Consider the following 848,493-nt stretch of genomic DNA (forward strand, 5'->3'; position numbering starts at 1 on the left):
GAGAGGATGAGGAGGATGAAGATGGCTTTGTCATCTACTCTGCAACTCTTCTGCGTGTCCCCGACCAGCACTGTTGCCTGAAGTCACAGAGCCTGCTTGCCCTCTTTTATTGGCCTATGTGTGTCTGCCTCTCCTTGTTGGCCTTCAAGACATACTGTCTTTGATGTATTGGAATAGATACACAAGGAATTGTCTGCAGTCAACTTTAGCTGCACACTGTGCCCAGTATACAGTACACTGACTTAATAAACTGCAGCTTAGCTCAATCAACTGACTGTATTATTAGGAATAGAACAGGAATAGTCTACAGTCAGCTTTAGCTGCACACTGAGCCCAGTATACAGTTCACAGACTTAATAAACTGCAGCTTAGCTCAATCAACTGACTATATTATTAGGAATAGAACAGGAATAGTCTGCAGTCAGCTTTAGCTGCACACTGAGCCCAGTATACAGTACACTGACTTAATAAACTGCAAATTAGCTCAATCAACTGTCTGTATTATTAGGAATAGAAAAGTAATAGTCTGCAGTCAGCTTTAGCTGCACACAGAGCCCAATATACAGTACACTGATTTAATAAACTGCAGCTTAGCTCAATCAATTGTCTATAGTATTAGAAATAGAACAGGAATATTCTGCAGTCAGCTTTACCTGCGCACTGAGCCCAGTATACAGTACACTGACTTAATAAACTGCAGCTTAGCTCAATCAACTGCCTGTATTATTAGGAATAGAACAGGAATTGTCAGCAGTCAGCTTTGGCTGCACAATGTGCCCAGTATACAGTACACTGACCTAATAAACTGCAGCTTAGCTCTATCAACTGCCTGTATTATTAAGAATAGAACAGGAATAGTCTGCAGTCAGCTTTACCTGCACAGTGAGACCAGTATACAGTACACTGACTTAATAAACTGCAGCTTAGCACAATTAACTGCCTGTATTATTAGGAATAAAACAGGAATTGTCTGCAGCCAGCTTTAGCTGCACACTGAGCCCAGTATACAGTACACTGACTTAATAAACTGCAGCTTAGCAAATTAACTGCCTGTATTATTAGGAATAGAAAAGGATTAGTCTGCAGTCAGCTTTAGCTGCACACAGAGTCCAATATACAGTACACTGACTTAATAAACTGCAGCTTAGCTCAATCAACTGCCTGTATTATTAGGAATAGAACAGGAATAGTCTACAGGCAGCTTTACCTGCACATTGAGCCCAGTATACAGTTCACAGACTTAATAAACTGCAGCTTAGCTCTATCAACTGCCTGTATTATTAAGAATAGAACAGGAATAGTCTGCAGTCAGCTTTACCTGCACAGTGAGCCCAGTATACAGTACACTGACTTAATAAACTGCAGCTTAGCACAATTAACTGCCTGTATTATTAGGAATAAAACAGGAATTGTCTGCAGCCAGCTTTAGCTGCACACTGAGCCCAGTATACAGTACACCGACTTAATACACTGCAAATTAGCTCAATCAACTGTCTGTATTATTAGGAATAGAAAAGGATTAGTCTGCAGTCAACTTTAGCTGCACACAGAGCCCAATATACAGTACACTGACTTAACCACTTCAGCCCCGGAAGGATTTACCTCCTTCATGACCAGAGCACTTTTTACAATTTGGCACTGCGTCGCTTTAACTGCTAATTGCGCGGTCATGCAATGCTGTACCCAAACGAAATTTGCATCCTTTTCTTCCCACAAATAGAGCTTTCTTTTGATGGTATTCGATCACCTCTGCCGTTTTTTGAAAATTTTGAAAATTTTGAAAAAAAATGATATTTTCTACTTTTTTTATAAAAAAAATCCAATAAACTCAATTTTAGTCATACATTTAGGCCAAAATGTATTTGGCCACATGTCTTTGGTAAAAAAAATGTCAATAAGTGTATTTATTGGTTTGCGCAAAAGTTATAGCGCCTACAAACTAGGGTACATTTTCTGGAATTTACACAGCCTTTAATTTATGACTGCCTATGTCATTTCTTGAGGTGCTAAAATGGCAGGGCAGTACAAAACCCCCACAAATGACCCCATTTTGGAAAGTAGACACCCCAAGGAAATTGCTGAGAGGCATGTTGAGCCCATTGAATATTAATTTTTTTTGTCCCAAGTGATTGAATAATAACAAAAAAAAAATTACAAAAAGTTGTCACTAAATGATATATTGCTCACACAGGCCATGGGCATATGTGGAATTGCACCCCAAAATATATTCAGCTGCTTCTCCTGAGTATGGAGATACCACATGTGTGGGACTTTTTGGGAGCCTAACCGCGTACGGGGCCCCGAAAACCAATCACTGCCTTCAGGATTTCTAAGGGCGTACATTTTTGATTTTACTCCTCACTACCTATCACAGTTTTGAAGGCCATAAAATGCCCAGATGGCATAAAACCCCCCCAAATGACCCCATTTTGGAAAGTAGACACCCCAAGCTATTTGCTTTGAGGCATGTTGAGTCCATGGAATATTTTATATTTTGACACAAAATGCGGGAAAGTGACAATTTTTTATTTTTTTGCACAAGGTTGTCACTAAATGATATATTGCTCACACAGGCCATGGGCATATGTGGAATTGCACCCCAAAATACATTTAGCTGCTTCTCCTGAGTATGGGGATACCACATGTGTGGGACTTTTTAGGAGCCTAGCCGCGTACGGGGCCCCGAAAACCAATCACCGCCTTCAGGATTTCTAAGGGTGTAAATTTTTGATTTCACGCTTCACTGCCTATCACAGTTTCGGAGGCCATGGAATGCCCAGGTGGCACAACCCCCCCCCCAAATGACCCCATTTTGGAAAGTAGACACCCCAAGCTATTTGCTGAGAGGCATGGTGAGTATTTTGCAGCTCTCATTTGTTTTTGAAAATGAAGAAGGACAAGAAAATTTTTTTTTTCTTTTTTCAATTTTCAAAACTTTGTGACAAAAAGTGAGGTCTGCAAAATACTCACTATACCTCTCAGCAAATAGCTTGGAGTGTCTACTTTCCAAAATGGGGTCATGGGGGGGGGGGGTTTGTGCCACTTGGGCATTCCGTGGCCTCCGAAACTGTGATAGGCAGTAAAGAGTGAAATCAAAAATTTATGCCCTTAGAAAGCCTGAAGACGGTGCTTGGTTTTCAGGGTGCCGTACGAGGGTAGGCCCTCGTGGTATCCCCATACTCAGGAGAAGCAACAAAATGTATTTTGGGGTGTAATTTCACATATTCCCATGGCATGTTTGAGCGAAATATCATTTAGCAACTTTGTGCAAAAAAAAAAAAAAAATTTCTCTCTTTCATGCAACTTGTGTCACAATATAAAATATTCCATGGACTCGACATGCCTCTCAGCAAATAGCTTGGGGTGTCTACTTTCCAAAATGGGGTCATTTGGGGGGGTTTTGAACTGTCCTGGCATTTTATGCACAACATTTAGAAGCTTATGTCACACATCACCCACTCTTCTAACCACTTGAAAGACAAAGCCCTTTCTGACACTTTTTGTTTACATGAAAAATTTTTTTTTTTTTTGCAAGAAAATTACTTTGAACCCCCAAACATTATATATTTTTTTAAAGCAAATGCCCTACAGATTAAAATGGTGGGTGTTTCATTTTTTTTTTCACACAGTATTTGCGCAACGCATTTTTTGGGGAAAAAACACACTTTTTTAAATTTGAATGCACTAAAACACATTATATTGTCCAAATGTTTGATGAAATAAAAAAGATGATCTTAGGCCGAGTACATGGATACCAAACATGACATGCTTTAAAATTGCGCACAAACGTGCAGTAGCAACAAAATAAATACATTTTTAAAAGCCTTTAAAAGCCTTTACAGGTTACCACTTTAGATTTACAGAGGAGGTCTACTGCTAAAATTACTGCACTCGATCTGACCTTCGCGGTGATACCTCACTTGCATGGTGCAATTGCTGTTTACATTTGACGACAGACCAACGCTTGCGTTCGCCTTAGCGCGAGCGCAGGCAGGGACAGGGGTGCTTTTTTTATTTATTTTTTTTCTTTATTATTTTTTTTGCTTTTTTATCTTATTTTTAAACTGTTCATTTCATTTTCTTTTTTTATATCATTTTTATTGTTATCTCAGGGAATGTAAATATCCCCTATGATAGCAATATGTAGTGACAGGTACTCTTTTTTGAAAAAATTGGGGTCTATTAGAACTTAGATTTCTCCTCTGCCCTCAAAGCATCTGACCAGACCAAGATCGGTGTGATAAAATGCTTCCCAATTTCCCAATGGCGCTGTTTACATCCGGCGAAATCTAAGTCATAAAATGCTCGTAGCTTCCGGTTTCTTAGGCCATAGAGATGTTTGGAGCCACTCTGGTCTCTGATCAGCTCTGTGGTCAGCTGGCTAAATCACCGGCTGCATTCTCAGGTTCCCTGTTGAGACAGGAGAGCCAGAGAAAAACACGGAAGATTGTGGGGGAGGGGGGGCATTCCCTCCCACTGCTTGTAAGCAGTCTAGAGGCTAATTAGCCGCTAGGGTTGCTTTTACATGAAAGCCAACCGCTGGTTGAAAAGAATGATACCAAGATGATACCTAAACCTGCAGGCATCATTCTGGTATAACCATTCAAAGTCGTGAATAGGGATGAGCCGAACACCCCCAGTTCGGTTCGCACCAGAACCTGCGAACGGACCGAAAATTCGCACGAACGTTAGAACCCCATTGACGTCTATGGGACTCGAACGATCAAAATCAAAAGTGCTAATTTTAAAGGCTAATTTGCATGGTATTGTCCTAAAAAGGGTTTGGGGACCCGGGTCCTACCCCAGGGGACATGTATCAATGCAAAAAAAACTTTTAAAAACGGCCGTTTTTTCGGGAGCAGTGATTTTAATGATGCTTAAAGTAAATAAAAAAATGAAATATTCCTTTAAATATCGTACCTGGGGTGTGTCTATAGTATGCCTGTAAAGTGGCGCGTGTTTCCCGTGTTTAGAACAGTCCCTGCATAAAATGTTATTTTTGTCATGTCAAGGAAAAAATCTCATTTAAAACTGCTTGCGGGTTTAATGTAATGTTGGGTCCTGGCAATATGGATGGAAATCAGTGAGACAAACGGCATGGCTACCCCCCAGACCATTACCAGGCCCTTTGGGTCTTGTATGGATATTAAGGGGAACCCCGCACCCAAATTAAAATAAGGAAAGGTGTGGGGCCACCAGGCCCTATATACTCTGAACAGCTATATACAGGCGGTGCAAACAAGACAGGGACTGTAGGTTTGTTGTTAAGTAGAATCTGTTTGTAATTTTTAACGGGAACATTTTTAACATGTTTAGCTCCAGCCAAAAAATCTTTTTTAAGCTTTTTGGAAAACATAGGGAAGGGTTATCACCCCTGTGACGTTTGTTTTGCTGTCTTTCCTCCTCTTCAGAAGATTTCACCTCACTTTTTGTCCCAATGACAAATGTTTTTTGAAAATTTGCTGTTTTTTGTGGAACAAGGATTGGAAAGCATCAGTGGAAAGGAGAAATGTTTTTCCCATATTAACTCTTACAGGAGAGAATTTCCCTTCCTAGGGGTAGATTTCATCTCACTTCCTGTTGTCTCCTTCCGTTTGCAAGTAGGAGTCGTTTGTAAGTTAGATGTTTGAAAGTAGGGGCCTGCCCTATATACTCAGCAGAAATTTGGACCTTAGGTGTTGTTGTGGCCACAACACTGTAAGCCCTCACAGGGCCCTGCTGTGAAATATTAGATCAAGAATTGTAATTACATGCCCCTGTTGAACAAGGGCAGAAAAATTGGGCCTTTGGTGGTGGTGGTGGTGGTGCTGGTGCCACAACACCGTAAGTCCTCACTCGCTCTTGGTGGGTGCAGAAATGGGCCCAGCTGTGAAATATTAGATCAAGAATTGTAATTACATGCCCCTGTTGAACAAGGGCAGAAAAATTGGGCCTTTGGTGGTGGTGCTGGTGCCACAACACTGCAACCCCTCACAGATACTCTAGTTGGAATGCAGAAATGAGCCCTGCTGCAAAGTATTGCATCAAAAATTGTAATTACAGGCCCCTGTTAAACAGGGGCTGAAAAATTGGGCCTTAGGCACTGGTGCTGGTGCCACAACACTGCAACCCCTCACAGATACTCTAGTTGTAATGCAGAAATGAGCCCTGCTGCAAAGTATTGCATCAAAAATTGTAATTACACACCCCTGTTAAACAGGGGCTGAAAAATTGGGCCTTAGGCACTGGTGGTGGCGCCCAGAACCAAAAATGTTCTTACAAGCTATCAGCATGATGATTGAGGAGGAAGAGGATAATTACTCAGGGATAGTCACACAGCATCAGCATAGGCAGTCTTTGAAGGGATCTGAGATTTCAAAAAAAATTATTCGGTTACATCAGCATCAGGTGCTTGGTAGCTGGTGGTGATCCGAGACTGATTCATTTTTATGAAGGTCAGTCGATCGACCGAGTCGGTGGACAGACGCACCCTGTGATCGGTTACAAAGCCTCCAGCAGCACTGAATGTGCGTTCCGAAAGAACGCTGGATGCAGGACAGGCCAGTAGCTCAATTGCATACTGTGCAAGCTCTGGCCAGTGATCCATCCTCAAGTAACCAGTAACCCAGAGGATTTTCGGTGGGAAACGTGTCCAAGTCAGATCTTGCCCCTAGGTATTCCTGCACCATGTAAAACAGACGCTGGCGATGGTTGCTGGAACCGATCATACCTTGGGGCTGCGGACCAAAAAATTGTCTGAACGCATCGGTCAGACGGCCACCTTCTCCACCGCTCCTTCTTTGACTGACCGAAGCCTCAGCAACACGTTGTCCAGAAACCGGAGTTTGTAACCTCCCAGTCTCTGGGAACGCATTGCACAGACCTTTCTGCAAGGCCTCCCGAAGATGTTTCATCCTCTGCTCCCTCTGCGATGGCAAGATAAGGTCCGCAACCTTACCCTTGTAACGTGGATCAAGGAGGGTTGCCAGCCAGTATTGGTCCTTCTCCTTGATACAACGAATACGAGGATCCTTACGCAAGCTTTGCAGGATCAGGGAGGCCATGCAGCGTAGGTTTGCTGAGGCATTCAGTCCGGAGTCCTCTGGGTCACTAAGGACGACATGGTCCGCAGCCAACTCCTCCCAGCCACGTACAAGTCCATGTGTTTCTTGGGACTGATCCCTTAAAGACTGCTGCTGATGCTGAGTGCCAGGCTCCACCTCCATACTGACACAATCTTCCTCCTCCTCCTCTTCCTGTGTGATCGGCGGGAATGCAGGAACACTGTCTGGATAAAGGGGGCTTTGAGAGCTAAGGAAGTCCTCCTCTTCCTGCCTCTGTTCTGCCTCAAGTGCACTGTATATTATTCCACGCAGCGTGTGCTCCAACAGGTGGACAAGGGGGACAGTGTCACTGATGCATGCACTGTCACTGCTCACCATCCTCGTGGCCTCCTCAAATGGTGACAGGACAGTGCATGCATCCCTGATCATGGCCCACTGACGTGGGGAAACAAAAACAAGCTCCCCTGACCCTGTCCTGGTGCCATAGTCGCACAGGTACTCATTGATGGCCCTCTGCTGCATGTGCAGCCGCTGCAGCATGGCCAACGTTGAGTTCCCCTGGTGGGCATGTCAAAGATTAGGCGGTTCTTGGGCAGGTTAAACTCCTTTTGGAGGTCCATCAGCCGAGCACTGGCATTATATGACCGGCGGAAATGCACACAGACTTTCCTGGCCTGCCTCAGGACATCCTGTAAGCCCAGGTACCTGCCCAAGAACCGCTGCACCACCAAGTTAAGGACGTGAGCCAAACAGGGCACATGGGTCATTTGTCCCTGTCGGAGGGCCGAGAGGAGGTTGGTGCCATTGTCGCAAACCACCATTCCTGCCTTAAGTTGGCGTGGCGTCAACCACCTCTGAACCTGCCCCTGCAGAGCTGACAGAACCTCTGCCCCAGTGGGGCTCCTGTCCCCCAAGCACACCAGCTCAAGCACCGCATGGCATCTTTTGGCCTGCGTACTTGCGTAGCCCCTTGAATGGCTACGGAGCACCGCTGGTTCCGAGGACAAAGCACAGGAAGAGGCCATGGAGGAAGAAGAAGAGGAGGGGGTGGAGGAGAGAGGTGTGTCACAATCATTAGCATTTTGGAGGCATGGTGGCGGAACAACCTCAAACACTACTGCACCTTGTCCTGCATCCTTCCCAGCTGCCAGCAGAGTCACCCAATGCGCCGTGAAACTTAGGTAACGTCCCTGTCCATGCCTGCTGGACCATGAATCAGCGGTAATATGCACCTTACCGCTGACCGCCCTGTCCAGCGAGGCATGGACATTGCCTTCCACATGCCGGCAGAGAGCCAGAATCGCCTTCCATGAGAAAAAGTGGCGTTTGGGTACCTGCCACTGAGGAACCGCACATTTCACAAACTCACGGAAGGGGGCAGAGTCTACCAACTGAAAAGGCAGCAGTTGAAGTGCTAGCAATTTTGCCAAGCTAGCATTCAACCACTGGGCATGTGGATGGCTGGGAGCAAACTTCTTTCGGCGGTGCAGCAGCTGGGGCAGGGAAATGTGCCTGATACAATCTGATGTCGGTGTACCAAAAGAAGATTGCCACAAGTACTAGGCTGTGACACACCTAATTCTACACCTGCATTCCTCTCAGTGCAGGTCTCAGAGAGGATTGAAGGTATAGTGGGGTTGGAGATCTCAGCTGAAGAGGAGCAAGGAGAGGTCCTCTTTGTTCTTTGGTGTGGGTCTTTTAGATACGCTTGCCAACGAACTGCATGGCAGGTCAACATATGTCTGGTCAAGCATGTGGTACCCAAGTGGGAGATGTTTTGGCCACGCGAGATATGCTTGAGACATATGTTGCAAATAGCAGCGATGCGATCTGATGCACTTGTCTCAAAAAAGGCCCACACCAAAGAACTTTTTGAATAACGCACAGAGACTGCAGTGCCCTGCACATGTGGAGCTTTGGGGTGTGATGCAGTCAAGGTGCTGCCCTTAGGCTGGCCCCTGGAGGGCATCCTGCCTCGTTGGTGATGTGCCGCCTCCTCCTCCTCCTCCTCCACTCTCCTATCAGGCACCCACGTTTAATCAGTGACCTCATCATCCCCTCCCTCCTCATCACTGGAGCAAAGCTGGCAGTATGCTGCAGCAGGGGGAGCATGACTGCCAGATTGCTGTCCTTCTTGGGCACCCCCTCTTTCCATGCTCACGTTGCTGCCTTCATCGAGCTCAGTATCATCATCAGAGCCTTCCAAACGCTGGGCATCCTCCTGGAGCATGTACCCAACACTGTGGTCAAACAGTTCGAGGGACTCCTCAGGAGGATATGGTGGGGCTAGGGAAGGAGTCACTGATGACATTGAGCCAAGGGAAGAGGCCGCTGCTTTGCCAGACAAAGTACCCTGGGCATGGGTGAGAGAGGATGAGGAGGATGAGGACGGCTTGGTCATCCACTCGACCAAGTATTCCGCATGTTGCGGCTCAACACGGCCAGCTGCCGAAAAAAAGGTAAAGCGTGTCCCACGGCCACGTGCTGATGAGGATGCACCGTCTCCACGACCAGCACTAGACACAGAGCCTGCTTGCCCTCTCTTATTGGCTTGTGACTGTCTGCCTCTCCTTCTTGGTCTTCCAGACATACTAATGGCCTGTAGCTGCACTAAGCTGTGATATATATATATATATATATATATCTGTACTGATACTGCAGCTAGCAAAATCAACTGCCTGCCTGTAGTATGAGAACACCACCAACCTTCTACAGGTAGCTTTAGCTGAACAAAAACTTACTTATAGCTTTTTTAGCTGCCTGCGGTAGTGATAGGATCAGGAAAACACCACCAACCTTCTACAGGTAGCTTTAGCTGAACACTATGCAGAGCTCGCAAAAAAATAACTTGTAGGATTAGCTGGACACTGTGAGGAGGACGCACCACACTAACTTGTAGTTTTAGGTGAACACTGTGAGCAGGGCGCACCGCACTAAATTGTAGGTTTAGCTGAACACTGTGAAGTGGACGCACCGCACTAACTTGTAGTTTTAGCTGAACACTGTGAGGTGGACGCACCACACTAACTTGTAGTTTTAGCTGAACACTGTGAGCAGGACGCACAGCACTAACATGTAGTTTTAGCTGAACACTGTGAGCAGGACGCACCGCACTAACTTGTAGGTTTAGCTGAACACTGTGAGGTGGACGCACCCCACTAACTTGTAGTTTTAGCTGAACACTGTGAGCAGGACGCACTGCACTAATGGTAAATAGTCTAGCTGCCGGACTGTCGTACTAATAGGATCAAAAGAACACCAGCAATTTTCTTCAGGTAGCTGTAAATACTGTAACAAGACAAGCCTGCCTGTCAGTAAGAAGATAACAGGAACGGATCTAGCTGAACACTGTGAGCAGGACGCACTAACTTGTAGCTTTAGATGAACACTGTGCAGAGGTCTCACTACACTAAATTGTAGGTTTAGCTAAACACAGTGAAGTGGACGCACCGCACTAACTTCTAGGTTTAGCTGAACACTGTGAGGTGGACGCACCAAACTAACTTGTAGTTTTAGCTGAACACTGTGAGCAGGACGCACTGCACTAACTTGTAGCTTTAGATGAACACTGTGCAGAGGTCTCACTACACTAACTTGTAGGTTTATCTGAACACTGTGAGCAGGACGCACAGCACTAACTTGTAGTTTTAGCTGAACACTGTGAGCAGGACGCACTGCACTAACTTCTAGGTTTAGCTGAACACTGTGAGGTGGACGCACCACACTAACTTGTAGTTTTAGCTGAACACTGTGAGCAGGACGCACCACACTAACTTCTAGGTTTAGCTGAACACTGTGAGGTGGACGCACCGCACTAACTTGTAGGTTTAGCTGAACACTGTGAGCAGGACGCACTACACTAACTTCTAGGTTTAACTGAAACTGTGAGGTGGACGCACTGCACTAACTTGTAGCTTTAGATGAACACTGTGCAGAGGTCTCACTACACTAACTTGTAGGTTTAGCTGAACACTGTGAGCAGGACGCACAGCACTAACTTGTAGTTTTAGCTGAACACTGTGAGCAGGACGTACAGCACTAACTTGTAGTTTTAGCTGAACACTGTGAACAGGACGCACCGCACTAACTTCTAGGTTTAGCTGGACACTGTGAGGTGAATGCACCGCACTAACTTGTAGATTTAGCTGAACACTGTGAGGTGGACCCACCAAACTAACTTGAAGTTTTAGCTGAACACTGTGAGCAGGACGCACTGCACTAACTTCAAGGTTTAGCTGAACACTGTGAGGTGGACGCACCACACTAACTTGTAGTTTTAGCTGAACACTGTGAGCAGGATGCACTGCACTAACTTGTAGCTTTAGATGAACACTGTGCAGAGGTCTCACTACACTAACTTGTAGGTTTATCTGAACACTGTGAACAGGACGCACAGCACTAACTTGTAGTTTTAGCTGAACACTGTGAGCAGGATGCACCGCACTAACTTCTAGGTTTAGCTGAACACTGTGAGGTGGACGCACCACACTAACTTGTAGTTTTAGCTGAACACTGTGAGCAGGACACACCGCACTAACTTGTAGGTTTAGCTGAACACTGTGAGGTGGACGAACCACACTAACTTGTATTTTAGCTGAACACTGTGAGCAGGATGCACTGCACTAACTTGTAGCTTTAGATGAACACTGTGCAGAGGTCTCACTACACTAACTTGAAGGTTTAGCTGAACACTGTGAGCAGGACGTACAGCACTAACTTGTAGTTTTAGCTGAACACTGTGAGCAGGACGCACTGCACTAACTTCTAGGTTTAGCTGAAACTGTGAGGTGGACGCACCACACTAACTTGTAGTTTTAGCTGAACACTGTGAGCAGGACGCACTGCACTAACTTGTAGTTTTAGCTGAACACTGTGAGCAGGACGCACCGCACTAACTTGTAGGTTTTGCTGAACACTGTGAGGTGGACGCACCACACTAACTTGTATTTTTAGCTGAACACTGTGAGGTGGACGCACCCCTCTAACTTGTAGTTTTAGCTGAACACTGTGAGCAGGACGCACTGCACTAACTTGTAGCTTTAGATGAACACTGTGCAGAGGTCTCACTACACTAACTTGTAGGTTTATCTGAACACTGAGCAGGACGCACAGCACCAACTTGTAGGTTTAGCTGAACACTGTGAGCATGACACACCGCACTAACTTCTAGGTTTAGCTGAACACTGTGAGGTGGACGCACCACACTAACTTGTAGTTTTAGCTGAACACTATGAGCAGGATGTACTGCACTAACTTGTAGTTTTAGCTGAACACTGTGAGCAGGACACACCGCACTAAATTGTAGGTTTAGCTGAACACTGTGAGGTGGACGCACCACACTAACTTGTATTTTAGCTGAACACTGTGAGCAGGATGCACTGCACTAACTTGTAGCTTTAGATGAACACTGTGCAGAGGTCTCACTACACTAACTTGTAGGTTTAGCTGAGCATTGTGAGCAGGACGCACAGCACTAACTTGTAGTTTTAGCTGAACACTGTGAGTTGGAAGTACCGCACTAATTTGTAGGTTTAACTGAACACTGTGAGGTGGACGCACCACACTAACTTGTAGTTTTATCTGAACACTGTGAGCAGGACGCACTGCACTAACTTCTAGGTTTAGATGAACACTGTGCAGAGGTCTCAATACACTAACTTGTAGGTTTAGCTGAACACTGTGAGCAGGACGCACAGCACTAACTTGTAGTTTTAGCTGAACACTGTGAGCAGGACGCACTGCACTAACTTCTAGGTTTAGCTGAAACTGTGAGGTGGACGCACCACACTAACTTGTAGTTTTAGCTGAACACTGTGAGCAAGACGCACTGCACTAACTTGTAGTTTTAGCTGAACACTGTGAGCAGGACGCACCGCACAAACTTGTAGGTTTTGCTGAACACTGTGAGGTGGACGCACCACACTAACTTGTAGTTTTAGCTGAACACTGTGAGCAGTACGCACCGCACTATCTTCTAGGTTTAGCTGAACATGGTGAGGTGGACGCACTGCACTAACTTGTAGGTTTAGCTGAACACTGTGAGGTGGATGCACCACACTAACTTGTAGTTTTAGCTGAACACTGTGAACAGGATGCACTGCACTAACTTCTTGGTTTAGCTGAACACTGTGAGGTGGATGCACCACTCTAACTTGTAGTTTTAGCTCAACACTGTGAGCAGGACGTACTGCACTAACTTGTAGTTTTAGCTGAACACTGTGAGCAGGACGCACCGCACAAACTTGTAGGTTTAGCTGAACACTGTGAGGTGGACGCACCCCACTAACTTGTAGGCTTAGCTGAACACTGTGAGCGGGACGCACCCCACTAACTTGTAGTTTTAGCTGAACACTGTGAGCAGGACGCACTGCACTAACTGTAAATAGTCTAGCTACCTGACTGTGGTACTAATAGGATCAAAAGAACACCAGCAATTTTCTTCAGGTAGCTGTAAATACTGTAACAAGACTAGCCTGCCTGTCAGTTAGAAGATAACAGGAACGGATCTAGCTGAACACTGTGAGCAGGATGCACTGCACTAACTTGTAGCTTTAGATGAACACTGTGCAGAGGTCTCACTACACTAACTTGTAGGTTTAGCTGAACACTGTGAGCAGGACGCACAGCACTAACTTGTAGTTTTAGCTGAACACTGTGAGCAGGACGCACAGCACTAACTTGTAGTTTTAGCTGAACACTGTGAGCAGGACGCACCGCACTAACTTCTAGGTTTAGCTGGACATTGTAAGGTGAACGCACCGCACTAACTTGTAGATTTAGCTGAACACTGTGAGGTGGACGCACCACACTAACTTGAAGTTTTAGCTGAACACTGTGAGCAGGACGCACTGCACTAACTTCAAGGTTTAGCTGAACACTGTCAGATGGATGCACCACACTAACTTGTAGTTTTAGCTGAACACTGTGAACAGGATGCACTGCACTAACTTGTAGCTTTAGATGAACACTGTGCAGAGGTCTCACTACACTAACTTGTAGGTTTATCTGAACACTGTGAGCAGGACGCACAGCACTAACTTGTAGTTTTAGCTGAACACTGTGAGCAGGACGCACGGCACTAACTTCTAGGTTTAGCTGAACACTGTGAGGTGGACGCACCACACTAACTTGTAGTTTTAGCTGAACACTGTGAGCAGGATGTACTGCACTAACTTGTAGTTTTAGCTGAACACTGTGAGCAGGACACACCGCACTAACTTGTAGGTTTAGCTGAACACTGTGAGGTGGACGCACCACACTAACTTGTATTTTAGCTGAACACTGTGAGCAGGATGCACTGCACTAACTTGTAGCTTTAGATGAACACTGTGCAGAGGTCTCACTACACTAACTTGTTGTTTTAGCTGAACACTGTGAGCAGGACGCACTGCACTAACTTCTAGGTTTAGCTGAACACTGTGAGTTGGAAGCACCGCACTAATTTGTAGGTTTAACTGAACACTGTGAGGTGGACGCACCACACTAACTTGTAGTTTTAGCTGAACACTGTGAGCAGGACGCACCGCACTAACTTCTAGGTTTAGATGAACACTGTGCAGAGGTCTTAATACACTAACTTGTAGTTTTAGCTGAACACTGTGAGCAGGACGCACTGCACTAACTTCTAGGTTTAGCTGATACTGAGAGGTGGACGCACCACACTAACTTGTAGTTTTAGCTGAACACTGTGAGCAGGACACACCGCACTAACTTGTAGGTTTTGCTGAACACTGTGAGGTGGACGCACCACACTAACTTGTAGTTTTAGCTGAACACTGTGAGCAGGATGCACTGCACTAACTTGTAGCTTTAGATGAACACTGTGCAGTGGTCTCACTACAATAACTTGTAGTTTTAGCTGAACACTGTGAGCAGGACGCACCGCACTAACTTCTAGGTTTAGCTGAACACTGTGAGGTGGACGCACTGCACTAACTTGTAGGTTTAACTGAACACTGTGGGGTGTACGCAACCCTCTAACTTGTAGTTTTAGCTGAACACTGTGAGCAGGACGCACTGCACTAACTTGTAGCTTTAGATGAACACTGTGCAGAGGTCTCACTACACTAACTTGTAGTTTTATCTGAACACTGAGCAGGACGCACAGCACTAACTTGTAGGTTTAGCTGAACACTGTGAGCAGGACGCACCGCACTAACTTCTTGGTTTAGCTGAACACTGTGAGGTGGACGCACCACACTAACTTGTAGTTTTAGCTGAACACTGTGAGCAGGATGTACTGCACTAACTTGTAGTTTTAGCTGAACACTGTGAGCAGGACACACCGCGTTAACTTGTAGGTTTAGCTGAACACTGTGAGGTGGACGCACCGCACTAACTTGTATTTTAGCTGAACACTGTGAGCAGGATGCACTGCACTAACTTGTAGCTTTAAATGAACACTGTGCAGAGGTCTCACTACACTAACTTGTAGGTTTAGCTGAACATTGTGAGCAGGACACACAGCACTAACTTGTAGTATTAGCTGAACACTGTGAGCAGGACGCACTGCACTAACTTCTAGGTTTAGCTGAACACTGTGAGTTGGAAATACCGCACTAATTTGTAGGTTTAACTGAACACTGTGAGGTGGACGCACCACACTAACTTGTAGTTTTAGCTGAACACTGTGAGCAGGACGCACCGCACTAACTTCTAGGTTTAGATGAACACTGTGCAGAGGTCTCAGTACACTAACTTGTAGGTTTAGCTGAACACTGTGAGCAGGACGCACAGCACTAACTTGTAGTTTTAGCTAAACACTGTGAGCAGGACGCACTGCACTAACTTCTAGGTTTAGCTGAAACTGTGAGGTGGACGCACCACACTAACTTATAGTTTTAGCTGAACACTGTGAGCAAGACGCACTGCACTAACTTGTAGTTTTAGCTGAACACTGTGAGCAGGACGCACCGCACAAACTTGTAGGTTTTGCTGAACACTGTGAGGTGGATGCACCACACTAACTTGTAGTTTTAGCTGAACACTGTGAGCAGGACGCACCGCACTATCTTCTAGGTTTAGCTGAACACTGTGAGGTGGACGCACCACTCTAACTTGTAGTTTTAGCTGAACACTGTGAGCAGGACACACCGCACTAACTTCTAGGTTTAGCTGAGCACGGTGAGGTGGACGCACTGCACTAACTTGTAGGTTTAGCTGAACACTGTGAGGTGGATGCACCACACTAACTTGTAGTTTTAGCTGAACACTGGGAACAGGACGTACTGCACTAACTTCTAGGTTTAGCTGAACACTGTGAGGTGGACGCACCACTCTAACTTCTAGTTTTAGCTGAACACTGTGAGCAGGACACACCGCACTAACTTCTAGGTTTAGCTGAGCACGGTGAGGTGGACGCACTGCACTAACTTGTAGGTTTAGCTGAACACTGTGAGGTGGATGCACCACACTAACTTGTAGTTTTAGCTGAACACTGTGAACAGGATGCACTGCACTAACTTCTTGGTTTAGCTGAACACTGTGAGGTGGACGCACCACTCTAACTTGTAGTTTTAGCTCAACTCTGTGAGCAGGACGCACTGCACTAACTTGTAGTTTTAGCTGAACACTGTGAGCAGGACGCACCGCACAAACTTGTAGGTTTAGCTGAACACTGTGAGGTGGACACACCCCACTAACTTGTAGGCTTAGCTGAACACTGTGAGCGGGACGCACCCCACTAACTTGTAGTTTTAGCTGAACACTGTGAGCAGGACGCACTGCACTAACTGTAAATAGTCTAGATACCTGACTGTGGTACTAATAGGATCAAGAGAACACCAGCAATTTTCTTCAGGTAGCTGTAAATACTGTAAAAAGACTAGCCTGCCTGTCAGTTAGAAGATAACAGGAACGGATCTAGCTGAACACTGTGAGCTAGGACGCACTGCACTAACTTGTAGCTTTAGATGAACACTGTGCAGAGGTCTCACTACACTAACTTGTAGGTTTAGCTGAACACTGTGAGCAGGACGCACAGCACTAACTTGTAGTTTTAGCTGAACACTGTGAGCAGGACGCACTCCACTAACTTCTAGGTTTAGCTGAAACTGTGAGGTGGACGCACCACACTAACTTGTAGTTTTAGCTGAACACTGTGAGCAGGACGCACTGCACTAACTTGGAGGTTTAGCTGAACACTGTGAGGTGGATGCACCACACGAACTTGTAGTTTTAGCTGAACACTGTGAGCAGGATGCACAGCATTCATTTGTAGTTTTAGCTGAACACTGTGAGCAGGACGCACCGCACTAACTTGCAGGTTTAGCTGAACACTGTGAGGTGGACGCACCCCACTAACTTGTAGGCGTAGCTGAACACTGTGAGCGGGACGCACCCCACTAACTTGTAGGCTTAGCTGAACACTGTGAGCAGGACGCACTGCACTAACTGTAAATAGTCTAGCTACCTGACTGTGGTACTAATAGGATCAAAAGAACACCAGCAATTTTCTTCAGGTAGCTGTAAATACTGTAACAAGACTAGCCTGCCTGTCAGTTAGAAGATAACAGGAACGGATCTAGCTGAACACTGTGAGCAGGATGCACTGCACTAACTTGTAGCTTTAGATGAACACTGTGCAGAGGTCTCACTACACTAACTTGTAGGTTTAGCTGAACACTGTGAGCAGGACGCACAGCACTGACTTGTAGTTTTAGCTGAACACTGTGAGCAGGACGCACCGCACTAACTTCTAGGTTTAGCTGGACATTGTGAGGTGAACGCACCGCACTAACTTGTAGATTTAGCTGAACACTGTGAGGTGGACGCACCAAATTAACTTGAAGTTTTAGCTGAACACTGTGAGCAGGATGCACTGCACTAACTTCAAGGTTTAGCTGAACACTGTCAGGTGGATGCACCACACTAACTTGTAGTTTTAGCTGAACACTTTTAACAGGATGCACTGCACTAACTTGTAGCTGTAGATGAACACTGTGCAGAGGTCTCACTACACTAACTTGTAGGTTTATCTGAACACTGTGAGCAGGACGCACAGCACTAACTTGTAGTTTTAGCTGAACACTGTGAGCAGGACGCACGGCACTAACTTCTAGGTTTTGCTGAACACTGTGAGGTGGACGCACCACACTAACTTGTAGTTTTAGCTGAACACTGTGAGCAGGATGTACTGCACTAACTTGTAGTTTTAGCTGAACACTGTGAGCAGGACACACCGCACTAACTTGTAGGTTTAGCTGAACACTGTGAGGTGGACGCACCACACTAACTTGTATTTTAGCTTAACACTGTGAGCAGGATGCACTGCACTAACTTGTAGCTTTAGATGAACACTGTGCAGAGGTCTCACTACACTAACTTGTTGTTTTAGCTGAACACTGTGAGCAGGACGCACTGCACTAACTTCTAGGTTTAGCTGAACACTGTGAGTTTGAAGCACCGCACTAATTTGTAGGTTTAACTGAACTCTGTGAGGTGGACGCACCACACTAACTTGTAGTTTTAGCTGAAAACTGTGAGCAGGACGCACCGCACTAACTTCTAGGTTTAGATGAACACTGTGCAGAGGTCTTAATACACTATCTTGTAGGTTTAGCTGAACAGTGTGAACAGGACGCACAGCACTAACTTGTAGTTTTAGCTGAACACTGTGAGCAGGACGCACTGCACTAACTTCTAGGTTTAGCTGATACTGAGAGGTGGACGCACCACACTAACTTGTAGTTTTAGCTGAACACTGTGACCAGGACACACCACACTAACTTGTAGGTTTTGCTGAACACCGTGAGGTGGACGCACCACACTAACTTCTAGTTTTAGCTGAACACTGTGAGCAGGATGCACTGCACTAACTTGTAGCTTTAGATGAACACTGTGCAGTGGTCTCACTACAATAACTTGTAGTTTTAGCTGAACACTGTGAGCAGGACGCACCGCACTAACTTCTAGGTTTAGCTGAACACTGTGAGGTGGACGCACTGCACTAACTTGTAGGTTTAGCTGAACACTGTGGGGTGGATGCACCACACTAACTTGTAGTTTTAGCTGAACACTGTGAACAGGACGCACTGCACTAACTTCTAGGTTTAGCTGAACACTGTGAGGTGTACGCAACCCTCTAACTTGTAGTTTTAGCTGAACACTGTGAGCAGGACGCACTGCACTAACTTGTAGCTTTAGATGAACACTGTGCAGAGATCTCACTACACTAACTTGTAGGTTTATCTGAACACTGAGCAGGACGCACAGCACTAACTTGTAGGTTTAGCTGAACACTGTGAGCAGGACGCACCGCACTAACTTCTTGGTTTAGCTGAACACTGTGAGGTGGACGCACCACACTAACTTGTAGTTTTAGCTGAACACTGTGAGCAGGATGTACTGCACTAACTTGTAGTTTTAGCTGAACACTGTGAGCAGGACACACCGCGTTAACTTGTAGGTTTAGCTGAACACTGTGAGGTGGACGCACCACACTAACTTGTATTTTAGCTGAACACTGTGAGCAGGATGCACTGCACTAACTTGTAGCTTTAAATGAACACTGTGCAGAGGTCTCACTACACTAACTTGTAGGTTTAGCTGAACATTGTGAGCAGGACACACAGCACTAACTTGTAGTATTAGCTGAACACTGTGAGCAGGACGCACTGCACTAACTTCTAGGTTTAGCTGAACACTGTGAGTTGGAAATACCGCACTAATTTGTAGGTTTAACTGAACACTGTGAATTGGACGCACCACACTAACTTGTAGTTTTAGATGAACACTGTGAGCAGGACGCACCGCACTAACTTCTAGGTTTAGATGAACACTGTGCAGAGGTCTCAATACACTAACTTGTAGGTTTAGCTGAACACTGTGAGCAGGACGCACAGCACTAACTTGTAGTTTTAGCTAAACACTGTGAGCAGGACGCACTGCACTAACTTCTAGGTTTAGCTGAAACTGTGAGGTGGACGCACCACACTAACTTGTAGTTTTAGCTGAACACTGTGAGCAAGACGCACTGCACTAACTTGTAGTTTTAGCTGAACACTGTGAGCAGGACCCACTGCACAAACTTGTAGGTTTTGCTGAACACTGTGAGATGGACGCACCACTCTAACTTGTAGTTTTAGCTGAACACTGCACTAACTTGTAGGTTTAGCTGAACACTGTGAGGTGGATGCACCACACTAACTTGTAGTTTTAGCTGAACACTGGGAACAGGACGCACTGCACTAACTTCTAGGTTTAGCTGAACACTGTGAGGTGGACGCACCACTCTAACTTGTAGTTTTAGCTGAACACTGTGAGCAGGACGCACCGCACTAACTTCTAGGTTTAGCTGAGCACGGTGAGGTGGACGCACTGCACTAACTTTTAGGTTTAGCTGAACACTGTGAGGTGGATGCACCACACTAACTTGTAGTTTTAGCTGAACACTGTGAACCGGATGCACTGCACTAACTTCTTGGTTTAGCTGAACACTGTGAGGTGGACGCACCACTCTAACTTGTAGTTTTAGCTGAACACTGTGAGCAGGACGCACCACACAAACTTGTAGGTTTAGCTGAACACTGTGAGGTGGATGCACCCCACTAACTTGTAGGCTTAGCTGAACACTGTGAGCGGGACGCACCCCACTAACTTGTAGTTTTAGCTGAACACTGTGAGCAGGACGCACTGCACTAACTGTAAATAGTCTAGATACCTGACTGTGGTACTAATAGGATCAAGAGAACACCAGCAATTTTCTTCAGGTAGCTGTAAATACTGTAACAAGACTAGCCTGCCTGTCAGTTAGAAGATAACAGGAACGGATCTAGCTGAACACTGTGAGCAGGACGCACTGCACTAACTTGTAGCTTTAGATAAACACTGTGCAGAGGTCTCACTACACTAACTTGTAGGTTTAGCTGAACACTGTGAGCAGGACGCACAGCACTAACTTGTAGTTTTAGCTGAACACTGTGAGCAGGACGCACTCCACTAACTTCTAGGTTTAGCTGAAACTGTGAGGTGGACGCACCACACTAACTTGTAGTTTTAGCTGAACACTGTGAGCAGGACGCACTGCACTAACTTGTAGGTTTAGCTGAACACTGTGAGGTAGATGCACCACACGAACTTGTAGTTTTAGCTGAACACTGTGAGCAGGATGCACAGCATTAATGTGTAGTTTTAGCTGAACACTGTGAGCAGGACGCACCGCACTAACTTGTAGGTTTAGCTGAACACTGTGAGGTGGACGCACCCCACTAACTTGTAGGCGTAGCTGAACACTGTGAGCGGGACGCACCCCACTAACTTGTAGGCTTAGCTGAACACTGTGAGCAGGACGCACCCCACTAACTTGTAGTTTTAGCTGAACACTGTGAGCAGGACGCACTGCACTAACTGTAAATAGTCTAGCTACCTGACTGTGGTACTAATAGGATCAAAAGAACACCAGCAATTTTCTTCAGGTAGCTGTAAATACTGTAACAAGACTAGCCTGCCTGTCAGTTAGAAGATAACAGGAACGGATCTAGCTGAACACTGTGAGCAGGATGCACTGCACTAACTTGTAGCTTTAGATGAACACTGTGCAGAGGTCTCACTACACTAACTTGTAGGTTTAGCTGAACACTGTGAGCAGGACGCACAGCACTAACTTGTAGTTTTAGCTGAACACTGTGAGCAGGACGCACAGCACTAACTTGTAGTTTTAGCTGAACACTGTGAGCAGGACGCACCGCACTAACTTCTAGGTTTAGCTGGACATTGTGAGGTGAACGCACCGCACTAACTTGTAGATTTAGCTGAACACTGTGAGGTGGACGCACCACACTAACTTGAAGTTTTAGCTGAACACTGTGAGCAGGACGCACTGCACTAACTTCAAGGTTTAGCTGAACACTGTCAGATGGATGCACCACACTAACTTGTAGTTTTAGCTGAACACTGTGAACAGGATGCACTGCACTAACTTGTAGCTTTAGATGAACACTGTGCAGAGGTCTCACTACACTAACTTGTAGGTTTATCTGAACACTGTGAGCAGGACGCACAGCACTAACTTGTAGTTTTAGCTGAACACTGTGAGCAGGACGCACGGCACTAACTTCTAGGTTTAGCTGAACACTGTGAGGTGGACGCACCACACTAACTTGTAGTTTTAGCTGAACACTGTGAGCAGGATGTACTGCACTAACTTGTAGTTTTAGCTGAAAACTGTGAGCAGGACACACCGCACTAACTTGTAGGTTTAGCTGAACACTGTGAGGTGGACGCACCACACTAACTTGTATTTTAGCTGAACACTGTGAGCAGGATGCACTGCACTAACTTGTAGCTTTAGATGAACACTGTGCAGAGGTCTCACTACACTAACTTGTTGTTTTAGCTGAACACTGTGAGCAGGACGCACTGCACTAACTTCTAGGTTTAGCTGAACACTGTGAGTTGGAAGCACCGCACTAATTTGTAGGTTTAACTGAACACTGTGAGGTGGACGCACCACACTAACTTGTAGTTTTAGCTGAACACTGTGAGCAGGACGCACCGCACTAACTTCTAGGTTTAGATGAACACTGTGCAGAGGTCTCACTACACTAACTTGTAGGTTTATCTGAACACTGAGCAGGACGCACAGCACTAACTTGTAGGTTTAGCTGAACACTGTGAGCAGGACGCACCGCACTAACTTCTTGGTTTAGCTGAACACTGTGAGGTGGACGCACCACACTAACTTGTAGTTTTAGCTGAACACTGTGAGCAGGATGTACTGCACTAATTTGTAGTTTTAGCTGAACACTGTGAGCAGGACACACCGCATTAACTTGTAGGTTTAGCTGAACACTGTGAGGTGGACGCACCACACTAACTTGTATTTTAGCTGAACACTGTGAGCAGGATGCACTGCACTAACTTGTAGCTTGAAATGAACACTGTGCAGAGGTCTCACTACACTAACTTGTAGGTTTAGCTGAACATTGTGAGCAGGACACACAGCACTAACTTGTAGTATTAGCTGAACACTGTGAGCAGGACGCACTGCACTAACTTCTAGGTTTAGCTGAACACTGTGAGTTGGAAATACCGCACTAATTTGTAGGTTTAACTGAACACTGTGAGGTGGACGCACCACACTAACTTGTAGTTTTAGCTGAACACTGTGAGCAGGACGCACCGCAATAACTTCTAGGTTTAGATGAACACTGTGCAGAGGTCTCAATACACTAACTTGTAGGTTTAGCTGAACACTGTGAGCAGGACGCACAGCACTAACTTGTAGTTTTAGCTAAACACTGTGAGCAGGACGCACTGCACTAACTTCTAGGTTTAGCTGAAACTGTGAGGTGGACGCACCACACTAACTTGTAGTTTTAGCTGAACACTGTGAGCAGGACAAACTGCACTAACTTGTAGTTTTAGCTGAACACTGTGAGCAGGACGGACTGCACTAACTTGTAGGTTTTGCTGAACACTGTGAGGTGGACGCACCACACTAAATTGTAGTTTTAGCTGAACACTGTGAGCAGGACGCACCGCACTAACTTCTAGGTTTAGCTGAACACTGTGAGGTGGATGCACCGCACTAACTTGTAGGTTTAGCTGAACACTGTGAGGTGGATGCACCACACTAACTTGTAGTTTTAGCTGAACACTGTGAACAGGACGCACTGCACAAACTTCTAGGTTTAGCTGAACACTGTGAGGTGGACGCACCACTCTAACTTGTAGTTTTAGCTGAACACTTTGAGCAGGACGCACTGCACTAACTTGTAGCTTTAGATGAACACTGTGCAGAGGTCTCACTACACTAACTTGTAGGTTTATCTGAACACTGAGCAGGACGCACAGCACTAACTTGTAGGTTTAGCTGAACACTGTGAGCAGGACGCACCGCACTAACTTCTAGGTTCAGCTGAACAATGTGAGGTGGACGCACCACACTAACTTGTAGTTTTAGCTGAACACTGTGAGCAGGATGCACTGCACTAACTTGTAGTTTTAGCTGAACACTGTGAGCAGGACGCACCGCACTAACTTGTAGGTTTAGCTGAACACTGTGAGCAGGACGCACCGCACTAACTTTTAGGTTTAGCTGAACACTGTGAGGTGGATGCACCACACTAACTTGTAGGTTTAGCTGAACACTGTGAGGTGGACGCACCACACTAACTTGTAGTTTTAGCTGAACACTGTGAGCAGGACGCACCGCACAAACTTCTAGGTTTAGCTGAACACTGTGAGGTGGACGCACCACACTAACTTGTAGTTTTAGCTGAGCACTGTGAGCAGGACGCACTGCACTAACTTGTAGCTTTAGATGAACACTGTGCAGAGGTCTCACTACACTAACTTGTAGGTTTAGCTGAACACTGTGAGCAGGACGCACAGCACTAACTTGTAGTTTTAGCTGAACACTGTGAGCAGGACGCACTGCACTAACTTCTAGGTTTAGCTGAAACTGTGAGGTGGACGCACCACACTAACTTGTAGTTTTAGCTGAACACTGTGAGCAGGACGCACTGCACTAACTTGTATTTTTTGCTGAACACTGTGAGCAGGACGCACCGCACTAACTTGTAGGTTTAGCTGAACACTGTGAGGTGGACGCACCACACTAACTTGTAGTTTTTAGCTGAACACTGCGAGCAGGATGCACAGCACTAACTTGTAGTTTTAGCTGAACGCTGTGAGCAGGACGCACCGCACTAACTTGTAGGTTTAGCTGAACACTGTGAGGTGGATGCACCCCACTAACTTGTAGGCTTAGCTGAACACTGTGAGCGGAACGCACCCCACTAACTTGTAGTTTTAGCTGAACACTGTGAGCAGGACACACTGCACTAACTGTAAATAGTCTAGCTACCTGACTGTGGTACTAATAGGATCAAAAGAACACCAGCTATTTTCTTCAGGTAGCTGTAAATACTGTAACAAGACTAGCCTGCCTGTCAGTTAGAAGATAACAGGAACGTATCTAGCTGAACACTGTGAGCAGGATGCACTGCACTAACTTGTAGCTTTAGATGAACACTGTGCAAAAGTCTCACTACACAAACTTGTAGGTTTAGCTGAACACTGTGAGCAGGACGCACAGCATTAACTTGTAGTTTTAGATGAACACTGTGAGCAGGACGCACCGCACTAACTTCTAGGTTTAGCTGAACACAGTGAGGTGGACGCACCACACTGACTTGTAGTTTTAGCTGAACACTGTGAGCAGGATGTACTGCACTAACTTGTATTTTAGCTGAACACTGTGAGCAGGATGCACTGCACTAACTTGTAGCTTTAGATGAACACTGTGCAGAGGTCTCACTACACTAACTTGTAGGTTTAGCTGAACATTGTGAGCAGGGCGCACAGCATTAACTTGTAGTTTTAGCTGAACACTGTGAGCAGGACGCATTGCACTAACTTCTAGGTTTAGCTGAACACTGTGATTCGGAAGCACAGCACTAATTTGTAGGTTTAACTGAACACTGTGAGGTGAACGCACCACACTAACTTGTAGTTTTAGCTGAACACTGTGAGCAGGACGCACCGCACTAACTTCTAGGTTTAGATGAACACTGTGCAGAGGTCTCAATACACTAACTTGTAGGTTTATCTGAACACTGTGAGCAGGACGCACAGCACTAACTTGTAGTTTTAGCTGAACACTGTGAGCAGGACGCACTGCACTAACTTCTAGGTTTAGCTGAAACTGTGAGGTGGACGCACCACACTAACTTGTAGTTTTAGCTGAACACTGTGAGCAGGACGCACCGCACTAACTTGTAGTTTTAGCTGAACACTGTGAACAGGACGCACCGCACTAACTTCTAGGTTTAGCTGAACACTGTGAGGTGGACGCACCACACTAACTTGTAGTTTTAGCTGAACACTGTGAGCAGGATGTACTGCACTAACTTGTAGTTTTAGCTGAACACTGTGAGCAGGACACACCGCACTAACTTGTAGGTTTAGCTGAACACTGTGAGGTGGACGCACCACACTAACTTGTATTTTAGCTGAACACTGTGAGCAGGATGCACTGCACTAACTTGTAGCTTTAGATGAACACTGTGAGCAGGACGCACAGCACTAACTTGTAGTTTTAGCTGAACACTGTGAGCAGGACGCACCGCACTAACTTGTAGGTTTAGCTGAACACTGTGAGCAGGACGCACCGCACTAACTTTTAGGTTTAGCTGAACACTGTGAGGTGGATGCACCACACTAACTTGTAGGTTTAGCTGAACACTGTGAGGTGGACGCACCACATTAACTTGTAGTTTTAGCTGAACACTGTGAGCAGGACGCACCGCACAAACTTCTAGGTTTAGCTGAACACTGTGAGGTGGACGCACCACACTAACTTGTAGTTTTAGCTGAACACTGTGAGCAGGACGCACTGCACTAACTTGTAGCTTTAGATGAACACTGTGCAGAGGTCTCACTACACTAACTTGTAGGTTTAGCTGAACACTGTGAGCAGGACGCACAGCACTAACTTGTAGTTTTAGCTGAACACTGTGAGCAGGACGCACTGCACTAACTTCTAGGTTTAGCTGAAACTGTGAGGTGGACGCACCACACTAACTTGTAGTTTTAGCTGAACACTGTGAGCAGGACGCACTGCACTAACTTGTATTTTTTGCTGAACACTGTGAGCAGGACGCACCGCACTAACTTGTAGGTTTAGCTGAACACTGTGAGGTGGACGCACCACACTAACTTGTAGTTTTTAGCTGAACACTGCGAGCAGGATGCACAGCACTAACTTGTAGTTTTAGCTGAACGCTGTGAGCAGGATGCACCGCACTAACTTGTAGGTTTAGCTGAACACTGTGAGGTCGACGCACCCCACTAACTTGTAGGCTTAGCTGAACACTGTGAGCGGAACGCACCCCACTAACTTGTAGTTTTAGCTGAACACTGTGAGCAGGACACACTGCACTAACTGTAAATAGTCTAGCTACCTGACTGTGGTACTAATAGGATCAAAAGAACACCAGCTATTTTCTTCAGGTAGCTGTAAATACTGTAACAAGACTAGCCTGCCTGTCAGTTAGAAGATAACAGGAACGTATCTAGCTGAACACTGTGAGCAGGATGCACTGCACTAACTTGTAGCTTTAGATTAACACTGTGCAAAAGTCTCACTACACAAACTTGTAGGTTTAGCTGAACACTGTGAGCAGGACGCACAGCATTAACTTGTAGTTTTAGATGAACACTGTGAGCAGGACGCACCGCACTAACTTCTAGGTTTAGCTGAACACAGTGAGGTGGACGCACCACACTGACTTGTAGTTTTAGCTGAACACTGTGAGCAGGATGTACTGCACTAACTTGTATTTTAGCTGAACACTGTGAGCAGGATGCACTGCACTAACTTGTAGCTTTAGATGAACACTGTGCAGAGGTCTCACTACACTAACTTGTAGGTTTAGCTGAACATTGTGAGCAGGGCGCACAGCATTAACTTGTAGTTTTAGCTGAACACTGTGAGCAGGACGCATTGCACTAACTTCTAGGTTTAGCTGAACACTGTGATTCGGAAGCACAGCACTAATTTGTAGGTTTAACTGAACACTGTGAGGTGAACGCACCACACTAACTTGTAGTTTTAGCTGAACACTGTGAGCAGGACGCACCGCACTAACTTCTAGGTTTAGATGAACACTGTGCAGAGGTCTCAATACACTAACTTGTAGGTTTATCTGAACACTGTGAGCAGGACGCACAGCACTAACTTGTAGTTTTAGCTGAACACTGTGAGCAGGACGCACTGCACTAACTTCTAGGTTTAGCTGGACACTTTGAGGTGAACGCTCCGCACTAACTTGTAGAATGAGCTGAACACTGTGAGGTGGACGCACCACACTAACGTGAAGTTTTAGCTGAACACTGTGAGCAGGACGCACTGCACTAACTTCAAGGTTTAGCTGAACACTGTGAGGTGGACGCACCACACTAACTTGTAGTTTTAGCTGAACACTGTGAGCAGGATGCACTGCACTAACTTGTAGCTTTAAATGAACACTGTGCAGAGGTCTCACTACACTAACTTGTAGGTTTATCTGAACACTGTGAGCAGGAAGCACAGCACTAACTTGTAGTTTTAGCTGAACACTGTGAGCAGGACACACCGCACTAACTACTAGGTTTAGCTGAACACTGTGAGGTGGACGCACCACACTAACTTGTAGTTTTAGCTGAACACTGTGAGCAGGATGTACTGCACTAACTTGTAGTTTTAGCTGAACACGGTGAGCAGGACACACCGCACTAACTTGTAGGTTTAGCTGAACACTGTGAGGTGGACGCACCACACTAACTTGTATTTTAGCTGAACACTGTGAGCAGGATGCACTGCACTAACTTGTAGCTTTAGATGAACACTGTGCAGAGGTCTCACTACACTAACTTGTAGGTTTAGCTGAACATTGTGAGCAGGACGCACAGCACTAACTTGTAGTTTTAGCTGAACACTGTGAACAGGACGCACTGCACTAACATCTAGGTTTAGCTGAACACTGTGAGTTGGAAGCACCGCACTAATTTGTAGGTTTACCTGAACACTGTGAGGTGGACGCACCACACTAACTTGTAGTTTTAGCTGAACAATGTGAGCAGGATGCACCGCACTAACTTGTAGGTTTAGATGAACACTGTGCAGAGGTCTCAATACACTAACTTGTAGGTTTAGCTAAACACTGTGAGCAGGACGCACAGCATTAACTTGTAGTTTTAGCTGAACACTGTGAGCAGGACGCACTGCACTAACTGCTAGGTTTAGCTGAAACTGTGAGGTGGACGCACCACACTAACTTGTAGTTTTAGCTGAACACTGTGAGCAGGACGCACTGCACTAACTTGTAGTTTTAGCTGAACACTGTGACCAGGACGCACTGCACTAACTTGTAGGTTTTGCTGAACACTGTGAGGTGGACGCACTGCACTAACTTGTAGGTTTAGCTGAACACTGTGAGGTGGATGCACCACACTAACTTGTAGTTTTAGCTGAACACTGTAAACAGGACGCACTGCACTAACTTCTAGGTTTAGCTGAACACTGTGAGGTGGACGCAGCCCTCTAACTTGTAGTTTTAGCTGAACACTGTGAGCAGGACGCACTGCACTAACTTGTAGCTTTAGATGAACACTGTGCAGAGGTCTCACTACACTAACTTGTAGGTTTATCTGAACACTGAGCAGGACGCACAGCACTAACTTGTAGGTTTAGCTGAACACTGTGAGCATGACACACCGCACTAACTTCTAGGTTTAGCTGAACACTGTGAGGTGGACGCACCACACTAACTTGTAGTTTTAGATGAACACTGTGAGCAGAATGTACTGCACTAACTTGTAGTTTTAGCTGAACACTGTGAGCAGGACACACCGCACTAACTTGTAGGTTTTGCTGAACACTGTGAGGTGGACGCACCACACTAACTTGTATTTTAGCTGAACACTGTGAGCAGGATGCACTGCACTAACTTGTAGCTTTAGATGAACACTGTGCAGAGGTCTCACTACACTAACTTGTAGGTTTAGCTGAACATTGTGAGCAGGACGCACAGCACTAACTTGTAGTTTTAGCTGAACACTGTGAGCAGGACGCACTGCACTAACTTCTAGGTTTAGCTGAACACTGTGAGTTGGAAGCACCGCACTAATTTGTAGGTTTAGCTGAACACTGTGAGGTGGACGCACCACACTAACTTGTAGTTTTAGCTGAACACTGTGAGCAGGACGCACCACACTAACTTCTAGGTTTAGATGAACACTGTGCAGAGTTCTCAATACACTAACTTGTAGGTTTAGCTGAACACTGTGAGCAGGACGCACAGCACTAACTTGTAGTTTTAGCTGAACAATGTGAGCAGGACGCACTGCACTAACTTCTAGGTTTAGCTGAAACTGTGAGGTGGACGCACCACACTAACTTGTAGGTTTTGCTGAACACTGTTATGTGGACGCACCACACTAACTTGTAGTTTTAGCTGAACACTGTGAGCAAGACGCACCACACTAACTTCTAGGTTTCGCTGAACACGGTGAGGTGGACGCACTGCACTAACTTGTAGGTTTAGCTGAACACTGTGAGGTGGATGCACCACACTAACTTGTAGTTTTAGCTGAACACTGTGAACAGGACGCACTGCACTAACTTCTAGGTTTATCTGAACACTGTGAGGTGGACGCACCACTCTAACTTGTAGTTTTAGCTGAACACTGTGAGCAGGACGCACTGCAGTAACTTGTAGTTTTAGCTGAACACTGTGAGCAGGACGCACCACACTAACTTGTAGGTTTACCTGAACACTGTGAGGTGGACGCACCACCCTAACTTGTAGGCTTAGCTGAACACTGTGAGCGGGACGCACCCCACTAACTTGTAGTTTTAGCTGAACACTGTGAGCAGGACGCACAGCACTAACTTGTAGTTTTAGCTGAACACTGTGAGCAGGACGCACCGCACTAACTTCTAGGTTTAGCTGGACACTTTGAGGTGAACGCTCCGCACTAACTTGTAGAATGAGCTGAACACTGTGAGGTGGACGCACCACACTAACGTGAAGTTTTAGCTGAACACTGTGAGCAGGACGCACTGCACTAACTTCAAGGTTTAGCTGAACACTGTGAGGTGGACGCACCACACTAACTTGTAGTTTTAGCTGAACACTGTGAGCAGGATGCACTGCACTAACTTGTAGCTTTAAATGAACACTGTGCAGAGGTCTCACTACACTAACTTGTAGGTTTATCTGAACACTGTGAGCAGGAAGCACAGCACTAACTTGTAGTTTTAGCTGAACACTGTGAGCAGGACACACCGCACTAACTAATAGGTTTAGCTGAACACTGTGAGGTGGACGCACCACACTAACTTGTAGTTTTAGCTGAACACTGTGAGCAGGATGTACTGCACTAACTTGTAGTTTTAGCTGAACACGGTGAGCAGGACACACCGCACTAACTTGTAGGTTTAGCTGAACACTGTGAGGTGGACGCACCACACTAACTTGTATTTTAGCTGAACACTGTGAGCAGGATGCACTGCACTAACTTGTAGCTTTAGATGAACACTGTGCAGAGGTCTCACTACACTAACTTGTAGGTTTAGCTGAACATTGTGAGCAGGACGCACAGCACTAACTTGTAGTTTTAGCTGAACACTGTGAGCAGGACGCACTGCACTAACATCTAGGTTTAGCTGAACACTGTGAGTTGGAAGCACCGCACTAATTTGTAGGTTTAACTGAACACTGTGAGGAGGACGCACCACACTAACTTGTAGTTTTAGCTGAACACTGTGAGCAGGATGCACCGCACTAACTTGTAGGTTTAGATGAACACTGTGCAGAGGTCTCAATACACTAACTTGTAGGTTTAGCTAAACACTGTGAGCAGGACGCACAGCATTAACTTGTAGTTTTAGCTGAACACTGTGAGCAGGACGCACTGCACTAACTGCTAGGTTTAGCTGAAACTGTGAGGTGGACGCACCACACTAACTTGTAGTTTTAGCTGAACACTGTGAGCAGGACGCACTGCACTAACTTGTAGTTTTAGCTGAACACTGTGAGCAGGACGCACTGCACTAACTTGTAGGTTTTGCTGAACACTGTGAGGTGGACGCACCACACTAACTTGTATTTTTAGCTGAACACTGTGAGCAGGATGCACTGCACTAACTTGTAGCTTTAGATGAACACTGTGCAGTGGTCTCACTACAATAACTTGTAGTTCTAGCTGAACACTGTGAGCAGGACGCACCGCACTAACTTCTAGGTTTAGCTGAACACTGTGAGGTGGACGCACTGCACTAACTTGTAGGTTTAGCTGAACACTGAGCAGGACGCACCACACTAACTTGTAGGTTTACCTGAACACTGTGAGGTGGACGCACCACCCTAACTTGTAGGCTTAGCTGAACACTGTGAGTGGGACGCACCCCACTAACTTGTAGTTTTAGCTGAACACTGTGAGCAGGACGCACTGCACTAACTGTAAATAGTCTAGCTACCTGACTGTGGTACTAATAGGATCAAAAGAACACCAGCAATTTTCTTCAGGTAGCTGTAAATACTGTAACAAGACTAGCCTGACTGTCAGTTAGAAGATAACAGGAACGGATCTAGCTGAACACTGTGAGCAGGACGCACTGCACTAACTTGTAGCTTTAGATGAACACTGTGCAGAGGTATCACTACACTAACTTGTAGGTTTAGCTTAACACTGTGAGCAGGACGCACAGCACTAACTTGCAGTTTTAACTGAACATTGTGAGCATAACGCACAGCACTAACTTGTAGTTTTAGCTGAACACTGTGAGCAGGACGCACCGCACTAACTTCTAGGTTTAGCTGGACATTGTAAGGTGAACGCACCGCACTAACTTGTAGATTTAGCTGAACACTGTGAGGTGGACGCACCACACTAACTTGAAGTTTTAGCTGAACACTGTGAGCAGGACGCACTGCACTAACTTCAAGGTTTAGCTGAACACTGTGAGGTGGACGCACCACACTAACTTGTAGTTTTAGCTGACACTGTGAGCAGGATGCACTGCACTAACTTGTAGCTTTAGAAGAACACTGTGCAGAGGTCTCACTACACTAACTTGTAGGTTTATCTGAACACTGTGAGCAGGACGCACAGCACTAACTTGTAGTTTTAGCTGAACACTGTGAGCAGGACGCACTGCACTAACTTCTAGGTTTAGCTGAACACTGTGAGGTTGACGCACCACACTAACTTGTAGTTTTAGCTGAACACTGTGAGCAGGATGTTCTGCACTAACTTGTAGTTTTAGCTGAACACTGTGAGCAGGACACACCGCACTAACTTGTAGGTTTAGCTGAACACTGTGAGGTGGACGCACCACACTAACTTGTATTTTAGCTGAACACTGTGAGCAGGATGCACTGCACTAACTTGTAGCTTTGGATGAACACTGTACAGAGGTCTCACTACACTAACTTGTAGGTTTAGCTGAACATTGTGAGCAGGACGCACAGCACTAACTTGTTGTTTTAGCTGAACACTGTGAGCAGGACGCACTGCGCTAACTTCTAGGTTTAGCTGAACACTGTGAGTTGGAAGCACCGCACTAATTTGTAGGTTTAACTGAACACTGTGAGGTGGACGCACCACACTAACTTGTAGTTTTAGCTGAACACTGTGAGCAGGACGCACCGCACTAACTTCTAGGTTTAGATGAACACTGTGCAGAGGTCTCAATACACTAACTTGTAGGTTTAACTGAACAGTGTGAGCAGGACGCACAGCACTAACTTGTAGTTTTAGCTGAACACTGTGAGCAGGACGCACTGCACTAACTTCTAGGTTTAGCTGATACTGAGAGGTGGATGCACCACACTAACTTGTAGTTTTAGCTGAACACTGTGAACAGGACGCCCTGCACTAACTTCTAGGTTTAGCTGAACACTGTGAGGTGGACGCACCACTCTAACTTGTAGTTTTAGCTGAACACTGTGAGCAGGACGCACTGCGCTAACTTCTAGGTTTAGCTGAACACTGTGAGTTGGAAGCACCGCACTAATTTGTAGGTTTAACTGAACACTGTGAGGTGGACGCACCACACTAACTTGTAGTTTTAGCTGAACACTGTGAGCAGGACGCACCGCACTAACTTCTAGGTTTAGATGAACACTGTGCAGAGGTCTCAATACACTAACTTGTAGGTTTAACTGAACAGTGTGAGCAGGACGCACAGCACTAACTTGTAGTTTTAGCTGAACACTGTGAGCAGGACGCACTGCACTAACTTCTAGGTTTAGCTGATACTGAGAGGTGGATGCACCACACTAACTTGTAGTTTTAGCTGAACAATGTGAGCAGGACGCACTGCACTAACTTTTAGGTTTAGCTGAAACTGTGAGGTGGACGCACCACACTAACTTGTAGGTTTTGCTGAACACTGTTATGTGGACGCACCACACTAACTTGTAGTTTTAGCTGAACACTGTGAGCAAGACGCACCACACTAACTTCTAGGTTTCGCTGAACACGGTGAGGTGGACGCACTGCACTAACTTGTAGGTTTAGCTGAACACTGTGAGGTGGATGCACCACACTAACTTGTAGTTTTAGCTGAACACTGTGAACAGGACGCACTGCACTAACTTCTAGGTTTATCTGAACACTGTGAGGTGGACGCACCACTCTAACTTGTAGTTTTAGCTGAACACTGTGAGCAGGACGCACTGCAGTAACTTGTAGTTTAAGCTGAACACTGTGAGCAGGACGCACCACACTAACTTGTAGGTTTACCTGAACACTGTGAGGTGGACGCACCACCCTAACTTGTAGGCTTAGCTGAACACTGTGAGCGGGATGCACCCCACTAACTTGTAGTTTTAGCTGAACACTGTGAGCAGGACGCACAGCACTAACTTGTAGTTTTAGCTGAACACTGTGAGCAGGACGCACCGCACTAACTTCTAGGTTTAGCTGGACACTTTGAGGTGAACGCTCCGCACTAACTTGTAGAATGAGCTGAACACTGTGAGGTGGACGCACCACACTAACGTGAAGTTTTAGCTGAACACTGTGAGCAGGACGCACTGCACTAACTTCAAGGTTTAGCTGAACACTGTGAGGTGGACGCACCACACTAACTTGTAGTTTTAGCTGAACACTGTGAGCAGGATGCACTGCACTAACTTGTAGCTTTAAATGAACACTGTGCAGAGGTCTCACTACACTAACTTGTAGGTTTATCTGAACACTGTGAGCAGGAAGCACAGCACTAACTTGTAGTTTTAGCTGAACACTGTGAGCAGGACACACCGCACTAACTACTAGGTTTAGCTGAACACTGTGAGGTGGACGCACCACACTAACTTGTAGTTTTAGCTGAACACTGTGAGCAGGATGTACTGCACTAACTTGTAGTTTTAGCTGAACACGGTGAGCAGGACACACCGCACTAACTTGTAGGTTTAGCTGAACACTGTGAGGTGGACGCACCACACTAACTTGTATTTTAGCTGAACACTGTGAGCAGGATGCACTGCACTAACTTGTAGCTTTAGATGAACACTGTGCAGAGGTCTCACTACACTAACTTGTAGGTTTAGCTGAACATTGTGAGCAGGACGCACAGCACTAACTTGTAGTTTTAGCTGAACACTGTGAGCAGGACGCACTGCACTAACATCTAGGTTTAGCTGAACACTGTGAGTTGGAAGCACCGCACTAATTTGTAGGTTTAACTGAACACTGTGAGGTGGACGCACCACACTAACTTGTAGTTTTAGCTGAACACTGTGAGCAGGATGCACCGCACTAACTTGTAGGTTTAGATGAACACTGTGCAGAGGTCTCAATACACTAACTTGTAGGTTTAGCTAAACACTGTGAGCAGGACGCACAGCATTAACTTGTAGTTTTAGCTGAACACTGTGAGCAGGACGCACTGCACTAACTGCTAGGTTTAGCTGAAACTGTGAGGTGGACGCACCACACTAACTTGTAGTTTTAGCTTAACACTGTGAGCAGGACGCACTGCACTAACTTGTAGTTTTAGCTGAACACTGTGAGCAGGACGCACTGCACTAACTTGTAGGTTTTGCTGAATACTGTGAGGTGGACGCACCACACTAACTTGTATTTTTAGCTGAACACTGTGAGCAGGATGCACTGCACTAACTTGTAGCTTTAGATGAACACTGTGCAGTGGTCTCACTACAATAACTTGTAGTTCTAGCTGAACACTGTGAGCAGGACGCACCGCACTAACTTCTAGGTTTAGCTAAACACTGTGAGGTGGACGCACTGCACTAACTTGTAGGTTTAGCTGAACACTGTGAGGTGGATGCACCACACTAACTTGTAGTTTTAGCTGAACACTGTAAACAGGACGCACTGCACTAACTTCTAGGTTTAGCTGAACACTGTGAGGTTGACGCAGCCCTCTAACTTGTAGTTTTAGCTGAACACTGTGAGCAGGACGCACTGCACTAACTTGTAGCTTTAGATGAACACTGTGCAGAGGTCTCACTACACTAACTTGTAGGTTTATCTGAACACTGAGCAGGACGCACAGCACTAACTTGTAGGTTTAGCTGAACACTGTGAGCATGACACACCGCACTAACTTCTAGGTTTAGCTGAACACTGTGAGGTGGACGCACCACACTAACTTGTAGTTTTAGATGAACACTGTGAGCAGAATGTACTGCACTAACTTGTAGTTTTAGCTGAACACTTTGAGCAGGACACACCGCACTAACTTATAGGTTTTGCTGAACACTGTGAGGTGGACTCACCACACTAACTTGTATTTTAGCTGAACACTGTGAGCAGGATGCACTGCACTAACTTGTAGCTTTAGATGAACACTGTGCAGAGGTCTCACTACACTAACTTGTAGGTTTAGCTGAACATTGTGAGCAGGACGCACAGCACTAACTTGTAGTTTTAGCTGAACACTGTGAGCAGGACGCACTGCACTAACTTCTAGGTTTAGCTGAACACTGTGAGTTGGAAGCACCGCACTAATTTGTAGGTTTAGCTGAACACTGTGAGGTGGACGCACCACACTAACTTGTAGTTTTAGCTGAACACTGTGAGCAGGACGCACCACACTAACTTCTAGGTTTAGATGAACACTGTGCAGAGGTCTCAATACACTAACTTGTAGGTTTAGCTGAACACTGTGAGCAGGACGCACAGCACTAACTTGTAGTTTTAGCTGAACAATGTGAGCAGGACGCACTGCACTAACTTCTAGGTTTAGCTGAAACTGTGAGGTGGACGCACCACACTAACTTGTAGGTTTTGCTGAACACTGTTATGTGGACGCACCACACTAACTTGTAGTTTTAGCTGAACACTGTGAGCAAGACGCACCACACTAACTTCTAGGTTTCGCTGAACACGGTGAGGTGGACGCACTGCACTAACTTGTAGGTTTAGCTGAACACTGTGAGGTGGATGCACCACACTAACTTGTAGTTTTAGCTGAACACTGTGAACAGGACGCACTGCACTAACTTCTAGGTTTATCTGAACACTGTGAGGTGGACGCACCACTCTAACTTGTAGTTTTAGCTGAACACTGTGAGCAGGACGCACTGCAGTAACTTGTAGTTTAAGCTGAACACTGTGAGCAGGACGCACCACACTAACTTGTAGGTTTACCTGAACACTGTGAGGTGGACGCACCACCCTAACTTGTAGGCTTAGCTGAACACTGTGAGCGGGATGCACCCCACTAACTTGTAGTTTTAGCTGAACACTGTGAGCAGGACGCACAGCACTAACTTGTAGTTTTAGCTGAACACTGTGAGCAGGACGCACCGCACTAACTTCTAGGTTTAGCTGGACACTTTGAGGTGAACGCTCCGCACTAACTTGTAGAATGAGCTGAACACTGTGAGGTGGACGCACCACACTAACGTGAAGTTTTAGCTGAACACTGTGAGCAGGACGCACTGCACTAACTTCAAGGTTTAGCTGAACACTGTGAGGTGGACGCACCACACTAACTTGTAGTTTTAGCTGAACACTGTGAGCAGGATGCACTGCACTAACTTGTAGCTTTAAATGAACACTGTGCAGAGGTCTCACTACACTAACTTGTAGGTTTATCTGAACACTGTGAGCAGGAAGCACAGCACTAACTTGTAGTTTTAGCTGAACACTGTGAGCAGGACACACCGCACTAACTACTAGGTTTAGCTGAACACTGTGAGGTGGACGCACCACACTAACTTGTAGTTTTAGCTGAACACTGTGAGCAGGATGTACTGCACTAACTTGTAGTTTTAGCTGAACACGGTGAGCAGGACACACCGCACTAACTTGTAGGTTTAGCTGAACACTGTGAGGTGGACGCACCACACTAACTTGTATTTTAGCTGAACACTGTGAGCAGGATGCACTGCACTAACTTGTAGCTTTAGATGAACACTGTGCAGAGGTCTCACTACACTAACTTGTAGGTTTAGCTGAACATTGTGAGCAGGACGCACAGCACTAACTTGTAGTTTTAGCTGAACACTGTGAGCAGGACGCACTGCACTAACATCTAGGTTTAGCTGAACACTGTGAGTTGGAAGCACCGCACTAATTTGTAGGTTTAACTGAACACTGTGAGGTGGACGCACCACACTAACTTGTAGTTTTAGCTGAACACTGTGAGCAGGATGCACCGCACTAACTTGTAGGTTTAGATGAACACTGTGCAGAGGTCTCAATACACTAACTTGTAGGTTTAGCTAAACACTGTGAGCAGGACGCACAGCATTAACTTGTAGTTTTAGCTGAACACTGTGAGCAGGACGCACTGCACTAACTGCTAGGTTTAGCTGAAACTGTGAGGTGGACGCACCACACTAACTTGTAGTTTTAGCTTAACACTGTGAGCAGGACGCACTGCACTAACTTGTAGTTTTAGCTGAACACTGTGAGCAGGACGCACTGCACTAACTTGTAGGTTTTGCTGAATACTGTGAGGTGGACGCACCACACTAACTTGTATTTTTAGCTGAACACTGTGAGCAGGATGCACTGCACTAACTTGTAGCTTTAGATGAACACTGTGCAGTGGTCTCACTACAATAACTTGTAGTTCTAGCTGAACACTGTGAGCAGGACGCACCGCACTAACTTCTAGGTTTAGCTAAACACTGTGAGGTGGACGCACTGCACTAACTTGTAGGTTTAGCTGAACACTGTGAGGTGGATGCACCACACTAACTTGTAGTTTTAGCTGAACACTGTAAACAGGACGCACTGCACTAACTTCTAGGTTTAGCTGAACACTGTGAGGTTGACGCAGCCCTCTAACTTGTAGTTTTAGCTGAACACTGTGAGCAGGACGCACTGCACTAACTTGTAGCTTTAGATGAACACTGTGCAGAGGTCTCACTACACTAACTTGTAGGTTTATCTGAACACTGAGCAGGACGCACAGCACTAACTTGTAGGTTTAGCTGAACACTGTGAGCATGACACACCGCACTAACTTCTAGGTTTAGCTGAACACTGTGAGGTGGACGCACCACACTAACTTGTAGTTTTAGATGAACACTGTGAGCAGAATGTACTGCACTAACTTGTAGTTTTAGCTGAACACTTTGAGCAGGACACACCGCACTAACTTATAGGTTTTGCTGAACACTGTGAGGTGGACTCACCACACTAACTTGTATTTTAGCTGAACACTGTGAGCAGGATGCACTGCACTAACTTGTAGCTTTAGATGAACACTGTGCAGAGGTCTCACTACACTAACTTGTAGGTTTAGCTGAACATTGTGAGCAGGACGCACAGCACTAACTTGTAGTTTTAGCTGAACACTGTGAGCAGGACGCACTGCACTAACTTCTAGGTTTAGCTGAACACTGTGAGTTGGAAGCACCGCACTAATTTGTAGGTTTAGCTGAACACTGTGAGGTGGACGCACCACACTAACTTGTAGTTTTAGCTGAACACTGTGAGCAGGACGCACCACACTAACTTCTAGGTTTAGATGAACACTGTGCAGAGGTCTCAATACACTAACTTGTAGGTTTAGCTGAACACTGTGAGCAGGACGCACAGCACTAACTTGTAGTTTTAGCTGAACAATGTGAGCAGGACGCACTGCACTAACTTCTAGGTTTAGCTGAAACTGTGAGGTGGACGCACCACACTAACTTGTAGGTTTTGCTGAACACTGTTATGTGGACGCACCACACTAACTTGTAGTTTTAGCTGAACACTGTGAGCAAGACGCACCACACTAACTTCTAGGTTTCGCTGAACATGGTGAGGTGGACGCACTGCACTAACTTGTAGGTTTAGCTGAACACTGTGAGGTGGATGCACCACACTAACTTGTAGTTTTAGCTGAACACTGTGAACAGGACGCACTGCACTAACTTCTAGGTTTATCTGAACACTGTGAGGTGGACGCACCACTCTAACTTGTAGTTTTAGCTGAACACTGTGAGCAGGACGCACTGCAGTAACTTGTAGTTTTAGCTGAACACTGTGAGCAGGACGCACCACACTAACTTGTAGGTTTACCTGAACACTGTGAGGTGGACGCACCACCCTAACTTGTAGGCTTAGCTGAACACTGTGAGCGGGACGCACCCCACTAACTTGTAGTTTTAGCTGAACACTGTGAGCAGGACGCACTGCACTAACTGTAAATAGTCTAGCTACCTGACTGTGGTACTAATAGGATCAAAAGAACACCAGCAATTTTCTTCAGGTAGCTGTAAATACTGTAACAAGACTAGCCTGACTGTCAGTTAGAAGATAACAGGAACGGATCTAGCTGAACACTGTGAGCAGGACGCACTGCACTAACTTGTAGCTTTAGATGAACACTGTGCGGAGGTATCACTACACTAACTTGTAGGTTTAGCTTAACACTGTGAGCAGGACGCACAGCACTAACTTGTAGTTTTAGCTGAACATTGTGAGCAGGACGCACAGCACTAACTTGTAGTTTTAGCTGAACACTGTGAGCAGGACGCACCGCACTAACTTCTAGGTTTAGATGGACATTGTAAGGTGAACGCACCGCACTAACTTGTAGATTTAGCTGAACACTGTGAGGTGGACGCACCACACTAACTTGAAGTTTTAGCTGAACACTGTGAGCAGGACGCACTGCACTAACTTCAAGGTTTTGCTGAACACTGTGAGGTGGACGCACCACACTAACTTGTAGTTTTAGCTGACACTGTGAGCAGGATGCACTGCACTAACTTGTAGCTTTAGAAGAACACTGTGCAGAGGTCTCACTACACTAACTTGTAGGTTTATCTGAACACTGTGAGCAGGACGCACAGCACTAACTTGTAGTTTTAGCTGAACACTGTGAGCAGGACGCACTGCACTAACTTCTAGGTTTAGCTGAACACTGTGAGGTTGACGCACCACACTAACTTGTAGTTTTAGCTGAACACTGTGAGCAGGATGTTCTGCACTAACTTGTAGTTTTAGCTGAACACTGTGAGCAGGACACACCGCACTAACTTGTAGGTTTAGCTGAACACTGTGAGGTGGACGCACCACACTAACTTGTATTTTAGCTGAACACTGTGAGCAGGATGCACTGCACTAACTTGTAGCTTTGGATGAACACTGTGCAGAGGTCTCACTACACTAACTTGTAGGTTTAGCTGAACATTGTGAGCAGGACGCACAGCACTAACGTGTTGTTTTAGCTGAACACTGTGAGCAGGACGCACTGCGCTAACTTCTAGGTTTAGCTGAACACTGTGAGTTGGAAGCACCGCACTAATTTGTAGGTTTAACTGAACACTGTGAGGTGGACGCACCACACTAACTTGTAGTTTTAGCTGAACACTGTGAGCAGGACGCACCGCACTAACTTCTAGGTTTAGATGAACACTGTGCAGAGGTCTCAATACACTAACTTGTAGGTTTAACTGAACAGTGTGAGCAGGACGCACAGCACTAACTTGTAGTTTTAGCTGAACACTGTGAGCAGGACGCACTGCACTAACTTCTAGGTTTAGCTGATACTGAGAGGTGGATGCACCACACTAACTTGTAGTTTTAGCTGAACACTGTGAACAGGACGCCCTGCACTAACTTCTAGGTTTAGCTGAACACTGTGAGGTGGACGCACCACTCTAACTTGTAGTTTTAGCTGAACACTGTGAGCAGGACGCACTGCGCTAACTTCTAGGTTTAGCTGAACACTGTGAGTTGGAAGCACCGCACTAATTTGTAGGTTTAACTGAACACTGTGAGGTGGACGCACCACACTAACTTGTAGTTTTAACTGAACACTGTGAGCAGGACGCACCGCACTAACTTCTATGTTTAGATGAACACTGTGCAGAGGTCTCAATACACTAACTTGTAGGTTTAACTGAACAGTGTGAGCAGGACGCACAGCACTAACTTGTAGTTTTAGCTGAACACTGTGAGCAGGACGCACTGCACTAACTTCTAGGTTTAGCTGATACTGAGAGGTGGATGCACCACACTAACTTGTAGTTTTAGCTGAACACTGTGAACAGGACGCACTGCACTAACTTCTAGGTTTAGCTGAACACTGTGAGGTGGATGCACCACTCTAACTTGTAGTTTTAGCTGAACACTGTGAGCAGGACCCACTGCACTAACTTGTAGCTTTAGATGAACACTGTGCAGAGGTCTCACTACACTAACTTGTAGGTTTAGCTGAAACTTGTGAGCAGGACGCACAGCACTAACTTGTAGTTTTAGCTGAACACTGTGAGCAGGATGCACTGCACTAACTTCTAGGTTTAGCTGAAACTGTGAGGTGGACGCACCACACTAACTTGTAGATTTAGCTAAAAACTGTGAGGTGGACGCACCACACTAACTTGAAGTTTTAGCTGAACACTGTGAGCAGGACGCACTGCACTAACTTCAAGGTTTAGCTGAACACTGTGAGGTGGACGCACCACACTAACTTGTAGTTTTAGCTGGACACTGTGAGCAGGATGCACTGCACTAACTTGTAGCTTTAGATGAACACTGTGCAGAGGTCTCACTACACTAACTTGTAGGTTTATCTGAACACTGTGAGCAGGACGCACAGCACTAACTTGTAGTTTTAGCTGAACACTGTGAGCAAGACGCACTGCACTAACTTCTAGGTTTAGCTGAACACTGTGAGGTTGACGCACCACAATAACTTGTAGTTTTAGCTGAACACTGTGAGCAGGATGTTCTGCACTAACTTGTAGTTTTAGCTGAACACTGTGAGCAGGACACACCGCACTAACTTGTAGGTTTAGCTGAACACTGTGAGGTGGACGCACCACACTAACTTGTATTTTAGCTGAACAATGTGAGCAGGATGCACTGCACTAACTTGTAGCTTTAAATGAACACTGTGCAGAGGTCTCACTACACTAACTTGTAGGTTTAGCTGAACATTGTGAGCAGGACACACAGCACTAACTTGTAGTATTAGCTGAACACTGTGAGCAGGACGCACTGCACTAACTTCTAGGTTTAGCTGAACACTGTGAGTTGGAAATACCGCACTAATTTGTAGGTTTAACTGAACACTGTGAGGTGGACGCACCACACTAACTTGTAGTTTTAGCTGAACACTGTGAGCAGGACGCACCGCACTAACTTCTAGGTTTAGATGAACACTGTGCAGAGGTCTCAGTACACTAACTTGTAGGTTTAGCTGAACACTGTGAGCAGGACGCACAGCACTAACTTGTAGTTTTAGCTAAACACTGTGAGCAGGACGCACTGCACTAACTTCTAGGTTTAGCTGAAACTGTGAGGTGGACGCACCACACTAACTTATAGTTTTAGCTGAACACTGTGAGCAAGACGCACTGCACTAACTTGTAGTTTTAGCTGAACACTGTGAGCAGGACGCACCGCACAAACTTGTAGGTTTTGCTGAACACTGTGAGGTGGATGCACCACACTAACTTGTAGTTTTAGCTGAACACTGTGAGCAGGACGCACCGCACTATCTTCTAGGTTTAGCTGAACACTGTGAGGTGGACGCACCACTCTAACTTGTAGTTTTAGCTGAACACTGTGAGCAGGACACACCGCACTAACTTCTAGGTTTAGCTGAGCACGGTGAGGTGGACGCACTGCACTAACTTGTAGGTTTAGCTGAACACTGTGAGGTGGATGCACCACACTAACTTGTAGTTTTAGCTGAACACTGGGAACAGGACGTACTGCACTAACTTCTAGGTTTAGCTGAACACTGTGAGGTGGACGCACCACTCTAACTTCTAGTTTTAGCTGAACACTGTGAGCAGGACACACCGCACTAACTTCTAGGTTTAGCTGAGCACGGTGAGGTGGACGCACTGCACTAACTTGTAGGTTTAGCTGAACACTGTGAGGTGGATGCACCACACTAACTTGTAGTTTTAGCTGAACACTGTGAACAGGATGCACTGCACTAACTTCTTGGTTTAGCTGAACACTGTGAGGTGGACGCACCACTCTAACTTGTAGTTTTAGCTCAACTCTGTGAGCAGGACGCACTGCACTAACTTGTAGTTTTAGCTGAACACTGTGAGCAGGACGCACCGCACAAACTTGTAGGTTTAGCTGAACACTGTGAGGTGGACACACCCCACTAACTTGTAGGCTTAGCTGAACACTGTGAGCGGGACGCACCCCACTAACTTGTAGTTTTAGCTGAACACTGTGAGCAGGACGCACTGCACTAACTGTAAATAGTCTAGATACCTGACTGTGGTACTAATAGGATCAAGAGAACACCAGCAATTTTCTTCAGGTAGCTGTAAATACTGTAAAAAGACTAGCCTGCCTGTCAGTTAGAAGATAACAGGAACGGATCTAGCTGAACACTGTGAGCTAGGACGCACTGCACTAACTTGTAGCTTTAGATGAACACTGTGCAGAGGTCTCACTACACTAACTTGTAGGTTTAGCTGAACACTGTGAGCAGGACGCACAGCACTAACTTGTAGTTTTAGCTGAACACTGTGAGCAGGACGCACTCCACTAACTTCTAGGTTTAGCTGAAACTGTGAGGTGGACGCACCACACTAACTTGTAGTTTTAGCTGAACACTGTGAGCAGGACGCACTGCACTAACTTGGAGGTTTAGCTGAACACTGTGAGGTGGATGCACCACACGAACTTGTAGTTTTAGCTGAACACTGTGAGCAGGATGCACAGCATTCATTTGTAGTTTTAGCTGAACACTGTGAGCAGGACGCACCGCACTAACTTGCAGGTTTAGCTGAACACTGTGAGGTGGACGCACCCCACTAACTTGTAGGCGTAGCTGAACACTGTGAGCGGGACGCACCCCACTAACTTGTAGGCTTAGCTGAACACTGTGAGCAGGACGCACTGCACTAACTGTAAATAGTCTAGCTACCTGACTGTGGTACTAATAGGATCAAAAGAACACCAGCAATTTTCTTCAGGTAGCTGTAAATACTGTAACAAGACTAGCCTGCCTGTCAGTTAGAAGATAACAGGAACGGATCTAGCTGAACACTGTGAGCAGGATGCACTGCACTAACTTGTAGCTTTAGATGAACACTGTGCAGAGGTCTCACTACACTAACTTGTAGGTTTAGCTGAACACTGTGAGCAGGACGCACAGCACTGACTTGTAGTTTTAGCTGAACACTGTGAGCAGGACGCACCGCACTAACTTCTAGGTTTAGCTGGACATTGTGAGGTGAACGCACCGCACTAACTTGTAGATTTAGCTGAACACTGTGAGGTGGACGCACCAAACTAACTTGAAGTTTTAGCTGAACACTGTGAGCAGGATGCACTGCACTAACTTCAAGGTTTAGCTGAACACTGTCAGGTGGATGCACCACACTAACTTGTAGTTTTAGCTGAACACTTTTAACAGGATGCACTGCACTAACTTGTAGCTGTAGATGAACACTGTGCAGAGGTCTCACTACACTAACTTGTAGGTTTATCTGAACACTGTGAGCAGGACGCACAGCACTAACTTGTAGTTTTAGCTGAACACTGTGAGCAGGACGCACGGCACTAACTTCTAGGTTTTGCTGAACACTGTGAGGTGGACGCACCACACTAACTTGTAGTTTTAGCTGAACACTGTGAGCAGGATGTACTGCACTAACTTGTAGTTTTAGCTGAACACTGTGAGCAGGACACACCGCACTAACTTGTAGGTTTAGCTGAACACTGTGAGGTGGACGCACCACACTAACTTGTATTTTAGCTTAACACTGTGAGCAGGATGCACTGCACTAACTTGTAGCTTTAGATGAACACTGTGCAGAGGTCTCACTACACTAACTTGTTGTTTTAGCTGAACACTGTGAGCAGGACGCACTGCACTAACTTCTAGGTTTAGCTGAACACTGTGAGTTTGAAGCACCGCACTAATTTGTAGGTTTAACTGAACTCTGTGAGGTGGACGCACCACACTAACTTGTAGTTTTAGCTGAAAACTGTGAGCAGGACGCACCGCACTAACTTCTAGGTTTAGATGAACACTGTGCAGAGGTCTTAATACACTATCTTGTAGGTTTAGCTGAACAGTGTGAACAGGACGCACAGCACTAACTTGTAGTTTTAGCTGAACACTGTGAGCAGGACGCACTGCACTAACTTCTAGGTTTAGCTGATACTGAGAGGTGGACGCACCACACTAACTTGTAGTTTTAGCTGAACACTGTGACCAGGACACACCACACTAACTTGTAGGTTTTGCTGAACACCGTGAGGTGGACGCACCACACTAACTTCTAGTTTTAGCTGAACACTGTGAGCAGGATGCACTGCACTAACTTGTAGCTTTAGATGAACACTGTGCAGTGGTCTCACTACAATAACTTGTAGTTTTAGCTGAACACTGTGAGCAGGACGCACCGCACTAACTTCTAGGTTTAGCTGAACACTGTGAGGTGGACGCACTGCACTAACTTGTAGGTTTAGCTGAACACTGTGGGGTGGATGCACCACACTAACTTGTAGTTTTAGCTGAACACTGTGAACAGGACGCACTGCACTAACTTCTAGGTTTAGCTGAACACTGTGAGGTGTACGCAACCCTCTAACTTGTAGTTTTAGCTGAACACTGTGAGCAGGACGCACTGCACTAACTTGTAGCTTTAGATGAACACTGTGCAGAGATCTCACTACACTAACTTGTAGGTTTATCTGAACACTGAGCAGGACGCACAGCACTAACTTGTAGGTTTAGCTGAACACTGTGAGCAGGACGCACCGCACTAACTTCTTGGTTTAGCTGAACACTGTGAGGTGGACGCACCACACTAACTTGTAGTTTTAGCTGAACACTGTGAGCAGGATGTACTGCACTAACTTGTAGTTTTAGCTGAACACTGTGAGCAGGACACACCGCGTTAACTTGTAGGTTTAGCTGAACACTGTGAGGTGGACGCACCACACTAACTTGTATTTTAGCTGAACACTGTGAGCAGGATGCACTGCACTAACTTGTAGCTTTAAATGAACACTGTGCAGAGGTCTCACTACACTAACTTGTAGGTTTAGCTGAACATTGTGAGCAGGACACACAGCACTAACTTGTAGTATTAGCTGAACACTGTGAGCAGGACGCACTGCACTAACTTCTAGGTTTAGCTGAACACTGTGAGTTGGAAATACCGCACTAATTTGTAGGTTTAACTGAACACTGTGAATTGGACGCACCACACTAACTTGTAGTTTTAGATGAACACTGTGAGCAGGACGCACCGCACTAACTTCTAGGTTTAGATGAACACTGTGCAGAGGTCTCAATACACTAACTTGTAGGTTTAGCTGAACACTGTGAGCAGGACGCACAGCACTAACTTGTAGTTTTAGCTAAACACTGTGAGCAGGACGCACTGCACTAACTTCTAGGTTTAGCTGAAACTGTGAGGTGGACGCACCACACTAACTTGTAGTTTTAGCTGAACACTGTGAGCAAGACGCACTGCACTAACTTGTAGTTTTAGCTGAACACTGTGAGCAGGACCCACTGCACAAACTTGTAGGTTTTGCTGAACACTGTGAGATGGACGCACCACTCTAACTTGTAGTTTTAGCTGAACACTGCACTAACTTGTAGGTTTAGCTGAACACTGTGAGGTGGATGCACCACACTAACTTGTAGTTTTAGCTGAACACTGGGAACAGGACGCACTGCACTAACTTCTAGGTTTAGCTGAACACTGTGAGGTGGACGCACCACTCTAACTTGTAGTTTTAGCTGAACACTGTGAGCAGGACGCACCGCACTAACTTCTAGGTTTAGCTGAGCACGGTGAGGTGGACGCACTGCACTAACTTTTAGGTTTAGCTGAACACTGTGAGGTGGATGCACCACACTAACTTGTAGTTTTAGCTGAACACTGTGAACCGGATGCACTGCACTAACTTCTTGGTTTAGCTGAACACTGTGAGGTGGACGCACCACTCTAACTTGTAGTTTTAGCTGAACACTGTGAGCAGGACGCACCACACAAACTTGTAGGTTTAGCTGAACACTGTGAGGTGGATGCACCCCACTAACTTGTAGGCTTAGCTGAACACTGTGAGCGGGACGCACCCCACTAACTTGTAGTTTTAGCTGAACACTGTGAGCAGGACGCACTGCACTAACTGTAAATAGTCTAGATACCTGACTGTGGTACTAATAGGATCAAGAGAACACCAGCAATTTTCTTCAGGTAGCTGTAAATACTGTAACAAGACTAGCCTGCCTGTCAGTTAGAAGATAACAGGAACGGATCTAGCTGAACACTGTGAGCAGGACGCACTGCACTAACTTGTAGCTTTAGATAAACACTGTGCAGAGGTCTCACTACACTAACTTGTAGGTTTAGCTGAACACTGTGAGCAGGACGCACAGCACTAACTTGTAGTTTTAGCTGAACACTGTGAGCAGGACGCACTCCACTAACTTCTAGGTTTAGCTGAAACTGTGAGGTGGACGCACCACACTAACTTGTAGTTTTAGCTGAACACTGTGAGCAGGACGCACTGCACTAACTTGTAGGTTTAGCTGAACACTGTGAGGTAGATGCACCACACGAACTTGTAGTTTTAGCTGAACACTGTGAGCAGGATGCACAGCATTAATGTGTAGTTTTAGCTGAACACTGTGAGCAGGACGCACCGCACTAACTTGTAGGTTTAGCTGAACACTGTGAGGTGGACGCACCCCACTAACTTGTAGGCGTAGCTGAACACTGTGAGCGGGACGCACCCCACTAACTTGTAGGCTTAGCTGAACACTGTGAGCAGGACGCACCCCACTAACTTGTAGTTTTAGCTGAACACTGTGAGCAGGACGCACTGCACTAACTGTAAATAGTCTAGCTACCTGACTGTGGTACTAATAGGATCAAAAGAACACCAGCAATTTTCTTCAGGTAGCTGTAAATACTGTAACAAGACTAGCCTGCCTGTCAGTTAGAAGATAACAGGAACGGATCTAGCTGAACACTGTGAGCAGGATGCACTGCACTAACTTGTAGCTTTAGATGAACACTGTGCAGAGGTCTCACTACACTAACTTGTAGGTTTAGCTGAACACTGTGAGCAGGACGCACAGCACTAACTTGTAGTTTTAGCTGAACACTGTGAGCAGGACGCACAGCACTAACTTGTAGTTTTAGCTGAACACTGTGAGCAGGACGCACCGCACTAACTTCTAGGTTTAGCTGGACATTGTGAGGTGAACGCACCGCACTAACTTGTAGATTTAGCTGAACACTGTGAGGTGGACGCACCACACTAACTTGAAGTTTTAGCTGAACACTGTGAGCAGGACGCACTGCACTAACTTCAAGGTTTAGCTGAACACTGTCAGATGGATGCACCACACTAACTTGTAGTTTTAGCTGAACACTGTGAACAGGATGCACTGCACTAACTTGTAGCTTTAGATGAACACTGTGCAGAGGTCTCACTACACTAACTTGTAGGTTTATCTGAACACTGTGAGCAGGACGCACAGCACTAACTTGTAGTTTTAGCTGAACACTGTGAGCAGGACGCACGGCACTAACTTCTAGGTTTAGCTGAACACTGTGAGGTGGACGCACCACACTAACTTGTAGTTTTAGCTGAACACTGTGAGCAGGATGTACTGCACTAACTTGTAGTTTTAGCTGAAAACTGTGAGCAGGACACACCGCACTAACTTGTAGGTTTAGCTGAACACTGTGAGGTGGACGCACCACACTAACTTGTATTTTAGCTGAACACTGTGAGCAGGATGCACTGCACTAACTTGTAGCTTTAGATGAACACTGTGCAGAGGTCTCACTACACTAACTTGTTGTTTTAGCTGAACACTGTGAGCAGGACGCACTGCACTAACTTCTAGGTTTAGCTGAACACTGTGAGTTGGAAGCACCGCACTAATTTGTAGGTTTAACTGAACACTGTGAGGTGGACGCACCACACTAACTTGTAGTTTTAGCTGAACACTGTGAGCAGGACGCACCGCACTAACTTCTAGGTTTAGATGAACACTGTGCAGAGGTCTCACTACACTAACTTGTAGGTTTATCTGAACACTGAGCAGGACGCACAGCACTAACTTGTAGGTTTAGCTGAACACTGTGAGCAGGACGCACCGCACTAACTTCTTGGTTTAGCTGAACACTGTGAGGTGGACGCACCACACTAACTTGTAGTTTTAGCTGAACACTGTGAGCAGGATGTACTGCACTAATTTGTAGTTTTAGCTGAACACTGTGAGCAGGACACACCGCATTAACTTGTAGGTTTAGCTGAACACTGTGAGGTGGACGCACCACACTAACTTGTATTTTAGCTGAACACTGTGAGCAGGATGCACTGCACTAACTTGTAGCTTGAAATGAACACTGTGCAGAGGTCTCACTACACTAACTTGTAGGTTTAGCTGAACATTGTGAGCAGGACACACAGCACTAACTTGTAGTATTAGCTGAACACTGTGAGCAGGACGCACTGCACTAACTTCTAGGTTTAGCTGAACACTGTGAGTTGGAAATACCGCACTAATTTGTAGGTTTAACTGAACACTGTGAGGTGGACGCACCACACTAACTTGTAGTTTTAGCTGAACACTGTGAGCAGGACGCACCGCAATAACTTCTAGGTTTAGATGAACACTGTGCAGAGGTCTCAATACACTAACTTGTAGGTTTAGCTGAACACTGTGAGCAGGACGCACAGCACTAACTTGTAGTTTTAGCTAAACACTGTGAGCAGGACGCACTGCACTAACTTCTAGGTTTAGCTGAAACTGTGAGGTGGACGCACCACACTAACTTGTAGTTTTAGCTGAACACTGTGAGCAGGACAAACTGCACTAACTTGTAGTTTTAGCTGAACACTGTGAGCAGGACGGACTGCACTAACTTGTAGGTTTTGCTGAACACTGTGAGGTGGACGCACCACACTAAATTGTAGTTTTAGCTGAACACTGTGAGCAGGACGCACCGCACTAACTTCTAGGTTTAGCTGAACACTGTGAGGTGGATGCACCGCACTAACTTGTAGGTTTAGCTGAACACTGTGAGGTGGATGCACCACACTAACTTGTAGTTTTAGCTGAACACTGTGAACAGGACGCACTGCACAAACTTCTAGGTTTAGCTGAACACTGTGAGGTGGACGCACCACTCTAACTTGTAGTTTTAGCTGAACACTTTGAGCAGGACGCACTGCACTAACTTGTAGCTTTAGATGAACACTGTGCAGAGGTCTCACTACACTAACTTGTAGGTTTATCTGAACACTGAGCAGGACGCACAGCACTAACTTGTAGGTTTAGCTGAACACTGTGAGCAGGACGCACCGCACTAACTTCTAGGTTCAGCTGAACAATGTGAGGTGGACGCACCACACTAACTTGTAGTTTTAGCTGAACACTGTGAGCAGGATGCACTGCACTAACTTGTAGTTTTAGCTGAACACTGTGAGCAGGACGCACCGCACTAACTTGTAGGTTTAGCTGAACACTGTGAGCAGGACGCACCGCACTAACTTTTAGGTTTAGCTGAACACTGTGAGGTGGATGCACCACACTAACTTGTAGGTTTAGCTGAACACTGTGAGGTGGACGCACCACACTAACTTGTAGTTTTAGCTGAACACTGTGAGCAGGACGCACCGCACAAACTTCTAGGTTTAGCTGAACACTGTGAGGTGGACGCACCACACTAACTTGTAGTTTTAGCTGAGCACTGTGAGCAGGACGCACTGCACTAACTTGTAGCTTTAGATGAACACTGTGCAGAGGTCTCACTACACTAACTTGTAGGTTTAGCTGAACACTGTGAGCAGGACGCACAGCACTAACTTGTAGTTTTAGCTGAACACTGTGAGCAGGACGCACTGCACTAACTTCTAGGTTTAGCTGAAACTGTGAGGTGGACGCACCACACTAACTTGTAGTTTTAGCTGAACACTGTGAGCAGGACGCACTGCACTAACTTGTATTTTTTGCTGAACACTGTGAGCAGGACGCACCGCACTAACTTGTAGGTTTAGCTGAACACTGTGAGGTGGACGCACCACACTAACTTGTAGTTTTTAGCTGAACACTGCGAGCAGGATGCACAGCACTAACTTGTAGTTTTAGCTGAACGCTGTGAGCAGGACGCACCGCACTAACTTGTAGGTTTAGCTGAACACTGTGAGGTGGATGCACCCCACTAACTTGTAGGCTTAGCTGAACACTGTGAGCGGAACGCACCCCACTAACTTGTAGTTTTAGCTGAACACTGTGAGCAGGACACACTGCACTAACTGTAAATAGTCTAGCTACCTGACTGTGGTACTAATAGGATCAAAAGAACACCAGCTATTTTCTTCAGGTAGCTGTAAATACTGTAACAAGACTAGCCTGCCTGTCAGTTAGAAGATAACAGGAACGTATCTAGCTGAACACTGTGAGCAGGATGCACTGCACTAACTTGTAGCTTTAGATGAACACTGTGCAAAAGTCTCACTACACAAACTTGTAGGTTTAGCTGAACACTGTGAGCAGGACGCACAGCATTAACTTGTAGTTTTAGATGAACACTGTGAGCAGGACGCACCGCACTAACTTCTAGGTTTAGCTGAACACAGTGAGGTGGACGCACCACACTGACTTGTAGTTTTAGCTGAACACTGTGAGCAGGATGTACTGCACTAACTTGTATTTTAGCTGAACACTGTGAGCAGGATGCACTGCACTAACTTGTAGCTTTAGATGAACACTGTGCAGAGGTCTCACTACACTAACTTGTAGGTTTAGCTGAACATTGTGAGCAGGGCGCACAGCATTAACTTGTAGTTTTAGCTGAACACTGTGAGCAGGACGCATTGCACTAACTTCTAGGTTTAGCTGAACACTGTGATTCGGAAGCACAGCACTAATTTGTAGGTTTAACTGAACACTGTGAGGTGAACGCACCACACTAACTTGTAGTTTTAGCTGAACACTGTGAGCAGGACGCACCGCACTAACTTCTAGGTTTAGATGAACACTGTGCAGAGGTCTCAATACACTAACTTGTAGGTTTATCTGAACACTGTGAGCAGGACGCACAGCACTAACTTGTAGTTTTAGCTGAACACTGTGAGCAGGACGCACTGCACTAACTTCTAGGTTTAGCTGAAACTGTGAGGTGGACGCACCACACTAACTTGTAGTTTTAGCTGAACACTGTGAGCAGGACGCACCGCACTAACTTGTAGTTTTAGCTGAACACTGTGAACAGGACGCACCGCACTAACTTCTAGGTTTAGCTGAACACTGTGAGGTGGACGCACCACACTAACTTGTAGTTTTAGCTGAACACTGTGAGCAGGATGTACTGCACTAACTTGTAGTTTTAGCTGAACACTGTGAGCAGGACACACCGCACTAACTTGTAGGTTTAGCTGAACACTGTGAGGTGGACGCACCACACTAACTTGTATTTTAGCTGAACACTGTGAGCAGGATGCACTGCACTAACTTGTAGCTTTAGATGAACACTGTGAGCAGGACGCACAGCACTAACTTGTAGTTTTAGCTGAACACTGTGAGCAGGACGCACCGCACTAACTTGTAGGTTTAGCTGAACACTGTGAGCAGGACGCACCGCACTAACTTTTAGGTTTAGCTGAACACTGTGAGGTGGATGCACCACACTAACTTGTAGGTTTAGCTGAACACTGTGAGGTGGACGCACCACATTAACTTGTAGTTTTAGCTGAACACTGTGAGCAGGACGCACCGCACAAACTTCTAGGTTTAGCTGAACACTGTGAGGTGGACGCACCACACTAACTTGTAGTTTTAGCTGAACACTGTGAGCAGGACGCACTGCACTAACTTGTAGCTTTAGATGAACACTGTGCAGAGGTCTCACTACACTAACTTGTAGGTTTAGCTGAACACTGTGAGCAGGACGCACAGCACTAACTTGTAGTTTTAGCTGAACACTGTGAGCAGGACGCACTGCACTAACTTCTAGGTTTAGCTGAAACTGTGAGGTGGACGCACCACACTAACTTGTAGTTTTAGCTGAACACTGTGAGCAGGACGCACTGCACTAACTTGTATTTTTTGCTGAACACTGTGAGCAGGACGCACCGCACTAACTTGTAGGTTTAGCTGAACACTGTGAGGTGGACGCACCACACTAACTTGTAGTTTTTAGCTGAACACTGCGAGCAGGATGCACAGCACTAACTTGTAGTTTTAGCTGAACGCTGTGAGCAGGATGCACCGCACTAACTTGTAGGTTTAGCTGAACACTGTGAGGTCGACGCACCCCACTAACTTGTAGGCTTAGCTGAACACTGTGAGCGGAACGCACCCCACTAACTTGTAGTTTTAGCTGAACACTGTGAGCAGGACACACTGCACTAACTGTAAATAGTCTAGCTACCTGACTGTGGTACTAATAGGATCAAAAGAACACCAGCTATTTTCTTCAGGTAGCTGTAAATACTGTAACAAGACTAGCCTGCCTGTCAGTTAGAAGATAACAGGAACGTATCTAGCTGAACACTGTGAGCAGGATGCACTGCACTAACTTGTAGCTTTAGATTAACACTGTGCAAAAGTCTCACTACACAAACTTGTAGGTTTAGCTGAACACTGTGAGCAGGACGCACAGCATTAACTTGTAGTTTTAGATGAACACTGTGAGCAGGACGCACCGCACTAACTTCTAGGTTTAGCTGAACACAGTGAGGTGGACGCACCACACTGACTTGTAGTTTTAGCTGAACACTGTGAGCAGGATGTACTGCACTAACTTGTATTTTAGCTGAACACTGTGAGCAGGATGCACTGCACTAACTTGTAGCTTTAGATGAACACTGTGCAGAGGTCTCACTACACTAACTTGTAGGTTTAGCTGAACATTGTGAGCAGGGCGCACAGCATTAACTTGTAGTTTTAGCTGAACACTGTGAGCAGGACGCATTGCACTAACTTCTAGGTTTAGCTGAACACTGTGATTCGGAAGCACAGCACTAATTTGTAGGTTTAACTGAACACTGTGAGGTGAACGCACCACACTAACTTGTAGTTTTAGCTGAACACTGTGAGCAGGACGCACCGCACTAACTTCTAGGTTTAGATGAACACTGTGCAGAGGTCTCAATACACTAACTTGTAGGTTTATCTGAACACTGTGAGCAGGACGCACAGCACTAACTTGTAGTTTTAGCTGAACACTGTGAGCAGGACGCACTGCACTAACTTCTAGGTTTAGCTGGACACTTTGAGGTGAACGCTCCGCACTAACTTGTAGAATGAGCTGAACACTGTGAGGTGGACGCACCACACTAACGTGAAGTTTTAGCTGAACACTGTGAGCAGGACGCACTGCACTAACTTCAAGGTTTAGCTGAACACTGTGAGGTGGACGCACCACACTAACTTGTAGTTTTAGCTGAACACTGTGAGCAGGATGCACTGCACTAACTTGTAGCTTTAAATGAACACTGTGCAGAGGTCTCACTACACTAACTTGTAGGTTTATCTGAACACTGTGAGCAGGAAGCACAGCACTAACTTGTAGTTTTAGCTGAACACTGTGAGCAGGACACACCGCACTAACTACTAGGTTTAGCTGAACACTGTGAGGTGGACGCACCACACTAACTTGTAGTTTTAGCTGAACACTGTGAGCAGGATGTACTGCACTAACTTGTAGTTTTAGCTGAACACGGTGAGCAGGACACACCGCACTAACTTGTAGGTTTAGCTGAACACTGTGAGGTGGACGCACCACACTAACTTGTATTTTAGCTGAACACTGTGAGCAGGATGCACTGCACTAACTTGTAGCTTTAGATGAACACTGTGCAGAGGTCTCACTACACTAACTTGTAGGTTTAGCTGAACATTGTGAGCAGGACGCACAGCACTAACTTGTAGTTTTAGCTGAACACTGTGAACAGGACGCACTGCACTAACATCTAGGTTTAGCTGAACACTGTGAGTTGGAAGCACCGCACTAATTTGTAGGTTTACCTGAACACTGTGAGGTGGACGCACCACACTAACTTGTAGTTTTAGCTGAACAATGTGAGCAGGATGCACCGCACTAACTTGTAGGTTTAGATGAACACTGTGCAGAGGTCTCAATACACTAACTTGTAGGTTTAGCTAAACACTGTGAGCAGGACGCACAGCATTAACTTGTAGTTTTAGCTGAACACTGTGAGCAGGACGCACTGCACTAACTGCTAGGTTTAGCTGAAACTGTGAGGTGGACGCACCACACTAACTTGTAGTTTTAGCTGAACACTGTGAGCAGGACGCACTGCACTAACTTGTAGTTTTAGCTGAACACTGTGACCAGGACGCACTGCACTAACTTGTAGGTTTTGCTGAACACTGTGAGGTGGACGCACTGCACTAACTTGTAGGTTTAGCTGAACACTGTGAGGTGGATGCACCACACTAACTTGTAGTTTTAGCTGAACACTGTAAACAGGACGCACTGCACTAACTTCTAGGTTTAGCTGAACACTGTGAGGTGGACGCAGCCCTCTAACTTGTAGTTTTAGCTGAACACTGTGAGCAGGACGCACTGCACTAACTTGTAGCTTTAGATGAACACTGTGCAGAGGTCTCACTACACTAACTTGTAGGTTTATCTGAACACTGAGCAGGACGCACAGCACTAACTTGTAGGTTTAGCTGAACACTGTGAGCATGACACACCGCACTAACTTCTAGGTTTAGCTGAACACTGTGAGGTGGACGCACCACACTAACTTGTAGTTTTAGATGAACACTGTGAGCAGAATGTACTGCACTAACTTGTAGTTTTAGCTGAACACTGTGAGCAGGACACACCGCACTAACTTGTAGGTTTTGCTGAACACTGTGAGGTGGACGCACCACACTAACTTGTATTTTAGCTGAACACTGTGAGCAGGATGCACTGCACTAACTTGTAGCTTTAGATGAACACTGTGCAGAGGTCTCACTACACTAACTTGTAGGTTTAGCTGAACATTGTGAGCAGGACGCACAGCACTAACTTGTAGTTTTAGCTGAACACTGTGAGCAGGACGCACTGCACTAACTTCTAGGTTTAGCTGAACACTGTGAGTTGGAAGCACCGCACTAATTTGTAGGTTTAGCTGAACACTGTGAGGTGGACGCACCACACTAACTTGTAGTTTTAGCTGAACACTGTGAGCAGGACGCACCACACTAACTTCTAGGTTTAGATGAACACTGTGCAGAGTTCTCAATACACTAACTTGTAGGTTTAGCTGAACACTGTGAGCAGGACGCACAGCACTAACTTGTAGTTTTAGCTGAACAATGTGAGCAGGACGCACTGCACTAACTTCTAGGTTTAGCTGAAACTGTGAGGTGGACGCACCACACTAACTTGTAGGTTTTGCTGAACACTGTTATGTGGACGCACCACACTAACTTGTAGTTTTAGCTGAACACTGTGAGCAAGACGCACCACACTAACTTCTAGGTTTCGCTGAACACGGTGAGGTGGACGCACTGCACTAACTTGTAGGTTTAGCTGAACACTGTGAGGTGGATGCACCACACTAACTTGTAGTTTTAGCTGAACACTGTGAACAGGACGCACTGCACTAACTTCTAGGTTTATCTGAACACTGTGAGGTGGACGCACCACTCTAACTTGTAGTTTTAGCTGAACACTGTGAGCAGGACGCACTGCAGTAACTTGTAGTTTTAGCTGAACACTGTGAGCAGGACGCACCACACTAACTTGTAGGTTTACCTGAACACTGTGAGGTGGACGCACCACCCTAACTTGTAGGCTTAGCTGAACACTGTGAGCGGGACGCACCCCACTAACTTGTAGTTTTAGCTGAACACTGTGAGCAGGACGCACAGCACTAACTTGTAGTTTTAGCTGAACACTGTGAGCAGGACGCACCGCACTAACTTCTAGGTTTAGCTGGACACTTTGAGGTGAACGCTCCGCACTAACTTGTAGAATGAGCTGAACACTGTGAGGTGGACGCACCACACTAACGTGAAGTTTTAGCTGAACACTGTGAGCAGGACGCACTGCACTAACTTCAAGGTTTAGCTGAACACTGTGAGGTGGACGCACCACACTAACTTGTAGTTTTAGCTGAACACTGTGAGCAGGATGCACTGCACTAACTTGTAGCTTTAAATGAACACTGTGCAGAGGTCTCACTACACTAACTTGTAGGTTTATCTGAACACTGTGAGCAGGAAGCACAGCACTAACTTGTAGTTTTAGCTGAACACTGTGAGCAGGACACACCGCACTAACTAATAGGTTTAGCTGAACACTGTGAGGTGGACGCACCACACTAACTTGTAGTTTTAGCTGAACACTGTGAGCAGGATGTACTGCACTAACTTGTAGTTTTAGCTGAACACGGTGAGCAGGACACACCGCACTAACTTGTAGGTTTAGCTGAACACTGTGAGGTGGACGCACCACACTAACTTGTATTTTAGCTGAACACTGTGAGCAGGATGCACTGCACTAACTTGTAGCTTTAGATGAACACTGTGCAGAGGTCTCACTACACTAACTTGTAGGTTTAGCTGAACATTGTGAGCAGGACGCACAGCACTAACTTGTAGTTTTAGCTGAACACTGTGAGCAGGACGCACTGCACTAACATCTAGGTTTAGCTGAACACTGTGAGTTGGAAGCACCGCACTAATTTGTAGGTTTAACTGAACACTGTGAGGAGGACGCACCACACTAACTTGTAGTTTTAGCTGAACACTGTGAGCAGGATGCACCGCACTAACTTGTAGGTTTAGATGAACACTGTGCAGAGGTCTCAATACACTAACTTGTAGGTTTAGCTAAACACTGTGAGCAGGACGCACAGCATTAACTTGTAGTTTTAGCTGAACACTGTGAGCAGGACGCACTGCACTAACTGCTAGGTTTAGCTGAAACTGTGAGGTGGACGCACCACACTAACTTGTAGTTTTAGCTGAACACTGTGAGCAGGACGCACTGCACTAACTTGTAGTTTTAGCTGAACACTGTGAGCAGGACGCACTGCACTAACTTGTAGGTTTTGCTGAACACTGTGAGGTGGACGCACCACACTAACTTGTATTTTTAGCTGAACACTGTGAGCAGGATGCACTGCACTAACTTGTAGCTTTAGATGAACACTGTGCAGTGGTCTCACTACAATAACTTGTAGTTCTAGCTGAACACTGTGAGCAGGACGCACCGCACTAACTTCTAGGTTTAGCTGAACACTGTGAGGTGGACGCACTGCACTAACTTGTAGGTTTAGCTGAACACTGAGCAGGACGCACCACACTAACTTGTAGGTTTACCTGAACACTGTGAGGTGGACGCACCACCCTAACTTGTAGGCTTAGCTGAACACTGTGAGTGGGACGCACCCCACTAACTTGTAGTTTTAGCTGAACACTGTGAGCAGGACGCACTGCACTAACTGTAAATAGTCTAGCTACCTGACTGTGGTACTAATAGGATCAAAAGAACACCAGCAATTTTCTTCAGGTAGCTGTAAATACTGTAACAAGACTAGCCTGACTGTCAGTTAGAAGATAACAGGAACGGATCTAGCTGAACACTGTGAGCAGGACGCACTGCACTAACTTGTAGCTTTAGATGAACACTGTGCAGAGGTATCACTACACTAACTTGTAGGTTTAGCTTAACACTGTGAGCAGGACGCACAGCACTAACTTGCAGTTTTAGCTGAACATTGTGAGCATAACGCACAGCACTAACTTGTAGTTTTAGCTGAACACTGTGAGCAGGACGCACCGCACTAACTTCTAGGTTTAGCTGGACATTGTAAGGTGAACGCACCGCACTAACTTGTAGATTTAGCTGAACACTGTGAGGTGGACGCACCACACTAACTTGAAGTTTTAGCTGAACACTGTGAGCAGGACGCACTGCACTAACTTCAAGGTTTAGCTGAACACTGTGAGGTGGACGCACCACACTAACTTGTAGTTTTAGCTGACACTGTGAGCAGGATGCACTGCACTAACTTGTAGCTTTAGAAGAACACTGTGCAGAGGTCTCACTACACTAACTTGTAGGTTTATCTGAACACTGTGAGCAGGACGCACAGCACTAACTTGTAGTTTTAGCTGAACACTGTGAGCAGGACGCACTGCACTAACTTCTAGGTTTAGCTGAACACTGTGAGGTTGACGCACCACACTAACTTGTAGTTTTAGCTGAACACTGTGAGCAGGATGTTCTGCACTAACTTGTAGTTTTAGCTGAACACTGTGAGCAGGACACACCGCACTAACTTGTAGGTTTAGCTGAACACTGTGAGGTGGACGCACCACACTAACTTGTATTTTAGCTGAACACTGTGAGCAGGATGCACTGCACTAACTTGTAGCTTTGGATGAACACTGTACAGAGGTCTCACTACACTAACTTGTAGGTTTAGCTGAACATTGTGAGCAGGACGCACAGCACTAACTTGTTGTTTTAGCTGAACACTGTGAGCAGGACGCACTGCGCTAACTTCTAGGTTTAGCTGAACACTGTGAGTTGGAAGCACCGCACTAATTTGTAGGTTTAACTGAACACTGTGAGGTGGACGCACCACACTAACTTGTAGTTTTAGCTGAACACTGTGAGCAGGACGCACCGCACTAACTTCTAGGTTTAGATGAACACTGTGCAGAGGTCTCAATACACTAACTTGTAGGTTTAACTGAACAGTGTGAGCAGGACGCACAGCACTAACTTGTAGTTTTAGCTGAACACTGTGAGCAGGACGCACTGCACTAACTTCTAGGTTTAGCTGATACTGAGAGGTGGATGCACCACACTAACTTGTAGTTTTAGCTGAACACTGTGAACAGGACGCCCTGCACTAACTTCTAGGTTTAGCTGAACACTGTGAGGTGGACGCACCACTCTAACTTGTAGTTTTAGCTGAACACTGTGAGCAGGACGCACTGCGCTAACTTCTAGGTTTAGCTGAACACTGTGAGTTGGAAGCACCGCACTAATTTGTAGGTTTAACTGAACACTGTGAGGTGGACGCACCACACTAACTTGTAGTTTTAGCTGAACACTGTGAGCAGGACGCACCGCACTAACTTCTAGGTTTAGATGAACACTGTGCAGAGGTCTCAATACACTAACTTGTAGGTTTAACTGAACAGTGTGAGCAGGACGCACAGCACTAACTTGTAGTTTTAGCTGAACACTGTGAGCAGGACGCACTGCACTAACTTCTAGGTTTAGCTGATACTGAGAGGTGGATGCACCACACTAACTTGTAGTTTTAGCTGAACAATGTGAGCAGGACGCACTGCACTAACTTTTAGGTTTAGCTGAAACTGTGAGGTGGACGCACCACACTAACTTGTAGGTTTTGCTGAACACTGTTATGTGGACGCACCACACTAACTTGTAGTTTTAGCTGAACACTGTGAGCAAGACGCACCACACTAACTTCTAGGTTTCGCTGAACACGGTGAGGTGGACGCACTGCACTAACTTGTAGGTTTAGCTGAACACTGTGAGGTGGATGCACCACACTAACTTGTAGTTTTAGCTGAACACTGTGAACAGGACGCACTGCACTAACTTCTAGGTTTATCTGAACACTGTGAGGTGGACGCACCACTCTAACTTGTAGTTTTAGCTGAACACTGTGAGCAGGACGCACTGCAGTAACTTGTAGTTTAAGCTGAACACTGTGAGCAGGACGCACCACACTAACTTGTAGGTTTACCTGAACACTGTGAGGTGGACGCACCACCCTAACTTGTAGGCTTAGCTGAACACTGTGAGCGGGATGCACCCCACTAACTTGTAGTTTTAGCTGAACACTGTGAGCAGGACGCACAGCACTAACTTGTAGTTTTAGCTGAACACTGTGAGCAGGACGCACCGCACTAACTTCTAGGTTTAGCTGGACACTTTGAGGTGAACGCTCCGCACTAACTTGTAGAATGAGCTGAACACTGTGAGGTGGACGCACCACACTAACGTGAAGTTTTAGCTGAACACTGTGAGCAGGACGCACTGCACTAACTTCAAGGTTTAGCTGAACACTGTGAGGTGGACGCACCACACTAACTTGTAGTTTTAGCTGAACACTGTGAGCAGGATGCACTGCACTAACTTGTAGCTTTAAATGAACACTGTGCAGAGGTCTCACTACACTAACTTGTAGGTTTATCTGAACACTGTGAGCAGGAAGCACAGCACTAACTTGTAGTTTTAGCTGAACACTGTGAGCAGGACACACCGCACTAACTACTAGGTTTAGCTGAACACTGTGAGGTGGACGCACCACACTAACTTGTAGTTTTAGCTGAACACTGTGAGCAGGATGTACTGCACTAACTTGTAGTTTTAGCTGAACACGGTGAGCAGGACACACCGCACTAACTTGTAGGTTTAGCTGAACACTGTGAGGTGGACGCACCACACTAACTTGTATTTTAGCTGAACACTGTGAGCAGGATGCACTGCACTAACTTGTAGCTTTAGATGAACACTGTGCAGAGGTCTCACTACACTAACTTGTAGGTTTAGCTGAACATTGTGAGCAGGACGCACAGCACTAACTTGTAGTTTTAGCTGAACACTGTGAGCAGGACGCACTGCACTAACATCTAGGTTTAGCTGAACACTGTGAGTTGGAAGCACCGCACTAATTTGTAGGTTTAACTGAACACTGTGAGGTGGACGCACCACACTAACTTGTAGTTTTAGCTGAACACTGTGAGCAGGATGCACCGCACTAACTTGTAGGTTTAGATGAACACTGTGCAGAGGTCTCAATACACTAACTTGTAGGTTTAGCTAAACACTGTGAGCAGGACGCACAGCATTAACTTGTAGTTTTAGCTGAACACTGTGAGCAGGACGCACTGCACTAACTGCTAGGTTTAGCTGAAACTGTGAGGTGGACGCACCACACTAACTTGTAGTTTTAGCTTAACACTGTGAGCAGGACGCACTGCACTAACTTGTAGTTTTAGCTGAACACTGTGAGCAGGACGCACTGCACTAACTTGTAGGTTTTGCTGAACACTGTGAGGTGGACGCACCACACTAACTTGTATTTTTAGCTGAACACTGTGAGCAGGATGCACTGCACTAACTTGTAGCTTTAGATGAACACTGTGCAGTGGTCTCACTACAATAACTTGTAGTTCTAGCTGAACACTGTGAGCAGGACGCACCGCACTAACTTCTAGGTTTAGCTAAACACTGTGAGGTGGACGCACTGCACTAACTTGTAGGTTTAGCTGAACACTGTGAGGTGGATGCACCACACTAACTTGTAGTTTTAGCTGAACACTGTAAACAGGACGCACTGCACTAACTTCTAGGTTTAGCTGAACACTGTGAGGTGGACGCAGCCCTCTAACTTGTAGTTTTAGCTGAACACTGTGAGCAGGACGCACTGCACTAACTTGTAGCTTTAGATGAACACTGTGCAGAGGTCTCACTACACTAACTTGTAGGTTTATCTGAACACTGAGCAGGACGCACAGCACTAACTTGTAGGTTTAGCTGAACACTGTGAGCATGACACACCGCACTAACTTCTAGGTTTAGCTGAACACTGTGAGGTGGACGCACCACACTAACTTGTAGTTTTAGATGAACACTGTGAGCAGAATGTACTGCACTAACTTGTAGTTTTAGCTGAACACTTTGAGCAGGACACACCGCACTAACTTATAGGTTTTGCTGAACACTGTGAGGTGGACTCACCACACTAACTTGTATTTTAGCTGAACACTGTGAGCAGGATGCACTGCACTAACTTGTAGCTTTAGATGAACACTGTGCAGAGGTCTCACTACACTAACTTGTAGGTTTAGCTGAACATTGTGAGCAGGACGCACAGCACTAACTTGTAGTTTTAGCTGAACACTGTGAGCAGGACGCACTGCACTAACTTCTAGGTTTAGCTGAACACTGTGAGTTGGAAGCACCGCACTAATTTGTAGGTTTAGCTGAACACTGTGAGGTGGACGCACCACACTAACTTGTAGTTTTAGCTGAACACTGTGAGCAGGACGCACCACACTAACTTCTAGGTTTAGATGAACACTGTGCAGAGGTCTCAATACACTAACTTGTAGGTTTAGCTGAACACTGTGAGCAGGACGCACAGCACTAACTTGTAGTTTTAGCTGAACAATGTGAGCAGGACGCACTGCACTAACTTCTAGGTTTAGCTGAAACTGTGAGGTGGACGCACCACACTAACTTGTAGGTTTTGCTGAACACTGTTATGTGGACGCACCACACTAACTTGTAGTTTTAGCTGAACACTGTGAGCAAGACGCACCACACTAACTTCTAGGTTTCGCTGAACATGGTGAGGTGGACGCACTGCACTAACTTGTAGGTTTAGCTGAACACTGTGAGGTGGATGCACCACACTAACTTGTAGTTTTAGCTGAACACTGTGAACAGGACGCACTGCACTAACTTCTAGGTTTATCTGAACACTGTGAGGTGGACGCACCACTCTAACTTGTAGTTTTAGCTGAACACTGTGAGCAGGACGCACTGCAGTAACTTGTAGTTTTAGCTGAACACTGTGAGCAGGACGCACCACACTAACTTGTAGGTTTACCTGAACACTGTGAGGTGGACGCACCACCCTAACTTGTAGGCTTAGCTGAACACTGTGAGCGGGACGCACCCCACTAACTTGTAGTTTTAGCTGAACACTGTGAGCAGGACGCACTGCACTAACTGTAAATAGTCTAGCTACCTGACTGTGGTACTAATAGGATCAAAAGAACACCAGCAATTTTCTTCAGGTAGCTGTAAATACTGTAACAAGACTAGCCTGACTGTCAGTTAGAAGATAACAGGAACGGATCTAGCTGAACACTGTGAGCAGGACGCACTGCACTAACTTGTAGCTTTAGATGAACACTGTGCGGAGGTATCACTACACTAACTTGTAGGTTTAGCTTAACACTGTGAGCAGGACGCACAGCACTAACTTGTAGTTTTAGCTGAACATTGTGAGCAGGACGCACAGCACTAACTTGTAGTTTTAGCTGAACACTGTGAGCAGGACGCACCGCACTAACTTCTAGGTTTAGATGGACATTGTAAGGTGAACGCACCGCACTAACTTGTAGATTTAGCTGAACACTGTGAGGTGGACGCACCACACTAACTTGAAGTTTTAGCTGAACACTGTGAGCAGGACGCACTGCACTAACTTCAAGGTTTTGCTGAACACTGTGAGGTGGACGCACCACACTAACTTGTAGTTTTAGCTGACACTGTGAGCAGGATGCACTGCACTAACTTGTAGCTTTAGAAGAACACTGTGCAGAGGTCTCACTACACTAACTTGTAGGTTTATCTGAACACTGTGAGCAGGACGCACAGCACTAACTTGTAGTTTTAGCTGAACACTGTGAGCAGGACGCACTGCACTAACTTCTAGGTTTAGCTGAACACTGTGAGGTTGACGCACCACACTAACTTGTAGTTTTAGCTGAACACTGTGAGCAGGATGTTCTGCACTAACTTGTAGTTTTAGCTGAACACTGTGAGCAGGACACACCGCACTAACTTGTAGGTTTAGCTGAACACTGTGAGGTGGACGCACCACACTAACTTGTATTTTAGCTGAACACTGTGAGCAGGATGCACTGCACTAACTTGTAGCTTTGGATGAACACTGTGCAGAGGTCTCACTACACTAACTTGTAGGTTTAGCTGAACATTGTGAGCAGGACGCACAGCACTAACGTGTTGTTTTAGCTGAACACTGTGAGCAGGACGCACTGCGCTAACTTCTAGGTTTAGCTGAACACTGTGAGTTGGAAGCACCGCACTAATTTGTAGGTTTAACTGAACACTGTGAGGTGGACGCACCACACTAACTTGTAGTTTTAGCTGAACACTGTGAGCAGGACGCACCGCACTAACTTCTAGGTTTAGATGAACACTGTGCAGAGGTCTCAATACACTAACTTGTAGGTTTAACTGAACAGTGTGAGCAGGACGCACAGCACTAACTTGTAGTTTTAGCTGAACACTGTGAGCAGGACGCACTGCACTAACTTCTAGGTTTAGCTGATACTGAGAGGTGGATGCACCACACTAACTTGTAGTTTTAGCTGAACACTGTGAACAGGACGCCCTGCACTAACTTCTAGGTTTAGCTGAACACTGTGAGGTGGACGCACCACTCTAACTTGTAGTTTTAGCTGAACACTGTGAGCAGGACGCACTGCGCTAACTTCTAGGTTTAGCTGAACACTGTGAGTTGGAAGCACCGCACTAATTTGTAGGTTTAACTGAACACTGTGAGGTGGACGCACCACACTAACTTGTAGTTTTAACTGAACACTGTGAGCAGGACGCACCGCACTAACTTCTATGTTTAGATGAACACTGTGCAGAGGTCTCAATACACTAACTTGTAGGTTTAACTGAACAGTGTGAGCAGGACGCACAGCACTAACTTGTAGTTTTAGCTGAACACTGTGAGCAGGACGCACTGCACTAACTTCTAGGTTTAGCTGATACTGAGAGGTGGATGCACCACACTAACTTGTAGTTTTAGCTGAACACTGTGAACAGGACGCACTGCACTAACTTCTAGGTTTAGCTGAACACTGTGAGGTGGATGCACCACTCTAACTTGTAGTTTTAGCTGAACACTGTGAGCAGGACCCACTGCACTAACTTGTAGCTTTAGATGAACACTGTGCAGAGGTCTCACTACACTAACTTGTAGGTTTAGCTGAAACTTGTGAGCAGGACGCACAGCACTAACTTGTAGTTTTAGCTGAACACTGTGAGCAGGATGCACTGCACTAACTTCTAGGTTTAGCTGAAACTGTGAGGTGGACGCACCACACTAACTTGTAGATTTAGCTAAAAACTGTGAGGTGGACGCACCACACTAACTTGAAGTTTTAGCTGAACACTGTGAGCAGGACGCACTGCACTAACTTCAAGGTTTAGCTGAACACTGTGAGGTGGACGCACCACACTAACTTGTAGTTTTAGCTGGACACTGTGAGCAGGATGCACTGCACTAACTTGTAGCTTTAGATGAACACTGTGCAGAGGTCTCACTACACTAACTTGTAGGTTTATCTGAACACTGTGAGCAGGACGCACAGCACTAACTTGTAGTTTTAGCTGAACACTGTGAGCAAGACGCACTGCACTAACTTCTAGGTTTAGCTGAACACTGTGAGGTTGACGCACCACAATAACTTGTAGTTTTAGCTGAACACTGTGAGCAGGATGTTCTGCACTAACTTGTAGTTTTAGCTGAACACTGTGAGCAGGACACACCGCACTAACTTGTAGGTTTAGCTGAACACTGTGAGGTGGACGCACCACACTAACTTGTATTTTAGCTGAACAATGTGAGCAGGATGCACTGCACTAACTTGTAGCTTTAGATGAACACTGTGCAGAGGTCTCACTACACTAACTTGCAGGTTTAGCTTAACATTGTGAGCAGGACGCACAGCACTAACTTGTTGTTTTAGCTGAACACTGTGAGCAGGACGCACTGCGCTAACTTCTAGGTTTAGCTGAACACTGTGAGTTGGAAGCACCGCACAAATTTGTAGGTTTAACTGAACACTGTGAGGTGGACGCACCACACTAACTTGTAGTTTTAGCTGAACACTGTGAGCAGGACGCACCGCACTAACTTCTATGTTTAGATGAACACTGTGCAGAGGTCTCAATACACTAACTTGTAGGTTTAACTGAACAGTGTGAGCAGGACGCACAGCACTAACTTGTAGTTTTAGCTTAACACTGTGAGCAGGACGCACTGCACTAACTTCTAGGTTTAGCTGATACTGAGAGGTGGATGCACCACACTAACTTGTAGTTTTAGCTGAACACTGTGAACAGGACGCACTGCACTAACTTCTAGGTTTAGCTGAACACTGTGAGGTGGACGCACCACTCTAACTTGTAGTTTTAGCTGAACACTGTGAGCAGGACGCACTGCACTAACCTGTAGCTTTAGATGAACACTGTGCAGAGGTCTCACTACACTAACTTGTAGGTTTAGCTGAAACTTGTGAGCAGGACGCACAGCACTAACTTGTAGTTTTAGCTGAACACTGTGAGCAGGACGCACTGCACTAACTTCTAGGTTTAGCTGAAACTGTGAGGTGGACGCACCACACTAACTTGTAGTTTTAGCTGAACACTGTGAGCAGGGCACACTGTACTAACTTGTAGCTTTAGCTGAACACTGTGAGCAGGACGCACCGCACTAACTTGTAGGTTTAGCTGAACACTGTGAGGTGGATGCACCACACTAACTTGTAGTTTTAGCTGAACACTGTGAGAAGGATGCACAGCACTAATTTGTAGTTTTAGCTGAACACTGTGAGCAGGACGCACTGCACTAACTTCTAGGTTTAGCTGAACACTGTGAGGTGAACGCACCGCACTAACTTGTAGATTTAGCTGAACACTGTGAGGTGGACGCACCACACTAACTTGAAGTTTTAGCTGAACACTGTGAGCAGGACGCACTGCACTAACTTCAAGGTTTAGCTGAACACTGTGAGTTGGAAGCACCGCACTAATATGAAGGTTTAACTGAACACTGTGAGGTGGACGCACCACACTAACTTGTAGTTTTAGCTGAACACTGTGAGCAGGACGCACCGCACTAACTTCTAGGTTTAGATGAACACTGTGCAGAGGTCTCAATACACTAACTTGTAGGTTTAGCTGAACAGTGTGAGCAGTAAGCACAGCACTAACTTGTAGTTTTAGCTGAACACTGTGAGCAGGATGCACCGCACTAACTTGTAGGTTTAGCTAAACACTGTGAGGTGGACGCACCACCCTAACTTGTAGGCTTTGCTGAACACTGTGAGCGGGACGCACCCCACTAACTTGTAGTTTTAGCTGAACACTGTGAGCAGGACGCACTGCACTAACTGTAAATAGTCTAGCTACCTGACTGTGGTACTAATAGGATCAAAAGAACACCAGCAATTTTCTTCAGGTAGCTGTAAATACTGTAACAAGACTAGCCTGCCTGTCAGTTAGAAGATAACAGGAACGGATCTAGCTGAACACTGTGAGCAGGACGCACTGCACTAACTTGTAGCTTTAGATGAACACTGTGCAGAGGTATCACTACACTAACTTGTAGGTTTAGCTTAACACTGTGAGCAGGATGCACAACACTAACTTGTAGTTTTAGCTGAACATTGTGAGCAGGACGCACAGCACTAACTTGTAGTTTTAGCTGAACACTGTGAGCAGGACGCACCGCACTAACTTCTAGGTTTAGCTGGACATTGTAAGGTGAACGCACCGCACTAACTTGTAGATTTAGCTGAACACTTTGAGGTGGACGCACCACACTAACTTGAAGTTTTAGCTGAACAATGTGAGCAGGACGCACTGCACTAACTTCAAGGTTTTGCTGAACACTGTGAGGTGGACGCACCACACTAACTTGTAGTTTTAGCTGGACACTGTGAGCAGGATGCACTGCACTAACTTGTAGCTTTAGATGAACACTGTGCAGAGGTCTCACTACACTAACTTGTAGGTTTATCTGAACACTGTGAGCAGGACGCACAGCACTAACTTGTAGTTTTAGCTGAACACTGTGAGCAGGACGCACCGCACTAACTTCTAGGTTTAGCTGAACACTGTGAGGTTGACGCACCACACTAACTTGTAGTTTTAGCTGAACACTGTGAGCAGGATGTTCTGCACTAACTTGTAGTTTTAGCTGAACACTGTGAGCAGGACACACCGCACTAACTTGTAGGTTTAGCTGAACACTGTGAGGTGGACGTACCACACTAACTTGTATTTTAGCTGAACACTGTGAGCAGGATGCACTGCACTAACTTGTAGCTTTAGATGAACACTGTGCAGAGGTCTCACTACACTAACTTGTAGGTTTAGCTGAACATTGTGAGCAGGACGCACAGCACTAACTTGTTGTTTTAGCTGAACACTGTGAGCAGGACACACTGCGCTAACTTCTAGGTTTAGCTGAACACTGTGAGTTGGAAGCACCGCACTAATTTGTAGGTTTAACTGAACACTGTGAGGTGGACGCACCACACTAACTTGTAGTTTTAGCTGAACACTGTGAGCAGGACGCACCGCACTAACTTCTGTTTAGATGAACACTGTGCAGAGGTCTCAATACACTAACTTGTAGGTTTAACTGAACAGTGTGAGCAGGACGCACAGCACTAACTTGTAGTTTTAGCTGAACACTGTGAGCAGGACGCACTGCACTAACTTCTAGGTTTAGCTGATACTGAGAGGTGGATGCACCACACTAACTTGTAGTTTTAGCTGAACACTGTGAACAGGACGCACTGCACTAACTTCTATGTTTAGCTGAACACTGTGAGGTGGACGCACCACTCTAACTTGTAGTTTTAGCTGAACACTGTGAGCAGGACGCACTGCACTAACTTGTAGCTTTAGATGAACACTGTGCAGAGGTCTCACTACACTAACTTGTAGGTTTAGCTGAAACTTGTGAGCAGGCCGCACAGCACTAACTTGTAGTTTTAGCTGAACACTGTGAGCAGGACGCACTGCACTAAAATCTAGGTTTAGCTGAAACTGTGAGGTGGACGCACCACACTAACTTGTAGTTTTAGCTGAACACTGTGAGCAGGACGCACTGCACTAACTTCTAGGTTTAGCTGATACTGAGAGGTGGACGCACCACACTAACTTGTAGTTTTAGCTGAACACTGTGAGCAGGACGCACTGCACTAACTTGTAGTTTTAGCTGAACAATGTGAGCAGGACACACCGCACTAACTTGTAGGTTTTGCTGAACACTATGAGGTGGACGCACCACACTAATTTGTAGTTTTAGCTGAACACTGTGAGCAGGATGCACTGCACTAACTTGTAGCTTTAGATGAACACTGTGCAGTGGTCTCACTACAATAACTTGTAGTTTTAGCTGAATACTGTTGGCAGGACGCACCGCACTAACTTCTAGCTTTAGCTGAACACTGTGAGGTGGACCCCCACACTAACTTGTAGTTTTAGCTGAACACTGTGAGCAGGACGCACCGCACTAACTTCTAGGTTTAGATGAACACTGTGCAGAGGTCTCAATACACTAACTTGTAGGTTTAGCTGAACACTGTCAGCAGGACGCACAGTACTAAATGATAGTTTTAGCTAAACACTGTGAGCAGGACGCACTGCACTAACTTCTAGGTTTAGCTGAAACTGTGAGGTGGACGCACCACACTAACTTGTAGTTTTAGTTGAACACTGTGAGCAGGATGCACTGCACTAACTTGTAGTTTTAGCTGAACACTGTGAGCAGGACGCACCGCACTAACTTGTAGGTTTTGCTGAACACTGTGAGGTGGACGCACCACTAACTTGTAGTTTTAGCTGAACACTGTGAGCAGGACGCACCGCACTAACTTCTAGGTTTGGCTGAACACTGTGAGGTGGACGCACTGCACTAACTTGTAGGTTTAGCTGAACACTGTGAGGTGGATGCACCACACTAACTTGTATTTTTGCTGAACACTGTGAACAGGATGCACTGCACTAACTTCTAGGTTTAGCTGAACACTGTGAGGTGGACGCACCACTCTAACTTGTAGTTTTAGCTGAACACTGTGAGCAGGACGCACTGCACTAACTTGTAGCTTTAGATGAACACTGTGCAGAGGTCTCACTACACTAACTTGTAGGTTTATCTGAACACTGAGCAGGACGCACAGCACTAACTTGTAGGTTTAGCTGAACACTGTGAGCAGGACGCACCGCACTAACTTCTAGGTTCAGCTGAACACTGTGAGGTGGACGCACCACACTAACTTGTAGTTTTAGCTGAACACTGTGAGCAGGACGCACTGCACTAACTTGTAGTTTTAGCTGAACACTGTGAGCAGGACGCACAGCACTAACTTGTAGTAAAACTGAACACTGTGAGCAGGACACACTGCACTAACTTCTAGGTTTAGCTGAAACTGTGAGGTGGACGCACCACACTAACTTGTAGTTTTAGCTGAACACTGTGAGCAGGACGCACTGCACTAACTTGTAGTTTTAGCTGAACACTGTGAGCAGGACGCACTGCACTAACTTGTAGGTTTAGCTGAACACTGTGAGGTGGACGCACCACACTAACTTGTAGTTTTAGCTGAGCACTGTGAGCAGGATGCACAGCACTAACTTGTATTTTTAGCTGAACACTGTGAGCAGGACGCACCGCACTAACTTGTAGGTTTAGCTGAACACTGTGAGGTGGACGCACCCCACTAACTTATAGGCTTAGCTGAACACTGTGAGCGGGATGCACCCCACTAACTTGTAGTTTTAGCTGAACACTGTGAGCAGGACGCACTGCACTAACTGTAAATAGTCTAGCTACCTGACTGTGGTACTAATAGGATCAAAAGAACACCAGCAATTTTCTTCAGGTAGCTGTAAATACTGTAACAAGACTAGCCTGCCTGTCAGTTAGAAGATAACAGGAACGGATCTAGCTGAACACTGTGAGCAGGATGCACTGCACTAACTTGTAGCTTTAGATGAACACTGTGCAGAGGTCTCACTACACTAACTTGTAGGTTTAGCTGAACACTGTGAGCAGGACGCACAGCATTAACTTGTAGTTTTAGCTGAACACTGTGAGCAGGACGCACCGCACTAACTTCTAGGTTTAGCTGAACACAGTGAGGTGGACGCACCACACTAACTTGTAGTTTTAGCTGAACACTGTGAGCAGGATGTACTGCACTAACTTGTAGTTTTAGCTGAACATTGTGAGCAGGACAAACCACACTAACTTGTAGGTTTAGCTGAACACTGTGAGGTGGATGCACCACACTAACTTGTATTTTAGCTGAACACTGTGAGCAGGATGCACTGCACTAACTTGTAGCTTTAGATGAACACTGTGCAGAGGTCTCACTACACTAACTTGTAGGTTTAGCTGAACATTGTGAGCAGAACGCACAGCATTAACTTGTAGTTTTAGCTGAACACTGTGAGCAGGACGCACTGCACTAAATTCTAGGTTTAGCTGAACACTGTGAGTTGGAAGCACCGCACTAATTTGTAGGTTTAACTGAACACTGTGAGCAGGACGCACCGCACTAACTTCTAGGTTTGGCTGAACACTGTGAGGTGGACGCACTGCACTAACTTGTAGGTTTAGCTGAACACTGTGAGGTGGATGCACCACACTAACTTGTATTTTTGCTGAACACTGTGAACAGGATGCACTGCACTAACTTCTAGGTTTAGCTGAACACTGTGAGGTGGACGCACCACTCTAACTTGTAGTTTTAGCTGAACACTGTGAGCAGGACGCACTGCACTAACTTGTAGCTTTAGATGAACACTGTGCAGAGGTCTCACTACACTAACTTGTAGGTTTATCTGAACACTGAGCAGGATGCACAGCACTAACTTGTAGGTTTAGCTGAACACTGTGAGCAGGACGCACCGCACTAACTTCTAGGTTCAGCTGAACACTGTGAGGTGGACGCACCACACTAACTTGTAGTTTTAGCTGAACACTGTGAGCAGGATGCACTGCACTAACTTGTAGTTTTAGCTGAACACTGTGAGCAGGACGCACCGCACTAACTTGTAGGTTTAGCTGAACACTGTGAGCAGGACGTACCGCACTAACTTTTAGGTTAAGCTGAACACTGTGAGGTGGACGCACCGCACTAATTGGTAGGTTTAGCCGAACATTGTGAGCAGGACGCACCGCACAAACTTCTAGGTTTAGCTGAACACTGTGAAGTGGACGCACCACACTAACTTGTAGTTTTAGCTGAACACTGTGAGCAGGACCCACTGCACTAACTTGTAGCTTTAGATGAACACTGTGCAGAGGTCTCACTACACTAACTTGTAGGTTTAGCTGAACATTGTGAGCAGAACGCACAGCATTAACTTGTAGTTTTAGCTGAACACTGTGAGCAGGACGCACTGCACTAACTTCTAGGTTTAGCTGAACACTGTGAGTTGGAAGCACCGCACTAATTTGTAGGTTTAACTGAACACTGTGAGGTGGACGCACAACCCACTAACTTGTAGTTTTAGCTGAACACTGTGAGCAGGACGCACCGCCCTAACTTCTAGGTTTAGATGTACACTGTGCAGAGGTCTCAATACACTAACTTGTAGGTTTATCTGAACACTGTGAGCAGGACGCACAGCACTAACTTGTAGTTTTAGCTGAACACTGTGAGCAGGACGCACCACACTAACTTGTAGTTTTAGCTGAACACTGTGAGCAGGACGCACTGCACTAACTTGTAGTTTTAGCTGAACACTGTGAGCAGGACACACCGCACTAACTTCTAGGTTTAGCTGAACACTGTGAGGTGGACGCACCACACTAACTTGTAGTTTTAGCTGAACACTGTGAGCAGGATGTACTGCACTAACTTGTGGTTTTAGCTGAACACTGTGAGCAGGACACACCGCACTAATTTATAGGTTTAGCTGAACACTGTGAGGTGGACGCACCACACTAACTTGTATTTTAGCTGAACACTGAGAGCAGGATGCACTGCACTATCTTGTAGCTTTAGATGAACACTGTGCAGAGGTCTCACTACACTAACTTGTATTTTTAGCTGAACATTGTGAGGAGGACGCACAGCACTAACTTGTAGTTTTAGCTGAACACTGTGAGCAGGACGCACAGCACTAACTTGTAGTTTTAGCTGAACACTGTGAGCAGGAGGCACCGCACTAACTTCTAGGTTTAGCTGGACACTGTGAGGTGAACGCACCGCACTAACTTGTAGATTTAGCTGAACACTGTGAGGTGGACGCACCACACTAACTTGAAGTTTTAGCTGAACACTGTGAGCAGGACGCACTGCACTAACTTGTAGCTTTAGATGAACACTGTGCAGAGGTCTCACTACACTAACTTGTAGGTTTAGCTGAACATTGTGAGCAGGACGCACAGCATTAACTTGTAGTTTTAGCTGAACACTGTGAGCAGGACGCACTGCACTAACTTCTAGGTTTAGCTGAACACTGTGAGTTGGAAGCACCGCACTAATTTGTAGGTTTAACTAAACAGTGTGAGGTGGACGCACCACACTAACTTGTAGTTTTAGCTGAACACTGTGAGCAGGACGCACCGCACTAACTTCTAGGTTTAGATGAACACTGTGCAGAGGTCTCAATACACTAACTTGTAGGTTTATCTGAACACTGTGAGCAGGACGCACAGCACTAACTTGTAGTTTTAGCTGAACACTGTGAGCAGGAAGCACTGCACTAACTTCTAGGTTTAGCTGAAACTGTGAGGTGGACGCACCACACTAACTTGTAGTTTTAACTGAATACTGTGAGCAGGACGCACCGCACTAACTTGTAGTTTTAGCTGAACACTGTGAGCAGGACGCACCGCACTAGCTTCTAGGTTTAGCTGAACACTGTGAGGTGGACGCACCACACTAACTTGTAGTTTTAGCTGAACACTGTGAGCAGGATGTACTGCACTAACTTGTAGTTTTAGCTGAACACTGTGAGCAGGACACACCGCACTAACTTGTAGGTTTAGCTGAACACTGTGAGGTGGACACACCACACTAACTTGTATTTTAGCTGAACACTGTGAGCAGGATGCACTGCACTAACTTGTAGCTTTAGATGAACACTGTGCAGAGGTCTCACTACACTAACTTGTAGGTTTAGCTGAACATTGTGAGCAGGACGCACAGCACTAACTTGTAGTTTTAGCTGAACACTGTGAGCAGGATTCACAGCACTAACTTGTAGTTTTAGCTGAACACTGTGAGCAGGACGCACCGCACTAACTTCTAGGTTTAGCTGGACACTGTGAGTTGAACGCACCGCACTAACTTGTAGATTTAGCTGAACACTGTGAGGTGTACGCACCACACTAACTTGAAGTTTTAGCTGAACACTGTGAGCAGGACGCACTGTACTAACTTCAAGGTTTAACTGAACACTGTGAGGTGGACGCACCACACTAACTTGTAGTTTTAGCTGAACACTGTGAGCAGGATGCACTGCACTAACTTGTAGCTTTAGATGAACACTGTGCAGAGGTCTCACTACACTAACTTGTACGTTTATCTGAACACTGTGAGCAGGACGTACCGCACTAACTTCTAGGTTTAGCTCAACACTGTGAGGTGGACGCACCACACTAACTTGTAGTTTTAGCTGAACACTGTGAGCAGGATGTACTGCACTAACTTGTAGTTTTAGCTGAACACTGTGAGCAGGACACACCGCACTAACTTGTAGGTTTAGCTGAACACTGTGAGGTGGACGCACCACACTAACTTGTATTTTAGCTGAACACTGTGAGCAGGATGCACTGCACTAACTTGTAGCTTTAGATGAACACTGTGCAGAGGTCTCACTACACTAACTTGTAGGTTTAGCTGAACATTGTGAGCAGGACGAACAGCACTAACTTGTAGTTTTAGCTGAACACTGTGAGCAGGACGCACTGCACTAACTTCTAGGTTTAGCTGAACACTGTGAGTTGGAAGCACCGCACTAATTTGTAGGTTTAACTGAACACTGTGAGGTGGACGCACCACACTAACTTGTAGTTTTAGCTGAACACTGTGAGCAGGACGCACCGCACTAACTTCTAGGTTTAGATGAACACTGTGCAGAGGTCTCAATACACTAACTTGTAGGTTTAGCTGAACACTGTGAGCAGGACGCACAGCACTAACTTGTAGTTTTAGCTGAATACTGTGAGCAAGACGCACTGCACTAACTTCTAGGTTTAGCTGAAACTGTGAGGTGGATGCACTGCACTAACTTGTAGTTTTAGCTGAACACTGTGAGCAGGACGCACCGCACTAACTTGTAGGTTTTTCTGAACACTGTGAGGTGGACGCACCACACTAACTTGTAGTTTTAGCTGAACACTGTGAGCAGGATGCACCGCACTAACTTCTAGGTTTAGCTGAACACTGTGAGGTGGACGCACTGCACTAACTTGTATGTTTAGCTGAACACTGTGAGGTGGATGCACCACACTAACTTGTAGTTTTAGCTGAACACTGTGAACAGGACGCACTGCACTAACTTCTAGGTTTAGCTGAACACTGTGAGGTGGATGCACCACTCTAACTTGTAGTTTTAGCTGAACACTGTGAGCAGGACGCACTGCACTAACTTGTAGCTTTAGATGAACACGGTGCAAAGGTCTCACTACACTAACTTGTAGGTTTATCTGAACACTGAGCAGGACGCACAGCACTAACTTGTAGGTTTAGCTGAACGCTGTGAGCAGGACGCACCGCACTAACTTCTAGGTTCATCTGAACACTGTGAGATTGACGCACCACACTAACTTGTAGTTTTAGCTGAACACTGTGAGCAGGATGCACTGCACTAACTTGTAGTTTTAGCTGAACACTGTGAGCAGGACGCACTGCGATAACTTGTAGGTTTAGCTGAACACTGTGAGGTGGACGCACCACACTAACTTGTAGTTTTAGCTGAACACTGTGAGCAGGATGCACTGCACTAACTTGTAGCTTTAGATGAACACTGTGCAGAGGTCTCACTACACTAACTTGTAGTTTTAGCTGAACGCTGTGAGCAGGACGCACCGCACTAACTTCTAGGTTTAGCTGAACACTGTGAGGTGGACGCACCGCACTAATTTGTAGGTTTAGCTGAACACTGTGAGGTTGTCAGGTCCCACACTTACCAGACAGATGAGTCCACTTGGGCAGAGGGTAGGCTCCCTTATGTATCCGATTCAGGGCCCCTGGTAGAGTAGACAGGAGGCCCGCGAGTGCGGAATGGTATGAGGGCCTGAAGTTAGAGTCCTGGAGCACGGTGGTCTGGCAAGCAACCGGTAGAGCTTCAGACTTGGTAGAGCAGATGCTGAGCAGGAGTTAATCAGGCTTGGTCACACATAGGCAGAGGTCGGCAACGGGCTGGCGGCAACGGTACAAGGCAGAAACGAGGTCAGACAAGCCGGGGTCGGGTTCAGGCAGCAGTCAAGGAAGGTCCAAAGGTAAGCCGGGTCACAACGGGTAAACACTACGGAGATACAGGAACACAGGATGATCACGGAACAAGACACAGAGCTGTTTGATCAGGCAGCACTGAGTCAGTGTAGAGGCAGGCTTCAAATAGGCTGATTGGCGCCAAACGCCGCGCACGTGCGCATGCCGATTCGCCAAAGCGCCCGAGCGCGCCCCCGACACCAGCGCGCACACCCACACTACCGGGCATGTCAAAGGCAGCGCCCACAGGCGGACGCGCACTAGCGCGAACGCGCGTACGCACGAATGCCCGAACGCCACCCCGCACGCCACGGCCGGTCAGCCCAGATGTGCCGGCGCCCCCAGGGACACGTGCCCCAGCACGCACAGGGACACGAGCACCAACGCGCCCCGGCGCGTTCCAGTGCCCATCCAGGTAACCTCTCTGACAGTGCCCCCTCCTCAAGGGCAGACTCCGGATGCCCAGTTGGGCCATCTTTGAGGCATGAGAGGTTTTAAAGGATTGCAGGAGTTCTCTGGCATGTAAATTGCTTTCCGGCTCCCACGAATTATCTTCAGGTCCATAGCCCTTCCATTTTACCAGATATTGCACCTGATTGTGCCTTCTTCTGCAATCTAGAATTGCTTCCACTTCGAACTCCTCCTCGCCATCAACCATAATAGGTTTGGGTGGACCAATGCTGCGACCAGAAAAGAAGTTGGGGGTGAGCGGCTTCAGGAGGAACACGTAGAATACTGGATGTATCCTCAGGGAGTTAGGAAGGTCAAGTTCGTATGCCACATTGTTGATTTTCCTTTTGATCAAGAAAGGACCCAGGTATTTGGGGCCCAATTTCCTGGATGGGCAGGCCATCTTGAGGTTAGCGGTAGACAGCCAGACAGAATTGCCAGGTTCAAGAACAAGTTCCCCCCGTCTCTTCCTGTCAAAGATCTTCTTGTAATCTTCCTGAGCCTTGGTCATGGTCTCCTGCAGCAATTTATTGTTGTTAGAGAAGAAATCCAAAGTTTTGGATACTGCAGGAACAGGACACTCGGGGAATGATCCAGGCAAGAAGGATGGATGGAAACCGTAATTGGCATAAAACGGAGACTGGTTAGTAGCTGAATGTAGAGAGTTATTGTAGGAGAATTCTGCGATGGGAAGCAGGGAGGCCCAATCATCCTGGGAGAATGCAGAAAAACAGCGGATGTATTGCTCCAAAGTTTGGTTCGTCCTCTCGGTTTGTCCATTTGACTGAGGGTGGTAATCCGAAGAGAATGACAACTCGATTTCAAGCGCGCCACAAAGGGCCCTCCAGAATATGGAGGTGAACTGGACGCCCCTGTCTGAAACTATATTGGTCGGGACTCCATGCAGTCTGACGATCTCCTTAATGAAGATGGAAGCGGTCTCCATGGCTGAAGGGGTGCCCTTCATGGGGAGAAAATGGGCCATTTTAGACAGCCTGTCTACCACAACAAAAATAGACGAAAAACCTTCTGATGGTGGAAGCTCAACAATAAAGTCCATTGAAATCATGGCCCATGGTCTCTCTGGGACTGGCAATGGTCTCAACAGGCCCCATGCTCTTGTCCGGCTAGTCTTGTTTCTGGCACACGTGTTACAGGACTCCACATATTCCTTGCAATCCTTAGTAAGACGAGGCCACCAAAAGGTGCGTTGGACAAGGTCAGTTGTTTTCCGAGTGCCGAAGTGGCCAGCAAGTTTGTGATCATGACACAAGCTTAACACCCGTACCTTTAACTCCTCAGGGACCACAATCTTATTCTTGAACCAGAACAGTCCATCTTTGGTACAGGCTTCAACAGGTGGAGACATTCCCATAGAGGCACGTCTGATTTGAGAAATTAGATCCTCCTGAAGGATTAGGAAATTTCCAGAGGGGAGGATGGTGTCTGGGGACACGGTTCTTTCAGAATCGAGAAACATCCGGGAAAGGGCATCAGATTTAACATTCTTGGATCCGGGTCTGTAAGTAATATGGAAAATAAATCGGGAAAAAAAAGTGCCCATCTGGGTCTCAATCTCAATCTGGGTCTCAATCTCTTGGCTGTTCTTAGATATTCCAAGTTCTTATGGTCTGTGTAGACCAAAATGGGGTGTGCTGCGCCTTCCAGGAGATAACGCCATTCCTCCAGAGCCGCTTTAATGGCCAAAAGTTCCCGATCACCCACGTCATAGTTTTTCTCGGAGGGAGAGAGTTTACGTGAGTAGAATCCCCCAGGGTACAGGAGTGCTTTGGCACCCTGTCTCTGTGAAAGTACAGCTCCGACTGCAACCTCGGAAGCATCCACCTCTAAGACGAAAGGCAAGGCAGGGTTGGGATGCTTAAGAATAGTGGCTGATGTGAACAGCGCCTTGAGTCTTTCAAAGGCCTCTTGTGCCTCAGGGGTCCAGCAGAACCAGCATCCTTGTTTAGTAAGCTCTGTAATGGGAGTTATGATTGAAGAAAATCCCTTAATAAATTTCCTATAGAAATTGGCAAAGCCAATAAAGCGTTGTACTCCTTTTTTGTCAGTCGGTGCAGGCCAATCCAGAATAGCGGATACTTTCTGTGGATCCATTTTGATGCTGTCAGGGGAAATGATCAGGCCCAGGAACTGGATAGATTGGAGCTCAAATTCACATTTTTCAAGTTTGGCGTACAGCCCATGTTGTCTGAGCCGGGAAAGTACATTTCGTACGTGTTTGCGGTGCTCCATCAGGGAGGCAGAGAAAACCAGGATATCGTCCAGGTAAACGATGACATATAAGTCCAGTAAGTCATGAAAGACATCGTTGACGAAATGCTGGAATGTCGCCGGTGCGTTGCACAGACCAAAAGGCATGACGAGATACTCGTAATGTCCGAATTGAGTACGAAAGGCCGTCTTCCACTCGTCTCCTTCTCTTATGTGGATCAAATTATAGGCTCCACGGAGGTCTAGCTTAGTAAAAACGGTAGCAGATCCCAATCTCTGAAATAGTTCAGGAACCAGGGGTAGCGGGTATCTGTTCTTAATAGTGATTTTATTGAGCTCCCGATGCAAGGACGTAAGGAGTGATCTTTCTTTTCCACGAAGAAGATACCTGCCCCAGCTGGAGACGTGGAAGGACGGATGAACCCTTTCTTCAGGTTTTCATCTATATAGGTTTTCAAGGTGCCCAGCTCCTGCTCAGTTAGAGGGAAGATCCTCCCAAAAGGGACTTCGGTACCTGGTAAAAGTTCTATTGGGCAATCATAGGGTCTATGTACTGGAAGGGTTTCTGCCCCTTTTTTACTGAACACATCCAGGAAATCCAGGTAAGGTTCGGGAAGATCTTGGTAGGACTTAGTTTCTGAGTCTATGCACAGGCATTGGGAGGAAGGATATGACGAACCCCACTTTAGTAGCCTCCAGGGAGAACGTACGGGGTTGCAAAGCGAAGTAGAGCTCGCATGCGTTACGAAACGCCCGGAACTTACTGCGTTCTCCGGAAAACTTTTCGGGTGTAGGTACCCTGGGCTCTGGTGGAAGCATCACTACAGAAGGCGCTGAGGCAGGGTTGGCAGAAACTGCTCCTGGAGGAGAGGCTGAAAGGGCCTGGACCTGCCCTTCCAGTCTGGTATAGCCTTCCTGTAGGCTTTTAACGGCTTGAGTAAGGCCCGCTAGGTGCCTGCACAGTTCATCCATGGGGGAGGCCCCCTGCCCGGACTCAGTCATGGCTGCCTGATACTGTCAGGTCCCACACTTACCAGACAGATGAGTCCACTTGGGCAGAGGGTAGGCTCCCTTACGTATCCGATTCGGGGCCCCTGGTAGAGTAGACAGGAGGCCCGCGAGTGCGGAATGGTATGAGGGCCTGAAGTTAGAGTCCTGGAGCACGGTGGTCTGGCAAGCAACCGGTAAAGCTTCAGACTTGGTAGAGCAGATGCTGAGCAGGAGTTAATCAGGCTTGGTCACACACAGGCAGAGGTCGGCAATGGGCTGGCGGCAACGGTACAAGGGAGAAGGCAGAAACGAGGTCAGACAAGCCGGGGTCGGGTTCAGGCAGCAGTCAAGGAAGGTCCAAAGGTAAGCCGGGTCACAACGGGTAAACACTACGGAGATACAGGAACACAGGATGATCACGGAACAAGACACAGAGCTGTTTGATCAGGCAGCACCAAGTCAGTGTAGAGGCAGGCTTCAAATAGGCTGATTGGCGCCAAACGCCGCGCACGTGCGCGCGCCGATTCGCCAAAGCGCGCCGCACCCCCGCACGCGCCCGAGCGCGCCCCCGACACCAGCGCGCACGCCCACACTACCAGGCATGTCAAAGGCAGCGCCCACAGCGGACGCGCGCTAGCGCGAACGCGCGTACGCACGAACGCCCAGACGCCACCCCGCACGCCACGGCCGGTCAGCCCAGACGCGCCGGCGCCCCCAGGGACACGCGCCCCAGCACGCACAGGGACACGACCACCAACGCGCCGCGGCGAGCAAAAGCGTCCAACCAGGTAACCTCTCTGACAGAGGTGGATGCACCACACTAACTTGTAGTTTTAGCTGAACACTGTGAACAGGACGCACTGCACTAACTTGTAGTTTTAGCTGAACACTGTGAGCAGGACGCACTGCACTAACTTGTAGCTTTAGATGAACACTGTGCAGAGGTCTCACTACACTAACTTGTAGGTTTATCTGAACACTGAGCAGGACGCACAGCACTAACTTGTAGGTTTAGCTGAACACTGTAGGCAGGACGCACCGCACTAACTTCTAGGTTCAGCTGAACACTGTGAGGTGGACGCACCACACTAACTTGTAGTTTTAGCTGAACACTGTGAGCAGGACGCACCGCACTAACTTGTAGGTTTAGCTGAACACTGTGAGGTGGACGCACCACACTAACTTGTAGTTTTAGCTGAACACTGTGAGCAGGATGCACTGCACTAACTTGTAGCTTTAGATGAACACTGTGCAGAGGTCTCACTACACTAACTTATAGGCTTAGCTTAACACTGTGAGCAGGACGCACAGCACTAACTTGTAGTTTTAGCTGAACCCTGTGAGCAGGATGCACCGCACTAACTTCTAGGTTTAGCTGAAAACTGTGAGGTGGACGCACCACACTAACTTGTAGTTTTAGCTGAACACTGTGAGCAGGACGCACTGCACTAACTTGTAGTTTTAACTGAACACTGTGAGCAGGATGCACCGCACTAACTTGAAGGTTTAGCTGAACACTGTGATGTGGACGCACCACACTAACTTGTAGTTTTAGCTGAACACTGTGAGCAGGATGCACTGCACTAACTTGTAGCTTTAGCTGAACACTGTGAGGTGGACGCACCCCACTAACTTGTAGGTTTCGCTGAACACTGTGAGGTGGACGCACCACACTAACTTCTAGGTTTAGCTGAACACTGTGAAGTGGACGCACCGCACTAAATTGTAGTTTTAGCTTAACACTGTGAGCAGGACGCACCGCACTAACTTGTAGGTTTAGCTGAACACTGTGAGGTCGACACACCACACTAACTTGTAGTTTTAGCTGAACACTGTGAGCAGGATGCACTGCACTAACTTGTAGCTTTAGATGAACACTGTGCAGAGGTCTCACTACACTAACTTTTAGGTTTAGCTGAACACTTTGAGGTGGACGCACCGCACTAATCTGTAGGTTTAGCTGAACACTGTGAGGTGGACGTACCACACTAACTTGTAGATTTAGCTGAACACTGTGAGCAGGATGCACCGCACTAACTTCTAGATTTAGCTGAACACTGTGAGGTGGACGCACCACATTAACTTGTAGTTTTAGCTGAACACTGTGAGCAGGACGCACTGCACTAACTTGTAGCTTTAGATGAACACTGTGCAGAGGTCTCACTACACTAACTTGTAGGTTTAGCTGAACACTCTGAGCAGGACGCACAGCACTAACTTGTAGTTTTAGCTGAACACTGTGAGCAGGACGCACCGCACTAACTTGTAGGTTTAGCTGAACACTGTGAGGTGGACGCACCACACTAACTTGTAGTTTTATCTGAACACTGTGAGCAGGATGCACTGCACTAACTTCTAGGTTTAGCTGAACACTGTGAGGTGGACGTACCACACTAACTTGTAGTTCTAGCTGAACACTGTGAGCAGGACACACTGCACTAACTTGTAGCTTTAGATGAACACTGTGCAGAGGTTTCACTACACTAACTTGTAGTTTTAGCTGAACACTGTGAGCAGGACGCACCGCACTAACTTTTAGGTTTAGCTGAACACTGTGAGGTGGACGCACCACACTAACTTGTAGTTTTAGCTGAACACTGTGAGCAGGATGCACTGCACTAACTTGTATCTTTAGATGAACACTGTGCAGAGGTCTCACTACACTAACTTGTCCGTTTAGCTAAACACTGTGAGCAGGACGCACAGCACTAACTTGTAGTTTTAGCTGGACACTGTGAGCAGGACGCACCGCACTAACTTCTAGGTTTAGCTGAACACTGTGAGGTGGATGCACCGCACTAACTTCTAGGTTTATCTGAACACTGTGAGGTGGACGCACCACATTAACTTGTAGGTTTAGCTGAACACTGTGAGGTGGACGCACCACACTAACTTGTAGTTTTAGCTGAACACTGTGAGCAGGACGCACTGCACTAACTTCTAGGTTTAGCTGAACACTGTGAGGTGGACGCACCACACTAACTTGCAGTTTTAGCTGAACACTGTGAGCAGGACGCAATCCACTAACTTGTAGCTTTAGATGAACACTGTGCAGAGGTCTCACTACACTAACTTGTATTTTTATCTGAACACTGTGAGCAGGACGCACAGCACTAACTTGTAATTTTAGCTGAACACTGTGAGCAGGACGCACCGCACTAACTTTTAGGTTTAGCTGAACACTATGAGGTGGACGCACCACACTAACTTGTAGTTTTAGCTGAACACTGTGAGCAGGATGCACTGCACTAACTTGTAGTTTTAGCTGAACACTGTGAGCAGGACGCACCACACTAACTTCTAGGTTTAGCTGAACCCTGTGTGGTGGACGCACCACACTAACTTGAAGTTTTAGCTGAACACTGTGAGCAGGATGCACTGCACTAACTTGTAGCTTTAGATGAACACTGTGCAGAGGTCTCACTACACTAACTTGTCGGTTTAGCTGAACACTGTGAGCAGGACGCACAGCACTAACTTGTAGTTTTAGCTGAACACTGTGAGCAGGACGCACCGTACTAACTTCTAGGTTTAGCTGAACACTGTGAGGTGGATGCACCGCACTAATTTGTAGGTTTAGCTGAACACTGTGAGGTGGACGCACCACACTAACTTGTAGTTTTAGCTGAACACTGAGCAGGATGCACTGCACTAACTTGTAGCTTTAGATGCACACTGTGCAGAGGTCTCACTACACTAACTTGTAGGTTTAGCTGAACACTGTGAGCAGGACGCACAGCACTAACTTCTAGGTTTAGCTGAACACTGTGAGGTGGACGCACCGCACTAACTTCTAGGTTTAGCTGAACACTGTGAGGTGGACGCACCACACTAACTTGTAGTTTTAGCTGAACACTGTGAGCAGGACGCACTGCACTAACTTCTAGGTTTAGCTGAACACTGTGAGGTGGACGCACCACACTAACTTGTAGTTTTAGCTGAACACTGTGAGCAGGACACACTGCACTAACTTGTAGCTTTAGATGAACACTGTGCAGAGGTCTCATTACACTAACTTGTAGGTTTATCTGAACACTGTGAGCAGGATGCACAACACTAACTTGTAGTTTTAGCTGAACACTGTGAGCAGGACGCACCGCACTAACTTTTAGGTTTAGCTGAACACTGTGAGGTGGACGCACCACACTAACTTGAAGTTTTAGCTGAACACTGTGAGCAGGATGCACTGCACTAACTTGTATCTTTAGATGAACACTGTGCAGAGGTCTCACTACACTAACTTGTCGGTTTAGCTGAACACTGTGAGCAGGATGCACAGCACTAACTTGTAGTTTTAGCTGAACACTGTGAGCAGGACGCACCGCACTAACTTCTAGGTTTAGCTGAACACTGTGAGGTGGATACACCGCACTAACTTTTAGGTTTAGCTGAACACTGTGAGGTGGACGCACCACACTAACTTGTAGTTTTAGCTGAACACTGTGAGCAGGATGCACTGCACTAACTTGTAGTTTTAGCTGAACACTGTGAGCAGGACGCACCACACTAACTTCTAGGTTTAGCTGAACACTGTGAGGTGGACGCACCACACTAACTTGAAGTTTTAGCTGAACACTGTGAGCAGGATGCACTGCACTAACTTGTATCTTTAGATGAACACTGTGCAGAGGTCTCACTACACTAACTTGTCGGTTTAGCTGAACACTGTGAGCAGGATGCACAGCACTAACTTGTAGTTTTAGCTGAACACTGTGAGCAGGACGCACCGCACTAACTTCTAGGTTTAGCTGAACACTGTGAGGTGGATACACCGCACTAACTTTTAGGTTTAGCTGAACACTGTGAGGTGGACGCACCACAATAACTTGTAGTTTTAGCTGAACACTGTGAGCAGGACGCACTGCACTAACTTTTAGGTTTAGCTGAACACTGTGAGGTGGACGCACCACACTAACTTGTAGTTTTAGCTGAACACTGTGAGCAGGATGCACTGCACTAACTTGTAGTTTTAGCTGAACACTGTGAGCAGGACGCACCACACTAACTTCTAGGTTTAGCTGAACACTGTGAGGTGGACGCACCACACTAACTTGAAGTTTTAGCTGAACACTGTGAGCAGGATGCACTGCACTAACTTGTATCTTTAGATGAACACTGTGCAGAGGTCTCACTACACTAACTTGTCGGTTTAGCTGAACACTGTGAGCAGGATGCACAGCACTAACTTGTAGTTTTAGCTGAACACTGTGAGCAGGACGCACCGCACTAACTTCTAGGTTTAGCTGAACACTGTGAGGTGGATACACCGCACTAACTTTTAGGTTTAGCTGAACACTGTGAGGTGGACGCACCACAATAACTTGTAGTTTTAGCTGAACACTGTGAGCAGGACGCACTGCACTAACTTCTAGGTTTAGCTGAACACTGTGAGGTGGACGCACCACACTAACTTGTAGTTTTAGCTGAACACTGTGAGCAGGATGCACTGCACTAACTTGTCGGTTTAGCTGAACACTGTGAGCAGGACGCACAGCACTAACTTGTAGTTTTAGCTGAACACTGTGAGCAGGACGCACCGCACTAACTTCTAGGTTTAGCTGAACACTGTGAGGTGGATGCACCGCACTAATTTGTAGGTTTAGCTGAACACTGTCAGGTGGCCGCACCACACTAACTTGTAGTTTTAGCTGAACACTGTGAGCAGGACGCACCGCACTAACTTGTAGCTTTAGCTGAACACTGTGAGGTGGACGCACCACACTAACGTTTAGTTTTAGCTGAACACTGTGAGCAGGACGCACTGCACTAATTTGTAGCTTTAAATGAACACTGTGCAGAGGTCTCACTACACTAACTTGTAGCTTTAGCTGAACACTGTGAGCAGGACGCACAGCACTAACTTGTAGGTTTAGCTGAACACTGTGAGGTGGATGCACCACACTAACTTGTAGTCTTAGCTGAACACTGTGAGCAGGATGCACTGCACTAACTTGTAGCTTTAGATGAACACTGTGCAGAGGTCTCACTACACTAACTTCTAGGTTTAGCTGAACACTGTGAGCAGGACGCACAGCACTAACTTGTAGTTTTAGCTGAACACTGTGAGCAGGACGCACCGCACTAACTTCTAGGTTTAGCTGAACACTGTGAGGAAGACGCACCGCACTAATTTGTAGGTTTAGCTGAACACTGAGGTGGACGCACCACACTAACTTGTAGTTTTAGCTGAACACTGTGAGCAGGATGCACCGCACTAACTTCTAGGTTTAGCTGAACACTGTGAGGTGTACGAACCGCACTAATTTGTAGGTTTGGCTGAACACTGTGAGGTGGACGCACCACACTAACTTATAGTTTTAGCTGAACACTGTGAGCAGGACACACCGCACTAACTTCTAGGTTTAGCTGAACACTGTGAGGTGGACGCACCACACTAACTTGTAGTTTTAGCTGAACACTGTGAGCAGGATGCACTGCACTATCTTGTAGCTTTAGATGAACACTGTGCAGAGGTCTCACTACACTAACTTATAGGCTTAGCTTAACACTGTGAGCAGGACGCCCAGCACTAACTTGTAGTTTTAACTGAACCCTTTGAGCAGGACGCACCGCACTAACTTCTAGGTTTAGCTGAAAACTGTGAGGTGGACGCACCACACTAACTTGTAGTTTTAGCTGAACACTGTGAGCAGGACGCACTGCACTAACTTGTAGTTTTAGCTGAACACTGTGAGCAGGATGCACTGCACTAACTTGTAGCTTTAGCTGAACACTGTGAGGTGGACGCACCCCACTAACTTGTAGGTTTCGCTGAACACTGTGAGGTGGACGCACCACACTAACTTCTAGGTTTAGCTGAACACTGTGAAGTGGACGCACCGCACTAAATTGTAGTTTTAGCTTAACACTGTGAGCAGGACGCACCGCACTAACTTGTAGGTTTAGCTGAACACTGTGAGGTCGACACACCACACTAACTTGTAGTTTTAGCTGAACACTGTGAGCAGGATGCACTGCACTAACTTGTAGCTTTAGATGAACACTGTGCAGAGGTCTCACTACACTAACTTTTAGGTTTAGCTGAACACTTTGAGGTGGACGCACCGCACTAATCTGTAGGTTTAGCTGAACACTGTGAGGTGGACGTACCACACTAACTTGTAGATTTAGCTGAACACTGTGAGCAGGATGCACCGCACTAACTTCTAGATTTAGCTGAACACTGTGAGGTGGACGCACCACATTAACTTGTAGTTTTAGCTGAACACTGTGAGCAGGACGCACTGCACTAACTTGTAGCTTTAGATGAACACTGTGCAGAGGTCTCACTACACTAACTTGTAGGTTTAGCTGAACACTCTGAGCAGGACGCACAGCACTAACTTGTAGTTTTAGCTGAACACTGTGAGCAGGACGCACCGCACTAACTTGTAGGTTTAGCTGAACACTGTGAGGTGGACGCACCACACTAACTTGTAGTTTTAGCTGAACACTGTGAGCAGGATGCTCTGCACTAACTTGTAGCTTTAGATGAACACTGTGCAGAGGTCTCACTACACTAACTTGTAGTTTTAGCTGAACACTGTGAGCAGGACGCACCGCACTAACGTCTATGTTTAGCTGAACACAGTGAAGTGGACGCACCGCACTAACTTGTAGGTTTAGCTGAACACTGTGAGGTGGACGCACTACACTAACTTGTAGTTTTAGCTGAACACTGTGAGCAGGACACACTGCACTAACTTCTAGGTTTAGCTGAACACTGTAAGGTGGATGCACCACACTAACTTGTAGTTTTAGCTGAACACTGTGAGCAGGATGCACTGCACTAACTTTTAGCTTTAGATGAACGCTGTGCAGAGGTCTCACTACACTAACTTGTAGGTTTATCTGAACACTGTGAGCAGGACGCACAGCACTAACTTTTAGTTTTCGCTAAACACTGTGAGCAGGACGCACCGCACTAACTTCTAGGTTTAGCTGAACCCTGTGAGCAGGACGCACCACACTAACTTGTAGTTTTAGCTGAACACTGTGAGCAGGACGCACCGCACTTACTTGTAGGTTTAGCTGAACACTGTGAGGTGGACGCACCACACTAACTTGTAGTTTTAGCTGAACACTGTGAGCAGGATGCACTGCACTAACTTGTAGCTTTAGATGAACACTGTGCAGAGGTCTCACTACACTAACTTGTAGGTTTAGCTGAACACTGTGAGCAGGACGCACCGCACTAACTTGTAGGTTTAGCTGAACACTGTGAGGTGGACGCACCACACTAACTTGTAGGTTTAGCTGAACACTGTGAGCAGGACGCACCCCACTAACTTGTAGGTTTAGCTGAACACTGTGAGCAGGACGCACCCCACTAACTTGTAGTTTTAGCTGAACACTGTGAGCAGTACGCACTGCACTAACTGTAAATAGTCTAGCTGCCTGACTCTGGTACTAATAGGATCAAAAGAACACCAGCAATTTTCTTCAGGTAGCTGTAAATACTGTAACAAGACAAGCCTGCCTGTCAGTAAGAAGATAACAGGAACTGATCTAGCTAAACTGAATACAGTGTATATATATATATATATATATATGCAACACCTGGGATGCATATATATACACAATACACTGTAAGTGCAGCTAACTGACTGACTGTTCTGCCTAATCTATCTAACTCAAATCAAATGACACTGTCTGTCTCTTTCTCTCTCTATCTATGAACGCCGGAACACACACTACACAGGGCCGCCGTGCAGGCAGCCTTATATTGTGTGGGGTGTGTGCTAAATCCCCTGAGCCATAATTGGCCATACCCTCCTTGGCTTTGGCCAATTACGGCTCTCTGTTCAGACGGCGCTGTGATTGGCCAAGCATGCGGGTCATAGTGCATGCTTGGCCAATCATCAGCCAGTAATGCACTGCGATGCCGCAGTGAATTATGGGCCACATGAATTTGGCGCGAATGGCCCATATCGTTCGCAATTCGGTGAACGGGGGAACAGATGATGTTCGAGTCGAACATGGGTTCGACTCGAACAAAAAGCTCATCCCTAGTCGTGAATGGCATACCTGAAGACAAAAAAATGGTTAACAATAAAGCACAGTAAACGGTAAAGTATAAAAAATTGCATACCTGAAAAGCAAACATGATAAAACATAATAACAATAAAACATTGCAGAATAGAATACAGTAAAAAAGAGCAGAACAATAGAGAGAGAATAGAGAGAGAGAGAACAATAAAACGACAACTATTTTTTTTTATTTTATATTTATGTTTTTTTTTTTTTTTTTTTTTTTTTTTTACACTTTTTTTGTAACTAACTTTTATAACTGTAACCGGTTCCAGGTTCGGGTCTCTCAAAATGCGATGGCATCTTGGGAGACCCTGTGAAAGTGTGCCTAGTCTGTGCAATGCTGTACCCTACACTAATACTCAACTAGTGTATGGTAGCGTTCAAAACATTCACCAATGCAAAGACCAGGATTGTCAGGACAGGAGGGACAATAATAGCGGGTGTCACGCCTATATCTGCGCTTGCTGCAGACACAACATCTTTTTTGGGGGGTTCGTTGGGTAGGGGTACTCGGGAGGACATAAAGAAAATGCCTCTCATGCAGCCGACTGCATTTGGTTGGGGATGTAAATGGGGGAAGTACGGGCGCTGCAGAAGTGGTGGGTTCCCAATTAGGATTAGCAAATGCAGCAGGAAGGGCATTATGGGCACGACGGGCCTGTTTGTCTTCTTCTTGGTGGCAGCGGGACACTACTTGTGCTTGCCACCTCACCAGGTTGAAATGCACTTATAGGACTCGCCACATCACCAAGTGTTACTGCAGTGCTGGTTTGACTACGACCGGGGTGTACTAGGCTGGTGCTTGCCAGTTCACCAAAACGCTACCAAAAAAACTGTTAGCAATCGCATTGATCAGGCCTGACTCTGCGAACGCTGCAGTTATGTGTTTAGTGTTTTGTAAGTGACAGTGATTGATCGATACTGCACTTGGGTGGGCTGGGCTGGGCCGGGCGGAGGGGCAAAACACAGGTGCTAGCAGGTATCTGGGCTGATCCCACTAACACTGCGTTTTTGGGAACCCTAAACTGCTGGGGACGCTAGTATAGATCTGATCAGATCAGATATTGATCCGATCAGATATTATATCACTAAGGGAGGTGTACGGTGCATGCATGGGTGTTAGCGGTACTGGCGATAATCTGATGCTGCCATGGGCTGGTGCTTGCCAGTTCACCAAAATGCTACTAAAAAAACTGTTAGCGATCGCAGGGATCAGGCCTGACTCTGCGAACGCTGCAGTTATGCGTTTAGTGTTTTGTAAGTGACAGTGATCGATCGATACTGCACTTGGGTGGGCTGGGCTGGGCCGGGCAGAGGGGCAAAATGCAGGTGCTAGCAGGTATCTGGGCTGATCCTGCTAACACTGCGGTTTTTGGAACCCTAAACTGCTGGGGACGATAGTATAGATCTGATCGGATCAGATATCGATCCGTTCAGATACTATACCACTAAGGGAGGCATATGCTGCATGTGTGGGTGTTAGCAGTACTGGCGCTAATCTGACGCTGCCTGGGGCGACGCATATCACCGCCGGGCGATCAGGGGGCTAAACCTTTATTCGGTAATAAACAGCGGGTGCCCTGACACTATAAAAAATAAACAAACTAACCAGCGTCACCCGTAACAGTTATACGGTGATCAGTGGTGAAAGGGTTAACTAGGGGGCAATCAAGGGGTTAAAACATTTATTCGATAGTATACGGGGGTCCCTGACGCTATAAAACGCTGACGGCGAACCAAAATATTTACCTCCCTAACTAGCGTCACCAGCGACACTAATACAGCAATCAGAAAAATGATCGCTTAGCGACACTGGTGACGGGGGGTGATCAAGGGGTTAAATCTTTATTAGGGGGGGTTAGTGGGGTACCCTAGACCTAAAGGGGGCTAACAGTAACTGTCCTACCACAGTAACTGTCACAAACTGACACCATGCAGTAATAATAAAAAAAAAAAACTGCTTGGTGTCAGTGTGACGGGGGGGAGGGGTGATTGGGGGGTGATCGGGGGGCGATCGGGGGTGTAATGTGTGCCTGGCATGTTCTACTGTGTGTGTTTGTGTTTTACACTCACAGTGATGTCTTCTCTCCTCGGCGCCGGAACGGAAAATGCAGAGCCGAGGTGAGATGACATCACTTCCTTTGCTGCTGTTTAGCATACAGCAGCAAAGGAAGATTCTCATTGGCTGGGAGCGATCGCGAGGGGGGGCCACGAACGGATGGTCTCCCCCTCACTTCTCATCGCTCCCAGTCACAAGCCGACCGCCTCGGGCACCGGGGGGGTCTGATCGGACCCCCCGCCCGCGGGAGGCAGATCACGTATATATATACGTGATTCTGCCTGCCTGTGCCATTCTGCCGACGTATATTGTCGCTAGGCGGTCGGCAAGTTATTAATAAACTGCAGCTTAGCTCAATCAACTGCCTGTATTATTAGGAATAGAACAGGAATAGTCTACAGTCAGCTTTACCTGCACATTGAGCCCAGTATACAGTTCACTGACTTAATAAACTGCAGCTTAGCTCAATCAACTGACTGTATTATTAGGAATAGAACAGGAATAGTCTGCAGTCAGCTTTAGCTGCACACTGAGCCCAGTATACAGTACACTGACTTAATAAACTGCAAATTAGCTCAATCAACTGTCTGTATTATTAGGAAGAGAAAAGTAATAGTCTGCAGTCAGCTTTAGCTGCACACAGAGCCCAAAATACAGTACGCTGATTTAATAAACTGCAGCTTAGCTCAATCAATTGCCTGTATTATTAGAAATAGAACAGGAATAGTCTGCAGTCAGCTTTACCTGCGCACTGAGCCCAGTATACAGTACACTGACTTAATAAACTGCAGCTTAGCTCAATCAACTGCCTGTATTATTAGGAATAGAACAGGAATTGTCAGCAGTCAGCTTTAGCTGCACAATGTGCCCAGTATACTGTACACTGACCTAATAAACTGCAGCTTAGCTCTATCAACTGCCTGTATTATTAAGAATAGAACAGGAATAGTCTGCAGTCAGCTTTACCTGCACAGTGAGCCCAGTATACAGTACACTGACTTAATAAACTGCAGCTTAGCACAATTAACTGCCTGTATTATTAGGAATAAAACAGGAATTGTCTGCAGCCAGCTTTAGCTGCACACTGAGCCCAGTATACAGTACACCAACTTAATACACTGCAAATTAGCTCAATCAACTGTCTGTATTATTAGAAATAGAAAAGGATTAGTCTGCAGTCAGCTTTAGATGCACACAGAGCCCAATATACAGTACACTGACTTAATAAACTGCAGCTTAGCTCAATCAACTGCCTGTATTATTAGGAATAGAACAGGAATAGTCTACAGTCAGCTTTACCTGCACATTGACAGATATTAAATTGCGGGCGCTTCACTATATATTAAAGACTAAAGTATGTGCGACTCCCACCATACCAGGATGATCGAACAAAATGTATGAACTCCAGGTATAATTAAAGTAGAAACAATTATTATTCCACTGGATAATGCAACCAAAGGTCACAAACCAACCAATATTGCATCCATAAGTTTATCCAAATCACACTGACCTGAAGCCCCTAGGGGTTAATAAATAGAAGGGCAATATTCACACTCAAACAAAATAAGGGGGATATAAATGATGAAGATCCAGGATAAAAATGTAACAGAAAAAATTGAGTATCAATAAAGTGTAGCAAAAGCAAAAACACATATCCCAAGTGTCAAATATTTCTGAAAGATGTGTCAAAACAAAAAAAACATCTTAATATGCTCCTGGAACATTCTAAAAACAAATCTATCATTAATGTAGCAAAATACTAATCAAAGTCCAAAACACCCCTAGTGTAACAAATGAAACTACGTGCACCAAGTGAAACACAGCCAAAGGTGCGAGTAAAAATTATAGCTGGAAAATATCCTGACATCCCATTCTTTAAAACTGTGAATGACAAACTAAAATGAAATAGTAATATACAATGCATGAAACACATAAATAACAAAGAGTCCCATAAGCTAATCAAATCCCCATCGTGATAATTAATTAAAGCATGTGTCAAATATGTTTCCTCACAGTGTAACCAATAATGTACAGCAATAAATAATCACAGAAATAGTCCCAAAAAAAGATCCCATACACAGTTAGATCCCCATCGTGACGATTAGGTAGAGAATGTGTCCAAATAGATTCCTCCAGGTGCAAGAAATAGAGTGAAGATGATGGTTCCCCCAGCCTCTTACCTCACGGCTGAATGATAACAGCCAAACCAGCCGGCCAGGATAACACAGGCAACTCCCGATCTCCCTGATGATGGATCCCCCTAAGGACTCCCTGCTTCTGCTCCGAGATGGCTCAGGCAGAAAGCGCTCCCAGAAAAAACAGAGGAAAGGACCCCATAGTGTAATAAAGTTTCACAATTCTTTATTAAAAGCCTCTAATAACTTACATAGCAAAAAAATATGTAGGACTACAGCTAGTCACCGCTCACCGATCCCGGCCATGATCAGAGAGCCAAGTGCAGCCAAACGATCAGCCTCTCTCCTCCCTGACGCGTTGCGTGACTGTCACATCATTTTCTCAAAGGGTATGGAGACAGGCGGCAGCGGATCGCTCTTAAAGCAGTGAGGTAGCCATAGCAACCCCGAAACACAAAAACTACAACGGAGAAAACGAATGCTTCTAAATATTGAACATACTTCAATTAAAAATGAAAAATCCAGCAGTTTAAAATGAATAAAATTCAAGGTGTACTCACACCCACATCTGTCCTCTAATAATTAAGTCAAAAAAATTTTTGTTATACAATTAAAATAATAATAAATAGACAATAAATATAAATATAAACATATACAGGAGGAGAACAGAAGAACCCCCCTCTTGAGGGCAATCACAGTGTTACAAGAAAATAACAAATGGCCTCTCATAACTACATATACCACTAAGTGGAATGACTGGAGATAAAAAATATATATTAAATCGACATTGTAGTAAGTACAGTGAATTCTCTAAGCATAAAATCAAAATAATAATAAACGTATAAAAGTATTTATGATAAAACCGATGGAAAACCCTCCCCTAATGAGCGATATACAGTATTGTACGTCAATAGCACTAACATCTCATAACTAATATATTGCTAGGTGGATAAGGTGACTGGGTATAGCCCCTAATCGAAAATATAAGCAACTGGAATCATTATAAAAGATATCAATTATCATAATTTTCCAAAACCATTGAAATAGGGGCGATCCCTACGATACTTAACCAGAATAAATGAAAGTAACAAGTATTGTATTCTCAATCCATTTCAATGCCCGAAAGGTGGTGCCCACATCAGCATAATGATAACACTTTATACACCTGAAAACACAGCAGAAAAATGATTCTAATAATTTGAAATAAAACAATTAAGGTCAAACTCCACATTAAGGCCCAGCGGCATTAAAGTACGGAGCTCATGGATCCAGCGAGATTCAGACTGGCTAAGTTTTCTCACTTTGTCATCACCCCTCCAATGGGGTTTATATTTCTCAATTCCCCACACTTTTAATGAGAAAGGATCCCTATTATGGTATTGGTCATAGTGTTTTGATAAACTATGTTTCGGATAGCCATTCTTTATATTTTGGGTATGTTCTCTGAGTCTCTTCCATAATTCCCTTTTAGTTCATCCTACGTACTGGATCTGACATGAACATTCCAAAAGGTACACTACTCCCTCTGTTCAACAAGAAATAAATTCCTTAATCTGGTACTCTTTGTTAGTAACTGTCGATTTAAAATTACACTTCTTCTTTTTTATCTCATCTGTATGTCTGCATGTATAGCACATTTTGCAGGGGTAGAATCCCTTCCCATCAAAAAAGGAAAACTCTCTCCGAGGGGGGGGGGTCTAAAACATTTTTTGCAACCAAGTCCCTCAATGTCGGCGCTCTGCGATACGTGAATCTTGGTTTCTCAGGTAGCAACATTCCTAGATGTCTGTCCGCTTTCACGATATTCCAATATTTTAAAAAGATTTTTTCTATTTGCTTATGTTGCAAGCTGTAATCCATCACTAATGGTACAGTGTTCGCAGAATCTGTGTTTCTGATTGAGTCCTCTATTAGTTTTTTTCTATCCACAGCTTCCACGTCTCTAATTCTTTCCTTTATAAAATCAGAGTGATATCCCTTTTGGATAAATCTTTGCCCAACAAACTCAGCTTGTTTCGAAAACACCTCTTGCTTAGTGCAATTCCTTTTTAGCCTAATCAACTGGCCCTTAGGTATGTTATTAAGCCAGGGGGCATGGTGGCAACTATCTATTGGCAGGTAGCTATTTCTGTCAACTTTTTAAAAAAATGTTTGTGTGATTAATCTTCCATCTTCTTTTAAAATTTCTAAATCTAAAAATTGTATTTTTTCATAATTAATTTCCCATGATAAATTAATATTCTTGTTATTTGAATTCAGATGAAAACCAAAGTCCATCAAGCTTTCCCTGTCACCACCCCAGATGACAATAATGTCATCAGTAAATCTCTTGAATAAAAGAAGTTGCTGAGGTCTATTCTTATACACAGCTTCCTCCTCCCACTCAGCCATGTAAAGGTTAGCTATGCTGGGTGCATACTTCGCACCCATGGCTATTCCACAAATCTGTTTAAAAAAGTCATTTTCGTACCAAAAGTAATTGTGGTCCAAGCTATATCTTAAACAATCCAATAAAAACTTTCTTTGCACCGCTTTTAAGTCACTAAATTTTTTTTAGGGCCCATCTAGTTGCTTGTATTGCCTCATCATGGTTGATTATAGTATAAAGCGATGCTACATCGGCTGTTGCAAGGTACACAGGTTTGTCACCAAATTTAACCATATCTAATAGCTGGAGTAAATGTTTTGTGTCTCTTAGATAGGACTCAATTTTTCTCACTAGTGGCTGTAGGAACCAATCTATATACTCCCCGATTCCAGCTCCAACCGAATTTATTCCGTTTACTATTGGCCTTCCAGGAGGTTTATCTTTACTTTTATGAATCTTGGGGAGAGTGTATATTACTGGGGTACGACACCCACGTAACTGTAAGTATTTTGCCTCTTTTTTATTTAGTAGGCCTTTAGATTTTCCTCTTTCTACCAGGTATGCAAGATCATCTTTATACCATACTAACGGATTCCCAGGCAATTTCTGATAGGTGGTAGTGTCACTCAATTGTCTTCTGAGTTCCTCCTGATAATCACTCTTTGATTGAATCACTATCGCTCCTCCTTTATCGGCTTGTCTTACTACGATCTCCCTCCTTTCTTCCAATTTTTGAATACCCCTCTTGATATCCACCGGGTCATTGATTTTCTTTATTTTTAAATCCTGCAGATCCTTCAAAACCATTTTCCGAAACACTTCAATATTTCCTTCTGTTCCTAGTGGGGGATTAAATAGTGATTTATTCTTCAGATCACTATGTTTGATTTCACTTTTCACGATGTTATTCCTTAATGGGTTTTCTCCTGGTTTACTTAACATGTACTTCTTTATATGAAGACTTCTGGCAAATTTATTAATGTCTACATACGCATTGAACTTATTTACATGGCTAAGTGGGAGGAGGAAGCTGTGTATAAGAATAGACCTCAGCAACTACTTTTATTCAAGAGATTTATTGATGACATTATTGTCATCTGGGGTGGTGACAGGGAAAGCTTGATGGACTTTGGTTTTCATCTGAATTCAAATAACAAGAATATTAATTTATCATGGGAAATTAATGATGAAAAAATATAATTTTTAGATTTAGAAATTTTAAAAGAAGATGGAAGATTAATCACACAAACATTTTTTAAAAAAGTTGACAAAAATAGCTACCTGCCAATAGATAGTTGCCACCATGCCCCTGGCTTAATAACATACCTAAGGGCCAGTTGATTAGGCTAAAAAGGAATTGCACTAAGCAAGAGGTGTTTTCGAAACAAGCTGAGTTTGTTGGGCAAAGATTTATCCAAAAGGGATATCGCTCTGATTTTATAAAGGAAAGAATTAGAGACATGGAAGCTGTGGATAGAAAAAAACTAATAGAGGACTCAATCAGAAACACAGATTCTGCGAACACTGTACCATTAGTGATGGATTACAGCTTGCAACATAAGCAAATAGAAAAAATCTTTTTAAAATATTGGAATATCGTGAAAGCGGACAGACATCTAGGAATGTTGCTACCTGAGAAACCAAGATTCACGTATCGCAGAGCGCCGACATTGAGGGACTTGGTTGCAAAAAATGTTTTAGACCCTCCCCCTCGGAGAGAGTTTTCCTTTTTTGATGGGAAGGGATTCTACCCCTGCAAAATGTGCTATACATGCAGACATACAGATGAGATAAAAAAGAAGAAGTGTAATTTTAAATCGACAGTTACTAACAAAGAGTACCAGATTAAGGAATTTATTTCTTGTTGAACAGAGGGAGTAGTGTACCTTTTGGAATGTTCATGTCAGATCCAGTACGTAGGACAAACTAAAAGGGAATTATGGAAGAGACTCAGAGAACAATCTTGAAACACCCAATACGAGGACAATATGCGACCGGTCTAAACTATGTGGCATGTTCACCAAAGCAAGGAGCATGGCGGACAAGATGGGTGAACTAGAGATACTGTTGTACAAGGAGGATTTGGATTCTGTGGGAATTTCAGAGACCTGGTTCAACAGCTCTCATGATTGGCTGGCAAACATTCAAGGGTATACCCTATACCGCAAGGATAGAGAGGGTAAAAAAGGGGGAGGGGTATGCCTATATATCAAGAATAATGTACAAGCGAATGTGAGAGATGACATCACTGAGGGAGCTAGAGAAGAGGTGGAATCCTTATGGGTAGAGCTCCAAAGGGATGAAGCTAAGGGGAAAATAATACTGGGAGTATGCTATAGGCCCCCTAACCTGAGGGAGGAAGTGGAGACGGATCTCCTATCACAAATTGGATTAGCAGCAAGGATGGGAAGTGTTATCATAATGGGGGATTTTAATTATCCAGACATAGACTGGGCGGACGGAACCGCGCATTCATTTAAGGCTCGCCAGTTCCTTAATGTCTTGCAGGACAATTCTATGGGTCAGATGGTAGACGCACCAACTAGAAATAAAATATTACTGGATCTACTGATTACCAACAATACAAACCTGATCACAGATGTGGAAATACGGGGCAATTTATGTAACAGCGATCACAGGTCAATTAGTTTCAGTATAAATCACACAAATAGGAAACATGAAGGGAACACAAAGACACTGAATTTCAAAAGAGCCAACTTCCCTAAACTACAAACCTTGCTAAAAGGCATAAATTGGGATAAAATATTGGGAACAAAGAATACGGAGGAGAGATGGGTTTGCTTTAAGAGCATATTAAATAAGGGCATTAGCCAATGTATCCCATTGGGTAATAAATTTAAAAGAGCGAACAAAAATCCTGGATGGCTTAACTCCAATGTAAAAATGCATATAAAAGCAAAGGAGAAGGCCTTCAAAAAATACAAGGTTGAGGGATCATCCTCAGCATTCAGACTTTATAAAGAATGCAATAAGAAATGTAAGGGTGCAATTAGGACGGCTAAGATAGAACATGAAAGACACATAGCAGAGGAGAGCAAAAAAAATCCCAAGAAATTGTTTAAGTATGTAAACAGTAAAAAAGGGAGGACAGACCATATTGGCCCCATAAAGAATGAGGAAGGACATCTGGTTACAAAGGATGGGGAGATGGCAAAGGTATTGAATTTATTCTTCTCCTCAGTCTTCACGAGTGAATCGGGGGGCTTCAGTAACCAAAACTACAGTGTTTATCCTCATGACACAACACAGGAAGCACCTCCATGGTTAACAGAGGACGGAATTAAAATTAGACTTGAGAAACTTAACATTAATAAATCACCGGGACCAGATGGCTTGCATCCGAGGGTACTTAGGGAACTCAGTCAGGTGATTGCCAGACCGTTGTTTCTAATTTTTACAGTCTATTGACTGGAATGGTATCAGCTGATTGGAGAAAAGCCAATGTAGCACCAATATTTAAAAAGGGCCCAAAAAACATCCCTGGGAATTACAGACCAGTTAGCCTAACATCAATAGTATGTAAACTCTTGGAGGGGATGATAAGGGACTATATACAAGATTTTAGTAATAAGAACGATATCATTAGCAGTAATCAGCATGGATTCATGAAGAATCGTTCTTGCCAAACCAATCTATTAACCTTCTATGAGGAGGTGAGTTGCCATCTAGATAAAGGAAGGCCCGTAGACGTGGTGTATCTGGATTTTGCAAAAGCATTTGACACAGTTCCCCATAAACGTTTACTGTACAAAATAAGGTCCATTGGCATGGACCATAGGGTGAGTACATGGATTGAAAACTGGCTACAAGGGCGAGTTCAGAGGGTGGTGATAAATGGGGAGAACTCGGAATGGTCAGGGGTGGGTAGTGGGGTTCCCCAGGGTTCTGTGCTGGGGCCAATCCTATTTAATATGTTTATAAACGACCTGGAGGATGGGATAAATAGTTCAATCTCTGTATTTGCAGATGATACTAAGCTAAACAGGGCAATAACTTCTCCGCAGGATGTGGAAACCTTGCAAAAAGACCTGAACAAATTAATGGGGTGGGCGACTACATGGCAAATGAGGTTCAATGTAGAAAAATGTAAAATAATGCATTTGGGTGGCAAAAATATGAATGCAATCTATACACTGGGGGGAGAACCTCTGGGGGAATCTAGGATGGAAAAGGACCTGGGGGTCCTAGTAGATGATAGGCTCAGCAATGGCATGCAATGCCAAGCTGCTGCTAATAAAGCAAACAGAATATTGGCATGCATTAAAAGGGGGATCAACTCCAGAGATAAAACGATAATTCTCCCGCTCTACAAGACTCTGGTCCGGCCGCACCTGGAGTATGCTGTCCAGTTCTGGGCACCAGTCCTCAGGAGGGATGTACTGGAAATGGAGCGAGTACAAAGAAGGGCAACAAAGCTAATAAAAGGTCTGGAGGATCTTAGTTATGAGGAAAGGTTGCGAGCACTGAACTTATTCTCTCTGGAGAAGAGACGCTTGAGAGGGGATATGATTTCAATTTACAAATACTGTACTGGTGACCCCACAATAGGGATAAAACTTTTTCGCAGAAGAGAGTTTAATAAGACTCGTGGCCACTCATTACAATTAGAAGAAAAGAGGTTTAACCTTAAACTACGTAGAGGGTTCTTTACTGTAAGAGCGGCAAGGATGTGGAATTCCCTTCCACAGGCGGTGGTCTCAGCGGGGAGCATTGATAGCTTCAAGAAACTATTAGATAATCACCTGAATGACCGCAACATACAGGGATATGTAATGTAATACTGACACATAATCACACACATAGGTTGGACTTGATGGACTTGTGTCTTTTTTCAACCTCACCTACTATGTAACTATGTAACATACCCAAAATATAAAGAATGGCTATCCGAAACATAGTTTATCAAAACACTATGACCAATACCATAATAGGGATCCTTCCTCATTAAAAGTGTGGGGAATTGAGAAATATAAACCCCATTGGAGGGGTGATGACAAAGTGAGAAAACTTAGCCAGTCTGAATCTCGCTGGATCCATGAGCTCCGTACTTTAACGCCACTGGGCCTTAATGTGGAGTTTGACCTTAATTGTTTTATTTCAAATTATTAGAATCATTTTTCTGCTGTGTTTTCAGGTGTATAAAGTGTTATCATTATGGTGATGTGGGCACCACCTTTCGGGCATTGAAATGGATTGAGAATACAATACTTGTTACTTTCATTTATTCTGGTTGAGTATTGTAGGGATCGCCCCTATTTCAATGGTTTTGGAAAATTATGATAATTGATATCTTTTATAATGATTCCAGTTGCTTATATTTTCGATTAGGGGCTATACCCAGTCACCTTATCCACCTAGCAATATATTAGTTATGAGATGTTAGTGCTATTGACGTACAATACTGTATATCGGCCATTAGGGGAGGGTTTTCCGTCTGTTTTATCTTAAATACTTTTATACGTTTATTATTTTAATAAATATTTTTTATCTCCAGTCATTCCACTTAGTGGTATATGTAGTTATGAGAGGCCATTTGTTATTTTCTTGTAACACTGTGATTGCCCTCTAGAGGGGGGTTCTTCTGTCCTCCTCCTGTATATGTTTATATTTATATTTATTGTCTATTTATTATTATTTTATTTGTATAACAAAAAAATTTTTGACTTAATTATTAGAGGACAGATGTGAGTGTGAGTACACCTTGAATTTTATTCATTTTAAACTGCTGGATTTTTCATTTTTAATTGAAGTATGTTCAATATTTAGAAGCATTCGTTTTGTCCGCTGTAGTTTTTGTGTTTAGGGGTTGCTATAGCTACCTCACTGCTTTAAGAACGATCCGCTGCCGCCTGTCTCCATACCCTTTGAGAAAGTGACGTGACAGTCACGTAACGCATCAGGGAGGAAAGAGGCTGATCGTTTGGCTGCACTTGGCTCTCCGATCACGGCCGGGATCGGTGAGCGGTGACTAGCTGTAGTCCTACATATTTTTTTGCTATGTAAGTTATTAGAGGCTTTTAATAAAGAATTGTGAAACTTTATTACACTATGGGGTCCTTTCCTCTGTTTTTTCTGGGAGCGCTTTCTACCTGAGCCATCTGGGAGTAGAAGCAGGGAGTCCTTAGGGGGATCCATCATCAGGGAGATCGGGAGTTGCCTGTGTTATCCTGGCCGGCTGGTTTGGCTGTTATCGTTCAGCCGTGAGGTAAGAGACTGGGGGAACCATCATCTTCACTATATTTCTTGCACCTGAAGGAATCTATTTGGACACATTCTCTACCTAATCGTCACGATGGGGATCTAACTGTGTATGGGATCTTTTTTTGGGACTATTTCTGTGATTATTTATTGCTGTACATTATTGGTTACTCTGTGAGGAAACATATTTGACACATGCTTTAATTAATTATCACAATGGGGATTTGATTAGCTTATAGGACTCTTTGTTATTTATGTGTTTCATGCATTGTATATTACTATTTCATTTTAGTTTGTCATTCACAGTTTTAAAGAATGGAATGTCAGGATATTTTCCAGCTATAATTTTTACTCGCACCTTTGGCTGTGTTTCACTTGGTGCACGTAGTTTCATTTGTTACACTAGGGGTGGATTGGTTTTTTGATTAGTATTTTGCTACATTAATGATAGATTTGTTTTTAGAACCTTCCAGGAGCATATTAAGATTTTTTTTTGTTTTGACACATCTTTCAGAAATATTTGACACTTGGGATATGTGTTTTTGCTTTTGCTACACTTTATTGATACTCAATTTTTTCTGTTACATTTTTATCCTGGATCTTCATCATTTATATCCCCCTTATTTTGTTTGAGTGTGAATATTGCCCTTCTATTTATTAACCCCTAGGGGCTTCAGGTCAGTGTGATTTGGATCCACTTATGGATGCAATATTGGTTGGTTTGTGACCTTTGGTTGCATTATCCAGTGGAATAATAATTGTTTCTACTTTAATTATACCTGGAGTTCATACATTTTGTTCGATCCTCCTGGTATGGTGGGAGTGGCACATACTTTAGTCTTTAATATATAGTGAAGCGCCGCAATTTAATATCTGTCATTTGTTTATTGGGTGTGTGAACACTTTCATTTGTGGCAGCTACTAGTTACTTTACTTATTTGGGTCAGTGTTTTTTCTTGGTTGGGTATTAGGTGTTCTATATTTAACACATATTTACTTCCCTCCCCCCTTCTCCCCCTCCCCCTCCCCCCGCTTTTGTTTGGCATGCGCACAAGTACCTAATACTTTTTACCTGCACATTGAGCCCAGTATACAGTTCACTGATTTAATAAACTGCAAATTAGCTCAATCAACTGTCGGTATTATTAGGAATAGAAAAGGAATAGTCTGCAGTCAGCTTTAGCTGCACACAGAGCCCAGTATACAGTACACTGATTTAATAAACTGCAGCTTAGCTCAATCAATTGCCTGTATTATTAGAAATAGAACAGGAATAGTCTGCAGTCAGCTATATCTGCACACTGAGCCCAGTATACAGTACACTGACTTAATAAACTGCAAATTAGCTCAATCAACTGTCTGTATTATTAGGAATAGAAAAGTAATAGTCTGCAGTCAGCTTAAGCTGCACACAGAGCCCAATATACAGTACACTGATTTAATAAACTGCAGCTTAGCTCAATCAATTGCCTGTATTATTAGAAATAGAACAGGAATTGTCTGCAGTCAGCTTTACCTGCACACTGAGCCCAGTATACAGTACACTGACTTAATAAACTGCAGCTTAGCTCAATCAACTGTCTGTATTATTAGGAATAGAATAGGAATTGTCAGCAGTCAGCTTTAGCTGCACAATGTGCCCAGTATACAGTACACTGACCTAATAAACTGCAGCTTAGCTCTATCAACTGCCTGTATTATAAAGAATAGAACAGGAATAGTCTGCAGTCAGCTTTACCTGCACAGTGAGCCAAGTATACAGTACACTGACTTAATAAACTGCAGCTTAGCACAATTAACTGCCTGTACTATTAGGAATAAAACAGGAATTGTCTGCAGCCAGCTTTAGCTGCACACTGAGCCCAGTATACAGTACACCGACTTAATACACTGCAAATTAGCTCAATCAACTGTCTGTATTATTAGGAATAGAAAAGGATTAGTCTGCAGTCAACTTTAGCTGCACACAGAGCCCAATATACAGTACACTGACTTAATAAACTGCAGCTTAGCTCAATCAACTGCCTGTATTATTAGGAATAGAACAGGAATAGTCTACAGTCAGCTTTACCTGCACATTGAGCCCAGTATACAGTTCACTGACTTAATAAACTGCAGCTTAGCTCAATCAACTGACTGTATTATTAGGAATAGAACAGGAATAGTCTGCAGTCAGCTTTAGCTGCACACTGAGCCCAGTATAGGGTACACTGACTTAATAAACTGCAAATTAGCTCAATCAACTGTCTGTATTATTAGGAATAGAAAAGTAATAGTCTGCGGTCAGCTTTAGCTGCACACAGAGCCCAATATACAGTACACTGACTTAATAAACTGCAGCTTAGCTCAATCAACTGCCTGTATTATTAGAAATAGAACAGGAATGGTCTGCAGTCAGCTTTAGCTGCACACTACGCCCAGTATACAGTACACTGACTTAATAAACTGCAGCTTAGCTCAATCAACTGACTATATTATTAGGAATAGAACAGGAATTGTCTGCAGTCAGCTTTAGCTGCATACTGTGCCCAGTATACAGTACACTGACTTAATAAACTGCAGCTTAGCTCAATCAACTGCCTGTATTATTAGGAATAAAACAGAAATTGTCTGCAGTCAGCTTTAGCTGCACACTGTGCCCAGTATACAGTACACTGACTTAATAAACTGCAGCTTAGCTCAATCAACTGCCTGTATTATTAGGAATAGAACAGGAATTGTCAGCAGTCAGCTTTAGCTGCACAATGTGCCCAGTACACAGTACACTGACCTAATAAACTGCAGCTTAGCTCTATCAACTGCCTGTATTATAAAGAATAGAACAGGAATAGTCTGCAGTCAGCTTTACCTGCACAGTGAGCCCAGTATACAGTACACTGACTTAATAAACTGCAGCTTAGCACAATTAACTGCCTGTACTATTAGGAATAAAACAGGAATTGTCTGCAGCCAGCTTTAGCTGCACACTGAGCCCAGTATACAGTACACCGACTTAATACACTGCAAATTAGCTCAATCAACTGTCTGTATTATTAGGAATAGAAAAGGATTAATCTGCAGTCAACTTTAGCTGCACACAGAGCCCAATATACAGTACACTGACTTAATAAACTGCAGCTTAGCTCAATCAACTGCCTGTATTATTAGGAATAGAACAGGAATAGTCTACAGTCAGCTTTACCTGCACATTGAGCCCAGTATACAGTTTACTGACTTAATAAACTGCAAATTAGCTCAATCAACTGTCTGTATTATTAGGAATAGAAAAGTAATAGTCTGCAGTCAGCTTTAGCTGCACACAGAGCCCAATATACAGTACACTGACTTAATAAACTGCAGCTTAGCTCAATCAACTGCCTGTATTATTAGAAATAGAACAGGAATGGTCTGCAGTCAGCTTTAGCTGCACACTACGCCCAGTATACAGTACACTGATTAATAAACTGCAGCTTAGCTCAATCAACTGCCTGTATTATTAGGAATGAAACAGGAATTGTCTGCAGTCAGCTTTAGCTGCACACTGTGCCCAGTATATAGTACACTGACTTAATATACTGCAGCGTAGCTCAATCAACTGCCTGTATTATTATTAATAGAACAGGAATAGTCTGCAGTCAGCTTTACCTGCACACTGAGCCCAGTATACAGTACACTGACTTAATAAACTGCAGCTTAGCTCAATCAACTGCCTGTATTATTAGGAATAAAACAGGAATTGTCTGCAGTCAGCTTTAGCTGCACACTGTGCCCAGTATACAGTATACTGACTTAATAAACTGCAGCTTAGCTCAATCAACTGCCTGTATTATTAGGAATAGAACAGGAATTGTCAGCAGTCAGCTTTAGCTGCACAATGTGCCCAGTATACAGTACACTGACCTAATAAACTGCAGCTCAGCTCTATCAACTGCCTGTATTATAAAGAATAGAACAGGAATAGTCTGCAGTCAGCTTTACCTGCACAGTGAGCCCAGTATACAGTACACTGACTTAATAAACTGCAGCTTAGCACAATTAACTGCCTGTACTATTAGGAATAAAACAGGAATTGTCTGCAGCCAGCTTTAGCTGCACACTGAGCCCAGTATACAGTACACCGACTTAATACATTGCAAATTAGCTCAATCAACTGTCTGTATTATTAGGAATAGAAAAGGATTAATCTGCAGTCAACTTTAGCTGCACACAGAGCCCAATATACAGTACACTGACTTAATAAACTGCAGCTTAGCTCAATCAACTGCCTGTATTATTAGGAATAGAACAGGAATAGTCTACAGTCAGCTTTACCTGCACATTGAGCCCAGTATACAGTTTACTGACTTAATAAACTGCAAATTAGCTCAATCAACTGTCTGTATTATTAGGAATAGAAAAGTAATAGTCTGCAGTCAGCTTTAGCTGCACACAGAGCCCAATATACAGTACACTGACTTAATAAACTGCAGCTTAGCTCAATCAACTGCCTGTATTATTAGAAATAGAACAGGAATGGTCTGCAGTCAGCTTTAGCTGCACACTACGCCCAGTATACAGTACACTGACTTAATAAACTGCAGCTTAGCTCAATCAACTGCCTGTATTATTAGGAATGAAACAGGAATTGTCTGCAGTCAGCTTTAGCTGCACACTGTGCCCAGTATATAGTACACTGACTTAATATACTGCAGCGTAGATCAATCAACTGCCTGTATTATTATTAATAGAACAGGAATAGTCTGCAGTCAGCTTTACCTGCACACTGAGCCCAGTATACAGTACACTGACTTAATAAACTGCAGCTTAGCTCAATCAACTGCCTGTATTATTAGGAATAGAACAGGAATTGTCTGCAGTCAGCTTCAGCTGCACACTGTGCCCAGTATATAGTACACTGACTTAATAAACTGCAGCTTAGCTCAATCAACTGCCTGTATTATTAGGAATAAAACAGGAATTGTCTGCAGTCAGCTTTAGCTGCACACTGTGCCCAGTATACAGTACACTGACTTAATATACTGCAGCTTAGCTCAATCAACTGCCTGTATTATTAGGAATAGAATAAGAATAGTATACAGTCAGCTTTACCAGCACACTTATCCCAGTATACAGTACACTAACTTAATAAACTGCAGCTTAGCTCAATCAACTTCCTGTATTATTAGGAATAGAAGAGGAAATGTCTGCAGTCAGCTTTAGCTGAACAATGTGCCCAGTATACAGTACACTGACTTAATAAACTGCAGCTTAGCTCAATCAACTGCCTGTATTATTAGGAATAGAACAGGAATTGTCTGCGGGCAGCTTTAGCTGCACACTGTGCCCAGTATATAGTACACTGACTTAATAAACTGCAGCTTAGCTCAATCAACTGCCTGTATTATTAGGAATAAAACAGGAATTGTCTGCAGTCAGCTTTAGCTGCACACTGTGCCCAGTATACAGTACACTGACTTAATATACTGCAGCTTAGCTCAATCAACTGCCTGTATTATTAGGAATAGAATAAGAATAGTATACAGTCAGCTTTACCAGCACACTGATCCCAGTATACAGTACACTGACTTAATAAACTGCAGCTTAGCTCAATCAACTTCCTGTATTATTAGGAATAGAACATTAATTGTCTGCAGTCAGCTTTAGCTGAACAATGTGCCCAGTATAGAGTACACTGACTTAATAAACTGCAGCTTAGCTCAATCAACTGCCTGTATTATTAGGAATAGAACAGGAATTGTCTGCAGTCAGCTTTAGCTGCACACTGTGCCCTGTATACAGTACACTGACTTAAAAAACTGCAGCTTGGCTCAATCAACCCCCTTTATTATTAGGAATAGAACAGGATTTGTCTGCGGTCAGCTTTAGCTGCACACTGTGCCCAGTATACAGTACACTGACTTAATAAACTGCAGCTTAGCTCAATCAACTGCCTGTATTATTAGGAATAGAACAGGAATTGTCTGCGGGCAGCTTTAGCTGCACACTGTGCCCAGTATACAGTACACTGACCTAATAAACTGCAGCTTAGCTCAATAAATTGCCTGTATTATTAGGAATAGAATAGGAATTGTCTACAGTCAACTTTAACTGCACTCTGAGCCCAATATACAGTACACTGACTTAATAAACTACAGCTTAGCTCAATCAACTGCCTGTATTAAAAGGAATAGAACAGGAATTGTCTGCAGTCAGCTTTAGCTGCACACTGTTCCCAGTATACAGTACACTGACTTAATAAACTGCAGCTTAGCTCAATCAACTGCCTTTATTATTAGGAATAGAACAGGAATTGTCTGCAGTCAGCTTTAGCTGCACACTGTGCCCAGTATACAGTACACTGACTTAATAAACTGCAACCTTGCTCAATCAACTGCCTGTATTATTAGGAATAGAACAGGAATTGTCTGCAGTCAGCTTTAGCTGCACATTGTGCCCAGTATATAGTACACTGACTTAATAAACTGCAGCTTAGCTCAATCAACTTCCTGTATTATTAGAAATAGAACAGGATTTGTCTGCAGTCTGCTTTAGCTGCACACTGTGCCCAGTATACAGTACACTGACTTAATAAACTGCAAATTAGCTCAATCAACTACCTGTATTATTAGGAATAGATCAAGAATAGTCTGCAGTCAGAGTTACCTGCACACTGAGCCCAGTATACAGTACACTGACTTAATAAACTGCAGCTTAGCTCTATCAACTGCCTGTATTATTAGGAATAGAACTGGAATAGTCTGCGGTCAGCTTTACCTGCACACTGAGCCCAGTATAAAGTACACTGGCTTAATAAACTGCAGATTAGCTCAATCAACTGCCTGTATTATTAGGAATAGAACAGGAATTGTCTGCAGTCAGCTTTAGCTGCACACTGTGCCCAGTATACAGTACACTGACTCAATAAACAGCAGCTTAGCTCAATCAACTGCCTATATTATTAGGAAAAGAACAGGAATTGTCTGCGGGCAGCTTTAGCTACACACTGTGCCCAGTATACAGTACACTGACCTAATAAACTGCAGCTTAGCTCAATCAACTGCCTGTATTATTAGGAATAGAAGAGGAATTGTCTGCAGTCAGCTTTAGCTGCACACTGTGCCCAGTATATAGTACACTGACTTAATATACTGCAGCTTAGCTCAATCAACTGCCTGTATTATTAGGAATAGAACAGGAGTAGTCTACAGTCAGCTTTACCTGCACACTGAGCCCAGTATATAGTACACTGACTTAATATACTGCAGCTTAGCTCAATCAACTGCCTGTTTTATTAGCAATAGAACAGGAATTGTCTGCAGTCAGCTTTAGCTGCACACTGTGCCCAGTTTACAGTACATTGACTTAATAAACTGCAGTGAGATTAACAGGAACACTCTAAAGTGAGATCTAGCTAAACTGAATATAGTGTATATACTGTGTATATATATATATATATATATATATATATATATATATACAACTCCTGGGATGCATATAATTACTAAATACACTGACTGAAGCTACCTGAATCGCCTGCCTGCTCTAACTGAAATGAAATAACACTCTGACTCTCTCTCTATCTCTCTCACACGCCACAAAACAGTACACAAGGCCGACACACAGGCAGCCTTATATAGTGTGGGGCATGTACCTACTCCCCTGAGCCATGATTGGCCAAAGGCACCCTTCCTTTGGCCAATTATGGCTCTCTGTGCTGACGGCGCTGTGATTGGCCAAAGCATGCGGGTCATCATAGTGCATGCTTGGCAAATCATCAGCCTGCAATGCACTGCGATGCTGCAGTAAATTATTGGCCATGACGCGCCACTCGAATTTGGCGCTAACGGCCCATAATCTTCGAAATTCGGTGAACAGCCAAACAGAAAATGTTCTAGTCGAACATGAGTTCGACTCGAAAGCGAAGCTCATCCCTACCGCGGACTAAGACTGGGATGCCATGAAAGTTCATGTATGTGTAAAGGCAGGTGTCACAATACTTTTGACAATATAATGTATATATATATATATATATATATATATATATATATACACATATACACACGCAAGCATGTATGTTTGAGCTTTGGGGTGCACACCCTAATGCAATTGGCTGCGCACGCCTATGCCCATACCTTAGTACCCACCTGTCCGTACACTACCTGTCAGGAGGAGGTCGGATCAATCAAAAGGACTGATCCTGGTCAGCTGTGCTCTGCACTGGTTGCTAGAATCACCTTCCGCCCAGCATCTAGCAACCAGTGATGTCAGAGGCTACAGCCGCCACAGCATTCAAAGAGCTCAGCCTCAGCGCCTAGTCAATTAGCTCTGTCTCCACCCACTCACCTCTTCCATATTCCATCTTCTTTAGCATGGCTCAGAGCCTGAGGGAAGGGAGCATGTCTGAAGAGAGCTGCCTGTGCCTGAGTGTGAGCTGAGCAGCTGTCCACAGTCCACCTGCACAGCACCTGCCACTGCCTGAGTGTTGCAGACTGCCTGTCACTGTGTCACAAGCTTACATAGTTACATAGTTAGTCAGGTTGAAAGAAGACACAAGTCCATCCAGTTCTACCTTAAAAACAATAAATAAATAAAATAAAAAATATCGTACCATCCAATATATCCAGTTTTATTCCCCTTAGTTGATCCAGAGGAAGGCAAAAAACCCCAGCAGAGCATGCTCCAATTTGCTACAGCAGGGGAAAAAATTCCTTCCTGATCCCCCAAGAGGCAATCGGATTTTCCCTGGATCAACTTTACCTATAAATGTTAGTACCCAGTTATAGTATCTACATTTAGGAAAGTATCCAGGCCTTTCTTAGCAATCTACTGAGCTGGCCAGAACTACCTCTGGCTGGAGTCTATTCCACATTTTCACAGCTCTTACTGTGAAGAAACCTTTGCGTATTTGGAGATGAAATCTCTTTTCCTCTAGACGTAAAGAGTGCCCCTTGACCTCTGGGTTGACCGTAAAGAGAATAACTCAACACCAAGTTCACTATATGGACCCCTTATATATTTGAACATGTTGATCATATCCCCCCTTATTCTCCTCTTCTCAAAAGTGAATAACTTTAGTTTCTCTAATCTTTCCTCATAGCTGAGCTCCTCCATGCCTCTTATCAGTTTGTTTGCCCTTCTCTGCACTTTCTCCAGTTCCCCGATATCCTTTTTGAGAACTGGTGCCCAAAACTGAACTGCATATTCCAGATGAGATCTTACTAATGATTTGAACAGGGGCAAAATTATATCTCTCTCTCTATGTGTCCATGTTTTGGAGGCTTGGCATTAACCCTCACCCTGTCCATTCTGCCACCAGTGAGTTACCCATAGCAGCATTGTCTGCAGGTGTCCGAATCCAAGTACCATAAGTACACTGTCACACATAACAAGTTGTATGACATATGAGAGCCTGAGAGGGACTTGCCTTGCCCAGCCCTAATTAACCACCAAAACCCCCGAAACATTTGCCCCTTAATGACAGGGCCATTTTTTGCGAAACTGCACTGCATTCCTTTAGCTGACAAGTGCGCGGTCGTGTGATGCTGTACCCAAACAAAATTGATGTAAATTTCCCACAAATAGAGCTTTCTTTTGGTAGTATTTTTTTTCCACAAAAAAGGTTTTATTGAAAATAGTGAAGTTGTGTTTACAATACAGTCAGCATATCAATTGAAATTGACTCCATGACATTGTTACATAACGGAATGACACAGGTTGTTGGTAAGACATGAGTCATGACATCAAGAATGGTGGAAAACTCTTTAACATAATAGTTTGTAAAAGAACTTAAACATTACAGGAACACTCGACAATATGACAACTTTGGATAACAGAGTCTAGTTTGAGTCACGTATCATTAGTAATGGTGATAATACCATCAAGACCAATATCAACAGGTCTAACCATGGTAATAGTACAGTCTTTAAACTCAACTGTTGTTTGTGCAAGAGAGTTCCTGACTGAATGTAGTGGGGTGCCAAATTTTTCGGGTATGTAGTTATAAGGGGAAAAGACGGTGGGGGGGGGTAGAGGGTAAGCTGAGACAGAATAGGAGAAGGGAAGGGAAAGGGGAGGAAGGGAGAGGGGAGGGAGGGTGGGGGGGTGAAGGCCGCTCTCCGATCCGATGTTCCAACCTGAGGTAAAGGTGTAGAACTTTCTATCGGGTAATCTGGGTAGTTAGAGAGGGAAAGTAGGAGCTATCGCTCTCGGTAGACTTGAAATGAGTCCAGCAAGCCCAGGTGTTTGTGAATTTTTGTATACGCTCTTGGGAAGTGTGGATCAGTTCCTACATCTCTTCTATCTTAGATATCCTGATCAGCCATTTCCTGATTGATGGTATGTCCGTAGATCGCCAATGAACAGGAATGCAGAGTTTGACAGCATTGACCATGTGCATAGCAAGCGATTTGTGATAGTCTTTCTTAGGTAGAGACGTGTGGTGTAAGAGATATTGTGCGGGGTTGTAGTCCAGCATGTACGTGGTGACTTGTGTTATTAGGGAGTGTACCACCCTCCAAAATGGTTGGAGCAACGCACATTCCCACCAGATGTGGAGCATGGAGCCTTTTGCTTTTTTGCACCTCCAGCAGATAGTTGGGATCGTAGGGGAGAATTTGTGTAGTCGGGCTGGGGTTTTATACCATTTAGTTGCAATTTTGTAGCCATTTTCCTGAATTTCTATGTTCAGTGAACCTTTGTTTGTGTATTTGTAAATATTGTCCCAGTTTTCTTCAGTGAGTGTCAAATGTAGATCCCTTTCCCAAGATATATGTGGGACATCTTTTTTTGGTGGGGCAGGGAATCTTCTTGGAGTATGGAGTATATGTTTGATATTAGATGTCTTTTTGTCAAATTACGTGAGCACAGGGGTTCAAATGATGTGAAGACCCTTCAGGTCTGGTATGGATTTTAAGGGGAACCCCACGCCAAAATTTAAAAAAAAGAAACGGCGTGGGGTCCCCCCAAAAACCTATACCAGACCCTTATCCGAGCACGCAACCTGGCAGGCCACAGGAAAAGAGGGGGGGACGAGAGAGCGCCCCTCTCCTGAACCGTACCAGGCCACATGCCCTCAACATTGGGAGGGTGCTTTGGGGTAGCCCCCCAAAACACCTTGTCCCCATGTTGATGAGGACAAGGACCTCATCCCCACAACCCTGGCCAGTCGTTGTGGGGGTCTGCGGGCGGGGGCTTATCAGAATCTGGAAGCCCCCTTCAACAAGGGAACCCCCAGATCCTGGCCCTCCCCCCTGTGTGAAATGGTAAGGGGGTACAAAAGTACCCCTACCATTTCACTAAAAAACTGTCAAAAATGTTAAAAATGACAAGAGACAGTTTTTGACAATTCCTTTATTTAAATGCTTCTTCTTTCTTCTTTCTTCTATCGTCCTTCATCTTCTTCTTCTTCTGGTTCTTTTGGCTCTTCTGGTTCTTCCTCCGGTGTTCTCGTCCAGCATCTCCTCCGCGGCGTCTTCTATCTTCTTCTCCTCTGGCCGCTCCGCACCCATGGCATGGGGGGAGGCTCCGCTCTTCTCTTCATCTTCTTCTCTTCTTTACCTTCTTCTCTTCTTCATTTTCTTCTCCGGGCCGCTCCGCATCCATGCTGGCATGGTGGGAGGCTCCCGCTGTGTGACACGTCTCCTCTTCTGATGGTTCTTAAATAATGGGGGGGCAGCCGGTGACCCCGCCCCTCACACAGCGGAAGCCTCCCACCTCCCACCCACAGACCCCCACAACCACCGGCCAGGGTTGTGGGGATGAGGCCCTTGTCCTCATCAACATGGGGACAAGGTGTTTTGGGGGGCTACCCCAAAGCACCCTCCCAATGTTGAAGGCATGTGGCCTGGTACGGTTCAGGAGGGGGCGCTCTCTCGTCCCCCCCTCTTTTCCTGCGGTCTGCCAGGTTGTGTGCTCGGATAAGGGTCTGGTATGGATTTTTGGGGGGACCCCACGCCATTTTTTAAAAAAATTTGGTGCGTGGTTCCCCTTAATATCCATACCAGACCTGAAGGGCCTGGTATGGAATTTAGGGGGACCCCCATGTCATTTTTTTTTTAATTTTGGTTTGGGGTTCCCCTGTGGGGAATTCCCATGCCGTTTTTATCAATGGACTTTTATGTGTATTGTCGGACCGGCAATGCAATAGCCGCGAGTAGTTTTAAATGACTTTTTTTCTTTGAAATGTCATTTTGCTGTCAGACTGTTCTAAACACAGGAAACATGCGCCCCTTTACAGGCATACTATAGACACCCCCCAGCTATGAAATTTAAAGGGATATAATGCTTTTATTGTTTGACTTTAAGCATTATTAAAATCACTGCTCCTGAAAAAACGGCCGTTTTTAAAACTTTTTTTTGTATTGATCCATGTCCCCTGGGGCAGGACCCGGGTCCCCAAACACTTTTTATGATAATAACTTGCATATAAGCCTTTAAAATTAGCACTTTTGATTATTCATGTTCGTGTGCCATAGACTTTAACGGTGTTCGCGTGTTCGAACTAACTTTTTTCCTGTTCGCATGTTCTGGTGCGAACCGAACAGGGGGGTGTTCGGCTCATCCCTACTGGTCACAGGTGTATATTCAGAGTAATATGAGCAGGAGGTATGCACCTCCTCTTTTACTGTATAAAAGAGCCTGTATTCCTTTTGATAAAAGAGATTCCTGGTTGAACTTACATACAGCCTGCCTGGTGTTTGTTCTGAGCTACACAACTGGATTAGAACGGCACATAGCTGTAGTTCTAGTCCCGGAGCATCGGATGACCGAACAATCAGATGTTGCGATCTGCAATCTGATTCTATAGCCGCAGAGGAGTATAGGGAGAGTGGAACCAAGCGAGCAGGGGCTCGTTACATTGTTTGGCAGCGGTGGGATTTGCTCTCCAGTTACTGGGACACTCCAAACCACCATAGTGAATGACCAGCTATGCAGCCTGCAGAAGAGCCATGCTGAAAGACTTACTTGAGAGCTGGGAGGGACCGGTGGGATTGTGCTTCCTTGCCGTGAACACATCCAAAGCATCACCTGGAACCAAGGTCCAGATAGCAGGAGAGGAGAGGTACAGATACCAGCCACCATGGAAGAGGAGATCAGAAGGAGGTTGCGAGAGATGCAGATACAGCACAGAGGACCAGTATCAGAGCAGGTCCTGCTAGGATGGTTTGATTCTATCCGCTGCGAACTCTGGAAGGAAGCGCTAGCCCGTGAGCAGCGAAACCAGGGAAAAGTTCTCCCCTCCATCCATGTAAGGTACTGGTCGCAGTATGAAGTGCGAATGCTGTTATTGGGGGAACAGCCGAACCAAGAGTGGACAGCCGAGTTAAGCAGGCTGATCCGGGCAGAAATGCGATTAAACGAGAGATACAGAGCCCTCCAGTGGTATGTAGCCCAAGTGTGCCCGTGGACAGCGCATGACAGCCCCACGGAAGGCTTTGACTACGATGGCCTGGGATTGTTATACTGGAGGCTGTCCAGGGACCCTGACTTTGGGAGTGATCGGGAGTGGCGTTTGGAGGAAATAATGGAGCACAGAGAGCGAAGATGTCTCAGAAGTGCACTGGGCACAGGAAGATTTGGAGTTTCTGGCCGTTCAGGAATGGGAGCTGGAGATCGCCTACAGACAGCTGTTAGACTCTGCTTAGCAGCAGGGTGGTGCTCCCTTTGCCTGGGACTATCAGGAAATACCAGCTGACAACTCTGAAATCCTGGCTGAAGAGTTGACAATGTGGCAGAGTAACACTGTGCTTTGCCAACCTGCCCCTGCAGCTATGGAGGCGGAGGACTGACTGACCTTGATGAACCTGTTTCTGCATTGGATGATCTTGGATGGAGGAATGTGCCTGTCCAGCAGCATGCCAGAGAATCGGCAGTGGAAAATCTGAAGATTGCTGTCCCCAAACCTGAAGTGCTGACAACAGGGCAGAGCTCTGCTAACCTCTGCCCAGCACTGATAGCATCTTCTGGGTTCAACGGAGAGGAAATGGTGAACCTTTATCCCCAGACACCAGTTGCAGAGACAGGGGATTTGATAGACTTTTCTGCTGAGGAATAACAACCTGGTGAGCCTCCAGCAGAAGAAGAGCTGTTATTAGGGCCAAACTTCACTGTGCTCTGCCCAGCACCAACAGAAGTATCTGTGAAGTTACAAGGAACTTCTCCAGCTGAAGCGCTGGCAACCGGACAGAGGGTCCAAGATCTCTGCCCTACACCTGCGGCGGTTCCGGAGGCTCAGGGTGAGAAGGAGGTAGTCACTTCCCAGCAGCAGATCAGGATACAGGGGGAGAAGGGAGAGGAGGTGTTCGTCGTCCCTCCCCAACAGTTAGCCGAAGCAGATGGTGTGGGGTTTCCAGCAGAAGGGCTGGCAACAGGGTGGAGTACTGCTGGACTCTGCCCTCAACTAACAGAGGATGGATTTTCTGTGAAGGTGGATGGGACTTCAGTCTTCACCTGTATACCCCAGGGATGCTGGGCAGTCGTCCCAGATCCCCAACAGCATGACGGAGTGAGCTCAGACACCCTGTCTTCTCTCCAGCGGCAAAAAGGACTCCAGGGAGAAGGGCCAGTCCAGGCCTCTCCCCAGTGGCAGATATGTTCTCTGAGAGAGGCAGAGGTTGGCTGGGTGAGTAATGCTTTGTTTGGAACAATGTGTTTGGGGTACTGTGTGGGTACAGGCATTAGAGGACTAGAACTACTGACTAACTTCGGAGTCAACCCGTTTGGGGTCTCTTCCTCTGTTAGTCTCCTGCCGAAAGGGGAGAAATGTGACAGACCTAGCCGGGAGAGAGACTTTAGGAGGGGACTGAATGCTAGCCTCTTGCCGATCGATCGTGGGCCTTGGAATTTGGGGGAATGGTGCTCTTTGTAAGCTGTATGCCTGGGGACCCTTGAGGTGGTATTACTGTGGATTCGGGTCCTGGTCCCCCAGGACACACAGACTCTGGGGACCCTGGATTTGCCATATTAGAAATAGTGGCTGATTCATAATGCTGGGACAAATACTGTCTGTTGCCTGCTAGAATGTGTATTGTAAATAAGTCTAGTATGGGATCTAAGAGTCATTAGATCCCCATTGTTGTTTGTGTTAATTAACTCTGCTATTGTGTGAAGAAGAGTTCTGTGATAATGTTGATTGGGTTTTCTGAGCTACAAGACGGCCAGTCTGGCCTAAAGGTCATGTCTGAGTCATCTAGGCTGTCTAAAGGGATTAGTTAATTAGCCCATGTTAATTAGGTTTCTGGTCACAGGTGTATGTTTAGAGTAATATGAGCAGGAGGTATGCACCTCCTTTTTTACTGTATAAAAGAGCCTGTATTCCTTTCAATAAAAGAGATTCCTGGTTGAACTTACATACAGCCTGCCTGGTGTTTGTTCTGAGATACACAACTGGATTAGAACGGCACATAGCTGTAGTTCTAGTCCCGGAGCATCGGATGACCAAACAATCAGATGTTGCGATCTGCAATCTGATTCTATAGCCGCAGAGGAGTGTCGGGAGAGTGGGCAGGGGCTCGTTACAATCAAAAAAATGTTTTATTTTATAAAATTATTCTCATTATACGTGCATTTTGTTCAATAAAACATTACACATAAAATATACATGCCTATTCCTGCACTCATGCACTATTCTATGTCGTCCTTGTACATTTACTTCTATATCATATCACTCTATCTTCTTTTCCCTTTTCCCTCCCTTCCCCCCCTCTAATCTCATGGCTACATCCATCACCTGTGTCTCCTAATATTTATTCACCGCATTAGTTTTACCCTTTCTTACCCCACTGATGCTCTCTCCTATCTAAATATTCAACCTTTACTCCTTCAAGCCTTTCTTTTCCTCTCCTCTCTACCCTTCCCTCTCCTACACCTCCCTACATCTGAAGTCTTTCCACTACCAGTTGATGTGGTGCTAAATCCGCATCCCCCAGCCATGATTGCCATATAGTGTCAAATTTACCCTTTTCTCTCCTACGACTATATGTCAATCGCTCTTCAGGAAGCAGAGAATTTACATAAGAGATCCACTGCTTCCCCATGGGTACCGCTGGTGCCATCCAGTATTTTGCAATACGTTTTCTGGCTAGGTACATCAATCTAGTTAACATGTAGTACATTCCTCTTGGGAACATTCCTGTATCTAGGGCTCCAAGCAAGTACACTACCGGGTTTAGAGAATAGGAACTTGCGCTAGTCTAGTAATACACTGGGAGACTTCTTCCCAGTACCTGTGTAGTTTTGGACACCTCCAAATTAGGTGTATAAAGTCCCCCATATATATTCTACATTTAGGGCACAGAGGGGAGTCTCTTCCTCTCCATTTATATAGCTGCTCTGGTGTTCTATAAGCCCTATGCAAAATAAATTGTAACAATCTATGGGATGCGGATACCGATACCGCTGGAATAGATTCAAGTGCCATTTCCCACTGTTTTTCATCTATCTCCCCTATATCTTCCACCCATTTATTTCGACACTTTAACGAGGCATAGTTCTGAACTGAGGACAGCAATTCCCTATAAATTTTTGATGTTAATCCTTTCCTGGTGTCTGCTACAAGGACTTCTCTCAACAAAGATGATGTTGATACTGTCAGAGGGTGTGTTGTTTGTTTTGCCTGCAACGCGTGACGAAGTTGAAGATATTGATAGAAGCTCCTGGGGTTTAACTGAAATTCCCTATATAGTTGTTCATATGTCTTTAGCACCTCCCCCTCAAAAAGTTGTGCAAAGAACCAAATCCCCCTTTCTTTCCAGGGGGTAAAACCTTGCAATTCTTGTACCTCTGGGTATCTTTTATTGTGCCATATCAGAGTAAATGGGAGTACACCCTTTATTTTCAGAGCTTTCCGGATCTCCCCCCGTACCCTTTTGAGAAGGATGCTCGTAGGTTCTGAACCATTCATGCTTGGCAAATCCATCTCCATATGGGAGGACGCCTTTAATGCGGGGTCTGATATGATCACCAATTTACATATAGGGTCCTCCTTTCCTTCCTGCCCCCACCCTGCCATCTGCTGTAGCTGTGAGGCCAAAAAATACATTTTGGGATGGGGTACTGCCAGTCCTCCTCTATCCTTTCCATATTGCAATGTGGCTAAACTGATCCTAGCTACCTTTTTTTTCCATATTAGTTCCCTCATCAATGTGTCAATTAGCTTGAACCATTTGTTTGAAATCCACATTGGTGAGTTATGGAAGATATAGAGTTGCTGCGGAGCCCATACCATTTTTATTAAATTTGTTCATCCTATTGCCGATAGTGGAAGCTTACACCAGCTGTTACATTTCACTTTCTGTCTAACCAACAGTGGACCCAGATTTAGCTGAAGATACTCAGCCGGATCTGGGGATACCATCACTCCCAGTGATGTAGATTAATGTGCGTATAGTATTGTCTCTCGCCTCTCTACCCGGTATAAAGCCTACTTGATCAGGTGAGATAAGGTTGGGTATGAGAGGGAGTAACCTATTTGCTAACATCTTGGCATAGAGTTTAATATCCACATTAAGCAAGGAAATGGGTCTGTAGTTTGGTACTTGTGTAGGGTCCTTACCTTCTTTTGGAATAACTGCTACATGAGCTTCTAACATTCTACCCAGGGAGGTTTGGGGGTTTGCTAGGGAATTAAATGTCGTTAGCATCTTAGGTGCTAGAACGTCTATAAAGCATTTATCATATATAAGAGGGAGGCCGTCAGGTCTGGGACTTTTACCTACTTTCATTTGTTTCATGGCAATTTGTAGTTCATCTGTAGAGAGAGGCCCTTCCATAGCTTCGGCCTTTTGGGTGGTGATAGGTTTCGGACAATATTGCGCTAGGAAATCATTGACTTGGGTGGAGCGGGGAGCTGAGGAATTTGGGACTGTGTTGTCTCATCTCAAAATATAAAGATTAGAGTAAAAGGTTTCAAATTGTCTGGCTAATAATTTGATCTGTTCCTGCTGTCTCTTTTTTGCTATTTTTGCTAGGGCTATTAGTTTCCTCCTTATGACACATTTGTGTGCTTCCCAAAGCGTAATAGGCGTAATGTCTTGGGTAGAGTTTTCCCTGAAGTATAATTGAATTTGGGAACGTATCTGCTGTAATGTTTCTGGGTCTTTTAACAGAGAGGAATTTAGTCGCCAAGATTTTGTTGTAATGTGTTGTTTCTGGAAATGTAAGGGTTACTTAATGGGGTGGTGATCGGACCAGGAAGATGCTCTATTGAGGCTTGGGAGAGGAGCAATAGATCTGTTTGGGTGAGGAAGAAATAGTCTATTCTGGAATATTTTTGATGTGGTGGTGAGAAGAAAGTGTAGTCTTTGTCGGTTGGAAACATGGTACACCAGGTGTCATGAAGTGAAGGTTTTGTAGTTGTAATTTGATCTGATGGAGTGCTCGATACGAAAGTGTGGTTGTACCTGTGGAGGTATTTATGGTCAGATTGAGTGGAATGTTAAATCACAGGTCTTTCTGAAAAAGGTTACTTGGTGTTCATTAGGACAGTACACATTAGCAAGTGTGATTGGTTTAGATGAACAGGTACCTTCGACAAAAAGGTATCTGCCTCATGGGTCTACCAAGGAGTCTGATAGATGGAAGTCAGCGTGTTTGGAGATGAGAATGGATACCCCTTTGGTTTTATAATTTGGGTTTGTGGCGTGTAGTGTCATTCTGTAGACATGGTTCGTTAACTTCGGTATGGCATTTGATCGGAAATGTGTTTCTTGCAAGAGGAGGAAATGTGCTTTGTGTTTGGTCAGTGCTGACAGTATCTGTGATCTTTTTTCTAGGAGGTTTAGACCTTTTACATTGAGCGAGACACATTTCAAGGACATATATTAAACGCCATTTTCAAATCGCGGTCGGCAATTTTGAAGCTCAGGATCGCAGGGGATCACAGGATCGCAGGGGAGCGGCGCCATTTTCAAACTGCGAGCTGCAAGGCTGCACTGGGGCAAGGCTACACTGGGGCAAGGCTGCACTGGGATAAGACTGCAATGGACACTGGGGAAGGCTGCACTGACAAGGCTGCACTGACAAGGCTGCACTGACATGGCTGCACTGGGGCAAAGCTGCACTGAGAAGGCTGCAATGATGGGCATTTAAATGTAAGTTTTTTTCCCTTAAACTTCCCTCCTAAAAGTTTTTTTTCCTTAAAATTCCCTCCTAAACTTGGGGTGCGTGTTATACGCCGGTGCGTGTTATACGCCGATAAATACGGTACTTAAATAACGTGTGTGTTAACCAACTGTGATGATTTGAAAAAATCAATATATAACAATATACGTAAATGTGTTGTCTGTTTGGGACAGTGAAAGTAAATGTGTAAATCCCAGAAAATGTGATTAAGTATTAAATCCTACTTCCAAGACAGATATATGATGATGAAAAACTCTATCCACATCAGATATACATATTACCACAATGTGACTAATTACTAATTACCAGGTGATATTAATATATCCGAAAAAAACCGTGTGACAAAGTGCATAAATATACTTGGTACACCTCACATCATTATATAGCAGGTGGAGGTACCGCCGCAACTGTTTCCATTCAGGCTAAATCTCACAACCGGCAATTAATGAATGCCTGGAAGTGGTAACTTGCCATATATAGTACAAAGGAGAATTAGTGTTCGTATATGGGAGGGGGCCTTATATACTAAAAAATTCCGCTGCTAAATGAACTACACGGGCTGCCAGGGTATATGGTGTAGACCCGGCAAGGCCCCCCAGCGGCCTAGGTTGTTATTACATGCCGCAGTACAACTCCACATACCAGATGCAAAACAGATATTACCAGGTAAAACTAGACATGTAAAAACATAATAAAAAGATTATTTTAAACTAAATATACACTGTTTAATCAGAAATGTCAAAGAGAGTACAGAGAGTAATAATATATTTATGTTGATCTAAAAACCACATCATATTTAGAAACAAATAAATATAAAAATACCATATGTGCACATAGAGTGTTTATGCGATATGTCTGCACAAAATTATGAAAATTAATGATCAGTCATGGTCAAAATGAAAGAGACCCATGATTCTGAGGGTATCAAATGCTGATCATAACGTATGAATAATAGTCCGCTTCACACTATCTTACGGCCTAGTGGAATAATAAGGATTATCCTGGATGGAGATCCAGTGTAAAAATTTTAAAATAATAAAAAATATATTATTCATAGAAAACTCATAAAAAAATATTTTGTTTAGAAATTAGATAAAAAAAACAATTAAGGTTGATATCGACATTGAGCCCCCCAGGTATTAAAGACCCTAATCGATAAATCCATCCTGTCTCGTTCAGATCCAGGACCAATAACAAAGAGTATCATTTTATATAATTTTCATAATTTTGTGCACACATATCATATACACCCTCTATGTGCACATATGGTATTTTCAAATGTATTTGTTTCTAAATATGATGTGGCTTTTAGATCTATATATATATATATATATATATATATATATATATATATATATATATATATATTATACTTATTTGGTCCGTGAGGCCATCGGGAGATGAATGGAGTTTTAGGTGGCTGTATTCTTGTTACCCTATGCACACTCTTTGACATTTCTGATTAAAAATTGTATATTTGATCTAAAATAATCTTTTTATTATGTTTTTACATGTTTAGTTTTACCTGGTAATATCTGTTTTGCACCTGGTATGTGGAGTTGTACCACGGCATGTAATAACAACCTAGACCACTGGGGGGCCTTTCCGGGTCTACACCATATACCCTGGCAGCTCGCGCAGTTCATTTAGCAGCGGGATTTTTTAGTAAACAAGGCCCCCTGCCATATACGAACACTAATTCTCCTTTGTACTCTATATGGTAAGTTGTCACTTACAGGCATTCATTAATTGCCGGTTGTGAGATTGAAACAGTAGCGGTGGTACCTCCACCTGCTATATAATGATGTGAGGTGTACCAAGATGGCTATGCCTCAGACGACGTCTAGTGATGAAATGCGTAAGGCGGGACTTGGTACACACCAACGTCATTTCCGGAAACTTCAGTTTTTCTGGTTGTGGTCTGTGGAACGCACACTGCCCAGACCCAGGAACTTGCTTGTAAGCTTTTATGATCTGGGTAATTGAAGCCCGTCCTGCTTATGGAAAGCTTTTTATCCATGTTAAATAAATTAGATTTTTATCGGATTCATTCTATGGATGCCGTTTTTGATTTCATGTGGATACCACATTGCACACACCTCGTTCCGGAGCAGGAGAGTATATCGGTTCCCGGGACACCAGGATTGGAGACCTATTTTGTTACATGCTCTTTACCCCTGCAGGGGTAGGGGCTTCTGGTGAGTGCATTTACCTGAGGGGGAGCACGAGAAGTCACTTCATTTGTTGAACAGAAGTTGATATAAAGTCGCATCACTGCAAACAAGCAGTATATTTACGCACTTTGAGGATTCTGGCACTTTTATAGGCTTCGAAGAACTGGAAGACATGCGTCAATCTGTAAGCGATGCCTTTCCAACCCCTGGACCCTTGGGAGTAGTATGTGCTGTCTTCCTGAGTGACCCCGAGGAGTCTGCTTCTCAAGCCTCAGCAAATTTGAGGTGCAAGGGCAACCTCATGCTTCAAAGCCTGCGAAAGGACCCAAGAATACGTGGCATAAAGGAAAAGGATGATTACTGGCTGGCAACCCTCCTTGACCACTGTTATAAGGAGAAGGTCTCAGAACTCATCCCGTCCCCACAGAGAGTGCAGAAGATAAAATCTCTTGAGGACACGTCAAAGAGGATTTTATTGAACATTTTTTCCTGACTCCAATAGGTTACAGTGTGGTGGAAAATGTCGTTTTGAGTCTTCTGCTGGTCAAGAGAGGAGCGTTGGAGAAGGTGTCCGCCTAAGTGAGGCTTTTCAGAATTTTTTTTAGTCCTTGCTGCCTAGGGCTGTCAGCTTCCACATCCCATCAGCACATCCCATCAGCAGCATCTGCATCACATGGTGGACGATTACCTCGGGGCTAAAACAGAGATGGAGAGCTTTCCAGCTGATTAACCACTGACTTACTGGGTCATGATAATAGACCACTGGCCAGAACTTGCCCAGTGTGCTATTGAGTTGTTGGGCTGCCCTGCATCCAGCGTGCTTTCAGAACAGGCATTCAGTGCTGCAGGAGGTATCATTACTGATCATAGAACACGTCTGTTCACAGACTCCGTGGACCGTTTGACTTTTAAAAAAATGAATCAGTCCATGATTACCAGCTATAAAGCTCCTGATGCCGATGTCACTGATTGAGTCTTTTTGGGATGTGGAATCTCTGCAGGACTTCGAGGCTGCCTAGCTTTGAGGGTGTTTTATCAGTTCATCTGGAAGAATGTTTTTGGTATAGGTTTCATGGGCACAATTAACACCCAAAGACCAATTTTTCAGCACCTGTTTGACAGGTGCATATCATTGCAATTTTTTTTACAGCAAGGCCAATTCTTGCTTTCATCAAGAGTACCTCTATAGGGTTACGGTGGGAAGGTGCCCCCGACACCCAAAGGGTAATTTTATTGCACCTGTTTGACAGGTGCATATCATTGCAATTTTTTTTTTTTTCATTAAAGAGTTTTATTAAAGGTTAATGAGGTTTAACAATCAAAGCCACCTTACATTGTTAACCTGAAATATGTGTCCATAACATCTAATTAACATCAAATATAATGGCAACCATCTGAATTAAATTATGGAATACAGACTATGAATCGTGTAGGTCTACAGTCCATACTGGAGTTGAACAGAAAAAAAAAAAAAAAATTGATATTAAAGTTATCTCTTGTTTCAGCCAGTTAGATAATTGAATCAAATTAACTAGTATAACATCTAACATATCTATTAGATAGCTTTGAATTCTTTGAAAAGAAGCACAGTTTTTGTTATTCAAAGAGAGGTATAGAGTAGTAAAGGAAAGTAGAAAAAGTAGAAGAGGAATAAGAGATTAGAGTTAGTCTATAAAAAAATAATATCTCTCTCTCCTTGGTCACCATAGAACACTTTGGTTTTACACATGAGTGTCGATAGAACCCAGCACTCCAAGGGGTATTAAATATTCATTAATTGGTCATGTGCTGGTGTAACCCTAAAATGGAACCAGGGGGTCCATGTTTTGTGATATCTTTCTATATAATCTGAGGTTTGGGCCAGTAAATCTTCCATACGACAGATCTCGGCGACTTTTCGCAACCACTCTTTTACCAAAGGTGCCTGAGCACTCTTCCAGCGTAACGGAATCAAGGCCTTAGCGGCATTTAGAAGGTGCTTCATTAAGGATTTTTTGTACCTTCTATAAGGGAAGTTAGAAATGTGGAGTAGGCAGCATGCTGCATCTAAAGTGATTCTAGTCTCCGTTATCTGTCGTATGATATCCTTCACCCCTGTCCAGAAAGTTTTAAGTATTGGGCATTGCCACCAAATGTGTAGGAGTGTACCAGTCTCTCTGTTGCAACGCAAGCATCTGTCAGAGGCCTCTGGAAACCATATTTTAAGTTTATGGGGTGTGGCATACCATTGAGTCAGAAGTTTGTACGCCGTCTCCTGTGTTTTAGTACTGATGGAACATTTATGTGCTAACGTACAAGCTGTCAGCCATTGATTGTCAGTGATATCTTTCTGTAGTGTTCTGGACCATTCTATTCTAAATCTGTCTTCAGTAGTTGTTATAGGGTGTTGCAGCCAGGAGTATGCGGCAGAGGTCACCCTGGCAAAGTCATCTCCCCCGTGGCACACTGTCTCAAGTTGTGTGATAGGTCTTTGAAAGTGGGTTTGTTTAGTCTTATCCATAACGAAGCTGCGTAGTTGGAAATATGACCATCTGGGTAGGTAGGTCAGACTGTTATCCTCTTTCAGAACTGAATAATCTTTGACCTTATCATTTCTGATGCAGTCTCCTGCGGTCAGTAGTTTTGAAAGGTCTAACGCTTGAAAGGTTCCACTCACCAAACCAGGGACAAAATCTGGATTATTCTGTATAGGTGTCAATGGGCTCAGTTATGTCGTTAATTCATATTTCTTAATCACCGTCTGGAAGGCCTCCATGGTGGTCCCCGTCAGTGGGTGTCTCCGTATAGATTGATGTTGTCTTCCCCAGGAAATCCAGGGAGAAAACCTAAGCGTGCCCGAGGTCAGAGCTTCTTTCAACTGGACCCAATCTTTTGATTTACCATGACAGTGCCAATCAATCACCCTAGTGAGGTGAGAGGCTAGGTAATAGTTGTGGAAATGTGGTAAGCCCATTCCATCCCGCTCCTTGGGTCTAGCTAGAAGGGTGAATTTGACTCTGGGTCGTTTATGTCTCCAAAGGAAATGTGTGAGAGTTGATTGTAATTGTTTGAAAAAATGCAGTGGGATCCTAACAGGTAGTGATCTCAGAAGATATAGTAGTCGTGGAAGAATGGTATTTTAAGAATGGCCGCCCTTCCGAACCAAGAGAAAAATTTGGAATTCCAGTTCTGCAAGTCCGAGGCAATGTTTTTTTACAAAGGGGGAAGTTCTCTTCATAAGTCTTCGTCAGTCTCGAAGGTAATGAGACCCCCAAATACTTGAGTACAAGTACAGCGGAACGAACAAGTCCCCTGAGCCCTATCATCTGGTAGCGTAACATTCATTGCCTCAGATTTAGAGTAATTAAATTTGAGGTTAGAAATGTAGCCATAATGTGCAAATTCTTCCAACAGGTTTGGGATTGTAGTATGGGGTTTGGTCAGGAAAAATAAGAGATCGTCTGCATAAGCTGCTGTCTTGTAAGTTCTATTAGCTACTTCAAAACCTGATATGGATTGGTTCTTGTTTACCTTCCTGATAAAGGGCTCTAATGACAGAATAAACAGCAACGGTGATAGGGGACATCCTTGTCTGGTCCCGTTCGATATCTGGACCTTGTCTGACAGTATACTATTTACTTTTATCCTGGCAGAAGGTTTCTGATATAAAACTGTGATCCAAGTCAACATATGTGTTCCTAACCCTACATGGTGACAAACTGCCAGCATGTAGTCCCAGGATACCCGGTCGAAGGCCTTCTCCGCGTCCATGGACAGGAGAAGGCCCTCAATGCCCCGCGAGTGCGCTGCATGCGTCAGGAGCAAGGCCTTGATAATGTTGTCTCTTGCCTCTCTTCCCGGCATGAAGCCCACTTGGTCTGGTCATATTAAAGAAGATAGGAGTGGCATTAGTCTATTGGCAAGTATTTTAGATAATAATTTGAGGTCTAGATTCAATAACGAAATGGGTCTGTAGCTTGGGCACTCTGTTGGGTCTTTACCATTTTTATGTATTACCGTTATATGGGCTGAGAGAAAGTCCGTGGGTACCTGTTTGGGTGAGGAGAGGGAGTTCAGTGCTCTTACCAACGGGGCAGATAGAATGTCATGAAATGTTTTGTAGTAGGTGGATGTGAAGCCGTCCGGGCCTGGGCTCTTTCCTGACTTAAGTCCTTTGATTGCCCCCTGAACTTCAGCTCTCGTTATCCGGTCTTCTAGGGGAGTTGTCTCCTCCATTTCTAGCCGTGGTAGACCGCTATCAATCAAGTAGTCCTGTATGGCCTGCGTTCTGTCAGTTGGTATTGTGGGGGGTCTATGTTGTTGTGGTAAATTGTAGAGTTTAGAGTAATAGTTGTGGAACTGTGACGCAATGGCTTCTGGGGTTACTTCCAATGCCAGATATGACATTATTGGAGCAAGCCTCTCTCAGGGCCCTTGCCAAGAACCATCAAGTCTTGTCTCCTGAAAAGTATTGTTGCGCTACTAACAAGATTTTCTCTTAAAAGTGTAAATCAGCAGCCAGCATCACCAGTATGATAACCATATACAAAATGTGATAAATAAATAAATGCAGCGCTAAGTGTCATTAACCATGTGTTTTTCTGTGGTTAAACAAACGTATGTTTGTATAATCACTGAAAACGCACGTTTGATTATACGTTTGTTTAACCACAGAAAAACACATGGTTAATGACACTTAGCGCTGCATTTATTTATTTATCACATATTATATTCTTTTTTTAAAAAATAGTGATCTCTGTGTCTTGGTGTGGATTATCTCTTGTAGTGTTTTCCTAGCTTCTAGTAGTTCTTTAGCTGTCTTGACCACCAAAGATTGTTTGTGCGAGGCTTCTAGTGTGCGTATTCTATCAGACAAGTCCCGAATTTCTTTTTCCTGCTTTTTTTTGCGTTGTGCACCCAGCTTGATCAATTCCCCCCGAATCGTGCATTTATGTGCTTCCCATATCATCATCGGGTCCATGTCCTGTGTATTGTTACGAATAAAAAAGTCCGATATAGCTTCCCGAATGCGAGGAAGCAAGTCAGGTCTGACAGTAAAGATGTGTTCAATCTCCAGGTGTTGGCCCTATGTGGTGTAGAGAGCAGATCAACCCCTAAGGATATAGGTGCATGATCTGAAATCGTCTGAATGCCGATGTGTGCCTCTGTCACTGTCTGTAGGTCTCTTTGGGAGATGTAGATGTGATCAATGCGGGAGAATCGATCGTGGGGAATAGAGTGGAATGTGAAATCTCGGGTGTCTGGATGGAGGAATCTCCAGGTATCTACTAATTGTAGAGTGCTTAAACACTTTTTGATTGTTTTAAGGGCTCTGTACGTAATGCAGGACTTTCCAGTGGAGGAGTCCATGATTGGGTTTAGTGGGACATTAAAATCTCCTCCCATTATCAGTGTCCCTTCTGCAAAGCCCTTGAGTTCACGAGTGACCTTCTGACAGAAGGTGACCTGAGAAGAGTTTGGGAAATATACGTTAGCCAGCGTCACAGTCCTGTTTCCATAAGTTCCCTTAATGAAGACATAGCGACCCTCTGGATCTGTCAATCTATCAGTAAGAGTAAAGGGGGTGTCCTTGCTAATTAGAATAGTCACCCCTTTGGTTTTTGCTAAGTCATTAGTTGCGTGGTATGCTGTGGTGAAGTATGTATTAGTTAGTTTAGGGACTTGGTTGGTTCGGAAGTGAGTTTCCTGTAGGAAAACAAATTGAGGCCTACCTTTCTTCAGCTCTCTGAGAAGTGACACCCGTTTCTCAGGGATGTTCAGATCCTTGATATTGTGCGAGATCACCATAGGTCTCCCCCCGAGTGACGAGAAAGCCATCTCTGTAGTTCAAATATGAGGGGGATATATCAATCTAGCTCTGCGAAAACAAATCCGGGTTACTCAGTGTTTATAGAAATGATTGGTAGACCAAGGAGAGAGAGCGCAAGAGAGATTCAGGTAAGGAAGAGTGAGGGGTATAGAAGAGAGAATAGAGAGAGTTGGATTCAGAAACAGATCCTATAACAACGGAGAAATTCTTCAGGTAAATCTACTTTAGATAATAACAACTTCTCTAAAGCAAACAGTTAGTGCACCTGGGTAATGGAACCTCCGGTCCAGGTGTACTTTATGGGTACGTGGGTGGTTTACCACCGAGGTGGAGAAGTCACAATCAGTGGTGTCGTGGTCTGGAACCAGTCCCGGCCACGAGACCTTTATATACAATAAATCAGAGATATATCAAAACATGACTTAGGTAGTGTAAACCAAACAAAATGGAACAAAAAAGAACGACACAGCCTTAAAAAATAGGCCAAAAACAAACTAATGTCTTGGGGAATCAACCCTGTAGAAAGGCTTGCTTGGAAAGAGTAACTTGTCTCTAAGGAATCCAGCTTAACAACCCTGGCATCTGTTTAAGGTGCTTCTGACTCTATTTGGAAACTACAGTCTACATTATTTCTTCCTGGGAGTCTTGTGTTATCCAAAGCCCAAAGTGGAAGGGGTCAGAGTGTTGTCAGGTGTTGTGACCGAAGACAGTATCTTGCAATATTATCCGGTCAGTCACTGGTGTCTTAAGGAAAATTCTGTGACAGCTAGGTCCGTTAGCTAATGAGAGATAAGTGTAAGACCTCTGATGTAAATTGTGACGAACCAGATCCATAGTCTACAATGGAGATTGTTGGGAGTCGAAGTGCCGGACTCCAGGGTTGTAAGCTCAATGCCTTATTCTGCTGCTTGAGACCCGGAGGTTTTGTCTCCTATTTGTTGTTCCTGAGTGTTGACCACCGCCACGGCCATGTTTCATCCACTTAGGAAACTGCTTTTCCGGTGTGGAGGATGGTGAGGTGTGGGGACTTCTTGTGAGTGGTGGAAGGGCAAACTCCTGGTACCATTCAGGCAATTCCACTCTGTCTAAACCCAGTCCTGCACAAAAATCTGTTAGATCAGATGGTGAGCGCAAGATGTGTTGTTTTCCGGCCAGCGTTACCACCAAGGCAAAAGGGAAGCGCCATGTGTAACGCATATCATGTTCCCTGAGTTTGTCTAGGAGGGGACGCAATGCTCTACGGTTTTTCAGAGTAATTTGGGAGAGATCTTGAAACAGCATAATATGTTCACAATTGAAAACAATTTGATCATTTCTGCGTGCCTTTCTCATGATATCTTCCTTGAGTGGATAACTTTGAAGGCAGCAGATTATATCCCTTGGGGGGGCTGTATCTGGACCCCTTGCTCTGAGGGCCCTGTGTGCTCTTACAAACTCAATGTCCATGTCTTCCTGTCTTTCCAGCTGTGAATTAAAGACACGCTGTAAAGCCGGTATTATCTGGTCAGAGACCACAGTTTCAGGGATCCCCCTCACCCTAATGTTGTTCCTCCTTCCGCGGTTGTCAAGATCCTCTAAATGCCTGTTCATTTCAATGAACTGTTCAGCATGTGAGTTAGTAATCTTTTCCAGCCTGTGTATGGCCCTGTCCCTGTGCCTGCCCGCTGCCTCCACAGTCTCCATCTTGTCTGTCAGTGTGAGTAAATTCGATTTCAGGTCCGTGATGGCGGCAGAAAATGTAGATTTTATATCTGCGGCAAATCCGGACATGTCCGCATATGTGAGGGGCTTGTTAGAGCGGTTACGTCCCCTATCTAAATCCTCCTGTGCCGATTGTGAGTCCTCACTGAAATCCCCCTCGTCTTGTGGAGCCCGCGCCATCTTGAGGCCTGTACCGCTGCCTCGTGGAGACGGCTGTGCTTTGAGGAGTTCTGCAATGCTTCTAGCGGCAGAAACAGCTGCAGAGTTGTGGCGTGATCTGGAGTGGGGTGTCTGCTGGGTCAGTTTGCCCATTTCCGGGTCTGTGCTCTCGGGTTGTCCGGCTTTAGGCTGTGTCGGTCCGGGAGCTCCACTAGCACACGTCCATCGCGGTCGCTTGCCAAGCCACGCCCCCACTCCAATTTTTTTACAGCAAGGCCAATTCTTGCTTTCAAGAGTACCTCTAAAGGGTTACGGTGCGAAGGCGTCCACGAAACCCACAGAGTAATTTTTCTGCACCTGTTTGACAGGTGTATATCATTGCAATTTTTTACAGCAAGGCCAATTCTTGCTTTCATTAAGATTACCTCTATAGGGTTATGGTGGGAAGGTGCCACTGACACCCAAAGACAAATTTTTCAGCACCTGTTTGACAGGTGCATATCATTGCAAATTTTTTACAGCAAGGCCAATTCTTGCCGTCATCAAGATTACCTCTATAGGGTTACGGTGGGAAGGCGCCCCCGACACCCAAAGAGTAATTTTTCTGCACCTGTTTGACAGGTGCATATCATTGCAATTTTTTACAGCAAGGCCAATTCTTGCTTTCATCAAGATTACCTCTATAGGGTTACAGTAGAAAGGCGCCACCGACACCCAAAGACCAATTTTTACCCACCCGTTACTTCTATCCAAAGTCAAAGTGACACCAGAATGTATCCAAAAAAATTCTAATCTTGTTCCTAGTATACTACATTGTGGCCTCATCATACACAGTGGCTCCCCAGCTGTTTCTGAGCAAAATAAAGGCAGCTTGCAGGGAAAATTTCATTTTTTTAGCTTTATAAATGCAATTATTGCTGCAGCAGATTCTAGACATGGTATAAACCTGCCACTTTACAGGTAGACTAAGGAGACCCCCCAGGCACTATATTGGAAGGAATTTTTCATTTGTATGCTTTCACTTTAAAAATCAAAAAAATCACTGCTCATTTAAAAATGACGTTTTTCACAAACTTTTTTTTTATTGATACATATCCCCTAGGGCAGGACCAGGACCCCTATAACCATTGTATGCCCAATTACTTGCATATAAGCCTTCAAAATGGGCACTTTGGATTTTTGACGTTCGGGTCCCATTGACTTTAATTGGGTTCGTTTTTCGGGTCCGAACTTTCGCGGTTTTAGTCACATTGTGGTAATATGCATATCTGATGTGGATAGAGTTTTTTCATCATCATATATCTGTCTTGAAACTAGGATTTAATACTTAATCACATTTTCTGGGATTTACACATTTACTTTCACTGTCCCAAACAGACAACACATTTACGTATATTGTTATATATTAATTTTTCAAATTCAAATCATAACGGTTGGTAAACACACACATTATTTAAATACTCATTGTAAGCAGTGCCAGCGTCCCTTATTCTGATTACCTAACATTTCAAGGACAACTGTCTTTTAATTTGGTTCTTTTTGTATGGCGTATTGTTGTGAGTAATACTGCAGTTATAAGTGGATATAGCGGTTTCGAGGTGCTTGCCTCAGTGGCGCATGGGGATATTGCGTGGGAGTCAAGTGAATGAATGAAAGGGAGAGTGGTCCCCACTAGTATAAAAGATGATAGTTCAGGAGTATGAGAAAGAAGTGAAAGAAGAAGGGGAAAAGAGGGAACGAGAAAAAAAATAGGGATAGAAGAAGGCGTAGGAGAGATTGAGAGTTGAGGTGATGGGGTTACAGGGGGTTTCCAAGATAAAGCGTGCAGATAGCACAATGTTGGGGTACACAAGGACAATACCAGAGGTGAATGTAGATATTCTCTTCCACCTAGTGGGGGGTATCCGGAGTGTCAGATATAGTCCTCAAGGACAGCTGTGATGGGACAGTGGTTTGAAAAGGAATCCTGTGTCTGTGCACTAAAGTGGACAAGAGGTATATACAGATAAAGCATGGGACGAGGGAAGATATGTTGGATTCTTGGGTTACCCTTAACTTTGGTTACTGGTGTGAGTACAAAAAAGTTGGACAAGCAAGTCTAAATCTGCTGCTTTGTAAGCGTTCCATCCGATTGAACAGTGTTTAAACAGTGTCAAAACATTTTAGTAACAAAGGTCAAAAATGTGCATAGCTCCATAATTCTGTGCACCCTCACGAGTGGGGAGAAAGCAGCCATTTTTCATTAAGTAGAATCATTGGTTTAAGAATTTAGTATTAGATTTACAAGTGGATTTGCAATGCTGCGATTGGAGCAGGCCTGTGACTCCATAGGTAGGTCTGTTTTTGGTAAGAGGCCCTCGTGTAGGATTGTGGGTCTTAGAGTACTATTCAGTATTAACAGATTGTAGCTTGTGGTTTGTCATTGCACAGTGACCCCCCACTTAAAAATGCGGGTCAAACAGCACGAGCTGGCTGGTTATATGCTAGGATCCATGGATATTAGGTAGGGAACTAATGTATGTATACCTGAGTTTGGGGCATACAATTACTTTCCGCTGGGCAATAAAGTACTAGAGGTAAAGGAGAGTGGGGGAGAAGGCGGTATCATTAAGTAGATGTAATCTACTTGATAAGGTCTTCAAGGAGGGGGAGGAAGTGGGGGGGTCAATTTGCATTTTCCACAGAATGATTAGCCATCCTTGGTTGTCGTGGTTGTGCTATATGCATGCTCTGTTGTAGAAGGGTTTAGTAACAGACGGAGATAACGCAGTAGACGGCCTGAGGCCTAAATCTGGGAGCAGCCCCAGCTCACACTGAGAAGACGTTTGCATCTTTCACAGTGTTTAAGAGGGTTCTGTTACAGTGTAGCGGTGGTTATGAAACATAACAGATGTTGCATGTATGTGGGTAATTATCTAGGAGAATAGAGTCGTCTTCTGGATGGCTAAGGCTCAGGCCCCTCCCAGGCAACATTCGTAAGCATTTCAAAGTGTATGGGTACAATATGAGTGATATAACCATAAAAAAAGAGAGATCATAAAATAGTGGTGATCGTAACAAAAAAAGGGAGCAGGGCAGGGAGAGGAACCCGCATTGTATATGGCCCAATCCCCCGTTCATATTGTCTATCTCCTGGTTTCAGCAGTCTGATGCAAATGGGGGATGCATGGGAAGGTTTGGTGGTCTTAGGGGAGATTTGCTGTCCTAAGATGTGTAGTAGGCCTGGACAGCTAATGACTCAGTTCTGGGGGATAGTCATCTGGGGCTTCATGAGTAGGTAAGGAAGAGCGTTACCTGTGGGGAAGATGTCTGAGGTACAGTTCTGCAGTCCCATTCAATATCCTGCATGGTTGGGGATATCAGTCGCTTTATCGGAATTATAAGAGCAGACAAAAAACTGTCAATAATAGAAACTGGCAAAGGTTACACTTACTACACTACACCACTGTGCTGCCCTGAAGTATGCCAAAGGTTCATTTAGAATTTTTGCTTCCTTGATTTTATTTACATATTCTGTTATATTCTTTGTAACATTTAAACAATGATAGTGTTCCTTTATTTTTCTATTTTTTAATAGCTCTTTCCTTTTTATTTGTAGCTTTTTTTAACATTGTTTTTTTTTTTTTTAATTTATTGCCCATGAGAATATGCTTTGCAGTGAGTTTGCATACAGTCTTTTTGAAGAATTCCCATTTCTGTTCTGTGTTCATCAATGCCAATATTCCCTCCTAGTCTTAGTCTTGGAGAGCAGCACCCATCCCTGGAAAATTTGCTCTCTTAAAGTACTGTTTTTATATTTGTTATATGTGTTTGTTGCTTACAGCTAACATTAAATTATGTTATGGTAACTGTTACCAGGTCCAGCAGAGCGTCATTCCTAGTCAGGGCTTCAATAAACTGGACCATAATATTGTCTTGTAATAGGTTTATAAATGTTTGCCCTTTAACCACTTCAGCCCCGGAAGGATTTACCCCCTTCCTGACCAGAGCACTTTTTACAAGTTGGCACTGCGTCGCTTTAACTGCTAATTGCGCGGTCATTATTAGTTTATGACTGCCTATGTCATTTCTTGAGGTGCTAGAATGGCAGAGCAGTACAAAACCCCCCCAAATTACCCCATTTTGGAAAGTAGACACCCCAAGGAAATTGCTGAGAGGCATGTTGAGCCCATTGAATATTAATTTTTTTGTCCCAAGTGATTGAATGACAAAAAAAAAAAAAACAGTTTACAAAAACTTGTCACTAAATGATATATTGCTCACACAGACCATGGGCATATGTGGAATTGCACCCCAAAATATATTTAGCTGCCTCTCCTGAGTACGGGGATACCACATGTGTGGGACTTTTTGGGAGCCTAGCCGCGTACGGGGCCCCGAAAACCAATCACCGCCTTCAGGATTTCTAAGGGCGTACATTTTTGATTTCACCCCCCCAAATGACCCCATTTTGGAAAGTAGACACCCCAAGCTATTTGCTGAGAGGCATGTTGAGTCCATGGATTATTTTATATTTTGACACAAGTTGTAGGAAAGTGACAATTTTTTATTTTTTTTGCACAAAGTTGTCACTAAATGATATATTGCTCACACAGGCCATGGGCATATGTGGAATTGCACCCCAAAATACATTTAGCTGCTTCTCCTGAGTATGGGGATACCACATCTGTGGGACTTTTTGGGAGCCTAGCCGCGTATGGGGCCCCGAAAACCAATCACCTCCTTCAGGATTTCTAAGGGCGTAAATTTTTGATTTCACTCTTCACTGCCTATCACAGTTTCGGAGGCCATGGAAGGCCCAGGTGGCACAACCCCCCCAAATGACCCCATTTTGGAAAGTAGACACCCCAAGCTATTTGCTGAGAGGCATGGTGAGTATTTTGCAGCTCTCATTTGTTTTTGAAAATGAAGAAAGACAAGAAAAAAAAATTTTTTTTTCTTTTTTCAATTTTCAAAACTTTGTGACAAAAAGTGAGGTCTGCAAAATACTCACTATACCTCTCAGCAAATAGCTTGGGGTGTCTACTTTCCAAAATAGGGTCATTTGGGGGGGTTTTGTGCCACCTGGGCATTCCATGGCCTCCGAAACTGTGATAGGTAGTGAAGAGTGAAATCAAAAATTTACGCCCTTAGAAAGCCTGAAGGCGGTGCTTGGTTTTCGGGGTCCCGTACGCGGCTAGGCTCCCAAAAAGTCTCACACATGTGGTATCCCTATACTCAGGAGAAGCAAAAGAATGTATTTTGGGGTGTCATTTCACATATTCCCATGGCATGTTTAAGCAATATATCATTTAGTGACAACTTTGTGCAAAAAAAAAAAAAAGTGTCTTTTTTCCCACAACTTGTGTCACAATATAAAATATTCCATGGGCTCGACATGCCTCTCAGCAAATAGCTGGGGGTGTCTACTTTCCAAAATGGGGTCATTTGGGGGGGTTTTGAACTGTCCTGGCATTTTATGCACAACATTTTGAAGCTTATGTCACCCACTCTTCTAACCACTTGAAGACAAAGCCCTTTCTGACACTTTTTGTTTACATGAAAACATTTTTTTTTTTGCAAGAAAATTACTTTGAACCCCCAAACATTATATATTTTTTCAAAGCAAATGCCCTACAGATTAAAATGGTGGGTGTTTCATTTTTTTTTTCACACAGTATTTGCGCAGCGATTTTTCAAACGCATTTTTTTTGGAAAAAACACACTTTTTAAAATTTTAATGCACTAAAACACACTATATTGCCCAAATGTTTGATGAAATAAAAAAGATGATCGTAGGCCGACTACATGGATACCAAACATGACATGCCTTAAAATTGCGCACAAACGTGCAGTGGCGACAAACTAAATACATTTTTAAAAGCCTTTAAAAGCCTTTACAGGTTACCACTTTAGATTTACAGATGAGGTTTACTGCTAAAATTACTGCCCTCGATCTGACCTTCGCAGTGATACCTCATATGCATGGTGCAATTGCTGTTTACATTTGACGCCAGACCGACGCTTGCGTTCGCCTTTGCGCGAGAGCAGGGGGCACAGGGGTGCTTTTTTTTTCTTTATTATTTTTTTGCTTTTTTATATTATTTTTAAAATGTTCCTTTCATTTTTTTAAATCATTTTTATTGTTATCTCAGGGAATGTAAATATCCCCTATGATAGCAATAGGTAGTGACAGGTACTCTTTTTTGAAAAAATTGGGGTCTATTAGACCCTAGATCTCTCCTCTGCCCTCAAAGCATCTGACCACACCAAGATCGGTGTGATAAAATGCTTTCCCAATTTCCCAATGGCGCTGTTTACATCCGGCAAAATCTAAGTCATGAAATGCTTGTAGCTTCCGGTTTCTTAGGCCATAGAGATGTTTGGTGCCACTCTGGTCTCTGATCAGCTCTATGGTCAGCTGGCTGAATCACCGGCTGCATTCTCAGGTTCCCTGTTGAGACAGGAGAGCCAGAGAAAAACATGGAAGACGGTGGGGGGGTCATTCCCTCCACTGCTTGTAAAAGCAGTCTAGAGGCTAATTAGCCACTAGGATTGCGTTTACATGAAAGTCGACCGATGGCTGAAAAGAATGATACCAAGATGATACCTAAACCTGCGGGCATCATTCTGGTATAACCACTCAAAGTCGTGAATGACGTACCTGAAGACAAAAAAATGGTTAACAATAAAACACAGTAAACAGTAAAGTATAAAAAATTGCATACCTGAAAAGCAAACATGATAAAACATAATAACAATAAAACATTGCAGAATAGAATACAGTAAAAAAGAGCAGAACAATAGAGAGAGAATAGAGAGAGAGAGAACAATAAAACGACAACTATTTTTTTTTTATTTTATATTTTTTTTGTGTTTTTTTTTTTTTACACTTTTTTTTTTAACTGTAACTTTTATAACTGTAACCGGTCCAGGTTCGGGTCTCTCAAAATGCGATGGCATCTTGGGAGACCCTGTATTAGTGTACCTAGTCTGTGCAATGCTGTACGCCAATACTCAACTAGTGTATGGTAGCGTTCAAAACATTCACCAATGCAAAGACCAGGATTGTCAGGACAGGAGGGAAAATAATAGTGGGTGTCACGCCTATATCCGCGCTTGCTGCAGACACAACATCTTTTTTGGGGGGGTTCGTTGGGTAGGGGTACTCGGGAGGACATAAAGAAAATGCCTCTCATGCAGCCGACTGCATTTGGTTGGGGATGTGAATGGGGGAAGTACAGGTGCTGCAGAAGTGGTGGGTTCCCAATTATTAGGATTGGCGAATGCAGCAGGAAGGGCATTATGGGCATGACGGGCCTGTGATTGTCTTCTTCTTGGTGGCAGCGGGACACTACTTGTGCTTGCCACCTCACCAGCTTGAACTGCACTTATGGGACTCGCCATGTCACCAAGTGTTACTGCAGTGCTGGTTTAACTACTACAGGGGGGGTACTAGGCCGCTGGTGCTTGCCAGTTCACCAAAACGCTACCAAAAAAACTGTTAGCGATCGCAGGGATCAGGCCTGACTCTGCAAACGCTGCAGTTATGCATTTAGTGTTTTGTAAGTGACAGTGATCGATCGATACTGCACTTGGGTGGGCTGGGCTGGGCCGGGCGGAGGGTCAAAACGCAGGTGCTAGTAGGTATCTGGGCTGATCCCGCTAACACTGCATTTTTGGGAACCCTAAACTGCTGGTGACGCTAGTATAGATCTGATCGGATCAGATATTGATCCGTTCAGATACTATACCACTAAGGGAGGTGTACGGTGCGTGCATGGGTGTTAGCGCTACTGGCAATAACCTGACGTTGCCTGGGGCTGGTGCTTGCCAGTTCACCAAAACGCTACCAAAAAAACTGTTAGCGATCGCAGGGATCAGGCCTGACTCTGCGAACGCTGCAGTTATGCGTTTAGTGTTTTGTAAGTGACAGTGATCGATCGATACTGCACTTGGGTGGGCTGGGCTGGGCCGGGCAGAGGGGCAAAACGCAGGTGCTAACAGGTATCTGGGCTGATCCTGCTAACACTGCATTTTTGGGAACCCTAAACTGCTGGGGACGCTAGTATAGATCTGATTGGATCAGATATTGATCCGTTCAGATACTAAGGGAGGTGTACGGTGCGTGCGTGGGTGTTAGCGGTACAGGTGCTAACCTGACGCTGCCTGGGGCGATCAGGGGGCTAAACCTTTATTAGGTGATAAACGGAGGGTGCCCTGACACTATAAAAAATAAACTAACTAACCAGCGTCACCCGTAACACTTATACGGTGATCACTGGTGAAAGGGTTAACTAGGGGGCAATCAAGGGGTTAAAACCTTTATTAGGTAGTATATGGGGATCCCTGACGCTATAAAACGCTGACGGCGAACCTATATATTTACCTCCCTAACTAGCGTCACCAGTGACACTAATACAGCGATCAGAAAAATGATCGCTTAGTGACACTGGTGACGGGGGGTAATCAAGGGGTTAAAACTTTATTGGGGGGGTTAGGGGGGTACTCTAGACCCAAAGGGGGCTAACACTAACTGCCCTACCACACTAACTGTCACAAACTGACACCAATGCAGTAATCAGAAAAAAAAAAAAACTGCTTGGTGTCAGTCTGCTGGGGGGTGGGGGTGATTGGGGGGTGATCAGGGGGGTGATCGGGGGGTGATGGGGGGTGTAATGTGTGCCTGGCGTGTTCTACTGTGTGTGTTGTGTTGTGCAACTCACTCAGATGTCTTCTCTCCTCGGCGACGGAACGGAAAATACCGAGCCGTGGAGAGATGACATCACTTCCTCTGCTGCTGTTTACTATACAGCAGCAGAGGAAGAATCTCATTGTCTGGGAGCGATCGCGAGGGGGGCCACGAATGGATGGTCTCACCCTCACCTCTGATCGCTCCCGAACAGAAGCCGACCACCTCGGGCACCGGGGGGATCAGATCGGACCCCCCGTCCGTAGGAGGCCGATCACGTACCAGGTGATTTTGCCTGCCCGTGCCATTCTGCTGCAGTATATCTGCATGAGGCGGTCGGCAACTGGTTAACCAACCCAGCAGTGCCATTACTCCAGTCAATTTCTGGGTAGTTAAAATCACCCATTATTATCACTGTCTCAGCCCTTGCAGTCCTTTCTATCTGTGCAAAGAGCTGAGTCTCCACCTCATTAACACTGGGAGGTCTTAAACAAACTCCAATGATAACCTTTGTAGTACGCACACCCATGTACAGTATAGTATAGTTCCACCCATCACACTCTCCATCAACTAGATCCTCTTTCACACTCACTTTGAGATCACTTCTCACGTACAGACACCACCACCCCTCAGTTTTTACCCTGTCTTTCCGAAAGCGAGCAAAGCCAGCAATATTAATAGGTAAAAGAAATTACCACGCTAGAAAAAAATTACCTAAACTAATAAAAGCAGCAGCATAAATGCGATACCACAAAAAGTCCAACAAGATTCAGAAAGCTGCGCTGAAAAGTCTCAATGAATATATCCACAGAATACCATGGGGATAAAATTCAAATTAAACTGTTAAAGGCCTTAATATCACCACAGTGTACATACAAAAAAATATATAAGAGTGCCCGACCACCGTAGCTGTAGATTCTGCTTACCAGACGCAAGCTTAAAAGACAGATGGCTGTAACCCAGCCTAGGCCTTTTAGCTAGCTGATGACCACACAGAACGGTAGATCGACAAGTGCAGACCGCTCCCTCTATCCCGTTGGAGTGTTCGTAATTTAAAAGGATGCTCAAGGAAAGAGAAGACTTGTCATAGTGTAATAACGTCTAAAAAGTCATTTATTAAAATTAAAATATTGCACTTACATTTACATTTATTAATAGCCCAGTCATGTGAAAAATGATTCTGCAATACCAATTAAATCATACAATATGTCTTCAATAAACATTTATGATACCTAGAAGTTAGTCTGTTTCTCTCAGGTTGAGGCTGCTTGAATCCATTGTCTGGGACACGAGTGTTTAAACTGTTGGGATAGTTCAATCAAAGCTTCCTTTGTCTTGGGCATTTCAACTGGTTGTAAATTTTTTTATGATTGATAGATTTTATGTATTAATATTGTGACAGTCCAGAGCTTCCGAGAGTAAGAATGCTGACTCCAGAGAAATAGAGACTGGCTTCAGGGATCTGCTGTGACTGAGCATATAGTGAAGAGCTACAGACAGAGATCCCGATCCATAGAGAAACTGAACTTTAAAAAGGTATGAAGGCCTCTAATCCAGCCAATGTTGGCTTGAGTGGGGAGCATAACTTCTAATTTTGGCCTTCAAGGGATGGACTTGGACCATCACTTGTGGTGAGAAGCTCCTTGGCCACTTGAGTTGCACTTCACTTCTATCCAGATTGAGTGCTTCAACAGGAGATCTGGGCCCAAAGCTTGCCAGTGGTATAGATGTGGCCTCTTGTTTGTAGATAGTCCACCTAGTTAAAACCTATGCCCTTGATAGCATAATGCTAGTTAAACTATTGTTGTCATTAATTGCTATTTTACTGTCTTAACAAACTACTTTTCCTGCAGTCCTTGCTGTTTATTTTATTTATTTTTTTAATAAAGTCCATGTTCTGTTGCAGGAGTATTGGTGAGCACTTCCATCCAGGAACCATCTAGTGGCTTCTAAGGGGGAAGTACTACATTTATATTCTTCTCAGTCACAATACCTTTAAGCTAAGTAAAACCATGAAAATGATTTATAATCTCACCACCCATACAAGGGGAGCACAATAATAAAATGTTTTTATATGGAGACCATTTCCTATACTTTTAATTTAGAGGGCCTTTCTGGACTTTTAAGAGTATAGACTGTGAAAAATTCATGGTGTCAGAATTATTGCCCACTTAAAAGTCCATAAGAATCAACTTGACAACTAACTTGCCAGTCTGCCGGAGGGTGGGGGTGACACAACAGGAGGCAGGCTTTCAAAAGGTTTGTCATGCTTCATGCACTGTTAAGAAGAGCAGGTTCATTGGTTTAAAAGATCTGCTCTGGAGCTCAGGAAACCAGTATTGTGGCAGCTTCCATTGGTGTTTCACATGGAAGCATGCCAAACCTCATCCAACTGAAATATACATGGGGTAAGGATATGGAGCTTTTACTAGAACACTGCCTGGCATTACTTAGTTCCCAGTGTCATACAGGAATAAATTCATCAAAATGATGACACTGCTGGTCGCTTGTCAAGCAGAAGCACCTTAACGATTTGGCCCAAGATTTGTGCAGATAATAAACTGTCTGGACAACAGTACTCCCTTTACACAAACACTTTTATTACTTTTGAGTGCCTCCATTACAGTTAATAAAAATGATCATTAAGGGGGCGCATGCGCGGCGCGATGCGGAACGGAAGCTGCTGAGCTGAGCTCCGTCCGACGAGGCAGGCCAGGCACGATACCCGGGGCTATCCCCAGTTAAAAATAACACCATCCGACCGATCACCCCCGCGGGATCAACTTGTGCATGCCATCCGGCAAAAAGGAGCGACAGAACCGCTCCCAACATACCCTCACAAACTACCTCATTAGTATGGAGAGGAGGATGACCCAAAATGGCGCCGGCCATCATGCGGCCTCCAGCGGTCCGGAACACACAGCTAAAGACAGTGAGTACCCTCAGCCCCTTTCCAAAGCAGACCTTGATGCAAGCCTCTCAGCAATCTATGACAGATTTGTGGACAAACTGGAAAGAGAGATTCACAAATCTACCACTGCTCTCTCACAGGAGATTGCCAGCATAGGAGGCCGCACTGACCTATTAGAAGCCAAACATGATGAACTAGCCATTGCACATAATGATCTCAGAAAGGACTATGAAACATTGGCAGACAGTTTTTCTTTCATGCAAGCTCATATCGAAGACCTCGATAATAGAAACAGAAGGAACAATATAAGAGTGCGTGGTGTTCCAGAGTCAGTCACTGACATAAATAAAGTTATTACAAAGCTCTTCCATGATCTCGTTCCAGACAAACCCCTCTCTGCTTTTGCTTGTGATAGAATGCACAGGGCCCTGCGCCCAAAACCTACAGCAGATAAACCTCCAAGAGATATAATAATGTGCATGAAGGACTTTCTTACCAAAGAAGATGTAATGCGTGCCGCCAGGAATTCCCCATCCATAGAATTAGATGGAACAAGGCTGCAGATTTTCCCTGATATCTCCCCTGCGACTTTAGACCGAAGACGCAGAATGAAAGAAGTCACAAATGTTCTTCAATCTGCCAGAATCAAGTACAGATGGGGATTCCCATTCAAATTATCATTAACCCATAATGGCAATTCCTACACGGTCTACAACGTCATTGAAGGAAAAGATTTACTCATTAAATTAGGTCTGCTAGACCCACAACCATCACAGCGTTTACCCGTCACTCCCAGATCTTCACCTATATGGTCCACATCTTCTACCAGACGCATCCCAAGAGACCAAAGAAGATGGCAACAACACTCCCCCCAAGATCGTGTCGCCTGATCTGTTTACACAGCAACCAAACCTGCGACTTAGCGGTCACTCACATATGGTGACCTTCTAACTTCAGCTTCATTCTTTCTCCCCTGTCTAACTCCCCAGTGGAGTATAAACCCTCATGTTTACTATGAACGCCCCTGATTCTACAATCAACTCTGGCTCAAAACTTTAGAGCAAATCACTTGATCAATCTCCTACCCAGAAGACCACTACTATTTTTGTTTTTGCGTCCTTATCTTTTCATGGACCTTTTGTTTCTAGGAGGAATAAATTTGTAAGGGGTCGCAGCGGGGGGTGGTGGGTTTGGGAAGGGTAACTCCCATGTTCCCATGTTCCCATTATTTTCTATATATAATGTTCTGGTTTTTTCCTTTTTGTTTTTTTTCTTTTTTCATCTATTCAGGTATCCTGCTCTTATATTCATCCTCTCTACTTAAGATTAGACATTATTGTTATGTCGCTCTAATCCTGATATAGTAGGGTAATGGTAGAGAGACATAACCTATTATAAAAATGCTCTCCTCGTTTATTTCTTGAGGACTTATACCATTTAGTGATACACTAATGTTTTTTATATAATGTGTTTACCATGCACTAATCTTTTTTCTTGGTATCATACCTAGTTTTTATTTTTCTAATGCCTGGCCTATCCGCCGTTGCTGGTTTGTCCCCCATTCTGCCGGAGGGGCCTGCGGCCCTGCCTTCCCCTAGTGGGGTGCTGCGACCCCCGCTGGCGGAATTTGGACATTCCTGTCCTTTTGAAAAATTTAAAAGGCTGAACGACCTTATGTCCTTCAGTCCCCTTTTTTTTGTTATTTTAATAGTTGTTATTTTTGCCCTTATGGCAGTTTATGCAAATATTATATTTTATGGAAGACTTTTTATTGCAGTTCATTTAATTTTGGGTAATTTCAATTGTTTAACAAACATTATTCATTGTAATAATATACTGTATTCAAGCCTTAAAACAAAGCTATTGATCTCAGTTCGATTTATGAAATCACATACAACCTATTACTTCAACATCATTCAACTAGTACTCCTTCCCCTATTTTGGTATATACCGATCCTTATCTATATAATTAGAATTATTATCCTCAACTAATATGGGTCTTAAAGTATTCTCCCATAATGTCCAAGGCCTTAATTCCCCCAATAAACGTAAAAAAGCATTCAAGCAATACAAAAGATTGGGTGCTGACATAATACTAATGCAAGAGACCCACTTTTCTACTTCCAATCACCCACAATATTTTGACAAATCATTCAACCAATCCCACTATACTACATTCTCGAACAAATCCCGTGGTGTCGCTATTTTTATTAAAAATTCCATAATTTTTGAACCCCATTCTATCTACAAAGATGTGGACAGTAGATTTATCATACTGAAAGGTTGTATTAATAGAAGAAATATCACCATAGCTTCTATATACGCCCCAAACGAGGCCCAGACAACATTTTTCACCAATTTCTTTAACATATTAGAACAATATATTTCACCTCATTTGATAATTGGAGGCGACTTCAACCTTTCTGCACACCCTGCTCTTGATAGAAGTAAAGTGGCCCCCTCCTCCAAAGCTTTTAGTAAAACTATAAACCGCTCTCTTAGCAAACTGCAGCTTATTGACTCCTGGAGGGCCCATAATATTGGTATCAGGGCATATACCCACTATTCCCACCCCCACAATTGTTTTGCCAGGTTAGACTATATTTTCTGCACCCCAATCCTCTTAGCAAACTCTTCTAACACTGATATACACCCATGCCCTTGGTCAGATCACAACATAGTAGAATTTGATACCTCCCATATTGGCATGACTCCCACCCCTTTTAATTGGCGCCTTAATGACTCACTCTTATCTAACCCTTCCACTGTCCAACAAATAAATACCCACATAGAAGAATACTTCCACATAAACACTTCAGAGGATGTTCTCCCTACCTCAATCTGGGCAGCCCACAAAGCTGTTTTGCGGGGCCATCTGATTAATATTGCCGCAGCCAGAAATAAATCTAAACTGACAGAAATTAAATGTCTTACAAAGGAACTGCATGATCTATATATTAAATTAAACCACAATACCACCCCAGATATAGTAAATCTTATTCAGATAAAACGTAAATCCCTAAACACTTTACTTTCTGAAGACACAGAGAAATCCCTCAGATTTTCCAAAGCCAAATTCCTACTGCACGGTAACTCTTCCTCATCAATGTTTGCCAGGAAACTGAATCAAGATACTAAACCCCCACACGTATATAAACTGCGAAACCAAAAAGGCAATATCGTAACGCACCCCCAAGATGTCCTAAACATTTTCACCTCATTCTATAAAAACCTCCTTTCTGGCCCCCAAACACACCCACCTCCCACCACATTAGACTGGTTAAACTCCCTTCAACTCCCTAAACTTACCCAACTCCAGGCTTCTTTATTGAACGATCCATGTACGGACAGCGAAATTCTCAATATAATAAAATCCCTCAAAACATCGACAGCACCAGGCCCAGACGGCTTCACCACATCATACTATAAAAAATTTGCCTCTTTACTGACTCCTAGCCTTACAAAAATGTTCAATTATATCCTATCAGGTGGTCACTTCCCAGAAGATATGCTACTGGCCAACCTATCATTAATCCCCAAACCTGAAAAAGACCATTCCCTTCCCCAAAATTTTCGCCCTATTTCAGTCCTCAACAACGACCTCAAATTATTTGGCAGATTGCTAGCAAACAGGCTTGCCACAGTTATCACATCTCTGATCCATACGGATCAAACGGGATTTATCCCAGGCAGACAAATAGTCGATAACATCAGACTTGTCACAAATATTGTTCAAGATGCCAACCTCCACTCTCGCCCCCTCTATCTTCTTAGCCTTGACATCCACAAGGCCTTCGATAGCGTTAATTGGTCCTATCTTAATCACCTCTTACCTAAATTCGGCATATCAGAAAAATGTATTCATGGATTTAATGCTCTTTACCATTTACCCCAAACCAGAATTAAAATTCCAGGGATCAACTCTGATTTCTTCCCCCTAAGCAGAGGAACCAGACAGGGCTGCCCTCTCTCTCCTCTCCTTTTCGCCTTAGCCATAGAGCCCCTTGCAGTTGCCATCAGAAATAACCCTAATATTAAAGGCTATCCAAAAGTTCCATATGACTTTAAACTCAGTCTTTATGCAGACGATGCACTCCTATTTTTAACAGACCCACTAATCTCAATACCCAACCTCCTCTCAGATCTCCATTCATTCCATAAACTTTCTGGTCTTTTTATTAACACCAACAAATGCTCCATTTTACCTATAAACAGCCCTCCAAACCTAACCTTACTCCTGAAAAAAAACTTCAACTTCCTTTGGTCTTCACACTCCTTTAAATACTTAGGAGTTAATATCACAACATCCCATAATCTATTATATAAAAGTAACTACCTTCCCCTCTTCTCACGAATCAACTCACTGTTAAAAATCTGGTCGTCTCACCATATTTCCTTCCTCGGAAGGATTTGTGCCTTTAAAATGACAATCCTTCCAAAACTATTATACTATTTTAGAGCTCTTCCCATTAATGTACCCAAAACCAAACTGGAATCCATACAACGTGAAATTAATAAATTTATTTGGAACAACAAAAAACCCAGGTGTAGTTACAATCTCATGCATAGACCACAAGATAGAGGTGGGCTGGGACTTCCCAACCTTTGGCTTTATTTCTTAGCAACCAAACTAGTTCAAATGGCTCAGTGGTCTTCCCCTGATGCAAACATCCCCTGGTTGACCTTTGAATCCACCTCTATTCATCCATTGAATATCAGAGGAATTTTGTGGTCCAACACAAAACTACACCATATTCTTAATAAAAAAAACACTTTAATTGCCCAACTTTTACTCCTTTGGAATAAAATCAAGGATAACTTCAAACTCCTCTCTGCAACCCCTCCATTAGCCTCATTCTTGGGGGACCCCAGATTTCCACTCGCTTTCCTTGATCACACACCCTTCCACAACTGGATCCAAAACAATCTTACTACCTTAAAGTCCATCACACTCAACTCTATATTTCCATCTTTTGCCTCACTACAATCTAGATATGATTTCCCCCCTTCGGAGTATTACCAATACACCTTGGTCCGCGAGTTCTACTCTACATACTACTCACTATCTGTTAATTCCCCCAGTACATTATTCGAACACATCTGTATCTCTTCACCTAGAGACAAGGGACTAATATCCTTCCTATATAGCAATCTCAATAACTTCCTCCAACCCGAAAAAACAGGCCCCATGATTAGATGGGAAGTAGAGATTGGTAGCTCATTCCCTACGGACTCGTGGACCGAGATGATTAAAAACCTCCGCAAAAGTAATTGCGCTGCTGCATTTAGAGAATCCCCAATAAAACTTCACATCAGGTGGTACATGACTCCATCTAGGATACATTCCTTCTACCCCTCAACCTCCCCGAACTGTTTCAGAGGTTGTCTCCTGGAGGGCAGCTATGTGCACATCTTTTGGAACTGTGAATTTCTGAAACCAATATGGGATAAGTTAATCAACATTCTAGAAAATCCTCTTAAGAAAAAAATTTCCCTATCCCCCCAAATATGCCTATTATACGCTACAGTTCCAGATGTTCCAACTCCCTGCAATAGATTAATCCACTCTCTAATCAGTTCAATACACTGGATGATAGCTTTTAACTGGAAATCACAAAACCTACCATAGTCACAGGTGGAATCTAGAATGGAATCACTTAGACTTTCCGAAAGAATCCATCATACCCTATTTGACACTATGCATATTTATAATGAAAAATGGAAGTTTTGGCACTTATCAAACCCTCAACGCCTATAATTCTTCACACCATACTAAAACTCATTCCCATATATTGTTGATTTTTATGATAACATATCCTCTACACTCTAATGATTGAATGATGTTACCCATCCTACTATACCAGCTTTGTTTTATATGTCCCTTACATCTTTATACAATGTCTTCACTGTATTCTACTCATTAACCACCTAACTTTGTATATTCTACATCTATTTCCCACTCATGTTAAACCACATTGATGTACTCTGCAACCGTTTTATTATATGTCTTTCAAATAAACTTTTGTAAACAAAAAAAAAATGATCATTAAAAATCTTCTTGATGTTGTAACAACCCAACTGTAATGTAGCAATTCTGCATTTATTCTGATCATAGTGCACCTCTTAATTTGCATTAGCATTTTAATACTAAGTGAATACTAAGAAAGTTTGGAATAATACATTTTTTGCAAGCTACATTTAACGCATGCCAGTGATAGAAGATAAATCCATGCTAAAGCTTAATAGTAGCTAGCCATTTTATATACTGCCTGTTAATTGTTATTGGTCTTCATTGTTGTTTCAATGTTTCATTGGGTATTGTCTCCATATCTTTAAAAAAAAAGAAAAAAGTAAAGTTAAGAATGCTACAAATAAAGTACATAAATCATAAGGCATTACCGATTTACAATGTACAATATACAGATCTGTGTGTATTTGGTAGACAATTGGGCCAAACACAAAAATGGTATCTATAATCTAAACACCTAAACACTGGATTTTCCAAATAAGTCTGATTTGGAGGCTATAACTAAAGTACTGTATCTGCGAATGACCTGCTGTTCTGAAAACCATATGGATAGTCTTCAAAAGTTTTTGTAAAATTAAAACAGTATTCAGCGCAGATAAACAAACATCCCCAAATAACTAAGTTGCAAGCTGACACTAAAGGTAATTCAAAATAACCCTTTACATAGACAGAAAAAAGAATCAAACCATGCAGCGCAATAAAATTAAATAAACTAATAAACCATGTTGCATAAATCATATAAAATAAATCCGGAAATTATAACAGTGGAAGCACTGTAAAAAAGTCCAATAACAACAGTTCTCCAGGTGAATCAGGCAGAAAAAACAATGCAGCAGTGAGTGAGGTCCCTCCACCACAGGTAGTCCAAACCTCTCACCTCATATATTCGACCTGAAACGGGTCACAAAGCCTTGTACCCACTCCTGGGGTGATGGTAATATATGAGTGAAACCGTTGATCCTCACAGTATATAATCATATAAAAGAGAAGAATGGAACAATCTAGTGCTCTCTGTATGCAATCTTTTAATAGCAGCATAAAAAAATATAAAATTCCTACTTACAAAGATTGCACTCTAAAACCGAGTGCTGGTATCACAGACATGAACACATAAGCGGTTGTTTCCAACCTAGAAGATGGCCGGGGGTGACGTCAGACGTGACTCCTCCCCCCATACGCGTTACATCCTGTAGGCAGGGACTTCATCAGAGTGGGTCGGATCGCATCTGTAACGGTGACATGATAATCCCACAGGTCTCCCTTTGGACGTCATCCTTGTAGTCTAGCCATCTTCCTTAATGTCTTCTCATCTGCTCTTTTTCCCTTTTAAGAGATGTACCCAGCAAATGTTCTTTTATTAATACTCCTTGATATTTTTCATGTTTTAACGATGTTAACAACTTTGACTTACAATTCTATTGTGATACATAACCCTACAGTTACATCCTCGATTGCGATACACTCTGTAAGCTCTTTTACAAAAAATTAATAAACAATATTGCAAAAAAAAAAAAATTATATATATATATATATATATATATATATATATATATATATATATATATATATATATATATATATATATATATATATGATACATAAACAATAACATACATGAAAGAAAGGGAATGTTACAATTTAACAAATACTATGGTTTAAAGACTATTAAGTAAAACCATTCTACATGTGTGGATCAAGACTAAGATTTCAAATTTATCTAAGATCTCATGGCAAGCAATATCAAATAGATAGAAATAGGTGTAATAATCACATACTGCGCACTGTTGGATATAATAGCTGGTGTCATTGATTAACGTAAAAACAGGTCCACACCATATCTGTAATTCATTCCAGCCCCAACTCTTGTTTTTAAATTTAATATCCACCAAACTTCTCTCTCTAGAAGCTTACAGTGGGTATTACCCCCCCCCCCCCCCAGGTGGATTTTTCACTCTCTCCAAGCCATAAAAAGTAAAAGAGGACACTTTTACACGATTCTCCATGAAAATGCTCCCTTATTGTCCTAAGAGGCCTCATTGTGCAGCCCACGTACTGCAGATTGTACAAAGTGCACTCTATAACATACACCACATTGGAAGCTTGCAGTGGGTATTACCCCCCCCCCCCAGGTGGATTTTTCACTCTCTTCAAGCCATAAAAAGTAAAAGAGGACATATCTCCAAGATGTACATATTTAAAATGCTTTGAAACATTTGACAAACCTTTATCACTTTTATATGATGCTCCATGAAAATGCTCCCCTATTGTCCTAAGAGGCCTCATTGTGCAGCCCACGTACTGTAGATTGTACAAAGTGCACTCTACAACATACACCACATTGGAACAACAACATTTTATGTAATTTTGAAGAGAAAACTCCTTCGCTGTTGAGCAAGAATGCACCGTTTTAGACTTCTTAGTATGTCTTTAACAAAAACGACATGTATTAACACCACAGGCATACGATCCATTGATGTTTAACCATGTCCTGTCCAAACTTCTGGATAAAAACAGACTAGGTGACAATATACCCCCCTTCCCCATGGTTTTTGCCCGATGGCTGGAGAATCTACTTCAATTCTCTGTGAATTTTCTCTGCGAGATTACATAAACTCTAGTGCAATATACAGTGCGTGGGCTGCACAATGAGGCCTCTTAGGACAAGAATAGGGGAGCATTTTCATGGAGCATCGTATCAAAGTAATAAAGGATTATTAAATGTTTCAAAGCATTTTAAATATGTGCATCTTGGAAATATGTCCTCTTTTATTTTTTATGGCTTGGAGAGAGTGAAAAATCCACGGGGGGGGGGGGGGTAATACCCACCATAAGCTTGTAGAAAGAGAAGTTTGGTGGATATTTAATTTAAAAACAAGAGTTGCGGCTGGAATGAATTATGGATATGGTGTGGACCTGTTTTTACGTTAGTCGGTGACACCAGCTATTATATCCATCAGCCCGCAGTCTGTGTTTATTACACCTATTTCTATCTCTTTGATATTCCTTGCCATGAGATCTTACATCAATTTGAAATCTTAGTCTTGATCCAAGCATGTAGAATGGTTTTACGTAATATTCTTTAAACCATAGTATTTGTATTTATTTAATTGTAACATTTTCTTTCATGTATGTTATTGTTTATGTATCATTATATACTTTTAAATATTTATGTGACAAGTCTCCATTCCTAGAGAGTCTTTTTGCAGCTGTGATTCTCATTTACTGCTAATTTTACCAATTAACCAATGAGAGTGGTCACAGTCACTCTGTTTTATACATATATTTGTGTTGTTCATGTTGGTGACTATGCTGCTGTGAGCAAGGCTACCTGCCGAAACATGTCAGCAGTTACCTTGTAACTTAGTTTTATATGAATAAAGCATATAGATGCATTCCAGAGTGCCAGTTCTTCCAATTGTCAGGGCTGGGCCTAGCCCTTTTTTCTCTGAGCTGGCCGCTTAGCTGTCGGCTAATTGCCAGCTCCTATCTCTCCACTGTGACTCACCTGTTGATGATCCCCCTCGTTGGTCCTTCCTACTTAAGTCATCCAGTCCAGATGATCTCTGCCTTCGCCTTGGTCACATCTCTAGAGACGCTCTCCTGTGTTCCTGTTAAAGACTTGCTTGGCTGACATTCCTTCTGACTCCAGATCCTGCTTGCTGTTCTACTACGCTCATCTCTGGCATCCTGATGTTTTGGATTGTCTGACTATCCATTCCGGTTACCGAACTCTGGCTATGTTTTGACTACGTTTACTCTGTTTACCTTTTTTTATTATTATTAAACAAGTGTGATTTAACTGTACTTCTGTCTGTCTGATTCATGGTTTCTCACAGTAGGCGAAGGCCATGAATTCAGAAGATGCAGTCGATCCACTTGTTGGTAACATTTTTTCCAGACTGGATGAGCAGGATCGCCGCATGAATCAGCTTGCCATGGCATTACAAAAGCTCCTGAGTAGCATGGCTCACCTGGAATCTCCCACTGTGGCTGCTCCGGTACAACCTGTGTTGTAGGCCGTCCCTGCTGCTGCTCCAGTCTCTGTGCAGGTACCCGACTCGAGTATTACCTCTATAAGAGGTATGTCTGGTTCCACTCCACTTCCCCAGCGATTTGGGGGCGATCCAGTCCAATGCAGAGGGTTTCTCAACCAGGTTGAGATATACTTTAAGATGCTGCCCCAGGCGTTTCCCACAGACAGAAGCAAAGTAGGTTTTGTGATATCTTTGCTTTCTGAGAGAGCCTTGGCCTGGGCAAACCCTCTATGAGAGACACAAAAACTTGTTGTCTTGAGTTACCCTGAGTTTGTGGTTTCTTTAAAAGGGTATTTGACGTTCCCGCATGCTCCGCTTCTGCTGCCAAGTGCCTCATGTCCATCAGAGTACCAGAACTGTTGCCGATTACACCATTAAATTCCATACTCTGGCAGCAGAGGTTGCTTGGAACAAAGAGGCCCTTGTGGCTGCTTTTTCTCATGGTCTCTCGGATACCACCAAGGATGAGATAGCAGCCCTAGATATACCCACTGAGTTGGAGAAGATGATCACGTTTGCCATCCTCATTGACTTCAGACTCAGAGAAAAACTCCCTTTTAAGGAGCGCTTGCAGAAGCCTCCTGTACATTTGTCTCCGAGCTTTGCAGTCCCACCCTTGTCTCCCTCACCTCCCATGCCTCCTGGTACAGAGTTGGTCAGTGAAGGTGAACCCATGCACTTGGGCTTCACGCGTCTCTCTGCAGATGAGAGAACCTTTTAGGAGGAGGGAGAGATTGTGCCTTTATTGTGGCCAGGCAGGTCACTTTTTGAAGTCTTGTCCTACCCTTCCAGGGAACGCCGAAGCTTGAGGTCCCGTCATGGACAAACCTTAGGTGGTGTTGTTTCATCCCCAGGTATCCAGAAGGATAAGCCCCTGGTTTTGGTTACCTTTCTTGGGCTGAGGCTCTAATTGACTCTGGGGCTGCAGGCCTGTTCATTGATGCTGCATTTGTATCAAAGCACTTGATTCCACTGCAGCTGTGTGACACTCCACTTGCCATTGAGGCTCTTGATGGGAGACCTCTACAGCTTGCCCATGTGACTAATGAGACTGTTCCATTGTCCGTGGCCGTAGGGGCTCTTCACCATGAGATAATCCAATTCCAAGTTATTTCCTTACCTAAGTTTAATCTGGTTATTGGTTATCCTTGGTTACAGAGGCACAACCCCTCCTTTGATTGGCTCTGTGCTGAGGTTCTCTCCTGGTCGCCACAATGCAGTAAGACATGCTTCCAGAAGGTAGCCAAGGTCCTGTGAACCTCTTCACTCTCCTCCCTGCTGGAGCAGTACTGCGATTTTAGCGATGTCTTTGACAAAGTTCAAGTTGGTAGTTTGCCTCCACACCCCTCGCATGATTGCGCAATTGACCTTTAACCTGGTGCCATACCCCCTCATGGCTGGGTTTACCCTTTGTCTGTCTTGGAGGATAAGGCCATGGAGGAGCATGTTGCAGATGCACTTTCTCGAGGTTTCATCCGCAAATCCTCGTCTCCTGCTGGTGCTGGTTTCTTCTTTGTGAAGAACAAGAGTGGTGAACTGAGACCTTGTATTGATTATAGGGGTCTCAATCATTTCACGAATAAAAATGTCTATCCGATTCCGTTGATTACAGAGTTATTTGATCGCCTCAAGAGAGTAACGGTTTTCAGGAAGCTTGATTTGGGAGGGGCATACAATCTCGTGAGGATTAAAGAGGGCAATGAGTGGAAAACTGCGTTTAATACCAGAACAGGCCGTTATGATTAACTCGTAATGCCTTTTGGCCTTTGTAACGCCCCGGCAGTTTTCCAGGAATTTATTAACGATGTCCTCCAAGATTTGTTGCAGTTATGTGTGGTGGTTTATCTCGACGATATTCTCATATTTTCCAAGTCCTTGGAGAGCCACTACACAGATTTCTGTCATGTGCTTCAGAGAGAACAATCTTTATTGTAAACTGGAGAAATGCGAGTTCCATCGTGAACAGGTTAAATTCCTGGGTTATGTCATTTCCACTGCTGGTTTTTCGATTGACCCAGAGATACTTTCAGCAGTCCTACAGTGGCCCTGACCCATGGGTTTGCATCCTCTGCAGCGTTTTCTTGGCTTTGCCAACTATTATCGGAAGTCTATTCGTAACTTCTCGTCTGTGGTCAAGCCCCTGACTAATATGACCAGAAAGGACGGTAACCCACACAGTTGGTCCCTGAAGTCCATTAAGGCCTTTGAGAGTCTCAAGGCTGCCTTTGTTTCTGCTCCTGTGTTGGCACATCCTGATCCTATATTATCTTTTATCCTTGAGGTTGATGCTTCTGAGTCTGGAGTTGGCGCCCTTCTGTCTCAACATCCTACCTCTGAGAGTGCTATGCATCCTTATGGCTACTTTTCCAAGAAATTGTCACCTGCAGAGTGCAATTACGAGATTGGTGCCAGAGAGCTGTTAGCGATCATTTTAGCCCTGAAAGAATGGAGACATCTCCTCGAAGGTACCACTGTGCCAGTTCTCATTCTTTTTTTTTTATCCAAAGAAAAAGTTTATTGAAGTCAACATAAACATACATACTGAGGCTTCACATGAAATATGTTACAAGACATAGTAAACTTAATTACGTTGCAATCTAAATATATAGCAAAATCTTGGGCATGGTTCAATAGAAAAATATCCCTGTCGACCGGGTCTTTTCCCTCCCAAGGCTTAATTATATTACATTACCCAGGTTACCTGATCTAGTATTTTAGAGATTTGTTTCACCCAGCATTCATACCTAGCAGCCTACCCATGACCAGGTCCACCGGGACAAGTCCCGGTACATCCAGCCACGGGCCCCAGAGTTTCTCAAACTTTTGGGAGCATCCCGTATGTTGGTATATGACCTTTTCCTTTCGGAGCGTTGCTCCCACTGCATTAATCCATTCCTTAACTGTAGGAGGTTCCTCCGACTTCCATTGTATCATTATAATCATGGAAGCTAAAAATAGGGTTCTGGTAACTGCAACCCTGACACACTCTTCCCATTCAAATTCCTCTAGTACATAAGGTAAGCAGTGTTTTGGATTTGTAGGCTTAGCGATGTAAAATATCCTGTTTATGGTGTCCACTACTCTCTTCCAATAGAGATGTAGTTTTGGGCACCTCCACAGTAGATGGATCAGGTCTCCATGATCTCTTTTGCATCTAGTGCATAGTGGAGTGGGCCAAAGACCCAGATTGTACATTCTGTGGGGGTATAATACACTCTCAGTAGAATGTACACTAGTTTTAGCCTCTGCGATACATTCAGTGAACAGGTGGGCACCGCCTGCCATCCATCTGCCCTACATCTCCCTCCCATTTAGCCAGCATTCGCAGAGGGTGTTTGCTCAGGAAGTTCTTCAATAACATACTGTAACATTGCAATATAAATCCCTTGGTATTGGAAGCTCTTGTGATCAAATTAAACATTGGAGTTGGTGAAGGAGAGCATTCAGAAGATCTGCTCTGAGCCGATACTGCATGTCTTAATTGCATATAGTAAAATCGCATGGAAAGCGGCAAGCCAAATAGCTCCTGCAGAGTCTCGAATGACAGCAGTATCCTGTTATGCAAAATCTGTCTGATGTATATCACCCCGTACCTCTTCCATAGGGCTCCAGGCTGCAGCTTGGCTATTTTAGGATACGTTTCACTGGACCAAATCGGGCTAAACTCTGTGTAGCCTGTCACTCGATGCAGATATCTAATTTTATTCCAGATTTTTTGGATAAAGTTATATGTCAGGTATATTTTGTGGGCCTTGCCAAAGGCTAAAGCATTGAGGGCCACTGGCACAGACTCACCCTTCACCGAATGTAACATCACAGACTCAGAAGAGCTGCAATTAATGCTCCCTCTCTCTGTGCCCCTAATCATAACTCCTATCAAATGCTGTAGTTGTGTGGCTAGATAGTATAACCAGGGGTTTGGCAGGGCCAGTCCTCCTTCGTCCTTAGGGCGGTGCAGATGCTCAAGTTTAATCCTGGGGGGGGGCAGTTCTTCCATATTAGCATTCGGAATCGGGAGTTCACTATTCTAAATGTCTTTAGGGTGACTACAACTGGTGAGTTCTGTAGCACGTAAAGTAACTGAGGCATGAGGATCATTTTGATCAGGTTCACCCTACCGGCTACTGACAGAGTCAGCTCTATGTCTTAATCCGATCCCAGAACTTTTGTTGCAGCAGGGAGATGTTCAGTCTCCCATAATCGCGAACATTGGGCGTCACCTGGACCCCCAAGTATCCTAATGAGGTGGTTAGGGGTATGGAGCTAGTATTGGGAGGTGTACCCCCACTGAGTTTTAGGGAGGACTTTGTCCAGTTAATCTTGAGCCCTTTATGGTGGACTGGAAAAACTGGATAGTGTGATATCGTTTATAAATGTTTATTGGAATAAAAGCTCCCCACATTAGGGTGCTCACATTTGCAAGGTATGTGAGTGCACCAATCTGATAACAGTCTCCAAAGTTTGCCTCAAAGTTTGCCTGTCAGGAGGGATAAGCTGTGCATATCTCATCCCAGTGGAGTGAAAGGCTCCGTGCTCCGTCCTGGCCCCTCCCCTATGCTTGTCGACACAGGGTCACGTGTCTTCATCAAGAGGATGTCTGTGTGAGTACCCTAATGTGGGGAGCTTTTATTCCAATAAACATTTATAAACGATATCACACTATCCAGTTTTTCTTTTTCTTTTCCTTTATTCCTAACTGTGGAGCTGCTGCTGAATACTGTGTATCTGGATTCCATCAATGAGCCGTGGGATGGCTCATAAGCGTGTTTAGATTCAGTCTCACAGCTGAGTCGCACGCTCTGAGGTGAGCGGCTGTCCCCGGGGGGGGGGGGGTCACTGGATGGCACTTGAGCATGGAATTCTGAGCACTAAGCACTAAGATTAATGCACGCACGTTGGATTATTTATGAACTGTTTTTATGGATTTTATGTGCATTTCTTTCATAAATTGGACTTTAATAACCACGTATCACATCTTGGATTTGATATTTACACTCATTGTGTGAACCTTGGCACTTTGTTCTATTTTTTGCACTTATCACTGTGATATTATTTATATATATTTTTTACACGGTAAATTTCAGATTATATAAATAATTTTTCATTTATTATATATACAGTTAGTAGTTTAATCATCGCTACTCTTATTCTAATGGTATACATCTAGTATATTATTTACACATTGCACCTTATGATCACTTTAAAAAAAAAAAAAAAACATTTTTTTTATACATATATCCTTTGTGCCTTGCAGTGGCTGGATAAGCCGCTTATGCGGTATTTTCAGTATACCTCATATGCATTAATGATCTCCAGATTGACATTTTCACCTTAGTGCAGCGTATCTTTTGTATACATTGTATTGCACGGCATATGAAACGTGTTCTGAACGGGCAGCTAGGTGATTTCCACATTTGAGGCAATATACCATTGTGGCTCACAATATCCCCTTTATCTATCTAGTTTTTCTTGTCTGTCTCCATAACGGAAGCCGGTGATACCCGGGTGGTCTCTGATTTTAATCGCCAGGGGCTCTATGGCTAGTGCAAAAAGAAAGTGTGACAGCGGATATCCTTGTCTTGTGCCCCTTCCCAGGGAAAAGGCGCGTGACATACGACCCGATGCCCAGATAGTTGCCTGCGGGTTGCAGTAGAGCAGGCGTACCCAAGAATTGTATACGTCCCCAAATCCGAACCACTGAAGAATCCCCACAGATATTCCCACTCTACGCTATTGAAGGCCTTCATAGCATCCAGTGAGAGCAGGGCCCTCTGTCCTATGTTTTTGCATATTCAAATAGAGGCTCCTTATGTTTACCGCCGTCGATTTGTTGGGCATGAACCCAGCCTGGTCTGGGTGTACAATAGATGTAATGGCCCAGTTTAGCTTAATTGCCAGGATTTTGGCTAGGAGTTTGATATCTCTCTGTAACAAGGATATGGGCCTATATATGCCTGGGTCTACAGGGTCTTTCCCGGGTTTTAATATTAAGACAATGTTGGCTGTGGACATAGAGGGAGGTGAGGCCTGCTGTTCCCTAGCCGAATTGAACACCGCAAGTAGTTTGGGTAGAAGTATTCCCGCATATTGTTTGTAAATTTCCATGGGCAGCCCATCTGCCCCAGGGGCCTTACAGTTAGGGAATGCCACTAACACCATTTGTAACTCCTCCATAGTAAGCGGAGCTTCTAGGACCCTCCTTTGGTCGCTCTTGAGCCCAGATTAATTTTTCACTACTTTAACAATTTCCGAGATAAGAAGTCCCCTCAGATAAGCCTTAAAGGCATCCCACTGAGTCTGTCATGAAATGGTTCACCCGTTGGTGTCACTGTCGGTCTCTTGGATCGCAGTACCAGTGTCCACCAGCAGGTGTCTTCCAACATCCACGACTTGTAATAAGAGGACTCGCCTGCTGGTGGCACTGTTGCATCCTTGGGCCGTAGTACCGGTGTCCACCAGCGGGTGTATTCCGGCAGTGTGGAGCAGGCAGCACCTTCTGCGCTCAGGTGTAACGTGAGGTCAATCACTGCAGTCTGATAAATACCCGGCAAGCCCTCACATCCTTGCCTTGGTGTCTCTCTCCCTGCATTCTGACCTTGCTGCCTGTTATTTTGACCTTGAGCCTGCATCTGCCCTGACCTGATCTGATCCAATCCCTATCCCGAGCCCTTCCTGGTCCTGTCCCTTCTGTTTCCTGGTTACCTTCGATCCCTGCCCTGCATCCCATCCATCCATCCTCTCCCTGTTCTGTTGGTTTCCCGTCCTTACCATCTGCTGATCTCCCGGTGTATGACCTTGGCCTGGCTTCTGTTTACAGTTCCGGTATCTCCCATTTTATTGTACATACTATTTTGTTGTTTGTGGGTCTTGTGGTTGGTTGTGCACTGTTATATTCACTTACCTGTCACTTATGTAAATAAACACCATTTTTGTTCACTTATATACGTTTCTGGGTTCTTCTGTGCAGTCCACACAGTCTGGTTTACTAATTCCCTGACAGTACACCAAGGCCATCCCTAGCAGATGTGGCTGCACTGAGGAATCACCCTGTTTTGTTGGACGTATTAAGATGACTTTAAATGAAATTACCTATTATTCTCTGCTAGCGGAAGAGGATGGCGAATATTGCCGCCAGATTTTAAAAGATCCAATCAGCTCATTCCCTAGTGGATCAGGGTTACATGTCTTTTGAAGATGTTCAGCCCCTGATACGGTTATGTGCAAAACCAGCCCTGTCATGTTTTCCCGAAGGAAGCAATGATTCCCCCCCCCCTTCAATTACGGCCAAGTTGAATCCCTGGTATGGTTATTAGAGGATGATCCAGCCTTTTTTTTTGGAACGTTATGCCTCTTGTTCACAGCAGGTGTTGTCTGATTGCATCCATTCAGTGCAATCTCTGGTTAGTCAGGTTGTGTGTGAATCAATGTTTGTTTAACCTGTGCTACAGACATGGTCAGATCTCCTTTATTTAGCCAAGCCACAACAACCCAGCCCTGCCATTAATCACCTGCCTTCCCAAAAATCTATCTCCCCGTCACCTATAGCAACCTCAGCTACAGCCCAGTTTACTCAGCTCCCTACCAAATACTACTACCCAGACTCCAAGTGCTGCACATATCCTGCCTTTAATCCACCTGTCTCTTCTCCTCCACCTGTAACAAACCCACAGAACCCTCCTCCAGCCACTGTTCCTTGGTCTTCCTTTTGCCCAGTTACATATTTTTCTTATGACCCTGCACCTACGTAGAAAGCTGCAGTGGCTAAACCAAAAAAGAAACAAAAGTTCTTCCCGACCCACACCATCTTGCCATTAACCCAACCTGCCTCCACACCAACCAACCTGTTCCAGCCTGCGTTCATGCCAGTTGAACTTGATGACCCACCTAAACCTGCCAACCCTGTGCCTGCTATCCAGCCTGATGTGCCTGCTTCCCAGTCTGATGTGCCAGCTTCCCAGTCTGATGTCTTGATGCCTGCCTTCCAGCCCAAAGTCTCGGTGCCTGCCTTCCAACCTGATGTGCCTGCCTTCCAGCCTGATGTGCCTACCTTCCAGTCAGATGTGTCTGCTTTCCAGTCTGATGTCTTGATGCCTGCCTTCCAGCTCGAAGTCTCAGTGCCTGCCTTCCAGCCTGATGTATCTACCTTCCAGTCTTATGTGCCCACTTTCCAGTCTGATGTGCCCGCCTTCCAGCCTGGTGTCTTGATGCTTGCCTTCCAGCCTGATGTCTCAGTGCCTGCCTTCCAGCCTGATGTCTCAGTGCCTGCCTTCTAGCCGGATGTCTCGGTGCCTGCCTTCCAGCTTGATGTTTCCACTTCCCAGGCTGATGTGCCCGCTTCCCTGTCTGATGTGCCGCTTCCCAGTCTGATGTGCCCACCTTCCAGCCTGATGTCTCGGTGCCTGCCTTCCAGCTTGATGTCTCCACTTTCCAGTCTGATGTGCCTGCTTCCCAGTCTGTGCCCGCTTTCCAGTCTGATGTGCCCACCTTCCAGCCTGATGTCTCGATGCCTGCCTTCCAGTCTGATGTGCCCGCTTTCCAGTCTGATGTGCCCGCCTTCCAGCCTGATGTCTTGATGCTTGCCTTCCAGCCTGATGTCTCGGTACCTGCCTTCCAGCCGGATGTCTCGGTGCCCGCTTCCCAGTCTGATGTGCCCGCTTCCCAGTCTGATGTGCCCGCTTCCCAGTCTGATGTGCCCGCCTTCCAGTCTGATGTGCCCGCTTTCCAGTCTGATGTACCCACCTTCCAGCCTGATGTCTCGGTGTCTGCCTTCCAGCTTGATGTCTCCACTTCCCCATCTGATGTGCCCGCTTCTCAGTCTGATGTCTTGGTACCTGCCTTCCAGCTTGGTGTCTCGTTGCCTGCCTTTCAGCTTGATGTCTCGGTGCCTGCCTTCCAGCTTGATGTCTCGATGCTTGCCTTCCAGCCTGATGTCTCGATGCTTGCCTTCCAGCCTGATGTCTCGGTGCCTGCCTTCCAGCTTGATGTCTCCACTTTCCAGTCTGATGTGCCTGCTTCCCAGTCTGTGCCCGCTTTCCAGTCTGATGTGCCCACCTTCCAGCCTGATGTCTCGACGCTTGCCTTCCAGCCGGATGTCTTGGTGCCTGCCTCCCAGCTTGATGTGTCTGTTTTCCAGTCTGATGTGCCCACTTTCCAGTCTGATGTGCCTCCTTTCCAGTCTGTCCTGATGCCTGCCTTCCAGCCCGAAGTCTCGGTGCCAGCTTTCCAGTCTTATGTGCCTGCTATTCAATCTGATGTGCCTGCCTCCCAGTCTGATGTCCTGATGCCTGCATTCCAGTCCAAAGTCTCGGTGTCCGCTTCCCAGTCTGATGTGCCTGCTATTCAATCTGATGTGCCTGCCTCCCAGTCTGATGTCCCGATGCCTGCATTCCAGCCCAAAGTCTCGGTGCCCGCTTCCCAGTCTGATGTGCCCGCTTCCCAGTCTGATGTGCCCGCTTCCCAGTTCGATGTCCTGATGCCTGCCTTCCAGCTTGATGTCTCTGCTTCCCCGTCTGATGTGCCCGCTTTCCAGTCTGATGTCCTGGTACCTGCCTTTCAGCCTGATGTCTCATTGCCTGCCTTCCAGCCTGGTGTCTCATTGCCTGCCTTCCAGCCTGATGTCATGATAGTGGTGTCTCGGCCTGAAGTTTCGGTGCCCGTGTCTCGGCCTGAAGTTTCGGTGCCCATGTCTCGGCCTGAAGTTTCAGTGCCCGTGTCTCAGCCTGAAGTTTCGGTGCCCGTTACCCAGTCTGCTTAGCCGGTGCCTGTTACCCAGTCTGCTGAGCCTGTGCCCATTACCCAGTCTGCTGAGCCAGTGCCCGCTACCCAGTCTACTAAATTGGAGTGAATCACTCGGCCTGTTAAGCCAGTACCCGTTTTTCAGCTTGCCGGACCAGTGCCCAGTGTCCAGCTTGCTGAGCCGGGGCCCGTTACCCAGCCCACTGGGCCGGGGCCCGTTACCCAGCCTGCTGAGCCGATGCCTGTGATCCAGCCTGCCCTTACAGTACTCGCTGTTCGGAATAATGTTCCAGAGCCTGCTGCCCAGCTTAACGACCCGGAGCCTGCTGCCCAGCTCGGTGACCCGAAGCCCGCTGTCTGCTCTGATGTTCCCGCTGTCTGCTCTGATGTGCCCGCTGCCCAGTCTAAAGTACCTGATGCCGAGCCTGACGTGCCCTCATCCGTTGTTCGGTGTGAGGCCATTAACTTTGGACAATTCCATCTAGTTTGAGGGGGGTTCTGTCATGAAATGGTTCACCCATTGGTGTCACTGTCGGTCTCTTGGATCGCAGCACCAGTGTCCACCTGCGGGTGTCTTCCAACATCCAGGACTTGTAATGAGAGGACTCACCTGCTGGTGGCACTGTTGCATCCTTGGGCCGTAGTACCGGTGTCCACCAGTGGGTGTATTCCGGCAATGTGGAGCAGGCAGCACCTTCTGCGCTCAGGTGTAACGTGAGGTCAATCACTGCAGTCTGATAAATACCCGGCAAGCCCTCACATCCTTGCCTTGGTGTCTCTCTCCCTGCATTCTGACCTTACTGCCTGTTATTTTGACCTTGAGCCTGCATCTGCCCTGACCTGATCTGATCTAATCCCTATCCCGAGCCCTTCCTGGTCCTGTCCCTTCTGTTTCCTGGTTACCTTCGATCCCTGCCCTGCATCCCATCCATAAATCCTCTCCCTGTTCTGTTGGTTTCCCGTCCTTACCATCTGCTGATCTCCCGGTGTATGACCTTGGCCTGGCTTCTGTTTATGGTTCCGGTATCTCCCATTTTATCGTACATACTATTTTGTTGTTTGTGGGTCTTGTGATTGGTTGTGCACTGTTATATTCCCTTACCTGTCACTTATGTAAATAAACACCATTTTTATTCACTTATATACGTTTCTGGCTTCTTCTGTGCAGTCCACACAGTCTGGTTTACTAATTCCCTGACAGAGTCAAGGGGGAATCTGCAAAATCTCGGCCATCAAGAACTTCCCGCATGCTCCGCTCCATCCGTTCATGAGACAAAAACAGCTATAGTCAAAAGGTGTTGAATTTCCAGGGTGCCCTAGGTAGCTTGGACAGTGGGAATACAATTAGGCTAATCACCATATGTGAGTGATCCAACAAACTGCGAGGGTTTGTATACCGCCTCTGAGGCGAATGGGAGCATGGCTGAGTTACCTACTGCCAGGTCAATTCTGGATAGCGTTCCATGTGTTTTGGAAAAGCAGGAAAATTGTTTGTCCAAAGGGTTCCTATGTCTCCAAACCCAACCCACCTAGTCGTACCAATGGAGAGCCCCTCGATGGGACAGAGACCCCCGAACCTGGGTGTCTGTCCATGGAGGAACTCAACCAGCAGTTAAACTCTCCCATCACCAGCAATGGTAGATCCGGACGGCTCTCCAAATATGCTAGCAGAATATGGAGTACCGCCACCGTAAACAGGGGAGGAACATATATATATATATATATATATATATATATATATATATAGATACATTGCAACCTCCCAACACGACAATGCAAAAAAATATACCGTCCCTCAGAATCTATACATGCATCAAACTCTTGGAAGTCTATAGATCTGTGTACCATCACACTCACCTTCCTAGAATAAGAGGTGTGCGTGGAAAGGTACGCCTTCCCCACCCAAGCATATTTAAGGTATGAAATGGGTTAAAGCCGTTTAGGACGTTCCATTTCCGAACACAAAGGCAGCCACCGAACACTCCAATCAGCTGAACAAGAAACCCATACGAATAATTCTTCCCCCCAAATACGAGACAAGGCTCTGTATGGAAGGTCAAACAGGAATCAGACTCTTTTTTTTAATTAGAACCAGAATACAGTCTTATATACAGTAGATGAGGAGGTCCCCCCTCCTGCTCATATTACTCTAACAATACAACTGTAACCAGAAACAGAATTAACATGAACTAATTAACTAATCCCTTAAAGCAGCCGATGTGACTCCGTGCCCTCCTGGGCATTGTATGATTAATCAGGATTTCACTACAGGTCAGCCTTGTTGTCATCAAGCTTCACACATTAGTATAAACACAGGACACCTTCTCACAATAGCAGGAGCTAATTACAATTAACAATACAAACAGTGATCTCCCCCCTCCTCAGCCTAGTAGGCAACAAACTATAGTAAGAGTAGACTGTCCGGATCCTAACCAGTTCTAGAGGCCAATTTGATCAGCTCTCTCAACTAACATGTTGAGTTTAGAATCAAACAAACCAAGAATAGTCTTTACATATATCCTGGGAGATATTGTGGATAAATATTACTGTCCCATTTTAAGTAATCCAAGATATATTTTCTCAGTCACCCTGTGCCCAAAAGTGACTCCCGTCACATGGCTCCCTCCTTGTGGGACACTCCGGCAGACCCGGCTTAATCCTTCTCGGGTCAACTTGGGGATCGGAACTAGGAGGTCGGAGTGATGTCTGTTTGCCAGGACAACCCATCAGCATTGCCATTTTGCTTACCGGGTCGGTAGCTGATGGTGAAATTGTAAGGTTGCAGGGCTAAGCTCCACCGCAGCAACCTGCCATTGTCTCCTGAGACCCGGTTAAGCCAGACAAATGGGTTGTGGTCGGTAACCAATGAAAATTCCTGTCCGTACAAATAAGGGTTCAACTTTTTAAGGGCCCAGACCAGGGCCAAGCACTTCTTCCCCACTGCCGCATAGCTCACTTCCAGGGGTAATAGCTTTCTGCTCAGGTATTCGACAGGGTGTTCTCCTCCATCCTCCACGATTTGGCTCAGCACAGCCCCCAGTCCAAACACGGAAGCCTCTGTGTGGACAAGGATATGTTTGTTAGGTACCGGGGCAACCAAGACAGGGGTATTTACAAGAGCTTGCTTAAGGGCTAGAAACGTGGTTTCACAGCTGGAGACCACAGGACCTGCCTAGGTAAATTCTTTTTCATCAGGTCAGTCAGGGACTTGGCAATAGTACTATAATCAGGGACAAAACGTTGGTAGTACCCTGCAGTCCCCAAGAAGGCTAATACCTGGGTCTTAGTACGGGATGTGGGCCAGTTAGCTACTGCCTCTACCTTGGCTGGCTCTGGTCTCTGGTTCCCACACCCTACTCGGTGTCCCAGGTACTGCACCTCCGCCATACCTAGATGGCACTTGTCTGGTTTCAAGGTCAGGCCTGCGGCCCGAATCTTGTCTAGAACCACCCCTACGTGAACCAGGTACTCCTCCCAAGACCCACTGTAGATCGCAATGTCATCCAAGTATGCACATGCAAAATCCTGCAAGAAATCGAGGAGCCTATCCACCATACCTTGGAAGGTAGCCGGGGCATTTTTAATCCCAAATGGCATGACCTTAGACTGATACAGGCCAAACGGGGTAACAAATGCCGACTTGGGGCCGATTCTTGGCCAGGGGAATCTGCCAGGTCTATTGTAGTTAAATAATGTCCCCTGGCCATACGATCCAGCAGTTCGTCTACCCTGGGCATCGGGTAGGCGTCAGTGGTGGTCTTCTCATTGAGTCGCCTCTAATTCACACAGAACCGGGTAGTTCCATCTTTCTTAGGCACCAGGACTACAGGCGAGGCCCAAGGGCTGTCAGAGGGCTCAATGACTCCTAACTGAATCATCTCCTGTATCTCCTTCCACATTCCTTCTCGGACTGCTTCAGGGATACGGTAGGGGGCTGTCGAAGGGGTGCTTGTCCAGGGGTCTCTACCTTATGCACAGCCAGGGTCATGTAGCCCGGTTTTTGGGAGAAAGTCGCCTGTTTCTCCCACAGAAGCCGCTTAGCCTGTTCCTTCTTTGTGAGGCTTAACCGGTCCCCTAGCTGTACGAGGCTAATGAGGTCAGTCTGGGGGTCTCTCTCTAGTAAGTCAGGGAGGGGTAAACTTTCGGAGTCATCCGCAGAAGGGGCACATACTGTAGCAACATCCTCCTGCCGTTCCTGATACTCCTTCAGCATGTTCACATTAAAGGTTTGCTGGATTCTTTCATCTGCACAGCTGGCAAAAACATAGGTAGTATCACATACCTGGGCTACTACTTTATGCGGGCCCTGCTTGAGCGCTAAGACCTTCTGCCCAACCTGGAAGATACGCTGTCAGGCCCCCCAATCGTACCATTTCTTCTGTCTCCCCTGGGCCACCTGGAGATTCTCCCTTACCATCAGAAACAGTTGCTCCATGCGGTCCAGAACATAGGGCACTATGGGGGTCTCTGTAGGCAAATAACAGGTGAGGCAGGAATCTCTCTCAGTCTCTGCAAGCGTCCGAAAAGGTCCTCAGCATTTGCTTGAGGTTCCCGTTAAAGCACTCGCAGAGACCATTAGTCTGGGGGTGGTAAGGTGAGCTCAGCGAGGGCTTAACATTGCACACCTTCCACAACTGCTGGGTGAGCACAGCGGTAAACTGGGTTCCCTGGTCAGAGAGAATCTTATTAGGGAACCCCACTCTAGTAAATATCTTAACCAGGGCATCAGCTACTGTCTCTGCTTCAATGTTGGACATAGCTACTGCCTCTGGGTAATGAGTGGCGTAGTCCACCATGGTGAGAATATACTTCTTCCCGGATGGACTAGGCCTGGCCAAGGGACCTACAATGTCAACGGCTATGCGGTAAAAGGGATCCCCAATAATAGGCATGGACATAAGTCTGGCCTTAGGGTGGTCCCCCCACTTACCCACCCCTTGACATGTGTCACACGTTTTGCAGTACTGTCGCACATCCTGATTAAAATTGGGCCAAAAGAAATTCTGTGTAATTCTATGAGCTGTGCGACAGGACCCTAGATGTCCTGCTAGTGGTACCTCATGCCCGATTCACGCCCGATTCAGGGATGTAAGGCCGGGTCCTCCTGGGTTTCCCTCCCGAATGTCTCTGGAGTATCCCAGCCTAGGGGAGCCTGATCTAAGGTACATGTCGGGGAAGATAGTCTTACCGGGGTGTCAGCAGCAAGCGGGCCGGTTCCAACAGCATGGGCCTGGGCACGGGTAGTCACTGGGTTGGCTTCGGCGGAGCCCAACAGGGTGTAAGCAGAGACTAGGGGGGCCAAATCATTCCCCAGTAGTACATCAGCTGGCCAAATCCTTCATCACCCCCACATTCATGTGTCCCGAACCAACTCCCCAATCCAGGTGAACACGGGCAATGGGTAGCCGGAAAACGGTGCCCCCTGCTACCCTTATGGCTACAGTCTCTCCGGTGTGTTGGCTCTCTGGGATGAAGTTCTTCTGTAGTAGGGTCATGGTGGCGCCAGTATCACGTAGGCCATTGGCTACCTTTCCATTAACCCAGACAGTCTGCCTGTGTTGCTGCCTTTTGTCCTGGTTAGCTGCTTGTACTGGATCAGCCTCGTGCAGGACGCCCCAATGTTCTTCCTCCTCAACGCAGTGAGCTGCAGGCATGGATGTGTGGGAATTCCCCCCTGCTGGCTTTCTCCACTACTGGGACTGCCTGGCTGGATTAAATGGACAGTTTGGCTTTTTGTGCCCTAGCTGTTTACACCTGAAACACCTGATGGGTTGTGAGTAGTCCTAGGAGTTGAACCTAGGCTGCTGAGAATAAGTGCCTGCTGGAGATGATGCTGTAGGGCGGTATGACTGTGGTTGGTAGGCACCAGCTGGAGGGGGTGCCGCTGAGCGATAATCCTCCCGAGCTGTTGTCTTGACCACAGGGTTATCCAGTTTGCGGGCGTCTGTGTATTCGTCCGCCAGGCGAGCTGCTTCAGGCAAGGTGAAAGGTTTTCGGTCCCGGACCCACTCTCTGACTTCTGGGGACAGCTTGTCAAAGAAGTGCTCCAGCAGGAACAGCTGCAAGACCTATTCCCTGGATAATGCTTGGCATCCAGTGACCCAGTGGGATGCCGTGCGGTGTAGGTGGCATGCCCACTCGGTATATGAGTCTCCAGTCTGCTTGCTCGTCTCTCGGAACCGCCTCCGATATGCCTCCGGTGTGACGGCATACCTGGCCAAAAGTGCTTCTTTTACCAGCCCATAGTTCATAATCTCCTCGTTTGGGATGGCCCTGAATGCTTCACTGGTCCGGCCGGACAATTTCCCAGACAAAATGGTAACCCATTCCTCTGTGGTCACTCGGTGTAGGGCACATTGCCTTTCAAAATCGGCAAGGTACCCATCAATATCCCCTTCTGTTTCAATGAAATTTTTAAAAGCAGCAAAATGTACCTTTCTCCTTTCAGTTGGTGCTGATGTGACTCCTGCTGCTGCAGCACCTCTTCGCTGTAGCCAATTTGCCTCCACAGCCACTATAACTCGGTCTATGATCTCCGCTGTAGGGTTAGGGCCATAATGTGTCAGTCTTATGTTAAGAGCCCGATCAAAACTTGCCTCTTCGGGTGTCCTGTCTGTTATGCTGGGCCTTTCGGTTATGTTGGGTCTTTCAGCTCTATCCATTTCGACTAGTTCTGCGATAATGTCCCTCTTCTTACGGTTGTTGGCCGGTGGGCCCCGGTTCTCCAGTAAGTCCTTGAGGGTAGAGTGCTTTACCCATTCATACTGTGCTTCGATTGGCCTGTGTCCTCTTGTAGCTGTACTTCTGGGCTGTGGGAATCATCCCGCTGCTTGCCACCAATTGTAACGACACCCCGATTATGAAAGGGGTTAAAGCCGTTTAGGACATTCCATTTACAAACACAAAGGCAGCTACCGAACACTCCAATCAGCCGAACAAGAAACCCATACGAATAATTCTTCCCCCCAAATACGAGACGAAGCTCTGTACGGATGGTCAAACAGGAATCAGACTTTTTTTTATTAGAACCAGAATACAGTCTTATATACAGTAGAACAGGAGGTCCCCCCTCATGTTCATATTACTCTAACAATACAACTGTAACCAGAAACAGAATTAACATGAACTAATTAACGAATCCCTTAAAGCAGCCGATGTGACTCCGTGCCCTCCTGGGCATTATATGATTAATCAGGATTTCACTACAGGTCAGCCTTGCTGTCACTGAGCTTCACACATTAGTATAAACACAGGACACCTTCTCACAATAGAAGGAGCTAATTACAATTAACAATACAAACAGTGATCTCCCCCCTCCTCAGCCTAGTAGGCAACAAACTATAGTAGGAGTAGACTGTCCGGCTCCTACCCAGTTCTAAAGGCCAATGTGATCAGCTCTCTAAACTAACATGTTGAGTTCAGAATCAAACAAACCAAGAATAGTTTTTACATATATCCTGGGAGATATTGTGGATAAATATTACTGTCCCATTTTAATTAATCCAAGATATATTTTCTAAGTCACCCTGTGCCCAAAAGTGACTCCTGTCACACTGGGTCTCTGCAGTCAAATGCGTTTCCTGGTGGTACTTTTTCAGGCAAGTGGAAATCATCATGCGTTTAAGTGGGGAGCCTAAACCTTGAAATCTCTGTTCTGGGTCTAGGCACATAGGACTGAATAGGTTTGGGGATCCCCCTATTGGGGAAACTGGGTGAGACCAGTGTCAGCTGTCCCATCCAAAGGTAATGAGCATGAACCATATGTCCTCCGGCTAGACCATGTCAAGGCTCGTGTAGCAGCAGTTCCAGGATCCAGTGTCCTCCTTCGGTAGGAGTAAGGGAAGTATATCCTGGGGATATCCTTTCAAGGTTGTAGCATCCCAGAATGGGAAAAGAGCAACACTTAAAGATGACTTGCAACACTTCACAGAGGTGCTGGAGCTCCCCCTGTGGACTTTCTGGATTGGAGCTTGAATAACTATAAACCATCACTACAACAACCAGAATGATGGCAACAAGTGCCAGTTCAAGGTCGACGGAAAATTGATGTGGATGTGGATAAGACAGGACAATATACCGGTCATAGAAATATATGCCTGAGTAGTGGTGTAAAGTGAAAAAAGCCAAGAGGAAAGCAGCAGATTGCCTAGAGTTGACTGGGGGGGATGTTTTGGGTGGGGGGAGAGGTTGTTTTTTCCCTCTGTTCTCTCTTAATCACCCACCACCCTCCCCTTTTTTTAATCCCTTTTATTACCCCCCTTTTTTGGGGGGAGATGGGGGAGGGGGGAGATGTTGTTTTCACTCTATCCTCTTAGTCCCCACCACCCCCCTTCCCCCTATTTTTTATCCCTTTTATTATCCCCCTTTTTTATCCCTTTTTATTATCCCCCTCCCTCTGTCTTTTCAGTCCCCCACCAACCTCCCCCCTTTTTTTTAAATAAGAGACTCATGGGAGTAATGAGAGAATGGCAGGTAGAATGAAGGTAGAATGAAGATTGTATCACATAATGTGAGAGGGCTTTGTTCGATTTGTAAGAGAGGCCACTGGCATGAACTGGGTCACATAAAGGCAGAGATAGTTTTTTTTGCAAGAGATGCGCTTCGTGGCAGGTTTGACCCCTCGTATGCCTCTTTTTAAATATAATCAATGGTTTCATGCACCTTCACCAATTCCTAGGGCTAGAGGAGTTACAATAGATATACACAAACAATGTCCCCTAGTACCTACAGAAGTACGAGTAGATCCTGAGGGCCGCTTTCTTTTTGTTAAAGGAAAGATCCAGGGCCAGTGTTATACCCTAGCTACTATATATGCCCCCAATACCTATACTGTTAAATTTCTCTCTATAAAACTTTGGATATCCTGGGGAAGTTTCAGGAAGATCTATTGGTTATGGGAGGGGATTTTAACATTACCTTGGACCCTAGTCTAGACACCTCTTCGGGGAAAACCTTTGTGTCTCATAAGGCGTTAAGATATGTTAAACAGCACCTTCGCTCTTTGCATTTGGTGGACAGTTGGAGGGTACAGGGATTTCAGTTATTATTCCAAAATACACAATATCAAGGATGGATATGTTGTTGATCTAACAATATTATCTGAATTCTGTAAATTCATCAACTATTGAGTCAATCACCATGTCAGACCATGCTCCAATAAGTTTAACGATATGCCTGGCATCGATTAGGCGCCTGGAAAGAACATGGTGATTGAATTAATCTATTTTGGATGATAAACAGAATGTGGAATCCTTGTCCCGCACATTAGCATTATATTTTGAGACCAATATATCAGAAGAGATGTCTGACCAAGTAGTATGGGAAGCCCACAAGGCGGTCATCAGAGGGGAGTTAATTTCAATGGGTTTGCGTATTAAAAAAAGAGAGACAGAAGGAAATGGTCGGGCTTTGAGAGGAAATACATAAACTTGAAACTAAACATAAGGCCCATTTAAAACCTGGGGATGCGCAGAGACTGAAGAAACTGTGGGCAGACTTAAAACAGCTTCTCGATCGAAAAGTTTAAAATAAACATAGATACTTTGCCCGCCGATTCTATGAACAGGTTAATAAGGGTGGGAGACTAATGGCTAGACAACTAAAGAAGCAACAGGATTCACGCCATGTTCACACTATAAAGACAGGCGATAAGCAGATAGTGGACTCCCAAGCAATAGCAGCTGAGTTTCATCGCTTTTATGCGTCTCTATGTATACAGGGCCGGTACAAGGGGTGGGCGGAAGGGACGGATGCCCTGGGTGGACCAATTTGTAGGAAAGGGGCGCAGTGCTGGCAGTGTGCTGTTAAACTTTCTGGGCAACAAGTGACTGACTACCGCTGGCCGCCCCTACAACACTGCAGAACTGCGCCTGCTTGCAAAGATGTGCCGAGTGCGCCTCTGCACCTGGCACAAGCAAAGGACCCGGCCTTCCCTTCCCTGTCAGGTGGAGCCGCGGAGTAATCTCCGCCCGACAGGGGCATCTGAGTCTCGGGGAGGCATGACGTGACATCACTGAGAGGCCGGCCGGGAGGCGGGAGGAGAGAGAAGACCATAGAGATCTGCCGGGCGAGAGGAGGAACCAACCAGGCAGTAACAAAGTAAGCAGATGGACATATATGAATGAATGAATTGGCTAACTCTGTTGGTGGTGGGGGGGGGGGCAGGTGAGATTAATAATTAATGGTTTTTCAATGGTATTTGCAATATGCATTAATGACCAGTGTCAGTTAATTAACTCCTTTGGGCTGCATTAGTAGCACCAGTATCAGTGTCCATTAACTCCTTCATGCTGCAGCATAACACTAACACCACTGCCACTAATGCAACACAAAGGGGTTAATTAAGACCCCTTTCACACTGAGCCACTTTAGCGGTAAAGTGCCGCTAGTTTTAGCGGCACTTTACCATCGTTTTAGTGCCGCTATTCGGCCGCTACCAGCCAAAGCAAGGGTTAAATGCGCCCTAAAAGCGCTGCTGCCGTATACATAGTTCCTAAACCGCTCCAAAGACGCTGCTTGCAGGACTTTTTTTAATGCAATTGAGCTCTCACACTGGGGCTGCAGGGGCGGCATTTTTCAGGCGCTTTACAGGAGCTATTTTTAGCCCTTTAGTGCCTAAAAAACGCCTCAGTGTGAAAGGGGTCTAACTGACATTGGTTATTAATGCATTACTGACCAGTGGCAATACATGAACCCCCTCATGCTGCATATTACAAATACCATTGGTAATTAAAGGGTAAGTTCACCTTTACAGAAAAATCTGTAAAGTGAACTTACACAGGACACTCTCCTCGACTCCCCCAGTCCCGCCAACCTAGCGCGTGGCAATCACCCACTATGAGACATCGGGTCATCGCCTCACCGCTCCGGGGCTTAGAAATCCCCGCAGCTTAATCTCCAAAATGTACCTCGTCAGCAGGTACATTTAGGGGCATTCTAATTAGTCGACACCGTCACATGGGTGGCGCCAATCAATCAGTACCCGCGTAGCCCGCCCTGTCACCGCAGGCGAAAAGGAGAGAAAGCCACAGGGATTTTAAATCCCCAGACCGGTACAGCGGTGATACAAGCTGTCAGTGCGGGGATCACTTGACGCCAGGTTAGCAGGACTGGGGGGGGTGGGGAGGGGGTCCAGTGTAAGTTCACCTTGCAGATTTTCTGTAAGGTGAACTTACACTTTAACCATTTGCCGACCTGCTGCAGTACATATACTGCGACAGGGCTGCAGCTACAGTATTGTATTGTTGTATTGTAGTGTTGTATTGTTTTAAGTGTTTTCTGGTTTTGAAAGGACACTGACTCTTTCTTTATACGGGGGGGGGGCGCAATTTGCCATCATCTCCCTGGGCACCAGACGGCCTTGTTCCAGTACTGTCTATATAACATAGACTCAGTTCCTGTGGGGGCGGAGGAGGGTGGATGTTTGGATAGAATTCGTGAATATCTTGAGGCCTCAGGGCTACAGGCCAATCCATCTGTGGCCTTGGAGGAAATGAAAAAAGCAATCCCCATTGAAGAACTGGCCGGAACGATTGCGGCTTTGCCATTAGGTAAAAGCCCGGGACCTGATGGTTTCACAAATATGCATTATAAAAAGTTTTTCTCAATCCTGTCTCTAACTCATTTGCCTCCAGAGGCACTGTTGGCTTATGTGAGTGTTATCCCGAAGGTAGGGAAAGACCCTCAGTGCTGTGCCAGCTACAGACCCATCTCACTCCCTAACTCTGACACTAAGCTCCTGGCTAAAATTCTGGCCCTAAGGTTACAAGAACATATAGTTAAATTGATTCACCCAGATCAAACAGCATTTATGAAGGGCCGAGAGGCTAGAGATAATACTATTCAGGCCCTGCATGTATTTCATTGGATGCATAATGGACCGAACCAGACCCCAAGTGTAGTAATTTCAATGGATGCTGAAAAAGCTTTTGATAGAGTGGGGTTGGAGTTTATGGTCGGTGTTTTGAGGGAGATGGGTCTGAGAGATGATGGGATGGGTGACAGCACTGTATGCAGATCCTAGAGCAAGGGTTAAAGTTAGTGGTAGACTATCAGATTATTTTGAGGTACTGAATGGGACTAGGCAGGGATGCCCACTGTCCCCATTGTTATTTGCTATGGTGCTGGAGCCATTTCTGCGCACAATTAGGGGAAATAGGAAAATCAAGGGGATTTGTATTGGATCATTGGATCACTGAAACAAATCCCACTGGGAGCTAGAGCATAGATTCCCCAGGGCGCGGAGTCTAAGAGCCAGCAGGTGTTCACCAGAGCGTCTAGTGGTGAGGATGGACTGCGCTGTAGTCTGGCTCCAGGTCGCAAACCCCCAAGGTCTCACAGCTCACGCTCACGGTAGACTACAGGAGAAGAGGAAGGAGGCAGCAGGCTGGAACAACAAGGAAAGTAAGGGACAAGCCAAGGTTGGGGCCACAAGCAGACAAGGACAACAGAGTTCACGCCAAGGTTCAGGGTCACAGGCAAAGAGGGATGGTCGGGACACGCCAAAGGTCAGAGTCACGAGCAGACAGGAATAGTTAAGAACAGGCCAAAGTCAGTAACTGGAATCAGACGTAGGAAACACAGCAATTACACATGAAAGCTAACACATAATGGTTGATCAGCACTGCTGGCTTGCAGTGCATAGGTTAATATAGGGTTCCCTGATAGGAGCTGGGGTGGAGCCATGCTAGAGGAGAGTTTACAGAAGCAGTCAGATGAGGGTCAGCTGGTCTCTAGAGATGAACACATGGAGACAGGTAAGCTGACAGACAAACTCTATTGCATAACCATGACAGTACCCCCCTCTTATGAGGCCTCCCCCTCCCCCCGCCTGTGCCCAGGCTTAAAGGGAAACTCCAGATGGAACCTCCTCAATAGACGAGGAGCAAAGACCTCAGATGCAGTGATCCAAGACCTCTCCTCAGGACCAAACCCTTTCCAATGTACGAGGTACTGAAGAATGCCTTTACGGAGCCGGAAATCCAAAACTTGACTAACCTCGTACTTTAGATTATCCTCAGAGACCGGAACAGAGGTAGAGAGAGGATGAAAGGACTTATTGAGGACTAAAGGCTTTTTAGAAATGGGTAAGGGCACGAGAAGACCATCAGAAGTCTGAGCAGGGTCCCCCAGACCCTTAAAGATGAGCTGGACATCCAACACAGGACCATCACACTGGGTAGAGGTCAGTGGATCCCTGAGGTCAGGTTGGTTAGAAGGTGACGTGTTACAAGAGTTAAGCTGGATAGCTAAAACACAAACAGAATGCAGAGAGCCCTGAACAAAAGATTGAAAACCCCACCTGGCTGAATGAGACAGTCTATCCAAAGGATGGATTGAGCCTCTTAAACAGGTTTGAACGGACGTAGTATCAGTAGGGTGAGGCAAGGTTACAGAAGGTCCTGAACAAGAAGCAGGAAGCTCACTGGGCATAGGCTGGACTGGTGCAGAGGCCGACTGAACAGCATTGCCAGGTGCAGCGACCACCAGAATTGCATCGCAGGGCGTAGCGACTGTGGAACTGGCGGACGAGTCAGCCTGGGTGTGTGTCCAAGGGGGTCCAGGGACAGGCAAAGGGAAATGGCTATGCAAACTGGAGTGACTGATCGGCTCAGGTTCACAGGTGGGCTCCTCATCCAGAGTGCCACACGACCCAGAGAGTGCCTCAGCCCGACTATTGCAGGAGATATTCCAGAAATCGCTATATGCAGCAGGAAGAGCAGAAGATACTGGGATGGTGGCAACAGGAAGTTTCTCTTTTGGGGTAACCTTGAGTAGGCAGGAGGAGGAACAGGAGGAACCCCAAGTCAAGATCTGTCCAGCAGTCCAGTCAACATGTGGAGAATGGAGCCGTAACCAAGGAAGACCTAATATGATAGGAGATGAAGCCTTAGGTAAGACAAGGAAGGATATCCACTCCTGGTGGAGTGTCCCTACCGACATTTTAACAGGGAGGGTCTGGAAGTGGATAGGGCCCCCTGGGAGAACAGTGCCATCAATCGCCAAGACCACCAATGGTGTTGTAAGGGGCAAAAGGGTAAGTCTCATGGAAGACGCAGTTCCCCAGTCCATGAAATTGCCAGCGGCTCCGGAATCCAGATATACCGAGACCGAACGAGGGGAAGCGCCAACATGAAGGAACACAGAAAGGAGAAGACGAGAAGGTGAAGGTGATATTTCAGGGTCCAATACTCCACCTTCCAGATGTATTAGCCCTGAGCGTTTTTCCGGACGAAGAGAACAAGTATCACTAAAATGACCTTTGACGCCACAGTAGAGGCACAGGCCCAGAGTTCTGTGCTTAGTGCGATCTTCGGGAGATAACTTGTCCCGGCCCAGCTGCATAGGTTCCTCAGCAGGCAGGAGGTGCTCTTCGGAATGAAGAGAAGGGACATGGAGCTCAGGCTGCCTAAAGAACGGGGAGTGCTGGCGTCTTTTTTCCAGGGCCCTCTCCTGAAAGCTAATGTCGATCTGGTTACACAAGGTGATGACACCATCCAGATCAGCAGGGAGAGATCTTCCTGCTAATTCATCCTTCACTCTTTTAAAGAGGCCATGTAAAAAGGTTGCAACTAGGGCCTCATTATTCCAACTCAGCTCAGCAGTCAAAGTACGAAAATGAAGAGCATACTGTCCCACAGAAGCGGACTCTTGATGGAGAAGTAAAAGGGCGCTGGCTGCTGAGGAGACACAACCCGGTTCCTCAAAGATATTACGAAAAAGTTTCAATCAGACAGGCTAGAAACCACTGGATCATTTAGTTCCCACAGAGGGGCAGCCCAGGCTAACGCCTCGCCGGACAGGAGGGATATAATATAGGCTACCTTTGCCCGATCGGACAGGAAGTTTTGGGGGAGAAGCTCAAAATGAATTGTGCACTGGCTAAGGAACCCCCTGCAGGCCTTGAAGTCCCCAGAGAAACGGGCCAGAGCTGGCAGATGTAATGAATGTGTGGCTGTGACAGGTGCGATAGGTGCAGCAGCAGATAGCGGTTGAGGTTGTTGAACCGGGGGTCCTAATGAGGCCTGAACCTGTTCAAAACGGGATGCCAAATCCTGAAGGAATTGCATCACCTGGGTCTGATGCGATTCCTGGGTCTCAAGTCTGCGAACTAAGCCCTGCAACGGATCATCTGTGGGTAGCGGCACATCAGCCGGGTCCATGGCTGATCAAACTGTCAGGTCACCTTGAGGCTAGGTGACAGATGCACTCTGTAGGAGTCAGAAGTGCACCGCTAGGTAGTGGACCCTAGGACTGACTGCTGTGGATTGAACCCTGGGAGGTTCAGGAAGGAGGTCTACTGGATCACTGACACAGATCCCACTGGGAGCTAGAGTATAGATTCCCCAGGGCGCGGAGTCTAAGAGCCAGCAGGTGTTCACCAGAGCCTCTAGTGGTAAGGATGGACTGCGCTGCAGTCTGGCTCCAGGTCGCCGCCCCCCAAGATCTCACAGCTCACGCTCACGGTAGACTACAGGAGAAGAGGAAGGAGGCAGCAGGCTGGAACAACAAGGAAAGTAAGGGACAAGCCAAGGTTGGGGCCACAAGCAGACAAGGACAACAGAGTTCACGCCAAGGTTCAGGGTCACAGGCAAACAGGGATGGTCGGGGACACGCCAAAGGTCAGGGTCGCGAGCAGACAGGAATAGTTAAGAACGAAAGCTAACACACAATGATTGATCAGCACTGCTGGCTTGCAGTGCACAGTTTAATATAGGGTTCCCTGATAGGAGCTGGGGTGGAGCCATGCTAGAGGAGAGTTTACAAAAACAGTCAGGTGAGGGTCAGCTGGTCCCTAGAGATGAACACGTGGAGACAGGTAAGCTGACAGACAAACTCTATTGCATAACCATGACAGTATCGTACACTGTTTTGATTGGCTCAGATATATCCATCGGCGGATGTTAACTGCTGGAGGGGATGTAACCAAAGGGGTTCATTTCTGCATTTATGGTGGCATTGCCCAAAGATTAAAGTTTTCTGGGAGAAGATAGCCCCTTGGATTAAGAAAATGACACATGTAGACCTATAGAATTCTCTCTATTACATTTTCTTTTTCATGGGATTTCATCATCTGCAGGTTTTATAAGAGAAGCGTTACTCCCCATTTGCTAAATGCAGCCAAAATATTGATACCTAGATTTTGGAAACAGTCTGGATGTCCCACTATAATGAATTGGAAAAGGGAGGTAGAAAAAAATAATGGAAGCAGAGAGTTGTATACATATGGTTAAAGACCAACAGAATAAATTTAAGGATACATGGGCAGGATGGCTGTATTACTACTTAGAAATAGGGGTGGATTAAACCCTTTTGGGGCAATGCTGCGTTATGGATCGGATAGTCTGTGAGATGCATCTGGTGGGGGGAAATTAGGAGGTGGGGTTTTTCTTTTTTCTTTTTTGTGTTGTTTTTTGTGTTGTTTCTTTTCTCCTCTTCTGGCTGGGAGGCACAGTAGAGAGATGATTGGTGTCATTAAAGGAAGAGGATAGCTTATAATAACGGAAAATTTCCTATCAAATACTTACCATCATTTTCCTTTCCTGATGGACTCCATGGCAGCCTACATATGGATTAATTCCGCCTCTCATACCTCATAGGACCCCACTCCCTTAAATCTTTGCTTCTACTCAGAGACTGTGTTCCGTAACTTAGCCTTAGCAAATGGGAGGGAACTCCTGCTGCCATGGAGTCCATCAGGAATGGAAAATTATGGTACGTATTTGATAGGAAATTTTCCGTTTTCCTGACAGACTCCATGGCAGCCTACGTATAGGAAATAACTAGCCATACACACCTGGGTGGGCAATTGCTGGTCAAAGAAAAAAAGGTTTAATTGGCACCATCAACAGACAAAATATGTAGCCCAAAATTAACCGAAGACAAGGAGGCCTTTTCTACACAGTAGTGCATCATGAACGTGTTAATTGATGACCATGAGGTCGCTTTGCAAATTACTTCCGGGGCGACATGTCGGGAGGCCGCCAATGATGTAGAAATGCTCCTGGTAGAATTAGCGGTCACTGCCTCCGGAGGAGCCAAACCCTAATGCCCTGTACACATGATCGGACATTGAACGGACATTCCGACCACAAAATCCATCAGATTTTTTCCGACGGATGTTGGCTCAAACTTGTCTTGCATACACACGGTCACACAAAGTTGTCGGAAAATCCGATCGTTCTGAACGCGGTGACGTAAAACACATACGTCAAGACTATAAATGGGGCAATAGCCAATAGCTGTCGTCTCTTAATTTATTCTAAGTATGCGTGGCCCTTTGTGCGTCGGATTTGTCTACACATGATCGGAATTTAAAGAATCGGATTTTGTTGTCGATAAATTTTATATCCTGCCTCAAACTTTGTGTGTCGGAAATTCCGCCGGAAAAAGTGTGATGGAGTCCACACACGATCGGAATTTCCGACAACACAATCCGATCGCACTTTCTCCACCGGAAAATCCGACCGTGTGTACGGGGCATTATAAGCCCACTGAATGGCCTGAACAATCCACACTGCAATGGTTCTAGAAGAAGCAAGCAGTCCTTTGTTTTTTCCATGGAAGAGAACGAACAGATGTTCAGACTGACGAAAAGAAGCTGTGGCTTCTAAATATTGTTTCAAAACTTCTCCAACATCTAAAGGGTGAATAATAGAGTCCTCAGGAGACCTGAACGTAGGAAGAATAATCTAATTCTCGTGGAAGACAGATGTTACTTTGGGATTTGATCCTAACATAGGAATCAAGACCACTTGATCAGGAAAGAAAGTTAGGAATGGTTCCTTGAATCCTAAAGAACCAATTTCGGAGACCCTCTTAGTCAATGTTATGGCCACTAGAAAGGCAACTTTGAAAGAAAGTTCTTTAATAGATAACTGATCCATATGTTGTATTTCTCTTCCTGAGAAGAAATCCAGGACAAGAAGAACATCCCACTTGCAAAATCTCAGCTTTCTTTCTTTGAGGTCTGAGCCTTATTGCTCCTCTGAAAAACTGCCTAGTAAGAGGATGTCTGGCCCAGGATACACCTGTGAAGGCAGAAATTGCAGAAACCTGAACCCGTAAAGAACTGACTGATAGGTGCAGATCCAGGCCTGTTTGTAGAAAGCCTAGGATATCCTGTATCTTTGGATCATTACAGGAACCGTCAGTGGTGGAAACATAATCTGCAAAGTTCCAAAATAAAATCCTTTGGTAAACCCTGTTGGTACTTGCTCTTCTGACGTTCAGCAATGTAGCGATAGCCCTACTTGGACATCCTAGGGCTTTCAGCTTTCCCCTCTCAAAAGCCAAGACATTAGGTGCAGATGGGTTGGGCATGGGTGAAGAGTCATTCCCTGTGACAGGAGATCTGGTCTGGAAGGGAAAGGAACTGGATCCCGGAAGCTGAGCTGCATTAGCATAGGAAACCATGGTCTGTTGGGCCAATACTGGACTATTGCCACTACTTCGGCTTCTTCCCACCTGAGCCTCAATAGAAATCGGAGAATGACAGGAACTGGGGGAAAAGCATAGGCCCTGTGGAATCTCCACTGGTGCATCAGAGCATCCACTCCAAAGGCCTGGGGACAACGACATCTCGTGTAATACCTTTTCAGTTTGAAGTTGCACGGGGAGGCAAACGGGTCTACCTCTGGCATGATTCCCAGAGACAAGACCCAGTTTAAGACCTCGGTGTGGAGAGACCATTCGTTGTTGTCCAGGGAAACCCTTGAAAGAAAGGCTGCCTGGATGTTCTGAATTCCGGGGAGATAAACATCTGTCAGATTTGCCAAGTTCGCCTGGGCCCAGAACATGATCGGGTCTAAAAAAAAGGTTTAATTGGCACCATCAACAGACAAAGAGACTGCGGGTACCTCCCTGTCTATTGATATATGAGACTGCTGTTGTATTGTCCAGTCTTAGGAGAACTGAGGCTCCCATGTCAAGTGGAGAAATGCTTGTAGCGCACAGAAGGCTGCTCGGAGCTCCAGAACATTCAACACTATCCCTCGGGATGGGAAATCCCATTTGCCTTGAGCTGCTACCTCCATCAGACAAAGAGCGCCCCAGCCTCTGTTGCTGGCATCCATTGTCACCGTGATCCAGGAGACGGGTGCTATGGAATGGCAATTGAGGAGATTTTACTACTGCACCAGGGAAGACTCTCCCGCATGAAAGGGGTTATAAAGACAAAATGGTCTTGAGCCCCCGGATCCCACTGTTGGAGGAAACCCTTCTGAAAGGGCCGCATCTTCCATTGTGCCCATTTCATCATGGGGGCTGTGGCCCCCATGATGTTCCTGATTATCTTGAGACATTGTGAGGCTCTGAGAAGAGAAGATGACATTGCGAGACAAATTCTGTCCCGGATCACTGGAATTTTCTCCAGAGGCAAGGGGATGGTGCTCTTCAGCATGGTGAATTGAGCCCTGAGGAATATTAGAGACTGTGTTGGCTCTAGATGGCTCTTATGTCTGTTCAACAGCCAACCGAACTCGATCAGAGTGGAAATGACCTGAGATCGATGTATTAACAGCTGCTCCCTGTCTTGAGAAAGTAAAAGTAGATAGTTCAGATAGTGATGCAACCAGATACCTCTGACCCTGATTAATGCCACGACAGCCAGTAAGAGCTTCAAAAATACCTGAGGCGATGTTGTAAGCCCAAATGGGAGACATGTAAATTGAAGATGGATTTGGTCCACTGCAAGCGAAGATAATTCTGAAACTCCCTCGCTATCGGGACATGGAAATAGGCATTGTTCAGGTCTATGGACACAAGGCAGTCACCTGGTTGTATTGCCTGACGTATTGTTAGCAGCGTTTCCATCTTGAATTTCTCCTTCTTGATGAAGGAATTCAGGTGGGTCAAATCTATGACTGGCCTCCAGGAGCCAGTAAACCCCTTGAAATCTTTCCTCGGTTGGTACCGGAATGGCGGCGCCTCGAGCCACCAGAGAGTCTGTATGTGATAGAAGAACTTGTTTCTTCTCTTCCAAGTGAGGTAAGACTGTGGGTACAAACCGGTGTGTGGGTGGACTGCTGAATACCCAAGTATGACCTGAGGAGACTGTTTTGAGGGTCCAGTAGTCCCTGATTGAGGCTTCCCAGACGTGTTGAAAAAGGAGTAAACAGGCCCCAACTTGCTCTGCCTGAACAGGTCCTATATCAAAAGGACTTGGAGGCTTCACCCTGATTTACCCCCCGTGGCATGGGTAATGGCAGAGTCAAGCTTATTCCCAAAGAGGGAGGAGCCCTCAAAGGAAATTCTACACCGTGCCTGCTTAGAGGCAGGAACCGCTACCCACAGGCGCAGCCACAAGGCACACTTAGCTGTGACCGAAAAGAGAGCATGACACGTGCCAATAGGCGAATAATATCAAGGGATGCTTCCCCCAGAAAGACTGACGCCAGCTTCAGCTCATGTACTGGTGAGCTCTTGACCAACTCCTCAGAGACGCTTCCTAAAGTTGCATCCACATCATGCATCCAGGCCTCCATAGCTTTGGACAAGGCTGCAAGAGCCAGGGCTGGTTTACAAGCTATACCTGCCGTAATATAAATGCGCTTGAGGTCAGTGTCGATCTTCCTCTCTAAGCCATCCTTGAAAGAAATGGTATCTTCCAGAGGGAGTGTGACATGTCTCGCCAACCACATTAGAGCTGCATCAATGAGAGGAGCAGATTCCAGATGCTTTACCTCCTCACTCTTAAATGGGTACATTTTTGCTATTTTGGAAATTAGTGAGTTTTTTCTCTCAACTTTACCCCATTCATCTGAAATGATTTCGCCAAGTTCACCCAGGAAGGGGAAGTTTGGGCATTCTTTTTTGAGATGCTTGAAGTATTTCCTCTGTTTAGAGGGTGCTTCTACTGGCTCTTCCCATCTCAATGTGTCTTTAACCGCTTTGCCCAACTGTAGAACCAGAGAAAAATCAAAACCTGCGCCAGGGTCATCCACCTCTGCCTCACTGTCTGAGGATCCACCTAAAGAGAGACTCAAGAGGGACACGGAGTCCCAGGGTCGACCCCACCAGGAACGAGTGCTGTAGCAACATAAGGGTTGGTTGTACGGTCAGAATCCGTTCTGTTCAGAGATTGCTGAACCACTTTTCTGACCAGAGCTTCCACTTGCTGGTCTCCAGCTCCTCTTTCCTTTACAGCTCGAGAATAGCATAACTCGCAGAGGTATTTACCCTTTGGGACCTGAGCTCTACATCCCCAGCAAGCCTTCCTTTCAGAGTGGCTGGAATGGTGGTGAGAATGACACCCAGACGTGGATTTGGGCTCTTCACTATGATGTCTAGAAGATGATCTAGGACGTCTAGAACTTGACATTGAATGACGATGTTGTGATCTAGAATTGTCATTATCTTTACATGCCGAAAGCCGGTGTTCAGACCTAGAAGGACTGAGGAGAAAGAAAGAGTTAACATGCTCCTGAATAATAAACCCAAACAAACAGGCAGAGGGAAAAATAATTCCATCCTACCTGCAGCGTAAAGGTTGGCCACAGAGGGGGCGGTGACACATCCATGGCAGAAAAGGGCACAAACTGAAAGCAATCAATCAAGGCATATAAGAAGTAAGTAATAGTAAGTAATACAACAAAGTAACAAAGTAAGGCAGTGCAGCATAGCCTCTTACCTTTAAGCACCAGGGATATGTGCTTGGGGAAGCAGCTACCTGAGCCTAAAAGGTGTCCCAGAGAATAGCTGTATCTGACAGCTATTTAAATCTGCCGCCTTAAGATGATGTCATCGCGCACCCGCGCTGTGTCCGTCGCGGCCCTGCAAACTTTGCGTGCATGCGCGACCTCCGCCATCTTGTCCGGACTGCGCACATGCAACCAAGTCTCGATCTCAACAGCCATGGCCAGAGAAGCCATGGCCAGCAGCCATGGCCAGAGAAACAGAGCTAGATGGTCAGACAATACAAAAACAAACACAGCTGCCATGTAAAGATATATATGTATACATTACCACCGCGGCACCAATTCGATCTGGCCTGGGACTGGAAGCTATGCTGCTCATACTGCATGACCAGGGCATTTCAAGATGAGGTGTCCTGCTAATAGCTAGGACATTTGGCCATGTTGCCGCTTGCCTGCCAATGGCTGGCCAGTAAGCTCTTCAAGGCATTGCATTAACCGCCCGTGTCCACCCTGCTAATAGCTGAGATAGTTGGACTCCAGAAAGACACCGCCTGAACCATCATTTTCACGTGCAAACCACCAGGACTGAACCAAAGACTTTTTAAGGTAAGACTACCTTGATCCTAGGAGGAGGACAAAAAAGGAACACAGTCTCTGACTAGAAGCAAAGATTTATGGGGTCCTATGAGGTATGAGAGATGGGATTAACCCATACGTAGGCTGCCATGGAGTCTGTCAGGAAAGTAAATTAGGCACAGTATGGGCAACACGTAATGGAATCAGATAAAGAAGGGTAGATTGAAATGAAAGGTTTAGAGGTATAAAAATAAAATGGTAGAGTGAGATTATATTGCATTAAAACACTAAACATAATAGAACACGAAAATAGTAATTTGAAATTTTACACTTTTTTAAATTTAGTTTTATTTATATATATATTTTTTTATTACTTATTTTTTTTTGTATTGTTGGTTGTTTGACACGTGTAATAGGGCTCTGTAAAGCCCCTTCCTAATTATACTTTGAATAATGTTTTGCACAAATTGAGTTTTGGTTAAGGGTAGGCAAGTGGGTGGGCTTTTTCCTTTTTTTTTTTCTCTCTTTTTTTCTTTCTCTCTTTTGAAGAGGACATGATCAAGGATGTATGTTATGAAAATATTTATATAGATATATTGTGCAATGTGTATTTTTATGTTGTATGTTGAAATGTATCTTAATAAAGAAAAAGTGATTATGAAATAAAAAGATGAGCTTTCCATATGGCTCTTGTATGGATGTCAGCGGAGCCTGAAACCAGGCGCCACAGTTGCAGGTGTGTCAATCGTATCACTCTCCTCCCTCACCTCCTCCACGGTGACATAGGGCCTGCTCGTTGCAGTCTAGCCACGAGGACACATCTTGGGCTGTTTCACAGAAGTGTGCCTGTCGGTTAGCAGTGACTCTCAGCTTAGCGGGGTACAGCATGGCGTAGGGTAGTTGCAGAGACCGCAGACACCTCTTTACATCTGAAATCTTGGCCCGGCGTCTCTGCACTTCCGCAGAGAATTCTGGATAAAATGACACTCTAACACCATTCACCTGTACATTGGCCTTTTCTCATTCATTTCTCAATACTGCTTCTCTGTCTCTGTAGTGTAAGACATGGGCCAGAATGGGTCTCGGGGGGGCACCTGGTTGTGGTGGGTGACCTGGTGTGCGGTGTGCCCTCTCAACTGTAAAGAATGGGGAAAAGGCATCTTTCCCGAAAATTTCAATCAGCCATCCCTCCACGAAGGAGGTGGTGTCTCTCCCCCTCTCCCCTCTGTTTTCTCCGGCAGTCCCACTATGTGGATATTGTTGCGTCCATGGGCCTCTTGAGCAACTGGCGGGATTTTGTTTTCCATATCACTCACCCTTCTTTACACTGCGGTCGTGCGTTCCCTGATTTTTTGAAGGTCTTTCCTAAACAGGGTTACATCCTCTCTTAGGCCCCCAAACTGCTCCTTAAGGGTATTCACTGAGGCTGTGCACACATGCACAGCCCTAAGCAGCGCTGTTTCTTGGCCTAGGTCGACAAGGCCCAAGCCTAGGGCGGCACTTTGCGGAGTGGCGGCAAAAAGCCACACCACCGCATGAAAAAAGCGCCCCCTCAGACCACCTACCCTCCTCCGTGCGGCTTTCTACACAGCATTGTCTCCCCGGTCCGGGCGGGGTCTATCGAGGAGGAGACGGAGGATATCATTATCATCAACTCCCCAATTATCCCTGGGAGGGCTGGGATGGCCCAGAATCGACGAGGATCCCAGAAAAGCTAAAGTAAATCTTCGGAGGAGATCCAGAGATGGCTCATGTCACTGCAGGCAGTACAAGGCTCTCAGGATACCCCTCTGATCAGGTAAATGGACATCCATCCTCCCCCATACATAGAATGCTCTCCAAGTAGTCAGTGTTCCCCCATACACTAGTCCCCCCCCCCCACACACATATATATTTGAAGTTCTCATATACACTCCCCCCTCCATGCAGTCATACATTACCACCCCCCTCAATGCAGTCATACATTACCACCCCCCCTCAATGCAGTCATACATTACCTCCCCCCTCCATGCAGTGATACATTACCTCCCCTCTCCATGCAGTCATAAATTACCTCCCCACTCCATGCAGTCATTCATTACCTCCCCCCTCCAAGCAGTCATACATTACCTCCCCCCTCTATGCAGCCATACATTACCTCCCCCCTTTATACAGTCATACATTACCTCCCCCCTCTATGCAGTCATACATTACCTCCCCCATGCAGTCATACATTACCACCCCTCTCAATGCAGTCATACATTACCCCCCCTCAATGCGGTCATACATTACCTCCCCTCTCCATGCAGTCATACATTACGTCCCCCCTCCATGCAGTCATACATTACCTCCCTCCTCCATACAGTCATACATTACCTCCCTCCTCCATACAGTCATACATTACCCCCCCCTCCATGCAGTCATACATTACCCTCCCCCCTCCATGCAGTCCTACATTACCTCCCCCCCTCCATGCAGTCATACATTAACTCCCCCCTCCATGCAGTCATACATTACTCTCCCCCCATCCAGTCATACATTACCTCCCCCCTCCATGCAGTCATACATTACCTCCCCCTATATATTTTAGGCTCTCCCATACACTACCCCACCCCCTCCATGCAGTCATACATTGCCCCTCCCCCATACACTCGGTGCTCTCTGATTCCTCTCACTCCTTGTGGTGACAAATTACTCACGGCTCCTGACTGCAAAACTTTTGTAATGGCCTTATATGTTTGCTACCATAAATGCATGCTGTTTTAGTGGCCCTTTTCTAAAATCTTTAGAGGCCCTTTACTCGACAGTCACAGCCCAAGTTCAGATGTCTTCCTTCCTGTCGCCTGGCTTCCCCATGACAAATGGAACTCGGCAGGGGTGTCCCCTTTCACCATTACTTTTTATTTTGTGTCTAGAACCCTTGGCCAAGTCCATCCGCATCCATCTGGATATCTGTGGTGTGGTGATGCGACAGGGAGAATATAAGCTGTCACTTTTCGCAGATGACATCCTGCTCACTATTACCAAATCATTGATATCTCCTCCCTCACTACACAAATTATTGTCCTCCTTTGGTGCCATTTCTAGTTAAAAGGTTAACACTTCTAAAACTGAAGCTCTCCCCATACACATCCTCCCTGTTATCTCAGCTTAAAGAATCATACCATTACAAATGGTGCACAACCTCCCTCAAATATTTAGGTATCCTTCTTACCCCCTCTTAATCTTCTCTTTATCCTGTTAATTTCCCCCCTCTGGTTTTAGACATTAACAAGTCCCTGCTGACCTGGACAAAATATCCCCTGTCTCTGTTGGGTAGGATTAACGTCCTAAAAATGTCTATTCTACATAGGCTACTATACCACTTTGAAATATTACCAATTTCCATGCCTTCCTCTCAACTAAAAGCTTGTGTACTGCAAAGTGCTCCATGCGATAATCAATACATAATTCATATACACTAATAAGCTGTGATATTATGAAACTGATGAGGCTGCACTGATTGCCACTGATGAGGCTGTACTGATGGACACTGATAGGCTGCACTGATGGGCACTGATGAGCTGCACCATTGGGCTGGGCACTGATGGGCACTGACAGCCACTAATAAGGCGGCATTCTTAAGCTGCACTGATGGCCACTGATGAGGCCACACTGATAGGCTGCACTGATGAGGTGGCATTCTTAAGCTGCACTGATATAAGGCACTTGAAGGGGTATGGTTTACAGATGACAGGGTGTGTCTTAAACAGGAAGGGGGTGTCTGATTTAAATTAGGGGGTGCACGCATTTAGTCAGGCCTAGGGCAGCACAAAACCTAAATACACCACTGGCCCTAAGTATTTCAGCCAAAGTTGGTTGTTCAGGGTCATCAGTTTCAGTGTCTGTGGGCAAGGAGGAGGGCTGCTCTGCTGAATTTTCAGGCTCTCCCTGCCATCCTGTGTTTTCTACAGGCTGTCCTGTTGTGTCTTGTGCTGCCACATGGGATGGCTCTGTGCCCCCCCCCCCCCCCCCCCGTGCTCTGTTCCTGGTGTCCCCCCAGCTTTTGGGCATAAAAGAGCATGTCCCTTGGGTACTCCTTACCTTGACTTTTCTGTGTCCTTTTGCCGGTCGCCTCTCTGGACTTCAGTTCCCCTCGGCGTGCGCTGTGCCAGGGCCGCTGCGGCGCCATCTTGGATTTCGGAATTCGTGAAATCCTCCTTTTTCTTTGCCATCCCACTGGTGCAGAGGGCCGATGGGTGGACCAGGAGGGTGAGGGGTCAGTAGCCAGCTGGAAAGCTGTAATTCCCTGTCGGATCACTGCTGGGAGAGGATAGTTTGGCTGTGCTGGAGCGGAGCTGTGAGATACGCTTCCTCTCACATGCCGGAATCTCAAATTATTGTCTGAGGCTAAACACCTCTCCCCCAGAAGGGCACGATGGGCTCTTTTCTTGTTAAGTTTCAATTACATTGTCTCATTCTTACCTGGTACTAAGAATGTAAGAGCTTACGCTTTGTCACAACAATTTTCCTCCACTTCCAAGCTGGAGTCGGTTCCAGTTTCTGTGATTCTTCCTGATCATATTCTGGCTATGGTTCGCACCAGTCTCACTTCTCCTTTGGGTGACAAAATTCTTGCTGCTCATGTCCATGATCCTCCTGAGAAACCTTGTGACCGCTGCTTTGTCCCAGGGAGTCTCCACACTTACCATTCTCCCAAGGCTGCTGGCCACCCTGGGAAGAATCAACACTTTTGGGCCATTTCCCAACAATTCTGGTGGCCTAGTCTACATGCTGATGTAACCGCCTTCATAGCTGCCTGTTCCGTGCGTGCTCAGAGTAAGACTCCACGACACTTTCAAGTGGGTCTCCTACAACCCATACCAAATGGAGAGAGGCCCTGGACCCACCTGTCTATGGATTTCATTGTGGAGTTACCCAACTACCAGGGCAACACAGTTATCCTTATGGTGGTTGACCGGTTCTCAAAAATGTCTCATTGTATTCCACTTAAGAAGTTGCCCACTTCTAAGGAACTGGCTTCAATTTTTGCTCGGGAGATCTTTCGCTTACATGGGCTACCAAGGTGATTGTCTCGGATAGGGGTAGTCAGTTTGTGTCCGGGTTCTGGTGAGCCTTTTTTGCACAGTTGGGAATTCAGCTTGCTTTCTCCTCTGCGTATCACCCGCAGTCTAATGGGGCCCCAGAATGAGCCAATCAGTCCTTGGAGCAATTCTCACGTTGCTATATTTCTGACCATCATAACAAGTGGCCAGACCTCTTACTGTGGGCAGTTTGCTGACAATAGTGCTTTGAATTCTGCTTCCCGATTGTCCCCGTTTATGGCGAACTATGGTTTCCAACCTTCCATGTTGCCTGGCTCGTTTGTTCCACATAGTATTCCTGCGTTAGAGGAGCATCTCTGTGGTCTTCGTTCCACTTGGGCACAAGTCCAGGAGGCTTTATAACATGCTAATGATAGGTACAGACTCCATGCTGACCGCGGACGCCTGCCTGCACCTTCCTACCAGGTTGGGGACAGGGTCTGGCTGTCATCTTACAACCTCCGACTTCATGTTCCCTCTCTGAAGTTTGCACCTTGGTTTATTGGTCCTTTACGTATTCTTCGCAGGATTAACCCAGTGGCTTACGCATTAAACCTTCCTTCTAATAGGCGTATCTCAAATGTATTTCATGTCTCCTTATTAAAACCTTTGGTCTGCAAATGCTTTACCACCTCGGTGCCACGTCCTCACCCTGTTCAGGTTGAGAACCATAAGGAGTATGAAGTACAGTCCATTGTTGACTCCCGTAGGTTCCGTGGGGTCATACAGTACCTGGTGCATTGGAAAGGGTACGGTCCGGAGGAACGCTCTTGGGTCTCATCCTCAGACGTACAGGCCCCTGTCCTCCTCCGTGATTTCCATAGACGTTTTCCCTTCAAGCCTGGTGGTACTCTGAGGGGGAGGGGTCATTGAGGAGGGGGTACTGTCGGGGCTGGGCTCAGCTCTTCCTTCTCTGAGCTGACCGCTGAGCTGTCGGCTAATTGCCAGCTCCTATCTCTCCCCAGTGACTCACCTGTTGATGATCCAGCTCATCGGTCCTGCCTACTTAAGGCATCCAGTCCAGATGATCTCTGCCTTCACCTTGGTCACATCTCTAGAGACGCTGTCCTGTGTTCCTGTTAAAGACTTGCTTGGCTGACATTACTTCTGGCTCCAGATCCTGCTTGCTGTTCTACTACACTCATCTCTGGCTCCCTGAAGCTTTGACTTGTCTGACTTTCCCTTCCGGTTCCTGAACTCTGGCTATGTTTTGACTACGTTTACCTTTTTTTATTATTATTAAACAAGTGTGATTTAACTGTTGTTCTGTCTCAGTCTGATTCATGGTTTCTGACACCAATTCACAGTAGGGATGAGCTCCCTGACCAAAATTTGCTTGTTCAGGCATTTTATCCTAAAGCTGTATTTTTAGCTTAGAGGATTTTCCTCCTTCCACTGTTAACAGGTTTTAAGATAACAGTATGAACAGCATGAAACAGCATGAGCCAACACCTGCCATGTCCATAGAAACCAGTGATATTCCCAGGCTACATCCGTTTGCAACAAAACAACCCAGAATTTCCTTTACTTTTCACCCCTCAATGGCTGTACACCAGATGGCTGCCTCATGTTCCAGTGCACTCAACCCAAAATGCTTCTTCCATCATGGACAGGAATGCACTAGGATTTGAGCTTACCAGTCCTACACTAGTGCCTCTCCAGCTTACAGTCAACTGATGATTATTTTGTCAAAGAGGAAAAGATGATGTTTCCCATCAGGTCAATGCTTATGGAATCTTGTCTCAAATGTCTCCTTATAAGTCTTCTCTTTCCTTGAACGTGACAGTCTGTGCACCTACTCTCTCTCTCCTTGGCTTTTGTTAAGTCCCTTTCTCTAGTTGCCTCAACTAACTTTAGACACTTCTACCCCAACAGGATTAATAAAAGTCCATGTGATGGAAGTCCCAGACATTTAAACATTTTATCTAAAAAAAGCTTTATGCAAAAATGCCATTCTTTAACATTATATTACAAGTATTAAAGTGGTTCTAAAGGTAAAACATGTTTTACCTTAATGCATTCCCTGCATTAAGTTGAAAAAAAGGGCCAGTAATTGTATCACCTCCTCACCCATGTTATACTTACCTGAGTCCTATCTTGATCCAGTGCTGTGCCTGTCTGAAGCAGCACTGGCCTCTCTCTCCTCACAGGATTTAGAGACAACAGCAGTAGTCATTGACTCCTGCTCCTGTCATTCAAATCCTGTGAGAAGGGAGTGGGGATGGGACGCTATGGATGCAGACAGCCTGGCTCCGGAGTGAGCCTACGGGTGCACCCCCATAACAAGAGGCTTGCTATGGTTGTGCAGGAAGAAGAGGAGAAACCGAGAGCACTGGTGGGGGACCCCAGAAGAGGAGGATCAGGGCCTCTGTGCAATACCATTGCACAGAGCAGGTTAGTAAAACATGTTTGTCATAAAAAAAATAATAAAATTAAATCTTTACAACCGCTTTAACTTTTACAGTATTACAACCTAACACAATGACAGATTAATTATTTTTTGGGTATCTCTCTGCATGGGCCATTGGAGATCGTTTTTGCTCTTTTTGACTCCATAAGAAAAAACATTCAAAATTTCTATGGTAGGGGATTAAAATTACACTGTGTCAATGTGGGTATCATGGGAAATCAGTCATTGTAAACGTGTATTCTTGTGAAAACAATAAGTCTGTTTTATTTCTCCACAAAACAAACACTTACTTAGACAAAGTAACAGGCTTAATTTCAGATCACAATGCAAAATAGGAAGATTGCCCCAATCAAACAGTTGCACAGGCCTGTGCATGTCGAGGTGTTTTAAAGTTTACTCTGCTGCCAACACGATCCTCTTGCTTTTCAGCAGCCACACGGAGCCTACCTCCTCTCTGACTTCAATAATCTGATGCATACGCTCTGGGCTCACACCTAACAGGGTTGAAGGGGAAGTATATGACTTTAGAAGTCAACCCATGTTAGCCCAGCCCCAGATTGCTTTTCTCTATCCTATTGCAGGCCAGGATTTTTGACATTTTGGGCAAAATGGAAATAGACTCAGGAAAGGGCATCAACATTCTGATGCACAAAAGAAAAAGGAAGAGACTTGGGACTTTATAGGCACAGTAACAGCATGTATATATAACAAAAATAGTTTATTGAAAAAAATATATAGATAAAGCACCAGTTAAAAACCACAAATCACATAAATACATAGAAATGTTAAATGACGCTGTTGCTATACAAAACCATCTAACAGTATCGTAAATCGGACATGAGGATAACCATCCAGAGTAGCGACAGGTCCGAAAAGATGGCTGGATAGCAGATCAACAGAGGATTAGTTCATATCACACAGATGCTCAACATGTTGCGCGTATCCTAACGCTTCTTCAGGAGCAGAAAATGTGTCGTGGTAGGTAAAAATGTCTATGAACATATAGAATGACCCGCAGAAGTAGAAGAGGGGGACGGTACAGTTAAACACCACACGTATGGTTCAATGAGAGTGTAAGGGTTAATCATGTAACCAATGGCTGGATTGTTTAGAAAGAAGGTCGTATGGATAAGTCCTAATAGGGCTATTGTAGGTAGGTATGAAAATGTACAAAAGCCCGGTGGTCTCAAATAATTGGGTAGATACATGAGCCACGGTGTAAAAAGGAATGATCCTACAAAAGAAGCTGCATACACCTGAGTCCCATACAAGTAGAGCTACCACTATGTGTTGATACTTCTTCAAATCAATAATCGCAACCATAACAAGCCAGGGTCATACACAGAAGGTCAAGCAGATAGAGCTGGGATCACGACAAGACAGGGAGGGGGCAACAAGAGACAGAGATAGCAGGCAGAAGGGATCAGGCTGCAGGGCAGGGGTCCAGGAACGGATTCAGGGTTCTTGAACACAGGATACAGCATTCAGGATACAGATTTGAGGATACAGGGTTCAGGATACAGGGACACAGGATAAGCAAACACAGGTCAGGGCACAGAAAAACAATACCAAGGCATTGTGTGTAAGTGATCACCAGGTTTAAATATGCTTCCTGCAATGGGCATCAGGTTATGCCTGATTGCAGGAGATATCAGCTCCTGACTGCCAAGATCCACCTACTGGAGAATACCAGAACTGCAGCCCATAGGTATGAGAGCCATAGTGCCACCAGCAGATGAAACCTTTCCTGTCAGTACCCCCCCTCGAAGGAGCGACCTCCAGACGCTCCAGCCAGTCATAGCTGAGATAGTCCAAGGAGCCCTGGTTCCAACATAAAAAGCCTTGCTGCTGGGATCAAAACAGAAACTAGGTGTACCACCGCCTGGGTCCAGTAACTGGCTAGGTACCCCACCGCTGGCTGTAGCCCAGGCCACTGGCTAGGTATCCTGTTGGCCAGAATCTTAGAAGCATAAAACTTTGAACCCTCAAAATGTTAGGCATCCCAACACTGGGGTACAATGGGTCATTCGCAAACTTAGCCCTGGAGTCAAGTGACAATACCGCATTTCTGACACCGGAATGTCTGGTCACAATTATGTAACTTGCCCGATCTCCAGGACTGGTTACGCACTTTGACGGCCATCTAGGTTTTCCCAGGGCACTGGTTACCAGATACGGGTCCCCTAATGCACCTGGAGTTGTGGAAATCACATCCGGATCGTGGCAAGGCACAAATGGTGCTCTGCAACTCCCCAGGAGCTCACCACTACCAAGGTCATAAAGGTGAACATAGCTACCAATTGTGAGGGGTATGTCCAGACCACAAGGCTTTGGCACCATCGGAGCAACGTACTGTGTCAGGGACCCAACCGAGGCAACTAGAAAAAGAATATTAAGCAAACCAGGTAACCCATGCCAGGCACCCAAAGACTCAGGAGTATCAGACCCAATTGCAGATGGAATCCTACCCTCTGCAGGACAATCTAGCTGGGCAGTATGCATAGAGTTAATAAACACTGGGTGGTAAGTAGAGGGTCATTAACAACAAGCGGATCATCAGCGGCATGCTGGAAAGCAGGCATCGGATCAACAGGTATTGGATCATCAGGCTGGGCAGTGGGCAGAGACATATCAGGCTGGGCAGCGGGCAGAGGCATATCAGGCTGGGCAGCGGGCAGAGGCACATCAGGCTGGGCAGTGGGCAGAGGCACATCAGGTTGGGCAGCGGGCAGAGGCACACAGGCTGGGCAGTGGGCAGAGGCACATCAGGCTGGGCAGAGGCACATCAGGCTGGGCAGCGGGCAAAGGCACATCAAGCTGGGCAGAGGCAAATCAGGCTGGGAAGAGGCACATCAGGCTGGGCAGCAGCACATCAGGATGTGCAGTGGCACATCAGGCTGGGCAGTGGGCAGAGGCACATCAGGCTGGGCAGCGGGCAGAGGCACATCAGGCTGGGCAGTGTGCACAGGATCATCAGGCTGGACAATGGGCACTGGGACATCAGGTTGGGCATCAGGAACCGGTTCATCAGGAACTGGATCATCAGGCTGGGTATCAGGAACAGGATCAATAGGCTGGCTATCAGGAACAGAATCATCAAGTTGGGCATCGGATCATCAAGCTGGACATCGGGCACCAAAACAGCGGGTAGGGCAGTGGGCACCGGAACAGGCTGGTCTGCGGGCACCAGAACATCAGGCTGGACGGTGGGCACAGGAAGATCAGGCTGGACAGTGGGCACCGGAACATCAGGCTGGACGGTGGGCACTGGATCATCAGGAACTGGATCGTCAGGCTAGGCATCCGTAACTGGATCGTCAAGCTGGGCTGCAGGCACTGGGACATCAGGCTGGACAGTGGGCAGTGGAACATCAGGCTGGATAGCAGGCAGCGGAACATCAGGCTGTACAGCAGGCACTGGAACATCCAGCTGGAAAGTAGGCAGAGGCACTGGAACATCAGGTTGGACAACAGGTACTGGAACATCAGGCTGGACAGCGGGCACTGGAACATCAGGCTGGACAGCGGACACTGGAACATCAGGCTGGACAGCGGGCAGAGGCATTGGAACATCAGGCTGGACAGCAGGCACCGGAACATCAGACTGGAAAGCGGGCACTGGAATATCAGACTGGAAAGAGGGCACCGGAACATCAGCCGGGACAGCGGGCTGAGGATTAGCAAAGTCAAGTGGGTCATTAGATTCAGGACCATCAGAGGCTAGCCTAACCCCATTGGAATTCATAGAGGCAGGCTGGAGGAGATTGGCTGGCGTGGTGGCAGGCTGGAGCAGATCGGCTGGCGTGGAGGTAGGCTGGAGCAGATCGGCTGGCGTGGAGGTAGACTGGAGCAGATCGGCTGGCGTGGAGGCAGGCTGGAGCAGATTGGCTGGTGTGGAGGCAGGCTGGAACAGACCGGCTGGCATGGAGGCAGGCTGGAGCAGATCAGCTGGCGTGGAGGCAGGCTGGAGCAGATCGGCTGGCGTGGAGGCAGGCTGAAGCAAATCAGCTGGTGTGGAGGCAGGCTGGGATTGGCAGGATTGTATGGGTTGGGAAAAACTTCTGTTTCTTTTTAGGTATAACCACTGAAGTTCTGTAACTGACTGCAGGGCTGTAAGTAGGGGGTGCAGCTGATGGAAGAAAAGAGCTAGAGTATGGTAAAAAAGAGGGAGCAGTGGCTAAGGGGGATTTTTGTGGGATTGTTGCAGGCAGCAGAGAAGAGGCAGATGGGTTAAAGGCAGGGTAGGTGCAGCAAGTGGAAACAGGATACTGATACTTAGTTGGTAGCAGGGTATATTGGGCTGCGACTGTGGTTGCTGTGGGTGATGGAGAGAGAGACCACTGAGCAAGCAGGTCTCTGGCAGCAGATCTGACCATGCCTGTAGTAAAGGTTGAACAAAATTCAGCTGACATACTGCCTGTCTAACCAGAGACTGCACTGTTTTAATACACTCTACCTACCGAGAACATAAGGAACAGTGCTCAAAGAAATAAACCAGGTCATCCTCCAATAATCACACCAGAGATTCAACTTGATCCAAACTAAAGGGGGGGGGGGATCATTACGTCCTTCCGGAGTACTGGACAAGGCTAGCTCTGCACACACCTGAATCAAAGGCTGAACATCTTCAAACAGCATACTGCCCCGATCAACTAGAAAATGAGCAAGACGGATATATTCTAAAAGCTGATCTCTGGCCCACTCCTTCAATAACTGACAGCAATCCTCATTATCCTCTGTCACGAGTAAATAAAAATAGACAAACTCTTCTGGATGTATTTTAGCACAAACAGCAGAACCAAGATGGTTCCTCTGTGCAGCCACTTCTGGTCAGGGATGGCCTTGGTATTATGTCAGGGACCGGTGTGAGTAGAAGTGTGTGGACTGCAATAGAGTGAACCAAACACATGTAAAGTATAAATAATATGATTTATTAAAAGAAAAGTAAATACAAAAAAGTAAACGCACCTCCAATATGACAAATAGTAAACTAACCAGCAACCAACCACAGTTACACACAACAACTGCATACCAAAACAAAATCTATATACAGATGTGGAATATAATCATAACGTAACAAGCCAGGGTCATACACAGAAGGACAAGCAGATAGAGCTGGGAGCAAGACAGGACAAGGAGGGGGTAACAAGAGACAGAGAGAGCAGGCAGAAGGGATCAGGCTGCAGGGCAGGGGTCCACGAATGGATACAAATTTCAGGAACACAGGATACAGGGTTCAGGACACAGGGTTCTGGATAGGCAAACACAGGTATCACGAGGGCCACGTACCTGATGTGAGACTGAAGTAGTGGGGAGGCCTCCCTTGCACCTCGGGTCCTTGAAGCCTCTGGAGATGGAGACAGAGACTTGGTGGACACTGAATGGCACAGGTGCCAGGGGTGCAGAGCACCGTGCAAGCCTTAGTCCAAGATCTGAGCTGAGGTCAAATCCAGTTTGGCAACGAAGTAAAGGGTTAATCAGAAGAAGAATGGTCGATATCCAAGCCGGGGTCGGTTTCAATCTGGCAGCTGAGTACAAAAGGGACAAAGAAGTAGGATGGTCAGGGTACAAATCCGAGGTCAATGGCAAGCAGCAATCAAGAGTAGTCAAATAGGGGGGCGTAGCCGACTGGAGCTGAAGATGGACGCCTGAATCCTCAGCTCGTCTCACAGGGGAGATACTACAGCTACTCAGGCCGCACAGCTAACAAAATCCAGCGCCATCCTTGCACCTGAGACACTTGGGAACATGGCCAGCGTATCTAGAAAGAGAAACCCGGAATACAAGCCCAAGAAACTCACCGAGTTCTCCTACAAGCCGGCGGAGCAGGTCAGTGAAAGCCAAGATGGCGCCGGCCAGGCCGCGCCGAACGAATCCTACACGGATCTACCGGACGAATTCCCGGTAGAATCCGCTTCATCTGACCCCCCATCTTTACCCACTCACCCCCTGGAAGGCGACCACCTCCTAAATAGCCCAGCGAAAGCTAAGATGAGGCTCGATGCGCCGCCGCAGCGCCCGCCCTCTTCACAAATTGAGGCCCAGGCTTTCAATCCCCTTCTCAGCAACCAGGCCCTGCATTCATCTGTGGCATCATTCCCCACATCGGGGCAGCCTGTAATGGACACCACCTTAAAGGACATGCTACTGTCCCTGCAGACCTCCCTCATGACAGATCTCTCCTCATTATTTGCTAAAATCTCCTCAGACATACACACTATAGATAAGAGAGTGACATGCATTGAAAAAAATATGAGTGACTGCACAGCCACAGTTAATGAAGTCATAGATGTGTGTGAAGATGTGAGGGAGGAACAAACATGGATCCGCGCTAAACTGGCCGATTTAGAGGACAGATCACGCAGGAACAATGTCAAACTGCGTGGAGTCCCCGAATCCATAATGCCTGCTGATCTACCAAGATACGCAAAGGAATTAATGCACGTCATTGTTCCAGAAGCATCTCCCAGGGACATAATCATAGACAGAATACACAGAATAGCCAAGCCATCCCACCTCGCTGCTTCTGTTCCCAGAGATGTTTTAATGAGAGTCCACTTCTTTCACATTAAGGAGAAACTCCTGCTAGGGGTCAAAAACAAATTTCCACTACCAGCTCCATACACGGGAATCCAGTTTTTTCCGGATCTCTCTAAATACACGCTCCAGTTAAGAAGAAACCTGAACCCGATCACAAAGGGGCTACAAAACAACAAAATTCCTTACAAATGGCGCCACCCTGCGACTATTCTGGTCAATAGGAATGGTCAATCTCACACCATACATGACCTAAACAAAGGCCTGCACCTCCTCCACAACTGGGGAATAATCACAGAACCTCCCAAGACCCCACCAACCCGCAGCGGCCCCTCTAACGCCCGCAACCGCATGGATCACCACCCCAGCTGAAGTGACCCTACAGATATTGCCATAGTAGGCCTAACTACTACTTCACTCCTCCCCTGGAGACCACGCAATCTTCCACTGTTTGTTCAGCTCCCTTCGTTACAAACTGTTTAACCCCCAAATAGAGGCTGAAGCGGTGTTTACACCTCCTCTACGTTGCTCCTTTCAACTAAGCACAGTTGCTTTATCGGCAGTTTGACCATTGGGCTACTAATATAAAGTGTGATTAACATTTTGCTCTATCCGCAGCTCCTCTAGCCAACCATCTCCCTGCCAGGGGACCGAACTCCTTCTGTTATCAGCCACAGATCACAGGTTCCTCCATATCCTTGACCAGGACAACTAACTGTAAGTGACTCTCACTCAGATCTACTTCCATTCCACACCACAATGCCACTAAACGTCCTCTCACTTAATGCCAGAGGATTGAACCACCCGGCTAAACGCCACTCTTTATGGAAAACCGCCAGAGCTCTCCAGAGCGACATTCTCTGTATCCAAGAGACACATCTGATAAACTCAGACTCATCATTATGCAACAACCGCCAATTCCCACACATTTTTCATGCTTGCCATTCTACCAAATCCAAAGGAGTCATGATAGCTAGGGATGAGCTTCGTGTTCGAGTCGAACCCATGTTCGACTCGAACATCGGCTGTTCGCCCGTTCGCCTAATTGCGAACGATATGGGCCGTTCGCGCTAAATTCGTGTGGCGTGTCACGGCCCATAATTCACTGCGGCATCGCAGTGCATTGCTGGCTGATGATTGGCCAAGCATGCACTATGACCCGCATGCTTGGCCAATCACAGCGCCGTCAGTAGAGAGAGCTGTAATTGGCCAAAGCCAGGGTGGCTTTGGCCAATTATGGCTCAGGGGATTTAGTACACACCCCACACTATATAAGGCCGCCTGCACGGCGGCCCTGTGTAGTGTGTGTTCCGGTGTGCTGAGAGATAGAGAGAGAGAGAGACAGTGTCATTTGATTTGAGTTAGATAGATTAGGCAGAACAGTCAGTCAGTTAGCTGCACTTACAGTGTATTGTGTATATATATGCATCCCAGGTGTTGCATATATATATATACACTGTATTCAGTTTAGCTAGATCCGTTCCTGTTATCTTCTATCTAGACTATTTACATTTAATGCAGTGCGTCCTGCTCACAGTGTTTAGCTAGATCCGTTCCTGCTATTTACATTTAGTGCAGTGCGTCCTGCTCACAGTGTTCAGCTAGATCCGTTCCTGTTATCTTCTAGACTATTTACATTTAGTGCAGTGCGTCCTGCTCACAGTGTTCAGCTAGATCCGTTCCTGCAATTTACATTTAGTGCAGTGCGTCCTGCTCACAGTGTTCAGCTAGATCCGTTCCTGCTATTTACATTTAGTGCAGTGCGTCCTGCTCACAGTGTTCAGCTAGATCCGTTCCTGCTATTTACATTTAGTGCAGTGCGTCCTGCTCACAGTGTTCAGCTAGATCCGTTCCTGTTATTTACATTTAGTGCAGTGCGTCCTGCTCACAGTGTTCAGCTAGATCCGTTCCTGCTATTTACATTTAGTGCAGTGCGTCCTGCTCACAGTGTTCAGCTAGATCCGTTCCTGCTATTTACATTTAGTGCAGTGCGTCCTGCTCACAGTGTTCAGCTAGATCCGTTCCTGCTATTTACATTTAGTGCAGTGCGTCCTGCTCACAGTGTTCAGCTAGATCCGTTCCTGTTATCTTCTAGACTATTTACATTTAGTGCAGTGCGTCCTGCTCACAGTGTTCAGCTAGATCCGTTCCTGTTATTTACATTTAGTGCAGTGCGTCCTGCTCACAGTGTTCAGCTAGATCCGTTCCTGCTATTTACATTTAGTGCAGTGCGTCCTGCTCACAGTGTTCAGCTAGAGCCGTTCCTGCTATTTACATTTAGTGCAGTGCGTCCTGCTCACAGTGTTCAGCTAGATCCGTTCCTGTTATCTTCTAGACTATTTACATTTAGTGCAGTGCGTCCTGCTCACAGTGTTCAGCTAGATCCGTTCCTGCTATTTACATTTAGTGCAGTGCGTCCTGCTCACAGTGTTCAGCTAGATCCGTTCCTGTTATCTTCTAGACTATTTACATTTAGTGCAGTGCGTCCTGCTCACAGTGTTCAGCTAGATCCGTTCCTGTTATCTTCTAGACTATTTACATTTAGTGCAGTGCGTCCTGCTCACAGTGTTCAGCTAGATCCGTTCCTGTTATCTTCTAGACTATTTACATTTAGTGCAGTGCGTCCTGCTCACAGTGTTCAGCTAGATCCGTTCCTGTTATCTTCTAGACTATTTATATTTAGTGCAGTGCGTGATGCTCACAGTGTTCAGCTAGATCCGTTCCTGTTATCTTCCTACTGACAGGCAGGCTTGTCTGGTTACAGTATATAAAGCTACCTGAAGAAAATTACAGGTGTTCTATTTGATCCTATTAGTACCACGGTCAGGCAGCTAGACTATTTACATTTAGTACAGTGCGTCCTGCTCACAGTGTTCAGCTAGATCCGTTCCTGTTATCTTCCTACTGACAGGCAGGCTTGTCTGGTTACAGTATATAAAGCTACCTGAAGAAAATTACAGGTGTTCTATTTGATCCTATTAGTACCACGGTCAGGCAGCTAGACTATTTACATTTAGTACAGTGCGTCCTGCTCACAGTGTACAGCTAGATCCGTTCCTGTTATCTTCCTACTGACAGGCAGGCTTGTCTGGTTACAGTATATAAAGCTACCTGAAGAAAATTACAGGTGTTCTATTTGATCCTATTAGTACCACGGTCAGGCAGCTAGACTATTTACATTTAGTACAGTGCGTCCTGCTCACAGTGTTCAGCTAGATCCGTTCCTGTTATCTTCCTACTGACAGGCAGGCTTGTCTGGTTACAGTATATAAAGCTACCTGAAGAAAATTACAGGTGTTCTATCCCAGCTTAGTGCAGCTACAGGCCATTAGTATGTCTGGAAGGCCAAGAAGGAGAGGCAGACAGTCACAAGCCATTAAGAGAGGGCAAGCAGGCTCTGTGTCTAGTGCTGGTCGTGGAGACGGTGCATCCTCATCAGCACGTGGCCATGGGACACGCTTGGCCTTTTTTTCGGCAGCTGGCCGTGTTGAGCCGCAACATGCGGAAGACTTGGTCGAGTGGATGACCAAGCCGTCCTCATCCTCCTCATCCTCTCTCACCCATGCCCAGGGTGCTTTGTCTGGCAAAGCAGCGGCCTCTTCCCTCAGCTCAATGTCATCAGTGACTCCTTCCCTAGCTCCACCATGTCCTCATGAGGATTCCCTCGAACTGTTTGACCACAGTGTTGGGTACATGCTCCAGGAGGATGCCCAGCGTTTGGAAGGCTCTGATGACGATACTGAGCTCGATGAAGGCAGTAACATGAGCACAGACAGAGGGGGTGCCCAAGAAGGACAGCAATCTGGCAGTCATGCTCCCCCTGCTGCAGCATACTGCCAGGTTTGCTCCAGTGATGAGGAGGGAGGGGATGATGAGGTCACTGACTCAACGTGGGTGCCTGATAGGAGAGAGGAGGAGGAGGAGGAGGAGGAGAAGGCGGCGGCACATCACCAACGAGGCAGGATGCCCTCCAGGGGCCAGCCTAAGGGCAGCACATTGACTGCATCACACCCCAAAGCTCCACATGTGCAGGGCGCTGCAGTCTCTGCGCGTTATTCAAAAAGTTCTTTGGTGTGGGCCTTTTTTGAGACGAGTGCATCAGATCGCACCGCTGCTATTTGCAACATATGTCTCAAGCGTATCTCGCGTGGCCAAAACATCTCCCGCTTGGGTACCACATGATTGACCAGACATATGTTGACCTGCCATGCAGTTCGTTGGCAAGCGTATCTAAAAGACCCACACCAAAGAACAAAGAGGATCTCTCCTTGCTCCTCATCAGCTGAGATTTCCAACCCCACTAGACCTTCAGTCCTCTCTGAGACCTGCAGTGAGAGGAATGAAGGTGTAGAATTAGGTGTGTCACAGCCAAGTACTTGTGCGCAATCTGCTTTTGGTACACCGACGTCAGATTGTACCAGGCAAATTTCCCTGCCCCAGCTGCTGCACCGCCGAAAGAAGTTTGCTCCCAGCCATCCACATGCCCAGCGGTTGAATGCTAGCTTGGCAAAATTGCTAGCACTTCAACTGCTGCCTTTTCAGTTGGTAGACTCTGCCCCCTTCCGTGAGTTTGTGGAATGTGCGGTTCCTCAGTGGCAGGTACCCAAACGCCACTTTTTCTCACGGAAGGCGATTCCGGCTCTCTACCGGCATGTGGAAGGCAATGTCCATGCCTCGCTGGACAGGGCGGTCAGCGGTAAGGTGCATATTACCGCTGACTCATGGTCCAGCAGGCATGGACAGGGACGTTACCTAAGTTTCACGGCGCATTGGGTGACTCTGCTGGCAGCTGGGAAGGATGCAGGACAAGGTGCAGTAGTGTTGGAGGTTGTTCCGCCACCACGCCTCCAAAATGCTGATTGTGACACACCTCTCTCCTCCACCCCCTCCTCTTCTTCTTCCTCCATGGCCTCTTCCTCGGAACCAGCGGTGCTCCGTAGGCGTTCAAGGGGCTACGCAAGTACGCAGGCCAAAAGATGCCATGCGGTGCTTGAGCTGGTGTGCTTGGGGGACAGGAGCTACACTGGGGCAGAGGTTCTGTCAGCTCTGCAGGGGCAGGTTCAGAGGTGGTTGACGCCACGCCAACTTAAGGCAGGAATGGTGGTTTGCGACAATGGCACCAACCTCCTCTCTGCCCTCCGACAGGGACAAATGACCCATGTGCCCTGTTTGGCTTACGTCCTTAACTTGGTGGTGCAGCGGTTCTTGGGCAGGTACCCGGGCTTACAGGATGTCCTGAGGCAGGCCAGGAAAGTCTGTGTGCATTTCTGCCGGTCATATAATGCCAGTGCTCGGCTGACGGACCTCCAAAAGGAGTTTAACCTGCCCAAGAACCGCCTAATCTGTGACATGCCCACCAGGTGGAACTCAACGTTGGCCATGCTGCAGCGGCTGCACACGCAGCAGAGGGCCATCAATGAGTACCTGTGCGACTATGGCACCAGGACAGGGTCAGGGGAGCTTGGTTTTTTTTCCCCACGCCAGTGGGCCATGATCAGGGATGCATGCACTGTCCTGTCACCATTCGAGGAGGCCACGAGGATGGTGAGCAGTGACAGTGCATGCATCAGTGACACTGTCCCCCTTGTCCACCTGTTGGAGCACACGCTGCGTGGAATAATGGACAGGGCACTTGAGGCAGAACAGAGGCAGGAAGAGGAGGACTTCCTTAGCTCTCAAGGCCCCCTTTATCCAGACAGTGTTCCTGCGTGCCCGCCGATCACACAGGAAGAGAACGAGGAGGAAGAGGAGGAGGAGGAAGATTGTGTCAGTATGGAGGTGGAGCCTGGCACTCAGCATCAGCAGCAGTCTTTAAGGGATCAGTCCCAAGAAACACATGGACTTGTACGTGGCTGGGAGGAGGTGGCTGCGGACCATGTCGTTCTTAGTGACCCAGAGGACTCCGGACCGAATGCCTCAGCAAACCTACGCTGCATGGCCTCCCTGATCCTGCAAAGCCTGCGTAAGGATCCTCGTATTCGTGGTATCAAGGAGAAGGACCAATACTGGCTGGCAACCCTCCTTGATCCACGTTACAAGGGTAAGGTTGCGGACCTTATCTTGCCATCGCAGAGGGAGCAGAGGATGAAACATCTTCGGGAGGCCTTGCAGAAAGGTCTGTGCAACGCGTTCCCAGAGACTGGGAGGTTACAAACTCCTGTTTCTGGACAACGTGTTGCTGAGGCTTCGGTCAGTCAAAGAAGGAGCGGTGGAGAAGGTGGCCGTCTGACCGATGCGTTCAGACAATTTTTTGGTCCGCAGCCCCAAGGTATGATTGGTTCCAGCAACCATCGCCAGCGTCTGTTTTACATGGTGCAGGAATACCTAGGGGCAAGATCAGACTTGGACACCTTTCCCACCGAAAATCCTCTGGGTTACTGGGTCTTGAGGATGGATCACTGGCCAGAGCTTGCACAGTATGCAATTGAGCTACTGGCCTGTCCTGCATCCAGCGTTCTTTCGGAACGCACATTCAGTGCTGCTGGAGGCGTGGTAACCGATCACAGGGTGCGTCTGTCCACCGACTCGGTCGATCGGCTGACCTTCATAAAAATGAATGAGTCTTGGATCACCACCAGCTACCAAGCACCTGATGCTGATGTAACCGAATAATTTTTTTTGAAATCTCAGATCCCTTCAAAGACTGCCTATGCTGATGCTGAGTGACTATCCCTGAGTAATTATCCTCTTCCTCCTCAATCATCACGCTGATAGCTTGTAAGAACATTTTTGGTTCTGGGCGCCACCACCAGTGCCTAAGGCACAATTTTTCAGCCCCTGTTTAACAGGGGCGTGTAATTACAATTTTTGATGTAATACTTTGCAGCAGGGCTCGTTCCTGCATTCCAACTAGAGTGTCTGTGAGGGGTTGCAGTGTTGTGGCACCAGCACCAGTGCCTAAGGCCCAATTTTTCTGCCCCTGTCTAACAGGGGCGTGTAATTACAATTTTTGATGCAATACTTTGCAGCAGGGCTCGTTCCTGCGTTCCAACTAGAGTGTCTGTGAGGGGTTGCAGTGTTGTGGCACCAGCACCAGTGCCTAAGGCCCAATTTTTCTGCCCCTGTCTAACAGGGGCGTGTAATTACAATTTTTGATGCAATACTTTGCAGCAGGGCTCGTTCCTGCGTTCCAACTAGAGTGTCTGTGAGGGGTTGCAGTGTTCTGGCACCAGCACCAGTGCCTAAGGCCCAATTTTTCTGCCCCTGTCTAACAGGGGCGTGTAATTACAATTTTTGAAGCAATACTTTGCAGCAAGGCTCGTTCCTGCGTTCCAACTAGAGTGTCTGTGAGGGGTTGCAGTGTTGTGGCACCAGCACCAGTGCCTAAGGCCTAATTTTTCAGCTCCTGTTCAACAGGGGCATGTAATTACAATTCTTGATCTAATATTTCACAGCAGGGCCCTGTGAGGGCTTACAGTGTTGTGGCCACAGCAACACCTAAGGCCCAAATTTCTGCTGAGTATATAGGGCAGGACCCTACTTTCAAACATCTAACTTACAAACGACTCCTACTTGCAAACGGAAGGAGACAACAGGAAGTGAGATGAAATCTACCCCTAGGAAGGGAAATTCTCTCCTGTAAGAGTTAATATGGGAAAACAATTTCTCCTTTCCACTGATGCTTTCCAATCCTTGTTCCACAAAAAAACCCAAATTTTCAAAAAACATTTTTCATTGGGACAAAAAAGTGAGGTGAAATCTTCTGAAGAGGAGGAAAGACAGCAAAACAAATGTCACAGGGGTGATAACCCTTCCCTATGTTTTCCAAAAAGCTTAGAAAAGATTTTTTGGCTGGAGCTAAACACGTTAAAAATGTTCAAAATTACAAACAGATTCTACTTAACAACAAACCTACAGTCCCTGTCTTGTTTGCACCGCCTGTATACTGCTGTTCAGAGTATATAGGGCCTGGTGGCCCCACACCTTTCCTTATTTTAATTTGGGTGCGGGGTTCCCCTTAATATCCATACAAGACCCAAAGGGCCTGGTAATGGACTGGGGGGTACCCATGCCGTTTGTCTCACTGATTTTCATCCATATTGCCATGACCCGACATGACATTAAACCCGCAAGCAGTTTTAAATGAGATTTTTTCCTTTAAAAATGACATTTGGTGCAGGGACTGTTCTAAACATGGGAAACACGCGTCACTTTACAGGCATACTATAGACACCCCCCAGGTACGATATTTAAAGGAATATTTCACTTTTTTTTTTTTACTTTAAGCATCATTAAAATCACTGCTCCCGAAAAAACGGCCGTTTTTAAAAGTTTTTTTTGCATTGATACATGTCCCCTGGGGTAGGACCCGGGTCCCCAAACCCTTTTTAGGACAATACCATGCAAATTAGCCTTTAAAATGAGCACTTTTGATTTCGAACGTTCGAGTCCCATAGACGTCAATGGGGTTCTAACGTTCGTGCGAACTTTCGGTCCGTTCGCGGGTTCTGGTGCGAACCGAACCGGGGGGTGTTCGGCTCATCCCTAATGATAGCAATCAAAGACTCGGTGGACTTCCACTTATCCAATCTACTAATCGACCCTAACGGTCGCTACTTAATTTTAGTGTGCACCATCAACAAAATTTTCTACACCTTAACTAACATCTATGCACCAAATACCCAACAGATGAAGTTCATGCATAAAGTACAGAGGTTAATCAAGCAGATAAAAAAAGGCCATGTAATTCTATGCGGGGACTTCAACAATGTTCCGGACGTCACCATTGACACAACAGCTCCTGCGAAGCGGCGAATGTCGCCATTGAAGAAATTTTTGTCTACACAGGACTTATTCGATGTGTGGCGCTGCCACCACGGTTCTGAAAAGGACTTTACCTTTTATTCTCCCATGCACAATTCATATTCACGAATTGATCTTTTTGCAACAGATAAATGGCTACTCCAGAATATTTGCAGGTCTGAAATCCACACCACAACATGGTCAGACCTTGCCCCAATATCTATCTCTATCTCAGACTCCACTCCACAACGCAACACATTTCTGTGGCGCGCAAACAACTACATACTACAAAATGAAAAGTACACAACAGAAATCTCCAACCATCTCTCAGAATTTTTCTCTATAAACAAAGGCACTGCGTCTGACCATGGGGTGGTGTGGAACGCCCATAAGGCCTGCATTAGAGGTCTGTTAATCAAGCTAAGCTCCCTTCACAAAAAGAGGAGGACGCAGCGTTTAGATGAGTTAACCACTCAAATTGCCTCTCTAGAACAGCAACATAAGACTAAACCCCAAAACCCAATAACCCACCAACTATTCAACCTAAGACAAGAACTGAAAACCTTACTCCTTCAATCATTTGAATACCTCCAACGTAGAATTAAAGCCACCTCTTATGCCACCTCCAATAAAGCAGGAAAATCTCTGGCAACGAAACTTAGGGGTAAAAGACTTAAAACTAAAATCTCCCAGATCATTCACCCCCATACTAATATTCCCCAGACCAACCCTCAAAACATAGCCAACGCATTCAGTGATTACTATAGCGACCTTTACAATTTGAAACACGACACTAATACTCCACAACCCTCTCCAGAAGAGATTAACCTCTTCCTCCAATCCATTCAGCTACCTACCCTGAATGAGAAACAGTTAGAGAAACTCAATAAGCCCTTTACAGAACAGGAAATTCTCTCCTCAATAAACTCCCTACCTAATGGCAAAGCTCCAGGTCCAGACGGCCTAACAGCTGAATACTACAAACAATACTCCTCCCAAATCGTCCCACAACTTACTGAACTATACAACAATGCTGCCTCCTCCTCTAAACTTCCGAATGATTATTTAAATGCACTAATAGTTACGATACCAAAGCCAGGGAAAGAACCAAACTCCCCCATAAACTTTAGACCAATCTCCCTACTCAACCTTGATCTGAAAATCTATGCTAAGACCATCGCCTCACGTCTATTAGACATTATACCTACCCTCATACACAGAGACCAGACGGGATTCACTAAGGGACGACAAGCACCAGATGCCACTAGAAGAATGCTCAACTTGATACATCATGCGGAATCCACCGGAACGCCTTCTCTGCTCCTCTCATTGGACGCAGAGAAGGCGTTCGACAGGGTTCATTGGACCTACCTCAAAATGGTCCTACAGAGATTTGGGTTCAGAGACCACATCCTTAAAGCCATCTTGGCTATGTACACTACCCCTTCAGCCCAGGTCTTTACACAGGGTATGCTCTCCAAACCATTCCCCATTACCAATGGCACGCGTCAAGGGTGTCCCCTGTCCCCACTTATCTTTAACCTACTAATGGAACCATTAGCACAACATATTAGAACCAATACTACAATATCCGGAATCCAAATTGGTAACGTCTGCCACAAAATTAGCCTTTTCGCGGACGATGTCATTCTAATACTCACCAACCCTTCATCTTCCCTGGCAGCAGCACAAGAAACTCTAAATTGGTTCAGTAAGATATCATATTACAAACTAAACACAACCAAATCTTCAATTCTAGCTATAAATATCGATTCCACCACCAAGAATTTACTCCAGACACAGTAATCCTTTGACTGGGCAGACAAGGAAATCACATACCTGGGAATACAACTCCCAAAAACCACAAGACATATCTACTCTAACTTTCTCCCACTCCTACAAAAAATCAAATCTGATACACAACATATAGTTAAACATGAGCTCTCCTGGTCGGGGAGATTGGCAGCCTTCAAAATGACATGTCTTCCCAAAATATTATACTTCTTCCGTACACTGCCAATCCCAGTCCCAGCCTCCTTTTTTAAGACCCTCCAATCAATTTTCAACAAGTGTCTATGGAATGGGAAAAAACCCAGATGTGCACACACAAAATTAATCAAACACAGACTAGCGGGAGGCACAGGCTCCATAGATTTTAGGGATTACTACCTCGCAGCAATACTTGCACAACTCCCAGAGTGGTTTCAATCTACCACCCAATCTCTTTGGGCACAGATAGAAAATACATCGTTGGTACGCCCAAACCTAAAGATATGGCTGATGAGCACTCCTCTGGGATCCTATATATCCCCCTCCATCTCCCCGACCATGAAAGCTACAGTCTACGCCTGGAAACAATTGATATCCCCCTCAGAATACAATCCCCCTAACACGCTCCACAACATACCCCTAGAGACTCTTCACCACTTAACGCCTGACCTCGGACTTTCCAAATGGTCCCTTAGTGGAATTCATGCACTACAACAACTTTTACGAGGTAATCAAATTAAACCCTTTTCCCAATTACAAAGGGAATTTGCTCTCCCCGCCTCTGAAAGCTTCACGTACCTCCGCATCCAACACTGTTTCAATAATATACCTCTTCCTCTCTACAACATCCCCCAGAAGTCTTGGGACTTCCTCACAAACCCCACACCACGGCCCAAAGGCATATCGTACTTCTATAACCTCCTACAGGGTAAAAGATCCTTCGCCAAGATGACCCCCCACTATCAATGGGAAAAAGATCTCACAAAAACATTCTCTGACACACAATGGCAACTAGCTCTCAAGTCCATATACAATGCAACCCAATGTTCAGCACTTTGGGAGCTCACACAGAAAATCTCACTCCGTTGGTACTTAACCCCAGATAAACTAGCCAAATTCAACACTAACACCCCCAACACTTGCTGGCGATGCAAATCATCTAGAGGAGACATGTTCCACATCTTTTGGTCATGCCCCTCCATCCGAAAATACTGGGTAGACACGTTTAATCTGTTTACCAACATCAACAAAACTACAATCCCACCTTCGCCTGAAATGGCACTTCTAAACCTAAACATAGAGGCTATACCTGGCCCACTCAGACACACAACAACCCACATCTTATTAGCTTCCAGACTCAACATAACAAGGAATTGGAAATCAGACATTCCCCCATCCATAACACAAACAAAAGACCTGGTCTCACTCCACTTCAGCTATGAAACAATGATGGCTTCCAGTAATGGTCGTCCATCCAAAGCCAATAAACAATGGTTACCCTGGACAAACTGGACCAATGCTGCAGTCCATACCCAGAAAATCAATGACGACCTTAAACCTTCTTGACCGAGCAATCTGTACATCATATATGTGCCCCTATAGTTACAATCCGACCTCAGTAGAGGTTCCACACCTCAATAGAAATGATGTGGACTGTACATACCTGCTAATCCTGGGGGGCGTTCTCCCCTTGCGGCACAAAGAGATCCCATTTGGGGTGCTGCGATGGGAGAAGGCGCCCTAGATATACATATATATTGGTATAAACTCATAGCCAAAGTACAGTTTATTTCTCTACCTAGGCTCATTTGAATACACGAAGCCCAATGTCAGGCTGCTGACTATTACATTTATTTACATTTAATTACATTTAGATCAATTAAGTTGTTTCTCTGTCTTTTACTTAAGAAAAATGTCGTTGCACGACGTACAATGTCTTGAATTGTACTTTGTAATTTCTTACAAATAATAAAATATTTTGAAATGAAAAAAAAAAAAAAAAAAGAGTAGTCAAATAGGTTTCCAGATCACAACAAGTTCAGACAGATCCCACACTAGCACAGGAACAAGGGGGGACTGAAGATAGTCCAGCAATTTGGCAGTGTCTGGGCTGGGCTTATATAGGGAAGTATGAGGTCACTTCCTGTTTGCCTCCTGGGCATTTTCCCGCCTTTTTCCATCAGGTTGAGGTCACTTCCTGTGCACCTCCTGGGCATTTTCCGGCCTTTTTCCATCATGTCTTCTGTGCAGGTGCGGGTTGGCGCACTGAGGCGTCTTTGGTGCATGCTCAGTTGGCACGGATTTCCTCTTGCGGCAACGCACCATTGGTGCATGAGTAGTAAGCCCTGGACTCTTACAGAGCTCCCTGAAGGGGCGGCCTTTGGACTCCCGTCCAGGATGAAACTCGCTGAAAGAACCGCTGGAGAAGATCTGGAGCATGCATATGCGACTTGGGTTCCCAGGAATTCTCCTCAGGGCTGTAACCCCTCCACTGTACCAGAGATTGGCATCCACAGCCCCTTCTATGGCAGTCCAGGGTGGCTTCCACCTCACACTCCTCAATCCCTTTAATAATAGAGGGAGGTGGAGGATGGGCCCCACATTCCCCAAAAGGGTTCGGGGCCACAGGCATCAGGAAGAAGGCACGGAAGACATAGTTACATAGTTAGTAAGGTTGAATAAAGACACCAGTCCATCCAGAGTGAGTGTCTACAATTGTCCCTATCCTTGTACATTGTGTCTCATTAAGATGCTCATCTATTATATCATTACTTATTTAAGGTACCCATATAGCACTGTCAATTTATGCAGCGCTCCACAAATATATCGCACACTCACATCGGTCCCTACAATCCAAGGTCCCCAACTCACATTCATATAATAGGGACAATTTTGGACAGAAGCCAATTAACCTACCAGCATGTCTTTGGAGTGTGGGAGGAAACCGGAGTACCCGGAGGAAACCCACGCAGGCACAGGGAGAACATGCAAATGCCAGGCAGGTAGTGTCGTGGTTGGAATTTGAACCAGTGACCCTTTTTACTGCTAGGCGAGAGTGCTACCCACTATACCACTGTGCCACCCTAAAAGACAGGGTGGATCCAGTAAGTTGAGGGCAGTTTGAGTTTGTAGACAACAGGGTTGAATTGGGACAGGACAGAAGGGCCCAATGAACTTAGGGCCCAATTTCTTGGAGTGACAGTCCAACTTCAAAGGCCTGGTAGACAACCAAACCTTGTCTCCCGGTTGAAGATCCAGGTCCCCCATTGGCTTCTATCATAGATGATAATCCATGTTGTAATCTTGTAATCCAGCTGTGCCTTAGCCATGGTATCCTTTAGGAGCTCTAAGTTGTTGTGTAGAAACTCCACTCTGTTCCAGACAGCTAGGACCAAAGCAGAAGCGGGTAGGACAGGGGAAAAAGAAGGGTGGTACCCCAGGTTGGCGTAGAACGGTGATTGCTTAGTGGTAAAATGTATTGCGTTGTTGTATGAAAATTCTGCGCAAGGAAGTAGAGACGCCCAATTGTCTTGGACAAAGGTGGAGAAACAACAAAGGTACTGTTCAAGAGTTTGGTTCGTGCATTCCGTTTGTCCATTGGTCTGAGGGAGGTAGGCCGAAGAGTAGTGGTTCTCGATGTTTAGAGCAGGACAGAGCTCCTTCCAGAATTTAGAGGTGAATTGGACCCCAAGATCCAATACAATATTGCTGGGGACCCCATGGAGGTGTATGATCATCTTGATAAAAGCCTGAGCTGTTTCTGGGGCGGAAGGAGTGCCAATCATAGGAATAAAATGATCCATTTTTGTAAGGCGGTCCACAACAACAAATATGGATGTAAACCCATCAGAGGGTGGTAGGTCCACTATGTAATCCATGCTGATCTGTTCCCAGGGTCTGGAGGGAACAGGTAGGGGGCAAAGGAGACCCCATGATTTATTCTTTTCCATTTTGCAGTCTGCCTTGAGGGTAGGCCACCAAAAGTTTCGCAAAAGCAGATCGGTGGTTTTGATCACCCCGAAATGCCCTGCTAACTTGTTGTTATGGCAGAGTATGAGCACAGGAACTCTCAGTTGAAGGAGCACAAACACAGCATGGTCACGGAAGAAAAGTCCGTCCTTTTCTTGCAGATGTTCTCCTGAGGGCAGGTCATCCGTAAGTAGGAATGAATTATAGGCAGGGAGTATCGCGTCCGTTGTTGGCAAGTTATTTGATGTGGGATACATTAGCTTTACAATTCTTGGATCCCGGACGGTATGTGATATGCATTTGAAATCGGGTGAAGAAGAGAGCCCATCTGGCTTGTCTAGGTCTGAGACGTTTAGCTGTACAGAGGTATTCCAAATTCCTATGATCAGTGTAGATAAGTATAGGGTGCAAGGCTCCATTCTTCCAGGGCCAGTTTAATAGCAAGGAGTTCCAATTCCCCTACATCATAGTTCCTTTCATCTGGGGACAACTTCCTGGAAAAGAAGGCAACAGGATGCAACATGGCTGTGGTTTTGTGGTGCTGAGAAAGGACTGCCCCAACCGCAATCTCTGAAGCATCAACCTCCAACACGTAAGGCAGGGCTGGGTCCTGATGATGAAGGACCCAGGAAGAGGTGAATTGCTTCTTGAGTTTGTCAAAAGCCGTTTGTGCTGAGGGGGACCACGAAAAACATCTGTTTTGCTTGGTAAGTTGTGTGATAGGTGAAATTATTCACGGGAAGCCTTTGCTGAATCGTCTATAAAAATTGGCGAATCCCACGAATCTCTGGATGCTCTTACGGTCCGAGGATACTGGCCATTCAAGAACTGCAGTTACCTTCTGGGGGTCCATGGATATGTCAGAATTCAAAATAATGAGGCCAAGGAATTGTATGGTATCTTTCTCAAACTCACATTTTTCAAGCTTGGCATAGAATTTATGGGCTCGGAGGCGAAAAAGGACCTTTCGCATGTAGATGTGATGTGCCTCGAGGGAAAGTGAAAAAACAAGAAAGTCAAGATAACCCCAAAAGATGTCGTTCACCAAGTGTTGGAAAGTTGCTGGGGCGTTACACGGCCCAAATGGCATGACCAGATACTCAAAATGGCCAAACCTAGTACGAAATGCCATTTTCTATTCATCGCCCTCTCTGATCCATATTAAATTGTAGGGCCCCCCGTAGGTCCAATTTTGAGAAGGCCTTGGCGGTGCGGAACCTCTGAACAAGCTCAGGGACTAGAGGCAATGGGTATCGATTCTTGATTGTGATACTGTTCAATTCTCTGTAGTCGATACATGGTCTTAAAGAATGGTCCTTCCACAAAAAAGAGTCCAGCTCCAGCAGGAAAGGTAGAGGGACAGATGAACCCTTTCCTAAGATTGTCATCAATGTATTTTCGGAGGACTTCTAATTCAGGCTTAGGGATGAGCCGAACACCCCCCGGTTCGGTTCGCATCCATAATATGCGAACGGACCGAAAGTTTGCGCGAACATTCGAACACCATTAAAGTCTATGGGACTTGAACGTGAGAAATCAAAAGTGCAAATTTTAAAGGCTAATATACAAGTTATTGTCCTAAAAAGGGTTTGGGGACCCGGGTCCTGCCCCAGGGGACATGTATCAATGCAAAAGAAAGTTTTGAAAAAGTCCGTTTTTTCGGGAGCAGTGATTTTAATGATGCTTAAAGTGAAAAAAAAAGGGAAATATTCCTTTAAATATCGTACCTGGGGGGTGTCTATAGTATGCCTGTAAAGTGGCACGTGTTTCCCGTGTTTAGAACAGTCCCTGCACAAAATGACATTTCTAAAAGAATAAAAGTCGTTTAAAACTGCTTGCGGCTGTAATGTAATATGGGGTTCCGGCAATATGGATGAAAATTATTGAGAAAAATGGCATGGGTAACCCCCCAGTCCATTACCGGGCCCTTTGGGTCTTGTATTAAGGGGAACCCCGCACCCAAATTAAAGGATTGTAATTACATGCCCCTGTTGAACAGGGTAAGAAAAATTGGGCCTTTGGTGGTGGTGTGGGGGTGTTGCCACAACACTGTAAGCCCTCACAGTTACACTTAGTGGGCGCTGGAACGGGCCCTGCTGTGAAATATTATATCAAGAATTGTAATTAGATGCACCTCTTGAACGGGGCAGAAAAATTGGGCCTTTGGTGGTGGTGTGGTGGTGTTGCCACAACACTGTAAGCCCTCACAGTAACTCTTGGAGGGCGCTGGAATGGGCCCTGCTATGAAATATTATATCAAGGATTGTAATTACATGCCCCTGTTGAACAGGGTCAGAAAAATTGGGCCTTTGGTGGTGGTGTGGGGGTGTTGCCACAACACTGTAAGCCCTCATAGTTACTCTTGGTAATGGAATGGGCCCTGCTGTGAAATATTACAGCAAAAATTGTAATTACGCGCCCCTATTAAACAGGGGCAGAAAAATTGAGCTTTAGGCACTGGGCTGGTGCCACAACATTGCAACCCCTCACACATACTCTAGTTGAGCGCAGGAAGGAGCCCTGCTGCAAAATATTACAGCAAAAATTGTAATTACACGCCCTTGTTAAACAGGGGCAGAAAAATTGGGCTTTAGGCACTGGGCTGGTGCCACAACACTGCAACCCCTCACAGATACTCTAGTTGAGCGCAGGAACGAGCCCTACTGCAAAATATTACAGCAAAAATTGTAATTACACACCCCTGTTAAACAGGGTCAGAAAAATTGGGCTTAAGGCACTGGTGCCCAGAACCAAAAATGTTCTTAGAAGCTATCAACATGAACATTGAGGAGAAATAGAATAGTCACTCAGCATCAGCAAAGGCAGTCTTCAAGGGATCTCACATTCATAAAAAAATGAATTGGTTACATCAGCATCAGGGGCTTGGTAGCTTGTGATCCAAGACTGATTCATTTTTATGAAGGTGAGCCGATCAACCGAGTCTGTGGACAGGCGCACTCTATGATTGGTTACAAAGCCTCCAGCGGCACTGAATGTGCGTTCAGATAGAATGCTGGATGCAGGACAGGCCAGTAGCTCAATTGCATACTGTGCAAGCTCTGGCCAGTGATCCATCCTCAAGATCCAGTAATCCAGTGGATTTTCGGTTGGAAAGGTCTCCAAGTCTGATCTTACCCCAAGGTATTCCTGCACCACGTAAATCAGATGCTTGCGATGGTTGCTGGAACTGATGAGACCTTGGGGCTGCGGACTAAAAAAATTAGTCCGCAGCCCCAAGGTCACTAAGGATGACATGATCCGCAGCCACCTCCTCCCAGCTATGTACAAGTTCATGGGTTTCTGAGGACTGAAAACGATCCCTTGAAGACTGCTGCTGATGCTGAGTGCCGGGCTCCACCTCCATGCTGACACAATCCTCCTCCTCCTCTTCCTGTGTGATAGGCGGGCCTGCAGGAATACTGTGTGGATAAAGGGGGCCTTGAGAGATAAGGAAGTCCTCCTCTTCCTCCCTCTGTTCTGCCTCAAGTGCCCTGTCCATTATTCCATGCAGCGTGTGCTCCAACAGGAAGACAAGAGGAACAGTATCACTGATGCATGCACTGTCACTGCTCACCATCCTCGTGGTCTCCTCAAATGGTGACAGGACAGTGCATGCATCCCTGATAATAGCCCACTGGCGTGGCAAAAAAAAGCCAAGTTCCCCTGACCCTGTCCTGGTGCCATACTCGCACAGGTACTCATTGATGGCCCTCTGCTGCATGTGCAGCCACTGCAGCATTGCCAACGCTAAGTTCCACCTGGTGGGCATGTCACAGATGAGGCGGTTCTTGGAAAGGTTGCATTCCTTTTGAAGGTCAGCCAGCCAAGCACTGGCATTATATGACTGGCGGAAATGCCCACAAACTTTCCTGGACTGCCTCAGGGGATCCTGTTAGCCTGGGTACCTGCACAAGAACCGCTGCACCACCAAATTAAGGAGGTGAGCCAAACAGGGAACATGGGTCCCTGTCGGAGAGTGGAGAGGAGGTTGGTGCCATTGTCGCAAACCACCATTTCTGGCTGAAGCTGGTGTGGTGTCAACCACCTCTGAACCTGCCCCTACAGAGCTGCCAGAATCTCTGCCCCAGTGTGGCTCCTGTCCCCTAAGCAGAACAACTCAAGCACCGCATGGCATCTTTTTGCCTGAGTGCTTGCATAGCTCCTAGAATGCCTACGGAGCACCGCTGGTTCCGAGGACAAATCTGCACAGGAAGAGGCCATAGAGGAAGAAGAAGAGGAAGGGGTGGAGGAGAGAGGTGTGGCAGAATCACCACTACCATCATTTTCGAGGCATGCTGGTGGAACAAGCTCCAACATTACCCAGTGCACAGTGAAAGAAAGGTAATGTCCCTGTCCATGCCTGCTCGACCATGAGTCAGTGGTAATATGCACCTTACCGCTGACCGCTCTGTCCAACGAGGCCAAGACATTGCCTTCCACATGCCGGTAGAGAGCCGGAATGGCCTTCCGAGAAAGAAAATGGCGTTTGAGAACCTGCCACTGAGGTACCACACATTCCACAAATTCTCAAAAGGGGGTAGAGTCTACCAGCTGAAATGGCAGCAGTTGGAGTGCTAGCAATTTAGCCAAACTAGCTTTCAGCCACTGAGCATGTGGATGGCTGGGACCGAATTTCTTTCGACGGTTTAGCAACTGGGGTAGGGAAATTTGCCTACTAAAATCGGATTTAGGTGTACCACTAGCAGATTGCCCGCAAGTGCTTGGGACATCAAATTCTACACCTTCATTCCTCTCAGTGCAGGTCTCTGAGAGGACTGAAGGTATAGTGGGGTTAGAGATCCCAGCTGATAAGGAGCAAGGAGAGGTCCGCCTTGTTCTTTAGTGTGGGTCTTTTAAGTACTGTTGTCAACAGACTGCATGGGAGCTCGACATATGTCTGGTCAAGCATGTGGTGCCCAATAGGGATGAGCCGAACACCCCCCGGTTCGGTTCGCACCAGAACCTGCGAACGGACCGAAAGTTCGCACGAACGTTAGAACCCCATTGACGTCTATGGGACTCGAACGTTCGAAATCAAAAGTGCTAATTTTAAAGGCTAATTTGCATGGTATTGTCCTAAAAAGAGTTTGGGGACCCGGGTCCTACCCCAGGGGACATGTATCAATGCAAAAAAAACTTTTAAAAACGGCCATTTTTTCGGGAGCAGTGATTTTAATGATGCTTAAAGTAAAAAAAAAAAAAAGGGAAATATTCCTTTAAATATCGTACCTGAGGGGTGTCTATAGTATGCCTGTAAAGTGACGCGTGTTTCCCGTGTTTAGAACAGTCCCTGCACCAAATGTCATTTTTAAAGGAAAAAATCTCATTTAAAACTGCTTGTGGGTTTAATGTAATGTCGGGTCCTGGCAATATGGATGAAAATCAGTGAGACAAACGGCATGGGTACCCCCCAGTCCATTACCAGGCCCTTTGGGTCTTGTATGAATATTAAGGGGAACCCCGCACCCAAATTAAAATAAGGAAAGGTGTGGGGCCACCAGGCCCTATATACTCTGAACAGCAGTATACAGGCTGTAGGTTTGTTGTTAAGTAGAATCTCTTTGTAATTTTGAACGGGTACATTTTTAACGTGTTTAGCTCCAGCCAAAAAATCTTTTTTAAGCTTTTTGGAAAACATAGGGAAGGGTTATCACCCCTGTGACATTTGTTTTGCTGTCTTTCCTCCTCTTCAGAATATTTCACCTCACTTTTTGTCCCAATGGATTGGAAAGCATCAGTGGAAAGGAGAAATGTTTTTCCCATATTAACTCTTACAGGAGAGAATTTCCCTTCCTAGGGGTAGATTTATTCTCACTTCCTGTTGTCTCCTTCCGTTTGCAAGTAGGAGTCGTTTGTAAGTTAGTTGTTTGAAAGTAGGGTCCTGCCCTATATACTCAGCAGAAATTTGGGCCTTAGGTGTTGCTGTGGCCACAACACTGTAAGCCCTCACAGGGCTCTGCTGTGAAATATTAGATCAAGAATTGTAATTACATGCCCCTGTTGAACAGGAGCTGAAAAATTAGGCCTTAGGCACTGGTGCTGGTGCCACAACACTGCAACCCCTCACAGACACTCTAGTTGGAACGCAGGAACGAGCCCTGCTGCAAAGTATTGCATCAAAAATTGTAATTACACGCCCCTGTTAAACAAGGGCTGAAAAATTGTGCCTTAGGCACTGGTGGTGGCACCCAGAACCAAAAATGTTCTTACAAGCTATCAGCGTGATGATTGAGGAGGAAGAGGATAATTACTCAGGGATAGTCACTCAGCATCAGCATAGGCAGTCTTTGAAGGGATCTGAGATTTCAAAAAAAATTATTCGGTTACATCAGCATCAGGTGCTTGGTAGCTGGTGGTGATCCAAGACTCATTCATTTTTATGAAGGTCAGTCGATCGACCGAGTCAGTGGACAGACGCACCCTGTGATCGGTTACCACGCCTCCAGCAGCACTGAATGTGCGTTCCGAAAGAACGCTGGATGCAGGACAGGCCAGTAGCTCAATTGCATACTGTGCAAGCTCTGGCCAGTGATCCATCCTCAAGACCCAGTAACCCAGAGGATTTTCGGTGGGAAAGGTGTCCAAGTCTGATCTTGCCCCTAGGTATTCCTGCACCATGTAAAACAGACGCTGGCGATGGTTGCTGGAACCGATCATACCTTGGGGCTGCGGACCAAAAAATTGTCTGAACGCATCGGTCAGACGGCCACCTTCTCCACCGCTCCTTCTTTGACTGACCGAAGCCTCAGCAACACGTTGTCCAGAAACAGGAGTTTGTAACCTCCCAGTCTCTGGGAACACGTTGCACAGACCTTTCTGCAAGGCCTCCCGAAGATGTTTCATCCTCTGCTCCCTCTGCGATGGCAAGATAAGGTCCGCAACCTTACCCTTGTAACGTGGATCAAGGAGGGTTGCCAGCCAGTATTGGTCCTTCTCCTTGATACCACGAATACGAGGATCCTTACGCAGGCTTTGCAGGATCAGGGAGGCCATGCAGCGTAGGTTTGCTGAGGCATTCGGTCCGGAGTCCTCTGGGTCACTAAGGACGACATGGTCCGCAGCCACCTCCTCCCAGCCACATACAAGTCCATGTGTTTCTTGGGACTGATCCCTTAAAGACTGCTGCTGATGCTGAGTGCCAGGCTCCACCTCCATACTGACACAATCTTCCTCCTCCTCCTCCTCCTCTTCCTCCTCGTCCTCTTCCTGTGTGATCGGCGGGCACGCAGGAACACTGTCTGGATAAAGGGGGCCTTGAGAGCTAAGGAAGTCCTCCTCTTCCTGCCTCTGTTCTGCCTCAAGTGCCCTGTCCATTATTCCACGCAGCGTGTGCTCCAACAGGTGGACAAGGGGGACAGTGTCACTGATGCATGCACTGTCACTGCTCACCATCCTCGTGGCCTCCTCAAATGGTGACAGGACAGTGCATGCATCCCTGATCATGGCCCACTGGAGTGGGGAAAAAAAACCAAGCTCCCCTGACCCTGTCCTGGTGCCATAGTCGCACAGGTACTCATTGATGGCCCTCTGCTGCGTGTGCAGCCGCTGCAGCATGGCCAACGTTGAGTTCCACCTGGTGGGCATGTCACAGATTAGGCGGTTCTTGGGCAGGTTAAACTCCTTTTGGAGGTCCGTCAGCCGAGCACTGGCATTATATGACCGGCGGAAATGCACACAGACTTTCCTGGCCTGCCTCAGGACATCCTGTAAGCCCGGGTACCTGCCCAAGAACCGCTGCACCACCAAGTTAAGGACGTGAGCCAAACAGGGCACATGGGTCATTTGTCCCTGTCGGAGGGCAGAGAGGAGGTTGGTGCCATTGTCGCAAACCACCATTCCTGCCTTAAGTTGGCGTGGCGTCAACCACCTCTGAACCTGCCCCTGCAGAGCTGACAGAACCTCTGCCCCAGTGTGGCTCCTGTCCCCCAAGCACACCAGCTCAAGCACCGCATGGCATCTTTTGGCCTGCGTACTTGCGTAGCCCCTTGAACGACTATGGAGCACCGCTGGTTCCGAGGAAGAGGCCATGGAGGAAGAAGAAGAGGAGGGGGTGGAGGAGAGAGGTGTGTCACAATCATTAGCATTTTGGAGGCGTGGTGGCGGAACAACCTCCAACACTACTGCACCTTGTCCTGCATCCTTCCCAGCTGCCAGCAGAGTCACCCAATGCGCCGTGAAACTTAGGTAACGTCCCTGTCCATGCCTGCTGGACCATGAGTCAGCGGTAATATGCACCTTACCGCTGACTGCCCTGTCCAGCGAGGCATGGACATTGCCTTCCACATGCTGGTAGAGAGCCGTAATCGCCTTCCGTGAGAAAAAGTGGCGTTTGGGTACCTGCCACTGAGGTACCGCACATTCCACAAACTCACGGAAGGGGGCAGAGTCTACCAACTGAAAAGGCAGCAGTTGAAGTGCTAGCAATTTTGCCAAGCTAGCATTCAACCGTTGGGCATGTGGATGGCTGGGAGCAAACTTCTTTCGGCGGTGCAGCAGCTGGGGCAGGGAAATTTGCCTGGTACAATCTGACGTCGGTGTACCAAAATCAGATTGCCCACAAGTACGTGGCTATGACACACCTAATTCTACACCTTCATTCCTCTCAGTGCAGGTCTCAGAGAGGACTGAAGGTCTAGTTGGGTTGGAAATCTCAGCTGATGAGGAGCAAGCAGAGGTCCTCTTTGTTCTTTGGTGTGGGTCTTTTAGATACGCTTGCCAACGAACTGCATGGCAGGTCAACATATGTCTGGTCAAGCATGTGGTACCCAAGCGGGAGATGTTTTGGCCACGCGAGATACGCTTGAGACATATGTTGCAAATAGCAGCGGTGCGATCTGATGCACTCGTCTCAAAAAAGGCCCACACCAAAGAACTTTTTGAATAACGCGCAGAGACTGCAGCGCCCTGCACATGTGGAGCTTTGGGGTGTGATGCAGTCAATGTGCTGCCCTTAGGCTGGCCCCTGGAGGGCATCCTGCCTCGTTGGTGATGTGCCGCCTCCTCCTCCTCCTCCTCCTCCTCCTCTCTCCTATCAGGCACCCACGTTGAGTCAGTGACCTCATCATCCCCTCCCTCCTCATCACTGGAGCAAACCTGGCAGTATGCTGCAGAAGGGGGAGCATGACTGCCAGATTGCTGTCCTTCTTGGGCACCCCCTCTGTCCGTGCTCGTGTTACTGCCTTCATCGAGCTCAGTATCATCATCAGAGCCTTCCAAACGCTGGGCATCCTCCTGGAGCATGTACCCAACACTGTTGTCAAACAGTTCGAGGGACACCTCAGGAGGACATGGTGGGGCTAGGGAAGGAGTCACTGATGACATTGAGCCGAGGGAAGAGGCCGCTGCTTTGCCAGACAAAGTACCCTGGGCATGGGTGAGAGAGGATGAGGAGGATGAGGACGGCTTGGTCATCCACTCGACCAAGTCTTCCGCATGTTGCGGCTCAACATGGCCAGCTGCTGAAAAAAAGGCCAAGCGTGTCCCATGGCCACGTGCTGATGAGGATGCACCGTCTCCACGACCAACACTAGACACAGAGCCTGCTTGCCCTCTCTTATTGGCTTGTGACTGTCTGCCTCTCCTTCTTGGCCTTCCAGACATACTAATGGCCTGTAGCTGCACTAAGCTGGGATATATATATATATATATATATATATATATATATATATATATATATGTACTGATACTGCAGCTAGCAAAATCAACTGCCTGCCTGTAGTATGAGAACACCACCAACCTTCTACAGGTAGCTTTAGCTGAACACTGTGAGGTGGACGCACCCCACTAACTTGTAGGTTTAGCAGAACACTGTGAGCAGGACGCACTGCACTAACTGTAAATAGTCTAGCTGCCTGACTGTGGTACTAATAGGATCAAAAGAACACCAGCAATTTTCTTCAGGTAGCTGTATTTACTGTAACAAGACAAGCCTGCCTGTCAGTAAGAAGATAACAGAAACGGATCTAGCTGAACACTGTGAGCAGGACGCACCCCACTAGCTTGTAGGTTTAGCTGAACACTGTGAGGTGGACGCACCCCACTAGCTTGTAGGTTTAGCTGAACACTGTGAGGTGGACGCACCCCACTAACTTGTAGGTTTAGCTGAACACTGTGAGCAGGACGCACCCCACTAACTTGTAGGTTTAGCAGAACACTGTGAGCAGGACGCACTGCACTAACTGTAAATAGTCTAGCTGCCTGACTGTGGTACTAATAGGATCAAAAGAACACCAGCAATTTTCTTTAAAATACTGTAACAAGACAAGCCTGCCTGTCAGTAAGAAGATAACAGGAACGGATCTAGCTGAACACTGTGAGCAGGACGCACCCCACTAGCTTGTAGGTTTAGCTGAACACTGTGAGGTGGACGCACCCCACTAACTTGTAGGTTTAGCTGAACACTGTGAGAAGGACGCACCCCACTAACTTGTAGGTTTAGCAGAACACTGTGAGCAGGACGCACTGCACTAACTGTAAATAGTCTAGCTGCCTGACTGTGGTACTAATAGGATCAAAAGAACACCAGCAATTTTCTTCAGGTAGCTGTATTTACTGTAACAAGACAAGCCTGCCTGTCAGTAAGAAGATAACAGGAACGGATCTAGCTGAACACTGTGAGCAGGACGCACCCCACTAGCTTGTAGGTTTAGCTGAACACTGTGAGGTGGACGCACCCCACTAACTTGTAGGTTTAGCTGAACACTGTGAGCAGGACGCACCCCACTAACTTGTAGGTTTAGCAGAACACTGTGAGCAGGACGCACTGCACTAACTGTAAATAGTCTAGCTGCCTGACTCTGGTACTAATAGGATCAAAAGAACACCAGCAATTTTCTTTAAAATACTGTAACAAGACAAGCCTGCCTGTCAGTAAGAAGATAACAGGAACGGATCTAGCTGAACACTGTGAGCAGGATGCACCCCACTAGCTTGTAGGTTTAGCTGAACACTGTGAGGTGGACGCACCCCACTAACTTGTAGGTTTAGCTGAACACTGTGAGCAGGACGCACCCCACTAACTTGTAGGTTTAGCAGAACACTGTGAGCAGGACGCACTGGACTAACTGTAAATAGTCTAGCTGCCTGACTGTGGTACTAATAGGATCAAAAGAACACCAGCAATTTTCTTCAGGTAGCTGTGTTTACTGTAACAAGACAAGCCTGCCTGTCAGTAAGAAGATAACAGGAACGGATCTAGCTGAACACTGTGAGCAGAACGCACCCCACTAGCTTGTAGGTTTAGCTGAACACTGTGAGGTGGACGCACCCCACTAACTTGTAGGTTTAGCTGAACACTGTGAGCAGGACGCACCCCACTAACTTGTAGGTTTAGCAGAACACTGTGAGCAGGACGCACTGCACTAACTGTAAATAGTCTAGCTGCCTGACTCTGGTACTAATAGGATCAAAAGAACATCAGCAATTTTCTTCAGGTAGCTGTATTTACTGTAACAAGACAAGCCTGCCTGTCAGTAAGAAGATAACAGAAACGGATCTAGCTGAACACTGTGAGCAGGACGCACCCCACTAGCTTGTAGGTTTAGCTGCACACTGTGAGGTGGACGCACCCCACTAACTTGTAGGTTTAGCTGAACACTGTGAGCAGGACGCACCCCACTTACTTGTAGGTTTAGCAGAACACTGTGGGCAGGACGCACTGCACTAACTGTAAATAGTCTAGCTGCCTGACTGTGGTACTAATAGGATCAAAAGAACACCAGTAATTTTCTTTAAAATACTGTAACAAGACAAGCCTGCCTGTCAGTAAGAAGATAACAGGAACGGATCTAGCTGAACACTGTGAGCAGGACGCACTGCACTAAATGTAAATAGTCTAGCTGCCTGACTGTGGTACTAATAGGATCAAAAGAACTCCAGTAATTTTCTTCAAAATACTGTAACAAGACAAGCCTGCCTGTCAGTAGGAATATAACAGGAACGGATCTAGCTGAACACTGTGAGCAGGACGCACTGCACTAAATGTAAATAGTCTAGAAGATAACAGGAACGGATCTAGCTAAACTGAATACAGTGTATATATATATATATATGCAACACCTGGGATGCATATATATACACAATACACTTTAAGTGCAGCTAACTGACTGACTGTCCTGCCTAATCTAGCTAACTCAAATGAAATGACACTGTCTCTCTCTCTCTCTAAGCACACCGGAACACACTGCACAGGGCCGCCGTGCAGGCGGCCTTATATAGTGTGGGGCGTGTACTAAATCCCCTGAGCCATAATTGGCCAAAGCCTCCTTGGCTTTGGCCAATTATGGCTCTCTGTTAAGGCGGTGCTGTGATTGGCCAAGCATGTGGGTCATAGTGCATGCTTGGCCAATCATCAGCAAGCAATGCACTGCGATGCCGCAGTGAATTATGGGCCGTGACGCGCCACACGAATTTGGCGCGAACGGCCCATATCGTTCGCAATTCGGCGAACGATCGAACAGCCGATGTTCGTGTCGAACATGGGTTCGACTCGAACACGAAGCTCATCCCTAGTGCCCAAGTGGCTGCTGTTTTGGCCACGCTTGATACACTTCAGACATATGTTGCAAACAGCAATGGTGCGATCTGCTGCACACTTCTCAAAAAAGCCCACACCAAAGAACTTTTGAAAAAACGCGCGGAATTGCAGTCGGTTGGCTGTCCTTAAGCTAGCCCCTGGAGGACATCCTGCCTCATTGGAGATGTGCCACCTCCTTCTCCTCCTCCTCCTCCTCCTCTCTTCTATCAGGCACCCATGTAGAGTCAGTGACCTCATCTTCCCCTCCCTCCTCGCCACTGGAGCAAACCTGGCAGTATGCTGCAGCTGGGGGAACATGACTGTCAATTTCATGTCTTTCTTGGGCACCCCCTCTCTCTGGGCTCACGTTACTCCCTTCATCCTCAACCTGGGTACCATCATCAGAGCCTTCAAAACACTGCGCATCCTCCTGCAGCATGTACCCGACACGGTGGTCGAACAGTTTGGGGAACTCCTCAGGACATGATGGTGGGGCTAGGGAAGGAGTGACTGATGCCATTGAGCCGATGGAATAGGCCACTTTGGCAGCTGCATTGGCAGCCAAACTTGTCTTAGCCTGGGTGACAGAGGATGAGGAGGATGAGGACGGCTTTGTGATCCACTCTACCAACTCTTCTGCATGTTGTGACTCATCACAGCCAGCTGTCGAAAAAAAGGACAAGCGTGGCCAACGACCACGTGCTGAGGATGCACCGTGTCCACAACCAGCACTGTTGGCTGTAGACAAAGAGCCTGCTTGCCCTCTTTTAGTGGTCTGTGAATGTCTGCCTTTCCTTGGTGGCCTTCCAGACATGCTGTAAAATTGGATTAGCAAAACACCGCCTGAAGTTTACTAGAAAAATGACACCAGGAATGGCCTGTAGTCAGGTATAGGCTTGGCTACACTAGAATGCAGTGGATATATATGTAGAAGACTGTATATATATATATATATATATATATATATATATATATATATATATATATATCTTTATGCACTGCAGATCACTGAATCACCTGCCTGACCTGCCTGCCTGCCTGAAAGTGTACACCAGGAATGGCCTATAGTCAGATATAGGCTTGGCTAGACTGGAATGCAGTGGATATATATATATATATATATATATATATATATATATATATGTTGGAGACTGTATATATATTTAATGCACTGCAGATCACTGAATCACTTGCCTGCCTGCCTGAAAGTGTATTTGAAAATGTACACCAGGAACTACCTGCAGTCAGATATAGACTTGGCTAGACTAGAATGCAGTGGATATATATGTAGGAGACAGTATATATATTTTATGCACTGCAGATCACTGAATCATTTGCCTGCCTGACTGAAAGTGTATTTGAAAACGTACACCAGCAATGGCCTGCAGTCAGATATAGGCTTGGCTAGACTGGAATGCAGTGGATATATATATGTTGGAGACTGTATATATATTTTAGGCACTGCAGATCACTGAATCACCTGCAGTCAGATATAGGCTTGGCTAGACTAGAATGCAGTGGATATATATGTAGGAGACCGTATATAAATAAATATATATATATATAAATATATATATATATATATATATATATATATATATATATATATTTTATGCACTGCAGATCACTGAATAACCGCCTGGCCTGTTAGCCTGAAAGTGTATTTGAATACGTACACCAGGAATGGTCTGCAGTGAGATCTAGCTAAACTGGATACAGTGTATGTATATATATATATATATATATATATATATATATATATATATATATATACACACACACACACACACATACATACACACAAATCCGGGATGTATATATATACAGTGGGGACGAAAAGTATTCAGACCCCCTTAAATTTATATTGCAGCCATTTGCTAAAATCATTTAAGTTCATTTTTTTTTCCTCATTAATGTACACACAGCACTCCATATTGCCAGAAAAACACAGAATTGTTGACATTTTTGCAGATTTATTAAAAAAGAAAAACTGAAATATCACATGGTCCTAAGTATTCAGACCCTTTGCTCAGTATTTAGTAGAAGTGCCCTTTTGATCTAATACAGCCATGAGTCTTTTTGGGAAAGATGCAAGAAGTTTTTCACACCTGGATTTGGGGATTGTCTGCCATTCCTCCTTGCAGATCCTCTCCAGTTCTGTCAGGTTGTATGGTAAACGTTGGTGGACAGCCATTTTTAGGTCTCTCCAGAGATGCTCAATTGGGTTTAAGTCAGGGCTCTGGCTGGGCCATTCAAGAACAGTGACGGAGTTGTTGTGAAGCCACTCCTTCGATATTTTAGCTGTGTGCTTAGGGTCATTGTCTTATTGGAAGGTAAACATTCAGCCCAGTCTGAGGTCCTGAGCACTCTGGAGAAGGTTTTCATCCAGGATATCCCTGTACTTGGCCGCATTCATCTTTCCCTCGATTGCAACCAGTCGTCCTGTCCCTGCAGCTGAAAAACACCCCCACAGCATGATGCTGCCACCACCATGCTTCACTGTTGGAACTGTATTGTACAGGTGATGAACAGTGCCTGGTTTTCTCCACATATACCGCTTAGAATTAAGGCCAAAAAGTTCTATCTTGGTCTCATCAGACCAAAGAATCTTATTTCTCACCATCTTGGAGTCCTTCAGGTGTTTTTTTAGCAAACTCCATGTGGGCTTTCATGTGTCTTGCACTGAGGAGAGGCTTCCGTCAGGCCACTCTGCCATAAAGCCCCTACTGGTGGCGGGCTGCGGTACTTTCTACAACTTTCTCTCATCTCCTGACTGCATCTCTGGAGCTCAGACACAGTGATCTTTGGGTTCTTCTTTACCTCTCTCACCAAGGCTCTTCTCCCCCGATAGCTCAGTTTGGCCGGACGGCCAGCTCTAGGAAGGGTTCTGGTCGTCCCAAACGTCTTCCATTTAAGGATTATGGAGGCCACTGTGCTCTTAGGAACCTTAAGTGCAGCAGAATTTTTTTGTAACCTTGGCCAGATCTGTGCCCTGCCACAATTCTGTCTCTGAGCTCTTCCGGCAGTTCCTTTGACCTCATGATTCTCATTTGCTCTGACATGCATTGTGAGCTGTAAGGTCTTATATAGACAGGTGTGTGGCTTTCTTAATCAAGTCCAATCAGTATAATCAAACACAGCTGGACTCAAAATGAAGGTGTAGAACCACCTCAAGGATGATCAGAAGAAATGGACAGCACCTGAGTTAAATATGAGTGTCACAGCAAAGGATCTGAATACTTAGGACCATGTTGATATTTCAGTTTTTCTTTTTTAATAAATCTGCAAAAATGTCAACAATTCTGTGTTTTTCTGTCAATATGGGGTGCTGTGTGTACATTAATGAGGAAAAAAATGAACTTAAATTATTTTAGCAAATGGCTGCAATATAACAAAGAGTGAAAAATTTAAGGGGATCTGAATACTTTCCATCCCCACTGTATATATACTAAATACACTGCAGCTAACTGAATCAACTGCCTGCCTGAAGTATATTAGAAACAGTACTGCAGGAAAGGTCTGCAGTGAGATCTAGCTACACTGGATGCAGTGGATATATATATATATATATATATATATATATATATATATACCAGTCTGACTGTATATATATATATTAAATACACTGCATCTAAATGAATCAACTGCCTGCCTGAAGTATATTGGAAACAGTACAGCAGGAACAGTCTGTAGTGAGATCTAGCTAACTGAATAAACTACCTGCTCAAAGTAAATGAAATGACACCCTCTCTCTCTCTATCTCTCTCTCCGCCAGCAACACACTACACAAGGCCAATGTGCAGGCGGCCCTATATAGTGTGGGGCATGGACTTAACCCCCTGAGCCATAATTGGCCAAAGGCACCCTGCCTTTGTCCAATTATGGCTCTCTTTGCTGATGGCGTTGTGATTGGCCAAAGCATGCGGATCATAGTGCATGCTTGGCCAATCATCAGCCAGTAATGCACTGCAATTACACAGTGCATTATGGGGCATGACACGCCGCTCGAATTTGGTGCGAATAGCCCATAATGTCTGATTTTCATCGAATGATCGAACAGCCGATGTTCGAGTCGAACTCATGTTTGACTCAAACTCGAAGCTCATCCCTATTCAGGCTCAGAGAGTGGGAAGATCCTCCAAAATGGTATTGCAGAACCAGGAGGGGGCAATTATGTGGCCGGTGAGGCGGTAGGGATTCAGCCCCCTTCTTGTCGAAGACGTCCAGGAAGTCTCTGTAAACCTGGTGGAGAAGAGTGTTGTCACCTGTGGAAAGGGGTTGAACCATCAAACAGGCTCGTTGTGGGAAATAGTGGTGTAAGCAATAGGGTGAGCCGAAAGACACAACTTCAGTGGACCAATCAATCTGTGGCTGGTGCTGTCGAAGCCACAGTAACCCCCAAATAACTGGAAAAATGGGGGAAGAAATAACGTCCAGCCGAAGATATTCCCGATGGTCTGCTTTGGTGGTGGCCAATATGAGGGTGGTCTCATGGGTTGTAGGACCCGAGGTTGGTGTGGAGCCATCTGCAAGATGAACAGTAAATGGCTGGGGTTTCTTGCATAGTGGGATTCCATACTTTTTAGAGAAGTGGATGTCAATAAAGCAGATGCAAGCCCCAGAGTCAATAATGGCTGCTACTTGGATTATCCTTCCCGGTATCTGCAAAGAGAGGCAGAGAGTGAGATGCAAGGATTTAACAACGTATGGCGAAACAGATGGGGGTTCAATCCACTTACTCGGCCTAATGGGACATCCCTGAAGAAAGTGACCCGCTCCACCACAATACAGGCATAGATTGTTCAGGCGACGGCGTTGTTGCTCTTCGGGTGTGAGGGGTGCACAAACTAAGCCAAGTTGCATCGGTTCTGCATCATGAATTGGGGTTGATGCGTGGGTCTCAGGGGTTCTCAGGTGTGGAGCCATGGGTACTTGTGGGAGCATCCATGTGGGACGGGCCATACCGGATCTTTCCTTGCGATGTTCTCTGGGTCTGTGATCAAGCTGGATAGCCAACTGAATTGTAGGTTTCAATGTATCAGGGAGCCCCACTCTTGCTAATTCATCTTTGTGGGACTCAGACAGGCCCAAGCAAAACTGATGGCGCAAGGCAGCGTTGTTCTATGCAGTGTCGGCAGCCCACTTGCGGAATTCCATTATGTAATCCTCAACAGGGCATTTCCCCTGTTGTAGAAAGGTCAACACTGTTTCAACTGTGGTGGTTCGTAGTGGGTCATCATAGAGCATTGCAATGGCATCGAAGAAAGAAGACAGTGAGTGCAGTATAGGATACTTCTTTTTTTCCAATAGCTGATGAGCCCATGCCTGAGGTTCTTCTGTAAGTAAGGCTACTATGACCTTTGTATCCTCTGAAGAGAGGGTCCTAGGCTGTAAGGTAAAGTATAGCCGACAGGCGTTCCTGAAAGACCGGAACTTGTGGCGAACCCCTGAAAAGTGTTCCGGCATAGGAACCCGTGGTTCGGGAGCTGGAGTAGAGATGGGCTGCTTCATAGCCATAACAGGTGGTTTCGCAGGGCTCAGAACTGAGGTACTGGCCTTTGCAATCAGCCGACCTTCCAGTTGAAAGTACCCCTCTTGTATGGACGTCAGGGCCTGAGACACAGAGGCCACTTGTTGGCACAGGGCCTCGAAGGCAGAAGCACTCACCTCAGTCTCAGACATGGCTGGATTATTCTGTCACAAGGGCCACGTACCTGATGTTAGACTGAAGTAGTGGGGAGGCCTCCCTTGCACCTCAGGTCATTGAAGCCTCTGGAGATGGAAACAGAGACTTGGTGGACACCGAGTGGAATGGATACCCGGGGTGCGGAGCACCATGCAAGCCTTAGTCCGAGATCCGAGCCGAGGTCAAGTCCAGTTTGGCAACAAAGTATATAAGCGTTAATCAGAAGAAGAATGGTCGAGATCCAGGCCAGGGTCAGTTCCAATCTGGCAGCTGAGTACAAAAGGGACAAAGAAGTAAAATGGTCAAGGTACAAATCCTAGGTCAATGGCAAGCTGCAATCAAGAGTAGTCAAATAGGTTTCCAGGTCACAACAAGTTCAGACAGATCACACACTAGCACAGGAACAAGGGAGGACTGAAGATAATCCAGCAATTCTGCGGTGTCTGGGCTGGACTTATATAGGGAAGTATGAGGTCACTTCTTGTGCGCCTTCTGGGCATTTTCCTGCCTTTTTCCATCAGGTTGAGGTCACTTCCTGTGCACCTCCTGGGCATTTTCCTGCCTTTTTCCACCAGGTCTTCTGCGCAGGTGCAGGTTGGCGCACTGAGGCTACTTTGGCGCATGCTCAGTTAGAACGGATTTCCTCTTGCGGCAATGCGCTATTGGTGCATGCATAGTAAGCCCTGGACTCTTACAACAGGTCAGGGCACAAGGAAACAATACCGAGGCAACGTGTGCAAGTGATCACCAGGTTTAAATATGCTTCCTGCAATCGGCATCAGGTGATGCCTGATTGCAGGAGATGAAGTCAGCTCCTGACTGCTGAGATCCACCCACTGGTGGACATCAGAACTGCAGCCTGATGTCTGGGAGCCATACTGCCACCAGCAGGTGAAACCTTTCCTGACAGCGGACCCCCAATCTGACAGGAGACATGACAGAGATCTACTGTTCCCAGTGATCGGGAACAGTGATCTCTGTCATGTCCCAGGAAGCCCATCCCCCCTACAGTTAGAACACACTGAGGGAACACAGTTAACCCCTTTATCACCCACTAGTGTTAACCCCTTCCCTGCCAGTTTAATTTTTACATTGATCAGTGCATGTTTTTAGCATTCTTTTACCATAACCAGTAGAAACAATAAAAAAATAAAAAATAAAAGTCCCTAAATCTATCCCATAGTTTGTAGATGTGATAACTTTTGCGCAAACCAATAAATATACGCCTATTGCAGTTTTTTTTTACCAAAAATATGTAGAAGATTATATATCGACCTAAACTGATGAATAAATTTGTTTTTTTATATATATTTTTGGGGATATGTATTTTAAGGGTGGCACAGTGGTGTAGTGGGTAGCACTCTCACCTAGCAGTAAAAAGGGTCGCTGGTTCGAATCTCAACCACGATTTTTGTTTTTTTCAAAATTGTTGCTCTTTCTTTGTGTATAGCACAAAAAATGAAAACTGCAGAGGTGATCAAATACCACCAAAAGAAAGCTCTATTTGTGGGGAAAAAAGAACGTCAATTATGTTTGGGAACAGGATCGCACGACTGCGCAATTGTCAGTTAAAGCGACGCAGTGCCGAATCACAAAAAATGGCCTGGTCATAAAGGGGACAAATCCTTCTGGTCCTTAAGTGGTTAAAGTAAACTACAATAAGTCGGAAACACTCAACCTTACCCTGACTCCTAAGACACTATCTAAAATCCAATAAAATTGTGCCTTTAAATGGGAACAGAAGGCTCCCTAAATATCTAGGTATAAAGCTTACAGCCTCATCTGACAAGTTGTACAATGACAATTTTGTCCCATTACTTAAGAACATTGAAAAAGATTTAAAGAAATTGAACAATAACAAAATGTCTTGGTTTGGCAGAGCAGCCATTGTTAAAATGACAACTTTACCACGATTATTATACTCTGTGCATGCTTTACCTATTAGGGTTTCTCCTGGTTTCTTTAAACGATTACTTCAAATTCAGAAATTCATTTGGGCACAAAAAAAAAACCAAAAAACTAAAATCCACTTCTACCTAATGACTAGAACCAAAGACTTTGGAGTCATGGGACATCAAACTATATTACTATGCTACTCACATTGCTAGAGTAATAGATTGGCATTCCTGTGAGAGGGACAAAGCTGGGGGGTGTGTGTGGAGGAATCCTCTACTGAAACCCAATCGATTAAATTCCTACCATGGATTGGAAAGTCTTATCATCCTAAACAAATCAACATCCTACCATTGATGTTACACTGGAAATCGTTCATACCCAAACACACTCCTGGGGTCTAGCATCAGTTCCTGGCCTACTAACACCTAAAGTTAATAACCCTGAATCCCCATCTGGTTTAAATGTTAATTTCGCTCACAACTACTACAGGAATACCCCCCCCCCTTAGCTACACACTGTTTCACAACTTCTGGCTTTCTAAAACGTGAACATCTAAGAGATATCTGTAGTTGTAAGGTACTCCTGCAGTGGTCTTATTTGCAATTAGGTGACTTTTTATCTAACCACAAACAAAAACACTATTTTTTTCCAAACCTCTCGCCCCGCTTGAGACGATTTGCCTCCAGGGTTCTGAGGTTAAGACAACTACCTCACTAGTTTACTCTTGGCTGCAGATGAAGGCTAATGAAAAGGAGAACAATTTTAGGGATCAATGGGAAAAATCCCTTAATATGATCTTTTCCAGAGAACAATGGAAAAATGCATGTATACTGGCCCATTAATGCTCTATTAGCACAATAATACAAGAGATCTCGTACAAAATTCTCACGCATTGGTATGCTACACCAGACAAAAAACACACATGGTTTCCCCAATCATCATAAAAATGCTGGAGATGTCATATTGATAAAGGGACTCTATTACACATTTGGTGGCAATGTCACCTAATTGCACCCTATGGGAATCCGGTGTGTGAACTAATTGTGAAAATTACAGATACCAAACTGACTGTTGACACGGTCTATTGTCTACTGCATATCTCTTCACTCCTTCTCAAGAAATATAAAAACTCTCTGACAAAGCTCAACACCCTTGTTCCTAAAATTTTGGAAAACCACGTACACCCCTATTCGGGATTGGCTGCGAGAGATAGATAACATACATCACTTGGAATAAACTGTTGCTATAACTCATGATTAGTTGACCAAATATCACAAAATATAGATTACACAGTTTATTTTTACATATTCTGATGCATATAAGAGCCTTAATGGGTACCTGAAAATAATCTTGCACCTTCTTATCTTTTTTTCTCCTTTCTTTCTATTTGTTTTGTTATTCTAATATATAAATAACTGCTGTTCCATCCCATGTTATTGACACTCAAGACCTTAACCTGGTTTAACAAATATTGTATTTACTGAAACAATCTGTTCTTATAACTTGTTACACTGACTTGTGTATGACCGTACACCCCTGGGGATGCTTTACTGTTCTTTCTTTGTCATACATATCATGTTTCTTTTCTTGTAAAATACTTTTTTATCGTGGTTTATTATTATTACAATGAAAATTGCAAAAAAATATATATATATCTGCATTTTTAAAACACAAAATTACTTAAAGCCGGGTTCATATATAGTATGTGTGGCCGGGGTTTCCAGCCATGGGTCCAGTGCGTTCCTGTTCACCGGTTCAGGTGTGATTAAGGTCCAAATTTGTGCCTGAATTCGCACCTGAACCGGACCCAAAAATGCACAGGTCTCTTTTGGAATTCGCACCGCGGTTTCCCCCGGACATGTGTGAACCTGCTCCATTGAGAGCCAGTCACAGTCGCATGTCATGCGAATTGGATGGAGTGAAAACTGCATCCAATTCGCACATATATGAACCCGGACTAAAACCTCCAGACCAAATATATATATATATATATATATATATACTGTATATTTTAACTAGGGATGAGCCAAACACCCCCTTGTTCGGTTCGCACCAGAACATGCAAACAGGGAAAAAATTTGTTTGAACACGCGAACACCGCTAAAGTCTATGGGACTCGAACATAAATAATCAAAAGTGCTAATTTTAAAGGGTTATATGCAAGTTATTGTCATAAAAAGTGTTTGGGGACCTGGGTCCTGCCCCAGGGGACATGTATCAATGCAAAAAAGTTTTAAAAACAGCCGTTTTTTTCGGGAGCAGTGATTTTAATAATGCTTAAAGTGAAACAATAAAAGTGTAATATTCCTTTAAATTTCGTACCCGGGGGTGTCTATAGTATGCCTGTAAAGGGGCGCATGTTTCCCGTGTTTAGAACAGTCTGACAGCAAAATGATATTTCAAAGGAAAAAAAGTAATTTAAAACTACTTGCGGCTATTAATGAATTGTCAGTCCGACAATACACATAAAAGTTCATTGATAAAAATGGTATGGGATTTCCCACAGGGGAACCCTGAACCAAAATTTAAAAAAATATGGCATGGGGGTCCCCCTCAAAATCCATACCAGACCCTTCAGGTCTGGTATGGATTTTAAGGGGAACCCCGCACCAAATTTTTTTTAAAAAAATGGCGTGGGGTCCCCCCAAAAATCCATACCAGACCCTTATCCGAGCATGAAACCTGGCAGGCGCAGGAAAAGAGGGGGGACGAGAGAGCGCCCCCCCTCCTGAACCATACCAGGCCACATGCCCTCAACATAGGAGGGTTGTTTTGGGTAGAGGCCCCCAAAGCACCTTGTCCCCATGTTGATGAGGACAAGGGCCTCATCCCCACAACCATTGGCCGGTGGTTGTGGGGGTCTGCGGGCGGAGGGATTATCGGAATCTGGAAGCCCCCTTTAACAAGGGGACCCCCAGATCCCGCCCCCCGTGTGAAATGGTAATGGGGTACAAAAGTACACCTACCATTTCACAAAAAAAGTGTCAAAAATTTCAAAAATGACAAGAGACAGTTTTTGACTATTCCTTTATTTAAAGTCTTCTTTCCATCATCTTCGGGTCTTCTTCCTTCCTTCTTCCTTCTTCCATCTTCTTTTTCCTCTGGTTCTTCCTCTGATCCTCTGCTTCTTGCTCCGGTGTTCTCGCCCGGCATCTTCCTCCGTGGCGTCTTCTTCCCCGCTTCGTTCTTGGGCCACTCCGCATCCATGGGAGGCTCCCGCTCCATGTGACGCTTCTCTTCTTCTGACACTTCTTAAATAACGCACAGGGACTTGACTCTGACGCACGGGGACTTGACGGGAACTTCCCTATGGGTTTCCTTGTGACGAGAACACCGGAGCATGAAGCAGAGGATCGGAGGAAGAACCAGAGGAAGAAGAAGATGGAGGAAGAAACCGAAGGAAGAAGGAAGGAAGAAGACCCGAAGAAGATGGAAAGAAGAAGACTTTAAATAAAGGAATTGTCAAAAATTGTCTCTTGTCATTTTTAACATTTTTGACAATTTTTTTGTGAAATGGTAGGGGTACTTTTGTACCCCATTACCATTTAACACGGGGGCCGGATCTGGGGGTCCCCTTGTTAAAGGGGGCTTCCAGATTCCGATAAGCCCCCCGCCCGCAGACCCCCACAACCACCGGCCAAGGGTTGTGGGGATGAGGTCCTTGTCCTCATCAACATGGGGACAAGGTGCTTTGGGGGGCAGCTACCCCAAAGCACTCTCCCAATGTTGAGGGCATGTGGCCTGGTATGGTTCAGGAGGGAGGGGGCCGCTCTCTCACCCCCCCTCTTTTCCTGCAGCCTGCCAGGTTGCGTGCTCAGATAAGGGTCTGGTATGGATTTTTGGGGGGACCCCACGCCATTTTTAAAAATAAATTTGGCATGGTGTTCCCCTTAAAATCCATACCAGACCTAAAGGGTCTGGTATGGATTTTGAGGGGGACCCCCACGCCATTTCTTTTTTAAATTTTGGCACGGGGTTCCCCTTAATATCCATACCAAACCTGAAGGGCTTGGAATGGAATTTAGGGGGACCCACACGTCATTTTTTTTTTTTATTTTGGTTCGGGGTTCCCCTGTGGGGAAATCCCATGCAGTTTTTATCAATTAACTTTTATGTGTATTGTCGGACCGACAATTCATTATAGCCGCGAGTAGTTTTAAATGACTTTTTTTCCTTTGAAATGTCATTTTGCTGTCAGACTGTTCTAAACACGGGAAACATGCGCCCCTTTACAGGCATACTATAGACACCTCCCAGGTATGAAATTTAAAGGAATATTACACTTTTATTGTTTCACTTTAAGCATTATTAAAATCACTGCTCCCGAAAAAACTACCATTTTTAAAACTTTTTTTTGCATTGATACATGTCCCCTGGGGCAGGACCCAGGTCCCCAAACACTTTTTATGACAATACCATGCATATAAGCCTTTAAAATTAGCACTTTTGATTTCTCCCATAGACTTTTAAAGGGTGTTCTGCGGCTTTCAAATTTGCCGCGAACACCCCAAATTGTTCGCTGTTCGGCGAAATGGCGGACAGCCGATGTTTAAGTCGAAGCTCATCCCTAATTGTAACATGGGGGACCATTAGCTCTCATGGTAGATGCTTTTTCCAGTGATTCTAGCCAGTCAGGAACTATATTTTAGGGCATGGTAGCCCATTTTTATTAAAAATGCAAAGTCCATAACATAAAGGTTTCCCACGCAGGGGTTCTTCTCCAGCAAATACACACAACAGAAAATGCTAGCCCACCAGGCTCTCTTTAGCAGCACCTCTGCTCTTTATCCTGGTCACACAGACCACAGGATTCTTCAATGTGGATGGCTTTACTTTAGCGCCCACAGCTCCGCTCTGGCCTTAGTAATCAGGCCGTTTATGGCTTCTTGCAGTCACACATGTTCTGGCTGCCTCCTGCAGCCCCTCTGACTCCTGGAGACCTCCTGTCTCTCTTGGGGTGGAGCAGCCTCCAACTGGGAGCCATGAGGTCATCCCACACCCTCATTGTAAGGGACCCTGCTGGTCATCTACAAAATCTGGACACAGGGTTGGAGATCCTGTCCCGCCCAAGACACTATGGAATCTCCAAACTACAAAGCTCCATGCCGGAATACCAAAACCTGTAGAAAGCTGCAAAAGCAGTTTTCTCCAGTCCACATCTATGCTCTGCAGTCTTACACCAAGCAAATGTGCACACCCTGTGTCCCCCAAACTACTAATTTTGCACTGACAGCATCTCCTACTGTCAAAATATATATATATTATATATCTCCTACTGTCACAATATATATATATCTATATATAGATATATATATATATATATCTATATATATATATATATCTATATATATATATAGATAGATAAATAGATAGATAGATAGATAGATAGATAGATAGATAGATAGATAGATAGATAGATAGATAGATAGATAGATAGATAGATAGATATACACATACACACACACACAGAGGCGGCTCTAGGCTTTGTGAGCCTTAGGCCAGGGGTCTTCAAACTATGGCATCCAGTTGTTCAGAAACTACAATTCCCATTATGCCTAGTCATGTCTGTGAATGTCAGAGTTTTACAATGCCTCATGGGGCACGTAGTTCTGTAACAGCTGGAGGGCCGTAGTTTGAGGATCCCTGCCTTAGGCAAAACTTACACATGAGGCCCCAATCACGCCCATAATGGGAAAAAAATTCAAGCAATAAAAATGGATGCAAAAGATGGACAGATCTAGCACACAGTTCATCAGCACCACTTCCAGGGCACCCTACTCACCCATCAGACATATGCAGCCAATAAAACATCTGGGGCCCAGCAAGGTGGCAACACCTTTAAGAATTTCCCGTGTCTTGGGAGAATGGGGTGGGGATGTCACTAAGTCATTCCACATCCACAGAGGAAGTGGAGTGGGGGGATCCCAGCATAGGGGGAGAGAGAGAGGGGGAGGGAGAGAGAGGAGGAGAGAGAGAGAGGGGGAGGGAAAGGGAGGGAGAGAGAGAGAGAGAGGGAGAGGGGGAGGGAGAGAAAGCGAGAGAGAGAGAGCGAGAGAAAGAGGGGAAGAGAGAGGGAGGGGGAGAGAGAGAAAAAAAGAGTGAGAGAGAGGGGAGCAAGAGATTGTGAGCGATAGGGGGAGAACAAGGGGGGAGAGAGAGAGGGGGGGAGGGAGAGAGAAATAGGGGGAGAGAGAGAGAAAGAGGGGGAGGGAAAGAGAGAGAGAGAGGGAACAAGACATTGTGAGAGAGGGAGAGTGGGAGAGAGAGAGGGGGAGAGAGGGGGAGCGAGAGGGGGAGAAAGAGACGGTGAGCAAGAGGGGAGTGAGAGAGAGGGGTAGAGAAAGGGTGCACAAAAGGGGGAGAGAGAAGTGGAGAGAGAGAGAGGGGAGGGGGAGAGAGGGAGGGGAGGGGGAGAGAGGGGAAGGGGAGGGGGAGAGAGGGGAAGGGGAGGGGGAGAGAGAGAGGGAAGGGAGGCAGGAGAGAGGGAGGGAGTGGTGGGAAGGGGTAAGAGAGAGGAGTGTGGTAAGAGAGAGAGAGAGGGAGGGAGTGGTGGGAAGGGGTAAGAGAGAGGAGTGTGGTAAGAGAGAGAGGGGGGGAGGGAGAGAGAGAGAGAGGGGGGAGAGGGGGTAAGGGAGAGAGGGGGAGAGAGAGAGAAAGAGAGAGGGGGAGAGAGGGAGTGAGGGGTGTGACAGGGGGTAAGAGAGAGAGGGAGGTGAGAAAGAGAGGGGTGAGAGAAAGGGGGTGAGAGAGATCTCTAGCCCTGTCCCTGTCTGCAGCCCCTCCTGTGCCCCATGTCCCAGTCTGTGAAAGCACTTGAGGGGAAAAGAGCAGGGAGGAGCTGGAGAGTGCTGGGGGCAGAGAGTGCTGGATGGTGGGGGCAGAGAGTGCTGGGGGGTGGGGGCCAGAGAGTGCTGGGGGTGGGGGCCAAAGAGTGCTGGAGGGTGGGGGCCGGAGAGTGCTAGAGGGTGGGGGCCGGAGAGTGCTAGAGGGTGGGGCCAGAGAGTGCTGGAAGATGGGGCCGGAGAGTGCTGGGGGTGGGGGCCGGAGAGTGCTGGGGGGTGGGGGCAGAGAGTGCTGGGGATGGGGGCCAGAGAGTGCTGGGGGTGGGAGCGGAGAGTGCTGGGGGGTGGGGGCTGGAGTGTGCTGGGGGTGGGGGTGGAGAGTGCTGGGGGGTGAGGGCCAGAGAATGCTGGGGGGTAGGGGTGGAGAGTGCTGGGGGTGGGGGCCAGAGAGTGCTGGCAGTAGGGGCGGAGAGTGCTGGGGGGGTGGGGGCTGGAGAGTGCTGGGGGGTGGGGGCTGGAGAGTGCTGGGGGGTGGGGGTCGGAGAGTGCTGGGAAAGGTGGAGAGCACTGGAGGGGTGGGGGCTGGAGAGCGCTGGGGGGGAGCTTAAGAGGGGGGAGAAAAAATTGGAGTGGAGAGCAGGGGGGGTGCTGACAAAATGGGGGCGGAGCCAGGGAGGACAAGGATGGGCTGGAGTGCAGGAGGGGAGGGGCCAGGGGGCACAAGGAGGGGCTGGAGAGCAGGAGGGGCAGAGCCAGGGAGCACAAGGAGGGGCCGGAGAACAGGAGGGGCGGAGCCAGGGAGTGCACGGAGGGGCAGAGCCAGGGAGCACAAGGAGGGGCCAGAGAGCACGGGATGCAGAAAAAGTTAGATAGGTGGAGCGGTGGGGAGACTGCACATAGTGGAATTGATTTTTCCATATTACTCCATGCAGCCGCTGAATGATCACTTCTCCTCCTCTCCTTTCTGCAGACATTCAGCGGCTGTATGGAGTAATACGGAAAAATCAATTCCACTATATGCAGTCTCCCCACTGCTCCTCCTATTTCGACACACAGGGAGGCTGCACGAACACTCACCTTCTTTCTGGTTGGCCAGGCAGCATAAGAGCTCCTTCCTCTTCACAATCATGGGGCACTGCAACTCAGCTGGATAGCTTCAGCGACCCCCCCGGCCCTGACTGCAGAACCAAATAGGAGGCAAGTGCGGAGAGGTCAGGTGAGCAGCACAGGCAGAAGGAGCAGCTCAGCTGCGGGTCCCACATGGACATGCCGCCTGCATGCCTTGGAGCCGGGTGCTATCATCCAGCCGCTGCCGCCACCTAGAGGCCTCTACTGTCCCACTCCCCGCACTTACTACCACCGAACCGGGATGACACCTTGACAACATCAGTGATTGATCACAGGCAAATTAGGTGGCCGCGAGGCCCCTGTGACTGAGGGGCCTTAGGCGATCGCCTAATTTGCCTAATTAGAGAGCCGCCTCTGCACACACACACACACCCCCCCCACACACACTGTATATTATGAAAGCAGATGCCCAGTAGAAAAACAAATATACTAACTGCAATTTTTTATGTAGCATGATATTTGTAAACACATATTCATAGGAACAAATCAAATAAAACAAATTTTAGTGCAAACAAATACAATATAATAGCCAATTTGTTGGTAAATATGAAAAAGAGGTTACATCGAGTAACTAGATACAAACTATGTTAAGTGTTAAAATTGCATGCTCCTGTGATATTGCAAAAAACTATGGTCCCCAAAACCCAAAAATCTCCATAAGTAACGCTTTAAAAGCCTTTACTGCTTATTAGGGATGGGCGAACGGTTCGGCCTGAGCATGAGTTTCGGCCGAAATTTGGCTGTTCGGCCGTTCTCCGAACAAATGAATTATAGGGTTGTTCGGCCCACCAAACCACCACAATGCACTGTGTCGCCCAATCAGGGCACAGAGCACTGTCAGAGCCATGATTGGATGTATCCAATCATGGCTCATTGATCTTAATCCCATCCCACACTATAAAAGTATTCTTTCCATAGCGGCAATTGGTAGTGTGATAGTGGTGTGGAGAGAGGTAGAACAGGGCTCTGTTCAGTGCTATTAGACAGTTAGTGTGCTATTCTGATTCTATTGTCAGTGTAGAATATCAGTTTAGTGTGCATCTAGGGATAGTTCAGTGTGAGTGTAGTGTGACCATTCATCTTTACATTAGTGTGAGTGTAGGGATAGTTCAGTCATTGTTAGTGTAGTGCGACCATTCATCTTTACAGCAGTGTGACTGTAGTGACCGTTTCACATAGTATATTTTATTGCGTTACTGAAAGTTTAACGTCATATAGTTCTTTGCATTACTGCACATTTAACTCTGTAAATTTCATTGCGTTACTGCAAGTTTAACACTGTATATTTCATTGTGTTACTGCAAGTTTAACGCCATATAGTTCTGTGAGTTACTGCAAGTTTAAAGCCGGATATTTCATTGCATTACTGCAAGTTTAAAGCTGTATATTTCATTGCGTTACTGCAAGTTTAACACCATATAGTTCTGTGTATTACTACATGTTTGACGCAGTATGTTTCAGTATATTATAGTGTATCCGTGGAGTGTGTCTGTGTAGTGAATACTCAAATTAAAATGCACTAAACACTACTTTCCATTGATTAAAGTGCATCAACGTACACATTTTCACATCTGTATTACATTTTGTTAAAAAGCACCCCCCTCTCCCCCATCATGTCTGGGAGGACAGCAAGGAGAGGCAGATGTTCCCATGGCACTGTAAGGGGGCCAGCAGCGTATGTGTCCACAGGCAAAGGTGGACATGGTCAGGGCATAATTTCCTCTGTTTAGTGATGTTGCCTGTGCTATCCAGCCACAGCATGCAGAGGAGGTGGTGGACTGGCTTACTAAACTGCCCTCATCCTCCATCACCCAAGCAGAGACTAATGCGCAGTCCCCTGCAGCTGCCAGAGTGGCAAAACCTGCCTCCTTGTCCACAGCTATTCCTGCCATAGCCCCAACATCAGGCATGGAGGAGTCAGCAGAGTTATTTGAACACAGCATCAGCCACTTGCTCCTTGATGATGCACAGCCATTACTCGATTCAGATGTTGTTTCTGAGGTTGAGGAAGGCAGGAACATGAACCTACACAGAGAGCAGAACACTGGTACACAAATTGGCATTCAAGTTCCCCCAGCCGCAGCGTATTGCCAAGTTATCTCCAGTGGTAATGAGGATGGAGGACACGATGATGATGAGCTCACTGACTCTACTAGGCTGCAGAGGTGGAAAGTGAGGGTGAGGCAAAATCCCAAGGAGGCAGCCATCATGGAAGAGTAGAGAATAAAGATGAGCCGAATACCCTCCGGTTCGGTTTCCAGCAGAATATGCGAACAGGTAAAAAATTTGGCAGAACACAGGAACACCATTAAAGTCTATGGGACACGAACATGAATAATCAAAAGTGCTAATTTTAAAGGCTTATATGCAAGTTATTGTCATAAAAAGTGTTTGGGGACCTTGGTCCTGCCCCAGGGGACATGTATCAATGCAAAAAAATTATTTTTAAACGGCTGTTTTTTCGGCAGCAGTGATTTTTTTGAATGCTTAAGGTGAAACAATAAAATGAAATATTCCTTTAAATATTGTGCCTGGGGGTGTCTATAGGACAGCAAAATGACATTTCTAAAGGAAAAATTGTCATTCAAAACTGATTGCGGCTGTAATGAATTGTTGGGTCTTGGCAATATAGATAAAACTCATTGAAAAAAAGAGCATGGGGTCTCCCTCCAGTCCATTACCAGGTCTTTTGGGTCTGGTATGAATATTAATGAAACCCCAAACCAAAATTTAAAAAAAAATTGCATGGGGGTCCCCTAAAATTCATACTAGGCCCTTCAGGTCTAATATGGAAATTAAGAGGAACCCTGCACCAATTTTTTTTTTTAAATGGTGTAGGGGTCCCCCTCAAAATCCATACCAGACCCTTCAGGTCTGGTATGGATTTTAAGGGGAACCCTGTGCCAAAATTTAAAAAAAATGGCGTAGGGGTCCCCCAAAATCCATACCAGACCCTTATCCGAGCACGCAACCTGGCAGGCCACTGGAAAAGAGGGGGGAATGAGAGAACACCCCCCCTCCTGAACTATACCAGGCCACATGCCCTCAACATGGTTTAGGGTAGCAAATACCTATCCCCCCACCCTGAACCAAATATACATATATATAATATTTTTCTAAATTATTAAAATTTATCTAAGTTGTAATATCTCTTGCGTTGTATATAATTTCTGCATTAGAAAATAGAAGCATTTATATATTTTTTCAGCAATGTTTCAGGGCAAAGAATGGGACACCCTTATGGTGGGTTTTTCAAAAGATTATAGCGAAAAGTCATCTTCTCAATCTGAAATTTCTTCTTTGTTCTGTCAGCTGGGCAAAATTGTTGACAAAAAGTTTGCATGTTTCTGGCATGCTGATAGCTTTGATAGATATATTAGAGAGGATATTAATCCCATGGGTTTACCGATCCACCTTTTTCCCATCTTGGACGAATTTGATTCTTCTTTCAAAATAAGATGGGAAAGGAATCTACAATCATGTACTAAAACCATGATGACACTACTAAGTGAGGAATACAAAAAACGCATTGCCATTCTTGATAAAGATATTGATGCGATCTATGCTAAACTGCTCCCTTTCAGGGATCTGCCCATCTATAAAGAACATGTGGAAAAAAATAAAACTCACCTTAATCAGCTATCTCAAGAAAAATTAGCAATCAAAGATAAAAAATTCTGGTGAGACAAGAGAGCTTTCCAGGAAGGGAAAGCCTACAAATGGCATCAGACTAATCAAACACAACGTCACCAAAAGGGGAATTTGGCTCAAAATTTGAGAGACTCAGGGTCAAACTCATCTTTAAATTCTTCCATTTCCTCCTCTTCTTAAAAAGAGATCATCACCTAGTGCAGATTTTTCAACAAACAAGAAGAGAATCATAGATTACACCTCCACCCAACAACCCCCTATCCTTTCATCCCTTGAAAAGGTAACTCACGTGGTGCTAACCAATCTTGCTCTGCAGGACCTTCTGGTGTTGGATCTACTTCAACTATACACACTGGTGATTCTTTACTTTCATCTACACTTACAACTCTATCAAAAACAGATAAGGATTTTTTAGTTCACAGAATGGAGGAAAGTCCTCCAGACACTTAGTTTCACAACCCATTTCTATACCAGTCTCTTCTCCCAATTCCAACACTCAAAATATTATTAATCTCTCAGATCACTCACTTACCCAAGCCGAAAAAAACCTTCTATGTAAAGGCCTCAGTTTCTGTCCAGACGCTGGCCTGGACAACTTTGAAACAATAAAAGATCTGCACTTTTTTGCCCGTAAACTTCACTACAAAAGTCTTTTTTCTAAAAAAACAAATGATCCTACAACAAACACTCAAAAATCAGATGAGGCCCTAGATGATCTCTTGACTCTCCTTGAGGAACAGGACCCCAGTGATCTTATTGACTCAGTTGATATTGAGGCTTTATTGGAGGAGCATATGTCAAAAGAACTTTGCCTCCATCAGACATACATAAATTAAAAAAAAAGTCTGACAAATTTCCTTCATTTGCAGGCAATCCCAACCTAGCTGCCTTCATTACTTCAACAACAGCAGAGATTCGAAAACTAAAACCATATGTATCCTGTTGTAATCTCACTAATGATGAACACGTCACTTTAGAATCCCTAAAAAAGGAACATTCTTTAACCATTAAACCATCTGATAAGGGTGGAAACATCGTCATTATGACTAATGAGCAATATGCAACGATGTGTCAATAGATTGTTACAAATAAGCCCTGGTACAGACCCATTTCTAAAGGCGTCATTGAAAAGTTCAATGACGCCTTTTATGATTTAGTTGATGGAGCATTCTGCAATGGGGCCATTGATAAAGATGTTTGGGAGCATATTAGAACACCCCATCCGCGTATTCCCACCTTATACTGTCTCCCTAAAATACATAAAAACTCTAAAACTCCTCCGGGCCGTCCCATCATCTCAGGGAATGGTTCCATAACCGAAAACCTGAGCAAATTCATTGACAGTCACCTTAGACCTTTTGTGACCAACCTATCCTCATATATCAAAGACACCATTCATTTACTACAGAATTTAGAAGGACTATATATTCCACCTCATTCTATTCTAGTTGCTATTGACATGGAAGTGTTATACAGCTCCATACCTCACAACCTTGGCCTTTCGGCAATAAAACATGTCATATCTCAATCTCACAAAGATGATCGGAAGTTAAATTCCTTTTTGATAGAAGCGTTGGACTTCATTCTAACGCACAACATTTTTTCATTTGATGGATCCCACTACCTCCACGTGCAGGGGGTTGGGATGGGGACTTGCTGTGCCCCATCATATGCCAACCTGTATCTGGGGGAGTGGGAGCAATCTTTTTTGTCCAGTGACGCTTTATCGTCATATACCACCCATGTTGTATCATGGTTCAGGTATATAGACGATATCTTGATGTATGGGACAGTACACTAGACAAATTACAAGCCTTTATCTGTGCCATGAACAAGAATGTCTCCAATCTTTATTTCACAATGACCTTCAGTGATACTTCCATTACATTTCTTGACCTAAATATCACTAAATTAGCAGATGGTTCATTATCCAGCGGTCTATATCGCAAAGAGACCGCCGGAAATAAAATTTTGCACGCGACTAGTTCGAAACCCCGAGCCCCTGGTTCTGTCCATTCCATATGGACAGTACCTGAGGCTCAGACGCAATTGTTCTACAGATACAGAATTCATCCGTGAGGCCAATTCACTCAAGAATTGCCTCCTAGATCGAGGTTATTCACTAACATGCCTCAAAAAGGCTTTTAGACGTGCACATGGACAAATAAGACAAGAGGTACTCTTTTGTAAAAAAACATCTGATGTCTCAAAACCAATCACTAGATTGATAACGACCTATAACAAGCAACAAAAGATCATCAAAAAAATCCACAAAAGCACTGGCACTTATTACAAATTGACCCAAATCTAAAACCACATATGTCTGCACCCACCATTACTTTTAGAAGAGCACGCTCACTAAAAGACCATTTGGTCAAAAGTGCGTATGTCGGTGCCTTTCGGTCCGACACTTGCAGAAGATTTGGTACTTTCACCTGCGGTGGATGTACATGTTGTCGATACATGAGCACACAATCAAAATTTATGTACCAAATGGCAAGATACATAGACCTAGACACTATGCTAATTGCAAAACGCCAGGGGTCATTTACCTACTAACATGCCAGTGCCAATGCTTTTTCATAGGTAAGACTAACCTAGAGTTTCACAAGAGAGCAGCACGACATATTGCAAGTATGAAATATGCCAATCCTGACCTCCCTTTGGGGCGGCATGTACAAGATCATCATGTGGGTAAACTCCCCCGTGTTCTATTCACCATCCTTGATTGAGTCCATCCGGACAGCAGGGGTGGTGACTGGAACAAGATGTTGCTCCAGAGAGAGGTTCGTTGGATTGCTGATCTCAATGCAACTTTATTTACAGGCCTCAATACCCAGTTGAGATTACATCACTTTTTGGACGGGTTTGCTTCAGGAGGATGTGAAAAAGAGTAATTATTTGTCCAAAAACATCATATTTGATTATTATACCTTGTTTTATGTTTAAAAACATATCGATGAACTGATTGATGTGTTTCGTATCTCTGCTTATGCCTTATCCTGCCCTTCCGTCCTTTCTTTTCCTTCTCCCCCGCCCGTCTCTCCCCCACTCTCCCCTCTCCCCCTCCCTTCTTTCCACTCCCCCCTCCCTTTTTCCTCATCTTGTCTCCATAACCTCATATAATTGTAAACTTACATACTATACATAAATATTATGATTTTACACCTTACTGTATATTATCTGATCTTTTTTATATTTATATATGAAAGCTATGATTATATGGTTTCATGAATGTTCCCCCAATGGGCTCCATTGAATGAATTTGACCATGTCCACATGTCTGCCTTAATGCATAATTATTATTGGTGCATATGACATGGAGCCATTATCTTTGGTTTCCAGATAAATTTATTAAACTCCTCTTTTATTATCTAATATTTATTAAGTCAGTGGATTTCAACAACATCGCTGTTCTATACATGTTTCCGTCCTTTGTTTTTGGGGCTCGGTCCATCCCCACCCGGCGCACGGTAGCCCGTTCTTCCCTTTGGGAGGGAGGGCACCTGTTACATGTGGCATGCCTGGTTGCCCCTTGGTCACCCTCGGGGTATCCGGGCTTTGCGACTGTTTTTGCGCCTGTGGGTTCGATCTGCATGACGTTCTCCCTTAGCCTTTCTGTGATAGGTTGACGCCGTGCAGCTCTTGCCCTGGGGGTCCCCCGTGCTTTTTTCCCCATGGTCTCCTCAATATGTCCTTAATAAAAAACATTTCCTCCTGTGTTTTGATCTTTTTGTATGTATTCTTTTTTTAATTATTCTTAATTGTCTTTTTTGTTGCTCTGTGGTTGCCATGGCGACCACAGAAGACATGCCTCTATCATGCCCAATTTACCAAGACATTACACTCACCTAACTTTCGTGCATCACAAGCTATTTACTCGCCCTGCCCTGAGTCGCTGTGAGATGACGTCATTACGTCATCATACATGGTAACGCCCTCTATGGACGCCAACAAACAAGCAACCAAATAGACAACTGCGCATGCGCCGACGGCCTTTAAAGTCCGCTGATGGTGCGCTGATCAGTCCAGACTTTGCCTCTTAGGACTAACAACGTCCCCGCTACATGTGCCTACACACCCACTTTAAGTAAGTAACAAATATTTTCTTTTCCTGCTAGCTCTCTTTTCCTTTTTATATATTTAAATGATACCCGGAGAGGGAGAGAACTTTCTTTTCCCCCTTCCTTTCCTCCCATTATAAGAACTCTAAGATATAAACATTGTACCTTGCCATGAAGATGAATGGTTTCTTTTTGGCAATTGAAAGGGGTTATGCAATATGTTTGTATAGTTTAAATGGCCATAATATCAGCATTTTTTATGTATATACATATTTTTTATTACAATGGGATATCCGATCATTCCTCAGGGTTTTTTCTGTGATTGTACCATGAGGGCCTTTTCGTGGGGACCTTTGTGAGGGTTGTTCTGAGCCTAGACGGAGTTCATCGCCTCTTGATTAGGGATGAGCCGAACACCCCCCTGTTCGGTTCACACCAGAACTTGCGAACAGGCAAAAAATTTGTTCGAACACACGAACACCGTTAAAGTCTATGGGACACAAACATGAATAATCAAAAGTGCTAATTTTAAAGGCTTATATGCAAGTTATTGTCATAAAAAGTGTTTGGGGACCTGGGTCCTGCCCCAGGGGACATGTATCAATGCAAAAAAAAGTTTTAAAAACTGCCGTTTTTTCAGGAGCAGTGATTTTAATAATGCTTAAAGTCAAACAATAAAAGTGTAATATTCCTTTAAATTTCGTACCTGGGGGTGTCTATAGTATGCCTGTAAAGGAGCGCACACGCCATTTTTTTTTAAAATTTTGGCCGGTGTTCCCCTTAATTTCCATATTAGACCTGAAGGGCCCGGTATGGATTTTAGGGGGACCCCCACACGATTTTAAAAAAATTTTGGTTCCCCTTAATATTCATACTAGACCCAAAGGACCTGGTAATGGACTGGGGGGACCTCATGCCATTTTATTAAATGAGTTTTATCTATATTGCCGAGACCCGACAATTCATTACAGTCGCAAACAGTTTTAAATGACAAATTTTCCTTTAGAAATGTCATTTTGCTGTGGTACTGTTCTAAACATGGGAAAAATGCACCATTTTGCAGGCATACTATAGACACCCCCCAGGCACGTTATTTAAAGGAATATTTCATTTGTATTGTTTCACTTTAAGCATTGAAAAAATCACTGCTCCCAAAAAAACTGCTGTTTTTTTTTTTTTTTTTAAATTGCATTTATACATGTCCCCTGGGGCAGGACCCAGGTCCATAAACACTTTTATGACAATAACTTGCATATAAGCCTTTAAAATTAGCACTTTTGATTTTTCATGTTAGTGTCCCATAGACTTTAACGGTGTTCCAGCGGCTTTCGAATTTGCCACGAACACCGCATATTGTTCGCTGTTTGGCTAACAGGTGAACACCCGGTGTTCGAGTCGAACTTACGTTCAACTCGAACATCGGGCTCATCCCTAGTAGACAGCAGCCACTCTATTCCATCACATTGTGGAGCTGTTAACTCCTGGCCCACAACCCACAACTCAGCTGTCTGGGCCTTTTTTAGTACATGTGCAGCCAATCGCACTGTTGGTATTTGCAAACTTTGTCTCAAGCACATCAAGCGTGGCAAAAACACCAACCATTTGGGTACCACATGCTTGACAAGGCATTTAACCATCCACCACTCAGTCCGTTGGCAAGAGCACCTAAAAGTCACACAAAAAGGGGCACTCACCTCTGTCCCTGCTATACCTCATGACCTCTCAGCAGCCTCCACTGACAGGGATGATTGTATTGCGCAGGGTGCCCCAGGTCATTGCAGCACACCACCAGCTGTAGACTATAGCCGGCAAATTTCTCTGCCCCATCTGCTGCAGCTAAAAAAAAATACAGTCCTTGTCAAACAGGTGCAGCAAAATTGGTCTTTGGGTGTTAATTCTGCCCATGAACCTACACCAAAGACATTCTTCCAGATGAAATCAACACCCACATCACTAGGCAGCCTATAAGTACTGCAGAGATTCCACATCCCAAAAACACTTAAAATCTGCAACATCAGCATCAGGGGCTTCATAGCTGCTGATAATCCAGGACTGATTAATTTTGATAAATGTCAGACGGTCCATGGAGTCTGTGGACAGACGTGTTCTATGGTCAGTAACAAAATCTCCAGCAGCACTGAATGCCCATTCGGAAAACACGCTGGATGCAGGGCAGCCCAGCAGCTCAGTTGCATACTGGGTAAGTTCTGGCCAGTGGTCTATTCTCATGACCCAGTAAACCAGTGGATTGTTGTCTGGAAATGTCTCCATCTCTGTTTTCGCCCCTAGATAATCATCCACCATGTGATGCAGATGCTGCCAATGTGATGTGGAAGCTGACAACCCTGGGCAGTGAGGACTAAATAAATTCAAAAATGCATCACTTAGGCAGCCACCTTCTCCACCGCACCTCTCTTGACCAACAGAAGCCTCTAAACTACATTTTCCATGACACTGTAACCTACAGTGGGAGTCGGGAAAAGTCTTTGAGGTGTCCTTAAGCGATCTCATTTTCTGCATTCTGTGGGGACGGGATGAGTTCTGAGACTTTCCACTTATAATGGTGGCCAAGGAGGGTTGCCAACCAACAGTGAGCCTTTCCCTTTACACCACATATTCTTGGGTTCTTTTGCAGGTTTTGAAACATGAGGGAGCCCATGCACCTCAAATTTTCAAAGGCACGAGACGCAGACTCCTTGGGGTCACTGGGAATTAGACTATCTGGAACTGCCTCCTCCCAGCCACGTACTACTCCCAAGGGTTTTTGCGGTTGGAAAACTATCTCTTACTGCTTGATGTATGTCTTCCTTTGCTTCAGTGCCTCCGAAACTGCCAGAATCCTCCTCCTCCCTTTCCTCTTATGTGTTCTGTGGCATAGGAACAATGGTGTCTGCATAAAGTGGGCCTTGAGAGGAAAGGAAGTCCTCCTCTACTTCCCGCTGCTCTGCCTCGAGTGCCCTGTCCATTATGCCATGCAGAGTCTGCTCCAGCAGGAACACAACAGGGATTATGTCACTGATGAATGCATTGTCACAGCTCACCATCATTGTGGCCTCCTCAAACAGTGACAGTGCAGTGCATACATCTTTTATGAGCAGCCATTGGTGTGGGGAAAAAAAGCAGAGCCATCCTGAGCCAGTCGTGCCATACTCACACAGGTACTCGTTGACGACCCTCTGCTGCATGTGCAGCTGCTGCAGCATTGCCAAAGTCAAGTTCCACCTGGTGGACATGTCACAAATCAGGTGGTTTACGAGCAGGTGGAATTCCCACTGAAGGTCAGGCAACCGAACACTGGCTGTGTATGATCGCCTAAAATGACTACAGACGCTTCTGGCCTGCTTTAGTAGTAGATCTTGCAACCCTGGGTACCTATTTAGGAAACTCTGCATCACCAAATTGAGGACATGTGTCAGGCATGGCACATGTGTCAACCATCCCTGTTTAAGGGTGGATAGGAGGTTTGTGCCATTATCGCACACCACCATTCCTGGCTCCAGCTGGCATGGTGTGAACCACCTCTGGGCCTATCCCTGCAGAGGTGCCAAAATCTCTGCTCTGGTGTAGTTCCTGTCCCTTAGACACACCAGCTGAAGCACTGCATGGAACCTTTTAGCCTGACTCATTGATTAACCCTTTGGACGCTTAGGGGGTACTTGAGGTTCACAGGACAATTCAGCAGAGGAGGGCATGAAGGAGGAGGAGAAGGAGGCGGGGATAGAGCTGACAAATCTTGTATCATCACCAGCTGTATGGAGACGTGCAGCACTGAACCCTGTCCTGCATCCTGCTGAGTTTCAAGCAGAGTTACCCAGTGTGCTGTGAATTAAATATATTGTCCCTGCCCATGCTTGCTGGACCATGTGTCAGCAGTAACGTGGACTTTGCGGTTGATTGCCTTGCCCAACGATGTCACAACATTGCCTTCCACATGATGGTAGAGAGCTGGAATGGCCTTACGTGAAAATAAATAGGGACTGGGAACCTGCCATTGTGGTACAGCACATTCTGCAAAATCACGGAAGGAGGCAGAATCCACCAGGCAGAAAGGCAGAAGTTGTAGAGCCAGCAGCTTTGACAAGCTTGCATGCAGATGCTGGGCATGTACCGTCAAACTATTTTTACGCACCTGCATATCATTGCAATTTTTGACAGCAAGGCCAATTCTTGCTTTCATCAAGAGTACCTCTATAGCAGGGGTCTCAAACTAGCAGGCCCTCCAGCTGTTGCGGAACTTCAAGTCCCATCATGCCTCTGCCTGTGGGAGTCATGCTTGTAAATGTCAGTCTTGCAATGCCTCATGGGACTTGTAGTTCTGCAACAGCTGGAGAGCTGTCAGTTTGAGACCCCTGCTCTATAGGGTTACGGTGTGAAGGCGCCACCAACATCCAAAGAATAATCTTTCTGTACCTGTTTGACAGGTGCATATCATTGCGATTTGTGACAGCAAGGCCAATTCTTGCTTCCGTCAAGAGTACCTCTATAAGGTTACGGTGTGAAGTCACCACCGACACCCAAAGAACAATTTTTCCCCACCCGTTAAGTAGAAATCCAAAGTCTGTGATACAGACATCATAATTTATCCAAAAAATCTCTAAACTTTATCCCCGTGCACTACATTGTGGCCTCATCATACAGACTCCCCAAGCTGTTGCTTACAAAATAAAGAAAGCTTGCAGGGAAAATGTCCTTTTTGGGCTTTAGAAATGCAATTATTGCTGCAGCAGCTTCTATACACAGTACAGATGTGTCACTTTACAGGTGGACTAAGTGGACCCCCAGGAACTATATTGAAAGGAATTTTTCATTTTGATACTTTAACTTTTAGCATAAAATCACTGCTCATTTAAAAATTCTTAAAAATTCTGTTTTTTACAAACTTTTTTTTCATTGATACATGTCCCTCAGGGCAGTACCCAGATCCCCATAACCATTGTATGCCCAATTACTTGCATATATGCCTTCAAAATGGGCACTTTTGATTTTTCGGGTCCCATAGACTTTAATGGGGTTCGTAATTTGGTTCTGAACTTTTCCAATGTTTGAAAGTTTTGGTGCAAACCGAACAGAGGGTTTTTGGCCCATCCCTACTGCTCATTAGTTTAGCATTAACCATGAGCAATGGTGCTAGAATTATTGATTTCACTCTGACATTCTTGGTGATACCTCACATGTGTAGTACAATCATGGTTTACATATACAAGAGTACCCTGGGTGCGCATTTGCATTAGTGGGTGTGTGCAGGGCAACGGGGGTTACGTTTGTTTTTTAAATTTTTTTAATACGTTTTATTATATTTGTTTAAACATTTTTTTTTTACTATTTTATTTTCTTTAAATCTGTTTTATTAGAAGGTTTAAGGTACAAAAAAGATATAAAACAGAAGACAGAGCACTGGCAAATTATGGTGGAAAAAAAGAGGGCATAAGAGATATATTATAACAATAGAAAATTCAATATGAGTGAAATAACACAGTAACAAGGGCCAACCCAACATAGAACACAATATCAATCCAGCACTTTGAGCATCTCAAAAGTGTTGCTGGAGTAATCAATAGACATTATAAAAAAACTGCAAAAGTATGACTCGCAGAGTTATAGGGCAATGCCCAAAAAAATTGAAAAAACGAGGAAAGAGGAGCAGAAGGGAGGAGTAAGAAGGAGAGGCAGAAAGAATGAAGAGAGCAAAACATGGGAAAGACCCAGAGGGGAAATAGTAAGTCTCACTCGCCTATCCATGTAAAAGACACTTCAAGTCTCAAAAGATCAATATGCATATAACTGGCCCATGGACTCCATACCTGCTCATATTATTTGGTAGTACCATTAATTATGCTAGCAAGATGTTCATTAAGCATAATTCAAGACTAGGGATGAGCTTCGAGTTCGAGTCGAACCCGTGTTTGACTCGAACATCGCATGTTCGACCATTCGTCAAATTGCGAACGATATGGGCCGTGCTGTGGAAAATTTTATGAAGATGTATATTAATGTATTGTCATAAGAGTTTCCCAGTGTCTGTTCTCTCGCAGCCCGCTCTAAGGAGCAGACTGGGGCAGACTGATGCTGGTTGAGTTCTGTTTGGTAGTGGAAAGCTCCTTGGGGGGGTAGAGAAGTGTTGGGGCAGACTGACGCTGGTTGAGTTCTGTTTGGTAGTGGAAAGCTCCTTGGGGAGGTAGAGAAGTGTTTGCGGAGTGGGGACATGTCCGCCAGCTAAGGGCCTCTGTGTGATGCACAGAACGATCGTCTGGTGGGGGTGTGTTCGCTCTGCAAAGACATTGTCGGTTTAGTGGATGTGCGCTTTTGTCACCCCTGTATGCTTGATCAACATATTTGGGGTGCCATGACGTACACCTGCCGATAATCCCTCGTCCACAAGGACAGTAGAATAGCCCAGGTATGCATTGTTCTCTAGAACAATGTATAATAAGGATTACAGGGGAAATATGTGAGTCTTTTGGGTTGTTATGGTTGGAGACAGAGTCAACGTTTGAAAGCCATGTTGCTTCTAAAAACATGCATTCACCCTGTCTCTGCTCAGACACGCCCACAAGACTCCTGTAGTCATTGTTCATTGGTTGTTGTATTTTTCTGTGTTGACAGTCATGTCTTTATTTGGTCATGTCCTTATATGGTCATTTCCTGTGATGTCATTATGTATTGAGGGAGTGATTGGCTGTTGTAGCCATCACTTTCTGTTTGTCATAGCTTTTGTGATGTTGGAAATAAAAGCAAGGGAGACTGCAAAGAGAGGCAGAGTGATGCTGAGCTGAGAACATAAGGATGTGTTGATGTCTGTTTTGTGGGGAATGGGGAACCAGAGGGCAGACATACGATCAAAAGGTAAGATGCATTTATATCATTAGACGAAATTGTTATTATTATTATTAGAAACAGGAGATTTGGCTGTGTGCTCTGCGTACAACCAAATTTCGCTGTCAGACGTTCGCGCCATATTCGAGTGCCGCGTCACAGCCCATAATTCCCTGCGGCATCACAGTGAATTGCTGGCTGATGATTGGCTAAGCATGAATTATGACCCGCATGCTTGGCCAATCACAGCGCCGTCTGTACAGAGAGCTGTAATTGGCCAAAGCCAGGGTGGCTTTGGCCAATTATGGCTCTAGGGGTTTAGTACACGCCCCACACTATATAAGGCCGCCTGCACGTCAGCCCTGTGTAGTGTGTTCCGGCGTTCAGAGAGAGATAGCGAGAGACAGTGTCATTTGATTTAAGTTAGATAGAGTAGGCAGGCGAGTCAGTTAGCTGCACCTACAGTGTATTGTGTTAATATATGCATCCTAGGTATATGTATATATATATATATATATATATATATATATATATATATACACTGTATTCAGTTTAGCTAGATCCGTTCCTGTTATTCTCTTCCTACTGACAGGCAGGCAGGTGTTTTTACAGTATTTACAGCTACCTGAAGAAAATTGCTGGTGTTCTTCTGATCCTATTAGTCCTATTAGCTACAGTATTTACAGTTAGTATAATGCGTCCTCTGCACAGTGTGCACCTAAAGCTACCTGAAGAAAATTGCTGGTGTTCTTCTGATCCTGTTAGTACCGCAGGCAGCTGCAGTTTTTACAAGTTAGTGTAGTGCGTCCTCTGCAGAGTGTGCACCTAAAGCTACCTGAAGAAAATTGGTAGTGTTCTTCTTATCGTATTAGTACCGCAGGCAGCTGCAGTATTTACAAGTTAGTGTAGTGCGTCCTCTGCACAGTGTGCACCTAAAGCTACCTGAAGAAAATTGGTGGTGTTCTTCTGATCCTATTAGTACCACAGGCAGCTCCAAGCCATCCTCATCCTCTTCATCCTCTCTCACCCAGGCTCAAGGTACTTTGTCTGGCAAAGCAGCTACCAATGCGGCCTCTTCCCTCAGCTCAATGGCATCAGTCACTCCTTCCCTAGCCCCACCATATCCTCCTGAGGAGTCCCCCGAACTGTTTGACCACAGTGTTGGGTACATGCTCCAGGAAGATGCCCAGCGTTTTGAAGGCTCTGATGATGGTACCCAGCTAAAGGAAGGCAGTAACGTGAGCCCAGAGAGAGGGGGTGCCCAAGAAGGACAGCAATCTGGCAGTCATGTTCTCCCAGCTGCAGCATACTGCCAGCTTTGCTCCAGTGATGAGGAGGGAGGGGATGATGAGGTCACTGACTCCACGTGGGTGCCTGATAGGAGAGAGGAGGAGGAGGAGGAGGCACACCTCCAATGAGACAGGATGCCCTCCAGGGGCCAGCTTAAGGGCAGCACACCGACTGCATCACACCGCAGAGCTCCACATGTGCAGGGCGCTGCTATCTCTGCGCGTTATTCCAAAAGTTCTTTGGTGTGGGCCTTTTTTGAGACGAGTGCATCAGATCCCACGACTGCTATTTGCAACATATGTCTCAAGAGTATCTCGCGTGGCCAAAACATCACCCGCTTGAGCACCACATGCTTGACCAGATATATGTCGACCTGCCATGCAGTTCGTTGGCAAGCGTACCTAAAAGACCTAAAAGACCTAAAAGAAGAAAGTTCAGAGAAGGGCAACCAAACTGATAAGAGGCATGGAGGAGCTCAGCTATGAGGAAAGATTAGAGGAACTGAATTTATTCACTCTTGAGAAGAGGAGAATACGGGGGGATATGATCAACATGATCAAATATATAAGGGGTCCATATAGTGAACTTGGTGTTGAGTTATTCTCTTTAAGGTCAACCCAGAGGACACGGGGGCACTCTTTATGTCTAGAGGAAAAGAGATTTCATCTCCAAATATGCAAAGGTTTCTTCACAGTTATGCCCCATACACACGGTCGGACATTGATCGGACGTTCCGACAACAAAATCCTAGGGTTTTTCCGACGGATGTTGGCTCAAACTTGTCTTGCATACACATGGTCACACAAAGTTGTCGGAAAATCCGATCATTCTGAATGCGGTGACGTAAAACACGTACATCGGGACTATAAATGGGGCAGTAGCCAATAGCCTTCATCTCTTTATTTATTCTGAGCATGCGTGGCAATTTGTGCATCGGATTTGTGTACACACGATCGGAAATTCCGACAACGGATTTTGTTGTCGGAAAATGTTATAGCCTGCTCTCAAACTTTGTGTGTCGGAAAATCCGATGGAAAATGTGTGATGGAGCCTACACACGGTCGGACAACAACAAGGTCCTATCACACATTTTTCGTCGGAAAATCTGCCCGTGTTTACGGGGCATTAGAGCTGCGAAAATGTGGAATAGACTCCCGCAAGAGGTGGTTCTGGCCAGCTCAGTAGATTGCTTTAAGAAAGGCCTGGATACTTTCCTTAATGTACATAATATAACTGGGTACTAACATTTATATGTAAAGTTCATCCAGGGAAAATCCGATTGCCTCTTGGGGGATCAGGAAGGAATTTTTTCCCCTGCTGTAGCAAATTGGAGCATGCTCTGCTGGGGTTTTTTGCCTTCCTCTGGATCAACTGAGGGTATAAAATTGGATATATTGGATTGTACGATACTTTTTATTTTATTTATTTATTGTTTTTAAGGTTGAACTGGATGGACTTGTGTCTTTTTTCAACCTGACTAACTATGTAACGTACCTCTCCTTGCTCCTCATCAGCTGGGATCTCCAACCCCACTATACCTTCAGTCCTCACTGAAACCTGCAGAGAGAAATGAAGGTGTAGAATTAGGCGTGTCACAGCCAAGTACTTGCGGGCAATCTGCTATCGGTACAACGACGTCAGATTGTACGAGGCAAATTTCTCTGCCCCAACTGCTGCACCGCTGAAAGAAGTTCGCTCCCAGCCATCCACATGCCCAGCAGTTGAATGCTAGCTTGGCTAAATTGCTAGCACTTCAACTGCTGCCTTTTCAGTTGGTAGACTCTGCCCCCTTCCATGAGTTTTGGAATGTGCGGTTCCTCAGTGGCAGGTTCCCAAACGCCACTTTTTCTCACGGAAGGCGATTCCGGCTCTCTACCGGCATGTGGAAGGCAATGTCTTGGCCTCGCTGAACAGGGCGGTCAGCAGTAAGGTGCATATTACTGCTAACTCATGGTCCAGCAGGCATGGACAGGGACGTTACCTATCTTTCACCGTGCACTGGGTGACTCTTCTGGCAGCTGGGAAGGATGCAGGACAGGGTGCGGTATTTTTGGAGGTTGTTCTGCCAACACGCCTCCAAAATTCTACTAGTGGTGATTCTGCCACACCTCTCTCCTTCACCCCCTCCTCTTCTTCTTTCTCCATGGCCTCTTCCTGTGCTGATTTATCCTCGGAACCAGTGGTGCTCCGTAGATGTTCAAGGGGCTGTGCAAGCACGCAGGCAAAAAGATGCCATGCAGTGCTTGAGCTGGTGTGCTTGGGGGACAGGAGCCACACTGGGGCAGAGATTCTGTAAGCTCTGCAGGGGCAGGTTCAGAGGTGGTTGATGCCACGCCAGCTTAAGGCAGGTATGGCGGTTTGCGACAATGGCACCAACCTCCTCTCCACCCTCCGACAGGGACAACTGACCCATGTGCCCTGTTTGGCTCACGTCCTTAACTTGGTGGTGCAGCAGTCCTTGGGTAGGTACCCGGGCTTACAGGATGTCCTGAGGCAGGCCGGGAAAGTCTGTGTGCATTTCCGCAGGTCATATAATGCCAGTGCTCGGCTGGCTGACCTCCAAAAGGAATTTAACCTGCCCAAGAACCACCTAATATGGGACATCCCCCCCAGGTGGAACACAACATTGGCCATGCTGCAGCGGCTGCACATGCAGCAGAGGGCCATCAATGAGTACCTATGTGACTAAGGCACATGGACAGGGTCAGGGGAGCTTGTTTTTTTTCCCCACGCTAGTGGGCTATGATCAGGGATGCATGCACTGTCCTGTCACCATTTGAGGAGGCCACAAGGATGGTGAACAGTGACAGTGCATGCATCAGTGACACTGTCCCTCTTGTCCACCTGTTGGAGCACACGCTGTGTGGAATAATGGACAGGGCACTTGTGGCAGAACGGAAGGAGGAAGGGGAGGACTTCCTTACCTCTCAAGTGCCCCTTTATCCAGACAGTCTTCCTGCGTGCCCGCCGATCACACAGGAAGAGGAGGAGGATTGTGTCAGCATGGAGGTGGAGCCTGGCAGTCAGTATCAGCAGCAGTCTTCAAGGGATCATTTACAGTCCGAAGAAACCCATGGCATCCCTGATCCCGCAAAGCCTGTGGAAGTATCCTCGTATTCGGGGGAAAAAAGGGGAGGGATGATTACTGGCTGGCAACCCTCCATGATCCACGTTACAAGGGTAAGGTTGCGGACCTTATCTTGCCATCACAGAGGGAGCACAGGATGAAACATCTTTGTGAGGCCTTGCAGAAAGGTTTGTGCAATGCGTTTCTAGAGCCTAAGAGGTTACAATTTCCTGGTCCTCCTGGACAACGTGTTGCTGAGGCTTCGGTCGGTCACAGAAGGAGCGGTGGAGAAGGTGGCCATCTGACCGATGCATTCAGACAATATTTTAGTCCGTAGCCCCAAAGTCTGATCGGTTCCAGCAACCATCGCCAGCGTCTGATTCACATGGTGCAGGATTACCTAGGGGCAAGATCAGACTTGGACACCTTTCCCACCGAAAATCCTCTGGGTTACTGGGGATGGATCTTGAGCATGGATCACTGGCCAGAGCTTGCACAGTATGCAATTGAGCTACTGGCCTGTCCTGCATCCAGCGTTCTTTCCAAACACACATTCAGTGCTGCTGGAGGCTTTGTAACTGATCACAGGGTGTGCCTGTCCACCAAATTGGTCGATCGGCTGACCTTCATAAAAATGAATCAGTCTTGGATCACCAGCTACTAAGCACCTGATGCTGATGTAACCGATTGATTTTTTTTTAATGTGAGATCTCTTCAAGACTGCCTATGCTGATGCTGAGTGACTATCCTGTTATGCTGAGTCACAATCCTCTTCCTTCTCAATTTTCATGCTGATAGCTTGTAAGAACATTTTTGGTTCTGGGCACCGCAACCAGTGCCCAAGGCCCAATTTTTCATCCCCTGTTTAACAGGAACAGGGGCGTATAATTAAAATTTTTGATGCAATACTTTGCAGCAGGGCTCATTCCTGCACTCCAACTAGAGTATCTGTGAGGGGTTGTAGTGTTGTGGCACCAGCACCAGTGCCCAAGGCCCAATTTTTCAGCCTCTGTTTAACAGGGGCGTGTAATTACAATTTTTGATGCAATACTTTGCAGCAGGGCTCATTCCTGTGCTCCAACTAGAGTATCTGTGAGGGGTTGCAGTGTTGTGGCACCAGCACCAGTGCCCAAGACCCAATTTTTCAGCCCCTGTTTAACAGGGGCATGTAATTACAATTTTTGATGCAATACTTTGCAGCAGGGCTCATTCCTGCGCTCCAACTAGAGTATCTGTGAGGGGTTGCAGTGTTGTGGCACCAGCACCAGTGCCCAAGACCTAATTTTTCAGCCCCTGTTTAACAGGGGCATGTAATTACAATTTTTGATGCAATACTTTGCAGCAGGGCTCATTCCTGCGCTCCAACTAGAGTATCTGTGAGGGGTTGCAGTGTTGTGGTACCAGCACCAGTGCCCAAGGCCCAATTTTTCAGCCCCTGTTTAACAGGGGCGTGTAATTTCAATTTTTGATGCAATACTTTGCAGCAGGGCTCATTCCTGCGCTCCAACTAGAGCATCTGTGAGGGGTTGCAGTGTTGTGGCACCAGTGCCTAAGGCCCAATTTTTCTGCCCCTGTTTAACAGGGGCGCGTAATTACAATTTTTGCTGTAATATTTCACAGCAGGGCCCATTCCATTACCAAGAGTAACTATGAGGGCTAATGCCCCGTACACACGGTTGGATTTTCCGATGGACAATGTCCGATCGGAGCGTGTTGTCGGAAATTCCGACCGTGTGTGGGCGCCATCGGACATTTTCCATCGGATTTTCCGACACACAAAGTTGGACAGCAGGAGACAAAATTTTCCGACAACAAAATCCGATCGCGTCAATTCCGACTGTGTGTGGCCTGTTCCGATGCACAAAGTGCCACGCATGCTCATAAGAAATTCCGAGACGGGACAGCTCGTTCTGGTAAACTTAGCGTTCGCAATGGATACAGCACTTTCATCACGCTGCAATGTTCAAAATGGTTTAATACAGCGCACTCTCTTCTTCTTTATAATGTGACAAGAATTAAGTCGTTTTGTTGCTCATATTCACACACACTTCTCACAAACTTTTATTTGTGTTTTTTTAGTGGGATTCCCTGAATATATTGTTATTAGTTGTCACATCTGACTTTTTTTTTTTTTTTTGTATTTTCAGCCTTTTTTTTTCTTTAATGTTTGGATTTTTTCCAAGGCTGATCTTTGTTCAATGTTATTTTTATTTTTACTCCAGAATATTTTTGTGTGTGTTTTGTGTGTCAAGTTACCCCAACACCATTGATATCTTGTATTATTTTATCTCCAGGAGATTGTTTGGTGTTGGTGTCCCTTGTTCATTTCACATTGTATATTTGAAATGTACCTGAATCCTCACAAACAAACTGTCCTTTTTGAAGTAAAACACATAGGAGAGTATAATTCAAAACAAAAATCCTTTATTAAGGGATCAGAACCAAACAAAGAGGAAGGCAACACTGGATCAACATGAGAAATTAGCGAAGCCTGGGACCCCCACGGCAGACATCAATTCTTGAACATCAAAATTGGTGGCCTGAGGAGTCCATATGTAAGGGAGGGCAGTCTGGTCCAGAATTCGCAGAGATCTGGAAAGCACCAGATGACATCTATGTTGCCAGGCTGTGGTACCACAAGAGGCTGCATTTTTTTGGCCAACCAGACTGGATCCAGGGCAATCACTGTCTGGTCTTCCTTCCACGCTTCCTTCCGGGCTGTGGCTGTGCAGTTGGAGATGTGGCAGGAGGAGGAGTAGGACCTGGAGGAGGAGGAGGACTGGGGGGACCTGGAGGAGGACTGGGGGGACCTCGAGGAGAGGGAGGAGGAGGAGGACCTGCAGGAGGAGGAGGAGGACCAACGCGAAGGTGTGTCTGAGGTGTAATTTGGCCCCTCATACCTTTCTCCAGAGCCTCCGATATGAGGGCCTCACACATGACTTTTTGGCCCTCCTCCATCCTCTGCATTTTATATGCTATGAAGGCAGCAATGTTCTCCTCCATGGTGTGGGGTGCTCCCAGGACCTCTGTAGCCCTCCAAAAGAATCCTATAGCAGCCTCCTCTAGGGTACTCCTCCTACTGCCACTTTCTCTTTTCAGGGGGGGTGGAGGGACCTGCAGATCAGCCAGCCGGCTCGGCGCGGCCACCTCCTGGCTGAGACTTCCCTGTGTATGAAAAAGGGACATGGTTTTAGTTTTTGCTTCATCAATCACAATCCTAAATTACTACTCCAAACTAACATCTAGTTAACATCATTGATTGTACAAGCAGAAATATTTACAGAAATGCTATACCTGGCTCAATCTGGGCTCCTCCACATGCGGCCTGGAAGGCCCAGGTTGGGCGTCAGAAGCCTCAGCCGGGGGGGAAGGAAGCATGGAAGGAAGACTGGAGAGGGATGACCTGGGTTCAGTCTGGCCTGCCAGAAAGTGCAGCCTGTCGTAGTACAACATCCTGGGGACATAGATGTAATCTGCTGCTCCGGATCTCTGTGAATCCTGGACTTTCTTGCGCTCCCTTAGATATGTGCTCCTCAGGCCACCAATTAATATCTTTAAATAGGTGATGTCTGCCGTGGGGATCACCTGCTTCACAATTTCACACAATTGCTCCAGTGCTGCCTTCCTCTTTGCTTGGTTCTTGAAATGGGGGTGTTTAATCTCCCACAGACAGGGCAGCTCCCTTAGCATCTCTAGGAATGCTGACATGAAGTTATTATCTTTGAATAGCATATCCATGTTCACTGCAAGACACAACACAAGACAAAGCCTAATGTCAGACAAAACTCTCCTAATCTTATTACAATATAGGCCTCAATCTAGAAGCAGTATAGGCACAAGTTTGTCTCTTACCTTCGTTCTTACGATCGGCGCGTCCAATGCTCCTTTCTCCGCTCACAGATCGTACGTAATACGCACGCGTGTTACGCTTTATACACACTGCGCATGCGTGTAACTCCGCCCGCCCCTGACGTTCTTTCTAGTCTATTCCCCGCCCCTTTTCATTCGGCGCAGTGGGTGAAGAGCATGATGGCGGATTTAGAGCAGGTGTGTGCTAATTATAGCAACGAGGAGGAGGAGGAGGAAAGCCCGGATCCAGGCACGTCCCGATCCAGAAGGAGACGTTTTAAGGCCACAAATATGTCCTTTGGGGAGATGTTGGAGATGGTCGACATCATGAGGATGTCCGACTATGCCGGAAAATATGGGCCTTACCCACACCCCAACATCCGAAAGGCAAAAATCATTGCTAAAGTGATCAAAAGCCTTCACAGGAATTTCGGGGTACGAAGATCTAAAGATCAGCTCAGGAAGCGGTGGTCGGACCTGAAGTTGAGAGAGCCAGAGCAGTACCGAAAGATCCGGAGAGTGCTGCAAAAAAGTAAGTAGTTGTGCTGTGTTCCTATTCTTTCTGTCTTTATTTCGTTCGTTCTGCTCCATATGCTTTTATTAATTGTAACGTTTAAAAGGGCAACTTTAATGTTCATGGGCCCATTATTCGTTCGTATCAAACATTTTTCTTTCGGCCTCTAGAACACCATTGTTTAGGCCATATGCATTTTCACACATTTTTTGGGGCCTACTTGGATGCCAAATATTTGTTTGTGTAGATGGGTTTGTTACTAGAATGAAATGCCAACTAGATTGTGTGTAAGGAGAGGACACTGAGCAGCTGTTTTCACATCTGGACACTGGAGCACTAGTGTGGGACCCCAGAACACCATTTTTATTAGGGGGGCCACACAGGTGCTCCAGTGTATACTATAGGGGGGGCTACATCTGTGAAGCTTGTACTAAACAGGTAAAGTATTGCAGCTTGACAAAGGGCAATAAAAAATATACATCTTGGAACTCGGCTAAAATAGACAATTGTACCCCACTTCCAAGCAATGTTTCCTATTTCTAGTTCTGCCATCAAATATCTGTGTGCTAATTATACCATTTTTGTTTTACATAGGGGAGAAAAGACTCGGAGGACACCCCTCATCCCAGGAGAACACAGACCCCCCACCTATGGAAGAAGGTGAAATACCCCAAACCCAAGAAGAAGAGCAGGAGGAAGAAGAAGATGTGGTGGAGATTGGCACCACAACAGGTGAGTGTCTGCGACCACAGGCTCAGGTAAAAGAGATGGATGGTGGCAGATTTTTGAGACCTTTTTTTTTGTTCTTTATCTCTTTTTAGGTGATCGTGATATGAGGGATAGAGAACGCTTTACTTCTGAAAGTGCCCAGATCCTGATCGGGGAGATCATGGGGTGTAATGCCGAACTGCAAAACATCCAGCAAAAAATCAATGATGTGATTAAAAAAAATAATAACATCATTGATGTTTTGGGGCGAATTTAAACCCCACAAAATCACTTGTTTTATTGTGGTCCAATCTTTAAAATTTTTTTTCAATGTTTTGAAAAGCCAAATTTGGAGGATGCACACAGTGTGCCAACATGTGCTATCTGCCATCACGGGAGATCAATGGACGCGTTTTGGGGGTGCAACCCCTTCCTCAATTATAAAGTCGCGGTGAGGAAGGGCTTGCTCCCCCACAACACGTCCCTTGATCCCCCCTGATGGCAGATAGCACATGTTGACATTCTGAACTTGGTGTGCATCTTCCAAATTTGGCTTTTCCAGGGGTGATTTCCCCCCATCTGAACGCTATATCAAACCCAGTTCCTAAATACTGATGTCTGATATAGCCTTCAGGTTTTACCTAATGTGAACTTTGTAAGTTCAAATTTTTGGCTTTCTTGTTGGTTTTACACAGGCCTGTTTTATCTGAAATGGATATTTCGATTTTTGATAATGCTACTGCAAAAATTGTTATACAACAAACATGTTGGTTTGTTTTAAAAACCTTTGGTAAATGCACATGTGATTGTGCAGGTATAAAAAAGTGGCTTACTCAAGAATGTGTGGATTATTGTCTCAACACTACAACACTTTTGGGGTGATGTAATTGCTGTTTTATGCAAAAATGGGGGTTATTTCCTAAGGGCAAATCCACTTTGCACTACAAGTGCAGTTTCAGTGCAGTTGCAAGTGCACTTGGAGTGAAATGTGTTTTTGCATTTAGGAAATACCAGCCAACAGCAGTGCTTTGTATAATAAGGTTACACAATCACGACATTTTCTGGACTCCACACATTTCTGTCAGGGTCAGCTAAAACAAACACAAGCAGTAAATGTCCACAAAGAATTTCTTTTATTTTTTTATTTGAAAAAGGCTTCACATATTGTCTGGCATATTGATAGCCCCCCTACCCGCAAAGAACTCCAGGTATCGTAACCGGACATCACGGGCACTCAGGGAGGGCAAGCCAGGACGGCCACTTTCAAGCGCCGTCAGTGTTGTTGGATGTAGGATTCCGGCCTCAGGCCCAACTGAGCCAGCATAGTTGGCAGAATGTTTTCTTAAAAAATTATGGAGAACACAGCACGCCAGTATTATATGGTTCAGTTTATACTCCGCCATATGGATGGGTGTCAGAAATAGTCGGAACCGGCTGGCCAGGATTCCAAATGTGTTCTCCACCACTCTTCGGGCTCTGGCCATCCGGTAATTAAAAACCCTCTGTTCCGGGGTGAGGGTCCTCATCGGGAATGGCCGCATCAGGTGGTCCCCCAGCGCAAACGCTTCATCAGCAACGAACACAAATGGGAGACCTTCCACATTGTCCTCTGGAGTTGGCAAGTCCAAGCTGCCATTCTGGAGATGCCTGTAGAACTCCGTCTGGGCGATGACTCCACCATCGGACATCCGGCCATTCTTCCCCACGTCCACATACAAGAAGTCGTAATTAGCCGACACCACCGCCAACATCACTATACTATTAAACCCCTTGTAATTATAATAGTACGACCCCGAGTTGGGTGGTGGGACGATGTGGACGTGTTTCCCATCAATTGCCCCTCCGCAGTTAGGAAAGTCCCACCGCTGGGCAAAGTGGGAGGCCACAGTCTGCCATTCCTGTGGCGTGGAAGGAAACTGTTGAGGAAAAAACAATAAACATTACTATTTTTTCACAGTAAACATGGCAAGCAGATTATACACAAACATTATGGGGCAACCTTCAGATAGCATTAATTAAGCGGAATTTAACAAGGCCAAAGTATAAGGTACACCTATCATATTCCCCCTCCCCCCCTCTCATGGGCCATTTCTAACATTATAGGGGGGGGAACTCTTGGACAGGTAACCCTCTTCACTTCATTGAGAGATGAATGCCTAAATACAGGGTATTACTTGGAACATCCCCTCCTTAGTTACACTATTGGCAGACCACTGGACAGGTAAGAAGTGTCATAATACAAAGATATAAATACACATTGTACACATTTGAGGACATTTGGACATTCTGCTATTACAAAAACTTTAAACAGTACCATTGAAAAGTATACAGGCAGGCCCTTGCACTACATGCTTTGGGGAATCATCCATACATCTGAGCACTAAAGAGATGGGTATAGTGTGTACGGGTTTGGCAAAGTCAGCAGATAGATGATTGAGGATAGAGAATTGGGATCAGCTGACTTAGCAGTTGGGGGGGAGGGAGGGTTACTAAAAATTATTTTGGGACACCACAAAAAAAAGCCTCTGCCACTCTGCCTGAATTTAAATCAAAATAACATTACCAAACATTTTAGGGGGTGTTTGGGGTAAAGCACTACTATAGAGCTGATAAAATACATTGTTAAGTGACTATATGAGGTGAATATAGGGCAGGAGACACCATGCTGGGGAGGTTATTGAAGGGCAAATATGTATGAAGGACCGAAAATAATAATTACATAAAAATCCAGCATGCATGAGGACAAAGGGGACATTCACAGCATATTCCAATCATGGTAATTAGGGAATGAGGAGAGAAATACAATATATTATCAAACATTCAATACAATAAAATGTGATATAAAAGGATAAAAATCTTACCTTCATATACTCCTTCTGCAGGACCTGGATGATGGCAGAACAGGTCTCTGGGATAATGATACCCAGAGCCTGGGGGGAGATGCCTGTCGAGAACTTCAAGTCCTGCAGGCTTCTCCCTGTCGCCAAATACCGCAGGGTAGCGACCAACCTCTGCTCCGGAGTGATGGCTAGCCTCATGCAGGTATCCTGCCTGCTAATATAGGGGGTCAGCGAAGCCAACAAACGGTGAAATACGGGGTCCGTCATCCTGAGAAAGTTCCTGAAATCACCAGTATTATTCTCACGGATCTCACGGAGCAAAGGCATATGAGAGAACTGGTCACGCTGAAGCAACCAATTCTTGGTCCATGAACTCCTCCCCACCCTGTTCATGGACTGGACTTGTGTCAAGGTCAGGACCCCAACACCAAACCCCCGCACAGCACGAACTCTACGAGGAGTACGTATACGAAACATGGCTAGAAAACGGTCGGCTGCTCAGAACGAAGTAACAGAACGCACTGAAGAACAGCAAGGCCTGTGAAGAGCGACCTGAAAAACAGCAACGAGCAGGCAAGATCACACAGAAAACTCTGATACGAACTGACTGCACGCACTGAAGAGCAGATACAAACCCACAAGCACAAACGGCAGAAAACGATCTGAAAGCCACGAGTCTGAAAAAGCGCGAATCGTCTCTCACCAAACTTTTACTAACACGAGATTAGCAAAAGGAGCCCAAAGGGTGCCGCGCTTGGTTCTGAACCGGCCTTTTCTAGTCTCGTCGTACGTGGTGTACGTGACCGCGTGGTTGTCGATCGGAAATTCTGACAACTTTGTGCGACCGTGTGTAGGCAAAACAAGTTTGAGCCAACATCCGTCGGAAAAAATCCTAGGATTTTGTTGTCGGAATGTCCGAACAAAGTCCGACCGTGTGTACGGGGCATTACAGTGTTGTGGCAACACCCCCACACCACCACCAAAGGTCCAATTTTTCTTCCCCTGTTCAACAGGGACATGTAATTACAATTCTTGATCTAATATTTCACAGCAGGGCCCATTCCTGTGCCCACCAAGAGTAACTGTAAGGGCTTACAGTTTTGTGGCAGCACCACCACCACCACCAAAGGCACAATTTTTCTGCCCCATTCAAGAGGTGCATCTAATTACAATTCTTGATATAATATTTCACAGCAGGGCCCGTTCCAGCGCCCACTAAGAGTAACTGTGAGGACTTACAGTGTTGTGGCACCAGCACCACCACCACCACCACCAAAGGCCCAATTTTTCTGCCCCTGATCAACAATGGCATGTAATTACAATTCTTGATCTAAAATTTCACAGCAGGGCCCGTTCCTGCGCCCACCAAGAGTAATTGTGAGGGCTTACAGTGTTGTGGCAACACCAACACCTAAGGCCCAAATTTCTGCAGAGTATATAGGGTAGGCCCCTACTTTCAAACATCCAACTTACAAATGACTCCTACTTGCAAAAGGAAGGAGACAACAGGAAGTGAGATGAAATCTACCCCTAGGAAGGGAAATTCTCTTCTGTAAGAGTTAATATGGGAAAAATGTGTCTCCTCTTCACTGATGCTTTATCACCAATCCTTGTTTCACTAAAAACCCCAAATTTTCAAAAAACCTTTGTCATTGGGACAGAAAGTGAGGTGAAATCTTCTGAAGAGGTGCACAGACAGCAAAACAAATGTTACAGGGGTGATAACCCTTCCCTATGTTTTCCAAAAAGCTTAAAAATAGATTTTTTGGCTGGAGCTGCACTTTAAAAATGTACCAGTTCAAAATTACAAACAGATTCTACTTAAAAACAAACCTACAGTCCCTGTCTTGTTTGCACCACCTATATACTGCTGTTCAGAGTATATAGGGCCTGGGGGCCCCACGCCTTTCCTTTTTTTTCATTTGGGTGCGGGGTTCCCCTTAATATCCATACAAGACCCAAAGGGCCTGGTAATGGACTGGGGGGGTACCCATGCAGTTTGTCTCACTGATTTTCATCCATATTGCCGGGACCCCACATTACATTAAAGCCGCAAGCAGTTATAAATGACTGTTATTCCTTTAAAAATGTCATTTTGTGCAGGGACTGTTCTAAGCACAGGAAACACGCGTCACTTTACAGGCATACTATAGACACCCCCCAGGTACGATATTTAAAGGAATAATTTTTTTTTTACTTTAAGCATCATTAAAATCACTGCTCCCGAAAAAACGTCTGTTTTTAAAACTTTTTTTTGCATTGATACTTGTCCCCTGGGGCAAGACCCGGGTCCCCAAACCCTTTTTAGGACAATAACTTGCATATTAGCCTTTAAAATGAGCACTTTTGATTTCAAACGTTCGAGTCCCATAGACTTTAATGGGGTTATAAAGTTTGCGCAAACTTTCGGTCCGTTCGCAGGTTCTGGTGCGAACCGAACTGGGGGGGGGGTGTTCGGCTCATCCCTATTCAAGTATTCAAGACACCTTGCGCCAAAACATGGAAATTGAAATGGAGGGTCACTTCCATGAGCGAGCTATAGTGAGCTTAGCCCCAATAGCATAAAAGAGATCAATTTGCGCCTGGAGTGAGGAAGCTTCTCCAAAGATTTATTTAGCATACGGGGTAGATGAGGTACCGGTGCCCCAGAAACATTCCTAATTAAAGCAGAGACCTTATTCCAGAATCCCCGTAATTTAGAACAATCCCACCAGACATGATACATGGTATTGTAAGAATGGCAGCCTTGAAAACATAATGCTAAAACAAGAAAAAAAATGCAGCGCTCTTAAAGTAAAAACAATGTGTAACAATGTGTCAAGTCCATGAGTATTATCCCTGGAAATGAAGCATATATAAATCAATAGTCCACTAGTGTCAACTCTGTGGTAAATACTTCAAAAGTAAATGGTGAAAAGTCCCAAAAGGACTATCCAAAATGATGGGAGTCCATAGGTGGAAAACTGCATCAAGGGTGTATGGTATGGATCCGTAGGTGGGAAAACAACATCAGTGGTGATTAACCTCAAGAAATGAAAAAGGATGGGTACTCTTACCAGATTGGGTGGACTCCAATGTCTTATGACATGGAGTCAATCAAGCAGTAAGCCTCACATGGGCTATAGAAGGGTGTCCGAGAAGCTGGAACTCATGGGGTGCACTTCAACCAAAGAGCCTCAGATTAGTCACCAGAATGGGTCATCAAACCAGGAATTCCAGCTGGCTAGCATTTGCTCAGTCTACGGAGCTTTTTATTTTTCTCTTGCATATCACCTTGAGAGAAATTGCCTAATCTTTGGCTATTGGAAGTATACGTCCTTGGAATTCCCGGTTTGATGACCTTGATATATCATAAACTCTCTCACTGGATGAGATAAAGTGTATACTGGAGGCAGAGGTAGAAGGAGAGGGGCTGGAAGTAGGAAGGTCAATGATGGCTTTGGCAATACAGTATGGAATGTTCGCTGGCGAAATTCTAGACAAACAAAATTTGGGATACATCTGAATGGCCAAAGAGTGAATCTTTAGTCTGAACCTAAGTCGGACTGAACACTTAGCTCATCCCTACTAGTGAAGCTGCTTGAGTGTGGAAGTGTGTTTATTTTACTAACAGGGGAGACTTTTAAATGCACTACCGAGGGAAAAAAAATGACGTGTTTTAACTAGAAATTTAACTAGCCCAGGTTTAATATTTTACTTAAATTACTGTTTAATATCAAATTCTGAATTTTTAACATACAAGAGTACATGAATCATTGAAAAGAATCATACCTTATTTTTAGGTTTAAAGACCCTGATTCTGCTAAGTAAACAGATGAAACCTGTTAGTTGCAAACAATGATGAATACTAAAATAATTAAGTATAAAGGGGAATGGGAGAAGGTATGCAAGAAGAGGATGGGGGCTGAAAAGGAAGGGAGAAAAGTAAAGGGAAAGAAAGTGATTTGTATGCATCTTTTTTTCTATTAAATGAAGTGTATTGTGTGTACATAGTATTGATGAAGTGAGCTCACCTGAATAGTTGTTGTCCATCATGTGCTTCTTTATCATATACAGTTTAATAGCAATGAAAGTGACAGAAAAAATGGCACCCAAACAGGCTCCAATAATTGCATATTGTATCTCTAAAAAAAAAAAAAAAAAAAAAGGAAACCAGTCCTTATGTTATTATGATGCCAAGTGTAAACATGATTTTTCATACAACTTTTTCTCCTAATAAATTTTGATTGGAAAGCGTTGCTCTCCAAAACAATAATCTGTAAAGTGCTTGTAAAGGAAGGACATTTTTTTACCTTAATGAATTCCCTGCATTAAGGTAAAAAAAAATGTCCCTCCTGCTGTATCGCCCTCTCACCTATTAAAATCTTACCTGAGTCTTATTTCGATCCAACCATGTGCCGTCTGCAGTGGTGCTCTCCTCAGAGGACATGGAGGCAGCAGCATTAGCCATTGGGTCTTGTTGCTGTCAATCAAATCCTGTGAGGAGGGATCGGGGAGCAGGGCCAAGCCACACTGTGTGTGTCAATGGATGTATACATCCTGGCTCGGGAGCGAGTCTAAAGGTGTGTCGCCATAGGAAGCGGCTTCCTATGGTGGCACTCTGAGAAGAGGAGGACCAAAAAGCGCCAGTGGGGGACGACGTCATGAGGTGACGTCAGCGCGTTGCTCCGCCCTATGCATTTCATAAGAGAATTAAGTTGTTTCTTACAAAACGTGTAGGTAGGAGCGACGCGCTGACGTCACCTCGTGTTACTGTTTGAGTATTCAGAAGGATGGGTTTGTTCGAATGTGCACCAGCCAGCACTTCAGACTTCAGGCATTCTAATTGATGCAACATTGTAAGTGTGATGCTTTGTTTTTAATTTTTCGAATAAACCTAAAGGTTTTTTACACTATTGGAGCCTTTACATTTTTTACATGCCACGGGTATCCATTCATGGGCTTTACTACCAATGAGGATTTCTGGAAGCCTCTGTTTAACAGGGGCGTGTAATTACAATTTTTAATGCAATACTTTGCAGCAGGGCTCATTCCCGCGCTCCAACTATAGTATCCATGAGGGGCTGCAGTGTTGTGGCACCAGTGCCTAAGGCCCAATTTTTCTGCCCCTGTTCAACAGAGACATGTAGTTAGAATTCTTGATCTAATATTTCACAGCAGGGCTCGTTTTTGCACCCACCAAGAGTAACTGTGAGGACTTACAGTGTTGTGGCACCAGCACCACCACCACCAAAGGCCCAATTTTTCTGGCCCTGTTCAACAGGGACATGCATCACCCTAAACACCAAGTTTCACTAAAGCTAATGCAAGTAGCACCGATGTACGGCTGTACCGGAAGATACATACATGACTATACCCCACTCGGTTTTCTGGGATATTCAGGAATTCACCCAGTTATTGTTGACTGTTCTATTGTTTTCAATTGCAGTTCTCTCAGTTCTTTTACTTACTCCTCCATCTTACTGGAGCTTTCCGCTTACAGGTATGTCAAGGAGACAATCCCTTTCCACTGTCCTAGAGGCTCTATCTCTCTTACTGCAAATAACGACTTGCACCATTAGATGGCTCCTAAGCACCACAAATGAAATTAATGTCTCTTAGACTAATGTCTCTCAATACTAGAGGACTCAACAGCCCATTTAAATGCAGAATGATGTGGAACACAGCCCTGCAGAAAAACTGCGACATTCTCTGTGTGCAGGAAACACACTTTTCAGAAGTAAGCATGCCAAAATGCACCCACATCAGGTTCCCACACATTTTTACAGCAAATAACTCTTGCAAACGCAATGGGGTATTAATAGCCATTAAGGACACTGTCACTTTTAAACTTCTAGAGCAATACACTGATTGCCTTGGTAGATATATTATCTTGATTGCTGAAATCAATAACGATACATATACGTTGGTAAATATATATGCTCCCACGAATGAGACTCATACACAAAACCTTAAAAAAGGCTAAATGTTTGCAAAAAGGCAAATTATTGATATGTGGAGATTTCAATGTACTCTTGAATGACGAAATGGACTCCTCCTCTGTGGGGCGGAGGTGCAGACCATCCCTGGGCCATTACTGTCTATCAGAAGAGCTATATGACCCATGGCGGTGCCTCCACACCACAGAGAGGGACTATACGTACTTCTCACCACTACATAAAAGTTACTCCAGAATTGATTTCTTTCTTACAGATAAGTTCACTTTACAAAATGTGGTCAAAGTGAATATCCACAATATCACCTGGTCTGACCATGCCCCCATTACGATAGACATTATGGATACCCGCAAAGACAACCTCGCACCCCTATGGCGTAACAAACAACATCTTCTTTCTCTACCCCAAATTAGGGAGGAAATGCAAACAAAATTAGAGGAATATTTTACATTAAATGAACACCGGGGGACCCGCCCTAGTACAGTATAGTGCACACACAAGGCCTTCTCTAGGGGGGTGCTTATACAAATAGCTGCTAGAGAGAAAAGGAAAAAATGCGGCACATAGAATGACTACATAAAAACATCTTGGATCTGGAAACCAGACACAAACAATCGCCCGATCACTTCCTACTCTTCCAACTAAACACCTGCAGAGAAGAACTCAAACAAACACTACAACATGATTACGATTTATACTTTAAAAGGCTTAAACTCTCATACTACTCCCAGAGTAACAAAGCGAGCAAACTTTTAGACTCACAAATTAAAAAACGTCAAACCAGGGCAAATATCTCAGTGATTAAACACCATGAGAACAATAGATTATATACCAACCCCAAAGATATAGCAAACACCTTCAAAGACTACTACGACTCTCTATACAATCTTAACCAGGATAAGAACATTTATCAGCCCACAGATACAGATATCACTGATTTTCTCCAGAGAATTGATCTTCCCACGATAGATGTGAACACACTACATACTTTGAACAGGCCGTTCACTGAAGCTGAAATTGAAGTTGTGATCAAACGCCTCCCAAAAAATAAATCCCCCGGATCAGATGGTTTCTCAGCAGAATATTATCAAGCATTCTCCCCCCTTCTGATTCCCAGATTAGTAGAAATTTTTAATAAAGCAGCAGAATCAGGTAGCTTTCCAAAAGAAATGTTACAGGCCATAATTGTAACTATACCAAAAACAGGAAAAGACCCCTCCCATCCCCAAAACTTTAGACCCATTTCCCTATTAAACTCAGATCTCAAAATATATGCCAAAGCAATCGCCAATAGATTACTGGATATCACCCCCACCCTCGTAGGACTGGAACAGGTGGTATTTGTTAAAGGCAGACAAGCCCCAGATAGTACCAGAAGGATGATAAATCTAATAAGACACGCTGAAATAACTCGCACTCCCAGTATATTTGTAGCCTTAGATGCAGAAAAGGCATTTGATAGGGTGCACTGGAAATACCTATCTGAAACACTTACTAAATTCGGTCTAAAAGGATTTGTTCACACGGCCATAATGGCCCTATATTCTAACTCCACAGCCAAAGTGTATACCTCAGGCATGCTATCCGACCCCTTTAACCTGACCGACGGTGCACGTCAAGGATGACCACTATCCCCAATTGTATTTTCTCTAGCTATTGAACCGCTAGCAGAACTTATAAGGAACAATACTGACATCCAAGGTCTCACAGTAGGACAGAAGATCCACAAAATTGGGCTTTTTGCCGACGATGTCATACTAACACTATCTAAGCCTGAATCTTCCTTACAAAAAAATCCTACATGAATTTGGAAGCACGAATTACCATAAGATCAACACCACTAAATGCTACGCTCTCCCTTTAAACCTCTCCACAAAGAATATATCCAAACTTCAAGAGATATTCCCTTGCACCTGGGATCTAACCTCTATTACATATCTGGGTATACAACTGACCCATCCTACCTCTAACCTGTACACCGCCAATTATCTACCCCTCCTATCACAAATACAGGAGGAATTCATTCAATTATCAAAGATTCACTTAACATGGGTGGGACGCATTGCAGCTTACCAAATGCAAACACTCCCCAAATTGCTCTACCTCTTTAGAACGCTCCCAATTCCCATCCCTACAAAATACTTTACCGACTTAGCCTCAAGCCTGAATAAATGTATCTAGCTAAACAAAAAACCCAGGGTAGCCCTAGCCACTCTTTATAAACATAGGACACTAGGAGGAGGAGGACTACCCAACGCTCATGCGTATTACCAAGCGTCTTTACTGGACCAGGTGAAATATTGGTTCTCTTGCCAAGAGGATAATCTATGGTCTCACATTGAACGTGTCATCACCCCGGGACACGACCTAACGGCACTGCTAATGGCCTCTACTATTCACCACCAACTATTTACACCACCCTACCCTACCATACAACCAACACTCATAGCCTGGTCATTATTGATCAGAAAGCAATTCCCTAATGAAACACTCTTCCAACTTAACATACCCCTAACGACCTATGAATTTCTTATACAAAATTTTTCCACACACCACTGGAAACAAAAAGGCCTCCACTTCTCTATGGAAGATATAGTGAACCCAACTACCCTAGATAATCTTATGATTCTGCAAATTAATCACTACAAACAAAAACATCCACTCCCAAATACGAAAATCCCGCTTTCCATTTGGAATTTTCTGCTGAACAAACACAATCCCAGTATTAAAGGCATATCCTTATGCTATAAATTTTGTAACTCCCACTCCTCCCATGTTAAAATACCAACGATGGAGAAATGGGAAACTGAGCTGCAAATGTCTTTCACTTTACCACAATGGCTGCTAGCAATAAAGCACAATAGTACCTCTTCGGCATGTGTTGACCACTGGGACAACTTCCACAAAATGTTTCACAGATGGTACTTGACTCCCATGCGTTTACATACAATAGACCCCACACTATCGCCACTATGTTGGAGAGAATGCTATCACAAGGGGAACCTCCTACATATCATGTGGCATTGTAAAGCCCTACACACCTTCTAGAAAGATGTGTTTTCCCTGCTATCGAAAACTACCAATACTATATGTACACCCTCTCCAGCACTAGCTTTATTAAGCCTAGGGATAGAATCTTTCTCCCCCCTGCATAGGAAGGTGATAATACACATTCTATTTGCAGTACGTGTCTCAATAGCAAAACGGTGGAAGACAATTTCTCCCCCTCAACATCACAGAGGTTATAGCTAGAGTGAAATCACAAAGCCTTATGGAAAAAATGCTAGCACATAAGGAAGGCAGGACACATACTTATTTTAAAAATTGTGATTGTTGGTTAACCATCCAAGATAACCTCTAGTGTTGAGTTTGATGATACCTACTACACTCAATTATTGAAACATACAGCGCATCTAAGGTGCTTTAGCAGTCGCAGGGCTAAGTGATTTATGGCTAGAGCTATAAACGTGAAGACGTACTATGGTTATTGTTCAGATTTAGTACAAACAATTTGTATTTCAGATAATACATACAGTACTAGGAAAGGTTAGAGCTAGTATTACTTTGTTCAGAAACAAAAGTATTTGTTATACTACATGATCTACTTCAAATGACCGCATTTCGGGTCGCTAACACAGTTCCTCAGAGAATAACTGGCAAGCCTGCTCCCAGAATGCTCCCAAATGGAGTGACAGGCTTCTCCCTCCAATGCCAAATACTCAAACGGTTTAATGAGGAACCCTGACGTTCCATGTGTTCTCAACTGTTGATGTAATGAACCGAGAATACTCAATTTTACTTTTTTTTTTGTTCCATGTAAATCTGTATTCCTTTCTTTTCTGTACAACTACGTTGTATTCAACTACATTGTATATCTTGTATAACATGAAAATCTAATAAAACTTCTCAAAGTTAAAAAAAACAAACATGCCATTCATTTGTGCCACGTTTGTGCTGGTTTGTGCTGCAAAAATAAACGTTTGTGCCGCTTTGGTTGCAGAGATATTGTGCGTTATAGTTGCTGAAACCCCGCCCACTTTGCACCCCGTATTGCTGAATTTTAAAAACAAACCTGCCATTCGTTTGTGCCGCGTTTGTGCCGGTTTGTGCCGCAAAAATAAATGTTTGTGCTGCTTTGGTTGCGGAGATATTGTGCGTTATATTTTCTGAAACCCCGCCCACTTTGCACCCCATATTGCTGAATTTAAAAAACAATCACGCCATTCGTTTGTGCCGCGTTTGTGCTGGTTTGTGCCGCAAAAATAAACGTTTGTGCCGCTTTGGTTTGGGAGATATTGTCCGTTATATTTGCTGAAACCCCACCCACTTTGCACCCCACATTGCTGAATTTTAAAAACAAACGTCCCATTTGTTTGTGCTGCATTTGTGCTGGTTTGTGTTGCAAAAATAAATGTTTTTGCCACTTTGGTTTTGGAGATATTGAGTGGTATATGTTGTCAAACCACACTGACTTTACACCTCGTTATTAAATCTTACATACAACTAGATTTATTTGTTTGTGGTTTGTGCAAATTTGGTGGATATTGTACATGACGTTTTACTTCACATGCATAGTTTTGCCACCCCCACAGGGATCCCCCCCTTCTGATTCAGTAGCGCTGACTGGAAGAACAGACGGAGGAGGAAATCTGGGGAGGGGGTGGGCACACGTGGCTCTGGGTGGATATCGACAGTATTGTTGGGATCTGTCCCAGATGCAGCGCGGCTCTGCGCTGTCAGGATATAGTGGGCAATAGCCCACTACAAGCACATGGGTTTTTTTGTCACAGGAGAACATACTATATGTCATCTTATGAACAAAAAGAAAACTAAGGCCAAAAAAGGTTGGGCCATAGTTCTCTTTTAACAAAAGTTTAAACCAGGTGTTAACCAAGCAAAACAGCACTCCAGCAAATTCTCTTACATAAGTCACTTCTTTTTTTAATTGCTTTTTTTGAAAAACATCTATGTCAGTAAACATTCTTTTCCTGACAGACTCCATGGCAGACTACGTGTGGGTTAACCCCGCCTCCTCTCCAATGTTATAGGACCCCACTCCCATAAATTTGAGCTCACCACTAGAGACTGCGTTCCTTTTTTGTCCACCTCATTGAACCTACAAGTCAATGCACTTACGTTTACGGATGTCCAAAATTGATCGTGGAAGTTGAGGCCGGGCAGTTTCAAGATAGCCCAGGGCCCAGCCATGGGTGGGTGTGTGGCTCCAGGCCCCTGTGTCCTGTGGTGGGGATGGCCTTCATATGCCCAGGCTCGGTGGAACGGCTGGCAGGTCTGAAGATTCTCCATGGCAGCAGTTTTTGTATATAAAAGCTCCCTGTTTGTTTTTCCCTCATGTGCCTTGCTGTCTTCTTTTTCTTTTTGCTTCTATGGTGCCTGGAACGCAAGTGCGTTCCAGGGTTTAGCTCCCTCTTCCGGGCTCGCTACTGCGCATGTGCGATCCTCGGACGAAGCCGAGGCTTGGTTTCGTGCATACGCGGTGCGACAGGGGACCCGGCAGTTGTGCAGGCACTCTACGGCAGGTCGCCACTGCGCAGGCGCAGTCCAGGCATGGTGGTGACGTCATTCCGACGGGGATGTTTGAATCCCTGAGAGCCCTGTCATTCTAATGCCCTGTACACACAATAGGATTTTCCGACAACAAAATCCATGGGATTTTTTCCGACAGATGTTGGCTCAAACTTGTCTTGCATACACACGGTCACACAAAGTTAGTCGGAAATTCCGAACGTCAAGAACGCGGTGACATACAGTGCATACAACGAGCCGAGAAAAATGAAGTTCAATAGCCAGTGCTGCTCTTCTGCTTGATTCCGAGCATGCGTGGCACTTTGTGTGTTGGAATTGTGTACACATGATCGGAATTTCCGACAATGGATTTTGTTGTAAGAAAATTTGAGAACCAGATCTCAAATTTTGTATGACGGAAATTCCTATGGATTTCCAACAACAAGGTGCTATCACACATTTTCCATCGGAAAATCCTATCATGTGTACAGGGATTAGGATTACTACAGGCAGCTTGCGTCAGCTCCTCAGGCCCCAGGTTCCCAGATCATGGTCAGCTTCAGCCTGGGGCTATGGTAAAAGAGGGAAGGGGGGCTAAGATGCCTCTTAAAGGGAAAGCTGCACTGCTATTTGTACTCCTTTGTTCCAGGACGTGTGAGTGTTCCTACAAAGCTGCAGGATCGCCTCCTATTCGTCCGCCAAGGTGCCGTGGACAAATCACCGCCTCCGTGCGGCCAGCCCTCGCGCTCTAGGTATGTGGGGCATGAGAAGGGGAGGGCCAGGTCCACGTGCAGATGGACTGATTCCCTAAATGTCACGTTCTCCCTTTTTTAGCTCTTCCAGGTCAGACCATCAGCTTACTGTGCAAGATGACAGGGACCTTGCCAGGCCACAACGCCCACCTTCTTCATCAAGGTCCAGATGTGACTCTCCGTCTAGGACCCAACATCAGAGGAGATGTTCTCATTCCTCCTCCCAACAGAGGAGATGTTCCCAATCCTCCTCCCAACAAAAGAGATGTTACCATTCCTCCTCCAAACACCACACCCACCGCCACGACAGACGTTTTGATCACAGATCCTGCTGGGGTTGTGGGACCTGGGTCCCGTAAGTCAAGTCCTCATGTGACCCTTGTTATGCCAAGGCAGTCGGGAAAAAGATGCTGAAAGCCGGCAAATGGAGACACTGGTCAAACAGATGGTATATCAATCCCACAAAGAGTGGGGTACATTTTACAGGCGGAGCCAGTCCACCACATTATCTGGCTCCCTGGCTGACGAGGCCCAGGAGCCCATTCCAGCCTTATGATTCCTCCCCTCATTCCTCGCACAGTGAGATGGAGGGAGATGAGTTTTTAAAAAATACCTTAAAAAATGGAGGAAAAAATATTTTTTTTTACTTACGTGAAATGGCTGTTGCTAGGCAGTCTTCCTAATCTGCCTCTTCCTACACCGCGGTGATCTTCAATCTTCTGCTCCCCACATTGTCTTCTGGGGAATGGGGCTCAGTGTGTTATGGGAACCGTGTGTGTCCCACAACACATTGCGTCCCATTCACAAAGCGCCGCGCTGCTCACGCGTGTGCAGTAGGAAACTGGCAGTGTAGCCGCAAGGCTCCACTGCCTGTTTCCCTTACTTAGGACTGCGGTGCCGGGACACAAGAGCCGAGGGACAGGGCGGCCTCGGGCGGCCGACATCGAGGGCACCCAGGACAGGTAAATCCACTTATTTAAAGTCAGCAGCTACAGTGTTTGTAGCTGCTGTATTTAAAAAAAAATCCTGCTTTAAGTGGGAAAACTCTTCTACTCCCCCAGGTAAGCAGAAGAAATTCTTTAAGCATCTGGAGAAATAACATTCCAATTTTCCACTCCTTTCTGAATTAAAGGATATTATTGACAAGGAATGGAGCAAGGTAGATAAGAAGACCTCTATGTTAAGTAGGACCTCCAGGTTATACCCCTTCAAGGCTGAGGAAGTGAAATATCTGGAAAACGCTGCCCTCATAGACGCAGCTCTGATGCGACTAGCTAAACATGTAACTCTTCCTCTGGAGGATGCGGTATCCTTCAAAGATGGGCCTGAGAGAAGAATAGATCAAGATCTTAAAAGGATTTACGGGTCAGCCGGCTTGCAAACCCGCCTCGGCCGAGATATCAGAAGGAATTGGAGCAGAAGACAGGCATCCTTCCAGTCCGCTAAGAGCCAGGCGTCCAGTGGACGAAAGCCGGCTAAGCCAAGAGAGTCTGCTTCTCTTCCAGCATGTCTGGGAAAAAGCAATCTGGAACCAGTCCAATGCCTGATATACTGTACTTAGTTCCACATGGTAGAAAGTTCCATCTCTCTCCCCGTGGAAAATATTCCAGTCATTTAAGGAAGAATTTTACGAGTTCCGAGCTCTTCACACCTAAAAGCCTTGCAATGCTTAAAGATTATCGGCACAATGGTCTCTACAACCCCCATGGTCAAGTGGTCTCTGGGGAAATTATGCCCTTTTCAGATAGGGTTTCTACAACAATGGAATTCGGGGGATAATCAGTCTATTCACATGACTTCAGTGATGAGGAACAGCCTCTTCTGGTGGCTCCAGCGCAGAAATCTGCTCACCTGCCACTCCATGGCCCCCGTCTCATGGGTCACGTTCTTGACCTATGCCAGTGGTGCTGGTTGGGGAGCCCTTTGCAGGTCAGAACTTGCTCAAGGCATGAGCGGTGCCCTTCTTCACAACCTGGGCTCGAATGTCCTGGAGTTACGGGCAGCCTGGTCTGCCCTCCAATCTTTCACTCATCTCCAGAAGGGGAAGTCAGTTTTACTGAAGATGGACGACACCACAGCGGTCTCATATGTGAAGAGACAGGGGGGCACTCAGAGCTCTACTCTGCTCCAAGAAGTCGAGCTCATCATGTCCTGGGCTCAGAAAATTCTGGCCAATATTTCAGCAGTCTTTGTCCCTGGAGTCTAGAATGTCCAAGCGGACTTCCTGTCATGCACTCAGCTGGACAACAATGAGTGGTCACCGCATGCTCAGACGTACGTGTGGATCCTGTCCTTGGGAGTCAATCCCGAAGTAGATTTATTTGCATCCCCCTACAACTTCAAAATCAAGAAGTATTACACTCGGGGCTGTTGCAGCCAGGCCTTTGGAATAGATGCCCTGACAGATCAGTGGAAGCTCCAACAGGGCGTACGCCTTTTCCCCGTTCCCGATCATCCTCAGATCCTTATGGAGGGTTCAAGCGGAGGCGGTCGAGGTGGTGATGATAGCACCTTACTGGCCGAACAGGCCATGGTTTCCCCTCCTGACCCAGCTCAGCTTCCGGGACCCGCTACCTCTTTTTCTCAGGCCGAACCTTCTTTCTCAGGGGGACAGTCCTGCACCCTTGTCCGGCATTACTGAGACTGATGGTCTGGTTCTTCAGAGGGAAAGGCTGGAGTCTCTCGGGTGTGCTTCAGGAGTAATTTCCACCCTCATGGGCTCGAGAAGGGCAAGCACAAATAAAGTCTATGAGAGAATTTGGGCCAAGTTTGTCAAATTCTCATCCTTTGTGGGCAGATCATTCAGGGACCCGGGAATCCCAGGATATTCTCAGCTTTCCTCAATTCGGTCTAGATCTGTCTCTGTCCATCAACTCTCTCAGGGTCCAAGTCTCTGCCTTGTCGGCCTTCTCTGATACATCGTGGGCTGTTCACCCTCTAACTCTGCAGTTTTTCTGTGGGGCAACAAGACTCAGGCCCCAAAGAAGACCAAGATTCCCCAGATGGGATCTTCCCCTGGTCCTTGGCTCACTGTCTGGACTAAGCACTGTGGGATCTTTCTATTAAGGACTTTAAGAGCCACCTTTCTAGTAGCCATCACTTTGGCTAAAAGGGTTTCTGAGATTGGGTCCTTGGGTCATGAAAAAACATTCCTGACTTGCTTCCCGGACCGGGTGGTCCTCATCCCTATGCTTGGCTCAAATCTGCAGTCTTTTCAGTGTTCCATGAGGACCAAGAAATTGTCCTACCTACATTCAGGACCCCAGGTTCCTCTGAAGTCCATCCTCTGGATGTAGGCAAAATGCTGAAGGAATACCTACGAGTTATATCCTCCGTTAGACGCTACGACTTCCTCTTTGCTCTACACTCCAGCAACAACAAGGGGAAACTGGCTTCATCCAGAACGATTGCGACCTGGATCGTCCAGTCTATCTAGCAGGCTTATAAGGCTAAGGGCCTGGCTCCTCCAGAGGAGGTGACAGCACACTCTACCAGGGGTATGGCAGCTTCGTGGGTAGCAGCCCGGCATGTAGCTCCTGATGTCATCTACAAGGTGGCCTCATGGGCCTCCATTAATACCTTTATGTCACACTATTGCATGGAACCTGCTTCTCTATCCTCTTCGATCTTTGGTTTAAGAGCCCAGTCAGTTGACGGGGAGAATTAAACTTCTTTTTATCAGCATACCCACCCGTGTGGTTTGGCTAGTTATTTCCCACATGTAGTCTGCCATGAAGTCTGTCAGGAAAACGGAAAATTTATTATCAAATACTTGCCGTAATTTTCCTTTCCTGATGGACTCCATGGCAGACGGAGTTCCCACCCTTTGGTCATGAGTTGGCTTATTACGGAACACAGTCTCTAGTGGTGAGCTCAAATTTATGGGAGAGGGGTCCTATAGCATTGGAGAGGAGGCGGGGTTAACCCACACGTTGTCTGCCATGGAGTCTGTCAGGAAAAGAATGTTTACTGACATAGATGTTTTTCAAAAAAAGCAATTAAAAAAAGAAGTGACTTATATAAGAGAATTTGCTGGAGTGCTGTTTTGCTTGGTTAACACCTGGTTTAAACTTTTGTTAAAAGAGAACTATGACCCAACCTGTTTTGGCATATAGTATGTTCTCCTGTGACAAAAAAACTCATGTGCATGTGGCGGGCTATTTCCCACTATATCCTGACAGCGTAGAGCCACGCTGCAGGCGGGACAGATCCCGACAATACTGTCAAGATCCCCCCTGCCACCCAGGGGCGGAACTACCGCCATAGCGACCCACGTGGGCGCTATGGGGTCTGCACTCGAGTGGGGCCCGGTAGGCTGCCTTCCCTGGGGCAGCTTTGAGCTACGCTGTGGCTGCAGCGTAGCTTAAAGTGGAATCACGCTGTGTCATGGAGCTCAGTGTGAAAGGTTCGGTCATGCTGTGACAAAAGTCCTGCCCTCCTCCTAGACCAGCTCCTGTGATAGATGCGGTGTTCTGTCTATCACACAAGCTGGTCCAGGAGGAGGGTGGGACTTTTGTCACAGCATGACCAAACATTTCCGACTGAGCTCCGTGACAAAGCGGTGGGGGGTGGGGCTGTTTGCAGGGGGAGGGCCCCATACAACATTTTGCTATGGGGCCCTGTGATTTCTAGTTACACCCCTGCTGCAGCCTGATTGAAAGCTGGCTCTAGCTCAATAGAGGCAGAGCCAGCAGTGCCCGCCCCCTCCCCAGATTTCCTCCTCCCTCTGTTCTTCCAGTCAGCGCTAGAGAATCGGAAGGGGGGGATCCCTGTGGGGGTGGCAAAACTACGCATGTGAGGTAAAACATCATGTACAATAGCCACCAAATCTGCACAAACCATGAACAAATAAATCTAGTTTTATGTAAGATTTAATAACGAGGCGTAAAGTCAGTGTGGTTTGACAGCATATACCACTCAATATCTCCGCAACCAAAGTGGCACAAACGTTTATATTTGCGGCACAAACCAGCACAAACGTGGCAAAAACGAATGGTGCGTTTGTTTTTAAAATTCAGCAATATGGGGTGCAAAGTGGGCAGGGTTTAAGCAACTATAACGCACAATATCTCCGCAACCAAAGAGGCACAAACGTTTATTTTTGCGGCACAAACCAGCATAAACACAGCACAAATGAATGGCGCGTTTGTTTTTAAAATTCAGCAATATGGAGTGCAAAGTGGGCGGGGTTTCAGCAACTATAACACACAATATCTCCGCATCCAATGCGACACAAACGTTTATTTTTGCGGCACAAACCAGCACAAATGTGACACAAACAAATGGCGCATTTGTTTTTAAAATTCAGCAATATGGGGTGCAAAGTGGGCGGGGTTTCAGCAAATATAACGCACAATATCTCCACAACCAAAGCGGCACAAATGTTTATTTTTGCGGCACAAACCAGCACAAACGCGGCACAAACGAATGGCCGTTTGTTTTTAAAATTCAGCAATATGGGGTGCAAAGTGGGCGGGGTTTCAGCAAATATAACGCACAATATCTCCACAACCAAAGTGGCACAAACGTTTATTTTTGCAGCACAAACCAGCACAAACGCGGCACAAACGAATGGCCGTTTGTTTTTAAAATTCAGCAATATGGGGTGCAAAGTGGGCGGGGTTTCAGCAAATATAACGCACAATATCTCTGCAACCAAAGCGGCACGATTGTTTATTTTTGCGGCACAAACCAGCACAAATGCAGCACAAACGAATGGAGCATTTGTTTTTAAAATTCGGCAATATGGGGTGCAAAGTGGGTGGGGCTTGCATTGAATTGAATGTTTAATATCTCAGAAACCGAACCCGCACAAACTCTCATTTTTACGGCACAAATCAGCGCAAACGCGGCACAAACAAATGGTATATTTTTATTCAGGTTTTACAAACATGGGGTGCCAACTTCACACAGCTCACATCACCCACTCTTCTAACCACTTGAAGACAAAGCCCTTTCTGACACTTCTTGTTTACATGAAAAAAAAAAAATTTTTGCAAGAAAATTACTTTGAACCCCCAAACATTATATATTTTTTTAAAGCAAAGGCCCTACACATTAAAATGGTGGGTGCTTCATTTTTTTTCCACACAGTATTTGCGCAGCGATTTTCAAATGCATTTTTATTGGAAAAAACATACTTTTTTAATTTTAATGCACTAAAACACACTATATTGCCCAAATGTTTGATGATATAAAAAAGATGATCTTAGGCTGAGTACATGGATACCAAACACGACATGCTTTAAAATTGCGCACAAACGTGCATCGGCGACAAACTATATACATTTTTAAAAGCCTTTAAAAGCCTTTACAGGTTACCACTTTAGATTTATAGAGGAGGTCTACTGCTAAAATAACTGCCCTCAATCTGACCTACACGGTGATACCTCACATGCATGGTGCAATTGCTGTTTACATATGACGCCAGACCGACGTTTGCGTTCGCCTTTGCACGAGAGCAGGGGGGACAGGGGTGCTTTTTTTTTTTTAAATTTTTTTTTTTTTGCTTTTTTATCTTATTTTTAAACAGTTCCTTTCATTTTTTTTAATCATTTTTATTGTTATCTCAGGGAATGTAAATATCCCCTGTGATTGCAATAGGTAGTGACAGGTACTCTTATTTGAAAAAAATGAGGTCTGTTAGACCCTAGATCTCTCCTCTGCCCTGAAAGCATCTGACCACACCAAGATCAGTGTGATAAAATGCTTTCCCAATTTCTCAATGGCGCTGTTTACATCCGGCAAAATCTAAGTCATGAAATGCTCGTAGCTTACGGTTTCTTAGGCCATAGAGATGATTGGAGCCATTCTGGTCTCTGATCAGCTCTATGGTCAGCTGTTGCTGTACTTTGCTGGTCCTTGTTGGGCATATATTGTAATCTTTTTTTTCATGCAGCCTGTGGGCTGAACGAAAAAAAGAGATTGATTGGTGGGTATGTCCACCATTAGAATACCTCCCTTCATCCACCCACTTCTAATGATGGGCATACATGCACCATTTTGTTTTTAACTGTGGTGGTGAAAGCATCCGCCCCAAAAGTTAGGAGCAAATCGTTCCTCCACCCCTGTTGCCCCCATGCTTCGGCATATATGCTCTTTTTTTTAACTGTGGTGGTGAAATCACCTCCTACAGAGCTGGAGTCACGAATGTATGTATCGTGGGAGCAAACGCTGTTGCTGTCAAGAAAAATAAATCTGCGCTGCAACTGAATGGCGTACCTGCTAAGCAAATGATGGTTAACAATAAAACAAAGTAACATTACAGTATAACAGTAAGACATACCATACCTGCAAAGCAAATACAAAAAAAAATAGTGAAAAATAAAACATTTTTTAACGAAATCTGTGCCTAAAATAAATATATATATATATATATATATATATATATATATATATATATATGCCGAAAGCATGGGGGCATCCACCCCAAAAGTTAGGAGCAAATCGCTCCTCCACCCTTGCTACCCCCATGCTTTGGGATATATCCTCTTTTTTTTAACTGTGGTGGTGAAATCACCTCCTACAGTGCTGGAGTCATGGCTTTATCTATCGTGGGAGCAAACGCTGTTGCTGTCAAGATAAATAAATCCGCGCTGCAGCTGAATGGCGTACCTGCTAAGCAAATGATGGTTAACAATAAAACAAACATTACAGTATAACATACCATACCTGCAAAGCAAATGCAATAAAACATAGTAAATATAAAACCAAGAAAGAACGATAGATATAGAACAATAGTGAGCGAACAGTAAAGTGGAAAGTAGAGAGCGAACATAAGAGAGAGAACAATAGAGAGAGAGAAGAAAAATACAACCACAACTATTTTTGGCTTTTTTATTTTTTTTTGTTTTTGTGTTTTTTTTTTTCACTTTTTTCACTTTTATAAAAACTATAAAAAAACCTATAAACTGAATGTTGCAGATTAGGGTCTCAGAAATGTGGCCATTACATCTTTCGGGACCCCGAGACCCTGTGTACGTGTGCCTATGACTGTGTGGTGCTGTACCCTACGCTAATACTCAATTAGTGTGTGATAGTGTTCGAAACAGTCACCAATGCAAAGACCAGGTTGATCAGGACAGGAGGGACAATAAAAGCGGTGTGTCACGCCTAAATCCGTGCTTTCTACAGATACAACATCTTTTTTGGGGGTTTCTTTGGGTAGGGGTACCAGAGTGGACATGCGGAAAATGCCTCTCATGCAGACGGCTTACTGCATTTGCATTGGAAAGTTGGGCAAAAGCACCATCTGGAAACAGAAGGGCTCTGATGATCTCTTCCTGGAATCTAAGGAAGGATCCAGTTCGCCCTGAAGCTCTGTATAGCACATGAGCATTCAGCAAAGCCAATTAAAATAAGTATACAGACACTTCTTTATACCAGTGTCTGGCCTTACGGATAATTAGGTATGGCACCAACAACTGGTCGTTTAGGTCCACCCTTCCCATATTGAGGTTATATTCGTGGACACAGAGGGGTTATCTTCTTGTTCTTGTTATCCCTCCACTTCACAGCGAGCAAATTATTACATCTCAAGCAGGCTCTCTCCCCCAGCCTAAGACAGGAATCTACAAGCTGCTGGGGAAAGCCCCGGCTATTGGATCGCATGGTGCCACATGCACCATTTTGATGATCAAACAAGTGACTAAAAAGTGGCACGCTTGTGTAATAATTGTCTACATACAAGTGGTACCCCTTTCCGAATAAGGGTGACACCAAGTCCCACACAATCTTACCAGCGCTCCCTATGTAGTCAGGGCAGTTCTCCGGCTCTACGTAATATCTCTTCCCTCGTAAACCATAAAACTACATGTATAGCCTGTGGCCAGCTGTGTGAAGTTGGCACCCCATGTTTGTAAAACGTGAATAAAAATATACCATTCGTTTGTGCCGCGTTTGTGCTGATTTGTGCCGCAAAAATGAGCGTTTGTGCCGGTTCGGTTTCTGAGATATTAAACATTCAATTTAATGCAAGCCCCGCCCACTTTGCACCCCATGTCCCTGAATTTTAAAAACAAACGCGCCATTCGTTTGTGCCACGTTTGTGCTGGTTTGTGCCGCAAAAATAAACGTTTGTGCCGCTTTGGTTGCGGAGATATTGTGCGTTATAGTTGCTGTAACCCCGCCCATTTTGCACCCCATGTTCCTGAATTTTAAAAACAAACGCGCCATTCGTTTGTGCCGCATTTGTGCTGGTTTGTGCCGCAAAAATAAACGTTTGTGCCGCTTTGGTTGCGGAGATATTGTGCGTTATAGTTGCTGTAACCCCGCCCATTTTGCACCCCATGTTCCTGAATTTTAAAAACAAACGCGCCATTCGTTTGTGCCGCGTTTGTGCTGGTTTGTGCCGCAAAAATAAATGTTTGTGCCGCTTTGGTTGCGGAGATATTGTGCGTTATAGTTGCTGTAACCCCGCCCATTTTGCACCCCATGTTCCTGAATTTTAAAAACAAACGCGCCATTCGTTTGTGCCGCGTTTGTGCTGGTTTGTGCCGCAAAAATAAATGTTTGTGCCGCTTTGGTTGCGGAGATATTGTGCGTTATAGTTGCTGTAACCCCGCCCATTTTGCACCCCATGTTCCTGAATTTTAAAAACAAACGTGCCATTTGTTTGTGCCGCGTTTGTGCTGGTTTGTGCCGCAAAAATAAACGTTTGTGCCGCTTTGGTTGCGGAGATATTGTGCGTTATAGTTGCTGTAACCCCGCCCATTTTGCACCCCATGTTCCTGAATTTTAAAAACAAATGCACCATTCGTTTGTGCCGCGTTTGTGCTGGTTTGTGCCGCAAAAATAAACGTTTGTGCCGCTTTGGTTGCGGAGATATTGTGCGTTATAGTTGCTGTAACCCCGCCCATTTTGCACCCCATGTTTCTGAATTTTAAAAACAAACGTGCCATTCATTTGTGCCGCGTTTGTGCTGGTTTGTGCCGCAAAAATAAACGTTTGTGCCGCTTTGGTTGCGGAGATATTGTGCGTTATAGTTGCTGTAACCCCGCCCATTTTGCACCCCATGTTCCTGAATTTTAAAAACAAACGCGCCATTTGTTTGTGCTGTGTTTGTGCTGGTTTGTGCCGCAAAAATAAATGTTTGTTCCGCTTTGGTTGCTGAGATATTGTGCGTTATAGTTGCAGCAACCCCGCCCACATTGCACCCCATGTTCCTGAATTTTAAAAACAAACGCGCCATTTGTTTGTGCCGGGTTTGTGCTGGTTTGTGCCGCAAAAATAAACATTTGTGCAGCTTTGGTTGCGGAGATATTGTGCGTTATATGTTGTCAAACCACATTGACTTTACACCTTGTTATTAAAGCTTACATACAGAACCTAAACTCAGATTGGGTTTCCTTAATGTAAAGCTCCTCCCACTGTACTGGCACTGCACTTCATATTGTACCCTGAAAAAGGCACCTCTGCCGGGTTAGCCCCCCACATCAAAATTTTTGAAAAAATCTTATGCAGTTTGTTAGATCTTTGTTAGATCAGGTTAGATCAACCGTTGTCTGCGTTAGATCTCACACAGAAGAAGCGATATTAACAGTTATTTGCTGGGGGGGCTAACCCGTCATCAGCCCCCCCTTATCAAAAAATTGACCAAACAGTTAGCTATTTTGGAAGCAATTTGTTAGATCCGGTATGATCAAGTGTTTTTAACGTTAGATCTCACATTATTAGAGACTTATTAAGTGATTGATGAGGGGGGCTGGCCCCCCCTTATCAAATTTTCGGGCCAAAAATCATTCGGGCTAATAGATATTCGTTAGATCCGGTAAGATCAAGAGGTTTTAACGTAAGATCTCACATCATTTCAGAGATTTCATATTCTTTGCCAATAACAACATCCAAGTTAGTAGATAATTGTTAGATGAAGTTATTATTGCATTAAACCTAGCATGCACATGGCAGAAATCAGTAATAATCGCAATGTAAGTAGGGATAAAAGCTTGTTGCAGTTTGATCAGTGAGATGTTTTATTTAATCTATGATAAATACATAACAGTTTGTTATTTTATATGAGAAGTTAGGCCCCCGTGGCAGTAGCTTAAAATTAATAAATTTTGGCATCGCTGCTCTAAATTGTGGGCACAACTGGAACAGGCCCAGACTGACATTCTGCTGCCAGGGGCTCTGTGGTGCTATGACCAACTACCACCTGTGCTGAAGTTACACCCCATATTGGGTACGACACTCCGCATATGCTCCCAGGTCAGCACACAGAACCGGCTTTCTTCCCTGATTCCCCATTGCTCCCTATCATAGAAAAACCGTGGTTCCTCCCTGGTCTGGAACCGCAAATGTTTCGGACCCTAAGCCAAACAGGTAGGGTCCAGGCATCCCACTTCCTAACGGGAGGCCAATGGCCTTCCACAGTAGTGCTAATGAGCCCTTCAAACTTTCCTTGTGGACAGCGCTACACTTACAACACTTTCTCAATACTTTGCCTAATTCACAGGGATTTAATCGTCCCCTGACGTCCTTTGAAGCATACTGTTCCAAAGAGGGTTCCCTTCCACAGGCTCTATCCAAAACATACGCCCTCTTGAACTGTCCGGCTGAACAACCACACTTACCGTTCTTGAACAAATGGGAAAGTAAGCTGGGGCGTACATTAACATCTGCTCAGATACAACATGTCCTCAGATTTTCGTTGAAATCATCGGTTTGTACAAAAATTAAAGAGACCAACTATAAACTGTTAACAAGGTGGTACCTCACCCTGCAACTACTGACCAATGTTGGAGATGCCAGGGGGATGGAGGAACACGACTTCACATATTTTGGTCGTGCCCTAAATTGATCCACTTCTGGGAGACAGATAAACCACGCAAAAATTTACGGAATACAAGGTTCCTGGTGATCCAGCTTTTTCCTGCTACATGTCTCCTCCATCTGAGCCAAACTCTATAAAAACTCCATTCCAAATGAGATGGAAGATCGAGTACTCACTGCACAACACCAACAGGAAAAATACTCTAACACTTGGGGACTATGGAACCAGATTGTCGTCTCCGCAGAGGGTACTGCCCTTCTTGGGACTTAATGTCACAGAAAAGTTCCGGAGCCCATTCATCATAGTTATCCTGAACCAACGCCATTTCACCCCCCCCCCCCAGCCTTACCTCCCCCCCCCCTTCTATCCTTTTACCTTTTCCATCCTTTTTTCCTTACCTTCTTTGATTATTGAAAATGAGAAAATAGTTTTGGGCGACAGCGGGTCTTGCTCCACAGCCCATTTTCCATCTTTAATAAAAACTGATAGGCCAGGAGGTAAGCAGCCTTTTGAGCAGTGTGCCGAAAAATGTTTTCAAAGAAATTGAGCGTACCGATTTTATAACAAAAAAAGTCAACTTCACAATCTCAATCACGAAAAGGATTTTTTATAAAGTAAATGCTGTAAACTACTTTAGCAGTGAGAAATTAACATCCTGCACTCTCACGCCTCAGATCAACCCCAATTCATACACCTTCACACCTCAGATCACTGTATCACCTGCAAATCTGCCCCACCACTGTACCCCCCTGCACATCTGCCCCACCACTGTAACCCCCTGCACATCTGCCCCACCACTGTACCCCCATGCTCTTCTGTCTCACTGCTGAACCATCTTCTCATCTGTCCTAACACTGAACTTATCTGCTCATCTGCCCCACCACTGTAACCCCCTTTCTCATCTGTCCCACCTCTCTAACCCCCTTTCTCATCTGCCCCACCACTGTAAACCCCTTTCTCATCTGCCCCACCACTGTACCTCCCGCACATCTGTCCCACCTCTGTTCCCCCTGCTCATCTTCCCCACCTCTGTAACCCCCTTTCTCATCTGCCCCACCACTGTAACCCCCTTTCTCATCTGCCCCACCTCTGTAACCCCCTTTCTCATCTGCCCCACCACTGTAACCCCCTTTCTCATCTGCCCCACCTCTGTAACCCCCTTTCTCATCTGCCCCACCACTGTAACCCCCTTTCTCATCTGCCTCACCTCTGTAACCCCCTTTCTCATCTGCCCCACCTCTGTAACCCCCTTTCTCTTCTGCCCCATCACTGTACCTCCTGCACATCTGTCTCACCTCTGTTCCCCCTGCTCTTCTGCCCCACCGCTGTAACCCCTGCTCATCTGTACCACTAATGTACCCCCTTTCTCATCTGCCCCACCTCTGTAACCCCCTTTCTCATCTGCCCCACCACTGTAACCCCCTTTCTCATCTGCCCCACCTCTGTAACCCCCTTTCTCATCTGCCCCACCTCTGTAACCCCCTTTCTCATCTGCCCCACCACTGTAACCCCCTTTCTCTTCTGCCCCATCACTGTACCTCCTGCACATCTGTCTCACCTCTGTTCTCCCTGCTCTTCTGCCCAACCACTGTAACCCCCTGCTCATCTGTCCACCAATGCACCTCCTTTCACATCTGCCCCACCGCTGTACCCCCCTGCTCTTCTGTCCCACCGCTAAACCCCCTTCTCATCTGCCCCAACACTGAACCCCTCCTGCTCATTTTCCCACCACTGTAACCCCCTTGTCATCTGGCCCAACACTAAACCCCTCCCCCGCTCATCTGCCCCATCACTGTACCCCCCTGCTTTTCTGTCCCACTGCTGAACCCCCTTCGCATCCCTCCCACCACTGCACCTTCTGCACATCTGCACCACCACTGTACCCCCTTGCTCTTCTGCCCCACCACTGTAACCCCTCTGCTCATCTACCCCATCAATGTACCATTTTTCTCATCTGCCCCACCACTGTACCTCTCTGCACATTTGCTCCACCGCCATATTCCCATGTTCTTCTGTCTACTACTGAATCACCTTCTCATCTGCCCTACCACTGTAACCCGCTTTTTCATCTGCCTTACTAATGTACCTCCTGCACATCTGTTTCACCTCTGTACCCCCTGCTCTTCTGCCCCACCTATGTTCCCCCTGTTCTCCTGCCCCACCACTGTAACCTCCTGCTCATCTGTCCCACCAATACACCTCCTTTCACATTTGCCCCACTGTTCTACCCAACCTGCTTTTCTGTCCCACCACTGAACCTCCTTCTCATCTGCACCAAAACTGAACCCCCCTGCACATTTGCCCCACGGCTGTACCCTCCTTTTCTTCTGTCCCACATCTAAACCCCTCCTGCTCATTTTTCCCACCACTGTACCCTCTTCTCATCTATGATATGTGTGATATGCAGAGTGGTAAAAGGAAGCAGAGATGAGACACATCTACTTGTCCTGGCACACTCATCCAGCTGATCCACCGCTCACATCCAGACCACGTGCTTGTATGTGATGTATGGGATGTGTGGGATGTATGTGATGTATGGGATGTATGTGATGTCACATGCGAGCATCTGGAATGGATGTGCAATGATGAGCTCAGGTCAGGGGCATTTTCTGAAAGCAGAGGGCTTGTGTGCAGGATCATAAGTTGGGCCCCTGCAGCTGAGGAAAAGTTTTTGTGCCGCAGCAAAAGTTGGGTGTGATTTTCATTGCGCTGAATATAAGGGGGGGCCAGCCCGTCCATATGTACCACCTAATATCTCTATTTTGATGTGGAATATCTCTGAAATGATGTGAGATCTAACGTTAAAACCACTTGATCTTACCGGATCTAACCAATATCTATTAGCTTGAATGATTTTTGGGGCGAAAATTTGATAAGGGAGGGCCAGCCCCCCCACATTAATCACTTAATAAGTCTCTAATTATGTGAGATCTAACGTTAAAAACACTTGATCATACCGGATCTAACAAATTGCTTCCAAAATAGCTAACTGTTTGGTCAATTTTTTGATAAGGGGGGCTGATGACGGGTTAGCCCCCCCAGCAAATAACTGTTAATATCGCTTCTTCTGTGTGAGATCTAATGCAAACAACGGTTGATCTAACCTGATCTAACAAAGATCTAACAAACTGCATAAGATTATTTCTAAAATTTTGATATGAGGGGCTAACCCGGCAGAGGTGCCTTTTTCAGGGTACAATATGAAGTGCAGTGCCAGTACAGTGGGAGGAGCTTTACATTAAGGAAACCCAAGCTGAGTTTAGGTTCTGTATGTAAGCTTTAATAACAAGGTGTAAAGTCAATGTGGTTTGACAACATATAACGCACAACATCTCCGCAACCAAAGCTGCACAAACGTTTATTTTTGCGACACAAACCAGGACAAACCCGGCACAAACAAATGGCGCGTTTGTTTTTAAAATTCAGGAACATGGGGTGCAATGTGGGCGGGGTTGCAGCAACTATAACGCACAATATCTCCGCAACCAAAGGGGCACAAATGTTTATTTTTGCGGCACAAACCAGCACAAACGCGGCACAAATAAATGGCGCATTTGTTTTTAAAATTCAGGAACATAGGGTGCAATGTGGGCGGGGTTGCAGCAACTATAACGCACAATATCTCCGCAACCAAAGCGGCACAAACGTTTATTTTTGCGGCACAAACCAGGACAAACCCGGCACAAACAAATGGTGCATTTGTTTTTAAAATTCAGGAACATGGGGTGCAATGTGGGCGGGGTTGCAGCAACTATAACGCACAATATCTCCGCAGCCAAAGCGGCACAAATGTTTATTTTTGCGGCACAAACCAGCACAAACGCGGCACAAACAAATAGCGCATTCGTTTTTAAAATTCAGGAACATAGGGTGCAATGTGGGTGGGGTTGCAACAACTATAACGCACAATATCTCCGCAACCAAAGCAGCATAAACGTTTATTTTTGCGGCACAAACCAGCACAAACGCGGCACAAACAAATGGCGCCTTTGTTTTTAAAATTCAGGAAGATGGGGTGCAATGTGGGCGGGGTTGCAGCAACTATAACGCACTATATCTTCGCAACCAAAGCGGCACAAACGTTTATTTTTGCGGCACAAACCAGCACAAACGCGGCACAAACGAATGGCACGTTTGTTTTTAAAATTCAGGGACATGGGGTGCAAAGTGGGTGGGGTTGCAGCAACTATAACGCACAATATCTCCGCAACCAAAGCGGCACAAACGTTTATTTTTGCGGCACAAACCAGCACAAACCCGGCACAAACAAATGGTGCGTTTGTTTTTAAAATTCAGGAACATGGGGTGAAATGTGGGCGGGGTTGTAGCAACTATAACGCACTATATCTCCGCAACCAAAGCGGCACAAACATTTATTTTTGCGGCACAAACCAGCACAAACGCGGCACAAACGAATGGCGCATTTGTTTTTAAAATTCAGGAACATGGGGTGCAAAATGGACGGGGTTACAGCAACTATAACGCACAATATCTCCGCAATCAAAGCGGCACAAACGTTTATTTTTGCGGCACAAACCAGCACAAACGCGGCAAAAACGAATGGCGCGTTTGTTTTTAAAATTCAGGAACATGGGGTGCAATGTGGGCGGGATTACAGCAACTATAACGCACAATATCTCCGCAACCAAAGAGGCACAAACATTTATTTTTGAGGCACAAACCAGCACAAACGCAGCACAAACGAATGGCGTGTTTGTTTTTAAAATTCAGGAACATGGGGTGCAAAATGGGCGGGGTTACAGCAACTATAACGCACAATATCTCCGCAACCAAAGCGGCACAAACGTTTATTTTTGCGGCACAAACCAGCACAAACGTGGCACAAACGAATGGCGCGTTTGTTTTTAAAATTCAGGAACATGGGGTGCAAAATGGGCGGGGTTACAGCAACTATAACGCACAATATCTCCGCAACCAAAGCGGCACAAACGTTTATTTTTGCGGCACAAACCAGCACAAAAGTGGCACAAACGAATGGCGCGTTTGTTTTTAAAATTCAGTAACATGGGGTGCAAAATGGGCGGGGTTACAGCAACTATAACGCACAATATCTCCACAACCAAAGCGGCACAAACGTTTATTTTTGTGGCACAAACCAGCACAAACGCGGCACAAACGAATGGCGCGTTTGTTTTTAAAATTCAGGAACATGGGGTGCAAAATGGGCGGGGTTACAGCAACTATAACGCACAATATCTCCGTAACCAAAGCGGCACAAACGTTTATTTTTGCGGCACAAACCAGCACAAACGCGGCACAAACGAATGGCACGTTTGTTTTTAAAATTCAGGGACATGGGGTGCAAAGTGGGTGGGGTTGCAGCAACTATAACGCACAATATCTCCGCAACCAAAGCGGCACAAACGTTTATTTTTGCGGCACAAACCAGCACAAACCCGGCACAAACAAATGGTGCGTTTGTTTTTAAAATTCAGGAACATGGGGTGCAATGTGGGCGGGGTTGTAGCAACTATAACGCACTATATCTCCGCAACCAAAGCGGCACAAACATTTATTTTTGCGGCACAAACCAGCACAAACGCGGCACAAACGAATGGCGCATTTGTTTTTAAAATTCAGGAACATGGGGTGCAAAATGGGCGGGGTTACAGCAACTATAACGCACAATATCTCCGCAATCAAAGCGGCACAAACGTTTATTTTTGCGGCACAAACCAGCACAAACGCGGCACAAACGAATGGCGCGTTTGTTTTTAAAATTCAGGAACATGGGGTGCAAAATGGGCGGGGTTACAGCAACTATAACGCACAATATCTCCGCAACCAAAGCGGCACAAACGTTTATTTTTGCGGCACAAACCAGCACAAACGCGGCACAAACGAATGGCGCGTTTGTTTTTAAAATTCAGGAACATGGGGTGCAATGTGGGCGGGATTACAGCAACTATAACGCACAATATCTCCGCAACCAAAGAGGCACAAACATTTATTTTTGCGGCACAAACCAGCACAAACGCAGCACAAACGAATGGCGTGTTTGTTTTTAAAATTCAGGAACATGGGGTGCAAAATGGGCGGGGTTACAGCAACTATAACGCACAATATCTCCGCAACCAAAGCGGCACAAACGTTTATTTTTGCGGCACAAACCAGCACAAACGCGGCACAAACGAATGGCGCGTTTGTTTTTAAAATTCAGGAACATGGGGTGCAATGTGGGCGGGATTACAGCAACTATAACGCACAATATCTCCGCAACCAAAGAGGCACAAACATTTATTTTTGCGGCACAAACCAGCACAAACGCAGCACAAACGAATGGCGTGTTTGTTTTTAAAATTCAGGAACATGGGGTGCAAAATGGGCAGGGTTACAGCAACTATAACGCACAATATCTCCGCAACCAAAGCGGCACAAACGTTTATTTTTGCGGCACAAACCAGCACAAACGTGGCACAAACGAATGGCGCGTTTGTTTTTAAAATTCAGGAACATGGGGTGCAAAATGGGCGGGGTTACAGCAACTATAACGCACAATATCTCCGCAACCAAAGCGGCACAAACGTTTATTTTTGCGGCACAAACCAGCACAAAAGCGGCACAAACGAATGGCGCGTTTGTTTTTAAAATTCAGGAACATGGGGTGCAAAATGGGCGGGGTTACAGCAACTATAACGCACAATATCTCCACAACCAAAGCGGCACAAACGTTTATTTTTGTGGCACAAACCAGCACAAATGCGGCACAAACGAATGGCGCGTTTGTTTTTAAAATTCAGGAACATGGGGTGCAAAATGGGCGGGGTTACAGCAACTATAACGCACAATATCTCCGTAACCAAAGCGGCACAAACGTTTATTTTTGCGGCACAAACCAGCACAAACGCGGCACAAATGAATGGCACGTTTGTTTTTAAAATTCAGGAACATGGGGTGCAAAATGGGCGGGGTTACAGCAACTATAACGCACAATATCTCCGCAATCAAAGTGGCACAAACGTTTATTTTTGCGGCACAAACCAGCACAAACGCGGCACAAACGAATGGCACATTTGTTTTTAAAATTCAGGAACATGGGGTGCAAAATGGGCGGGGTTACAGCAACTATAACGCACAATATCTCCGCAACCAAAGCGGCACAAACGTTTATTTTTGCGGCACAAACCAGCACAAACGTGGCACAAACGAATGGCACGTTTGTTTTTAAAATTCAAAGACATGGGGTGCAAAGTGGGCGGGGCTTGCATTAAATTGAATGTTTAATATCTCAGAAACCGAACCGGCACAAACGCTCATTTTTGCGGCACAAATCAGCACAAACGCGGCACAAACGAATGGTATATTTTTATTCAGGTTTTACAAACATGGGGTGCCAACTTCACACAGCTCCTGTGGCCCTGTCACAGAGCTTATACATCTTGACCCCGTATCTGGCACGCTTGCTGGGAAGATACTGTTTGAATGACAAGCGGCCAGAAAACTTAATCAGGGACTCATCAACGCAGACAACTTGATGGGGAGTAAACAAGGCTGCAAAACGTTGGTTGAAGTGGTTTACGAGGGACCGAATTATGTAGAGCCAATCAAATTCAGGGTCACCCCAAAGACGACAGAGTTCATTGTCACTGAAGTGCATGAACCGCAAGATTTGCTCGTATCGTGTCCTGGTCATGGAGGCAGAGAACACGGGTGTATGGTGAATTGGGTCAGTAGACCAATATGACAGCAACTCACTCTTTTTAGTTACGTCCATGAGGAGGGATAGGCCCAGGAAGGTCATAAATTCGGAGACCGTAACTGGTCTCCAATCTCTGGTGAAGGGTCAGCTGGGGATTAGCGGTGATGAATTGACCAGCATACAAATTGCTTTGGCCCACAATAGATCTATAGAGATCTTCGGTGAAAAACAGCGAATAAGAATCAAGTGACATAAAATCAACTGTTTCTACCTGAATGCCGGGTTGGCCAGTGAATGGGGAAGGTACGGGTGCTGCAGAAGTGGTGGTTTCCCAATTAGGATTGGCGAATGTAGCAGGAAGGGCACTATGGACTTGACAGGCCTGTCTTTGTCTTCTTCTTGGTGGCAGCGGGACACTACTCATGCTTGCCACCTCGCCAGCTTGAACTGCACTAATGGGACTCGTTACGTCACCAAGTGTTACTGCAGTTCTGGATGTACGACCAGGATGTACTAGGCCGCTGGTGCTTGCCAGTTCACCAGAAGGAATAGCGGTGCTAGTAGCGGCTCTCTGCTCCATACGAGGGACCTCCGGTTCTTGCACCTCAACGACAGCAGAAGAAGATCGGGTCTGGTATGCCTGACCTTGGCAGGGACCACATCTCCATTGTCAGGGCTATCTGTCAGGGTGCCACTGTCGTCAACAGGATCGTATTCTGAGCCTGAATCTGACAGAGGAGACTTCCTCTTCACTATCTGTCATGCTCAGAAACGTGTAGGCCTCTTCACTACTGTACCTTCAATTTGACATTTTGGTCTCTAAATTTACTGGTACAGTAGTGAGACTCACAGGTAAAAAAGTTCCTGACTTTTAGGGACTGATTCAAACACTACCAAAAAAACTGTTAGCGTTCGCAGGGATCGGGCCTGACTCTGCGAACGCTGCAGTTATGTGTGTTGTGTTTTGTAAGTGACAGTGATCGATTGATACTGCACTTGGGTGGGCTGGGCTGGCACTGATCTGACGCTGCCTGGGGCGACACAGACCCTATCTGATGATAAAACCTAACTTTGATCACCCACCAGGTGATCAGGGGTTTGAACCTTTATTGGGTTAAATATGGAGGGTGCCCTGACGCTATAAAAATAAATCTAGCTAATCTGCGTCACCCGTGACACTTATACTGTGATCACAAGTGACAGGGGGTAATCAAGGGGTTAAACCTTTATTGGGGGGGTTAGGGGGTGTCCCTAGACCTATCTGGGCCTAAGACTAATTACCCTAACACTGATTAGTGTCACTAATGACACTAGTACAGCGATCAAAAAAAATCTGATTGCTGTACTGGGTGACACAGTGATAGGTGGTGATCGTGGGGTGATCGGGGGTGAATTATGTGCCTACATGACCTGGTGTCAGTGTAGTGTTGTGCAACTCACTTTTCTGATGCTCTCTCCTCTTGGATTGGAATGGAAAAGACCGACATGAGGGAGATGACATCACTTCCCCTGTCAGTGTTTACAGTTCCACAGACAGGGGAAGAATATCATTCATCAGGAGCGATCACCAGGTCCAGGCCAGATTTCATTGGCCTGGGCCTGGGGATTGATCGGTTCCTGATCGAATCCGATCATCGCGGCCAGCAGGGGGGCGTGCACGCACCCCCTAGCCGGCTGCACACCCGACATAGCATAATAGTGATTCGCCTGCCTGTGCCATTCTGCCGCAGTGCAACTGCGGCGGCTGGTCGGGAGCAGGTTGTGTTAATGTTTAGTAATGGTTTTAGTACTGTTATTACTTACTTCATGAAACGACTACTTCTACTATTGTTCATTTATGTCACATCCGGTAACTGAACATTGTACACTACTAAATATAACTAATTGATATCCAATGTTTTTGTATTTCTTTGCAAAATTCAATAAAAATATGTTTAAAAAAAAAAGTGAAACAATAAAAATGAGATATTCCTTTAACCACTTGACCACTGGGCACTTAAACTCCCTTAATAACCAGACCAATTTTCAGCTTTTGGTGCTCTCACATTTTGAATGACAATTACTCAGTCATGTAACACTGTATCTATATGAAATTTTTGTACTTTTTTTCACACAAATAGAGCTTTCTTTTGGTGGTATTTAATCACCGCTGGGTTCTTAATTTTTTGCGCTATAAAAGAAAAAAGACCGAAAAATCTGTAAAAAAAATGCATTTTTCTTCATTTTTGTTATAAAATTTTGCAAATTAGTAATTTTTCTTCATATATTTTGGCCAAAATTTATACCGCTACATATCTTTAGTAAAAATAACCCAAATTGGTGTATATTATTTGGGCTTTCTGAAAGTTATAGAGTCCAAAAGCTATGGTGCCAGTATCTGAAAATTGATCACACCTGAAGTACTGACGGCCTATCTAATTTCTTGAGACCCTAACATGCCAGAAAAGTACAAATACCCCCAAATGACCCCTTTTTGGAAAGAAGACATTCCAAGGTATTTAGAAAGATGCATGGTGAGTTTTTTGAAGTTGTCATTTTTTTCCCACAATTCTTTGCAAAATCAAGTTTTTTTTTCTCTCTTTTTTTTTTTCACAAAATTGTCATATTAGCAGGTTATTTCTCACACACAGCATATGCATACCACAAATTACACCTCAAAACACATTCTGCTATTACTCCCGAGCATGGTAATACCCCATGTGTGAGACTTTTACACAGCGTGGCCACATACAGAGACCCAACATGCAGGGAGCACCTTCAGGCGTTCTGGAGTACCCAGGACAATTCTGACATTTCTCTCCTACATGTAAAAATCATAATTTATTTGCTAGAAGATTACATAGAACCCCAAAATATTATATATGTTTTTTTAGCAAAGACCCTACAGAATACAATGGCGGTCATTGCAACTTTTTATCTCGCACGGTATTTGCGCAACAATTTTTCAAACGAGTTTTTAAAAAAAAAAAAACAGTTTTGTGCTTTAAAAAAAAACAAATCAGTAAAGTTAGCCCAATGTTTTTGCATAATGTGAAAGATGAAGTTACGCCGAGTAAATAGATACCCAACATGTCACCTTTCAAAATTGCACACGCTTGTGGAATGGCGCCAAACTTCGCTATTTAAAAATCCCCATAGACGACGCTTTAAAATTTTTTACTGGTTACATGTTTTGAGTTACAGAGAAGGTCTAGGACCAAAATTATTGCTCTAGCACTACTGATTGCAGCAATACCTCACATGTGTGGTTTGAACATCGTTTTCATATGTAGGCGGGACTTACGTATGCGTTTGCTTCTGCATGCGAGCACACAGGGACAGGGGCACTTTAATTTTTTTTTTTATTATTGTTCATTTTACTTTATTTATTTTAGTTTGATGCTTTTTTCCTCAAAAAAATTTTTTTGATCACTTTTATTCCTATTACAAGGAATGTAAACATCCCTTGTAATAGGAATATGGCAGGTCCTCTTTACAGTGAGATATGGGGTCAATAAGACCCCACATCTCACCTCTAGGCTGGGAAGCCTGAAATAAAAAAAAAAAAGATCCTGGCTTTGATCGCAGCGGTGAATCGGTAGAAGCACCGGAGGGCAGCGGGAGGGGGGGGAATCCCCTCTCACTTCCCGTAAGAACGATCAAGCAGTGGAACAGCTGCTATGATCATTCTTATGGTGTAGGGAATCGCTGGCTGAAAAAGCTGATATCTGAATGATGCCTGTAGCTGCACCCATCATTCAGATATCCCCGCACAAAGTCAAGGACATCGTATGATGGCCGGCAGGCGGGAAGTGGTTAAAACGCATTTTTTTTAACACAAAGTTGTCCATTTATACAATATTTCTAGCACATAACATGTACATACCAAAAATGACACCCCAAAATAGATTCTCCTACTGAGAATACTGAGTACGGCGATACCACGTGTGTTCCACAGCCTGGCCACATACAGAGGCCGAGTACAGCCGAGTATGGCTGAGCATGGCTGGGTATGGCTGAGCATGGCTGGGTATAGCTGGGTATAGCTGAGTATGGCAGGGTATGGCTGAGTATGGCAGGGTATTGCAGGGTATCGCCGAGTATGATTGGGTATGGCAGAGTATGGCTGGGTATCACCGAGTATTGCAGAGTATGGCTGGGTATTGCAGAGTATGGCTGGGTATGGCAGAGTATTGCAGAGTTTTGAGGGGTATTGCAGAGTATGGCGGGGTATTGCAGAGTATGGCAGGGTATTGCCGAGTATGTCTGAGCATAGCTGGGTATGGCTGGGTATGGCAGAGTATGGCTGGGTATCACGAGTATTGCAGAGTATGGCTGGGTGTGGCTGGGTATGGCAGAGTATTGCGGGGTATGGCAGAGTATTGCGGGGTATGGCAGAGCATTGCAGGGTATTGCAGAGTATTGCGGGGTATTGCAGAGTATTGTGGGGTATTGCAGAGTATTGTGGGGTATTGCAGAGTATTGCAGGGTATTGCAGAGTATTGCGGGGTATTGCAGAGTATTGCGGGGTATTGCAGAGTATTGCAGAGTATTGCGGGGTATTGCAGAGTATTGCGGGGTATTGCAGAGTATTGCACAGTATTGTGGGGTATTGCAGAGTATTGTGGGGTATTGCAGAGTATTGCACAGTACTGTGGGGTATTGCCAAGTATTGTGGGGTATTGCAGAGTATTGCACAGTATTGTGAGGTATTGCAGAGTATTGCACAGTATTGTGGGGCATTGCAGAGTAGTGCAGGGTATTGCAGAGTATTGAGGGATGGCTGAGCATGGATGGATGGATGGCAGTTGTCACTGAGCAGTGCTGTGGGCACTACAGATCCAGCTCACAGTGCTGCTGCCATCTGATCCCTCCCCATCTCCACTCACAGTGTACCAATCGGTTCAGAGAGGGGAGGAGAGGAACCGGCATCATGAGATGACGCCGGTTTGTTTACATGTGATCGCTCCGTCATTTGACGGAGCCACAGGGCGAAGCAACGTAACATAACATCGTTTCGCCCAGCCCTGCCGTTCTGCCGCAGTACAACTGCGGCAGCTGGTCGCCAAGCGGTTAATATAGAGAGCACTTGTTTGAACACTTGGTTCGATCTCACACAGCAGGACTTTTCTCATGAACTTTTGTTATATATGATTTTGTATATAGTGAGCACTGTTTTCCACATTTCTTTGTGTGTTATAGTAAATATTAGATGATAGGATTTTATACACACTGAGATGTGTTTTATAAGGTAGATAGTCTATTGCATAAATGTTTTGTGACGTATTGTTAACTTATAATCAACATGAAGTAGGGTTGTTCATATTGAGCGCTGCACATTTTTATTTATTGATTTTAATTTTTGTATGGGAATGTGATACACAATGGTGGTGCGAGGTAGCTCTAGTTATTTTTGTCTATTTTTGCTGTGCAGTGATACTCAATCCTTATTATTATAATTATTATACAGGATTTATATAGCGCCAACAGTTTGCTCAGAGCTTTACAGTGTAGAGGGAGAACAGTACAATTACAATACCATTCAATACAGTAGGAATAGGAGAGCCCTGATCATGGAGCTTACAGTTAAAGGGAGGGGGAGGTGGTACAAAAGGTAATAACTGTGGGGATGATCTGACAGAGGTGACTCGGGTACAGTTTTTTAGGTGGAGGGGGGTAGGCTTCCCTGAATAGGCAAGTTTTTAGGGATTGCCTAAAGGCGGACAGGGTAGGGGCTGACCAGACATACTGAGGCAGGAGTTTCAGAGGATGGGACAGGCTCTGGAGAAGCCCTGGGGGCGAGCATGGAGGAGGTAACAAGGGAGCAGGAGGTCTTGAGAGGAGCGGAGAGGAAGATTTAGGCGATATCTGCAGATGAGATTGTTGATGTAGCTGGGTCCGATGTATTGGATGGCCTTGTATGTTGTGGTTAGCACACATGTGAAATTCGTTTAGTTCGGAATTCGTTTAACGAATTTCGACAAATTTGTTAATATCCAAATTAACGAAAACTCATTTAATGAATTTTTCATAAATTTGAAAATCTGAAATAACTAACTAATAATAACTTAACTATTACATTATAGGCATTTGAATTTCATTTCAAATTTGGCTGTTAGCGAACGTAATGAATACGAATTTATCCGAAGTTCCGAATTATCCAAAATAACAAATGTCGTATCTAAATGAATGGAACAAATTAATAATAATAATAACCATAATAAATACTAATGATAATAAAAAGTTTATATCATTATTATTATTAATACTTTCTATTCCATTTGTTTATCTGCTGCATTCGTTATTTCGAATAATTCGTAACATCAGATAAATTTGCATTCATTACATTCGCTAACAGCCAAATTTGAAAGGAATTTCCAATACCTATAATTTAATAATTATTATTAGTTAGTCAGTTATTCCTTCTAATTTTCTTATTTTCGGATTTTCAAATTTGCGAATTTACGAATTGCAATCATAACAAATGACCCGGAAAAATAAAATGAATGAAATGAAAAGGAATGAATATTTCGGCAGTTCACATGTCTAATGGTTAGTATTTTTTAATTTTACATGGTGGGGTAGGGGAAGGCAGTGAAGGGATTGGAAGAGAGAAGCAGCAGTCGCGGATCGGGTTAGTAAGGTGTATTAGTCTAGCAGCAGAATTCATAATACACTGAAGGGGGGATAGCATGTATAAAGGGAGGCAGGGCTGGTGCAAGAATTTTTGACACCCTAGGCGAAACCTAATTTTGCCGCCCCACCTGGCTCCACCCCTGACTCCACCCTCTTTCCCCTGCCCATTTATACCCCACCTTTTTATCGAAGCGCCCATCAAATGCAGCCCACCAGCGCCCTACCAAATGCAGCCTCACCAGCGCTCATCAAATGCAGCCTCACCAGCGCCCATCAAATGCAGCCTCACCAGCGCCCATCAAATGCAGCCTCACCAGCGCCCTATCAAATGCAGCCTCACCAGCGCCCTATCAAATGCAGCCTCACCAGCGCCCTATCAAATGCAGCTTCACCAGTGCCCTATCAAATGCAGCCTCACCAGCGCCCTATCAAATGCAGTCTCTCCAGTGCTCTATCAAATGCAGCCTCACCAGTGCCCTATCAAATGCAGCCTCACCAGCGCCCATCGATAAATGTTTACTTGCTTCCATTCATTTGGGAGTCGGGACACAGCTCTCCGCCGCTGCTGCGCCTCTGACACTATGTGCGAACGGAGCGGCGGCTGCCTGCTAAAGCTTAGACTTAGTTGCTTGCAGCAGAGAGAAGAGAGTAGGAACACCAGGGGCCGGGCGCCCTAGGCGGCTGCCTAGTTTGCCTAGTGGTAGCACCGGCCCTGAAGGTAGGCCAGTGAGGAGAGCATTGCAGTAGTCAAGGTAGGAAATAACCAAGGAGTGAATAAGTTATTTTGTGGCATTATTATTCAGGAACGGGTGAATTCTGGAAATGTTGTGGCGGTTAAGGTGGTAAGATTTAGCAAGTGATTGGATGTGGGGGCTGAAGGAGAGGTCAGAGTCCACGATTACACCCAGCAACTTGGCGTGCGTGGAAGGACCAGTGGTTCTGCTGTTGATCCCAATGGTAAAGTCATCGGAGGGTATTGGGGGAGGAGGAAAAATTACAAGCTTCGTTTTAGAAAGATTGAGTTTGAGGAAGTGATGTAAAATCCATAATGATATGTCGTTCTATAAGTTTATGATACGTGAGAAGATTGAGGGGGTAAGTTGAGGAGTGGAGAGATAGATCTGGGTGTCGAGTTTTAGTAGGGCAGATTCAGTGGAATGTTGTGGGCAGAAGCCGGACTGTAGGGGATCGAGAAGGTTGTGGTCAGTGAGATAGGTGTTCTGCCCTCATTACACATGGCTGAGGTATAATTAGTAAGGATGGGCTGTCTGTTCGGGTCAAACATGAGTTCAACTCGAACATTGGCTGTTCGCCCGTTCGCCGAATAGCGAACAATTTGGGGTGTTCGCGGCAAATTCGAAAGCCACAGAACACCCTTTAAAAGTCTATGGGAGAAATCAAAAGTGCTAATTTTAAAGGTTAATATGCATGGTATTGTCATAAAAAGTGTTTGGGAACCCGGGTCCTGCCCCAGGGGACATGTATCAATGAAAAGACAGTTTTAAAAATGGACGTTTTTTCGGGAGCAATGATTTTAATAATGCCTAAAGTGAAACAATAAAAGCGAAATATTCCTTTACATTTCGTACCTGGGGGGTGTCTATAGTATGTCTGTAAAGTAGCGCATGTTTCCCATGTTTAGAACAGTCCAGAGCAAAATGACATTTCTAAAGGAAAAAAAGTCATTTAAATCTAGTACTAGCGCTAGCGCTAGTGCCGGCTATTAATGAATTGTCGGGTCTCTGCAATACACATAAAAGTCATTTTAAAAAATGGCCTGGGGTTCCCCCACAGGGCATTACCAGGCCCTTTGGGTCTAATATGAATATTAAGGGGAACCCCGAATCAAAATTAAAAAAAAAAAAATGTGTGTGGTTCCCCCAAATTCCATGCCAGGCCCTTCAGTTCTGGTATGGATATTAAGGGGAATCCCACGCCAAAATGTAAAAAAAAAATGGTGTGGGGGTCCCCCTAAAAATCCATACTAGACCTTTATATGAGCACACAACCTGGCAGGCTGCAGGAGAAGAGGGGGGGTGAGAGAGCGCCCCCCCTCCTGAACCGTACCAGGCCACATGCCCTCAACATGGGAAGGATGTCCCCATGTTGATGGGGAGAAGGGCCTCATCCCCACAACCCTTGCCAGGTGGTTGTGGGGGTCTGTGGGTGGGGGGCTTATTGGAATCTGGAAGTTCCCTTTAACAAGGGGACCCCCAGATCCCAACCCCCCCTGTGTGAAATGGTAATGGGGTACAAATGTACCCCTACAATTTCACAAAAAAAGTGTCAAAAATGTTAAAAACGACAAGAGACGGTTTTTGACAATTCCTTTATTAATCTCTTCTTCTTCCATCTTCTTCTGTTCTACATTCGGTTTTCTTCCTCCATCTTGTTCTTCCCCCGCTTCTTCCTCTTCTTCCTCTGGTCCTCTGCTTCTTCCTTCGATCTTCTCATCCAGCATCTTCCTCTGCGGCTTTTTCTTCCCCCTTCGTTCTTCGGACGATCAGCATCCATGGGAGGTTCCTACTGTGTGACGCTTCTGTTCTTCTGACACTTCTTATATAACTGAGGGCGGGGCCACAACCTGGTGACCCCGGCCCCTCTGACACACGGGGTCTTCATGGGGACTTCCCTATGGCTTTCCCCGTGATGTCAGAGGGTGCGGGGTCACCGGGTGGTGGCCCCGCCCTCAGTTATATAAGAAATGTCAGAAGAACAGAAGTGTCACACAGCGGGAACCTCCCATGGATGCGGATCGTCCGAAGAATGAAGGGGGAAGAAGAAGCTGCGGAGGAAGATGTCAGACGAGAAGTTCGAAGGAAGAAGCAGAGGACTAGAGGAAGAAGAGGAAGAAGCAGAGGAAAAAGCAGGGGAAGAACAAGATAGAGGAAGAAAACTGAATGAAGACCAGCAGAAGATGGAAGAAGAAGACATTGGTTTGGTTGGCGCTTCAGGTCACGGGGCCGTGGCGGTTTGGCTCGTTGCTTGGTGGCGCCTTCCCCCTCCCTCCCCCCATTGGACCAACGTACGACATTGGGAGTGGTTTGTGCTGCGGCCTCGCTTATATGGGCTCCCTCCCCATGTGAGTTTCACACTCTGGACACTTCACACCATTTCCTTCCGGGATAGATCATGCACATTGGCCATTTCTTCATTCCTCCCAGAGACATTGACTCAGGTAACATTAACACACATCCCACTCACTTTACACTTGTTTTTCTTTGTTGTTTCTTTTCACTTCACTGTTTTACACCGTATCTTTTTCATGTTCATCACAGAGGTCTCCCACCAAGGTGGTCACCCCCACCTACACAACCAGCACCATCACCACACATCCACACCCATTTGGGGCGGTGTCCGTGTTTGGCCTTGCTGGCAGCATCATGTCCCCTCAGCTCCCGGTTAGGGCTTTGTTTGGCCGGTCCTGGGGGTTCCGTGCCCGCATCGCCTACTGCGAGGATTACCATGTAAGTGTATGGGACAATTCAGTTCATGGAGGGTCCTTCCACATCCTGGATTTGCCCCTTCTATTTAATTAAGATATTTTTAGTCTTAAAAGTAATTTTTCATTTTAATTTTTATTTTTAATATTCGTTACAATTCCTTTTATTTTTTATCCATAGACAATATACCAAGGTTTCGCTCCTGATGATAGGCTAGAAGGCCTTGAAACACGTAGAGCTAAAATCAACCGATGTGTATACATTCATGAATTATTTTGTATGGCTGTTCCTATTCAATTTAATCTGTTCCCTATTCCAGCCTCATTTTGGTGGTATTTCCATTGTTATGATTTATTTAGCTATCTTTGCCTACACAATTTTGTCCAATTTCATGTATTCTATATATCCGTACCAACTCAGTGTTGGATTGTTTATCTATGTGCAATATTTGGTTCTGATGAATTGTATTGAAATGTACAGATATTTATATATAGCAAAATGCGTTAAATACTTTGATATGAAAGTTTATGACAATTTGAACCTATTAAAAACACTTAAATACTTTATCTCGCTACCGTGTGCTTCCTTAAATTCCCGCCAATTTTCTCACCTTCTATAACAATAATAAAGGAATTGTCAAAAACCGTCCCTTGTCATTTTTAACATTTTTGACACTTTTTTTGTGAAATGGCAGGGGTACATTTGTACCCCATTACCATTTCACACAGGGGGGGTGGGATCTGGGGGTCCCCTTTTTAAAGGGGGCTTCCAGATCCTGATAAGCCCCCCCACCCACAGACCCCCACAACCACCGGGCAAGGGTTGTGGGGATGAGGCCCTTGTCCCCATCAACATGGGGACATCCTCTCCATGTTGAGGGCATGTGGCCTGGTACGATTCAGGAGGGGGGTGCTCTCTCGTCCCCCCCTCTTTTCCTGTGGCCTGCCAGGTTGTGTGCTCGGATAAGTGTCTGGTATGGATTTTTAGGGAGACCCCCACGTAATTTTTAAAAAAATTTTGGCGCAGGGTTCCCCTTAAAATCCATACCAGACCTGAAGGTTCTGGTATGGATTTTGAGGAGGACCCCCACGCCATTTTTTTAACATTTTGGCGCGGGGTTCCCCTTAATATCCATACCAGACCTGAAGGGCCTGGTATGGAATTTGGGGGAACCCCACGCATTTTTTTTTTTTTTTTTTATTTTGATTCGGGGTTCCCATTAATATTCATACCAGACCCAAAAGGCTTGGTAATACACTGTGGGGGAACCCCAGGCCGTTTTTTTCAATGACTTTTATGTGTATTGCAGAGACCCGACAATTCATTATTAGCCGGCACTAGCGCTAGCTCTAGTACTAGTTTTAAATGACTTTTTTTCCTTTAGAAATGTCATTTTGCTGTGGACTGTTCTAAACACGGGAAACATGCGCTACTTTGCAGGCATACTATAGACACCCCCCAGGTACGAAATTTGAAGGAATATTCTACTTTTATTGTTTCACTTTAAGCATTATTAAAATCACTGCTCCCGAAAAAATGGCCGTTTTTAAAACTTTTTTTGCATTGATACATGTCCCCTGGGGCAGGACCTAGGTCCCCAAACACTTTTTATGACAATAACTTGCACATTAACCTTTAAAATTAGCACTTTTGATTTTTCATGTTCGTGTCCCACAGACTTTAACGGTGTTCGCGTGTTCGAACAAAATTTTTGCCTGTTCGCATGTTCTCCTTCCTTAACAACTCAATGAGGCAGGCGCTAGGTCCCTTTTTCAACTTTTATTGCAGGGAAGTTAGAGTAAAACTACAAATAAAAGAAAGAACATTCAATCAGTGTATACCATATACAACATATACAATCCTGACACACTAGTCTAACTAGGGAAAGGGGTTATAAACATACAATGTTTCTGTTAGGCTGTCAATAGAATTGCAGCTGAAAGGGTGTGGAGTCTTCTGGAGAAGATGCATGGATGAAAATAAGATGGCTACTGGGAGCTGCCTCTCAGACCTCATGGTCTAAACCACTAGGATGATGGGAAGCTACGGTGGCTTTTAAGCAAAAATCTGTCTACCTACAGTAATTAATCTATAGAACTATACGAATGCAAAAGAGCCACTAGATGGCGATATTACAATTTACTTTACATACCATTAGCATATTCAACAATTAACAAAAGAACATAAGAAGCACTTGCTGAAGGCACGACACTCCCCACCTGGTATCCCATGGATACCAACTATGATGGTCCCTCTAGGGAGAGCAGTAAACTTAGTTCGGACACAGGTCTGTGGAAAAGTTTAGGCTCATTTTGCCTAATGACCTTAGCCTCAACTTTCCTGACTTTGCCATCTTTGCTTGGAAACACTTGGGTTATCGGACCCAAGGGCTATTCATTTCTCCTCGACTGAGAGTCTTTCACAAGAACAACAGTGCCAGGTTCCAAGTTGGGCTTGCTGTTTACAAAGGGCTTGAGTTTCTTTAGAGGACAGTCTTTTGGGACATTCTCGTAATTTTGAAGGCATTTTAGTGTTAGTGTATAAGTTTCTTGTTGGACACAATGGATGATAAAATGTTTAGTCTGTGTGAGCTCATCCACTGTGTATGCCTTGCGACAATAGTGCCATCCTTTGCAATGTCTTCTTGATCCTGTAGGTGTGGCTCTAAAAGATCTGGCTATGTGAATTAAGCAGGTTATAGCTCTGTGTGAAGACTTCCAAGTGGAGAATCTATGAAAGTGCTTTTATCCCAACAATTTGTTAGAAATTGATGTGTATAGTGAAGAAACTTGAGGATGGATTTCTGCATGAGATTCAGGCTCCAACAGTATGTACTTGCCTTTTTGAGGAGTGCTAGGTGTTGGTTTGTACACAAAAGGTGGTCCTGTGAGCCATGTAGTATCTCTAAGGCGAGATGCTGGCATAGCCCCTGTAGCATGATCTGCTGGGTTATGATTAAGGATGAGCCGAACACCCCCGGTTCGGTTCGCACCAGAACTTGCGACCAGACCAAAACTTTGCACGAACGTTAGAACCCCATTGAAGTCTATGGGACTCGAACGTTCTAAATCAAAAGTGCTCATTTTAAAGGCTAATTTGCATGGTATTGTCCTAAAAAGTGTTTGGGGACCCGGGTCCTGCCCCAGGGGACATGTATCAATGCAAAAGAAAGTTTTAAAATCGGCCGTTTTTTCGGGAGCAGTGATTTTAATAATGCTTAAAGTCAAACAATAAAAGTGTAATATTCTTTTAAATTTCGTACCTGGGGGGTGTCTATAGTATGCCTGTAAAGGGGTGCATGTTTCCCGTGTTTAGAACAGTCTGACAGCAAAATGACATTTCAAAGGAAAAAAGTCATTTAAAAACTAATCGCGGCTATACTGAATTGCCGGCCCGACAATACACATAAAAGTTCATCGATAAAAATGGCATGGGAATTCCCCACAGGGGAACCCCGAACCAAAATTAAAAAAAAAAATGACGTGGGGGGTCCCCCTAAATTCCATACCAGGCCCTTCACGTCTGGCATGGATATTAAGGGGAACCCCGGCCAAAATTTTAAAAAAAATTGGCGTGGGGTCCATGTTCTTCTTCTTCTGGTTCTTGTTCTTCTGGTTCTTCTTGTTCTTCTGGTTCTTCATCCAGTCTTCTCATCCGGCATCTTCCTCAGCGGCGCCGTCTTCACTTCATCTTCTTTCCTCGGGCTGCTCCGCATCCACGATTGGAAGGGAGGCTCCCGCTGTGTGAAGCTTCTCCTCTTCTGACAGTTCTTAAATAACGGAGGGCGGGTGACCCCGCCCCCCTCTGACGCAGGGCGGGTGACCCCGCCCCCTCTGACACATGGGGACTTCCCTGTGGCATTCCCCGTGATGTCAGAGGGGGCGGGGTCACCCAATCGTGGATGCGGAGCGGCCCGAGGAAAGAAGATGAAGTGAAGACGCCGCCGCTGGGGAAGATGCCGGACGAGAAGACCGGATGAAGAACCAGAAGAACAAGAAGAACCAGAAGAAGATGGAGGAAGAAACCGAAGGAAGATAGAAGAAAGAAGATAGATGAAAGAAGATAGAAAATAGAAGAAAGAAGAAGCATTTAAATAAAGGAATTGTCAAAACTGTCTCTTGTCATTTTTAACATTTTTGACATTTTTTTGTGAAATGGTAGGGGTACTTTTGTACCCCCTTACCATTTCACACAGGGGGGAGGGCCGGGATCTGGGGGTCCCCTTGTTAAAGGGGGCTTCCAGATTCTGATAAGCCCCCTGCCCGCAGATCCCCACAACCACTGGGCAAGGGTTGTGGGGATGAGGCCCTTGTCCCCATCAACATGGGGACAAGGTGTTTTGGGGGGCTACCCCCAAAACACCCTCCCAATGTTGAGGGCATGTGGCCTGGTACAGTTCAGGAGGGGGGCACTCTCTCATCCCCCCCTCTTTTCCTACGGCCTGCCAGGTTGCGTGCTCGGATAAGGGTCTGGTATGAATTTTTGGAGGTACCCCACGCCATTTTTTTTTTAAATTTTGGCGCGGGTTCCCCTTAAAATCCAGGGACTGGTATAGATTTTGAGGGGGACCCCACGCCAATTTTTTTTTAATTTTGTCCAGGGTTCCCCTTAATATCCATATCAGACCTGAAAGGCCTGGTATGGAATTTAGGGGGACCCCCACGTCATTTTTTTTTTTAAATTTTGGTTCAGGGTTCCCCTGTGGGGAATTCCCATGCCGTTTTTATCAATGAACTTTTATGTGTATTGTCGGGCCGGCAATTGAGTATAGCCGCAAGTAGTTTAAATGACTTTTTTTCCTTTGAAATGTCATTTTGCTGTCAGACTGTTCTAAACACGGGAAACATGCTCCCCTTTACAGGCATACTATAGACACCCCCCAGGTACGAAATTTAAAGGGATATTACACTTTTACTGTTTGACTTTAAGCATTATTAAAATCACTGCTCCCGAAAAAACGTTATTAAAACTTTTTTTTGCATTGATACATGTCCCCTGGGGCAGGACCCAGGTCCCCAAACACTTTTTATGACAATACCATGCATATAAACCTTTAAAATTAGCACTTTTGATTTCTCCCATAGACTTTTAAAGGGTGTTCCGCGGCATTCGAATTTGCTGCGAACACCCCAAATTGTTCGCTGTTCGGCGAACTGGCGAACAGCCGATGTTTGAGTCGAACATGAGTTTGACTCGAACTCGAAGCTCATCCCTATTTATGATCAATTGATACATAATGCCACTGGGTAGGCCGTGTAGGCTTCCTGATCCTCAGGACTGTTATGTACATATAATCTCCTGCTCTTGTTGTAAATGTAGCCCAGCACTACCTTGCTGTTCATATAAAACTCTGTTTTCTCAAATTCTACATATATTTCAAATGTAATCAGTTCTGCTAGCTCCACTGCTAGAACAGCAGCGCAAAGTTCTAATCTTGGAATAGTGGTCTCAGGTCATGGTGCTAGCTTGGCCTTAACCATTACAAATACAATATGGAGTTGACCCTTGATGTCCACTGACTTACGGTAGGCTACTGCGGCTATTGCTTTTACTGAAGCATCGCAGAATACATATAGCTTTCTGGACTGAACTTCTGCAGGGGAAATGTGAGCATATGGCCTATGTATGTGTAAGTTGAATAATGCCTTTAACCACTTCCTGACCGCTGCACGTTGATAAACGTCGGCAGAAAACGCGGGCAGTTGGTTTTGTTACAGAACCGATTAGTCTTCAGGTCCAGGCCAATGATTTCTGGCCTGAGCCTGCTGATCAGTTCTGGTGAATGAAATGCCTCCTCTGCCTGTGTAATGTAAACACAGGCAGGGAAAGTGAAGTCATCTCTCATCCTGGAATCCTTTTCGGTCCCAAAGGGCAAAGAGAGGACATCTAACAGTGAGTTGCACCAACACTACACTGACACACTGATTGGTTCTGGTGAATGAAATGCCTCCTCTGCCTGTGTAATGTAAACACAGGCAGGGAAAGTGAGGTCACCTCCCGTCCTGGAATCCTTTTTGGTCCCAGAGCGCAGAGAGAGGACATCTAACAGTGAGTTGCACCAACACTACACTGACACAGTACACGTAGGCACACTTTTCATCCCCCGATTGCCCCCTAGTTAACCCCTTCACTCCCTGTCACTGTGTCACCAAGTGCAGTTTTCAGATTTTTCACTGATCACTGTACTGGTGTCATTTGTGACACTAATCAGCGTTAGGGTAGCTATTAGTAGGCCCAGGTAGCTTTAGGGTACCCCCATGAACTCCCCTAATAAAGGTTTAACCCCCTGATTGACCGGTGGGTGACATCAGTTAGGTTTTAGCGTCAGCAGTTAGGTTTTAGCATCAGTTAGGGAAAGCGTCAGTCCCAGGCAGCTTCAGATTAGTGCCAGTAGCCATAACACCAACAACGCCCCATACACCTCCCTTACTAGTATAGTGTCTGAAAGGATAAATATCTTTGATCTGATCAGATCTATGCTAGCGCCCCCAGTAGTTTAGGGTTCCCAAAAATGTAGCGTTAGCAGGATCAGCCCAGATACCTGCTTGCACCTGAGTTTAGCACCTCCGCCCAGCCCAGACCACGCAAGTGCAGTATCAATGGATAACTGTCACTTACAAAACACAATACAGATAACTACAGCATTTGCAGAGTCAGGCCTGATCCCTGCGAATGCTAACAGTTTTTTTGGTAGTGATTGAAGCAGGCTCTGACAATCAGGTGCTTTTTTTTCCTGTGAGTCGCACTAGTTGTACATAAAAAAATTTAGAGGCCAAAATGTCCAAAAAGAGGTACACTAGTGAAGAGGCCTACACGTTGCTGAGCATGACAGATGAGAGTGGTGGGGAAATCACCCATCTGTCAGATTAAGGCTCAGTATACGAACAAGTAGACAGCGGTGGCACCCTGACAGATAGCTCTGACGATGGAGTAGTGGTCCCTGCTAAGGTCAGGCATACCCAAACCTGTTTTTCTGTTGAGGTGCAAGAACTGCAGGGCTCTCATATGTAGATGAGAGCCAGTACTAATGCCGCTCATCCTTCAGGGGAACTGGCAAAAACTAGCGACCTAGTACACTCTGGTCATAGACAAACCAGCACTGCAGTATCACGTGGTGACGTGGCAAGTTCCATAAGTGCAGTTCAAGCTGGTGCGGTGGCTAGCACAAGTGATGTCCACCAACCATCAAGAAGACAGACAGGCCCGTTGAGCCCATAGTGCCCTTCCCACTGCATTTGCCAATCCTAATTGGGAGCCCACCACTTCTGCAGTGCCGTACGTCTCCCATTCACTGGCCAACCCGGAATTCAGGTGGAAACAGTTGATTTTACATCACTTGATTTTTATTCGCTGTTTTTCACAGGAGATCTATATAGATCTATTGTGGACCAAAGCAATTCGTATGCTGCTCAATTCATCGCCGCTAATCCCCAGTAGACCCTTGCCAGAGATTGGAAACCTATTATGGTTTCCGAATTTAGGACCTTTCTGGGCCTATCCCTCCCCATGGGCATAACTAAAAAAGAGTGATTTGCGGTCATATTGGTCCACTAACCCAAATAATCATATGCCTGTGTTCTCTGCTTCCATGACCAGGGCTAGATACAAGCAGATCTTGCGGTTTATGCACTTAAATGACAATGAACTCTGTCGTCCTTGGGGGTGACCCTGAATTTGATTGGCTCCACATAATTCGGCCCCTCATAAGCCACTTCAACCAACAGTTTGCAGCCTTGTTTATTCCCAATCAAGTTGTCTGCGTTGATGAGTCCCTGATCAAGTTTTCTGGCCGCTTGTCTTTTAAACAATATTGCCCCAGAATGCCAGATATGGGGTCAAGATGTATAAGCTCTGTGACAGGGCAACAGGCTATACACATAGTTTTATGGTTTATAAGGTGTAAAGGACTAGCGTCAAATGTAGGGCTTTAAGGACACCGCCACACGTTGGTTCACCTTTCTAAGGGCTTTGTTTGCTCATTTTTTTTAAAAGCAAGTTCAGCAAACATAGGTTTCCCTTGCAGGGGTTTTCAGAATTCCTTTGTCCATCAACAAAATGACATTCAGCCTAGGTGGCTCTCACTTGCAGCACTGCTGCTCTGGCCTTACACTCCAGGCCCTTGTCTGTCTTGTACAGACTGTTTCACCGATCACCCTGGTGTATATAGCTAGCAGCCTCTTGCTGCACTGGCTCCCCTGTGGAGCCCTCCTGACTCCTGGTACTCAGACTACCTATCTGCCGGGGTGGAGCCCAAAAATATGGTCATGTTACTACTAAAAGCCCAGCACACACGTGACCAATCAGTATGCTGGCTGTTTTCAAAATCAGGACCCAGGACTGGGGATTTCAGCTCAGAAATTCCAGAAGTCTCTCAGAAATCCCTGGGCTCCAGGTCCCCAAGTGGACTTTTCTAAGAAAGGAGGAAACTGAAAAGCTTGTTTCATCTTCATGTTACAAGCTCTCTGGAGCCCCGCAACCCATCCGGTTGAGAATTCTGGGTCACAACCGCCTTCTAGACCCTGGCAGGGCAACGCTCTGCCACATATCCTCCTCCTCTGTTTTGACCCTGGAGGGGGCGTAACACACCAGCCAAACCTCTTCAAATTGGCGCCTCTGTGCGAGCTATCACCCACAAGGGCTAAACCCAGTCTTATCAGGTGACTTTCCCTATGTCCCCCTGCTACACTGACTTGGGTACTAAAAAGACAGGGTGTTCTTCCAAAAACGCCATCTGCCCATTTTCTTTGGGGCCACACCTTCAAACACTTTAACACTAGAGGACTTACTAAGGACTTGGACCTTTTTTCCCCAACCTTTTTCTCTTTACTTCTAAAGTGGTCACATTTTTAAACACCTTCGTAGCCATAAGTGCGGGCACTTTTATTTGGGAATTAAACTCTTTTAATGACACCTTGTTGAGCTTTGGGCCAGTGACCTCAGACCTTTTACTCTTGCAACTTGGGAGGTTCCTGGGCCTCTGGAACTCTTTCCCAGAATTACACTCCTGAGCCTGTAGGGGGCCTAATTCTACTGCACCTATTCCCTCTTCTGTGTCTGTCATACCATTATTCATCTTCCTGTATTTTTTAAGATTAACAGCAACCACGTCACATTGACCATCAGGTCCATCCTTTTTTTTGTTGTTACCCATGGTAACCAAAACATTTACCAGTGCGTTGTAGACATGTGCATTTCGTTCCGAATCGAAATTCAGATGAATTTTTCATTATTCGGAAATTCGGATACATCCGAATTTCCGAATTACAAAAGTAACAAATTTAAATGAATCCGAAATAACGATTCAAATAAAAAAATGAACGAAATTTGAATCGAATCGAATTCGAAAACAAATTAGAAAAAATAGAAATCGATTTTCTAAAAAATACAATAAAATAGAATATAAAACAATAAAGCAATAAAATAAAAATAAAAGAATAGTAAAGAAGAGCTCAGAGACAGCATTGTGGCAAGGCACAGATCTGGCCAAATGACCAGATCTGGCTGTGACACTCATATTTAACTCAGGTGCTGTCCATTTCTTCTGATCTTCCTTGAGATGGTTCTACACCTTCATTTGAGTCCAGCTGTGTTTGATTATACTGATTGGACTTGATTAGGAAAGCCACACACCTGTCTATATAAGACCTTACAGCTCACAGTGCATGTCAGAGCAAATGAGATTCATGAGGTCAAAGGAACTGCCTGAAGAGCTCAGAGACAGAATTGTGGCAAGGCACAGATCTGGCCAAGGTTACAAAAAATTTCTGCTGCACTTAAGGTTCCTAATAGCACAGTGGCCTCCATAATCCTTAAATGGAAGATGTTTGGGACGACCAGAATCCTTCCTAGAGCCGACCGTCCGGCCAAACTGAGCTATCGGGGGAGAAGAGCCTTGGTGAGAGAGGTAAAGAAGCACCCAAAGATCACTGTGGCTGAGCTCCAGAGATGCAGTTGGGAGATGGGAAAAAGTTGTAGAAAGTCAACCATCACTGCAGCCCTCCACCAGTCGGGGCTTTATGGCAGAGTGGCCCGACGGAATCCTCTCCTCAGTGCAAGACACATGAAAGCCCGCATGGAGTTTGCTAAAAAACACCTGAAGGACTCCAAGATGGTGAGAAATAAGTTTCTCTGGTCTGTTGAGACCAAGATAGAACTTTTTTAATTCTAAGTTGTATGTGTGGAGAAAACCAGGCACTGCTCATCACCTGTCCAATACAGTCCCAACAGTGAAGCATGGTGGTGGCAGCTTCATGCTGTGGGGGTGTTTTTCAGCTGCAGGGACAGGACGACTGGTTGAAATCGAGGGAAAGATGAATGCGGCCAAGTACAGGGATATCCTGGACGAAAACCTTCTCCAGAGTGCTCAGGACCTCAGACTGGGCCAAAGGTTTACCTTCCAACAAGACAATGACCCTAAGCACACAGCTAAAATAACGAAGGAGTAGCTTCACAACAACTCTGTGAGTGTTCTTGAATGGCCCAGCCAGAGCCCTGACTTAAACCCAACTGAGCATCTCTGGAGAGACCTAAAAATGGCTGTCCACCAACGTTTACCATCCAACCTGACAGAACTGGAGAGGATCTGCAAGGAGGAATAGCAGAGGATCCCCAAATCCAGGTGTGAAAAACTTGTTGCATCTTTCCCAAAACGACTCATGGATGTATTAGATCAAAAGGGTGCTTCTACTAAATACTGAGCAAAGGGTCTGAATACTTGGTACCATGTGATAGTTCAGTTTTTCTTTTTTAATAAATCTGCAAAAATGTCAACAATTCTGTGTTTTTCTGTCAATATGGGGTGCTGTACATTAATGAGGAAAAAAAAATGAACTTAAATGATTTTAGCAAATGGATGCAATATAACAAAGAGTGGAAAATTTATAGGGGTTTTAATACTTTCCATCCACACTGTGTGTATATATATATATATATATATATATATATATATATATATATATATATATAAAACATCTTCTGAAATTAGAATTTCGTATAGAATGAAATCAAATTCAAATAGAAAAGATTAGAATATTAGAATAGAATAGAAAAGAATAGCATAAAAAACAAAACAGAACAGAAAAAAATATAGTATGTATGTATGTATGGTATTTGTATCCTGTGGGATGGCACAGTCTCTGATTTATCTGAGTACATGTGCTTCCTTAACAACAATGACAGGGGCATTCAGCTTAATTATGAAATTAGTCCGGAACAGATCAATTTTTTAGATCTTACTATCTCTATTCATAACAATCAATTTGTCACTTCTACGTATTTTAAACCGACCGATAGGAACTCTTTTATTCCCCATGATAGCTGCCACCATGCCTCATGGCTCAAATCTGTGCCTAAGAGCCAGTTTCTCCGACTAAAGCGGAATTGCACAGATGTTGTCACCTTTCGGAATCAGGCACAAATCTTGACTCAGAGGTTTGTTGCCAAGGGCTACTCCCCAGATTTTGTGGCCAGTACGTTGGACCAGGTTGAAAAAGTGGACCGCAAAGATTTACTTGTGGAGCGAGCTAAAGATCCGATTGATGCTTCGTTTCGTTGCCCTTTTGTCACCGATTTTACCTGCCAACACTTTAAAGTTAAACGTATTATTAATAAGTATTGGCATATCCTCAAAAATGATAGGGTGCTGGCATCTATTTTGCCAGTTAAACCGCAAGTGGTGGCACCATCGCTTAAAGACAAAGTGGCACCCAACATTTTTGACCCCCCGATTTCAAGGCCTAGTTTCTTTTCTGAGCTTACAGGATACTTCCAATGTAGGAGGTGTCAGGTTTGTTCGCTAAATGGTTGTAGGAGTAGAAGAACGGTGAATTTTACCTCCACAAACCCTTTACCATTGAGCCCTTCATTACATGCTCTACCACGGGAGTGGTCTACTTGTTGCAGTGCCCGTGTGGCCTGCAGTATGTGGGCCGTACTAAGAGACCCCTGCAGGTGAGATTAAACGAGCACATTAATAATATCAGGAGGGGATTTACAAAACACTCTGTATCAAAACATTACCTGATAGCTCACAGCCGAGACCCCACAGGTACCATTTTTTGGGGGATAGACAAATTTAAGCCCCACTGGAGGGGTAGTGTCTTGGTGCGTAGCATCTCTAGATTAGAGATGGCCTGGGTCCATAAATTGAAGACCTATACCCCCTTTGGTCTTAACATCGATGTCGATGTTAACTCCTTTATAGACAATTCTTAGAGAGTGGGGGTTAATTTTGTTACCATCAGTCTTCCTTTTATTCTTCTTTTTTTACTTTTTAGACATATATAGTATATATGAAATTAATATATGCTTTTATGGTATATACTAATGTTTTATGAATTGTTGTACTTTGAGTGCCCTCTCATTTCAGGGAAACGGTACTTTATTTTTATTTTCTTCTTTCTTCCCAAATTATTTTTTTATATTATATTTTTTTATAAATATCCTATATATTTATTTATTTTTCACTGTGTTTTTGTTAAAGAACAGGGGTTCACCGGATGTGGGTTGGCGACCCCTGGTATTGTGGTTACCCTATAGGGAATGCTAAGGGAAGGGGGTTATTCATATTTTGACCCATTTATTTAATTCAATATATTTTTCACTACTAATTTTCCATATATGATGTCAAAACCATTTTTTTTTTCCTCTTCCTGCACACATGATCCTGTTATAGAATTATGTGTGTGCAATATATACAAATTTATTTATGTATATAACCCTTTAAGTATATGGGGACTGCATGGATTTTCCTTTTTCCTTTTTATCAGTGAATCTTTTACAATAGCAGTCTTGTTATTTCTTGCTATATGTGTTTGGTTTTGATAGTCTCGATAGGGACTATACATATACCACCATTTTGCCCCGAACATCTATTATAGACGTAATGCTTTGTATTTGCCCACACTGTTTCCCTTAAACAAGATGGCGCTTCAATTCCGTCTTTAGCAATGAGATGCTGTTAGTGTGTCTATTTAAGCGGTGCATCGGGATGTTGCTCGCATCTCGTGACCACGTCCTGTTGTGATGAAACGACGTAGGGAGGAGGAGCTACGTCCCGACGACACCGCGATCCGAATACCCGGAAGACACGGGTTACCTTGGAGCCGGCCGGCTTTTCTTATACGCTTTTTATGTCATTGATTCTGTAAGTGCAATCTTTACATTTTTTTATTCAATAAAACGCTGGATTTTATGCTATGTGGAGCACTTTATTTCTTCCATGAGGACACATCCTATCCATGCTGATGTGAGTGGTGGAGAGAGTTCCTGGATTCGGATGTTAAGTGCCTGTTGTACAGATCCCTGGCTGGGGTTGTAGCCATCCGCCCTTTCAGGTCTCCTATAACTAAGAGACCAATTTTCTCTGGTAAGAGGCAGCAGTTTTTTGAGAGGTGGAGGTCTGTCTACGCACCCTATTTCACTACAGCAAGTTTTTTGTCCCAGTATTCACTCAGCACTTGGGGACACTTATCATTGTGTTTTTGCATGCGTGTTACATAACATGGATGGACTATAATCATTATCGTTTTTGTATAGCCATGGACATTTTTTGGGTTTAATTTTGTTTATCTCTACACTGTTTATTTAATTTATGCTTTGTTATAGCTTCTACAGTTATAGACTTGTCACATTATTATATTTTTCTTTGGTATTTTGAGATATTCACTTGTTGTTTATATAGTCACGCATTATTGAGTATTCCTCACGGACATAGGAAGCATTATCTGTGTCCCACCAACCAAATTAATTTTTTTTTAATTTTATTTTTATGGTGCATTTATACACTGACTAGTATTTAAAAATTTGCTCAGTGACCACTACCTATCCGCATATTTTTATGAGGCTTTTTAGGCACTTGTTTGTTGCCACTCTCAGTTTTTAGCGCGACTTTTTGATTCTTATTTGTATATTGAAATCACATCCCCTCTCAAGCGTCTCTTCTCCAGAGAGAATAAGTTCAGTGCTCGCAACCTTTCTGAGTCATAACTAATATCCTCCAGATCCTTTATTAGCTTTGTTGTCCTTCTTTGTACTCGCTCCAATTCCAGTAATCCTTCCTGAGGACTGGTGCCTAGAACTGGACAACATACTCTAGGTGCGGCTGGACCAGAGTCTTGTAGAGCGGGAGAATTATCGTTTTATCGAGTTGATCCCCTTTTTTTTTCAAATATAAATTTTATTCAACTCCAACCAGGGGCGAGGACCCCAACACATATAATCAAGAGCAGGTGCCGATTAGGCCACTTCAAATTCAACAAAGCTTAGACAAATACATGGTAAGTGCAATTACATTTGAGAGTGAGATTATTGGCACATTCATCTCTTAGTTGAACTTATAACTGATAAGCCCACACCCTATTTCAGGTAGTATATTCTGGGTGTTCCTCGCCTACTTTTTCCACTTTACAACCATGTAAGGAAAGGAGAGAAAAAGACTAGAGAATCAAGGGGAAATTAGCAAGGACAGAGGAGAGGAGGGGGGCAAGGGAAGGGGAGAGGGCATGGGAGACACGGCGGTGACATCTTCAACAAGTTGTGCAGGACTGAGTCTTTAAGGAGATCAAAGAGCGAGGAGAGAGTTAACTTCCAAGGAATTGTTGACCTTCATCTGAGTAGATGAAAATATTCCAGATATCCCAAGTATGCTTGTGTACCTCTTGTTTTTGTTGCGCAGAGAGGATCAGGTCTTCCATTTTCTTGACCTCTTCGACTTTACGTATCCACATATATGTGGATGGGGGGGCGACTTTGTTTCCAGAGGAGAGGAATACACCCTTTTGCCGCATTTAGTAGATGTCGTATTAGAGATTTCCTATAAGCTTTGATGGGGATCGTAGATAAATGTAGGAGAAAGAACGTAGCCTCATCAGGGATAACATAGTCAGTGAACTTCTGAGTAATTTGCCTGACTTCTCCCCAGAAGTTCCTTAACTGAGGGCATGACCAGAAGATGTGAATTAGGGTTCCCTCCCCCTCCGAGCAGCGCCAGCACCGCCCCGAGGAGGATGGGAAGCATTTCTGGAGTCTGGAGGGGGTCATGTACCAGCGCGTAAGCAATTTGAAATTGGTCTCCTGAATCTTGGTACATAGCGAGGATTTCAGGGAGAGGGTAATAATGCGCTGTCTTTGGTCTGCTGAAAAAGAGAGATGTAATTCCCTTTCCCAACTGCCCAAATAAGACAACTGCGGTGGTATATTTGGCTCAGTTAACATCGAATATGTTTGAGAGAGAATATGCGCTAGTGGATCCTCCCCAGTGCACAGCTGCTCAAAGGATGTAAGTACCCATGAGAAGTCCCGTGGACTGGGTAGGGAGTGCAAGTAGTGATGCAACTGTAGCGCTTTCCAGAAAGGGAGATGGTATGGACCTGCAGGATTGGACAGATCTGCAACAGAAGGCCATTTCCCTTCCGAGATGAAGCTGGATGCGTGGTCACAGTTTTGTTCTTTTAGAGGGGAGTATTCCTGAGAGAGCAGGCCCGGCTCAAAATTTGGATTGCCCAACACGGGGTAAAGCGGTGATGTTTTTGTCGTAAGCAGGAACCGGAGGGCTGATTGGTGGCTATGTCGCAAGGTGGTGCCAATTAATGGGTGAGATTTTATGTTAGAGGGTAGGTTATTATAGCACCACATCGCCCCCTTTAGGGGAATAGGGGATTGAGCCTGTTCAATCTGAACCCATAGTTTACATGACCCATTTCTCCTCCAGTCTAAGATACGTCCCAAGTGTGAGGCTAAGTAGTATAGTTTAATGTCGGGTAAAGCTAATCCGCCTAAATGTTTAGGAAGTATCATCAGTGAACGACGTAACCGGGGTTTTCTATTTGCCCATACAAATCCAGTAAAAAGTGAATGGATCTTCTGGAAAAAGGAGGGGGGGATGTGTATGGGTAGAGCTTGGATAAGATAGATAAATTTTGGCAGAATACTAATTTTCAGGAGGTTACACCTCCCAAACCATGAGTGGAAACCTGACTGCCACTTCTCTAACAGTGTTCTGGTCTTCACTAGTAAAGGGGGGAAATTCAAGTCGAATGTCCGTGTTATGTCAGCAGGAATCCTAGTTCCCAGGTATTTTATGTCGGTCTTAGTCCATTTGAAACGAAAGTTGGATGCTAGTTGTTGTGATATTTGGGGTGGGACCGCAATACACATTGCCTCAGATTTTGAGAAATTTATCTTTAGATTTGATAATGAGCCATATATATTAAATTCTCGCATGAGGTTTGGGAGAGAGATTCTAGGGTTCGTCAAAGAGAAAAGCATATCGTCAGCATATGCCGATATTTTACACTGTGAGTTACCAATCTGTAGGCCAGAGATGTCTGGATTCATTCTGATTGTGCATAAGAAGGGCTCTAGGGATAGGGCGAAAAGAAGGGGGGAGAGTGGGCAGCCCTGTCTCGTTCCATTTCTTATGGGGAAGGGACTGGAAAGTACTCCATTGGCTTTCACTTGTGCTGATGGGTTGGAGTAAATACTACCAATCCACCGCATCATCCTGTTGCCCAGGCCAATGTGGCGGAGCACAGCTAGCATGTAGCTCCAATTCACCCTATCAAAAGCCTTTTCGGCGTCTGTGCTCACTAGTATACAGGGGATTTTCTCGGAGGTTGCTATTTGGAGTAAATTGAGAACCTTAATGGTATTGTCCCTCGCCTCTCTAGAGGGTATGAAACCAACTTGATCCAGGTGAATAAGGGACTGGAGATGTTGAGCTAGTCTGTTCGCTATTATTTTAGAGAATAATTTGAGGTCCAAATTTAAGAGGGAGATGGGTCTGTAGCTACCACAAGAACCTGGATCCTTCCCCTCTTTATGAATTAAAGAAATATGGGCCTTAAGGGTTTCCCCAGAAAAGCCTGAGTTTGCTCCTAGGGCATTAAAGAAAGTTACCATTCATGGGCCTATCGTTGGTAGCAGGGTCTTATAATACTGGGCGGTAAACCCATCTGGGCCTGGGGCTTTTCCTACCTTCATGGATTTGATCGCCATCTGTAGTTCCTCTAGTGCAGTGGTGTCCAAACTACGGCCCTCCAGGTGTTCAGGAACTACAATTCCCATCATGCCTAGTCATGTCTGTGAATGTCAGAGTTTTACAATGCCTCATGGGAAGTGTAGTTCCGCAACAGCTGGAGGGCCGTAGTTTGGACATCCCTGCTCTAGTGATATTGGTTCATCTAATATAGTTTGGGATTCCAGGGGAAGAGAAGGAAGACAAGAATTAGAGATGTATTGGTCAATAGCGTCTTGGGTAGGGGAGGGGTTAGATAGGTTATATAGTCCCGTGTAGAAGTCTGCGAAACCTTTTGCAATTTGCGTTGGGAGGTTAACTTTCTGTCTGTTAGGGGTGGTTATCTGGGGAATGTATGCAGTAGATTTGATTTCCTGAACGGATCTGGCCAAGAGTCTCCCACACTTATCACCTGATTCATAAGACAATCTGCGAGAGAATTGTAAAGCAGCTTTTGCTTTATATTGCAGTAAGTCTGTGATTTGAGATCTCAAGGACCTCAACTTCGTCTCCAACTCTTGAGTGGGAGAGTGTTTATGATGTGCTTCAACCCTGGCCAGGTCCGCTAGAAGTCTGGTAAGCTGTTCGTTTCTCTTCTTTTTAATGGACGCCCCATGTTTAATAAGGACTCCTCGAAGGACACATTTATGGGCCTCCCACAATATACCTGGGTCGCAGTCCTGTGTATCGTTCTCTCTAAAGTATAGGTCTAGTTCCTTGGTTACGTCTTCTAGTATCTCTGGGATTTGTAAAAGGCTCTCATTGAGGCGCCAGAAGGTGGATCTAGGTGATGATCTCTCAGTGAGAGTGTAAGTCAGGGAGACTTCCTGTCTCTATTTGGTTAAGCTAGATGAGTAAGTTTTGTAAAACTAGGAAGTAAACCAAGCCGGAAATCCGGAGGTAAACTTAAGGCCTAAGTGGGGCGAAGGCAAACAATAACCTATGAAGAGGTCCCGGCTCTCCCACCCATCTCAATTCACATATTAGAAGCAGTGATGACATAACACAGATAACAAGAAAAAAAAAACAAAATAACTGAAAAAGGATAAGATAGGAATAAGGTGAAACACCACTTTTCATTCCACCCATGAGTTTTATACATAATAACAACTTCCTGTTCGTGTGGCACCCGGCGAAGTGACCCGTTCCATCCTGTGAGATCCGCGATGGGAAATTTATAACTAGGAACAGGAAGAGGCCAGTTCGCAAGGAGCTGACCGAGAACGCTTCGGACCCCAGCTCCCCGTGAGGAAAAGCAAGGGTCCGACTCATCCATATTATATCACTCTGAATGAAAGTTCTAGGATGGGCTCAGTCTGCACAACGTGGGTCTAGGGCACTCTCAGCTGCACCTCAAAACCATACCATACCCCCGTCCCCCCTTTGGAAAAAGAAGATTACCCAGCCCCCCCCACCCCAACTCCAACCCACCGCAGTTCCCCATCCATGCCATAGTGGCCCCTCATAAAGGGGGTTTCACATCTCCTCCCGGCTACTGGCTGTCCGTAGGATTAATAGATCTCTTCCTTTGTTACCTTCATAGGACAGCATTGACCCTGGGTAAAGGCGTATTGAACAGGGTAAAGTAATGAACAGGGTGAAGGCGTCTCGTCAGCTATGCATTGTCCTTGCTAGGAGCTTGGCTACAGAGGTGTGGTTCCCGTGCTGTCTGGTTAGTTCATTGGACTCCGGAAAGGGATGTTAGAGACAGTTAACTGACAGTCAGACAGCAGAGTGACCTTTAGCGTCTTACTCAATATAATATGAATTGGAATTGAATTGGATTGGACTGTGTAGCTTGTAGCTAGTAATGAGGGCCAGTCTGATATCCATGGGTATAGAAAGGCCGGGCGGAGTGGGCAATCAAAAAATTTGTAAAAAAAAAAAAAGTAAAGGGGAAGGGGGGGACGGAGCTGGATTCGCGTGGCGTTGATAATAACAGAGAACAGCTGGGGGGGGGACCTCTGTTGGTATCATAAGCAGCAGATTCAGGAAAACATGAGTGAATGGGGGATTAAAACACCAAAGGGGATAGCATGAGTGGAGGTGGTCAAAAGAATAACTCACATCTCCCGCAGCTCATCTAGGGAAACATAACGAGGTCAGCGGCCGCTCCTCTGTGAGCGCTGTGGTCTAGGGACCCGATCTCTCATCTCGTGCAGGCGACCCGGAGCCCGAGGTAAGTAGTCCAGCCAGTTAGGAACGGGGATAGGTTCCGTATGCAGGAATTCGAATAATGCAGGCAGGTTCTCCGGAGAGCGCAGGAGGAAAGAGCGCTGTTCCTTATGGAAGGTAACCGAGAGAGGAAAACCCCATCGGTATGTTGCATTACATCTCCGGGCTAGATCTAGCAGGGGTTTCAGTATGGCGCGTCGGAGCAGGGTCGGTTTGGAGATGTCCGGGAGGATCTTCACCGATGCACCGTCAAATTCTATCTCCCCGGATTCCCACGCTCCTCGCGCTATAGCCTCCTTATGGATGTAATGATGAAGTCTGCATATTATGTCCCGAGGTCTGGCTGGGTCTGCCGAACGGGGACCTAAGGCTCTGTGTATGCGATCCACCTCTATCTGTTCCGGTAAGTGTGCGCCCGCAATTCTTCTGAAAATGTCTGTAGCTGTGGCCAGTAAGTCCGAAGGGCCAGTGGCCTCTGGCAGGCCGCGGAGCCGAACGTTGTTTCTCCGGCTCTGGTCCTCCATTTCCTCCATGCGGAGCTGGAGCTCTACCGTGGACACAGACTGGGCTTTTTGTTGGGTCTCCAGTAATGAGACTCTCTGTTCCAAGGACTCTAGAGATGATTCGCCAGATGCCAATCGGGTAGAGAGGGACTGCACATCTTGTTTGACTGCACATATTTCTTTATTATGTGCGGCCTCGACTCTGCCCACCAAGGCCTCAATGTCTGCCCTTGTTGGTAGGGCCCGTAGTATAGCCTTGAGCTCTGCGTCCACACCATAGGCAATTGGTAAGTGTGGGAAAGGTCCCTGGCTTGAGGCTGAAGCCGTTGGGGAACCGGGATAAAGAACCGGGCTCCGGGAGCCCTCCGAGGCGGCAGAGTCTGCTATTCCTTCCGGTGTGCAAGAGCTAGAGGCACATGGCTCTGCCATCTTGAGGTCAGGGGAACCGGAGTGGGATCTCCCAAAAAGTCTCTGAAAGTCGCCTAGAGCGGGTGTGATAGCAGCTGGGCTGTTCTTCTTCTTATTCCTCCGGTATGTCCGCTTCTTGGAGGAGAGCATAACGATAAAAATAGAGCAATATAGGCTGAGATGGGGATGGAAAGGCCGGGAGCTCAAGGAGAACACGTCTCTAGTCGGCCATGTCCAGACCACGCCCCGAGCTGATCCCCTTTTTAATGCATGCCAATATTCTGTTTGCTTTGTTAGCAGCAGCTTGGCATTGCATGTCATTGCTGAGCCTATCATCTACTAGGACACCCAGGTACTTTTCCATCCTAGATTCCCCCAGAGGTTCTCCACCCAGTGTACAGATTGCATTCATATTTTTCCATATTATATATTTTTTCCGTTCTGCTCTATTCCTTTTCTTTGCTATTCTTTTCTATTATTTTCCATTCAAATTCATTCTGTAAAAAATTCCAACTTCAGAAGATGGTTATTTATATATATATATATATATATATATATATATATATATATATATATATATATATATATATATATGTGTATATTTTTTTCTATTCTGTTCTATTGTTTTTCTATTATTTTCTATTCTATTCTAATCTTTTCTATTCAAATTCATCCTATATGAAATTCTAATTTTGGAAGATGTTATATATACATATATTAGACGTTTGCGCTGTCAATAAATTTGTTTTGTTTTGTTCCGTCTCGTATTAGCTGTTAATTCGTATTTCATAATTCATGTCCGAAATGCAATTTGGATTCGTACGAAATACGAATTTTCGTTAGGTTCATTAACTTTTTGTAACAATTACGAACGCTCGTTATGATGAATTTTAAAAGCAAAAAATACCTTTCTCAGTATGGCAGTCGTCGGACTCATTATGCTTATTATGAGGGGCTCCCACCATCCCTGTGCTGTGCTGACTTCCTCCTGGGGCTGTACCCCTGCTGTGCTCATTATGAGGGGCTCCCACCATCCCTGTGCTGTTCTGACTTCCTCCTGGGGCTGTACCGCTGCTGTGCTCATTATGAGGGGCTCCCACCATCTCTGTGCTGTGCTGACTTCCTCCTGGGGTTGTACCCCTGCTGTGATCATTATGAGGGGCTCCCACCATCCCTGTGCTGTGCTGACTTCCTCCTTGGGCTGTACCCCTGCTGTGCTCATTATGAGGGGCTCCAACCATCCCTGTGCTGTGCTGACTTCCTGGGTTTTTAACTTCATCATAACGAATAATTGTAATTATTATGACAATAATAATAATAATAACAGTAATTATTATGACAATTAATAACGAACATTCTTATTTTGTCCAAATCTGAATCTCCCATCGACTACCAGTACCAGTCTCCCACTCCCATATTAACCCCTTCCCGCCAAGCGTACGCAGATGTGCATACTCGGCTATCCGGGGTTATACCGGGATAATGCCCGCAGCTGCAGGCATTATCCCGGTAATGTTTTTTAGAGCAGGCGATCGGCTTTCCAGATATAACAAACGATGCATCTAAAAGCCACTTAGCTGTTATACCAGAGGAGCGGGAGGGGATGCTCCCCCTCCTGCCGCCTTATGCATGGCTTCATTCCAGCCTTCTAATCGTAAACACGGAAGCGACGTCATGACGTCACTTCCCGTTTTCTCGGCTGCCAATGGCGCCGGTTTTAAAACAGCGAACAAAAACAGCGATCTGAATACTTTGAAGTGCAAAGGAGGGATCGGGGGAACCACGATCCCTCCATAAAAAGTACCTGTCACCACCTATTACTGTCACAAGGGATGTTTACATTCTTTATGACAGCAATAAAAGTGATCAAATTTTTTTTTTTTTAAAACACAATTTATTCATATAAAAATAAATAAAATAAATAAGAAAGAAAAAAAAATGTAAAGCGTCCCCGTCCCCGCGAGCTCGCGCAGCAAAGAAAACGCATACGGAAGTCGCGCCCGCATATGTAAACGGTGTTGAAATCACACATGTGAGGTATCGCCACGATCGTCAGAGTGAGAGCAATAATTATAGCACTAGACCTCCTCTGTAACTCTAACCTGGTAACCGTAAAATAAATTTAAAGCATTGCCTATGGAGACTTTTAGGTACCGTAGTTTGTCGCCATTCCACGAGTGCGTGCAATTATAAAGCGTGACATGTTTGGTATCTATTTACTAGGCGTAACATCATCTTTCACATTATACAAAAAAATTGGACTAATTTTACTGTTTGGTTTTTTTAAAATTCATGAAAATGTCCCTTTTCCCAAAAAGTTGTGTTTAAAACACCGCTGCACAAATACCGTGTGATAAAAAAATATTGCAACAATCACCATTTTATTCTCTAGATTCTCTGCTAAAAAAATATATATAATGTTTGGGGGCTCCAAGTAATTTTCTAGCAAAAAATACGGATTTTAACTTGTAAACACCAAATGTCAAAAATAGGCTTAGTCATGAAAGCGTTAAAAAAGGTCATTTTCCCCAACCCTCACTCAGCAGCAGAAGAAAACCTCTGATTGGTCAACAAAAAACAGTCACGTTGCCGTTGTGACGGAATTTGGATCTGAAATTCGTCAACAAAATTTCATATTTCATATAAAATTCGGAAGCATAGCAATACGTATTTCGGATGCTTCCAAATGTACGAATATATATATATATATATATATATATATATATATATATATATATATATATATATATATATATATATATATAATATTTTTTCTATGCTGTTCTATTATTTTCTATTTTATTCTAATCTTTTCTATTCAAATGCAAATTCTGACTGATACCTGATCACCATTATCTAATTTCACCTTTGGTTTCAATGTTAAGAATGAGCAAGAGATAAGGGGATTATCACGGTGCCAAGGGAAAAATAGGATACATAGATTATAAAATAATATTTTATTAACAATTCATACTTAAAAAAGTTTTATACTAAGTTACATATCACGGGTTTGCACAAAGATGGGGAAGTTAAAAACAGTTTGTAGCAGTTATTACAAGACCCAGCCTAGGAGCGTGGTGGCCAGTCTTGTAAACAGGTAGTAAAAAGTCCTACATATTTCGCCTGAAACGGCTTCCTCAGGGACAGTTGGTTGTACCTGTATCGCTATTGTGAACTCTATAATAGAAAATTGTAATCAGAAAAGAGGTTACAATATAATAACATCAAATAAACTTAACATAAATGGAGGGTATAAATTTTGTGGGGCTGTCATACATGAACACACATCAAGCCACATAAAGCAGAAGTGAATGGGCACCTATAAGGACCAACCACCCAAATGAACCCTATAATCCAACAGTTACCCTAGAGAGCCTAGAGATGAAATGCTAGGATACCTACCAGCTGGTCACCAGGGGCAGGCGTAGGGGAGTCCCGGGGCAAATCCAGGATCTCAATGCTCAATAGGAGGCTGCAGGGGGCAAATAAGAGGACCTGGTAAATAATGGACAATATATAAATTTTAAAATAGGTTAAAGGGCTTGAATAGATTTGAGAAATCATCTGGATCTGCAAGCCAAAGACATAGGGTCGGGCTAACATAGCCTCAAAAAATACTTACAGTATGTGCAATTGTCAAAAAAGAGACAGAGCAGGGCACCCAGTATGCTGAAATAATGCCACCAAGGAATGGCAGATGGATAATGACAGAGAATGGATAGGGAAAATCTAAAAATATAATAAATGGAAAATTGTTATTGGAGTAAGATCCAGAGGATGGACAATCCATACAAAATGTTATAAAAATTCTGAGGACAAAAAGAGGGTATCGTATAGAAGAGGGAATTACAAGGGATATAGTGTGTTTGAAATACAGGGATAAGAGAGCAAACTTACCCAAGAATTCAAAATGGTATTAAAGTGTTCTGAGCCATGCGTTTTTCATAGATAGAAGTGATGTGAGTAGCTCAAAAGGCATCACACTACGAGGGAAGCATGAGAAGAAGGCAGGTGTAAAAGACTGGGGTTATGTAGAAAACAAAACAGAGGGATAACAGGAGGCTTGTAGACTTACCATAGTGTGTGATAGCGTGAACTTGGGTGCCCTGGAGTCCCCGGCAGTGTTATGGCCGGAGAAGCCGGCGGTCTTATACCCCCCACACACGTGCATGCACCCGACAAAGAGTTCCTGGGCCTACAAGGTCCAGGGAGCTTTGCGGGAATATCAGACGCTGCGTGTATGTTACACGCAGCGGATAATGCAATAGACTGTGAAGCCGATCAGAACAACGGCGTCACAGTCTACCAGGAGGTGTAACGTGATCAAAAGATCACCTGAATGGCAGTGGCGAGGGGCGGGCAGATGCTGACAAATAGCATTGCCCTTGGGTGTCCATACAGCCGGGGTAGCATGAGAGACCGGGATATGCACTGCAAGGAACCGACATACCTGCCACTCGGGCATCCAGCAAAGATGGTTACAAGGGGCTAATCATGGGGGACCACGACGGAGCAGGGAAGCAACCTAGAGGGGGGGGAGGGAGATAGAAAGAAAAGGGGGCCAAATTCGGGTTCCAATAGAGTGGAATGAAGGGCTGGGGGTATGTGGGGAACTATGGACCGTACGTCACCCACACACCATTTAGATGAAGAGAGGCTCGGTCCCCATCATAGTCCCTGGATAAGTCAGGTCTGACAACCACACAAATTACAAAAACGGTGAATAAGTTGCAAATAACAAAGCACATAACAAAAAACATTGTACAGTGATTAGTCTGCAGAATTGATACTTGTAGAAGTCTAAGTAATGTCAATAGTAAGAGCGAGGGTAACACTGAAAAAACAGTATTTTAAGTATAAAAAATGAAAAAATGGTCCTAGGATGCTTGGTATGACTAGAGCGTGGGGAAGAAATAAATGGGAGAGAGGATACGTATAAGTATGACAAAAAGTCGCAATGAACTAATTAAAGAAAGGATTTAAAGCTGATGTATTCATTTAACCCTGGAAATTTAGTGGCATCCAGGGTGTGTATCCATTTGGTCTCTAGTTGGAGTAATTTTTGATCAATGTCACTGCCCCTGGCATGTAGAGGAAAATGCTCAAGGTTGGTGAAGCCAATGACCTGGGGATTAAAGTCAGTTTTATGCGAGCAATTACGTTTAATACTTTTGAATAGCATTCCCTACAGTCAGTATCTTCGTATTAAACGTAATTGCTCGCATGAAACTGACTTTTTCACAGCCTCCCGCGATCTGTACCACAGACTTAAAAATAGAGGATATAGCCACACATTATTGAAGCGTACCTTCAATAAGGTCAACAAACTAGACAGGAAAAAAATGATTTTTTCTACCAAAAATCGGGATACCTTTCAACCCGTTCGTCTCATTACTCAGTTTTCACAACATCACAATCAAGTAAGAAACATTCTTAATAAATTTTGGCCATTACTCATGGCCGATAATACCATCAAAAAATATTTTAAACCTTATCCAGATATCACTTACCGACGATCGCCATCAATCAGAGACAGATTGATAGTTAGTCACCATTTCCCTAAATCTGAATCCACTTTAAGAACCTTCGGCACGTTTCCATGTGGAAACTGTGACGTATGTGAATTTATCTATGATTCTCACGAAATTCTGCTCCCTAACGGTCATATTCACAAAATCAAACATACAATTACGTGTCAAACTGTAGGGGTAGTATATTTGGCCACCTGCTGCTGTGGCTGCTGTTATGTCGGGAAAACCAAACGCCCGTTCTGTATACGCATTAGGGACCATATAAAACCACTTTACAAACGCACAACGTCCACTTCCATCAACCGACATGTGGCACATCAACACAACTTTAATCCCCAGGTCATTGGCTTCACCGCCCTTGAGCATGTTCCTCTACCTGCCAGGGGCAGTGACATTGATCAAAAATTACTCTAAATGGATACACACCCTGGATGCCACTACATTTCCAGGGTTAAATGAATACATCAGCTTTAAATCCTTTCTTTAATTAGTTTATTGTGACTTTTTGTCATACTTATACGTATCCTCTCTCCCATTTATTTCTTCCCCACGCTCTAGTCATACCAAGCATCCTAGGACCATTTTTTCATTTTTTATACTTAAAATACTGTTTTTTCAGTGTTACCCTCGCTCTTACTATTGACATTACTTAGACTTCTACAAGTATCAATTCTGCAGACTAATCACTGTCCAATGTTTTTTGTTATGTGCTTTTTTATTTGCAACTTATTCACCGTTTTTGTAATTTGTGTGGTTGTCAGACCTGACTTATCCGGGGACTATGATGGGGACCGAGCCTCTCTTCATCTAAATGGTGTGTGAGTGACGTACCGTCCATAGTTCCCCACATACCCCCGGCCCTTCATTCCACTCTATTGGAACCTGAATTTGGCCCCCTTTTCTTTCTATTCCCCCCCCCCTAGGTTGCTCCCCTTCTCCGTCGTGGTCCCCCATGATTAGCCCCTTGTAACCATCTTTGCTGGATGCCCGAGTGGCAGGTATGTCGGTTCCTTGCGGTGCATATCCCGGTCTCTTATGCTACCCCAGCTGTATGGACACCCAAGGGCAATGCTATTTGTCAGCATCTGCCCGCCCATCGCCACTGCCATTCAGGTGATCTTTTGATATACCTCCTGGTAGACTGTGACACCGTTGTTCTGATCGGCTTCACAGTCTATTGCACTATCCGCTGCGTGTAACATACACGCGGCGTCTGATATTCCCGCAAAGCTCCCTGGACCTTGTAGGCCCAGGAACTCTTTGTCGGGTGCATGCGCTCACACGTCTAGCGACGTCAGACGCTGCACGTGTGTGGGAGGTATAAGACCGCCGGCTTCTCCGGCCATAACACTGCCGGGGACTCCAGGGCACCCATGTTCACGCTATCACACACTATGGTAAGTCTACAAGCCTCACTGTTATCCTTCTGTTTTGTTTTCTACATAACCCCAGTCTTTTACACCTGCCTTCTTCTCATGCTTCCCTCGTAGTGTGATGCCTTTTGAGCTATTCACATCACTTCCATCTATGAAAAACGCATAGCTCAGAACACTTTAATACCATTTTGAATCCTTGGGTAAGTTTGCTCACTTATCCCTGTATTTCAAACACACTATATCCCTTGTAATTCCCTGTTCTATACGATACCCTCTTTTTGTCCTCAGAATTTTTATAACATTTTGTATGGATTGTCCATCCTCTGGATCTTACTCCAATAACAATTTTCCATTTATTATATTTTAGATTTTCCCTATCCATTCTCTGTCATTATCCATCTGCCATTCCTTAGTGGCATTATTTCAGCATACTGGGTGCCCTGCTCTGTCTCTTTTTTGACAATTGCACATACTGTAAGTATTTTTTGAGGCTATGTTAGCCCGACCCTATGTCTTTGGCTTGCAGATCCAGATGATTTCTCAAATCTATTCAAGCCCTTTAACCTATTTTAAAATTTATATATTGTCCATTATTTACCAGGTCCTCTTATTTGCCCCCTGCAGCCTCCTATTGAGCATTGAGATCCTGGATTTGCCCCGGGACTCCCCTACGCCTGCCCCTGGTGACCAGCTGGTAGGTATCCTAGCATTTCATCTCTAGGTTCTCTGGGGTACCCGTTGGATTACGGGGTTCATTTGGGTGGTTGGTCCTTATAGGTGCCCATTCACTTCTGCTTTATGTGGCTTGATGTGTGTTCATGTCTGACAGCCCCACAAAATTTATACCCTCCATTTATGCTAAGTTTATTTGATGTTATTATATTGTCACCTCTTTTCTGATTACAATTTTCTATTATAGAGTTCACAATAGCGATACAGGTACAACCAACTGTCCCTGAGGAAGCTGTTTCAGGCGAAACATGTAGGACTTTTTACTACCTGTTTACAAGACTGGCCACCACGCTCCTAGGCTGGGTCTTGTAATAACTGCTACAAACTGTTTTTAACTTCCCCATCTTTGTGCACACCCGAGTAATTTAACTTTGTATAAAACTTTTTAAGTATGAATTGTTAATAAAATATTATTTTTATAATCTATGTATCCTAGTTTTCCCTTGGCACCGTGATAATCCCCTTATCTCTTGCTCATTCTTAACATTAAATTTATTAGGATGAGGTGCTGTATTATACCGAGGACTATCCAGTCATTCAAACCCCCTTTGTTCACCTTTGGTTTCATGACCCCAACCACATCACATATACTTGTGCCCTCTGGCACTACCGCCCAGACATCTGTCCTGTCCAACAGTTCTCCAGAGTGCCTCTTATACACAACTCTGTATGACGCAATCCAGCACATTGTGAGATGACTTTCCATATTAACAACAATTGCATTACATGCTTCCAACATTGGCAATCTCTGCATAGCACAGCCTGTAATATCCAGCTCCATTCATGCATACCCCGTGGTACAAGTTCTCCAAACGCAGGAGAGGAGGCAGGATATACACCAGCTGTACACTCCAACATTATAATATTTCTCTCCTCATATCTGTCATAAAAAGGCACAGTGATTCTACACCTAAGACCTTCCTGGGCTCCTTCATGTTACTGGGGATGTGGAAAGAGTCATTTACTGATGCCTTAAAGGTGGTGCTTCTTAAAGGGGCTTCCTCCATGCTGGAGGTATCCAACGCAATAACCTGGTGGTCTCCTAGAGCGCAGCCAGGGGCGGGAGTTAGAACAAAACTCTCAGGCTCAGTGTCAATAATCTGTTCCAGGTTTTCTCTATGGATAACATTAGTTTGGTATACCACACCAATAACTCCTTTATGGGTTGTCGGCACAACCTCTGCTATGTGCTCAATCTCTCTTGGCCCTTCCATCTCCTGAGGAATATCCTCTGCAACAGCAGCAAGCGAGCCTTTGTCCAAAAGCTGCTCTGCAGTCCCTCCATTTAGCACAGCAGAAATTGTGTCCGCTCCACTGTTACACACTGAGCCTTCTTTCAATAAAGCCAATAGACTTGTCACCCATCTATCCCAGTCTACTTTCTCTGTGCTCCCATCAGAGGTACTACGCAGTACCGCTCCAACTGCCAAAGGAGACACATTGCACATATCACTTTTGTTTAAACTAACCTGTGGCAAAACATTTTTAAACACAGCAGGCTGCAATACCATAACTTCACCACCTTGTTCGGGTGGCGTTTCATTAAACCCATGAAGATTTTTGCTGTCAGCATTGACAGACCGCAGTAACCCATTATCACCACAAGTAATATCAGACATTTAAAGCCGCGTACAGACGAGCGGAATATCCAACAGAAAAAGTCTGACGGAAGCTTTTCCTTGTCTATTCCGATCATGTGTATGCCTCATCGGACTTTTTTTTTCGAAAATTCTGACGGACCTAGAAATGGAACATGTTCTAAATATTTCCTGGGTGTCTATGTGTAAGGGTTATCTTTGGCAACTACCCTCACATCTTCACCCCCCCCAATCATACATGCTAATCCGGATGATGGTACTCTTTTACTTCAGTTAATTGAATATTATGTGAGGCTATACTCAATGTTTGACTTGATTCTAAATATTTCCGACGGAACCAATTCCTATCGGGAAAACCGCTCATCTGTATGCTGTTCCGACAGACCAAAAATGACGCATGCTCTGAAGCAAGTACGTCATTTTTGGCTACTGATTATTGAACTTCCTTTTTCTAGTCCCGTCGTATGTGTTGTACGTCACCTCATTCTGGGCAGTCGGACTTTGGTGTGACCGTGTGTATGCAAGACCGCCTGAGCGGAATTCCATCGGAGTTCCGTCGGAGAAATCTTCGGAGTTTATTCTGACGGCAAAACCAGTCGTGTGTACACGGCATTAGTTTTACCATTTCACCAAGGTCAAGTACCCTCTTATCCATCAGGGCGGCACCACAGTGGTCCCAGGCAACCTCTAGCTCCAACACACAGAGCTCCCTGGAGGTTTCTAGGGGCACCTCTGAAGCCTTATATACTGTGGCCAACCTTTTGCATTAGGGTGTGTACCCCAAAGCTCAAACACACATGCGTGCGCGTATATGCGCACAGTAGTTACACGCACACTCTTATTTTAAAATATAATAAAACATGGATAGAAGGCCAGTAGGGCAGAGATTGCTGTGAGTAGGACAGTAGATGGTGTCAGTAGGGCATATGACGCATAGTAAACACAGTTTACTAAGGGGAAGCTGCAATACACAGGGTGATTAGGGTGTGCCCAGGCACACCTGGCAAACCCTGTGCGCACACCTATGACTGTGGCTAAGGGGAATAGCATATCCTGCTTAGCGATCACCCCTACCTCATTAAGCATCACATTATCACATTCAATTTTGACACTTGCCTCCCCACTGGACAGGGAACTGCAGTGAGGAAAGTCCTTTTCTGCACCAACAGTGGATATCCCCTTGTCCCTTCTTTGCTGTGCTTTCACAAGCTGATGCCCCCTCGTGGACACGGGGCAACATTGCATCCTTCTTGGATTTTTCAACATCCTCTGCATTTCCTCTTCATGTTACAAGCTCCCTGGAAGCCCCTCAACCCATCTGGTTGAGAATTCTGGGTCACAACCTCCTTCTAGAATATGGCAGGGCAACGCTGTGCCACAGAGGGAAGAGATAGTAACGTGGAGCCTGAGAACTGCCCAGACTACATAGGGAGCGCTGGCAAGATGTTTGGGACTTGGTGTCACCCTTATTCGGAAAGGGGTACCACTTGTACATGGACAATTATTACACAAGCGTGCCGCTTTAGTTACTTGTTTGATCATGGAATTGGCGCATGTGGCACCATGCGATCTAATCAACGGGGCTTCCCCCAATGGTTTGTAGAGTCCTGACTTAGACAGGGGGAGAAAGCCTGCTTGAGAAGTAATAATTTGTTCACAGTGAAGTGGAGGGATAATCGGAATGTTTTTGTTCTATCCTCCCTTCACACAGATATGACTGTCCAAATTCAAATGGCGACTGGTGTTGTGGAGAAACCCCTCTGTGTCCACAAATACAACCTTAATGTGGGAGGGGTGGACCTCAACGACCAGTTGATGGCGTCGTACTTAATTGCCCGTAAGGCCAGACGCTGGTACAAAAAAAGTGTCTGTATACCTATTTCAGTTGGCTCTGCTGAACGCTTATGGGCTATACTATAACTGGATCCTTACTTAAATTCCAGAAAGAGATCGTCACAGCCCTTCTGTTTCCAGACGGTGCTTTGCCCCAACGTCCCAACACAAATGCAGTGAGCCGGCTGCATGAGAGGCATTTTCCATATATCCTACCTGGTACCCCTACCCAACGATCACCCCCAAAAAAAAGTCGTGTCTGTAGGAAATGCGGATATAGGCATGACACCAGCTATTATTGTCCCTCCAGTTCTGGCCAACCTGGTCTTTGCATCAGTGAATGTTTTGAACACTACCCCACACCAGTGGAGTATTAGCGTAGGGTACAGCACCGCATAGTCTAGGGCACACTTTCAAAGGGTCTCCAAAGAGGCCATCGCATTTTGAGAGACCCGAACCTGGAACCATTACAGTTACAGTTACAAATAAAAGTGTAAAAAAAAAAAAGTAAAAAAAAAAAAAACAAAATAAAAAAGCCAAAAAATGGTATGTAAATCAGTGATTTCACCACCACAGTTAAAAAAACAACGGTGGGGGCGTGGCTTGGTGCCGGACTCTAATGGACGCCTGATCCCTGCGCTCCGGTCCTCAGAGGGATTTTCAGCAGCCTAACAGAGCCATCCGAAGCGAAAATATGGGGAAATCTAAGGGGAACACATCCCCATCCCGTTCCCTGCGGAGACCCGATTCACAAGCGGGCCGCAGCATTCCGGAGATATTCCGGACGCAATCACGTGAGGCCCCGGCTCCATCTCAGGCCTACTCATCCACAGCGCGCTCCTCCAGCCTCAGCCCCTCTGGCAGACACCAGACACGATCGCCCACACAACGCATGGCGACAGAACAGCCCCTAAACATAGGGGATCTGAGAACAGTGGCAAAGGACATTAAAGCCACTTTTGCAACGGTCATCTCTGACCTGAGGAGAGACATCCAGTCCATGACGGTCCGCATGGACAACATAGAAGAAGCAACAGCGCACAGTGAGAAAGAATGCCATCCACAGGCTCCAGACTTCATCCCAAGCACACTCCGTCCAGCTCAGAGATCTGTACAGATACATGGAAGACCTGGACAATTGTGGCAGACGACACAACTTACGGGTAAGAGGCATGCCAGAATCGATCGATCATACCCAACTTACCCAGGCAACCATAGCTGTATTCAATGATCTCTTAGGCAGACCCCCTGAGACCCCCATTGAATGTGAACGCTTACACAGGGCCCTCAGACCCAGAGGTAGAGACACCGATCCTCCCAGAGATGTGGTATGCTGCCTAGTTAATTTCAAACTGAAAGAGGAAATCCTTCGCAGGGCCAGAGATCGTCGCAACCTTGCATGCCAAGGCTCAGAAATAAAAATCTTTCAAGATCTATCGCCCATCACTCTACAAAATAGAAGAGACTTGCGCCCTCTCCTTGATCTATTACGCACAAATGGAATTCAGTACCGCTGGAAATTCCCCTTTTGCCTCTCAGCATCAGCACAAGGGCGAACAGCCAACCTGAGAGTGCCTGAAGATCTCACCACATTCTGCGAAATTCTGAATATACCTTGCATTGAACTGCCTGACTGGTACTGCTCTCTCAGACCTCCCCAACTCAGAAGGTCCAGCTCCATGGATGCCATCCCAGTCCGCGATGAGTTCCATATAAGAAGGCGCAGATCCAACTCACCTAGGACCAACACGCCCACAGGACCCAGAAATCCCGCAGACAACAGCCCCACAGCTTCTCCTGCCCACAGACGACCCCGCCACGGGGGTTCTGAATAACGGGGTAACCCACCCCCATCTCCTATTGATCACCTGAAGCCCTTTCACCCGCTACCCCATAAAGGTCTATGCAAGACAGACTTCAATCAAAACGGCGACTACTCAAATACTTACAGACGGATCTCCTACAAGCCAGAAGCAAGATGTTTTGACTCAAAGGATCAACACAATTCCTCTCCCTCACTCAGTTCCTGACGGATGCTTACCACTTAGATCCACAGACTGGCCTACCTTACGAAAACATCCTCCACCACTCTACCTCTCTTCTTCTTGCTCATCTTCTCACACCGCAAATTCAACGCAAGATCTACAAACCCATCACTACGCCCAGTCCCTCCCATCTGACTCATCTAACAGTGACTTCTACTACGCAGACAGACTTCAAGCAATGGAACATTGGTCACGCAAGTATAACATAAACATGCATGAAGATGACTAATATTTGAGACCGCTATATAGCTCCCCAATTAATAACCCCCCTCTTTACTCCCTTTCCACCTCCCCATCCTGTCGCCCCCCCTTATTTAACTCCCAAATAGGCTTGCTTGAACTTCCCTGGGCAAGTATCACTCCTTGCTATGAAAGACACAAGTCGTACTTCCAGGACAAAATCCCCTTATTCTAATTTGCACTCCTTTGAAAAAGGACCGGTTCTCACACTTGTTTGTTACTAATGTGGACTCCTCTCTGGAGGGGCGATTCTACACAGAACCTAAGCTACACCCTTAATTCCACCCAATCTCTACATATCCAACCCCAATTGATGTCCCCCCAACATAAAGAGCTGATCTTTATATGCTCAGATTCCCCCCTCACCTTATCAAGCAACTATCCAACTGGTTAACGGGTATCTAAGCCCTGACATCCACTAAGATGGCAAACAAGATATACCCTGCATACCCCAATGACCCCTGTAAAAGCATCAATCTGTGTGGACTCGCCCACCCTGTATGTGTATTGACGTAGAAAGTTATCCTGTTATCTTCAGTTGAGTTACAACCCAAAGGAGGCTAATAACCCTGCTAGAGGGTATTGATACCATTATTGTTTCTGTTATTACACGAATATTCGTTATATAAGACCTAAAATGTATGTTGAAACTCGGTAGATCCCTCACCAACTAAATGGCTGACCCTTTGTGGGGCCGGCCTGAGGCCTGGTAACATAACATGTAATGCTATGTCATTTTATTTTATTTTCCTTATTAATATTTCAACACAACAAACAATGTCTATCCTTGGCAACCAAGCAAAAGAACCCGGATGGACCTCCGACGTGTGTGAACGACCCCCAAGCCCCACCTGGGTAATGGTTTCTACATTATGACCTCTAGACGAACATACACACAGGTGGGTCGAGCTGGCTTACCTTTATGGTGGACTCTTGGGCTACCTGTTCTTATACCATTTGGGGTTCGGTCGCACAGGTTGGAGGCCTACTTTGAGGGTGAGGCGATCATAAATAACGCAAGAGATACATACTAACGATATAAAGTCTGGTTAATGTTATAAGGTAAACTGTATATTTGATTCCTTGCTTGTCTCGCTAAGCATCTGAATGACTCACAGACGTCCACTCCACACTCCCACAATGGCTAAGGCTGCCTTCCCCTAATTATGCGGATTCAATCTCCTGCCCCAAGAGACCTCATTCGATATTCTGTCTCTTGCAATGACATTACTTTAAACTTAAGATCTCCCTCATTCAATCCACAATCCCCAAGTCTAATATTATAACTTATTGGCTCATTCTTCTTTCTTGACCACCCACACCCCTCTGAGGACCAGAGGATTACACTTTATTTCCAACCCATTACTACCGGCACCCTTCACCTCTTCACACAGCGGGAACCTATCTTTCCCGTTGACCTATACCGGACAACGTACTACCCCATAAGAGGGGTCTTTAAACCCTTCTTTACCTCCGGAACACCTAGACCTTACATAACTATCTTGGTTTTTCTTCTTTTTTCTCTCTCCTTCTCTCTTTTCTTTTTCCCCTCCGCTTCCCCTCTCCTCTATAGACCCCTTTCCCTCCTCGGCTTCTCCCTCCTCATTTTTTAGCCACATTCAGTTTTTTCGAGCCCTCCTCTACCTCCCTCACTCCCCCTCGGTCTCCGCCACCTCCACTTCACCACCACGATCCCTCCCGAACCAACAACATCCCCACGAACCACCCCCCGACACACTCAAAGAGGTCTATTGACTAATCCGACAAAAGACCCCATCCTTTTAAAGCCCCCCCTCCCAAAAAAAAACGAAAAAACAAAAAAACAGCATGTCGCATATAACACCTACCACCAAACACGACACGCTAAAAGTGACATCCCTAAATGTAAAAGGGCTCAATATCCCAGAAAAACGCAGCCAAGTTCTGTCTATGATGCACAAACTAAAATCCAACATAGTCTTCCTCCAGGAAACCCATTTCCGCTTAGATAAGATTCCCAAGCTTACAAATCACTGGTTCCCTCATTCCTACCACTCTACCAACCCACAGGCAAAGACTAAGGGAGTTTCAATCCTGACCTCCAAAAACCTAACCTGGGAACTCACTGATTCGCTTATTGATAAGGAAGGCAGATACATCTTTTTAAAAGGTAAGATACAGGGCCGGCCTGTAACCTTGGCTAATATTTACAGCCCTAACTCAGCACAATCTAGCTTCTTTAGACAGATCTCTCAACTTTTATCAGGCTTCTCTGTTGGTCTAACCGTGCTCGGGGGAGATTTTAATGTAGCCCTGTACCCAATTCTAGACACCTCTTCAGGCACCACATCGCTGCCATACAGAACTCTACGCCAAATCAAACTACAATTGAATGACTTGCTTTTACATGATACCTGGCGCACTCTCCATCCAAATGTCAAGGATTACACATTCTTCTCCGCCCCTCATGACAGATATTCTAGAATTGACTACCTCTTCCTCTCCCAACCAGACCTTCCATTTCTTTCCCATGCGACAATTGAACCAATGCTCCTATCTGACCACCACCCCATTACAATGACACTGACCTTCCCTGACCATCAGAATGTTTCTAAAATCTGGCGCCTAGATTCTACCCTTTTGACCTCAGAAGGAGATATCGCAGACATTAGACAAGTTATACACAATTTCTTTATCATCAATGACAACGGAGACACAACTCCACTAACACAATGGGAGGCCCACAAATGCGTCTTGAGGGGTAAACTCATTGCCCTTAAAACGTCGCGGAAAAAAGCCCATCAAGCCAGTATTTCAAACCTGATTCAGAAGATTAAAACCCTAGAGCTAGCTCACAAACAGACTCAGGCCCAGCAGACATATCGAGAACTCATACAAACCGGAGAACATCTACTCACAGAGCTATCACATAAAACGAAATGTAAATTCATCCTGCAACAGAAATTGTTCTATGAATTTGGAAATAAGAGCGGAAAATACTTAGCCCGAGCCATCCAGAACAAAGCTCGTTCCAACATTTATGCGATTAACGACTCCCAAGGTAGATCGAAAGTCACAGCCCCAGACATAGCTTCCCAATTCGAGGCGTACTATTCTACGCTGTACAACCTCGGCACAACAGCTGACGGCTCATCCAATAACAATGATAGACGATCCCTTATTAAAAGCTTTCTAAAAGAACATTGTCCTAAACCTATTGACAGAGAAGATGCTCACCAATTAGAACTCCCCATTTCGGAAGCTGAACTTAAAAATGCAATCAAACAATTAAAAGCAGGGAAGAGTCCTGGCCCAGACGGCTTTACAGCCGTGTATTTTAAAACCTTCATAGAGACACTTACTGGTCCCTTTCTCAGACCCTTTAACTCCCTATCCTCCTCCACGCTTCCCTTCCACAGACTCCTCGAAGCTCACATTACAGTCATACCAAAGGAAGGGAAAGACACAACCCTAGTAAACAACTATAGGCCGATTTCCCTACTAAATGTTGACATAAAACTCTTTGCAAAAATCCTAGCCAATCGCTTGCTTCCTCTATTACCATCACTGATAGATAAGGACCAGGTTGGTTTTATTCCAGGCCGGGAGGCAAGGAATAACACCATTAAAGCCATAAATCTCCATCATTGGATGACCGCTAATAAACATAAAGGTTTTTTCCTATCATTGGACGCGGAGAAGGCGTTTGACAGATTGGCATGGGACTACATGGGGGCAGTGCTGAGACGCCTAGGCCTCCAAAATCGCATGTTCAACTCAATTATGTCTTTATACACGACACCCATGGCCAGAGTTCGGATTAATGGACATCTGTCAGACGCCTTCTCCATAACCAATGGAACGAGGCAAGGTTGCCCACTTTCCCCTATCCTCTTTGTACTAACCCTTGAACCTCTCCTGAATTGCCTCAGGAGAAATGAAAATATTAAAGGAATACCCATAGCAGGCCACACTCATAAGTTGGCAGCTTTTGCCGATGACATCCTACTTTCCCTTAGCGAGCCCCACACCTCTATTCCAAACTTATTAAAAGACTTCCACCTCTTCCAGCGCATCTCCAATTTTAAAATAAACTTCACCAAATCACATGCCCTCAATGTCACCATCCCAAAAGAGACTGTTACACAGTGTGAGACTAATTTCCCCTTTCAATGGCGGCACGACGCAATTAAATACCTTGGCATTTACCTTACAACGAACCTATCAGATCTCTTTGCACAAAACTACCTTCCCATTCTCAAAACGATCTCTGCTGATCTCAAAATTTGGAACAAACCTCAGTTTTCCTGGTTCGGACGTGCGGCCATTATTAAAATGAACATTCTTCCCCGCATCTTATATATTCTACAAGCTATCCCCATTAAACTTCCCCCATCATTCTTCCTGTCCTATAGAAGACTTTGTACAGATTTTCTATGGAAACAAAAACATCCGAGAATCGCATACGATCTCCTAACACGACCTAAGACGAAGGGGGGCATTGGTCTTCCAGATCTGAAAAAATATTACTGGGCCTGCCACCTTACCCGTATTGTGGACTGGTCACTACACACTCAACACAAAGATTGGGTCAGACTGGAGGGATCACTGTCTCCCTTTCCTCTGGGATCCACACCCTGGCTGGCGCCGGCACATATTCCCTCCACTCTCAAAGAACACCCTCTTATTGGCCCAACCCTTGGCTGTTTCAGGGAAGCTTGCCGAAAACTACACATATCATCCTCCCCGGGCCCTTTAACTCCTATAAGACGGAACCCTGCCTTCCCCCCGGGTATGTCCGCAAAAATTCCTAGCAAGACAGTGGCAACTCCCCAACATACTAGCGCATCAATTTTTCTGCGACGGTTCTTTTCTAGACCGCCTCACACTAACACCCACCATCACCAGCGACCCTTTACCATTCTGGATTTACTTTCAAATTCTACATTTTTTACAGGGAGTCAATCGCGACTCTTCTATATCACGACCATTCACTCCATTTGAGCACCTATGCTCCCAATCTAATCCCCAACAACATCTAATCTCCAGTATATATGCTATGCTATTTACTGGAACTTCCCCCAAGGAAGGGAAAGCTTGCAAAACATGGGAATGAGAATTACAAGCAGAACTAGAAGAAGACCAATGGGAACACATATTTACGATTGCCCATAAAGGCTCCCTGAACGTGTCCATTCAGGAAAATAACTATAAGACCCTGACACGATGGTACAGAACCCCAGCCATCTTAAATAAAATCAACCCTTCATTCCCCAATAAATGCTGGAGATGTGGTGATGAACCGGGCACATTGTTACACATTTTGTGGTCATGCCCAGCTATTCAACCATTCTGGATGCAAGTCCGAGAACTCACTGAATCAATATCGACCTATAACTTAGACCACTCACCAGCCCAATGCCTTTTTCATCACTCAGATTTATCTACTTCATACTACCGTAAGACACTGATCTTACCCCCACTGAATGCAGCGAAAATGTGCATCCCTAGACACTGGGGTACGTCTCATGCTCTGACCATCCAAGAGTGGTTCACACAAATTAATAAAATAGCTGAAATGGAAGAACTCATTTCCATCTCACGAGACTCCCCAGCTAGATTCTCCAAGACGTGGGCATGCTGGACTCATTTTCGGTCAACCGACAGATACCTGACATTAATGAAATAATTTTAGACCTTGACCTGCTCACCTAAGATCACCACCCACCACCCACTATCTACACTGTTTAATTCTTTCAGCCTCACCACCCATATACTTCTCCTTCCTCCCCAGAAGACATGGACCCCCACCCCTAAACAAGGGACGATTATGGGGGGTCGCACGTCAAAGTCAGCCCTGTACTATTCTCCGAGAATAGGGATCAGACAAACCTAACCTACTTCACCATAGAGCAACACCAGAACGCATCTACAATACAAGTGGCGGAGACCGAGGAGACAACCACCCCTCTATCTCCCTTAATCTCCCCCCTGTGTCCCCATCCCCCCCCCATGTCCCTTAGGTCACCCCCCCCTCCCCTCCCCCCTTTTTATATGTTTCTCACTATCCACCCACAACCCATCTTAACATCATGTACGGTATGGGTCTCCTAACAGAGTTCTCTACTTTACACATGGATTGAATTGTCATACAAACCCCTACACCATCACCTAACGAGTGGGGATTTTCCCCCAGTAATTATAACAGCAACTGGGAAAAGTGGAAAAAAAAAAAAAAAGAAATATTTTATGCCATTGTAATAAACATCACCCTCTCGACAGTTACTTTAGTGTTTTATTCGAATAGTTTAAACCCTCTTGTCGTGCATATGTTGTAAAGCATCAACAAGAGATTTTCTGTTATAATCAATCCACTGTTACATTTGTCTCAGTCGCAAGAATTTTTGTTCCCCACTTCTTGTACAACTGTATGATGATACTGTTATGCCGATTTCTTTTTCTTTCAATAAAAATCTATTTTTGAAAAAAAAAAAAAACGGTGCATGTATGCCCATCATTAGAAGTGGGTGGATGCACCGATCAATCTCTTTCTTCGTTCAGTCCACAGGCTGCATGAAAAAAAAAAGACATTACAATATATGCCCAACAAGGACCAGCGACATCGATATGAGTAGATATGAGTGGTTATAGCGGAATGATGCCTGCAGGTTTAGGTATCATCTTGGTATCATTCTTTTCAGCTGGCGGTCGGCTTTCATGTAAAAGCAATCCTAGCAGCTAATTAGCCACTAGACTGCTTTTACAAGCAGTGGGAGGGAACAACCCCCCCTCCCGCTGTCTTCCATGGTTTTCTCGAGCTCTCCTGGTGGTTCCACCAGCTGACCATAGAGCGGATCGAAGACCAGAACAGCTCCAATCATCTCTATGGCCTAAGAAACCGGAAGCTGCAAGCATTTCATGACTTTGGTTTCGCTGGATATTAACAGCGCCATTGGGAATTTGGGAAAGCATCTTATCACACCGATCTTGATGTGGTCAGATGCTTTGATAGCAGAGGAGAGATCTAGAGTCTAATAGACCCCATTTTTTTCAAAAAAAGTGTACTTTTCACTACCTGTTGATTTAATAGGGGATATGTACATTCCCTGTGATAACAAAAAAAATTATTAAAAAAAAAAAAAAAAATGAAAGGAACAGTGTAAAAATAAAATAAAGAAGCAAAATAAATAATAAAAAAAAATAAAGCACCCCTGTCCCCCGTTCTCGCACGCAAAGGCGAACGCAAGCGTCGGTCTTGTGTCATACGTAAACATCAATTGCACCATACATGTGAGGTATCACCGCGAACGTCAGATCAAGAGCAGTAATTTTACAAGTAGACCTCCTCTGTAAATCTAAAGTGGTAACCTGTAAAGGCTTCTAAATGCTTTTAAAAATTAATGTAGTGTGTCCCCACTGCACAGTTATGCGCAATTATAAAACATGTCGTGTTTGGTATCTATGTACTCGGCATAAGATTATCTTTTATATTTTACCAAACATTTGGACAATATAGTGTGTGTTTAGTGCATTGAAATTCAACAAGTGTTTTTTTTCAAAAAAAATTGTGTTTGAAAAATCGCTGCGCAAATACTGTTTGAAAAAAAAATTACAACACTCACCATTTTAATCTGTAGAGTCTTTGCTTTAAAAAAAATATATAATGTTTGTGGGTTCAAAGTAAATTTCTAGAAAAAAAAAAAAAATTATGTAAACAAAAAGTGTCAGAAAGGGCTTTGTTTCAAGTGGTTGGAAGAGTGGGTGATGTGTGGCATAAGCTTCTAATGTTGTGCATAAAATACCAGGACAGCTCAACCCCCCCCCAAATGACCCATTTTTGGAAAGTAGACACCCCAAGTTATTTGCTGATAGGCATGTTGAGTCCATATTATTTTATATTTTGCCACAAGTTTCAGGAAAATGTAAATATTTTTTTTTTGCACAAAGTTGTCACTAAGTGATATATTGCTTGAACATGCCATGGGTATATGTGGAATTACACCCCAAAATACATTCTGCTGCTTCTCCTGAGTACTGGGCTAACACGTATGGGAGTTTTTGGGAGCCAAGCTGCGTACAGGACCCCGAAAACCAATCACCGCCTTCAGGATTTCTAAGGGTGTAAAATGGTGATTTCACTCCTCACTACCTATCACAGTTTTGGAGGCCATAAAATGTCCATATAGCACAACATCCCTCCCCAAATTAACCTATTTTGGAAAGTAGACACCCCAAGGTATTTGCTAAGAGGCATGGTGAATATTTTGCAGCTCTCATTTGTTTTGGATTTCAATTTTCAAAATTTTGTGACAAAAAGCAAGATCTGCAAAATACTCAACATGCCTCTCAGAAAATAGCTTGGGATGTCTAGATTCCAAAATGGGGTCATTTGGGGGCTTTTTGTGCTATCTGGGCATTTCATCTCCAAAACTGTGATAGGTAGTGAGGAGTGAAATCAATAATTTACGCCCTTGAAAAGCCTGAAGGTGGTGATTGTTTTTTGGGGTCCTGTACGCGGCTAGACTGCCAAAAAGTCACACACATGTGGTATCCCCATACTCAAGAGAAGTAGCAGAATGTATTTTGGGATGTAATTTCACATCTACCCATGTCATGTTTGAGCAATATATCACTTAGTGACGACTTTGTGAAAGAAACAAATAAATAATTTTTTGTAATTTTCCCGAAACTTGTGGCAAAATATCAAATATTCCATGGACTCAAAATGCCTCTCAGCACATAGCTTGGGGTGTCTACTTTCCAAATTGGGGTCATTTGGGGGGGGGGGGTGCTATCTTGGCATATCATGGACTCCGAAACTGTGAGACAATTTTACGCCCTTAGAAAGCCTGAAGGCAGTGATTGATTTTCGGGGTCCTGTATGTGGCTAGGCTCCCGAAAAGTTTCACACATTTGGTATCCCCATACTCAGGAGAAGCAGCAGACTGTATTTTGAGGTGTAATTTTTTTGTCATTTTTCAATCACTTGTGACAAAAAAATAAAATATTCAATGTGCTCAACATGCCTCTCAGCAATTTCCTTGGGGTGTCTACTTTCCAAAATGGGGTCATTTGGGGGGGGGGTGTTGTACTGCACCTCTAGAAATGAGATAGGCAGTCAAACTAAAATCTGCATAAATTCAAAAATATGTACCCTATTTTGTAGACGCTATAACTTTTGCTCAAACCAATAAATATGCGCTTATTGAATTTTTTTATTACCCGAGACATGTGGCTGAATGCATTTTGGCCTAAATGTATGACTAAAATTGAGTGATTTTGTTTATAACAAAAAGTAGAAAATAAAATTTATGTTTTCAAAATTTTCAGCCTTTTTTTGTTTATATCGCAAAAAATAAAAACTGCGGAGGTGAACTGCAGACCACCAAAAGAAAGCTCTATTTGTGGGAAAAAAAGGATTTTGTTTGGGTACAGCATTGCATGACCGCGCAATTACCAGTTAAAACAGTGCAGTGCCAAATTGTAAAAAGTACTCTGGTCAAGAAGGGGATAAAACCTTCCGTGGCTGAAGTGGTTAAAGAGTCTCTCCATGTTATCCATAATGCCTCTTTCTTGGGAGCAAGTGGAGAATCCCAATCACATGTGTCTGCAGCAAGCTCTCTGAGCAGAGTCTTACCTTGGACAGTCATTGGTGCTGCAAACCCGAGTGGGTCATACAGACTGTTTATGGTAGACAAGACACCTCGCCGTGTGAAAGGCTTTGGCTCCTGGTCGACCTGGAAGGTGAGGGTGTCAAACTTGAGATCCCTATTGAGTCCTAGGCTGCGCTGCATGTGTAGCAAGTCTGTTGCCAAGTCCAGGTCTTTCAAATCACTGGCATGATCTTGAGAGGGGAAGGCCTCTATAACAATCATGCTGTTTGAAGCTATCTTATGCAACCTAAGGTTTGAACAGGCAAGTGTGGTTTGAGTCCTCTTAAGTAGACTGATTGTAACCTCGGGCGATTGAAGTGACTTCAGGCCATCATCTACATAAAAGTCTCTCTCAATAAACTGTCTAACATCTTGCCCATAGTCTTTTTCACCTTCTTGGGCAGATAGCTTAAGTCCATAAATCATAAACGCAGTGGATGGGCTATTGCCAAAAACGTGCACTTTCATGCGGTATTTTATTATGTCTTTAGTGGGGTCGTTATCCCTAAACCAGAAGCATTTCAAAAGGTTTCTGTGTTCTTCCTTGACTTGAAAACTGTGAAATATGTGTTGTATGTCAGCAACTATGGCTTCCCTGCGGAATCTGATGAGAACACAAAGAAGTGTGTTGTTGAGATCTGATCCTTTCAAGAGGCCATCGTTGAGAGAGATTCCTTTGTACTGGGAGCTGGAGTCAAATACAACTCAGATTTTCCCTGGCTTCTTGGAGTTGTAAACACAGAAGATAGATAGGTACCAGCACTTTTCTTTCTCTTTCAGTGTTTGGGCCACATCTGCATGGCTGTTTTCAAACATCTTACTCATGAACAAGAAGAAATGCTCTTTCATTTCTAGTTTCCTTTGAAAATTGCACCTGAGAGAAGAAAAGCCTGTAGTCTGTTGTTAGGAAGACAGGGTGTCTGTGTTTTGAAAGGCAGGGGTGCAACCCAGCTGTTTGCATCACTTTTGTATAATCCCTGTTCCATTACCTTCAAAAAGATCTTATCCTCAATAGATAGGGCAATCTTGTGGTCTTCCTTTGTCTTTGGAAAACTGAGCATCCCAACTGATCTTTATCTTCATCGCAGGGAAAATTGGTAGTGTAAAGGTTGGAATGTATGACACTCACAGGTTTCTCTTTTATGATGAATCTGTTGGGGCAAGGTTGGAAAAGGGATGGTCGCCCCTTCTCTAAAGTCTTTGTAAAAAGAGTTCACGCTGGTTGGTTTATGAGCATTTCCTAGGCAAACATTGTCTATAATGACCCATCCTAGGTCCAGCTTCTGAGCGTTGTGGGTGAGTTGAGGTGAGTTGTGGGGCCATTGATTTGTTTTCTCACCTTGTGAACTCTGATATCTCTCATAAGCAGGAATGCTATCTGAGTCTGGTGATCAAGCGTAGGGATGAAATGTGTATTTCTCTTCAGATGTCTCTGATGAAATGCCACCTCAGGTGTAGGGATCTCCCCTCTGTCGGTTGGAAACTGATTGCACTCGATTAGGGTTGGCAAAGGCAGGGATGCTTGGCCATCAATAGATTTGATTTGGTAAACAATGGCCCTTCTCCTAGTTTCTTCACCCACGCCCATACAAGTCTTGAGTGAGTATGAAGAGCTGGCTTCCTTGATTTTAAAGGTGTCGAAGAAGGCTGAGCTAGCAAGTGATCTGTTGCTTTGATTATCCAATATTGCGTACAGCTTTACTGCTTTTTGTCTGTGACCTATGAGGTAAACTGTGACAAGACAAATCTTCTCTGCAGACTTGGGTGCACTGTGGTGTCACTACAGGAAGTACTGTGTCCCGCTGCTCTCCAACATGCTCTTTGGCCTGGTTTGAGGGGCTAAGAGTCCATGGCACTAGCCCTGCATGTAGAGCCGTATTTTGCTCTGTGCTGTCACACTCTGAACAGTTTATGCTCGCTTTGCAGTTCTTTGCAAGGTGCAAAGTTGATGCAAAGCACCTGAAGCACCTGAAGCAAATTCTATTTTCTTTAAAAAAGGAGTTTTTTCTCTGAAACCTCTGCACTTTAGTAATGGGTGGGGCTTCTTGTGAAGAGGACACTCTCTGCTTGGGTTCTCTGTTCGTGATATGCTTGTTTTGTGTACTGCAACAGATATGTCTTCGAAATTGTGAGTTAAAGTAGGCTTACCTGTCCTAGGGTAAGGAGTCAGTTATTGAGAAGTCAAAACTGGGATCATTTTTAATCTTTGCTTGTTGGCGAACAAAGTCCACAAAGAAAGAGAATGGTGGGAAAGGGACGTTTTTATCAGACTTTTCACTTACCAGATCAGTGAGTCCACTTGGGCAGAGGGTAGGCTCCCTTACGCGTCCGACTCGCGCCCCTGGTAGAGTATACAGGAAACACAGGAGTGCGGAGTGGTATGGGAGCCTGGTAATAGAGTCCAGATGCTGGTGGATGAGCAGTCCTTAACAGCAAGGTGCAGGCTGGAACACAGGCAAACAAGACTGAACAGGGAGTTCTGGAGACAGGCTGGGTTTGGCAACAGGCAGGCAACGAGGTACAACGGAGCAGGCAGAAGAATAGTCAGACAGGCCAGAGGTCAGGTGCAGGCAGAGTTCAGAGGAGTCCAGGAAACAAGCCGGGTTATTCAGGAGATCTGGTTACAGGCACAGAAAACAGGTACAAGGGAACGGCAGAGCTGTTGATCAGGCAGCACTGATCAGAGAGTGAAGCCAGCCTAAATAGACAGGCGCCAAACGGCGCATGCGCGCGTGCACCGGCACGCACGGGCATGCACACCCGCACACACCCGCATGCGGGCACCCGCACACCCGCGTGCACACCAGGCCCCATCGGATGATGCAAACTAGTGCCCAAAGGAGCGTGCGTGCCCGCTCTTGCGCGCGCCCGAACACCAGCACGCACCCCAAGGCCAGCCGAGTCGCACACACCAGTGCTCGCAGGAGCACGACAACAGAGCCAGCAGGAACGCGCGCGCCAGCGCACCCCGACGCACACCAAAGCGAGCAGCACCATGACCACCGAGGTAGGCTCTCTGACAGTGCCCTCTCCTCAAGGGCAGCCTCCAGATGCCCAGTTGGGCCAATCTGGTTGCATGTGAATTTTTGAATGCTTGCAACAGTTCCTTAGCATGGAGATTACTCTCGGATTCCCAGGAATTGTCCTCAGGTCCATACCCCTTCCATGTGATTAGATATTGGATTTGACTGCGCCTTTTCCTGCAATCCAGAATTGCTTCAATTTCAAATTCTTCCTCATTATTAATCATGACGGGTTCAGGTGGACCGGTGCTACGGCCAGTAAAGGGATTAGGGGCGACCGGTTTCAGCAGAGACACGTGCACTTTAAAAGAATCAGGTAAGTTAAGTTCATATGCAACGTTATTAACCTTCCTCTTCACCAGGAAAGGCCCCATGAATTTAGGTCCCAGTTTCCTAGAGGGGCAGGCCATCTTTAAGTTAGCTGTGGACAACCACACTTGATTGCCAGGTTCCAAGATGAGTTCCCCACGTCTCTTCTTGTCGAAAATTTTTTTGTAATAGGCCTGGGATTTGGTCATGGTCTCTTGCAGAAGTTTGCTATTGGCAGAGAAGAACTCCATTGTTTCGGAAACTGCAGGGATGGTACATTCGGGTATAGAGCTGGGTAGAAAGGAAGGATTAAATCCATAATTGGCGAAGAATGGCGTTTGGTTGATGAAAGAATGTAGAGAATTTTTGTACGAGAACTCCGCAACAGGTAACAGGGAGACCCAGTCATTCTGGGAGAAGGCAGAGAAACAACGGAGGTATTGCTCCAAAGTTTGGTTGGTTCTCTCAGTTTGGCCGTTTGTCTGGGGATGGTAGGCTGAAGAGAACACCAGTTCAATTTCCAGGGAACCACATAGAGCCATCCAAAACCTGGTGGTGAATTGGACACCTCGATCGGAGACAATATTCAAAGGAACCCCATGTAATCTTACGATCTCCTTGATGAATATCTTCTCTGTTTCCATGGCTGAGGGTGTGCCCTTCATTGGAAGAAAATGTGCCATCTTGGATAATCTGTCTGTTATGACAAAGATGGTAGAAAAGCCTTCGGATGGGGGGAGTTCCACGATGAAATCCATCGAGATCATTTTCCAGGGTCTGTCAGGAATGGGTAAAGGTTTCAATAAGCCCCAGGCCCTTGTCCGGTTACTTTTACTTCGGGCACAAGTGTGACAGGAATTAACGTAACTTTTACAATCATCGACCAGTTGTGGCCACCAGAAGGTGCACTGTACCAGTTTGGCCGTCTTCAGGGCCCCAAAATGACCTGCCAGTTTATGGTCATGGCAAAGTTCCAGTACCGGCACCCTAAGGTCCTTAGGGACCATAATCTTGCCCTTGTGCCATAGCAAACCGTCCTTTAGGCTGGTCTCAGCAGGTTGGGGTATTCCCATAGAAGCCTGTCTTATTCTAGAGATCAGATCCCCTTAAAGGAGTAAAAAATTTCCCACAGGCAGGATAGTGTCCGGAGAAACAGTCTCTTTGGAGTCATGGAACATGCGAGAAAGTGCGTCCGGCTTGATATTTTTAGAACCAGGTCTGTAAGTGATGTGAAATTGAAAGCGGGAGAAGAAAAGTGCCCATCTAGCTTGCCGTGGCCTTAGTCTCTTGGCGGATCTCAGATACTCCTAGTTTTGATGGCCAGAAGCTCCCGATTTCCTACGTCATATTTCCTTTCGGACACAAAGAGTTTGCGTGAGAAGAAAGCTATTGGAAACAGAAGAGCCTTGGCACCTTGCCATTGGGAGAGTACTGCTCCTACTGCGATTTCTGAGGCATCGACCTCCAAAACAAATGGCAAAGCAGGGTTAGGGTGTTTGAGAATGGAGGCCGATGTAAATAGTTCTTTTAATTTCTCACAGGCCGATTGTGCCCTGGGAGTCCAGCAAAATCGAGTTCCCTGCTTCGTTAATTCTGTAATGGGGGAGATAATTTTAGAGAAGTCCTTGATGAATTTTCTATAAAATTTGGAAAATCCAATGAAGCGTTGAATCCCCTTTTTGTCTGTGGGTGCAGGCCAGTTCAGGATGGTGGACACCTTTTGAGGGTCTATCCTGATGCCCTCAACAGAAATTATAAGACCCAGGAATTGAATGCATTGGCGTTCAAACTCGCATTTATCGAGCTTAGCATACAGTCCGTGTTGCCTGAGCCGAGCAAGGACATTCCGGACGTGCCTGCAATGGTCAGCCAATGAAGAGGAGAAAATGAGGATGTCGTCAAGGTATACAATAACGTAAAGGTCCAGGAATTCACGAAAGATGTCGTTAACAAAATGTTGGAATGTTGCTGGTGCATTGCAAAGACCAAAGGGCATAACAAGGTACTCAAAATGCCCAAAACGAGTACGGAAAGCGGTCTTCCACTCGTCCCCCTCTCGGATACGTATTAAGTTATAGGCTCCGTGAAGATCCAATTTCGTGAAGACTATTGCGTTTCCCAGCCTCTGAAATAGCTCAGGCACCAGAGGTAGCAGATAACAATTTTTAATCGTTATCTTGTTCAGCTCTCAATAATCAATACATGGTCGAAGAGAGTGATCCTTCTTTTCTACAAAGACTATGCCGGCACCGGCCGGAGAGGTGGAAGGGCGGATGAACTTCTTTTTCAGGTTTTCGTCAAGGTATTTCTTTAATGTGTCTAACTCCTGCTCCATTAATGGGAACATCCTTCCGAAGGGTACCTCGGTTCCGGGTAAGAGTTCTATAGGGCAATCGTAGGGCCTGTGTGGGGGAAGGATCTCTGCACCTTTCTTGCTGAAAACATCCGAGAAGTCCCGGTAGGGTTCTGGAATAGCTTGGCATAATTCTGTATCTGGATGTAAGCAGAGGAGTTGAGGAGTCTCGTTGGTTACCCCTTGCAGACAATGCTGTTGACAGTATTCAGAGAGAAACTCAATTCTTCCTGAAGCCCAGTTAATACGGGGGTTGTGGGCCTGTAGCCACGGCATTCCTAGGATGATAGGGAAGAGAGGTGAAGAGATGGCATCTAAGCAGAGAAGTTCTTGGTGCTGAGGATCCATGGTAGCCAATAGAGGGACCGTCTCTTGAATGACAGGACCGGAACGGAGGATGGAACCATCTGCAAGGTGCACAGCAAGGCTCTGGGTGGTTTTGGGTCAAAGTGGAATGTTGTGATGAACAGCAAAAACCAGGTCAATGAAGCAGCTGCATGCTCTGGAGTCAATGATGACTGGTACCCGAATAGTCCTTCCTGAAAGCTGCAATGTGATAGAGATAGTAAGGTGAGTACTAGGTTTAGGCATGACAGTGGCACACATACGAGCAGTAGAATGGCACTTTCGCGTCTTGTTGGGGCAGATGCTTGCGTAGTGCCTGGATTCTCTACAGTACAGACACAGATTGTGAGCACGTCTGCGTAACTTTTCTTCAGGGGTCAAAGAAGGACGAAGCAGGCCAAGCTGCATGGGTTCTGGAGCATCAAGAACCAGAGCAGTCGGAGGAGCAGAAGACCGACTGGGGGGACTGGGAACTTGTGTAAGCATCCAAGTGGGGCGGAAATTACTGGTAGACCTCTCGGTGCGTCGCTCTCTCAGGCGACGGTCAATTTGAATAGAAAGATTAATGAGCTCCTCCAGCATTTGAGGCACTCCAACTCGCGCCAAATCATCTTTAAGCGGGTCGGACAATCCTATCCTAAATTGGTGATGCAGGGCAGCATCGTTCCAGGCCGTATCAGAGCTCCAGCGCCTGAACTCAACTGCATAGTCTTCAGCCGCCCTACGGCCTTGTCGGAAGGAGTGCAATGTAGCTTCAGTAGTTGCAGTTAGCTGAGGGTCCTCATAGAGCTGTGACATTGCCAGAAAGAAGGCATCCAGACTTTCCAAAGAATCAGACTTCTGCTCCAGAAGACGGTGGGTCCAGGTTTGAGGCTCACCGGACAGCAGGGAAATGACAAAGCCCACCTTGGTAGCTTCTAGAGAGAAGGTACGGGGCTGCAAAGCGAAGTAGAGTCCACAGTCATTTCGGAATGCATGGTATTTGCTACGGTCTCCGGAAAACCTTTCAGGTACGGGTACTTTGGGCTCTGGAGGGAGCATAACTACGGAGGGTGCGGAAGGTGTAGACGAAGTCCCCTGGGGACTGGTGGGTGCAGATAGAGCCTGGACACGTTCCTCCAATCTTGTATAGCCCTCTTGTAGGCTTTTCGCCGCTTGGGTTAACCCCACCAGATGTCTTCAGAGTTCATCCATAGGGGAAGCCCCATGCCCGGACTCGTGAGACCAGTGAGTCCGCTTGGGCAGAGGGTAGGCTCCCTCATGCATCCAACTTGTGGCCCCTGGTAGAGTATACAGGAAGCACAGGAGTGTGGAGTGGTATGGGAGCCTGGTAACAGAGTCTAGATGCTGGTGGATGAGCAGTCCTTAACAGCAAGGTGCAGGCTGGAACACAGGCAAACAAGACTGAACAGGGAGGTCTGGAGACAGGCTGGGTTCGGCAACAGGCAGGCAATGAGGTACAATGGAGCAGGCAGAAGAATAATCAGACAGGCCAGAGGTCAGGTGCAGGCAGAGTTTAGAGGAGTCCAGGAAACAAGCCGGGTTAGTCAGGAGATCTGGTTACAGGCACAGGAAACAGGTACAAGGGAACGGCAGAGCTGTTGATCAGGCAGCACTGATCAGATAGTGAAGCCAGCCTAAATAGACTGATTGGTGCCAAACGGAGCGTGCGCGCGCGCACCAGCACACACAGGCACGCGCGCCCGCACACGCCTGCGAGCGCGCACCCGCACACCAGCATGCACGCCAGGCCCCGTCGGATGATGCAAACTAGTGCCCAAAGGAGCGCATGCGCCCAAACACCAGCACGCACCCCAAGGCCAGCCGAGACGCACACACCAGTGCCCGCAGGAGCACGCACAACAGACCCAGCAGGAACGCACGTGCCAGCGCGTGCTAGCGCGTGCCAGCACGCGCCGGTGCACCCCGACGCACACCAAAGCGAGCAGCACCATGACCACCGAGGTAGGCTCTCTGACAGTTATGCTTTTGCTTGTATTTGGAGCCTGTAATGTGTAACCCACATTTCTTGAAGACTGTAAGGCAGTTTTTGCAGTATGGGGTTCACACCCCCGGGCTGTATCTATAAAGGCAAGGCCTGTCAAATCTCCTTTTGCCTTGGTTACTTGGAGCTCTGTCACCAGGTCGCTTAACTCTCTCAGCTTCTGGAAGCCATTCTCAGAAATCTTCTTTTAAAGAGTGCATTTTCTACGGCTTCTAGGGAACCGTAACACTCCTCAATTCTCTCCCACATCATGCTCAGTCCTCTGCTTGGGTAGTTAACATTGATGTCCCTGATTCTTCCTGCATGCTCTGCTGACTCAGAGATCGGCCTCCTCACTTGCAGATAAATCTAGGTCTTTTATTGCATTTCTGAAGGACGATTGCCATGCTCAATAGCCTTCAGTTCGGTCGTTAAACTTTGTGAGTCCTTTTGTCAACATATAAGGTCATGCAAAGAACTTGAGGAAATCCAACATCTTTGTGTGAGTAGCCTGGAGGTGCTCTGTTGTGCGGGGGACTTGGTGGGTTATTGTGTTCCTCAGAAATGCTGTCGCTGTGATTTCTACTACATGAACCTTCCTTTCTGAAGTGGGTGACTATATCATAGGGGTTTGATAGCTTGGATGCAGGTTGCACTGAAGGCAGACCCAGTATGCAATTATTTTCTTGTTTGATGTAGGGTGTATGGACGGCAGGAGTCGACTCTGCTCTTGGAGCTGAATGTAGGCAGTCATCTGGCTTGGCATGTTGCAGCACATAGTCTGTAGTACGCTGTGAATTGTCATGATTAGGGATGGGCTAAACGACCCCCTGTTTGGTTCACACCAGAACTTTCGAACATAGGGAAAGTTCGGAACCAAAAAACAAACCCCATTGAAGTCTATGGGACCCAAACGTGAAAAATCACAAGTGCCCATTTTGAAGGCTTATATGCAAGTAATTGGGCATACAATTGTTATGGGGGTCCGGGTACTGCCCTGAGGGACATGTATCAATGAAAAAAAAGTTTGTAAAAAACGTAATGTTTAAATGAGCAGTCATTTATTGATGCTTAAAGTGAAAGTATAAAAAGGAAAAGTTATTTACAATATAGTGCTTGGGGGGGTCCCCTTAGTCCACCTGTAAAGTGGCATATCTGTACTGTGTATAGAAGCTGTTGCAGCAATAATTGCATTTATAAAGCCCAAAAAAGGACATTTTCCCTGCAAGCTTTCTTTATTTTGTAAGCAACTGCTTGGGGAGCCAGTCTGTATGATGAGGCCACAATGTAGTGCACAGGTAACAAGATTAGAGATTTTTTGGATACATTCTGGTGTCTCTACCACAGACTTTGAATTTCTACTTCTGTAACAAGTGCGGAAAAATTGTTCTTTGGCTGCCGGTGGCGCCTTCACACCGTAACCCTATAAAGATACTCTTGATGAAAGCAAAAATTGGCCTTGCTGTCAAAAATTGTAATGATATGCACCTGTCAAACAGGTGTGGAAAGATTGCTCTTTGGGTGTCGTGGCGCCTTCACACCGTAACTCTATAGTGGTACTCTTGATGAAAGCAAGAATTGGGCTTGCTGTCAAAAATTGTAATGATATGCACCTGTCAAACAGGTGCAGAAAGATTGTTCTTTGGGTGTCGGTGGCACCTTTACACCATAACCCTATAGAGGTACTCTTGATGAAAGCAAGAATTGGCCTCGCTGTCAAAAATTGTAATGATATGCACCTGTCAAACAGGTGCAGAAAGATTGTTCTTTCAGATGAATTCAAACACCCACAATACTAGGTGGCCTAGAAGTCCTGCAGTGATACCACATCCCAAAAACACTTAATCGTGACATCAGCATCAGGGGCTTCATAGCTTCTGGTAATCCAGGACTGATTAATTTTGATAAAAGTCAGACGGTCCACCGAGTCTGTGGACAGACGCGTTCTATAATCTGGAACAAAACCTCCAGCAGTACTGAATGCCTGTTCAGAAAGCACACTGGATGCAGGGCAGCCCAGCAGCTCAGTAGCATACTGGGCAAGTTCTGGCCAGTGGTCTATTCTCATAACCCAGTAAGCCAGTGGATCGTCGACTGGAAAGCCCTCCATCTCTGTTTTCACCCCTAGATAATGGTCCACCAGGTGATGCAGATGCTGCCTCCTCCTGTCTTTCCTCTTGTGTGTTCTGTGGCATAGCAACAATGGTGTCTGCATAAAGTGGGCCTTGAGAGGAAAGGAAGTCCTCCTCTTCCTCCCTCTGCTCTGCCTCGAGTGCCCTGTCCATAATGCCATGCAGAGTCTGCTCCAGCAGGAACACAACAGGAATTGTGTCACTGATGTATGCATTATCACGGCTCACCATCCTTGTGGCCTCCTCAAATGGTGACAGTACAGTGCATGCTCTATAAAAGGCAGTACAGCACTAAAAAAATAAAAACTAACAAGTACAATCACAATGTAATAAGCACCAAAAACATAAATTAAAATAAAGAATGAAAAACAGTCTTTAAAGTCCTTCTTGGAACGAGATTGCAAGAGTAATAGCAAATATCCAGTGATGAGAGTGAAGTGTTAAACATGTACGGTGACTTCTGTGACATCCTCCACCAACAAATGGAATGGCCCCTCACCTCATGCGGTGGACCACTGAATCAATCAGTCAGGTCTAAAACAGCATTCCCATATGGGTAATAAGGTCAGCAAGCTCACTCAGCAAGTACAGTTGAATGGCGGTGTAAATGTCTAGACATGAATTCCTCATCAGCTCCAAATTATGGATACATGGAATGAAAGTAACAATATCTAGTGCTCTCTGTATAGTTTATCAAACTGATATTTATTAAAATAGAATAAAACTCACAAAGCTTGCACTGTACCCCAGTGCTAAGGATGAATGGAAGTGTAAAACAAAGCGTATCTGTGAGGATCAGCATGGAGAGACGCGTATGACGGCACGAACGAGGTCATGTGATATCCGTACGCGTTACGTCCCAAAAGAGGGCGGGACTTCATCAGCGGTAGTGGCATGATGTTTGTCACCCATTGTTATAGACCTGATCAGCTGGTCCGTCTAGCCTATGGGGATGATTGTATACCTATCACCATAACAACCGCCGAACAACGGAACGCTAATAATCAGGAAGTGAAGAAGCTGAATCCCCATCAAGCACTGCATTCCTTATATATCAAAAACAGTACGCAAGGATTGCTAAGTAAGATTACATTGCTTGGAAATAAAAAAAAAATATGAATTAAATTAATTGTAAATAAATTAAAATACCACCAGCATCCCTGCTGATCCTGTCAGATACCGATATAATGTGTTATATTACAATAAACATGTATTTATGGTTTTGGTTCCGAATATGGGAAAAACACCCTCAATGGTAGGCACCACATCCCTGAGCAAAATTATAGATACGAAGAAAGTTAAAGGGATTTTGACGGTGCAAGCAAACTATACATAGAGAAAGAAAATTTTTTTTTCTAAAAAAGACAATTTATTATTTCAGCCATTAAAAAAGAACATACAAATTGTACATAGTATCAAAAGGTTTTTTACAATACTAAAAACATGGTGGTCAGATGGGATAGGAGTGTGTATTATGGTTTAACAGATGATATTTATTGCATACTAGCCCGACGTGTTTCGCATTGTCGCTTTTTCAAGGGATATGCAAACTGGTGGTGATATCATCCGACACTCTTAATGATTCTAAAAAATAAAAAATTACATAAATAACATTGAATTTATATTGTGGCAAAAAATAACATAACACAAAAAATGAATAACAAAGAAGCCGCGCATTGTCACACTGAAACAGCATTAGTTGTAGTGCTTACCCCTAAATTGACCCAACAAAACCTCGTCAAACCCAGCGCATACACACCCAAACCGGGGACAGCATGAGGCCAAGAAATTGCAACCACAGGGAACAGAAGGATGGAGCTGTGTATAAATTTTAGATACCATATGTCAAGACAAGGTGGGATAATATAGTAATGTTAAAAAAGTATATAACTAGTTGTAAGGATATCAATGAAAAAGTGTTCAATGACATTTTAAAAAAATTATCAAAATCATGGAGGATGTGTAAAAGAGGTTGATTGGGTTAAAAAAGAAATTTAGCACTTACTCAGTTGATTGATCAGAACTATACCCAAAGGGTGGAGGTAGTCATCAATTTCGATTGAAATTGTAGTTACAGGGAATACTTCAATTGCTGGTAAGTGAAGCTAGAGAACTGAGTCAGAAGAAGGAGAAGTTTTACTACAGATGGAGAAATTGCAAGGCTAAGTAGTGTAAACAGAGTTGAAGTTTATACATAGGATGATAATGAGGATTTAACATTAACTCATCTAGTGAGATTAGACTCTGATAAAGTTGGACACATTGTCTCAATGTTTGTATACTAAAACAGCAGTTTAAACACTTATGAGCTAGATTCTATGGGATCTGAAGATGATAGATAAAAAGTAGACAAGATATGTGGATGTAGAGCAGTGTGTGGTGTACTCACCAGTCACTCACACTGCTGGGACATGGGTTCCATCCTACCAGCGCTGGCAGACATAGCTGTCAGATAAGCCAGTTTAAATGCTGTTCCCCATCGAGCTGGCGTGTGACGTTGCCAGCTCGATGCGGACATGTAGGCGCCAGTGCGCATGCCCGGGGAGCCGGGATACCCGTCCAAACTTCAAACCCCATGAGGCACAGCGGCCGCAGACAGAGCCGACATGCGCAGAAGCAGCGCACGGCGGCTCCGGCCGCCGACACACTATGTCAAGGGCTGATGGGATGGGGAGAGGGACACCAATGTGAACCTATGCTGGAGCCGATCCACCGGGGGAGCGCGGCGCGGAGTGGGCACTTCTCAAGGATGTGCCCCGGGCGTCCGTGTTGATGCGGCAGGCCCCCCTGGTCCCAGTGAGGGCGGAGGGCTGGGAGCGATCTGGCAGAGGGGGGTCAAAGAGGTAACCGATCGGATGGGAAAGGACTACAGACCTTAAAATCCGATCAGTAAATCTGAGGGACAAGGCGCTTAACATAGAAAAAAAAGTAAACACAATCGAATTAAATCAAAATTGCATACGCATTACCAATATTACATATTGCTATACATTGATTAGGTATTTGAGACAAAAGTGACATATATTCTAAATATATACAGTTTATAATGAAAATAATTAGTCATGTGTATAAACACAGAAAGGGGGCAGGGAAAGAGGGGAAGGGTAGTGGCAGGACAGGTGAGGTGTCGGATGGAAATTGACACAGAAGGTTTTGCATAGGTAGCTATACAGATTTACAGGAAAGGCTTGTAGCTCAGGCTCTCGTTCAAACCCGGGAAATGAGTAGCCCTCAGAGTGTAGATCCAGCGGGCTTCAAGTTGGAGCAGTGTACGATCGACACTGCCCCCTCTTTCGTCCAGCGGGATATGTTCCAAAGCCCGGAATTTAATGGTGTTGGGGTTAAAGTTGTGACATAAACCCACATGCCTAGCAATGGCCGTGTTCATTTGTTTTTTGAGGATGGGTTTTATATGATCCCTAATCCGTTAAAAAAACGGTCGTTTAGTCTTGCCGACATAAAAGCCGCCACGGACACATTGAGCCAGGTAAATTATGCCCGGAGTTTGACAGGTCGCATTAAATTTGATCGAGTGCCACTTCCCGTTGGGAAGTAGAAAACGAGATGTGTTTTCTACATAGTGGCAAATGTCACATCTGCCACATGGGGAAATACCTGTGTTGATTGGCTTCTTATTGAAAGAAGCTTCATGGAAGTGACTGTGGACTAGGCGGTCCCTCAATGAGGGAACTCGTCTGAACGTTATCTCTGGGAATGAATTTATGTATTTGCTGGCTACTGGGTCGGCTGATAGAAGGGGCCAAAATTTAGTTAGAATTCTTCTAATCTCACTATGTTGATTGGAGTAGCGAGTGATAAGTCTGACTGTGTCAAGTTTTTTTGAAGGTTTATTTGAAAATATTAGAGAGTCTCTGTTTTGGGTCTTAACCCGATTGTATGCCCTTTTGAGGCATGAATAGCTGTAAACCTCGGGAAAGCAGTCTGTTGTATAGATCCTTTGCAGCTACCTGAAAATCTGGGTCATTACTGCAGTTGCGTTTTAGTCGCAGATACTGACTGTAAGGGATACTCCTCAACAGAGAGTCTGGGTGTGAGCTGTCTGCGTGGAGAATAGTATTCCCGGCGGAGGGTTTTCTGTACAATGATGAATCCAATTTTCCATTGACATCAATGGAAATCGTTAGGTCAAGAAAGTTAATCGCAGTTGTGCTATATTCCATAGTAAATCTGAGATTGAAGTCGTTAATGGAAATCAATCTCAGAAACTCGTTCAACTCTGTCTCAGAGCCAGACCAAAAGATCAGCACGTCATCTATATATCGATACCACGAGACGACCCTTTCCAAAAGATGGGCCAGGTCGTCTCTGGAAAAGACATCCTTCTCCCACCCCCCCAGGTACAGGTTGGCATACGATGGGGCACACTTGGTCCCCATCGCAACCCCCTGCACCTGGAGGTAGTGGGAGGAATTAAACATGAAAACATTGTGTCTCAGGATGTAATTAAGAAGTTCCAAAACAAATTCATTATACTTCTCGAAGGAGGGGCCTCTCTCAATCAAATGATTTTTCACTATCTCAATGCCCTTACTATGAGGGATGGTATTATATAAGCTTTCGATGTCGAGTGCGACTAACCATGTGCCTGGTGGGAGTGAGATACCTTCAATAGTTCTTAATAAATCGATGGTGTCTTTGATATAGGAAAAGAGAGAGGTGACATGGGGATGTAAATAACTGTCCACTAAACTGCTTGCATTTTCGGTTAAACATAGACATCCTGATATTATGGGGCATCCTGGGGGCTCTGAGATGGATTTATGTACCTTGGGTAAGGCATAAAAAGTAGGGATCCGTGGGTCCCTTACATTTAGGTAATTCCAGGTGTTCTTGTCTATAATGCCCTTATGGTATGCTTTGAAAATGATGTTATAATATTCAGTGTTGAAGTTTTGTATTAAAGTTTTCAAGATGGGTTGGTACCAATCTCGATTGGATAGGATCTTGTTGCACATATTGATATATTGCAATATCTCCATAATAACCAAGTTGCCGCCCTTGTCTGCAGGCTTGATTATTATCTCCTGGTTGGATTCAAGAGATTTAATAGCTGCTTTCTGTTCAGCATTCAAATTTGAAAGTTCAGAAGACCAAAAATTGGATTCTTCAATCGCTTGGGAAGTTTGTCTGACAAACGCCCAGATATTAGGATTGGTATTTAAAATCCCTCGACTTAGGTTTGAAAGACTGTTGGGGGGGGAGGATACACCAGCGACCGACAAATCCGGTGGATACATGCAAACGGGGATGTCGTCGTCGGTGTGTCCCTCCTCCCATAGTGCCAACAGATCCTCAAATGCTTGTTGTTCCTCCATATTTTTATGAAGATTTGAAATCTTATCATTGGGGTACGTTTCTCGTGCAGATTTATCAAAGATAACTTTATATAGAAGTCTACGAGCAAATAGATGAAGATCTTTAATAAGGTGAAATTTGTCTACTTGGAAGTCAGGACAAAAAGTTAAGCCCAGTTTGAGGACCTGTTCTTCATGTTCAGTTAAAGTGTAAGAGGAAAGATTGATAATAGATAGTTCTGACTTGTTCGGTATTGGATCCAGGGTGAAAGAGATTGAATCAGACTCTGGGCCTATGCTATTTCTTGGTCCTTCCCTAAAAAAAATAGGTGCTAACTTCATGTCGGCTGGTACAGGTGTACCTAATGGAGAGATAATTGCATTAACATTGCTTACCTTTGTAGCCGTGCTTAAGTGAAGGGGAGAGGCAGTGACCGCCGTAGATGGTGCTGTAGACATAATCGTGTGGGTGGCCATCACCTAAGGGCCGCGTGACGTTTGTGACGAAGAGTGAGGCATACCGGGGGTACGAAGTGGTGCCGGTTTGGGGTGATTAGGCTGTGCTCGACGAGACAGTGAAGTGTCTGTTTGGTTTTTTAGAGACTCCAAAGACGCTGTGTCAGAGTTGCTTTTTCGTTTTTTGGCAATCTGTCTCCAGATAGATCTCGATACACCGTCGATTGACTAGATGATAAGGAAGAAGAGGGTGATAAGTTAGATATGTCATTGCCATTTCTAGTATTTCGCTGGCTAGTGGATCTATAAGATCTCGTGTTGGTATTCTGTGTCCATTTGTAGGTTGATCCATTTAAATGGGCGTTGGTGTCTAGTGCAAACTTGTTTTCCTTTGTGCGGATAATATCCGAAGTGTACCGTTCCAAATGTAATTTCAATTCATTTTCTTTTTTCTTAAATTTTGCGCTATTGGAAATAAGCTTATAGTCATTGTACCATTTCAAAATAGATTCATCTAGGGTATTAAGTTCTTGTTCATATTGGGTACACAATAGATCCATCATTCCAAAGGAACAAGTTTGCAGATTATCTTCCCACTTTGTTTTTAAAGATTCATCAGCCTTACGTATATTGGGGAAAATTTGAATTCTCAATCCCCAAGGGACAATTTTATTGTTAATATATTTGTTAAAGTATCTTTTGTGCCAGAATATTCTGGCCTTCCATTCCAAAAGGCGTTGGAGTCTTAGAAAAGCATGTTCAAGATCTTTAGCGGTGATTTCTCCCGAGTTTTGGGACTGTTGTATCTTATCCATGAGGCCTAACCAGGCCTCCCCACTGGAAGCTGCGATATGGGCGTAGGAAAGGAAAGGAAAGGCAAGAAAAAAAAAAAAAAACCCAATAAATTCCCCAAACGAGGGAGGGGGGAGGGGGAAGGGGGAAGGGGGGGGGGAAGAGGAAACACTTTATACCCCTAAGGTATAGTGGGTAATCGTATGGTAAATGAGTAGTTTTTTATCGTATATATAGACGTATCACTGTTCAAATTGTTGTTGTGTTACCCATATCGGACCGTACAAGAAACTGTGTATTTAAACACTGAAATTTATGTATTTATGGTTTTGGTTCCGAATATGGGAAAAACACCCTCAATGGTAGGCACCACATCCCTGAGCAAAATTATAGATACAAAGAAAATTAAAGGGATTTTGACAGAGCAAGCAAACTATACATAGAGAAAGAAATTTTTTTTTCTAAAAAGACAATTTATTATTTCAGCCATTAAAAAAGAACATACAAATTGTACATAGTATCAAAAGGTTTTTTACAATACTAAAAACATGGTGGTCAGATGGGATAGGAGTGTGTATTATGGTTTAACAGATGATATTTATTGCATACTAGCCCGACATGTTTCGCATTGTCGCTTTTTCAAGGGATATGCAAACTGGTGGTGATATCATCCGACACTCTTAATGATTCTAAAAAATAAAAAATTACATAAATAACATTGAATTTATATTGTGGCAAAAAATAACATAACACAAAAAATGAATAACAAAGAAGCAGCGCATTGTCACACTGAAACAGCATTAGTTGTAGTGCTTACCCCTAAATTGACCCAACAAAACCTCGTCAAACCCAGCGCGTACAGACCCAAACCGGGGACAGCATGAGGCCAAGAAATTGCAACCACAGGGAACAGAAGGATGGAGCTGTGTATAAATTATAGATACCATATGTCAAGACAAGGGGGGATAATATAGTAATGTTAAAAAAGTATATAACTAGTTGTAAGGATATCAATGAAAAAGTGTTCAATGACATCAAAAAAATCATCAAAATCATGGAGCAAAATACAGCAAATACATAAATTAATTCCCAGAGATAACGTTCAGGACGAGTTCCCTCATTGAGGGACCGCCTAGTCCACAGTCACTTCCATGAAGCTTCTTTTAATAAGAAGCCAATCACACAGGTATTTCCCCATGTGGCAGATGTGACATTTGCCACTATGTAGAAAACACATCTCGTTTTCTACTTCCCAACGGGAAGTGGCACTCGATCAAATTTAATGCGACCTGTCAAACTCCGGGCATAATTTACCTGGCTCAATGTGTCTGTGGCGGCTTTTATGTCGGCAAGACTAAACGACCGTTTTTTAAACGGATTAGGGATCATATAAAACCCATCCTCAAAAAACAAATGAACACGGCCATTGCTAGGCATGTGGGTTTATGTCACAACTTTAACCCCAACACCATTAAATTCCGGGCTTTGGAACATATCCCGCTGGACGAAAGAAGGGGCAGTGTCGATCGTACACTGCTCCAACTTGAAGCCCGCTGGATCTACACTCTGAGGGCTACTCATTTCCTGGGTTTGAACGAGAGCCTGAGCTACAAGCCTTTCCTGTAAATCTGTATAGCTACCTATGCAAAACCTTCTGTGCCAATTTCCATCCGACACCTCACCTGTCCTGCCACTACCCTTCCCCTCTTTCCCTGCCCCCTTTCTGTGTTTATACACATGACTAATTATTTTCATTATAAACTGTATATATTTAGAATATATGTCACTTTTGTCTCAAATACCTAATCAATGTATAGTAATATGTAATATTGGTAATGCGTATGCAATTTTGATTTAATTCGATTGTGTTTACTTTTTTTCTCTGTTAAGCGCCTTGTCCCTCTGATTTACTGATCGGATTGGAAGGTCTGTGGTCCTTTCCCATCCGATCAGTTACCTCTTTCACCCCCCTCTGCCAGATCGCTCTCAGCCCTCCGCCCTCACTGGGACCAGGGGGGCCTGCCGCATCAACACGGATGCCCGGGGCACATCCTTGAGAAGTGCCCACTCCGCGCCGCGCTCCCCCGGTGGATCGGCTCCAGCATAGGTTCACATTGGTGTCCCTCTCCCCGTCCCATCAGCCCTTGACATAGTGTCTCGGCGGCCGGAGCCGCCGTGCGCTGCTTCTGCGCATGTCGGCTCTGTCTGCGGCCGCTGTGCCTCATGGGGTTTGTAGTTTGGACGGGTATCCCGGCTCCCCGGGCATGCGCACTGGCGCCTACATGTCCGCATCGAGCTGGCGACGTCACACGCCAGCTCGATGGGGAACAGCATTTAAACTGGCTTATCTGACAGCTATGTCTGCCAGCACCGGTAGGATGGAACCCATGTCCCAGCAGTGTGAGTGACTGGTGAGTACACCACACACTGCTCTACATCCACATATCTTGTCTACTTTTTATCTATCATCTTCAGATCCCATAGAATCTAGCTCATAAGTGTTTAAACTGCTGTTTTAGTATGCAAACATTGAGACAATGTGTCCACCTTTATCAGAGTCTAATCTCACTAGATGAGTTAATGTTAAATCCTCATTATCATCCTATGTATAAACTTCAACTCTGTTTACACTACTTAGCCTTGCAATTTCTCCATCTGTAGTAAAACTTCTCCTTCTTCTGACTCAATTCTCTAGCTTCACTTACCAGCAATTGAAGTATTCCCTGTAACTACAATTTCAATCGAAATTGATGATTACCTCCACCCTTTGGGTATAGTTCCGATCAATCAACTGAGTAAGTGCTAAATTTCTTTTTTAACCCAATCAACCTCTTTTACACATCCTCCATGATTTTGATGATTTTTTTGATGTCATTGAACACTTTTTCATTGATATCCTTACAACTAGTTATATACTTTTTTAACATTTCTATATTATCCCCCCTTGTCTTGACATATGGTATCTATAATTTATACACAGCTCCATCCTTCTGTTCCCTGTGGTTGCAATTTCTTGGCCTCATGCTGTCCCCGGTTTGGGTCTGTACGCGCTGGGTTTGACGAGGTTTTGTTGGGTCAATTTAGGGGTAAGCACTACAACTAATGCTGTTTCAGTGTGACAATGCGCTGCTTCTTTGTTATTCATTTTTTGTGTTATGTTATTTTTTGCCACAATATAAATTCAATGTTATTTATGTAATTTTTTATTTTTTAGAATCATTAAGAGTGTCGGATGATATCACCACCAGTTTGCATATCCCTTGAAAAAGCGACAATGCGAAACATGTCGGGCTAGTATGCAATAAATATCATCTGTTAAACCATAATACACACTCCTATCCCATCTGACCACCATGTTTTTAGTATTGTAAAAAACCTTTTGATACTATGTACAATTTGTATGTTCTTTTTTAATGGCTGAAATAATAAATTGTCTTTTTTAGAAAAAAAAATTTCTTTCTCTATGTATAGTTTGCTTGCTCTGTCAAAATCCCTTTAATTTTCTTTGTATCTATAATTTTGCTCAGGGATGTGGTGCCTACCATTGAGGGTGTTTTTCCCATATTCGGAACCAAAACCATAAATACATAAATTTCAGTGTTTAAATACACAGTTTCTTGTACGGTCCGATATGGGTAACACAACAACAATTTGAACAGTGATACGTCTATATATACGATAAAAAACTACTCATTTACCATACGATTACCCACTATACCTTAGGGGTATAAAGTCTTTCCTCTTCCCCCCTTCCCCCCCCCCTTCCCCCTCCCTCGTTTGGGGAATTTATTGGGTTTTTTTTTTTTTTTCTTGCCTTTCCTTTCCTTTCCTACGCCCATATGGCAGCTTTCAGTGGGGAGGCCTGGTTAGGCCTCATGGATAAGATACAACAGTCCCAAAACTCGGGAGAAATCACCGCTAAAGATCTTGAACATGCTTTTCTAAGACTCCAACGCCTTTTGGAACGGAAGGCCAGAATATTCTGGCACAAAAGATACTTTAACAAATATATTAACAATAAAATTGTCCCTTGGGGATTGAGAATTCAAATTTTCCCCAATATACGTAAGGCTGATGAATCTTTAAAAACAAAGTGGGAAGATAATCTGCAAACTTGTTCCTTTGGAATGATGGATCTATTGTGTACCCAATATGAACAAGAACTTAATACCCTAGATGAATCTATTTTGAAATGGTACAATGACTATAAGCTCATTTCCAATAGCGCAAAATTTAAGAAAAAAGAAAATGAATTGAAATTACATTTGGAACGGTACACTTTGGATATTATCCGCACAAAGGAAAACAAGTTTGCACGAGACACCAACGCCCATTTAAATGGATCAGCCTACAAACGGACACAGAATACCAACACGAGATCTTATAGATCCACTAGCCAGCGAAATACTAGAAATGGCAATGACATGTCTAACTTATCACACTCTTCTTCCTTATCATCTAGTCAATCGACGGTGTATCGAGGTCTATCTGGAGACAGATTGCCAAAAAAACGAAAAAGCAACTCTGACACAGCCTCTTTGGAGTCTCTAAAAAACCAAACAGACACTTCACTGTCTCGTCGAGCACAGCCTAATCACCCCAAACCGGCACCACTTCGTACCCCCGGTATGCCTCACTCTTCGTCACAAACGTCACGCGGCCCTCAGGTGATGGCCACCCACACGATTATGTCTACAGCACCATCTACGGCGGTCACTGCCTCTCCCCTTCACTTAAGCACGGCCACAAAGGTAAGCAATGTTAATGCAATTATCTCTCCATTAGGTACACCTGTACCAGCCGACATGAAGTTAGCACCTATTTTTTTAGGGAAGGACCAAGAAATAGCATAGGCCCAGAGTCTGATTCAATCTCTTTCACCCTGGATCCAATACCGAACAAGTCAGAACTATCTATTATCAATCTTTCCTCTTACACTTTAACTGAACATATGAAGAACAGGTCCTCAAACCGGGCTTAACTTTTTGTCCTGACTTCCAAGTAGACAAATTTCACCTTATTAAAGATCTTCATCTATTTGCTCGTAGACTTCTATATAAAGTTATCTTTGATAAATCTGCACGAGAAACGTACCCCAATGATAAGATTTCAAATCTTCATAAAAATATGGAGGAACAACAAGCATTTGAGGATCTGTTGGCACTATGGGAGGAGGGACACACCGACGACGACATCCCCGTTTGCATGTATCCACCGGATTTGTCGGTCGCTGGTGTATCCTTCCCCCCCCACAGTCTTTCAAACCTAAGTCGAGGGATTTTCCCCTGTTAAATACCAATCCTAATATCTGGGCGTTTGTCAGACAAACTTCCCAAGCGATTGAAGAATCCAATTTTCGGTCTTCTGAAATTTCAAATTTGAATGCTGAACAGAAAGCAGCTATTAAATCTCTTGAATCCAACCAGGAGATAATAATCAAGCCCGCAGACAAGGGCGGCAACTTGGTTATTATGGAGATATTGCAATATATCAATATGTGCAACAAGATCCTATCCAATCGAGATTGGTACCGACCCATCTTGAAAACTTTAATACAAAACTTCAACACTGAATATTATAACATCATTTTCAAAGCATACCATAAGGGCATTATAGACAAGAACACCTGGAATTACCTAAATGTAAGGGACCCACGGATCCCTACTTTTTATGCCTTACCCAAGGTACATAAATCCATCTCAGAGCCCCCAGGACGCCCCATAATATCAGAATGTCTATGTTTAACCGAAAATGCAAGCAGTTTAGTGGACAGTTATTTACATCCCCATGTCACCTCTCTCTTTTCCTATATCAAAGACACCATCGATTTATTAAGAACTATTGAAGGTATCTCACTCCCACCAGGCACATGGTTAGTCGCACTCGACATCGAAAGCTTATATAATACCATCCCTCATAGTAAGGGCATTGAGATAGTGAAAAATCATTTGATTGAGAGAGGCCCCTCCTTCGAGAAGTATAATGAATTTGTTTTGGAACTTCTTAATTACATCCTGAGACACAATGTTTTCATGTTTAATTCCTCCCACTACCTCCAGGTGCAGGGGGTTGCGATGGGGACCAAGTGTGCCCCATCGTATGCCAACCTGTACCTGGGGGGGTGGGAGAAGGATGTCTTTTCCAGAGACGACCTGGCCCATCTTTTGGAAAGGGTCGTCTCGTGGTATCGATATATAGATGACGTGCTGATCTTTTGGTCTGGCTCTGAGACAGAGTTGAACGAGTTTCTGAGATTGATTTCCATTAACGACTTCAATCTCAGATTTACTATGGAATATAGCACAACTGCGATTAACTTTCTTGACCTAACGATTTCCATTGATGTCAATGGAAAATTGGATTCATCATTGTACAGAAAACCCTCCGCCGGGAATACTATTCTCCACGCAGACAGCTCACACCCAGACTCTCTGTTGAGGAGTATCCCTTACAGTCAGTATCTGCGACTAAAACGCAACTGCAGTAATGACCCAGATTTTCAGGTAGCTGCAAAGGATCTATACAACAGACTGCTTTCCCAAGGATACAGCCATTCATGCCTCAAAAGGGCATACAATCGGGTTAAGACCCAAAACAGAGACTCTCTAATATTTTCAAATAAACCTTCAAAAAAACTTGACACAGTCAGACTTATCACTCGCTACTCCAATCAACATAGTGAGATTAGAAGAATTCTAACTAAATTTTGGCCCCTTCTATCAGCCGACCCAGTAGCCAGCAAATACATAAATTCATTCCCAGAGATAACGTTCAGACGAGTTCCCTCATTGAGGGACCGCCTAGTCCACAGTCACTTCCATGAAGCTTCTTTCAATAAGAAGCCAATCAACACAGGTATTTCCCCATGTGGCAGATGTGACATTTGCCACTATGTAGAAAACACATCTCGTTTTCTACTTCCCAACGGGAAGTGGCACTCGATCAAATTTAATGCGACCTGTCAAACTCCGGGCATAATTTACCTGGCTCAATGTGTCTGTGGCGGCTTTTATGTCGGCAAGACTAAACGACCGTTTTTTAAACGGATTAGGGATCATATAAAACCCATCCTCAAAAAACAAATGAACACGGCCATTGCTAGGCATGTGGGTTTATGTCACAACTTTAACCCCAACACCATTAAATTCCGGGCTTTGGAACATATCCTGCTGGACGAAAGAGGGGGCAGTGTCGATCGTACACTGCTCCAACTTGAAGCCCGCTGGATCTACACTCTGAGGGCTACTCATTTCCCGGGTTTGAACGAGAGCCTGAGCTACAAGCCTTTCCTGTAAATCTGTATAGCTACCTATGCAAAACCTTCTGTGTCAACTTCCATCCGACACCTCACCTGTCCTGCCACTACCCTTCCCCTCTTTCCCTGCCCCCTTTCTGTGTTTATACACATGACTAATTATTTTCATTATAAACTGTATATATTTAGAATATATGTCACTTTTGTCTCAAATACCTAATCAATGTATAGCAATATGTAATATTGGTAATGCGTATGCAATTTTGATTTAATTCAATTGTGTTTACTTTTTTTTCTATGTTAAGCGCCTTGTCCCTCTGATTTATTGATCGGATTGGAAGGTCTGTGGTCCTTTCCCATCCGATCGGTTACCTCTTTGACCCCCCTCTGCCAGATCGCTCTCAGCCCTCCGCCCTCACTGGGACCAGTGGGGCCTGCCGCATCCACACGGACGCCCGGGGCACATCCTTGAGAAATGCCCACTCCGCGCCGCGCTCCCCCGGTGGATCGGCTCCAGCATAGGTTCACATTGGTGTCCCTCTCCCCATCCCATCAGCCCTTGACATAGTGTGTCGGCGGCCGGAGCCGCCGTGCGCTGCTTCTGCGCATGTCGGCTCTGTCTGCGGCCGCTGTGCCTCATGGGGTTTGTAGTTTGGACGGGTATCCCGGCTCCCCGGGCATGCGCACTGGCGCCTACACGTCCGCATCGAGCTGGCGACGTCACACGCCAGCTCGATGGGGAACAGCATTTAAACCGGCTTATCTGACAGCTATGTCTGCCAGCGCCGGTAGGATGGAACCCATGTCCCAGCAGTGTGAGTGACTGGTGAGTACACCACACACTGCTCTACATCCACATATCTTGTCTACTTTTTATCTATCATCTTCAGATCCCATAGAATCTAGCTCATAAGTGTTTAAACTGCTGTTTTAGTATGCAAACATTGAGACAATGTGTCCACCTTTATCAGAGTCTAATCTCACTAGATGAGTTAATGTTAAATCCTCATTATCATCCTATGTATAAACTTCAACTCTGTTTACACTACAAGGTTTTGTTGGGTCAATTTAGGGGTAAGCACTACAACTAATGCTGTTTCAGTGTGACAATGCGCTGCTTCTTTGTTATTCATTTTTTGTGTTATGTTATTTTTTGCCACAATATAAATTCAATGTTATTTATGTAATTTTTTATTTTTTAGAATCATTAAGAGTGTCGGATGATATCACCACCAGTTTGCATATCCCTTGAAAAAGCGACAATGCGAAACATGTCGGGCTAGTATGCAATAAATATCATCTGTTAAACCATAATATACACTCCTATCCCATCTGACCACCATGTTTTTAGTATTGTAAAAAACCTTTTGATACTATGTACAATTTGTATGTTCTTTTTTAATGGCTGAAATAATAAATTGTCTTTTTTAGAAAAAAAATTTTCTTTATGTATAGTTTGCTTGCACCGTCAAAATCCCTTTAATTTTCTTCGTATCTATAATTACAATAAACATATTTAAATGGCTAATTAATAATATATAAAATTTGTAAAAAAGCAGATACTACCGATCAGAAATAAAACAGTTTACATCAAATTCAATATTCAAACCCCCAGGCACAAGAACCTTGGTGTCATGGATCCAATAAGATTCCCTGCAACTAATTTGTTGCAGGAAATTGCCACCTCTCCAATGCCTGGCCACTCTCTCAATGCCCCAAAATTGGAGACATTTAGGGTTTTTATCATGAACTAATCTATAATGCTTGGAAACATTGTGTGACTTAATTCAATTTTTGATGTTATTTACATGCTCCCCCAATCTGACATGGAGGGGCCTAGATGTCCTCCCAATATACTGGAGGCCACATCCACATTGGAGCATGGAAACAACCCCAACTGTCGCACATGTAATAAGTTGGTTAATCTTATATTCCTTATTAGTAGCCGTTGCCACAAAATTCTTTCATTTTTTAACATTACATTTAGAATGCCTGCAGGCTGTACAACGCCCGCAGGCAAAAAAACAGAGAGGAAGGAGAATAACCTGCTTTCAGATTGCACTGGAGGGTCCACCACCCAGGGCGCAATTCTATCACGTAAGGACGGGGCTTTTTTATATATAAAAGCAGGGCGCTGCGGCAACAAAAGGCCCAGCACTCTGTCTTGTTTCAAAAATAACCAGTTTTTTTCAATAACTTTCTCAAATTTTTTATGCTGGACATTATAGTCCAGCACCATTCTAAATTTAGAAACACTGGTGCTGGTATCTCTCACTTTTTTTTTAACAGTAAAGGTTTTTTATTTAACAAATCAGCATTACAAAATCATCAGTGTACGACAATTAGTATTCAGTCATTACATCATTATGGTAAAGCATCCCTTTAAGGAAACAGTGCAGGATCTCACAAATACATATTTACTAGCTTCCTGTATATCTTGTAACATATAGAGAGAATGGAACAACAATATTGCGCATTTTACATATAACCCATTCTATCCTATTTCCAACTTACATCCAAGTATTGGGCAGCCTTATTAGTAATTCCCCTTTAGTCTTCATCAAGTTATTCCCCATCTCCCTCCCCCAATGAGATCGTAGGATATTCCTATCTGGAGCCAGCTCCGAGTATCAGCAGGTAGCATGTTCACTACCCCCCAAGATCCGGTACATGTGTGAAGAGTTCCTCCAATTAAATATAATTGTCATCCGGCACGACCCGACGACTACCCATGTCCGAGGGAGGGGCAAGCCCAAAGCCAAGACCGGGGAATCCGTCACTCGGTCCCCAGCTCCCGGTCCCTCAACCACGCGCAGCCATCCAGGCCGACCAGACCCTATTAAATTTAGCAGGACACTGTCTGCTTTCATATGTAAGTTTGTACAGTGGCAGCACTGAATCTACTGCCTTCTTCCAGGACCCGAGGGTGGGGGGGTCAGCTGACTTCCAATGTAGCATTATCTCTCTCCTTGCATAGAACAGCATAAATGTTATAGAAAGTTTAGTGTATCTGTCCCCTTCAACATCACCCAAGTAGCTCAACAGAAGCAGCATGGGATCAGGTGATAACTCAGTTCCACATATGTCATGGTATCTCTCACTTTATCAGCAATCAGTGTTGCCCTATCCATAGAGCGTACCAACTCTATATCCTTTTCTAAGGTGATCTTATCAAAACCCTTTTCCTGAAATCTGGAGGATAACACTTGTGATTGGGAAATAAAATCATCTTCCCGTGTGCAATTATGCCTCAACCTAACGAACTGACCCCTGGGGATGTTGCATAACCAAGATTTATGGTGGCAGCTCCCCAGGGGTATATAAGAGTTTCGATCAGTTGGCTTAAAATAATTGCACAACCGGAAGCTATCACCATCTTTCCAGATCTCTAGATCAAGAAACACTATTTTTTCGGTATTATAATTCCATGTGAGTTGAATGTTCTTGGTATTATGATTTAAGGTCTGCATGAATAGATCCAAACTTCTTTGGTCACCCTCCTAGATCATGAAAAGATCATCTATAAACCTTTTGTAACACACCAACTCTGGGGGCCGGCACTTAAAGATAACGTTCTCCTCCCAGTGGGCCATAAACAGATTGGCCACACTGGGAGCAAAACGTGCTCCCATCGTAACCCCCTTATTTGTAAATAGAATTGTCGGTCATACCAAAAGTAGTTCCTTGCTAAGCAAAAACTAAGGCTCCTCAGGATACATTTTTGGTGTTTATCAATGAGATCAGAAAAAGATGACATCACCCACTGTACAGAGGACAAAGCATCCTCATGTCCAATAATAGTGTACTGTGATCCAACGTCTGCTGTAACAAGGATACTAGAAGAGGAACACTTAATTGATTCAATAATTTGAATGATGTGCTTGGTATCTTTAAGTAACGCTTGCATTTTAGAAACCAATGGTTGGAGGAAGCTATCAATATACTTCCCTACCCTAGATGAGATGGAGTCAATTCCATTCACGATAGGCCTTCCGGGAGGGTTGGTAATATCCTTACGGATTTTAGGAAGGCAGTATATGATGGGAGTTCTACAAAAAAGATGATCAAGATATGCCACCTCCTTCTTGTTAAGGATGTTGGTACCTTTCCCTTCCTCAATCAACCAATGAAGTTCATCCTTATAGGTCAACATTGGATCCTTATTAAGTACCCTATATGTAACCTTATCATTTAACAATGTATTCATTTCAGCCAGATATTTGGTTTTTATCTTGAATCACCAACCCACCCCCCTTATCAGCGGGGTGGATGATAATATAATTTCTTTTCTCGAAAGATTCCATACCCTGTCTAATATACTGGGGGTCAACTACCTTCCGAATTTTCATTTTGTCCAAATCATTGAATACCACATTTTTAAACACACTCAAATACTTATTATCAGCATTAAAAGGGTTAAAAGTGCATTTTTCGAAGATTGGAATGGGTACCCTCTTGGACAACGTATGTTTCATGGGACTAGTCAAGAAATATTTTTTCATATTCAAATTTCTAATGAATTTATGAATATTGACATAAGTGTGAAACTTACTGAGATTTTGAGTGGGAGCGAATTTTAGCCCCCGATCAAGGACTTTCATCTCATTCTCACTCAAAGAGCAGCTACTTAAATTAAAAATACCAGCACCTAATGGGGCTTTTGTGTTTTGAATTCTCCTACCCCCTCTCCTTCCTCTCTCTCTTTTCTTTTTCAGTGTTGGGCATTTGGTTGTGGAGACTGCTGGGAGTGATGTCTCCACCAACCTCCTTGGTTCAATTGGTGCACAGGTGGGCCCCTCCCTGGTCCACTCTGTGCCCCCGAAAAGTCCCCTCCCTCTCGTATTCCATTGGATTGCAAAGGTTCTATTGGAAATAGGCACCTGTCCTCCTCTTGGAGCCTGTGACAACCCCCTCCCTTGATTCCCATAATAATGGGGGGAGTTCAACCTATAGTTATCTCTCCTTGGTGAAGATACATAATTCTGTTGGTAATGAGGATTAATTCTGGAGGGAGTGGTGGGAGGACCTCTCATCCTCCCCTTACCCCTCTTCCCTCTATTGCTCCCTCAAAATATCTGACTGCCCCTAGGGGGTAGGGGGACAGGTGGAGGATGTTCATAACTATAAACAGGCTGATTGTTAAAAGGTGGTGCGGGAGAATACATATCCACCTGACTTTGTACATTAACTGGAATAGATGGAATTGGGACATTGGCAACCTGCCATTTAAATATGTTCCCACTTCTAAAATCATCAGAATCCCTGATATATTTCTTCTTTTTCTTGGTATGAGCCTCAGTGACCCATTTACTTAGTTTGTTCCTAAGATCCACTGATAACCTCTGGAACTCATCACTTCCTTTAAAAGGCTCTATGAATTTCTGAATGTCACAAATTTGTGACTCCAGGACTTTCATTTTCCTTTGTTTCTGTGATAATAAGAGGTCCAGAAGTTCCAAGCCCTTTTTCACGAAGAAATCCCCCCACTCTTTCATAGATTCTTCATCATTTAGACCATCATTAGGTGGGATATCCCACCTAAGACAGCGGGGGATAAGTTTATCTGTTAGATATTGTTTAAACAAAGCAATATCCCACCAGGTTTTCACTGGTACAGTGCAAGCTTTGTGAGTTTTATTCTATTTTAATAAATATCAGTTTGATATACTATACAGAGAGCACTACATATTGTTACTTTCATTCCATGTATCCATAATTTGGAGCTGATGAGGAATCCATGTCTAGACATTTACACCGCCATTCCACTGTACTTGCTGAGTGAGCTTGCTGACCTTATTACCCATATGGGAATGCTGTTTTAGACCTGACTGATTGATTCGGGGGTCCACCGCATAAGGTGAGGGGCCATTCCGTTTGTTGGTGGAGGGTGTCACAGAAGTCACCGTACATGTTTAACACTTCACTCTCATCACTGAATATTTGCTATTACTCTTACAATCTCGTTCCAAGAAGGACTTTAAAGACTGTTTTTCATTCTTTATTTTAATTTATGTTTTTGGTGCTTATTACATTGTGATTGTACTTGTTAGTTTTTATTTTTTTATTGCCTTTTATATTGTTGTATTTGGGATTTGATAATTTGACCCCCTAGTATTTGAGGTCATGAGGTATAGCAGGGACAGACTAAGGTGAGTAAGGAGGAGGGACAGATCTGTGCCCCTTTTGTGTGGCTTTTAGGTCCTCTTGCCAACAGACTGAGTGGTGGGAGGTTAAATACCTTGTCAAGCATGTGGTACTCAAATGTTGGTGTTTTTGCCATGCTTGGTACAAAGTTTGCAATTAGCAACAGAAAGATCGGCTGCACATGTACTAAAAAAGGTCCAGACAGCTGAGATGTGGGAAGTGGGCTGGGAGATAACAGCTCCACAATGTGATGGAATAGGGTGGATGCTTTCTACTCTTACATGATGGCTGCCTTGTTTGAGGTTGTGCCTCACCCTCACTTTCCTCCTCTGCTATATCTGGCATCCAAGTCGAGTCAGTGACCTCATAATCATCATCATTATCATCTCATCCTCATTATCACTGGAGACAACTTGGCAATACACTGCGGCTGGGAGAACATGACTGCCAAATTGCGTACCAGTGTTCTCCCCTCTCTGTAGGCTCATGTTCCTGACTTCCTCAACCTCAGACTTAGAACCAACATCTGAATCGAGTAAAGGCTGTGCATCGTCAAGGAGCAAGTGACTTACGCTGTGTTCAAATAACTCCGCTGACTCCTCCATGCCTGATGCTGGGGCTATGGCAGGAATAGCTGTGGACAAGGAGGCAGGTTTTGCCACTTTGGCAGCTGCAGAGGACTGCGCACTCGTCTCTGCTTGGGTGACGGAGGATGAGGACGGTTTAGTAAGCCAATCCACCACCTCTGCATGCTGTGGCTGGATAGCAGGAGCAACATCACTAAACAGAGGAAATTATGCCCTGCCTGAGGACTGACTGCGTCCACCTTTGCCTGTGGACACATACGCTGCTACCCCGTTTACAGTGCCATGGGAGTGTCTGCCTCTCCTTTCTGTCCTCCTAGACATGGTGGGGGGTGCTTATTAACAAAACGTGATAAAGATGTGTAAATGTGTACGTGGATGCACTTTAGTCAACGGAAAGTGGTGTTTGATGCGCTTTAATTTGAGTAATCATGACACAGACACACTCCACGGATACACTATCCGTGTATGCAGTAACACACAGAACTATACGGCGTTAAACGTGCAGTAATGCACAGAACTATATGGCGTTATATTTGCAGTAATGCACTGAACTATATGGCGTTAAACTTGCAGTAACGCACTGAACTATATGGCGTTAAACTAGCAGTAACGCACAGAACTATATGGCGTTAAATGTGCAGTAACGCAATGAAATATACTTAGTTAAACTTGCAGTAAAGCACAGAACTATATGGCGTTAAACATGCAGTAACACAAATAAATATACGGCGTTAAACTTGTAGTAATGCACAGAATTATACGACATTAAACTTACTGTAACGCAAAGAACTATATGGCGTTAAACTTGCAGTAATGCACAGAACTATATGGGGTTAAACTTGCAGTAACAAACTGAAAAAAAACAGTGTTAAACGATCACAACACTCACACTGACTGAGCTATCCCGACATTCACACTAAGGTAAAGATGAATGGTGGTCGCACTACACCCACAATGACTGAACTATCCTTACATTGACTCTAATGTAAAGATGAATGGTTGCACTACACTCACTAAACTACCCCTACATTGACACTAATGTAAATATGAATGGTGGTCGCACTACACTCACAATCACTGAACTATCCCTACATTAACACTATTGTAAAAATGAATGGTCGCACTACACTCACACTGAACTATCCCTAGATGCACAATAAACTGATATTCTACTGACAAAAGAATCAGAATGGCACACTATAGCACACTGACTGTCTAATAGCACTGAACAGAGCCCTGTTCTATCTCTCTCTACGCCGCTATCACAATACAAATGGCAGCTATAGAAAGAATAATTTTTATCGTGTAGTGCGGGATTAAGAGCAATGAGCCATGATTGGATACAGTCATCATGACAATGTCCAATCATGGCTCTGACAGTGCTCTGTGCCCTGATTGGCTGAAGCAATGAAAGCTTCGCCCAGTCAGGGCTTTCAATGCACTGTGCGTCGGTGCAGTGCATTGTGGTCATTCGGTGGGCAAAACAAACGGTCGAACGACCCTATAATTCAGTTGTTCGGAGATCAGGTTTAATCTGACAAACAGGAACAGGGAGGCTCTTAAGTTATTCAAACAGGTGGGGTCCAGTGAGGGCTTTTTGAGTATGGAGGTAACCAGTGCACATTTCAGCGGGGAGGGAAAGGTGCCGGAGGAGAGGGAGAGGTTGAAGATGTGGGTTAATGAGTTTAGAATAGAGCAGGAAGGTGGCCGCAGTAATTGTGAAGGGACAGGGTTCAGGGGACAGGTTGTGAGGTGGGCTGTGGAGAGGAGTTTGTCAACTTCCTCGGTGGTAACAGGGCTGAAGGAGGAAAGTATTGAGTGTGGTGTTGGACCTGGTGTGTTGGTTTGGGGAGGAAGCTGGGTGCTGGATATCTCATCCCGAATTGAGTCAATTTTGTTTTTGAAATGATTGGCAATCTCCTGAGCAGTAAGCAAGTTGGTGACTGGAGGCAGTGGGGGGTGAAGTAAGGAATTAAAGGTGGAAAAGAGTTAACAAGGTTTGGATAAGAGGATTTTGATGAGAGAGTTGTTGTAGGTTTGATTAGCAGTGTGGAGGCAGGAGTTGTATTTGAGAAGGGCAGATTTGTAGAGGGTGAAGTCTTGCAGGGCTTTTGTTTTACGCCACGCTTGCTCAAGAGCACGGCTGTGTCTCTTGAGACTTCTGGTGTTGTCTGTTTGCCAGGGTTTAGCAGGCGAGGCCTGGTTTAATGAGTAGAAAGAGGAGCAAGGGTGTCCAGAGAGAATGACTGTATGTTGTTGTAGATGGAAATGGTTAGGTCTGGGCAGGACAGGGGTGCGATTTTATCATAAAGGCAGTCAGTAGCAGAATGAAGAAGAGAAGGGTTGAGGTGGTGACACAGTTAACAGTTAACGGTTTGCAGGTTGGTGGCATGAGATGTAGGAGACCTCCACATTGTAATTTTGTGGCTCTTGTTCACTTGATGTTAGCCTGGTGAGCGACTCGTCACAATGCCTGCACCGGATCCAGGGACTTACCACCACAGTCGGTATTCTGCAGCAAGGACATAGTAGACACAGTCACTCTGTCCCTTTAATCATTCCGAGGGCGAATCCCCCATGATGCTCCAGCCAGACACCAGTGTCCACTAGTGTACATTCCTACATATCAGGCAACCAGGTCAATCCTGGGTACACATGTGCACCTTTGGCCATCTTGCCCCTCTCTCACCACAACCAGAGAACACTGCATCTCCCCCGGGGGTAGGCTCCACCTCCAAACTTCCAGACTGGCTGGCACCCACAGCTCTGATAAGCAGGCCTTTTCCCTTGTGCTCCGCTGTTAACAGTACTGACATTTGCAGGCGCAGACAGCACACTGATGATGATGATACTGACACTTGCAGAACTTGTCAGAACACGTCGCTCGGCACCGAATGTGCCCGAGCAACTGGGAGCAGGTGGTAGCAAGCATTTACTCTGGTTGTCATGCGCAACAGCAAAGTCTGTAACACACAACACACTGTAGTTAGCAGGGTTAGGACAGTCCTTAGACCCCTTTCACACTGAAGGTGCTTTACAGGCATTTTAGCGCTAAAAAGAGCGCCTGTATAGTGCCTGTAAACTGCCTCCCCTGTCTCTCCAGTGTGAAAGTCCGAGTGCTTCCACACTGGGTTGGGGTACCTGCAGGATGGAAAAAAAAAGTCCTGCAAGCAGCGTCTTTGGGGCGGGTCCATACACTGCTCTTAAACCACCCCTGCCATTGAAATCAATGGGCAGTTCTGCCAAAGTGCCTGCAAAGTGCTTTGGCAGCGGTGCTTTTCGGGCGCTTTTAACCCCTTGTTAACCCCTTCTTTGGGGTTAAAAGCACCCAGCTCCCTCCTGCACAGCGCTGGTAAATCGCTGCTAAAATCGAGCGGCACTTTACCGCTAATGCGGTCCGCGCCCCAATGTGAAAGGGCTCTTAACATCAGCCGTGGTTGGGCAAATGACAGACCCCCTCCTGCCGACACGCGCTGGCTTACCCTGATCAAAATGGGAAACAGCAGACATTTCGGTGCACATTTTACGGTTCTCAGCAGGACATTGCAGCATACGCTCACTTTCTCCAGCTTCAAGCAGAAGCTGGACATTTTGTAATCCACGGGTGTGATCGCCTGCCGTGGTCACCATGGGTGACAGCACATAACACAGTTCTCACTGAATAACAAGCTTTTTTTTTTTAAAACAGAGAAAGTTTTATTAAACACAATAAACAACTTCCAATGTACATACATTGCAATTGCGAATAGCTACATTTACAGATCATAGTTATCGTTGCACCAGCAAAATTTTTAAACAGATCACATAGCCTCCCTGACGGTATTCCCGAGTGTGGCTCAGGGTTAAATTTCAGCACCATTAGCGGTAACCTCGAGCCACACTCAGGATTGCATTGCAGGATCCTGGTGCGGTATACTTACCTTGTTCCCAGGATCCTGCAATGTCCCCCGCTGTGTCTGCGGGCTGTGTCCTACTCCCGAAGCCTCTCTGTGCCGGGCTCCGTTCCCTGCGAGTGTTGCGACGCACAGGGGCGGAGCCTGGCGGCAAATTAAAAAAAATGTAAAAATCATAACACATACAGTACTGTAATCTTACAGATTACAGTACTGTATGAAATCATTTCACATCCCTTTTGTCCCCAATGCTTTGTCCAATGCCCTGCATGCAGTTTTATATTATATATACTGTTCTTTCTGCCTGGAAACTTGAGATTGTCCATAGCAACCAAAAAGTGTCCCTTTACGTCAAAAGTGGCTTTAGACCAGCTAGAAAACAGCGATAGTAAATTAGAACACTTGCAGAATTGAGCGATAGTGAATCGTGGGGAAATTTATTTTATTATTATTATTATTTTTTTTTTTAAATTATTTATATTTATTATATTATAATTTATGATTTTATGTTTCAAACTTCATCATACCCGGGATATCTACTAGACTCTTGGTAGACAGATTTAAGTGTGTTATTGCTAAGAATTACAGGCCTACAATATAAAACGCCAAATTTCTATGCAAAATAATTGTACCGCTTTGAGGCGTAAAAATCTGAAATAATCATACCGCCAGGGAGGTTAAGGTCACATTTTGGCAAATCATACTCATTAATATAGTGCATTAGATACTGAGTAACACATGCATGGCAGAATCACTCTGTAGGGCATTGCAGAAGTCTGGACATTACCAACTCCCTGGAGCTCAGTCCTGGTGTATCCAGCCATAGTGACCATATTCTTTCAAACCTACATGGGCTCCCCCTATGTTGATAAATATATTGTTCCATAACAATAGTATTCCACATGTGTGTTATCCACGAGGCGACTGTGGGTAATGAGATCAATTTCCATCCCATCAAAATGAGTTTGACCCTGAAATAGTGTCCGGGAAAATGCAATCCTGACCATCTCCTCAGGGATCACCTCTTCCAAAACTCCTAGTATACAGCAAATTGGGTCTAACGGCACATTCAGTTGAAACACGCAATTGAGCGTTCCAAGTATTGCACTCCAGTAATGATGGAGCTTTGGGCATCGCCGGAGGAGATGGACAAGATCCCCAGTGTGCTGCCTGCACCCACCACTGAAGGGGTCCACCAGTCTGCCCATTTTATGAAGCTTTTTTGGAGTGTAATGTACCACTACCCTTACTACAATATATAATTGTGATACTTTTTGTGTAACATTCAAAGAGCAGGTAGAAATGGATTGCAGGGCCTCCTCCCACTGATCTTCCGTGGGTGGCCCCAGGTCCCTTTCCCATAGGGACACTGCCTTAATGGGGTGTGCCCATAAGTGTTGCATTAGTAACATTTGATAGCATTGTGATATAATCCTCTTAGTTTCAGTGCTAGACTGTAATAATTGAAAAATAGGAGTAGAAGGCATTACCCAGTCACCCGCATCCCCCTGCGTGCCAACGGCATGACTGAGCTGAAGATAGGAGTAAAACATAGTGGGGGGTAATTTAAATCTGTTTTGGAGTTTAGGGAATGACATCAGCTTGCCATCGCAAAATATATGGGACAGAAGAGTCACACCGAAGGTGCGTCACCTGGGTCCTTGCTGTAGCTTAGCCAGTTCTACATAGGAGAGGTTACCCCAAATCAGACTGTATTACTCCCTCATAATGTAGGAGTAGGTGTCATTCTTTTAGATTTATGAAATACCTGTACCTCCAGTCACCTCCACCACCCACGGGTAACGCCAGCCAATACTATATAACACCTTATTGGCGTCAAGAAACAAAAGAGCCTTGTGTCCCCCATTATCAGCCTGTATCTGCACATTAAGAAAGAGCTGCCTAAGGTTAGTGACCATGGATTTTTGTGGCATAAAGCCTGCCCGGTCTGGATGTATGATGCAAGATTTGATCCCATTGACCTGAAGCGCTAAGAACTTAGCCAGGATTTTAACATTGCTTTGAAGGAGAGAAATAAGTATATAGGAACCTGGGTCAACCAGATTCTTCCCTGGTTTGAGCAACAATATCACATTCACTCTGGCCATTAAAGCATGAAGGCGACCCTCCCCAAGTGAGGCATTGAACACCTCCAACAACCTTGGCAACATCTGCTCACCATATTGGGTATAAACCTCCATAGGGAGGCCCTCCTCCCCAGGAGCTTTTCATGTGGGAAAAGAACAGGCCGCTGTCTGCAATTCATCCAAAGTTAATGGTGCATTCAGTTGTTGCTTAGCCGTACAAGATAGAGAAGGCAGGGTAATATTGGAAAGGTAATTGTTGAGATCAGCTTCTGAATAAGCATCTTGCGACCCATAAAGGTCAGTATAGAAGGATGCCAACTAATAAATAATTTTTTGTAGAATTGTATTCGACTAAGGTAAACACGTAGTATTTAGCACCCACCTCATCCCAAATAATCAAGTATTCAAAAAGGGGAGAAGTTGGGAGGGGATTATCACGGTGCTTGCAAATAGTAATGGAAACCATATATATACAAAATGTTGTATAGTTTAATATGAACAAGATTAAAAACCAAACAAAACAGTTTGTTGAATTGTATTTAACATTTCCATTATGGTGGTCACATGACGAAAATTCTGGTTGAACAGGGAGATATGAGATTATATCACAATGCTATCAATTGTTACTAATGAAACACTTAGGGGCACACCCCATTAAAGCAGTGTCCCTATGGGAAAGGGACCTTGGGCCACCCATGGGAGATCAGTGGCAAGAGGCCCTGCAATCCATTCAATAGTTAGATTTTATGGATCGGTACCACACGGTACACAGAACTAATGTCTCACTCTATTTTAGGAAAAAATGTAATCACAGATACCAGAAAAAATAATATGGAAAAGATTTAGATAAACAAAAAAACAAAAAATATACAGTAGTATATAGGAAGGATACCAAAAAACAGTAGATATGGAACCCATAATATAGGCACTTAATTAGCCTGCAGCAACTAAGGGGCATATGTGGAACTAAATCAGTCATAATAGGCTTAAACCAGAAATATCCAAATTAGTCCTAGATCGATCAACCATGAGATCAGTGCAAAGAAGCATGTATACAGCAGCAAAACTTTACCTTACAAGCATAGAGAAATGGTTCACAGGTCGCCCTCAATCTCTGGCAATGGTGTTGCCTGAGAAGTCATCTTAAGTGTGTCCTTCATTTGGTCGGTGTCTGACGTCACCGACCAAATGCAGATGTGATGGCACCACCGCACATGCGGGAAGGCTCCAAATGACCTCTCAGACTACAACGATCAGAAGGCCTAGCGGTGGGTGGGAGCCAAAGGCAGGAGAGAGACTCAACCAGTCATCACACCGAGGGACAGCCCCCCTGCAAGGCCTACGGAAGGTCAACTGGTCAAAAGGAGAGAGAGACACAGCACTATTGGATAGAATCAATGTGCTGGGGATTTGATGGACACCATGAGATGTAAACATCTCAGGGAGGGGAGGGAACAGATGCAGCACAGTGCAGAATGGGCCCTGACAGGGGAACCCCCTCAGCACCCTGGGCGTCCATATGGTCGCAAATCTGCCTACTGCCCCAAAGGGGGCCCATATAGCGGCAACCCTATGGGGGCAAGTGGCGGCAATATCCCAAAGACAATGTGGGACAGATGACCACATATCAGTAGCCGACAGAGAGTGGTGGACAGGGCAAATGAATTAGTAAATCACACATAAATAAAAAAGTTATCATCACAATTTCATATATTTAAAGCGGAGTTCCACCCACATTTTGAAGTTCTCTGCATCCCAATCCCCTGTGTGTGCTGAAAACGATTTAACATATATATATATATATATATATATATATATATTTTTTTTTTTTTTTTTAAACTCACTGTTATATCTAAGATTGAAATCTTCATTACCTCCTTTCCGCCGCGGTCGAGCGCGTTATTTCCCGTCTGCAATGCCTCCTGGGAGATGTTTGTCATCAATCCCAGCACCTAGTATTTAGCATCCACCTCATTCCAAATAATCAAGTATTCAAAAAGGGGAGAAGTTGGGAGGGGATTATCACGGTGCTTGCAAATAATAATGGAAACCATATATATACAAAATGTTGTATAGTTTAATATGAACAAGATTAAAAACCAAACAAAACAGTTTGTTGAATTGTATTTAACATTTCCATTACGGTGGTCACGTGACGAAAATTCTGGTTGAACAGGGAGATATGAGATTATATCACAATGCTATCAAGTGTTACTAATGCAACACTTACGGGCACACCCCATTAAAGCAGTGTCCCTATGGGAAAGGGACCTGGGGCCACCCATGGGAGATCAGTGGTAGGAGGCTCTGCAATCCATTCAATAGTTAGATTTTATGGATCGGTACCACACGGTACAGAGGACTAATGTCTCACTCTTTTTTAGGAAAGAATGTAATCACAGATACCAAAAAAAATAATATGGAAAAGATTTAGATAAACAAAAATATACAGTAGTATATAGGAAGGATACCAAAAAACAGTAGATATGGAACCCATAATATAGGCACTTAATTAGCCTGCAGCAACTAAAGGGCATATGTGGAACTAAATCAGTCATAATAGGCTTAAACCAGAAATATCCAAATTAGTCCTAGATCGATCAACCATGAGATCAGTGCAAAGAAGCATGTATACAGCAGCAAAACTTTACCTTACAAGCATAGAGAAATGGTTCACAGGTCAGCCTCAATCTCTGGCAATGGTGTTGCCTGAGAAGTCATCTTAAGTGTGTCCTCCATTTGGTCGGTGTCTGACGTCACCGACTAAATGCAGATATGATGGCACCAACGCACATGCGGGAAGGCTCCAAATGACCTCTCAGACTACAATGATCAGAAGGCCTAGCGGCGGGTGTGAGCCAAAGGCAGGAGAGAGACTCAACCAGTCATCACACCGAGGGACAGCTGTAGTGATCGGGTATATTAATATATACTGGGTGATATGATGTAGAGTGGGTATGATAATTAATATTTAGGTATTATAATGATGATGATGTAAGTACTCTTCCGCAGCAACCCAATTCTTCCAGAGAGATGCACTTTATTGACTTCCAACACAGAACAAAGTCCAAAGTCCACAGATGACAGAAGAATCCGACAGAGTAGATATAATTCAGAACCCCATGTTCATAGGTCTGTGTGCATACACAGACAAGCCTCCCTACCTCCCTATAGACTGAATGCCGTGTTATATTCACTAAATATTGAATGGCTGAGCAATTTGATTGGCCGTTTCAATTTAGGACTTTGATTAGCTTTAGTCTTTCAAACAGACAACAACCCCCAGCCGTGAACAGCCGTGAACCACCCCAATTTGCACTCCCGCATATCAACATCAACAAGTCCCCTTTAGATATGTGTAATTAGATTAACAGATACCACCTGAACACCCTTTTGAGCCCTTGGAATACCTACATTCCTGCATATCAACAAGCCCCCCTGATAAATTAGCCCCACAGGAGGGAGCCTCCGCTAGGCCAACCCAAAACACTCCTTGATCCCATTGTTACCCCCTCAAGTCTAATTACCATCAATAAATATTTCTTCTATGGTCCTTTAAACAATGTACCCTTTGAAATGTTCAATTAGGTTAACAGCCCATACCTCACACCCCTAGGTAGACTTGCATGAGACTAACACATCAAAGGGTTTTCAGCTGTTATATTAAAATTGAGTTGGCTTGGACAAATAGACCATCGTCAACTCAATTCTGGCCTGGTTAATATTGACTGTATGTGTATATACATATAATAATGTCCCACATAAATCAGTGAACATTACAACATATTACAACAACAGCCCCCCTGCAAGGCCTACGGAAGGTCAACTGGTCAAAAGGAGAGAGAGACACAGCACTATTGGATAGAATCAATGTGCTGTGGATTTGATGGACACCATGAGATGTAAACATCTCAGGGAGGGGAGGGAACAGATGCAGCACAGCGCAGAATGGACCCTGACAGGGGAACCCCCTCAGCACCCTGGGCGTCCATATGGTCGCAAATCTGCCTACTGCCCCAAAGGGGGCCCATATAGCTGCAACCCTATTAGGGCAAGTGGTGGCAATATCCCAAAGACAATGTGGGACAGATGACCACATATCAGTAGCCGACAGAGAGTGGTGGACAGGGCAAATGAATTAGTAAATCACACATAAATAAAAAAGTTATCATCACAATTTCATATATTTAAAGCGGAGTTCCACCCACATTTTGAAGTTCTCTGCATCCCAATCCGCTGTGTGCGCTGAAAACGATTTAACATATATATATATTTTTTTTAAACTCACTGTTACATCTAAGATTGAAATCTTCATTACCTCCTTTCCGCCGCGGTCGAGCGCGTTATTTCCGGTCTGCAATGCCTCCTGGGAGATGTTTGTCATCAATCCCAGTATCCTAGTATTCCTAGTATTTAGTACCCACCTCATCCCAAATAATCAAGTATTCAAAAAGGGGAGAAGTTGGGAGGGGATTATCACGGTGCTTGCAAATAATAATGGAAACCATATATATACAAAATGTTGTATAGTTTAATATGAACAAGATTAAAAACCAAACAAAACAGTTTGTTGAATTGTATTTAACATTTCCATTACGGTGGTCACGTGATGAAAATTCTGGTTGAAAAGAGAGATATGAGATTATATCACAATGCTATCAAGTGTTACTAATGAAACACTTACGGGCACACCCCATTAAAGCAGTGTCCCTATGGGAAAGGGACCTGGGGCCACCCATGGGAGATCAGTGGCAGGAGGCTCTGCAATCCATTCAATAGTTAGATTTTATGGATCGGTACCACACGGTACAGAGGACTAATGTCTCACTCTATTTTAGGAAAGAATGTAATCACAGATACCAGAAAAAATAATATGGAAAAGATTTAGATAAACAAAAATATACAGTAGTATATAGGAAGGATACCAAAAAACAGTAGCTATGGAACCCATAATATAGGCACTTAATTAGCCTGCAGCAACTAAGGGGCATATGTGGAATTAAATCAGTCATAATAGGCTTAAACCAGAAATATCCAAATTAGTCCTAGATCGACAAACCATAAGATCAGTGCAAAGAAGCATGTATACAGCAGCAAAACTTTACCTTACAAGCATAGAGAAATGGTTCACAGGTCGCCCTCAATCTCTGGCAATGGTGTTGCCTGAGGAGCCATCTTAAGTGTCTGACGTCACCAACCAAATGCGGATGTGATGGCACCACCGCACATGCGAGAAGGCTCCAAATGACCTCTCAGACTACAATGATCAGAAGGCCTAGCGGTGGGTGGGGACCAAAGGCAGGGGAGAGACTCAACCAGTCATCACACCGAGGGACAGCCCCCCTGCAAGCCCTACGGAAGGTCAACTGGTCAAAAGGAGAGAGACACAACACTATTGGATAGAATCAATGTGCTGGGGATTTGATGGATACCATGAGATGTAAACATCTCAGGGAGGGGAGGGAACAGATGCAGCGCAGCGCGGAATGGGCCCTGACAGGGGAACCCCCTCAGCACCCTGGGCGTCCATATGGTCGCAAATCTGCCTACTGCCCCAAAGGGGGCCAATATAGCGGCAACCCTATGGGGGCAAGTGGCAGAAATATCCCAAAGACAATGTGGGACAGATGACCACATATCAATAGCCGACAGAGAGTGGTGGACAGGGCAAATGAATTAGTAAATCACACATAAATAAAAAAGTTATCATCACAATTTTATATATTTAAAGCGGAGTTCCACCCACATTTTGAAATTCTCTGCATCCCAATCCGCTGTGTGCGCTGAAAACAATTTAACATATATATATTTTTTTTAAAACTCACTGTTACATCTAAGATTGAAATCTTCATTACCTCCTTTTGGCCGTGGCTGAGCGCATAATTTCCGGTCTGCAATGCCTCCTGGGAGATGTTTGTCATCAATCCCAGGAGGCAATAGGCATCGCTGGGCCGTAGCATTGCGTTATTTCAAAACCGGAAATGACGAGATGCAAGGCAGCAGGCAGCACTATTTTTAAAAAGGGTAACCAGGCTTTTGTTTCCATGGTTACCAAAGATTTTTATACACAGTGATGGGCGGTGGGGGAGGTGGCTGGAGCATCTCAGCTCTGATTATAGAGCTCAGGGGACAGCACGGCCACACCATTACTAATGATTTATAAAAGAGGAATATGATGGAGGAAATTTTGATGGGGCAGTTTTGATGGGGCAATAGGATGTGGCAGTTTTGATGGGGCAATATGAAGGGGGAGTTTTGATGGGGCAGTCTGATGGGGCAGTTTTTATAGTGGCAATATGATGGGGCAGTTTTGATGGGGACAATTTTGATGGGGCAATTTTGATGGGGCAGTTTTGATGGGGCAGTTTTGATTGTGGCAGTATGATGGGGTAATTTTGATGGCGGCAATATGATGGGGCAATAAGATGGGGCAGTTTTGACGGGGAAATTTTGATGGTGGCAGTATGATGGGACAATGTTGATGGGGCAGTTTTGATGGGGCAATAGGATGGGGCTGTTTTGATGGGGCAATTTGATGGGGCAGTTTTGATGGGGTAGTTTTGATGGGGGCAGTTTCATGGGGGCAGTTTCATGGGGGCAGTTTAGATGGGGCAGTTTTGATGGGGGCAGTATGATAGGGCAATTTTGATGGGGGCAATATAATGGGGCAATTTTGATGGGGGCAATAGGATGGGGCAGTTTTAATGGGGCAGGTTTGATGGAGCACTTTTGATGGGGGCAATATGATGGGGCAATTTTGATGGGGGGCAGTTTTGAAAGAGCAATTTTTAAGGCGGCAGTATGATGGGGCATTTTTGATGGGGCAATTTGATGGGGCAGCTTCTACAAAAGGTAATTACTTTTTAAACGATGCTAATTGTAAATGATATCCCTCTTTCTGTGCAGATGTTATATATACACATATATATATATATATATATATATATATATATATATATATATAACATCTACACAGAAAGAGTGATATCATTTACAATTAGCATCGTTTAAAAAGTAATTATCTTTTGTAGAAGCTGCCCCATCAAATTGCCCCATCAAAATTGCTTTCTCACAAGTCCCCCCGTCCGCTCTTACTAATGCCCCCCCAACTCTCTAACAAATGCAGATCAATATTTATTCCTGTGCTGTTTTTAAGCACAGTGCTGCTGACAGCTCCCAGTGCAGTGACTGTAGCATGGAGACGGGGAGTTTAACAGCACTTCACCGGCTCCATGCTACAGTCCTGACAGATGGAGAAAGACACCTCTGGCATTCCCAAATGTGAGGGCAGCAATGTGGGCAGTTGTGGCACCAGGGCACCCACCACCAATGTGGGCCATGTCCCCCCCTGGGTGCCTGGCGCTAACACACAGAAGCATGTGGAGTGCTCCTGTGTGACAAGAAGTTCAGTTCCTCTTACCTTCCACAAGCCCCAGACAGACAGGAATGTGGCCGCTGAGGGGAGAGCATCAGGGCTGCTGATAGGCAGGATCAGGGCCGCTGAGAGGAAAGCATCGGGGCCGCTGATAGCCAGGATTGGGGCCGCTGATAGGCAGGATCAGGGCCGCTGAGAGGAGAGGAATGGGGTCACTGACAAGAGGATCGGGAGCTGGGGCAGAGCTGAGTGGTGACCTGCAAATGATGTCATCGGTTGCTAGGATGCCAGCAGTCCTAACAACTGGTGACTGCATTGAGGAGGGGGGAGCAGAGATTTCCAGCCAGATCTTCTCCCAGGAATCCTCACTTGGTGCTGTGTGTGATAGCACCCATTGCACCCATTGAGGATACCACTACGGAGTGGAGCCCAGGGCTGGAACAAGTTCCAGCCCTGGATTCCGGGACTTCAGCCCAGATCTGCAGGACCCCTGGACTTACTATATATATATATATATATATATATATAAAGAATCTGCACAGAAACAAGGGATATCATTTACAATTAGCATCTCTTAAAAAGTAATTACCTTTTGCAGGAGCTTTTTGTATTTGTAGATTTATAATCTTTGGTTCTTCATGGTTCCTGGAGGGGGAGGAGAGGTTTTCATAGCTAAGGGGTGGCAACTTCCTATGACACTGCTGTTGCTATAGAAACCTGACCTACAACCTATTACACTGCTCGTGCTGCTCTGAGCTTGTGCGAGATCTGGTGGTGCATGCTGGGTAACCAGCATGCATGGAATACAGGAAGAGATACAGTCTGGCTTCAGATACCCACACATGAGATGGCCACGGCCTGCTGGGACTTACAAAAGTAAGAAAACATGCTGCAAAAATACAAAACGGACCTTATTTTACAGCATACCTTTACTAGAATACATTAAGCATGAATATTATAGGAGTATCTTTATCTAAAATTTTGGCCGGAACACCGCTTTAACAAACAATACAATATTTACAGTCAAATATCAGAACCTAATACAGTAAATGAAAAATCACACAAGAATTTCAGTAATTATCAACATAAATAATAAAGATGAAAACAAAAATAAAAATACAAATACCTGTTTACTGTGTGGTACCGATCTATGAAATCGAACTATTGAATGGATGTCTTTATAATTAACCTTGTTTATTTTACTTCATAAAACAAATTACCATAAAGATCCCAATGAATGTTTTCTGCAAAAATCTAATTTTAGGACCTTAAAGGGGTTGTAAAGGTAATTTTTTTTTTTTTTTAAAATAACAAACATGTTATACTTACCTTCACTGTGCAGCTCGTTCTGCACAGAGTGGCCCCGAACCTGGTCTTCTGGGGTCCCTCGGCGGCTGTTTCAGCTCCTCCCCGCAAGCATTTACCACCTTAATGCGAGCTCCCTCGCATGGTGGTGAGTGCTTGCGGGCACGCTCCCGTGATACAGCCGGCGGCTATAGCCGCTCGCTGTATCACTCGGCCCCGCCCCCCGGCGCGCCGCGTCATCGGATGTGATTGACAGCAGCGCGAGCCAATGGCTGCGCTGCTTTCAATCCATCCACTGCAGCCAATCAGCGACCAGGCTGACCTGCAATGAAGATGACGAGGACGAGCAGCGAAGATTCGAGGCGTCAGGTAAGTAAAACGGGGGGCCTGGGGGCGGCGGTACTGTCAAAAGTTTTTTCACCTTAATGCATAGAATGCATTAAGGTGAAAAAATTTTTACCTTTACAACCCCTTTAAACCTACTTAATACCACTACTAGTAATATCATTATTTAATTTATACTTTGTTCGGATGTGCCCTTCCCAATTTATCCCCTTTCCCCTCCTTTTTTTATTTTTTAATGCCATTTACTCTATCCCTATTGGTTGTATGCTGTTCTATATTTTAGGCACCCTCTACTACATGCTCTGAGTTAACTCTCTTTTAAGTAAGTAATTTGCTTGGAAAAATCCTCTTTCCCCCTAGTGTTTAAGGTTCATCCTTCATGCATCCTCTTGCAATTTGCATTTTGGTGCGATTTCTCCAGAATAATGATATTGCAAACATTTGGGACTCACTTTTCCTTTTCTCCCTCTTTTTTCTTTTGTTAGCCTGGTTGTTGTGCCCTCTGTGGCCGCGTAGTGCTTCTTACTCTTGGTGGTCCCTTTCTCATTGGTGGCCCTTCCTGGGGGTTCTGAGGCGGTAAGCTCCCATTTGAGTGGATATTGGCAAATGAGTTAGATCCTTCTGGTTCATGTACTGATGTATGGTTTATATTTGACATATTTCTCTTATGTATTATTTTCTATTTTTCTGTACAGTTTCTCGTAGTCAATGGTTGATTCGTATACACCCTGATGAAGCCATGAGGCGAAACATGTTGGGGTAGTATACTAATATGAGATCCCTGTTCAACCAGAATTTTTGCCACATGACCACCATAATGGAAATGTTAAATACAATGCAACAAACCGTTTCGTTTGGTTTTTAATCTTGTTCATTATTAAACTATACAACATTTTATATATATATATGGTTTCCATTATTATTTGCAAGCACCGTGATAATCCCCTCCCATTTTCTCCCCTTTTTGAATAACAGAAATAATTTGTTCTGGATTATTGACTACCTGGCCACTTCATGAGCGGATAGCCCCAATAGCCAGGGATTGTTCCTGAGATCTAGCAATTTTGGCAAGTAGGTGACCTGTCTTTTCCCCTTTCTCATAAAAAGCAAGTTTGGTAAAAAACCTTTTACACTCTGCAGCGGAGGATCTCAGGCAATCCAGTGAATCCTGAGCCGACATCCATGCCTCCCTTGCAGATTCTGATGCAGATTCTGATGTGTCAGTAACATAAGACAGTTCCAGCTGTCGCTCCTGTTCCCCCACCTGTTCAAGCAGAGCAGAAGAGTTATGCTTGACAATTTTAATTTCCTTTATGAACACACCTCTAACGTTTCCAACTTCTGTAAATGAGACTGAAAAAAATCATCAATCTGGTTGGCTATCCGTACCTGTGAGGTAAACAGCTTAAGCCAGAAGGCGTTACGTTTCCAAGGGACCTTGGATAAGGAAGGTGGGGTGCTGGGTGACCAACCATAAAACTAAGGGGGAATGAACAGACACTCCTTGCGGGAAGTAATCCGCTTTGGAGGTGTAACTAACCATATTTGGGGTGCCCACACATAGATCTACACGTGACAGGGAGACATGGCTTTAAAAAGCATGAGAATTGTTTCTTATCTGGATTGCGGAGGTGCCATATTTCAGTCCAGCCCACCTCAGAAAGCAGGCCACTGAGAGCGGTACCCCTGCCACCCCTAGGGGGGGACCGGGGGTGTCTATTCAGTCTGGGGTCTAAATAGCAATTAAACACTGATTAACACTGGAATGTCAGGCTTTTTCACCAGGTACGACAACAACAACTTCAGTACTTACCTTGAGAACGAGGGGGGATGTATATAAATGCCAAAAGCATGGGTATAGTAAACAATTTACAGTACAAGAATACAAATCTTCCAGAGGCATCCACCAGAGTCCAGTTCCTGATATGCCAATGCTTTATGCATGAGTACTAGGGATGAGCCCAATGTTCGAGTCGCACTTAAGTTCGACTCAAACATCGGGTGTTCGCCCGTTCGTCAAATACCAAACATTATGGGGCGTTCGCGGGAAATCCAAGCCCCCATGAAAGGCCCCATAATGAATGGTGAGACCGTCAATGCACTGCAAGACCACAGTGCATTGACAGCTGCTGATTGGCCAAAGCATGCACCTGACCTGTATGCTTTAGCCAATCACAGCACGCTCTTCTGTGAGAGCCATGATTGGCCAAAGGAAGGGTGCCTTTGGCCAACCATGGCTCAGGGTGCTGAGTCCACGCCCCACATGATGTAAGGCTGCTTACAGAGCCAGTACCAGGCCCTTTGGGTCTGGTATAGATATTAAGGGAAACCCTGCCCCAAATTTTTATATAAAAAATGGTGTGGGGTCCCCCCAAAATCCATACCAGGCCCTTCAGGCCAGGTATGGATTTTATGGGGAACCCCCGCCAAATTTTAAAAAAAAGGCGTGGGGGGCCCCCCAATCCATACCAGACCCCCAGACCCTTATCTGAGCATGCAACCTGGCAGGCTGAAGGAAAAGGGGGGACAAGAGAGCTTCCTCCCTCCTGAACCGTACCAGGCCACATGCCCTCAACATGGGGAGGGTGTTTTGGGGTCCCCCCAAAACACCTTGTTCCCATGTTGATGGGAACAAGGGCCGCTTCCCCACAACCCTTGCCCGGTGGTTGGGGGGTCTGCAGGCAGGGGGCTTATCGGAATCTGGAAGCCCCCTTCAACAAGGGGACCCCCAGATCCCGCCCCCCTATATGAACCCCTACACATTTACTAAAAAAAGTGTCAAAATGGTAAAAATGACAGCAGACAGTTTGGGACAGGTCCTTTATAAAAAAAAAAGTCCATCCATCTTTCATCGCAGCTTCCGACGGACCGAGAAAAAAACAAAAAAAATGGAGAAACTCTGGATCAATGGGAGGTGTCCTGCGACTGCAGGATTTTTGCATAGACAGCTGTTATATAGCTGAGGGCAGAGCCACCCAGTGACGTAAACGGGCCATCGGCGATGTCATTGAAGATGGAGTTACATTGCGGGACTTTTTTTTTAATAATGGACTTGCTCCAAACTGTCTACTGTCTTTTGTACCATTTAGCCACTTTTTTTGGTGAATGTGTAAGGGTACAATGTACCCGATACCCATTCACATAGGGGAGGCCGGGATCTGGGGGTCCCTTTGTTAAAGGGGGCTTTCAGATTTCGATAAGCCCCCCACCCGCAGACCCCTACAAACACCGGGCAAGGGTTGTGGGGAAGAGGCCCTTGCCCCCATCAACATTATTTTATTATTATACAGGATTTATATAGCGCCGACAGTTTACGCAGCGCAGTTTACGATCCCAAAACACCTTCCCCATGTTGAGTTCATGTGGCCTGGTACGGTTCAGGAGGGAGGGCACTCTCCCCCCCCCCTTTTTCCTGTGGCCTGCCAGGTTGCTCAGATAAGGGTCTGGTATGGATTTTGGGGGGAACCCCATGCCATTTTTTAAAAATTGTGGAACAGGGTTTGCCATTTTCTTTTAAATTTTGGTGCAGGGTTCCCCTTAATATCCATACCAGACCCAGAGGGCCTGGTATGGATTTTGGGGGGACCTCCACGCAATTTCTTTTTACAATTTTGGTGCAGGGTTCCCCTTAATATTTATACCAGACCTAAAGGGCCTAGTAATGGACTGGAGGGGGGAACCCATGCCACTTTTTTCAATGATTTCTATCTATATTGCCGGGATCCGACAATTCATTACAGCGGCACGCAGTTTTAAATGAATTTTTTTCCTTTACAAATGTCATTTTGGTGTGGTACTGTTCTAAACACGGGAAAGATGCACTACTTTACAAGCATGGGAAAAATTGGGGAAATTACTGCGCTAAACCAAATACAAAGAAAAGCTGCTAACTCTAAAACAAACAAATTCCCAACAAAATGTGAAAAAACAAAGTGTAGCGCTGAAAAAATGCAACAATAGAGAACTAAAATGATACTATATGAAACATGTAAACATCAAATGCAGACATGCAGGTGCAAATCCAATTTGCATATGGAAAAGGTAAATCAGTGAAGATAAAGTTCCAATGAAAATAAACAAAATAAACTTCCTAAGAAGTGTGTCCATCAAACATGTGACTTGTGAGTCTTCAATAAAGATGGTGATGATGTGACAACATATATCTAGCTGTGAGACTTGTTGAAACAGGAAGGCCTTCTATCAGAAAGAATTAGATGGGTACTCTTACCGGATAAGGTGGACCATGCTCCAGTTGAAGTCCATTGGGACGAAACGTGTCGGACTCGCTTCGCTTGCTCCCCACATTGCTTTTCATACTTTTTAACTTGTGATCACTAAGTATTTTTTGCACTCATCTACCATTGATGTATGGTACTTTTTAAGAATAGATCTCCATGTTTTTGACCTGCACCATATGGAGCTTCTCCATTTTTTCTTATCCATATTCCTGTTTGACTGAGCCTACTCCCTCACCTACCACCAGTCTTCAGATGGCTCTCCTATTAAATGGGAGTCCCACCTCTCCCTGGAAGGGGTATTCTAATTTTGGACCTTCGGGCATATCCAGACTGCAGAGGAGTGGACCTTTCCCGTTCGGAGTGACCATTTTCCAGCCAACTCTCCATCCGGAGGCATTCGACCCATTTGAGCTTGATTGATCCACTGCCAAGTGGGTCCACCTTAACCAATAAAAGTACCCATCTACATCTTTCTGATAGAAGGCCTTCCTGTTTCAACAAGTCTCACAGCTAGATTTATGTTGTCACATCATCACCATCTTTATTGAACACTCACAAGTCACATGTTTGATGGACACACTTCTTAGAAAGTTAATTTTGTTTATTTTCATTGGAACTTTATCTTCAGCGTTTTACCTTTTCTATATGCAAATTGGATTTGCACCTGCACGTCTGCGTTTGATGTTTGCATGTTTCATATAGTTTCATTTTAGTTCTCTATTGTTGCATTTTTTCAGCGCTACACTTTGTTTTTTCACACTTTACAGGCATACTAAGGACACCCCCCAGGCACGATATTTAAAGGAATATTTCATTTTTATTGTTTCACTCTAAGTATTATTAAAATCACTGCTCCTGAAAAAATGGCCGTTTTTAAAACCTTTTTTTGCATTGATACATGTCCCCTGGGGCAGGACCCTGGTCCCCAAACAGTTTTTATGGCAATAACATGCATATAAGCCTTTAAAATTAGCACTTTTGATTTTTCATGTTCGTGTCCTATAGACTTTAATGGTGTTCGCACAAATTTTTTGCCTGTTCGCAAGTTGTGGCGCGAACCGAACCGGGGGGGGTGTTCGGCTCATCCCTAATGAGTACACTCACTCTGCAGGAATAGGCAGAGTGAGTGGAGTGATATGCTTTACCAACGTAAGGTAACGTTGTTTCGCCCAGCCGTGCCATTCTGCTGCAGTAAAACTGCGGCGGCTGGTTGGCAAGTGGTTAATGCATGCCAGTATTCTGTTTGCTTTGTTAGCAGCAGCTTGGCATTGCGTGCCATTGCTGAGCCTATCATCTACTAAGGACCCCCAGGTCCTTTTCCATCCTAAAATATATGCAACAAAAAACAGGAAATCTCCCCGGGACTTAAAATGAGGTGAATTTTAGCCAACAATTGACAGAGTAAATGCAGTCTCAAAATGTATTAAAATTGTCATGCAAACATAAACAACATGGATCATAGCCAAGCCACTGAAATGATACATACAGTAAAAAAATGTCATTACATGTATCATGGTATAAAATTTACATTGCAAAGTACACAGGCATGAAAAGTATCCCAAAGTGCTTCGCAAGACCATGCTCACTTCATCAGGGGTAGATGTGTAGGGGGTATAATGAACCAAATAAGTATCAACACAGAGATGGTATCGTGACAATTAGTCAAGAGGGTCCAAAACACATGGCCCTATACTCACCAAAGGATGGATCAGACTACCAAATGCTGAATATCCAGAGGTGGCAGTAATGAGTGTTCGGCTCGAGACCTGAGGAGGCAGAGGAAAAACCAACCCAACAGAGCACAAATGGGAGGCAGACATGGCTGAGATGGGGGTGTGTGTCACCAAAGATCTTCCAGTATCAATTAATAATGTCAACTGAAACATAAATGCATATGTATCAATAGATGCTGTCATAACAGCATAGAAGTAAAGTAGTATATGATATAAGTATGTATATGCATGAACAGGTTCAATAATGGTATGGGCTTGGAATCTAGGGGACAATAGAGAAAAAACATAATAATAAATAAATTAATAAATAAATAAATAAATAAATAAAATGTGTAAATAAAATAAATAAATAAAAATATGACAAAAACAGTGTGATAGAGTGTGTGTCCCGCATAGCATGTATCCAAGTCCATTGTATATGTCAGCTAAAATAAGAATATATGTATATCAGTTGGTACTATACCAACAGAGTAACCATGAAGTATACAATGTCATGAAAAATATATATATACAAATATGAATCAATGTTGTTCAAAGCTAGATGGATTTGGAAACTCGGAGACAGTGAAATAAATGAGATGAATGTGTAATAGTGTGTGCAGGAATGAACCATGTGAGTGAACATAATAATGTGTGAGGCAATGTATATGGCAGACCATGCTAAAGTTAAGTGCTCGAATGTGAAGGGAGTGAATGGATGATCAGCATCCATCAAGCAGTGTGGACTCACCTTGAATGAAGTGAAACTACTGCGTGTGAGGGAAACAGGAAGTGACAAACAGATCCCAGCCATGACTAGCTCCAATTTATAGCCCAGTGAGCTGTGCCTCCAACTCCATGTGTTTTTGACAAGACACGCGACGTGAATGACGCTCGCAGCCAAATGAGGGCACGCCCGCGCAAATGCCCCAAGTCGCACGTGCTGACATACCACACAATAGCGAGCTGACGCCGCAGATGTCGCCCGGTGGGTATGGTTGCATGGCGCTGATGTGTAGGTGGCCCCGCTGTCCAGACAGGGCAGGGGGCACAGCAGGAGGTATGAAAACCTCCCTTGTACACATCGCAACTCCCGAGCCAGATGATAACAAACGCCACCAACAGCACCAAGAACGAATAATTGTATGTAATGAATCATTGGCTAATGGTGGCTAAAGGTGGCAGCAGACCAGGTTTGGGCTAAATGGGTGTCTTCCACCCGGGTTCAATAGACAAAAAGGAAAATGTCTGGCCATACACACATTGCATTCGAGGCGGAAGCTCACTGGGCTCTCTGGGGATATAAATTGGGGGCTAGGCATGGCTTTGCCTGACTGCTTGCATAGCCCCTTGAACGCTTACGGAGCACCGTTGGTGCAGAGGACAAATCTGCAGAAGAGGCCATAGAGGAAGAAGAAGAGGAGGGGTTGGAGGATAGAGCTTTGGCAGAATCACCACTAGCATTTTGGAGGCATGGTGGGGGAACAAGCTCCAACAATACTGAACCCTGTCCTGCATCCTTCCCAGCTGCCAGCAGAGTTACCCAATGTACTGTAAAGGAAAGGTAACGTCCCTGCCCATGTCTGCTGGACCATGAGTCATGCTGATAGAGAGCCAGAATGGCCTTCTGTAAAAAGAAATGGCATTTTGGAACCTGCTACTGAGGTACAGCACATTCCACAAATTCACGAAAGGGGGCAGAGTCTACCAGCTGAAAAGGCAGTACTAGCAATTTGGCCAAGCTAGCATTCAGACACTAAGCATGTGGATGGCTGGGACCGAATTTCTTTTTTACAGTTCAGCAACTGGGGTAAGGAAATTTGCCTGCTAAAATCAGATGGTGGTGTACTGCTAGCAGATTAGCTGCAAGTACTTGGGACACCTATTGCTATACCTTCATTCCACTCAGTGCAGGTTTTTGAGAGGACTGGAGGCATAGTGGGGTTGGAGATTCCAGATGAGAAGCAAGGAGAAGTGGGTCTTTGATGTGGGTCTTTCAAGTGCCGTTGCCAACGGACTGCATGGCAGGTCATCATTTGTCTGGTCAAGCATGTGGTGCCCAAGCAGCTGCTGTTCTGGCCACGCTTGATCCACTGCAGACATAGGTTGCAAACAGAAATGGTGCGATCTGCTGCACATGTGTCAAAAAAGGCCCACACCAAGAGCATTTTAAAAGTCAGCTGGGAGTCAGCAGCACCCTGCACCTGCGGAGCTCTTCGGTGTGATGCAATAAGGTGGCTGCCCTTAATCTGCCCCCTAGAGGACATCCTGCCTCATTGGAGTTGTGCCTCCTCCTCCTCCTGTCTCAGACACCCAAGTAGAGTCAGTGACCTCATCATCCCCTCCCTCTTCATCACTAGAGCAAACTTGGAAGTATGCTGCAGCTGGGGAACATGACTGCCAGTTTCTTGTCCTTCTTGGGCACCCCCTCTCTCTAGGCTCACGTTACTCCCTTCCTCAACCTGGGAACCATCATCGGAGCCTTCAAATCACTGCACATCCTCCAGCAGCATGTACCCGACACTGTGGTCGAATAGTTCTGGGGACTCCTCTGTGCATGATGGTAGGGATACAGAAGGAGTGACGGTGGACAAGGAGTCAGTGGAATAGCCCGCTTTGGCAGCTGCATTGGAAGGCAAACTACTCTGAGCCTGGGTGACAGAGGATAAGGAGGATGAGGACGGCTTTGTTATCCACTCCACCAACTCTTCTGCATGTTCTGGCTCAATAACACAGCCAGCAGCAGAAAAAAAGGACAAGCATGCCCCACGGCCACCTGCAGAGGATGCACCATGTCCACAACCAGCACTTTTGACTGTAGACACAGAAGCTGCTTGCCCTCTTTTAGTGGCCTGTGAGCGTCTGCCTATCCTTGGTGGCCTTCCGGACATGATGTATATTTTGTTTTGCAACACCCCACTACAATGTATTGGATACTGTGTACACCACCAGAAGTGTAGTAGAAACTCTACACACTGTATTAGACATTAGTGATAAGCTTTCTGTTCGGGTCGAACATGAGTTCGACTCGAACATTGGCTGTTCGTCGAAAACCGAACATTATGGGCCGTTCGCGCCAAATTAGAGCGGCGCGTAATGGCCCATAATGCACTGCCAATGATTGGCCAAAGCATGCACCATGACCTGCATGCTTTGGCCAATTCCAGCGCCCTCAGCTAAGAGAGCCATAATTGGCCAAAGGCAGGGTGCCTTCGGCCAATCATGGCTCAGGGGGACTAAGTCCACGCCCCACACTATATAAGGCTGCCTGCACGTCGGCCCCATGTAGTGTGTTGTTGGCGTGAACGGAGAGAGAGTGTCATTTAGATTGAGCAGGCAGGTTATTCAGCTGCAGTGTATATATATATATATATATATATATATATATATGCAGACAGTCTTGTGTCTATATATATATCCACTGCATACAGTTTAGCTATATCTGACTGCAGGCCATTCCTGGTGTACTTTTTCTAATATACTTCAGACGGTGTACACAGTACACAGTACCGTGCACCCCTAGTGCAGTAGCTACTACTTTTCTGGTGGTGTACACAATACAGTACACCCATAGTTGTTATTACACTTCTGTTGGTGTACACAGTACCATGAACCAATAGTGCAGTTCCTACTACTTTTCTGGTGGTGTACACAGTACACAATACAAACAGTGCACCCATAGTTGCTATTAGACTTCTGGTGGTGTACACAGTACCGTGCACCCCTAGTGCAGTTGCTACAACTTTTCTGGTGGTGTACCCAGTACACAATACAAACAGTGCACCCATAGTTGCTATTAGACTTCTGTTGGTGTACACAGTACCATGCACCCCTAGTGCAGTTGCTATTACTTTTCTGGTGGTGAACACAATACAGTACACCCATAGTTTTTATTACACTTCTGTTGGTGTACACAGTACCGTGCACCCATAGTGCAGTTGCTACTACTTTTCTGGTGGTGTACACAGTACAATACAGTGTAATGTGGTGTTGCAAAACAAAATCCCATCATGTCCGGAAGGCCACCAAGGAGAGGCAGACACTCACAGGCCACTAAAAGAGAGCAAGCAGGCTTTGTGTCTACAGTCCACAGTGCTGGTCATGGACATGGTGCATCTTCTACAGGTGGCCGTGGGGCACGCTTTTCCTTTTTTTCTGCTGCTGGGACAGGGGCAGAAAAATTGGGCCTTTGGTGGTGGTGGTGGTGGTGCCACAACACTGTAACCCCTCACAGATACTCTTGTTGGGCGCAGGAACGGGCCCTGCTGTGAAATATTAGATCAAAAATTGTAATTAGATGCCCCTGTTAAACAGGGACAAAAAATTGGGCCTTAGGCAGTGGTGGTGGTGCCCTAAACCAAAAATATTGTTGGAAGCTAGCATCATCAAGATTTAGAAGGAAAAGGATAGTCACTAAGCATAGGCAGTCTTCAAGGGATCCCACATCCATAGAAAAATCAATCAATTATGTAACGAAATGTCCCACACTCCACTTGAGTGCTTTCGTCATATACCACTTCCTCCCAGTCTGAATATAGATATCAGATATTCCAATCGCTCACAAGCATAAAACAAGACGATACTTGTTTAATTGCTGAACATGGACTGTTTATTAGAACCAAAATACAAGTCTTATATACAGTTAAAGAGGAGGTTCCTACCTCCTGCTCATATTACTCTAACAATACAACTGTAACCAGGAACCTAATTAACACGAGCTAATTAACTAATACCTTAAAGCAGCCTATGTGACTCAGTGCCCTCCTGGGCATTGTTATGATTAATCAGAATTTCACTACAGGTCAGACTTGTTGTCACCAAGCTTCACACAGTAGATTATACATTATCATAAGTATAAACACAGGACACCTTCACACAATAGCAGGAGCTCCAGCAGGAGTCGGCCTGTCTTCTACATTGTACAGAGGCCAATGTGATCAGCTCTCTCAACTAACATGCTGAAGAATCAAACAAACCAAGAATAGTCTTTAAATATATCCTGGGAGATATTGTTGATAAATATTACTGTCAAGGGTTTCCCAACCTTTCCAAGGGATTCTGGGTTCCACGGGCCCTCCCATCACATCTCTCCCCTTTCAGCAGAAGACTAACACAGGAGGAGACCCCAGACGGGTTGACTCCGAAGTTAGTCCATAGTTCCAGTCCTCTAATGCCTGTACCCACACAGTATCCCAGACAAATTGTTCCAAGCAGAGCATTACTCACCCAGCCAAACTCTGCCTTTATCATAGAACATACTCGCTGCTGGGGGGAAGTGCAGACTTGTCCTTCCCCTGGAGTCCCTTTAGCCACAGGAGAGAAGATAGGGTGGCTGGGCTCAGTCCATCATGCTGTTGGGCATCTGGGCCGACTGCCCAGCATCCCTGGGGTATACAGGGGGAGACTGAATTCCCATCCACCTTTACAGGAAATCTGTCCTCTGTTAGTTGAGGGCAGAGGCCAGCAGCACTCTGCCCTGTTGCCAGCCCTTCTGCTAGGAACCCCACACCATCTGCTCTGGCTAACTGTTGGGGCAGGAGGCTGGATTCCTCCACTCCCAAACTGTGTAGCTGCCATTGGGGAGGCAAGTTGGCTGCTTCCTTTTCTGTTCCCTCATCTGGCTGCTGGGACAACATGTCTATGGTACTGTCTCCCAGGAGCACGGATCTTTGCTGGGGAGGAAAGACCGCTTTCTCCACCCTGGCTGACTGTTGGGGAGGGACAACGAACACCTCCTGTCTCTTCTCCCCCTGTATCTGCTGCAGGGAAGTGATCGCCACTAGGGATGAGCTTCGTGTTCGAGTCGAACCCATGTTCGACTCGAACATCGTCTGTTCGCCCATTCACCGAATTGCGAACGATATGGGCCGTTCGTGCCAAATTTGTGTGGCGCGTCACGGCCCATAATTCACTGCGGCATCGCAGTGCATTGCTGACTGATGATTGGCCAAGCATGCACTATGACCCGCATGCTTGGCCAATCATAGCACCGTCAGTAGAGAGAGCTGTAATTGGCCAAAGCCAGGGTGGTTTTGGCCAATTATGGCTCAGAGGGTTTAGAACACGCCCCACACTATATAAGGCCGCCTGCATGGCGGCCCTGTGTAATGTGTTCTGGCGTGAGAGAGACAGTGTCATTTCATTTAAGTTACCTAGATTAGGCAGGACAGTCAGTGAGTTAGCTGCACTTACAGTGTATTGTGTATATATATGCATCCCAGGTGTTGTATATATATATATATATATATATATATATATATATATATATATATATATATATATTTATATTTATATACATATACACTGTATTCAGTTTAGCTAGATCTGTTCCTGTTATCTTCCTACTGACAGGCAGGCTTATCTTGTTACAGTATTTACAGCTACCTGAAGAAAATTGCTGGTGTTCTTTTGATTCTTAGTACCACAGTCAGACAGCTAGACTATTTACAGTTAGTGTAGTGCGTCCTCCTCACAGTGTTCAGTTAAAGATACAAGTTAGTTTAGTGTGACCTCTGCACATTGTTCAGCTAAAACTACAATTTAGTGTAGTGCGTCCTCCTCACAGTGTTCAGCTAAAGCTACAAGTTAGTTTAGTGTGACCTCTGCAGAGTGTTCAGCTAAAGCTACAAGTTAGGGTAGTGCGTCCTCCTCACAGTGTTCAGCTAAAGCTACAAGTTAGTGTAGTGCGTCCTCCTCACAGTGTTCAGCTAAAACTACAAGTTAGTGTAGTGCGACCTCTGCACAGTGTTCAGCTAAAGCTACAAGTTAGTGTAGTACGAGCTCTGCACAGTGTTCAGCTAAAGCTACCTATAGAAGGTTGGTGGTGTTTTCCTGATCCTATCACTACCGCAGGCAGCTAAATAAGCTACACATAATTTTTTTGCGAGCTCTGCACAGTGTTCAGCTAAAGCTACCTGTAGAAGGTTGGTGGTGTTCTCATACTACAGGCAGGCAGTTGATTTTGCTAGCTGCAGTATCAGTATATATATATATATATATATATATATATATATATATATATATATATATATATATATATATATATATATCCCAGCTTAGTGCAGCTACAGGCCATTAGTATGTCTGGAAGGCCAACAAGGAGAGGCAGACAGTCACAAGCCAATAAAAGAGGGCAAGCAGGCTCTGTGTCTAGAGGCAACAGTGCTGGTTGTGGAGACGGTGCATCCTCATCAGCACGTGGCCGTGGGACACGCTTGGCCTTTTTTTCGGCAGCTGGCCGTGTTGAGCCGCAACATGCAGAAGACTTGGTCAAGTGGATGACCAAGCCGTCCTTATCCTCCTCATCCTCTCTCACCCATGCTCAGGGTACTTTGTCTGGCAAAGCAGCTGCCAACGCGGCCTCTTCCCTCGGCTCAATGGCATCAGTGACTCCTTCCCTAGCCCCACCATGTCCTCCTGAGGAGTCCCTCGAACTGTTTGACCACAGTGTTGGGTACATGCTCCAGGAGGATGCCCAGCATTTAGAAGGCTCCAATGATGATACTGAGCTAGATGAAGGCAGTAACATGAGCACGGACAGAGGGGGTGCCCAAGAAGGACAGCAATCTGGCAGTCATGCTCCCCCTGCTGCAGCATATTTCCAGGTTTGCTCCAGTGATGAGGAGGGAGGGGATGATGAGGTCACTGACTCAATGTGGGTGCCTGATAGGAGAGAGGAGGAGGAGGAGGCAGGATGCCCTCCTAGGGTCAGCCTAAGCGCAGCACACTGACTGCATCACACCCCAAAGCTCCGCATGTGCAGGGCGCTGCTGTCTCTGCGCGTTATTCCAAAAGTTCTTTGGTGTGGGCCTTTTTTGAGATGAGTGCATCAGATCGCACCGCTGCTATTTGCAACATATGTCTCAAGTATATCTCGCGTGGCCAAAACATCTCCCGCTTGGGCACCACATGCTTGACCAGACATATATTGACCTGCCATGCAGTTCGTTGGCAAGCGTATCTAAAAGACCCACACCAAAGAACAAAGAGGACCTCTCCTTGCTCCTCATCAGCTGAGATCTCCAACCCCACTATACCTTCAGTCCTCTCTGAGACCTGCACTGAGAGGAATGAAGGTGTAGAATTAGGTGTGTCACAGCCAAGTACTTGTGGGCAATCTGCTTTCGGTACACTGACGTCAGATTGTACCAGGCAAATTTCCCTGCCCCAGCTGCTGCACCGCCAAAAGAAGTTCGCTCCCAGCCATCCACATGCCCAGCAGTTGAATGCTAGCTTGGCTAAATTGCTAGCACTTCAACTGCTGCCTTTTAAGTTGGTAGACTCTGTCCCCTTCTGTGAGTTTGTGGAATGTGCGATTCCTCAGTGGCAGGTACCCAAACGCCACTTTTTCTCATGGAAGGCGATTCCGGCTCTCTACCGGCATGTGGAAGGCAATGTCCATGCCTCGCAGGACAGGGTGGTCAGTGGTAAGGTGCATATTACTGCTGACTCATGGTCCAGCAGGCATGGACAGTTTTACCGCGCATTGGGTTCCTCTACTGGCAGCGGGGAAGGATGCAGGACAAGGTGCAGTAGTGTCGGAGGTTGTTCCGCCACCAAGCCTCTAAAATGCCACTACTAATGATTGTGACACACCTCTCTCCTCCACCCCCTCCTTTTCTTCTTCCTCCATGGCCTCTTCCTGTGCTTTGTCCTCAGAACCAGCGGTGCTCCGTAGCCGTTCAAGGGGCTACGCAAGTATGCAGGCCAAAAGATGCCATGCGGTGCTTGAGCTGGTGTGCTTGGGGGACAGGAGCCACACTGGGGCAGAGGTTCTGTCAGCTCTGCAGGGGCAGGTCCAGAGGTGATTGACGCCACGCCAACTTAAGGCAGGAATGGTGGTTTGTGACAATGGCACCAACCTCCTCTCTGTCCTCCGACAGGGACAAATGACCCATGTGCCCTGTTTGGCTCACATCCTTAACTTGGTGGTGCAGCGGTTCTTGGGCAGGTACCCGGGCTTACAGGATGTCCTGAGGCAGGCCAGGAAAGTCTGTGTGCATTTCCGCCGGTCATATAATGCCAGTGCTCAGCTGGCAGACCTTCAAAAGGAGTTCAACCTGCCCAAAAACCGCCAAATCTGTGACATGCCCACAGGTGGAACTCAACGTTGGCCATGCTGCAGCGGCTGCACATGCAGCAGAGGGCCATCAATGAGTACCTGTGCGACTATAGCACCAGGACAGGGTCAGGGGAGCTTGTTTTTTTTCCCCACGCCAGTGGGCCATGATCAGGGATGCGTGCACTGTCCTGTCACCATTTGAGGAGGCCACGAGCATGGTGAGCAGTGACAGTGCATGCATCAGTGACACTGTCCCCCTTGTCCACCTGTTGGAGCACACGCTGCGTGGAATAATGGACAGGGCACTTGAGGCAGAACAGAGGCAGGAAGAGGGGGACTTCCTTAGCTCTCAAGGCCCCCTTTATCCAGACAGTGTTCCTGCGTGCCTGCCGATCACACAGGAAGAGGACGAGGAGGAGGATTGTGTCAGTATGGAGGTGGAGCCTGGCACTCAGCATCAGCAGCAGTCTTTAAGGGATCAGTCCCAAGAAACACATGGACGTGTACGTGGCTGGGAGGAGGTGGCTGCGGACCATGTCGTCCTTAGTGACCCAGAGGACTCCGGACCGAATGCCTCAGCAAACCTACGCTGCATGGCCTCCCTTATCCTGCAAAGCCTGCGTAAGGATCCTCGTATTCGTGGTATCAAGGAGAAGGAACAATACTGGTTGGCAACTCTCCTTGATCCACGTTACAAGGGTAAGGTTGCGGACCTTATCTTGCCATCGCAGAGGGAGCAGAGGATGAAACATTTTCGGGAGGCCTTGCAGAAAGGTCTGTGAAATGCGTTCCCAGAGACTGGGAGGTTACAAACTCCTGTTTCTGGACAATGTGTTGCTGAGGCTTCGGTCAGTTAAAGAAGGAGCGGTGGAGAAGGTGGCCATCTGACCGATGCGTTCAGACAATTTTTTAGTCCGCAGCCCCAAGGTATGATCGGTTCCAGCAACCATCGCCAGCGTCTGTTTTACATGGTGCAGGAATACCTAGGGGCAAGATCTGACTTGGACACCTTTCCCACCGAAAATCCTTTGGGTTACTGGGTCTTGAGGATGAATCACTGGCCAGAGCTTGCACAGTATGCAATTGAGCTACTGGCCTGTCCTACATCCAGCGTTCTTTCGGAACGCACATTCAATGCTGCTGGAGGCTTTGTAACCAATCACAGGGTGTGTCTGTCCACCAACTCAGTCGATTGACTGACCTTCATAAAAATGAATCAGTCTTGGATCACCACCAGCTACCAAGCACCTGATGCTAATGTAACCGAATAATATTTTTTGAAATGTCAGATCCCTTCAAAGACTGCCTATGCTGATGCTGAGTGACTATCCTGAGTAATTATTCTCTTCCTCCTCAATGTTTACGCTGATAGCTTGTAAGAACATTTTTGGTTTTGGCGCCGCCACCAGTGCCTAAGGCCCAATTTTTCAGCCCCTGCTTAACAGGGGCGTGTTATTACAATTTTTGATGCAATACTTTGCAGCAGGGCTCGTTTCTGCGTTCCAACTAGAGTATCTGTGAGGGGTTGCAGTGTTGTGGCACCAGCACCAGTGCCTAAGGCCCAATTTTCAGCCCCTGTTTAACAGGGGGTGTAATTACAATTTTTGATGCAATACTTTGCAGCAGGGCTCGTTTCTGCGTTCCAACTAGAGTATCTGTGAGGGGTTGCAGTGTTGTGGCACCAGCACCAGTGCCTAAGGCCCAATTTTTCAGCCCCTGTTTAACAGGGGCGTGTTATTACAATTTTTGATGCAATACTTTGCAGGAGGGCTAGTTTCTGCGTTCCAACTAGAGTATCTGTGAGGGGTTGCAGTGTTGTGGCACCAGAACCAGTGCCTAAGGCCCAATTTTTCAGCCCCTGTTTAACATGGGCGTGTAATTACAATTTTTGATGCAATACTTTGCAGCAGGGCTCGTTTCTGCGTTCCAACTAGAGTATCTGTGAGGTGTTGCAGTGTTGTGGCAACAGCACCAGTGCCTAAGGCCCAATTTTTCAGCCCCTGTTTAACAGGGGCGTGTAATTACAATTTTTGATGCAATACTTTGCAGCAGGGCTCGTTCCTGTGTTCCAACTAGAGTATCTGTGAGGGGTTGCAGTGTTGTGGCACCAGCACCAGTGCCTAAGGCCCAATTTTTCAGCCCCTGTTTAACAGGGGCGTGTAATTACAATTTTTGATGCAATACTTTGCAGCAGGGCTCGTTTCTGCGTTCCAACTAGAGTATCTTTGAGGGGTTGCAATGTTGTGGCACCAGCACCAGTGCCTAAGGCCCAATTTTTCAGCCCCTGTTCAACAGGGGCATGTAATTATAATTCTTGATCTAATATTTCACAGCAGGGCCCGTTTCTGCGCCCATCAAGAGCGAGTGAGGACTTACAGTGTTGTGGCACCAGCACCACCACCACCACCACCAAAGGCCCAATTTTTCTGCCCCTGTTCAACAGGGGCATGTAATTACAATTCTTGATCTAATATTTCACAGCAGGGCCCTGTGAGGGCTTACAGTGTTGTGGCCACAACAACACCTAAGGCCCAAATTTCTGCTGAGTATATAGGGCAGGCCCCTACTTTCAAACATTCAACTTACAAACGACTCCTACTTGCAAACGGAAGGAGACAACAGGAAGTGAGATGAAATCTACCCCTAGGAAGGGAAATTCTCTCCTGTAAGATGAGAAAAACATTTCTACTTTCCACTGATGCTTTATCACCAATCCTTGTTTCACAAAAAAAAAACAAATTTTCAAAAAACATTTGTCATTGGGACAAAAAGTGAGGTGAAATCTTCTGAAGAGGAGCACAGACAGCAAAACAAATGTCACAGGGGTGATAACCTTTCCCTATGTTTTCCAAAAAATTTAAAATAGATTTTTTGGCTGGAGCTAAACACGTTAAAAATGTACCAGTTTAAAATTACAAACAGATTCTACTTAACAACAAACCTACAGTCCCTGTCTTGTTTGCACCACCTGTATACTGCTGTTCAGAGTACAGAGCCTGTATACTGCTGTTTCCTTTATTAATTTGGGTGCGGGGTTCCCCTTAATATCCATACAAGACCCAAAGGGCCTGGTAATGGACTGGGGGGTACCCATGCCATTTGTCTTACTGATTTTCATCCATATTGCCAGGACCTGACATTACATTAAAGCCGCAAGCAGTTTTAAATGACTTTTTTTTCCTTTAAAAATGACATTTTGTGCAGGGACTGTTCTAAGCACGGGAAACACGCGCCACTTTACAGGCATACTATAGACACCCCCTAGGTACGATATTTAAAGGAATATTTCACTTTTTTTTTTTTTTTTTACTTTAAGCATCATTAAAATCACTGCTCCCGAAAAAACGGCCGTTTTTAAAAGTTTTTTTTGCATTGATACATGTCCCGAAACCCTTTTTAGGACAATACCATGCAAATTAGCCTTTAAAATGAGCACTTTTGATTTCGAACGTTCGAGTCCCATAGACGTCAGTGGGGTTCTAACGTTCGTGCAAATTTTCGGTCCGTTCGCAGGTTCTGGTGCGAACCGAACCGGGGGTGTTCGGCTCATTCCTAATCGCCACCTTCTCATCCTGAGCCTCCGGAACTGCCACAGGTGTGTGGCAGAGGTATTGGACCCTCTGTCCGGTGACCAGTGCTTCAGCTGGGGAAGTTCCTTGCAAGTCCACAGATACTGCTGTTGGTGCTGGGAAAAGCACAGTGAAGTTTGGCCCTGATACCAGCTCTTCTGCTGGAGGCTCATCAGGTTGTTCTTCCTCAGCAGAAAAGTCTATCAAATCCCCTGTCTCTGCAACTGGTGTCTGGGGATAGAGGTTCACCATCTCCTGTCCGTGGAACCCAGAAGATGCTATCGGTGCTGGGCAGAGGTTAGCAGAGCTCTGCCCTGTTGTCAGCACTTCAGCTTTGGGGATGGCAATCTCCATATTTTCCACTGCCGATTCTCTGGCATGCTGCTGGACAGGCACATTCCTCCATCCAAGATCATCCCATGCAGAAACAGGATCATCAAGGTCAGTCAGCACTTGCTGCATCCGCCATAAGACCTCCACGTCCATAGCTGTGGGGGCAGGTTGGCAAAGCACACTGCCACAATGCCGACTCTTCGGCCAGGATTTCAGAGTTGTCAACTGGTATTATCTGATAGTCCCAGGCAAAGGGAGCCCAGCCCTGCGCTGAGCAGAGTCTAGCAGCCGTCTGTAGGCGATCTCCAGCTCCCATTCTTGAACGGCCAGAAAATCTATATCTTCCAGTGCCCAGTGCACTTCCGAGACATTCAGTAGCCCTTCTCTGAAATCCATGATTTCATCCAAACGCCGCTCCAAATCACTTCCAAAGTTAGGGTCCCCTGTCAGCTTTACATACAACAGTCCCAGGCCACCGTAGCCAAAGCCTTCCATTGGGCTGTCATCCGCTATCCAGGGCATGCTTGGTATACATGCCACCGGAAGGCTCTGTAGCTCTCATCCAGCCACATCTTTGCCCAGACCAGCCTGCTTAATTCAGCTGTCTGCTCCTTGAGCGGTTTTTCTCCCAAAAACAGCACGCGCAATCCATTGTGCGACCAGTACCTTTCCTGGATGTAGGGGATAACTTCTCCCTGGTGACGTAGCGCTTCCTTCTAGAGTTTGCAGCGGATAGAATCAAACCATCCCAGCAGAACCTGCTCTGACACTGGTCCTCTGTGCTGTACAGTATCTGCATCTCTCGCAAACCTCCTTCTGAATTCCTATTCCATGATGGCTGGTATCTGTACCTCTCCTCTCCTGTTATCCAGACCTTGGATCCATGTGGAAGTTTAGATGTCCCAGACTGCAGGAAGCGTCTCACCGCTGCCATCAATGTAACAAAATGTGCCACACTCCGCTTGAGTGCTTTCGTCATATACCACTTCCTCCCAGTCTGAATATAGATATCAGATATTCCTACCGCTCACAAACACAAAACAAGATGATACTTAGTTGCTGAACATGGACTGTTTATTAGAATGAAAATACAAGTCTTATATACAGTTAAAGAGGAGGTTGAGAAACTTAACATTAATAAATCACCGGGACCAGATGGCTTGCACCCGAGGGTACTTAAGGAACTCAGTAAAGTAATTGCCAGACCATTGTGCTTAATTTTTACTGACAGTCTACTGACTGGAATGGTACCAGCTGATTGGAGAAAAGCCAATGTAGCACCAATATTTAAAAAGGGCCCAAAATACATCCCTAGGAATTACAGACCAGTTAGCCTAACATCAATAGTATGTCAACTCTTGGAGGGGATGATAAGGGACTATATAGAAGATTTTAGTAATGAGAATGGTATCATTAGCACTAATCAGCATGGATTCATGAAGAATTGTTCTTGCCAAACCATCTACTAACCTTCTATGAGGAGGTGAGTTGCCAGCTAGATAAAGGAAGGCCCGTAGACATGGTGTATCTGGATTTTACAAAAGCATTTGACACAGTTCCCCATAAACAATTACTGTACAAAATAAGGTCTGTTGGAATGGACCATAGAAGGGGAGAGAGCAAGGAGAATGGGACTTTTATTGAAGCACCGGTTAGCAAAGGATAATTAATAAGGAATTTTATTGATGTAGTAATGTAAACATACATAAATAGTTAATATCAGGTACATAGTAAAACAGTAATAACAATAGCCATAATGATAATAAAAAGTGTAACCTCTAGAGTAGGAGATCAAAAGATGGACATGATAAAAAGCAGTAAACAATTTGAATGGCAATAATGTCTCAATGGAGACCATAACAAAATTCCGTGGTTCAATCCAAACCAGATTAGATGAAATCATTGATATGAGGTAAAACCTGCAGGACCTATGGCCTCACTAGAGCATGCACGTGGTGATCTAAAATAAAAGAATATATATGAGATAATAAATAGTAATTGTAGACCTAAGCAGGGGTTAGGTGACAACCCCAATAGCACCAAGGTGCATACTTACTGACTGAAGTTCAATGGCTGGTGTTGCGGCGGTGAGGTGCCAAAAGTATCCGGAGTTACCTCCAACCGGGGGCCATGGCGGGCAGCCAAACCAGGGACAACAAGGACAAGATGCCTACGGAGTGGACAACGGACCACAGGAATCACTGCATGGCAAATGAGGTTCAATTTATAAAAATGTAAAATAATGCATTTGGGTGGCAAAAATATGAATGCAATCTATACACTGGGGGGAGAACCTCTGGGGGAATCTAGGATGGAAAAGGACCTGGGGGTCCTAGTAGATGATAGGCTCAGCAATGGCATGCAATGCATGCTAACAAAGCAAACAGAATATTGGCATGCATTACAAAGGGGATCAACCCCAGAGATAAAGCGATAATTCTCCCGCTCTACAAGACTCTGGTCCGACCGCACCTAGAGTATGCTGTCCAGTTCTGGGCACCAGTCCTCAGGAAGGATGTACTGGAAATGGAGCGAGTACAAAGAAGGGCAACAAAGCTAATAAAGGGTTTGGAGGATATTAGTTATGAGGAAAGATTGCGAGCACTGAACTTATTCTCTCTGGAGAGGAGATGCTTGAGAGGGGATATAATTTCAATATACAAATACCGTACTGGTGACCCCACAATAGGAATAAAACTTTTTTGCAGAAGAGAGTTTAACAAGACTCGCGGCCACTCATTAAAATTAGAAGAAAAGAGGTTTAGCCTTAAACTACGTAGAGGGTTCTTTACAGTAAGATTGGCAAGGATGTGGAATTCCCTTCCACGGGTGGTGGTCTCAGCGGGGGGCATTGATAGTTTCAAGAAACTATTAGATAAGCATCTGAATGACCGCAACATACAGGGATATACAAAAGAAGAAGGGCAAAGGGGAAGGGGGATATTGGGACTTTATATGAAGCACGTGGTAGCCAAAGAATAAACTGGTAAATAAAAAGGAATTTTATTGATCACATTTACAATAACATAAAATGCTGGTATCAGTAATAGACAAGATAATTGCAAAACAAGGTAATGCCCATACATGATAGTAGCATAAGTGTCACAAAGTAGAATCACAATAAAAATCCAAGGTTCACCAAAACATGCATAGATAAAAACTTAAGCAAATTGATGCCTGCAGGACCAAGGGCCTCTTACACCTGTTGGAATGGTAGATAATAACTTGGAAGACTAGATAAGATAAGAACACGGCATTTTAGTAGCTCTACAATTTTTGTGGCCTTTAAACCACTTGTCAGGAGCAAAGCACGTGATAGATCTATGATAGAAAAATTATATATAAAAAATCAAAAATATCAAAAAATTAAAATAAATTAATGAAGGGCATGAACAGGGGTGGGATAAGAAAAACCCCACATGAAGTGCATGCTTACTTACTCAGGTGAACATGTTGATGGTATGATAGGTCGGTGCTGCAAGCCATCTGGAAGCAGCTCCAACCAGGAGCCATGGCAGGTAGCCCAGAGATGATGACCTACACGGGCCGCAACCATGGTAGGTATGGAAAACCAGGAGGTGCTCCTGTGTGCAGGTGAACAAATAGGGAACATCAAAAAGGTCAAAAAATTGTGAAATGAAATGAGAGGATGAACGAAGACTCGTGATTGTGAAAGAAAAGGAAGTGCAGGAGTGAAGGGTCACCAGGCCAGGATCTAGAAAACCTTGAGTGACTGGAAACTGGAAGTGAAATAGGTGGTGACAACTGGGAAGTGAAGGAGAAGTGCCCAAAGGAGCAGTGGTGAGGAATGCACAATTACCTGTTAGAAATGAAAAGTGAGAAGGCATGGAAAGGAAATGAAGGAGAGTGAGACCGACAACTGCGTGTGATCCAATGTGAGGAGAGCCTCGAGTGCCAAAGCCTTCCGGTGAATAGCCCCTATATACGTCACCAACAAGGCATCCCACCAACGTCATGCCACGTGGCTGGGAGGGAGGTGGAGCACAGCCAGCCGGATAGCCTGTGGCTCCGGCTCGGCGGCTCCAAGCCCCCCATGAAGCCCGCCGATCAAAGACCAGCCACACGGACGTGATGGTGGCAATGAGACGTTGCACGTCCAGCATGGAATGCGTGATGTCGACACGCGGTGCGATGTGCCTGCCCACCCAGACGTTAGATGACGCGGTAGAAGGGAGGAGACCCGCAAAGTGCGTCACAGCTCCCGGAAATGGAGACAAGGGAACAACTGGCATGGCAACCGGCCACACAAACCACCCGCAATGTAACGGACTAGGATCACAGGTCCGAATAGGACTAGAGTTGTACACAAAGGTTAAAAAATTGTAATAATATTGATGATAGATGGTATGGTAAATTTAGAGAAATAAATCAGAGAAATGAATAAAACAGGGGAGACTAACTTAGGTCAATAACTGCAGAAAGGTACTAAAATTGTTCAGTAGAGCATTACCACGTGCTTCCATCCCTAGTTGATGTAATAAATATTGGAGACAAGTTGGGACTTTAACAAAGCCATGGCCTGGTAAGATCATGTATTTCCATCCCAGGGGACTTTAAATGAAACCATGGCCTGGTTCCATGCCTTCTCACTTTTCATTTCTAACAGGTAATTGTGCATCCCTCACCACTGCCCCTTTGGGCACTTTTCCTTCACTTCCCAGTTGTCACTGGTGGGCCACCACCTGTTTCACTTCCAGTTTCCAGTCACTCAAGGTTTTCTACATCCTGGCCTGGTGACCCTTCACTCCTGCACTTCCTTTTCTTTCACAATCACGAGTCTTCGTTCATTCTCTCATTTCATTTCACAATTTTTTGACCTTTTTGATGTTCTCTATTTGTTCACCTCCCCACAGGAGTGCCTCTTGGTTTTCCATACCTACCCTGGTTGCAGCCCGTGTGGGTCGTCATCTCTGGGCTACCTGCCATGGCTCCCGGTTGGAGCTGCTTAGAGATGGCTTGCGGCACCTGTTGTAATACGTTCACCGATTTATGTGGGACATTATTATATGTACACACATACAGTCAATATTTACCAGGCCAGAATTGAGTTGACAATGGTTGATTTGTCCAAGGTAACTCAATTTTAAGATAACAGCTGAAGACCCTTTGATGTGTTAGTCTTATGCAAGTCTACCTAGGGGTGTGAGGTATGGGCTGTTAACCTAATTGAACATTTCAAAGGGTACATTGTTTAAAGGACCATAGAAGAAGTATTTATTGATGGTAATTAGACTTGAGGGGGTAACAATGGGATCAAGGAGTGTTTTGGGTTGGCCTAGCGGAGGCTCCCTCCTGTGGGGCTAATATATCAAGGGGACTTGTTGATATTAATATGCAAGAATAATGTAGGTATTCCAAGGGCTCAAAAGGGTATTCAGGTGGTATGTGTTAATCTAATCTAATTACACATACCTAAGGGGACTTGTTGATATGCGGGAGTGCAAATTGGGCCGGTTTATGACTACAGCTGTTCACGGTTGGGAGTTGTTGTCTGTTTGAAAGACTAAAGCTAATCAAAGTCCTAAATTGAAACGGCCAATCAAATTGCTCAGCCATTCAATATTTAGTGAATATAACACGGCATTCAGTCTATAGGTTTTTAGGTTAGGCTTGTCTGTGTATGGCTGGGAACACACAGACCTAGGAACGTGGGTCTCTGAATTATATCTACTCTGTCGGATTTTTCTGTCATCTGTGGACTTTGGACTTTGTTCTGTGTTGGAAGTCAATAAAGTGCATCTCTCTGGAAGAATTGGGTTGCTGCGGAAGAGTACTTACATCATCATCATTATAATGCCTAAATATTAATTAACTAATTATACCACTATCCATCCGATATATTAAATCACTACAGCACCGACCTACCATACCATCAACATGTTCACCTGAGTAAGTAAGCATGCACTTCGCATGGGGTTTTTCTTACCCCACTCCTGTTCATGCGCTTTTTTTTTCATATTTATATATAATTTTTCTATCATAGATCTATCACGTGGTTTGCTCCTGACGAGTGGTTTAAAGGCCACAAAACGTGTAGAGATACTAAAAGTTCTTATCAACATATCTAGTCTTTCAAATTATTATCTACCATTCCAACAGGTGTAAAGAGGCCCTTGGTCCGGCAGGCATCAATTTGCTTACATTCTTATCTGTTAATGTTTTGGTGAACCTTGGATTTTTATTGTGATTCTACTTTGTGACACTTATGCTACCATCATGTCTGGGCATTACCTTGTTTTGCAATTACCATGTTTTGCAATTACCTTGTCTATTACTGATACCAGCATTTTATGTTATTGTAAATGTAATCAATAAAATTCCTTTTTATTAACCAATTAATTCTTTTGCTACCACATGGTTCATATAAATCATTTCTAACAGGTAATTGTGCATCCCTCACCACTGCCCCTTTGGGCTCTTCTCCTTCACTTCCCAGTTGTCACTGGTGGGCTACCACCTGTTTCACTTTCAGTTTCCAGTCACTCAAGGTTTTCTACATCCTGGCCTGGTGACCCTTCACTCCTGCACTTCCTTTTCTTTCATAATCACGAGTCTTTGTTCATCCTCTCATTTCATTTCACAATTTTTCTTTTCAAAGGTTTTTATTGGCAACAATCAAATTGCAATTACAGACAGCTTAGGTTTAGCATAAGGAAAGTTACAGTAAATAGAGTACATTTTGGTGAGTACGTATAATGATGACAAATTGAGAGAGACAATAAATTGTATAGGTCGACATAAAGAACTTATACATTCAGGTTGTTATCGCTGTTTGCTATGTTGGTAGGGGGACAGAGCCCTTAGTTATAGACAGATTTCTTTAAGGAGGTACTCCGTAAGAAGGGGGACATGGCATCAGCTAAATGGCATATATCATTAGTTACATTGCCAATGGTGAGCTTTTGGCTATGAGGGGGGCTGGGGGTGTTAAGAAAAGATAAAGAGAAAAGAAAAAGAAAGAGAAGTAGACAGGCATAGGGGTGGTCAGCTGGTTCACAGGGATCGCCAACGTATGCAAAGTCATTTTCGTTAGGAGATAAGGGTGGTTTAAGGTTCTAGTAGGTGCTTGTCAAAATCAGGGGGTAGAAAGTGGTCTATCCAGGGGCACCAGATTTTGAGATGCTGGGGAATCTTATCAAGAATAGTGGCTTCAGTTTTGCTATGAATCATGGCCTGAGTGACCCTATTTTTCACCTCAGTTATGTTTAGGGTTGGGGTTTTCCAAGCTCTAGCTATTGTTTGCTTGGCCACGGTGGTGAGCTGAAGGAGAAGACGTAACTGTGACCTGGTATAGTCTTGTGGTGAATAGTTCAGTAAGGCAAAGGATGGATCAGGGTCAAGAGGTTCTCGAAGCAGGGTAGAGGCCATTTGAAATATTGTCACCCCGAAGTTTTGTACAATCGGGCTTGTCCACCATACATGAGAACGTGTGCCTCTTTCGCCACAACCCCGGAAACAGTCTGGTGGGTATGAAGGTAGGAATTTGGCAATCCTAACCGGGAGCAAATACCACTGCATGAGAACCTTATAGTTTGCCGCTAATGCGACAATATTTTGGGATGAAATTTTAACGTTAGTCCATATTTTCGTCCAGTCTTCTACCTCTATGTCTATAGCTAAATCTTTGGTCCACTGCTGAGCGTATGATGGGAGCGAAGCAGGAGGGGATGTGAGATGAGAATAGAGATGGGATATGATGCCTGGAGCATGTGGGCCTGAGTCGCATATACTCTCAAATATTGAAAGATTATCCAGCTTAGTGTGCGATCCAATAATAGTTTGAACAAAATGGGAGATTTGTAAAAAACGAAAGCACTCCTGAGGTGGGATTTGAGCTTGCGTTTTTATGGCTGGAAATGTCTTTATAGCACCACCAGTGACTAGATCACATATGCGGCTCAGGCCCACCTGAGTCCAGGGTTGGAATGAGACTGGTTCGGTGTAGGCTGGGTAGAAGAGTGGGTGGCCAAGGAAAGAGAGTAATGGAGAATGCGGTGATATTAGCTTGAAAGATTTTTTGTAATTTGTCCCATATTTTTAGGGAGTGCTGTGTTATAGGGTTCGTAATAGGGCCACGAGCTGAGGCAGGTAGCCAACGCAAATATAATAATGCGTCATCCGCAAAAAGACATAATTTGTGAGACACGGAGGCTATCTCCAGACCTCGAATATTTGGGTTTGCTCTGATCAGGGCTGCAAGGGGTTCAATTGCGAGGGCAAAAATCAATGGGGACAAGGGACAACCTTGTCTTGTCCCTCTTTGGATTGGGAAACATTCTGAGCGAAACCCAGAGTATTTTACATATGCTTGGGGTTGGGTGTATAGGTCACTTATCCATTGTAAAAAGTGTGAGCCAAAACCCCAGCGTTGCAAGATATAGTGCAGGTAAGACCAGGAGACCGTGTCAAATGCCTTTCTTATATCAAGAGACAGGAGATAAATAGGTATTTTGTGGGATCTGGCTAGATGTTGTAGTAAGATGACGCGGCGAATATTGTCACTGGCTTGCCGCCGAGATATAAAGCCCACTTGATCTTTGTGGACCAGTCCTCCTATAATTGGGTTAATTCGGAACGCTAGGATTTTGGCTAGGATTTTTATATCCACATTTAGTAGGGATATGGGTTCATAATTTGACCAAAGGGTATTATCTGTATTAGGCTTGGGGATCATTGAGAATATAGCAGTCAGGTTTTTTCCGACCAAAATATTGTTGTTTGAGGAGAGCATTAAAAGAATTGGCAAGGAGGGGGGCTAATGTATCTGCAAATTTTCTGTAATATCTGCTGGGGAGGCCATCAGGACCAGGACGTTTGTGGGGTTTAAGTGTTTTTATGGCTATAAGGACTTCCTCGACCGTAACTGGGCTCTCCATTGACTCACGACTGGCGTCTGACAATTCTGGTATTGCCAGGTTTTGAAACAGTGTCTCTACTTGATTCAGAGGGAAGGAGGCCTTTGCTTCATAGAGTTTAGCAAGCCTCTTACAAAATTCCAAGAGCACCCTGTTTGGGTCACTTGTATGAATGCCATTGGCCAGTTTGGGTCTAATGGGGTTATGGAACCATTCCGGTCGACGGAGGCGTAGAGCTAGAAATGTGCCAGGTTTGTTGGCTTTGGTATATGTAGTGTGACTGGACCTACGTATATCCTTATCTGCAGACTCAGCTAAAAGAAGGTCCAGTTCAATTTTGTTTTTTTTCTAATATCAGCCTATGGGATTCGGTAGGGGAAGCCTGAAATTGAAGAAAGTGGTGTTGAAAGTCTGATTCCAGTTGTAATCTATGTTTTTTGTATCTTTTGAGGTGTGTGGCAACTGAGATACATTTGCCCCTAATCACTGGTTTGTGTGCCTCCCAGAGGAGAGTCGGGGATATGTCTGGCTTGGAATTGTGTAGGAGATAATCTTTGAGGGCTAGTTGAATGTCAAAGCAGTAGGACTGGTTAGTTAGGTGTGTTTCATTCATACACCAAGTTTTGTCTCTGGCCTGGGGTATCAAAGACGAAACCGTAGTGATCACTGCACAGTGGTCAGACCAGGTGATGGGGTATATATTAGAGTGAAGTAAGATCGGTGAGGATGCTATTGGGATCAGTATATGATCGATCCTAGAGAAGGATTTGTGTGAGTAGAAATATAACGTGTAGTTTTTCTTTAAGGGTTTGCATTCCCTCCAAGTGTTGATAAGGGAAGCCTGGTGAAGTTGCTTGCGAAGCTGGGCAGAGGGGGAATAGTGTTCCGGCGAGTGTGCCTTTACAGTGTGTTTTTATTATCTGCAGGGGATGTGAGAAGAAGGGGTTCGAGTTAGTATTGGGGGCATAGTAGGAGACAAATGTAGTTTCTATGTCCTGTAGTAGGCCTACCAAAACTATGTAGCGACCCTCCGGATCTTTGATTTCAGATATCGGGGTGAATGGTAGAGTGTGATGGAAGGCTAACAGGACTCCTCTTTGCTTTGTTGCAGCAGAGGCAGTAAACACCTGAGGATACTGAGAGCTGTAAAATTTGGAGGTGTTTCGGTTCGTAAAATGGGTTTCTTGGAGGGCAACAATGCTGGCCTTCAGGGATGCAAAGGTTTGAAAGGCCTTAACCCTTTTATTGGGGGAATTAAGACCATTAACATTAAGGGAGAGTATGTTTAGGGGGGCCATGTGTGAGAGTGGGGAAGTCTGATATTACAGGACGTGGGAGCCATATAAACCAACTGACCAGAAAAAGAAAGTAAAGAAGTAGAAGCAGATGGGAGAAAAAAGAGGGGGGAGGGCAGAATGTTTGTCGGGCAAACCATTAAGTAGCGATTGTTGGAAGGATAGATCTGTATCATCCGACCAAGTAGCGCACAGACCATACGGCCAGGGGGCTGACCGAAGGGTGGGTGCACCTCAGAGATGCAATTGTACCTTTAACAGTAAGGACTTGGCACCAGTCACATATTTATTCATTTTTGGCACACACACTTTAGGAATTATAAAGTCATTTTAAAGAGAGGTTTTTTTTTGTCTCCATAAGGGCAGCGCCATACTATTCCTGTTTTCCTTTTTTTTTTTTTTTTTTTAACACTTTCCACCTAGATGATATTACATCTATATCCACAACTACTTTATTACTTAACTTAAAGGGCACAATGCACCTTTGTTGAACAATTGGAGCACCAGTTGTTGTATTTTCATTTTGAATAGAAATATTCACCACCAGTCAGTTTTATTCAATTTTTGAACATATACAGGTTTTAGAAGCAATTCTATAAGGATACTAGGCAATACATTCACTACAAAGAAAGAAAAAAAATAAAAAAAATTTTGTCTCCATAAGGGCAGCGCCATACTACTCCTGCTTTTTTTCCATTTTTTAATACTTTCCACTTAGGTGGTATTGTATGTGTAGAGGCAGCAGCCATATCCATAACTAAAACATTCAATTCATTGCGCGGATTTACCCCATACACCTACTATTCAAGGTTAGGAGAAGAGCAGAAGAATCCAATAACAATCTGGGTCACGATAGGTAGTCAGGCACAGGTACAGGTAACAGGATCAGATCACACAGGAAGCTGAGACAAACCAGCAACTTGTTTGATCCTCTGAGCGCCTTTTATAGGCTGCCCAAAGGATCACGTTGGGTGTGCGCTAGTGCGCATGTGCGAGCGCCGTAGCGCTGGACCGCGCGTGTGCCGGAACGCCGGAACGCCGCGCATGCGCGCAAGAATACGGCCAGAATGACAGGAAGGAACATTCTTCTGACAGTGCCCCCCCCGAGGGGTAGTCTCTGGACACCCAAGGTAGACATCAACTCCGGGTGTTCTTGATGAAAAGCCTGAATCAAACGTGGGGCATGTAGATTTCCAGATGGTTCCCAAGAGTTATCTTCAGGGGGATACCCTTTCCATTTGATTAGGTATTGGAGCTGCCTACCTTTCTTCCTGCAACTTAGAATTTTTTCCACCTCAAACTCATTTTCTCCGTCACTCATGACTGGTGGAGGTGGTGGTTCCTCTCGGTCAGAAAAAGAGCTGGGAACAACAGGTTTTAAGAGAGATGCATGGAAGACTGGATGCACTTTGTAAGAGTCCGGTAGAGCTAGTTCAAAGGCCACAGGATTGATTAATTTCTTGATTTTGAAAGGACCTATACATTTTGGCCCTAACTTCCGTGAGGAGATTGGCAGTCTATGGTTGATGGCTGATAGCCACACTTCTTCGCCTACTTTAAAGGCTGGATTCTCCTTCCTTCCTTTATTATAGTGTTTCTTATAGTCTTCCTGGGCTTTGTGCATAGTCTCTTGGATCTTTTGAAAATTCAGCTGGATGGCAGCTACCCTATCCTGTACAGCAGGGACAGATAACTCCGGAATGAAAACTGGGAGGAAAGAAGGGAGAAATCCCAAATTCGACCAAAAGGGTGTTTGATTGGTGGCAGAATGGATGGAGTTATTATATGCGAATTCAGCATATGGCAGGAGAGTGGACCACTCGTCTTGGGAGTCAGAACAGAAACATCGGATGTATTGTTCCAGGGTTCGATTTGTTCTCTCCGTCTGGCCGTTGCTTTGAGGGTGATAAGCGGAAGAAAGACAGATCTTTATTTCTAAGGATTTACATAATTCTCTCCAAAACTTGGAAGTGAATTGGACACCCCTATCTGAGGTAATGCTCACAGGGGTACCATGAAGCCTGATGATTTCCTTAAAAAATACATTAGCTGTAGCAGAGGCAGAAGGGGGTACCCACCATGGGCAGGAAATGCGCCATCTTGGAAAGCCGGTCAATGATGACAAGGATAGTAGTGAATCCCCCTGAGGGAGGCAAGTCCACAATAAAATCCATAGAGATTTCTGCCCATGGTCGCTCAGGAATAGACAAAGGTTTAAGTAGGCCCCAAGATTTTGTATTTGGACCCTTACTGCATTGGCATGGGATGCAGGAAAAAACGTAGTTCTTGCAGTTTTGTCTGCAGCCTGGCCACCAAAAAGAACGTGAGATAAGTTCCATGGTCTTTTGTGACCCAAAATGACCTGTCAGTTTGTGATCATGGAAAGTCTGTAATGTTAGAAGCCTTGATTTTAGCGGGACAAAGATTTTTCCGTGGGACCAGAATAGGTCATGGTGTTTCTCCAAAGAAGATATGTCAGGTTCGGAGCATTGACTGGATGCTGACTTAATTGCGGATATCAGGTCCACTTGGGCGACCAGAAGGAAGTTTTGCGGAGACAAGATGGTACTGGGTTCAGTTACTTGAGAGGTTTCATGAAACATCCGGGAGAGTGCGTCCGCTTTTCCATTTTTAGAGCCAGGTCGATAAGCAATATGAAAATTAAATCTGGAAAAGAAGAGGGCCCATCGAGCTTGTCTGGGTTTTAGGCGTTTTGCTGTTCTGAGATATTCCAGATTTGGGTTGGCTGGTATCTGAGGAGAGGCTATTCCACTGTCAGGTGCAGAGGCAGCAGCCGCAGAAGGGGGTGGTCCGTAGAGTTGCTGAAGGCGACCTCAATTTGTGCATAGCCATCTTGCAACTTTTGGACTGCTTCGGTAAGTGCCGAGACTTGCTGACACAGGATTTCCAATTGGCAACGCGCTCTGTCGGCCTCTGACATGGCTGGTTTCTACTGTCAGTTATAGTACTCACCAAGGCCGAGATGCCGAGAGCGGTTCACCCTTGCAACTAAGCACAGTCCGCCCCCTGGAGGTGATACAGGGAGTGAATGGCACAAAGAGGCACAGGCTACCCCGATGGACCGTAGGTATCTTGCGTGAAGGTCCTTGCAGATAGGAGCCCCTGTGCAGATGCTGGTGGACAGGAGTACAGGCTGGAACACAAAAGGAAGATAGTCCAGAACCAGGCTGGGGGTCAAACACAGGAACAATGACTTTATACTGCAGGCTTAGAAGAAGAGTGTCTAGGAGACACGGATAGTCAGGGGGTCAGGCAAGGAGACAGGAGACAGTCCAAGTAACAGGCCGAGGGTCAAGCACAGGAGACTGGTGGAAATCCATTTAAACAAGCCAAGGTCAAGGTTAGGAGAAGAGCAGAAGAATCCAATAACAATCCGGGTCATGATAGGTAGTCAGGCACAGGTACAGGTAACAGGATCAGATCACACAGGAAGCTGAGACAAACCAGCAATTTGTTTGATCCTCTGAGTGCCTTTTATAGGCCGCCCAAAGGATCACGTTGGGTGTGCGCTAACGCTCATGTGCGAGCGCCGTAGCACCAGACCACGAACGTGCATGCACCAGAACGCCGTTCCGCCGTGCATGCGCGCAAGAATACGGCCAGAATGACAGGAAGGAACATTCTTCTGACAGCCACGAAATGTGTAGAGATACTAAAATGCTGTGTTCTTATCAACATATCTAGTCTTTCAAGTTATTATCTACCATTCCAACAGGTGTAAGAGGCCCTTGGTCCTGTAGGCATCAATTTGCTTATATTTTTATCTATTCATGTTTTGGTGAACTTTGGATTTTTATTGTGATTCTACTTTGTGACACTTATGCTACTATCATGTCTGGGAATTACCTTGTTTTGCAGTTACACTGTTTTGCACATCGTCCATTAGTACCAGGAAATTGTAACCTCCCAGGCTCTGAAAACTCATTGCACATACCTTTCTGCAAGGCCTCCTGAAGATGTTTCATCCTCTGCTCCTTCTGCGAAGGCAGGATGAGTTCTGCAACCTTACCCTTGTAATGTGGATCAAGAAGGGTTGCCAGCCAGTAATGATCCCTCTCTTTGATACCACGAATCCTAGAGTCCTTACGCTGCATGGCCTCCCTGATTCTGCAAAGCTTGCGAAAGTTTGCAGAGGCATTCGATTCTGAGTCCTCTGGGTCAGTAAGGATCACATGATCCATAACAACCTCCTCCCAGCTATGTACAACTCCTTGGGTTTCTGGGGACTGAAAACCATCCCTTGAAGACTGCTGCTGAATGTTATCCTCCACATCCATGTTGACACAATCCTCCTTCTCCCCTTCTTCCTGTGTGTTTGGCGGGCCTGCAGGAATAATATCTGTCTAAAGGGGGCCTTGAGAGGTAAGGAAGTCCTCCCCTTCCTCCCGCTGTTCTGCCTCAAGTGCCCTGTCCATTATTCCATGAACTATGTGCTCCAACAGGAAGACAAGAGGGACAGTAACACTGATGCATGCATTGTCGCTGCTCACCATCCCCATGGTCTCATCAAATGGTGACAGGACAGTGCATGCATCCTTGATCAGTAGCCCTCGACATGGCGAAAAAAAGCCAAGCTCCCCTGACCCTTTCCTGGTGCCATACTCTCACAGGTACTCATTGAAGGCCCTCTGCTGCATGTGCAGCCGCTGCAGCATTGCCAACATTGAGTTCCACCTGGTGGACATGTCACAAATGAGGGGGTTGGTGGGAAGGTTGCATTCCCTTTCAATGTCAGCCAGCCGAGCACTGGCATTGTATGACCATTGGAAATGACCACAGACTTTTATGGCCTGCCTCAGGAGATCTTGTAAGCCTGGGTACCTGCTCAAGAACCGCTGCACCACCAAATTCAGGATGTGTGTCAAACATGGAACATGGGTCAAGTGTCCCTGTTGGAGGGCGGAGAGAAGGTTGGTGCCATTGTCAAATACAACCATTCCTGGGTGAAGCTGGCGTGGCATCAACCACCTCTGAGCCTGCCCCTGCAGAGCTGAGAGAATCTCTGTCCCAGTGTGGTTCCTGTCCCCTAAGCAGTGGTTTAACCTTAAACTACGTAGGTGGTTCTTTACTGTAAGAGCGGCAAGGATGTGGAATTCCTTTCCACAGGCGGTGATCTCAGCGGGGGGGCATCGATAGTTTCAAGAAACTATTAGATAAGCACCTGAACGACCGCAACATATATACAATTTAATACTGACATATAATCACACACATAGGTTGGACTTGATGGACTTGTGTCTTTTTTCAACCTAACCTACTATGTAACTATGTAACTCATGCACCACAGGGCATCTTTTTGTCTGAGTGCTTGCATAGCCCCTTGAATGCTTATGGAGCTCAGCTGGTTCAGAGAACAAATATGAAGAAGAGGCCATAGAGGAAGAAGAAGAGGAGGGGGTGGAGGAGAGAGCTGTGGCAGAATCACCGCTAGCATTTTGGAGGTGTGGTGGCGGAACAAGCTCCAACAATACTGAACCCTGTCCTGTATCCTTCCCAGCTGCCAGCAGAGTTACCCAGTGCGCCACAAAGGAAAGGTAACATCCCTGCCCATGCCTGCTAGACCATGAGTCTGCGATAATATACACCTTACTGCTGACCGCCCTCTCCAACAAGACAAAAACATTGCCTTCCACATGCCAGTAGAGAGCTGAAATGGCCTTCCATGAAAAGAAATGGCATTTTTTAACCTGCAACTGAGGTACAGCACATTGCACAAATTCACGAAAGAGGGCAGAGTCGACCAGCTGAAAAAGCAGTAGTTGCAGTGCTAGAAATTTGGCCAAGCTAGCATTCAGACGCTGAGCATGTGGATGGCTGGGACCGAATTTCTTTTTACGGTTTAGCAACTGGGGTAGGGAAATTTGCCTGCTAAAATCAGATGGTGGTGTTCTGCTAGCAGATTGGCTGCAAGTACTTGGGACACCTATTACTATACCTTCATTCCTCTCAGTGCAGGTTTTCAAGAGGACTGGAGGTATATTAGGGTTGGAGATCCCAGATGAGGAGCAAGGAGAAGTGCGCCTTTTTCTTTGATGTGGGTCTTTCAAGTGCTGTTGCCAACGGCCTTGTTGCCTTATGAGTTTATGTGAAATCTACATTAATAGCTGTAAAATATTGGAATTATGAATATATTTAATTTAGCTTTTATCTATGTAGGGTGGAACATATTATCTTCACAGAAATCTCTGGTAGACCAGACAAGTCGGTGCCTAGGCTTGTGTATACAAACAATGGGATCCAAACCTCATTGTTTTACACATACTCACTTCAAAGGATCCCATGCTGGGATATGCAATGAAGGAAGGCCAACCCGTAATCAATACTTAACTTCCCGAGAAAATTCAAGTCAAGCTCCTGCTCAGAATAGTCACAAGGATTTGCATTAAAGGGGGCTGACTTATGCAAAGTATAGGGATTGGAGATGTAGCCAGTCCTTAACCAGGAATAGGGAAGCTCACCAATCAGAGCCATGCTATGCCAACCAATGAGGCATCAGCATGTAATGATATACACAGACTAGATGGGAGGGAAACACACACTTTTATGGGAGAGCAACCATCAGAATGGAACCTTGGTGCAAAGGGTAATTATGGGAAAGGTCTGCATTTTACTTTTTTTTTATATTCTTTATTTTATTTTATACATACAAAAGAGTACCAAATACCCAAGACAACTGTAACAAAGAAACAATTATGTCTACTAATACTCTTATCCCCCCTTAACCTAAAAATCCCACCCTCCTCCTTCCCCTCTCTTGCAATCTTCAGAAAAGGCTTTGGTTTCTTGTACTTATTTTCCTAATCTTATCCCCTTTATGGTTAACGAGTAATCTCCTCAACGTATCTCCATGTTTTTTTTAAACGCTTGCCATTTTTCCCATTTATCCTTTCGTTCTATCTCTTCTTCTGGTTCAACTCCCCTATCGTCTAAACTCTCAATATTGTAAATTTCATTTACACAAAAAATCCAGTCCCGGATTTTAGGCCTTTCCATCTCCTGCCATTTTTTTGGTATTTGGCTTTTTGCCACATTCAGCAGCGCTCAATCTCGTCTGCATTTTACTTGTAACTAAATATGTTTGTAGATTAATGTTTTCAAGAATATACTCTGTATTCCTTCATGTAATTCTCTTATTTTAACCCAATATTTTCTTCCTTGGTGTAGACTATAGATAGATGGTTGTGTATTAGATAGACTTTCAACTACTCACCACTAAATGTTGTTATTGTGTTAAAGCTTTCACTCATGGTCAAAGAACTAAATCTCAAATATAGTATACGGGAAAAAGACTGCATGGGAGGTCATCATATGTCTGGTCAAGCATGTGGTGCCCAAGTGGCTGCTGTTCTGGCCATGCTTGATCCGCTTCAGACATAGGTTGCAAACAGCAACGGTGCAATCTGCTGCACACGTGTCCAAAAAGGCCCATACCAAGGAACTTTTCAAAATCAGTGGGGAGTCAGCAGCGCCCTGCACCTGCGGAGCTCTGTGGTGTAATGCAGTAGGGTGGCTGCCCTTAAGCTGCCCCCTAGAGCACATCCTGCCTTGTTGGAGTTGTGCATCCTCCTCCTCCTCTTTTCTATCTGGCACCCAAGTAGAGTCAGTGACCTCCTCATCCCCTCCCTCCTCGTCACTGGAGCAAACTTGGCACTATGCTGCAGCTGGGGGAACATGACTGCCAGTTTCTTGTCCTTCTTGGGCACCCCCTCTCTCTAGGCTCACGTTACTCCCTTCCTGAGCCTGGGAACCAACATCGGAGCCTTCAAATCGCTGCGCATCCTCCAGCAGCATGTACCCAACACTGTGGTTGAATAGTTTGGGGGACTCCTCCGTGCATGATGGTGGGGCTACGGAAGGAGTGACTGTGGACAAGGAGCCAGTGGAATAGGCCACTTTGGCAGCTGCATAGGAAAGAAAACTACTCTGAGCCTGGGTGACAAAGGATGAGGAGGATGAGGGCGGCTTTGTTATCCACTCCACCAACTCTTCTGCATGTTTTGGCTCAATAACACGGCCAGCAGCAGAAAAAAAGGACAAGTGTGCCCCACGGCCACCGGCAGAGGATGCAGTATGTCCATGATCAGCACTGTCGACTATAGACACAGAGCCTGCTTGCCCTCTGAATGTGAGCGTCTGCCTCTCCTGGGTGGCCTTCTGGACATGATGTATATTTTGTTTGGCAACACCGCACTACACTGTATTGTGTACTGTGTACACCACCAGAAAAGTAGTAGCAATTGCACTACAGGTGCACTGTATTTTAATTACAATTTTTCATCTAATATTTCACAGCAGAGCCCATTCCTGCACCCACCAAGAGTATCTGTGAGGGGTTACAGTGTGGTGGCACCACCACCACCACCACCACTGCCTAAGGCCCAATTTTTATGCCTCGGTTTAACAGGGGGCATGTAATTACAATTTTTGCTCAAATATTTCATAGCAGGGCCCGTTCCTGCGCTCAACAAGCGTATCTGTGAGGCTTTACAGTGTTATGCCACCACCACTGCCTAAGCCTCAATTTTTCTGCCCCGTTTAACAGGGGCATGTAATTACAATTTTTGATCTAATATTTCACAGCAGGGCCTGTTCTTGCGCCCACCAAGAGTATCTGTGAGGGGTTACAGTGTTATGGCACCACCACCACCTAAGCCCCAAGTTTTCTGCCCCTGTTTAACAGGGGCATGTAATTACAATTCTTGATATAATATTTCACGGCAGGGCCCGTGCAAGCGCCCACCAAGAGTAACTGGGAGGGCTTACAGTGTTCTGGTACCACCAACACCTAAGGCCCAATGTTCTGCAGAGTGTATAGGGCAGGCCGTATAGTATATACAGGTGGTTCCCTATTTTCAAACATCCGACTTACAAATGACTCCTACTTACAAACGGAGGGAGAACAGGAAGTGAGAGGAAATCTACCCCTAGGAAGGGAAATTCTCTCCTGTAAGAGTTAATATGGGAAAAAGGTGTCAACACTGATGCTTTATCACCAATCCTTGTTTCCCTAATAACCCAAAATTTTCAAAATTCAATTGTCATTGGGACAGAAAGTGAGGTGAAGTTTTCTGAACAGGGGCACAGACAGCAAAACAAATGTCACAGGGGTGCTAACCCTTCCCTATATTATCCAAAAAGCTTAAAAATAGATTTTTGGGCAGGAGCTACACTTAAAAAATGTACCTGTTCCAAATTACAAACAGATTCAACTTAACAACAAACCTATATCTTGTTTGTAACCCGGGGACTGCCTGTACACTGCTGTTCAGAGTATATTAAAGGAATATTTAATATTTAGTATAGTTAAAGGAATACTACACTTTTATTGTTTCACTTTAAGCATTCTTAAAATCACTGCTCCCAAAAAAACGTCAGTTTTTAAAACTTTTTTTTGCATTGATACATGTCCCCTGGGGCAGGACCTGGGTCCCCAAACACTTTTTATGACAATAACTTGCATATTATCCTTTAAAATTAACACTTTTCATTTTTCACCTTTGAGTCCCATAGACATTAACGTTGTTCGCACAAATTTTGTGTCTGTTCGCATGTTCTGCAGCAAACCGAACCAGGGGGTGTTTGGCTCATCCCTATTAGATACTGTGTACACTGCCTGCATTGTATTAGCAACTGTACTGCGGTTGCACTGTATTTTGTACTGTGTACACCACCAGAAGTGTAGTAGAAACTGTACACACTGTATTAGATACTGTGTACGCCACCAGAAAAGTAGTAGAAACTGTACTATGGCTGCACTGTATTGTGTACTGTGTACACCACCAGAAGTGTAGTAGAAACTGTACACACTGTATTAGATACTGTGTACACCGCCTGAAGTGTATTAGAAACAGTACACCACGAAATGCACTGTAGATATAGGCTAAACTGGATGCAAAGTATATATATATATATATATATATATATATATATATATATATATATATATATATATATATATATATATATATATATATATACAGTGGGGACGGAAAGTAGAAAGTATTCAGACCCCCTTAAATTTTTCACTCTTTGTTATATTGCAGCCATTTGCTAAAATCATTTAAGTTCAATTTTTTCCTCATTAATGTACACACAGCACCCCATATTGACAGAAAAACACAGAATTGTTGACATTTTTGCAGATTTATTAAAAAAGAAAAACTGAAACATCACATGGTCTTAAGTATTCAGACCCTTTGCTCAGTATTTAGTAGAAGCACCCTTTTTATCTAATACAGCCATGAGTCTTTTTAGGAAAGATGCAACAAGTTTTTCACACCTGGATTTGGGGATCCTCTGCCATTCCTCCTTGCAGATCCTCTCCAGTTCTGTCAGGTTGGATGGTAAACGTTGGTGGACAGCCATTTTTAGGTCTCTCCAGAGATGCTCAATTGGGTTTAAGTCAGGGCTCTGGCTGGGCCATTCAAGAACAGTCACGGAGTTGTTGTGAAGCCACTCCTTCGTTATTTTAGCTGTGTGCTTAGGGTCATTGTCTTGTTGGAAGGTAAACCTTCGGCCCAGTCTGAGGTCCTGAGCACTCTGGAGAAGGTTTTTCATCCAGGATATCCCTGTACTTGGCCGCATTCATCTTTCCCTTGATTGCAACCAGTCATCCTGTCCCTGCAGCTGAAAAACACCCCCACAGCATGATGCTGCCACCACCATGCTTCACTGTTGGGACTGTATTGGACAGGTGATGAGTAGTGCCTGGTTTTCTCCACACATATCGCTTAGAATTAAGGCCAAAAAGTTCTATCTTGGTCTCATCAGACCAGAAAATCTTATTTCTCACCATCTTGGAGTCCTACAGGTGTTTTTTAGCAAACTCCGTGCAGGCTTTCATGTGTCTTGCACTGAGGAGAGGCTTCCGTTCGGCCACTCTGCCATAAAGCCCCGACTGGTGGAGGGCTGCAGTGATGGTTGACTTTCTACAACTTTATCCCACCTCCCGACTGCATCTCTGGAGCTCAGCCACAGTGATCTTTGGGTTCTTCTTTACCTCTCTCACCAAAGCTCTTCTCCCCCGATAGCTCAGTTTGGCCAGACAGTCAGCTCTAGGAAGGTTTCTGGTCGTCCCAAACATCTTTGATTTAAGGATTATGGAGGCCACTGTGCTCTTAGGAACCTTAAGTGCAGCAGAAGTTTTTTAGTAAGCTTGGCCAGATCTGTGCCTTGCCACAATTCTGTCTCTGAGCTCTTCAGGCAATTCCTTTGACCTCATAATTCTCATTTGCTCTGACATGCACTGTGAGCTGTAAGGTCTTATATAGACAGGTGTGTGGCTTTCCTAAGCAAGTCCAATCAGTGTAATCAAACACAGCTGGACTCAAATGAAGGTGTAGAACCATCTCAAGGATGATCAGAAGAAATTAACTTAAATGATTTTAGCAAATGGCTGCAATATAACAAAGAGTGAAAAATTTAAGGGGGTCTGAATACTTTCCGTCCCCACTGTATATGTAGTGGTATTTAAATAACTTATTCAGTGTATCGATTGGCTATTTACAGAGGTTATAATATATGAAAAGAAATACCCCCATGGGACTATATAATCAGTAAACACAATATTGTGCCCTATTCATTTCTATACATTATTACATTGATAATACAGATAAAAACAATTAAAAATAACAATAAAAATTAATTAGAAATTAAAAAATAACCAATCAATGAATTAAATGCTGATAAAACAATTTACATCTAAGTCCACGTTTAACCCTTTAGGTGATAATGACTGTAATTGGTATATCCATTGAGTTTCATTTTGGGAAATAGCCTGTTTTAGATTGGTACTCCTCCAGTGTCTCTCTACTCTATCAATGCCACAGAAAATCAATTTAGAAGGGTCTCTATTATGGAATCTTCTAAAATGGTATGACAAACTATGTTTGCGGAAGCCCTTTTTAATATTATTAATATGTTCTCTTAATCTTACTTTTAATTCTCTGGTGGTCCTCTGTGTGGTACCACAATGGATATACCAATTACAGTCATTATCACCTAAAGGGTTAAACATGGTATTAGATGTTAATTGTTTTATCAGCAGTTTCTAATTTTTAATTAATTGATTGGTTATTTTTAAATGTTTAAATAATTAATATTTTTTATTGTTATTTTTCATTTTATTATTCTGTATTATTTAGAATGTTGATTTTTTTATAATTTTTTTTATCTGTATTATCATTGTAATAATGTATAGAAATTAATAGGGCATAATAGTGTGTTTACTGATTATAGAGTCCCGTTGGGGGTATTTCTTTTCATATATTATAACCTCTGTAAATAGCCGATCGATACACTGAGTAGACAATGGTAAGTATGGTGTTCCTGCGCTACCATGCAAAATTGGAAAACTATATGGAGGGGGGGGGACAAGCAGCTTGCACCAAGAAGGGTCCAACCTGGTCCTAAATGATAGCTAGAATAGAAAAAGGGGGGGTGGTGCTGCACTAGTCCTAGTGTAAACGTATCTAAATAGTGTAGAATATTAACAGAGTGGCATATTGCCTAATGTAGAAGGTAAATAATAAAAAAAGTAGATCATACGTTGTTGAAATATATGCTGCATACATATGTTAAATTGAACTGGGAGAAAGGGTGAGGGGAAAGGGAACAAGAAGCATTTATGGAGTGGCCAAATTAAGGTGACCATGAAGTTCGTAAATGAACTAATGCTGTAACCATAATAGCACAAAAAGAAAAAAAGGCACCCAGTACTAGTGTCCGGGTAAGGGGTTACCTTAGCAAAGCTTTCTGATTGTCAATCACAAATTGACTGAGTTGCCAGAAAGTTAAATAATTCACTTTATTTGAATGGTTAAAAAACATTAAACATTAGGCAACACGCTTAATTAAAATGTACATAGATAGAACGCAGTGGGACCAGAAGGGCCCTATTACTGCAACTATAGTTTAATAGTAGGCCTGACACAACAAACAAAAAAACGCACTGCACAAAACGAAAACAATACACACAACAGATGACAGCGCTGTAAGGATCTTGCTAGTAGCTGGCTGGTAAAGGGTGATCAAATTGATGTCGCTAATTTGGTATCAGTTAATATTATATTGATATTCACAATTGGCCAAAAAATACCAGTCAGCAGCAAGAAAGATCCTTTTGGGGATAGGTGGGAATGGTGGTGGGAGAAAAGGTTGGGTGGTGCTAACTACTGCCGGCTTGACTAGAAGTGCTGAGCATTGAAATTTCGAAGCTATTGGTTAAAGTTAGAAAGCAGTAGAAGTCCACATGGTGATGATCAGATCCTGGGAGTATTGAAGAGACGATCAAGGATGTTGTTGGAAAAGATGCGGTAAAGGAATGATTGTCCTTTAGGCAGTTTAGGTAAAAGTCATTAATGTTAATATTGTGGGTATAGAAAGTATTCTCAAATGAATAGAGATATGAAATTTTACCAAACTTTACTCAGATGAATAGAAATATTGGACTTTACCATTTGTAGCATCAATTGTCCTCTGAGATCCGCTCTGGGTTGATCATTCAAAATACTGCCCACCTGATGAGAAGGAGAGTTGGTGAGGGGATGCGGCTCCGATGCGAGCAGCAGCAGCTGGAGGGACGGCGGAATCATGGATTGTACACCGCGATCACTACCTCCTAGTCAAATCACTGCTGTAGTGGCCGCCTACTGATGGAAGTCCTCTGGCTCCTGATATTCCTCCTAGGGGCTTGGATCTGCTGCCAGTTAGTGGAGGAAATCAAATTTGTGCTGATGCCGGGTTAGCGTTAGTGGGATAGGCTGGTCGGAGCAGTCAGCTGTCAGCAGCTACCTGTCACTTCGTCTCATCTCATGATCTCGCACACACACACAGTGCCCGGCGCCCGCGGCGTGTCGGCGTTGATGACGTCAACGCGTTTCGCTATTGCCGATAGCGTAGCTTCATCTCGGACGACGGATCTTTTCCAACAACATCCTTGATCCTCTCTTCAATACTCCCAGGATCTGATCATCACCATGTGGACTTCTACTGCTTTCTAACTTTAACCAATAGCTTTGAAATTTCAATGCTCAGCACTTCTAGTCAAGCCGGCAGTAGTTAGCATCACCCAACCTTTTCTCCCACCACCATTCCCACCTATCCCCAAAAGGATCTTTCTTGCTGCTGACTGGTATTTTTTGGCCAATTGTGAATATCAATATAATATTAACTGATACCAAATTAGCGACATCAATTTGATCACCCTTTACCAGCCAGCTACTAGCAAGATCCTTACAGCGTCCGGGCGCTGTCATCTGTTGTGTGTATTGTTTTCGTTTTGTGCAGTGCGTTTTTTTTGTTTGTTGTGTCAGGCCTACTATTAAACTATAGTCGCAGTAATAGGGCCCTTCTGGTCCCACTGCGTTCTATCTATGTACATTTTAATTAAGCGTGTTGCCTAATGTTTAATGTTTTTTAACCATTCAAATAAAGTGAACTATTTAACTTTCTGGCAACTCAACCAATTTGTGATTGACAATCAGAAAGCTTTGCTAAGGTAACCCCTTACCCGGACACTAGTACTGAGTGCCTTTTTTCTTTTTGTGCATACATATGTTAATTAAGAATAAAAGCTACATGTGAATAGAGTAAATTCACAACTGCTTAAAGATGCAAACACTTCACCTATGGTGTAAAAAGCAATAAAAATGTATGTGGAAAGTGCAAACAAATAAAATAAAATTAATATGATAAATACGTATAAAGTGAACCGCACTCAAGTACAGGGTACCTCTGAATGTCTTGAGTGATCACAGTAAGGTGATATGTATGCAGAGTGACAACACATTAAGAATGGAAATGGAAATCGGGATGTAAAAATAAACCACACTTAAGTGCAAGGTTACTATGGGTGTCCTGAGGGATCACATTAAAGTTGATAGAATAAAATCAGAAAGGTGCAAAATCAAACTGTACATAGATAATCTAAACCTATGGGTATAGGTGTAACAAATCCTTCACCTGCAGTGCTAACCTCTATATAAATACATTTAAAACATAAACGCATATGAATAAAAATCAAAATAACATAATCCGCACTTCAGTGCAGTGTAAAAATAAATGTCCTATGAAATCCTATTAAGGGTGATGATAAAGTGTTCAGTGTCAGCAATCCGTGCTCACAAAAATAATACAGCGTCCAAAAACAGAGAAGAAAGTGACTTTGTGCAACAATAGTTAAAAAAAAAAAAATTTCTTCTTAAACGTGCTTAATAGGAATCGTGAAGGCAGCAGCTAGATTCTAGCGTTGCTTTCCTCAGATGGGTGAGAAATGTGGAGTGACAACACCAGTCCTCTTCATGCAGCAATCCTAAAATGGAGGGCAATGGCCCCTTACCTCACTGTGCTGAGGTTACAGCATGAAACAGTGTGTATGATGTCTCCTATGGGGGTCAGTCCTGGGTCTCAAACTGTCCTTCAGTATGCCTCAGATAATGCAGGCGGCCAAAAGGAAAACAAAAGTGCCACATAGTGTAGTCATTTTATAAAGTAAAGGCTTTATTCAAGAAACACATATGGTACTCACACAGCGGTGCAATAGGGGATGAGTTGTATCCTGACGAGCGGCGAGCTCGTATGTTGTTACAGTGGAGGGTGCCGGTTCCTACGCGTGGCGTCACAGGTCACGTGGCTTCTTCAGGGGATGATAGAGGGCACCCATCCTTGTCCTTAAATAGATCAGGTGAATGCAATGTACAGCGGCCATTTTCTCGAGGTTCAATGGAGAATAGCCATAGCGGCCAGTTTACCAGGGCTATATGGGCGCGGCCATTTTGTTGGTTATCTACAGCGGGCTGAGATAGTAGCAGCGCAGCTGGTCCGTCAGGACTCTGTGCCTGTGGTGCTTGGATGTTAGGATTTTTTTATTATTAGTACTTAGAGCTCAAATGGGGAGCTGCATAACTCATAAGAACTCTCACTACACCTCCTTTCACAGCGCCGAAATTATAAGAATAACATGCATGGCATACAGAGGGAGGGGAGAATGTAACTGTCAATGTGAAGGTAAGCTAGTCCTACAGTGTAGTGATGGGAAAAAACTGATGGTTGGCTGAGGGAGTATCCCCTCCACTGTAGTGGATACACTCATCCATAATACATATACAAAAAACATCCTAAACTTTAATAAACATCTGCTCAAAAATACTATATATATATATATAATTAAACTAAGAGTACTCCAATAATTAAAAAGACTATAGAATAAGTCTGAGTGATCAACGGATCCTAGGAAGGCCATAAAAGCAATTCATCTATAAAACACTTAATATATAAAACAGTGGATTAACATATATTAAAGTAGAATATATTAAAACGCCCATAAAGTCAAAATAGCTGAAGGTATTAAAATGTTAGAATAAAATTATAAAAAATAAAGACTAGAGAAATATAGATTCAACTAGATCCTAGGGGGGCAGTAATAATAAGACGCTAAAAGCCGGTATAACCACCACAAGGTAGCTCAAACTACGGAAGGAGTGGACAGGAAAAAAAAAGTGGAGGAATCGGAAAGATATTGATCGAATCTGGTATACTACATGTATGCGTGTATGCGGCTAGAAATCACTTAAAAAGCAGTTCAGATCGAATTCTATATTGAGGCTGCGGGGTGCAAATGTGTCTAGGGTGAATATCCACCTGGATTCTGCCTGGCTTAGGGTTCTCACCTTATGACCACCTCGCCAGTGTCTGACATAAGGTTCGATCCCCCAAAATTTGAGATGAGTAGGATCTTTATTATGGCATACTAAGAAATGCTTGGAGACACTATGCTTATCATAGCCATTGAGGATGTTCTTCACATGTTCTTTGATTCTTATTCTCAGTGGTCTTTTTGTTCGGCCAATGTACTGGAGCCCGCAGCTGCATTCCAGGGCATAAACCGCTCCTTCAGTATTGCAGCTGATGAAATTGTTTATCTTGTAGGTTACTCCAGTGCTTGTTGACGTGAACTCAAATTTTCTCTCATTGGGTCTTCTTGTCTTCGAGCACGCAAAACACCTTCTGCACGGAAAGAAGCCCTTTCCAGTAAAGAAGGAGAAGGTCCTTTTGGGCGGATCTATAACGTTTTTTACTACCTTATCTCGAATGGTAGGTGCTCTTTTGTATATAAAGTGCGGGTGCAGGGATAGGGATCCTTGTAATTGTTTGTCTGCAAGGAGGATATGCCAGTGATTTTTAATAATTTTTTCCACTTTTTTGTGTTGTGCGCTGAAATCTAAAATTAAAGGTGCTCCCTCTAGTGGCTTTTTGTGTTTATTAGCATCTTTAATCAGTTGATTCCGATCCATCACAGCAACCTCCTTGACTTTCTCTTCAATAAATTGGCGTCCATAGCCTTTGTTTGAGAATCTCGATGTTAGTTTATCTGCTTGATCTAGAAATGTATTCAGTTGTGTGCAATTCCGTCTTAATCGTACCAGTTGGCCCTTTGGTACATTGTAGAGCCAGTTCTTATGATGGCAGCTTTCGATAGGCAGGTAACTGTTTCTATCTACATCCTTAAAGTGCGTTTGTGAGCTGAAACCAGATTCATCTTTGCAAGATCTCTAGGTCGAGGAAGGTTACCTTAGTGTTGCTGATGTCCCAGGTCAATGTGATATTTTTATTGTTCTTATTAAGTTCCTCTAAAAAACACGTAAGTCCATTTATATCTCCTTTCCATAGAATAAAAACATCATCTATATATCTTTTATAGACCACGAGTTCACCTGGTGCGTTTTTAAAAACACTATCCTCCTCCCATTCCGCCATGAATAGTCCTGCTATGCTAGGGGCAAATTTAGCCCCCATAGCAACTCCAGCGTGTTGTCGATAGTATCTATTATTGTACCAAAAGTAATTGTTCTTTAAATTAAAATCAATACACTTAATAAGAAACTTCCTCTGTATACAGGGTAGTTGGGTGTATTTCCTCAGGCCCCATTTTGCTGCTTCGCATGCTAAATGATGCGGTATGATGGTATATAACGAGGCGACATCTGCAGTGGCCATAATCCATGGACCTTCTTCTTTTGGAATATTTTCTAATATCTGCAGCATCTGCTTCGTGTCCCTCAGATATGCTTGTGTGTTTTGTACCGCAGGTTGCAAAAATACATCAATATATTGGCCTAAACGGGATGTGAGGGAGTCTATACCATTTACTATTGGTCTCGGCGGTGGATTAGCGTTATTTTTATGCATCTTGGGTAAGGTGTATATAATAGGTGTACGGCATGACTCTGGGATTAGAAACTTAGCCTCCTTTTTATTCAATATGTTTTTCTTTACTCCTAGGTTTATGATCTGTTCCAGTGCTTTCCTACACTTATATACGGGATTGCTCAAAAGTCTTGTATAGGTGTTCTCATCGTCAAGCATCTCTATCATGGTTTGATGGTATTGTTCCTTTGAGAGTACAACAATTCCCCCACCCTTGTCGGCTGGGCGGATTACCAAGTCTTTCCTCTTTACTAATTTTCGAATGCCACTTTTTATGTAATCCGGATCCTCCTTCTTCTTTATTTTCAGTTCTTTGATATCTTCTAAAACCACTTTTTTAAAAACTTCAATATATTTGCTATCCTTTATGGGCGGGTTAAAAACAGATTTGTTCCTCAATGTGCTATGTGTGACGTCATTCTCTTCAATAATCGGATATTTTGATCGAGTAGGGTTACTCATGATGTATTTCTGGATGTTCAATTTTCTTATAAATTTCTGAATTCCAACATAGGTCTGGAATTTATCCAGATTCTTCATAGGTGCATATTTAAGGCCTCTATCCAACACTGCGATCTCTTCATGTGTTAATTCCTGTCCACTTAGATTGATAATTTCTTCACCTTTTACTCTCTTTTTCTTTTGTGCTCTCTTTCCTGATCTCCGTCCTCTCTTCTTCCTGGACTTTTTCTGGAATTTCTCATTTTGTCTAGTAATCTGGGTGGGTAATCTTCCCTGCCCCTGTCTGAAAAAGGCCTATTGTATGCTTGGTCTCCATATTGTGCCGGATGGTTTCTCTCTGGTCTTTCCTCTTCCCCTCTCTGTGCGAGTGGAGCGTAGTAATTATATGTTGGTATTGGGCTTCGTTCATTGTAGTGTTGGTTCCTATGTTGTGGGCCTCTTCTTTCTCCATGGTCATATTCATACATCGGGCTCCTTCCTCTAGGCCTATGGTGTTCATATGGTGGTTCTTTATTATCCCTATAATCATAGGATGGTCTTCTCTGATTTCTAGGTCCTTGGGGTGGTCCCCTATACTCTCTCTGGTTATAAGGTTGTTTTTGCTAGTTGTTGTATGGCTTTCTGTTATTCTTCCAGTAAGGTTTTTTACCCCCATTTTGTGGGGTGCGATTCGGTTGGGGTCTTCTATCCCCTCGATATGGTGTAGCTGGTTGGTAATATGGATTTCTTCCATCAGAGTTTTGGTGTCTTGGGGTGGTTGATATATATCCATCTCTCGGATCATAATTCCTCCCATATTGGATATTTTCTAGGTTCATGGTTTGGTGGGGATCTACCCTCACGATCTTTTCTGGTGTAGAATAAGTGGAAGCAATATCTCCTCTGCTTACTATGTTCTGCCATTTGAATACCTGATCGTTTTTAAAATCTTTTGTGTCTCTGATATACTTTTTACTCTTCCTCTGTTGGACCTCTTTGTTCTTTTTCATGAGGTCTTTATTCAACTGTGTAGTCAGGGTTTTAAATTCTGTTGTTTCTTTGTACCCTTCAAGTTCTTCTTTGAGTTGGGAAATATTATGGTCTATCATTTTCATTTTCCTTTGTTTCCTTTCTAATAGGAATCTTAGTAGTTAAAATCCTTTGTCATTAAAGAACTTAAACCATTCTTCATTTGATTCTTGGTCTGTCAGACCATCATTGGGGTGCACATCCCATCTTAGTCTCCTCGGGACTAGGCTTTCTTTCAGGTAAGTCTCAAAGGTGCATGTATCCCACCAGAGACTTACCTTTTTCTCCATGTTATGCCCTAGCTTCCTCATAAGGCTCTCTAAATCTAGGTTTTTTGAAACATTGGGGTTAGATGTGTTGAACACTTCCTCAAGATTAACTTTTCTTTTTTCCATAAACGCAAAGACATCCATGGTTGCAGCGGGAATGAGTAAGGCTGATAAGTAGACAATGGTAAGTATGGTATTCCTGCGCTACCATGCAAAATTGGAAAACTATATGGGGGGGGGGAAGCAGCTTGCACCGAGAAGGGTCCAACCTGGCCCTAAATGATAGCTAGAATAGAAAAAGGGGGGGTGGTGCTGCGCTAGTCCTAGTGTAAACGTATCTAAATAGTGTAGAATATTAATAGAGTGGCATATTGCCTAATGTAGAAGGTAAATAATAAAAAAAGTAGATCATACGTTGTTGAGATATATGCAGCATACATATGTTAATTAAAAATAAAAGCTACATGTGAATAGAGTACATTCAGAACTGCTTAAAGATGCAAACACTTCACCTATGGTGTAAAAAGCAATAATAATGTATGTGGAAAGTGCAAACAAATAAAATAAAATGAATATGATAAATACGTATAAAGTGAACCGCACTCAAGTACAGGGTACCTCTGAATGTCTTGAGTGATCACAGTAAGGTGATATGTATGTAGAGTGACAACACATTAAGAATGGAAATGGAAATCGGGATGTAAAAATAAACCACACTTAAGTGCAAGGTTACTATGGGTGTCCTGAGGGATCACATTAAAGGTGATAGAATAAAATCAGAAAGGTGCAAAATCAAACTGTACATAGATAATCTAAACCTATGGGTATAGGTGTAACAAATCCTTCACCTGCAGTGCGAACCTCTATATAAATACATATAAAACATAAACGCATATGAATAAAAATCAAAATAACATAATCCGCACTTCAGTGCAGTGTAAAAATAAATGTCCTATGAAATCCTATTAAGGGTGATGATAAAGTGTCCAGTGTCAGCAATCCGTGCTCACAAAAATAATACAGCGTCCAAAAACAGAGAAGAAAGTGACTTTGTGCAACAATAGTTAAAAAAAAAATTTCTTCTTAAACGTGCTTAATAGGAATCGTGAAGGCAGCAGCTAGATTCTAGCGTTGCTTTCCTCAGATGGGTGAGAAATGTGGAGTGACAACACCAGTCCTCTTCATGCAGCAATCCTAAAATGGAGGGCAATGGCCCCTTACCTCACTGTGCTGAGGTTACAGCATGAAACAGTGTGTATGATGTCTCCTATGGGGGTCAGTCCTGGGTCTCAAACTGTCCTTCAGTATGCCTCAGATAATGCAGGGGGCACAACGGCCGAAAGGAAAACAAAAGTGCCACATAGTGTAGTCATTTTATAAAGTAAAGGCTTTATTCAAGAAACACATATGGTACTCACACAGCGGTGCAACAGGGGATGAGTTGTATCCTGACGAGCGGCGAGCTCGTATGTTGTTACAGTGGAGGGTGCCGGTCCCTACGCGTGGCGTCACGGGTCACGTGGCTTCTTCAGGGGATGATAGAGGGCACCCATCCTTGTCCTTAAATAGATCAGGTGAATGCAATGTACAGCGGCCATTTTCTCGAGGTTCAATGGAGAATAGCCATAGCGGCCATTTTCCCAGGGCTATATGGGCGCGTCCATTTTGTTGGTTATCTACAGCGGGCTGAGATAGTAGCAGCGCAGCTGGTCCGTCAGGACTCTGTGCCTGCGGTGCTTGGATGTTAGGATTTTTTTATTATTAGTACTTAGAGCTCAAACGGGGAGCTGCATATCTCATAAGAACTCTCACTACACCTCCTTTCACAGCGCCGATATTATAAGAATAACATGCATGGCATACAGAGGGAGGGGAGAATGTAAGTGTCAATGTGAAGGTAAGCTAGTCCTAGAGTGTAGTGATGGGAAAAAACTGATGGTTGGCTTTTCCAATATAGTTTTCCAATTTTGCATGGTAGCGCAGGAATACCATACTTACCATTGTCTACTTATCAACCTTACTCATTCCCGCTGCAACCATGGATGTCTTTGCGTTTATGGAAAAAAGAAAAGTTAATCTTGAGGAAGTGTTCAACACATCTAACCACAATGTTTCAAAAAACCTAGATTTAGAGAGCCTTATGAGGAAGCTAGGGCATAACATGGAGAAAAAGGTAAGTCTCTGGTGGGATACATGCACCTTTGAGACTTACCTGAAAGAAAGCCTAGTCCCGTGGAGACTAAGATGGGATGTGCCCCCCAATGATGGTCTGACAGACCAAGAATCAAATGAAGAATGGTTTAAGTTCTTTAATGACAAAGGATTGGAACTACTAAGATTCCTATTAGAAAGGAAACAAAGGAAAATGAAAATGATAGACCATAATATTTCCCAACTCAAAGAAGAACTTGAAGGGTACAAAGAAACAACAGAATTTAAAACCCTGACTACACAGTTGAATAAAGACCTCATGAAAAAGGACAAAGAGGTCCAACAGAGGAAGAGTAAAAAGTATATCAGAGACACAAAAGATTTTAAAAACGATCAGGTATTCAAATGGCAGAACATAGTAAGCAGAGGAGATATTGCTTCCACTTATTCTACACCAGAAAAGATCGTGAGGGTAGATCCCCACCAAACCATGAACCTAGAAAATATCCAATATGGGAGGAATTATGATCCGAGAGATGGATATATATCAACCACCCCAAGACACCAAAACTCTGATGGAAGAAATCCATATTACCAACCAGCTACACCATATCGAGGGGATAGAAGACCCCAACCGAATCGCACCCCACAAAATGGGGGTAAAAAATCTTACTGGAAGAATAACAGAAAGCCATACAACAACTGGCATAAACAACCTTATGACCAGAGAGAGTATAGGGGACCACCCCAAGGACCTAGAAATCAGAGAAGACCATCCTATGATTATAGGGATAATAAAGAACCACCATATGAACACCATAGGCCTAGAGGAAGGAGCCCGATGTATGAATATGACCATGGAGAAAGAAGAGGCCCACGACATAGGAACCAACACTACAATGAACGAAGCCCAATACCAACATATAATTACTACGCTCCACTCGCACAGAGAGGGGAAGAGGAAAGACCAGAGAGAAACCATCCGGCACAATATGGAGACCAAGCATACAATAGGCCTTTTTTAGACAGGGGCAGGGAAGATTACCCACCCAGATTACTAGACGAAATGAGAAATTTCAGAAAAAGTCCAGGAAGAAGAGAGGACGGAGATCAGGAAAGAGAGCACAAAAGAAAAAGAGAGTAAAAGGAGAAGGAATTTTCAATCTAAGTGGACAGGAATTAACACATGAAGAGATCGCAGTGTTGGATAAAGGCCTTAAATATGCACCTATGAAGAATCTGGATAAATTCCAGACCTATGTTGGAATTCAGAAATTTATAAGAAAATTGAACATCCAGAAATACATCATGAGTAACCCTACTCGATCAAAATATCCGATTATTGAAGAGAATGGCGTCACACATAGCACATTGAGGAACAAATCTGTTTTTAACCCCCCATAAAGGATTGCAAATATATTGAAGTTTTTAAAAAAGTGGTTTTAGAAGATATCAAAGAACTGAAAATAAAGAAGAAGGAGGATCCGGATTACATAAAAAGTGGCATTCGAAAATTAGTAAAGAGGAAAGACTTGGTAATCCGCCCAGCCGACAAGGGTGGGGGAATTGTTTTACTCTCAAAGGAACAATACCATCAAACCATGATAGAGATGCTTGACGATGAGAACACCTATACAAGACTTTTGAGCAATCCCGTATATAAGTGTAGGAAAGCACTGGAACAGATCATAAACCTAGGAGTAAAGAAAAACATATTGAATAAAAAGGAGGCTAAGTTTCTAATCCCAGAGTCATGCCGTACACCTATAATATACACCTTACCCAAGATGCATAAAAATAACACTAATCCACCGCCGAGACCAATAGTAAATGGTATAGACTTCCTCACATCCCGTTTAGGCCAATACATTGATGTATTTTTGCAACCTGCGGTACAAAACACACAAGCATATCTGAGGGACACGAAGCAGATGCTGCAGATATTAGAAAATATTCCAAAAGAAGAAGGTCCATGGATTATGGCCACTGCAGATGTCGCCTCGTTATATACCATCATACCGCATCATTTAGCATGCGAAGCAGCAAAATGGGGCCTGAGGAAATACACCCAACTACCCTGTATACAGAGGAAGTATTGATTTTAATTTAAAGAACAATTACTTTTGGTACAATAATAGATACTATCGACAACACACTGGAGTTGCTATGGGGGCTAAATTTGCCCCTAGCATAGCAGGACTATTCATGGCGGAATGGGAGGAGGATAGTGTTTTTAAAAACGCACCAGGTGAACTCGTGGTCTATAAAAGATATATAGATGATGTTTTTATTCTATGGAAAGGAGATATAAATGGACTTACGTGTTTTTTGGAGGAACTTAATAAGAACAATAAAAATATCACATTGACCTGGGACATCAGCAACACTAAGGTAACCTTCCTCGACCTAGAGATCTTGCAAGATGAATCTGGTTTCAGCTCACAAACGCACTTTAAGGATTTAGATAGAAACAGTTACCTGCCTATCGAAAGCTGCCATCATAAGAACTGGCTCTACAATGTACCAAAGGGCCAACTGGTACGATTAAGACGGAATTGCACACAACTGAATACATTTCTAGATCAAGCAGATAAACTAACATCGAGATTCTCAAACAAAGGCTATGGACGCCAATTTATTGAAGAGAAAGTCAAGGAGGGTTGCTGCGATGGATCGGAATCAACTAATTAAAGATGCTAATAAACACAAAAAGCCACTAGAGGGAGCACCTTTAATTTTAGATTTCAGCGCTCAACACAAAAAAGTGGAAAAAATTATTAAAAATCACTGGCATATCCTCCTTGCAGACAAACAATTACAAGGATCCCTATCCCTGCACCCGCACTTTATATACAAAAGAGCACCTACCATTCGAGATAAGGTAGTAAAAAACGTTATAGATCCGCCCAAAAGGACCTTCTCCTTCTTTACTGGAAAGGGCTTCTTTCCGTGCAGAAGGTGTTTTGCGTGCTCGAAGACAAGTAGACCCAATGAGAGAAAATTTGAGTTCACATCAACAAGCACTGGAGTAACCTACAAGATAAACAATTTCATCAGCTGCAATACTGAAGGAGCGGTTTATGCCCTGGAATGCAGCTGCGGGCTCCAGTACATTGGCCGAACAAAAAGACCACTGAGAATAAGAATCAAAGAACATGTGAAGAACATCCTCAATGGCTATGATAAGCATAGTGTCTCCAAGCATTTCTTAGTATGCCATAATAAAGATCCTACTCATCTTAAAATTTTGGGGGATCGAACCTTATGTCAGACACTGGCGAGGTGGTCATAAGGTGAGAACCCTAAGCCAGGCGGAATCCAGGTGGATATTCACCCTAGACACATTTGCACCCCGCAGCCTCAATATAGAATTCGATCTGAACTGCTTTTTAAGTGATTTCTAGCCGCATACACGCATACATGTAGTATACCAGATTCGATCGATATCTTTCCGATTCCTCCACTTTTTTTTTCCTGTCCACTCCTCCCATAGTTTGAGCTACCTTGTGGTGGTTATACCGGCTTTTAGCGTCTTATTATTACTGCCCCCCTAGGATCTAGTTGAATCTATATTTCTCTAGTCTTTATTTTTTATAATTTTATTCTAACATTTTAATACCTTCAGCTATTTTGACTTTATGGGCGTTTTAATATATTCTACTTTAATATATGTTAATCCACTGTTTTATATATTGTTTTATAGATTAATTGCTTTTATGGCCTTCCTAGGATCCGTTGATCACTCAGACTTATTCTATAGTCTTTTTAATTATTGGAGTACTCTTAGTTTAATTATATATATATAGTTTTTTTTGAGCAGATGCTTATTAAAGTTTAGGATGTTTTTTGTATATGTATTATGGATGAGTGTATCCACTACAGTGGAGGGGATACTCCCTCAGCCAACCATCAGTTTTTTCCCATCACTACATTCTAGGACTAGCTTACCTTCACATTGACACTTACATTCTCCCCTCCCTCTGTATGCCGTGCATGTTATTCTTATAATATCGGCGCTGTGAAAGGAGGTGTAGTGAGAGTTCTTATGAGTTATGCAGCTCCCCGTTTGAACTCTAAGTACTAATAATAAAAAAAATCCTAACATCCAAGCACCGCAGGCACAGAGTCCTGATGGACCAGCTGCGCTGCTACTATCTCAGCCCGCTGTAGATAACCAACAAAATGGCCGCGCCCATATAGCCCTGGGAAAATGGCCGCTATGGCTATTCTCCATTGAACCTCGAGAAAATGGCCGCCGTACATTGCATTTACCTGATCTATTTAAGGACAAGGATTGGTGCCCTCTATCATCCCCTGAAGAAGCAACGTGACCCGTGACGCCACGCGTAGGGACTGGCACCCTCCACTGTAACAACATACGAGCTCGCCGCTCGTCAGGATACAACTCATCCCCTGTTGCACCGCTGTGTGAGTACCATATGTGTTTCTTGAATAAAGCCTTTACTTTATAAAATGACTACACTATGTGGCACTTTTGTTTTCCTTTTGGCCGTTGTGCCCCCTGCATTATCTGAGGCATACTGAAGGACAGTTTGAGACCCAGGACTGACCCCCATAGGAGATATCATACACACTGTTTCATGCTGTAACCTCAGCACAGTGAGGTAAGGGGCCATTGCCCTCCATTTTAGGATTGCTGCATGAAGAGGACTGGTGTTGTCACTCCACATTTCTCACCCATCTGAGGAAAGCAACGCTAGAATCTAGCTGCTGCCTTCACGATTCCTATTAAGCATGTTTAAGAAGAAGTTTTTTTAACTATTGTTGCACAAAGTCACTTTCTTCTCTGTTTTTGGACGCTGTATTATTTTTGTGAGCACGGATAGCTGACACTGGACACTTTATCATCACCCTTAATAGGATTTCATAGGACATTTATTTTTACACTGCACTGAAGTGCGGATTATGTTATTTTGATTTTTATTCATATGCGTTTATGTTTTAAATGTATTTATATAGAGGTTCGCACTGCAGGTGAAGGATTTGTTACACCTATACCCATAGGTTTAGATTATCTATGTACAGTTTGATTTTGCACCTTTCTGATTTTATTCTATCACCTTTAATGTGATCCCTCAGGACACCCATAGTAACCTTGCACTTAAGTGTGGTTTATTTTTACATCCCGATTTCCATTTCCATTCTTAATGTGTTGTCACTCTGCATACATATCACCTTACTGTGATCACTCAAGACATTCAGAGGTACCCTGTACTTGAGTGCGGTTCACTTTATACGTATTTATCATATTCATTTTATTTTATTTGTTTGCACTTTCCACATACATTTTTATTGCTTTTTACACCATAGGTGAAGTGTTTGCATCTTTAAGCAGTTGTGAATTTACTCTATTCACATGTAGCTTTTATTCTTAATTAACATATGTATGCAGCATAAATCTCAACAACGTATGATCTACTTTTTTTATTATTTACCTTCTACATTAGGCAATATGCCACTCTATTAATATTCTACACTATTTAGATACGTTTACACTAGGACTAGCGCAGCACCACCCCCCCTTTTTCTATTCTAGATACACTGAGTAGGTTATTTAAATACCACTACATATATATATGATAAGATTAACATTAAGAACAGCACTAGTTTGGTGGTAATCACACTTCCTGTGTATACAGGAAGCAAATATATATAGGGATGCAATAACAGCGGGTGTAGCATCTGAGAGTGAGAACTAAGATGGCGACATGAGTGCTTCCTGTGAAAACAGGAAGTGACCTCATACTGATTACACATTCAAACGATGATTGCATCACTTCCGGTCTGGCGAAAAACGGATGTGACAGTAATTACTACTGTGCACTTAGTGGGAGGTTTCGGGTGTAGTAGGCGGGATTTAATATATAAAAGACATCCAGTCACAGGCCCCGTTTAGCTTCTGGTGACGCCCAGTGGGAGAGGTGAAACGCGTCAAGCTGAGGAGACCTATACATTTCTATACATTATTACAATGATAATACAGATAAAAAAAATTATATAAAATCAACAGTCTAAATAATACAGAATAATAAAATGAAAAATAACAATAAAAATTAATTAATTAGAAATGAAAAAATAACCAATCAATTAATTAAACATTAGAAATTGCTGATAAAACAATTCACATCTAAGTCCACATTTAACCCTTTAGGTGATGATGACTGTAATTGGTATATCCATTGAGTTTCATTTTGTGAAATAGCCTGTTTTAGATTGGTACCCCTCCAGTGTCTCTCTACTCTATCAATGCCACAGAAAATCAATTTAGAAGGGTCTCTATTATGGAATCTTCTAAAATGGTATGACAAACTATGTTTGCGGAAGCTCTTATTAATATTATTAATATGTTCTCTTAATCTTACTTTCAATTCTCTGGTGGTCCTACCCACATATTGGAGACAACATTCACATTACAAAAGGTATGTGACGTGTGGTACCACAATGGATATACCAATTACAGTCATTATCACCTAAAGGGTTAAACGTGGACTTAGATGTTAATTGTTTTATCAGCAATTTCTGGCGGAAACCGGAATTGACAGTAATTACTACTGTGCACTTAGTGGGAGTAGTAGGAGGTTTTGGGTGTAGTAGGCGGGATTTAATACATAAAAGACATCCAGTCACAGGCCCCATTTAGCTTCTGGTGACGCCCAGTGGGGGAGGTGAAACGCGTCAAGCTGAGAAGACCTGTGACGGTAGTTTGCATGCCAAGATGGCGTTTTTCTGCACGATTTTAAAGTTTTTGATGTAAGTGTAATAATTTTGGATTTTATGAATAAACCTAGCAGTATTACACTATATACTCTTTTCTCTTCATTGCCACATGTTTTAAATGGATATCCGATCGCCATGAAAGCTGGGAAGGTGATAAATGTGGATATGGGATACTCCAAATGCTTTTAAACATACCGGTGGAAGGAAGGAGGCATTTCCATATAAAGACCATACCCAACAGCCCTGACCATTGATGGGAGTTATTACCCTTATATAATACCAGGCGTACTTAAAGATTTGTGCTGGTGAGTGGGCACCCAGAAAGGGGAGCACGGAGTGTCACCTAAGAACCACATCAATTGCTTATTTGCACAAGCCCAGCACATTGCACTGGATGGACTTTATATGATTGCACTTTATTTTGGTTGCACTATAATTACACTGAGCACTTTATACTATATTGTTAAACAGTATTATTGATGTAGGCACTGTATTATTATTAGTGACTATTGTTTATAGGAGCAGCGCTGAGTATAACATTTACTCTTCATCATTTGGGGTTTTTTACCTTACACTATAGCAGCAGCCCATATTATATTTATAAGGAGGTCTGAAGAAATGGGAGAAGTCCAATCACCAGATACAGTGCAGATGTGAAAGGGCACTCGTCACCACGTGATAATGTTGTCTGCTTACCAGAAAGCTATACAGATTAAGCATGTGTGGATATTCCTCAATAGCATCCAGCAAATCCAGCTCCCTGGAACCCCTCGTCATCACAGACAGCAACCTCCGTGTAACTTCCTTCACAAATCTACAACTGCCATTTTTATGAAAAAGTAGATATTGCCTTATTCCAGGAGACACATTTTCAAACAGACCATATACCATGGTACACTGATGTACCATGGTATATAGTCTGTTCGAAAATTCCCCAGTGAACTCCTCACCTCAGCCCCAGGGGAGATGATCATCCTTGTCCCCTGTCTTCCCTTAGACCTAAGGTTGGGCGCCACCATTGGGCCGTATTGTAAGTTACACACCTTTATTTTGAGAGATTGTTCTCTGTTTAAAGGATATCCTATATGTATAAATATTATTGATTTAATTTCAGAGCATTTTACTCCTGATGATTGGCATGAGCAATGAAACGTGCATCGAGTTACATCAAACTGATGCCTAGACAAGTTTGGCTCACCATGAGCAATCGATTATGTTCATTGAATTTTTATGAATGGACGAGTGTTTTATGTAACTGTAATGCTTATTACGTTTTACCTTACTCTATATAACAACTATATATTCATACAAGTATATCATAGTACATTGTGCCCTGTATTTACAGATTGACACTCTCTATAACGTGATTTGTTATTAATAAAAAGTTTTATAAATGATTTTAATAAGGTATCCATTCAGTGACCTGCCTCACACAAAGTCCCATTTCTTTCTTCTTTCTGCAGTTTTAGTAAATCTCCCACAATGTTTCCAGGTGTGACTCCAGTTTGCATAACCATTTGCCTTTATATGACTTAGTTATCGCAAAAGATGCTGAGAAGTCTATTGAATTCTCTACAGACCACCTCTCCTGCCAATTGCCACAGCCTGAATCTTTTCCTCCTAGAAGCCAAACTTACCCGCTGTCTCGCAGACTTGAGCCCTGTTTGGAAACGTCCTCTAAGTCCTCAGAAATCAAGCCCCTTGGATTACCCCTACCTTTGCCTGTCGCTAAACTCCCTTGGACACACAGCCAGGCTAACTTGTCCGCAAGTTCCACAGTCGCTACACCTGGTGATGCGATTCGGGTAGTCGCTACACCTGGCCCATGCCCATTGAGCCTCCTGCTTTTTCTTATTCAGGACTTTCTGTAACCTGGCCGCACCCTACTTCTACTACATCCATTCAAACCTGTCTAAGACGTTCAATCCATCCTTTGGATAGACTGCCTCATTTCGGCCAGGTGGGCTTTCAATGTTTTTTTCAGAGCTCTCTGCATTCTGCTTGTGTTTCAGCTATCCTGCTTGACTCCTGTGACACACCACCTGCTAACCAACCTGACCTTGCGGATCCACTGACCTCTGCCCAGTCTGATGGTCCTGTGCTGGATGTCAAGCTCAGCTTTAAGGATCCAGGAGCCCCTCCTCAGATGGAGGGTAATGTCAGGAGCATTTAGTGCTAATGTTCCTCATTCCAGCATCCAGGGTTTTGGCTATGGCACTGTTCTTGTCTGTCTCTCTACCTGCAGGCTGATTTTTTTTTTTTTTATAAATTCTTTTTATTGGTTTTAAAGACAAACAAACAATCACAAACATACTTCGACTGGCAACATACCAATCGAACCGACCTCGCAGGGCCGGTAATAAAAATCTAAACAGACTAAAACTCTCACCCCTCCCCCCACCCCCTTCCACCCGTACAACAGTCATATAGTAGCAGATAATAAACTGTGCATCTTGAATTTCAGTTTTATAAAACATCCTCTCTTAGCTCCCCGTGTATATTATTAATATGCATTATAGATCAGAACACACTAGTTTTTTGTATACTAGCGACCATCAAACAGCAAAGAACGTTAGTTAGATCACTTCTTACCTCCTAAACAATGCATACCCCTCTTAACTCACTGTAGCAGTAGAGTCCAGCCACGCCTGCCATACCTTCGAGAATTTCTTAGGACAACCTCTGGCGTGGTACGTTGCCTTGTATAAGGGGATAACCGAATTTATCAATTTTTTCCAAAATAATAAAGTAGGGGCATTGTTTTTTTTCCAGTTCAGTAATATAGCTTTTCTACCATAAAATAACCCAATATTAAGTAGGGTGCGGTGCGCACAGGAAGGGACCACCTCCTCCACCAGTCCTATCAGACAGACTCTAGGCGTTAATGGAATCGGTATACTCAATACCTCTGCCAGACACTCTACTATTCCCGACCAGAATCTTTGAATGTGTGCACAGCTCCAGAAGATATGTTCTGCGTCTGCTGGGGCATGTGAGCATCGCCAGCATTGACTACTTACTGTTGGATAAATACGGGACAACCTAGCCGGGGTGAGGTATATCCTGTGTAGGAACTTAAAATGAATTAAGCGATCCCTGGCCGAAACTAGGTGTTTGAATGGATGGTCCCACATGTCATGCCAGTCATCCCCCTGAATATCTGTAATCTCTCCTTCCCATCTCTCCCTACATTTAGTAATTCCCGGGGGAGTTTTTTTAAAAAGGGATTTGTACACTGAGGATTAGGGATGAGCTTCGTGTTCGAGTCGAACCCATGTTCGACTCGAACATCGGCTGTTCGATCGTTCGCCGAATTGCGAACGTTATGGGCCGTTCGCGCTAAATTCGTGTGGCGCGTCACGGCCCATAATTCACTGCGGCATCGCAGTGCATTGCTGGCTGATGATTGGCCAAGCATGCACTATGACCCGCATGCTTGGCCAATCACAGCGCTGTCAGTAGAGAGAGCTGTAATTGGCCAAAGCCAGGGTGGCTTTGGCCAATTATGGCTCAGGGGATTTAGTACACACCCCACACTATATAAGGCCGCCTGCACGGCGGCCCTGTGTAGTGTGTGTTCCGGTGTGCTGAGAGATAGAGAGAGAGAGAGACAGTGTCATTTGATTTGAGTTAGATAGATTAGGCAGAACAGTCAGTCAGTTAGCTGCACTTACAGTGTATTGTGTATATATATGCATCCCAGGTGTTGCATATATATATATACACTGTATTCAGTTTAGCTAGATCCGTTCCTGTTATCTTCTATCTAGACTATTTACATTTAATGCAGTGCGTCCTGCTCACAGTGTTCAGCTAGATCCGTTCCTGCTATTTACATTTAGTGCAGTGCGTCCTGCTCACAGTGTTCAGCTAGATCCGTTCCTGTTATCTTCTAGACTATTTACATTTAGTGCAGTGCGTCCTGCTCACAGTGTTCAGCTAGATCCGTTCCTGCAATTTACATTTAGTGCAGTGCGTCCTGCTCACAGTGTTCAGCTAGATCCGTTCCTGCTATTTACATTTAGTGCAGTGCGTCCTGCTCACAGTGTTCAGCTAGATCCGTTCCTGCTATTTACATTTAGTGCAGTGCGTCCTGCTCACAGTGTTCAGCTAGATCCGTTCCTGCTATTTACATTTAGTGCAGTGCGTCCTGCTCACAGTGTTCAGCTAGATCCGTTCCTGCTATTTACATTTAGTGCAGTGCGTCCTGCTCACAGTGTTCAGCTAGATCCGTTCCTGCTATTTACATTTAGTGCAGTGCGTCCTGCTCACAGTGTTCAGCTAGATCCGTTCCTGCTATTTACATTTAGTGCAGTGCGTCCTGCTCACAGTGTTCAGCTAGATCCGTTCCTGCTATTTACATTTAGTGCAGTGCGTCCTGCTCACAGTGTTCAGCTAGATCCGTTCCTGTTATCTTCTAGACTATTTACATTTAGTGCAGTGCGTCCTGCTCACAGTGTTCAGCTAGATCCGTTCCTGCAATTTACATTTAGTGCAGTGCGTCCTGCTCACAGTGTTCAGCTAGATCCGTTCCTGCTATTTACATTTAGTGCAGTGCGTCCTGCTCACAGTGTTCAGCTAGATCCGTTCCTGCTATTTACATTTAGTGCAGTGCGTCCTGCTCACAGTGTTCAGCTAGATCCGTTCCTGCTATTTACATTTAGTGCAGTGCGTCCTGCTCACAGTGTTCAGCTAGATCCGTTCCTGTTATCTTCTAGACTATTTACATTTAGTGCAGTGCGTCCTGCTCACAGTGTTCAGCTAGATCCGTTCCTGCAATTTACATTTAGTGCAGTGCGTCCTGCTCACAGTGTTCAGCTAGATCCGTTCCTGCTATTTACATTTAGTGCAGTGCGTCCTGCTCACAGTGTTCAGCTAGATCCGTTCCTGCTATTTACATTTAGTGCAGTGCGTCCTGCTCACAGTGTTCAGCTAGATCCGTTCCTGCTATTTACATTTAGTGCAGTGCGTCCTGCTCACAGTGTTCAGCTAGATCCGTTCCTGCTATTTACATTTAGTGCAGTGCGTCCTGCGCACAGTGTTCAGCTAGAGCCGTTCCTGCTATTTACATTTAGTGCAGTGCGTCCTGCTCACAGTGTTCAGCTAGATCCGTTCCTGTTATCTTCTAGACTATTTACTTTTAGTGCAGTGCGTCCTGCTCACAGTGTTCAGCTAGATCCGTTCCTGCTATTTACATTTAGTGCAGTGCGTCCTGCTCACAGTGTTCAGCTAGATCCGTTCCTGTTATCTTCTAGACTATTTACATTTAGTGCAGTGCGTCCTGCTCACAGTGTTCAGCTAGATCCGTTCCTGTTATCTTCTAGACTATTTACATTTAGTGCAGTGCGTCCTGCTCACAGTGTTCAGCTAGATCCGTTCCTGCTATTTACATTTAGTGCAGTGCGTCCTGCTCACAGTGTTCAGCTAGATCCGTTCCTGTTAAATTCCTACTGACCGGCAGGCTTGTCTGGTTACAGTATATAAAGCTACCTGAAGAAAATTACAGGTGTTCTATTTGATCCTATTAGTACCACGGTCAGGCAGCTAGACTATTTACATTTAGTACAGTGCGTCCTGCTCACAGTGTTCAGCTAGATCCGTTCCTGTTATCTTCCTACTGACAGGCAGGCTTGTCTGGTTACAGTATATAAAGCTACCTGAAGAAAATTACAGGTGTTCTATTTGATCCTATTAGTACCACGGTCAGGCAGCTAGACTATTTACATTTAGTACAGTGCGTCCTGCTCACAGTGTACAGCTAGATCCGTTCCTGTTATCTTCCTACTGACAGGCAGGCTTGTCTGGTTACAGTATATAAAGCTACCTGAAGAAAATTACAGGTGTTCTATTTGATCCTATTAGTACCACGGTCAGGCAGCTAGACTATTTACATTTAGTACAGTGCGTCCTGCTCACAGTGTTCAGCTAGATCCGTTCCTGTTATCTTCCTACTGACAGGCAGGCTTGTCTGGTTACAGTATATAAAGCTACTTGAAGAAAATTACAGGTGTTCTATCCCAGCTTAGTGCAGCTACAGGCCATTAGTATGTCTGGAAGGCCAAGAAGGAGAGGCAGACAGTCACAAGCCAATAAGAGAGGGCAAGCAGGCTCTGTGTCTAGTGCTGGTCGTGGAGACGGTGCATCCTCATCAGCACGTGGCCATGGGACACGCTTGGCCTTTTTTTCGGCAGCTGGCCATGTTGAGCCGCAACATGCGGAAGACTTGGTCGAGTGGATGACCAAGCCGTCCTCATCCTCCTCATCCTCTCTCACCCATGCCCAGGGTGCTTTGTCTGGCAAAGCAGCGGCCTCTTCCCTCAGCTCAATGTCATCAGTGACTCCTTCCCTAGCTCCACCATGTCCTCATGAGGATTCCCTCGAACTGTTTGACCACAGTGTTGGGTACATGCTCCAGGAGGATGCCCAGCGTTTGGAAGGCTCTGATGACGATACTGAGCTCGATGAAGGCAGTAACATGAGCGCGGACAGAGGGGGTGCCCAAGAAGGACAGCAATCTGGCAGTCATGCTCCCCCTGCTGCAGCATACTGCCAGGTTTGCTCCAGTGATGAGGAGGGAGGGGATGATGAGGTCACTGACTCAACGTGGGTGCCTGATAGGAGAGAGGAGGAGGAGGAGGAGGAGGAGGAGGAGGAGGCGGCAGCACATCACCAACGAGGCAGGATGCCCTCCAGGGGCCAGCCTAAGGGCAGCACATTGACTGCATCACACCCCAAAGCTCCACATGTGCAGGGCGCTGCAGTCTCTGCGCGTTATTCAAAAAGTTCTTTGGTGTGGGCCTTTTTTGAGACGAGTGCATCAGATCGCACCGCTGCTATTTGCAACATATGTCTCAAGCGTATCTCGCGTGGCCAAAATATCTCCCGCTTGGGTACCACATGCTTGACCAGACATATGTTGACCTGCCATGCAGTTCGTTGGCAAGCGTATCTAAAAGACCCACACCAAAGAACAAAGAGGATCTCTCCTTGCTCCTCATCAGCTGAGATTTCCAACCCCACTAGACCTTCAGTCCTCTCTGAGACCTGCAGTGAGAGGAATGAAGGTGTAGAATTAGGTGTGTCACAGCCAAGTACTTGTGGGCAATCTGCTTTTGGTACACCGACGTCAGATTGTACCAGGCAAATTTCCCTGCCCCAGCTGCTGCACCGCCGAAAGAAGTTTGCTCCCAGCCATCCACATGCCCAGCGGTTGAATGCTAGCTTGGCAAAATTGCTAGCACTTCAACTGCTGCCTTTTCAGTTGGTAGACTCTGCCCCCTTCCGTGAGTTTGTGGAATGTGCGGTTCCTCAGTGGCAGGTACCCAAACGCCACTTTTTCTCACGGAAGGCGATTCCGGCTCTCTACCGGCATGTGGAAGGCAATGTCCATGCCTCGCTGGACAGGGCGGTCAGCGGTAAGGTGCATATTACCGCTGACTCATGGTCCAGCAGGCATGGACAGGGACGTTACCTAAGTTTCACGGCGCATTGGGTGACTCTGCTGGCAGCTGGGAAGGATGCAGGACAAGGTGCAGTAGTGTTGGAGGTTGTTCCGCCACCACGCCTCCAAAATGCTGATTGTGACACACCTCTCTCCTCCACCCCCTCCTCTTCTTCTTCCTCCATGGCCTCTTCCTCGGAACCAGCGGTGCTCCGTAGGCGTTCAAGGGGCTACGCAAGTACGCAGGCCAAAAGATGCCATGCGGTGCTTGAGCTGGTGTGCTTGGGGGACAGGAGCCACACTGGGGCAGAGGTTCTGTCAGCTCTGCAGGGGCAGGTTCAGAGGTGGTTGACGCCACGCCAACTTAAGGCAGGAATGGTGGTTTGCGACAATGGCACCAACCTCCTCTCTGCCCTCCGACAGGGACAAATGACCCATGTGCCCTGTTTGGCTCACGTCCTTAACTTGGTGGTGCAGCGGTTCTTGGGCAGGTACCCGGGCTTACAGGATGTCCTGAGGCAGGCCAGGAAAGTCTGTGTGCATTTCCGCCGGTCATATAATGCCAGTGCTCGGCTGACGGACCTCCAAAAGGAGTTTAACCTGCCCAAGAACCGCCTAATCTGTGACATGCCCACCAGGTGGAACTCAACGTTGGCCATGCTGCAGCGGCTGCACACGCAGCAGAGGGCCATCAATGAGTACCTGTGCGACTATGGCACCAGGACAGGGTCAGGGGAGCTTGGTTTTTTTTCCCCACGCCAGTGGGCCATGATCAGGGATGCATGCACTGTCCTGTCACCATTCGAGGAGGCCACGAGGATGGTGAGCAGTGACAGTGCATGCATCAGTGACACTGTCCCCCTTGTCCACCTGTTGGAGCACACGCTGCGTGGAATAATGGACAGGGCACTTGAGGCAGAACAGAGGCAGGAAGAGGAGGACTTCCTTAGCTCTCAAGGCCCCCTTTATCCAGACAGTGTTCCTGCGTGCCCGCCGATCACACAGGAAGAGGACGAGGAGGAAGAGGAGGAGGAGGAAGATTGTGTCAGTATGGAGGTGGAGCCTGGCACTCAGCATCAGCAGCAGTCTTTAAGGGATCAGTCCCAAGAAACACATGGACTTGTACGTGGCTGGGAGGAGGTGGCTGCGGACCATGTCGTTCTTAGTGACCCAGAGGACTCCGGACCGAATGCCTCAGCAAACCTACGCTGCATGGCCTCCCTGATCCTGCAAAGCCTGCGTAAGGATCCTCGTATTCGTGGTATCAAGGAGAAGGACCAATACTGGCTGGCAACCCTCCTTGATCCACGTTACAAGGGTAAGGTTGCGGACCTTATCTTGCCATCGCAGAGGGAGCAGAGGATGAAACATCTTCGGGAGGCCTTGCAGAAAGGTCTGTGCAACGCGTTCCCAGAGACTGGGAGGTTACAAACTCCTGTTTCTGGACAACGTGTTGCTGAGGCTTCGGTCAGTCAAAGAAGGAGCGGTGGAGAAGGTGGCCGTCTGACCGATGCGTTCAGACAATTTTTTGGTCCGCAGCCCCAAGGTATGATCGGTTCCAGCAACCATCGCCAGCGTCTGTTTTACATGGTGCAGGAATACCTAGGGGCAAGATCAGACTTGGACACCTTTCCCACCGAAAATCCTCTGGGTTACTGGGTCTTGAGGATGGATCACTGGCCAGAGCTTGCACAGTATGCAATTGAGCTACTGGCCTGTCCTGCATCCAGCGTTCTTTCGGAACGCACATTCAGTGCTGCTGGAGGCGTGGTAACCGATCACAGGGTGCGTCTGTCCACCGACTCGGTCGATCGGCTGACCTTCATAAAAATGAATGAGTCTTGGATCACCACCAGCTACCAAGCACCTGATGCTGATGTAACCGAATAATTTTTTTTGAAATCTCAGATCCCTTCAAAGACTGCCTATGCTGATGCTGAGTGACTATCCCTGAGTAATTATCCTCTTCCTCCTCAATCATCACGCTGATAGCTTGTAAGAACATTTTTGGTTCTGGGCGCCACCACCAGTGCCTAAGGCACAATTTTTCAGCCCCTGTTTAACAGGGGCGTGTAATTACAATTTTTGATGTAATACTTTGCAGCAGGGCTCGTTCCTGCATTCCAACTAGAGTGTCTGTGAGGGGTTGCAGTGTTGTGGCACCAGCACCAGTGCCTAGGGCCCAATTTTTCTGCCCCTGTCTAACAGGGGCGTGTAATTACAATTTTTGATGCAATACTTTGCAGCAGGGCTCGTTCCTGCGTTCCAACTAGAGTGTCTGTGAGGGGTTGCAGTGTTGTGGCACCAGCACCAGTGCCTAAGGCCCAATTTTTCTGCCCCTGTCTAACAGGGGCGTGTAATTACAATTTTTGATGCAATACTTTGCAGCAGGGCTCGTTCCTGCGTTCCAACTAGAGTGTCTGTGAGGGGTTGCAGTGTTGTGGCACCAGCACCAGTGCCTAAGGCCCAATTTTTCTGCCCCTGTCTAACAGGGGCGTGTAATTACAATTTTTGAAGCAATAATTTGCAGCAGGGCTCGTTCCTGCGTTCCAACTAGAGTGTCTGTGAGGGGTTGCAGTGTTGTGGCACCAGCACCAGTGCCTAAGGTCTAATTTTTCAGCTCCTGTTCAACAGGGGCATGTAATTACAATTCTTGATCTAATATTTCACAGCAGGGCCCTGTGAGGGCTTACAGTGTTGTGGCCACAGCAACACCTAAGGCCCAAATTTCTGCTGAGTATATAGGGCAGGACCCTACTTTCAAACATCTAACTTACAAACGACTCCTACTTGCAAACGGAAGGAGACAACAGGAAGTGAGATGAAATCTACCCCTAGGAAGGGAAATTCTCTCCTGTAAGAGTTAATATGGGAAAACAAGTTCTCCTTTCCACTGATGCTTTCCAATCCTTGTTCCACAAAAAAACCCAAATTTTCAAAAAACATTTTTCATTGGGACAAAAAAGTGAGGTGAAATCTTCTGAAGAGGAGGAAAGACAGCAAAACAAATGTCACAGGGGTGATAACCCTTCCCTATGTTTTCCAAAAAGCTTAGAAAAGATTTTTTGGCTGGAGCTAAACACGTTAAAAATGTTCAAAATTACAAACAGATTCTACTTAACAACAAACCTACAGTCCCTGTCTTGTTTGCACCGCCTGTATACTGCTGTTCAGAGTATATAGGGCCTGGTGGCCCCACACCTTTCCTTATTTTAATTTGGGTGCGGGGTTCCCCTTAATATCCATACAAGACCCAAAGGGACTGGTAATGGACTGGGGGGTACCCATGCCGTTTGTCTCACTGATTTTCATCCATATTGCCATGACCCGACATGACATTAAACCCGCAAGCAGTTTTAAATGAGATTTTTTCCTTTAAAAATGACATTTGGTGCAGGGACTGTTCTAAACATGGGAAACACGCGTCACTTTACAGGCATACTATAGACACCCCCCAGGTACGATATTTAAAGGAATATTTCACTTTTTTTTTTTTACTTTAAGCATCATTAAAATCACTGCTCCCGAAAAAACGGCCGTTTTTAAAAGTTTTTTTTGCATTGATACATGTCCCCTGGGGTAGGACCCGGGTCCCCAAACCCTTTTTAGGACAATACCATGCAAATTAGCCTTTAAAATGAGCACTTTTGATTTCGAACGTTCGAGTCCCATAGACGTCAATGGGGTTCTAACGTTCGTGCGAACTTTCGGTCCGTTCGCGGGTTCTGGTGCGAACCGAACCGGGGGGTGTTCGGCTCATCCCTACTGAGGATAAAGGTTTGGCTAGTTCCTCCTCTGCTAACATGGATTCCAGTGATGAAGGTAGATATTCTACCCTTTGCTCTCTAGTTTGTTCCCTAAAAGCATGCCTCAGTTGTAAGTAACGAAAAAAGAAGGAGTTCAGAAGGTCATGCCTGGCCTTTAACTGATAGAAAGTGCAGAGTTCCCTCTCTCTGGTAATGTCCTTTAAAATCTTAATGCCTTTGCATGCCCAGATCATAGGGTCAGGAAGAGAGAAAAAGTGTGGAAGCCTCGGGTTCATCCATAGGGGAGCTGAGGGCGTAATTTCTGTGTAACTGGGAGACATTAAAGTGGTGGCTACTTCCCAGGCCTTAATTGTGGTTTTCATAGATTCTGTCAGGGGAAGACAGGATTTCGGGCCTCTATACAAAGCCAGCTTTAAACTTTCGTACAACCCCAGATGTGCAGCTTCCACTACTGTGGCAGAATCACCAGAATCCACCGTCAACCATCTCCTAGCAAAGACCATCTGTCCGGCAAGAAAATATTTTTGCCAATCAGGCAGAGCCAACCCCCCCTGACCCCATGGTTCCTGTAATACTTTGATATTTATACGTGGAGAGTTTGGGGACCATATAAACGATCCAATGATACTATTTAATGTTTTAAAATACCCCTTGGGAATCCACACCGGGGAGTGCCGTAGAAAATATAGGATCACTGACAGATATTTCATTCTTATTAGGCTGACCCGCCCAATCAAGGAAAGAGGAAGGGTCTTCCATGCCGCCGTTTTTTGTTTAAGTCTATTAATCAAGGGTAGGAGATTCAGAGACAGATAATCTTGGACATTGGCTGTGACTTTAACCCCTAAGTACGTGATTGATGAGACCCACTGTAACGGCAGTGAATCGTCAGCCAATTTTTTTGCCTCTTTTCCCAATGGTAATATAGATGACTTACTCCAATTTACACGCAACCCCGAAAAAGTGGCGAATCTATCCAAAATCAGCAATGCCGCTCTGAGAGACAGACCTGGGTCTCTAAGAAACAGAAGCAAATCATTGGCATATAATGCAATACATTCACTTATGGATCCCACCTGAATTGCCCGCACCCCCTCCGAACGCCGGAGGGCCCTAGCCAAGGGCTCCATCATCAGGGCGAAAAGGAATGGGGAGAGCGGGCATCCTTGCCTAGTGCCTCTACCTATATAGAAGAAGTCAGATACCATGGAGCCCAGCCTCACCGCCGTCCTCGGTGCACTGTAAAGTAATCCGACCCAGCGACGAAAGCCAGGACCGAACCCCATGCCCTCCAAAACCTTGTGCATGTATTGCCAGTCCACAGAATCGAAGGCTTTCTCGATATCTATGGAGACAACCACTTTGGCCGGGTACTCGGCATTATCCATTTGGGTATGTGTAAATAGCCTTCTCAAGTTTGTATCTGTAGACATACCAGGTATAAAACCTGTTTGGTCAATGTCAACCAGGGTCGAAATGACCGTGGCCAGCCTTGTGGCTAAAATCTTAGCAAGAATTTTTAAATCCACGTTAAGTAATGCTATTGGGCGATATGACGAGCACAACTGCGGGTCCTTCCCTGGCTTCAGGAGAAGTATCATATAGGCCTCCATCATTGAAGCCGGCAAGGAACCATTTTCCCAACAGTACTTGAACAGTAAAGTTAATCTAGAGGCCAGTTGTGACATGTGTACCTTATAGAAGTCTGCGGGAAGGCCATCTGGGCCCGGGGCTTTATTTGGGGGAAAGGAAAGTATGGCTGCCTCGACTTCCAGAACAGAGATATCTGCCTCTAACTGAGTGGCATCAGTATCTGTTAATTTAGGCATGGAAAGGCTCTGAAGAAGTTCTTCCAGCTCTGCCATGTCATATGACTGGATTGGGGAGTATAGGGCCTTGTAGAAACTCACAAATTCCTCCAAAATTTCCCCCGGATCCGACAATAGAGTCCCCGTACTATTTTTGATTACCGGTATGCTAACAGGAATCTTTTGGTCCACCACCAGATTAGCCAGCAACTTGCCATTTTTGTCCCCCTCAGCAAAAATATTTTCGGCCCTTCTTTTCGCCTCAGTATGACCCAATTCTGTGAAGTGAACTTCTATTGCTCTTCTACTGTGCAGCAAAGAGGCATAGTTAGCCTCCGAAGGGGAGTTCATCTGAAGCTGTGCACAATCCCTCTCCCTAGCCATAAGCGTTTCCTTTTCCTGATTATGTTCAATCCTAGCTGCTTTAATTGCTGATATAAATTCACCTCTTGAGACCGCTTTTAAAGCATCCCATACAATAGGCAGTTCGGCCGTATCCACATTTGTCATCCAAAAGGTTTCCATGGCAGCCTGAACAGGTGTAGTTACTTGCTCCTTCTGCAACCAACCCGGTACCAATCTCCAACCCCCCTTATGACCTCTGGTGGGATAAGCCAATGTGACCAACAGGGGATTATGGTCCGAGGTCCCCCCAGCTAAGTAATCTGATGCACATATACCGTTCAATAGTTGGGCATTCCCAAATGCTAAGTCTATTCTAGCTGATGATTTGTGAGTGGTAGACAAATGTGAATATGACACGATCCCCGGGGTTTTCCACCTCCGGACCTCCGTCAAACCCACTACCGAAGCCCACGTGCAGAGATCTGTTGAGGCTGTCCTAGTAGCATTAGAAGTATCTAGTGTAGAATCCATTATACTATTAAAGTCACCCGTAAATAACATAGGTAGATGTAGATACGGTGCTAGCATAGTTAACAAATCATATAACAACTGTACTTTCAACGGAGGAGGTATGTAAACATTCACAAGTAGTAATTTAGCCAGATCTAACACCAATGCCACATATCGCCCTCCCGGATCAGTAAACACCTGATGGATGTTGCATGCAACCGCTTTACTGATAAAAATAGATGTGCCTCTAGCGTATGTTGAGTACGAAGAGTGAAAGGACCTCTGTATCCAGGGTCTGCGCAGTGCAAGCGATTTATTTCCATCCAGATGTGTCTCCTGGAGGAGAACGACATGCGGCTTCACTTGTTTAAGATATTGAAACACAGCTGCCCTCTTAAATTTGTTGTTCAGACCCCTAACATTCCATGAAATGATTTTTATCCTACTCTCCATCATTGTTAAAAAACTTAACCAAAGTACCAAAGTTCCCCCATGATAACACATTGATAGCTAAGCAAAATACGTCTGGGAGTGTGATTAAGTAAGGAACCACTGATGCAATCGTTATACTACTTATATGACTGTTGTCTAACCTTCCCCCCCCGCTGTTATACCAGAAACTAGAAACCTTAGAACAAAACAAAAACTAAAAAAACCCAAAAAAGTCCGGTATGCAGCTTTTACCCTGTAACAAAAAGCTCCAAAAGAGCTCAACCAAAAGTGTCGATAGTTCGGCATAAAAAAAGAATAAAAAATCCTCTTTTGTCTGCTTCTGGAGACTCCTTGTCAGTTCCATGTAGAAGTACAGCCGATTAAATCTAACATTGCTGTATATAGTGCAAAACTGATGAAAATCATTGTGGTGTTACACAAAACAGCTCCAGGTAGGCCTCTCAGTTCCAATTAATGAATACAGTGTAGAGAATAATACCTCATGGGCTGAAAGTATTACAACAGGAGAATGATCCCTTAAAGCAGCTACAAGCCTGTGTTACCATTCTCGCCTCTCCACCCTCTAGGGGACCTCCTTCCTCAAATGACCAGGGCAAGTAGCAGGAAAGTCCTGCTGTATAACAGGCGGCAACAAAGGAAAAAATAGAGCAGGCCAGAGCATAGATCCAGGAATTGTATGCTGAAGAAAATCAAAATGAACAAAAAGAAACTTCAGTGTAAAACATTCCAGCAAATGACGATGTCATCACAAATTATGATCCAGCCAATCGTTAGCATCTTGCGGGGTTTCAAAGAATTTCACAGTACCTTTATGTTGTACCCTGAGACGACTGGGGTAAAGCATGCTGTATTTGAGCTCTCTCTCCCTGAGCCGCCTCTTGACATCCGTAAATGAGCAACGTCTTTTCTGGGTTTCTGCCGAGAAGTCTGGGAATAGCATAATACGGGCATTCTCAAATTTTAACTCTTTGTGCTTCCTGGCCTCCGCTAGTAGCATGTCGCGGTCCCTATAATTAAGGAACCGTACCAGAAATGACCTAGGTGGGGCACCTGAAGGTCTGGCTCCCGTGGGGACTCTGTGAGCCCTTTCAGCCACATAAGTGGGGGGAAGATCACCCAGAGACAGCAACATTTTAAAAAATCCCTCTGCGAACGCGGTCGTGTCTGTGCCCTCAGCTCCTTCCGGAAGGCCCACCACCCATACATTATTTCGTCGCTGGCGGTCCTCAGAATCATCTGCACAGCGTTGTAGGGCCCCCACCATCTCATTTAGCTCCCGCAATTGCGACCCATGACTGTGAGAGGTATCCTCCACTTCAGAAATACGGTCCTCTGCGGTGGTTAGTCTGCCCCTAATCTTATGTAAATCATGGCGGAAAGATTGCATTCCGAGGCCAGTAGATCAATGCGCCCCATTAGCTCAGATTTGGAGGCCAATATAGCCTCTATGATCGGACCAGTTATGGCTGCCGTGTCCAGCTCAATCTCTGCCGATGCGAGAGGATTATCCTCAGATTGCGGTGCAGAGGACACATCCCGCTGCGCCATCTTTACCTTGCTAGTCGTGGCGCGCTGTGTTGTTTTCACAGGAGCTGCATCAGAGGAGGAGTGGGCGGGGCTAGTCACCATGCTGCCCTGAGAACGGAGATTTTTCTGTTCTTTCGGCGGCTGAGAACGGGAAGTTCTCTGATGTTTCGATGCCGAGGACGGCATATTAAGTCACCCAGACGTCTCCGCTCACCTTGGGGCACCGTCAGCAGGGTTACAATCCACAAAATCGGCTGCAATCAGGATAAAATGCCGGAGATATGCAGGAGCTCAGAGCACACACGTCCTGCCTCGATCACATCCCGGCCACGCCCCCCCACCTGCAGGCTGATTAATGTGATCAGTCTCTGGGTGGAAACCAAGCCTGTTATAAGCCAGCTAAAACCTAATTTGTGGGCTTGTGATAGAAAGTGATACGTGTGTTGTTCCTGATCAAGCTCCCTGTCTGTCTGCCCTGCTCTGCTTGTTTGGATTTCCCTGTGTATGACTTTGGACTGGTATTTGGACTATTCCCTGAACTCAGCCTACTTTTTACCTAGACTGTCATGGAACTACGCTATATGCCTGCTAACTGTAAGTATCTGTTTGCTTTGCTTAGTTCGCATCAGCCCCGGCGTGGTGGCCAGGCAACATAGCATTGTGTTTAAGTTCTGGGGGCAACCGAGTACTGGTAGGCCTGCTTGCCTTATGGGAAAGGGGGCTGCTATAGGTGAAGAAACACAGTAGACAGCTATAGTGTCTGGCCACCTGCGTTGGGGCAGACGTGACACTGTGTTTACTCTGCTTCAGTTTATGAATGAACAGGGGCTTCTGTCTCCTACAGGGCTGATAAAAAAATTGCAATAAATATAAGAAAATAAAATTGTAAAACAAATGATAAAAAAATAAAATTGTAAAAGATATTATAAAATAAAAAACAACTGACACCGTCCTCAACACCCACTGCCATGCCCTCCCCTTCCCGCCCTACTGACACTGACCACTGCCTCAACCCGCACCCCCCTAAAAAGCATTATAAAAAAAACTAAACAAAATGTAATTGAAAAAAACCCTACTGACACCATCCAATTCTCTACTGACATTGAACACTTGCCTATCCCGGACAGAGAGACGCATCTTGTTCGGGCGTCCACGGCTGCAGCTACATCAGGGGCACCTCCTCCCCCTCCGGCTTCTAGGGTTACACGTCTCTCCACCCCGGGGGATTTTTAGGACTATAGCCACTCCTACATATCCACTGGAGACAGGCATATCTGACAGCCAAATACCATTGCAAAGGAAAATACAGTTAATATACATTCCCATTACATTCGTAGAAAACCTGGACATGGACTAGTATGGAACTTGGAATACTCAACTATCCACCACAGGACATCCCCTCCTACTAGCCACTCCTTTCCATGTACACATCTCGGCCTACCGGCCCGTACAGACTGTGCTCCTGTTCTCCTGGCTCTGATGAAGAGGTTACCCTCGAAACGCGTCAACCCTTTTTAAATACCTGCCTCAACATGGGCATACCCCAATTTTAATTTTTTAGTGCCTATTGTGTTACCTGTTTTTATGCAATGTAGTATTTGTATGATTCAATATTTATATGTTTGTATTCCCTATACATGATTAAACCATACATGTTTTGATGTAAGCGTCAAATCACGCGCCTTCCATCCACCTCCTACCATACAGTCCTTTCCAGACCACCCCTGGTCAGTTAAGGCAGCAGGACACGCTCTATCATCTCCTCCAGTCCTTCCACTTTCTACAATACTACCCATTTACTGCAACAAACGGCCTCACAAGCGCAGGAGTATTTTTCACCATATCTTGCCTACATTTTGTATATTGTCCACTGCCCTACTGACACTGTCCACTGTCCCATTCCCCCCTCCCCAGAAGCACTTTGAAAAAAAGATATAAATATATAAAAATAATAGAAAATAAAATAATAAAAACAAATAATTACTGACACCGTCCACTGCCCTACTGGGTGTCACACAGGGCTATCTGCATTCTGCCACAAAGTTTTAACTCCATGCAGCCACCATAGCACTACAGATCACCCAGCCATTTCCCTGCAGACATCCCTGCTCCTCCAGGAGAGGGCAGGACCAGCTCACAGTGGGGCTGAGACAGGGAAGTTACAGGGCTGGGAGGCAGCTGGATGAGCTGTTCTGTGCAAGAGAATGGACTCCTTGTTGTTCCCTTCAGCAAATGACACACCTCCTCTACTCAACGGCCCTGTCACACCAAGCTCGGCCCACATGTGACCACAGGCACAGGAAGACACAAGTTCATGTGAGTGGGAGGCCACACGGGCCCCCCTGAAGCATGGGCAGGGTCGCAATTGTGACCCCTGATGCTACGACCATGGTTGCAATCATATAGTCGATTTTAGTAGTAATTGATAGTGCAACTATCCACTTTAAACACTTCTATTCTTATTGAATAGTGATGTTTGGTCAATGCTTAATCTCTGGCGAAATATTCTGGTTTTTCTTCAGTTTTGTATTTTTTTTTTCTATTTTCAGTTTCCTTATCAATTTTTTAATAGAAAATTATATATTCAATATTGGTGTATATACAGGTATACTAGGGCTGATGCAACAATTTTTTCCTATGTGTGATACTGTTTTATGTTGCACAATGTAGATTTCCTTGTAATGCATGCTGTTGTAAGACTTTGTCCATGTATCTTCCATGTGTACAATGACAATCTTAAATTAAAACTTATTGAAATGAAACTGCCCTTTTTTTGTAAATCTGCAGTATTGCAGAGCAGTTATATAACTTCACAAATGTACAATCGCCTAAACAAAAGTTATATCTATACAGAGAACTTAGCTAAAGTGAGAGGAAAGCTTCCAATATAAATTGAATGACCATCTGAATTCTAGTAGTTCTTTATGCATATAAACGTTTTTATTTACTTTAAAAGCCCAAAAAAAAAATTGTATAGCTTACTAGTCCTTACATCTGGCAGCTGCATTTTTTTCATTTTATAGGCTGAGGGCATTTTCAGCAAGTACAGAAAATGCCTGATATTGTCAGAAATGCAATGTTTTTGTACCTTCATGTGAATTTAACAAAAACTGCAAACCATGTGTAGCACCCTCCTAGGTTAGGTTGCTAATGAGGTTAAGGTAAATTTAGTCTGTAGTCTGTAGCCAGTGTGATCATTTTTGTTTTCTAGGTCTCACAGACTGCAGACTCTGCTACTTCTCCCTTCCTTCTAGGTGGTTCTAGAATGTAGTGGGCTGGAAGAGGGGGCAGATCCTGAATTTAAATATTTATGGAACTCTAGCCAATCCCTGGGAGGGTGTACCCAGAAGGTGGAGTGAGCCCTTAAATAACCTGAGGTCTAGAGCAGCAGGGTCTTATCCTGAAAGAGGAGATCTCAGCCTGGAACGTCTGCTGTCCTTCTGTGCAAGTCAGCAGAGAGTTCACCAAGGTCCTTGCCATGCCAGGGCTGGGGGGGGGGGGGGGGGTGGTATTTTTCTGAAAGCAGTTCAGAGCCAAGGAAGGGGAAGCACTGAGGATTTGGACAGGATCAATCCAAATATTTGGAGGCACAGTGAGTGAAGGGCTGGAAGTGGCATCCTAGTGGCTGCTTGCTGTTTAACCCCTTGGGTGACTGTGATAGAGATGCCAAAGTGAGATTCACCCTGCTGGAAATCCCAAAAGTGTTGTTCCAGTAGTCTCTACAGAAAGGGGGGATATGCTCCAGAAGAGAGTAGGCAGAAAACAGAGAGAGGAATTCCTCAGTGTTTGGAGTTGTCAGGTCAATGGTCCCCCCTGTTGGGGTCAGGAGTGCATAACTAAAGTAGTGGACCCTACAGCTGACTGCTGCGGATGAGGCTCTGGGTGGTTCAGGAAAGCAGGTCCTCTGGAGCACCAACAAGAAGCATGAGATTCCCGGGGGGGGGGGAATCTAAGAGCCAGCAGGTGTTCACCAGAGCCCCTGATGGTGGGGATGGACTTCGATGCAACTGGCTCCAGGTCACGGCCCCCAGGGTCTCCCAGTTCACGGTAGGCTTCTGGAGGATAGAGAGGAAGCAGCAGACTGGGACAACAAGGGATAGTCAGGAGATAAGCCAAAAGGTCGGGGCAGCAAGCAGGCAGGGATAGTCAAAGAACACCCCAAAGGTTGGAATATGAAGCAGACAGAGACAGTCAAGAACAAGCCAGGAGCAGCCGTAGAGCACACGGCAGGAAGCCAAACACACAATATTGATCAGCGAGGCTGGCTTGCAGTGCACAGGTTAATATAGTGTTCCCAGTTAGGGGCTGGGGTGGAGCCATGCTTGAGGGAAGATTACTTAAGCAGACAGGTGACCAGGCGGCCAGTCTCTAAAGCTGAACACGGAGGTAAGCAGACAGACATGAATATGACTGAATTCTGGAGTATCCTAAGGCTTCCCTACAACCCATCCAAGTTCAATGAGCATTAAACTCCAAAAAGATAGTAACTGGCTGGTTATTGTGCTGTGAGACAGTGGGAACTGATGTGTGCCTGGCTGGCATGCACTTACGTGGGAAAAGAACCTGGGACGAATCAGCAAGGCCCATTTGGGGTCTGTGCTATAAATATTCCTTCCAAGCTACCTTATGTACACTTGAAATTCCCCTATTCCCCATGTGGTTGAGATGGAGAGGAAGACTTGTTTGTAGTCCAATTCAGGTGAGCAATCTAGGGTGACTATGGCTCTTCCATAGATAGAGCGGAGTGAATGAGCATAGAGCGTCAGGGCAGAGATGGGACTGAGAACCAAGGTCAATTGTCAATCAGGCAGCCTGGTAGATCCCGACAATATGCTCAGGTTCCTTTGAAAAGCCTGGAGACGCTTGTAACATCAGCTAATAATGGAATATAACCCACTATCAGCTGACTCTCAAACACAGGAGAGCAAAAGTGCACTCCTGTGACTCACAAGAAAAGTATGGCCAAAAAAGCTTAAACTTACCTAGTGTTTCCTCCAGTTTATCACTAGCATGGATACCACCTATACAGAAAAAAAACTTTATAGGTTATGTGTTCATCCTATAGAGTACTGTTATATACAACATGGTGTATAAAGTGTAGTCAGTCAGGACGAAGTGTATGTAACATGCAACATAGTGTAGAATGCAGAAACTAAAATTGTATGATTGTGATGAGTTGAACATACCCAGGTTCAGTTTGGTGAATGTTATAAAAATTCATATGCAGAATCTAAACCCTATTTAAATCGATAATTTTCTAAGAGAGAATTCAAGTGATTGACAAAGAAGGAGCATGGGGGGCCAAGCACTGACTTGGGACATGTACCAAAGGAAAAAAAAATTTAAATGGTATTGCTCAGAGGGGCGTGGCTTGCCCATGGTGGAGTAAGATGTGCTTTCTCCAGCTCCATCCATGCAGGGCCCTAAAGAATTACAGTAGCTTTGGCAGGATGGACATCTTAAGGGCTGTAACTCTACCCAAAAGGGAGATGGGGAAGATAAATCATAATTGTAGCCATTGTTTAACTTGGGGGGGGGGCTGTGGGTAATTTGCATTATACATAGCACGTAATGAGGGGGCCAGGCATACTATCCACTAATGAGAAGTCAAATGATTCTTTAATGTTAGCTATTGTAGCATGGGGGATGATAATTGGTAGAGCAGAACATTTTGTTAGGTTGACGCCTAAACCAGAAAAGTCATGGAACCTCTGTAGAGTAGATATCAGGTTTGGAAGAGACACCACTGGGTCTGACACAAACATAAGCACATCATCAGCATACATGCTTAATTTAAATTCCTCCTCACCCTTCTGGTAGCCATTAATGTTTGGGTCAGAATTGATTGCCCTAGCCAAGGGTTCGATCACTAGTGCAAAAATCAAAGGCGATAGAGGGCAGCTGTCAGGGACTGACTGTAGCGAGACGGAGGTGTGTGCGAGCACGCATGCGCACATGGGTTTCAGTCCAACGAGTTGGGCAGCGGCGCGTGTGTGCATGCGTGTGTGGAGGCATGCACCAGATGCGCACGCACGTGCGCTGCTTGGCGCCAATGGGCCTTTAAAAGAACAGCAGCTGCACTTGTTCAGTGATGTTTGATCTGCAGCTTCCAGTGTCCTGAAACCTGTACCTGCTATCTGATTACCTGTATTGACTGCTCAATACACTACCTGTACCTGCTCTGCTGACTTACCTGATATCTCCAATCCTGACCTCGGCCTGCCTTTAATCTGCTAAAGACTTTATGCTTGATATCCTGTTGCCAACCACTGCCTGTTCATCTGACCCTGCTCCAGCTTATTGCCTTGTTCTGTCTGATTACCTGTGTTGACCCGGCTTGTCTGACCCTGCTCCAGCCTGCTACCTTGCTCTGCCTGATTACCTGTGTTTGACCCGGCTTGTCTCACCCTACTCCAGCCTGCTGCTGATCCTGCACCATCCAGCTCAACGGTCACTGACCTGCATCTGCCTCTGCTGTCATCCGCATCCCCGTCCTTCCTGGTGGTTCATCATCCGTCCACCCATGCCAGCTACCACAGATCTCACAGGCACTCCTACCTCACTGCGCTCTCGAGGCCACTATTCCAACTCCAGTGGCTTCTGAGCCAGGGCTGTAAGAGAGGTCTCTTCCTACAAGTCAGGCTCTACTATGAGGTACGTAACAGCAGCCCTGTCTTGTGCCCATGCCCAGATGGAAGTAATCAGAGGAACAGCCAGGCAGCTTGATTCAGATGTGGGGATTATGATAAAGGACCCTAAACCCATGCACAAATTTGCCACAGAACCCAAATTTGGCTAGAATAGTATCCTTATATGACCATAAGATGCTGTTGAATGCCTTGTGAATGTCAAGGCCTAGTATTAGCACTCGGGAAAAAAAAATCAGTGTCTTGAATGATGTTAGTGGCTAGGTGGATGTTATCTGTAAATTTGTCTTGTGGGAATGAACATCGTCTGCTCTAGGGCTATTAAGGTGGAGATAATAGGTGCTAGGTGGTCGGCTAATAGACAGCCCATTATTTTCAGGTTATTATTAAGGATAGATATCAGCCTATAGTTTTAGGGAAAGGTATGATCTTTATTTGGTTTGGGGATGAGTGTCATGTTAGCGTAAAACATTTTATCTGGGAGATTGTTGCCTTGGAGAATGTGATTAAAAAGGTGGGATAGTTTAGGGGAGAGAATGCCTGCAAATTTTTTATAGTATAAGGGTGTATATCCGTCAGGTCCGGGGGCCTTAGAGGATTTTAAGGATTTGATAATCAATATGATCCCTTGTTCAGTGCAAGGGGCATTTAAGCTGCGTAGAGATGGAAGAGACAGGGAGTCTACCCAGAACGCTGATCTGTGTGATGGATCATAATCAGGGGAGGACAATAGGGATTGGTAATATGAGGTGAAAATTTCTAAGACCTCTTTAGGGTGTGAGACCACCTGACCCAATCTATTCTTCAGCTTATACACATGTGGGATCATCATACACATGATCCCTTGTTCAGTGCAAGGGGCATTCAAGCTGCGTAGAGTTGGAAGAGACAGGGAGTCTACCCAGAACGCTGATCTGTGTCATGGATCAGAATCAGGCGAGGACAATAGGGATTGGTAATATGAGGTGAAAATTTGTAAGACCTCTTTAGGGTGTGAGACCACCTGACCCAATCTATTCTTCAGCTTATACACATTTGTCGGTTGGAGAGACTGGTGAAGAAAACATGTGAACATGGCTGAGGCAGTATTACTATGGAGGAGAAACCGTGCTGCGGAGCAGCATAGAGACTTCTCCGTTTGCTCAGATAAAATTATGTCCAATTCTACTTGTTTTTGATTAATTTGTCTCAGTACCTCGGGGGAATGAGATTGACCATGAATATAGTACAATTTATTCAGCTCTTGGGTAAGAGCACTGATCTCAGCCGTCTTTCGATGTTTTCTAATGGTGGCCAACTCTATTAAGTGCCCTCTCAGGACCATCTAATGGACTGTCCATAAAATAGGGGGGGGGGCTTTATCTCCTCGAGATCATACAGTTTAAAATATTATTTGAGCGAGTCTGCTAATTGAGAAACTATTTCTGGATCCGAGAGGAGGAAATCGTTCAGTCTCCAAGTAGCTGTCATGGGGAAAGCCCTATGTGGGATGTATGAAAAGATATTGTATGATGATCAGACCAAGGGCAGGTATGAAAAGTAGCTGAAGATGAGTTAGCGAGTAGGATTGGAGAACTAAAGATATAATCTAACCTGGAGTAGCTGTCATGGAGGTGCGAATAATGGGTATATTCTCTCATGCCCACATTTAAGGCTCTCCATGTGTGTATTAATTGGTGTGTCCCTAGTGATCTCAGTAATAATTTGGGAAATGCGATAGCTCTGCTCATTACTCTGCTTCTGCCCAGACAGGAGTGCGCTATTAAGTTGAAGTCCCCTCTAACCAACACATGCGTTGAGAAAAAAAGCCTGGGAAAAAAGAGCTTTGAGATTTATTAGGTGCATACACATTTGTTATGGTCAATGTCCGCGCTTGTAGTGAGACCTGAAGAGAAGAATCAGGAATCTACTAACAGGGTCCTTGTACATACGGTGAATATTGAATAACAGAATTTTTAATGAATGTGGGGACGGAAAGTATTCAGACCCCCTTAAATTTTCACTCTTTGTTATATTGCAGCCATTTGCTAAAATCATTTAAGTTCATTTTTTTCCTCATTAATGTACACACAGCACCCCATATTGACAGAAAAACACAGAATTGTTGACATTTTTGCAGATTTATTAAAAAAAAGAAAAACTGAAATATTACATGGTCCTAAGTATTCAGACCCTTTGCTGTGACACTCATGTATTTAACTCAGGTACTGTCCATTTCTTCTGATCATCCTTGAGATGGTTCTACACCTTCATTTGAGTCCAGCTGTGTTTGATTATACTGATTGGACTTGATTAGGAAAGCCACACACCTGTCTATATAAGACCTTACAGCTCACAGTGCATGTCAGAGCAAATGAGAATCATGAGGTCAAAGGAACTGCCTGAAGAGCTCAGAGACAGAACTGTGGCAAGGCACAGATCTGGCCAAGGTTACAAAAAAATTTCTGCTGCACTTAAGGTTCCTAAGAGCACAGTGGCCTCCATAATCCTTAAATGGAAGATATTTGGGACGACCAGAACCCTTCCTAGAGCTGGCCGTCCGGCCAAACTGAGCTATCGGGGGAGAAGAGCCTTAGTGAGAGAGGTAAAGAAGAACCCAAAGATCACTGTGGTTGAGCTCCAGAGATGCAGTCGGGAGATGGGAGAAAGTTATAGAAAGTCAACCATCACTGCAGCCCTCCACCAGTCGGGGCTTTATGGCAGAGTGGCCCGACGGAAGCCTCTCCTCAGTGCAAGACACATGAAAGCCTGCATGGAGTTTGCTAAAAAACACCTGAAGGACTCTAAGATGGTGAGAAATAAGATTCTCTGGTCTGATGAGACCAAGATAGAACTTTTTGGCCTTAATTCTAAGCGGTATGTGTGGAGAAAACCAGGCACTTCTCATCAACTGTCCAATACAGTCCCAACAGTGAAGCATGGTGGTGGCAGCATCATGCTGTGGATTTTTTTTTTCAGCTGCAAGGACAGGAAGATTGGTTGCAATCAAGGGAAAGATGAATGCGGCCAAGTACAGGGATATCATGGACAAAAACCTTCTCCAGAGTGCTCAGGACCCCAGACTGGGCCGAAGGTTTACCTTCCAACAAGACAATGACCCTAAGCACACAGCTAAGATAACGAAGGAGTGGCTTCACAACAACTCCGTGACTGTTCTTGAATGGCCCAGCCAGAGCCCTGACTTAAACCCAATTGAGCATCTCTGGAGAGACCTAAAAATGGCTGTCCACCAACGTTTACCATCCATCCTGACAGAACTGGAGAGGATCTGCAAGGAGGAATGGCAGAGAATCCCCAAATCCATTTGTGAAAAACTTGTTGCATCTTTCCCAAAAAGACTCATGGCTGTATTAGATCAAAAGGGTGCTTCTACTAAATACTGAGCAAAGGGTCTGAATACTTAGGACCATGTGATATTTCAGTTTTTCTTTTTTTTAATAAATCTGCAAAAATGTCAACAATTCTGTGTTTTTCTGTCAATATGGAGTGCTGTGTGTACATTAATGAGGAAAAAAAATGAACTTAAATGATTTTAGCAAATGGCTGCAATATAACAAAGAGTGAAAAATTTAAGGGGTCTGAATACTTTCCGTCTCCACTGTATATATATATATATATATATATATATATATATATATATATATATATCTATACACACATACTCCCCTTGCCTTGGACTGGAAGGCAGTAAAGTAATGATGTTGATAGGATTTGTCAAAAAGTTTTGGGTGGTTGGTAGAAGTGAAGTGTGTCTCTTGCATCAGGATAATATCTGCCCCCAATCCTTTGTGAAATTTAAAGGCTATCTTCCATTTCTGAGGGTAATTGAAGCCCCTTACATTTTGAAATATAATGCGAAGCCCCATTTTAAATAGATAGAATTAAAAAGCATACGGGTGTGAGTAGAGTACTAGGGTAAGTACAGGCCTATGCCAGACTATTTTATGAAGTTCATTTGGCCAGATAAGGGACTTCATTATGTGGGAATTAAACCCTATGAGAGTCGCAAGAGTCACATGAGAGCAAAACCTGGCTCCATTATATAAGCAATGTTCACAAAAATACATGAGGGAGTAAACCTTGGTGAACATGGTGACAAAGTCATAAAACTTGCATAAATAAAGAAAACATAGGAGACATAATATCAAAAGAACAGTGTACAACAAAGCTCTAAGGGACCGGGGGGAAGAGACCCACCAGGCCTGTGTAGCATAGTTCTGTGGATTATCCAGTCCAATACTCAACATGCACTCCAAATCGGACTCACTGGCACAACCAGGGAGTAAATCTGGGAGTGGGGTCAACTAGCAACCCCCTTCAGGGAACAGGGAGGGGGGTATTATAGAAGGAGTGACTGAGTAGGGGGGCAATTTAAACGGGCGAGAAGAGACTTTGGCCAGTAAACAAGAAACTTCAAAGCTGAACTAGGTGCTTGGTAAAAAAAGAATTTTCCCAACTTCCATATGCATAGTCGATGTAGATAATGAAAGCTCCAATCTAGTAGGAATTAGACTACTCGGGCTCTTGAGTGTTGTTGGTTCCTCCTGTCCCGTTGGGGCAGCCCAAATTGGGGCTGGGCAAGGGATAGAGACAAGCTTCAGTATGTTTTGAGGATCCAGAAGGCCAAGTTTAACCAGCAATTCCTTGCCTTCGGGCACAGTGGTCACCATGTAGGTGGTGCTGTTATGGATAACTGATAACTTGAGTGGAAAACCCCATCTATAGCAGATTCTCTTTCTGTTGGGAGTCGCAGGAGAGATATCCAGGTAGATCTGAACCATAACCCTGTTCAGTTGGACATGGGGGGTATTACGAGATGCTCGCAGGATATCTTCCTTTACAAGAAATTCCTTTTAGGCACATCACAATCCACATAGAATAAGTGGAGCTCATCATGCTTAGTTTTAACCAAAGGTTTTATAGAAAAAGGTTATTTAGATATAGCTCTAGAAAATACCCTGGAAGAAGTGTTATTAATCAATAGAAGTGACTTGCTTAAAGAAAGAACACCTAATGAAGATAAAACACCTTCGGTCCCTTTTATAACCACTTATTCCATTCAACATAGGAAAGTTGGTCAATTGACCAGAAAGCACAGTTTTAGTTCCTCTAGTACTCTGGTTGAGTTTGAAATCAAGCCTTTCATCACATGTTCCACTGAGGGGGTTGTTTATCTACTCCAATGCACTTGTGGGCTGCAATATGTGGGTAGGACCAAACGCCCCCTCAGGGTGAGGCTCAACGAACATGTGACGAACATTTTAAATGGCTTTCCCAAACATCCAGTTTCCAGAAACTATTTGGAAGTTCACAATAAGGATCCCGCCAAAACCATCTTTTTAGGGATTGATAAGTACACTTGTCAATGGAGGGGTGTGTCTTTGGTGCGAGGCATCTCACGGCTAGAGATGGCATGGATACATAAAATTAAATGCTATACACCTTTCGGGTTAAATGTTGACATAGACCTGAATGCATTTATTGATAATGCTTGAATTTTGCCTGTCTATGTAAACTTGGTGTGACACCTCAGTGACATTAATCCAAATTATGATTTAATATTCGTATGATTTCTGGCTATTTTATTTCATAACCCATTTTGGTTTTTATGTATGACCTCGATTTTGGTTGGAGTGGTCTAGGTACATGCAATTTTTGTATTTTGTATTTATATGAAAACATTTTTTCAATTTTAATTATTTTTTATATCTTTATTTGTGTATTATGCATTTTTTCATCTTTCATTTTTTATATTTAACATATATTTTTTGTCCAAAGGATATATTTTTATTAGCGACAGTTTTTTCTTTCTCCACTAGATGACGAAGTGTGGTTTATTCCATACCGTTCATCCATCTAGGTATATATGCCAGTTTACGACAAGATGTATAGGTGTGTCATCTGATACATATGTGTCTGATTTATATTTAGTAATCTTGCTCGAGTCCTCTTACCATGATAATACATAATCTTATATTTATGGTGGTTTTTTCTATTTTTATCTCGTCATTGAGGCTTTCTGGTTTCCCGCCACTGATTAGTCACAACGAGGCGTGGTTACCCATACATGTATTTATTGCGATGAGTCAGTGCGTCACCCGTTCCCCAGATGACGTCAGTCATAGACGAAACGTACGTCGGGAGGTTGACGCGCTGACGTCATCGCGACCCTGATGTGAGCGGGTGTATGCAACGCTGGCCGGCGAACTGTTTTTATGGATGTTTTATACTACCTATTCTTGTAAGTGTAATTCTTTTTTTATACATTAAATTTGTTATGCGGACTCACACTATGGCTGGTTTTCTTTTACCTCCATGATCCTGAGCCTGTAGTTGGTGTATGGTCCGTATACCTGCTGTATTTCCACTTTGACGCTGAGCACAGAGAAGCAGCGCCACTGGGTTGGTGTCCGGATGTCCAGTTTACACACAGGCTTATCAAGCTTGCCTTCTGGTAAGAGCGACATCTATGTGGTGGTGGATCACAATGAGTGGTGGTTTTTCATCTAATGTTTCCTACATAGCCTTCACTGGGATTGACTGAGGGATTTGTGCTTCTGTGTTTGGACTTTTCTGTCTCTACGGATGATTTTTTTTGGTCACATATTCATATGCTTTTATTCACTATATTGATTTCAATTCATTTATATATATATTTTTTTTCACCAGGTTGTTTTTCAATCATATTTATTAGCGCAGTTTTTTTCTTTTATTCAAGTTTCCAGCATGTCTGTCCGACCACCTAGTGCTGCTATCTCCTGGATCAGAGTGTTAGTAGATTTGTGTAGCCAGTTTATTATACATTCACTCACTCACTCAGTTCTGATGAGGCTGATGGTGAGGCTGCTGCGTCCAGGGGGCCTGCTGGGGTCTGCAACGGCTGGTATTGTGGTCTTTTCCTGCACACAGAGAAGATAAATCGTAAAAGACCACTGTATGGGCTTCCTCTTGCAGTTCTTGGAAGTTGGCATGCACCGTCAGGTCCCACAGAGGTGCTCAAACGAATAAGGAGAGAATCTCATGCTATATGGCCCTGTGGAGATAGGTTAAGTCTCTGCTTCCCTCGGAGCTCCAGCTTCGCGCTGCGCATGCGCCACCCATGCAGCATTTCTTAAACAGGTACTCCGCAAACTTGCAGTGCATGAGCTCCTATCTTCTAGGCGGAGCAGTGGAGGAGGGGTCCGCCTCAGTGATACATTTCAAAATTTTGAGTGGTCGAGAATTCAGGCAGAAGTCCATAGACGGTCATCAGAATCTGAGAGCTATCAATAAACCCAGGGAGCTAGTCCACACAAATGGACACTGAGTAACAGGAAGTGCTGACATTTATGGGCTGCTTGATTTTACATTGTGCGCAGCTGGCAGCAGGTGGGGCTAGTGAATCCAAGGCAATGCATCAAGCTGGAAGAACACTGCGACAACTTCAGAGCTCCCCATGACACAGGTAAGGCTGCAGCTATGGAATCAGGAGCATCCTGGTTCAGTAACACCCAGGTACATGACAGGGCCCCCTCCACATTGAACCCCTCCGGGAGCCTAACAGGGCTTAGCGGGAAAGGAGGCATGGAAGTATTGAATAAGAGGAGGGACATGCAAATCTTTGGCTGGAACCCAGGAACGGTGACGGGATAACCTTTCCAATGAACCAGATACTGTAGGCCACGACCCTGCCTTCTAGAATCCAGAATCTTTGAAGTCTCTAACTCATGTTGTTCATCAACAAGAGCAGGAGGAGGTAGCTGTTGAGTTCTGGAGTAACTATTAAAAATTGCTTTTTTGAGGAGAGAATTATGAAACATGGCATGTATCCGGAGAGAGGAGGGCAATTTCAAACGATAGGAGACTGGCCCGACTCGAGCAATTATTCTGTAAGGACCAATAATTTGAGGACCCAATTTGGTAGACGGTTGTTTCAGTCTCACGTATTTGGTAGAAAGCCAAACTCTGTTCCCCACCATATATGAAGGTAAATGGTATCTTTGTCTGTTAGAGAAAAGCACATATTTGCCTGATGACTTCTGTAGCATTAGGGAAATCTTTTTCCAGTGTAGCAGAATATTTTTCACCCGCTGATCTGCTGCTGGTACACCAAAAGAGGGTTGAAGTAGGGGAAAAGTCTGAGAGTGATAGTCTAGGGCTGTGTAGAATGGCGTAGTATGAAGAGCACTGTGCCAACGGAAGTTAATGGCGAATTCAGCCAAAGGCAAATACTCAGACCAATTGGAGTGTAACGAGTTGACATAATGTCGAAGATAGGTTTCAAGGGTCTGGTTCATGCGTTCGTTTTGACCATCTGTTTGTGGGTGATGTGAGGTAGAGAGTGAAAGCATTATTCCCAGTTTCTTACAAAACGCTCTCCAGAATTGGGAAACAAACTGGGATCCGCGGTCTGAGACGATATTGGTAGGTATGCCATGATGTTTCACAATATGGGAAAGGAAGAGAGTAGACAGTGCTTCCTATACTGCACTCGGAGTGGCACCACTCCTGTCTCTCTAGACAGTGCTTACGCTGTAGGTAATCCAGGGAGCGCTACAAAATGAGACATTTTGGAAAAGCAATGCACTATGACCCATATAGCAGTTATACGATTGGATTTGGGTAACTCTGTAATGAAGTCCATAGTCAAATGGGTCCAAGGCTGACAAGGTGCAGGAAGCGATTGTAATAGCCCAGTAGGCAATGTGCGAGGTACTTGATTAGCAGCACAAGTTGGACAGGTAGGCCACCAAACATGACACTGCAAGGTCTTAAGAGTGATAGTGACACCAGGATAACCGGATAACACTCCATCATGTGCCCAGAGGAGTACAGGTTTTCTGAGGCTGTGGGCTACGAACAGGCGACCTGGTGGTATCTTCAAGCCTTGAGTAGCATGATTCTGTGTTTCTTGTAACTGTTGGGGAAGAGCTGTAGAGATCTGTGCAACAATTTTGTGATGTGGGAATATATACTGTTTGGTAGGTCGATCTTCAGAAGTAGGGAACTTTCAGGAAAGTGCATCAGCTTTCTTGTTCTTATGTCCAAGGACATAAGAAAGAACAAAATAGGAGAACAGAGCCCATCAAGCTTGACGTGAATTCAAACGTTAAGCAGTCTGAAGATACAGCAGGTTTTTATGGTCAGTCAGTCAGAATAGAAAAAGGCTTGGGAGCCCCTTCCAAAAGATGTCATCATTCAGACGATGCCAATTTGATAGCCAGTAGTTCTCAATTCCCAACATCATAATTCCTCTCTGCTGGAGAAAACTTTCTAGAGAAAAACACCACTGAATGGATTCTAGCAGACTTAGGTTGTCTTGCACCTGCTCCTACTTCAGAGGCATCAACCTCCACTATGTACTGGTGATCAGGGGTTTGGATGCTGAAGAACTGGAGCCTTGCTGAACATGCCTTTTAATTGCTGGAAAGCTGATTCTGCTTCTGAGGGCCATACTTTGCAATTTGTACCTTTTCTAGTCATAGAAGTAAGGGGGGCAGCAATGGAGGCAAAAACTTTGATGAGGCGCCTGTAGTAATTTGTGAATCCTAGAAAGCTTTGGAGCCCCCTCAAAGTGGTTGGTTGGGGCCATAGCAAGACCGCAGAAAGTTTTTGTGGGTCCATTTGGAAACCGACAGCACTTTTGAAGTATCCAAGGAAAGGTATGCGGTTTTGCTGAAAACTACATTTCTCAATCTTTGCGTAAAGGTGGTTTTCTCTGTCACTGTAATACTTGTTTTACATGTGAGATGTGCTCTAGGTGAGTCTAGGAAAAGATTAAAATGTCGTCCAAGTAGATAATCGCAAAACTATTGCTGAAATCAGGAAAAATATCATTAATGAAACGTTGGAAGACAGCAGGGACATTACAGAGTCCAAATGGCATAACCAGATACTCAAAATGTCCATTGCGGGTGTTGAATGCTGTCTTCCACTCATCTCCCTCTCTAATTGAAATTAGATTATAAGCCCCTCAGAGGTCCAGCTTAGTAAGCATAACAGCTCCCTTAAGCACATCAAACAATTCTAGAATAAGAGGCAAAGGATAGGAGTCTTTTAAGGTGATCTGATTTAACCCTTGATAGTCTGTATGGTTAAAGACCCCTATCTTTTTTTAAAACAAAGAAAAAACCTGCCCCTACTGGAGAAGAAGAGGGTTGGATAAAACCTCTCTCCAAGTTGTCCTTGACGTATTCCTCCATGGACAGTTGTTCAGGCAGTGACAGGGGATAGTTCCTTCCTTTGGGAAGAGGTGCTCCAGGAATCAGATTAATTGCACAGTCAAAGGAACGATGTGGAGGTAAAACCTCTGCCTTTTGCTTGCAAAATACATCATCAAATCCATGGCATTCATGAGGAAAGGTAGGAGGGATGGCCATGGAAGCCAACAGACAAGCAGAAAGTCTTGTGGGTTGAGAGAAACAGTTCAGATAACAGAAAGCCCCCCCGAGAGGTTAATTCTCCATTTGCCCAATCAAAAGAAGGGTTGTGTTGTAACTATGGGTAACCAAGGATAACAGGCAGAAGTGGAGAAGCAATAGGAGACAGGATGATCTTCTCTTTGTGGAGTGCGCCTACCTGAAGGGTGATTGTTGTGGTCTCAAACTTAACAAGGCCATCTCCCAACGGCTGTCCATTCAGGATGGTGATGATCAGGGGTCTAGACTTGGGAACAATTGGGATGTTATTTTCGTTAGCAAAAGTGTAATCCAGGAATATGCCAGCAGCTCCAGAATCCATAAAAGCCTCAAAGGAGACAAGTTTAGAGGCTAAATGGAAGATTGAGGGTACAGTAATCTTGGTGTTGGAGGAAGTACTTGTAAGGTCTAACCCAGCTCCTCCAACACTGGTTAGACCCTGCCTTTTACTGGACGGGAAGGGCAGACAGATAACAAATGTCCTTTAAGTCCACAGTACAAGCATAGGCCCAATGCACACCTCCTTTGTTTCTTTGACTCTGTTAGGTGGAGAAGGCTGATTTCCATGGGTTTCACAGGTGTCAGGTTCAGGCTGAGGTGGTGTTTGGAAGTTAGGGGCCAAACGGTAAACTGGCCTAGGAAGCTTGCGAGTTCTAAGTCTCTCCTGGCACCTTTCATGATACCAGACATCCAGACGAACACACAGCTCTATGCATTTTTCAAGGTCTTCTGGGGAATCCTTATAGACCAATTCGTGCTTAATGCGATCTGTAAGACCTTTGAGGAAAGCTGCATGTAATGCTCTTGAGTCCCAATTAGACTCAGCAGCCAGGGTACGGAACTCAATAGCATACTGAGCCACAGTCCTGGTACTTTTCTGTATGTCCAAAAGTGAGCACTCAGCTGCAGAAGCTTTATCTGGCTTGTCAAATACAGTCTGGGGATAAACCAGAAATCTATTAGCGTCTTGCAGCACAGGATCATTGGATTCCAGGTAAGGAGAGACCCATGCCAGGGCTTTCCCCTTTAACAATGAAATTACAAAAGTCACTTTGGCAGCAGAAGTGCTGAAAGTCCCAGGGTTGTTGCAGAAATGCAAACGGCAAATGTTTAAAAAACCTCTGTAGTCCTCAGTATCACCACCAAATTTTTCAGGCAAGGGAAGTTTGGGTGACACAGAAGAGGCGGGTTGGATTGGAGCAGGAGAAGGAGCTCGAGTCTGGACAGGTGCAGAGGAACCAGGCAAACAAGACTTATGCATAGCACAAACTTTATCTAGCTTAGCGTCCAGAGAAGAAAGAGGCTCTTCATGAGCTCCAATCAACTGTCCCTGAAGTGAAATCGCCTTAACAATCTCAGCAGGGTCCACTGCCATTGTGGCCCATTTGTAATGTAAGATACCTGTGGTAGGTAGTGTCCGAAGTGGAGCTTGTGTGCTGAGGATTCAGGTGAAAATGTAGTTAGGCATGTCAGGTCGGCAACAAATCAGGCAAAGCGGTACACAAAGTGGTGAAGTACAAAATCAGCAGGCAAGAGAGTGGTCAAGAATTCAGGCAGAAGTCCATACACAGTCATCAGAATCACAGCGCTATCAATACATCCAGGGAGCTAGTCCACACAAACGGGCACTGAGTAACAAGAAGTGCTGCTATTTATGGGCTGCTTGATTGTACATTGTTCACAGCTGGAAGCAGGCTAGTGAGTCCAAGGCAGGGCCGGTACAAGGCAGGGGCGGAGAGGGCACGTGCCCTGGGCGGTACCATTTGGTATAGGGGGGGCGCAGCTGTGCGCTCCTGCATGATCCTCCCTTCCCTTCCCTCAGCACACAACTACACTGTTTACTCCCCTACGGAGGAGTCCCGTAGTCTCTGCCAGCGCCGTGACGTCACTCACGGCCGGAGGCGAGGTGGGAGGACGCAGAGAGGAGCGCAGGGAGGCGGGAGGCGGGAGGCGGGAGCTGTGAGCTGTAGCTGAGCTGAGCTGAGCTGTGTCGTGTCGGCGCGCTGTCTGTTATCTCAAGCGGAGCCGAGCTGAGGAGCTGCTGCCTGGGTGGCTGGCTCAGGCTGGATTCAATCTGGAAGGTAGTGCCAGTGTTCTGACTCAGATCTTTAGCAGTGGTGGTCACTGGTCATTAACCTCGCCTCAGCCTCCTCCCCTCCCCCCAATCCAGACATTTATTAATCTGTTTTTTAGTGTTTACTTACACAAGTTCAGACTCATAACTTCTGAGTCTGAACTTGTGTAAGTAAACACTAAAAAACAGATTAATAAATGGCTGGATTGGGGGAGGAGAGGAGGCTGAGGCGAGGTTAATGACCAGTGACCACCACTGCTGAATACCCCACAATACTGTGCAATACTCTGCAATACCCCACAATACTGTGCAATACTCTGCAATACCCCACAATACTGTGCAATATTCTGCAATACCCCGAAATACTCTGCAATACCCCGCAATACTCTGCAATACCCCGCAACACTGTGCAATACTCTGCAATACCCCACAATACTGTGCAATACTCTGCAATACCCCGCAGTACTTTGCAATACTCGGCAATAGCCCCCAATACTCTGCAATACCCCGCAACACTGTGCAATACTCTGCAATACCCCTCAACACTGTTCAATACTCTGCAATATGCCGCAACACTGTGCAATACTCTGCAATACCCCACAATACTGTGCAATACTCTGCAATACCCCACAATACTGTGCAATACTCTGCAATACCCCACAATACTGTGCAATACTCTGCAATACCCTGAAATACTCTGCAATACCCCGAAATACTCTGCAATACCCTGCAATACTCTGCAATACCCTGCAACACTGTGCAATACTCTGCAATACCCCACAATACTGTGCAATACTCTGCAATACCCCGCAGTACTTTTCAATACTCTGCAATAGCCCCCAATACTCTGCAATACCCCGCAACACTGTGCAATACTCTGCAATACCCCTCAATACTGTTCAATACTCTGCAATATGCCGCAACACTGTGCAATACTCTGCAATACCCCACAATACTGTGCAATACTCTGCAATACCCCACAATACTGTGCAATGCTCTGCAATACCCCACAATACTGTGCAATACTCTGCAATACCCCGCAGTACTTTGCAATACTCTGCAATAGCCCCCAATACTCTGCAATACCCTGAAATAATCTGCAATACCCTGCAATACTCTGCAATACCCTGCAACACTGTGCAATACTCTGCAATACCCCACAATACTGTGCAATACTCTGCAATACCCCGCAGTACTTTTCAATACTCTGCAATAGCCCCCAATACTCTGCAATACCCCGCAACACTGTGCAATACTCTGCAATACCCCTCAATACTGTTCAATACTCTGCAATATCCCGCAACACTGTGCAATACTCTGCAATACCCCACAATACTGTGCAATACTCTGCAATACCTCACAATACTGTGCAATACTCTGCAATACCCCACAATACTGTGCAATGCTCTGCAATACAACACAATACTGTGCAATACTCTGCAATACCCTGAAATACTCTGCAATACCCTGAAATACTCTGCAATACCCCGCAACACTGTGCAATACTCTGCAATACCCCACAATACTGTGCAATACTCTGCAATACCCCGCAATACTCTGCAATACCCCGCAGTACTTTGCAATACTCTGCAATACCCCGCAATACTTTGCAATACTCTGCAATAGCCCCCAATACTCTGCAATACCCCGCAACACTGTGCAATACTCTGCAATACCCCTCAATACTGTTCAATACTCTGCAATATCCCGCAACACTGTGCAATACTCTGCAATACCCCATAATACTGTGCAATACTCTGCAATACCCCACAATACTGTGCAATACTCTGCAATACCCCACAATACTGTGCAATGCTCTGCAATACCCCACAATACTGTGTAATACTCTGCAATATCCCAAAATACTCTGCAATACCCCGCAATACTCTGCAATACCCCGCAACACTGTGCAATACTCTGTTTTGTTTTAAGTATATTCTTGTTTTGAAACGACATTGATTCTTTATTAAAACCGGGGGGGGGGGGGGCGCAGTTTGCCATCTTCGCCCTGGGCACCAAATGGCCTTGTCCCAGCACTGGTCCAAGGCAATGCATCAAGCTGGGAGAACACTGCGACAACTTCAGAGCTCCCCCGTGGCACAACAAGTAAGGCTGTGGCTGCGGAACCAGGAACATCCCGGTTTAATGACACACATGACAGGCCCCTGATGCTGATGTCACAGATTAAGTGTTTATGGGATGCCTAGCTTTGTGGGTGTTGATTTTATCCGGAAGAAAATTTTTGGTATAGGTTTCATGAGCACAATTAACACCAAATTTTTACAACAAGGTTAATTCTTGCTTTTATCAAGAGTACCTCTATAGGGTTACAATTTGAAGACGGCACCACCAACACCCAAATCCCCATTTTTCTGCCACTATTTGACCAGGGCATATAATTAAAATTTTTTGTAGCAATGCCAATTCTTGCTTTCATCAACAATACCTCTATAGGGTTACGTTGTGAAGGCACCACTGATCAAGCATCCCTTTAGGAACCACACCCACTGATTTCTCTCAGCCTCTGGAGCCCGCAGTATTCCCGAGCTCTTCAAAACCAGCTCACACATGGACTGTGGGACTCCCAACAAGATGGCGCTGATCCAACGAGAGGAGGACTAGAGTGAGGAATCTCAGTAAGAGCTGCAGCGCACCAGACTATCACCTGACACTATCTGCTATGACAGCAATCGCAGCCTATATAGAAAATACTCTCTACTCGGCCATCATAGATCTCAAGGCAGATCTGACAGAGAAGATGGCCTCGGTGGAGAAGGCCGACTCCGGGAAGGATAGATCAATCCAGTGGCTTGAATCTGCTGCTGAAATTCATGCCGCACACTTGACCACCATAAACATCTAGAAGATCTAGACAACAGAGGAAGGAGGCAGAATATTCTGGTCAGAGGTGTCCCATAGTCAATCAATTCTGGTCAAATCTCCTCTGCCCTATGTTCAATTTTTAACAACCTTTTTGACAGACCCACAGATGCTCCAGTAGATTTTGTATGAGCACACATGGCTCTGAAACTGAAACTGAAACTGAACTAATCTGTCTCCACCCCGTGATATTATCTGCTGCCTGCAAAGCTTTAGTTTAATGGAGGACATTTTGACAAAAGCCAGAGAAAGTGAGCTCAATACTTTTAACGAATGCAAGGTATCTTTATTCCAAGACTTATCGCCTATCACTGCTGGAACTCCTTCATGAACAAGGTATCACTTACAAATGGAGGTTCCCTTTTGCATTACAAGCTACATTTACCGAGAAGCAGTTTTATCTGCGGTTGTCAGCTGATCTCCCTCTCCTGTGAAAATCTCCAGTTGCCACTGGTGGAGCTTCCAGAATGGTATGAAGAGTTTCACTTGCCACCTTCAACCAGAAGCCTTTCACAATCACTGCATTTATCACCTGCAAAACCACCCACCAAGAAAGGAAGATATGGCCATCAACAGAGATCTGGAGTTGACCGCTCACCTGTGAGCAGCAAAAGTTCCGTGAACATACTTGACTACTTATTCTTCACAGTTTGTTTTCTACTATTTTGTAATTCGCAGTTACTTCATTACTATCCTGATAGAGCCTGGTCTGCGATGATTTACTGGCAGAATTATGGACTTCCTCGGTTATAGATGTTGTGACAGTCCTATTCTCTTGTTGGGAAATGTCTATGGACTGACCCTCTTTCTTCAAGGGTCAGGTTGATTATTACTTCCAATTAGAGACTCTAAGATGTTAACTTTTGCTCCCTGGGACAAGGGCGTGACCGGATGGAGGAGAGTGTGTGTGAGTGAGAGTGTAGGGTGCTTCTCCCTGCTCTCTATCCCCACCTGATTTTAATTGCACTACTTGGTGGGCTTGCCATACCTTCCCATACCTGCCATACCTGGCGTTCTTGGAGACCGTAGGGGGGCCTGTCTGGGGGTGCCTGTCTGGGGGTGCCTGTCTTCTCCTTGGTGCCCTGTGGAGAGTTTTTTACCGTGGCGGACCTCGCACGATCTTGGAGCTGCTCTCTCTGTCTTCCCTGGGCTGGCTGGAGCCGGCGAGATGCCGGAGCTGTATAGTGTGCAAAGTCGTCTGTGATCCCGCCCGTGATCTTGTGGAAATGAGCGGGACTTGTTAGAAAGACAGTGCACTGTTCAGCTGATACAGCGTGAGAGCCGTGAGGGGAGCGAGTGCCGTGGGGAGAGCGGGGATATCTGCCAGGTGACTCAATCCCCCCTCTCCTTACAATAATAGACTAATAGCAGACTGCAACAGACTGTAACAGTTCTTGTCTAAATCACTATTTAACCCCAGCATGTCTAGCAAATGTGTACTTGATAAGCAGCCATCCCAGGATGGGACCCAGAAGATGCGCTCCGCAAAGGAGAAGGTGAATCAAGCATCCGCTGCAGTTGCAAAACTGGAACGCTTCGCCCATACAACCTCTCCATCGCCCGTCAAGGGGGGTCACCAACAGGCAGCGGTGCAAGCCACAACCCAGGCGGGGACTACATCAGATAGAAGGAGCCATGGGCATGGCCAGATAACCTCAAATCCTACCACTCCATTCAGCAACAAAACTGTGAGTATTAAAGGGACAGGGGGAGGTAAATCAGGAACTTAGAAGAGAGACTAAGTACAGTCGAAGATAACTTATATCCATTAAAGCGAGAAATTAAGGGGTTACAGGAATAAATGGCCACACAGGCAGCTAAACTTGATGAAATGGAAAATAGAAGCCGTAGAAATAACATGAGACTGATAGGCTTACCAGAGAAGAGTAAGGGTCCCAATCCCATAGTTTTTCTTGAGGGGTGGCTTAGGGAAATATTTGGGGACTCCACTTTTACATCACTATTTGTGATCGAAAGAGCTCACGAGTCCCCGCTAGGACCTGGCAGACGGGGGAGTATACTAGGCCACTACTTTTGAAACTTGTTAACTATAATGACAAGGTGATCCTATTACAGAGAGCCAGAGAGATGAGGGACATTATGTATAATGGGGTGAGAGTCTCATTTTATCTTTTTCGCCAGATCTCCAGAAGCGCAGAGCGGGATTTATACCAATTAAGCAAACTCTACAGAAGTACAAGATTGTGTATGCTCTGCTGTACCCAGCCCATTTGTGGGTGACAGCTTTGGGTGGAACTTTATTTTTCAACTCACCGCCTGAAGTGGAGAAATGGCTGGAGGAGAATAAGGGGGACTTGTAGGAACTATTGAGCATAGAACTATTTTTACTGTGTGGGGGGGGGGGTTGGTTGAGGTATATTGTGCCTTTTTGGGCTTAGAGACCCCCCTTTCCCCCTCTTCCTTCTGCCCCTCCCCCTTTTCCTTTTTTTTGCGCGATTATCACTAGAATTGTAATATCACTGTAATGTCACGGAAATGTTACGGAAATAAGATTGCTTGTTCAATATGGAGAGAGTGGGGGGAGGCACTCTTTTGGTTTGAATGTATACAAGTAGCGGAGGAAAAGGGAATGGTAAGGCCACAGGTGAAGCTCTTAGGGTTGGCCCTGATGGGCATGGGTGAGGGGGATAAGGGAGGGTTGGGTGGGAGGGAGGTCATGGGTGGTGGGGTTAGGTGTAGAGGGAGGGTTAATTACCACATATCACAAATATTAACACGTCAGAAGGCACAAATAGTGAGATGGGGAAGATATGGCGAGAGGGAGGAATATATAGTCTGGAGAAATCACTTGGGATGGAGAGGTGTGAGCAGGTCTTTTAGGTTAAAACTTTTTTTTATATTTTTTTTTTAGTTTACTGCAGATCTTTAGTGTGGATTTATTTTTTGTTATTTTACCATGCAAGTAAGGAATTCACTAAAGAAAGCTATGGTCCTATCGACACTGGAGGGGAGTGGGCCTGGACTGCTCTGTTTGCAAGAAACGCATTTAACTAATGACACTGCGTTACAAATCCCTAACCAGAAGTTCCAATTTCAATACCATTCAGTCTACTCCTCCTATTTGAGAGGGGTGAGTATTCTAGTTGGGAGAGGAGTGGCGTTTTCCTGCAGAGAGAGTTGTATCGACGAACAGGGCTGGTATATTTTTTTGCTTTGCTCTTTTGAAAACAAACTTTTTGTGTTGGCAAATAATTACATTCCCCCTCCTTTTAAGCTGGAGGTTCTACACAAATTATTGGAGTTTGTGCTGGATAAAGCAGGAACCCTGATAATAGTGGTGGGTGATTTTAATAAAGTTCTGGATAAGAGTTTAGATAGATTTCCATCAGGAAATAGACTCAACACGGCAGGCGAGGGTCGGCTATCTGGTTTCTTGGTGGAAATGGGTCTGAGTGACATATGGCGAATTCGCTATCTGCAAGAAAGGTAGTATTCTTGCTTTTCAAGCTCTTATCTCACTCTCTCTAGAATTGACATGGCCCTGGGTAACAGGGAGGCAATATCATCAGTAAGAAATATAGAGTATGGTCCAAGAGGAGTCTCGGACCACTCCCGTTGGTGCTGACAATAAATACAGGGGGCAAAGCTCATCCTAGAGAATGGAAAATTAGCCCTTGCTGGCTGGAATTGATTGGCAACCCTGGAGAAGTGGTGTCTAAATTAAATGAATTTGTACAAATCAATATAGGCACGCCGCTGCCTGAGGTGGTTTGGGACACCTTAAAGGCCTATCTCAGAGGCCTCCTAATCCAACAAGTGGCAAGAACAAAGGGGAAATCGAGAGAGTGGGAAGGGGAGATTAAGAATGAGGCGATCCAGGCAGAGAAGCGATATGTTGAAGATCCAGCACCTGACAGACAGAGAGAATGGTTGGATAAGCAACAAGTCTATAAAATGGCAATTTTTAGGAGGACGGAGAATAGATGAATATTCCAGCAGCAGTGCCATTTTGGTGAGGGGGAGAGGGTCAGTCGTACACTCTCCCTCTTGATTAAATTTAATACTTCCCCCTCTATTGTCTCAGCGATCAGGACATCAAGTGGCGAGATCATTACTGACGCGTTAGAGATAATGTATGCATTTCGAGATTATTACAAGTCTCTGTACAAATCCAATAGGGGAGTGTGGGGTGCAATATCGGATGATTTTCTCCAGGGAATATCTATCCCGACCTTGTCAGAGGAATATAGAATAGATCTAGAAGCTCCAGTGACTCTAGAGGAGTTAAAACGGGCAGTGGCAGGGATGCCTAACTAGACATGTGCACACTGAAATATTTCATTTCGAAATTTAGTTTTCGTCCGAAAAATAAATTTATTTAGTTACTCCCGAAATTCGTTTTTATTTATTTTGTTTTTCGTTAAAAATTGCATTCGTCCGAAAATCCAAATTAGGGTCGAATCTGTCATTGAAGGCTTATGGTGTCTGTTGAATGTTCAAAGAAGATTCGATGGAGCAGCTAAACTGTACAACACCATATAGTTTACCTGCTCTGTCGAATCTTCTTAGAACTTTCAACTGACACCATAAGCCAAAGTACGTGTGTACTTAGTTCTAGCTATTTTACTGCTCCTCCTCTTTGGTTACAATCAGCCAATAACATTTATCATCATCATTATTTTTATTTATCTTTTCTCCCCTACATTGAATCTTTTCTCCCCTACGTCGAATCTTTTCTCCCCTACGTCGAATCTTTTCTCCCCTACATCGAATCTTTTCTCTATGTCAAATCTTTTCTCTCTATGTAGAATAATCTTGGACTAATAGAGTTAAGGTTAGGCCCATTCGACCACAGGTTTGATGGACACAGATTGTTATTGTCATCATCATGTTGAATCTCCCATCTATATTGAACTGTTGTAGCAACGAAAACGAAAAAAAAGCATTTGTTTATGTCGGATCTTTCGTTTTTCGGATTCTGCACTTTCGTTATCGTTTGTTAAAACGATAACGAAAATACCTGAAATTTGGACTAAAATGCATTCGGACAAAAACAAATGCACATGTCTATGCCTAACCACAAATCACCAGGCCCGGACGGGCTTCCGGTAGAAATATATAAATGTTACAGTGAGGTATTACTCCCTGAACTGCTGAAAACACTGGGATGGGTGTTAGATAATGCTCGACTTCCTACCTCAATGTCGGAAGCCACTATCATAGTAATATTATTATTATTATTATACAGGATTTATATAGCGCCGACAGTTTACACAGCGCTTTACAACATTAGGGCAGACAGTACAAGTACAATACAATTCAATACAGGAGGAATCAGAGGGCCCTGCTCGCTAGAGCTTACAATCTAGGAGGGAGGGTCAAGTTATACAAAAGGGTAATAGCTGTGGGGGATGAGCTAGTGGAGAAAATAGTGCAGTTGTTAGATGGAGGCAGGATAGGCTTCTCTGAAGAGGAAGTTTTCAGGGATCACCTAAAAGTGGATAAATTTGGAGACAGTCTGACAGATTGGGGTAGGGAATTCCAGAGGATGGGTGAGGCTCGGGAGAAGTCCTGGAGGCGGATATGGGAGGAGGTGATGAGGGAGCTAGAGAGCAGGAGATCTTGGGAGGAACGGAGATGGCGTTTAGGTTGGTATTTTGAGACTAGGTTAGTGATGTAGCTGGGGGCACAGTTGTGGATGGCTTTGTAACTTATTGTTAGTATTTTCAATTTAATTCGTTGGGCGAGTGGTAGCCAATGGAGGGATTGGCAGAGAGGGGTAGCAGACACTGAGCAGTTTACAAGGTGGATGAGTCTGGCAGCAGCATTCATGATGGACTGAAGGGGGGATAGTCTATTTAAAGGTAAGCCAATGAGGAGTGAGTTGCAGTAGTCAAGTCGAGAGATAACCAGGGAGTGAATCAGGAGCTTTGTGGTTTCACTGGTTAGAAAGGGACGTAGTTTAGTGATGTTGCGGAGGTTGAGGCGGCAAGCTTTGGAAAGTGATTGGATGTGGGGCTGAAAGGAGAGTTCAGAATCTAGGATAACACCTAGCACCCTGACATGTGGGGACGGGTGGATGGTTTTGCCATTGCTCTTCACAGAGAAGTCAGGGGAAGAGGCACGTGGGGGAGGAAATATTATAAGCTCGGTTTTGGACAAGTTGAGTTTGAGATAGTGGTGTGACATCCATACAGATATGTTGGTTAGTAAGTTAGTGATGCGTTAGGAGACTGATGGAGTGAGTTGAGGGGTGGAGAGATAGATTTGTGTGTCATCAGCATAGAAATGATATTGAAAGCCGTGAGTCAGCTGACCCAGGGAAGAGGTGTAGATTGAAAATAAAAGAGGTCCAAGAACAGAACCTTGGGGGACCCCGACAGAGAAGGGAAGAGGAGTGGAGGAAGTAGAATTGTAAGTGACACTGAAGGTGCGTTGGGATAGGTAGGATGAGAGCCACTGAAGAGCACAGTCACGAAGACCGAGGGAGTAAAGTTTTTCGAGGAGGAGGGGGTGGTCAACCATGTCAAAGGCAGCTGAAAGATCCAGAAGTAGGAGTACAGAATAGTGTCCATTGGTTTTTGCAGTTAGTAGGTCATTTGTGAGTTTTAAAAGAGCAGTTTCTGTGGAGTGATGAGGGCGAAATCCAGATTGAAGGGGATCAAGAAGGTTGTTTTTAATAAGGTGTTCAGTCAGTTGGTTGTAAACCAGGCGTTCAAGGAGTTTAGAGGAAAAGGGGAGCAAGGAGATAGGGCGTAGGTTGTTAAGATTGGTAGGGTCCAAGGACGGCTTTTTGAGTATGGGAGTGACCAGTGCATGTTTTAGAGCATCGGGGAAGACGCCAGAGGTGAGGGAGAGATTGAAGATGTGGGTTAGAGAGTGTAGGATGGGGTCAGAGGGTGACCGTAGCATTTGAGAGGGAATAGGGTCCAGGGGACAGGTGGTTAGGTGGGCGATAGAAAGGAGTTTAGCAACTTCGTCTGGAGTAGCAGATTTGAATAGGGGGAGTGTCAGTTGTATCTGTTGACATGGGGTTTTAGCTGGGGGAGATACCTGTAGAGTGGAGATTTAATCACGGATTGTATCAATCTTGTTTTTGAAGTGATTAGCGATTTCCTGGGCAGTGAGTAAGTCAGTGGGGGGGAGGCGGTGGAGGACAAAGTAGAGAGTTGAAGGTAGAGAAGTGTTTACGGGGATTGGATGAGAAGGTGTTAATAAGAGTTGTAAAATAGGTTTGCTTGGCAGTGTGGAGGAAAGAATAGTATTTTTGGAGGGCAGATTTGTATTGGTTGAAGTCTTTGAGAGACTTAGTCTTGTGCCACAGACGCTCAAGAGCGCGACTACGTTTTTTGAGAATTTTAGTGTCATCTGTTTGCCAGGGTTGTAGGGGTCGAGGCCTGATTCTGCGTGTAGTGATGGGAGCGAGCTTGTCCAGGGTGGAGGACAGAGATTTATTATAGATGGACATGGCTTGGTTGGGGCAGGACAGGGGAGAGGTTTTGTCATAGAGGTGGTCGGTAGCAGAATAGAGGAGAGAGGAATTGAAGTTGCGAAAGTTTCTACAGGTGATGGTTAGGCGATTGGAGAGAAAGGTGGTGGAAGACAGGGGGAGAGAGAAACTAATAAGGTGGTAATACATAAGGAGGGGAAGGATCAGCAGGACGTCTCCTCTTATCGTCCAATTTTATTATTATGTACTGATGTAAAAATCTTGGCTAAAGTTTTAGCAACCCACCCAAACAAATGTATTCAAAAGCTGATACATCCTGACCAGTCAGGTTTTATTCCCAGTAGATCAACTAGCACTAACAATAGAAGTCTTCTTAAATATGCAGATTCCAACTGACAACTTAGGCCCCAGGGCCATTTTGGCCCTGGATGCTGCTAAGGCCTTCGATAGCCTAGAATGGGACTATCTATGGATGGTGCTAGAGCGATTTGGGTTTGGCCCCTCTTTTATTAGATGGGTGAAACTACTCTATAACCAACCTAGAGCAAGAATTAAGACTAATAATGAATACTCAGAAGTGCTTCACTTAGAAAGAGGGACGAGACAGGGTTGTCCCCTATCTCCCCTATTGTTTGCTCTGGCAATGGAGCCCCTTGCAATTATGACTAGATCACGACTAGACATACAGGGGTTCCGGCATCAGTTAGAAGAAGACAGGATCATGCTGTTCGCAGATGATGTCCTGTTTTTTCTTGGAGACGTTGAATTTTCGCTAAATGCAGTGATACAAATGGTTGACGAGTTAGGGCAACTTTCTGGTCTGGTCATCAATTGGGACAAGTCGGCTCTGTTACCAGATGGCCCACTTGGAGACCTGATACTGCCGGGAACCCCCCTCCTGAAGGAAATAACTAGGGATGAGCCGAACACCCCCCCGGTTCGCACCAGAACCTGCGAACGGACCGAAAATTCGCACGAACGTTAGGACCCCATTGACGTCTATGGGACTCGAACGTTCGAAATCAAAAGTGCTCATTTTAAAGGCTAATTTGCATGGTATTGTCCTAAAAAGGGTTTGGGGACCCGGGTCCTACCCCAGGGGACATGTATCAATGCAAAAAAAACTTAAAACGGCCGTTTTTTCGGGAGCAGTGATTTTAATGACGCTTAAAGTAAAAAAAAAAAAAGTGAAATATTCCTTTAAATATCGTACCTGGGGTGTGTCTATAGTATGCCTGTAAAGTGGCGCGTGTTTCCCGTGTTTAGAACAGTCCCTGCACAAAATGTCATTTTTAAAGGAAAAAATCTCATTTAAAACTGCTTGCGAGTTTAATGTAATGTCGGGTCCTGGCAATATGGATGAAAATCAGTGAGACAAACGGCATGGGTACCCCCCAGACCATTACCAGGCCCTTTGGGTCTTGTATGGATATTAAGGGGAACCCCGCACCCAAATTAAAATAAGGAAAGGTGTGGGGCCACCAGGCCCTATATACTCTGAACAGCAGTATACAGGCGGTGCAAACAAGACAGGGACTGTAGGTTTGTTGTTAAGTAGAATCTGTTTGTAATTTTTAACGGGTACATTTTTAACGTGTTTAGCTCCAGCCAAAAAATCTTTTTTAAGCTTTTTGGAAAACATAGGGAAGGGTTATCACCCCTGTGACATTTGTTTTGCTGTCTTTCCTCCTCTTCAGAAGATTTCACCTCACTTTTTGTCCTAATGACAAATGTTTTTTGAAAATTTGGGTTTTTTTGTGGAACAAGGATTGGAAAGCATCAGTGGAAAGGAGAGATGTTTTTCCCATATTAACTCTTACAGGAGAGAATTTCCCTTCCTATGGGTAGATTTCATCTCACTTCCTGTTGTCCCCTTCCGTTTGCAAGTAGGAGTCGTTTGTAAGTTAGATGTTTGAAAGTAGGGGCCTGCCCTATATACTCAGCAGAAATTTGGGCCTTAGGTGTTGTTGTGGCCACAACGCTCTAAGCCCTCACAGGGCCCTGCTGTGAAATATTAGATCAAGAATTGTAATTACATGCCTCTGTTGAACAAGGGCAGAAAAATTGGGCCTTTGGTGGTGGTGGTGCTGGTGCCACAACACTGTAAGTGGTGGCGCCCAGAACCAAAAATGTTCTTACAAGCTATCAGCGTGATGATTGAGGAGGAAGAGGATAATTACTCAGGGATAGTCACTCAGCATCAGCATAGGCAGTCTTTGAAGGGATCTGAGATTTCCAAAAAAATTATTCGGTTACATCAGCATCAGGTGCTTGGTAGCTGTTGGTGATCCAAGACTGATTCATTTTTATGAAGGTCAGTCGATCGACCGAGTCGGTGGACAGACACACCCTGTGATCGGTTACAAAGCCTCCAGCAGCACTGAATGTGCGTTCCGAAAGAACGCTGGATGCAGGACAGGCCAGTAGCTCAATTGCATACTGTGCAAGCTCTGGCCAGTGATCCATCCTCAAGACCCAGTAACCCAGAGGATTTTCGGTGGGAAACGTGTCCAAGTCAGATCTTGCCCCTAGGTATTCCTGCACCATGTAAAACAGACGCTGGCGATGGTTGCTGGAACCGATCATACCTTGGGGCTGCGGACCAAAAAATTGTCTGAACGCATCGGTCAGACGGCCACCTTCTCCACTGCTCCTTCTTTGACTGACCGAAGCCTCAGCAACACGTTGTCCAGAAACAGGAGTTTGCAACCTCCCAGTCTCTGGGAACGCGTTGCACAGACCTTTCTGCAAGGCCTCCCGAAGATGTTTCATCCTCTGATCCCTCTGCGATGGCAAGATAAGGTCCGCAACCTTACCCTTGTAACGTGGATCAAGGAGGGTTGCCAGCCAGTATTGGTCCTTCTCCTTGATACCACGAATACGAGGATCCTTACGCAGGCTTTGCAGGATCAGGGAGGCCATGCAGCGTAGGTTTGCTGAGGCATTCGGTCCGGAGTCCTCTGGGCCGCTAAGGACGACATGGTCCGCAGCCACCTCCTCCCAGCCACGTACAAGTCCATGTGTTTCTTGGGACTGATCCCTTAAAGACTGCTGCTGATGCTGAGTGCCAGGCTCCACCTCCATACTGACACAATCTTCCTCCTCGTCCTCCTCCTCCTCTTCCTGTGTGATCGGCGGGCACGCAGGAACACTGTCTGGATAAAGGGGGCCTTGAGAGCTAAGGAAGTCCTCCTCTTCCTGCCTCTGTTCTGCCTCAAGTGCCCTGTCCATTATTCCACGCAGCATGTGCTCCAACAGGTGGACAAGGGGGACAGTGTCACTGATGCATGCACTGTCACTGCTCACCATCCTCGTGGCCTCCTCAAATGGTGACAGGACAGTGCATGCATCCCTGATCATGGCCCACTGGCGTGGGGAAAAAAAAACAAGCTCCCCTGACCCTGTCCTGGTGCCATAGTCGCACAGGTACTCATTGATGGCCCTCTGCTGCGTGTGCAGCCGCTGCAGCATGGCCAAAGTTGAGTTCCACCTGGTGGGCATGTCACAGATTAGGCGGTTCTTGGGCAGGTTAAACTCCTTTTGGAGGTCCGTCAGCCGAGCACTGGCATTATATGACCAGCGGAAATGCACACAGACTTTCCTGGCCTGCCTCAGGACATCCTGTAAGCCCGGGTACCTGCCCAAGAACCGCTGCACCACCAAGTTAAGGACGTGAGCCAAACAGGGCACATGGGTCATTTGTCCCTGTCGGAGGGCAGAGAGGAGGTTGGTGCCATTGTCACAAACCACCATTCCTGCCTTAAGTTGGCGTGGCGTCAACCACCTCTGAACCTGCCCCTGCAGAGCTGACAGAACCTCTGCCCCAGTGTGGCTCCTGTCCCCCAAGCACACCAGCTCAAGCACCGCATGGCATCTTTTGGCCTGCGTACTTGCGTAGCCCCTTGAACGGCTACGGAGCACCGCTGGTTCCGAGGACAAAGCACAGGAAGAGGCCATGGAGGAAGAAGAAGAGGAGGGGGTGGAGGAGAGAGGTGTGTCACAATCATTAGCATTTTGGAGGCGTGGTGGCGGAACAACCTCCAACACTACTGAACCTTGTCCTGCATCCTTCCCAGCTGCCAGCAGAGTCACCCAATGCACCGTGAAACTTAGGTAACATCCCTGTCCATGCCTGCTGGACCATGAGTCAGCGGTAATATGCACCTTACCGCTGACCGCCCTGTCCAGCGAGGCATGGACATTGCCTTCCACATGCCGGTAGAGAGCCAAAATCGCCTTCCAGGAGAAAAAGTGGTGTTTGGGTACCTGCCACTGAGGAACCGCACATTCCACAAACTCACGGAAGGGGGCAGAGTCTACCAACTGAAAAGGCAGCAGTTGAAGTGCTAGCAATTTTGCCAAGCTAGCATTCAACCGCTGGGCATGTGGATGGCTGGGAGCAAACTTCTTTCGGCGGTGCAGCAGCTGGGGCAGTGAAATTTGCCTGGTACAATCTGACGTCGGTGTACCAAAAGCAGATTGCCCACAAGTACTTGGCTGTGACATACCTTCATTCCTCTCAGTGCAGGTCTCAGAGAGGACCGAAGGTATAGTGGGGTTGGAGATCTAAGCTGATGAGGAGCAAGGAGAGGTCCTCTTTGTTCTTTGGTGTGGGTCTTTTAGATACACTTGCCAACGAACTGCATGGCAGGTCAACATATGTCTGGTCAAGCATGTGGTACCTAAGCGGGAGATGTTTTGGCCACGCGAGATACGCTTGAGACATATGTTGCAAATAGCAGCGGTGCGATCTGATGCACTCGTCTCAAAAAAGGCCCACACCAAAGAACATTTTGAGTAACGCGCAGAGACTGCAGCGCCCTGCACATGTGGAGCTTTGGGGTGTGATGCAGTCAAGGTGCTGCCCTTAGGCTGGCCCCTGGGGGGCATCCTGCCTCATTGGTGATGTGCCGCCTCTTCCTCCTCCTCCTCCTCTCTCCTATCAGGCACCCACGTTTAATCAGTGACCTCATCATCCCCTCCCTCCTCATCACTGGAGCAAAGCTGGCAGTATGCTGCAGCAGGGGGAGCATGGCTGCCAGATTGCTGTCCTTCTTGGGCACCCCCTCTGTCCGTGCTCACGTTACTGCCTTCATCGAGCTCAGTATCATCGTCAGAGCCTTCCAAACGCTGGGCATCCTCCTGGAGCATGTACCCAACACTGTGGTCAAACAGTTCGAGGGACTCCTCAGGAGGACATGGTGGGGCTAGGGAAGGAGTCACTGATGACATTGAGCTGAGGGAAGAGGCCGCTGCTTTGCCAGACAAAGTACCCTTGGCATGGGTGAGAGAGGATGAGGAGGATGAGGACGGCTTGGTCATCCACTCGACCAAGTCTTCCGCATGTTGCGGCTCAACACGGCCAGCTGCCAAAAAAAAGGCCAAGCGTGTCCCACGGCCACGTGCTGATGAGGATGCACCGTTTCCACGACCAGCACTAGACACAGAGCCTGCTTGCCCTCTCTTATTGGCTTGTGACTGTCTGCCTCTCCTTCTTGGCCTTCCAGACATACTAATGGCCTGTAGCTGCACTAAGCTGGGATATATATATGTACTGATACTACAGCTAGCAAAATCAACTGCCTGCCTGTAGTATGAGAACACCACCAACCTTCTACAGGTAGCTTTAGCTGAACACTGTGCAGAGCTCGCAGAAAACTAACTTGTAGCTTTTTTAGCAGCCTGCGGTAGTGATAGGATCAGGAAAACACCACCAACCTTCTACAGGTAGCTTTAGCTGAGCACTGTGCAGAGCTCGCAAAAAAATAACTTGTAGGTTTAGCTGGACACTGTGAGGAGGACGCACCACACTAACTTGTAGGTTTAGCTGAACACTGTGAGCAGGACGCACTGCACTAACTTGTAGCTTTAGATGAACACTGTGCAGAGGTCTCACTACACTAACTTGTAGGTTTAGCTGAACACTGTGAGCAGGACGCACTGCACTAACTTGTAGTTTTAGCTGAACACTGTGAGCAGGACGCACCGCACTAACTTCTAGGTTTAGCTGAACACTGTGAGGTGGACGCACCGCACTAACTTGTAGGTTTAGCTGAACACTGTGAGGTGGACGCACCACACTAACTTGTAGTTTTAGCTGAACACTGTGAGCAGGACGCACCGCACTAACTTCTAGGTTTAGCTGAACACTGTGAGGTGGACGCACCACACTAACTTGTAGTTTTAGCTGAACACTGTGAGCAGGACGCACTGCACTAACTTGTAGCTTTAGATGAACACTGTGCAGAGGTCTCACTACACTAACTTGTAGGTTTAGCTGAACACTGTGAGCAGGATGCACAGCACTAACTTGTAGTTTTAGCTGAACACTGTGAGCAGGATGCACTGCACTAACTTCTAGGTTTAACTGAACACTGTGAGGTGGACACACCACACTAACTTGTAGTTTTAGCTGAACACTGTGAGCAGGACGCACTGCACTAACTTGTAGTTTTAGCTGAACACTGTGGGCAGGACGCACCGCACTAACTTGTAGGTTTAGCTGAACACTGTGAGCAGGACGCACCCCACTAACTTGTAGGTTTAGCTGAACACTGTGAGCAGGACGCACAGCACTAACTTGTAGTTTTAGCTGAACACTGTGAGCAGGACGCACTGCACTAACTTCTAGGTTTAGCTGAACACTGTCAGGTGGACGCACCGCACTAACTTGTAGTTTTAGCTGAACACTGTGAGCAGGACGCACCGCACTAACTTGTAGGTTTAGCTGAACACTGTGAGGTGGACGCACCACACTAACTTGTAGGTTTAGCTGAACACTGTGAGCAGGACGCACCCCACTAACTTGTAGGTTTAGCTGAACACTGTGAGCAGGACGCACCCCACTAACTTGTAGTTTTAGCTGAACACTGTGAGCAGGACGTACTGCACTAACTGTAAATAGTCTAGCTGCCTGACTGTGGTACTAATAGGATCAAAAGAACACCAGCAATTTTCTTCAGGTAGCTGTAAATACTGTAACAAGACAAGCCTGCCTGTCAGTAAGAAGATAACAGGAACGGATCTAGCTGAACACTGTGAGCAGGACGCACTGCACTAACTTGTAGCTTTAGATGAACACTGTGCAGAGGACTCACTACGCTAACTTGTAGGTTTAGCTGAACACTGTGAGCAGGACGCACAGCACTAACTTGTAGTTTTAGCTGAACACTGTGAGCAGGACGCACTGCACTAACTTCTAGGTTTAGCTGAACACTGTCAGGTGGACGCACCGCACTAACTTGTAGTTTTAGCTGAACACTGTGAGCAGGACGCACCGCACTAACTTGTAGGTTTAGCTGAACACTGTGAGGTGGACGCACCACACTAACTTGTAGGTTTAGCTGAACACTGTGAGCAGGACGCACCCCACTAACTTGTAGGTTTAGCTGAACACTGTGAGCAGGACGCACCCCACTAACTTGTAGTTTTAGCTGAACACTGTGAGCAGGACGTACTGCACTAACTGTAAATAGTCTAGCTGCCTGACTGTGGTACTAATAGGATCAAAAGAACACCAGCAATTTTCTTCAGGTAGCTGTAAATACTGTAACAAGACAAGCCTGCCTGTCAGTAAGAAGATAACAGGAACGGATCTAGCTGAACACTGTGAGCAGGACGCACTGCACTAACTTGTAGCTTTAGATGAACACTGTGCAGAGGTCTCACTACGCTAACTTGTAGGTTTAGCTGAACACTGTGAGCAGGACGCACAGCACTAACTTGTAGTTTTAGCTGAACACTGTGAACAGGATGCACCGCACTAACTTCTAGGTTTAGCTGAACACTGTGAGGTGGACGCACTGCACTAACTTGTGGTTTTAGCTGAACACTGTGAGCAGGACGCATCGCACTAACTTGTAGGTTTAGCTGAACACTGTGAGGTGGATGCACCACACTAACTTGTAGGTTTAGCTGAACACTGTGAGGTGGACGCACCACACTAACTTGTAGGTTTAACTGAACACTGTGAGCAGGACGCACCCCACTAACTTGTAGGTTTAGCTGAACACTGTGAGCAGGACGCACCCCACTAACTTGTAGTTTTAGCTGAACACTGTGAGCAGGACGCACTGCACTAACTGTAAATAGTCTAGCTGCCTGACTGTGGTACTAATAGGATCAAAAGAACACCAGCAATTTTCTTCAGGTAGCTGTAAATACTGTAACAAGACAAGCCTGCCTGTCAGTAAGAAGATAACAGGAACGGATCTAGCTAAACTGAATACAGTGTATATATATTTGCAACACCTGGGATGCATATATATATTTACACAATATACAGTAAGTGCAGCTAACTGACTGACTGTTCTGCCTAATCTATCTAACTCAAATCAAATGACACTGTCTGTCTCTCTCTCTCTTTATCTATGAACGCCGGAACACACACTACACAGGGCGTGCAGGCGGCCTTATATAGTGTGGGGCGTGTGCTAAATCCCCTGAGCCATAATTGGCCAAAGCCTTCTTGGCCAATTACGGCTCTCTGTTCAGACGGCGCTGTGATTGGCCAAGCATCAGCCAGCAATGCACTGCGATGCCGCAGTGAATTATGGGCCATGACGCGCCACACGAATTTGGCGCGAACGGCCCATATCGTTCGCAATTCGGTGAACGGGTGAACAGGCGATGTTCGAGTCGAACATGGGTTCGACTCGAACACGAAGCTCATCCCTAGTAGTAACCAAGTTGAAATATCTGGGTGTTTGGATTACTAGGGATATAAACCAGTATGTCAATGATAATTTAGCCCCATTGCTATTGAAATTAAAGCAAAAGGGAGACATTTGGTGTCGTTTCCCTCTGTCTGTTGCAGGGCGTTGTAATCTAATTAAGATGATATGGCTTCCGCAGATACTGTACATACTCCAAAACTCTCCGTCCTGGATAGGCCAGAAGTGGTTTAAGGGAATTGAATCCCTGTTCAGGGAATTAATTTGGAAGAAGGGCCAATCTAGGATCAGCCTTCAAACTATGCAACTACCGATTAAAGAAGGAGGTATGGCGATCCCACATCCGAGATCATACTTTTTGACATCCCAGCTCCAACACCTAGTGGGCTGTGGAGCCTTAGGAGGGGGGAATTCCAGCAACAAAATTATGCTAATGGGGACCCCACACAATACACTAGTAGAGGCATTGGAAGCAGGCTCTTTTATTCATAGATGCCCAACGATAGTACTAGTTACTAAAGTGTGGCAGGCAACAAAAGCACTAATGGGATACAACGGAGTAACTATCTCAAACAATATGTTTTACAAATATCTCCAGATTAGGCATGCCATTCAAGCCCAATTCAGGTCTCAAACCATTGAATGGACCCAGATTCCGTTACTTATAAAAATAATTAAACCAGTCTCAACTAAAGGCTTAATCTCCAAGCTATATGCTAGTTTGGGGGATAGAATTATGAGTGGAGTGGGTCCTCTTAAGAGCAAAGTGCGGTGGGAGAGAGACGTAGGGACAATGACTATGGAGCAATGGGACAAGATTTTAGAACAAGGAGCCCTGATCTCGATCTTCCCTTCGCAGAAAGTCTCTCACCTGTTCCTAATTTTCTCAGGGAAAATCCGATTGCCTCTTGGGGGATCAGGAAGGAATTTTTTCCCCTGCTGTAGCAAATTGGAGCATGCTCTGCTGGAGTTTTTTGCCTTCCTCTGGATCAACCGAGGGTATAAAATTGGGTATATTGGATTGTACGATATTTTTTATTTTATTTATTTATTGTTTTTAAGGTTGAACTGGATGGACTTGTGTCTATTTTCAACCTACTAACTATGTAACTATGTAACTATGTAATTCATAGAGTCTACTATACCCCCAAAAAAATGTTTAAACTTGGATGGAAACCAAATGACGAGTGCCCCAGGTGTAAGGCGACAGGAGATCTTATCCACATGATGTGGAAGTGTCCAAAGCTATTTAGCTACTGGGTGGAGATAGTTGATAGGATAAATAAAGTCTTTAGGACTACATTGGAATCTGAGGCTAAGACATGTCTTTTAGGGAGCTTGGAGGAAGATATGGTCCCTCCCGGTACTACTGTAGCAGTGCTGAGATGCTTGTTTCAAGCGAGGAAACTAATTGCACAGAAATGGCAGGCACAGTCTCCCCCAACTGTCAAGACTTGGACTGAGACTATCAATTCAATGGTTTGAAGTGAGAGAGTGGTATATATTAGGCAAAATAACCTTAGAAAGTTTGTGAGATTGTGGAGTCCTTGGTTGGAGGAAAAGGGATGTCCCTTATGAGGGGATGGTGGTGAGCTGGGGAGATTCCTTCCCAGCTCTCCACCATACCTCCGTCTTTTCTACCTTTTTATTTTTTGTGGTCTCTGTCCTACATCTCCTTTTTGCCCACAGTGTGGGTTGATTTTCTCTCTTTGCCTATTTTTGATAGTTAATAGCCAATTTGTTATGTATAATTAATGATGGGATGATGTGTGGTAGAGGGTTGGGAGTAGATCAGGTGGGAGAAGAAATATAAAATCACAATAGTCTTTTTTGTATTATGCGGTTCTTTATGCTAATTTATGATGCTGTATGTTTTTAATTTTGCAATACGAAATTCAATAAAATGGAAATAGTTAAAATAAAAAACTTTTGCTCCCTCTACGGGAAGTGGTGCTATCCCAGCACACTGTGCTGATAAATGAAGATATCACATAAAGGTTCTGAGGCCCAGAAAACTGGGTGCACTGTATTATAGTGTAAGGCTAGGTCCTTCTTCTCAAATTATTTTCATCTAGTGTTCACTTTTTGTTTCTTTTTCAATATGTTTGGTTTGTTTTAATTATCTCAATCTCTCTTCACTGAGAGTGGGAGATTGATCTTGACTCACAATGGCTTAGTTCTGGACTTGTTTTTCAGCTACCTCCGGCTTTAATACCCACCTGTAATGTCCTGTACACACGGTCGGACTTTCCGATGGAAAATGTACGATCGGATTGTGTTGTCGGAAATTCCGATCATGTGTGGGTTCCATTGGACTTTTTCCGTCGGAATTTTCAACACACAAAGTTTGAGAGCTGGATATAAAATTTTCCGACAACAAGGGCGTGTCCGGCTGGCGAGAGAGATGGCCGCTTAACTGAGAGCTCCAGCAGCCTCACGCTCTCAGCAATGAACACACAGCATTAGGAAGAGACTCTCTGTGCCCGGAACCCACTCGTTTTACCGGCGATCACCCCAGGAGCCATGCCCAAAAGGAGGAAGGGAAACAAGCCTACCCAGTGCCTCACGGACTTTTATCCAGCAGTGGCTTGCTCAAGATAAGCAAGATGGCGCCGGCCCCAGCTCCAGCGACACGGCCCGCTTGCCTCACAGTCACCACAACGCGAGGAAACATATCACAACTCCTCCCGAGGACTCGGGGGAGTTCTCTTCCCTATCCACTCCAACTACTCGCAGCCCTGCTAAAACTAGGCAGCGGAGGGAGGAGGAAATTCCCTCACATGGGATGCAGCCTGTCATCTCTCCCTGTCTCATGCAGAGCAGACAGGCAGAGTCCTTAAGTGAAATGTTCCCTGCCACAAACCAACCAATATCAGAAAGCACTATGAAAGATATGTTGCTGTCCCTCAGAAAAAACTCTGTTCAATGACTTTTCTGACATGATGGCTCCCCTGACTGTCACAGTTCAAACCAATACTGATAAAATACACTACTTGGAAACTAAAATGGCGGAACTGTACTCTGCTCACAATGATCTTGTTGATGCTTACACAGACCAGGAGAATGAAAATCAGCGCCTCCAGACTAAAACAACAGATCTAGAAGATCGTTCAAGCAGGAATAATATAAAGTTCAGGGGAATACCTGAATCCATACCCCCAAATGAGCTTACAAGTTTTATCCAACGCCTCATGAAAGCTCTTCTGCCATCCTTGTCTGATATTAAATTGTGCATTGATAGAGCCCACCGCATACCCAAACCTAAATTTTTGCCTGACACTGTGCCCAGGGACACCCTGTCTCACATTCACTACTACCATGTGAAAGAGTGTGTCATGGCGGCAGCTAAGCAAAACCCTGTGGTTCCGGATGACTTCACAGGCATATCCCTGTATACGGATTTATCGCAACAAACAGTGATGAACAGGAAGAAGCTCACCACACTCACAAAAATTTTGCGAAACAATAGTGTCGCTTACCGCTGGGGATTCCCCACAAAGCTTCTGGTCACCAGGAATGGAAAAATGTTCCCTATCCACAGTGTAGACAAAGGCATACAACTCTTTAAGCAGTGGCAACTGCTCCCAGCGGGGGCACACCCTTCCCCCTCATCTGCCTCATCTCCTTCCACGCTGGAACATCCAGAAACAGAATGGACATGAGTTAACCCCTTCACTCTTAAGACACCTCTCTCTTCCAATACGAGATCTCCTCCTCAGCGTGAGGCTGTGAGCCTCTCTGTGTTACTGTATTTCCTCTATTTTAACATAGTGCACTGCACATTTGGTTCAAGTTACCCCCCACGTTACCAAAGCAGCTTAGGCTGCCCATTGAGCCTGCGTTTGTCAGGAGTTTCTTAATATGTTGATTTTGATTTGTTCTCTTCTGCTTCACCCCTTTCTATGAGCCCTCTACCTATCCAGTCACCATGCAAGATATGTTACACATTCGGAATGAACTTGGCTTACCTACTGAATCACCTGACAAGAATTGTGATTCCCAAGATCCCTTCTACTGCTCACCTTCAATCAATTGCCTACCTCCTGAGTACACCCAAAAGATTACATTCTGCACACAAGCTCCTTCATCTCCCAGGTATGCTTCTTCTAATCATATCCAAATAGTAAACCTTTACGCAACAATTCTCCAGCGCTCATTTAACTCCTTATATCCTTGAAAATCCTGTCACTGAACGCTAAAGGTCTAAATATGACCTACGTAATGATGAAACTACCCTCCAACCCTCTCCTGCACTTATTGAAGATTTCCTACACAAAGTCAATTTACCCACCCTCACAACTGCTCAACTTGATACTATTTCCCAACCATTCACAATTTAAGAAATCTGCTTATCTAGCAACAAATTGCCCAACCAGAAATCCCCTGGAGATGGTGGATTCTCAAATGAATATTACAAGCATCTCTCCAAAGAAATTGTACCCCACTTACAAGATGTCTTCAATCTCGCTTCCTCATCTGGTACCTTTCCCCCTGAAATGTTAAAACTGTGATTGGTACAATATCTAAGCCTAACAAAGATCCCACTAGTCCCGCTAATTATAGGCCTATATCTCTTCTTAATACTGATATCAAGATATATGCTAAACTTCTAACCGCAAGACTACAGAAAATATTGCCTTGGCTTGTTCAACCGGACCAGGTAGGATTTATACCTAGTCGTCAAGCTCCTGACAGTACCAGACGTCTTATTAATCTGGTTTCACAAGTGGGCTCTTCTCAAACGCCTTCTCTGCTCCTTTCTTTGGATGCAGAGAAGGCGTTCAACAGGGTCCACTGGGGATATCTCAAAGCGGTACATTTGAAATCACAGGATGGCTTCAGACCGATATCCTTTCTCTTTACTCTACCCCCTCAGCCACTGTCCTCAACTCAGGAATTAAATCTAAACTGATAAAAATAACGAACGGAACTAGACAGGGATGTCCTCTTTCACCCATCATTTTCGCACTTTTAATGGAACCACTGGCGGAAAGTATTAGATTCCACCCCAAAATCACAGGGCTTACCATAGCTGGCATTGAACACAAAATTGGTCTTTTTGCGGACGATGTCATGCTCATTCTTTCCAATCCCAAGTCCTCATTAACTGAGACACAAAAACTGCTTGAAGAGTTTAGTGCTGTATCATACTATAAATTAAATGCCTCTAAAGCTCAATTTTTAGGTATCAATATTCCGAGCCCCCTACAAGTCTCATTAAGTAAGGAATTTCCCTTTGCTTGGACCCCCACTTCACTGACCTATTTAGGCATACAGTTAACCACACACACTGCGCAATTATACCATCACAATTTTAAACCCTTCTTGGAATCACTCCCCAGACAATTATCCTATCTGCGAACCCAGGAACTATCAATTGCGGGAAGAATAGCGACTTTAAAAATGCTGATCTTTCCCAAACTGCTGTATCTGTTCCACACCTTAATAATCCCCATCCCACCCACCTTTTTCTCCTCGATTCAAAAGCTCTTTACCCAATTTATCTGGAACCATAAACTGCCTAGATCAGTGGTGTCCAAACTATGGCCCTCCAGTTGTTAAGGAACTACAACTCCCATCATACCTAGTCATGTCTGTGAATGTCAGAGTTTTACAATGCCTCATGGGAAGTGTAGTTCCGCAACAGCTGGAGGGCCGTAGTTTGGACACCCCTGGCCTAGATGCTCCCTTTCCATTATGTTGAAGCACAGGAAAAACGGAGGAATGGGAGTGCCCAATGTCCTGGCTTACTACAAAGCCTGTGTGCTAGATCAACTTAAATATTGGTGAACTCCCCATGAACATAAATCTTGGTCATATTTGGAGTGTGTAACTGTCCCCCTTAAAGATCCTATATTGACCCTTATTGCTATTAAATTGGGAGCCTCACCCCCCACCTCCTTAACTCCGACAATACAGATATCTACTAAAGTGTGATCCGAATTCACCATCCCCTCTACACCTCGAAATTCCCTATGTAAGATCAACACCCCCCTCGCAGTGCTCCAACACTTCATCCCTCATATTGACCTAAACCTTTGGAAATCCAGAGGGATTACACTCCTAAAGGAACTATACCAGGGCGCTTCTCTCCACACATTTGGATATCTATACTCACACTTCAATCTCCACAACTATTCTTAAATGGGAAGAAACCTTGGGCATGGTATTTCCAGATAATAGTTGGCAGAAAGCCTTCACTACCACTTATGCTGCATCCAAATGTACGAACCATTGGGAACAATTTAAAAAAACTGTGCACTCATGGTACCTTACTCCGTACAAGCTCTCTAAGTTTTACCCTTCCCAGTCAGCTCTTTGCTGGCGAAATTGTGGAGAAACTGGTACACTCTATCACACATTGTGGTCATGCAAATCAATACATTCATTTTGGAACAAAATTTTCTCTATCCTATCAGATATTTGTGACCACAACATTCTGCCTAACCCTGAGTTAGCCATCCTACACCTAAACATCCACGAATTTTCAACTAAAATGAGAGTAGTGATATTGCAACTCCTCCTAGCAGTGAAACACTCAACTCCCCATTGCCCTCTGACACCATCACCACTCTCAACCATCAATGCGAGATGGAGAAACTGCTAGCGATTACTGACTCTACTGTAGACAGATTTAGAGATAAATGGGCTATATGGCTATCTAACTCTAAATGTACAACTAAAATCTGAAAGCTTTGCATTCTAGGCCATGCTCTGTTCCTCTTCACTACATTATATTATGGTGACTGACCAGAATCCTCTTTCTTTCTCTTTCTTCCCCTTCCTCCTCCTATCCCCCCCCCCTTTTTTTTTAATTTTCCTTCTCCCAGTTTATTTCTTTCAAGCTACACTGAATACACCTCACCAGTGTATATCAAGTGCCCTGCATGATTCAGTCTTTCTCTCCTATATTGTTATTAGCTTGATATATTTGGGCCTATCCAGTTATGATGTTTCTATGTATTAATGGTGTATCCCATCACAGCTATTGTATGTTTTGTGGCTGTATCACTTTATTCTACTTCAATAAAACATATTGATATTAAAGTCTAAAAAAAAAAAAAAAAATTCCAACAACAAAATCTGATCGCTTAAATTCCGATCATGTGTAGACAAATCCGACGCACAAAGTGCCACGCATGCTCAGAATAAATTACGAGACGAAAGCTATTGGCTACTGGCCCGTTTATAGTCCCGACATACGTGTTGTTCTGAACGATCGGATTTTCAGACAACTTTGTGTGACTGTGTGTATGCAAGACAAGATTGGGCCAAAATCTGTCAGAAAAAAATCTTTTTTTTTTGTCCAATCCAGTATCTAAATTCAGGCCATTATTTTTGTGTCAAAAAGAAGTATCATTCTTAGTTCACTATTAGGGATGAGCCGAACACCCCCCGGTTCGGTTCGCACCAGAACCCGCGAACGGACCGAAAGTTCGCACGAACGTTAGAACCCCATTGACGTCTATGGGACTCGAACGTTCGAAATCAAAAGTGCTCATTTTAAAGACTAATTTGCATGGTATTGTCCTAAAAAGGGTTTGGGGACCCGGGTCCTACCCCAGGGGACATGTATCAATGCAAAAAAACTTTTAAAAACGGCCGTTTTTTCGGGAGCAGTGATTTTAATGATGCTTAAAGTAAAAAAAGAAAAGTGAAATATTCCTTTAAATATCGTACCTGGGGGGTGTCTATAGTATGCCTGTAAAGTGACACGTGTTTCCCATGTTTAGAACAGTCCCTGCACCAAATGTCATTTTTAAAGGAAAAAATCTCATTTAAAACTGCTTGCGGGTTTAATGTCATGTCGGGTCATGGCAATATGGATGAAAATCAGTGAGACAAACGGCATGGGTACCCCCCAGTCCATTACCAGGCCCTTTGGGTCTTGTATGGATATTAAGGGGAACCCTACACCCAAATTAAAATAAGGAAAGGTGTGGGGCCACCAGGCCCTATATACTCTGAACAGCAGTATACAGGCGGTGCAAACAAGACAGGGACTGTAGGTTTGTTGTTAAGTAGAATCTGTTTGTAATTTTGAACATTTTTAACGTGTTTAGCTCCAGCCAAAAAATCTTTTCTAAGCTTTTTGGAAAACATAGGGAAGGGTTATCACCCCTGTGACATTTGTTTTGCTGTCTTTCCTCCTCTTCAGAAGATTTCACCTCACTTTTTTGTCCCAATGAAAAATGTTTTTTGAAAATTTGGGTTTTTTTGTGGAACAAGGATTGGAAAGCATCAGTGGAAAGGAGAAATTGTTTTCCCATATTAACTCTTACAGGAGAGAATTTCCCTTCCTATGGGTAGATTTCATCTCACTTCCTGTTGTCTCCTTCCGTTTGCAAGTAGGAGTCGTTTGTAAGTTAGATGTTTGAAAGTAGGGTCCTGCCCTATATACTCAGCAGAAATTTGGGCCTTAGGTGTTGCTGTGGCCACAACACTGTAAGCCCTCACAGGGCCCTGCTGTGAAATATTAGATCAAGAATTGTAATTACATGCCCCTGTTGAACAGGAGCTGAAAAATTAGGCCTTAGGCACTGGTGCTGGTGCCACAACACTGCAACCCCTCACAGACACTCTAGTTGGAACGCAGGAACGAGCCCTGCTGCAAAGTATTGCTTCAAAAATTGTAATTACACGCCCCTGTTAGACAGGGGCAGAAAAATTGGGCCTTAGGCACTGGTGCTGGTGCCACAACACTGCAACCCCTCACAGACACTCTAGTTGGAACACAGGAACGAGCCCTGCTGCAAAGTATTGCATCAAAAATTGTAATTACACGCCCCTGTTAGACAGGGGCAGAAAAATTGGGCCTTAGGCACTGGTGCTGGTGCCACAACACTGCAACCCCTCACAGACACTCTAGTTGGAACGCAGGAACGAGCCCTGCTGCAAAGTATTGCATCAAAAATTGTAATTACACGCCCCTGTTAGACAGGGGCAGAAAAATTGGGCCTTAGGCACTGGTGCTGGTGCCACAACACTGCAACCCCTCACAGACACTCTAGTTGGAATGCAGGAACGAGCCCTGCTGCAAAGTATTACATCAAAAATTGTAATTACACGCCCCTGTTAAACAGGGGCTGAAAAATTGTGCCTTAGGCACTGGTGGTGGCGCCCAGAACCAAAAATGTTCTTACAAGCTATCAGCGTGATGATTGAGGAGGAAGAGGATAATTACTCAGGGATAGTCACTCAGCATCAGCATAGGCAGTCTTTGAAGGGATCTGAGATTTCAAAAAAAATTATTCGTTACATCAGCATCAGGTGCTTGGTAGCTGGTGGTGATCCAAGACTCATTCATTTTTATGAAGGTCAGCCGATCGACCGAGTCGGTGGACAGACGCACCCTGTGATCGGTTACCACGCCTCCAGCAGCACTGAATGTGCGTTCCGAAAGAACGCTGGATGCAGGACAGGCCAGTAGCTCAATTGCATACTGTGCAAGCTCTGGCCAGTGATCCATCCTCAAGACCCAGTAACCCAGAGGATTTTCGGTGGGAAAGGTGTCCAAGTCTGATCTTGCCCCTAGGTATTCCTGCACCATGTAAAACAGACGCTGGCGATGGTTGCTGGAACCGATCATACCTTGGGGCTGCGGACCAAAAAATTGTCTGAACGCATCGGCCAGACGGCCACCTTCTCCACCGCTCCTTCTTTGACTGACCGAAGCCTCAGCAACACGTTGTCCAGAAACAGGAGTTTGTAACCTCCCAGTCTCTGGGAACGCGTTGCACAGACCTTTCTGCAAGGCCTCCCGAAGATGTTTCATCCTCTGCTCCCTCTGCGATGGCAAGATAAGGTCCGCAACCTTACCCTTGTAACGTGGATCAAGGAGGGTTGCCAGCCAGTATTGGTCCTTCTCCTTGATACCACGAATACGAGGATCCTTACGCAGGCTTTGCAGGATCAGGGAGGCCATGCAGCGTAGGTTTGCTGAGGCATTCGGTCCGGAGTCCTCTGGGTCACTAAGAACGACATGGTCCGCAGCCACCTCCTCCCAGCCACGTACAAGTCCATGTGTTTCTTGGGACTGATCCCTTAAAGACTGCTGCTGATGCTGAGTGCCAGGCTCCACCTCCATACTGACACAATCTTCCTCCTCCTCCTCCTCCTCTTCCTCCTCGTCCTCTTCCTGTGTGATCGGCGGGCACGCAGGAACACTGTCTGGATAAAGGGGGCCTTGAGAGCTAAGGAAGTCCTCCTCTTCCTGCCTCTGTTCTGCCTCAAGTGCCCTGTCCATTATTCCACGCAGCGTGTGCTCCAACAGGTGGACAAGGGGGACAGTGTCACTGATGCATGCACTGTCACTGCTCACCATCCTCGTGGCCTCCTCGAAGGGTGACAGGACAGTGCATGCATCCCTGATCATGGCCCACTGGCGTGGGGAAAAAAAAACAAGCTCCCCTGACCCTGTCCTGGTGCCATATTCGCACATGTACTCATTGATGGCCCTCTGCTGCGTGTGCAGCTGCTACAGCATGGCCAACGTTGAGTTCCACCTGGTGGGCATGTCACAGATTAGGCAGTTCTTGGGCAGGTTAAACTCCTTTTGGAGGTCCGCCAGCCGAGCACTGGCATTATATGACAGGCGGAAATGCACACAGATTTTCCTGACCTGCCTCAGGACATCCTGTAAGCCCGGGTACCTGCCCAAGAACCGCTGCACCACCAAGTTAAGGACGTGAGCCAAACAGGGCACATGGGTCATTTGTCCCTGTCGGAGGGCAGAGAGGAGGTTGGTGCCATTGTCGCAAACCACCATTCCTGCCTTAAGTTGGCGTGGCGTCAACCACCTCTGAACCTGCCCCTGCAGAGCTGACAGAACCTCTGCCCCAGTGTGGCTCCTGTCCCCCAAGCACACCAGCTCAAGCACCGCATGGCATCTTTTGGCCTGCGTACTTGCTTAGCCCCTTGAACGCCTACGGAGCACCGCTGGTTCCGAGGAAGAGGCCATGGAGGAAGAAGAAGAGGAGGGGGTGGAGGAGAGAGGTGTGTCACAATCAGCATTTTGGAGGCGTTGTGGCGGAACAACCTCCAACACTACTGCACCTTGTCCTGCATCCTTCCCAGCTGCCAGCAGAGTCACCCAATGCGCCGTGAAACTTAGGTAACGTCCCTGTCCATGCCTGCTGGACCATGAGTCAGCGGTAATATGCACCTTACCGCTGACCGCCCTGTCCAGCGAGGCATGGACATTGCCTTCCACATGCCGGTAGAGAGCCGGAATCGCCTTCCGTGAGAAAAAGTGGCGTTTGGGTACCTGCCACTGAGGAACCGCACATTCCACAAACTCACGGAAGGGGGCAGAGTCTACCAACTGAAAAGGCAGCAGTTGAAGTGCTAGCAATTTTGCCAAGCTAGCATTCAACCGCTGGGCATGTGGATGGCTGGGAGCAAACTTCTTTCGGCGGTGCAGCAGCTGGGGCAGGGAAATTTGCCTGGTACAATCTGACGTCGGTGTACCAAAAGCAGATTGCCCACAAGTACTTGGCTGTGACACACCTAATTCTACACCTTCATTCCTCTCAGAGAGGACTGAAGGTCTAGTGGGGTTGGAAATCTCAGCTGATGAGGAGCAAGGAGAGATCCTCTTTGTTCTTTGGTGTGGGTCTTTTAGATACGCTTGCCAACGAACTGCATGGCAGGTCAACATATGTCTGGTCAAGCATGTGGTACCCAAGCGGGAGATGTTTTGGCCACGCGAGATACGCTTGAGACATATGTTGCAAATAGCAGCGGTGCGATCTGATGCACTCGTCTCAAAAAAGGCCCACACCAAAGAACTTTTTGAATAACGCGCAGAGACTGCAGCGCCCTGCACATGTGGAGCTTTGGGGTGTGATGCAGTCAATGTGCTGCCCTTAGGCTGGCCCCTGGAGGGCATCCTGCCTCGTTGGTGATGTGCCGCCGCCTCCTCCTCCTCCTCCTCCTCCTCCTCTCTCCTATCAGGCACCCACGTTGAGTCAGTGACCTCATCATCCCCTCCCTCCTCATCACTGGAGCAAACCTGGCAGTATGCTGCAGCAGGGGGAGCATGACTGCCAGATTGCTGTCCTTCTTGGGCACCCCCTCTGTCCGTGCTCATGTTACTGCCTTCATCGAGCTCAGTATCGTCATCAGAGCCTTCCAAACGCTGGGCATCCTCCTGGAGCATGTACCCAACACTGTGGTCAAACAGTTCGAGGGAATCCTCATGAGGACATGGTGGAGCTAGGGAAGGAGTCACTGATGACATTGAGCTGAGGGAAGAGGCCGCTGCTTTGCCAGACAAAGCACCCTGGGCATGGGTGAGAGAGGATGAGGAGGATGAGGACGGCTTGGTCATCCACTCGACCAAGTCTTCCGCATGTTGCGGCTCAACACGGCCAGCTGCCGAAAAAAAGGCCAAGCGTGTCCCATGGCCACGTGCTGATGAGGATGCACCGTCTCCACGACCAGCACTAGGCACAGAGCCTGCTTGCCCTCTCTTATTGGCTTGTGACTGTCTGCCTCTCCTTCTTGGCCTTCCAGACATACTAATGGCCTGTAGCTGCACTAAGCTGGGATAGAACACCTGTAATTTTCTTCAGGTATTTTTATATACTGTAACCAGACAAGCCTGCCTGTCAGTAGGAAGATAACAGGAACGGATCTAGCTGTACACTGTGAGCAGGACGCACTGTACTAAATGTAAATAGTCTAGCTGCCTGACCGTGGTACTAATAGGATCAAATAGAACACCTGTAATTTTCTTCAGGTAGCTTTATATACTGTAACCAGACAAGCCTGCCTGTCAGTAGGAAGATAACAGGAACGGATCTAGCTGAACACTGTGAGCAGGACGCACTGTACTAAATGTAAATAGTCTAGCTGCCTGACCGTGGTACTAATAGGATCAAATAGAACACCTGTAATTTTCTTCAGGTAGCTTTATATACTGTAACCAGACAAGCCTGCCTGTCAGTAGGAAGATAACAGGAACGGATCTAGCTGAACACTGTGAGCAGGACGCACTGCACTAAATGTAAATAGTCTAGAAGATAACAGGAATGGATCTAGCTGAACACTGTGAGCAGGACGCACTGCACTAAATGTAAATAGTCTAGAAGATAACAGGAACGGATCTAGCTGAACACTGTGAACAGGACGCACTGCACTAAATGTAAATAGTCTAGAAGATAACAGGAACGGATCTAGCTGAACACTGTGAGCAGGACGCACTGCACTAAATGTAAATAGTCTAGAAGATAACAGGAACGGATCTAGCTGAACACTGTGAGCAGGACGCACTGCACTAAATGTAAATAGTCTAGAAGATAACAGGAACGGATCTAGCTGAACACTGTGAGCAGGACGCACTGCACTAAATGTAAATAGCAGGAACGGATCTAGCTGAACACTGTGAGCAGGACGCACTGCACTAAATGTAAATAGTCTAGAAGATAACAGGAACGGATCTAGCTGAACACTGTGAGCAGGACGCACTGCACTAAATGTAAATAGCAGGAACGGCTCTAGCTGAACACTGTGAGCAGGACGCACTGCACTAAATGTAAATAGCAGGAACGGATCTAGCTGAACACTGTGAGCAGGACGCACTGCACTAAATGTAAATAACAGGAACGGATCTAGCTGAACACTGTGAGCAGGACGCACTGCACTAAATGTAAATAGTCTAGAAGATAACAGGAACGGATCTAGCTGAACACTGTGAGCAGGACGCACTGCACTAAATGTAAATAGCAGGAACGGATCTAGCTGAACACTGTGAGCAGGACGCACTGCACTAAATGTAAATAGCAGGAACGGATCTAGCTGAACACTGTGAGCAGGACGCACTGCACTAAATGTAAATAACAGGAACGGATCTAGCTGAACACTGTGAGCAGGACGCACTGCACTAAATGTAAATAGCAGAAACGGATCTAGCTGAACACTGTGAGCAGGACGCACTGCACTAAATGTAAATAGCAGGAACGGATCTAGCTGAACACTGTGAGCAGGACGCACTGCACTAAATGTAAATAGCAGGAACGGATCTAGCTGAACACTGTGAGCAGGACGCACTGCACTAAATGTAAATAGTCTAGAAGATAACAGGAACGGATCTAGCTGAACACTGTGAGCAGGACGCACTGCACTAAATGTAAATAGTAGGAACGGATCTAGCTGAACACTGTGAGCAGGACGCACTGCATTAAATGTAAATAGTCTAGATAGAAGATAACAGGAACGGATCTAGCTAAACTGAATACAGTGTATATATATATATGCAACACCTGGGATGCATATATATACACAATACACTGTAAGTGCAGCTAACTGACTGACTGTTCTGCCTAATCTATCTAACTCAAATCAAATGACACTGTCTCTCTCTCTCTCTATCTCTCAGCACACCGGAACACACACTACACAGGGCCGCCGTGCAGGCGGCCTTATATAGTGTGGGGTGTGTACTAAATCCCCTGAGCCATAATTGGCCAAAGCCACCCTGGCTTTGGCCAATTACAGCTCTCTCTACTGACGGCGCTGTGATTGGCCAAGCATGCGGGTCATAGTGCATGCTTGGCCAATCATCAGCCAGCAATGCACTGCGATGCCGCAGTGAATTATGGGCCGTGACGCGCCACACGAATTTAGCGCGAACGGCCCATATCGTTCGCAATTCGGCGAACGGGCGAACAGCCGATGTTCGAGTCGAACATGGGTTCGACTCGAACACGAAGCTCATCCCTATTCACTATTAAGAATGATACTTCTTTTTGACACAAAAAATAATGGCCTGAATATAGATATTGGTTTCCTTACACATTATGCTAAAGTTTTACGACCCCCTCTGTGACCAGTATCCCCCCCCCTCCTCCAGTCTATAGCTCTCCCTCTGTCTTATCTCACTAACTCTGCTGCTATCTTTATTACCATTGATTTGTATTGCCCCATACATATGGTCGGACATTGATCGGACATTCTGACAATAAAATCCTAGGATTTTTTTCCGACGGATGTTGGCTCAAACTTGTCTTGCATACACACGGTCACACAAAGTTGTCGGAAAATTCGATCATTCTGAACGCGGTGACATAAAACACGTAAAACACTTTCGGGACTATAAATGGGGCAGTAGCCAATAGCTTTCATCTCTTTATTTATTCTGAGCATGCGTGGCACTTTGTGCGTCGGATTGTGTACACACGATCGGAAATCCCGACAATGGATTTTGTTGTCGGAAAATTTTATAGCCTGCTCTCAAACTTTGTGTGTCGGAAAATCCAATGAAAAATGTGTGATGGAGCCTACACACGGTCGGAATTTCCGACAACAAGGTCCTATCACACATTTTCCGTCGGAAAATCCGGCTGTGTGTACGGGGCATAAGTGTTTGATTTTCTCTTTTTTTTTTTTTTTCTTTAACATTCTGCTTAAAAATTTGTGAATCAGTACTGATTGGACCTTGAAGAAGGGGACATACCCCGAAAGCTTGTCCTGAAAAATTGTATGTTAGTGCAAATAAAAAAAGTATCACGGACAGTACTCAATTTTCTCTGTCACAATTGCACTAATACGGCTACAATCAAATCAAGTATAATGTACAGGGATAAAATGTTCCCAAGAAGCGATCTGTGCTTTTACGGGAACTCAAAAAGGCTGAACTGGTTGTTTTTACAGGAAACACATTTTAAAACAGGTTGTATTACTAGGTTGACTTCTTCCGTTTTCCTAGAGGTTTATCACGCCACCAATCCTAATACTAAGATTAAAGGGGTTTTCTATTAAGATCAGCAGACATGCCAAATTTGAGGTCACCCACTGTGACGGGAGGGCCCGTGGAACTCAGAATCCCTTGAAAAGTAGGGGATGCCCTTGTTCCCGCTCCCCATACACCTCTTATGTCTAAGTCACCCTGTGCTATCCTGGCACAGGGTGAGTGAGAAAATATATCTTGGACTACTTAAAATGGGACAGTAATATTTGTCCACAATATCTCCCAGGATGTATGTAGAGACTATTCTTGGTTTGATTGATTCTGAACTCAACTTGTTAATTGAATGAGCTGATCACATTGTTCTCTATACAATGTAGGAGACAGGTCGACTCCTATTGGAACTGCTGCTATTGTGAGAAAATGTCCTGTGGTTGTACTTATGATAATTAACTCTGTTACTGTGTGAAGCTCGGTGACCACAAGTCTGGGCAAAAAGTCATGTCTCAGCACCTAGGCTGTATAAAGGCTTAGTTAATTAGCTCATGTTATTTAGGTTAGGTTTTAGTCATTCTGCTGTGTATATATTTGTGTGAGATTTCAAATAAAGAGTTAGTTCATGTTAGCATCTAAGCAAGTGTCACCTTGTTTTGTGCTTGAAGCATTTGGAATATCTGATATCTGTATACAGACTGGGAGGAAGTGGTATATGACAGAAGCACTCAAGCCGAGTGTGGGACGTTCCGTGACACCCACCAATTAGCAGATCCAAAAGGTAGATACCTCTTTTTGAAAGGCAACTTTAAAGGTATGCCGCTCACATTGGCCAATGTGTATTTTCCTAACCCATTGCATGCTTCTTTTTGTAAGAAAATTGTCAAACTTAAATGGTTTGCCTCTGGATGCACACTTTTGGGGGAAGATTTCCCTTAGACCCCTTGTTTGACACATCTAATGGGAAATCCAGTATACAATACTGATTCCTAAAAAATATTAAATCACTGCTCCACTCCCTATCCCTTCTAGACTCTTGGAGGACAGCTCGCCCTTCTGATAGGGACTTTATGTTCTTTTCTAAGCCTCATATGAAACACTCACGCATAAATTAAATTTTTATATTCCATAGGGATCTTCTAAACTTGCAAGACACACAAATTGGTATTCAATCCATTCCGGATCATGGGCAAAGAAATGCTTGTGGAGACTAAACCCATCTTTGTTATCGGATCCTGAGTCCCTTGCCCTACACACTTTTTTGTGCCATTGACAACCCAGATGAGCTCTCCCCATTGACCATCTGGAAAGGGCACAAATGTGTACTGAAGGGCGAATTCATTAGTTTAGGTTCTTAACGTAAGAAGGTAGCAAAACAAAACATATCCTATTTGGCCTCTGAAATATAGGGATGAGCCGAACACCCCCATTTTGGTTCGCGGCAGAACATGCAAAAAATTTGTGCGAACACTGTTAAAGGACTCGAACGTGAAAAATCAAAAGTGCTAATTTTAAAGGCTAATATGCAAGTTATTGTCATAAAAAGTGTTTGGGGACCCGGGTCCTGCCCCAGGGGACATGTATCAATGCAAAAAAAAGTTTTTAAAAAGTTTTTTCGGGAGCAGTGATTTTAATAATGCTTAAAGTGAAACAATAAAAGTGAAATACTCCTTTAAATATTGTGCTGGGGGGGTGAATATAGTATGCCTGGTGGCGCCTTTTCCTCGTGTTTAGAACAGTCCCTGCACAAAATGACATTTCTAAAGGAATAAAAGTAATTGAAAACTGCTTGCGGCTGTAATGTAATGTCGGGTCCCGGCAATATCAATAAAAATCATTGAGAAAAACAGCCTGGGTCCCCTCCCCCCCAGTCCATTACCAGACCCTTTGGGTCTGGTATGGATATTAAGGGGAACCCCACACCCAAATTACAAAAAAAAGGCGTGGGGCCCCCAGGCTCTATATACTCTGAACAGCAGTATACAGGCGGTCCCCGGTTACAAACAAGATAGGGACTGTAGGTTTGTTCTTAAGTTGAATATGTTTGTAATTTGGAACAGGTACATTTCAAAGTGTAGCTCCAGCAAAAAAAACAATTTTTAAGCTTTTTTGGTAACATAGGGAAGGGTTATCAACCCTGTAACATTTGTTTTGCTGTCTGTGCCCCTGTTCACAAGATTTCACCTCACTTTCTGTCCCAATGACAATTGGATTTTGAAAATTTTGGGTTATTAGGGAAACTAGGATTGGTGATAGAGCATCAGTGGAGACAACTTTTTCCCATATTAACTCTTACAGGAGAACATTTTCCCTTCCTAGGGGTAGATTTGCTCTCACTTCCTGTTGTCTCCCTCCGTTTGTAAGTAGGAGTCGTTTGTAAGTCAGATGTTTGAAAATAGGGGACCGCCTGTATATACTATACAGCCTGCCCTATACACTCTGCGGAAAATTGGGCCTTAGGTGTTGGTGGTACCAGAACACTGTAAGCCCTCACAGTTACTCTTGGTGGGCGCTGGAACGGGCCCTGCTGTGAGATATTATATTAAGAATTGTAATTACATGCACCTGTTAAACAGGGGCAGAAAGATCGGGCCTTAGGCGGTGGTGGTGGTGGCACAACACTGTAAAGCCTCACAGATACTTTTGTTGAGTGCAGGAACAAGCCCTGCTGTGAAATATTAGATCAAAAATTGTAATTACGCGCCCCTTTTAAACAGGGGCAGAAAAACTGGGCCTTAGGCAGTGGTGGTGCCACAACCCTGTAACCCCTCACAGATTCTCTTGTTGAGTGCAGGGACAGGCCCTGCTGTGAAATATTAGGGCAAAAATTGTAATTACATGCCCCTGTTAAACAGGGGCAAAAAAATTGGGCCTTAGGCGGTGGTGGTGGTGGCACAACACTGTAAAGCCTCACAGATACTTTTGTTGAGCACAGGAACGGGCCCTGCTGTGAAATATTAGATCAAAAATTGTAATAACGCATCCCTGTTAAACAAACAAGGGAGAAAAATTGGGCATTAGGCTGTGGTAGTGGTGGTGGTGGCTAGGGATGAGCTTCGTGTTCGAGTCGAACCCATGTTTGACTCGAACATCGGCTGTTCGATCATTCGCCGAATTGCGAACGATATGGGCCGTTCGCGCCAAATTCGTGTGGCGCGTCATGGCCCATAATTCACTGCGGCATCGCAGTGCATTGCTGGCTGATGATTGGCCAAGCATGCACTATGACCCGCATGCTTGGCCAATCACAGCACCGTCGGTAGAGAGAGCTGTAATTGGCCAAAGCCAGGGTGGCTTTGGCCAATTATGGCTCAGGGGGTTTAGAACACGCCCCACACTATAAAAGGCCGCCTGCACAGCGGCCCCGTGTAGTGTGTTCCGGTGTGCTGAGACATAGACAGAGAGACAGTGTCATTTCATTTGAGTTAGCTAGATTAGGCAGGACAGTCAGTGAGTTTGCTGCACTTACAGTGTATTGTGTATATATATATATAAATATATATGCATCCCAGGTGTTGCATATATATATATATATATATATATATATATATATATACACTGTATTCAATTTAGCTAGCTCCGTTCCTGTTATCTTCCTACTGACAGGCAGGCTTGTCTTGTTACAGTATTTACAGCTACCTGAAGAAAATTGCTGGTGTTCTTTTGATCCTATTAGTACCACAGTCAGGCAGCTAGACTATTTGCAGTTAGTGTAATGCGTCCTGCTCACAGTGTTCAGCTAAAACTACAAGTTAGTGTAGTGAGACCTCTGCACAGTGTTCAGCTAAAGCTACAAGTTAGTGTAGTGCATCCTGCTCACAGTGTTCAGCTAAAACTACAAGTTAGTGTATTGGAGAGACCTCTGCACAGTGTTCATCTAAAGCTACAAGTTAGTGTAGTGCGTCCTGCTCACAGTGTTCAGCTAAAACTACAAGTTAGTGTAGTGAGACCTCTGCACAGTGTTCATCTAAAGCAACAAAGTTAATGTAGTGCATCCTGCTCACAGTGTTCAGCTAAAACTACAAGTTAGTGTAGTGAGACCTCTGCACAGTGCTCAGCTAAAGCTATAAGTTAGTGTAGTGCGTCCTGCTCACAGTGTTCAGCTAAAACTACAAGTTAGTGTAGTGAGACCTCTGCACGGTGTTCAGCTAAAGCTACAAGTTAGTGTAGTGCGTCCTGCTCACAGTGTTCAGCTAAAACTACAAGTTAGTGTAGTGAGACCTCTGCACAGTGTTCATCTAAAGCTACAAGTTAGTGTAGTGCATTCTGCTCACAGTGTTCAGCTAAAGCTACAAGTTAATGTAGTGCGTCCTGCTCACAGTGTTCAGCTAAAACTACAAGTTAGTGTAGTGAGACCTCTGCACAGTGTTCAGCTAAAGCTACAAGTTAGTATAGTGCATCCTGCTCACAGTGTTCAGCTAAAACTACAAGTTAGTGTAGTTCGTCCTCCTAACAGTGTTTAGCTAAACCTACAAGTTATTTTTATGCGAGCTCTGCACAGTGTTCAGCTAAAGCTACCTGTAGAAGGTTGGTGGTCTTCTCATACTACAGGCAGGCAGTTGATTTTGCTAGCTGCAGTATCAGTATATATATCCCAGCTTAGTGCAGCTACAGGCCATTAGTATGTCTGGAAGGCCAACAAAGAGAGGCAGACAGTCACAATCCAATAAAAGAGGGCAAACAGGCTCTGTGTCTAGTGCTGGTCGTGGAGACGGTGCATCCTCATCAGCACGTGGCTGTGGGACATGCTTGGCCTTTTTTTCGGCAGCTGGCCGTGTTGAGCCGCAACATGCGGAAGACTTGGTCGAGTGGATGACCAAGCCGTCCTCATCCTCCTCATCCTCTCTCACCCATGCTCAGGGTACTTTGTCTGGCAAAGCAGTGGCCTCTTCCCTCAGCTCAATGTCATCAGTGACTCCTTCCCTAGCCCCACCATGTCCTCCTGAGGAGACCCTCGAACTGTTTGACCACAGTGTTGGGTACATTGTCCAGGAGGATACCCAGTGTTTGGAAGGCTCTGATGATGATACTGCGCTAGATGAAGGCAGTAATGTGAACACGGACAGAGGGGGTGCCCAAAAAGGACAGCAATCTGGCAGTCATGCTCCCCCTGCTGCAGCATACTGCCAGGTTTGCTCCAGTGATGAGTAGGGAGGGGATGATGAGGTCACTGACTCAACGTGGGTGCCTGATAGGAGAGAGGAGGAGGAGGAGGCGGCACATCACCAACGAGACAGGATGCCCTCCAGGGGCCAGCCTAAGGGCAGCACACTGACTGCATCACACCCCAAAGCTCCACATGTGCAGGGCACTGCAGTCTCTGTGCGTTATTCAAAAAGTTCTTTGGTGTGGTCCTTTTTTGAGACATGTGCATCACATCGCACCGCTGCTATTTGCAACATATGTCTCAAGCGTATCTCGCGTGGCCAAAACATCTCCCGCTTGGGTACCACATGCTTGACCAGACATATATTGACCTGCCATGCAGTTCGTTGGCAAGCGTATCTAAAAGACCCTCACCAAAGAACAAAGAGGACCTCTCCTTGCTCCTGATCAGCTGAGATCTCCAACCCCACTATACCTTCAGTCCTCTCTGAGACCTGCACTGAGAGGAATGAAGGTGTAGAATTAGGTGTGTCACAGCCAAGTACTTGTGGGCAATCTGCTTTCGGTACATAGACGTCAGATTGTACCAGGCAAATTTCCCTGCCCCAGCTGCTGCACCGCCGCAAGAAGTTTGCTCCCAGCCATCCACATGCCCAGTGATTGAATGCTAGCTTGGCAAAATTGCTAGCACTTCAACTGCTGCCTTTTCAGTTGGTAGACTCTGCCCCCTTCCGTGAGTTTGTGGAATGTGCGGTTCCTCAATGGCAGGTACCCAAACACCACTTTTTCTCCCGGAAGGCGATTCCGGCTCTCTACCGGCATGTGGAAGGCAATGTCCATGCCTCGCTGGACAGGGCGGTCAGCGGTAAGGTGCATATTACCGCTGACTCATGGTCCAGCAGGCATGGATAGGGACGTTACCTAAGTTTCACGGCTCATTGGGTGACTCTGCTGGCAGCTGGGAAGGATGCAGATCTAGGTGCAGTAGTGTTGGAGGTCGTTCCGCCACCACGCCTCCAAAATGCCACTACTAATGATTGTGACACACCTCTCTCCTCCACCCCCTCCTCTTCTTCTTCCTCCATGGCCTCTTCCTGTGCTTTGTCCTTGGAACCAGCGGTGCTCCGTAGGCATTCAAGGGGCTACGCATGTATGCAGGCCAAAAGATGCCATGCGGTGCTTGAGCTGGTGTGCTTGGGGGACAGGAGCCACACTGGGGCAGAGGTTCTGTCAGCTCTGCAGGGGCAGGTTCAGAGGTGGTTGACGCCACGCCAACTTAAGGCAGGAATGGTGGTTTGCGACAATGGCACCAACCTCCTCTCTGCCCTCCGACAGGGACAAATGACCCATGTGCCCTGTTTGGCTCACGTCCTTAACTTGGTGGTGCAGCGGTTCTTGGGCAGGTACCCGGGCTTACAGGATGTCCTGAGGCAGGTCAGGAAAATCTGTGTGCATTTCCGCCTGTCATATAATGCCAGTGCTCGGCTGGCGGACCTCCAAAAGGAGTTTAACCTGCCCAAGAACCGCCTAATCTGTGACATGCCCACCAGGTGGAACTCAACGTTGGCCATGCTGTAGCAGCTGCACACGCAGCAGAGGGCCATCAATGAGTACATGTGCGAATATGGCACCAGGACAGGGTCAGGGGAGCTTGTTTTTTTTTCCCCACGCCAGTGGGCCATGATCAGGAATGTATGCACTGTCCTGTCACCATTTGAGGAGGCCATGAGGATGGTGAGCAGTGACAGTGTATGCATCAGTGACACTGTCCACGTTGTCCACCTGTTGGAGCACACGCTGCATGGAATAATGGACAGGGCACTTGAGGCAGAACAGAGGCAGGAAGAGGAGGACTTCCTTAGCTCTCAAGGTTCCCTTTATCCAGACAGAGTTCCTGCGTGCCTGCCGTTCACACAGGAAGAGGAGGAGGAGGAGGAGGGAGGAGGATTGTGTCAGTATGGAGGTGGAGCCTGGCACTCAGCATCAGCAGCAGTCTTTAAAGGATCAGTCCCAAGAAACACATGGACTTGTACGTGGCTGGGAGGAGGTGGCTGCGGACCATGTCGTTCTTAGTGACCCAGAGGACTCCGGACCGAATGCCTCAGCAAACCTACGCTGCATGGCCTCCCTGATCCTGCAAAGCCTGCCTAAGGATCCTCGTATTTGTGGTATCAAGGAGAAGGACCAATACTGGCTGGCAACCCTCCTAGATCCACGTTACAAGGGTAAGGTTGCGGACCTTATCTTGCCGTCGCAGAGGGAGCAGAGGATGAAACTTCTTCGGGAGGCCTTGCAGAAAGGTTTGTGCAACGCGTTCCCAGAGACTGGGAGGTTACAAACTCCTGTTTCTGGACAACGTGTTGCTGAGGCTTCGGTCAGTCAAAGAAGGAGCAGTGGACAAGGTGGCCGTTTGACCGATGCTTTCAGACAATTTTTTAGTCCGCTGCCCCAAGGTATGATCGGTTCCAGCAACCATCGCCAGCGTCTGTTTTACATGGTGCAGGAATACCTAGGGGCAAGATCTGACTTGGACACCTTTCCCACCGAAAATCCTCTGGGTTACTGGGTCTTGAGGATGGATCACTGGCCAGAGCTTGCACAGTATGCAATTGAGCTACTGGCCTGTCCTGCATCCAGCGTTCTTTCGGAACGCACATTCAGTGCAGATGGAGGCTTTTTAACCGATCACAGGGTGCGTCTGTCCACCGACTCGGTCGATCGACTGACCTTCATAAAAATGAATCAGTCTTGGATAACCACCAGCTACCAAGCACCCGATGCTGATGTAACCGAATAATTTTTTTTTAAATCTCAGATCCCTTCAAAGACTGCCTATGCTGATGCTGAGTGACTATCCTGAGTAATTATCCTCTTCCTCCTCAATGATCACGCTGATAGCTTGTAAGAACATTTTTGGTTCTGGGCGCCATCACCAGTGCCTAAGGCCCAATTTTTCAGCCCCTGTTTAACTGGGGCATGTAATTACAATTCTTGATCTAATATTTCACAGCAGGGCCTGTTTCTGTGCCCACCAAGAGCGAGTGAGGACTTACAGTGTTGTGGCACCAGCACCACCACCACCACCAAAGGCCCAATTTTTCAGCCCCTGTTCAACAGGGGCATGTAATCACAATTATTGATCTAATATTTCACAGCAGGGCCCATTTCTGTGCCCACCAAGAGAGCGAGTGAGGACTTACTGTGTTGTGGCACCAGCACCACCACCACCACCAAAGGCCCAATTTTTCTGCCCCTATTCAACAGGGGCATGTAATTACAATTCTTGATCTAATATTTCACAGCAGGGCCCTGTGAGGGCTTACAGTGTTGTGGCCACAACAACACCTAATGCCCAAATTTCTGCTGAGTACATAGGGCAGACCCCTACTTTCAAACATCCAACTTACAAACGACTCCTACTTGCAAACAGAAGGAGACAACAGGAAGTGAGATGAAATCTACCCCTAGGAAGGGAAATTCTCTCCTGTAAGAGTTAATATGGGAAAAACATTTCTCCTTTCCACTGATGCTTTATCACCAATCCTTATTTCACAAAAAAAACCAAATTTTCAAAAAACATTTGTCATTGGGACAAAAAGTGAGGTGAAATCTTCTGAAGATGAGCACAGACAGCAAAACAAATGTCACAGGGGTGATAACCCTTCCCTATGTTTTCCAAAAAGCTTAAAAAAGATTTTTTGGCTGGAGCTAAATACATTAAAAATGTACCCGTTCAAAATTACAAACAGATTCTACTTAACAACAAACCTACAGTCCCTGTCTTGTTTGTATCGCCTGTATACTGCTGTTCAGAGTATATAGGGCCTGGTGGCCCCACACCTTTCCTTTTTTAATTTGGGTGCGGGGCTCCCCTTAATATCCATACAAGACCCAAAGGGCCTGGTAATGGACTGGGGGGTACCCATGCCATTTGTCTCACTGATTTTCATCCATATTGCCAGGACCCGACATTACATTAAACCCGCAAGCAGTTTTAAATAAAATTTTTTCCTTTAAAAATGACATTTTGTGCAGGGACTGTTCTAAGCATGGGAAACATGCGCCACTTTACAGGCACACTATAGACACCCCCCAGGAACGATATTTAAAGGAATATTTCACTTTTTTTTACTTTAAGCATCATTAAAATCACTGCTCCCGAAAAAACGGCCGTTTTTAAAAGTTTTTTTTTGCATTGATACATGTCCCCTGGGGCAGGACCCGGGTCCCCAAACCCCTTTTAGGACAATACCATGCAAATTAGCCTTTAAAATGAGCACTTTTCTTTTTGAACGTTCGAGTCCCGTAGACGTCAATGGGGTTCTAACGTTCGTGCGAATTTTCGGTCCGTTCGCAGGTTCTGGTGCGAACCGAACCGGGGGGTGTTCGGCTCATCCCTAGTGGTGGCACAACACTGTAAAGCCTCACAGATTGGGATGGGCTTCATGTTCGGGTCGGACATGAGTTCGACTCGAACATTGGCTGTTCGTCCATTCGCTGAACAGCGAAAAATTTGGGGTGTTTGCGGCCAATTCAAGAGCCGCGGAACACCCTTTAAAAGTCTATGGGAGAAATCAAAAGTGCTAATTTTAAAGGCTTATATGCATGGTTTTGTCATAAAAAGTGTTTGGGGACCTGGGTCCTGCCCCAGGGGACATGTATCAATGCAAAAAAAGTTTTAAAAAAGGCAGTTTTTTCGGGAGTAGTGATTTTAATAATGCTTAAAGTGAAACAATAAAAGTGTAATATTCCTTTGAATTTCATACCTGGGGGGTGTCTATAGTATGCCTGTAAAGGGGTGCATGTTTCCCGTGTTTAGAACAGTCTGACAGCAAAATTTTTCTAAAGGAAAAAAAGTCTTTTAAAACTACTATCGCTAGCGCCGGCTATAATGAATTTTCGGTCCGGCAATACACATAAAAGTTCATTGATAAAAATGGCATGGAATTTCCCCACAGGGAAACCCCGAACCAAAATTTTTTTAAAAATGCGTGGGGGTCCCCCTAAATTCCATACCAGGCCCTTCAGGTCTGGTATGGATATTAAGAGGAACCCTGCGCCAAAATAAAAAAAAAGGCGTGGGGGTCCCCCTCAAAATCCATACCAGACCCTGCAGGTCTGGTATAGATTTTAAGGGGAACCCCACGCCAAAATAAAAAAAAAATGGCGTGGGGGCCCCCCAAAAATCCCTACCAGACCCTTATCCAAGCATGCAACCTGGCAGGCCGCAGGAAAAGAGGGGGGACGAAAGAGTGCCCCCCCTCCTGAACCATACCAGGCCATGTGCCCTCAACATTGGGTAGCCCCCCAAGCACCTTGTCCCCATGTTGATGGGGAGAAGGGCCCCATCCCCACAACCCTTACCCAGTGATTGTGGGTGTCTGCGGGCGGGGGGCTTATCGGAATCTGGAAGCCCCCCTTAACAAGGGGACGCCAGATCCCAGCCCCCCTGTGTGAATTGGTAATGGGGTACAAGTGTACCCCTTCCATTTGAAAAAAAAAGTGTCAAAAAGGTTAAAAAACACAAGAGACGGTTTTTGACAAGTCCTTTATTAATCTCTTCTTCTTTCCACTTCTTCTTCCATCTTTCTTTTGGTCTTTCTTCGGTGTTCTTCTTCTTCCTCTATCTTCTTCTTCTCTATTTTCTTCTTCCTCTGCTCTTCTCATCCTGCATCTTCCTCCAGCTTCTTCTCCACTCCGTCCGCACAATCCACCTCAGTGGGAGTCTTCTTCCGTGTGACGCTTCAGTTCTTCTGACACTTCTTGTATAACGGAGGGTGGGGCCACCCGGTGACCCCACCCTCCTCTGATGCACAGGGACTTCACAGGGGACTTCCCTATGACTTTCCCCGTGTTTTCAAAGGGGGGCAGGGTCACACGTTTACGTCAGCATCAGGTACTTGGTAGCTGGTGATCCAAGACTGATTCATTTTTATGAATGGGAGCCTATCAGCAGAGCCTGAACAAAGCCTCCAGCAGCACTGAATGTTGTTTCAGAAAGAAAGCTGGGTGCAGGACAGGCGAGTAGCTCAATTGCATATAGAGCAAGCTCTGGCCAGTGGTCCATCCTCAAGATCCAGTAACCCAGTGGATGTTCTGTTGGAAAGGTCTCCAAGTCTGATCTTGCCCCTAGATATTCCTGCACCATGGTCAACAGACGCTGGCGATGGTTGCTGGAACTGATCAGACCTTGGTGCTGAACTGACTGACTGAAGAATTGTCTGAAGGCATCAGTCAGCCGGCCACCTTCTCCACCGCTCTTTCTGTGACTGAACGAAGCCTCAGCAACAAGTTGTCTAGCAAATTGTAACCTCCCAGGCTCTGGAAAAGCATTGCACAAACCTTTCCGCAAGGCCTCCCAAAGATGTTTCATCCTCTGCTCCCTCTGCGAAGGCTGGATAAGTTCTGCAACCCTACCCTTGTAATGTGGATCAAGAAGGGTTGCCAGCCAGTAATGATCCCTCTCCTTGGTACCACAAATCCTAGGGTCACTTTGCAGGCTTTGCAGGATCAGGGAGGCCATGCAGCATAAGTTTGCAGAGGCATTCGATCCTGAGTCCTCTGGGTCACTAAGGATCACATGATCCTCAACCACCTCCTCCCAGCCACGTACAACTCCATGGGTTTCTGGGGACTTAAAATGATCCCTTGAAGACTGCTGCTGATGATGAGTGTTATCCTCCACCTCCATGCTGACACAATCCTCCTCCTCTTCTTCTTCCTGTGTGATCGGCTGGCCTGCAGGGATACTTTCTAGATAAAGGGGGCCTTGAGAGGTAAGGAAGTCCTCCTCCCCTTCCTGCCTCTGTTCTGCCTCAAGTGCCCTGTCCATTATTCCACGAAGTGTGTGCTCCAACAGGAAGACAAGAGGGACAGCATCACTGATGCATGCACTGTCACTGCTCACCATCCTTGTGGCCTCCTCAAATGGTGACAGGATAGTGCATGCATCCTTGATCAGTAGCCACTGGCATGGTGAAAAAAAGCCAAGGTCCCCTGACCCTGTCATGGTGACATACTCACACAGGTACTCATTGATGGCCCTCTGCTGCACGTGCAGCTGCTGCAGCATTGCCAACGTTGAGTTCCACCTGGTGGGCATGTCACAAATGAGGCGGTTCTTGAGCAGGTTGCATTCTCTTTGAATGTCAGCCAGCCGAGCACTGGCATTATATGACCGGCGGAAATGACCACAGACTTTCCTGGCCTGCCTCAGGAGATCCTGTAAGCCCGGGTACCTGCTCAAGAACTGCTGCACCACCAAATTCAGGATGTGAGCCAAACACGGAACATGGGTCAAGTGTCCCTGTCGGAGGGTGGAGAGGAGGTTGGTGCCATTGTTGCATACAACCATTTCTGGCAGAAGCTGGCATGGCGTCAACCACCTCTGAGCCTGCCCCTGCAGATCTGTCAGAATCTTTGCCCCAGTGTGGCTCCTGTCCCCTAAGCAGACCAACTCAAGCACCACATGGAATCTTTTTGCCTGTGCTTGTGTAGCCCCTTGAACGCCTACGGAGCGCCGCTGGTTCAGAGGACAAATCTGCAGAGGAAGAGGCCATAGAGGAAGAAGAAGAGGAGGGGGTGGAGGAGAGAGCTGTGGCAGAATCACCACTACTAGCATTTTGGAGGTGTGGTGGTGGAACAAGCTCCAACAATACTGAACCCTGTCCTGCAACCTTCCCAGCTGTCAGCAGAGTTACCCAGTGCCCCGTGAAAGAAAGGTAATGTCCCTGTCCATGCCTGCTGGACCATGAGTCAGAGGTAATATGCACCTTACTGCTGACCGCCCTGTCCAACGAGGCCAAGACATTGCCTTCCCCATGCTGGTAGAGAGCCAGAAGGGCCTTCTGTGAAAAGAAATGCCATTTGGGAACCTGCCACTGAGGTACCACACATTCCACAAATTCACGAAAGGGGGCAGAGTCTACCAGCTGAAAAGGCAGCAGTTGCAGTACTAGCAATTTGGCCAATCTAGCATTCAGATGCTGAGCATGTGGATGGCTGGGACTGAATTTCTTTCAACTGTTTAGCAACTGTGGTAGGGAAATTTGCCTGCTAAAATCGGATGTTGGTGTACCGCTAGCAGATTGGTCGTAAGTACTCGGGACACCTATTTCTATACCTTCATTCCTCTCAGTGCAGGTTTCTGAGAGGACTGGAGGTATAGTGGGGTTGGAGATCCCAGCTAATGAGGAGCAACGAGAGGTCCGCCTTGTTCTTTGATGTTTGTCTTTTAAGTGCTGTTGCCAACGTACTGCATGGGAGGTCGTCATATGTCTGGTCAAGCATGTGGTGCCCAAGCGACTGCTGTTTTGGCCACTCTTGATACACTTCAGACATATGTTGCAAACAGCAACTTTGTGATCTGCTGCACACGTGTCAAAAAAGGCCCACACCAGAAGAACTTTTCAAAATATGCAGGGAGTCAGCAGCGCCCTGCACCTGCTTAGCTCTGCAGTGTGACTCAATAGGGTGGCTGCGCTTAAGCTGCCCCCTGGAGAGCATCTTGCCTCGTTGGAGATGTGACTCCTCCTCTCTTCTATCAGGCACCCAAGTAGAGTCAGTGACCTCATCATCCCCTCCCTCCTCGTCACTGGAGGTAACCTGGCAGTATGCTGCAACTGGGGGAACATGACTGCCAGTTTCTTGACCTTCTTGGGCACCCCCTCTCTCTAGGCTCATGTTGCTCCCTTCCTCAACCTAGGTACCATTGTCAGAGCCTTCAAATCGCTGCACATCCTCCTGCAGCATGTACCCGACACTGTGGTCGAATAGTTCAGGGGACTCCTCTGTGCATGATGGTGGGGCTAGGGAAGGAATCACTGTGACATGGAGCCAATGGAATAGGTCGCTTTGGCAGCTGCATTGGAAGGCAAACTGCTCTGAGCCTGGGTGACAGAGGATGAGGAGGATGAGGACAGCTTTGTTGCCCTCTTTTAGTGGCCTGTGAGTGTCTGCCTCTCCTTGGTGGCCTTCCAGACATGCTGTAAATTTTGTTTAGCAAAACCACACTGCACTGTATTGTGTACTGTGTACACCACCAGAAAAGTAGTAGCAACTGCACTATGGGTGCACGGTACTGTGTACACCAACAGAAGTGTAATAACAACTATGGGTGTACTGTATGTATTGTGTACTGTGTACACCATCAGAAAAGTAGTAGGAACTGCACTATGGTTGCACGGTACTGTGTTCACCAACAGAAGTGTAATAACAACTATGGGTGTATTGTATTGTGTACACCACCAGAAAAGTAGTAGCAACTGCACTATGGGTACACGGTACCGTATACTAAGTACACCGCCTGAAGTATATTAGAAAAAGTATACCAGGAATGGTCTGCAGTCAGATATAGGCTTGGCTACACTGGATGCAGTGGATATATATATCTATATATAGATATATAGATATATCTATAATACACTGCAGCTAACTGAATAACCTGCCGGCCTGAAGTATATTAGAAAAAGTACACCAGGAATGGCCTGCGGTCAGATATAGCTAAACTGGATGCAGTGGATATATATATATATATAGATATATATATATATATCTATATATCTCTCTATATATAGAGAGATATATAGATATATATATATATATCTATATATATATATATATCTATCTCTCTCTCTATATATATATATATATATATATATATATACATATCTCTCTATATATATATATAGAGATATATATATATATATATATATAATATATATAGAGATATATATATATATATATATATATATATATATATATATATATATATATATATATATATATATATATATATATATATATATATATCTCTATAGATATAGATATAGATATATATGTTTATACAAGACTGTCTGTCTGTATAGATACAGTGGGGACGGAAAGTATTCAGACCCCCTTAAATTTTTCACTCTTTGTTATATTGCAGCCATTTGCTAAAATCATTAAAGTTCATTTTTTCTCCTCATTAATGTACACATAGCACCCCATATTGACAGAAAAACACAAAATTGTTGACATTTTTGCAGATTTATTAAAAAAGAAAAACTGAAATATCACATGGTCCTAAGTATTCAGACCCTTTGCTCAGTATTTAGTAGAAGCACCCTTTTGATCTAATACAGCCATGAGTCTTTTTGGGAAAGATGCAACAAGTTTTTCACACCTGGATTTGGGGATCCTCTGCCATTCCTCCTTGCAAATCCTCTCCAGTTCTGTCAGGTTGGATGGTAAACATTGGTGGACAGCCATTTTTAGGTCTCTCCAGAGATGCTCAATTGGGTTTAAGTCAGGGCTCTGGCTGGGCCATTCAAGAACAGTCACAGAGTTGTTGTGAAGCCACTCCTTCATTATTTTAGCTGTGTGCTTAGGGTCATTGTCTTGTTGGAAGGTAAATCTTCAGCCCAGTCTGAGGTCCTGAGCACTCTGGAGAAGGTTTTCGTCCAGGATATCCCTGTACTTGGCCACATTCATCTTTCCCTCGATTGCAACCAGTCGTCCTGCAGCTGAAAAACACCCCCACAGCATGATGCTGCCACCACCATGCTTCACTGTCGGTACTGTATTGGACAGGTGATGAGCAGTGCCTGGTTTTCTCCACACATACCGCTTAGAATTAAGGCCAAAAAGTTCAATCTTGGTCTCATCATGTGTCTTGCACTGAGGAGAGGCTTCCGACGGCCACTCTGCCATAAAGCCCCAACTGGTGGAGGGCTGCAGTAATGGTTGACTTTCTACAACTTTCTCCCGACTGCATATCTGGAGCTCAGACACAGTGGTCTTTGGGTTCTTCTTTACCTCTCTCACCAAAGCTCTTCTCCCCTGATAGCTCAGTTTGGCCGGACGGCCAGCTCTAGGAAGAGTTCTGGTCGTCCCAAACGTCTTCCATTTAAGGATTATGGAGGCCACTGTGCTCTTAGGAACCTTAAATTTTTTGTAACCTTGCCCAGATCTGTGCCTTGCCACAATTCTGTCTCTGAACTCTTCAGGCAATTCCTTTGACCTCATGATTCTCATTTGCTCTGACATGCACTGTGAGCTGTAAGGTCTTATATAGACAGGTGTGTGGCTTTCTTAATCAAGTCCAATCAGTATAATCAAACACAGCTGGACTAAAATGAAGGTGTAGAACCATCTCAAGGATGATCAGAAGAAATGGACAGCACCTGAGTTAAATATGAGTGTCACAGCAAAGGGTCTGAAGACTTAGGACCATGTGATATTTCAGTTTTTCTTTTTTAATAAATCTGCAAAAATGACAACAATTCTGTGTTTTTCTGTCAATATGGGGTGCTGTGTGTACATTAATGTGGAAAAAAAATGAACTTAAATGATTTTAGCAAATGGCTGCAATATAACAAAGAGTGAAAAATTTAAGAGGATCTGAATGCTTTCCGTCCCCACTGTATATTAAATACACTGCAGCTAACTGAATAACCTGCCTGCCTGCTCAATCTAAATGACACTCTGTCTCCGTCCATGCCAACAACACACTACACAGGGGCGACGTGCAGGCAGCCTTATATAGTGTGGGGTGTGGACTTAGTCCCCCTGAGCCATGAGTGGCCAAAGGCACCCTGCCTTTGGCCAATTATGGCTCTCTTAGCTGAGGGAGCTGGGATTGGCCAAAGTATGCAGGTCATGGTGCATGCTTTGGCGAATCATCATACAGCAATGCACTGCGCTTCCACAGTGCATTATGGGACGTTACGCAGCAGAATTTGGCACAAACGCCCCATAATGTTCGGTTTTCGATGAATGGGCGAACAGCCACTGTTCGAGTCGAACTCATGTTCGACCCGAACATAAAGCTCATCCCTAGGAGCTTTAACAACTTCTAGATCTGAATGCTCAAAGTCCCCTTTTCTATAGAAAGGGTTTTCTTTACGAGCATGGAGATAAAGCTGGTAAATACTTAGTAAAAGAACTGAAGGATCTTAACTTGTCCTCCAATATTTTCAGGGTTAAATCACCCTCAGGGACTTTAGAGCACTCCGAGGAGGCAGAAATTGTTCCAGAATTTCTATAGTTATTATACTAAGCTTTATAATCTCTCTCCAATGCATAGACCCCCAATTGCTTGAGGCGCTACACCCCAAATCATTTGTGATTACCTTCAACAGAGTGAGCAAAGACCCCACAGACTGTGCAAACTATAGGCCAATTTATTTGCTTAATTTAGATATGAAATGACTGGCAAAGGTTCTGGCCAATCGTTTGCGGCCTTTTCTTTCAACTCCTATTGGTCCTGAGCAGGTGGGCTTCATGCCAGGTAGGGAAGCCAGGGATGATGTCACAAAGGCTTTAAATCAGATTTTTAGCGCACAGAGAGATAAAATCGAGGGCCTTCTCCTGTCCACTGACTCGGAGAAGGCCTTTAATAGAGTGGCCTGGGACTATTTACTGGCTACATGTTCCCACATTGGCCTAAAGCTGTATATGCTCTCCTGGATATCTTCTCTTTATCACAATCCTTCTGCTCGGCTGAAAATCAAAGGCACATTGTCAGACCCCGTGCAGATTTTCAACTGGAATAGGCAGGATTGCCCACTGTCATCCTTACTCTTCATACCATCCCTGGAACCTTTTATACGTACAGTTAACCAACTACATTCTATTAAGGGTTTTTATGGTTGAGAATATGGAATATAAATTAGCGGTGTATGCTGACGATCCGTTTTTTTTTTTTTGACACAACCCCATTTGTCAATTCCCACTCTGTTACAGGCCTTTGGGCACTAGGACTATATCTCCAATTAAAAAATTAAATACACTAAATCTGAAGCTCTAAATCTTACCCTTTCACCAGCTGCCTTGTCCTTGGCCCAGCAAAGTAATTCCTTCAAATGGGTCCCCGAGCTTTGAAATATTTGGGCATCTTGCTTACTGCTGATACGCAAAATATTTTTGTGACGAACTTCAAACCCTTACGTCAAATAGCGACTGACCTCTCCAAATGGACCCTCAAAACATTTTCATGGTTTGGAAGTGCAGGTAGTATGGTCAAAATACCCGTCTACCCTTAAGCATCACCCATTATTTGGGGCTACACTAACGGGCTTTTTAGGATGTTGTCCGCCTTACGTCTCTGTCCACCTCTCCAGGTCCACTGACTTCCCTAAACAATAATCCAGATTTCCCCTCTGGTTTAACTTCGGCATCATTGTTTAAAGCTGACGACCACTTTGCTAGCATTACATTGTTTGAGGGATGGACGTGTTTTGCCATATGACAGATTATTGGGTGCTATTGACTCAGCCATTTGCAGTCCTTGGTCATATAGACAAATACATAATTGTCCTCTCATCGGCAAAAAAGAGACTTTTTAAGACCTCCTATGGCCTTTGAATCCTTATGTCAAAAGAGGGAAAGCACAGATCAAATCACCTCCCTGATGTATTCTTGGCTACAGAACTCTAAAGCCGCGTACACACAGGCGGAATTTTCGACCGGACTGGTCCGACGGACTTTCTGACGGACTTTCAACGGACTTTTGACGGACGTCTGATGGACCTTTTAACAAACGGACTTGCCTACACACGATCACACCAAAGTCCGAAGGATTCGTATGTGATGACATACACCGGACTAAAATAAGGAAGTTGATAGCCAGTAGCCAATAGCTGCCCTAGTGTCGGTTTTTGTCCTTTGGGCTAGCATACAGACGAGCGGATTTCTGGGTCCCGCGGAGTTACGACGTAAAGATTTGAAGCATGTTCCAAATCTAAAGTGCGTCAGACTTTTGACAGAAAAAGTCCGCTGAAGGTCCGATGAAGCCCACACACGATCGGATTGTCCGCAGGACCCGGTCCGTCGGACCAGTCCGGTCAAAAAGTCCACTTATGTGTATGCTGCATAACTCGTCAGGACCAAAAAGGTTCAGAGCCATGGGTGTGCGCAGCCCATTGTATTAGGGTGTGCACCCCAAAACTCAAACACACATGCATTTCTCTGCAGCCTCAGCTGCACTGGGCAGTGAATGAATGGGAAGTGCTCTGTGCTGAGCAGCTTTCTGTTCATTCACAAACTGAACCATAGTATACACTGTGTACTATGCTGCAGTTATGAATGAACACAGTGAGTGTGCGTGTTCACTGTGTTCATTTAGAAAAGGAAAGTGTTGGTAAATGACATATTTACTAGCCCCTTCCCCAACTCTCCATCCTGAAACATCCCCCGCAGCATCCGGGGGGGAGAGGAGAGGAGGGAGGCCAGCAGCACTGTGGGGCCAACACAGGGGAAGCCCAGGCAGTAGGGGGAATTGGCACTGCAAATAGTGATTAGGGTGTGCCCAAGCACACCTGGCACACCTCCTGTGCACGCCTATGAGCCCTGTGGGAAATTGCTTTGCACACTTGTTTTTTCTGAATCCCAATGGGAGAATGCCTTTATCCTGGCTCACAAGTTCTCTATTAGCACTTGTTTACAGGAGACTTCTTACAAACTGCTGACTCAATGATAGGCAACACCCTCCAGACTTAAGGAATGGTTCCCTTAGACCTCTGACCGATGCTGGCAGTGTCTTCAAGCATCCAGGGATATGATCCATATATGGTGGGATTGTCCTTTGCTCACTCCATACTGGACTCGGGGTGCAGGAACTGATTTTATACATAACTGAAACGCAGCTTAACCGCTGCATGCTGATGTACATCGGCAGAATGGCACAGGTGCGCAAAAAGGCGTACCCGTACATCCCTTCATAATCCCTGGCAAGCGGGCGCATGCCCACCGCCGGCGGCGCGCTTTTTCGCCCACAGCGGGATCGTGCCCACGGGTCCCATGTACTCGGTGTCCGCCGGTGGCCCGTAATCGCGACAAGGAGAGGCAAAATGGGGAAATATGAATAGAGGTAAGGGGTGTAGGTATGGCGCTGATCTGATGTGATGCAATTTTTATAGTTGCCTAGTGTGATGACTTGATTGGCATCTGCTGACTAAATGTGTTATCTTGCAAATTTCTAAGGTAATAAACTTAATAAACAAAATAGTGCTTCAAAAAGTGATTTCTTTACGGAGAGCATATCATAAGAAAAATGAAAAAAAAAAGAAAAATTAAAAAAATTAAAATTTAAAGTGGCATGTGATATAGCCTTAAAAGGCCAATTTGTGTTTATTTTTCAATTGTGCTACACCCTCTGGTGTGTGTGTTATTGAGATAGAAAATTAGTGTAGATTGCTCCTCTAGATGTTGGTTGTGGGTAAGAATGATTAAATATGCAAATAAAAATTGCAGATGGATGTCGCATAAACCAAAACTAAACGTGAAAACTCTTTACTGGTTACACATATGTGAATACTTGTAATTAAAGTGCCTTGTGCTAAATATGGGTTTATAAGTATTGCAATTCTATATCACATACCATTTCATTTAAGTGCAAAAAACGTGCTAGTTATATTAAAATCATAAAGTGACTGGTGCTTAAACAGTAAAACAAGTGATTTGTGTTTCATAAGCCCAGTACTTGCTGGAAAAAGATATATACATAATTATGAGTCTTTTAAATGGCTCAAAAAGTCTTTGTTTAATTTATGATTTGGAAAGGGTTAAATTCTCATTGGGTGGTGTTATAAAAAAACATTCCTTATTCAAGTGCTGGTCTTGTGATGGTGCTCCTTAACCGGGGTCTTATTATGCTTGCACTCACCGAATAGGGACACCCCTGCAGGGGTATGAGCAATCACAGTGTTTGCCACTGTGTAGCATCCCTGGATGTCTCTGGTCTGTACTGTGAGTGTTGCTATGCTGGCTTAGGATGTTTTCACCATAGAAAAGAGGGAATGTCCATAGCGTGAAACCATTTAAAAACTTTTATTGTACCATATATCAAGATTGTACTCACATTTTGAAAGATACTGATAAGCATGTAATGAACAGTCAGCGGTAATCGACTTGTATTCGTCTATTTGGAGGTGACGCAAGACGTGGATAAGTCGTACGCGTTTCGTCATTGGACGTCTGCTGGGGCATCCATCTTGCTACACCTCCCTGGTTTAAATAATATGTCATGTGCTTAGGGCGACTGCGCACTGTTGTTTCTCAGCGGCCATTTTGGGGTAGATGTTGCAGACCGGAGTCCGGGGCCCTCGGCTCTAAAGCCTGCTTCTAACTACAACCCATCAGTCTTCCCCCGTATGTTCAATACGAGCTAATATCCGGGTCGGTGACAACATAATTGCGTATAGCATCGGCATCAATGCATGCTTTAGGTATATTTACCTCACTTATCTAGGTATCTACTGCTCCCTGCCATCAGGAGCAGTGATCTCTGTCATGTCCTAGGTAGCCCATCCCCCCTACAGTTAGAACATTCTGAGGGAACACATTTAACCTCTTGATCACCCCCTAGTGTTGAAACCCTTCCCTGCTAGTGACATTTACACAGTAATCAGTGGCTATTTTTAGCTCTGATCTCAATGTCGCAGTCCCGATAAAAATTGCAGATCACTGACATTACAAAAAAAAGTGTACAATAAAAATGCCATAAATCTATCCCCTATTTTGTAGCTGCTATAACTTCTGTGCAAACCAATTAATATACACTTATTGCGATTTTTTTTTTTTTTTTTACCAAAAATATGTAGAAGAAAACATATTGACCTAAACGGAGAAAGAAATTAGTTTTTTTAAATATATTTTTGGGGGATAATTATTAACCACTTAAAGAGGGAGTCCACCCAAAAAAAAATATTAAAAGCCATCAGCTACAAATACTGCAGCTGCTGACTTTTAATACATGGCCACTTACCTGTCCCAGGGTCCAGCGATGTCAGCAGCCGACGCCGATGAATCGCTCGACTCTCGGCAGCTGCCGCCGCCATCCTAGGTGAGTGAATCAGGAAGTGAAGCGTTGCGGCTTCACTTCCCGGTTCCCTACTGCGCATGCGCGAGTCGCATTGCGCGTCGTAACTGGTCCCCACTATCTCCTGGGACCTGTGTGTTTCCTAGGAGACAGCGCGGAGGGACAGGAAGAAGCATAGACTCCTGTGGGAGTCTATGCCGGAAGTGGGTGCAAATACCTGTCTTAGATAGGTATCTGCACCCCCCTCCCCCCTGAAAGGTGCCAAATGTGACACCGGAGGGGGGGAGGGTTCCGAAAAGCGGAAGTTCCATTTTTGTGTGGAACTCCGCTTTAAGGACCAAGCCTCTGTCTGAGATTTGGTGTTTACAAGTTAAAAACTGTTTTTTTTTGCTAGAAAATTATGCCCCAAACATTATATATTTTTTTCTAACACCCTAGAGAATAAAATGGCGGCCGTTGTAATACTTCTGTCACACCGTATTTGCGCAGCAGTCTTACAAGCGCATTTTTTTGGGAAAAAATACACATTTTTGAATTTAAAAATAAGACAACAGTAAAGTTAGCCCAATTTTTTTTATATTTGTAAAAAGATAATGTTATGCCAAGTAAGTTGATGCCCAAAATGTCATGCTTCAAAATTGCGCTGCTCGTGGAATGGTGACAAACGTTTACCCTTAAAAATCTCCATAGGCGACGTTTAAAAAATTCTACAGGTTGCATGTTTTGAGTTACAGAGGAGGTCTAGGGCTAGAATTATTGCTCTTGCTCTAATGATCGTGGCGATACCTCACATGTGTGGTTTGAGCACTGTTTTCATATTCGGGCGCTGCTCACGTATGCGTTCGCATCTGCACGCGAGCTGGGCGGGACGGGGCACTTTTTTTTTTTCTTTTTACCTTTTCTTTTTTATTTTTACACTGTTCTTTAAAAAAAAAATGGGTCACTTTTATTCCTATTACAAGGAATGTAAACATCCCTTGTAATAGAAAAAAAGCATGACAGGACCTCTTAAATATGAGATCTGGGGTCAAAAAGACCTCAGATCTCATATTTACACTAAAATGCAATAAAAGAAAAAAAAACTAAGAGAGAACAATCTTTATTGTAAATTGGAGAAGTGCGAATTCCATCGTGAACGGGTTAAATTCCTGAGTTATATCATTTCAACTGCTGGTTTTTCGATGGACCCAGAGAAACTTTCAGCAGTCCTATGCCCCATGCACACGGTCGGATTTTCCTACGGAAAATGTGTGATAGGACCTTGTTGTCGGATTTTCCGACACACAAAGTTTGAGAGCAGGCTATAAAATTTTCCAACAACAAAATCCGTTGTCGGAATTTCCGATCGTGTGTACACAAATCCGACAAATCCGACAAAGTGCCATGCATGCTCAAAATAAATAAAGAGATGAAAGCTATTGGCTACTGCCCCGTTTATAGTCCCGACGTACGTGTTTTCCGTCACCGCGTTCAGAATGATCGGATTTTCAGACAACTTTGTGCGACCGTGTGTATGCAAGACAAGTTTGAGCCAACATCCGTCGGAAAAAATCCTAGGATTGGAATGTCCGATCAATGTCCGACCGTGTGTACGGGGCACTACAGTGGCCCCGACCCGTGTGTTTACATCCTCTGCAGCGTTTTCTTGGCTTTGCCAACTATTATCGGAAGTTTATTTGTAACTTCTCGTAACTTCTCGTCTCTGGTCAAGCCCCTGACTGATATAACCAGAAAGGACAGTAACCCACAGAGTTGGTCTCCAGAGTCCATTAAGGCCTTTGAGAGTCTCAAGACTGCCTTTTTTTGCTGCTCCTGTGTTGACGCATCCTGATCCTACGTTACCTTTTATCCTTGAGGTTGATGCTTCTGAAACTGGAGTTGGTGCCCTTCTGTCTTAATGTCCTACCTCTGAGAGCGCTATACATCCTTGTGGCTACTTTTCCAAGAAATTGTCACCTGTGGAGTGCAATTACGAGATTGGTGACAGAGAGCTGTTAGCGATCATTTTAGCCCTGAAAAACTGAAGACACCCCCCCCGAAGGTACCACTGTGCCGCTTCTCATTCTTACTGACGATAAGAATCTCACATTCTTGTCTGAGGCTAAACGCCTCTCTCCCAGAAGGGTGTGATGGGCTCTTTTCTTGTCTAGTTTCAATTACATTGTCTCATTCTTACCTGGTACTAAGAATGTAAGGGCTGATGCTTTGTCACAACAATTTTCCTCCACTTCCAAGGTGAAGTCGGTTCCAGTTCTTGTGATTCCTCCTGATCGTATTCTGGCTACGGGTTGCACCAATCTTACTTTTCCTTTGGGTGACAAAATTCTTGCTGCTCAGGTCCATGCTCCTCCTGAGAAACCTCGTGACCGCTGCTTTGTCCCAGAGAGTCTCTCTACTGCCATGCTCCAGACTTACCATTCTCCCAAGACTGCTGGCCAGCCTGGGAAGAATCAACTCTTTTGGGCCATTTCCCAACAATTCTGGTGGCCTAGTCTACGGGCTGATGTAACCGCCTTTGTTGCTGCCTGTACCGTGTGTGCTCAGAGTAAGACTCCACGACACCTTCCAGTGGGCCTCCTACAACCCTACATGGCAAATGAGGTTCATTGCAGAAAAATGTAAAATAATGCATTTGGGTGGCAAAAATATGGATGCAATCTATACACTGGGGGAGAACCTCTGGGGGGAATCAAGAATCTAGGATGGAAAAGGACCTGGCGGTCCTAATAGGCTCAGCAATGGCATGCAATGCCAAGCTGTTGCTAACAAAGCAAACAGAAAATTGGCATGCATTAAAAAGGGGATCAACTCCAGAGATAAAACGATAATTCTCCCGCTCTACAAGACTCTGGTCCGGCCGCACCTGGAGTATGCTGTCCAGTTCTGGGCACCAGTCCTCAGGAAGGATGTGCTGGAAATGGAGTGAGTACAAAGAAGGGCAACAAAGCTAATAAAGGGGGTAGAGCGTTACTTCTTAAACTCCTAATATATGGTAAGAAATATACATTCATTAATATATATTTACCTAATCAGGGACAATCTAGAGTGGGTGCACAATTACTAACAGATCTTATGGAAAAAACTGAAGGGATTACTATAATAGGTGGAGACTTTAATCTTATTCTCGATAATGACAGGGATACTACAGCAACTTCAATAATACGGAAGGCTAAGGACAAAAGAGAATTTAAGGAAATAATGGCTAAGCACCACTTGGTTGGAGGGCGCTTCATCCTCTAGATAGGGATTATACGTTTCATTCTAAAGTTCATGGTACCTATCATAGAATTGATTTCTTTTTGGTAAATCAGTTGGGAGTATCTGTGACGTCTTCCTCTGAAATAGGCAGTGCCGTATGGTCAGACCACGTGCCAATATTTCTGGTAATTGATATTTCTAGGGAGAGGGGTACAAGAGGTACATGGAAATTAAATGACAATCTGCTATATGATGAGGTATGCGTCGCAGAGATAAGGAGTGCAATAACAAACTTTTCTAAAGATCATATAAACGATACTAACGCCCTACCGATCCAATGGGAAGCGCTGAAATGTGTAGTTTGAGGCCTATTTATAAAGCATGGGGCAAGATTAAAAAAGGTAAAAGGGAATAGAGTGTCCCAACTTTTGAAGGAGATACCAAAAATAGAAATGCAACACAAGCAAAATCCTCTTAGGGATAAATTATTAGAATTAACAGAAAAGAAAACAGAACTACAAAATTTGCTAAATGAACACACATTACATATAAGGGATAAAAATTGTACGTTATATTATCAGCAAGGTAATAAACCTGGTAAATTATTGGCAAGAGCTCTACGTCAGCGAGTCAGCACCTCATCTATCGTCAAAATTAAGTCAGAAAATGATGAAATGATTTATGACCCAAAAGGTATTCTAAAAACATTCCAGATTTACTATAATAGTTTATATAATTTACCAAACCAATTAGCAAATTTAGACCCTGAGAGATTTCAACAAAATATACATCAGTATATAAAAGATACGGCATTACCATCATTGACAACAGAGGAAATAGAACAGTTAGAACAAGAATTTTCGGAGGTAGAAATACAAAAAGTAATCGATTCATTAGTGCCAGGAAAAAGCCCAGGCCCGGATGGTTTTACTCCACGGTTCTATAAAATATTCAAAGATGTCTTAATTCCTATTATCAAGAGAACTTTTAATTCAGTATCTACCTCTGTACCGTTTGTCCCGCATAGTTTACAGGCTTATATCGCCTTATATCGTAATCCAGTGGCTAGAATACGGGCAAATGGGGATTTATCTGATATAGTACATATCACTAATGGAACTCGACAGGGATGTCCACTGTCCCCAATCTTATATATATTAGTTATGGAACATCTGTTAATAGCGATTAGGAATAATAAAGATATAAAAGGTATTAAGGTTTGGGAGATAGAATATAAAATGTCAGTATACGTGGATGACTTGTTATTGTACATCACAAATCCATTGGTGACAATACCTAACATAATAGCAGAATTTAAAAGATTTGGAGACCTGAGTAACTTTAAGGTGAATTATAATAAATCTGAGGCTCTAAATGTTTCACTGCCTAACTCTCTGGTGGAGCTCTTAAAGAAAAACTTTTTGTTTAAATGGCAGGCAGAGGCAATTAGGTACCTCGGAACCTTTATCCCTAGAGAGATGAATAGGTTACAGGAATTGAATTATCTCCCATTAGTACGCAAAATAATAAGGACATTGCAACTTTATAATAAAGGGATCTTTTCGTGGATGGGAAGGATAAATATTATAAAAATGTATATACTACCCAAAATTATATATATATATTTCAGACGATACCCATATATCCCTCAAGAAACTTATTGAATCAACTTCGTAAGGTTATAGGAAGTTTTATCTGGGCAAATAAGAGTGCTAGAATAAATAGAAAAACATTATATAGATTAAAAAAAGATGGAGGGTTGGCTCTCCCAGATATATCGTTGTATCTTAGATCAATATTTATAGCCAGGATTGTGGATTGGTTCCATAATATGGATTGCAAACAATGGGTAAAACTGGAGGAAGAGGTCACAGATATAAAACTGAAATCATTACCGTGGATTAAGAGGGAATGCAGACCCCGAGATGGGGATATGCCCTCCTTGGTAGTATCAACCTTGAAAGTCTGGGATGATTTGATAAAAAGGGGGATAGGATCTACATTGAGAGGCCCAATGACACCCCTCTTTAGCAACCCGGAATTTCCACTTGCATTCAAAGCCAAGACCTTCCTTAAATGGCAGAGACGGGATGATACGAGGATAGAGGAAACAATGGATGAAAATAAACTCCCCCCATTAGATGCCCTTGGTATCGAACATAGAAAGAAATGGATACAATATGGACAACTCCAACAATATATTTCTTCTTTGATGAAATATAAAATATTTTATTAAATAGAAATGAAGGAGATGAAGGAGACCATATTTAGGGATAGAAAAAATATTGTTACAGAAACATAGACCCACACATACCCTATCTGTTGTGTATAAATATTTAATTTCAGAGAATAAAGAGGAAGAGATATCTTACATAAAAAAATGGGAGGAAGAGCTAGGGATTACTATCCCTAGAGCTAAATGGGAAAAGGCAATTATAGTAACACATAAATTATCAATTTCTACTGGACATCAAGAAAGAAATTATAAAATACTAGCCAGATGGTACAAGTGTCCAGAGGACATGCATAAGATTAGCTCAGATAACACAGACAGATGTTGGAGATGTGTCGTAGCAAAAGGCACAATGTCACATATATGGTACTTCTGCCCAGAAATTCATCTATTTTGGGAAACGGTATTTAAAATATATAGGGCTGCAACAGGGGTAAATATACAACCAGACATATATGTGGCAATATTGCTAATGATCCCTGGATCAATAAAAAATATAAAAAAAGGAATTCTGAAGTACTTCTTAACTGCGGCACGCACCGTTATAGCCAGAAAATGGAAAAACAGATTAGCCCCCTCCATAGAAGAGTGGGAATGTGAAATGGGTGTGATGCGTTAGTTAGAGGAGAGGATGATTGTGGAAGGACATATTTAATTAAATATATGAAGGATGTGGGAAGAGTATAGAGTCCGGCCGGTGAAGCCGAATGGGATATGAGATTGGGATAGAGCAATATTTTAGTTGACAGATGAAGGAATTAGGAGAATTTCCCCCGTGGGGAAATTTTTTTTTTCTCTTCCTTCTTGTTTTTGTTGTGTGGCTGTTTGGTGTCTGGTGGTGTGATAGATGAATGGTTGGGTAGGGTGTGGTAAGAGGGGTTGGGGGGAATAGTGTGTTATAGGATTATGGGATTAGTTAGTTGCAAAGTTGTTACATATATTTAGTAAGGTAGGCGGTGGGGGCTAATGAAGACCCCAGGGTCTTATAAAATGAACTGAATATGAATGTAGAATATAACTTAACACACTTTTGATAAATATATGTATGTGTATATATTTTGTAAAAATGTTTGATAAATAAAGGGTCTGGAGGATATTAATTATGAGGAAAGGTTGCGAGCACTGAACTTATTCTCTCTGGAGAAGAGACGCTTGAGAGGGGATATGATTTTAATATACAAATACCGTACTGGTGACCCCACAATAGGAATAAAACTTTTTCGCAGAAGAGAGTCATGCCCCAGTTGAAGGCTTTTCAGTCGAAACGCGTAGGGCGTTCAAGCTTTCCACATTGCCACCAATTTTTATTCAGTGATCACTTTTTATCTTGTAAGGCTCTTATTCAATAAATCCCTTTTATTTTTGACCTACGCCATGTGGAGCCCCTTTTTTCTTTTTTCTCCATGATTTCATCTATGATTGGTTTCTTGAGACCTTTTGAACCTGCCCGGAACCGGAGAGTGTGGGAGTGAGCTGACCATCCCCACCGTTGACTGCCCTGGCTATCAGTGACCGTGACCCAAGTGATTACCTGCCTATCGGAGATCGTGACTGAAGGGTGAACCTTTTGGGGAGAGTTCACGGGAGGCTACTTACACAAGCTCTGACGGACGTACTGCTATATGGCTGATACGTCCCACTGGATCTGGTAAGAGTACCTAACTTTAGATACTTTTGACGTGTCGTCTGTGATTGATGTGTTCTCCAGTCTTCAGTCAACATCATGTATCCAAGCACCCCCTGTGTTTGAGAAGACATCTTCTACCTATATGTATTGACGCTAGTCTTTGACTTTAGTCTTACTCCTGGACATATCCATACTTAACACATTTCTTTGGGACATTTGTATACACCTCACCAATGTTTATTGTGTTGATCATTATTACTTTATAGTTGTTTTATTGTCACTAATTTACATATTCATTTTTTTAGCGCTGCACGTATTTTTTACACATGCTAATGATAGGTACAGACAGTTTGTGTGTCCTCGCCCGGCCGGTTTCTTTGCAGTTGGACTTCTTCTGGGGCATAAGGAACAGTTCCTGTCACCGCAATTAGTAACAAGTGCAACCAGCCAAGCCTCGTTTTCACTGCGGTTCAAAAATTCATAACCAAGCCTCGTTTTGATTGTAAAGAGGCCACTCCTCACTCGCAACAGCGGAAACAAGAACTAAAAGTTGTATATAAGCTCCTATCGCTGGACACAACGTACCCGCAATTCGGGTGTCCCCATAAGGGAATAACAGAGGCCATATGAACAAATATAAATATTAGTAAAAAGCAACTTCATGTGATATTAAAATAAGAAATAAATCTAAATAATAAATGAAGAATAGCTGGTAAGACGCAACATACATATTTATCAGCGTATAACACGCGCCGGCGTATAACACACACCCCAAGTTTAGGAGGGAATTTTAGGGAAAAAAACTTTTTAAGGAAAAAAACTTTAAATGCCCATCAATGCAGCCTTATCAGTGTCCATCTGCAGCCTTGTCAGTGTTCATCTGCATGCTTGTACAGTGTCATTTGCAGCCTTGTCAGTGTCATTTGTAGCCTTATCAGTGTCCACCTGCAGCCTTGTCAGTGACATTTGCAGCCTTATGAGTGTCCACCTGCAGCCTTGCAGCCTTGTTAGTGTCCATCTGCAGCCTTGTCAGTGATATTTGCAGCCTTGCCCAGGCTGCAGTTAAACTGCAGTGACTTGTCAGTGTCACTGCAGTTTGAAAATGGCGCCGCTGGCACCGAGATACACAGAGCCGGCTCTTCTCGGCTCCGCTCATAGTCCCGCCCAGACTGGGCGTGACTGTGAGCGGAGCCGAGCGCCGCCCATATACATACATAGCCGAGTGTTCTCGGCTAGGTTCGGCTAGCTCCGCTCACAGTCACGCCCAGTCCCTGGGTTATGTCCATCATAGGGCAGGACTGGGTGTGACTGTGAGCGGAGCTAGCCGAACTTAGCCGAGTACACTCAGCTATCTATGTATATCGGCGGCTGGCTTGCTCTGCTCAGAAACAGTAGGGGAGCTCGGCGGGGATCGACGTATAACATGCACCCATGATTTTTTAAGGGGAAAAAAGTGCGTGTTATACGCTGATAAATATGGTATATTTGATAAGACAAGCAAAAAATACCATTCCTTAAAAGGCACTGTACTAAGAAAATAAAAATAATGATAAAAAATATATACAAAGTATATAACTGAGAGATTCTCTCAGAATTCATACTAGATAGCAATATTAGAACATAATTTATAAAAATAAATAAATATGGCATATTTAGGATTTTTTTAAAAACAATTGACATCCCACCAAGGCCACCGAAGGGCCTTTGTTCTCCTCTCAGGATCAGATTAATTCCCCCTAACCAGGGGGAGTTTGTCCGATTTAAGGGTACAGGCGGGAAGGGGCGGGTCCCTATCCCTTTAGATGGGTTTTGGGTTTTATTGTTTAATCTGCTTACTGATGGCTCTATTTTATGTTCCACCCCTCTGTCTTTCTTTTTATCTTTTTCTTTCCTCACCATCCAGCTTTCTCTCTTATCAAGATCTTCCTGGATTTCCTCCCTCATCTACTCACAGGACTGGGACACTACGAAACCTTTGTTTCACTATTTGTCTTCATGTGGTGAGATTATTCCCTCTTCTGAGTCCCCCCCCCCCCCCGATCCATGTCTAATGCAGTACCTCACAATTTGAAATTACAGATTGTCTCGCACAACATTCAGGGGCTTAATCCCCTTGTTAAATGTTGAAAACTACTTCAACTATATCACACCTTAAAGGCAGATGTATTACTTTTACAGGAGACTCACTACCCTGTTTCGTATATTCCCTCATTCATCCATAAGAGTTTCCCGCAATTCTACCTAGCGAATGCAGAGAATAAAACAAGAGGAGTAGCAATCTGTTTCTCTAAACTTCTTAATTTCTCCCCTACAAAGACCCTGAAGGTTGCTGCTTACTAGTTATTGGCATGATAGATGGGGGGATCTATACATTTGTATCATACTATACGCCTAACAAGGGCCAAGGGAGGTTTTTTTGAAACCATGATACATGTTTTAAAGCTGTACTTTACAGGCACAGTAAATTTAGGAGAAGATTCGAACTTACCATTTGATCTCTCCTTAGACAAGGTGAATTTGGCAACCCCGAAATCCAAATCCCCCCCCCACGACAGAGCTTAAAAATAGCACAGCTGATGCATTTAAATAGCTTGGTAGATATATGGAGGGAAAATAATCCTCATATCAAAGATTATACACACTTCTCTGTTCCACATTGCATCCATACCAGGATAGACCGCATCTTTCTACAATCCGCAGCTATTCCTTTAGCGGTCGCCTCCAAAATTCAGATCACTCAGTAGTGACATTAACCCTCGGATGCCCCTTAGAGCTAAAGGATCAGTTTAAATGGCATCCTAATGAGGCTCTTCTGAGCAACCCTGTGTACTATACGATTTTAGAAAAAGCCCAGAGAGAGTATTTTACAGAGAATGACAATGACACGGTTTCTCAAGGGACATTGTGGGCAGCCCATAAAGCAGTGAAGAGAGGGAAATTTATTCAGATGTCCTGACAGCTGAAACACAGGCATGGTGCTGAAATTCCAAAGCTAACGGAGGAAGCAAACCCCACAAAAGCAACACTACCCCTGACAATCTGACCCAACTAGATGCGGCTCGAGTACAACTTAACCTAGCCCTGACCACAACAGCCGAAAAACATTTAAGATGGAGTGGCTCAAAATTCTACTCACAAAAAGATAAGATTGGCTCTAAATTGGCAGCAAAACTCAGCCCTAAACTACGCACCTTATCCTTCCCCAAAATACACAGTGTCACAGGCGAACTGACCCAGAACCCAATTCGGATCATGGAAACTTTCCATGATTTTTACTCAAGGTTATATAATGACCGTTCCTCCACCACTCTAGTAAACTGGAGATTTTCCTCCAACATTCACCTACCCAAAAATAGCCTGTAAGCACCAGGAACTTCTTGACAAACCCATCTCTTCGGAAGAAGTTAGACCTGTTAGTTTAACTTCTATAGTCAGGAATAGGGATGAGCCGAACACCCCCCTGTTCGGTTCGCACCAGAACATGCGAACAGGAAAAAAGTTCGCTCGAACACGCGAACACCGTTAAAGTCTATGGGACACGAACATGAATAATCAAAAGTGCTAATTTTAAAGGCTTACATGCAAGTTATTGTCATAAAAAGTGTTTGGGGACCCGGGTCCTGCCCCAGGGGACATGGATCAATGCAAAAAAAGTTTTAAAAACGTCCGTTTTTTCAGGAGCAGTGATTTTAATAATGCTTAAAGTCAAACAATAAAAGTGTAATATCCCTTTAAATTTCGTACCTGGGGGGTGTCTATAGTATGCCTGTAAAGGGGCGCATGTTTCCCGTGTTTAGAACAGTCTGACAGCAAAATTACATTTGGAAGGAAAAAACCCATTTAAAACTACCCGCGGCTATTGCATTGCCGACAATACACATAGAAGTTCATTGATAAAAACGGCATGGGAATTCCCCACAGGGAAACCCCGAACCAAAATTAAAAAAAAAAAATGACGTGGGAGTCCCCCTAAATTCCATACCAGGCCCTTCAGGTCTGGTATGGATATTAAGGGGAACCCCGGCCAAAATTTAAAAAAAAAAATGACGTGGGGTTCCCCCTAAATTCCATACCAGACCCTTCAGGTCTGTTATGGATTTTAAGGGGAACCCCGCGCCAAAAAAACAAAAAACGTCGTGGGGTCCCCCCAAAAATCCATACCAGACCCTTATCCGAGCACGCAACCTGGCAGGCCTCAGGAAAAGAGGGGGGGACGAGAGTGCGCCCCCCCTCCTGAACCGTACCAGGCCACATGCCCTGAACATTGGGAGGGTGCTTTGGGGTAGCCCCCCAAAACACCTTGTTCCCATGTTGATGAGGACAAGGGCCTCATCCCCACAACCCTGGCCGGTGGTTGTGGGGGTCTGCGGGCCGGGGGGCTTATCGGAATCTGGAAGCCCCCTTTAACAAGGGGACCCCCAGATCCCGGCCCCCTCCCTGTGTGAAATGGTAAGGGGGTACTTACCCCTACCATTTCACTAAAAAACTGTCAAAAATGTTAAAAATGACAAGAGACAGTTTTTGACAATTCCTTTATTTAAATGCTTCTTCTTTCTTCTGGTTCTTCCTCCGGCGTTCTCGTCCAGCATCTCCTCCGCGACGTCTTCTATCTTCTTCTCCTCGGGCCGCTCCGCACCCATGGCATGGGGGGAGGCTCCCGCTCTTCTCTTCATCTTCTTCTTCATCCCAATGTTGAGGGCATGTGGCCTGGTACGGTTCAGGAGGGGGGGCGCACTCTCGTCCCCCCCTCTTTTCCTGCGGCCTGCCAGGTTGCGTGCTCGGATAAGGGTCTGGTATGGATTTTTGGGGGGACCCCACGCCGTTTTTTTTTTTTTTTTGGCGCGGGGTTCCCCTTAAAATCCATACCAGACCTGAAGGGTCTGGTATGGAATTTAAGGGGAACCCCACGTCATTTTTTTTTTTTAAATTTTGGCCGGGGTTCCCCTTAATATCCATACCAGACCTGAAGGGCCTGGTATGGAATTTAGGGGGACTCCCACGTCATTTTTTTTTTTTAATTTTGGTTCGGGGTTTCCCTGTGGGGAATTCCCATGCCGCTTTTATCAGTGAACTTCTATGTGTATTGTCGGCAAGTTTTAGCCGCGGGTAGTTTTAAATGGGTTTTTTCCTTCCAAATGTCATTTTGCTGTCAGACTGTTCTAAACACAGGAAACATGCGCCCCTTTACAGGCATACTATAGACACCCCCCAGGTACGAAATTTAAAGGGATATTACACTTTTATTGTTTGACTTTAAGCATTATTAAAATCACTGCTCCTGAAAAAACGGCCGTTTTTAAAACTTTTTTTTGCATTGATCCATGTCCCCTGGGGCAGGACCCGGGTCCCCAAACACTTTTTATGACAATAACTTGCATATAAGCCTTTAAAATTAGCACTTTTGATTTCTCCCATAGACTTTTAAAGGGTGTTATGCGGCATTCGAATTTGCCGCGAACACCCCAAATTGTTCGCTGTTCGGCGAACTTGCGAACAGCTAATGTTCGAGTCGAACATGAGTTCGACTCAAACTCGAAGCTCATCCCTAGTCAGTTAGATACTGGAGCGTTTAATAAAAGACCACATAGATGAGTTCTTGCTGGAAAAAAACATTTTAAGCAACAGACAGCATGGATTCATGAAAGACAGAAGTTGTCAGACAAACCTGATTTCTTTTTATGAAGAGGTAAGTAAAACCTTGGACAGAGGGGTGGATGTGGACATGGTATACTTGGATTTTGCAAAAGCGTTTGACACAGTTCCCCACACGTGGCTCATGTGTAAGGTAAAGTCTGGGGGTTTTGGTAGATCATACGCTCAATAATAGCTTGCAATGCCAAGCTGCGGTTTCCAAAGCGAGCAAAGTCCTTTCTTGTATTAAGAGAGGTATGGACTCCAGAGAGATATAATTTTGCCGCTGTTCAAATCATTAGTAAGACCTCATCTGGAATATGCAGTTCAGTTTTGGGCACCAGTTTTTAAAAAGGATATTGGGGAACTGGAGAAAATGCAGAGAAGGGCAACCAAACTGTTAAGAGGCATGGAGGAGCTCAGCTATGAGGAAAGATTAGAGGAACTGAATTTATTCACTCTTGAGAAGTGGAGAATAAGGGGGATATGATCAACATGTTCAAATATATAAGGGGTCCATATAGTGAACTTGGTGTTGAGTTAGTCTCTTTACGGTCAACCCAGAGGACACGGGGGCACTCTTTACGTCTAGAGGAAAAGAGATTTCATCTCCAAATACGCAAAGGTTTCTTCACAGTAAGAGCTGTGAAAATGTGGAATAGACTCCCGCCAGAGGTGGTTCTGGCCAGCTCAGTAGATTGCTTTAAGAAAGGCCTGGATACTTTCCTAAATGTACATAATATAACTGGGTACTAACATTTAGGGTAAAGTTGATCCAGGAAAAATCCGATTGCCTCTTGGGGATCAGGAAGGAATTTTTTCCCCTGCTGTAACAAATTGGAGCATGCTCTGCTGGGGTTTTTTGCCTTCCTCTCGATCAACTGAGGGTATAAAATTGGGTATATTGGATTGTACTATATTTTTTATTTTATTTATTTATTGTTTTTAAGGTTGAACTGGATGGACTTGTGTCTTTTTTCAACCTAACTAACTTTGTAACTATGTAAGTCCTGGAGGTCATTAAGTCTTTGAAACCGACATTCTTCCTGGGGCCTGATGGTTTTTCGGTTTGTTATTATAAGAGATTTGGTCCCTCTTTGGCCTCTTTTATGGCTCAGTTCTTTAACTGCTTCAGTTCCGGAAGATTTTACCCCCTTCCTGACTAGAGCACTTTTTGCGATTCGGCACTGCGTCGCTTTAACGTGCGACGTGGTTCTCAAACAAAATTGACGTCCTTTTTTCCCACAAATAGAGCTTTCTTTTGGTGGTATTTGATCACTTCTGCAATTTTTTGAGCTATAAACAAAATAAGAGCGACAATTTTGAAAAAAACGCATTATTTTTCACATTTTGCTATAATAAATATCCCCCAAAAATATATAAAAAAACATTTTTTTTCTTCAGTTTAGGCCGATCGTATTCTTCTACATATTTTTGGTAAAAAAAAATCACAATAAGTGTTTATTGATTGGTTTGCGCAAAAGTTATAGCGTTTACAAAATAGGGGATAGTTTTATGGCATTTTTATTAATAATTTTTTTTTACTAGTTTAGGCGGCGATCAGCGATTTTTATTGTGACTGCGACATTATGGCGGACATGTCGGACATTTTTGACACATTTTTGGGACCATTGTCATTTATACAGTGATCGGTGCGATTAAAAATGCACTGATTACTGTGTAAATGACACTGGCAGTGAAGGGGTTAACCACTAGGGGGTGGGGAGGGGTTAAGTATGTCCTAGGGGAGTGATTCTAACTGTAGGGGGGATGAGCTGTGTGTGTCACTATGCTGATCACTGCTCCCGATGACAGGAAGCTGTGATCAGTGACACTTGTCACTAGGCAGAACGGGGAGATGCTGTTTACATCAGCATCTCCCCGTTCGTCCTCTCCGTGAGGTGATCGCGGGTATCCCCGTGGCGATCAAGTCTGTGGTGCGCACGCAATTTCATGGCGGGGAATTAAAATGGACGTACCTGTAAGTCCATTTGCCCAGCCGTGCCATTCTGCCGACGTACATCGGCGTGCGCCGGTCGGGAAGTGGTTAATTCTCCATGGGATATAGCTCCCCTGGATAGTGGGGCCATTTGCCCAGCCTTTATCTCTGTCATACCAAATTTAGGGAAAAATGTGAGTGATGTCAGTAACTACCGTCAAATTTCCCTTATTAACAATGGTCTCAAAATTTTGATGAAAAAACTTGCACTGAGACTATAAAGCTTTATTGCAGGACATATACATAAGGATCAGGTGGGCTTCATCCCGGGGAGACAGGGTCTGGACCAGATTAGGAGAGCTATAGATGTAATTTCCCTACTGCACTCCCATTGGGATGGGGGGCCCCACAAGGTTTTCTGTTATCTATAGATCTTCAGAAGGCCTTTGACTCCGTAGCCTGGTCATACCTTTTTGAAATACTAGAAAGATGGGGCTTTGGTACTAAATTCTTAGGGATTATTCATGCTCTGTACACTAATCCTAGTGCACAAATTTGCTTGATGGTTTATTACTCAGACACTTTTAACATCAAAAAAAGGACCAGGCGGGGGCGCATGCGTGGCTTGTAAGATGGGGGACACATAAGACCAGAGCTCCGGCCTCATCTCGTCTATCCGAAATTCCCACACTGCAACATTAGCCTTTACAGCTCCAGGAGCCCCCTCATCTTCTTCGGGAACCACCCAGCTATCCTACGGACATTGTATGGGTAAGATTGGAGATCAGAGGCATATTTATCAGAGACATACCTCACAGACCGCACTCCAGCCCTCCCACCTCATGGACCGTTTCCTGCGTAGGCCGCAATACCAGGCCTCAGGTACTCCGGCAGATGCCGCGGACCCACCAGATGCACTCCCGCTAATCGATCCCTCTCTCTTCACTGAGAAGCACCTACATAAACCACAAACACCTGTCCAACCCGCTATGGTTTCAGTGGTGACAGTGGAGGTACTGGATCTAAAATTGCAGGCCCTGCTTCAAAGTCTCACTCACAATATAGCCAAAGAGGTGGGCAAGCTTGCACATGAACTCAAGGGGGAAATAGATCAACTAGGGGAACGCACTGATACCCTAGAATCTAAATTTGATGATATGGTGCAATATGTTCACATTTTAGAAGATGAAAATGCCAATCTGAAAAATGCAGTGTCACAACTGCAAATGCAACAAGAAGACCTTGAAAACAGGGAACGCCGACAAAATTTACGAATCTGCGGGGTTCCTGAATCTATCACAGACAAAGAAATTCGACCCTATCTTCTTGCACTTTTTATTACCCTGGCACCCAACATCCCTGTTATAGATTGGCGCCTTGACAGAGCACACAGATTGCTGGCCCCTAAACCCCCTCAAGGTGCTAATCCTAGAGACATCATCGTTTGCTTCCATTTCTATGAAAGCAAAGAAGCTTTAACCATCGCTACCCGTAACAGATCAAGAGTTGATTTCAAAGGTGGAAAAATTCAAATCTTCAGTGATTTATCTCCCATCACACTGGCTAAACAATGCACCCTACGCCCTGTTACAGCTCACCTACAACACCACCAGGTCCCGTACCATTGGGGCTTCCCATTCCGCTTGTCAGTGACCAAGGATGGATCACAACACTTCATGAGGGATCTCAAGAATGTGGGTCATTCATTAGGAACCTCGGTCTCCCTCCTATCCCTAAAGAGGATTTACAAGTACAGGTCCCAGTAACCAGACCAGTCTCTACCCCATGGAAGATCTGGACTCCAGTCTGCCAGAGGTCCCGGAAAGCCTCTTTCACCCCCCAAAGGACTGCAATGTCTAAAGGTCCCACCTGGGACTGACCTTTGAATTGCCTCTATGGTTTATTTTTACAGAAGTCCTGATCTCCACTTCTGTGTCTAGAGACTCTTGGCTCAGAGTCTAATTTCCATCTCTGTTATACCTTTTGTGGGCACCATCCTTGGAACAGTTACCTGTTGAAGTTGTTTGCCTCTTACATTTGCTGTTCGGATTGGACTGAGGCCGGTGAGTCGGATCTTGCGGACTGTCATGTCCCTTCAACATGGTCCTGAAATATGACCATGGTTCCCTGAGGAGCACACTCTCCACAGGCCTCACACCTACATGGTTTATGTTTTTTGTTTTTTCTCTTCAACTTGGATCCTTTTTGATCCTACATCCAATCCTGCTTTCACTTTTGACTCCCATATACATTTTATTTTGAATTCTTTTGGTTTTTTTTTATGTTTTTTGGATCTTTTTTTGATCCACTCAAGAAACACAGATGTGTTTACACTTTCTCATTTCAATTTTACTCACTTAAATGCATAGTTATAGTTCACAAGTTCTCTACATCATGGTATCCACACAATTTATGGTTTATGAATCTAATGCATGCTATGTCCACATTGCTCAGTTATGGCTGTTAGTTTGTTTTCATGTAATGTTAAGGGCCTGAACTTCATTTGTAAATGATGGCTGGCATTGAAGGAGTTCAGATCCTCTGTCGCAGACGTGATCATGGTTCAGGAGACACATTTCAAGGCAGAGGGCTCATTTAAATTTGCATCTAAATACTTCCCCACTGCCTTCGTAGCCTCTGACCCCTCTGGAAAAGCTGGGGTAGCCATTCTCTTCAATCGCTCCTTTGCAATACTTATAAAATCCTCCTACCTGGATCCTCAAGCCCGATATGTTCTCCTGAACTGTGGTCACATGAATACTTCTTTCACTCTTGCTAATGTATATGCACCCAACTCGGGACAGATCGGGTTCCTAGAGGAGTTTTTTGAGAAAATCCAAACCTTTTCCCAACCCTTTATGATCATCGGGGGGGACTTTAATCTATGTTTGTCCCCATGCAAAGACAGATTTGCCCTGTTTCAAAACACCCCCTCTCCCCTGGAGCAAAAAACATCCTCTTTGTTTTGAAGAGTGATCTGGGCCCATAATTTGTTTGACACATGGAGGGTGAAACACCCAACTGCCAAACAGTTCAAGTTCTTTTCCCCACCCCATAAAATATACATGAGGTTGAACTATCTCGGCACCACTACTGACATATATGGTTGATTCGAACATACATCCGATCACGTGGTCAGATCATGCCCACATAACCCTAGATCTCCTCCTATCTGCACCGACACCTAGGAATTGCCATTGGCTTCTTATCGAGTCTCTCCTCAACACACCTACAATCCAACTACACTTACAACAAAAATTGACCAAATTCTTTCAACTCATTGAGGGTTCGGTGTCTGAGACCTCATCTTTGTGGGAGGCTCACAAGGCCTACTTCAGGGGTGAATGCATCGCCTCTGGATCTCGCCTTAAATGGGATTGAGCCCTTCAACGCTCATCATTATTGGCTCAACTATCTGAAGCTGAAAAGGGCCTACTCAAATCCCCCACAATGAACCGCCTCTGCATTGTAACCTCTCTGCGAAATCGATTTAAAACCTTAGATCTGAACGGGATCACTAAATCCATGCTTTGGTCAAAACAGAAACTTTTTGAGTTTGCCAACAAACCTCACAGAATGTTAGTCAATAAATTGAAACTACGATCCCATGCTTCTATACCTGACTTTTTGGCACAGCCCGATGGCAACCCGGCTTATTGCCCCCGGGGCTATAACTAAGGTTTTTGGCGACTTCTACCAGAAACTGTATAATTGCCTATCCACAGATCCAGAATCTCAATTCACCCAAGAAAAATTTGACACATTTGTTGACTCCCTAAATCTACCCACATTGTCCCCTGACGATCGCTCCGGACTCAACGCACATATCACTGCTGAAGAAATGACTACGGTCATTAACCAACTCCCATCTCACAAATCCCCAGGCCCTGACAGACTCCCCTACTTCTTTTTTTATATTAATTCATCTTTTTTTAAACATTTTAATTTATTACAAACAATATCTACATTCCATATTTTATATAGAAATTGACAATAAACTGAAAAAATAGACATTTATAAAATAAGTAATCATATCTTATATAAACCTGCCGATAGCAGGGGGAATTTGCTCCCCCGGCACCCCTCTAATCTTGTTGGAACCCCCCCTCTCCTCTCCCCGCCCCCCCTGACCACCAAAAGGAAAGAGGAAGAGGAGACGAAGAAAAAGAATGTTTTTTCTTCTTCCTTCCTCCCTCTCTCCCTCCCCTCTCTCTTCCTTTGCATATAATAAAGTATTAGTGATTTATTAGTGAGATGTGAGGAAAAATTATTTTGAGTAGATAATAATTACTATAAATAATAATGATGATGTCAATATAAATCTTTCTATATTCGTGTCTTAAGTATATTTTTTATCCCTTCGGTGAAGGGAAACGCAAAATAAAAAAGGGAAATTGGATAGAGAAAAAAAAAATACCCCCGGGGGGGAGGGATTGTTTACGGGGAAAGTGCCAGTTATAATAAAAGTAAGTGTACTTGGTGAGATCTTCCTGCATTTGTGTGGGAAAAGGGTGGGGATAATAAAAAAAACAAAACAAGTGGGTGGGGGGGAGAGAGGTTGGTACCTTGAAAATGAGTTATATATTTAGTGAGATCTTTCTGTGTTCGTGTCTTTTATGTGCTGGTGCTATAATAGATGATATAATTCAGTATTATTCTCAATGTTTGTGCCTTAACTTATTTGTTTACTTTGTTGGAAAAAAAAATGTGATGTAACATAAGAGAGAAAGGGGAAGAGAGGGAGGAAAAAAAAAATTACAAAAAAAGAAGGGGGGGGGGCGAAAAAAACCACAAAATTCTCCCCTCCCTCTCCAAAATGGGGGAGAGGGGGCGGGGGGGAGACCATACCAGAAGAGTGGGATGTAGACATCGAAGGAGTGCCAGCGGGCGCGCCACCCCTCATACCTGACATATGCCCTTTTGTCGCTTACTTATTTTATGCCTTTTTTTACATTAAAAAAAATGTTGTGGATCATTTCTCCTTTCTTTTTCTATCCTCAGATTCCCTTTGAAAATGATTTAAGGTTTCGAAAACATCTTCTAATCTACATTATCCTGTCTAATTCTTAAGCAAAATCTTTCCATCTTGTCCATATTCTTTCAAATTTTCCCATTTGATTTTTGGTCTTATAGACCCATCTTTCTGCCTCCATAATTTCGTCCACTTCTTTTTTCCATTCCCCTAATGTTGGGCATATGGCTTTTTTCCAGTGTCTGGGTGTTAGCCTTTTTGCTGCATTTAATAGGTGTGGGATTACACTATTTTTGTAAGATTTTGTAACTCCGGTAATCCCATGGAATAGGAAGTTTACTGGTGATGGTTCTATAAACTTATTTGACATCTTCTCTATCCATGGGGTTATCTCTTCCCAGAATACCCTAATTTTGGGGCAGGACCATCAAATGTGGAGGGGTGTTCCCTTTTCTATACATCCCCTCTGGCAACCATTATCTACAGTTGGGTATATTTGTGCCAATCGTGCTGGGGTTCTATACCATCTCGCTAAAAACGTATACGACATTTCCTGGATGGATGAGCTTACAGACGTTAAGTGTGTTGCTTCTATCAGTTTTTTCACTTGTGATGGAGTGCATGTACAGTTTAATTTTTTTTCCTATTCTTTGATAAAGTAAGGTGTTGTAAAATTCTGTTCATTAGACATTAATTTATATGTTTCAGATAGTAGATGGCTAGGTTTTGATAGTTTCATACACATTTTCTCAAGTATGGTTAGGGAGTTCTGAGTTCTTACTTGTTCTATTTTTTTAAAAAGTTTTGCATTTGTTTATATCTCCATCCTGCCAACCCCATTTTCCCCTGTGATGATACCAATTCTACTAGGGAAATCAATATGTCCCCAGGGGCATATTTTAAACACATAGTATTCCCATCTGATTTCCATGGGCCTAATGCTCCCTTTTCCTCTCTAGGAGGGAACCATGGATAGCCTCCCAACGGGGTCAGTGGGGATATTCTCGGTGCGTATTTGCCATTTTTATTTATTCTATCTCATACTGCCAGTGTATTTCGCGTTAATGGGGATGTCCATTTGGATAGTCCCCTATTTTTGGTTGGTATCCATGGTGCTCCTGCTAGATCTCTGTCTGTCATATTTGGTAGCCCAACTCCTCCTTCTTTTTTACTTCTGCATAAAATGTTGTATTCTATTCTAGAATTTCCTTCTTTCCATATAAAGGATAGGAAGACTTTATGTATCTTTTTAAAAAAGATCTGGGGGAGTGGTATCGGTACTCTATACAAAATGTATATAAGTCTGGGTATTGTGTTCATTCTGAGAGTATTTATCCTACCGAACAGTGTTAATGTTTGCCCCTTCCATCTGTGCCAGTCCTCTGTTATTTCAGTGAGCAGGGAGCTGTAATTTCGTTCATATAGGAGTTTTTCCTCTGCAGTTATAAAATATCGACTCCCTGTTCCATATAAATGGTTAGTTCTTTTGCATAAGGGTAGCTAGTGAGGGTGGTACATGACTGGGTATTACCGATTTTTCTAGATTTATTTTAAAGTTGGATAATTTCCCTTACCTCCTTACTTCCTGCATCAGTACTTTTATTGATTCTTGCGGTTTTGAAAGAAAAAATAGTAAGTCATCAACATATGCTTTTAATTTATGCTCTCTAGGGCCAATAACCACTCCAAATATTCCTTCATTTTCCCTTATTCTACAATGGTTCCAATACAAGGGCAAAGAGAATCAGGGACAATGGGCAGCCTGTCTCGTGCCATTCCGTAAGTCAAAGCAACCCGACAGGGTCCCATTGACCTTAACCCTTGCCCTTGGGCCCGCGTATAATGCTGATACCCACCCCATCATCCGTTCTCCCAGCCCTATTCCCTTTAGTACTTCCATCATAAATGTCCAGTCCACTCTATCAAATGCCTTTTCGGCGTCCATTGATAGCACTACTCTTGGCGTCTTTTTGGGACCATTCTGAATCCAATGGAGCACATGAAGGGCTTGGATGGTATTATCTTTTGTTTCTTGTCCCATAATGAACCCCGTTTGATCAAAATGTACTAGTTGTGTTACTTTATCCTGCAATCTAGTTGCTAATATCTTTGCTAGTAGTTTGGTATCTGAGTTTAAAAAGGAAATAGGTCTATAATTTGCACAATATTGTGGGTCTTTCCCAGGTTTTGGTATTACTGTCACAAAAGCCAGTAATGCTTCTGGGGGTAATGGATTGGTAGCTGTAATTTTGTTAAAATAATTGCATAGTGGTGTAATCAGAATGTTAATACATATTTTATAGTACGCATTTGTTAGACCATCCGGGCCCGGGCTTTTCCCTGGTGGTAGATTTTCTATCGCTTTTTTTATTTCTTCTATAGTGATCTGCCCCTCCAATCTCTCCACCATATCCCACGGAAGAGCTGGTAATGTGGTCTTCTTAATATAGTTTTTTATTTTCTTTATCTTTCTCCCTTCTTCTACTCCTGATACGGTTGGTTGTATGTTATACAGGTCCCTATAGAAATGTTGAAATTCTACAGCTATGGATTTTGTGTCTATTATCTGTTTATTGTTTGCTCAGATATTATGAACATGGGGAATTTCCTGTTGTTTTTTTAGTTGTCTGGCTAATAACTTGCCACACTTATTCCCATGTTCATAAAATCTGTGTGCAAAAAAACAATATTTGTCTTTGGCCCTTTTATCTAAGTTTCTTAAAAGTTTTGCTCTAAGCATTTCCAGCTGTTTGGCGTCATTAGGGTCAAGTTTACTTTTATGTTTGATCTCTAGCTTGTGTATTTTTCTTAATATATCTTCTATCTCCTCCCTTTTTTTTTTCTTTTAACTCGGGCTCCATGAGCTATTAATTCCCCCTTGATAACTGCCTTATAGGCCTCCCATATCGTTTGTACTGATATTTCTTCTAATGTATTTTCTTCAAAGTATCTTGTCAGTTTATACCGTAAGTCCTCCGCTATCTGTTCATCATCTAGCAGTGACTCATTTAATCGCCATATTCACTCCCTTTGACCCGCAGATACTGGAAAGAACTTCATCACCACTGGTGCATGGTCAGAAATTGTTATGGGTTCGATTTTGACGGCCCTCACGTGTTCCAGATAGTACTGGTCTACCATAATTAAGTCCAACCTGGAATATACTTTAATGGTCTTGGAACAATAGCTGTAATCTTTTGCCCCTTCATTTAGGGCTCGCCAGCTATCTACCAGAGGAAGGGCTTGAAGTTGCTTTTTCACTTGTTTAAGTGCTTTAAATGACAATGCTATTTTCTCTGCTGTTGTGTCTAATTTAGGGTCTAAGATAACATTAAGATCCCCTCCTATAATCACACATCCTTCCTTGAATTTGTCCAGTTTTTCTAAAGTTTTCACTAAGAAATCTCCTGTACCTGTATTTGGTGCATATATAGAGGCAAGCGTATAGCCTTGTCCATGTAATATTCCTTTAACCACTTCCCGCCCGGTCAATAGCATATTGACGTCTGGGAAGTGGTTGAGTTATCCTGACTGGACGTCATATGACGTCCAGCAGGATAACATGCCGGCGCGTGCCTGCGGGAGCGCGCAGCGCGGCGATCGGCGGCGGCACGTGTCCCTCGGACACAGCGCTTCCCCGATCTAGGTAAACAGCCAATTCTAACACCTGTCACAATAAACTCAGCGGCGCGCTCCCTGCGCGCCGCCGAAGGCATCCAGAGTCGTGATCGAGGAAGGCGAGGGTCCCTTGGACACTGCGCTTCCCCGATCGGTAAACAGCCAATGAAATTGGCTGTTTACCAGGTGACCGGCTGTGTCCAATCACAGCCTGTCACAAATGTAAACAAATAGTAGCTGTTACTATCTGATCCCTGCTCTCTCCTCACACACCGATCGTGAGAGGAGAGAGCAGGGATCAGTGAGTGATATCAGTGTCTGTCTGACAATACTGTTTTGTACTGTACTGTGCACAACACGGCCCCCCCCCCAATAAAGAGGACCTGTCACACAGCCCAGCCAATCAGCCCATCTGTCAATCAGCCCATCTGTCAATCAGCCCATCTGTCATTCAGCCCATCTGTCAACCAGCCCATCTGTCACAGGCCCACCGCCATCGGTACCGCCACACAGGCTACCAGTACCGCCATTGGTACCGCCACACAGGCTACCAGTACCGCCATCGGTACCACCACCAGTAACGCCACTAGTACCTCCATCAGGCCCACCATCTATACTGCCACACAGGCCGCTACCAGTATCGCCACTAGTGCCGCCATCGGTACCACCACCACCCTACCACCGTCAGTACCGCCATCACCACCTGTACCGCCACCACCACCCATACTGCCATTGGTACCACCACCACCTGTACCGCCACCGGTACCGCCACCACCACCTGTACCGCCATCGGTACCACCACCACCCGTACCGCCACTGGTACTGCCACCACCACCTGTACCGCCACCGGTACCACAATCACCACCTGTACCGCCACCACCCGTACCGCCCCTGGTACCGCCACCACCACCCGTACCACCACCGGTACCACCACCACCCGTACCTCCATCGGTACCACCACCCATACCGCCATATGTACCACCACACAGGCCCACCAATAAGAATTGCCATAATGTCCCAAAGGCTTTACACACCTGAGGAGGCATATGAGATTCTTACCATGTCGGATGATGGGAGCAGCGGGGAGCTCACATTATCTGGTTCGGAATACGAGCCAGTGGAGGATAGTGGATCAGAGTCCGAGTCCGCGGAGGAAACCGTCCCTCCCAAAAGATTGAGATTAGGACCAAGATCAGGAGATCTGCCCACCACCAGCAGCGCCAGACCCCAGGAAGAGGAAGAGGAGCCCAGTACAAGCACTGGAATTACCACCAGCAGCGCCAGACCCCAGGAAGAGGAAGAGGAGCCCAGTACAAGCACTGGAATTACCCGCCCAACCCGAAGAACCCAGCCCCAGTCCTACCTTCCCGATGCCCTGGCAAACCCCTAATGGTTGCCTGCCAACTCAGGACCTGCTATCATCCCCCCTTTCACCGCGCAGCCAGGTGTGCAGCCCGACACTACGAATTTTTCTGAATTCGATTATTTTTCTTTATTTTTCCCCCAAGATTTTCTGCAGAATATGGTGGATCAAACTAATTTATATGCATCCCAATTTATTGCTGTCAACCCCAATTCTTCCTACGTCCGCATGTTCCAGTGGCGATGTGTCACACTGGATGCATTTAAAACCAGTTTTTTGTATTCTGTGCTCCCAGAACAGGGTCTGGTTGCCCGGAGGCTTCAAAGCGATTTGGGTGGGAGAAGCCTCTACCCCTGTCCCCCTGGCCCTAAGCTTGATGGTCCTTTCTGCTGCCTGGACCAATACTTTGGCTGTGCTGACCATATTGCTGCCTGTAAAGACCCATGACATTATGGAACATGTTTCTTCCTGCTGTTTGGACCAATACTTTGGCTGTGTTGACCATATATCTGCCTGCTGCCTCTACTGACTTTGGACAGTATTTCTGCCGGGACACCTCTGCCTGCTACCTGGACCTGTGCTTTGGCTGTGCTCTGGTTGTGCTTTGGCTGTGCTCTGGTTGTGCTCTGGCTGTGCTCTGGCTGTGCTGACAGTATCTCTGCCTGTATGAACTATGGACAGTATTCCTGCCTGCTGCCTGGATGATTGCTTTTGCTGTCGCTGACCTCATTCCTGCCTGCTGCCTGGACCAATGCTCTCCTCTGTGGACCACTGCACTTCTAAAACCACAGGTAATCTTTTGTTATTTGGTATGTACCTGCTATGTGTTAGAAATATGAAGGGCCTGCAAAAATGTGATCGGTAGTCAGAAAATGATATGTGTAATTAATGCTGCTGGAATGCCTGGAGGTGCTACTTGGATTTTGGGCCTCTGTATGTGGCCAGGCTGTGTAAAAGTCTCAAACATGTGGTATCGCCATACTCAGGAGGAGTAGCAGAATGTATTTTGGGGTGTAATTTTTGCTATGTACATGCTATGCGTTATAAATATCTTATAAATGGACAACTTTGTGTAAAAAAAATGCATTTTCATTTTTTTTCCACATTTTCCAAAAACTTCTGGAAAAAAATGAACCGTTCAAAAGACTCATTATGCCTCATAGATTATACGTTGGGGTGTGTGCTTTCCAAAATGGGGTCATTTTGTGGACAATTCAATTGTCCTGGTGCTCCAGCGCCTTCAAAAGTGTAATAGGTGGTTGAGAAAGGATATGTGCAATTTATGCTTGTAGAACGCCTGAAAGTGCTACTTCAGTGTTGGCCCTTTGTATGTGGCCAGGCTGTGTAAAAGACTCACACATGTGGTATCGCTATACTCAGGAGGAGTAGCAGAATGTATTTTGGGGTGTAGTTGCAATTATGCATATGCTGTGTGAGAGAAATAACCTGTTAATATGACCAGTTTGTGTAAAAAAAAAAAATCTTAATTTTCCCAAGAATTGTGGGAAAAAATTACAGCTTCAAAAAACTCACCATACCTCTTAGTAAATACATTGGACTGTCTACTTTCCAAAAAGGGGTCATTAGGGGGGTATTTGTACTTTCCTGGCTTGTTAGTGTCTCAAGAAATGAGATAGGCCTTCAGGTGAGATAGTACATCAGTTGTAATCAATTTTCAGTGATTGGCACCATAGTTTGTAGACTCTATAACTTTCACAAAGACCAAATAATATACATTAATTTGGGTTATTTTTACCAAAGATATGTAGCAGTATACATTTTGGCACAAATTTATGAAGAAAAATGACTTGTTTGCAAAATTTTACAATAGAAACTAAAAAAAGTACGTTTTTTTTTAAATTTTCGCTGTTTTTTTGCTTATATCGCAAAAAATGAAAAACCCAGTGGTGATTAAATACCACCAAAAGAAAGCTCTATTTGTGAGAAGAAAATGATAAACATTTTGTTTGGATACAGTGTAGCGTGACTGAGTATTTGTCATTCAAAGTGTGAGAGCGCTGAAAGCTGAAAATTGGTCTGGGCGGGAAGGTGCATAAGTGCCTGGACTTGAAGTGGTTAATGAATAGAAACCTCCCCTCTGGGTCCGTTTGTGTTGTTATGGAGGTCATAGGACATGTTTTCCCAAGAGCTATAGTTACCCCCCTTGCCCTTGCTATTGGGGATAACGCATGGAACCATTGGTTATAGGGTGATAGCGGTAACCTAGGTAACAATCCTGATATAAAATGCGTCTCCTGTATGCACACAATATCTGCAGCCTGGTGACGCAGTTCCTGCCATAACCGGCCCCTTTTTTGAGGTGAGTTCAAACACCTTACATTGTATGTCATAATCTTCAATGAGTTAGCCATCATATTCCAAAAATACAAATAGTCTGTGCATTCCTAACTTATTGCCGTCCATCTTATTTTTTTCTATTATTAGGGAATCTTTAAGAGAATCTTTAAATCTAAATCCACCACAACATAACACTCTTTTTTTTAAGAGTGTACCAACTATTAGGAGGGTTATCCCTTCTGGGTTCACCTTGACCCTCCCAAACCCTCCCACCCATCTGCTTGGTGCAGATTTCCCAGTCCCTCGTCAGGACCCTCCTAATTGTAATACAATGGGGTTTCTCATCTAATATACCCCAGACCATTCTTTATAGATTCTCTTATAGGGCTGCTTCCTTTATCTTAATACCCTCTTTTATTTTATACACCAGGCGAGAGACACCTCATCCAAATTCAATACAACTTGGGCATGCTGTACCATTGTTCCCTATCCCGATCTTCATAGCTTGACCTGAGGGGCAGAATCTGTCACCGATTTCATAAGCCGGACATACTTCCACAGTCACACCCCCCCTTCCTCCCCTCCATATCCTCTCTACCCATCATTTACCCCCCCACACACCCCCACCCACATAGTCAAATATTGGTATTGCAGACGACATTCTAGTTCATTACCATTACGCCAAAATCATAGGAGAATATATCGACGGTACCAAATTAACTAAACTACTATGTATAAAACACCACACATTCAGGAGACCGATAATAGGGCTTATTGAAGTTAGGCATGTGTAGCCTCCACCCACACACAGTTAGATCCCGACAGGGGTGTGTGGGTGCTGAGGCTGAATATCCGATCTCACTGAGAAATTTTCGGTATAAGCCCGCCAGTAGATGCGACAGTACCTTTTCAGTTTAAAGAAACCTCTGGTAGTTTTACAGGCTCTAGCTCTGTTGCGGTTAGTACTTGAATGTTTGTATTTCTTCTGCATTTTATAGACTTATTGTTGATAATAGTGCTGTTCAACAGTGCATTTCAAGATTGGAATAAGATGTAATGATGTTTTTCTCTATGTCTGATTAGATGTATTGTGAAAATTCTTCAATAAAAACTTTGAAAAAAAAAATCTTACTTTCCCTCTCCCTTCTTCCTCCCCTCCCCCACTTCCCCTGTGCTACAACAATACATAAAGTTTTTGTGCTACAACAGAACAAAACAAACAAAAAAAATTTTTTCTTTTTCTTTTCCTTCCTTCCCTTCCTTCCCCTCCCCATTCTTTCCCCTTCTTCCCCTTGTGCTACATAAAAAAATCTATTTTCCACTCTCCCTTCTTCCTTTTCCCCCCTTTCCCCTGTGCTACAACAATACAAAAAGTTTTTTGTGCTACAACAAAACAAAACAAAAATAAAAATATTCCTTACCTCTTTTTTCTTTTTTCTGTGCTTCAACAAAAAACAAGAAAAAAAAATTCTCCTTGTGCTACAAAAAAAAACACCCAAAAATATTTTGTGCTACAACAAAAAAAAAAATTATCCTTGTGCTACAACAAAAAAAAAAAAAGAAAAAAAAAGAAAACTTCTCCCCCCCCCCCCTTTCCCCTGTGCTACAACAATACAAAAAAAAATTTTTTTTTCTTTAATTAATCGTCCCTCCCATTCCCTCAGTCTCCTCCCCAGCGCCCCACAACATTTCACAGTGTTTCACAGTTTACTCTCTATTCAAGTCCTTTGTTGACCTCTCTCTGGGACCCGAGACCATGGTTCAGGTCGTTGTGTTCGGAGATTTACATTATTTACTCTCCAGTCTAGGAAGTTAATTGGGGGGAGGTCCAATATTTCCAAAAATATTTTTAAGTCATCTTTTGTGCGGAGTACTGCCGTTTTCCCATTTTGTGAGGCCGATAAGCAGAAGGGAAATCCCCAACGATATCTAATCTCTGCCAGCCGCATTGCTTCCAATAATGGACGCACCATTCTGAGTTGCATTAGGGTTCAGCGTGATATGTCAGGAAACAAAGAGATTTGTGCCCCCTCATATTCAATCAGAGGTGTGTCATGTGCAATCCTCATTATAGTTTCCTTCACAGGATATTTATGAATTCTGCATATTACATCGGTTGGCCTTTCTTTATGCTGTTTTCCCATAGGGAAATAATACGATGCACTCTATCTATTTCCACTTGTTCAGACATTTCCGGCCCCATAATTTGAGAAAAAAGCTTCTGTACTGTCATTAGCAGATCACTATTATTATATTTCTCTGGTAAATCTCTTATCCTTATATTTTGACGGCGGTTTCTGTTCTCGATATCATCCAATTGATCTCTCTAAAATCTTGGACCTCTCCCACAGCTTGTCTGATCACATCTTGGCCATCCTCCAACCTTTCCACTCTATTTCCTACTACCACTACCTCCTCCCTGAGGTCTTCCACTGTCTGTTTGCATGATCTTTCCACTGTGGCTATAAGGTCTTGTATATCTGTTTTCGTGGGTAATGCTTTTAACACTTCTCTATTGACTCCCCTACTTCTAATATAAAAAGTTCCTTTCAGTTTTAACACCTCATTATGGTGGCTTTGTTTGCTTCGCTGATGAATGGGAAGACCCCCTCCCCCATACTCAATTCTCACATGCTTTTATAATGGTCACCCCGAAACCAGAGGAGGACTCATCGCTACCCGACAACTATCGCCCCAAAGCCCTTTTAAATTCTGATTATAAAATTTTCACTAAAATATTAGCAAATAGACTCTCCTTACTACTTCCTTCACTAACACATAAAGACCAAGTAGGGTTTGTACCCACCAGACATGCAGGGGATAATACTAGACGTACCATAGACCTTATTGACCTTCTGACCAAAACCAAGGGACCCGCTATTGTGCTGAGTTTAGATACACAGAAAGCATTTGATCGATTAAATTGGTCATGCCACACTATCAAGATACGGATTTTCAGGCCCATTTAAACCTGCCCTAAAGGCACTGTATTCGACTCCCACATCCCAGGTACAGATGGCTTCCCATGTCTCAGCGTCATTGCCCCTAAGTTATGGCACCAGACAGGGCTGTCCCCTGTCACCCTTGCTTTTTACTCTCAGTCTTGAATCTCTGCCCGCAGCCATCCATTCTAATCCGGATATACGGGTTGTGGCGTTGAGACAACGGGAGTACAAACTGTCTCTTTTTGCGGATGACATATTACTAACAATCACACACCCGCACACTTCACTTCCATTACTCCATGCAACTCCTCTTGACTCGTTTGGCAACCTCTTAAGTTTTAAAATCATCCCAATCAAAACTGAAGCCCTTCCTATAAATATCCTGACAGACACACTTATATCCTTACAAGGTAATGTTAAATATCGTTGGTGCACCCATTCACTTAAATATCTTGGTGTCTGCTTGTCCCCCTCATATTACACTCTATCAGGTAAATCCCTCCCCCTATTTGCAGAAATTAACAGATTATTGAAATCATTCCTCTATCTCTCATTGGGAGGATTAATGTTCTCAAAATGTCTATACTCCCCAAATTGCTGTATTTCTTTGAGACTCTCCCAGTACTGATCCCAATGGCCCAACTGAAAATGCTTCATAGGAATTTCTTAAACTTTGTGTGGAACAACGCTTCCCATAGGATAGCTGCCTCAGTTCTCCTGGCCCCCCGATAGAGGGGGTCCTAGGGACACCTGATTTAATAAAATACTTTTATGCGACTCATTTGAGAGCTATTACTTCCTGGACGTCTAGGTACGCCCCGAACAGATGGTCAGAAATAGAGATGAGAATTACGGTCCCTGCTCATCCATGTTGCATGCTTTGGCCCCCCTCTGACAAATTTACCCCTCAGCTTCGTAAGGTCTGTTTGAACCCAATGTTATTTACGCTCTTAATTTGGAAACGTTGTTCCAATAAATATTCCCTATTGTCCCCGTGTTCACCTTTAGTAAACATCCTCTTTTAACCCAGAAATTCCTGAAACTGCTGCCTGCCTTATGACTCTATGTTGCTGTGTACCCAAGCAGGCATATTCCAGTTACGACAAATAGTGCACCCAGTGACACGCAAACTACTTTCCTTCTCTGACTTACAATCTAAACATAAGATCCCAAAGACGCTTTTTTACTCTTTCCTACAAATTAAACATTTCTTCACTACTAGAACCCCACTGACAACTCTAGACATACCTACCGAATTTGAAATGTTATGTTCCAGAGGCCCTCATGAACTCCACCAGATCTCCACTATTTATAAAATTCTCCATACGGCATTTCCCATCACTGAACACAGTCATTCTTTCATGAGAAAGTGGTCCCAGATATTATTTCCCTAGGTGAATGGGGGAAGATCTGGGATGCTACTTCCAAAGTTTCTAGATTTGTTGCCCAGAGAGAGACTGCATATAAACTACTTATGTTTTGGTATAGGACTCCAGAATTCCTAGCGGCTCGCACACTGTCACCCCATAGTCATTGCTGGAGATGTGGTTCATCTCTGGGCACCCACTATCACATATTCTGGGAATGCCCTATAATCACCCCTTTTTGGGTGCAGGTTCGTGGTCTCCTGGCAAAAATCTTGGAAATTCCCATCCCCCTCCAGCTCATACATACACAATTCCTAAACCTCTTAGCAAAATTATGGCATTTATCTTACTGGCTGCCAAACGTGTTATACCGCAATGCTGGTTGGCTACCACGCCGCCTACCTTTGCACAACTCCTTTCGGCCATTGCAGATATTTGCAGGATGGAATGCCTTACGGCTGTTATAGACGTTTCCTTGCAAAGATTTGACAATATTTGGGGGAAATGGGATTCATCTGAATATAACATAGAGACACAACCCATATCATCATAATGTTTGCCTACCACTTCAGTCCCTATGGACCTGTGTGAAATGGATACTACTTGTTCTGATGCTATGCCTGTGTACGTTAAACCTATCTTTAGCACCATGATGTATTACCGTTGCTTGCCTTTTTCTTTTATTATTCCTTCTATTCTTTGTTTTTACACATTTTGACAATTTCCAATGCCTTCTACCTTTTAATGAGTGTAATTTTATTCATCTACTATGGCATTATCCTTAATGTTTGAAATGTTTGCTTACATTTGTATATCTTGAAAAACGTATCAATAAAGATTTCGGCTCCATCTCAGGCCTTTAAGTCAATGTATCCAAATCAGTTGCTTTAAACGTTTCAGTCCCCTCTAGACTTGAGGATCAGCTTAAACAACATTTCCCTTTTTCCTGGGCAACTGATACTATTCCTTATTTAGGAATCAAGCTAACTAACAATATAGGCAAACTGTACACAGCCAATTACCCTCCCATGTTTCGAAAATTAGAAGAGGATTTAAAAACTTGGTCGAAAAATGGGTTATCCTGGTTGGGTAGGATTAATGCTATTAAGATGACATTGCTACCATGTCTATTATACCTATTTCGCTCCTTTCCTGTACCTATCAAGAAATTGTCTCTCTCCAAAGTACAGTCTAAAATCATTAGCTTTGTCTGGGGGGAAAAAAGGTCATTACTGCTCCAAAGATGTTCTATTCCACCTGAAAAATCAAGGTGGTCTGGGACTGCCCAATTTGTGGTGGTATTACCAGGCCGAGCAACTGGCCCAATTCTCTATAGTATATTACAGGGGCCCCATACCTGATTGGATCTCCCTGAAAAAGACAGGCGGTTCCCCACCATATGATCGATTATCTACTATAGAGACCCCCTAAACAGAGACCCACTATTTTGGCCCCTACTCTCTCTCACTCTCTAGTGCTCTGTGATGCACTACACAAACAGTGGGGGGTGGGAGAGGGACCTGTCTTTTGATGACAATATGCAATATTTCTTTGAACTGATACCAATTTGGAGACGATATATAGACGATATTTTCTTTGTCTGGACAGGTAGTTATACTGACCTACTCCTTTTTTTCGAAAGTTTAAAGGGTAATCAATATAACCTTAACTTTACTATGGAAGCTAGCCAAGAGAGGCTAACTTTCTTAGACATTCAAATTTTTGTCAATGATGATAGAACTTTAAGTACCACACTATATCGCAAACCGTCGGCGGGTAACTCCCTTCTCCATGCCACCAGTTCTCATCCTCCATCATTAAAAAAAAATATCCCTTATGGGCAATATCTTCGCCTCAGAAGAAATTGCAGTACTAACAATCATTTTGAAAATGAAGCCAAGGCCCTACAACATCGCCTTAAGATTTGTGGATATAGCAACAAGAGCCTAAAAAGGGCTTATGTCAGGGCTAAAAAACACAATAGATCGGACCTTATTCATGGTCCCTCAACTCCGACATCTTCTTCTGAACTAAGAATGATTACAAGGTTCTCAGGACAACATAAACAAATACGAGAACTAATGCAGAGATACTGGTACCTCCTAATGGGGGATCCACGTGTCTCTAAACACCTAAAAAATTATCCTGAAATAACCTTTAGACGATCACGGTCCATAAAGGACAAAATTGTACACAGTCACTATGACCCATCTCCTATCACCACCAATGCAAATAGAGGTACAAGACCATGTCATAGATGTGGTTTCTGTAGGTACATCCATGCAACACGCACTATTGCCCTTCCCAATGGCCGTCTATATTCTCCCAAATTCTCAGTTACAGGTCAATCAGTTGGCATTGTCTACTTGATGACTTGCGGTTGTAACGCTTTCTATGTGGGAAAAACAAAACGTCCATTCTTTCACCGAATAAGAGATCATGTCTCCCTTGTATGTAAAAAAAGGATGGAGACACCTATATAAGCCCTTTCTCTAAAATATCCCCCCCCTTCTTTTTCCCTTTTTTTTTACCTTGCATTAATTATGTATATCAAGTATACAATTTAATTTAATTAATTATTTTTTTTTTTTTTTTTGTTCACTTGGCTTAAATACACCTTTAATATGATTGTATTTAGTATTGATTTATGTCATTATCAGCTGACATTTCTACAAACTATATAAAATTATTATATTAGCTTTCCTTTTTTCACTCCATGTGTAGCCCTCCCTTTATCCTGGTTCGCCTCTTTTTTAACTTGCACGGACACCCAGGCATTTGTCGCGATGTGGATCCTGATCAATGATCCCTTCTTCAAATGATCAAACAGATCCAGATCTACAATGGTTTGCATCCTTCTTAAGAAATCGCTCTCAGGCAGTGAAACTAGGAGCCTTCACCTCTGAAACCCGCGCAATCTCTTGTGGAGTCCCTCAAGGTTCACTCTTGTCACCAGTGCTCTTCACATCCGCCCACTTCTCAAAATCATCAGAAAATCGGACCTCTGCTTCCACTCATACGCGGATGATACCCAACTATACCTTCGCATCACTGGAGAAAAAGACCATCATCAGCAACTAGAAAAATGCCTCACTCTGATAGACGACTGGATGACCACTAGCTCTCTTAAACTTAACGGATCAAAAACCAAGCTTCTTCTCCTACACGCAAATCAAAATTCCAAAACGAAGACCCCATGAATACCACCCACCATCTTTGGACAGACCATCTCTCCAAGCACCAAAGCCAAGAGTCTCGGAGTCATTTTTGACTCAGAAATGTCAATGGATGCACAAATAGGATCAGTAGTCAGCCAATCTCACCATCTCCTCCGCCTGCTACGTAGACTCATCCCCTTCGTCCCAGAAGAGGACAAAGCAGCAGTAGTTGGGACAATCATCAGTTCCAGACTCGACTACGCAAACTCCCTCTACATAGGACTACCCCAATATCAGCTTGCGCGCTTGCAACTCATCCAGAACACGGTGGCAAGACTGTTAACAGGAAAAAAATCATGGGAATCCATCTCGCCTTCCCTGAGGAGCCTACATTGGCTAACCGTAAAGAACCGAATTACCTACAAGACCCTCTGCCTCACTCACAAATGTATACAAGGAAACGCTCCTCAATACCTAAGTGAGAAAATAAAGCACTATACACCCAATTGCAGTCTTCGATCTTCAAACGAAAACCTCCTCCTTATTCCAAAAACCCGCTACAAAACAAAAGGATAACGAAGATTCGCAGTCCAAGGACCACGGTTATGGCACGCTCTACCTACTCCCATCCGCATGGAAGAAAACCATCAGGCCTTCAGGAAAAAACTCAAGACCTACCTCTTTTAAGAAGCTGGACAACACAGGAGAGATCAATCGCCTTGAGGCAATTCAGTTCGCATTTGCAGCACTATACAAATCATTCATTCATTCAAATGCCTCTGTTGTTCTCTGCGCTGTGCTTTAGATTTTTCTATCCATTCTTTAGTCCAACCAGGCTAGCTCGAGGATTGCAGCCATGACTGATGTTTCTATCAGTCCGGTTTACTTCCTCTGGAGCTGTTTCAGCCCTCCTCCCATCATGTGAGGGCAAAATAATTTTAAATATGGAGATCAGTGACTGCACGTCTAGGCAGTTCCCGGCACCGGCTGCCTCAATGCGGGTGCATGCGCAGTGACACCTTTTGTACGTCCGCGGAGCGGTGGTGATGTCAGACACCGCCGCTCTGGAGTCTAATACTTAAACGGGGAGATTTTTCTTCGATCCCTATCATTTCTCTGTTGGACACCACGCTGTAAGGAGGGAAGGATCTCTCCTTCCCGGGTCAGTCAATCCTTGGCAATACCTCCGCAAGGTAGGTTGCTTTATGCATGGTAACTTTTGGATCTTTTATATCCAAACCCCCCCTTCTTTGCCATCCTGGCCAAGTCAATCTTTTTAATTTGGTTACTTTTTGTGGTCTAGGGCTGGATCTTGGTGCAGGCTGACGCTGATTCCTCCCTCTCCAGATCTCCCCCAACATCTTTGCTACACTGAAGGTTTTTCTACTTGATACATCCTACAACGGTGCTTCTGTTCAAACTAACACTCAGGATGTCTTTTATAACCAATATTGATTCTACCATTTAAAGTATACCCAAGGTAAAATTAATAAAGTATTCCTAATATAATGATTTCTCTATTGAGAAAATCCAACCAGATATTACTAATCATACAAATATATCCTTTCAATTATTTAGTCCTGTCTTTTTCGGTTAGGATACTACCAATTTTGACTATATAGGTATTACCTCTGCAAGTTTATCTGCGAGGCAGGATCACAACGGGAGAGGGCTACTCCATGGATTAACCTTTTCATTATCTGGTGATCTCCAGTTCCAAGTGTAACCTTCTTGATACAAATATCTTTCTTTCTTTTTTTAGGTAAGGTTCACAATTTTCGCTATAGTTTAGCTTATAAACTAAACACTAAATCACTATGATTCTAAAGAAAAAATTTGCGCTAGGTGTACAAACAGTAACTTAGTGAATATCACCCGTGAAGGAAAATCCTGCAGCTATGCACTATACCTTGATAAGGGCACTACTAAATAGATATAACAAAAAGCACAGCGCTGGATATAAATGCAAAAATACAACAAAAATTGCTATTACTATTAAAGCACCAACAACTTTCATATGTGGTAAAAGAAAAAAATAAAAATAAACAATAACATGAATGCTTCACTATAGTGATATATATGCGTGAACAATAACATGGATGCTTTACTATAGTGATATATATGCGTGACTATTCCCAATTTTTTATCCACACATTTAGAAAAAGTCCAAAGATGCAAAAATTATGTCAAAACAAATGTCCAAAAAAGCAATTAAATGTGACTTTCTATGAATAATAAATCCGTGACTGTCACCGTGTTGAAATCCCGTCACCTGGTATAGATTGAAGGCTTACCAGATAGCCTCTGATCAGAGGCATAGAGCTAACAGCTTGGGGTTTGCCCTCCACAGCGGCTGGAACTTTAGCTGGGATGATGGATGTAGATCTACAAACGATCGCCACAGGCTTCCAGACAGTGGTACAATCAGGAAAGAGAGCTCTCACCGATATGGAAGTGTTTAAAAGAAAAGAGAAAACTCCAATGGTGTAGAACGTTTTATCTCTTGTTTATTAAAAGTCGCCTCACTGGCATCCATAAAAACACTTTTCCTTGCAAGGAACCAATACAGCTTTAAAACGAAACTCCTCGCATGCGCCGTCGGTACGAGCGTGTCAATCCTACGGCCGTTTCGTCAGAAATGACATCATCAGGGGCACGCCCGCACGTCTGCGCATGCGCCTTATATATCCGAGCGGCAAAACGAAAAAGTTCAGCCATTGGTAACACTAGGAAGGTGTTAAAGCTGCAAACAATTACCATTACAGGGGGATGGCAATTACACACACACCTGCTTTTTAACCTTTACAATTAAAACTCCATAGAGTCATCATGGTGCCATCTTGTGGACAAACTTGATATTACTTCAGAGTAATGGATTTTATTACATTACCCTTACTATTCAAAAACTTTATTAAAAAACATTAAAAGAGGTGGGGGGAAAAACCAATGACTAAAGATTCATTCGAATCACCCTTCAGCAACTGAAATCACATAAACCTCTATATCAATAAAAAATAATAATAAAGAGAGGAGGAATTTAAATATATTTCAATCAAAATTTTCTATATATTCAGAAATATATTCTATATTCAGAAATCACAATCTGAATACTGTATCTCCATTCCGACCATATCATAGAATAGCGAAAACCCCATTATAAAAAAGGGGGGGACATTAACTTTAAGAGGAATTTAAGAAAAAAAGGAAAAATTACACACACACCTGCTTTTTAACCTTTACAATTAAAACTCCATAGAGTCATCATGGTGCCATCTTGTGGACAAACTTGATATTACTTCAGAGTAGTGGATTTTATTACATTACCCTTACTATTCAAAAACTTTAATAAAAAACATTAAAAGAGGTGGGGGGAAAAACCAATGACTAAAGATTCATTCGAATCACCCTTCAGCAACTGAAATCACATAAACCTCTATATCAATAAAAAATAATAAAGAGAGGAGAAATTTAAATATATTTCAATCAAAATTTTCTATATATTCAGAAATATATTCTATATTCAGAAATCACAATCTGAATACTGTATCTCCATTCCGACCCTATCATAGAATAGCGAAAACCCCATTATAAAAAACGGGGGGACATTAACTTTAAGAGGAATTTAAGAAAAAAAAGAAAAATTACAACAAAAGAAGGAAGAAAGACAGGAGAGGGGACATCAACTGTTATTAATAAAACAGTTGATGTCCCACTCTACATTAAGGCCCATGGGTACATGACAGCCCAGACGGTATATCCAGTTAGTCTCACTCCTGGATATACAACGTCTACTGTTGCTCCCTCGCCAGTGTGGTATATATTTCTCCAAGGCAAAAAATGTCGTGCCTGTGGGGTCTCTGTCATGCTTAAGGTCATAATGTTTTGAAACATTATGTTTGTCAAAACCCCTTCGTATATTGGCGATGTGTTCACCCAATCTGACTTGTAACTTCCTGGTAGTACGCCCTACATATTCTAACCCGCAAGGGCACCTCAAAAGATATACTACACATCTTGTGGTACAGGTGATAAAAGATCTAATCGGATATGTCATACCTGTCCCAGTTGATGTGAACTCAGTTAGTTTCCTACCCTTAAACTCATTAATTTTACAAACTTGACATTTTTTGCAAGGAAAAAAACCTTTTAGATCACCAAAAAAGGTGGGTCTTGTGGGTGGGTCCGGGACGTTAGGTGCTATAAAGTGCCTAAGGTTTGAGGCTCCCTTGAATAATACGCAAGGCTTATCTGCCAGCAAAGGCCCCAAGACCCTATCATTTTTTATAATGGGCCAATGTCTCTTAATTATTCGTTTGATGGCCCAGTGTTGACTGGAGTAAGTAGTCAAAAAGGCCAAACCAAAATCCTCTCTGTTCTCTACTTATGGTGGATTATCAACTAGAAGGGACTGGCGATCTCTATTACCCACTTCTGCTATTATTAAATCTAGAGTCTGATTTTCATAGCCCTTGGTCAAAAATCTAGATTTAAGAACCAAGGCCTCTTTTTTGTAATCCTCTAGATTAGTGCAGTTGCGCCTGAGTCGCAAAAATTGTCCCTTAGGGACTGCTGATAGCCAGGAACGGTGATGGCAAGAGTCTAATGGAATGTACCCATTCCTGTCTGTTGTTTTGAAGTACGTAGATGTAATAAGCCTCCCATTTTCTATGGTTATTTTCAAATCCAAAAAGTGAATCTGCGAAGCATTCACTTCATGTGTAAGGACAATACCCCTATCGTTATTGTTCAAAAATGATAAAAAGGCCATGACAGATTCGATGTCACCGTCCCATATGAAAAGGACATCATCAATGAACCTTTTCCATAGGATCAGCTCATCGCGTCTCACATTCAAAACCACATCCTCCTCCCACTTGGCCATGAATAAGTTAGCCATGCTCGGAGCAAATTTTGCTCCCATGGCTACTCCCTTTATTTGTAGGTAGTGAGTACCACTATACCAAAAGTAATTGTGCTTCCTCGAAAAGTCCAGTAGCTCCAACACGAATTTACTCTGCGTGATGGAGATACTGGAGTCTCGATAAAGGAAATGCTGCACCGCTTCAAGGCCTAAGCGATGGGAGATAGCCGTATAGAGTGATGCTACATCTGCGGTTACCAGCAGATATGAAGACTTCCACTCTATCTCACCTAGTAAGTTGATGACATGTTTAGTGTCTTTTAGGAAGGAGGGGGTCCCCATCACCAGTGGTTGTAAGTACTTATCAATGTACTTACCGACTCGTGAAGTGACTGAGTCAATCCCACTGATGATGGGTCTTCCAGGGGGATTGACCAAGGTTTTATGTATCTTAGGCAATATATACATAATTGGCAGCCGTGGTGCCAAAGGCACCAGATATTCTCTCTCCTTTTTGTTCAGAATGCCCATATCTGAGCCCTTCTGAACCAAGGCTTTTAAATTTTGTTTAAATTTTGAAGTGGGGTCTGCGGGCAAGGGGGAGTATGTCTCAGAATCAGAGAGGATCCGTATCATTTCATTAGAATATGACTCTTTATCTAAGACAACAATGGCCCCTCCCTTGTCCGCAGGGCGAACCACTATGTCCTTCCTCTTACAAAGAGATTCCATTCCAACCTTAATGTCCTGTTTAGATCGAATAACTCTTGTATTCAAACTTGCCAAATCTTTAATAACCAGATCCCGGAAAATATTGACATTAGGTGCCAAATTCCCCGGGGGGTTGAAAAGTGAGGCGTTGGACAAGTTTGAATGAACGATAGTAGAGGTTTCCCTCATTGATTGTCTGGTTGGATTGCTCATAAGATACCTTTTGATATTTAGTCTCCTTGTATACTTATGGACATCTATAAAGGTTTGGAACTTATTCAGATTCCGTTCTGGGGCAAATTTTAACCCTTTACTTAAAGTCAAAAGTTCTTCCTTAGTTAACTCCTTATTGCTAAGATTAATAATACCATTAGTATCTAGGTCCTTCTTCTTTTTGGAGTAAAGATTCCTCCCCCCTCTGCTCCCTCTCTTCCATCTCCATTTCTTTTCAGACCCCCCCTGTTGGCCTTCTGAAAATCCCGCTGATTTGAGGGGGGAAGGGGGGCATCATAGCCCCTCCCTGTCCTCAAATTAGATCCTCTGGTGTTATTGGATAGGGGGATAAATCTGTTCCTGGTAACCACCCCATATTGATCCTGTGGATCATTATGTTCATGGGGATTGGGTACCCCATTGTATTTAGAGTGAGGGTGTTGTTCTTCCCAATGCCTCCATGGGGGAGGTGATTGGTAGTTAGGGCGAGAAAGAGAGCGTCTACCTCTACCTCCTCCTCTGGGATGGCCTTGAGATTGGTATACGCCTACTCTGCCCCTTGGGGGTTTGGGAGAGGTTTGATATGTGGTAACTCCACTATTAACTGCGGGGGGGGGGGGCGCAGATCCACTCCAGTTGGAACTGGTAAAGGTTCCGGAGGAGCTACAACCTGCCATTTAAAGACTATATTGTCACTATAGTCTTTAATATCTCTGTTATATTTCCTTTTCTTCTTTATTCTTTGTTCTGATTCCTCCTTGATTAAAATATTTTTTAGAGCCTCAGATCTCTGCACATATTCAGTTTCATTCTTAAAGGGTGTTAATTTGCTCTTAATATTATTAATGTCTAAATCCAGAGCAGTCAACTTTCGTTTCTTTTTTGCTATTAGAAACTGTAAAAAATTTACTCCCGCCTCATTAAAATACTTAAACCATTCGGCTAACTCACTGTCTTCCTTTTGAGGGTTAACATCCCATCGGAGGCTCCTAGGGACCATATTTAATCTAACATATTCCTCCAGATATGCTATGTCCCACCTAGTGTGAACCTCAGTGATGGTCAAATTTTTCAATCTCAAAAAACAACCTGCTAAATCATCTCTTGGGTCATCATTACCATCAAAGACCCCTGCAGTGTTAGTGACAATCTGTGATCTATAATCAAAAATATCCATTATGGATACACCAGCAGCAAATAGTGCTTATCAAAAGTGAATAAATGTTTCTAAAGAAAAAATTCGCGCTAGGTGTACAAACAGTAACTTAGTGAATATCACCCGTGAAGGAAAATCCTGCAGCTATGCACTATACCTTGATAAGGGCACTACTAAATAGATATAACAAAAAGCACAGTGCTGGATATAAATGCAAAAATACAACAAAAATTGCTATTACTATTAAAGCGCCAACAACTTTCATATGTGGTAAAAGAAAAAAATAAAAATAAACAATAACATGAATGCTTCACTATAGTGATATATATGCGTGAACAATAACATGGATGCTTTACTATAGTGATATATATGCGTGACTATTCCCAGTTTTTTCTGAATATAGAATATATTTCTGAATATATAGAAAATTTTGATTGAAATATATTTAAATTCCTCCTCTCTTTATTATTATTTTTTATTGATATAGAGGTTTATGTGATTTCAGTTGCTGAAGGGTGATTCGAATGAATCTTTAGTCATTGGTTTTTCCCCCCACCTCTTTTAATGTTTTTTATTAAAGTTTTTGAATAGTAAGGGTAATGTAATAAAATCCACTACTCTGAAGTAATATCAAGTTTGTCCACAAGATGGCACCATGATGACTCTATGGAGTTTTAATTGTAAAGGTTAAAAAGCAGGTGTGTGTGTAATTTTTCCTTTTTTTCTTAAATTCCTCTTAAAGTTAATGTCCCCCCCTTTTTTATAATGGGGTTTTCGCTATTCTATGATATGGTCGGAATGGAGATACAGTATTCAGATTGTGATTTCTGAATATAGAATATATTTCTGAAAATATAGAAAATTTTGATTGAAATATATTTAAATTCCTCCTCTCTTTATTATTATTTTTTATTGATATAGAGGTTTATGTGATTTCAGTTGCTGAAGGGTGATTCGAATGAATCTTTAGTCATTGGTTTTTCCCCCCACCTCTTTTAATGTTTTTTAATAAAGTTTTTGAATAGTAAGGGTAATGTAATAAAATCCATTACTCTGAAGTAATATCAAGTTTGTCCACAAGATGGCACCATGATGACTCTATGGAGTTTTAATTGTAAAGGTTAAAAAGCAGGTGTGTGTAATTGCCATCCCCCTGTAATGGTAATTGTTTGCAGCTTTAACACCTTCCTAGTGTTACCAATGGCTGAACTTTTTCGTTTTGCCGCTCGGATATATAAGGCGCATGCGCAGACGTGCGGGCGTGCCCCTGATGATGTCATTTCTGACGAAACGGCCGTAGGATTGACACGCTCGTACCGACGGCGCATGCGAGGAGTTTCGTTTTAAAGCTGTATTGGTTCCTTGCAAGGAAAAGTGTTTTTATGGATGCCAGTGAGGCGACTTTTAATAAACAAGAGATAAAACGTTCTACACCATTGGAGTTTTCTCTTTTCTTTTAAACACTTCCATATCGGTGAGAGCTCTCTTTCCTGATTGTACCGCTGTCTGGAAGCCTGTGGCGATCGTTTGTAGATCTACATCCATCATCCCAGCTAAAGTTCCAGCCGCTGTGGAGGGCAAACCCCAAGCTGTTAGCTCTATGCCTCTGATCAGAGGCTATCTGGTAAGCCTTCAATCTATACCAGGTGACGGGATTTCAACACGGTGACAGTCACGGATTTATTATTCATAGAAAGTCACATTTAATTGCTTTTTTGGACATTTGTTTTGACATAATTTTTGCATCTTTGGACTTTTTCTAAATGTGTGGATAAAAAACTGGGAATAGTCACGCATATATATCACTATAGTAAAGCATCCATGTTATTGTTCACGCATATATATCACTATAGTGAAGCATTCATGTTATTGTTTATTTTTCTTTTTTTCTTTTACCACATATAAAAGTTGTTGGTGCTTTAATAGTAATAGCAATTTTTGTTGTATTTTTTGCATTTATATCCAGCGCTGTGCTTTTTGTTATAACTAAATCACTATGAACAATTGAAATATACAACATAGACTCATGTTTTTTATGTAATACCTTATAAATCTGTAATACGGCTCATATTTTACTTTAGAGTTCTCTTTATTATTAATATCTGTTTAACAACCACTTTATACTATATTGATTTTCTTTTTTATGTAAATTCCAGTTTTATTAACGGTACCACACGGTCTCCTGAAGAAGCTCCACAGAGCGAAACATGTTGAGAAAGCAAGTGGTATCTGTATCATAAATTGTTGTATTTTATAAACAAATCTTTTGGAAATTACTGTACTGTACTGTATGTACTGTACTGTATGTGGACTTCAATAGGCTTTTTTTAAATAATTGTAATATTCAAATCTTAATCTGGATTAAATTTCCTGAATATTGACACCTTTAAAGTCCCAAGGCTCTAGGCCTAAAGCCCTTTCTTCCTTATCACTACACAAACAGGCTACACTGACCTCTAGCACGAGGCCCCTCTCCCATTTATTTCACAACCCAGAGTTTCCCCCCAGTATGAATACTCTTGCTTTCTGTTGGTGGCTGAATAAGGGACTATTTAGCCTCACCTCTTTACCTCAGTCAGACCCATTTCTTTAGGATACTGTATTAGTAAAACTAGACGTTCCGAACACTGAGAAATTTAGACTCTCCCAAATTACACATTTCTTACACACTATTTGGTCAGACAGACTGAAATCCCCCCAAACCTACAATATATGAACAATGGTGTTCCAGTATTATGGATCAGAGGGGAGGCATCTCCATGATATATTCTTCTCTGGCAGACGAATTGGATACTCCCTTGTATGCCCGATCTTGGGAGTCTGATTTGAAAATCCATTTAGATCACGAAAAGTGGTTTCAGTATTTCTGATGCTCCTATAAGGGTAAATCATAAAGTGATCTTGCGCAATGGTGTAATAGCACTCAGCCTAAAAAACAGGCTGATAATAATGTGAAAGTCAATGAATGATGAAGTCCAGAAGACTGGTCAAAAACCAAAAAATGGTGGGTCTCCAAAAAAGATTAGACGGTTAAAAAATTGAAATAAGAAATGACAGTCCATATACAGATGTAGGCAAATATATCAGTATGGTGACCACTTCTTCAATATGTCAAATCCTAAACTCCAATCCAATCTGTAATGTATATTCAGTAGAAAATGAGCTCACAGAACTCTCACCTCAAATATGTTAATAACCAGCATCAACACCATAATGACAGCCTTTGACCTTCTATTCCTCCATCCTCCACTAGGGCATCTCCATCTTTAAGTAATTCTCCAGGTGTCATGTACCGAATATCAAGATTAGGTGATGGACACACCGTGTCCGGCCCTATGTGCTCCAATTGTGATAAAAATCGGAAAAGGAGGGAAGGAAAGGAATGCCCCTGATAGTGTAGTATGGTAAATAACTAATAGTGATTTTTTAAATGCAATAAGTACTCTTACATCAACTCTTACATCAAAAATGAAACATAAAAGCATAAAAATAGTGTGGCGTTCTATTCACCTTCTCACTTCACTTCCAGTATCCGGTCTACATCCACTTCCAGCCACTCCCTACGTGTTACGTCACCACATGACTTCATCAGGGGACCGGATTGGCTGTTGTGGACTTCTTTATAAATCGTAAAACCGGAAATGCTCAGACGGCCATTTTCTTGTAGCCCACTGTACTAGTGCTAGCGCGGCCCTATTCATGGAGGTCTATGGCTAAGAACAAATGTAGCGAACCAGTATACTCTTCAGTCATAGCTAGGCTGATTCCGCAGAAAAAATAAATAAGGAATTATCGCTATATCTAAATAAACCAGCGGTCCTAATATATCGTAAAACCGGAAATGCTCATGCGGCCATTTTTTAGTAGCCCTCTGTTCAAATACTAACGTGGCCATGTTACTAATCGCGCGGCCATTTAAATGGTGGTGTATGATTAAAAACATCAGTGGCGGCCATTTTCAAATACCTGGAACTGATAACTCGCATCAGCCATAAGTGGGCTGACTCCGCAAGTGAAAAATAGGGTATTTCCGTTAGATAAAAGAGGCCTAACAATTCTATTATAAAACCTATCTATAAAATTAGCCAAACCACCAACTAAGCCATAAATGACATAATATTAATAATGTATCCTCATCATAAAGGGTGATAAATTCTAAAATAATGATAGTAACGTAATCAAAAATAATATTAAAAACAATATAATATATCACTTGATCGCATACCAGAAATGAAATAATAGAGGGCATCAACAGGGAATAAATACAATAAATATAAGTATTTATAATAAAATAATATGTGATAAAAAAGGATAATAAAAATATGATTAAAAATTAATTAAAAAACAATTGAGATCAAACTCTACATTTAAGCCTACAGGTGTAAGAGTTCTCATAGTGTGTATCCATCTCGACTATTTTTGACTAATAGTTCTAATTTTATGACTACCTCTCCATAACCTATTGTATCTTTCAATACCCCAAAATTGTAGTTTTCCTGGATCTTTATTATGTACTGTTGCAAAATGTCTTGATACACTATGCTTAGGGAAACCGTTTATGATATTCTGGACATGTTCTTGTACTCTAATCTTTAATGCCCTTTTTGTCCTTCCTACGTATTGTAGATTACAACTACATTGGAGGACATACACTACTCCCTCTGTATGGCAGCCAATAAAGTCTTTAATTTCATAAGACTGTCCTGTGGTAGTGGCCTTAAAGTCTAATCTTTGATTTTGAAATTTTTTGGAGTGTCGACATGCATAGCAATTCTTGCATGGAAAGAATCCTTTCCCAGTAAAAAATGTATAGCCAGTTTTGAGGGGTGGTTCAACTACTGATTTCACAATCATATCCCTTAAGGTGGGTGCTATATATATTCGGTCTATCTGGCAGAATTGTTCCCAGATCTTTATAATTTCTTAAAACATGCCAGTGAAGTTCAATCAATTTCTCTACTTCTTTGTGCTGCAAGTTGTAGTCTAATATCAGACAGGAGACTTGTTGTTGATGTGTTTTTTTGGGGTTGTTTTGTAACATAGCCGTTTTATCCATTTCCTGAACGTGTTGAATTTGTTTTTCAATCCTTTTCAATCCAAGTATCGTTATATCCCTTCACTCTAGATCTTGCTCCAATCAATTTGGCCTGCATCTTCTAGTCAGCTTCTTTTATGCAATTTCTTTTTATCCTGATTAATTGTCCCTTGGGAATATTGTATAGCCAAGGCTTAAAGTGACAGTTTATCAGAGATAGATACACATCTGGACACAGGAGCACTAGTGTGGGACACCAGAACAAATTTTTTAGTGTGTCCCACACAGGTGCTCCAGTGGATACTAGGGGTGTCTCCATGTGTGAAACTTTACCCAAAAAGGTAAGTATTCCAGATTGAAGAAAGGGAAAAAATCATGTCTTCAGCTTGGAACTCTGCCAAAAAAAGACAATTGAACGACACTTCCAAGCAATGTTTCATATTCCTATTTCTTGCCTCAAATATCTGTGTGCTAAGTATACCTTTATTTTATTCACATAGGGGAGAAAAGAATCAGGACATCAGAGGACACCAGAGACCCCCAACCTCATAAAGAAGGGGAAGTCACCACACCACAACCTCAGGACGTGGAGGAAGGAGAGGTTTATGAAGTGGGCGAAATAGTGACCACAGCAGGTAAGTGTCTGAGACCACAGCTTCAGGTAATAGATGGATGCCTGCATATTTATAATACATGGTGTGTTTTTTTTATTTTAGGTGATCTGGATGTTGTGGAAGAAGAAACTCATTTCACCAGTGCAAGTGCACACGTCCTCATCGGGGAGATCATGGTGTGCAATCGTGATTTAGAAAAGATAAAGGAAAACATCAATGATGTTGAACAAAAAATGAAGAACATCATTGATGGTTTAGGCAGATTTTTGCATTTTTTAATTTTATTTTTATAACTTTTCTAAAAAATGTTGAAAGCCAAGTTTTGAAGATGCACACAGTGTGTCAACATGTGCATCACGGGATATCAAGGTACGCGTTTTGTGGGTGCAACCCATTTCTCGCAACTCAAGTAGCTGAGAGGAAGGGGTTGTACCCCCGAAACACGTCCATTGACCCCCCTAAACTCACATGTGAATGTGCACAGAGTAAAAAGTTTTCGACTCAACAATATGTGGCTTTGCTTTGGTCTTGCTTAAGTTGTTGTTTACAGTGGCAATGGGGGTTATCTACTAAAGGGAAATCCACTTTGCACTACAAATGCACTTTCAGTGCAGTTTCACTGCACTTTCAAGTGCACTTTTGCAGTGCACTTGTAATGCAAAGTGGATTTTACTTTAGTAAATAACACACACAGTGCAAGATAATTTTCAGCAATCAGGCCATTTTCGTAACTCCAAAAAATAAATTAATGGTGTGGAACATATTAAGCATTAATGCATTACATACATTAACAAAAAAAACAAGGTGTGTGTGTAGCAGACCCACAACATAATAGTTAGCTGAAGAAGAGATTGTCACCTCATGTATCAAAGAAATTACATTAGCACTATGGAAGAAAATGGGCAAAAAAAAAAAAAAACATTGAATAGCCTAGGAGACAGCTAAAAGAAACACAAGCAGTAAATCAAAGGAAATAGTATTTCATTTTAAAATACAAATTTATTTAAAAGAGGTTTCTTAAACATTTTCTGACATATCAATGGCCCCCCAAAGTACAGGGGCAAGCCAGGATGGCCAGCTTCAAGCGCCGTCAGGGTTTTGTCTTGAAATCCTGCCTCTGGCCCAACTGAGGCCACATAGTTCATAGAATTTCTCCTTAAAAAGTTGTGGAGAATGCAGCATGCAAGGATTATATGGTTAAGTTTATATTCCGCCATGTTGATTGGCATAAGGAATAGGCGGAACCGGCTGGCCATTATCCCAAAAGCATTCTCCACCACTCTTCTGGCTCTGGCCAGCCGGTAGTTAAAAACCCTCTGGTCCGGGGTGAGGGTCCTCGTGGCGAATGGCCACATTAGGTGATCACCCAGCCCAAACGCTTCATCAGTGACAAAGATGAACGACCAGCCACATTGTCTTCCAGAGGTGGCAATCCCAAGCCACTACTGTGGAGCCGTCCATAGAACACGGTCTGGGCGATGACTCCACCATCCGACACTTGGCCATTCTTCCCCACGTCCACATAGAGAAAATCATATGTCGCCGACACCACTACCAACATCACAATACTATTAAACCCCTTGTAGTTGTAATAGTATGACCCCGGGACTATGTGGAAGTGTTTCCCATATATTGCCCCTCCGCAGTTCGGAAAGTCCCACCGCTGGGCAAATTGGGAAGCCACAGTCTGCCATTCTGCAGTTCGGAAATTCCCACCGCTGGGCAAATTGGGAAGCCACAGTCTGCCATTCCTATGGCGTGGAAGGAAACTGTGGAGTGAAACAAGAAAACAATTAATTCGTGCTTTTGCACATAACATTGCAAGCAGATTAGACACACACATTCTTGGCCAACATCAGTATAACATTTATTTGAAGGAGTATTTAAATAAAAAAATCTTAAGGTCCACTTATCAGATTCCTCACCCCCTCTGATGGCCCATTTTAAACATTTTAGGGGGGGGATAGATGTTTTGGACAGGTAACCCTCTCCACTTCATTGAGAGCTGACTGCATACATAATGTGTGTTACTTTGGCCAGCACCTCCTTACTTACACTATTGGCAGCCCACTGGACAGGTAAGAAGTGTCATAATACAAAAATATGCATACACGCTATCCAAATTGAAGCACATTTTTACATTCTGCAATTACCTATTCCAGATAATAGGAGAACAAAACTTTACACAGTACCATTTGAAAGTATTCATTCAGGCCCTTTCACTACATGCTTTGGTGAATTCATCCTTAAATATGAACACAAAAGAGGTAGGTATAGTGTGTATGGGTTTGGCAAAGTCAGCAGATAGAGTATTGGTATCGGTTGACTTAGCGATTAGGGGGCGGGGGGTTCCAAATGATTTTTTGACCCCCAAAAAAAGCCTCTGGCACTCTGCCTGAATTTAAGGACACATATAACATTTTGACATATTTTAGAGGGTGTTTAGGGTAAAAGCACTACTATGGAGCTCACAAAATACATTGTTAAGTGACTAGGCTAGGTGTGTATGGACCCAGGATAGCATGCGGGGAGGTTAGTAAAGGCAAATATGCATGAAGAACAAAAATGGAGCATTAAAAACTCCCAGCATGCATGAGGACAAAGAGGACATTCACAGCATATTACAATCTTGGTAATTAGGGAATGATGAAAGAAATACAATACATTAGCAAACATTAAATACATAGAATGTGATGTTAAAGGAGAAAACTTACCTTAATATAGTCCTTCTGCAGGACCTGAATGATGGCAGAACAGGTCTCTGGAATAATGATTCCCAGGGCCTGGGGGGAGATGCCTGTCGAGAACTTGATGTCCTGCAGACTTCTCCCTGTCACCAAGTACCGCAAGGTGGCGACTAGCCTCTGTTCAGAAGTGATAGCTTGCCGCATGCAGGTGTCTTGCTTAGTAATATAAGGGGACAGCAAAGCCAACCGACAGTGAAAAATGGGGTCCGTCATCCTGAGATAATTCCTGGATTCATCAGGATTATTCTCACGGATCTCCTGCAACAAAGGCATGTGAGAGAATTGGTCACGCTGGAGCAACCAATTTTTTGTCCATGAACTCCTCCTCGCCCTGTTCATGGACTGGGCTTGGGTCAAAATAAGAACCCCAACACCAAGCCCCAGCATAGAACGAACTCTACGATGAGTACGTACCCGCTACATGGCTTCAAAATGGTCGGCTGGTCAGAACGAACTAACAGAACACACTGATAATCAGAAAGGCCTGAGAAGAGCGAGGTGAAATTCAGAAACGAGCGGACAAGAACGCACTGAAAATCAAATACGCATGCACTGAAAAATAGATGCGAACTGACTACATGCACTGAAAACCAGAAACAAACCCACAAGCACAAACTGAAGAGCAGTAATGATCTGAAAAGCAGGAGGCTGAAAAGTGTGAATCGTCTCTCACCAAACTTCTACTAACACGAAATTAGCAGAAGGAGCCCAAAGGGTGGCTCACTGGCTACTGAGCTTCTTTATAGTGCCGTCGTACATGTTGTACGTCAGCCCGTTCTTGGCGATCGGAATTTCTGACAACATTTGTGCAACCGTGTGTATGCAAGACAAGCTTGAGCCAACATACGTCTGAAATAAATCCCAGGATTTCATTGTCGGAATGTCCGATCGTGTGTACGCAGCATAACAGTTAGTTGAAAGAGTATTAGGCAGGTCAATGGTCTTGCTGGCAGGTGCTATGGTGAGGTGGAACATCTGGGACCATTGGTTTTCTTAGAAAATTGCTCCCAGAGCTTGGAGCTAGAGCTGTGAAAAAATAATAGAATTAACAGCAAAAATTGGAACGTATACAACACTGTTCTTGGGTGAAGATATCACCTAGTAGGGCGTTAGGCATAGTAGAGAAAAGCTGAACTTAAACCGCTATGGGGGGAAATAACAGCCAAACACTGAGTGAAACTGTGAATCCAAAAGCTGTTAGCTGGGGAGAGATTCATTGTTATGAGGTTGGCCCGTCTGAAAGCAGAACTATTTTGGTAGCCTCCCTGATGGTATTCCCGAGTGTGGCTCGGGGCAAATTTCAGCACCATTAGTGGTAACCCCGAGCCACACTCGGGATTACATCTCAGGATCCTGGTGCGGTATACTTACCTTGTCCCCAGGATCCTGCAATGTCCTCCGCGCTGTCTGCGGGCTCCGTCCTCTGCCCGAAGCCTCTCTGTGCCAGGCTCCGTTCCCTGCGAGTGTCGCAACGCACAGGGGCAGAGCCTGGCGGCAAATTCAAAAAAATGTCAAAATCATAACATACAGTACTGTAATCTTACAGATTACAGTACTGTATGAAATCATTTCACTTCCCTTTTGTCCCCAGTGCTTTGGCCCATGCCCTGCATGCAGTTTTATATTATATATATAACCTCTGAAGAAGTCACGTGACGTGACGATATGCATTAGGATTGGAGCACGGGACGCTGCTACAGACAAACAACAGGAGATGAGCTCGGCGCTCGTAGTTACTACACACTGCAGCATTGTTTTAAATGTAAGTTGATTGGACTTGTTTTATTAAATAAATATACCTTTTATATGGGATCACGCTATGTGCGTCTCTTTCCCCCTCACACTGTACATCACTGCTCTACCTGACGAACACTGAGGAGAGAGGCACGGGGACATATTCCAGATTCCAGGCACGGGGACAGATTCCAGATTGGTGATACCCCTGGAGGCATACGAGCTCGGCGCTCGTGGATTGATGCCCACACTCACTTCATGAAAGCTGTACACCTTACAGATGTAAGGTAAGCGGCTTGCAAACACGGAGGTGTCCTCACTGAAGATCCCCCTTCCCATCACGATTGGAATTGTTTTGTGTCTCTCATCACGAGTTTTTGCTTTTTGGACTGGATGATAGAACTAATATTCATATTTGCCCTAGGGATTTGTCACTTGTAGTTCACCAGGATTTGGCACGTTTTTGCTAATGGGGCACTAGCCCACATATATATATATATATTTTTTTTTGCATTGTGTCATTATTCATCCTATTTGTGTTAGTATATGCATTTTTGCTTTGCTATATTCAAGCAGTCTCTGTTTCACAATTACCTTTATATATTAGGCTTTGTATACCTGCAACATTGTAGTCATGTTGATCAGCTACGTTGCACTGCACTGCATCCCCACCATGTTCTTTTAGCATGTTGGATCTATTCATGCATTGGCCCGTTTCTGCTTTTTTAGTTCACTTTGCCACTGTAGTCATCTTTGTAGCTTCCCCCCTTCATCAAAGTGGTGAGTTTGTTCTGGCAAATGAGAGGAGTTTCTCTTTGATATGGAAGAAATGTACCCTCATTAATATGTCTCTGGGGACGGAGGCTGCCAGATGGGATGGTTTTGAGATCCTATGAATTTGATTGATAATAAGGTCCTTTGGGGAAGCATCTGGCAGTATTGTATGCATGAGCTCTGTGGCATACTTGGTAAGATCCACCGGTTGAACAGATTCAGGTAGCTTAACGTAATTTCGACGAGATCTGTCTTCAAGGTCTGCTAGTTTGGCCCGTACCCAGGATTGTTCTTCTTTCACGTCATCGTAAGTGTCAATTAGATCATTTATGGTTGTGGTGATTTCCTCCATGCTGTTCTCAATGTAAGATACTCTGTCATCAAGGTTGTGTAGATCAGTTGAGATCTTAGTGAATAATGATGAGAGATCAGACATTAAAGAGGATTGCAGTGACAACAGCATGTCTTTTAATGTTGTGTCTAACACAGGCTGGCCTGTGGTAGGGAATGATGCCATGGATGAGTGCAGGGGCCTGGTTAGGTTGTAGAGAATTGAATTCTCAATTTGTGCTTGCGACAGCTGCGCATCCATCCGCATGCGTGCCTTGGCTGGGCTGCCTGTGAGGGGGTTCCCCTTTTTAGGGGATCAAAGGAGGGTTTGTGGCTCTGAGTCCCCTGGGCTCTCATCAGGGAGATCTGTATAGGCCTCCCGCACTGTGGCCCGGCTGGCGCCATCAAGGATATAACTGAAAAAGGAATGTAGCAGCGCAATACGAAACACTAATAATAAAATCAGTGTATCAAATCAAGTGCTAAGAAACATGAAAAATGAATTACATGCTGGTAGTATATACATACATAAAAATTACATAAACAATCAAAATGAAATTAAATAATAAAGGTGAATCATCATAAAAGTGAATCATAAAAGTGTCCTTAAATGGAAGGATATAAATTGATATAAATTATTTCCCCTTTCGTGATAACAACTTGAATGGAGTGTTCAGAAAAAAATATATAAGTTCACAAAAAATAAATAAAATGGTAATTTTGTGACAAATCCACCACCGCATCAAAAAGGTGACCACCATAAGAAAAGCATGCTTACCAAATAGCAAGCATAAGAAGCTTGTGACCTCAAACCCGGTCAGGGCCTTTATCCCAAGGTAAACAAGTAACTCTAATCCCGGGCTGGTGTCCTAAAGACAGGGTAGGTGTCTCAGGGGGATCAATGTTCCACTGGATAATGTGAGTAATCAGCAGGCTCTCCTGAAAGAAATCATTTTTCTTTTCTTTAAGGAACTTTTCAATCACTCCCTTGCTGACAGTGATATGCGTTCTGCTCCATATGAATTTCCAGAGGAGAGCCCTATTGAGAAACTGCTATTGCTGTTAACTCTTTACACTTTGTAGCACATGTACTCCAGATATGTTAATAAAACTTCTGTTATTCTTTGTCTTCCGCTTTAAAGCAGCTGAACTACCTTTTTGTTACTGTTCTGAACAAACTTTTTCATTATGTCCTGATTCCCGGCAGGGAAAGGTTTAGCTAAACCACTTCAGCTAAACCAAGTAAATAAGCTTTGGTTTGTGTAACGGTCTTTTGTAGAAAAAGATCCAGAAGGGCTTGTCCTACGTGATCTGGAAGGTTTAATACCAAAAAAAGATGTGAATCTGAGATATATACAAGAAGGCATTGAATCGCTGGAGAAAAGAAAAGATCTGATTATAAGACCAGCGGATAAAGGGGGTGGAGAGGTAATACTTACAAAAGAATTTTACCACAATCAATTAATTGAGATGCTTACGGATGAAGATACATACAAGAAGTTGGATAGAGATCCCACTACACAATATGAAAAAGAATTACAGGTCCTGGTCGAATCAGGATATTCAACAGGAGTCCTATCCACCAAAGAGAAGAAATATCTAATTCCAAGCAACAGTAGAATTCTGATCATCTATACTTTGCCGAAAATCCATAAGGATTCACAATGCCCTTCCGGGAGACCCATTGTCAACGGGATAGAATCAGTGGCATCACGAATGAGGCAATATCTGGATCTTTTTCTACAAAAGAGTGTTACACAAACCAAAGCTTATTTACAGGACACTAAAAGTGTGTTACAGCTCAAGAAATTGATTTATCTGAAACAGAAGAAGTGTATTTAGTAACGGCAGATGTCTCTTCCTTATATACCATTATTCAACATGATGATGCCTTATTGGCCCTAAACTGGGCCCTAAGCCAGAGGGAAGACTTTTCATAACCAGAAGATGTTTATACAGAATGCCCTTGATTTTTGTCTAGGCCATAATTACTTCTGGTACAATGGTGATTTCTACTCTTAGAAACGTGGTGTTGCAATGGGCGCCAAGTTTGCTCCAAGCATAGCAAACTTATTTATGGGAGAATGGGAGGATAAAACAATATTTTCTGTAAAGAGGGACCAACTCTTAATGTACAGAAGATTTATCGATGACCTCTTCTTCATCTGGTCTGGAACAAGCATATCTTTACAATAATTCCTTGAAGAATTAAATTGTAACACCAATAATATAAAATTAACAAGTGAATCTAGTAAGAGAAATATCCACTTTCTTGATGTCAATATCTATAGACAAGGTAATAAATTGGCCACCTCAGTATATTTCAAGCCCACAGATTCTAATAGCTACTTACCAATTCAAAGTGGCTACCATCCAACGTGGTTAAGAAACATCCCTAAGGGACAATTAGCCAGAGTGAGGAGAAATTGTACAGAAATTGATCTTTTTCACTCACAAGCTTTGGTTATTAAGAAAAGATCTGTGGAAAAAGGTTACTCTGAAGAAAATCTGGACTGTATTATTGAGAGTGTAGCCTCAATCCCAAGAGAAGAACTCCCCCTCCTTTTGAAATAAAGATGGGTTTTATGCTTGTAGAAGATGCCATGCATGTAAAGATGTTAGAACACCGATAAGAGCCCTTGATAAGTTTGTTTATACTTCCAACAACAAGGAGTTCAGGATTAAGGAGTTTATTACCTGTAATACGACATATGTGGTGTACGCACTCCAGTGTCCCTGTGGGTTAATCTACATAGGCTACACAAAAGGACTACTCAGAATACGGGTTGCAGAACATATAGCCAACATCAAAATAGGTTTCAAGGACCACAATGTATCATTACATTTTAAAATACACCACAATCAGGATCCCTCTGGGTTGAAATTCTGGGGTATCGATCACCTTAAACCCTTCTGGAGGGGCGCTAACTTAGTAAGAGAACTATCTAAACGAGAAACCCAATGGATTTTTTTGGCCGATACTTTATCACCCAATGGATTAAATATCGATTTAAACATAAATTGCTTCATTAGTGATTACTAACAAGCACTATTTCCTGGAGTCTCCCGTGCCCCTCACTAAATATTCTTATCTTATCTTTGTATTATTAGTTTGATTAGTGCTCCAGACGTTTTAAAAAAAACACAGTTGTTCTAGTTTTGTCAGACATATAGTTTTTAATTTTTCTATATGGTCTCTTTTATTTGGTTCTCTCCGCTCTAAGGTATTTTAATATCATATACACTAGGAGATCATATCTTATATTATATTCTAGTAATATATCTATTACAGTAACAGTATCATTCACAGTAATCTAGTGATGATAGGATTTTATATATATTTTAATTTAATTTTAGCTATGATACAGCACTCATTTTGACTATTCCCTATTTTTATCTGACGGCCCTGATATAGCAATATCATCCTGCCATCCTTATTACTCATATATGCTCCTTACTAAATATTGTGATATTTTTATTTGTGTTGTTCAGATTGCTTTTCTCCCACCAACGATCTTTTTTGATCTCATTTATATTATTTACACCATCGTAGTGTGATTGTAATTGATTCTTATCTGTTTAACTGTCTCCTCGTTCCCTGTATAACATTATGCCACTCGCGCCCAATGAGATTACAGTGGACCAGCTTTGGTCATCTGTTGCTAGGACCGCCTGATTGGCTGTTGTGTTTGATTGTGAGGATATTTAAGGCTATTGCAATGTCGTGTGGCCACTCCCTCTGTGGAAGTTCATAATGACGAAACCAGTCAGGGTGTGACCAGCACAACATCCCGGAAGTGACGTTTGCGCTCCACCATCCATCACCGCCTACCCGGAAGTGACTGCGGTGTCTGCAAGGAGACGCTCGCTCCATCCTGGACGGCTGAATATGGTGATAGCACCCTCTGGGTCACATACTCTATATGCTTGTTGATTTTATCTCCATGTATGCAGTTATTATTAAGGGGTCCTCTGATATATGGGGGTTTTATCTATTAAGAAACAGGATTACGCTATGTACTACCATTCTTGTGTTTTATTATATATATTTGGAGCCCCTATACTGGTGGATCTTGTCGGTGATGAGGACTGAGTATTTGAGCAGATGTTGAACATCTAACCTTAAGGCTGTCTCATTAAGAGGTTTCTGGTGAGTTTGACCCCCTGGGGGAGTGTGCTTCACGAGGTGGATTACGCTCACTGTATCTGGTGAAAGGTGCACGCTAGGACCACTGTGATTCAACACATTTAACACTTGGAACTGTCCTTACTACCATCTACTGCATAGAGACCTTATATTTTTAAGGATTTTATGCATTTAGCCCAATATTTTTGCTACTCATAGTTTTTGTGGGATTGATTTGGCGCTGAGTAGGTGTATTGCAGGCCTTTTGTTATACCTTTCTTTTATATAATTAAGTTTCTCAACCCATTGTTTATGGGTTGGAGTGGCGATGGATGTCCATTTTTGTAGAATTACTTTTCATGCTAAATATAGGGATCGTATCCACATAGTTTGCATATCTGCTGATAGTGCTCCATCAGGTATTATACCCAGTAGTGCAAGTTTAGGAGTCCCTATTATCTCAGTGGAGCATAATGAATTCAGGCTTGTAAATACCTAGTTTCAATAACGATGAAGCTTTGGACATCGCCAAAGCATGTGGTTAAGAGACCCATTAAATAAAGAGCATCTCGGACATAGCGGTGTTACATATTTTCCCCAAGTATAACGTTTTTGTGTAGTGTAATGTATGTATAATAAAGACCTGAGATATCCTTTGAGTGGGCGAGAGAGATGTCCTAGGAAGTATTTCCAAGGCACGTGTCCAGTCCTCCTCATTCAAATCCTAAATGTCTCCTAGCCACCGGGCAAAACTATTTTTATGTTTTTCAGTGGTCTCCATTATTTGTAAATTGGAATAAAGATCTCCTTTTTGAGTGTTCATACTATAATTGAATTTTTGAGCTTTGGATTTGTAATGCATGACGTATTTGGCGGTATTGGTAAAAAAATGTATTCGTTAACTGATATCGATCTTTTAATATATTAAAAGGGAGTAAAACATATCTTTCATATAACTGGTACAGAAATATTATACCCGCTTTTTTTCCAGTTTCAAAATTCTGAAAGTTTGTTTAATTCGTAAAGGCAATAATTATGCCATATGGGCATCTGATTCGTATATCCCTTGTGTTGAGTGATATTTTGTACTGTTTCCCATATTCTATGAATCAGGTGGAAGGTAGGGAACCTTTTTTTATTATGAAAATTATGAGCTACTATTAGTTGGACTAAAGGGTATTTTTTAAATTGAGATGCTATTATCTTTTGTGTAGAGTCCTCCACGTTCTCTGCCTCCCAGCCATGCCAATGTTGTAATTGTGATGCAATAAAATATAATCTTGTGTTAGGTATTGCAATTCCCCCCTTATCAATCGGCTGCTGTAGTATTTCAAATCTAATTCTAGGTTTTCCTCCCTCCACACAAAGTCCCTAAAAACTGAATTGATAGTTCTAAACCTAATTGTCTAAATTTAACAATAAGAGGGAGTATATTCCTATCCGTATATTCTAAAACATTCGGTGTAATTACCACTCCCAAATATTTAAACAATGTAACCAGGGCCATCTGATGAATCTGGCCTGGGTGTCCCCTATGCTCAGAGTCCACAAGCAGTACCACAGGTTTATCCCAGTTAATATTAGATCCCGAGAAGGACCCATACAAGTTTATCAAGGACATAACTGCTGACATAGAAGAGCCCGTATCCCCTAAAAACACCAAAGCATCATCCGCATAGTACTATCTTATCTTCACCTGTAGATCTACGAAATCCCACAATATTTGTAGATGAACAAATAGCCTCAGCTGATGGTTCGATGGCCAGAGCAAAAAGAAGTGGGGATAAAGGACATAAGCGACTAATGTCCTCATACAGCTTACAACATCATATATCGTGAATATACACACATTTCATAAAATATAAATATTGATACAAAAGTGATCCACAAATTGCTCAAGTGCATATACGTCCGTGATACTCTGACCACCCAGGATCAGTTTTCAGTGTCCTTAATACAGAGATAATAAACGTGACTTGATAGGTAATGGAGATACCCCTGATGAAGATACAATATTTCCCTTGTATCGACACGCGTAGGGGAGGGGACTGGACGGCGCAGGAAGCAGCTGGTCTGTCTTATGGAGTAGGAGCACACAATCTCATCCACTGTTTGGCGCTATTAAGGCATGCTATAGAGCGGTGCACTAACGCAGCAGACACATGTGAGTACCCTATAATAGGGCTTTGTTTGTAGTAAATAAATACTTTTAAAACGGTATCACACTATGTAAGTTTCTTTTTGATATCTATATATGAGGAGGCTACATCTTTGAGCAGTGTTTGGACCTTGCAACCTGACCTGGAATCCGTTTTGATGATTCAAAGTGTGTATTGACCAAACTTAATTGCAAGGTCACACGCTCTGAGGTGAGCAGCCATTACCTTGGGGTGGGGAGCACCTGAGTGTAATCACTGCTGCAGATCGCTATATTCACAGTTACCTGTTAAGTCACATTTATTATCTCTGTATTAAGGACACTGAAAACTGATCCTGGGTGGTCAGAGTATTACGGACTTATATGCACTTGAGTACTTTACGGATCACTTTTGTATCAATATTTATATTTTATGAAAGGTGTGTATATTCAAGATATATGATGTTGTAAGCTGTATGACGACATTAGTCGCCTATATATTATTATTTCAGCCTTGGATTTGAGTTTATAGGCACATCACTTTTGTTAACAATTTTGTTTTTTAGATTTTTGCTGCAGATTTAGTAGATCATTAAGGGGATAGCGCAGCACATGATTTATCTATTTATCTATGAATCTCACACTTTAGTATGGGAGGTGATTAGTGCTAGCAGCTGTCATCATAATATATTAAGATAGGGAATAACTTTGATTTGGTAGCTCACAAGACCTTTACTATTTTGGGGATAAGAGACATCTCTGCCTCGTCCCCATGGTCATCCAAAAAGGGGCTGATACACATCCATTCACCTGTACCCTTGCGCTTAGGGAGTCATTTAAAAGTTGTATCCACCCAATAATTCTAGGACCAAACACATATTATTTTAAACAATTCCACAAATAGGCCCACTCTATACTGTCAAATGCTTTAGCCGCATCAAGTGACATTATAGCTCTGTTTCCCATGTTATCTTTTGGAACCTGTAAATTTAAGAATAACCGTCTAATATTATTTGCTGTAGATCTATTAGGAATAAAGCCTGATTGATCACAATGGATTTGTTTGGAGATGTATCTTGATAATCTAATCGCCAATACCTTCTAAAGTGATTTAATATCGGAATTTAATAAAGATATTGGGCGGTATGAATCAGGGTTACTTGGAGCCTTATCAGGTTTCAATAAGACAATAATTACTGCTTCATTCATAGAGGGGGGTAATATACCCACCTCCATGGTGTAGTTAAAAACATCACGCAAATCAGATAATAACACATCCCCATATTTTTTAAATATTTTCCCTGGAAGACCATCCGGTCCTGGTGCTTTATTATAAGGTACATTAGCTACTGCCTTTCTTAACTCATCCAATGTTAATGGGCCCTCGAAAGCCTCCCTTTCATCTTTTGAAATGTTTGGTAATTAAATAGTATCAAAGAATCTATTCAATGACTCCTCCGAGTAGGATGCCCTGCTCTTATATAATGCTGTACTGCCTTTACAGGCTAATTTAGTTATAGTTATTTATACAGAATGTGTAGCTTACCACTGCCATCTAGTGGCCAAAGTCTGTAGCAGCTTTATCTCTAGTTATGTAAATTTCTCAGAGAGGAAGTGACACTTGGTTTAGGAAGTTCTTCAGTCATTTTAGATTGCCATTCTATATGGATGCAGCATGTCCGTTTCTCTCCCAAGGGGCTTGAGACATCATCATCTGTAAGTGCCTTTCTGTTGTGTCATCTGTCATTTATGCTAGACTAGTTATTCTATGTGTACTGATATCTTGTAATTGTATTGTATTGCAGTTTCACAAAGAAGTAAAATAAAGTTGGATTACTTCGGTAGACAAATCAAGCATTGGGCTTCTGTTTACTGGAGTCTCTGACAAGTGTTTATCTGTCCGTTTAGAACCACACATAGTCAGTGTTTTGAGAGCGGATCAGTGAAAAGGTGTACGCAACAAGCCTGGAGATATTAGTCTCTGCACAGACAGAATGAGTCTAAGTTCAGTAAAAAAGTAAAAAATAGATAAAAACACTCACATTTGAGCTGCTAAAAACCAGCATGTAAAGTAGTTTCATCCGCGTGCTCTCGGGGGATGTGGGTGTCACGGGCCAGTGGGGGGGTTCCTGGGATGTGAGTCCTGTGACCTGAGTCCTGGTAGCTGTTCCGGTGGTGCCGAGGGTCCTCAGAGCCTCCGGGCGGCCAGGATGTCAGTCATGGATCCTCCGTGGAGCGCCGTGCTGACCTGCGTCTTCACTTCCGGGAGCGGGGTGAGGCGGGCGGTGCTTCGCGTTCGGAGCATGCGTGCTCCTTCATCAGGCTGTGCTGGTGGCCATATTCAGTGTGGGAATTTATACTATAGGCACTGGGAGGGGTGGAGAGGTAATTGAGAGGAGGGGGGGACTATGTATAATGATTGGGCGAGTAGGTAACCATGGAGATGGTGTGCACACAATGTGGAAGGGGAGTGAAGGGAGACGGGGAGTGGGCGGGGTGGGGCGGGGAGTGAGGAGGGGGGGGAAGGAAATATGCAAATGAGTATGTTGTAGTAAGAACATATATGTGTGTATATGGATCGTGGGGTAAGGAGAAGGCGGTCTATTTGAAGAGGAATGTTGTATTGATCATAGTGGACGGGAACAGAATATATATATATATATATATATATATATATATATAGATAGATATATATATATATATCTATATATATACACATATACACACATATCCATATATACATATATACATACACGTAAACATATATGGGAAGGGAATACAAAAATGCAGAAAATGGTATATAATTAAATAGGTATATAATTATAGGGAGAGATGGGTGGTATATATGAGAAGAAATGACGCAATGATGGAAAAGGAATAAAACATGTACAATGTATATACGTGTGTAGACACGAAGAACCATTTATAAAGGATCCTTTCACACACACATACACATATATACACATTTAAATGACGCATAAGATTGGGACAAAAGGAGGGGGGGAGTGTGTTTCCAGATGGGTATTTGGGAATGAGAGGAATGTTATGGGAAATACTGGGAAATAAATAAAAGAAAAATATATAGAAATATAAATAAAAATAAAGATAAATATAAATATAAAAATAAAAATAAAGAAATTAAAAATAAAAATTTAAATAAAAATAAAAATGAATATAAATATAAAGATAAAAATAGAAATAAAAATAAAAATAAAAATTGTATGTGTTATACACTAGGGCTATGTAGCACCAAGCAAAGTGAAAACAGCACGCCCCACCGCCAGTGCCCCGTTAACCTTCTTTAATATCAAAGGCATGTATCACATGCGCCCATGTTACACATAGGCAAAAAGACTTCCATCATAAGGGTAAACTATATGCCATCCCCGACTTCTTCAATTGTGGTTCAGATTATGTGGTCTATTGCCTCACATGCCCCTGCGGCCTACTATACGTAGGCCGCACTATACGCCCGCTCCGCAAAAGGTTTGGTGAGCATCGTAACCTTGTAGAGAAGGGCATTGACAAGCATAGCGTACCGAGACATTTTAAAGAACATCATGGACAAACATCTTCAGGGCTATGCGTGTGGGTTATTGAGTCTATTCCACCCACCCTACCTACTGCTGAACGCTACAAAAGGTTGTGTGAAAGAGAAAACTACTGGATATACACACTGGACACTTTATCGCCAGGAGGCCTCAATGAAGGCATTGAAATTAACATTTTGCTGTGACCCCAACCACATCCCTGCCTCATCACATCATCTCATCTCATCTCAATTCACCACGTATTGTTTCATCCATTATCCTACCTGTTGTCTCATTCATTGTTTCATCCATCATCTAGTCACTACCCCATTAACTTACAGTCTACGTGTAACACATGTATGGGTATTCCCGTACACTAGTGTGAGTGTATACCTGTCTCCCACCCATTACCCCTATCCACATAGCCCTAGTGTATAACACATACCATTTTTATTTTTATTTTTATTTTTATTTCTATTTTTATCTTTATATTTATATTCATTTTTATTTAAATTTTTATTTTTAATTTCTTTATTTTTATTTTTATATTTATATTTATCTTTATTTTTATTTATATTTCTATATATTTTTATTATTTTTACTTTTATTTATTTCCCAGTATTTCCCATAACATTCCTCTCATTCCCAAATACCCGTCTGGAAACACACTCCCCCCCTCCTTTTGTCCAAATCTTACGCGTCATTTAAATGTGTATATATGTGTATGTGTGTGTGAAAGGATCCTTTATAAATGGTTCTTCGTGTCTACACACGTATATACATTGTACATGTTTTATTCCTTTTCCATCATTGCGTCATTTCTTCTCATATATACCACCCATCTCTCTCTATAATTATATACCTATTTAATTATATACCATTTTCTGCATTTTTGTATTCCCTTCCCATATATGTTTACGTGTATGTATATATGTATATATATGGATATGTGTGTATATATATATATATATATATATATATATATATATATAATATATATATATATATATATATATATATATATATATATTTTTTTTTTTTTTTTTTTTTTTTTTTGTTCCAGTCCACTATGATCAATACAACATTCCTCCTCATATAGCCGCCTTCTCCTTATCCCACGATCCATATACACACATATATGTTCTTACTACAACATACTCATTTGCATATTAGCTTTCCCCCCCACTGGACCGTGACACCCACATCCCCCAAGAGCACGCGGATGAAGCTACTTTACATGCTGGTTTTTAGCAACTCAAATGTGAGTGTTTTTATCTATTGTAATAAATATTTTTAACATACATGCTGCACTTAGAGGGCGCCGTCCTTCTTTCTTTTTTATTGTTCCAGAGCTTCTTCTAGCTTTTATAGACTGGCTGCCTTCCATTTATTCATCATCATTTTATCCTTACATGGACTAATACCTGAACTTGTTGTGAAACATTAACTACCACCACCAAGTTCCCCCTCTCAGGAACCCCCAACCCACCCCCTTCCCCCCACCATTTTTAGTTATATGCACTCGGCTACCTCCATTGTGCGCCATATTAACCCCTTGACCGTTTATTTGATTCTAAGATCAGGAAGACAGTCTAAGGCTGAAGATCAGCTACCCGGAACACATCAAGGCAGGGGGAGCATGCCAAGTGTCCAGCAAGACGATTACACACTCACACTCATCTAAATCAACAACGTCCAGTCAGATTTCATCAGCAAGTGCCCTTTTAATCAGAGCTCGCGCCGAAGCAGAGGCAGCTCGTGTTCATATAGAATTTGCTGAGAAAGAGGCTGCCATTATGAAGGAAAGAGCAGAGAAAGAAAAAGAAAAATTAAAACAGGAAGAAAAGTTGCATATACTTCAGCGTCAGTGTGCAGCCGCCGCTGCAGCAGCAGAGGCCACAGATTATGCTGATATTGAGCGGTCTGGAGGTGGGTCTGTCCACGAAGGCCCAGCTGTGCCTGAGAAACCCCGTTCCTCAGTAGAACGTACAAAGGAGTATGTCCAAGAACTTTTAAACAGCGATGCAACAAAATAGTTTCCCAATCCAGAGTCAGTTGAATTTAAACCAGAACCAGCAGAACCCCTGAGTGTATGAAATCAAACCCATGAAGTCAGCAGTGCCAGAACAATTAAAGATGAACCATTAGAGACATATACAGGCCAAGTGAATCCTTACTACAGCAACCCAAACACTAGAGCACACAAGATGTCACTAAATATTTTATCCGTAAAGAAATGGTTAATTCAGGCTTTCTCAAGTTTGATGACTGCCCCGAGAATTACTGGGCAAGGAAGTCTTCTTTTCTGAATGTGGTTAAAGACTTATGCCCTGTACACACGGTCGGATTTTCCGACAGAAAATGTGCGATTGGAGCTTGTTGTCAGAAATTCCAACCATGTGTGGGCTCCATCTGACTTTTTCCATCGGATTTTCCGACACACAAAGTTTGAGAGCAGGCTATAAAATTTTCCGACAACAAAATCTGATCGCGTCAATTCCGACCGTGTGTGGCCAATTCCGACGCACAAAGTGCCACGCATGCTCAGAATAAATTCCGAGACAGAGCTGCTCGGTCTGGTAAAATTAGCGTTCGCAATGGATATAGCACTTTCGTCACACTGCAATGTTTTAAATTGTTTAATGCAGCGCACTCTCTTCTTCTTTATAATGCTATAAGAATGAAGTAGTTTTGCTGCTCATATTCACACAGACTTCTCACAAACTTTTTTCTTTATTATTTATTGTGATTTCATCAATATAATATTTTTATTTGTCACATCTGACTCAAAAAAATTTTTTTTTTTTGTTAGTATTTTTTCAAGCCTGATCTTGTATTTTTTTTTTTTTTGTTTTTTTTAACTCCAGAATAGTTTTGTATGTGTTTTTTGTGTCAAGTTACCACAACACCATTATTATCTTGTATTATTTATTAATCTCAAGGAGGTTGCTTGGTGTTGGTGTCTCTTGTTAATTACACATTGTAGTTTTGAAATGTACCTGCCTCCTCACAAACAAACTGTCCTTTTTGAAGGAAAACACGCATAGGCAAGTATAATTGAAACAGAAAATCCTTTATTAACCACTTCAGCCCCGGAAGGATTTACCCCCCTTCCTGACCAGAGCACTTTTTACAATTTGGCACTGCGTCGCTTTAACTGCTAATTGCGCGGTCATGCAATGCTGTACCCAAACGAAATTTGCGTCCTTTTCTTCCCACAAATAGAGCTTTCTTTTGATGGTATTTGATCACCTCTGCGGTTTTTATTTTTTGCGCTATAAATGGAAAAAGACCAAAAATTTTGAAAAAAAAATGATATTTTCTACTTTTTGTTATAAAAAAAATCCAATAAACTCAATTTAATCATACATTTAGGCCAAAATGTATTTGGCCTCATGTCTTTTGTAAAAAAAATTTCAATAAGCATATATTTATTGGTTTGCGCAAAAGTTATAGCGTCTACAAACTAGGGTACATTTTCTGGAATTTACACAGCTTTTAGTTTATGACTGCCTATGTCATTTCTTGAGGTGCTAAAATAGCAGGGCAGTACAACCCCCCCCCCCCCCAAATGACCCCATTTTTTCCCCAAGGAAATTGCTGAGAGGCATGTTGATCCCATTGAATATTATTTTTTTGTCTCAAGTGATTGAATAATGACAAAAAAAAGAAAAAAACATTTACAAAAAGTTGTCACTAAATTATATATTGCTCACACAGGCCATGGGCATATGTGGAATTGCACCCCAAAATACATTCAGCTGCTTCTCCTGAGTACTGGGATACCACATGTGTGGGACTTTTTGGGAGCCTAGCCGCGTACGGGGCCCCGAAAACCAATCACTGCCTTCAGGATTTCTAAGGGCGTAAATTTTTGATTTCACTCCTCACTACCTATCACAGTTTTGAAGGCCGTAAAATGGCCAGATGGCACAAACCCCCCCAAATGACCCTATTTTGGAAAGTAGACACCCTAAGCTATTTGCTGAGAGGCATGTTGAGTCCATGGAATATTTTATATTTTGACACAAGTTGCGGGAAAGTGACAAATTTTTTTTTTTTTTTGCACAAAGTTGTCACTAAATGATATATTGCTCACACAGGCCATGGGCATATGTGGAATTGCACCCCAAAATACATTTAGCTGCTTCTCCTGAGTATGGGGATACCACATGTGTGGGACTTTTTGGAAGCCTAGCCGCGTACGGGGCCCCGAAAACCAATCACCGCCTTCAGGATTTCTAAGGGCGTAAATTTTTGATTTCACTCTTCACTGCCTATCACAGTTTCGGAGGCCATGGAATGCCCAGGTGGCACAAACCCCCCAAATGACCCCATTTTGGAAAGTAGACACCCCAAGCTATTTGCTGAGAGGCATGGTGAGTATTTTGCAGCTCTCATTTGTTTTTGAAAATGAAGAAAGACAAGAAAAACATTTTTTTTTTCTTTTTTCAATTTTCAAAACTTTGTGACAAAAGGTGAGGTCTGCAAAATACTCACTATACCTCTCAGCAAATAGCTTGGGGTGTCTACTTTCCAAAATAGGGCCTTTTTGGGGGGTTTTGTGCCACCTGGGCATTCCACGGCCTCCAAAATTGTGATAGGCAGTGAAGAATGAAATCAAAAATTTACGCCCTTAGAAATCCTGAAGGCGGGGCTTGGTTTTCGGGGTCCCATACGCGGCTAGGCTCCCAAAAATTCTCACACATGTGGTATCCCCGTACTCAGGAGAAGCAACAGAATGTATTTTGGGGTGTAATTTCACATATTCCCATGGCATGCGTGAGCAATATATCATTTAGTGACAACTTTGTGCAAAAAAAAAAATTGTCTTTTTCCCGCAACTTGTGTCACAATATAAAATATTCCATGGACTCTACATGCCTCTCAGCAAATAGCTTGGGGTGTCTACTTTCCAAAATGGGGTCATTTGGGGGGGGGTTTGAACTGTCCTGGCATTTTATGCACAACATTTAGAAGCTTATGTCACACATAACCCACTCTTCTAACCACTTGAAGACAAAGCCCTTTCTGACACTTTTTGTTTACATGAAAAAATTATTTTTTTTTGCAAGAAAATTACTTGGAACCCCTCAAACATTATATATTTTTTTTAAAGCAAATGCCCTACAGAATAAAATGGTGGGTGTTTCATTTTTTTTTCACACATTATTTGCGCAGCGATTTTTCAAACGCATTTTTTGGGGAAAAAACACACTTTTAAAAATTTTAATGCACTAAAACACACTATATTGCCCAAATGTTTGATGAAATAAAAAAGATGATCTTAGGCCGAGTACATGGATACCAAACATGACATGCTTTAAAATTGCGCACAAACGTGCAGTGGCGACAAACTAAATACATTTTTAAAAGCCTTTAAAAGCCTTTACAGGTTACCACTTTAGATTTACAGAGGGGGTCTACTGCTAAAATCACTGCCCTCGATCTGACCTTCGCGGTGATACCTCACATGCATGGTGCAATTGCTGTTTACATTTGATGCCAGACCAACGCTTGCGTTCGCCTTAGCGCGAGAGCAGGGAGGGACACGGGGGCTTTTTTTTTTTTTCTTTATTATTTTTTTGCTTTTTTATCTTATTTTTAAACTGTTCCTTTCATTTTTTTTAAATCATTTTTATTGTTATCTCAGGGAATGTAAATATCCCCTATGATAGCAATAGGTAGTGACAGGTACTCTTTTTTGAAAAAATTGGGGTCTATTAGACTCTAGATCTTTCCTCTGCCCTCAAAGCATCTGACCACACCAAGATCGGAGTGATAAAATGCTTTCCCAATTTCCCAATGGCGCTGTTTACATCCGGCAAAATCTAAGTCATGAAATGCTCGTAGCTTCCTATTTCTTAGGCCATAGAGATGTTTGGAGCCACTCTTGTCTCTGATCAGCTCTATGGTCAGCTGGCTGAATCACCGGCTGCATTCTCAGGTTCCCTGTTGAGACAGGAGAGCCAGAGAAAAACACGGAAGACGGTGGGGGGGCATTCCCTCCCATTGCTTGTAAAAGCAGTCTAGAGGCTAATTAGCTGCTAGGATTGCTTTTACATGAAAGCCGACTGCTGGCTGAAAAGAATGATACCAAGATGATACAATAAAACACAGTAAATGGTAAAGTATAAAAAATTGCATACCTGAAAAGCAAACATGATAAAACATAATAACAATAAAACATTGCAGAATAGAATACAGTAAAAAAGAGAAGAACAATAGAGAGAGAATAGAGAGAGAGAACAATAAAACAACAACTATTTTTTTTTATTCTATATATTTATTTGTGTTTTTTTTTTTTTTTTTTTTTTTTTACACTTTTTTTGTAACTGTAACTTTTATAACTGTAACCGGTTCCAGGTTCGGGTCTCTCAAAATATGATGGCATCTTGGGAGACCCTGTGAAAGTGCGCCTAGTCTGTGCAATGCTGTACCCTACGCTAATACTCAACTAGTGTATGGTAGCGTTCAAAACATTCACCAATGCAAAGACCAGGATTGTCAGGACAGGATGGACAATAATAGCGGGCGTCACACCTATATCCGTGCTTGCTGCAGACATGACATCTTTTTTGGGGGGGTTCGTTGGGTAGGGGTACTCGGGAGGACATAAAGAAAATGCCTCTCATGCAGCCGACTGCATTTGGTTGGGGATGTGAATGGGGGAAGTACGGGTGCTGCAGAAATGGTGGGTTCCCAATTATTAGGATTGGCCAATGCATCAGGAAGGCATTATGGGCACGACGGGCCTGTTTGTCTTCTTCTTTGTGGCTTGCCACCTCACCAGCTTGAACTGTACTTATGGGACTCGCCACGTCACCAAGTGTTACTGCAGTGCTGGTTTGACTATGATCGGGGTGTACTAGGCTGCTGGTGCTTGCCAAAAAAACTGTTAGCGATCGCAGGGATCAGGCCTGACTCTGCGAACACTGCAGTTATGCGTTTAGTGTTTTGTAAGTGACAGTGATCGATCGATACTGCACTTGGGTGGGCTGGGCAGAGGGGCAAAACGCAGGTGCTAGCCGGTATCTGGGCTGATCCCGCTAACACTGTGTTTTTGAGAACCTTAAACTGCTGGGGACGCTAGTATAGATCTCATCGGATCAGATATTGATCCGTTCAGATACTATACCACTAAGGGAGGTGTACGGTGCGTGCGTGGGTGTTAGCGCTACTGGCACTAACCTGACTCTGCCTGGGGCTGGTGCTTGTCAGTTCACCAAAACGCTACAAAAAAACTTTTAGCGATCGCAGGGATCAGGCCTGACTCTGCGAACGCTGCAGTTATGCATTTAGTGTTTTGTAAGTGACAGTGATCGATCGATACTGCACTTGGGTGGGCTGGGCTGGGTGGAGGGGCAAAACGCAGGTGCTAGCAGGTATCTGGGCTGATCCCACTAACACTGCGTTTTTGGGAACACTAAACTGCTGGGGACGCTAGCATAGATCTGATCGGATCAGATATTGATCCGTTCAGATACTATGCCACTAAGGGAGGTGTACGGTGCGTGCGTAGGTGATAGCGGTACTGGCGCTAACCTGACGCTGCCTGGGGCTGGTGCTTGCCAGTTCACCAAAACGCTACAAAAAAAACTGTTAGCGATCGCAGGGATCAGGCCTGACTCTGCGAACGCTGCAGTTATGTGTTTTGTAAGTGACAGTGATCGATCAATACTGCACTTGGGTGGGCTGGGCTGGGCCGGACGGAGGGGCAAAACACAGGTGCTAGCAGGTATCTGGGCTGATCCCGCTAACACTGTGTTTTTGGGAACCCTAAACTGCTGGGGACGCTAGTATAGATCTGATCGGATCAGATATTGATCCGTTCAAATACTATACCACTAAGGGAGGAGTATGCTGCGTGTGTGGGTGTTAGCGGTACTGGCACTAACCTGACGCTGCTTGGGGCGACGCATATCACCGACGGGCGATCAGGGGGCTAAACCTTTATTCGGTAATAAACGGCGGGTGCCCTGACACTATAAAAAATAAACGAACTAACCAGCGTCACCCGTAACAGTTATATGGTGATCACTGGTGAAAGGGTAAACTAGAGGGCAATCAAGGGGTTAAAACCTTTATTAGGTAGTATATGGGGGTCCCCGACGCTATAAAACACTGAAGGCGAACCAAAATATTTACCTCCCTAACTAGCGTCACCAGTGACACTAATGCCCCGTACACACGGTCGGATTTTCCGACGGAAAATGTGCAATTGGAGCGTGTTGTCGGAAATTCCGACCGTGTGTGGGCTCCATCTGACTTTTTCCATCGGATTTTCTGACACACAAACTTTGAGAGCAGGCTATAAAATTTTCCGACAACAAAATCCGTTGTCGGAATTTCCGATCGTGTGTACACAAATCCGACGCACAAAGTGCCACGCATGCTCAGAATAAATAAAGAGATTAAAGCTATTGGCTACTGCCCCATTTATAGTCCCAACGTCACCGCGTTCAGAATGATCGGATTTTCCGACAACTTTGTGTGACCGTGTGTATGCAAGACAAGTTTGAGCCAACATCCGTCGGAAAAAATCCTAGGATTTTGTTGTCGGAATGTCCGATCAATGTCCAACCGTGTGTACGGGGCATAATACAGCAATCAGAAAAATGATCGCTTAGCGACACTGGTGACGGGGGGTGATCAAGGGGTTAAAACTTTATTAGGGGGGGTTAGGGGGGTACCCTAGACCTAAAGGGGGCTAACACTAATGGCCCTACCACACTAACTGTCACAAACTGACACCAATGCAGTAATCAGAAAAAAAAAAAAAAACTGCTTGGTGTCAGTGTGACGGGGGAAGGGGTGATTGGGGGGTGATCGGGGGGGATCGGGGGGTGATGGGGGTGTTATGTGTGCCTGGCATGTTCTACTGAGATGACATCATTTCCTCTGCCTCTGTTTACTATGCAGAGGCAGAGGAAGAATCTGATTGGCCGGGAGCGATCGTGAGGGGGGGGCCACAAATGGATGGCATCCCCCTCACCTCTCATCGATCCTGGACAGAAGCCGACCGCCTCGGGCACCGGAGGGGTCCGATCGGACCCCCCGCCCGCCGGGAGGCAGATCACGTACAGGTACGTGATTCTGCCTGCCTGTGCCATTCTGCCGACGTACATCGGCGTGAGACGGTTGGCAAGTGGTTAAGGGCTCATAACCAAACAAAGAGGGAGGCAACGCTGGAGAAACAGCAGAAATTGGCAAAACCTTTGGCCCCCAGGGCACATATTAACTATTTTACTGCAAAATTGGTGGCCTGAGGAGTCCATATATAAGGGAGTTCAATCTGGTCCAGATGTCCAAGAGAATCATGAACAACAGCAGATGACATATCTGTCCCCAGGCTGTGGTCATACAAGAGCCTGCATCTTTTGTCAGACCAGACTGAACCCAGGCCTTCACTCTCTGTTCTTCCTTCCACGCTTCCTTCCATGCATGCTGTGTCTGTGGTGGTGGAGTTGTGGCAGGAGGATGGTCCAACTCACACAGGTGGGTAATGGGTGTGATTTCGCCCCTCACCCCCTTAGTTAAGGTTTTATAAAGAAGGTCCTCACACATGAGGCGTTGGCCCTCCTGCATGTCCTGCAGTTTGGTGGCAGCCATGGAGGCAAAGGCCTCTTCACGAGTGGGGGTGGCTCTGAGGGACGCAGAAGCCTCCTGAATTAGCCTGAGTGCTGAATCCTGCATGTTACTCTCCTTCCTGGGTCTTTTGTTTGGAAGGCGGAGGGGAGGAACCTGCGATTCTGTCAGGCTCCCACTGGGCCCGGCCTTCTCCTGGCTGCCACTTAGCTCCGCCTCCTCCTGGCTGCCACTAACCCCCCCTCCTCCTGGCTGCCACATTCCACAGCCTCCTCCTGGCCGATGTCTTCCTGTGTATGAAAGAGGGACATAGTTTTAGTTTTTTCTTCATCAATCACACCCAATTTACATCTCATGACTGTTGCAAATTGAATGTTAACAAATATAACAGACTATCATTCTGAGCCCAGCATTTTTCATTCTTGTCCCAATTATTTTTGCCCACTACTGTCTATTGATATGTAAAACACTTTATTAAATCAGCAATTAGTGATTAATAATAACATCTAGTAAACATCATTTATTTATTGACCAGAAATCTGTAGAACAATGCTATACCTGGCTCCAGCTGGGCTCCTCCACTTCTTCCTGGCTGGAAGTCCCAGGTTGGACATCGGAAGCCTCAGCTGGGGTGGAAGATAGGGTGGAAGGAAGAGTGGAGAGGGATTCCCTGACTTCAGTCTGGTCTGACAGAAATCGCAGTCTCTCATAGTACCACAGCCTGGGGACATAAATGTAATCTGCTGCAGCTCCTGATCTTTGGGAATCCGTGACCTTCTTGCGCTCCCTAAGATAAGTGCTCCTCAGGCCACCAATTTTGGCTTTTAAATAGGGGATGATTGCCGTGGGGACCACCGCCTTCACCAACTCCAGCAGTTTCTCCAGCGCTGCCTGCCTCTTTTGTTTATTATTATACTGCGGGTGTTTGATCTGCCACAGACAGGGCAGCTCCCTGTACTTGTCTATGAACAGGGGGAGGAAGTTGTGGTCATTGAAGCCATCCATTTTCTCTGCAAGACACAACACAAGACAAACCCTAATGTCAGGCGAAACTCTCCTAATCTTGTCCCAATATAGGCCTCAATCTAGAAGCAGTATAGGCCCAAGATTAAATCTTACCTTCGTTATCACGATCGGCGCCTCCGATACTCCTTGCTCCGCTCACAGATCGTACGTACTAGGCGTGTTACGCTTTATATACACTGCGCATGCGTGAAACTCCGCCCACCCCTGACATTCTTTCTAGTCTATTCTCCGCCCCTTCTCGTTCGGTGCAGTGGAGGAAGTGCACATGGTAGAGACAGAGCAGGTGCGTGCTAATTACAGCAATGAGGAGGGGGAGGAGGAAAGCCCGGAGCCAGAAACATCCCGATCCCGGAGGAGACAATTTAAGGCCTCAAATATGTCCTTTGGGGAGATGTTGGAGATGGTCGACATCCTGAAGAGGGCCGACTATGATGGGAAGTATGGACCTTACCCCAACCCCAATGTCAGAAAGGCCAAGATCATGGCGAAAGTTGTGAAGAGTCTGCACAGAAATTTTGGGGTACGGCGATCCAAGTATCAACTCAGGAAGCCGTGGTCAGACCTCAAATTAAGGGAGCACGATCAGTATAGAAGGATCAGGAGAGTGCTTCAAAAAAGTAAGTAGTTGTCCTGTGTTCCTATTTGTTATTTTTATAACGTTCGTGCTGCTCCATGTGCATTTCTTAACTGTTGTACAGTTTAAGATGGCAACTTTCATGTTCATGGGCACATTGTTCGTTCATACGAAAAATTGTTCGTTCGGCATAGAAAACACCATGTTTTGGCCATATGCATTTGAATACATTTTTGCTAGACTACTTCTCTTAAAATAATTTTGGTGTCTAGATGGGTTTGTAACTAGAATGAAATGCTAACTACTTTCTGTGTAAGGAGAGGACACTCAGCAGCTGTTTACACATCTGGACGCTGTAGCACTAGTGTGGGACAAAAGAACACCCTTTTTATTAGGGGGCCCCACACAGGTGCTCCAGTGTATACTATAGGGGTGTCTCCATCTGTGAAGCTTGTACAAAACAGGTAAGTATTCAAGCTTGACAAAGGAAAAAAATCTTTATTCATCTTGGAACTCTGCCAAAACAGACAATTCTACCCCACTTCCAAGCAATGTTTGATATTCCTATTTCTGTCATAAAATATCTGTGTGCTAAGTATACCTTTTTTTTTTAGATAGGGGAGAAAAAACTCGGAGGACACCACTCACCCAAGGAGACAACAGACCCCCCACCTCAGGAAGAAGTGCAAATCCCCCAAAGACAAGCAGAGGAGGAGGAGGGAGATGTGGTAGAAATTGTCACCTGTGTCTGTGACCACAGCCTCAGGTAAGAGATGGATGCCGGCATATTTATAATACATGGTGTGGTTTTTTTTGTATATTTTTAGGTGATTGTGATGTTGTGGATCCAGGTCATTTCACCAGTGAAAGTGCACAGATCCTGATCAGAGAGATCATGGGGTGTGATAGGGACATGGAAAACATCAAGCAAAACATCACTGATGTTTAAAATAAAATGAAGAACATCATTGATGTTTTAGGTAGAGTTTAAAACACCTCCAAATCCCTTACTCTGTAGTGCTTTTTTTACTGCAACAGTTTTTCAAATTTTTGGACATATTCTCGAAAAGCAAAATTTTGAAGATGCACACAGTGTGTCAACGTGTGCTATCTGCCATCACGGGAGATCAATGGACACGTTTTGGGGGTGCAACCCCTTCCTCAATAATAAAGTAGCTGAGAGGAAGGGGTTGCACCCACAAAACATGTCCATTGATCCCCCCATGATGGCAGCTAGCACATGTTGACATTCGGTAATTTGTGTGCATCTTCAAAATTTGGCTTTTCCAGGGGTGACTTCAACCCATCTGCTGAACGCAATATCAAACACAGTTTATAAATACTCATGTCTGATATTGTCTTCAATTTATAACAGTTGAACTCTGTAAGTTCCAGAGTTGTGTATTTCTTGTTGGTTTTAAACATGCCTGTTTTACCTTAAATGGACATTTCTACTTTTATTAATGTGACCCAAAAAATTGTTATACAACAAACATGTTGGTTTGTTTTAAAAACCTTTTATAAATGCACATGTGATTGTGCTGGTATTAAAAAGATTGATAATCAAGAATGTGTGGATTCTTCTTTCAATGCTCCGAAACGTTTGGTGTGGTAAAATTGTTGTTTTCTGTGTCAATGGGGGTTATTTCATAAGGGAAAATCCACTTTGCACTACAAGTGCCGTTTCAGTGCAGGCTCAAGCGCACTTGTAGTGCAAAGTGCCTTTGCCTTTAGTAAATAACACCCCACAGTGCTTTCTAATGTTACACAATCACGCCATTTTCACGACTCCCCAAATTTCAGTCAGGGTCAGCTAAAAGGAACACAAGCAGTAAATGTCAGAAAATATTTTAGTAGTTACATTTTTTTTTATTTAAAAAATGTCTCAGACATTGTCTGGCATATTGATGGCCCCCCTACCCGCAAAGTATTCCATGTATCTTAGACGGACCTCGCGGGCACTCAGGGGGGCAAGCCAGGAGGGCCAGCTTCAAACGCCGTCAGGGTTGGTTCATTTACATGAATTCTGGATTCAGGCCCAACTGAGCCAGCATAGTTCACCAAATTTCTCCTTAAAAAGTTGTGGAGAACACAGCAAGCCAGGATGATATGATTGAGTTTATACTCCACCATATGTATGGGTGTAAGAAATAGGCGGAACCGGCTGGCCATTATTCAAAACGTGTTCTCCACCACTCTTCTGGCTCTGACCAGCCGGTAATTAAAAACCCTCTGGTCCGGGGTGAGGGTCCTCATAGGGAATGGCTGCATAAGATGGTCCCCCAGCGCAAACGCTTCATCCGCAATGAAGACGAATGGGAGTCCTTCCGCATTTTCTTCTGGAGGTGGCAAGTCCAAGCTGCCATTCTGGAGAAGCCTGTAGAACTTGGTCAGGGCGATGACTCCACCATCTGACATCCGGCCTTTTTTTCCCACATCCAGTATGACTCCGAGTTGGGTGGTGGGATGATGTGGATGTGTTTCCCATAAATTGCCCCTCCGCAGTTAGGAAAGTCCCACAGCTGGGCAAAGTGGGAGGCCACAGTCTGCCATTCCTGTGTGTTGGAAGGAAACTATAAAAATAAATTAATCATTTTGCACATAAACATGGAAAGCAGATTAGACACAAACCTTCTTGGCCAACATCAGTATAACATTTATTTTTTTGAGTATTTAAAGACCAAGGTATAAGGTCCACCTATCAAATTCCTTCTCCTCCCCCCCCTCATGGGTCATTTGTAAAATTTTATGGGGGGGAGATGTTTTGGACAGGTAACCCTCTCCACCTCATTGAGAGATGAATGCCAAAATAATGTGTATTACTTTGGCCAGCCCCTCCTTACTTACACTATTGGCTGCCCACTGGATAGGTAAGAAGTGTCAAAATACAAAGAGATAAATACACACTGTACACATTTTAGCACATTTTTACAGTCTGCTATTACCTATCAAGGTAATAATAGGATACAAAAACTTCAAACAGTACCGTTTAAAAGTATTCGGGCAGGCCCTTGCACTACATGCTTTGGGGAATTCATCCATAAATCTGACCACAAAAGAGGTAGGTATAGTGTGTATGGGTTTGGCAAAGTCAGCAGATAGAGGATTGGTATCAGCTGAGTTAGCAGTTGGGGGGAGGGAGGGTTCCAAATGATTTTGTGAACCCAAAAAAAAGCCTCTGGCACTCTGCCTAAATTTAAAGCACACACCACAATTTTTAACATTTTAGGGGGTTTTTAGGGTAAAGCACTACTATGGAGCTGACAAAATACATTGTTAAGTGACTAGACAAGGTGAATATAGGGCCAGGAGAGCATGTTGGGGAGGTAAGTGAAGGCAAATATGTATGAAGGACCAAAAAAAATGACATAAAAATCCAGCATGCATGAGGACAAAGGAGACATTCACAGCATATTACAATCATGGTAATTAGGGAATGAGGAAAGAAATACATTAGTAAACATTAAATACAATAAAATGTGATGTTAAAGGATAAAAATCTTACCTTAATATACTCCTTCTGCAGGACCTGGATGATGACAGGTCTCTGGGATAATGATCCCCAGAGCCTGGGGGGAGATGCCTGTCGAGAACTTGAGGTCCTGCAGGCTTCTCCCCGTCGCCAAGTACTGCAGGATGGCGACTAGCCTCTGCTCCGGAGTGATGGCTTGCCTCATGCAGGTATCCTGCCTGCTGATATAGGGGGTCAGCGAAGCCAACAAACGGTGAAATACGGGGTCATTCATCCGGAGAAAGTTCCTGAAATCATCAGGATTATTCTCACGGATCTCACGGAGCAAAGGCATGTGACAGAACTGGTCATGCTGGAGCAACCAATTCTTGGTCCATGAACTTCTCCTCACCCTGTTCATGGACTGGGCTTGTGTCAAGGTAAGGACCCCAACACCAAACCCCCGCACAGCACAAACTCTACGAGGAGTACGTATACGCAACATGGCTAGAAAATGGTCGGCTGCTCAGAACGAAGTGACAGAACGCACTGAAGAACAGCAAGGCCTGTGAAGAGCGACCTGAAAATCAGTAACAAACGAACAAGAACACAATGACAAGTCAATTGTACTCGCTGCATGCACTGAAGACCAGATACAAACCCACAAGCACAAACTGAACAGCAGAAAACGATCTGAAAGCCACAAGTCTGAAAAAGCACGAATCGTCTCTCACCAAACTTTTACTAATATGAGATTAGCAAAGGAGCCCAAAGGGTGCCGTGTTTGGTTCTGAACTGCCCTTTTATAGTCTCGTCGTACGTGGTGTACGTGACCGCATTCTTGGCGATCGGAAATTCCAACAACTTTGTGTGACCGTGTGTAGACAAAACAAGTTTTAGCCAACATCCGTCAGAAAAAAATCCATGGATTTTGTTGTTGGAATATCCGATCAATGTCCGATCGTGTGTACAGGGCATTAGACTTACCAGCAGCTGAGATGCTAGACCTGATGATAAAATGGCTTGGGACTGAGTCAGCAGAGCATGCAAGAAGGATGCGCAGGATACACATATTAACCCTTCAGCAGGTTTGATATGGCCTGGCAAAGGCTAAAGGAAAGATATGGATCACCAAGAGCAATTGAAGGTGCTCTAATGAAAAGACTGGAGTCGCCGGGCTGACTGAGGTCACTGAATGCAGTCAAGTTTTATGGAAGAACCACCTTCACTTCTATGGGGTTTTGGATCCTGTGTTCCTATCACATGCCAGGTTGTACATCAAGGATATTTTAGAATTAAAGGAGTCCAATCAAGTACCAGATTAACATAACCATCATTTACTGCGGACACCACCCCTGAGGTTCACATCATCACATAAACCATCCTTGGATCTTCTTCCACCTCCCACGGAATTCCATCTACCATTCAGGATTCAAGCTTGTTTGACCCAATCAAACGTATGTTTATTGGGTTCAAACGTTCCGGTAAGCCTCCTCATTGTCAGTTGTGATGTTTCTCCAGTTCAGATACTTTTGATATGCTTTAATATGAAGTTGTATACATATTGAGGACTCTCATCCCAACATTGTATATAATACAATTCTTGATGACTTTTGAGGGCTTGATTATCCATTGATAAATTTTTATGTCCCCCCTACACATTTTGATGTGCTGATTTGAGGAACATATGATTATTAGCGCTACACTTATTCTGTTTTTTAAACAGCAGAGACAATTTGAAACTGCAAGAGCTGATATTCTTTAGGAAGTCTAGTGTGAAAAAGAAGAAGGCTATTTAAGAGGACTTGCACATTTAGATACTGCTAGCAGTACTAAATCTATAGTGGAGAAACTACCTCACAACCTACAAGAAAAATGAAAAAAAAAAAAAAAAAAGGTATATAACCATATACCAGGGGTGTGGGACTTTGTGTGAAGCATATAACAGCCCAGAGAATAATAGGGTGATTATGAATTAATTTTATTACACATTGCATTATACATACATATTCAAAGTAGCAAAGGTAATTTAACATACATAGGTAATAAAACTAATGAGCACAGTTCATAGTACATATGCTGGTAACAACAACAGTATGCATGAATCAAGATAATGACTCTAAATTGATAATAAAATGGTCATATCATATGGTAAAAATATTTGGTAGAAATATTTAAAATTCCCAGGTTCACCACGGAATAAAGGTGTATGCCATTAATTGGAAAGGATATAGCCTGCAGGACCTATGGCCTCACTGGCCTGTAAGGGTACAGAACACATAATGACTTGAAGTTCTTATGACACTAGTGGAAACACGGCAATCAAGAGCTCTACGCATTTCGTGGCTTATGCCACTCGTCAGGAGCAGGCGCGTGTAGTTTCTATAAAATTGAAAAAATTGAAAAAATGAAAAACCAATAAAAATACAAGAACAAGGTTAGGGGTAAAGTATGGAACCACCATAACCAAGGCTTACTTACTCAGGTTGGGCATGTTGAAGGTGCAATGGCAAGGCCCCACAGACAGTCCGGGAAACAACTCCACATCGGGAGCTGAGGTGGGCAGCCCCGCGGGTTCGGGAGGGGCGGCACTCACGGCAGGCACGGCAACCGAGGACATTCTGGGAGTGAAGGGACAATGGTGAGCAAGGAAATGTGAATGACATTGGGGAGGGGGGGAAAGGGAAAGGGAAGAGAGGGAGAGGGGGAAGAAAAACAAAAGGGGGGGGGGAAAGCCATGCCTGCCGTGAGTGCCGCCCCTCCCGGACCCGCGGGGCTGCCCACCTCAGCTCCCGATGTGGAGTTGTTTCCCAGACTGTCTGTGGGGCCTTGCCATTGCACCTTCAACATGCCCAACCTGAGTAAGTAAGCCTTGGTTATGGTGGTTCCATACTTTACCCCTAACCTTGTTCTTGTATTTTTATTGGTTTTTCATTTTTTCAATTTTTTCAATTCTATAGAAACTACACGCGCCTGCTCCTGACGAGTGGCTTAAGCCACGAAACGCTCTTGATTGCCGTGTTTCCACTAGTGTCATAAGAACTTCAAGTCATTATGTGTTCTGTACCCTTACAGGCCAGTGAGGCCATAGGTCCTGCAGGCTATATCCTTTCCAATTAATGGCATGCACCTTTATTCCGTGGTGAACCTGGGAATTTTAAATATTTCTACCAAATACTTTTACCACATGATATGACCATTTTATTATCAATTTAGAGTCATTATCTTGATTCATGCATACTGTTGTTGTTGCCAGCATATGTACTATGAACTGTTCTCATTAGTTTTATTATCTATGTATGTTAAATTACCTTTGCTACTTTGAATATGTATGTATAATGCAATGTGTAATAAAATTCCTTCATACTCACCCTATTATTCTCTGGGCTGTCATATGCTTCACACAAAGTCCCACACCCCTGGTATATGGTTATATACCTTTTTTTTTTTTTTCAAATATCAATGGGATGTCCTTACCAGGTCATGATATCATATACAGTCCCTAGGGATGGAAATACATGATCTTACCAGATCATGGCTTCCTGAAAGTCCCTAAATCCCCCCCTTTTTCCCCAATTGTTTTCTACAAGAAAAATGGTTGAGTGTTGGAGCCAAATACAAAGAAGATCATGATGTTCCCTTTCCCCCATTCTTTGTGTTTTCTAGGTTTGTGCAGCAGCAAGCTAAGATTAGGTGTGATCCCAGCTTTTCCTTCATCACCAACAGTCAACTGCCAAAAGCAGAAAAGCCACCTAGAGCCTACAATAGGACTTCAGTGATCGCCCATGAGACTACTGTACCCTCTGAGGACCCAGACTGTCTAAGCAGCTACAAGGTAAACACCTTTGAAGGCCCTGACAGACTTTGCCCACTGCATAAAAAGCCCCACCCCCTAAACAAGGGCAAAGGGTTCAAAAGTAAACCTATCAAAGAAAGGATAGCCTTTCTTAGACAAAACGGCATCTGCTTCAAGTGTTGTGGATCCACTAAACATGTAGCCAAAGACTACAAAATACAAACGGATTGCTCCGAATGTGGCAGTAACAGACACATCACAGCTTTACACCCTGGTACTTTGCATCAACCATTAGAGGTCAATGAAGCCCCGAAAGATGGGGCCAGGGAGCAAAAAGATAATTCACCTACCCCAGTAATGTCTGGGGTAAAGTCCAAATGCACTGAAATCTGTGGTGACAGTATAAATCCACGTTCATGTTCCAAGATCTGCCTAGCAACAGTGTACCCCACAAGGGAAAAGCAAAAAGCAGTTAAGATGTATGTGGTTCTGGAAGAACAGAGTAACAGGTCACTGGCAAGGTCAGACTTTTTTGATGCCTTCAACATTACATCGAGTGCAGTTCCATACAACCTAAAGACATGTGCAGGAGTGATAGAAACTTCAGGAAGAAGAGCTACTGACTTTACTATCGAGTCTCTTGACAAGAGAGTCCATCTCTCACTTCCCACTTTGATAGAGTATTATATGTTACCAGACGATAAAGCAGAGATCCCTTCATCCTCATCTAAATTCAATATCTCACCTTTTTCCAGCTATCCAGAAAGATGCCTCTATTCTTTTACTTCTTGGAAGAGACATTTTACAGGTACATAAGGTACGCCAACATATTAATGGGCCCTTTAATGCCCCCTATGCGCAAAGACTTGACATAGGGTGGGTCATAGTAGGAGAAGTTTGTCTAGGAGCAACACATCGGCCTGACAGCGTCAACACTTCAAAGACATCTGTGCTAGTGAATGGGCGACCGTCCCTTCTTAGTCCATGTCAGAACAGCTTTGTTGTTAAGGAAACCCTAAAACCATACTGTGACTCTCCGTCTAATTACAACATAGACATTAGTAGTGGCATGAAGACTGACACTTTAGGGAACTCAGTGTTCCAGAGAACAAAAGATGATGACAAACAAGCAATGTCTATAGATGATCAAGCCTTTCTCAATATCATAGATAAAGAGACTTTCCAGGATGAAAACAACATTTGGGTAGCTCCTTTACCTTTTCGCACACCCAGGTGTTATTTAACATAGAGCAAGCCATGAAGTGCCTGAACGCACTACGTAAAACTTTGCAAAGTAAACCTGAAGTGAAAAAAGACTTTACAGAATTCATCAAAAGGATGCTTGAAAATAATCATGCTGATAATTACAAAAAAGTGGGGTAAGTGGCGCTCCCTATTAAGGGGGGTACTGTTAAGTGTGGGTACCCCAAACAAACAATACCATACCCCCTACCACTGTGCGAACAAAAGTGCAATATAACAAATAAATAAGTAAATGAATTATCCACTAGAAATGAATGCCCCCTTTAAATAATGCAGAAGTGTATTGTACTATACCTATTCATACCTGTGCACGGATATACAGTTGTTTGATGCATTTGATTTTTATATCTTTATTGGACCTGTTACTTGGTCTACACAGATGTACATATATTATTGGTCTATGGTTGATGATACGTTTACACAGATGCACATAATATTTTTTTTTTTTCATGTGATTATAAATTAAGGTGACACATATTGATTCACTATTTTTAATATAGTACATATACCCTTATAGTCATTTTCAGTCACACATTTGTTGTGACTAGGTATAGTACAATACACTTCTGCATTATTTAAAGGGGGCATTAATTTCTAGTGGATAATTCCTTTACTTATTTATTTGTTATATTGCACTTTTGTTCACACAGTGGTAGGGGGTATGGTATTGTTTGTTTGGGGTACCCACACTTAACAGTACCCCCCTTAATAGGGAGCGCCACTTATTCCACTTTTTTGTAATTATCTAAAATAACCCTCTAGGGGGCTTATTAGGGGAGGCCGCATACCTTATTCTAATCCTTAGCACGGAGCTTTAGTTTGTAATTTCAATAATCATGCTGAAGTAGCACCATCACTGGATGAAGGTAAAGAACACTGGTATCTGCCAATGTTTGGCGTTTACCATCCACACAAGCCAGACCAAATAAGAATTGTGTTTGATTCCAGTGCTCAACATGAAGGTGTTTCATTAAATGATGTTCTGCTAAGTGATCTAAACAACACACTTCTGGGTGTCCTCTTATGCTTAAGGAAAGAGCCTATTGACTCACAGGGGATATGCAACAGATGTTTTATTTTTTTCTAGTGAGAGAGTACCATCGTGTTTACCTGCGTTTCCTGTGGTACAAAGATAACGACATAGATAAAGAGGTGACGGAGTATAGAATGAGGGTGCATGTTTTTGGTAACAGCCCATCTCCTGCTGTTGCCATATACTGTATGCGCAAAGGTGCCCAGAAAGGTGCAGAACATTATGGTCAAGCTGCCAAACACCTTCTGATGAGACATTTCTATGTAGACGATGGACTTGCTTCAGCTAACACACCTGAAGAGGCAATCAACATTCTCAACAAAGCAAAACAAATGCTGGCAGAGTCTAATTTGCGACTACATAAGATAGCCTCTAACAGCAAACAAGTCATGGAAGCTTTCACTGTGGAAGACAGAGCTAAGGATCTCAAAGACCTTTGCCTGGGAACAGATACCCTTCCTTTACAGAAGAGTTTAGGCCTAAGCTGGGATATAGAGAAAGATTGTTTTGTTTTTCAGGTTTCTTCAATAGAAAAGCCATAGGAATAGGAATTCTATCCACTGTGAACAGTCTCTACGATCCTCTTGGGTTTGTAGCACCTGTCACCATAAAAGGTAAGGCCTTAGTTTGTGAACTGTCAAGTGGAGAAAGTGAGTGAGATGCTTTACTTCCACAAGAGAGTCTCCATGAGTGGGTCCAATGGACAGGGTCTTTACAAGCCTTACAATGTTTACAAATACCCAGATGTTATGTTCCTGTTTCATTGTCACAAGCCTGCAAAAGAGAACTGTACATTTTTTCAGATGCATCTGTAACAGCAATAGGTGCAGTTGCTTACTTGAAGGTAAACAATGCAGGAAATGTCTGTCATGTTTGGTTGGATTTGTTATGGAAAAATCCAAACTGAGTCCTAGGCCGGCACATACAATTCCACGCCTAGAGTTATGTGCAGCTGTACTAGCGGTTGGACTGTATGAGCTAGGGAGAGACGAGATGGACCTAAGCCTAGATGCTGTGAAACTCTTTACAGACAGTAAAACAGTCTTAGGCTATATCTGTAACACTACAAAGAGATTCTTCTTATATGTTTCCAATCGGGTGAATAGGATCAGACAAGCAACCTGTCCTGAGCAATGGTTCTATGTGCCCTCAGAACAAAATCCTGCAGATTATGCTACCAGGCCTACTCAGATGGCTTGCCTTCAGAACTCTATATGGTTCTCAGGCCCACCTTTTCTATATCAGACAGTTGTAGATAATCCTGATAACACCAATGTTTACCCTGAAGCTGATCCTGAAATTAAGTCAGAAGTAGTAAGCTTCAGTACTAAAGCCTTTGACCCTAGACTGCAGCTGCATTGTTTCGAAAGATTTTCCAACTGGAAGAGACTAAGCAGGGTTATAGCAAGACTAATTCATGTTGCGAAAAGCTCCCAGAAGAAAACCAATGATGATTGACCCAGAAGCTGGGGGGTTTTCCAAGAAAGAGTCAGTTTAGAAGAACTTTCACAAGCCAAGACAGTCATAATTTCTTCTGTACAACACACATATTTCAGGCAAGAATATGACTGCATTGAACAACAAAAGACGCTTCCAAAACATAGCCGTCTTACAAAACTCAGTCCCTTTATAGATCAAGATGGACTATTGAGAGTAGGTGGCCGTTTATCCTTTGCCACGCTGTCAGATGAGGAGATGCAGCCTGTCATCATTCCTCATGATCACCACATTGCTACTTTGATTGTAAGATATTATCACAATCAAATAGTTTACCAAGGGCGTCACATAACAGAAGGTGCAATCCGAGCTGCAGGTTTCTGGATTCTTGGTGGAAAATGTCTAGTGTCTGCAATCATTCACAAATGTGTCATGTGCCGTAAGCTCAGAGGGAGATTGGAAACCCAAAAGATGGCAGAGTTACCAAAAGATAGAGTCAATCCTGAGCCTCCATTCACTAGTGTGGGTGTTGATCTGTTTGGTCCCTGGGCAGTTGTAACATGCCAAACTAGAGGAGGTAGCACTGACAGCAAACGCTGGGCTGTTCTTTTCACATGTCTTTCTACAAGAGCAGTGCATATAGAATTGATTGAGTCCATCCAGTTGCTCATCAATGCTCTAAGAAGATTGTTTTCTGTTCATGGTCTGGCTAAGTTAATTCGCTCGGATAGAGGTACTAATTTTGTAGGAGCATGCAAGGAACTGCATATATGTTCAAATGATGTAGAACTTCTAGACTATCTTGAAGACAAAGGATGCACATGGATGCACACTCATCTCACATGGGAGGTGCTTGGGAAAGGTTAATAGGTGTAGCTAGGCGCATTTTAGATGCAATGTTACTCCAAGCTAAACCTACTAGTTTGACTCATGAGACTTTGAGTACTTTCATGGCAGAATTTATGACCATCATTAATGCAAGACCTTTGGTACCACTATCTACAGATCCAGATAATCCAATAGTTCTTACTCCTGCTATGCTCTTGACCCAAAAGGTAGACTCTTTGTTGGCTCCTTGTGGAGACTTTGGTACAACAGAACTTCATGTAAAGCAATAGAAACAAGTCCAGTGTCTGGCTGATACGTTTTGGAAGAGATGGAGGAAAGATTACCTGTTTACCTTACAAAGTCGCTGGAAATAGGCTAAGACTAGTCCCAATGTTAAAGTTGGAGATGTTGTGTTGTTGAAAGATAGTCAAGAAAGCAGAAACAACTGGCCTATGGGAATTGTCACAAATACGTTGCCAAGTAAAGATGGTAATGTCAGAAAGGTTGAAATCAAAGTGACGAAACAAGAGACCGTTAAAGTGTATGCCAGACCAGTTTTGGATGTCATTGTTCTCCTTTGAACAGGTATTTCTGTTATGTTGTTGACACAATACATAACATAGAGCTTGTCACTGACAGCTTTCAGACGTGACATTCGCCATGAGTTAAAATTCATCCTGTGGATTACAATTGGCATTGTAGATAGTTTGGCCTAGTGCGGCTTTTCCAATCCGAGGATGGGTTTATGGACAAAACCATTTCTTCATGTGGGCTACCAGCTTGAAGTACCATAGCCAAGAGACACTGATATTGTGGACTCATGTTTTAGTTTATGTTACCAGTTCTAGACGGAACATATTTTCTTATTAGTGTGTTTTTCTCTGTAAAGTAGATATCTATAAGTAGTGATATAATGTATTATATATATGTACGAACATCACACAACCGCCGGACTTCTTCTTGACCCCGATCACCACTGACACGACTAAAACCAGAACAGCACATCACCAAATGACATAATTCCCACGAAACTCCTGAAAGAATGCTCCGACATCCTGGCTCCCACCATAACACACCTCATAAATCAGTCGTTCAAAGAAGGGATTGTGCCAACCTCCCTCAAGCAAGGCACCGTCAAACCCCTGCTAAAGAAACCCAATCTCGACCCCAAGGACCCTAACCACCGCAGACCAATAACAAGCCTTAACACCATCTCCAAGATCATGGAGAAAGCGGTAGTACAACAGTTACAACACCACCTGGACACACATCAACTTCTGGACACTCTACAATCAGGCTTCCGCCCAGGCCATGGCACAGAAACGGCACTTCTAAAAATATGGGATGATGCCCTCAAAGCTGCAGATGACGGAGAATCATGTCTCCTGATACTGCTAGACCTTAGTGCAGCATTTGATACAGTGGACCACAATACTCTATTAGTCCGCCTCACAGAAGTTGCAGGAGCCACAGATTTGAGTCTACAATGGTTTGCATCCTTCCTAAAGAATCGCTCTCAGACAGTGAAACTTGGAGCATTCACCTCCGACACCCAAGCAATTTCCTGTGGAGTCCCCCAGGGTTCACCTTTGTCGCCATTGCTATTCAACATCATCTACATCCGCCCACTCCTCAAAATTATCAGAAAATCAGACCTCTGCTTCCACTTATACGCTGACGATACCCAAATCTACTTTCGCATCACCGGACAAAAAGACCACCATCATCAACTAGAGCAATGTCTCACTTTGATAGATGACTGGATGACCATCAGTTCCCTCAAACTCAGTGGGTCAAAAACAGACATGTTCCTCCTAAACGCTAACCAAAATCCCAAAACCAAGTCTCCATGGATACCTCCCACCATCTTTGGACAGACCATCTCCCCGAGCACCAAAGCCAAGAGTCTCGGAGTTATCTTTGACTCAGAAATTATAATGGATGCACAAATAGGATCAGTAGTCAGCGGATCTCACCATCTCCTCCGCCTGCTACGCAGACTCATTCCCTTTATCCCAGAAAAGGACAAAGCAGCAGTAGTTGGAACAATCATCAATTCCCGTCTTGACTACACAAACTCACTCTACATAGGGGCAGTTTTCGAGCATCCGATTGGCTAAAGTGGCACCTCCATTTCCCTATTTAGACGTGTGGAGTATCAAGATGGCCGCGCCTCAGATGACGTCTTGATGACGAAACGCGTAAGGCGTGGCCTTGTGATACGCACACATCAGCACCTCTCTCTTCCAGCTTGTGTTAGTTCCGGTTTCAGCTGTCGGGCGGTGGAACGCACGCCTCACCACGCTGCCCCTCGGCTGTGAGCCGGTTATTGGAACACTGTTTGTAGCTCCAGTTTATGAATTATCCTTAAAATATTTTTAATATTTTTTTATTATATGGATTTTCAAAATAAAACTTCTACTTTTTATGGATTCACACTATGAAGTGTTTTCTTTTCCCACTTCATATGGATGCCTGTTACTGGGGATAACACTACGCCAGAGCAGGATATAGCACCCCTGGACGGAGGATCACTTCCCGGTTCCGCCATCGCAGGACTGTCTGCATATGCCTTTTGCCCCTGCAGGGGTTAGGCAGTCCGGTAAGTGCAAACACGAGTGGGGGTGTAGTGAAGGACGGAACATCAAAAGTTGAAGGCTGTGACTGCGCTTTCCCTTCACCAGCGGGACACACTTTTAGGACTTTTTTGCTGACTTTTTCAATTATTTTCTTTTAATTATTGATTCCTTTTTGTTTTTGATTTTCATGCACATATGAACTGTCTTGCATTGATTGCCTTTATTGTGATTGGTAACGCACACAGGCGGGGGTTTTCTTACATTTTTTCATATACATTTTTATATATATTTTTTATATATATTTTTTATTTTTAGTTTTCCACTTTTTATGTGTTTCACATTTTCTCCCTAAAATAATTGTTTACGTGGATCACCATAATTGTTTACATACTGGATTCGGTTACTCTGCCATTTTTTAAGATATAGGTATAATTTTTTAAGATATAGGTATCACTTTTTACACACATTTAATTTACTGTATATGGGATTTTTTGCATGTGTTTTAGAGCACTCTGCCCTTTTTTTCTATTTTTTTCTATTATACTCAACAGGTGGCCCATTCACACTCACGAAATTCAGTATTTTTACATGCACAATAATATTTTCTTGATATTTTTGACACACTTGTTTATAAATTAACACTTTGTAAATTTGGAAGAACCATCACCTATACACATACAGTTGGACAGCGCCAATTCCCCTGCTTAGAATAATTCTTCACTCTACATAGTCTTACCCCAATATCAGCTTGCACGCCTACAGGCCATTCAAAACGCGGCGGCAAGACTGCTAATAGGAAAAAAACCCTGGGAGTCCATCTCCCCATCACTGAGGAGCTTACACTGGCTAACGATAAAGAATCGGATCACATTCAAGACCCTCTGCCTCACCCACAAATGCATACAAGGAAACGCCCCTCAATACCTCCGAGAGAAAATAAAACACTACACACCCAATCGCAATCTGCAATCATCCAACCAAAACCTCCTCCTCATTCCCAAATACCGCTACAAAGCAAGGGGAGAACGCAGATTCGCAGTCCAGGGACCTCGGCTATGGAATACTTTTCCGACTCACATCCGCATGGAAGAAAACCATCTGGCCTTTAGGAAAAAACTAAAAACCTTCCTCTTCTAACAAGCTGCTCAGACACAAAACGCATTAGCACCTTGAGGCGATTCAGTTTGCATTTGCAGCGCTTTATAAATCATTCATTCATTCATTATACCAGACAGAGAGTGTACTGCCTTTACAGGCTAATTTAGTTATAGTTATTTATATAGAATGTGTAGTTTACCACTGCCATCTAGTGGCCAATGTCTGTAGCAGCTTTATCTGTAGTTATGTAAATTTCTCAGACAGGAAGTGACACTTGGTTTAGGAAGTTCTTCAGTCATTTTAGATTGCCATTCTATATGGATGCAGCATGTCCATTTCTCTCCCAAGTGGCTTGAGACATCATCACCTGTAAGTGCCTTTCTGTTGTGTCATCTGTCATTTATGCTAGACTAGTTATTCTATGTGTACTGATTAGGGATGAGCCGAACACCCCCCTGTTCGGTTCGCACCAGAACATGCGAACAGGCAAAAAATTAGTTTGAACACGTAAACACCATTAAAGTCTATGGGATTCGAACATGAATAATCAAAAGTGCTAATTTTAAAGGCTTATATGCAAGTTATTGTCATAAAAAGTGTTTGGGAACCTGGGTCCTGCCCCAGGGGACATGGATCAATGCAAAAAAAAGTTTTAAAAACGGCCACTTTTTCAGGAGCAGTGATTTTAATAATGCCTAAAGTGAAACAATAAAAGTGTAATATTCCTTTAAATTTCGTACCTGGGGTGTCTATAGTATGCCTGTAAAGGGGCGCATGTTTCCCGTGTTTGACAGCAAAATGACATTTCAAAGGAAAAAAAGTCATTTAAAACTACTTGCGGCTATTAATGAATTGTCGGTCTGACAATACAGAGAGGGGGCGGGGTCACCCGGTTATGGATGACAGCCGCTCTCTCGCCCCCACCTCTTTTCCTGCGGCCTGCCAGGTTGCGTGCTTGGATAAGGTTGGGTTTTTGGGGGGACCCCATGCCTTTTTTTTTATTTTGGCATGGGGTTCCCCTTAAAATCCATACCAGACCTGAAGGGCCTGGTATGGAATTTAGGGGGGCCCCCACGTCATTTTTTTTTTAAATTTGGCGTAGGGTTCCCTTAATATTCATACCAGACCTGAAGGGCCTGGTATGGAATTTAGGGGGGCCCCCACGCCATTATTTTTTTAAATTTTGGTTCGGAGTTCCCCTGTAGGGAAATCCCATGCCGTTTTTATCAATGAACTTTTATGTGTATTGTCGGACCGACAATTCATTAATAGCCGCGAGTAGTTTTAAATGACTTTTTTTTCCTTTAAAATGTCATTTTGCTGTCAGACTGTTCCAAACATGGGAAACATGCGCCCCTTTACAGGCATATTATAGACACCCCCCAGGTACAAAATTTAAAGGAATATTACACTTTTAATGTTTCACTTTAAGCATTATTAAAATCACTGCTCCCGAAAAAACGGCTATTTTTAAAACTTTTTTTTGCATTGATCCATGTCCCTTGGGGCAGGACCCAGGTCCCCAAACACTTTTTATGACAATAACTTGCATATAAGCCTTTAAAATTAGCACTTTTGATTTCTCCCATAGGCTTTTGAATTTGCCGCGAACACCCCAAATTGTTCGCTGTTCGGCGAACTGGCGAACAGCCGATGTTCGACTCGAACTCGAAGCTCATCCCTAGTACTGATATCTTGTCATTGTATTGTATTGCAGTTTCACAAAGAAGTAAAATAAAGTTGGATTACTTCGGTAGATGAATCAAGCATTGGGCTTCTTTTTACTGGAGTCTCTGACAAGTGTTTAGCTGTCCGTTTAGAACCACACATAGTCAGTGTTTTGAGAGCGGACCACTTCCAGTATCTCTGGGGTAGTATCATTCCTCTTGTTTATAGATGATTGTATTTCAGTTATATATATGATGCCAGCCACTGAGCTTTTACAATAGTTGCCAATAAATGTCCTGTCCCCTCTCCCTCCTCAAAATATGGTTGTTGTAGAAAAAATCTCTTATTTTCTGCCTTCTTCCTAGCCACCGCTGCATACTGTAGTTGGCTCGAAGCCATTCTTTTTTTGTATCTTCATTAGGATTAGCTATAAATAGAAGTTTGGCCTTCATCATATTATCAGTTAGAGATTTTTCCCATTGCCTAGAATGTCTCTTAATTTTTGAAATTTGCGCAATAAGGAGACCTTGAAGATATGCTTTCATTGCATCCCAATATATTAAAAGTGAAACTGAGGTTCTATTTATATTCTGGTAACTAATTAATTCAGTCATAATTCCGTCCGACGAAGAAAAAGTGACAACCAATATGGGTTCACCTTCCATAGAATACATCCTAGATTAGTCCTTAAAGAAAATTTTAATATTATAGGGGAATGATCTGAGATACCCCTAGCCTCATATTTAATATCATGAAGACATGATAGCATAGAATATATTCCCAGCACTAAATCTATTCTAGAAAGGGTTTCATAGCTACTTAAAAAGCAAGAAAATTGCCTATTTGTTGGATTACTCTGTCTCCAGAGATCTAGCAATCCCAATTCCTTTATATATCTCACAAACTTCACCCTGTTGAAGTTTGTGTATCCGATATATTATAATTATCTAATGCAGAGTCCATATGACTGTTAAAATCACCAACCAATAGGCATACTGTCACAAGGGCCATGTACCTGATGTGAGAATGAAGTAGTGGGGATGTCTCCCTTGCACCTCGGGTCCTTGATGCCTCTGGAGATGGAGACAGAGACTTGGTGGACACCGAGTGGCACGGGTGCTAGGGGTGCGGAGCACCATGCAAGCCTTAGTCCGAGACCCGAGCCGAGGTCAATCCAGTTTGGCAACGAAGTAAAAAAGGGTTAATCAGGGGAAGAATGGTTGAGATCCAAGCCGGGGTCTGTTCCAATCTGGCAGCTGAGTACAAAAGGGACAAGGAAGTAGAATGGTCAAGGTACAAATCCGAGGTCAATGGCAAGCAGCAATTAAGAGTAGTCAAATAGGTTTCCAGGTCACAACAAGTTCAGACAGATCACACACTAGCACAGGAACAAGGGGGACTTAAGTTAATCTAGCAATTTGGCAGTGTCTGGGCTGGGCTTATATAGGGAAGTATGAGGTCACTTCCTGTGCGCCTCCTGGGCATTTTCCCGCCTTTTTCCATCAGGTTGAGGTCACTTCCTGTGCACCTCCTGGGCATTTTCCTGCCTTTTTCAATCAAGTTGAGATCACTTCCTGTGCGCCTCCTGGGCATTTTCCTGCCTTTTTCCATCAGGTATGCGCGTTGGTGCATAGAGGCGTCTTCGGCGCATGATCAGTTGGCACGGATTTCCTCTTGCGGCAATACGCCATTGGTGAATGCGTAGTAAGCCCTGGACTCTTACAGAGCCCCCCCAAAGGGGCAGCCTCCGGACGCCCATCCAGGATGAAGCTCGCTGAAAGAACCACTGGAGAAGATTTGGAGCATGGATATACGACTCGGGTTCCCAGGAATTCTCTTCAGGGCCGTAACCCCTCCACTGCACCAGAAATTGACATCTGCGGCCCCTTCTACGGCAGTCCAGGATGGCCTTCACCTCGTACTCCTCAATCCCCTTAATCATAGAGGGAGGCAGAGGACCGGCCCCACGTTCCCCAAAGGGGTTCGGGGCCACAGGCTTTAGGAGGGAGGCATAGAAGACAGGGTGGATCCGGTAAGTTTAGGGCAGTTTGAGTTTGTAGACAACAGGGTTGAAACGAGACAGGACAGGGAAGGGCCCAATGAACCTAGGGCCCAATTTCTTGGAGGGGCAGGCCAACTTCAAATGCTTGGTAGACAGCCAAACCTTGTCTCCCGGTTGAAGATCCAGGTCCCCCCGCCTTCGATCATAGATGGTCTTTTAATCCAGCTGTACCTTGGCAATGGTATCCTTTAGGAGCTCTAAGTTGTTGTGAAACTCCACTCTGGACCAAAGCAGAAGTGAGTAGTACAGGGGAAAAAGAAGGGTGCTACCCCAGGTTGGCATAGAACGGTGATTGCTTAGTGGTAGAATGTATTGTGTTGTTGTATGAAAATTCTGCGCAAGGAAGTAGGGACGTCCGATTGTCTTGGACAAAGGTGGAGAAACAATGAAGGTACTGTTCAAGAGTTTGGTTCGTGCATTCTATTTGTCCATTGGTCTGAGGGTGGTAAGCCAAAAAGTAGTGGTTCTCGACCTACCAGAATTTAGAGGTGAATTGGACCCCACGATCCGATATAATATTGCTGGGGACCTCATGGAGGCGTATGATCTCCTTGATAAGGCCTGAGCTGTTTCTGGGGTGGAAGGAATGCCAATCATAGGAATAAAATGAGCCATTTTTGTAAGGCAGTCCACAACAACAAATATGGATGTAAACCCATCAGAGGGTGGTAGGTCCACTATGTAATCCATGCTGATCTGTTCCTAGGGTCTGGAGGGAACAGGCAGGGGGCGTAGGAGACCCCATGATTTATTCTTTTGCGTTTTGCTGTGATTGCATACTGGGCAGGAATTGACATAAGCGTGGCAGTCTGCCTTGAGGGTAGGCTACCAAAAGGTTTGCAAAAGCAGATCGGTGGTTTTGGTCACCCCGAAATGCCCTGCTAACTTGTTGTCATGGCAGAGTTTGAGCACAGGAACTCTCAGTTGAATGGGCACAAACACAGCATGGTCATGGAAGAAAAGTCCGTCCTTTTCTTTCAGATGTTCTCCTGAGGGCAGTTGGTCTAGAGAGGAGGCCAGTTTAATCCTGGACAAGAGGTCATCCGTAAGTAGGAAGAAATTATAGGCAGGGAGTATCGTGTCCGTCGTTAGCAAGTTATCTGATGTGGGATACATGCAGGATAGAGCATCAGGTTTACAATTCTTGGATCCCGGACGGTATGTGATATGCATTTGAAATCGGGTGAAGAAGAGAGCCCATCTGGCTTTTCTAGGTCTGAGACGTTTAGCTGGACAGAGGTATTCCAAATTCCTATGATCAGTGTAGATGAGTATAAGGTGCAAGGCTCCTTCTAATAGATATTGCCATTCTTCCAGGGCCAGTTTAATAGCAAGGAGTTCCTAGTCCCCTACATCATAGTTCCTTTCGGCTGGGGACAACTTCCTGGAAAAGAAGGCAACAGGATACAATATGGCTGTGGTTTTGTGGTGCTGAGAAAGGACTGCCTCAACCGCAATCTCTGAAGCATCGACCTCCAACATGTAAGGCAGGGCTGGGTCATGAAGACGAAGGACCGGGGCAGAGGTGAATTGCTTCTTGAGTTTGTCGTAAGCCGTTTGTGCTGAGGGGGACCACAAAAAATGTCTGTTTTGCTTAGTGAGTTGTGTGATAGGTGAAATTATTCACGAGAAGCCTTTGATGAATCTTCTATAAAAATCGGCGCATCCCACGAACCTCTGAACACTCTTACGGTACAAGGGTACTGGCCATTCAAGAACTGCAGTTACCTTCTGGGGGTCCATGGATATGCCAGAAGTTGAAATAATGAGGCCAAGGAATTGTATGGTATCTTTCTCAAACTCACATTTATCAAGCTTGGCGTAGAGTTTATGGGCTCAGAGGCGAAAAAGGACCTTTCGCATGTGGATGTGATGTACCTCGAGGGAAGTTGAAAAAACAAGGATGTCATCTAAGTACACTATCATGAAGAGGTCAAGAAAATGCCGAAAGATGTCGTTCACCAAGTGTTGGAAAGTTGCTGGGGCGTTACACAGCCCAAATGGCATGACCAGATACTCAAAATGGCCAAACCTAGTATGAAAGGCTGTTTTCCATTCATCGCCCTCTCTGATCCGTATTAAATTGTAGGCCCCCCGTAGTTCCAATTTTGAGAAAACCTTGGCGGTGCGGAACCTCTAAATAAAATAGCCTCCAGACAAAGGTCTTGGATCGGTAGGATGAACAGCTTCAAAATGGTAATCATTCCTAAAATATTATATAAAATGCAAATGCTTCCAATTGAAATCCCAGACATATATTTTGGAAAAATGAATACGCTACTACGAAGGTATATTTAGCAAAATAAAAAGCCTCGTTTAAGTTTGGCGGTACTTATGAGGGATAAGGCACAAGGGGGCTTGGGGGTACCAGATATTAAAACTTACTACAACGCAATTCTTATGGCACGGGTTGTTGAATGGGTAAAAAAAATAAAGAAAAAAGGTGGGTTAAATTGGAAAGTATGATTAGTAAAGTTAATCTCGGGAAAGTGATATGGATCCCGACAAACTTAAGAGACTTAGACGGGCACACTCACACAATCACACAGACAGCTATGACAACGTGGGACGGGGTACACAAACGGGAAAAATGGGGGTGTAATTACCCTCTGATACCACTAAGCGACACTTTTTATTTTGCACCAGGGAAAGAGAGGTTTTTTGGTAGATGGATTAAGCATAAAGAAATACAATTAAAAGATATTACACGCAACAGTAAAATTTGCACATATCATGAACTGATTAATAAAAAAGATGTTTTAGAAATAAATAGGTGGAGGTATGCACAGTTGAAACACTTTGTGGAATCCCTCCCCCAGCTGATTAGATCGGAGGACAGCCAGCTTCCATTTGAGCGGATGTGCCTGGCAACAGACATTAGGAGAGGTATTTCGAGGATTTACAAAATTTTAATTAGATTAAAAATATTGGGTCCCCCGCCATTTATTAAAAAATGGGAGGAAGAGATGGGAACAAGAGGCACGGAGGTAGATGTTTGTAAAATACTAAGGTTGACACACGCTAAATCACCGGACTGTAGTTCGTTAGAAATGAACTACAAGTGCTTGGTGCGATGGTACAGAACTCCAGATAAATTACATCAATTTCAAAAGGAGACCTCTAATTTATGTTGGAGAGGATGTTCAGAAATCGGAATTATGTCACATATTTGGTGCACATGCCCTAAAATTAAAGTCTACTGGAAAGAATTATTATTAACTAGAAAAGGTACAATTTCTGGGGAAATTGTGAAAAGTGTTCTTGCCTCTACATCTGGAGTGAGCGGAGTAACTGGGGGGAGTGCCTGGAGTAACTGTTGTGTGGTTGGAGTAACTGTGGAAAGGTTGAACTGGGCAGATGGGCAGAGTAACTGTGTGGAGTGTTTGTAGTGAGTAAAGATAGTAAACATTACACTAACCAATTGATTGATCAAATTTAAAAAGTGCACAAGTGCTAATGATGTAGAAGGTAGAAATATCGGTAAATGACTTTGTCGGACACAGACTTAAGGGTTACCAGGATTTATTCCGCCCCAGCCAAAGCATAGCACCTGACGGACTCGCGTCCCAAAATCAAGTGTGTCAAAAACAGTTTACACAGTGTACATATAATTTCAATATATTGCATCACAAGCGAACTGGCGGTATATTTCCGTTATACATTAACATTAACATTAACATTTTGAACAGTCAACTTTTTGAACTTTTTGGATACAAGGCAATTCATTAAAGCATATACTTTAAACCCTTACAAATTTTCAGTTTCTCTGCAGTTTTGCTCCTTGCTGTTTCTTTGTCTTACTAATCAGCAAGCAGGCTATAGCACAGGAAGGAGAGGGTGAGTGTGATGAGGACAGTGTGATAGGGCGAACTGACGTGCTGCATCTACCGTCTGTAGGACGGGTGATCGTTTTAGCCAGCCGGCTTCTTATGCTTATTTGAATCTGCTACACTGTAAGTGTTATTTTAATTCTTTTAATAAACCTCAAAACCAGGATTACGCTATGTTGTTTCCCTCTCTTTTCCCGGGGTACCCCTAAATGAGAACAACCCCCCAGCTAGGAGTTTTTTATTAATCTCCATGATAAGAGTGATTTCCTGTGACTTGGTGGACTAGTGGTATCATCACCCTTTGGCTGTATGAAGTGGCATGTCGTTTCCTAGAAGCCCATCCAATGAAAGGCCCTGACCGGGTTAAGGTCGCAAGCCCCCTTGTGCTTGCCGTTTGGTAAGCGCGCATTTTATTTTCAGCTACCACCGTGGTGCGGTGGAGGAATTTTTTCTATTTTACATTTCCTGCTTTAAAAAAATGGGGTCTGAGCCTATGTATTTTCACAACATTTATTTGGACTTTATTCACTGTGTTAGGACTGTCCAGTGAACACTTATTGATTTAGGTTTCAAGAACTGTGTTAGTTATTTAATTTGGGTTCTAACCAATTAGTCCTATTCAACACTGGTACTAGTATTTACTCCTATTTACAGCGCTGCTATATTTGTTATATTGTTGTATTAGTGTGTGTATCTCACATAGAGTGGCTGCTTTTGTTATTATGTAGTTTTTTTTAATTTTTTTTCACTAAGTTATTTTCATCACTATTTTGGTTATCCTCTATTTGGTCATTCACAATATTTCACGAACAGGTACCCTTTTTGGGTGCACTACAGCACGGTATTCCTCTTACTATATGATGAGGACAGATGTCTGTGATGGATGGGGGGGAGTAAGTGAGTTCAGTGTCTAACAAGTACACCGAACATGAAATATAGAGAATGATGTTTAGCTAATTGTAAATGGTCCCACATAACTATGGCCACGTAAACTGACCCTCATTGCCACTTTATCTGTTTGATGACCACTGTCTCACAACCACTGTTTCCTGGCAACACTCATGCCCTGTTTATGCAGGCTCTAAGCGTGTTCACAACCACTGCTCAAAACACAATACACAGGATAATGGTAGCTGTAATAACTGTGCAGTACTCCTGACTGGAGACACTGCTGCACCCTGGAGATGTAAATGTGATCCAACAGTGTGTTTTTTTCTGTGGTGGCTGCCCAGACCAGTTGAGTATATCCTCTTGAGTGAAGAAGGTCAGATATTGGCTTCTTTTCTCTGCACAGAAAATCTTCATTGAAATCTCCACAGAGTATTATAGGTTGGCAATCCATTATTTCCAAAGATTCCAAGAGGCCCAGCAGGTTAGTAAGGAATTGGCCAATACTGTAATCCGGTGGCCTGTAAACGACAGCGATCAAAGCTTGTACAGGGGACTCCAGTTTGACAACCAAGAACTCCAAGTCAGTCACATTGTGATGATACTGCTTTTCATAGGCCTTGAAATGGTTTCTGACATACAAGGCGACACCTCCGCCACTTTTACTTGCAATGTCAGGAAGGTTTGTGTACGAGAGGTGTCTGTTGCGTTTGAACAGGTTGTAGCCCTCCAGCTGGAGACTTTCAGCAACAGAAGAGCCTGAGAGATGAGTTTCAGTGAAACATAAAACATCTCCAAGTGTCAACTCATGGTGAGATTTGATATCTTCAATGTGAGCTGGTAATCCTTCCGTGTTGTGATGGATAATTGTTAATGTTTGCTGTTTGTCTGTTGTCTGTAGAAACTTTAAGAGGGGCATAACACTTTCCAGTGATGCATTCTTCATTGAATCCAGGGAAGCTGTGATTTCAGGATCAGCAAAGATCTTCTTCTCATCAAAGTCGGTTATGTACAGTCCTTGTAGTGTAGTCGTTCTACTCAGAGCAACATAGGCCATTCCCGGTTGGAAGACCCGTTTCAATGAGACCACTGCCGACTGTATCGACATCCCCTGACACTTATGAATCGTACATCCAAAAGCCAACTTCAGGGGGAACTGCCTGCGAACAACTCCTTTCTGTCTCAGGTTTTCCTCTACCCTTTCTATGTACACCAAGTTGTCAGCATCACAAGACGACTTGTTACGGTATCTCTGTCCTGCATTTGGATTGTCCAGCACAAGCCCAAGCTTGTTTACCGTAGTAGCACCATTCTCAGTCTGGATGATTATTCTTGCAATCTTGCCAAATGTCCCGTTAACAAGCCCGTCTTCTACATCAATGTTTCTTGTGATCATGATACGGGCACCTTCAGCTGCTTGCAGTGTGTCAATCAGATTGTCTTTGTGTCCTTTGAAAGGTTGGTGTTGCCTCAGCATCACTCCTGTCTTAGGGTCTTTTCTGTAATCGTCGGCATCTATGTTGGTGACGTTTGAATGGAGAACAGACACAGTTGCAGCATTATGTTTGTGAACCTCTTTGTTGGTGGCAAATATGTGTAGCACGTCATTAGGGCAGTGGGTGGGATCTGTAAAAGCCTGAGCAAGCAGAGCTTTGTCATCATTGCTTAAGGTGCCAGTCTTCTGCTTGACTCTGATTCTATTCAAAAGCTCAGCAAATGAAATGTCTTCCTTCTGTCGCATGATCTCTGTCAGCGTGATCATCTGAAAGTTGTCTTTCCAGACGTCATTGGTATTTTCCTCAAACACGCAGAGTGGCTTACTTTTTCCCAGCGGGGGGACCTGGTAAAAGTCTCCTACTGCTAGTACTGACATACCACCAAAAGGTTTCTTACTGCCTTTGATTTGCTGTAATCTCCAGTTGATGTAGGCAAACAGGGGCTTTGAAATCATTGACACCTCGTCAATAACAATGATCTCCGCATTTGACAGCTGTGCCCTCACTTCATCTATTAGATTTCCAAGTCCTTGGTAGGGTGGCTTCAAGCTTCTTGGCAACTTCAGCAGAGAATGCAATGTGTTGCCTGAAATGTTGAAAGCTGCTGTTCCTGTAAATGCAGTTAGTAAAACGCTGGGCATGGATATGTCTGCTTCCTCACGTAGTCTGGTAAGTTTACAAAGTATCTTTGTCGCCTCAGCATAGATGCACTTTATCAGGTGTGATTTGCCTGTCCCTGCACCACCAGTGACAAAGTAATAGAATGGGTCAGGATTTAGGCCACGCACACGGTTAGTGCACCAGTCACAAACTGAGTAGAATGTCTGAGCTTGTGTCCGGTTAAGGTTTCTGTACATTTTCCGAAGGAAATCAGGGCACATTTGTGGGGCTTTCACAGTAAGCGCAATTCCACCTGTTTGTTTGTGACGTGTATACTCCGGAACATCATCTTGTTCATTCTCATGAAGTGGCTCCCCTTCTTTGCGTTCCTCTACACATTCCAACCTATCCAACTCAGCTTCTGGGGCAAAGGTGTTCCAAGCATCTTCAACAGGTCCGTTTTTTACAAAGTCATCCAAGACTTGTTCCACAATTTTGTTGTGTTGTTCGAACTTCTTTTGGTTGCTGGTAACAATTGCAGACACTGCTTGGATTGCTTCTTCTCCTGGTAAGCTCACACAGGCGCCTTTGTAAAAATCCTGGTGTGTTGGGAACCTTACAGTTTTCAGTGATGACTCTGAACGGTGGGGGAGGTACAGTTTAAGCAGTCTGCCGTAGTAGTTCTCAGGGTCCTTCTTCTCTGAGAAGCATGCGTACCTGATGATTGCAGGCTTCCCTCTCGTGCGTTTTTGAATCATTCCCATTTCATTCAATAGGCTGACACGCTTGCTGTCTTCCTTTTGCTTGCCATCTTCCTTCTGCTTGCCATAGACAACCCTGTAATGGGATGCAAAGTCTGCCAGACACATGGACTCAAACTCTGGTGTTTCAGGTCTGGCTCTGTATTTGTCGACAAAACTCGTCATCCACACATTAAGAGAATCGGCTGGTTTGTTCTGCAATGCACTGAGCGGGAGACTCATTTTCAGTGCGTTGTCACCAGTTGGCAGAAAAACAACCTCACGTGAGCAAGACTTCATTTTCAGGCTGCACGTACGGGCCACGGACTCCTGGGCGCTGACCTCTCTGTGTTTTGAATAAGCCTGAAGAACCTCTTTCATTTCTTCTCGTTCTGTCGCTGTTTCTGGGCTCATTTCTTTGACTATTGTTTTGAGATAGTCACTCCGCTCCCGTTCTGGCTTGGATATGTAGGACAACATGTACATGATGCAACCATACTCATCAAGAATGTACTGGATGTCCATGTTGGCGTTCCAGGCCGTCAGCAAATGTGGATTATAGTTGTTCACCCAGCAGTCCTTGACATCACGCTTCATTAGAATCACGCTTGAGGAGGTCAATGCCTGAATGTAGGAGTTGTACTGATTCAAAGTCATATCACACTGTGCCAGTAGCTGTGACATGTCTTCAAGCTGCACTTTTGGGTTATTAAGCAAATCCCAGACTGGTTTCAGTTTGTTTTTGGCTGCTTGTGGTTTCATTGCACAATCTCCTTGTTCTTCTGGCATCGGGTAAGTTATCCTCGTTTTTCTAATAGGTGGCTTTGGAAATCCAAATCTGCATACTCTGTTACCTTTCTTGCATGATTTTGAATGAGATCTGCTGTGCATTTGAAGTTCTGTTACAAATCTGTGAAGTAAGGCCTGTTTGGCTTCATCAGGCAGCTGGCATGAGATGTTATGATCTATAAAGGCACACACCTTGTCATCACTGTCTTGTCCAAATATAGGAGCTCCTGCTACCCAACAGAGACAATGTATATGAGGGCTCCCTCTCGCCTGAAATTCAACCCGGTAAAAGTAATCGATAACTTCACCAATTGGCTGTGCAGGACCCAACAGCAGCTCTCGCATCAGAGCATCAACCCGTTTGTCAAACATGCGCATGGTGGTCACTGGGTTGCCTCGAAGAATGTCACACTTTTCAGCCCAGTCTAGCCCCGCAAAATCCACCTTTTGACCTTGTTGTGCCTTTATTGCCGTTATTACCTCTGGCCATCTGAATTCTGCAGCAGAGAAGGTAAGAAAAAATGTTGGCTTACCCAATTGTCTGACCATGGCTAGCAAATTCTTCAGATTTTTATCCCAGTAAGCTGGACTCCCTCTCAGTGGTTGCATGAACCTTGTGGCATCTCGGTTTCGCACCAACCTCTCAACCTCACACTTGTCCTGTAGCAGCTTGTTGGATATTTTCCGTCCATCCCTGGTATTGGGTTTTCCTTTCCTTAACTGGATGGACATGCTGCTTTTGGCCATGTGTGTTTCTGTGACAAACTGCGCAAAGAAGAGGTAGCTTGTGTCTCTTGCAAAACGAGTATCAACACAAAAAAGCCTTGCATTGAAATACATGCTCGGGGACAGTTTGACTTGTCTTGCCTGGTCCAATGTATTCTGTCCAGTAGGGAACTGAACAGGGAAAGCCATTGCCTCAAGCCTAGGAACTTTAAAGAAGCTGACAGGTGTGTTTCCTTGTGCAGGTGCAATGCTGAATATTCCATCACCGTGTGTCAGTGCTTCCTCTCCAAGGTCAGATGGCTGCAAACAACTGTCTAGGCCAATTCCAGGTCTTAGTGTATCCTTCTCATCCTCTGCATTGGGAGGTTGTTGGTCATGGCCTTCCTGTTGCTCAGAAGCAGCCGGTAAACATGCAGACTGTACCTCTGATGGATCACAATTTTCGATGCGTTCAAGTATCTCCATCATTTCAGTTTCGTCACAACTGTCGAGTTCCATCCCATCATCATTATCATCATCATCAGCGATTGTCTCATCCACTCTAATTGAAATGTCACTGTAGTCGGGGTGTGTGTCAATGAGTTTTGACAGACCTGCTACTACATTTCCCATGTTGACATAATGAAACAGCTGGTGGCCTTTGTAAGTCAGACGTCTTTTCAGCTTGACTCTGTGTAACTGGGATTTGCTGTGCGATCTTGGTAGAGTATTGACCGTGGTTTCCACCTCGGATGGCACACACACTACAGCGCCATGTATAGCTGCCTGTCGACCTTTGGGAAGTGTGATGATCTTGGCAAATGGCAGTATTTTGGCCAAAAGTTGTCTTTCCAGCACATTCAAATCGCAGAGCTCTGGGGGAATGGGCGCCAGCTCCATGTTGTTAGCTACAGCGATGGATGATTTGTGTCCTGCTTTTAAATGTAAATCACAGTTGTGACAAATCCATTCTTTGGTCCTTTCATCTGGTACGGTGCATTGTTCAGGTCCTTGACAGTGATTGTTGCACACATGGACATATTTCCCTGTCAAACAGGCAGCAACAATGTGTAGATTCTTCTTGTAATTGCTGTGAATGCAATGTTTCACTTGGTTAGGGAAAAGGGTGCGATGACACATCGTGCACATAAATGTTGGCCCAGCTTTAATGCATTCATGGAAAGTGGATATAGCTGTCTGCATTAGGCTGTTGTCCACTGGTTGACTGCATTCCCGCATGACACGAGTCCATCGTCTGTATTTCATTCTTATTTTGAAGGCACATTGCATCTTATGGGTTATGCGAAAATCTGCTTGAGTTTGACGCTTCATTTTCATGTAACTCATGCAATGTTGCAAGTGACGTTTTCTGAAAGCAGGATCATTATGATATTTTCTGGTGATGTATTGCTTCTGCTTCAACTTGAAATCGACATTTGTGGCATATTTTCTGGTGATGTATTGCTTCTTCTTCAAGTTGTAATCTGCATTTGTCGCATATTTTCTGGTGGTGTACTGCTTCTGTTTCAAGTTGAAATCTGCATTTGTCGCATATTTTCTGGTGATGTATTGCTTCTGCTTCAAGTTGAAATTGGCATCTGTTGCATATTTGCGAATGATATATTGCTTCTGCTTCAACTTAAAATCAGCATCTGCTCTGTATCGGCTGGTGATGTATGTCCTTTTCTTATTGGTGACAGACATCTTTGTAGCCTTGAAATCACGCCTTCTTTCATTTCTGTGTCTTGTCTTCAGTTTTTGTCGTCTCTGTGCATTTAATTTGGACAATGCCTTACTGTCCTTCCATATGCCCTGTGAGGATTTCGCATCAACTGACCGTGGAGAATGCTTGCTGGCTGCGAATCCAGTGTGTGTTACATCTTTGGTCATCTGTGTCACTTTGTTCTCCACATGCTTTGCATTATGTGGTTTGTCAGATTGCACCAGTGGGGACAGCAAACCATCTGACAGACGTCTTGCACGATGAAATGAGACTGGCATGAAGTCATACTGCAGTCCATCAATAGGGCCTCTGGTGTCTGTAAGGAGCAATTCATACAACTTATAAATCCTTGCCCCCATATCACTCAAATGTGTAAAAGTGATCATAACAGCTTTTCCTTTTCCAGTGGCAGGAAGTCCATCCTTATTTCGACTATGAGAATCAAACAGTCCATATCTCCCAGACTTGTCTCTGAACAATGCAATGCAATATGGCACTACTATAAAAAGTGCATGTGTAACATCTGCATTGAGGCACTGAAGTCTTGTGGAGAGGTCAACAAACCAACCTTGGTTGTCACCGTCTACCGTGTCTCTCATACATCCCGATAACACTGGAGATTTAACAACGTTATACTCATATTTGTCAGTGTTGACTCTGAGGGGCACTTCTTCCATTGTCAAGTGTTGATGCTTATAGACATTTCTTTGTTTTAGCTGTTTTATTGTTGAGCCATACAAGCTGTTGCCCTTCTTCAGTATTTGATCAAGATCACCCTTTCTCACATCATCAAGCTCACTGTGGTATGCCAAAAATGTCAGAGCCATGCATGTACACTGTTTGTTCCTTAACCTTCCATAGCCATGATGACCCTGATGAAATGATGCCTGCACAGAAATCTCACTTGGTACACATGGTTCTTGCATGCCATGGTTTTCAGAAGTGCCCATCACACTGTCACTGTGCTCTTGAACTTGACACTGAGTTGAACATGAAAATGACACCACAGGTTCACTATGTACCTCCTGGGCACATTCACTGTCACAAACCTCCATATCCACTATGCTGCTGTGGGGCTCCGGATCCAGTTTAGTCCAGCGTATCTTTGCAGCTTTAGATCTCTTTCCTTTAGATGGCATGATGATATTTGTGGAAGGAGCTATAATTCTCCTCAGAGCTTTGTTCGAAGAGCTATAATTCCCCTCAGAGTTGTGTTGGAGGAGGAGCTATAATTCGCCTCAGAGCTGTGTGGGAGGAGCTATAACTCCCCTCTGAGCTGTGTGGGAGGAGCAATAATGCTATAATTCCCCTCAGAGCTGTGTGGGAGGAGATACAATTCCCCTTAGTGTTGTGTGGGAGGAGCTATAATTCCCCTTAGAGCTGTGTGGGAGAAGCTATATTTCCCCTCAGAGCTGTGTGGGAGAAGCTACATTTCCCATCAGAGTTGTGTGGGAGAAGCTATAATTCCCCTCAGAGCTGTTTAAAAGGAGCTATAATTCCTCTCAGAGCTGTTTAAAAGGAGCTATAATTCCCCTCACAGCGGTGTGGAAGAAACTATAATTCCTCTCAGAGTTGTGTGGGAGGAGCTCTAATTCTCCTCAGCTGTGTGGGAGGAGCTATAATGCTAAGCTGTAATTCCCCTCAGAGCTGTGTAGGAGGAGCTATAATTCCCCTCACAGCTGTGTGGGAGAAACTATAATTCCCCTCAGAGTTGTGTGGGAGGAGCTATAATGCTAAGCTATAATGCTATAATTCCCCTTTGAGCTGTGTGGGAGGAGCTATAATTCCCCTCAAAGCTGTATTGGAGGAGCTATAACTTCCCTCCAAGCTGTGTGGGAGGAGCTATAATGCTATAATTGTCCTTAGAGCTGTGTGAGAGGAGCTATAATTCCCCTCAGAGCTTTGTGATTTTTTTTTTTCAAAAATGATTTTGTTTTTTTGTTTTTTCAAAAATGATTTTGTTTTTTTGTTTTTTCAAAAATGATTTTTTTAAATGATTTTTTTTTTTTCAAAAGTAATTTTTTTTTCAAAAATATATTTTTTTTTCAAAAATATTTTTTTTTTTTCAAAAATGATTTTTTTTTTAATTTTTTTTTTTCAAAAGTAATTTTTTTTTCAAAAATATATTTTTTTTTCAAAAATATTTTTTTTTCAAAAATATTTTTTTTTTCAAAAATTAATTTTTATTTTTTTCAAAAATATTTTTTTTTTTTACATGGGGCGGTCATAATGTTTTGGCTGATCATGGGGTGGTCATAATGTTTTGGCTGATCATGGGGTTGTCAGCTTTTGTCACCTCCCACTCTAGTTTTGAACATTTCGCCATTCATTCCTATGGGACCAATTTTGCCGCAAAAACGACGATATTTCGTGGACCATTCGGCGAAACGTTCCACAAAGTAATAGCACACCAATCGGGAAAAATCCGCACGTTTCGGTATATTACTTGTCTCTGTAGTGTGGAAAATGTGGGAGGAGTCTACAAGCATTATCAAGTCTAGCAGATGAAGTCACATGCATTTGGGGTGTCTCAGCATCTTGTGTTTACAACCACTGTTTCCTAGCAACATTTCCTTTTGAACATTTTGCCATTCATTCCTATGGGACCAATTTTGCCGCAAAAACGACGATATTTCGTGGACCATTCGGCGAAACGTTCCACAAAGTAATAGCACACCAATCGGGAACAATCCGCACGTTTCGGTATATTACTTGTCTCTGTAGTGTAAAAACTGTGGGAGGAGTCTACAAGCATTATCAAGTCTAGCAGATGAAGTCACATGCATTTGGGGTGTCTCAGCATCTTGTGTTTACAACCACTGTTTCCTAGCAATGCTCATGCCCTGTTTATGCTTCCCAAATACTACTTCATCAAAACTGCCCCATCAGAATTACCCCATCAAAACTGCCCCATCATATTCCTCTATTATAAATCAGTACATGGTGTGTCTGTCCCCTCCCCCGGGCTCTGTAATCAGCTGAGATGCTCCAGCCACCTTCCCCCCCTGTGTATAACAGAAGCTTTGGTAACCATGGCAACAAAACAAACACTAACAGTACACTCTGATTAATGGCTAAAATTTCCTGAAATGACCTCTAAACAAATGGCCGTATTTTAAAAACTATACATCCTACAGCGAAGATCTTTATATTGTGAGAATCACAAGACCCAGACCTAGATTTTGATGTATAGTATGTCTGTGAAATATTAAAAATGAAGGCACGGTCGCAGTTTAGAAATTGCCCTTCAAATTTGGAGGGGGCTAGAGTGTAGTTTCAATGAATGTCAATGGACGGCGTGAGTTACAAACAAATGGTCATATTGTGAAAACTATCAGGACTATGGCTTAGCCGTGGACATGTTTAGTGGCAGCAGGGATAGCTGAACGTTTTGATATAAGATTTGTGTAGGTGGGCTTGAAAATGAGGGAGTGGCGGCAGTTTAGAAATCATGTTCTGATTTTTCAGCTTTTGTCATCTCCCACTCTAGTTTCCCCATTCATTCCTATGGGACCAATTTCGCCGCAAAAATGACGATATTTTGTGAACCATTCGGCGAAACGTTCCACAAAGTAATAGCACACCATTCGGGAACAATCCGCACGTTTCGGTATATTACTTGTCTATGTAGTGTAAAAACTGTGGGAGGAGTTAGGGTGGTAAATTTGGCTATAATAATAAGAACTAGAAAAGGTACAATTTCTGGGGAAATTGTGAAAGTGTTCTTGCCTCTACAACTGGAGTGGGTGGAGTAACTGGGTGGAGTGGGCGGAGTAACTGTGAAAAGTGTTAAAAAGCTTAATATTTTAAAAAGTATAAATAGTAGTAAAACAGTTGAAGTCCCATCATTAGCTGAAAGAGCTGAACATTTTTTTCAAAAAAGATTTTTTTTTTCAAAAATGAATTTTTTTTTAAATGATTTTTTTTTCAAAAATAATTTTTTTATTTTTTCAAAAATATTTTTTTTTCAAAAATAATTTTTTTTTTCTCAATATTTTTTTTTTCAAAATTTTTTTTTTTCAAAAATATTTTTTTTTTCAAAAATGATTTTATTTTTATTTTTTCAAAAATTATTATTTTTTTTTTTCAAAATTTTTTTTTTTTTTTTTTTCAAAAATATTTTTTTTTTTTTACATGGGGCAGTCATAATGTTTTGGCTGATCATGGGGTGGTCATAATGTTTTGGCTGATCATGGGGTTGTCAGCTTTTGTCACCTCCCACTCTAGTTTTGAACATTTCGCCATTCATTCCTATGGGACCAATTTCGCCGCAAAAACGTAATTTCGTGGACCATTCGGCGAAACATTCCACAAAGTAATAACACACCAATCGGGAACAATCCGCTCGTTTCGGTATATTATTTGTCTCTGTAGTGTGAAAACTGTGGGAGGAGTCTACAAGCATTATCAAGTCTAGCAGATGAAGTCACATGCATTTAGGGTGTCTCAGCATCTTGTGTTTACAACCACTGTTTCCTAGCAACGCTCATGCCCTGTTTATGCTTCCCAAATACTACTTCATCAAAACTGCCCCATCAGAATTACCCCATCAAAACTGCCCCATCATATTCCTCTATTATAAATCAGTACATGGTGTGTCTGTCCCCTCCCCCGGGCTCTGTAATCAGCTGAGATGCTCCAGCCACCTTCCCCCCCTGTGTATAACAGAAGCTTTGGTAACCATGGCAACAAAACAAACACTAACAGTACACTCTGATTAATGGCTAAAATTTCCTGAAATGACCTCTAAACAAATGGCCGTATTTTAAAAACTATACATCCTACAGCGAAGATCTTTATATTGTGAGAATCACAAGACCCAGACCTAGATTTTGATGTATAGTATGTCTGTGAAATATTAAAAATGAAGGCACGGTCGCAGTTTAGAAATTGCCCTTCAAATTTGGAGGGGGCTAGAGTGTAGTTTCAATGAATGTCAATGGACGGCGTGAGTTACAAACAAATGGTCATATTGTGAAAACTATCAGGACTATGGCTTAGCCGTGGACATGTTTAGTGGCAGCAGGGATAGCTGAACGTTTTGATATAAGATTTGTGTAGGTGGGCTTGAAAATGAGGGAGTGGCGGCAGTTTAGAAATCATGTTCTGATTTTTCAGCTTTTGTCATCTCCCACTCTAGTTTCCCCATTCATTCCTATGGGACCAATTTCGCCGCAAAAATGACGATATTTTGTGAACCATTCGGCGAAACGTTCCACAAAGTAATAGCACACCATTCGGGAACAATCCGCACGTTTCGGTATATTACTTGTCTATGTAGTGTAAAAACTGTGGGAGGAGTTAGGGTGGTAAATTTGGCTATAATAATAAGAATAATATATATGTGAGATAACAGTAAGTGGTCTTGCTATGCAAGAACACTTAATAATATATATGTGAGATAACAGTAAGTGGTCTTGCTATGCAAGAACACTTAATAATAGAAGAAATCACTGGCACTAAGATACCTGAAGAGCCATGGGTATGTCTGTTCCATGGAGTCAGCATGTCCATCAAACAATATAGGAGATCACTGCTGCCCCATCTCCTAAATGCTGCAAAAAGTGTAATCCCCCAACAGTGGAAGGACCCCGAGAGTCCTTCATTGAAGCTTTGGCTAGGTATGGAGTTTCTTAGGTTTAGTGGCGAAATAGGAGAAGAAGGGTTCAAAAGGAGATGGAAAGATTGGGAAAAGTATAAGCGTTCACCGAGATATGCCGAAAGGATGGTAGAGGGAAGGTAGTGTGAGTAAAGGTGAGAGGGCATGACTACAGCTACATACAGACAAATATTTGGAGAGATTTGGGGGGGATAGGGGTGGGGGGGTTGGGGGGGGGGGTGGGAGGTTGTAATGTTGAGACTAATTTTATATGTATAGCAGGGTCGGGGGTGACAACCCGGCTAGGCTGAACTGGTTTTGTATGAATGTTTTTCTTTTGTCTCAAAAAAAAAAAAGCTTAATAAAGAGATGGAAAAAAAAAAAAGAAAATGCCGAAAGATGTCATTCACCAAGTGTTGGAAAGTTGCTGGGGCGTTACACAGCCCAAATGGCATGACCAGATACTCAAAATGGCCAAACCTAGTATTAAAGGCTGTTTTCCATTCATCGCCCTCTCTGATCCGTAATAAGTTGTAGGCTGGTGGCTGGTGCTGTCGAAGCCATGGTAACCCCAAAATAACTGGAAAAATGGGGGAAAAAATCACGTCCAGCCGAAGTTATTCCCGATGGTCTGCTTCGGTGGTGGCCAATATGAGGGTGATTTCATGGGTTATAGGACCCGAGGTTGGTGTCGAGCCATCTGCCAGATGAACGGTAAAAGGCTGGGTTTTCCTAGATAGTGGGATTCCATACTTTTTGGAGAAGTGGATGTCAATAAAGCAGCTGCAAGCCCTAGAGTCAATAATGGCTTGCTGCTCAGAATTTTCCTTCCCGGTATCTGCAGAGAGTACGGCAGAGAGTGAGATGTGAGGATTTAACAACGTACGGCGAAACAGATGGGCGTTCGATCCACTTACTCGGCCAAATGGGACATACCTGAAGAAAGTGACCCGCTCCACCACAATACAGGCATAGATTGTTCAGGCGACAGCGTTGTCACTCTTCGGGGGTGAGGGGTGCATGAACTAAGCCGAGTTGCATCGGTTCTGCATCATGAATTGGGGTTGATGCGTGGGTCTCAGGGGTTCTCAGAGTTCTCAGGTGTGGAGCCATGGGTACTTGTGGGAGCATCCATGTGGGATGGGCCATACCAAATTGTTCCCTGCGACGTTCTCTGAGTCTGCGATCAAGCTGGATACCAACTGAATTGTAGGTTCCAATGTATCAGGGAGCCCCATGCTTGCTAATTCGTCTTTGAGGGGCTCGGACAGGCCCAAGCAAAACTGATGGCGCAAGGCAGCGTCGTTCTATACAGTGTTTGCAGCCCATTTGCGGAATTCCGTTACATAGTCCTCAACAGGGTGTTTCCCCTGTTGTAGAGAGGTCAACACTGTTTCAGCTGTGGTGGTTCGTTTTGGGTCATCATAGAGCATTGCCATGGCATCGAAGAAAGAATACAGTGAGTGCAGTGTAGGATTCTCCCTTTACAATAGCTAATGAGCCCATGCCTGAGGTTCTTCTGCAAGTAAGGCTACTACGAACCCGACCTTTGTATCCTCTAAAGAGAAGGTCCTAGGCTGTAAGGTGAAGTAAAGCCGACAGGCTTTCCTGTGTGGCGAACTTGTGGCGAACCCCTGAAAAGCATTCCAGCATAGGAACCCTTAGTTCAGGAGCTGGACTAGAGATGGGCTGCTCCATAACCATAACAGGTGGTTCCGCAGGGTTCAGAACTAAGGGATTGGTCAGTCAGCTGACCTTCCAGTTGAAAGTACCCCTCTTGTATGGATGTCGGGTTCTGAGACACAGAGGCCACTTGTTGGCACAGGGCCTCGAAGGCGGAAGCACTCCCCTCAGTCTCAGACATGGCTGGATTATTCTGTCACTAGAATGGCTGAGATCCAAGCCGGGTTGGTTCCAGTCTGGCAACTGAGAACAAAAGGGACAAAGAAGTAAAATAGTCAAGGTACAAATCTGAGGTCAATGGCAAGCAGAAATCAAGAGTAGTCAAATAGGTTTCCAGGTCACAACAAGTTCAGACAGATCACACACTAGCTTAAAGCGCAAAAAATAATGGAGTTGTAAAGGCATAATGTTTTTGCTCTTCATGGATTAGATCCATTAAGAACAAAAACATTGTGTGTATGTAGCAGACCCCCAGCATACCATAATAGTTAGCTGAAGAAGATATTGTCACCATATGTAGAACTTAAGATACGTTTTCACTATTGGAGCAAGTGTACAAACTAAATCCCATTTGCGAACATATTATACATATAAGGACAGACAACAGTAGTTCAACTGAATTATAAGTTTATGAGCTCAAAAAAAATTACACAGGGTCAGCTAGAAATTGCTGCCAAGACACTGCCCCTCTACCCACAAAATAGTCCATGTATTTCTGGCGTAAATCATGGATAATTTGGGAGGGCCAGCATGGGCATTTTCGATAGCCGTCATCACGCCCACAGACGGACGAGCTACAGCCTCTCCAGCTGGGCCTGGCACTGTAGGGTCCTTGTCACTTTGCAGGGAGGCTAGGTAGCTGGCATCATTCCTCCTTAAAAAATGTGTAGGATGCAGCAGCACAGGACAACATGATTGATTTTGTAGAGTGACAGGTTGATGGGAGTGAAAAACAGCCGGAAACGATTGGATAAGATGCCAAAGGCATTTTTGACCACCCTTCTGGCACGAGAGAGTCTGTAATTAAACATTCTCTGCTCGGGGGTGAGGTTCTCCATAGCAAACGGCTTCATTAGATGTTCCCCCAGAGCAAAGGCCTCATCTGCCACGAAGACAAAAATCTTTTCAGCAGGTGGCAAGTTTAAGGTGTCATTCTGGAACCACCTGTAGAACTCTGTCTGCATGATCACTCCTCCGTCAGAGTTTCAGCCGTTCTTCCCAAAGTCCAAATACAGAAACCCATAGTTGGCCAACAAAACAGCTAGCATCGCTATGCTGCAAAATCCAGCTCCTTTTTTGGCCTACATGCATTATTTTCCTACAATAACCTCCCAGCGTACCTGGTGGCATTAGATACAAGAAGGGCAATGCAAGGTCAGATTATGGGTATATGGGGGTTTCAGCCAATGGGCAGGGGGTTTCTTGGATCCAATTGGCCTGCTGGGAGAACCTATATATTTGGGTGGAGTCAGGTGATCGGTGTTCTGTGCCACCTGGACAGCTGTCTGGGTGGACATGTGTTGTACTGCCCAGGCTACTAGGCCAAAGATTTGGCCTATCCCGGGCACATCTGGCTGCTAGGCTGTCTGAAGGCCTATCCAGAAGCAAGAGAGCAGTGCAGGGTTGGAATTGCGGCTTGCAGTCCAACCAGAAGCACTGGTTCTGACGATCTGAAAACCTGTCATAGTCAGAGGTAGAGGGGAAGCTGTCGCTACTAAGGGATCAACCACCTTATTACCAGGGACCACAGTGAGTAGCTGAAGCAAGTACCGAAGCAGTATTCTCACCAACCGGGAATGGTGAAGAATCGGGAAACTTCAGCTTGTGTAAAGCCAGGGACCCAGCTAGCGGAGGTGATGCTCGCAGAGCAGCCTTGTGTGTCAAGCCAGGGACCAAGCAGGCCAGTGGGGTGCATCTTGAGTGCCAAGCTAGGGACCCAGCAGAGAAACGGGGGTGACGCTTGAGGATGATACTACAGTGAGGATTGGAGGAGCTCAAGAAATTCAGTAGCAGTGAATCATCTAGTCTAGTGAGAGAGAGACTGGGAGCTCAGTGGGTTGAAGAACTACAAGAAGTGATTGTAGTGGAAGTGAAGGACTGGTTACACTTTGTGTTAGAAACTGTTAAAGACTGTTGCCATAGGAGACAGCATTCCTACACATGCAGATGTGGCATCTTGCCGGATGCCTTTCCCTGCATGGCTGTAATCCTGTTGAAGTCTCGGGGTCTGCCAATTAAGCTTGCAACTACCTAAGGGTGTCCAGGCCTTTCTCCCAAAGTTCTGTTAAGAGAAATAAAATCTCTTTTGCATTCAAGAAGTGTCTGACGCCCAATTAATATACCTCATATTACACCCACTATGCCTCACAACCCACCATATACAGAAGGATGTCAGCTATCTCTGGCCCAGGAGGTTCTCATGAGGCCTTTTTTCCTTGCTACAAGGGAAAAACTGCGTGCCCCCCAATCCATACCAGGTCCTTCAGGTTTGGTATGGATTCTAAGGGGAACCCCACGCCAAAAAAAAAGAGAGTGTGGGGCCCCCAAATGCATACCAGACCCTTATCTGTGCATGCAGCCCAGGGGGGTGCTTTTATGAGGTCAAAGGCCTCTTCCCCACAACCCTGGACTGTGGTTGTGGGGGTCTGCTAGTGGGGGGCTTATCGGAATCTGGAACCTGGGACTTTTAGAAATGTCATTTTTGCTGCAACAGATTCTATACATGGTACAGATGCACCACTTTACAGGCAGACTAAGGGACCCACAGGCACTATATTTAAAGTAATTTTTCATTTTTATGGTCTCACTTAAAATGGGAACCCCACATAAAGTGAAACCATAAACATGAAAAATTCCTTTACATATAGTGCCTGGGGGGGGGTCCCATAGTCTGCCTGTAAAGTAGCATATCTGCACCATGTAAAGCACATGCTGCAGCAAAAATGAAACTTCTAAAGAAGAAAAAGTCAAATCACATTTAAACTGACTCCCGGGTTGCATTTGCCAGCCCGAGTATTGAAAAAAAAAGTAAGAAAAAAAACAGCTTGGGCCCCCCAGAATCCATACCAGACCCTTATCCGAGCATGTAGCCTGGCACGTCAGGAAAGGGAAGGCCCTCCTAAACCAAACCAGGCCCCATGCCCTCAGCATGTTGATGGGGACAAGGGCCTCTTCCCAACAACCCTGGGTGGTGGTTGTGGGGGTCTGTGGTCAGGGGACTAATTGGTATCTGGAAGCCCTCTTTAACAAGGGGGGCCCCCTATGTGGATGAGTATGGGGTAGATTGCACCCCTACTCATTTACCAAAAAAAATGTAAAAATTAAAGACAAATAGTAGACTTTTTTGGAAAAAATGTCCCCCGATGTAGATCCATTGTCAATCACAACACCCGCCATACCGCCGGACCCGGAAAAAAAATCTTTGCCCGGGACGAAGGCTGACCGCCTAATGCCTACTCCGCTAGGTGACAGTTCTTAAATAGGTAAGGGGTGGGGCCACCTGGTGATCCCGCCCCCTTGTGACATCATTGACCCAGCATGTCCCGGTTGGTTATGTCACAAGGGGACTGGGTCACCCACTGACGTCCTCGAGTGACTCCGCTCCTTAGCTATTTAGGAAAAATCAGATCGAGGAACAGGCAGTCCACGGGGAACATTCGACGAGACCAGAGGTTAATTTTTGGGGTTTGTCGGTGCGGGGGTTGGTGTGAGATGGATCTACATCGGGGGACATTGTTTTTTATTTTTTAATAAAGGAATTGTCAAAAATTTGTGTACTGTCTTTATTCACTTTTTACACATTTTTGGTAAATGCATAGGTACTATGGGTACTATGTACCCCATACTCATTTACATGTGGGTGGGATCTGGGTTGTGAGCCCAGGGTTGTGGGGAAGAAGCCCTTGTCCTCATCAACATGGGGACAAGGTGATTTGGGGTGCTTTGGGGTGGGGGGGCAGAGCCCCCCCATTCCAAAACATCCCCCCATGTTGAGGGCATGTGGCCTGGTATGGCTCAGGAGGGGGCGCTCGCTCGTCCTCCCTTTTCCTGGCCTGCATGTTTAGAAAATGGTCTGGTATGGATTTTGGGGGGACCCCACGCTGTTTTTTTTCTTGAAATTTTGGTGTGGGGTTCCCCTTAGAATCCATATCAGACCTGAATTGTTTTGTTTACATTTCACCTGTCAGTGGGGAAGCCTGTTGATAGCTGATCAGTCATTGGTTGTAAAGGAGGTGGCCCACTGCCTAACAACTAGCTATTCGTCACACAGAATTTGAATTGGTCGATATTTTTTTTGACCGATCCAAATTCTAATCGTTCTGAAAATTTGGAATTCATTAGAAAATCAGTAAACAAAATTAAATTGAATTAAATTGAAATGAAACAAATTCCGAAACTAAATTAAACGAATTCCGAAACAAAACGAAATTAGTAACATAACGAATATATCCGAAACAAAGCTAATTTTTCCGTTCTGCACATGTCTACCACTCAACCACTCACTGACTGGCACACATATCGCTCACTGACTGGCACTACATACCACTCACTGACTGCTACTACATACCGCTCACTGACTGCCCTACCACTGCATACTGCCCTGTCCTTCTAGTACATACTGCTCATATATTTCAACTCTGCATCACAACCTACTGACCACAGAACTTTGCCTCACATACTACATTTTAAGGCTTGTTCACACCAGTTGTAGTGCGGGAATGCATGAGAAATTACACGTTTTCCTACATTTCACAAAAAATGCACTGCCTTTTGCAGGCGCAAGTGGGTGCCATTAATTCTTAATGGCACCCCCATGCATCTAGAAAATACAGCTTGAAAAAAGGGAAGGGGAAAAGGAGGGGGAGGTAAGCCCAATAGGTGAGCTTAAACAGAGGTTACTTTTAGCAACAGAGTAATCATAGGATTTGCTTAAAAAGTCAACTTTATTTTAGGAATTACCCAATATTAAAATCCACATATTATTGTGACATGTGTAAATCATTGCTACAATTATTGACAATTGGCCATAGACAAACAAAAAACATATAGGACAGACGTGGTAAAAGAAAGTGGAGCTAGCCCAGTCCGGGCGTATTGCCTTGAGCCGCAGGGACCTATGTTAACTACCAATTAGCCAAATGGATACTATTGCTGATAGTCCATCTAGATTAATTCTAGGTGGGTAATATTAATAGTGTTGTTAATACTTTTAATTTTAATTTTGGTCTACTGCAGTTCAAGGCAATAAAGAGGTGGAGAGAAGAAGAAGATGGAAGCGCATAAGCTAGTGACTAATTTTAGAAACAATATTGCACTTTATATTAGGCTGCTTGGGTTAGTGGACAGAGGTCAAAACTGCTTCAGATAGTCATTGGTCAGGGGAAAAATACACATGCATTCAGGTGCAGAGGGCAACCCATTGAAAAATGCAACGTGCTGGAACACACAAAAAAGTGCACGTATGTTCAGACACACCTCCTGGTTTGTCTGCAAAATTGTGCAGAATTCTAAAGGGTTTTTTTTTAGTAGGCCAGGTGACACGCAACAATATAGTCTGGTTTTAATTTTGGTGGGTAAATAGGTCCTTTTTTTAATTCTCTTTGCACCTAAAGACATTCATGGGCCAACATGCTAACTGTGAGCAGCCAGCTGTGCCTCTTTGCGGCTTCACAGCCAGCTTCCCACTGCACATGTGCAAACCACTGCACTTGGTGAAAGGTTATACAGTCTCCTGGAACCTGTGATGTGTTCCAGAAGGTTGCGAGCAGAGAAGGGGGGGAGAACTTCCACTGAATCCAGCGTGGCGATCTGACCAGGAGTGGGAGTGGGTACATTGTTGGGGGAGCGGGGAGAACCGCTCCCCCAAAAATGTATTCCAAATGTGGCAGGGGAGGGGAAGAAAGAAGAGGGGAATGTCCCTATTAAAAAATAAAAATGCTGTTTGGGAGAGGTCTTATTTGAGTGCCCTTTGTGTCTGTAATTGCACAATTGTTTTCCAAGAGATTTCAAAGTCTGTAATAGTAGTTCCCTTCACACTATTCACTGTACAGAGGGATGGACTGTGAGTGGGGATAACTGAATTCAATTCTCCCTCTCACCACCCACATGAAGGCCCAGAAATGCCCACAGTAACCCCAAGACCCACCCACATCAATTCCCACAGCTGGTACAAGTGACCATAGCTCCCAACTGTCCCTGATCTTGAGGGACTGTCACTGATTTGAAACAAATATTTGACTGAATGCTTGCAATTTGTACTCAAAAGCAAATTTTTTTTGCATTTGAAGGGACTAAATATGCCCAAATTTGTGGCACAGCCAAGGGCAGCTCTGCCGCCCCCTCAATTGCAAATCTATTTGTGGGCTATACAAAAACAAAATATCTATACCACAGTTCTTTTCTCTGAACATGTCAAATGTTGGCTAAGATACAGTATATACCCTGGACGAAGCTCTATTGTTGAGCGAAACATGTAGGGTATTTTGGTTTTATTAGGATAAGTTTTTGGTGCATGATCACTTTTTACATGGGCATATATTTAGTGGGGAGGGGCTTTTGTTCAGTCCATTTAACTTCCTATATTTCATATATCAGGGATAGGAGTGTTAGTACACTGCAGCATTGGACAGTCCTTTAGGTCCAGAAAATGTTAGGAGCAACAGAGATACTTTTTTATAAGTGCCTTTGAATGGGGAGGGTTTTTTCATTGATAGGACAATTCTGATACCTCCTCATATACTCCCTCTAATTGCTGCAGTGCAGATAGAGACAAAGAGACTAAGAGGAATTTTTTGAATGCACCCCTCCCTATAAGTGAAAACACACATATCCAATAAATCAACCTAATAAAGTCCTAACATTCTTTAGGGCATTGTCCCTAGGTTTTTGTAGGTGTGTGGGCATGCATACCTTGTTTGAATTGGTGTTTGTTAATTACCTGAACAATGTGTTCCCTAGCATTATTTTTAATCCAGGAATTTCCCAATGGGAATTACCAACCTAGATGTAAGGATCACAAACGAGTAGGGCACACTCCACATATCAGTGTTCACCAATCCTACAGATAGGAACACTTGGTTACATTATCAGTAGGGATGAGCCAAACACCCCTACGCCATTTTTTTTCAATTTGGTGCAAGGTTCCCCTTAATTTCCATATCAGACCTGAAGGGCCTGGTATGGAGTTTAGGGGGACCACCACGCAATCTTTTTTTAAATTTTGGTTCTGGGTTCCCCTTCATATTCATACCAGACCCAAAGGGCCTGGTAATGGACTGGGGGGGGAATCCCATGCTCTTTTTTTCAATGAGTTTTATATATATTGCCGAGACCCGACAATTCATTACAATCGCGATCAGTTTTTATTGACAATTTTTCCTTTAGAAATGTAATTTTGCTGTGGTACTGTTCTAAACATGGGAAAAATGCGTCACTTTGCAGGCATACTATAGACACCCCCCAGGCACAATATTTAAAGTAATATTTCATTTTTATTGTTTCACTTTAAGCATTAAAAAAATCACTGCTCCTGAAAAAACGGACGTTTTTCAAAAAATGTTTTGCATTGATACATGTCCCCTGGGGAAGGACCCAGGTCCCCAAACACTTTTTATGACAATAACTTGCATATAAGCCTTTAAAATTAGCACTTTTGATCTTTCATGTTAGTGTCCCATAGACTTTAACGGTGTTAAGGCAGCTTTCGAATTTCCCACGAACACTGCATATTGTTCGCTGTATGGCTAACAGGCGAACACCCGATGTTCAAGTCGAACTTACGTTTGACTCAAACATCGAGCTCATCCCTAATTATCAGAATGCACACCCCAAACACCTCCATGATACTCTGCTGATCTCACAGTTTAAGAGGGTAATGTGAATTTGTTCCAATGAGAATGAAAAGGATCAACAGCTTGAGGCCATGTATAAAAAAAATTAGATCCTGGGTATCCTACTGCAATACTTGATAGGTCATTGGCCAGCAGAAGCCGGCTTCTGTTTTTACAGAGTTTCAACCAGGAATCTGAACTCCTTAAACATGCAGCCACACAACATCCTCAAAGCGGATGGCACAGCTGACATTAAAAATCCACCGCTACTGGTGTACAAATGAGGTAGGTCTCTGCAAGATCTACTAGTACTTGCAGACCCTCAACCAAAGTATACTAAGACGATAGCCAGAATCTCGCAAAAAAGTGTGGCTGCCATAAGTGCTACAACTGGAATGTTTGTGAAGAATATTTTACACACCCGCATATTGGCAGAAGTTACCATATTATTATTATTATACACGGTTTATATAGCACCAACAGTTTACGCAGCGCTTTACAATATAGAGGGGCGACACCACAATTACAGTGCAGTTCAATACAGAAGGGACAGGAGGGCCCTGCTCGTAGAGCTTACATTCTAAAGGGAGGGGGTGGTGGTACAAAAGGTAATAGATGCAGGGAATTATTTGATGGGGTGGATTACCATATACAGGAGCACGTGAATTGCAATACTGACTAGTGCTTTTATATCCTAAAAATGCCCATGCTCACTGCTAAATGTGACTGTACAAACGAAGGTCTGTCGGCATGGACTAAAGGGTGAGTATCTGAATTGAAAACTGGCTACAAGAACGAGTTCAGAGGGTAGTGATAAATGAGGAGTACTCAGAATGGTCCGGTGTGGAAAGTGGTGTCCCCCAGGGTTCTGTCCTGGTACCAATCCTATTTAATTTATTCATAAATGATCTGGAGGATGGGATAAAAAGCTAAATCTCTGTATTTGTGGATGATACTAAGCTAAGCAGGGCAATAGCTTCTCCGCGAGATGTGGAAACCTTGCAAGAAGATCTGAACAAATTAATGGGGTGGGCAACTACATGGCAAATTAGGTTTAATGTAGAAAAATGTAAAATAATGCATTTAGGTGGCAAAAACATGAATGCAATCTACTCACTATGGGGAGAACCTCTAGGGGAATCTAGGATGAAAAAGGACCTGGGGGTCCTAGTAGATGACAGGCTCAGAATTGGCATGCAATGCCAAGCTGCTGCAAGAAAAGCAAATAGAATATTGGCATGCATTAAAAAGGGAATTAACTCCAGAGATAAAACGATAATTCCCCCACTCTACAAGACTCTGGTCTGGCTGCACCTGGAGAATGCTGTCCAGTTCTGGGCTCCAGATCTCAGGAGGGATGTGGTGGAACTGGAGAGAGTCCAGAGAAGGGCAACAAAGCTAATAAAGGGACTGGAGGATCTTAGTTATGAGGAAAGATTACAAGCACTGAACTTATTTTCTCAGGAGAAGAGGCGCTTGAGAGGGCATATAATTTCAATGTACAAATACCATACTGGTTACCCCACAATAGGGATAAAACTTTTCCATGAAAGAGCATTTTAAAAGACTCGCGGGCATTCACTAAAATTTGAAGAAAAGCAATTTAACTGGAAACTGGAACTGGAAACCCCAAAGTAACAAAAGAACAGCTTTAGTAAGAACCCTGAAAGGTGAACCCACTTATCTAAGTAAACCCGTAGCGACACATTTTATTTCACAGAAACATTAAGTACACAAATTAAGGGCAGTTCTGCTTGAGCTTGGAACAGAGGAGAGCTGAGTGCACCACAGCCAGTGAACTAGCAGGCGGCTGTCATGCAAAAGATTCTGGACCCCCCAAAGGGATATGAAAGCAGTGGCTTCTACGGGCTCCTAGGATGAAGACAGCAGGCATGGGAAAGTAAAGGGGTGTATACAACGTGTTTCAGAGGCCCTGCCTCTTTTATCGAGTATGCCTAATAGTGAAGCAAGATTTTCTTTTATACTGATGACTACAAGCCAAAATGGCAGGTGGGAAATGGGAGTGACAGGTTTGAAATGACCAATGAGCTTGAGGGGGCAGGATAGAAGCATTACAGTCCTATATATATATATATATATATATATATATATATATATATATAAAAAAAAATATTAACAAATAGTATAGGTAATGATATGAGAAACTAAATGGAGATCAATAAAACATATGTAAATGAAACAAAACTGACTAAGGGGCCGAACTGGTTCAAATGATATGAAATATTTGACTGGTGTGGTGGTAATAAAAGACAATTGGAAACATCTTTGTTAATGTTTGAAGGCATTTGATACATTTATGAAAGCGATTATTAAAACTGTCAAAATGAAACCTAATGGAGAGCAGTGTGTATGTGGGCAGAGACAAAAGATTTCTACATTGCTAAGCAAGAAGGCATCTGGACAAGAGAGATGGGAGGCGAAAAGCCACGCTAATTACTAATTTCAATACAATGAAAAATGAAAGAGCAAATAGATTTAAAAATGTATAAAAAAACTCAGACTGTTGATCAGAGGCCTATTTATCTATATATGTTTTGATGTTAAATATTTGCATATAAAAAGGATTGGGGAAGAAGAATGAACAATCATAGTCCTAGTGGGCTAACGGGCAAAATTATGGCATGAACCTCCAATTCTTAATTTAAACCTTTTGGAGAAAGGGTATTTAATGTGAAAATTTAGAAACTCTCACATCTACACAGTTGTTGAAATCTTTCTTCAAATGAAGAGAGAGGAGGAATGGTGTTTATAACCCATACTCTAACATCTTTGGTGGATTTATTATGTTTCAGGGTGTAGTGTCTGGGCACACTATGTTTCACATCACCAGTTTCGATAAATCTTCTTTGTTCTACAAGTATGGTGAGGGCCATACGTATAGTAGGACCCACATAAAGGAGACCACAAGGGCAAGATGAACAATAAATTACAAAAAGTGTTGGAGCAAGTGAAGAACCTGTCAATAGTGTATTCCTTGCCATTAGAATCAAAGAAGGAATTTTGCGGGTGACGCATGAAAGGGCACATTTTGCAAAGACTTTTCTTACAATTGCATATTCCTGTCATGTTGCAAAAGAAATTCATCGGATGTGAGGTGGGCCTGGGGGGGGCATGGGAAGTTTGCTGGGGGCAATTTTGTTCTTGATATTTGGTGCCTTTTTTATATACAATCTTAGGTTTAGGAAGGATGACTGAAGACGGTTTGGGATCCCAAAGAAGTGTATTCCAGTGTCAGGAAATTATACATTCCATATTATTTGGTTTTACAGTGGTAGTTGGTAATAAATCTGAAATCAGGCTTATTAATTTGTTGTTTACGTGAAGGCATGCTGATTACAGCGCAATCAGATTGAACTTGATTGATGAAATCTACATTGTAGCCTTTCTCAAGGATTTTTTTGTAAGTATAGAGCTTTGGTATTGGTAGTCAAGAGTACAATTTCTACGCAGTCTATTGAATTTTCCTTGGGTTATTGTTGATTCATCTAAAGTGTTGACAGTTATGTGAATGTAAATAATAGTTTCCTGAAGCTGGTTTAAAATGGGTCTTGGTTACTATAGTGCCATTGTGATGGCCTAGTACTAGGTTGCGAAAAACTAAGGGAGGTTTTGTCCCATACATGGGTAAATGTTAAGCCCAGAGTATTGCTATTGCAATATTGGACAAAAGGTCTGTTGGAGGGCCTTCCCAGATGACTAGAATGTCATCTATGTATCTACCAAAGAATACCAGATGAGCCGCAAATGGATTGTTCCTCCAGATAGATGAGTCCTCCCACCAACCCAATGTAAGGTTGGCGTAACTCGGTGCAAAGGAAGCACCCATGGCAGTGTCTTGTATCTGTCGGAAATCCTGATCAAGGAAAGTGAAATAGTTGTGTTCCAAACAAAATTGGACACTATCATAGATAAAATTGGCCTGCATATGGTGTAATTGGGAATCGGTAGTAAGGCAGTAAGAAAGAGCAGTCAGACCAACCTCATGGGCAATGGAGATGTACAGGGACTGTACATCCAGAGACAGCCAAATATAAGAGTCTTCTCATGTGTATGATTTAAGGGTCTCTAAAAGTTGGGAAGAGTCTATGATGTAAGATGGTAAAGACTGGATAAAGCCTGAAGGAAAGTATCTATGTAAGCGGAGAGTCTGTTGGTAAGGCTTTCCATGGAAGCTAGGTGAATTGGTGGGATTTTTGTAGATTTTTTGGAAGTATGTAGAAAAAAGGTGTTTTTGGGATGTCTTCGAGAAGGAAATCATATTCTTTTTGTTGATCACATAATTAATCCTTGCAGGATCAAGCAGATTTTTGAGCTCTACTTTGTATTGATCAAGGGGATCCCATGGTAACTTGTGATAGGTGTTTTTATCCTCTAGCAATCTGAGGGCCTATGAAATGTAATCTGACTGATTTAGGATGACAATCCCTCCCCTTTATCTACTTGTCTGATGACTGTTTCCATGTTCTGAGATAATGAGTCTAGCACTAACAGCTCTGATTTAGTAAGTAAGTAACATCATCATAAACCAACTGGTAAAATGTTCCTATAAAGGATCCATTAGCTTGAACAGGGTAAATAACAGACTTGGGTTTGAGACTGGTGTGTACAATGGGACGTGCATCAGAAGGGGGGACAATTAAAGTATCGGGTCACCAGAGTCCCCTGTCCAGGGGTTTTTCAAAGTGTCTAAGGCTATTAATTCATTCTCATCCCACTTGTTTATCTTGCCTTTATGGTCTCCTTTATGTGGGCTGTACTAGGAGATTTATCAAAACTGGTGTTGTGGAAGATAGTGTGCCCAGACACTTTACTCTGAAACATAATGAATCCACCAAAGATCTTAGAGTATGGGTTATAGAATCCACTCCTCCTCTCTCTTCCTTCGAAGAAAGATTTCAACAATTGTGTAGACGTGAGTTTCTTCATTATCACATTAAATACCCTTGCTCCAAAAGGTTAAAATGAAGAATTGGGGGTTCACACCATTATTTAGCCTGTCAGCCCACTAGGACTATGATTGTTCTTTCTTCTTCCCCAATCCTTTTTTATGTATATATTTCAAATCAAAACATACCGTATTTATCGGTGTATAACACGCACTTTTTCCCCCTTAAAATCAGGGGAAAATCGCGGGTGCGTGTTATACGCCGATCCCCTGCGATCCTGAGCTTCAAAATCGCCGACCGCGATTTGAAAATGGTGCCGCCGGCGCCGAAATACACAGAGCCAGTCCTCGGCTTTTCTCGGCCCCTTTCGGCTTCACTCGAGCGCCGCCCGAACCTAGCTGAGTGTACTCGGCTAGGTTCGGATAGCTCCGCTCACAGTCATGCCCATCCCGGGTGGGACTACGAGTGGAGCCGAAAGTGAACGAGAGCCGCCGAGAAGAGCCGAGGACCGGCCCTGTGTATTTCGGCGCCGGTGGCGCCATTTTCAAATCGCAGTCTGCGATTTTGAAGCTCAGGATCGCAGTGGATCGTAGGGGAGCCATTTTCAAACTGCAGTGACAATGAAAAGTCACTGCAGTTTAACTGTAGCCTGAGCAAGGCTGCAAATGGACACAGAAAGCTGCAGATCAGCACTGACAAAGCTGCAAATGACACTAAGGCTGCTGACTGCAAGGCTGCAAATGACTGCAAGGCTGCAAATGACTGCAAGGCTGCAAATTACACTGGACAAGCATGCAGATGGACGCTGTGCAAGGCTGCATTGATGGGCATTTAAATGTAAGTTTTTTCCTTAAAAATGTTTTTCCTTATAATTCCCTCCTAAACTTGGGGTGCGTGTTATACGCCGATAAATATGGTATATAGATACATGCATATGGTATAATTGGGAATCGGTAGCAAGGAAGTAAGAAAGAGCAGTCAGACCATTGTTTTTATAAATTTTTAAATCTATTCACTCTTTAACTAATTTTTCATTGTATTGGAATTACCAATGTGGCTTTTCATCTCTCAATTCCCTCTTGTCCAGATGCCTCCTTGCTTAGCAATGTACAAGTCTTTTGTCTCTTCCCACATACATACTGCTCTCCGTTAATTTTCATTTTGACAGCTTTAACAATACCTTCCATAAATGTATCAAATGCCTTCAAAGATTAACAAAGATGTTTCCAATTGTCTTTTATTACAACCACACCAGTCAAATATTTAATATGATTTGAACCAGTGCGGTCCCTCAGTCAGTTTTGTTTCATTAACATGTTTTATTGATCTTCATTCAGTTTCTCATATCATTACCTATACTATTTGTTGATTTTAAATATATATATAAATATATATATATATATATATATATATATATATATATATATATATATATATATATATATATATATATATGTGAGACTGTCATGCATCTATCCCGCCCCTGCAAGCTCATTGGTTATTTCAAACCTGTCAAAGTCACTCTTATTTCTCACCTGCCATATTGGCTTGTAGTTATCAGTATGAAAGAAAATCTTGCTTCGCTATTCAGCATACTTGATAAAGGAGACAGGGCCAGTGAAATATGTTGTATACGCCCCATTACTTTCCCATGCCTGCTGTTTTAGTCCTAGGAGCCCGTAGATGCCGCTGTCTTCACACTCCTTTGGCGGGTCTGGAATCTTTTGCATGACAGCCGTCTGCTAGTTCACTGGCTGTGCTGCACTCAGTTCTCTTCTGTTCCAAGCTCAAGCAGAACTGTATTTACTTAAATGTAAGTGTTTACTTCTGTTTTGCAATAAATGGATACATGCTTTTATCAACATGTGCGCTGTGGCCACTTTTATATTTTCTGCATACCCATGAGGATCTTCCCAGATCTGATGAATGCTGCTGCATAGGGATGAGCTTCGTGTTCGAGTCAAACCCATATTCGACTCGAACATTGTATGTTCACCCGTTCATCGAATTACGAACGATATGGGCCGTTCGCGGCAAATTCGAGTGGCACGTCACGGCCCATAATTCACTGCGGCATCGCAGTGCATTGCTGGCTGATGATTGGCCAAGCATGCACTATGACCCGCATGCTTGGCCAATCACAGCACCGTCTGTACAGAGATCTGTAATAGGCCAAAGGCAGGGTCCTCGGCTCTTCTCGGCCACTTTCGGCTTCACTCGAGCGCCGCCCGAACCTAGCCGAGTGTACTCGGCTAGGTTCGGATAGCTCCGCTCACAGTCATGCCCATCCCGGGCAGGACTACGAGTGGAGCCGAAAGTGAACGAGAGCCGCCGTCTTGATAAAGGAGACAGGGCCACTGAAATATGTTGTATACGCCCCATTACTTTCCCATGCCTGCTGTCTTAGTCCTAGGAGCCCGTAGATGCCGCTGTCTTCACACTCCTTTGGCAGGTCCGGAATCTTTCGCATGACAGCCATCTGCTAGTTCACTGGCTGTGCTGCACTCAGCTCTCTGCTGTTCCAAGCTCAAGCAGAACTGTATTTACTTAAATGTAAGTGTTTACTTTTGTTTTGCAATAAATGGATACATGCTTTTATCAACATGTGCGCTGTGGCCACTTTTATATTTTCTGCATATTCATGAGGAGCTTCCCAGATCTGATGAATGCTGCTGCATAGGGATGAGCTTCGTGTTCGAGTCAAACCCATATTCGACTCGAACATTGAATGTTCGCCCGTTCATCGAATTATGAACTATATGGGCCGTTCGCGGCAAATTCGAGTGGCACGTCACGGCCCATAATTCACTGCGGCATCGCAGTGCGTTGCTGTCTGATGATTGGCCAAGCATGCACTATGATCCGCATGCTTGGCCAATCACAGCACCGTCTGTACAGAGATCTGTAATAGGCCAAAGCCAGGGTGGCTTTGGCCAATTATGGCTCAGGGGGTTTAGTACACGCCCCACACTATATAAGGCCGCCTGCATGGCGGCCTTGTGTAGTGTGTTGCGGCAGCGAAGAGATAGACAGAGAGACAGTGTCATTTGATTTAAGTTAGATAGAGTAGTCAGGCAAGTCAGTTAGCTGCACTTACAGTGTATTGTGTATATATATATACATCCTAGGTGTTGTATATATATATATACGTATATATATATATATATATATATATATATATATATATATATATATATATATATACACTGTATTCAGTTTAGCTAGATCCGTTCCTGTTATTCTCTTCCTACTGACAGGCAGGCAAGTGTTTTTACAGTATTTACAGCTACCTGAAGAAAATTGCTGGTGTTCTTCTGATTCTATTAGTCCTATTAGCTACAGTATTTACAGTTAACGTAGTGCGTCCTCTGCACAGTGTGCACCTTAAGCTACCCAAGGAAAATTGGTGGTGTTCTTCTGATCCTATGAATACCACAGGCAGGCAGCTGTAGTATTTACAAGTTAGTGTAGTGTGTCCTCTGCACAGTGTGCACCTAAAGCTACCTGAAGAAAATTAGTGGTGTTCTTCTGATCCTATTAGTACAGTACCGCAGGCAGCTGCAGTATTTACAAGTTAGTGTAGTGCATCCTCTACACAGTGTGCAACTAAAGCTACCTGAAGAAAATTTTTGGTGTTCTTCTGATCCTATTAGTATCGCAGGCAGCTGTAGTATTTACAAGTTAGTGTAGTACGTCCTCTGCACAGTGTGCACCTAAAGCTACCTGAAGAAAATTGGTGGTGTTCTTCTGATCCTATTAGTATCGCAGGCAGCTGTAGTATTTACAAGTTAGTGTAGTGCATCCTCTGCACAGTGTGTGCCTAAAGCTACCTGAAGACAATTGCTGTTGTTCTGCTCCTATTAATACCACAGACAGGCAGCTACAGTATTTACAGTTAGTGTACTGTGTCCTCTGCACAGTGTGCACCTACAGCTACCTGAAGAAAATTGGTGGTGTTCTTCTGATCCTATATTAATACCACAGGCAGGCAGCTACAGTATTTACAGTTAGTGTACTGCATCCTCTGCACAGTGTGCACCTAAAGCTACCTGAAGACAATTGCTGTTGTTCTGCTCCTATTAATACCACAGACAGGCAGCTACGGTATTTACAGTTAGTGTATTGTGTCCTCTGCACAGTGTGCACCTAAAGCTACCTGAAGAAAATTGGTGGTGTTCTTCTGATCCTATACTAATACCACAGGCAGGCAGCTACAATATTTACAGTTAGTGTACTGCGTCCTCTGCACAGTGTGCACCTAAAGCTACCTGAAGACAATTGCTGTTGTTCTGCTCCTATTAATACCACAGACAGGCAGCTACAGTATTTACAGTTAGTGTACTGTGTCCTCTTGACAGTGTGCACCTACAGCTACCTGAAGAAAATTGGTGGTGTTCTTCTGATCCTATATTAATACCACAGGCAGGCAGCTACAGTATTTACAGTTAGTGTACTGCGTCCTCTGCACAGTGTGCACCTAAAGCTACCTGAAGACAATTGCTGTTGTTCTGCTCCTATTAATACCACAGACAGGCAGCTACAGTATTTACAGTTAGTGTACTGTGTCCTCTGCACAGTGTGCACCTAAAGCTACCTGAAGAAAATTGGTGGTGTTCTTCTGATCCTATATTAATACCACAGGCAGGCTGCTACAGTATTTTCAGTTAGTGTACTGTGTCCTCCGCACAGTGTGCACCTAAAGCTACCTGAAAACAATTGCTGTTGTTCTGCTCCTATTAATACCACAGACAGGCAGCTACAGTATTTACAGTTAGTTAGTAATCCCAGAGGAAGTCATGAGATGTGTGACAAAACCGGGAGGAGGAGCCTGATTGTCTGACGTGTGGGAAGCAGGAAGTGATCTGGAGAGAAGGCAGAGGATAGACTGAACGCTGAGAAACCGGGGCTGCAGATCCGGGATTCAGGTGACCCTATCACCCCCTCACCACCACAGCATTACAGCACTTTAGAAGCATTTTGTTACTATGTAACTGTGAGTTGTATGAACGTTGAGCGTTTTTAAGATTAAACATTTTTTAGATGGTATCACACTATTGTATGCCTCTATTATTCTTCCTATGTGGCATATGCAAGGAGGCTTATTGGAAGTGACCAGGAGAAAACTGGTATCCCCTTAAAGCTGGGCTATTATCAGGAGCAGGAGGTGACCAGGGAGAAGTACCAGCACACAGCAACCAGTATACTTATGGGAGGTAGAAGGATGGTCCAGGATATCTGCTGAAAACATCTATTGGCTTATTTTCTAAGCCCTTAAGGTGAGGGTACAACTGAAGGGGGAGGAGTGCACATTGCATGAAGACACCTTATCACTTTATATGGACTGTGTTGATTATATTTATATCATTATGGACTGTGTGTGATTCACGGAGCATGAGCACTTTACATTATGATTGGATTATTATTTTTCAAGCACTTTATATTATGATTGGATTATTTTGCAATTCACTGTTTTATGTTACACAAATCATCCAGATTTCTTTACAGTTTAGGTTGTATTGATTGTTGGTTAGGAGTAGCTCGGCACATTTATATACATTTGTTCTTCTGATCCTATTAATACCACAGGCAGGCAGCTACAGTATTTACAGTTAAAACGGGGGTTATTCCTGCGCTACCAGATTGGAAAAAATGTTATATAGTCGTATAATCGACTTTTGAACCTGTATGCAACCTCTATCACTGGGCAGCTGCATGCACCGAAAACAAGGGCTCAGACACAAACCCAAATCTAATGGTATAAAGAGAGAGGGGGGGGTGCCGCGCTATCCAAAGGGGTCTCAGCTTATAGGTGTTGATAATAGTTCCTAGTATTCATAGGTCACGAAGTTTTAAATAATCATAAACGTAAAACAATCGTAAAAAATCGCATGAATTGGAGTTGAGATTATGCGTAGATATAATGACTCAAAAGTAGATGTGTTGATCCAACAAGGGATATAAATATAAACACTGATGCATATGTTGATAAAAAAGTGAAAAAATTATATATAGATAAAAACCCAATTTCTGCATGTGTTAAAGTATTACAGTACAATATATCCAAAGTGCTCGTGCTCTTGTGTCTTAAATAAGAAGATCAAACTTATACATATGCTAAAGTGCAAAAAATGGGGCAATAAAATAAACAGATCATATATCAAGTGAAACAAAAATCAAGTGAAACAAACAAGAAAGGAGATATGGTCGCCTGATCCTCGTGTTGCGACCAGTGCGACAGTGCAAATATAGTGTGGATGGTCAACGTGAGTAGATAAACCCACTCTAATTGTTAGTGTCCAAAATAAATTGATAATTCAAGTGTCCAAAAGAATGAATAGTGTTCAAAAACCAGTGCTCAAACACAATAATCAAATGACAGTGGGGTGTTGCTATGCAGATCAGACACTCTATGTCCTCTTCATGCAGCATGCACTAGTGTAGGTAATGGCCCCTTACCTAGCGGTGCTAGGTCAACCGCATATAAGTTGTTAACTCCCGGAGTCCTGGGTCTCTCCTGCGTCTCTGCGTCCGGACTTGCTGACTCTACAGGATCCTATTGGGGGCTGGGATATGTCTAGTAGTGGTCCTAACTGGGGTCCTAGGACAGTGCGGCTCCTAGCTCCTCCTCCACATCATGTCTCCAGTGTATGTAAAATATAGGACAAGGTACCCAGATAGTGAAGTATGTTTCTTTAGGGTCACTTTATTCACATATGCAATATACAGAGTACTCACATTAGCAGTTATTTTCATACAGCATGGTATCCTACGAGCAGCGAGCTCGCAATGTATTCAGCAAAGAAGGTAAAACGAAACAAGCCTATTCCGTCCCTACGCGTGACGTCACCGATCACGTGATCCCCTGAAGAAGTCACGTGATCGGTGACGTCACGCGTAGGGACGGAATAGGCTTGTTTCGTTTTACCTTCTTTGCTGAATACATTGCGAGCTCGCTGCTCGTAGGATACCATGCTGTATGAAAATAACTGCTAATGTGAGTACTCTGTATATTGCATATGTGAATAAAGTGACCCTAAAGAAACATACTTCACTATCTGGGTACCTTGTCCTATATTTTACATACACTGGAGACATGATGTGGAGGAGGAGCTAGGAGCACTGTCCTAGGACCCCAGTTAGGACCACTACTAGACATATCCCAGCCCCCAATAGGATCCTGTAGAGTCAGCAAGTCCGGACGCAGAGACGCAGGAGAGACCCAGGACTCCGGGAGTTAACAACTTATATGCGGTTGACCTAGCACCGCTAGGTAAGGGGCCATTACCTACACTAGTGCATGCTGCATGAAGAGGACATAGAGTGTCTGATCTGCATAGCAACACCCCACTGTCATTTGATTATTGTGTTTGAGCACTGGTTTTTGAACACTATTCATTCTTTTGGACACTTGAATTATCAATTTATTTTGGACACTAACAATTAGAGTGGGTTTATCTACTCACGTTGACCATCCACACTATATTTGCACTGTCGCACTGGTCGCAACACGAGGATCAGGCGACCATATCTCCTTTCTTGTTTGTTTCACTTGATTTTTGTTTCACTTGATATATGATCTGTTTATTTTATTGCCCCATTTTTTGCACTTTAGCATATGTATAAGTTTGATCTTCTTATTTAAGACACAAGAGCACGAGCACTTTGGATATATTGTACTGTAATACTTTAACACATGCAGAAATTGGGTTTTTATCTATATATAATTTTTTCACTTTTTTATCAACATATGCATCAGTATTTACAGTTAGTGTACTGTGTCCTCTGTACAGTGTGCACCTAAAGCTACCTGAAGACAATTGCTGGTGTTCTCATACTAATAATACTACAGGCAGGCAGTTGATTCTGCTAGCTGCAGTATCAGTATATATACATCCCAGCTTTTTGCAGCTGCATATCACTGCAGGCCATTAGTATCTCTGGAAGGCCAACAAGGAGAGGCAGACAGTCACAAGAAAATAAAAGAGGGCAAGTAGGCTCTGTGTCTAGAGGCAACAGTGCTGGTCGTGGAGACGGTGCATCCTCATCAGCACGTGGCTGTGGGATACGCTTGCCCTTTTTTTCAGCAGCTGGCCGTGTTGAGCCGCAACATGCGGAAGACTTAGTAGAGTGGATGACCAAGACGTCATCATCCTCCTCATCCTTTCTCACCCATGCCAAGGGTACTTTGTCTGGCAAAGCAGGGGCCTCTTCCCTTGGCTCAATGTCATCAGTGACTCCTTCCCTAGCCCCACCATGTCCTCCTGAGGAGTCCCTCGAACTGTTTGACCACAGTGTTGGGTACATGCTCCAGGAGGATGCCCAGCGTTTTGAAGGCTCTGATGATGGTACCCAGCTAGAGGAAGGCAGTAACTTGAGCCCAGAGAGAGGGGGTGCCCAAGAAGGACAGCAATCTAGCAGTCATGTTCCCCCAGCTGCAGCATACTGCCAGCTTTGCTCCAGTGATGAGGAGGGAGGGGATGATGAGGTCACTGACTCCATGTGGGTGCCTGATAAGAGAGAGGAGGAGGAGGAGGCACATCACCAATGAGGCAGGATGCCCTCCAGGGGCCAGCTTAAGGGCAGCACACTGACTGCATCACACCGCAGAGCGCCGCATGTGCAGGGAGCTGCTGTCTCTGTGCATTATTCCAAAAGTTCTTTGGTGTGGGCCTTTTTTGAAACCAGTGCATCAGATCTCACCGCTGCTATTTGAAACATATGTCTGAAGCGTATCTCGCGTGCCCAAAATATCACCTGCTTGGGCACCACATGGTTGACCAGACATATGTCGACCTGCCATGAAGTTCATTGGCAAGCGCACCTAAAAGACCCACACCAAAGAATAAAAAGGACCTCTCCTTGCTCCTCATCAGCTGGGATCTCCAACCCCACTATACCTTCAGTCCTCTCTGAGACCTGCACTGAGAAGAATGAAGGTGTAGAATTAGGTGTGTCACAGCCAAGTACTTGGGGGCAATCTGCTATCGGTACACCAACATCAGATTGTACCAGGCAAATTTCCCTGCCCCAGCTGCTGCACCGCCGAAAGAAGTTCACTCCCAGCCATCCACATGCCCAGTGGCAGTTGGTAGACTGTTTCCAGTTGGTAGACTCTGCCCCCTTCCGTGAGTTTGTGGAATGTGTGGTTCCTCAGTTGCAAGTTCCCAAATGCCACTTTTTTTCATGGAAGGCGATTCCGGCCTTCTACCGGCATGTGAAAGGTAATGTCTTAGCCTCGCTGGACAGGGTAGTCAGCGGTAAGGTGCATATTACCGCTGACTCATGGTCCAGCAGGCATGGACAGGGACATTACCTATCTTTCACCGTGCACTGGGTGACTCTTCTGGCAGCTGGGAAGGATGCAGGACAGGGTGCACTAGTGTTGGAGGTTGTTCCGCAACCACGCCTCCAAAATACTACTAGTGGTGATTCTGCCACACCTCTCTCCTCCACCCCATCCTCTTCTTCTTCCTCCATGTGCTGATTTGTCTTCGGAACGAACGGTGCTCCGTAGGTGTTCAAGGGGCTTCTCAAGCACGCAGGCAAAAAGATGCCATGCGGTGCTTGAGTTGGTGTGCTTGGGGGACAGGAGCCAAACTGGGGCAGAGTTTCTGTCAGCTCTGCAGGGGCAGGTTCAGAGGTAGTTGACACAACGCCAGCTTAAGGCAGGTATGGTGGTTTGCGACAATGGCATCAACCTCCTCTCCTCCCTCCGACAGGGACAACTGAGCCATGTGCCCTGTTTGGCTCACATCCTTAACTTGGTGGTGCAGTGGTTCTTGGACAGGTACCCGGACTTACAGGAAGTCCTGAGATAGGCCAGGAAAGTCTGTGCGCATTTCCGCAGGTCATATAATGCCAGTGCTTGTCTGGCTGACCTATAAAAGGAGTTTAACCTGCCCAAGAACTGCCTAATCTGTGACATGCCCACCAGGTGGAACGCAACGTTGGCCATGCTGCAGCGGCTGCACACGCAGCAGAGGGCCATCAATGAGTACCTGTGCGACTATGGCACCAGGACAGGGTCAGGGGAGCTTGTTTATTTACCCACGCCAGTGGGCCATGATCAGGAATGCATGCACTGTCCTGTCACCATTTGAGGAGGCCACGAGGATGGTGAGCAGTGACAGTGCATGCATCAGTGACACTGTCCCCCTTGTCCACCTGTTGGAGCACACGCTGCGTGGAATAATGGACAGGACACTTGAGGCAGAACAGAGACAGGAAGAGGAGGACTTCCTTAGCTCTCAAGGCCCTCTCTATCCAGACAGTGTTCCTGCGTGCCTGCCGATCACACAGGAAGAGGATGAGGAAGAGGAGGATTGTGTCAGCATGGAGGTGGAGCCTGGCACTCAGCATCAGCAGCAGTCTTTAAGGGATTATTTACAGTCCCAAGAAACCCATGGACTTGTACGTGGCTGGGAGGAGGTGGCTGCGGATCATGTCGTCCTTAGTGACCCAGAGGATTCTGGACTGAATGCCTCAGCAAACCTACACTGCATGGCCTCCCTGATCCTGTAAAGCCTGTGGAAGGATCCTCGTATTCGTGGTATCAAGGAGAGGGATCAATACTGGCTGGTAACCCTCCTTGATCCACGTTACAAGGGTAAGGATGAAACATCTTCGGGAGGCCTTGCAGAAAGGTCTGTGCAAAGCGTTCCCAGAGACTGGGAGGTTACAAACTCCTGTTCCTGGACAACGTGTTGCTGAGGTTTCGGTCAGTCAAAGAAGGAGCGGTGGAGAAGGTGGCCGTCTGACCGATGCATTCAGACACTTTTTTAGTCCGCAGCCCCAAGGTATGATCGGTTCCAGCAACCATCGGCAGCATCTGTTTTACATGGTGCAGGAATACCTAGGGGCAAGATCTGACTTGGACACCTTTCCCACCGAAAACCCTATGGGTTGCTGGGGTCTTGAGGATGGATCACTGTCCAGAGCTTGCACAGTATGCAATTGAGCTACTGGCCTGTCCTGCATCCACCGTTCTTTTGGAACGCACATTCAGTGCTGCTGGAGGCTTTGTAACCGATCACAGGGTGAGCCTGTCCACCGACTCGGTCGATCGACTGACCTTCATAAAAATGAATCAGTCTTGGATCACCACCAGCTACCAAGCACCTGATGCTGATGTAACTGAATAATTTTTTTTGAAATGTCAGATCCCTTCAGGACTGCCTATGCTGATGCTGAGTGACTATCCTCTTCCTCCTCAATGATCATGCTGATAGCTTGTAAGAATATTTTTAGTTCTGGGCACTGACACCAGTGGCTAAGGCCCAATTTTTCAGCCCCTGTTTAACAGGGGAGTGTAATTACAATTTTTGAGGCAATATTTTGCAAGGAGGGTTCGTTGCTGCACTCAACTAGAGTATTTGTGAGGGGTTGCAGTGTTGTGGCACCAGCACCAGTGGCTAAGGCCCAACTTTTCAGCCCCTGTTTAACAGGGGCGTGTAATTACAATTTTTGATGCAGTACTTTGCAGCAGGGCTTGTTCCTGTGCTCCAACTAGAGTATCTGTGAGGGGTTGCAGTGTTGTGGCACCAGCACCAGTGCCTAATGCCCCGTACACACGGTTGGATTTTCCGATGGAAAATGTCCGATCGGAGCGTGTTGTCGGAAATTCCGACCATGTGTGGGCTCCATCGGACATTTTCCATCGGATTTTCCGACACACAAAGTTGGAGAGCAGGAGATAAAATTTTCCGACAACAAAATCCGTTGTCGGAAATTCCGATCGTGTGTACACAAATCCGACGGACAAAGTGCCACGCATGCTCAGAATAAATAAAGAGATGAAAGCTATTGGCCACTGCCCCGTTTATAGTCCTGACGTACGTGTTTTACGTCACCGCGTTTAGAACGATCGGATTTTCCGACAACTTTGTGCGACCGTGTGTAGACAAAACAAGTTTGAGCCAACATCCGTCGGAAAAAAACCTAGGATTTTGTTGTCGGAATGTCCGAACAAAGTCCGACCGTGTGTACGCCCTATAAGGCCCAATGTTTCAGCCCCCGTTTAACAGGGGCATGTAATTACAATTTTTGATGCAACATTTTACAAGGAGGGTTCGTTGCTGCGCTCAACTAGAGTATTTGTGAGGGGTTGCAGTGTTGTGGCACCAGCACCAGTGCCTAAGGCCCAATTTTTCAGCCCCTGTTTAACAGGGGCGTGTAATTACAATTTTTGATGCAATACTTTGCAGCAGGGCTTGTTGCTGCGCTCCAGCTAAAATATCTGTGAGGGGTTGCAGTGTTGTGGCACCAGCACCAGTGCCTAAGGCCCAATTTTTCAGCCCCTGTTTAACAGGGGCATGTAATTACAATTTTTGATGCAATACTTTGCAGCAGGGCTTGTTCCTGTGCTCCAACTAGAGTATCTGTGAGGGGTTGCAATGTTGTGGCACTAGCACCAGTGCCTAAGGCCCAATTTTTCACCCCCTGTTTAACAGGGGCGTGTAATTACAATTTTTGATGCAATCATTTGCAGCAGGGCTCGTTCCTGCACTCCAACTAGAGTATCTGTGAGGGGTTGCAGTGTTGTGGCACCAGCACCAGTGCCTAAGGCCCAATTTTTCAGCCCCTGTTTAACAGGGGCGTGTAATTACAATTTTTGATGCAATATTTTGCAGGAGGGCTCATTCCTGCACTCCAACTAGAGTATCTGTGAGGGGATGCAGTGTTGTGGCACCAGTGCCTAAGGCCCAATTTTTCTGCCCCAACAGGGACATGTAATTATAATTCTTGATCTAATATTTCACCGCTGGGCCCGTTTCTGCACCCACCAAGAGTAACTGTGAGGATTTACAGTGTTGAGGCACCAGCACCACCACCACCACCACCACCAAAGGCCCAATTTTTCTGCCCCTGTTCAACAGGTGCATGTAATTACAATTCTTGTTCTAATATTTCACAGCAGGGCCCGTTCCAACTCCCACCAAGAGTAACTGTGAGGACTTACAATGCTGTGCCAACACCACCACCACCACCAAAGGCCCAATTTTTCTGCCCCTGTTCAACAGGTGCATGTAATTACAATTCTTGATCTAATATTTCACAGCAGGGCCCCTTTCTGCGCCCACCAAGAGTAACTGTGAGGGCTTACAGTGCTGTGGCAACACCAACACCTAAGGCCCCGATTTCTGCAGAGTATATAGGGCAGGCCCCTACTTTCAAACATCCAACTTACAAATGACTCCTACTTGCAAACGTAAGGAGACAACAGGAAGTGAGATAAAATCTACCCCTAGGAAGGGAAATTCTCTCCTGTAAGAGTTAATATGGGAAAAACGTGTCTCCTCTCCACTGATGCTTTATCACCAATCCTTGTTTCACTAAAAACCCCAAATTGTCAAAAAAACATTTGTCATTGGGACAGAAAGTGAGGTGAAAACTTCTGAAGAGGTGCACAGACAGCAAAACAAATGTCACAGGGGTGATAACCCTTCCCTATATTTTCCAAAAAGCTTAACAATAGATTTTTTGGCTGGAGCTACACTTTAAAAATGTACCAGTTCAAAATTACAAACAGATTCTACTTAACAACAAACCTACAGTCCCTGTCTTGTTTGCACCGCCTGTATACTGCTGTTCAGAGTATATAGGGCCTCGGGGGCCCCACGCCTTTCCCTTTTTTAATTTGGGTGCGGGGTTCCCCTTAATATCCATACAAGAGCCAAAGGGCCTGGTAATGGACTGGGGGGGGTACCCATGCCGTTTGTCTCACTGATTTTCATACATATTACTGGGACCCGACATTACATTAAAGCGGGGTTCCACCCAAATTTTGAACAATATCTGTATGTATTCTCTTCCTTGCCTAGATGCTGACATGCCGTTTAAAAAAATTTAAATTTCCGTAATTACCTTTTATTTTTCTATTCTTCTTTGTACTTCCTGGTTCTCCTCCCATGGGAGTAGGCGTGTTTCTAGCCTCTCCCAGACTCCGCACAGCCTCCTGGGAGCTAGTCTCAGGCTTCCCAGGATGCCACTGAGCATGTGCGGGAACGAGCGGTGAATGCTGGGAGCACAGCATTCACCACATCCAGGAAATAAATGCTTGTGGGCTTCAAATGCCCATAATGAAGATGGAAACTGTCTGCAGTGAATAATATAAGTTATTCTTCCCGACGAAATCTGACACAGATGGACATATTACACACAATATGTGAGTATGTAATGCTGAGAAGAAAAGTTTGTGAATTAACTCAAAAAAAAAAAAACAATAGATAGGTGGACCCCCGCTTTAAAGCCGCAAGCAGTTTTAAATGACTTTTATTCCTTTAAAAATGTCATTTTGTGCAGGACTGTTCTAAGCACGGGGAACGCCACTTTACAGGCATACTATAGACACCCCCCAGGTACGATATTTAAAGGAATATTTACGTAACAGGTGATCCTGCCCCCTCTGACGTCACGGGGAAAGCCTCAGGGAAGTCCCCGTCAAGTCCCCGTGGGGACTGGGTGGCCCCGCCCTCCGTTATTTAAGAACCGTCAGAAGACGAGAAGCGTCACACAGAGGGAGCCTCCCATCATGGATGCGGAGCGGCCCGAGAATGAAGAAGGGAAGAAGATGCCGCGGAGGAAGATGCCGGACAAGAATACCGGAGCAAGAAGCAGAGGATTGGAGGAAGAACCAGAGGAAGAAGAAGATGGATGAAGAAACCGAAGGAAGATAGAAGAAAGAAGATAGAAGAAAGAAGATGGAAAGAAGAAGCATTTAAATAAAGGAATTGTCAAAAACTGTCTCTTGTCATTTTTAACATTTTTGACACTTTTTTTGTGAAATAGTAGGGGTACTTTTGTACCCCCTTACCATTTCACACAGGGGGGGTGGGATCTTGGGGTCCCCTTGTTAAAGGGGGCTTCCAGATTCTGATAAGCCCTCTGCCCGCAGAACTTCACAACCACCGGGCAAGGGTTGTGGGGATGAGGCCCTTGTCCCCATCAACATGGGGACAAGGTGCTTTGGGGGGGACCTCAAAGCACCCTCCCAATGTTGAGGGCATGTGGCCTGATACGGAGGGGGGGCGCTCTCTCATCCCCCCTCTTTTCTTGTGGCCTGCCAGGTTGTGTGCTCGGATAAGGGTCTGGTATGGATTTTGAGGGGGACCCCCACGCCTTTTTTTTTTTTAGTTTTGGTGCGGGGTTCCCCTTAATATCCATACCAGACCTGAAGGGTTTAGGGGGACCCCCACGACGTTTTTTTTAAAATTTTGGTTCAGGGTTCCCCTGTGGGGAAATCCCATGCCGTTTTATTCAATGAACTTTTATGTGTATTGTCGGATCGACAATTCATTAATAGCCGCGAGTAGTTTTAAATGACTTTTTTTCCTTTGAAATGTCATTTTGCTGTCAGACTGTTCTGAACACGGGAAACGTGTGCCCCTTTACAGGCATACTATAGAGACCCCCCAGGTATGAAATTTAAAGGAATTTTACACTTTTATTGTTTCACTTTAATCATTATTAAAATCACTTCTCCCGAAAAAAGGGCCGTTTTTAAAACTTTTTTTTGCATTGATCCATGTCCCCTGGGGACATGACAATAACTTGCATATAAGCCTTTAAAATTAGCACTTTTGATTATTCATGTTCGAGTTCCATAGACTTTAACGGTGTTCGCGTGTTCGAACAAATTTTTTGCCTGTTCACATGTTCTGATGCGAACCGAACAGGGGGGTGTTTGGCTCATCCCTACCAATAAGTTAACAAAATCAGCAGCAGCCATGTTATGTGACACAATGTGACAGAGCACTGCCAGCCAGAGCCATTATAGAGTGCCTGCTGCCTGTGAGTTATGATTCCATCCATGATGCCAGAGAGACACAGTGCAATGTAGTCTATTCATCACAGACACTCCCAAAGCAGACCTGTGTTGAAGCCTTGAAGACACTGGCAGCCCCACGATCGGATCTGCTTCCCTCTCTGTTCCTGCTGCTGGACACTGTCAGCTGAGCTGCCTGTCTCCACCGCCGCCAACCTGAGTCACCTCACAGCCTCTCAAGTCTCACTCTCTGGCTGCCACTACTACTGGGTGGGGAGCGGAGATGAGCGGAGGAAGATCACTCCCCCGGCTGGCTGGGACTTGAGCCAAGGCAAAAGAACATGCGTGCGGGAGCGGAATGGGCATGTGCCCAAAACTGAAGAAGTAACCCCTCCACTCTGACTAGAACATGATCATCAGATAATGGAAGAATACACCTTCCTAAGCTAGTAGGATCAGCAGAGCAGGGGGGTGTCATTCAGAATTTTTTTTTCAATTCTGCAATGACTGTCTTTAAAATTGCTTGGGCCCCTGTTTAAAGCCAATCCAGGGACAAAAGCAGGGACAGATTTGGTCCGGGGACAGTGTCCTCAGTCTGGTCACCTGCTCTCCTGCCCTCCTGGTTGATCAGGCTGCTGGCTATTTTAACAAAGCTTGTTCTATCCAGCTGGATCCCTGAATTTTCAGCTGCACCTGACTCTTCAGTTGCATCAGTCCTGAAATCTCTTCCCGACTATTACCAAGTAGTTTTTCATATATCTTATCAATTTGCACACATGCCATTCTTATTAGTATTATCACCATCTTGTTATCTATAAGAAATCATTTCTGATATGTCTGATCTCATGAGCGCAGAGAGATTACTTTTTCTTTTTGGACACAAGTTAAGGGGAATGGTCATTGAGCATGTTACTAGACCAGTAAGTTTGTTGATTGTCTCCTCCTAGGCCGTGAAGCATATTGGACACAGGAAATTACATGATCCAGTCTTCTAGAAAATTGCACTGGACAGGACGTTGGATGTTTTACATTTCCTGTTTGGACTACATAAGTATGGCCACTGTTACACATGTTAGAGGCCCCTAAGGATTCATTTTTATGCAAATCGTGAAGGGTAGGATTTCAGAGCCAGAACGTTGTGTCATCACAGTGGAGGTCCGTGTGGCGGTGTTATATGTGAGTCTAGCAGCATGATATATTGTTTTTATGCAATTTACCTGTTCATTGTATGTCCTTTTTAACAAATACTACACTATGAGGCATATCTTTTGTTTATGGCCTTTGGTATTTTGGGACATATGAATGGAGCTCTACCCTGTGAAGTGAGATAATATGAGAGGAAATCCTTGTACTGAAAGCTGTGGACATTCCCGTTTTCAGTTTTGATGCTTCTTATGATCTCTTGTTTGGTGAGTGCGCACTGCATTGGGATAAAATCTGGTGGAGGCTGGTGATTGGCAGTTGCACTTATATTAATGCATGGAGTGTTACTCACCTGGGTGTAATTTATCAGAGTGGTAACAATATTACACCATATTAGATTTTTTTCTTTTTCGGGACTATCTGGAGTTCCAGAGATAAGGATCAAAAGAGAGGATTCATCCTACTCCACACGAGAGGCATTATCAAAGCGTGTTTTCTGCACTTAATTATGTAGTCACAAATTCTGGTAAGCCTTCAACACTTATGGTGGTCGGACACCTTCTTTTGCACTTACTGAGTGGGAACATTGGACTTTTTTGTTTAACACAGAAGGACTTTTTTATGCTTTTTATGTTTACTGTATGTAACTAGTGTTTATAATCATCACAGCACTGCATATTTTATGTTTATACATATTAGACATACACCTTGTATACTGTTCAAGCTCGGGGCCTTAAAGCGGTAGTAAACCGCTAAAAAAAAAAACCTGCGAGACAATTGCATAATGTGCTAGTATGCATTGCATACTAGCACATTATAAAATATTTACCTTAGAACGAAGCCCCCGCAGCGGCGCCCAGTCACCACTGAGGGGGCTGACATGTTCCCCCGGTACTTCTTCTGGGTTTGCGGGCTCTGGAGCAGCTGGAGCCACAATGATGTCACTCCCTCCGTTCTGGCAAGGAGTTCTGAAGTTCCGGCACGATACGCCGGACCTTCAGAGCGCATGCGCCACTGACATCAGCGGCTGCATGCAGGGTGCATATTTCCTAAACCGTGGTCTTAGGAGATATAAATTTTACCTACGGGTAAGTGTAAAGACTAGCCGGAGGCTAGCCTGTATTTGTGGGAGGAGTCTAAGAGGCCTATTTAAGCCTCCGCCTCTGTCAGGCCAGGGCTCGTCTGCGTTTCTGGGTTCAGAAGGGGGTGGGGCCGTCACGTCACTTCCGGATCATTGCTGAGCCACGGTCGGCTGCAATTACGGTGGCGGTACCTCTCGCAGTGCTCACACTGGGGATTCCACCTGCATACCACAGTTCCTTCATTCTCCCTGGGTTGGTCCTGCCCGCTTCTCCCGGTGTTTGGGATGGGTGTTCGCTGCCCGCCTTCTCTCCCCTGCCCGCCTCCTTTCCGTGTCACATCCAGCTCCACGAGGGAGCCGCCCGCCGGGGGGGATGATCGGCCGCCCACCAGCTACTTTTTACTTGGGCAGATACAGCATCAAGCCCGCTTCCACAGTGTTCCTGCCTCCTTTTCCCGGGGGGTTATCGGGCGCCCGTCAGCTCCTCTCTCCCCAGGCAGATCCAGCTCCACGGGGGGGTGGTAGTGATCGTCCGCCCCCCCAGCTCCCCTCTCCCCAGGCAGATCCAGCTCCATGAGCGGGAGGTAGTGATCGTCCGCCCCCCCAGCTCCTCTCTCCCCAGGCAGATCCATCTACGCGGGGGGGGTGGTAGTGATCGTCCACCCCCCAGCTCCTCTCTCCCCATGCAGATCCAGCTCCACGGGGGGTAGTGATCATCCACCGCCCCAACCCCCCCTCTCTTCTCATGCAGAGCCGGTGTCTTGCCGAGAATGTTCCCTTGGCGGATAAGTTCCCCCCCTGTACTGCGCAGGCGCAGCGCCTGCGCAGTACGGACTACTGTCAGCTGCCGGAGATAGCCGAAGCTCAAACGCTTCAATCAGCTGTACACGGCGCCTGCGCTCTGAGACCAGGTTCCTTCCCCACCATCCAAGTGGACCTAGAGGGGGAATCTAAAAGAGCCGAGCGAAGCGAGGCCGTGCCCGAGGAGTGGCGAGCGAAGCGAGCCCGCGAGGGGCCCTCTTACAGGCGCCGTGTACAGCTGATTTTCAGCTATTCCGCTTCGGCTATTTCCGCCGGATCCTACTGTGCAGGCACAGCACAGCGCCTGCGCAGTAGAGGGGGGAACTTAGCTGCTGCACGGAACTTTCTCGGCAGAACACCGGCCGCCGGGGGGGTAGTGATCGTCCGCCCAACCCCGCTCCTCTCTCCATGCACATCTTGCGCCATGGGAGCTGCTCTCCCCGTTCTCCGGGTGTTCACATGGGGGGGTGACCAGTCAGCTGCCTGCTCCTCTCATGTGGCATCACCAGGGGGCCGCCCGCCTGTTTCTCCCGGTGCTCACATGGGGGGATGGGCGGCCACCCACCTGCCTGCTCCTCTCTCCCCACAATTGGTATCGCTGCAAGCCCAGTCACTGAGGACATCAGACCTGCACACAGCAGTCATGGCAACGGCCAGTCGTGAGGTGACCAGTCGGCTATGGCTTGCAGTATATGTGCCATTCTGGATTGTTTATCATTCATTATTATCAATTTTCATTATGGTTTCAGTCGCATGTTATTCCCAAGCTTACATAAGGGCTCATTTATTGTCAGCAGGGCTTGGCAAGACAGGGAGGATGTAATCCACATACATTGCTGATTTACTTGGTTATTTTGTTTCTTGGTCAGCGTTTCTATCATAGTGTTTCTGCCCGAGGAGTTCTGCCCTGGCGTTTTCTGTCATAGCGTTCTGCCCCCTGGCGTTTTCTGTCATAGCGTTCTGCCCCCTGGCGTTTTCTGTCATAGCATTCTGCCCCCTGGCGTTTTCTGTCATAGCGTTCTGGCCCAGCGTTTCTGTCATAGCGTTCTGCCCCAGCATTTCTTTCACAGCATTTTCTGGTCTGCCCCAGGGTTCCTGTCATAGCGTTTCTGCCCCAGGGTTCCTGTCATAGCGTTTCTGTCACAGCGCTTTCTGCCCCAGGGTTTCTGTCATAGCATTTTCTGCCCCAGGGTTTCTGTCATAGCATTTGTCTGCCCCAGGGTTTCTGTCATAGCGTTTTCTGCCCCAGGGTTTCTGTCATAGCGTTTTCTGCCCCAGGGTTTCTGTCTTGGCATTCTGCCCCAGCATTTCTGTCATGGCGTTTCTCCCCCAGGGTTTCTGTCATAGCATTTTTCTGTCCCAGGGTTTCTGTCTTGGAGTTCTGCCCCAGGGTTTCTGTCTTGGCATTCTGCCCCAGCATTTCTGTCATGGAGTTTCTCCCACAGGGTTTCTGTCATAACATTTCTGCCCCAGTTCTGTCACAGCATTTCTGCCCCAGGGTTTCTGTAATAGCGTTTTCTGCCCCAGCATTTCTGTCATGGAGTTTCTCCCCCAGGGTTTTTGTCATAGCATTTCTGCCCCAGTTCTGTCACAGCATTTCTGCCCCAGGGTTTCTGTCATAGCCTTTTCTGCCTCAGGGTTTCTGTCGCAGCGCTCTGCCCCAGCATTTCTGTCACTGCGTTCTGCCCCAGCATTTCTGTCACAGCGCTCTGCCCCAGCATTTCTGTCACAGCGCTTTGCCCCAGCATTTCTGTCACAGCGCTCTGCCCCAGCATTTCTGTCACAGCACTCTGCCCCAGCATTTCTGTCACAGCGCTCTGCCCCAGCATTTCTGTCACAGCGCTCTGCCCCAGCATTTCTGTCACAGCGCTCTGCTCCAGGATTTCTGTCACAGTGTTTCTGCCCCAGGATTTCTGTCATGGCGTTTTTCTGTCATGGCGTTTTTCTGGCATAGTGTTCTGCCCCAGCATTTCAGTCTCGGCGTTCAGTCTCTGCATTTCTTTCATAGAATTTCTTTCATAGCACTTCTGGCCCAGGATTCTGGCTTTGCATTTCTGCCTCGGCATTCTGTCGTTGCGTTTCTGCCCCAGGATTTCTGTCATAGCATTTCTGCCCCAGGATTTCTGTCATAACATTTCTGCCCCAGGATTTCTGTCTTGGCATTCTGCCCCAGCATTTCTGTCATGGCGTTTCTCCCCCAGGGTTTCTGTCATAGCATTTTTCTGCCCCAGGGTTTCTGTCTTGGAGTTCTGCCCCAGGGTTTCTGTCATGGAGTTTCTCCCACAGGGTTTCTGTCATAACATTTCTGCCCCAGTTCTGTCACAGCATTTCTGCCCCAGAGTTTCTGTAATAGCGTTTTCTGCCCCAGCATTTCTGTCATGGAGTTTCTCCCCCAGGGTTTTTGTCATAGCATTTCTGCCCCAGTTCTGTCACAGCATTTCTGCCCCAGGGTTTCTGTCATAGCCTTTTCTGCCTCAGGGTTTCTGTCGCAGCGCTCTGCCCCAGCATTTCTGTCACTGCGCTCTGCCCCAGCATTTCTGTCACAGCGCTCTGCCCCAGCATTTCTGTCACAGCGCTCTGCCCCAGCATTTCTGTCACAGCGCTCTGCCCCAGCATTTCTGTCACAGCGCTCTGCCCCAGCATTTCTGTCACAGCGCTCTGCCCCAGCATTTCTGTCACAGCGCTCTGCTCCAGGATTTCTGTCACAGTGTTTCTGCCCCAGGATTTCTGTCATGGCGTTTTTCTGTCATGGCGTTTTTCTGGCATAGTGTTCTGCCCCAGCATTTCAGTCTCGGCATTCAGTCTCTGCTTTTCTTTCATAGAAATTCTTTCATAGCACTTCTGGCCCAGGATTCTGGCTTTGCATTTCTGCCTCGGCATTCTGTCGTTGCGTTTCTGCCCCAGGATTTCTGTCATAGCATTTCTGCCCCAGGATTTCTGTCATAGCATTTCTGCCCCAGGATTTCTGTCATAGCATTTCTGCTTCAGCGTTCAAGTATCAGCGTTTCTGTCATAGCGTTTCTGCCCCAGGTTTTCTGTCATTTCATTTCTGCCTCAGCGTTCAGTTTCAGCATTGCTGTCATAGCGTTGCTGTCATAGCATTGCTGTCCCTGTGTTTCTGCCCCAGGATTTCAGTGTTTCTGCCTCAGCGTTCAGTCTCAGCATTTCTGCCTCAGCGTTCAGTCTCAGCATTTCTGTCATAGCGTTTCAAGCTCGGTGTTTCAGCCCTCACCATTTCTCAGAGGGGCGTTGTTCAGTCACGGCATATTCCAGTAGTTGTTTTTATCTTCGTTGTTTGTCATGTCTCATCGTATCTTTGTTCAAGTTTGTACCTGGGTCAGTTAGCAAGGGCTCACATGTCAGGATCTGTCACGTCTACAGATCCATATGGGCTGAGGTTTCGTTTGTTAATGATTGTTGTCCACAATCTTCTCGCCCGTATACCATACGTCATACGATGCACGTTCATTCACCACACCTGTACAATCACCCACCACGGTCTGTGGGTACACCAGCCCTGAGTTTTTAGTTTAATTACCTGTGTCTACGCTGCAGGTTACTCGGACTCACTTACCATTTACACATGGGGGGGGATCTGTCATCAGGTTCATTCACGCGCAGTGGTCTTGACATTTCTGCTCATGTTCTCATACTTAGGTAGGCACAGAGGGGCGTTGTTGTTCTCATGTCTTGTTGTCTGTCATTTCTCTTGTTCGTGTTTAGGTTGGGCTGTATTGGCATCCATCATCCCTTTGTTGATCCTTAAGTGGTAGGTTTGGGCAAACGTCGCCATGATTCTGGATTCCACTCTCGGCTCTGATCTCTTGTCTAGGATGTGGCCTGGAAGACTGCTCAGGGACATCAGCGCAGTCATCTTTTCCATTCCCAGGTAGGGGGGTTTCAGTCACTTCAGGTATGTCTGTTTCATGCCATGGGACTTATTTCCCCGGGGTGGAGTCTGGCCCTCCTTCCTCGGTTCAGGATTCAGACTCGGTTGCCAGGTCACAGGCTGAAGCACAACCCGATCGAATCAGGTAGGACCAGTATTCTGTGTCTGGCATGGTTTCTCCACGTTGACAATGCTTATTGCCTTAGTGCATGGGCCTCATCCACCTACTCCATCACATCCTTCAGGTATTTAGCATTTTTGAACTCCTGCCAGTTGTCCTTTGGCACTCACCCTAGCACTTCTCCATACCAGTATGGGTAGGCCGGGGGGGTTCACTGAACACTTCACTGGTGTCCGGTTGAAGTTTCGATTTTCTCGGCTATCATTTTGCAGGGGCTCCTCGGGACGGCCATTGCTCCCCTTCCCCCAGGCATCCTTTCATTCACAAGCAGTTCATTCTCATGTCTGGGTCGTCTCGGGCTTCAGGCTCTATCCAATCGTTCGCGGGATGTTTAGTTGGGTTCTGGGTAGCTTTGTTGGTTCTATAGGTGGTTCTGTCTCATCACCAAGTCAGGAGTTGGGGGGATTTTCTCCTGTCATAGTGGACACTTATCGGATATATACTGTTGCCATCCGGGCGCACGCTACTCCACTTGATGGATTGTTACCTTCCCTTCTTCACCTAAATTTGTGTCTTTTTGCCCTCTTTTCAGGCATACTGACCAGCCAGGCCAAAGCACACCTCAGGCCTTGGTGCTTAGAAGTATCACTTTCTCACTCGAAGACTCTGACTACAAGTGTAAAGGCTAGCCGGAGGCTAGCCTGTATTTGTGGGAGGAGTCTCAGAGGCCTATTTAAGCCTCCTCCATTGTCAGGCCAGGGCTCGTCTGCGTTTCTGGGTTCCCACCCACCCGTTTCCCCCAGTCTTCATGCATACTCATAATACTTTTTCTTATTCTTACATCCAGGATATGCCGTCTTTTCAGGCATACTGACCAGCCAGGCCAAGGCACACCTCAGGCCTTGGTGCTTAGGAGTATCACTTTCTCACTCGAAGACTCTGACTACAAGCCTTATTATAGGTAAAAATCACCAAGCGGGGTATACAACCACTTTAACACTAAATTATCCTACCTGTGTTTCCTTAATGATAGATGACTTTGGTTATGATAGTTGTTCATGAGTGAACCTTGTACATAGTTTGACTCAGCCTTTGCCCTACCTTTTAACATTTTCTTGTAGATTTCCTTTTGTAATTGCATGGCGGCTGCTGTATTAGTATTTATTATGGTTACCTTTAACCTTTAACACTCTCTGCTTTTCACTACTGTTCTTCCATCCCTTTCTTGTCTTCCCATTTTCTTTTTCCATAGTCCTTCCTCCCGTTTTCTCTAGTTTTTTTCATTCCATTTATTTTAATTTTACTTGTTATTATTATTATTATTATTATTAATTTTTTTTTATCTTTTATTTTATTTTAATTTTGGCACTTATTTTTCATGTTCTATTTCCTCAATTCCCTTTGTTTTTCATCCCCCTTTTTTTTTTTTTTTTCACTTATTTTTTCCTTTCTGTTTATCCCCCTTCTTCTCCCATCACCCATTTAGATTCGGTAGTTCATATCTTTCTTTCTTGCAGCCAGCCTTTTGTAATTGCATGGCGGCTGCTCTATTAGTATTTATTAAGGTTACCTTTAACCTTTAGCCTTTAGCCCATCTTAACACTCTCTGCTTTTCACTACCGTTCTTCCATCCCTTTCTTGTCTTCCCGTTTTCTTTTTCCATAATCCTTCCTCCCTTTTCTTTAGTTTTTTCATTACATTTATTATTTATACATTTTAGTTTTACTCATTATTATTATTTATTTATTATTATTATTATTATTAATATTTTTTTTTCATCTTTTATTTTAATTTTGGCATGTTCTATTTCCTCAATTCCCTTTGTTTTTGATCCCCCTATGTTATTTTTTTCACTTTTTTTTCCTTTCTGTTTGTCCCCCTTCTTGCAGCCAGTCGGCGATCTCACCACACACTCTTGTACTGTCATCACTTTTTCCTTTCTTGTTCAGCCTGCCCAGTTCTTCGGCCAGCGCCTCTGTCCCTCTTTCCTCCTCATTTCTCCCTCATTTTTGTCTGATCTATGTAGTTGTATATAAAATGCAATCTTTACCTTTCAAAAAGTATTTCCCAGTGCTAAACCTTTCATCCAAATTGTCGAAAATTGCTGCATTTGTAAATTTCAAAAGCCAATATAAAGGAATTGTAGTGGTAAAAAAAAGCACTTGTGGGTTTAACTAATATTTTTTTTTGCATAATTCTCCTTTAAGGGGGCATGGCAGGTGGTGTGTCCTATTCCTACATACTTTTTCTAATAGGTGTCCCTCATTCCCATCTCAAAAAGTTGGGAGGTATACAAGTGACTTCCATAGCCCACCCTATAGCTACAGAGGTTCAAAGGTTCATGGAAGATGTAGTATCAGGACTGGCAAAAGAAAGAAGCAGAAAGTCACTTTCAAATGCAGGAGGAGGAGTTACACTCTCTCAGCGTGGAACTTCTAGCAGAGAGGAGGAAGGCTGCCACCCACTTAGGGACGTGGGGTCTTGCAGCCTAGCCAGTGGTTGCATCTTTGGAGGCAGCAGAAACAGATCTGCACTGCTGTGGTGCAGATCACTACACTGGGGGCACATCCACTTTCTGTTGCTCTTGGACTGCAACCATCCATCCCTACGCAGTTATCACAGTTCCACTGCACTGACAGGTGACCATTCGGATACTTCACACACTTTCTGGGATTCAAGAGCCCGTGCAAGTATTCTCTGTTTGTTTGAGGCTGCAGTATCTTGGTGAGCGAACGGAGGTCCAAACACTTTCTGTCATCCATCTAGAGACACTGCATGCAGTGTCTCTAGATGGTGTTGTTACAGCTCAGTTAACAGGAAACCCCTGCAGCAAACACTACAATAGTTATCTGTTTAACACCATCATTCTACAGGTACTTATCACCATCTATGGGCCCCACCATTGCATTGTGCATGCCCTTTTGTGCATTGGTGGCCCAGAGAGAGCTATCAGACTATTAAGTCTCGCCCCCCCCTCTTTCTGCCAGTGTTAGATTTAAGTGGCTGTATCCAACTGCACATGACCGTATTAAAACTATTGAACATTTTTAATTTATCGTTGCTACTCAATTTAGAATTACCGTTCCTACGCTCCAATTGAGAAAGTGTATACAGTGTGTATATATGTGTGTATATATATATATATAAATATCTATATCTATATCTATATATCTATATATATTTATATCTAGATATCTATATATTTATATCTAGATATCTAGATATATTTATATCTAGATATCTATATCTATAGATATCTATATATATTTATAGATATCTATAGATATAGATATCTATATATATTTATCTATATCTATAGATATATAGGTTCCATTACTCTTTGGGCCTCTTCTTGATCAAATTCTAATACAGAGATATTACTAGAGAATTTTGTCCCCCGCATTATTATTTTCTATTGTTGAAACGTGTCTGAACCTAGAGTGTCAGAAGGGTCGGGAGCCTTGCAAGGTCAGGGCAACAACTGGGTCAAGCATCAACGGTTCATGGGAGATGTAGTATCAGGACTGGCAAAGGAAGGAAGCAGCAAGTCCCTTTCAAATTCAGCAGTGAGGAGGAATGACATCACAGAAACTTGCTGTATACAGCTAAAAGGAGGTAAGTTACACACAAACTGACAGTGTGGCTGTGATTCATTCGCATGCACAATGCATGCATTGTTTTGGGAAGGAATAAGAGATCATTTTTAACCCTTTACAGGACCAAGCTATCTGTAGTCAGGGTTAGTCTCAGATTTCTGGGAAAACTGTAAATCTGTTTTACTTCTCTACTGGCTCTGAAACCTCACACCCTGCAAAGAGTGCACACTGCTTCTTTTTATCCCCCTTAAAGGAACCATAACCCACTGTCAGACTTCAAAATACAGTGCAGCTTCAGAGCCCTGCACAGCTGCATCATTCATCCACAGAAGTTTGTGAATGAAAGAACTTGAAGTACCATCTACCACCACAGCAGACAGCTTGTGTTATGGAAATTTGGCTGCACACAGCCAAATCTCCTGTTTATAATCATAATAACAATTTCGTCTAATGATATAAATGCATCTCACCTTTTGATCATATGTTTTGCCATCCTCTGATGTGTGTCCCATGCTTACAAACAGACAAAACACATCCTTACGTTTCCAGTTCCAAGATCACACTGCCTCCTCAGCCGTGTGCTGACTCTTTATTAGCATAACAGGAAGTCCCATAAACTCGAGGGTTCGGCTTCCAACAGCTAAACACCTCATACAAAGCTTGTGACCTCACAGGATATGACCTCACAGGATGTGAATGACCATATAAGGATTTAACAACACAGGAAAATGCAACAGCCAATGAACAATGACTACAGGAGTCTTATGGGTGTGTCTGAGCAGAGACAGGGTGCATGCATGCTTTTAACAGCCACAAGGCTTTTAAACATTAACTTTGTCTCCAACCAGAACAACCCAAAAGACTCCTGTATTTCCGTTGATAGAAATCCCTATTATACATTGTTCCAGAGAACAATGTATACCTGGATTATTCTACTGTCTTTGTGGACAAGAGATTATCGGCAGGGGTACACTCACTGGGCCACAAATGTGTTGATCAGGCACACAGGGGCAACATGAGAGCACACTTGTTAAACCGATAATGTCTTTGCAGAGCGCACACACCCCCACCAGACGATCGTTCTGTGCATCGCACAGGGGCCCTTAGCTGGCGGACACGTCCCCACTCCGCAAACATTTCTTTACATCCCCAAAGAGCTTTTCACTACCAAACGGATCTCAACCAGCGTCAGTCTACCCCAGTCAGCTCTTTAGAATGGGCTGCAAGAGGACAGACACTGGGAGACTCTTATGACAATACATTAATATAAAATTTTCCACAACACTTAAATTCCACGTAATTCTCAATGAACTGCAAGGGCCTTGGTGAGTGCTCTTGTAATTCCTTGACACTGTAGCAAGTGCCTGCAGAAGCCTGACATTGTACCCATGAACCACTAATTGCTTCCCTCAAGGTTTGGTGCCCCTTCCATTCGATACCCCCACAGACAGGGGTGGACTGGGCAGGGGGATGGGGTGCAATTGCCCCTCCCCCATGGGCCACTCTGATGCCCCCCAAAAATGCTGCACCGCTTCCCTCAATAGCCCAGATGACCTTTAATAGGCTGCGGAGACACAAAGGCAGCACACTGCTCTCACCATCCAACTCTTGCCGGTGACACAGGCAGTGCCTCAGACAGCACCTTGGACAGAGGCAGTGATGGGGTGAACAGAAGCGGGAATGGCCATCATCTCTGGCAGGGGAGCCAGCAGCTCATATCCAGCCATTAGGAGGACAGAGCAAGCAGGTATCGTGCAGCAGGCAGCACCAAGCAGGTCTATACAACACACCTAGTGACAGGTGGATAATGGGGGTGAAAGTGGGGACAGATACTGTGTGTTCTATGGGCCATCAGATCTGCAGGACTGTCCACACACCAACCAACCCCCCACTCCATCGCCTGTCATAGAGGGATGTATTTAAATCCTGTGCTGTACAGTGCAGTGGGATGTCCAGGATGTGCATAGCTGTGGATGCCATCCTGGACATCCCACTGCACTGTACAGCACACCTCCACTACAAGACAGGTCTCCTCTTCTACAGCCAAGATCTATGCAAGAGGAGAGGGCACTCAGATCTGATCTCCAGTGTAGGCACCCACAAGAGGGGCTGCATGTGCACAATACACACATACAAGCAAACACACACACTGTGCATACACATACACACTATGCACACGATACACACACTGTGCAAACACACACACACACAAAATACACACACAACACACACACACAATACACAAGTAGCTAGGTGCCAGCTATGTTTTTATGAAACCCAGGGACACTTACAGCGGGACTATAGATTAAGCCTTTTTCTACCTAGTGCCCAATATTTAAGTAATTACATCACTTCCTGTTAGCAGAGAAGAGGTGCATCGCCCGGGACAGCAGAGGATCTTGGTAGTCATGTGGCCAGTACATACTGTATGCCTGATCATTGGCTGCAGCTGCTCATTGAGAGAAAAATTCCAACATGTCCCTTCAACAGAAGTTAATCAAATAATCAACTTCAGTGGCCACACACTGATCCAAATTTGGCTAGTCCCTGCTGAAATGGCTGAATGTTGATCAGTGTATAGTCAGCTTTACATACGTACATGGCAGGCATTCCTATTAGCATTGCTAAAAATTATATATGACCCTTCTTTGTATAATTGATTACCTTAAAATGAACAAATGCAATAATACTGAAAAATAAATTAGTAAAAGTATGCCAGAGTCTGAACATCTTATGATATTATTCACTTACTCAGAAACATCATAGCGATGGCCAGTATTTCCCAGCAGTTGTATGTGCCCATGGTGTGCAGAGAACTACAGAGGATGCAACATGCTGAGAGAATTAAGGGTGCAGCCTGTGCAGCAACGAAAAACTCTTCCTTATATTAACCACAGCTTCCTTATCACAGAATCTTTGCTCATAATATCTGTGACTGATTCTCATCAGTTTGTGCTTTTTATCTAGTACACTTTAACAGTATCCCATGTTGTTAACATATAGTATGATCTGCCTGCAATTTAATGAGCTTAATGCCGCGTACACACGGTCGGACTTTACGGCAGACTTTGCCCGGCGGACTTTTTGACGTACTTTACGACGGACTTTCTGAATGAACGGACTTGCCTACACACAATCCACCAAAGTCTGTCGAATTCGTACGTGATGACGTACGACCGGACTAAAACAAGGAAGTTCATAGCCAGTAGCCAATAGCTGCCCTAGCGTGGCTTTTTGTCCGTCGAACTAGCATACAGACGAGCGGACTTTTCGACCAGACTCGATTTCGACGGATTAATTTAAAACATGTTTCAATTCTAAGTCCGTCCAACTTTTGAGAAAACAAAGTCCGCTGGAGCCCACACACGATCGAATTGTCTGACGAAATCCAGTCCGCCGGGCAAAGTCTGCCGTAAAGTCCGCTCATGTGTACGCGGCATAACTGATACAGTTTCTGAAATTTAGCCTTTTAGCACACTGGCATTAAAGTACAAATACTGTAGCTGCTCACTTTTAATAAAAGGACACTTACCTGTCCAGGGATCCAACACCGTCTGTACCCCAGCAGGTTTGTCACCGGTCTTTGGGTCCATTTCACCGGCATGTTAACTGTGGGCTGGCTGTGACTCCTTACAGCTTCGCAGCTGGTTTCCAGCTGCACATACGCGAGCTGTGCTAAAGTTTGTGAATGGCCCAGCTGACTTCAGGAAGCTATGACATGTCCCAGAAGGTTAGAAGCTACAAATCCTGTAGCTTCTGACTTTTAATAAAAGGAGACTTACCAGTCCGAAGATTCTGTCCTTACCTGGGCTAGTTCTTTTCTAGCCTTTGGGTTCCCGGTACCGGCATCATAACTGTCAGGTAGAGTTGGGGGAACAGTTCAGCCCGAGCATGAATACGGGCCGAACATTGGCTGTTTGCCCATTTGACGAACACCTGAATTATCGGGGCGTTCGACCATTTGTTCGGCCTGCCGAGTGACCACAATGCACTGTGCCGCCGCACAGTGCATTGGAGGCCCTGATTGGCTGAAGTAATAAAAACATTGCCCAATCGGGGCACAGAGCACTGTCAGAGCCATGATTGGAGAAAGTAATATCCAATCATGGCTCTTAGTCCCGCCCAACACTATAAGAATAGTCTCCTCATAATGGCCATTTGTGAATCTAGTGATCATTCAGTGTGAGTGTTGTATGACCATTCATTTTTACTTTAGTGTCAGTTTTTGTGAGTGTAGTGTGACCATTCATTTTTACTTTAGTGTCAGTTTAATTTGTCAGGGCAGGTTTCCTGCAGTATATATCAGGGCGTTACTGCAAGTTTAACGCAGTATATATCAGTGCATTACTGCACGTTTAATGCAGTATATTTGAGTGCGTTACTGCATGTTTAACGCAGTATATATCTGTCAGAAACCATGAATCAGACTGAGACAGAAGCACAGTTAAATCACACTTGTTTAAAAATAATAAAATAGGTAAACTGAGTAAATGTAGTCAAAACATAGCCAGAGTTCAGGAACCGGAACAAATAGTCAGACAAGTCAAAATGTCAGGGAGCCAGAGATGAACGTAGTAGAACAGCAAGCAGGATCTGGAGCCAGAAGGAACGTCAGCCAAGCAAGTCTTTAACAGGAACACAGGAGAGCGTCTCTAGAGATGTGACCAAAGCGAAGGCAGAGATCATCTGGACTGGAGTGCTTAAGTAGGCAAGACTGACGAGCAGGATATCATCAACAGGTGAGTCACTGTGGAGAGATAGGAGCTGGCAATTAGCCGACAGCTGAGCGGCCAGCTTTGAAAAGGAAGAGCTGAGCCCAGCCCTGACAATATCAGTGTGAAACTTCACAATTAACGCAAGTTACACACAAACTCACGTCTATATCAGTGCGTTACTGCACATTTAATGCAGTATATATCAGTGCGTTTTTGCACATTTAAAGCAGTATATATAAGTGCGTTATTGCACATTTAATGCAGTATATATCAGTGCAGTACTGCGCATTTAACTCAGTATATTTGAGTGTGTTACTGCATGTTTAATGCAGTGTATATCAGTGCATTACTGCAAGCTTAATGCAGTACATATCAGTGTGTTAGTGCACATTTAATGCAGTAAATTTCAGTGTGTTACTGCACGTTTAATGCAGTTTATTTCAGTGCATCAGTGCGCGTTTAATGCAGTATATACTGTATCAGGGCATTACTGCACATTTAATGCAGTACATATCAGTGCGTTACTGTACGTTTAATGCAATAGATATCAATACATTACTGCACGTTTAATGCAGCGTTTATCAGTGCGTTACTGCTCTCAAGCTCACAGCAATTGTGCCCTGTCCAAACAGGATTTTTAGCTGTGGTGCTAACCTGTTTGCTATTTCCATCTTCAATGTCCAAAAACAGACACTAATATTTCTTTATTTATGGATGCTAAATCCCTGCTCAGTCTCTCAGAAATTGCAGCCTGTCCAAACAGGCTTTCTAGTTGTAGTGAAGCAGACTCTTCAGATTGCATGTAACAGAGGGGGTCTAGTCAAATCAGATTTCTATATATATTTCAGTATATACATTAAGTGGGGCTTACAGCACCTTTTGTACCTGGTGAATTTGATCTGGAACTGGATGGTGCCCAGGACTATGAGAAAAATAAAGCAGAGATCCTTGCATGTTTGGGGGTCACCTTTGCAGTCTCGGTGAAGCAAGTGCACCACTGGGTGTATAAGGCTGAAAAAACCCCAGATATATGATTTCATTCATCTTACCAGTTAGTGGTTGCAACCAGATACCTTATCAGCTCCTAAAGTATTGAAGAGTATTGTCATGGACCGATATCTGAACTGCCATTCTGAGGAAGTGGGTAGGCCACGGAGACCCTAAAATTGCAGACCATATTGTGGAAATGGTGGAAATGTATACAGTGGACCTGCTAAATACTTTACAGACTGAATGCGGGGATAAGGGTCCAGTGAGAAATTAGACAATTGGAAAGGTGAAGTGACTGTAGGCCCAAGACCTGGAAACTGACCATATAGGTTTGTAAGGTATATTTTGCCTTATAGAGGATTGGGCACAGAAGCCATAAGATGTTTCCATTGGTTTAGGACATATAGCGGCTAACTGTTCAATCACTACAGAGCCAATGCAATTTGATAGCACTTTGTTGAAAGAATTTGCATGTCTTTGTTTGCTAAAGTGTTGTGTACTAAAGCTTGTCAAGAATGAAGGTCCCTTGAACCAGTTAGGGAGAGGGAGCCTTGACTGATAAAGGCATGGCTATACACTAGGCATTGACCTAATGCAGGGAGGTTAAGTGGTTTCATTTGGCTACAAGGACGTGAGGCGAAGGGGCAGAGCTTGAATTGTAGAAAAAGGCTACACTGAGGCGTCTTATTGACCTGAGGAAATTCAGCCTATAGAAGTGTTGCAACTGGCTCCTTCCCCTCATTAACATCTTTCATCTGCTACTACCCTGGCTGACCTGTTCTCTGTTCCCTGACCTTTAACTTCCAGGGCTAGCAAGTACACTCACCCACCTTCCAGGATGATCTCCAATCCTTCCAGGGTCGCTGTTACTGCCCTAAAAGTGCCTCCTTATATGCCTTCCCTATTGCAGAAGTCCCCAAACACTGCCCGTACTTAAGTGTGTCTCTCCAATGCCTGCAGTTGCTTCCCCAGTGCCCACTCCAGCTGCTGTATGCAGCCAGATCTCTTCTTCTCCAGTGCTTCATCCTGTTCCCAGCCTCCACAAGTCACCCTGCTTCAGCTTGCCTGCCTTCTAGATTGAGCTCTAGTCCTGTCAGGCTTCTAACATATACAGTATGACAAGGCTGTGGCAACCACATAACAGCTATCAGCTCTGCTGATGTTGGCTGTCCCCCAGCTTCTTCCAGGGGGTGACTGAACAACATTGCACCTTATTCATTGCAGTACAGCGGTAAACTTTCCACCACCTGGTCCTCCTCCTCAACCTCCTCTCAGGTGAGTATGACTGTGGTTTGTCTGGGGTGGGTCTAGAGATCATAGTTTAGCTACTGCTCCTGCGAGACTGCATATTTAAAGCGATCAGATCAGTTTTTACTCTCTGCCATTACAGGGGCCAGTAATTCCCTGGGGGTCCCCCTATGGACCATTGGTATTCAGTTAGCTTAGAATGTAGGTTTGTAGAATGTAAAGGGGCTTACAAAATACATGGTGGGCAATGCTGTTTCCATTATGATACCCAGTTTCACAAAAAAAATAGCAACGCAAAGAAAGCAATCAAAAAAGTGAAAATAAGAGCGCCACCTGTGAATGACCTATAAATTAATGGGAATCAACAATAAAATGTACATCAATATAAACAAAATAACATAAATAGATCCATATAATAAATGAGTCCAAAAAATCTTTAAAAAGTAAGTGTCCAATCACCGTGCTCCTAAATAATGAATAATTGTGAAAAACACCTTCAATCTTCATAAAGGTGCATCACCCAAAGTATACGCGCACCAGAACTATTCGCCATCGTGTGACACGTGTGTGTATGTGTGTGTGTGTGTTTGTGTGTGTGTGTGTGTGTGTGTGTGTGTGTGTGTGTGTGTGTATATATATATATATATATATATATATATATATGTGTATGTGTGTATTTCCTCTTCTTAAAGATGATAGGTAACTCCTCCGCTAGATGTCCAGACTCCTCTTCCCCAATTATAACACTGTAAAAAGGCTCCAAAATGCACCACAAGAGGGACGTATATAGTGTAATATTGTTTAATAAACTACCACATTAAAATCACAATTGTATCCACTCACATGTTTACTCAAGAAATTACAGGCATATGACGTGAAGCTACTCTGGCCAATAGCTCCTATCCCATTCACCATCAATGGTATCCGGCGTGCGTTCAACCCAGGGGAAGTGATGTAATGACTCCAGTCAATGCACGTCAGGTATGCACTTCAATGCATTTCGCGCATACACGTGTCATCAGGAAGTGAAGCCTTCACCATTTTCTAGGAGCCTTAAGTACGATCTTGAGTATCTTGATTGGTCTATTGCATAATTTAGCTCCCCCAGCCGATATTTTTATTTTTATATTTACATTTACTTTTATTTTTGATTTTGATTTTAATTTACAGTATAAATATTTTTATTTTTACATTTATTTTTATATTTTTATATTTTTTCTGACTGGAGCCATTATATCACTTCCCTTGGGTGGAACGCATGCTGGATTCCATCGCTGGTGAACAGGATAGGAGCTATCGGCCGGAGTAGCTGCACATGTCTCATGCCCATAATTTCTTGTAAACATGTGAGTGGATACATAGTTACATAGTAGGTGAGGCTGAAAAAAGACAATAGTTCATCCAGTTCAACCTGTGTTGGTGTATGAGTGTCAGTGCCTATAATTATTTCCCATATCCCTGTATGTTGTGTTCTTTAACCACTTGCCTGCTGGGCCCAGACCAATTTTCAGCTTTCAGTGCTCTCACACTTTGAATGACAATTACTCAGTCGTGTAATACTGTACCCAAATTAATTTTTGTCCTTTTTTTCATACAAATAGAGCTTTCTTTTGGTGGTATTTGATCACCTTTGTTTTTTTTTTTTGTTTTTTTTTGCGCTGCAGTATAAATGAAAAAAGACCGAAAATTTAAAAAAAAAAAAAAAAAAAGCACATTTTTCTTCGTTTCTGTGATAAAATTTTGCAACTTATTAATTTTTCTTCATAAATTTTGGCCACAATTTATACTGCTACATATCTTTGGTAAAAATAACCCAAATTAGTGGATATTATTTGGTCTGTGTGAAAGTTAGAGAGTCTACAAGCTGTGCTGCAAATCATAAAAAATGTATCACACCTGATGTACTGGTGGCCTAGCTCATTTCTTGAGACCCGAACAAGCCAGGAAATATAAATACCCACCAAATGACCCCTTTTTTGAAAGTAGACATTCCAAGGTATTTAGTAAGATGCATGGTGAGGTTTTTGATGTTGTAATTTTTTCACACAATTCTTTGCAAAATTAAGATTTTTTTCCCCACAAAATTGTCATTGTAATAGGTTATTTCTCTCACATGGCATGTGTATACCACAAATGACACCCAAAAATACATTCTGCTACTCCTCCTGAGTATGGCGATACCACATGTGTGGGACTTTTTTCACAGCCTAGCCACATAGAGAGGCCCAACATGCAGGGAGCACCATCAGGTGTTCTAGGAGCATAAATTACACATCTAGCTTGTTGACTACCTATTACACTTTTGCAGGCCCTGGAGCACCAGGACAATGGAAACACCCACATAATTACTACATTTTGGAAAGCTAACACCCCAACATATAATCTATGAGGCATAATGAGTCTTTTGAATGGTTCATTTTTTTCCAGAAGTTTTTGTAAAATGTGGAAAAAAAGAAAATGCATTTTTTTACACAAAGTTGTCCAGTTATAAGATATTTACAACACATAGCATGTACATAGCAAAAATGACACCCCAAAATACATTCTGCTACTCCTCCTGAGTATGGGGATACCACATGTGTGAGACTTTTACACAGCCTGGCCACATACAGAGGCCCAACATTGAAAGGCCCTGGAGCACCAGGACAATGGAAACACACACAAAATGACCCCAGCCTGGCCACATGCAAGGAACACCGTCAGGTGTTCTAGGCACACATAGTATGCACATACCAAGAATTAGACCCCAAAATACATTCTGCTGAGCAAAGGGTAAACAAAAGATTACCTGTGGTTTTTAGTAGCACAGTTGTCCACAGGAGGATAGCACTGGTCTAGGCAGCAGGCAGGGACTTGGTCAGCAAAAGCGAATGCAATTGTCCAGGCAACAGACAGGAATGCTGTCCATAGTCAGTACAGGCAGTAGGCAGGGAGGGACACTGTCCATATACAGTCCAGGGTCAGTGCAGGCAGAGATTGTCAGCAGTACCAAAATATTGGTGCTGGTAGTAGACAGGAACATGGTCCATGAGGTGTGATCAGTTCATGCGACAGGCAGAGCCAGGGTCAGTTCCAGATCTGGCAGAGGTATGTACAGAATCGGTAGGCAGAAGCGTGGTCGAATAACAAGCCAGGGTCAGTTCCAGATAAGTCAGAGGTATGTACAGAATCAGTAGGCAGAAGTGTGGTCGAATAACAAGCCAGGGTCAGTTCCAGATCAGGCAGAGGTATGTACAGAATCAGTAGGCAGAAGCGTGGTTAAATAACAAGTCAGAGTCAGTTCCAGATCAGACAGAGGTATGTACAGAATCGAATCGGTAGGCGGAAAGAATGGTCGAATAACAAGCCATGGTCAGTTACAGAGCAAGCAGAGGCAAAAGGGGTGTGAAGGTAAATGGCAGGAAGTGAGGGTTATGTTTACCATACTTCACTAATAATTTACTGAAGTATGGTAAAAGCGGAAACAGTGACCTATGCAGAGGCCTGGTTGGGAAGGACATTGGGGACAATAATAAGTGGTGTCTCTTCTAACTCCTCCTCTGGAGCACACCGGGCATTTTTTCTGGCATTTTTGGCCTGTTGGTCTGGGAGGGATTTTATCGGCAAAGTGGCATTCGGAGAGTCTGCTAATCACATCCGATCGAATGTTTTCTAGTGGGCCATTCGGTAATATAAGGGCAGTGGTGATTTCCTCCTGGTAGCCCCCATGAACCCCCCATGAACATATTGTATTCATGGATACATGTTGGCTTTTGGATTGGGGCATTCCTCCTGGTGATCTCCACGAAGGTATTGTTGTGGATCGAAGACAGCATATAGACATCCCTTCTGTCTCTCCACTTCACAGCCAGAATTTCCTCAGTTTTCCTGATCCTATCACTACTACAGGCAGCTAAATAAGCTACAAGTTAGTTTTTTGCGAGCTCTGCACAGTGTTCACCTAAAGCTACCTGTAGAAGGTTGTTGGTGTTTTCCTGATTCTATCACTACCGCAGGCAGCTAAATAAGCTACAAGTTAGTGTAGTGCGCCCTCCTCACAGTGTTCAGCTAAAACTACAAGTTAGTGTAGTGCAACCTCAACACAGTGTTCAGCTAAAGCTACCTGTAGAAGGTTGGTGGTGTTTTACTGATCCTATCACTACCGCAGGCAGCTAAATAAGCTACAAGTTAGTTTTTTGCGAGCTCTGCACAGTGTTCACCTAAAGCTACCTGTAGAAGGTTGGTGGTGTTTTCCTGATCCTATCACTACCGCAGGCAGCTAAATAAGCTACAAGTTAGTTTTTTGCGAGCTCTGCACAGTGTTCACCTAAAGCTACCTGTAGAAGGTTGGTGGTGTTTTCCTGATCCTATCACTACCGCAGGCAGCTAAATAAGCTACAAGTTAGTGTAGTGCGAGCTCTGCACAGTGTTCACCTAAAGCTACCTGTAGAAGGTTGGTGGTGTTTTCCTGATCCTATCACTACCGCAGGCAGCTGAATAAGCTACAAGTTAGTGTAGTGTGTCCTCCTCACAGTGTTCAGCTAAAACTACAAGTTAGTGTAGTGCTAGCTCTGCACAGTGTTCAGCTAAAGCTACCTGTAAAAGGTTGGTGGTGTTTTCCTGATCCTATCACTACCGCAGGCAGCTAAATAAGCTACAAGTTAGTGTAGTGCGTCCTCCTCACAGTGTTCAGCTAAAACTACAAGTTAGCGTAGTGCAAGCTCTGCACAGTGTTCAGCTAAAGCTACAAGTTAGTGTAGTGCGTCCTCCTCACAATGTTCAGCTAAAGCTACAAGTTAGTGTAGTGCGTCCTCCTCACAGTGTTCAGCTAAAACTACAAGTTAGTGTAGTGCGAACTCTGCACAGTGTTCAGCTAAAGCTACAAGTTAGTGTAGTGCGTCCTCCTCACAGTGTTCAGCTAAAGCTACAAGTTAGTGTAGTGCGTCCTCCTCACAGTGTTCAGCTAAAACTACAAGTTAGTGTAGTGCGATCTCTGCACAGTGTTCAGCTAAAGCTACCTGTAGAAGGTTGGTGGTGTTTTCCTGATCCTATCACTACTGCAGGCAGCTAAATAAGCTACAAGTTAGTTTTTTGCGAGCTCTGCACAGTGTTCACCTAAAGCTACCTGTAGAAGGTTGGTGGTGTTTTCCTGATTCTATCACTACCGCAGTCAGCTAAATAAGCTACAAGTTAGTGTAGTGTGCCCTCCTCACAGTGTTCAGCTAAAACTACAAGTTAGTGTAGTGCAACCTCAACACAGTGTTCAGCTAAAGCTACCTGTAGAAGGTTGGTGGTGTTTTACTGATCCTATCACTACCGCAGGCAGCTAAATAAGCTACAAGTTAGTTTTTTGCGAGCTCTGCACAGTGTTCAGCTAAAGCTACTTGTAGAAGGTTGGTGGTGTTTTCCTGATCCTATCACTACCGCAGGCAGCTAAATAAGCTACAAGTTAGTTTTTTGCGAGCTCTGCACAGTGTTCACCTAAAGCTACCTGTAGAATGTTGGTGGTGTTTTCCTGATCCTATCACTACCGCAGGCAGCTAAATAAGCTACAAGTTAGTGTAGTGCGAGCTCTGCACAGTGTTCACCTAAAGCTACCTGTAGAAGGTTGGTGGTGTTTTCCTGATCCTATCACTAAATAAGCTACAAGTTAGTGTAGTGCGTCCTCCTCACAGTGTTCAGCTAAAACTACAAGTTAGTGTAGTGCGACCTCTGCACAGTGTTCAGCTAAAGCTACAAGTTAGTGTAGTGCGTCCTCCTCACAGTGTTCAGCTAAAACTACAATTTAGTGTAGTGCGAGCTCTGCACAGTGTTCAGCTAAAGATACCTGTAGAAGGTTGGTGGTGTTTTCCTGATCCTATCACTACCGCAGGCAGCTAAATAAGCTACAAGTTAGTTTTTTGCGAGCTCTGCACAGTGTTCAGCTAAAGCTACCTGTAGAAGGTTGGTGGTGTTTTGCTGATCCTATCAGTACCGCAGGCAGCTAAATAAGCTACAAGTTCGTTTTTTGCGAGCTCTGCACAGTGTTCACCTAAAGCTACCTGTAGAAGGTTGGTGGTGTTCTCATACTAAAGGCAGGCAGTTGATTTTGCTAGCTGCAGTATAAGTGTGTATATATATATATATATATATATATATATATATATATATATATATATATCCCAGCTTAGTGCAGCTACAGGCCATTAGTATGTCTGGAAGGTCAACAAGGAGAGGCCAATAAAAGAGGGCAAGCAGGCTCTGTGTCTAGAGGCAACAGTGCTGGTCGTGGAGACGGTGCATCCTCATCAGCACGTGGCCGTGGGACACGCTTGTCCTTTTTTTCGGCAGCTGGCCATGTGGAGCCGCAACATGCGGAAGACTTGGTCAAGTGGATGACCAAGCCGTCCTCATCCTCCTCATCCTCTCTCACCCATGCTTAGGGTACTTTGTGTGGCAAAACAGCTGCCAACGCGGCCTCTTCCCTTCTTCAGTGACTCCTTCCCTAGCCCCACCATGTCCTCCTGAGGAGTCCCTCGAACTGTTTGACCACAGTGTTGGGTACATGCTCCAGGAGGATGCCCAGCGTTTAGAAGGCTCTGATGATGATACTGAGCTAGATGAAGGCAGTAACGTGAGCACAGACAGAGGGGGTGCCCAAGAAGGACAGCAATCTGGCAGTTATGCTCCCCCTGCTGCAGCATACTGCCAGGTTTGCTCCAGTGATGAGGTGGGAGGGGATGATGAGGTCACTGACTCAACGTGGGTGCCTGATAGGAGAGAGGAGGGGTAGGAGAGGAGGAGGCACAACACCAAAGAGGCAGGATGCCCTCCAGGGGCCAGCCTAAGGGCAGCACACTGACTGCATCACACCCCAAAGCTCTGCATGTGCAGGGCGCTGCTGTCTCTGCGTGTTATTCCAAAAGTTCTTTGGTGTGGGCCTTTTTTGAGACAAGTGCATCAGATCGCACCGCTGCTATTTGCAACATATGTCTCAAGCGTATCTTTCGTGGCCAAAACATCTCCCGCTTGGGCACCACATGCATGACCAGACATATGTTGACCTACCATGCAGTTCGTTGGCAAGTGTATTTAAAAGACCCACACCAAAGAACAAAGAGGACTTCTCCTTGCTCCTCATCAGCTGAGATCTCCAACCCCACTATACCTTCAGTCCTCTCTGAGACCTGCACTGAGAGGAATGAAGGTGTAGAATTAGGTGTGTCACAGCCAAGTACTTGTGGGCAATCTGCTTTCGGTACACCGACGTCAGATTGTACCAGGCAAATTTCCCTGCCCCAGCTGCTGCACCGCTGAAAGAAGTTCGCTCCCAGCCATTCACATGCTCAGCGGTTGAATGCTAGCATGGCAAAATTGCTAGCACTTCAACTGCTGCCTTTTCAGTTGGTAGACTCTGCCCTCTTCCGTGAGTTTGTGGAATGTGCGGTTCCTCAGTGGCAGGTACCCAAACGCCACTTTTTCTCACGGAAGGCGATTCCGGCTCTCTACCGGCATGTGGAAGGCAATGTCCATGCCTAGCTGGACAGGGCGGTCAGCGGTAAGGTGTATATTACCGCTGACTCATGGTCCAGCAGGCTTGGACAGGGACATTACCTAAGTTTCACCGCGCATTGGGTGACTCTGCTGGAAGCTGGGAAGGATGCAGGACAAGGTGCAGTAGTGTTGAAGGTTGTTTTGCCACCACGCCTCCAAAATACCACTACTAATGATTGTGACACACCTCTCTCCTCCACCCCTCCTCTTCTTCTTCCTCCATGGCCTCTTCCTGTGCTTTCTACTCGGAACCAGCGGTGCTCCTTAGGCATTCAAGGGGCTACGCAAGTACGCAGGCCAAAAGATACCATGCGGCGCTTGAGCTGGTGTGCTTGGGGGACAGGAGCCACACTGGGGCAGAAGTTCTGTCAGCTCTGCAGGGGCAGGTTCAGAGGTGGTTGACGCCACGCCAATTTAAGGCAGGAATGGTGGTTTGCAACAATGGCACCAACTTCCTCTCCGCCCTCCGACAGGGACAACTGACCCATGTGCCCTGTTTGGCTCACGTCCTTAACTTGGTTGTGCAGCAGTTCTTGGGCAGGTACCCGGGCTTACAGGATGTCCTGAGGCAGGCCAGGAAAGTCTGTGTGCATTTCCGCCGGTCATATAATGCCAGTGCTCGGCTGGCAGACCTCCAAAAGGAATTTAACCTGCCCAAGAACCGCCTAATCTGTGACATGCCCACCAGGTGGAACTCAACGTTGGCCATGCTGCATTGGCTGCACACGCAGCAGAGGGCCATCAATGAGTATCTGTGCGACTATGGCACCAGGACAGGGTCAGGGGAGCTTGTTTTTTTTTCCCCACGCCAGTGGGCCATGTCCAGGGATGCATGCACTGTCCTGTCACCATTTGAGGAGGCCACGAGGATGGTGAGCAGTGACAGTGCATGCATCAGTGACACTGTCCCCCTTGTCCACATGTTGGAGCACACGCTGCGTGGAATAATGGACAGGGCACTTGAGGCAGAACAGAGGCAGGAAGAGGAGGACTTCCTTAGCTCTCAAGGCCCCCTTTATCCAGACAGTGTTCCTGCGTGCCCGCCGATCACACAGGAAGAGGATGAGGAGGAGGAGGAGGATTGTGTCAGTATGGAGGTGGAGCCTGGCAATCAGCATCAGCAGCAGTCTTTAGGGGATCAGTCCCAAGAAACACATGTACTTGTACGTGGCTTTGAGGAGGTGGCTGCGGACCATGTCATCCTTAGTGACCCAGAGGACTCCAGACTGAATGCCTCAGCAAACCTACGCTGCATGGCCTCCCTGATCCTGCAAAGCCTGCAGAAGGATCCTTGTATTCGTGGTATCAAGGAGAAGGACCACTACTGGCTGGCAACCCTCCTTGATCCACGTTACAAGGGTAAGGTTGCGGACCTCATCTTGACGTTGCAGAGGGAGCAGAGGATGAAACATCTTCGGGAGGCCTTGCAGAAAGATCTGTGCAACGCGTTCCCAGAGACTGGGAGGTTACAAACTCCTGTTTCTGGACAACGTGTTGCTGAGGCTTCGGTCAGTCAAAGAAGCAGCTGTGGAGAAGGTGGCCGTCTGACCGATGCATTCAGACAATTTTTTAGTTCGCAGCCCCAAGGTATGATCGGTTCCAGCAACCATCGGCAGCGTCTGTTTTACATGGTGCTGGAACACCTAGGGGCAAGATCTGACTTGGACACCTTTCCCACCGAAAATCCTCTGGGTTACTGGGTCTTGAGGATGGATCACTGGCCAGAGCTTGCACAGTATGCAATTAAGCTACTGGCCTATCCTGCATTCAGCGTTCTTTCGGAATGCATATTCAGTGCTGCTGGAGGCTTTGTAACCGATCACAGGGTGCGTCTGTCCACCGACTCGGTCGATCGACTGACCTTCATAAAAATGAATCAGTCTTGGATCACCACCAGCTACCAAGCGCCTGATGCTGATGTAACCGAATAATTTTTTTTAAAATCTCAGATCCCTTTAAAGACTGCCTATGATGCTGAGTGACTATCCTGAGTAATTATCCTCTTCCTCCTCAATGATCATGCTGATAGCTTGTAAGAACATTTTTGGTTCTGGGCGCCGCCACCAGTACCTAAGGCCCAATTTTTCAGCCCCTGTTTAACAGGGGCATGTAATTACAATTTTTAATGCAATACTTTGCAGCAGGGCTCGTTCCTGCATTCCAACTAGAGTATCTGTGAGGGGTTGCAGTGTTGTGGCACCAGCACCAGTACCTAAGGCCCAAATTTTCAGCCCCTGTGTTGTGTAACCAGCACCACCACCACCAAAGGCCCAATTTTCCTGGCCCTGTTCAACAGGGGCATGTAATTACAATTCTTGATTGAATATTTCACAGCAGGGCCCGTTTCTGCGCCCACCAAGATTAACTGTAAGGATTTAGTGTTGTGCCACCAGCACCACCACCACCACCAAAGGTCCAATTTTTCAGCCCCTGTTCAACAGGGGCATGTAATTACAATTCTTGATCTAATATTTCACAGCAGGGCCCGTTTCTGCGCCCACCAAGATTAACTGTGAGGACTTACACTGTTGTGCCACCAGCACCACCACCACCAAAGGCCCAATTTTTCAGCCCCTGTTCAACAGGGGCATGTAATTAGAATTTTAGATCTAATATTTCACAGCAGGGCCCGTTCCAGCGCCCACCAAGAGTAACTGTGAGGACTTACAGTGTTGTAGCACCAGCACTACCATCACCAAAGGCCCAATTTTACTGGCCCTGTTCAACAGGGGCATGTAATTACAGTTCTTGATCTAATATTTCACAGCAGGGCCATGTGAGGGCTTACAGTGTTGAGGCCACAACAACACCTAAGGCCCACATTTCTGCTGAGTATATAGGGCAGGCCCCTACTTTCAAACATCCAACTTACAAATGACTCCTACTTGCAAACGGAAGGAGACAACAGGAAGTGAGATTAAATATACCCCATAGGAAGGGAAGTTCTCTCCTGTAAGAGTTAATATGGGAAAAACTTTTCTCCTTTCCACTGATGCTTTATCACCAATCCTTGTTTCACTAAAAACCCCACATTTTCAAATAACATTTGTCATTGGGAGAAAATGTGAGGTGAAATCTTCTGAAGAGGAGCACAGACAGCAAAACAAATGTCACAGGTAGGGATGAGCCGAACACCCCCCTGTTCGGTTCGCACCAGAACATGCTAACAGGCAAAAAATTCGCTCGAACACGCGAACACCGTTAAAGTCTATGGGACACGAACACGAATAATCAAAAGTGCTAATTTTAAAGGCTTATATGCAAGTTATTGTCATAAAAAGTGTTTGGGGACCTGGGTCCTGCCCCAGGGGATATGGATCAATACAAAAAAAAGTTTTAAAAAGGGCAGTTTTTTCGGGAGCAGTGATTTTAAAGTGTAATATCCCTTTAAATTTAGTACCTGGGGGGTGTCTCTAGTATGCCTGTAAAGGGGCGCATGTTTCCCATGTTTAGAACAGTCTGACAGCTGAATGACATTTCAAAGGAAAAAAAGTCATTTAAAACTACTCGCGGCTATTAATGCATTGCCGGTCCGACAAAACACATAGAAGTTCATTGATAAAAACGGCATGGGAATTCCCCACAGGGGAACCCCGAACCAGAATTTTAAAAAAATTACGTGGGGGGTCCCCCTAAATTCCATACCAGGCCCTTCAGGTCTGGTATGGATATTAAGGGGAACCCCGGCCAAAATTTTAAAAAAAAATGACGTGGGGGGTCCCCCTAAATTCCATACCAGGCCCTTCAGGTCTGGTATGGATATTAAGGGGAACCCCGCACCAAAGTTTAAAAAAAAAATGGCGTGGGGTCCCCAAAAATCCATACCAGACCCTTATCCGAGCATGCAACCTGGCAGGCCGCAGGAAAAGAGGGGGGGATCAGAGAGCGCCCCCCCTCCTGAACCGTACCAGGCCACATGTCCTCAACATTGGGAGGGTGCTTTGGGGTAGCCCCCCAAAACACCTTGTCCCCATGTTGATGAGGACAAGGGCCTCATCCCCACAACCCTGGCTGGTGGTTGTGGGGGTCTGCGGGCGGGGGGCTTATCAGAATCTGGAAGCCCCCTTTAACAAGGGGACCCCCAGATCCCAGCCCTCCCCCCTGTGTGAAATGGTAAGGGGGTACTTACCCCTACGATTTCACTAAAAAACTGTCAAAAATGTTAAAAATGACAAGAGACAGTTTTTGACAATTCCTTTATTTAAATGCTTCTTCTTTCTTCTTTCTTCTATCTTCTATCTTCCTTCATCTTCTTCTTCTTCTGGTTCTTCTGGTACTTCTGGTTCTTCCTCCGGTGTTCTCGTCCAGCATCTCCTCCGCGGCGTCTTCTTCCCTTCTTCTCCTCGGGCCGCTCCGCATCCATGGCATGGAGGGAGGCTCCCGCTCTTCTCTTCATCTTCTTCTCTTCTTCTTCTTTTTGGGCTGCTCCGCATCCATGCATGGAGAGAGGCTCCCACTGTGTGACGCTTCTCCTCTTCTGACGGTTCTTAAATAACGGGGGGGCGAGGCCACCCGGTGACCCCGCCCCCCTCTGACGCACGGTGACTTGATGGGACTTCCCTGTGGCGTCACGGGGAATGCCACAGGGAAGTCCCATCATGTCCCCGTGCGTCAGAGGGGGCGTGGTCACCGGGTGGCCCCACCCCCCGTTATTTAAGAACCGTCAGAAGAGGAGAAGCGTCACACAGCGGGAGCCCCCCTCCATGCCAGCATGGATGCGGAGCGGCCCGTAAAGAAGATGAAGAGAAGAAGATGAAGAGAAGAGCGGGAGCCTCCCTCCATGCCATGGATGCGGAGCGGCCCGAGGAGAAGAAGGGAAGAAGACACCGCGGAGGAGATGCTGGACGAGAACACTGTAGGAAGAACCAGAAGTACCAGAAGAACCAGAAGAAGAAGAAGATGAAGGAAGATAGCAGATTGAAGAAAGAAGAAAGAAGAAGCATTTAAATAAAGGAATTGTCAAAAACTGTCTCTTGTCATTTTGAACATTTTTGACAGTTTTTTTAGTGAAATGGTAGGGGTACCATTTCACACAGGGGGGGCCGGGATCTGGGGGTCCCCTTGTTAAAGGGTCTTCCAGATTCCGATAAGCCCCCCACCCGCAGACCCCCACAACCACCGGACAGGGTTGTGGGGATGAGACCCTTGTCCTCATCAACATGGGGACAAGGTGTTTTGGGGGGCTACCCTCTCGTCCCCCCCTCTCTCTTCCTCCCTCTTTTCCTGTGGCCTGGCAGGTTGCGTGCTTGGATAAGGGTCTGGTATGGATTCTTGGGGGGACCCCACGCCGTTTTTTTTTTAATTTTGGCGCGGGGTTCCCCTTAATATCCATACCAGACCTGAAGGGCCTGGTATGAAATTTAGGGGGACTCCCACGTCATTTTTTTTTTTATCATTTTTTTATGCTGTTTTTATCAATGAACTTCTATGTGTATTGTCGGACCGGCAATGTATTAATAGCCGCGAGTAGTTTTAAATGACTTTTTTTCCTTTGAAATGTCATTTTGCTGTCAGACTGTAATAAAAAAAGGGGAAACATGCGTCCCTTTACAGGCATACTATAGACACCCCCCAGGTATGAAATTTAAAGGGATATTACACTTTTATTGTTTCACTTTAAGCATTATTAAAATCACTGCTCCCGAAAAAACGTCCGTTTTTAAAACTTTTTTTTCATTGATACATGTCCCCTGGGGCAGGACCCAGGTCCCCAAACACTTTTTATGACAATACCATGCATATAAGCCTTTAAAATTAGCACTTTTGATTTCTCACATAGACTTTTAAAGGGTGTTCCGCGGCATTCGAATTTGCCGCGAACACCCCAAATTGTTCGCCGTTTGGCGAACTTGCGAACAGCCCATGTTCGAGTCAAACATGAGTTCGACTCGAACTCGAAGCTCATCCCTAGTCACAGGGGTGATAACCGTTCCCTATGTTTTCCAAAAAGCTTAAAAACAGATTTTTTGGCTGGAGCTACACTTTAAAAATGTACCTGTTCAAAATTACAAACAGATTCTACTTAACAACAAACCTACAGTCCCTGTCTTGTTTGCACCGCCTGTACACTGCTGTTCGGAGTACAGAGCCTGTATACTGCTGTTTCCTTTTTTAATTTGGGTGCGGGGTTCCCCTTAATATCCATACAAGACCCAAAGGGCCTGGTAATGGACTGGGGGGTACCCATGCCATTTGTCTCACTGATTTTCATCCATATTGCCAGGACCCGACATTACATTAAAGCCGCAAGCAGTTTTAAATGACTTTTTTTCCTTTAAAAATGACATTTTGTGCAGGGACTGTTCTAAGCACGGGAAACACGCGCCACTTTACAAGCATACTATAGACACCCCCCAGGTACGATATTTAAAGGAATATTTCACTTTTTTTTTTACTTTAAGCATCATTAAAATCACTGCTCCCGAAAAAAGGGCCGTTTTTAAAAGTTTTTTTTGCATTGATACATGTCCCCTGGGGCACGACCCGGGTCTCCAAACCCTTTTTAGGACAATACCATGCAAATTAGCCTTTAAAATAAGCACTTTTAATTTCGAACATTCGAGTCCCATAGACGTCAATGGGGTTCTAACGTTTGTGCAAATTTTCGGGCCGTTCGCAGGTTCTGGTGCAAACCGGGGGGTGTTCGGCTCATCCCTAATCCCATGTAGTCTGGGCAATTGGGGGGATGCAGCTGGGTGTCCTTCCCTTCGTATACCATGAAGGCATATGTATACCCTGTGGCTCGGTCGCACAATTCATATAGCTTCACCCCATAGCGGGCCCTTTTGGGGGGAATAAATTGCTTGAATCCCAGCCTGCCAGTAAATTTGATAAGTGACTCATCCACGCATATGTGTTGGTCTGGAGTAAACAACTGGGGGAAGATTTCAGAAAAATAATTTAGTAGTGGTCAAATTTTATAAAGCTTTTAATAATTTGGGTCATTTTCGGGGAGGGCATTGGGTATTATCATTATAGTGTAGGAACCTCATAATCATGAGATATCTGGTTCTGGGCATTACTGATGAAAAAATGGGCATGTGGTGGATGGGGAGGGTTGACCAATATGAACGTAATTCATTTTTTTTGGTTAGTCCCATACAGAATGTGAGGCCCAAAAAAATCTTAAACTCCTCCACTGTTAGGGCTCTCCGCTCGTAGGGACGGGCATAATAGGATGTTGGGTTACTTGCTATGAATTGCTGTGCATACACTTTGCACTGGGCCACATTTGATGCTAGCATGTCCTCAGTAAAATATAAGTGGAAAAAATATATCGAGGAAAAATTTTCTGTGTCCACCTGGACTCTTGGCTGGGCAGTGAAAGGGGGAATGTTATCTTCTCCTGAATTAGGAGGAAGCCACAAAAGGTTCTGAAGGGAAGGCTGGCATGGGACCTAACCCTTTGGGACTGAGGTGACACCCCACTGGTACTTGGCCTTTCTTGCCGAGGTACTGCGCTGCTGGTGGATGGCACTGCAGCAGTGCTGGGACAAGGCCATTTGGTGCCTAAGGCGAAGATGGCAAACTGCGCCCCCCCCCCCCAGTTTTAATAAAGAATCAATGTCGTTTCAAAACAAGAATATACTTAAAACAAAACAGAGTATTGCACAGTGTTGTGGGGTATTGCAGAGTATTGCGGGGTATTGCAGAGTATTTCGGGGTATTGCAGAGTATTGCACAGTATTGTGGGGTATTGCAGAGCATTGCACAGTATTGTGGGGTATTGCAGAGTATTGCACAGTATTGTGGGGTATTGCAGAGTATTGCATAGTATTGTGGGGTATTGCAGAGTATTGCAGAGTATTGTGGGGTATTGCAGAGTATTGCACAGTGTTGCGGGATATTGCAGAGTATTGAACAGTATTGAGGGGTATTGCAGAGTATTGCACAGTGTTGCGGGGTATTGCAGAGTATTGGGGGCTATTGCAGAGTATTGCAAAGTATTGCGGGGTATTGCGGGGTATTGCAGAGTATTGCAAAGTACTGCGGGGTATTGCAGAGTATTGCGGGGTATTGCAGAGTATTGCGGGGTATTGTGGGGTATTGCAGAGTATTGCACAGTGTTGTGGGGTATTGCAGAGTATTTTGGGGTATTGCACAGTATTGTGGGGTATTGCAGAGCATTGCACAGTATTGTGGGGTATTGCAGAGTATTGCACAGTATTGTGGGGTATTGCAGAGTATTGCACAGTATTGTGGGGTATTGCAGAGTATTGCACAGTGTTGCGGGATATTGCAGAGTATTGAACATTATTGAGGGGTATTGCAGAGTATTGCACAGTGTTGCGGGGTATTGCAGAGTATTGGGGGCTATTGCAGAGTATTGCAAAGTACTGTGGGGTATTGCAGAGTATTGAACAGTATTGTGGGGTATTGCAGAGTATTGCACAGTGTTGCGGGGTATTGCAGAGTATTGCGGGGTATTGCAGAGTATTTCGGGGTATTGCAGAGTATTTCACAGTATTGTGGGGTATTGCAGAGTATTGCACAGTATTGTGGGGTATTGCAGAGTATTGCACAGTGTTGTGGGGTATTCAGCAGTGGTGGTCACTGGTCATTAACCTCGCCTCAGCCTCCTCCCCTCCCCCAATCCAGCCATTTATTAATCTGTTTTTTAGTGTTTACTTACACAAGTTCAGACTCAGAAGTTATGAGTCTGAACTTGTGTAAGTAAACACTAAAAAACAGATTAATAAATGTCTGGATTGGGGGGAGGGGAGGAGGCTGAGGCGAGGTTAATGACCAGTGACCACCACTGCTAAAGATCTGAGTCAGAACACTGGCACTGCGCTCTTCTACCTTCCAGATTGAATCCAGCCTGAGCCAGCCAGCTAGGCAGCAGCTCCTCAGCTCGGCTCCGCTTGAGATAACAGACAGCGCGCCGACATAACACGACACAGCTCAGCTCAGCTCAGCTCAGCTCACAGCTCACGCCTCCCGCCTCCCACCTCCCTGCGCTCCTCTCTGCGTCCTCCCACCTCGCCTCCGGCCGTGAGTGACATCACTGCGCTGGCAGAGACTACGGGACTCCTCCGTAGGGGAGTAAACAGTGTAGTTGTGTGCTGAGGGAAGGGAAGGGAGGATCATGCAGGAGCGCACAGCTGCGCCCCCCCCCCTATACCAAATGGTACCGCCCAGGGCAAGTGCCCTCTCCGCCCCTGCCTTGTACCGGCCCTGCACTGCGGTACTGGTAGATGGCACTGCGGTGCTGGTGGATGGCACTGCTTCCTCACCAGAACGCCTTCGTCTGGCAGGTGGACAATCATCCTCCTCTGAGGCTGTCAGTGTTCCACTGCTTAGAACAGGCTTGTAGTTAATGTCAGACTCAGAATCTAAATTTGAGGAGGAATCCGAAGCAGAGAGCTCCCCGTTGCTCTTGGCCACAAGAATATTGTACGTCTCCTCAGCTGAAAATAATTTTCTAGACATTGTTGGTGAGCACGTATGGCACTGATGACACATGACACTGATGACAGAAGGTACTGATGACATGTGACACAAATGACTGATGACAGAAGGTACTGATGACACGTGACACTGATGACAAATGGCACTGATTGCACGTGACACTGATGACAAATGGCACTGATTACATGTGACACTGACATGACACTGATGAAAATGGCACTGATAACATGTGACACTGATGTGACACTGATGAAAGATGGCACTGATGACACGTGACATTGATGTGAATGGAGTTTGGTTGGTGGTGGCGTGAACTGAGTTGTTGTAGGCACATTCAGCACAGGGTAGCAGAGATAACCAATTATCTTGTGAAAAGGTGGAAAAACACCGAAGATGTTGTTCCAGGGTCTGGTTGGTTCTTTCTGTCTGGCCATTGCTTTAGTGGAGGTAGGCTGAGGATAAGCAGATGTCAATATCTAAGGCTGTGCAAAGAGTTGTCCAGAATCTGGAGGTAAATTGTACCCCTTGTCAGAGACAATGATTCTGGGCAGGCCATGGAGTCTTACAATCTCCTTTATAAAGGCATGGGCTGTGTCTGAGGCAGAGGGGATGCCCACCATAGGTACAAAATGTGACAGTTCTATGGGACAATTTTAGGGCCGATGCAGTGGCAAGAGGCTCTCTTCTTATCAAACACATCCAGGAAGTCATGGTAACTGGATGGGACATGCTGGCTGGTATCATATACTGGTTAAACAGTCATGTAGCTGGGAGAGTCCACGGGTTCGGGAACAAAACAATGTTGGCAGCAGTAAGCAAAGGAAAACATGATCTCCCCCTTAGACCAGTTGATCCTGGGGTTATGGGAACCCAGGGAACATGGGAAAGCAAAGGATATGAAAGCATAGGAACTCCTGTATTGCTCCTATGCTTTTTACCCTGGCAACAGGGCCGATCCTAGGCGGGTGCGCGGGGTGCAGTTCACCCAGGCACCACAGAGGTGGGGGCGCTCAAGCACCAGAGTGCTCCCCTCCCTCCTCCTTCTCCTCTCCTTGTTGGTGTCCACAGGCTGCTCTCTCCGCCGCCGCTGTGTTTCCTGCCCAAGTCCGTCCCCCCTCCATCCTCCTGTCAGAGGAGATCGGAGCGGCTGTCTCTGTTCGGAGAGAGACCCGCGCAGTGACGTCGTTGGGGGGCGAGGCGGTCCGTGCCGCACGGTGTACAGTGCCTGTCATTTGTTTTTCTTCTCTTGGTCACGATCTTCTCCACCCGGGTGACGCAGCTGTACACTGTCCTCTCCTCTCCAGCTGCCGCCTGGGTGGGGTTTGTCCTGAGGGGGGTCTTTGGGGGGGACTCGGGGAATCTGTACTAATGGAGGGGGGTCTGTACTAATGGAGTGGGGGTACTTTGTCCTGAGGGGGGTCTGTGCTAATGGAGGGGGGTGGTTTGTGGGGGGTCTGTACTAATGGAGGGGGGTAGTTTGTCCTGAAGGGGGTCTGTACTAATGGGGGGGTTAGTTTATCGGGGGGTCTGTACTAATGGAGGGGGGAGGTATGTCCTGAGGAGGGTCTGTACTTATGGAGGGGGGGTCTGTACTAATGGAGGGGGGATCTGTACTAATGGAGGGCGGGTGGTTTGTGGGGGGGGTCTGTACTAATGGGGGGGGTGGTTTGTGGGGGGGTCTGTACTAATGGAGGGGGGTGGTTTGTGGGGGGGTCTGTACTAATGGAGGGGGTGGTTTGTGGGGGGGTCTGTACTAATGGAGGGGGGTGGTTTGTGGGGGGATCTGTACTAATGGAGGGGGGGTGGTTTGTGTGGGGGGGTCTGTACTAATGGAGGGGGGTGGTTTGTGTGGGGGTCTGTACTTATGGAGGGGGGTGATTTGTGTGGGGGGTCTGTACTTATGGAGGGGGTGGTTTGTGGGGGGGTCTGTACTAATGGAGGGGGGGTAGTTTGTCCTGAGGGGGGTCTGTACTAATTGGGGGTGGTTTATGGGGGGTCTGTACTAATGGGGGGTAGTTTGTCCTGAGGGGGTCTGTACTAATGGGGGGTGGTTTATGGGGGGGTCTGTACTAATGGAGGAGGGTGGTTCGTGGGGGGAGTCTGTACTAAAGGAGGGGGGTGGTTTGTGTGGGGAGTCTGTACTAATGGAGGGGGGTGGTTCGTGGGGGGAATCTGTACTAATGGAGGGGGGTGGTTTGTGTGGGGGTCTGTACAAATGGAGGGGGGGTGGTTTGTGTGGGGAGTCTGTACTAATGGAGGGGGGTGGTTTGTCCTGGGGGTCTGTACTAATGAAGGGGGGTCTGTACTGAGGGAGGGGTTTATACTTAGTGGGGTGTCTGCACTGACGAAGGGGGTCTATACTTAATGGAGGGAGTCTGTACTGAGGGGCGACTATAGTTGGTGGAGAGGGGGGTGACACCATGTTTTACTGCACTGGGTGACACCAACCCTAGTGACGTCACTTCAGCCGTGGGCTCTTCTTTCCCCCCTCCCTCTCCCTCCCCTCCCTCTCCCTCTCCTTGCGCTGCTGTACTAGTGAGCAGCGCTTGCCAGCACAGCTTCCCCACTATGTTTCTTCCCCCGCCTTCATATCGGCCAGGGAAGAAATAAAATAAAAATATAATTAGAGAAGAGGATTGTGAGACATTTAGTCCCGAGGACTGGCAACCCCACTGTAACATGGAAACTGCAGCCCACACAGCATGCTCAGCTGAGTGGGAGAGAGAGAGCCAGGAGCCCGGGAAAGCTTTCAGGGAAGTACACCCAGGACTCCAGAGGGAGAGGACAGTGCTGAGGGAACACCATAAGAGAGAGAACCCCGCTGCCCTGTGGAGAAAGGAATGGAGTCTGTGACAGACCTAGCCGGAACAGAGGCTGTTGGAGAGGACTGAATGCAAGTCTCTTGCCTTTTGATTATGGGCCCTGGATTTTCAAGGGAGCAATACTCTTTGTGAGGTGAATTAGAAATCCAGTCTGAACTGTACTAATCGGACTCAGTCGTGTATATATGTATATATTGTATGTTGTTTGATTCTGTTGTGGACTCTTTTGCTGTGGTCATTTGGGATGTGTGTCCCTGTAGAGGGAGGGGGGATTCCTCCAGCAGCCCCCTGCTGATAAGACTGATTCATACTGTTGGGACACATACTGTGAGGAGATGCTGGTGTCATCAACTCCAACTACCTGTCTTGTTCTCTGCTATAATGTGTTTAATGTAAATGAGTTTAGTCTGGCTTACCACAGGTTCTAAGGGTATTCCACACATTGTTGTTTGTTCTAATTAACCTTGTGTTGATGTTTATGGTAATGTGTATTGAATAGTCACCTAGTCTGAGTAAATGGATTAGATAATTAGCTCATGTTAATTAGGTTACAATTGTATTGTTAGAGGAGGTTCCAACGGCATATAAAGTCTTGTAATTTTGATTCTAAATAAAGTTAGTCCATGTTAGCAACAAGCAAGTGTCGCCTTGTTTTGTGCTCAGAGAGGTTGGAATATCTGATATCTGTATACAGACTGGGAGGAAGTGGTATATGACGGAAGCACTCAAGCGGAGTGTGGGACATTCCGTGACAGTAGTGGCAAGCAGCGGGACACTTCCTGCAGTCTGGGACATCCAAACCTCCAACTGGATCCAAGATCAGCATAAGAGACTTCAGTCACCCCAGCGGAGATATGGACCTGGCATCAGAGTTCCCAGGGCTGCTGCAGATCATCCTTTCAACATACACCAGGACTGTGTCTGAGGATGAATACCTGGAGCTCAGGCAGCAGATTCGGGTGGAGCTCTGGATTGGAGCCCTCCAGCTCGCTGGTATAAAACAGGGCAAGTGCTTTCCAACCCAAGAGCAACGGGCCAGTGACCAACGGGCATTGCGGATGGCATTCCTGGGAGAGCGGCCCCAGGAGCAATGGGTGACTGAGTTGGACAGGCTGGTCCAGCAGGAGATAGAGCTGGACAATAGTTATCAGGCTCTGCAATGGCACGCAGAGGAGGGATATTTAGGGGAGACAACAGAATGCTCTCCGGAGGGATATGACCTTGGAGGCCCTGGACTGCTGTGGGAGAGCCGTACAGATCATTTTATGTTTGGCGATGAAGGGGAACCTGACCTTGAGGACCTGCGAGAATATAGAGAGGCTATGCTCGGTCTTGCAGGGGTCTCAGACCTCAAACCTGATCTGGACCATTTGCTAAGGAAGGAACAGCATCTGGAAAGGGCATACAGGAAACTGCTAGAACACGTTCAGCAGCATGCCAGAGAATCGGCAGTGGAAAATTCTGGAGATTGCCGTTCCCAAACCTGAAGTGCTAACAACAGGGCAGAGCTCTGCTAAGCTCTGCCCAGCAACGATAGCATCTTCTGGGTTCCATGGACAGGAGATGGTGAACCTATATCCCCAGACATCAGTTGCAGAGACATGGGATTTGATAGACTTTTCTGCTGAGGAAGAACAACCTGATGAGCCTCCAGCAGAAGAGCTGCTATCAGGGCCAAAGTTCACTGTGCTCTGCCCAGCACCAACAGTGGCTTCAGCCTTCTTGAGAGAAGAGGTAGTCGGCCTTTCTCCCACAACACTGACAGGGACATGTGATTTTCTGCCAGCAGCATCTATGGAGTTACAACAAACTTCTCCACCTGAAGATCTGGTATCTGAACAGAGGGTCCAAGACCTTTGTCCCATACTTTTAGCAATCCCAGAGACTGAGGAATCGATAGACGTTTCTGTAGAGGAGGAACCACCTAGCAAAAACCCCAGCAGAAGTGCTGGCAACCGGACAGAGGGTCCAAGACCTCTGCCCCACACCTACAGCAATTGTGGAGGCCCAAGTTGAGGAGGTGGCAGTCTATCGCGAGCTGCAGATCAGGATCCAAGGAGAGAATGCAGTCCTCACCTCACAACTGCAGCTTGATCTGGTGTCGGTGGATGGGGCTTCAGTCCCCACCTGTATACCCCAGGGATGCTGGGCAGTCGGCCCAGATCCCCAACAGCATGATGGAGTGAGCCCAGTCCCCCTGTCTTCTCTCCAGCGGCAGAAAGGACTCCAGGTAGAAGGGCCAGTTCGGGCCTCTCCCCAGCGGCGGATATGTTCTCTGAGAGAGGCAGAGGTTTGGGGTACTGTGTGGGTACAGGCATTAGAGGACTGGAACTACTGACTAATTTCGGAGTCAACCCGTCTGGGGTCTCCTCCTGTGTTAGTCTCCTGCTGAAAGGGGAGAAATGTGACAGACCTAGCCGGGACAGAGGCTGTTGGAGAGGACTGAATGCAAGCCTCTTGCCTTTTGATTATGGGCCCTGGATTTTCAAGGGAACAATACTCTTTGTGAGATGAATTAAAAATCCAGTCTGAATTGTACTAATCTGATTCAGTCATGTATATATGTATATATTGTATGTTGTTTGATTCTGTTGTGGACTCTTTTGCTGTGGTCATTTGGGATGTGTGTCCCTGTAGAGGGAGGGGGGATTCCTCCAGCAGCCCCCTGCTGATAAGACTGATTCATACTGTTGGGACACATACTGTGAGGAGATGCTGGTGTCATCAACTCCAACTACCTGTCTTGTTCTCTGCTATAATGTGTTTAATGTAAATGAGTTTAGTCTGGCTTACCACAGGTTCTAAGGGTATTCCACACATTGTTGTTTGTTCTAATTAACCCTGTGTTGATGTTTATGGCAATGTGTATTGAATAGTCACCTAGTCTGGGTAAATGGATTAGATAATTATCCCAATGTTAATTAGGTTACAATTGTATTGTTAGAGGAGGTTCCAACGGCATATAAAGTCTTGTAATTTTGATCCTAAATAAAGTTAGTCCATGTTAGCAACAAGCAAGTGTCGCCTTGTTTTGTGCTCAGAGAGGTTGGAATATCTGATATCTGTATACAGACTGGGAGGAAGTGGTATATGACGGAAGCACTCAAGCGGAGTGTGGGACGTTCCGTGACAGAGTCATTGCCAGAATGCAGATCTGGGCTCTACCCAGCGGAGTCGCCACGGGCAATTCCGAGTGAGCTGACTCTTGATCAGAGGAACCGTTGTTGCTGGGTCAGGTGAGAGGGCTGATCGGACATTATCTCCTGTAGTATGTCTGCAGTCTTTTGACCATCTTCTGTATTATATCTGCACTCTCTGACCGCCTCCTGTAATATGTCTTCACTCTCTGACCATCTCCTGTGCTATGTATGCAGTCTCTGACCATCTCCTGTAATATGTGTGTAGTCTCTGACCGCCTTCTGTTATATGTCGGCACTCTCTGACCATCTCCGGTAATATGTCTGCAGTCTCTGACCATCTCCTGTAATATGTCTGCACTCTCTGACTGTCTCCTGTATTATATCTACAGTCTCTGACCTTCTGCTGTACTATGTCTGCAGTCTTTGACCATCACCTGTATCATGTCTGCAGTCTCTGATCTGCTCCTGTACTATGCCTGGGGGCTCTTTCTAACAGAAGCCCTCTCTGTGTGCATCAGAGAGACCCATTAGTGTACGCTCTTCCTGTATTTTTTTATTGTTAGAAGATCATGGGAGGATCCTAGAAGACTTCTTAGGGGAGCATCTCTGTGTTTGAGTCGTTGCCATAGAAACACATGTAAAGGGGAGGAGTTTGTAAGATGACCACGCCCATGTGGGGATGCCAGAAATATTTCTGCACCCAGGCGTCTGTGACCCTAGGATCGGCCCTGCCTGGCAATATGGCTTAAATGCTCCCAGAAGTTCTCTCTCTCTTCACCATGCCCTCCTCCTACCAATATTTTGTTTAACCTGATATTACCGGATAGTTTGTACTTGCATGGTACCGTGGATGCAGGCCTCCCTATTCCAACTTTGTAACCTGGTAACCCTGCTACCTGTAGACTGCATACTTTTGAAGAACTACTGGTAAAATTTGATATCCCTAACAATATGTTTTATTTCTATTTACAAATTAGACATCTGTTTCATTCCACATCCCTGACTCTGAATAGACCCACCTCCTTCGAATATTTGTGTGCACAATGTCCCCATCGATTGCACTTAGTGTCCTTCATTTATCGTATCCTTCATGAGGCTACTCCTCTTACTGAAGATACCCATTCCTATATGCATAAGTGTGCTTGCATATTACAGGGGCTGATCTCTTCATTTGGGATAAGATCTGGACTTCAGCTTTCAAATCTTCTAAATGTGTGGTGCAGATAGAGACCATTCTAAAAATGTTGGTCTGGTATAGGACCTCAGAGCTCATACATAGACAGAGCCCCTCATGCACAGTGTCATGGTTATGCAATAGAGTTTCTTTGTCAGCTTACCTGTCTCCATGTATTCCTCTCTAAAGACCAGCTGCCTCTCACCAAACTAGTTTTATAACCTCTCCTCTAAGCATGGCCCCACCCCAGGCCCTGTCAGGGAACCCTATATTAACCTGTGCACTGCAAGCCAGCAGTGCTGATCAACCATTGTATGTTAGCCTCCGTGTGTACTTGCTGTGTTTCCTATGTCTGATTCCTGTTAGCAACTTTGGCCTGTTCTTACTATTCCTGTCTGCTCGTGACCCTGACCTTTGGCGTGTCCCCGACAATCCCTGTTTGCCTGTGACCCTGAACCTTGGTGTGAATTCTGTTGTCCTTGTCTGCTTGTGGCCCCGACCTTGGCTTGTCCCTTACTTTCCTTGTTGTTCCAGCCTGCTGCCTCCTTCCTCTTCTCCTGTAGTCTACCGTGAGCGTGAGCTGTGAGACCCTGGGGGCCGCGACCTGGCGCCAGACTGCAGCGCAGTCCATCCTTACCACTAAAGGCTCTGGTGAACACCTGCTGGCTCTTAGACTCTGCGCCCTGGGGAATCTATGCTCTAGCTCCCAGTGGAATCTGTGTCAGTGATCCTGTAGACCTGCTTCCTGAACCTCCCAGGGTTCAATCCACAGCAGTCAGTCCTAGGGTCCACTACCTTGTGGTGCACTTCTGACTCCTACAGAGTGCATGTGTCACCTAGCCTCAAGGCGACCTGACAGTTTGATCAGCCATGGACCCGACTGATGTGCCGCTACCTGCAGATGATCCGTTGCAGGGCTTAGTTCGCAGACTTGAGACCCAGGAATCGCATCAGACCCAAGTGATGCAATTCCTTCAGGATTTGGCATCCCATTTTGAACAGGTTCAGGCCTCATTAGGACCCCCGGCTCAAAAACCTCAACTGCTATCTGCTGCTGCACCTATCGCACCAGTCGCAGCCACACATTCATTACAACTGCCAGCTCCGGCCCATTTCTCTGGGGCCTTAGCCAGTGCACGATTCATTTTGAACTTCAGCCCCAAAACTTTCTGTCCGATCGGGCGAAAGTAGCCTATATTATATCCCTCCTGTCCAGCGAGGTGCTAGCTTGGGCTGCCCCTCTGTGGGAACTGAATGATCCAGTGGTTTCTAGCCTGTCTGATTTCTTGAAACTTTTTCAGAATATCTTCGAGGAACCGGGTCGTGTCTCCTCAGCTGCTAGTGCTCTTTTACGTCTCCGTCAAGAGTCCACTTCTGTGGGACAGTATGCTCTTCAGTTCCGTATCCTCACAGCTGAATTGAGCTGGAATAATGAGGCCCTAGTTGCAACCTTTTTACATGGCCTCTCTGATAGAGTGAAGGATGAATTAGCAGGAAGATCCCTTCCTGCTGATCTGGACGGTGTCATCACCTTGTGTAACCAGATCGATATTCGCTTTCAGGAGAGGGCCCTGGAAAAAAGACGCCAGCACTCCCCTTCCTTAGGCAGCTTGAGCTCCCAGTCCCTTCTCTTCGATCCGAGGAGCACCCCCTGCCCGCTGAGGAACCTATGCAGCTGGGCTGGACCAAGTTGTCTCCTGAAGAACGCGCTAGGTGCAGAACTCTGGGCCTGTGCCTCTATTGTGGGGCCAAAGGTCATTTTTGTGACGCTTGTTCTCTTCGTCCGGAAAAACGATTGGGGCTAATACATCTGGAAGGTGGAGTATTAGACCCTGAAGTATCACCTTCACCTCCTCGTCTTCTTCTTTCTGTGTTTCTTCATGTCGGAGCTTCCTCTCGTTCGGTCTTGGCACATCTGGATTCTGGATCCGCTGGCAATTTCATGGATTGGGAAACTGCATCTTCCATGAGACCTACCCTTTTGCCCCTTTCAACGCCATTGGTGGTCTTGGCGATTGGTAGCACTGTTCTCCCAGGGGGTCCTATCCGCTTCCAGACCCTTCCTGTTAAGATGTCGGTAGGGACACTCCACCAGGAGTGGATATCCTTCCTCGTCTTACCTAAAGCTTCATCTCCTATCATATTAGGTCTTCCTTGGTTACGGTTCCATTCTCCACACATTGACTGGACTGCTGGACGGATCCTGGCTTGGGGTTCCTCCTGTTCCTCTTCCTGCCTACTCAAGGTTACCCCAAAAGAAAAACTTCCTGTTGCCACCATCCCAGTATCTTCTGCTCTTCCTGCTGCATATAGCGATTTCTGGAATGTCTCCTGCAATAGTCGGGCTGAGGCACTCTCTAGGTCATGTGGCACTCTGGATGAGGAGCCCACCTGTAAACTTGAGCGGATCATTCATTCTAGTTTGCATGGTCATTTACCTTTGCCTGTTCCTGGACCCCCGTGGACGCACACCCAGGCTGACTCGTCTACCAGTTCCACAGTTGCTACGCCCTGTGATGCCATTCTGGTGGTCGCTGCACCTGGCAATGCTGTTCAGTCGGCCTCTGCACCAGTTCAGCCTATGCCCAAGGGTCTGGGGGACCCTGCTCAGACTCCTGATGGTCTTCTTATGCCTTTACCCATTCCTAAGAAGCCTTTAGCCCTCAATAAGTCCTCTCGTCCGCTCCCTACCTCGGTTTCGGTCTCTGAGGATAATCTTAAGTACGAGGTTAGTCAAGTTCTCGATTCCCAGCGTCGTAGAGGCATTCTTCAGTACCTCGTACATTGGGAAGGGTTTGGTCCTGAGGAGAGATCTTGGATCACTGCATCTGAGATCTTTGCGCCTCGTCTGTTGAGGAGGTTTCATCTGGAGTTTCCCTTTAAGCCAGGGCCCAGGCGGGGGAGGGGGAGGCCTAATAAGAGGGGGGGTACTGTCATGGTTATGCAATAGAGTTTCTTTGTCAGCTTACCTGTCTCCATGTATTCCTCTCTAAAGACCAGCTGCCTCTCACCTGACTGGTTTTATAACCTCTCCTCTAAGCATGGCTCCACCCCAGGCCCTATCAGGGAACCCTATATTAACCTGTGCACTGCAAGCCAGCAGTGCTGATCAACTATTGTGTGTTAGCCTCCGTGTGTACTTGCTGTGTTTCCTACGTCTAATTCCTGTTAGTGACCTTGGCCTGTTCTTACTATTTGCTAAAAATGTGAACAATCAGCGCAAACAAAAGTAAATGTAATCTAACTATTGCAAGCTGAACACTAAGGGTTAACACCAAGCCCAAATAACATAATAAAAAACAATTAAAGTGCAGCGCAAAAAAATATAAAGTCCTTAAATAAGAAAACACAGTTCTCCTGTAATCCTTCTTCTTAATATGAAAAAATGGCCATGAAAAGAGCCAAGATTGTGTGTGTGGGGGGCCATTTATTCATACATCTGCTGCATTGGAGAGACAGCTGCTGGCCATCAGTGAGGACAACCAGATCATCCGATCCGTGTGTATCCAGTATCTGTGGTATCTACGCCTATATGATCTTCCATCTGGTAAGCATTTTCATATGCACAGTAGTGGAGAAGAGCTTGCTGTGTTTTTTCATATTAAGAAGAAGGATTACAGGAGAACTGTGTTTCCTTATTTAAGGACTTTATATTTTTTTTGCGCTGTTCTTACTATTCCTGTCTGCTTGTGACCCTGACCTTTGGCGTGTCCCCGACCATCCCTGTTTGCCTGTGACCCTGAACCTTGGCGTGAACTCTGTTGTCCTTGTCTGCTTGTGGCCCCGACCTTGGCTTGTCCCTTACTTTCCTTGTTGTTCCAGCCTGCTGCCTCCTTCCTCTTCTGTAGTCTACCGTGAGCTGTGAGACCCTGGTGGCCGCAGCCTGGAGCCAGACTGCAGCGCAGTCCATCCTTACCACTAAAGGCTCTGGTGAACACCTGCTGGCTCTTAGACTTCGCGCCCTGGGGAATCTATGCTCTAGCTCCCAGTGGGATCTGTGTCAGTGATCCTGTAGACCTGCTTCCTGAACCTCCCAGGGTTCAATCCGCAGCAGTCAGTCCTAGGGTCCACTACTTTGTGGTGCACTTCTGACTCCTACAGAGTGCATCTGTCACCTAGCCTCAAGGTAACCTGACACTCAGACAGATGCTGGTGCTGTGGCCTTGAATTGGGCTCATTGTTCCATATTTTTTGGCTTTGTTCTCAGATACAGCCCTTCTGGACTGAGGTGATGATGTCCATGCCTGTCCATGCCACTTGATCCTGCTCACTGTTTGTTGGGTCTTCCTTTCTCTGGTATTGCCAAGCATGTTAAACGATTGATTTCATATATTCTTTTGGTACCACAGGCCAGGGTTTTTTCATGTTACAGGTGACGGAAAAGGGGCAAACTGGTGTAATAATTGTCCATGTATATATGATAGCCTTTTTTGAGCATGGGGTATGCCAGGCCCCAGTCAATTTTTTCACTGGTTTCCAATATATTTTGGGCACTCAGGGTGGTTTGAGCTTAGAGTCTTTGACTTTATACACATGGAAGGCGTACACGTATCCTGTGGCTCTTTCGCAAAGTTTATTTAGTTTCAACCCATACCTGGCCCTCTTACTGGGGAATATACTATTTGAATTGCAGCCGGGCAGTAAAGTGGATAAGGGATTCATCGACACAAACGTTTTGGTCTGGGACATACATTTCAGCAAATCGCTTGGAAAAATAATTTATTAGGGGGAGTATTTTATATAATTTATCGTGGTTGGGATAATCTTGGAGAGGGCACTGGGAGTTATCATTAAAATGTAGGAAGCGCATAATCATGTCATAGCATGTCCTGGACATGACAGCAGAATAAATTGGCATGTGGTGGATGGGGTGGGTGGACCAGTAGGCGTGCACTTAATTTTTGTTTGTAAGCCCCATATTTATTTATTTTTAACTTAAGCATTTTTATTAAGTTTTAGTAGCATTACAAAATGCAAGGAAGTAAACAACACAGTAATGCATGTAAGAATTTATAAATCTTATCAAACTTTAACTTGGTCTAGCGAGATCTTATATACAAAAGAGGGTAATGACGCTTAGTGTTGAGCTTTTAAAGTTAGTGTACAATATGACAACAATATCACCTTTCTGTGGAAGTGGTATACCTGAACTTTTAAAAGGTGTTTGACACAGTTCCCCACACAGTTCCCCACACACGGCTCATGTGTAAGGTAAAGTCTACAGGCTTGGAAAGATCAGTTTGTAAATGGATAGAAAACTGGCTAAAAGACAGAATTCAGAGAGTAGTGGTTAATGATTCTTACTCTGAATGGTATAAGGTTATCAGGGCTGTACCCCAAGGTTCAGTGCTGGGACCCTTACTTTTTTTTTTTTTTCCACAAAAATTTTTATTGAAAATACATAAGTAATGTTTGCAATACGTACAGTATAACAGATATCATGGGGTCCAGAATAATTTAGAGCAATATCTTCGAAAAGAGATTATATGAAATTTCAATAAAGTACATAGTGTGATAACAGTCTAATATGGGTCACAGATTTACATGGTATACATTGTGCCATTGAGACCAGTATCTTCAGGTCCAACTATGGCTATGTTTTATTAATTTATCTTGACCACCGATTTGTCACTGGGTCCCCAAATAATAGTGATAGAGTGTCTACTATAACCTTACAAAATAAGAAGAGATAAAGAAAAGAGAAAAAACGGAAAAAAAAAAAAAAGAAAAAGAAAAAAAAAAGAAAAAGAAATGAAAAGAGAAGAAGGGAAGGAAAAGAGGAAAAGAGAAAAAGGAAAAAGAGAAGGGAAGGGGAGGGGGATATGGAGGGTAAGGTTAGATTAGATTGGGGGCCGCCTCCCCACCCAGTGCCAGACAAGTCCACACCAAGGGGGGTAATGAATGGGGGTGTATTGGATCGGTTCAGCTGTTTGTATGTAGAGTTGGAAAATAATAGGTCAGTTTGGACAGAGATGTATGGTGTAAAAGGTACTGTGCAGGTGTAAAATCTAGTGTGTATGTGGTAATCTGTGATATTAAAGATTGTACCTCCCTCCAGAAAGGTTGGAGGAGGGCACAATCCCACCAGATGTGGATCATAGTACCTACTTCTGTTTTGCATCTCCAGCAGGTGTTTGGAATTGTTGGGGAAAATTTGTGTAATCTCGCCGGGGTTCTGTACCATTTAGTAGCAATTTTATAGCTATTTTCCTGTAATGCTACATTTAGGGAACCCTTATGTGCGTATTCGTATATATCTTCCCAGTTTTCGTCAGTGAGTGACAATTGGAGGTCTCTTTCCCAGGAGGTGCGTGATGCGTCTATCCCCTGACCAGGATGTGGGGTCTCTTGAATCATGGTGTAAATGTAGGAGATGAGGTGTCTTTGCGGTGAGTTTCGCGGGCACAGAGCTTCAAACTGGGTAAGTTGTCTGCTCCAAGTGACGGAGGGATCCTGTGTCATAAGGAAATGTCTCAGTTGTCTGTATGTCCAGAAGGGGAAGGATTTAGTAGTCGATATGGAAACTAGATTGTCATATGTTCGTATTCGTCCTTTATTGACAAGTTGGTGAGCTAACATTTCCTCATGGGGCCATTCTTGTTGCAGGAATGATTGTGATTCCCCAGGAGGAAAGTCCGGGTTGTTCCTAAGGGGAGTCAACGGGTCTGGGTGTGAAGATAGATTGGCGGGGGTCAAAGTCTTTTTGAAGACTGTTAAGGAAGGGTATATGAGCGGATGCGACTTCAGTGTCTGGGGCCAGTGTGAAGGCGAGAGCCAGGGGAGCGAGTGTAATGGAATGTTTGTAAATGCATTCTCTAGAGAGACCCAAGCCTTCTCCAGTTTATGGACCTTCCAGTCTACTATCCTAGATAGCTGGCAAGCAAGATAATAATTGTACAGGTCCGGCAGTCCGATCCCCCCTTTGATTTTGGAGCGTGTAAGGCGTGTGTATTTGATGCGTGGAATGCTATTTTTCCATAGAAAAGCTGAGCACGCTTTTTTGTATGTTGCGAAAAAAGATGGGGGGAGGTGAATTGGAATTGTCTGCATTAAGTAGAGTAGACGGGGGAGAATAATCATTTTTATGAGTGCTGAGCGCCCAAACCACGAGACGTTTAAGTTGGCCCAGTCTTTCAAATCTGATTGGATTCTTAATAGAGTAGTTTGGAAATTGTGATTAAAAAGGTCGGTCATATTCTTGGTGATTTGGATGCCTAGGTAAGTAATAGCGTTCTTTTGCCATGTGAATGGGAAGTATTTTTGGCAGTGAGTTACCTCTCGGGTGGGTAGAGAAATATTCAAGGCATGTGATTTAGAGTAATTTATTTTAAGATTCGAGAAAGTTCCGAAGTGATTTATATCTTTTAGTAGGTTTGGCAAGGATATGTGGGGGGATTGTAGGGAGAGGAGAATATCGTCAGCGAATGCTGCCACTTTAAATTCTCTATTTGCGATGGTGATTCCTTTAATGTCTGGATTGAGTCTCAGCCTGTTTAGTAGGGGTTCTAATGATAAAACAAAAATGAGAGGTGATAGTGGGCAGCCCTGTCGTGTCCCATTGCTTATCGAGAAGGCGTCCGATAGGTGGCCATTCACTTTTACCCTTGCTGAAGGGGAGCTATATAAAGCTTTAATATGGGAGCGCATGCGAGGCAGAAGTCCCACTCCTTTTAGGACCTCTTGCATGTAATCCCAGGCCACTCCATCGAACGCCTTCTCAGCATCCAGAGAGAGAAAGAAACCCTGAGTTTTAGAGGACATAAGCCAATGTTGCAAGTTTAGTATACGTGTAGTGTTGTCTCGGGCTTCTCTGCCCGGAATGAAACCTACTTGGTCAGATGAGATAAGTGCGGGTATGAGAGGCAGTAATCTGTTCGCTAGAATTTTAGCATAAAGCTTTATATCTACATTGAGCAAGGATATTGGCCTATAGTTAGCTACTTGTGCAGGGTCCTTACCATCTTTTGGAATCACTGCTATGTGGGCTTCGAGCATTCTACCTGTTGATAGTCGGGGGTCGGCTAAGGCATTGAAGGTCAGTAACATTTTGGGTGACAGTACATCTAGGAAACTTTTATAATAAATAAGTGAGAGGCCATCAGGTCCGGGACTTTTGCCTGCTTTCATTTGTTTTATGGCGGAGGATAGTTCCTCGGCCGTAATATGACCTTCCATGGCCTCTGCCTGTTGGGTGGTGATGGGTTTGGGGCAATATTGATTTAAAAAATCTCTGATTTGTGTGGATCGATTGGTCAGAGATTTTGGGGTTGGGCTGTCTTTCGTCAGGTTATATAGGTTGGAGTAAAAGGATTTAAATTGTTTGGCTATATCCTCATTTTTAGAATAGGCCGTACCCTGGTTATCTCTGATATGGTGAATAGTGGTTGTAGTCTTGGCTGCCTGTATCGTGCGAGCTAACAGTCTTCCGCTTTTATTTCCATGTTCATAGAACACTTTTTGTTTTAGAACATAACGCCTTCTTGTGCGTTTCCCAAGTTCATCTAATAGTGTGGAACGAGTGAATGTTAGGTCTTGTAGAGTGTTTTGTGAAACTGATTGTTTATGGGAAGTTTCTAGGCGTTTGATTTTATCGATTAGAGCATTGATTTGCTCCTGTTGTCTCCTTTTGGCTCTAGTCGCCAATGATATGAGTTTTCCCCTAATGACGCACTTGTGGGCTTCCCAGAGTGTGATAGGTGTAATATCATGGGTAGAGTTCTCTTCGAAATATTGTCGAATACATGAGTTAATTTGTTGTGTTATTTCTGGGTCTTTTAAAAGTGATGAATTAAGGCGCCAGGATTTTGTTGTACGGGAGGAGTCGGGAAAAGTTAGGGTAACCGTGATTGGGTGGTGGTCAGACAGGAACATCGGTTCTATTGAGGCTTGTGTGAGGGTAGTTAGGTCTTTTTGAGTGAGAAAAAAGTAGTCGATTCTAGAGTATTTTTGATGTGGTGGGGAATAGAAAGTATAGTCTTTGTCTGAAGGGAACATGGTGCGCCAGGTATCATGTAGTGTAAGGGTTTGTAGTTGTAGTTTGATCTGTCGAAGTGCTCTATATGATAGCGTGGATGTGCCTGAGGAGGTGTCTACGGTCGGATTGAGTGGGATGTTAAAGTCTCCCCCCAATAGGACCAGGCCTTCTTGAAATATAGATAGGAGGTCACAGACTTTCCTGAAAAAAGATATTTGGTGCTCATTAGGACAATATATGTTCGCCAGTGTGATTGGTTTGGCTGCATAGGTGCCTTTAATGAAGATATATCTGCCATCTGGATCTATCAAGGAGTCAGAAATTTGGAAGTTAGCGTGTTTGGAGATTAAAACGGCTACCCCCTTGGTTTTTGACTCAGGGTTCGTGGCATGCAGAATGGTCCTGTATATGTGATTTGTCAGCTTAGGTATGGAGTCTGATCTGAAGTGTGTTTCCTGTAGAAAGAGGAAGTGTGCTTTGTGCTTAGTTAGTGCTGTTAGTATCTGTGTTCTTTTTTCTGGGACGTTTAAGCCTTTTACATTGAGCGAGAGGCATTTCAGGGTAAGTTGCTTATCAATCATCTGTTCTTTCTGCATGATGAGTAAGTGTAGGAGATGTTATAAGTGTGTCTGGTAACAAAGAGGAAGAGGAAGCGGCCCCCAACACTATAGAAATTGAGCTCTAAAAGCTTGGGAGAAGGTGAAGAGAAGAACAAGGGTGGAAGGAGGTAAGAAGTAGTGAGAGGAATAGAAGAGAAGAAGTTACAGATACTACGGGAAAGTATCAAAGAAAATAAAAAATGTGAGTCCGTAGCACTTTGGGAGGGTGCACAATTGTTGAGTATGTAAGGATACCGGAGGTGGGTATAGATTTACTATGCCACCTTGTAAAGTTTCGCCGGAGTGTCAGTCAAAGTCCGCAAGGACTGCTGTGTGGGGACAGTGGTTTCGGAAGGGATCAGATACCAGTGCAACAGGGAGGACACCAAAATGTGGGAATAATACATGGGATAATAAGGAAGGTTTAAAAGTTACAGGACTACCCTTGAATACGGTTATTAGCCGGGATGTATTCAGTGTAGAGTTTTATCATAAAGGTTTGCTGTTTAGCAAGTGTACCAACTCAGATACCAATATTCAAACTTTGAATAGCTCTTATAGGAGTAGAGTCTAAATTCAATAGAAAACAATAAACAAATAAGATCACAATCCTGTGTTGCCCCAGTAATAAATCGGAGCAGGTAGACAGTTGTCACTGAGTAAAAGCACTCACTTAATGGGTCATCAGTTTGAGTATATCGTTGTCTAAAGGTCATGCTTGTGGCTCCATGGGCCTGTATGTTATAGAGGAAAACTCTCTGTGGGTTTATATATATGTCGGTCTAAGGGAGAGGTTACTGTAGTACTCTATTCTCACCAATTTCCATTATCTATCCCCCAACAGTGATGTTGGCCTTAGGATACGGGGCAGTTGGTGAAGGTGTTTGCAGGTGTCTCTTCTTAATGTTAATCTTATAATATATAAGATAGTTCTATGGGTGTCCCTAATATGATCCCGGGGATAGTGTACATTAGAAGATACTACTGAGGAAGAGGGGGGACACTGGCGGGAATCTCAGATCATGGGAAAAGATGTGTGAGGGGGGTTACTACATTTCTTTATCAGGTTTGACGACTATCATCATGGGTGAGGACATTACTGTCAAAGATGTGTATTATTTCTCATACATTTTACAATACGTTCCAAGGTAATTGGTTAATAGGGATTGTGGCAAGATGTAAGAGTCGCCCTCGCCCATACCAACAGAGCTGATATGTTCGTCAATCATTTTAAGGGAGTTATTATCATTGACCCAGCGTCGTTAGGGTATAATATATGTTATGCATGTGTAAGCGGTTATCAGTGCGACTATAACAGATTTCTAATTGGTTAGGGTTCAGGCTTCTCCCCATCTGCCACCACAAATAATGCACAAGTTTCAGTAAGAGTATACACAATATTATAGGAGGATAAAGAAGAGAAGAGGAAGAGAAAAAAAAAAAAAAAGGGGGGGAGGGGGGGATTTCCTTCCCGTTTTTGCAAAAAAAAAAAAAAAAAAAAAGTTTTTTTTTTTTTTTCCCCTTTTCCCTCCGTTTCCATCTCTTAGGTATGTTCGTGAGATTGTATGAGAGTGTCTCTGTGGGGTATTGTGAGTTGCTACCAATCTAGTTCCAGGGTGTGGTAGATGGAGTCCTTGTGTATGAGAAAAGACATCATTACCTGGTTCGGTGGAGACTGTTGATTTAGATGCCAGAGTAATTTGTATACTCAGGGGGTCAAACACTGTTCGTAACCATCTTCGGTTTGTGAAGTAGTGACTCTGATGGTATCATAGGAAAAAATAACAAACAAAACAGGAACAGTTAACCTTAAGAATAGGCGTTGGTAACACTTACTGGTTGGTACCAGAACTTGGATAGGAACAGGTTTTAGTTAATCATCATGACGATCTCTTCTAGGAGTCATGGCCGGTCCCGGACTGTGGGGAGGGAGGTCTCGGCGAGAGGGACGATCTCCTGGAGACGTGGGGTCCAATCTGCGGTGTCTGGATCTTTGCCTTTGCGCTTTGGGTGAAAGGTTGTGAGAGACTGTCTTCCATGGCTCCGTCGGGAAGTAGAATGTGTACCACTCAGGAAGTTCAATCATCGGTATGTCAAGTTGTTCGCAAAAGGAAGGAAGGTCATCTGGGGTTCGCAGTAGCGCTGTGCGACCCCTAATGGAAGCCGAAAGGTAGAACGGGAACTTCCATCTGTATTGTATGTTGCGGGATCGCAAGGTTTCCAGCAGAGGGCGCAAGGCACGTCTATTCTGTAATGTTATCTGAGAGAGGTCTTGGAATAATTTTATTTCTGTGCCATTAAATAGTATGCGGCCTCTTTCTCTTGCCTTACGGAGGATTTCTTCCTTCAGGGGAAAATTTACAATACAGCAGACTACATCTCTTGGTGGTTCTGAGTCACGGGGAGGGGGTCTCAAGGCACGGTGTAACCTTTCCATTTCAATGGGGGTATCCACCGGATGGTCCAGTAAATTATTAAAAATAGAGCAAATGGCTTGCGGCAGTGCTGGGGTATCTATACCTTCTGGGACCCCCCGCACCCTCACGTTGTGTCTGCGTCCTCTATTATCGAGGTCTTCCACTTGGCGGTGCAGTTCAAACATGTGTGTGAGTTGGGAGTCATGCGATTTTTGTACTTGCCTTATTGCAGCAGCATGGGTTTGGGATGCCTGTTCCACATCCGTGATACGATGGGACATGGTATGGATATCTGCTTTTAGATCCGATATTGCCGCTGTAATGGTGTGTCGTATTTCCAGGGCAACCTTTTGCAGGTCATGTTGTAAATCCAGGAGGCTTGGGGGGTGGTTAAGAGCTCCGTCGTCATCCATCAGTGAAGCGGAACTGCTTCTATGCGAGACCGGGGATGAGGCCTGTGAGGCCTGTGATGCCTCGTGTTTCCCTGACTGTTGGCTCCGGAACATCTCTGGTATGTTCTTGTCTGGCTGTGTTCCAGTGTCTTTCAGGGTTCGGGGAGCTGAAGTGCTTCTGTTGGGTTTACCCATGTTTAAGAATGAAGGTAAATCCCTTTTTTTGAGCTTTTTGTGTCCTCGATGTGCAGGAGCTCTTTGCTTAGGCTGCCATCTCGGGTCCCGTCCAGGCCACGCCCCCCTCTAGCAGATTTTCACTCGTGACCCTTACTTTTTAATATCTTTATAAATGATATAGGGTCTGGGATTAAAAGTAACATTTCAGTGTTTGCAGATGACACTATGCTATGCAGTGGAATAACGTCCTTACAGGATGTTTCCAATTTACAAGCCAACCTCAATGTCTAATTGGGCACCTAAGTGGCAAAGGTTTAATGTTGATAAATGTAAAGTTATGCACCTGGGGGCTAGGAATATGCATGCATCATACATAGTAGGGGGAGTACAACTGGGGCAATCAAGGGTGGAGAAGGATCTGGGGGTTTTGGTAGATCATAAGCTCAATAATAGCATGCAATGCCAAGCTGCGGTTTCCAAAGAGAGCAAAGTCCTTTCTTGTATTAAGAGAGGTATGGACTCCAGAGAGAGAGATATCTTTTTGCCCCTTTACAAATCATTAGTAAGACCTCATCTGGAATATGCAGTTCAGTTTTGGGCACCAGTTCTCAAGAAAGGATATCGGGGAACTGGAGAAAATGCAGAGAAGGGCAACCAAACTGATAAGAGGCATTGAGGAGCTCAGCTATGAGGAAAGATTAGAGGAACTGAATTTACAGTGGGGACGGAAAGTATTCAGACCCCCTTAAATTTTTCACTTTTTGTTATATTGCAGCCATTTCATAAAATCATTTAAGTTCATTTTTTTCCTCATTAATGTACACACAGCACCCCATATTGACAGAAAAACACAGAATTGTTGACATTTTTGCAGATTTATTAAAAAGAAAAAACTGAAATATCACATGGTCCTAGGTATTCAGACCCTTTGCTGTGACACTCATATATTTCATATATGGTTCTACACCTTCATTTGAGTCCAGCTGTGTTTGATTATACTGATTGGACTTGATTAGGAAAGCCAGACACCTGTCTATATACCTTACAGCTCACAGTGCATGTCAGAGCAAATGAAAATCATGAGGTCAAAGGAACTGCCTGAAGAGCTCAGAGACATATTTGTGGCAAGGCACAGATCTGGCCAAGGTTACAAAAAAATTTCTACTGCACTTAAGGTTCCTAAGAACACAGTGGCCTCCATAAATGGAAGACATTTGGGACGACCAGAACCCTTCCTAGAGCTGGCCCTCCAGCCAAACTGAGCTATCGGGGAAGAAGAGCCTTGGTGAGAGAGGTAAAGAAGAACCCAAAGATCACTGTGGCTGAGCTCCTGCTAAGGAAGACTACCGGGTGCTCCTCCCCCTCCTCATTTACCTGGCTGAGGACAGCCTCCAGCCCATATGTGGAGTCATCTGTCTGTACAATGAACCTTCGCTTGTAGTTTGGAGCTGCCAGGAAGGGGTTGCGGGAGAGGGCCTCTTTTAGCTGGTCAAAGGCGGTCTGACAGGCCGGGGTCCACGTCACCATCCTTGACATGGTCTTCTTGGTCAGGTCCATCAGTGGCTTGGCAATTGTTCTGAAATGAAGAACAAATTTGCGATAATAGTTTGCAGTGGCCAAAAAGGCCATAACCTGTTTTTTTTATTCTGAGGAGTGGGCCAGTCCCTAATGGCTTCGATTTTAGCTGGTTCGGGGTGTAGTCTGCCTCCCCCAACCTGGTGTCCCAAGTACTGGACCTCGGCCATTCCCATCTGCCACTCATCTGCCACTGATAGTGAGGTTGGCCCCTGTAATTAGGCCTAGGACGGTGCCAACATGCCAGAGGTGGTCTTCCCATGTTTCACTGAAGATTGCAATGTCATCAAGGTAGGCGCAGGCAAAGTCTTGGCAGCCCTGCAGCAACTGATCCACCAGAGAAATTCAAACAGCCTGAAGGGGGTGATGAAGGTGGAACCTTCCCTCCCTTCCCCGGTTAAGGGGATTTGCCAGTAACCCTTGCTCAAGTCCAGTGTAGTGACATAGAGGGCCCCAGACATATGGTCCAGCAGGTCATCTATATGGGGCATCGGGTAGGCATCACTAACGGTGTGGTCATTAGGAAGTCGGTAGTCTACACAAAAGCGAATGGTGCCATCTTTCTTGGGTACAAGAACAACAGGTGAGGTCCAGGGGCTCTGGGAGGGTTAGATAATTCCCAGGTCCAACATTTCATTCGTTTCTTGTTTTATGGTGTTCCGGATGGCTTCTGGAACTCAGTAAGGGGCTTGTTGGATGGGCCGGGTTTGCAAATTTTCCAAATGATGAGTGGTGAGGATCGTCCTTCTGGGCCGAGAAGAAAAGATGGGATGGTGGTGGTGTACAATGGTCTTCATGGACACCTACTGTTCCTGGCTGAGCTGGGGGCTCAAGGGTACTTGGTGTATGTCAGCTGAGTGGTGCGCTACCTCCAGGAGATCAGGCGCGACTTCGTCATCTTCTTCAGAAGAGGTGGCAGACCGCCAGGACGGGAAGGTTTCTGTCATGGTATTCTTTGATTATATTGACATGCACGTTCTTTTGCCACTTCCCCCAATCATCCAGAGTGAGAACATAGTTGGTCTAATTTAACTTCTTGATGATTAGAAAGGGTCCCTTCCATGTAGATTGTAATATGTTTTGGGTATTTGGGACTATCATGAGGACCTGTTGGCTCTCTGCAAAATCGTGGGTTCAAGCTTTGTGTTCACAGGGGGACCACAGGAACCCCCGTATCATGAAGTTGGCCCTTCCAGTATTCTTTCAGCAGAGTCAGGGGGCCTCGGACCTTCCTCCCATACAGCAGCTCAAACTGAGGAAACCCAGTAGATTCCCGTGGGACCTCCCGGTATGCGAAGAGAAGGTGGGGGAGGTACCACTCCCAGTCTGGTTCCTGGTCGATAAAGGCACGTACCATGGCCTTTAGGTCTAATGCGTAAGCCACTGGGTTAATCCTGCGAAGAATACAGAAGGGCCCAATAAACCGAGGTGCGAACTTCAGTGAGAGAACATAAAGTAGGAGGTTAGGAGATGACAGCCAGACCCTGTCCCCAACCTGGTAGGAAGGCGCAGGCAGGCGTCTGCGGTCAGCATGGAGTCTGTACCTATCATTAGCATGTCACAAAGCCTCCTGGACTTGTGCCCAAGTGGAACGAAGACCACAGAGATGCTCCTCTAGTGCAGGAATATTCTGCGGAACAAACTATTTTGTAAACGCTATAACTTTTGCGCAAACCAATCAATAAACGCTTATTGTGATTTTTTTTTTACCAAAAATATGTAGAAGAATAAGTATCGGCCTAAACTGAGGAAAAAAACAGTTTTTTTTAATATTTTTTGGGGATGTTTATTATAGCAAAAAGTTAAAAAAAAATGTGTTTTTTTCAAAATTGTCGCTATTTTTTTGTTTATAGAGCAAAAAAGAAAAACCGCAGAGGTGATCAAATACCACCAAAAGAAAGCTCTATTTGTGGGAAAAAAAAGGACGTCAATTTTGTTTGGGAGCCACGTCGCACGACCGCGCAATTGTCAGTTAAGGCGACGCAGTGCCGAATCGCAAAAAACGCACTGGTCAGGAAGGGGGTAAATTCTTCCGGGCTGAAGTGGTTAATGGAATCCGGAGACCAACTCTGTGGGTTACGGTCCTTTCTGGTCATATCAGTCAGGGGCTTGACCAGAGACAAGAAGTTACGAATAAACTTCCAATAATAGTTGGCAAAGCCCAGGAAATGCTGCAGAGGATGTAAACCCACAGGTCAGGGCCACTGTAGAACTGTTGAAAGTTTCTCTGGGTCCATCGAAAAACGAGCAGTGGAAATTACATAACCCAGGAATTTAACCTGTTCACGTTGGAACTCGTACTTTTCCAGTTGACAATAGAGATTGTTCTCTCTTAGTTTCTGAAGCACACGACAGACATCTGTGTGGTGGCTCTCCAGGGACTTGGAAAATATGAGGATATCATCGAGATAAACCACCACACATAACTGCAACAAATCTCGAAGGACATCGTTAATACATTCCTGGAAAACTGCCGGGGCGTTACAAAGACCAAAAGGCCTGTTTGGGTATTAAATGCAGTTTTCTGGGGGCGTGGCCTGAACAGGGCATGTGAGCGGTCGCTCTTTATGGAGCTCCTGCTGTTAATCCTCCTTTGATCCTTTTCCTGCTACCGATCCAGACCCCTACCGCTCCCATCTCCCACCAGACACCCCTGTGAACCCCGCTGTGTTCGCCCTGTGTTGTACGGACCCCATGAAGCCCCGCAAAGGGGATAAAGAAGCTGAGAACGGGACGAGCATGGAGATCCAAGATGGCGCTGACACACCTCAGGCACAGAGGAAGGCGAGAGGCTCCACCAAACAGCATGATGGCAGTGGTAAGTCTAACACTGCCCAAAAGCACCAGGGGAAAGACCAGGGGAAAGACCAGCCTAGGGACATGCTGTATTATGCACAGAAGTTGCAAGGGGCAGGCTGCTCGAATCCCCCAACCATGCAGGCCCTCCCTTATGATACTAACAGAGGACACAGCCCTCCAGCACTAGATGACACAGTGCTGCTGGAATCATCCATGATCTCTACCCCTGATATGTTTGACATGCTGCAGGAGGACACACAGCAACCCACACTGAATGATATACTGCATGCTGTACACCGATGCACTGCCTCAGTGGACGGATTAAAAGAGCAGTTTGGGGGTCTTACAGAAACAGTCTCCCTCTTAAGACAAGACCTCCAGAAAATCAGGTAGAGAACCACAGCGGTGGAGGGCAGAATTAGCAATGTGGAGGACCAGATGCCCCCACTCACAAGAGACACCAGAACAGCACTGCAGCAAGCTACGCAAGCCACCGCCAAAACTGATGACATTGAGAACCGTCTCCGACGGAACAATGTTCGCATTGTGGGACTTCCTGAAAAGGTGGAGGGCAGGGACCCAACGGCATTTATAGAGCAATGGTTGCAGGACATTTTTGGCAAGGAGGCCTTTACATCATTGTTTGCAGTGGAAAGGGCACACCGCACGCCGCCACGACCCCTCCCCCCAGGCAACCCGCCAAGATCCATGCTGGCGTGTCTACTGAATTACAAAGACCGTGAGATCATACTCAAGCTAGCGATGGAAGGAGGCTCTGTTCATTTCAATGGAACAAAAATTTCATTTTACCCAGACTTCTCTGCTGAGGTGCAGTGAAAAAGGGCCAAATTTGCGGAGGTGAAGAAGTGCTTACAAAAACTTCAAGTTACGTACGCCATGCTGTTTACGGCTAAGTTACGCATCACTGCCAGGGGCCAGACTACCTTTTTCGAATCGGCTGTGGAAGCGACCTCATGGCTGGATCATAATGAACAAGACCTCCGGAGGCGCCGAGAAAATGAACGGGGTGACTGACGATTGGAGAACAAACCCGACAAGGTCGGTAAGATATCGGCAGATGGTTACAATATATGTTTAGCGGGACATTTTACATTAAGCCTATATCAGCGTGTTGAACGGGCTCAAACATGACACTGAACTGAGCTCCACCCCACAATGGGTGAATCTCACCCACACGATCGTGCAGATCACCAATGGGTCCTAATTCCAGGGACAGGTTAATTGTTGCCCGGTTGGCACAAGTTTGATTGACTGTTATGCATCTAAAGAAGCAGTTTATTCTCATCCCATGTCACTGGGCCTCGGATGGCCACAACAACACCAGTGACTGTTTCCCCCGATTTTTCTCTGTTGCGCAGTTGCGCTATGCTCTAAGTTACATAATCTATTGCATTGTATCACTGAACTTGGAATTCGGTCAGTTTATGTCCATGGGCTGTCAAAGGGAACTGACTGTATTTCTACAGATCTGGGACACCTCTCCTTCCAGGTGCAGGGCCGGATGGCCTTTGCATCGCTTGGATAAGAATTTAATTTACTGGACATGGCTACTACATTGATGGTGTCCTGAAATGTCCGAGGTGTACACGATCCGCTGAAACGTACAATGATAAGTTCATGTTTAAAGAAGTTTCACCCTGCTATTGTGGGGTTACAGGAGACTCACCTCACAAAGGATGCGGTGGGACTCCTACAATACTCTTGGGTGGGTAGGGCTTATCACTCCACACACTCTGCGTACTCCCATGGAGTAAGCGTGTTGGCCCATAAGTCCCTGGCCTACCAGGAATTAGATTCTGTTATTGATCCATTAGGTAGATATGTGTTCATTTACTGCAAGCTGTTTACTCTGACCTTGATTATTGCTTTTGTATACATCCCCCCCATTTTCTAGAAAAATATTGCAACTCCTGCTGTCATACCTGGTTGACAAGCCTGATGTACCCACCATAATTATGTGTGATTTTAATGGATATCTTGACCCAAAACTCGACAGGCATCCTCCGGTCCAGGCTCCACTAGGGGGAAGAAGCACTATTTTGAGCCGCCTGTTGCTGGAGGTGGGCTGGATGGATGTCTGGAGAACGAAAAACCCAACATCCAAACAATTCTCGTGTTTTTCTAAATCACATGGCTCGCTCTCACGCATTGATCTATGCGTGGGGTCCTCCCATGTTGTAAACATTATCACCAAAGTGGAGTATTTTCCCAGAGGGGTATCAGACCACTCCCCAATAGTTGCGCATGTGACAACGAGCCCAGTAGTCTCTTTGCCCAAAGCCCCTTGGAAACTTAATGCCTTCTGGCTAAAACTTTTTACATCTCAAGAAAGAGTAATGAAACAAATTGAACAATACTTTTATGAAAACCGATTCCATCCTGATGTTACAACTAAATGGGATACTTTTAAGGCATGCCTTAGGGGCAAGTTTATAACAGAAATAGAAGCCATTAAACATAATTCATCAGCCCTCATGAAACAGGTTAAAGACCAGGTGCGGCGGCTTGAGCTAACATATGTTACAGATCCCTCCGACTCTGCGAGGGAGGCATGGATTTTGGGACAGGATTCCCTGGACCGGTTGAGATCCTCCACTGCGGACAGGAAACGTTTTTTTACTAAGCAAGCTTTTTACGAGGAAGGGGAAAAGACTGGTCGGCTATTGGCTAGAATAGCAAAGTCTCAACAGTCTTCACCGGCAATAGGAGCCATTAGGTGCTCAACTGGGAGACTAGTAAATGACCCTGAATTAATCATTACAGAACTAGCGTCCTTTTATGAAGACTTATATAAGCCATGTGAGAACTACACAGATGAGGCATTACAGGAATACTTAGGCACAATCTCCCTGCCTGCCCTGTTGTGCCAGGCGAGCATGGAGCTGGAGGCCCCACTTACATTGGACGAATTGAGGGAGGCGGCTGCCTCCTTCTCTACGTGCAAAGCGCCGGGAGATGCCGGGCTCCCAATAGAGGTGTACACTCAATATGGGGAGGCAATTTAACCGAAACTGTTATGCCCCGTACACATGGTCGGACTTTGTTCGGACATTCTGACAACAAAATCCTAGGATTTTTTCCGATGGATGTTGGCTCAAACTTGTCTTGCATACACACGGTCACACAAAGTTGTCGGAAAATCCGATCGTTCTGAACGCGGTGACATAAAACACGTACGTCGGGACTATAAACGGGGCAGTGGCCAATAGCTTTCATCTCTTTATTTATTCTGAGCATGCATGGCACTTTGTCCGTCGGATTTGTGTACACACGATCGGAATTTCCGACAACGGATTTTGTTGTCGGAAAATTTTATATCCTGCTCTCAAACTTTGTGTGTCGGAAAATCCGATGGAAAATGTGTGATGGAGCCTACACACGGTCGGAATTTCCGACAACAAGGTCCTATCACACATTTTCCGTCGGAAAATCCGACCGTGTGTACGGGGCATTAGAGGTATTTAATTCCTCCTTTGAGTCAGGAAAGCTACCAACATCGATGACGAGGGCTAATATTATACTATTACTTAAACCTGGTAAGGACCCTGTAGACCCAAGCTCATACAGGCCCATCACGTTATTGCAGAGTGATGTGAAATTACTGGCCAAAATTTTGGCTTTGAGGGTTAACAAGGCCATCCCCTCCATCATCCACCCTGACCAGGCAGGCTTCATGCCCAAGAAGTACACTGCCACTAACCTTCGCAGACTCCTTTTGAACATGCAGACCCAGACAGATGTGGCCGGCAGTAGAGCACTGTTGTCTCTTGACGCTAATAAAGCATTCGACAGTGTTAGCTGGCGATACCTGTGGGCTGTATTGGTCAAGTTCGGGTTCGGCCCTAGGTTTATTACATGGGTGCAGCTTCTATATGCTTCACCGCGGGCAGCTGTACGCATGTCAGACAGGATGTCACAGGTCTTTGCACTGGGCAGGGGGACTAGGCAGGGGTGCCCCTTGTCCCCCCTGCTATTTGTGTTGGCCATTGAACCACTTGCCGCACAGGTCAGACATTGCCAGCAGATTAGGGGATTTCGCTATGGTGAATTGCATGAGAAGATAATGCTTTACGCGGATGATATGCTCCTCTTTTTGGAGGACGTGGACGCCTGATTGTCCCATGCAATATCCCTAATTGCAGACTTTGGCCACTATTCAGGTCTTACTATTACTATTAATTCTGCATTGATGTTTTTGGACGGGACTCCAGATCTGCGGGCGAGTCTCCCATGTCCGGTCCCCATAGTAACCTCCTTTAAATACCTAGGCGTTTACGTATCCCCCAATATAAATGATTATTACAAACTAAACATATATCCCCTACTGACTCATTTTCGAGACAAAACAAATATACGGAACAGACTTAAAATGTCCCTGGCAGGGAAGACGAATCTCATTAAGATGATTCTGATGCCCCAACTCCTATACATGCTGCACAATACGCCGATAGTCATCCCACTTAAAATATTTAGGGTTGTTAATACACTGTTCAGAACTCTGCTGTGGCATACCAATCCTCCTAGGATCAAGCTGGAGCAGCTGCAATACTCAAAGGAGGGTGGTGGTCTCGCACTCCCCAACCCTTGGATATATTACCTGGCGGCGCAACTACAACATCTAATAGGGGCCATGGCTCCATCCCCTGCAGGCTCGTCGGCCAAACTTTTGCTGACGGGAGCAGGGGTGGAGTCAATACCTGAGGGTCTGGAGGCTCAGAGATTTCAGAAACCTAACAAACAGATGCCCACTTACTCACTTATCCAAAAAGTGTGGAACAAGGTCAAACAACTGCAATACGTCACGGGATACACTGCCTATAGCCCAATTTGGGAAAACAACTCTTACGAGGAACTGGCCAAAATCAAGCAGGGTCCTAGATGGCGTCCCCTGGGAATTACTCACCTAAGACATATATTTCAGAATGGAAGACTGTTGTCTTTCACAGACTTACAAGCTAAATATGCATTACCATCTAATATGTTGTTTTATTACCTACAACTGCAACATGCAATACAGGTGCAGGGTAGGGCAGTGGAGTGGGTACAGTCACCCACCCCTATTTTTCACATATTACAAGAGGCAACAGACACAAAAGGTATAATATCCCAATGGTACCTCATGCTTCTCTCCTCTTTCCTGGAGGGGCATCCCATGAAAGCAGTGGCACAGTGGGAGGAAGACCTGGGTCCCATTACGGGGGAGCAGTGGGAGGAGGCCCTTCAGGCTGTCAACACCTGTTCGCTAAACGTATCACAAAAAGTTTCCCAATTATATATTCTGTTGAGGGTGCATAATACACCAGTAAAACTACACAAAATGGGGAGGTTACAAGATCCATTGTGCAACAGGTGCAGGAATGCGCCAGGTGATTTGATTCATCTCCTCTGGTGATGCCCCAAACTTCACAGGTACTGGACAGGGGTTATGACCTTACTTAACAGGATTTTCCAAATTAATGTTCCCCTTGACCCTTTGGGATGCCTCCTGGGGATACTGGAGGGGGTCATTCCGGAGAATATAACTAGAATGGCCTTTGCCAGAGCTCTATTTCAGGCGAGAAAAACAATACTCCTGCACTGGAAATCTGCCACACCGCCGCTGGTCAAAACATGGATTCAACAGATGGGTAACACCCTTGTTATGGAAAAATATATATATCAGCACAGGGGAAACCCAGGGAAATTTGATAAGTTATGGGACGCATGGCTTGACACACCCGGTATAAGCCCAGTAGAACTGGTACAAATGAGGCTGCTTAGAGGTACATAGAGTTGCCTGGGAACACGAGTAGAAGAATTAAACTGTAAACCCTGGAGTAATGACATAGGTGTTAAAGGTATGGGATAGTGTCTGGGGGAAAGGGGGGGGGGGGGAGAGGAAAGACAAAAGACGTACTGGTCAAAAAAAAAATATTATTAAGGTTGTATTCTTTAACTCTAAATTGTATACTCAACTATGCACTTGTGAACGAGAAGAAAAATGGCTAAATGACTGTTTACATGACATATAACTGATTGTACAGAATGTGATAACCTACATGTATGGTGATACTGTATGTTTCTTGAGCAATAAAAACTTTGTTGATTTAAAAAAAAATGCAGTTTTCCACTTGCCACCCTCCTTAAACCTCATGAGATTGTATGCCCCTCTCAAATCAAGCTTCGTGAAAACTGTTGCTCCCTTGAGGCGGTCAAATAATTCCGTAATCAACAGAATCGGATAGGCATTCTTTATCATATTCTCATTTCCATATCGATCAGGGCCAGAAGCCTTTTGGAGAGGAAGGGAAGCAATGACTGTTTGTACTTCTTGTAATGTGAAGGGGGTCGATAGTTGATCCAGGCAGTCTTGTGAGATTGAGGGTAGATGTAGATCTTTCAAAAAATTGTTGGATTTCTGTAGGGTCTGGGGTTGTTAGGTTATCAGATGCATTAAGGTTATATAGTTTGGAGTAGAAGGTTGCAAACTGGTTTGCAATCTCTTTAGGGTTAGTGAGTTTCTTGCCTGTGTCACTTAGGATATATGGGATTTTGGATTTTGTCCATTGGTGCTTGTATTGTTTGGCTAAAAGGGAGCCGAGTTTGTTGGCTTGAACATACCAGGTCATTTTAAGTCATTAGAAGTAGAAGTCAAAGCTATAGCACAGAGTGTCTCCTAACTCCTGGCGCAGTGTTTTTAAGGTAGCAGCGACTTGTTGGCAGGGGTTGGATTTGTTGGCTTGCTCTAGGGATTTAATCTGGTGTAGGAGTTGAGTGATCTTGGCATTTCGTATTTTTTTCTTGTGAGCGCCTATTTTTATCAGCATCCCTCTCAAAAAGGCCTTGTGAGCATTCCAGAGAACATAGGGACTGCTCACAGAGCTTTTGTTTTCTTTAAAGAAGGTCTCAATCTCAGAAACAATCTGCTCTTTGTATGGAGATTGGGCTATGAGGGAGGTATTTAGCCTCCGAATTTTCCCAGTAGGTATAATGGGGGTAGTAAAAATTTTAATACTAATTGGCGCGTGGTCCGGCCAAGTTATCAAGCCAATTTTGGTATCCAAGATTGTTTGTAGGGTGGCTGAATCGGTTAAGCACAGATCGATTCTTGAGAAAGATCTTTGAGTGTTGGAGTAAAAGGTATAATCTTTTTCCTCGTCATGATGACACCTCCATGGATCGTATAAATATTTCCTGTCTTTAAAAGAAGACAGTGCAAATGAATGTCTTCTAGAGGTGTTAGTGGTGTCTATTAGGAATGAGCCGAACACCCCCCGGTTCGGTTCGCGGCAGAACATGCGAACAGACAAAAAATTTGTGTGAACACCGTTAAAGTCTATAGGACTCGAACAAGAAAAATCAAAAGTGTTAATTTTAAAGGCTAATATGTAAGTTAATGTCATAAAACGGAAAATTGTATCAAATACTTACCGTAATTTTCCTTTCCTGACGCCAAACCATGGCAGCATACTAGTGATAGAGCTACCGGTGGACCTGCCCAAATACGCAAAAGAGCTCATGCATATCGTCATCCCTGAAGCATCTTCCAGAGACATAATAATAGACAGAATACACAGAATAGCTAAACCGTCCCATCTTGCTGCCTCAGTTCCCAGAGATGTACTGATGAGATGTACTCTGTGAGAGAGAGAACATTTTTTCCACATCAAAGAAAAACTCATGTTTGGGGTTAAATCTAAAACCCCCCCTACCACCTCCCTACAGTGGTATCCAATTCTTCCCAGATCTCTCCAAACACACACTACAAATGAGAAGACAGATGAATCCGATCACCAAAGGTTTTCAAAATCACAAAATCCAATACAAGTTGAGCTATCCAGCAACACTCCTTATCACCATAAAAGGCATATCCCATGTGATCAGCGATCTCAGTAAAGGGTTGTATCTCTTCCACACATGGGGTATCATACCAGAACCCCCCAAAACACACCCGTTGAACAACGGAACCGCCATGCCCTGCCGTAACCTGGATCAAACCTACAACTAAGTGGAAATAAAACTCATTGCCACGATGGGCCAAACTACTTCTCTATTAGTCCCATGGGCTATGACAGAGCGCACACTTTGAAATCTCAGCTCCCTTCAATTCAAACTGTTTCTACACCTCAATAGAGGTCGCAGCTGTGTTTTGCTCCACCTCTACCTCTATCACAACATTCAAGTGTTTTGTATCTAATAGACCTACAGTTCAGTTTACAGTTCAGATTTTTCTTTTTTACACTGTATGTGTTTTTAATCTATTGCTCTACCCGCAGCTCCAACATCTATCCTGCAGGCAGGTACCTGGACCTTCGCTCATCTCCCAGACCGTCTCGTCTTCGCTAATCCTCAGTTCCATCATTAAAGCGGCTAACTGTAAGCGTTGTAACTTACGCACCACACACATCACACTCCCGAGATGCCAATCAACATATTGTCACTTAATGTCAATGGGCTCAACCACCCTGCTAAACGACACTCACTCTGGAAAATCGTCAAGGCTCTTCACAGTGACATTGTCTGCCTCCAGGAGACCCATCTTCTACCGCCTAATGCACCGCTATGTAACAACCACCAATTCCCCCACATCTACCATGCTTTTCATACCACCAAGTCAAGAGGAGTCATAATAGCACTCAAGGTCAATATAGACTTCCACCTTTCTAACGTGACACTTGACCCTGAGGGCCGTTACATAATTCTGGTCTGTACCATCAATAAAATACTGTATACTCTTATTAACGTGCCCCAAACACTCACCAGTTGAAGTTTCTGCACAAAGTCCTACGCATTGCCAAACCCATACAAAAGGGTCACTTAGTCATCTGTGGAGACTTCAACCTAGTCCCCGACGCTCATATGGACACTACATTTGCAGCACAAAGAAGGGAAACTCCATTGAAAAAGCTCATCTCTAATCATGATCTATTTGACGTCTGGAGATGCCACCATGGATCTGAGAGAGACTTCACCTATTTTTCCCCTAGACATAACTCTTATTCAAGAATAGATCTGTTCTTAACTGACAAATGGTTTTTACAACAAATCTCTGCCTCTGCAATCCACACCACCACATGGTCAGACCACGCCCCAATTTCAATCACCATTGCAGATTCCAAGCACCACAGTAACACATTTCTCTGGAGAGCAAACAACTATATAATACAACACAACGATTATGCACCAGAAATTTCAGATCAAATTAAAGAATTCTTTATGCTCAACAAAGGCTCAGTGTCTGACCCTAACATGGTGTGGAGTGCACATAAAGCTTATTTAAGAGGAATATTAATGAAAATCAGTTCTGTTCACAAAAAGAAGAGGACGCAGCGCATTGACGAGATTACATCTCAGATAGCAATTCTAGAAACACAACATAAGTCCAACCCTCAGACCCCTCAGCCAGACCAACTTTTGTCCCTTAGACAAGAACTCAGCACTGTACTACTACACCCCTATGACCTCCTTCAACGTAAGTTGAAAGCCACCTTATATTCCACATCCAATAAAGCTGGGAAAAAGGCTAGCACAACTTATTAACCACTTCAATACCTGGCCAATTCTGACACTTTGCTCCTACATGTAAAAATCATCATTTTTTTGCTAGAAAATTACATAGAACCCCCAAACATTATATATGTTTTTTTAGCAAAGACCCTAGAGAATACAATGGCGGTTGTTGCAACTTTTTATCTCACACAGTATTTGCGCAGGAATTTTTCGAACGTGTTTTTTTGGGGAAAAAAACTGTTTTGTGTTTAAAAAAAAAAAAACAGTAAAGTTAGCCCAATGTTTTTGCATTTTGTGAAAGATGAAGTTACGCCGAGTAAATAGATACCTTCAAAATTGCACACGCTCGTGGAATGGCGCCAATATTCGGTACTTAAAAACCCCCATAGGCGACACTTGAAATTTTTTTACTGGTTACATGTTTTGAGTTACAGAGGAGGTCTAGGGCCAAAATTATTGCTCTCGCTCCAACGTTCGCGGTGATACCTCACATGTATGGTTTGAACACCTTTTTCATATGTGGGCGGGACTTACGTATGCGTTCACTTCTGCGTGCGAGCACACGGGGACAGCGGCGCTTTAAAAATTTTTTTTTTTTTTATTGGTAATTATATTTTATTTTTTTTATTTTGACACTTTTTTGAAAAAAAAAAAATGATCACTTTTATTCCTATTACAAGGAATGTAAACATCCCTTGTAATAGCAATATGACATGTCAGTGACATTTAGTGACTACTATAGTGACTTATACAATCTAAAACAAGACCGTCAGACTCCGGAACCTTCTCAAGCTGACATTAACCATTTTCTCCAAAACGTTAACCACCTTAACTGATAAACAACTCTCATCCTTGAATGTCCCATTCTCGGAACAGGAGATTCAATCGACAATTAACTCACTTCCCACTGGTAAAGGGCTGGATGGCCTCTCGGGTGAATACTATATACAATTCTCTGCTCACCTACTCCCACATATGATTGATATGTTCAATAGCGCTGCCTCCTCTTTCCAATTCCCATCTGAATCTTTAAAAGCACTAATAATAACGATACCGAAACCATCTAAGGAGCCGACCGTTCCCCAAAACTTTCATCTGATATCCCTACTCAATCTCGATTTAAAAATCTACGCCAAGACAATAGCAGCGAGACTAATAGACATTATGCTCACCCTCATCCATAGAGACCAAACTGGCTTCACTAAAGGCAGACAGGTATCGGATGCCAGTAGAAGATTGATCAACCTAATCCATCATGCAGAATACATTCTGCATTCACTATGACCCGCATGCTTGGCCAATCACAGCATTACAATGGAACACCTTCTCTGCTCCTTTCTTTGGACGCAGAGAAGGCGTTTGACAGAGTACACTGGTCCTACCTCAAATTGGTATCTGGCTTCAGGAAATATATTCTTAATGCCATCATGGCATTATACTCCAACCCCACGGCCCAAGTGTTCACAGCAGATATGACTTCCCGACCTTTCCCTATAACTAATGGCATGCGCCAAGGCTGCCCGTTATCCCCTCTTATCTTCAATCTTCTCATGGAACCCCTAGCGGCACACATCAGAGCCCACCCTGCCATCTCGGGCTTACAAATAGGAAACACATCACACAAGATTAGTTTACTCGCAGATGATGTGATCCTCATTCTCACAAATCCGGCTTCTTCCCTGGCAGAAGTTCAAAAAATGTTGACCTGGTTCAGTGAGATCTCCTACTATAACTTGAACATGACTAAGTCATTTATACTTGACATTAAGATAGATGCTACCACAAAAAATCTATTGCAACTACAACACCAATTTACTTGGGCAGAAACTGACATCTCCTACCTCGGGTTCAAATTTACAAGATCACCTAAAAATCTTTTTTACACCAACTTTTTACCCCTCCTTCATAAGATTCAATTAGACTCCCTTAAATAACAAAACACAAGCTATCCTGGTCAGGAAGGCTGGCAGCCTTCAAAATGATATGTCTCCCGCAAATATTGTACCATTTTGGAACTCTCCCCATACCTATTCTCACATCATTTTTCAGATCAATCCAAACAGTTCTCAACAAACATCTTTGGTTAGGCAAACGACCCAGATGTGCACACTCAAAACTTATTAAGCACAAATTGGCGGGCGGTGTGAGCTCCATTGACTTTGAGGATTACTACCTCGCAGCCATTCTTGCACAAACACCAGACTGGTTCCAACCCCATCCTATCACTCCTTAGGGCCAAATAGAGAGTATCTCTCGTAAGACCTAACCTAAAAAATTGGCTGCTGAGTATACCTCTGGGTTCAGCAATCCCATCCACCATGTCCCAACTATGAAAGCATCAGCCCAAGCCTGGAAAAAAATGATCGCCCTCTCAAACTATGCCCCCACCATTCCGCTCCACCAAATACCCCTGGAATCACTCCACCACTTATCACCAGATCTATCACTGTCACAATGGACCCTTAAAGGGATCCACTTTTTACAAAATTTACTTCAAGGGAAACAACCCAAACCCTTCTCCCTATTGCAAAAAGAGTTTGATCTTCCATCTTCAGAATACTTTACATACCTGAGAATCCACCACTGCCTTACGACAATACCCCTTCCTCTGTACGCTATCCCTCCAAAGACTTGGAAACTCTTAACTAATCCTCTCTCCAAAACAAAAGGCATTTCCCACTTCTACAACCTCCTTCACCAGAAAAACATCTTTACTAAGCTGCCCACGCACTTCCAATGGGTAACAGATTTAACAACAGTTTATTCTAACGAACAATGGAAATACGCACTACAAACCATATACAAAGCCACAAAATGTTCAGCCCTCTGGGAACTCACACAGAAAATTATGTTACGGTGATATTTAACGCCTGCTAAGATAGCATCCTTCAATAACCAAACCTCTAACATGTGTTGGCATTGTCAGTCCTTCAAAGGAGACATGGTCCATACATTCTGGTCTTGCCCATCGCTCCAGACATACTGGGAAAACACCTTCAAACTCATTTCAACCATAACCAAAACCACAGTACTCTCTTCACCCGATCTTGCAGTGCTCAATCTAAGGATTGAGGACATTCCTCATTCCTTCAGATATGTTACAACCCACATACTACTGGCCTCCAGACTCAATATAACGAGACTCTGGAAATCAGAAAAGGTCCAGACTGTTGCTCAAACTATTGATCTAGTAAACTTACATCACAGCTATGAATCAATAATGGCTACCAGCAACGGTCAAGCCGCAAAGACACGAGAAGCTTGGAGTCCCTGAGTACATTGATCTAAATGCTGTGCCAATTTTGTAATGCTACCAACTCTGTATTACTAATTTCTTGAAAGAGCAACACGAAAGTTAAACTCAGTTCTAATATTTGATAAGTATACTCCTGTTCGATCTGCCGGTTACAGAGGGTCATACCCTCACCAAGCTTTTACACTTCGGACCTTCTCTCCTCCTGGGACACAAAAGGGACGTACAATGTACACATTGTTTCTTGTATTTACCTGTAAAATTTCAATAAAAATTGATTGAAAATAGAAATGTATGTGCAGGAGGGAGAGATTTAAACTAGGAATTATAGCAAACCTAGACAGGAATGGCTATATACAGTACCTGACCGCGAGATTGTGTTTCCAGCACGATCCCATCACGCTGGTTCTCGGAGTACAGGGTACTGTGCATGTCACGCTGGCTCGCTGATCGGGAAAGGAAAACTTTTTTTTCCTTTCACGATGAGTGACAGGCAGTGCTGACAGCTGTCTGGTATGAATCCTGAGGGGGATCGCCACGCCAAATTTTAAATGTAAAAACCGGCGTGGGTTCCCCCCCAGGGGCATACCAGGCCCTTAGGTTTGGTAGGGATTGTAAGGGGAACCCCCTACGCTGAAAAATCGGCATGGGGGTCCCCCCAAAATCCATACCAGACCCATATCTGAGCACACAGCCCGGCCAGTCAGGAAAGGGGGTGGGGACGAGCGGCCGGGCTGAGTGCTCAGATATGGGTCTGGTATGGATTTTGGGGGAAACCCCCACCCGGATTTTTTTGGCGTAGGGGGTTCCCCTTACAATCCATACCAGACCTAAGGGCCTGGTATGCCCCTGGGGGGAACCCACGCTGTTTTTTTCATTTAAAATTTGGCGTGGCGTTCCCCCTCAGGATTCATACCAGACAGCTGTCAGAACTGCCTGTCGCTCATCACGAAAGAAAAAAAGTTTTCCTTTCCCGATGAGTGAGCCATCTCGGCGCTGGCTCCCGCAACGGGGCTCGCAGGTCAAATCTCCCCGATAACAGCGGCGAGATTGACACAATATCGCGGTCACCTACTGTAGCGATTGACTGCTGCTATCACAAACCATGGTTGCTGAATAGGGATGAGCTTCGTGTTCGAGTCGAACCCATGTTCGACTTGAACATCATATGTTCGCCCGTTCATCGAATTACGAACAATATGGGCCGTTCGCACCAAATTCGAATTTGGCGCGTCATGGCCCATAATTCACTGCGGCATTGCAGTGCATTGCTGGCTGATGATTGGCCAAGCATGCACTATGACAAGCATGCTTGGCCAATCACAGCGCCGTCTGTACAGAGAGCCATAATTGGCCAAAGCCAGCAAATTATGGCTCAGGGGGTTTAGAACACGCCCCACACTATATAAGGCCACCTGCATGGCGGCCTTGTGTAGTGTGTTGCGGCTGCGGAGAGATAGACAGAGAGACAGTGTAATTTGATTTAAGTTAGATAGAGTAGGCAGGCAAGTCAGTTAGCTGCTCTTACAGTGTATTGTGTATATATATATATATATATATATATATATATATATATATATATATATATATATATACATCATAGGTGTTGTATATATATATATATATATATATATATATATATATATATATATATATATATATACACTGTATTCAGTTTAGCTCGAACCGTTCCTGTTATTCTCTTCCTACTGACAGGCAGGCAGGGGTTTTTACAGTGTTTACAGCTACCTGAAGAAAATTGCTGGTGTTCTTCTAATCCTATTAGTCCTATTGGCTACAGTATTTACAGTTAATGTAGTGCATCCTCTGCACAGTGTGCACCTAAAGCTACCTGAAGAAAATTGGTGGTGTTCTTCTGATCCTATTAGTACCGCAGGCAGCTGTAGTATTTACAAGTTAGTGTAGTGCATCCTCTGCACAGTGTGCACCTAAAGCTACCTGAAGAAAATAGGTGGTGTTCTTCTGATCCTATTAGTACAGTACCGCAGGCAGCTGCAGTATTTACAAGTTAGTGTAGTGCGTCCTCTGCACAGTGTTCACCTAAAGCTACCTGAAGACAATTGGTGGTGTTCTTCTGATCCTATTAGTATCGCAGGCAGCTGTAGTATTTACAAGTTAGTGTAGTGTGTCCTTTGATCAGTGTGCACCTAAAGCTACCTGAAGAAAATCGGTGGTGTTCTTCTGATCCTATTAGTACAGTACCGCAGGCAGCTGCAGTATTTACAAATTAGTGTAGTGCATCCTCTGCAAAGTGTGCACCTAAAACTACCTGAAGAAAATTGGTGGTGTTCTTCTAAACCTATTAGTACCGCAGGCAGCTGTAGTATTTACAAGTTAGTGTAGTGCGTCCTCTGCACAGTGTGCACCTAAAGCTACCTGAAGAAAATTAGTGGTGTTCTTCTGATCCTATTAGTACAGAACCGTAGGCAGCTGCAGTATTTACAAATTAGTGTAGTGTGTCCTCTGCACAGTGTGCATCTAAAGCTACCTGAAGAAAATTGGTGGTGTTCTTCCGATCCTATTAGTATCGCAGGCAGCTGTAGTATTTACAAGTTAGTGTAGTGTGTCCTCTGAACAGTGTGCACCTAAAGCTACCTGAAGACAATTGCTGTTGTTCTGCTCCTATTAATACCACAGACAGGATGCTACAGTATTTACAGTTAGTGTACTGTGTCCTCTGCACAGAGTGCACCTAAAGCTACCTGAATAAAATTGGTGGTGTTCTTCTGATCCTATATTAATACCACAGGCAGGCAGCTACAGTATTTATAGTTAGTGTAGTGCGTCCTCTGCACAGTGTGCACCAAAAGCTACCTGAAGACAATTGCTGTTGTTCTGTTCCTATTAATACCACAGACAGGCAGCTACAGTATTTACAGTTAGTGTACTGTGTCCTCTGCACAGTGTGCACCTAAAGCTACCTGAATAAAATTGGTGGTGTTCTTCTGATCCTATATTAATACCACAGGCAGGCAGCTACAGTATTTACAGTTAGTGTACTGCATCCTCTGCACAGTGTGCATCTAAAGCTACCTGAAGACAGTTGCTGTTGTTCTGCTCCTATTAATACCACAGACAGGCAGCTACAGTATTTACAGTTAGTGTACTGTGTCCTCTGCACAGTGTGCACCTAAAGCTACCTGAATAAAATTGGTGGTGTTCTTCTCATCCTATATTAATACCACAGGCAGGCAGCTACAGTATTTACAGTTAGTGTACTGCATCCTCTGCACAGTGTGCACCTAAAGCTACCTGAAGACAATTGCTGTTGTTCTGCTCCTATTAATACCACAGACAGGCAGCTACAGTATTTACATTTAGTGTACTGTGTCCTCTGCACAGTGTGCATCCTAAAGCTACCTGAATAAAATTTGTGGTGTTCTTCTGATCCTATATTAATACCACAGGCAGGCAGCTACAGTATTTACAGTTAGTGTACTGCATCCTCTGCACAGTGTGCACCTAAAGCTATCTGAAGACAATTGCTGTTGTTCTGCTCCTATTAATACCACAGACAGGCAGCTACAGTATTTACAGTTAGTGTACTGTGTCCTCTGCACAGTGTGCACCTAAAGCTACCTGAAGAAAATTGGTGGTGTTCTTCTGATTCTATATTAATATCACAGGCAAGCAGCTACAGTATTTACAGTTAGTGTACTGCATCCTCTGCACAGTGTGCACCTAAAGCTACCTGAAGACAATTGCTGTTGTTCTCATACTAATAATACTACAGGCAGTCAGTTGATTCTGCTAGCTGCAGTATCAGTATATATATACATCCCAGCATTGTGCAGCTACATCTCACTGCAGGCCATTAGTATGTCTGGAAGGCCAACAAGGAGAGGCAGACAGTCACAAACCAATAAAAGAGGGCAAGCAGGCTCTGTGTCTAGATTCAACAGTGCTGGTTGTGGAGACAGTGCATCCTCATCAGCACGTGGCCGTGGGACACGCTTGTCCTTTTTTTCAGCAGCTGGCCGTGTTGAGCCGCAACATGCGGAAGACTTGGAAGAGTGGATGACCAAGCTGTCCTCATCCTCCTCATCCTCTCTCACCCAGGCTCAGGGTACTTTGTCTGGCAAAGCAGCTGCCAACGCGGCCTCTTCCCTCGGCTCAATGGCATCGGTCACTCCTTCCCTAGCCCCACCATGTCCTCCTGGGGAGTCCCCCGAACTGTTTGACCACAGTGTTGGGTACATCCTCCAGGAGGATGCCCAGCGTTTTGAAGGCTCCGATGATGGTACCCAGCTAGAGGAAGGCAGTAACGTGAGCCCAGAGAGAGGGGGTGCCCAAGAAGGACAGCAATCTGGCAGTCATGTTCCCCCAGCTGCAGCATACTGCCAGCTTTGCTCCAGTGATGAGGAGGGAGGGGATGATGAGGTCATTGACTCCACGTGCGTGCCTGATAGGAGAGAGGAGGAGGAGGAGGCACATCACCAACGAGGCAGGATGCCCTCCAGGGGCCAGCTTAAGGGCAGCACGCTGGCTGCATCACACCGCAGAGCTCCACATGTGCAGGGCGCTGCTGTCTCTGTGCCTTATTCCAAAAGTTCTTTGGTGTGGGCCTTTTTTGAGATGAGTGCATCAGATCCCACTGCTGCTATTTGCAACATATGTCTCAAGCGTATCTCGCGTGGCCAAAGCATCACCCATTTGGGCACCACATGCTTGACCAGACATATGTCGACCTGCCATGCAGTTTGTTGGCAAGCGCAGCTAAAAGACCCACACCAAAGAACAAAGAAGACCTCTCCTTGCTCCTCATCAGCTGGGATCTCCAACCCCACTATACCTTCAGTCCTCTCTGAGACCTGCACTGAGAGGAATGAAGGTGTAGAATTAGGTGTATCACAGCCAAGTACTTGAGATCAATCTGCTATCGGTACACCGACGTCAGATTGTACCAGGCAAAATTCCCTGCCCCAGCTGCTGCACCGCCAAAAAAGGTTCACTCCCAGCCATCCACATGCCCATCGGTTGAATGCTAGCTTGGCTAAATTGCTAGCACTTTAACTGCTGCCTTTTCAGTTGGTAGACTCTGCCCCCTTCCGTGAGTTTGTTGAATGTGCGGTTCCTCAGTGGCAGGATCCCAAACGCCACTTTTTCTCACGGAAGGCGATTCCGGCTCTCTACCGGCATGTGGAAGGCAATGTCCATGCCTCGCTTGACAGGGCGGTCAGTGGTAAGGTGCATATTACCGCTGACTCATGGTCCAGCAGGCATGGACAGGGACGTTAATAAACTGGTGACTCGCGCTTTTGACAAAACACAGTGAATATAAATGTAAAGATGGTCAGACATCACCTTAAACAAAATTCAAATATGCATATAATCATATATCCAAAAAAGAAGGGCATGTGCAAAAAATATACTAGCAACAAAGGCTGCAATATGTTGTGCAACAATATTTTAGAAGGTTGTGAGTAATAGTCCATATAAGAACACCCGAGTATGATGTAAAAATCCAGTGAAGGTCCAGTTATATGGAAACATAAGTGCTTGGGTCCACCACCATAAATAGAGTGCCTGGCCGCTTACCAGAAACCCATGACCCCCCGTTACAGAGGGTCTGAGTAGGCTGTTAAATCCTGCTGCTCCGGACCACCATAAAGCCAAGATGGGAGCTGGAATGGGACATCAGGGACTGTGGTACAGATGGATGGATCCACAGGAAAAAAGGCTGATACACAGACCAGGTTATACCACTCCACTGAGGGCAAAGTTTTTTTCCTGTGGATCCATCCATCTGTACCACAGTGACTATGACACCAGGACAGGGTCAGAGGAGCTTGTTTTTTTCCCCACGCCAGTGGGCCATTAACAGGGATGCATGCACTGTCCTGTCACCATTTGAGGAGGCCACGAGGATGGTGAGCAGTGACAGTGCATGCATCAGTGACACTGTCCCCCTTATCCACCTGTTGGAGCACACGCTGCGTGGAATAATGGACAGGGCACTTGGGGCAGAACAGAGGCAGGAAGAGGAGGACTTCCTTAGCCCTCAAGGCCCCCTTTATCCAGACAGTGTTCCTGCGTGCCCGCCTATCACACAGGAAAAGAAGGAGGAGGAGGAAGAGGAGGATTGTGTCAGCACGGAGGTGGAGCCTGGCACTCGGCATCAGCAGCAGTCTTTAAGGGATCATTTACAGTCCCAAGAAAGCCATGGACTTGTACGTGGCTGGGAGGAGGTGGCTGCGGATCATGTCATCCTTAGTGACCCAGAGGCCTCCCTGATCCTGCAAAGCCTGCAGAAGGATCTTCGTATTCGTGGTATCAAGGAGAGGGAACAATACTGGCTGGCAACCCTCCTTGATCTATGTTACAAGGGTAAGGTTGCGGATCTTATCTTGCCATTGCAGAGGGAGCAGAGGATGAAACATCTTCGGGAGGCCTTGCAGAAAGGCCTGTGCAACGTGTTCACAGAGACTGGGAGGTTACAAACTCCAGTTCCTGGACAATGTGTTGCTGAGGCTTCGGTCAGTCAAAGAAGGAGCGGTGGAGAAGGTGGCCATCTGACTGATGTGTTCAGATAATTTTTTAGTCCGCAGCCCCAAGGTATGATTGGTTCCAGCAACCATCGCCAGCGTCTGTTTTACATGGTGCAGGAATAAATAGGGGCAAGGATGGATCTTGAGGATGGATCACTGCCAGAGCTTGCACAGTATGCAATACGAATGTTATCCCCGCACAAGGGTTTATCTGCCCAGGTATAAAATGAAAATTGCTCTCCAGAGACAAGGAGCCCCAGGTGCTGGCTAATGCTAGTTGAAGCTGTGTGCAAACAGGAAAATCCGGACAGCCGCACTCCAGGAAATTATAATCCAAATTGCTTTATTGTAAAATCAGGAACATGTCATACAGGACATCATTGACAGGGTGTACAGGCAATCAGCTAACGCGTTTTGCACTATGCCAAGTGCTTACTCATAGCTCTGAGTAAGCACTTGGCATAGTGCGAAACGCGTTAGCTGATTGCCTGTACACCCTGTCAATGATGTCTTGTATGACATGTTCCTGATTTTACAATAAAGCAATTTGGATTATAATTTCCTGGAGTGCGGCTGTCCGGATTTTCCTATTTGCACACAGCTTGCACAGTATGCAGTTGAGCTACTGGCCTGTCCTGCATCCAGCGTTCTTTTGGAATGCACATTCAGTGCTGCTGGAGGTTTTGTAAATGATCACAGGGTGCGCCTGTCCACTGACTTGGTCGATGGACTGACCTTCATAAAAATGAATCAGTCTTGGATCACCACCAGCTACCAAGCACCTGATGCGGATGTAACCGAATAATTTTTTTTGAAATGTCAGATCCCTTCAAGACAGCCTATGCTGATGCTGAGTGACTATCCTGTTATGCCGAGTGACTATCCTCTTCCTCCTCAGTGATCATGCTGATAGCTTGTAAGAATATTTTTGGTTCTGGGCGCAAGGCCCAATTTTTCAGCCCCTGTTTAACAGGGGAGTGTAATTACAATTTTTGATGCAATATTTTGCAAGGAGGGTTCGTTGCTGCGCTCAACTAGAGTATTTGTGAGGGGTTTCAGTGTTGTGGCACCAGCACCAGTGCCTAAGGCCAAATTTTCAGCCCCTGTTCAACAGGGGCGTGTAATTACAATTTTTGATGCAATACTTTGCAGCAGTGCTTGTTCCTGTGCTCCAACTAGAGTATCTGTGAGGGGTTGCAGTGTTGTGGCACCATACACCAGTGCCTAAGGACCAATTTTTTAGCCCCTGTTTGACAGGGATGTGTAATTACAATTTTTAATGCAATACTTTGCAGCAGGGCTAGTTCCTGTGCTCCAACTAGAGTATCTGTGAGGGGTTGCAGTGCTGTGGCACCAGCACCAGTGCCTAAGGCCTAACTTTTCAGCCGCTGTTTAACAGGGGCGTGTAATTACAATTTTTGATGCAATACTTTGCAGCAGTGCTTGTTCCTGTGCTCCAACTAGAGTATCTGTGAGGGGTTGCAGTGTTGTGGCACCATACACCAGTGCCTAAGGACCAATTTTTTAGCCCCTGTTTGACAGGGGTGTGTAATTACAATTTTTAATGCAATACTTTGCAGCAGGGCTAGTTCCTGTGCTCCAACTAGTGTATCTGTGAGGGGTTGCAGTGCTGTGGCACCAGCACCAGTGCCTAAGGCCTAACTTTTCAGCCGCTGTTTAACAGGGGCATGTAATTACAATTTTTGATGCAATATTTTGCAGGAGGGCTCATTCCTGCACTCCAACTAGAGTATCTGTGAGGTGTTGCAGTGTTGTGGCACCAGTGCCTAAGGCCCAATTTTTCTGCCCCAGTTCAACAGGAACATGTAATTAAAATTCTTGATCTAATATTTCACAGCAGGGCCCGTTTCTGCGCCCACCAAGAGTAACTGTGAAGACTTACAGTGTTGTGGTACCAGCACCACCACCACCAAAGGCCCAATTTTTCTGCCCCTGTTCAATAGGTACAGTAGGTGACCGCGATATTGTGTCAATCTCGCCGCACTTCTCGGCGAGATTTGACACCTACGAGCCCCGTCGCAGGAGCCAGCGCCGAGATGGCTCACTCATCGGGAAAGGAAAACGTTGTTTTCCTCCCGCGATGAGTGACAGGCAGCGCTGACAGCTGTCTAGTATGAATCCTGAGGCGGGAACACCGCGCCAAATTTTAAATGAAAAAAACGGCGTGGGTTCCCCCCTCGGGGGCATACCAGGCCCTTAGGTCTGGCATGGATTGTAAGGGGAACCCCCTATGCCGAAAAATCGGCGTGGGGGTCCCCCCAAATCCATACCAGACCCTTATCCGAGCACGCAGCCCGGCCGGCCAGGAAGGGGGGTGGGGACGAGCGAGCGCCCCCCCCCCTCCTGAGCCGTACCAGGCCGCACGCCCTCAACATGGGGGGTGGGTGCCTTGGGGGAGGGGGGCGCCCTGTGGCCCCCCCACCCCAAAGCACCTTGTTCCCATGTTGATGAGGACAAGGGCCTCTTCCTGACAACCCTGGCCGTTGGTTGTCGGGGTCTGCGGGCGGGGGGCTTATCGGAATCCGGGAGCCCCCCCTTAATAAGGGGGCCCCCAGATCCCGGCCCCCCACCCTGTGTGAATGAGTTTGGGGTACATGGTACCCCTACCCATTCACCTAGGCAAAAGTGTCAATATAAAAAAAACACACTACACAGGTTTTAAGAATAATTTATTAGTCAGCTCCGGGGTCTTCTTCCGACTTCGGGGGGTCTCCTTCCGACTTCTCCCGGTGTTCGGCCTCTTCTCCCGGGCCCCGCCGCTATCTTCTTCCAGCTCTATTGCCAGCAAGGGGCCCGGTCTGCTGCCGCTGTCTTGTCGCCGCTGTCTTGTCGCCGCTGTCTCGCCGCCGCCGCTGTCTCTCCGCTGTCTCTCCGCTTCTTCTCTTCTTTTCTTCTTCCCCGATGTTGACACGACGCTCTCTCCGGCTCGAATGCTGTGTGCGAGCTGCGGAGCCATTTATATAGGCGGTAACCCCGCCCCCTTACGACGTCATGGTCCCAGCATGCGCAGGGACTCTGGGGCCACGCCCCCTTATGACGCCAGAGTCCCTGCGCATGCTGGGACCATGACGTCGTAAGGGGGCGGGGTTACCGCCTATATAAATGGCTCCGCAGCTCGCACACAGCATTCGAGCCGGAGAGAGCGTCGTGTCAACATCGGGGAAGAAGAAAAGAAGAGAAGAAGCGGAGAGACAGCGGCGGCGGCGAGACAGCGGCGACAAGACAGCGGCGACAAGACAGCGGCAGCAGACCGGGCCCCTCGATGGCAATAGAGCTGGAAGAAGATAGCGGCGGGGCCCGGGAGAAGAGGCCGAACACCGGGAGAAGTCGGAAGGAGACCCCCCGAAGTCGGAAGAAGACCCCGGAGCTGACTAATAAATTATTCTTAAAACCTGTGTAGTGTATTTTTTTTATATTGACACTTTTGCCTAGGTGAATGGGTAGGGGTACCATGTACCCCAAACTCATTCACACAGGGTGGGGGGCCGGGATCTGGGGGCCCCCTTATTAAGGGGGGGCTCCCGGATTCCGATAAGCCCCCAGCCCGCAGACCCCGACAACCAACGGCCAGGGTTGTCGGGAAGAGGCCCTTGTCCTCATCAACATGGGGACAAGGTGCTTTGGGGTGGGGGGGCCGCAGGGCGCCCCCCTCCCCCAAGGCACCCACCCCCCCATGTTGAGGGCGTGCGGCCTGGTACGGCTCAGGAGGGGGGGGGGGGCCGCTCGCTCGTCCCCACCCCCCTTCCTGGCCGGCCGGGCTGCGTGCTCGGATAAGGGTCTGGTATGGATTTGGGGGGGACCCCCACGCCGATTTTTCGGCATAGGGGGTTCCCCTTACAATCCATGCCAGACCTAAGGGCCTGGTATGCCCCCGAGGGGGGAACCCACGCCGGTTTTTTCATTTAAAATTTGTCGCGGTGTTCCCGCCTCAGGATTCATACTAGACAGCTGTCAGCGCTGCCTGTCACTCATCGCGGGAGGAAAACAACGTTTTCCTTTCCCGATGAGCGAGCCAGCGCGACATTCACAGTACCCTGTCGCCGAGAACCAGCGCGATGGTATCGCGCTGGAAACACAATCTCGCGGTCAGGTACTGTACATGTAATTACAATTCTTGATCTAATATTTCACAGCAGGGCCCATTTCTGCACACACCAAGAGTAACTGTGAGGACTTACAGTGTTGTGGCACCAGCACCACCACCACCACTAAACGCCGAATTTTTCTGACCCTGTTTAACAGGGGCATGTAATTACAATTCTTGATCTAATATTTCACAGCAGAGCCCGTTCCTGCGCCCACCAAGAGTAACTGTGAGGGCTTACAGTGTTGTGGCAACACCAACACCTAAGGCCCCAATTTCTGCAGAGTATATAGGGCAGGCCCCTACTTTCAAACATCCAACTTACAAACGACAGAAGGAGACAACAGGAAGTGACATGAAATCTACCCCTAGGAAGGGAAATTCTCTCCTGTAAGGGTTATATGGGAAAAACGTGTCTTCTCTCCACTGATTCTTTATCACCAATCCTTGTTTCACTAAAAAATTGTCAAAAAACATTTGTCATTGGGACAGAAAGTGAGATGAAATCTTCTGAAGAGGTGCACAGACAGCAAAACAAATGTCACAGGGGTGATAACCCTTCCCTATGTTTTCCAAAAAGCTTAAAAATAGATTTTTTGGCTGGAGCTACACTTTAAAAATGTACCAGTTCAAAAATACAAACATATTCTACTTAACAACAAACCTACAGTCCCTGTCTTGTTTGCACCACCTGTATACTGCTGTTCAGAGTATATAGGGACTGGTAATAAAAGTTCCAAAGGGCCTGGTAATGGACTGGGGGGGGTACCCATGCCGTTTGTCTCACTGATTTTCATCCATATTGCCGGGACCCGACATTACATTAAAGCCGCAAGCAGTTTTAAATTACTTTTATTCCTTTAAAAATGTCATTTTGTGCAGGGACTGTTCTAAGCACGGGAAACATGTGCCACTTTACAGGCATACTATATACACACCCCAGGTACAATATTTAAAGGAATATTTCACTTTTTTTTCACTTTAAGCATCATTAAAATCACTGCTCCCGAAAAATGGCCATTTTTAAAACTTTTTTTGCATTGATACATACATACATGTCCCCTGGGGCAGGACCCGGGTCCCCAAACCTTTTTTAGGACAATACCAGGCAAATTAGCCTTTAAATTTAGCACTTTTGATTTTGAACGCTCGAGTCCCATAGACTTCAATGGGGTTCTAAAGTTTGCGCGAATTTTCGGTCCGTTCCCAGGTTCTGGTGCGAACCGAACTGGGGGGTGTTCAGCTCATCCCTGTTGGTGAATATCCCTAGGGGACAAATGGAAAGGCTAAGAAGAAACTGTACTAAGAAAGAGGAATTCATAACACAGGCAGCCCAATTTGGAGAGAAGTTTTACTAAAGGGTTATGAAGAAACATTTATTAGGAAGGAATTAGAAGTAGGTAAAATATGGAGAGAAAGGATTTCTTAGTGACAAAAGAGAGAACAGTGGGTATTAATAAAGAAGGAGATGAATTTAGGGTATTATTGGCATGTAACATACAGAAAAAAATTGAGAATATAATTAAAAAGCTTTGGGGGATTCTATTAAGAGATAAGGTCATGGGGGGGGGTACTTCCCCCTCACCCTGCATTTGTATACAAAAAGGCCCCCAGTCTTAGGCATATTTTAGCCCCAGGTGTATTGGATCCCCCTGTGAGGGGGGTAGGAACTTTTACACCTTTTCTAACTGTTTTTTACTCATGTGATCGGTGTCTGGCATGTAAAACTATGAAAGGAAATAATATTAAAAAGCAGAAGGAATTAATTGCCACAGCCACAGGGAGAATACATAAGACTAAGGAGTTCATCGCATGTACATCAGAAGTGGTTGTTTATGTGTTGGAGTGCCCTTGCAAGCTCCAGTATATGGATCGTACGTCGAGACCACTGCTGGTAAGGGTACGTGAACACATAAACAATATTAGAAAGGGAATGAAAGAACACAGCATGTCCAAATATTTCAGGGAGGTACATAGCAGGAATCCTAAAGGTATACAATTTTGGGGGGGTGGAAAAGGTCAACCGTCATTGGAGAGGAGGCAACTTTATAAGAACCCTCAGTCATTCTGGGTGTATGAGACCAAGGTCTTAGCACCCAGGGGTCTCAACGTGGACTTTGCCCGGAACCACTTTATCAATAATGGATAACATCGGTTGTTATTGACTGGGTAGCACTGAAGATTAAAATCTGGATACATAATGTATAAAACGTTTTTTTGGACTGTACTAGAAATAGGATCAATTAATGTGATAGATTTAACCCAGTAGTAATAAAATAAGGATACTTTGTACTATTAATTTCTAAGCATACCCATTGATCAGTGGCGGCCCGTCCATAGGGGGCGCCTGGGCGCCTGGGCGCCCCTTCCCCCTCCAGGCAGCAAAAAAAAAGTAAAAAAAAAAAATTTGTTATTACTGGCCCTTAAAAAAAAAAAAAAAGGAAAAAAAAAGGTTCTTAAGTGCACTGTGTTCGGACACCGGACACAGTGCAACGCCGGACACAGTGCACTTATAGGAAGCGCCACGTCTATGCAATCACGAGATTGCAGACGTGGCGCTGCATTTGTGGGCGTTTAGCCCGCCTTGTGGCGTTTTCTGAAGCGCCGAGTAGCTTCCGCCCGGCCATAGTAATACATATTACAGGCGCCGGGCGGAAGCTACTCGGCACTTCAGATTTGATTGACATCTGCCCTGAGTCAGATGTCACTTCCTGATTCTCTCTCTCTTTGCGCCCGAGAGAGGAAACAGGAAGAATGCTGGTGCCCGTGTGAGGAGGAGGACACCGCAGGAGACCCAAGGTAAGTACCGCTGGCGTTGTGTGGAGAATGGGTGGGACAGAGGCTACATTTGGGGGGACAAAGGCTGTATTGGGGGGGCAGGCAGCATTTTGGGGGGATAGAGGTTGCATTTGGGGGGACAGAGGCTGCATTTTGGGGGGGCAGAGGCTGCATTTTGGGGGGACAGAGGCTGTATTGGGGGGGACAGAGGCTGTATTTGGGGGGGACAGAGGCTGCATTTTGGGGGGGCAGAGGCTGCATTTGGGGGGGGGCAGAGGCTGTATTTGGGGGGGACAGAGGCTGCATTTGTGGGGGACAGAGGCTGCATTTGGGGGAACAGAGGCTGCATTTAATGGGACACAGGCATGCTGCATTTGGGGGGGACAGAGGCTGCATTTGGGGGGGGGCAGAGGCTGCATTTGGGGGGGGACAGAGGCTTCAATTGGGGGGGACACAGGCATGCTGCATTTGGGGGGGACAGAGGCTGCATTTGGGGGGACAGAGGCTGCATTTGGGGGAACAGAGGCTGCATTTAAAGGGACACAGGCATGCTGCATTTTGGGGGGACAGAGGCTGCATTTGGGAGAACAGAGGCTGCATTTAATGGGAACAGAGGCTGCATTTAATGGGATACAGGCATGCTGCATGTAATGGGACACAGGCATGCTGCATTTGGGGGGGACAGAGGCTGCATTTGGGGGGCAGCGGCTGCATTTGGGGGGACAGAGGCTGCATTTTATGTGACAGAGGCTGCATTTGATGTGACACAGGCTGCATGTAAGGACAGACTGCTGGGGACACCTGATGGCATCTGGTTGTAGGCGACGTGGCTAGTGACACACTCGGGGCTCTCACTGATTCTACATTATGGTGAGTTGAATGATTTAATTTTATATAGAAATAATAGAAATAATGCGCTTCAATCATCCTGACACCATAACAACCATGGTGCCGGGATGATTGAAGCGCTAACACCAGGTGTTTGGAGTATCTTTATCTGCTGATTGTTAAACTTTCTAGAATACACATTTCTATTGTTGTGTAGGATCTAGGCCTGCTGTCCCTCTCTCCCTCGCCCTCCATCCCTCGTTCATCTCAGACGCTAATCACACCACCTTAGAGCCACGCCCACTATTTCGCTGAAACCACACCCATTTTCACCAAGTGGGAGGGGTCAAAAAGGAAGGGTGTGGTCTGGCGCCCCCCCATCCTAAAACTTCACCAGCCGCCACTGCCATTGATACATTAGAAATAGGAATAATGCATAGTAAATAGAGGTATCCCACAATAAGAATATATATTGGTATTTCATATGATTAGTTGTTACCTAGGGATATGTCATATTAATGATATACTTGAGGTTTATAACTTTTGATATACTAAGATTAGGAGCAATAATAATTGTGAAGGAGCAAACCCAGTGGTAATGAAATATTGGTATTTTTTATATATCTTTATATATTTTTAATTTAAAGTGGATGTAAACCCGATTTTTTTATTTTTTTTTTATGTCATAATGTAGAGTATAAGATTTCCTATAATTTAAACCCAGTCTTGCCACAAAGAGTTAATTCAGCTCTGAGCAATTCTCTTTTATTGTTCAGTGAGATAAATCTTGACAAACAAAGAAAAACTTTGTCAAATCCTCCCCCTTGCTGTGAGTGGCAGGTGATTTACATATCTCCTGCACTAGCCTAAGTCATGCATTATTTTTTAATTCCCACCCCCACTCCTTTCTTCAGCAGCTCTGCAAGGATTGGCTGTTCCACACCTCAGCATGATTTGGCATGCTGAAGTCATGTGGTTACTTTCCTGACTTTTCACTGGATGTTAGAGATCATAGCAGAAGTTCAGTGTAAGAAATACACAGGAGAAATGCATATTGACAAAGGGAGTGTAGAGGTGGGCGGGGAGTCTACTGACATCATGACTACACCCACCGAGCTCCAGACAACAGGAGGGGAAACATTTGACAGGTAAAGATACATGCAGGAGGCATGTATATCCTTATAGATAACCCCTGTGGCAGTAGTTTAGAAAGTATGACACTGGGTTTACATCCACTTTAATAAATATAATAAATGTAAATGTAATTGTATTTAAATTTAGTTAATGATGCATTGATTAAACGAGTAATAAAATGTTTTGCATTATTTGCAATATAACTAATTAATTAACTTACAACTTAGTTTGTCTATACAAAAAGTCACAAATGTATACAAGTAAAAGGTCTAAATGTAAGTAGAAGTGGTACTATTTTTATAGTTTATTAGGCCTCATGCCTACAGGCGTTTTAAAAAATGAGCTGTAAAGCTAGTACAGACGTGATGAAAAAAGCGGCGTTAAAAACTCGTCTCTCTGTCTCTATTCAAAATCAATGGTTCCCTATGGGAGCCCACTGATTTGCATAGAAGTCGCACCAGAAGTCGGATCAAGATGATCAGACTTGCAGTGCCACTTGTGTGCTGAGAATCTTGAAGGGGAAACCGGCAAAAATTTTGCGTGAGGTCCCCCCCCAAGATCCATACCAGATCCTTATCCGAGCACGCAGCTCGGAATGTCAAGAAATGGGGGGGGACGAGCACTCCCTCCTGGACCATACCAGGCCATATACCCTCAATATGTCCAGATGAAGTACACGTTCCAGTGTATGAAACGCATAGACAGAGGGTAGTGCTAACATGCCCCCACATATCTCGATGACCCCCAAGTCCGAGCGATAAGGCAGAATCGCCTACCATTCACGCTGGAGGTTTGGACTGATTAAACGGCTCATCTGACATTCACTTGATATCCACCTGATATCCACCTGGAGGCTATTTGGACTATCCAAGCCGTTCTCCACAGACACTATCTCTGCATGTGTCCTGCACTATGCCTCTCCCTAAAAAACAGCAGTTTTAGGCATTATCTCTTTATGATACAACGGCTACAATTGCGGACACTAATCAAATCAAAACTACAGCCCAAAATCATCAACTGAGCCAAAGAATATCTCAGCAGATTGAATCTGGAAATCCATCCTGGACATATAGAGACCTGTAACTGCGATACAATTGGGGTAAGATGCCCATACACGGACCAATATTGTTCAATTACATTCCCGTTTTGATGTATGCAGCAGGTTTAAGACTTTGTTTATCGGTGGATACGATTCATACTTTGGAGCCAACAGATGAGCAAAGTGCTACATATTCTGCTATTGATGATTCCTCCACTGTAGTGATATCAGTCTAATTGTCATCTACATGATACCATATACATTTTGATAAACACCTATACTATGGACATTTGACACAACACAAAGGCAAATTTTTTACCTTTGGGTGTTTACATTGTTTCCCTTGATCCAGCTTCAAACTTGACTGAACCAGCCAATAGGATGTTAATCATCTTCAACTAATGCATATTTAATGACATCTACCGGTCAATCACAGAAAACAGCAGATCTTTGAAGTTAATTGAAAGCTGGAGACACCTTTGCTACAATTACCTTTGGTGTCACCCTTGGGAAACTCATTTTCTTTTCAAGTCCATTTTTCCTCCTGGTCTTTGGTATTAGTCTTGATATAGTAGGGTTCAGGTATTAGCGCTTTTTAATTTGTGACAATATTGTTATTACAATGTGATTTTATTAGTGATTCATGAATTTTTTGCAAATTACATGAACATTATCCAACCAGGGTAGGGTTGTTCTGCCTGGATTGGAACACTGTCAATAATTTTGTACTTCACCAATAAAGCTTCTATTAATTCATTCATATACCGTGGCTGATCTCCCTTGATTGTTTCTTAGGGTTACCTTTTAACGCTCCCCCCCCTTTATGTCCTAGGCTGCACGCTTTCTGGGAGATATACCGCCCTAAGGGCGAATCGGTGGGTCAGTTTACCTCTATGGTTCACTAACCAATAATATAGGATTCCTTTTTTGCCTTTTACAGTCTGTTCATATACCCTCAACATGGGGGGTTGGCGCTTTGGGGCAGGGGGGCCCTGTGCCCCCCAGCCCAAAGCACCTTGTCCCCATGTTGATGAGGACAAGGGCCTTTTCCTGACAATCCTTGCCTGGCGGGGGCTTATCGGAATCTGGAAGCCCCTTTTAACAGGCTTCGTGCTCGGATAAGGGTCTGGTATGGATCTTGGGGGGACCCCCACACCTTTTTTTTTTTGCATGGGGGGTTCCCCTTAAGATCCATACCAGACCAAAGGGTCTGGTATCGTTTTGGGGGGGAACCTCACGCAAAATTTTTTTTTTACATTTTGGCGGGGTTCCCTTTTAAGATTTTCAGCACACAAGTCGCACCGCAAGTCAGATCATCTTGATCCGACATACAACTTCTATTCAAATCAATGGGCTCCCATAGGGAACCATTGATTTTGAATAGAGGCAGAGAAACTCTGGACGAGGCTTAACCCTGTGTATACAGCGTTAAGCCTTGTTAAATTGCGTTTAACACCTTTTACTGGCGTCTGGCGTTTTTACAGCTCTAGCGCTGGAGCCTCAGAACGTGCTGGTCCTGGATTTTTTTCTGGAGTTTAAAAATGCCTATGCCACTTACAGATCCTCAACGCCTTGGTGGGCATGAGGTCATAGGCATTTTTAAGCTGTGAAAAACGCTCCAAAAAGCAGTTGTAAAAACGTCCATGGGCATGAGGCCTTACAGTCATTTCTTGTTTAGATTGTGACTGGGTGGTTACCGCAGCAGTCCGGATTAGTAGGGCGGGAAGTATACTATATAATAATGTATTTTAAACGTGGGTTGGTGCAGAGGTAGAAGTACTATTGTTTTGATTCGGATAAATTACACTTCCGTGGCTCATGGGAAGTGGGTGTGTCCGCATACACTCCAGACTGCCGGGGTGAAGCCCGGGAGGTTGCCTTAGTAATGCTGAGCTATTTAAGGGCTCAGGTGAGGCAGCCCGCCCATCTATTGAGAAAGCCCAATCATAGGGCGATACACATGTAGAGGGGAGGAGCCGAGCCTGTGACGTCACGCAGCCACAGTGGTGAGCAGGCAGACGTATTTGTATCGCATAGAGCCGGTTTTGAATGAATATGTTGTAAGTGTATTTTAATTGGGGCATTTTAATAAATGTTACAAACGGAGAGCACTATGTATCCTCTATTTGTTGTTGCATGAATGTGGAGCCATATCCTATAAAGAATATCGAGCAATAACGCTGGTGTGGAGGAAGGAGAGAAGCAGTGGGGCAGTATATATGAAAGATCATTATCGCATTCTATGCGTCCCCCCTGGGAGGCTACTGGTTTGAAAGTGGATACAGAGTAGCAGGTCGGATGTGGAAAAGATGAGACCAAAGCTGAATGAAAGTAAAGGAATTGTTTCTGAGTCTACCTGACTCGTGTATGAGGTGAGCAGGTATAATGGCTGGTGATGGTGTGCACATAATATCTGCAGAAGACACAATGAACACAGTGGTGGATGATATATGAATTGAGAAGTCACAATAATTGAGAAGTCACAATAATGCAACACAGAAGTTGTTTTTCATATATAGGAACTTTAATAGAATTTATTATTATATTGATTGATTGATTTATATGCATAGTTACATAGTAGGTGAGGTTGAAAAAAGACACACGTCCATCAAGTCCAACCCATGAAATGGGTTGATATGAATTGATATCACTGTTTTTTTCACATGATAGATTAATAGCGCTGCACTTATATTTCATTAAGTATTATAACCTATAGGTATGCTTAGCACCCTATGGAAAATGGAGGTGACAAGTAGAGATGAGCCGAACACCCCCCGGTTCGATGCAAACAGACAAAAAATTTGTGCGAACACCGTTAAAGTCTATGGGACTCGGACGTGAAAAATCAAAAGTGCTAATTTTAAAGGCTAATATGCAAGTTATTGTCAAAAAAGTGTTTGGGGACCCGAGTCCTGCCCCAGGGGATATGTATCAATGCAAAAAAAAGTTTTAAAAACGGCCGTTTTTTCGGGAGCAGTGCTATTAATAATGCTTAAAGTGAAACAATAAAAGTGAAATAGTCCTTTAAATATCGTGCCTGGGGGGTGACTATAGTATGCCTGTAAAGTGGCGCATTTTTCCCGTGTTTAATGTTACTGTGTAATGTTGCCCCCCCAGCCCATTACCAGGCCCATTGGGTCTGGTATGGATATTAAGGGGAACCCCACACCCAAATTAAATTAAGAAAAAGGTGTGGGGCCCCCAGGCCCTATATACTCAGAACAGCAGTAGTATACAGGCGGTCCCCGGGTTACAAACAAGATAGGGACTGTAGATTTGTTCTTAATTTGAATCTGTTTGTAATTTTGAACAGGTACATTTTGTAAGTTTAGCTCCAGCCAAAAAAATCTATTTTTTTTTTTTTAGGATAACATAGGGAAGGGTTATCATCACTCCTGTAACATTTGTTTTGCTGTCTGTGCCCCTGTTCAGAAGATTTCACCTTTCTTTCTATCCCAATGACAATTGGATTTATTGTTAAGCTTCTGTGGCAAAAACCTGCTATAAATTAGAAAATTTGGGGTTATTAGGGAAACAAGGATTGGTGATAAAGCATCAGTGGAGACACCTTTTTCCCATATTAAAGTGGTGTTCCGGCCAAAATTATACTTTTTACATAAAAATACCCCTATAATACACAAGCTTAATATATTCTAGTAAAGTTAGTCTGTTTTGTTAGTTTATAGCAGTAGTTTGTTATTTTATGAACTTACAGCAGGCCATGGCCATCTTAAGTTTTGGCATCTGAAGCCAGACTGTATTTCTTCCTGGATCTCATCCTTGCAGATCTCGCACATGCTCAGTGCAGCACAAGCAGTGTAATAGGTTTCAAGTCAGGTTTCCATAGCAATGGCAGTTTCAGAGGAAGTTGCCGCCCCTTCCCAGAAGGCATTGCAAACAGGAAATGATGCGATGGGCCACGGCCAGGGAGGAGGAAGTGAAAAATGAATACAGCAGATATACAGTAGGTGCTGAGAAAAAAAATAAAAAAATATCCAATTTGTTTACAGTGCACAGTTTAGTGAGGGATGCTGAAGAGTTGTAAAAGTGGGTGGAACTCCACTTTATCTCTTACAGGAGAGAATTTCCCTTCCTAAGGGGTATATTTCCTCACTACCTGTTGTCTCCCTCTGTTTCTAAGTAGGAGTCATTTGTAAGTCAGATGTTTGAAAATAGGGGACCGCCTTTATATACTATACGGCCTGCCCTATATACTCTGTGGAAAATTTGGCCTTAGGTGTTGGTGGTACCAGAAAACTGTAAGCCCTCACAGTTACTCTTGGTGGGCGCTGGAACAGGTCCTGCTGTGAAATATTATATCAAGAATTGTAATTAAGCGCCCCTGTTAAACAGGGGCATAAAAATTGGGCCTTGGGAGGTGGTGGTGGTGGTGGCACAACACTGTAAAGCCTCACAGATACTTTTGTTGAGCGCAGGAACAGGCCTTGCTGTGAAATATTAGATCAAAAATTGTAATTATGCGTCCCTGTTAAACAGGGGCATAAAAATTGGGCTTTGGAAGGTGGTGGTGGTGGTGGCACAACACTGTAAAGCCTCACAGATACTTTTGTTGAGCGCAGGAACAGGCCCTGCTGTGAAATATTAGATCAAAAATTGTAATTACGCGTCTCTGTTAAACAGGGGCAGAAAAATTTAGCCTTAGGCAGTGGTGGTGGTGCCCCGAACCGAAAATATTCTTAGAAGCCATCATCATGAAAATTGAGGAGGAATAGGATAGTCACTGTGACGGGAGTCACTAATAGGGGCACAGGGTGAATGAGAACCCCACTATGATCTGTGCTAGTCAGAGACTCAATGCTGTATATATGTGTATATATAATGTGTGCTGTCTCATTGTGTTGTGTACTGTTTGCTGTGCTAGTTTGGGGTGGGGCTGTATTCCAATGTTCTATTGTGCTTGTCTGCCTTGGATCACAGGATGTGTCTTGCTGTAAGGAATGAGGGAGGGGGATTCCTCCAGCAGCCCCCCTGTTAAGACTGTTTACTGATGAGAAGTTAAGCACACCTGACCTGTGTGTCCATTGTTATTGGACAGTTTAACCCGCCCTGTTTTCCAAGGGTGGGGGGAAAATGTTTTGAAGTGGGATCTGTATAACATGTGTTTGAATAAAGATTCATTCCTGCTTGAAACCTGAAGATAGAGCCGTGTCTCGTTTTTTGGGGTGGATTATTTGTATGGGTTCCTTGTTCGGCTTATTGGAGTGTTCGGTAGCTGCCTTTGTGTTTGGGTATGAAATGTCCTAAATGATTTTAACCCCTTTCATACTCGGGGTGTCGTTACAGTCACTCAGCATAATAGGATAGTCACTCAGCATATGCAGTCTTTAAGGGATTCTGCATCCATAGAAAAATCAATTGGTTACCTCAGCATCAGGTGCTTGGTAGCTGGTGATCCAAGACTGATTCATTTTTATGAATGTGAACTGATCAACAGAGTCTGTGGACAGGCGGACTCTGTGATCGGTTACAAACCCTCCAGCAGCACTGAATGTGCGTTCAGAAAGAATGCTGGATGCAGGACAGGACAGGAGCTCAATTGCATATTGAGCAAGCTCTGGCCAGTGGTCCATCCTCAAGACCCAGTAACCCAGTGGATGTTCTGTTGGAAAGGTCTCCAAGTCTGATCTTGCCCCTAGATATTCCTGCACCATGTAATTCAGATTCTGGCAATGTTTGCTGGAACCGATCAGACCTGGGCGCTGAGAACTGAAGAATTGTCTGAAGGCATCAGTCAGCCGGCCACCTTCTCACCGCTGTGAGACTGAGTTTCTGTGACTGAACGAAGCTTCAGCAACACGTTATCCAACACCAGGAAATTGTAACCTACCAGGCTCTGGAAACACATTGCACAAACCTTTCTGCAAGGCCTCCCGAAGATGTTTCCTCCTCTGCTCCCTCTGCGAAGGCTGGATAAGTTCTGCAACCTTACCCTTGTAACGTGGATCAAGAAGAATTGCCAGCCAGTAATGATCCCTCTCCTTGATACCACGAATCCTAGGGTCCTTTCGCAGGCTTTGCAGAATCAGGGAGGCCATGCAGAATAAGTTTGCAGAGGCATTCGATCCTGAGTCCTCTGGGTCACTAAGGATCACATGATCCTCAACCACCTCCTCCCAGCCACATACAACTCCATGGGTTTCTGGGGACTGAAAACGATCCCTTGAAGACTGCTGTTGATGCCGAGTGTTATCCTCCACCTCCATGCTGACACAATCCTCCTCCTCTTCTTCTTCCTGTGTGATCAGCAGGCCTACAGGAATACTAGTATCCGGATAAAGGGGGCCTTGAGAAGTAAGGAAGTCCTCCTCTTCCTCCCGCTGTTCTGCCTCAAGTGCCCTGTCCATTATTCTGTGAAGTGTGTGCTCCAACAAGAAGACAAGAGGGACAGTATTACTGATGCATGCACTGTCACTGCTCACCATCCTCGTGGCCTCCTCAAATGGTGACAGGAGAGTGCATGCATCCTTTATCAGTAGCCACTGGCGTGGTGAAAAAAAGCCAAGCTCCCCTGACCCTGCTCTGGTGCCATACTCACACAGGTACTCATTGATGGCCCTCTGCTGTGTGTGTAGCCGCTGCAGCATTTCCAACATGGGTCAAGTGTCCCTGTCGGAGGGTGGAGAGGAGGTTGGTGCCATTGTCGCATACAACCATCCTGTCTGAAGCTGGCGTGGCGTCAACCACCTCTGAGCCTGCCCCTGCAGAGCTGACAGAATCTCTGCCCCAGTGTGGCTCCTGTCCCCTAAGCAGACCAACTCAAGCACCGCATCTTTTTGCCTGAGTGCTTGTGTAGCCCCTTGAATGCCTACGGAGCACCGCTGGTTCAGAGGAGAAAACTGCAGAGGAAGAGGCCATAGAGGAAGAAGAAGAGGAGGAGTGGAGGAGAGAGCTGTGGCAGAATCACCACTAGCATTTTGGAGGCGTGGTGGCGGAACAAGCTCCAACAATATGGAACCCTGTCCTGCATCCTTCCCAGCTGCCATCAGAGTTACCCAGTGCGCCGTGAAAGAAAGGTAACGTCCCTGTCCATGCTTGATGGACCATGATTCAGCAGTAATATGCACCTTACTGCTGACCGCCCTGTCCAACGAGGCCAAGACATTGCCTTCCACATGCTGGAAGAGAGCCGGAATGGCCTTCCATGAAAAGAAATGGCGTTTGGGAACCTGCCACTGAGGTACTGCACATTCCACAAATTCACGAAAGGGGGCAGAGTCTACCAGCTGAAAAGGCAGCAGTTGCAGTGCTAGAAATTTGGCCAAGCTAGCATTCAGATGCTGAGCATGTGGATGGCTGGGACCGAATTTCTTTCAACGGTTTAGCAACTGGGGTAGGGAAATTTGCCTGCTAAAATTGGATGTTGGTGTACCGCTAGCAGATTGGCCTATTGGGACACCTATTTCTATACCTTCATTCCTCTTACTGCAGGTTTCTGAGAGGACTGGAGGTATAGTGGGGTTGGAGATCCCAGCTGATGAGGAGCAAGGAGAGGTCCGCCTTGTTCTATTGATGTGGGTCTTTTAAGTGCTGTTGCCAACGGACTGCATGGGAGGTCATCATATGTCTGGTCAAGCATGTGGTGCCCAAGCGGCTGCTGTTTTGGCCACACTTGACACGCTTCAGACATATGTTGCAAACAGCAACGGTGCGATCTGCTGCACACATGTCAAAAAAGGCCCACACCAAAGAACTTTTCAAAATATGTGGGGAGTGAGCAGCGCCCTGAACCTGCTTAGCACTGCTGTGTGATGTAATAGGGAGGGCATCCTGCCTCGTTGGAGATGTGCCTCCTTCTCCTCCTCTCTTCTATCAGGCACCCAAGTAGAGTCAGTGACCTCATCATCCCCTCCCTCCTCGTCACTGGAGCAAACTTGGCAGTATGCTACAGCTGCCAGTTTCTTGACCTTCTTGGGCACCTCCTCTCTCTAGGCTCACGTTACTCCCTTCCTCAACCTGGGTACCATCATCGAAGCCTTCAAATTGCTGTGCATCCTCCTGCAGCATGTACCCGACACTGTCATCGAATAGTTCGGGGGACTCCTCCGTGCATGATGGTGGGGCTAGGGAAGGAGTGACTGTTGACATGGAGTCGATGGAATAGGCCACTTTGGCAGCTGCATTTACAGGTAAACTACTCTGAGCCTGGGTGACAGAGGATGAGGAGGATGAGGAGGGCTTTGTTATCCATTCCACCAACTCTTCTGCATGTTGTGGCTCAATAACACGGCCAGCTGCAGAGGATGCACCCTGTCCATGACCAGCACTGTCGACTGTAGACACAGAGCCTGCTTGCCCTCTATTAGTGGCCTGTGAGCATCTGCCTCTCCTTGGTGGCCTTCCGGACATTTTTGTTTAGCAAAACCACACTACACTGTATTGTATACTGTGTACACCACCAGAAAAGTAGTAGCAAGTGCACTAGTGGTGCGCGGTACTGTGTACACCAACAGAAGTGTAATAACAGCTATGGGTGTACTGTATGTATTGTGTATTGTGTACACCACCAGAAAAGTAGTAGCAAGTGCACTACGGGTGCACGGTACTGTGTACACCAACAGAAGTTTAATAATAACTATGGGTGCACTGTATGTATTGTGTACACCACCAGGAAAGTAGTAGCAACTGCACTAGGGGTGCACAGTACTGTTTACACCAACAGAAGTGTAATAACAACTATGGGTGTACTGTATGTATTGTGTACTGTGTACACCACCAGAAAAGTAGTAGCAACTGCACTAGGGGTGCACGGTACTGTTTACACCAACAGAAGTGTAATAACAACTATGGGTGTACTGTATGTATTGTGTACTGTGTACACCACCAGAAAAGTAGTAGCAACTGCACTAGGGGGGCCCGGTACTGTGTACAGTGTACCAACAGAAAGGTTATAGCAACTATGGGTGTACTGTATGTATTGTGTACTGTGTACACCACCAGAAAAGTAATAGCACTAGCAACTGCACTACGGGTGCACGGTACTGTGTACACTAACAGGAGTGTAATAACAACTATGGGTGTACTGTATGTATTGTGTGCTGTATACACCACCAGAAAAGTAGTAGCAAGTGCACTAGGGGTGCACTGTACTGTGTACACCAACAGAAGTGTAATAACAACTATGGGTGTACTGAGTAGTGTGTACACCACCAGAAAAGTAGTAGCAACTGCACTAGGGGATCACGGTACTTTGTACACCAACAGAAGTGTAATGACAACTATGGGTGCACTGTATGTATTGTGTACACCGCCAGGAAAGTAGCAGCAACTGCACTAGGGGTGCACGGTACTGTGTACACCAACAGAAGTTTAATAACAACTATGGGTGCACTGTATGTATTGTGTACTATGTGCACCACCAGAAAAGTAGTAGCACTAGCAACTGCACTACGGGTGCACGGTACTGTGTACACCAACAGAAGTGTAATAACAACTATGAATGTACTGTATGTATTGTGTACTGTGTACACCACCCGAAAAGTAGTAGCAACTGCACTAGGGGTGCACGATATTGTGTACACCAACAGAAGTGTAATAACAACTATGGGTGTACTCTATTGTGTACACCATCAGAAAAGTAGTAGCAACTGCACTATGGGTGCACAATACTGTGCAATGTGTACACCGCCTGAAGTATATTAGAGAAAGTACACCGGGAATGGCCTGCAGTCAGATATAGCTAAACTGTATGCAGTGGATATATAGCTATGTATACAAGACTGTCTGTGTGTGTATATATATATATATATATAACCTGTTTCCCCGAAAATAAGACCTAGCGTGATTGTCGGTGATGGCTGCAATATAAGTCCTACCCCCCAAATAAGCCCTACCCTGTTTCCCCGAAAATAAGCCCTACCCTGAAAATAAGACCTACAAGGACTTTAACTAGGGCTTATTTGGGGGGTAGGGCTTATATTGCAGCCATCACCGACAATCACACTAGGTCTTATTTTCGGGGAAACAGGGTATATATATATATATATATATATATATATATATATATATATATATATATATATTAAATACACTGCAACTAACTGAATAACCTGCCTGCCTGCTCAATCTAAATGACACTCTCTCTCCGTCCACGCCAACAACACACTACATGGGGCCGACATGTAGGCAGCCTTATATAGTTTGGAGCGTGGACTTAGTCCCCCTAAGTCATGAGCCATGATGCACCCTGCCTTTGGCCAATTATGGCTCTCTTAGCTGAGGACACTGGGATTGGCCAAAGCATGCAGGTCATGGTGCATGCTTTGGTCAATCATCATACAGCAATGCACTGTGCTCCCGCAGTGCATTATGGGCTGTAACGCGCCACTCGAATTTGGTGCGAATGGCCCATAATGTTTGGTTTTCATTGACCGGGTGAATAGACAATGTTTCAGTCAAACTCATGTTCAACCCAAACAGAAAGTTCATTCCTAGTGACAAGTAGTAGAAGTAACGATGAACCGCCACATTTTTGTGGCTGATTAACAGAGAACAGGTCAATTCTGGAATAACAGAGCCACTAATCAGTAGTACAAAGAAGAGTATATTATGATGTATGTTGTTTGGTAGGTCATGGCTCAGAGCGTCACTGGGAAGGTAGGCTGTGCAGAGAAGAGAATAGGGGAGCATTTATGAGGCCCCAGTTGAGGAGGCTTTTTATGCCATCTTTAGGGGAAGCGAGCGTGGTAGAGTGATATTGATATGTGACGATGAGCTTAGCTGGAAAGCTCCACTTGTAGGGAATGTTGCGGTCTCGGAGGACAGAGGTAGCTGGGACAAATGATTTCCTGCGTTGAGCAGTAGCTGCAGATATATCGGCATATAGAGAGATCCCTGTGTAGGGAGCTGGGAGAGACTGTGAGAATCAGGCTGTGCTGAGGATCTGATCCTTGACGTAATAAAAATGGATACGTGCCAATACATCACAAGGAACATCATTAGGTAGGTAGGCTGACTTAGGAAGCCTGTGGGCTCGATCTATGGTGAGATCAGGTATGGTGAGATGTGGGAGCAGTTTTAGAAATAGATGTTTTATGTATGTATTTAGGTCAGCAGGTTTAATGCTCTCAGGTATGCAGTGAAATGTAATGTTATTACGAAGCAACCTATCTTCAAGGTCCTCCATCTTTTTTAAATATACGTTTTTATTAATTTTCAAAAAAACAGACAACAAACAAAAATGAATATTTGCAACAATTAAAGAAACTATGTACATAGAAAACAAAACACAAAACACAAAAAAACAAAAAAAAAAACAAAACAAGCCCCACATACATACATACATACATACATTGGTCATACCTGGTTCCTATGCCAGTTTAATTTTAAAGAAAGGTGTCATCCCGTGTTACATATGTACACCTAGAGCCCAATAACTAATGGAGAGATTGCAAAGAGTCATATTCCTCTAGGAGGCTATTGAGGCTGTAGAGGGGTCCGTGAGCCATTTGGACCAAACCTTTTCATATTTGAGGAGACAACCCCTATTTATATATGTTTCTCTGTATAATGGTAAGCTATTATTAATGAGTTGTTTCCACAAAGTCAGCGATGGGGGGGTGGTTTTCTTCCAGCTGAGAGCTATGGCTTTACGAGCATAGAACAAAAGCAGCCCCACCAAAGTGCGCCCTGCTGTCGTAGGAATAAATTGCTCTGTCAGACCTAAAATACATATTGGCATTGATCGTTGCAGTGGGATATATGTTATTTTGAATATAAAAGCTAGTATTTTTTCCCAATACCTTACGATAGCTGGACAAGTCCAGAATATATGGGTAAAGTCTCCAGGAATCTCCCCGCATCGCCAACAGCCAGGAGCAGAGTCTGAATTAATTTTATTTAATATATTGGGGGTGTAGTATGCCCTGTGGACTATCTTAAACTGAATAAGTCTGTCTCTCAAGGAGACGAGAGAGTTGAAGGGAGAGTCCCATATATTATCCCAATCATCCTCATTAAGTTCAGGGATATCCTTAGACCATTTTGATCTTAATTTCTCTAAATCAGGGAGAGAGGCAGTTGTTAAGTGAAGATACAATTTAGATGCGGCATTCTTTGTGCAATTCAACCTAAGAAGCTCCTCTAAGGCAGATTGGGCTAGTTGTAGAGGAGAGCTAGAGAATTGACAGCTGAAGGCATGGGAGAGTTGAAGGAAACTAAAAGAATACGACTGAGGGATATTGAAATCAGAGATTAATTGGGAAAAAGAAATCAAAGATTTATCCAAAATGATCTGTGTCACTGTTTTTATCTTAAAATTAGTCCAAACATAGGGGTCGGGTAGTGAATAGAAATGCTCCAGAGTGGGATTTAACCAGAGGGGAGCATTAGGTGATATTGCCTGTAGGGGATATCGTTCAATTTTGAGGCCCTCTCCCCATACACGTAGTGTGGTAAACATAGATGGTGTCAATGAATATGGAGCACGAGGGCCCCGAAAGATCAAGAATTTCAGCGCCTCTAGGGATCCCAGCACTGCTGCTTCTACCTGAGTAGCGGAATTTGAGGTATCTGGGTTAAGCCACCAGGCCGTAGTTACTAGCTGAGAAGCCAAGTAATATTTATGGAAATCTGGACATGCCAGGCCACCTTGGGAGGTCGGGAGTACCAATGTTGCCCAGCTATACCTAGGGGGCTTTGATCTCCATATGAATGCTGAGAAAATACGATGTAGCCTTGCAAAGATAGATTTAGGGATCCACTGGGGAGAGTGTCGAAATAAATATGTGAATTTAGGTAATACATTCTTTTTTATTAAATTTATACGTCCTAACAATGAAAGGGGTAATTACTCCCATGCCTTCAGCCGTTGTTGAGTCTCCTGGATCACAGGTGTTAAATTTAGGGATATATAGTCTGAAACCTGTCTGGAAACCACCACCCCTAGATATTTAAAATTCTCCACCCATCTTAGGGGGGTATCTATATCAGCAGTAGCACGAGCCGCAGAGTCTATAGGAAATAGAAGTGACTTTTCCCAGTTTACTTTAAGGCCTGTGACTGCGGAGAAAGAATTGAGGACCTGTAGGGCCTCCCTAAGTGATGGTCCTGTGTCATTAAGAAAGAGGAGTAGGTCGTCCGCATACAAGGCGACCCTTTCCTCCAGCCAGCCAACGCGCAATCCCTTAACATGAAGGGAAGTACGGAGAGCCTCCGCCAGCGGTTCCATCGCTATGGCGAAAAGGGCTGGAGAGAGGGGGCAGCCCTGTCGAGTACCCCTTGACAGAGAAAAAGACTGTGATAAGCTACCTCCCAACTTGATAGCTGAGGTGAGGTTTTGATAAATTATCTGTATCCATTTAATAAAGATCAGGGGGAACCCCATCCTTCTAAGGACCTCCCAAAGAAAAGGCCATTCGATAGTATCAAAGGCCTTTTCAATATCTAAGGAGGCCACCACCCTAGTACCTTCATTCAAATGCTTTGCATGTATATTAGTAAACAAACATCGGTTGACCTGTTGGCCATGAAGCCAGTTTGATCAATATCTACAACAGATGGTAATAGTGGCTGTAGTCTGATGGTAAGTAATTTAGTCAAAATTTTAAAATCTGTATTAAGTAGGGCAATTGGCCTATAGGAGGCACACAATGAGGGATCTTTTAGATCTTTATGAATGTCCTCCATCTTTACTTGCGGGTATCGGAGCTCTTGTTACTGCTGCTTAAATGCAGAGACCATGTCATTGTATGCTTTAGTGTTGTCAGAGATCTGCTTCCCAGCTATGTCAGCATGCTCCTCAATGTGGTCTACTCTCATAGTAAGATGAGAAATCGACAAGCGGAGTTCCCTTTTGAATTGCTTTGTGAAGTGAGAGCAGCATAAGTTTGTAATGTGTGTTCAGATGCAGGCTGGTCACTAGTAGGAAGAGCTGCCAGTGATTCTTGAGTGTTTTCCTCAAAGTGGGGTTGTGGGGAATGTGGAACATAGTTGTTTTTTTATAGAGAGGGGCTTTATAAAGGGATTGATTTGGAGTAGGTAGAGGCCACTTACCTCTTTCAGAGGGCTGTGAGAGAGAGGAGTCCATAACCAGAGTATAAGGCTCTGCTTCTTCCATTCCCTAGTTTGTGGTGTGTGGGAAGGAAGAGCCTTGTGTCTGAGGCTCTGCGTCCCCATCTGCACCATCTTGGAATGACTGTGAGGAAGAAGCAAGGTAAAAGAACTCTGTGAGGCAGCATGGGGTGGAGAATTTCTCCCTCGTGGTATGGTTGCCCACCGGATCCTGAGTGTCTGCACTTTGTGCTGGGGTGTGTCACCCATGACCTTTCTCCTCTGCTTCTTTTCCTGTTTTCCTTTTTATTACAATCAATACCATTTCTTCTATACATTAACCCCATTTTGTTCTTACATCTGCTGTTTTTTCAATGTAGTCTAGTGACTTCTGATAACCTGTAGGCATGAACTCTATCCTTGGTATAGGTTTCTTTTAACCACTTTTTAAACAAAACTAACATTTTGTATTCTTTTTATTATGTTCTACGTTGCTTGTTGCTCATCATATTGTGGATGTACAAATCCGGATACATTTGTTCAGATACGATTTGTATTTGTAAGAGATTAAACATATAAACTCCAGGTAAATAATATGAGGAACATATACCAACAGAGACATTGCCCAGAGAAGTGCATGATCAGCCCTCACCCAATGCCTTCAGAGACTGCTTATCTCAACTAGAGAGAGACTTTGCACAATTCAAAGAACAGTGAGCTAAACACACTCAAATCTGAAGACAAGTCTGTCCTAGAAGAAATTTGATCTACAATGCAACAACTACAACAAGAAAACACTAAACTGAGGGAAGAGATAATGGAAGAGAATCAAAGGGGTTGGTTTGTATAGACAAAATGCCCATCAATAAACAGACTCATCAACATCCAAAAATTAACATTACAAACACCAGCAATAGCCAAGACAACGCCAATAATCTGGAAACCACAAACAGACAGCAATCAAACCACAAACCACAAGAACAGGCAACAAACTATAGAAATTGTTTTAATAATAGACTCAAATTGGAAATACCTTTAAAAAAATGGAGGAACAAGAGTCACCAAAATTCATTGTTCAGCAATCAAACAAGCAAAAGTAGTCATCAATAATACAAATTTCACAAGCTCCAAACATATCATCTTACACACAACATCCATGGACAACAGGCAGTTATTGCGGACACATTACTCCAACTAACAGACTGCACAATAATAACTTCCACATTCTAAAATAATTCTGTCCTCCCTTCTTCCAAGGAGGGACATATCAAACAACATAATCCAGCGAATCAACACAGAGCTGGCAGACAAAACCAGGTCAAAGCCTAGCATTTACCTAGCACAACATCATTCTATAATGCCCCAACACCTATATGACAACAAACATCTGAACAAACAAGAAGTCAGTCATCTGGCAAGATAATTCAAAGACATTGTTCTTGAGAGAACTCACAACCCTGAACCTGGCACAAACCATTCTGAGACAGTCACAATTACAACTATAAGAAGACCCCAAACCTCTTGATTAATCAAAAGCAACAACAATACAATCGACCAATAAACAGGGCCATAAAGATGGCAAGAATGGAGAAAACCACCCACACTAAGATGCAAATCAAGACCATAACAAATCCAAAATGGAGGAGTTAAGAACCCTCCCCGGCACGTCAAGCAATAGACTATTGTGACTAAGCTCCAGATTTCAAACAAAGACTACGTGAGACGGACATAAAATCCTTCTGGAAACATGGACCTACCGGCTATAGGGAATTCTCTGTCCCCGCACAGAAGGATAAATACATCAAACAGGGTCGGTGTTCAGGAGGAATATTGGCCTGGTATAAGGACGAGCTACATGAGAACATTGATGCAATCAGAAAAGCAGACAGCCACATTTGGATAGGAATAAGCAGCTCCATCCTTACCTCTTATGCCCCGTACACACGATCGGACATTGATCGGACATTCCGACAACAAAATCCTAGGATTTTTTCTGACGGATGTTGGCTCAAACTTGTTTTGCGTACACACGGTCGCACAAAGTTGTCGGAATTTCCAATCGCCAACAACGCGGTGACGTCAAGCACGTACGACGAGACTAGAAAAGGCCAGTTCAGAACCAAGCGCGGCACCCTTTGGGCTCCTTTTGCTAATCTCGTGTTAGTAAAAGTTTGGTGAGAGACGATTCGCGCTTTTTCAGACTCGTGGCTTTCAGATCGTTTTCTGCGGTTCAGTTTGTGCTTGTGGGTTTGTATCTGCTCTTCAGTGCGTGCAAGCAAGTTCCGCGTGACTTTAATTAGTCATTGTGTTCTTGTTCGTTCGTTACTGTTTTTCAGGTCGCTCTTCACAGGCCTTGCTGTTCTTCAGTGCGTTCTGTTACTTCGTTCTGAGCAGCCGACTGTTTTCTAGCCATGTTTATGTACTCCTCATAGAGTTTGTGCTGTGCGGGGGCTTGATGTTGGGGTCCTGACCTGGACACAAGTCCAGTCCATGAACAGGGTGGGGAGGAGTTCATGGACCAAGAATTGGTTGCATCAGCGTGACCAGTTCTCTCATATGCCTTTGCTCTGTGAGATCCGTGAGAATAATCCTGATGATTTCAGGAACTTTCTCAGGATGACGGACCCCATATTTCACCGTTTGTTGGCTTCGCTCACCCCCTATATCAGCAGGCAGGATACCTGCATGAGGCAAGCCATCACTCCGGAGCAGAGGCTCGTCGCTACCCTGTGGTACTTGGCGACAGGGAGAAGCCTGCAGGACCTCAAGTTCTCGACAGGCATCTCCCCCCAGGCTCTGGGGATCATTATCCCAGAGATCTGTTCTGCCATCATCCAGGTCCTGCAGAAGGAGTATATGAAGGTAAGATTTTTATCCTTTAACATCACATTTTATTGTATTGAATGTTTGCTAATATATTGTATTTCTTTCCTCATTCCCTAATTACCATGATTGTAATATGCTGTGAATGTCCCCTTTGTCCTCATGCATGCTGGATTTTTATGTCCTTCATACATATTTGCCTTCACTTACCTCCCCAGCATGCTCTCCTGGCCCTATATTCACCTCATGTACTCACTTAACAATGTATTTTATCAGCTCCATAGCTTTACCCCAAACACCCCCTAAAATGTTTAGAAATCTGATTTGTGCTTTAAATTCAGGCAGAGTGGCAGAGGCTTTTTTTTGTAGTGTCCCCAAATCATTTTTATTAACCCTCCCCCCAACTGCTAAGTCAGCTGATACCAATTCTATATCTATCCTCAATCATCTATCTGCTGACTTTGCCAAACCCATACACACTATACCCACCTCTTTTGTGCTCAGATTTATGATGAATTCCCCAAAGCATGTAGTGCAAGGGCCTGCCTGTATACTTTCAAATGGTACTGTTTAAAGTTTTTATTATCTTGATAGGTACTAGCAGAATGTCCAAATGTGCTCAAATGTGTACAATGTGTATTTATATCTTTGTATTATGACACTTCTTACCTGTCCAGTGGTCTGCCAATAGTGTAACTAAGGAGGGCAGTTCCAAGTAATACCCTGTATTTAGGCATTCATCTCTCAATGAAGTGAAGAGGGTTACCTGTCCAATATTCCCCCCCCCCCTATAATGTTAGAAATGGCCCATGGGGGGGGGGGGGTATGATAGGTGTACCTTATACTTTGGTGTTGTAAAATTCCCCTTAATAAATGTTATCTGGATGTTGGCCAAGAATGTTTGTGTGTAATCTGCTTTCCATGTTTATGTGCAAAAATACTAAGTTTTTTTGTTTTCCTCAACAGTTTCCTTCCACGCCACAGGAATGGCAGACTGTGGCCTCCCACTTTGCCCAGCGGTGGGACTTTCCTAACTGCGAAGGGGCAATTGATAGGAAACATGTCCACATCGTCCCACCACCCAACTCGGGGTCATATTATTATAATTACAAGGGGTTCAATAGTATTGTGATGTTGGCGGTGGTGTCGGCTAATTACAACTTCTTGTATGTGGTCGTGAGGAACAATGGCCGGATGTCCGATGGTAGAGTCATCGCCCAGACGGAGTTTTACAGGCATCTCCAGAATGGCAGCTTGGACTTGCCACCTCCAGAAGACAGTGTGGAAGGACTCCCATTCGCCTTCGTTGCGGATGAAGCATTTGCGCTGGGGGACCATCTTATGCGGCCATTCCCGATGAGGACCCTCACCCCGGAACAGAGGGTTTTTAATCACTGGCTGGCCAGAACCAGAAGAGTGGTGGAGAACACATTTGGAATCCTGGCCAGCCGGTTCTGCCTATTTCTGACAACCATCCATATGGCGGAGTATAAACTTAATCATATAATCCTGGCGTGCTGTGTTATACATAACTTTTTACGCCAACATTCGGACAACTATGCTGGCTCAGTTGGGCCTGAGGCCGGAATGATACATGAAACAATGCTGACGGTGCTTGAAAGTGGCCGTCCTGGCTTGCCCTCCCTGAGTGCCCGTGATGTCCGGTTAAGATACCTTGAGCTCTTTGTGGGTAGGGGGGCCATCAATATGCCAGCAAATTTGTGAAGCCTTTATCAAATAAAAACCAAAAAAAAAAGCAAATCTTTGTTGACATTTACTGCTTGTGTTTGTTTTAGATGACCCTGACAGAAATGTGGTGAGTCCAGAAAATGGCGTGATTGTGTAACCTTCTACAAAGCACTGTTGGGTGTTATTTACTAAAGGCAAAGACACTTTGAACTACAAGTGCACTTGAAACTGCACTGAAACTGCACTTGTAGTGCAAAGAGGATTTGCCCTTAGGAAATAACCCCCATTTTCACAGAAAGCAGCAATTACATCACCACAAAAGTGTTGTAGCGTTGAGACAATAATCCACACATTCTTGATGAACAATCTTTTTAATACCTGCACAATCACATGTGCATTTAGAAAAGGTTTTTAAAACAAACCAACATGTTTGTTGTATAACAATTTTTGGGGTAGCATTATAAAAAATAGAAATGTCCATTTAAGCTAAAACAGGCATGTATAAAACCAACAAGAAAGACACAAATCTAGAACTTACAAGATTAGGAGAGTTTGGCCTGACATTAGGGTTTGTCTTGTGTTGTGTCTTGCAGAGAAAATGGATGGCTTCAATGACCACAACTTCCTCCCCCTGTTCATAGACAAATACAGGGAGCTGCCCTGCCTGTGGCAGGTGAGACATCCTCATTATAACCATAAACAAAAGAGGCAGGCAGCGCTGGAGAAACTGCTGGAGTTGGTGAAGCCGGTGGTCCCCACAGCAACAATCCCTTATTTAAAAAACAAAATTGGTGGCCTGAGCACTTATCTTAGGGAGCGCAAGAAGGTCACGGATTCCCAGAGGTCCGTAGCTGCAGCAGATGACGTTTATGTCCCCAGGCTGTGGTACTATGAGAGACTGCGATTTCTGTCAGACCAGACTGAAGTCAGGGAATCCCTCTCTACTCTTCCTTCCACTCTTCCTTCCACTCTTCCTTCCACCCCAGCTGAGGCTTCCGATGTCCAACCTGGGCCTTCCAGCCAGGAAGAAGTGGATGAGCCCAGCTGGAGTCAAGTATAGCATTCTTCTACAGATTTATGGTCAATAAATAAATGATCTTTACTAGATGTCATTATTGATCACTAAGTTCTGATTGAAAAAAGTGTTTTACATATCAATAGACAGTAGTGGGCACCCAAAATTGGGACAAGAATGAAAAATGCTGGGCTCAGAATGATAGTCTGTTATATTTGTTAACATTCAATTTGCGACAGTCAGGAGGTAAAAATTGTGTGTGATTGATGAATAAAAAACTCAAACTATGTCCCTTTTTCATACACAGGAAGACCTCAGCCAGGAGGAGGTTGTGGAATGTGGCAGCCAGGAGGAGGCGGGGGTTAGTGGCAGCCAGGAGGAGGCAGGGCTAAGTGTCAGCCATGAGAAGCCTGGGACCAGTCGCAGCCTGACTGAATCGCAGGTTCCTCCCCTCCGCCTTCCATACAAAAGAGCGAGGAAGGCGACTCACATTCAGGATTCAGCACTCAGGCTCATTCAGGAGGCTTCTGCGTCCCTCTGAGCCTTACCCACTCCTGAAGAGGCCTTTGCCTGCATGGCTGTCACAAAACTGCAGGGCATGCAGGAAGGTCAACGCAAGCTATGTGAGGACCTTCTGTATAAAGTCCTAAGTAAGGGGGTGAGTGGGGAACTAACACTCAAGACCGACGTGATTGAGTTGGACCATCCTCCTCCTCCTCCTGCCACAACTCCACCACCACCAGAGCCACCGTGTGGAAGGAAGCGTGGAAGGAAGAAAAGAGAGTGATGACCCTGGGTTCAGTCTGGTCTGACAAAAGCTGCATTCTCTCGTATGACCACAGCCTGGGGACACAGATGTCATCTGCTGCTTTCCGGATCTCTGGGACCTCTGGACCAGACTGCACTCCCTTATATATGGACTCCTCAGGCCACCAATTTTGCTTGAAAATAGTTGATGTCTGCCCTGGGGGTCCAAGGCTTCACCCATTTCTGCTGTTTCTCCAGCGTTGCCTCCCTCTTTGTTTAGTTGTGAGCCCTTAATAAATGTTTTTTTTTTGGAAAATTATACTCTCCTATGTGTGTTTTTATTAAAAAAAGGACAGTTTGTTGGTGAGGATTCAGGTACATTTCTAAAATACAATGTGAAATTAACAAGGGACAACAACACCAAACAATCTCCTACAGATTAAATATAACAACATATCAATGGTGTTGTGGTAACTTGACACAAAAAACACACACAAAAATATGTGTAAATATATATGAGTAAAAATAAAAATCCAATAAAACAAAAATCAGCCTTGAAAAAAATACAAACCAAAAATAACTAATCTGCCTTAAAACCAAAAAAAAATAAAAAAACAACACCAAAATAATGTTGTCAGATGTGACAAATAAAAATATATTGAGGGAATCCCGATAAATAATAAAGAAAGAAGTTTGTGAGAAGTCTGTGTGAATATGAGCAGCAAAACTACTTCATTCTTCTCACATTATAAAGAAGAAGAGAGTGCGCTGTATTAAACCATTTTTTACATTGAACCGTGACGAAAGTGCTGTATCCATTGCGAACGCTAAGTTTACCAGACCAAGCTGTTCCGTGTCGGAATTTCTTCTGAGCATGCGTGGCACTTTGTGCGTCGGAAAAGGCCACACACGGTCGGAATTGACGCGATCGTATTTTGTTGTCGGAAAATTTTATAGCCTGCTCTCAAACTTTGTGTGTCGGAAAATCCGATGGAAAATGTCCGATGGAGCCCACACACGGTCGGAATTTCCGACAACACGCTCCGATCGGACATTTTCCATTGGAAAATCCGACCGTGTGTACGGGGCATCCGACATCTCCCTGTGTGTAGTATACACTGCCCCACCAGAATCCCCATATTTCAGACTGAAAACTATGAGGCCTTACAAAATCAGGCCAACCATTTCCAATCCCTAGGACAAGTGCTCGTCTTTGGAGACCTCAATGCTAGGACAGGAAGGGAAAAGGATAAGTTCTGATGGCAACACACACACATACTGGGCCCTGCAAATTATTGTAAACAAAGATACAAAACAACAAAACAGGATTCTACACACCCAACTGAGTTGACTACGTAATTTATTGCATCAAAAAACTATACAAAACATTGCTAACAGAAAAACCAGAACTTCCACAATCCCCAAAACCTCCCAACAACACCTCTCCTCCTATATAATCCTTAATACCTCACCCTGTATGGGACAGAAATGCACCATTCCTCGTAAACATACGAGGAGTGGGGGATGCAGTCCCTATAGGGCACAGTCAGGGGCCCTACATCCTCATACAGGCATACTAAGGGAGACTCTCTGGGATACACATTACATTCCCATGTAAGCAGCAGTGTAGTAGACTATGCCATTACAGATATGAACCCCGCACTCATCAATGCCTTTACAGTCATCCCTAAACACACCTGTCAGACCACAACCAACTACTGCTATATATTAAATCTTCAAACAAAACTATCTCCAAAACTCCACCGGGCTTCTCTCTGCAACCTACCACCATCATTTAAATGGTCCAAACAGTCTACTACAAAATACAGACCTGACATTAAAAAAACAGCTTGCAAACTATTGCAGAAACAGCCCAGCTAAGAAAAATCAACTAAAAGAAATCATCCAACAAATAATCCAATAAATGGTTCGACAAAGAATGCAAAGCATTAAGGAACACCTTACAGACGACGCCATTTGTGGTGAAATGTACGTCGGGAGGTTGACGCTCTGACGTCATCGCCATTTTCAGTGTGGACGGGTGCTCGCTATGCCGGCCAGCTGTTTGCTGTATTTTTACATACTCATGTGAGTTTTCTACCTTTATCTATTAAATTGTTTTTATCAGTATTACACTATGGCCAGTTCCTTTTTATTTACATGCTTGTGAGATGTCATTTTGGAGTCTCTGCTGTATCCCCCGGTTCCTGCCGCAAGCAGTCCAGAACGCCAATGGATCTCTCATACTGCTATTGAAAATAAGCTGTGGTTGGCTTGCCTTGCGGTAAGCGCATTATTTGCCTGGTGGTGGATCACGTAGTGTGGTGTGGTTAACCGATACTGAACACAAGCTGTTGTTGGCTTGCCTTGTGGTAAGCGCAATATTTGCACGGAGTGTGGGGTCTCATCTTCACTACGGAGTTTGCTAGTGTTCACTCTAAGTTCCCTTTTTTTTCCTGCTGTATCTTTATGCACTAGTGTAAGTTTTCTACCTTTTCTAAACTTTGATTAGTTTGGCAATATTACACTATGGCCAGTTTCTTTTTATTTACATGTCTATGAGATGGAAGTTTGGTGTCCTCATTAAAACATCCCCACAACAGGATGCTGCCACCACCATGTTTCACGGTGGGGATGGTGTGTTCATGGTGATATGCAGTGTTAGTTTCCACTGTGCTGTGTCCCCCACATGGCAAACGGAACTTCTTATGGCTTTCTTTCAAGAATAGCTTTCTTCTCACCATTCTTTCATAAAGGCCAGATTTGTTACAAATCTGGTGTCCTCATTACATCCTTTCAGCTACGATGTATACAGTCTAAGAGCACCATCTGGATTCTCCACACCAAGACGTGATACAAGCTGGTGTTCGCTTGCCTTGCGGTAAGCGCAATTATTGGGTATTTGCGGATACTGTATGGGTTGTCACTCATATTTTTTACACCATTGACTCTGGTTGGATTCACCCAAGGGGTCTTTCTTGGACTGATTTCAGATCATTACTTCACATTTTTATTTTTTGTTACTATATATGGACACTTATTTTTATTCGCAAATATTACATATGGACACTCATGTTTGATTCATACATACATGTGTTGACCCATGTACTTTTCATAATTTAATTTTTAATATTTTTCAACATTTTTGTATTTATATATGTACTTCCTCACGGAAGTCTTTGAGATTGCTTCACGTGTTTCACTTATATTTAGCGCAGTTATTTCTTTTTTATTACTTTTTTATTAGGTCTTGAATAACAAACACGGAGACCCTGACTAAACTGACCTAAGGATAGCCCATGGCATCCTACAGAAAAAACTTCAACCTGCAACAGTTAGTAAAGGAAGAATATGGAAGAATATTGGCTCAGCACCCAGGAAAAAACCTCCACATCCAAAATGGCGACATCTGGCTCAACTACTTTATATAGTAGATATTCCAGAAAAGGCTCTAACTGTGGAACAAAAACATATCATCAACAGACTAAATGATATGGAGGAAAAAAATCAAGGATTTCCAGAACCCCCCCCAGATGTACCGGATACACGGTAGAAGAAATAATGGAGCAAATACAACACCTGTAAACTAAAAAAGCCAGTGGGATGGATGGAATCCTGCCAAAGATGAGTAAACATGGCTCCCCAGATGTACATGCTGCAATATGTAAAGTTTTTAATGTGGTCCTGAGTGCTGGTTACTACCACTAATAGAGTTGAGCAAACTGTTCGGCTTGAGCTTAAGTTCAGATGGAACTTTCGCTGTTCGGACTTTCGACGAACAGCCAAACAAAGGGGTCATTCGACTGTCTGTTCGCCCCCCGAACCGACCACAAAGCATTGCGGTGCTGAACAGTGCATTGCAAGCCCTGATTGGGTGAAGCAGAGAAAGCTTCAGCCAATCAGAGCACAGAGCAATGTCAGAGTCATGATTGGACACTGTCATCATGACTTTATCCAATCATGGCTCATTCCCGCCCCACAGTATAAAAGTATTCTTTCAATGGCAGCCATTTTCAGTGTGATTTCGGCATGGAGAGAGATAGAACAGGGCTCTGTTGAGTGCTGTTAGTTAGTGTGCTATACTGTGCTATTTTGCTTCAATTGTCAGTGTAGAATATTAGTTTAGTGTCAGTATAGGGATAGTGTGAGTGTACTGAGGAGGACCATCAATCAGCTTTGCATAGTGTGCAGCTAGAGTAGGGACAGCTCAGATGTTGCTATCTGCAAACTGTGTCTCAGGCACATCAAACGTGGCAAAAACAACAACCATATGCATATCATTGCAATTTTTTTTGCCTTCATGAAGAGCACCTCTATAGGGTTACGGTGGGAAGGCACCCCCAACACCCAAAGTGTAATTTATCTGCACCAGTTCGACAGGTGCATATTATTGCAATTTTTTAGCAAGGCCAATTCTTGCTTTCATCAAGTGTACCTCTATAGCGTTATGGTGGGAAGGCGCCATTAACACCTAAAGACCACTTTTTACACACCCGTTACTTCTTTACAAAGTCAAAGTGACATCAGAATGTATCCAAAAAATCTCTAATCTTGTTCCCAGTGCACTACATTGTGGCCTCATCATACACACTGGCTCCCCAGCTGTTGCTGAGCAAAATAAAGGCAGCTTGAAGGGAAAATTTCATATTTTTTTTGCTTTATAAATGCAATTATTGCTGCAGCAGATTCTAGACATGGTACAGATCTGACACTTTACAGGTAGACTAAGGGGACCCCTCAGACACTATATTGGAAGGAATTTTTAATATTTAGGCTTTCACTTTAAAAATCTAAAAATCACTGCTCATTTAAAAATGACGTTTTTCACAAACTTTTTTTCTATTGATACATGTCCCCCAGGGCAGGACCCGGACCCCTATAACCATTACTTGCATTCAAAATGGGCACTTTTGATTTTTGACATTCGAGTCACATTGACTTTAATGGGGTTCATTATTCAGGTCCGAACTTTTGCGGTGTTCCAAAGTTCTGGTGCGAACCGAACAGGGGTTAGTTCGGCCCATCCCTAACCACAACTACTAAAGTATGGAACCAAGGCCTCATAACACCGATCCATAAGAGTGGCGACCTGTACGATCCAGCCAACTACAGGGGGATATATGTCAGCAGCACACTAGGAAAACTGTTCAACAGTATCCTGAACAAAAGAATCCTCATCTTTCTGACACAACACAACGCCTTCAGCAGAAGTCAGGTGGGGTTCTTGCCAAACCACCGCACCACAGACCACATCTACACCCTGCACTGTCTCATCAAGAATCATGTCCACAATACAAAATATGGAAAGATATTCACCTGTTTTGTGGACTTTTTTTTCAATCAAATAGTTTTTATTGTTTTTTTTTTTCATTAAACAACAAAAAATCAAAAACACACAAAACATTTCCATTAAATAACCCCACCCAACAACACCCACAAAAAAAAGAGAAAATTTCCGTGTTTGCGCTCACCAGACTACACGTCAACCATTAGTCAGAACCCTCCATCACATTATTACGTCCTGATGGTGAATATATGCATATGTAATTATCCCCCTCCAAAAGTCTATCCCATTATTGACTTTCCTCAGCATCATTAGTATACCCAACTGACTGCTCAGACAAGTGGGAGACTAACCACCAGTGCCAGTTTTTCACAAATTTTTTAGGGCTCCTTCTATGTTTGTATGTCCATTCCTCTTATCTTAGATTAAGATTAATTGCTTTAATCCATTGATCTATCTTTGGCGGATAGTTTGATATCCATTTTTGTAATATATGTTTATGAGCCATATACATAGTTCTCAGCCACATCACATGCATGTCAGCTGGGAGAGTGTCTTCCGGTACAATCCCCAACAATGCTATATTTGGGTCAAAATGAACCTGTGTAAAACACAAAGAATTTAAAGTATCAAATACACACTCCCAGCATCGATGCATTTTGGGACATCACCACAGCATATGTATAAGTGTACATGTATCAGTAGGACACCTTGAAAAATTTGATGTAATTGCTTTCCCCCAGGAGTACAACTTTAACCGATCCCGACCGGCCTTGCATACTTTTACTGTGGCACAATGGCACCGCTGCGCGAAACTGCATGAAACCCAGTACGGGTATGCACAGCAGGGGACCCAATGCGTGTGGACAGGGGCCGCGATCACTGCCGACCACACTCTATCATGTGCACTAGAGCCAGCACTGGGAGAGGAGACATATCATTTGTATGAACAACGATATGTCTCCTCCCAAGACAGTCCTATCCCCATACAGTTAGAACACATCTATGGAACATACATTTAACCTCTTGATCGCACCTTAGTGTTAACCCCTTCCCTACCAGTGACATTCACACAGTAATCAGTGCATATTCATAAAAATGCCATAAATCTTTCCCATAGTTTGTAGATGCTATAACTTTTGCACTAATCAATCAATATACACTTATTGCTAATTTTTTTAATCAAAAATATGTAGAAGAATATATATTGAAGTAAACTGATGAAGAAATTTGTTTTTTTTTTTAAAACATTTTTTGGGACATTTATTAGCAAAAGCTAAAACATATTGTTTTTTCAAAATTGACGCTCTTTTCTTGTTTATAGCGCAAAAAATAGAGGTGATCAAATACGACCAAAAGAAATTTCTATTTGTGGGAAAAAAAGGATGCAAATTTCATTTGGGTACAGCATTGCATGACCGCACAATTGTCAGTTAAATTGGCGCAGTGCCAAATTGTAAAAAGTGCTCTGGTCAGGAAGGGGGTAAAACCTTCTGCGGCTGAAGTGGTTAAAGGAGTATAATGTGCTCTATGTATGATAAATAATTGAGTCAAACACTGTGAGGAGGATAGGGATACTGCAAATACATTCTTCAGAGCTTGCTCCCACTCCTCATCGCTGAACAAGTAAAAAGGCGCTATGTGCAGATACCTCAAAACATAGTATCCAATAGTCCAAGGGCAAGGATGGAGAGATGTACATATGTACACAAATGTACACTAGTATGTGTATATAACAATCGGTCAGTCAGGGCAGCCACCAAGAAACCAAAAGCAGGTTCCAATAAGCTAGAGTAAAAACAAGGAAAAGGGTGCCTCTGAGTATGTATCATAAAACATTTTATTCAAACAACAGTATCCACTCACATGAAATAAAGAGGAGTAGCATTCAGGTCCACAGTCTTGGGTGAGGAGATGGTGTAGGACTGAAGGTCATAGCAGATCCTGTATGGCTGGCACTATTTCAAATCCAGGCAGGAAGGGGTGGAAATGGCTGAGCACAGCGCAATGTAGTCTCCTTCAGTGCTCCCAGCTAAATGCCTATCGCGGTCCGGTGGAATACAAGAAGTCCATCTGATAGAGATAGGGGTTCCAGTGAGGGGGGGATGGACGTCAGGACGGATGGCTGAGCCACGCTGTGTCTCCGCAGTATTCGTTCCACCTGGTGTGGAGGGAGACACAGCCGTGTTTCCGGATTGAAAACGAGGCTTGGGGAGCAAACACAGGTCGTGCCGAGCCGTGATGTCATTAACATGTGACGCATTTCAGAACTGGCTGGCTATAGGTGGAGAAAATAGCCGCATTCCTTTCTCAAGCATCATCCAAAAATGGATATGGATATTTCTCATGGTTGCTCCCCAAGCCTAGTTTTCAATCTGGATACACGGCCGTGTCTCCCTCCACACAATAGAGGCGGAACAAATGCTGCGGAGACACAGCGTGGCTCAACCATCCGTCCTGACATCCATCCTCCCTTCACTGGAACACCTATCTCTATCAGATGGACTTCTTGTATTCCACCGGACCGTGAAGGCATTTAGCTGGGAGCACTGAAGGAGACTACATTGTGCTGTGCTCAGCCATTTCCACCCCTTCCTGCCTGGGTTTGAAAGAGTGCCAGCCATACAGGATCTGCTGTGACCTTCAGTCCTACACCATCTCCTCAGCCCAGACTATGGACCTGAATGCTACTCCTCTTTCTTTCATGTGAGTGGATACTGTTGTTTAAATAAAATGTTTTATGATACATACTCAGAGGCATCCTTTTCCTTGTTTCCACTCCTCATCACTAAATGTCTCCAAGTCTCCACGCCACTGTCCTATGCTACCCTCTTGTGAATTAGTTCTAACTATCATTTGTAGAGAAGAATATATACTCCCTATGAGTCCCTGTTTAGAGCATCTTACAGTTATCGCCAAAGCTAGAATTGATGAAGGGTTATATTTTAATGAGAAGGTCCTTGCTTGACTCTGCAAAGCATGCCGTAGCTGTAAATATTGAAAAAATTATTTATTAGGCAGATGATATTTCTCTGCCAATTTATCAAATGGTTGCAGAACCTCATTATCATAAAGCTGATAAAGAAGCAGAATGCCAGCCTTTTTCCATAAATCAAAATTTTCAAATGTAGCCACCTCAGGTAATTGCAGATTATTCCATATGGGCATGTATGGAGTATATCCCTCATAATGGGTATCTTGTTGAATAGTAGTCCATGTCTTCTGAATTAGATAGAATGTGGGATAGCTAAGTTTGCTGTAAAAATGATAAGCTACTATTAACTGCACAGGTGGGTCTATCAGAAATTGAGAAAATATAATTTGCTGTATGGGATCCTCACATTCTATAACATTCCAACCATATAATTGCTGGAGTTGGGATGCCAGATAATACAATCTGGCATTAGTAACGGCCAAGCTTCCTTCATCCTTCGGCATCTGCAAAATTTCTAGTCTAATCCGGGGATGTTTATATCTCCAAATAAGATCTCTAAACAAGGTATCTATTTGTTTAAAATATTTCCAAGAGAAGCCATACATGACAATTATGTAACAAATCTAGTAATTTGTGGCTTCCATATCATCTTTATCAAATTAGCTCTACCCATTATTGTTAAAGGCAGCTTAGTCCAGATTTCCCCCACTTGCTTAAATTGCTTAAATAATAGGATTAAATTCCTCTCCACATATGTACTGACTTGTGATGTAACTTGTATGCCTAGATATTTAAATGTAGAAACTACAGCTATTTGAGAAGCAGAAGTTGCAGGTTGGTTACCAGGGGGTCCACAGGTAAAAGAACTGATGTATCCCAGTTTTTTGTAAAACCTCAAAAAGAGCTATATATATTGGTTAAAGACATACATACGGCTCTTTTTCAGGTGGACTTTAAGAAGGCCTTTGATTCAGTGTAGCACCCAGGCCTGTTCCTCAAACTATTAGAGAATGGAATATAAGTGAATACATATGATGCTCTCAAGAGTTCTTAAACAAAGAACAGCTTCAGCAGAAAAGGTGAATGGGAAAAGAACAGAGCACTTTTGACAGGCCCATGGAGTCAGACAGTGCTGCCGTCTAAACCTCTTTAACATTTACATCAATGAACTGGCTGCAACACTAGAATTCTCCCCAGCACCTGAACTGACACTGAGGTGAAGTTCAAGCTGGCCTCCAACTTTGGGGGCTGGACCAAGTATTTCTTTCTTTAAGAGGTACTAATTGGGTCAGGGAGACTTTCTAGTTACTGCTATGCCTCACCATGTGTTGCGATTTCTTTGTTTAGCTGGCAATGTAAGAGTTAATATTAATATTTTATCTGTTTTTAATGTGTGACCATTTTTTTTCCAGTTTTATATATTAAATTGAAATTTTTAAATTCATGTATTTTATAATTAGCAGATATGGATTGGACATCAGTGTTTTAAATACTTACCTGATTACTTTCTAAATCTTTCTTTGAGGATGTTAGCAGAATTATTAATGGAAGTTTTTAAAAAATATAATTTGGTACAAGTTTTTTTTAGTTTCTAGTTTTTAGTGTCTAGGTTCTAGTTACTGCTATGCCTATCCATGTGTTGCAATTTCTTTGTTTAGCCGGCAATGTAAGAGTGAATTGTTAGAAAAAGTGTGTATATAAGTCTGAGATGTTTACCTCTTAGCCATATCATGAAAGAGGCGGATATGACAAAATGCTCTGGGGTTTGGCTTAGTGGAAACTGGAAGTGATGTCATGCTGTGTTTCTTTGATTCATACATCCAGCTTGTTTTATATTGATATGCCTGCCAGAAATTTATGTTTGTAAGTAGGATTCTTTTTTTTAATAAAACTGTTCTGCCTTTCCAATCTAAGCATTGAAAGTGTGATCTCTGTAACTTACAGTTGTGATTATTATTATACAGGATTTATATAGTGCCAACAGTTTGTGCGTCGCTTTACAACATGAGGGTAGACAGTACACTTACAATACAGGAGGGATCAGAGGGTCCTGCTTGTAGTGATCGAGTATATTATTATATACTGGGTGATATGATGTAGTATCGTTAGTAAGCACTCTTCCGCAGCAACCCAGTTCTTCCAGAGAGATGCACTTTATTGACTTCCAACACAGAACAAAGTCCAAAGTCCACAGATGACAAAAAATCCGACAGAGGAGATATAATTCAGAGACCCATGTTCCTAGGCCTGTGTGTTCCCAGCCATACACAGACAAGCCTAACTTAGAACTAAAAACTGAACACCATGTTATATTCACTAAATATTGAATGGCTGAACAATTTGATTGGCCGTCTCCATTCAGATCTTTTATATACTCTAGTCTTTCAGACAGACAACTCCCAGCCATGAACAGCTGTAGTCATAAACCACCCCAATTTGCACTCCCGCATATCAACATCAACACGTCCTTAGATATGTGTAATTAGATTAACAGATACCACCTGAACACCCTTTTGAAATGTTCAAATAGACTTGCATAAGATTAACACATCAAAGGGTCTTCAGCTGTCCCCTTGCTATGTTAAAATTCAGTTGGACAATTCAACTGAATTTCTGGTCAGCATGGCACTCCAATACAATATTATATATAAATTGGGCAACATATTACAACACTGCTCATTAGAGCTTACAATCTAGAAGGGAGGGTCAAGTGGAAACAAAAGGTAATAACTGTGGGGGGTGAGCTGATGGAGAAAATGAAAATACAGTTTTTAGGTGTGGGTAGGATAGGCTTCTCTGAAGAGAAGGGTTTTAAGGGATTGTCTAAAAGCTAATAGTAGGAGATGCTCAAACAGATTGCGGTAGGGAGTTCCATAGGATTGAAGAGGCTCTGGAAAAGTCCTGGAGGCGAGCATGGGAGGAGGTGACGAGGGAGCTAGAGAGCAGGAGGTCTTGAGAGAAACGAAGAGAACGAGTAGGTTGGTATTTAAAGACTAGGCTAGTGATGTAGCTGGGGGCTAAATTGTGGATGGCTTTGTAAGTAGTTTTTAGTATTTTGAATCTAATTCAGTGGATGAGCGGAAGCCAGTGGAGGGATTCACAGAGGGGTAGCAGACACAGAGCAATTGGTAAGGAGGATGAGTCTGGCAGCAGCATTCATGATGGATTGAAGAGGTGATAGACTATGTAGTGGTAAGCCAATGAGAAGGGAGTTGCAGTAGTCGAGGCAAGAGATGACCAGTGAGTGAATTAAGAGCTTTGTTGCGTCATTGGTTAGAAAGGGGAATATTTTGGAGATGTTGCGGAGGTTGCGGTGGCAAGATTTGGACAGTGATTGGATGTGGTGCTTAAAGGAGAGTTTGGAGTCCAAGACTACACCTAGAACCTTGGCATGTGGGGATGGGCTTACAGATTTGCCATTGATTTCGACAGAGATCAGGAGAAGGGGAAGGGGCGTATGGGGGAGGAAAAATTATAAGTTCGGTTTTGGATAGATTGAGTTTGAGGAGGTGGTGTGAAATCCGGACTGATATATCTGATAGTAAATTAGTTTTACGTGAGGAGACAGAGGGAGTGAGCTGAGGGGTAGAGAAATAGATATGGGTGTCGTTAGCATAGAGGTGGTATTGGAAGCCATGGGAGGCCATCAGCTGACCCAGGGAGGAGGTGTAGATTGAAAATAGGAGAGGTCCAAGAACAGTACCTTGGGGGACCCCAACAGAGAAAGGAAGAGGAGAGGAGGAAGTAGAGTTGTAAGAAACGCTAAAAGGTGCGGTTGGATAAGTAGGAAGAGAACCAGCGAAGAGTGCAGTCACAGAGACCAAAGGCGTGGAGTTTTTTTTGAGGAGGGGGTGGTCAACCATAACAAAGGCAGAAGAGAGGTCCAGGAGCAGGCGTACAGAAGAGTGTGGATTGGTTTTGGCCATTAGTAGATCGTTTGTTAGTTTTAGGAAAGCAGTTTCTGTGGAGTGTTGAGGATGAAATCCAGACTGAAGGGGATCAATCAGCGAGGTGGATGCTCAGTCGGTTGTAGACCAGACATTCAAGGAGTTTGGATAAGAGGGGGAGCAAGGAGATGGGGCGTAGATTGTTAAGATTGGATGGGTCCAGTGAGGGCTTTTTAAGTATGGGTCTGACAAGTGCATGTTTTAGAGAGTTGGGGAAGATGCCAGAAGAGAGGGAGAGATTGAATATGTGGGTTAGAGAGTGTAGTATAGAGCCAGAGGGTGAATGTAGCATTTGGGAGGGAACAGGATCCAGAGGGCAGGTGGTAAGGTGGACGTTAGCAAGTAGTTTAGTAACTTTGTCTATAGTGGTGGGGTTGAAAGAAGGAAGTAGTGATTGTACCTGTGGGCATGAAGTGTAAAGCGTGGAGGGTATCTGAACAGTAGAGATATCCTCGCAAATTGTATCAATCTTCTGTTTGAAGTGATTGGCAATCTCCTGGGCAGTGAGTGAGTTGGCGGGTGGATGCGGTGGGGGACGAAGTAGAGAGTAATAAAATAGGTCTGCTTGGCAGTGAAGAGGCTGGAATTCTATTTTTGGAGGGCAGATTTATATTGGTTGAAATCTCTGAGACAGTCTTATGCCACAGGCACTCGTGAGCATGACTATGTTTTTTCAGACTTCTGGTATCATCTGTTTGCCAAGGTTGAAGGGATCGGGGCCTGATTCTGCGTGTGGTGAGGGGGGCCAGTGAGTCCAGTGAGGCTAGAAGTGAAGCGTTGTAGACAGAAGTGGCTAGGTTGGTGCAAGATAGGGGTGAGATTTTGTCGTAGAGGTTGTCGATAGCAGAGTAAAGAAGAGAAGGGTTGAGATGACGTAGGTTTCTGCGGGGAACTTTTAGGTGGGTGGAGGGAGAGGAGGCAGAGGAGAGGGAGAGAGTGAAACTAATAAGGTGGTGATCAGAGAGAGGGAATGGGTAGTTAGAGTGGTTGCATGGAATGCAAAGGTGAGAGAAAACAAGGTCAAGGGTATTGCCTTCAGAGTGAGTAGGAGCGCGTATCCACTGCTTCACGTCAAAGGAGGAGGTTAGGCTAAGAAGCTTGGAAGTGGCAGGAGTGTTAGTATTAATAGGGATGTTGAAGTCCCCGAGAATGATTGTGGGGATTTCAGAAGAAAGAAAGTAGGGTAGCCAGGCAGAGAAGTCAAGAAAGGTTGATACTGGTCCAGGGGGCCTGTAGATCACAGCTATCCTTAGAGAAACTGGAGTGAAAAGACGAATTAAGTGTGCTTCGAAAGAGAAGTGGTAGAAGTACCTGAAAGGTGCTATGTGGGGCTAGAAGGATTCCAACACCTCCTTCCTTATGTCCACTGGATCTGGGGGAGTAAGTCCTGAGAAGATCACATGGGATAGGGCAGCAGAAGATGCAGTGTCAGATTCATGAAGACAGGTTTCGGTAAAGGCGAGTAGAATAAATGAGTTGGTGATAAAGAGGTCATGGAGAGAGGTGAGTTTGTTACAGACAGAGCGGGTATTCCAAAGGGCACAAGAGAAAGGGAGTCTGGTCTTGGGAAGAATAGAAATGGGAACTAAATTGTGTTGATTGCGGCTGCTGCCAGAGGGTGCAGGGTGATGGCTGCATGGGGTACAGTTAAATGATGGAGGCCCATGGGAATATATCTCCAGATGTTAGGAGAAGCAGGAGGGTGAGGGAGGTAATATGGGAGTGGGATTTATATGAAGGGACATGCCCCAGGGTCCTGGAGATTTTTTTTGTGTGTGGATTTAGAATTAGCAGGAGTTGGTGGGTGCAGTAATAAGGGGAGGAAAGAAGTGAGGGTGATAAATATATATATATATATATATATATATATATATATACTATGTCAAGGAGAAGAGGGGTAAAGGAGAGATAGTTTAAGGATAGAGGACAGAGCTGTCAAAAGGAGTGGTAGCGAGTGCATGTTACAAGGAGAAAGAGCTGAATGGGTAAACAAGGTCACCTGATGTCTGTGTGGTATTTTTCAAAATATTTTCTTGTGTTCATTTGCTTTGTGCATTTGCTGAAGTGCAGAGTCAGAAGTGCTCCCACTTATAGAAATAGCCTCACTTTGAGAAAGAGCCCCAGTTGCAAATGTGCCCCCTGCAAATGCTTCCCCCAAAAGAAGCTTATATTTATACTGATAGGAATGGGGGGTGGGGAGTGAGAGCATTTCAATTATCAATCAGGAGGTAATAAATTTTGGCTGGTTAACAGGGCACAATTCTTACTTCAGAAACAGACTAGCAAGAGGGCACTAAAGTTAACAGGGCCTTAATTTGGGGTAAGACAAGGGAGATAATAAAGCATTGTAATGTGGACATGGTCTACAGACAGTTACGCAAAAATAACATACCAGCAGTTATTAAATAGACATAGGAAAAGCAGATAGCAGTGTTTCAGTTTTTGGGTGGAGATGTTTCAGTAGCACATACCTGTGGAATGATAGAAGAGCTTTTCAGATGAGACATTGAGTTGAGGAGTGCAGAGTCAGAAGTGCTCCTACTTATAGAAATAGCCCCACTTTGAGAAAGAGCCCCATTTGCAAATGTGCCCCCTGCAAATGCTTCCATAAAAGAAGCTTATATTTATACGGATAGAAATGGGGGTGGGAGGTGGGTGGGTGCATTTCAATTATCAATCAGGAGGTAAAAAAGGTTGGCTGGTTAACAGGGCAAAATTCTTACTTCAGAAACAGACTAGCAACAGGGCACTAAAGTTAATGAACCATAATTTGGGGTAAGGCAAGGGAGATAATAAAGCATTGTAATGTGGACAAGGTCTACAGACGGTTAAAAAAAAATAACATACAAGCAGTTATTAAAGGGGTTGTAAAGGTAAAAGTTTTTTCACCTTAATGCATTCTATGCATTAAGGTGAAAAAACATCTGACAATACCGGCCCCCCCAGCCCCCCGTTTTACTTACCTGACCCCTCGAAAGTCCTGCGCTCGCCCCCGAAATCCTCTTCCTGGCTCAGCCTGGCCGTTGATTGGCTAGAGAGGATGGATTGAAAGCAGCGCAACCATTGGCTCGCGCTGCTGTCAATCTCATCCAATGGCACAGTGCGTGGGGGCAGAGCCGAGTGATACAGTGAGTGGCTATGGCAGCCGGCTGTATCACGGGAGCGCGCCCGCAAGCACTCAACACCATGCGAGGGAGCTCGCATGAAAGTGTTGAGTCCTTGCGGGGGGGAGCTGAGACAGCCGTCAAGGGACCCCAGAAGACCAGGTTCGGGGCCACTCTGTGCAAAACGAGCTGCACAGTGGAGGTAAGTATAACATGTTTGTTATTTTAAAAAATATATATATCTTTAGTGATCCTTTAAATAGACATAGGAAAAGCAGATAGCAGTGTTTCAGTTTTTGGGTGGAGATGTTTCAGTAACACATACCTGCGGAATGATAGAAGAGATTTTCTGATGAGACATTCATCCCACTTACAGAAATAGCCCCCAAAAGAAGCTTATATTTATACTGATAGGAATGGGGGGTGGGTGGGTGCATTTCAATTATCAATCAGGAGGTAATAAAGATTGGCTGGTTAACAGGGCAAAATTCTTACTTTAGAAACAGACTAGCAAGAGGGCACTAAAGTTAACGGGCCATAATTTGGGGTAAGACAAGGGAGATAATAAAGCATTGTAATGTGGACAAGGTCTACAGACCGTTAAGCAAAAATAACATACCAGTTATTAACCACCTCAATACAGTGCACTTACACCCCCTTCCTGCCCAGACGAATTTTCAACTTTCAGCGCTCTCACAGTTTGAATGACAATTACTCAGTCATGCAACACTGTACCCATATGAAACTTGCGTCCTTTTTCACACAAACAGAGTTTTCTTTTGGTGGTATTTAATCACTAGTGGGTTTTTTATTTTTTGTGCTATAAATAAAAAAAAACGTACATTTTGTGAAAAATATGCCTTTTTCTTTGTTTCTGTCATAAAATTTTGCTAATTAGTAATTTTTCTTCATAAATTTTGACCAAAATTTATACTGCTACATATCTTTGGTAAAAATAACCCAAATTAGCGTATATTATTTGGTCTTTGTGAAAGTTATAGAGTCTACAATCTATGGTGCCAATCTCTGAAAATTGATCACATCTGATCAGGCCTTCAATACGTCAGGTGAATCTCATTTCTTGAGACACTAACAAGTCAGGAAAGTATAAATACCCCCCAAATGACCCCTTTTTAGAAAGTAGACATTCCAATGTATTAAGTAAGTAGCATGGTGAGCTTTTTTTAAGTTGTCATTTTTTTCTATAATTCTTTGCAAAATGAAGATTTTTTTTTTTTATTTTTTATTTTTTTACAAAATAGTCATATTATCAGGTTATATCTCACACACAGCATATTCATACAATAAATTAAACCCCAAAATATATTCTGCTACTCTTCCCGAGTATGGTTATACCACATGTGTGAGACTTTTACACAGCCTGGCCACATACAGAGGACCAACATTGAAGTAGCACCTTCAGGCGTTCTATGAGCATAAATGACATATCTCATTTCTCAACCACCTATTACAATTTTGAAGGCCCTGGAGCACCAGGACAATGGAATTGCCCACAAAATTACCCCATTTTGGAAAGCAAACACCCCAACATATAATCTATGAGGCATAATGAGTCTTTTGAACGGTTCATTTTTTCCCAGAAGTTTTTGGAAAATGTGGAAAAAAATTAAAACGCATTTTTTTTACACAAGGTTGTCCATTTATAAGATATTTCTAACACATAGCATGTATATAGCAAAAATTACACCCCAGAATACATTCTGCTACTCTTACCGAGTATGGCGATACCACATGTGTGAGACTTTTACACAGCCTGGCCACATACAGAGGACCAACATTGAAGTAGCACCTTCAGGCGTTCTACGAGCATAAATGACACATCTCATTTCATTCCTGCCTATTACACTTTTGAAGCTCCTGGAGCACCAGGACAGTGGAATTACCCACAAAATGACCCCATTTTGGAAAACAAACACCCCAACGTATATTCTATGAGGCATGGGCTGCAAATAGGTACTCGGGTACTCTGATGGACTGCAGATAGGTACTCGGGTACTCTGATGGGCTGGTGACAGGTACTCGGTTACTCTGATGGGCTGGTGACAGGTACTCGGGTACTCTGATGGCCTGGTGACAGGTACTCGGGTACTCTGATGGCCTGGTGACTGGTATTCGGGTACTCTGAAGGGTAGTGACAGGTACTCAGGTACTCGGTACTCATATGGACTGTGACAGGTACCCATATGGACTGCGGCGGGTACTCAGGTACTCATATGGACTGTGACAGGTACTCAGGTACTCGGGTACTCAGATGAACTGTGACAGGTACTCAGGTACTTATACACTCAGATGGACTGTGACAGGTACTCAGGTACTCATATGGACTGTGACAGGTACTCAGGTACTCAGGTACTCATATGAACTGTGACAAGTACTTAGATGAACTTTGACAGGTACTCAGGTCCTCAGATGAACTGTGACAGGTACTCGGGTACTCAGATGAACTGTGACAGGTACTCAGGTACTCAGATGAACTGTGACAGGTACTCAGATGAACTGTGACAGGAACTCGGGTACTCTGATGGACTGTGACAGGTACTCATATGGACTGTGACAGGTACTCGGGTACTCAGATGGACTGTGACAGGTACTCAGGTACTCAGATGAACTGTGACAGGTACTCAGGTACTCAGATGAACCATGACAGGTACTCAGGTACTCAGATGAACCGTGACAGGTACTCAGGTACTCAGATGGACTGTGACAGGTACTCAGGTACTCAGATGAACTGTGACAGGTACTCAGGTACTCAGATGAACCGTGACAGGTACTCAGGTACTCAGATGAACTGTGACAGGTACTCGGGTACTCTGATGGACTGTGACAGGTACTCATATGGACTGTGACAGGTACTCAGGTGAACTGTGTCAGGTACTCAGATGAACTGTGACAGTTACTATGATGAGTGATGACAGGTCCTCTTTATTGGGGGGGCAATCAGTGTGATTGGTGTACACTGTAAGCGGTAACGAGATGTTACCGCAATCTCCTCCTCACACACAATTGGTGTGTGAGGAGGAGAACCCGGTAACATCTCGTTACCGCGGTTTGTTGACATTTAGTGATCGGCTGTGAAAGGATCACAGCCGATCATGTCGTAAACAGCCACCGGCCAATGGCTGTTTACCAGCGTCGGTGACGAGCAGTGTTCCCGGGAACACGCCATTACCGACGTGCACGTGCAATGCACGCGCATGCGCCGTGCACAGTGGGGCGGAACCATCTGTGATCGGACGTGACTTCATCACGGCCGATCACGTGGTAAACAGCCATGATCAATGGCTGTTCACCCCCCTCGGTGGCGAGCGGAGTCTCCGTGACACGCCGCCATGAAAGGAACAGGGATGCGCATTCCCTGTTTAAATGGAGGGCCATCATATGACGCCCTCCCAGAAAGAGAGCCGTGCCGCCTGGCCATCATATGATGGTCGGCGGGCAGCAAGCAGTTAAATAGACATAGGAAAAGCATCTAGCAGTGTTTCAGTTTTTGGGTGGAGATGTTTCAGTAGCACATACCAGCAGTTATTAAATAGACATAGGAAAAGCAGATAGCGGTGTTTCAGTTTTTGGGTGGAGATGTTTCAGTAGCATATACCCGCGGAATGACAGAAGAGATTTTCAGATGAGACATTCAGTTGAGGAGTGCAGAGTCAGAAGTGCTGCGACTTAAAGAAATAGCCCCACTTTGAGAAAGAGCCCCAGTTGCAAATGTGCCTCCTGCAAATGCTTCCCCCAAAAGAATCTTATATTTATACTGATAGGAATGGGGGGGTGGGAAAAGCATCTAGCAGTGTTTCAGTTTTTGGGTGGAGATGTTTCAGTAGCACATACCAACAGTTATTAAATAGACATAGGAAAAGCAGATAGCAGTGTTTCAGTTTTTGGTGGAGATATTTCAGTAGCACATACCTGAGGAATGATAGAAGAGATTTTCAGATGAGACATTCAGTTGAGGAGTGCAGAGTCAGAAGTGCTCTCACTTATAGAAATAGCCCCACTTTGAGAAAGAGCCCTAGTTGCAAATGTGCCCCCTTGTGATGAGATATTAGCTAAATTAAGACAGTGACTCAATCCAGACGACACCCTGTAGATCTTGTGAAGTTTAATGCATAAACTGTGAAAATCTTGCAACAATGAATATTGGATAGGTGAAAAGATCATAATGTGATCCACGCTATAAGACATGAGGCTGAGATGCATTACTGGGAAAATGAACAAATGGTGGAGCTATCTACACAGAATAAACTGAGCTAAGGGGAGGGAGGAGCCAGGGGCAAGAATACAGATCACATTTAACATTCACAAAGCATGTGAAACATGACCATCCCCATCAAAATCTATGATTATTACATATTAACAAACTTTAGTCCAAGTCCAAATATACACTGTAAGTAAATGAAGATTCTTTTCAAGGAACATCTGCAAAACAAGCAGGAAGCAAAGAACAAGGGAAAACAATGCAAACATTAACATAATACTTGCAGATGCTGGTCTCGAAAGTCCAGGCTGTGACAAGGAAAAATTCATCTTCAGAGGGGAAGGCAGCAACATGCCCCAATCCTTCTTACCTCCCTTTGAATCAAGTTGATGACTTGTGAGACTTATCTTCCTCTTTAGGCACAAAAAGTAATAGTTTCTTTATAGGCCTGAAGTAAAAGTGTGCAGAACCTTCTTTCATTACTTTAACTTCTACTTTCTGTACTTTTCCAGCGTTACTTGGCATAGTCTTTGTAATAAGACCCATAGGCCAATGCTTGCGATGAGAATCTGTCTCTTTCAAGAGAACTATGTCTCCCACTTGTAGGTTGGGTTTGCTAGTTTGCTACTTTGAAGGTTAGAAAGGTACTCCATCTTCCAGTGGTTCCAAAACACATTAGCAAGATGTTGAACCTGTTTCCACTGATGCTTGTAAATGTTAGGGTAATCAAGTTCCTCTGTGGGAATAGTGGCTATCCCAATTTTTTGGGTAAGAAGAGTGCCTGGAGTGAGCAACACTGGAGAATTTGGATCTAAGGACACAGGGACCAGTGGCCTTGCAGTGATTATAGCAGACACCTCTGCAAGAATAATGACTAAGATTTCATGGGTAAGCTGGGAAGTTTTTTGGTCCAGTAGAATAGAGTCTAGGATTTTTCTTGCAACTCCAATCATGCATTCCCAAGAGTCTCCCATGTGAGCGGAATGAGGTGGGTGGAATTCCCATTTACACTTGTTGTCATTCAAGAAGTTCACTATCTTTTCTGCTCCTGTAAAATTAGTCCTGACATTGCTTTAACATTTTTGGTAAACATCTTCTATCCATCTGTACAGCTCTACTGAACTGACATTGCTGACATTGCTTTAACATTTTTGTACATCTCTACTGAACTGACATTGCTGACATTGCTTTAACATTTTTGGTAAACATCTTCTATCCATCTGTACATCTCTACTGAACTGACATTGCTTTAACATTTTTGGTAAACATCTTCTATCCATCTGTACATCTCTACTGAACTGACATTGCTGACATTGCTTTAACATTTTTGGTAAACATCTTCTATCCATCTGTACATCTCTACTGAACTGACATTGCTGACATTGCTTAAACATTTTTGGTAAATGTCTTCTGCTGCCATATCTTTAAACTTCTATATTTAATGCTAGCTCTAAACCAGCCCCACCGTAATAGCAATATTACTGGTGATTGATTCTCAACCCCATTTGGCTTGAGAGATCAAGACGCAAACCAGTTTTTGACATTTATTTTATATAAAGTCAGTTTCCCGCTCTCTATCCACTAACATGCTCCTTTTTCTCTTCCTTCTCACATTGGTGTCTTCTATCCTCAAATTATCTTTACTCTACCCCTCCTCTCTTCCCTGCAGCATGTACATATCACCCTCACTCCTACCCTCTCCCTACTATGGCACCCATCATCTCCTGCATTTGCTGCATCCACATGCTGACATAAACACCAGGGCCACTAGACACGTGCGATCATGCACATCCCATTCCCATCTTGCTTTTCTTGCCCTCCTCCTTCTTCTAGTCTCAGGTGACATTTCTCCTAATCCTGGTCCTCCATTTTTCAACTGCAAGCCACATATCCAATACCCCTCCCCCTCTGGCAACCACCGCAATCCACTCAGTTTAATTTCTATCCCCCTGCTTCCTCAAAGCAGCCCACCAATCTCATGCGCCCTTTGGAATGCCCGCTCCATCTGTAACAAGCTAACATCTGTACATGAGCTCTTCATCTCTCATGGCTTTAACATACTCACCATAACAGAAACCTGGCTTCATAATTTTGACTCAGCTTCTGCTGCCCTCTCCCATGGTGGTCTCCATTGGACTCACTCCCCCAGACCCAACAGACAGAAAGGAGGTTGAGTTGGCTTCCTTCTATCCCCACAAAGTACCTTCCAAGTCCTTCCTGTCCCTCCCTCTCTATCCCTCTCTTCTTTCGAGATGCACTGTATTCGTCTGTTTTCTCCCATTTCGCTATGGATTGCAGCAATTTATCGGCCTCCTGGCTTTCTTGATTACTTTGCTACCTGGCTACCCTACTTTCTCTCCTCTGAAATACCCACTATCATTCTTGGTGACTTCAACATTCCTGTCAATGTTAACAGCCCAACTACAGCTAAACTTCTCGACTTAACCTCATCTTTTGACCTAACCCAATGGACACATATTTCCACTTACTCCAATGGTAATACCCTTGACCTTGTATTCTTACATCTCTGCAACCCTGGCAACCTCACCAACACCCCCTTTCCTCTCTCTGATCACAACCTCATTACTTTCATTGTATCCTTGCCTCCAACCACCCATCCCTCCAAGCAGCAAACAATCACTTGTAGAAACCTTCGCCACTTTAACCCTTCTCTTCTCTATTTTGCTACTGACCACCTATATGAGATAATCTCTCCCCTGTCCTGTCCTGACCTGGCCACCTCTGTCTACAACAGTTCACTCTCATCATCACTAGATGCACTTGCTCCTCTAACCACACACAGAATCAGGCCCTGACCATTACAACCCTGGCAAACTGACAACACTAGAAATCTCAAGAGACATTGCCGTGCTCTTGAACGACTGTGGTGTAAAACCAAATGCCTGCAAGACTTCACCCTATATAAATCTGCCCTTCTAAAATAGAATTTATGCCAAACAAGCCTACTTTGTCTCTCTTTTTAATTCCTTGTCATCCAGTCCCCGTCGGCTCTTCTCAACCTTTAACTCTCTGCTTCGTCCCCCACCCCCCTCAACCCACTAACTCACTCACTGCCCAAGAGATTGCCAATCACTTCAAAGACAAGATTGATGCAATTCGTGAGGATACCTCCACTGTGCGTACATCTTCCCCACCCAACATATCTTCCCTAACAGCACATTCAACACTCTCCTCTTTTGAATTGGCTACTACTGAAGAGGTTACAAAACTTTTCTCAGATGCCCACTTAACCAATTGTCCCCTGGATCCTGTTCCCTCACAACTACTACGGTCACCCTCTTCTTCTATCCTATGCTCCCTCACTCACATCTTCAATCTCTCCCTCTCTAGTGGCACCTTCCCCTCCCCTCTAAAACATGCGCAGATCACTCCCATACTTAAAAAGCCCTCACTGGTCCCTACCAACCTGAACAACTTAAGACCCATCTCATTGCTCCAATTCACTTCTAAACTTCTAGAATGCTTAGTCAGTGTCACCTACAACTCTGTCTCCTCCTCTCCATTGCCCCTTTCTGTGGGGGTCCCCCAAGGCTCTGTTCTTGGACCCTTCCCTTCTCTATCTACACCTCCTCCCTTGGTCACTTGATAACCGCCCATGGCTTCCAGTACCACTTATACGCCAATGACACCCAAATCTATCTGTTTACTCCTCACCTCACTCCTTCATTCTCCTCTCTGATTACTAACTTACTAACTGACATATCAGCATGGATGTCGCACCACTTCCTTAAACTAAATCTCTCTAAAACTGAGCTATTAATATTCCCCCCCGCCCGTGCCCCCCTCCACGACTTTTCTATCAAAATCAACAATGCAACCATCAGTCCCTCCCCTCACGCCAGGATACTAGGTGTAATCCTAGACTCTGACTTGTCATTTCAGCCTCAAATCCAATCGTTGTCAAAAGTTTGTAGAATTCACCTCCGTAACATCTCTAAAATTCGCCCCTTTTTAAAAAATTAAACCACCAAGCTCCTCATTCACTCCCTTGTTATCTCCTGCCTTGACTATTGCAACTCCCTTCTCATTGGCCTGCCTCTCCATAGGCTATCCCCTCTTCAGTCTATCATGAATGCTGCTGCCAGACTTATCCACCTTACCAACCGCTCAGTGTCTGCCAACCCTCTCCTCCAATTCCTACACTGGCTCCCAATCACCCAGCAAATTAAATTCAAAATACTAACCACAACATACAAAGCCATTCACAACTCTGCCCCGAGCTTCATCACCAATCTTGTCTCCAAATATCACCAAAATCGTCCTCTCTGCTCTTCTCAAGACCTCCTACTCTCAAGCTCTCTCGTCTCCTCCTCTCATGCTTGTCTCCAGGATTTCTCCAGAGCCTCTCCCATCCTCTGGAACTCGCTACCTCCACCTGTCCGACTATCCCCTACTCTTGCTACCTTCAGGCGATAACTGAAAACTCATCTCTTTAGGAAAGCCTATAACGTCTCTAACTAATCTTTTACCACCTCCATCAGCTCATTCCCCACAGTTACAACCTTTTGTACCACCTGCCCCACCCTATTAGATTGTAAACTCTTCTGAGCAGGGCCTTCTTAATCCTCTTGTATCTTATTATATTATAACTGTATTGTCTCCCTTTATATTGTAAAGTGCTGTGTAAACTGTTGGTGCTATATAAATCCTGTCTAATAATAATAATAATAATAGTCCAAAAGTCAGATCTATACAACTTTACAGGCCCTCGCACAGAAACAAATCTTCTGAAGGCATTAATGAAACAGGAAGAGTCCACTGATTCTATCATTTCAATGTGCACTGCATGAATGCTCAAGCAAACAGTGCAGCCCATCGCTTATTGTTAGAGATTTATTATTATTTTAAGTGATAAAAGTTTCTGAAAAATATATGAAACACATGCATGTTATAATGTAATTTGTAATGTTAGTTTCTGAAGGTTACAGGACAGAGGACAGAGAGAAGTAGTTTTGCTGTGTAGGTACTTCTATTCTGAGTTACTATGTCAGGACAATGGGTAGAGTTATGCAACTTAACTTTAGACTGAAGCCATATAAGCTTATATGCAAGAATGGGCGTTACTCTTGGATATGCTGACATAACATTATGAAACAGTATAAGAATTGAGTAGGGTTGAATGGCTAGTTAGGAAGAGAGGTTGGAAGAGAGGGAAAGAACCCTACACTATGGAGAATGTAACATCTGATATCTCTTCCTCCTTCTGAAGCCATCACCATACCATATGTCACTATGTAAGTCTTGTCTTTACTTATCTTTCTGAACAATAAACAACTTTTCTTGAAGTATTGTACGAACGAAGGATTCTTCAATTTCTAGTAAGAAACTAATTCCTAACATTTTGGTGGAGATGTGGCCTTGGATAAAGACTACAAGACCACCGGCTCACCTAGACTTCTGTAGTGGCGGCACAACTGTGTAAGGTAGAGCATCTCCTGTTATGTTCAACAGTTGAAAAAACTGTGTTTTTGCAAGAGATCTGTTACTCTGATCATCCAGAATGGTATACGGTCTTATGGCCTTTTCAGGTTGACCTTTGGGGTATACATGAACCAAGCATATCTTTGCACAGTCCTTCTCCACAGACTTCTGGACATGTTGAGAGCACTGAGGTGGAAGGTGCTGTTTGATCTGTGCGCTCCCCGCCTTGCTTTGCCTCAGGAAGATTGTTTTTGAGGGTAGTAGAGTTGTGCGGATATTGATAAAAAGCTTGCACATGGTCATCGCTGTAACATTATATACATTTGATGATAGCTTTACAGTCCTTTGAAAAGTGTTCTGTAGAGGCACAGTATTTGTAGCAAAACCCCAAATTTCTTTAAAAGTTCCTTACGTTCTTGTAGAGATGTCTGTCCCAAGCAGCATTAGGGCCTGCAGTAGGGTTATCAATATGAACTGCTTTGAGCCTCTTGATGCATTCAGTAGATTGGAAACCTAGCCATCCGATGAGCAGATCTAATTCCTCTGTGGCATTGATGTCTAGGTCACTCATTGTGGCCTTAAAGGTGGATTTCCAGCCTCTGTAATTTTCAGGCTTGTCATCAAACTTGGTGAGGCCTGTTTTAGCAAGCTTTCTGCAGTGTATTTAGCAAACTGTGACATGTCCGTGTTTTCAGACTTTAGGTGCATGACTGCAGGTGGAACAGAGTTAGTTGTGATGGCTGGTGCATTGACATTGAGTGACTTGGGAACATATGTTGGTGCTAAGACATTCAATGCTGGAACTGGCTTAAAGTTCACTGACATGTTGGTTTGTAGCTGTGGAGTAGTCACTCATTGTGGCCTTAAATGAGTGACTAGGAGGTACTTGGTTAATGCCAAAGTAAGGTGGACAGTAGGGATGGGCCAAACATCCCCCCCCCCCCGGTTCGGTTTGCACCAGAACATGTGAACAGGCAAAAAAAAAAATTGTGCGAACATGCACACCCTATCAAAGTCTATTGGACATGAACATGAAAAATCAAAAGTGCTCATTTTAAAGGCTTATATGCAAGTTATTGCCCTAAAAAGTTCATGGGGACCCAGGTACTGCCCCAGGGGACATGTATCAATGCAAAAAAATTTTAAAACAACCATTTTTTCAGAAGCAGTGATTTTAATAATGCTTAAAGTGAAAAAATAAAAATTAAATATTCCTTTAAATATAGTGTCTGGGGGTCCCCTTAGTCTGCCTGTAAAGTGGTGCATCTGTGTGATGTGTATTACATTGCCACAGCAAAATGACATTTTTAAAGGAAAAAATGTATTTTAAAAGTTGTAATGTATTGCAGCCGCAATGGGTCCCAGCAATATAGATAAAAAATCAAGAAATAAATCGGTGTGGGTTCACCCCCCCAGTCCATACCAGACCCGAAGGGATTTTAAGGGAAAATTCACGCCAACAATTGAAAAAAAAATTGGCGTGGGGTCCCCCCAAAATCCATACCAGATCCTTATCCGAGCATGCAGCCTGGAGGACAGGATGGGGTAGGCGGCGAGCCTCCTGAACCATACCAGGCCACATGCCCTCAACATGGGGAGGGTGCTTTGGGGTCCCCACCAAAGTACCTTGTCCCCACTTTGATGGGGACAAGGGCCTCTTCCCAACAACACTTGCCCGGTGGTTGTCGGGGTCTACGAGAGGGAGCTTATCGGAATCTGGAAGCCCCCTTTAACAAGGAGGCCCCCAGATCCTGCCCCCCCTATGTGAATGGGTAGGGGTACATTGTACCCCTACCCATTCACCAAAAAAAGTGTCAAAAAGTAAAAACCAAAATAGACAGTTTTTGACAATTCCTTTATTAAAAAAGAAAAAAAAGTGTCCTGCGATGTCCATCTATCGTCAAACACACCACCCAATGGACTCGAAAAATAGAAAAAAACAAACAAAAAAACTCTGCCTCCATAGGAGGTCTCCCGGCGACTGATGCCGTTTCCCTTTGACAGCTCGTATACAGGCAAGGGTGGGGCCAGCTGCTGAGGTAACTGGATGACCCCGCCCCCTCAAACAGGTGCAGAAAAATTGGGCCTTGAGTGTTGGTGGTGCAAGAACACTGTAACCACTCATAGTTACTCTTGTTGGGCACAGGAACGGGCCCTGCTGTTAAATAATATTTAAAAAATTGCAAAAACAGGGGTAGAAAAATTGGGCCTTGGGTGTTGGTGGTAACTTAACCCAAATATATTGTTGGAAGCTAGCATCCTCAATATTCCTAACTAGGATAGGCAGCATAGGCAATCTTCAGGGGATCCCAGATCCCTAGCAAATTCAATCAGTTACATCAGCATAAGGGGCTTGATAGCTGCTGATCCAGGACTGATTCATTTTTATAAATGTGAGCCTATCAACAGAGTCTGTGGACAGACGCACTCTTTGATCCATTACAAACCCTCCAACAGCACTGAATGTGCATTCAGAAAGAATGCTGGATGCAGGACAGGCCAGTACCTCAAATATATATATATATATATATATATATATATATATATATATATATATATATATATATATATATATATATATATATAAGCCTAGCACAGACACTGCCAAATTGCTGGAATATCTTTAGTCCCCCCCTTGTTCCTGTGCTAGGGTGTGATCTGTCTGAACTTGTGAACTTGTTGTGACTTGGAAACCTATTTGACTACTCTTGATTGCTGCTTGCCATTGACCTTGGATTTGTACCTTGACCATTCTACTTTTGTCCCTTTTGTAATCAGCTGCCAAATTGGAACCGACCCTGGCTTAGATCTCGACCATTCTTCTTATGATTAACCCTTTTATACGTCATTGCCAAACTGGACTTGACCTTGGCTTGGATCTCGGACTAAGGCTTGCACGGTGCTCTGCATCCCTGGCACCCTTGCCGCTCGGTGTCCACCAAGACTCTGTCTCCATCTTAAGAGGCTTCAAGGACCCAAAGTGCAAGGGAGGCCTCCCCAGTACTTCTGTCCCACATTAGGTACATGCCCTCAAGGCAGAATAATCCAGCCATATCTCAGATTGAGGGGAGTGCTTCCACCTTCGAGGCCCTGTGCCAACAAGTGGCCTCTTTGTCTCAGGCCCTGATGTCCATACAAGAGGAGTACTTTCAATTGGAAGGTCGGCTGACTGCAATGGCCAATTCCTCAGTTCTGAGCCCTGCGGAACCACCTGTTACGGCTATGGAGCAGCCCATCTCTACTCCAGCTCCTGAACCACGGGTTCCTATGCCAGACCTTTTCTTAGGGGTTCGCCACAAGTTCTGGGCTTTCAGGAACACCTGTCGGCTATACTTTACCTTACAGCCTAGGACCTTCTCTTCAGAAGATACAAAGGTTGGGTTCGTAGTAGCCTTACTTACAGAAGAACCTCAGGCATGGGCTAATCAGCTTTTGGAAAGGGAGAATCCTATACTGCACTCACTGTCTTCTTTCTTCGATGCCATGACAATGCTCTATGATGACCCACAACGAACCACCACGGCTGAAATAGTGTTGACCTCTCTACAACAGGGGAAATGCTCTGTTGAGGACTACGTAAAGGAATTCCGCAAGTGGCCTGCAGACACTGCATGGAACGATGCTGTAAAACTGGTGACTCGCGCTTTTGACAAAACACAGTGAATATAAATGTAAAGGTGGTCAAACATCACCTTAAACAAAATTCAAATATGCATATAATCATATATCCAAAAAAAGTGTACAAAAAATAAGCAACAAAGGCTGTAATATGTTGTGCAACAATAATTTAAAAGGTTGTGAATATTAGTCCATATAAGAACACCCGAATATGTTATAAAAAATCCAGTGAAGGTCCAGTTATATGGAAACATAAGTGCTTGGGTCCACCACCATAAATAGAGTGCCTGGCCGCTTACCAGAAACCCATGACCCCCTGTTACAGAGGGTCTGAGTAAGCTGTTAAATCCTGCTGCTCCGGACCACAATAAAACCAAGATTGGATCTGGGATGGGACATCAGGGACTGTGGTGCAGATGGATGGATCCACAGGAAAAAACTTTACCCTCAGCGGAGTAGTGAAACCATGAAAAGAGAAGGGGAGGGCTCCAATAGTGTAAAATCATATGGCTTTATTATAATAGAATAAAGTATACACTCACATATAGATCAAGGAAAAACGTTCTCTGGAGAAGAACAGTCTGTGGCACCAGCCGGATGCTCACAGACAGCCCGTCTTGCTGGTCTTCGCAATAACAGTGGGAGGTGACGCGATGACGCCGCTCAGCCCTACGCTGCATTTCGTAAACAGATTACGTCTTCCAGGGGCACGGGCGGCGCATCACGTCACCTCCCTTAAATAGTGAACAATAAACCACCAAGCCTCACTATTAAAAAGGATTAGATATAACCCAAATAGTAATCACATACAAATGAAGCTTAAAAACGGACCAAAAGAAGTGTTCCCAAGAAAAGGGTGCACACTGAAGATATAAAAAAAAAAGAAAAATTCAATGAAAAAAACCATAAACCAATATGGAGCAATGTGTGAGCTATACGCAGATACATTCACTAATTGGTGCATCCGCATAGAGTCTCCAATCACAATATATCTCAATATTATTATATGTATATATGATTGTCCAGCAGCATATGGCAAACTGGATGCAAATTCGATATGGTTAAAAAAAACCTTTTCGGTGGTCCGGATGTGTAAGGACCCAGAGTGATGACTTTTACAGTGGGTTTCTTAAACTGGTATGTTTACCACATATTACTCATGACATGTTTAAAAAGGAAGGGGGGGAGGGGGGGGTTGGAGGGGAAAAAAGGAGAGGGGGGGGAGAATGGAGGGGAAAAAAGGAGAGGAGGGGGAAGGGGAAAAGGGGGAAAAGGGGAAAAGGAAGGGGGAGTGCAGCCCTATCACTGTCCCTTGCCGATTTCATGGCCTGAGAGAGGGAAAGCTGATCGTATCCCTTTTCCAAAAATCTCTCTGTCAGGATGGATGCTTGATGATCAAAAGTGACTACATCTGAGCAATTGCGTCTAAGGTGCAAAAATTGGCCCTGAGGGATAGCCTTGAGCCAAGGTTCGTGGTGGCAGCTATCCACAGAGATATATGAATTTCTGTCGGTTGCCTTGAAGTATGTGGAAGTCACGAACCGTCCCTCCACAATCTGGATCTTTAAATCCAGGAATTGGATGGTGTCTTGGCTGGCCTCAAAATTTAACCTGATGCTTCTATTGTTATCATTGAGGGTATTCATGAAGCTATGGAGTTCGGCCTCACAGACGCAATTGCTCAGATGTAGTCACTTTTCATCATCAAGCATCCATCCTGACAGAGAGATTTTTGGAAAAGGGATACAATCAGCTTTCCCTCTCTCAGGCCGTGAAATCGGCAAGGCACAGGGATAGGGCTGCACTTTTGTTGGATGCCCCTAAACCTAGGGCCGAAGCTTCCGATGCTGTACCATTTATCACCACCTATTCAGTGCAGCATCGTGCGATTAAGCAACTAATACAGAAGCATTGGCATGTCCTGGGCAGCGACCCGACCCTTAATGCCATCCTACCATCGAGACCTAGAGTGGTATTTAAGGGAGTAGCTTCCCTGGGGAGCAAGATAGCACCTTCGGTTCAGGACCCCCCACGGGAAAGCAGATCTTTTCTCCAGAATTTGACTGGGTTCTATAGATGTGGGAAATGCCAGGTATGTTCTCTCAATGTCAATAGATCGAGACGGATCACGACATTCACATCTACTAGCACTATGCGTTCACACAAATCATACGAAACATCACCTGCAGTTCTGAAGGCGTGGTTTATCTCCTACAATGCCCTTGCGGACTCCAATATATAGGGAGGACCAAAAGGGCCCTACGTGTCCGTCTGAACGAACACATAGGAAATATAAGAAGAGGATACGATAAACATCCTGTCTCTAGACATTACGATCAGGTCCACAGAAGAGATCCTTCTTACACATTATTTGTAGGCATCGATAAGTATAGACCCCATTGGCGAGGCAGCTCACTAATTAGGGAGATCTCCAAGTTAGAAATGTCCTGGATTTATAGAGTAAAAAGCTATGTGCCATTTGGCATGAACGTCGACACAGACATGAATGCCTTTATTAACAATGCCTAATATATTTGATTTCTCAATATTCAGTCAGTCATTTCCTTTTTCCTCTCCTCTTCCTCCCCCCTTCCCTCCTCCCTCCCCCTTCCTTTTCCCCTTTTCCCTCTTTTCCCCTTCCCCCCTCCTCTCCTTTTTTCCCCTCCATTCTCCCCCCCTCCCCTCCCTCCCCTTCCCCCCTTCCCTTCACCCCCCCCCTTCCTTTTCAAACATGTCATGAGTAATATGTGGTAAACATACCAGTTTAAGAAACCCACTGTAAAAGTCATCACTCTGGGTCCTTACACATCCGGACCACCGAAAAGGTTTCTTTTTAACCATATCGAATTTGCATCCAGTTTGCCATATGCTGCTGGACAATCATATATACATATAATAATATTGAGATATATTGTGATTGGAGACTCTATGCGGATGCACCAATTAGTGAATGGATCTGCGTATAGCTCACACATTGCTCCATATTGGTTTATGGTTTTTTTCATTGAATTTTTCTTTTTTTTTATATCTTCAGTGTGCACCCTTTTCTTGGGAACACTTCTTTTGGTCCGTTTTTAAGCTTCATTTGTATGTGATTACTATTTGGGTTATATCTAATCCTTTTTAATTTTTTAGGGTTCATTTTATTCACAATTTATATATATATTTACATATGTACATATCTGTACATTTTTATAATTTTGTATGTAATTTTCAAGATGGCCACCAGGGGTCCCCCTTCCAATGTCCCCTTAGACCCTAATTTCCTTTCTATTCGATGTGTGTCACGGTCTATGTCGGGCGGTCAATTAACTTTTTGCTCCAGCCCGGACTTAACTTATCTGTTTTTAGACACACATCATTTTGATAGGGTGATGTACAACGCACAAGTGACAGTTCCTTTATGAACAGCAAGATTCCGCAAGTCCTAGTAGATCGTTGCGGCCTCAGGTGCCCATGCGCACTAGAGAGGTAGTGTCTTTCGTTCCGGGCTCACTAGGCGAGCCGCCTGACGGAGCCACACGTGATACAGGTCAGAACCGAGGGCGCACATGCGCAGATGGATTTGGCTATTTGCGATCCAGGCTCAGGTGCCCATGCGCACTAGAGAGGTTGCCTCTTTCATTCTGGGCTCACTAAGCGAGCCGCCTGACGGAATAACACGTGATACAGGTTAGAACCGAGGGCGCGCATGCGCAGATGGATTTGGCTATTTGTGATTTAGGCTAACGCGGAAGTCCATTGATGTGGGGGAACCCATAGTGAGGCTTGATGGTTTATTGTTCACTATTTAAGGGAGGTGACGTGATGCGCTGTCCGTGCCCCTGGAAGACGTACTCTGTTTACGAAACGCAGCGTAGGGCTGAGCGGCGTCATCGCGTCACCTCCCACTGTTATTGCGAAGACCAGCAGGACGGGCTGTCTGTGAGCATCCGGCCGGTGCCACAGACTGTTCTTCTCCAGAGAACGTTTTTCCTTGATCTATATGTGAGTGTATACTTTATTTTATTATAATAAAGCCATATGATTTTACACTATCGGAGCCCTCCCCTTCTCTTTGCATTGTTTCACTACTCCGCTGAGGGTAAAGTTTTTTACTGTGGATCCATCCATCTGCACCACAGTCCCTGATGTCCCATCCCAGATCCCATCTTGGCTCTATGGTGGTCCGGAGCAGCAGGATTTAACAGCTTACTCAGACCCTCTGTAACGGGGGTCATGGGTTTCTGGTAAGCGGCCAGGCACTCTATTTATGGTGGTGGACCCAAGCACTTAGGTTTCCATATAACTGGACCTTCACTGGATTTTTTATAACATATTCGGGTGTTCTTATATGGACTAATATTCACAACCTTTTAAATTATTGTTGCACAACATATTACAACCTTTGTTGCTTATTTTTTGTACACGTTTTTTTGGATATATGATTATATGCATATTTGAATTTTGTTTAAGGTGATGTTTGACCACCTTTACATTTATATTCACTGTGTTTTGTCAAAAGCGTGAGTCACAGGGGCGTGACCGGAAGCCGACCCTGATGGCAGCCTAATCCCTCAGCTCTCTCAGTCCTCAGCGAAAACGGCGTATTTTGGGTGATTTACCGCAAACACATGGGCAAATCCAGGACCACCAGATCCTCCAAGCCTAGAGGATCGTCCCTACCACCCCCAGAGGCTTCCACGGACCTCCGTTCCTACTTTACGCAGCCCGGAATGTCCCGGGGAGACGAGGCCAATATGGCGCCGGACACTCCGGCCTGCACACCAAGGAGTCCCGCCCAGTCTCCACGATCGGATCATCCTGAGCAGCAGCTTTTGGAAGGACTTCAGCAGGCCATGGAGTACCCCCGAGCATCCAACACAGACATGGGAACGGTGAGTCCCCACCGCCAACCACACTCTCCCACTGAACAGTCTCGGCCCGCCATGCCGCCCGCCTCCCCCCCGCACTACACTCAGTGCTCGGCGGCGTTCCCGAGACTTCTGAGAACGGCTCCGGAGCCGCTCTCTCAGACCCTAGAGCCTGTCCTCACTGACTCCTCGGACATCTCTCAGGACTTCCCCCCTCTGCCAACTCCTGCAGGCCCACAGTCTGGCTCACACCGATCCCCTGATGACCCCAATGAGAGATCATGGGCAGTGGATGCCGCTTCCCCACCTCCCAAAGCACAAAGAATGTCTCGCTCCAGAGACCTTAGTGAATCCAGGCAGCCATCCCCCTCAATACCATCCTACGCACAGAAAGCAAGTGCCCTGCTCTCCCACCCAGCAGAGGACTCTAATTCTAGACCCCCAATGCAGCAGCAACAGAGAGGGGCATACATAGACCCATGGGACCCCCCAGCAACTAGAGTGCAGATCAACCATGCAGCAGGTGCTTTAATCTTACACTCCCCGCCACGTGTATCATCCCCCCCTCGCCACTACCGCAGTCCCGCAAGAGACTCATATGTACCCCCACATATGCCTCAACCATGGCATACATATCTGCAAGCCATGCCCACAAAAGAGGATTTCAGACAACTAATTGAGGACGTGAAAGCCACATGTCGCACGGAAATACAAGTACTCCAAACAGGCCTCAAACACCTGACAGACAGAATGGAAATGGCTGAAGAAGAAATACAAGAAACGAAAATAGCGGTCCATAGAACACAACTACAGGGAGCAGACCACAGAGCAATGCTAAGAGATATGCAGAGACATATAGAAGACCTGGACAACAGGGGGCGCCGTAACAATATACGGGTGAGAGGCATCCCGGAACCAGAAAACGCAGAGGACCTGCAAACCATTTTGCAATCCATTTTCAACAATCTCATTGGAGAACCCCCCTCTAAACACATAGATATGGACAGAGCCCATGGGGCACTCAGACCCAAGGGAGCCACCCCCAAACCCAGAGACGTTATTTGCAGAATCAGCTCCTATCCCCTCAAAGAGGAAATCATGAGACAAGCACGTTTGGCACGGAAAATAACCTATATGGAAGCTCAGATACAAATCTACCCGGATCTGTCCTGGATAACACTGCAAAAACGGAGGCTTCTCCAACCCCTACTACAGCAACTACAGAAAGAAGCCATTACCTACAGATGGGGCTTTCCCTTTAGCCTCACAGCGAAACACCAGGGTAAATCCGCTGTCCTACGATACCCAGAAGACCTTCATACATTCTGTGACATTCTTGAAATACCAATCCCACAACTACCAGAATGGGACATAGTTGCTACACCCCCACCGCCACCTGCAACCTGGCAAAAGATCTCCGCTTCTAACCGACCTAGACACCCAGACTCCCAACGCAAATCCGCAAAGTATAAGGACCGCAGATCCACTACTACTACAACAACAAATAACACGGGGACATGAGCACTTAGGCTCAACAAATAGAACTGTCCTACTAATACCCTGCCTAAAAAGATCCTGGACTGTCCCATTTGAACACACCCTTGCGCCCAACTTTAGTTCACCAGTGAGGGCTAAACTCAGACGAGCTTTGGGTGGACCGGCATAGAAGCCATCGTTCACCACCCCCCTCCCCTTATTTTTTGTTCCCTCTTATTTTAATTTTATTTTAGCTAGTTACTGGTACGCAGTATTAGACTGTGTGCGGTCTGGAAAATATTGTTGACGGGATGCGGGCTTCTGGGTGGGCCTCTTCATCCGCCCTATTGGGGGTGGGGGGGGAGGCTCACGCGGAGTTCCGCTCTAGTCTAGGCCTGTTGGCCTATCAAAGATGTTTGATGAGGTTGATGTTATCTTATTTTTGTGCATTAACTGTCCGCCTCTTCTCTCCCCAGTCTTCTCTCTTCCTCTCTCTTTCTAACCACCTTCCTTGGTACATGACTAAGTCCATGAAATTTCCTGGTCTCCTCCCGGAGAGTGCTTTTCCTGACCCTGGGATCTCGAACCATGACAAGCCGCCATTAGGTAAGCGTACACCTACACACATTGAACCGCCACCATGACTAAGTTACTTTCACTAAATGTACACGGACTGAACTCTAATAGGAAAAGGCATCTGGCGCTGAGGGAGTTTAGACAATCAGGAGCTGATATTATTATGGTCCAGGAGACCCATTTTGACAGGGAAGGCTCATTCGCGTTTGCATCCAAATATTACCCCCAAATATACACAGCTTCGGGTAGTCGCAAAAAGGCTGGAGTGGCCATACTTTTCAAGAAGGGAACTCCCTTCACATGCGTGTCTCAATACTGTGATCCTAACGGCCACTTCATCATTTTGAGAGGAACATGGCAAACACATGAAATAACGCTATGCGCTCTATATACCCCTAACACTAAGCAACACAGCTTTCTATCCAAGGTAATATCCCGAATATTTAAATCTACCCCTAAGGTGCTTGTTTTGGGAGGTGATTTTAATCTTGTACAGTCACCCACGGCGGACCGCCAGACGATAGCCCCCCACGCTCCAACGCCTAGGGTCCATAGAGACTCGAGACTTTTCAGACAAATCACCAGACGATATGCGCTCTTTGATGCGTGGAGGGCTCTATGTCCTGGAAGCCGACAGTACACATTTTACTCAGCTCCCCACCGTACACATACACGCATTGACTACTTTTTCCTTAATAATTTCACCCTAAAAAGGACACGTAACGCGCAAATACGACCTATCTCTTGGTCAGACCATGCCCCTATCTTGCTAACGCTAGACCTAGGCACCCCTGCCCGCAGACCCTACAACTGGAGACTGAATACATTCCTTCTCCAACACCAACCGGCCCTGGAGGAACTAAACTCTACACTTAAACTTTATTTCCTAGAAAATTCCAATCAGGAAGTTCCACTCACCACTCTTTGGGAAGCCCACAAGGCGGTTCTTAGGGGTAAATGTATAGCGATCTCCTCAAAACTTAAAAAAGACACATTAGCTGCCAAAATAGAAGTAGAGAGCCAACTTAAAACACTTGAACATAGGCTCCAGACCAACCCCACGATAGAAAATCTAAGGAAAATAATTAAACTCCGGGCTACTCTTCGTGATCTAGCTATGGGACAAGTGGAGAAAGCCCTAACCAGGTTGAAACAAATGTTTTATGACAAGGGGAATAAGGCACACTCTCTATTGGCTAACAAATTAAGGGAGAGATCCCACATGCAAACCCCGAACCAGATTAAAAACAAATTAGGTCAGCTACTATCACACCCTGAAGAAATTGCAAACACATTTGCGGACTTTTATAAAGACCTCTACAACAACCCGGGCATACCTAGCAACCCTCCCTCTTCTGACCTGTCCTACTCGATGAAACAATATCTAGAGCAGAGTGGAATCCCCCATATACAATCATCAGATCTGCTAACACTTAATGCACAGATCACTGATGAGGAAATAGAACTCACTATTAAATCCCTACCGTCCCATAAAGGTTCCCATACGAATACTATAAAACATTTCTCCCTCTTATACTACCCCATCTTTGTAAGCTGTTTAATGCTTTCCTCCAGGACACTCAAATTCCCTTAGAAATGCAGAAATCTTTCATCACCCTGATTCCCAAAACAGATAAAGACCCTTCCATTTGTGCAAATTATAGGCCTATTGCACTGTTAAATTCTGACTTAAAAATCTTCACCAAACTTTTGTCTAATCGCCTGAACACGATCCTACCATCATTGATCCATAAGGATCAGGTGGGGTTTGTCCCATTGCGACAAGCAAGCGATAACACTAGAAAGGTGATAGATTTGGTGGAGGTGGCGAGCAGGGACGGCGCCCCCTCTATGTTGCTCAGCTTAGACGCTGAAAAAGCTTTTGATCGGCTGGGGTGGCCGTTCCTGTTCGCCACATTGAGCCACATGGGCTTCCAGGGCCCCTTTTTGCGGGCAATAAAACACTTATATTCAAGTCCTTCCTCACAGGTCAGAACTCCTTTTGCACTCTCAACAACATTTTCAGTTTCGAACGGTACAAGACAGGGGTGCCCGCTGTCGCCCCTGTTGTTTGCACTATGTGTAGAACCCCTAGCGGCTTCTATTAGGAATAATTTAAATATACGGGGAGTTATGGTCAGAGATAGAGAATTTAAGATTTCCCTCTTTGCGGATGATATAATTCTCACCCTGACCCAACCCCATATCTCCCTCCCAAATTTACACGCTGAACTGGACCAATTCCGAGCTATCTCGGGATATAAAATGAATGCCTCAAAGTCAGAAGCTCTACCCATCAACATCCCTGACGCTGACATCGCACTCTTAAAATCTAACTATAACTACAAATGGAAAACAACTGCCCTGAAATACCTAGGGACTTATATCACCCCTAAGTTTAACACCCTGTACCAAGAAAACTTTCCCCCTCTTTTTGGCACCATTAGATCCCTATTAAATCAATGGAAAAAACACCATATATCCCTACTAGGACGAATTGCATCTATTAAAATGACTATTCTCCCGAAGCTACTGTACCTTTTCCAAACACTCCCTATACCTATACCACTTAAGCAATTGAAAAAGCTCCAATCAGACTTACTTCACTTTGTATGGAACTATAAAAAGCACAGGATCTCCAAAACGGTGTTGATGGCATCACGCAGTGAGGGGGGTCTAGCCTTCCCCAATATCGTTAAATACTACCAAGCTACACAGCGGAGAGCGGTGGCATCATGGTTTACTCAAAAATCATATAATAAGTGGACAGAGATCGAGAAATTATGGCTAGCCCCGATACACCCAAACAACTTATTATGGAATGCAAATGCGGAAGTAGCTCCAGAACGCCTTCTGGGTCCCATGTCCATGTTAAAGAGGATTTGGCGTAAATTAGCTCAACCTCACAAATTAATTTCAGAAAGATCGACCCTGACATCTTTTGTCTGTAACCCCAAGGTGCCAGATAGCCTCACGCATCAGATGTCACACCCTTGGTCCTCTAGGAGCCTGTTCCACTTTGGAAACATAATAGATCCTAGAACCCGTAGGCTCCTATCTTTCTCGGACCTGCAGGCCAAACATAAACTGCCAAAACAAGCTTTTTACGGATACCTACAAATACGACATTATGCGCTAGCTATAGCCCCGAATCTACAGTTTTCACCTCCAACCCCGTTTGAAACTACTATCTTGGCAGGTAGCTCACAGAAAGGGCTAATATCAGAAATATATAAGATTTTGAATACCATCGATCTGGAAGAGCAGGGTAAACACCATTACATGCTCAGATGGGAGAAGATCCTTGGGGAAGAACTCCCATTAGCGCAGTGGCAGGCAATTTGGAATCAGACAGCGAAGAGTTCAATGTGTACACTATATAAGGAAAACTCATATAAAGTTCTCTACTTCTGGTACATGACTCCAGATGTACTTCATACAATTTTCCCAGATAGCTCAGATAAATGCTGGCGATGTCAAGAGGCTAAAGGCACTCTCATACATATATATTGGACCTGTCCAATACTAGCTCAATACTGGGAGATGGTTCGCCATCTCCTTTCTCGCCTCCTAGAAGTAGAAGTCCAAGCGACTCCAAAATTCTTTTTATTAGGTCTATCACCATTAAAAATTAGCAGACCATACGAGAAATTAGTAAGACATATACTCACAGCAGCACGCTGTCTTATAGCCTTAAACTGGAAACGTACCACTCCACCCTCAGCTGAAGATCTTTACTCTAGAATTAAAGATATAGAGGTGATGGAGAAAATGACAGCTAGAATACAGGACAAGCTGGAGGCACATAACATGGTCTGGGAGCTGTGGCACCTCCGGGAGGACCCACCATGACCAGGTAACAACGCCAATTAGAAGGCTTATTTTCTTCTCCCCCTTCTTTCCTTTCTTTTCTCCTATCCTATTCAGTAACTGAATGAACATTTATATAAGCTTACCTATATTACCATAGGAACTAATATCAGATACCCCGTAAGGGGGAAAAAAAAAAAAAAAAAAAACCATATATGTAATGCTACAAATGGATATACTATACAATGTTTGCGAATGTCCATGTTCCTTTATACTGTATTACTATAATCTACAATAAAAATTGTTATTTGGAAAAAAAAAAAAAGCGTGAGTCACCAGTTTTACATTGTTATGCCCCGTACACACGGTCGGATTTTCCGATGGAAAATGTCCGATCGGAGCGTGTTGTCGGAAATTCCGACCGTGTGTGGGCTCCATCGGACATTTTCCATCGGATTTTCCGACACACAAAGTTGGAGAGCAGGAGATAAAATTTTCCGACAACAAAATCCGATCGTGTCAATTCCAACCGTGTGTGGCCTGTTCCGATGCACAAAGTGCCACGCATGCTCAGAAGAAATTTCCGACACGGAACAGCTCGGTCTGGTAAACTTAGCGTTCGCAATGGATACAGCACTTTCATCACGCTGCAATGTTAAAAATGTTTTAATACAGCGCACTCTCTTCTTCTTTATAATGTGACAAGAGTGAAGTAGTTTTGCTGCTCATATTCACACACACTTCTCACAAACATTTTTTTTTTGTTTTTTTATTGGGATTCCCTGAATATATTGTTATTTGTTATTTTCTGACAGAATGTTTTTTATTTTTATTTTTTTTTTGTTTTTTTGTTTTTTAAGCCATTTTTGGTTTAGATTTTATGTTTGTATTTTTTCCAAGGCTGATCTTTGTTTAATGTTGTTTTTAGTTTGACTCCAGAATATTTTTGTGTGTGTTTTGTGTGTCAAGTTACCACAACACCATTGATATCTTTTATTATTTAATCTCAAGGAGATTGTTTGTTGTTGGTGTTCCTTGTTAATTTCACATTGTATTTTGGAAATGTACCCGAATCCTCAACAACAAACTGTCCTTTTTGAAGTAAAACACACATAGGCAAGTATAATTCCAACAAAAATTCCTTTATTAAGGGCTCAGAACCAAACAAAGAGGGAGGCAACACTGGATAAACATGAGAAATTAGCGAAGCCTGGGACCCCCACGGCAGACATCATTTCTTGAACATCAAAATTGGTGGCCTGAGGAGTCCATATGTAAGGGAGGGCAGTCTGGTCCAGAAGTCGCAGAGATCCAGAAAGCAGCAGATGACATCTGTGTCCCCAGGCTGTGGTACCACAAGAGGCTGCATCTTTTGGGCCACCAGACTTGATCCAGGGTCCTCATTTTTTGGTCTTCCTTCCACGCTTCATTCCGGGCTGTGGCTGTGCTGTTGGAGATGTGGCAGGAGGAGGAGTAGGACCTGGAGGAGGAGGAGGACTGGGAAGACCTGGAGGAGGAGGAGGAGAAGGAGAAGGAGGAGGACCTGCAGGAGGAGGAGGAGGACCATCTGTGAGTTCGCAAAGGTATGTCTGAGATGTAATTTGGCCCCTCATACCTTTATTAAGAGCCTCCAATATGAGCTACTCACACATGAGTTGTCCCTCCTCCATCCTCTGCATTTTAGAGGCAATGAGGGCAGCAATGTCCTCCTCCACTGTGTGTGGTGCTCCCAGGGCCTCTGTAGCCCTCCAAAAGAGACCTATGGCAGCCTCCTCTAGGGCACTCCTCCTCCTGCCACTTTCTCTTTCCAGGTGTTGGGGAGGGACCGGCATATCAGGCAGGCGGCTCGGCCCAGCCACCTCCTGGCTGAGACTTCCCCGTGTATGAAAAAGGGACATGGTTTTAGTTTTTGCATCATCAATCACAATCCTAAATTAGTACTCCAAACTAACATCTAGTTAACATCACTGATTGGACAACCAGCAATATTTAGAGGAATGCTATACCTGGCTCAAGCTGGGCTCCTCCACATGTTGTTGCCTGGAAGGCCCAGGTTGGGCGTCAGAAGCCTCAGCTGGAGGGGAAGGAAGCGTGGAAGGAAGACTGGAGAGTGATGATCTGAGTTCAGTCTGACCTGCCAGAAAATGCAGCCTGTCATATTACCACATCCTGGGGACATAGATGTCATCTGCTGCTCCGGATCTCTGCGAATCCTGGACTTTCTGGTGCTCCCTTACATATGTGCTCCTCAGGCCACCAATTAAGATCTTCAAAAATGTGATGTCTGCCATGGGGATCACCTGCTTCACAATTTCCAACAATTTATCCAGCGCTGCCTTCCTCTTTGTTTGGTTCTTGTAATGTGGGTTGTTGATCTCCCACAGACATGGCAGCTCCCTTAACATATCAATGAATAGTGACATGAAGTCATTATCTTTTAATAAGATATCCATGTTCACTGCAAGACACAACACAAGACAAAGCCTAATGTCAGACAAAACTCTCCTAATCTTGTTACAATATAGGCCTCAATCTAGAAGCAGTATAGGCACAAGTTTGTCTCTTACCTTCGTTCTTACGATCGGCGCGTCCAATGCTCCTTCGTCCGCTCACAGATCGTACGTACTACGCACGCGTGTGACACTTTATACACACTGCGCATGCGTGTAACTCCGCCCGCCCCTGACGTTCTTTCTAGTCTATTCCCCGCCTCTTTTCGTTCGGCGCAGTGGGTGAAGAGCACATGGCGGAGTCAGAGCAGGTGCGTGCTAATTATAGCAACGAGGAGGAGGAGGAGGAAAGCCCGGATCCGGACACGTCCCGATCCAGAAGGAGACGATTTAAGGCCACAAATATGTCCTTTGGGGAGATGTTGGAGATTGTGGACATCATGAAGAAGGCCGACTATGACGGGAAATATGGGCCTTACCCCAACCCCAATATCAGAAAGGCCAAGATCATGGCGAAAGTGATTAAAAGTCTGCACACAGGCAGCGGCTGCAGCGTTCGCAATGGAGGTGGCGGAATCGTCATCAGCGATGGCAGGTGCCCAGGTTCCCGGCCAGGTCCAGGTAGGAGAGGTGCAGTGGCGCCTCTTTCCTTTTTATGTCACTGGGTGTTTTTTCTGTTGTTTAACAAAACCTGCTGCTGTCTGCTATGGTGTAAAGGTTCCATTAGCAGTTCAGCAAGGAGAGAGACTCTGGGCACTCAGGGTGTTGGCTGTGTGTGTTGTCTTTTTCTTTTTTAGAGGCCATAGCCCTAAAGAAGGACCTGGGGGTTCTCTTGTTTTCTGTTGTTTCAGAAAGCCACTGCCAAGTCAGAGAGAACAGGGAGAAAATGCCCCTCATGCAAAAACCCTTAAAGGGACTCTTGGCCCAAGCCACTGTGCAGATCCTGCATTGTGGATTTAGTAAAAGAAGAGTCCTCACAAGTGTGCAAGGAACTCTTATCTTCTGTGAGGAAAGAATTAGCAGAGGCCAGGGGCGTTGCTAGGTGGCAAAAAGACCAGGGGCTTCAGCCCGAAGTCCAAGACTGGAAACGGGGGGGGGGGGGTACACATTACGCAGGCCTTTTTTTTTTTTTTTGGCTGGGCCGTGACTTACCTGACCTACATACACTGATGGTAGTGACCTACCTACACTGACCTACCTACACTGACAGTAGTGACCTACCTACACTGAGCTACCTACACTGATGGTAGTGACCTACCTACACTGACCTACCTACACTGATGGTAGTGACCTACCTACACTGACCTACCTACACTGACGGTAGTGACCTACCTACACTGACCTACTTACACTGACAGTAGTGACCTACCTACACTGACATTTACATACAATGACCTACCTACACTGACCTACCTATACTGATGGTAGTGACCTACCTACACTGACCTACCTACACTGACGGTAGTGACCTACCTACACTGACCTACATACACTGATGGTAGTGACCTACCTACACTGACCTACCTACACTGACGATAGTAACCTATCTACACTGACCTACCTACACTGACGGTAGTGACCTACCTACACTGACATTTACATACAATTACCTACCTACACTGACCTACCTACACTGACCTACCTACACTGATGGTAGTGACCTACCTACACTGACCTACCTACACTGACGGTAGTGACCTACCTACACTGACCTACATACACTGATGGTAGTGCCCTACCTACACTGACCTACCTACACTGACGGTAGTGACCTACCTACACTGACCTACATACACTGATGGCACTGACTTACCTACACTGACATTTACATACAGTGACCTACCTACACTGGCCTACCTACACTGACAGTAGTGACCTACCTACACTGACCTACCTACACTGACCTACCTACAATGACATTTACATACAGTGACCTACATACACTGACCTGCCTGACCCACATACACTGATATTTACATACACTGTCTGACCTACCTCAGCCGTGGTGTGCGGTGTCACAGCAGCCAGGCAGTCAGACAGTCAGTCAGAGGAGGAGGAGCTGAGGAGGAGAGGAGAGTGGTCCGCCCGAGCGCCGAGTGGGGATGTGGCGTGGCGGCCGCATTGTAGTTCCCGCCTTCTGGAGCCTGCAGCGCCTATGATGGACATCACACGTCCCACGGTCCTGGCATTGGACCAGGGGGACGTCCATCATAGGCATTGCAGGCTCCAGAAGGCGGGACCTGCTATGGCACTCGGCCAAACTCGGCTGCACTCGGGATCAGATCGGTCTCAGCGCTCGCCGCTCGGGGCTTACAATGGAGAGCTGCATGCCTGAGACTCGGGGCTTTTCGGGGGCACATTTGGGGCTTCAGCCACGTCTAGCCACCCCCTCCCGACGCCCCTGGCAGAGGCCCTAGGGACAGTGCATTCCCTTGTGAAAAAACGTGGCCAGGGTTCCAGCCAAGAACAGAGCTCTCACTCCAATCTCCCTCCGTCCACTTCCAGGCAGGTGGAAAGTGAGTCTGAGGAGGAAAGAGAAAGCATTCCACCCTCAACCATTGCTTCTGAGGAGGAGGAGGAGGTGGAAGAAGAAGCAAAATCATCTAGGTATAAGCTTTCACTTGAGGAGGTGGACGAATTACTCAAAGCAATTTATACTACCCTGGAGATCCAGGAAGAAAAAACCCAGCTGTCAGTACATGACAAGATTTACCAGGGGCTGGAGGAAATTAGACACAGGGTCTCCCTTTTCATAAAGTGCTAACAGACACTATTAAAAAGGAATGAAGGGGATCCAGAGAAAGGACAGTTCTTTTCTAAAGCCCTCAAAAGGAGGTTTCCTTTTGAGGAGAACGAGGAATTGGTGTGGAATAAAAAAACAAAGATAGATGCTGCCTTTTCACAAGTATCTAGGAAAACTGATTTAGCCTTTGAGGATATGGGCATTCTCAAAGATGCTATTAATAAGAGGGCAGATGGCATACTGAAGAAAGCTTTGGATTAATCTCTAGCTAATCTTAAACCCACAATGGCAGCTACAGTTGTGGCTAGGAACTTGGAGTGTTGGCTAGATGAACTTAAGAATCATGTGGTAGCAGGTACCTCCAGAAAAGATCTATTGGAGTCCTTTCCTACTCTGCTTAAGGCAGTCAAATATATGGCAGATGCCTCTGCAGAATCTATCAGGATGTCAGCCAGATCATCCGCGCTTGTTAACTCAGCAAGAAGAGCCCTCTGGCTAAAGACTTGGTCAGGGGATTCAGCTTCTAAGGTAAAACTGTGTGGAATTCCTTTTTCAGGAGTCCTGATGTTCGGGCCAGAACTGGAGACTGTCCTTGACATGACAGCAGATAAAAAGAAAACTTTCCCACAGAAAAGGAAAGTGGTACCGCAGAGGAAAAATTTTCGTCCTTTTAGACAAACCGATAAGGAAAAAGACCAGACACAGAAAAGACCCTGGAATCCTCAAAGAGGAAGAGGCAGAGGTGGGGTACTCTTTAGAACCCCTGAGCAAACCCCTAAAAACCCCTAAAAAACAATGACCATCTCCCAGTAGGTGGGAGGCTACAGGACTTCTTACCAACTTGGGAAAAAACAACAAGAAGTCCATTTGTTCTGGGTACAATCAAACAAGCATATCAATTAGAATTCTCACAAAGCCCCCCAAATCCGTTTTTCATCACAAACCTACCAAAGGATCGGGAGAAGGCTCTGGCCATGAAGTCTCTTCTACAAGAACTGATACAACAGAAGGTCATTTCCCGGGTTCCAAAACATCAAGAGGGGAAAGGGTTCTACTCCCATATTTCTCTGGTCAAAAAACCATCAGGAAAGTTCCGCCTGATTCTCAATTTGAAGGTCCTAAATCGATCGATAAAATACAAAAAATTCAGGATGGATACGATTTTCTCGGTGATGAACTTACTAACACCCAAATGTCACATGGCCTCCATCGATTTGAGAGATGCCTATCTCCATATTCCAATAGCGCTCCCATCACAAAGACTCCTGTATCTTGCAGTCAATCTGGGGGGGGGTTGGCATCTGCAGTTCTGGGCTCTGCCCTTTGGCCCTTCCTTCTCCCCGAGAGTATTCACGAAGGTGATGGCAGAAGCCTTGGAGCCCCTGAGGCTGAAGGGGATCCAAATAGTGTCCTATTTATACAACCTGCTACTGTTTGCCGACTCAAAGGGTCAAGTAGAAGTCAATCTAAAAATAACTCAAGCACATCTAAAGAGTTTGGGTTGGCTTCTCAACCTTCAGAAGTCAAACCTAATACCATCCCAAAGGGTAAGGTTTCTGGGGTACGAAATAGATTCGGTAGAACAGAGAATATTTCTGCCCCAGGAGAAAATAGAGAAGATGCAGTTGGCCCTTAGAGCACTTCAATGCAACGCAGAGACGGCGGCAATTCTCTCGGTACAGTGGGCCAGGTTTCATGCCCGTCCACTGCAAGCAGATATTCTGATGAATTGGTAATACCAGGAACCTCTGGAGAAGAAGTTCAACATAGGGGCAAGAGCTAAAAGATTGCTCTGGTGGTGGAGAAACCAAAGAAAGGGCAGGGGCATCTCCTGAGCAAATCTGCAAGGCTGCCACATGGTCCAGTTTTCGACCTTCATAAGGGACTACCGCTTGGATCTACTATCAGCCTCGGACCAATCCTTTGGTAGGAAGGTTTTACCGGCAGTAGTCCCACCCTGAAGTAAGTTTCTTGGTTATCCTTTCCAAGGTGCTGTCCTGAAAAGCCAAGGGAGAAAACCTTAGTTAGACTTATCGGTGACGGTATTTCTACGAGCCTTTCAGGACATCAGCCTACTTCCCCCTCTAGGTTATCATAAGTAAAGTTCAAATTATAGGGCTTGGTAATTGTCTGCTTATATTTTCCAGCATGTTGGAGGATTTCTCAGTAACAACTGACGGCATGGTGGAAGCAGCTGCTTTTAAAAGGGGCATTGTCTTGCAGTGTTTCCTGTGAAGAGGTGGAGCTCCGCTCTCTCCAAGGTGCTGTCCTGAAAGGCTCGTAGAAATACTGTCACCGGTAAGTCTAAGGTTTTTTTAGGCACAGATTGCAATGTTTTATTTTTACTATGTTTTATTGCATTTGCTTTGCAGGTATGGTAAGTCTTACTGTTATACTGTAATGTTACTTTGTTTTATTGTTAACCATCATTTGCTTAGCAGGTACGCCATTCAGCTGCAGCATGGGTTTATTTATCTTGACAGCAACAGCGTTTGCTCCCACGTTACGTAAAGTCGTGACTCCAGCGCTGTCAGAGGTGATTTCACCACCACAGTGAAAAAAAATGGTGCATGTATGCCCATCATTACAAATGGGTGGATGAAGGGCGGTATTCTAATGGTGGGCATATCCAGCGATCAATCTCTTTTTTTCGTTCAGCCCACAGGCTGCATGAAAAAAAAAATTACAATGTTTGCCCAACAAGGACCAGCAAAGTACTGGTATGTTGCTGAACTTTGAGTGGTTATACCAGAAGGATGCCTGCAGGTTTAGGTATCATCTTGGTATCATTCTTTTCAGCCAGCGGTCGGCTTTCATATAAAAGCAATCCTAGTAGCTAATTAGCCTCTAGACTGCTTTTATAAGCAGTGGGAGGGAACGCCCCCCCCACCGTCTTCCATGGTTTTCTCGGGCTCCCCTGAGAATGCAGTCGGTGGTTCAGCCAGCTATCCATAGAGCTGATCAGAGACCAGAATGGCTCCAATCATCTCTATGGCCTAAGAGACCGGAAGCTACGAGCATTTAATGACTTAGGTTTCGCGGATATATACAGCGCCATTGGGAAATTGGCAAAGCATTTTATCACACCAATCTTGGTGTGGTCAGATGCTTTGAGGGCAGAGGAGATATCTAGGGTCTAATGGACCCCAATTTTTTCAAAAAAAGAGTACCTGTCACTACCTATTGCTATCATAGGGGATATTTACATTCCCCGAGATAACAATAAAAATGATTTAAAAAAAAATGAAAAGAAAAGTTTAAAAAATATAATAAAAAAGCAAAATAAATAATTTAAAAAAAAGCACCCCTATCTCCCCGTGCTCACGCGCAAAGGCGAACGCAGGCATCAGTCTGGTGTCATATGTAAACAGCAATTGCACCATGCATGTGAGGTATCACCGCGAAGGTCAGGTCGAGGGCAGTAATTTTAGCAGTAGACCTCCTCTGTAGATCTAAAGTGGTAACCTGTAAAGGCTTTTAAAAATGTATGTAGTTTGTTGTCGCTGCACGTTTGTGTGCAATTTTAAAGCATGTCGTGTTTGGTATCCCTGTACTCGGCATAAGATTATATTTTTTATTTCATCAAACATTTGGGCAATATAGTGTGTTTTAGTCCATTAAAATCTTAAAAAGTGTGTTTTTTCCAAAAAAATTGCGTTTGAAAAATCGCTGCGCAAATACTGTGTGACAAAAAAAGGCAACACCCACCATTTTAATCTGTAGGGCCTATGCTTTAAAAAATATATATAATGTTTGGGGTTTCAAAGTAATTTTCTTGCAAAAAAAAATATTTTTTTTCATGCAAACAAAAAGTTTCAGAAAGAGTTTTGTCTTCAAGTGGTTAGAAAAGTGGGTGATGTGTGACATAAGCTTCTAAATGTTGTGCATAAAATGCCAGGACAGTTCAAAACCCCCCAAATGACCCATTTTTGGAAAGTAGACCCCCCAAGCTCTTTGCTGAGAGGCATGTTGAGTCCATGGAATATTTTATATTTTGTCACAAGTTTCGGGAGAATTACACTTTTTTTTTTTTTGCACAAAGTTGAAACTAAATGATATATTGTTCAAACATGGCATGGTCATATGTGGAATTACACCCCAAAATGCATTCTGCTGCTTCTCCTGAGTATGGAGATACCTCATGTGTGAGACTTTTTGGGAGCCTAGCTGCGTACAGGACCCCGAAAAACAATCACCGCCTTCAGGATTTCGAAGGGTGTAAATTTTTTATTTTACTCCTCACTACCTATCACAGTTTTGAAGGCCATAAAATGCCAAGATAGCACAAAGCCCCCCAAAATTACCCCATTTTGGAAAGTAGACACCCCAAGCTATTTGATGAGAGGCATGGTGAGTTCATGGAATATTTTATATTTTGCCACAAGTTGCGGGAAAATTAATTTTTTTTTCTGCTACTAACAATCCTTTTGCCTTCAAATGATTGTTCTAGTTGGCGTGTGTATGACATGCACCCTCAAACCAACGCTGCCTTGCTGACCAATATAGTTCTGGGCACCATCCCTTCCCCTCCCCTCCTCCTTTCTCCCTATATAATCAGTGCCTATTATGGCCGGAATCCACGCCTGACGAAGGAGCACGCATGCTCCGAACATGAGCACTACAGTCACGCCCCCCACTCTCCAACATCTGACGTCATCAACCGATGTACCTGCTGACGCGCTGTCTGAGGGAATCCCAAACCTCGGAGCTACGGACGCCACCGGAAGAGGCCGGTGTCTGATCCCACCGCAGCCCAGCGGAAACCGGATGAGACTTTATGATGTTCAGGAGAACTATTCCATGCCTGTTTTTACTACTCAAATGTGAGTGCAAATTTTAACATGTATTAAAGCCTGTTTTATCCAATTTACTACCCTTAGAGCGGCGCTGCCTTTTTTCTGTTTTTCTCTCAAAGGAAGAAGCAGAGGACCGGAGGAAGAAGAGGATGAAGCAGAGGAAGAAGTGGAGGAAGAACTAGATGGAGGAAGAAAACCGAATGAAGAACAGAAGAAGTTGGAGGAAGAAGGAATTAATAAAGGAATTGTCAAAAACCGTCTTGTCATTTTTAACATTTTTTTGAGAAATGGTAGGGGTACATTTGTACCCCATTACCATTTCACACATGGGGGGCCGGGATCTGGGGGTCCCCTTGTTAAAGGGGGCTTCCAGATTCCAATAAGCCCCCCGCCCGCAGAACCCCACAACCACCGGGCAAGGGTTGTGGGGATGAGGCCCTTGTCCCCATCAACATGGGGACATCCTCCCCATATTAAGGGCATGTGGCCTGGTACGGTTCAGGAGGGGGGCGTTCTCTCGTCCCCCCTCTTTTCCTGTGGTCTGCCAGGTTGCATGCTCAGATAAGGGTCTGGTATGGATTTTTAGGGGGACCCTCACGCCATTTTTTTTTTAAATTTTGGCACGGGGTTCCCCTTAATATCCATACCAGACCTTAAGGGCCTGGTATGGAATTTGGGGGAACCCCACACATTTTTTCTTTTAAATATAGGTTCAGGGTTCCCCTTAATATTCATACCAGACCCAAAGGGCCTAGTAATGCACTGTAGGGGAACCCCAGGCCGTTTTTTTAATGACTTTTATGTGTATTGCAGAGACCCGACAATTCATTAATATCCGGCACTAGCGCTAGTACTAGTTTTAAATTACTTTTTTTTCCCTTTAGAATTTGCCACGAACACCCCAAATTGTTAGCTATTCGGTGAATGGGCGAACAGCCAATGTTCGAGTCGAACTCATGTTCGACCTGAACAGACAGCCCATCCCTAGCGGTGATTGGTTTTTGGGGTCCTTTACGCAGTCAGACTGCCAAAAGGTTCCACACATGTGGTATCCCCGTACTCAGGAGAAGCAGCAGAATGTATTTCGGGGTGTAATTCCACATATGACCATGCCATGTTTGAACAATATATCATTTAGTGTCAATGTTGTGTAAAAAAAAATAATACATTAAAAAAAATTGTAATTTTCCCGAAACTTGTGGCAAAAATATAAAATATTCCATGGATTCAACATGCCTCTCAGCAAATAGCTTGAAGTGTCTTCTTTCCAAAATGGGGTCATTTGGGGGGGGTTTGTGCTATCTTGTCATGGCCTCCGAAACTGTGGTAAGTAGTGAGGAGTGAAATCACCATTTTACGCCCTTAGAAAGCCTGAAGGCGGTGATTGATTTTCGGGGTCCTGTCACGGCTAGGCTCCCAAAAAGTATCTTGCATGTGGTATCTCCATACTCAGGAGAAGCAGCAGAATGTATTTTGGGGTGTAATTTCACATATGCCCATGGCATGTTTGAGCAATAGATCATTTAGTGACAACTTTGTGCAAAAAAAAAAATCATTTTCCCGCAACTTGTGGCAAAATATAAAATATTCCATGGACTCAACATGCCTCTCATCAAATAGCTTGGGGTGTCTACTTTCCAAAATGGGGTCATTTGGGGGGTTTTGTGCTATCTTGGCATTTTATGGCCTTTGAAACTGTGATAGGTAGTGAGGAGTGAAAAAAGAAAAATTTACACCCTTAGAAATCCTGAAGGCGGTGATTGATTTTGGGGTCCTGTACACGGCTAGGCTCCCAAAAAGTCTCACACATGAGGTATCCCCTTACTCAGGAGAAGGAGTAGAATGTATTTTGGGGTGTAATTCCACATATAACCATGCCATGTGTGAGCAATATATAATTTAGTGACAACTTTGTGTAATTTTATTTTTTTTGTCATTTTTCAATCACTTGTGACAAAAAATAAAATATTCAATGGGCTCAACATGCCTTTTAGCAATTTACTTGGGGTGTCTACTTTCCAAAATGGGGTCATTTCGGGGGTGGGGGGGGTTTACTACGCTGCCATTTTAGCACCTCAAGAAATGAGATCAGAATGAGTCATAAACTAAAAGCTGCGTAAATTCCAGAAAATAATGCTCTATTTATGGGAAAAAGAGGATGCAAATTTAGTTTGGGTACAACATTGCATGACTGCGCAGTTACCAGTTAAGCAGCGCAGTGCCAAATTGTAAAAAGTGCTCTGGTCATTGAGCTGCCAAATCTTCCGGGGCTGAAGTAGTTAACCACATGTAGTGCAGCCAATTGAAATCAACAGGCTACCCTATGCGCGTCACAGGAAAAACAAGACACAAAATGTGCGCTCTCACTATGCTAGATGTGAATGGGGCCTGAAAGTGAAATTGGTGCGATAACACAAGAACAACGAGGCTCCATTAACATTTCCTTGCATTTCAGAAATGCGCTGCACCAAAAATCGCCGTAAAAAACACACCAAGCTTCACTCTAAAAAATAGTTCTGAAGATTATTTGGGGCAATTGCTGTGTGTAGGGCAGCCCATTCAGGTGAATGGGCTGCCCTATGTGTGATGAGTAAATATGCTCCTCGCTTAAAAAAAAAAATGCATGTGGGAATGCGAGTTCCAACTATGCAGAGTTGTGAACGCGGCTTGACAGCTGAGTGTTTCTGTCCACTCCCTCCTATGTACTTGTATAAAGATTGCCATACACTGTGCAATCTGATTGTGTATTTAGTGA

General features: G+C 44.6%; 1 protein-coding gene across 3 annotated transcripts; it reads right to left on the reverse strand.

The window, feature by feature from the left end:
* Window positions 1-149,990: 149,990 nt before the first annotated feature.
* Window positions 149,991-702,108, reverse strand: TMEM273 (transmembrane protein 273). 3 transcript variants are annotated; one of them, XM_073596960.1, is made up of 5 exons: window positions 701,855-702,108; window positions 478,513-478,551; window positions 273,267-273,377; window positions 273,025-273,055; window positions 149,991-150,282 (listed from the first exon to the last, which is right to left on the reverse strand). In XM_073596960.1, the coding sequence occupies exons 1-5, from the start codon at window positions 701,904-701,906 to the stop codon at window positions 150,261-150,263; spliced, it is 255 nt and encodes an 84-aa protein (XP_073453061.1). In that variant the 5' UTR covers window positions 701,907-702,108; the 3' UTR covers window positions 149,991-150,260. The 3 variants fall into 3 exon arrangements, with proteins under 3 accessions (XP_073453061.1, XP_073453062.1, XP_073453063.1); XM_073596961.1 differs by having other exon boundaries at window positions 273,025-273,052; window positions 701,855-702,102; XM_073596962.1 differs by lacking the exon at window positions 273,025-273,055 and having other exon boundaries at window positions 701,855-702,104.
* Between the last annotated feature and the right edge of the window lie 146,385 nt (window positions 702,109-848,493).

The sequence above is a fragment of the Aquarana catesbeiana genome, linkage group LG08 (assembly GCF_042186555.1).
Source record: "Aquarana catesbeiana isolate 2022-GZ linkage group LG08, ASM4218655v1, whole genome shotgun sequence".
In the NCBI taxonomy this organism is placed as follows: domain Eukaryota; kingdom Metazoa; phylum Chordata; class Amphibia; order Anura; family Ranidae; genus Aquarana; species Aquarana catesbeiana.

Excerpts from the sequence above, each read along its gene's own strand:
- TMEM273 (XM_073596960.1), bottom strand. The coding sequence starts at position 701,906 with ATGGGCACATACAACTGCTGGGAAATACTGGCCATCGCTATGATGTTT. Across the intron at positions 478,552-701,854 it reads CATCGCTATGATGTTTCTGA|GTGGTATCCATGCTAGTGAT; the intron begins GTAAGTGAATAA and ends TTTTCTGTATAG. Across the intron at positions 273,378-478,512 it reads TAAACTGGAGGAAACACTAG|AGATACAATATGCAATTATT; the intron begins GTAAGTTTAAGC and ends TTTTTTTTTTAG.